The sequence below is a fragment of the Balaenoptera borealis genome (genome assembly GCF_965194805.1).
Source record: "Balaenoptera borealis genome assembly, chromosome: 19".
In the NCBI taxonomy this organism is placed as follows: Eukaryota; Metazoa; Chordata; class Mammalia; order Artiodactyla; family Balaenopteridae; genus Balaenoptera; species Balaenoptera borealis.
Window position 1 is genome coordinate 63,931,544 of NC_138878.1, and position 830,542 is coordinate 64,762,085.

The following is an 830,542-nucleotide window of genomic DNA, read 5'->3' on the forward strand; positions in this document are numbered from 1 at the left end:
CAACTGGCCGTACCCAAGGTATTCCTGCCTAAGGGTTCAAGGGCACCATCAGTTTGCTGGTTTTGCCCAAACTGATGACTAAAATGCATCTCATACCACGTTGGCCTTGGATAGGTGTCGGCCTCTGAAAATTTAATTTAGCTCTATGCCTGTGACCATCTCTTGCAAAGACAGGAAGGCAGTGGGGTGCCCATAAGACATTTCGGTGTCTTCCCACCCAGCAAAGTGATAGCAGCCATTAAAGCTGCTCCCGTCCTAAATGCCAAAACCTCTGTGAGGTCATGGAGCCATGTGATGTCATAGGACCTGTGCACGGCCAGAACTCGGACTTCTGAAGCTAACCCAGAGCCCTCGCCAGACACACTCCTTCCAGGCGCTTGGCTTCCCTAGCAACAGCTACAGAAGCACTGCAGGGAGGACACATCACAATCAGAAGTGGTTTTGGACCGGGTTCAGCCTTTGGCAGCTTCCAGAGGAGTCTTCAGAGGCTCAAGATCTGCTGAGCCTGATTCTGGGTGAGGATCCCCAGTGAGGGGCCTTTGGGGTCGGTGAAGAGGGAATGTGTGTCAATGACTGTGTTTGGGGTCTATTTGGGTTGAGTCACTGAGGAATCTGGGCGTGAGTGATGGAGCCTTAAATTAAGGCTTAATCTGAAGTGTTTAATGATTGAAGGTCCTGTTGGTCAGGGTTTAGGGTCTATATGTTAGGTCTGCAAGACTCGGTAATTGAAAACTGGATGGAAGGTGTGAAACCAATGAGCACTGCTTCTCCCCTAGGTTAGCAATTTAATATCCAGCTCATGATCTGGAGAAGCCTGGAATTGGGGGAGGAGTGTCAATGGGCAAGAGTGTCTGTGGTAAATTTCAGATTGAATTTGAGGTCAGTGTTGTTTAGGGAGTACCGAGTTTGTCTGTGTTTGAGAGCACAGGAGTCGGGAAGTTTTGAGACCCATAGTCCCAGGCTAGTGGGTGTTTAGAGGCTCAACCTTTGGATCCTTCCTCAAGGTTCCTATTAAAAATTTGTCTCCTACATACTCTTCTCATTGTCCCCACAAAAATCAGAATAATGCACTGTGGTCAAGTGGTGTGTATAGGAATAAAGACAGGATATTTATTCATTTTACTGCAAAATTTACTCTTGGATATTTCCTTTCAGATTTCTTTGACACAAGTAAGAACAACCATTTTCCTAAATTCTACTCCCCAATGAGAGCCATTTCAGTGAAAAAAAATTTTTTTCAGACTACTGTTCTAAAACTTGGGATCATCTGTATAAACATACATTCAAGAATCTCCCTATCTTCTAGGCTGTATCTTTTGCATTGTGTCTGGCAAATAATAAAAGTTCACGTTATTTCATCTTATAACCAGTATTTCATCTTTTCAGTTTTTTGAATTTCAGCAAGTCTGATAGTTGGGTACTTGTATCATATAGCTGTTTTAATTTGCATCTCCCTAATAACAAATGATGTAGACCATTTTTTCATATGCTTGTTTGCCATCTGTTATCTTTGATCAAGTGTCTTCAAAGTTTCGACCATTTTTAAAATTGGGGTTTCTTATTGTTGACTTTTTTTAAAATAAATTTATTTATTTATTTTTAATTTATTTTTGGCTGTGTTGGGTCTTCGTTGCTGCGCGCAGGCTTTCTCTAGTTGAAACGAGCAGGGGCTATTCTTCGTTGCGGTGCGTGGGCTTCTCATTGCAGTGGCTTCTCTTGTTGCGGAGCACGGGCTCTAGGCGTGCGGGCTTCAGGAGTTGTGGCACGTGCGCTCAGGAGTTGTGGCTCATGGGCTCTAGAGCACAGGCTCGGTAGTTGTGGCGCATGGACTTAGTTGCTCCGCGGCATGTGGGATCTTCCCGGACCAGGGCTCGAATCCGTGTCCCTGCATTGGCAGGCGGATGCTTAACCGCTGCGCCACCAGGGAAGTCCCTTATTGTTGACTTTTAAGAATTCTTTCTATGTTCTGGGTATCAGTCCTTTACCAGTATAGGACTTATGGGATGAAAGTGTTGAGATTCTTCTGAGAGCCTTTTTTTGTTGTTGCCAATGGACCACTAAGTGTTCCAGCATCATTTGCTGAAAAGTCTATTTTTTTTTTAAATTTATTTTTGGCTGAGTCAGGTCTTAGTTGTGGCACTTGGGCTCTTCATTGTGGGGCACGGGCTTCAGAGCGTGTGGGCTCTGTAGTTTGCAGCACACAGGTACAAGGTATATGAAGGTACCATATGAAGGTATATGTGCACTCTTTGTAGTACTTTGTGACTTTTGTGTAAATCTAATATTTTCTCCAAATAAAAGTTTATTTAGAATAGGTATAATCAGGACTTCCTTGGTGGTCCAGTGGTAAAGAATCCACCTTCCAATGCAGGGGACATGGGTTCAATTCCTGGTAGGGGAAATAAGATCCCACATGCCACGGGGCAACTAAGCCCGCGTGATCTATGTGTTTGTCCTTAGCTATAACCTAAGCCACAACTAGAGAGAGAAAACCCACATGCCACAACTAGAGAGAAGCCTGCGCGCCACAACAAAAGGTCCCGCATGCCTCAACAAAGATCCCACATGGCACAGCTAAGACCTGATGCAGCCCCCCCCAAAAAAAATTAAAGAAAATAAATATTTAAAAAATAAAATAGGTATAATCTATGTCAATTATATCTCAATAAAGCTATAAAAAATAGGTTTGATATAGGGACTTCCCTCGCAGTCCAGTGGTTAAGACTCTGTCCTTCCAATACAGGGGTTTTGGGTTTGCTCCCTGGTCCAGGAACTAGCGCCCCAGCCAATAAATTAAAAAAAAAAAAAAAAAAAAGGTTTGATCTAGTTTCATCACTTAATCTCTTATTATAAACATTTCCATATTATAAAATGTTCTTGTATATATATAATTAATATTACGTGGCTGTAATAATATCACGGGTGTAATAATATGGCTGTAATAGTATCATAGTAGGATGGTAACTGGAGTCACATATAAAAGTTATACATTAAAGTGGGTATACTTGAAAAATGTAACTGATTCAGTTATGTTCAGTTTATATTATGATCCTCTCATTATCCAGATTCTTACATTATCACTCCAAGATTTGTTGTACTGTTTTTCTTGTATGTCCCAGCTATCTCCATTTATTTTTAATCCAGGTAGCTTATAATTTTGCAATTGTAGTTGTTGTGTTTTAAAAAATATTCATACCCTATAAATTTTGTAGTATAGAACAGCAATTCATTTTAACAGCTTTATGGTCATAATTTACATATAACATTTACCAGTAGTAAGGGTATAATACAGTGACATTTAGCAAGTTTATAGAGTTGTGCCATCACCATGATCCAATATTTAGAAATTTTCATAACCCCAAAAAGTAAACTGGGTATAATGAGAATCTACCGTATCGCACAGGGAACTCTACTCAATGCTCTGTGGTGACCTAAATGAGAAGGAAATCCAAAAACCAGGGGATATATGTATACATATAGCTGATTCACCTTGCTGTACAGTGTAAACTAACACAATACTGTAAAGCAACTATACTCCAATAAAAATTAAAATAAGATAAAATAAAATTCTATATAAAAAGAAAAGTAACTGGATAGTTGATTTGTTGAGTTTTGAGAACTCTTTATTCTGAATATAAGTCCTTTTATCACATGTTAAATGTGTCAATATTTTCTCCCAATCTCTGGCTCCACTCATTACTTTTCTTAAAGTTGTGCTTAAAAATACAAAAGTTTTTCATTTTAATTAAGTCCAACTTATTATTTTTTCTTTTATGTCTCAACCTTTATTGTCTTGCTACAGAACTCTTTGGCTAACTTAAACTTAGGTTCGTGGAGATTGTCTCCTAAGTTTCTTACTTTTACCTCTTATATTTAGGTCTGTGATCTATTTCCAGTTAATTTTTGTGTCCGCTTAGAGTTATGGGTCTTAAGTTATTTTTCTGCAAATAGGTATACAATTATCCCAGCCTCTTTTGTTGAGAAGATTTACCCCATGGAAGTATCTTAGTGTCTTGACCAAATAGCTATCGATGTTAACACTTTTGGACTCCCAATTGTGGTTGTGCCTTTTTCATTGGCTCCAGACCTTTACTGGCCTCATTTTTAGTGGCCTTTCCCCGAGGCTCTAATCCCAGTCAAAACTTAGGCTTCATCCCAGCAGCTCTTTTCTTCTGGACCTGATGGCCTGTTCCACACTGTGCCGGTTTCTCGAAATCGTATTCTGTCCTAAAAGCCGCTTCCTGCAAGAAATGTTCCTCCAAAGCTTTCTGGGGATGTCCGATTACTGGATGTATTGCCGTTTCTCTTTCCGGGAATTCGCTCTCTGCTGCTATACCGACAGCGGAACTCTTGGTCCCTTTGGAAACCCGCCCCCCTCCTTTTTTAATACAAGGTGTAAAATAAAGGCCGCGGCAATATTACTTTCCTGCCCAGTCCGTCGAACGCAGTTTAGGTAGCTCCGTATTTGCCTCGCAGACCTCGAGTCTCTGAAAATCTGCTAATTTTCTGAAGAGTCGAAGTGACAGGTAATGAAATAATTTCAGTGGCTTCCCACCTTCCGGACCATCCAGGGCTCCCGGCCCCAAACCCGCCCCTTGGCCTTCTGTACGTCAGGTGTCCCAACATGGCCGCCCCCTGGGGCCGCGGAGAGCTGGGCGCGGACATATTGCCTCTCTGGGAAATACCGGAATCTGCTCCTCCGCCTTTCTTGAAACGCCTCAGACCATCTTCGGCCGCCGTAGGCGGGCGAAAAATCTGGGCGACGGGTCCAGAAGTAGAAGCGGTTCGCGGAAGGTTACGTTTAGACTCTCCTTGTGGGCTGGGAAAAATCGGGTCAGTGTGTGCATTTGTCCCTTGAAGTTTTGTGTGTGTGTGTGTGTGTGTTTTCTCATGAGAGGTGTGTCTATGACAGCGTGACGTGACTCCTACAGGGTGGAAATGGTGTAGTGTGGACTCACGGATTATTTGGAGGGTCTGGTGGGAAACGCCAAAGTGGAGGTATTTGGGAGGAACCAGCAGAGTCTGGCACGTCTCTCTGTGGTTGGGGTGCTTTGGTGGGGAGTCGTTAAAACGGTTAAGAATCTGTAGAGATCAGCGACCGTGTCCTGACTGGCAAGGTATGGGGGTCTTTGCGGATCATTCTGTAAAGGATGCAGGTGGTATTTACGATGGTAACAGCTTCAGGTTTGGGAATTAATGTGGGGCTCAGTGATGTTGAGGCTAAGGTGGACGGTCATCATGTGGGGATGTCTGGTCCAGGTTTCGGATTAATAAAGAAGTGTGTAGTGTCTGTGGTACAAAGAGGCTTGTGAGGGCTGAAGGTTTGGACGCCTGGCTGGTGGTTTCGTTGAGTTTCCAGCCTCCATCGCTGGGAAGGAAGGTGGTGCAGCCCAGGACAGGAGTTCGAAACCTTCTGCTTTTTAGGCTTTTATCTAGGGGGATGAGTAACTGCAGACCGAGGGACTAATCCAGCCACACCCGTCTGTTACGTATCGTCTATGGCTGCTTTCGCAATGCGAAGGCAGAATTGAAACGTTGTGACAGATCTTAACCCTTGAAGTAGAAATGTATAGTATCTATCCCTTTGTAGAAAATGTTTGCCAACGCCTGCACTCACCACTTAATATATAGCAGTGGACACTGTTGCTTTTTTGCCTGACAAACATTCCCTCCTTCTTCTTTGCTAATAGAATCTCTGTTTTCAGTTATCCATCCTTCTGGTAGCGTGACCCATATGCCAGTACTGGTTGGTTTTAGTTAATCCTGGTGGTTTCAGTTCCCGTTGCTAGAGATCAATTAGTATGAAATGAGCTCAGGTATATAGTGCAGTTCCAGCCAGCAGTATATGTGAAAATCTGCTTGGGATTTATTGGGGGGAACGTTTTGTCTTTTCCATAAGTAATTCCTTGCGGCTCTTTTTCCACGTCGATGATGATGTCGTCTGAATATAACCTTAATCTTCTGTCCAGTTTCTACTGTTTATAATTCATTCTTATCTCAATGCATTGTCTCTACTCTCCAGTACAAAGGAAGAAAGTGAATGGGGTGGCAGTGGACGTCTGTGTCCTATTGCCTACCCTAAAATTCACCTGCTAGATGGTCTGGAGTTAACATGTTTCCAGGATGGAAGAATCATAAAATTATGAGTTCGTCCAGGATTTCAAATGTAATGAAATAAAAAAGTTCATTGTATTCTTTCAGGGCAAAAAAAAATGTCTATTTTATCTGTTATGTCCCCTATGAATTCCTTATATTTGCACCAGGTTTCTTTCTATCTCACTACAAATGGATATGTGTTGTTGGTCTTTTTAAAGAACAGGCTTTTCCAAAAAGTTAATTTTATTGAAGTATAATTGATTTACAATGTTGTGGTAATTTCTGCTGTACAGCAAAGTGATTCAGTGATACATATATATACATTCTTTTTCATATTCTTTTCCATTATGGTTTATCACAGGATATTGAATATAGTCCCCTGTGCTATACAGCAGCACCTTGTTGTTTATTCATTCTATGTATAATAGTTTGCATTTACTGATCCCAAACTCCCAATCCATCCCTCTCCTAGTCCCCCTCCTTTAGGGCAACCACAAATCTGTTCTCTGTGTAAAGAACAGGCTTTTTCAACTCTTCCATTTATATATTTTTTAATGCTTATTTATTTTGGTTGCGCTGGGTCTTAGTTGCAGCAGGTGGGCTCCTTAGTTGTGGCTCCTTAGTTGTGGCTCACGGGCTCCTTAGTTGTGGCACGTGGGCTCCTTAGTTGCAGCTCACCAGCTCCTTAGTTGCAGCTCGCTGGCTCCTTAGTTGTGGCATGCAAACTCTTAGTTGCAGCATGCATGTGGGATCTAGTTCCCTGAACAGGGATTGTACCCAGGCCCCCTGCATTGGGAGCACAGAATCTTAACCACTGCGCCACCAGGGAAGTCCTCACTTACTTGTTAATTTAAAAGGTCTACAAGTTAATCAGTATAAAATTAATGGGTATATATAAAACAGTCATTGCCCAGCTTGAGAAACAGAACACTGCCAGCACCCCAGTGGTGTTCTGTGAGCCACTTCCCAATTATATTACATCTTCATACTCAAAGGTAATTACCATCCTGTTTGAGATACCAAGCAGTTTAAGTCTTTTCTTTATAGTTGTATCATATAAAAAATTAATCATTCCTAATCATTATATTTTATTTAGTTGTACCTATTTTTAACTACATGTCAATGTTACTATACAGCTTTTTTTAACTGTCAGTCTCCTTTTACTCGATATTTTAAAGAATTATTCATGCTTTTGCACAGAGGTTTTTTGGGGTTTTTGTTTTGTTTTGTTTTTTGTTTTTGTTTGTTTTTTTTTCCCCCTCTGTAACAAGGGTCAGGCAAACATATTGTATGAATATCTATACAGTAAACATTTTAGGAGTTGCAGGACACAGAAGGTCTCTCACATTGCTTTTTGGTTTTGTTTTACAGTCCTTTGAAAATGTAGAAAGTATTCTTAGCTTGCAAGCTGGGTAAACATTGTTTTTTAATAGCATTCCATAGTTTGAATATATGTCAGTTTTTTCTACTATTAATTAAGCTTGTAATGCTTGCAGTTTGGGTTGTTATGAATAATGTTGCTGCAAAAATTCTTTTACATATCTTCTGGTTCAATGTGTCCTTATTTTATTGGGGGATAGGTATATAACTTAGATGTATACCTCAGAGTGAGATTTCTGTGTCTTAGGATGTGTATAACTTCAGCCTAAATGGATGATGCCAAAATGTTTTCCAAAGTGGCTGTCCAGTTCCTCCAGCGGAATATAATTTGCATTATGTTGTGCTTCATGTTTTTTTTTTGAATGAGAACTCTTTTTTAAAAAAAATATTTATTTACTTATTTGGCTGCTCCGGGTCTTAGTTGCGGCATGTAGGATCTAGTTCCCTGACCAGGGATCGAACCCGGGCCCCCTGCATGGGGAGTGCGGAGTCTTAGCTAGTGGACCACCAGGGAAGTCCCTATGGTGTGCTTCATATATAGCTTGTTTAAAATATCTTTCCATACCCTAATATCATTGAGAGATTCTCCTATATTATCCCCTGAAGTTTTTATTAATTTGCCTCTCCCACTGAAATTGACAGTTCTCCCCCCAAATGATTTTTGTGTATATTGTGAGATGGCGTTCAACATTGTTATCTGAATCCCCCAACCCCCAGCATGAATATCTGATTGTCCCAGCACCATTTTTAAAAAGAGACATCCTTACCCTCTTGTCTGTAATGGTACTTTTGTTTTCAAGTCTCTATATATGCATGAGTCTGTTTATAAGCATTTGATTTTGTTCCATTTGTCTATCATTGTACTAATATTGTACTGTCATAACTAAAGTCACTTTAAGTCCTCATAATTGATAGATGGATATAGTTATCAGCTTAGGATTTTGATTGAGGTTTCATGGGATTTATATATATATTTGGGAAACATGACATCTTTATTTTTATTTTTTATTTTTTAAAAAGTTTTATTGGAGTACAGTTGGCTTACAATGTTGTATTAGTTTCAGGGGTACAACAAAGTGATTCAGTTATACATATACATATATTCATCCTTTTTCAGATTCTTTTCCCATATAGGTTGTCACAGAATACTGAGTTGAGTTCCCTGTGCTCTACAGTAGGTCCTTGTTGGTTATCTATTTTATATATAGTAGTGTGTGTATGTTAATCCCAAGCTCCTAATTTATCCCTCCCCTCTACGTTTCTCCTTTGGTAACCATAAATTTGTTTTCAAAATCTGTGAGTGTGTTTCTGTTTTGTAAATAAGTTCATTTGTATCATTTTTTAAAAATTAGATTCCACATATAATGGTATAATACGGTATTTGTCTTTCTCTGTCTGTCTTACTTCACTTAGTATCATAATCTCTAAGTCCATACATGTTGCTGCAAATGGCATTATTTCCTTCTTTTTCATGGCTTAGTACTATTCCATTGAATCTATGTACCACATCTTTATGCGTGCCTCTATCAATGGACATTTGGGTTGCTTCCATGTCTTGGCTATTGTAAATAGTGCTGCAATGAACATTGGGGTGCGTGTATCTTTTTGTATTATGGTTTTTTCTGGATATATTCCCAGGAGTGGGATTGCTGGGTCACATGGTTGTTCTCTTAAAAAATATAAAAAGAGAACATACTGTTCTCCATAGTGGTTGTACCAATTTACATTCCCACCAACAGTGTATGAGGGTTCCCTTTTCACCACACCCTCTCCAGCTTTTATTGTCTGTAGAATTTCTGATGATGGCCATTCTGACCAGTGTGAGGTGATAACTCATTGTAGTTTTTATTTGCATTTCTCTGATAACTAGTGATGTTGAGCATCTTTTCATGTGCTTTTTGGCCATCTGTATGTCTTCTTTGGAGAAATGTCTATTTAGATCTTCTGCCCTTTTTTTAAAAAATACATTGATTTTTAAAAATTTTTATTTATTTATTTATTTATTTTTGGTCACGTTGGGTCTTTGTTGCTGCTCACGGGCTTTCTCTGGTTGCAGTGAGCAGTGCAGGGGGCAGGGGCTACTCTTTGTTGCGGTGCGCGGGCTTCTCATTGCTGTGGCTTCTCTTCTTGTGGAGTACAGGCTCTAGGTGCGTGGGCTTCAGTAGTTGTGGCACACAGGCTCAGTAGTTGTGGCTCACGGGCTCTAGAGCGCAGGCTCAGTAGTTGTGGCTCACAGGCTCTAGAGCGCAGGCTTAGTAGTTGTGGAGCACGGGCTTAGTTGCTCTGCAACACATGGGATCTTCCCAGACCAGGGATCAAAGCCATGTCCCCTAAACTGGCAGGCGGATTCCTAACCACTGCACCACCAGGGAAGTCCCATTCTGCCCATTTTTTGATTGGGTTGTTTGGGGGGGTTTTTTGACATAGAGCTGCATGAGCTGTTTGTATATTTTGGAGATTAATCCCTTGTTGGTCACTTGGTTTGCAAATATTTTCTCCCATTCTGTGGATTGTCTTTTCTTTTTGTTTATGGTTTCCTTTGCTGTGCAGAAACTTTTAAGTTTTATTAGGTCCCATTCATTTATTTTTGTTTTTATTTTCATTACTCTAGGAGGTGGATCAAAAAAGATATTGCTGCAATTTATGACAGAGTGTGCTGTCTGTATTTTCCTCTAAGAGTTTTATAGTGTCCGGTCTTACATTTAGGTCTTTGATCCATTTTGAGTTCATTTTTGTGTATGGTGTTAGAGAATGTTCTAATTTCATTCTTTTTTTTTAAATTTTTTATTTATTTGTTTATTTATTTATGGCTGTGTTGGGTCTTCATTTCTGTGCGAGGGCTTTCTCTAGTTGCGGCAAGTGGGGGCCACTCTTCATCGTGGTGCGCGGGCCTCTCACTATCGCGGCCTCTCTTGTTGCGGAGCACAGGCTCCAGATGCGCAGGCTCAGTAGTTGTGGCTCATGGGCCTAGTTGCTCCGCGGCATGTGGGATCTTCCCAGACCAGGGCTCGAACCCGTGTCCCCTGCATTGGCAGGCAGATTCTCAACCACTGCGCCACCAGGGAAGCCCTAATTTCATTCTTTTACATGTAGTATCTAGTTTTCCCAGCACCACTTATTGAAAGACTGTCTTTTCTCCATTATACTTGCCTCCTTTGTCATAGATTAATTGACCATAGGTGCGTGGGTTGACATGACGTCTTGAAAATGCTTGGTTTTCTGAATCGTATTCATAGTTCATCTTTCCATTTATTTAAGTCTGTTAAAATTTGTGTCAGTATTCCTACTTACCATATATTTTTTATATTCTTCAAAATGATTTTGTTTATAAATTTTGTTTGTTGGTGACCTATTTGTTCTGTCAGTTAATGGGATAGGCGTGTTAAGTCTTCAACCATTAGTCTGGATTTATTTCTTCTTGGTTTTTTGGGTCCATTTTTGCTGTATATATTTCAAAGCAATATTATTAGATGCATAGAAATTGCAAATTTCTATCATGTGCTGAATTGAACCTCTTACTAGCAAGCATTTCTCTTTCTCTGTAGTAATGTTTAGGCTTTCTGGTCCATTTTGTCTGAGAATACACCAGAGTGTCTGTGGTTACTCTTTCCATGGTTTATCTTTTTCTAACCTTTTATTCTCCAGCTTTCCATATCATTATGTTTCATACATGTCACCTAGAGTAGCATGTTATTGGGTTTTGTGTAACTAACTCGATTCCTTGTTCTGTTTATACTGAATATAATTCTTAGTATGTTTTGTTTTAAAATAGTCATCTAAGTGTACTGTATTTGCCAGACTAGTTCTCTATTCCTTCTTCTCTTTTTTTGCCTTGTTTTGAATGAATTTCTTCTCATTCTGTTTCCCCCTTCCTTTAGGATGGAAATTATGTACTTTGAGACAATTGTTAGTTTTTACCATGACACTAGAAATTACATACAGCATGGAAGCTTTCTTTGTCAAATGTTTACATTGATTAGTACTTTTACACTCTTCTCTGACAGGGGTCTTAAGCATCTCAACTTTATTTACCAGTTTCCAATTTATTTACAATATTGTGTACTTTTAAAAAATGTTATCTTAAACCGCCTAAGGTATTATTGTCATTGCTTAATAAGAGAATGCTTCTGGTTTGCCCAGTACATTGGTTTTCAAACTGAAGTGTGTGTACTCACAGGGTGTATAGAAACGTTTGAGGAGGTTCCTGAGCGCACACGGTTTAAAGGAAAGCAGTGCCCAGCGCCTCTCCTCCCATATGGTCCCTTTTGTATAACTGAGCTGCCTGAGAGTCTCCTGCTCCTGAGGCCTGCTGCTGGGATGGATCTCGTTTCCCTCATCCCCTCTGACAGTCACCCCACTTCAACTTCACAGGATAAAGGAATACCCCCATCACAGTCAGAAGCTTAGGCTTTTTGGCCAGAGGAATAAAGTCTTCTGGGGTAAAAAAGGGACACTCAGCAATGCTGTGGCCATTGGGTTAAGGTGAGCGCCCAGGAGCAGCGTTAGCATCTGGGCCCAGAGGAAATGTACCCTCAGCTTGAATTTTCTCCTCAACCCACAGGTCCTGACTCCCCAGGAGCAAAAGAATCAGTAGAAGGAGGAAGAAGTTACAGGATTTGGTATCAGCATTACTGAGGACATGCTTGATTGAAGACAGAACCGAATTTAGGGCAGATCCAGAAGACACAGCGACAGAGCCTCCTTGTTGCCAGCTGTTTTCAGAAAACAGAAGAAAATGATCCAGGCCCAGGTGACTTCTGGTTTGTTTTATTCTTTCCTTTGTTCCCGAATGGGTTTGTTAGTTGTCTGAGTCATTCTAGCTAATGATTGCATCTAAGGGTGTCTTGGGGACCCTGGGTGTCTTTGTAGCCTGCTTCTGAAGTGAGGGTGATCCTGGGGGTGCCAGAAATTGCAGCCGGTGTCTGAAGCAAGAGCAGTTCTATGGGGACTGTTTTCTATGGAGACAGTTCTATGGGGACTGTTTTCTCAGGCTTTGCAGTATGTCTGACTCTTGATTTCCATGTTCGGATCCGAATTCTTTCTTTTTAATTAATTAATTAATTTATTTATTTTTGGCTGTGTTGGGTCTTCATCGCTGCACGTGGGCTTTCTCTAGTTGCAGTGAACGGGGGCTACTCTTCATTGTGGTGTGCGAGCTTCTCATTGCGGTGGCTTCTCTTGTTGCGGAGCACGGGCTCTAGGCGCACGGGCTTCAGTAGTTGTGGCACGAGGGCTCAGTAGTTGTGGCTCACGAGCTCTAGAGTGCAGGCTCAGTAGTTGTGGCACACGGGCTTAGCTGCTCTGCGGCATGTGGGATCTTCCCGGACCAGGGCTCGAACCTGTGTCGCCTGTATTGACAGGCAGATTCTTAACCACTGCGCCACCAGGGAAGTCCCCAAGTTCGAATTTTTAATCTACCATTTTCTTTTCTTTTCTTTCTTTTTTTTCCCACACCACATGGCTTGCAGATCTTAGTTCCCTGACCAGGGTTGGAACTGGTACCCCCTGCAGCGGAAGTGTGGAGTCCTAACTACTGGACTGCCAGGGAATTCCTGGCAATTTATTTCCTGGCAAAATAAATATATTGCATTTATTTTTGTTCATTACACAACTGACTTAAGAATATATTTAAAGGCTGAAATCATAACAAAGTACACATATCAAAAAATAAGTTTCTTCTTCATACACTTTAAACATGCTTATTAAACATTTAGTTTCTTATAATTCTGGCATCTTGAGTCACTTTCCAGAAGATTCTGATTGACTGGCTGTAAAGACACAGTCATCCCGATTCCACTGGCATATATGTTTGTCCCATATATATACATATACACATATATATATAAACATACATGTATGTATGTATGAATGTGATGTTCTAGGTTAACAAGAAGATTTAACTTCTACATATTATAGAAACGTCTGTGAGGGACTTCACTGGCGGTCCAGTGGTTAAGACTCTGTGCTTCCACTGTAGGGGGCACAGGTTCGATCCCTGGTCGGGGAACTAAGATCCCGCAAGCCACGCGACGTGACCAAAAAAAAAAAAAAAAAAAGAAACAGCTAATGATAAATGGATGGATGACTGACTACACAATTACAGTTAGTTGGATCCTAGTATTTTATTAGGCTTTTGCTTCTTCCATGTGTCTTAAAAACAAACAACCCCCTAGATATACAGATCTAGCCTATAAAGTGGAAATGAGAAGACAAACTTTAACATTTCTTCCATATCATCAAAAAGAGATCAATTCATTAAACACCACTGTTATTACAGGAAACCCTGACATTTGACGATGTGGCCGTGGACTTCACGTGGGAGGAGTGGCAGCTCCTGGCCCCTCCTCAGAAGGACCTGTATCGGGATGTGATGCTGGAGAACTATAGCAACCTTCTGTCTGTGGGTGAGGACGGCTCTCCTGGGTCCCTGAGAGGGTCCCCAGTCAGTGGGGTTTCCTTTCTCAGCTTCTGAAAGCTTTGGATTGTCTGTGATGCTCTTTAGCAGTAGATTCTCAGTCCCGTCTCTGGCCCAAGAGAAGTGGGTATATTCTCCTTTCTCTTGAGAGAAACGCCTTTATTTTGTAGCTGTGTATAATGCTGTGATTTATATTAAGAATATATATATTTGGTCTTCATCCCCAATTCTGGCACAGAGCGCCTAGAATCCATGGAATTTCCTAAGTTATAAGAGGGTAAAGGAGAAATGGGTGTCTTTTGTTATTCATATAAGGGACCCTTGCCACCGCATCTGAGTTTATGTTAATGAGGTGATTTTTGGAAGGCCATTCGATAACCTAAGATTGGGGGCTGGTTGCCGAGCTCACCACCCATGATTTAGAGGGTTGCAACTTTCAGTCCCACCTCCACCCCACCTCTGGGAAGAAGAAAGGGGCTGGAGATTAAATCATAATCACCAAAGCCCGATGATTTTTTTTTTTTTTTGACAATTAGAACATAGTTTAATAAGTCCTTGGGCAGAGGAGTTTGATTCTTCTCTGCATACCTGTATATGCATACTGCAAACAACAATGCTTTAAAAATGATTAACACAATGACCACAGCTTGTACGATTTTAACTCCAATAATGAATAATTTCCATATCTGCTACAACATATAAAGAGTTTCTACTAAACAATCGGTCATTTATAATTAAAAATTAAGGGCTTCCCTGGTGGCGCAGTGGTTGAGAGTCTGCCTGCCAATGCAGGGGACACGGGTTCGAGCCCTGGTCTGGGAAGATCCCACATGCCGCGGAGCACCTGGACCCGTGAGCCACAACTACTGAGCCTGCGCGTCTGGAGCCTGTGCTTCGCAACAAGAGAGGCCGTGATAGTGAGAGGCCCGCGCACCGCGATGAAGAGTGGCCCCCGCTGGCCGCAACTAGAGAAAGCCCTCGCACAGAAACTAAGACCCAACACAGCCATAAATAAATAAATTAATTAATTAATTAATAATAGAGAAGAAATATTTATTTAAAAAAAAAAAAAATTAAGCAGCAGGGCTTTCCTGGTGGCGCAGTGGTTGAGAATCTGCCTGCCAATGCAGGGGACACGGGTTCGAGCCCTGGTCTGGGAAGATCCCACATGCCGCGGAGCGACTGGGCCCGTGAGCCGCAATCACTGAGCCTGCGCGTCTGGAGCCTGTGCTCCGCAACAAGAGAGGCCGCGATAGGGAGAGGCCCGCGCGCGGCGATGAAGAGTGGCCCCCGCTTGCCGCAGCGGGAGAGGGCCCTCGCGCAGAGGCGGAGACCTAACACAGCCAAAAATAAATAAATAAATAAATAAAAATTAAAAAAAAAAAAGAAAGATGTCTCTGCTTAGGCTGACTAAATACACTGAAAGGAAACACAAAATCAATGTTAGCTGAAAATTAAAAAAAAAAAAAAAAATTAAGCAGCAACTGTGAGGGTTTCTTGTCACACCCATTTTCTATGCATTTACCATTTTCCAGCTCTCTCCCCCATTAGGTCAGTGGTTCTCAACTGGGGCCAATTTGGTTCCCAGGGGACATTTGGCAATGTCTGGAAATATTTCAAAGCCTCATGATTTAATCTGTCATGGCTATATAGTGAAGCCTCCATGAAACCCCACAGGGACAGGTTCGGAGAGCTTTCAGATTGGTGGCCTCTTGGCAGTGCCAGGGGAGGGGTGCCCCCAGAGAGAGCATGGAAGCTCTGTGGCCTTTCCCACATGCCTTGTACTGTATTCTCTTCTATCTGGCTGTTCCTGAGTTGTATCCTTTTATTTTTTTATTGATTTATTTTTAATTTTTACATTTTTATTTATTTTTTTATTGGAGTAGAATTGCTTTACAATGTTGTGTTAGTTTCTGCTGTACAATGAAGTGAATCAGCACTATGTATACCTATATGCCCTCCCTCTTGGACCTCCCCCCCCCCTCCCCCGCCACATCTAGGTCATCACAGAGCACCGAGCTGAGCTCCCTGTGTATCTTTTTATAATAAACTGATGACCTAGTAAGTAAACTGTCTTCTTGAGTTCTGTCTGCTGCTCTAGTGAATTAATTGAACCCGAGAAAGGGAGTCATGGGAACCTCTGATCTATTCATGGTTGATCAGAAGCCCAGGAAACAGCCTGAATTTACAGTCGGTGCCAGAAATGCAGGAGCGGAGTTGAAGTCTTATGGGAGTGTACCACTAACCTGTATTATCTGACCCTATCACCAGGTAGATCGTGTCAGAATTGAATTAAATCGGAGGACACCCCGTCAGTGTCAGTTGGTGTCGCAGAATTCCTTGATGTGTGGAATACCCACATATCTGGTGTCAGAAGTGAAGTAGAAGTATTGACAGGAGAGGAGACTCACAGAGGGGTGTATTTTTCCTTCAAAATGTGAAAACTGTATTGTCCTCAGAGGTAGGATTCTGCGGTTTTCACGGACCCCACGCCCCATTCACTGGGTCTAAATCTTGTATCATTTTCCATGAATAGGTTTTCAAGCCAGCAAACCAAATGTACTGTCCAGGTTGGGTCAAGGAGAACCATGGACGATGGAAGATGAAATACACTGTCAAACCCGTTCAGGTGAGTGAGAGACCAGCAAGGCGACTGGCTGTGGAAATCCCGGTGCTGGACCCCTTTTTTTTGTAGGAATTTAGAGAAAAATGTATCCCTTCTTAGGGAAGACTCTATCTTTTCTGGGATTTGTTTCTTCTTTATTTTATTGCCATCTTGATTTTTGTTTGCATAGTTTTCTTTTTCCTAGGATTCTCATATCTTTTTTTTTTTTTTAATAAATTTATTTATTTATTTTTTGGCTGGACTTGATCTTCATTGCTGCATGCAGGGTTTCTCTAGTTGCGGCGAGCGGGGGCTACTCTTCATTGCAGTGCATGGGCTTCTCATTTCAGTGGCTTCTCTTGTTGTGGAGCACGGGCTCTAGGCACGTGGGCTTCAGTAGTTGTGGCATGTGGACTCAGTAGTTGTGGTTCGTGGGCTCTAGAGCACAGGCTCAGTAGTTGTGGCACACGGTCTTAGTTGCTCTGTGGCATGTGGGTCTTCTTGGACCAGGGCTCGAACCCGTGTCCCCTGCATTGGCAGGCGGATTCTTAACCAATGCACCACCAGGGAAGTCCCCAGATTCTCATATCTTTTCCTTCTTCTTCATACACTTCCACCTCCTTTTCTATGAAATTCCACCTTCTAAGGCCTCTCTCCGAAGAGAAAACTTTGAATTCCTCACTGTCTTCTGGTTACTGCACCTTTCTGCCCCACTGGTAATGTTGATTTCCTTCCTCACATCCACCCCATCTTGGATGCCAAGCCCCAAAATAAACTGGTCTTCACTGTGCCTTGTCCCTGCTCTGAGGTTCTCCAAAGGTTTTTTTTTCCATTTTACTCAATGATCTCCTAACCTTCCAAGTTTTCTTCATTCTAACAAGCTAATAAACTCCTTCAGTTCCCTGGAGAAGACTCCCAAATTGATCTCTCCCCAGTGTGCTCCACCACAGACTTGGCTTCTATATAATTTACTCATCTCAATGGCAGCTTTCCTGAGTTTCCAATAACTGCAAGGACCTAGGATCATCTTCCCTACCAGGAAACCCTAGAGGTTTAGATTCTCCCTTGCTCCTGTGCATCCTCCATCCTGGCCATTCAGGCGTTACCTCACATGTTCCCCATCTGCAGAGCTCTCTTCTGTTAAGGGGTCTGCTGTTCATGATGAATTTTTAACTAGAAATGTTATTTTAACATCCTGTGTTCTCAGTTCCAGCCTCAACCCAATCATAACTCTTGCCTACTTTGAATTATTAATTCCTTTGTGTATTTACTGATTTTGAACTTTCTTCTCGTTGATTGTAGACCTTACTGTTGTCTTCATTTCCCTAAAATTTTCATTTTTCTTCCCACTGGATCCTGATGACATTTAGTCTCCACTAACCACATTACCTGGCAGTTAAAATTCTTCTTTCCATTATCTCCATGATATGATATCATCTTGCTCAGAAAGAGATAGATTTCCATCTTCTTTCCTAAATTCTCCCCAATGTGCTCCATACATGTGATTGCTTCTTTGATTCATTCCTCTATTTTTCAAAATCTTTTTTCTTTCTTTTTTTCATTCCTCTGTATTTTCTGATAGCCTAGTTAATGCTGGAAGGTAAGAACAGTGGAAAAAAGTATACAAATGATCACGAGTTTTTAGTCTATGAGAAAGGAGTTAAGGAATTGATAACAATAAACAAATAATATACCTAGGGGGTGAAAAGTGCTGTGATAAAACTTTAGTCAGCATTATGGAAGAGTAGGTGCTGGAGCTCCTCTTTTAGGCAGAGAACACCACTCAGATAAGGTGCCTCTGAGCCAAGAAGTGTGGGAAGTTAGTAGGCTGCCGGGTTAGGAGTTTTCCAAGTAGAGCGGCTAGCAAACTTAAAAGGCCACGCCACGAATGAGTTTAAGAGACATTAAGGAGCCCGTGTGGACAGAGCAGAGTGTGCTTTCAGGAACGTGATGGGAATTAGCCGAAGAGGCAGTAGGAGTGGGGGCGGGCGGGGTGGGGCCGGGGGGGATAAGGTTGGTCATGTACTCAATTTCAAGGAATCGAGATTTTACTCCTAATAAGATGAGAAAACACGAGGAGTTCTTGAGTACTGGAATGACATGAAATAATTTACATTTTTCAAGGAATCCCTTTGGCTTCTGTGTAGAAAGCAGACCATAGTGGGCAGGGGGCAAGCAGGAAAGCCTTGTAGGAGGCTATTGCAAAAAACATGGTGACAGGGAGAATGGTTGGCTGCAGCATGGGTGGAGGGGTGAGTGTTGGTTGGATTCTGGATATGCTGCTTATAGAGGGCAAATGAGAGTTGACATTTAAATAAATATGGGCCGAGCGGAAAAAATGGATGAAGGTTGATGGTAAGGTTTTGGGGTCAAAATTACTTTCGGGGACGTAAAGCAGCATGACTACATCATGAGTGCTTGGACTTGGCCCTGTGCTTCAGGAATAAGAAGTCTTGATTTTTTTTTTTTTAATTGAGTATGGTTGGTTTGTATTAATTTCTTTTTTAAAATTAATTTATTTAATTTTTAAATTTAAATTTTTATTTTTGCCTGTGTTGGGTCTTGGTTGCTGTGCTCGGGCTTTCTCTATTGCGGCGAGCAGGGGCTACTCTTCGTTGCAGTGTGCGGGCTTCTCATTGCAGTGGCTTCTCTTTTTACGGAGCTCGGGCTCTAGGCACGCAGGCTTAAGTAGTTGTGGCTCGCGGGCTCTAGAACGCAGGCTCAGTAGTTGTGGCTCATGGGCTTAGCTGCTCCGCGGCATGTGGGGTCTTTCCGGACCAGGGCTCGAACCCGTGTCCCCTGCATTGGCAGGCGGATTCTTAACCACTGAGCCACCAGGGAAGTCCCTATCACAGGATATTGAATATAGTTCCCTGTGCTATACGGTAGGACCTTGTGGTTCATCCATTCTATATGTAATAGTTTGCATCTGCTAATCCCAGACTCCCAATCCATCCCTCCCTAAAATCTTGTTTGTTAAGGTGAGTTGAGCAGGTCGATGAGGGATGCAAGTAGGTTCCCTGGGTGAGGAGTGTTCCAAAATAAACCTGGAAAGTTCAAAGGCTTGAAGCAAGAGCGTGACTGAAGAACTTTCGGAAGCCTGTTTGGATGGAACATAGAGAGCATGACTGGAGACATAGGGTCAGTGGGGTAGAGGCTGGGGGTTGGGGAGCAGGTCACGTAAGGGCCTTTCAAGGACATATCAAGACCTTGATTTTTTAACAAATTAATTTATTTTTTATTGGAGTATAGTTGATTTACAATGCTGTGTTAGTTTCAGGTGTACAGCAAAGCAATTCAGCTATCTGTCTGTCGATCTATATTCTTTTTCAGATTCTTTTCCTTTATAGGTTATTACAAAATTTTGACTATAGTTCCCTGTGCTGTACAGTAGGTCCTTGTTGTTTACCTATTTTATATGTCGTAGTGTGTATATGTTACTCCCAAATTCCTAATTTATCCCTTCCCCCCACCTTACCCTTTTGGTAACCATGGTTTGTTGTCTATGTCAAGACCTTGATTTTATTCGTAATGAGATGAGAAAAGATTAGGGAGTTTTGAGTAAAGGAGGCTTGATGTGATATAATTGGTGCTGAAAGTTTCCGTTTGGCTAATGTGTAGAACATAGACAGGCACTGGCAGGGGAGGGACAGGAAAACCAGGTAGGAGGCTACTGCTGTGGTGCGAGAGAGAGTGATTGGCTTCGTGAGGGTGGAAGGAGTGGGTGCCGGTCCCATTCTGGGTGTATCTGTAAAGGAGGGCAGGCAGGATTGATCATTGTGCTGGATATTGTGTGTGAGCGAGAGAAACAAATGCTGAGGAGTTTTGTCATGGTGAAGTAGAAGAGTGGAGTTGGCAGTGACTGTGCTGGAGGTGACAGGTGGAGGAGACCTGGCCTGGGAAACCAGTTCTGTTTTGGAGATTGTAAGTTAGATGTGCTTGGAGTTCTGCGCTGTGTCATATTCTTCATTCCCCTCATGCAGACCACAACAATGGATCCATGGGGAGGCCTGTCTCCCTCCAAAATGAGCCCTGGTTTCCTCCACCTCTCTCCCTCTCCATTGCTCCTTCCCGCCAGGTTTTCCAACCTGCAGCTGTTTTCCTTGTGTCTGTCTCTGCCCTGTAAAGTGGTTTTACCCACCTACAGTATAGGCTCCGTGAACACGAGGAGTATGTTTGTGAATCCCCAACACTAGCACCGTTCCTGGTACACAGAGGTGATCAGTAAGGATCTGTGGAATGAATTAGTCCATCCCTCCCCAATTTGGATGAGGTGGCCCTGCAACCTGTGGTCTCCTGCTCACAGGAAATTGCTTGTATTTTACAGTCTCTCCATGTTTTGCAAGGCTAGTATTTAGAAAGTATTCAAATCTATATTTATTCATTTTGAATTATCCAACCCTGTGTTTTACACTAACTACTTTTACCTTTTGGTTGGTTTGTATTGTTTGTTCCAATGTGCAGGGAACATTAAACATGGAATTTTATTTACACTTACATAATAGGAACATCACTAAAAAGACTCCTCACGTCAAGGTATTTTTTTTTAATTAATTAATTTATTTTGGCTGTGTTGGGTCTTCGTTGCTGCACGTGGGCTTTCTCTAGTTGCAGCTAGCGGGGGCTATTCTTCATTGCAGTGTGAGGGCTCCTTATTGCAGTGTCTTCTCTTGCTGCAGAGCATGGGCTATAGGTGCACAGGCTTCAGCATTTGTGGCCCGTGGGCTCAGTAGTTGTGGCTCGCAGGCTCCAGAGCGCAGGCTTGGTAGTTGTGGCACACGGGCTTAGCTGCTCCGCAGCATGTGGGATCTTCCCAGACCAGGAATCGAACCTGTGTCCCCTGCATTGGCAGGAGGATTCTTAACCACTGCGCCACCAGGGAAGCCCCGCATCAAGGTATTTTTAAGAAATTCATTGTTCTTCTCTTTCCTAGAAATCTGGAAAGTTGATGGTCACCTGCTGGAGCACTTACAAAATGAGAGCATGGAGAAGAGACTAGAACAATGGCACGAACAGAACCCACTGGAATATTTTGTTCATCAGAGCAGAACTCATTTTCTGTTCAGGCAAAATCATGGTATGTTTGACTTACATGGAAAAAGTATGAAATCAGATTTAACTTTACTTCCCCAGAGCAGGAGCTATGAAATAAAGAGCCCTGCTGAGTTTACTGGTGATGGGAAGTCCTGTCTCCATGCTGACAGTGAACAATTTCATACTGAAATTAAATTCCCCAAAAGCCAGAAACCCATCAGCTCTAAGTCCCAATTCAACAAGCATCAGAAAACCCCCAAAATAGAGAAGCCTCATGTATGTGGTGAATGTGGGAAAGCTTTCATCAAAAAGTCTTGGCTCACTGATCACCAGATAATTCATACAGGAGAGAAGCCCCATCGATGTAACCTGTGTGGGAAAGCATTCTCTAGAAAGTTCATGCTCACTGAACATCAGAGAACGCATACAGGAGAGAAACCTTATAAATGCACTGAATGTGGCAAAGCCTTCCTCAAGAAATCACGGCTCAATATACATCAGAAAACCCATACCGGAGAGAAACCGTATATATGCAGTGACTGTGGGAAAGGCTTCATCCAGAAGGGAAATCTCATTGTACATCAGCGAATTCACACAGGTGAGAAACCTTACATATGCAATGAATGTGGAAAAGGCTTCATCCAGAAGACTTGCCTCATTGCACATCAGAGATTTCACACAGGAAAGACTCCTTTTGTGTGCAATGAATGTGGAAAATCCTGTTCCCAGAAGTCAGGTCTCATTAAACATCAAAGAATTCACACAGGAGAGAAACCCTTTGAATGCAGTGAATGTGGGAAAGCCTTCACTACAAAGCAAAAGCTCATTGTGCATCAAAGAACTCATACAGGAGAGAGACCCTATATCTGCAATGAGTGTGGGAAAGCTTTTGCCTACATGTCTTGCCTTGTTAAACATAAGAGAATACACACAAGAGAGAAACGTGGAGATTCAGCCAAGGTGGAAAATCATCCCTCAGAGAGTCACAGCTCCTCACAGACTAGTGATGCTATGCAGGAGAAAACCTCTGTAAATTCAGTGACTATGCAGGTGCCTTCAGTGGCTCCTCAGACATCAGTAAACATAAGTGAACTCCTAGCAAATAGGAATGTAGTCATAGTGGGACAACCTGTGGCCAGATGTGCACCCGCAGGAGATAACAGAGGTTTTGCACAGGAGAGAACCTTTATGAATGCATTGAATGTAGTTGTGCCTTCAGTGGTCAATTACATCTTATTTTATGTCACAGAAAATCAGTAGGAAAAAAAACTCAGAGACATACTATGTGAAAAAGATATAAATTATTGAGCAAAAATTTCTAGCTTATGTGGTGGCTGAAAAAGTATATACTGAGAGAAATTGTGTAAATGCTGAGACTGGGAACGCATGGTGTACTCATCCAATTAGATACATGCATTGATACAGAGGCATAATCTGATGTTAACCCAAACACATACACATCAATTGCTCTGTTGTGTCAGTCGAATGAATGAAGGAAGCCTGAGTTCAACTAAGTGGAGAAAATAAGTAGGTGAAGTTTTTAAACATATAATTTGTATGTGGAAGGTTGCTATGAACAAAAAACCACAACAGGGCTAATATTGGATTGGTGAGATACTGGGAGTATATATATCAATTCAGTTTCTGGAAGGCCAAGGTGAAGGATTAATTGAAAACTGGGATGTCTATCTTAAACTCTGAGAAATTTACATTATGCAAATGGACTTAGTTTGAGCCAGTTTGATTGAGTCTCAGATTGAGTCATTTTGTTCATTTACTGAGTATTTGTCAAATACTTCCTTTTTACTGGGTCCTGTTCTAGAAGCTGAGGATACAGTGGTGACCAAACCAGAAAAAGCCCATGGTCTCCTGGAGAGAGATTTGAGGTAACTGGATTATCTTTAAGTGGTACCTTTACACACCAGGTAATCTAGTAAGAGGATGTAAATATGTACACAAGGTGAAACAGACATTTTCTTAGTCCCTTCTGGTTACTATAAGAGAATACCATAGCCTGGGTAGCTTATAAAAACAGAAATTCATTTCTCACAGTTCTGGAAGCTACAAAGTCCCAGATTAAGGTGCCAGCAGATTCGGTATCTAGTGAGGGTTCCTGGTTCATAGAAGACAGTCATCCCACTGTATCCTCACATAGGGGAAAGGGCAAAGGAGTTGTCTGGGATGTCTTTTATAAAGGCACTAATCCAGTCATGAGGGCTCCACCCTCTTGAACCAGTCACCTCTCAAAGGCCCCACTTCTTAATACCATCATATTTTGGTTTTTGTTTTTAATATTATAATTTTATTGGAGTATAGTTGATTTACAATGCTGTGTTAGTTTCAGGTGTACAGCAAAGTGATTCAGTTATACATATACATATATTCATTCTTTTTTAGATTCTTTTCTCCTATAGGTTGTCACAGAATATTGAGTAGAGTTCCCTGGGTTATACAATACGTCCTTGCTGGTTATCTATCTTATTTATAGTAGTGTGTGTATGTTCATCCCAAGCTCCTGATTTATCCCTCCCACCCCCCCACATTTTCCCTTTGAATACCGTCATATTTTGGATTAGGCCTCCAAATATGAATTTTGGGAGGCATAAACATTCAGTCCATAGCAGATATGGAGTATTGGCTCAAGGGGTTATGATAATTTCTTGTTTAAGTTGTATATTATTTTGAGGGACGGCAAGGGCTACTCTTAACGGACTTTAAGCACTTCAGGATACAAGTTATTTTTTTAATGCCCAAGTCTTATCCCCCCAGTAGATTAAAAATTCCTTGATTTTGCTATTTAAATGTTTAAGTTTTAAAAACAGTCTGTTCCTCAGTTGCACTAAACCACATTTCAGATGGTCACAATGTGACTAGTGGGTACCACATTGGACAGCACAGACAATGAGCAAAACTTTGTAGCTGACTATGTAGCTGAAAAGTGTATACTGAGAGAAATCTGTCATCATTTCCATCATCCTAGAAAGTTGTACTGGAGAGCCCTGGTTTACATGATTTTATATTTCCCAGCACAGAAAAATAAAAACCAATTATCCATTGATTTGGAAAGTGAATGAATGAGCTAGTGGACTAATCAGAGTGTTCTGTCATTGAAGGGAATGAGCCATTGGAAGGCAGTCCTAAAGAACACAGCTGTCTTCCCCAAATTGTATTTGATTAGAGACCCAATAACAATATAAACTGGGCAAAGCAAAAACGAAAAAGGATTCTCAGAATACGTAGAATAGAAAGGATAGGAATCTTAGTCTCTAAGAATGGAGGTGAAAATAGGAGATGGGAGGTGACATTCTTAAAGGATGTTGTGGAGAAGAACCTTTGTCCACAGGACTATCACTCTTGAGAGCTGCCACCATTAAAAAAATTCCAGCTGCACTGTTACCTGCTGAATTGAGATGTGTTTTCATTATTCTTTCTCCCTCCTCTGGGAGTGGGGCTCTTGGCCGCTCACTAGCCAAAGTACTTTTCCTTAATTTCCTAACTATCCTGTAGTTATCCTAACTATTCAAGTTATAAATAGTTGGGTCTTGTTAATAGGAAAGGAAATGGAAATTTGCCATGTTGTGGCCGTCTCAGAATTCAATCTGAAATGCTGGGTTATTGGGTAATTCCCTCCTTCAGACGTATTTTAAAGCACCAACACTGTGTGAGACGCTGTATTCCACACTGAAGATACATCAGTGAACAATACAGGCAAGGGAACAGCCTTTATGGACCTTACAATATAGTGAGGGAGAGAGTCAATGGATTATATGTCAGCAAGTGATAAGTCCTATGAAGAAAAATAGAGCCTAGTAATGGTAATTTATAGTAATGTATTGGTAATAATGGGGGAGGCCCTCCCCCCAAGCTTTTCTGGATATAATTTGAGCCAAGACTGAAGTACTGAGGGGAGTCACCCATCATAATATTGGTAACCAGAGAACATTCCAGGACTGTTTCTAATGATTGTATATGACAGGCTTCCTGCCTCAGATTCTCTGAGAAACTTAATGCAAGTTTCCCAGCCAAATCCCCCACCTCCTAAACTAGAACCTCTGGGGCTGGAATCCAGGACTGCATTTTTAACAATGGCCTGATGCACACCTAATTTTGACATTTTTTGCCCTAAATCTTGGATTACTATCCGCATCACCACCCGCAGGTTGTACTTTTCCCAGCGACTCCATACCTTGAATGGCCTCACTGCTAGTGGCCTTTTCCTAAGTCCCCCCCGCCGCCGCCCCCCATCACAACTTAGATTAGCCCCAGCCGCTCTTTTCTCTCGTTACTAGCCGACCCCGTACTGTACCAGCTTCTGGGAATCTTTTTCTGTTCTTAAAAACAGCTTTCTACAAACTATTTTCCGATCAGAAGCTTTCCGTGGCGTCCGTTTACCGGAGGTAACGGTAAATCTTTTCCCTTTCTACGAGTGCGTTCTCCGCTGCCATGCCGACAACTCCTACTTGTCCGTTTGGAAACTTTTTTTTTTTTTTTTTTTAATACAAAGTAGATAATACTCGCCGCGGCCGTATTACTTGTCTGCCTAGCCTGCTGAAAGCAACTTAGCCTGCATCATTTTTGCCTCGCGAAGCTTGAGACTGAAAATTTACCTATTTTCTGCAAGAGTCGAAGTACCAGGAAATTAGATAATTTCAGTGTCTTCTCACCTTCCCCGCCATCCCTGGCTCCTGGTACCCAAACCCGCCCCTTGGCCTTCTGTACGTCAGGTGTCCCAACATGGCCGCCCCCTGGGGCCGCGGAGAGCTGGGCGCGGACATATTGCCTCTCTAGGAAATCCCGGAAATCCGGTCGTCCTCGTTTCCTGAAACACCGCAGATCCACTTCGGCTGCCGTAGACGGAGCCGGACCGGTCTAGACGTCAAAGCAGTTCACAGAAGTACGGCGTTTAGGCTCCTTGTAGGTTGGGGAAATCAGGTTAGTGTGTGTTTTTGTCCCTGGATTTTTTTTTTTTTTTTTTTTTGTCACAGTGGTGGTTTTGTTTCGCCCAAGGGTGACGCGTGGACTTGGTGCAATCTGGACCCATGAGATTTTTGCCGGAGGGCAGAGGGGGAGGGTAGAAGTGCGGAGGTGGATGTATTTAACGCGAAGCAGGAGAGTACCTGCTTTGAGGTATTTGAAGGGAACCGGACGCGGGTTTTGTCTATGGTTTAGGTTGGGGGGTGTCCTGGGAGTCAGTACGATCAGATTCTGTAGAGATCATTGCTCTTCCAGGTGTCAGGGCTTGCGGTTCTGCAGATTGCAGGGCGTACGAGTGGCATTGACGATGATCGCAGTGTCGGGTTCAGGCTGGGGATTTAATTTGGGGCTCAGTGGTGTTGGGGCCTGGCTGGATGGTCATCATATGAGGGTGTCTGGCCCAGGTTTCGGATTAATAAGGAAGTGTTTAGTCAGTGTCTGTGGTACAGAGAGGCTTGTGAGGGCTGAGGCTTTGGACGCCGAAGACCCCTGGCTGTACTTTTTGGGTTGAGGTTCCAACTTCGGCTGCTGGGACGGAAGACGGTACAGCCCAGGGCAGTAGTTCGAAACCATCTGGTTTTCAGCTTTTTTGTGTGTGGGTTTTTTCTTTTTTAATTTATTTTATTGAAGTATAGTTGATTTACAATGTGTTAATTTCTACTGTACAGCAAAGTGATTCAGTTATACATATAGGTACATTCTTTTTCATACTCTTTTCCATTATGGTTTATCACAGGATATTGAACATCCCTGTGCTATACAGTAGGGCCTTGTTGTTTATCCTGGGCTTTTAGCTTTTAATCAAGGAGTTGACTACAGACTGAGGGACTAAACCAGCAATTTCGATCTGTTTTGTATCGTCTCTGCTGCTTTCGCACAGCAAAGGCAGAATATAGTCGTGACAGAGACATTTTGGCCTGCAAATTTGAAAATCTGTGTCTGTTCTCTTTGCAGAACATGTTTGCCAACACCTGCACTCACCTCCTAATATTGATATATTGTACCGGCACCGTTACTTGCTTCCCTGACATACGTGAACACTTTGTTCTTTGCTAACAGAATCTCCATTTTGTTTAATTATCTATCCCTATGGCATGGTGACCTATATCCCAGTTTATTAGTAAGTCCCGGTTGGTCTTAGTCAGTCATGTGGTTCGAGTTCCCATTGGTAGTGATTGAATTAGTACTAAGAAATGAGCTTAGGTATATGGGGCATTTCTAGCCAACTGTGTATGTAAAAATCTGCTTTGGGGTTTCTGGGGGAGCATTTTCTCTTTTAAATAAGTAATGCCTTGAATCTCTTTTTTCATGTTGATAATGATACTGATGAAAATTTTCTGCCCTATTTTCTAATGTTAACTTATTCTTATTTCAATGCATTGGCTCAACTCTGCAATACAAAATTGAAAAGTGGGGTGGTAATGGACATTTTTGTCTTGTTGCTTACTTATAAATTCACTTGCTATATTGTCTGAAGTCAACATGTTTTCAGGAGGGTAAATCTAGGATTTCAAATTTAATGACATGAAGATATTCATAGTATTCTTTCAGACAAAAAAAAAATCTGTATTTTTTTTTTTTTTTTTTTTGGCCATGTGTAGCATGTGGGATCTTAGTTCCCCGACCAGGGATCAAACCCATACCCCTGCAGTGGAAGTGCAGAGTCTTAACCACTGGACCACCAGGGAAGTCCCTCCCATTAATTCCTTCTGTCCTTTATTTGCACTTTCTCTTTTGACTCTAAATATTTATATATTATTGGTCTTTTCAAACAACAGGCTTTTAGTATTTTTGAGCTCTTCCATTTCTTTGTTAAATTAAAAGCTCTACAAGTGAGTCAGTATAAAAGGAATATATACATATAGGGACTTTCCTGGCGGTCCAGTGGTTAAGACTCTGCACTTCTACTGCAGGGAGTGAGGGTTCAATCCCTGGTCATGGAACTAAGATCTCACATGCCACACAGCACGGCCAAAAAAAAAAAAAAGAGGAATATATACATATATACAGACATTACTTACATCGAAAACAGCATTGCCAGCACCCCGGTGGTGTTCTGTGAACCTCTCCCCAATTATATTACATCCTCACACCCGAAGGTGAATACGATCTTGTCTATTAGCAAGCACTTTCAGGCTTTTCTTTATGGTGTTATAACAGAATCATTCCTCATCATTATAGTTTATTTAGTTTTGCATATTTTCAACTGTGTTTCAATGTAATTATACATCATGCATTTTTTAAACCATTTTTAAAAACTGAAGTGTAGTTGATTTACAGTATGTGTTAGCTTCAGGTGTACAGCAAAGTGATTCAGTTATACAGATATATAATCTTTTTCAGATTCTTTTCCATTGTAGGTTATTATAAGACATTGAGTATAATTCCCTGTGCTATGCAGTAGGTCCTTGTTGTTTGTCTACTTTATACACAGTAGTGTGTACATGTTCATCCCAAACTGCCAATTTATCTACCCACCCCCCATCCCCTCTGGTAACCATAAGTTTATTTTCTATGTCTGTGAGTCTATTTCTGTTTTGTAAATAAGTTCATTTATATCAGTTTTTTAGATTCCACATATGAGTGATATCATATGACAGTTGTCTTTTTCTGACTTACTTCACTTAATATGATAATCTCTAAGTCCATCCATGTTGCTACAGATGGCATTATTTCCTTCTTTTTTATGGCTGAGTAATATTCCATTGTATGTATACATACCACATCTTCTTTATCCATTCATCTATTAATGGACACTTGGGTTGCATCCACATCTTGACTATTGTAAATAGTGCTGCTATGAACATTGGGGTGCATGTATCTTTTCAGATTAGAGTTTTCTCCACATCATGCATTTTTTGTGTCAGGCTCAGTATTTGTGAGAATCATTCACATTTTTGCACATAGGTGTACTTTTTTTTTTCCTCTGTAACAAGGGTCAGGCAAATATATTATATAAATATCTACACAGTAAATATTTTAGGATTTCTGAGCCACATTTCTCTCACATGTACTTCTTTATTTTTGTTTTACAGTCCTTTAAAAACAAAAAAGTCATTCTTAGCTTGAAAGCTGTGCAAAGACTGTAGTTTTTCCACAGCATTCCATTGTTTGAATATTTGGTTTTTCCTAGTATTTATTAAACTTGTGTTGTTTGCATTTTGGTTTATTATGAGTAATGGTGCTATGGAAATTCCTGAGCGTGTCCGCTGGTTCAAATATGCTCATATTTTTGGATGGATGTATTTCTTAGATGTATTCTCAGAGTGAAATTGCTTCTGGCTTGGAGAACATGTGGAGATGCAGGGAGAGTGACTCTCCTATAGGGGGCACTCCTTGCCCTTACACACATACCCTGCCCTAGGCATCTCTTCCATCTGGCTGTTCCTGAGTTACATTCTTTTATAATAAGTAAATATAATAACTAAAATGTTTCTCTGAGTTCTGTGAACGGTTCTGGAAAATTTTTGTTTTGTGTTTCATTTTTTTGTTGTTGTTTTTTAGGCCGTGCCGCGCGGCATGTGGGATATTAGTTCCCCGACCAGGGATCAAATCCATGCTCCCTGCAGTGGAAGCATGGAGTCCTAACCACTGGGCCACCAGGGAATTCCCTGCTCTAGCAAATTAATCAACCCAAGGAGGGGGGTCATTGGAACCTGCCATCTGTAGCTGGTTGCTTAGAAGTACACGTGACAACATGGACTTGTGTTTGCACATGAAGTAGGAGGTAGAAGCCAGTCTCATAGGACTGAGCCTTCAACCGGTGGGATATGATATTATCTCCAGGTACATAGCGACAGAATTGAGTTGAACTGTAGGACACCCAGCCGGTGTTGCAGCATTGCTTGGTGGTGTGTTCAAAAAACACACATATTCAAATTGGTGTCAGAATCGTACCTTCTTCTGGATGAGTTTCTTGTTATTACATTTCCCTGTTCTGATAGCACCGCAAATTATGTACTTTAAGAAAATTACTAGTGTTCATTATGACACTAGAGATTACACATCACATGTAATTATTCTTTGTCAAATTCTTACGTTAATTAGTACTTCTGCACTTTCCTCTGACAATACAGTCATCTTAGAGCACCTCAACTTCATTTACCACCTTCTAATTTATGTACTATTATTTTGTATTTTAGTTTTTTATGTATTTAAAATCTCCTAAGATATTACCATTATTGTTTACAAGACAGTGCTTCTGGTTTGCCCAGTACATTGGTCTTCAAACTGAAGTGTGTGTACTCACAGGGTGTATAGAAACGTTTGAGGAGGTTCCTGAGCGCACACGGTTTAAAGGAAAGCAGTGCCCAGCACCTCTCCTCCCATACGGTCCCTTTTGTATAACTGAGCGGCCTGAGATTCTCCTGCTCCTGAGGCCTGCTGCTGGGATGGATCTCGTTTCCCTCATCCCCTCTGACAGTCACCCCACTTCAACTTCACGGGGTAAAGGAATACCCCCACCACAGTCAGAAGCTTAGGCTTTTTGGGCAGAGGAATAAAGTCTTCTGGGGCAGCAGTCTTCTCGGGACACTCAGCAGTGCTGTGGGCATTGGGTTAAGGTGAGTGCCCAGGAGCAGCGTTAGCGTCTGGGCCCAGAGGAAATGTACCCTCAGCTTGAATTTTCTCCTCAACCCACAGGTCCTGACTCTCCAGGAGCAAAAGAATCAGTAGAAGGAGGAAGAAGTTACAGGATTTGATATCAGCATTTCTTGGGACACACTTGATTGAAGACAGAACAGAATTTAGGGCAGATCCAGAAGACACAGCGACAGAACCTCCCTGTTGCCAGCTGTTTTCAGAAAACAGAAGAAAATGATCGAGGCCCAGGTGACTTTTGTTCTGTTTTATTCTTTCCTTTGTTCCCTGATGGATTTGTAGAGGCCTGTAAAAAATCACTTCCATTATTCTGTAAAGTATAAATATGTGTATCTTTTCTCTGTCATTCATATATATATATATATATATATATATATATATATATATATATATATATATATATATATACACACACAAACATATATATATATATGAGAATGTGGTGTCTCTAGCTTAACAAGAAGATTTAACTTCTACACATTATAGAAACTTCTAATTGGATAAATGGATGGGTGGCTGACTACACAATTAGAGAATATTTTATTAGACATTTGCTTCTTCAATGGTTTATTAAAATAAAAACCCTGCTAGATATCTCGATGCAGCCTATAAAGTGGAAATGAGCAGAAAAACTTTAACATTTCTTCCGTATCATCAAAAGGACATCATTTCATTAAACACCACTGTTATTACAGGAAACCCTGACATTTGACGATGTGGCCGTTGACTTCACGTGGGAGGAGTGGCAGTTTCTGGCCCCTCCTCAGAAGGACCTGTACCGGGACGTGATGCTGGAGAACTATAGCAACCTGCTGTCTGTGGGTGAGGATGGCTCCCCTGGGTCCCTTAGAGGGTCCCCAATCAGTGGCCTCTCCTTTCTCAGCTTCTGAAAGCTCTGGAGTGTCTGTGATGCTCTGAAGCAATAGATTCTTAGCCCCTTACCCAGATACGTGGGTATGTTCTCCCTTCTCCTGAGAGAAAAGCCTTTACTTTGTAGGTTGTAACATTGTTTTGTCCTCAAATGTAACACTCTGCTGTCTTCACAGATCCCAAGCCCAATTCAGTGGGTCTAAATCTGTTGTCATTTCCCATGAATAGGTTATAAAGCCAGCAAACCAGACATACTCTCCAAGTTGGATCAAGGAGAACCATGGACGATGGAAGATGAAATCCACTGTGGAACCCATTCAGGTGAGTGAGAGACCAGCAAGGTGACAGGCATGGAAATCACACTGTAGTTGGTCAGAGAAGAGTCACAGCTGAGAGGGGGTTGGACGCTGGGTAAGCAGTGCCTCCGTGCATCTCTCTCCCGATGTCAGACCTCTTTTTCTTTGTAGGAGTTTAGAGAAAAATATATCCTTTCTTAGGGAAGACTCTTGTCTTTTCTGGGATCTGTTTCTTCTTTATTTTACCCCCATCTTGATTTTTGTTTGCATAGTTTTCTTCTCCCTAGGATTCTCATATCTTTTCCTTCTTCTTCATACACTTCCACCTCCTTTTCTATGAAATTCCACCTTCCAAGGCCTCTCTCCAAAGATAAAACTTTGAATTGCTCACTGTCTTCTGGCTACTGCACCTTTCTGCTCCACTGGTAATGTTGATTTCCTTCCTTACATCCACCCCATCTTGGATGCCGTGCCCCAAAGTAGACTGGTCTTCACTGTGCCTTATTCCCGCTCTGAGGTTCTCCAAAGGTTTTGTTTTCCATTTTCTCCAATGATCTCTTAACCTTCAAAGTTTTCTTCATCATAATAAGCTAAGCTCCTTAGGGTCACTGGAGAAGACTCCCAAATTGATCTCTCCCCAGTGTGATCCACCACAGAGTTGGGTTCTATATAACTTATCTCAATGGCAGCTCTCCTGAGTTCCCAGTAACTGCAAGGACCCAGGATCATCTTCCCTCCCAGGAAACCCGAGAGGTTTAGGTTCTACCTTACTCCTGTGCATCCTCCATCCTGGCCATTCAGGCATTACCTCAAATGTCCCCCACCTGCAGAGCTCTTTTCTGTAAAGGGGTCTGCTGTTCATCAAGAATTTTTAACTAGGAAAGTTATTTTAACATCCTACATTCTCAGTTCCAGCCTCAACCAGACCATAACTCTTGCCTACTTCGAATTAATTCCTTTGTGTATTTACTGATTTTGAACTTTCTTCTCGTTCATTGTAGACCTTACCATTGTATTCACTTCCTGAAAGCTTTCATTTCTTTCCCCTCATCTTCTGATAACATTAAGTCCCAGGTAGGGACTTCCCTGGCAGTCCAATGGTTAAGACTCCACGCTTCCAGTGCAGGGCACGTGGGTTCAATCCCTGTTCGGGGAGCTAATATCCCATGTGCCATGTGGCACAGCCAAAAAAAGTTCGTTCCAGGTAACCATGTTACCTGTCACATGACATAAAAATTCTTCTTTTAGTGATCGCCATGACATATCATCTTGTTCACACAGAGATTTCCATCTTCTTTCCTAAACCGCCCAATCTGTTTCATACATGTGATTGCTTCCTTGATTCATTCCTCTATGAATTATTTTTTTGATAGTCTAGTGTAAGCTGGAAGGTAACAGCAGTTGATAAAACAAATAGACCAAGAGCTTTCATTCTAAGAGGACGAGACATCAATTTAATCAAAATTTAAAATAAATAATATGTCTAGGGGGTGAAAAGTGCCGTGATGGAATGAAGTTGCATAATGGATCTCTCTGAGGTGCACATTGTAAGTTAAATGTGCTTGGAGTTCTCTGCTGTGTCATTTTCTTTGTCTTTTTTTTTCCTTTCCTTTTCTTTTTTTTTTTTTTTGTCTTCTAGTTTTTTCTTTTCTTTTTCTGCTGTGTCATATTCTTCATTCCCCTCATGCAGACCACAACAATGGATCCATGCGGAGGCCTGTCTTCCTCCAAAATGAGCCCTGGTTTCCTCCACCTCTCTTCCTCTCCATCATTCCTTCCCGCCAGGTTTCCCAACCTGCAGCTGTTTTCCTGTGTCTATCTCTGCCCTGTAAAGTGGTTTTACCCACCTACAGTATAGGCTCCGTGAACACGAGGAGTATGTTTGTGAATCCCCAACACTAGCACCGTTCCTGGTACACAGAGGTGATCAGTAAGGATCTGTGGAATGAATGAGTCCATCCCTCCCCAATTTGGATGAGGTGGCCCTGCAACCTGTGGTCTCCTGCTCACAGGAAATTGCTCGTATTTTACAGTATTTAGAAAGTAACCAAATCTGTATTTATTCATTATGACTGTTTTTTTCCAATGTATACAGAACATTAAACATGGAGTTTTATTAACATTCATACCATAGGGTCATCACTAAAAAGACACCTCACATCAAAGTATTTTTAAAAATACCTTGGGGCTTCCCTGGTGGCGCAGTGGTTGAGAGTCTGCCTGCCAATGCAGGGGACACGGGTTCGAGCCCTGGTCTGGGAGGATCCTACATGCTGCGGAGCAACTGGGCCCGTGAGCCACAATTGCTGAGCCTGCGCGTCTGGAGCCTGTGCTCCACAGCAAGAGAGGCCGCGATGGTGAGAGGCCCACGCACCACGATGAAGAGTGGCCCCCACTTGCCGCAACTAGAGAAAGCCCTAGCACAGAAACGAGGACCCAACACAGCCATAAAAATAAATAAATAAATAAATAAATTTAAAAAAAAAAAAAAAAGGTTCCATAGGGAAAGCAGTTAACATCATTGGCTGTTAATCAGAGTTGTTCCTTTAAAAACAAACAAACAAACAAAAAAACCTTTATTCCAAATCTGGAATGTGGAGGATTTCATTCTTCTTTTCTTTCCTAGAAGTCTGGAAAGTTGATGATCACCTGCTGGAGCACTTACAAAATGAAAGCATGGAGAAGAGACTAGAACAATGGCACAAACAGAACCCACTGGAATATTCTGTTCATCGGAGGAGAACTCATTTTCTGTTCAGGCAAAATCATGGTATGTTTGACTTACATAGAAAAAGTATGAAATCAAATTTAACTTTACTTTCCAAGAGCAGGAGCTATGAAATAAACAGCCCTGCTGAGTTTACTGGAGAAGTCAGATCCTGTCTCCATGCTGACAATGAACAATTTCATACTGAAATTAAATTCCCCACAAGCCAAAAACTCACCAGCACTAAGTCCCAATTCATCAAGCATCAGAAGACTCAAAAAATAAAGAAATCTCACGTATGTGGTGAATGTGGGAAAGCTTTCATCAAAAAGTCTTGGCTCACTGATCACCAGAATCTTCATACAGGAGAGAAGCCCCATCGATGTAATCTATGTGGGAAAGCCTTCTTCAGAAAGTTCAAGCTCACTGAACATCAGAGAACGCATACAGGAGAGAAACCTTATGAATGCACTGAATGTGGCAAAGCCTTCCTCAAGAAATCAGGGCTCAGTGTCCATCAGAAAACCCATACCGGGGAGAAACCATTTATATGCAGTGAATGCGGAAAGGGCTTCATCCAGAAGGGAAATCTTATGGTGCATCAGCGGATTCACACAGGCGAGAAACCTTATATATGCAATGAATGTGGAAAAGGCTTCAGCCAAAAGACATGCCTCACAGCACACCAGAGATTTCACACAGGAACGACTCCCTTTGTGTGTGGGGAATGTGGAAAAACCCTTTCCCAGAAGACAGGTCTCATTAAACACCAAAGGACTCACACAGGAGAGAAACCCTTTGAATGCAGCGATTGTGGGAAAGGCTTTATCGAGAAGCCGCAGCTCGTTATACATCAGAGAATCCATACAGGGGAGAAACCTTATAGATGTAGTGAATGTGGGAAATCATTCAGAGGGAAGTCAGTCCTCAATAAACATCAGAAAACTCATTCAGTCAAGGTGGAAAATTCTCCCTCAGAGGGTCACAGGTCCTCACAGAGCAGTGTTGTCCTCCAAGAGAAAAACCTAAATACAGTGACAATGCAAGTACCTTCTGTGGTCCCTCAGACATCAGTCAACATCAGTGGGCTCCTAGCAAACAGGAATGTAGTCATAGTGGGACAGCCTGTGGCCAGATGTGCACCCACAGGAGACAGCAGAGGGTTGGCACAGGAGAGAACCCTTATGAATGCAGTGAATGTGGTTGTGCCTTCAGTGGTCAATTATATTTTATTTTATGTCACAGAAAACCAGTAGGGAAAAAAATTAAGACATTCTCTGAGCGAAAATTTCTAGTTCATATGGTGGCTGAAAAGTATACACTGAGAGAAACTATAAATGCTGAGACTGGGAACACATGACCTACTCATCCAATTACGTATATGCCTTGATACTGAGGCATAATCTGATGTTAACCCAAACACATACACATCAATTGCTCTGTTGTGTCAATTAAATAAATGAAGGAAGCCTGAGTTCAACTAAGTGGAGGAAATAAGGAGGTGAATTTTTTAAACATATAATTTGTTTCTGGAAGGTTGCTATGGGGGAAAAATCACAAGAGGTCTAATATTGGATTGGTGGGCTATGGGGCGTGTATATATCAATTCAGTTTCCCTGGGCCAAGGTGAACGATGAATCTGAAACTGGGATGTCTTCCTTAAACTTTCAGAAGTTTATATTATGCAGAGGGACTAATGAAACAACAGCCTTAGGCTGAGTCAGTTTGGTCTTTCACAGAGTATTTGTCAAATTCGTCCTTGGTATATGGTTCTGTTCCAAAAGCTGAGGATACTGTGATCAGAACAGAGAAAGCTCATGGTCCCCTGTAGAGACCATTGAGGTAGTCGGATTATCTTTAAGTGGCATCTCTACACTCAAGCTAATTTAGTGAGAGGATGTAAGTATCCATAATAAGTGAAATGGACCTGGAGTAATTGGCTCAAGGGAATATGACAATTTATTGTTGAAGGAGCATCATTTGGGGGATGGGGGAAGGAGTTAATAATGGTATTTAAGCACCATAGAACACAAATAAGTTTTTTTTAAATTTATTGAAGTATAGTTGATGTACAATGTTAATTTCTGCTGTACAGCAAAGTGACTCAGTTATATGTATGTATATATATTCTTTTTCATATTTTTTCCATTATGGTTTATCACAGAATAATGAGTATAGTCCCCTGTGCTATACAGTAGGACCTCGTTGTTTCAAGTAAGTTATTTTTTACTTTTATTTATGTATTTATTTGGCCACGTCACACGGCTTGTGGGATCTTAGTTCCCTGAACAGGGATTGAACCAGGGCCCTCAGCAATGAAAGTGTGGAGTCCTAACCACTGGATCGCCAGGGAATTCCCCAAATAAGTTATTTTTTTAGATGCCTATTTGTTATCTCCACGAGGAAATTATAAATTCCTTAATTTTAGTGGCTTTCTTTAAATTTTAATGTTTAAAAAAATTGAAAACCAGTAAGATGAAAAATCAGTTCTTCAGCCACATTTCAAGCACTCAACAGTCATGTGACTTGTGGCAATAGAATTGGACAGCACAGACAGCAAAATGGTGAGACAATGGGAAGATGCTCTACCGTCATTTCCATTGTACCAGGAAGTTATATTGGAGAGTGCTGGTTTCTATGATTTTCGGTTTCCCAGCACAGAGGGGGGAAAAAAATTCTTATCATCTCTAGATTTGGAAAGTGAATGAATAAACTAATGGGCTAATCAAAATGTATTCTGTCTGTCACTGAAGGGAAAGACAGTTCTAAAGACCAAAATTGACACCCCAAACTGTTTGAGGTTAGAGAGACTTAACTGATTATAAAGGGACAAAGCAGAAAAGGAAAATGATTCCTAGAATAGAACAAAATGCAAAATGAGAGCCTTAGTCTTTAAGAATGGTGGAGTGTATAGGGAGTGGGGGGAGGTGAGATCTTCTTGGAATGTCTTGGAAATGAATCCTGAGATTTGTCCACAGGCCTAACACCTGTGAAGAGTTGCCATTTAAAGATCCTGGCTCCTCTGTGACCTGCTGAATTGAGACAGGTGTCTTCTATCTCCCTCATTCCTTCCTGCTGTCCTCAAAGTGGGGTCTTTGCTTTCTCCTTTATCCAGAGTTCTTTCCCATGATCCCATGAGGATATAAGATCCCAATTACAAACAGTCCTACTCATAGGAAAAGACATGGAAATTTGCCGTGCTGTGGCCCACTCAGAATTCAATCAAAATCCTGGGTCTGGGTAATTTACTCCTCCAGAAACGTTTTAAAGCGCCATCACTGTGCAAATCACTGTTTTACACAGCGAGAAAACATCAGTGAGCAAAACAGGCAAAGGAACAGCCTTTATGGTGGACCATATAATCTAGTGAAGGAGAGAGATGGTGAGAGAGATTACAAAATGTCAGGAAGTGATAAATCCTATGAGGAGAAATGAAGTCTAATAATAGTAATTTATAGTAATCTGTAGGTAGTAATGAGGGAGATTTCCCCCTCCCCAAGGAAAGGCTTTTCTGGATATAATTTGAGCCAAAACCGAAGTACTGAGGGGAATCACCCTTCAGAATATATGTAACCAGAGAACATTCCAGGACTGTTTGTAATAATTGTCTATGACAAACTTCCTGCCTCAGATTCTCTGAGAAACTTAATGCAATTCCTGAGTCACACCCCACACCTCCTAAACCAGAACCTCTGGGGCTGGAGTCCCGGACTCTGCATTTTTAACAAGGGCCTGATGCACACCTAATTTTGAACATATTTGTCCTAAATCCTGGGCTACGGTCCCCATCACCACCCTCACATTATAATGGGATGGATTCAGGACAGAGAGTCTCCAGCAAAGAATCAGTCACGAGGGCTCCAGCAACCTGACCCTCAGCTCCCCTCCACTTCCTGTCCTGTGACTCTCCACTTCCAGCCAAGGCATGGTCAGGCAGGCTCACTCCTCGAACTGATCCGTTGGGGCCTGGGATGGGTTGGCTGGGCTGCCCTGAGCTCTGAGGGCCACGTGCTGAGCTTACCTTTCAGAACTTGGCATCCCCAGGTAAAGGAGGCCCAGTGCATGCCTAAGCCTGCTTCCACACCCAGGATCCTTACGATTTCAATAAAGATCACCCTTCACCTCAAACAGTGGTTAGGAGTGGGCAATTAAGTCATACTGCCTGATTTGTTTTTAAAAATAAATTTATTTATTTATTTTTGTCTGCATTGGGTCTTTGTTGCTGTGCCCAGGCTTCCTCTAGTTGCAGCGATCGGGGGCTACTCTTCGTTGCGGTGTGCGAGCTTCTCACTGCGGTGGCTTCTCTTGTTGCGGGGCACAGGCTCCAGGCATGTGGGCTTCAGTAGTTGTGGCCCGCGGGCTCAGTAATTGTGGCTCGCAGGCTCTAGAGTGCAGGCTCAGTAGTTGTGGCGCACGGGCTTCATTGCTCTATGGCATGTGGGATCTTCCCTGACCAGGGCTTGAACCTGTGTCCCCTGAATTGGCAGGCGGATTCTTAACCACTGCGCCACCAGGGAAGTCCCATACTGCCTGATTTGAATCCTGCCGTGCCAGCCCTGAGCTGTGTGCCTCTGAGCAAGTTACTCAACTCACCTCAGTTTATCTTTAATATCTGCCTGGGTAGATTTATTGTGAGAAGTAGATGTAGTTAAAATAGTGCCTGCCAAATGCAATTAATAACAGTATTATCATTAGTCCTAGTGAGGGAGGACTTTCCTTTCTTTCCTCCTATCTTCTGGGTCCCTCCTTCATTCTTCATCATCTTCAACAATCACTTCTTCAGTGAAGCTTTCCCTCACTCGGCCAGGTTCCCCAATTTCTGGCCCTCCATAGAACTATGTTCCTCTCCTTATAAGCCCTTTATAGACTTGCAGTTTTATTTTTCCTGGATTTAGATGTGTATTCCCCATCAAGATTGGATTGAAATTGTTTGAATAGGTCACAGAGTCATGTGGTTCAAAACTTAAAACTGTATAAAAAGGTGCATTTATGAGTCTCACTTTTACCCTGTTCTCAGTTTGTTTTCCCTTGACCTTCTGGCTCCCACAGGTAAGTTTTATTCCCTCCAGTGTTTTGTTTTTGTTTTTTTTTGGCAGTACAAGCAAGTAGATACTACTTTTTGTCCCTTTTCAAAAAGCAGCACATATAAACATTCTCTTGCACCTTTGCTGTATTTAATTTTCACTGAGCAGCATAGAACCTTGACGAAGAGAATACTGTATCTTGCAAGCCAAATTCAGTTATTCATTTAATAGTCCGTTATTGAAAACTTCTGTTCAAGTTTTCTGAGCACTGTGGATACAAAAATATTACAGAGTTTCTGTCTGAGGAACTCATAGTACATTTTGGAGGGCCGTCAAATTAGTATATTATGATGGTCTAGAAAGATAAATGATCTTCAGTCATCCCTTGTATAGACATGTTTTCTCTTTTGGATGCCTTTTATACTTCCTATCGTTAGCACCACAATACAGCTACAATTTTATATTTAATAACTGTATTATTGTTTTTGAGACTGACCTGGAAGGTGTCCGAGAATGCTATCTGAAGAAGTGACATCTAAGATGACTCATGAAAGAACAGCCATAGTAACTAATATTCTCTCATTGCTTCCTGTGTGCCAAGGACTTCAATGGAGGGAAAGTATCTGCAAATTCCTGGTAGCATATGAGACCACAGGGCATTGGGAAGTGGAAGGCAGGGAGTAATGGAGGATGATAACGGAGAATCCGTCTGATGTTTGCTTGTATACAGTCTTAAAAGAATTCTCTTGAGATCTTGCTTTAATCTGTAATCAGTATACTAATTCAGAGTTTCATGGAGGGTATGGTAATAAACATGGTGTGGTATGGAAAAAAAGGAGGTGGTTGGAGAGACACCTTCTAAGAAGGGACCAGTGTGGTGGCAAATTCAGTAGTAATTCAGATAAGTAGACTAAAGCAATGAGGGCGAGTACAGGGAGTGATTCAGAAGTTATTTCTGAGACAGCATAACAGGAATTGGTGGCCAGTGTGACAACGACATATAAGTTTTGTTTTGGCTTCGTCCTCTGACCTTTTCACAGCAACCTCCAGTAACCTACAATCCAGGTAACAGGTCTCTATTCTTAATTTATTGTGTAATAGTGACAGCTAGATGAGAAACAGAATAAGGGAGAATTCAGTCTGGAAGGGAGAAGGACTTCCATTTTAGAGTTGTGTAGTTTGAGGAGCTGTGAGACTGGAGCAGGCAGTATGTTTTGATGCTGTGTTAATAAAATCTTTTGGGTTTAGTGGGTACTTAGTGAAGAGTCCATCTCCAAGCCCAAACCCCAAATATAATCAAAATTGTAAGTTTTACTTAATCCATTCAAAAATTTGAAATGCATATGTTTATTAATGTTTGCCATGTGAGGATCACATTATAAATACTGTTCTGGAGGTCAGTATTTCATCCTTTTGAAGTCACTTAAAAAATACTGGTAATTCTATAATTGGCTTTTTAATGGCTATAAACCGTTCTGTTGAAGGAATGTGTTTAATTTACCAAACTATTCACCTGCTGATTGTACATTCAAGTTATTCCTAGTGTTAAAAAATTTTACCAAAATTTCTGTGGTTAATATAAAAAGTTTTTAACAAAGATTCTTAGCATTGAAATTTCTACATCAACGAGAACGAAAAATTTAAATTGTATAGATAATTCTAATAAATTGCCCTCTAGAAAGAATGTATAGATAATATCCTCTACCACCCCTTTGCCTGCATAAAATGATGGCTAATATTTCTTAAGTGTGTTTATTTTATTTGGGAATCATGCCAAACAGTATAACAGCACAGGTCACCATTTAATTACTCTGAAATGCCCTTCGTTTTTTAAGGAAACATTCGCATACATTTGAAGCCTCACCCCTCTCCCTTCCCTACTAAAGGCAGCCACATTCCCAGGCCCCTGTGGGCATCGATGTTCACAGAGCCCCGCTCTCAGCATCGGCCCCGCCCCTTCAACAGGTCTCAGACCAGCCGTACTCATTCCCATCCTCGCTTTACCTCTTTCCAAATTTCACCAGGACTCGAAGTTTCCGTGTTTTGTCCAGGACCTGACCGCCGCCTTCACAACGTGTCTCACCTCCTGCAAACTTCGTTGACCTTCCCAAGTTTCCTCCTAACACTCGCTCCTCGGGTCTCTGCCGAACGGAACTGCACTTCCTGTAAGATGGCCGCCCCCTTGCTGCTCCTCCGTCGTGGCTCACGGGCGCCGCCATCTCTCCCGTTTTGCCCAAAAGACAAAATAGAATCCAGCTCGCGCCGCCACGGCCTTGGATAGGGTCCAGCCTCTAAAAAAATTATTCAGCCTAGTGCTTCTGACCGACAACGAGGAGGGAAAGGGAAGGAGGTGTCCAAAAGCGATTTCAGTTCTTCCCGCTCTGAGCCGTAGCCTCCGTCACGACCGTTTCCTCCCCGATCGCTGAGGTGGGCGTGGCCACCTTACGTCATAGAGCTGGTCGTGCGGCCCGAACTCCAACACGCCGGAAGGCTCGGAGGTCGGGCCGGGCCGGAGGCGTCCCTAGCGACAGCCAGAGAGGGGATTGGGGCGCGACAGCGGGGGAGTGGGAATCGTTTTGGAAGTGAATTCAGTTTTTGGCAGCTGGCGGGAGCCTTGAGAATCTCAGCATCAGGTGGGTCGGGGTCTGCACGTGGGTCTGGAGTGAGGGGCCTGTGAGGCCAGTGAAAGGCCTTCTGGGGGTGTCTTCAGTCACTGGGGAGGCTTGGCTTCAGTAATAGGCCCTTTGGCGGTCAGTGTTATTAAACGTATGAAGAGAGAAACGACCGAGGCTCTGACTGAGGGTTTTTGTCGATGTGGGTGGGTATTTTGAAACCCAGCCCTCCTGAAATTGAGTTCCCCCGCTGACTTTATATTTAACCTCTCTATCCCAAACTTTATTCTTTTTCTTGTCCCACCCTTGTTCCCCTCAGGATTGAGGAGTATCAAAGAAAGGGGGGGATTGGAACTAAGCAGGACCCTGAAGTACCTCTTGGGTACAAGAGCCCCTCTGTGTCACCCCCTTTCTAGTTTGTAGAAAAAGGCTTTGGTCTCTTGGGGTTTCCCTGAGTTCCAAAGATCAGACTAATTAGGGAAGTGAGGGAATGTAGAAACAGGAAAAAGCAGACAAGAAACAATAGTTCATAGAGTCCTAGTTCTTCCTCAAAGGATGTGCATAACGATCTGATGCATAACGATCTGATGCATACCTTTAAGTTGTTCTGCAGAAACTAAGACACCTGCCAGGGTGGAGGGTGGTGACTGCTTGCTGAGCGTACGCATGTAGACCTCAGACTGGTTGGAACCAGAAAGTTGATGATTAAGTTTCCTGAAACACTGTTATCTCACCAACAGCCAATCAGAAGAAAGTCATCCCTCACCTGCGTCCCTCACCACAAATGTTGCCTTTAAAAACCCTTCCCTGAAAGCCATCGGGGAGTTGAGGCTTTCGAGCCTGAGCTGCCAGTTCTCCTTGCTGGGCCCTGTAGTAAACGCTGGACTTTCTTTCACACCAACCCGGTGTCAGTAAATTGGCTTTGCTGCTCAGAGGGTGAGCTGACCCAAGTTTGGTTTGGTAGCAGTTTCTGCTCGTGAAGCTCAGTGATTAAGACCTGGAGTGGTAGGTGTAGATCAGTGAATTCGATGTCTCATGCAGGTCTGCGATTCACTGTGGGGCTCAGACGTGGAGAAACCTGGGATGGGGGGTGGGTGCTAATGAATGGGGGTTTCTGGTTCAGATTTCAGACTTAACTTGGAGTCATTTTTTGTTGTTGTTGTTTTGTGGGGGAGGCTAGTGTATGTGGAGGGGCATGAGGCTGGCGCTTTGGAGACCCAGGGTCCCTGAAGAGTAGGTAGGTTGAGGTTCAGATGGCGATTCCTGGGCACAGACTTGATGATAGATTCATTCAGCTGATCCAGATCCAGTCCGCTCCTTCAAGTCCATACCTTCATCAAGGCACTAATTAAAAACTCTTTTTTCTTGCCACATAAACACTCTTGTCATTGTCTTCCCAACCAAAAAAGTAGTTACATATGATCTAGTGATGTGTTATAAAAGATACGTTTTATTCTTCTTGCCTCCAACTTTACTCCACAGTTTTCTTGGATATTTCCTTTCAGGTTCATGCTACACAAGTGAAAACATCTCTGTTACCCAAAATGCTGACCTCCAGTGCAAACCATTGTGTGTGTTTAATATTTTTTTGTTACCTTTGCATATGGAATGACCTGTATAACAGATATAATTTGGTTTTATCACTTCATTTCTAATTATAAACACTTCCATAGTATAAAACGATGACAGATTTTCTTAATGGCTGCAGTAGTGTCACATCAGGTGGATGAACCAGTGACAAGGTTACTAGAGTCACATTAAATGTATGTATACATTAATTTGGATAGGCTTGACTTATATATCTGTACTTTTCTGCAACATGTTATGATTCTATGCTTATCCACCCACAGGATTTGTTGCCATTTACTACTGAATAATTCAGAGTTTTCATTTATATTGCCTTTTTAGTTTGAAGGTTTTTCATGTGTTTTTTTTCCTGGATATGCAGGGTTTTGTTTCTATTTTGATTAATGTGCTGAATTTCTCATTACTGTTGATTTCTAGTTTTGTTGCATTGTGGTCAAGGAATAAGCCTCTTTGATATTGACTTGTGAAACTTATGAAAATGTCTTTCTATGGCCTACTTTGCTCTGTAAAGCTTTATTTTTTTATATTTGCACATAGGTGTATTTCTGGAAAGGCAGGTGGCCCTTCTAGGGCAACATGGGTGATTCCATAAAGTGAATGGGTGCAATGCCAAGAAATCATCAGCAGGGACATGAGGGCTCATGGACAAGGAGTCATGAAATTTGGATGTGGCCAAGACATTGCATTCATGTTCTCCTCCCCCAAGAAGTTTTATAGCTATAGTTTTATAGTCCTAGATAGTCCTATAAATAGTTTTATACCGTTTCTCTTGTCCAGGTCTCTAGTCCTGGTGCCTAAAGTGATTCTAGGCTGGAGACCGAGGGGCACTGCATGTACTCAGAGGTCAAAGAACAGTTGCAGTAGGGGCAGGGCGGTGTCTGTGGGTTTGGGGATTTAGAAAAGCTACTGGGAAATTATCTTAGAAAAATTTGTGGCCAGAAGGAGTGGAAACAAAAACTCACAGTAATCCCACTGAATCAATGACCTTTTAATGTGAGTCTTTCTGACTCCTTGTCTCTCTGATTTGCTGCTTTGGAGTGAGTATTGGAACTTGCTCCTTTTTCATTTCTCTGTGGAAGAAGGTTGCTGTCTGTGAGTATGCATTGAGTGTTCTAAGAGCTGTTTCAGAAGTCCAGTCTATGCATTGTGGTTATGTGCTACCTTCTGGTGTGATATTAAACTGCCTGAAAAGTAGTAAACTTTTCAGGCAGTTGTACAGAGAACTAAACTTTTGGAGGTTGTCTGGTTAAAAGGTACAATGGTTAAGGTGATGAGCTTTGGAGAGAAAAGGCCTGGGCTTGAATTCTAGCCCTGCCTCTTAGAAAGTATGTGACTCTGGACAAGATACTTTATCTCTAGGTTTTAAGCCTTGACTTCCTTCGTTCTAGTGATTTGATACTTCTAGATTGGTGGTGAGGATTAAATAAGAAAATGCTTAGGATCTGCTTAACACATTACTCTTCATAATGTTTGCTCTGCCTTGAGGTCTAGGTGTTGTGGTTTTTTAAACAAAAGAAAACTCTTAAGTATTGGGATTTGATGCTAGAGGACGCCTATATTAGTTTTTTTTTAGTAAATTTATTTATTTATTTTTGGCTGCGATGGGTCTTTGTTGCTGCGCGAGGGCTTTCTCTAGTTGCGCTGAGTGAGGGATACTTTTCGTTGCGGTGCGTGGGCTTCTCATTGCGGTGGCTTCTCTTGTTGCAGAGCACGGGCTCTAGTCACATGGGCTCAGTAGTTGTAGCTCATGGGCTGTAGAGCACAGGCTCAGTAGTTGTGGCGCATGGGCTTAGTTGCTCCGTGGCATGTGGGATCTTTCTGGACCAGGGCTTGAACCCATGTCCCCTGTGTTGGCAGGCGGATTCTTAACCACTGCACCACCAGGGAAGCCCCCTATATTAGTTTTCTGTTAGTTCTGTGATAAAGTAACATAAATTAGTGGCTTAAACAACACAAGTCTATTATCTTACAGTTCTATAGGTTAGAAGTTCAACATGGATCTTACGGGGCTAAAATCAAGGGCTCAGCAGGAGTGAGTTATTTTCTAGAGGCTCTAGGGGGAGAATCTGTTTGTCTTTTCCAGCTTCTAGAGGCTGCCCACACTCCTTGCCTCCTGTTTCCCTTTCCCCCCATCTCCAAAGCCAACAATGGTGTGTAGAGTTCAAGTCACATCACATCTGTCTCTGGTCTCTTCTGCTTTCTTCCATATATAAGGATCCTTGTGATTACATTGGGCCTACCTGAATAATCCAGGAAATCTATTTTTAGGTCATCTGATTAGCAACTGTAATTTCATTAGCAATCTCAATTCCCCTTTGCCTTGTGATGTAACATATTCACAGCTTCCAGGGATTAGAACGTGGATATCTTTGTGAGGGCCATGATTCCGCCTACTGCAGCACCTTTAACATCACCGACAAGGTGTATGGCTGAGGGGAATGTACAAATTAAAGCGAATTTGCTTTTGAGTCCTTAGAATCAAGTGAAGTAAAGAGAAGGAAGTTCCAGAACCAGGAAAGCGTCACTTCTGGGGATGCCATTAATTTGAGATGTGAGAGCTATGACCAGAATTTGAGTGACAATCTAGCAAAGTAAAAAAAGAAGAACCCCAGTTCCAGTCATTTTCTAAGAACAGAAGAAAATGACCAAGCTTCAGGTGAGTTTTACATATTTATTTATTCCCTCCTTTCTTTTCTGTTGTACTTGTAGAGGCTTATAAAAATTGACTTGATTAATTGGAAAATGACACATTGATAAGAGCCTGAATCTGAAGACAAATAAATATCAACCATAATGTTGATGTCACGGTAAACTAGGAATGGTGGGAATGCAGGTCAGAGATTCTGCTCAGAATTTTGAAGTCAGAATATTAATAAAAAACTGTAAGACCTGAGGAGTTATTTATGTTGAGCTACCAGATTATCTCCAATAACTTTGGCAGCCAGTGCCAGCAAGAGAAACACAAAACATTACATGATTCGTGTTTTTGTACAGAGAAAGTAGATCATTTCCTCAGAAAAGTAAGTATTTCCTGGCACTGAAGTTTTAATAAATTTCTTGATGACTTTTCCTGCAGGGCGCAGTGGCCTCAATGGCAGCCTTCTGGTATATGCAAGAAGAGGTTCCCATTTCTCTGTTTCATGTGTGTGTGTGTGTGTTTACACTTTCTTATGGGGGCATAACATACATATAGTAAAGTGAATTTTTACACAGTTGTACACCTGTGGTTGTTTCTTATAGAGTTCCTTCAATACCCTTCTGGTATTCTGGCTTTTTTCAGATATAAAAATCTAGATTTATCTAGACAAATGGATGGTTTAAGTGGCCTCTCAAGCCATTTTTTGCTGAATTGGATTCCGGGTACAGACCTACCAGCCGAGTTTAAAATCACATTCTCTGCTAAAGACTTGGGATGTAGGGATCCATGATATTGTCTTTGTCACTGCATCCCAGTCTTAGAAATGTAGTATTCTTCCGGAATTATTCATTGTCAGTTTTTACCTACCTCCTTGTATTAGTTTCCTGTGGGTGCCGTAACACATTACCTCAAAGTAGGCGGCTAGAACGACAGAAGTGTATGCCCTCACAGTTCTGGAGCCCAGAAGTCTGAAATCAGGTTGTCAGTGAGGCTGTGCTCCCTCCAGAACTCGAGCAGAAATCTGTCCCTTGCCTCGTCCAGCTTCTGGTGGCTGTCTGCATTCTGTGGCTTGTGGCCTTATCATTCCAATCTCTGTCTCTGTCTTCACGTTACCTCCCCCTCTTCTGTTTGTCTGTCTCCTGTTTGTCTCTTATAAAAACATTTGTCATTGGGTTTATGGCCCACCCGGACTATCTGGGACTATCTTCTCATTTTAAGATCCTTAATTACTATATCTGCAAAGACCCTTTATCCAGACAAGGTAAAATTCACAGGTTCTGGGGATTAGGAAGTGGACATGTCTTTTAGGAGGCCACCATCCAACCTGCTACCTTCCACTTTTATCATCTTTTGTTGTTATTAAATGAGTCATATACAAATCATTTGTTTGTGAAATATACAGAAACAATATGGAAATAAATAGAGCAAAAAAAGAAAGTTGCCCTGTCAAACCCTTCTCTACTCATCACTTAGGAGAGAAATAATTCTGTTTTTATTAACACTTATATGCACGTAGATATACATACATTATGTACACTTATGTGCATATACACACATTTTTTTTAAATTAATTTATTTTTATTTTTGGCTGTGTTGGGTCTTCGTTTCTGTGCGAGGGCTTTCTCTAGTTGCGGCGAGCGGGGGCCACTCTTCATCGCGGTGCGTGGGCCTCTCGCTATCGCGGCCTCTCTTGTTGCGGAGCACAGGCTCCAGACGCGCAGGCTCAGTAGTTGTGGCTCACGGGCCCAGTTGCTCTGTGGCATGTGGGATCTTCCCAGACCAGGGCTCGAACCCGTGTCCCCTGCATTGGCAGGCAGATTCTCAACCACTGCGCCACCAGGGAAGCCCCTACACACATATTTTTTGTGAAAATAGTTTTACATTACTGAGATCATAATAAACACATTACTTGCTTTATTCCTATAGCAACCTGCCCTGGAGAGCGTTCCATTCAAGTATTTATGTATCTATTTCATTGCATTTAGGTTTGCATGATATTTCCTAGCATGTATTTGCCTTAATTTATGTACTCTGTTTATATAAAGGTACTTTTTTTTTTTTGGCCCGCCATGCAGCACGTGGGATATTCGCTCCCTGCAGTGGAAGCATGGAGTCTTAACCACTGGATTGCCAGGGAAGTCCCTAAAAGTACATTTTAGCCATAAAATTTCTTCACAATACGCATTCTGACTATGTGTGAAAATTTTTTTAGGTTAGATTCCTGAAAGGGAAATCTATGAGTCAAATGGTACCTGGACTTAAATTTTTCATGGTTGCTACAAAATTGCCCTTTTTAAAAGTCTTCAGCACTTCCTCTCAGAGTTTATGAAAGTCTCTGTTTTTCCCACATTCTTGCTATTATTTAATATTGTATCAGTTTTTAAATCTTACAAATCTGAAATATAAAAGCTATATCATTTTTTTGAAGGTTGTAGAGCCTAGTGTTTAGTTTTTTTTAATTTATTTTATTTTATTATTTTATTTTATTTATTGTTTCTGGCTGCATTGGGTCTTCATTGCTGCACGTGGGCTTTTCTCTGGTTGCGGCGAGCGGGGGCTACTCTTTGTTGTGGTTCGTGTGCTTTTCATTGTGGTGGCTTCTCTTGTTGCGGAGCACAGGCTCTAGGCGCGCGGGCTTCAGTAGTTGTGCCACGTGGGCTCAGTAGTTGTGACTTGTGGGCTCTAGAGCACAGGCTCAGTAGTTGTGGTGCACGGGCTTAACTGCTCCGTGGCATGTGGGATCTTCCCGGACCAGGGCTCGAACCCGTGTCCCCTACATTGGCAGGTGGATTCTCAATGACTGCGCCACCAGGTGAAGCCCCTAGTGTTTAGTTTAAGAGCACAAATTCTGTGGTCAGATTCACTCATTCATATCTTGCCTTGGTCTATAATTACCTGCTTTATCTTATTCTGGTTATTTAATCTCTCTGCAGTGCTTTCTTCATCTGAAAAATGGGAATTATAATAGAATTTACATGAAAGGATTTTTCTGAAGATTAAATAGGTTAATATATATCAGAGTTTTTCAACCTCAGCACTATTGACTTTTTTGGCCAAACAACAAATTCTTTGTTGAGGGGACACCACAGGATTATAGAATAGCAGTTTCCCTGGTCAGTACCCATTGGATGTCAGTAGCACCCTCCCACCCCCAAGTTATGATAACCTAAAATGTCATATGTCTGCTGTTGTAAAATAATTGTTGGCCGGTTGAGAACCACTGATCTATGTATATATGTATATACATATGTAGGACATATCTTAGAACATTGCCTGTTATTTAATAAGTGCTATCAGAATTAGTTTTACTATTATTTTTACTTGCATTATTATCAGTGACTTTGAACATATTTTACTGTATTTGTTAACTGTTTGTATTCTGTGAATTGCCTAATCAAATCCTTTGTGCTGATTTTGTTTTTTCTGATCTCTAAAAAAAAAAAAATAGGTTTCAGGGATATTAATCTTTATCTGTTTTTTGCAAGACATTTTCTAGTTGGTATTGTTAGTGTGCTAGTTCGTGTGAGTAGTAAACTACTCATTTCTACATATTGATCTATCACAGTCTATCTTCAAGTAATATTATACCACTTCATTCATAGTATAAGAACCTTAAAAGAGTGTGCTTCCATTTCTTCTCTACCAGCCTTTGTGCTATTGTTGGCCTACATTTTACTTCTTTGTATTTTAGAAATCCCACAATACATTATTATCATTGATTTAAACAATCACTTATCTTCTAAAGGTATATAAAAAAATAAGATTTTATATTACTCATAGGTTTTTCATTTCTGCAGCCCTTCATTCATTTGGGTAGATCTAGATTTCTATCTGAAGGACATCCTTTAACATTTTTGCTAGTACATGTATGCCGCTGCTGAATTACTTTAGCTTTTGCATACCTGAAAAAGGTTTCATTTTGCCTTCATTTTTGAAATATATTTTCACTGGGAATTCAAGGTTGACAGTTTTCTTTTTTTGGTACTGTAAAGATGTTTTTCCATTGTCTTCTGACCTGTATTGTTTACAGAAGTCTGTGTTCATCTGCTCTGTTCTTGTGCATGTAGTAAATCTGTTTTCTCTGGCTGTTTTAAAATGTTTCTCTTTAGGTCTTTTTTCTGTTTCATGCTGAATAGTTTCTATTGCTATATCTTCAAGTTCACTAATCTTTTCTTCTGCAGTGTCTAGTCTGCTATTAATCACATCCAATGAGTACATTGTTCATCTCAGACATTTCTAGAGTTGGAATTGGGTCTATTTGATATCTTCCATATGACTCCATATCACGTTCATGCTTTCCTCCACCTTTTTAAACATATGTATGTATAATATGTATTTTACTATCCTTATCTACTAATTTTATTATGTATGTCATTTCTGGTTTTGTTTCTGTTGATGATCTTTTCTCTTTGTATGAGTCATATTTTCTCTCTTTGCATATCTGGTAATTTTGATTGAGTACCAGGCATTATAAATTTTTCATTGTTGAGTGATAGACTTTTATTCCTTTAAATATTTTTCAGTTTTATTCTGGGATACAGTATAATTTACTATACCTATGTTTTTCAATGAGAGGGAGGCTGTGGGTACTATTAACATTTTGAGTTTGACAATTCTTCCTGTGTAGGACTGTCATATGCTTTACAGGATATATAGCACCCTTGGTCCGTGACCATTAAATACAGTAGGGACCTGGTCAGTGTGACAATCTGAAACATCCTCACAAACTTTCATATCCCTCTTTGTTTTTTTTTTAATTAATTAATTTATTTATTTATTTTTGCCTGTGTTGGGTCTTTGTTGCTGTGCGCGGGCTTTCTCTAGTTGCAGCGAGCGGGGATTACTCTTTGTTGTGGTGCACGGGCTTCTCATTGTGGTGGCTTCTCTTGTTGTGGAGCATGGGCTCTAGGCGCACAGGGTTCCCATAAATGTATATAAATTCTGTATCACATTTTCCCTATTTTGTTGTTGTTGTTTTTTTATTTTTGACTGTGTTGGGTCTTCGTTTCTGTGTGAGGACTTTCTCTAGTTGCGGCGAGCGGGGGCCACTCTTCATCGCGATGCGCGGGCCTCTTACTATCACGGCCTCTCTTGTTGCGGAGCACAGTCTCCAGACATGCAGGCTCAGTAGTTGTGGCTCACGGGCCCAGCTGCTCCGCGGCATGTGGGATCCTCCCAGACCAGGGCTCGAACCCGTGTCCCCTGCATTGGCAGGCAGACTCTCAACCACTGCGCCACCAGGGAAGCCCCTTTCCCTATTTTATAAGGAAAGAAAATAGTTTTAATGTGTAAGAGGAAAAAGAGTAAAACATATTACTAAAAGGCAATTTTGCCATCGTCACTGCTCAAGAAGTACCACAGTAACCTTCTAGCAAACAGCTGCTGCCCATGCTCCAAAACATGAGATTAGGTGACTCTAAGTAAGCATGAGGGAAAAAATTACAACATTTTTTGTCCTCATTCATATTGCTCTCCCAGCCCCAGAAATTCAGATTAAATGGATTTTGCAGAGCATTTCTACCTAGTCTAACAACTTAATGTAAACAAAAAGCAACATTCATTTTTAAGTAAAAATCATAACACTGTTTTTGAAACTGAAAATGGGATTCTCATCATATAAGAGAATAAGCTAAACAGCAAATTCTTGTGTAGAGACAATTATTTACCATAATGAATTCAAGTGTAACTTGAAGTTCTCAAATTATTTATTTTCAACTCAAGTAAAGACAGTTAGGCGACTGCAGTCAGTTCCTCGTCTGTGTCCCTTGATTCATCTTTCAGTTCCAGTTCTCCTAAATCTCTGTCTACAGCTGTCACAGTTTTCTTCTTACACTTCTCAGGCACTGCATCATTAGCACAGATTTTTCTCATTTTAATGTTTGGCAGTTTCTTCAGATCAAAATCCCATTCCCTGCATTTAAAATGTCTGGAATCTCAAGGCCGCAGCCCCCGTACTGCTGTCGCTCCCGCTCCGTGGTCTGCTTGATGGCCGCCTCGGGAGCACTGCTGCCTGCCCTGCCCGGCCTTGATGCTGCTGTGGAACTCAGTCTGCTCCAGCTCACTGCTGAACTGACTTAAATACCTTTCAGTTAATTCACAAGCGTCTCTCTTTGAATATTCTACTTTTTGGGGATCAAGATAATTTTGAAACCACTGCAGTTTTTCACCAATAAGGTTGAGACGCAACGCCTTTTCGTTCTTCAGTTTTTCCTTTTTTTCTAGTTTGTGGACCTCTCTCGTAATTTGAGCCGCTTTTCTACTATATGGATGGATGACTTTTTTTTCTTGTCCTACGCTTTTTCCCTTTGGTGCTTTAGGCATGGCGATGTCCTTGTGGCCTGGGACCTCCGGACCTCCGACTCCATGCCGCGGGACCTCAGGGTCTGCGGCGGCAGCAACTCACGAGGCAACTCCCAGTATAACATTCTTGATTGAAAGTTATTTCACTTGGCACTTTGAAAATACTATTTCATTCTTTTTCAGGCTTCCATCACTGCTGTTGAGAACTTAGAGGCAATAAATCATATTTGTTCTTTTGTTAGGTATATGTCGTTTGCCTTTGGATATTTTTGAATTTTCCCTTTGAGTTTTGGTGTTCTGCAGTTTTACCTCCATGTGTCTAGGAGTGGATCTCTTTTTCCTGATCCTGCTTGAAATTGTGGGGTTCTCTCATCCTGAGGTTTTGTGTCTTTTACCAGCTCTAAAATATTCTCTGCCCTTACATCTTTGGTTATTACCTTCCCTCAAATTTTCTGTTCTTCCCTTAGACTCAGAATAGGTGTAAATTCAACATTCTCACTCTATCCTTCATATCTCTCAACCTCACTTTTGTATTTTCCATCACTGTCTTTTGCACTTCAGATCTGTTGTCTAGTTCACCATTCTCTCTATGTCGTATCAAATTGGTAGTCAATCTATAAATTGAAATTCCTAATTTCAATTACTGTATTTCTTATTTTGAGAATTCATCTTTGTTTCTTCAAGTTAGCCCACTCATCTTTAAGACTCTGTTATGCCTTTGCACATATTAAACACTGTTTATATTCAGTGTCTTACAATTACAGCATCATCAGGTTTTTCATGTTTAATTCTAGTGCTTATTGTTTCTGTTTAACTTGTGCACAGTGAAGGCTTCTTGAGAGCGAGAATACGTGTGTTTGTTTTGATATCATCTGCATGTAGCTCAGTGCACGCACATATGCACACAGATGGCAAATCTACCAAGGTTAACAAGAGGTTTTAATGACCACATTTCAGAAAACCTTCTGAATTATTGAGGGGGTGGGTGGCTGAATCACAGCAGCAGGATATCTGTATAAGACTTTCCATTCTTCCACACTATATAACGTAAACCACCCGTATAGATACAGCCTACACAGTAGAAATGATTAGAATAGATTTCTGTACTTCTCTTCCAAACCATCAAATGATCACCCCAGATTAAATAAGAATTTATTACTACAGGAATCATTATTATTTGAAGATGTAGCTGTGGAGTTCACCCGGGAGGAGTGGAGGCTACTAGACCCTGCTCAGAAGGACCTGTACCAGGATGTGATGCTGGAAAACTATAGCAACCTGCTGTCCGTGGGTAAGAACTGCTTCCCTGTGCCACTCAGGGTGCCCAATCAGCAGTCTTTCCTTTCTCAGTTGTGCAGTGATTTGGGGGCAGGTATCTGAAGTGTGAATAATGTAAGAGAGATTGTCAAACTTTTTCTGCAAAGGGCCAGATAGTAAATACTGCAGGCTGTTCAGGCTACCTACTGTCTCTGTAATTATATTCTGGGTTTTTTTAAATAACACTTTTATTTTATTTTATTTGTTTTTTCAGCACACACATAACATATTTTTGTTTATCAATTATATAAGTATTCTGCTAAGTTTATTATATGCACTATAAAATATACTTAAAAATAGAAATGTCAAAAGGATGAAACATCAGTGAGATAAATATTTTTAAATGGTTTTAATTTTTAAAATGTAATGGTACAAAACACTTTTGCTATCATGTTTTAGAAGTTTACCTTCACTTTTCGAATACTCTGTTTTATAAGAGCACTTTATTCTGAATTAATAATGCTTTTAAAATGTAAAAAAATGCCTTAGTTACAGCCACGGACCATAGTTTGCTGACCCCTACATAAGACTTGAATTTTATAAGTGGTAGATTCTCAGTCTCCTCTCGGGCCTCAGATAGAGGGAGTATATTTTCCCTACTCCAAGGGGAAAACTCTTTTCCAAGGTACAGTCACACAATCTATAAAATGTATCATTTAACAATGTTTAGATCTCACGCCCAAAGATATTTTCCTAAATATTCTGTTATTTTTCTTGAATAGGGTATCAAAGTCCCAAACCAATTCAAATCTTCAAGTTGAAGCAAAGAAACAAACCATGGTTAGAAAAGGAAAATATCCGTGGTCAGAACTTTCCAGGTAAGTGAATGAGAAACATCCAGGTAGAAAAGAAGTAAATTCCTAGATTTGTGGAGGCCTCACACCTTTGAAATAGTGTTGAGGTGACTCATCTTCTGGTTTCTAACCTTTTGACAGTATCTAAACAGCCTCTGATTATTACTCTCCTATGTTAATATTCATTGCTTAAGCATTTAGAGGAAAATACTCCTGTGTTCTCACCCCTGGATTTGATACTGATTTATTTCATCTAGGATCTTGATTTGTTTTGCTTAGATATTTTTCTTTCTGAGGATTCTCAAATTTTCGCTTCTTCATTGACTGCCATAGTATCACTGCTTGTTCCTTCCTCTTCCCTTGCTTTGAAAATTCAGTCTTCCACTCCTCTCTGCAAAGAGAGAACTTCAAATTCACTATCATCGTCTTCTGACTACTGAACCTTGGGTAATACTGATTTCCTTCCTAACATTCAGCCCCACCCAGGGTGCTGTGTTCCCATGGTAACCCGGTCTTTTAATGTGCATCTGTCTGTTTCCTTATTCTGGCTGGGCAAATATGAGCTAAAGCAAATGTAGCAAAACGTTAACTATAGAATCAAAGAGGTGGGTATATGGCTGTTCACTGTGTAATTCTTTCAATTTGTTTGTCTGTGAAAATTTTTATAATAAAATGGTAAGGGAAGAGCTATAAGTATTGTAATTTTCAGAGTGAATTATGCCTCCCACATACACTGAAATAAAGGAATTCACTCAAATAAAAAAACAAAAACAGAAAATTCACAATCTTAGACCCCACCTGAAATCAAACCATAAACGTCATGCATTCTTTGCTGATTTCTCTGTATATTTGCTGGATCAGGTATTTATCTTGATTCATCTTAGTTACTCTCAGTTTAATTTCCCGAGTCTAAACAATTCTAGTTATAACCCTACTACCAACATGGGATATTTAAATCCTTCTGTGATCAAGGGACTCCGAGATACAATGTGATGCTTACACAGAATTTTCTTTCCATTCCCTAAATTCAAAGTCAGCTTCATTTAAACCAGTCTCTACAATGCCCGCCACAAGTATGATTGTTTCATTGATTCATTCCCTCAACAAGTATTTTTAATGCCTAATACACGCTGCTATGTAGTGTGCTTTATATTATGTGGCTACAGCAGAGAATAAAAGAGATTAAATTATTACTCTCACAGAACTTGCATTCTAAGTGGGGGAGGTACACAAGAAATATACAAATTTTTCTGGTGGTAATTAGAACCATGGAGAACAATGTAAGGGGTAATGAATGTCAAGCAATAGGAAGGCCTGATGTTTTATACACAAGGGACAGGGAATGCCTCTCTGCTCTGCTAGGGTGGCTGAGTGGAGTGAGGGATGATCCATGGGTAGACCTGGGGAAAGTGTACCAGCAGTGGTGGTCCTGAGGCAGAGGTGTCCCTGGCGTGTTTGAGGACTGTCCAGGAAGCCTGTGTGGGGAGAGCAGAGCGATCAAGAGCGGAAGTGATACTCATGAGGTGCGAAAGGGGCCCACACGATGCCGGGCACTGCAGGCCATTTTAAGGACTTAGGATTTTTTTTTCAGAATGACAGTTACTGAATGGTTTGGGGCAGAAGAGTGACATGATTTGGCTTATGTTTTTGGGGTTTTGTTTGTTTGTTTTGGCCACGCCGCAAAGCTTGCGGGTTCAATCCCCCGACCAGGGATTGAACCCAGCCCTGGCAGTGCAAGTGCCGAGTCCTAACCACTGGACTGCCAGGGAATTCCCTCTCTGGGAATTTCTATACAGGCACAGCTCACTTTATTGTGCTTTGCTTTATTGTACTTTGCAGATTGTGTTTTTTGCAACTGAAGGTTTGTGGGGAATTCCTTGGTGGTCCAGTGGTTAGGACTCTGCACTTCCACCACAGGGGGCACAAGTTCGATCCCTGGTCGGGGAAGTAAGATCCTGCAAGCCTCATGGTGCAGCCAAACAAAACAAAACAAAACAAAACAAATTGAAGGTTTTTGGCAGCCCCGTGTCGAGCAAGTCTATCAGCACCATTTTTCCCAACAGCGTTTGCTCACTTTGTGTCTGCGTCACATTTTGGTAATTCTCTCTATATTTCAAACTCTTTTATTATTATTATATTTGTTATGGTGATTTGTAATCAGTGATCTTGGATGTTACTTCTACGACTTGCTGAAGGCTCAGATGATGGTTAGCATTTTTTAGTGAGAAAGTATTTTTAAATTAAGTGTACACTGTGTACACTATGTACACTGTTTTAGACATAATGCTATTGCACACTTAATAGACTACAGTATTGTGTAAACGTAACTTTTATATGCACTGGGAAACAAAAAAATTCACGTAACTAGCTTTATTGCACTATTTGCTTTATTGTGGTGGTCTGGAACTGAACCTGGAATATCTCCAAGGTATGCCTGTACAGATAATCCCAAATTTGTCCTCTAGCCAAAGTCTTCTCCAAATTCCTCTCTCCAGTTGAGTTCTTCATGTCCGCACCAAGATATCCATCTCAAAATGTTTATGTCAAAATACACACCTGATTTTCCCACATTCAAAACCTGTCTCCCTGATGTTCCTCAACAACTTAGCTGGTACGTCTAGTCATTTAAGCCAAATACCTAGGGAAAAACCCTTCATTCCTCCCTTTTACTTACATTGAATTCAACACTGAATGTTGTTTTTTCCTTCTCCTAGATGTACCTCGAGTTCATCCGCTTCTCCACACATACACTATTGCTGCTCCACACCAAGCCACCATTATCTCTTCCCTGGATTACTCCATTAACTTCCTCTCTCCTACACTCCTTCCTCTCCCATCACTATCCATGTAGCGGTCGGCAACCTCTTGGAAATATAAATCAGAACCCCCCACCTTCTCAAAACTTCCAGTGGCTTGCCACTAGGCTTAGCGTCAAATTCAGATTCTTCCTACCAGATCTACGTGATATGCCTTCTGTCTACCTTTTGAACTTCAACGCTTCCTTCTCCCTATATAGCTGTTCCACTCAGGGCCTACTGACTACCTTTCTATTTCTTGACCTGGCCAAAACCTTTCCTGTCTCAGGGCTCTTGCATTGCTGTTGTACTTGAATGAAAACTTGCAATTCTTTACATGAGGTTGCTTATTCTTTATTCCTGGTTTCTTGGCTCAACTTTTATTTTCTCACAGGTGTTTACCTATTTAAAGCTGACCAACTCCCACTGTTCTTTTTCATATGCTAGGAACCAGTTTTCAGTCTGAAGTTGTCTTATTTCTTTGCTTCCATTTTGTTCTCTTTTGCCTAGTGGGATGCATTTGTATTCAAGTGCTAGGACAGTGAATGATACGTAGACATTCAATAAGCATTGGGGGAATGAATGGCTATATCCTCCATCATGCTAGATCAGATGTCTCTCCAACTTACTTTATCTTATGTTAATGAGACACATTTCTACTTCATCCTCTTTGCCCGTTTTGCAAGGATCTATTTGGAGAGCAGCAAAATCTTTACTAATTGAGAATTGTCTACCATTGATTCTGAATCAGCTGGGTTTTTTTAAGATGTTATGGCTTTATTTCATTGTGTTTCCCCTCATATTCAAGAAGTAAATTTACACTTGATGGTTTCCTTCATATGACAGAATTGTCACAAAGAGCCAGCCCAAACTGTGGCATTTTAGAAGCAGTTTTATTACCTGATTTAGAAGCAGTTTTATTACCATAACCTGATTATGAAAGAATTAATTTTCTTTCTAGAAGTTGGAGAAATTGGTGATCATATGCAGTGGTCTTTGGAAATCCAAAACAAGCGTAAAAATATGGAAAGAGGCCGTGAACACAGTTCATCGGGAAATGTGTTTCATCTGCGCAGAAATCTTGTTACTTTAAGGCAAAGCCATGATAGGTTTGATGTACTGAACTCTAATTTAGATTTAGTTAACCAGAATAAAAGCTGTGTAGTGAAGAATCCTGACAAGTTTAATAAATATGAGAAATCGTTTCTTCGTACTAAGCATGAAAAACGTTACACTGGAGTTAAATGCAATAAATATGGAAACACCATCTTCACCAATTCGAAACTCAGTATACATCAAACTGAAAAACGAAAGAAACATGAGTGTATTGAATGTGGTAAAACCTTCATCAAAAAGTCTCAACTCACTGTACATCAGAGAACTCATACGGGAGAGAAACCATATAAATGCCTTAAATGTGGTAAAGCCTTCTGTAGGAAAGCAGAGCTCAATATACATATGCAAGTGGAAAGAGGAATAAAACCCCATGCATGTAGTGAGTGTGGGAAAACTTTCTCCAGGAAATCTCAGCTCCTTGTACATCAGAAAACTCATACGGGAGAGAAACCCTATACATGCAGTGAATGTGGAAGAGGCTTCATCCAGAAGGGTAATTTTCTTATACATCAGCGAATTCATACTGGAGAGAAGCCCTATGGATGCAAGGAATGTGGTAAAGCCTTCAGTCATAAGCCATGTCTCGTTGCACATCAGGTATTTCACACTGGAAATCCTCCCTATGTGTGCAGTGAATGTGGAAGAGCTTACTTTCAAAAGTCGAGTCTCATTAGACATCAAAGAGGTCATACAGAAGAGAAACGCTATAAATGCAACGTATGTGGGAAAGGCTACTCCACGAAGTCAATACTGAGTAGACATCAGAGAGTTCATACAGGAGAGAAACCCCATGGATGTAGCAATTGTGGGAAAGCCTTCTGCCACAAGTCCTCCCTCACTAAACATAAGAAAACTCATATGAAAGAGAAATGTGTGGATTCAGTCAAGGTGGAAAATGATTTTCTTGGGAATCACAGCTCATTATGTACCACAGAACCCGTACAGGAGAAAAACTCTGTTGAAACAATGACAGTGCAAGGGCCTTCTGTGGCCGTGCAGACATCATTAAATATCAGTGGGTTCCTAGCCCAAGGGAATGTAGTCCTTGTCGGACAGCCTGTTGCCAGATGTGTACCCTCAGGAAATAACAGAGAATTTGTACAGGAGAGAAACCTCATGAATGCAGTAAATGTGGTAGTGCCTTCAGTTACCAATTATGTCTTATTTTATGTCACAGGAAACGTGTAGGGAAGATTTGGTACGTTCAGTGTGGAAAAGCCTTTAGATCAAGGTTTTAGCTTTTTATATAGTTGAAAACTTTCACTGAGAGAATGCTAATGAATGTAGTGATAATGGGAAGATATACCTCATTAAGTATCAGTGGCTCTAAGTAGGTTGAATTGTAACGAGCTTGACTTCAAAATCATCAACAAATTCACATCAGAAAGAAATTTTAGGAAGGCAGTTGTATCAAGTCCCTAAGACCACCCTCACATTTGATTATTCTCTAAAAGCAGTCACTAAACTCATAAAAGCTGCTATACTTACTGTTACAGTTTATGACAGTGAAGAGTTACAAATTAAAATTAGCGAATGTAAAAGGTGCATGAGGCAGACTTTAGGAGAAACCAGGTGCATCCAGTTGTCCTCCCAGTGGAGTTGTATGGACAGTGCTTAATTCTCCAGCAATGACCTGACAACACATATGGCGTATTGCCAACCAGAGAAACTCACCTGAGCCTTAGTGCCGGGGGGTGAGAGGGGCAGTAAGGGGGTTAGTTATGGAGGCATGGAGAAACCACATAACTGACCTTAACTTCTCAAACTCCAGCCTCCTAAGGATCAAACTGATACAGAATGGCCCAGAGCCCCAGGCAAACAAAAGCAGGTGTTCACCAAAAGTCATATTGCTAATGTAAGCTATATGGCATGGCCGAAACCCCAGGTATACAAAGACGCTCTTGGCAGGCAGCATATTCCAAGGGCTTAGAGGTTCCTTCTCAGGTGCCAGTCAAGGGTCATTCCTTTCATTGGAACGTGCAGGGTCTGAACACCCCAAACTTGCCTAGTCAGCCCCTAATTTGCACAGCAGTGAATAGGACAAGGTTTTCAGTAACATGGTTCCTCATCATGTGTCAGAAATAAGGAATGTCTATGGATACACCAAATGTGTTGAACCTTTAGCAGAATGGCAGAGATCTCACAAAGGAGATAAGCTCGTGATTGCAATGGAAATTTGGAAACTTGTTTATGTAAGTCTACCCTCATTTTCCATCAGATTAACACCCTTAATGTGTATTTTGATAGAGAATGTCTTGAACTCTTTCTCATTGCTAGGGAACGACTCCATAACTCATTTGAAGATGGTTTATAGTCCGTGTCACATTGTACCTATTATATCTAAATCTTCTATCATCTTTGCCGTATTCTTTTAGAAGCAAGTTCCTAGGCCAGCCCACACTCAAGGGGAGAGTTGAGAATCTTTGAGGGCCTTCTTAGAGCCAGCCTACCAGAATAATGATTTTCAGGGAAAAAGACATTCTTTGCCGAGAGTTGCCATGGTTTCCTGCTTAAACAGTGCTTGAACAGAAGCTGGTGCTCGCCACCCCACCCCCTCAACCTGGCCATGCAGAGCCAGCCTTCTGCCACCTCCTCACAGCACCCTTGGACCACTCCCAAGGCGAGTGGGAGTGGAGTGACTGCTGTGACTACCATGTCCCCCTCACAGGTGCCCCAGCACCACCACCAGGACTTGGAGGCCACAAATAACTGCTAGATCCACCTGGAGCCTCTGACGTTTACCTGTCCGTGTCTCACTACTTTGATGGCCATGATGTGGCTTTGGAGAACTTTGCCAGTTGTTCTCTTCACCAGTCTCGTGAGGGGAGCGGACATGCTGAGAAGCTGATGAAGATGCAGAACCTACCAGGTGGCCGAATCTTTGGTGTATGCTGAAACCAGAACAGGATGACTCGGAGAGTGGGCTCAAGGCAAGGCATGTGTGTTCCACTCAGAAGAGGGCATGAATCAGTCACTACTGGCACTGCACAAATTGCCTACTGCGAAAAATGACCCCTACTTGTGTGACAACCTGAATGAGCAGGTGAAATACATCAAAGAATTGGGTGACCACATAACCCACTTGTGCGTGATCAGGGCCCCCGAATCTGGCATGGCAGAGTGTCTCTGACAGGCTCACCCTGATGATGAGAGCTAAGCATCAGGCTGGCTTCCCAGTGGCCGTGGGGGTGACTTCCCTGGTTACCATGACAATGCATCCATTTTGGGTTTTCCTTTACCTTTTCTGTAAGTTGTACTAAAGCATCCACTTAAGTTTTTTTCATTTGTACTATTCCTTCAAATTTGGTACCCAGATAAAAAAAAAAAAAAATGACAGACACGTAAACACCCCAGGTTATACTAGGATTCCAGTGCCATTGAGAATCCCCAGTCTCATGGTAAGAGGGCCCTTGGTTGATAAGAAAATCTCACAAATGTCACCCTGTTTTTTACGTAGGAGTGATTTAGCTAGAAGTCACTGCTCCTCGGTCATTCACTTGAAACTTTGTGCTGGCTTGAACAGGACAGATGACTGACTGGTGCAAGGAATTAGGAGCCTGGAGGAAGGACCCCCCCCACCCGGGTCCCCTGCTCCCCCGCTGTGGAACTCTTCCTCCTGTCTCTGAGGAGAGCACATGGCTGGCTGACACTAGAATGCCTGAGGGTGTGGGATGAAGATGATTCTAAGACTGTGGACGAAAACTGAAAACAGCAACCAACTGTTTCCTCTGCAGCAAGAAGAGAAAGCAAACAGAAAAAAGCGAGTCCCATCTCCATTTTCCTTCTGCCTACCCATTCTCTCTAGTGGCCCATGTTGGCAGAACTTAATGTGAAGCTGGCAAAAGAGAATCTGGTTTGCGCTATCACAAAGCAGACAGTGGAAGAGTAGGTTGAGAGGTGAGAGACAATAGCTAAATAATCAGGCGAGCAACCTACTTCAACTGAGATTAGCTGTGGTGCGTGCCCCTGGCCCCTGCAATTTACAAATCTTACAGTCCACTTATAGACAAGTGCGGATTGAAAATATATTTGTGAATAAAATGATACTTATTTAAACAGTCCTTGAATATTTGCTCTGTATAAGACAACCTGTTAGTGAAGTTACTAGTCATTATTTGTGTGTGTGTGTGTGTGTGTGTGTGTGTGAGGGGGGTGGGTTCGTTAGTAACTTTGATGGGATTTATGACCCAAAACACCCGTATGGTTTATGCCCCTAGAATCTATAACCTGTTTTGTATGTTTTGTATGGTTTTTTAATGTTCTTATTTTAGGGACAAATACCCAGTCTGAAATCATGTAAAGTGGGGAAAGGGAAGATCCTTTAAGGTGCTGGAATTACTGATTATTGATATGGAAAAAGATGAAATTAGATCCCTGCCTCACATTATATATCAAGATCCATTCTCAATAGATCAAAGACCTAAATTCGAAGGGTAGTATTTAAAGAACATAATCTGGGGGAGATGGTTGGATTCTGATCATTTCAAAAGCCCTCTTTCCACTGGCTTCCAACCACGACATCCTCACACTCCCAATAATTGACTCTTGGAATTGCGCCCGTCATGGACCACGAGGGCCTTACCATCACTGGCCTCTACAGATTATTCTTGACTGACCCCACCCCACCCCCAAAGGCCTACCAATCCTAGGTGACCAGGAGACCTTCATCTACTGACCTTCCATTTCATCGATTCCTCAAACCTTCCCATCCACTGACCGACAGCCAGCTCCACCAGGTGGTGAATGTAATAGGAATTTCAGTCTTCAGGCCAGCAGCTGGTTTCCTCTTGGTTCCACAGTCTTTTCATTGGAGAGCTGGAGGTGAGTGTGGGTAAAGGACACACTAATTTCAGCAGGTGGGACTGAGGCCGAGTAGTAGTCATGTGACGGTATGGGGGGGAGGGGTCAGCACGAGAGGGCATCTGGCCGGATGTTGAAGAAAGGGTGGGAGCAGTTGGTGAAGGTGCTTCCTCCCCTAGGGCTCCCCTCTGTCATTGGCTGAGGAAATTAAATCAGCTGCTTCATGGGAAACTGCTCACTGGGCAGGAGGCTCCCAGCTGATGAGTCATTTTTATTTTTTTGACTCATTGTGTGATTTATATGGGTCCCTTACCCCTCTGAAGCTTCTTTTCATAAGCCGTGTAAACAAAGGGAGCAGGCTTGTCATAATACAAGGGAGTTACAGGATGGAGCGTAGAAAAAAGTTTATCCCCCAACTTCCACCTCTTTTGGCTTTCTGATGCTGGTATTTCCCAGTCTTGGAGGCAGAAAAGCCCTGCCTCTGCCAGAGGCCCCGCCCATATAGATGAGAAGGCCTGCCCTCAACACGGACCCTCCCACAGTCTCGGGGCGTTCCTCCTACCTCATCTTTCTTGGCCCAGCTCCCTTTGACACTCCTACATAGACCATGCCACCTCTTTTCCCCTGTTCCCCATCCTCTGTACCACTGTAACTGAGCAGGGGCTTCTGTGCTCACGGCACAGAAAGTGGGTGTTTGCAGCAAAGTAATGGTTTAATTGCAGGGTGCCATGCGGGGGAGTGGGAGACAAGTTTTAAAGGAATAAAAAAAAGAGGCTGGGATTAATCGTCGTCTTCTGACATTTCTTAAGCATGGTTTCAGGAGTCAGAATATCTCTGGTTTATGATTTTTCTGGCCAGGTGGTCCATGGCTCGGGGTCTTGAAGTTCATCTTGTCCTGGAGAAACAACCTGAGTTTGTACATTAATGATGATGTCTACAACAGCAATTTTATTACATTAAGGATGTTATTGACAACAATCTGACTCTGGCTGATGAGTGTTCAGCTGGCTCAGGATTGAGGTCAGAGTGGGCAAGAAAGGGAATAAAGTTTTGGACAGAGAGATTAATCATAAACTCACTAAGGGAACTCAGTTTTAGGGGGACTTTGTTTCAATCCTCACTCCTGTTTTAACTTTCTCCAAATCTTTGAGGGAACAGGGCAGTGACTGCTCTGGCTATTTCCTACCTCAATTTGGGGAGTGGAAGTGTTGCATATTGAGTAGGGAACATTCCCAAGTTCCAGGTCTTGGACCCGAATCTTGCATGACTAAAATCTTAGTCCCTTGGTCCATCGTTTTGGTGCAGCAGACCCAATTAGATGTAGGAGATGGAGTGAAACCCAAACTTTAATAAACCTTGGAAAATATATCTTATTCCCTGAGGAATTCAGGAGAATAAGCCTGAAAACCAGTCTGGACCTGGCACTTCTGGTGAGATGTGTAGCCAGGTAGCCAGTTGCCTAATTTTATCGAAGTAGGTTTTAACTTCTGATGCGGTATTAACATATAACAGGAGCTATTGGCCACTACATATAAAATATGATCTAAAGCAACTGTATTGTCTAGTACGATTCTAGCTAAAGAATCTAGTGCTTCACACCTGTCAGAATGGTTATCATGAAAAAGTCTACAAATAACAAATGTTGGAGAGGATGTGGAGAAATGGGAACACTTGTACACTGTTGGTGGGAATGTAAATTGGTGTAGCCATTATGGGAAATAGTATGGAGGTTCCTCAAAATCTGAAAACAGAACTACCATATGATCCTGGGTTTATATCCAGAAAGAAACGAAAACACTAATTCGAAATGATACATGCACCCGAATGTTCATAGCAACACTATTTATAATAGCTAAGACATGGATGCAACCCAAGTGCCATCCACAGACAAATGGATAAAGAAGATGTGGTATATATATACAATGGAATATTACTCAGCCATAAAAAGAATGAAATTCTGCCATTTGCAGCAATGTGGATGGAGCTAGAGAATATTTATGCTCAGTGAATTAAGTCAGAGAAAGACACAATATAATATCACTTATATGTGGAATCTAAAAAATAATACAAATGAATGTACATGCAAAACAGAAACAGACTCACAGATATAGAAAACAAACTAGTGGTTACCAAAGAGGAGAGGGAAGAGGGGAGGGGCAAATTAGGGGTATTAATAGATACAAATTACTATGTATAAAATAGATAAGCTCAAAGGATATATTGTATAGCACAGGGAATTATAGCCATGATTTTGTAATAACTGTGAATGGAGTATAATCTGTAAAAATACTGAGTCATGATGCTGTACACCTGAAACTAATACAATATTGTAAATCAACTATAATTCAATTTAAAAAAATTTTAAGTGAAAAATGGTAGTTTGAGGTTTTAGCTTACATTTCTTTAATTATCAGGGCAAGTTTAAATGTTTTTCTATATATTTGTTTCAACTTACTGCTTTCTGTTTAAAAAAATCATCTTCAATTGAGTTGCCTAACTGCACTGAGACTCAGTTTCTCCATCTGCAAAGTGCAGATAATATATATAGCACACTATTGCTGTGAAATCAAATACAGGCATACCTCATATTATTGTGCTTCACTGTATTGCACTTTGCAGAAATTGCGTTTTTTACACATTGAAGGTTTGTGGCAACACTGTGTTGAGCAAGTCTATTGACACCATTTTTTCAACAGCATTTGCTCATTTTGTGTATCACACTTTAGTAATTCTCACAATATTTCAAACCCTCCATCAGAAAGAGTACAACTTACTGAAAGCTCCGATGATGGTTACATTTTTAAGCAATATTTTTTAATTAAAAAATAAAAATAAAGACATGTGTATACTAATTAACCCAACAAGGTTAAGCTAACTTTAATACCAGATATTAATTTAATATTGACTATTTCCCAGATCACACGAACCTGAAATTCATTTGGGTTAGTTTCTTTTACATTTCTGAGAATTTATATAAGCACTTAACCTCCTTTAAGCCAATTAAATAGAGCTCATTTATAAATTAATTTTGGTAAGGGTAAAGACATATATTTATAATGCACATGTTACATACATACATACATCCAGACAGACAGAGATCTCATAGCTTCATTTTAAAACTTAGTCATGACTCAGGCATTATAATATAAAATTCACTACTTTATAACTAACAGCTGGAATAATTTAAATTTAAAAGGGCTCTTTTCCCTTTTTCCCCCTCAATCTCAAGAATTGGAGATGGTCTAGATAAGATGCAATTTCCTGAGAGCCCTGGGAAAACATTTACATCTCACAGGGAAAGAAAAGCAAGTTCTAGAAGGACTTGTTCCCTTAGGGTCAGAATTCTAAAAAAAAATGTTTTAGACTGGCAAAACCAGTTTTGGATTGTCAAATGAGGCTTGTCATGGGCATTTTTCTTCAGAGTCTAAAGAATGTTACCAAAACAACAAACAAACAAACAAAACTTTGGCTTTAGTCATGGAACCAGAACTAAAGGTGGTCCAATTTTGTAGGATGCATCCTAAAGGGCTATTTTTAGAAACTGAACCCCCCCATATCCGCCAATTAAAATAGTGCCCCTTGTTTAACACAAATATACACTCACATGCACACACAAGACAAAAGACAAATCAATTCCAAAAGATTTAAAGTCAAACCGGTTTCAAAAGGTTTAAAGCCAAATCAATTCCAAAAGCAACCTTAGGCTCTTTCATTAAACCCAATCCCTGCAATATGGGCAATGGGCCTAGGAGAGCACCAATATACAAGGATAAAAATTTTAGGCTGGCGCTATCGTGCGGTTGTTTACGCCTTCCAATCGAGAAACCATTCCTTTATTGCAAGCTTGAAACATTGCCTAGGGCCGCTGATGCGCGGTTGAGAAGGGAATTCCCCAGCCAGATCCCTGGGCCAAAGTGGCTGGGCAGCTGCTAGATCCTCAAAAGGAAAGTCCTGTGCTGGCAGAGGGTCAGCAGACCACAGGCACTAGCCTCAGAGGAACCTTTGGGTTGCCACATTGTAATTGAGCAAGGACTTGTGTGCCTGAGGCGCTGAAAGCCAAACTCTGACAGCAGGTGTTTGTAGCAAAGTAATTTGCAGGGCGCCAAGCAAGGGAGGCGGAGATGAGTCTCAGATCCACTGTATCTTGGTCTTTGTGTCAGGGATGTTGTAAAGGTGAAGAACAAAGAAACTAGGATTAATCATCGTTTTGTAACATTTCTGTGACATTTCTTAATCATGGTTTTGGGAGTCAGAATGTGTTTATGATTCTCTGGCCAGGTGGTCCATGGCCCGAGGGTCTTTGAGCTCATTTTGCCCTGAAGAAACAATCTGAGTTAGTATGTTAATTATGATACCTACAACAGCAATATTTATTTATTTTTTTATTTTTTTATTCTTATTTATGGCTGTGTTGGGTCTTCGTTTCTGTGCGAGGGCTTCCTCTAGTTGTGGCAAGCGGGGGCCACTCTTCATCGCGGTGTGCGGGCCTCTCACTATCGCGGCCTCTCCCGCCTACAACAGCAATTTTATTACATTAAGGATGTTATTGACAACAGCAATCTCAGTCATTTGACTCTGGTGGATTAGTGTTCACTTAGGTCAGGACTGAGGTCAGAGGTGATAAGAAAGGGAATAAAGTTCTGGACAGAGAGATAAATCATAAACTCAGTAGTGATACCAAGCAGGGGTGGGGCTCCTGGGCACAAAAGCCTTTCCGTGTCCCCCACTTTTTCTTTTTTAATTAAAAAAAATTTATTTCTGGCTCTGTTGGGTCTTCGTTGCTGCGCACGAGCTTCTCGTTGCGGTGGCTTCTCTTGTTGCAGAGCACGGGCTTGTGGGCTTCAGTAGTTCTGGCTTGTGGGTTCTAGAGCACAGGTTCAGTAGTTATGGGGCTTAGTTGCTCCGTGGCACGTGGGATCTCCCCGGACCAGGGCTCGAACCCGTGTTCCCTGCACCAGCAGGTGGATTCTTAACCACTGCACCACCAACCGTGTCCCCCACTTCTTGATTACAGAAAATAGGCTTCATTTAGCCTTCAGGACCTTCCCTTAGTTCCAAGGGGCAGGTTTAAACAGATGCTAATTAGGGAAGGGAGGGGATGCAGAGACAAGGGAGGAATAGTCTAGAAACAATAGTGCCGCCTTGGGGCAGAGTCCTGGTTCCCCCTCAAGGTCTACACATAGCAGTGTCTTTGAGCTGTTTTGCAGATACTGAAACCCCCTCCAGGTGGGAGAAGTTAAGGCATGCTACTCACAGGCACAGAGGGCCCCCACCTGTTGAATTCAGGTTGCGGATATTGACTCCCACTTACCTCAGCACCGACCAATCAGAAGAAGGTCCACGAGCTGATCACGCCCTCTCAGAACCATTCCTATAAAACTCCTCACTACCCCCTCCACGGTGGGATGCTCAGTTTTGAGGGTGTTAGCTTGCTCTGGCGCCCTTTGCCTGGCAAAGCAGTAGAGGTATTTTCTATTTCACCAGGAACTCTGTCTCCGAGATTAATTCGGTGCCCGGGTACAGAGGCTGGATTCGGCTTCAGTAGAGGAACTCAGTTTTAGGGGTACCCAGTTTCACCACCTTAGCTCCTCCATAACCCTGTACTTTTCTCTAGAGCTTTCTCCAGCCAAAAACATTCCCACGGTGTGCCCCACGACCAGGCTTCTCTCTGCTAAGGATAAGTCTGTTGGACACGTACACCTTCAAGACGGCCACCACCTCCTGTGACACGAGATTCGGTGGCCACGGCCGTGTGAAGTCCTGGTCCCACATAACTGACGGGGAAGAAGACCAAGCTGCATTGTCAAGAGTCGGCACGTGTGCCACACGTTTGATGGCACTTGGGGAGATGGACGCTCCAGAGCTGAGATCTCCGGTGGAAGAGGCTACTTCTCTGTAGAGCACGACTTGGAGAACGGCTGCTCCCCAGCTGCCGCCACATTGCCCCGAAGAGCCGCCCCACTCCCGCCCACCCCACGTGCAGAATCCAGGTCCCTGGAGGTGCTTCACGTGACCGGCGGCCATTGGCGGCTCACAGGTAGTACTGAGCATGCGCAGCAGAGGCGCTGTGGCGTTGCCGGGCGACCTGCTTTGGAAAGTAGCCTTTGGGAACATGTGGTTGTTGCAGCCACGTCGTGAGAAGACCCGGTAAGAGGAGAGACTTCTGTGGGGTGCAGTGTTGGATCAGTGATTAGGGTCGGTGGGGTCAGTGGCAGGAGTCTGTGAGGGTCAAGGAAGCAGGTGTATTGGGTTGATAGACCGTTTAGTCCATAATCGGACAGTCTGTTGAAATCGGTGATCTGAGCAGTTTTTCATTGGGCGAATCTATGGTTCAGTGACGGAGGGAATGTGGGGTCCGCTAGGGCATGGTGAATCTGTGGGTTCAGCATTCATGGCCTGGGGAATAAGGGATGAAGGTTTGTGAGGTCGCTGATTGGGAAGCCTGTGAGAGCTGGTAACTGGCGCAGCCTGTGTAGTCATTGATTGGATTGTAGGGTTAGCAATGGGGCGTCTTGAAGTCAATTATGGGAGAGTCTGTGGGCATTAATAATGTGGAGGTTTGGGGAATCAAGGATGAGGTATTGGGGGCAGTGATGGAGTCGTTGGGGGACATTAGGAGCTTGGAGGGGTCACTGATGGGTAAAGGAGTCAATGTTTATGACTATTATTGGGGCAGGTCATGGAATGGAGTTGGTGTCTGTGACTGGTGAGCTCATGGAAGTTGTTGATTTGGGAAGCCTGTGGAGTTAGTAATTGGGGAGGGACTCCCTGGAGATCCCTGATTTGAGTTTCCAACCTTTATTTCCAACCTTTATAACCGGAAGGAGTTTCATATTGTGACATTCCCCCCAGTTCCTCAACAGCTTACCAGCTGTTCCCATCAAGCCATTCCTCAAACCCATTCTTCTCTTCACGTCCCTTTTTTTAAAACTAAATTTATTTTATTTTATTTATTTTTGGCTGCTTTGGGTCTTCGTTGCTGCATGTGGGCTTTCTCTAGTTGCAGCGAGCGGGGGCTACTCTTCGTTTCAGTAGCCTTCTGCGTGGCCTTCTCACTGCAGTGGCTTCTCTTGTTGCGGAGCACGGGCTCTAGGCACACAGGCTCAGTAGTCGTGGCTCGCGGGCTCTAGAGCGCAGGCTCAGTAGTTGTGGCGCACGGGCTTAGTTGCTGCACAGCATGTGGGATCTTCCCGGACCAGGGCTCGAACCCGTGTCTCCTGAATTGGCAGGCGGATTCTTAACCACTGCGCCACCAAGGAAGTCCCTCACGTCCTCCTTTGCTTTGACCACATCCCTACAAAAACTTAAAGTGTTTTTAAATGATCAGAGCCTAAGGAAATCTAAACTGATATTTGCTTGTATATTCATAGCATATCACTGTGAGGATTCACAAAATTAGGAACAGAGGAACTGGGTGGTGGAAGGACCTCAGCTGTACCTTGTGAATGTTGAATCATGCGAACTATTACTTGTTTTACAAAATTCTTTTAACTGGTATGCCTAGAGAGTTTGTCTGATGTTACATTAAAACTGTACGTTACTTGCTGAAGATAAGACATATATCAAACATTCAATTATCCTTTTTCAGAACATGTTTTTAGTTCTCATGTAGGCAAGTGATATCTTTGGTATGATCCTTCTCTTGTTTCCACCTGGTAATCATAGAAATAATCACAATTATTCTGATTATATTCATGTTTCTTCACCGTAATTTTTCACATTTAAATATTTATTGTCATTTTACAAATATGCAATAATTGCCAATTCTATTCTTACTTCACATAAGAGACATTTAGGATAACTTTTTTAAAAAAATTAATTAATTTATTTTTGGCTGCGTTGGGTCTTCGTTGCTGCACGTGGGCTTTCTCTAGTTGCGGTGAGCGGGGGCTACTCTTTGTTGCAGTGCCCGGGCTTCTCATCACGGTGGCTTCTCTTGATGTGGAGCATGGGCTCTAGGCGCACGGGCTTCAGTAGTTGTGGCACGTGGGCTCAGTAGTTGTGGCTTGCGGGCTCTAGAGCGCAGGCTCAGTAGTTATGGCACACGGGCTTAGTTGCTCCGTGGCATGTGGGATCTTCCTGGACCAGGGCTCGAACCCGTGTCCCCTGCATTGGCAGGTGGATTCCTAACTACTGCATCACCAGCGAAGTCCTAGGATAATTTTTAATTTTCTGATTTGTTTGGAATTTTTTGGTTGCTATCTATCTTGTTATTCCTAATTCTATTTTGAGGAATTTATCCCGCTTTTCATTGTGGTACCATATGTGGTCTTTTTTTTTTTTAAGGCAAATATGAATAATTGAAAACAATGTATATTTTCAATATGTACATCTTTTATCTACTTTGATATATTGCTGACCTCAATATTAGTGTTAATATTTAGACCATATATATAATATTTTCCTACATTATCTGTCACAAAATTACAGTGGTATTTTAATATCTTCTATCTCAGTGGTGTTTCTGTCAAACATCCTTGTTTGTTTGTTTTTTTTAAACAGCATTTGTTTTATGTGATTTAGTTCCCTACTATTTGCTACATAAAGCAACCACACTATAACTTCTAACTTACGTTATTCTATAAATTTCTACTTTACCCCATTTAATGGCTCTCATCTTAAATTCTTTTACCTGCTACTGTTACTATTACTCCTCCTGATTCCGTTATCTACATTTGCCTGTTCCTGATATACTTTGTTTCTTACATTTTGTCTTCCCTGGCTGGTTTTTGAGCATGTGGGTGTCTCTGAGAACCAGCCAATCACTGGATTTTGTTTTCATTTTATTCATTCCAGTCAGCTTTGTCTTGTCATGGAGAGTGTTTTACTTTTTGCCTTTGCTCCCTCAACCCTGTCCTATGTGTCTCTCACTCTTATTTTACTCTTTTTAAATTCTCTTTGTTTCCTTGTAGTTTAATTTGCTTTATAGTTCCTCTTACATAGATTATGTATTTTTTAGCTTTTATGCCGTGGTTTAGAAGGCACATATTGTTTATATTTATCTACTGGAAGTTCCCTTTAAGTTTTCCATAAATATTGTTGAATTTATGTTATCCTAATTAGCAAAGTGGCTAACAAAGATAATAGGTCTATTGTTTCATATGTGATCTTTCTTTCTATTCTAGCTACCTCAGTTTTAAAATAGGAATAATTGGGGAGGATGAAATAATGTATATTGTTTGTTTAGCTTATTAACTTACACATCATTAGCCTATTACTAGAAATTATTTCTTTTGTGTGTGTGTGTGTGTGTGTGTGTTCCAATAAAGCTTTATTTACAAAAACAGGCAGCAGGCCTACCTCTTTCTCCTTTTCCTCTCCACAGCTGAGGTCCTGCTTGGTATAAAATTCCATTCCTATCATGCCTCTGCCCAGGCTGATAACTTCATTCTCTGTATGGACTAGAGCACCTTCCTACCTGTTAACAGTGTCCCTTTTCTTTCCTGACAACCAATCCTGTCTGGATCCAGGTAACACCACCCTAACTAACCTACATCCTTCTGCGCTGATTCACTTTTTACTTGCCCGGTTTCTGGATCTCCATGCTCCAAGAATCTTCCAGCGTTTCTGTTCTCCACTTTCTGTTCTTGACTTTTATTGTAACTCCTTCAATAATTTGAAAGCTTAAGCTATTGGTTCTATGCTGGTGTTTCCCAAATTGGCAAGTATTCTCACATTTGACTTCTAGCCCTGCATTTGATTGCCTCCAGAATACCTCCTCTGTGATGTTCTTCTTTCAGTATAAATGTCAGAAATGGAAATGGAAATTATCTTCTCTCCCAAATAGCTCCTTTTTTTCTTCCTCTTTTATACTAGCTGCTCCTGTACAATTTATCCTGTAGCCTAGCTATGGTTATTTTTCCTCCCTAAACTTTATTTTTCAGAAGAGTTTTAGACTTACTGAAAAATTGCAAAGCTGGTACAAAGAATCCCACGTATATCCCACAGCCAGTTCCCCTATTACTGACATCTGACATTAGTGCAGTACATTTCTTACCATGAATGAACCAGTATTGATACATTATCTTTAACTAAAGGCCATACTGTAGTTCTTACCTAACGTCCTTTTTCTGTTCTAGGCTTGAAGTAATATTGTAGGCTAATGACTCCCAAATGTTCATTTCCAACCTAGAACTTTGTGCTCATCTCTAGTCTTATTTGAAAGACTGGTCTCTTTACATCTTCACTTGAATGTCTACAGACATCTCAATCTTGATAGGTACAAAGTTAAGCTCTTGATTCCACTGGTCTTCCCCTAGACCTGTTGCTCTCTGAGTATCCCCCAGGTTTGAAACAACACTGCAGTCTGCCTGGGTGCTTAAGCCAAACCCCAATCACTTGTCTTCCCCTCCATTCTTACAAGTATTTTTTCCATTTCTCCACATGCCAAATCCATTCCTGACTCAGGCCCTTTGCATCTGCTGTTCCCTATGCCTGGAGTTTCCTTTCCCCAAGTTTTTACACTGCTGCCCCACCCTCCACCTTTTTATGGGTCTTAGCTCAAATGTTTCACTTTCAGAGGTGATCAGTTTATCTAAAGTTGACTTCCCTCAGCTTCTCTCAATTCCATCTCCTTGTTTCTTCCATAGCATTCATCATCACCTTGGTGGTTTTCTTTTTCTGGACAATTTATTAAAAAAATATTTTAAACTGTAAAACATTGAAGTATAGTTGATTAACAATATTATTTTTGTTTCAGGTGTACAACATTGTGATTCAGTATTTTTACAGGTTATACTCCATTAAAAGTTATTACAAGATAATGGCTATAATACCCTATGCTCTACAATATATCCTTGTTGCTAATTTATTTTATACATAACAGTTTGTATCTCTTAATCCCATATCCCTAATGTGCCCCTCCCCACTCCCCACTGGTAACCACTAGTTTGTTTTCTATATCTGTGAGTCTGTTTCTGTTTTGTTATTATACATTCGTTTGTTTGTATTGTTTTTTAGATTCACATATAAGTGATATCATACAGTATTTGTCTTTCTCTGACTTATTTCACTAAGCATAGTATTCTCTAGGTCCATCCACGTTGCTGCAAATGGCAGAATTTCATTCTTCTTTTATGGCTGACTAATATTCCATTATGTATATAATATATATATATGTAATATGTCTGTTGACAGACACTTGGGTTGCTTCCATATCTTGGCTATTGTAAATAGTGCTGCTGTGAACATTGGGGTCCATGTGTCTTTCTGAATTAGTGTTTTCGTTTTTTTCCGGATATATACCTAGGAGTGGAATTGCTGGATCGTATGGTAGTTCTATTTTTAGTTTTTTGAGAAACTTCATACTGTTTTCCATAGTGGCTGCACCAATTTACATTCCCACCAACAGTGTACAAGTGTTCACTTTTTTCTACACCCTCGCCAACATTTGTTGTTTGTAGGTTTTTTGATGATGGCCATTCTAACAGCTGTGAGGTGATATCTCGTTGTTTTGATTTGCATTTCTTTAATAATTAGTGATGTTGAGCATCTTTTCATGTGCCGGTTAGCCATTTGTTTGTCTTCTTTGGAAAAATGTCTCTTCAGGTCCTCTGCCCACGTTTTGATTAGATTGTTTTTTGATATTGATTTATATGAGCTGTTTATATATTTTGGATATTAACCCCTTGTCAGTGATATCATTTGCAAATATTTTCTCCCATTCTGTAGGTTGTCTTTTGTTTTGTCAAGTTCAGACTCCACAAGACTGTCCTCAGTTCAAATGTGAGTCTCAAGCATTGGGTGCCCAGGCTAACAGCTCTTCTGTCTGACTTTGCTGTTACAACACGGGTTCCTCCACTCACCCCTCCCCCCCACACACTTCAAGTTCAGTAATTTGCTAGAATGCTCACAGACTCCCGAAAACATTTTCCTTAAACCACCAGTTTATTGTAAAGGATACAAAGGAATGACCAGATGAAGGAGTACATTGGGTGCATTCTGGAAGGAGCCCAAGCACAGGAGCTTCTGTCCCCATGGAGTTGGGTAACACCACCCTCCCTGCAGGTGGATGTGTTGCCCAACTCTGAAGCTCTCTGTGCCCCATTGTTCAGAGGTTTTTATGGAGGCTTCATCCTGTGGGCATCATTGATGAAATCATTGGCAGTTGGTGAATGAGCTCAATCTCCAGCCCCTCTTCCCTCTCTGGAGCACAGGGCTAAGCCTGAAAGTTGCAACTCTAGTCTCCTGGTCGGTTCCTCTGGCAACCAGCTCCCACCCTGAAGCTCTCTAGGGGCCCACCAAGAGTCACCTCATTAACAGAACCTCAGAGGTGGTTGAAAGGGGTTTGTTATAAATAACAAAAGAGGCTCCCTTCACCTCTATCACTCAAAACATAACAAGGGTTTTAGCAGCTCTGTGTCAGAAACCAGGGACAAGGACCAAATGTACCACAGCTTCCATGACAGAAGTTTGTTCTTGTATGTTGTATGTTTTGTGTATGTACAGTACCAGCCTTAGACTTCAGCAAGCCGACTTTCCCTGGACCTCAAACTTTTCACTCCTGCTACCCTCTTCTATATCTTGGAGAAGCTTCCTTGAAATCAGCAATGCTGTGGGGAGAGGCTGGTCTGAATGCAGACCAGGTTCTGCATAGGTCTTGGTCACTGGAAACACCAACTTTGAATTATTTAAATGTCCCTTTCTGGGGGTTGAAACAGGCAGGGCCAGCAATTGTGTCTAGGTAATAATGTCCAAGACCCTGTTTCTCCCCTTTGGGGCATTTGATAACTCTTTACTTGCCCATCCTTCTTCATGCATGGGCTCAACCCCATGGTTCAAGGGAGTTCCATCAGGGCCCATAGCAAGGTCTGGTTCTGTTGTTGAACGCAAGTTCATGTGCCCAACACTCAGTGAGGCCAAACAAACTGAAACGTCGGAGTTCAGAGCAGAGAAAGGTTTATTGCAGGGCCATGCAAGGAGACGTGTGGCTCATGCCCCCAAAACCCCCAACTCCTCAAAGTTTCAGCAAAGCCCTTTTAAAGGCAAGGTGAGGGAGGGGCATGGTTAGTTGTTGCAAACTTCTTGGTGTCGGAATCCACGTCAGTTCTTGTAGCTGTCCTCTATCCGCGTAGGTCAGCTCAAGATGTTTCTGAAAGCTCCAGCAAGACAGCTTTTTATCTCTATATGAATGGACCCTTGAAGGTCAGAGTCTTGAGAATAGGCTATCTTGTATATTTCAGGCTTTGTGTAACATTCTTTTACAAAAAGTGCAGAGCCAACATGACTAAGGACAGGCAACAGAGCACAAAGGTTAAAGTGAAAAAAGAACAGATCTAATATGGAGTCAGATTTGATCTTCCCTATTATGGTTCTGGGAGGGTGCTTTATATGTGAGGGGGAATTTTTATGTGTTCAGTGTGTGCATTAATGCCTGTGAGTGTGCAGCTGAAATTACATGAGCACGTGGGTGATTGTGTATTGTGTGTGAGTATGCGTGCAAATGTGTGTGACTGTATTTAGAGTGTGTGAGTATGCATGCATGTGTGTTTGCATCTGTGTGTAAATGAGTTTGTGGGGTGGGATGGGTTGTCCACTGTTATGGCTCTAACAACTGACTTGACACTGGAGAATCACTGCATAGTGAACCTTGATCAAAGAGTTGATTTGTGTGTAGGAAAACCTGAAGAATTAATTTCAACCATAATATATATATATTTTTTCCCTTGACTCATCAGATATACATTTCTTAATTTAAGGGGTAATCATAATTCCTTACTCAAAGTTTTGCACAAAAGCAAGTGTGGAGGACTTTGTTGACCATTTGATGGTCTTGAATTAAGTGAGTAGCATTGACTTATCTGGCAGTAACAGGAATAGTAGACTCTCCCTCTTAAACCATCTGACCCTGGTGCTGTTATTTGCAAGGGTCTCTTTTATTATTATTATTTTTTTCCCCACCCCACCCCACAAGGGTCTCTTTTAGAACCTTCTCTCTTTCTTCTGTGGATATTAGTCTGCTTCTGCTTCCTATCATTAGTGAAGGTCAATGTCAGTAAAATTTATTTTCCTAACAATTTACAGATTCATTGATACTGAGTTGTACAAATGAGTGCAATGATATCTAATATAGACATTGGCATCATGTTCTTGTTATTTGTATCTCTTTTTAGATCCTTCTCAGATACTTGGACAAATTCCATTTCGTTGCTCATACCTTAATTGATAGTCCAGCTCAGTGTATGAAATTAGGAAAGAATTGTCCTGGGTAGAATTTCTCAGTGAAGCAGAACCTGCATGGAGACATGTACTTGAAGCCAGTCCCTTACGTGTCAAACCTAAGTACTTCCTGCTCCCTACACATGAGCCCTGTCTGCCTCCAGGGATCATGGAAAAGTAAGCATCTGTCACAAACACGCCAATAGTCTCTTAAGATATATTAGCTAGAAAGTGATCATTGGTCTTGGTAATTAGCAACTAGGAAAATGTTTTAAAAAATAATCACAGCTCCCAAGCCTGTTCCTGCCGGTGCTGCTACAGGTGAAGTGATAATTGCAGTTCTGAGGGCAGGTGAGGCCACAGGATCACAAACTCATATCTCAGGGTGGAGCTACCCCTCTCGCACGTGTACCGATTGCTTTGACCTTTGCGTTGAGCCCACCATCCAGGCAGCAGGAAGAAGTTGATGGTTTTCTCTGTATTCGTACGAGAAGTAGCATCTATAAAGGAAGGATTTGTATCAGGAATCTGGTAAGTGAACATATTGGACAAAGGGAATGTCCCGTGTATGAACCTGGTCCAGCACCAAAACCATACAGGACGGTGGGATAAATCCTAAGGCATGAACTGAGATAGTCAAGAGAGGATGGGGTCCTAGACCTTCACCAATCCCCGATGGCTCCTAACGTAATGTATGTATTTCTCACTGACAGTGATTGTTGTGGTTTAATGCAAGTGATAATGAAATCTGATTTTCCATGTGTTTAAGGACTGTATTTCCCAATTCAGTCTGCTGTTCAGTCTACTTTACAAAAATTGCAGACATAAATTTCAGGTTTTAGAGGTGAGCCAGTAATACCTCCACACTTGTAACAAACACTGGGATGAATCTACAGGACTCAGCTGATCCTGTGAAGAAACAGTGTGTCCAGCAGCCATTGTTGGAATGTAAATGCTTTCTCTAACGCTGGCTGTATGAATTGCTTAGCAGATTTATTTATTTATTTGTTTAAAAAAATCTTTATTGGAGTATAATTGCTTCACAATACTGTGTTAGTGTCTGTTGTACACCAAAGTGAATCAGCCATATGCGTACATATGACCCCATATCCCCTCCCTCTTGAGCCTCCCTCCCAGAGGATTTAATAATTGTGTCTTTATTGATTATGGAGAGTCTTCTCACTAAAAGTTAGGGAAGTAGCATTTAAGAAAAATAGAACTTTGTAAGTTTCAGATACCATTTTTAGCCTCAAATGTATCCTGTGATATTTCTGCTGCTTTTAAATATTATGATACTGATCCAAAAAAATGTATGGCATTTATACAGTACACAAGTTGCTCACCTTAACATTTGATTTTGCATGTGTCTTGTATTTTCATATCTTTCACAAATCTTGCCTTACTGCTAATACTTTTATTTGACTTGGGTATTAATAAATAGTTATGCATAAGATCTGAAATCAGTAATAATTTGTTTCTACTGTGCACTATTAATCAGGCATCAGTGTTTCCTGTCCCATAGTTCCAGTGACTTATGGCATTGTACTTCTGTCCTGGAATGGAAGTAAATGAGTCTTTTTGTTTCCATCCTAATATTGAGCCATTCTTGCATTTATTAAATCCAAATTGTCATGGGTGGGTACCTGCAGTTTTATACTGCAGTCGGTGCATTTATATATATTTTTTTAAAGATTTTTATTTTATTTATCTATTTTTTGGCTGAGTTGGGTCTTTGTTGCTATGCGCGGGCCTTCTCTAGTTGAGGTGAGCGGGGGCTACTCTTCGTTGCGGTGCGCGGGCTTCTCATTGCGGTGGCTTGTCTTGTTGCGGAGCACGGGCTCTAGGAGTGTGGGCTTCAGTAGTTGTGGCACGCGGGCTCAGTAGTTGTGGCTTGTGGGCTCTAGAGCGCAGGCTCAGTAGTTGTGGCACATGGGCTTAGCTGCTCCGCAGCGTGTGGGATCTTCCCGGACCAGGGCTTGAACCCGTGTCCCCTGCATTGGCAGGCGGATTCTTAACCACTGCACCACCAGGGAAGCCCCCGGTGCATTTACATTTAAGTAAGATTTCTACAGCTTTATTTAAAGTTTGTATTTGGCAATAGAATAAGTCTTAATGACAAGTTTCCACTTATTTATTAACTACATTTTTTAAATAAAATATCAGCAACCTAAATTGAAATGACAAGGTGTAAAAGCAGCACTAAATTTAGATCTGGTTGATTTGAAGAACGCAGGTGACTAGTATTTGAGTATATTCTGGATTAAATGCACTGTCATTGTCACCAGCCCAGTGAGGGTCAAATCCCATATCCACCTGCTCCCAACCAGTGAGTCAATTTAGACCCAACACTTAACCTCTATGTGTCAGTGTTTGCCTCATCTTTATAAGGAAGATAAGTTTCTGCTTTTGGAATTTATGAGGAATAAAGATGTTACCACACGTGTGGCTTTCATAGCAGTGATTCATACATTGTAAGTGTTCTTTAATGGTTATACGTTCAACCCTTGGATGCCTTGACCTGACAGGAAGACTATATTTCAAAGTAAGGCCATTGTTAAGTGCCGAATGTTGGATTTCAGTTGACCTGGTACATGTGGTCCATGCCTCATATTCGCATTCAGGATCTTCTAGCTCAGAAGACAAGCATCAGTCAGTGAGACCTGACAACGTGGCTGCCAGGGATTTGGCAGCAGGATCGATCTTACTATTACCGACAGTATTTGGAATGCTGGGGAATTTCCCTCTCTCTCTCTCTTTTTTTAAACATCTTTATTGGAGTATAATTGCTTTACATTGTTGTGTTAGTTTCTGCTGTATAACAAAGTGAATCAGCTATACGTATACATATATCCCCATATCCCCTCCCTCTTGCATCTCCCTCCCACCTTCCCTATCCCACCCCTCTAGGTGGTCATAATGCACAGCTGCTTCCCACTAGCTATCTGTTTTACATTTGGTAGTGTATATATGTCAGTGCCACTCTCTCACTTCGTCCCAGCTTACCCTTCCCCCTCCCTGTGTCCTCAAGTCCAGTCTCTACATCTACGTCTTTATTCCTGTCCTGCCCCTACGTTCTTCAGAACCTTTTTTTTTTTTTTTTTTAGATTCCATATATATGTGTTAGCATATGGTATTTGTTTTTCTCTTTCTGACTTACTTCACTCTGTATGACAGACTCTAGGTCTGTCCATCTCACTATACAAATAACTCAATTTCGTTTCTTTTTATGGCTAAGTAATATTCCATTGTATATATGTGCCACATCTTCTTTATCCATTCGTCTGTCAGTGGACACTTAGGTTGCTTCCATGTCCTGACTATTGTAAATAGTGCTGCAATGAACATTGTGGTACATGACTCTTTTTGAATTATGGTTTTCTCAGGGTATATGCCCATTAGTGGGATTGCTGGGTCATATGGTAGTTCTGTTTTTAGTTTTTTAAGGAACCTCCATACTGTTCTCCATAGTGGCTGTATCAATTTACATTCCCACCAACAGTGCGAGAGGGTTCCCTTGTCTCCACACCCTCTCCAGCATTTATTGTTTGTAGATTTTTTGATGATGGCCATTCTGACCGGTGTGAAGTGATTCCTCATTGTAGTTTTGATTTGCATTTCTCTAATGATTAGTGATGTTGAGCATCTTTTCATGTGTTTGTTGGCAATCTGTATATCTTCTTTGGAGAGAATTTCTCTCTTTTTTTTACCATTATCTCTTCCTTTATTGCACTGGGTATAGGCTGAGGACCATAGGTTTGATTGTCAAGAACCTGATTGTAGCCAAAATCTCGGTTCTGTTCTCTGATGGATTTCACAATACAGTGAGAAATTATGGGTGGCACCACATGGGCAGTGATTTTTGCCTGCAAAATTTTCCCCTATGTTCGCGGAGTGGGCAGGGGTGTGTCCATTGCCACCACCTGCTTCTTGAGTATCTTCCAGGCCATCACCATCAGTCCCAGGACTTCTAGGTGGGCAGAGCTTAAAGTGAAAGCCCTCAAGTGTGTTATCGCTTCAGTTATCCTGTGCTGGATCATGCACGTGCTGGTAGATATCATTTATCCCCTCTATACGACTGGAATATTGAGCAACCAAAGCACCACAAACAGAAAAAGTTTCATTGTCTTGTCGTTCGCCATGACCAAACTTCTCCTCCACATCCTCCCCTTTGTCCAGAGCCACGAAAACCATCCTTCTCTTGGGTGATCACCTTTGTTAATTTTAACACTCTTTCCTCCATCTGTTATATGATTTTGGGTCTTTTGAACAATCCTAGTTTGTTCATTTTGAACATGTCTGCAATAATCGCTTTGTTTCCCAGCTATCAGCCCCTTTCTCCTCATGAGTCGTGACTCCAGAATATCGAGGCTCTGTTTTGCTGGGAAAAGGAATACAAAATCCCCTGCCTTTATGAGAAAGATGTAAATTGTATGTATTTGCACTATATTCATTTGATAATTCACTCTCTTTTCTCAGAGTCTTAAGTAGAATTGTCAGTGGCTTACCAGAAGATGGTAAACAGGACGTGGTGAACATCTTCTTCAGAGTAAACAATGTTATAATAGTAATTGTAATGAAGTGTTATGTAATTATCATGTAAATACTTCTGTAATGGATGTTTTACTAGTGTTGCAGTGGAGGAATTCAGAATTTATGCAGTAATAAGCACCAGGTCCTCAAGCAATCTGGATGTTATGGAGAAGTATATTAGTGTGTAACTTAAAACTATCACCATAAATTTCCCAGAAATGAAGTAGACATGAAATATTAAGAAAAGGTTCGTGAAAAAAAAAAAAAAAAAAGAAAAGGTTTGTGAAAATGGAACAGCATGTGGCAGGTCATTACTGAAACTGAAGATAATAGTGCTGGAGGGGAAACTCAGTCCTTGAGTAATGCTTTTGGAAGCTGGTCATGAGTTTTGTCCATTATATCCTTAGAATGAAGACAGTCATTGATTTGAAATATGATGTTTTGTGGCGAGATGAGCATGTTTAAATATTTTCAGGTAGAAATGGCCAGATTGAACTAAAGTAGGGCAAAGTAGAGCATACAATTACATTTTACTGTGTTTTTAAACAACATCAGGTGATTGTGACAATTGAAAAAGATGTGAATTGTACCTGACTGGGATCTGTAGAAGGCAGAATTTTCTCTCTTTTGTGAAGATGACTTGGACATATTGGTAAGAAAGAGGTTGACAGGTACCTGCTCATGTCTCCAAAGCCATGAAATTAGTTAACAGTGGAGACTTCCATTAAATTCAGAGCACCGCAGGAAGAGCCATTTGAAAGGGAAAGACATTCTGTGTATGTGGAATTTGTGGCTACTCGATTTTCAAGGAGTAAAGTGGGGTATTGCTTCAGTTTTAGGAGAGATTTTTACATGGTTTTCTCTGTATTGACATTCTGAAGCCAATGAAGGTATTGAGAATTCAACAGTTTGAAAAAGAAAGTAATTATTCTGACCCAATGGATATACAGATTGAACCTTGTACCCCAATGAGAAATCAATATTTTTAGCTCACATGAAACACTTCAATATTTACCGCAAAGTAGATTATGAAACAAGAAGAAAATGCAGACACACACATACCTACTAATGTGTATATATGTCTGCTTGTGACCTGTGTGTATATATACAGACATATAAATATAAAGTCAATCATGTTTGTTATTTATCAATAGCATTGGAAAGTTGTACTTTGAGAAAAATTTAAAATAGCACTAACTACAATAGTGAAAAATCTTAAAGTATACGTTATCTGAAGAGTATATTGCCATGCTAGTTTTTTGTTACAATTCCATAAAATGTATTTTTCATTTTCCTACTTTAATCCTATTATTTGGCCATATCTTTTGAAAAAACATCTAATGACTATAGTTACAAAAGTTTGATTAAGAAATTAGTCTACTTACATTTACTATAATAATTGATATGCTTGTGTATCAGTAGAGTTTATTTTCTTTTTTATGTGTAACTTCTTTTCCATTAATTTTTAAATATAATTCTACCTTATAAGTGATCTTTTCTTTGAAAGCTGTGTACTTAGTATGTGTTAGCTTTTACCTAGAAATTTAGCATACATTTAAAAGCTAATCACAGTGTCATTTTATGTAACATTGTTAGCCCACCTTTACAATATAAGGACATTGAGACAGTAATCTATTCACTGTATCTCTTCTTTTTTTCCAGAAGGCTCCAAAGAGGAATTTATTTACTTGTTTAATTTTTAATTTACTTTTGTTTCAACTTCTAAATTTTTAATTTAATTTAATTTTTAAAAATGAAGTATATTTGTTTTATAGTATGTTTGAGTACAACATAGTGATTCACAATTTTTAAAAGTTATATTCCATTTATAGTTATTATAACATATTGGCTATATTTCCTGTGTTGTACAATATATCCTTGTATCTTATTTATTTACACATAGTGGTTTGCATTTCTCAATCCCTTATTCCTGTATTGTCCCTGCTCCCTTCCCTCTCCCCACTGGTAACCACTAGTTTTTTTCTGTATCTGCGAATCTGTTTCTTCTTTGTTATATTCACTAGTTCGTTCTAGTTTTTAGATTCCACAGAGAAGTGATATCGTATAGTATTTGTTTTTCTGTGTTTGACTTATTTCCCTAAGCATAATAACCTCCATGTCCATCCATGTTGTTGCAGTGGCAAAATTTTATTCTCTTTAATGGCTGAGCAGTATTCCATTGTATTCAATATATATACCACCTCTTCTTTATCCATTCATCTGTTGGTAACTCAGTTTGGATCCATACCTTGGCTATTGTAAAAAATGCTGCTATGAATGTTGGGGGGCATATTACTTTTTGAATTAGTGTTTTTGTTTTGTTTTAGATATATACTCAGGTGTGTCATTGCTGGATCATATGGTAGTGCTATTTTGAGTGTTTTTGAAGATCTTCCATAGTGTTTTCCATAGTGGCTGAACCAATTTATATTGCCACCAACAGTGTACAAGGGTTCCCTTTTCTGTATAAACGGGCCAACATTTCTGTTTGTAAACTTTTTTTTTTATATTTATTTATTTGGTTGCACTGGGTCTTAGTTGCAGCATGCGGGCTCCTTAGTTGGAGCATGCATGTGAGATCTAGTTCCCTCACTTGGGATTGAACCCAGGTCCCCTACATTTGGGAGCACGGAGTCTTATCCACTGCACCACCAGGGAAGTCCCTGTTTGTAAACTTTTTTTTTTTTTTTTTTTTTTTTTTATTATTTTTATTTTTGGCTGTGTTGAGTCTTCGTTTCTGTGTGAGGGCTTTCTCCAGTTGCGGCGAGTGGGGGCCACTCTTCATCGTGGTGCGCAGGCCTCTCACTATCGCGGCCTCTCTTCTTGCGGAGCAGAGGCTCCAGACGCTCAGGCTCAGTAGTTGTGGCTGAGGGGCCTAGTTGCTCCGCGGCATGTGGGATCTTCCCAGACCAGGGCTCGAACCCGTGTCCCCTGCATTGGCAGGCAGATTCTCAACCACTGCGTCACAAGGGAAGCCCCTGTAAACTTTTTAATGATAGCTCTTCTGACAGGTATGAGGTGATATCTCATTGTTTTCATTTGCATTTTTAAAGACTAACGATGTTGAATATCTTTTCACGTGCCTGTTATCCATTTGTATGTCTCCTTTGGAAAAATGTCTATTCCGGTCTTCCTCTCATTTTTTGTTTGGGTTGTTTGTTTTTTGATATTGAGTTCATATCATTTGGATATTAAACCCTTGTCAATCATATCATTTGCAAATATTTTCTCCCATTCTGTAGGTTTTCTTTTCATTTCGTCAGTTGTTTCCTTTCCTGTGCAATAGCTTTTAGGTTTAATTGGGTGTCCTATTTGTTTATATTTGCCTTTATTTCATTTGCCTTAGAAGACAGATTCAAAAAAATATTGCTGAAATCAACTAGATTTCAATAAAGTTAAAAAAAATAGTGCTGCAATTTATGTCACAGAATGTTCTTCCTATGTTGTCTTCTAGGTGGTTTTCTTATAGGTACAGTACTTATTTCCCAGAGTCACATGAAACCGGTGCTGACTAATTTCACATGCAGAATGGTACTGACACACTGATTTTGAATGTCTTACATTGTTTATATTGACAGGAGCCCCATAAAGAAAACATCTCTGTATATCCTAAGTGTGTGTGTGTGTGTGTGTGTGTGTGTGTATTTTTTAACCCCCTAAGATGTAGAATACATTCGCTGTTGGATTTTTTTAGCCTGGGATCCTAGACTTGGTAACAGAGCTTCTTACCACAGGATGACATTGCTGAAGATATTTTATTATTTAACATGTTTGGGTCAGAGGTCTCCAAGGCCCTCCTCAAGCTTGATGATGCATAGAGGACTCCCAATGCACTGTATTACAGTGAAAGGATACAGGCGAGAATCAACAAAGGGAAAAGGTGCACGGGGTGAAGTCCACAAGAAATCAGGTGTAAGTTTCCACATGTCCCCTCCCAGTGGAGTCACAATAAGGTGTGCTTGATTCTGCCTGAGAAATACGTGCCAATACATGGGAAGTGTTGCCAACCAAGGAAGCTCATCTGAGCCTTTGGTGCCGGGTTGTGCTGGGGGGGTCGTTCACATAGCCACGCAGCACTCCTGTGACTGACGTCAGCTACTCATGTTACCGACCAGGGTTCTTGGACTCCTGAATAGAAATAGAGGCCAGACAAGAAATTCTGGCAAGGTTTTATTTGTTTATTTATATTTGTATTTATTTTTACTATTTTGGCAAGGTTTTATTTGGACTTGTGCTGCAGCTTGAGGGGGCCAAAACAAGTAATAGGTTCCCTTGCTTGCTCCCTGAGTGGGGCGAGCTGGTTCCCTATATGGGATGAAGGTAGGGATGGGTCCAGTGCTTGGGCTCGAGGGTAGCTTGGGTGGCCTGCCCACTGCCTTGGTGGTACATTGTGCAGGGCACACAGGCAGGACCCTGCTTTTGCTCCCAACTCCTCAGAAGTGGCAGTTGGCTTTTGCTCTTCTTGTATCTTGTTCATAATTTACCCAACTGCCCATGTACACAGTTATTTTTAGTCCTTTAAAGCTTCTTTGTATTTTGTTGCTGGAGAAGATGTTTGTCCGGGTGCAAGTACTGCAGCAAAGGGTCCCAGGTCCCAGGTTTCAGGTCCCAGCCTGTCTCACTCAGACCCCAGCCCTCCAGAGCAAAAATGGGCCTTCACCATTGTTAGGGTAAACTTACCTGATCTCACTGGTCCAGTATGGCCCAATGCCTCAAGTATAAGAAAAAAGTCTTATCCAGGAGAATATTCCCAGGGCTCAGAGGTTATCTTCCAAGAGTGAGCCAATCCTGAAGACAGCCCTTTGTTTAAAATTTGCAGGTTTTGAGCAACCCAGGTTTGTTGAGTTAACACTTTCCTGCATGGTGATAGTGGATGGTTTTGTTGGTCTTTTTCTAAATGAAGACTGGAAATTTGCTGATAAGGTGAAGTGACACCAAGATAAGCAAGATAACCTGAGCAGTATGGAAAGCTGCCATGAATATGATGATTTGGGAGACATATATTGTCTAAACATAAAGCTTGATTCTTTAAGAGAGAGGTGCCAGAAATTTGACTCACAAGGGATGTTTCTTGAGGGAGGGGTACAGAGGGAATTCGAATTGGGCCAAGGTGAGTAGAACAGGGGAAAATATAGATCAAAGGGGAAGGGGGAGGTAGTGGAAGACAAGGCTGAGGTGCAGGGAATGGTGCAGGTATAGAGTTGACAGAGGGAACTAAATTCAAAGTAGGTGTAGAATGGAGGGTGGGGTATGGAAGTAGAAGGGTCAGGTGACGGTGGGTAGGTGAAAATGTAGATCCCAGGGTTTGAGTGTGATGGGGCAGGTGCTAAGAGATGGATAAAGACCTAAGGAGTCATGGAGTAAAGGTCTCTGGGCCATAGTGCTGGAGAGGGATTCATGATGGAGATAAAGGCTATGGAGTATCAGGGGCAGATTGGAGGTCACTAATTCGTCCCTCATTATTAATACCCTCGGTTACAGTGGAGTCACGAATCACTCGTGGATCGTTTTTTACATTCAGCTCATGAGGTGAGAATCTTGCTCATACAAGATACTCCTACAGAATTTTTAACATACAGTAGGAGCACAGGTCGGGTGTTGAGTGACACCATGCATCTCTCTTTCACCCTTCCAGCGGAATCTCGGGCATGGGGAGTGACTGGGGTGGGTCTGACACTGGTCCTGGGCCCTCAGCGGGAAACCTGACCCCTTCCCAGTACTGTGTCTTCAACAACTTTTTTTTTTTTTTTTAATTCAAACAGAAAGTCACAAAAATTATAATCATCCTCATCAGTTCACTCAGTCCCGTGTAATTAATTTTCTTTTTTCATCTTGATCTTTTGTTAGCACTTTTATGAGTTCATCAGTTTTTCATTAGAGTTCTGAAAATGCTTATTCATTCAGTTCAGCGGTATAGTCAGTTACCAGAAACCTGTACTTGTCAGAGTCTTTTCCATGAATTCCTTGAAGATGAAACCCTTTTATAGGAACATATTTGCAAAAGCATCAGAGTACACCCAGAACTGTCTGTATCTTCAACAACTTTTATGCCCCAAACTGATTTGATGAAATGCCCCTTATTTATTGTAGTATTTCTAAAATGTAATACATGCTTTATATAAGAAATAAAACATAACAAACAATAGAAAAATGTGTAGGTAATGTTTATTTCTTGTGTGAAACTGTCCTGAGAAGTAACCACTGGTAGTAGTTTTATGGATATGATCACAATTAAAAATGCTTTTCATTGAAAAAAAAATCCTAGTGATGTAGGCAGATCTGCATCCCTGGTGTTACCCCTTAGTGGTTTATATTACATTACAGGCAAAAGGGACTTTGCAGATAGATGTACCTAAGGTTACTAGTCAACTGACTTTAATAAAATAGGGAGCTTATACGCATTATCTGGGTAGGCCGTGTGTAGTCACATGACCCTAAAGAAGAGAAAGGCCTGTTAGATGCAACTGAAGAGGAACAGATTGAAAACAGGAGGGGGAGTCAGTGTGCTGACGCTGGCTTTCAAGATAGAGGGAGCCCCATAGAGATTGTGAAAAATTCTGCCAAAGTTGTGAATCAGCCTGGAAGGAATTCTCCCCCAGAGGCTCCCGTTAAGAGCCCAGGAGAGCGGACAACTTGATTTTGGCCTTCTGTCTTACTGACCTGTGAGAAAATGAATGAGTGTTGTTTTGGGCTGCTAATATCATGGGAATTTGTTTCAGCAACAATAGAAATCCACTCCGCATGGCAATACCATAATAAAATAAACAATAAAGTTAAGTAAAATTCCCATTTATTCTCCCACAACTGATGCCATTTTGATCTTCACGTGTAACAGTTTTCTTCAGTTTTATGTTTACTTTTTTTTTTAAATGTAGTTTTAGAGTATACTTAATATTATATCTGAAATGGCATAAAAATGAATTTTTTAAAGCATTCTGTTTTGGTCAGTGTTTACACATATATTGTCACACTGGACTTATATTCCAATTAAATTGCTCTCCTCAATCACTGATCTATGATGAAGATATTTTTAGTCCAGTATAAGTAGATCTACAATATTGTCTGAAACATCACGATTTACTCAATGGAGATTATTTTTCAATTTAATTTTTATTTTTTAATTGAAGTATGGTTGATTTAAAATGTGTTTCAGGTGTACAGCAAAGTGATTCAGTTATGTATATAGGTATATTTTGTCAGATTATTTTTCATTGTCAGTTATTACAAGATATTGAATTTAGTTCCCTGTGCCATACAGTAAATTGTTGTTGCTTATCTATGTTATGTATAATAGTTTGTCTGTTAATCCCATACTCCTAATTTATCCATCTTCCCACTTTCCCCTTTGGTAATCATAAATCTGTTTTCTATGTCTGTGAGTCTTTTTGTTTTATATATAGATTCATTTGTATTATTTTTAGATTCCACATATAAGTGATATCATATAATATTTATCTTTCTCTGTCTGACTTACTTCACTTAGTATGATATTCTGTGAGTCCATCCATGTTGCTGCAAATGGCAATAATTCACTCTTTTTTATGCCTGAGTAATGTTCCATTGTATATATGCCACATCTTCTTTTTTTTTTTAATTTATTTTTGGTTGTGTTGGGTCTTCATTGCTGCACATGGGCTTTCTCTAGCTGAGACAAGTGGGGGCTACTCTTTGTTGCAGTGCACAGGCTTCTCATTGCAGTGGCTTCTCTTGTTGGCAGAGCACGGGCTCTAGGCGTGTGGGCTTCAGTAGTTGTGGCTCGCAGGCTCAGTAGTTGTGGCGCACGGGCTTAGTTGCTCCGCTGCATATGGGATCTTCCTGGACCAGGGCTCGAACCCGTGTCCCCTGCATTGGCAGGCGGATTCTTAACCACTGTGCCACCAAGGAAGCCCACCACATCTTCTTAAGCTGGTCGTCTGTTGATGGAAACTTGGGTTGCTTCCGTGTCTTGGCTGTTGCAAATAGTGCTGCTGTGTACATTGGGGTGCATGTATCCTTTCTAATTAGAGTTTTCTTTTTTTCTGGATATATGCTTATGCTTATGCTTATGAGTGGGATTGCTGGATCATATGGTAGCTCTATTTTTAATTTTTTAAGGCTCATCCATACTGTCTTCCATAGTGGCTGCACCAGTTTACATTCCCACCAACAGTGTTGGAGATTCCTCTTTTCTCAGTGGAGATTATTAATGAGACATCTTTGTCAAAACACTCCCTGTTTATACATTTAAAGAGTTGAATGTCAGCTGTCACATCATGGGATGTGGATAGTTGGCCATGTTGCCTTGTATACACATGGATTATCTCAGTGGTTCTGAGGGATGGGACTGCTTCACCACCATGATTCACAGTCTCACTGTGGGTGCATAATTGCTAAATTGCTCTTGCAACTGGCTGTAAAATGTAATACCCTACCATCTGTGTACCCACATACTCCCACCTTTCTTTTAATTATCACTTTTCATTTTGAAAAATTTAAACATACGGAAATTTAAAAATACAGCAGGAAATACAGATCTACAGAACCTTGAACCTACAGCATACTCTTCATCTAGATTCACCAAACATTACTATTTTTTGCAAACATTACTGTTATCACAAGTTCTTTTCACCTGTTTGTTTTTGCTGTTTCATGTGAGAATAATTTGTAGACATTTTGACAATTTGCCTCTTGATATCTGAATATTTACCTCCTTATTTCGAGGTCATTCTCTTATCTAGCACAATAGAACCATCATACTTAACAAATCAACGCTATTGTGACACCATCATTGAATAGTTAGTCCATAAACAGATTTCCCCCAGTGAGACAATGATGTGTTTTCTGTCTGCTTTCATAAATCTAGGATCCAGTCACGGTACCAGGATTGCATTCCATTGTCTTGATTCTTTAGTTTCTTTAATCTAGAATACTTGCAGCTCTTTTCTTCTTCAGTGATACATTTTTGAAGAATACACGCTCACTGTTGTGCAGAACATCCTTCAGTGTAGATTTCTCTGATCGTGTGCCTCATCTTGAGACTCAGGTTTAACATTTGAGTAGAACTTCTACACCCAGATGACGGCGGAACCTTCTTGTTGCATCACCTTGGAGGCACAGATTAGGGACATTTTCTGTTATTGGTGATGGGTTCGATTATTTGGTTATGACTGCATACTAGGTTTACTTTTTTTAGAGCTGACTTTTCCCTGTGTAAGTGATAATAATCCCTGGAGTGATACCTTGAAGTTGCCTGAACAGCTTAAATACTTTGACCAAATTATTCTAGCATCCACTGTAGATATTTCATCTGAATCAATCATCAGATGATGATTGCAAATCATTTTTTAACATTCTCCTATCTCATATGTGTATTAATTGCCATTGCTCGGTAATGAAGAGGTTTTTCTTTTATCTTTTGATAGTGGATTCAAGGATTCCTTTTCATTTGAAGTGATATAATATTACCGTAATTTTCTTTTTTGGTGCTCACATTTTCCCAGGTTTTTCCACTGGGAGATTCTTCAGCCTGGCTGTATCCTGTCAGGATTTTTTTGTAAAAATTATTATTGAGTTAAAATACACATAGCGTGCAGTTCACCATTCTCAGGGGTACAATTCAGTGACCTAGAGTACATTCACAATATTGTGCAACCATCACCACTGTCTCGTTGCAGAACGTTGTCATAACCTCAAAAGGATATCTAGTTCCCTTGAGCCATGCACTCCCCCGTTTCCTCTGTCACCCTGCCTGTCTGCCAGGCCCACTGTGTTTGATCTGATACACGGTACCCTGAAAGAAAAGAGAAAATACTGTTGAGTGTCGTTCACCCAAAATTTTAGATGCTGTCCTCTCTTGTAGATTCCATTGAAGGGTACGGAGGGGCATTTTACCTGAGCAAGATTTTTGCCCATGAGCTGAAATTAAAAACCATGAGAAACGAAAACAGCTTATTGAAGAGGTATCTGCAATCCCTTGTTTATTACATCATGTTTACAACCTCCAAGATGTGGAAACAACCTAAATGTCTGGCAATGAATGACTGAATATATATTTGTATAATATATACACAGAATGGAATATTATTCAGTCATGACAAAGAAGGAAATCCTACCATTTGAGACAACAAGGATGGATCTTGAGGACATGCTAAGTGAGATTATTCAGACAGAGAAAGACAAACGCTGTGTGATATCATTTATATGTGGAATCTAAAGAAGCCAAGCTCATAAAAACAGAGTAAAATGGTGGTTACCAGGGGTGGGAGGTGGGAGAATAGGAGAGTTGTTGTCTAAGGGTACAAAGTTGAAACTAGTAGGCAACTAGGGCCTGGAGATCCAACACACAGTATAGTGAGAATAGTCCACAATATTGTGTTTTACTCATCCAGTGTAATCATTCTAACGACCTAAAGGAAGTGATCATTATGTGATGTGATACAGGTGCTATCACTCAATGGTGATTAGGTTACAATTTTATAAAGACATGAAATCAACACATTGTACACCTTAACTTTACACAATGTTATATGTCAAATATAGGTGACTAAAAAAAGGAGAGGAACCAGGACTTCCCTGGTGGTGCAGTGGTTAAGAATCCGCCTGCCAATGCAGGGGACACGGGTTCAATCCCTGGTCCAGGAAGATCCCACATGCCGCGGAGCAACTAAGCCCACGCGCCGCAACTACAGAGCCTGTGCCCTAGAGCCCGCGAGCCACAACTACCGAGCCCAAGAGCCACAACTACTGAAGGCCGTGTGCTTAGAACCCATGCTCCACAACAAGAGAAGCCACCGCAATGAGAAGCCTGCGCAACGCAATGAAGAGTAGCCCCCGCTCACCGCAACTAGAGAAAGCCCGCGTGCAGCAATGAAGACCCAACACAGCCAAAAATAAATTTAAAAAAAAAAGGAACCATAGATGACTGCTGTGATTTGATCATAAATGAGGGACTAGATGGAAGGCGTAATCAGAGGCCTCCAGTCTCCCTCTGCCACCTACATCACTCCTGACTCATCCATGCTCTCACCCTACCTGCTACCTATCTTCCCCCTGCTACATCCTTCATCTCCACCCTGCGATGTTTAGGCCTCCACTCAACTTCCTCCTGCTCTCTGACCTCCATCCACCTCCTTTAGGTTTCCGTATTGCCCTCTCTACCTCCATTCTGGGACCTTTTTGATGTCCACCCCTCCATGACCATTATTCTAGGGACCTCAGTCTAACCCTCGGCAGCTGCATCACCCCAGCAAAGTCCATCGTCCATGCCCTCCTTCCTCTTGCTGTTCATCTGCGCCCAGTTCAGAGAACTCATCCCATGCCCTGTGCCTTCTGTGCCCCTGCACTCTCATTTGCCTTGGCCCTCACCTCTCATTAGCACCCCCATGGACCCAGTCCACATGCTGCATCCTTTGTCCTCAGCCCTGTAATCCCTGACCCTTTGTCCTGGACTCCTCGGTTCACTCAGTGCCCACTGTCGTATCCAGGTCTCTCATGTCCTGTGCCCCTTATTTCCCCTGGGCTCCATCCCCTTTCCCACACTCTATCTCACTGGGACTGTTACCTTCTATCAGGACCTGCCTACCCCACCTGAAGTCACCTTCTCCCCACACCGTGTTTTTGAAACCCATCCAACAACTGACCTTTGCTCACTTTTGCCCATTAACTTCTCATCCCCATTGGAACTTTTGTTTCCATGACTCTGCACCCCTTATCCCGCAGGTCCCCATATTCCCAATATCTTAACTTCCTTGCCCACTTTGCCCACTTATATTTTCATCCCTGGCCTTGCACTTTAATATTTAACCAACATTAAAAACTCTCTGCCTTTTTTCTCTCTGCTTTCTCTCTCCCCCTGCACTCTCTATAACCCCCTGCCCGCAGGCTCTCTTCACCACCTCCTTATCCTTATGGCTCCTTTTCCCTGTGGCCTGTTCGTACTCCACTCTATCACATACCCTCACACAGTCACTCCCCCAAAGACTCTATGTTTCCCAGAGTGTGTCTTGACATTAGGTGGCAGTGTTCACTGCACATTTTAGGTGCTGTGCATTATAGTAAATATTGTCCTTGTGATTGTTGCAGGGTTGGAAGAAATGTAAATTGTAGGAAGGCTCCCCCTTTCAGGCATCCAGAAGTTTGGAGATACAACTGTTTTTCTATGTAAGATCGTGTCACTCACACACACACGTGCATGTTGACTGTGCTTTTATGAAAGAGTGTAATTCTGGGTTTCTGTGTATGTGTTTATATTTATGAGTATTTGTACACGTGAGAGGGAATTTTCATGTGTTCAGTGTGTGCATTAATGCTTGTGAATGTGCAGTTGAAATTGTATGAGGACGTGAGTGATTGTGTATGTGCATAAGTATGTGAATGTGTGTGACTATATGTTTGAGTGTGTGAATGACCCTGCGTGTGTGTGTAAATGAATGTGTGTGTGTGTGTGTGCATGTAGGATGGGTTGTTCACCATTATGGCTCTAACAACTGACTTAACAATTGGGAGTGAATGTATAGTGACCCTGGATCAAAGAGTTGACTTGTGTGTAGGTAAAACCTAAAGAATTAAATTCAACTCATAAATATTTTTTCCTTGACCCTTCCAGAATGTATTTCTTTTTTTTTTAAACTTTAAAAAAAAATACATACATTTATTTATTTATTTATTTATTTATTTATTTATTTATTTATTTACGGCTGCGTTGGGTCTTCGTTGCTGCACGCAGGCTTTCTCTACTTGGAGTGAGCGGGGGCTACTGTTCGTTGAGGTGTGAGGGCTTCTCATTGCGGTGGCTTCTCTTGTTGCTGAGCACGGGCTCTAGGCGCACCGTCTTCAGTAGTTGTGGCTTGCAGGCTCTAGAGCGCAGGCTCAGTAGTTGTGGCACACGGGCTTAGTTGCTCCGGGGCATGTGGGATCTTCCCGGACCAGGGATTGACCAGGGATTGAATTCCCTGCATTGGCAGGTGGATTCTTAACCACTGCACCACCAGGGAAGTCTGGGAATGTGTTTCTTAATTAAAAAAGCAATCACAATTCCCTAATGAAAATTTTGCACAGCAGTAAGTGTAGAGGACTGTATTGACCTCTTGATGGTCTTGAATTAAGTGAGTAGCATTGGCTTATCTGACAGTTATGGGAATAGTAGAATCTCCCTGGTAAACCATCTGATGCTGGTGCTTTTATTTGCAAGGGTCTCTTCTGGAACCTTCTCTCTTTCTTCTATGGGTATTATCTACTTCGGCTTCTAAAACTACTGTAGGTCAATATCAGTAAAGTTTATTTTCCTAACAATTTACATATTCACTGATATTGAGTTGTGCAAATAAGTGCAGTGATATCTAATGTAGAGTGTTGGCATCATGTGCTTCTTGTTACTTGCATCTGTTTTGAAAACCTTCTCAGATATTTGGACAAATACCATTTCTTTGCTGGTACGTTAATTGATGGTGCAGCTAGCTCAGTTGTATGAAATTAGGAAAGAACTCTCTTGGGTAGAATTTCTCAGTGAAGCAGAACCTCCACTGAGACACATACTTGCAGCCAGTCTCTTACCTGTCAATCCTAAGTACTTCCTGCTCCCTACATGTGAGCCCTGTCTGCCTCCAGAGATCATGGAAAAGTAAGTGGCTGTCACAGACCCTCCAGTAGCCTCTTCAGACATATCGGCTAGAAACTTATCATTGTCCTTGGTAATTAGCAACTGGGAAACCGTTTTCAAAAATAATCACAGCTCCCAAGCCTGTTCCTGCCGGTGCTGCTTCAGGTGAAGTGATAATTGCAGTTCTGAGGGCAGGTGAGGTCACAGGATCACAAACTCATATCTCAAGGTGGAGCTACCCCTCTTGCACGCGTACCGATTGCTTTGACCTTCGCCTTGAGCCCACCATCCAGGCAGCAGGAAGCAGTTGATGGTTTTCTCTGTATTCGTATGAGAAGTAGCATCTATAAAGGAAGGATTTGTATCAGGAATCTGGTGAGTGAACATATTGGACAAAGGGAATGTCCCGTGTATGAACCTGGTCCAGCACCAAAGCCGTGCAGGAAGGTGGGATAAATCCTGAGGTGTGAACTGAGATAGTAAAGGGAGATGGAGTCCTAGACCTTCACCAACCCCTGATGGCTCCTAATGTAATGTATGCAATCCTCGCTAACTGATTTGTGTGGTTTAATGCAAGTGATAATGACATCTGATTTTTCATGTGCTTAAGGACTGTATTTCCCCAGTCCATCTGCTGTTCAGTCTACTTTTCAGGAATCATAGACATAGTTTTTAGGTTGAGAAGTACGGCCATAGTACTCCAGACTTGTAACAAAGAGTAGGATGAATCTGTAGGAATCATCTGACTGATACTGTGCAAAAACAATGTGTTTAGCAGCCATTGCTGGAATATATTATAAACGTTTTCTCTAACTCCTGCTTTATGAAGTACTGAGTAGATTTAATAATTGTGTCTCTATTAATTATGGAGAGGCTCTTCCCAGATAAAGTTAGGGAAGCAGAATTTAAGAGAAGTAGAACTTTATATGTTTCAGATACCATTTTTAGGCTCTGCAATATCTTGTGATATTTATGCTGCTTTTAAATATTATAATACAGATCAAAAAAATGTATGTCATTTATACAGTACACAAGTGGCTCACCATAACATTCAATTTTGCATGTGTCTTGTAGGTTCATATCTTTCACAAATCTTGCCGTACTGCTAATATTTTTATTTGACTTAGGTATTAATAAATATATATACATATGATCTGAAATTAATAATAATTTTGTTTCTACCATGCACTATTAATCAGGTATCAGTGTTTCCTTTCCCATAGTTCCTGTGACTTGTGCCATTGTACTTTTTTCCAGGAATGAAAGTAAATGAGTCTTTCAGTTTCCATCCTAATATTGAGCCATTCTTGTATTCATTAAATCCACCTTGTCATGGGGGCAGGTACCTGCAGTTTTATACTGCAGTCAGTACATTTACATTTAATTAAATCTCTAAAGCTTTATTCAGAGTTTGTATTTGCATATAGAATAAATCTTTTTCAATATGTGGAAACATGTCACTACCAAAATTTTAAAATAAAATACCACCAACATAAATTGCAATGACAAGGTGCAAAAGCAAAACTAAATTTAGATCTGGCTTATTGGAAGAACACAGGTGACCAGTATTTGAGTGTATTCCGGATTAAATGCACCCCAGCCAGGGTCAAATCTCCACTAACCATCTGCCCCTAACCAGTGAGTGAATTTAGAGGAAACACTTCACCTCTCAGTGCCGAAGTTTGCCTCGTCTGACTCATGAATTTGTGAGGAATAAAGAAGTTAACGCATGTGTGGTTTCATCCTAGTGATTTGTACATTGCATGTGTTCTTTAATGGATATACGTTCAACCCTTGGAAGCATTTACATGACAGGAAAACTTTAGGTATTATTACTTGAAAGTAAGAACTATTGGTAAGTGGAGAATGTTGGATTTCAGTTGTGCTGGTACCTGTGGCCCACGCCTCGTATTTTCATTCAGGATCCTCTAGCTCAGAAGACAACCATCAGTCACTGAGACCTGACAGCATGGCTGCGAGGGATTTGGCAGTAGGAATGACCTTTTTATTACAGACTATATTTGGAATCCTGGGGAATTTCTGTATTCTTTACCATTGTTTCTTGCTTTAGTGCACTGGGTATAGGCTGAGGACCATAGATTTTATTGTCAGGAATCTGATAACAGCCAACATCTTGGTTCTGTTTTCTACTGGATTCCACAGTGAGAAATTTGGGGTGGCACCACACGGACAGTGGTTTTACTTGCCGATTTTTCCCGTATGTTCGTGCGGTGGGCAGGGGAGTGTCCATTGGTACCACCTGCCTCTTGAGTGTCTTCCAGGCCATCAGATCAGTCCCCGGACCTCCAGGTGGGCAAAAGTGAATGCTCTCAAGTGCTTTGTTCCTCCAGTTATCCTGTGCTGGATCCTGAACATGTTGGTAAATGTCATTTATCCTACATAGAATATTGAGAATATTGTAGAATATCGAGAAACGAGAGCATCACAAACAGAAAAAGTTTCAGACACTGTTCTGCTGTTTGTCACGACCAAACCAGAGACACATTAAATGCAGCATTGCTGTCCTTCCCTGATGTCTTATGTTTTGTGCTCATGATCTGGGCCAGTGGCTCCACGGTTTTCATCCTGTACAGGCATAAGCAGAGGGTCCAAAACATTCATAGGATCAGTGTCTCCTCTGTATCCTCCCTTGAGTCCAGAGCCACCAAAACTGTCCTTCTCTTAGCGAGCACCTTTGTCTATTTTAACACCCTTTCCTCCATCTGTTACATTATTTTGGGTCTTTTGAACAATGGTAATTTGTTCATTTCCAACATCTCTGTAATAATCCCTTCATGTTTCCCACCTGTCAGCCCCTTTCTGCTCATGAGTTGTGGCTCCAGAATATCCAGGCTGTGCTTTGCTGGGAAAAGGATACAAATTCCCCTGCCCTTATGAGAAAGATGTAAATAGTATGTATTTTCACTATGGGTCCAAAACATTCATAGGGTCAATGCTCTGTATCCTCCCCTTAGTCCAAAGCCACCAAAACTGTCCTTCTCCTGGTGAGCACCTTATCTATTTCAACACCCTTTCCTTCATCAATGATATTATTTTGTCTTTTCTTTTAACAGTATTGGGTTTTTCTTTTTGAAAACCTCTGCAATAAATAGTTCATGTTTCCCAACTGTCAGCCCCTTTCAGCTCATGAGCTGTGACTCCAGAATGTCCAGGCTCTGCTTTGCTGGGGTAAGGAATAAAAATTCTCCTAATCCTATGAGAAAAATGTAAAATGTATGTATTTGGACTGTATTCATTTGGTAATTCACTCACTTCCCTCAGAGTCCTTAGTGAAATTGTGAGTGGCTTACCAGAGGATGGTAAACAGGACATGGTGAACATCTTCTTCAAAGTAAACAATGTTATAATAGTAATTGTAATTAAATATATAATTATCATGTAAATACTTATGTAATGGAAGTTTTATACTAGTACTTTTATTGGAGGAGTTCAGAATTTATGCAATAATAAACATCAGGTCCTGAAACAATCTGGATATTTTGGAGACGTGTAGGAGTGTATAACTTAAATGTATCATAGTACATTTCTGAAAAATGTAGTAGACATGGCATATTAAGAAAACATCTGTGAAAATGGAAGAGCATGTGGCAGATCATTACTGAAACTGAAGACAGTAGTGCTGGAGGGGAAATTCGGTCCTTGAGTAAAGCTTTTGGGAGCCGGTCATGAGTTTTGTCCATTATGTCCTTAGAGAGATGGCAGTTGTGTATTTGAAATGATATGTTATACAGGGAGGTGAGCATGTTTAAACATTCTCAGGTAGAAATGGCCAGATTGAACTGGAGTCAGCAAAGGAGAGCATAAAATTGCATTTTACCATATTTTGAAGCAATATCAGGTGGTTGTGACAATTAAAAAAGATGTGAATAGCATGGAATTGGGATCTGTAGAAGGCACATTTTTCTCTTCTTTTTTTTTTAAAACTTCAGTGTCACACAAAGGGCTTCTTTTTTTTTTAAAATTAATTAATTAATTATTATTTTTTTTGGCTGTGTTGGGTCTTCGTTTCTGTGCGAGGGCTTTCTCTAGTTGCGGCAAGCTGGGGCCACTCTTCATCGCGGTGCGCAGGCCTCTCACTATCGTGGCCTCTCTTGTTGCAGAGCACGGGCTCCAGATGCGCAGGCTCAGTAGTTGTGGCTCACGGGCCTAGTTGCTCCGCGGCATGTGGGATCTTCCCAGACCAGGGCTCGAACCTGTGTCCCCTGCATTGGCAGGCGGTTTCTTAACCACTGTGCCACCAGGGAAGCCCACATTTTTCTCTTGTGTGAAGATGACTTGGGCAAGTTGTCAAGAAAGAGGTTTGTAGGTATTGCTCATGTCCCTAAAGCAATGAAATTAGTTTCTGCTGGAGACTTCCATTAAATTCAGAGCATTGCAGGAAGAGCCATTTGAAAGGGAAAGACATGGATCCATTTTGTGTATGTGGAGTTTGTAGTTTGGGGCTCCTTGATTATTTTATTCTTGTCCCGCTGCTCAGTTTGTGGGATCTTAGTTTCCCGACCAGGGATCAAACCCAGGTTCCCTGCAGCGGACACGCAGAGTCCTAACCATGGGACTGCCACGGAATTCCCTGGGGCTCCTTGATTTTAAATGAGTAATGTGGATATTGCCTCAAAATTAGGAGAGAGTTTTATATGGTTTTCTCTGTATTGATATTCTGAAGCCAATGACAGTATTGAGAATTCAACAGTTTGAAAAGCAAAAGAGTTATTTTGACCGAATTGATATATAGATTGAACCTTGTATCACAAAGAGAAATCAATATTTTTATTTCACATGAGACACTTAAATATTTACCAGAAACTAGATCACAAAGGAAGAAGAAAAAAATATAGACACATACCTACAAATGTGTATATGTGTCTGTGATCCGTGTGTATATATGTATGTATGTGTGTGTATATATATACACACACATATGTACACATATAAAGTCAGTCATGTTTGTTATCCATCAGTCAGTATATTGGAAAGTTGTACATTAAGAAAAATTTAAAATAGTACTAATTACAATGGCAAATCTCAAAGTGTATGTTATCTGAGGAGTATATTGCCATGCTAGTTGCTTCTTAACACTCCAGGAAATGTTTTTTCATTTTCCTACTTTAATTCTATTATTTGGCCATATCTCAAAAAAAAATTCAAGAATATAATAAAAATTTGTGATTAAAAATTATGTAAATTTAATACAATAATTGATAGTATAATAATAGAGTATTCTTTTAAATTAATTTATCTTAATTTATTTTTGGCTGTGTCGGGTCTCCGTTGCCACACGCAGGATCTTTGTTGCGGTGTGCGGGCTTCTCTCTAGTTGTGGCCTGCGGGTTTTCTCTTCTCTAGTTGTGGCACGCAGGTTCCAGGGCATGTGGGCTCTGTAGTTTGCGGCACACGGGCTCTAGTTGAGGCTCACGAGTTCAGTAGTTGTGGCGCGCGGGCTTAGTTGTCCTGCAGCATGTGGGATCTTAGTTCCCTGACCAGGGATCGAGCCCGCGTCCCCTGCATTGGAAGGCAGATTCTCTACCACTGGACCACCAGGGAAGTCCCCCCTAGGGTATTTTCTTAGTTTATCTATGCTAACTTCTTTTCTATTAATTTTTAAATATAATTCTACATTATAATTCATATCTTTTCTTTGAAAAGTTGTATACTCATTATTTGTTAGCTTTTACCCAGAAATTACAGCATGTATTTAGAAGCTAATCACAGTGCCATTTTTACAATATGAGGACGTTGCAACAATAATCTATTTTCTGTATCTCATCTTTTTTTTTTTCCAGAAGGCTCCAAAGAGGGATTTATTTATTTACTTATTTATTTATTTACTTATTAACTTTTGTTTCCACTTTTTATTTTTTTAATTTAGTTTAGTTTTTTTTAAATTGAGGTATATTCTGTAATATTTACAATATTATATAAGTTTCAGGTCTATAACATAGTGATTCACTGTATTTAAAATTTATACTCCTGTTATTGTTAGTATAAAATATTGGCTGTATTTCCTGTGCTGTACAATATATCCCTGTACCTTATTTATTTTATACATAGTGGTTTGCAACTCTTAATCCCCTACCCTCTGCCCCTTTACCTCTCCCCACCGGTAACCTCTAGTGTGTTTTCTGTATCTTTGAGTCTGTTTCTTTTTTTTTTATTAATCTATTTATTTATTTTATTTTTGGCTGTGTTGGGTCTTTGTTACTGCTCATGGGCTTTCTCTAGTGGTGGTGAGCGGGGGCTACTCTCTGTTATGGTGCATGGGCTTCTCCTTGTGGTGGCTTCTCTTGTTGTGGAGCACGGGCTCTAGGCGCATGGGCTTCAGTAGTTGTGGCACTTGGGCTCAGTAGTTGTGGCTTGCAGGCTCTAGAGCGCAGGCTCAGTAGTTGTGGTGCACGGGCTTAGTTGCTCCATGTCATGTGGGACCTTCCCGGACCAGGGCTCAAACCTGTGTCCCCTGCATTGACAGGTGGATTCTTAACCATTGCGCCACCAGGGAAGTCCCTGTTTCTTTTTTGTTATATTCACTAGTTTGTTCTATTTTTTAGATTCCACGTACAAGTTATATCATGTAGTATTTGTCTTTCTCTGTCTGACATATTTACTAAGCATAATACCCTCCAAGTCCACCCATGTTGTTGCAAATGCAAAATTTCATTATTTTTTACTGCTGAGTAGTATTCTACTGTGTGTGTGTACATATATATCTGTATATATATCACAATATTCTTTATCCATTCATCTGTTGGTAATTCAATTTGCTTCCGTACCTTGGCTATTTAAATAATGCTGCTATGAACATTGAAGTGCGTATATCTTTTTGAATTAGTGTTTTCATTTTCTTCGGATATGTACCCAGGAGTGATTTTTTTTTTAAAATAAATTTTATTTATTTATTTTTGGCTGCATTGGGTCTTCGTTGCTGCCCACAGGCTTTCTCTAGTTACGGCAAGCAGGGGCTACTCTTCGTTGTGGTGTGCAGGCTTCTCACTGTGGTGGCTTCTCTTGTTGTGGAACTCAGGCTCTAGGTGTGTGGGCTTCAGTAGTTGCAGCACATGGGCTCAGTAGTTGTGGCACATGGCTTAGTTGCTCCGCGGCATGTGGAATCTTCCCGGACCAGGACTTGAACCCATGTCTCCTGCATTGGCAGGCGAACTCTTAACCACTGTGCCACCAGGGAAGCCCAGGAGTGATCTTTTTGATGATAGTCATTCTGACAGCGTATCCTATCTTTTTGATTGGCAATATGTATTTTAAAAATGTAAAGACACATGCACAGTTTATACGTGCAGAGCTCAATGAAAATTCAGAGTGAACACATTTTGGCACTCAGTACCTAGATCTGTAAATCGAATATTGTCAGGCTCCCAGAAGCTCTCTGCTCTTCCTTCCTATTCACTATTCCTCAGGGTAACCACTGCTCTGACATCCAACAGTATACATCACTTTAGATTGTTTGACTTTTATGTAAAATAAGTGATGAAGCGTAAACTTTTTTTGTATTTGGCTTTTGTCATTTCTCATGTTGTTTGTGAATTTATTGCTGGGTGTTGTTATTGATCATCCGTTTGCATTGCTGTGTAGGATTCTATCATGTGAATATAAAACAGTTACTTAAATCGTTCCACCGTTAGTTGGCGTGTGGGTTGTTTTCAGTTTGGGACTGTTAGGAATAGTGCTGCTATGTAAATTGAGGACATGTTTTGATGAGGCACGTACTAATTTCTGCTGGCTATGTATGTAATAACAGAATTGTTGGGTGACAGATTTACATCTTTACCTTTTAGAGACAGTGCCAAAGAGGTTTGGAAAATGTTTGGCCCAGTTTCCACACTCACCAGCAGTGTAGGAGAGTCTTGGTTTACCCACATCGTTGTCAACACTTCCAATTTTTAATTTTCATTTTTATTTTGGACTTCTGATTGGTATGTGATGGTATCAAGTAGTGATTTTATTTCCTTCACTGTTATGGAAGTTGAGCATATTTTCACATATTTATTTCTCTTTACTGAGAAACCTCTTTTTGAAATGTATGTTTTAGCTTAGTTTATCCATTTTTTTTCTATTGTGTTGCCTTTTTCTTATTGATTTGTAGTAGTTCTATATATCTGCTGGACATGATGCCGTTCTTGTTTTTTTTTTTTATAAATCACATTAAGATTTTTTTTTAATTTATTTATTTATTTATGGCTGTGTTGGGTCTTCGTTTCTGTGCGAGGGCTTTCTCCAGTTGCGGCAAGTGGGGGCCACTCCTCATCGCGGTGTGCGGGCCTCTCACTATCGCGGCCTCTCTCGCTGCGGAGCACAGGCTCCAGACGCGCAGGCTCAGCAGTTGTGGCTCACGGGCCCAGTTGCTCCGCGGCATGTGGGATCTTCCCAGACCAGGGCTCGAACCCGTGTCCCCTGCATTGGCAGGCAGATTCTCAACCACTGCGCCACCAGGGAAGCCCCATGATGCCGTTCTTGATTTCCTTTATCTCATGTTCTCTCTGTCTTCCTGTGTGCATGTGTGTGTGTGTGTGCCAATGAGGAGAAAGCCTTAATTTTAATGTAACTTAATATTTGCTCCTTTATAATGTTTATTATTCTGTTTAAGAAATATTTCCCGGGGGCTTCCCTGGTGGCGCAGTGGTTGAGAATCTGCCTGCTAATGCAGGGGACGCGGGTTCGAGCCCTGGTCTGGGAAGATCCCACATGCCGCGGAGCAGCTGGGCCCGTGAGCCACAACTACTGAGCCTGCGCGTCTGGAGCCTGTGCTCCGCAACAACAGAGGCCGCGACAGTGAGAGGCCCGCGCACCGCGATGAAGAGTGGCCCCCGCTTGCCGCAACTAGAGAAAGCCCTCACACAGAAATGAAGACCCAACACAGCCAAAAATAAATAATAAATAAAATTTAAAAAAATATATTTCCCCATTCCAAGACTACAGAGATGTTTGCCTTTGTTTTAAAATTTTTATTTAGTTTTAAAATTTAGATCAGCAATCCGTCCAGAATTGTTGTATGTGTGGACAGTGAATCATACATTCTTCTGATAAGCCAGCAAATTTCAGTTCATTCAGAATATGTGACATTATTCTTTCATTTGCTCTCACCTCTCACTGCTCACCCAGGTTAATGTCACCTCGCCCACAAAGTCTCCTGATAAATCTGTCTCTTTCTTACTTGTCCAGTCTTTTAACAATCGCACTGCACCACACAACCAAGGTCAGTCTTGGTATCAGAAATCTTCAATGAATCTTTTTACTCACTTTTTCCCAAAAGTTGAAGGGGAAGGTGCACCTTATTGGGAGACAGTTCTCCATGAGCCTCTCGATTTCTTTTTTTTTTTTCATGTCTTATATCAGCTTCTGTTCTGGACTATTTTGAAAGGGTTTTTGTATAACAGCCTTGGAAGATAGCAGTAGTGTCTGTCTTGGGGGCAAGGGCAGATTCGTTACCTAATAACTAATATAATAAAGAGAATGCCTTCCTCACAGGCAAAGGTTTGCTGGTGTACTTATAATCCACATTAAAAGATGAGGATTTCTTAAGCATAATGTTCTCCATCTGTGACACGAAACCCCACTTTGTGTGTGGCATGCACTGGCCCCCATGGGGGTTGTGGGAGCAGTGGGGACAGGTGTGAACTTGAAGCTCTTGCTGCCTGTTGTGCCACAAATAATAATATCCTGTCTCAGTCCCAGGCGTCTCACGTCTTGTGCCAGCATCTGTGAAACTGGCAAGTAACTTGGTTTGCAAATGGGGTAAAATCTTACACCCTTTACATTTCTTGAAAGTCTTGGCAATGAGGATGGGGTAGTGACTGAGCCATACAACGAACAGCCTTAGTGCATTATCACAATTGCAGACGGAAGGTAAATCGATGAGGTGGTTGGGGGTCTATCTCAGTCTGTTTGGGCTGCTATAAAAAAAAGTCCACAGACTGGGTGGCTCATAAACATCAATTTATATCTCCTAGAGGCTGGAAGTCTGAGATGAAGGTGCCAGCATGGTCAGGTGAGGGCCCTCTTCTGGGTTGCAGACTTCTTGTTGTATCTTCACAAGGCAGAAGGGGGCAAGGCTCTCTCAGGCCTCTTTTGAAAGGTCATTATAATCCCATTCATGAGGGCTCTGCCCTCAATGACCTAATCACCTGGCAAAGGCTTCACCTCCTAATACCATCACCTTGGGGGTTAGGTTTCAATATTTGAATTTTGAGTGCACACAAACAGACCACAGCAGGATCCTTTGGAAAAATTCAACATTCCACATCAGAATATATCAGGAATTGTTGTGTTACATGCTTGTGTTTCCCTATCCCACAAGGGCCAGAGGTGAGTATTCCAGTAAGGGTGAGATGCTGGTAGACAAGTGTTAGTGAGACAAACTACCTTTTTACTTGTCACCAGAGGTAACAGAGGGTGGGTAAGGATTTCAATCAAGTGCCACTAACCTCTGATGTACAAAGTTTTCATTATATAAATGATATCCTCTTTGTTGGCAAGTGAGAGGCCCCAGTCTCCACAGCCCTGTCTAACTTGTCATCACATCTCTGCCAGTTGGGGCAGCTGATATAACCTGGCCAAATTCAAGTCCTGTTTTCCAGCGAAAGTTTAATGGGACTCAGTGGGACTCATTACAATGCTCAATCCTTCCAGCAGTGAAGGAAAAACTGTTGTCTTTGACTCCCCGTTATCCAAAGGAGGCTCAGCCCTTACTAGACTCCTGGGACATGGGAGACAGTGTCCTGATGATTTTGTCAGTTAGAGCCTCTGGCAAAGGGATGCAGCCTCCACCTAAAAGTCCCCATTGCTTTATGAACTCAGGGCCACTCTGACACTACTAACAGGTGCACTGCTTTTAAAAAAGCAGTAATTAGCTTGCTAGTAAATGCGCCTCAAAACTGAAGCCTGATATGTAGAAGCCTTGTGACTCTCTGGCTTGATATTCCAAATCTGGGGATGAATCAACTTGGACTCCACTACCAGCAAGGTAGGAAGGGCCCCTAAAGTCCTGCATCTCATGCAAAGCACTTATTCAAGAATGAACCCAGACTGGCTCCAGCAACATCCTGGCTTTACAGGAATAAGTGGTACCTCTCCCTTTGGGGGAAATTTTAAGCTCTACACTGTACCCAAAGCCACTGGCACTACCAACCCTCAGTCCTCTGAGACTTCCCTAAATGCGTGGTCTGACTATACGGATGGTTTAAGTAAGCTGAAACCTAAAGGTGTCCCCTGGGCCACTGTGGCTGGTTAGTCTTAGTGCCAGCTCTGCAAGAATAGAAAGCAGATGTGATTGTTCTCATCACTGGCCGGAGACCTGGACTGCTGCCACTGTGTCCAAGGGGCACACAGGTGTTTAGTGTGCCACTTGGACATCCCTCTTTTAGGATGTGAACTGTGGAAACAAACAAATTGCAGTGCTGAGAGAATTGTCTGGGTCACTCATTTAGATGCTCACGGTCAGGGCCTGTTCTTTGAAGAGTCTGACCAGAATCAAGCTGCTGACTGCATCTGTCCAATGCAGAGACTATCTCTGCAAGGCACACTTGGGACGTTTTTTTTTTGGTGGTGGGGGGGGGGGGCTTTACTGAGGTATAACTGACAAATAAAATTCTAAGGTATTTAAAGTGCATCTTTAGCTAAGGAACCTGTAGTCTCAGTGGGCTGGCAGGGTTGGGTTGGGGGAAAGATCCTGGGAATGAGGGCAAGGATTGAAATAGGCAACGTCTCCCCCCCCACCCTCCCGCCCCCTTTTATAAGGAGTAGTTTCCTAACTGGAGTGGGTAAGGGGTCTTTGGAAAAGATGCCTGGATCTGTCCTGGAGTCCTAGCTCAGCTGTGCCCTTGAAGTGACACGATAAGGGGGAAGGTGCATCCCAGGCCTCCCCATCCCCCAACCCTGTTAGCGTGGTTCTAAAATTGCGGGTGAGGGGCTGTGTTGAGGCAAGGAACGGAGATTCGTCAGCCCCAACCCTGCTCTCACGCTGTGGACGGTCACGGCCCCAGCCAAGGGATAGGAATTCTGAGAGAGCGAGCGAGATTTGATTATGTGGCTCTGGGGCTTGAGGACCAAGCCTAAAGAGAAGAAGGGAAGGGGAGATATTTACGTAGAGATAGGACAATTTAATAGGAACTGCTCTCCAAATAGAACGTACGGTTTGGGCAAAGACTTGTTGTAATGAAAAAGCATGATGTGCTCAGGTAGCTAATTTTCCAGAACCGCTGAAGAGTAAAAAGGGGAGGTGGGAGACGTGCGTTCGGTAAGCAGATCCACATACCAGCCTGAGCGGCGTGAGTTTTATCCAGAGAGTAAGGCAAGTCGCCACCCTTCTCTGGGCCTCGGCATAATAAGGCAGAAATGAAAGACTCACTCTCTCCTCCTCCCGCACAAAGGCTCTGGGAGTCCGCCCGCCAGCCGGAGGGGCCATTGCCTCCCAAGCCGAAACCTGCAGACTGTTCTGGTTTCCCCCCCCTCCCCCCATGACGTCACGCACTCCTAGCAACGCACTCGCAGAAGCTTTCTCCGGGACTCGGAAAACGGGCTTCGCCACCTCCCAATCCTGCCCCTCATTGGCTAGAAACAACTGCTCGTCTAGGCCGTTGTTAGCGGCGACGTAGGCGGGCACAATCTTTGTCGCTAAGATACTGCGTACTTCCGTTTCCTCTTCCCCCTCTTCTAGGCTCTGGCAAACTTAAGGTCGTCTCTTCGGCCAATGGCAAATAGGTGGTAGGCGGGACTTCATTTGTTCGGACCAAAGAAACGCAGGCTTGGCCCGGTCATTGGGCAATGACTGTGGGGCAGCCCCTGTAAAGTGGCTCGGGCGTCCCCACGCCCTCTTTTCCTCCTCCCAGCCCAGCCTCTGCCTACTGCAGTTTTAGTAAGGCGCTGGCCGCAGTCTGACAGGAACAGGACGGAGCCAAGATGGCGGCGGCCGACGGCGACGATTCGCTCTACCCCATCGCGGTGCTCATAGACGAGCTCCGCAATGAGGATGTTCAGGTCCGGAGGCAACGGGGGACTTGGGGAAGACGGGAAGGGGGACCTGGGAGCACGGGCGTCCCTCGGGGAGAGGGTTCAGTGTTCGCTGAGAGTGGCGGAAGGGGGCGGCGGCCAATCAGCGTTCCGCTCTCATCTTTCTCGGTCCCCGGACTCAATGAGACGCCGCCTAGGATTGGGTGTCGGCCCAGCGGCGGGCGGGAGCGAGGGCGAGCTTGGAGGGTCCCGGGCCTGCCAAGTGCGCGCGGCGGCCCCGGGCCTTGGGGGCCGCGGCCCAGGAGAGGCTCGGACGACTGGGTCGGGGAGAGGCGAGGGGAGGGCTCGGTGATTGGCGGCGGCCCTTGAATGGCCCCTTGGGGATGGGGTGGGCGCGTGACTTGCTCCGAGTTGGGGAGGGGCCGCCTGGTTGATGGGGACCCGGGTAGGTTTTCTCCCTGCTGGGGCTCAGCGCTGTGGGGTAAGCCCTCCAAATGGGGACTGAGATGTGAAAGCTGAATTTCTAATTCCTGCCCTCCCACCCGCCTCCACTTGTGGTGTAGATCCCCGAAGGGGAGAGGGAGGCGAAAAACCCGTTCCCAAAGGGGCAACTAGCTAAATTCAGCAGCAAATTACGAGGTGGAAAGCCGCCCCATTTCTGGGAGCCTCCCATTACCTGGGGGGTGGGCAGTGTACTAAACGGGCTAACATTTCTGGTGAGGGGGAGAGGGGGCTCAGGGCCCTGAGCCCAGCCGGCGAGGGATTGAGAAGAGCTAGGGTTCTAGGGTTTGCCCATCCCAGCCCCGCCTCTCACCCGCCGAGTGACCTTGTGCCGATTTCCTCAAGGATCTGGGCCTCTGTTTTCCGTAGACTGTGGTCTAATAATAGTCCCGGCCTCATTGGGTGGTTCTGAGGGACTGAACGAGTTAATAATACGAGTCACGTAGAATGGCGCCTGGTCTGTTGTAAGGGTCCAATAAGTGCGAGCTGTAATTATGGGGAGTGGTGACTGAAGAGTTCGTATCTGGGCCTCAATTTCCCCGTTTATGAAGTTGAGCGGGTTGCACTGGCCCAGCCTCCGAGGTTCCGGCTCTGTGACTCTAGTTCAGTAGTCAGACAGGCAGAGGGTGTGCTCTTGGCTCTTGCACTTCTTGCTGATTGACATGGGTAAGTTAATCTTTCCAAGCCTCGGTTTCTTCTCTCAGATAGAGGTGATAGTCTGACTCATAGGGCTGTTGTAGGAATTCGTTTGTTCAATAGACACCTGCCACATATCAGCTGTGGTGCTGAGGATGTGATTGATGGTGATGCCAGTTGTTATACAAGAGACAGATGTGAAACGGAACCGAATACATTATTCACACGTATGAGACGTGGTGGGCAGGAAACAGCAGAATGTTGTGATAATGAGTCAGTAAAAATTATTGGGCCTCTGCTCTGTGTTGGGCACTGTTCTAGGCACAGGTGTACAACAGAGAAAAAGTCAGACAAAATCTGGCCTTGTGGAGCTTACCTTGTAGAGAGGGGAGAAAGACAATAAACAAGGGCTTCCCTGGTGGCGCAGTGGTTGAGAATCTGCCTGCCAATGCAGGGCACACGGGTTCGAGCCCTGGTCTGGGAAGATCCCACATGCCGCGGAGCAGCTGGGCCCGTGAGCCACAACTGCTGAGCCTGCGCGTCTGGAGCCTGTGCTCCGCAACAAGAGAGGCCGCGATGGTGAGAGGCCCGCGCACCGCGATGAAGAGTGGCCCCCACTCGCCGCAACTAGAGAAAGCCCTCGCACAGAAACGAAGACCCAACGCAGCTAAAAATAAATAAATAAAGTAGCTATTAATTTAAAAAAAGGCAATAAACAAGACAATACGGAAAATACATATCATGTTAGATGGGGATAAGTACTATGGAAAAAATAAAGGAAGCGGGTGGAGAATGCGGCTTCAGAGGGGTCATGGAAGGCCTTGCTGAGAAGGTGGTGTCTGAGCAAAGATGCGAAGGGGGCAGGGGAAGGGGCCTTGAGGCTCTCTGGGCAGAGTACCCAGCAAGCACAGAGTGGGGTGGGGAGGATTCCTCTTAAGAAGGTCAGTCAGGGAAAAGCCCTGTGAGGATGCAGCGTTTAAGACAAGACCAGAAGAAGGAGTCAGCTCCCAAAAGAAGATGGGGAAGAGCCTTCCCGGAAGAGAGAGGAGACAAATAATGCCACTAGCTCTCAACCCAGGGTGATTTTTGCCCACGAGGGGACATTGGCAACATCTGGAGACATTTTTGCTTGTCACAAGTGGGCAAGTGCTCCTGGCGTCTAGTGGATAGAGGTCAGGGATCTGCTAAACTTACAATGCATAGGACCGCCTCCACAGCAAAGGATCATCCACCCAAAATGTCCATCGTGATGAGATATTGCGAGAAGCTCTCTATGGGAAATCCTGAGGTAAATGTAGTGGTTTAAAAGAACACAAATTTATTATCTTACAGTTCTGGAGGTCAGTAGTCTAACACGGGTCTCACTGGGCTAAAATCACAGTGTTGGCAGGGTTATAGTCCTTTCTGGAGGCTCTAGAGGAGAATCCGTGTCTTTACCATTTTCCAGGTTCTGGAGGCTGCCCGCATTTCTTGGCTTGTGGCCCCTTTGTCCATCTCTAAAGCCAGCAGCGTTGTGTCTCTGTGACCGTTCTACTGTAGTCACATCTCCTTCTGACCAGCTGGGAGAGGGTCTCTGATTTTAAGGATCCATGTGATGAGATTGGGCCCACCTGGGTAATCCAGGATACTGCCCCCATCTCAAGGTCCTTAACCTTGATCACACCTGCCAAGTCCCTGTTGCCATGTAAAGTGACATACAGCTTCTGGGGCTCAGGATATGGACATCTTAGGGAGGCCATTATTCTGCATACCATAGTCGCTGGGTTGGAAGGTCGAGATTGAGAGAGAAAGTGGTAGGAGTTAGAGGACGGTGGTGAAGTGCCTTTTTTTTTTTTTTTTTTTTAACATTTTCAAGCAATTTAATTTTTCTTTTTGTTTATTTGTTACTTTTATTGCATTGAAGTCTGAAGGGGAATTATTTATTCAGGGAACACGTAAGGAGTGCCAGGCGCGTGCTGGTGCCCTGAGATGGGAGCATGCTCAGTGCGTTCAGAGAACACCAAGGCGGCGTGGTAGCTGCAGCTCAGTGACTGGCAGAGCGGTGGCAGGTGAGCACTAATCCAGGGCTAGGTCAGGTGAGGCCCGTGGACCGGCAGGGCGGAGACCCTGCTGAGGCGGGGGAGCGAGTTCAAGGCTTCGCGTAGAGAGACGACACGCTCTGACTTCTGGCCGCCGAGTAGGGGCCGGGCAGGAGCAGACAGACTTAGCAGGATGCCGTTGCAGAGCACCCAGGACCAGCGCTGGCAGGCAGGTAGGGGGAAGTGGTGGGATTGGGGGTATCTTGAAAAGGAGGGTTGTTGTTGAGATTTGCTGATGGATTGGATGCGCCGTGGTGAGTGACGTGGAAGGAGGAGGAGTCAGGGATGACGGAGGTTTGAATCCCATCTCTACCAGTGTGCTCCCTTTGTGCCCCGCACCAGTGCCTTCCCCTTTTTTGGGTCCAGATTCCTCATCTGTAAGGAATAACGATGAGGAAGCAGCATCTACCTGGTTGGGAAGTTGCAGCGGAATTGGCATGTTAAGTGGCTGCCTCAGGGAAGGCGTTCAGTAAGTGATGATCTTGTTCGGTTGTCATGGTAGCTTGTGGTCTTCTACTTGGGAAAGTGAGCTGCAAAGAGATAGCCTCCCCAGCCAGTAAGAGGCCGTGTCTGGATTGCATTATCTCAGGGGTGTTTGGGGCACCATGTTTCTTAAAACGTGGTCCACTGGTTGAGAGGCCAGGTTTCTGTGTTACTAATACTGTCTCTCTGCCTCAGTTTTCTCATCTGTAAAAGGGAATAGGGAATTCCCTGGCGGTCCAGTGGTTGGGACTCGGCACTTTCACTGCCGTGGGCCCGGGGTTCAGTCCCTACTTGGGGAACCAGGATCCCTCAAGCTGCGCAGCTTGGCAAAAAAAAAAAAAAGGAAAGGAAAAAAATGGGAATAATTTTTAATTTAGCAGTTCAGAGGGGTGTTGTGAGGATTAAATAGGTTAGTACGTGGAAAACGCTTAGAACAGTGCTTGATGTATTTTAAGTTTTCATTAAATGTCTGCCGGTGGTGGTGGTGAAATAACGAGGGCCTCAGTTGTCCGAGGTGAGGTGCAGCATTTTAAAAACTATTCTTCTAATGGTTACTCTAGAGCAGCGGTTCTTACCAGGGGACAGATGTCTGGGGATATTTTTGGTGGTCACGACTGGCGGGGGCAGTGCTGCAGGCAGCTAGCGGGGGAGAGACCAGCGATGGTGCCCGATGTCCTGCGCCGCCCGGGCCCCTCCCCGCCGCAGAGGACGGCCCCGCCCCAGAGGGCAGTGGTGCCAGGGTTGAGAAACCCTGCTGTATGCCAGCCTGCTGAAAGACATCTGGGATAGGTGCTACTTTTCTTTCCAGTAAATGTGTTTTGATTGTCAAATTTCAAACAACAGAAAAAATAGTACCAAATCCAGATTCAGCAGTTTTTTAAAAGTTTTACCACATTTTTTCACCGGTTCCTCATCCTTCTCCACCACCCCCCCACCCCGTTTTTTTATTTTTGACTGAATATTTTAAAAATAAATCCCAGGTCCCAGATATTTTCTCCTACGTATTTCATTATGCACCTATAAAACAACAGACATTTAATAACCACAATGCCGTTATCATAGCTAACAAAGCTTTTGTTTTGTTTTTTTATCATAGCTAACAAAGTTTTTACAGTGATTCTTTGGTATCATCTAGTAGTCGGTTCATAATCAGATTTCTCTGATTGTTCCAGAAGTAAGTGTTCTTTTACAGTTAGCTTGTTTAAATCAGATTCTGAATGTGACTATGAATCTTCAGTCTGAAATTCTTCCCATTTTTTTACGTAAGGCTACTCAATCATTGTCACACCACCCAGTAAATACTGAGACTAGGACTTAGCCAAGGGCACTGGGTTTCAGGGCAGCACTCTTCACCACCGAGCTGGGGCCCTGTGGGGACAGCGTGTAGGCCCAGAGGAGACACAGAGGAGACAGTGCCCTGGGTGGACGCAGTCCAGGATTTCAGATCCTGGACTGGCCACTTTACGAGTTACTCAACTCTTCTGGGCCTTGATTTTCTTGTTAAATGAGGAAAAGGGTGGAAGACCCACCTGGCAGGGCTGTTGTGAGGATTAAATGAGATTAACTGTAAAGACAGCAGGTACTCACCACGGTCAAAGACATCGCGGCAGCATATGCCCCTGCGTCCTCATCTTAGAAACATGACAGCACGGCCTCCGACTTCTTTTCAGGGAGTACATGGGGATTTGAAGCAGAACTTAGGAATAAGGCTGCCCTCTGAGAGTTTAAAAAAGAGAAGTTGGTATAGGGTGATGGTGAAGAACATGGGTTCAAGTTCTAGGCTCTACCATGCCTTCACTGGGGGACCTGCATTTTTAAAAACTTGAAAAATATTTATATTTTTGCTTTTTGATGTGCCCAGCCCAGTACTAGGTTCAGGAGTCACCAGTTGCTAATAGTCGTGTCCCTTCCTCATCCCAGAGACAAGTCACCTTCCAAATGGGGGCACAGGCACATCCATAAATAATTATAACACCAGGCAAACTGCTAGGGAAGTATTTGTTTGTGCCGCAGTTTCCAGGGAGGTGGTGAGATTACTTTTTCTGTTTCAATTTACCTTTTTCTTTCCCCTGCTCAAGAAATACAAATACGTGAGAAATAACGATGAGAATAATGGTTAACACTTGGGTGCTTGCTACGTGCCAGGCTCTGTCTCTGTGTCTTCCTTATTTGATTATCCCAGCAATCCTGTGAGGCAGGCATTGTTGTAATAACCATCTTACAGTGAGGAAACTCAAGCTTTGAGGGGCCTGGGATTTATCTGGAGACCCTTAGCTGATTGGTGAAGCCAGAGTACCTGCTCATTCGTTACTTTAAAAAAAAAAAAAAAAAGCTCCAGAAATAGAGATTGTGGTGCCCATTTCACTCTTGGGTGATGCAGAACTTTTCACACCCATCCACCCACACATACCCACACACATTATGTTCATTTAAAAACATTCTTCATGGAATGAGGTGGAAGGCTGTTTAGGACATTTTTTTTTTTTTGGCTCTATTGGGTCTTCATTGCTGCGTGCAGGCTTTCTCTAGTTGCGGCCAGCGGGGGCTACTCTTTGTTGCGGTGCGTGGGCTTCTCATTGCGGTGGCTTCTCGTTGTGGAGCATGGGCTCTAGGCGCGCGGGCTCTAGAGCGCAGGCTCAGTAGTTGTGGCGCATGGGCTTAGTTGCTCCGCGGCATGTGGCATCTTCCCGGACCAGGGATCGAACCCGTGTCCTTTGCATTGGCAGCCGGATTCTTAACCACAGTGCCACCAGGGAAGTCCCGGATGTTTAGGACTTGATAGGAGGTGAAGAGGCACTTGTGTCGCTCACTGAGCATTTCCCCGGGCTGAGGCTCACTGTTAAAGCACCCACGTTGCAGACCCCTCCACACTGCTCATTATCAGTGACCCGCTCTACCAAACAGTAACAGTTTGGAGCATATTCCTCCAGATTCTTTTCGACTCTTACTCTTTGCCAGGCGCTGTCCTGGGATTTTGGGGCACAGAGTGCAGAAGACAGAGTCCCTGCCCTTGTGAAGCCCACTTTCTAGTGGGGAAGAAGAACAGTTGACCCTTGAACAACACGGATTTGAACTGTGCAGGTCCACTTATGCGGATTGTTTTCAGTAGTAAATACTACAGTGCTACATGATTTGCACTTGGTTGAATCCACAGATGTGAAACTTCAGATACGGAGGGACCACTATAAGTTATACTCAGGTTTTCAACTGGTGGGAGGTTTTCAACTGCACCCCTAACCCTCATGTTGTCCAAGGATCAGCTGCATATGTCGGAAGTGATGAGATAAGATGTATAGAGAGTGACGGGGGCGTGCTCGTTTACCCAGGGTAGTCATTGGTGAGGATTAAGCAGGGGCCTGAATGCAGTGAGAGGGGCCCTGGGCTGTCTGGGGGGAAGGATGTCTCAGGCTGAGAAAGCAGCAAGTCAGCAAGCGTGAAGACCTGGGCTGACAGTACGTTTGCATTTTAGTTACTGTCAAGGGAACCACTGTGACAGGAACCCAGGGAGCAAGAGGAGGGGGTGGGGAGTGAGAGTGGATCCGCGCATAGGGACCCCGTCATGTTGGGCCTTGTAGTCCATAGGAGGGCCTTCGGGTTTTACTCAGCTTGTGGAGGGAAGATGTACTACCTGTGGGCTCGTACTGTACGTGGTCATGTCAGGGAAGCTCCATGGATTGAACGTGATGTGGGTTTTAAAAAGTGAGTAGTTTTTCTGTGTGGATGTAGTGGTGGGAAGGGAGATTTTATTTATTATTTATTGTGTCTCGTGTATTAGCCTGAGGGCTCCTGGGGACGCAGGCAGCCCCAGCCCGTGGTGATAAGCGTGGCCATGGGACCATAGATGAGCATTGTGGTAGGTCTTGGTGGGGACACGTGTGGGGACAGTGCACAGTGAACTCTTATGGCTACAACGTGATGAAAGGACAGTAAAGGTTTCTTATTGATTTTAATAGCTGCTCTCTCAGGAACATTCCAGAGAACTCAACCAACAGTCATTTAAATAAGGGTTCACTTTTTCCTCATATAACAAGTTCAGCAGCTCAAGGATATCACAGAATTGGGTCAGAGTGTGCAGTTCTTTTGGTCTGCTTCGTGTGGTCACGAGATTGCTGCATCATCTGCTGTCTTTGCGTCCTCGCGGAAGCACCCTGAAAGCGGGGGCTGGCCGCAACAAGGAGATGGTTCTTGTCCTCCTCCCTTTGGTCAAAGAGGAAAATCTTTCCTGGAAGCTCCTTGGCCAGTTTGTCCTTACGTCTTTGTGTCCAGAACTAGGTCATTGACTGGGTTAGTTGGGATTAAGGTTGGCTGTAAATAATAGGAAAATTCTATAAATATATGAGACTTAAATGAGCTTGAAATTTATTTCTGACTCACAATCAAAAAGTCTGGTGGCAGTCCAAGCTGGTGTGACACTCTAGGTGTTAGGGTCCCAGGCTCTTACACATTGTTTTCTGTTTGGCCTCCATCCTGCCCTCCCCATTCTCAGGTTACCTCAAGGCCCCAAGATGGCTGCTGAAGCCCCAGCCATCATAACCCCATTCTAAACAGGAAGGAAGAATGAAGGATGTGACCCCATCTCCCCATAAGGACACTTCTAGAAGTCACACACACCACTCCCACTTGGATTTCACTGGCCAGACATTAGTCTCATGGTCATATCCAAATGCACAGGTGATTCAGAAATACCTTTACCGGGGGTTCATGTGCACAGATGAAAAACAGAGGTTATGAGCGGCAGTATAGCCCAGTGCAGGAGCTCTTAACCTGGGGCCCATCTGGCATTCAGGGCAGGTCCATGAATTTGGATGAGAAAAATAACATCTTTATTTTCACCAATCTCTAACTCAAATTTAACTTCTCTTCTATTATGAATTACATTTATACATAATAGCACATTATAGCGTATTATAAATAGTGTCAGCAAAACCTATGACTCCGTCCCCGGTGGTAACGATGACTCTTCAGAGCTCATTTCAGCTGTTGCAAATGCTTCTAGTGCCGTTTCTGCTCACCTCTGTTTCAAAGTTGTGGTCATTTAAAAACCTGCTGAGGGGTTCATAGCGCACCCCCCAGCTGAAAGACACCAGAAAACAGAAATACGAATTGATAGTGTTGGCTCAGGGCCAAGTGGCTGGGGTTCCAATCTTGCCACCGGAGAGCTGTGTGAGGTTTTGTTTTCTCTGCCACAAAATGGGTGATCCTGTGGTTACTTCACAGATGTTGTGAGGATCAAATGAGTGAAAACGTTGGCACCTAGAACACTGCCTGGCACCTAGTGAGTACCAAGGAAATGTTTGCAATTATTACTCTGTCCCTGTGAGAGAAGGGAAGAGAGACGTGGGTGGACAGCTAGCCAGCTGCTGCCCGTGTCCTTGAAACCTGAACGAAAATCGGCGTGCTGTCCACCGAGCGAGGTTGCCATGGCTGCCATTACTCTCCTTCCTCTGGTGCCAGGCTGTTCCCAGTATCATGTCACTTTGTACTCACAAAGTACAAAGGATAGGTATTATTACAGTCCCCCATTTCACAGATGAGAAAATTGAGACTCAAAAAGGTACAAAGGGTGGCCCAAGATCCCACAGCTAATGTGAAAAGCAGCTTCGCCTTGAACCCAGATAGTGTATCTAAAGCCCGCCCTGTTGCTGCCTTTCTTAAGTGTTCACGGTGCCATTTATGCTGAAGAAACCAGCAGCTGTTCTTAAAACCAAAACCGGAATCTCCAAAGACGGCAGTGGAAGGAAGGGGGCTCTCCACCATGGCAGAGTTGGCCTGGTTCTCCTGGGCCGGTTCCCTGGGCATCGTTCCTAAATGACAGTGTGATGCTGAGATTAATAAGAGTCAGGGCATCTGGCTTCTGGACACGGCTCTGCACCTTCCACCAAGTGACAGCTTCTCTGCATATCAGCGTGCTCGCCTTTAAAAGGGAGGGTTCTAGTAACACTGCCAGCCTCAGAGCACGGTTCTAAGGAGTGAATGTATTAATTATCCGTGTCAAGCACTTGAATGCTGCCAAGCACATAGTAAGCAATCAGTAAATGCTAGCGGCTGTTGTTACTGTCATTATGATTATCCCCTGCCAGCATCCTGTGCCCTGGCCCACGTGTACTTTTCCCTGTAGCCCAGCTGAGAGAAGAACACAGAGATTCAACTTGGAGGGGACAGAGAAACAGGCAACTAAGTCAATACTTACTCCGATATATTCTTGAGGAAAATTTCAGACATACAGAACATCGAAGGACTAGTACAAGGGCCAAAAAACTACAGCCTGTGGGCCAGATTCGGCCCCGCAGCCTTGCAGGTGTGGTTTTATTGGAATGCAGTCATGCCCACTTGCTTACATATGGTCTGGGTCTTTGGCTGTTTTTGTGCTACAGAGACACAGTTGAGTAGTTGAGATAGAGACCGAGTGGCCTGCAAAGCTGAAAATACTTACTTCCTGGCAATTTACAGAAAGTCTGCCCACCTCTAGACTGGTACAGTGGGCAGCTGTGTGCTTCTCGCTCAGACTCACTGAGGGTTCGTGTTCACCATGTTTAGTCGTTCATCTGTTTCTATAGGTCTGCCTTTACATACATTTAATTTGGGGCTAAAAATAAGATGCAGGCCTGTAGTCCTTAATCTGAAGATCCTTTTACTACCAGGATGGTGAGTGCTTGGACTACCTCAAGCCCAGGTGGTCCAAAAACCCAGTGACGGGGTATGAAAAGTGCGGTGTGTGTGTTTTTCTGAGGTGAGGCCACTGTAGCATTTCTTGAGGTTCTCATCATTGTGATTCCCAAAGAGAGTCTTAACCCCTTAAACCAGAGGGGATGCAGGACGCCAGTCACTTGCAGACCTCTTCGCAGCCGCGTGGGGCCTGGGAAAGAATAGGCTGAGGGAGCCCTTGCTGCTCTCCTTGACCTGGTCCCTCCTTATTCTTTCCTTCCTTCCGGGAGTGGGAGGAGGATTCCCGCTTGGCCTGGCGCGGCTTACTCACCCTTGAGGGCGTCGCCTTCCACTCACACACGAGCTCACTGCGTTCCGGCCGCAGCCCTGGGGGCTTGGCAGGAGCGGCCCTGTGGTCAGGATGGAGACACAGGAAGAGGGGTTTCCCAGTCGCACGGCCGCAGCTGGGCTTGGGTCTCAGCGCGCTCAGTGCTCGCTCAGGCAGGTTTCTGTGCCTCCGTGGTGGGGGAGAGGTGGCGCTACTCACGCTCCCGGGGCCGAGAGGGTCAAACGAGGTCCTAACGCAACAGACTGAGCCTGAGACCCGCTGTGTGTCAGCGGGGTGTGTGAGGTTCCGAGGGTCACCACAGCAAAGCATCACATCTTTGGTGGCTTAAAACAGCCAGAGTGTTCTCTCTCAGTTCCGGAGGCCAGAAGTCTGAGATCAAGGTGTCAGTAGTGTTGGATCCTTCGAGAGGCTGTGAGAAGAACTGTCTGAGCCTCTCCCCAAGCTTCTGGCTGCCGCCATTGTGGCATTGTTTGTTCTGTTATCACTGTTAGCCAGCAGTCCTGGTTACGGCCCCGCTCTACACCGTCTGAGCTGTGTGACCCTTGGAAGGGACTTTCGTTCCCTGAGCCCGTTTCCTCTTCTCTGCGGCAGGGCTTGTAACCCTCTGCTGGTTGTGAGCGTTAAATGAGGCAGTGCAAGTGAGCGCTTGGGCTGGGACTGGGCCCAGAGTAAGCTGGGGACGTGGCTGCCGCTGTTAGCGTCCAAGGCGCAGTGTGTTACTTAGCCTTGCTGAGCGCAGCAGGGGGCAAAAGCAGGGGGAGGGTGGGGACGGTGGGGAGGCGGGCGCGGTGGTCCTCCAAAGTGCCACGAGGGGTGTTGGCTCAGTGAGACCCAACGGATGCTTTTGCTGAGGCTGCCGCTGCCATTGTAATTTAAATGACTCAAGGTCACAGAGTGACTTGGTAGACTTGCCAAGTTAGTACTCAGCACCCCACACATGTTTAGGAGGCTTCCAGGGCCTGACTGGGTCCCGAGGTGTCAGACTCCCTTAAGTCTGGACTTGCTAACATTCTCCCTTCCTTTCCTTGTTCTCTCGTTAGCTTCGCCTCAACAGCATCAAGAAGCTGTCCACCATCGCCTTGGCCCTCGGGGTCGAAAGGACCCGCAGTGAGCTTCTGCCCTTCCTTACAGGTACGGGGGACTCCTGGGGCCCAGGTCGAGTGGGGGCTCCTGGGGGTGGTTCCTGCCAGGTAAGAGAAGCCCCTCTGGATTTAACAAGCTGTTTTTAAGTGCCGTGTGCTGGGTGCTGGGTGCTGGGCCTGGGGCAGGGACTGGTGAAAAGCGCTCTGGAGGCAGATAGAGCCAGCTTTGAATCGAAGCCCCAGTAGTTAGAAGCTGGTGACTTTAGGCGAGTTACCTCACTGTTCCGTAGAGTTCTTATGTGTAAAATGGGCATAGTCGACATGCGATGTAGCATTGATGTGAACATTCAATAATAATAATAACAGCTAACGCTTATTGTATATATACCATGTGCCCAGTGGTGTTCTAAACCCTTTCTTGTGAGGATTGAGTTCGTTCACATAGCGCTGTGCTCAGTAAATGTACACCACCATCGTTGTCCAAGTTAATCTCACAGTAACTCCTTAAGGTAGGTAAGACTGCTGCCCCCATTTTATAGATGAGGAAACCGAGGCGTGGAGAGGTGAGGTAATTTATTTGGTCCTACAGTTAGGAGGTGCCCCAGAGGGGATATTTATCAAGGCACGCTGGCTCCAAACTCGACAGTGTTGGGTAATGACTCAGCACAGACTTGGGCCCCAACTACCTGGGCTCAAATCCTAGCTCTACCACTTTCTAGCTGTGTGACCTTGGGCGAGATATTTCACATCTGCCCGCCTCTGATTCTTCACGTGTGAGAAGGGCATTAACAGTACCACCTAGTATGAAGATGAAATAAGACCCCCTGTGAAGTGCTCAGCATGTGGTAAGCGCTGCTCAGGTGTTAGCGATTAGGCAGTTCCTGCGCTCGCTCTCCTGTCTGTGAAGATGTACTTAAAGCGCTTGACACAGTGTCTGATACAGACTGGATCACCGGTGAATGGTAGATCCTCTGTTCCCATCACTCTTATTATGACTTCGTACTTCATACTAACTAAAATCGCCAGTAAAGGCTCAGAGTTAGCTGTGCTTTGTCCCTAGTGAAACTCTTTCATCTCTGATCCTCTCACTTCGGCCTAGTGATGGTGCTGGTGGGGGGGGGGGAGGCAGGGAGTCTCACCCCCTCATCATTTCACAGTGGGGGAGTTGAGGCTTGAGGGGATGTGCGGGGACTTGCCCACAGTCGCAGCTGATGACTGAGGAGCTCAGGGGTGTCTGCCTCTGGACACCACGTGGGGAGGAGGCATCTGCACACGTGACATTGAGCGGATGACCTCAAACCAGTGGCTTCCACTGGTGAACTGTGGGAGAGACTTGAAGGCTTTAGAACGCTGAGACCCGGATGGCCTCGGGGGCAAGGGGTACAGGGAGTGTGGTACGGCAGTGTAAAGCAGTGGCTGAAAAGTTGTAGAGAAAAGAGTTGGAAGGACCTGGGTGTGAAACCCTGCTGGGCACACGTGGCTAAGCCATCCCACCTCTCCCAGCCCCGGCTCCTTCTCCGCAGAGCGGGATAAAGCAGGCCCTAACTCACAGGGGGGCTGGAGGGTCCGGTGGTCCGCGCAGCACGTGCTTCTGGTAGCTCTTCGGTGGAGGTGGCGGGGAGGCTGCCTGGGGGGAAAGCCGGCAGGAGTGAGTGGCGAACGGAGCCAGGATTGAACGTGGCGCTTTGCCTGATGAGGGCCGCAGGGAGAGACGCAGGGGCAACGTTAGGGTGGAGGTTGGCAGGTCTGGGCCAGAGAGGCCGGGAGGGCAGTTGTGTAGAGGTGGGAAGGGTGGAGATCTGAGGTGCTGGCAGGTCCCGTATATTTGGCTTTCAGGGATGCAGCTTGGCCAAGGGGTCTGGACTGGGGGTTGAGTTGAGTAGGAGTTGAGGGTGTCCTAAGGTCTCCAGGAAAGGAACAGAGCAGGGAGGCGATCTGAGCCGTCCACAGGGGGAGCCGGCGAAACCGAGGCTGGGAGGGAGCCTGAGAGCAGGACACGCCAGAGCCACGCCGCCGGAGTTTACTAAAGCACTAACTCTCGTGCTGGGCCCCACGCTGAGCTCTTCACAGAAAGCAGTTATTTCCCCTCAGTCTCAGAACAACATTGTTGTTGGATTTGGGGGATGAGAAAAGAGTCTCAGGCCGGGTGAATTGCCACACACCCAGCCAACGGTAGAGCAGGATTTGAACCTACCACAGGATGGGCATATGCCTTACGTAAACTCAGGGAGCTGAGATGCCAGCCTAGACGCGAGGGATGCTAGCGTCTTCTGCCATAGTCGTTGCCATCGCCTCAGCGAAGGGAGGGTGGAGCTCGAGAAGGGCCTTTGGATTTAGGTGTTAGGACGGAGCAGTTCTCTCTGCGCACGATCATCCCTTCTTTCAGCAAAGTTGAGCGGATTGAGTGCCCACTGTGTTCATCTCTGGCAGAAGCTGGGGCACAGAGAGGAGCCAGTCCTGGACTCGGGTGATCATAGCTCGTGGTGAGGTCTCTGATAAGGGGGCCTGGTTGGGCAGTGAGCCTAGAGAAGGGACCTGACCTGTCTGGGTGGCATCCTGGAAATCTTCCAGGAAGCAGTAGCTAAGCCAAGTGTCGAAGGACAGAGAAGACTTTCTCAGGCTGAAGAGAGCGAAGTTCCTGGCAGCGAGAACAGTGCTGAGGGTAGAAGCAAAAAGAGCTCCCGTTTACCAGGCTCTGCACTTGTGCACATGGTCTTATTTGCTCCTCACTCTGACCGTCGCTGCGGGCGGAGGTGACTGGCACCATTTTACAGGTGTGGAAACTGGGATGCAGGGAGGTGGTCTCACTCCCCCAGCGTCCCACACCTAGTCACGGGCACTCTGCCACCTGCCCCCAGCCTCTGCCTTCATCTCTGCCCACCCCGCTGGAGGGCGGCTGCCAGTTTGAGGGAGCGGAGTGGAGCCTGCTTGTTCCCAGCTTGGGTTACTGAAGGCTGGGGTCATACGTGGGGTGGAACCGTCACCCCGTCTGTCTCGTCCCGCAGATACCATCTACGATGAGGATGAGGTCCTCCTGGCCCTGGCGGAGCAGCTGGGCACCTTCACCACTCTGGTCGGAGGCCCCGAGTACGTGCACTGCCTGCTGGTGAGTCTGGAAGGTGGGGAAGGCCCCTGCCTGCCCCTGGCAGGGTCAGACCCATGGTCCTGGCAGCCAGGGCGGGGAGGGGAGAGTGCAGGAGAGGCTGGGGTCATCTTCTCGGAACAGCTGGGCCTTGGACATTCACTTTAATCCAGCAAGTCAGCAGTGACATTTAATACATCAGCACGAAAACGCGGGTGTCTTCCTTACCGTTGACTGGGCGTGCCTGACCAGCGCCAGGCCCCCCCTGGCACTCCACGCGTGAGGCTTTCAGTTTGGAGTTAGGCTGGGTTCTTCCACTGATTGCTGTGTGACTTGTAAGTTACTTAACCTCTCTGTGCTGTACTTCCCTTATCTGTAGAGGGAGAGTCATTAAAACTTACCTAGAGAATCGACTCAGGAAGCCCTTAGCACAGCACTTGGCGTGTAGTGAGTGCTCACAGATCTTAGCTCCGTTGTCATGAATGCCATATGTTGTGAGGTCGTGTCCACCCTTTGGGGTAGAGACAGCCGCCTGGAGCAACGAGAGGTTCCGCGTCGAAGGTCGCACGGCTAGCGAGTGGCAGAGCTGGGGTTCCAGGTGTGTCCGGTTGACTCTCCCCCAGGCCCCACCCACTTCCTGCCTGTGTGACCCTGTGCTGGGTGATGGCTGGGGACAGAGATGGTCAGATACTGATAGCAGCTGCTGTTTGGGAGAAGAGAAGGGAGGAAGTGCTCCAGTCCTGTGACCTGGGTTGAAAGAACCTTGGAGGTTGCTCAGTTTTCACTGTTCTTCAGAGCCGTGGAACAGCTCTGCCTCCTTTTTTTTCCTCCCAATAATTCTTTCATGGTTCCTGAAGGCATGTTATCATACTCTGGCATCTGCACTTGATGGTGTTTTACAGTTACTGTCAGCAGGCTTTGTTCCTTTTAGTGGTATGTGAAATAATGTGCTTCTTATTGGGGTCTTGGATTTGAGCAAATATGGTCATTTGTTTTCTTCCAAACACGCATTAAGCATTAACTCTAAGAAACTGTGATAATTATCATTAGAGTCTGGTATCCTGTCTCTCATCTGAGTGCACATGTATAATTTGTATATGTACACACAGAAGATTGTATGTGAATGAGGTCATTTCATACATTTTATACAGAACAGGACTGCTTAACACCAGGAACGTGGTGAGGCCCCTGGACCTACCTGAAAGGGGTCCCTTGAACTCCATGGAACTGTCTGCAGCCCGTGGTGTTTATCAGTCTTTCTGAGGAGAGAATTAATAGCTTTCAGCAGCTTCTCAGAGGACTCAGGAGCAGAGAACACTGTTGAGTACCCCACAGCTTCAACCAGAGCCACAGGCCTGCAGACAAACGGCTGGAACCCGGGGTCCTTCCCCTGCCGAGTCAGGGTCTTCCGCTGATCATTCCCAATGAGGGAAGCCCCTGTCACCCCATGCTTCTGTTTGGGGAGCAGTCCCGTGTGACCTCTGGGACTGGTGTCCATGAGGATCCTCTGGGCCAGGCAACACCGGGAACCCGCAGGCAAGTCAGGTCAGGATAGCTTCAGCTCACTCAGCACCTGCAGCGTGTGTTCTCAGTGCCTCGTGTACAGTAACGCATTGTGTCCTGCAGCGACCCTGTGAGACTCGTGCTGGTGTCCCTTCACAGATGAGGAAACCGAGGCACAAGCTGGGCAGAGGCAGAGCCAGGGTTTGAACCCAGGCCCCCAACTCGTCGCCACTACCACTCTTCTGTACCATCTTCAGAGGGCTCCTGGTTGCCCCACAGGCTGATCCAAGCTGGAAAAAAGGGAAACCAGGGGCCCTTAGAACCCAGAAGAGGCGGCTAATCTGGGTTAGATGGGATGGGGGAGCTGTCGAGGAGGAGCTCCTGGAGGAGGTGGAGTTTGACAAGTTATGGGAAACGGCTCTTTTGCAACCTGTTCATTCCATGAACATGAGCAAGGCCTGTGGGCTCCGGGAACCCAGAGGTGTGTCAGACCCGATCCCGGCCCTTGTTCTCTGCAGTGTGAGTGAGATGGAATTTCACAGAGATCCGTGTAGCTATAGTGTGAGGATTTTTTCTGTATCAGCAGCTCTTAACCCTTTTGGAATCATGGGTCCCTTAGATGAAAACTCCAGGCCCGCTCCTCAAACGAGTGTAGATGATTTTAGGAGGTTCACGCCTTTCCCCCTCCTCGGGTTTGAGAGCCCCACCCTCCATCGCACAGAGGCCTCATGGCAATGGGTCTTCGTTATGCAAAAGCATCATTTGGGGTTTCCTCAATGTGCACCTTCCTGGGCCCTGCCCCCAGAGTCTGATTCTTTAGGTCTGTGCTGGGAGAGGCCTCCTGGGTGATCCTGCTGTGGGTGGTCTGGGAACCACACTGTGAGAACCTCTCCCTGCAGTAACCCACTGGGGCAGAGGCCCTTGGGTGATGTAACTACTGCTTAGCCTTGGTCCCCACCCCAGGCCTCTGTGATCGTGACAGGTTACCATAAGTTCCACTTACAGTCACTTGCTAAGTATTAATCAATTATTAATCAATATTTACTGAGTGACTCTAAGTGGAAGATTGAGTGCCTCCTGTGTGCCAGCCTGGGTAGTGGGAAAAGAAGGAAATAAGAGGAAACCGGTCCCTGCAGGACCCGTGACACCACGTCTGCAGCCACACCTCTGTGAGCCAGCCGTGCGCCCAGAACCCTACGACAGCGTGTCCCTGTGACACAGGCCGCACGCTGAGGATCCCCAGGCAGGCATGGCATCACGGTTTCCTTTTGCATCATTGCCCCCTCCCTCCCTCCCATGGCTGTGTTGGGTCCCCGCCACTGCACGCAGGCCCTCTCCATCTGCGGAGAGCGCGAGCCACTCTGCACCGTGGTGCGCGGGCCTCTCATTGCAGTGGCCTCTCCTATTGCGGAGCACAGGCTCTAGGCGCGCGGGCTTCAATAGTTGTAGCGCGCGGGCTTCAATAGTTGTAGCGCGCGGGCTTCAATAGTTGTAGCGCGCGGGCTTCAATAGTTGTAGCACGTGGGCTCAGTAGTTATGGCTCGCGGGTTCTAGAGCGCAGGCTCAGTAGTTGTGGCACACAGGCTTAGTTGCTCCGCGGCATGTGGGATCTTCCCGGACCAGGGCTCAAACCCGTGTCCCCTGCATTGGCAGGCGGATTCTCAACCACTGCGCCACCAGGGAAGCCCCCATTGCTACCTTTTTAAAATGAGTTTTTAAAAATTCTGTTTTTGATTTTTTTTATCATGGTAAATTATAAATAATATTTACCATTTTTAAGTGTACTTTTCCGTGGTGTTAAGTACATTCACGTTGTGGTGCAGCCATCACTATTCATCTCCAGAACTTTCTCATCTTCCCCAAAGAAACTCTGTACTCATTAACCAGTGACCCCCAAGCCCCTTACCCCAGCCCCCAGCAACCACCATTCCACTTTCTGTCTCTGTGGATCTGACTACAGACATACGTCAGAGATATTGTGGGTTTGGTCCCAGACTACCATAGTAAAGTGAATGCTGCAATAAAACGAGTCACATGAATTGTTTTGTTTCCTAGTACATATAAAAGCTATGGTTACACTTTAGTCTATTAAATGTGCAATAGCGTTCTGTCAAAAAAAGGCACATAGACCTTAGTTAATACTTTCTCGCTAAAGAATACTAACCGTCATCTGAGCCTGCAGCGAGTTGTAGTCTTTTTGCAATAGTAACGTGAAAGGTCACTGACCGCAGGTCACCGTAACAAGTACATTAATAATGAAAAAGTTTGAAATACTGCGAGAATTACCAGAATGTGACACAGACTTGAAGTGAGCAAATGCTGTTGGAAAAATGACGTTGATAGACTTGGTAGACGCCACAGACCTTCAGTTTGTAAAACAATGCAGCATCTGCAAAGTGCAGTAAAGTGAAGCACAATAAAACGAGGTGTAAAAAAAAAAAAAAAAAAAAAAAAAACGAGGTGTGCCTGTGCTCTGGACACCTCACATAAAGGAATCATTCAGTATGGAGTCTTTTGCCACTGGCTAATTTCATTTAGCATAATGTCTTCAAGGTTCATCCATGTTGGCGCATGTGTTAAATGAGGTTTTTTTCACAGATAAGAACCTGCCCCTTTTGGCTGCTTTTGGGAAACCAGATTTGCTTTTACCAGCCATGTTTCCCCGTGGTGACAGCTGACAGAGCTGGAAAGCAGCTGTACTCCCTAGACTGTATGCTCTCCAGTTTGCCCCAGTCTGTGCCTCGGTTGTCCCCACCTGTCACCTTTGCCCATTGCTTCAATTCTGTTCCCTGCATGGGCCCTGGAAGCGTTTCCATTTATCATTTCTTTCTACTTTCTTTACCTGTCAGGGCAGGTTGGACTTCAGACCGCAGACCTCCACATCTTTGTTTGAACAGATTAGGGTAAATTGAGTCTCCCTTCATTAGGTCAGTAATTCCCGAGTTGCTGCCCTGTGCCGAGAGGTCTGCTGGGGTCGGGGGACGTGGTGGTGAGCCAGTCAGATGTCCGTGAAGGAACGGGATCCCTCCAGGCCTCACAGAACAGACCCGCGAGAGTCACGAGCCTCAGAGTTCCCCGTGTCAGAAACCACACCTTTGCTTCTCAGCCCTTTGGAGGTTCTGGAGCCAGCAGCCTGGTTTAGATCCTGGCTTGTGGCCTTTATGCTCGGGCAAGTTTCTTAGCCTGTCTGTGCCTCAGTTTCCTCTTCATAGGACCTGCTTCCTAGGATTCAGTGAGTTAGAACCAGTGCCCACCTAGAGTCGTGGCCCTGCTCAGAACACGTAGTAAATAGATGTTCCAGTCAACATCAGTGACGATTCCTGCACTTTGAGAAGCTGGTGACAGTTGTGGCCCTCCTCAGAAAGGGACGTGTGTAACTTTGAGGTGTGTGGACCCCACCGAAGCGCCTTCAGGGACCTGTGAATGAGGTTCTCCAGGGAAGGCAGGCTGGGTGCAGGCTGGCTTGGGGGTCAGGGAAGGCCTGTTGGAGGCGCTGAGCAGCGTGGATGGGGCGGGGGGAGGGCGCTGGCCGGTGACCTCGTGCTCTGCCCCCCAGCCACCCCTGGAGTCGCTGGCCACGGTGGAGGAGACGGTGGTGCGGGACAAGGCGGTGGAGTCCCTGCGGGCCATCTCGCACGAGCACTCGCCCTCCGACCTGGAGGCCCACTTCGTGCCGCTCGTGAAGCGGCTGGCGGGCGGCGACTGGTTCACCTCCCGCACGTCGGCCTGCGGCCTCTTCTCCGTCTGCTACCCCCGCGTGTCCAGTGCCGTCAAGGCGGAGCTTCGACAGTGAGTCCCCTGGCAAGACCCAGCCTCCTCTGCTTGGTCCCCTTCTCTCAAGCCTCGGCCCCCTCTAGGCCCATCTGGGGCCCAGAGGCCCCTGAGCTCTTCCAGCCCCCACTCCCCTCTGCCCACCCCTCAGAGACGTGGTGTCTGGACACAGCCGGGTGTGAACCCAGGTGCTGCCTCTTGGTCATTGAGGAAGTGGAGATAATGATGGTTCTTCCTCCCACTGGTTAGTGTGAGGATTTAAAAGAATTGCTACATATAAAATGCTTGGAACAGAGTCTGATACACAGAAGCCCTCAACAGTGATGTGTGATGCTATCTTAGGCCTGTTTCCGGTTGGCAGATAGGAGGCCTCCTCCTCCACTACCCTTCTCCCCTTTGGCTTGATACCCCAGGGAATTGCTTGCATGTAAGACTTGGCTTCCAGAAGAATCAGTGAAAATATTTTTAACTGGATTAAAATTTTCCATTAACGTGTGTTTCCCCTCCCTCTGGACTTTTGTCCATCCACCATCTTCGTGAACCATTGAGCAGCAAGCCCAGGCCCTGAGCCATCACTCCTGCCAGAATACTGGTTTACAGCTGCCTGCAGGCACTTAGAGGGCTGCATGTGCCCCCGTGCATCTCTAACTGGAGCAGTCACTGCTGGAAGGGAAAATCTTTGAGTAGCCTCAGCCCAGCACCTTAGCCAAGCAATTTTATGTGGTCATGATAATATAATCAGTACCTACCATTCACTATAGACTTACGTGCAGAAAGGCTGCTGATTGTTTCCTGCACCTTGTCTCATTTAAACCTCACAGCGACCCAGTAGGGTGGGGACTGTTACCAGCTCCATTGTGTAGGGCTGGGAAGATTCAGAGGCCGTCGCTCGCCCAGGGTCACCCAGGCACAGCCAGGAACTGCGTGACTGCAGAGTCCGTGCTCGCCCTCCGTGGTGTTGCCTGTTGCCTTGGCATCCCAGGGGCCCCTCCTCCTGAGCCCCATCCCAACCCCCAGGTACTTCCGGAACCTGTGCTCAGATGACACCCCCATGGTGCGGCGGGCCGCAGCCTCCAAGCTGGGGGAGTTCGCCAAGGTGCTGGAGCTGGACAACGTCAAGAGCGAGATCATCCCCATGTTCTCCAACCTGGCCTCTGACGAGCAGGTGGGGTCTGCGCCGCAGCGCTCTCCTCTGTCTGCCTCCCGTGGACCCTGAGTCTGACAGGGAGCCCCAGGGCTGATGGCGCCTCTGCTGCCCTCCCCTTGTTCCCGTCCTCTCCTCAGGACTCGGTGCGGCTGCTAGCGGTGGAGGCGTGTGTGAACATCGCCCAGCTCCTGCCCCAGGAGGATCTGGAGGCCCTGGTGATGCCCACCCTGCGCCAGGCTGCTGAGGACAAGTCCTGGCGCGTCCGGTACATGGTGGCCGACAAGTTCACAGAGGTACGGGAGGGGGCTGTTGGCAGCGTCTCACAGATGGGGGCACTGAGGCCTCAGGCAAAGCGGAGGGCCCACATACAGGAGCTGGGGTTTAGTGAAGCCCAGGGGAATCGTCGGGTGTTTAAGCAGTAAGGTCTCGGTAATCATCCATTTGGATCTCACTTCACTTGCCAACCCTGATTGAAGGGTTCTGAGGCCAGCTTAAGGTTCTGTGGGAGAGAACCACAGGAGCAGAGAAAGGGTAGCATGTATGTGTTCCTGACCTAATCGAACTTTATCTCCTTTTACAAAAGGGAAGACATAGTCTGTTTGCTGGGGCTGCTGTGGCAGAGTACCACAGGCTGGGTGGTACTTTATTTCCCCACCGGTTCTGGAGGCTAGAAGTCCAAAATCAAAGTGTCAGCAGGGGTGGTTTTTCTGAGACTTCGTTCCTTGGTTGTAGATGGGTGTCTTTAATTGTGTGTCTGTGTTCTCATCTCCTCCTCTTATAAGGACTTTAGTCATTTTGGATTAGGGCTCACCCTAATGACCTTATTTTACCTTATGACCTCTTTAAAGACCCTGTCTTCAAGTACAGTCACATTCTGAGGTTCCAGGGAGGTGTGGGGTGTGTTAGGACTTCAGTGTATGAATTTCAGGGGAGATACAGTCCAGCCCCATAACACAGCCCAGAGGTTAGACTGGTCAGAGTGACACCATCAGGCGGGCAGAACAGGGACAAGATGCCACGTGTCCCAGGACAGTGCTCTTTCCACAGAAGTCTCAGTTTGCTTATCCCACAAACAGGTTTATTGAGCACCAGCTCTTTGCTGGGCATTGGGGGTACGGTGAGTTCAGTACATCCCTGGCCTTCAGGGAACAGACAGCCTGAAGGGGGAGACCAGCTGAGACAGGGGGAAATGTAATGTTAAAGTGTGACAGGTGCGGGCTGGCGGGTGTCCCCCGGCCTGGAAGCACTGAGGCAGGTTCTGGAAGATGAGTGGGTGAGGGCTGGGGTAGGGACAGTGTCTGGCGTGGGCAGCGGACCCTGGGCGGTGAGGGCAAGTACGAGCAAGGACATTTGGGACTGGCTTTGGGGGGAGGGGACCCTGGAGAGATGGGCACCGGGCCCCCGGGGTCCTCACCTCTCCCCTTAGTCAGGAACTGCCCTGTCTCCCCCCAGGCCTCCAGAAGCGGCGCTCCAGCAGGACCCGTGCGCCTCTTGCCTGGTGTCATGAGATGCGGAGGGCCTAGCGTGCCTGCTTCCCGCTTGACCTTTAGTATTTCATCTTAATTACAAAAGTCACACGGGCTCTGGTAGCCGATCTTAGAGCACACAGAAATATTTAAATCAAAAAGTGAGAGCCAACGCGCATCATTAGACTGTTTTTGGATCACGTAACAGAAAGCCCAGCCCTGAACAGCCTGAACAGGAAGGAGATCCGTGGCCATTTCTAATGCAGACAACAATGCTGTGCAGCAGTTCCCTCGTGGTTTGAGGAGACACAGGCTCAGAGACGTACAGGCACTCCCCCAGGGTCACACAGGGGGCAAGTGAGAGCAAGAATTCGAGCCAGGCACTTGGACTCCAGGGCCGTGCTCGGGACCACTGCACTACCCAGCCCAACTCGGCACCATACAAGGAAACCAAGGCTCAGAGAGGCTCCGAGACTTGGCCAAGGTCACCCCCATGGCCCTGGCGTTACATCTCAGTAGTGATTCCAAGGGCTGTTTTTGCCCCATCCCTGGTGCCTTTATCTTTGATTTTGTTCTCATTCACTTAGAATACCTGCCAAGCCCTTTGACCCCCCCCTGACCTTCCCTTTCTGCAGCTCCAGAAAGCAGTGGGGCCTGAGATCACCAAGACGGACCTGGTCCCTGCCTTCCAGAACCTGATGAAAGACTGTGAGGCCGAGGTGAGGGCCGCAGCCTCCCACAAGGTCAAAGGTTGGTGCTGGCGACCAGGACACAGTAAGCGGGTGGGTGTCCGGGAGGCTGAAGGCAGAGCTAGGACATCGGGTCTTACCTCCCGCCACCTCCCTTTCCCTGCCCACAGAATTCTGTGAAAATCTCTCAGCTGACTGTCGGGAGAATGTGATCATGACGCAGATCTTGCCCTGCATCAAGGTAACGGGGAATTTGGTGGGAGGAACAGAGCAGATCTGAGCCTTCCGGAAAGAAGGGATGGAGATTGGGCCTTAGGGGCAGCCAGGTGCAAACCGAGTTCCCCGCCTTCCGGGACCAGGCGGTCTTGGGTTTGGAGCAATTAGGAGCCCTGAGTGCAGGCAAAGTCGGCTGAACGTGGAGGTGGGGAGTGCGTCCCCCTCGAAGCTCAATGGATCTCCTCACCCAGAGAGCTTTGGGATTGGGGTGAAAGCTGCTGGCAACAGGGGTCGTTGAACTCTAGGCAGGCCGGACATGTACGGACCTGCAATTCCCCGTGTACACTAAGCCTGCCCTGGATTGAGATGGCGAGAGCAGGCTGTGTCTCAGGGCTTCTTAGGAGTTGGAGTCTTCTTGGCCACTGACCCTGTGGCTCCCCCATTCCTTCTCCCTCCCAGGAGCTGGTGTCAGACGCCAACCAACACGTCAAGTCGGCCCTGGCCTCAGTCATCATGGGCCTCTCTCCCATCCTGGGCAAAGACAACACCATCGAGCACCTCCTGCCCCTCTTCCTGGCTCAGCTGAAGGATGAGGTACGGGCACCGGGAAGGCTCTGTGCTCTGGCTGTGACAGGTGGGGCAGCTGCTTTCCCGGCTTCGCCAGGATCTCCAGCAAACACCCAGGTTGCCAAGGAGTTGAATGTTTGTGGGCATGATGGACTGCACGTTAGCTTATTTGTTTATTAGGCGTTTGTTTTGCAAATTCTGTACTAGTCCTTTTTTCCTGGGCACTACGGATTCCAAGAAAAAAAAAACAAAAGAACGAGACACTTTTGGTCCTCAAGGACCTTCAGAGACTGGCAGTGGAGAGGGACAGATGGGCAGTCCCGTGATGCCCTGATCATACAGGTGCTGTGATACATTCCTGGTGATCAGAGTTCAGGCTAAGGTGCTGTAATAGAGACGCCAAAATACAGCGGCTTAAATAAGGTGGAGCATTATCTCTCTCACAACAGTCCAGAGGTGGGGTGGACCTACACTGGGGGGTTGGCCCTGCTGACCTGGGCACTCTGGGTCTGAGGTGGCTGAAGGGAGAGGGCACCGACCAGCAGCAGGCCCAGTCCTCTCAAGAGTAAGACCCCAAGGAGGGTACCCGTCCTGTCTGTTCACACCCCGTTGGCCAGAGCCAGTCACGCGACCGACCTCACCTAGCTGTTTATTTGGCTTGGAGCACAGAAGATGAGAGCGAGCACCGGGCGATGGCTGGAGAGGCCGTGGGGTGACAGCCGGGGGAGGAGTGTGGACTTGGCGCTGAGGTGGGGGAGGTGGAGCAGATCTGGGTGTTAGGAAGGAACCCTGAGACTGGTGTCGAGGACGGATGCAAGTGCTGCGGCCCGAAGAGCTGCAAGGAGCCCCGACTGGAGGCTGCTGCTGGAGTCTGGGCGAGGGGCTGCGGCTGCAGGGGTGCGGCTGGTTTCGAGAGGCAGGAGGGGCCGTGCCGGGGCCTGGGGGCTCGCAGGCTCCCCGGTGTTTGCCTTGGTGGTGACTGGGCAGATGGTGATACCACAGGCCGCTGTGGGACCTGTTAGTGTAACTTCTGTGTTCGCAGAGGCCTCACCCTGATGTACATGCACGTGCACACGAGCGTGCGCACACCACACACAGGGCACACGTATGCAGTGCTCTAGGAAGTTGAAGGGGACATTGTAACAGTTCATTTCTTCACATGTGAGTCCCCTGCTGTGCACACCCCTCCCCCAGTTATGACAGTTGAGGCTTTTATAATCATAGGATATAATGTCCTTTTAAGAAAAAATAAGTAAGCTTAAAATTAAATCATTTATGTTATTTATGTAAACAGTGTTTCATGAACATTTGCAGCAGCTGTATCTAGTGGAAGATTCAAACGAATGTAACAGAAAAAGAGTGAAACTAACAAGTTGATGAGCCCTGGGACAGTTCCTTCCCTCTCCCTGTCTCCCTGAGTATCCTTGGCTTTAGGAAGAAACACATTAATCCAGTGAAGGGGAGGGAAGTTGTGTTGGCTCTGAGAGTCTTCTTCAGCTCTTAGACTAGGTAGTAGGAAATTGGCTGTCTTTCATTCCTAAAGGAGACTCTATTATTTTTGAAAAGCGGGACTTACGTGCTTTTCTCAAAGGATTTGTTGGAGAGGCCTTTTGGGAAATCTCACTTTGGAGCCAGCAGCTGAGGCTGTCTTGTCTTTTCAGCGGTTGCCATTACTCTTCTTCATTGCTTGCTGGGTCTTAGTCCCCATGGCCACCCTTAGCTCCAGTGATTTGCCTGAACAACCTTCGGAACTCAGAAAAGCTGTTATGCTCATGGTCACTGTTGATTACAGGGAAAGGATACAGATTAATATCAGCAAAGGAAGAAGGTGCATGAGACCAGGCGCCAGTTTCCAGTTATCTTCTCCCAGTGGAGTTACGCGTAGTGCGTTTAATTCTCCCAGCCCCAGCGTGTGACAGCACGTGAGGAGACTGCCAACTAGGGAAGCCCGCCGAGCCGTGGTTTCCAGGGTTTTTGTTGGGGGTTGGTCACGTAGGCATGGAATGGAGCCGTTCGCATGGCTGACCTTAGGTTACTCTGTCTCCAGCCCCTGTAGAGGTCAAGCTGATGCCACATGGCCCAAGGTCCTCACCATAAATCACATTATTAGCGTACTCTCTCTGGCATGGCCCAAGGCCCCCAGGTAAACAAAGACCCTTTATCAGGTTGGATATTCCAGGTGCTTAGAGATCGTCTCCCAGGGGCTGGTCAAGGGCCAGTCCTTTGGAATGTGCCGAGTTTGAACAGCCTAGACCTGTCCAGTTAAGCCTTTACTGCACACTTGCTTATCTGGTTCACTGGTTCATTTCAGTGCTTGCTTCCTTACCCCACAGCTCCCAGAGGGAGACATAGAAAAAACTAACTGTGGTGTCTGCCATCCAGGAATATATGATGTTGGACAAGGAATTAATTGTGTTTATGTGCCTTTTCTTAAAAGTTGCTTCAAAGGTTTTTAGAAGCAGATGGGGGCACAGATTTCCCTGCTATCCTAAGGTAGAGCGTTCTTATGAAGTCGCTCTTGTAAGTCGAAATGGTGTAGAGCAAAGAAGCAGTTTTTTTCTCTCATAAAAGCAAAAATTCTCTTTGAGTGTCTTTTGGTTAGCAAAAGCAGGCACCAGTGTAGGTCTTTCATAAACTCAAAGTGGTGTAAAGCGAACTTTCGAAAAGTGGGGGATACCTGCATATGTGCACATGTTGTAAGTCAGAGCTCATAATATTGGTAGTCACCTAGTGGTTCAAAAATATTTCTTTATTCCTTCGTTTTTTTCTTTCAGCTGATGTATTGAGCACCTACTATGGTCCAGAAACTCTTCTGGGTACTGGAGACATAAGGATAAATGAGATGTGCTCCTTGCAGAGCTCAAAGACTAGCAGAAAGAGTAAAAGTAACAGAAATGATAAAAGTACTAAACTCCCACGTGCCAGGCCCTTTGTGGATCAGGCCGTTCAGTAGCCTCAACCACCCTTTGGGATTAGATGGCCGTTTCCGTGTCACAGATTGATACCCAGAACCGTTAAGTCCCTTGCCAGAGGGCTCCCAGCTAGCAAACGGCAGAGTTGGGATTATTATCTTGTCTGTTTTTCCCAGGGTACCATGTTTTTGCACTGTGGTTCCTGCAAATTCTTCAGAAGGACTAAACATTTTTTGTGCTGCTATGATGAGATTTGAAAAGCTGTTCCATCCATGTTGCTTGCTTTGTGTGTGCTTTTAATGTGTCCCCAGGGTGGCGAGCTGGGCTTGGGCAGTGGTAGTCTGCCCTGCAGAGATGTTTATTATACGAGGTTGGTGTGGTTGAGCTCTGCTCGCCCTGCCCTGGGCTCTGTGTGCACTGCCTTCTCTGAGAACCCTCCTCTCCTCTCCTCAGTGCCCGGAGGTGCGGCTGAACATCATCTCCAACCTGGACTGCGTGAACGAGGTGATCGGCATCCGGCAGCTGTCCCAGTCCCTGCTTCCCGCCATTGTGGAGCTGGCTGAGGACGCCAAGTGGCGAGTGCGGCTGGCCATCATTGAGTACATGCCTCTGCTGGCTGGACAGCTGGTGAGCGCGGAGGCCTGGTGCCAGGCACGCTGCCCTGGGAGGGGTGGACGGTGGACCCGGGGGCCGTGAGGACTGTCCGGGGAGTCGGAGGAAGGTACACAGGGGAAATAGGGCCTTATAAGATGGATAGAATTAAATGAGAGAGGGGAGAGAAAAAAGCCCCTCAGGTGAAGCTGAGCAGTGTCCCGGCTGCTTGGGGTGGCTGTGGTTTCCCTGCGGTTTGCTGGAAACTACCCAGTCTCCCGTGATCCCGTACTTCCTTGTCTTCTGCAGGGGGTGGAGTTCTTTGATGAGAAACTCAACTCCTTGTGCATGGCCTGGCTTGTCGATCATGGTGAGTACTTCTGGTATCTCTGGGAGGAGACTGGGGCTCCAGGAAGGGTGCAGGGGTGGATTGTCTGGGGCAGGCGGGGGGAGCGGGGGAGGCTAGAGTCACTCTCGCATGCTGTCGGTTGCTCACGTGGACCAGCTCCCTTGCTTTTTGGAGTCCCAGAGAAGTGCAGGGGTAGGAGGCGGACATAACAGGTCACCCAGCGGCTGCCTGCTACAGTCGAGAGTCCTAGGGCCACCAAGCAGACAGCCTGGCTTTCAATCCCACCTCCTGGCTGTCGAAGCTTAAGCAAGTCACTTGCCGTCTTTCAGCCCACGCTCATTCTGTGAAACATGGGACTTCTCATCCCAGTCTTTCAAGGCCGTTGTGAGAACTGCTCATTGTTTTCACTAAGAGTGGCAAAAATAAAAGTTAACATTTTTCTGTAACAGGCAGGCTCCATTCCATGTGCTAAGTACTAAATCATTTGCTTGGGCAAATCCCTTCTCAGAGCCTCAGTCTGCCCGTCTGTATCTCGGAGCTCTTGAGGAGGAGGTACTGCGTGGAAAGAAAACCCTACATTTAGCACACAGCAAGCCCTTTCTTTCTCTTGGAGTTTCTTGGTTCGTACGTGGCCCGGTACCTAGCGCTGCTCGGTAGGCGGTAGTGAGTGTGACTGCGACTCCCCACCCGAGTCAGTCCTTCACCTCTGAATCACCGCCCCCTCCCCTCATCCTTCTGCAGTCTATGCCATCCGCGAGGCGGCCACCAGCAACCTGAAGAAACTGGTGGAGAAGTTTGGGAAGGAGTGGGCCCATGCTACTATCATCCCCAAGGTCTTGGCCATGTCTGGGGACCCCAACTACCTGCACCGCATGACTACGCTCTTCTGCATCAATGTGAGCGCGCCCACCTGCCTCCGGCCTGTCCCTGAGGGATGGCGAGTACCTAGGAGAGGAGGAATGGCAGAGGGTCCTCAGGGGAGAAACCTGGCTTGGGGGTGGGGAAGTGATGGCATCTGGGGTTGCAGGGGTGAGTCCTTGGGGAACTGCAGGCCAGAGGTTGGGGCTCTCCAGTTGGAGTCACAGGGCCTCTGGGGGTGGGGACCTGCGTTGTGGGAGGCCCAGGACTAGGGAGACGTGGCCTCTCGGAACAGTGATGGCCAAACCTTTCTGAGCACCCTCTCCTTCCCCACAAAATGTGTATATATCTATTTATGATACAGTGGTTCAATGTGCAGTTTATAGAATCAGATCTGCTTTTTAATTCTAGCTCTGCCATATATTAGCTATATTTAATCACTTAAATAAACCATACACATAACTAGAAATTAAAGGGTAGGATTTCAAAACTAACATAACTAAGTGTTCTGATAATTTCTTCCCATGCCTCACTTTGGAGACCACTGCACTAAGGAAGGGATCCCAGGGGTCAGGAATCAAGTCCCATCCCAGGAGGATGAAGGGGAGTCTGAGGGTGGGGAGACGGGATGGGACAGTGTGGGCTGGGAGTTTACAGGGCAGGGAGACGGTGGTGTTAGGAGGGTGTTAGGGGAAATGGGAGCTTCCAGAGCATAAACTACCCTCAGCGTGGGCGAATCTGGGCTCAGGGCTCCCCCTGTTGCTCAGCTTCGCCCTCTGGCCTGACGCTCACCAGGGTGGCCTGGTCAGAAAGGGAGAGAGATGGGAGTTAGCCGTGAACTTTGGGTGGTCACCCTCTGCTGCCCACTGACCTCCAGGTGCTGTCCGAGGTCTGTGGGCAGGACATCACCACCAAGCACATGCTGCCCACGGTGCTGCGTATGGCTGGGGACCCCGTCGCCAATGTCCGCTTCAACGTGGCCAAGTCCCTACAGAAGATAGGGCCCATCCTGGACAACAGGTGAGGCCTGGGCCCTCCTTCACACACCAGCAGCGCTGGTTTGGGGCATCTTAATCTTTGACTTTTGAAGGTAGAGCTTAGGGTTTGAGGCCCAGCACTGCTGTTTGCTCGCTCTGTGACCTCGAGGTCTTAGTTTCTTCAAATGTAGAATGAGAATTCACATGACCTGCCTCACATAGTGGGAGGGGGTGAGAAGGTGGCAGTTCTATATAATAGCAACAAATCATTAGAAAATAAAATTAACAAATGTGTGTGTGTGTGTAATTTACAATTGCACCAAAACCATCAAATACCAAGTAATAAATTTAATGAAAGATGTGTAATACCTCTAGTGAAAACTATGAAATGTTGCTTTGAGAAATTAAAGAAGACGTACATAATATTCATGGATGGGATGGTTCCCCAGACTCAAAAGTTTAGTATAATCTCAGTTGATCTCAGCAGGTTCTTTGTTGAAAAATTGACAAGTAGATTCTGGAATTAACGTGAAAATGCAAAGATCTGGAATAAGCAAGGTGATCCTAAAGAATAACAGAGTTGGAAGACTTATCCTACCAGACACCAAGACTTAACTATGATGCCACAGTAATTAAAAAGTGAGGTGTTGGCACAATAATATTCAAATAGCTCAACGGCACAGAATTGAGGGCACAGAAACAGACCCTCGTGTATACCACAGCCGCTGCTACTGCAGTTCAGTGGGGGAAATGGATCGCTATGTCAGAATGGCTAAACTAAAAAAGCTCAGTGGCGCAAGTGTTGGTGAAGAACTCTCTGGTGTTGGTAGACGGCTGGAACTCTCATATCTTGCCGGTGGGGCTGTAAATAATAAATGGGCCTAATCATTGAAAATTGGTGGAGCTGAGTGAAGCTAATGAGACGTACACCCCGTGAGCTGGCGTGGCTTCTCCCGGGTGTGTCCTCTCCCGGGTGTGTCCTCTCCCGGGTGTATCCTCTCCCGGGTGTATATCCAAGAGAAAGGAGTGCTTGCTTCTAACAAAAGAATGTTCATGGTAGCTTTATTCATATTAGCCATGAAGTGGAAACAGTGCAAGTGCCCATCGACAGTATAGTGGATAAGTTGTGGTTTATTCATATGGTAGGAGACTGTATTTAGCAATAAAAAGACTCCTTCCTGCTGTATGCAGCAACCTAGGTGACTCTCAGAGACTCACCTGTGTGAGAAGCCAGGCCCAAGAAAACCTATCCTGGGATTCCATTCATATCAACTTCAAAAATGGAGAAAGGGGCATGTAGGTGATGGAAATGAGAATAGTGGTTATATTGGGGGGGAGGGGGAGCTCTGTGAACTGGAGGGGACATGTGACACCTGCACCTCTGACTTCTGTCTCTGTCCACGACACAGCTTCGTACCTTTAGTTTCTCTCTGAAGTCCACCTTCGTTTCCCCAAACAACTGAGTGTCGGTGCAGATGCATTTCCCTGGGCCCCTTACCTCCCTGGGCTCCTGTAGGGCCAAGTCCCTTCCTTGTGGCACTTGCCTCTCCTGTTACTCATCATCAGTTTGGTCTGTGTCTTCCTCCCAGCCCGAGCTCCACATGGGTGCGAATCAAGAGGGTTGGATTTTCCACTGTTAACACCTATCATGCAGTAGGCCTCAATAAATACGTTAAACGAATGGAAGGCATCCGATTGCCAAGGCTCAGAGACTTGTGGGTTCTGGATTCCACTTTTCCACATTGTCTGACCTCCCTGTACCTGTTCTGGGCCCCAGAGGCCTCTGTCCTGGTTTGTCAGACTTCCAACCTTCAAAGTAATTGTTTCTCTGGCCCCTGAGACTCTTAATTCACTTGTGTGTCTGTCTATGTGCACACCTTGTGCCCCCGGCCCCACCTGGCTGACCCGGTGCCCTCCTCTGCTCCTCCCAGCACACTGCAGAGCGAAGTCAAGCCCATCCTAGAGAAGCTGACCCAGGACCAGGACGTGGACGTCAAGTACTTTGCCCAAGAGGCTCTGACCGGTAAGGCATTGAGAACTCCGGGACCCCAGCGGCAGGGTGGTCTGCAAGGACGGCGCTAGGCCTGGGGGCAGCCGCTCCAGGCGGGGAGACGCAGGAGCAGCTGTGGGCAGAGGGCTGCCTGCTGTTCTGACTGCCAACTGTTGCTGTTCCCCCAGTTCTGTCTCTCGCCTGATGCTGGAAGAGGAGCCAACGCCGGCCTCTGGTGTCCACCCTCCCCCCGCAGTCCCTCCCTCAGGGAGACATCGGGGGGCCTTTGGCTGTCACTCCCTGTGCATGGTCTGACCCCAGGCCCCTCCCCCAGCACGGGTCCTCCCCTCCCCAGCCTGGGAATCCGACTTCTCACCGTCCACCTCCCGAGGGGCTGAGCGGAGCGCAAGGTGGGACAGGGCAGAGACCTTGGGAGGAAGGGGCCACTCCCGCCCACGCTGGGGGAGAGATGTGAGCATCCCAGGTCGCTGGCTCCTGCTGCTGTAATGGGGACCCCCTCCGCCATCTACTTCTCCACCTCCCTTCCTTCCCCTCGGTGGTTTTTTTTGTGTCAACTGTGTCGTTTTTATTCCTTTTTTTCCCCTTTTCACAGAGAAATAAAGGTCTAGAAATAGCTGGTCCTCTGGTCTTAGTCACTAGCATGGAGAAGAGGGCACCACCTCAGCGCCACTGTCTTGCCCTTCTCTCTGGGGAGGACCTGATTACTGGGCTCGCACAGCCCTGTGTCCTGCGAGTGAGGAGGATTCTCTGGGAAGCCGACGGGAGTGCAGCTGGCCCACGGGGTAGAGGGTCCACGAGGTGTCTCTGGCCAGCACGGTGCTGCGGTGCAGTGCAGTCTCACGGACGCTGGCTGAGTATGTGGTGGTAACAGCAGGTGCCCTGGAGCCAGACTGCGTGCATCCGGGTCCCGGTTCCTCCACTTGACGGCCGTGTGGCCTTGAGTAGGTGGCCCAGTCTTTCTGAACTCAGTGGGGGTAACAGCAGAACCAGACTGAGGGGCCGGGTGTGAAGACTCGATGAGTTAATGCACGTAAGGTGCATACTGACTCGGGGTGGGGGCATGAGAGGAGTCGGTCAGGGGGGCTGTAACTTGCTGGAGAAGCCCCTGTGGTGGGGAGGTCTCAGGATAGTCAAGGCTGTGACAGGGAGCGGGCCGGGGGCTGTGGCTGCACAGGGCCAGTTATCCCACAACATCTGTCCGCCTGTTTCTTTGCCAAGATGGACACCCTGATTTTCAGCTGGGCACAGGACTGCCTGGATTCAACGCATTTTCCCAGGGTCTCTTGAAATTTGGTGTGGCCTTGCGACTAAAATCTAGCCAGTGATATGTGAACAAAGTGGTATGTGCAGCTCTTAGGAAGTGTTCCTAAGCGGGGAGGAGATACGCTCCCGCTCCTTTCCTGCTTCCTGTGCTCTGGAATGTGGAACAGATGGCCGGATGGGAGCAGCCATCCCAGGCCAGGAAGTGATCTTAGACGTGTGGGCCCAGCAAGGCAGCAGAACAAGATAGGTGGAGCCTGGGTTCCTGATGCTGTCGAGACCCACACAAGTTACCAGTCGCCTGGGAGAGTTAAACTGTTTAAGTGACTGTTTGGGGTTTCATCGCTTGCAGGTCACCCGAGTTCTAACTGGTGCGGGGGCCAAAGAGCCCCGGAGAGAGGAGCCGCAGACGTAGTGGATGGTGGTGCGCGTAAGGTTTCACAGAGGACGTGATACCCGAGTGAGATCTGGCTCCGCAGGGTGGAGGGGAAGTTGGTGTTGGGTGGCAAGGCGCTTGCACCAGCTCAGTCCTCATGTTACTGAGTCCCTACTGTTTGTTAGACCAAATCGAACCCTGGGGGGTGAGGGTGAAAGGGACTCTGTTCCTCCTGTGATTAGCTCACCTTCATCTCCTAAGGGCAGGGCCTGTGGTTAAACGCAGTCCCCCCACCCCACCCAACGCAAATGTACCTTTCCTGGGGTATAAATATTTGAAGGGCTGAATGAGTGAAGAATTCACGAGGTGGGGAGGCAGGCAGTGTAATAATCACTTGCAGCATGATGTTGAATGTTCAAGCTTAGTCATCAACCTGCCGGTAATGGTTGGAGGAATGTTCAGATGAGTGACTATGGTGTCCCACTTAACATTTTACTGCACGACAACCCAACCCCGCAAACTTAGTGACTTCAAGCAATGAAAGGTGTCATTCCTCATAGTTCTGTGGCCTGGGCTTGGCTCAGTTGGGAGGTTCTTCTGCCCCGTGTGCTGTCTGCTGGGGCTGCAGTGTTCAAGATGACTTCTTCATTGCCAGAACCCCTGGGGTTGCTTCTGCCTTCCAGGGTAAAGCTCCAGTCTTCAGCTTGCTCCAGAATACTCTGTGCCCTGGAGTCAGCCTCATCTCTCTATGCTGTTGATGCGTCCGCACGTCAGCAGCGGAGCTGAGATGTCTCTGGACCACACGTGGTAGGACTGTTACATTGGCAGCCTCCAGTGGACCACACTCCAGGGCTCACATCTTGAGTGGTCCCCTCCCACACTGGCTCTGGGCTTGGCCACGTGACTTGTTTTGGCAAAGGAGTGACAGCCTCAGAATTGAAGTGGGGGAGACTTGAGGCTAAGAGATCCAGGAGGATTCTGGTCTAAGCTGGAGCAGGTGGAGTTGGGGAGGTGGCAGGTGATGAGGGTAACAGGAGGATTCCCAAGGAGACAGTTTGGGACTTGGTGGCACCTGCATTAGGGGAGTAAAGGGAAGGTTGCAGTCTCCTTGGCACCCAGGATTCAGATCTTCCCAGTCTCGCCACCCACCACTCCCCTGGCAAACATTCTTGGCTCCTGCAAACCCACACGTGCTTCAGCATCTCCACCCTTTTGTCTGTAACATGAACCTCTACCTGGAAAGCTTTCCCTCCTCCTCCCTCATCAGGGAAACAAGGAATTCAGTATGGAGAGTGGGGAAGTGAGACGGAGTTACCCAGGGAGCATGGAGGCGTATGTAGGGGCCAGATCCCGAGGAGCCTCTAAATAGGGTGCAGGGCTTGAACTTGGCCCTGAGGGACGGGGCCCAGTAAGACTTGGGGAGATCATTCTGGGGTCAGACAAGGCCAGGAGGCCAGGGAAGAGGCTGGGATGGTGGTCCTGGAGGCTGAGGACCTCATCTGGGCTGTGGGTGGTTGAGGACAGGGGGCAGAGAGATTGAGGAGGTGGACCTGATGCCACTTCTCCTTTTCAAACCCACAAGAAGTTACACAAGGAGCAGCCGGAAGCAGCCGGAAGGAAGGCCCGGTCTCTCTGCTGTCCTTGGCTCTCATCAGAATATCTGAAGTCTCAGCACATACCTGTCATCAGCCCTCCCGTGTGGAGGAAATCCCCGCTCCAGGCACCCCCTTCAGTTCTTCCCTGTCCAGCTGTGTTTCCCAGATGGGGGAACAGACCCAGAGTGCGTTGGGTGTGTGATGTGGGCCCTTACTGACCGACCGACCGACCAGTCCAGAACTCCACAAATCTCCCAGAAGAAAGGAAATGCCTTGATTTCCTCTTGTAGCTTGAGAGCCTCTTCAGCTCAGCAAAGAAGGAAGCTGGCCTGACAAGCTAGACGAGGAGGGACATGGCATGGCTGGCTTAGTAGCGCTACCGGAATACGGGTCCTGATCTCTTAGCCGTGATGCACGTTGTGGAAATCCTTTTTAATGAGTCGGGGCAAAACCTGATCTGACCTGAACTGCTCTAGTGACGAAACCTGACTCAGGCCGTTACGTAGAGTTTTATCCCTTTTCTATGGAATATAAAGCCCAGCAGAAATGCTCTTGTGTTTGGAATATATGGAATATACTGAATTAGTAATCAAAGAAACCATCCACAAAGAGAAGCCCAGACCCAGATGGCTTTACTGAATTCTACCAAAACATTTAAATAATTAATACCAGTTCTTCACAAACTCTTCCAAAAAATAGAAGGGGAGGAAACACTTCCCAGCTTATTTTGAGGCCAGTATTGCCCTGATACCTAAAACCAGACAAAAACACCAAATGAAAGAGATCTACTAGACCATTATCTCTTAAGAACATAGATGCAAAAATGCTCCAAAATACAACCTGAATTCAGCAACACGTTAAAAAAAATTATGCACCATGACCAAATGGAATCTATCCCAAGCATTCAAGGTTTAACATCAGAAAAATCAACGTAATACACCGTTAGTAGAGTAAAACACAAAACCACATAATCATCTCAGTTGCAGAAAAAGCATGTGACAAAATCCAACACCTTTTTGCGATAAAAACACTCAAACTAGGAATAGGGGGGAACCTCCTTAACATGATAAAAGACGTCTCCAAAACCCCACAGCTAACATAATAATTAATGGTGAAAGACTGGGTGCTTTCCACGTAAGATCAGGAACTTAAAGGCACTCTTGTCCCTTCTACTCAACATTGTACTGGAAGTTCTAGCCAGAATATTTAGTCAAGAAAAAGCAAAGGCTTGCAGATTGGAAAGGAAGAAGTAAAACTGTTTGCAGATGACATGATCTTATATATAGGAAATCCTAAGGAGTCCACTAAAAAAAAAAAAAAATGAGCTACTAAACATGTTTAGCAACATGGCAGGATACAAGATCACAAAAATCATTTGTATTATTGCAGACAATAACAAGTGTTTGGTGAGGATGTGGAGATAATTGGAACCCTCATGCACTGCCGGTGAGAATGTAAAATGGTGGACCCACTTTGGAAAACATTACCAAGCAGTTCCACTGCTAGGTATATACCCAAGAGAATTGGAAACATGGCCACATAAGAGCTTGTACACGAATGCTAACAGCATTGTTCACAAGAGCCAAAACGTGGAGCCCACTCAAGTGTCTATCAGCTGATGAATGGACAAATAAAATGGGGTGTATCCATATAATGGATACTACTTATATAAAAATGACAGAAGTACTGACATGTGCTGCAACATGGGTGAACCTGGAAAAAAAACCATTATGCTAAGCGAAAGGAGCCAGACACAAGCGGCCATATATTGTGAGCTTTCATTTACATGAAATGTCCAGATAGGCAGATCTATAGAGACAAAGTAGATAAGTGGCTGAGGTCAAGGGGTCGGGGTAGGGGGTGGTGGGCAATGGAAAGTGTCTCCTTAAAAAAAAAAAAAAGAAAGTGTCTCCTTAATGGGTATCAGGCTTCTTTTGGGGGTGATGGAATGTCCTGGAACTAGTGGAGATGGCTTCACAACTTTGTAAATATACTAAAACTCATGTAATTGTACACTATAAGAGGGTAAATTTGGTGATACATGAATTACATCTCAATGAAGAACAGTCACCACTAAGCCCTATCTGGCTACCCCGGTCTAGGTAAGTCGGTTTGTAAGAATAAAACAGAATTTTCTTCTGTCCTCTCCACAAAGTTATTTATACTCCAGTTGGCCCTCTGCACCCTTGGGTTGAGAATATTTGGGGGGGGAAAAAATTCCAGAAAGTTTCAAACACCAAAACTTGAACTCTCTGCATGCTGGCAATTATTTACATAGCATTTACATTGCATTAAGTATTATAAGTAATTTAGAGATGATTTAAAGTATATAACAGGGTGTGCGTTGGTTATGTGCAATTACTACGGCATTTTATATAAGGGGCTTGCTTGAGCATACGTGGATTTTGGTATCCATGGTGGGTTCTGGGGTTAACCCACATATACCAAGGGATGACTTTTTTTCAGGTGCTGTTTAGGACTTTCCTTATATTTGCTATCGATTTCTATCTTCTTTGCACTATAGTTAGAGAATATGTTTGATATTTTTAAAATCCTTTGATAACAGCTGAGACTGACTTACGGGGCCCGGTATATGGTCAAGTGTTGTAACTCTCTTTGTGTCATTGAGTAGAGTCAGCAGATGTGAGCAACATTCTGCAAGGTCCAAAAGACCAAGTTTATTGTTTGTGGTAGGCAGACCTGCTATTCATTTCTAAATTTAGCTTTTAACAAATTAATACTAAGAAAATTGCTCAACTCCCACTTTAATTGTAGAATTGCCTGCTCTTTCTATTAGTTTTATAAATTTCTGCTTTATGTATTTTGAAGCCATGTTTATAGAGGCATTTTAAAATGAAGACTTTATATTTTAGTGAATTCAGTCTTTTATCATTATGAGATTACTTCTTTACATCGAGCAGGACCTTTTCATGTCAAGTTTTATTTCTCTGATACTAATATAGATCCTTCAGCTTTCTTTTGATTAGTATTTGCACGGTATGCTTTTCCCATCCTTTTGTTTTCAAACTTTCTGCAGCCTTAGGTTTTATATATAGCGATCGTAAATGGCATATTTTTAGAAAATCCAGTCTGACGATCTTTGTTAACTGATATTTAGTTCCAATTATATTTAATGTACTTAACTAATATATTTGTGCCTAAATCTGCCACCTCCCTTTATGCTTTCTATTTCTTCTACTCTTCTGTTTTTCTTTTTCTCATTGCCTCTTTGTGGATTGACTTAGGATTTATTTTACCAATTCATTTCTCCCCTCTTCCTAGTTTGGAATCCACAGATTCTGTTTTTATTCTTTTAGTGGTTCCCCTAGAACAGTGTTCCCCCACCTGAGTACTGTTGATATTTTCAGCCTGATAATTTCTTGTAGGGGCTGTGCTGTAGTAAGTTTATTGGCATCCCCAGCTTCCACTAGCTAGCAGTAACACCTCCCACCTCCTCCATGGCCAGAAATGTCTCCAACATGGCATATATGCACTAGGAGGCAAAATCCCTCCCAGCTGAGACCGCTGCCCTAGAAATTAGCACACGCATAACCAACATGTCAAAGTCTAACAATCAACACCTTTATCCTCCCCGTGTTAATACAAGAACCTTAGAATTTTTTTTTTTAATTGAAGCTAGGTTTTTTTTTTTTAATTATTATTTATTTATTTATTTATTTTTGGCTGTGTTGGGTCTTCATTTCTGTGCGAGGGCTTTCTCCAGTTGCGGCAAGCGGGGGCCACTCTTCATCGCGGTGCGCGGGCCTCTCACCATCGTGGCCTCTCTTGTTGTGGAGCACAGGCTCCAGACGCGCAGGCTCAGCAGTTGTGGCTCACGGGCCCAGTTGCTCCGCGGCATGTGGGATCTTCCCAGACCAGGGCACGAACCCATGTCCCCTGCATTGGCAGGCAGATTCTCAACCACTGCGCCACCAGGGAAGCCCTAGAATCTTTTTTTTAAATAAATTTATTTTTATTTTATTTTTGGCTGCATTGGGTGTTCGTTGCTGCACGTGGGCTTTCTCTAGTTGTGGCAAGTGGGGGCTACTCTGTTGTGGAGCACGGGCTCTAGGCGCGTGGGCTTCAGTAGTTGTGGCACGTGGGCTCAGTAGTTGTGGCTCACAGGCTCTAGAGCGCAGGCTCAGTAGTTGTGGCACACGGGCTTATTTAGTTGCTCTGTGGCATGTGGGATCTTCCCGGACCAGGGCTCAATCCCATGTCCTCTGCATTGGCAGGCAGATTCTTAACCACTGCGCCACCAGGGAAGCCCAGAGCCTGCGGAATGGACCAACAGCCTTGGCGTCCCCTGGGAACTTGTTAGAAATGCAGAATGTCTGATCACAACCCAGATCTGTTTGATTTTATATTTATGGTACTTCTTTTGTCTTTTATGCTGAAAATCTTAGTTTTTAATGACATTGACATAATCATTTGTGTTATTCACATTGCAGGATATGTATATAATTATATAATACTTATAATTACATTTTAGGATATTTGGAAACATTAAATATAATTATATAAAATATATAAGTATCATAAATAGAGTATATGTTATATAATTATACATTCCGTATATCAGGAAGGCACATAAAATATTTGTAATAGTTCCAAAATGACTGACAGATTTACTAATAGTCTACTGAGTATAGCTTAACATTTCTTTATGGCTCTTTTTTTCTTTTTGTTTTTTTTGAAGAAATTTCCCGCTCATTGTGACCTGAGGTCAGTCACATGGCCCTTCTAATCCACCCACTCTCATTTGTTGAGAAGTGCCTCAGCCATGGAATACATGGAAAAGGTCACTGGCCCTGGGGGCCCATCCTCTGAATTCTCCAGTCATATCTTTTCCACCTAGAGGGTGACTTGGTTTTTATGAACTTCAAGGTGGGAGAATCAAATAAAATGATGAATGTGTGATATTAGGTGTATTGTTACGAGCAGCACTCCCATGCCACAGGCTTTGCTTGCTGTGTAAGCTGACCCTTTCTGTAAGAGCTGACATTTGCTGCTCCAAGTCCTTGATCCCGTCAGAGTGAAGAGACCGGGGTGGAGCCAGAATGAGCTACGTGGCCCTGATGTCTCGTCCCCTGCAGGCTTAAATCAGCAGTGGTGCATCACTTGTCTCCAGTGGCCTCTTCCACAACACCATTCATGAGAACCCCCCACCCCAAAGTAACATTGTCTCCCTTTTTGATGACTCCACTTCTTTGGCTGGATTTTTTTTTTTTTTTTTCTTTTAACCACCAGCTTCTCCATTCAGCCCTTCAAATACTTCGACCTAGATGACCTGGAAGTGGATGAGTTTGAGGAGCCATTTGGTACCTTTGGCTGCTTTAACTTCAATAGTCTGAGTAGAGGTCCTAGCAGAGCCCTAGAGTTACTGTGTTCTCATGAGGTCAACCTGTGGTGCATGAAATGCACGTGTTTCCTCGGAGGAGAATTACCATGGCTGCCTAAGCAGATAAGGGCCACAAGGGGGGCGCTTCGTTCCTGATGTGCAAACTGTTCACAAGAAGGACAAGATTCTAAATATTGTCATCAAGTATGGATGGAAGGAAGGCACCGGGTTCATCTTCCCAAATGGGTGATGACAGGCCTGAAAACATCTCTCAGACGTCTTTGTGCTTAAAGACAAGTTTCATGCACATTTCTGCAGGGATGCATCATTGTGGCCTAGAGTTCATCCCTGAGCCACAAGGATATGGGACCTGGATCTGTTTGTGTGTATGGGTGGGTTGTGAAGATGAAGATGATGGGGGTGTTTTCATTCACTCCCACCAGGCTGGCTGTTCTTCTCCCCCTTCATTCATTTCCTACTCATTCTATCTCAGCTGCTTTCTTACTCTCTGCTTCATTTTCACTACGGCAGCATGTGGTTACCTCATGAACACTCCCACCATTACCGGAGGATTTCTTTACACTGCAAGGAAGTCATCAAGACAGACATGTAATCTCCATAGGGAGAGTCTCCTATTTCCCATAGTGCCACTGAGGGCGAGGTGTCAGTGTCAAGTTCATTTTGTTTCCAGACAGAGTAACATCATAAGACAGACCCTGACATGTTTCTAGGCCTTACCTTCTCTTCACAGGATCCATATAAAAAAAAAAAACTCTCCAAATAGATAGCTCCACTCAGTACCCTTCCAGAATTACTTCTGTTGGACACTGATTATATTTTCTAAACTGCAACAACAACAATGCCACTGATTCTAGGAAAATGTTCCTGTCCCTGAATGTCTTTGGAGTGGTGCTGCCTTGTAAAGGGAGGGAATGGGGAGAACTTGCCCAAGTCAGGGGTCAATTTCTGTGTCCCTAGCTTGGAAGCCATTTCCATCCCGTGGCTGGAGAGATACTTGAGTGCTGCTCGAAAATATGAAAAGATTTCTTGCCCAAGCCTGCAAATAGCATGTCTTCTTTCCCTTCCAGTTTTTTAAGGCCTGCCCTCTGCTCCTTCTTCTTCTGGCCAGTGTTCAACAGTAAAATAGCTGGGGCTACTACAGACATACTCATGCGTCATTACCCTTCTCACAGAACTGTGTGCCCAGACTCTAGGTTGAGATATTAAGGGAAGGGCAGTAACCTCTCAACACTCTTCATTTGGGGCAGGGAGCTGAGCAAGGCCCACACCAGGGTTCCTAATAGCTCCCCTGCTTCCCCACACTTGGAGCTGGAAGGTCTATTTTTCCTAATACTCTAGAGTATACACACACAGGGTAGGGGGACAGCAGAATGGGAACCGCTCTTCATTTTCATTAAGGCTAAACTACAGGGTGGGGAGTAGATTCCAGCCCCTCAGCCTCCATTGGGAAAGTAAGGAGCTCTTGGGGGCAGGGGGCAGCTACTCACCGTGAAGAATACCAGGGTCACATGTTTCTCTCCATCCATCTGAAATCAGAGTCTAGCCAACTCAAACTTCTAGTTTCTGATTTTGTGACATGTGGAGCTACTTTTCTTTTACCCTCCTGGAGGCTGAGTGGGGAAAATCCAGCTCTACCAGGCCTGTAACCCCACTCACCCACAGGTATGTGATGTTTAAAACACTGAGGGAGAAGGGCTGCTTGAGCCAGATCCTGGGGTTGGGTCTTTATTAGATTTTCTCATTTGAAGAAGTCCCTGGATTTTTTTTTCCAATTTTTAAAATTGTAGCAAAATACTCATAAAATTTACCATCTTAACCATTAAAAATTGTACAGATCAGTGGTACGAAATACATCCATAATGTTGTGCAGCCATCACCACCATTCAGCTCTGTAACTCATTTCATCTTGTAAAACTGAAACTCTATACCGATTAAACAATAACTCATTTCCCCCTTTCCCTGATCCCTGGAAACCACCACTCATACTTTCTGTCTCCTATGATTTTGACTACTATAAGTATCTCACATAGTGGAATCATACAGTATGTGTCCTTTTGTGACTGGTTTATTTCACTTAGCATAATGCCCTTGTTAACCTAAAACAGCCAGTTGTTTTACCAGCAAAATGGGTTTATGCAGGAGCTGCAAAGAATTACAATTTGGGACATGCACCTGTGAGGAAACACATGTGTGAGTCCAGTAAAGCAAAGAAGAGGAAAATTTTATAGAGGAGAAAGGGCAGTTGGGAGGGGCTGTTATAAACAAAAAATCCATTGGCGGAAACTGGGAGTTCAAAGTACAGTGGTTTTTCATTGAGTTGTGACAGTCTCTCATTGGCTGAACTGTTGCTAGGCAATGAGAAAATCTTGCTTCCTCTTGCTGGTGGTAGTAAAGTAGCGTCACTTCCTGCTGGAGATGCAAGGTAACATCTCTTCCTGCTGGGATCTGTATTGAGATCCAGTGGTACGCGTGTGAGAGCTCCCCCTGCTGGTCTCCCGACACCGTCTTGGTGAGGGTTCCCTTTATTAATGTTCACATCCTCAAGGTTCATGTTGTATTATATCGCAGAATTTCCTTTCTTTTAAGACTGAATAATATTGCATATTATGTATATACCGCACTTGTCTGTTCATCTGTTGACGGACAGTTCGGTTGCTTCCATGTTTTAGCTATCAAATATCTCTTTGAGACCCTGCTTTCAATTCTTTTGTATAGGTACCCAGAAGTGGAATTGCTGCATCATATAGTAATTTTATTTTTAATTTTCTGAGGAGCTGCCATCCTGTTTTCCAGCGGCTGTGCCATCTTACATTCCTACCAACAGTGCACAGGGTTCCAGTTTCTCCACATTCTTGCCATCAAGTGTTGTTTTCTATTATTTTGATAGTAGCCATCCTAATGGCTATAAGGTAGTATTTCATTGTAGTTCTGATTTTTTGATTTGCATTCACCTAATGAATAGTGATGTTGAGCATCTTTTCATTTGCTTATTTTTCATTTGTATATCTTCTATGGAAAAATGTCTATTCACGTCCTTTGCCAATTTTTAAATTGGGTTATTTCTGGGTTTTTTGTTTTTTTTTTTTTGAGTTTTAAGAGTTCTCTCTGTATTTTGGATATTAATCTCTTATCAGGTATATGACTTGCAAATATTTTCTCCTATTCGGTGGATTGTCTTTTTACTCTGATGATTCTGTCTTTTGATGCACAAAAGCTTTTTAAATTCGGTGAAGTTCAGTTTGTGTTACCTGTGCCTTTGGTGTCATAGCCAAAGAAATCATTGCCAAGTCTAATGTCACGAACCTTTTGCCCTTTGTTTTCTTCTAAAAGTTTTATTGTCTTAGGTCTTACATTTAGGTCTTTGATCCATTTTGAGTTAATTTTTGTATGAGGTGTTAAGGGTCCAACCTCCTTCTTTTGCATGTGGATATCCAATTTTCCCAGCATCATTTGTTGAAAAGGACTGTCCTTTTCTCACGTTGCCCAGAACTTGGGTGAGAAAATTTCCACTTGTTCTAGGAAGCATTCTCCTATCCCTTAACTGGGATTCTGAAGGATCTTTGTAATTTTCTCTCTGAGAAAATCTTGTCTCTCTCGGCATCACATCCTCATCATCATGACTGTTAAGGAATGTGAAGAAATGTCTTAGATTTTACCCTACTGGCAAGGTAACAAATTATCCTGTCAACTTCATGGATGCTGTCAGAAGGCATGAGACTCTGGGGTCTGAGAAAGAAGACTTTATTATTCACGACATAGTAAACAGCAGAAGCTTCATGTTTGCCTTTGTTCTTGTCCAACTCAAGTTCCTCAGAGGTGATACAAAGAGGCCCAGGTGGATGCATCACAAGTGAGGATGTTGTCAAGGTTAAGAAATCCAGGGGCTTCCCTGGTGGCGCAGTGGTTGAGAGTCTGCCTGCCAGTGCAGGGGACACGGGTTCGAGCCCTGGTCTGGGAAGATCCCACATGCCGCGGAGCAACTAGGCCCGTGAGCCACAACTACTGAGCCTGCGCGTCTGGAGCCTGTGCTCCGCAACAAGAGAGGCCGCGATAGTGAGAGGCCCGCACACCGTGATGAAGAGTGGCCCCCGCTTGCCGCAACTAGAGAAAGCCCTCGCACAGAAACGAAGACCCAGCACAGCCAAAAATAAATAAATAAATAAATAAAGGAATTCCTTTAAAAAAAAAAATCCAAATATTTCAAAGTTGGTCCTCAAGAAACCTGCCGAAATTTTGCCTCAGAGGAAGGCACTATTTTTTATTATGTTGGTCCAGTAATTAATCTGTCCTTTTCCCTGGAGGAGGTACTGCAGACATTATCTGAAACTGATTGTTATACAAAAAAATCCTTGAAAAGATAATTTAGGACAGAAGCTGATACAAGCTGTGAAAAAACATAAGAGACCAAAAATTGTCTCTCAACATGGTGCAATTTTCCCTTTAAAACATGAGAATAATCAAAGCTCTAAACAAAAATTTCCACTGAAGATTTCTGGTACCAAGACTAACCTTGATTGTGTGGCACACTGGGGTTGTAAAGATTGAAAGAGACAAGAAAAGCCTGAATCACCAGGAGACTTGACAGAAAATCAGCTCCGAGGGTGAGGTGATGTTAAACTGGATGAGGCAATGATAGATGACAGCGAATAAAAAGAAAGGCAAACACAACATTTTCAGAATAAATGGGAATGTGTTAACTTGATGGATAAAAAGACTTAAGTCACTACTAACACATATAACAAATTATTCTGAATAGATTGCTGATGTAAAATTTAAAGGTATAAAATGATTTTTTAGAAGAAAACAAAGAACATTTTTGAGATCTTATAATAGGAAAAGACTTCTTAAACAGAACAAAAATATTGACTATAAAGGAGAACATGACAAATGATGTTGTATTGAAGTTAAGAGCTTCTACTCATCAAAAGACAACAAGATAGAAAAAGCGATAGAGAGAGAGAGCCAAGAAAGACCTCCTATTTAGTGTATATAGAGAACTTCTTAAAATTCAGTAAGAAAAGGACAGAAAACACACAAAAAATGACAAAGCAACAGACTCTTCAAGAAAAAAATACTCAGTCCTCTTGATCAAGATGGAGGAGTAAGAGGACGTGGAGCTCACCTCCCCCACAAACACATCAAAAATACATCTACTTGTTCTCAGTGGAAAGAGAGAGGTCTGTTTGTTAGGCGTCCCATTCCGAGATTTCCCTGAACGTCCCAGGCCTCCCCCACCTCCCCCGCACAGAGATGGAATGGGACACCTGGTCTGTAATACCTAGTCACTAGCTACAGCTATTGTTCCACAATTCTAGACCACATGGAGCTAATCTACCAAAGATCCCGCACACGGGATTTTACCTCCTTGGTTAGATGATTTCTTAGGTATCTTATTGTTTTCAGTTTTTATTGTTTTTAGTGCAGCTTTAGGTGGTATTACTTTCTTTATTTTACTTTTCGATAGTTTATTGCTAATGTAACTCATGAATAATTTTATTGCTTAGCTATTTTATATCCCTGTGCTATAAAGTAAATTCTCACTGGAAAGTAACTGGAAGCTGGGAGAAGGACTCCTGTACAGCCAAGGCTGTAAGAAAGATACACGTGTAATCAGGTAGGAAGGGAAGAAAAGCAATTGGGTCAGGACCTGTGTCCCACAGTGCACTTTAAACACACTGCACTCTTCAACCCCTGTGTACATTTTAACCCTCTACAGTCTCTCTCTTCCTGCACTTTATCCCCCAACCCCCATGCTCCATGAATCACCACAATCTTGTTCTTATATCCCCCTTTCCCTGTGCCCTCTTCCTTCCCACCTCACTTTATCACGCCTATTCTCAGTCATACCCCACTAACTCCAACTTTCTCATCAAACTCTCCCCCACCCTCACCTTTTGTGGCAGTGCTCAAAGACTTTTTTTTTCTAATTTTTTATTATGGTAAATAAAATATAAAATACAATTTTACAATCTTAACTCTTTTTAAGTGTACAGTTTAGTGTTTAAATATATTCATATTTTTGTCCAACCTAATTACCACTATCCATCTCCAGAACTCTTTTCATCTTGCAAAACTGAAACAGTAACTCCCCATCTCTCCTTCTGCAATACCCTACTTTTATTGCTGTGATTTTTATTGCTGTGATTTTTACTTCTATAAATATCTCATAAAAGTGGAATAGTACAGTATTTGTCTTTTTGCATAATGTCCTCAAAGTTCATCCATGTTGTGGCACATGTCTTTATTTCCTCCCCTTTAAGCCTAAGTAATATTCCATTGTAAGGATTTCCCTGGTGGTCCAGTGGTTGAGAATCTGCCTGCCAATGCAGGGGACATGGGTTCGAGCCCTGGTCTGGGAAGATCCCACATGCCACGGAGCAGCTAAGCCCATGTGCCACAACTACTGAGCCCACGTGCCACAACTACTGAAGCCCGTGCGCCTAGAGCCTGTACTCTGCAACAAGAGAAGCCACCGCAATGAGAAGCCCGTGCACCACAGCAAAGAGTGGCCCCTGCTCGCTGCAACTAGAGACAGCCCGCACGCAGCAACGAAGACCCAACGCAGCCAAAAATAAAAAAATATATAATAATTAAAAAATTAATTATTAAATAAATAAATAATATTCCATTGTATGTATATACCAGTTTATTTTTGTATATGGTGTGAGAAATTATTCCAGTTTGATAGATTTGCATGTAGCTGTCCAGTTCCCCAACACCATTTATTTATGGAAGAGGCTGTCTTTGTCCTATTGTATCTGCTTGCCTCCTTTGTCATAGATTAGTTGACCATGTAGGCATGGGTTTATTTCTGTTCTATCTATTCTGTTCCACTGATCTATGTGTCCATTGATCTTGTGCCAGTACCACACTGTTTTGATGCCTGAAGCTTTGTAGTATAGTTTGAAATCAGGGAGCATGACACCTCCAGCTTTGTTCTTCCTTCTCAAGATTATTTTGGCTATTCAGGGTCTTCTGTGTTTCCATACAAACTTTATAATTATTTGCTCTAGTCTGTGAAAAATGCCATTGGTATTTTGACAGGGATTGCATTGAACCTGTACCTTGTCTTGGGGACTATGATCATTTAATAATACTAATGCCTCCAATCCATGAATATGGTATTTCTTTCCATTTATTTGTGTTGTCTTCAATTTGTTTCATCAGGCTTATAGTTTTTAAAGTACAGGTCTTTTACCTCCTTGGTTAGATGATTTCTTAGGTATCTTATTGTTTTTAGTGAAGTTTTAGGTGGTATTACTTTCTTAATTTTACTTTTTGATAGTTTATTGCTAATGTAACTCATGAATAATTTTATTGCTTAACTATTTTATCATTAAAGTTCTTCCTTGGGCTTCCCTGGTGGCGCAGTGGTTGGGAATCCGCCTGCCAATGCAGGGGACACGGGTTCGGGCCCTGGTCTGGGAGGATCCCACATGCCGTGGAGCGGCTAGGCCCGTGAGCCACAACTGCTGAGCCTGCGCGTCTGGAGCCTGTGCTCTGCAACGGGAGAGGCCGCGACAGTGAGAGGCCCGCGCACCGCGATGAAGAGTGGCCCCCGCTCGCCGCAACTGGAGAAGGCCCTTGCAGAGAAGCGAAGACCCAGCACAGCCAAAAATAAATAAATAAAATAAATAAATTAAAAAAAAAAAAAAAAAAAGAGCCAGCCAAAAGTGGGGGTGGGGGAACATACAGGTTAAAGAAAGAGGAAGCAGAAAAGTTCATTTAAAAAAAAAAAAAAAAAAAAGTTCTTCCTATGTTTTTTACTTTTATATTACCACAAACATTTACCAAAAACTTAGGCGTCTTATTTATTTTATTTTTTATTGAAATATAGTTGATTTACAATGTTGTGTTAGTTTCTGGTGTACAGCAAAGTGAGTTAGTTTTATATATATACACACATATATATTCTTTTTCATTATAAGTTATTACAAGATATTGAATATAGTTTCCTGTGCTATATAGTATGACCTTGTTTTTTATCTGTTTTATATATAGTAGTTTGTATCTGATAACCCCAAATTCCTAATTTATTCTTCCCCCCACCTTCACCTTTGGTAACCATAAATTTGTTTTCTATGTCTGAGTCTGTTTCTATTTTGTAAATAAGTTCATTTGTATCATATTTTAGATTCCACATACAAGCGATATCATATGATATTTGTCTTTGTCTGACTTACTTCACTTAGTATGATAACCTCTAGGTCCAACCATGTTGCTGCAAATGGCATTATTTTGTTCTTTTTTATGGCTGAGTAGTATTCCATTGTGTATATATACCACATCTTCTTTATCCATTCATCAGCTGATGGATATTTAGGTTGCTTCCATGTCTTGGCTGTTGTAAATAGTGCTGCTGTAAACACTGGGGTGCATGTATCTTTTCAAATTAGGGTTTTCTCCAGATATATGCCCTGGAGTGGGATTGCTAGATCCTATGGTAACTCTATTTTTAGTTTTTTAAGGAGCCTACATACTGTCTTCCGCAGTGGCTGCACCAATTTACATTCCCACCAACAGTGTAGGAGGGTTCCCTTTTCTCCACACCCTCTCCAGCATTTATTTTTTGTGGATTTTAAAATAATGGCTATTCTATACAGTGTCAGGTGATAGCTCATTGTAGTTTGGATTTGCATGTCTCTGATAATTAGAGATTTTGTGCATCTTTTCATGTGCCTGTTGCCCATCTGTATGTCTTCTTTAGAGGAATGTCTATTTAGGTCTTCTGCCCATTTTTTGATTGGTTTTTTTATATATATATTGAGCTGTATGAGATGTTTATACCTTTTGGAAATTAAGCCCTTGTCAGTCGCATCATTTGCAAATATTTTCACCCAGTCCGTAGATTGTCTTTTCAATTTCTTATGGTTTCCTTTGCTGTGCAAATGCTTATAAGTTTGATTAGGTTCCATTTGTTTATTTTTGCTTCTATTTCTTTTGCCTTGGGAGACTGATCTAAGAAAACATTGCTACAATTTACATCAGAGAATGTTTTGCCTATGTTCTTGTCTAGGAGTTTTATGGTATCCTATCTTATATTTAAGTCTTTAAGCCATTTTGAGTTTATTTTTGTATATGGTGTGAGGGAGTTTTCTAACTTCATTGATTTACATGAGACTAATAAACAGCCTCTTTTGCATGACCTACGGAAGTCACATCCTTTAGGTGGTTTCCCAAATGAAGAGTGAAATGCTATTGTGTTGTTTACCCCAAAATTTAGCTTCCATCCTACATTGTATGTTCTATTTAAGCGGTTTTGGGGGCATTTTATATAAGCAAAATTTTTGCTCCCCTGAGCTGAAATTAGAAACTATCCATGACTGTTGTGATTTGACCATAAATTGGAGAATTAATGTATGGGGAATCAAATAGTGGCCTCCAATCTGCCCATTGCCACTTCCGTCTTTCCCAGTTCCATTCCTCCCCTCTTCTTTCGTGTATTTCCCCTCCCTCAGATACATCTTCTGTGTCTCCACCCTTGTGAGCTTAGCCATGCACCAAACTCCATTCACTCCTCAACTTCACTCAACTTTTTCAGACTCCTATATTGCATCCTCGACCTCCCTCCTGTCACTTTTTGGACATCCATTCCCATGTGATTCTAGTCTGGCCCTCCTCACCTTCCATCCCCCCTGCAAACCACATCATTTGAGCCTTTATTTTCTTACCCTGCATCTACTTCCAAGCCAAATATCTCAGCCCATTCCCCGTGTACTCTACACCCACACCATCAAGGACCCCAGCCCCAACTCTCAGGCATCCTCAACTAATTCATAAACCAAATCCACAACCCACAACCCTCTTATCCCTGACCCTTTCTTCTGGGCTCCTTGGCTCACTCATGCCCAACGTTCTCCCACCTTCCTCATTGTCATGTGACCATTTTTTTTTTCTCTTCTCTTGGTCATTGTCTTCACCAGGCTTCATGTCCTCTTTCAATTCTCTATTTCTGCCTTGGGCCACACTATATTTCCAGCATCTGCCTACCCCACACGTATTCCCCTTCCTCCTCTCACTGTCTTTTTTTTTTTTTTTTTTTGGCTGCGTTGGGTCTTTGTTGCTGCGCTCAGGCTTTCTCTAATTGCAGCGAGCGGGGGCTGCTCTTCGTTGTGGTGCGCGGTCTTCTCATTGCGGTGGCTTCTCTTGTTGCGGAGCACGGGCTCTAGGCGCGTGGCATGCAGCCTCAGTAGCTGTGGCTCGTGGGCTCCGGAGCACCGGCCCAGCAGCTGTGGCATGTGGGCCCAGCTGCTCTGCGGCATGTGGGATCCTGGACCAGGGATCAAACCCGCGTTCCCTGCATCAGCAGACAGACTCTCAACCACTGGGCCACCAGGGAAGCCCTCACTATCATTTTAATCCCTCAAAGACAATAAGTCTATTGGGAGTTTTACCAACCACTGACCTTTAACATTTTTGCCCCCAAACTCCTCATACCCTTATTTCCTTCATTCCCACGGAATCCCGCACCTCTGTTTCCCTAGAACCCGGTGTGCCTCATACCCTTCACTTTGCCGCACACTTTGCCTCATTGTACCCTCAAAACCGGCAATGCACTTTAACCACCCTGGGATTTTTCATACTCCTTTTTCTTTATCCTTCTGCCTTTTCTCTTTCCCTGTACTCTCTCCCACACTCCAGGCTTTCTTCACCGTGGTCTTATTTGTGTACCCCCTTTTCTATGCCCTCTCTCTCACACTGATCTATCACATACCCATTCACTGCCATGCCTCCAAGCACTCTACCTTTCTTACCCTCTGACCCACCTAAGGAGGTAATACGCATAGCAATTTTAAGGCTGCATATAGCAAATATTGTCTGTTGGTTGTTGCAGCATTGAAAGGATTACAAACAATGGAAAGGACCCCTTTTTCCTGCATCCAGAAGTCTGGAGATACACCTATTCTTCTGTATATGAACATGTCGTCCACAGATACACAGGGACTGTGTAAGTTAATTTTATGAAAGTGAATGCTTTCATATGAATGTGTCACGTGTGTTTATGAATATGATGCGAGTTTATATGTGCTGAGCATGTGCATGAACGTTTGTGAGTTTGCACCTGTAGTTGTGTGAGTATGTGACTTATGTATATGTATATGTATGTGAGTATATATGAGTACGTGAGTGTGAATGCACATGTGTGTTTGCTTCTGCCTGTAAGTGTTTAAATGAGTTCGTGTTTGTGTGCAGACATGGTTGACCACCAGTATGGCTCCAACTCCTGACTTGTAAATGGACAATGACTGCATCATGACTGTGCATCAAATGTGGATTTATTTGTAGGGAAAACTGAAAGATTACTTTCAACTCCTAATTTATATTTCTTAGTTATCAAAGCATCAAGTGCTCATTACTGAAAAGTAGCACAATTAATTAATTAATTAATTAATGTAGAGCACTCTGGTAACTATTTGATCCCCTTGAATTAAGTAATTGAGCATTGGTTCATCTGATATTTACAAGAATAGTAAAATCTGTCTGTTGAGCCTTCAGAACTAGGTGCTAATTTGTGAGACACTCTTTTTGAACCTTCTCATTTTTTTCTATGCATATTGTTCTGCGTCTAAGTCTAATCACTAATGGAGGTCAGTAATTGTAAAGTATATTTTCCTACAACATCTCCATATTAATTGGCATTGATTTATGCAAATGAGTCCAATTTATTGGCTTTGATTTGTGCAGACATTTTCTATAATGAGTGATTTATCATATTCTTCCTTTTACTTGTGTCTCTTTGAATATACTTCTCAGGTATTTTGTCTCATTCCATTTCTCTACCAATACTTTAACTGGTGGTTCAGTTCAGTGGTCTGAAGATTAGGAAAGTACTAGTTTTAGGATAGAGAAACACCTCGGGGAAGTGAGGAATCCAGAGGGACACACATACTTTATGCCAGTCCCTTATGTGTGTGATTTCAGCATTTCCTACTCTCCTCCTTGTGAGACCCTGTCTGCCTTCAGGGGTCATGGAAAAGAAAATGCCTCTCAAAAATACTCCAGTTGTCTCCTAAAGGGGCTAACTAGAAACTTGTAAATGATTTTGGTAATTAACAACAGAGAGAAAACTTTTCAGATCCCAAGCCTACACTCCCATTGCTGCTGCAGGTGAAATGATAATTGCAGTTCTGATGGGAGGGGTGGGGAGGACACAGAATCTCAAACCCATATATCAGGCTCTGGCTGTCTCCCTCCCACACAGGTACTGGCTATAAAGACCATCACAGGGAGCCCACTCTCCTGGCAGGAGGAAGGAGTCAGGTAAGGGCGTTCTTTTTCAGTCTGAGCGGCAGAGCCTGTAAGATAACGGCAGATCAAGATTCTGAGTAAGTGATCATATCAGAAAGGCAGTCTTCTGTGCAGTAACCTGATTCAGTGCCAACACCATGCAGGAAGGTGGAAAAATTCTGAGGCATGAACTGAGCTAGTAAAGTAACCCTACACCAACCCCTGCTGGCTCCTCGGGCAATGTAGTTTAATCCTCACTGGCAGTGATTGTTGTGCCTTAGTCCAAGTGATAACAAAACCTGGTTTTTTAAGGCGCTTAAAAATGTAGATGTAAAATCAGTTTGCTCTTCCGTCTACCTTATAGAATCATAATCATAGTCATCCTTCAGGATGACTAGAGGTGCACCAATAATAACTCCAAGTTTGCAGTAAAGAGTATGATGAATGTGCAAAAAATCACGTAATCCTGTGCAGAAAGTGTATTCAAATGGAAATGGCTTGAATGGAAAGGTTTTCTCTAACTCTGGATGTTAATGGAGACAGTAATTGTGTCTTCACTGAAAACATACAGAGTCTATTGATTATGGTCAAGTGTCTTCACTCTTTAAGTTAGGAAATGAACCGTTAAGGAACGTTCACATGATAATCATGAGTTTCAGGCAGCAGTTGTCAGTCATATATCATATTGTTTCTGCCCATTAAAAAAGTATTTTAATATCAATCCAAATATCTAGTATTTTAATTTATAAAGCGCACAAGAATACATGCCTTGCGGGTGCTAATTTGCATATATCTCTGGTATGTTAATATCATTCTCAAATCTTTATTCATTGCAAATTTTCAATTAAGTCTAGCATTAACAAATAGACAAGTGTATCATCTGAAAATAACAATGATTTAGTTTTTCCTTTTACACTATTTCATCATGCATGAATGTTTTATGTCTCAAAGTTTATGGAATTACATGTGATGATTAAACAGTTTCTGTAACATACGCTGTTATACTTGCTTTTCTGACATAAAAGCAAGAGTCTTCCTTTTTCCGTCCTAATATTGAGCCATTCTCATCTTCATGACATTACCTTGTCATGGGGCAGGTTCTGCAATATTCTACTGCCAGCAGGGCATGTACATGTATTAAGATATCTAAAGCTTCATTCATAATACACAGTGCCCTACAGAGTAAAACTTTACAAAAATGGAATCTTATTATAATGAAAGTTATAAAATAGTACCAGTCTAAAATCAAAGAACGAGCTGTGGAAACAAAACTAAATATAGATCTGGATTATTATATGAACACAGCTTTTTGGCAGAGCTGGTGGCTCAATGCACTGTCTTTACCGGTCCAGTGGATTTCAAGTTCTCACTCTGCCCTACACAGGAGATTTTGACAAATCCTTAACCTCTCTATGTGTACACTACCCTCCTCTGTATAGTTAAAGTTCCATAAGTGCCTGCCTCATAGATTTGTGAAGAATGAAGAAGTGATCACATGTAGTGCCTTCAGTGATTAATTTCACATATAAGTGCTCTTTCAATGTCATACAGTCAACCCTTTAAAAGCTGCTAGTAACAGAAAAACATGAAGTAAATGTTTCCAAGTGGGAACAAATGTTAAGTGGAGAATATTGAATTTCAGCTGACGTGATTCATGTAGCCCACACCTGATATTCCCATGCAGGACATTCTAACTCACAAGACAAGTTATCAGTGACTGTGAACTAAGAGGATGGCCAGCAGCAACTTGACAATGGACGTGATCTTCTTAATACAGACTGTGGTTGGAATCCTGGGGAATTTCTCACTTCTTTGCCATTATATCATCCTTTCCTTCACTGGCTACAGGTTAAGGTCCACAGATTTGATTCTTTTTATTTATTTTTTTAAAATTTATTTATTTATTTATTTTTGGCTGCGTTGGGTCTTTGTTGCTGCGCGCGGGCTTTCTCTAGTGGCGGCGAGCGGGGGCTACTCTTCGTTGCGGTGTGCGGGCTTCTCATTGCGGTGGCTTCTCTTGTTGCAGAGCAGGGGCTCTAGGCGTGGGGCTTCAGAAGTTGTGGCTCATGGGCTCTAGAGAGCAGGCTCAGTATTTGTGGCACGCGGGCTCAGTAGTTGTGGCGCACGGGCTTAGTTGCTCCACGGCATGTGGGATCTTCCCGGACCAGGGCTTGAACCCATGTCCCTGCATTGGCAGGTGGATTTTTTATTTTTATTTATTTATGGCTGTGTTGGGTCTTCGTTTCTGTGCGAGGGCTTTCTCTAGTTGCGGCAAGTGGGGGCCACTCTTCATCGTGGTGCGCGGGCCTCTCACTATCGCGGCCTCTCTTGTTGCGGAGCACAAGCTCCAGACGCGCAGGCTCAGTAGTTGTGGCTCACGGGCCCAGTTGCTCCGCGGCATGTGGGATCCTCCCAGACCAGGGCACGAACCCGTGTCCCCTGCATTGGCAGGCAGATCTCAACCACTGCGCCACCAGGGAAGCCTCCTACAGATTTGATTCTTAAGCACCTGATTGTAGCCAACTTCTTGGTCCTCCTCTGTAAAGGGGTCCCCCAGACAATGGCAGTCTTTGGGAGGAAACATTTCCCCAGTGATTTTGGATGCAAACTTCTTTTCTTTCTTCACGGAGTGGGGAGGGAGTGTCCACTGGTAGCATCTGCCTCTTGAGTGTCTTTCAGGCCATCACGATCAGTCCCAGGAACTCCAGGTGGGCAGAGCTTAAAGTAAAAGCTCCCAAGTACATTGTTCCCTCTATTTTCCTGTGTTGGATGCTCCAAATGCTGGTAAATGTTGTTTTTCCTATCGATATAACTGGCAAATAGAGCACAAAAACATCACAAGCAGAAAGGATTTTGGATACTGTTCTGCTGTTCATCATGATGAAACCAGACAGGCAATGTATGGAGCATTGCTATTATTCCCTGATGTTTTCTGTTTGGGGCTCACGCTCTGGGCCAGTGGCTCCGTGGTCTTCATCCTGTACAGGCGTAAGCAGCAGGTCCAACACATTTGTAGGACCAACGCCTCCCCCAGGTCCCCCCCCTTGAGTCCAGAGCTGCCAAAACCATTCTTCTCCTGGTGAGCACTGTTGTCTACTTTTATACCCTTTCCTCCATCTTTCAACTTCTTTTGTCTGTTTTTGATCATCCTAGCTGGTTCCTTGTGGACATGACTGTAATCACTGCTGCGTGCTTCCCAAGTGTCAGCCCCTTTCTGCTCATGAGCTGTGACTCCAGTGTACACAGGCTCTACTTTGCCTGGTTGAGGAATACAAAATCCCCTACTATTATGAGAAATATGTAAATTGTGTGTATTTCCACAGTGCACAGTTGCCAGTTCATTCCTTCCTTCCTTCACCCTCAGTGTCCAAAGGAAAATTTTGAACTGGAGCCTATGGAAGAACTGCTTTCGGGCTGATTCATGTTGTTGGCAGAATATGTTTCCTTTAATGACTCACTTCTGAGTATCTCCATCTAGAAAGCCAGCATTAGCAAATTGAGTCCCCCTCCTGTTTTCAATCTCTTACTTCTTTCAGTCGTAACTATTTGGCATCTGTTCTTTAAAGCTCAGGTGATTATACTCAACCCACCTTCATTAACCAGGAAAATCTATTTTAGTCAGCTAGGGCTGCTGTAGCCAAGAATACCACAGGGGAATGCTCCAAGGTGATGGAGTAGGAAAACCGTGAGCTCTCCTCTTCTCCTGGACACACCAATATTACAATTGTATACAGAGCAAGTATTGATGAGGAAGACCAGAAGCTACCAGAAAAGATCTTCTACAACTAAAGGATCCACAGTGAGACAGGTAGGAGGGTTGGAGTCTCGCTAGAGTCAAGAACCATATCCCTGGGTGCGTGACCTAGAAACAGGAGAATAATACAATTACAAAGATTCTCCCCAAGGGGTGAGCATTCTGAGCCCTACATTGGGCTGGCACACCAGGAAGATAAGCCCCCAGAACATTTAGCTTTGAAAGGCAGCAGGGCTTTCTTTCGGGAGAGCCAGAGGGATGTGGGAAATACTGGGAGGTAGAGACTCCACTCTTGTTTTGTTTTGTTTTGTTTTTGAGGTATGGTTGATCTACAATATTGTGTTTGCTTCAACTATACAGCAGAGTGACTCAGTTTTTTGTTTTTCAGAGTATATGCCACTATAGATTATTACAAGATATTGTATATGCCTGTGCTATAAAGTAAATCCTTGTTACTAATCTGTTTTATGTATAGAAGCTTGTATCTGTTAATTCCATACTCCTGATTTGTCCCTCCCTCACCCCTTTGGTAACCATAAGTTTGTTTTCTATGTCTGCGAGTCTCTTTCTGTTTTGTATTTAGATTCATTTGTATTATTTTTAGATTCCACATGTGATATCATTTGGTATTTGTCTTTCTCTGACTTACTTCACTAAGTATAATATTCTCTCAGTCCCTCCATGTTGCTGCAGATGGCAATATTTCATTCTTTTTAATGGCTGAGTATTATTCCATTGCATATACATACATGTTTTCATGTCTTGGCTATTGTACAAAGTGATGTTATGAACATTGGAGTGCATGTATCTTTTCAAATTAGAGTTTTTGTTTTTCCGGATCTATATACCCAGGAGTCGGATTGCTGGATCATATAGTAGCTCAATGTTTAGTTTTTTAGGGAACATCCATACTGTTTTCCATAGTGGCTGCACCAATTTCCATTCCCACCAACCATATACAGGTGTTCCCTTTTCTCCACACCCTCTCCAGCAATCATTATTTGTGAACTTTGTGATGATAGCCATTCTGACCAGTTTGAGGTGATACCTCATTGTGATTTGATTTTGTTTCTCTTATATTTAGTGATGTTGAGCACCTTTTCATGTGTTTGTTGGCCAGCTGTATGTCTTTTTTGGAGAAATGTCTATTTAGGTCTTGTGCCCATTTTTTGATTGGGTTGCTGTTTTTTGTATAGTGTACTATGACCTGTTTGTATATTTTGGATATTAACCCCTTATTTGTTGTAGGGTTTGCAAATATTTTCTCCCATTCTGTAGGTTGTCTTTCATTTTGTTGATGTTTTCCTTTGCTGTGCAAAAGCTTTGAAGTTTAATTAGGTCCCATTTGTTTATTTTTCCTTTTATTACTTTTGCCTTGGGATACTGATCTAAAAAAAATAATTGCTGTGATTTATGTTTGAGAATGTTTTCCTGTGTTATCTTGTAAAAGTTGACCATGTCATGACATACATAGTTCTTTAAACCATTTTGACTGTACTTGTTTAATATGATGTGAGGGAGTGTTCTAATTTCATTGATTTTTCACATAGCTGTCCAGCTTTCCCAGTACCACTTATTGAAGAGACTATCTTTTCTCCATTGTAATTTCTTGCTCCTTTGTCTTAGATTAATTGGTTGTAGGTGTGTGGATTTATTTCTGGATTCTCTATTCTGTTCCTCTGATCTATATGTCTCTTTGTGCCAATACCACACTGTTTTCATTTCTTTTGCTTTGTAATATTGTCTGAAGTCTGGAAGGTTCATGCCTCCAGCTTTGTTCTTTTTCCTCAGGATTGCTTTGACAATTCAGGGTCTTTTGTGGTTCTATATGAATTTAAGGATTATTTGTTCTAGTTTTGTGAAAAATATCATGGGTATTTTGATAGGGATTGCATTAAATCTGTAGACTGCTTGGGGTAGTATGGCCATTTTAACAAAAGTAATTCTTCCAACCCGTGAGCATGGGATACCATTCCATTTCTTTGAATCATCTTCAATTTTCTTCATCATTGTTTTTTAGTTTTCAGCACATAACATCTTTCACCTCCTTTGATAAGTTTATTCCTAGGTATTTTTTTGATGTGATTTTTTTTTTTGGATGTGATTTTAAATGGAATTTTTAACTTTCTCTTTCTGATATTTCATTGTTAGTGTAAGAAATGCAACAAATTCTGTATATTAATCTTGTATCTTCCACCTTGCTGAATTCATTTATTGGTTCTAATAGTTTTTGTGGGGAGTCTTTAGGGTTTTCTATATAGAGTATCACGTCATCTCCATGTAATGACAGTTTTACCTCTTCCCTTCCAATTTGGATACATTTTCTTTCCTTTTCCTGTCTGATTGCTGTGGCTAGGACTTCCACTACTATGTTGAATAGAAGTGGTGAGAGTGGCCATCCTTGTCTTGTTCTAGATTTTAGCAGGAAGGCTTTCAGCTTTCCACCATTGAGTATTATGTTGGTGATGGTTTTGTCATAAATGGCTTTCATTATGTTGAGATATCTTCCCTGTATACCTGCTTTGGTGAGAGTTTTTATCATGAATGGATGTTGAATTTTGTCAGATGCTTTTGCAGCATCTGTTGAGATGATCACGTGGTTTTTGTCCTTTCTTTTGTTAATCTGGTGTATCACATTGATTGATTTTGCATATGTTGAACCATCCTTGCAACACTGGAATGAATACAACTTGATCACGGTGTGTGATCCGTTTTACATATTGTTAGACCCAGTTTGCTAATATTTTGTTGAGGATTTTTGCATCTATATTCATCAAAGGTATTGACCTATTTATAATTTTCTTTTTTTAATTATTTTTGTCTGGTTTTGGTATCAGGGTGATGGTGGCCTCATAGAATGAATTTGGGAGTGTTCCCTGATCTTCAATATTTTGGGATTGTTGGAGAATAATAAGTTGTTCTTTATATCTTTGGTGGAATTCCCTAAGGAAGCCATTTGATCCTTGACTTTTGTTTTGCAGAGAGGTTTTTTTAAAATTTTAATTGCAAGTTCTACTTCACTTCTAGTGATTGGTCTGTTCAAATTATCTGTTTCTTCTTGACTCAGTTTTCACAGGCTGTATGTTTCTAGAAACTTGTTTATTTTTTCTAGGTTGTCCAATTTGTTGGCATAAAAATGTTCATAATATTCTCTTATGGTTTTTTCTATTTCTGCAGTATTGGCTGTTATTTCTCCTCTTTCATTGCTTCTTTTGTTTTTATGCATCTTCTCTCTTTCTTTCTTGGTGAGCCTGGCTAGAGGTCCATTGAATTTGTTTATATTTTAAAAAACAGCTCTTGGTTTTATTGATCATTTTCTATACTTTTTTTGATCTCTATTTTCTCTCTGGTCTTTATTATTTCCTTTGTTCTGCTGACTTTGGGTTTTGTTTGTTCTTTTTCTAACTCTTTTATGTGCTAGGTTAGGTTGTTTACTTGAGATTCTTCTTGTTTCTTGAAGAAGGCCTGTATTGCTATGAATTTCCCTCTTGCTGCATTCCTTAAATTTTTAAAGGTTATATTTTCGTTTTCATTTGTCTTGAGGTATTTTCTAATTTTATCTTTGATTTAATTGTTCACCTGTTGGTTTTTAGTAACATGTTGTTTAGTTTCCATGCATCCATTCTTGTCCCATTTTTCTTTCTGCAATTGAATCTAGTTTCATACCACTGTGGTCAGAAAAGATGCTTGTAATATTTGCTATTCTCTTAAATTTGTCGAGGCTTGTTTTGTGCCTTTGTATGTGGTTTATCCTAGAGAATGTTCCATGCATGCTTGAAAACAAAATGTGCTTTCTTTTTTTTTTATGTTTTGTCCTGTAGATATCAATTAAATCCACTTGTCTCTTGTGTCCTGTAGGATGTCTGTTGCCTTGTTGATTTTCTGTCTGGATGATCTGTCCATTAATGACAGTTGGGTATTAAAGTCTTCTACTATTATTGTATTATTGTCAATGTCTCCCTTTATGTCTGTTAGTATTTGTTTTATATAATTGGGTACTCATATATTGGGTGCATATATGTTAATGAGTGTAATATCCTTTTCTTGTATTGATCCCTTTATCAATGTATAATGCCCCTCTTTGTCTTTTGGTATAGACTTTGCTTTAAAGTCTACTTTGTCTGATATGAGTATTGATACCTCTGCTTCCTTGTCGTTTTCATTTGCATGAAATATATTTTTCCATCCCCTCATTTTCAGTCTGTGTGTGTCTTTTGCCCTGAAGTGAGTCTCTTGTAGGCAGGATATTGTAGGTTTTTTTAAAAATCCAATCTGCCACTCTATGCCGTTTGATTAGAGCATTTAGTCCACTAACACGTAAAGTAATTATTGATAAGTATGTAATTATTGCCATTTTAATCCTTGTTTTCCAGTTGTTTTTGTAGTTTTTTGTTCATTTCTTCTTTTGTTTTTCCTTGTCTGGTTTGATGATTTTCTTTTGTAGTATGCTTGAGTTCCTTTCTTTTTTGGTTTTTGTGAATCTATTGTATGTTTTTGATTTGTGGTTATCACAGAGTTCAAGTATGTTGACCCATAACTATATCTACTTACTATAAACTGATAGACATACAAGTTTAAACACATTTTGAAAGATCTAGATTTTTCTACTCCCCTCCCCCACTTTCTATGATTTTGATGTCCTATTTTACATCTTCATGCTTATCCTTTAATGTTAATTATAGTTATGATCACTTTGACAAAAATTTTTGGATTGTTTTTTAATCTATGTACTGGTTCAGTAAGTGATCTTCAATCCTTTTATATATTTGCCTTTCCTATTGTGATTTTTCCCTTTCCTGTGGATTCTTGCTTCTTTTCTTTTTAGCAAAGATCCTTCAATATTTTTTTTAGGTTTGGCTTAGTATTGCTGAATTCTATTAGTTTTTGCTTGTTTGAAAAATTATTTAACTCACCTTCTATTCTTTTTTTTTTTTTTTTTTTTTTTTCACCTTCTATTCTTAATGATAATCTTGCTGGGTAAAGAATTCTAGGTTGCAGATTTTTCCCTTTCAGCACTTTGATTATATCATGCCACTCCCTTCTGGCCTGCAAAGTTTTTGCAGAGAAATCAGCTGTATGTAAATTCCATTGTAACTGACTCTTTGTTTTACTCTCCCTGCCTTTAAAATCCTCTCTTTATCTTTAACTTTTACCATTTTAATGATGATATGTCTTGGTGTGGGGCTGTTTGGTTTCATCTTTTTGGGGACCCACTGTGCTTCCTGTACCTGAATATGTGTTTCCTTCTTTAGGTTTGTGACGTTTTCAGTCATGAGTTCTTCAAGTATGTTTTCAATCCCCTTCTTTCTCTATTCCACTCTCGATCTCCTATTATGTGTTGTTTGACATGTTTTATATTATCCCATAGATCTCATATGTTGCTTTCTTTCTTTCTTTTTTTTTTTAATGTTTGTCTGCTATTCTAGTTGGTTGTTTTCCATTATGCTATCTTCCAGGTCACTTATTGCTTCTTCTGTGTCATTTAATCTGGTATTCATTGCTTCTAGATTGGGTTTTTTATCTCAGCAGTTGAATTATCTATTTTTGATTGTTTCATCTTTATAATTTCTAGTTCCTTGTTACATGGATCTGAATTTCTATCAATAATCTTTCTCAATTTTTTTAAGCATGTTTATTAATTCCTTTTTGAACTTAGTGTCTAGTAGTCTGGTGAGCTCTGTTTTATTATTTGTCCTTTCAGAGGATTTCTCTTGGTCTTTTTAATTGGGAGTGATTTTTCTGCCTTTTCATTTTACTTAACTGTTTCTCCTAAATACACAGAGAAAGTTATCTACTGTGGTCTTGAAGGGGTGTTTTTATGTGGGAGCATCCCTGTGTAGACTGTGCGTGTCCGGTATTTTTGGTGTGAGGGCTGGTTTTGGTATTGATGCCAGCCATGTCTTTCTTCAGGGTGTGCTGGCCTTTATCCCCTTGATAGTGAATGTGGTTGGTTTTGGAGTATTTAGATCCTGTGTTGGGTGTGAGGTAGGGCTTCTTCTCTAATCCGTGTCTGTCAGTGTGCTGTGAGGGGTGGGGTCTGCTCCCCAGTTGTTGGAGTAGAAGCCCTCAGGTTCATTCTGGCTCTGTTACCCTTGAGTGGGTGCCCTGACCCAAAGGAGGTGATTGATGAAGCAAGTGAGGCCTGTGTGGTCACAGAGGACCTATGACTACCTGTATAGGGGTCTTTGTTTCTGCTCTGAAGCAGCCTAAGTTTGCAACCCTTTCTCTGTTAACGTTGTCCCAGATCTAGTGCAAGGCTGTCCTGTGGAGTAGGCTGGTACTGGGGGTTGTGGCATTGTGGATGCAAGAATTGAGGTAGCTCTGCTGCAGCCTGGGATCTGGGCTGCCTCTGTGGCAGACTTCCCCCAGGATCTGTCTGCCCCTGATCTAGTGCTAAGCTGTGGCGTGGATTGGGCAGAACTGGGTTGCTCTTGCTGGGAGACGAACTGCTGCATACTCCTGAGTAAGTTGACAGTGGCCATTGATGCCCCACCCAGACCACACCCTGGGCACTCCCAGCTATCTCTGTGTAGCTAAATGAGTCCTATCCCAGGGCCTGAGCACCTGAGATTGAGCGCTTAGTCACTACTTGCTCTTGCGGCACAGCCCCATGTGCACACTGTCCCCCAGAGCTACACCCTTCACCCGTACACACGCTGACAATGGCTTCTGTGGATCCACACAGATCACACCCCAGGCATCCTGGTCTGTCTCTGTGCATCTAGACTGAGTCTCTGCCCAGATCTCATGCCAGGCTGTGGTGTGGAGTGAGCAGGGCCAGGGATTGCACTTCTTCAGATTGGGGAGTGTAGCAAGGTAGCAGCCACCAATGCAAGACTCTCTCTACCCTGACTGTCACCAAGCCAGCACGTGTGTGCTCCTTGCAAGTAGAGTCTAGGCTTCTCCATCGCTTCTAACTGTCTCAGTGGATTTTCCAGTGGGCAAGAGGGCCTGTCTTCTCTACACAGGACCCCAAGACTGGGATGCCCAGATGGTGGTTTGACCCGCTCACTCCCCAGGGCAAGGATCTGCTCGTGCAGACTTTCTTCTCCTTACAGATTCCTCCCCGGTGTGCAGGTCCCAGCTCGATGCCTTTTTTTCCCATCCTACCAGGTTATGTGGAGATCTTTCTTGCAACTTTGGTTTTGTAGGACTTTTTCTGCCAATCTCAAGTTAGTTTTCAGTGAGAATTGCTCCACATGTAAATGTATTTTTGATGTGTTTGTTGAGGAAGGTGAGTTCTATGTCCTCCTACTGCCCCATCTTAATCCTCCCTGAGACTCCACCCTTAAAGGGCACACACAAAATATCACACACTCAGGGACTCAGGAAAGAAGCAGTAATTTGAAAGGAACCTGAGTCAGACTCACCTGCTGATTTTGGAGAATCTGCTGGAGAAGTAGGAGGCAAACGGAACTCACTCTTGGGACATAGATGTGGGCAGCACCCATTTTTGTGAGCTGTTTCTACCACATGGACACTGGTGCTAGCCTGCACCATTTGGAATCCTACCTCTAGCTTATTAGCCTCAGGACCCAGCCCCACCACCACCAACCAGCCTGTTGGCACCAGCATTGAGATGCTTTAGACCAAGCAAGTAGCTGAGCAGGGACACAGCCCCATTCACCAGCAGGCAGGCTTCCTTAAGGCTCCCTGAGCACACAGCTGCCCCTAGACATGGTCTTGTCCACCAGAGGACCCAGGACCAGCCTCACATACCAGTGGGCAGACACTAGACTCAGGCTCTTCAGGACCCTGAAGTCAGAGACCCTGGGACCCATCTCAGACCACTGGTGGGCAGGTACCAGCCCCAGGACCAACCAGGCCCCAGCCCCAGCAACCAGCAGGCAGACATCTGCTCAGAAATACCTTGGACTCCTCAGCCAGCCATACTGGAATCCAACCCCACTCACCAGCAGGCCAGCACCAGCTTTGGCACGCCCTAGAACGCACAGCCAGTAATGTCAGGAACTGGGTCCACCCACCAGCAGGTCAACACCGAATTCAGGAACCCCAGTCCCACAACCACCCACCCCAGAACCTGGCTCTGCCCACCAGTAAGCTTGCACTAGCCCCGGGACACCCCAGGGTTCTGCAGGCAACAGCTTCATAACCCAGCCCTGCCAACCAGTGGCTGTCAGCCTCTCCACAAGGCAGCACTTGGCAACAACAATACTGCGGCCTAGCCACGTCTACAAGATTGCCCACAGTAGTCAGGGTGCTACAACAGAAGGACAAAGGCATCCCCCATAGGGGGCAACCCTAGAGCATATAGCACTAATGACCAGAGGGGAATGTGGTGCTGGGACCCGTAGGACATCTAAAAAAGGCCACGTCTCCAAAGTCAGGAAACATCACCAACCTACTAGATGCACAAATAAAAACAGCAATTTAGGCAAAATGAGGTAACAGAGTAACATGTTCCAATCTAAGGAACAAGATAAAAACCCAGAAGAACTACATGAAGTGGAGATAGGCCATCTACCCAAGAAAGAGTTCAGTGTAATGGTCATAAAAATGATCAAAGAACTCAGGAGAAGAATGGATGGACACAGGGAGAAGTTTTTTTTTTTAAATAAATTTATTTATTCATTTTTGGCTGCATTGGGTCTTCGTTGCTGTACGCGGGCTTTCTCTAGTTGTGGTGAGAGGGGCTACTCTTTGTTGTGGTGCGTGGGCTTCTCATTGCAGTGGCTTCTCTTGTTGTGGAGCACAGGCTCTAGGTGCGCGGGCTTCAGTAGTTGTGACACGTGGGTTCAGTAGTTGTGGCTCACAGGCTCTAGAGCGCAGGCTCAGTAGTTGTGGTGCATGGGCTTAGTTGCTCCGCAGTATGTGGGATCTTCCCGGACCAGGGCTCAAACCCATGTCCCCTGCATTGGCAGCCGGATTCTTAACCACTGCGCCACCAGGAAAGCCCCACAGTGAGAAGTTTAACAAGGATTTAGAAGATATAAAGAAGAACCAAACAGAGATGAAGGATACAATAGCTGAAATGAGAAATACACTAGAAGGAATCAACAGTAGATTAAGTGATACAGAGGAATGAACCTGCGAGCAGGAAGTCAGAGTAGTGAAATCACTGATACCGAACAGGAAAAAGAATAAAAATAAATGAGGACTGTTTAAGAGACTTTTGGGACATGATCAATCATACTAACATTTCCATTATAGGGGTTGCAGAAGGAGAAGAGAGAGAAAGGGGCAGAGAGCATATTGAAGATATAATATCTGAAAACTATGCTAACCTGGGAAAGTAAACAGACATCCTGGTCCAGGAAGCACAGAGTCCCCAACAGGATCAACCTGAAGAGGAATGCACCAAGACACACTGTAATTAAAATGGGAAAAATAAGGGCTTCCCTGGTAGCGCAGTGGTTAAGAATCCGCCTGCCATGCTCACTTCGGCAGCACATATACTAAAATTGGAATGATACAGAGAAGATTAGCATGGCCCCTGCACGAGGATGACACGCAAATTCGTGAAGCGTTCCATATTTTTGCTTGTTTTATGTATTCCAGCTAGCAATACAAAAAATAAATTTTAATAAACTATGGTAAAAAAAAAAAAAAAAGAATCCGTCTGCCAATGCAGGGGACATGGGTTCGAGCCCTGGTTGGGGAAGATCCCACATGCTGCGGAGCAACTAAGCCCATGCACCACAACTACTGAGCCTATGCTCTAGAGCCCGCGAGCCACAACTACTGAAGCCTGCGTGCCTAGAGCCCGTGCTCTGCAACAAGAGAAGCCACAGCAATGAGAAGCCCGCGCACCGCAATGAAGAGTAGCCCCTGCTCGCCGCAACTAGACAAAGCCCGCACACAGACAAAAATAAAAATAAAATAAATAAATAAATAAATGAGGATCAGGGTCAACTAAGGGCTGGTGCCATTGTACTAGGGAAGTCATTCCTTAAAATCCATCTTACTGGTGAGTGGAGTCTAAAACTGGAGGTAGAGCCCCAGTTTTCACAGTTGGCCACTACAGGGTCCTTGCCACAGAAAACTTGGCTTTTAATGTCTCATTGTCCCCTCTGCAGACTGTTTGGTTATGCCAACAGCAGTCCTGAGCAGGTGCCTGTGGGAGGGGCATGTGGCTACGAGCAAAGCACATGGCTTTTAGGACTCAACTTCCAGGTAGCAACCCCCAGGGCTCAGGTCCGGCCACTCACAGGAGTCATGGCCAAAGCCTGTGCCCATATGCCAGAAAGTGCCATCCTGCCCCCCGAAGCATCCCACTCACCTGGTGCATTTCTTAGCCTCTACCAATAATAGAAAATGCTCATAAACTTCGAGGCTGTGCACTAGGAATATCCCATCATCATCTGCATGCAGAAGTTTTACTCAGATGTTGTACCTGACTCTAAGGATGAGGGACACAATCACAGAGGCCTACGCTAAAGGGCATTCTGAAAACAACTGGTATGCCCTCTTCAAAACTGTCAGTATTGGGGACTTCCCTGGCGGTCCAGTGGTTAAGACTCTGTGCTTCCATTGCAGGGGGCGTGGGTTCGACCCCTGGTTGGGGAACTAAGATCCTACATGCCTCGGGGCACGGCTAAAAAAAACATTATAAAAAAAAAAAACCTGTCAGTATCACTGAAGACAAAGGAGTGGCAAACCATCTAGTTTAACTTTTTTAACTTTATTTTATTTTTTAATCTACAGAAGTTATTTTTTTAATTGAAGTATAGTTGATTTACAATGTTGTGTCAATCTCTGCTGTACAGCAAAGTGACTCAGTTATACACATATAGGCATTCTTTTTTATATTCTTTTCCATTGTGGTTGAGGTTAGTAGATGCAAACTATTACATTTAGGATGGATAAACAACAAGGTCCTAGTGTATAGCACAGGGAACTACAGTCAATACCCTGTGATAAACCAGAATGCAAACAATCTAGTTTTTAAAAACTAAAGAGTCAAGACAACTAAATGCAATATTTATACCATGACTGGATCTTAGATTTATAAACACAGAAAAGACATTATTGTATCCCTGGGGGACGGGGGGAATCTGTAAATGGACCGTCTATTAAATGGACTGTCTAGTGTTAATTTTTTGTGTGTGATAGATTTATTGTGTTAGAAAGGAGAATAACCTTGATGTTAGGTGATCCAAGATCAAGTTGCTTACAGATTCTGTGTCTCTGGAGCATCCTCTTACTGGTTTTTGGACAGCCACCTTCGAGCAGTATATTTACATGGCTGGGATTTCAAGGGATGAATTTTTGTGGGGGAAACAACATTCAGTCTAAAACATAGCCCACTGATTAGTAAACTTATTTACATCTTCAAAGACTCTTTTCTCTGTGCTTCCACTGCAAGGGGTGCGGGTTCGATCCCTGGTTGAGGAGCTAAGATCCCACACGCCATACGGCAAGGCCAAAAAATAAAAACAAAGACTCTTTGCCATGTAGTGTAATATAACGAAGGTGTTAACCCCAGGGAGTGGAGATCTGCCTACCTCAATATGAGACCAGTGGATTTCTTGCAATGAAAATTTATTTTTTAAATTGTTACAGTCATGAAACTATTACCAAGGATTACTTCTTGGGATGGTTTCATAGAAAGAAAAAAAAACAGCACTTGCAAATTGATAGTTCTGCTTTGTTATGTTTTATTTCTTATATAAAGTGTGGATTATATATTAGGAATACTACAGCAAGAAAGGGACTTTCTCATCACTGTTGGGTCATCAAAGTTCTTCAAGACATAAGTAGTTGGTAGGGGTCAGGCCTCTTGCCAACACTGAATGCCAGGACCCTGTGGGCACATTTTCTACTTCGAACTCCAAGAGAAGAGAGAAATAGTGGTAGAGTGCTGTTCACTAAAATTCTATCTGTGGTCCTACAGTGTATAAAGTGTAAAGGTTTTCCGGGCATATTTTATATGACTAAGATATTTGCATCATGGGCTCAATGTAGAAACAATCCATGAGAACCTACTCTATAGCACAGGGAACTCTACTCAATACTCTGTAATGGCCTATATGGGAAAAGAATCTAAAAAAGAGTGGATATATGTATACGTATAACTGATTCACTTTGCTGTGCAGCAGAAACTAACACAGCATTGTAAATCAACTCTACTCCAATAAAAATTAATTTAAAAAAAGAAACAATCCATGAGCAAGTTCTAAGTCCAGTTTAGATGAGGGCATTTTTTGTTTGTTTTTTGTTTTTGTTTGTTTTTTGAGTTAAGATTTTTTTAAATTGAAGTGCAGTTGATTTACAATGTTGTGTTAATTGCAGGTGTACAGAGAAGTGATTCAGTTATACATATATATTTTTCTTCTTTTTCAGATTCTTTTCCCTTATAGGTTATTACAAAATATTGAGTATAGTTCCCTGTGATATACAGTAGGACCTTGCTGTTTATGTAGTTTATATATAGTCGTGTGTATATATCAATCCCAACCTCCTTATATATCCCTCCTCCCCGCTTTCCCATTGGCTAACCACTACTATCATTGTAGTAGTGATAGTGATAGTGTTCCCTGAAGTTTTATTTTCTGTGCTCACAATCTGGACCAGTGGCTCCATAACTGCCACCCTGTACAGGCACAAACAACGAGTCCAACACGTTCACAGGAATAATGTGTCTCCCAGATCCTCTGCTGAGTCCAGAGCCACCCAAAGCATTCTTGTTCTTGTGAGCACCTTTGTATCTTTTCACACCCTTTCCTCCGTCTTTCCCATTTCTTACGTTCTTTTTCATAATTCCAGTTGATGGTTCATGAAAACTGCTGCCCTAATTTCTGTGTGTTTTCCAACTGTCAGCCCCTTTCTGCTCATGACCCGTGACTCCACTATACCCACGCTCTGCTTTGTATGGATAACGAATACAAAATCTGCTACTCTTAATCAGAAATATGTACATTGTTAGTTTTGGCACAATAATCAGTTGTCTATTCACTTATCACCTGAGAATGTCGATTCAGAAACTTATGGAGAAATCAAAAGTCTTTCTTCAGTACCTGCTAGTGGGTATTGGGCTTTTCAGTGGGTTGAATGTGGCACCTACATTGCTATAGTATTAAGCAATTAAGGTGAATTAAGCCTCCACCTGATACACAGGATCCTGTAGATAGTAAACTTAATCAAATGTTGCTTGAGGCAAATGAATAGATCTGGTCCTACCTCCTGTCAGAAAAAAAGCATGGTTGACCAACTGGTGTACATATGGGAAAATTTGCCAGTAGTGAATACAGTGAAGAAATGAGTGGTAGATATTGTTGGAAGACAATTAGTTATGGATTTCTCATGTATGTGTCTGTCTTATGGACAGTTGTTGTTTTGGACTGTGTTTTCATGAATGTTTGCATAAGAAAGAGCTTTGGGGAAAAAAGAGACAGTGTCACCCTCTGGGACAGTGGACAGGTTTGTTTGCTGTACAGTTAAATAAGGATGTTTCCCTTTGGGGCAAATGGTAGGTCAGGTTCCCTTTAAAAGATTGGGTTTTTCTACACGGAGTTCCTCAGCTACGATTCAATCCCATTACATGTGCTATATCCACCAGGGCCTCGCCATATCATCCTGATTGGAATTAGGGAGGCGAGTGGAACTGATGAAGTCAGGATGTTCTTGAGACTGCTGTGCCATTAATAATAAAGTCTCTGGGGTTTTTTCTGTTGTTGTTTTTTAATAGACTTTGGTTTTTAGTGCAGACTTAGGTTAAGAGCAAAATTGAGTGGAAGGTACTGAGATTTCCCCTGTAATTCCTGCCCCCACATACACACAGCCTCCACAACTATCCAAATCCCACACCGGAGTGGTGCATTTATTAAAACTGCAGAACCTACACTGACACAAAATTATCACTCAAAGTCCATAGTTTACATTATTGTTCACTCTTAGTGTATATTCTATCAGTTTTGATGTGTAATGACATATACCCATCATTACAGTATAATACAGAGTAGGTTCACTGCCCTAAAAATCCTCTGTGATCCACCTATTCATCCTTCCTTCCCCCTAACTGTTAGCAACCGCTGATCTTTTTACTGTCTCCACAGTGTTGCCTATTCCAGAACGTCATACAGTTGGAATCATACAGTATGTAGCCTTATAGATTGGCTTCTTTCACTTAATAATATACATCTAAGGTTTTTACCTGTGTTTTCTTGGCTTGATAGCTCACTTCTTTTTAGCACTGAATAATATTCCATTGTCTGGATGTACCACAATTTATTTAACCATTCACTTACTGAAGCACATCTTGGATGCTTCCAAGTTTCAGTAACTACACATAAAGCTGCTATAAACATTTGTGTTCAGGTTTTTGCATGGACATAAGTTTTCAGCTCATTTGTGTAAATACCAAGGAATGTGATCATATGATAAGAGTACATTTAATGTTATAAGAAAATGCCAAACTGTCTTCCAAGATGGCTCTATCTACCATTTTGTGTTCCCACAGCAGTAAATGAGAGTATCTGTTGCTCAACATGCTTCCCAGCATTTGATGTTGTCATTGTTCTGGATTCTGGTCATTCCACTGGATGTGTAGTGGTATCTCATTGTTGTTTTGTTTTGCAACTCTCTCATGATACATGATGTTAATCTTATTTTCATATGCTTATGAAAATATCTGTATATCTTTTCTGGTGAAGTTTTTGTTCCTGTCTTTTTCGCATTTTCAAATCAGTTTGTTTGTTTCCTTATTGTTGAGCTTTAACAGTTCTTTGTGTATTTTGAGTAGCAGTCCTTATTAGAATTCTGTTTTACAAGTATTTTCTCCCAGTCTGTGGCTTGTCTTCTTATTCTCTTGATGTGTTTTGGAGAGCAGAAGTTTTTAATTTTAGTGAAGTCTAAATTATTCATTATTAACTGCATGGATTGTGCCTTTGGTGTTATATCTAAAAAGACATTGTGGGGACTTCCCTGGTGGTCCAGTGGGTAAGACTGCATGCTCCCAGTGCAGAGGGCCTGGGTTCGATCCCTGGTCAGGGAACATGATCCCACACGCCACAACTAAAGATTCCGCATGCCGAAAATAAGACCGGTGCAGCCAAATAAATAAATCAAATAAATATTAAAAAAAAAAAAGACATGGTGAAACCAAAGGTCATCTAGACTTTTTCCTATGTTATCGTCTAGGAATTTTATAGTTATGCACTTTACATTTACATCTATAATCCATTCTGTGTTGAATTTTGTGAAAGGAATAAGGTCTATATCTAGATTCTTTTCTTTTTTTGTGGATGTCCAATTGTTACAGCACCATTTGTTGAAAAGACTGCCTTTTCTCTGTCGTATTGCCTTTGCTTCTTTGTCAAGATCAGTTGACTCTATTTGTGTAGGTCCATTCCTGGACTCTCATTATGTTCCTCTGATCTATTTGTCTATACTTTTGCCAATACCACAATTTCTTGATTACTGTATATTTGTAGTAAGCCTTGAAGTTGAGTAGTGTCAGTCTTCTGACTTCGTTCATCTCCTTCAACGTGTTTTTGGCTATTATGGGTCTTCCGACTCTCCAATTAAACTTTAGAATCAGTTTGTTGATATCCACAGAATAATTTGCTGGCATTTTGATTTGGAATGCATTTAATCTATAAGTCAAGTTGGGAGAAGCTGTCACCTTGAAAATACTGAGTCTTTCTCTCCATGAACCTGGAATATCTCTCCATTTATTTAGTTATTTGATTTCCCTTATCAGAGTTATGTAGATTTCCTCATATAGATCTTATACATATCATATTAGGTTTATACCCAGTATGTCTTTTTTTTTAGGTGCTAGTGTAAATGTTATTGAGCTTTCAATTTCAAAGTACTCTTTATTACTGACTTACAGGAAAGCGATTGAGTTTTGTATATTAACTATCTTAGTCAGTTTGGGCTGCCATAACAAAGTACCACAGAAAGGGTGGTTTATAAACAAAAGACATTTCTCATAGTTCTAGAAGCTAAGAAGACCAAGATCAAGGTGCTGCCTGATTTGGTGTCTGGTGGGAGCCCTCTTCCTGGTTGCAGATGGCTGTCTTCTTGTATCCTCATATGGCAAAGAGTAAGAGAGCTCTCTGAAGTTTCTTTTATAAGGGCACTAATCTCATTCATGAGGGCTCCACCCTCACGACCTAATTACCTCCCAAAGGGCCCACCACCACATACCATCACATTGTGGGTTACAATTTCAACATGTGAATGGGGCAGGGGATACAAACATTCAGTCCATTGGATAATATTAACTATGTATCCTTCAATCTTGCTATAATCACTTATTAGTTCCATAAGTTGTTGTTGATTATCTTCAAGTTTCTACATAGATGTCATTTGTGAACCACGACAGTTTTATATCTTCCTTCCCAGCAAACAAAAGTCCAGGACCAGAGAGATTCACAGGGGAACTCTAGCAAACATATAAAGAACAAATGCCTATCTTTCTCAAACTATTCCCAAAACTTGAACAGAAAGGAACACCCTCAAATTCATTATACAAGGTCACCATTACCCTGTCTGATACAAAAACCAAAGAAAGACACTATAAAAAAAGAAAATTAAGGGCCAGTATCTTTGCTGAATATAGCTGCAAAAATCCTCAACAAAATGTTACCAAACTGAATCCAACAATATATACAAACGATCATACACAATGATCAAGCTGGACTTTTCCAGGGACACAAGAACAGTTCAACATTCACAAATCAACCAATGAAATATACCACGTTAACAAAAAGATAATAAAAGTCACATGACAGTCTCAGTAAATGAAGCAAAAGTATTTGACGAAATTCAACATACATTCATGATCAACACATTTGTCAAAGTGGGTATACAGGGAACATACCTTAACATAATAAAGGCCATTTATGACAAACACAGAACCAACATCATACTCAAGATGAAAAGCTGAAAGCCTTCACACTAAATTCAGGAACAAGACAAGGATGCCCACTCTTGCCACCTCTACTTAACATAGTATTGGAAGTCCTAGCCATAGCAATCAGACAAGAAAAACAAAAGCTATCCAAATTATAAGGGAAAAGATAAAACTGGCACTATTTGCAGATGACATGATACTATATGTAGAAAACCCTAAGGTCTCCACCCAAAAACTATTAGAACTGATAAATGAATTCAAAAATGTTGCAAAATACAAGGCTAATATGCAGAAATCTGTTGTATTTTTATACAGTACTAATGAAATATCACAAATATAAAGTTAAAAAAAAATCCCGTTTAAAATCAAATCAAAAAGAATAAAATACCTAGGAAAAAACTTAAGAAGGTGAAAGACCAATACTCTGAAAACTCTAAAATGTTTATGAAGGAAAGTAAAGATGATACGAAGAAAGGGAAAGATATCTCATGTTCTTGAATTGAAAAAAATTAATATTGTTAAAATGCACATACTACCCAAAGCAATCTACAGATGTAATGCAATACCTATCAAAATACCTATGATATTTTTCACATAACTAGAATGAAGACTCCTAAAATTCATATGGAGCCACACAAGACCCCAAATTGCAAAAACAATCTTGAGGAAAAAGAACAAGGCTGGAGGTATCACCCTCCCAGGCTTCAGACTATACTACAAATCTATAGTCATCAAAACAGTATGGTACTGGCACAAAAACAGACACATAGATCGATAGAACAGAATAGAGAGCCCAGAAATACACCCATTCACTTATGGTCACTTAATCTATTACAAAGGAATCAAGAATACATAATGGAGAAAAGATAGTCACTTCAACAAGTGGTGCTGGGAAAACTGGATAGTTACATGGAAAACAATGAGATTAGAACATTCCCTCACACCATATACAAAAATAAACTCAAAATGTATTAAAGACCTAAATGTAAGACCTAAAACCATAATGCAGCCATATGGAAAACAGTATGGAGGCTCTTCAAAAAACTAAAAATAAAGCTATCATGTGATCCAGCAATTCCACTCCTGGGTGTATATCCAAAAGAAAAAAAAAAAAAAACCCCCACTACTTGACAAAATACATGCACCCCAATGTTCATAGCAACACTGTTTACAGTAGCCAAGACATGGATATAACCCAAGTACCCATCAACAGAAGACTGGATTCAGAAGATGTGGAATATATGTAAACAATGGAATATTAGCCATAAAAAAAGAATGAAATTCTGCCATTTGCAGCAACATGGATGGATCTAGAGAATATTATGCTTAGTGAAATAAGTCAGAGAAAGACAAATACTGTATTATCATTATCACTTATATGTGGAATCTAAAAAATAGTATAAATGACTGTATATGCACAACAGAAACAGGCTCACACATATAGAAAACAAACTTGTGATTACTAAAGGGGAGAAGGAAGGGAAGAGGGACAAAATAGGGGCATGGGATTAAGGGATACAAACTACTACATATAAAATAGATAAGTAATGAGGATATACTATATAGCACTGGGAATTATAGCCATTATCTTGTAATAACCTAAAATGGAGTATAATCAACAAAAATACTTATTCACTATGCTGTACACCTGGAACAAATATAATACTGTAAATCAACTATACTTCAATTAAAAAGAATGGACGTCAGAGATGATTATTATGGCAATGATAATAAACGGAAGAATTGGAGATGCTTTTAAGGTAAAATAAATATTGTGTTCCCTAAATCCCAGTACTAGATTTGTGGGGTATCAAAAGGCCTCCTAGTTCCAACTTAATAGATTTCAGTTCACCATTTTGTATTGTCCCACTTCTTTCATTGAACTAAAGATATAAAAGGACTCTCATTCTTCATACCTATAGAGCATTTGCTTTGTACTTCTTATTGTCCTGGGTACATTTTCATGTTTCAAACTCAAAAACAATCTTTAATTCATATATCTTTAAAATTTTTCACTGTAGTTACACAGGGAAATGTAGATTAAATCTATAAAGTGGGTTAAAAGATGTGGAAGAAAAATATAATGGTAAGGAAAATTTTCTAAAAAAAGAAAGTTTACTAGAGTTAGAAAGAATCATATAATGCTATACTCACAAATTGAGATTTTTATAGCCTTTGAAAAACTGCTCTTCTAGTAAAATTATTTAATTATATTTATTGCCTGATGCATTGTCATGAAACTAGTGTAAAAATATCTTAGGCAATTTATCTAAACAGTATTTCAGAAGCACTTTTGACAGTTGTACTGGGTGAAGGGTCCTAGGTGTGCAGCAGGAAAGTGTATGCAGGAAGTTACTAACGTGAGAAAAACTGGTTTTTCCTAACCAAGGAATCAAGATATTTAACAGTAAATATTATGTGCTGTATAAGAGTCTTACTCCAGTTTTTGACATTTGACCATGGACAGCTTTTCTTTTTTTTTTTCTTTTTTTTGACAAAGAGAATTTAAAAATTTTTTTATTGTGACCCTCAGAAAGACATAAATTTTACATTGTGATCCAGAATAACACTTTCATATCTACACATGAGACTAAAATTAGGGTTACATGTAACAGTATTCACCTCTACTACATGCATTCTGGTATTTTCTGTTTTATTATGTTTCATGCCATTCCATCCCATTCTGTTTCTCTTTTTAAAATTATTGATCAAAACACAGTAAACATTGTTGCTTCAATTAATTAATGTTGGTATCCAGAAAACAAACTTGATGACTGTGGTGAAAGGAAGAGTAACTCAGCAATAATCATGCTTCCTCTTACTCTGTCTTCTTAAATTACACACGCTCCAGACAAGTTACTTGCTCTTGCTTATAAGACTGGTTTTATAAGAAAATCTGATGGAATCTGACTTGTCTGTTATACAGTTGTTTATTGTAAATAGAGAAAAAGGTATATGTGTGTATAACCATGTAATTGCAGTAGTTTTTAAAAAGTGCTTAAAGTTTTTGCTATTAATATGTTTGGTAGTTTTTAATGTATGATACAGTTTTAAAAAGTCCATCTTCAAAATCATATTTGTTTTTGTATAAAAAGTATCTTAAATATTTATTCCTTCAAAAACAACAAACAAACAAAAAAACCACACTAAACAAATTAGTCAACGCTCTGATCCTTAGTTTGAAGAATACAGGCTAAAGGAAAATGAACATTCACCTTCCCTGACACACAAATGTGCGTAAGCATCATACATTATTCCCTTGTAATTCATGGAAATAAGGTTTATAAATCATTGTATAAATGCCATATATTTTCAGCTACATTTTAAAGAATACAGTGTATTTGGGAGCATTTCAATTGTAGACTCCAAATAATAATTTAGAATAAATTAAAACTCAGAACCAGTGAAAAATATAAAAGCCACATGATTGCCTCACAGCAACAGCTGTTATAACTTAGGAATGAGTGATTTTCAGACCAACTGGAAGACAAGTAAATTCAACTAACTAGAACTCAGCAATGCTCCCATCATTTGATGATCACATGTAATTATTCATACATGGGACTAAAATTCAGAAACTAAACTTTAGCAGTAACTGAGGTCAACTGAAAAGTTGATTTTTCCTGGCTGTTGTTTAAATATAAGATTTTGCTTATTTTAAAAAAAGGCTATCATAAAAGAGAATATGACACAGAAAAATTAGTCATGTTAGACATAATACTAACATGTGCCTCACTCATGGCTTCCATCTAAGGTCTTGTTACTTCCAGAGCTGCCGCTGCTCACCAAGGCTTCTCTCCCTTCATTGTTAACACATGGGGTTGGCCTAAGTCCTCAGGGTGCCTTCCCACCATGACATTCTCTGTTTCTTGGTGATTCATCCAAACAAAACAAGGACAGCTATCCCACCATGATCCCTACCACCCTCAAGAAAATCTGTCCATTTCTGAAGACAAAAAACAAGAAGTGTTGTTTCTTTCTAAGTATTTAAAAATAAACCTCAAACTTCCCTTGAGCAGGAAGCCTACAAGAATATCCCTCACCTCACACCATCCATTACCGAACCTGGGGGGCTAATTCTAATACTGTTCCAGCAACACCTGGAAACTTAATAGAACTCAACTACAGCTGCCCCCCCAATGGGTTACAGTGGTGTTTGGCAAGTTTACACCAAGTATAACCACCTCTGGTGAAGAAGTCATTTCAGTTTGGGAAAAGTGAGTAATTTGGCCATTTAATTTGCATTGTTCTGGAAGTTGCCAGACTTGTCCTGCCAGGCATTAGTGTCAGAAACTTTCATCTTCCTTGGCTCTGCCTCCTCTCTCTGTGTGCAGAGCAAAACAAAGGGAGGAGGCCCCAAGGCAGTGCCATCCAGGAGCAAAAGCAAGGTCTGGGTTTTGAATGTATGAGGACTTTTGAATTATAAATGCCTTTCCATGGAAGCTTTCAACTCAAGACTTTTACTGACTTTACAAACTGGAATGAATCCAAGCTGGGGAGTACACCACTGGAAGTTCAGTGACAAGAACAGGTCTGCGATTATTCCTCCCATGAAAGATAAGTTCCCTGTGTTTCTTATTCTCTACAAACACACACAGAGGGGACATACACACATATTTTTTCCTATATTCTTACTTTGGAAAATATCACACATGTTGATAAACTTGTTTCTGTCAGTGACTTGGTACCTGATTTTAGCAAACTCCTGCACGTAAGTGAAGTCACTCTGTAACTAGGAGGTGAACTGCTTATTTAAACATTTGCTTTCCCTTATGCTTGGAAGTATATGTGCTGCCGAAGCAAGCACTGGACAGCTTTTCTTAAAGTTTTTTATTGAAGTACAGTTGAGGTACAATATTATATAAGTTACAGGTATACAACCTGGTGATTCACATTTTTTAAAGGTTATACTACATTTATAGTTGTTATAAAATACTGGCTGTATTCCCTATATTGTACAATACGTCCTTGTAGCTTATTTTATACATAGTAGTTTTAAGCTCTTAATCCCCTACCCCAATCTTGCCCCTCCCCCTTCCCTCTCCTCACTGAAACCACTGGTTTGTTTACTATATCTGTGAGTCAGTTTCATTTTTGTTATATTAACTAGCTTATTTTATTTTTTTTACATTCCACATATAAGTGCTACCATATGGTATTTGTCTTTTACTGTCTGACTCATTTCACATAGCATAATATCCTCCAGGTCCATCCATGTTGTCGCAAATGGCAAAATTACATTATTTTTTATGGCTGAGTAGTATTCCATTATATACATATACCATGCCATCTTTATCCATTCATCTGTTGATGGACCGTTAGGTTGCTTCCATATCTTGGCAAATGTAAATAATGCTGTGATGAACATTGGGGTGCACGTATCTCTTTGAATTATTGTTTTTATTTTTCTCAGATATACAGCCAGGATGGAATTGCTGAATCATACGGTAGTTCTACTTTTAGTTTTTTTGAGGAACCCCCATACTGTCTTCCAAAGTGACTGCAGCAATTTACATTTCAACAGCAGTGTATGAGGGTTTCCTTTTTCCACATCCTTGCCAACATTCGTTATTTGTGTTCTTTTTGAAGATAGACATTCTGACAAGAATGAGGTGATATCTCATTGTGGTTTTCATTTGCATTTCTCTTATGAGTAACAATGTTAAGCACCTTTTCACTTGCCTGTTGGCCATCTGTGTGTCCTCTTTAGAAAAATGTCTATGCAGGTGTTCTCCCCATTTTTTAATTGGGTTGTTTGGTTTTTTGAGGTTGAGTTTTATGAGCTGTTTATGTATTTTGGATATTAACCCCTTATTGAACATATCATTTACAAATGGTTTCTCCCATTCAGTAGGTTGTCGTTTCATTTTGTTGGTGGTTTCCTTTGCTGTGAAAAAATTTTAAGTTTTAATTCATTTGTTTATTTTTCTTTTTATTTCCTTTGCTTTAGGAGACAGGTCCAAAAAAAAAATTATTGCTGCAATTTATGTCAAAGTGTTTTCTGCCTACATTATCTTCTAAGAGTTTTATGGTTTCAGATCTTACATTAAGGTCTTTAATCCTTTTTTTTTAAAATTATTTATTTATTTATTTATTTTATTTATTTATGGTTGTGTTGGGTCTTTGTTTCTGTGCGAGGGCTTTCTCTAGTTGCGGCAAGTGGGGGCCACTCTTCATCGCGGTGCGCAGGCCTCTCACTGTCGTGGCCTCTCTTGTTGCGGAGCACAGGCTCCAGACGCACAGGCTCAGTAGTTGTGGCTCACGGGCCCAGTTGCTCCGCGGCATGTGGGATCTTCCCAGACCAGGGCTCGAACCCATGTCCCCTGCATTGGCAGGCAGACTCTAAACCACTGCGCCACCAGGGAAACCCTTTAATCCATTTTGAGTTTATTTTTGTACATCGTGTTAGAAAATGTTCTAATTTTCATTTTTGTTTTTTGTTTTGTTTTGTTTTTTGTTTTTGGCCACACCACATGGCATGTGGGATCTTAGTTCCCTGACCAGGTATCGAACCTGCGCCACCTGCATTGGAAGCACAGGGTCTTAACCACTGGACCACCAGAGAAGTCCTAAATTTTGTTCTTTTACATGTAGCTGTCCAGATTTCCCAGCACCATTTATTGAAGAGACTGTCTTTTCTCCATTATATATTCTTACTTCCTATGTTGTAGATTAACTGACCATAAATGTGTGGGTTTATTCCTGGGCTCTCTATTCTGTTCCATTGATCTTTTTGTCTGTTTTTGTGCCAGTACCACACTGTTGATTACTGTAGCTTTGTACAATAGTCTGAAGTAAGGGAGCGTGATTCCTCCTGAGCTGTTCTTCTTTCTCAAGATTGTCTTGGCTATTTGGGGTCTTTTGTGTTTCCATACAAATTTTTAAATTTGTTCTAGTTCTCTGAAAAATGTCCTTGGTATTTTGATGGGGATTGCATTGAATCTGCAGATTGCATTGAGCAGTATGTTCATTTTAACAATATTAATCCTTCCAATCCATAATCGTGGTATATCTTTCCATCTGTTTGTGTTGTCTTCAAGTTCTTTCATCAGTGACTTATAGTTTTTTTTTTAAAGATATTTTTAAAAATATTTATTTATTTACTCCAGCTGCAGTGGATCTTTTAGTTGCAGCATGTGGGATCTTTTAGTTGTGGCATGCGGGCTCATAGTTGCGGCATGTGGACACTTAGTTGCGCCATGCAAGCTCTTAGTTGCTGCATGCATGCAGGATCTAGCTCCCCAACCAGGGATCAAACCCGGGCCCCCTGCATTGGGAGCGCGGAGTCTAACCCAGTAGACCACCAGGGAAGTCCCAGTGACTTACAGTTTTAAGAGTACTTATAGTTTTAAGAGTACCTGTACTCTTTTATCCCCTTAGGTAGGTTTATTCCTAGATATTTTATTCTTTTAAAAAAAATTTTTTTTATATTGGAGTATAGTTGATTTACAGTGTTGTGTTAGTTTCAGATATACAGCAAAGTGATTCAGTTATACATATACATATAACTATTCCTTTTTCAAATTCTCTTCCTATTTAGGTATTACAGAATATTGAGTAGAGTTCCCTGTGCTATACAGTAGGTCCTTGTTCATTATCTATTTTAAATATAGTAGTATTTTGGGGAATCCCCTGGCAGTCCAGTGGTTAGGACTCCACGCTTTCACTGCCATGGGCCTGGGTTTGCTCTCTGGTCAGGGAACTAAGGTCCCCCAAGCCATGCAGCACAGCCAAAAAAAAAAAAAAAAAATATATATATATATATATATATTTATATTTATATTTATATATGTATAGTAGTATTTATTCTTTTTAATGAGATGGTAAATGGGATTGTTTCCTTAATTTCTGTTTCTGATAGTTCATTGTTAGTGTGTAAAAATGCAACAGATTTCTGTATATTAATTTTGTATCCTGCAACTTTACCAAATTCGCTGATGATCTCTAGTAGTTTTCTGGTGGCATCTTTAGGATTTTCTAAGTATAGTATCATGTCATTTGCAAACAGTGGCAGTTTTATTTCCTCCTTTCTAATTTAGATTCCTTTTCTTTCTCTTCTTCTCTGATTCCTGTGGCTAGGACTTCCAGAACTATGTTGAATAAAAATGGTGAGAGTGGACGTCCTTGTCTTGTTCCTGATCTTAGAGGAAATGCTTTCAGCTTTTCACTGTTGAATATGATGTTAGCTGTGGGTTTGTCATATATGGCCTTTATTATGTTGAGGTTTGTTCCCTCTATGCCCACTTTCTGAAGAGTTTTTATCATAAATGGATGTTGGATCCTGTCAAAATCTTTTTCTGCATCTATTGAGATGATCATATGATTTTTATTCTTCAATCTGTTAATGTGGTGTGTCACACTGATTGGTTTGCAGATGTTAAAAAACCCTTGCATCCGTGGGATAAATCCCACTTGATCAAGGTGTATGGCCCTTTTAATGTATTGTTGGATTCAGTTTGCTAATATTTTATTAAGAATTTTTGCATCTTTGTTCATCAGTGATATTGGCCTCTAATTTTCTTGGGGGTTTTTTTTGTGTGTGTGATATCTTTGTCTGGTTTTGGTATCAGGGTGATGCTGGCCTCTTAGAATGAGTTTGGGAGTGTTCATTTCCTTGCAGTTTTTTGGAATAGTTGAAGGATAGGTGTTAACTCTTCTCTGAATGTTTGATAAAATTCACCATGAAGCCATCTGGTCCTGGACTTCTGTTTATTGGGAGTTTTTAAATTACTGATTCAAGTTCATTACTGGTAATTGGTCTGCTCATATTTTCTATTTCTTCCTGGTTCAATCTTGGGAGATTGTACATTTCTAAGACTTTGTCCATTTCTTCTCAGTTTTCCATTTTATTGGCATACAGTTGTTAGTAGCAGCCTCATGATCTTTTGTATTTCTGTGGTGTTGGTTATTACTTTTCTTTTTTCATTTCTGATATTATTGATTTGGCCCCCTCCCTTATTTTCTTGATGAGTCTGGCTAAAGGTTTATCAATTTTGTTTACCTTTTCAAAGAATCAGCTCTTAGTTTCATTGATCTTTTCTATTGTTTATTTGGTCTCTATTTCATTTATTTCTGCTCTGATCTTTATGATTTCTTTCCTTCTACTAACTTTGGGTTTTGTTTATTCTTCTTTTTCTAGTTCCTTTAGGTGTAAGGTTAGGTTATTTGAAATTTTTATTTCCTGAGGTCAGCTTGTACTGCTATAAACTTCCCTCTTAGAACTGCTTTTGCTGTGTCCCATAGGTTTTGGATCATCATGTTTTTGTTTTCATTTGTCTCCAGGTATTTTTCTGGTTTCCTCTTTGATTGCTTCAATGATCCATTGGTTGTTTAGTAGCATATTGTTTAGCCTCCACGTGTTTGTGTTTTTTGCAGTTTTTTTCTTGTAGTTGATTTCTAGTCTCACAGGGCTGTGGTCAGAAAATATGCTTGATGTGATCTCAATTTTCTTAAATTTACCAAGCCTTGTTTTGTGGCCTAGCATGTGATCTATTCTGGAGAATGTTCCATGTGCACTTGAAAAGAATGTGTATTCTGCTCCTTTTGGATAGAATGTTACGTGTGTGTGTGTGTGTGTGTGTGTGTGTGTGTGTGTGTGTATATATATATATATATATATATATATATATAGAGAGAGAGAGAGAGAGAGAGAGAGAGAGAGAGAGAGAGAGAGAGTCCATCTAGTGTAATGTGTCATTTAAGGCCAGTGTTTCCTTATTGATTTTCTGTCCATTGATCTAATTGGGGTGTTAACGTCCCCTACTGTTATTGTTACTGTCTATTTCTCCCTTTATATCTGTTAGTATTTGCTTTATGTATTTAGGTGCTCCTAAGTTGGGTGCATATATATTTACAATTGGCCTCCTGTTGAGAAGGCTGGGTCCTTAGGTTGCAGGACTATGGTTTTCCTATATCTGGTGTCTGCTCCCTGGTGAATGAGGCTGGTCCGGAGACTACAGCAGACTTCCTAGAGCACAGGGTCAGGGCCCAGAGGATTCTGGTGCTGATGCCTGCCCACTGGTGGGTGGAGCTAGATCCTGGGTCCTCTGGTGGGCAGGGCCATGTCCAGAGGTGGATGTGAGCTCAGGGGGTCTTGAGGCAGCTTATCTGCTGATAGGTGGGGCAGTGTCTCTGCCCAGTTAGTTTCTTGGCTTGAGGTGTTCCAGCACTGGTACCTACAGGCTGTTGCACCAGGGCAGGGCAGGGTCTTGGGGCTAATAAGCTAGAGGGAGGATTCTACAATGGCACTTGCCAGCACCACTGTCCACATAGTAGAAGGAGCTTCCAAGAGTGGCTGCTGCCAGTGTCTGTGTCCACAGGGTGTGCTGCAGTTGCCTCCTGTCTCTCCAGGAGACTCTCCAAGATCAGCATGTAGGTCTGACCCAAGCTCCTGTCAAATTACTGCTTTTGCCCTGGGTCCCGGAGTATGTGATAATTTGTGTGTGCCATTTAAGAGTGAAGTCTCTGTTTCCCCCAGCCTTCTGGGACTCCTGAAAGCCCCACTGGCTTTCTAAGCCAAATGCTCTGAGACTTGACTATATCACGATTCTGCCCCTCCTAGCCATCTTGTTATAGTTCCTTCTTTATGTCTTTAGTGGTCTTTTCTGGCTGGTTCTGGTCTTTTTCATCAATGGTTGTTCTGTAAATAGTTGTGACTTTGGTATGCCCATGAGATGAGGTGAGCTCAAGGTTTTTCTACTCCACCATCTTGACTGATCTCAGTTCTGGAGGCTGAAAGTTCAAGATTATTCTGTCAGCATGGTCTGATTCTGGTGAGCGTCCTCTTCCAGGTTGCAGATTGCCGACTACTTCACAAATCCCTCACGGTGGAATGAGACTGACCATAGACAGCTTTTAAGCCTCAACCCCTCTCCCCATTTTTAGTACAGCTTATTGAGGTACAACTGACATACCAAAAAAAAAAGCACATATTTATTGTGTCCTCCCTATCCTCTACAATGGGGAAGCTTATAAGCCAAGGTGCCCCTTTGTTTGGTGCCCCCAGGAAAATCAGACCTCTTGCAGGACTCATAAACTCTACATAAACCTAAAACAGGTCTCCTCTCCTTGCTCTCTCAAGCCATTTTGTGCCAACTTGGGAAGCCTGCACTGCTGTATCCAAAAAGTCTAATTATGTTTAAAACATTTTCATCCTCATTTGGTGTCTAGCATTACCAGTCTTGACATCTAAACCAGATTTTGGGTTCTAGTTGTTGACCTAAAACAATAAAACAGCCAGTTATTTTACAAGCAAAGTGGGTTTATTCAGAAACAGCAAAGAAGTGCAATTCGGGACATGCAATCTATGGCAGACCACAGGCAAGTCTGGAGAAATAAAGGAGAGAAACTTTTTCATAGAAGAGAAGGGGAACTTGTGAAGGGCTGTCATAAAAAAAAAAAAAAAGTCCATTAAAGGAAACTGGAAGTTCAAAGTATAAAGGCTTCCCATTGGCTGAGTTGTGACAGTTTCTCATTGGCTGGGCTGTTGCTGGGCAAGGATAAATGATTCCTTCCTCCTGCTGGGTAGTAAAGTAGTAAAGTTTCTCCAGGTGGATGGAAGAAACTTCTCTTCCTATTGGCTTTGCAGTTGATGTCAAGTGGGAGGACATGAGAGCTCCCCCTTCTGGCCTCCCGACTCCATTTTACAAGAGATTTCTGTATTAACTTTTGGAGGGTCCATCTTATATCTGTGGGATATCCAAAAGTGCAATTAACTATTTTTGAGGGGGTGGGGTCCATATGTTCAGTTCCTAGTTGGCCTATAAATAAAACAAAATAAACCAACCTTTCCTCCTTAAGTTAGTCTGTTTGTTCTTTTTTAAAAAATTTTATTAATTTTATTTATTTATTTTTGGCTGCGTTGGGTCTTCGTTGCTGCGCGGGGGCTTTCTCTAGTTGCGGCAAGTGGGGGCTACTATTTGTTGCGGTGCACTGGCTTCTCATTGTGGTGGCTTCTCTTTGTTGCGGAGCACAGGCTCAAGGCACGTGGGCTTCAGTAGCTGTGGCTCGTGGGCTCTAGAGTGCAGGCTCAGTAGTTGTGGCACATGGGCTTAGTTGCTCCACTGCACGTGGGATCTTCCCGGACCAGGGCTCGAACCCTTGTCCCCTGCATTGGCAGGTGGATTCTTAACCACTGCACCACCAGGGAAGTCCCAAGTCTGTTCATTCTTAAGGGGAAACTTATGATCAGTGATCTTTTCAAATTACTTCAGTAAGAGCTCCAAGAATAAAATACTGTTCCTATCTTTATTCCTTAAATTTTCTACTTCCTAACACTTCATATGCTTAATATGTTATTTTTTACCTTGTGTACTGATAAATCAAGGCATTGCAAGCCATGGGTCTTATGCAGGCAAAAAACGGGGCACGTTGAAATATAATCGTATGGTGCACATTTACAAATAGTACTTCAAATGTTAAAGAGGGCAGAGTCTAAAGTTGTACTGCTATGGTATTTAAATCATATCCACATAAATACCCAAGGGGCAGAGTGTAGAAAGAATAACTCAAGGATGTTGTGAATATATATTCATAAAATTGTATGTTGTTTGATTCCATCATGCAAACAAATTGTTGCAGGTGCCTTTCAACCTTAACGTCCTAAAGATGTACTGTTAGTATTTGTTACGAAGTACCACAGTGATGTGGCATAGGCTTGATAAGATAGAAAAAAATTCATTTAGAGTTTTAAAATGATTAAATTGTATTAATGAAACATGACAACTCTAACACATTTTGAGTAAAATGGTATCAAAGTGATACAGTGGTTAAACATAAATCTTACACATGTACACTGCATTCTGGGTGTTTTGATTAAGTTCTCCTTTCTGATAATTGTTCTCTTTAGTTACTAAGAATAAGACTATATTTTCTCTCATTTTTAAAAAAATTTTATTTATTTATTTATTTATTTATTTTTGGCTGTGTTGGGTCTTCGTTTCTGTGTGAGGGCTTTCTCCAGTTGCGGCGAGCGGGGGCCACTCCCCATCACGGTGCGCGGGCCTCTCACTGTCACGGCCTCTCCCGTTGTGGAGCACAGGCTCCAAATGCGCAGGCTCAGTAGTTGTGGCTCATGGGCTTAGTTGCTCCGCGGCATGTGGGATCTTCCCAGACCAGGGCTCAAACCCGTGTCCCCTGCATTGGCAGGCAGACTCCCAACCACTGCGCCACCAGGGAAGCCCCTCTCTCATCTTTGACATCAGCTATTTTATTTGAAAAGAGAGGAGGACCATCATTTCTTCTCCATTATTTCTACCACATAAGCAGTCCCTATTAACCTATCATCCTATTCTCATGAAAATCTCAGTCTCTTAATCTTAAGGACTGCTCTGTTTCACCCTCAACGGGCAGAGCACTGGTAATCCAGTGGGTCCTCTGTTGTACCAACAAATCTGTAGAAGAGGATCTGAAATTATTATGATTTACATAATTGTTTTACATATATTTCCCAAGCTCTCACTCAAAATCACAATGTTGTTTGTTAAAATTCAGTGTCCTGTTCCTTCAGAAAACATGAATATGAATGATCCCCACCTAATACAAGTAGACCCTTTTATCTTAATGATCCCTTAGCAGAGCCCATCATGGTAACACATAAAAGCATGTGATGAAGGCATAACATCAATAAATTTTAAACTTCAGGTTGAAAAACATCAATAGTAATACAGCCTTTTCAAGAAACTTCATATAATAAAAGTATTTTTAAAAAGAGGAAATGGTACATTTCCAAAGATCTCCTTGCTCTACCAATACCCATCATTTCATAAATTTGAAATGATTTTGACTTTTAATAACTGTGAAGAACTTAACATGTGAAATTGATTAATCTAGGACTAGAGACTTAGTCTCCCTAGTATAAGTTATCTGATTATAGTCCGTTGTTTAAAATGGTTAAATGATTTACACCATTCATTACATTTCTAAGGGTTTCTCTCCAGTATGAATTCCTTGGTGAATCGTAAGGTCAGACCATTGTCTAAAGGCCTTGCCACATTCAGTACATTTGTATGACTTCTCTCCAGTATGCATTCTCTCATGACCCCAAAGGTGTGAACGTTTGATAAAAGCCTTACCACACATATTACATTTGTGTGGCTTCTCTCCAGGATGTATATTCTGATGTCTGGTGAGGCTTGAGTACTGCTTAAAGGCTTTACCACATTCATTACATTTGTAAGGTTTCTCTCCAGTATGAATTCTCTGATGAATTGTTAGGTTTGAGTTTTGACTGAAGGCCTTGCTACATACATTACATTTATATGGTTTCTCTCCAGTATGGATCCTCTGATGTCGGGTGAGGCGTGAACACCAGTTAAAGGATTTGCCACATTCATTACATTTGTAAGGTTTCTCTCTACCATGAATTCTCTGATGATCCTCCAAGCTTGAGCTCTGAATAAAAGCATTATCAGGTACATTAGACTCATGATTTTTCTTTTTGGTATGTATTTTCTGATGTCTAGTAAGGTGTACGAATTGTGTATAGGCTTTATCACACTCATTACATTTGTAAGGTTTCTCTCCAGTATGATTTCTTTTATGTTTAGTTAGGCTTGAACGCACAGTGAAGGCTTTGCCACATTCATTACATTTATAAGGTTTCTCACCGGTATGGATTCTCTGATGTTCCATAAGACTTGAACTTTGGATGAAAGCCTTACCACATTCATTACATTTGTATGGTTTTTCTCCAGTATGAATTTTCTGATGTTTTACCAGACTTGAAATGTGGATAAAAGCCTTGCCACACACAGTACATTTGTGTGGCTTTTCTCCAGGATGTACATTCTGATGTTTAGTCAGGTGTGAGCACTGCTTAAAAGCTTTGCCACATTCATTACATTTATAAGGTTTCTCACCAGTATGAATTCTTCGGTGAATCCTGAGGGTAGACCACTGCCTAAAAACCTTGCCACATTCAATACATTTGTATGGTTTCTCTCCAGTATGAATTCTCTGATGATCCCAAAGATATGAACGTTTGGTAAAACCCTTACCACATTCGTTACATTTATAAGGTTTCTCTCCAGTATGAATTCTCTCATGACGCCAAAGGTCTGAACATTTGATAAAAGCCTTACCACATTCATTACACTTGTGTGGTTTCTCTCCAGTATGAATTCTCCAATGATTTGTAAGGTGGGAATTCTGATTAAAGACCTTGTCACATATATTACATTTATATGGTTTCTCTCCAGTGTGGATTCTCTGATGTCTTGTGAGGTTTGAGAACTGTTTAAAGGCTTTACTACACTCATTACATTTGTAAGGTCTCTGCTCAGAATGAATTCTCTGATGACTAGTAAGGACTGAATGATGGATAAAAGTCTTTCCACATTCATTACATTTGTATAATTTTTCTCTAATGTTTGTTTTCTGTTGCTGTGTAAGCAATGAAGGATAAATAGGAATGAAGGAAGAAACCTTTCCATATGTGTTACAAATGTTGGTTTTGACACTAGGAGGAAATCTTTGAAGTGATGAAATTGAGGAACAAGTTTTGACAGACTTCTCAACTTGATTACATTCATAAATTTTCTCTTCAGTTTGAAATTTCTGCAATCCAGCCAGATATGACTGAAAGCTTAATCCAGTTCTATTTTCAAAATGTTCTGTATACTTGTTTCCTGCATAAACTATGTTATTTTTAATTTTTAACAAATTCTTTATAAATGACTTCCTATTTTTTAAATATTGACATGCACTTTTTCTTAAAGGAACACTTTGTTTTAAAAGTAAGTTAATCCAGGATTTGCTGTATTGTTTATCTTTTCTACCAGTGTGATTTATGTTATCTGTCATAAGCTCTCCTTTGGAATTTCTTTCTTCACATCCACACTTATTCTCAAATTCATACACAGTTCCCCAGACTTTGCTGAAGTCAAAATCCTCAATACCATGGCTTCCATGTCTTCCCAAGACCACTGGTTGGTATAATTCTCTGTTATTAATGTTTTTCTTCTTTAGTAATTCCTTGGTCATAAAACTAATGGAGATATCTGAAAGATAACCATAGTCTTTATATTAAGTAGAGTTGGAAGATGAATATTACACTAAAAGTAATACTTACATTGAAGAGATGAAAAACTTCTTAACCAAACTCTATAAATCTTTAAGAATAGAAAGTAAATAGAATCCTTTAATAAAATATACATGCATTTTAAATTATTTTAAGTGAAGCCTACTTTCAAACACACTAAAACCAAATCACTCACACTATGTAAATTTACATAATCTATGAAAGTGTATTCTTTGACTACCACACCAAAGAACACACCAATTGGCAGTAGACAAATGGTTGTCTCATATTTGAAGAGAAATAGGTATTATACAAATGCAGATTTACTACATAAATTATTGCATGCAAATAAGTGCTAACGGATAGCACCATATGAAGTAATGATAAATAATCCAAAAAAACATAATGATTAAGATAAATACATGAAAATTACAAATTGAAAAACTAAAAAGGTAATAGCAAAATCAGGAAGAATTTAATAAAATATCATTGGTGTGACAAAATATTCTGAATATCTACTCTAAAACTATCTATATTCAAGCAGAATAGGCATTATACAACATTAACAGTTGGTGAACTGCAGTCATACTCTATGCTAGATACTGAAATCCATAATCTGTAAATGACAAATTAATAAATAAAAAATTTTAATAAACCAAGATAAAACCAACAGGTAAATAGTAAGTAACCACAATTACACAAAATTACAGACTGTGGAAATCTAATGATTTCTCCCTTAAGAACAAGAAAAAGGACTTATATTCAAAGGAACACATAATATGAGAATTGGAAAATGTTGCATAACTCAAAACTCTCCCAGGGCAGAGATGCTATGCAGGGAGCACTTATCAAACATATTTAGGGACTTCCCTGGTGGTCCAGTGGTTAAGACTCTGTGCTCCCAATGCAGGGGGCATGGGTTTGATCCCTGGTTGGACTAAGATCCCACATGCTGCATGGCATGGCCAAATAAAAAGGAAAAAGAAAAAACAACCATATATAAAGGGAAATGTATTAGCTGCTGACACTTGGGGCAAGAGATTAAAGTTGGGGCAAAGAGCAGACACATTGAAAAGCCAGGTTATAGTGGTTAGGATTCGGAGCTTTCACTGCTGTGGCCCCCAGGTTCAATCCCTGGTCAGGGACTGAGATCCCACAGCCGTGCAGCATGGCCAAAAAAACCAAAAAACAAAAAACAAAAAAAAAACAAAATAAACACAGATAAGATACAGAACCACAGATAAGAAGAAATCACATATACAGAAGAATTGCATATACGGAGGACTGACTATAAATTATAAACAGTTTTCAACTGTGTGGAGGGTCAGTACCGCAAACCCCCACATCATCCAAGGGCCAACTGTATAGTAAAGGAAACAGGAAGGAATCAAAATTGTACATTAGGAAATACCTATCTAACACAAAGAAGGCAGTAATGGAAGACTTGAGGAGAAAAGATATAAGACACATGGAAAACAAACAGCTAGTGACAGAGGTCCTCCTTTATCACTAATTACAGTAAATGTAAATGGATTAAACTCCAATTAAAGGGTAGAGGGTTGCAGCAGGAATTAAAAAAATAGGCTCCAACTATACAGGCATACTTCCTTTTATTGCACTTCTCTTTATTGTGCTTCACAGATATTGCATTTTTTACAAATTGAAGGTTTCTGGCAACCCTGTGTTGAGCAAATATGCTGGCACCGTTTTTCCAACAGCATTTGCTCACTTTGTGTCTCTGTGTCACATTTTGGTGATTCTTGCAGTATCTCAGACTTTTTCATTATTATTATATTCATTTTGGTGACCTGTGATCAGTGATCTTTGATGTTATTACTGTAATTGTTTTGAGGTACCACGAACTGCACCCCATATAGACAGCTAACTTAAATCAGTAAACGAGTTGTGCTCTGATTGCTCCACTGACTGGCTATTCCCCCATCTCTCTCTCTCTCTTTCTCTCTCAGCCTCCCTATTCTCTGACACATAGCAATATTGAAATTAGGTCAAGTGTTCAAGTGAAAGGAAAAGTCACACATCTCTAAATTTAAATCAAAAGCTAGAAACAACTAAGTTTAGTGAAGAAGGCATACTGAAAGCTGAAACAGGTCAAAAGCTAAGCCTCTTGCACCAAACAGCCAAGCTGTAAACACAAAGGAAAAGTTCTTGAAGGAAATTAAAAGTGCTACTCCAGTGAACACATGAATGATAAGAAAGCAAAATAGCCATATTGCTGATGTGCCGAAAGTTTTAATGGTCTGGATAGAAGACCAAACCAGCCACAACATTCCCTTAAGCCAAAGTCTAATCCAGGGCAAGTCCCTAACTCTCTTCTAAGAAGGCTGGAAGAAGTGAGGAAGCTGCAGAAGAAAAGTCTGAAGCTAACAGAGGTTGGTTCATGAAGTTTTAGGAAAGAAGCCATCTCCGTAGCATAAAAGTGCAAGGTGAAGCAGCACGTGCTGATGTAGAAGCTGCAGCAAGTTATCGAGAAGATCTAGCTAAGATAATTAACGAAGGTGGCTACACTAAACAAATTTTCAATGTAGATAAAACAACCTTATATTGGAAGAAGATGCCATTTAGCACTTTCATAACTAGAGAGGAGAAGTCAATGCCTAGCTTCAAAGCTTCAAAGGAGAGGCTGACTCTCTTGTTAGGATCTAATACAGCTGGTGATTTTAAGTTGAAGCCAATGCTCACTTACCATTCCCCAAATCCTAGGGCCCTAAAGAATTATGTTAAATCTTCTCTGCCTGTGCTCTATAAATGGACCAACAAAGCCTGGATGACAGCACATCTGTTTACAACATGGTTTACTGAATATTTTAAGCCCAGTACTAAGACCTACTGCTCAGAAAAAAAGATTCTTTTCAAAATATTACTGCTCACAGACAATGCACCTGGTCACCCAAGAGCTCTGATGGAGATGTACAAAATTTATGTTGTTTTCATGACTGCTAACACAACATCCATTTTGCAGCCCATGGATTAAGGAGTAATTTCAACTTTCAAGTCTTATTATTCAGGAAATACATTTTGTGAGGCTATAGCTGCCATAGACAGTGATTCCTCTGATGGAGCTGGGCAAATTAAACTGAAAACCTTCTGGAAAGGAGCCACCATACTAAATGCCATTAAGAACATTCATGATTCATGGGAAGAGGCCAAAATATCAACATTTACAAGAGTTTGGGAGAAGTTGATTCCAACCCTCATGGATGACTTTGAGGGGTTCAAGACTTCAGTGGAAGTAACTACAGATGTGGCGAAAATAGCAAGAGAACCAGAAGTGGAGCCTGAAGATGTGACTGAATTGCTGCAATCTCATGATAAAACTTTAACAGATGAGGAGTTGCTTCTTATGGATGAGCAAAGAAAGTGGTTTCTTGAGATGGAATCTATTCCTGGTGAAGATGCTGTGGAGACCACTGAAATGTTAAATAAAGGATTTAGAATATTACATAAACTTAGTTGATAAAGCAGCCGCAGGGTTTGAGAGGACTGACTCCAATTCTGAAAGAAGTTCGACTGTGGGTAAAATGTTACCAAACAACATTGCTTGCTACATGAAAGGAAGAGTCAGCCGATCAGGCAAACCTCTTAGTTGTCTTATTCTAAGAAACTGCATCAACTATACTCCAATAAAAATGTTTAAAAAAAGAAAAGAAGGGCTTCCTTAGAGATGCAGTGGTTAAGAATCCGCCTGCCAATGCAGGGGACACGGGTTTGAGACCTGGTCCGGGAAGATCCCACATGCCGCGGAGCAGCTAAGCCCGTGCGCCACAACTACTGAGCCTGCGTGCCACAACTACTGAAGCCCGCACGCCTAGAGCCCGTGCTCCGCAACAAGAGAAGCCACTGCAACGAGAAGCCCGCGCACCTCAACGAAGAGTAGCCCCTGCTCGCCGCGACTAGAGAAAGCCCGCATGCAGCAACAAAGACCCAACGCAGACAAAAATAAATAAATAAATAAATAAAATTTTGAAAAAAGAAATTGCTGCAGCCACCCAACCTTTAGCAACTACCACCCTGATCAGTCAACAGCCATCAAACATCCAGGCAAGACCCTCCACCAGCAAAAGGATTATGATTCACTGAAGGCTCAGATGATCATTAGCGTTTTTTAGCAATAAAGTTTTTTTTTTTTTTTTTTTTTGGCCGTGCCACACAGCATGCAGGATCTTAGTCCCGTGAGCAGGAATTGAACCTGTGCCCCCCTGCAGTGGAATCACAGAGTCCTAATCACTGGACCACCAGGGAATTCCCTAAAGTATTTTTTAATTAAGGTATGTACATTTTTTTAGACATATTGCTATTGTACACCTAATAGACTACTGTATAATGCAAATGTAACTTTCATATGCACCAGGAAACAAAAAAATTCGTGGCTCACTTTATTGTGATATTTGTTTTATGGCAGTGGTCTAGAACCAAATCCACAATATCTCCAGGGTATGCCTATATTCTATATGTAGGAGACTCACTTTAGATACAAAGATGCAAATAGGTTAGAAATGAAAGAACAGCAAATGAATCTGTTATGGGGTGAATTGTGTCCCCGCTCAAAATTATGGGGTGAATTGTGTCCCCCCCGCAAAATTGTGGTCCTAACCCCAAATACCTCAAAATATGACTGTACTTGAAGATAGGGCTTTTTTTTTTTTTTTTTTTTTTTTTATTATTTTTATTTTTGGCTGCGTTGGGGCTTCGTTTCTGTGTGAGGGCTTTCTCCAGTTGTGGCGAGTGGGGGCCACTCCTCATCGCGGTGCGCGGGCCTCTCACTATCGCGGCCTCTCTTGTTGCGGAGCAGAGGCTCCAGACGCTCAGGCTCAGTAGTTGTGGCTCACGGGCTCAGCCGCTCCGCGGCATGTGGGATCTTCCCGGACCAGGACTCGAACCTGTGTCCCCTGCATTGGCAGGCAGATTCTCAACCACTGCGCCACCAGGGAAGCCCCGAAGATAGGGCTTTTAAAGGAGTAATTAAGGTTAAATGAGGTCAATGGAGTGGGCTCTAATCCAATGACCGGTGTCCTTATAAGAAGAGGAGATTATGACACAGACACACACAGAGGGAAGACCATATGAAGACACGGGTAGGAAAAGACAGCCAGCCACAAGCTAAAGAGAATAACCTGGGATAACACAACTCTGCTGACAACCTGATCTCAGATTTCTAGCTTCCAAAACCGTGAGAAAATACATTTCTGATGTTTAAGCCACCCAGGCTGTGCTACTTTGTTATGGCAGCCCTAGCAAACTAATACAAATTCCATGCAAATAGTAACCAAAAGAGACCTGGAGTGCTATACTATTATCAGACAAAATAAACTTTAAGTCAAAATTTTTTATGAGACAAAGAAGGACATTATTTATTTAAAAAAAGGATAACAAGGAATTACAACAAATATGAACATATACACACCTAAACAAGAGGGCCCCCAAATATATGAAGCAAACACCGACAGAATTTAAGGAAGAAATAACAGTTCTAGAATAACATTTGGAGACTTCCATTTCCCCCTTTTAATAGAGAGTACAGCCAGGCAGAAGTTCAGTAAGGACACAGAGGATTTGGGCAAGACTATAAACCAACTAGCTCTCACAGACATATATAGAACACTCCACCCAGTAAAAGCAAAATACACATTCTTCTCTAGGTGCACATGGAACATTCTCTAGGATAGACCATATATTAAACCATAAAGCAAGTCTCAATAAGTTGAAAAAGACCGAAATCATACAAAATATTTTCTCCGACCACAGTAGAATGAAAATAGAAATGATTAACTTAAGGGAAACTGGAAAGCTCACAAATATATGGAAATTTTAAAACACTCTTAAAACAACCAACGGGTCAGAGGTGATCTCACAAGGGAAATTAGAAAATACTCTAAGAAAGAAACAAAAGCACAACACACCAGAACTCAAGGTATGGTATGGTACTGCATATACTCCCGCTGAGTAAAAGCAATTTTACTGCTGGATCAAAAGACCCACACCACTTCTGTTACACATACTCCTTGATGTGTGGCAAAAGCAGAACTGAAGAAACGGCTGGAGGTCCTAAAGAGGCAGAGAGGACTTGAGATAGCCCCATGCACTCTCCTGGGGCCCCAGATGGCAATGTTTTCCCATCCCATGAGAAGGTCTCCCAAGTACTGAAATGGGAATGGAACCTGGAGAAGAACTGGGGCCAGGACTGGGGAGGCTTCAGCTCTGATCTGTGTGGACTGAAAACTGGGTATAGAATGAGACCAAAGAAGAAAGAGGACCTCTTACAACCAGCCCTCCCAGTGCCCCACAAAGAGTGTCATAGGTCATGATCAAAATTTTGCCTTGGTCTTTGCATGAGCTGGAGCAACCCTGGAGGCTGGAAGGATGAACTTTTACATGTCTGAAGAAGAAAGCAAATAGTGGAAGGGAAGAAAAATTTCCTTTGACAGCTCACAAGAAATAAACATTTGTTTTCCCATAGAACTTTCCCACTTACAGGGACTTTCCCAAACACTATTAATGGTGCGGCTTCCTCTTTGCCCTTCTGAGCTCTTACCGATGTTCACACCTTTGATACCTTCCCACCCACTTACTTTTTTCACTTCTTTCATTTTGTTCTCCACATTCTGGGGCTTTCTCCCTTGCTCCAAAATTTAAATAATATTCAGGTCAGAAAAAGAGTTTTCTGCTTATAAGAGAGGAACATAATGTGCTGTGGCTTTTCCAGAATACAATCCTAGCCCTTTGTTCTTTTGAGAGGACATTACAGATGTGTCTAAAAACATATTTCACAAATCTGTTCACTCACTGTCTAATTCTGAATGCTTAAGGAGCATCTTTTAAAAAGATAACCTAGTTGTCTTCCAAGAACTACTGAATGAAAACTACAGGGATAAGAGTGGATCCAGAATTGGAAATTTTTTAAAGTTTGCCATAAGATTTTGTTTTTACTCATCTTCTGGAGCCACTACTAATCTGATGTGTGTGACCATCTAAAGAGAGGGGAAGGTTAAACTCCAGATGCTGCATTATCCTGCGTTTCATTTCACAGTCAACACAGCTTCAATCTCAGTCAGGCAAGGCAGGGGTTCTCAAGAGACTCACTAGGGCAGATCCCAACTTCTGGAGGGACGTTATCCTCACCCAGGGAGAGCAGGTTCCTGTAGGTCTCCACCATCACGTCCCTGTACAAGGCCCTCTGAGCAGGGTCCAGGCATTCCCACTCCTCCTGAGAGAATTCTATGGCCACATCCCTGAATGTCAACAGTGCCTGAAATAAAAAACATGTTTCACTAAGAGGCCATGGGGAGAGTTCTTGTCTTCACACAAAATGTGAGTAGGAAAGAGGTGTAAGGATTGATTCAGTTGAAGTGACAGATCATTTTGAGTAATTTATATGTCCCTAATTTTATTATATTTTTCCAGCAGAGGATATCAGATCCACTGAATCACTGTAGATTTCCCATTTTGAGGACAATGGAAAAAATATACAAATGAAATTATTCAACACAGGATTGTTTACGTGGAGGAGATACATATTATGTTCTACACACTAAGTGATATTCAGTATTTGGATGAGCTAGAGTATGAGTGGTATCTTCAAGCATGACAGAGTCCACATACATGCAAAAACATAAATACAGGTCTATCCATTTAACTCAGCTATTCAGCCACCAACAAAAGTCAAGTGGAGTTTATTCCACTAATAAAAAAAAAAGTGATTCAAGATGAGGAAATTTACTAATGTTGTAGGTTAATTTAGCAGATTAAATAGAAAAAATGTTTATCACGGCAGTAGACCTTTGAAGAAATACTGGATGATTAAAATTATGCCGGCTTCCCTGGTGGCGCAGTGGTTAAGAATCTGCCTGCCAATGCAGGGGACATGGGTTCAAGCCCTGGTCCAGGAAGATCCCACATGCCATGGAGCAACTAAGCCCATGTGCCACAACTACTGAGCCCACGTGCCGCAACAAGAGAAGCCACCACAATGAGAAGCCCATGCACCGCATCAAAGAATAGCCCTCACTCACCGCAACTAGAGAAAGCCTGCGTGCCGCAAAGAAGACCCAATGCAGCCAAAAAAATAAACAAATAAATAAAATGATGCCAAGTAGGGATAAGCAACAAGGTCCTACTGTATAGCACAGGGAACTATATTCAATATCCTGTGATAAACCAGAATGGAAAAGAATATATATATATGTATAATTGAGTCACTTTGCTGTGCAGCAGAAATTAACACAACATTGTAAATCAACTATACTTCAATAAATTTTTTTAAAAATGGATATGGTAAACTACCCACCCCCAAAATTATGCCAAATAGGAAATTAAAGGAACTGTTATTAAGCAAAACTATTTCACCAGGCATCACAGTCATTGGAAGCAGTGGAGGCATTTCCACTAAAGGTAAGGCTGAGGCAAGTGGGCCAGCAGGCTCCTGCTATTCCCCACTGCGCAGGACGCCTAAGCCGGGACCAGAAGAGGGAGAAGCAAATTCCCATTAGCGATTTCACTGTGACACCTATTCATAAGACATATGTGAGGAAATTTTAAAAACTTTACTGAAGGATATAACAAAGACGCGATCCAAGACCAGAAAACCTACTTTTCGCTGGAAGATGTGGTGGCGTAAAGACCTCAGGGATTTAGAAATTCAGAGCAATTCAAAGACAAAAGGAATGTGGGATTTCAAATAAAAAGTCTGCATTGTATTTAGGAGAGAGAAAATTTTGAAGAGAAAAACAAAATGGTGGGCCTTGCCAAATTACATGTGAACCTATTGACACGCGTGAATGTGTGTGTGTGTGGGGGGTATGCACAAGTGTGGGTAATATCTGAAACTAGAATGAATGAAATAAAATAGCTGCAAGATATACACAAAAAAGCCAAATTAGAGATTTAGTTAAATCCAAATTAAAGACATAATTATAGGGCTTCCATGGTGGCGCAGTGGTTGAGAGTCTGCCTGCCAATGCAGGGGACACAGGTTCGAGCCCTGGTCTGGGAAGATCCCACATGCCGCGGAGCAACTGGGCCCGTGAGCCACAACTACTGAGCCTGCGCGTCTGGAGTCTGTGCTCCGCAACAAGAGAGGCCGCGATAGTGAGAGGCCCGCGCACCGCGATGAAGAGTGGCCCCCGCTTGCCACAACTAGAGAAAGCCCTCACACAGAAACGAGGACCCAACACAGCCATAAATAAATAAATTAATTTAATTAAAAAAAAAAAAAGAAAGCTTGCCTTCAATTAAAAAAAAAAGACATAATTATAAACAGGGACGATTAGGACTATACAGAACACAGTATTTTAAAATTATGCGAGGTGAGACCTTCTCAAGCAAGATCAGAAAGCAGAGGGCAAGAAGGAAAGATTTATGTTTCACTGCAAAGAAATGCTAAACTAAGAAGGATACCAGGGCATGTGTAAAGAATTAAACTACAAAATATAAAATAGCTTTTAAAAATATATCAAAAGAAAACTGAGCAAAAGTATGAAGATCCATGTTTTATTTCCATAAAAGAATGAACTTGACTCACAAGTAGTTGGAAATGGAAATACAAAGGATTGTCATTTTCCCCCAAATTTTCAAAATACAAAAAGAATACAGTATCAAGTTTTGCTTACATTGAGGAAAATCTCACATGTTGGTGGTGGGGAAGGAACCTTTGCAGCTTTAGGGGGGGACATCTGACAAAATCTATCAAAATATGACATGCCCCATTCTTGACCCAGTAGTCACAGGTTGCCCAGAGAAATCTTCAGACATCTGCAGAGAAGTCAGCCTGCTCCAAGGCAGCCACTGACACGTTCTTTATGTCGGCAAGAAATTGTAAAGGTCCCATGAGTCTTCATTAAGAGAAAGTTCCAGTGAAGATCAAGCTGCATCTGTGTTTAATAATGTGAAAACCACTTCTAGACACATACTGTGTGTGTTTTTAAAATTTGCAGAATGAAATATTACAACAAACATTCAATGAAGAATTTTCCCTAAAATTGCATAATGATGTGAAATGCAATCTTACAAGATCTGAGCTGAGTCTTGCCACAAAACCTGCAACAGTGGTTCCCCACTGAGACATGAGGCATGGAGATAGGGAAGGGGATGCTTTACACCCTAGTACCTAAGCTGCTGCTTTGTTGGAAGTTTGAGCACTATATATATATATATATATAGTGCAGCTTCTTTATCCTGGTTGACAGAGAGCAGACGATGCATCTAGATGGGCCCTAAGCAATCCCTGCCGCCCAATAGCACTGACACCCTGTCTCCAGTCCATGGGTGTGAAGCCCTGCCCAGGACTGCACCCAGAGGAGCCTCTTCACAAGTTCCAGGTCACTGGGTCATGGGGAGACGGGATCTAAGTGGAGATGACAGGCCCTGAGGGAAGGACCCGGGTGACTGTGACTGTACAGGTGTCAGGCAGGATACTTCAGAGTCAGATAAGATTAGTGAGTCCAGAAAAGGGCATTTCAGGAAGGACAGACGAAACAATCAACTGAGAATATGACTTTACCTGAGAAAGAGCCATTCCTGACTTCTGTTCTTTCCTCTTCCTCCTCTTCCAGATTTCTTCCTCAGGCAAAGATCAGTCTTGAGAAGTCAATCCTGAGTGTCAAGAATAGGCTGTTTAATGCTTGGAATCAACACACCCCCTTCCTGAGTCACCACCACACACACAGGGAAGACCTCAGCATGTGGAACAGACAGTCCCCTGCTGCCCACTGTCCCAGGAGGGGCTCAGGACAGTAAACTCCCACACAGAGACCAAGAGGTGAGTTTTCCCACCCTTTCCTTCAGATCTCGCTCCCCTCCTGAAGCCCCCACGTACGCTGTAGCAGGGGGTCTCGGGGATGGATGGACCCTCCCCTTGGTCACAGACCAGCCCTGATCAAACTCCACTCAGAACAGAGCCCCCTCACCTCTCTGGATCATGGGCTGATCTCAGCTTCATACATGGAGGACCCAGAGCCTTGGTGCTCAAAGCTGGATACAGGTCGGAATCACCGGAGGCACTTTAAACATTATGGAGGTTCCATTCCACATGACTCTTTGAAGGGAAATCTCTGGTCAGGAGGCACAAAAGATGTATCTGCAAAATGCCGCAGCAATCTACTGTGACGCCAGAGTTCAGCACCGCTCAGAGGAGGCAAGCCCAGCCCGCCTCCCACCTTGTGGCTCTGCTGTCTCCTGGGGCCTTGCTGTCATGCACATCCAGCCAGGGGAAGGGGACGGGGAAGGGAAGCAGCAGAGAAACATGCAGAGCAGGCGATATGCACCGCAAGTAGGGGTGAGGGCGTGGCTGGAATGTGATTAGGGGGGCGGGGGAGGAGGGAGAAGCCAGAGAAGGTGCCAGTGAGAGGTGATGGCAGAACAAAGACCTGAGGAAAGAAGGGATTTTGCCACCTGCAAGTGAAGGGTCAGAGGCTTCTAGGCAGAGGGACACCATGGGAAGGCCCTGAAGTGGTAGTGTCCTGGTCCCGGAAAGGGCCAGCAGGCCTGTGCGGCTTCAGTAGAGTGAGTGAGGGGGGGACAAGTAGGAGAAAAGATCAGAAGGGTATTAGAGGTACAAATGAACTTATTTGCAAAACAGAAATAGACCCACAGACACAGAAAACAAATTTATGACTACCGAAGGGGAGAGGGGTGAGGGATAAATTAGGAGGTTGGGATTAACATATACACACTACTATGTATCAAACAGATAACCAACAACGACCTACTGTATAGCACAGGAAACTATACTCAATATCCTGTAATAATCTATAAGGGAAAACAATCTGAAAAAGAATATATATAATATGGATATAATATACAACTGAATCACTGTGCTGTACACCTGAAACTAACACAACATTGTAAATCAACTATACTTCAATTATATATATATATATATATATATATATATTTTAAAGGGTATTAAAGGAAGCAGATAAGAAAGGGCTGTGGTCTTCAAACCTTTTTCCCCATACCCCAGGAGATTTTAGAACCATGTATTATTCCCTTATCGATTTTAACTAAACATCTATTTTTAATTTTTTTTTTTGTCATTAGTTAAAACACTAGCGAGTAAAGCAATGTATTTTTTTAAAACATGCTGAGATGCTCACGTAAGCCCCAGGACCTAAGTACAGGGTCGCCCTATACTGAGACGTGGAGGACGGCAAGAGAACATATCTGGGAGGGTTCGGGGGGGTCATTTTTGGACATATTAAGGTGAAGATGCCAGTTGGCTGTCCCAGCAGAGATGCTGAGGTGACAGCTGGATAAGCTGGGTACAGGACTGCGGTTTCAGGGGAGAGGTCTGGGTGGAGACGTGAAAGGAGACATCAGTGTTTAAAGTTATGACATGAGATAGAAACAGTGGGTGCAGACAGAGAAAAGAAATTCAAGGACTAAGGCCAGAGATACTCCCACAGTCAGGGACCAGGGAGGTCGGAGAAAGAGGCACAGGAAACTGAGAAGTGAACATGGAGAAGAAAATTAAAACAGACGGCTGGTAGCTAGCTAAATTTATTTTCTAAAAACAGTGTGATGTGAAAGCCAAGAAAAAAGTGCTTCCAGAAGACGGAGTGCAACAAGTTTTTGAAAGGACAAGATGATGACTGAGAATATACCACTAGATTTAGAAATACGTTTAGATAAGCAAAGTATCAGTGGAACAGTGGGTGTGAAAGCTGGACTGAATGGGTTTCAAATGAGAATTGGAAGCAAGAATTGAAGCAGTGAAATAAACAACTTTTTACTTGTTTATTTTGTTCTGAAATGGAGAGTAAGAAAGGGCACTTACTAGAGTGGGAAACGTAGCTAATTGAAGATTTTTTGTTTTAAGGATGGGCAAATGTAGTAAAGGGCTCTTTTTTGCTGTTTCTTTTTAAGATGGGACAATATCACCATCTGTATATGCTGAACAAAATAACTGCCCAGAGATACAAACTGATGACACAGTGGCAGTGGCCGAAGGATGCCGTCCTGTCCTGACTTACAGGTCCTCCAGGTTTGTGCCCAGAGATCCACCCCTAGCGAGCCCCCCCCCAATGAAAACCCCCATCACCTGACCCCAGTCCCGCCCCACACTCCTACAGGCTCCCAGTGGGCACCCCACAATGTTACAGGACAGAATCCCCTACTGATCTGCACACTCTGCCATGGCATCCCACACCACGTTCCAAACGTCGGTAGCTTTTGTTCTGGCAGGAAGACACCCACCAACCCAGGATCCCATATATTCCTTCTTGGAGACCTTGCCCTAAAGTCAGGCACTGCCATAATGTCATAATGCAAGAGTAATGTCTCCAACGATCCACATATTCCGACGAGACTCCAGTATCTTCCAGTGGAAACCTTCAAAATGTCATCTGTATCCCACAGAACCCACGTGACACCTTCAGTAATGCTTGGTCAGTAATGATGAGATTCCCCCATCCAAAATGGTCTGTGAAAATTTTCCCTTTAACCCCTTATGGGTCGATGAACTTCACACTCCTAAGAGACCCCACAGAAGTTACTATGTAGAGTAAACCTCCTGAATCCACCCCCTCAGGATCCAGACACGAGCTTCCTCACAGCCAGGAGTTTGGCTGCTGATGGCTCACAGCTCAACACCCCGCCTCCCCTTGAAAACTGGGCTCAGCCACAGGGAGCTGCCGCCCCCAAATCACGGCACCTCATTGGACAGCCAGTGTCCAATGTCTGATCAGTGCACGATAGAAAAGCCTATTCCTTCCCTCGAATTGGACCAACTCCGGAGGGTCACCTCACCTCCAGAGCTCCCAGCTATAAAGTCGTACAGTGGAGTCTGGATTTTCGTCCTGAGGGCAATGAGAAGGCATTGAAGGGATTAATGCCAGGGAATTTCCTCCCTGCTCTGTTTCTCCCTCTGCTCTCCCTGTCACCTCTTGCCCCTCTTTCTGTCCCAGCACCACGTGTCTCTGGTGTCCATGGCCTGAACTCTTTGATTCCCTCCCCGCTCTCTCAGTTTGATATACCGGCCCCTTGCTGCTCCCACTTCTACCCCATCAAGTTCCCTCTCGTCCAATTTGCTTCCCTTTGTCTTTCTGGAGGTGCCTTTTTATCTAGGTTTCTTCCTCTGGTTCACTCTTTTGCTCTTACTGTATCTCCACATCCACCTGCCCCATCCTCCATTTCACCCTCTCTTTTTCACTATTACTTTCTCTCTCAGTCTTTCTCATTCTCTCTCTCGGACTCTGCTCCATCCCCTGCCCTGTACATTCACAGGTACGGAAGAGAGAGAAAGATGTCCCTTGCCCACGAAGTGCATTTTCCAGTGGGGCTTCGGGAATGTAAACACACCACGACAAGCGCAGACAGTGGGATGCGTTTTGTCCAGAACAAACACAAAGAGTGTCACCGAACGGGTGCATGTCACCTGTTCCAGTGCGTGGGGCAGAGATCTCCAAGGCGGCGAGTGCAAAGTGGATGACTAGGGAGAGGAGGGGCCGGGCCGACTCCCGAGGTCGCGTAGATGGGGAGGGTGTCAGGAGAGGGGTGATGTCTGTACGACCCCAAGGCCAAGGAGAAGATGTGGCCTCCGGGTCTGCACGACCATCTCTGCCCGGGAAGGGTCGAATGGGAGGACGAGAATCCACCTCCGGAGTGAGGACTAGAAACAGCGCGTCTGAGAGGGAGAGGGGATCCGAGCCTGCGGAAGTCACTGAAGGGTTCTGAGCAGGAAAGCGACGCGGCAAGCGGTGTCTACCTGGACCTAGGGCGGAAAGGCCAGGGCGGAGACCTAGAACGTCTCACGGTGCTGCCGGGACTTACCAGGCGCGGAACGAGCGGATGAAGGGGTTTTAACGTACGTGACAACCCCTGAACCTCGGGTGTGGCGGATCGGGGGCCTGGGGGCGTCCCAAAGACCCGGGTTGAACCAGAAAAGCCGAGGACTGTGCCCCTCTCTCCGCTTCCGGGTTTGCAGGCAACTGCGCGTGCGCGACCGTGCAGCAGGCGGGGCCGAGGAGGGGTGGGGCGTGGTGAGGGGCGGGGCGTGGGCAGTAGCCTGGACTGAGCAGAAAGCCAGGGGCGGGGCCGACGTGGGGCGGGGCCTGGAGGGAGCAGGGTCTGGACCTCCGCCCCGCTCCCAGACCTTTGGAGAAGTGGTTTTCTGCCCAGCATTACCTGAACTTATGCTTTTGAATTCTTTGAATCCGTTTGGTGTCCTGTGGACCCAGCCGCTTCCTCGCTATTTTTTTTTTTAAATCATGGGCATGTATTACTTTTTTTTTTTAAGTAATCTAATATTTTATTTATTTATTTTTGGCTGGGTTGGGTCTTTGTTGCTGCGAGCGGGGGCTACTCTTCATTGCGGTGCGTGGGCTTCTCACTGCGATGGCTTTTCTTGTTGCAGAGCACGGGCTCTAGAGCGTGCGGGCTTCAGTAGTTGTGGCATAGGGGCTCAGTAGTTGTGGCTTGCGGGCTATAGAACGCAGGCTCAGTAGTTGTGGCGCACGGGCTTAGTTGCTCCGCGGCATGTGGGATATTCCCGGAGCAGGGCTCAAACCCACGTCCCCTGCGTTGGCAGGCGGATTCTTAACCACTGCGCCACCAGGGAGGTCCCTTCCTCGCTATTTTAAGTTAATGTTTCAAACAGTTGAAGGTAAAAGATTAGAGTTGTGAGGACGACTTAAATTACAAGCTGAGATGTTTTCCTCTTAAGTTGAAAATGGTTTGAGTCAAAGCTTTTTGCCAGCGGGTGGTGTTGGGTAACATAATTTAAAATGAAGGGCTTCCTTCCTCAGGTTTCCGGAAACTGGAAATTCTGAGTACCAGTTCCGGGTAAGCAGCAGCAGAAGCCACCCTAAATTAAGTTCTCCTCTAAGCAGTTCTGAGAAGGGAGGACCTGAGGATGGGGAGAGGACCAGAGAGGTTCCAGAGGCAAATTCCGTATCTAAGAAGTTATTTTAGAGGGTTTCTGAGGATTCTGTTAGGGCCAGAGACCCCAGCTAGGCAGAGGAGATCGCCTCCTGGGTGCAGCTTCTGCAGGCAGCTGAGCTTTGTGTGCACAACTGTGTTAGGCCAGAAGTGTGAAGTAGAAACCTAGGAAGTTTGTGGGGGGAGCAGCTCTAGCTAGGGCCTGTGGGCGCCTTGTACGCTTATGCAGTGCAGGGTAAATCTGTGTGGCCAGCCCTGGTGCTGTTCCGGAGACACACGGATTGTAGGACGCGCTGGATTCAGGCCCCGAGGGGCTGCCGGCTTTCCTGTGTGTCCATGCCAGAGGGTTTAGGCAGGAAAGAAGAGGCAGAAAGGGTGAGGGTGGGGGACAGGAGATCAAATACAGCGCGGGATGGTGGTAGGACTGGTTTGTGCTACAGATTTACGTCCGGACCGGGCTGAACCCTGCAGCTTCTTCCCGTGGGCTTGGGTCAGATTGCATTCTGGTTGGGTGATCAGAGCCCTGAGTCGATAGAGGGACCAAGTTGTTGCTGCAAGTTTGGATCCTGGGTAAGGGGTACTAAGACAAGACTTCTGAGCAGAGGTATACAATCTGGGCAGAACCTACAGCAGCGCAGGCGCCTTGGGGAATGACTCCAGGGGGCGGAGTCTGGTCCCACGAGGGGCGGGGCTACATAAAGTTCCTGGACGCATGTGCGGGTGTATGTGCCAGATGCCCTTTGGGGGCTTGGTGGCCCAAGGAAGTCCCTTCCTAAGTTCCTTGGAGAAGCTACGGCCCAAAGACCTGTGCCCAGGTGAGATCCTGCCTTCTCCCAGTGACTTTGTTTTTTTTTGGTGTTTTTTTTTAAAGAGTAACTTTTTTTTTTTTTTTAATTTATTTTTGGCTGTGTTGGGTCTTCGTTTCTGTGCGAGGGCTTTCTCTGGTTGTGGCAAAAGGGGGCCACTCTTCATCACGGTGCACGGGCCTCTCACTATCGCGGCCTCTCTTGTTGCGGAGCACAGGCTCCAGTCGCGCAGGCTCAGTAGTTGTGGTTCACGGGCCTAGTTCCTCCGCGGCATGTGGGATCTTCCCAGACCAGGGTTCGAAGCCGTGTCCCCTGCATTGGCAGGCAGATTCTCAACCCCTGCGCCACCAGGGAAGCCCCTGTTTTTTTATATTGCTTGTAATCTAATCGTGACCATAAAGTTCATGATGCTGTCTTCAGATTTTTTTCCCCCATGATCAGCAGAAAAATGACAAAGGGAAAAAATATTTTTCTTATTATAGTTCCTAGGTTTATTTTATTTTATTTTATTGAAGTATAGTTGATTTACAGTGTTGTGTTAATTTCTTCTGTACAGCAAAGTGACTCAGATATATGTGTTGTGTATATATATATATTCTTTTTCATATTCTTTTCCATTATGGTTTATCACAGGACATTGAACATAGTTCCCTGTGCTATACAGTAGGACCTTATTGTTTATCCATCCTATATATAATAGTTTGCATTTGCTAATCCCAAACTCCCGATACTTCCCTCCCCCACCCAGCCCCTAGGTTCTTGTTCAACTTAACAGTCACAGAGACCTCTGACTTTGGTGATTTAGAGCCATGTCTTCCAACAGATAATGATGTCTTTCCTTTCTATTTATTTTATTGAAGTATAGTTGATTTACAATGTTGTGTTATAACAGACAATGATGTCTTACGTGTGATAGTGTGAAATCATAGAAAACACATTTACTGGTCTCTGCCCTTGGTTCCTGGCACAGAGCCCTTGAAACTCTTGAAATTTCCTAAGTGATAAAAGAGTACTAGGAGCATCTTTAGTTCTAATATTTGGTCTTTGATTCCTGCCATAGAGCTCCAAAATCCTTTAGAATTTCCCGGGTGATAGGAATCTCTTTTGTTCTAATGAGACAAATCTTGGTGGGTTCCTAGACGGAAGCTGGTCACCAGAAAGACCAATCTATGATTAGAAGGTGGGAACTTTCCATACCTCCCTCACCTCCTGCCCCCATTCTCCACAGAGAGGAGGGCTGAAAATGGAGTTAATGATCCATCATGCCTATGTGATGAAGCCACCATAAAAATCCCCAAAGTATGGGGTTCTGAGAGCTTCTTGGCTGGTGAACACGTGGAGGTGCTGGGAGGGAGGGACACCCAGAAAGTGTATGGAAGCACCAAGTCCCTTTCCACATACCTTGCTCCATGCATTCTTCCATTTAGCTGTACCCGAGTTATATCCTTTTATAATAAGCCAGCAATCTAGCAAGTAAACTATTTTCCTGAGTTCTGTGAACCACTCTAGCAAATTAATTGAACTAGAGGAGGGGGTCATAGGAGCCTTCGATTTATACCTGGTCAGCCAGAAACACAGATGACAATCTGGACTTGTAATTGGCCTCTGCAGTGGAGGAGGGGCAGTCTTGTAGGACTGAGCCCTTAACCTGTGGGATCCAACGCTATCTCCAGGTAGATAGCGTCAAAATTGAGTTGAATTGTAGGACACCCAGCTGGTGTCAGAGGATTGTTTGGTGGGGAAAACACTATGTTAGAAGTGTCAGGGACTTCCCTGGTGGCGCAGTGGTTAAGAACCTACTTGCCAATGCAGGGGACACGGGTTCGAGCCCTGGTCTGGGAAAATCCCACATGCCGCGGAGCAACTAAGCCCATGCGCCACAACTACTGAGCCTGCGCTCTAGAGCCCGCGAGCCACAACTATTGAAGCCCGCGTGCCTAGAGCTTGTGCTCCGCAACAAGAGAAGCCACCGCAGTGAGAAGCCTGCGCACCAAAACGAAGAGTAGCCCCCCACTTGCCACAACCAGAGAAAGCCCGTGGGCAGCAACGAAGACCCAATGCAGCCAAAAATAAATAAATAAATAATAAATAAATAAATTTCTAAAAAAGTGTCAGAAGTATTGTGTGTGAATAAAAGAGAAACACAGGAATGTGTTTTTCCAATCAGACAGGGACACAACAAGAACACAATGAAGACACAGGACCCTTCGATGCTATTCAAAGGGCATATAGACCAAAGTTCTTGGGCAAATTTGTTATTATTATCATTAGTTTAAAGTTTCTAATGTTCTGTTGTTCAGATATAGCATGTGTACTTATTATTTCTGGAATTTTACTTGGTGTCAGTGTTGAATTTGTTGAATTAATATGTGGTGACACTGTTGAACTTTTCTCCAAGTGTATAATTTTGGAAAATGGCTAAGGTTAAAGAACCACTCACCCCCACCCACCTGTAGGAAACAGCTTACTGCAAAGGACTACCCTTCCCCATTTGACTTCAGTAAGACTCATGAGAGTCCCCTTGTTTACCTAGGAACGAGGCAGATACAGACCCTTCAAATCACCATTCTTTGTCTCATCAGTATTTACTGAATTGTTTGTCCCCACTGATCAATAGGAACTAAAGAAAACCAAACTATGTAAGTCCAAAAAATGCCACTTCAGCATGTCGATTATTTTGAATTAAATGCACTTAAGAACAGCCAGTGAAAGAAAGACATTCTGACCGTCCATTGTCTTCCTGAAAGCAGGATCTCCCATGTAAAATGTGCCCTCCTCGTACCAGGAGGAAGAAAGACATTCTTATCACCAGAGACAGGAAATTTGGGGCCAAGAAATCTGTACAAACAAATCTTGTTAAACGAATCCGTATCTTTCTATTTTCTTCTTTACCGCTTACTGCCCCTAGCCCAAACCCTTTGTTTTGTCAATTCTTCACAAATTGATTGTTTTTTGTCTAAAAGGTATAAAAGCTTCCTGCTGTGGTCACTTCTTTGGGTCTTCACTCTTGTGAAGGATCCCACGTAGAGTGAGAATTTAATAAAACTTTTATGTGTTTCTCCTGTTAATCTGTCTTATAGCAGTTTAATTCTTAGGCCAGAGATCCAAAGATGGTAAAGGAGAATTTTTCCTCCCCTACAGAACAATGCTTGTTAATAGGATTTAGTCAAACTTTACTTAAGATCCTCTCCTCTCCCCAGTGCCCTGAATTTTGGATCACTTTTGAGCACTGTGAACAACCCTTCCATGACAACAGCCCAAGAGTAGGCAACTTCAGGGTAAAACATTCCCAGATCAATTACAGGTAATGCAGCATCCTCATCTATTCTCACCTGTTTTTTTGTTTTGTTTTGTTTTGTTTTGGCCTTACCGCGTGGCTTGTAGATCTTAGTTCCCTGACTAGGGATCGAGCGGGCGCCCCCTGCAGTGGAAGCGTGGAGTCTTAACCACTGGACCGCCAGGTAAGTCCCACTCTCACCTGTTTTTTGTTTTTTTGTTTTTCTAGCCTTGTTTATCCTTCCTTATAAAGAAAAGCTCTTGTCTGTCTGGCTTTTGAGACTTTTGCAGATCATAAGTTTGGAGCATTCTCTCTAGTACATCCTTTCAAACAAAACCTCTCCTTATCTAAGTTCAAATTTGTTTTCTTTTTGGCAGTGGTAACTATTTTAGTTGTTTCATCTGTGCTAGAAAATGTATATTCTCTATTTTTATGTCACAGGGTTTAATATTATAGTCGTATTGAAACCAGGCACCTGAGATTGGGACTTGAACCCACGTGCCAGGACTCGAACCCGGCTAAAACCCACAGTCTTCCAACTGAGATCCCACAGAATTCAGTGAGAAAGAACTCAGTGTGAGACAAAGTGATGGGTAAGAAGTGGATTTATTTAGAGAGAAGCACCTTCCACAGACAGCGTGTGGGCCATCTCAGAAGGCGAGAAAAGGCACCAGGGTACGTATGGGGTTGTCAGTTTTTATAGGGGTGGGTAATTTCATAGGCTAATGAGTGGGAGGAGTATTCCAGCTATTTTGGGAAGAGGCGGGGATTTCCAGCAATTAGGCCACCACCCACTTTCTGATCCTTATGGTGGGGCTTGGAACTGTCATGGCGCCTGTGGGTGTGTCATTTAGCTTGCTGATGTGAATGTATACTGAGGTTCAAGGTCTAGTGGAAGTAGGCTTGTCCACCGTCTTGGACCCATTTGGTTCTAATCAGTTTATGTCATGTCCTCGGGCTGTGTCATTCTTTCAAACGTTGTTCCCTGCCTCCTTCCCTCCTGTTTCAATATAATAATAATATAATAATTAAACAAGGTTTAATATTGTAATCATATAATAATCAACATATAATCATTAGGTCAAAATAGTTCCTTGTGGGAATTCCCTGGTGGTCCAGTGGTTAGGACTCCGTGCTTTCACTGCATGAGTTCGATCCCTGGTCGGGGATCCCACAAGCTGCTCAGCGTGGCCAAAAATAAAAACAAACAAACAACAACAACAAAAACTTAGTTCCTTATGTTTTTCTTTCTTTCTTTCTTTCTTTTTTGGCTGTGCTGTGCAGCTTGCAGGATCTCAGTTCCCCAACCGGGGATTGAACCTGGGCCACTCAGTGAAAGCCTGGAATCCTAACCACTAGGCCACCAGGGAACTCCCTTCATATTTTTTTTAAAATTTATTTTATTTATTTATTTATGGCTTTGTTGGGTCTTCGTTTCTGTGCGAGGGCTTTCTCTAGTTGTGGCAAGCGGGGGCCACTCTTCCTCACGGTGCGTGGGCCTCTCACTATCGCGGCCTCTCTTGTTGTGGAGCACAGGCTCCAGACGCGCAGGCTCAGCAATTGTGGCTCACGGGCCTAGTCACTCCGCGGCATGTGGGATCTTCCCAGACCAGGGCTCGAACCCGTGTCCCCTGCATTGGCAGGCAGACTCTCAACCACTGTGCCACCAGGGAAGCCCCTCCCTTCATATTTTTAAATCTTTAATAATTGGCATCTGTGTTTTGATATGACAAGATGTTGGGGCCCAGGGTGGGCCACCCCAAAATGTGCCTCAATGGTGTATTGATTATTTTGAATTAAAGCTACTTAAGAAACGGCCAATGCAAGGGGGACACTTTGACCCGCCTTTTCTATCTCCTGAAACCAGGAAATAAATCTTTCATGTGAAAGGTTCATTCCATGCATCTGGAGGTAGGACAACCCTTATGGCCAGAGATGGCAAATTCGGGCGAGATGCCTGTATAAACCTTACTACTTCTTTAATTTACTACCCCAAGCTCAAATTCTGTTTAGATTCTTCACTAATTGAGCACCCAAAGCCTAAGTTTCTTTGTCCTGCCAATTCCTCGCAAATCTTTTTTCTTTGTCTAAAAAGTATAAAAGCTGCCTGCTTTGGCCCCTTCTTAGGTCCCTATGAAACCTCCATGTGCTCGAGTTAAAATTTATTTCTTTTTCTCCTGTTGTTACCTAACCAAACTTGGGTCTGCTCACCTGAGCACAGCTGCCAATCTACTGACCAATCTACTGACACCAGGATGTGGTGAAGGAAAATGCGGCATTTATTGTAAAGGCACCAATACAAAGAGGACGGAATTCTCATGCTCAGAATCCTCAAACTCCCTGATGGTTTTGGGGGAGAAGTTTTTATAGGCAGAATTTGGGGTGATGGCTGCAGGGTGTGTGACTTTCTTCTAATTGGTTGGTGGTGAGATAACAGGGTTGGTGCTCTAGGAATCCTGTGCTCAGCCTGAAGTTACCATCCTCCACCTGGGTGGGGGCCTTAGTTCCTGCACAAGAACTCAAAGATATTATTATATATGTTCCTTGAGGAGGAGCCAGGACCCTGCCCCAAGGCTGCACTATTGTTTCTTTTTCTTTTTTTTTTTAAAACAAATTTATTTATTTATTATTTTTGGCTGCGTTGGGTCTGTGTTGCTGCGCGTGGGCTTTCTCTAGTTGCGGCGAGCGGGGGCTACTCTTCGTTGTGGTGCGCCGGCTTTTTGTTGCGGTGGCGTCTCTTGTTGTGGAGCACGGGCTCTAGGCGCGCAGGCTTCAGTAGTTGTGGCTCGTGGGCTCTAGAGCGCAGGCTCAGTAGTTGTGGCACACGGGCTTAGTTGCTCCACGGCCTGTGGGATCTTCCCGGACCAGGGCTTGAACCTGTGTCCCCTGTGTTGGCAGTCGGATTCTTAACCACTGCGCCACCAGGGAAGCCCTGCACTATTGTTTCTTGACTGCTCCTCCCTGTTTCTGCATTCCCTCCCTTCCCTAATTAGCAACTGTTTGAATCTGCCCTTTGGAACTCAGGGAAGGTCAAGGAGGCTGAATGATGACTATTTTCTACAAACAAGAACCAGGGACACAGAAAGGACGTGTACCCAGGAGGGCCCCATAGGGTCCTGCTCCACTTTAACTCCACATCAGTTCCCCAGACCACAGTGTTGCTTCAGCCTCACTAGCAGGACTCCAACATGCTCACAAAAATAGTTTTTGATTTAAGCCGTTTTCAACTGCGAAGAGGAAGACATCTTAGGTTCCAACATATGTGGCCCGCACAACTGTAGCTTTTACCTTAAAACTGTGGGAGATAGTGTTACCAAACTCAAGTTCGTGTGCCCGATGCACAGGGAGGCCAAACTGAAACGTCAGGGTTTGGAGGAGAGAAAGTTTTACCGCAGTGCCAAGCAAGGAGAAAGGGTGGCTAATGTGCAAAAAAAAACAACTCCCCAGTGGTTTTCAGGGAGAAGTTTTTAATAGGCAAAATTTGGAGTGAGGGCTGCAGGGTGTGTGACTTTCTTCTGATTGGTTGGTAGTGAGGTAACAGGGCGGGGTCCAGGAATCTTGCGCTTAGCCTTAAGTTACCATCCTCCACCTGAGTGGGGCCTGAGTTCCTGCAGAACTCAAAAATATTGTTATATATATATTCCTTCAGAAGGAACCAGGATCCTGCTTTAATCTCTGCAGTATTATTTCTTGATTGCTCCTGCTTTGCTTCTGCATTCCCTTACTTCTCTGATTAGCAACTATGTGAATCTGCCTTTTGGTACTGAGGGAAGGTCTAGGAGGCTGAAGCCTATTTACGATAAACAAGAAGGGGGACATAGAGAGGATCTGTATCCGGTAGGGCCCGACAGTGTCCTGCTCTGTTTCAGCAGTAACTTAAAGTAAGCAGGAAGCAACAGGGCTACACAGAAGAAACAGGAAAGCACTTCCAAACCCTGAAAACTCAGAGGCACTGAAAGCGAAACCCTGGCCCCGCCCCTGCTTTGGGCCCGCCCAAGCCCGGCCTCTTTTACGTCTCTACGTTCCCGCCCAGCCCAGGCCCCGCCTCCAAGTTGCCCCGCCTCTTCCCTTGGCGCTCATGCGCAGTTTCCTGCAGACCCCGGAAGCGGTTACCGCGGAGCGAAGGTCGCCCTACGGGATCGTGAGTTTCATCTTTCTTGTTTAAACCTGCGCTTTGCGTTACCCCGTCTTCCATACCTGGGTCTGAGGGTCTATCAGGATCTTAAAATCCTGGCACTCCTCCTCCACCCAAAGTAAATGCAGACGTCGCCAGTGAGAGGGGGGAGGGGGTGGGGGTGGGGAGGTGCCGCTTCTCTTTCTTTTTGAAATGCGCGAGCTGAATCCCTGCCTTGCGCACCCCTCAGACTCGCCCTCTCGGCCCCTGGAGGGCAGCACCAACTGCCCCGCTGCAGAAGAGGCCGCGTCCTCTTTATGGTCCTGGGATTCTGGAGAGTCCGCCCCGGTTCCTAAACACACCCACTTCCCTTCACTTCGCACACTCCTCAGCCGGGTCTTTCCGCTCCCCAGGCCTCCCCTTGTTAGTCACCGCCTCTTCTCACCTTACGTTGGGGGAAGAGGCTAAAAAAGGGCCTGTCTTGAGTCACCCAGAGTTTTTCTGTCCCGAATTCTACCCCACTGGATAATGTGCTCTATTAATGTGGAATTAATAGGCGGGCATCTAATCCCATCTGTTGACTGAAAAAAAAAAAAAAACACCACCTAGAAGGTGAGAATTATGTTTTATTTGGCAGACAGATCTGAGGACTTAAGCCCAGAAGACAGCCTCTCAGATCGCTCTGAGGGACCGCTCCCAAGAGGTAAGGGAGGAGCCAGGGTATATAGGAGTTTTGCAACAAAAACCAGGTAGTGAGAACATCAAAAGATTAGTTAATTTAAGAAAACCAGACATCTCCAGTTAATGAATTTAGTGCTTTTCTGTGTATGGGAAGATGCGAGTCTGGGCTCACTGAAATCATTCCTTTGGTACGCACCTTAGTTATCTAGGGCCGGCATCCTGCTTTTCTCCACCCTGAATCCCCTTAGGGAGTACAGTCGGGGTGGCTGCGGTGGCTCTTGGCTTGATGGCTGCAACGTCCTTTGTTTAATGGTATGGCAGGAGGCATTCTTCATCCACACATCCCATTCCTGGGTGAACGAGGCACAGACCCACTGAGAGAATGAGGAAAATGAGAAAAGAGGAATGAGGGAGAACCATAAATAGATGGCAAAGTGAAGGATAGATGGATGAACTTGCAAAGAGACAGAGTTACTGCCCTAAAAAATAGAACAGCCAATTATTTTATCAGCAGAATGGGTTTATTAAGGAATTGCAATACATGACAGGCAGACGGTAGCAAAACACCATAGGCAAGTCCAACAAGTCAAGGAGAGGAATGTTGCTTTATAGAGAAAAAGGAGGAAGTTGGGAGTGGTTGTTTTGAACAAAAGTCCCTTGGAGGGAAGCGGAGAGTTTGGAGTTCACGAGGCGTTTCCCATTGGCTGGGTTTGTTGCTGGGCGGCTAGGAGAATAATTCTTGTTTGAGATCTGTAATTGATGTCTTCCTGTTGGCGTTTGTAATTGACTTCTAGTGGTAGTGCCTGAGGGCTTTCCCTTAAAGCCTCCAGATTGATGAGGTTTTCCTTATTCTGTTTCACAGAGTGAAAGAACAAGCTGAGAAAGTAGGGGGGGGCGGAGAAAAGAAGATACAGACTATTTAGAGTGTGTGTGGAGGGTCCTCTAGGGAGATGAAGGGGAGCAAAATAGGGAGAGGAGGCCCTTGATCAGCAAGACGAGCGCGGATAATAAAGGGGGACGCGGGGCATTTTACCCAGAGTGGGGAAAAAGGATAAAAGAGTTGGGCAGACAGCAACTTTGAGCTGGTACAGAAAGAAGGGGCAACGGGGGACAAGAGAAGCAGAGCAAGCCGGGGGTGCCAGAGGGTGGGGACGTGTCGGGTGTAACAGGAAAAGAGTGAACATAACAGAGAGCAAAGATGGGGGAAAAGAAAGAGGCAGAAATACATGAAGATTTGAGACTATCCAGGGAGACTGGGTAGAAAGCAACAAGAGGGGAAACAAGTTGCCAAAATGGAGTAGAACAGGTGTGAGAGGAGGAATAAGACAGAGAAGGGGAGAAACGACAGGACAGGGGAGGAGACCAAAATGAGCAGAAACCTAAGAGGGAAACACAGAACAGCCAACAGAAATAATGGGAGAGGGAAACAGGTAGCTGTGAAGAGAAGGAGCCAGATGAGTGGTGAGTTGATTGGATGTGGGTGATGAAGTGGCGAGATATATTTATTTGTGACTTCTAATATAGTGCATTGAAAATGTGGTTAAAATATGCATGAAAATGACATTTGCAAAACTCCTTTCTAAAAGGCTTGTGCATTTTGTAATTATTTGTATCAGAAGATAACTTCCATTTGCAGTTGACGGAGCAGTGATTTGACTCGGTTGTGGGTCACCCTCTTCCCTTTTCCTAGCATGGGGTAGAGGGTCAGGGAGATGAGAAGGAGGGCAAGAAATGACTGTCACTATGTGGTGCCCTTTGTTTATTTGTTTTTGGCTGCACCTCGCAGCTTTCGGGATCTTAGTTCCCCGACCAGGGATCAAACCCATGCCCCCTGCAGTGAAAGCGCAGAGTCCCAACCACTGGACCGCCAGGGAATTCCCTACATGGTGCCTTTTTATTTTATTTTTGTATTTTAAAGCTTTTATTTAATTTTTTTATTTTTGGCCGCACCACACAGCATGTGGGATATTATTTCCCCAACCGAGGATCGAACCCGTGCCCCCAGCATTGGAAGCGTGGAGTCTTAACCACTGGACCACCAGGGAAGTCCCCATGGTGCCTTTTTAAAGGAACATTAAAAGTGCTGTTTTTCATAATGGATTTACTTTTTTCTTACTAATTCCTTTACAGTTAATACATTGCTTTTTTTGAAGCTTGAAAGAAATCTTTGTTTATTCAGTTTACACTTTTCTATAAATAATTTTTAACTTCTGACATAAGCTCTGGCGGCCTTCTATAAGCAGCTCATGGCATTCTTTTCAAAATATGACATACTTTCATTTTTAAAAAATTTGACTACATAATTCATTAGATTTTTTTTTCCTTCAATTTTTACACTATTTCCCTTTTAAATTGTGTCCAGTACAGACTGAGGCCTGCAGGCTCTCTGCTCTTTGTCGGAAACATTCTTTGGACTCTAGTAAATAAGTTTAGCTTCTTCCAATGTATACTTTGGTAAGGGTGTCAATGATCTTTTGTCTTAACAGTCTAAACCTAGTTTAACCTGCTACCGTAAAATTCCATTTTTTAAATTTTTATGTGACCTATTAAAATAGTGAGCTGTGAGCTACCAAGTAGATGTTTCCCTCAAGTCCCGCTTGTCCGCTCTCTGCAAATGTTGAAGGATGGTCTGGATTGACCTGGAACCTTCTTCCAACAGAGCCCAGCAGTTCATGATGGAGAAATTTGCTCAGAGCTTATTTCTGTAGGTGACCCTCTAGCAGTGCTGTCAGCAGCAATTGCTATGTTCAGAATTATGTACTTTATAAATGTTTTACTGTGATCTTTCTGGAAAAGAGGAGTTCATTGCTTGAGATCAATGTGATCAAACCTTGAAATAGAAGTTGCCTTTGCTCAGGCATGTGAAAGATGGTCCTGGAATTTTTTTTTTTAAGATTTTCGGATGTGGACCATTTTTAAAGTCTTTATTGAATTTGTTACAATATTGGTTCTGTTTTATGATTTGGTTTTTTGGCCGCGAAGCATGTGGGATCCCGACTTCCCGACCAGGGATCGAACCTGCACCCCCTGCGTTGGAAGGTGAACTCTTAACCACTGGACCGCCAGGGAAGTCCCAGAATTTTTTTTTTTAATTTAAATTTATTTATTTATTTATTTATGGCTGCGTTGCGTCCTCATTGCTGCGCGCGGGCTTTCTCTAGTTACGTGAGTGGGGGCTACTCTAAGTTGCAGTGCTCTGGCTTTTCATTGCAGTGGCTTCTCTTGTTGTGGAGCACGGGCTCTAGAGCGCAGGCTCAGTAGTTGTGGCTCGCGGGCTCTAGAACACACGCTCAGTAGCTGTGGCACACGGGCTTAGTTGCTCCGTGGCATGTGCGATCCTCCCAGACCAGCGCCTGAACCCGTGTCCGCTGCATTGTCAGGCAGATTCTCAACCACTGCGCCACCAGGGAAGTCCCAGTCCCGGAATTTTTAAGGGAGATTGATAAGGCTAAACTCTGCCCACTGGCCCCTCCAGGCCACCTTCTCACAATTCAGTTCCGTCTGGTTCTGCTTACTCAGCTCAGACCTTCTCAGGGTAACTTGATGAAATGACCCCCTCTCCGGGGCCCCGTGAGCCCACCTCAACGAGGAGATGATGGGCTAAAGCAGCAGCTCTGAATCTGAGTGATACCAACCCCTGAAATGGTTAGTAAGATTCACCGTGTGTCTGCCTGTGGCAGTTCTTGGATGGAGTGCCCAGTCGCCATGAGAATTTTTTTAATGGGTCCTAATCCTCCAAAACGAGGGCGGAGGGGGGAAGGTTGGAAGCAGGGGCACGGGCTCAGACAGCGAGACCATCTGTCGAGGGCTTATCCCTGTCTTAGAGTTATCAGGGGTAAGTCTGTAGGTAAATCATGCCACTACCTGGCATTGAATCCTCCATTAGCTCTCCTCATCATCAGGACAAAATCCCGACTCCTCCCTGTGGCTGCTCAGCCCTGTGTCCTCCTCAGGGCCCCGCCAGGGTCTCCAGCCTCATCCTGGGCGCTGACCCTGTTCTCACGGTTCATTCTGCTGCAGTCACATTTGCCGTTTCTCTGGTCCCAGACACCAAAACCTTTTCTGTCTTAAGTCCCTGCTCTTACCCTGTGTCCCTAAATCGTCCTGGCTCTGGCCCTTTCTCCTCCTTTAGGTCTAGGCTTAGAGATGTGTCGCCACCCCTCCAGGCCATTCATGTGAGGTTCCCTTCACCAGTCAATATCTGTCACGTTAACGCTGGTTTTATTGTCTCCAGATCGGTCACTCATAACAGAAATGCTCTTCTCTGTTGATTATTTTCAGTTGTTCCCGTTTCCCCTGCGTTGGAGGGCCCAGAGTCTATCTTGCTTACAGAACAGCTGCCGCCTCTTACGTTGGGGTTGGGCTTCGACGCTCGGGCTGTGGGTTGGGCTGAGTACTCCTCAGCATAGATCAAGAGGCAGGGATGAGGATGGGTGCCATGTTGCTTCTGGAAATTTCAACACCAGTTAATCTAAACCTCCTGTGCTTCCTTATTTTACTCAAAAAGGAGCAAATCCCTGAGTACCTGGTGCCCTCACCCAGTGTGCTGAGGTGTCCCCACGTTCGGCCTGCTGTGTCATTGTCTTACTTTAACCCCCAGGGCTTCCAGACTGTGCGTGTCACCAGGGACCAGTTACCATCTTGGGCAGGAGCTTTGCCTTCCACCAGCTCACCTTCTCAGAGTCAGGGACGCTAATTTCCCTTCAGCAAAGGTGGGGAGAAGGTCAGGAATCTAAGGGGACATGAAAGAGGCACCCGCTTAAGAGGTAGGGACTCTTGTAAGTTGCTGTGAGTGGGAGAAGACGAGACAATGGTAGCCTCTTCGAAGAGATCTGGGGCTTGTCTCTCTCTCTGTGACGTCCTCAGTGAACTCACTACAGCCAATTTTCAGCTGTGGGTTTTTGGGGGTTTTTTTTGGCCACACCCCTCGGCTTGTGGGATATTAGTTCTCGACCGACCAGGCAGCGAACCTGGACCCTCGGCAGTGAGAGCTCGGAGCCCTAACCACTGGACCACCAGGGAATTCCCTCAACAGTTTTTAAACCGGAATGCGTGTTGTCCCCGGTTGCGGGCAGGTGTTCCCAGCAGGGCTCACTTCTTGGCCTCCATACTGAAGGCCCAGTGTCCTTCTGTTTGCAGTTTGCATGCAGTATTGCACTGTCTGTGTCCAGAGGTCCCTGTGATTTTCAGTCCAGTTTGCTCGTGTGGAGGCGGAGTAGAAAAGGGGGGAAGCGGAGGGGAGTCCGTAGGCCTCTACAGAAGGGCCGTGGAAGCTAGAGTGGGCCTCTCGATAAGCCCAATGAATAGTGTGTGCATCTGTCCGAAGTGTGTTTGCGGGATTAAAGGGGTGTGTGGAAGCGTTGGCAAGGTAGTCTAAGATCTGCGAAGAGCACGTGGAAATGGGTTAATGGGTAGTTACGGGGCCGCGTTTTGGGGTGCCACTGTCTTAGGTCAGGTTCACTGGGACACAGATGCCAAGACTGAGATTTGCATATGTGGGTTTAACGGGGAAACTCATGGGCACGCTTGAGGAATGACGGAAGTGGGATTCGGCCGAGAGAAACGATATCCCGCAACGTTAGAACCAAGGCCTGTGCTGAGCCCACAGGGAGCTGTGGGTGCAGGAGGACGGGTGCCTTGGTCCTGAGGGGCTGGATCTAGCGGGCGCCCCCCAACACCCACTCCACACGGTGACTTCCGTGGGGTTTGCAGGAATCACTGCCCAACCCAGAGGATTTATAGGGAACGTCTCAGAGCATATTTGGGGGGTACCTTTGGTATCTGGGGTTATTTTGAGTCGCAAGGCTAAAAGGTTTCAGACGCATTTTGGAAGACTCACGTGAGAATTCGGAGTGTTTCTGGAAGATGTTGGCGTCTCAGTGGGGCATGTGCATCCTTGTAGACATCTCTTTTTCTTTGGTAGATTTTGGTCGTGCCAGTGTTTGGGGTGGAGTCATTATGAATGAAGACATGATGTCTTGTTTCAGTAGGTCCTTGGGTGTCTCTCTATGTGTTATTCCGTTGTGAGTTCATGAGTTATTGGGGCTTGTGGGATTTCATAGCAGGAGCGGGGTTCATCACGGAGTATCTGGGGAGGCTGTGAGACCCCATGGGAGTTTGTAAGAGCGTCTGATTCCAGAAGGGCAACAGCTCAGCTGGCAGATGGTTTCCATTAGGGAGAACTTACTGGGAGTGGGTAGGCAAAACACGAAAAGAGAGCTTACAAGGGGGCCATGATGCAGGGAAAGATCTGTGAAAAATCAGAGGGCAGCGACACCCCAGCGAAACACCTGCAGCAGAAAGGCTCCTCCTTGGGACTCTTTTTGGTTTTTTTTTTGAACTATAGTTGATTTATAGTTGTGTTAGTTTCAGGTATACAGCATAGTGATTCAGTTTTATACATATATATATAGAATATATGTATAAGAATATATATATATATATATATATATATATATATATACTTTTTCAGATTCTTTTCCCTTATAGGTTACTATAAAATATAGAGTATAGTTCCCTGTACTATATAGTGGGTCCTTATTGGTCACATGTTTTATATGCAGTAGTCAATATTTTAATCCCAAACTCCTAATTTATCCCTCCCCCCTCCTCTCCCCTTCAGTAACCATAAGTTTGTTTTCTGTGTGGGTCTATTTGTTTTGTAAATCAGTTCATTTGTATATTTTTCTTTTTTTTTTAGATTCCACATATAATCGATTTCTTTTTTTTTTTAGATTCCGCATATAACCGATATGATATTTGTCTTTCTCTGTCTGGCTTTACTTCACTTAGTATGAGGATCTCTAGGTCTAGGTCACACTCTCCTTGAAAAGATACAGCCTAGCTTCCTTGCTGCTGGGCCAGTGGGGATTACTCTCTGCTGGTCACACGTACCACCACCCACCCAGCCACGCAGCGTCACCGTGCGCCTGGGGGAGCACAGAGGCCAGATGTTCCAAACTCACTCTGCAACAAGGATATACCTTCAGCGAGGGGGAGCGCGAGGTCCTGGGTAGGCAGCTGGGGAGAGGATGGGGAGTGCTGGCTTTCGGGGGCAACAGCCCTGGTAGTGGCAGGGAGACTCGGGAATTGGACAAGGGGAAGCTCTGTTCATCCTCACGGGGGGACCCTCTCTTCAGCAGTGACTAGTATAGAACAGGGTGAGCCGGTGGGCTCATATTCAGAGAAAGGGTATCTTCTTTCCGACCAACACACTTGCCCTCAGCGCACCCTTCTCCCTCTCCCTTTGCTCTCTTCTCTAGAACAGCGAAGGTGATGCTTCCGCAGGTGAGTGACCTGAGGTTGGAAACATGGTTTGTCTATTTGTGCCTCTCCTGTGTCCCCTCCCTTCAGGCCTTCCGCCTTCCTCTCTAATGTTCTGTTCAGACACACACACTTCCTGCTGTCCAACCGTCAGTTTGCACAATCCCAAGACCCTGGCATTGGGGGCTGTGACCATTTAAGCCAATGTCATAGCAAAGAGAGAATTTACACACCAGGATCCTTCCTCCATTGCGGAGTCTGGGCAGCCAGGGGGCCTCTTCTCTTTCTGCCGAGCAGAGCCTCTTTCTTTGCTAACGTGCATCTCTCCTCTCCTCCTGTGGCAGCCACCTGTGGATCAGCTCACTGCGATCCTGGCGGAACTTGCACTTGCCCTTGCCACCTTTTGAGAGGGAGGAGAGTGATCTGAGTGAAGGACTCTCAACTTGACCGCCCTCCCTCTCTGCTCCTGGTCAGCTCCCCCCTCACTTGTGATGAAGGCTAATCAGGCCCCCAGAATGAAGGCCACGCCAGAGGGCATACAGGTAGCACTTGGTGTGTCTGACCTGGCAGTTGTGCCCCAGTTGCCAGCCCCACTCACAGTCTCCAGACAGTATGGCATCCTTCCTCCACTGCATCTTCAGTTTGCCTATCTCAGCAATTGTTTTGGTCGTTTGTTGTTGTCGTTTTTGTACTGTTTTTTTTGTTTGTGTTTTTTTATTGATGTATAGTTGATTAACAATGTAACAATGTTGTGTTAGTTTCAGGTGTACAGCAAAGTGATTCAGTTATTCATATATATATATATATATATATATATATATATATATTCTCTTTCAGATTCTTTTCTGTTATAGAAAAGAATAACTCTATTCACTATCTTGTACAAGATAGTGAATAGAGTTCCCTGTGCTATACAGTACGTCCTTGTTGGTTATCTATTTTAGACATAGTAGTGTGTATGTGTTAACCCCAGTGTTTTGGTCATTTGTAATGGTGGTATTGTCCATCTTAAACACCCTCCCCAAAGTTTTTATTCACTCCTTTCTTCCGTCTTTAAAACAAGACATTCTCTATTAACTACATTTCCCTCTCTAGTAAGTACCCCTTTTCAGTGCTCCGTTTCAGAGCACAAGGCCCTAAAAACTTGTTTATATTCTTCAGTTCTTCACTTGAACCTCATCCAATTAAGCTTTCGCATCCTCCGTGTCACTGACACTTTCTTCTTCAGAGTCACTGATGACCTCCTCGTTTCTTTTTTTTTTTTAAATTTATTTTATTGAAGTGTAGTTGATTTACAATGTTGTGTTAATTTCTGCTGTAGAGCAAAGTGATTCATTTTTATATATATATATATATATATATATATATATATATATATATACACACATATATATACTTTTTCATGTTCTTTTCTGTTATGGTTTAATACAGGATATTGAATATAGTTCCCCTTGGCAACCACCAGTCTGTTCTCCATGATTCTGTTTCTGTTCTGTAGATAAGTTTGTGTCGTATTTTATTTATTTATTTATTTATTTATAACTTATTTATTTATTTTTGGCTGCATTGGGTCTTTGTTGCTGCGTGCGGGCTTTCTCTGGTTGCAGTGAACGGGGGCCACTCTTCATCGCAGTGCACGGGCTTCTCATTGCGGTGGCTTCTCTTGTTGCGGAGCACGGGCTCTAGGCACACGGGCTCAGTTGTTGTGGCTCGTGAGCTCTAGAGCGCAGGCTCAGTAGTTGTGGTGCACGGACTTATTTGCTCCACGGCATGTGAGATCTTCCCGGACCAGGGCTCGAACCCGTGTCCCCTGCATTGGCAGGCGGATTCTTTTTTTTTTTTTTTTTTAATATAAATTTATTTATTTATTTTTGGCTGTGTTGGGTCTTCGTTGCTGTGCACGGGCTTTCTCTAGTTCTGGTAAGTGGGTGGCTACTCTTCGTTGTGGTGCGCAGGCTTCTCATTGCGGTGGCTTCTCTTGTTGCGGAGCACAGGCCCTGGGCGCACAGGCTCAGTAGTTGTGGCGCACGGGCTTAGCTGCTCCGCTGCATGTGAGATCTTCCCGGACCAGGGCTCGAGCCCATGTCCCCTGCATTGGCAGGTGGATTCTTAACCACTGCGCCACCAGGGAAGCCCCTTGTGTCATATTTTAGATCCCACATATAAGTGATATCATATATTGTCTTTCTCTGACTTACTTCACTCAGCATGACAATCTCTAGGTCCATCCCTGTTACCGCAAATGGCGGTATTTCATTTTTTTTTATGGCTGAGTAGTATTCCATTGTGTGTGTGTGTGTGTGTGTGTGTGTGTGTGTGTACACACCATATCTTCTTTATCCATTCATCTGTCAATGAACACTTAGATTGTTTTCATGTCTTGGTTACTGTGAATAATACTGCTATGAACATAGAGGTGCATGTATCTTTTTTTTTTTTAATATTTTTTAATAATTAATTAATTAATTAATTTATGGCTGTGTTGGGTCTTCATTGCTGTGTGAGGGCTTTCTCTAGTTGCAGCAAGTGGGGGCCACTCTTCATCGTGGTGCGCGGGCCTCTCACTGTCGCGGCCTCTCTTGTTGCGGAGCACAGGCTCCAGACGCGCAGGCTCAGTAGTTGTGGCTCACGGGCCCAGTTGCTCCGCGGCATGTGAGATCTTCCCAGACCAGGGCTCGAACCCGTGTCCCCTGCATTGGCAGGCAGATTCTCAACCACTGCGCCACCAGGGAAGCCCCAGCATGTATCTTTTTGACTTGTAGTTTTGTCTGGATATATGCCCAGAAGTGGGATTGCTGGATCATATGACAACTCTATTTTTTAGTTTTTGAGGAACCTCCGTACTGTTTTCTATAGTAGCTGCACCAGTTTACATTCCCACCAACAGTGTATGACCTCGTTTCTAAATCCAGTATTTAACTTCCTGCGCACTTTGCTTTTCCTGTCAGCAGCAGGTGGCACAGGTCCTCTCTCCCTCTTCCTTGAAACACTTTTTTTCCATGGTTTTGAGGACGTCCCACTAACCTTTATAAGCCTGTCTACCTATTTGTTTTATTTTCTTCTCCCCTCCCTGTTCACTTCTTAGTTCCCTCTGCTGAATTCCTCACCTCCCTGGTCTCTGAATGTGGGTGCATCCCAAGGCTGAGTCCTGGAACCTCTTCTCTGTCTATACCCGCTGCCTTTCCTCATCATCTCGCCATATGGCTTTCAGCACCACCTACGTGTCTTGCAATTTATCCTCTCCATCCAGACTTCTGCCTTAAACTGTCAGTCCTGTGTCCAGCTGTCTCCTCGACATCTCTGCTGGGGACGTCTAACAGGCATCTCCAGCTTAATTTGTTCGAAACTGGTCTTAACATCCCCCAGCCCTGTTCCCCCTGCCGTCCTCCACATCTCAGTTAGGGGCGACCCTGTGAATATCTCGGCATGATCTGAAGTATGTATTACATTCTTTGTAAGTGTTTTAATGTATAAGATAAAAGAAATATTAGATGTTTACTTAAAGTGAGAGGAACAATACATAGTTTCTAAAATTCTTTTGAGAGATGGGAGAAACGTGTTTGGAGACCAAGGCCCTTCCTCATCAGCTTCCCGCCGTGCCTCTCGGACTTCCCTCCCGCCCGCCTCCTCCTCCTCACCCTGCTCCAGCCACCCAGCCCTCTTTCCCTCTCCAGGGATGAAGTCTGTACTCTCAGGGCCCTCACGGGGGTGTCTCTCTGCCTAGAACTATCGGGCTCAGGAGACGCAGGTGGCAAACACGCTTCCTCCCCCAGGCCTTTGGTCTGATGTCAGCGTCTGAGTGGAGCCTTCTCTGACCACCCCCCTCCCATTTAACATGCCAGCCACACCCTCCCCCCCACCTCTGGTCCATGATGCGTGCTTGACGTGTTTTCTTCTGCCCCTTCCCCTTCCACGGCTGGGTCCTGGTGACAGCAGTTCACCACGGGTTGAAAAGAGACAGAAAGAAGGTGGGAGACGGGCTCGGCTTGCCCCCTCTGAGCGGTGCTCAGCCCCGGCTTCACGTTAGATGGATGAGGCATTTTGCACATACGTGTTTTGTACCCTTCCCCCATCAAAGAGTGTCCTCAGATTTAGTTGGGTGGGGCATAGCCCCAGAAGTGTTTTAAAGTGCCCCCAGATGATCCTGGTCTGTGTCCTGCGCTGAGCGCCAGGGCTCTGTATCTTCCATTCCTGAGGCTGAGATTAGCCTCTGGGGGAGGCAAGGGGGCTCTGCTCTGCGTGGGGATGGACCAGGGCTGGTCTGTGACTTGCAGGGGGTCGTCGGGTCCAGCTGAGGTGCCCGCTGCTGCTGTGTACGTGAGGGCCTCACCAGGAGGGGAGCCTGATCTGAAGGAAAGGGTGGGGAAACTCCTGTGTTGGACTCTGTGTGGGAGTTTACTGTCCTGAGCCCCTCCTGGGACAGTGGGCAGCAGGGGACTGTCTGTTCTACATGCTGAGGTCTTCCCTGTGTGTGTGGTGGTGACTCAGGAAGGGGGAGTGTTGATTCCAAGCATTCAACAGCATCTTTTCCACTTTCAAGGTCGACTTCAAAGACTCATATTGCCTGAGGAAGAAGCCCGGAAGACGAGGAAGAGGAAAGAAAGAGGAGTCTGGAATGGCTCTTTCTCAGGTAAAGTCATATTGTCAGTTGATTTCTCTGACCTTCCTGAAATGCCCTTCTTTGGACTCGCCGATCTTGTCTGACTCTGAAGTATCCCGCCTGACACCTGTACCGTCACAGTCACCCGGGTCCTTCCCTCAGGGCCTGTCATCTCCACTTAGATTCTGTCTCATGATGACCCAGTGACGTGGAACTTGAAGAAGCTCCATTGTGGTCATCAAGAGACAACTCTTATTTCAGTAAATTTAAGTGTGTATATGTGTCTGCATGAGTGCTTGGATGCACAAGCCCGTGGTTTTTATAAAATACATACCGTTATTTCTAAATAAGTTAGGTATGGGATTCCCTGGCGGTCCAGTGGTTAAGACTCTGCGCTTCCACTGCGGGGGGCACAGGTTCAGTCCCTGGTCGGGGAACTAAGATCCCACAAGCTGCGTGGCGCAGCCAAAAAAATTAAAAATAAATAAATAAATAAGTAAGTTATATATTATTTAGTTGTTGAAATTATATCTTAAGTATTTTTCATTGTGTTAAATTTTTTCTACACTATGACATTAATGAGTTAAATAGTTATAAAACGAGTAACATGTATGTGCGTGTGTGTGCATGTCTGCATGATGACATTTTATGTAGTTCTAGGTTGTTAGCCTTGAACTTGTTTCAAGTTTCCTCAGGGAACCCTCTGTCAATGTACCTTTGATGCTTTTATATGACTTAAATTCTTTACGTTTAAATGCAGAATCTAAACACCTGGGTTTATATGTTTGTTCTACCATCTTTAGCAGTTTGACCTGAGGCAAATTTCTTAGAATGTCTGTGACACAGCTGTCTCTACCTTAAGATGGATGGGACCAGATCTTTTTTTTTTTTTTTTAATTTAAAAAAATTGTTTTAAATTTTATATTGGAGTATAGTTGATTAACAATGTTGTGTTAGTTTCAAGTGTACAGCAAAGTGATTCAGTTATACATACACAGGTATCTGTTCTTTTTCAAATTCTTTTCCCATTTAGGTGATTACAGAGTATTGGGCAGGGTTGCTTGTGCTATACAGTAGGTTCTTGTTGGTTATCTATTTTATTTTATTTTTAATTTTTTTAAATTTATGTATTTATTTATTTATTTTTGGCTGCGTTGGGTCTTTGTTGCTGTGCATGGGCTTTTCTCTAGTTGCAGCGAGTGCGGACTACTCTTCTTTGTGGTGCGCGGGCTTCTCGTTGCGGAGCACGGGCTCTTAGGCGCACGGGCTCAGTAGTTGTGGCTCACAGGCTTAGTTGTTCCGCGGCATGTGGGATCTTCCCGGACCAGGGCTTGAACCCGTGTCCCCTGCATTGGCAGGTGGATTCTTAACCACTGCACCACCAGGGAAGGCCCTGGTTATCTATTTTAAACATAGCACTGTGTGCATTGTCAATCCCAAACTCCCAATTTATCCCTCCCCCCTCTCCGACCAGATCTTTTTGTTATGTTTTTTTAAATTTTACTTATTTATATATTTTTAAAATAATTTTTATTGGAGTATAGTTGATTTACAATGTTGTGTTAGTTTCAGGTGTGCAGCAAAGTGAATCAGTTATACATATACGTATATCCATTCTTTTTCAGATTCTTTTCCCGTATAGGTTATTACAGACTACTGAGTAAAGTTCCCTGTGCTATACAGTAGGTCCTTGTTGTTTATCTATTTTATATACAGTAGTGTGTGTATGTTAATCCCAAACTGCTAATTTATCCCCACCCCCACCCCACCTTTCCCCTTGGTAACCTTAAGTTTGTTTTCTATGTCTGTGAGTCTGTTTCTGTTTTGTTTATTTATTTATTTTAATATTTTAATTTTATTGGAATATAGTTGATTTACAATGTTGTGTTACTTTCAGGTGTGCAGAAAAGTGAATCAGTTATACATATATCCACTCTTTTTTAGATTCTTTTCAAATCTTTTTTTTTTAAGTTTTTTAAATTAATTTTTATTGAAGTAGAGTTGGTTTACAATGTTGTGTTAGTTTCTACTGTACAGCAAAATGAATCAGCTGTACATATACATATATCCCCTCTTTTTTGGATTTCCTTCCCATTTAGGCCACCACAGTGCATTAAGTAGAGTTTCCTGTGCTATACAGTATGTTCTCATTAGTTATCTATTTTATATGTAGTATCAGTAGTGTATATGTGTTAATCCCAATCTCCCAATTCTTCACACTCTCCCCCTTTTCCCCCTTGGTATCCATACATTTGTTTTCTACATCTGTGTCCCTATTTCTGCTTTGCAAATAAGATCATCTATACCATTTTTCTAGATTCCACATATATACGTTAATATATGATACTTGTTTTTCTCTTTCTGACTTACTTCACGCTGTATGACAGTCTCTAGGTCCATCCATGTCTCTACAAGTGACCCAATTTCGTTCCTTTTTATGGCTGAGTAATATCCCATTGTATATATGTACCACATCTTCTTTATCCATTCCTCTGCCGATGGACATTTAGGTTGCTTCCATGACCTGGCTATTGTAAATAGTGCTGCTGTGAACATTGGGGTGCATGTGTCTTTTTGAATTATGGTTTTCTCAGGGTATATGCCCAGTAGTGGAATCGCTGGGTCAGATATTTTTAAATTTGGTATTATGTTATTATACAAGTTAGTACATGCAGAGTATTTAGAGGAATGCATAGCACATGAGAAGTGTTCAAACACTTTTTGAGATTACTGTTGCTGTCATCACAGTTTCTTTAAAGCTACTGTAGACATTGTCATCTTTGAAGATGTCATTCCTGCTCTTGTTCCTCTAGACATTGAATATTACTTGGTGTGAGGAGCGTATCTCACATTTCTATACAGATCATCCTGTGTTGATTGTGTGTATGTGTTTCTTGTATTGTCCACAAAAATGGGAAATCCACACTGATTTAGAAGCTATCATAACCTCTTATGGAAAAGTATAATAAACCAAAATTAGGGACACATAACTTGCTCAAAAATACCGTAAGTGGATCTGTAACAATACTCACTTCAGTCAAATCGATCCTTTCCCCTCTCTCTCCTCTTCTCATTTTGTGTGAAAATAAGGACTCTCCTCATGGCCTGTTGGTGAAATGTGTTTTCATTTCAGGCACAGTTGACATTCAAGGATGTGGCCATAGAATTCTCTCAGGAGGAGTGGGAATGCCTGGACCCTGGTCAGAGGGCCTTGTACAGGGACGTGATGTTGGAGACCTACAGGAACCTGCTCTCCCTGGGTGAGGATAACTTCCCTCCAGAAGTCGGGACCTGTCCTTGGGTATCTTTGCATTTTCCTTTGTGTGTCTCTTGGGAACCCCTACACTGCCTGCCTGAGATCAAAGCCCTGTTGACTCAGAAATGAAAAGCTTCATAATGTAGCATGAGGACTTTGAACTTGTCCTTTCTTCGTATGATCTTCCCATTTCATGATAAAGGGTGATTCCAGAGCTTAAAAATCCTTAAAATCTTATGGCAAACTTAAAATATCCAGTTCCCTCTTTTCTACCCCTGTGCTTTTGATTCAGTAGTTCTTGGAAGAGAGCTAGATGTCTGCATATTATACTACGCTCTGTGCGTTCAGAAGGAGACAATCAGTGGGTGAATTTTTGAAATTGTTTGTTTAGCTTTATTGAGGTATAGTTGTCAAATAAAATTGTAATATATTTAAAGCGTACAACGCAATGATTTGATATACATATACATTGTGAAAGGATTCCCATCAAGTTAATTAACATACGTTACCTCACATACTTACTTTTTTTTTTTTCTTGGGGAGAACACTTAAGTTCTACTCTCGTAGCACATTTCAGTTTTATAGTATTATCCACTATAGTCATCACGTTTTACATGAAATTTTCAGACCTTATTCATCTTATGACGGAAATTGTGTGCCCTTTTATCAACCTCTCCCCATTTCCATAACCCCCAACCCCAGGCAGCAGTTATTCTACTCTGTGTTTCTAGACCTGGTTTCTTCCCTCATCATTGTACTCCCTCCCATTGATTGACTGATTGATGGCTGCGCCGGGTCTTAGTTGCGGCATGCGGGCTCCTTAGTTGCGGCATGCATGCGGGATCTACTTCCCTGACCAGGGATCGAACCCAGGCCCCCTGCATTGGGAGCGCAGAGTCTTACCCACTGGACCACCAGGGAAGTCCCTGCACTCCCTCCCTTTTAGATCTCTTCCTTTTTGCCCCATGTCCTATAGTTAAGAATGGGACAATATTATGCTACTTGCTAAGTCAGTTTCTCTTTTTTCCTAAGTCAACATTTTAAGTGTCCGAATACATTTATCTTCCCACAGATTGGCAAGTACAAACACTGCCCACATGCCATTACTCCCTAGCCTCTACGCTTTTTAACTTTTTTTTTATTCTCTTTTTTTTTTAATTGAAGTGTACTTGATTTACAATGTTGTGTTCATTTCTGCTGTTCAGCAGAGTGATTCAGTTATACATATATATACATTCTTTTTCACATTGTTTTCCATTATGGTTTACCCCAGGTTATTGAATATAGTTCCCTTGCTTATTTTTCAAAACACATTGTTTGTTTTCTTAGTTTTGAGAGTTCTTTGTATAACCTGGACACAAGTCCATGATGAGATATCTATCATGCAAATATTTTCCCCTAGTCTGTAGCTGGTGTTTTCATTTTCTTAACAGTGTCTTTTTAAAAAAACTTTTTAAAAATTGAAGTATAGTTGGGAATTCCCTGAAGGTCCAGTGGTTAGGACTCTGCACTCTCAATGCTGAGGGCCCAGGTTCAATCCCTGGTCGGGGAACTAAGATCCCGCAAGCCGCTTGGCCAAAAACATTGAAGTATAGTTTATTTACAGTGTTGTGTTAATTTCTGCTGTACAGCAAAGTGATTCAGTTATACATATATATATATCCTTTTTTATATTCTTTTCCATTATGATTTATCACACAATATTGAATATAGTTCCCTGTGCTGTACAGTAGGACTTTGTTGTCTATTCATTCTGTATATAGTAGTTTGCATCTGCTAATCCCAAACTCCCAATCCATATCTCCCCCACTCACCCTCCCTCTTGGCAACCACATGTCTGTTCTCTATGTCTGTGAGTCTGTTTCTGTTTCATTTGTGCCTTTTTTTTTTTTTTTTTTGCCATGTGGCTTGCAGGATCTTAGTTCCCCAACCAGGGATTGAACCCTCACCCTCGGCAGTGAAAGCACAGAGTCCTAACCACTGGACCGCCAGGGAAGTCCCATGCGCCATATTTTATATTCCACATATGAGTGATAGCACATGGTATTTGTCTTTCTCTTTCAAAAAGTCAGTGGTCTTAATGTAAATTTCAGTTCTCGTTTTGTGTTGGTTCTGGAACAGAAGCCCTTGCTTTTTTTTTTCTTCAGAAGGATTTGTTGAGAATTTCACAAACAATAGTTTTGTGTAATGGTGGTTACTTATTATTTATACCCTGATTTTATCATAGGTTACTAGAATGTTTTATTTACTAATTTTCTTTCTTTTTTAATTGAAGTATAGTTGATTTACAATGTTGTGTTAATTACTGCTGTCCAGCAGAGTTATGCCTACACATATATACATTCTTTTCCATCATGTTTTATCACTGTTTGCTAATTTTAATTATGACTTATAGATGATGGCTTTTCAGTGGGTATCATGCAGTATAACTGACTCACATCACTGGTTAGTGTTGCAGAATGGCCATTCTGAGTAAATATAGTTCTACGACTTTTATAACTGGTATTCAGAGAATTACTGTATTTTTATAACATCGTTTTATTAAACTTCATTTCCACTTCTAAATTGCCATTTATTTATATTACTCATTAGTTAAATTTGTTATGGCTTATTTACCATTAGAGTACTGTGCTTTAGCATTTATTGGTGCACAATCGATATGCAGTAGATATGTGTAATATCTTTATCTCTTCAAATCTGAAACCGCCATATGTTTTCTGTGAAGTGGTATGTGCTTTGGGGTCATGGTACAAAAATACCCCTTCTTTCAGGGCTAACATGGGTACACTGTGGGTGTTTCAGCCAGTGATTTTTTAAAGTAGGCTTCCCTAAAATTAATTTGAAATACATGTAATCACCCTTTCTCTCTTTTTTTTTTTTTCCTAATTTATTCATTTTTGGCTGCGTTGGGTCTTCGTTGCTGCACGTGGGCTTTCTCTAGTTGCGGTGAGCGGGGGCTACTCTTCGTTGCGGCGCGCGGGCTTCTCATTGTGGTGGCTTCTCTTGTTGTGGAGCATGGGCTCTAGGCACGCGGGCTTCAGTAGTTGTGGCACATGGGCTCAGTAGTTGTGGCTTGTGGGCTCTAGAATTCGGGCTCAGTAGTTGTGGTGCATGGGCTTAGTTGCTCTGTGGCATGTGGGATCTTCCCGAACCAGGGATCGAACCGTGTCCCCTGCATTGGCAGGCAGCTTCCTAACCACTGCGCCACCAGGGAAGTCCCACCCTTTCTTTATAAAAGAATCTCATTCCCTTTGTGTTCCTAAAAACTGAAGATCATGGTTGCAACATTTCTTAACTGTTCAAAATATGTAGTACTTCTGGTATAATATTATGTTCTTCAATATGAAATATTTCTTTCCAAACTGTAATTAATAGGAGACATACGATTCTTTATGTCTTGTAGATACCTCTCTTAAATGTGTGATCAAGGAATCAGCACCAAAAGAGAACAGTCATACAGGGGAAATGTTGCAAACAGTGTTGTTGGAAAGACACGAAAGCTGTGAGACTGAGGACTATGGCTATAGGGAAATCCAGAGAAATATGCGTGACTTTGAGTACCAGTGGAGAAGTGACAAAAGAAATTACAGAGGAGTGCCTGTCACCCATAAAAAACATCTCACTGGTAGAAGAGATCAACATGGTAGAAGAGATGAAGGAAACAAGCCTATTGAAAACAGGCTCGGACTAAGCTTTCAGTCACATCTGGCTGAACTGCAGCTATTTCCAACTGAAGGGCAATTTTATGAGTATCATCAAGTTGAGAAGTCTAACAACAGTGGTTCCTCATTTTCAATACTTCAGAGAATTCTTCCGAGTGTCCAAACCAACATTTTTAATGAATATGGGAATGATTTCTGGCATTCTTCATTACTCACACAAGACCAGAAAGCATACATTAGGGAAAAACCTTACAAATGTGATGAGTATGACAAAGCAGTTAATCATGACTCACAACTCACTAACCATCAGGTAATCCACACAGGTGTGAAACCTTACAAATGTAATGTATGCGGCAAAGCCTTTAATCAGAGCTCACATCTCACTAGACATCAAAGAATCCACACGAAAGGGAAACATCACAAGTGTGAGGAATGTGGTAAGGGCTTCAGTTACAGTTCACACCTCGTACGTCATCGCAGAATTCATACCGGAGAGAAACCCTACCAGTGTGGCGAGTGTGACAAAGCCTTCAGTGTGTATTCAAGTCTTATTTATCATCAGGTCGTCCATACTAGAGAGAAACCTTACAAATGTAATGAGTGTGGCAAAGTCTTTAGTCAGAGTTCAAGCCTTACTAATCATCGCAGGATTCATACTGGAGAGAAACCGTACAAATGTAATAAATGTGGCAAAGCCTTTAATCAGAGCTCCCACCTCACTCGACATCAGGTCATGCACACTGGAGAGAAACCCTACAAATGTAGTGAGTGTGGGAAAGTCTTCACTCAAAACTCAAGCCTCGTCAGTCATCGGAGAATTCATACTGGGGAGAAGCCGTACAAATGTAACGAGTGCGGCAAAGCATTTGGTGTGTATTCAAGTCTTACTTACCATCAGGTCACCCATACTAGAGAGAAACCTTACAAATGTAACGAGTGTGGCAAGGTCTTCAGTCAGAGTTCAAGCCTTCCTAGTCATCGCCGGATTCATACCGGAGAGAAACCTTACAAATGTAATCAGTGCGGCAAATCCTTTATTCATTGCTCAAACTTCAACAGACATAAGAAAATCCACACTGGAGAGAAACCTTACCAATGCAGTGAGTGTGGCAAGGTCTTCACTCAAAACTCAAGCCTCGTAAGTCATCGGAGAATTCATGCTAGAGAGTAACCTGACCAATGTAACGAGTGTGGCAAAATAATACAAGTTCAAGCATGGATTGACACTAGAGAGTCCACACTAAAGAGAAATTACATCAGGGTAACATATAGGACAGAGGACTTGTACAGACTTCGCAACTGACTAGACATCAGAATATACATCTTTGATGAAGCCACAAGAACATAATGTGTGTATAAAGGCTCTTATCCGTAGATCAAAACTACAGAACATCGCAAGATTCCTACTGGAGAGCAGCCTTACACATGTAATGAATGTGGGAAGGCTTTTTATTAAACGTTCATGGCTTTGATGTCATGAGAGGATTTATACCTGAGAGAAACCAGGGAAATTTACTGAATGTGGAAAGGCCTTTAAGCAAGTGTCCCCTCAGGATTCACCAAAGAATTCATAATGGAAAGAAACCTTACAAACGTAATGAATATTTAAAATTTCTTCAAGACTTTTCACAACAGAATCCACATGAGAGCATTCACATGAGGAATAACTAAGTCTCAAGTTTAGTCTGAAATATTGCATACTGCAGAATAAAATTACAAGTCAAAATATGTTAAAACTTAGGTAGATATATAGATAGATCCTGAGGATGTTATCCTATGGTTTCTTTTCTAAATCTCTTATAGTTTAAAGTAGTATGGTTTTACATTTCACATTTAAAGCTATGACCAACTTTGAGCTAATATTTGTACAGGTGTGAAGTTTTGGTGGAGATTATTTCATTTTTTTTTCCTAGTATGGAAGATCAGTTGATATGGTATAATTTTTTCAGATTCTTGCTTCATTCAGTTTTCTTGGTACCTTTGTCAAAACTCAGTTGGAAGTAATTGTGTGGGGCTGTTTCTGGGTTCTCTGTTTTGTTCCATCATTCTGTATGTCTCACTCCACAAATATCAGTCTTGATTACTTTTTATCTTATTAGAAGTTTTTAATTGAATGAGTGATTCCAACCAATTTATTCTTCTTCAGATATTTTAGCTATTCTAGTTCCTTTGCCTTTCCATATAAGTTTTAGAAAAATCTTGTTTGTGCCTACAAAATATCTTGATAGAAAATGCATTAAGCCTATGAGTTTGCGATCATTTGACATCATTTCTATGTTACGCCTTCCAATAAATGGCTGTAGTATGTCTATTTATTTGTCTGATCTTTGGTTTCTTTCACCAGTATTTTATGGATTTCAGCATCAAAATCTCGTCAACGTTTTGTTTGATTAACACATTTCTACTTTTTCTTTTTTGAATAATCGGACATGTTATTTTTAACTTGTTTCCATGTGTTAATTGCTACTATATAGAAATACAATAGATTTTTGAATGTTGATCTTTTATCCTCAGAACTTACTAGTCTCACTTATTCTAGAGGTTTTCGTAGATTCCTTGGACTTGGACTTGTCTGTATATATCATTTCATTAGTTTCCTAATGCGGCTTGTTGACGAAAATTCAATTATCTATCAAGAAGAAAAAAAAGGGGGAATTTTATTCACGCCAAATTGAGGGCTATAATCCAGGAAGCAGATTCTCAGAAAGCTCTGAGAACTGTTCCAGCTGTTAGCGTTCAAGGTACAGTCATACACATTTTCGAGACAAAGGATCGTGCATCAAAATGACATACTGATATTTTACATAAAGTTCACCAAGGATACGTAGTCCAGGTAAGTACATACAACGCGAGCAGCAAGTCACCATGACCCCCTACAGAGTTGGGAAAGAACGCTATTCTTTTAAGAAGTTAAATTGCTAGTGTCAAAAGAAAGGAAAAAAATTTGACCTTTCCGGTTGGTTGGGCAGGCACTCCCAGTTTGAGGAGTTGTGGTTAATGTGTAATGCAGATGCACGCTGCACATCTGGGAGGGAGGAGGCCCGAACAGAGAATTTTATGTTAATTTTTTTCTTGTCTTGCCTTAAAATATACATTTTATTTCATCAGGCGGTAAGAAATTACCACAAACTAGGTGGATTAAAACAATAAAATTTATTCTCTTTCAGTTCAGGTCAGACGTCTAAAATGGGTATGTTAACAGAACCGTAACCCTGACATTCCAGGGAGGAACTTATTTCCTTGCACTTTGCAAATTCTGCAGACTGCTTATATGCTTTGTCACTTCATCCATCGTCAAAGTCAGCCAGGTACCATCTTAATATCTTTTTATCTCCGTCCTGCTTCCACCACAGTAGCAGCTTCTCTGTGACTAAGTCCAACTGCATCCTTCTTATTCAACCCCTTCTGATTATACCATGTTTATCGGATAATCCAGGATAATCTCTCATCTCAAGATCCTTAACACTTGAAGGTTACAGGGGTGGGGATGTGGCTATCCTTTGGTGGCGGGAGGTGATTATTCAACCCACCACCACAACGATACCTCCTGCTGATGGATACACTAGTATATCCTCTTTCTGATGTTTATCACTTCTATTTCCTTTTATTCCCTTATTTCATTGGCTGTAACTTCTAATTGCATGTTGGCTAACAGTGGTAAGAGCGGACGTCCTTGTCTTATCCCCAGTCTCTGTGGGGGAAGCATTCAGTCTTTCACCATTAAGAATGATGTTTGTTGTAAGGTAAGCTTTCTTAGGTGTTCTTTATTGAGTTGAGGAAATTTCCCTCTATTCCTGTTTCTCTCAAAGCTCAAACTGAGTGTTGAATATTGTCAAATGCTTTTTCTGCATCAATTGATAGGATGCTATGATTTTTCCACTGTAATCTGTTGCTACTGTGATTTATGTTGATTGTTTTTTAAACATTAAAACAGCCTTGCATCCCTCAAGTGAACCCCTTTTGGTCATCGTGTACAGTTCTTTCTGTATATTGTTTGTTTAAAATATTTATTTATTTGGCTGTACCAGGTCTTAGTTGTGGCACACGGGATCTTTAGTTGCAGCATGTGGGATCTAGTGTCCTGACCAGGGATCGAACCTGGGTCCCCTGAATTGGGAGTTTGGAGTCTTAGCCACTGGACCACCAGGGGAGTCCCTCTTTCTATATATTGCTAATTTCTATCACTAATATTTTGTAAGAATTTTTGCATATTTTTTATGTGGGATTTAGTTAGTAGTTACTGCTTTCTTCAAATGTCTTTATTTTTGTTACCATGGTAATAGTAGTCTTAGAAATTGAGTTTAAAATATTCATGGTCTATTTTCTGGAAGAAATTGTATATTTCTTCATGAAATGCTGTTATTCTTCTTCATACATTTGATAGAATTGCCTAGTGTCACCAGTTGAGTCTAGCAATAAGTTTGGGAGGGGCACTTTTTTTGAGGTAAGAACACGTAACATGAGTACTACCATGTACCGTATTGTTAGCTATAAGTAGTATGCCATATCGTAGATCTCCAGAACTTATCTTGTGTAACTGAAACTTTGTACCCTTTGAACACCATCTCCCCATTTCCCTCTCCCGCTAACCCCTGGCAACCAACATGCTACTCTAATTCTATGAGTTTGACTATTTTAGGTTCCACATAAAAGTGAGATCATACAGTATTTTTCTCCATCGGTCTTGTTTCACTTAGCATAGAGTCCTCCAGGGCTATCCATGTTGTTGAACAATAACAGGATTTCCTTCTTTGTTAAGACTGAATAAGATTGCATTGTATGTTTATAAAACATTTTCTTTATCCATTCTTGTGTTGATGCTCATTTAATTTGTTTCTATACATTGATTACTGTGAATAATGCTGCAATGAACATAGGAGTACTGGTACTTCTGTGAGATCCTGATTTTATTTCCTTTGGATATATAACCAGCAGTGGGATTGCTGGGTCATATGGTAGTTCTATTTATAATTTTTGGAGAACCCACCATACTGTTTTCTATAGTGGCTGTACCACTGTTCCCTTTTCTCAAACATCCTTGGCAACATTTGTTATCATTTGTCTCTTTAAGAATTATCCTAGGGACTTCCTGGTGGTGCAGTGGTTAAGAATCCGCCTGCCAATGCAGGGGACATGGGTTTGAGCCCTGGTCTGGGAAGATCCCACGTGCCACAGAGCAACTAAGCCTGTGCACCACAACTACTGAGCCTGCACTCTAGAGCCCGCGAGCCACAACTACTGAGCCCACGTGCCACAACTACTGAAGCCCGTGTGCCTAGAGCCCTCGCTCCACATCAAGAGAAGCTACCGCAATGAGGAGCTCACACACCACAACGAAGAGTAGCCCCCGCTCTCTGCAACTAGAGAAAGCCCGCGTGCAACAACGAAGACCCAATGCAGCCAAAAATAAATAAATAAATATATAAATAAATTTATTTATTTAAAAAAATAAATAATAAGCATTCTAACAAGTATGAAATGATATAGCATGGTGGCTTTGATTTGCTTTTCCCTGATTAGTGATGTTGGGTAACTTTTCATATACCTGCTGACCATTTGTATGTCTTCTTTTGAGAAATGTCTGTTTAGGTCCTTTGCCCATTTTTTAATTGGATTATTTGGGGGGTTTTGCTATTGAGTTGAGTTCCTTACATATTTTGGATATTAACCCCCTATCAAATACATGGTTTGCAAATATTTTCTCCCATTCTGTAGATTGCCTTTTCACTCTTTTTTTATTATTATTTTAAAAAATATTTATTTATTTATTTGGCTGCACCGGGTCTTAGTTGTGGCATGCAGGATCTAGTTCCCTGACCACGTATCGAACCTGGGCCTCCTTTAGGAGCATTAGGAGCGTGGAGTCTTAGCCACTGGACCACCAGGGAAGTCCCTGCCTTTTCACTCTTTTTTTTAAAATAAATTTATTTATTTTATTTATTTGGCTGCGTTGGGTCTTTGTTGCTGCATACAGGCTTTCTCTATCTGTGGTGAGCGGGGGCTACTCTTTGTTGCGCTACGTGGGCTTCTCATTGTGGTGGCTTCTCTTGTTGCAGAGCACAGGCTCTAGGTGTGTGGGCTTCAGTAGTTGTGGCACACAGGCTCAGTAGTTGTGGCACACAGGCTCAGTAGTTGTGGCACACGGGCTCAGTAGTTGTGGCTCGTGGGCTCTAGAGCGCAGGCTCAGTAGTTGTGGTGCATGGGCTTAGTTGCTCTGCAACATGTGGGATCTTCCCAGACCAGGGTTGGAAACCGTGTCTCCTGCATTGGCAGGTGGATTCTTAACCACTGCGCCACTAGGGAAGTCCCTGCCTTTTCACTCTTGATTGATTGTTTTGCTGTGCAGAAACTTTTTAGTTTGATGTGGTCACATTTGTCTAATTAGCTTTGGTGTCAAATTAAAAAAAAAATATTCCACAGGCCGTTGTCAAGAAGCTTTTCCCCTGTTTTCTTCTAGGGGTCTTACAGTTTCAGGTCTGACACTTAAGTATTTAATTCATTTTGATTTGATTTTTTTTTTTTTGCTGTGCCCTGCAGCATTTGGGATCTTAATTCCCTGACCAGGGATTGAACCCGTGCCCCCTGCAATGGAAGTGCAGAGTCTTAACCACTGGCCCTCCAGGGAAGTCCCGTAAGATCTTTTTTGATGATCAGTGATAGGGTGAGCTGTTTCACTTACAGCACTTCTGACAACAAACGTATGGGGGTTTTCCCCACACCAAGCAATTCTCCAGCTCTTCGGACACCAGCTGGGTGTCCTACAATTGAATTTTGATACCAACTACTTGGAGTAAGTACAGACTCCAAAGAATTAAGGACTCAGTTGCACAACCTTTACCCCCACTTCAGATGCCAATCACAGGTCCTAGGCCTCCCATGCTTCTGACCTACTGGCTGTAAATGGCTGCAAATTCTACTATACTCTTGAGTAGAAGTGATATTCAGAGATCAATTCTCGATTTATTCCTGACCTAAACAGAAATGCTTGTTAACATTTTTTTTTTAACATCTTTCTTGGAGTATAATTGCTTTACAATGGTGTGTTAGTTTCTGGTTTATAACAAGTGAATCAGCTATACATATACATATATCCCCATGTCTCCTCCCTCTTGCGTCTCCCTCCCACCCTCCCTATCCCATCCCTCTAGGTGGTCACAAAGCACCCAGCTGATCTCCCTGTGCTATGCGGCTGCTTCCCACTAGCTAGCTACTTCACATTTGGTAGTGTATATAAGTCCATAACACTCTCAACATTTGACCATCAATATAGAGTTCTATATTCATTGTTGATGGATACTATAGATCAGATTAATTTTCCTCCTGATCCTATATGCTGGGTGTATGTTTATTTTATTTCACTTTATTTTAAATTTTATTGAAGTATAGTTGATTTACAATGTTGTGTTGTAGATTTCTATAAATGTAACTGAGTGTTGAAGTGTTTCAAGTGCTTCTCTGAAGCTATTGGCATAATGGAAGTCAGTGTTCTCATGGTTCACACCACAGCAGGCTGTGTAGTACCGCACATATTAAAATATCATGTATTACTAGAATAACATATATCAGTCACATTGTGTATTTTAATGATCCATTTTGCATCAAACTTCAGAAGTCAAACTGCTTTTTTTTTGATGTCTTAACATGAGGGATATAATAGCAGTATTACACATTTTCTTATCTTCTGTATTGAAAAAAGTTTGTAAATGAAGAGAACTGCCAGTACCTTGCAAATGTGGGAAATTTTCCTGTAAAGCAATCAGTCTTGTTGAATATTTCAAAGTTTTGAAGTTATTTATGTTTCTCTCATTTCTAATTCTTCTTAATTCAGTTTTAGTGATCTATATTTGTAGAAATCATTCTTCTCAATTTTCAAATTAATTAATATAAAGTTGTTCTTAGTAATCTCTACAGGTTTTGAAAATCTCTATCAATAGTCATCTACTATGATTAGTATTGTTCAAGTGTGTCTTTGCACATTTTATTTTATTTTATTATTTTTTAAAATAAATTTATTTACTTTTGGCTGCGTTGGGTCTTCATTGCTGCACATGGGCTTTCTCTAGTTGCAGTGAGCAGGGGCTACTCTTCCTTGCGGTGTGCGGGCTTCTCATTGCGGTGGCTTCTCTTGTTGTGGAGCATGGGCTCTAGGTGTGCAGGCTTTGGTAGTTGTGGCACGTGGGCTCAGTAGTTGTGGTGCACAGGCTCAGTAGTTGTGGTACATGGACTTAGTTGCTCCGCGGCATGTGGGATCTTCCCGGACCAGGGTTCGAACCCATGTCCCCTGCATTGGCAGGAGGATTCTTAACCACTGCGCCACCAGGGAAGCCTTTTGCACATTTTAAAGCTAATATTTCAAAAGAACATTTTGTTATATTTAATATAATTTTCATTTTTGCCTTTTGTTGGGTTTACAGTATACCTTTCTTTAAAAATTCTTGAATTGGACCCGTAGGACATGGATTGTCCAGTGAACTTCTAATATGTGAATTTGCAGCTATCTTATTTCCTCTAAATAATTTTTTTCATTAAATAAATATCACAAGGTTGACACAAGAATTTTCTTATCTTTTCATATACATAAATTCTAATTATCTAAACAAATAGTGACTCTTTAAGGTTTTCAATATTTTAAAATTTCTGAATGTACAGTTTTCCAAGTGGTATTATTTGATGATAAAATATTATCTGTCTTATTAAAAATTTTTTTTAGTGTTTGAAACTTTGTGGTCTAACAACTGCTGAAAAATGTTCTTTATATATATATTTTTTGACACAAGTTTGAATATATTGTCCATTTGTTGAAACTCCTTTAAATTTTTTGGATTCTCAAATCTAGCAATCACAAATAAGGGTATATTCTAATCTTTCTGTGTGATTGAGGGATTGTCCATTTCCCCCACTTTTTGATTTTCCTGTTTTGTTCCCTTGGATCTTTTCCTAAGGAAAAATCCACATAAACAAAAAGTTTATTCACCCACACCCTCCTCCTCTGCTATTCTAGAAATGTGAAGATTCCACCATACATATATTTCCTCAGTAGAGGACATGGGAGTCCGAACTGACACCTGTCTTCCCTCAAACTAATTGAGATATCACTTAATGCAAAATATTTCAGCCTCTAAATATCCCAGTACCCAGTTGATAGTTTTACTTGTCGATTTCCCATCTTAAAAACATTCTACAATGAGATACCACCTCACATCCATTAGGATGGCTACTATTATTTAAAAAACAACAGAAAATAACAAATGTTGGCAGGGAGGTAGTGAAACTGTAAACCTTATCCACTGTTGGTTGGATTGTGAAATGGTGCAGCTAATTTGGAAAACACATGGTTCCTCAAAAAGTTAAACCTAGAATTAACATATGATCCAAAAATTCTACTTCTGGGTATATACCCCAAAGAACTAAGAGAAGACTCAAAGAGAAATTTGTACAGGCATGTTCAGAGCAACATTATTTACAATAGCCAAAAGGTGGACGCAACCAAATGTCCACTGACACACAAAGAGAAACATGATGTGGTCAACGATAAAATATTATTCAGCCTTAAAAAGGATAGTCTGACATATGCTACAACATGGATGAACCTTGAGGACATTATGCTAAGTGAAATAAGCCAATTGCAAAAGGACAAATACTGTCTGATTCCACTTATATGAGGTATCTAGACCAGTCAAATTTGTAGAGACAGAAAGTAGAATGGTGGTTGCCTTACCTTCATCATTCAGCTGATTTTTGCCAGAAAATACAGAAAAAACATATGGCAATCTCTCCCCATCCAAAAACAACTCAAATAGCAAGGTCTCCTCTTAGGCTTTGAGGTAAAAACACATGCTGGACCTGCAGTGTTATACAGTGTCTGACACCTTATTCCCTCTTCCAGATCCATCCTAGGTATGTGAATAATCAAAACCAAAGGCTCTTTCTTTCCATAAAGTCTTCTCACATTTCACTGCCTCCTGAATTCTAGGGACATTTTGATTTATTAGATTGAAATATACATACTCAGAGAAACTTTCTATTTTCTCCAAATAATACAGGTCACACTTTTTACAAATTCCTAGACTCAAGTATTATATTGAAACAGCTCATGAAAATGAAATTACATTGCATTTTGCTTAGTAAATAGCTGGTTCAGTGTCTTCCCCAATATATTTTATTTTGGTTTTTTTTTGTGTTAATTAGACCTTTTCATTTTTGCTTTTTTTAAATTTAATTTTTATTTTATATTGGAGTATAGTTGATTTACAATGTTGTGTTAGTTTCAAGTGTACAGCAAAGTGATTCAGTTATACATATATCCATTCTTTTTCAGATTCTTTTCCCATATAGGTTATTACAGAATATTGAGTAGAGTTCCCTGTGCTGTACAGTAGGTCTTTGTTGATTATTTTATGTACAGTAGTGTGTGTATGTTAATCCCAACCTCCTAATTTATCCCCACCCCACCCCACCCACATTTCCCCTTTGGTAACCATAAGTTTGTTTTTGAAGTCTGTGAGTCTGTTTCTGTTTTGTAAATAAGTTCACTTGTATCATTTTTTTTTTTTAGATTCCACATATAGGTGCTATCATATGATATTTGTCTTTCTCTGGCTTACTTCACTTAGTGTGATCATCTCTAGGGCCATCCATGTTGCTGCAAACATCATTATCTCATTCTTTTTTATGCCTGAGTAATATTCCATTGTTTATCTATGTACCACATCTTTATCCATTCCTCTGTCAATGGACATTTAGGTTGTTTCCATGGATATTGTAAATAGTGCTGCAATGAACAGTGGGATGCATGTATCTTTTCAAATGATGGTTTTCTCCAGATATATGCCCAGGAGTGGGATTGCTGGATCATATGGTAGTTCTCTTTTTAGTTTTTTAAGGAACCTCTATATTGTTCTCCATAGTGGTTGTACCAACAAAATTTTTTAAAAAAATAAATTTATTTATTTATTTTTGGCTGCATTGGGTCTTTGTTGCTGCACACGGGCTTTTCTCTAGTTGTGGCGAGCGGGGGCTACTCTTTGTTGCGGTGCGCGGGCTTCTCACTGCGGTGGCTTCTCTTGTTGCGGAGCACGGGCTCTAGGCGTACGGGCTTCAGTAGTTGTGGCTCGTGGGCTCAGTAGTTGTGGCTCGCGGGCTCTAGAGCGCAGGCTCAGTAGTTGTGGCGCACGGGCTTAGTTGCTCCGCGGCATGTGGGATCTTCCCGGACCAGGGCTCGAACCCGTGTCCCCTGCATTGGCAGGCGGATTCTTAACCACCGCGCCACCAGGGAAGCCCCCACCAATGCATTTCGAATTCTGAAGACAGCCTGTTGCTCAGCACTCTCTGTGATGTGACTGGTCATCGTAGTGCTGAACACAGCAAACGCTGAATGAGTAAAGGACTTTATATTGTGAATACAAGTAGAAAATTTAGAGTTTTCTGACCAGATTAGGGACTTGGGTATTCCTTCTGCAGTCGGTAGAGCAGGGCCTGGGTACATCGGTGCCTGGACTCATGAGAAGAAAAGGGGCTGACAGTGGGGAAACGTGAATGCATTAGTGCAGAGATGTTAATCGGCCACCAACTGGGATTATTGAAAATCACCATATAAGTTGCAAAAAATGGGGCAGAGGATGCAGAAAGAAAGAAAGGTGCTCACCAAGGCAAGGATTCTTTGGGAAGCTCTGGTCTCAGGAAAGGATCTGGTTGAATGGTTGGTCCTGTGAATGTGTCAGACTGGCTGGTTGTGTCTGTACAGAATGAAAACCATGTATCCACTGGCCAAGATCATGAGTCCAAAAGACAAAATACTAGGAGGGCTTAAAAAAGCTGCCAGTAGTGTGGATGTTATTTTGTCAAGCATAGTACTAGAGCAGTATCCCAAATCTTTTTGCTTTGTAATGTTCGTGTTGCTCCATTTACCAGACACACGTGAAAACAACTATATTTACAAGCAAGTGCAAAATCCATCACAGGTAAATAAAGAAGCCAGTGTACTTGGGAGACTTTACTTTAAGATTTGTCCATGTGGAGTTTCTGGGGCTGATCGTGATGGCCTGTAAGATACTTAAGAGACAGGTGGTGCTGAAGGACACAGCCGTGGCCACGCTGCGAACATAGGAAACAAGTTTGCATCCGAAGTCACTGAGGAAATGTTTCAACCCAAAGGCTGCCATTGTGTGGGGAAGTCCTTTAGAAAGGAGTACCAAGGTATTGGCAAAAATCAGGTGCCTGAGAATCAAATCTAGGGATTTTAACCTGTATCCCTTGAGGTGAATGATGACATTCTGATAAAGAAAATGGAAATTCCCTAGGATTCCAACTACAAGTCTGTGATAAGGAGATAACCCCTGTTGCCAAATCCCTGGAGGCCTTTGGCCACCTCCCAGATACTGAGATTCATATTCAGAGTAAGATGGCACTGCAGGAATATGTGAGTTTTATGTTACTGGTGACATGGCAATTGAAATTCACTATTCTTCATTCAGAAACACTCCTATTTTCCATTAGCAAGTGGTTGCATAAGTGATATTGTTTTGTATGTAACAACACTGAATCTTCAACTCTGAGATAAGTACTGTTGTTGTCATTTTCCAGACGAGGCGACCCTAAGTACAGATTATAAGAACCATCCCAACTTGCATCCCCCTATGTGGCAGCGTCAGAAACTGCATCTGTGTTTTCTAGCTGCAGACAAGCCTCTTCACCAGGATCCTGCATGAAGAAAGGTAGTCAGTTTTACTCTTCACGTCCTCAACATCTGTATTTTTTTTTTTTTACTGATGTCCTTTGCCATACTTAAGTGGTTTTATCTTCATTAATAATTGTGATGTGGCAATTTTATAATTATGTCTATAAGTTTATTTTATAGACTAGTGTTACCTATGAATAAATCTTTAAAATGCAAATAAGATGATAATGCACCAACTACCATAAAATCCTATAAGAAAGATCATCCCAGACCAAGTGTTGGGTTTATAGGGGCAATAATGGCTTGATGTGATGATGGTAACAGAGATGCATTTGTCCTTATCCCAAGAACAAGCATAAAATGAGAGCAACCACCAGACTCTTTGTACTATAATATGATGGGCTAATCTCTGGGCTTTGAAACACATGAGACAAAACACTGTAAAACAGAGATTAAACTATTATTGATTACATAGGATATAATTGGTTAACAATGAAGGAGGATTAAATGAAACTCTGTGAGGAACAATATAATAATTACTGAAATAGACTCAAATACAAGTATTCCAAATGATATCCAGAAGTCATGGAAACAAGTGCAATGAACAAATTTAAATATTAGATTTGGTGTGAGCCTGGGGTTGACATTAAAATATTTATTCTTAACAGAGAAATATCAGAAGATACATCTGAAGCTGCAAACTGTCAAGTCCCAGATCGTTTGCTCTGAAACCCACAAACATAATGCTAATTGTTTTCTGAAATGGTCATTGCCTAATTTCTTTTTTTGGGGGGGGTGGGGGTGGGAGGGTGTGATCTCTTCTTTTATTGTTTTTCCAAATTCCTGAGCAAAAATTCCCAAGGAAGACAGCTAAAGTGGGTAATGAATATTTGCTGATGCCTTTCACTTGCTCTAAGAGCAAAGGGGGAAAAAAATCCACGCGGGACTGAGTTTATCTTCGTGACCCAGACAAGGCCCTTAGATAGGTCTCCAGAAAACCCAGAGGGGAGAGCTCTGTGGCCGCCTCCTTGAAACCAGGGGAGGAGCCCGAAGGCGGGACGACAGAGGTCTGTGAGTAGTGAACTGAATGAACTAAGACACCAAGGAACTGAACTAGGACTCTCCCTTCCTCTGGAAACCTGACTCTGACAGGTAGCGATCCTTAGCGCTCCTTCCAGGAGTGGGGGGCGGTCGGGCCCGTTAACCAAGCGATAAGGTGCTTTGAAATCCCCTGTGAATTGCTGGCTAGAAAACAAATGGGTCTGCGTAGGAGCAACTAGTCCCTGTTGGGAAAGCACTTTGCAGAATCTCGGCGGGAGAGAGGGGAGGGGAGGGGTAGGGAGAGGAGGAGAGAGCCGGGTAGCCACAGTGAAGGGAGCTTGTGCCCTGGGAGGGGAGGCGAGGGGAGGGGAAAGAGAGAGAGGAGGGACAAGGGGAGGAGAGGAGGGAAGGGGAGGGAGGGGAGAGGGGACAGGAGAGGAGGGATGGAGGAAGGGAGGGAGGGGACAGGAGCGGAGAGGAGGGGAAAGAGGAGGGGGGAGGGCAGGAGCGATGGGGAGGGGGGGTGGGCTTAAAGGCCGGACTCTCTCTTGCGGCCCAGCCTGACCAGGCCAGGGAGGAAGAAAGCAGATAAAAGGCGTGCACCACCCCTGCCAGTGGCTATTGGCTGAAGGGCCCCCTAAGCCCCGCATCCCCCAGGCAGCCCAAGGCTGCCTGCACCTGCCCGGTCTGTGCCTAATTTCAAGAGGGATAATAGTTTCACCATAATCAGAGCACAGGTTTTTTTTGTTTTTTGTTTTGTTTTTGTTTGTTTGTTTTTAAACCCACGTGGAGATAAAATTACAGCATCCATTTTAAACAATATGTCCAGCTTAAGAGGGAAAAGGAAGATATTTATATTGTGGTATCAAAGAAAAATTAATCAGTAGTCAATGTAAGAAAGAAATGGAAAATTTTATACCAGTCAAATTGAGGATTATAACCCAGGAGCCAGTCCCCCAGGGAGCTCTGAAAACTTCTGAGAGTCAGGGCGGAGGCCAGTATATATGTGGATTTGGGGAAGGGGATACATGTAACCAAGCACACATCTTGGTAGAAGGTTTCTGCTGGTCAAAGGGAACAGACATCTTAGTGGTTGTTAATGGTTTCAGTGCTTTTCTAAGTATGGGAAGATGAAAGAATTCAGGTTCTTAAAAAAATTTCTCCTGAAAATATCTAACATTCTGAAGGCTGGTTCTGCCAGTTTTCCCAGAGCAGAGAGTGCCTCATCCTGATCTCTGCCTGGAATTCCTGTCAGGGCGGCTGTAGGTCAGTGACTGCGGTGGCTTATGTCTTGATTCTTGTAGAACTGGATGGTGGGCAATATTCTTTCTTTTTTTAAAAAATTATTTATTTATTTTATTTTTGGCTGCGTTGGGTCTTTGTTGCTGTGTGCAGGCTTTCTCTAGTTGCGGTGAGCGGGGGCTACTCTTCATTGTGGTGCGCGGGCTTCTCATTGCGGTGGCTTCTCTTGTTGCAGAGCACGGGCTCTAGGCGTGTGGGCTTCAGTAGTTGTGGCTCGTAGGCTCAGTAGTTGTGGCTCGAGGGCTCTAGAGTGCAGGCTCAGTTGTGGCGCACAGGCTCAGTACTTGTGGCTCGCAGTCTCTAGAGCACACAATAGTTGTGGTGCTCGGGCTTAGTTGCTCTGCAGCATGTGGGATCTTCCCGGACCAGGGCTCGAACTCGTGTCCCTTGCATTGGCAGGCGGATTCTTAACCACTGCGCCACCAGGGAAGTCCCACATACAGCTTTCTTTCCCAAGTCACGGAAAACAACAGACCTTTTTTCGCATAATTAATCAAGAAAAGGTTATTCTCACCAGCTTACTTCTTCAGCAGGGCTCAGCTGGTGATAGAGGAGATGCCTGGATAATTTAGTTACATAAGTATGACATTTTCATTACTGCTTATATTGTCTAATCATGAACATAAAATCCATGATGCTGTCCGAAGATTTTTTTTTCATGATCACCAGAGAAATGGCAAAATGAAAAATATTTTTCTTAATATAAACTCTGGGTTCTTGTTCAATTTAACAGCAACCGGGACCTCTGACTTGATTTAGAGGAACATCTTTCAACACGTAATGATGTCTCTAGGATGTGACAGGATGAGACACAACACAGCCACAAATGAACATGCAGAGCCCTTCAACGTCGTTCAAAGGCATGTACACTGAGGTTCCTGGGCAAGTTTGTTGTTGTCGCCATAATTATTATTTGTTTAGCTTTTTTTAAAAAATATTTATTTATTTTGGCTGCACCGGGTCTTAGTTGCAGCATGAGGGATCTAGTTCCCCCACCAGGTATCGAACCCCGGGCTCCCTGCATTGGAAGCTCGGAGTCTTAACCACTGGACAGCCAGGAACTCCAGGAAGTCCCTAGTTTAGCATTTCTAATGTTCCATTTTTCAACTATAACATGTGTATTTATCATTTTTGACTTTTGCTTGGTGTTACAGTTTGTGGTGACAAGGTTGAAGCTTCCTTAACCCTGTCCTTGTGGAAAAGAGCAAAGGTTAAAGAATTCTTCCACTTGACATTCCAGGAAACGGCTTACTGCCAAGACCCACCCTTCTGCATATCACTGCATGAAGACTCACCCTCGGCCCCTTGTTTACCTGGGAAAAAGCCAGAGACAGACCCTCCAAATTCCCAACGATTGCTCAATTATTTGGCCCCGCCCGCCGCGCCCGGGGCCCCGCCCGCCGCGACCCGAGGCCCCGCCTCACCCTCCCAGGCAAGGTCCCCACGGAGACCCGTCTTCTCTCCACGACCCGCCCCCTGACCGTCTCGCCCCGCCCAGGCCCCGCCCCCAGACCGCTCCGCCTTTTCGCTCCGCGCGCGCGCAGTTGCACACAGACTCGGAAGCGGAGAGCGTGGAGAGGAAGGCTCGGTGCCAAGCGTGAGTTTCTGTCTTTGTAGTTTAAACTTGCGCCTCGCAGTCTCCTTTCCTCTGTACCCGGGGTCTGAGGGTCGCTACCGACCATAAATAAATCAGACGTCGCTGTGAGAGGCAGAGGGGCGCTTCCCTTTCGGTTTAAACTGTGAAGCCGGTCCCTGCCTTCGGTCCACTTAGACACCGCCTTTCACCCCTCTTTCCTGCTTAAAACCCTTTACTGACCTCACTGACCCCTCTGCCCTTTCCACACCACATAAAATTCTCTTCCGCGAGGTGGATTTATTCGCTCAGCGGCCCCCAAGCTTCGCCCTTTTCGGCCCCTGTGAGCAGCTCCAGGCCAGGCCGCGTCCTCTCCCCGGTCCTGGGGTTCTGGAGAGCCCGCCCCTCTCCTGAGACCCCCTCTCAACCCCTCTCTCCTCAAGTCCTTCTCAGGCCGGTCCTTCTGCTCCGCAGGCCTCCCCTTCGTAGTGACCCTTCCCCTGACCCGTGTTGGGGGAGGTGACCTGGGCCAGCCATGTGACACCCATGGTTCTTCCGTCTCAAATTACATTCCACTGAAAATGTGCTCTTGCTGGTGGGGGACATCTTATTCAGTCGCCATCCCTGCAAATACGTGGGCCAGAGGGATCAGGAGAAGCAGAGACAGAGAGCGACTCAGAGAAATAGAAAATTGAGGAGAAAAGAAGGAGGGAGAACCGATGGCAACGTAGAGGATTGGTAAGGAACTTGCGAAGAGACAGCAGCATTAAGGAGAGTAAGCCTTGAAGGTAGCAGGTGGGTAAAAGAGAGCAGTTTAGAGAAAAGCGAGATCTCCAGGGAGATGAAGGTGAGCAAAATAGGAGAGGGGCCCTCGATCAGAGGTAGCAGCTGGGCAACGATGGTGAAGCACTTCAGATAGTGTAAGCGAGAGGATGAAAGAGTTGGAGCCGTGGTGGTGTTGGGACAGAAAGAGAAGAGGGAAGACCTGGAGAGCAGGGAGGAAATCAGCCCCTGGGGATGCCAGAGAGTGTGGACTAGGGGAATGTAACAGGGGTAGAAGGGAAGGAGAGCAGAGAGGAAGCTAGGATGGGAGAGAAACAGGCAGAAATACATGGAGATTCAGGACAGTCAGGTTGGGAAGAAAGAGCTACAGAGAGGTAATGAGTTGCAGAGTGGGACAGGACACGTGTGAGAGAAGAAACAGGGCAGAAACAGGAGGAGGGTAGAGGGGAACAAAAGGACAGAGAGAGAGGGAGAGAGGGAAAAAAAGAATAGGGAGATAAATAGAATGAGAGGGAAACCCACAGTAGTGACGAAATAGGAGTGACCTGGACCCAGATGAGTTGGTTGGATATGAATTGATTGGATATGAATGATTCAATTGTGATATATTGAATCGTGGCTTTATAGTCTAATAAATTTAAAAGCTGTTTAATTTATATAGATGAGGAGGAGAACTGCAGAATTCCACTCTATAAGGCTTGTGCGTTTTATATTTATTTTTATCAGAAGAAAACTTCCATTTGCAATCCTTCAACCAGGGGCCGGTGACTTGACTCAGTCAGTTGTGGGTCACCCCCTTCCCTTTTCCTGGCGTGGGGTAGGAAGTGTGTGTGTGTGTGTGTGTGTGTGTGTTTGGAGCAAGAAAAAATTGTTACTTCATGGTGCCTATTTAAAGGGACATTAAAATTCCTCCTTTTTCTTTTTTTGTAATGGGGATTTCTTTTTTCATTGTTCTTTTTGTAGCTTGAGCATAACCTTATTCATTCAATGTCTACTTTCCTATAAATAATAACCTCTGAAATTGCTTTGGTGGGCATCCTATAATCAATTCATGTCATTTTCTAAATATATATGCTTAATATTTTTTGACTTTGACCCCAGAATTGTGTAGGTTTTTTTTAAAAAAAATTACTAATTGTTTCCCTTTTAAATTTGTTTCTGGTTTAGAGAAAGCCTGTGTGCTTTCTCCTCTTTATCTTATATATTAGAAATATTCTTTGGTAACTAGTAAAGAATTTTAGACTATTTCAGTGAGTACTGAGTAAAGATGTCAGTGATCTTTTATCTTAATAGTTGAAACCTGACTTAACCTAGTTAGTCTAATATTCATTTTTCTTTGCTTTTATGTGATCTATTAAAATAGCCATGAGCTACTAAGCAGAGATTCCCCTCGAGTCATTCTTGTCCACTCTCTGGAAAAGTTGAAGGATGGGCTGGATTGACTTGGAACCTTTTACCAACAGAGCCTATCTATCTGCGATAAAGAAAAGTGCTCAACAAAACAAAACAGAAAAGCTTCAATAAACATGAAATTAAAAAAAAAAAAATTTGGGCTTCCCTGGTGGCGCAGTGGTTGAGAATCTGCCTGCCAATGCAGGGGACACAGGTTCGAGCCCTGGTCTGGGAAGATCCCACATGCCGCGGAGCAACTGGGCCCGTGAGCCACAATTACTGAGCCTGCACGTCTGGAGCCTGTGCTCCGCAACGAGAGGCCACAATAGTGAGAGGCCCGCGCAGCACGATGAAGCGTGGCCCCCAATCGCCACAACTAGAGAAAGCCCTCGCACAGAGACGAAGACCCAGCACAGCCAAAAATAAAATTAAAAAAAAAAAAAATTTGCTCAGAGCTTCTTTCACAGCTGACCCTTTTTCAGTGTTTTCCTCACCAGTAGCTATGTTTCTGCAATTATGTATTTTTAAACTGTTTTGCTGTGATTTTCTGGAAAAGAAGAATTAAATGCTCAGTATCAGTGTGATCAGACCTTGAAAGAGAAGTTTCCTTTGAAACTTCTTGAAAGAGACATTTCCTTTGCTCAGGCACATGAAAGATGGTCCCGGTGTTTTAAGTGGGAACGTTGTTAAGGACAAACTCTGCCCACTGGCCCTTCAAGCGACCTTTTCAGAATTCAGTTCCACCTGCTTCTGTTCACTCAACTCAGACCTTCTCAGAAGTGTCTCCCGTCTGGGCCTCAGGGAGCCCGCTTGTAACATGGAGATGAGAGACTAGACCGGAAACTCTGAGGCTGCGCAACGCTGACCCCTGAAATGATTGGCCAGATTGGGCGTGTGTCTGTGTGTGGCAGTTCTTCTTGGAGGGAGTGCCCGCTTGTAATTAGAACATTAAGTGGGTCCCAGGCCTCCCAAAATGAAAAACTAAAAGAAAAACAGTAGGATGGAGGCAGGAACATAGGCTCCAAGTCAGAGAGACCATCATCAGGTATCTTCCATGAATAAGGATAAATGGGAAGGGAGGGTTTGTCACTTCTGGCACTCAGACCTCCACTGGCTTCCATACGTCTTCAGGGCAAAATCCCGACTCCTCGCGGTGGCTACACAGCTCTGTGTCGTCCTCAGGGCCCTGCCGTTGTCTCCAGCCTCATCCTTTTCTCGTGGTTCACTCTGCCCCGGTCACATTCAGCTTTTCTCTGTCCCAAACACCAACACCTTTTCTATCTCAGATCTTACTTCCTGCTTCACCCTTTGTCCCTAAATCGTCTCTGCTCTGGCCCTTTCTCCTCCTTCAGGTCTCGGCCAGAGATATCTCCCCATCTTCTCCAGCCAATCATCTCGATTTCCCTTCACCAGTCATTCTCTGTCTCATTACCCAGGTTTTATTGCTTCCACATCAAGCTCCTCTATAAGAAATGCTCTTCTCCCTTGATTATTTTGGGTCTTTTTTCCCTCCATTGGAGGGTGCATTGTCTCCATCTTCTTCCCAGGACACCTGCAGCACTTTACTCTGGGGGTGTTTAGATGCTGGGGACTGGGTTGGGCAGAGTACTCCTCAGGGAAAGCCAAGGGGCTGGGACACATGATGAGGTTAGTTCCCATATTTGTTCTGGAAATTTCAACTGTAACTGAACTAAAGTGTCACTGCTGTGTCACTGCTCCACTATAGCCCCCAGGTCTTCCAAATTCTGCACATCGAGGGGCTAGCTGCCATCTTGGACAGGAGCCTTGCCTTCCAGCAGTTCAGTTGCTCAGCGTCAGGGATACTGATTACACTTTGGTAAGGATGGGGAGAAGCTTAGGAGCCTGTGGGGTGGGCATGAGGGAGGCCCCCCCTTAAAAAGCTAGGGTACCTTGCAGTTTGCTGTGAGTGGGGAGGACAGGAGACAATGAGATCTGGGCCGTCTCTCTGTTTCTCTTTCTCTCTCTCTCTCTCTGTGACTTCCTTATCAAACACAATCCAGCCAATCCTCAAATGTCTTTAAAACTAGATTCCATAATGTCCCCAGTTGCTGGCAAGTTTTCCCAGGAGGGTCAACTTCTTGATCTCCATACTGAACGCCCAGCGTCCTTCCGTTTGCAGCTCTGTCCACGCCAATTGCGACGCCTGTGCTCATAGGTCCCTGTGCCTTTTAGCCCTGTTTGTTCATGCATGTGTGGAGATGTCAAGAAATGGGAAAAAGTGGAGGGAAGCCTTTAAGTGTCTGCAGGAGTGATATGGCAGCAAGTATGGGCCTCTAGATGAACCCAGTGAACGGTGTGTGCACCTGTCCCATGCGTGGTTTTGGGTTCAAGGGGTGTGTGGAACTGTTGAAAAGGGATGTCTCAGTTCTGGCTGGAGCACCTGGAAGTGGATTCATGGGTAGGTGTGGGGCTGCATGGATTGGATTTGGGTGCCATAATGTCTTTTTTCAGGTTCTCTGGGACACAGATGCTGAGATTGAGATTTTCATGCATGGGTTTAATTTGGAAGCTCATGATCACGCCTGAAGAGGAATAAGGAAGTGGAATTAGGAGCAGGAATGTTATCCTGTAGTGATGTTAGAACCCTGGCCTGAGCAGAGCCCACAGGGAGCTCTGGGTGCAGGAGGACGGGTGCCTTGGTCCTGGGGGGGGTGGATCCAGGAGGTGCCCCCCAGCATCCACTCCACACAGTGAGCTTTGTGGGGTCTTTTGGGAGGGCAGAAATCATCGTGCAACCCATAGAGTAGTTACAGGGAACACCTCAGAGATCATTTTTTGTCTTACCTTTGGTATTTTGGGGTATTTGGGGTTGCAACAAAGAAAGTTTCAGATGCATTTTGAAAGATGCAAAAGAGAATTTGGAGTGTTTCCTGGGGAGATGTTGAGGTCTCATTGGGGCATGTGCATCATTGGACAAATCTCTCTCTCTTTTTTAAAATAATTAATTAATTAATTAATTTTTATTTTTTTTTGGCTGCGTTGGGTCTTCGTTGCTGCGTGCAGGCTATCTCTAGTTGCGGCGAATGGGGGCTACTCTTTGTTGTGGTGCGCTGGCTTCTCCTTGCGGTGGCTTCTGTTGTTGCAGAGCACGGGCTCTAGGAGTGCTGGCTTCAGTAGCTGCGGCACGCGGGCTCAGCAGTTGTGGCGCATGGGCTTAGTTGCTCCGCGGCACGTGGGATCTTCCTGGACCAGGGATCAAACCCGCGTCCCCTGCATGGGCAGGCGGATTCCTAACCACTTTGCCACCAGGGAAGTCCCAAATCTCTCTTTTATATACATTAAAAAAAAAATATTCTTCTCCATTATGGTTTGTCATAGGATATTGAGTATAGTTCCCTGTGCTATACAGTAGGACCTTGTTGTTTGTCCATCCTGTATATAAAAGCTTACATCTGCTAACCCCAACCTCCCACTCCATCCCTCGCCCAATCCCCTCCCCCTTGGCAACCGCAAGTCTGTTCTCTGTGTCCATGATTCTGTTTCATAGATAGGTTCATTTGTGTCATATTTTAGATTCCACATGTAAGTGATATCATATGGTATTTGTCTTTCTCTTTCTGACTTATTTAACTTAGTATGATAATCTCTAGTTACATCCATGTTGCTGCAAATGGCATTAGTTCTTTTTTATGGCTGAGTAGTATTCTATAGTGTATATGTACTACATCTTCTTTATCCATTCATCTGTCAATGAACATTTAGGTTGTTTCCATGTCTTGGCTGTTGTTAATAGTGCTGCAATGAACATAGGGGTGCATGTTTTTGTTTTTTTTTTTGAATTAGAATTTTGTCTGGATATATGCCCAGGAGTGGGATTGCTGGATCATATGGTAATTCTATTTTTAGTTTTCTGAGGAACCTCCACACTGTTTTCCACAGTGGCTGCACTGACTTACATTCCCACCAACAGTGTAGGAAGTTTCCCTTTTCTCCACACCGTCTGCAGCATTTGTTATTTGTAGACTTTTTTTTTTTTAATGATATGCCTATTTATAAATTTATTTATTTATTTATTTATTTATGGTTGTGTTGGGTCTTCATTGCAGTCCGCGGGCTTCTCGTTGTGGTGGCTTCTCTTGCTGCAGAGCACGGGCTCTAGGCGTGCGGGCTTCAGTAGTTGTGGTGCTCGGGCTTAGTTGCTCCGCGGCATATGGGATCTTCCCAGACCTGCAGGGCTTGAACCTGCGTCCCCTGCATTGGCAGGCGGATTCTTAACCACTGCGCCACCAGGGAAGCCCTGTAGACTTTTTAATGATGGCTGTTCTGACTGGTGTGAGGTGGTACCTCATTGCAGTTTTGGATAAATCTCTCTTTTATTAGTAGATTTTGGAGGTGACAGTGCTTGGGCTGGGGTCACTGTGAATGAAAATATGGTGTCAAGCCTAGTGGTTTTTGGACGTCTTCATGAGTATCAGTCCATCGTGAATGCCTGAGTCATCGGGGCTTGGAATGTTTTGTGGGATTGCATAGCAGAAGGGGATCGTTACGCAGTCTCTGGGGAGTGTGTCAGACCCCATGGAAGTCTGTCGATTTGAGTCAAGGGGGGAAACAATGGGTCTTAAGACTCATATGGCAGAAAGTTTTCATTAGGGAGGGCTTACCAGGGGTGGATACAACTTGAGAAGGGCTAGAGGTGTCCTTAACTTGTGGAAAGATTGTTCAGACAATCAAGGGTAATCAACAACACAGAGACCTGCAGTACAGTGGCTCATCCTTGGAAAGGTGCAGCTGCTGCTGTCTTCCTGCCAGGCCAGTGGTGGTTAGTCTACTATCTCTCCCTTCCTGTCCCAGAACACACACACACACACACACACACACACACACACACACACACACACACACACTCTCTCTCTCTCTCTCTCTCTCTCTCTCTCTCTCTCTCTCCAGTCAAAAGGAAGCTGGGGAGGGGAGGGGCAAGGTGTTTTAAACTAACTGTGGAACAAGTATATTTCTACAAGGTGGAAGGCCACTACGTTCTGGGAAGGGAATTTGGAGACAGGATGGGGAGCGGTGTTTGGGGATTTAGAGCCCTAGTAACAGCAGGAAAGCTCAGGAAGTAGAAGAAGGAAAAGCTCTGTTCATACTCACCCGGTGACCCAGTGCCCAGCACTTAGCAGAACAGAAGGGGGTGAGCTAGTGGGGCCACGTTTAGAGAAAGGATCTAGTCTTCCTACCCAGCACACACTCACCCTACATACACTCGTCTTCACTGTCTTCTCTAGGATGGCAGTGATGGTGGTTTCCCAAGTAGGAGACTTGAGGAAGAGAAGTGGTTTGTCTGACCCTTGCCTGCGTTTCCTCCCTCAGGTCTTCCAGCCTCCCCTCTGCTGTTCTGTCAGACACCAGCTTCCTGCTCTGCTTCTGCTGTTGCTTTGCACAATCCCAGCCAACCCCATCAAGTCAGGATTTCAGGCTGTGATTTTTTTAAGCTAATGTCATTGCAGAGTGAGAAACCTTAGATTCCAAGAACTCTTCTCCATGTTAGGGTCTAGGCAGCCAAGAGGCTTCTGCTTTTTCTATTGATTTTGTTTTATTTAATTTAATTAATTTATTTATTTATTTGGCCACACTGTGCGGCTTGTGGGATCTTCATTCCCCAACCAGGGATTGAACCCAGGCCCACGGCAGTGAAAGCATTGAGTCCTAACCACTGGACCACCGGAGAATTCCCAATTGTAGCCTTTCTGTTGCCCAGATCGGTCTGGTCGGCCGCAGGCGGCTACCCCTTGGATGAGCTCACTGTGCTTCTAGTTGAACCACGCTTGTCCTTTGCACCTTTTGAGGGCAAGGAGCATTGTCTGCATGGAGGACCCTTGGCTCTCCCCGCCTCTGCTGTTCCTGGTCAGCTCCCTCCTCACTCTTTCCAGGGCAGATGACCCCTGCACCCATCTGTCCCACAAAGTGAAGACTATGGCAGAGCGGGTACTAGTGTAATTTTGTGTCCTTCTTATTCATTTATTCACTACATGTGGAGTGTATACCATATTCCAGGCTTTTTGTCTTGGTCTACACTGGGGATAAAAAATGGTGCACTAATGGAATATACTCTTCTACCTCATGCGGATTGTTATTTTTAATTTTTATTGGGGTATAATTGATTTACAATGTTGTGTTAGTTTCAGGTGTACAGCAAAGTGAATCTGTTATACAAATACATATATCCACTCTTTTTTAGATTCCTTTCCCATATAGGCCATTACAGAGTATTGAGTAGAGTTCCCTGTGCTATACAGTAGGTCCTTATTAGTTATCTATTTTATATATAGTAATGTGTCTGTGTCAATCCCAGTCTTCAAATTTATCCCTCCCCCCGCCTTACCCTCCGGTAACCATAAGTTTATTTTCTACATTTGTAACTCTGTTTTGGTTGTGTAGATAAGTTCATTTGTAGCCTATTTTTGGATTCCACATATAAGTGATATCATATGGTATTTGTCTTTCTCTGTCTGACTTCACTCAGTATGAGAATCTCTAGGTCCATCCATGTTGCTGCAAATGGCATTATTTTATTCTTTTTTATGGCTGAGTAATATTCCGAAGTTCATGCGGGTTATTTTTAAATGATGGAGACAGTGAATTAATTCCCTGGTGGTCCAGTGGTTAAGACTCCGAGCTTCCACTGCTGGGGGCACGGGTTCAGTCCCTCATCGGGGACCTAACATCCCGCATGCCACGTGGTGCAGCCAAACAAACAAACAAAAAAAGATGGAGACAAGCACACCCTGTCACTTCCTCACAGCCGTGCAAGTCAGATGCCGCAAAGCAAAGGACGGGTGCGCACTCATTCTCCTGTGACCCTCCACGTCCTTGCCTTCCCTGGCATCCCCACCACACCCAGCTGTGCCGCCTCTGCTGTCCCCGTGGGGCTCATCACCGCTGGGGAAAAGCGCACCCCCAGACTGACCGGTCTCACTTCAGGTTCCCGGCTCTGCTCCCTCACATTCCCTGTGTCTGCTCCCTACCTTTCCTTTACAGGCCCTCATCAGCCCAGTTCATCCGCTCCCATCTTTCCTCTCAGAGACCCTGCTTCTTCTTCATGGAGCCCCTGGAGCGAAGGGAAGAGACCTCCTCTAACTGGCTGACCCATCTGCCTCAGGGCCTGTGTTCTCTCCTCAGTACCGACTGTGAAGTCTGTCCCTGCTCCTGGCTGCGGCTGACCCTGAAATTGTACCACAGTTCCCAGCCCCACTCTCAGGGTCAGGACGGTGTGGCATCATGTGGGTTTTTTTTTTTTTAATAAATACATAAATAAATAAATAAACAAATAAATTTATTTAGGCTGCATTGGGTCTTTGTTGCTGCACGCGGGCTTCCTCTAGTTGTAGCGAGCGGGGGCTACTCTTCGTTGCGGTGCGTGGGCTTCTCATTGTGGTGGCTTCTCTTGTTGCGGAGCTCGGGCTCTAGGTGCATAGGTTCAGTAGTTGTGGCACGTGGGCTCAGTAGTTGTGGCTCGCGGGCTCTAGAGCGCAGGCTCAGTAGTTGTGGCACACGGGCTTAGTTGCTCCACGGCATGTGGGATCTTCCCGGACCAGGGCTCGAACCCGTGTCCCCTGCATTGGCAGGCGGATTCTTAACCACTGCGCCACCAAGGAAGTCCCGCATGATGTGTTTTTACTTCTTGGAAGTTACTTTGATCAGTATACAAACATGGTGGCATTGTCTATCTTAAACACTTACAAAGATGCACACACACATGCACCCCACAGCTTGTTTTTTTTTTTTTAAGATTTTTTTTTTGATGTGGACCACTTTCAAAGTCATTATTGAATTTGGTACGATATTTGGTTTGGCTTCTGTTTTATGTTTTTTGGCTGCAAAACAGGTGGGATCTTAGCTCCCCAACCAGGGATCAAACCCACATCCCCTGCATTGGAAGGTGAAGTCTTAGCCACTGGACCACCAGGGAAGTCCCTCCCACAACTTTTTATACACTCTGTTCTTTCATCTTTAAAATAAAACGTTCTCGGGCTTCCCTGGTGGTGCAGTGGTTGAGAGTCTGCCTGCCATTGCAGGGGACGCTGGTTCGAGCCCTGGTCTGGGAAGATCCCACATGCCACGGAGCAACTGGGCCCGTGTGCCACAACTACTGAGCCTGCGCGACTGGAGCCTGTGCTCCGCAACAAGAGAGGCCGCGATAGTGAGAAGCCCGCGCACCGCGATGAAGAGTGGCCCCTGCTTGCCGCAACTAGAGAAAGCCCTCGCACAGAAACGAAGACCCAACACAGCCAAAAATAAAAATAAATAAATTAATAAATTTTAAAAAAAGAAAGAAAGAAAAAGAGAGAGATGTACATTCCATAGGCAGGATGTGGTTGTCTCAGAAGGTGAAAGTGGCTCCAGGCTGTGAGGGTGATGAATTTTTATGGGCTGGGGTAATTTCATGCACTAACAAGTGAGAAGATTATTCCAGCTATTTGGGGGAAGAGGCAGAAGTTGATCTGGGTAATTATTTCACAGTATATGCGTGTGTCAGCTATCACATTGTACGTCTTAAATGTACACAATATTTATTTGTCAGTTATACCTCGATAAAGCTGGAAAAGAAGAAGGTGCAAGGTGTGCCAGGCTTGCCCCCTCTGAGGGGTGCTCATCCAGGCCGCACATGACAGCGATGAGGCATTTTGCAAATACCTTTGTTACCTGACCAGAGATTCCGCTTCACAAAGTCTGTGCGGGGCCCAGCCTCAGTGATACTTAAGGTGCCCTGGTGTATCCCTCACTGAGCATCGTGACTCTGAGTCCCCCCGTTCCTGAGGGCTGAGATCTGGGCTGAGGCTGAGGGGCTCTGCTCTGCGTGTGGGTGGATCAGGGCTGGTCTGTGACCTGAAGGGGGTCGTCGGGTCCAGCTGAGGTGCCCGCTGCTGCTGTGTACGTGAGGGCCTCACCAGGAGGGGAACCTGATCTGAAGGAAAGGGTGGGAAACTTCACCTATTGGTCTCTGTGTAGGAGTTTACTGTCCTGAGCCCCTCCTGGGACAGTGGGTGGCAGAGGACTGTCTGTTCCACATGCTGAGGTCTTCCCTGTGTGTGTGGCTGTGACTCAGGAAGGGGGTGTGTTGATTCTGAGCATTAAACAGCATCTTTTCCACTTTAAAGATCGACCTCTAAAGACTCATATTTTCTGAGGAAGAAACTCGGAAGAGGAGGGAGAGGAAAGAAAAGGAGTCAGAAATGGCTCTTTCTCAGGTAAAGTGATGTTCTTGGTTGATTGTTCTGTTTCTTCTTCCTTCTTTGCATTTGCTAATCTCTGAATCTAGAGTAGCCTTAGATTCCATCTGTGACACAGTTTTCTACTCTGTAAAATGGAAACATCTTTTTCTAATGAGCTATTACATTGATAACAAGTTAATTCAGGTAAAGCGTTTAGAGTAACACGTAACGTATAGGAAGTGTTCAGAAACTTGTAGCCATTGCTGTTATCGTCATCACAGTTTTTAGATTCCGACCTTTCTTTAACACTTCTGTATAGACGACCCAGTGTTGAGTTTTTATTTGTGTATTTCATGTATCATACAGAAAAATGAGAAATCCACATTGATTTGGAGGCTATCATAATCTCCTATGGAAAAGCATAAGAAATTAGAGAGGCATAATGTGCCCCAAATACCTTTACGTGCATCTGTCAGAATACATACTTCAACTGAATCGATCCTTACCCCTCTCTCTTCTTCTCATTTTGTATGCAGATAAGAACTCTCCTCATGGCCCCATGGTGAAAATGTGTTTTCATTTCAGGAACGGTTGGCCTTCGAGGATGTGGCCATCGAGTTCTCTCAGGAGGAGTGGGAATGCCTGGACCCTGCTCAGAGGGCCTTGTACAGGGACGTGATGGTGGAGACCTACAGGAACCTGCTCTCCCTGGGTGAGGATAACTTCCCTCTGAAGTTGGGATCCGTCCTTGGGTATCTTTGCATTTTCCCTCATGTGCCTCTTGGGAGCCCCTGCCTTGCTTGACTGAGATCAAAGTCCTGTTGACTCAGACATGAAAAGTGTCATAATGTGGCATGAGGACTTTGAACTTGCCTTTCTTCATGTGATCTGCCCATGTTATGATACATCAAGGGTGGTTCCAGAGCTTAAATAGGCATAAAGCCTTATAGCGAACTTAGAATATCCACTTCCCTCTCTGCTACCCCTGTGTTTTTGATTCAGTAGTCCTTGAAAGAGAGCTGGATGTCTGTATATTACACTGTTCCTTATGCATTCAGGAGGGGGCAAGCAGTGGATGAATTTGTGAAATATTTTCCTAGACCCATCTGTAATGTCCTCACACATTAGCTGAACAAAGAGCTGGGATTCTGGAAATGACACAGCACATGATCTTCCTTTCTTGCAATTAGCAGTAATTACTGTTTCTGATCTGATTATTATTATCTCCATTTTAGTGTAAGGGAAAGAGCGCTGGACTCTGGAGAGTGAAGTGAAAATAGTGAAAAAAAACCAAAGGGGTGGAAAATTATCAAAAATGTGGACACAGGTCAGATCTCAGATGGACAGAGGGGAGGCCACACCATTAACAGTTTTGGGGAAACTCTCCCCAAGTGGGAGAGTTCTATGGGACTACAGAAGTTTTTTTTATTATTTGAGTTCTCAGAGGAAATTTTTCTTCTCCCCAACTTATCACTCTGTCTGTCAACATGTAAAATGTATTCTTTCACCCTCCAGTGGGGCTGCAGCTCCTACAGAGACAAAGGCAAAATTTTTCTCATGATCTACACTCTGCCATCTGGCCCCTGTGAACTCTTTGGTCCCTGACTTTGAGGAGCATGGGACGGGATGTTTTACAGAGGTTTGTCTCCCCTTCTGAACTTGATTTCATTGGTTGCTCAGTTCTTAGCCCATATAGGTAAGAACTGACACCGCTGTAGTGGTAACATGTGGACCTATCCCAGTTCCATCTCCATTTGCTGTACTTGGGAGACCTAATCAGAAGATGAGAAAACACTGGCTGCTCTTTGATTCCGTCTGTCACCCCAGAACCTGCATGGAGCTGTCTCAAGCCCCGTCTGCCTGTTTAGATCCCTCAGACCTTCTTTTTGTTCCTTTTTTGCCACACAGCTTGGGGGTGTGTAGTGGGACGTGCGTTGGATCATCTGTGATTGTTACTTAAGAAAACTGTAAAGACAGTGGGCAGAGTGGTCCTCTTTTTGATCCCAAATCCCACATGGGGTTTATATGTCAGTCTTTCAGGCTCTTAGCTTTGTGTCTGTGGGTAGAACACACAGTCCTATGTCAAGATCCTACAGTATCTGACCCCCATATCTTATATTTTTCTCATTCTTCCACTGCTCTATCTGATCTGGGAATGTAAACTCTTCCCTGATTTCATACTGTGTTAAATTTGCATGATTTTGCCTCTGAAGCTTGCTTTTGAAATACACATTCCTGGGATCTGAGATTTCATCCTCTGTTTTTTTGCTGTGATAATCCACTTTTGGAGGATAGACAGACTCTTGGGACTCTCCTATGGGGTGGGTTTATTTGGTGACAGAAAACTCTTGATGGAGAACACTTTGAGTAGTATGTTGCAATGTTATCCTGCTACATACAGAAGCACCACTTGAAGCCACTCAGTAGAGTGGTCAGCATGTCCCAGGATACTGAGATGGAAGGTACACAAGAGCCTGACTGATAAGTGTTTCCAGTTTTCTGGTCTTTGAGGACTGTCAGTGGAGCATCTCTCGAGGGCACCATGACAGCGTTGATCACATGTACTGGTGATCATGCCATCTGAGCCACACTAAATAATACAGGAATTTCTCCTGGGAACAACATTGTCCAAGTTCATATCCTCGTATTTCTGAGGCTGTTGACTAAACTATCGTCCATACCACATTTTTCGTCCCCTGTAAGTGCCATTGTTCATCCTTCCTCAACACATATTATTTTGAAGCATCTTAATGACTGAGCTTACGAAGCTGGACGATGATACGCCTAGTGTTCTTTGTTTTATATTTGCAGTGTGTGGCAGGGTTGAATTGGGGAATGAACATTCTTTTATATATTTTACACTGTTTCCTTCTTTAGTGATGGTGATACGGCTCATCAGCAGTTTCCCTAAATCCTACCCTTCGTCCAGAATATTTTGAAAAGATAGTCTTTTTAAACAAATTTTACTGAAGTATAGTTGATTTACAAAGTCATGTTAATTTCTGCTGTACAGCAGAGTGATTCAGTTATACATATCTATTCTTTTTTGTTGTTGTTGTGGACCATTTTTAAAGTCTTCATTGAATTTGTTACAATATTGCTTCTGTTTTATGTTTTGGTTTTTTGGCCACGAGGTATGTGGGATCTTAGTTCCCTGACCAGGGATCGAACCCGCACCTCCTGCATTGGAAGGTGAAGTCTTAACCACTGGACCGCCAGGGAAGTTCCTACATATCTATTCTTTTTCATATTCTTTTCCATATAGTTTATTATAAGATACTGAATATAGTTCCCTGTGCTATACAGTAGGATCTTGTTGTTTATCCATCCTATATAAACATAGTAGTTTCCATTTGCTAATCCCAAACTCCCAATTTGTCCCCTCCCACCCACCCACCCACCCTTGGCAACCACAAGTCTGTTCTCTATGTCTGTGAGTCTGTTTCTGTTTCATAGATATGTTCATTTGTGCTGTATTTTAGATTCCACATATAAGTGATATCATATGGTATTTGTCTTTCTCTTTCTGACTTACTTTGCTTAGTATGAGAATCTCTAGGTCCATTCATGTTGCTGCAAATGGCATTATTTCATTCTTTCTTATGGCTTTTTATAGTATTCTATTTGTATATATGTACCACATCTTTATCCATTCATCTGTCGATGGACATTTAGGTTGTTTTCATGTCTTGGCTATTGTAAATAGTGCTACTATTTATAATAGGGGTGCATGTATCTTGAAAAGATAGTCTTTTTAATTTATTTTTTTAAATTTATTTTTATTTTTATTTATTTATTTTGGCCACACCGGGCAGCATGCGGGATCTCAGTTCCCTGACCAGGGATTGAACCTGGGCCACAGCAGTGACAGTGCTGAGTCCTAACCACTAGACCACCAGGGAACTCCACCATCACACTCCTGTTTCTCTTACTTTCTGTGTAAATTGGGGTTATGTACATAAACCCTCTAAGTCTACCTCCCTTATTTGAAAAATAATGGTAGTTTACCTCAGGCTTTTAAAACAAGTAAGTACTGTCAGATGGCTTATAATATTGCACGTTTATGGAAAGACTCATGAGTTACTGTTATTTAATTAGATATATCAACTTTCTCTCATGTTTGTTATGCGATATCCCTTTGCATTATATTTTGTAATTTTTTATTTTGCAACTTGTTCTCAACAATGTTGTCTCTGACCTTAGATCATAGATTTTTAAAGCACACACTTCATATTACATATATTTTGGGGACAATGAACTGGAGAATTAAAGGGCATTGCATAGAGAGGGAATTGCTCTGCTTGGCTGTTATATAACGGCAGTCATGAAATCATGTGACTTCTGACTTCTTTCTTCAGTTCTTATTCTTTATAATGCCATATATTTTCCTGACCTGATATTTTAGGAGTCAGTTATCTCAACATATTTTACAGTTTTCATATTGTGTGTTCTTTCTGGAGTAAAAGTCTTTTCTTTATTCTTAAGGGGGAGTGTTTAGCGTTCCATAGAATATATTCTATAACATGGTTACTTATTACTGCTCGTTTTATCATGGGTTACTAGAATAGTGCATTTATTAATCTTTTTAAAAAATATTTATTTATTTATTTATTTATTTGGCTGCATCGGGTCTTTGTTGCGGCACATGGGATTTTCGTTGCGGTGTTTGTTGTGGCGTGTGGGCTTCTCTCTAGTTGTGGCATGCAGGTTTTTCTCTTCTCTAGCTGTGGAGTGGGCTCCAGAGCACGTGGGTTCTGTAGTTTGCGGCATGTGGGCTCTAGTTGAGGCGCGTGAGCTCAGTAGTTGTGGCACGTGGGCTTAGTTGCCCCGTGGCATGTGAGATCTCAGTTCCCTGACCAGGGATCGAACCTGCATCCCCTGCATTGGAAGGCGATTTCTTTACCACTGGACCACCAGGGAAGTCCCTTTTTATTAATTTTTATTGTGACTTACAATTGATGGTCTTTCAGAATGTATTATGCAATATAATTGACATGTACTTGTTAATGTTATAAAATGCCTATTCTTCATGGGTACTGATACTTTTATAATAGGTATTTAGAAAAATATTTCATTTTTTAAACATTGTTTTATTAAATTCTTTTTCTCAGTGCTGTATTTGTTTTGCAGTTCTAAACTGCCATTTATTTACGTTTTTTGTTGGATAAGCTTGATTTGGATTATTTACCATTACAATATATTGTCTATTTTTTGTCATTTATTTATGTATTGATAGAATAAGTATGTACTGTATGCAGATTAGGTATAATTAGTATGCAGAAAATATGTCTGACATATTTCTCCTCAGTTACAGTCAGTTGGTATGTGCTTTGGGGTTTTGGTCATGGGATTAGCCGTTTTTTGAGAGCTAAACATAAGTTTGCACAATGTGAGTGTTTTTATCATAGATTGCTTGAAATGAGGCTACCCTAAAATTAATTTTAATTACATGTGATCACACTTTCTTTATTAAAGAATCCTGTTTCTTTAATGTTTCTCAAAATGTGAAGATCATGGTTGGGAAGTTTCTTAACTACATTCAGTGTGTTATTTTTGGTATAATGTTATGTTTTCTACATAAAATATTTATTCATGAATCGTAATTAATAAGAAACCTATGGTATTTTGTATCTTGTAGATATCTCTCCCACACATGTTATCAAGAAATTACAACCAAAGGAGAACACTAATTCAAGAGATATATTCCAGACAGTGATTTTGGGAAGACATGAAAGCCATGAAGTCAAAGGTTTTTACTTAAGGGAAATCCGAGAAAATATGCATCACTTTGAGTGTCAGTGGAGAGATGATGAGAGAAATTACAAAGGAATGCCTGTAACCCATAATGAAAACCTCACTGATAGAAAAGATCAACATGGTAGAAGTGATGCAGGAAACAAGCCTATTGAAAATAAGCTTGCATTAAGCTTTCAGGATGAACTGCAGATATTTCACACTGAAAGGAAAATTTATGAATGTAATCAAGTTGAGAAGTTCATCAACAATAGTTCCTCAATTTCAGCTCTCCAAAGAATTACTCCTAGTGTCGGAACCAACACTTCTAATATGTATGGGAATGATTTTATCCATCCTTCAATACTGACACAAGACCATAAAGCACACAGGGAAAAACCTTACAAATGTAATGAGTGTGGCAGAACCTTTAGTATGTGGTCAAGCCTCACGAACCATCAAGTAATCCATACTGGAGAGAAACCTTACCAACGTAATGAATGTGACAAGGCTTTTTTCCATAGTTCTAAACTTGTAAAACATCAAAGAATTCATAGTGGAGAGAAACCACACAAACGTAATGAATGTGGTAAAGCTTTTATCCAAAGTTCAAGCCTGGCTGACCATCAGAAAAGTCATGCTGGAGAGAAACCATACAAGTGTGATGAATGTGGCAAAGCCTTTATTGTGCATTCAAGCCTAATCAACCATCAGGTAGTCCACACTGGAGGGAAACCTTACCCATGTAATGAATGTGGGAAGACTTTCCTCAAACGTTCAAACCTTAGGCTTCATGAGAGAATTCATACTGGAGAGAAGCCATACAGGTGTATTGAATGTGGCAAGGCCTTTAGGCAATGGTCTGACATCAGGATTCACCAAAGAATTCATGCTGGAGAGAAGCCTTTCAAATGTAATGAGTGCGGCAAAGCCTTTACTCAGGGCTCACACCTCACTAGACATCAGGTAATCCATACAGGAGAGAAACCATATAAATGCGATGTATGTGACAAGGTCTTCAGTCAGAATTCACACCTTGCAAGTCATCGGAGAATTCATACTGGGGAAAAACCATACAAATGTAATGAGTGTGGGAAAGCCTTTATTGTTCGTTCAAGCCTAACTTACCATGAGGTAATTCATACTGGAGAGAAATCTTACAAATGTAATGAATGTGGCAAGGCTTTTATCAAGAGTTCACATCTTAGGCATCATGAGAGGATTCATACTGGAGAGAAGCCATACAGGTGTATTGAATGTGGCAAGACTTTTCAGCAATGGTCTGACATCACTACTCACCAAAGAATTCATGCTGGAGAGAAGCCTTTCAAATGTAGTGAGTGCGGCAAAGCTTTTACTCAGGGTTCACACCTCACTACACATCAGATAATCCATACTGGAGAGAAACCATATAAATGCAATGTATGTGGTAAGCTCTTCAGTCAAAATTCACACCTAGCAAGTCATCGGAGAATTCATACTGGAGAGAAACCATACAAATGTAATGAGTGTGGCAAAGTCTTCAGTCAAAATTCACACCTTGTAAATCACCAGAGAATTCATACTGGAGAGAGACCTTACAAATGTAATGAGTGTGGCAAATCCTTTAGTGTGCCTTCAAACCTCAGTAAACACCAGGTGATCCATACTGGAGAGAGACCTTACAAATGTAATGAATGTGGCAAGGCTTTTAGCAGGCGTTCACACCTTAGGCTTCATGAGAAGATTCATACTGGAGAGAAATCATACAAATGTATTGAGTGTGGCAAAGCCTTTAGACAGTGATCCTACCTCAGGATTCACCAAAGAATTCATTCTGGAGAGAAACCTTACAAATGCTGTGATTGTGGCAAAGCTTTTACTCGGGGCTCACACCTCTCCAGTCATCAGAAAATCCATACTGGACAGAACCTTACAGATGTACTGAGTGTTGCAAGGCTTTTAGGTATTGCCTTAAACTCAGGGTTCACCAAATAGTCCATACTTAACAAATGCAATGAATGTGGCAATTTTCAACTTACTGCACACTTTTCACCAAGTAACAGGATCTATATTCTGGAGTGAAACCATACAAGTGTAGTGTGTGTGATAAGGATATTTTATCCAAATATCAAACGTTGGGGAACATATTGGATGGACACCTTTAAAATGCAATAAACATGGCAAAGGCTTTCACTTGAGTTAAGTATTAGGCAACAGCAGAGTCCCAAAGATCAAAACTATGGAGCATCAGAGGATTTATGTTGGAGAGCAACCTTACAAATGTAATGAATGTTGTAAGGCTTCTTCAGATGTGCATGCCTTTGGCATAATGAGAGAATTTATGCAGGACAGAAAATATACAGATATACTTAACATGGAAATACCTTTAAGAAACAGTGTGTCCTTAGGATTCACCAAACAATTCATATTGGGGAGAATCTGTATAAAAGTAGTTGGTAAATTTCTTCACCACTTCTCACAACAGACCGCACTTCAAGGAACCATACTAGGAATACCTAAGTCTTCAGTTTTCTGAGATTAGCCTGAGATAATTGTACAGTGCAGAATAATTAAAAATCAAAATCTGTTAAAACTCAACGACATGATGTTTATCACAGGAGCAAGGACTCATGCGGAAATGGCCCATTCAGTGTATAAAATATTTAAATATTTGAGTTTTCTTGAAAGAGTACATTGCTATTCATGACTTTCAACCTGAAGGTTGAAGTCTGTTCAACTTATGCCTTCATTACAGTCGTTTCATGATGGTCTCTGGGAAGAAATCAATAAGGTGAAGGGGCTGACTTTATTAGGTGTGGTTCATTGACATCCATGTTCCCTGGAAAAATAAGAACAGAAAATTATCAAATTCAGTAGTGTGTGAATTAGCATTAGGGAAGGGCAGAGAATACTGTAAAACTGTGACATGACTCATTGTGCTTATTATGTTCAGGGTGCCCTTCTGTAGATAGGCCAGTGTGGGTTATAGGAAAGAATGTTCTATCAACTGACCATGAACAGAGCAGATTGGACATTAAAGGACTTGGGCTTTTCATGGGAGGAGAGTTACAGGTTATTAGGTACTGATTATGTGGTAGAAATAATGCAGGTGAAATGGTGGTCATTTTCTCCATTGACTGGCAATAGTTGTTGTGCATCAGTGATTAATGAAAAATTAGCCTTATTCTTGGAAATTGAAGAGAGAGCAGTTATCTTGAAAGGAAAATGTAATCAAAAGGACCAGAAAAGTATGTGCATGTGTATGATTCATATTTAGCTGCTGCCATTATATTTTGCTACTGTTTTATTCAGAATGTATCGTAAGTCTCGTGCTTTAATAAAATTTTTATCGTTTTTTTCCATAACTCTGAATGGATCATGTTTCTTCCACCAACACAGTTTTATCCCACTTCGGTACTTCATAACGGAAACGAACAATGCACCATAGGCTCTCAAGGTTGAAAGAATCTGTAACAATTTCTTTCCATGATGGATTCAAAGAACATAGAGTTTGGGGATTATATATTCATAATTTGCATTTGAGTTATTCTCTCCGCACTCTGTCCATAGCAGTGCAATTATAGACTCTGGCCCCCTAAAACCTACCCCCCTGTTCATGAATGTGCGCCATGTAATGTTTCCTGATGTCCTCTTTTGTGCCCAAATAAAGCCCATAGTATGCACCTTGATTTACCTGAAGTGAAAATAGCAATAACAAACATATGAAAAAATTAGGAAATAAAAAACTAAAAAGGTTAAAAGTAATCTCTTTTTGAGCTTGGAGCACTCTAAAATAATTTAGAATGAACACTATGTAATAGGAACTTTTCTTGTTTCATAAACTAGAAATTTCACATATTCACTCCCCAACATTTTTGTTCTTGTTCATTTGCAGTTGCAGTCGTCCACTGGAACAGGATGGAACCACACCCAAAGTTTGGTTTGGATGTTGAGACAGATGAGGCCGTATGCTAAAGTGTTACGAGAATGTTTGTTACCTTCTGAAACTTCTAGGGGGAGCAGAGTAGACTCCCAAGCTGTTTAAAAAATAGCTTGACAAAACGGAATGGTGACTGGCTTGGTCTGTTAAGGTGATTACTGGATGAGGATGAGGGGAGGGTACCTGCTTATGGTGAACTTCCAGTTGGTATCAAAAGAATGAGCCCTTAGCTTTTTTTATCAGCCTGCCCAGATAGGCAGCATAGGAAGAGGTTGTTTTGAAACTCTCAAGGTGTCAGTAGTCAGACATCAAAAAAATGCAGTCAGACTGTTTAACGAAACATTGAATGTTTACTCCTGACACTTCTGATTTCTTGGTTGGGAAAGACCACACTTTAGTTCATGCTATGAATTTATTACACTCCTTTTCCTGCTGTACACATAGGTTCCATTGTGCAATATGGTTGTTGAAGATGCTAGTAAATTACTATTTAGATAAATTGCCTAAGATATTTTTACACTAGCCTAATGAACATTAATGTTTGGAAATATTTATTGGGTAATAAATACTAAATAATTTTAATAGAAGATCAGCTTTCCATAGGATGTTAAAATGTTGATTTCAAATTATAGTATTAAGTAATATGCTGCATGATTCATTGTCAGCTATAGTAAAATTCCTTTTTTTAAAAAAATTTAATTTTGGCTGCGTTGGGTCTTCGTTGCTGCATGTGGGCTTTCTCTAGTTGCGGCAAGCGGGGTCTACTCTTCGTTGCGGTGCGTGGGCTTCTCATTGCAGTGGCTTCTCTTGTTGCGGAGCACGGGCTCTAGGTGCGCGGGCTTCAGTAGTTGTGGCACATGGGCTCAGTAGTTGTGGCTCGCGGGCTCTAGAGCACAGGCTCAGTAGTTGTGGCACACGGGCTTAGTTGCTCCGCAGCATGTGGGATCTTCCCGGACCAGGGCTCGAACCCATGTCCCCTGCATTGGCAGGTGGATTCTTAACCACTGTGCTACCAGGGAAGTCCTCTTTTGTTTTTTTAGTACAATTTTTCCTCAGGATTATTTTTTCCATCCACATTTTGTGACCCAGATTTAATGTTTAATTTACATTTTTTCCCTGTCTTACACCAAGGAATACATAAATCAATGGATTATTTTGAGACTTTTGTAACATGAAAATGCACATAAGACAATGTCAGGTACATAGTAGGTGTACTATGAAGAAAGACTTCCTTTAGGACTTTAGTTCAATCAGTTAATACACATAGAAATATTTAGAAATAATGCAAAATTGATGATAATTTTGGTGAAAGTAAATTCCAGTGTCTTCTCAAGACCTTATATTTTACCGGCTGCTTTGTTATCCACATCTGACACAGCTTTCAGAAATAGAGAACAAAGAAAAGAGAGAAAATATAATTTTTAAATAAAAGTCAACTACCTAATTACCCTCAAATGAACATATAGTAATTTGAAGTTACATTATGTTTAGGAATTATTGACTGAAGTATATTATGATGTAAACAACTTTTTCTCAAAGGTATTTGAAGGTAATTCACCAGTGTGGAACAGAAAAACTGTTTTAAAGAAGAATGCAGGGACTTCCCTGGTGGTCCAGTGGCTAAGACTCGGGGCTTCCAGTGCAGGGGGCGCGGGTTCATCCCTGGTCGGGGAACTGAGATCCCACATGCTGCCTGTGTGCAGCCAAAAAGAAGGCAGTTCTCATTAAAAGGAAATTTTTTCTTTTCTCTTTTTATTGTATCTATATGAGATGATGGAGTTATCATTTCGCAATATATGTAAGTCAGACCATTCTGCTGTACGCCTTAAACTCGATCTATGTCAGTTATATCTCAAAATTGGGGGAGGGAGGTGCTGGTTTTAAAAAGTCAAAACACTTCAGCAAAAAATAAAATGCAATGTATAACAATGTTTTAAAACGTATTGTTGGGATTTCCCTGGTGGTGTAGTGGTTAAGAATCCGCCTGCCAACAGAGGGGACACGGGTTCGATCCGTGGTCGGGGAAGATCCCACATGCCGCGGATCAACTAAGCCTGTGCGCCACAACTACTGAGCCTGCGTGCTGCAACTACTGAAGCCTGTGCGCCTAGAGCCTGTGCTCCGCAACAAGAGAAGCCACCGGAATGAGAAGCCCGCGCACCGCAAAGAAGAGTAGTCCCCTCTCGCTGCAACTAGAGAAAGCCCGTGCACAGCAACGAAGACCCAAAGCTGCCAAAAGTGAATTTATTTTAAAAAAATAATAAAATGTGTTACTCATTTTTTTGCCGCACCGGGCGGCTTGTAGGATCCTAGTTCCCCCACCAGGATCAAACCCCGGCCCTCGGCAGTGAGAAGGTAGAGTCCTAGCCACTGGACTGCCAGGAAATTCCCAAAATGCATTGCTCTTTTTAAAGCAATGGTTAGTGTGCTAAATTATCAAATGCCTTAGTCCTCCAGTCTCAGACCCCAGGTCTTGTCCCTATGAGTCTGCAACTGAGCAGTGCTGAGTTTGGCCTCCTGAGTGAGTGGGGAATAGACAGAAAAACCTGTACTGTACGGTGTCAGTATGAAATGGCCCATTCTACCCAGGGAGAGTTTTGTATTTTACATTCTAGTCTGTAATGCAGAGAGAACTCTACTTCTTGTTTACTTAAACTGCTTAAATTTAATTGCAGGAAATGTTCCTGGATCCAACCACCTTCTCACATCAAACTCCCAAGACCCGAGTTCCCAGACCGCTGAATTGCTTCAGCCTCACTAGCAGGACTTGTAGCCACCCGCTGGCAAAAACAGCTTTTGACTTAAACCGTTTTCAACTTGTCAAGAGGAAAAGATCTCAGTTTCCGACGTAAGTGTTTCACACAACTGTAAGCTTTTGCCTTAAAACCGTTGCAGACAGTAACTTGAAGCAGAGAGGAACTCTGCTGCACAAAGGAACAAAAGACATTTGAGCATTTCTGAACCCGAAAAAGACGTCTTCAGAGCCAGGTGGGTGGCGTGCAGGCCCCGCCCCCTGACCGATCTCTCCGGGTCCCTGCGCAGACTCGGGCTCTCCACGCCCCGCCCCTCACCGCTAGCGCCCCGCCCAGGCCCCCCCCCCATCCTGGAAGCCCCGCCTCTAACCCCGCGGGCGCAGTTTCTTACGGAACCAGAAGCAGGGGGCAGGGAGTGGAGGTCACACGGCAGGGCGTTTCTGTTTTCTAGTGTAAATCTGTGCTGCGCGGCTCCCCCATACTCCATCCTCAGGGTCTCGGTGTCACTACGGATCTTAAATCCCCGCACCTGCGCTTGCGCCACAGTAAACCCAGACGTCGCCGTTACAGGTCGGCTGTGTTTTCCTTTGGGTTTGAAATTGCTCTGAGGCTGGTCCCTGCCTTTAGATTTTCGACCTTCGGTTCCCGTAGACACCGCCTTTAGGGTCGTTTTCCTCCATAAAACCCTTTACTCCCTCCCCCTCCATGTAACGTCCCCTTCCACGAGGTGGATTCGCGCCCCCCAGCCTCGCCCCCTCGGCCCCTGGAGGGCAGCGCCGGCCGCCCCGCTCCCGGACAGGCCGCGTCCTCTCCCCGGTCCTGGGGTTCTGCAGAGCCCGCCCCTCTCCTGAGACCCCCTCCCTCCCTCCCCGCCCCTCTGTCCTCGCGTCTCCTCAGGCCGGTCCTTCGGCTCCCCCGGCCTCCCCTTCCTGGTCAGCCCTTCCACTCACCCCGCATAGGTGACCTGGGCCAGCCGTGTGACACCCAGTGTTCCTCTGTCTCAAATTCCACCGGATGGAAAATGCTCTCTGGCGGTGGGCGGCTATCTTATTCAGTCTCCATCCCTGTAAATACGTGGGCGAGGGGCATCAGGAGAAGCAGAGACGGAAAGCGACTGAGAGAGAAATAGAAAAACTGAGATGAGAAAAGAATGAGGGAGAACCGATGGAAACATAGACAATGGGCCGATGGACTTGGAAACAGCAACTTGAAAGACGGTAACCTGTGAAAGCAGGTGAATAAAACAAGTTTATAGAAGTGGGATCTGCAGGGAGATAGACGAAGGTGAGCAAAATAGGGAGAGGGGCTGTAAATCAGCGGTAGGAGAGAGGGCCCAATGGTGAGGCACTTCACACAGAGAGTGGGCGAAGAGGATAAGAGTTGGAACCTTGGTCTACAGAGCAACCTGGTGTTGGGAGAGAAAGAGGAAAACTACTGATTGAAGGGGCTGAGAAAGAAAGCGAGCAGGAAGGAAGCACAGCCACTTGGGGTGCCAGAGAGTTGGGAGGAAGGGCGTGTAACAGGGACAGAAGGGGTGTAACGGGCCGGGCAGAGAGGGAGCAGAGGTGGGGGAAGAGAGAGGCTGAAATACATGGAGGTTTAGGGCAGTCAGAGAGGTTGGAGAGAAGGAGCATCGAGAGGGGGAACAGGTCACAGAGTGGGGGTGGGACAGGTGTGAGGGAGGAAATGGAGAGGAGGGCAGGAACAGCAGGAGAGCGGAGGGGAAGAGAATGAGAGACAGAGACCGAGATGAACTAGGGAGACAGGTAAACAAGGAAATGGAAACAGAGTAGTGCAGGTAGAGGCGAGAAACTGGGTCCAGATGGGCGGTGAGTTGTTTGCATATGAATGATTATGTTGTGATACGCTGATTTGTAGCTTTAGAATCTAATGAATTTAAAATTTATTTGCTTAAATTAGACAGATGAGGTTGAGAACTGCCAAAACGGAAAGGTTCGAGTATTTTGTAATTACTTGTATGAGAAGATAACTTCCATTTGCAGTTCCTGTTCGGCCAAGGCGCAGTGACTTGACCCAGACAGTTGTAGGTCACCCCCTTCCATTTTCCTGGCATGAGGTAGAGGTGGGTGGGTGAATGGTGGGGAGAGAAGTGGGACAGGAAAGACTGACTCTGTCACTACACAGTGCCTTTTTTTTTATTATTAATTAATTAACTTATTTATGGCTGTGTTGGGTCTTCGTTTCTGCACGAGGGCTTTCTCTAGTTGCGGCAAGTGGGGGCCACTCTTCATCGCGGTGCGCGGGCCTCTCACTATCGCGGCCTCTCTTGTTGCGGAGCACAGGCTCCAGACGCGCAGGCTCAGTAGTTGTGGCTCACGGGCTTAGTTGCTCCATGGCATGTGGCATCTTCCCAGACCAGGGCTCGAACCCGTGTCCCCTGCGTTGGCAGGCAGATTCTCAACCACTGCACCACCAGGGAAGCCCCACAGTGCCTTTTTAAAGGAACATTAAACGTGGGGTGTTTTTGGTAATGCTTTTACTTTTTTCTTTCTCCTTTCTTTACATTTAGTTCTTTTTGTAGTTTGAGATAAAAATTAGTTCATTCAATATCTACTTTCCTGTAAATAATTATTCACTTCTGAAATAAGATTTGGTGGTCTCCTATAATTAATTCACGTCATTCTTTTCTAAATATGCTCTATTCTCAAAATTTTTTTTCACTTTGCCCCAGAATTCTTTACATGAAAAAAATTTTAACAAGCTGATTCTCTTTGCTTGTTTTAATTTATTTGAGGCCTGTTTGCTGTCTCCTCTTTATGTTGTATCTTGGAAATGTATTTTGGTAACTAGTAAGTAATTTTAGACTATTTTGATGACTACTTGGTAAGGATGTCAATGATCTTTTATATTAACAGTCACAACCTAATTTAACCAGATATTTCATTTTCTTCTCTTTTATGTGATCTGGTAAAATAGTGATCTATGAGATGATATGATGAAGTTTCCCTCAGGTCCCTCTTGTCTGTTCTCTGCAAATGATGAAGCATGGGTTGGATTGACTTGGAACCTTCTTCCAACAGAGCCCCTCTATTGATTGATTGATTGCTGCGTGGCTTGTGGGATCTTAGTTCCCTGACCAGGGATCAAACCCGGGCCCACAGCAGTGAGAGTGCAGAGTCCTAAGCACAGGACCACCAGGGAATTCCCACAGCCAATTCCCACAGCCGCTCTATTCATGATGAAGAAGTTTGCTCACAGCTTATTTGTAAGCTGTCCCCTTACAGTGTTTTCCGCGCCAGTAGCTATGTTTTTGCAAAATTATTTTACTGTGATTTTTCTGCAAAGAATTACATGCTTAGTATCGTTGTGATCAGACCTTGAAAGAGAAGTTTCCTTTGCTCAGGAACAAGAAAGATGGTCCTGGTGTTAAATGGGACAGGCGATGAGGACAAACTCTGCCCACTGGGCCATCAGCCTCCCACTTCAGAATTCAAGTACAACCGCTTCTGTTCACTCAACTCAGACCTTCTCAGAAATGTCTCCCGTCTGGGCCTCAGGGAGCCCGCTTGTAACATGGAGATGAGAGACTAGACCGGAAACTCTGAGACTGAGCAACGCTGACCCCTGAAATGATTGGCCAGATTGGGCGTGTGTCTGTGTGTGGCGGTTCTTCATGGAGGGAGTGTCCGCTTGTAATTAGAATATTAAGTGGGTCCCAGGCCTCCCAAAATGAAAAACTAAAAAAAAAAAAACAGTAGGATGGAGGCAGGAACATAGGCTCCAAGTCAGAGAGACCATCATCAGGTGTCTTCCCATGAATAAGGATAAATGGGAAGGGAGGGTTTGTCACTTCTGGCACTCAGACCTCCACTGGCTTCCATACGTCTTCAGGGCAAAATCCCGACTCCTCACGGTGGCTACACAGCTCTGTGTCGTCCTCAGGGCCCTGCTCCAGCCTCATCCTGGGAGCTTAACCTTTTCTCATGGTTCTCTCTGCCCTGGTCACGTTTACTTTTTCTTCATTCACAAACACCAAAACCTTTTCTGTCTTGGCTCTTAGTTCCCGCTCTTACCTTTTGTCATTAAATCACCATGGCTCTTGCCCTTTCTGTTCCTTCAGGTCTAGGCCAGAGATATCTCCCCATCCCCTCCTGACAATCTCTGTTACATTAACCAGGTTTTATTGCCTCTATATTAATCGCCCTCATCAGAAATGCCCTTCTCCATTGATTATTTGGAGTCTTTCCCAGTTTCCCTTCTTTGTAGGGTGCACCATATTCCTTCTCTTCTCAGGATGATGGCCTCATCTCACTGTGGGGATGTGTTTAGATGCTGGGGCTGTGGATTGGGCTGAATAATCCTCAGGGGAGACCAAGGGAAAGGGTGGGTGATGAGGATGTTTCCCTTGTTTGTTCTGGAGATTTCAACTCTCAATTCATCCTTATCCCATTTGGCTACTTAATTGCTCAAAAGCAAAAAGATGTAGGGAGTCCTAAAAAGCCCTATGGAACTGGTGCCCTCATGCAGTGTCTTGAGTTGTCCCCATGTTTAGTCTGTTGTGTCACTCATCTGCTATAGCCCCCAGGTCTTCTAAGCTCTATACATCCAGCGACCAGTTGCCATCTTGGACAGGAGCTTTGCCTTCCAGCAATTAATCTACTCAGAGTGGGGGATCGTGATTTCACTGTGGTAAGAGTGGCCAGGAGATCAGTAACCTAAGGGGGCATGGAGGAGGCCACCCCTTAAGAGTTAGGGTATCTTCCAATTAGATGTGAGTGGGGAGAACAGGAGGCAGTGAGATTGGGCGCTCTCTCTCTTTGGGACTTCTTCACTGAACTCAATCCCACCAAACCTCAAGGGCCTTTAAAGCTCGACTCTGTGATGTCCCCAGTGGCTGGCAGGTTTTCCCAGGAGGGCCATCTTCTTGATCTGCATACTGAATGCCCATTGGCCTTTGGCCGGCAGCTCGTGTGCATTTCTGTTGTGATGCGGTGCCCGGTGGTCCCTGTGCTTTTTAGCCCTGTTGCTCAGTCATGCATGGGGGAGAGGTAGAAAAACGGGGAAAAGTGGAGGGGAGCCCGTAGGGGGCTGCAGGAGGGATATGGCAGCAAGGGTGGGCCTCTAGATGAGCCCAGTGAGTGGTGTGTATGTGTCCCAAGCGTAGTTGTGGGATCACGGGGTGTGTGGATCTGTTGAAAAGGCATGTCTCGGGAATTCCCTGGCTGTCCAGTGGTTGGGACTCCACACTCTCACTGCCGAGGGCCGGGGTTCGATCCCTGGGGTTCAATCCCTGGTCTGGGAACTAAAATCCCACAAGCCATGCGGTGCGGCCAAAAAAGAAAAGGAAAGAGAAGGGATGTCTCAGTCCTGGCTGGAGGACCTGGAAGTGGGGCCATGGCTAATTGTAGGCTGCATGGAATGGTGGGAGGGGCCATAGTGCCTTAGCTCAGTTTCCCTGGGACACAGATACTGTGACTGAGATTTGCATGCGTGGTTTTAATTGGAGAACTCGTGGGCACACCTGAAGAGGAATGAAGGAAGTAGCATTAGGAAAAAGAATGTCATCCTTCAGTGTCCTTAGAACCAAGGCCTGAGCTGAGCCCACAGGGAGCTCTGGGTGCAGGAGGATGAATGCACTGGTCCTGGGGGGGTGGATCCAGAAGGTTCCCCACAACATCCACTCCACAAAGTGAATTTTGTGGGGTTTTTTGGGAGGGCAAGAATCATTATGCAACTCGTGGAATAATTATAGGGAAAACCCCAGAGGTCACTTTGTGGGTTACGTTTGGTATTTTCTGTTATTTTGGATTGCTAGTGAAGAAAGCTTCAGATGCATTTGGAAGGTAAAGAAAAGATAACTTCCAAGTGTTTCCTTGGAAGATGTTGAAGTCTCATTAGGGCACGTGCATCAGCATATGCATCTGTCTTTTATTATTAGATTTTGTAGGTGGCGGTGTCTGGGCTGGCTGGGGTCACTGAATGAAAAGAAGACGTCTTGGGTCTAGTTGGTGCTTGGGTGTCTTCATGTGTATTATTCCATCATGAATGCATGAGTCATTAGGGCTTGGAATCTTTTTTGGGGATTGCAGAGCAGGATGGGTGGATTATTACTGGATGTCTGGGGAGTGTGCTGGACCAGATGAAAGTTTGTAAGTTTCTTTCAGCCTAGAAGGGAAATGGTTGGTCCTAAGCTTTGATGGCAGAAGGACTTCATTAGGGAGGGGCCATAAAATCTTAGGATATAGGGAAAGATTATTCCAAGAATCAGAGGGCCATCAACACCACAGCAACCTGCAGTACAAAGGCTTATTTTGGAGATGATGCAACTGCTGCTTTCTTGCTGCCAATGCAGTGAGGTTACTCTACTGTTCTCTCCATGTCTTTCCAAAACGTGTGTGTGCGTGCACATGCGTGCCCACACACACGCGCGCATACCGATAAAGGGTAACTCGTGAACTGTTTGTGGGAATGTAAGTTGTACAGCTTTATGGAAAACAGTATGGAGGTTCCTCAAAAATTAAAAATAGAACAGGCATACGATCTAGCAATCCCACTTCTTTTTTTTTTTTTAATATTTATTTATTTATTTGGCTGCATCAGGTCTTAGTTGAGGCATGCAGGATCTTTTGTTGTGGCGTCTGGGCTTCTCTCTAGTTGTGGTGCATGGGCTCCAGAGCGCGTGGGCTCTGTAGTTGTGGCGCATGGGCTTAGTTGCCCTGTGGCATGTGGGATCTTAGTTCCTCCACCAGGGATTGAACCTGCGCCCCCTGCATTGGAAGGCAGATTCTTAACCACTGGACCACCAGGGAAGTCCCCAATCCCACTTCTGATGGTGTATACAAAGGAAGCAAAATCAGTATTTTGAAGGAGTTACCTGCACTCTTATGAGCAATACTACATTATTCACAACAGCCAAGATGTGGAAACAACCTAAATGTCTGTTGACAGATGAGTAGGTAATGAAAACATGATATATGTATATATGAGATAGGCTGGGATCTGGAGCCCTTTGCTGCAGTGCTTGCACCTGGATACAAAGAAACTATAAGGGACTAAAAATAACTGCACACATGTGCAGTCTAGGCAATAGTGAACAATAAGATACAAGAAGGCCACAGACCAGCTGCTATTTCTGAGGTGCCGAAGCAAAAGCAGGGTACGGTGCATGATCCCTGCACACAGCACCACCAAGGGGGTGGGCAGGCTACTTAAGCGGACCCGCCGATCTTCTCCTACTCCGCCCCTACCGTCACCCCATTTAAAGGACTGGCTCGGTGCCCATCCCCATGCCCCCCGTCTTGGGGAGCGAGCAAGGGCACCTACTTCTTGTTTTCACTCCCTCTTACTGCAGCATGAGTCCCAGTAAAGCCTTACCTGAATTTCTCCTACGGCCTCCTACCAGTTTCTATTGATTAAAGAGCCCAAGGACCCAGGTTGGTCACATACACACACACACATATATATATGTAATGACATATTATTCAGCCATAAAAACGAAGGAGAGTTTTGCCACTTAGGACAATATGGATGAACGTAGAAAACATTATGCTAAGTGAATTAAGCCAGACAGAGAAAGACAAGTATTGTATGATCTAGCTTATATGTGGAATCTAAAAAAAAGTCAAACCCATAGTACCAGATAGTAGAATGGTGGCTATCTGGGGCTGGGAGGTGTGGAACATGGGGAGATGTTGGTCAAAAGGTACAGACTTTCAGTTGTAAAATGAGGACGTTCTAAGGAGCTGATGTGCAGCATGCTGACTATAATTAGTCATACTGTGTTACTATATACTTGAAATTTGTGAAGAGAGTAAAGCTTTTTTTTCTTTTTTTAAAAAAATAAATTTACTTTATTTTTGGCTGCGTTGGGCCTTCATTGCTTTGTGTGGGCTTTCTCTAGTTGTGGTGAGCAACTACTCTTTGTTGTGGTGCGCGGGCTTCTCATTGCAGTGGCTTCTCTTGTTGTGGAGCACAGGCTCTAGGCACGCGGGCTTCAGTAGTTGTGGCACGCGGGCTCAGTAGTTGTGGCACGCGGGCTCTAGAGTGCAGGCTCAATAGTTGTGGTGCACAGGCTTAGTTGCTCCGCGGCATGTGGGAGCTTCCCGGACCAGGGCTCGAACCTGTGTCCCCTGCATCGGCAGGCAGGTGCTTAACCACTGCGCCACCAGGGAAGCCCTACATTACATCTTGTATGTTGTTATTTTGCACTTTTTCCCAAGAACATTGTCTCTGACTCTAGTTAATAAATTTTCAAAGCATTTTCCTTTACAAATATGTTGGGGCCAATGAACTGGGTAATTTGAGGTTACTGTATAGATAGGGAATTGCTGTATTGAGTGGCTGTTATGTAAGTAGAGAATATTTCATTTATTAATTTTTTTTTGATTTACAGGTGATGGTCTTTCAGTGTATATTATGCAATGTAACTGACATGAACCATTTTTTTTTATATTGGTCTTTAATTTCTATTAAGACAGATATTACGTCTACCTTGTCTATAGTTGTGTTTTTCATGGATTTAATTAATTAATTAATTAATTAATTTATGGCTGTGTTGGGTCTTCGTTTCTGTGCGAGGGCTTTCTCTAGTTGCGGCAAGCGGGGGCCACTCTTCATCGCGGTGCGCGGGCCTCTCACTATCGCGGCCTCTCTTGTTGTGGAGCACAGGCTCCAGAAGCGCAGGCTCAGTAGTTGTGGCTCACGGGCCCAGTTGCTCCGCGGCATGTGGGATCTTCCCAGACCAGGGCTCGAACCCGTGTCCCCTGCATTAGCAGGCAGATTCTCAACCACTGCGCCACCAGGGAAGCCCCGTGAAAGATTTTTTTTAAAAAAATTTATTTATTTTTGGCTGTGTTGGGTGTTCGTTGCTGCATGCGGGCTTTCTCCAGTTGCGGCGCGCAGGCTTCTCATTGCAGTGACTTCTCTTTGTTGTGGAGCACAGGCTCTAGGCGTGCGGGCTTCAGTAGTTGTGGCATGCAGGCTCAATAGTTGCAGCTCGTGGGCTCTAGAGCACAGGCTCAGTAGTTGTGGCTCACGGGCTTAGTTGCTCCACGGAATGTGGGATCCTCCCGGACCAGGGCTCGAACCCGTGTCCCCTGCATTGACAGGAGGATTCTTAGCCACTGAGCCACCAGGGAAGTCCAAACTATTTGTTAATGTCATAAAATGCCTATTCTTCTATCTACTGGTAGATTTATAACAGTTATTTAGAAAAGTATTTTGTTTTTTAAAAAATTGTTTTAGGGAATTCCCTGGCAGTCCAGTGGTTAGGATTCAGCGCTTTCACTGCCATGGGCCCCGGGTTCAGTCCCTAGTCAGGATTGAAAAAAAAAAATTGTTTTAGATGAATTCTTTATTCTCTCAATGATATATTTGTCGTACAATTCTAAACTGCCTTTTTTTTTTTTTACATTAGATAGCTTCTTTTGGATTATTTACCATTACAATATATTGTCTGTTCTTTAGCATTTAATTATGTATAATAAGTATGCCTAAAGTGTGTATAATATAATACTTTTTCTCCTCAATTATGAGACGGCAGTGTGCTTACTGCCAATTAGAATGTGCTTTGGGGTTGTGGTGGGAAAATACCCTTTGTTTGAGAGCTAACATAAGTTTGCACAACATGAATGTTTTTCTCATAGTGCGTTTGAAACTAAGCTACTCTAAAATCAATTTGAATTACATGTGATCACTCTTTCTTTTTTTTTTTTTTATAAATCTTGATTTTTAAAAAATAAATTTATTTATTTATTTATTTATTTTTGGGTGTGTTGGGTGTTCGTTTCTGTGCGAGGGCTTTCTCTAGTTGCGGCAAGCGGGGGCCACTCGTCATCGCGGTGCGCAGGCCTCTCACTATCGCGGCCTCTCTTGTTGCGGAGCACAGGCTCCAGACGCGCAGGCTCAGTAGTTGTGGCTCACGGGCCTAGTCACTCCGCGGCATGTGGGATCTTCACAGACCAGGGCTCGAACCTGTGTCCCCTGCATTGGCAGGCAGACTCTCAACCACTGTGCCACCAGGGAAGCCCCTGATCACTCTTTCTTTATTGAAGAGTTCTATTCTTTTAGCGTTCCTTAAATTTTGAAGATCATCATTGAGAAGATTCATGATTCTCTTCAGGATGGGTATTATTCCTTGTGTAGTATCATGTTTTCAACATGAAACAATTTATTTATGAATTGTAATTAATAGGATACCTATGGTTCTTTATATCTTGTAGATATGTCTCATATACATATAATCAAGAAATTACAACCAAAAGCAAACAGTGATAAAGGAGTATTTCAAACAGTGATGGTGGGAAGCCCTGAAAGCCATGAAATCAAAGGCTTTTACCTCAGGGAAATCCAGGAATATATGCATGATTTTGAGTGTCAGTGGAGAGATAATGAAGGAAATTACAAAGGAATGTCTATAAACCATAACGAAAATCTCACTGTTGGAAGAGATCAACATAGTAGAAGCGATGCAGGAAATAAGCCTATTGAAAATAGGCATGGATCAAGCTTTCAAGATGAACTGCAGATACTTCAAACTGAAGGGAAAATTTTTGAATGTAATCAGGCTGTGAGGACTGTCAACAGTATTGCCTCAGTTTCACCACTTCGAAGAACTCCTAGTGGCTGCACCAGCATTTCTAATATACATGAGAATGATCCTTCGGTACTGACACAAGACCAAGAAGCACACAGGGAAAAACCTTACAAGTGTAATGAGTGTGACGTAACCTTTCTTCAGGGCTCAGACCTCAGTAGACATCAAGGAATCCATACAGGAGGAAAACCATATAAATGTGGTGTGCGTGGCAGGGCCTTCAGTCAGAGGACTCACTCTGCACATCATTGGAGCATTCACACTAGAGCGAAACCTTACACATGTAATGAGTGTGGTAAAGTGTATAGTCTGTTGGACCCTCAGAAAAGTCAAGCTGGAGGAAAGCCACACAAATGTGGGTGTCATGGCAAAGCTTCGGTTCTGTGTTCAGACCTGGTTAACCAACCATCAGGTAATTAATCCCGAATTGGAACCTTACCAGCGTAGTGAATGTCGCAAGCGTTTGGAAAGCGTTTACACCTTACGAAGCGTGAGCGAGCTCATACAGGAGAGAAGCCGTACAAGTGCAATGCGTGTGGCAGATGCGTCAGGGTGCATTCAGGCCTAAAAAGACATCAGGTGATGCATACTCGCGGGAGACCTTACAAATGTAATAAATGTGGTGAGGCTTTTGTCAGGCCTTTACATCTTAGGCTTCATAAGAAAATTCATGCTAGATAGAAGCTGTATAAATGTAATGAGTGTGTCAAGGCTTTTAGACAATTGTCTGAACTCAGGATTCAGTAAAGTGTTCATTCTGGAGAGAATGCTTACAAGTGACATGAGTGTGTAAAACCTTTACTCAGGGCTCACATCTCACCAGTCATCAGATAATCCATACTGGAGAGACCCTTAAAAGTGTACAGAATGTGGCTAGGCTTTTAGGTACTGTCTTAAACTCAGGGTTTACCAAATATACTTACAAATGCTATGAATATGGCAGTTTTAAAAATTATTGCTCACTCTTTAAGTGTAAGAATATATATCCTGGAGACAAACCACACACATATAATGTTTGTGGGAAGGATTTTACCCAAACATCAAAGGTTGGGAAACATAGTGGAGCGATCCCTTACAAATGCAATGGGAGTGGCAAAAGTTTCACCTTGAGTTGAAGTATTAGGCAACAAGAGTCCATATTGAAGAGAAGTCCTGGAAATGTGTGGGCAGGCACTTTCCCCAGGCTTCAGAGTGCACTAGACTTCAGAATATACGTCTTTCAGAGAAACCACACAAGAGTAATGTGCATGCTAAAGCTTTAACCCAGAGATCAGAACTGTGGAACAGGAGAGGATTTATATTGGAGAGCAAGCTTTCAAAGGTAATGAATGTTGCAAAGTTTTTCATCAAATATTCACACCTTGGGTGTAATGAGGTAATTCATGCAGATTCAGAAACTGTACACATGTACTGAATGTGGAAACACCTTTAAGAGAACAGTATGTCCTGAAGATTCACCAAAAAATTCATACTGGGGAGAAATGTAACGAATTTGGTAAATTTTGAGACCAATTCTTACAATAGGCCACACATCAGACAGTTCATATTAGGAATAAATAAGTCTTTAGTTCTCCAATATTAACTTACAATATTATATACTGCAGAATAGTTATATTAAATATGTTGGAACTTATGATGTGTATAACACAGGATCAAGGACGTGTGGAAATGGCCCATTATCTTCAGTGTATCAAGTAATTATTTATTTGAGTTTTCTTGAGAAGGCGACATTACTATTTATGACTTTTCTGCAGAAGTTTGAAATCTTTTTATTGTAAAGCTTTCTTGCAGGCCTTTCATGATGGTCTCTGCAAAGAAATCAGTAAGATGAAGGGGCCGACTTCATTAGGTGTGGTTCCTTCATATCCATCTTTCTTGGGAAAACAGGAACACTGAATTATTACATTCAGTAATAATTGCTGTGAATTAGCATCAGCATAGGGCAGAGAATACTGTAAAACTGTGACATGACTCATCGTGCTTATTACGTTCAGGCTGCCCTTCCGTAGACAGGCCACTGGGGGTTATACCGCAGCGCTCCCCAACCTTTTTGGCACCAAGGACCCGTTTCGTGGAAGACAGTTTTTCCACGGATGGTTCAGGCGGTAATGCGAGCAATGGCGAGGGGCAGATGAAGCTTCGCTCGCCCGCCTACCACTCACCTCCTGCAGTGCGGCCCAGTTCATAACAGGTACCGGTACCAGTCTGCAGCCCAGGGGTTAGGGACCCCTGGGTTATAGGAAACAGTGCTCTACTATCTGACTGTGAAGAGAGAGCAGTTATCTTGAGAGTGGAATTTAATCAATAGAAATCAAACCGTATGTATATGTGTATGATTCACATTTAACTGCTGCCATTGCCATTTGCTACTGTTTTATTCAGAATGAATCACATGTCTCCTGTTTTGATTAATAAAATTTAATCACTTTTGTCATAACCCTGGATGAATCATGTTCCTCCCACCAACACAGTTTTATCCCACGTCAGTACTTTGTACTAGAAGCTAACAGTGCACCATTAGGCTCTTAGGGTTGAAAGAATCTATGACAGTTCCTTTCCGTGGTGGAATCAAAGAACATGCAGTTTGGGGATTACATTCTCCTAATTTGCACTTGAGTTAACTCCTCCACACTCTGCTTTAGAATATTCACCTGGCTGTAATAAAAATACCATAGCAGTGCATTTTCAGACTCTGATATTAAAGTACAAAAATTGGGGAATTCCGTGGCAGTCCAGTGGTTAGGACTCTGCACTTCCACTGCAGGGGGCATGGGTTCGATCCCTGGTCGAGGAGTTAAGATCCTACAAACCACGCGGCACGGTCCCCTCCCCCCTCCAAAAAAAAGCATGAAAATTGAACTAAGTAAATTTAAAGATCTAATTGACTTTATTGAATGATTCATGAATCAGGCAGCATTCCATCTAGTTAATAAAGAGGTGCCCAAAGGAGCTGTACAAAATGGAAGGCTTTTGTAGGCAGAAACTGGATGGCACAAGAAAGTTATTAGCCGAAAGAAAAGAGAAAGAAAGGTTGTCTCAGGTAAGATCCATTTGGAGGTTGGAGGGAGTTCAGCAAGGGTCCTAACCCTGCAGATTACCTCACTAGTGTTGATCTGGAAATTCCAGAGCCATTGGCTCAAGGTCACGTTTCTTAGAGGGCTGAAACTACAATTAAGTGTTGCTTTGCTCTCCTGGGGGCAGTGACTACCTAGAGCCTGTTGTCTCTTTTTATCGCCGCCTAAACCTTGCCGTGCATTGGTGAATGCGCACCGCATGAATACATTTCTTCTCGTCCTTTTTTGTATCCCTTGATTTACAGCTTGATTTACATGAAGAGAAAATAAGAATATAGTAAGCATATGAAAAGTATTAGGAAATAAAAGAAAATTTCACAAATAAGGATAAAAAAAAAATAATACAATCCCTTTTTTGTGCTTGGAGCACTCAGTAAAGTAACTTGAAAAGATCAGTGTTCATGAATTTTCTCTTATTTGATAGATAACCAGAAATTTTTTATATTCACTCCCCAAACTTTTTTGTCGTTGCTAATTTGTACTTCTGGTCATTTACTGGAATAGGATGGAATCCCACCCGAAGTTTGGTTTGGATATTGAGACTGATATTAAACACTGGAGTGTTACCAGAATGTTTGTTAGTTTACATAGTGACGAACAGGGACTGGTGACTGGCTTGGTGTGTTATGGTGGGAACTGTGTGGTTCCGGGGGCAGGGTACCTGCTTATGGTTTGAACTTCCAGCTGGTATCAAAGGAGGGAGAATTCAGGCTTTTTTATCAGCTTGCCCAGATCGGCAAACTAGGGAGAGGTTGATGGTGAGGCTTAAAAGCTGGGAAATTACAGTAAGTCCCCTACATAAGAACCTTCGAGTTGCAGACTTTCAAAGATACGAATGTGCCCCCGTATGCCAGCTGTTGTACTGTACTACTGTACTTTTCAACGTACTGTACTGTAAGATTAAAAATGTTTTCTTTTTGTATTTGTTTTTTATGTATTATTTGTGTGAAAAGTATTATAAACCTATTACAGTACGATATAGCTGATTGTGTTAGTTGGATACCTAGGCTAACTTTGTTGGGCTTACAAACAAATTGGACTTACAAACGCGCTCTTGGAATAGAACTCGTTCGTATGCAGGGGACTTACTGTATTGGGAAAGACCCCACTTTTCTTTTCTTTTTTATACAGCAGGTTCTTATTAGTTATCCATTTTATACACATCAGTGTATACATGTCAATCCCAATCGCCCAATTCATCACACCCCCACCCCCACCCCACCCCCCGCCGCTTTCCCCCCTTGGTGTCCATACATTTGTTCTCTACATCTGTGTCTCAATTTCTGCCCTGAAAACCGGTTCATCTGTACCATTTTTCTAGGTTCCACATATATGCTTTAATATATGATATTTGTTTTTCTCTTTCTGACTTACTTCACTCTGTATGACAGTCTCTAGATCCATCCACGTCTCAACAAATGACCCAATTTCGTTCCTTTTTATGGCTGAGTAATATTCCATTGTATATATGTGCCACATCTTCTTTATCCATTCGTCTGTTGATGGGCATTTAGGTTGCTTCCATGACCTGGCTATTGTAAATAGAGCTGCAATGAACATTGGGGTGCATGTGTCTGTTTGAATTGTGGTTTTCTCTGGGTATATGCCCAGTAGTGGGATTTCTGGATCATATGGTAATTCTATTTTTAGTTTTTTAAGGAACCTCCATACTGTTCTCCATAGCGGCTGTATCAGTTTACATTACCACCAACAGTGCAAGAGGTTTCCCTTTTCTCCACACCCTCTCCAGCATTTGTTGTTTGTAGATTTTCTGATGAAGCCCATTCTAACTGGTGTGAGGTGATACCTCATTGTAGTTTTGATTTGCATTTCTCTAATAATTAGTGATGTTGAGCATCTTTTCATATGCTTCTTGGCCATCTGTATATCTTCTTTGGAGAAATGTCTATTTAGGTCTTCTGCCCATTTTTGGATTGGGTTGTTTGTTTTTTTAATATCGAGCTGCATGAGCTGTTTATATATTTTGGAGATTAATCCTTTGTCCGTTGATTCGTTTGCAAGTATTTTCTCCCATTCTGAGGGCTGTCTTTTCGTCTTGTTTATGGTTTCCTTTGCTGTGCAAAAGCTTTTAAGTTTCATTAGGTCCCATTTGTTTATTTTTGTTCTTGTTTCCATTACTCTAGGAGGTGGATCAAAACAGATCTTGCTGTGATTTATGTCAAAGAGTGTTCTTCCTATGTTTCCCTCTAAGAGTTTTATAGTGTCCGGTCTTACATTGAGGTCTCTAATCCATTTTGAGTTTATTTTTGTGTATGGTGTTAGGGAGTGTTCTAATTTCATTCTTTTACATGTAGCTGTCCAGTTTTCCCAGCACCACTTACTGAAGAGACTGTCTTTTCTCCATTGTATATCCTTGCCTCCTTTGCCATAGATTAGTTGACCATAGGTGCATGGGTTTACCTCTGGGCTTTCTATCTTGTTCCATTGATCTATGTTTCTGTTTTTGTGCCAGTACCATATTGTCTTGCTTACTGTAGCTTTGTAGTATGGTCCGAAGTCAGGGAGTCTGATTCCTCCAGCTCCATTTTTTTCCCTCAAGACTGCTTTGGCTATTCAGGATCTTTTGTGTCTCCATACAAATTTTAAGATTTTTTGGTTCTAGTTCCGTAAAAAATGCCATTGGTAATTTGATAGGGATAGCATTGAATCTGTAGATTGCTTTGGGTAGTGTAGTCATTTTCACAATATTGATTCTTCTAATCCAAGAACATGGTATATCTCTCCATCTGTTGGTATCATCTTTAATTTCTTTCATCAGTGTCTTATAGTTTTGTGCATACAGGTCTTTCGTCTCCCTAGGTAGGTTTATTCCTAGGTATTTTATTATTTTTGTTGCAATGGTAAATGGGAGTGTTTCCTTAATTTCTCTTTCAGATATTTCATCATTAGTGTATAGGAATGCAAGAGATTTCTGTGCATTAATTTTGTATCCTGCAACTTTACCAGATTCATTGATTAGCTCTAGTAGTTTTCTGGTGGCATCTTTAGGATTCTCTATGTATAGTATCATGTCATCTGCAAACAGTGACAGTTTTACTTCTTCTTTTCCAATTTGTATTCCTTTTATTTCTTTTTCTTCTCTGATTGCTGAGGCTAGGACTTCCAAAACTATGTTGAATAATAGCGGTGAGAGTGGACATCCTTGTCTTTTTCCTGATCTTAGAGGAAATGCTTTCAGTTTTTCACCGTTAAGAATGATGTTTGCTGTGGGTTTATCATATATGGCCTTTATTATGTTGAGGTAGGTTCCCTCTATGCCCACTTTCTGGAGAGTTTTTATCATAAATGGGTGTTGAATTTTGTCAAAAGCTTTTCCTGCATCTATTGAGATGATCATATGGTTTTTATTCTTCAGTTTGTTAATATGGTGTATCACATTGATTGATTTACATATATTGAAGAATCCTTGCATCCCTGGGATAAATCCCACTTGATCATGGTGTGTGATCCTTTTAATGTGTTGTTGGATTCTGTGTGGATTCTATTTGGATTCTTTAGGCCAATATTTTATTACATTCCTTTTCCTACTGCACACATAAGTTAGATTGTATTATCTGGTTGTTGAAAATGCTTGTGAAAATACTATTTGGATAAATTGCTAAGATGTTTTTACACTAGTTTAATGAAAATTAATGTTTGGACATGTTTACCAATAATAAACATTACTAAGCAAGTTTACAAAGCAATATCCCAAAGAATGTTAGTGTTGATTTCACATATTGGTATTAAGCAATATGTTACATGGTTCATTTACAACTGTAGTAAAATTTGTTTCTTTTTTTAATATAATTCTTTCTTATAATTATTTTTTTCTTCCACACAATGTGACCCAGATTGTATATTTAATTTACATTTTCCCCCTTTTACACCAAGGGATATATATATCATTGTGTTGTTTTGACACTTTTGAGACATGAAAATGCACATAAGGCAATGACAGGTGCAAAGCAGGTGCTCTGTAAACATGAAGAAAGAGAGTTCCTTTAAGCCTTTAACTGGAGTGGCAAAACGGTGAACTGAATCTTTAATGTGGGACCTGGCTACGGTCAGGTGCTTGAAAATCAAGTGTTAACAATCACACAGTGAAGTAAATGAAAATACAATGATGAATAAGATACGAAGTCTCCAAGATTCCAACTATAGTTTGTGACAAGGAGATAATCTCCATTGGCAAATGCCTCGAGGCTATTCTGCCCTTTCCCAGTGATGTATTCACATTCAGAGCTTGTATTCACATTCAGGTCTTGCAGGGAAAATGAGATTTGTGCTACTTTTACCACGGCAACTGACACCCAATATCCTCCAGTTAGAATTTGTTCCCATTCCAATATAATAAGTATATTTCCTTTAATAAATGATATTAATTTTGATATCTTTTATATCATATTTTAAGAGTCACTGTTATTAACGCTTTACATATGATAACTGCTGGAATCTTCAACTCTCTTATAAGTACTGATGTTATTCTTATTTCACAGATGAAGGAAGTTAGGACAGAGGCAAATTTGAAAGCTCATTTAATCCCATCCCAACAAGTGGCTGAATCTGGATTTGAGTCCATGTTGTCTGGTTGTAAAGACGTCTCTTAACCATGATGCTACACTAACAAGGCAAATTATTTCTATCCTTCAACTATTCAACATCTGTATTTAATTTTGTGAGTATCTCTTGACTTTTTTTTATGGGTTATCTTTATATATAATTATGGTTGTGGGGACTTTCTGTTCTGTCTGTACTTTTATTTCATAGGCCAATATTACCAATGAGTGAATAGTTAAATAAGATGTAAATACACTGATACCCACATAACCCTACAAGGAAGATTATCCAAGATGAAGTTGTATTTATTGAGGCAAGAATGGTTCACTATTAGGATGGATACAGAAGACCCATTTCCCTTGAGTCAGGAACAAGGGTGGAGAGATTCTAACTGTGGAAATAATTGCCCAAGATTGTGGCTAGCTGAGGAGTAGAACAAAACCATGAGGAAGAGATCAAACATTTTAGGACAGAGATTATTATTATTATTATTATTATTATTTAATTTATTTATTTAACTTTTTTTTTTTTATTCTAATTTTTGGCTGCGTTGGGTCTTCATTGCTGCGCACGGACTTTCTCTAGTTGTGGTGAGCAGGGGCTACTCTTCATTGCAGTGTGCAGGCTTCTTATTGAAGTGGCTTCTCTTGTTGCATGGGCTCTAGGCATGCGGGCTTCAGTAGTTGCGGCATGCGGGCTTAGTAGTTGTGGCTCGCGGGCTCTAGAGCGCAGGCTCAGTAGTTGTGGTGCACGGGCTTAGTTGCTCCACGGCATGTGGGATCTTCCTGGACCAGGGCTTGAACCCGTGTCCCCTGCATTGGCAGGCTGATTCTTAACCACTGTGCCACCAGGGAAGTCCCAGAGATTTTTTTTTTTTTAATTTTTCTTGTAATTCTTTTTTTTTTTTTAATTATTATTTATTTATTTATTTATGGCTGTGTTGGGTCTTCATTTATGTGCGAGGGCTTCCTCTAGTTGTGGCAAGTGGGGGCCACTCTTCATCGCGGTGCACGGGCCTCTCACTATCGCGGCCTCTCTTGTTGCGGAGCACAGGCTCCAGACGCGCAGGCTCGGTAATTGTGGCTCACGGGCGCAGTTGCTCCGCGGCATGTGGGATCTTCCCAGACCAGGGCTCGAACCCGTGTCCCCCGCATTGGCAGGCAGATTCTCAACCACTGCGCCACCAGGGAAGCCCCCCAGAGATTATTTTTGATTACAGATCATATAATTATTAGTGGAAGGCTGCTAAGAGAAATTGAATTGGAAATAATGTAATAATTATTGAAATAGACTTAAAAGACATGTAAAATTACACATATTTCTTTTTTTTTTTATTGGAGTCTAGTTGCTTCACAATATTGTGTTAGTTTCTAATGTACAGCAAAGTGAATCAGCTATACGTATACATATTTCCCCTCTTTTTTTGGATTTCCTTCTCATTTAGGTTACCACAGAGCATTGAGTAGAGTTCCCTGTGCTATACAGTAGGTTCTCAATAGCTGTCTGTTCTATACATAGTGTCAATAGTGTATATATGTCAATCTCAATCTCCCAGTTCATCCACCCCCCACACACATATTTCTTCTACTTTTTCTTTTTTGAGCACTCATACATGTTATTGTAGTTTTAATTTCAGTTTCCATGTGTAAATTGCTAGCATGTAGAAGTGCGGTAGATTGTTGTATGTTGTTCTTACGTACTGACACATTGCAAATTTTATTTTTCTAGAGATTTATGTAGATCACCTTGACTTTCTACATATATTATTTCTTTAAGTTTTCCTATTGCTGCTGTAACAAATTACCAAAAATTGAGTGGCTTAAACCAACAACATTTATTCTTTTTACAGTTCTGGAGGCCGGAAGCGTAAGATGGATCCAAAGCCCTGTGCTCCTTCTGGATACTTGAGGTTAGAATTCATTCCCTCGGGGTTCCAGAGGCCACTTAGATCCTTTGCCTCATGGTCCTCTTCTGCCATCTTCAAAGGCAGCAAGGTAGCCTCTTAAAATCTCTTCATCTCTGTCCCTCTGCTTCTGTCACATCACCAGCTTCTACATGAGTCTAATTCCACCGTACCCTGCATATAAGGACCCTTGGGATTATAACACATTTTACCAGATCATCCAGGATAATCTCCCATGTCATGATCTTAAGTAGATCACATTTGCAAACTCCCTTTAGACATTTAAAGTAACACTCAATATGTTATAGCTATGAGGATGTGGATATTTGGGGGGTGCATTATTCAGCCTACCACAGCCATAATGTCTTCTGTAAGTGGGTACACTATTTTAATCTTCTTTTTCTCTCCCTATTACTTTTACTTACTCTTCCCTTATTTCACTGGCTACGCCTTCTAATACAGTGTCAATAGCAGTAGTGAGAGTGGACATCTTTGCCTGGTTCCTAATCTCTGGGGAAAAGCATTCAGTTTTTCACCATTAAGTTTGATGTTTACTGTATGTTTTTCGTAGGTGTTCTTTATTGAGTTGAGGGAAGTTCCCTCTCTTCCTAGTTTTCTGAAGTTTATATAATAATAAATGGGCATTGGATTTTATGAAGTGCTTTTGCTGCATCTATTGATAGAGCCCCTGAATTTTCTTCTTCATCCTGTTAACAGTGTGGATGACATTGGTTGGAAGTTAACAGCCTTCTATCCCTCAGATAAACACCATTTGGTCATGGTGTATAGTTCTTTCTGTGTACTGTTGATTTCTATTGCTAATATTTTGTTAGGAACTTTTACATCTACATGTGCGATTCAGTTGGTAGTTATCTTTCTTCTTCCTTATTTATTTATTTATTTATTTCTAATGTCTGTGTCTAGTTTTAGCATCATGGTAATAACTGGCCTCATAAATTGAGTTGGGAAGTATTCCCTCCACTTCTATTTTCTGAAAGAAATTGTATATAATTGCTATTTATTCTTCTTTATACGTTTGATAGAATTGTCTAGTGTCACTGTTGTGATCTTGTTAATACTTGTTAAGTAGAGCCCCCAAGTGTTGGATGTTGAGCCCCTACTCAACAAAAGACTGCAAGGGAAAACAAAATGCAGACGTTTATTATAGGTCCTGAGGCACACACCTCCTGGGCCACGTGAGGAGGTCCAGGCAGGGAGCAGGGTGCAGTCAAGGAGCACGGGGCAGGACCTAGGGCACATGCCTTTATTAGGCTCCATGGATGGAGTGATTTTGGGTTCTGGGGCTAAGGTCAGATAGGTCAATTCAAACCCAAAAGAACAGGGTTTTGGTAAACTTCAGGGGTGGGGGGGTCTTATCTAAAGGGAAACAAGGGGAAGACCCTGGGTAATCGGGGACAATGCTTATCACAAGGGCAGCTGGGGGAGTCATATCAGGAACTTACATTTACTGTGACCCTTGGGCTGTTATCTAGGACATGCCCTCAAGGGAGGGGCTGGTGTCAGTTCAAGACCCGTGCAGGCCACTTGGCCACAGAAAATAAATGCCAAGGCAGCAGTATTACCAAGTAGTTTAGCTAAACACTCAACAGTCACTGTGCTTGCCGATTTATTTTGGGGGGGAGGGGAGATTTTAAAATTATAAATTCACTTCGTAATTCAAAATATTTATTCAAATGATATGCTTCCCATTGGTGATGTGTGGTAGGTTGTATGTTTAAAAGAATATTTCATCTTAGTTGTCAAGTGTATGTGTGTGGAGCATTTGTAGTAGTCCCTTACTATCCTTTTGATGTCTGTAAATTGTAGTTTGTTTTTTTTTTTATAAATTTATTTATTTATTTATTGGCTGCGTTGGGTCTTCGTTACTGTGAGCGGGCTTTCTCTAGTTGCGGCGAGCGGGGGCTACTCTTTGTTGCGGTGTGCGGGTTTCTCATTATCGTGGCTTCTCTTTGTTGGGGAGCACGGGCTCTTAGGCGCGCGGGCTGCAGTAGTTTTGGCACGTGGGCTCAGGAGTTGTGGCTCGCGTGCTCTAGAGCTCAGGCTCAGTAGTTGTGGCACACGGGCTTAGTTGCTGGACGGCATGTGGGATCTTCCCGGACCAGAGCTCGAACCCGTGTTCCCTGAATTGGCAGGCGGATTCTTAACCACTGCGCCACCAGGGAAGTCCCTGTAGTATTTTTTTTTTAAAGTTGGTTTTTTTTTTGATATGGACCATTTTTAAAAAATTAATTAATTAATTAATGTGGCTGCGTCAGGTCTTAGTTGTGGATCTTTCATTGTGGTGTGCAGGCTCTTCGTTGTGGCGAGCAGGCTTCGCTCTAGTTGTGGAGCACGCTAGAGCGCGTGCGCTCAGTAGTTGCCCCGTGGCATGTGAGATCTTAGTCCCCCCAACCAGGGATCGAACCTGTGTCCCCTGAACTGGGAGACGAAGTCTTAACCACTGGACCACCAGGGAAGCCCCTCTGTAGTGTTAACCAAACATTCAACTGAATAAACTTTAAAGATCTAATTGGCTTCATTGATTGATACATGAATCGGGCAGCGTCCCGTACAGCGAGGTGAGGGGAGCTGTAAAGGGCTACAGAAAAGGAGAGATTTTTTTAAAGGCGAGGCAAGAAGTCATAAACAAAAAAGATAACTTCAGGCTTAGGTCACTCACCTGTGGTGGACAGAAGGGGTCTGTGTGGCAGAGGACCTCATGTTCCTTTGGAGAATGGAGAGGGCCCACGTGACACATGACCTCACTGGTGCAGACCAGAAAATTCCTGACTGACCTGTTAAGACAGCATTTCTGGGGGAGGTTGAAGCTTCAATTAAGTTATCAAGCCCCGGTTTTTGGGTTTTTTTTTGGCCACACCACGTGGCATTCAGGATCTTAGTTCCCCCACCAGGGATCGAACCTGTGCCCCCTGCAGTGGAAGTGCAGAGTCTTAACCACTGGACCGCCAGGGAAGTCCCTCAAGCCCCAGTTTAGTGGTGTGGCCTAGCATGAGTGATTCGATTTTGGCCTGTGGTTTTCTTTTTAACAGTGGTAATGTTCCCTGTTTCATTTGATATTAGTTATTTGTGTTTCTCCTATTTTCCTTCTTTTTTAAAAAAAAAAAATTTTATTTATTTATTTGGCTGCGCCGGGTCTTAGTTGCGGCACACGGGATCTTCCTTGTGGCATGCAGGATTTTTTAGTTGCAGCATGAGGGCTCTTAGTTGCGGCGTGCATGTGGGATCTAGTTCCCTGACCAGGGATCGAACCCGGACCCCCTGCCTTGGGAGTCTGGAGTCTTAACCACCGGACCACCAGGGAAGTCCCTCTCCTATTTTCTTTGGTAGTTTTGATAGTGGGTTTTCAGTTTTATTTTTTTCAATTAACCCGATAATCTTTGGGACTGTAAATATGCATGCGAAGGGAGTAACCGGAGCAAGCAGCTCATTGCGCAAGGAAGGCAACATTTCCAATAGTCTGTTAGATGTAACTAGGTGAAGCCAAGAGCAACGAAATACAAACCACTGGATGTCCATTCTCAGGAGAAGAGCTGGATTCAAGAAAAGGGTCATTTGTCATTCCTGCCCCCACAGAACAGGGCCCCACTGCATCTGCCCAGCAGAACTGCACATTTGCTGTGGACCCGAGACTACTGGGTACCTCTTTTCTTTTCTTCTTCTAAATGAGAGTGTTTATTGAGATTTTATTTCTCTGTTCCACCATAATGTGTTATGAGTGAGGAGAGCTCCACATGGGGCTCTGAATTCAGAGGAATCTCATGAGATTATTATGAAATTCTCATTTGTGATTGAACTCATGTCTAGGTAGAAATGTATTTTCTTTCCTCTGGGACTGGGGTAAATATATTTTGTGTGAACAAAGGACAGACAAATTATTTCTGATAGAAGTGGCACTAACATATATTGTAATATTATTTCCAATCATTTATCACCATCCTGTGAGATCATACATGTCTGCCCTTTGATATCAAACTTGGCCACTTGACTTAGGCAACCAACCCTTCCTTCCCTTTGAGAGGACTGCACTTCCCTGCCCATTTTATGCAAGCTTGGCTTTGTGAGTTCCTGGTGTGAGTAGAATGGTATGTTTCAACTTTAAATGGAAGCTTTCAAAAGCTTTGTTTGCTTTTTTGAACCTTCTCTTTCTGCTGCAAGAATGGTAGATCCCAGATACACTGGAATTTTACCCTGAATCCCAGAACCAAGTTAGAGAAACAAGCAAGAGGTGAATAATGATAGATATCATATGAGCAAGAAATAAATGTTTGTTGTTATAAGCCAGTAAGAATTCAGGGATATTTGTTACCACAGGAAAACTTGTAGAAAGCTGACTGGTACACTTTCAATGACCTTTTTTTTTTCCTTACCCACCTTAACCACCCAAGGTTTAGGTTACAGATGGGAGTTCATTATTCCCAGTAATTGTTCCACCTTTGAAATCTTGATTTCAAAATTCCCTTCCTAAATATTACCCTCATTCCTTCCATCATATATTCACTGTTTGCATTAGAATATCCATTTAATTTTAATTCATCTAGAAATATATTACCTTTCATTGTCTAACTACCCTTAATGGATTGTGTGTTCTCAGTTTTAACATGTTTAACTGGTTTATCATGTCAGATATTTGTAACAACCTCAAGAAACTTGCCCTCTTTCACTGTGATGCCTTCACCTGCCTAAACAAGCCTCAGAACTGGATGAGCTCAGTTAAGACTTAAGTCCCATTACAAGCAGGAAGTTCACACTGAGGGCCAAAAAGCCCAAGCAAACAAAAAAAATGAAAGAGTCTTTAGGCTTTTAGGTGTTTTGTTAAATTGCTATCCCTTCTCCAAGGGTGCTCTTTTTAATTTCTCCAGCTATAGTAGCAAATTATAAATTTGATACATTCTGTTTTCATTTTTATTCAATTCAGAATACATTCTAATTTCCTTTCTAATTTCTTCTCTGTCCCAGGGTTGGTCACAAGTCGGTCATTATATTTCAGGTATTTGATTTTCCAGATATTTTTGTTAATGATTTCTGTTTTAATTCCATTGTGGTCATAGAGATATTTTGTATAGGATTCTTTTAAAGTTTATCCAGACTTGTTTCATGGGCCAGGATGCGGTTTGTCTTGGTAAAGTACTACGTGCACTTTGAAAGACTGCTTAAAATTCTCGTTAGCTGGATTGTTCTTATAAAGGAAAAACTCAGTTTCCTTCCTTCTGTGGAGAGAAAGATCCAGTCCATCCTACTGTGTGTTTCTTTTCTCTGTGTTTCCTTTATGCTCACACTATTACTACCTTCACTCTGAACACATCACTTCTCACACTTTTGGTCACCAAATGTGGAAGTTTTTCCCCACAACAAGCAATTCTCTGCAACACCAACTAGGTGTTTTTCACTTAAACTCAATTCTGACACTATCTACCTGGAGAGAGCATCACACCCCATAGATTAGGGCTCAGCCCACAACACCGCCCCAGCCCCCGCCCGACACACTTCAGACCCCAGTCACAGGTCCAGGTCATCACCTTTGCTTCAGACCAAGTAGCTATAGATGGTGGATTCCAACAAGCCCCTCCTGGGATCAGTTAATTTGCTAGAGCTGCTCACAAAACTCAGGGAAACACATTCACCAGTTTACTAAAGGATATGATAAAGGATACAGTTGAAGAGACACATAGGTTGAGATCTGGGAGGTACCCCAGCGCAGGTGCTTTTGTCTTCATGGCGTTGGGGTGCATCTACCTCCCCATGTGGATGTGTTCGCCAGTCCGCAGCTCTCTGAACCTCCTACTGTCAGGATTTTATGGAGGCTTTCTCGTGTAGGTATAATGAATTTTTAGGGGTAGGGCTGAAAATTCCAAGCTTCCAATCATGGCTTGGTCTTTCTGCTGACCCAGCTCCCCTTGTAGGATGGAGCCACCCAGAGTCACCTCAATAGAACAAAAGATGCTCTTGGTGCTCTTATCGCTTAGAGAATTACAAGGGTTTTAGGAGCTCTGTGCAGGAACCAGGGCCAGAGATCAATATATATATTTTCTATTATCTCACAGTTCTATAAATCTCCATTTCATTGATTAATGGTATTGTTAGAATCTTCCAGGAACTTACCGATTTTCTGTCTGTTCTTCTACTGTTATTGACAGAGGAAGCATGGAAATCGCTGACCATAAGTGTGGGTTTATTTATTTCTCCTTGCAATCTTGTCAGTTTTTTCCGAGGGTTTTGAAGTTCTGCTGCTGGGTGCATAGTTTTTATGATTGTCATGTCATTCTGATGAACTTAATCCCTTTATGATTATGAACTAGATTTCATTATCCCTGGTCTTATTATTTGCTCCTTAATCTACTTTGATCTTGCAATAGCCACTCTATTTTGAATAGTGTTGATATGGTTTATCTTTTTTTCCATGCTTTTATTTTGTGTCCTTTAATTTTCAGAGTGCATTTCTTGTGGGAAACATAATGTCATCTCTCTTTTAAAAATCTAGTTGACAATGTCTGCCTTTCAATTGGGGTCTTTAGGCCATTTGGTTTGAAAGAGATAATTATATAGTTAGATATAAATTATTATGCTATTGGTTTTATATTGTCTGCTTTGTATTTTCCACTATTTCCCCTCTTTTTCCGTCTTCTTTAAAATAACTGAATTTTTTTATGGGTTTGTTTAAACTCCTTTTTCGGTTCCTCACTGTTAGCTGTAACTATATTTAAGTGTTTGCTCTAGGGGTTTTACTAGACAGCTTACCACAGTCTACATTCAAGGACTTTCACACTACTTTCTATAGAGCATCCGACCCTTACACACGTATACTTCCATTTCTCCAGTCCTGCGCTTTGTGTGATCATTATCATAGATTTTACTTTGACATGTACTATAAACCCAAACTAGATGGTTAAGTTTTTTAAACAATTATATTTTAAAGAAACTTAAAAATAAGAAAGGCATGACTTATGTATCTACCCGTGTAGTTTCTGTCTCTGGTGCCCTTCATTCCTTTGTGTAGGTCATGGCTCGGCAACCTACAGAACAGGAGCCAAATACAGCCTACCATCTGTTTTTAAATGCTGTATCAATGTAATTAGAATACACTTATGTTTAGGTGCTATGGATCTAATAAGGGCAGGGTAGAATAGTTGTAACAGAATCAGTACGGCTTACAAAGAATAAAATATTTGCTGCCTGCCCCTTTCCAAAAAAGTTTGCTGACTTCTCATGGAGTGTCACATTTTGATTTCGTATCTCAATTACTATAAAATTTGGGACGTAACGGATACGGAAAAGTCAATCTGGTCCTCAGGTATTAGGCAGTGGTGACACAGGAATTACTCTTTTTTAAAAAAAATTATTTTATTGAAGTATAGTTGATTTATAATGTTAATTTCTGCTGTATGGCAAAGTGATTCAGTTATACATATATATATATATTCTTTTTCATATTCTTTTCCGTTATGGTTTATCACAGGGTATTGAATATAGTTCCCTGTGCTACACAGTAGGACCTTGTTGTTTATCCAACCTATATATAATAGTTTGCATCTACTAACCCTCCGCAACTACAAGTCTGTTCTCTATGTCTGTGAGTCTGTTTCTGTTTTGTAGATAGGTTCATTTGTGTCATATTTTAGATTCCACATATAAGTGATAGCATATGGTATTTGTCTTTCTGACTAACTTAGTATGATGATCGGTAGGTCGATCCATGTTGTTGCGACACAGGATCGCTCTTACTTGGAAAAGTAAAACTGGAAATAATTGGCAGTCAGTAGGTCTTGTACTCGTTCAGGGGAAATACAAGTGATATGAGATTGTGTTGCGATTTGATTCGAACGTACAATGTCTTATTATACGTTAAAATATTTTGATGACATTGACGCTGAAGGTACAACTGAGGCTTAAAAGCGCCCACTCACTTTACTTGTCATGCACTCATAAGTGGAACTAGCAACATACCCCTACATAGCTACAGGGGTCGATACAGGAAAAGTGTGTATATAACTAGTCCTGGGATCAAATCTCTCAGGCAATTTTGACAAATAATATTAACTATCTTTCCATTAATTCATTGTACTGCCCCATCCCCATGTCTTCTCGGCAATACTGAAGATGCTATAAAGATGTCTGTGTGTCCTTCAAACAGGTAATCATGATTTTGGATCCATTACTTATATCTTAAGCTCTATAGGGAATTATATCATTTTTAAAACGAAGACTCAACATGCAGAAGTATACACAGCCTATTTATATAGGGTGGCTTTTTAAGTCCTGAAAAATAAAAAAAAAATTCTAACTACAGGAAGTCCCAAATTTTAAATGTCTCCAATAGAAAATTAATATCACACCTCACCAAGCCACACAATAATTATGGCTATTCCTCAATCATTGTAAATATGTTCCCATCCTGGCAATTTTCTCCTTCTGTTTCCTTCACCGAATTGCCCTTCCCCATTTGTATTTGTATGACACACTCAGGGCCACTGCAGTGACCAATGAGCTTGATCCTTGTAGAACTGGAATGGCAGGGCAACATTTTTGTCCTTACCGGTGTTAGTATGAAATAGCCCATCCTAAGGTTTCTGTGTTTCACATAGTTTGTAATCCCTACACAGACAAATCCAGCTCTTGTTTCCTTAAACTGCTTAAATTAACTCTAATTGCAGGAATGTTCCTGGGTCCAAACATCACCCCACATCAAGCCCCCACCGAGACTTCAGTTCCCAGACCTCTGAATTGCTGCAGCCTCACCAGCAGGACTCGTGTTCAGTTGACTTAAACAGTTTTCAACTTGTTAAGAGGAAAACATCTTAGTTTCCAACATAAGTATCCCACACTACTTTAAGCTTTGACCTTAAAACTGTTACAAACAGTTAAACCAAGGAGGAAGCGATGGTACAACACAAGACCCTCAAGCATTTCTAAACCCAGACAAGATCAAACGGAGGAACGTGCAGCGCCCGCCCCGCCCTCTCACGGTCCAAGCGCTGGCCTGGGCCCCGCGCCCCGCCCCTCGCCGTGGCGTTCTGCCCAGGCCCCGCCCCTCGCCGTGGCGCTCAGCTCAGGCCCCGCCCCTCCCCGTGGCGCTCTGCTCAGGCCCCGCCCCCAGCCGCCTCTGGCGTCCCTACTCCACGGTCGCGTAGTTTGCAGCAGATCCCGAAGCAGAGAACGCGGAGCTGTGGTCGCGGTGGGCAGTGTGAGTTAACCGTTTTTTTCTAGTTAAACCTGCGCCTGGTGGTCCCCTCTCCGTATCCGAGGTCTGGGGTCGCTACGGACCTTAAAATACCCGCTCCCGCTCCTCCACCCCAAGTTAATTCAGTTGTGGCCGTGAGAGGCCTGGGGTCTGATTTCCCTTCGGTGTAAAATCCAGAGGTAATACATATAATGCACGAAATACGTAGTAACTTGTAGAAAAAAGAAGTCATTTTAATACCGACATGGTACTTAATTTTGTAAATGTCCCGTAACAAATGTTCGGGACATAATTTAAGTAGAATTTCAGCTTTGGGTGCTGATAGTGGAGCTTCTTCCTTGAGTCTTAGGTCTATTTTTCTCCTTTTCTGGTTTACAAGACCAGGATAATAAATATACTACAAAGACTCTTCATTTTAGGAGATTATTTTCAATGATGCTAGTTACTGGTATTAGAGCTAGAATTTAAAAGAAACAAAATGGATGCTTGTTGTTCGATAATAACGGGTGCTCTAGGGTTTGTCCTCCAATTCAGGTGTCGATAGGTCTGCTACTAGTACTCAAAATAGGCATTGGCTGAGGGGTTGGAATGTTATGCTTCGTTGTTTCAATGTATGGAGTACTGGGTAAATGCTGGGATTAAGACTGAAAAAATTAGAGCTAGTACTATAAGTTTATTGGGAATTGATCGTAGAATTGCGTACGCGAATAAGAAGTATCATTCTGGCTTGATACGTGGTGGTGTATTAAGGGGATTTGCTGGGATGTAGTTGTCTGGGTCTCCTAGCAGTTCAGATGAGAATAATACTAAGATTAGAATCAGTGATCAGACACCTAGGATGTCTTTGTATAGTAGGGGTGAAATGGGATTTTGTCTATGTCATATGAGATTCTTGTGGGGTTATTAGAGCCCATTTCTGGAAGGAATAATAAGTGAACAATTGCTAGTGCTGCAATGAGGAGGGTAAAATGGAAGGCAAAGAATTGTGTTAGAGTTGCTTTGTCTACTGAAAAACCACCTCAGATTCGTTCCACAAGGCTTGTGCCGATATAGGGAATTGCTGAGAGAAGACTGGTAATAACTGTTGCTCCTCAGAACGCTGTTTGTCCTCAAGGTAAGACATAGCCTATGAATGCTGTGGCTATACCTGTAAATAGTAAAATGATTCCAGTATTTCATGTTTCAGAAAAGGTATAGGATCTGCAGTATAAGCCTCGTCCTCCATGAATGAATTGGCAAATAAAAAACATGGAAGCTCCATTTGCATGTAGATATCAGATGATTCTAGTTTACATCTTGGTAGATGTGTTACTCATGAAAATGCAGTTACTATATCTGATGTATAATGTAATGTATTGCTAGGAATAAGCCTGTCAAGATGTGTAGAACTAAACAAATGCCTAATAGAGAACCAAAGGTCCATCATGATGAGATGTTTGATGCAGCTGGAAGATCAATGACTGCATTGTTGCTAATTTTTATTAGTGGGTGTGATTTTCAGATGTTGGTCATTAGTGTTCTTATAGTTGAAATACAACGATGATTATTCATGTCATTGGCTGTGGTTAGATTCCATGTAAGAATAATGGTAACATACATTGTATTTAAGTACTATTTTTATAATTAGTTTTGTGGGGTTTTCTTCGAAACCTTCACCTATTTGTGGTGGACTTGGGTTGATTGTGGGTGGTGGTGTTGGTTGTGGAATTGTGTTGAATTTTGGTGGTTCGCTTTTGGGTTTAATGGTGTTTTTAATTTCGTTAGGGGGAATGTTAGTAGTATTTGGTTATACAACAGCTGTGGCTACTGAGCAATATCCTGAAATTTGAGTTTCTAATAAAACAGTTTTAGGTATATTTCTTTTGGGATTAATGATAGAATTTACAATAGAAAATTGATAAAGTGATAGAATTTTCTGTGCTTTAAAGGACAAGGAAGTAGAAATTGTATTTGTTCAATGGACTGGGGGACTGAGTAATTTATGATTCAGGTGATTCTGGATTTTTTAGTGAGGAGGCTATAGATATTGCGGCGTTGTATAGTTATGGTAGTTGATTCAAGGTAATTGTTACTGGTTGGTCATTGCTTATAGTTATTATAGAGGTCACTCATGGTAATTAAATGCTATTATGCTTAGGGTAAGGATAATGAGGAATGAAAGGAAGTATAGTTTGATTAGGCCTTTTTGGTCTGATACAAGTGTAGAAAATTTTATTTGAATAAGAGAAGTGGGTTTTGGTAAGATATTTTCTAGTCAAATTAAATCCAGTAGGGAAGGTGCTGATTTTTTGCTTGCTGAAAGTGGTGTGTAATAGTGGGAAAATATCCTAAGAGTTTGGAGATTTTGAAGAAGTTTGAGGGATAATTAAGTTTTAAATTTTATGCAGCAAGGTTGATTTCAGGTGCTAGAATAAAGCCTAGGATGGTTACGGCAAGGGCAGTTGGTTTCAAGTAAGGAGGCACAGTTAATTGTGGGATTGTTGTTGGGGGAATGCTGTTGGAGATAAGAAATCCAGAGAAACTGCTTCTAGCTAATAGATGTGTGATAGAGTTGATTAGGAGTGGGTAGTCTTCATTAATTAAAATTAATTGGACAAGCAAGGTTGTCCTCGGAGTGGGAGGAAAATAGCGAGTGCTATGGACAGCTGTGAGGGATGTGGCGACGGGGGTTATTGAGAGAGCTCAGGTGTTGGTATACAGCGTGTTAGCGGATTCGATAATAAGATCTTTAGGATAGAAACCTGTGAGGAGTGGTATCCTGTTAACGTGAGACTTCCAGTAATGAGGGCTGTTGTGGTGAAAGGCATTGCTTTACATAGGCCTCCTGTTTTTCGAATGTCTTATCTATCATTTAGACTGTGAATAATCGATCCAGAACACATGAACAGTATAACCTTGAAACAGGCGTGTGTGCAAATATGGAGAAATGCTAGATGAGGCTGGTTAATGCCGACTGTTACTATTATAAGGCCTAGTTGACTCGAAGTGGAGAAAGCAACATTTTTTGTAATGTCGTTTTGGGTAAGAGCACATATTGCTGTAAATAATGTGGTGATAGCTCCTAAACATAATGTTATTGTTTGGATAAATGTATTATTTTCTATTAAAGGGTAAAAGCGGGTAAGTAGGAAGATGCCATCTACAGCTATTGTGCTCGAGTGGAGTAGGGCTGAGACGGCACTAGGACCCTCTGTTGCTGAGGGAAGTCGTGGGCGGAGGCCAGTTTGGGCGGGTTTTCCAGTTGCGGCTAATGCAAGTCCTGTCGGGTAGATTTGGGTGATTTAGGTTAAGTGTAAAGATTTGTTGAATAGAGATCATGCTGTTGATACAATGAATCCAGTGTCTCCAGTGCATTGTATAAAATTGTTTGAAGAGCAGCTGTATTTGCATCTGCTCTGTCACGTCGTCACCCAGTAAGTAGAAAAGACAAAATTCTGACTCCTTCCCATCCAGTGAAAAGTTGGAGAAGATTGTTAGTGGGCACACGAATTAGTATTGTGGGAATTCCCTGGCGGTCCAGTGGTTAGGACTCCGTGCTTTCACTGCCGAGGGCCTGGGTTCCATCCCTGGTCGGGGAAAAGAATTAGTATTGTGATAAGAAACAGGAGTAAATATTTTTAAAATTGATTAATATTAGGACCTGAGTGCATGTATCATATTGAAAATTCTATAATAGATCATGTGACAAATTAGTGCTACTAGCACAAACATTGAGAAATAATCTATTGTGAAGCTAAGTGATAATTTTAAGGTTTGGATTGTGATTCAGTGTCAGTTTGAGATAATTATTTCTTGTCCTGTAAGAATAAATGTCATTGTTGGAATCAGGCTGGTGATAAAAGCATACGAGGTAGTGGTTTTCACATGGGATGGATATATATTACTTTTGCAAATGTTGGAGTTTGTTGTTGTAATCGGCATTGTCAGTATGAATAGTGTGACTAGTGTAAAGGAGGTAAGTTATTATTTTTACTTGGAGTTGCACCAGTTTTTTGGTTCCTAAGACCAGTGGATGGATAACTACTGTCCTTTAGAAGCTTGAAAAAGCCATCCTGTTAGGTATGGACGCGTGAATTAGCAGTTCTTGCATACTTTTTTGGTAAATAAGATTTAGTCTTCTGTTACTGGATTCACAATCTAGTGTTTTGTTCTTTTATAAATTTAAACTATACTTACAGTATAAGGTCCTGAAATGATTTGGGGATTTAATGATAGGAGTAAGAGCGGTAACGGGTGGAGAGTTACAATGTGTAAACGATGGCTTAATATTATTGATATGATGCGTGTATCTGCCTCCTTCAGCTTTTCGGTCTCCGGTCCACGTAGACATCGCCTTTAGGGTCGTTTTCCTCCATAAAACCCTTTACGACCTCCCCCGCCCCCCCATGTAATGTCCTCTTCCGCGAGGTGAATGCGCACCTCCAGCCTTGGCCCCTGGACGGCAGGCCGGTGGCCCTGAAGAGGTCTCTCCCCGGTCCTGGGGTTCTGCAGAGCCCGTCCCTCTCCGGAGACCCCCTCCCCCCCTCCCCGCCCCTCTGTCCTCGCCTCCTCCTCAGGCCGGTCCTTCGGCTCCCCCGGCCTCCCCTTCCTGGTCAGCCCTTCCCCTCACCCCGCGAAGGGGGACTTGACCTGGGCCAGGCGTGTGACATCCAGTGTTCTTCCTTCCTAGATTCCACCCGCTGGAAAATGTGTAGTCAGCGGAAAAGTAATCAATAGTCAATCTAAGAAAGAAGTGGAAAATTTATCTTTGCCGACCTGAGGATCATAACCCAGGAGACAGTCCTTAGAGAGCCGCGAGAACTGTGCTGAGAGGGAAGGGGCGAGGCTGGTGGATGGCCGACGTCGGCGAGGGGTACAGGCCGCCAGGCGCACATCTTGGTAGGAGCTCACTGCCGTTCTTGAGGAACACACAGCTTAGTTAATGGTTTTAGTGCTTTGCTAACTACGGTAAGATGTAAGAACCCAGGTTCATAAAAATTTTCCCTGAAAATGCCTGACTGTCTGTGGGCCGGTTCTGCCAGTTTTCCCAGAGCAGGGAGTGCCGCCTCCTGCCCTCTGCCCTGAATTCCTGTCAGGGCGGCTGCAGGTCAGTGACCGCGGTGGCTAATGTCTTGAATCTTGTAGAACTGGATGATGGGCAACATTCTGTATTTTACAGTCCGTTCCCTTTCGGTCTTAATTTCATCCAACATTTGGGAGGCATTTCGTGATCAGTCTGTCCCACGGTGCTAGGAATGCTCATTCCCAGGTCCAGTGAGCAGCCTGGTCTTCTAAGGTTCACCAACCCATTGCTCTCTAGGCGTTTCAGGAGTAGGGTCTTGTTTTTTTTTTTTTTTTTTGGCTGCGTGGCATGTGGGATCTTAGTTCCCCAACCAGGGATCGAACACACGCCCCCTGCATTGGGAGCTCGGAGTCTTAACCACTGGACTGCCAGGGAAGTCCCAGCAATGCTCCTTTTTAAATGGATGATTCATTTTCTCAGTTTTTCCTGTTGATTGTGGTCTCCAGGATGAATGTAGCTTCCAATTAATTTGCAGTGCTTTAGACACTTGGGTTTTGTGCAAGACAAAAGCAGACCTGTTATCACTTTGAAGGGTGTTAGGCAGTCCACATCAGGGGATAATTTCCTTGAGGGCGTTAACCACTTCAGAGGCTTTTTCTCTGTCTGGGTGGGATATACCTCCACCCATCCTGAAAAAGCGTCCACAAACACAAGCAGATACCTGAAATTTCCTGTGGCTCGAGGCATTCTGATGCTGCAGAAATGTGTCTTGGGAGGCTCCCGGGAGCTCTGGTTCTTTACGTCTCAGCACAGAAAGAATTCAGTGAGAGGCAAAGTGATAGATAAGGATGTTGGTGAGGCTTGTGGGCGGGCGAGAGGGTGCCGCCCCGAGAACTTAGCTACAGTTTTATATAATCAAGGGAAAACTCCTGCATATCCAGAGGGGCAGTTTTCTTGTCCCTACGTGGTCAAGCCGGGACTGTCATGGAGCAACGGAAATGAGCGAAAAGGTGGTAACATATACTAAAATACGATAAGTCATCTCAGGTTTCAGCATAATGTCACCTTTTCCTTATATTTTGTTTTTAGTGTGCGCAGAGGAGTGTCCTAGGGGTCATCAGCTTACTGAGCTCACTGGGCAGATGTGGGTCTCGTGCCACCATTGTTTTATTGTTCGGGGGCGTGTCTCAGGCTTCTGTTGCATGGTTTTATTGCTAAGCAAGCCTGCCCTCTTGAGTGATCATTAACTTGCAGGGGTCTCCCATACTTCTTTCTTTTATGATTCCCTAGTGGGATTAACTATTTAATCACCTACTTTGTCCCTCTACTCTGTCCCTATCATTTGTTTACCCTTTTATGCCTAAAATGGAGGTAAGGAGCGAGGTGAGATGGGACCTAGGCCTGCCTGGAAGGAATAAAGCGCCTGGCGGGCTGTCCGCGCTCGTTGGGAGAACGGCAAGTCACTGTCACTCTGGTCAGCACCATCCTTTAGCCCTCTTGGATGTTAAGCGTCAGGGGATGAGTCTACAAAAGACGTAAATAGAGCAGTAAGCATTCGAAGAGTCATCAAAAGCGACTGTAACCGTAAGTTTGAAGATGCAAACCATTTTTCCCAAACAGTTTCCAAATCTGGAAGAAGATCACTTAACGCCTCAATCTGTTTGTTTTTAGCTAGGCCTGGAACCTCAACGTTTTGTACTTCAGGCTCTGTTGAGTCTTTTATCTCAGTTATAGATTTAATCTGTTGTTTTTTGTTAATATCATTTGGTGATAAGGGTGGCTTCCTTGTCCCTCGAGAGACAGGGTGGCCCCTAATTTAGTTAGTAAGTCCCTTGCATTAAAGAGAGAGGACAATCAGGCACAAACGGAAAGCAATGTAGAAATGACCGGCCATTGCTGTTGCACAAAAGGGGTTCTGGGAAAGTGTGCCCCTGTCTCTTTCCCGACACTCCCATTGCGTATTTCTTATGCTTGTTAAGGCTTCTAATCCTTTGGGTTAAGACTGAAAGGGTTGCACCGGCGTCTATGAGAAATTCTATCATGGCCCACCACTTAGTGACCACCCAGGGCTCGACACTAGTGATGTACACGGTATCTGTAGGCAGAGCCACTTTCGGCCTCGAGCCCCCTCAGTGTTCTGATTGTGAGACCACCAGAGGCCCCCATCACTCTCTGGCATCTGGGGCACTCCTTCCTCCAGTGCCCTGGCTGTTTGTAAAGGGCGCGTGCCACAGGCCTTCCTCCAGTGTCCCTTTGGTCCACACAGGGCACACTGGTCCTGTCTGGGTACCCCTGGGCCTTGTGGTCCACCACAGCCAGATTGGCCCGTAAGGCCGGCCTCCCCTTCGGTGGGCTCTGAGTGGACAAAGCCACTACCATCATTTGGGCCTTTTGTATATATTTCTCTGGGTGCATTCAGCCTTTTTGGCCATATCCCTAATATTGAAAACTGAATAAGCCATTTGGAGCAAATCACTCATAGGGGTCTGAGGGCCAGCAGGTGCTTTTTGAATCTTGCGCCTGATGTCTGGGGCAGACTGGGCTATGAAATGTATAGCCAAAAGGGCCTGTGCCTTGGGGAAGGAGGGATCCACAGTTATATACTTTTTTAAATCTTCTATTAACTTTTCTTGAAATACTATCAGATTTCCATTTGACCCCTGTTGGACTTCTTTCACTTTTCCATAATTGACAGGTTTCACTGTAAATTTTTTCATAGCCTCTACTGAACAATCATACGGTCTCATCTGTCCCTATCAGTGGAATTTACCTGATAATGCATCGTGCATCTGCCTCAGGGACAGCGTTGTTCCCCACCCGGTGTACTGCCTGGCCCTCTTGGGCTCTGGCTGCCAATATTAAACACTGTTTTTCCTCTGGGGTGCAGCACGGGATAGTAAAGTCTGCAAATCCCCCCAAGTGAGATCAAAAGATCGCATTAACCGGGTAAACTCCTTCGTGAAAAGTTCAGGGTCCTCAGAAAAACTTGCCAATTTATCTTCTGCCAGACTTAGATCAGACATTGAGCAAGGCACACGGACTTCTATTTTTCCTTGATTTCCATCAGGAACTTTCTCTCTGAGGCAGAACGGTAGGGGCAGTTGGTTGGTAACTTATGCCACTGCGGGTGCTAGTTGGTCCAAGACTGGGCCCCTTGGGGTACAGAGAAGGAGCTCCTGAATATGGTGGGGGCCTCTCTCTCCTCACCCTTGGGTGTACTTTCCCCTGGGATAAGGGCCTCAGCTGCAGCAGGGGCTCCTGCCTGTGAGATGGCCCTTACTGGAGCAGCCACTTCCATGGCTATAGCGCCTTCCACCAGAGCAATAGTTAGCTATCCAGAAGTTTCCTTCCCTTGTCAAAATCCACCGTGCAATTTAATCAAGATTTGTACTTACTACTTTAGATGTATCCCTTCCAAAGTAGTCTCCCAACCTGGTGTTAATGGCCAAGAAACTGTCCCAAAGGAATAGTACAGAAGGTGTCCCCAGTGGTGTTCACAGTGAGTGGGAACTGGTCTGACTGTAAATTGGAAATAAAGGGTCAGCACCTGTAAGGGTCGTAGGGAGGGGAAGACCGACATCAGGGCACTCCTCTGTTGGGCACTTCTAGTAATTGGGGGAAAAGTACCTTAAGTCTTGGAAGTTGATGCCGTTCAGTTTCCTTGTGCATGACCTGCTTAAGAATACCTGTTAAGAGGCCTTTTATCTAGGATGGACACAGTCCTTTAAATGATGCTTTTTCTAGTATGTATAATCTCCTGGTTATAGATTATGGGCATCTAATCTTCATCCAGAGATAGATTACAGTGATCAGCTTCAGAAACAAGCTTAGAATATCTTAACTCAATTAAGCTTTAGAATAATATAGCAACAAAGAGCTATTTGAAAAGTGAGTGTTAAGACAGTAGATACTGACCTCAATTAGCAAAACTAAAATTTAATATGTTGAAACATAATTTTTTCTTTTCTAAATAACCCTCAGTTTTACCAAATATAGCCAAAATAAGATTAATTTGTTTGTAAAATAAGTCTGGTTAATTAATAACATAGGCTTGTATTATAATTTGTCCAGTAAAGTGGTTGCCTTGATCACTAAAATTTACGGAAACTATACCCAAGTGAAAAACACGTTTTTAAAGCATTCTTTTTTCCACTGTGAGGGCATCAGCCTTGTAGCCAAGAAAGGGTTTAAACCATTAAATAAAAAATGGGGGTTTGCCAGGGATCCGGGAAGAGCCAAGTGGCTGTCTTGGATTTCCCATAGCCTAAACCATTAAATAAAAAATGGGGTTTGCCAGGGATCCGGGAAGAGCCAAGTGGCTGTCTTGGATTTCCCATAGCCTAAACCATTAAATAAAAAATGGGGTTTGCCAGGGATCCGGGAAGAGCCAAGTGGCTGTCTTGGATTTCCCATAGCCCTGACTGTTCAATTTGCAGCTATTATTTACCCATTTAATTTCTCTCATTTAGGAGCAGACTATGGCCATGCTACAAGGACATCAGGACGGCAAAAGTCTGACAATGAGGGGTTAATTTTCTTGCTGACAGATTTTACAACAAAAATAGTATGAACTTAGTGACTTTCAGCAAACCCAGGTACAATAAAAATACTGTACTTAATGTTGATGACTAAAGACATGTCTATTAATTAACAAACTTTAATAACAACAAACTTTAATACCAGATATTAATTTAATATTAAATATTTCTCAGGTCATGTGAACCTGAAATCCATTTAGCTTAGTTTCTCTTATATTCAGAAATGTTTAATTTGTAAGCACTTACTTTTTTTTTTTAAGCCAATTAAATTGAGCTCCTTTACAAATTAACCTTAGCAATACTATCTAAACACAAGACCACGTAAGACACACATCTATCCAGACAGACAGAGATCTCATAGGTTCATTTTAAAACTTGTTCATAAGACAGGCATTGCAATACAAAACTTATCAGTTTATAAATAACACTTGGAACAGTTAAGTTTACAGACTTGAGTATAACAGGGACAGACCTAGAATGTACGTGTCCTTCCGGGTCCCTAAACATCCGTAGCATCTCCCTGTGGCCAGCCGTGCTGACTGCCAGCATTCCTCTGGTTCCGTGTCTCTAAACATCCAGAGCATTGTTCCTCTGGTCTGTACCTGCATCTCTCATCGGAGTCCTGAAGCATTCGGGGTTGACCAGCCGCCTAAAAGGGGGCACACACTGGGGGAGTGTCCTCCCCAGTCCTCCTGGCACCCACGGCCCCTCTAGGACCCGACCCCCCTCCTTCTCATCTTACCACTGCCCCTTTGTGGTCGCCAGCCGAAACCACTGAAACGTGTCTTGGGGGGCTCTGAGGAGCTCATTCTTCAGCGAGAGGCAAAGTGATTTATTAGACTAGGACGCCTGTGAGGCTTGCGGGTGGGCGAGAGGGTGCCGCTCCGAGAACTTAGTGGGCTCCTGTTTTATAATCAAAGGAAAAGTGGGGAGGGGGAGAGGACCACCTTCTTCCTCATTCTTGAGTAGACGTCAAGCTTCCATCATCAGCTCCGCCTCCACATCGGGTGGGGGATTTTTCTTGTCCCTGCAGAGTCAAACTGGGACTGTCATGGAGCAACGGAAATGAGGAGAAAAGGTGGTAACGTATATACTAAAATATGATAAACCATCTCAGGTTTCAGCATAATGTCACCTCTTCCTTATATACTTGTTTTTAGTGTGTGCAGAGGAGCGTGTCTAGGAATCATCAACTTACTGAGCTCACTGGGCAGATGTGGGTCTCATGCCACCACTGTTTTATTGTTCGGGGGCGTGTCTCAGGCTTCTGTTGCATGGTTTTGTGGTTAAGCGAACCTGCTTTCTTGAGTGACCGTTAACTTACAGGGGTCTCTCATGCTTTTTTCTTTACTTGCAGTCCCCTAGTGGGATTAACTATTCAATCGCCTACTTTGTCCCTTTACTCTGTCCCTATCAACTTGAGTAAAGTCTATTTGCCAGTCCTTGGTGGCTCGTGGAGTCCTCTGTGTTGGGTCCCCATCTGGGGAGATCTGACAGCAGTATTTGGGTTATTTTTAGCACAAATCATGCAATTTTGAGTGACTCCCTGGATGGCCCTTTGTAGGTTAGGCCCCATTATATATTTCTGAATCCATCGTAAGGTGGCATCTCTCCCGTGGTGGGTACTGTTACTAATGTGCTGCAGCACGGTGTCCACGAGTGCCTCAGAATCAAGTCAGTTCCATGTGCACTACATTCCTAGCCAGGCGAGGTGTGATCAAGAGTGAATCCCCACTCTTCGGCCCTCTCCTTGTCCTTTCCTGAATATTCCGGCTGGTATTTTGACAAGTCAGTCTGCGGGAGAAGTGACCCTATGATGGCTTGGTAATCGCCTGCCTTTGCTACTTTCTTTGCAGCTTGGTCAGCTAACCGGTTGCCTTTTGTTATATGAGTCTCACCCGTCTGGTGGCCTGGGCAGTGCTTTAGGGCCACTTGTGAGGGCTTGTGGACTGCTTCTAACAGTGACAAGATTTCAGAAGCATGTTTTATGTCTTTATTGTTTGAAGTGAGGAGCCCCCCTTTTCTTTCCAGATCGCGCCGTGAGCATGCACCACGGAGAACGCATAGCGAGAGTCTGTGTATATATTTCCTCGCTTGCCTTCAGGGAGTAGTAGGGCTCTTGTCAGAGTAATGATTTCTGCCTTCTGAGCTGAGCTCCCTGGGGGCAGGGCTTTTGCTTCAGCAATCCTTTCAAGGGTTACCACCACATACCCAGCACGTCAACTACCTCGGTCCATGATGCTGCTTCTAACTGTGAACAGTTCCGTACCTGCCTCAGCCAGGAGCTGTCCGTTCCATCTGGTCTGCTAGAGTACGCCAGCTCCACGACGTGCAGGCAGCTGTGCTCTGGGGATTGTGCAGCAGCGGTCGGGAGCAGTGGTGGCTGGCTTTAGGGCTGCTGTGACCGGAAATGTTACACTGGGATTGTCTAAGAGAATGGCCTGGTACTTTCCCATTCTCCCAGAAGGCAGCCAGTAGCCCCCCTTTTTGTTCCAGTAAAGAAAAGGACATGGTGAGAGACACACACAGTGGTGGGTTGCCCAGGGTAAACCGCTCAGCTTCCAGAAGTCTGTGGCAAGGAGTTGCTACAGCTCAAAGGCAAGGTGGCCATCCCTTAACAGTGTGTTCTAGTTGTCTTGAGAATTAGGCAACAGGTCAAAGGATATTCCCCAGAGTTTGAATTAACACCCCAAGATTTGTCTGTCATGGATATATATACTCTGAAAGGTTTCTTTCAGTCTGGTTGTCCCAAAGCCGGAGCTGAGACTAACTTTGTTTTTATTGTTTCGAAGGCTGTTTGGCACTCTTTAGTCCAAGTAAGGGGCTCAAAATCATGGCCCTTTAAAGCCTCATAGAGGGGCTTTACTCTGAGCCTATAGTTCGGGATCCAGATCCGATGGAATCCTGCCATTCCCAGAAACGCCCTCAGTTATCTGCAACTCTTGGGTGTTCCCAAGCCTGCAGTTGTTTTCTATCAGGCAAAAGACCCTGCTGCCCTTGGGAAAGGATAAAACCCAGCTACGCTTACATACTTGAGCCTTTTTCTGGGAGACCTTACATTCACAGTTGGCCAAATTGTTCAGGGTTCTGATGGTATTTTGTAGACACTTATCATTTGTAGGGCTTGCTATGAGCAAATGGTCCACATTTTGGAGGAAGAGTCCTTCATCCAATATTAAGTTTCTAAGGTCCCTAGCCAACATTTCCCCAAACCAGGTAGGGGAATCCTTAAATCCTTGAGGCAGGACCGTCCAACAATACTGTTGGACTACCTGTCTTTCTGGGTCCTGCCATTCTAAAGCAAACAGCTGCTGTGATTCTTCTGCAACAGGAATGCAGAAAAAAAGCATCCTTCAAGTCAAAAACAGAACCAGCTGTTTGCTCCTGGAATAGCTGTGAGCAGGGTGTATGGATTAAGTACCACAGGGTGCAAATCTTGGATTTTTTCATTAATAGCCCTCAAGTCTGGGACAAAGAGATACTCTGTTGAGTTTGGCTGTTTGACTAGGAGGATAGGGATTTTATATGGGGACCTGCAAGGTTTAACCTGATTAAACCAACTTTTTGAGAACTGGCTAAATTCCCTTTGGGCCTCTTGGCTCAGAGGGTATTGTTGTAGATTAGGTGTCCCAGCGCATCCCTTTGTTTTTGCCACGCTGTGCGGCTTGCGGGATCGGGATCTTAGTTCCCTGACCAGAAATCGAACCCGGTCTACCGCAATGAAAGCGCTGAGTCCTAACCAGTGGACCACCAGGAAATTCCCTCCAGAGTCTTTTTTTTTTTTTTAATTAATTAATTTTTGGCTGTGTTGGGTCTTCGTTTCTGTGCGAGGGCTTTCTCTAGTTGTGGCGAGCGGGGGCCACTCTTCATCGCGGTGCGCGGGCCTCTCACCATCGCGGCCTCTCCCATTGCGGAGCACAGGCTCCAGACGCGCAGGCTCAGTAGTTGTGGCTCACAGGCTTAGTTGCTCCGCGGCATGTGGGATCTTCCCAGACCAGGGCTCGAACCCGTGTCTCCTGCACTGGCAGGCGGATTCCTAACCACTGCGCCACCAGGGAAGCCCCCAGAGTCCCTTTTTTTTTTTCTTTTTTTTTTCCTCTTTTTTTTCAGAGTCCCTTTTTGACATGATTTGTATTGGCCATGCATTTTTGGCCTTCCCTGGGGTGCCATCGACCCACACTTCTGCCTTAACCTTTTCACAGACTTGGAGCGGGGGGAATGGGGGTGGAGTGGGTGACAGCTCAGCCTCCTTTTCTGGGGCGTCCGTGAGCGCCATCTTTAGGCTTACAGTGTGCTCCCGTGGGACCCTGATGTCAGGCTGTTCTGGCGAAAAAGTTGTTTGAGTGCTTAATTTACAAAAGAGGGACGGATTGGACATGCCGGCATATATAAGAAACTGTGTTTCAGGGTGAGGTCCCCTAATTAGCATTCTAGAGGTTATAAGAAAGAAGGATTTTGTCCTTCTCCAGAAACGCCTGTGACTGGGATGGATTGAGATGTTTTCTGTGCCACCGTGCTGTTTACCACAGAGTATGTTGCACCCGTATCTATCAGAAAGTCAATCAGCTTGTCCGCCACTGTCAGAGTTCCCCGGGGCTCCTGTGGGGCATCTTCAGAGCGTTGCTCTGTCTCTACCATAGGAGAGGCTCCCGTCTTTCTTTTGTTGTTTTCCTTCTTGTTCCTTAGCCGAGCGCTGTCTTTTTTCCAATGCCCTCCCTCCTTACAGTAAGCACATTGTTCCCTCCCCAACGGGGCTCACCTCTCTCCAGGCTACTCGCCTTCCGGGAATCCAGTGCCGCCACCAGATAAGTGGTGTTAAGTCTTGCAAAGAGCTCCTTTCGTTGTTCCCCGTTGTTGAACACTTTAAAAACAACATCTACCAATGGAGAAGGGTTCATTCCAAATGCACCATCTAACTTTGTAATCTTCTTCTTATATCTGGGGCGCTTTGCCCAATGAAGGTCACATTTACCATTCTCGATTTTGGGGGGCCTCAGGGTCTGCATCAGTGTAGCGCCTATAAGCTTAATAAATTCTTTCTAGAAACTCTGATGGATCCTCATTGGGTTTTTGGTGTATCTCTTGAATTTTGTTTAAGCTCTTTTGCCTAGCTACTCCCTGTCAAAGACCCGCTGGGATACACTTCCTGTAACGCTCTACGTGCGGCGTATCTCCGTTATTAGGTTCCCCGTCAGGCTCAGGAGGAACTGCCAGATTTGCTTCTGGAGTTCCACCTGGGTCCGCTAGATGGCGCTGGTGCACTTCCTCTATAGTCTTGTCAGTGACCATCCTCCTTTCATCCCCAGTAAGCATCATATTCATAAGAGTGTGAATGTCCCCCCAAGAGGGATAGTGAGTGACAAAGATAGACGTGAAAAGTTCAGTCATGTGGAGATATGTAGGTTATGGTTTTTCCAGTTAAATAAATCAAACTGAGAATGGATTGTGCATCCATAGAAACCCAGCTGATTGGCCATCTGCCTTAAGGCCTCCTACGGGGTATCGGTGCAAGGGAAATTGCCTGCTCCAGAAGTGGCGCCCAGTGCAAACTGGATGCTCTGTCGCATCTTAGATGGTGACACCAAACCAGGTCCCTGTGCCCCAGAGGTTAACATAGAAACATCTAATTGGTCCCCATAAGTAGGGGAAACAGGAGGTGGTGAAAGGAATGAATATGTTGGTGGCATGGGGGCAGTCGGAACAACCACTGGTGCAGCCTGCTTGGCCAGTGTTTTGAAATAACGTGTTCTCAGTCTCATTTTCTCCCTCCCCCTCTTGTAGAACAGATTTTCCCCTGGTTTTCCTTTCAGACCACTGTACCATAAGGCGGCAGTTGTCTGACTTCTTTCCCTCATGATGCAATAGCGTAAATGCTTCTACATATGCAATCTCATCATTTTTACCTGCTCTATTCTAATTGCAAGGTTGTATAAGTGAGCCATTCAGGGCCCATTGCTCTCCTGATCCTAACATATACTGGGGCCACACACTATACAATAGAATAGCATCTCTTTTTAGTCATAGGCTCACAGCTATATTTTGCCCATTCATTTAAGATACGCCCCAAAGGGCTTTCCTTAGGGACAGATATATTTATAAGTTCAAGAGCAACAAAACACAAAAGGCACAAACAAATTCCATCGTGAATGAACGCAAAACAAAAGCAAACAAATTGGTTCACAGAGTTCCAATAAAAAATTCCCCTCTCCAACAGGGTACCCCAGTCAAATGCAAAACAAATTGGCTTTTCCCTTACAGGAAAAGCCCAAATTGAGAGGGCAGTTATGTTCCCAGTTGTACACGTCAGACATTCCTACTGTCTGGAGCCCGTTGATTCCATCGGTATGGAGCTACCAGATGTCGATTCCTTGCTCCCACTGCCAAGTGCTGGGGCAGCTGGTGCCGCTTCAGGGGATTTTGAAGGGAAGATCCTCAGGACAAGTGGTCCTGTCAGCTGCTAGGGCCTTACCCGAAAATTCCCCACCGGGGCTGACCACAGGCAGCAAGTCTCCCGGCCGGCTCCGCCAAAATCGATGAGTCCAAGGTCGTTCTGCTCGCTGCATGACAGGCCGGTAACTGAGAGGCGAGTTGCTGGCGCACGGCATAGCGACTTTTCATTCGGAAAAGAACATGGCGGACCAGTGTCTCCACGAGCCGTCTTCCCCCAGTCAGATTTCGGGCTCCTTTTATACAGAGGAGGGGTGCTGCGTGGCTGGTTGTTGCAGACTCGGTGACCGCGCTGGCCAAGGGGGCGAGTGGGCAAACGGGGGCTGGACTGCGGCCCCAGGGCCACTGCCACACTGCGCCGGCAACGCCCCGCACGCGCCCTGCCCCTGATGCAACAGCAGCCAAAGCCTCTCTCTGCATGGTGTGTCTCCCCAGCCTGTTGTGGTCCAGGAAATGGTCCTCTCTTGTTGCTTCTTCCCATATTTAGAGTTATACAATTCAAATCATCGGTCTTATAAGACTGTGTATTTGGTCACTTGTTTCAAGTCGCCTAGTCATCATTTTTACCGGAGGCTCAGTCACACACTTGGCAATGCAAGGAACAATCTTGTAAAATAGGCAGAGCACAAGTAGTATAGTAACATTAATAAGGTCATAAGTAAGTATTTAAAAGAACTTCTATTAGGTGCGACCCAGTATCTCCCCAGGTCTGTTGAACAGTCTGTTCTGCACCAACTGTTATCTTTAAGGGAAATGATATATTGTTGTTGTACATAAAGTTCACTAAGGTATCTAGACATACAGGGTGAGTGCTGCGTCATTACTGATGAAGGAGAAGGAAACAGCATGTCCTAGGACGTGTGTGAGCCCCCGGGGCCGACTGCCAAGTGAGTGTCCTTGGCTTCATGCAGGAAAGATTTCGAGAGCGAGCCATAGTAAAGTGAAAGCAAGTTGATTCAAAGAGATGCACATGCTGTAGGCAGAACACGGGCCTTCTCAGAAATTGAGAGTGGCGCTGGGATGTGGGGTTGGTTAGTTTTTATGGGCTGGGTAATCTCATATACTAATGAGTGAGAGGAATAGTTAACTACTTTAGGGAAGGGGCAGGATTTCTGGGGATTGGGCCACTGCCCACTTTTTGGGCTTTTATGGGCAGCCTGGGAACTGTCATGGCGCCTGTGGGCGCGTCGTTTGGCATATGCTAATGTCACCCTGAGAGGGAAAGGAGGCTCAAGGTCCACTGGAAGTCGAATCTTCTGCCATTTTGGGCCTAGTTGGTTCTAACCAGTTTTTGTCATATCCTGTTTTTCTCAATGCTTTTGTCCCCCTTTTCATTCTTTTAATGGTTGTGCCCCGCCACCTTCCTTCCTGTTTCACTGTGACCCGTTAGAGGATTGAGGATGTTACATGGCTGTGGCCAGAGGGATAAAAATTGATTTTCATGGTTGAGAAGATATTTCTGCCATTGGGGAGGTCTGGTTTACACAATGCACACCAGAGGGGAGGGAGGAGGCCGAAATAGGCAGTGAAAAAAATTTACGTTTAAATTTTTCCTGTCTTGCCTTAAACTGTGAGTTTTTATCTCATCAGTGTTTTCCCAGGAAGCAGGCATCTTACTCCATCCCACATCCTCTGACTGTGGGCAAGGGGACCAGGGGAGACAGAGAGGGACTGAGAGGGGAAAAGAAGAGTGGGCAAGATCAGAGGGCAGTGTAGAGGCTGGGTGAGTGTCTTGCAAAGAGATGGTAAGAATGAAAGAAAAAGCAGTGAAAGTAGCAGATGGGTAAAATAGAGTGTATAGAAAACCGGGATCTCCAGGGAGATGAAGGTGAAGGGATTAAGGCAGAATACGAGAGGAGCCCTTGATCAGTGGTAACAGCATCGTCCACAGTGGTGAGGCATTTCCCATGGAGAGTTGGGGGAGGGGATACAAGAGTTGAACCCATGTCCTACAGAGAAGCTTGATGCTGGGAGGGGAAAAGAAGAGGAGAAACGAGGAGAGCAGAGGAAGAGAGCGAGCAGGAAGGAAGCACAGCCACCAGGGGGCGCCGGAGAGTGGGCAGGGAGAATAACAGAGACGGAAGGGGTGTAACCAGAGGGCAGAGAGGGAGCAGAGATGGGGGAAGAAAGAGGCAGAAATGCATAGAGATGTAGGGTCATCAGAAAGGTCGGGGAGAAAGAGCATCAATAGGGGACACAAGGTGCAGAGTGGGGCGGGACAGGAGTGAGAAAATAGGAGGGGAGAAACAGCAGGAGAGTAGAGGGGAACAGAAAGACAGAGACATAGAAAGCAATAGGGAGACGGATAAACAGAATGAAATGGAAACGCAGAGCAGTGCAGGTGGAGACCTGGAGGTGATCACACTGTAATAGAGCACAGCAGTGGGCAGCCCTTAGCACAGGGCCCTTGGCGCACGCTGTGCCCCCCACCCCCGTTACCAGGCAACGGTTACCAGGAGACCACTGAAGGGATGGTTGGAGTGGCCTCAGAGCTCCCATTCAGCCATTGGTCGGCGCCACCGTGAGCCCCTCCCTCAAGCGACCAACTGTCAATGAGTGACATTTAGTGGACCCATTCAGCCAAATGTCCGCAGAGTGGTGGTGGTCAGGCGGAGAGTGAAGTAAGAGAGGGATCCCGGCCTTCTCCCCTCCGCTTCTCCTTGGGCCGGCAGGGGAGCTGGGAGGCCGAGGGAACAGGCTGGGGGTGTGTCTTGCAGGGCTCCAGAGCCCTCGCCAAGGCCGCCCACTGCCCGGGCCCTGAGGCAGCGGTGACCCTCTCCCCGCCTCTGCGACCTAATGGCAGTGGCAGTCTGCGGGACCTGGCCCCTTGCCGTTGGGCGGCCAGAGGAGCCAGCGGGCCAGTTGGGTCCTGGGTGCCTGGCCCTGAGGGAGCTGCCAACTGAGATCATCATCTTCCGCCAGGCCTGGGCACTGGCGGTAGGCCCCAAACCTGGTTCTGGATGAATGCTCTGGGGCAGGGTAACTGGCCCCCCTGCAGGGACCCCCTTCTCTTAGCCAGGCCTGGACCTCGGAGGGTGAAAGGTGTGCCTTGGCACCTTCCCCTTTCTTGTCAGGACAGAGAGTAACATTTGTTTGGTGGAGGTTTACAGGAACATCTTTACCTGCCCATGACCTGACCTCAGGTACAAAGGATCTGCCACCAAGAAGTCTGCAACAACTAACCACACCCCTCCCTCACTGTTCCTATAAGAGGGCTTTGCTGGAAGTTTTCAGAGAGTTTGGAGTTTTTAAGGCATGAGCCACCCATCTCCTTGCATGGCCCTGCAGCAAACCTTTCTGTTCCAAACCCCAACGTTTTGGTATTGTTCGGCCTCACTGTGCGTCAGGCACAGGGACTTGCATTTTGGTAACAATACCAAGTGGAGTAAATCAGACAGAGATAGACACATATGATATCACTTATATGTGGAATCTAAAAAAATGGTACGGATGAACTTATTGACAAAGCAGAACTAGACTCACAGACATTGAAAACAAACATGGTTCCCAAAGGTGGAAGGAGGGGGAGAGATAAATTAGGAGTTTGGGATTTACAAATACACACTACTACATATAGAATAATTAAACAAGGATCTACTGTATAGCACAGGGAACTATATTCAGTATCTTATAATAACCTATAATGGAAAATAATCTGAAAAAGAAAATATAGGGACTTCCCTGTTGGTGCAGTGGTTAAGAATCTGCCTGCCAATGCAGGGGACACGGGTTCGAGCCCTGGTCCAGAAAGATCCCACATGCTCCGGAGCAGCTAGGCCTGTGCACCACAACTACTGAGCCTGCGCTTTAGAGCCCGTGCTCCGCAACAAGAGAAGCCACTGCAATGAGAAGCCCATGCACTGCAACGAACACCCAATGCAGCCATAAATAAATGAATGAATGAATAAAATATATATTCAATATATATATACTTCAGTTAAAAAAGGGATAAGCTACACTTTGATCTTCAAAGATGTCATGCACTGAACAAAAAAAAAAGTGTAGGAACTTACTTGTTGGTCTCTGTGTGGGAGTTTACTGTCCTGAGCCCCTCCTGGGACAGTGGGCAGCAGGGGACTGTCTGTTCCGCATGCTGAGGTCTTCCCTGTGTGTGTGGTGGTGACTCAGGAAGGGGGAGTGTTGATTCCAAGCATTCAACAGCATCTTTCCAACTTTCAAGATCGACCTCTAAAGACTCTACTGCCTGAGGAAGAAGCCCGGAAGAGGAGGAAGGGAAAAGAAAAGGAGTCAGAAATGGCTCTTTCTCAGGTAAAGTCATATTGTCAGTTGATGTTTCTGTCTGTCCTTCCTGAAATGCCCTTCTTTGGACTCGCTGATCTTGTCTGACTCTGAAGTATCCTGCCTGACACCTGTACCGTCACAGTCACCCGGGTCCTTCCCTCAGGGCCTGTCATCTCCACTTAGATCCCGTCTCCCCATGACCCAGTGACCTGGAACTTGTGAAGAGGCTCCACTGGGCCTAGTCCTGGGCAGGACTTCACACCCATGGACTGGAGACGGGGTGTCAGTGCTGTTGGGCAGCAGGGATTGTTGAGAGGCCCCATCTGGATGCACTGTCTGCTCTCTGTAAACCAGGATAAAGAAGCTGCACATGCAGGTCAGGTATTAATATGCACTTACGCTGGTAAATTGTAGGAAACAAACTAATTACAGCAAATACGTTCTGACTTTTCAGGCTGCATTAGAAGCGAAATAGGTGTGTCACTGATTTAAAAATTGTAATGATTGGGAATGGAATGGAAAGTTCAGAGATACATCAGTGATAGAGGGTGTTTCATTCTATTATTGATTTTAAACTTTGAAATCAACCTAAATCTCTGACACATGGAGATTCTTAACCCATTTTCATCATCTCCAATCCTTGGAGGTTACCTTTTCACTGTGTTGGTTGCCTCCTCTGACACACAGAAGTTTCTCATTCTGATGCAGGTAAGGTTCCAGCTTTATACTTTTGCCGGTAGATACCCAGTTTCCCAGCACCGTTTGTTACTGAGACTGTCCTTTTTCTATTGTGTGGTATTGGCACCTTTGAAAATGCGTTTTACATATATGCAAAATTAATCTGAGCGTTCTGTACTGTTACATTACATATCTGTGTTTATGCCAGTACCACACCATCTTGATTATTTCATGGTATGTTTTGCGCATTGACTTTTGGTATCCTGCAACTTTTCTAGAGGTTTTTTAAATTTTTATTTATTTATTTAATTTTTGGGTGCATTGAGTCTTCGTTGCTGCACGCAGGCTTTCTCTAGTTGCAGCGAGCAGGGGCTACTCTGTTGTGGTGCGCGGGCTTCTCATTGTGGTGGCTTCTCTTGTTGCGGAGCATTGGCACTAGGGCGCGCAGGCTCAGTAATTGTGGCTCATGGGCTTAGTGGCTCCGCGGCATGTGGGATCCTCCCAGACCAGGGCTCGAACCCGTGTCCCCTGCATTGGCAGGTGGATTCTCAACCACTGCGCCACCAGGGAAGCCCTAGAGTTGTTTCTTGATGTAGCAGTTTCCTTGTGGAATCTTTACTGTTTTTACATATGAAAGTTATCATCGGACTTCCCTGGTGGTGTAGTGGTTAAGAATCCGCCTGCCAATGCAGGGGACACGGGTTCGAGCCCTGGTCCGGGAAGATCCCACATGCTGCAGAGCCACTAAGCCCGTGTGCCACAACTACTGAGCCCGCGTGCCACAACTACTGAAGCCCGCGCGCCTAGAGCCCAGGTTCCGCAACAAGAGGAGCCACCACAACGAGAAGCCCGCACACTGCAATGAAGAGCAGCACCCGTTCACCGCAACTAGAGAAAGCCCGTGTGCAGCAACGAGGCCACAATGCAGACATAAATAAATAAATTTATTAAAAAAAAAAAGTTATCATCTATGAAAAAAGATAATTTTACTTTTTTCAATTTGGGTATCTTTCTTTTTCTTGTCTAATTTCTCTGGTGAGGGCTTTCTGTACTTTGCTGGACAGTAGTGCAGAGAGTGTGTATCCTTGCCTTCTTCCTGATCTGAGAAGGAAAGCTTTCTAGTTGAGTGTTTATATCTCTCTTTTTTTCTTTTTGGCCTTGCGTTGGGATATTAGTTCCCTGACCAGCGACTGAACCTGGGCCATGACAGTGAAAGTGCCGAGTCCTAACCACTGGACTGCCAGGGAATTCCCAGAGTTTTTATATCTTGAAACATACTTGAATTTTGTGAAATGCATTTTTCTGCATCAACTGAGATGATCATGTGTTTTCTTCCTTTATTCTGTTAATGTGGTGTATCACATTAATCGATTTTTTTTATAGTAATAAAGTCCACTTGGTCATGATGTAAAATCATTTTCACGTGTTGCTGATTTTGGTTTGGTACTATTTTGTTGAGGATTTTTGCTTCAGTATTCATGAGGGCTATTGGTTTGTAGTTTTCTGTGCTTCGTGTGTCTTTCTCTGGGCTTGGTATAGAGTCACGCAGGCTCCACAGAATGAGTTTGCCAGTGTTCCCTCTGCGGCTCTTCGGAAGCTTTTTATCAGGATTAGAGGTGATTCTGCTGTAAAGGTTTGGTAGAATTAGGCAGTGAAGCGATCTGGTCTTGGCTTTTTCCTTGTTCGAGATTTCTGATTACTGCTTGAACCTCTCTAGTTATAATTCTTTTCATTTTTTTTATTAAAGATAAGAGCTTAGTAGGTTGTATGTTTCATGAATTTACCTGTATCTTCTAGATTATGTAATTTGTAAGCATTATCGTTCACAGGACCCCTTACAGTTTTAAAAAACATTTCTGTGAGAGCAGAAATCTCTCCTCTTTCATGTTTTTAGTTCTCTGAATCTTTTTTTTTCTTACTCTAGCCAAGGTTTTGTAAATTTAATTTTTTCAAAACACTAACTCATAGTTTTTACTTTTATATTGACTTTTATATTCATTATCGTACATTTATCTCTGGTCTAATCTTTATTTACCTCTTTCCTTTCATTAAATTTTAGTTTATTCTTCTCTACTTACTTGAATAGTAAAAAGATTTCTGATTTGACTTCCCTGTTAGTACAGCTTTCACTACATTTTATAAATTTTTGTATGTTTTCATTTTCATCCAGATATTTAAAAAATTCCTTTGTGATTTCTTCTTTGACCCAATGGTTATTTATGAATACGTTGTTTTATTTCCACATTTTGGGGATTTTTCTGTTTTCATTCTGCTGTTTATTTCTAATTTCATTGCTTTGTAGTTTGAGAAAATGCATTATGCTCTCAGTCTTCTTAAAATTAAGATTTCTTTTATGTCCTAACATGCGGTCTCTCATGGAGAATGTTTTGTTCTTGGGAAGTGTGTGTTTTCTCCTGTTGTTGGGTAGAGTGATTTGCACATGTCTGTTAGGTCCAGTCAGTCTATAGTGTTGTTCAAGTCCTCTGTTTCCTTATTGATGTTCTCTTTGGTTCCACCCATCGAAAAAACTGGGATGTTAAAGTCTCATACGATTATTGTGCTGCTATTTCTGTCAATGTTTCCTTCATTTTTGGAGGGAGCTCTAATGTTAGATGTATATCTTCTTGGTGAATTGATCTTTTTAACAGTATATACTGTCCTTCATCTCTTGTATCAGCTTTTGTCTTTATATTGTCTGACATTGTGTAGTCACCCCGGGTCTCTTTAGGATGGAATGTCTTTTTCCACCCTTTCACTCTTGGCCTTTCCATGGCTGTAGATTTGTGATTGTTAATAGTTCCAGCTCTCTGACACACTTGCACACTGTACAGTGGTGAAAGGCAGGAGCCCTGGCCAGCACCCTTCACTGCAACTTCAGAGGGAATGCATCCAGTGTTTTCTTCTGATTATGATGTTTGTTTGGTGAAATGTTCTTGCTTCATAACAATATATTTTTTTCTATATTCCTTTTTGTCATGATTTTTAATTCTCCAGGAAGTTTTTATTATTGTGATAAGTCTTTTTCTTATTAATGTGTAACAGTAATTTAACATATTAACTTCTAATTTTGAGTCAATGTTTTTTGTAAGTGGAATACACAAACTCTGTTTTGCATTTGTTAATACCTAGCTGTTTTAATTTTGGTGGATAAAACTGTATTTATATTTTTGAATATTGGTATTGTACAGAGATAGGAGTGAAAGTTTTATATTTTTCTCTGTATGTTTGTACCATTTTTCTTTTACTAGACCAGTATAAAAATAATGTTGACAAACTAAATTAAGTGCAGGTAATTCTTGTTCAAAAATGCTGAAATAAACGTGGATGAAAATGGTAATGGAAAATGTTATCCAAAAATATGTCACTAGACAACTCCTATCTTTTGTTTTTTCTTTGGCCAAGCCAAGCATCTTGTGGGATCTTAGTTCCCCGACCAGGGATTGAACCTGGGGCCACAACAGTGAAACCACCTCCCTGGGCCCACAAGTTCCTATAAAGCCCCAATGTATAAGGGGACAGTGGCCTTAGGTGGGGAGACCTCATGTAACCCCAGCTTGAAAAAGTGAGTCTGAATCTAGTTCAGATGCTCTAAGTCCTCCAGAAAGAGCAGTTTAATAAAAGGCTTTGGGTTACACTTTCAGAAGATAATATATAGAGAGAGCTGGATATTCCACTTAATCAATAAACATTAGTTAAAAATCAGGAACAACTGAAAACTGTTCAGTGAGATAGACAAAAAACAAAAAGCTTACTTTTTTGGAAGCTTATCATTGTTTTCAGCCTGTCCTCCCAATTTGCTGAGGCCCAAGGCATCTTGAGATGAGTTTTATGTCTCTGACATACCAGCTAGGAGGAAGCAGAGTGGTCGAAATATTGAGAGAAAATCAACATGGCCAAGTTAGATGTTTCTGTAACAGGTGGAGTATCTGCAGAGAGAGTGAAGAAAATTGTAAAGGCGAACTTTCTGACCAGACAACGAACACACAAAAATGCTCGAGGCAGTAAGGCCTGGACGTCTAGGGGAGGTTGAGCGACTCAAGGCAGACGATCGTTGCCCGCCCTGTTCTCTGGGTCGTGTGTGGACCCACAGAGAAAATGGAAGCGTCCTTAGCGTCTGCTCCTGGAGAGCACCCAGCTCATGGGTGTGACAGGAACCACGTGGGATGATGGCGGGGGATGGCCACACAGACAGTGCACACGGAGCCAATTCACTATATTTTGTCTTTGATTATGTCTGGTTCCCTTGACAACACTGACACACCTACTGTCACTCACTCCACAAACATCTCGTTGCAATTTCGTGTTCATTTCCTCAGATACGATGAGGTCTTCTCTGGCCGTGTACAGACCTTCCTCCCGCTCTGCCACGTGAGTACAGAGGGGCTGCCAGGCGCCCAGCTCCTTCATCTGGCTCTGCTCGCTTGACTGCTTGTCTGAGATTTCCCGGAGCTCGGGCACTTCAGCCAGGTCTTCCTCGTGAGAACCATCAGAAGATCCCTAACGGGGGAAAGAATCCTTAAACGGTCTTGTGTGGTGAGGGACAAAATAAAGCACTTCCAGGAAATCGCTAAGATCCAAACTGCCTTCTGCACGCTGCGGGCTCACATGACTGTCACGGCCGCTCAGGTCTAAGCGGTGTGTTGGCCACAGGTTCCCAACAGACCTGCACAGACTGGACAGGTGAGGTGAGAGGGAGACAAGGACTTGCCTTTCCATTCGTGCTCGGCGTGTTTCCTTGCTCGTGGTTTATGTCAAGCACCCCCGTCTGTTAATGTCTTCTTCTGGTTTTTCTGCTCCTTAAGAATCATTAGCTACGGGCCTTTCCTGGTGCTCCAGTGGATAACACTCGGCACTCCCAATGCAGGGGGCCCGGGTTTGATCCCTGGGGACTAGATCCCACATGCTGCGTGCTGCGTGTGGCCAGTCAATCAAGTTAGAGAAATTCCCCCTCAAATGTACCAAAATTACATTAAGTCTCATCATAAATTTCAAGCAAGGTATGAGAACCCTGAACTGGTCAACCCCAGTCCGCTTGGTGGGAAGATGTCGAAATGTGTTTAAAAGCAGGCAGAGCGGATCATCTTTTGAGTTTAAAGACAGTAACCGGAGCCCAATCATGACCAGAAGCAAATGTTAACCCAGTAAGAACCCCACTAACCCTGGTGGTGGTCCTTTCCGCTTTCAGTTCAGTGATTTCTTTTTCTTTTTCAAGGAGCTGCGCTCTGCGTGTGTTTAGTTCTTCAGTTCTTAACTGCTGCAAAATCCTGGAAAACAGTCAAATAAATAGAAATAGAAAAGAGAGTGAGAGACCCTCAAGACTGACTCCGGTCAAGCCTCTCCAGTCTTCACACAAAGGCACCTCCCGCCTTTGTGGGAAGACCCCTCTGACCCTCTAGAGAAAGGGGGTCCACCCAAGACCCCCCGGACCACCATAACTCAGACCAGCCTTCACCCCTCCACCCCTGACCCCGGCATGCACACGGATCGGGGTGAGAAGGGAACGCAACCCCACCTTCTCAAGATCCAGGGAAGTCCCAGATGTTTTCCTGAACGTAATTCCTAACGCTAAAGTGGATAAAGATATATATATATATATATATTTTTTTTTTTTTAATATTTATTTATTTGGCTGCGCCAGGTCTTAGTCGCAGCACGGGGGATCTCCATTGCGGCATGGACATGACCAATGGCGCCCTCTTTGTAAAGGGGCCTTCAGGGACGCTGTGCTAGCGCACCTTCTCTGCCCGAGCAGCCGTTTAAGATGAAGCTGAAGCCTCTTGTTAGATTCTGAAGGAAACTTGTCAGCAATGTCTGATAAGCATTTATTACATTTTCCATTCATTTTTCCTCTCTGCCTTGCCTAAAATAGGAAAAACAAGAACTTCTAAACTTCAGGAACAAGTATGGCCATTATTTAACAGCGCCAAGCAGCGACGACGTTGAACGGCCTGTGCCCTGGCTCCCTAGGCCGTCAGCTGTCAGTGAGCCCGGAAGGGACTCAGCACTCTGAACCACACCCAGCTGCCGGACTCGAAGTGCATCTGAGATGCAGACACGTTCAGTGTACAGATCCAGGGCTGCTGTATACATTACAGCAGTGGGCTGGCGTAGACTTCGGCTAAACGTGTGTAGTAATGATAGTAACTACGAGCCCAGCTCAATTCACCTCTTTACAGATTTCTAAACAATTTAGAGATTTAAGTACCTGATTACGTTGCATTTCTTGTAACTGATTTTTTTGCCTAAAATGGGAAAAACAAAACTCAGACTTCAAGAACAAGTATGGTGTTTTAAAAGCGCCAAGGAGGGGCTTCCCTGGTGGCGCAGTGGTTGAGAGTCCGCCTGCCAATGCAGAGGACACAGGTTCGAGCCCTGGTCTGGGAAGATCCCACATGCCGCGGAGCAACTAGGCCCGTGAGCCACAACTGCTGAGCCTGCGCGTCTGGAGACTGTGCTCCGCAACAAGAGAGGCCGCGATGGTGAGAGGCCCGCGCACCGCGATGAAGAGTGGCCCCCGCTTGCCACAACTAGAGAAAGCCCTCGCGCAGAAACGAAGACCCAACACAGCCAAAATAAATAAATAAACCTTATAAAGAAAAAAAAAAAAACGCCAAGGAGCGACGAAGGGCGTGGCCTGTGGCCTCGCTTGTAGGCTGTCGCCTCCCACTGCCATCTCTAGTGGACTCTGCACCATCACCAGAGCTGACTCACAGGTACAGAGAAGGGCAGGGACATCGTTCGTTAGAAGGTCCCTCCCCACTGCTGTTCAGCAAAGGACCCAGGGGGCCTCAGGAGTGTCACCAGCCATTAACTGTCAGGTGGACTCAGTGAGCAGATTTACATGCAGAAACAAGCGTATTTTAAAGGGCATCAGCTTATATACATACACATTGGTGGAAGAATTTCCCAGTGTGTAAACCGAAGATTGAGTCTGGATTAAGCCGCTTGTGGGCTCTTTGTCGTGGCACGCATGTGGGATCTAGTTCCCTGACCAGGGGTCAAACCCGACCCCAGTGACGTCCCTGGCTCTGCTCTCTTGACTGCTCGTCCAGGATTTCCTGGAGCTCGATCACTTTAGCCAGGTCTTCCTCGTGGCTTAGGGAACAATCGGAAAGAATCCTTAAACAGCCTTGTTTGGTGAGGGACGAAATAAGGCACTTCCGGGAAATCGATAAGGTCAAAACTGCCTTCTGCACGCTGTGGGCTCACACACTCTCATGGCCGCTCAAGAGGGTCAAAGAGGGGTCAGAAATCACTGCCTCAGCCCAGTGAGTCCACCACCCACCACAAGAACGGGACCACCAGAAATCAATTCCCTCCCAAAGTGAGGGCAAAACGGGAAACGGGTAAGGCTGGGAGGCAAAGTGGGAGACGTTAAACCCCTGTGGAATGCAAACTACACGGTACTCATACTTTAAAATGGTTTCTAAGTGGCGTATTGCTCTTAAAAGTTTCTAACCAGTAAAAAATGTAAATCACATTGGAAGTTGTTATGGTGAACATCGTTACGCATAAGTTTCCTCCAGATAAGAACCATTTCCTTAGCAGAGATAAAACGGCTCCTGTCAAAATATGAGCATTTTTGAGGATCTTTATACACAGGGCAGAACTGGTTCTCCAGAAGAGCTAGTTACCGAATTACTTAGCAGTTGCTAGCGCTAAGAGCTAGCCAGCAGAAGACAGGCCAAGAAGAAAGGCCTCCTTCTCTGAGAGAACAGCATATTTACAAAGAAGCTACAGGAAAACAAAACATCCCAGGTGAGGAACCCAGCATGGCTGGGGCAGGACAGAGAGGCCACTGGGGTCAGCCCCTCCTTGAGTCAACCTGATGGAAGAAGAGGGTCCCGATCTCACCAGTGGACCTCAGACTCGGCCTCCAAGACACAGGAAAGGCACCTCCTACAGGGCCTGGAGACTAGGAGGACGAGGCAAAGCTGTCTCCTGGGTTTCTGACCACCTGACTAGGTACAAAACTGTACCAATCTCAGGGGCAGCAATAGATGCGAGGAAAAGACAGTTTGGGCCCATGCTGAATTCAAAAGGCCCGAAGTCCACCCAAATGGAGGTGTGCCAGGCGAGGATGTGTGAGCTCCAGCAGGAGAGCGGGGAGGACAGAGGGTCCTGGAAACGCAAGGAGAGCTGCCACGCCGAGGCCTCGCGTGCACACGCCCGGCATCGGCCGCTGCTTCTGCAGCAGTTCTATCCACGCGCTGAATTTTCTCAAACAACTCACGGAGTCTTTCATTCTGTTTCTCTCTGCACAGAGAGATCGTGGGCCACCTAACCCTTCCTACATAGTGAGTAGACAGTGCCTGACACAGAACAGGCGCTCGGTGAATATCTGAAGATGTTAGGGTATATACGTTATACACGTAAGCAGTATGTACACTTAATTAAAGTATTACATACATTGCTCCGGGCTTCATAAGATGCGTGACGTTGAGGGGGTTAAAATTTTTACCCTAAGAGCTCAACCCACGTACGCCGAGCGACTCCTCCGCCAGTGGTTTCTACCAATCCCTCTTGCCCCGCCCCCACCGTCCTCCACGCAGCGTCCGCACGACCTGCTGCCACGTCCGACCAGGCGTCAATCCTTCCGCACCGAGGCCACAACGCCCTGGGCCCGCAGCCGTACTTACCAGACGAAACAAACCCCGCCGCTTCGCCAGGCCCCGTCTGACGGGCCGCAGCCCCGCCGCCCTCACCTCCCTGCACTCTTCGCTGTGCTCCTGGGGCCGGGGGCGCCCGCCCCGCTTCCGTGACTTGAGCCCAGGCCAAGTTCTTCCTCGCCGTGGCCTTGGCCCTGCGTCGCGGCGCCGGAAAAGCGCCCCCAGGTGGCCCCTTCCACCACCCACCCTCGGGGACGGGTGCAGCGCCTCTGGCTGCCGCTTCACTGCCGGGCACCTCACCACCTCCACTGTCACCGCGACCGCCTCTCGAGAAGAAATGGCGCCATGGCTCCGCCTCCGCCTCCGCCACTGTCTCCCGGGAGCCCGGAACCCGGAACCGACCCGGTCACAAGGGGCTCCATGGAGACGGGAGGGCTCGGCTCAGGCCGCCATCAACCGGACAGAGATGGGGTGCGGGGGGACGACGACTTCCAAGAAGACGGCAGGATGAGTGTGCGGGGAAGAGGGCATCCGCGCCCCGCGCCTCCACCCCCCGCTCAAACACTGCTTGGAAAGGATACTGTTTGAAAGTAGCGCTTGAAGAGGGACTTCCCTGCTGGTCCCGTGGTAAACAATCCGCCCGAGGATGCTGGGGGCGCGGCTTGGATCCCTGGTCCGGGAGCTAAGATCCCACATGCGGTGGGAAAACTAATCCCGCGCGCCACAACTACTGCGCTCGCACGCCACAACTAGAGAAGAGAAAACCCACGTGCGGCAACTAGAGAGAAGCCCGCACACCTCAACGAAAGAGCCCGCATGCCTCAAGATCCCACGTGCCACAACTAAGACCCAACTCAGCCATACAGATAAAACAAGTTAATTTTTTAAAAATTGAACAAAATTTTTAACAATAAATTAACACAAAGCTACTGAAGAGTATTAACTGTTTCAGAAACCAAAAACACTAGAACTAAGAGGGGTTTTGCCACCTCCTCCTCCTAAAAACGCCGCCAGTGAGGCTATTGGAAGGGCACCACCTAAACTCAAAGGCATCCCTAGAATCGACCCTGGGTGAGGAGTCACTGAGCTTATTTTACCTCACTCTGATTCTGAGGTCAGTTCCCCTGACTCAGCTCAGCAAGTGCTGGATCCGGCCTTGTTAAGGGCACTGAAAATGAACCCACAGTGGAGTGCTGGACCCTGCTGTGAACTCAGCCGTACTCGAGACAGGCTGGGGACTCTTCACGCCAGAGCCTCTCGACCTCGGCTGTGCCGTGGGTGCCGCGTAGATGTTCAGGAGCACCCCTGCCCTGAGCTGTGACAGCCACGGCCCCTCAGACCCCGCCAGGTGTCACCCCTTCCTCTGTCCCCACGTCATCCCCCATCCCCCCTCACCTTCCTGGCTGGGCTGCGCTTCCACCCTCCTTGCTCCCTGATCCCCCGGCACAGGCTCCACTGCTCCTGGCTGCACCCAAACCTCTGCTGTGACAACCAACACTCCTGACACAGGCAGACTAAGTTGTGATTTTAGGACCTTAGGGTCCTGAACACCTTAGGGTGTTTGGAGTCCTATATCCACCCATCTCAGGAATTAGCAGACTCTGGGAGAGACAGAGGCACAATTTGGGGTCCCGCCCACAATTCAGCCTGAACACATTCTCTTTTCTCGGCTTTATACACTGGAGTTCTCTGAGATGTCTTTTTCAAATCTCAACTGTTGCTTTCAAAAAGACTAAAATCACTGCACTCAGCTTTAAGAATAAAATCTTCATTTTCACCTTTAAAATGAAACTGGAGGGAAGACTAAAAACAGTCATTTTTTTTTAAGCACTTAAAGAGAAAACCCACATGGGATCAGTTCACAGAATAAAGGTCACATAACCCCTCCCACCTCCTCAGCCACCGCCCGTCATCACAAAGCCCGCCCTGGGCTAGCACAGGGCAAGGGGACGAGGGGAGACCAGTGCGGGCCTGGGACAACGGCACAGCGGCCACGAGAGCAGCCGGAGCACAGGTCCTCTGTCTCTGGGCAGAGTGGGCCGCTCGCTCCATCTTCTTTCCAAGTTCAAGTGGCCAAGCATGGGCAACCTGGGGATTCTGACTAGAAACGGAATAGTGGGGACTGAGCAAGGACCAGTGGTTCTTGCTTTCTCCCATATCAAATAAAGATGATCAGTATATTTATGATGACTATTACGTATTGCTTCAGAGGGAGGGAACACCAGTTTTTCCCCACTTCCAGTTCTATACGTGAGCAGCCTGTAGGTCAGCCCACCAAGAACTAGAAAAGCTAAATATGTTTTTAAAGGATGTCTGAAGGCGTCAAAGAGGTACTGAGGCATCTGCAACCGAAGGGTCCAAGATTCCAAACAAAAGGGAAACCCAGTGAGGGAGCCGGAGACTGAGAGGGCCGCTCCTTCACTCGGGGCATCTGACTCTGGGAAGAAAATGCAGTGAAAAGTCAAGCAGAGAGCACTGGCTAACAGAGCTCTGGACAGTTCCATGGGGCTGGGAAGACAGAAATTCGAGTGCAGGCCTGACAAGTCAGCCAGGACTTCAGGGACCAAGCTCCCCAAGAAAAGGAAGGCATAGAAAATGAGCCCAACACTCTGTAGAAACTGGCTGAGCAGCTGAGTTGCAGTAACCTCATGGTGCTCAGGAGACAAAAACTGGGCTTCAGGACCTGCCAAGAAGGAGGGGCCCTGGGAAGCACCCCAGGCTTCCAGATGGAGACCCTGGAAGGCTCCACCCTGGGGTGGGGGGGGAAGGTGGGTGAAGGCAGCTGAGACTGAGGCTTACAAGGACTCCCAGCCTCCAGTCACTCATTCCCTGAGTAAACTGAGAGCCTGTCCGTACTCTGGGTCTGCGTCAGAGGAAACTCTGAAGGAAGAGAGCATCAGCCAGAACCTCTACGGTTTTTCATATATAATACCAGCACTCAACTAAAATAACAAAAACGATGTCACAACAAATAGGACCAAGAGACAAAAAGAACAGAAATAGAAACAGATGCAGAGGGGATCCATATACTCCAGTTATCAGATGCAAACTTCACTTGTTCAAAAATATATACCAGACATTTATGCATGTGAATACGTGACTTCCATGTGCAGATGCATTTCTCCTGGTTTATGGAGGGTGACAGGGGGCGTTGTTGAAACTTAGGATCTATAGCGTACTCGTGAGAAGCACGGGTGATAACCTCGATTTGTGCCTGCCATCTGAAGTGTGTTGAGAGGGATGTCAGTCCTCTGAGACCTATAGGGCCTCATGCAATCCCAGTGCAGACACTGTCTCAGCTGAGTTGAATTGTGGGATACCCAGCTGGTGTCCCAGGAATTACTTGTGAGAAAAATCCCCACACACTGGTGACCAAAAGTGTCAAAAGCGTTCTACATGAGGGTGTTGTGGTGTGCATTTTTAAGTATGAAGTATTTGGTGATCCCTGAGTTTAAGGCACAACCAAGAAGCTTTGCTAAATTCAGTACACCTGTAATGCTCTGACGGGTGCGGAGTTCCTGATTATTGGTGAGACGTGATCCACGAGGATAGGTTTTTCACATTCATGGCAATTTGTGAGGATTCTTTCCAGAATGAGTTCATCTTCTAAAGGCCTGACTATACTAAATACATTTATCTGGCTTCTACCCAGCATAAATTTTCTCACGAAGCCTAAGCTATCAAGCCATGCTAAAAGCATCGCCAACTTCATTATAGTTTTAAGGGCTCTCACTAGCATGAATCCTCTGATGCTAAGTTAGGCTAGAAGGCACACTGAAGAATCTGCCACACTCATTGCATTTGTACGGTTTCTGTCCGGTATGAACTCCCCGTTGATCGGCAAGGTATGAATTTCGGCTAAAGGCTCTGCCACATACATCACATTTATACAATTTCTTTCCTGTCTGAATTTTCTGATGCCTACTGACGTTTGAGCTGTCATTAAATTTGTAACTTCTCCTTCCAGCATGAATATTCCAAGCTGTGAGTTTTGACCAAAGATTTTACCACATACTTCACATTTATATAATTTGGCTCCTGGGTGGATTATCTGATGTCTTCCAAGACTGGTGCTATCATTAAAGGTTTTGCCACACGTTACATTTGTACCACGACTCTCTGTGAATTTTCTAATGATGTACAAGCTGTGAATTTCGAACAAAGAATTTGTCACATACATCACATTTATATAATTTCTCTCTTGTACGGATTATCTGATGTGCAGTGAGGAGTGAGTCCTTAAGAAAGGTTTTCCTACACTCATTACATTTGTAAGATCTTTCGATGTGGTCTTGTGTCATCACTGAAGGAGGCATGAAATCATTGCCATATGTATTTGAAACGTTGGTTTGGACACTAGGAGGAAATCTTTGAAGTGGAGTAAATGAGGAACTACTGTTGACAGACCTCTCAACTTCATTACATTCAGATATTATCCCATCAGTAAGAAATATCTGCAGTTTATCCAAAATGTTAAATCCAAGCCTATTTCCAATGGGCTTGATTCCTGCATCCCTTCTACCATGTTGATCTCTTCCATCAGTGAGATTTCCATTATGGGTCATAGACATTCCTTTGTAACTTCTTTCATCATCTATCTAATGACAGATAATTTTGTGTATTTTCCTGGATTTCCCCGAGGTGAAAATGATTATAGGAACAGTTCTGTCATTATTACCAGTTTAAAGAGTTGGGAGGAAGATCAACATGAAGATTTTTCTGTCAGTGCCCTTCCGACCTGCAGCTTTATCAAGCTGACCGTTCCATCGCTGACTTGCACCAAGCCGTCTCGGAGTCAACCTAGTTATGGAAACGTGTTCTTCGCAGAATCCCAGTTCTGGTAGTTCAAGCTGGCCCATCACAGATGCCTCTCCATCTCTACAGGCAGAGAGTTAAAAGCAGGAGAACTGGCAGGTTTCCACAGGAGGGAAGTCCATGGAAAAGAGTGAAAATTGGGGAGTGAGGAGAGAAAACCCACGGTGTCCTCCGCAAGGCTGTGGGCAGTGACCCGTGAGCACAGGGAGCCCTCGCTGGTCACCTGTCCTGTCGCCAAGGAAGGCCGCCCTCGTAGGGAGCAGCTATTGGATGCCTGCTGTGTGCCTGGTGCTCTGTTCCCCTGGCAGAACAGCTGAACCCACGGAAGGTGTCCTTAGGGGCAGATGGTGGAGCGGGCACTTGTGTCTGGTGGGGCACTGACCCCGAGGCTGGGTACCCCTCTCCTGAGGATGTGGTGGGCTGAGTGCTGGGAGGGATGCGTCTCCAGGTTCCCGAGCCAGTGACCAGGGGCTTTGGCTGCACACGTCCCCACCAGGTCCCAGGGCCCCGTCAGCGCACAATCACGAGGCCCTCACCTCTGGGGATTCGACCTCTTTTCCACCCTGCTTCATTATCCAGAACACTCGCTATTTGACTGCATGTCTTTTGAATGAATGTGACCTACAGTTGAGAAACACTGTGATGACAGTTTAATCACTGGGAACATGAATTACAAGAATGATATTTACATACCAATTAACACTAAACAGACTGTTGTCTCATAATTGAGAAGAAAAATATATATTATACTATAGGTGTATTCTGAATACTTACTGTAAATAAATAAATGCAAAAGAACAGATGACATAGGATAAAAAAGATGTGGCACATATATACAATGGACTATTACTCAGCCATAAAAAGAAACGAAACTGAGTTATCTGTAGTGAGGTGGACGGACCTAGAGTCTGTCATACAGAGTGAAGTAAGTCAGAAAGAGAAAAACAAATACCATATGCTAACACATATATATGGAATCTAAAAAAAAAAAAAAAAAGGTTCTGATGAACCTAGGGGCAGGACAGGAATAAAGACGCAGACATGGAGAATGGACTTGAGGACACGGGGAGGGGGAAGGGTAAGCTGGGACGAAGTGAGAGTAGCATTGACATATATACACTGCCAAGTGTAAAATAGATAGCTAGTGGGAAGCAGCTGCATAGCACAGGGAAATCAGCTCAGTGCTTTGTGTTCACCTAGAGGGGTGGGATAGGGAGGGTGGGAGGGAGACGCAAGAGGGAGGAGATATGGGGACATATGTATATGTATAGCTGATTCACTTTGTTATACAGCAGAAACTAACACAACACTGTAAAGCAGTTATACTCCAATAAAGATGTTAAAGAAAAAATAAAGAACAGATGACATAAATTGTAATGCTAAATAAGCCAAAACAAGCTTATCCAATCTAACTAATTGGCTGTTTAGAATTGTAAAACAAATATAGAGAAATGAAGAATTTGATAAAACAATTTTTAAGAAAACAATATAGTTTTCTAAGTATCTGCTGTAAAACTACGTACCCATAAAGAAAAGGCATTTTTTTTATAACTTTAACAAGTAGTATGTGTCAGTTGTTTTGCATAAGACACGCTGAAAGACCATCATCTGTAAATTCCACTTATAAATTAATACATAAAATATTAATTTTCTCCAGTTCTCTGACAGCCAGTAAGTAGACCAATCCCTACCTATGCAGTACCCTTAATTATCTAGCTTAATGGTTACCAAAATACATGGAATAAACAGCACATTGTATATTCATTAACTGGGATCAGATACAATGTTGTTGAGAACGAAGTACAAACGAAAAGCAAACAGGATATAATGCAGACAAAGGTGTATCATGAAAACCATGACAGAATACTAACATACCTTTTTCTAAAAAAGTAACTTTTGAGTATTTACTACAAAACATGCAATATTCTAAGCCATCTAACAGCACTAAACTGTTTTAAAAGGCTTGAGGTAAATTAACACGATTTTTCAAATCAGGGTAGGAGATGCACAGGTTTATGTACATTAACCCAACTGACACACAAAGTGGTGCAAGAACCAGGACCTACAGACTGAGAAAACTTCAATGTGACCAGCCATTGGCCAAAACTTATTCTTAAACAGGACAGATTACAAAATAATACAACGGGGCTTCCCTGGTGGCACAGTGGTTGAGAATCTGCCTGCCAATGCAGGGGACACGGGTTCAAGCCCTGGTTTGGGAAGATCCCACATGCCACACAGCAACTTAGGCTCATGAGCCACAGTTACTGAGCCTGCGTGTCTGGAGCCTGTGCTCCGCAACGAGAGGCCGTGATAGCGAGAGGCCTGCGCACCGCGATGAAGAGTGGCCCCCACTTGCTGCAACTAGAGAAAGCCCTCGCACAGAAACGAAGACTCAACGCAACCAAAAATAAAAATAATAATAATAAAAAAACTACAAAATAATACAACGAATACCAGGAGTTTAGACAGAAAACATCAAGGGAGATGCAAGAAGTGAGCTGTGTAACTAAGCTATTCAGCCATCCCTCCTGGAAGTGGTTTCTGAGTCATCACGGCTGCACGACTGTCCAGATAAAGTTGTTCAATGGATAAAGAGGGATCATTTCTATAATGTAACATGGTAGGTGGAGGCATGGGTGAAAAAGTGCTCTGGAGATGGGGGTGATCAACAGAACAAATTAAATATGCAAATAAATGTTTCCATTCACATCGAGGTTCCATTTGAGGAGTGATCAGGAATGAAAAAGGGCATAAGCAGAGCACAGAGTGTATGCATACGTGGGAGCACAGCTTGTGATTGCATATCTGTGTGAAAATAAGTGTACGATGGCAACTAAAATACTAATTTTAAAAGAAAACAAGAATTGGTTTAGGAATTAACATGATACCATCCCATTTTTAATTGTGGAAATTATACTATGGATATGAAACAGAAACGAAAAAGATCTAAAAAGGGAGAGAGTGTGATGTTGTAGGGAGAAAGCAGGATTACACATGTGCTCTATAATGTGTCACACTGATTATACCACAAGTACCACAAGTTCCACTGTCATGTTTATATCCAAGAAAAACATACAGGACTTTGGCACAGTGGTTAAGAATACGCCTGCCAATGCAGAGGGCACGGGTTCCATCGCTGGTCCGGGAAGATCCCACATGCCGCGGAGCCACAACTACTGAGCCCGTGCGCCTAGAGCCCATACTCTGCAACAAGAGAAGCCACCGCAATGAGAAGCCCATGCACTGCAACGAACAGTAACCCCCGTTTGCCGCAACTGGAGAAAGCCCAAGTGCAGCAACAAAGACCCAATGAAGCAAAAAAAAAAAAAAAAAAAAAAAAAAAACAACAAAAAAACATAATATTCCAGGAGATTGTGCAAGAATGTTCTTGGCAGAAACCAGAAGGAAAAAACCAAAAAAGGGCGATCATAGGCGATGGATGAGTTTCTTCTGTACCCAAACAGAGATACAAAAAAATCAAATCAATAGTAAAGAAGAGTAAGAGACCATGATTTTGAAACTGAGTCCCCCCTAAATCTGAGTTCTTCTGTCGAGTTTGAGTAACCTGTCTGTCCAGCATTTTCCCATTCTTATCCAATACCTATTCCCCTCAAGATTGATGAATGTCAAAGAAAAGGCAGGATTGATATCAAAGGGAACCTGGGGGGCCTTCCAGGTTACAAAAACCTTTCTGTGTCCCCTGTTTCCTGTTTATAGAAGAAGCCTTTAGTTTCCTAGACCTTCCCTGAGATCCAAAGAGCAGATTCAAGCAGTTACCAATTAGGGGAAGGAGGGAATGCAGAAACAAAGGAAAAGCAAGCCGAACATGTATCTTTTCCACGATTGGTAGCTTAAACTGATACTTTGATTTATAACCCCCAACTGTGGCTTCAACAAGTTGCCCCAAGAAGCCTTAAAAATTGATGACACCCAGAGGGTCAATTGAGAACTGGAATTCTTAACGCATCACATTTGGCTCTAGGTAAATAATAAAAGTCACAACTATTGCTTTTACTCTCTTCCTGAAAGAAGTTAAAGAATCACAAGACCGTGATTTAGAAACTTGTTTTGCAGGCACGTACAGAATAATCACAAAGGAAGTCACAATGTGGTGCCAAAGAGTCTGCACAGCTGAGATCTTATAGGAAAGCTGGGATCACAGACACTCCCCTCCCCTCCCTCCTTTTGCCTTTAAAATCTTATACACAGGTATAAGAGTATGCTGAAAACTGTCCTTCCACGCAGTCTTTCTTCAGAGCTTTCACCATCCTCAATGGTGAAAGAATGGAAGCTTTTCCTCGAAGATCACGAACAAGACAAGCATACCTGCTATTTCTAAAAACATATAATTGGAAGTCCTACCAAGAACACATAGGCATAAAATGAGATAACAGATATCCCAATAGCAACAGGAAGCAAAATCATCTCTGTACACAGGTAACATGATCTAATAGGTAGAAAACCCTGAAGATTCTGAAATTTAAAAAAAAAAAAAAAACAACCTTCTAGAAATAATGAAAGAGTTCAAAAACCTTACAAGATTTAAAATCATCATGCAAAACTCAATTGGGTTTCTAAAAATTAAAAATGATCAAAACAGAAATTGAGAAAACAATTCCATTTATAAGAGAATCAAAAAATATTTAGACATGACATTATAAAAGAAGGGAAAGATTTGTACACTGCAAACTATAGACTGCTGAAAATTTTACAGAAGACAAAAATAAATGGAAACATACCCCATGTTCATGGATTGAAAGTCAATATTGTCAAGATGTCAGTACTACCCAAAGTGATTAACAGATTCAAAGTATTCATTCCCTAGTGAAATCCCAACAGGGTTTTCCTGAAAAAACAAATCCATTCTGTGATTCCTATGGAATGTCAAAAGACAATGAATAGTAAAAACAAGTTTGAAAAGAACAGTGAGAGGTCTCACATTTCCTTGTTTCAAAACTTATTCCAAACCTACACTAATCGAAACTGTGTGGTACTGTCATAAAGGCAGACAGAGACTTTAGGAAAAAACTCTTCTGTGATAGCAGCCAAGATGGTGAAGTAGAAGGATCCTAAACTCACCCCTTCTCACGAGCACGCCAAAATCACAACTAACTGCAGTATAACCACTGATGAAAGACTGGAACCTACCAGGAAAGCTCTTTAACAAGTAAAGACATAAAGAAGGAACCACAATGAGATGGGTAGGAAGGGCAGACTCACGATATACTCAAACGCCATATCTCCTGGGTGGGTGACCCAAAAACTAGAGAATAATTATATTACAGACGTTCTCACACAGGAGTGAGAGTTGTAAGCCCCACATCAAGCCCCCTAGCCCAGAGGTCCGGCACTGGGATGAGGAGCCCCCAGAACATTTACCTTTGAAGGCCAGTGGGGCTTGATTGCAGGAGCTCAGAGTAATGGGGAAAATAGAGATTTCACTCTTAACAGACACACACAAAATCTCACATACACGGAGATGAAGGGCAAAAGCAATAATCTGATAGAAGCCTGCGCAAGAACTGCCCCTGCCTGCTATCTTGGAGGATCTCCTGGGAAGGTGGGGGGAGGCGTTGGCTCACCCTGGGGACATAGACAATGATGGCAGTAACATCGGGGAGCATTCATCTGCATGACCTCTCCTGGAGGCTGACTTCTTGGCACCAAGACCTCGCCCCACCCAAGAACCTGTAGGTCTGGCGCTGGGGCGCCTCAGGCAAAACAACAAACTGGCAGGGGATACAGCCCCACCAATCAGCCAATGGGCTGCCTAAAGGCTTCCTGAGCCCACTGCCACCTCTCTACATGCCCTTAGACATACCCCGGCCTGCCAAAGGGCCAAGACCCAGGTCCAACCAACAGTGGGCAGGGAGAAGCCTCTAGACCAGCCTCACCCATCAGGGTGCAGACACCAGAAGCAAGAAAACTACAGTCGCACAGCCTGCAAAATGAATCCACAAATACAGGCCAGACACTACCCCGGGACCAGCTGGGCTCTGACCTTGGGTGATGAAAGGGACACATAGGACACCTCCTACAGAGGGCCACTTTTCCAACGTTGAGAAATGTAACTAACCTACCACATACATAAAAATATAAATAGCAATTTAGACAAAATGAGGTACCCGAGGAATATGTTTCAGGTGGAGGAATAAGACAAAACCCCAGAAGAAGAACTAAGTGACGTGGAGATAGGAAATCTGGCTGAAAAAATGTTCAGAGTAATGATCAAAAAGAACTCGGGAGGAGAATGGATGCACAGCCTGAGAAATGAGAAGTACTTAACAAAGACTTTGAAAATATAAACAACAACCAAACAGAACTGGAGAATACAGTAACTGAAATGAAAAATACACTAGAAAGAATAACAGGCCTAATGAGGCAGAAGAATGGATCGGTGAGCTGGAAGACAGAGCAGTGGAAATCACCACTGCTGAAGAGAAAAAATAGAAGAAGGAGGACATCTGAAGAGACTTCTGGGACAACAACAAGTGCACTAATATTTGTATTATACAGGTCCCAGAAGGAGAAGAGAGGAAGGGCCGTAGAAAATATTTGCAGAGATAATAGCTGAAAACCACCCTAACCTGGGAAAGGAAACAGTCACCCAAGTTCAGGAAGTGCCAAGAGTCCCATATGCATATAAAGACTTCATAGAAAGCACAAACCAAAAATCTATCATAGATACAAATTCAAAATGCACATGAAAATATGCTCAACATCATGTGCTTTCCCACTTTTTACAGCTCCTTGGAGCACCTCTGTTTCCTAGGTGGAATGCTGCCCAATGTTATCAATCATTCAATAAAGCCAATTAGATCTTTAAATTTATTTAAATTTGATTCAGTTTTTGCACATTAATGGAAGTCAGTCTGAAATGCACTGCTATGGGATTTGCATTATAGCCATCTGAATATTCTGGAATAGAGTGTAGAGAGTACAAATTATGAGTATGTAACCCCCAAATTGTATGTTTCGTTCCATATTGGAAAGAAATTGTTACAGATTCTTTCAAACCTGAGAGCCTAACGGTGCATTCTTACCTGCTGTTTACAAAGCACCGAGACGAGATAAAACTGTGTTGATGGAATAAACATGATTCATCCAGGGTTATGACAAAAGTGATTATATTTTATTAATTAAAACAGGAGACCCATGATACATTCAGAATGTAATTCTATGAATACAACAGTAGCAAATGATAATAGCAGCAGTTAAATGGGAATCATACACAAACACGTATTATTCTGGTTCTGATTAAATTTGATGCTCAAAATAATTGCTCTCTCTTCAATTTCCAAAAATAAGACTAACTTTTCTTTAATCACACATACAACAGTTACTGCCATCCAACGGAGGAAGTGACCAACTTTTCCTGTGCATCGTTCCTACCACATAATCAGTCCCTAATAACCCGTCACTCTCCTCCCATGAAAAGCCCAGTGCCTTAATGTCTTGCCTGCTCTCGTGCAGGTCAGTTGGTAGAGCATTCTGTCCTGTAACCCACTGTGAACAGAAGGGCGCCCTGAACATAATGAGCATGATGATTCACGTCCTAGTTTTACATTATTCTCTGCCCCTCCCTGACACTAATTCACACACTGTTGAATTTGATAATTCAGGATTCATGTTTTTCCAGGGAACACGGATGTGAATGAACCACACCTAATGAAGTTGGCCCCCTCATCTTACTGATTCCTTCCCAGAGACCATCATGAAAGGCCTGTAATGAATGCATGAAATCAACATATTAACAAGGCCAAGCTCTTAGGGCTCACCACACAACAGGCCAATAAACTGAGAGACTAGTTGTTGGGGCAAGCAATAGTGGCTTTATTCAGAAAGCCAGCAGACCCAGAAGATGGTGGACTACTGTCCCAAAGAATTGTCTTCCCTGAGTTAGAATTCGGGCTTCTTTCATACTAAAAGAGGAGGGAGTAAAGTCCTGGTTCCAATCAGATTCCTGAGGGGATGTTTTAATTTCTTCTTTCTTGAAGCCATTCACAGGGGAGGCTGGACAGAAGGTTTCCCATGATGAGGTAAACAAAGGTATTTTAGTTTAATGCACATTACACGGGAATCAGGTTTCCCAAAGAGAGCCCATTATGTGTAATTTAAGCTTATAGGCAATATCCCTTTAGTGATTCACTTGTAGCAAAAGCAATAGAATACAAATGTTAAAGTAAAAGGAAAAGGTCCAATATAGAGACAGACTTGTTCTTCCCTGTTACTTCAAACTTTAGGTTGAAAAGCATAAATAGTAAGTAGCCTTTTCAAGAAAACTCAAATAATTAAATTTTAATATACTGAAGATAATCGGTTATTTTCACATGGGTCCTTTTTCCTCTCATATACACACCATGTCAGAAGTTTCAACATGTTGTGACTTGTAATGATTCTGCAGTATGTAATATCTCAAGTTAACCTCAGAGAACTAAAGATTTATTTATTCCTAGTATGCATTCTCTGATGCAGGGGACACGGGTTCGATCCCTGGTCAGAGAACTAAGACTCTGATGGTCTGTTGTAAGAATTACATTTGTAAGGACTGTCCCAAATATTAGTTCTTTGGTAAACCCCAAGGATGTACTGTTTCATGAAGTTTCTCCGTGTGTATACTTTGTAACCTGTAAGAATTCTGTCATTACACTAAAGGTGTGGATACTTGATGTAAAAATTTACAACATCCATTACATCGGAAAGCTTGCTCGCCAGCATAAATCCTCTGTATTTCAGTTTTGATCTTCAAGTACAGTCCTCAGGACACGTATTGCTTGTGTGGTTTCTCTCAAAAATGTGTACTCTGAAGCTTAGTGCATTGTAAGGCCTGGAGAAAGCCTCTATTCATACATCTCCATAGCTTCTCTTCAATATGGACTTTCTGCAATTGCCAAGTACTTGAACTCAAGGTAAAGGTTTTGCCTCAACCAGTGTATCTGGGAGGTATGGCGCCAGTATGTTCCTATCTTGTGACTTCTGGGTAAGATCCTTGCCACACACATTACATTTCTGTGGGTTTTACTCAGGATAAATATTCTGATATCTAGTGATGAGTGAGCAATAATTTAACTTTTGACATATTCGTTGCATTTTAAAACGTGGAGTATTTGGTGATCACTGAGTTTAAGGCACAATCTAAAAGCATTCAAAATTTAGTACATTTGTAACGTTCTGAAGAGTGCAGATTACCCGAATGTTGGTGAGATGTGAGCAGTGAGAATAGGTTTTTCACATTCATGGCATTGGTGAGGAATCTTCCTAGATTGAATTCATTTTCTAAAGGCCTGACTATACTAAATACATTTATCTGGCTTCTATCCAGTATGAATTTTCTCGTGAAGCCTAAGATGTGAAGGCCTCCTAAAGCACTGCCACCTTCATTGTATTTTTTTTTTAAGATTTATTTATTATTTATTTATTTATTTTTGGCGTGTCGGGTCTTAGTTGTGGCGCGCGGGATCCTCACTGAGGCATGCAGGATCTTTCACTGTAGTGCGCAGGCTTCTCTCTAGTTGTGGTGTGCGGGTTTTCTCTTCTCTGGTTGTGGCGCACAGGCTCCAGGATGCATGGGCTCTGTAGTTGTGGCACGTGGGTTCCAGAGTGCGTGGGCTCTGTAGTTTGCAGCACGCAGGCTCTAGTTGAGACACGCAAGCTCGGTAGTTGTGGCGCACAGGCTTAGTAGCCCCACGGCACGTGAGATCTTAGTTCTCTGACCAGGGATCGAACCCGTGTCCCCTGCATTGTGAGGCAGATTCTTTACCACTGGACCACCAAGGAAGTCCCCTTCATTATATTTTTAAGTGCTCTAACCAGTATGGATCCTCTGATGGTAAGTTTGGCTTGAAAGCACACTGAAGACTTTGCCACACTCACTACATTTGTAAGGTTTCTCTCTAGTATGAATTCTCTGATGGTAAGTGAGGTTCAATGCAAAAAAGCTTTGCCACACTGATATTTGTATGATTTCTCCATAGTATGAATTCTCTGAACAACGGTTAGGTGTGAATTTTGAAGACCTTCCCACATGTATCACACTTACATAGTTTCTCTCAGGTATGGGTTTTCTGATGTGTAGTGAGGGTTGAGACCTGAGTAAAGGCTTTCCCACACTCAAAACATTTGAAAGGTTTCTCTATATGTACTCTCCGATGACTTGTAAGGTGTGAATTTCGACTGAAGAACTTGCCACACTCATTACATTTGAAAGGTTTCTCTCCAGTATGAATTCTCCAATGAAGTCGAAGATGTGATTTTTGACTAAAGACCTTTCCACACTCATCACATTTGTAAGGTTTCTCACCAGTATGAATTCTCTGATGACTTAAAAGGATTGCCTTCTCACTAAAGGCCTTGCCACACTCATTGCATTTGTAAGGTTTCTCTCCAGTATGAAATCTCTTATGACTTATGAAATGTGAATGCTGACTAAAGAGCTTCCCACACTCATTACATTTATAAGGTTTCTCTCCAGTATGAATCCTCCGATGACCAGCAAGGTGTGCATTTCGGCTAAAGACTTTGCCACACATATCACATTTATATAATTTCTTTCCTGTATGAATTTTCTGATGTCTACTGAGGTTTGAGCTGTCAGTAAAGGTTTTGCCACACTCATTACACTGGTAACTTCTCTTTCCAGCATGAATATTACGATGACGTACAAGGTATGAATTTTGACCAAAGACTTTACCACATACGTCACATTTATGTAAGTTTGCTTCTGGGTGGATTATCTGATGTCTGGCAAGGGTGGAGCCATCATTAAAGGTTTTGCCACACTCATTACATTTGTAACATTTCTCTCCAGGATGAATTTTCCGATGATGTGCAAGCTGTGAACTTCGACCAAAGAATTTGTCACATATGTCACATTTATCTAATTTCTCTCCTGTGTGGATGGTCTGATGTTTAATGAGGTGTGAGCCCTTAAGAAAGGCTTTCCCACACTCATTACATTTGCAAGGTCTTTCCCTGTGTGCTTTAAGGTTTTGTGTCATCACTGAAGGATGCATAAAATCATTCCCATATATATTAGAAACATTGGTTTGGACACTAGGAGAAATTCTTTGAAGTGGTGAAAATAAGAAACTACTGTTGATAGACCTCTCAACTACATCACATTCAGAAATTATCCCATCAGTTTGAAATATCTGCAGTTTATCCTGAAAGTTTAAGCCCAGCCTATTTCCACAGGGCTTGATTCCTGCACCCCTTCTACCATGTCGATCTCTCCCATCAGTGAGATTTTTGTTGCAGATTACAGGCATTCCTTTGTAATTTCTTTCATCATCTCTCCACTGACACTCAAAGTCATACATATTTTCCTGGATTTCCCAGAGGTGAAAATGTTTGATTTTACAGCTTTCAGGTCTTCCCAACATCGGTGTTTGGAATACTTCTCCTTTATCACTGTTCACTTTGGGTTGTAATTGCTTGGTCACATGTATAGGGAAGATATCTACAAGATATAAAGAACCATAGGTATCCCATTCACAATAATTCAACAATATATGTCTCATGTTGAATACATGATATTACACCAAATGTAATACTTATACCAAAGATAGGTATGAAATGCCCCAACCATGACCTTAAATTTTTGGAAACACTAAAGGAATAGAATTATGTACTTAAGAAAGCATGTAACATAAATCCAAATATACTTTAAGGCAGCCTAGTTTTAAACACCATATGACAAAAACACTCACACTGGACAAACTTATGTCGGGTCTCAAAGAAAGAGTATTTGTCTACTATCACCTCTACGAACATACCAACCAACAGTAAACATACTGCTGTCTCATAATTGAGGAGAAAAATATACTATCGATGTATTCTGCATACTTACTGTACATAAATAAACTTTTTTAAGTAGACAATATATTGTACCGGGAAATAATCCAAAACAAAAGTTATCCAATTAATAATATAATTAGCTGTTTAGAACTGTGAAACAAATATAACAGAGAAAATGAAGAGTTTGATAAAACAATTTTTAAGAAACAATGTATTTTTCTAAATCTTTGCTATAGAACTATGTACCCAAAAAGAAAAGGCATTTTACAACATTAACAAGTAGTACCTGTCAGTTGTATTGCATAATACATGCTAAAAGACCATCATCTGTAAATGACATAAATTAAGACATAAAATATTCTCCAGTTATCTAATGGCCAGTAACAGAGCAATCCCTACCTATGCAGTATCCTTAATTATCTGGTTTAATGGTTCCAAAATACTAGAAACAAAAAGTGAGCACTTTGTGTATTTACTGACTAGGGTCAGACACAACGTTGTTGAAAAAAATGCAAATGAAAACCATACAAGATATAATGCAGATAAAGTCATATCATAAAGAACATGAATTTTATTAGCAGAAATCAGAAAGAAAAACCAGGAAAAATCCATCTAAAGACGAATGAATTTCTTCTGTACATACATGCAGATACAAAGAAACTGAATCAACCCACCAGTAGAGTAGGGGACCGTAATTTTCAAAAGTTAAGTTGCCTTAAATCTGAGTTCTCCTGCTAAGTCTGATTAACCTCTCTATCGAAAATTTTATTCTGTTTCTTCTTCCACACATGTTCATCTCAAGATTGAGGAGTACCAAAGAAAAGGGGGGATTGAAACTGAACAGGAATCTGCAGGGCCTTCCTGGTTACAAAAGCCTTTCTGAGTCTCCCATTTCCTGTTTGTTAAAAAAAAAAGGCTTTAGTCTCCTAGACCATTCCTGAGTTCAAAAAGTCAGATTCAAGCAGTTACTAATTAGGGGAATGAGAGAATACAGAAACAAAGGAAAAGCAAGTCCAATCTAATCACTTCCATGATTGGTAGCTTAAATTGGTACCTTGATTTATGACCCCAAACTGGGCTTCAACCAGTTATCCCAAGAGGACTGAAAAACTGATGACACCAGAGGGTCAACTGAGAATTGAAATTCTTAACCAGTCACATTTGGCTCTAAGTAAATAATAAAATGCCTGAACTATTGCTTTTCCTGTCTCCTAGAAGGAAGTTAAGGGATCACAAGACTCTGATTTAGGAACTGTTTTGCAGGAACATACAGAATAATCAGAAAGGAAATCACAACTTGATTCTCAAAAGTCTGCAGCTGACATCTTATGGGAAAGCTGGGATTACAGACACTCCCCTCCCCTCTCTCCCTTATCATTTAAAAATCTTACACCCTGGCCAGCCAGGAAGATGGATTTGAGGCAAGGCCAGGTCTCCCAAGTTTCTGGTTGGCACCTCCTCAACTAATACACATTTCTCTGCTTCTAACTCCAATGAGAAATGGGCATATGAATTTGGATTCGACATCATGTGTGATGTATGTTCTTTATTAGGAAAAGGTAGAAGACTATGCTGGAAAATATCCTGCAATGGAGCAGTTACACAGAGCTATCATCATACTCAATGGTGAACGAATGAAAGCTTTTCCTTTAAGATCAGGAACAAGACAAGGATACCTGCTCTCAATATTTCTAAAAACATATTACTGGAAGTCCCAGGAAGAACACAGAGGCAGAAAATTGGGTAACAGATATCCCAATAGCAAAAGAGAGTGAAATCATCTCTGTATACAACTGACATGATCTAATATGTAGAAAACCGTGAATATTCTGCAGAAAAAACCTGCTAAAATTTTTAGAGCTCTAAAAAATGACAAGATGTAAAATCAACATGCAAAATTCAGTTGGGTTTGTAAACATTAAAAATGAACAACCAAAAAAGAACATGAGAAAAATATTCCAGTTACAAGAGAATCAAAAAAAAAAAAAAAGTTAGATGCAACATTATACAAGAAGGTAAAGATATGTATATTGCAAACTAAAGACTGCTGAAAATTTTAGAAAAGACAAAAATAAATGCAAAGACATCCCAAACTCATGGATTGGAAGTCAATATTGACATGATGTCAATACTACCCAAAGTGATCATTATATTCAAATCATTCCCTAGTGAAATCCCAGTAGTGTTTTCCTGAAGAAACAGATACATCCATCCTGTGATTAATATGGAGTCTCAGGAGAAAACAAATAGCAAAAACGATCCTGAAAAGAACAAACTTGTTGTATCACACTTCTTTATTTCAAAACTTATTCCACAGATACACTAATCAAAACAGTGTGGTACTGGCATATAGACAGAGAGACTGCTGGAACAGAACAGAGACTTCCAAAAAAAACCTCTTGTGGGATAGCGGCTAAGATGGCAGAGAAGAACCCTAAATTCCCCTCCTTTCACAAGCACACCAAAATCACAACTGACTGAAGAGCAACCACTGAACTAGAACCTACCAGGAAAGATCTTTAACAGCTAATGAAAGAACCACAACTAGATAGAAGGAGGGGCAGATTGGCCATATAATCAAATCGCATGCCCCCTGGGTGGGCAGCCCACAAACTGGAGAATAATTATATTACAGATGTTCTCCCACAGGAGTGAGAGTTCTGAGCTCCACGTGAGGCAGCTCAGCCCAGGGGTCCAGCCGCAGGAAGCGGAGTCCTTAGAGCATGTGGCTTAGAAGGCCAGCGGGACTTGACTGCAGCTCCACAGGATTGGGGGAAATGGAGACTTCACTCTTAAAGGGCGCACAAAAGAATCTCACATGCACCGGGACAAAGGGCAAAAGCAGTAATATCATGGGAGCATGGACCAGAGCTACCTGCTGGTCTTAGAGTATCTCCAGGGCTACTTCCCATGCCCCTAGACACCAGAGGGCCCTACCCACCAGAGGCAAAGGCCCAGCACCACCCACCGGTGAGCAGGCACCTGGCCTCCCACAAGGAAGTCTGCACGAGCCTCTAGACCAGCTTCACTCACCAGGGGGCAGACACTAGAAGCAAGAAAACTATAGTCTCTGCAGCCTGTAGACCAAGTCTGCAAACGCAGGCCACATACTACCTGGGGACCAGATAGCCCCTGGTCCATAGGTGACGAGAGGGGAGTGCACTGCCTGAATGCACAGGACGTCTCCTACAGAGGCCACTTCTCCAAGGTTGAGAAATGTAACTAACCTACCACATACATAAAATACAAATGGCAATTTAGACAAAATGAGGCGACAGAGGAGAATATGTTTCAGATAAAGGAACAAAACAGAAACCCAGAAGAAGAACCAAGTGTCGTGGAGACAGGCAAACTACTCAAGAAAGAGTTCAGAGTAATAATCATAAAGACGATCAAAGAATTTGGTAGGAGAAAGGATGCACAATGTGAGAAATGAGAAGGTTTTTTTTTTGTTTTTTTTTTTACTTTTTTTTGGGGGGGGGTTTATTTTATTTATTTATTTATTTATTTATGGCTGTGTTGGGTCTTCGTTTCTGTGCGAGGGCTTTCTCTAGTTGTGGCAAGTGGGGGCCACTCTTCATCGCGGTGCACGGACCTCTCACTATCGCGGCCTCTCTTGTTGCGGAGCACAGGCTCCAGACGCACAGGCTCAGTAACTGTGGCTCACGGGCCCAGTTTCTCCGCGGCATGTGGGATCTTCCCAGACCAGGGCTCGAACCCGTGTCCCCTGCATTGGCAGGCAGATTCTCAACCACTGCGCCACCAGGGAAGCCCCCAGAAGTTTTTAACAAAGACTTAGAAATTATAAATAACAATGAAACAGAATTGAAGAATACAATAACTGAAATGAAAAATATGACAAATTAATAATAGACGAAATGAGGCAGAATAATGGATCAGTGAGCTGGAAAACAGAGTAGGGGAAATCACTGCCACCAAAGGGGAAAAAAGAAAAGAATAAAAAGAAATGAGATCAGTTTAAGAGACCACTGGGACAAGAGCAAGTGTGCTAATATTCGCAATACAGGGTTCCCAGAAGGAGAAGAGAGAAAGGGCTTGAGAAAATATTTGAAGAGATAATAGCTGAAAACTTCTCTAACCTGGGAAGGGAAACACCAAGACACATTCTGATTAAAACAACAAAAACTAAAGATAAAGAGAGAATATTACAAGCAACAAGGGAAAGCAATTAAAAACATACAAGAGAACTCCCATAAGGCTATTACACGATTTTTCATCAGAAACTCTGCAAGCCAGAAGGCAGTGGCGCAATATACTTAAAGTGATGAAAGAGAAAAACCTGCAACCAAGAGTAGTCTACCCAGCAAAGTTCTCCTTCAGATTGATGGAGAAATCAAAAGCTTTATAGACAAGAAAAAGCTGAAAGAATTCAACAACACCAAACCAAATTTACAACAAATGCTAAAGGAACTTCTCCAGTGGGAAAAGACCACAACAAGACTTTCTTGACTACAAACAAGAAAATCACAAAATGGAAAAGCTCACTGGTAAAGGCAAACATACAATAAAGGCAGAAAATCATCCACACACAAAGCTAGCAGGTAGGTTAAAAGACAAAAGTAGTAAAACCATCTGTATCCACAATGAGCAGTTAAGAGATATACAAAACAATGATGTAAAATATAATATCAAAAACAGTAATCATGCGGAGAGGAGAGTACAAATGCAGGGTATCTAAACTGCATTTGAGATTAGCAACTTAAAACAAGCACATAAACATAAGTACTAGTATACAAAAACCTCATGGTAACCGAGAAACAAAAATCTCTAATACATATACATACAAAAAAGAAAAAGAAATCCAACCATAACATTAATGATACTCATCAAACCACAAAAAAAGAGAACAAAAGAAGAAAGGGGGACAAAAAGACCTACAAAAACAAATCCAAAACAATTAATGAAATGGAAATAGAAACATACATATCAATAATTATCTTAAATGTAAATGAACTACATGCTGCAACCAAAAGATACAGACTGGATGAATGGATGCAAACATAGGACCTGTACATATGCTGCCTGCAAGAGACTCACTTCAGATGCAAAGACATATACAGACTGAAAGTGAAGGGGTGGTAAAAGGTATTCCATGCAAATGGAAATAAAAAGGAAGCTTGAGAAGCAACACTTATATCAGACAAAATAGACTTGAAAAAGAAAAAAGACTGTTAAAAGAGACAAAGAAGGCCACAAGAAAATGATCACAGGATCAATCCAAAAAGAAGACATAACAATTCCAAATATGTATCCACCCCAACTAAGGAACACCTCAATATATAAGGCAAATGTTAACAGACATAAAAGGAGAAATGGACAGCAACACAATAATAGTGGGGGACTTTAACACCTACTTATATCAATGGGCAGATCATCCAGACAGAAAATCCATCAGGAAACACAGGCCTTAAATGACACATTAGAGCAGATGGACTTAATTGATATTTATAGAGCATTCCACCTGAAAGCAGCAGAATACACATTCTTTTCAAGTGCACATGGGTCATTCTACAAGACAGACCACATGCTGGGTCACAAAGCAATCCTCGGTAAATGTAAGAAAACTGGAATCGTATCAAGCATCTAGGCTAGCCAATCAACTAAAAAAAAAAAAAAACCCACAAAACCAAAAAACAAAAAAGCTGCAAAAAACACAAAGATGTGGAAGCTAAAGAATATGCTACTACACAACCAGTGGATCACTGAAGAAATCAAAGAGGAAATTAAAAAAAAAAACAAAGCTAGAGACAAATGAAAATGAAAACAGTATGACCCAAAACCTATGGGACACAGTAAAAACAGTTCTAAGAGTGAAGTTTATAGCAAAACAAGCTAAACTTAGGATTCAAGAACAATCTCAAATAAACAACCTAACTTTATGCCTAAAGGAACTAGAAAAAGAACAAAACCCCAAAGAAAGATACAAAGATCAGAGCAGAAATAAATGAAATAGAGACCAAAAACAAAAAAAGAAAAAAGATCTATGAAACTAAAACCTGGTTCTTTGAAAAGATAAAAAACATTGATAGAGAAGTCTCAGAAAACGGCGGAGGAATAAGATGCGGAGATCACCTTCTTCCCCACAGATACATCAAAAACATATCTACATGTGGAACAACTCCTACAGAACACCTACTGAACACTGGCAGAAGACCTCAGACTTCCAAAAAGGCAAGAAAATCTCCATGTAACTGGGTAGGGCAAAAGAAAAAAGGAAAAAAAAAAGAGACAAAGGAATCAGGACAGGACCCACGCCTCTGCGAGGGCACTGTGAAGGAGGAAATGTTTCTGCACACTAGGAAGCCCCCTCACTGGCAGAGACAAGGGGGAGCTTTGGAGCCTCAGAGGAGAGCGCAGCAACAGGGTGCGGAGAGCAAAGCAGAGAGAATCCCGCACAGAGGATCGGTGTCAACCAGCACTCCCCAGCCTGAGACGCTTGCCCGCCTGCCGGGGCGAGTGGGGGCTGGGTGCTGAGGCTCGGGCTTCAGAGGTCAGACCCCAGGGAGAGAGGATTGGGGGTTAGCTGTGAGAAGACAGCCTGAGGGAGTCCGGAAAGAAACCTGGGCCTGCCAGATAGACAAGGGGCCACTGTTGCAGGGTGCACGAGGAGAGGGGCACACCCGCCCTAGCAGCTTCTTTCTCCACGCGCTCACAGACAGCAAGGCACAGCCTACACCAGTTCTAGGGCCGGGCGAGAGCTGTGCCTGCTATCTTGGACACCAGAGGTGGGCGTGACGGCTACTGCTGCCACCGCTGCCACCAAGGGTCCTGTGAGCAAGCTCAGGTCACTGCCCACTCCTTCCCAGGAGCCAGTGCAGCCCGCCACTGCCAACGGTCCAGCGATCTGGGGCCAACTTCCTGGGGAGAGCGAACGGCACACCTCAGGCTGTTGCAAATTCCCACTAGTCCCTGCCGCCAAAGGCACTCCCCGCACATCCCAACTGGGACTGCTGTATCCCTCCCCCTCCCTGGCCTGGGTGAGCAAGTGAGCCCTAATCAGCCACTGCTTTCACTCCCTCTTGCCTGGGTGGGGAAGAGACTCCTGAGGGTGGCCCAAATGCAGAGGCAGAGCCAAAACGAAAGCTGAACTCCTGGGGCAGTGCGACCAAAGAAGAGAAAGGGAAATTTCTCCACGCAGCCACAAGAGCAGCAGATTAAATCCCTTCAATCGGCCTGGTAAACCCTCCATCTGTGCAATATCTGAATAGACAACGAGTGTTCCCACAATTGAGGCTGTGGACTTTGGGGGCAAGTACCCGCAGGAGTTGGGCCAGGTCAGAGTATAAGCTGGCCCCACAGTGCCCACAGCAGGTCCCGACACCTACCAAGAGTTCGATTTCTGCTTTTGATTTGTATTTAGTTTTTTGTTTTGGTAGCTTAGTTTTTAGTGTTTGTTTTCATTTTGGGGTTCGTTTATTTGTTTGGCTGCTCTCTTCTTTTTTGTTATCTCTCTCTCTTGTGTGTGTGTGTGTGTGTGTGTGTGTGTGTGTGTGTGTGTATGTATGATTCTTTGTGTGTTTTTGTTTGGTTTGTTTTTAACATTTGTCTTGGGGTTTTGCTTGTTTGTTTTCTTTTTCGTTTGTTTGTTTTCGTCTGTGTGTGTGTTTCTTTGTGTGTGTCTGTTTTCTTTCTTTCTTTCTTTCTTTTCCTTTTCTTCCACACCGTGCAGCTTGCAGGATCTTGGTGCTCCGGACAGGGGTCGGGCCTGAGCCTCTGAGGTGGGAGAGCCTAGTCCAGGACGCTGGACGACCAGAGAACTCGCGGCCTCAGGGAATATTAATTGGCAAGAGCTCTCCCAGAGGTCTCCATCTCAACACCAAGACCTGGCTCCACCCAACGGCAGGCAGGCTCCCGTGCTGGAGGCCTCGTGCCAAACAACTAGCGAGACAGGAGCACAACCCCACCCATTGGCAGAGAGGCTGCCTAAAGTCGTACTAAGCTCAGAAACACCACGAAAAGAGCCACCGGACGTGGCCCTGCCCATCAGAGGGACAAGATCCAGCTGCACCCACCAGAACGGAGACCAGTCCCCTCCACCAGGAAGCCTACACAAGCCACTGGACCAACCTCACCCACTGCGGGCAGACACCAGAAGTAAGAGGAACTACGACCCTGCAGCCTGCGGATAGGAGGCCCCAAACACAGTAAATTAAACAAAATGAGAAGACAGAGAAATACGCTGCAGATGAAGGAGCAAGGTAAAAACCTACAAGACCAAACAAATGAAGAGGAAATAGGGAGTCTACCTGAAAAAGAATTCAGAGTAATGATAGTAAAGATGATCTAAAATCTCAGCAGGGCTTCCCTGGTGGTGCAGTGGTTGAGAATCTGCCTGCCAATGCAGGGGACACGGGTTCGAGCCCTGGTCTGGGAGGATCCCACATGCCGCGGAGCAACTGGGCCCGCGAGCCACAACTACTGAGCCTGCGCGTTTGGAGCCTGTGCTCCGCAACAAGAGAGGCCGCAATAGTGAGAGGCCCGTGCACCGTGATGAGGAGCGGCCCCCGCTTGCCACAACTAGAGAAAGCCCTCGCACAGAAACGAAGACCCAACACAACCAAAAATAAGTAAATTTATAAAAAAAATAATAATAAAATCTCAGAAATAGAATAAAATACAAGAAATGTTTAACAAGGACATAGAAGAACTAAAGAACAAACCAACAGTGATAAGCAACACAACAATTGAAATTAAAAATACTCTAGAAGGAATCAACAGCAGAATAACTGAGGCAGAAGAACGGATAAGTGATCTGGAAGATACAATGGTGGAAATAACTGCCACAGAGCAGAATAAAGAAAAAAGAATGAAAAGAATTGAGGACAGTCTCAGAAATCTCTGGAACAACATTAAATGCACCAACATTCGAATTATAGGTGTCCCAGAAGAGAAAGAGAAAGGGTCTGAGAAAATATTTGAAGAGATTATAGTCGAAAACTTCGCTAAACATGGGAAAGGAAATAGCCAATCAAGTCCAGGAAGTGCAGAGAGTGCCATACAGGATAAACCAAAGGAGAAACACAGCAAAACACATATTAATCAAACTATCAAAAATTAAAAACAAGGAAAAAATATTTAAAGCAACAAGGGAAAAGCAATAAACAACATACAAGGGAATCCCCATAAGATTATCAGATGATCTTTCAGCAGAAACTGCAGGCCAGAAGGGAGTGGCAGGATATATTTAAAGTGATGAAAGGGAAAGACCTACAACCAAGATTATCCTACCCAGCAAGGATCTCATTCAGATTCAATGGAGAAATCAAAAGCTTTACAGACAAACAAAGGCTAAGAGAATTCAGCATCACCAAACCAGCTCTACAACAAATGCTAAAGGAACTTATCTAAGCAGGAAACACAAAAGAAGAAAAAGACCTACGAAAACAAACCCCCAAAAATTAAGAAAATGGTAATAGGAACATACATATCAATAATTACCCTAAATGTGAATGGGTTAAATGCTCCAACCAAAAGACAGACTGGCTGAATGGATACAAAAACAAGACCCATATATATGCTGCCTACAAGAGACCCACTTCAGACCTAGGGACACATACAGACTGAAAGTGAGGGGATGGAAAAAGATGTTCCATAAAAATGGGAATCAAAAGAAAGCTGGAGTAACAATACTGATATCAGATAAAATAGACTTTAAAATAAAGACTGTTACAAGAGATAAGGAAGGACACTATATAATGATCAAGGGATCAATCCAAGGAAACATAACAATTGTAAATATTTATGCACCCAACATAAGAGCACCTCAATACATAAGGCAAATGCTAACAGCCAAAAAAGGGGAAATTGACAGTAACACAATAGTGGGGGACTTTAACACCCCACTTACACCAAAGGACAGATCATCCAGACAGAAAATAAACAAGGAAACACAAGCTTTAAATGGCACAACAGACCAGATAGATTTAATTGATATTTATAGAACATTCCACCCAAAAGCAGAAGGATACACTTTCTTCTCAAGTGCATATGAAACATTCTCCAGGACACATCACATCTTGGGTAACAAATCAAGCCCTGGTAAATTTAAGAAAACTGAAATCATATCAAGCATCCTTTCCAACCACAACACTATGAGATTAGAAATAAATTACAGGGGAAAAAACTGTAAAAAACATAAAACACATGAAGGCTAAAAATTACACTACTAAATAACCAAGAGATCAGTAAAGAAACCAAAGAGAAAATCAAAAAATACCTAGAGACAAATGACAATGAAAACACATGATGATCCAAAACCTATGGGATGCAGCAAAAGCAGTTCTAAGAGTGAAGTTTACAGCAATACAATTCTACCTGAAGAAACAAGAAAAACCTCAAATAAACAATCTAAACTAACAGCTAAAGGAACTAGAGAAAGATGAACAATAAAACCCCAAAGTTAGTAGAAGGAAATCAATCATAAAGATAAAAGCAGAAATAAATGAAACAGAAACAATAGCAAAGATCAATAAAACTAAAAGCTGGTTCTTGGAGAAGATAAACAAAATTGATAAACCTTTAGCCAAGCTCATCAAGAAAAAGAGGGAGAGGACTCAAATCAATAAAATTAGAAATGAAAAAGGAAAAGTTACAAAGGACACTGCAGAAATACAAAGGATCATAAGGGACTACTATAAGCAACTATATGCCAATAAAGTGGACGACCTGAAAGAAATGGACAAATTCTTAAAAAGGTATAACCTTCCAAGACTGAACCAGGAAGAAAGAGAAAATATGAAGAGACCAATCACAAGTAATGAAATTGATACTGTGATTAAAAATCTTCCAACAAACAAAAGTACAGGATCAGATGGCTTCACAGGTGAGTTCTACCAAACACTTAGAGAAGAGCTAACACCCATCCTCAAATTCTGCCAAAAAACTGAAGAGGAAGGAACTCTTCCAAACTCATTCTGCGAGGCCACCATCACCCTGATACCCAAATCAGACAAAGATATCACGAAAAAAGAAAATTACAGACCAATATTACTGATGAATACAGACACAAAAATCCTCAACAAACTACTAGCAAACAGAATCCAACAACACATTAAAAGATTCATACACCACAATCAAGTGGGATTTACCCCAGGGATGCAAGGATTCTTCAGTGTAAGCAAATCAACCAATGTGATACACCATATCAACAAATTGAATGAAAACCATATGATCATTTGAATAGATGCAGAAAAAGCTTTTAACAAAATTCCACACCGATTTATGATAAAAACTCTCCAGAAAGTGGGCACAGAGGGAACCTACCTCAACATAATAAAGGCCACGTATGACAAACACACAGCTAACATCACTCTCAACGGTGAAAAACTGAAAGCATTTCCTCGAAGATCAGGAACAAGACAAGGAGGTCCACTCTCACAACTACTATTCAACACAGTTTTGGAATTCCTAGCCACAGCAAACGGAAAAGAAAAAGAAACAAAAGGAAAATAAAATTGGAAAAGAAGAAGTAAAATTGTCACTGTTTGCAGATGACATGATACTATAGACAGAGAATCCTAAAGATGCCACCAGAAAACTACTAGAGCTAATCAATGAATTTGGTAAAGTTGCAGGATACAAAATTAATGCACAGAAATCTCTTGCACTCCTATACACGAACAACGAAAGACCAGAAAGAGAAATTAAGGAAACAATACCGTTCACTACTGCAACAAAAAAAAATAAAATACCTAGGAATAAACCTACCTAAGGAGGTAAAAGACCTGTACTCAGAAAACTATAAAACACTGATGAAAGAAATCAAAGACGACACAAACAGTTGGAGAGATTATACCATGTTCTTGGATTCGAAGAATCAATACTGTGAAAATGACTATACTACCCAAAGCAATCTACAGATTCAATGCAATTCTTATCAAATTACCAATGGCATTTTTCACAGAACTAGAACAAAAAATCTTAAAAATCTGTATAGAGACACAAAAGACCCCAAATAGCCAAAGCAATCTTGAGAAAAAAAAAACAGAGCTGGAGGAATCAGGCTCCCTGACTTCAGGCTATACTACAAAGTCACAGGCATCAGAACAGTGTGGTACTGGCCCAAAAGCAGACACATACATCTATGAAACAGAATAGAGAGCCCCAAAATAAACCCATGTACATATGGCCAATTAATCTACAACAGAGGCAAGAATATACAATGGTGACAGTACCTTCAATAAGTGGTGCTGGGAAAACTGGACAGCTACATATAGAAGAATGAAATTAGAAAACTCCCTAACAACATACACAAAAATAAACTCAAAATGGATTAAAGACCTAAATGTAAGACCACACACTATAAAACTCTTAGAGGAAAACATAGAAAGAACACTCTTTGACATAAATCACAGCAAGATCTTTTTTGACCCACCTTCTAGAGTAATGGAAATAAAAACAAAAATAAACAAATGGGACCTACTGAAACTGAAAAGCTTCAGCACAACAAAGGAAACCATAAACAAAAAAGGAAACCATAAATAAGACAAAAAGACAACCCTCAGAATGGGAGAAAATAATTGCAAACGAATTAATGGACAAAAGATTAATCTCCAAAATATACAAACAGTTCATGCAGCTCAATATCAAAAAAACAAACCCAATCAAAATATGGGCAGAAGGACTTCCCTGGTGGCACAGTGGTTGGGAGTCCGCCTGCCAATGCAGGGGACGCGGGTTCTAGCCCTGGCCTGGGAGGATCCCACATGCCGCGAAGCGGCTGGGCCTGTGTGCCACAGCTGCTGAGCCTGCGCTCTAGAGCCCACGAGCCACAACTACTGAAGCCCATGTGCCACAACTGCTGAGGCCCGTGCACCTAGAGCCTGTGCTCCGCAACAAGAGAAGCCACTGCAATTAGAGGCCCGTGCACAGCAATGAAGAGTGGCCCCCGCTCGCTGCAACTAGAGAAAGCCCGTGCGCAGCAACAAAGACCCAACGCAGCCAAAAATAAATAAATAAATAAATAAATTTATTTTAAAAAAAAATATGGGCAGAAGACCTAAACAGACATTTCTCCAAAGAAGACATACAGATGGCCAAGAGGCACATGAACATGCTCAACATCACTAATGATTAGAGAAATGCAAATCAAAACTACAATGAAGCATCACCTCACACAAGTCAGAATGGCCATTATCAAAAAATTTACAAACAATAAATGCTAGAGAGGGTGTGGAGACAAGGGAACCCTCTTTCACTGTTCGTGGGAATGTAAATTGATACAGCCACTATGGAGAACTGTATGGAGGTTCCTTAAAAAACTAAAAATAGAATTACCATAAGACCCAGCAATCCCACTACTGGGCATATACCCAGAGAAAACCATAACTCAAAGACACATTCACCCCAATGTTCATTGCAGCACTATTTAGAATAGCCAGGTCCTGGAAGCAACCTAAATGCCTATTGACAGACCAACAGATAAAGAAGATGTAGTACATATACACAGTGGAATATTACTCAGCCATAAAAGAATGAAATTGGGTCATTTGTAGAGGCGTGGTTGGACCTAGACACTGTCATACAGAGTGAAGTAAGTCAGAGAAAAACAAATACCATATATTAACGCATATAGGTAGAATCTAGAAAAATGGTACAGATCAACCCGTTTGCAAAGCAGAAATAGAGACAAAGACGTAGAGAACGAACGTATGGATACCAAGGGGGAAAGCGGGGTCGGGTAGGATGAATTGGGAGATTGGGATTGTCATATATACACTATTGATACTATGTATAAAATAGATAGCTAATGAGAACGTACTGTATAGCACAGGGAACTCTACTCAGTGCTCTGTGGTGACCTAAATGGGAAGGAAATCTGAAAAAGAGGGGTTATATGTATATGTAGAGTTGATTCACTTTGCTGTACAGTAGAAACTAACACAACATTGTAAAGCAACTATACTCCAACAAAAATTAATTTAAAAAAAACTAATAAGTGAAATGGTAATTACAGGGAAATTTGCTGCTTTAAATGCTTATATTGGGAAAGAAGAAAGTATCTTTTAACATGCTATTTTATACTAATATGTATAAAATAGATAACTAATGAGAACCTAATGTACAGCACAGGGAACTCTACTTCACTTAGCTGTACAGTAGAAACTAACACATTGTAAAACAACTATACCCCAATAAAAAAAAGAAAAGAATATTGAAAAACCTTTAGCCAGAGTCATCAATAAAAAAGGGAGAGGGCGCAAATCAATAAAACCAGAAATCAAAATGGAGAAGTTACAATGGACACCACAGAAATACAAAGAATCAAAAGAGACTACTCCAAGAAACTATACTCCAATAAAATGGACAACCTAGAAGAAATGGGTTAGAAAGGTACAATCTCCTAAAATTGAACCACGAAGAAACAGAAAATATGAACAGACCAATCACAAGTACTGAAATTGAAACTGTGATTAAAAATCTTCCAACAAACAAAAGTCCAGGACCAGATGGCTTCACAGGTGAATTCTCCCATTCTAATATTTAGACAAGAGCTAACACTCATTCTTCTGAAACTATTATAAAAAATAGCTTTGGAGAGGAAGGAACACTTCCAATGAACTCATTCTGTGAGGCCATAATAACCCTGACACCAAAGCCAGAAAAAGATATTCCAAAAAAAGAAAATTACAAGTCAATACCACATATATGCAAAAACCCACGACAAAATACTAGCAAACCAAATCCAACAAAAGAATCATAAACCATGATCAAGTGGGATTTATTCCAAGGATGCAAGATTTTCAATATCTGCAAGTCAATCAGTATGATACACCACATTAACAAACTGAAGACTAAAATCCATATGAACATCTCAATAGTTGCAGAAAAAGCCTCTCACAAAATTCAGCACCCATTTATGATAAAAACCCTTCAGAAAGTCAGCACAGATGGAAACTACCTCAACATAATAAAGACCATATATGACAAACACACAACTAACATCATACTCAACAATGAAAAGCTGAAAGAATTTCCTCTAAGATCAGGAACAAGACAAGGATGTCCACTCTCACCACTTTTATTCAACATACATTTGGAAGCCCTAGCCACTGCAATCAGAAAACAAAAAGAAATAAAAGGAATCCAGATAGGAAAAGAAGTAAAACTATCACTGTATGCAGATGACATGATGCTACACGTAGAAAATCCTAAAGATGCCACCAGATAACTACTAGACCTCATCAATGAACAGGGTAAAGTTGCTGGATAAATATAAAAAATAATAAATATACAAAAATCTGTTGCATTTCTAAATACTAACAACGAAATATCAGAAAGTGAAATTAAGGAAACAATCGCATTTACCATCTCATCACAAAGAAAAACACTCTGAGAAATAAGCCTACCTAAGGAGGCAAAACAACTGTACTTGTAAAACTATATGATGCTGATGAAAGATATCAAAGATGACACAAACAGATGAAAATATATACCATGTTCTTGGATTGGAATAAGCAACACTGTTAAAATGACCATATTACCCAAGGCAATCTACATATTCAATGCAATCCTTATCAAATTAACAATGGCATTTTCACAGAACGAGAACAAAACATTTTTAAAATTTGCATGAAAACACAAAAGACACCAAATATCTAAAACAATCTCGAAAAAGAAGAATGGAGCTGGAGGAATCACACTCCCTGACTTCAGACAATACTACAAACCTACAGTCATCAAAACAGTATGGTACTGGCAAAAACAGAAACACAGATCAATGGAACAGAATAGAAAGCCCAGAAATAAACTCACTCACTTATAGTCAATTATTCTATGACAAAGTAGGAAAGAATATACAATGGAGAAAAGACAGTCTCTTTAGTAAGTGGTGCTAGGATAACTGGGCAGCTACATGGAAAAGAAGGAAATTAGAACATTCTCTAACACCACATACAAAAATAAACTCAAAATGTATTAAACACCTAAATGTAAGACCAGATACTATAAAACTCCTAGAGGAAAACAAAGGCAGAACACTCTTTGATATAAATCACAGCAATATTTTTTTGGATCTGTCTCCTAGAGACACGGAAATAAAAGCAAAAATAAACAAATGGGACCTAATTAAACTTAAAAGCTACTGCAAAGCAAAGGAAACCATAAAAAGAACGAAAATACAACCTATGGACTAGAAGAGTATATTTGCAAATGATGCTACCAAAAAGGGATCTATTTCCAAAATATACAAAATTCATATAGCTTAGTATCAAAAAAACCATACAACCCAATCAAAAAATTAGCAGAAGACCTAAATAGATATTTCTCCAAAGAAGACATAAAGATGGCCAACAGCCACATGAAAAGATGCTCAACGTCACTAATTATTAGATAAATGCAAATCAAAACCACAAAATGGTTATCACCTCACACTGGTCAGAATGACCACCATCAAAAAGTCTACAAATAGGGGACTTCCCTGGTGGTCCAGGGGGTAAGGCTCCACGCTGCCAATGCAGGGGGCCCGGGTTCAATCCCTGGTCGGGGAACTAGATCCCATATGCATGTCGCAACTGAGAGTCAACATGCAGCAACTAAGAAGTCCGCATGCCCCAACTAAATATTCTGCGTGCCACAACTAAGATCCAGCGTGGCCAAAAAAAAAAAAAGTCTACAAACAATAAATGCTTGAGAGGGTGTGGGGAAAAGAGAACCCTCACCACACTGTTGGAAGGAATGTAAATTGGTGTAGCCATTTTGGAGAACAGTATGGAGGTTCCAATCCTGGTCATATATCCGGAAAAGATGAAAACTCTAATTTGAAAAGATATATGCACCCCAATGTTTACAGCAACACTATTTACACTAGCCAGGACATGGAAGCAACCTAAATTTTCACTGACAGATGAAGGGATAAAGAAGATGTGGCACATATATACAGTGGAATATTACTCAGTCATAAAAAACAATGAAATAATGCCTTTTGCAGCAACATGGATGGACCTGTGAAGTCAGACAAAGAAAGACATATATGATATTACTTATATGTGGAACCTAAAAAAGTGATACAAATGAACTTATTTACAAAACAGAAATAGACTCACAGACATAGAAAACAAACTTATGGTTACCAAAGGGGAAAGTGCAGGATGCGGGGGGGGTGGGGGGAAGAGGAGAGAGATAAATTAGGAGTCTGGGATTAACATATACACACTACTATATATAAAAGAGATAAACAACAAGGACCTACTGTATAGCTCAGGGAACTATATTAAATATCTTGTAAATTGCTGTACACCTGAAATTAACACAACATTGTAAATTAACCATACTTTAAAAAAAAAATAAAACCTCTTGTGTAGATGTTTAAACGATGTTTCACAAAGGTGTAAAGACCACTTTATGGGGGAAGGCAGTCTATGGAACAAAAGGTGTTGACAGGACTTCCCTGGTGGCGCAGTGGTTAAGAATCCACCTGCCAATGCAGGGGACACGGGTTCGAGCCCTGGTCCGGGAAGATCCCACATGCCACGGAGCAACTAAGCCCGTGTGCCATAACTACTGGGCCTGCACTCTAGAGCCCATGAGCCACAACTACTAAGCCCATGTGTCACAACTACTGAAGTCCAGGTGCCACAACTACTAAGCACATGTGCTGCAACTACTGAGCCCAGGCGCCTAGAGCTGGTGCTCCGCAACAAGAGAAGCCACCACAATGAAAAGCCTGCGCAACGCAACAGAGTAGACCCCGCTCACCACAACTAGAGAAAGCCCACGTGCAGCAACGAAGACCCAACGCAGCCAAAAAAAATTAATTAATTAAAAATAAATAAATTTTTTTAAAAAGGTGTTGCCAAAACTGGATACCTACTAACAAAAGTATTTACTTGGACCATTATCTTACACTACAAACAAAAATTAACTCAAAATGGTTCAAAGACCTAAACCTAAGTCCCAAGTGTATTAAACTCCTAGAAGTAAACATACAGAAAAAGTTTCTTGACATTGGACCCACAAATGATTTATCAGGTATAACACCAAAAGCACAGGCTACAAAATAAAAACAGATAAATTGAACTATATCAAAAATATAGGGGCTTCCCTGGTGGCGCAGTGGTTGAGAATCTGCCTGCTAATGCAGGGGACACAGGTTCGAGCCCTGGTCTGGGAAGATCCCACATGCCGAGGAGTGACTAAGCCCATGTGCCACAACTACTGAGCCTGCGCTTCTGGAGCCTGTGCTCCGCAACAAGAGAGGCCACGATAGTGAGAGGCCCGCACACCGCGATGAAGAGTGGCCCCTGCTCGCCACAACTAGAGAAAGCCCCCGCACAGAAACGAAGACCCAACACAGCCAAGAAATAAATAAATAAATAATAATTTAAAAAAAAAAAAAAAAAATATATATATATAAACTACGGTGCATTAAAGCTCAGTGAAAAGACAACCAACAATAAAAGAGAAAACATTTCTAAATCACATATCTGATAATAGATGAGTATGAAGAATATATAAAGATTCTAAGAGGGACTGATCACCAAGTCCACCACAGGGACCCTTCCCCAATCAACCATCCCATGCATTGCAAATATAAAACAAAAACCCCAAGAGTAACATAGAAATTTGAACCTAATGATAAAATAAAAAATCCTTTATAATGCATAGAAATGTACAAAATGAAAGTACCAGTGTCTTAAACACATGATCATTCATCACTGAAGGTATCCCTCCACTTCATAAGCTCTCTCATTAAGACGCCTCAAAATTCGCTGTTGAGGTAGAATGAACAATGGCACAGGCGATGAAAAATGTGGCATCAACAACAGTTTAGCCAACAGCCTCACAGATACGAGAATGTGAGCTTTGACAAAGTTGTCCTGGGATAAATTCCTATACCAATTTAAAGAGGCTAAAATGTATGGTCACTGAGACACATGAATAACACGGTCACAGTGCCCTTGAGACAGGCTTTTGTGACAGTGCCCAAAGCCAGAAAAAAACCCGGTCAGACTCTTGTGATACTTTCTATCTCATATCCTAGAACATGCTGACCACTCTACTGAGTAGCTTCAAGTGGTGATTTTGTACAGAGCAAGAAAATACTACAACATATGAGGAATAGTGTCTCGATCAAAATTTTCTGTTACCCAGTAAACACATTGCATAGAGACTCCACAAGAGGTTGTCAGATAAACATAGGTGGATTATCACAGCAAGGAAACCAGGTAAAATTTCAGACCTTCGGAATATACTTCAAAGAAATTTAAGAGGTAAAATCACACAAAGTAAGGAGAAGGTAAAATTAGGAACAGTCGACATTCCCAGACTAGGTAGAGCAGTACAAGAGTAAAAATAATACAACGTGTATGAGTCAGACATTATAGGATCTTGAGATGGGACCATGTACTCAACCCACAGATGCCACGCTAAGAGCCTGAAAGGTTCACATATGCTCCCCTTGTAGGATTTGGGATCAAAAAGAGGATCTCTCCGTCCACTGTCCTTACACTTTTCCTAAGTAACAATCACAGAAGATCCAATCCACCTGCCTGTCCCACACACTCCTAAACAAAAGAAACAGCCCTTCTGAGATACCCATCTTTGTTTACACTTTTGATATACTCCCACACAATGTATTCTTGGCTATTTTTCACATTTCTCCCCACTGCCCAGGGCTCTTTCTCTTGCTCCAATGTGGAGATAATATTCAGATCAGAAGAAGAAATTCTGGGACTTCCCTGGCGGCCCACTGGTTAAGACTCCATGCTTCCAATGCAGAGGGCATGGGTTCAATCCCTACTCGGGGAACTGAGATCCCACAAGCCACAAGGTGTGGCCAAAAATTTTTTAAAAAAAGAAATAGAAATTCTGGTTTATCAGGACAAAGAAATGTGAAGTGCTGTGGTTTTCCTAAAATCCCAGTTCTTTGTTCAGCTGAGGAGTGAGGACATTACAGATGCGTCAGGAAAAATATTTCACAAAATCATCCACCACCTCCCTTCTACACAGGGAACGGTGTAATATGCAGACATCAAGCTCTCTTCCTGCAGAAACTGAGTCAAAAGCCAAAAGGCAGAAAATGGGAAATTGGTATTTTTTAAAGTTTGCCATTGAGCTTTGTACGTAATTAAGCTCTGGGACAACCACTGATGTAACATGAAACAGGCAGAGCATCTGAAGAAAGGGTCAGGTTAAACTCATGATGCCGCATCACGGGTGAGTCAACAGGGCTTTCAAAGATTATCAGGGCCTCCCAAGAGGCACACAAGGGAAAATGCAAATATACGCAAGGGCAGATCCCAACTTCTAGAGGGAAGTTATCCTCACCCAGGGAGAGCAGGTTCCTGCAGGTCTCCACCATCACGTCCCTGTACAAGGCCCTCTGACCAGGGTCCAGGCATTCCCACTCCTCCTCAGTGAACTCGATGGCCACATCCTCAAAGGTCAACCGTTCCTGAAATGAAACCACATTTCACCAATGGGCCATGAAGAGTTCTCATCTTCACACAAATGGAAAAGAGGAGTAAGGGGTAAGGACTGATTCAATTAAAGTATGTGTTCTACCAGATCCATTTAGAGGTATCTGGAAAAATTATGTATCTCTAATCTTAATTTCTTATGCTTTTTCATAAGACCTTATGAGATCCTCCAATTAATATGGATTTTTCATCACTGTCGAAAATCTATGAAACGCCTGTAAGTAAAACTCAACACTGTGTTGTCTATGCAGAAGTGTGAGGTATTACGTTCTACACACTGAGTGAGATTCAGTATATAGATGAGACAACAAAGTTCACAGTGCTTTGAACGAAAGGTCAAAATCTTCAACTATGATGATGGTAACAACGACTAAAAGTGTTTGAACACTTCCCATTGCTCTAAGTTACAGTAATGTTACTCTAAACGTTACTCTAAATAAGTATTTTTACAGGCAAGACCTTGTTATCAACGTAACAGCTCATTAAAGAAAGATCTGTCCTCATCTTACAGAGGACAAAAACTGCCACAGACACTCTGAGAAACTCGACTCAGATCAAGGAGGCAAGAAGTGTTACAACAAGCACTTGAACTCAGAGGGCTGTGCTCAGCAACTGAAGCTTAAGAATCAAACAGTTAAGTAGTACAGAAAGCATTAAAAGTACATTGACAGAGGGTTCCCTGGGAAAACGTGAAAGAAGTCCAAGGTGAATGACATGGAGTGGCATGAAAGGTCATTATAGATGTGGACGCACAAGCACATACACATAAATTGTTAGTAATCTTACTATTACTTAAACCATTAACAGGATTGCATAGAAAAATTCAAGGCAATGGAATATACTGACGACAATTTCAACTGAAAAAAGATATAATATATAGTTTTAAAATCATGATGTCTTTTATCTAAACCAGACTTGCACTATGCACATACATATCTATAAAAAATAACTGAGAGAAAAATCTCTTGACAGAATTTTGGACAATTTTTTATCGTCCTTTTATTCACGTGTATTTCAGCATCTTTCAGACAATGAAAATGTATCCACTGTACTCAATTTAGTTTGTCAACATGATTCTGTAGTAGGCTACTAAAAGAAAAATGGTACGAGCATTTAAAAAAAATAGAATACTTGAACTCAAATCTCAATAAGATAACCATACTCAAAAATATAGGGCTTCCCTGGTGGCACAGTGGTTGAGAATCTGCCTGCCAATGCAGGGGACACGGGTTCGAGCCCTGGTCTGGGAAGATCCCACATGCTGCGGAGCAACTAGGCCCGTGAGCCACAATTACTGAGCCTGTGCGTCTGGAGCCTGTGCTCCACAACAAGGGAGGCCGCGATACTGAGAGGACCGTGCACCGTGATGAAAAGTGGCCCCCACTTGCTGCAACTAGAGAAAGCCCTCGCACAGAAACGAAGACCCAACACAGCCATAAATAAATAAATTAATTAAATAAATATATATATATATATAAATACAATTTTATCCATTTAAATTTACATAGCTAGGCATTAACAAAAGCCAAAGAATTTCTGTGTTTTTGCCACTAATAAAACATTGATTTCAAATTAGAAAATTTATTAGTATTATACATTATTTCCACAGGTTATGGAAAAAAATTATCATAATAGTAAAGTTAAAAACTTCCTGGACAATTAAAAATCATGAAAAAAAGGATATGGAAAAAAATAAATTCTGATTAAGCAAGAACATTTCAAGAAACATCATGAACAGATGGAAACACTCGATGCATTCCCTCTGGAGTTACAGTGGAGTGAAGGGGGCTGGCAAAGGCGCCTGCCGTTCACCACTGTACAGTGTGCCTGAGCAGGGACCAACCACTAAAGGAAGTAACAGGGGGAAAACAGAGGGCAAAAGACACAGTGTGAGAGGCTTGGAACTGCTAGTGTTCACAAATCTAAGGACACGGAAAGGTGAAAAGTGAAAGGATGGAAAAAGATATTCCATCCTAAAGAGAACAGGAGAGAATACATTATATCAGACAAAATAAACTGAAGAAAAACAAGTGACATGAGACAAAAAAACATTATATAATGACAAATGGGTCAATTTACCAAAAAGACGTAGCAAGTAAAACTATATATACATCTAACATTAGATATCTCAGAAAAATGAAGCAAACATTAAAGGAAAGGAAGAGAGAAATAGACAGCAGCACAGGAATAGTATGAGACTTCAATGCCCCAGCTAAACTTACGGATGGAACCAAAAAGAAGATCAATAAGGAAACTATAGACCTTATTGGTTATTAGACATAACAGATCCATGACCCAACAACAGCAGAAAACACATGCGTCTCAAGAACACGTAAAACATTCTCCATGAGAGACCACATGTTAGGCCAAAACACAAATCTTAACAATTTTAAGAGACTGATATAATAAAAGTAAACAACAATGAAATAAACAGAAGAAAATTCCCCCAAATGTGGAAATTAAACAACTCACTCTTAAACCACTAACGGGTCTAAGAAGAAATCACAAGGGAATTTTTAAATGTATGGATGAAAAGGAAAATGCAACCTACCAAAATTTATAACACACAATGAAGGTTGTACTAAAAGGAAATTCTAAACTGCTAAATGCTTACAGTAAAAAAGAGAAAAGATCTCAAATCAGAAATTTATTTTTACACCTCTAGGAAGCAGAAAAACAAAAACAAACTAAACCCAAGTTTAGCAGAAGGAAAGAGGTAAATAAGAAAAACAAAACCAGGGACTTCCCCAGTGGGGCAATGGTTAAGAATTCGCCTGCCAATTCAGGGGACACGGGTTCGAGCCCTTGTCTGGGAAGATCCTACATGCTGCAGAGCAACTAAGCCTGTGCGCCACAACTACTTAGCCTGTGTGCCACAACTACTGAAGCCCACATGCCTAGAGCCCAAGCTCTGCAACAAGAAAAGCCACCACAATGAGAAGCCGGCGCTCCGCAACGAAGACCCAACAACGAAGACCCAATGCAGCCAAAAATAAATAAATTAATATATTTTTTAAAAAAACAGAAAGATTAGACCAGAGATAAATAAAATAGAAAATAGAAAAATATAAAAATGAACAAACCAAGAGTTGGTGTTTTGAAAAAACTGAATGGGAAAACCCGTAGCTAGACTAAGGAAAAAAGAAAAAAAGATTCAAATAATTAAGAACAGATATGAAAAAGAAATGATTGCAAGTGATATCAAAGACAGTTTTTAAAGGAACTACTATGAACAATAATGCCTGCAAATTACAGAATCTAAAAGATACAGGTAAATTCTTAGAAACATACAACCTACTAAACTTGATTAATCATTATGAAATAAAAAATTAGGAGATTGGTTCAAGATGGCAGAGTAGAAGGACGTGCTCTCACTCCCTCTTGCGAGAGCACGGGAATCACAACTAACTGCTGAACAATCATCGACAGGAACACACTGGAACTCACCAAAAAAGATACCCCACATCTAAAGACAAAGGAGAAGCCGCAATGAGACAGTAGGAGGGGCGCAATCACAATAAAATCAAATCCCATAACTGCTGGGTGGGTGACTCACAAACTGGAGAACACTTATACCACAGAAGTCCACCCTCTGGAGTGAAGGTTCTGCGCCCCACATCAGGCTTCCCAACCTGGGGGTCCGGCAACGGGAGGAGGAATTCCTAGAGAATCAGACTTTGAAGCCTAGCGGGATTTGATTGCAGGAGTTTGACAGGACTGGGGAAAACAGAGACTCCACTCTTGGAGGGCACACACAAAGCAGTGTGCACACTGGGACCCAGGGAAAGGAGCAGTGACCCCACAGAGACTGAACCAGACCTACCTGCTAGTGTTGTGGAGGGTCTCCTGCAGAGGCGGGAGGTGGCTGTGTCTCACAGTGAGGACAAGGACACTGGCAGCAGAAGTTCTGGGAAGTACTCCTTGGCATGAGCCCTCCCAGAGTCTGCCATTAGCCCCACCAAAGAGTCCGGGTAGGCTCCAGTGTTGGGTCGCCTCAGGCCAAACAACCAACAGGGAGGGAACCCAGCCCCACCCATCAGCAGACAAACAGATTAAAGTTTTACTGAGCTCTGCCCACCAGAGCAACACCCAGCTCTACCCACCACCAGTCCCTCCCATCAGGAAGCTTGCACAAGCCTCTTAGACAGCCTCATCCACCAGAGGGCAGCCTGCAGAAGCTAGAAGAACTACAATCCTGCAGCCTGTGGAACAAAAGCCACATTCACAGAAAGACAGACAAGATGAAAAGACAGAGGGCAATGTACCAGATGAAAGAACAAGATAAAATCCCAGAAAAACAACTAAATGAAGTGAAGGTAGGCAACCTTCCAGAAAAAGAATTCAGAATAATGATAGTTAAGATGATCCAGGACCTCGGAAAAAGAAAGGAGGCAAAGATCGAGAACATGCAAGAAATGTTTAACAAAGACCTAGAGGAATTAAAGAACAAACAAACAGAAATGAACAATACAATAACTGAAATGAAAAATATATTAGAATGAATCAATAGCAGAATAACTGAGGCAGAAGAACAGAGAAGTGACCTGCAAGACAGAATGGTGAAATTCACTGCTGCAGAACAGAATAAAGCAAAAAGAATGAAAAGCAATGAAGACAGCCTAAGAAACCTCTGGGAAAACATTAAACACAACAACATTCACATTACAGGGGTCCCAGAAGGAGAAGAGAGAGAGAAAGGACCCGAGAAAATATTTGAAGAGATTATAGTCGAAAACTTCCCTAACATGGGAAAGGAAATAGCCACCCAAGTCCAGGAAGCACAGAGAGTCCCATACAGGATAAACCCAAGGAGAAACATGCCAAGACACACAGTAATCAAATTGGCAAAAATTAAAGGCAAAGAAAAATTATTGAAAGCAGCAAGGCCAAAACAACAAATAACATACAAGGGAACTCCCAGAAGGTTAACAGCTGATTTCTCAGCAGAAATTCTACAAGCCAGAAGTCAGAGGCATGACATATTTAAAGTGATGAAAGGGAAGTACCTACAACTAAGATTACTCTACCCGGCAAGGATCTCATTCAGATTCGATGGAGAAATCAAAAGCTTTACAGACAAGCAAAACCTAAGAGAATTCAGCACCACCAAACCAACTCTACAACAAATGCTAAAGGAACTTCTCTAAGTGGGAAACACAAGAGAAGAAAAAGACCTACAAAAACAAACCCAAAACAATTAAGAAAATGGTAACAGGAACATACATATTGATAATTACCTTAAATGTGAATGGATTAAATGCAAAATTAAACCAAAATACACAGGCTCACTGAATAGATACAAAAACAAGACCCACATATATGCTGTCTACAAGAGACCCACTTGAGACCTAGGCACACATACAGACTGAAAGTGAAGGGATGGAAAAAGATATTCCATGCAAATGGAAATCAAAAGAAAGCTGGAGTAGGAATACTCATATCAGACAAAATAGACTTTAAAATAAAGAATGTTACAAGAGACAAGGAAGGACACTACATAATGATCAAGGGATCAATCCAAGAAGATATAACAATTATAACTCTATATGCACCCAACATAGGAGCACCTCAATACATAAGGCAACTGCTAACAGCTATAAAAGAGGAAATCGACAGTAACACAGTAATAGTGGGGGACTTTTAACACCTCACTTACACCAATGGACAGATCATCCAAACAGAAAATTAATAAGGAAACACAAGCTTTAAATGACACAATAGACCAGAGAGATTTAATTGATATTTATAGGACATTCCATCCAAAAACAGCAAATTACACTTTCTTCTCAAGTGTGCACGGAACATTCTCCAGGATAGATCACATCTTGGGTCACAAATCAAGCCTCAATAAATTTAAGAAAACTGAAATCGTATCAAGCATCTTTGCTGACCATAACATTATGAGATTAGAAATCAATTACAGGGAAAAAAACGTAAATAACACAAACACATGGAGGCTAAACAATACATTACTAAATAACCAAGAGATCACTGAAGAAATCAAAGAGGAAATCAAAAAATACCTAGAGACAAATGACAATGAAAACATGACGATCCAAAACCTATGGGATGCAGTAAAAGCAGTTTAAAAGGGAAGTTTACGGCAATACAATCCTACATCAGGAAACAACAAACATCTCAAATAAACAATCTAACTTTACACCTATAGGAACTAGAGAAAGAAGAACAAACAAAACCCAAAGTTACTAGAAGGAAAGAAATCATAAAGATCAGAACAGAAATAAATGAAATAGAAACAAAGAAAACAATAGCAAAGATCAATAAAACTAAAAGCTGGTTCTTTGATAAACAAAATTGAAAACCATTAGCCAGACTCATCAAGAAAAAGAGGGAGAGGACTCAAAATCAATAAAATTAGAAATGAAAAAGGAGAAGTTACAACAAACACCGCAGAAATACAAAGCATCCTAAGAGACTACTACAAGCAACTCTATGCCAATAAAATGGACAACCTGGAAGAAATGGACAAATTCTTAGAAAGGTATAACCTTCCAAGACTGAACCAGGAAGAAATAGAAAATATGAACAGACCAATCACAAGTAATGAAATTGAAACTGTGATTAAAAATATTCCAACAAACAAAAGTCCAGGACCAGATGGCTTCACAGGTGAATTCTATCAATCATTTAGAGAAGAGCTAACACCCATCCTTCTCAAACTCTTCCAAAAATTGCAGAGGAAGGAACACTCCCAAACTCATTCTATGAGGCCACCATCACCCTGATACCAAAACCAAACAAAGATACTACAAAAAAAGAAAATTACAGACCAATATCACTGATGAATATACATGCAAAAATCCTCAACAAAATACTAGCAAACAGAATCCAGCAACACATTAAAAGGATCATACACCACGATCAAGTGGGATTTATCCCAGGGATGCAAGGATTCTTCAATATATGCAAATCAATCAATATGATACACCATATTAACAAATTGAAGAATAAAAACCATATGATCATCTCAATAGATGCAGAAAAAGCTTTTGACAAAATTCAACACCCATTTATGATAAAAACTCTTCAGAAAGTGGGCATAGAGGAACCTACCTCAACATAATAGAGGCCATATACAACAAACCCACAGCAAACATCATTCTCAATGGTGAAAAACTGAAAGCATTTCCTCTAAGATCAGAAAAAAGACAAGGATGTCCACTCTCACCGCTACTATTCAACATAGTTTTGGAACTCCTAGCCTCGGCAATTAGAGAAGAAAAAGAAATAAAAGGAATACAAATTGGAAAAGAAGAAGTAAAACTGTCATTGTTTGCAGATGACATGATACTATACATAGAGAATCCTAAAAGTGCCACCAGGAAACTACTAGAGCTAATCAATGAATTTGGTAAAGTTGCAGGATACAAAATTAGTGCACAGAAATCTCTTGCATTCCTATACACTAATGATGAAAAATCTGAAAGAGAAATTCAGGAAACACTCCCATTTACCACTGCAACAAAAAGAATAAAATACCTAGGAATAAACCTACCTAGGGAGACAAAAGACCTGTATGCACAAAACTATAAGACACTGATGAAAGAAATTAAAGATGATACCAACAGATGGAGAGATATACCATGTTCTTCGATTGGAAGAATCAATATTGTGAAAATGACTATACTACCCAAAGCAACCTACAGATTCAATGCAATCCCTATCAAATTACCAATGGCATTTTTTACAGAACTAGAACCAAAAAATCTTAAAATTTGTATGGAGACACAAAAGACCCCGAATAGCCAAAGCAGTCTTGAGGGAAAAAAATGAAGCTGGAGGAATCAGACTCCCTGACTTCAGGCTATACTACAAAGCTACAGTAATCAAGACAATATGGTACTGGCACAAAAACAGAAACATAGATCAATGGAACAAGATAGAAAGCCCAGAGGTAAACCCACGCACCTATGGTCAACTGATCTATGACAAAGGAGGCAAGGATATACAATGGAGAAAAGACAGTCTCTTCAATAAGTGGTGCTGGGAAAACTGGACAGCTACATATAAAAGAATGAAATTAGAACACTCCCTAACACCATACACAAAAATAAACTCAAAATGGATTCGAGACCTAAATGTAAGACCCGACACTATAAAACTCTTAGAGGAAAACATAGGAAGAACACTCTTTGACATAAATCACAGCAAGATCTTTTTTGATCCACCTCCTAGAGTAATGGAAATAAAAACAAAAATAAACAAATGGGACCTAATGAAACTTAAAAGCTTTTGCACAGCAAAGGAAACCATAAACAAGACAAAAAGACAACCCTCAGAATGGGAGAAAATATTTGCAAACGAATCAATGGACAAAGGATTAATCTCCAAGATATATAAACAGCTCATGTAGCTCAATATTCAAAAAACAAACAATCCAATCCAAAAATGGGCAGAAGACCTAAATAGACATTTCTCCTGAGAAGACATACAGATGGCCACGAAGCACATGAAAAGCTGCTCAACATCACTAATTAGTAGAGAAATGCAAATCAAAACTACAATGAGGTATCACCTCACACCAGTTAGAATGGGCAACATCAGAAAATCTACAAATAACAAATGCTGGAGAGGGTGTGGAGAAAAGGGAACCCTCTTGCACTGTTGGTGGGAATGTAAATTGATACAGCCACTATGGAGAACAGTATGGAGGTTCCTTGAAAAACTAAAAATAGAATTACCATATGACCCAGCAATCCCACTACTGGGCATATACCCAGAGAAAACCACAATTCAAAAAGACACACGCACCACAATGTTCACTGCAGCACTATTTACAATAGCCAGGTAATGGAAGCAACCTAAATGTGCATCGACAGACGAATGGATAAAGAAGATGTGGTATATATATACAATGGAATATTACTCAGCCATAAAAAGGAACGAAATTGGGTCATTGGTTGAGACGTGGATGGATCTAGAGACTGTCATACAGAGTGAAGTAAGTCAGAAAGAGAAAAATATTGTATATTAACGCATATATGTGGAACCTAGAAAAATGGTACAGAAAAATGGTTTGCAGGACAGAAATTGAGACACAGATATAGAGAACAAACGTATGGACACCAAGGGAGGAAAGTGGCGGGGGAGGTGGTGGTGGTGTGATGAAATGGGAGATTGGGATTGACATATATACACTAATATGTATAAAATGGATAACTAATAAGAACCTGCTGTATAAAAAAATAAAATTCAAAAGAAAAAGAAAAAAGAAATAAAAAATTTGAACCGAATTATAACTAGAGAAATTTAAAAAGTAATCAAAAACCTCAAACAAAGAAAAACCCAGGGGGGCTTCCCTGGGGGTGAAGTGGGTAAGAATCCACCTGCCAATGCAGGGGACACGGGTTCGAACCCTGGTCCGGGAAGATCCCACATGCTGTGGAGCAACTAAGCCCATGTGCCACAACTACTGAGCCTGTGATCTAGAGCACGCGAGCCACAGCTACTGAGCCTGCACTCTAGAGCCCGCAAGCCACAACTACTGAGCTCGTGTGCCACAACTACTGAAGCCCGTGGGCCTAGAGCCCATGCTCCACAACGAGAAGCCACCACAATGAGAAGCCCGTGCACCGCAACAAAGAGTAGCCCCCACTCGCCACAACTAGACAAAGCCCACGCCCAGCAATGAAAACCCAACACAGCCAAAAATAAATAAATAAATAATAATTTAAAAGAACAAAAACAAAAAAACCCCAAGAAAAACCCAGGACCAAATTCTATCAAATATTTACAAAATAATTACCACTAATCCTGCTAAAAATGTTACAGAGTTGAAGAGGGAACTCTTGCAAATTCATTCTATGGAGCAGCATGATTCTGATACCAATCCCAGACAAAAACACAACAAGAAAGGAAAACTAGAAACCAATACCCCTGATGAATACTGATGCAAAATCCTTAACAACATACTAGCAAAATAACTTAACACCACATTAAAAAGATCTGACATCTTGACCAAGTGGATTTTATTCATATAAGGCAAAGAGGAGTCAACATACAAAAATCAATTAATGTGGTACACACATTAACAGATTAAAGGAAAAAAACACACAGGACCATCTCAACTGATGCAGAAAAAAGCATTTGACAAAATTCAACAACCTTTCAAGATAAAACACTCAACAAACCAGAAAGAGTAAATTCTCTCAACATAATAAACGCCATTTATGAAAAAAGCACAGCTCACAACATTCTCAATGGGGACAGACTGAAAGCTTGTCCTCTGAGAAAAGGAAAAAGGCAAGTATGCACACTCTCTGCACTACTGCTCAACAAAGTACTGGAACTCCTCGCCAGAGCAATTAGATAAGAAAAAGAAATCTAAGTTATCCAAATTGAAAAAGTAAACTTACCTTCTTTCCTAGATGACAAGGTTTTATATGTAAAAATCATAAAGATTCCACAAGAAACCTGCTATATCAAGAGTCTTAGAAAAGTTGTCGCATACAAACTCCAAATGCAAAAATCAGTTGCATTTCTATACACAATGAACAATGTCAAAAGAAAACTAGAAAACAATCTTATTTACTATAGCATTAGAAAGGGACGACATATTTAGGAATACATTAGCCAACATGGTGAAAGACTTGTACACTGAAAACTACTAACCATTGCTAAAAGAAATACAAAAAGATACAAATAAATAGAAAGACAACCTGTACTCATGGGCTGGAAGACTTAATACTCTTAAAATATCCAAGCTACACAAAGTGTTCTACAGATTCAATGGACCCATTATCAAAATTTCCATAGCAATCTTTGCAGAAATAGAGGAAAAAAAAAAATGCTAAAAGTCATAGGGCAGTTCTAGAAACCACAAATAGCCAAAAGTCTCTTGAACAAGAAGGAAGGTGGAAGCCTCCCTTTTTATTTCAAAACATATTGAGAAGTAATCAAGATGGTGTGGTACCGGTATAAACACAGATACATAAACCAAATGAACAGAACACAATACTCAGAAATAATCCTTTGCATATATGTAAAATGTATTCACAAGGGTGCCAAGATACAGAGAGGGGAAAGGAGAGTATCAATAACAATGGTGCTGAGAAAATAGATACCTACTAGGAAAAGAATGAAGCTGGAATCTTGCCCGTATCAGAAGTAAAAACTTCTGTCTGTCAAAGGATACAATCCACAGAGTGAAAAGACAACCTCTGAGGAATGGAGGTGATGAAAGTAATTTAAAGAATTTCCAACTGCCAGAGATTTAGGTTGATTTTATAGTTTAAATTTGATGATAAACTAAAAAACCCTCTACCACTGATGTCTATTTTTGAACTTTCCATTCTATGACCAATCATTAAGATTTAAGGAGAGTGACTCACATTTTTAGCTTGAATCGCCTTAGAAAAAGTCAGAACAAACTGCCCCAATTGGTCTGATTTTCAGATTTTATCAGGTACTGTGCATATTAATACCTGACCTCCAAGTGCAGCTTCTGTAACCTGGTTGACAGAGAGTGGACAGTGCATCCGGATGGGGCCCCTCAACAATCCCTGCTGCCCAAGAGCACTGACACCACGTCTCCAATCCATGGGTGTGAAATCTAAGTGGAGACGACAGACCCTGAGGGAGGGCCCTGGGTGAGTGTGAATGTACAGGTGTCAGGCAGGATACTTCAGAGAAGATTAGCGAGTCCAAAAAAGGCATTTCAGAAAAAACAGACTGAGAATCAATCAAAAATATGACTTTACCTGAGAAAGAGCCATTTCTGACTCCTTTTCTTTCCTCTCCCTCCTCTTCCGGGCTTCTTCCTCAGACAACATGAGTCTTTAGAGGTTGACCCTGAAAGTTGAAAACAGGCTGTTTAATGCTTAGAATCGACACACCCCCTTCCTGAGTCACCACCACACACACAGGGAAGACCTCAGCATGTGGAACAGACAGTCCCCTGCTGCCCACTGTCCCAGGAGGGGCTCAGGACAGTAAACTCCCACACAGAGACCAACACGGGAGTTTCCCACCCTTTCCTTCAGATCAGGCTCCCCTCCTGGTGAGGCCCTCACGTACACAGCAGCAGTGGGCACCTCAGCTGGACCCGACGACCCCCTTCAGGTCACAGACCAGCCCTGATCCATCCCCACGCAGAGCAGAGCCCCTCAGCCTCAGCCCAGACCTCAGCCCTCAGGAACGGGGGGACCCGGAGTCACGATGCTCAGTGAGGGATCCAGATTGGAATCACCTGGGGCACCTTAAATATGATTGAGGTTGGGCCCTACACTGACTACATGAAGAGGAATCCCTGGTCAGAGGGTACAAAACATGTCTATGCATAAAGTCTCATCGATCTAATGGGAAGCCTGGGTTGAGCAGCGCTCAGAGGAGGCAAGCCCAGCACAGCCCCCACTTTCTTATTCTTTCCCAGCTTTACTGAGGTATAACTGACTAACGAAAATGGTGTAAATGTAAGGTATACAGAGTGATCCTCTGACAGATGTGTATACTGTGAATAATTATCACTATCAAGTAAGTCACACTTCCATCAACTAACAATTACCATTTTGTGTGTGTGTGTTGTGAGGACACTTAATTGTTTCTCTGTGAGCAAATTTCAAGTATACAGAAACAGTACAGGCAGCATGCAGTACACGAGATCCCCAGAACTTATTCATTTTACAACTGAAAATCCGTATGCTTTGACAGACGTCGCCCCATTTTCCCTATCACCCAGCTCCTGGTAACAGCCTTTCTACTCTATGGCTCTATGACTTTGATAATTCTAGTTTCCATGTACAATACCTGTCCTTTGTCAGGCTTATTTCACTTAGCATAATGTTCTCTAGGTTCATTCATTTTGTCATAAATGCAGGATCCTTGATTTTTCATATTTATATACAGTGAATAACATTTCATTATACATATTATATACATACTATACAATATACAGTATATGTTTAGATACCACGATTTTGTTACCCATTCTTTTGTCAACAGACATTTTGGTTGTTTCTGTTCCTTGGCTACTGCAAAAACCGTAATACTCATGAGACTGCAGATGTGTCCCTGAAAGCACTGATTTCCTTTCCTTTGGATACCTGCCAGAAGAGGGTTTGATAGATTGTGTGCCTGTTCTATGTTTAATTTATTAAGGAACCTCCACATTGTTTTCCAGCGTAGCGGTACCATTTACACACCCACCAACAGCACACAAAGGTTCCCTGTTCTCTGTATCGTGCCTGTGTGTGTGCATATTTTGGGAGGGACAGGAGTGGGTAATAGAGTACCCAGCACTGGCCTGGCAGCGAGAAAGTTGCAGCTGCATCTTCCCAAGGATGAGCCCCCAGACTGCAGATCACTGCAGTGTTGCTGCCCTCTGACTCTTGCAATCATCTTTCCCAACAACACGAGACTTTATGACTCTTCTCAAGTTGGGCCCACAGACCCATACCTAGCAGGACCTCCCTACTGAAAACATTCTGCAGTCTTAAGCTTAGTACTCATAACTTCCAGTCTGGACTCAAACAAACTTACAAACTCTCATGGGGTCCAACACAGTGTCCAGAGAGCCCATAATGATCCCCTCATCCTGTTACACAATGACAGGAAACATTTCAAGCCCTAATAACTCATGCATGGGGGATAATACAGAAGAGGACACCCAAGGACCCACTAGACACAAGGCACCGTATTTTCATTTACAGTGACCCAGGCAAAACACTGAAATCTCCAAAAACTACTAAAAAGAGAGATATTTCCAAGGATGCACATGCCCCAGTGAGACCCCAACATCTTCCAAGGCAACACTCCAGATTCTCTTTGCATCTTTCCAAATGCATATGAAACTTTCTTCACTTGCAACACCAAATACTCAAAGATACCAAAGTTAACGCAAAAGATGATCTCTGAGATTTTCCCTATATTACTCTATTGGTGGCACGATGATGCTTGCCCTCCTAAAAGAGCCAACAAAAGTCAGTGTGTGGAGTGGGTGCTGGAGGGCACCCTCTAGATCCAGCCCCTGAAGACCAAGGCACCCATCCTCCTGCACCCAGAGCTCCCTGTGGGCTCTGCTCAGGCCAGGGTTCTAACAGTGGAGGATAACATTTCTCTCAGCCGAATTCCACTTTCTTCACTCCTGCTCACGTACGATCATGAGTTATCACATCAAGCCCATGCAGGCAACGTCAGCCTCAGCACTGATGTCCCAGGGAACCTGAGCTAAGACACTAGGGCACCTCAAACCATTCCATGCAGGTTCTCCAACAAACCCACTTCCAGGTTCTCCAGCCTGAACTGAGACATTCCTTTCCAACAGATCCACACAGCCCTCGATCCCGTAACTACACTTGGGACAGGGGCACACAACATTCACTGGGCTCATCTTGATGCCCCCACTGGCTGCCATATCCCTCCTGCAGCCCCCTACAGGCTCTCCTCTGCCTTCCCCATTTTTCTACCTCTTCTCCATACATGACTGACTAAACGCGAATAAAAGGCACAGGGACTTCTCGGCAAAGGGATCAAAACAGGAATGCACACAAGCTGCCACCCAAAGGAGACTGGGCATTCAGTGTGAAAATCAAGAAGCTGGCCCTCTGGGCTTCCCTGGTGGCGCAGTGGCTGGGAGTCCGCCTGCCAATGCAAGGGACACAGGTTTGAGCCCTGGTCCAGGAAGATCCCACATGCCGTGGAGCAACTGAGCCCATGCGCCACAACTACTGAGCCTGCGCACCACAACTACCAAAGCCCGCATGCCTAGAGCCCGTGGTCCGCAACAGGAGAGGCCACCGCAATGAGAAGCCCGCACACCGCAATGAAGGGTAGCCCCTGCTTGCCGCAATTAGAGAAAGCCCGTGCGCAGCAACAAAGACCCAATACAGCCAAAAATAAATAAATAAAATAAATAAAGTTATTTAAAAAAACAGAAAAAAGAAAAAAAAAAAAAAAGAAACTGGCCCTCCTGGGAAAGTCTGCCACCACCTGGGGACATTATGGAGTCCGGGTACAAAGGCATCTGAGGTCAGGGAGGATGTCTCAAAGAGAGGGTCCCCGGGCCTCAGTTTCCTGTTGTCCCCACTCACACCTACTTGGAAGATGTTCTAGCTCTTTGAGGGCTGCCTCCTTCATGCCCCGTTAGGTTCTCCTTCTGCCCCCCCTTAGCGCAGTGACACCGCTACCGCTGACTCTGAGCAGCTGACCTGCTGGAAGGCAAAGCTCCTGTGCAAGGTGGCGCCTGGCGCCTGGATGGGCACAGCCTGGAACACTGGGGGCTACAGCAGGGCAGTGACACAGCACACTAAACACGGGGACACCTCAGGACACTGCATGAGGACATCCATGGGCTTTTCAGGACTTCCTGTATTTTGGGGCTCTTCTTTTGAGTAATTTAGTAGCCACATGGGGTAAAGATCAATTACAGCTGAAATGCCCAGAATGCAGGAACCATCCTCATCACCTGCCCTGTTCTCTTGGTCTCCCTTGAGGATTATCCAGCCCAACCCACAGTCCTAACATCTAAAGACATCTCCAATATCAGGTACTGCAGCCATCCCGGGAAGAAGAGGAACACTGTGAGCCCTTAAATAAAGGGTAACCAGGAAAGACTCAGAATAATCAATGGAGAAAGGCTTTCAGATGAGAGTGATTGACTTTAAAGGCAATAAAACCTGGTTAAAATGACAGAGATTGTCAAGGCAGGATGGGGAGCCCTCTCTGAGCCTAGACCTGAAGGGGGACAAAGGGCCTGAGCCACGGTGATTTAATAACAAAAGGTAAGAGCGGAAACTAACATCTGAGACAGATGGTGTTTGGAAACAGAGAAAAGGTGAATGTGACCAGAGCAGAGTGAACCATGAGAAAAGCTCCCAGGATGAGGCTGGGGATACCAGCAGGGCCCTGAGGATGACACAGGGCTGAGTAGCCACAGTGAGGAGTCGGGATTTTGTCTTGAGGACAAATGGAAGCCAGTGGAGGTCTGAGTGTCAGAAAGTGACAAAATCTCCCTTGAGATCTATCCTTAGTCATGGAAGACACCTGATGATACTCTTGCTGACTCTGAGCCTAGCTTCCTGCCTCCATCCTACTGTTTTTCTTTTAGTTTTTCATTTTGGGAGGTCTGGGATCCATTTAAAATTCTAATTACCAGTGGGCACTCCCTCCAAACCAGAACTGCCACACACAGACACACGCCCAATCTGGCCAATCATTTCAGGGCTCAGAGTTACCCAGGCTGAGAGTTTCTGGTCTAGTCTCTCACCTCCATGTTACAAGTGGGCTCCCTGAGGCCCAGATGGGAGACATTTATGACAAAGTCTGAGCTGAGTGAACAGAACCGGGTGTGACTGAATTCTGAAAAGGTCACCTGATGGGCAAGTGGGCACAGTTTGTCTTTATCAACTGTCCCATTTAACACCAGGACCATCTTTCATGTGCCTGAACAAAGGAAACTTCTCTTTCAAGGTTCGATCACACTGATACCAAGCAGGTAATTCTTCTTTATCAGAAGATTGCAGTAAAATATTTTAAAAACACAGAATTGCAAATATATATCCACTGGTGCAGAAAACATTGTAAGGGATCAGCTTAGAAATAAGATCTGAGCAATCCTTTTCATCGTGAATAGAGGGACACTGTTGGAAGAAGGTTCCAAGTCAATCCCACCCATCCTTCCTCATTTGCACAGAAGAGCCAAAAGGGACCTGAGGGAAACATCTTCATATCACCTCATAGCTCACTATTTTCACCGATCACAGAAAACAGAAAAAAAGGAACATTAGACTAACTGGTTAAACTAGGTTTTGACTGTTACTGTAAAAGATCATTGACATCTTTGCCAAGTACTCCTCAAAATAGTCTAAAGTTATTTCTACTTACCAAAGAAAATTTCAAATATATTAGACGAAGAGAAGAAAGCACTCAGGCGAGGAATGAATCTGAAACAAATTTTAAAAAGAAATAATGTGTGTATTCGTTTTAATCTAAAATTCTGGAATCAAAGTTTTAAAACAAAAACTGAGGGTATATCACATTTGGAAAAGAATGACATGACTAGAATACTGGAGACTAAAAAAGCTTATTTCAGAAGTTAAAAATGATTTATAGGAAAGAAGAAATTGAATGAACTAAGATTTATTCCAAGCTACAAAAAGAACCATATGTAAAGAAAGAAAAAAGAAAAATGTAAATCCATTAAAAAAAACAATGTTGCCTTAAAAAGCCACCACATAGTGACCGTCAGTCATTTCTTGCCCCACTTCTCCTCTCCCCTGACTTCTACCCCATGTCAGGAAAAGGTATGGGGGTGACAACTGAGTGAATCAAGTCACTACCTGCTGGCTCAGCAGGGTTTGCAAATGGAAGTTATCTTCTGATACAAATAACAACAAAAGGCACAAGCCTTATTGACAGGAGTTTTGCAATTCTCATCCTCACCTGTATAATTTTAAATGTATTAGATTCTAAAGACACGAATCAATATCATCACAACTTAATCATCCACATCCAAACAACTCACCATCCACCTGGATCCAGTTTACCCTCTCTACTTTTACTAGGTGTTTCCATTTCATTCTGTTCACCTGTCTCCCTATTTCATCTTGGTCTCTGTCTCTTCTTATTCCCCTCTGCACTCCTGCTGTTTCTCCCCTTATTTCTTCCCTCACACCTGTCCTGCCCCACTCTGCAACTTATTCCCCTTCGAGATGCTCTTTCTCTCCAACCTTTCTGATCTCGTCAAAAATCTGTAGGTATTTCTGCCTCTTGTTTGCCTCATCTCTGCCCTCCGGGTTACACTCCTTCTCTCCCTGTTACTCTCCCTTCCTCCCCACTCGCTGGCACCCCAGGTGGCTGTTCTTTCTTCCTCTGCTCTTGTCACCCTTTGGCTTCTTTCTCTGCCAGCACCATGACGCACTGAAGTCCATGGTTCCACGTCTTATCCTCTCCACATCTGACCTATCTCACCACCATTCGCCTCCCCCTCCTCCAGGGCAGCTCTCCCTATGTTGTTTTCCAATCCCTGGAGATCTGGCTTTTTCATTTACTTCTCTATTTTATTCACCTGCTACTTTCAAGGCTTAATCTCTTTCATTTTACTACCTCTTTGCAAGTCCCTCAGCCACCCTCTACGTTCCCATCGGTTCTCCCTCATGCTTTTCTCCTTCGCAGTTTTAATCTTTCTCTCTCAGTCGCTCAGTTTCTGCTTCTCCTGATGCCCCCCGCCCATTTACTGGGCTGGAGACTGAATGAGATGCCCGCGAACCGGAAGAGCACATTTTTCAATAGAGCTGAATACGACACGGAACAACACTAGGTGTCACACGTCCGGCCCAGGTCACCTCCCCCAACGCGGGGTGAGGGGAAGGGCTGACCAGGAAGGGGAGGCCAGAGAAGCAGAAGGACCGGCCTGAGGAGGAGGCGAGGACAGAGGGGCTGGGAGGGAGGGAGGGGGTCTCCGGAGAGGGGCGGGCTCTGCAGAACCCCAGGACCGGGGAGAGGACGCGGCCTGTCCGGGAGCGGGACGGCCGGCGCTGCCCTCCAGGGGCCGAGAGGGCGAGGCTGGGGGGCGCGAATCCACCTCGCGGAAGAGGGCTTTACAGGGGGAGGGCGGAGGTAGTAAAGGGTTTTAAACAGGAAAATGTCGCCAAAGACGGTGTCTAAGTGGACCGAAGGCTGAAAAAGCCAAGGGAACGGACCAGCCTCAGAAAAAATTAAAACCCAAACGAAAAGATACCCGACCTGCAACTGCAACGTCTGGATTTACTCTGGGACGGCTGCGGCGGGGGGTGGGGGTGAGGGGGCGCTGCACAAATTTACACTGGAAAGAAACTTACGCTCCGCTCCGCGACCTTGGCTCCGCACTCTCCGCTCTCCGCGTCCCTAGGAAAGAGCTCCGGGCCTCAGAGACAGGGCTTCCGGGGCGGGGCCTGCGCGGAGCGCCAGCGGCGAGGGGCGGGGCGAGGAGAGCGCCCAGGTCTGCGCACTGAGCGCGGGAGGGAGGGGCAGGGAGCAGGGCGGGGTTGGTGCGCCTGTTACCTTGACTGCGTTCCTTTAAGTTACTGGCTGTAACAGTTTTCACGTAAAAGCTTACGGCTGTGTGGGCCAGTTATGTCGGAAGCCAAGATATTTCCTCTTAAGACTAAAAGGGTTTAATAAAAACCTATTTCTCACAGCAGGTTGTTCTGACGTCCTGCTAGTGAGGCTGAAGCAATTTACTGGTCTGGGAACTTGGGTCTCCCGGAGCGGAGAGGGAGGGGTTGACGTGGGCCATTAGTTGGATCCAGGAACACTTCCTAAATTGGAATTAATTTAAGCAGCTTTAAGAAATAAGAACGGGGGGCTTCCCTGGGCTTCCCTGGGCTTCCCTGGTGGCGCAGTGGTTGAGAATCCGCCTGCCAATGCAGGGGACACGGGTTCGAGCCCTGGTCCGGGAAGATCCCACATGCCGCGGAGCAACTAGGCCCGTGAGCCACAACTACTGAGCCTGCGCTCTGCAACAAGAGAGGCCGCGATAGTGAGAGGCCCGCGCACCGCGATGAAGAGTGGCCCCCACTTGCCGCAACTAGAGAAAGCCCTCACACAGAAACGAAGACCCAACACAGCCATAAATAAATAAATATTAAAAAAAAAAACAAAAAAAAACTCCCCCTGGGCAGAAATGGGCTATTTCATACTGACACCCTACAAAACTGCTTTTCTTTTTCTATTGCCCATTCACGCAGAAGGGCAAACTCAACATAGTGCTTGAGTTCCACAAACTCAGGGACAGTACCTGGAGGTCTGAGATGGAAGACTAAGACATTTGATCATTTAGGTCACTAAAAATTGCCTTAAAAACAGCAATACATTTTTTTTAAATTGTTATAAACTGCATTATTCTTTCTTTTATCCAATGTGTTTTAATTATTTGCCTTTCTAAAACCAACTCTAAACAGTGACATATGAGAGTTGTATAAGCAACACTATACAGTGACAAACATCACTGAATAAGTTTAAGCTGTAGAGCATAAGTAACTGACATATACTGTGAAATGATTATCACAATAAGTTTAGTTAGCATCCAGAATTTCATATAGATAACACAAAAAGAGAAAGCAAAATAGAAGGAAAAACTTCTTTTTCTTTTGATAAGAACTGCATTATTGTTTAAAAAACTTACTCTATTCCACACTTGGGAGAATTACTTTTAAGTATCTTTCCCAAAAACTTTTAATGAAATTCTACTTAAATACATAATAACACAATGTAATTTCAAATTGATTATATGTTCATTATGCACATTAGAATTTTTCACTTTTTATTTCCAAATTATAATATATTTTAGTTTTTTATTTTCTATTTCTTAAAGTTTTGTCAAGGGTGGGTAACAAAGCCTGAAAAATAACAGTCTTCAGAAGACACTGGGATTTATTTCCATTTAAAGAATAATTAAGTTGCAATATTTCTAACCGCATTTAGTAGGGAGGTATATTCTCTTTAATTTGAACCCTAAAGAAAGTAAAACTAGATTACCAAATATACAGTAACTTCATTTCGACCCCCAATATTTTTAAGGCAGTATCTGTTAGATAACATCTACTAGAAACTATGCTTTATCACATCCCTATATGTGAAACATTTCAACCAGAGAGACATGGGAATCCATTGAAATAGGATGATGTTTACATAGGGAAATTAGCATACTTAAAGTATTTTCAGGTAAAATGAGCAGACAGTCCTGGTGTATAACGCACAGTAAGTTTAATTATCATGCATCATCTCATATAGATAAAATGGAGAAATCAAAATAGGAGAAAAAACCTTTTCTTTGATGAGAACTGCATTATTCATTTTTTTAAAGGTTTTTTTCTTAATGTGGACCATTTTTAAAGTCTTTATTCAATTTGTTACAATACTGCTTCTGTTTTATGTTTTGGTTTTTTGGCCCCAAGGCATGTGGGATCATAGCTCCCCATCGAATCTGCAAGCCCCTGCACTGGAAGGTGAAGTCTTAACCACTGGGCCGCCAGGGAAGTCCCCGTTATTCTTTAAAATACTTACTCTATGCCACACCTGTGATGAATTACCTTGTGAACATATATGGTGACTAAAAAATTCCTTTAAAAAAAAAAAGCAAAATAAAAAGATCTTAGAAGAACAAAATACGCTTAAGCTAGTAGAAGGTAGGAAAAAGGATTAGAGACAAATGAAATGTAGAATAAAACCAGAGAAAATGACAACAGTGCAACACTGTTATTTGAAAAGGATAACAAAACTGACAAATCCTTATCCAGATTAACAACAAAGGGAAGATTCAAATGACTGAATCAGAAATCAAAGAGGGGACATTATAGCAGATTACAAGTGATTCTTCAGAAATTTTTTTAAAAATTTAGAAGAAAATATTTAGACAATTCTATGCCTAAATATCAGATAACCTAGAAGAAATGGATAAATCCATACAGAACACAACCTACCAAGACAGAATTATAAAGAAATTAAAAATCTGAACAAGACTATAACTTTTAAGGAGATTGAACCAGTATTCAAAAACCATTCAGCAGAGGAAAGCAAGAGAGCTTCACTGCAAAATTCAACCCAACATTTATAAACAATTAAGACCAACCTTCCAAGGACTTCCCTAGTGGTGCAATGGCTAAGAATCTGCCTGCCAATGGAGACATGGTTCGATCCTGGTCCAGGAAGATCCCACATGCCACGGAGCAAGTAAGCCCGTGCACCACAACTACTGAAGCCTGCACACCGCAACTACTGAGCCCACAAGCTCTAGGGCCCATGTGCCACAACTATTGAGCCCACATGCTGCAATGAGAAGCCCACACACCGCAACAAAGAGTAGCCCCCGCTTACCACAACTAGAGGAAGCCCGTGCGCAGCAACGAAGACTCAACGCAGCCAAAAATAAATAAATAAATATTTTTAAAAAATCAACACATTTAAAAAGACTATCATGACTAACGGGAATATATTCTTTTTTTTCTGTATTTTTAAAAAATTTATTTGGTTGAAGTATACTTGATTTACAATGTTCTGTTAATTTCTGTTGTATAGCAAAGTGATTCACTTATACATACAATACATATATTCTTTTCATATTATTTTCCATTATGGTTATTAAGGATATTGAATATCATTCCCTGTGTTATATAATACACCAATGGAACAGAATGCTGCAAAATAATCCTTTCCATCGTGTGAAGTGTTTTGACAAGGGTACCAAGACTACACAAAGAGGAAAGGACAGTCTCACTAACAAATGGTGCTGGGAAACTAGATATCTACCAGCAAAAGAAGGAAGCTGGAACCTTACCTGCATCAAATGCAGAAATTCGGTGTGCCAAATGATACCATCAACAGAGTGAAAAGGCAACCTCTGAGGGATGGAGGTGACGAAAGTCATTTAAAGAACACCCACGTGTCAGAGATTTAGGTTGATTTCATAGGTGAAGACCAATGATGGAATAAAATACCTTCTAGCCCTGAGGTCTCTTTCTGAACTTTCCATTCCACTCCTGACCACTGAGATTTTGAAGTCAGTGACTCACTCATTTAGCTTCAATGCATTATAATAAGCCTGAACATATTTCCTCTAATACGTCTTTTCCAGAATTTACCAGGCATTCTTGCATATGAATACATAACTTCCAAGTGCAGATTCTTTACTTCTGATTTACAGAGGGTGACAGAGGGGGTTGTTGAAACTTATGATCTTACAGCCTATTGGTCAGAAGCACGGGTGATAACGTACATTTGTGCTGCCATCTGAGGTGTGTTGAGAGGGATGGCAGTCCTGTGAGATCTGTAGGATCTCATGCGGTCTCAGTACAGCCAGTGTCAGAACTGAGTTGAATTGTAGGATACACAGTTGGTGTCCCAGGAATTGCTTGTTGTGCAGAAAACTCCTCACACATTGGTGACCAAAAGTGTCAGAAGTGTTCTATGTGAGGGTGTTGTGGTGTGAGACATAGGAGACACAGAGGAAAGAAACACACAGTAGGAAGAAATGGATTTTTCCCTCCACAGGAGGAAGAAAATCAAGTTTTTCCTTTGTAAGAACACCCAACATAAGGAGATAATTTTTCAAGATCTTCCAAGTACTTTATCAAGACAAACCATATTCTTGGCCATCAAACAAGTCTTGATAAATTATAAGAAATCAAGTTATACAAAATATTTCTATGACCACAATGGAAAAAACAGAAATCAATAACCAAAAAATATCTGGAAAAACAAATATATGGAAAATAATGACCTACTAATGAACAAGGCTGGAACAAGGAAGAAATTACAAAGGCAATTAGCATGTATTCTCAACTGAATGAAAATGAAAACAGAACATATGAAATTTACAACTGACCAAGTACTTCAGGAAAAATTAAAAACTTGAAAATGGATAGCAATTTATTAAAACATCTGAAAACCTAAGGGCTCTTTCTTTTTTGTTTGTTTGTTTGCTAGGGTTTTGGTTATTTTGGTTATTAATGTGAACTTCCTGCTTGGCATGGGAGTTAAGTCCATAACTGAGTTCATCCAGTTCTGAGGCTTACATAGGCAGGGGAAGGCAGGACCAGGTAAAAGGGCAAGTCTTGAGGTTATTTACAAACATTTGATTATGATACACCACTTTGAAATGTTATAACTGAGAACACATAGGCCATTGAGGGTAGTTGGACTACAAAAAGTAATATATTTCTAGATAAAATAAAAATGAATGGCTATTCTAATGGGAAGAGAAAACAGAAATTGGAAGGTATGAGGGTAATTATTTAGGAAAAGAATTCTTGACATCAAGATGTCAAAGGTGAAACAATTCCTGGAGATAATACGTTATTACCTGTAACCTTGACTTTGGGAGGTTAAGGTGGGGATGAAAAAACAAAAGGTCATTGAAAGTGTACCAGTCAGCTTTCTAAAAGTTTTGCTGTGGTGACAAATATTCCTGAATTCTCACTGGATTATAACAACAAATATGTATTGCTTCCTCATATGACCTCCATCATTATTCACCTCTTGCTTATTTCTATAATTCAGTTCTGTCATTAAGGGTAAAATTTCAGTGTACCCAAGAACATTCTTGCAGTAGAGAGGAAACGGGGTTATATGGAACAAAGACTTTGAAAGCTTCCATGTAAAGTTGAAACATGCCATTCTTTTTTTTTTTTTTAATATCTTTATTGGAGTAAAATTGCTTTACAATGGTATGTTAGTTTCTGCTGTATAACAAAGTGAATCAGCTATACATATACATATATCCCCATATCCCCTCCCTCTTGCATTTCCCTCCCACCCTGCCTATCCCACCCCTCTAGGTGAACACAAAGCACCTAGCTGATCTCCCTGTGCTTTGTGGCTGCTTCCCACTAGCTATCTATTTTACATTTGGTAGTGTATATATGTCCATGACACTCTCTCACCCTGTCACATCTCACCCCTCCCCCTCCCCATATCATCAAGTCCATTCTCTAGTAGGTCTGTGTCTTTATTCCCATCTTGCCACTAGGTTCTTCATGGCCTTTTCTTTTTCCTTAGATTCCATATATATGTGTTAGCATACTGTATTTGTTTTTCTCTTTCTGACTTACTTCACTCTGTATGACAGACTCTAACTCCATCCACCTCATTACAAATACCTCCATTTCATTTCTTTTTATGGCTGAGTAATATTCCATTCTATATATGTGCCACATTTCTTTATCTATTCATCTGTCGATGGACACTTAGGTTGCTTCCATGTCCTGGCTATTGTAAATAGAACTGCAACGAACATTGTGGTACATGACTCTTTTTGAATTATGGTTTTCTCAGGGTATATGCCCAGTAGTGGGATTGCTGGGTTACATGGTAGTTTTATTTTTAGTTTTTTAAGGAACCTCCATACTGTTCTCCATAGTGGCTGTTATCAATTTACATTCCTACCAACAGTGCAAGCGGGTTCCCTTGTCTCCACACCCTCTCCAGCATTTATTGTTTGTAGATTTTTTGATGATGGCCATTCTGACTGGTGTGAGGTGATACCTCATTGTAGTTTTGATTTGCATTTCTCTAATGATTAGTGATGTTGAGCATCATTTCATGTGTTTGCTGGCAATCTGCATATCTTCTTTGGAGAAATGTCTATTTAGGTCTTCTGCCCATTTTTGGATTGGGTTGTTTGTTTTTTTGATATTGAGCTGCATGAGCTGCTTGTATATTTTGGAGATTAATCCTTTGTCAGTTGTTTGTAAATATTTTCTCCCATTCTGAGGGTTGTCATCTCATCCTGTTTATGGTTTCCTTTGCTGTGCAAAGCTTTTAAGTTTCATTAGGTCCCATTTGTTTATTTTTGTTTTTATTTCCATTTCTCTAGGAGATGGGTCAAAAAGGATATTGCTGTGATTTATGTCACAGAGTGTTCTGCCTATGTTTTCCTCTAAGAGTTTGATAGTGTCTGGCCTTACATTTAGGTCTTTAATCCATTTTGAGTTTATTTTTGTGTATGGTGTTCTAATTTCATTCTTTACATGTAGCTGTCCAGTTTTCCCAGCACCACTTAAAAACATGCCATTCTATTCACACCAAATGGGCCAAGGAACTCAAATGACCAAGCTTGCATAAAATAGGGAGGGAAGAGCAATCCTCTCAAAGGGATGGAAGGTTTGCCTATGTCAACTGGCCAAGCTTGATATCAAAGGGCAGACATGCATGATCTCACAGGAGGGTGATAAATGATTGGAAATAATATTGCAATATGTGATTAGTACAGCTTCATCAGAAAGAAGTCCCTAGCCACAGCAATTGGACAAGAAAAATAAAAGGAATCCAAATAGGGAAGAAGCAATACTGTCACTGTTGGCAGATGACATAATACTATACATAGAAAATCCTAAAGATGCCACCAGAAAAGTACTAGAGCTCACCAATGAACAGGGTAAAGTAGCAGGGTACAAAATTAATATACAGAAATCTGTTGCATTTGAATACAGTAAAACCAAAATATCAGAAAGTGAAATTAAGGAAACAATCCCATTTACCATCGCACTAAAAAGAATAAAATACCTAAGAATAAACCTACCTAAGGAAAAGACCTGTATTCAGAAAATTATAAGATACTGATGAAAGAAATCAAAGATGACACAAACAGATAGAAAGATATACCGAATCCTTCTCCTAGAGTAATGGAAACAGAAGCAAAAATAAACAAATGGGACCTAATGAAACTTAAAAGCTTTTGCAAAGCAAAGGAAACCATAAACAAAATGAAAGAACAACCTACAGAATGGGAGAAAATATTTGCAAATGAGACAACCAACAACGGATTAATTTCCAAAATATACAATTGCTTATATAGCTCAATATCAAAAAACCAAACAACCCAATCAAAAAATGGGCAGAAGACTTGAATAAACATCTCTCCAAAGAAGACATACACATGGCCAAAAGGCACATGAAATGATGCTCAACATCACTAATTATTAGAGAAATGCAAATAAAAACTACAAGGTACCATCTCACCCCGGTCAGAATAGCTATCATTAAAACGTCTACAAATAATAAATGCTGGAGAGGGTGTGGAGAAACAGGAACCCTTGTACACTGTTGGTGGGAATGTAAATTGGTGCAGCCACTTCGAAGAACAGTATTGAGATTCCTTAAAAAACTAAAAATAGAGTTACCATATGATCCAGCAATCCCACTCCTGTGCATATATCTAGAAAAATGAAAACTCTACTTCAAAAAGACATATATATTCCAATGTGCATCACGACACTATTTACAGTAGCCAAGACACAAAAGCAACCTAAATGTCCATCAACAGATGAATGGATAAAGAAGATGTGGTATATACATGTATACAATGTGATATTACTCAGCCATAAAAGACAATGAGAGAATGCCATTTGCAGCAACGTGGATGGACCTAGAGATTATCATACTAAGTGAAGTAAGTCACATGGAGAAAGACAAATATTACATGATACCACTTATATGTGGAGTCTGAAATAATGATACAAGTGAACTTATTTATAAAACGGAAACAGACTTAGAGACAGTAAAAACAAACTTATGGTTACCAAAGGGGAAACGAGGGGAGGGATAAATTAGGAATGTGAGATTAACATATACACACTCTATATATAAAATAGATAATCGACAAGGAACTATTGTGTAGCACAGGGAACAATATTCAATATCTCGTAATAAACTATAACGGGAAAGAATCAGAAAAAAATATACATATAAGTGAATCACTTTGTGGTACACCTGAAACATGGTAAATCAACTATACTTCAATAAAAAAATAAATAAAAGAAAGTTGTCTTTACTTTGTTCACACACAAAATACCTTCACCTTAGTTCCAACTGAAACGAAAACAAAAAAATGTCAATACGAATACAACTTCCATCATCAGTGAGGATCTCATAATGGTCTCATGAGATCCCTCTTGCTTGGAAAACAGCTTGTTCATTCATAATGTCAGGTCTTGATTGTAATATTACATCAAGAGAAGCTGAAAACAAAATGCCAGACTACTATCTTTTCTGTTACTGAAAGGATATCCAGGGGAGATCACACTACTCCCAGAAACATTTGCAAAAATCTGGACACAGCTTTTAGTGTCACAACTGGGGTAGTGCTTCTGGTGTCTAGTGTGTACAGTCCAGTGATGTTGGTAAACATCCTACAATGCACGGAACAGCTTCACACAACAAAGATTTATCTCACTCACAATGTCAACAGAATCAAAAAGTTATCACGTAAACATGAACTGAAAGGAAAGAGGAGTGTCTTCTTAACAGCAGATAAAATAAAGTTCAAAGAAAATAAAATTACCAAGGGTAATAGCAAATGACATAATGAAAAAAGGGCCAATCTACCATGAAGACCACACAATCCTAAGTGTATACGCACAAAAGAACAGCAGCAAAATCTGTGAAGCAACAACTCATAGAACTGAAAGGATCAATACACAAATCCACAATTATACCTTGAGATTTTGATCCATCTCTCTCAGTAACTGATAGAACAAGGACAAAGAAAATCACTTTACATGGATGAACTCCATACCACCATCAAAGCATGGGATAGAATCAAGAATTTTAGGACAACATTAAAAAACAGCAGATTACACATTATTTTCAAAAATATGTCAGGATACATAAATCACAGCAATATCTTTTTGGATGCATCCCCGGTAGCCAACTCCCACATTGAGGTTTGTCTTAGAACAGGCTGGTTGACATGAAATCTCATAGGCATTCTTCCAATTACATCTCAGTCAAAATCCTGAGGATGATTCGTAGCTCTCATCCCTATGACCTGGCACCTGTGATCAGTACCCAATCCATCCCAAAGACTCATCAACTGAGCAACTGAGCTATCATCACGGCTGTAGCTTCATGGTCAGAACTTGAACGTTTTCATAGAAAGGAGTCAATTTCATCCATAAAGATGATGGAAGACTGTGGCTTAATGGCAAGGGAGAAAACAGCAGCAGCTAGTTTCTGAGATTCTCCATACCACTTACTGGTCAGTGTTGAAGGCTGAAGGTTAAGAAAACAACCACCTGCTTTTTTGGCTGTAGCCTTGGTAATCAATGTTCTACCACAGCATGGAGGCGCATAGAGAAAAACACCTTTTGGAGGCTGCAGAAGCTTGGAATTTTCAAACAAATGTTTCTTTTTGATAGGTAAGATGACTGTATCTTTCAGATCCGTAATGACATCATTTAAACCTCCTATATCACTCCAAGTAACATACGTGTTCAGACGGTCTAGTTGATGAGCAGCAATACCCATTTCATATTCTGAAAGCTTCACATTTTTCACTCCAATTGGCTTCATTAATTTTTCTGCCTGTTTCAGAGCTTTTGCTTTCTGATTGGATCAATTGCATCCATCATCCATTCGATTGTAAAGTATGTTATTGCATCAAATATCAACAAACAGAAAATTAAACCAACACCATTCCGACTCAGGGGACGAGAAAAGGCTTCAGCATGTTCCATCTAGATTGTTAACAGTCGCATAAAGAACAGGCAATTGTTAACACCACCATCCTCTGCGAAAGGGTGCCTAAGCTTGAAGAACCACATCCATTTTTGCACCAGGTCGTACCAGTGCCTGTGCAACAATCAGACCTGGCTCATTCTGGCCACCTTCACCTAGGACCGTGGTTCTGAGGTCACCCAGGACAACCCCATGTCCCTGCAGCAAGCTGGCTACCTAAACTTTCCCTGGAAATGGCCTAACTCATAGGGGCAGCACTAACAGAGACCTAAGGGCCTAGGCCAGGTGCACACCAAGGTGAGGACTGGGACGCCCTTGGAGGTTAATCCAATGGATACCAAGGGCTGCGGGAAGCTGGGGGTTGGCACTAAGGTGGGGTGTGAGAGAAAAGGGAGGTAACCTTTCGAGCTTGGCTTCCCAGATCCAATCTGGTCCGCAAAGGACCTCAGCCGGACCCTTCACCCCTCCCACAAAGCCCTGTGGGAACCCGCGACTCACGCCCTCACAGATACCTCACTTTTTAAAAAATTTTTTTATTTATTTATTTTTGGCTGCGTTGGGTTTTCATTGCAGTGCACGGACTTCTCATTGCTGTGGCTTCTCTTGTTGTGGAGCACAGGCTCCAGGTGCGCAGGCTTCAGTAGTTGTGGCGTGCGGGCTCAGTAGTTGTGGCTTGCAGGCTCTAGATCACAGGCTCAGTAGTTGTGGTGCACGGGCTTAGTTGCTCCGCGGCATGTGGGATCATCCCAGACCAGGGCTTGAACCCGTGTCCCTTGCACTGGCAGGTGGATTCTTAACCACTAGGCCACCAGGGAAGCCCAATACCTCACTCTTGAAAGGCCCACATACAGAAACAAAAGGCAAAAACAGTAATAGAATAGAAGCATGGGCCAGACCTACCTGCTGGTCTTACATGGTCTACTAGGGAGGCGTCTGTGGCTCACACTGGGGACATAAACACTGGTGGCAGACATCTCGGGGAGCATTCATCTGCATGAGCTCTCCAGGAGGCTGACATGTCAGCACCAAGACCCAGCACCATCCAACAGCCTGGAGGCTCCAGTGCTGGGACTGCTCAGGCTAAACAAGAAACTGGGTGGGGACACAGCCCCAACCATAGCCGACAGGTTGCCTAAAGGAATCCTGAGCCCACAGCCATCTCTACACATGCATCTACACCTGGCCCTGCCCACCAGAGGGCCAAGACCCAGCTCCACCCACCAGTGGGCAAGCACAAGCCTCGAGACCAGCCTCACCCACCATGGGGCACACACGAGAAGCAAAAAAACTGAAGCCCTGCAGTCTACAGACAGAACCTGCAAACGCAGGCCAGACACAACCCTGGGACCAGCTGGCCCCTGACCCTTGGCTTACAAGAGGGGAGTGCACTGCTGGGACGCAAAGGATGTCGCCTGAAGTGGGCGACACTTTCTCATCTCTCCAAGGATGAGAAGCGCAGCTAACCTACCACATACATAAAAATACAAATAGCAATGTAGACAGAATGAGGCGACAGAGGATTATGGTTCAGACAAAGGAAGAAGATAAAACCCCAGAAGAACTTAGTTACATGAAGATATGCTATCTACCAAAGGAAGAGCTCAGAGTAATGACCATAAAGATGATCAAAGACGTCAGAAGGAGAATAGATGCACAGAGCAAGAAATGAAAAGTTTTTAACAAAGACTTAGAAAGTATAACAACCCAACAGAGCTGAAGAATACAACAACTGAAATGTAAAGAAAAAAACAAAAAACTAGAAGGAATCAACAGTAGACTAAATGAGGCAGAAGAATGGTCAGTGAGCTGGAAGACAGAGTAGTAGAAATCACCACCCCCGAACAGAAAAAAGAAAAAAGAATGAAAAGAAAGGAGGACAGCTTATGAGACCTCTGGGACAACAGCAAGTGTGCCAATATTCACATTATAGGGGATCCAGAAGGAGAAGAGAGAGAGAGGGCCTGAGAAAATACCTGAAGAGACAATAACCGAAAAATTCCCTGACAAGGGAAAAGAAAGAGTCACCTAAGTAGAGGAAGTGCAGAGTCCTATATTCATATAAAAACTTCATAGTAAGCACAAACCAAAAATCTGTCATAGATACACATTCAGAAAGCACCTGAGGGCTTCCCTGGTGGCACAGTGGTTAAGAGTCTGCCTGCCAAGGTATGGGACAGGGGTTCGAGCCCTGGTCCAGGAAGATCCCACATGCCACGGAGCAACGAAGCCCATGTGCCACAACTACTGAAGCTCACGCGCCTAGAGCCCGTGCTCCACAACAAGAGAAGCCACCGCAATGAGAAGACCGCACACCGCAACAAAGAGTAGCCCTCACTCACCACAACTAGAGAAAGCCCGCGTGCAGCAACAAAGACCCAACACAGCCAAAAATAAAATAAACTAAAAAAAAAAAAAAGAAAGCCTGAAAATATGCTCAACATCATGGGCTTTTCCACTTTGTACAGCTCCATGGAGCACCTCTTTATTTACTAGGTGCGATGCTGTCCAATTCATGAAGCATTCAATAAAGCCAATTAGATCTTTCCGTTTCCTTGGTTGAACTGTTGTACACTAATTGAAGTCAAGAGTCTGAAAGGCACTGCTATACGATTTGCATTATAGTCATCTGAATATTCTGCAATAGAGTATGGAGAGAATAACTCAAGTACAAATTACGAGTAATCTCCAACTTGTATGTTGTTTGATCCTATATTGGAAAGATTGTTATAGATGCTTTCACCCCTGAGATACTAACGGTGCATTGCTAGCTTCTGCTATAAAGTACCGAGACGGAATAAAACTGTTGGAAAAAGGAATAACATACATCCAGTGTTGTGACAAAGTTGATTATTTTATTAGTTAAAACAGGAGACTAATGATACATTCTGAATAAAACAGCAGCAAAACGTAATAGCAAGAGTTAAGTGTGAATCACATACATACACACACTATTCTGAATATTTTCATTAAATGTTCCTCTCCAGAATATTTCTCTCTTCAATTTCCAACAATAAGACTAATTTTCCTTTACACATAGATATATAAAACTACTATTGCCACTCAATGGAGAAAGTGACCAAGTTTACCCCTGCATTATTGCTACTGGATAAACAGTCCCCAGTAACCTGTCACTCTCCTCTCAGGTAAAACAAAGCCCAGGGACTTCCCTGGCGATCCAGTGGTTAAGGCGCCTGCTACCAGTGCTTCCACTGGAAGGGGCACAGGTTCCATTCCTGGCTGGGGAACTAAGATCCCCCATGCTGTGTGGCAAGGCCCAAAAATTTAAAAACTAAAAACAAAAACAAATAAAACCCAGTCCCTTGATGTCCTTCCTGCCTTGTTCATGGTCAGTTGGTAAAGCATTCTGCACTATAACACACAGTGGTCTATGTATGAAAGGGCACCCTGAATATAATAATCATGATGAGTCAAGTCACAGTCTTACACTATTCTCTGGCCCTCCCTGACGCTAATTCACACACTATTGAACTTAATAATTCAGGGGACTTGTTTTTCCAGGGAACATGGATGCGAATGAACCACAACTAATGAAGTTGGCCCCTTCATCTTATTGATTCCTTCCCAGAGACTGTCATCAAGGTCTGTAATGAAGGCATAAGATCACCATGTTTCCAATGCGAAGCTCTTACTGCTTGCTGCAGGCCAATACATCAAGAGACTAGTTCTTGGGACAAGGAATGACAACTTTATTCAGAAAACCAGCAGACTGAGAAGACAGTCAACAACTGTCCCAAAGAATCATCTTCCCTGAGTCAGAATTCAGGCTTCTTTGACACTAAAAGGGGAGAGAGTAAAGTCCTGCTTCAGGTCAGACTCCCGTGAAATAAAATTTATACTTTATGGCAAGACAAGAAAAATTTACATAAATTCTTCTCTGCCTTTTGGCTTCCTCTCTGCCCCCACTGTGCATTGTGTATTTGCCTGATACATCAACCAAACCTGACCCATCAGCAGGAATAAATACTCAACCATAAAGACACATTCTCCTAGCATCAACAAGGCAACACCTGGGCTTCCCTGGTGGCGCAGTGGTTGAGAATCTGCCTGCCAATGCAGGGGACGCGGGTTCGAGCCCTGGTCTGGGAAGATCCCACATGCCACGGAGCAACTGGGCCCGTGAGCCACAACTACTGAGCCTGCGCGCCTGGAGCCTGTGCTCTGCAACAAGAGAGGCCGCAATAGTGAGAGGCCCGCGCACCGCGATGAAGAGTGGTCCCCGCTCGCCACAACTAGAGAAAGCCCTCACACAGAAACGAAGACCCAACACAGCCAAATAAATAAATAAATAAATAAATTTATAAAATAAAACAAGTCAACTCCTTAAAAGATAACATTCCTTCTTGACCTTGTAAAGGTTCACATGACCCACCACGATGAGGCTTAGACCTGGATTATGTGAACTGTCAAAAATATGTCATTTGATGTATAGCTGTCTGTCTCACAAAAATTATATAACTGTGCTTTGATTTCTAACAGGCAGAACAGTTCTCAGAGCTTTCTGAGATGCTCTTCCCAGGATACAATCCTCTACTTTGGCTCAAATAAAATTTTCCATTTTTTTCTTAGACGCACGGATTTATTTTTTGGTGACACTCTGGAAGGGGTATGTTAATTTCTTCCTTCCTGAAGCCATTCACAGGTGGGCCTGGTCAGGACGCTTCCTGGGAGCTGAACAAAGGTATTTTACATTAACACTCATTACAAGTGTGGCAGTGTACCCAGAGATGACCCACTATATATAATTCAAGCTTACAGGCAACATCCCTTTAGTGACTGACTTCTACCAAAAGCAATAGAATACAAAGGTTAAAGTAAAAGAAACAAGTCCAATATGGAATCCGATTTCTTCTTCTCTATTACTTCATTCTCTTTTTTTTTTGTTTTTTGCCACACCGTGCAGCATTTGAGATCTTAGTTCCCCGAGCAGGGATCAAACCCACACCTGCTGCATTGGAAGCACGGAGTCTTAACCACTGGCCCGCTAGGGAAGTCCCTGTTCTTCCCTGTTACTTCAAACTTCAGATTGAAAGGCACAAATAGTAATGTATGCTTTTCAAGAAAAATCAAATTGAATATTTTACACACTGAAGACAATGGGCCATTTCCATACATGTCCTTCTTCCTCAAATATACACATCATGTCATAAGTTTTAACAGCTGGTGACTTGTCATGGTTCTGCTGTATGTAATATCTCAAAGCGGTAAAGATTTATTCCTATTATGCATTCTCTAGTGTATGATCTGTTGTAAGAATTGCTCAAAATATTCACCAGATGCCTTATATATTTTTTTTTTTTACAAGGCCTCCCTTTTATTTTTTATTTTTTTATTTTTTAAATTAATTAATTTATTTATTTATTTTTGGCTGTGTTGGGTCTTCGTTTCTGTGCGAGGGCTTTCTCCAGTTGTGGCAAGTGGGGGCCACTCTTCATCGCGGTGCGCGGGCCTCTCACTATCGCGGCCTCTCTTGTTGCAGAGCACAGGCTCCAGGCACGCAGGCTCGGTAATTGTGGCTCACGGGCCCAGCCGCTCCGCGGCATGTGGGATCTTCCCAGACCAGGGCTCGAACCCGTGTCCCCTGCATTGGCAGGCAGACTCTTAACCACTGAGCCACCAGGGAAAACCTGCCTTACATTTTTAAGAATTCTCCCAAATATGTGTTCTTGGGTGAACCATACAGACACACTATTTCAAAGAGCTTCCATGTGTATACATTTTGACCTGTATGAATGTTCTCAACACCAAAGGTGTGCATACTTGATGTAAAAATTTACAACATCCATTACATTTGAAAGTTCGCTCTTCAACATAAATTCTCATTGTTCTACATTTTTGATCTTCAAAAATGAGACTTAGCAAACCATATTGCTTTGTGTGGTTTCTCTCCAGTATGTATTCTGCAATGAACTCAAAGATGTGATTTTCGACTAAAGGCCTTGCCTCATTCATTACATTTGTAAGGTTCCTCTTCAGTATGAACTCTCTGATGACTTAAAAGGTTTCCCTTTACACTGAAGGCCTTGCCACACTCATTACATTTGAAAGGTTTCTCTCCAGTATGAATTCTCTTATGAACTGCAAGGTTTGATTTCCGACTAAACACCTTGTCACATTCATTACATTTGTATGGTTTCTCTCCAGTATGAATTCTCCAATGAGCTCGAAGGTGTGATTTTTGACAAAAGGCCTTGCCACATTCATTACATTTGAAAGGTTTCACTACAATATGTACTGTCTGATGAATTCTAAGGTGTGTATTTTGATGACTTGTAAGGTGTGAATTTCTACTGAAAAGCTTGCCACGCTCATTACATTTGAAAGGTTTCTCTCCAGTATGTATTCTCCAATGAAGTCAAAGATGTGATTTTCGACAAAAGGCCTTTCCACACTCATCACATCTGTAAGGTTTCTCTCCAGTATGAACTCTCTCACGCCTTAAAAGGGCTCCCTTTACACTAAAGGCCTTGCCACACTCATTACATTTGAAAGCTTTCTCTACAATATGTACTCCCTGATGACTTATATGAATTTCGACTAAAGAACTTGCCACATTCATTACATTTGAAAGGTTTCTCTCTAGTATGAATTCTCCAATGAATTCGAAGATGTGACTTTTGTCGAAAGGCCTTACCACATTCATTACATTTGTAAGGTTTTTCTCCACTATGAATTCTCTGATAACTTAAAAGTGTTCCCTTTACACTAAAGGCCTTGCCACACTCATTGCATCTGAAAGCTTTCTCTACGTTATGTACTCTCTGATGACCTGTAAGATGTGAATTTTGATGACTTGTAAGGTGTGATTTTAGACTGAAGAACTTGCCACACTCATTACATTTGAAAGGTTTCTCTCCAGTATGTATTCGCTAATGAACTTGAAGATATGGTTTTTGACTAAAGGCCTTACCACATTCATTACATTCGTAAGGTTTCTCTCCAGTATGAACTCTCTGAAGACTTTCAAGGGTTCCATACTGACTAAAAACCTTGCCACAGTCATTACACTGATACGGTTTCTCTCCAGTATGAACCCTCCGATGAGCAGCAAGGTGTGAGTTTTGGCTAAAGAGTTTGCCACATACATCACATTTATATACACTTTTTCCTGTATGAATGTTCTGATGTCTCCTGAGGTATGAGCTATTAAAGTTTTGCCACACTCATTACATTTGTAAGGCTGCTCCACAGTATGAATTCTCTGATGGGTTGTGAACTTTGAATTATGACTAAAGACTCTGCCACATACCTCACATTTATGTAATTTCTCTCTTGTGTGGATGATCTGATGTCTAATGAGGTGAGATCCCTGAAGAAAGGTTTAGTCACACTCATTACATTTGTAAGGCTGCTCCACAGTATGAAATTCTCTGATGGGTTGCAAGCTTTGCATTATGACTAAAGACTCTGCCACATACCTCACATTTATGTAATTTCTCTCTTGTGTGGATGATCTGATGTCTAATGAGGTGTGATCCCTGAAGAAAGGTTTTGCCACACTCATTACATTTGTGAGGTCTTTCCCTGAGTGCTTTCTGATCTTGTGTCTGTATTGAAAGATGGTGAAAATGAGGAACTACTGTTGCTAGATCTCTCAACTTCATTACATTCATAAAATATCCCATCAGTTTTAAATATCTGCAGTTTCTCTTGAACATTTAATCCAAGCCTATTTCCAATCGGTTTGATTCCGACATCCCTTTTACCATGTCGACACATGATATTCCAGGAGATTGCACAAGAATGTTCTTAGCAAAAATCAGAAGAAAAAAAAACAGGAAAAGGCCATCTAAAGGAGAAGAATGAGTTTCTTCTGTACACACATGTGCAGATACAAAGAAACTAAATAAACAGTCCAGTAGAGTAGGAGGCCATGATTGTAAAAGTGAGTCTCCCTAAATCTGTGTTCCCCTGCTGAGTTTGATTAACCTCTCTATCCAAAATTTTATTCCATTTCTTGTCTTCCCACACCTGTTCCCCTCAAGACTGAGCAGTATCAAAGAAAACGGGGGATTGAAACAAACAGGACCCAGCAGGGCCCTCCTAGATACAAAGGCCTTTCCAAGTGCCGTGATTCCTCTTGGTAGAAAAAGGCTTTGGTCTCCTGGATCTTCCCTGAGTTCCAAAGAGCAGATTCAAGCAGATACTCATTAGGGGAAGGAGGGAATGCAGAAAGAAAGGAAAAGCAAGCCCAACATAATCTTTCCCATGACTGGTAACTTAAACTGATACCTTGATCTATGAGCCCAAACTGTGGCTTCAACCAGCTGCCCCAAGAGGACTGAAAAAATTGATGACAGTCAGAGGGCCAAGTGAGAAGTAAAATTCTTAAGCCATCACATCAGTTCCAAGTAAATAATAAAATGTCACAACTATTGCTTTTGCTTTCTCCCAGAAGGAAGTTAAGGGATCAGAAGACTGTGATTAGGAGTTTGCTTTGCAGGAACCTACAGAATAATCAGGAAGATGGCACAACATGGTGCCCAAAGTCTGCAGCTGAGATCTTACAGGGAAGCTGGGATCACAGACACTCCCCTCCCCTCTCTCCTTTTCTCTCCAAAAATCTTACACCCTGGCCAACCCGCAAGATGCATTTGAGGCAAGCTTAGGTCTACCATCTTCCGGGCTGGCGCCTCTTTGATTAATAAACCTTTCTCTGCTCCAAACTCCAACGTTTCAGTTTGTTTGACCTCACTGAGCACACAAACTTGGGTTCAACCTCATTATGTTTGAATATGTTCTCTGTTCAGAAAAGGTAGAGGACTATGATGAAAGCCATGCTTCAATGGAGTAGCTCCTCAGAGCTCTCATCATACTTAATGGTGAAAGAATGAAAGCTTTTCCTCTAAGATCCGGAACAAGACGAGGATACCTGCTCTCAGTATTTCTAAAAACATAATACCCGAAGTCCTAGAAAGAACACAGACGCAGAAAAAAGAGATAATAGGGATCCCAATAGCGAAAGGAAGCAAAATTATCTCTGACATTATATAACATGTAGAAAACCCTGAAGATTCTGTAAAAAAAAAAAAAAACTGCTAGAAATAATGAAAGACTGCAATAAACTTACAAGACACCAAGTCAACATGCAAAAATCAATTCGGTTTCTAAACCTTAAAAATGTACAATCAAAACAGAAATTGAGAAAACAATGCCATTTACAATAACATCAAATAATAAAATAAAATACTTAGACATAATGTTATACATGACAGGAAAGATTTGTACACTGCCAATTAAAAAGACTGCTGAAGGACTTCCCTGGTGGTCCAGTGGCTAAGGAGCTGCGCTTCCAATGCAGGGGGCCCGGGGTTCATCTCTAGTCAGGGAACTAGACCCCACATGCCGCAACTAAGAGTTCATATGCCGCAGCTAAAGATTCCTGCAACTAAAAGATCCTGCATGCTGCAACTAAAGATCCCTAGTGGTGCAACTAAGACCTGGCGCAGCCGAATAATTAAATAAATATTAAAAAAAAAAAAAAAGACCGCTGCAAAAGCTTATAAAAGACACAAATAAATGCAAAGGTATCTCAAGTCCATAGACTGAAGTCAATACTGTCCAGATGTCAATACTACACAAACTGGTCAACACATCAAATTATCCCCTAGTGAAATCCCAATAGCTTTTTCCCAAAGAAACAGAAAAATCCATCCGATGATTCATATGGAATCTCCAGAGACCCTGAATAACAAAAATAAGCTTGAAAAAAAACAAAATTGAAGGTCTCACACTTACTTCAAAACTTCTTCCAAAGCTAAACTTACCAAAACAATGTGGTACTGGCATCAAGATAGATAGAGGGATCCTTGAAACAGAACAGAGACATCAGAAAAAAAAACTTGTGTATATGCTAAACTGATGTTCCACAGGGTGTCAGGACCATTCAGTGGGAGAAGGGCAGTCTACTGAACAAAAGGTGTTGAGAAAACTGGAAACCCACTAACAAAAGTATTTAGTTGCACCACTATCTTACACGACAGAAAAAAATTAACTCAAGATGGTTCAAAAAGCTAAACCTAACTCTCAAGTGTATGAAACTACTAGAAGTAATCATACAAGGAATGTTTCTTGACATTGGATTCACCAAGGACTTATCAGATAACACCAAAAAACACAGGCCACGAAAGAAAAACAGATAAATTGGACTATATCCAAATTATAAAATACTGTGAATTAAAGCATGCTCTAAGTGAAAAGACTATGGTATAAGAGAAAATATTTGCAAATTATATATTTGATAACAGATTAACATCTAGAATACATAAAGAACTCTAAAAGGGACTGGTCAATTCTACCATGGTGGGAGGGGGCCTTCCCCAATCAACCAACCCACACATTGCAAACATAAAAACAAAAACACGAAGATTAACACAAAATATATGAACTTGATAATAAATAGAAATAAGAATCATGTATAATGCATATGAATATACAAAATGAAAGTACCACTGTCTTAAAGAAAACAAATGGTGCTTCATCACTGAAGGTATCATTCCACTTCATAAGCTCCCTCATTAAGATTCTTCAAAATTAGCTGCTGAGGTAAATGAACAATGGCACACAGGCAATGAAAAATGTGGCATCAACAACAGATTAGTTCATATTTAACATCCTGGGATAAATTTCTACACCATTTACAGAGACTAAAATGTATGATCGCTGGTATATGTGAACAACATTGTCATAGTGCCCTTGAGACAGGCTTTTGTGACAGTCCCCAAAGCCAGAAAAAAACCTGGAAAGACTTATCAGACAGGCTCTCGTGATACTTTCTACCTCGTGTCCCAAAACGTGCTGACCACTCCAATGAGTAGCTTCAAGTGGTGACTATGAACGGAGGAGGAAAATATTACAACATATGAGGGAAAGTGTCTCCATTAAATATTTTCTGGTAACCAGTAAACACACTCCATAGAGAATCCACCACAAGTTCCCTATAACACATGGGTACATTATCAGAGCAAAGAAACCGGATAAAATTTCAGACCTTAGGACTATACTGCAAAGGAATTTAAGAGATAAAATCATACAAACTAAGCAGAATGTAAAATCAGGAAGAGTCAACATTCCAAGACTAAGGAGAGCATTACAGGAGCAAAAAAACTGCAACATGTGTGGGTCAGACACTAAAAGATCTTGAGATGGGACCATGTGCTCAACCCACAGATGCCAAGCTAAGAGCCTGACAGATTCACCACTGGTCTCCTTGTAGCATTTAGGATCAAAAAGAGGATCTCTGCATCTACTGTCCTTACAGTTTTCCTAAGTACAAGCACAAAAGATCCAATCCACCTAGCTGTTCCACACACCCCTGAACAGAAGAAACGGCTGAGGGATCTAAACCAGCAGAGAGGACCTGAGACAGCTAGGGCAGGTGCTGAGGGGCCACGTGGAATACAGAGCAGCCAGTTTTTCCACATCTTCTGATTACTTCTTCCAAGTACAGAAACTCTGATCAAACCAGGATGGGCTCAGGGGTGGGACTCCAGAGGCATCAGCTCTGATCTATGTGGACTAAGAACTGAGCATCCAGGGGAATCAAGACCAGAAGGAGACATGAAGGGGCAAGAGACCCCGATCAAACAGCCCTCATCATCCTCCTCAAAGTCAAGCAAAAACCAGTCCACAAAAGCCTGATGATGAGTGTTGTGGATCAGGATAAAGACCTTGCCTTTGTCTCTGTAGGAGCTGCAGCACCACTGCAGGGTAAAAGAAAACATTTTACAGGATGAAGGACAGGGTGATAACTCCAGGAGATGAAAAATATCCTCTGAGACTTTTTCAATAAATGAACTTCTGTATTCCGAAAAAAAACTCTCCACCGTGAGAAAAGTTTCCCAAACACTATTAATGTTGTGGCTTCCTCTCTGCCCTTATGAGATCCCATCTGCGTTCACACTTTTCACACATTCCCACCCATTTGGATTTTGGGTATTTTCACATCACTCACCACAATCCAGGGCTCTTTCTCTTGCTCCAAAAGGGAGATAATATTCAGATCAAAAACAGAAATTCCTGATTCGGAACAAAAAATGTAAAGTGCTACGGTTTTCCGAAAATCACAGCTCTTTCTTCAACTAAGGAGTGAGGACATTACAGGTGGGTCAGGAAAAATATTACACGAATTCATCCACTGCCTCCTTCTCAATGCATCGGGAACAGTATATAATATGCAGATATTGAGCTCTCTTCCTAGAAACACTAAGTCAAAAGCCAAAAGGTAGAAAATGGGAAATTGGGTATTTGTTTAAAGTTTGCCATTGAGCTTTATACATAATTAAGCTCTGGAACAACTCCTGATGTAACATGAAATGGACAGATCATCCAAAGAAAGGGTCAGTTTAAACGCATGATGGCATTTCATGTCTGAATCCACAGGCTATTCAGATAAAAGGAAACAGGGCCTCCCAAGAGGCACAGAGGGGAAGATGCAAAGGCAAATCCCAGCTGTGGAGGGAAGTTATCCTCACCCAGGGAGAGCAGGTTCCTGTAGGTCTCCACCATCACGTCCCTGTACAAGGCCCTCTGAGCAGGGTCCAAGCATTCCCACTCCTCCTGAGAGAATGTGATGGCCACATCCTCAAAAGTCAACCGTTCCTGAAATGAAAATATATTTTCACCAAGGGGCCATGAGGAGAGTTCATATCTTCATACAAAAGGAAAAGAGGAGTAAGGGGTAAGGACTGACTTGGTTGAAGTATATGTGCTACCAGGTCCATGTAGAAGTATTGGGAGACATTATGTGTCTCTAATTTTAACTTTGTATGCTTTTTCATAAGAGATTATGATATCTTCCAATTACTAAGGGTTTTTCATCTTTGTGGAAAATCCATGAAACACTTATAAATAAAACTCAACAATGGGTTGTCTATCCAGACGCGTTTGATATTATGTTCTACACAGTAACTGAAAGTCAATATCTTGATGAGTTGCAGTCTGAGTGGCGTCTTGAGAGAGACAAAGTCCACAGTGGCTCTAGAGAAAAGTCAAAATCTTCAATTATGATGATGACAACAACAATGATTAAAAGTTTGGGAATACTTCTTTTCTTTTTTAATTAATTTATTTTATTTATTTGCCTGCGTCGGGTCTTAGTTGCGGCAAGTGGGATCTCTGTTGTGGCACGCGGGATCTTTCGTTGCGGTGCGTGGGCTCTTCGTGGCAGCGCACGGGATTCTCTCTAGTTGTGGCGCAGGGGCTCAGCTGTCTTGCGGCATGGGGGATCTTAGTTCCCCAACCTGGGATCGAACCCGCATCCCTTGCATTGGAAGGCGGATTCTTAAGCACTGGACCACCAGGAAAGTCCCTGGAATACTTCTTATTGCTCTAAATTACTGTATATTAATCTAAACATTACTCTATAAAGTGCTTTATGGGTATGAACATATCATCAACGTAATAGCTCATTAGAGAAAGATCTGTTCCCATCTTACAGAAGAAAAAACTGTGTCAGAGACCCTCTGAGAAACTTGACTCAGGTCAAGAAGTTAACAAATGACACAGCAAGCACCTAAACTCAGAGGGTTGGGCTCTGAAACTGAAACTTAAAAATCAAACAGATAAGTAACAGAGAGCATTAAAAGGACATTGACAGAGGGATACCTGAGAAAACTTGAGAAAAGTCCAAGGTGAACGCAGAAAAGCATGAAAGGCCATTATAAATGTGGGCACACACACACACATATATTAAAATTTTTAGTAATCTTACTACAATTTAAACCATTAACATGATAGCATAGAAAAAATTCAAGGCCACTGAATATACTGAAGATATAATTTTGACTACAAAAGATGTAATACATAGTTTTAAAATCATGTTGTTTATCTAAACCAGGGATGCCGTGCACATCGATGAAATTATGCACACACATGTCCACACTAAATTACTGAAATGGTAGTTGTTTCCTGACATATTTTCAATTTTTTAATCACCCTTTTATTCATGGGTATTTCAGCATCTTTCAGACAATGAGAATGTATCAACTGTACTGAATTTAGTTTGTCAACATGATTCCGTAATAGGCTACTAAAAGAAAAATGGTATGATCATGAAAAAAAACCCAATACTTTAACTCCAATCTCAATAAAATAACTATATTCAAAAATATAAATACAACTCCAGCCATTAAAATTTACATACTTGGGCATTAACAACAGGCCAAGAGTTTCCTTCTTTTTTCTAATAATAAAACATTGATTCGGGACTTCCCTGGTGGTGCAATGGTTGAGAGCCTGCCAACAGAGGGGACACAGGTTCGAGCCCTGGTCCGGGAAGATCCCACATGCCGCAAAGGAACTAAGCCCATAAGCCGCAACTATTGAGCCTGCGCTCTAGAGCCCGTGAGCCACAGCTACTGAGCCCGCATGCCACAACTACTGAAGCCCACGCACCTAGAGCCCGTGCTCTGCAACAAGAGAAGCCACTGCAATGAGAAGCCAGTGCACCACAACGAAGAGTAGCCCCTGCTGGCCGTAACTAGAGAAAGCCCACACGCAGCAACAAAGACCCAACACAGCCATAAATTAATTAATTAATTTTTAAAAAATCGATTCAAAATTAGAATAGTAGTATTCTACATTATTTTCACAGATTAAGAAAAAGTTTATCACAACAGTGAAGTTATAAACTTCTTGGAGAATTAAAAATCATGAAAAAAAGAATGTGGAAAAAAATTATTATTAAAAAACACATTTCAAACAAACGTCATGACGAAAAGGAAATACTTGATGCATTCCCTCTGAAGTTACAGTGCAGTGAAGGGGGCTGCCAGGGTTCCTGCCTTTCACCACTGTACAGGTTTCCTGAGCAGGGACCACTACAGGAAGTAACAGGAGGAAAACAGAGAGCGAGAGCCACAGAGAGAGCATATCAGAGAGTTAAAACTGTGAACATTCACACATCTAAAGACACGGAAAAGTGAAAAGTGAAAGGATGGAAAAGATATTCCATCCTAAAGAGAGCAGGGGTGACTCCATAATACCAGAAAAAATAAAAAGACAAAAAACATTATATAATGATAAAACGGTCAATTTATCAAAAAGATAAAACAAAAACAATATACGAATATAACATTAGATGTCCAAGAAAACGGAAGCAAACATTAACAAAATGAAGAGAGAAACAGCACAAGAATAGTATGAGACTTCAATGGCTCATGTTTACTTATGGATGGAACCAAAGAGAATATCAACAAGGCAACAGAGGACTTGAACAACACTGTAGACCAAGTAGACATAACAGACATGTACAGATCACTCCAGCCAACAAGAGCAGCAGAAACATGCTTCTCAAGCACACATGGAACATTCTCCATGACAGACCATGTGTTAGGCCAAAAAGCAAATCTTAATAATGTTAAGAGATTGAGATCATAAAAAGTATGTTCTCTATCATAATAAATTAAAACTAAAAATAAACAGCAGAGGAAAAAAGAAAATTCCCCAAATTTTGGAAATTAAACAACTCATTCTTTTTTTAAGTTGAAATATTTTATTCATTCATTCATTCATTCATTCTTTCCTTTTTGGCTACACCACGCCACTTGTGAGATCTTAGTTCCCCAACCAGGGATCAAACCCAGGCCCTCAGCAGTGAAAGTGTGGAGCACTAACCACTGCATTGCCAGGGAATTCCCTAAACAACTCATTCTTAAAGCACCAATGGGTCAAAGAACAAATCACAAGGGAACTTTTAAATATTGGGCTGAAAATGAAAACACAACATACCAAAATTTTTAACACACAATGAAGGCAGTACTAAAAAGGAAGTCTAAATGCTTAAAATAAGAAAAAGAAAAGATCTCAAACCAGAAATCTATTTTTATACCTCTATGAAGTAGGGGAAAAAAACCAAACTGAACCCATATTTAGCAAAAGGAAAGAGGTAAATCATAAAGATTAGACCAGAGATAAACAAAATACAAAGCAGAAAAATATAAAAGCAAAGTAGCGTGGGCGTTTCGAAAAATTCAATGGAAAAACACTTAGCTGGACTAAGAAAAAAGATTCAAATAACTGAAAACAGATACTAAAGTGGAGAGATTGCAAATAATGTCAAAGAAATTTTTTAAAGGATTATAAAAGAGTACTATGAACAATAATGCCTACAAATTATAGAATGGAGAAGATACAGGTAAATTCTTAGAAACATATAACCTACTAAATCTTAATCTTTAAGAAATAAAAAAAATTTGAACCCAATTACAACTAAAGACATTCAAGCAGTAATCAAAAACTTCAAACAAACAAAAAAAACCCAGGACCCAGTTCTACCAAACATTTACAAAAGAATTACCACTAATCTTGCTAAAAATGTTAGAGTTGAAGAGGGAACACTCACAAACTCAATGTATGGAGCCAGCATGATTCTGATACCAAACCCAGACAAAAACAGAAGAAAGGAAAACTAGAAATCAATATCCCCGGTGACTATTGATACAAAATCTTTAACAAAACACCAGCAAACCAAATTCAACACCACATTAAAAAGATCTGACATCACAATCAAGCGCATTTTATTTATATCACTGTAAGGGGTAAGGAGGACTCAACATACAAAAATCAATTATGTGGTACACCACATTAACAAAATAAAGGAAAAAATGTCACAAAGGATCATCTCAATTACTGCAGAAAAAAGCATTTGACAAAACACAACAAACTTTCAAGATATAAACACTTCTCTGGTGGTCCAAGTCCAGTGGCTACGACTCCACGCTCCCAATACAGGGGGCCTGGGTTCAATCCCTGGTCAGGGAACTAGATCCCCCATGCCACAGTGAAGATGGAAGATCGGGATCCACCACTAAGACCCAGTGCAGCCAAATAAATAAATAAACGTAAATATTAAAAAAAAAAGAGAGAGAGAGACAAACACTCAACAAACTAGAAACAGTAATTATCTCAACATAATAAACACCATTTATGAAAAGAGCACAGCTAAAGTCATACTCAAACATGAAAGACTGAAAGCTTTTCCTCCGAGATCAGGAGGAAGGCAAGGATGCATACTTTCTGCACTACTCTTCAACAAAGTACTGAAACCACTAGCCACAGCAATTAGACAAGAAAAAGAAATCAAAGTAATCCAAATTGAAAAAGAAGTAAAATTATCTTCTTTCCTAGACAAGTTTGATATGAAGAAGCCATAACCTTTGGACAAGAAAACTGCTACATCAAAATACATGTTTTGAAAAATTGCAGGATACAAAATCAACATGCAAAAACTTTCAGTTGCGTTTCTATACACAATGAACAGTATCAAAGGAAAATCAGAAAACAATCTTATTTATTATAGCATTAAAAACAAATGAAATATCAATATTTAGGAATAAATTCGCCAAGAAGGTGAAAAAAGTGTATGCTGAAAACTACTTAACAGTGCTAAAAGGACTTTTAAAAGATACAAATAAATAGAAAGTCATCCCATATTCATGGACTATAAGACTTAATACTCTTAAAGTACCCCAGCTACCCAAAGTGTGCTACAGATTCAATGGAATGATTATCAAAATTCCCATGGCAATTTTTGAAGAAACAGAAAAAATCATGCTAAAAGTCACAGAGAATTTCAAAAAACCACAAATAGCCAAAAGTCTCTTGAATAAGAAGAAAGATGGAGACCTCCCTTTTTTAGATTTCAAAACATATCACAAAGCAATCGAGATTGTGTGGTATTGGTATAAACACAGATACATAAACCAAATGAACACAAGAGAATGCTCAGAAATAATCCTTTGCATATATGTAAAATGTATCCATAAAGGTGCTAAGACTACAAAATGAAAATAAGACAGTCTCAATAACAAATGCTGCTGGGAAACTGGATACCTCCCTGCAAAAGAATGAAGCTGAAACCTTACCTACATCAAAGGTAAAACCTTCTATGTGTCAAAGGACGCAACCAACACAGTGAAAAGACAAAAAACTGAAGAATGGAGGTATTGAAACTGATTCCAAGGACTTCCAAATCTCAACAATTTAGGTTGATTTCATAGTTTAAAATGGATAATGGAATAAAACACCCTCTTATCACTGATGTCTATTTCTGAACTTTCCATTCCATTCCCAATCATGAAGATGTTGAAATCAGTGACACAGTCATTTGGCTGAGAATGTATTATAAAAACTCGGAACAAATTTCTCCTTATTGGTCTCTTGCAGAACGTACCAGGCATTTCTGCATATTAATACCTGCCTTCCACGTGTAGCTTCTTCATTCTATTTTGAAGAGAGAGGACAGTGCATTTAGATGGGGCCCCTCTACAGTCCCTGGTGCCCAACAGCATTGACCCATCCAAGGGTGTGAAGCCCTGCCCAGGACTGCACCCAGTGGAGCCTCTTCACAAGTTCCAGGTCACTGGGTCATGGGGAGATGGGATCTAAGTGGAGATGACAGGCCCTGAGGGAAGGACCCGGGTGACTGTGACGGTACAGGTGTCAGGCAGGATACTTCAGAGTCAGACAAGATTAGTGAGTCCAAAGAATGGCATTTCAAGAAATAAGATGAAATAATCAACTGAGAATATGACTTTACCTGAGAAAGAGCCATTCCAAACTCCAGTTCTTTCCTTGTCCTCCTCTTCCGGGTATACTCCTTAGGCAACATGATTCTTTAGCAGTCAATCTTGAAAGTTGGAAAGATGCTGTTTAATGCTTAGAATCAACACACCCCCTTCCTGAGTCACCACCACACACACAGGGAAGACCTCAGCATGTGGAACAGACAGTCCCCTGCTGCCCACTGTCCCAGGAGGGGCTCAGGACAGTAAACTCCCACACAGAGACCAATAGGTGAAGTTTGCCATGCTTTCCTTCAGATCACGCTTCCCTGGGACTTCCCTGGTGGCCTAGTGGTTAGGATTCTGGGCTCTCACTGCTGTGGCCCAGGTTCAATCCCTGGTCACGGAACTGAGATCCCGAAAACCGTGTGGCAAGGCCAAAACCAAACAAAAATAAAACAAACAAAAAAACAAGTCACTCTCCCCTTCTGGTGAGGCCCTCACGTACACAGCAGCAGCGGCACCTCAGCTGGACCCGACGATCCCCTTCAGGTCACAGACCAGCCCTGATCCATCCCCATGCAGAGCAGAGCCCCCTCAGCTTCAGCCCAGATCTCAGCCCTCAGGAATGGGGGGACTCAGAGTCACTAAGTCACTCAGGCCAGGGATAAATTTGAAACAAATTTTAAAAAGCAATAATTTGTTTATTGTTTTTAATCTAAAAGACTGGTGTCAAAGTTTTGAAAAAAACAAAACTGAGGATATGGTAATTCCCTGATGGTAGGTCCAGTGGTTAGGACTCCACACGATCACTGCCAAGGGCACAGGTTCGATCCCTGGTCAGGGAACTATGATCCGACAAGACCAAAAAAAAAAAAAAAAAAAAAGTATCTTCTCTAACCACAATGAAATAAAACTACAAACAGAAAGCGTAAAGAAAACAGGAAAATCCCCTAAATACGGAAATTACATAGCTCCTTCTTAAAGACACAATGAATGACATGTATAGAATATTGGAGGCCAGCAAAGCTTCTTTCAGAAGTTAAAAATTATTCAGAGGAACAAAGAAATTGAATGAACTAAGATTTATTTCAAGCTACAAAATAATTAAATGTAAAGAAACAAAAAGAAAAGAAGTGGGCTTCCCTGGCGGCGCAGTGGTTGAGAATCTGCCTGCCAATGCAGGGGACACGGGGTCGAGCCCTGGTCTGGGAAGATCCCACATGCCGCGGAGCAACTAAGCCCGTGAGCCACAACTACTGAGCCTGCGCGTCTGGAGCCTGTGCTCCGCAACAAGAGAAGCCGCGATAATGAGAGGCCCGCGCACCGCGATGAAGAGTGGCCCCCGCTTGCCACACCTAGAGAAAGCCCTCGCACAGAACCGAAGACCCAACACAGCCATAAATAAATAAATAAACAAACAAACAAACCCAAAAGTTTAAAAAAAAAGAAAAGAAGTAAATCCATTCCAAAACACACTTTCAATGTTCCTTTAAAAGGCACCATGTAGTGACGGAGTCAGTCTTTTCTTGCCCCACTTCTCTCCCCTGAGCTCTACCCCACACCAGGAAAAGGGAAGGGGGTGACCCACATCTTAGTGAATCAAGTCACTGCCTCTCTGCTCAACAGGGTTTGCCAATGGAAGTTTTCTTCTGATACAAATAATTACAAAATGCACAGGCCTTATAGACAGGAGTTGTGCCATTCTCATCCTCACCTGTATAATTTAAACAAATGTTAAATACATTAGATCCTAAAGACTCAAATCAATCTTATCACAACATAATTATCCACATCCAAACAACTCACCACCCATCTGGATCCACTTTCCCCCTCCACCTGCACTATTAGGTGTTTTCCATTTTATTCTGTTTCTCTGTCTCCCTATTTCATTTCTGCCTTTGTTTCTCTTTTTCTTTTCCTCTACTTTCCCTTTCCTGCCCTCCTCTCCATTTCCTCCCTCACACCTGGCCTGCCCCACTCTGCAACCCGTTCTCCTCAACCCGTATGACTGTCCTAAATCTCTATGTATTTCTTTCTTCCCCCATCGCTGCGGTTACACCATGCCTCCAGTTACACCCCTTCTGTCTCTGTTACTCTCCCTTCCTCCCCACTCTCGGGCGCCCCAAGTGGCTGTGCTTCCTTCCTGCTCTCTCTCTTCCTCTGCTCTTATTGTCACCCTTTGTCCGGTTTTTCTCCCAGCACCGTGATGCTCTGAAGGCCAAGGTTCCAACGCTTTTATCATCTCCCCGTACTCTGTGTGAAGTGACTCTCCACTGTTATCCCTTCTAAGGCTGATCCAGGTCCCCTTCCTTAGGTTGCCCTGCAATCTCTGCAGATCCGGCTTAATTTCTTTCTCCATTATCTTCACCTGCTACTTTCGAGACTTAATCACTTTCATTTTACTATCTCTCTGCACGTCCTCCAGCCACCCTCTATGTTCCCACTGGTTCTCCCTCATTCTTTTCTCCTCAGTTTTTCTACTTCGATCTCAGCCTCTCTGTCTCTGCTTTTCCTGATTCCATTCACTCACGTATAAAATGCCCACCTACCAGAAGGGAATATTTTCTAACGGGGTGGCATTGGGGAAGTAACTACACTGGGTGTTCCCGCGTCTGGCACAGGTCACGTCCCCCTACGCGGGGTGAGGGGAAGGGCTGACTACGAAGGGGAGGCCGGGGGAGCTGAAGGACCCGCCTGAGGAGACGCGAGGACAGAGCGGCGGGGAGGGAGGGAGGGGGTCTCCGAAGAGGGGCGGGCTCTCCAGAACCCCAGGACCGGGGAGAGGACGCGGGCTCTCCGGGAGCGGGGCGGCCGGCGCTGCCCTCCAGGGGCCGAGGGGGCGAAGGGGCGAGGCTGCGGGTCTCGAATACAACTCGGGGAAGAGGAGTTCACAAGGGAGGCCGGGAAAGTAACACGTTATAAGCAGGACAATGTTGCGAAAAGCGGTGTCTACGTGGACCAGAGGCAGAAGAGTCAAGGGCAGGGACCAGCCTCAGCCAGACTTCAAACCCAGGGAAAAAATTACCCGACCCGTAAGGGCGACGTCTGGATTTACTGGGGCGGAGGGCCGGGTGCTGGGACTTAAAGTCCCTAGAAACTCCCACACCCCGAGGACGGGGTAGAGCGGTACCGCGCAGTACGGACTTGGGCTAGAAAAAAGACACTTACGCTCCGCTCCGTGACCTTGGCTCCGCGCTCTCCGCTTCCGGGTCCTTAGGAATGGGCTTCTGGAGTTGGAGGCGGGGCTTCCGGAGTTGGAGGCGGGGCTTCCGGGGCGGGGCCTGGGCGGGGCCCTACCGGTGAGGGGCGGGGCGAACAGAGCACCCAGGTGTGCTCACTGAGCGCCGGAGGGAGGAACTGGGAGCAGAGAGGGGTTGGTGCTTCCAGTACCTTGGCCGGTTTAAGTTACTGTCTGCAAGAGTTTGCAGGTAAAAGGTTACGGCTGTGTGGGCCAATTACGTCCGAAGCCAAGATGTTTCCTCTTAAGACTAAAAGAGTTTAAATAAAAAGCTATTTTTGCCCTCAGGTTGTTCTGACTTCCTGCTAGTGAGGCGGAAGCAATTCAGTGGTCTGGAAACCTGAGTCTCCTGGAGCAGAGGGAGGGTTGACATGGATCATTGGTTGGATCCAGGAACATTTCCTAAATGGGAATTAATTTAAGTAACTTTAAGAAATAAGAATGGGGTGACTTCCCTGGTGGTCCAGGGGTAAAGAATCCGCCTTACAATGCAGGGGACCCAGGTTCGGTCCCTGGTCACGGAACTAAGATCCCACATCCTGTGGGGCAACTAAGCCCACACTCCACAACTACTGAGCTGGCGCGGCTCAACTAGAGCCCAAGAGCCACAAACTACAGAACCCACCCGCCATGGAACCCGCGGGCCACAACCAGAGAGAAGCCTGTGTGTGGCAACGAAGATCCCGTATGCCGCAACTAAGACCCGACACAGCCCAAAATAAATAAATTTTTTAAAAAAGAAATGGGACTAGTCTCTGTATTACAAATACAAAACTCTCTGGGTAGAATGATCTATTTCCTACTGACACCCTATAAATACAGCTTTTCCGTTTCTATTTCCTATTAATGCAGAAGGTCAAATTCAACATACTACTCAGTTTCAGAAACTCAGGGACAGGACCTAGAGTCTGAGCCTGGAGGACTAAGGCATGTGATCATTTAGGTCACTAACCATTGCCTTAAAAACAGCAATACGTATTTTTAAATTGTTATACACTGCATTATTCTTTGTTTTGTCCAACGTGTTTTAATTATTTGCCTTTTTAAAACCAACTATTTACAGAGTAACATGAGTTGTATAAACAACTCTTTATACAATGACATACATCACTCTGTAAGTTTAAGGTGTAGAGCATAATGAACTTACATATACTGTGAAACGATTATGACAGTAAGTTTATTTTATCTATATGAAATTATGGGTGCAAACTAAAGAGAAAGCGAAATAGGGGGGAAAATTCTTTTCTGTTGATGAGAACTGCACTGCTCTTTAAAATACTTATCCTATTCCACACTTGTGATGAATTCCCTTGTGAATTTACATTGTGAATAAAAAATTCCTTTTTTTGAAAAAGAACAAAGTAAAAAGATCTTAGAAGAACAAAATATGCCTAAGCTAGCAGAAGGTAGGAAAAAGGATTAGACAAATGAAAGAAAATAATACTACAGAAAAAGACAACACAACAGTTCTTTGAAAAATAGAACAAAATGGACAAATCCTTATCTAGATTTAAAAAAGAGAGAAGACTCAAATTACCGAATCAGAAATGAAAGAGCGGACATTATAAAAGATTACAACGGACCCTACAAAAAAAATTTTTTTTTAATTTAGAAGAAAATACTTAGACAATTCTATGTCTAAATATTAGCTAACCTAGGGACTTCCCTGGTGGCACAGTGGTTAAGAATCCGCCTGCCAATGCAGGGGACACAGGCTTGATCCTGGTCCCGGAAGATCCCACATGCCAAGGAGTAACTAAGCCCGTGTGCCACAACTACTGAGCCTGCGCTCTAGAGCCCACGAGCCACAACTACTGAGCCCGTGTGCCACAACTACTGAAGCCTGTGCACCTAGAGCCCATGCTCCACAACAAGAGAAGCCACCACAGTGAGAAGCCCGCACACCAAAACGAAGAGGAGTCCCCACTCGCCGCAACTAGAGAAAGCCTGCCCACAGCAACAAAGACCCAATGCAGCCAAAAATAAATAATTTTAAAAAAATATTGGCTAACCTAAAATAAATTCCTAGAGAAACAAAATCTACCAAGATAGAATCATGAAAAAATTTAAAATCCGAACAAATCTACACATTGTAAAGGAGACTGAATCACTATTCAAAAATCATACAACCAAGGGAAGTCGGAGAGCTTCACTGCAGAACACTACCCAACATTTAAAAACAATTAAGACCTCCCTTCCTTAAACTCTTCCCCAATATATTGAAGAAAAGGGAACAGTTTCAAACTCTGAGTCCAGAATTACTCTAATACAAAATCAGGCGGTGACACTACAAGAAAACCACACAGCAAAATCCCTAACAAATAATGACGCAAAAAATCATCAATAAAACAATGGTAAACTCAGGGAATTCCCTGGCCACCCAGTGGGTAGGGCCCTGCGCTTCCACTGCAGGGGACGCGGGTTCCACCCCGGTCATGGAACTAAGATACCGCATTCCTCGTTGCACAGCTAAAAATAAAATAAAAACAAAAACAAAAAAATAGTAAACTAAAATCAAAATCACATTAAAAGTTTACATACCATGACTAAAGGGAATATATTATTGAAATGTAAGGATGATTCCACATATAAAAATCTTCCAATGGAAAATACAAAAAGAGAATGAACCAAAAAAACAAAAACTACCGATCATCTCAGTTGACACAGCCCCACCCATCAGCAGACAGGCTGCCTAAAGGCTTCCTGAGGCAGCCACCTCTCTACATGCCCCTAGACATAAACCTGCCCACCAAAGGGCCAAGATCCAGGTCCAACCAACAGTGGACAGACAGAAGCCTCTAGACCTGCCTCACCAACCAGGGCACAGACACCAGAAGCAAGAAAACTACAGTCATACAACCTGCAGACACAGTCCACAGATACAGTCCGGACACTACCCTGGGACCACCTGCCTTCTGGCCCTTGGTTGACATGAGGGGGAGTACACTGCTGAGATGCACAGGACATCTTCTACCAAGGCCACTTCTCCAAGGTCAAGAAACATAACAAACCTACCACATATGTAAAAATACAAATAGCAAATTAGGCAAAATGAGGCAACAGAGGAATACGTTTCAGACAAAGAAAGAAGACAAAAACCCAGAAGAACTGACGTGGAGATACGCCATCTACCCAAGGAAGAGCTCAGAGTAATGATCGGGAAAATGATCAAACAATTCGGGAGGAGAATGGATGCACCGAGTGAGAAATGAGGTTTTTTAACAAAGATGTAGAAAACATAAGTAACCCCCAAACAGAATAGAAGAAATACTGAAATGAAAAATACAATAGAGGAAATCAGTAATAGGCTAAATGAGGCAGAAGAATGGATCGGTGAGCTGGAAGACAGAGCGTGGAAATCACGCAAGTCCAGGAAGTGCAAAGAGTCCCATATCCATATAAAAACTTCATAGTAACCACAAACCAAATACCTATAATACACATTCAAAAAGAACATGAAAAGATGCTCAACATCATGGGCTTTTCCACTTTGTACAGCTCCTTGGAGCACCTCTTTATTTACTAGGTGGGATGCTGACCAATGCATGAATCATTCAATAAAGCCAATTAGATCTTTAAATTTATTTGATTCAATTTTTGTACATTAATGCAAGTCAGAGAGTATGAAATTCACTGCTATGCTATTTGCACTACAGCCAGCTGAATATTCTGGAACAGAGCGGAGAGAATAACTCAAGTACAATTTATGAGTTTATAACCTCCAACTTGTATGTTATTTGATCCCATATTGGGAAGAAATTGTTATAGATTCTTTCAACACTGAGAACCTAATGGTGCACTCCTAGCTTCTGTTATAAAGTACTGAGGCGGGATAAAACTGTATTGGTAAAAGGAACATAATGCATCCAGGATTTAAAAGATGATTAAATTTTATTACTTAAAACAGGAGACCTATGGTACATTCTCAATAAAACGGTAGCAAAATGTAATGGCAGCAACTAAAACGTGAATCATAAACATACATATACTTCTGGTGCTTCTGATTAAATTTCACTCTGAAGATAACTGCTGTCTTCAATATCCAAAAATTAGACAACTTCTTCCTTGGTCAGAGATGGAGACAACACATACGCTCGTGCAATGGATAAAGTGATTAAGTCTTCTTGTGCATTGTTCCTACCACATAATCAGTCCCTAATAACCTGTCACTCTCCTCCCACGAAAAGCCCAGTCCCTGCATGTCCTTCCTGCTTTGTTCATGGTCAGCTGGTAGAGCATGCTGCACTATAACACACACTGGCTTATCTATGGAAGGGCACCCTGAACATCACCATGATGAGTCAAGTCACAGTTTTACATTATTCTCTGCCTCTCCCTGTTGCTAATCCACATGGTACTGAATTTGATAATTCAGGGTCCTTGTTTTTCCAGGGAACATGGATGTGCATGAACCACACCTAATGAAGTTGGCCCCCTCATGTTACTGATTCTTCCCAGAGACCATCAACAAAGGCCTGTAATGAAGAGATAAGATTATCTTGTCACCGAGGCCAAGCTCTTATGGCTCGCTGCACAACGGGCCAAAAAATAGACTACTTTTGCGGGCAAGGAATAGTGACGTTATTCTGAAATCCAGCAGACCGAGAAAATGGGGGACTAGCAATGCAAAGAATCACATGTCCTGAGATAGAAATCAGGCTCTTTATAGTAAAAGCGGAGGGAGTAAAGTCCTGGTTCAGGTCAGACTCCTGTGAAATAAAATTCAACTATTATGGCAAGACAGGAATATTTAAACATTAATTCCTCTCGGCCCTTTGGCCTCCTCTCTCCTCCCACTGTGAACTGTGTATTTGCATTATGTATCAAGCAAACCTCCCCCATCAGCAGAATACATACTCAACCATAAAGAGCAACTCTCCTAGCATCAACAGGAAAACTTAAAAGATAGCATTCCTTCTTGATCTTGTAAGGGTCACACAACCCACTGCGATGACGCTTAGATCTGGATTATGTAAACTGTCAATATGTCATGTGTTGTACTGCTCTCTGTCTTAGAAAACTTATGTAACTGTGCCTTGATTTCTTTTTTTTAATTTTTTATTTATTTTTGGCTGCACTGGGTCTCCGTTGAGGTGCGCGGGCTTCTCATTGCGGTGGCTTCTCTTGTTGCGGTGCGCGGGCTTCAGTAGTTGTACCATACGAGCTCAGTAGTTGTGGCTCGCAGGCTCAGTAGTTGTGGCGCACGGGCTTAGCTGCTCCGCAGCACGTGGGATCTTCCCGGACCAAGGCTTGAACCCGTGTCCCCTGCACTGGCAGGTGGATTCTTAACCCCTGCGCCACCAGGGAAGCCCTGTGCCTTGATTTCTAATGGGCAGAATAGTTCTGAGCTTTCTCAGACACTCCTCCCAGGTAATCATCCTCAAATTTGGCTTGAATAAAATTTTCCATTTCTTAGATTGACTGATTGAGTTTTTTGTTGACATTCCGGAGGGGTTGTGTTAATTTCTTCCTTCCTGAAGGCATTCACAGGAGGGCCTTGTCAGGATGTTTCCTGGGAGCTAAAAAATGTATTTTACTTTAATGCTCATTACAAGGAAGTCAGGGTTCCCAGAGATGGCCCATGATGTATAATTTAAGCTTACAGGCAACATCCCTTTACTGATTCACTTCTAACGAAAGCAACAGAATACAAAGGTTAAAGTAAAAGAAAACAGGTCCGATACGGACTCAGATTTCTTCTTCCGTGTTACTTCAAACTTCAGGTTGAAAGGCGTAAATATGAATGTAGCCTCTTCACGAAAACCCTAATAACTGACTATTTATACACTGAAGACAATGGGCCATTTCAACACATGCCCTTCTCCCTCTCACATACACATCAACTTTTAACACACTGTGACTTGTAATGATTCTGCAGTATATAATATCTCAGGTTAACCTCAGACAACTAAAGACTTGTTTATTCCAAGTATGCATTCTCTGATGTGTGGTCTGTTGAAAAAACTGCTGAAAAAACTCAACAAATTCATTACATTTGTAAGAATTCCCCCAAACGTGAGTTTTTTTGTTAAACGCTGAGAATGCACTGATTTATGAAGAGTTTTCCACGTATACACTTTATAACCTGTATGAATTCTCTCATTACACCAAACTTACTGGATGTATCCATATTTACAACATTCATAACATTTGAAATCTTGTTCTCCAACATAAATCCTGTGTTCCACAGTTTTGTTCTTCAGTTACAAGCCTTAGCACGCATATTGCTTTCTGTGGTTTCTCTTAAAGATGTGTATTCTAAAGTTCAGTGCATGGGAGGCCTGGATAAAGCCTCGATTCACATTTCCATGGCTTCTCTTCAATATGGACTCTCTGCTGCTCCCTAATACTTGAACTCAACGTAAAGGTTTTGCACACCCATTGCATTTGGGAGTTATCGCTCCAGTATGCTGGGTAAAACATACTGTGATGTTTGGGTAAAATCCTTGCCACACACGTTACATTTGTGCAGTTTCTCTCCAAGATAAATATTCTGGTATTTAAGTACGAGTAAGCAATATATTAAATTTTGACATATTCATTGCATTTTAAAGAATGAAGTATTTGATGATCCCCGAGTTTAAGGCACAACCTAAAAGCTTTGCAAAATTCAGTACATTTGTAACATTCTGTCCAGTGCAGACTACCTGATTATTGGTGTGATGTGAGCCATGAGAACAGATTTCTCACATTCATGGCACTGGTGAGGATTCTTTCCAGAATGCATTATCAACGGCCTGACCACATTAAATACATGTATCTGGGCTCTATCCAATATGAATATTCTCAGGAAGCCTAAGATGTGAACAGCTGCTAAAAGCATTACAACCTTCATTATATTTTTAAGGGCTCTCACCAGTATACGTCAGCTGATGGCAAGTTAGGCCTGAAAGCACACTTAAGAACTTACCACACTCATTACATTTCTCACCGTTCCTTCCAATATGAATTCTGTCATGGATCATAAGGTAAGCATTTTGACTAAACACTTTGAGACACTCATTGCATTTGTAATATAACACTCCAGTATGAATTATCTGATCCTGAGGCTTACACACATAAAAGCTTTGCCACACTCGTGATATTTGTAGAGTTTCTTTTCTACTTTGAGATTTAAAGACCTTCCCACATATATCACACTTACACAATTTCTCTCAGGTATGGATTTTCTGATGTTTAGTGAGGGTTGAGACCTCAGTAAAGGCTCTTCCACACTCAAAACATTTGAAAGGTCTCTCTACGATATGTACTCTCTGATGACTTGTAAGGTGTGAATTTCGACTGAAGACCTTGCCACACTCATCACATCTGAAAGGTTTCTCTCCGGTATGAACTCTCCAATGAAGTTGAAGATGTGCTTTTTGACTAAAGGCCTTTCTACACTCATTACATGTGTAAGGTTTCTCTCCAGTATGAATTCTCTGATGCTTTGCAAGAGTTGCCTTTTCACTGAAGACCTTGCCGCACTCATTACATTTGTAAGGTTTCTCTCCGGTGTGAATCCTCTGATGAGTTGAGAGGTGTGAACTGTAACTGAACAGCTTGCCGCACTCGTTACATCTGTAAGGTTTCTCTCCAGTATGAACTCTCCGATGATCTGCAAGGTTTGATTTTCGACTAAAGACACTGCCACATACATCACATTTATATAATTTCTTTCCTGTATGAATTATCTTATGCCTACTGAGGTTTGAGTAGCGATTAAAGGTTTTGCCACACTCGTTACATTTGAAAGGTTTCTCCCCAGTATGAATTCTCTGATGATTTGCAAGGGCTGTTTTTTGACTGAAGACCTTGCCGCACTCACTACACTTGTAAGATTTCTTTCCCGTATGAATGCTCTCATGAACTGCAAGGTGTGAATTTGTACTAAAGCCCTTGACACATACATCACATTTATGTAATATCTCTTCTGAATAGATTATCTGATGCTTCCTGACAATTGAGCCATGACTAAAGGTTTTCCCACACTCAGTACATTTAAAATCTCTTTCCCTGTGTGTTTTCTGATCTTGTGTCAGTACTAAAGGATGCATAAAATCATTCCCATATACATTAGAAATGTTAGTTTGGACACTAGGAGGAATTCTTTGAAGTGGTGAAAATGAGAAACTATTGTTGATGGACCTCTCAACTTCATTACATTCAGAAATTAACCTGTCAGTTTGAAATACCTGCAGTTGACCCTGAAAGTTTAATCCAAGCCTATTTCTAATGGGCTTGATTCCTGCATCCCTTCTACCATGTGGATCTATCCTATCAGTGAGATTTCCATTATGGGTTATAGGCATTCCTTTGTAATTTCTTTCATCATCTCTCCAATGACACTCAAAGTCATACATATTTTCCTGGATTTCCGTGAGGTAAAAATGTTTGATTTCACGACTTTTAGATCTTCCCAAGATCACTCTTTGAAATACTTCTCCTGGATCACTGTTCCCTTTGGGTTGTAATTGCTTGACCACATGTATTGGACAGATATCTACAAGACATAAAGAGCCATAGGGATAAATTCAAAATTAACTGTTTCATGTTGAATATATGATATTACACCAAAAGTAATACTTATACCAAACACAGTTGTAAAACTTCCCAACTATGCATTTTTTAAATTTTTTTTCATTTTTTAAAAATTTTGAAATTTCCCAACTATGATCTTAAAATTATTAGAAACACTAAAGCAAGAGAATTGTTTACTAAAAAAAGAGTTATAAAATATAATTCAAATTGATTTTAGAGGAGACTACTTGCAAACCCTCTATGACAAAAACACTCATACAGGAAAAACTGATGTCAGTTCTCAAAAGAACGCAATTTTTCCACCATGACTCCAAAGCACGTACCAATTAACAGTAAACATACTGCTGTCTCTAACTGAGAAAAATACATTATACTATAGATATATTCTGCATACCTGGTGTACATAAATAAACGTTAACGAACACACAATATACTGTAATGCTAAAAAATCCAAAACAAGCTTATCTAATAATATGTCGCTGTTTAGAATTATAAAACATATATACCATAGAGAAAAAGAATTCAATAGAACAGATTTTATGAAAACAAAACATTTTTCTAAATATCTTCTACAAAATGACATACCCACAACAGGCATTCTGCAACATTAATAAGTAAAAAAAACTTATAGAAATAATGAAAGATTTCAAAAAAATTACTAGATACAACATCAACATGCAAAAACCAACTGGGTTTCTAAACATTAAAAATGAACAATCATAAAGCAGAAGCTAACACACCATTGTAAGGCAATTATACTTCAATAAAGATGTTTAAAAATAAAAAAAAAATAAAAAAAAAATGAACAATCAAAGCAATTCAATTTACAATAGAATCAAAAAAAAAGAATACTTAAACGTAACGTTATACAAGAAGGGAAGGATTTATAACTACTGCAAAATAAAGACTTCTGAAACATATTAGAGAAGACACAAATAAATGCAAAGATACCCCAAGTTCATGGATTTGAAGTTGATATTGTCAAGATGTCAAAATAGCCAAAGTTATCAGGATATTCAAAATAATCCCTAGTGTAATCCCAAATCCCAATACCGCTTTGCTGAAGAAACAGATGAATCAATCCTACAATTCCTGTGGAATTTCAGGAGACAATGAATAGCAAAAACAAGCTTGAAAACAAAGTCAGACAATTCACATTTCTTTATTTCAAAACTTTTTCCAAAGCTACACTAATCAAAGCAGTATGGTACTGGCATAAAAACAGAGGGACCTGTGGAACACAAGAGATGCAGAAAAAAACTTTCGTGTATAAGGTCAAATGATGTTCCGCAAGGTTGTCAAGACCACATAATGGGGGAAGGGCAGTCTATGGAACAAAAAGGGTTGAGAAAACTGGATATCCACATGCAGAAGAATTTAGTTGGACCATTATTGTATTAACTCAAAATGCTTCAAAGATCTAAACCTAAGTCCCTAGTGAATAAAACTCCTACAAGTAAATTTACAAAAAAAGATTCTTAACATTGGATTCACCAATGATTTATCAGATATAACAGCAAAAGCTCAGGCCAACAAACTAAAAACAGATGAATTGGACTACATCATAACTATTAACTACTGTGCACTAAACCATACTCAGCAGAGTGAAAAAACAATGTATGGTATAATACAAAATATTTGTAAATCATATATTCAATAATAGTTTAACATCAAGAATATTTATTTAATAAATAAATTTGTTTTTTTAAAAAAAAAAAGAAAGACCCCAAGATTCCAACTATAGTTTGTGACAAGGAGAGACTCTCCATTGCCAAATGCCTGGAAGCTATCCTGCCATTTTCCAGTGATGTAGTGACATTCAGAGCCAAAGTATCTTGCAGAGAAAATAAGATTTGTGCTACTTCCAACTTGACAACTGACACCCTATATTCTCCAGTTAGAATTTGTTCTCAACCAAAAATAATATATTTTTCTTTGGTAAGTGATCTTGGGACTTCCCTTGTGGCACAGTGGTTAAGAATCCGCCTGCCAATATAGGGGACACCAGTTTGAGCCCTGGTCCAGGAACTAAGATCCCACATGCCACGGAGCAACTAAGCCCATGCGCCACAACAACTGAAGCCCGCATGCCTAGAGCCCGTGCTCTGCAACAAGAGAAGCCACTGCAATGAGAAGCCTGCGCACCGCAATGAAGAGTAGCCCCCTCTCACCGCAACTAGAGAAAGCCCATGCACAGCAACAAAGACCCAATGCAGCCAAAATTAACTAAATTAAAAAAAAAAAAAAAAAAGACTACATAAAGAATTCTAAAACGAACTGATCACCAATTCCACCATGGGGTGGGGGACTTTCTCAACCAACCATCCCACATATTGCAAATAAAAAACAAAAACGAAGAGGAACAAAAAACAGAAACCTAATGATAAAAATAAAAGACAGTCATTTATAATGCATAAAAATATACAAAATGAAAGTTGCAGTGCCTTGAACAAATGATGGGTTATCACTGAAGGTACCACTCTACTTCATAAGGTCTCTCATTAAGTTGCTTCAAAATTATGTGTGAAGGCAGAAAGAACAATGGCACACAGGTGATGGCACACGTGGCATGGCATGAACAACAGTTCAGTCAACAGCCTCACAAACATGAGGATGTGAACTTGGACAATACTGCTGTTCGGAGAAGCTGCTATACCACTTACTGAGGCTCAAAGGGGATGGACATTGGTACATGTGAACAACACTGTCACAGTGCCCTTCACACAGGCTTTTGTGACACTGGTCAAAGCCAGAAAAAGAAACTGGAAAGACTTATAGGTCAAGGTCTTCAGACACTTTCTGTCTTGTATGTCAGAACATGCTGACCACTCTACTAAGTAGCTTCAAGTGGTGATTCTGTATGTAACGGGAAAATATTACAGCATATGAGGGAAAGTATTCTCCTTCAAAAATTTTCTGTTACCCAGTAAACCCACTCTACAGAGAATCCACTAGAAGCTGCCCATTAAACATAGGTGGATTACCACAGCAAAGAAACTGGATACAATTTCAGACTCTAGGACTACATACTTCAAAATCAAGTTTAAGAGGAAAACTTATACAAACTAGGGAGAAAGTAAAGTCAGGAAGAGTCTACATTCCCAGACTAACAGAGCAGTACAGGAGCAAAAAAAATACAATATATGGGAGTAAGATATTATAAGATCTTGAGATGGGACCATTTGCTCGACCCAGGGATGCCAAGCTAAGAGCCTGAAAGATTCATGTATGTTCCCCTTGCTGGATTTAGGATCAAAAAGAGGATCTCTCTGTCCACTGTCCTTACAGTTTTCCTAAATAAAAATCACAGAAGATCCAATGCACCTGGCTATTCCACACACCCCTGAAATGTGTGGCAAAAGCAGAACAGAAGAAATGGCTGACAGATCTAAACAGGAAGACAGGGGCTGAGACAGCTCCATACACGTTCTGAGGTGCCAGATAAAATCAAATAGCAGGGACTTCCCTGGTGGCACAGTGGTTAATAATCCGCCTGCCAATGCAGGGGACACGTGTTCGAGCCCTGGGCCAGGAAGATCCCACATGCCACAGAGCAACAAAGCCCGTGTGCCGCAACTACTGAGCCCACGTGCCACAGCTACTGAAGCCCATGCACCCAGAGCCCGTGCTCCATAACAAAAGAAGCCACCACAATGAGAAGCCCACGCACCACAACAGAGTAGCCCCTGCTTGCCGCAACTAGAGAAAGCCCACGCACAGCGACGAAGACCCAATGCAGCCAAAAAAATAATAATAATTAAATAGCAGCCGGTATTTTCCATCTTCTGATTATATCTTCCAAATACAACAGACATGAAACCAGGATAGGGTCAGGGGTTAGACACTAGAAGCATCAGCTTTGATCTATATGGACTAAGAACTGAGCATCCAATAGAATCAAGTCCGTAAAGAGAGAAGAGGGGACAAGACAACCCAGTAACACAGCCCGCATTATGCTCCTCAAAGTCAAGCGACAACCAGTTCACAGCAGTCAGATGCGGCGTGTTGTGGACCTTGATGAAGGCCTTGCCTTTGTCTCTATAGAAGCTGCAGCACCACTGGAGGGTGAAAGAATACATTTTACATTTGGAAGGATAGAGTGGTAACTCGGGTAGAAGAAAAGTCTCCTCTGAGAGTTTAATAAAGAAACTTTGGTTTTCCCAAAGAACTCTCCACCATGAGAAGAGTTTCCCAAGCACTATTAATGTTGTGGCTTCCTCTCTGCCCTGAGATCCCACCTGTGTTCACACTTTTGATACATTCCCACCCATTTGTTTTTTTTTTTGCTGTTTTCGCACCACTCACCAGAGCCCTGGGCTCTTCCTCCAAAAATGGAGATAATGTTCAGATCAGAAAAAGAAATTTCTGCTTATCAGAACAAAGAAATGTAAATTGGTGTGGCTTTTCCAAAATCACAGGTCTTTGTTCAGCTGAGGAATGAGGACATTACAGGTGGGTCAGGAAAAATATTTCACAAATTCATCCACCTCCTCCTTCTAAATGCATCGGGAACAGTGTAATACATGTATCTTAACACTCTTCCAAGAAATAGTCAGTCAAAGCCACAGGGCAGAAGACAAGAAATTGGATATCTTTTAAAAGTTTGCCATTGAGCTTTATACATAATTAAGCTCTTGAACAACCCCTAATGTAACATGAAACGGGCAGATCATCTGAAGAAAGGGTCAGTTTAAACTCGTGATGCCACATCATGTCTGTGTCAACAGGGCTTTCAGATCACATAACGAAAACAGGGCCTCCCAAGAAGCACACAGGGAAAAATGCAAAACACGCAAGGGGAGATCCCAACTTCTAGAGGGAAGTTATCCTCACCCAGGGAGACCAGGTTCCTGCAGGTCTCCACCATCACGTCCCTGTACAAGGCCCTCTGACCAGGGTCCAGGCATTCCCACTCCTCCTGAGAGAACTCAATGACCACATCCTTGAAGGTCAACCATTCCTGAAATGAAAATACATTTCAACAACGGGTCACGAGAAGAGTTATCTTCATACAAAATGGAAAGATGAGAGAGGGGTAAGGATCGATTTGGTTCAAGTATATGTTCTGAAAGATCTGTGTTAAGGTATTTGAAGCAAATACTGTGACCCTTATTTTAAATTCTTATGCTTTTTCATAAGAGATTATCATATCATCCAATAAATATGGATTTGTCATCTTTGTGGAGAATCCATAAAACATATATAAATAATACTAAACAACAGGTTGTCTATGCAGAAGTGTCAGATACTACGTTCTAAACATTGAGTGATATTCAATATTTAAATAAGTTACACTATGAGTGGTGGCTTCAGAGATGACAAAGTCCACAATGGCTTTAAAGAAAACTCAAAATCTTCAATTATGATAATGACAGAAACAGCAATGACTAAAAGTGTCTGAATACTTCCTATAGACAAAACATTACTCAAAATAAGTACTTTACAAGCACGAACTTCTTATCGATATAACAGCTCATTCGAGAAAGATATGTTCCCATCTTACATAGCAGAAAACTGTGTCAGAGACACCAAGAGAAACTCGAACCAAGTCAAGAAGCTAAGCAATGACACAGCAAGCACCTGAACTCAGGTGGTTGAGCCCTGGAATTGAAGCCTAAAAATCAGTTAAGTAAAGGAGAGCATTAAAAGTACACTGACACTTTGTTATAAAGCAGAAGCTAACACACCACTGTAAAGCAATTATACTCCAATAAAGATGTTTAAAAAAAAAAAAAAGAAAAGTACATTGACAGATCCCTGAGTAAAGCTTGAAAGACATCCAAGGTGAATGACATGGAATAGCATGAAAGGTCATTATAGATGTGGGCACACAAGCACATACACATAAAATGTTAGCAATCTTACTACTATTTAAACCATTAACATGATGGTGTAGAAAAAATTCAAGGCCACGGAATATATATATATATACATACACATATATATTTTTTTATTCCTTGGTTAGGGCATTTATTACTTTTACTTTGGATTGCAGACACTTGCTTATGTATATGTACCTTAAATCATTAAAACAAGGATTCAAATCTGTTTCATCTCTTCATGTCTTCTATTACTTAAATACGTCTTTTTTTTTTTATTAGTTATCCATTTTATACATATTAATGTATATATATCAATCCCAATCACCCAATTCATCCCACCACCAAGGCCACGGAATATACTGAAGATATAATTTCAACTGCAAAAAGATATATGCTTTTGAAATCATGTCTTCTATCTAAATGAATGGCTTGCACATCCATGGCGCCCATCACACACGTCAACACTAAATCAACTGGAATGAGAAGACTTATCTCTTTACATATTTCAGGACAATTTTTTTTATCATCGGTTTTTTTGTTTTCCACTAATAAAACACTGACACAAAATTAGAGAAGTTTAGTGTTATACACTATTTTCACAGATTAAGAAAATTATCACAGTGGTAAAGTTAAAAACTTCTTGGAGAATTAAAAATCATGACAAAAAAAGCGTATGGAAAAAATATATTGTTATTAAGCAAGAACATTTCACCAAATGTCATGAAAAGTAAACACTTGATACGTATCCTCTGTAATTACAGTGAAATGAAGGGGGCTGGCCAGGGTACCAGCCTTTCACCACTGCTCAGTGTGCCTGAGCGGGGACCACTGGAGGAAGTAACAGGAGGAAAAACAAAGACCAGGTGTAAGAGACACAGAGAGAGTGTGTCAGACAGTTGGAAATGTGAACATTCACACATCAGATGAGACGGAAAAGCTAAAGGTGAAAGAAAGGAAAAAGATATTCCATGCCAAAGAGAGCAGGGGTGAGTATATTATATCACACAAAGCAAAGGCAAAAACTGACAGAAGGCACAAAGGATATTATACAATCTTAAACGAGTCAATTCACCAAGAAGATGTAACAGTTATAAATATATGTATACATTAGAGCTTCCCCCCAAATGAAGCAAACGTTAACAGAAATCAAGAGGAAAACAGGGACTTCCCTGCTGGCGCAGTGGTTAAGAATCCGCCTGCCAATGCAGGGGACACGGGTTTGATCCCTGGTCCGAGAAGATCCCACATGCCGTGGAGCAACTAAGCCCGTGGGCCACAACTACCGAGCCTGTGCTCTAGAGCCTGCAAGCCACAACTACTGAGCCCGTGTGCCACAACTGAAGCCCGCACGCCTAGAGCCCATGCTCCGCAACAAGAGAAGCCACCACAGTGAGAAGCCCACACACCGCAACGAAGAGTAGCCCCTGCTTGCCGCAACTAGAGAAAGCCCACGCGCAGCAACGAAGACCCAACACAGCCAAAAATAAATTAATTAAAAAAAAAAAAAGACGGAAACAGCAGCACAGTAACAATATGACACTTCAACACCCCCATTTTACTTGAAGGCTATAATAAAAGAGAAATCTACACGGCTAAACCGTTACAACAAAAAGGGAAAAGATCTCCACTCAAGAATTTTTTACATCTCAATGAAGCAGAAAGAGAACAAACTGAATCCAACTTTGGCAGAACAAAAGAGTTAAATAAGAAAGATTCAGATCCTGCAAACCCACTCCTGGGCATATATCTGGAGAAAACCATAATTCGAAAAGATACATGCACCCCAATGTTCACTGCAGCACTATTTACAATACCCAAGACATGTAAGCAACCTAAATGTCCATCAACAGATGAATGGATAAAGAAGATGTGGTATATATGTGTGTGTGTGTGTGTGTGTGTGTGTGTGTGTGTGTGTGTATATATGTATATATATATATATATATATATATACACATATACACACACACACACACACACACACATATATACATATATATACACACACACAATGGAATATTACTCAGCCATAAAAACAAATGAAATAATGCCATTTGCAGCAAAATGGATGGACCTAGAGATTATCATACTAAGTGAAGTAAGCCAGACAGAGAAAGACAAATATATCACTTATATGTGAAACTGAAGGAAAGAAGACACAATTAAACTTATATATGAAACAGAAATAGACCCACAGACATAGTAAAGAAAGTTAGGGGTGACCAAAGCAGAAGGGAGGGGCATAAATTAGGATTTGGTATTAACACATACACACTATTTTGTATAAAATAGATAGCCAACAAGGACCTACTATATAGCACACGGAACCATACTCAGTATTTTGTAATAACCTATAAGGGGAAAGGATCTGAAAAAGAATATATATAAAATTGAGTCATTTTGTTGTACACCCAAAACTAACCAAACACTGTAAATCAACAATACTTCATATAGGGATATATGTATAGCTGATTCACTTTGTTATAAAGCAGAAACTAACACACCATTGTAAAGCAATTATACTCCAATAAAGATGTTAAAAAAAAGAATACTTCAGTAAAAAATTGCTAAGTTGTTCAACATCACTAATTATTAAAGAAATGCAAATCAAAACTACAATGAGCTATCACCTCACACCAGTCAAAATGGCTACCATCAAAAAACCCACAAACAATAAATGCTGGAGAGGGTGTGGAGAGAAGGGGACCCTCCTGCACTGCTGGTGGGAATGTAAAGTGGTAGAGCCATTGTGGAGAAGACTATGGAGGTCCCTTAAAAAAAAACAAAAATAGAGCTATCATATGACACTGCATTCCCACTCCTGGGTATACATCCAGAGAAAAACATGGTCCAAAGGGATACATGCACCCCAGGGTTCACTGCAGCACTGTTCACAAGAGCCAAGGCATGGAAGCAACCTAAATATCCATCAACAGAATAATGGATAAAGAAGATGTGGTACGGGGCTTCCCTGGTGGCGCAACGGTTAAGAATCCGCCTGCCAATGCAGGGGACACGGGTTCGAGCCCTGGTCCGGGAAGATCCCACATGCCACAGGGCAACTAAGCCCATGCGCCACAACTACTGAGGCTGCGCTCTAGAGCCCGCGAGCCACAACTACTGAGCTCACGTGCCACAACTACTGAAGCCTGTGCGCCTAAAGCCTGTGCTCTGCAACAAGAGAAGCCACCGCAATGAGAAGCCCGCGCACTGCAATGAAGAGTAGTCCCCACTCACCGCACCTAGAGAAAGCCCACGTGCAGCAACAAAGACCCAAGGCAGCCAAAAATAAATAATAAAACAAAATTAAAATAAAGAAAATGTGGTACATATATACAATGGAATATTACTCAGCCATTAAAAAGAATGAATTAATGCCATTTGCAGCAACATGGATAGACCTAGAGATTGTCATACTAACTGAAGTAAGTCAGACGGAGGAAGAAATATCGTATGATATCACTTATATGCGGAATCTAAAAAGAAATGATACGGAGCTCTGGTACCCTGAGTCAGAATAGCTCCACAAGTGATGGAGAGCGATCTGTTTCCAGCCAAAGCAGCAGCAGCATTCCCTCTCTGGTAACAACGGTAGGGTCTGGAAAAATTTCTGAACCAGAAGCTCCAGATAAACATGATTCAGCATCCTTTGTTTCTTCGTTGTTGAAATCCAGTGTGAACAGTCACGTGACCCAATCCACTGATTCCAGAGGACGAAGTGGATCACCGAAAAAGAGGGCTTTGGAAGGCTCTTCAGTCTCCGACTCTCAAAGCATCTCAGAGATTGAGGTGCCCTTGTTGGGCTCCTCAGGAAGCTCAGAAGTAGAGTTGCCACTGTTGTATTCTAAACCTTAGAACCTATTCTAAACCTAGAGACAGCTTCAAGCGGTTAACTTCCAAAACTAGTTCAGAGGCAAGTGTTTCGTCATCCGTTTCTAAAAAACAGTTCCTCATCAGGCACATCTTTACTAACCCCCAAGAGCACCACCTCAGCAAACACGATGCTGACTTCCAAAAGCACTTCGCATGCAGCTGCATCAGTGTTAGCTTCCAAGAACAGCTCCCAGACCAGCGGCTCTCTGGTTTCCAAAAGCACTTCCATAGCAAGTGTGTCCCAGCTGGCTTCTAAGAGTCGTTCTCAGACCAGCACGTCACAGCTGAGTTCTAAAAGTACTTTGCAATCGAGCGAGAGTTCTGGCAGATTCTCTTGTTGCAAGTTAACCAATGAAGATGTGAAACAGAAGCAGCCTTCTGTCAATAGACTGTACAAAATGGTGGCATGGAAGCTGGTGGCCGTTGGTGACTTCAGTCCCAGCATGAATCATGGCTCTGAAACGCAGCTATCAAGGCTCTGAAAGCAACACTGGATGTGTCTCTTGTCCCGCTAATAGAACTGGCAGATCTGCCTCAAAATAAGAGCTCTCAAGAAAGTATTATTTGTGAATTGAGATGTAAGCCTGTGTATTTGGGCACTGGCTGTGGAAAAAGCAAAGAAAACACAAAAGCAGTTGCATCAAGAGAAGCCTGGAAGTTATTTCTCAAGAAAAAGATGGTGGTAAAAATATGTAAAAGGAAATACAGAGGCAGTGAAATCGAAGACTTAGTACTCCTCGATGAAGAGTCAAGGCCTGTAAACTTACCTCCAGCATTAAAACATCCTCAAGAATTACTGTAATATGTCCAAAACATCACTGTGTACAATATCTGGTATTTGAAGAGAAAAACTTGCTTACTTCTGTATAATATGAAACACAGGCTTTCACAAATTTTGTATTGCTTTTTTCCAGTTTTGCAGAAGATTTACATTCTAGTTCTCTTCACACAGTGGAAGTTGTAAATAATTTGTGAATGACAGTATACATTAAAAGGTTTATGCATTAACAGCATACCAGTATGCTGTTTTATTTGCTGAAGAAAATACTGTCTTCTATTTTCAATGACACATTAGGTACGATGTGTACTTCTGTAGTCTTAATTTCTGTACTACTTTGAATGTGGTGAAAATGTATTGTCTACCATGCTTTTATTTTTCTAGCTGAATAATCCTTCATGTCAAAGAAAAGGAGACCATAGTATTTGAATGTCTGAAAGTCTGTGAAGCTTAAGGTTTTAAGAATGTTGCCCATAATGTTGAACATGTCTGTTGAAGAATAAAAGAGAAAATAGTTGCCTCAGTTGCCTCAAAAAAAAAAAGAAATCCAAAGATACAAATAAATCTATACTCATAGACTGGAAGCCTCAAAACTCTTGAAATGTCCAAACAAAACGACCCAAACTGTTCTACATATTTAATGCAACCATTATCAAAATTACAATGGCAATTCTTGCAGAAATAGAAAAAACACAGGCCAGACATCATAGAAACTCAAGGGACCGCAAATTGCCAAAACACTCTTGAATAAGAAGAAGGATGGAGGCCACCCTTTAATTTTCAAAACATATTAAAGTAATCAAGATGGTGTGGTACTGGCATAAACACAGATATATAAACCAATGGAACAGAAGAGAATGCTCAGAAATGATCCTTTGTATATATTTAAAATCTACTGATACTAAGGATGCTAAGACTAGACAGTGGAAAAAAGACAGCTGCCATTAACAAATGGTGCTGGGAGGGCTTCCCTGGTGGCGCAGTGGTTAAGAACCTGCCTGCCAATGCAGGGGACATGGGTTTGAGCCCTGGTCCAGGAAGATCCCACATGCTGCAGAGCAACTAAGCCCATGTGCCACAACTACTGAGCCTGTGCTCTAGAGCCCACGAGCCACAACTACTGAGCTGGCATGCCACATGCCTAGAGCCCATGCTCCACAACAACAGAAGCCTGTGCACCGCAACAAAGAGTAGCCCCCGCTCGCCACAACTAGGGAGACGCCTGCGTGCAGCAATGAAGACCCAACGCAACCAAAACTAAATAAATAAATAAATAAAATTTATAGCAAAACAAAACAAATGGTGCTGGGAAACTGGATACCTATGTGATAAACAATGAAGAGGAAACCTTACCTTCATCAAACGTAAAAATTTCTCTGTGCCAAAGAACAAAACCAGCACAGTGAAAATACAAAATCTGAAGAATGAAGGTGATGAAAGTGATTTAAGGAATTTCCACCTCTCAGACATTTAGACTGATTTCATAGTTTGAAATAGATGATGGAATAAAACACCCTCTATCACTGATGTCCGGTTCTGAATTTTTCATTCCATTCCCCATCATTAAGATTCTGAAGTCAGTGACTCACTCATTTAACTTCAATTGCCTTAGAAAAAGTCAGAACAAATTTCCCCTTGTTGGTCTACTCCCAGATTTTACCAGGTATTGTGCACCTAATAACTGACTTTCATGTGCAGTTTCTTTATCCTGGTTTACAGAGAGTAGACAATCCATCCAGATGGGGCCCAAAACAATCCCTCCCACCCAGTAGCACTGACACTCTGCCTGAACCTGTGCATGTGAAGCCCTGCCCAGGACTGCACCCAGTGGAGCCTCTTCACAAGTTCCAGGTCACTGGGTCATGGGGAGATGGGATCTAAGTGGAGATGACAGGCCCTGAGGGAAGGACCCGGGTGAGTGTGAATGTACAGGTGTCAGGCAGGATACTTCAGAGTCAGAGGTTAGCGAGTCCAAAGAAGGGCATTTCAGGAAAGACAGACAGAAGAAACAACTGAGAATATGACTTTACCTGAGAAAGAGCCATTCCTGACTCCTTTTCTTTCCTCTCCCTCCTCTTCCGGGCTTCTTCCTCAGGCAACATGAGTCTTTAGAGGTCGATCTTGAAAGTTGAAAACAGGCTGTTTAATGCTTAGAATCGACACAGCCCCTTCCTGAGTCACAGCCACACACACAGGGAAGACCTCAGCATGTGGAACAGACAGTCCCCTGCTGCCCACTGTCCCAGGAGGGGCTCAGGACAGTAAACTCCCACACAGAGACCAACACGGGAGTTTCCCCACCCTTTCCTTCAGATCAGGCTCCCCTCCTGGTGAGGCCCTCACGTACACAGCAGCAGTGGGCACCTCAGCTGGACCCGACGACCCCCTGCAGGTCACAGACCAGCCCTGATCCACCCCCACGCAGAGCAGAGCCCCTCAGCCTCAGCCCAGATCTCAGCCCTCAGGAACGGGGGGACCCAGAGTCACGATGCTCAGTGAGGGATCCAGATTAGAATTAATTGGGGCACTTTAAATATTATTGAGCTTTGGCCTCACACCGACAATCTAATGAAGAATCCCTCGTTAGAGGGTACAAAACATGTATATGTAAAATGCCTCATCGATCTAATATGAAGCCTGGGTTGAGCACCACTCAGCAGTGGCAAGGCCAGGACAGCCCTCACTTTCTTTTTCTTTCCCAGCTTAACTGAGGTAGAATTGATGAGAAACAACCGTGTACATGTAAGGCATACAATGTGATTATTTGAAAGATGTATATTCACCGTGTAATAATTATCACAATAAAGTAGTTTACATTTCCATCAACTTACAATTACCATTTTATTTCTGTGCAGTGAGAACACTTGAGCGTTACGCTCAGAGCAAACTCCAAGTATATAGAAACGCAGTGTGATTAACTATAGTCTGCATGCTGTACATTAGATATACATGTGGTACTTTTTCATTTTACAACTGAACGTTTGTAACCTCTGATCAACATCTCCCCATTTACCCCACCATCCAACCCCCTCCTAATACCCTTTATACTCTATGGCCCTATGAGTAAGACATTTTTACTTTCCACATATACTATCTGTCTTTTTCTGTCATAATAATGTCATAATTTATGGCTGAAATAAATTTTCTATATCCATTCATTTGTCAGACATTTTAGTTCTTTCTACATCTTGGCTGTTGTGAATAATACAGTAATGTTCATTGCAGTGCAAATATTTCCCTCGCTATAATGATTTCATTTCCCTTGGATATCTAGCCAGAGGTGGAAAACTTAAGCAAATAAACTTTAAATGTTTTACATTCTAAAGCAACAAATTAAAATGTCACAACTTAATCATCCATATCCAAAGAACTCACCCCCCATCTGTATCCAGTTTCCCCCTCTACCTGACTACTACGTGTTTCTATTTCATTCTTTATCTATCTCCCTATTTCTCTTTGTTCCCCTCTACTCTCCTGCTGTTTCTGCCCTCCTATTTATTTCATCACACCTGTCCTGCCCCACTACTCTGCAACTCGTTCCCCCTCTTGTTGCGCTTTGCGCCCAACTTTTCCGATTGTCCTAAATATCCATGTATTTCTGCCTCTTTCTTCCTCCATCTCTGCTCCCTCTCTGCCCTCCAGATTACACTCCTTCTATTCCTGTTACACCCCCACTCTACGGCACCCCAGACGGCTATGCTTCCTTCCTGCTCTGTCTTCCTCTGCTCTTCTAATCAACACCTGTCCTCTCTGTTTCTCTCCCAGGACCACGATGCTCCGAAGGCCTTACTTCTCTTTTATCCCCTACCCCCCCCCCTCCGTGAAGTGCTCTCACCGCTGCTGTCCCTCCTGCTACACCTGACGCAGGGCCCCTGTCCCCACGTTGCTCTCCAATCCCAGGAGATCACACTCCTTTATTCACTTCTCTATTTTATCCACCCGCTACTTTAAGAGCTAAATCTGTTTCACTTTACTATCCCTTTGAGAACAATTTCCAGAGAGATGAACTTGTGACGGAAGAACACTGGGTGTCACAAGGCTGGCCCAGGTCACTCCCCGCCCCCCACGCCGGGTGAGGGGAAGGGCTGACTACGAAGGGGAGGCCGGGGGAGCCGAAGGACCGGCCTGAGGAGGAGGCGAAGACAGAGGCGCTGGGAGGGAGGGAGGGGGTCTCCGGAGAGGGGCGGGCTCTGCAGAACCCCAGGACCGGGGAGAGGACGCGGCCCCTCCGGGAGCGGGGCGGCCGGCGCTGCCCTCTGGGGGGCGGGGAGAGAGAGCGAAGCTGGGGGGCGCGCGAATCCACCTCGCAGAAGGCGACTTCACAAGGCGCAGGCGGAAGTAATAAAGGATTGTAAGCAGGAAAATGTCGCGAAAGGCGGTGTCTCAGTGGACCGAAGGCCGAAAAGCAAAGGGCAAGGACCAACCTCACAGCAGTTTCAAACCCAAAAGAAATTAATACTCGACCTGTAAGGGCGACTTCTGGATTTACCTGGGGCGGACGGCGGGCGCTGGGCTGTCACGCCCGCAGAACCTCGGAGACCCTAAAGATGGAGTAAGGGGGTCCGCGCAGCACAGACTGAACACTAGAAAGGAAAAACTTAAGCTCAGCTGCGCGACCTTCACTCTCAGGTCTCCGCTTCCGCTTCCGTAAGAAACTGCGCACGAGGGACGTACTTAAGAGGCGAGGCTTCTAGGCGGGACTTGGGCGGAGCGCTGAAGGTGAGGGGCGGGGCGAGGAGAGTCCAGGTCTGAGCCCGAGAGCCCGACAGGCGGGACAGGGGGTGGGACAGGGGGTAGGGGGCAGTCAGGGAATGGTGCTTCCCAGTACTTTGAAACCCCTTAAGTTACTGGCTGTTACAGTTTTCAGGTAAAAGCTTATAGCTTTGGGGACCAGTTATGTTGGAAACTACGATGTTTCCTCCTAACAAGCAGAAAATGATTTTAATAAAAAATTGTTTTTGCCAGCATGTTGCTCACAAATCCTGCTGCTGAGGCTCAAGCAATTCAGTGGTTGGGAACTTGGGTCTCCAAGTGGTAGCTGTGGGGCAGTCATTGGATGTGGAACATTTCCTGCAATTAGTATTAATTTAAGCAGTTTAAAAAAACAAGAGCTTGACTTGTCTCTGTATTACAAACTAGAATAAAAAATACAAAACTCTGGGACTTCCCTGCTGGCGCAGTGGTTAAGAATCCGACTGCCAATGCAGGGGACACGGGTTCGAGCCCTGGTCCAGGAAGATCCCACATGCCGCAGAGCAACTAAGCCCGTGCGCTACAACTACTGAGCCTGCACTCTAGAGCCCACGGGCCGCGACTACTGAAGCCCACATGCCACAACTACTGAAGCCCGTGCTCCTAGAGCCTGTGCTCTGCAGCAAGAGAAGCCACCACAACGAGAAGCCCACGCACCACAATAAAGAGTAGCTCCCACTCGCTGCAACTAGAGAAAGCCTGCGCACAGCAAGAAGACCCAACGCAGCCAAAAATAAATAATAAGTAAACAAATAAATAATAAGTAAATAAATAAATACAAAACTCTCCCTGGGGAGAATGGGCCATTTCATACTGACACCCTGCAGAACAACTTGTCCTTTCTGTTCCTTATTCAGCCAGGAGGCCAACTCAACACTGCTCAGTTCCAGAGACTCAGGGACAAAACCCAGGGTCTGAGACTGGAGGACTAAGGTATGTGATAACTTCTGTCAGTAATGATTACTTTACTTTTTAAAAAATTTTTCTTTTTTATTTTATTTTATTTTTTTTCCTCTGGAGCATCAAGTTTATTAACTAGAATTGGAAGAACCGAGGAGTTCTTGGAACAAGAACTATCCCCCTCCCCCACCAACACGGAAGACAGAAGAGTGGGGGAGGGGAGACGTGCCCCAGGAATGACAGTCCAGTCTCTCAAGTTTCACCCAGGTGGGGGTTGAGGGGCAGACCTGCAGCCACGGTGGCCTCGCTTTCGGTCGCCCGGGCTGCTCCGGACCATCCTCTGAGCTGGCCAGGGTCTTGGATACGATGCTTCTGAAGGCCGTGCAGAGAACACACTCCTCTTCCCCTGCACCGGGCCCCAGGGAGCGCGGCGGCCTGACCTTCCTGCCTCGGTCATCCATGGGGTTCACATGGGCTCACTTTATTATGACGCCTCATGCTGGGCAGCTTGCAACAAAGATGTTTCAAAATAAAGGTCCAGATTCTCCCAGCCACCCCTTGCTTTTTCTGGCTCTGGCCAGAGAGAGTGGATGAGGACACACTCTCAGGCTGCCCAGCGTGGGAGGACCCTCCAGTGTTGGACACACCCAGGGGGCAGCTGCTTCCCTCTGGGGCTCCAATCCTGCTGCTGCTGCTGGAGGTGGATGTCCCAGTGCCACACTGGGGGGCTGGGCTGGGGGTGGCAGTCCTCGACTCCAGGCTGGGTGGGGGACAGGCAGACTCACCGGTCTTCTGCCCTGCCTGCTGGTCTTCCTGCAGCGGCACAGTTTTTCTGTGGTAGAGCCACCTGGTTTGCAGGGAGGACACCACAGGGCTTGGAGGAGGCTCAAGTTCACTGCCACAGAGGTCCCCGCAAGAGAAGGGCTTCAGAGTTATGATGGAGACCTCCACCTTGGGTTTCTTGGAGCTCACACTGCCTGTCCCAGTGTCCTGGATCTGGTCGCAAGTCAAGCCCGGAGTCCTCACCATTGTCACCTCCAGGTCCTCTTCACAGGGTGGCTGGAGTGGCTCCTTCTGGCCCATGTTGACCCATGGATGCCTCATGAGGTCACGTAAGGTGCCTCTGTCACTGGGGTTGAGGGCAATCATTTTTTGTAACAGATCCCTTATCTTCACAGACAGATAAGGTGGGATGGGATATTGCCCTTGTAGGATTTGCTTCCGCAGCTCCTGGAAGTCTTTTCCCACAAAGGGCTGGGACCCAGTTACCATGGTGTAGAGCACTACTCCCAAGCTCCACACGTCCACCGCAGGGCCGCTGGAGCTCTGCCCCAGGAGGAGTTCCGGGGCAGCATAAGGGTGTGTGCCGCAGATCGTGTCCAGTTGGACAGTGTCATCACACTTGTTGCTGAGGCCAAAGTCTGTAAGTTTGATATTCATGTTGGAATCAAAGAGGAGGCTCAGTGGCTTCAGGTCCCGGTGCACGATGCCCCTCCGGTGGCAGTGCTGCAGGGCGGAGACCAGCTGCTGGAACGGGCCTCGGGCCTGCGCCTCTGTCATACGGCCATGGGTCTTCAAATAGCGGTACATGTCCCCCCCACTGAGGTACTCCATCACCACGAAAAATGTCTCCTCTGTGTCAATCACCCCCAGCAGTTTTACAATATTGGGGTGATTCAGAGCCTTCAGACTGCACACTTCCCAGAAAAGTGCCTGGACACTTGAGAAGCTCTGACGCCTTTTCTTTATGACCTTCACAGCCACCTGTGTCCCGGTCAGAATGTGCCGGGCCAACTTCACTTTACCGAAGGTGCCTTCACCAATGGTGTGGAGGATCTCGAAGTCATCAATATGAGCCGCCTTGCCAGCAGATTTGGCTGTGAGGCCCTGCATCCTGGTGATCTGCTAACTACACTGACTGACAGCACTACCTAGCAACGCTAACTACGCTAACTAACAATGCTAACTGTACTAACAGGGCTAAGTATGCTGTCTCTACTACGCTAACTACGCTAACTGTACCAACAGCGCTAACTAGTACTAACTACACTAACTATGCTAATCAAGTATTAACTATACCAACAATACTCACTATGCTAACTGTAGAAAGAACAATGACACAAATAAAAAAGAGTAGAGAAAAGAGAAACGAAAATCAACAAAATGGCAGAAACAAGGAAAACACAAGCTAACTGTAGGTCCAAGGCCGTCAGGTCACCAAAAGCAGCTTCCTGGGCTCTAAGGACCAAAAACCTGGGCCCACCTTTCTCTTTCATAGGGCTTTGTGAAGTACATCACAATGGTGCACTCTGAGGTCAGAGCAAGAAATGGACCCATCACCGCTGGGGATACACCACAGTGGTTTTCTCACTTTTTGAGTTCAAGGCCCCTTTACACTTAGGAAAAAGGATCCCAAAGAAATTTTTCTTTACGTGTGTTATTAGATATTGGTATTCACTTTGTTATAAATAAAAATCTGCAGGATACTTCAGTGGCCTTTTTATTTCTAGTTTGAAAATGTGTAATAATTTTAGAGACCTCATAATGTCTACACTTGAAATGTTCAATTCCTTTTCCTTAAATTCTGGTCTCAAAATAACGTTACAACTTAACTGACTTCACGATACTATACAAAATGTTCTGTTGCATAAGACATGATATGGTACATTATGAAAGTCTATGAAGCTGAGAGAAGGTTTGCCAGGAAGGTCATTGAGCAGATTTCTCATCAGGAGCCTCGGAGGCCAGATGGCATGACTCAATGTACTTGAAGTGTTGAAGGAAAGAAACCGTCAACCAAGAATCCTATATCTAGCAAAACTTTCCTTCGAAAATGAGGGAGAAATCAAGACATTCCCAGTTAATCAAGAGTTGAGAGAGTTCTTAACCACCAGACCCGCCTGCCACAGGGAGTTCTTCAGGTTGGAGTCAAGGACCCTGGACAGTAGCTCAAAGCCTTATGAAGAAATAAAGACCTCTGGTAAAAGTAGACAGACGGGCGACGAGAAAAGCTAGTACTGTTGTAACTTTGGTTTGTAGCTCCACTTTTTGTCTTCTATTTGATTTAAGAGACTAATATATAATAAAACACACACATAAAAATCAAAAAAAAAAAAAAAAGATCACCTCTTCACCTAGAAAAGTTACTTCACCCCCACTTTAGCCTAACTTTGGGAATTCCCATCAACAACATTCTTCTTTCCACTGAAGGAAGCAACGCTGCCAGAAGCTATGGCAAGCAGAGCCTCTTCTAAAATGCCTCTGATGACTGCAGCAACATGGATGCAACTAGAGATTATTAAGTGAAGTAAGTCAGAAAGAGAAAGACAAATACCATGTGATACCACTTACATGTGGAATCTAAACTATGGCACAAATGAACCTATCTATGAAACAGCAACAGACTCACAGACATAGAGAACAGACTTGTGGTTGCCAAGGAGGAGGGGGGTGGGAGAGGGAAGGGCTGGGAGTGTGGCATTAGCAGATGTAAACTATTATATATAGGAGGGATAAACAACAAGGTCCTACTCTACAGCACAGGGAACTAGAGTCAATATCCTGTGATAAACCAGAATGGAAAAGAATATAAAAAAAGAATGTCTATATGTGTATAACTGAGTCACTTTGCCATACAGCAGATTGGCACAAGATTGTAAATCAACTATACGTCAATAAAAACAATAAAATAAAATAAAAAATGCCTCTGATGACGTACACAGCCCCTGCTCCTGCTGACTACCTCTCTGCAGCACCCAACACTGTGAAACCCCGCCCCCACCTGAGGTCACTCCAGTCCTCTGTCTCCTTCCTTTGTCCTCTGTCTCCTCTTTTTTAATTTTTAAATTAAAAACATTTTTACTAACCACTGCTTTAAAAAGAGCAATACATTTTCAAAAACTGATATAAATTACACTGTTCTTTTGTTACTGAGTCTAAGCTCCTACTGCTTGCCACATGACAGGCCAATGATCAAAAGACGAGTTGTTGGGACAAGGAGTAGCGACTTTATTCAGAAAGCCAGCAAACCAAGAAGATGGTGGGCTCATGCCCCCCAGAGGACCATCTTGCCTGAGTTAGAATTCAGGCTCCTTTTATACTAAAAGGGGAGGCAGTAAAGTCAAACACTTCCTGGTTCCCATCAGCCTCCAGAGCGGGAACGTGTCAATTTCTTCCTCCCTGCCGTCTTTCACAGGTGGGTCTGGTCAGGAGGCTTCCTTTGAGCTAAACAAAGGTATTTTAGCTTAACGCTCATGACCTGGGAGGCAGGGTTCCCAGAGATGGGCCATTATGTATAATTTAAGCTTCTAGGCAACATGCTTTCAGGGATGAACTTGTCATGGAATACAAAGTGTTCTTCCCTATTACAATTCCCCACTATCAATTTCCATCCCACAATCGTGTGGGAAAAGGAATGAAGACCCTTCTGCTGAACGGAGGTGAGGAATATTCCTTAGAATCTTTAGTTAGTCCTTTTTATCTACAACTATTTAAACCTGATGAAACCTCTTAGCAGTTTCTTGTCTAATTCGTAACTGAACTTGGGGTTTTGGTTCCAGTTTAATACATATACTAAATTCTGGTGCTATTTCTTTGGACACAATTAAACAAATTGGTTGCCCCTTCTCCAATGGGCAATGGCGATGGAATTCCCGTCTACTTCGGTTGGATGGGCAGACCTGTTGGAGGTAAACTCATGAATAAATAGCGCCCACAGTTTTAATGTGATTGGCCACCACTAGGTCTTTAGCATTTATAGATTCTCCTGCCTGGGCACACACCTGCAATGGCCTGCCATACAATATTCTAAAGGGGCTTAATTTAAGCCTGCTTCTGGGAGCCACTGATCCATAGCAGGGCAGCTGGCAAGGCCTTATCCCAAGTTCAATGTCTCTTAACATGTTTTAGCGACGTTCCTTTTTAATGTATGATTCATTTTCTTGGTTTTTCCTGTTGATTATGGTCTCCAGGATGAATGTAGTTTTAATGCCTTCTTCCAAATCAGGGGATAATATCCCTTAGAAGGGCTTTAACCACTTCAGAGATTTTCTGTCCGTGGGATATGCTTCCACCCATCCTGAAAAAGTGTCCACACAAACACTAGCAGGTTATCTGAAATTTCTTGCAGCTCAAGGCATTTGAGGAAAGTCTGTTTTTCAGTCCTGGGTGGGGCAGTTTCCTGTGTTGAGTCCCCATCTGTGGAGGTCTGACAGCAGTCTTTGGGTTATTTTTAAGACCCTGCGGGAAAGAGCTCTGTCTCCTTTCCAGGGATTTTCATGAGCCCCATCTGTAGGCTTAAAGCGTGTTCTGGTGGGACTCTGATGTCAAGCTATTCTGGTGGAAAAACTTCAGGGTGAGGTCTATCAGAAAGTTAATCAGCTCATTCCCCACTGTCAACTTCACCCCCGACTTCTGTGGGGAATTAGGTGCCTCAAGGCCAAGGGAGCCCCTGGGCCTCTTCATTCAGTGTTCCTCTCTTTCTACCATATGAGAGGTTCTTGTCTTTTATTGTTCTTCTGTTTTAGCCGAGGGCAATCTTCTCCAGTGTTCCGCCTCCCTCCAGTAAGCACATTGTTCATTCCCCAGTGGGCGCTCACCTCTCTTCAGGTTACTCACCTTCCAGGAATCCAATGCCACTGCGAAAAGAGTGGCATGTCGTTTTGCATCTTCATTTTTCTGTTGTTGTTCCCTGTTGAACACTTTAAAAGCAACATCTACCAATTGAGGAGGGTTCATTCCAAATGTACCATCTAATTGTTGCAACTTTCTCCTGATATCGGAGGCACTTTGCCCCAAAAGCTCAAATGTACCATTCTAATATTTTCAGTGGCCTCAGGATCTGCATTAGTATGACGTCTGTAGGCCTGGTAAATCCTTTCCAAAATTTCAGAGGGGTCTTCATTTGTTTTGCTGAATGTCTTGAATGTTGCTCAAACGCTTTTGCTTTGGTTTCCCTTTGCAAGGCCCTGCCAAGGTGCACTAATGAGTAGTGCTCTAATAAGGGTCTTCTTCCCTCACTGGGGTCCCGCTTCAGGTGTAGGAGATCCTCCCTATAAGGAGGGCTGCGATCTTATGAGGACTGCAATCTTTCCAATTAAACAAGTCTGAGAAACCCAGCCAGCTATTCATTTGCATTTAGGCCCCCTGTGAGATAACAGCGTAAGGGAAACTGCCCATCCCGGATATGGCTCCTGGCCCAAATTGGGTGCCCTGTTGGGTCTTAGATGGCAATACCAGACCAAGTCCCTGTACCCCTGAAACTAACACAGGATTTTCTAACTGATCCCTATAAGGAGGGGAAGTCCTGGGCCTCAGTGTAAGGAATAGGGGCTGGATGGGAACGGAAAGTGGTGGAAGGGGTGGCATAATTGCCAGAGCAGCTGGGACACCTGGCTCCGCCAGAGGAGTTAAGGTTTGGAGCAACACAGCCTCGCTCTCATTCCCTGCCTTTTCGTACCTTCCCTGATAATAGTACCAATCCTTGCGCATAAAGGATGTCATCATTCTTCCCTGCTTTTTCACAAAATAGCTATAGAGTCATTCAACAGCCACTGTAAAACTATAGATAACAATTGATCATATAACCATTAAAAGGGTGAATTTCTTTTTAAGAGGGTATTAAATCATTTATTGATTACACATGATAATGGATGATACACAAGCTTCATTCCCATCTATAACTTTACCTGGTATCATAATTCAATTTAGATATATTGCACAGGATGTGCCAACAATCATATTTTTTTTTTTGAATTTCTTAAAAAAAAAAAAATTGTATGATATCTAACAACGGGGCCAGGTTACCAATGGTTGTCACCCCTGTGGGGAATCCATAACAAAGTGCCTTGGAAAGTTCCATGTTAATTTGGATGGGGAGGCCGCGGTGGGGCTGGAAGGGAAAAGAAGTTTCAGGGTGCTGGGAATAATTTGAGTAGGGTGAATCATTTACTCACCGGGCTCTGATTTAGGTGTGAAGGACATTGTCTGGCTGGGTCCTAAGTGGAGGATAAAGCTGGCTTAGGGGGCAGAACATGGCATTTGAAAATGATGGGGGTGAACGTTTTTATTGGAATCCTCAGTGCAAGAGAGAAGAGGCAGAAATGATCACATCATTTCTAAGGTGCTTCCTTGGTTGCCATCTCTCAAGGCCGTGTATCATCTGGCCCTGCCCTCTGTTCAGGGTAATCTCTTTTTTTTAATTTATTTATTTATTTATTTTTCACACACACACACACACACACACACACACACACACACTGTATTTTATTTTTACAAGAGATAAATAGACTGACACCAAGCATTGTACATGGGTGACCACAACAAAAGCAACAATGATTGCAATTACCAAACATGAAACACACTCATACTATGTCATAATATTGACATTCAGTCCAGTAATCCTCCACTGTAACAGCTCCTTTACTTTGCAGTGAAAATTGATTTGTATATTCTTTGCCTCTGAGTCCTTGTGGGATTTTTTTTTTTTAATTGAAACAGAAAGTCACAAAAATTATACTCATCCTCATCAGTTCACTCAGTCCCATGTAATTAATTTTCTTTTTTCATCTTGATCTTTTGTTAGCACTTTTATGAGTTCATCAGTTTTTCATTAGAGTTCTGAAAATGCTTATTCATTCAGTTCAGCAGTACAGTCAGTTACCAGAAACCTGTACTTGTCAGAGTCTTTTCCATGAATTTCTTGAAGATGAAACCCTTTTATAGGAACATATTTGCAAAAGCATCAGAGTACACCCAGAACTGTCTGTAAATGACAAAAGACTTAAAAATGACCACGGTTAAAGATTTGATGAAAGTTCATAATAACTAAATTTCCTTGTCAATTGCATTATTTCTGAGATATACATTTTAAAGTAATAACTAGGATTATGACTTATAACATTATACCAGAACATATAAGATTTTTAGAAATTTCATGTAATGTCTGAAACATTTATATTAACATATTTCCATACAAATAACCCAATGAAAGTTTAGTATTAGTTGTTTTGTTTTTTTATACTGCAGGTTCTTATTAGTCATCAATTTTATACACATCAGTGTATACATGTCAATCTCAATCGCCCAATTAACAATCATATTAATATCCAAAAAACTCCATGACTTTGCTTGGGTGACTCTTTTAACGATGAACTCTAGGTCACAACACAGTAACTGTCTGTTCAACTACACCAAGGTTTCTGAAGACAATAGCTTCTCCACCAAACCAGGTTGTAAATAAATTTTGAATGGAACCTGGCATCACCCTGAAGGAATTCTAAGTTCATACTGTTGGGGTAGTTTACCAAAATGGCTTCAGAGTAGACTAACTTTACACAGCACATTTTAAAAAAAAAAAACACAGGTATTCAGCGTCATGATCAGATTATATTACATTTAGCCATCAACAGCATGGGTGCAAAAAAAAAAAAATCTACATTAAAACCCTTTGTTGGAATGCTTTACACTTTCCACAGAACAGAAACTAAAATAACTTGTTATACAATTAGTCACAAATACAGTCTTCGAGTTTTTTTTCCCTACACACATGCGTATTGTCTAAAACATGTCTTCTTTGTAGCAGCTAGGCCCTGCCACCACTGTGCTTGGCTGAGTTCACAAATCTGTTGTAACCTGGAGCTACCCTGTCACTTCTCTGGCTCTCCTCTCCTGCTAAGCTTTGTTTCCTGGCAGTAGTTAAAACCTTGTGCCCCTGCCATAGCTCCTGCTGCTGCTGGAACCACCACAGCCACCTTGGTTTTGTGGTTTGGCAAAGTATTGGTCTCCACCACCACAGGGGCCAGCACTTCTGCCTCCAAAGTTTCCTCCTTTCATGGGTCCAAAATTTGAAGATTGGTTGTTGTAATTGCCAGAATCATTGTAGCTTCCACCGCCTCCAAAATTGCTTCCATCGTTACCGAATCCATTATAGCCATCCCCACTGCCACCATATCCACCGCCACCACGGCTGCCACCAAAGCCACCTCGGCCACTGAAGTCTCCTCCATGACCAAAGCTGTCATTCCCACCAAAACCACCTCCGTGACCACCGCCAAAGTTTCCAGAACCACTTTGACCTCTTTGGCTGGATGAGGCACTAGCCATCTCTTGCTTAGATAGGGCTTTCCTTACTTCCAGTTGTGGCCATTCACCGTGTGGTATTTCTGACCAACAGTCTTGTCTACAGAGTCATGGTCATCAAAGGTTATGAAAGCAAAGCCTCTCTTTTTGCCACTACCTTGCTCAGTCATGATTTCAGTCACTTCAGTTTTCCCATACTGTTCAAAATAATATCTTAGGTGATGTTCTTCAGCATCTTCTTTAATGCCACCAACAAAACTCTTTTTCACAGTGAAGCGGGCACCAGGTCTTTGAGAATCTTCTCTTGAGACGGCCCTCTTTGGTTCCACAACTCTCCCATCCACCTTGTGTGGCCTTGCATTCATGGCCTCCTCCACCTCCTCCACGGTGGCATATGTGACAAACCCAAAGCCCCTGGAGCGCTTGGTGTTTGGATCCCTCATTACCGCACAATCTGTGAGCGTTCCCCATGCTCAGAATGGCTCCTCAGACTCTCATCGGTTATTTCAAAGCTCAAACCTCCGATAAAGAGCTTCCGCAGCTGTTCGGGCTCTTTGGGAGACTCTGACTTAGTACACGATGGGGGTGGAGGGGGGGGAGAGTCAACGATGCTGACTCGGAGGCATCCAAGGGCAGAAAGGTCTCAAAGGGTGCCTTTTTTTTTTTTTTTTTACATTAATTAATTATTTATTTATTTATGGCTATGTTGGGTCTTCGTTTCTGTGCGAGGGCTTTCTCTAGTTGTGGCAAGCGGGGGCCGCTCTTCATCGCGGTGCGCGGGCCTCTCACTATCGCGGCCTCTCTTGTTGCGGAGCACAGGCTCCAGACGCGCAGGCTCAGTAGTTGTGGCTCACGGGCCCAGCTGCTCCGCGGCATGTGGGATCTTCCCAGACCAGGGCTCGAACCCGTGTCCCCTGCATTGGCAGGCGGACTCTCAACCACTGCGCCACCAGGGAAGCCCCAAAGGGTGCCTTTTTGATTTGGGATCAAACAACTGGGATTACGATGCAATTGAACAGAAACTTAATTACTGCTGTGACAAACCACTTAATATAATTACTAAAATTATGACTGACATCATTTACCAGGATATACCAGGATTTTAGGAGTTCCATATAATTTCTAAAATATGTATATTGATAATGTTTACCCATATGATAACAATCTAAGAAGTTTATCACTCATTTGACAATGTCTTCCATGCTTTCGACACACCAAATAAGCCCAATTAGTTTAATATTCCTCTCTCTGAGATGGAGAGAAAACAAATAATTTGAGGTGTTCCAGGGACCCTCCAGAAAACCCCCAAGTTAGCCAGAGGTCAAATGAACCCCATTTAGAACTTGATCTTTGGGAAGTTTGTCAAAAATATCAAAAAGTTTTAACCAGTGGAAGAGATCTCAATGGTAAATACAGATCACTTAAAGAAACTCATAATCTATTACCAAAAGCAGTTCAATATTTGAAGAAAAAATTTGTCCTCTTAGAGAATGAAATTGAGGTTTTGTACCACTTTAAGATTTATTTCTTAATTAAGTTCAATCTTAGAACTTAGTTTCAATTTATGAAAATCTGGAGAGACTATCCTATATAGACATTCTCAAAACATTATTCCCATATAGTATACCCCAGAACTCTCTACTTCATTTGCCTCTATTTTATTTACTTAAAAGCTTTGTCTCATTATTATTTTTCTTGCTGACAAACTTTGTAACAGGAATAATGTATTTGACTTCTAGTAAACCCAGGTACAATGAAAGTATTATACTTAATGTTGATGACTCTAAACTGTATCAAACCAACGAGCTTAAGCTGACTTTTTAACACCAGATATTAATTCAATATTGAGTATTTCCTACATCATGTGAACCTGAAACTCATTCTGGCCAGTTTCTTTATGTTTGAGTAGTTATATAAGCACTTAATTTCCTTTAAGCCAATTAAATAGAGCTCTTTTAAAATTAATTTTGGCAATGCCATACTTCTATAACACATGTACAAACACACAAACACAGGGACCTCATAGTTCCCATTCCAAAATTTTAGCCATGAATCAGGTACAACCACGTAAAACCCATCAGTTACAAAGAGGCTGGATTCAAATTGGGCTTCTGGCAGATGGGACAAATCAAGGTCACCTGTCTACATAGCTAAACCCTTTTAATAGTATTTATGGTGGAAAAGACACTTCTATTTGTAGCCTTTGGTGATTTTAGGAACCAAGTGGAAGCTTTCTCTTCTTCATCAGAATGTCCCACTCTTGGACAAGAACAGACAGGTTTTTTCCTGTTCTTTTCCTCCGTTTGATATCAGTGAAAGTTTTAAGTACCACAAACTGATTTGGCTGTAAATGGAGAAACAGTACCACACAAAATGAAATAAAAAGCCCAAAGAACAGACAGAAAATCCTAAATAAACCTCCAAGTTTGGTCTTGGGGTTTTACATATATCAACAACACAGGAGACCACAAACGACGTAATTAACACAGCAAGAGTAGCAGTACATGGTGCACAGGGTCCCAAGATAACCTTTTCTACACCCCCAGTGGAGATCCTAACAGGTACTGTGGCCACACATTGTTACAACAAGATAACATCTTCCTCTTACCCATGGGCTCATAGCTATAATCAGATCCGTTATCCAAAATGTGCCTCAGAGGACTTTATTTAGGGATAGCTGAAACATCCCCCCCTTTTCAAGACAAACAAAACACAAACAAATGCTAGCATCCAGAGAAACCAATGAACCCATTCACAAATTGGGTAGAAGTCCAACAACTCTTTCCTCTCTCCAGCAGGGTACCCCGCTCAAATACAAAACAAATTGGCTTATTCCAGAGAAAAAGCCCCAAACGGAGAGAAAATAATGTTCCTGGCTGTACACACAGGAGCGACTTACCCTACCATATGGAGCCTGTCGGCTCTCAAATGTCGATTCCTTGCTCCAACTGCCAGCAGGGAATTTTGGAGGGCAGATCCTCAGGGCAAGTGGTCCTGGAAGCTGTAGGGGCTTACCCGAAAATCCCCCAGCCGGGGCCAGCTGGCCACGAGCAGCAAGGCTCCTGGCTGGCTTCACCAAAATTTGTCACCGAGTCTAACGTAGCTCGTACTGCTTGCAACATGACAGGCCAATGATCGAAAGACGAGTTGTTGGGACAAGGAGTAGCGACTTTATTCAGAAAGCCAGCAAACCAAGAAGATGGTGGGCTCATGCCCCCCAGAGGACCATCTTGCCTGAGTTAGAATTCAGGCTCCTTTTATACTAAAAGGGGAGGCAGTAAAGTCAAACACTTCCTGGTTCCCATCAGCCTCCAGAGCGGGAACGTGTCAATTTCTTCCTCCCTGCCGTCTTTCACAGGTGGGTCTGGTCAGGAGGCTTCCTTTGAGCTAAACAAAGGTATTTTAGCTTAACGCTCATGACCTGGGAGGCAGGGTTCCCAGAGATGGGCCATTATGTATAATTTAAGCTTCTAGGCAACATGCCTTCAGGGATGAACTTGTCATGGAATACAAAGTGTTCTTCCCTATTACAGTTCCTGCTTGTTGCTAAAGTGTTTTATTTGCCTTTTAAAACCACATTTTCCCCCCTGCTTTATTGAGCCATACTTGGCATACATCACTGTATGAGTTTAAGGTATACAGCATAATGTTCTGATTTACATATATTGAAATAACTACCACAATAAGAATAACTGCATTATTCTTTAAAATACTTCCTCTATCCCACACTTAATTACCTTTAAGTATCTTTCACAAAAACTTGTTTATGAAAAATACTTAAATATATAATAACTACACAATGTAATTTCAAATTGACTATACGTCCATTATACAGGTAATTAGAAAGTTTCACATCTTATTTTTAAATTGTAATATATTTTAGCTCTTTATTTTCTACTTCTAAAAGTTCTGTCAAATGTGGATAACAAAGTCTGTAAAACATATAGTCTTCAGAAGACACTGGGATTTATTTCCATGTAAAGAATAATTAAGTTGCAATGTTTCTAAGGATATTTAGTAAGGAGATACACTCTCTTTAATATGAACCCTAAAAAAGTAAAACTAGATTGTCAAATATGCAATAACTTCATTTCAGCCCTCAATATTTTTAAGGCACTATCTGTTAGATAACATTTACTACTATGTGTGTTTTATCACATCTGTGCATGTGAAACATTTCATCCATACAGACATGGGAATAAATTGAAATATGATGATGTTTAGATACGGAACTTAGTGTATTTAAAATATTTTCAGGTAAGATGAGCAGAATGTCCTGGTATAGCACACATATGAATACAAGAAGATATATCACTTTTTTTTTTTTTTTGCCACCCTGTGTGGCTTGTAGGATCTTAGTTCCCTGACCATGGATTGAACTCAGGCCCATGGCAGTGAAAGCAAGGAGTCCCAACCACTGGACCGCCAGGGAAGTCCTTCACATTTTTAAAAGATGCAGTGACTCAAATAAATTTTGTGAACTTTATTAGGTAGATTACTCTGTATTATACAGTATTGCTCACTAGCGATGTTGGCAAAAAAGACATTTCAGCATGGACTTCCATGATTCCACACAAGGAAATGAGTTGGCGGTGGAACTTTTCATTAAACACAGAACAGGAGAGGAGAAGCCAATTATAGGGGAAAGTCATGAATCATTTTTTTGAATGGGGAGTTTTATTGCTTATATAATTAACAAGGCATCAAACTGAACAAATTCACAAGAAAAAAGGAAATTTCCTAAATCACAGGAAGATTTTGATGTCACCCTGTATATCATAATGTAACAAATGCAAATTATGAACGATTCAAGAATGTAAAAAGAAAGATATAGTTTGAAATATATATATGCAGGCTTTCAAACCGTGTCCTAGAAAATTTTTAAACATATATATTTTTGAGTCTAGATTGAATGACTGAAATTTTTACCACTGTCAAACTTAGGTAAGGATAGATTTTATTCCAAAGAGTTATTACAATGTAGGGAACTTGCCAACCATAAAAGTCTGTAAAGCCTCAAAAATCAGACCAATGAACAGCTTTTCTTTTACACCGAGAGGTCAACAAGGTAGGAAAGCCCCCATATGGAAGAGTGGATGATTAGGTGGCCTGAGGCTACATTCTCAGGGGATGTTTTACACTAAAGTCTCTTACTTGGAGGAGATGTTCAGGCAGTGCTATTGTTCTGAATTACAATGCTCAAAAGCGGTCAGAAATAGTGACCTTGGGAGAGGAGAAAAGCATACTAAATTTTGATTAAATCATGGTAACGGTCATTGTACCCAGTGATCACTGAGGACAACTGAGGATGACACTGAGGCTGGGAATCTGGAGTATTCCTATCTGGCTGGTTCCTAAGGAAACAAGGGAGCTATCATGAGTCATTGAAATTGACAGGGAGGTGTAGTTCTTAGCTAAGTAAGCTGTTTCCTTTAGCACAAAAGAAGAAAAGGAGCTCTTTAACCTTTGCTATTTTCAAGTTACAGAGTTTAAGTAAAGTCTAACATTTTCACTCCATAATATGACATCAAGTGAAATTCAAAAAATAATAAATACACGTGTTATATTTGAATAAAGGAATATTAGAAAATTTAAACTAATACTGGTAATAACAAACTTGCCCAGGAACCTTAGCGTTTATGACTTTGAATGGTATTGAAGGACCCGTCATACTCGTCGTGCCTGTGTTGTGACTCTCCCTGTCACATACAAGAGAAATCATTAAGTGCTGAAATATGTTGCTCTAAATCACCAAGTCAGAAGTCTATGAACCATAAACTGAACAAAATCCTAGAGGATATTTTCAGACCAAAATTTAGTCTTAACTGAGCTCATCCAGTTCCGAGGCTTCCTCACTCAAATGAAGGCAGCACCATGAAATATGGCAATTTCAGTGAGATTATTTACAAATATTTGATCATGATAAACCAGTTGGAAGTTTTATAACTGAAAACACAAAGTCCTTTAAGGGTAGTTAGACAATGAATGTAATATATTTGTAATTGAATTAAAAACAAATGAATATACTATACAAATGAACTTATTTACAAAACAGAAATAAACTCAAAAACATAGAAAACAAACTTATTACCAAAGGGGAAAGTGGGGGAGGAATAAATTAGAGTTTGGGATTAACAGATATACAGCACTGTATATCAAGTAGACAAAAAACAAATACCACTCCCTGACACCATGCACAAAAATAAACTCAAAATGGATTAAAGACCTAAGTGTAAGGCCAGACACTATCAAACTCTTAGAGGAAAACATAGGCAGAACACTCTATGACATACATCACAGCAAGATTCTTTTTGACCCAGCTCCCAGAGAAATGGAAATAAGAACACAAATAAACAAATGGGACCTAATGAAACTTAAAAGTTTTTGCACAGCAAAGGAAACCATAAACAAGACCAAAAGACAACCCTCAGAATGGGAGAAAATATTTGCAAATGAAGCAACTGACAAAGGATTAATCTCCAAGATTTACAAGCAGTTCATGCAGCTCAATAACAAAAAAACGAACAACCCAATCCAAAAATGGGCAGAAGACCTAAATAGACATTTCTCCAAAGAAGATATACAGATTGCCAACAGACACATGAAAGAATGCTCAACATCATTAATCATTAGAGAAATGCAAATCAAAACTACAATGAGATATCATCTCACACCGGTCAGAATGGCCATCATCAAAAAATCTAGAAACAATAAATGCTGGAGAGGGTGTGGAGGAAAGGGAACACTCTTGCACTGTTGGTGGGAATGTAAATTGATACAGCCACTATGGAGAACAGTATGGAGGTTCCTTAAAAAACTACAAATAGAACTACCATACGACCCAGCAATCCCACTACTGGGCATATACCCTGAGAAAACCATAGGTCAAAAAGTGTCATGTACCACAATGTTCATTGCAGCTCTATTTACAATAGCCAGGACCTGGAAGCAACCTAAATGTCCATCGACAGATGAATGGATAAAGAAGATGTGGCACATATATACAATGGAATATTACTCAGCCATAAAAAGAAATGAAATGGAGGTATTTGTAATGAGGTGGATGGAGTTAGAGTCTGTCATACAGAGTGAAGTAAGTCAGAAAGAGAAAAACAAATACAGTATGCTAACACATATATACGGAATCTAAGGAAAAAAAAAAAAAGGCCATGAAGAACCTAGTGGCAAGATGGGAATAAAGACACAGACCTACTAGAGAATGGACTTGAGGATATGGGGAGGGGGTGGGGTGAGATGAGACAGGGTAAGAGAGTGTCATGGACATATATACACTACCAAATGTAAAATAGATAGCTAGTGGGAAGCAGCCGCATAGCACAGGGAGATCAGCTCGGTGCTTTGTGACCACCTAGAGGGGTGGGATGGGGAGGGTGGGAGGGAGGGAGATGCAAGAGGGAAGAGAAATGGGAACATATTGTATATGTATAACTGATTCACTTTGTTATAAAGCAGAAGCTAACACACTATTGTAAGGCAATTATACCTCAATAAAGATGTTTAAAAAAAAAAAAAAAAAAAAAAAACTACAAATAGAACTACCATACGACCCAGCAATCCCACTACTGGGCATATACCCTGAGAAAACCATAGTTCAAAAAGAGTCATGTACCAAAATGTTCATTGCAGCTCTATTTACAATAGCCAGGACATGGAAGCAACCTAAATGTCCATCGACAGATGAATGGATAAAGAAGATGTGGCACATATATACAATGGAATATTACTCAGCCATAAAAAGAAATGAAATTGAGTTATTTGTAGTGAGGTGGATGGACCTAGAGTCTGTCATACAGAGTGAAGTAAGTCAGAAAGAGAAAAACAAATACCATATGCTAACACGTATATATGGAATCTAAAAAAAAAAAAAAGGTTCTGAAGAACGTAGGGGCAGGACAGGAATAAAGACACAGACGTAGAGAATGGACTTGAGGACACAGGGAGGGGGAAGGGTAAGCTGGGACAAAGTGAGAGAGTGTCATGGACATATACACACTACCAAATGTAAAATAGATAGCTAGTGCAAAGCAGCCACATAGCACAGGGAGATCAGCTCGGTGCTTTGTGACCACCTAGAGGGGTGGGATAGGGAGGGAGGGAGATGCAAGAGGGAGGAGATATGGGGATATATGTATACATATAGCTGATTCACTTTGTTATACAGTAGAAACTAACACACCATTGTAAAGCAATTATACTCCAATAAAGATGTTAAAAATAAATAAATAATAATAAATGCGGGACTTCCCTGGTGGTCCAGTGGGTAAGACTCTGAGCTCCCAATGCAGGGGGCCCAGGTTCCATCCCTGGTTGGGGAACTAGATCCCGCATGCATGCCACAACTAAGCAGTCCGCATGCTGCAACTAAAAGATCCCGCATGCCACAACGAAGATCCTGCGTGCCACAACTAAGATATGGTGCAGCCTAAATAAATAAATAAATATTTTTTTAAAAAGAATAAATGCATATTCTAATGGCAAGAGGCAAGATATGAGAAGGAATAAGGGTAATAATTTAGGAAGTGAATCCAAGGGTTAAAGGTGGAGTAATTACTGGAGATAATGAGTTCTCACCTATAACCTTGACGTTGGGAGGTTAAGATGGGTATGCAAAAAGAAAAGGTCATTGAAAGTGTACCAGTTAACTGTCTACAAGTTTTGCTATGGTAACAAATATTCCTGAATTCTCAATGGCTTACAACAAGAAACACTGATTGCTTCCTCATATTATATCAATCATTATTCATCTCTTGCTTCTTTCAATAATTTGATTCTGTCATTCTGGGTAAAATTTCAGTCTATCCAAGGCCATTCTTGCAGTAGAGAGAAGACAGGGTTATATGAAGCAAGTAAAAGCTTTGAAAGCTTTGATTTCATGTTGAAACATGCCATTCTACTCACACCAAATTGGCCAAGGAACTCAAAAGGCATAAATGGGCAAGGAAGTACCAATCCTCTCAAAGGAAAGTAAGGGTTGCCTAAGTCAAGCAGCCAATCTTGATATCAAAGGGCAGACATGTATAATCTCACAGGGTGATAATTAATTGGAAATTATTACAATATATGATACTGCAGCTTCCGTCACAAATAATTTGTCCCTCCTCTGTTCACAATAAATAAATAAAACTACTAATTTCAAATGACATAAGGAATATTACTACAGAACATGAATACATCAAAATGATATAAAGAAGCTATGAAAAAACTCTACACATTATACCTAACAACTCAATAGCACGTTAAAACGATTATATACCATGGCTAATGGGAATGTATTTTTAAAATATAAGGATGGTTCAACATACGGAAATCGTTCAATGTAAAACAGCATGTTAACAGAATGAAAGAAAAAGACAACATGATCATCTCTACTGATGCAGAAAAAGCAGTTGACAAATGTCAACAGTCTTTTATGATAAAAACACTCAATAAACTAGACAAAAATTCCTCAACATTAAGGACGTATAGTAACAGCCCATGGCTAACATCATACTCAACAGATTTTCATCTAAGATCAGGAACAAGACAAGGATATCTGCTCTCACTGTTTCTAAAAATGAATTACTAGAAAGTCTAGCAGGAACACATAGGCAGAAAAAAATAAGTAAATAAAAGGTATCCAAATAGAAAAAGGAAGCAAAATTATCTCTGTTGACAAACAACATGTTCTAGTATGTAGAAAACCCTGAAAGTTCTGCAAAATAAACCTGCTAGAAATAATGAAGGAACTCAGAAAAATTACGAGATAAAATCAACAAATAAAAATCAATTGTGTTTCTATAAATTAAAAATGAACAATCAAGAAGGAAATTCAGAGGGAGTTCCCTGGTTCCCTGGTGGTCGAGTAGTTAGGATTTGGCGCTTTCACTGCTGTGGTCCGGGTTCAATCCCTGATTGGGAAACTGAGATCCCTCAAGCAGTGCTGTGTGGCACAAAAAGCAAAAAACAACAACAACAACAAAAAACTCCTTAAAAAAAAAACAAGGAAATTCACAAACAACTCTATTTACCATAACATCAAAGAAATAAGTAAAATACTTGGAATAAGCTGACATTTAAAGGGAAAGATTTGTATACTGTAAACTAAAAACACAGTTGAAAAATATTAGAAAGGACACAATGCAAAGATATCCCAAGTTCATTAATTGGTAGTCAATATTTTCTAGATGTAAATACTACTCAAAGCAATCAACGGAGTCAACCCAATCCCTAGTAAATACCAATAGTGTCTCTTGAAGGAATAGATAAACACATCCTAAGACTCACTGCCCTTGAGAAATGGTTCGTGATATTCCTCAAAATCAGAAAAAACCCTTTGGAAAGACTTATCAGCCAGGCTCTGTTGATACTTTCTGTCTCATATCCTAGAACATGCTGACCACTCCACTACATAGCTTGAAAAGGTGATTTTGTATGCTGCAGGAAAATATTACAACATATGAGGGAAACTGTTCTCCATCAGAAATTTCTGTTACCCAGCAAACCCACACAATGGAGAGTCCACCTGAATTGTGCATTAACTAAGGGTTGATTATCACAGCAGAGAAACTGGATAAAATTTCAGACCCTAGGACTAGCTATTTCAAAAACAAGTTTCAGAAGCAAAATCATGCAAACTTAGGAGAATATGAAATCAAGAAGAGTATACATTCCCCAACTTGATAGAGCAGTACAAGAGCAAAACAAAATACAAGATTTGTAGGTCAGATATTATAAGATGAAACCATGTGATCTACCCACAGAAGACAAACTAAAAGGCTGAAAGATGCATATTCATCCTTTGAGGAACTGCGGACTAGAAATAGGGTCTCTCTGGGACTTACACGCTAACAATCTTTATACTCTATGGCTCTATGAGTTTGACATTTCTAGTTTCCATATATAATACCTTTCTTTTTTGTCACAATGTCATCATTTATGGCTGACATAAATTTTCTATATCCATTCATTTGCCAACAGGCATTTTAGTTCTTTCTACATCTTGGCTGTTTTGAACAATGCAATAATATTCATTGGAGTACAAATTATTAACCTCACTATAATGATTTGATTTCATCTGGATATCTAGCCAGACGTGGGTGTCATAGACTGCGTGCCTGTTCTGTGTCTATTTTATTAAGGAAACGCCATACTGTCTTCAGTAAAAGCCCTACCACTTACATCCCCACCAACAAAGCACAAGGGTTCCCTGTTCTGTGTATTGTGCGTGTGTGTGTGTGTGTGTGTGTGCGTGTGTATTTTCACACAGGTAGGGAGAGGACAGTAGAGGAACCAGCACTGGCCTGGCAGCCAGAAAGTAGCAGCTACAGCTTCCCAAGGATGAACCTCTGGACTGCAGATCACTGTGGTGCTACTTGCCCTCTGATTCTTGGAAAAATCTTTCACTACATCAGAGAACTTAATGGCCCATCTCAAGTTGTGTCCACAGACACATACCTAGCAGAATATCCCTAACGAAAACCTTTTGCCATTCAAAGCTTAGTACTCATAATTTTCCTTCTGGACTCAAATGAACTTACAAACTCTCATGGTGTCCAACACAATCTCCATACAATCTGTATTAACTCATCCTACTATAAAATACGAGAAAATATTCTACTTCTAATAAATCACGCCTGAGGGAAAACTACATATATTTTCCTTCACCATGACCACAGACCAAACACTGTCATCTCCAAAAAACTACATATAAAAGAAAGATGTTTCCAATGGTGCACATGCCCCAGTGATGCCCCCAAATCTCCCACGTAAACACTCCAAATTCTCTTTTGTACCTTTCACAGTGCACCTAAAACTTTCTTCATTTGGGACCTACTAAATGGTACTAAAAAGTACCAAAGATAACTCACAACATGATCACTGAAATTTGCCCTGTATTACTCTAACAATTGCACAATGATTCTAGACCATCCAAAAGACCCAGGAGAAGTCACCTGTGGAGTGGAGGCTGTAGGGCACCCTCTAGATGAATAGCCTGAGGACAAGGCACCCATCCTCCTGCACCCAAAGATCCCCGTGGGCTCAGCTCAGGCCATACTTCTCACAACACTGGAGAAAAATGTTTTTCTCTGCCTAAATCCACTGCCTTCATTCGTCCTCAGGTATAACCATGAAATACCCAAATAAACCAATGCATGGAAACCTCAGTGTCAGCAGCTAGGTCCCAGGGAACCTGAGCTAAGACACTATGGCACCTCAAACCATGCAATGCACCCACAACTACCTATAAACCCAATACCAGGTGCTCCAGCCAGAACTGACACATCCCTTGCCACAGACCCCTTGAGACCAAAGGGACAGCTGAACACACCATTCATGGGCTCATCTTGATGCCCGCCCTTGCTGCCATATCCAGCCTATAGAACCCTACAGGGCCCCCTTCAATTTCCCCATTTTTCTACCTCTCCTCATGCAAACACGGGCAAAGAGGGCTAAAAGGCACAAGTATCTGTCTGCAGAGGCATCGCAACAGGAATATTCACAAGAAACCATCCAAAGGACACTGGGTGTTCAGTATGAAGGTCAAGAACTTATCCCTCCTGGGAAAATATACCAGCAACTGGGGACGTTATGGACTTCAGTTACAAAGGCATTTGAATTCAGTGAGGAAGTCTCAAAGAGAGAGGGTCCCCAGGTCTCTTGTCTCCTGTTCTCCCAATTCACAGGTAATTAAAAGATTAATTAACCCTAGCTCTTTGACAGGGACTTCCTTCATTCCCCTTAGGTTCTGGATTTATGCCCCCCCTTAGCACAGTGAAATCAGTATCCCTGACTCTGAGCAGATGAAATGCTTGAAGGCAAAGCTCCTGTGCCAGGCGGCAACTGATCCTCGGATGTGCAGAGACCGGAACACCTGGGGGCTACAGGGGAGCAGTGACACAGGAGACTAAACACGGGGACACCTCAGGACACTGCATGAGGACATCAGATTTGTAGGGCTTTGTACAGCTCCCTACATCTTTTTGCTTTTGAGTAATTAAGTAGCCACATGGGGTAAGGATCAATTAAAGTCGAAATGTCCAGAACAAATATGGGAACCATCCTCATCACCTACCCTGTTCACCTGGTCTCTCCTGAGGGGAGACTACTGAGCCCATCCCACAGTCCCAGCTTCTAAACACATCCCCAGAGTGAGATGCTGCAGCCATCCTCAGGAGAAGAGGAAAACTGTGTGCTCTTCAGTGAAGTGAAAATGGGAGAGACTCCAAATAATCAATGGAGAAGGGCATTTCTCATGAGGGTGATTGATGTAGGGACAATAAAACCATTAGAGTGACAAGAGATTGTCAGGAGCGGGTGGGGAGGCCTCTCTGAGCCTACACCTGAAGGAGTACAAAGGGCCTAACCCATGGTGACTTAAAGGGAGAAGGTAAGAACAGGAACTAAGAGCTGAGACAGAAAAGGTTTTGGTGCTTGGGAACAGAGAAAAGGTGAATGTGACTGGGGCAGAGTGAACCACGAGAAAAGGTTAAGCTCCCAGGATGAGGCTGGAGACCCCGGCAGGGCCCTGAGGATGACACAGGGCTGTGTAGCCACAATGAGGAGTCAGGATTTTGTCCACAGGACAAACGGTAGCCAGTGGAGGTCTGAGTGTAAGAGTTGAAAATTAAAATTAGGGGCTTCCCTGGTGGTGCAGTGGTTAAGAATCCGCCTGACAAGGCAGGGGACACGGGTTCGAGCCCTGGTCTGGGAAGATCCCACATGCTGCGGAGCAACTAAGCCCGTGTGCCACAACTACTGAGCCTGCATGCGACAACTACTGAAGCCCGTGCGCCTAGAGCCCATGCTCCACAACAAGAGAAGCCACTGCAGTGAGAAGCCTGCGCACTGCAACTAAGAGTAGCCCCTGCTCACTGCAACTAGAGAAAGCCCACGCACAGCAATGAAGACCCAATGCAGCCAAAAATAAATAAATAAAATAAAATAAAACTCTAAATTCAACTGGGTACTGCCACACACAATCATTTCAAGGGTCTGTGTTGCTCAAATGAAGAATTTCTGGTGGAGTCGCTCACCTCCATGTTACGAGTGGGCTCTCTGAGGCAGTTATGAGAAAGTCTGAGTTGAGTGAACAGAATCAGGCATAACTGAATTCTGAAAAGGTCACCCGAAGGGTTAAGCGGGCAGAGTTTGTCCTTATTGCTCATCCTATTTAAAACACCGTCTATCATGAGTCTGAGCAATGTAAACTTCTCTTTCAAGGTCAGATCACATTGGTACCAAACATTTAATTCTTCTTTTCCAGAAAAATCACATTAAAATAACTTAAAAATACAAGGAGTTTCCAGTTGGCCTAGTGGTTAGGATTCTGGGCTTTCACTGCCCTGGCTCGGGTTCAATCCCTGGTCAAGGAACGGAGATCCTGAAAGCCGTGTGGCATGGCCACTGCAAAAGCATACCTGTTGGTGCAGAAAACATTATAAGGGGTCAGCTTAGAAATAAGCTCTCAGCAAACTTCTTCATCATGAATAGAGAGGCTCTGTTGGAAGCTTCCAAGTCAATCTTGTCCATCCTTCATCATCTGTACAGAACAGTTAAGAGGGACCTGAGGGAAAAATCTTCCTATCATCTCACAGCTCACTATTTTAACATATCACAGAAAAAGGAAGGAAACAAAATATAAGGCTAACTGGCTAAACTTGATTTTGAATGTTAATATAAAACATCATTGACATCTTTGCCAAGTACACATCAAAATAGACAATTATTTACTATTTACCAAAGAACTTTTCCAAGAGATAAGATAAAGAGGAAGAAACACACAGATACCGAATAAACCTCAAAAAAAATTTAAAGGGAAATAACTTGTGAATTATTTTTAATCTAAAAATTCTTGTGTCAAAGTTTTAAATACTTGAGAATATAACATATTTAGAAAAGAATAACATGAGTAGATTATAGAAGGCACCAGAGCTTATTTCAGAAGTTAATAATTATTTATAGAAAAGTAGATATTGAATATACTGACTTATTTCAAGCTCTAAATAATTAAATATAAACAAATGAGATCAAAAAAGTAAAGCCTGTACAAAAAAACAACACTTTTAATATTCACTTAAAGAGGCACCAGGTGGTGACAGTCATTTCTTGCCCAATTTCTCCTCTACTCCATGCCAGGAAAAGGGAAGGGGGTGATCCACAAATGTCTGAGTGAAGTCACTCCTCCCTGGATGAACAGCTATTACAAAACGATATTATCTTCTTCTTTTTTTTTTAATTTAATGTTTACCTTATATTGGAGTATAGTTGATTTACCATGTTGTGTTACTTTCAGGTGTACACCAAAGTGATTCAGTTATATATATACATATATCCATTCTACTTCAGATTCTTTTCCCATATAGGTTATTACAGAATACTGAGTAGAAGCTTCCTGTGCTATACAGTAGGTCCTTGTTGATTATTTTGTGTATATATATATATATATATATATATTTTTTTTTTTTTTTTTTTTTTTTTTTTTTTTCGCTTTGTTGGGTCTTCGTTGCTGTGCGCGGGCTTTCTCTAGCTGCCGCGAGCGGGGGCTACTCTTCGTTGTGGTGCGCGGGCTTCTCATTGCGGTGGCTTCTCTTGTCGCGGAGCACGGGCTCTAGGCCTGCGGGCTTCAGTAGTTGTGGCTCGTGGGCTCTAGAGCGCAGCTCAGTAGTTGTAGCACACGGGCTTAGTTGCTCCGTGGCATGTGGGATCTTCCCAGACCAGGGCTCGAACCCACGTCCCCTGCATTGGCAGGTGGATTCTTAAGCACTGCACCACCAGGGAAGTCCCCAATTATTTTATATATATCAGTGTATATATGTTAATCCCAAACTCCTAATATATCCCTCCACACCCGACCTTTTCCCTTTGGTAACCACAAATTTGTTTTCTAAGTCTGTGAGTTTGTTTCTGTCTTGTAAATAAGTTCATTTGTATCATTTTTTTAGATTCCACATAAAAGTGATATATTTGCCATATGATACGACGAATGATAAGTCAAATGATGTATGTCTTTCTCTGACTTACTTCACTTAGTATGATAATCTCTAAAAATACAGAGATTATCAGAAATAATCTCAGAAATACAAAGGATCATAAGAGACTACTACAAGCAACTATATGCCAATGGACAAATTCCTAGAAAGGTACAATCTTCCCAGTCTGAACCAGGAAGAAATCGTAAATATGAAGACACCAATCACAAGTACTGAAATTGAAACTGTGATTTAAAAACTTCCGACAAACAAAAGTCCAGGACCCGATGGCTTCACAGGCAAATTCTATCAAACACTTAGAGAAGAGTTAACACCTAACCTTCTGAAACTATTCCAAAAAATTGCAGAGGAAGGAACACTCTCAAACTCATTCTATGAAGCCACCATCACCCTGATACCAAAACCAGACAAAGATGCCACCAAAAAACAGAAAATTACAAGCCAATATCACTGATGAACATAGACACAAAAATCCTCCACAGAATACTAGCAAACCGAATCCAACAATACATTAAAAGGATCATACACCATGATCAAGTGGGATTTAACCCAGGGATGCAAGGATTTTTCAATATCTGCACATCAATCAGTGTGATACACCACATTAAAATGAAATTAGGGACTTCCTTGGTGGTGCAGTGGTTAAGAACCCGCCTGCCAATGCAGGGGACACGGGTTCCAGCCCTGGTCCAGGAAGATCCCACATGCCGCGGAACAACTAAGCCCGTTCGCCACAACTACTGAGCCTGTGCTCTAGAGCCCGGAGCCACAACTACTGAGTCTGCGTGCCACAACTACTGAAGCCCGCGTGTCTAGAACCCGTGCTCCGCAACAAGAGAAGCCACCGCAATGAGAAGCCCACTCACCGCAAGTAGAGAAAGCCCGCGAGCATCAACAAAGACCCAACGCAGCCAAAAATAAATAAATAATGAAGTTATCTTCTGATACAAATAATTACTAAATGCACAAATCTTATAAACAGTTTTGCAATTGTCATCTTCATCTGTAAACCTAAGCAAACAAATTTTATATTTACTATATTCTAAAGCCACAAATCAGCATATCACAACTTAATCATCCATATCAACACAATTCACCATCCATCTGGATCCAGTTTCCCCAACACTACCTGCACTACTGTGCGTTTCCATTTCATTCTCTTTATCTTTCTCCCTTTTTCTACTTTGTCTCTGTTTTTCTTCCCCTCTACTCTGCTGGTGTTCCTGTTACGGATCAGGATTTTTGGGCTCTTTTATCAATAGAAATTGCTAAGAGTCCAGACAAGAAATTCAGGCAAGGCTTTATTGGGACTCATGCAGCAACAAGTAACAGGATCCCTTGCTCGCTCCCAGGGTGGGGGGGGGGGCAAGTTTGTCCCTTATATGGAGTGAGGGTAGGGGTGGGTCCAGGGGTCAGGCTGGAGGGGTGTGCAAGGTGCATGCACAGTATCCTGTTTTTGCACCCAACACCTCAGAAGTGGCAATTGGGTTTTTAGTTTCTTTGTATATTGTTTATAATTTCCCCCAACTGCTCATGCACGCAATTATTTTTAGTTCCTTCTAGTTTCTTTGTATTCTGTTGCTCCAAGAGATGTTTGTCCAGGTGTAAGCACTGCAGCAAAGGTTGCCAGGTCCCAGATCCCAAACTGTCTCATTCCTGCCCTCCTATATCGACCCTCACATGTGTCCAGTCCACTCTGCAACTTGTTTCCCCTCTTACGGCTCTTTCCCAAAACCTTTCTGATTACCCTAAATCTCTAGATATTCGTGCCTCTTTCTTCCCCCATCTCTGCTCCCTCTCTGCCCTTGGGTTACACGCCTTCTATCCCTGTGATGCTCCCTTGGTCCCCACTCTCTAGCACCGCCAGGTGGCTATGCTTCTTTCCTGCTCGTTTTCTTCCTCTGCTCCTGAAATCTGTTTCTTCTATCTCTCCAGGCACCATGTTGCTCTGAAGGCCAAGGTTCCAACTCTTTTGTCTCCCGCCGCCACGCTATGTGTTGCCTCTCCACTGTTACCCCCCTCCTGCCAATGATCCCAGGCCCCTCCCACTATGTTGCTCTCCAATCCCGCAGATCCTATTTTAATTACTTCTATATTTTATCACAGTGCAAGACTTTCAAGGCTAAATTTATTTTATGTTACTATTCCTCTGCAAGATCCTCAGCCATCGTTCACGTTCCCTTCGATTCGCCCTCATTCTTTTCTCCTCAGTTTTTCTCCTTCTCTCTCAGTCACTCTGTCTCTGCTTCTCCTCATCCCCCTGCCCCACATATTTAGTGGGATGGAGAATAAACAAGATGCCCAGCTACTGGAAGAGACCATTTGGAATTTGGAACGGAAGAACAGTGGGTGTCACACGTCCGGCCCAGGTCACCTCCCCCTATGCGGGGTGAGGGGAAGGGCTGACTACGAAGCGGAGGCCGGGGGAGCTGAAGGACTGGCCTGAGGAGACGCGAGGACAGAGGGGCGGGGAGGGAGGGGGGGGTCTCCGGAGAGGGGCGGGCTCTGCAGAACCCCAGGACCGGGGAGAGGACGCGGCCTGTCCGGGAGCGGGGCGGCCGGCGCTGCCCTCCAGGGGCCGAGGGGGCGAGGATGGGGGAGGGGGGCGCGAATCCACCTCTCGTAAGAGGACTTTACATGGCGCTATCAGAGACGGTAAAGGGTTCTAAACAGGAAAATGTCGCTAAAGTCGGTGTCTACATGGACCGAAGGCAGAAAAGCCAAGGGCAGGGACCAGCCTCAGAGCGATTTCAAACCTAAATGAAAAGATTCGCGACCTGTAACTGCGACGTCTGGATTTACTCGGGTGCGACGGCCCGGTGCTATAGTCTCACCCAAATCCCTAAGGGCAGACTAAGGGGGACCGCGCGGCATAGCCTTACACTACAAACAACAAACTTACAATTTAAAGTGAGACGTTCACTGCGACTCTGGTTCAATAGTGAACTGCGTGCGAAGGGATGAGGCGGGACTTCCGGGGGCGGAACTGGGCGGGGCGTTAGTGGCGTGGGGCGGGGCGAGGAGGGAGTCCCGGTCCGTGCAAGGAACCCGGGAGGGAGGGTTGGTGGTGAAGGTGCTTCACCTTATCTTGACCTACTTACTTTAAGTGACCATCTGTAACAGTTTTAAGGTAAAAGCTTAAAATTCTGTAGGCCTGTTACTTCAGAGGCTAAGATGTTCCCTCTTAAGATGAAAACGATTTCAATAAAAAGCTGTTTTTGCCAGCAGGTTGCTTACATGCCCTCCTTGTGAGATGGAAGCAATTCAGTGGCCTGGAAACTTGGGTCTCCAAGTTGTTGATGTGGGGCTGTGGTTGGATCCAGGAACATTTCCTTGTTAAGGATTCATTTAAGCAGTTTAAGGAAATAAGAACTGGACGTGACTCTTACGAACTTGGACGACAGTTAGAAAACTCTCCCTGAGTAGTAGGAGCTATTTCATACTCACACCCTAAAGAATAGCTTTTCCGTTTCTATTCCTCATTCAAGCAGGAGGCCAAATTCAACACTCTGCTCTGGTCCACAGACTCACGGACAACACCTGGGGTCTGAGACTCGAGGACTAAGGCATGTGAAGCTTATCACATCATCAAAGAAATAAGCTGATGAGAAGTAAGCTGCTCTTTATTGAAGTGATGAAGGGTCTTGCATTTTCTGTGACCTGGGAAAGAGAACTGCGTGTGTTCTCTTCACATGCGCATGTAGACAGAACACACATGAGGATGAACTGGGTATTACATTAAAACGCTTCCAATGCAGACCTACCTGCTGGAATGTCCTCAGGTAATGTCACGTGAGGACCCGTTGAGAATGTAGTGAATCTAAATTGGCAAACAATAATCGAGCTCAATTATCCAAGAAATAATCCAAAAAACAATCTTTTTTCCACATCAACAGTGTTGGGGAAATAGAATTACAAACAAAACCGGAATCTCCTGACCCAGAAATTTCCTCCACGTAGGCAGAATGGAAAGAAAACAGCTTTATTATTGAATACTCTATAACCAACCAGCGTATGATGGGGATCACAGACGTCACTAACGGACTGCAAAGACACAAAGAAATCCCACCCTTTTATGTGAACTACCACCTACATGATTCCGATAAACAAGAACTAGTACGCAAGTTAAAGGATTTGACAGCACCATTTGGTGACACCTAGTTCATCTTTTTTTTTTTTTAATAAATTTATTTATCTTTGGCTGCGTTGGGTCTTCTTGCTGCCTGCAGGCTTTCTCTAGTTGCACCGAGCAGGGGCTATTCTTCTTTGGGGTGCGGGGTGTCTCATTGCGGTGGCCCCTCCCATCGCGGGGCACAGGCTTGGGGCACTTGGGCTTCAGTAGCTGTGGCTCATGGGCTCTACAGCGCAGGCTCAGTAGTTGGGGCACATGGGCTTAGTTGCTCCACGGCATGTGGGATCTTCCCGGACCAGGGCTCGAACCCGTGTCCCCTGCATTGGCAGGCGGATTCTTAACCACTGTGCCACCAGGGAAGCCCCCAACTGATTTTTGACTAAGGTAACAAGGCAATTCAATGAAGGGAGGATTTTCAAAAACTAGTGCTCATCAAGAAAATAATCCTGGGACTTCCCTGGTGGCGCAGTGGTTAAGAATCCGCCTGCTAATACAGGGAACACGGGTTCGAGCCCTGGTCCAGGAAGATCCCACATGCCGTGGAGCAACTAAGCCCATGCACCCCAACTATTGAGCCTGCGCTCTAGAGCCCACGAGCCACAGCTACTGAAGCCCATGCGCCTAGAGCCTGTGCTCTGAAACAAGAGAAAGCCCGTGCACAACAATGAAGACCCAATGCAGATAAAAATAAATAAATAAATTTATTAAAAAAAAAAAAAAAAAGAATCCTAGCAGGGGAAAAAAACCTCCATTTAAACTTTATACCTATCCAAATATTAGATCGAAGTTAAACTAATGTAAAATTATAAAACTGTTATAAGAGATTTAGGAAAAACACTGCAGAATAAAATCTTCAGTATCTCAACCTTGGGTAGGGTTCCTAGACATCACAAAAGAGCATGACCCATTTTTTAAAAATGGATTTACTGGACTACAACTAAATTTAAAAAGGTTTGATCCATGAAAAACCATGTTAAGAGGACAAAAAGAAAAACTATAAAATAGTGTGGAATATTTTGCATACCACATATCTGCCAAGGGGAATATATGTACAATATACAAGGAATTCTAAATCCATAACATTAAAAAAAAAAAATCTAATTAGAAAACAGGCAAAAAGAGGGGCGTTCCCTGGTGGCCTAGTGGTTAGGATTCAGGCTTTCACTGCCATAGCCCAGGTTCAGCCCTCGTAGGCGAACTGAGATCCTGTAAGTCACGCAGTACAGCACAATCCTAAAAAAAAAAAAGCAAATGGGCAAAAAGAACAAAGGACAGTTCCCTGAAGCAGATTTACAGAGAAAAAGTAGGAAAAGGAAAATATTTTCAACATCGGCATCCAGCAATTGTGACACCTCCGCATTTTCTGATTCCTCCACGTCTGCCATCAGAGGTCATGGTAAAAGACCTACTACACTCTGGTGATGTTCATTAGGAACCTGTAATTATCAGTGGGAACTAGCAACTGGGAACAAGGTTTTTCAGAAACATTCTAAGCTCACCAAGTCTGCACTATCATTGTACAGTAGTGGAATTGATGTTGCAGTACTAGAAGAGGGAATTTCAGAATCACAAACGTATCTCAGGGACCGGTTGGATCTCTCACTCACCAACATTCTACACCACACGGAGCCTACAGTCCGGCAGCAGGAAGGAATCAGTTGAGCATTTTGCTGTTTCAGACTAAGAGGCAGTCTGTATGGGGAAAAGGAGTAACGCTCACATCTCAAACAGGGATTTCTCTAGGTTAATAACTTTTCCAGGGGCACAGACACAAACTTACAAGTAATAATTCCTGAGAAAGGAGCTGAGTTTTGGAGATAATCTTCAGGTCCTAAAAGCCAATCTAGTCCCTGACTGCTACTCACATAACTTAACGTAATGCTCACTGACGGTGGTTGTTGATGTTTTATCTATGCAGCATTTAATCTGATATTAAATATACATATGGGGGCTTCCCTGGTGGCGCAGTGGTTGAGAATCTGCCTGCCAATGCAGGGGACACGGGTTCGAGCCCTGGTCTGGGAAGATCCCACATGCCGCGGAGCAACTGGGCCCGTGAGCCACAACTACTGAGCCTGCGCGTCTGGAGCCCGTGCTCCGCAACAAGAGAGGCCACGATAGTGAGAGGCCCGCGCACCGCGATGAAGAGTGGCCCCCGCTTGCCACAGCTAGAGGAAGCCCTCGCACAGAAAGGAAGACCCAACATAGCAATCAATCAATCAATCAATCAATCAATCTTTAAAAGAAAATAGGCTTATGGTATTTAAAATATTGTCTCAGTGGAAGAAACAGGATTCATCCAGTGTTATGACAAAATCGATTAAATTTTATTACTTCTAACAGGAGACTTATGGTACATTTGGAATAAAACAGTAGCAAAATGTAATGGCAGGTGTTCAATGTGAATAATACACTCACACACGCTATTCTGATTAAATGTTCCTCTAAGAATACTGCTGTCTCCATTTTCCAAGAATAAGACTAATTTTCCTTGAAACATAGATCTATACAATTGCTATTGCCATCCAATGGAGAAAGGGACCATCTTTTCCTCCACATCACATCTACCTGATAATCAGTCCCTGTTAACCTGTCACTCTCCTGCCATGAAAAGCCCAGTCCCTTAATGTCCTGCCTGCTCTGTTCAAGGTCAGTTGGCAGAGCATTCCGTCCTATAACCCACTGTGGCCAATCTATGGAAGGGCACCCTGAACGTAATGAGTATGATGAGTCATGTCCTAGTTTTACATTATTCTCTGCCGCTCCCTGACGCTAATTCACACACTATTCAATTTGATAATTCAGGGTCCTTGTTTTTCCAGGCAACATGGAAGTGAAGGAACCACACCGAATGAAGTCGGCCCCTTCATCTTATTGACTCCTTTCCAGAAATGATTGTGAAAGGCCTAGAGTGAAGGCATAAGATCAACAGATTTCAAACTTCAGGTTGAAAGGCATTAGAAGTAATGTACCCTTATCAAGAAAACTCAAATAACTGACTATTCATACAATGAAGATAACCGTATGAACATATCTCCTTCAACCTCTCATATAGACATCATGTCATAAGTTTTTAACGTGTTGTGACTTGTAATGATTCTGCAGTATTTACTATCTCAGAGAACTAAAGACGTATTTATTCCTAGTATGCATTCCCTGATGTGTGGTCTCTTGTAAGTATTGCTCACAAAATTCACCAAATTCATTACATTTGTAAGGATTCTCCCAAATATGAGTTCTTTGGTGACCCCTGAGGACGCAATGTTTCTTAACAGTGTTTACATGGACAGTATACATGTATGAATTCTCTCATTACACCAAAGGTGTAGATACTTGATGAAAAAATTTACAGCATTCATTACATCTGACAGCTTGTTCTCCAACATGAATCCTCTATGTTCCACATTTTTCATCTTCAGGTACAAGCCTTACCACATATATTGCTTGGTGTGGATTCCCTCCAAATTTTATATTCTGAAGTCTAGTGCACTGTGAGGCCTGGATAATGTTTCAGCCGTGGTATGGATTCCAACTAAAAACTTTGAGACATTCATTACATTTCTACGATTTCTGTCCAGTATGGATAATCTGGTAAGTGAGGCTTTACCACACTCATAACTGTGCATGTTTTCTCCCACTATAAATCTCCCATGAATTTAAAGTGTTAATTGTGAATGAACACCTTCCCACACATATCACATTAATATGGTTTCCCTTCTGTATTTATTACCTCACGTATAGTAATCGTCCAGATGTGAGTAAGGTCTTTTCAGTTTTTAACACTCATAAGGTCTCTCTCCAATATGAATTTTCTGATGACTTGCAATGATTGCATTTTGACTAAAGACCTTGCCACACTCATTACATTTGTAGGCTGTCTTTCAAGAATGAATTCTCTGATGATGACTTGTAAGGTGTGCTTTTTCACAAAAGAACCACACTCATTACATTGGTAAGGTTTCTCTCCAGTAAGAATTCTCCGATGTCTTACCAGATTTGAATTCTGACGGATCGCATTGCCACATACATCACATTTATATAGACTGTCTCCTGTATGGATTATCACATGACCCCTGAGATATGAGTGCCAAAGAAAGGTTTTCCCACACTCATTACATTTGTAAGGTTTCTCTCCAGTATGAATTCTCTTATGAACTACAAGTTGTTAACTTGTACTGAAGACCTTGATACATACGTCCCATTTATGTAATGTCTCTTTTGTATGGACTATCTGATGAATCCTGAGAAGTGAGCTTTGACTAAAGGTTTTTCCACACTCATTACATTTGTAAGCTTTCTCTGCTGTATGAATTCTCTGATGACATGAAAGGTGTGAACTTCAATGAAAGCATTTCCCACATACATCACATTGATATAGTTTTGCACCTGTATGGATTCTCTGATGTTCTGTGCAGTGAGAGACACAAGAAAAGGTTTTCCAACACTCATTATATCTGTATGGTTTCTCTCCAGTATGGATTCTCTGATGAGTTGTAAGGTATGATTTTTGAATAAAGACTTTTCCATAAACATCACATTTATGTGATTTCTCTGCTGTATGGATGGTCTGATGTCTATTTAGGTATGATATCTGAAGAAAGGTTTTCCCGCACTTATTACATTTGAAAGGTCTTTCCCTGTGTGCTTTCTGGCCTTGTGTCATTATTGAAGCGTGCTTAAAATCACTCCGATATATATTAGAAATGCTGGTTTGGACACTAGAAGAAACTCCTTGAAGTGGTGAAAATGAGGAACTACAGTTAATATTCTTGTCAGCTTGATTAAATTCATCAATTTTCTCTTCACTTTAAAAATATGCAGTTTGGGACTTCCCTGGTGGCACAGTGGTTAAGAATCTGCCTGCCAATGCAGGGCACACGGGTTCGAGCCCTGGTCCAGGAAGATCCCACATGCCGCAGAGCAACTAAGCTCATGTGCCACAACTATTGAGCCTGCGCTCTAGAGCCCACGAGCCACAACTACTGAAGCCCGGATGCCACAACTACCGAAGCCCGCGTGCCTAGAGCCCGTGCTCCGCAACAAGAGAAGCCACTGCAATGGGAAGCCCGTGCACCGCAACAAAGAGTAGTCCCCGCTCACTGCAACTAGAGAAAGCCCGCATGCAGCAACAAAGACCCAACTCAGCAAAATAATTAATTAATTAATTAATTTAAAAAATACAATCACAGAAGATCCAATCAGGCTGACGTAGCACTGAAGTACGTGACAAAAGCAGAACAGAAGAAATGTCTGAGGGATCTACATAACCAGAGAGGGCTTGAAACAGCTCCATGCAGGTTCGGAGGTGCCAGATGGAATCAAAGAGCAGCTAGTGTTTTCCCATCTTCTCTTTGGGTTTTCTAAGAGTATCAAATGGGGATAGAAATGGGAAAGGTCCAGGGATTAGAGTCTTGAGGCATCAGCTCTTCTCTATATGGACGGAAAACAGAGCACCCGATGGAATCATGCCCTGAAGGACAGATGAAGGGGAAAGAGACCCTGATAAAATAGCCCACCTCATGCTCCTCAAAGTCAGGCACCAAGGAGTTCACAGGAGCCGGAGGGCAGTGTTACAGACCATGATTAAGACTTTGCCTTTCTCTCTGTAGGAGGTGCACTACCAATGGAGGATGAAAGAATACATTTTACATGTTGAAGGACAGAGTGATAAATTACAAAGAAGAAAAATTTACACTCAGCAGTCACAACAGTAAGTAAATTTCTGTATCTCCATAGATCAATCCAATGAGGCGAGTTTCACAAACACTATAACTACCCAGGCTTCCCCTCTGCGCTTCTTAGCTATGACTTGTGTTCACATTTTGATACATCCCCAAGCACATTCACATCACTCTCCACAACACAGCACTCTTTCTCTTGCTACAAAATGGGTAAAACATTCAGATGAGAACTAGAAATTCCTCCATATAGGAAGGAAACATAATTTGCTGTGACTTTTCTAGAAGCCTAGTTCTTTGTTAAGCTAAGGATTGAGGACATTACTGATGGGTCTAGAAAAATAATTCCAAAATTCACCCACTGCTTGCCTCCTTCTGAATACACAGGAACAGTATAATATGCACAAATGAAGCTCACTACCTAGAACTCCTAAATCGGAAGCGCATGGGTAGAAAACAGGAAACTGAGTACATTAAGAGTTTGCCATTGGGAATTATAAATACATTAAGTTCTGGAACAACCCTTCATGGATCACAAAGTGGGCAGATCATCAAAGGAAAAGGTAATTTTAAACCTCTGATGCCACAAGCTGGAGCTTTTCATGTCCAAGTCAACAGGGATTTCAGATCAGTCAAGCAAAACAGGGGCTCCCAAGAGGCACACAGAAAAAATGCAAAGATATCCAAGAGCAGATCCCAGCTTCTAGAGGGAAGTTATCCTCACCCAGGGAGACCAGGTTCCTGTAGGTCTCCAACATCACGTCACTGTACAAGGCCCACTGAGCAGGGTCCAGGCATTCCCACTTCTCCTGAGAGAATTCTATGGCCACATCCTTGAACATCAACTGTTCCTGAAAGGAAAACACATTTCACAAAGGGGCCATGAGGAGAGTTTTATTTTCACAAAAAAATGAGAAGAGGAGAGAGATGACAAAGTCCACAGTGGATTTTTTAAAAAATGAAAATATTAAATGACAATGAATAAGAATAGCAATGACTTAAGGTATGGGAATATTTCCTATATAGTAAGCATTACTCTAAATGCTTCATTGGTAACAACTTTTTGTAAACATCATAGCTCATTAGAAAGATCTGTTCCCATCTTTCAGAGGAGAACACTGTCAGAGACACTCTGAGAAACTCAACTTAGGTCAAGAAGCTAAGAAGCGACACAGCAAAGCACTTGAACTAACGTGTCTGAGCTGTGGAGTGAAAGCTAAAAAAGCAGAAAGTTAAGTAACAGACCATTGAAGGTACACTGACAGAGGGTTCCCTGAGAAAACTTGAATGAAGTTCAAGGTGAATAAGATGGAAGAACATAAACGGTCATTATACATGTGGGCACACAAACACATGCACATAAAATGTTAGGAATCTTACTACTATTTAAACCATTAAAAGAATACTGTAGAGAAAACTCAAGGCCAGGCCATATATTTATGATATACTTTCAACTGCAAAAAGATATAAAACATAGTTATGAAATTGTGATGTCTGTTATCAAAGCCACAGACTTGAACATCTATGAACTCTACAACACACATGTAAACACACAATTTACTGAAATACAGGAATTGTCTCAAGAAATGTTTTTACATGATTTTTTTCATTTTTATTCATGTAAATAAGCATTCTGTGGACAATTAAAAAGTATCAACAGTACTAAATGGTACTGACATGATAAAAATACTTTTACTCCAATCTTAATAACTGTATTCAAAAATATAAATACAATTTAATAGATTTCAGTGTACACAGATATGCAGTAACAAAAGCCATAGTTTCTTTGTTTTTCCCACTAATGAAATATTGATTCAAAATAACAAAAGGTATTAGTATTATACATTATTTTCATTTATTAAGAAAAGAATTATCACACTAATAAAATTTAAAACTTCTTATAGAATTAAAAATCGTGAGAAAACACAATATGGAAAAAAATATATGGTAATTAAGGAAGAACATTTCACCAAACATCATGATCAGAAGGAAACACTCAATGCATTCCCCTGAAATTACAACAGTGGAGTAAAGAGAGCTGCCCAGGGCTCCTGCCTTGTAGCACTGCACAGTGTGCCTTAGCGGGGAGCAGTAGAGAAAGTAACAGAGGAAAAAGAGAGGGCAACAGCAGGAGACAAAGAAAGAGCATGTCAGAGAATCGGAACTTCTAATGTTCGCAAATCTAAGGACACGGAAAGGAGACAAGTCAAAGTATGGAAAAGATATTCCATCTTAAAGAGAGCAAGGGAGGCTACATTACATCAGACAAAATAAACCAAAAACAAAAACATTATGTAATGATAAAAGGGTAAATTGCCAAGAAAATATAACAATTAAAAAACGTGTACTTCTAACATCTGAACTCCCCCCAAAATGAGGCAAATCATACCAGAAATACAGAAATAAATAACATCACAATACTAGTATGAGACTTCAGTACCCTAGGTTTACCCTAGCATGCAAACAAAAAGATGAATAAGGAAACAGAGGACTTGAACAACACTGTATAACAATTGTACCTAATAGACATGTGCAGAACACTCAACCCAACAATAACAGAAAACAATTCCTTCTCAAGCACATGTGAAACATTCTCTATGACAGACCACATCTTAGGCCACAAAACAAATCTTTTTTTTTAAAATTAATTTATTTATTTTTGGCTGCATTGGGTCTTCGTTGCTATGCGCGGGCTTTCTCTAGTTGCGGTGAGCGGGGGCTACTCTTCATTGTGGTGTGCAGGCTTCTCATTGTGGTGCCTTCTCTTGTTGCGGAACACGGGTTCTAGGCGCATGGGCTTCAGTAGTTGCAGCATGCGGGCTCAGTAGTTCTAGCTTGCAGGCTCTAGAGCGCAAGCTCAGTAGTTGTGGCGCACGGGCTTAGTTGCTCCGCAGCATGTGGGATCTTCCCAGACCAGGGCTTGAACCCATGTCCCCTGCATTGGCAGGCAGATTCTCAACCACTGTGCCATCAGGGAAGCCCCACAAAACAAATCTTAACAATTTAAGATTAAGATCATGAAAAGTGTCTTGTCTAACCACAATGAAATGAAAGTAGAAATAAAAAGCAGAAGAGGCATTAGACAGGAAAAAAAAAAGTTCTCCAAATCAAAAAATAAAATAAAATTATCTTTTTTGTAGGTGACAAGGTTTTCTATATGTACAAAGCAAAACAATTCCACAAGTAAACTACTACTTCAAAAAACAACTTTAGAAAAGTTGTAGCAGAAAAAAATCAGCACGCAAAAATCGGTTGCATTTCTATACACAATGAACAACGTCAACAGAAAATTAGAGAACAATACTATTTACTATACCATCAAAAGGGATAGGCTATTTAGGAAATACTAGTGAAGAAGGTGAAAGACTTGTACTCTGAACACTACTAAACGTTGCTAGAAGAAGTCCATGCAGACACAAATAAATTAAAAGACACCCTGTACTCATGGATTGAAAGACTTAGGATTCTTAAAATGACCATATTACCGAATATGTTCTATAGATGCAATGGAATCCCTATTAAAATTTCAGTGGCAATTTTTGCAGTAATAGAAAAAAATCTTGTGAAAATTTCTATAGAATCTCAAGGGACCCCAAATAGCCAAAATAGTCTTCAAACAGGAATTGGAGGCTGACATTTTTAGATTTCAAAATGTATCACAAAGTAATCAAGATGATGTGGTACTGGCATAAACACACATACATAAGCCAATAGATCAGATTAGAAATCAGATTCCAAATAATCCTTGGAATATATGGAAAACGTAATGATAAGGGTTGCCAAAACTATACAAAGAGGAAAGGATAGTCTCAATAACAAATGTTGCTGAGAAACTAGATACCTTACTAGCAAAGGAATGAAGCTGGAACCTTTCGTGCATCAAAGGTAAAAACCTCTGTGTGTCAAAGGATAAAACCAACAAAATGAAAAGACAGCCTCTGAGGAATGGAGGTGATGAAAGTGATTTAAAGAATTTCCAACTGCCAGAGATTTAGGTTGACTTCAAACTTTAAATTTGATGACTGAATAAAACACCCTTGGGACTTCCCTGGCAGTCCAGTGGTTAAGACTCTGCGCTTCCACTGCAGGGGGCACGGGTTCCATCCCTGGTTGGAGACTAAGGTCCCAGAAGCCATGCAGTGTGGCCAAAAAAAAAAAAAGGTCAGAACAAATTGCCCTGACTTCCAGATTTTACTCAGGTATTGTGCATATTAATACTTGACTTTCATTAATACCTGTCAAGCAGGATACTGCAGAGTCAGAGAAGATTAGGGAGTCCAAAGAAGGGCATTATAGGAAGGAGAGACAGAGAAATCAACTGAGAATATGACTTTACCTGAGAAAGAGCCATTGCAGACTCCAGTTCTTTCCTCTTCCTCCTCTTCCAGGCTTCTTCCTCAGACAACATGAGTCTTTAGAGGTCTATCCTGAAAGTTGGAAAGATGCTGTTTAATGCTTAGAATCAACACACCCCCTTCCTGAGTCACCACCACACACACAGGGAAGACCTCAGCATGTGGAACAGACAGTCCCCTGCTGCCCACTGTCCCAGGAGGGGCTCAGGCCAGTAAACTCCCACACAGAGACCAACACGTGCATTTTCCCACACTTTCCTTCAGATCAGGCTCCCCTCCTGGTGAGGCCCTCACATACACAGCTGCAGCGGGCACCTCAGCTGGACCCGACGACCCCCTTCAGGTCACAGACCAGCCCTGGTCCATCCCCACGCAGAGCAGAGCCCCTCAGCCTCAGCCCAGATCTCCGCCCTCAGGAACGGGGGCACCCAGAGTCCTGATGCTCAGTGATGGATCCAGATTGGAATCACCTGGGGCATGTTAAAATACTATTGAGGCTGGATTCCACACTGACATTATGAAAAGGAATCTGTGGTCAGAGGGTACAAAACACGTATATGCAGAATGCCTCACTGATCTAATGTGAAGCCTGGGTTGAGCACCACTCAGAGGTGGGAAGCTCCGCACACCCACTTTCTTCTTCTCTGCCAGCTTTACAGAGCTCTAACTGATGAATAACAATGGTGAACATATGAGGCATACAATGCGATTATTTGACGGATGTGTAATCATTATCAAAATAAAGGAATTTACATGTCTATCAACTCACAGTTACCATTTTATTTCTGTGTGTTTAGAACACTTAAGTGAGGGAACTCCCTGGCGTTCCAGCAGTTAAGACTCAGCGCTTTCACTGCTGTGGGCCTGGGTTCGATCCCTGGTTGGGGAACTAAGATCCCACACACAGCCAAAATAAATGAATAAATAAATGCATAAATAAAAGAACACTTAAGGGATGCTCTCTCAGCACATTCCAAGTATAGAAACACACTATAATTAACGATAGTCAGCACAACAGACATTAGGCGTACGTGTTGTACTTATTCATTTTACAACTGAACATTCGTAACCTTTGACCAACACCTCCCCATTTACCCCACCACCCAACCTTTCCTAGCAACCTCTATACTCTATGGTTCTATGAGTTTGACATTTTTACTTTCCATATAAAATGTCTGTCTTTTTCCATCATAATAATGTCATCATTTATGGCTGACGTGAATTTTCTACATCCATTCACTTGTCAACAAACATTTTGGTTCTGTCTACATCTTGGCTGCTGTGAATAATGCACTAATGCTCACTGGAGGGCGTATACTTCCCTCGGTATAATGATTTCATTTCCTTTGCATATCTAGCCAGAGGTGGGTTTCACAGATTGTGCGCCTGTCCTATGTTTAATTTATTGAGGAACCTCCACATTATCTTCAATGAGAGCTACATTATTTTAAATCCCACCAACAAAGCACAAGAGTTCTGTGTTCTCTGTATTGTGCGTGTGTGTGTGTATCTGTGTGTTTGAGACAGGTAGGGAGAGGACAGTAGCAGAACGAACTGGCCTGGCAGCAAGCAAGTGGCAGCTACAGCTTGCCAAGGATGAATGAGCGTCTGGACTGCAGATCACTGTGGTGCTGCTGGGCCTCTGATTCGTGGAACAATCTTTCCCTACATCAAAGAACTTAGTGGCCCCTCTCAAGTTCTGTTCATAGAAACACACCTAGCAGAATCTCCCTCATAAAAATCATCTGCCATTTGAAGCTTAGTACTCATAATCTCCCTTCTGAAAACTCTCATAGGGTCCAATACAGTCTCGAAAAAAATCCATAATGATCCACTAATGCTGCTATAAAATATCAGAAAACATTCCAACCCAAATAAATCATGCCTGAGGGACAACTACATACGAAGACACCCAAGGGACCACTAGAAGCAAAATGCCATACTTTCATTCACCATGGTGAACACAGACCAAACACTGTCATCTCCGAAAACTACGTATAAAAGATGTTTCCAATGATGAACATGCCCCAGGGGGACCCCAACATCTCCCAAGGAAACACCAAATTCTCTTTTTTAACTATCATAGTACATCTAAAACTTTCTCCATTTGCAAGCCAAAATGCTAAAAAAAAAAATACCAAAGGTAGCCCACAAAATGATCTCTGAAATTTTCCCTGTATTACTCTAAAATCTGCACAATGACTCCTGACCTTCCAAAAGACCAACGCAAGTCACTTGTGGAGCAGATGCCGTGGGGCACCCTGTAGCTCCGTCCTCTGAGGACCAGTCACCCATCCTACTGCACCCAAAGACCACTGTGGGCTTAGTTAACCCAACACTTCTCACATTGGAGGAAAATGCTTTTCTCTGCCTAAATCCACTGCCTTCATTCCTCCTCACATATAATCAAGAAATACCCAATTAAACCAATACATGGAAACCTCAGTCTCAGCAGCTAGGTCCCAGGGAACCTGAGCTAAGACACCCTGGCACCTCAAACCATAATGCACCCCACAACTACCAATTCCAGGTGCTCCAGCCAGAACTGAGACATAACCTGCAGCAGTTCCTCACACCGCTTGAGCCCACAAGAGACAGGTGCGCACACCATTCATGGGGCTCATCTTGAAGCCCACACTGGCTGCCATGTCCCTGCTGCAGACCCCTACAGGCTCCCCTCCAATTTCCCCATTTCGCTCTCTCTCCTCCATGCGAACATGAGACAATGGGGAAAAAGCAGAAAGCCTTCTCTTTTTGCTTCCTCTACTCGTCTTGTCACCGTTTGTCCTCCGTTTCTCTCCCAGCACCACGATGCTCTGAAGGCCATTGTTCACCTTTCATCCTATCCCGGACTCTCCGTGTGAAGGCCCTCACCGCTGTTACCCGCCCCCTACCGCTGATCTAGAGCCCCTCTCTCTCTATGTTGCTCTCCAATCCCTGGAGATCCGGCCTTTTTAATTACTTCTCTATTTTGTGCACCAGCTCCTTTCGAGGCATAATCGCTTTCATTTTACTCTCTCTTTACAACTCCCTCAGCCATCCTCTACGTTCCCATCGGTTCGCACACATCCTTTCCTCTCTTTCTCGCAGTCGCTCTGTCTCAGCTTCCCCTGATTCCCCTTCCCGCACATATTCAGAAAGATGGCGACCGAATAAGATGCCCGCCAACTTTCCAATGGAGGTGAATTTGATACCGAAGACCACTGGGTGCCACAAGGCTGGCCCAGGTCACCTCCCCCAACGCGGGGTGAGGGGAAGGGCTGACCAGGAAGGGGAGGCCAGGGGAGCAAAAGGACCGGCCTGAGGAGGAGGCGAGGACAGAGGGGCTGGGAGGGAGGGAGGGGGGTCTCAGGAGAGGGGCGGGCTCTGCAGAATCCCAGGACCGGAGAGAGGACGCGGCCTCTCCGGGAGCGGGGCGGCCGGCGCTGCCCTCCAGGGGCCGAGGGGGCGAGGCTGCGGGGCGCGAATACATCTCGGGGAAGAGGATTTTAAATGGGAAGGCGTAGGTAGTAAAGGGTTTTAAGCAGAAAAATGTCGCGAATGGAGGTGTCTACCTGGACCGAAGGTAGAAAAGCCAAGGGCACCGGGACCGGCCTCAGCGATTTCAAACCCAAAGGAAACCATACCTACCTGTAACGGCGACGTCTGGATTTACGCGGGGCGGAGGGCCGGCTGCTGGGATTTAAGGTTCGTAGTGACGCCCACACCGGAAGGTGGAGAAAGGTGGACCGCGCAGCACTAACTTAGAAAGGAGAAATTTAACGCTTTCAAGGGACATGGGCTCCGAGCTCCACGCTTCCGTTTCCATAAAAAAATGCGCAAGCGCAGTTTAGAGGCGGAGTTTATGGGGCGGGGCCTGGGCGGAGCGCTACTGGCGAGGGGCGGGGCGAGGAGAGCCCAGATTTTCGCCTGGAACGCCGGCAGGCGGGGCTTAGGTTGGTGCTTTACAGTACCATGAATTTTTCTCATTTTAAGTTCCTGTCTGAAACAGTTTAAGGTAAACGCTTGCAATTGTGTGGACTACTTCTGTCTGAAAGTAAGATGTTTCCTCCTAACAAGTTGAAAACGGTTTCAATAAAAAGCTTATATTTGCCAGCTGGTTTCTCGCATGTCCCGCTCCGGCAGCTCAAGCCAAGTCAGTGGTTGGGAACTTGGGTCTCCAAGTGGTAGCTGTGGGGCGCTAGTTGGATCCGGGAACATTTTTGCAATTAGAATTAATTTAAGAGGTTTAAGCAAACAAGACCTGGACTTGCCACTGTATTACAAACTAGAATAAGAAATACAAAACTCTCCCCACGCAGGCTGGCCCATTTCACCCTGACACCCTACAAAAGAGTTTTCCTTTCTGTTTCTCATTCAGCCAGGCCAGCTCAACACGCTGTCAGTTCCAGAGACTTGGGGACAAAACCTGCGGTTTGAGGCTGAAGGGCTAAGCCGTTTGATAATTTCCCTCACCATTGCTTTATAAAGAGCAATACATTGTTTTTAATTCCTATAAACTGCATTGTTCATTCTTTCATTTTGCCTGTTTTGCCTTTTCCCCCTCAGTTTTATTGAGATGTACTCGACATACATCACGTTATGAGCTTAAGGTGTACAGCATAACGTTCTGACTTATATATTGAAATAGTGCAATAAATTTAGTAAGGATCCATCATCTCATATAGATACCATAAAAAGAGAAGTCAAAAATTTTTTTTCTTTTTATGAGAGTATTGACTGAAAAAAAATGCACAACACGAGAGGTGCTTTGAGGACACTGAAGGTTAAGTGGTCAAGGGGGAAGAAGGGGCAGCGGATCCATCACACCCACCACTGCACCTTCCGGACTTCATGTTAGGTGAGAATGATAAACCTTCTACTTTCCTCAGTCAGTGTTTTCCAGGCAGCCTATCACTCAGAAATAAAAACTGTCCTACCCGAGAAATAGGATTATTATCTTTCATGAGTGTAGAATGGAGTATTTCCGATCGAATCTTGAATTTTAAATGTTGTGGCTTGAAAAAAAGTCACAAAGACATCCCTTCACGGATGAGTTAGATCTGTTCAGCATATGTTGTCGAAAATTCAGTGTGTGAACAAATTATACTGTGAGAATTTATAACAAATATTCAGAACATTAGGCTGTAAAGTATGGTAACAAGGAAATTGGGGCCACAAATATAATTACACGTTTACTTGAAAATTTGACCTACTGATCCATTAAATCATGCATTACAGCAACCTCCTTCGCACTGATAAAGTGCATTCACACATCTATCATTCGGAAATGATTCCAATCACTGAATAGCTAGCAGGAAACGAAATCAATATCCTGCCTTCAAGTAGCTTATATTCTAAAAGGGAAAGTCAGTAAAAATTAAATAAGATTATGATGGTGTTAAGTACAGTGAACTTTCATACGTACAATGATAGAGTAACAGGTCGTTCTAATTTAAACAGTGTGTTCAGGAAATGCCCATATAAGGGATATTTGCATAATATCATTAATTAATTGAAAGAGTTTGTCATGAAAATACAAACCGGGAAGGGCAATTTGGTGGAAAAAAGTAGGAGGAGAAAATTTCCAAAATTGGAACATATTTACAAGATTAAGGACTAGCCACAACTGGTGTGTGGCTTGGTGAAGTGTGATATTAAATTTCTATTGGAGACAATTAGAATTGTGAACTATTAATTAGAATTTTTTGTTGTTGAGGATTTAAAATGCAAACTTAAAGGATCTGTGTATCTTTTGCATGTTGATTCTTCTTTTTAAAAACAATAGTTTACCTAGAGGCCTTACAGTATAAGTAATAAGATTCCAAACCATGAAGACCTGTTTGGAGAATGCACAGACGTGTTTCGTCATGGCATCCTCACTACTACCAAGGGGACGTGAAGGTGAGGTGGGATAATGAAGTAGTGGAAAGACAGCACTCACAACCTGAAGGTCAAGAAAGCAATGTTGAAAGGTGTCCAGAGCCACCAAAAAAAAAAAAGTAGAAGATCCAGATGTCACCCACCTTCCAACTGCCTGAAACACTGCAGCTCAGGAGACAGCTCAAATATCCTCAGAAGAGCGCCCTGGGAGAAACAACTTGAACACTATGCCATCATCAAGATCCCCCTCACCACCAAGTCAGCCATGAAAAAAGCAGAAGACAAAAACACACCGGTGTTCATTGTGGATATCACCACCAAGCACCAGATTAAACAGGCTGTGAAGAAGCTCTATGACACTGACGTGTCTAAGGTAAACACTGTGATCAGGCCTGATGGAGAGAAGAAGGCCTATGTTTGACTGCCTCCTGACTATGATGCTTTGGATGTTGCCAACAAAACTGGGATCATCTAAACTGAGTCCAGCTGGACAGTTACACATATAAAAGTTTTCACTATAAAAAAAATCATAAATAATTATTCTAAAGAACAGGGGAAAAATAGGAAAACAGTAGAAAAAACAAAGGAGACAATATAAAACCAAAAGCAAGATAAGAATTTAAAATACCTAAACAATAACCTCTTTAAAACAAAGTGACCTGGGCTTCCCTGGTGGCGCAGTGGTTGGGAGTCCGCCTGCCAATGCAGGGGACACGGGTTCGAGCCCTGGTCTGGGAGGATCCCACATGCCGCGGAGCAGCTGGGCCCGTGAGCCGCAACTACTGAGCCTGCGCGTCTGGAGCCTGTGCTCTGCAACAAGAGAGGCCGCGATAGTGAGAGGCCCGTGCACCGCGATGAAGAGTGGCCCCCGCTTGCCGCAACTCGAGAAAGCCCTCGCACAGAAACGAAGACCCAACACAGCCAAAAATAAATAAATAAATAAAATATTTAAAAAAAACAAAGTGACCTAAAGACTCCAAATGAAAAGCAAATATTTTCAGCTGGACTCTTTTGAACACAGACAACAATATGTCTCCCACAAGAAATGCACTCCAAAAATTAAAATACACAAAGTAAGAAAGCATGAAAAAATACACCATTTCAACACCATTCAAAATAGAGTGGCTAACATAATACAAAGTAAATTAAAGAGTAAGTAATGTGTCAAGAATAAGGAAATCTATTTTATAATCATAAAGACAGAAATTCATCAGAATGACATGACAATCAGAAACTGTATCATAGAACTGCATTTCATTATAGCTACAAAAATATTCTGGAGAAAAGTTTGGAGACAACAACACAAGGATAAATAATCTACTTGTAAGTTTTCTGAACCCATCATGGAAAGAAATTGTTAAGATTCTTTAAAGCCTGAGAACCTACGGGTGCACTGTTACCTTCTGGTATAAAGTACCTAGGTGGAAGAAAACTGTGGTGGTGAAAGGAACATGATTCATTAGGATGATGAAAAATAATTAAATTTTATTAATTAAAACAAGAGACCTATGATACATTCTGAATAAAACAGTAGCAAAAGGCAACGACGGCAGTTAAATGTCAAACATACATATACACATTGAATTCTGGGGCTTTATTTTTTTTATACATTTATTTATTTATTTATCTTTGGCTGTGTCGGGTCTTCATTGCTGCACGCGGGCTTTCTCTAGTTGCAGTGAGCGGGGGCCACTCCTTGTTGCGGTGCACAGGCTTCTCATTGCGGTGGCTTCTCTTGTTGCAGAGCACGGGCTCTAGGCATGCGGGCTTCAGTAGTTGTGGCACGTGGCCTCAGTAGTTGTGGCTCCCGGGCTCTAGAGCGCAGGCTCAGCAGTTGTGGTGCATGGGCTGCAGGTGCTCCGCGGCATGTGGGATCTTCCCAGACCAGGGCTCGAACCCGTGTCCCCTGCATTGGCAGGCAGATTCTTAACCACTGTGCCACCAGGGAAGCCCTAGAATTCTGGGACTTTTGATTAAATTTTCCTCTTGTGATAACTGCTCTCCCTTTAGTTTCGAAGAATAAGACTAGTTTCTCATTAATCATAGATCTATACAACAGCTATTCCCATGCAACGGAGGAAGTGACCAAATTTTCCCATGTATTCTGCCTACCACATAATCAGTCCCTGTTAACCTGTCACTCTCCTCCCATGAAAAGCCCAGTCCCTTAATGTCCTGCCTGACCTATTCATGGTCAGTTAGTAAAGCATTCTGTCCTATAACCCACTATGACCTATCTACAAAAGGACACATGAATTAACATGATAAATCATGTCACAGTTTTATTTTTTGTCCCCCCTTGTTGATAATTCAAACAATATTGAAATTGATAATTCAAGGTCCTTGTTTTCTCAGGAAACATGGATGTGACTGACCCACACCTAATCAAATTGGACCCCTCATTTTATAGATTCCTTCCCAGAGACTATCAAGGAAGACCTGTAATGCAGGCATAAGATCAAGACTTCAGGGGCTTCCCTGGTGGTGCAGTGGTTGAGAATCTGCCTGCCAATGCAGGGGACACGGGTTACAGCCCTGGTCTGGGAGGATCCCACATGCCGCGGAGCAACTGTGCCCGTGAGCCACAACTACTGAGCCTGCACGTCTGGAGCCTGTGCTCCGCAACAAGAGAAGCCGCAATAGTGAGAGGCCTGTGCACCGTGATGAAGAGTGGCCCGCGCTTGCCACTAGAGAAAACCCTCGCACAGAAGCGAAGACCCAACACAGCCAAAAATAAATAAATAAATAAATAAATTTATTTAAAAAAAAAAAGACTTCAAACTTCAGGTTGAAAGGTATAAATATAATGTAGCCTTTTCAAAAGAACTCCAATAATTACGTATTTATACAGAGAAGATACTGGCATACTTCTACATATGTCCTTCTTCTGGTACTATAAACATCATGTCAAACGTTTTAACGTATTGTCACTTGCAATGATTCTGCAGCATATAGTATCTCACATTAACCTTGGACAGATAAGACATTTACTCCTAGTATGGATTCTCTGATATGTCATCTGTTTTAAGAATTGGCCAAAAACTTTACCTAATTCCAAAAATTTACCTAACGTAAGGGAATCCTTACATTTGTAAGGATTCCCTCCCAATATGAGTTATTTGGTGAACCCTGAGGATGCACTGTTGTGTCAATTTCTTTCCATGTTCAGCAAATATCTATAGTTTCTGACCTGTATGAATGCTCTCATTACAACAAAGGTGTGGATAGCTGATGAAAATTTTTACAACATTCATGACATTTGAAATGTTGCTCTTCAAAATACATTCTCTATGTTTCAGAGCATTGATCTTCAGGTACAAGCCTTAGCACACATACTGCTTTGTGTGGTTTCTCTCAAAGATATATATTGAGAAATCTAGTGCATTGTGAGGCCTGGATAAAGCCTCTGCTCATACATTTGAAGGGTTTCTTTTCAATGGACTGTCTGCTGTTAACTAATACTTGAAGTCAAGAAAAGGTTTTGTCACACTCATTTCATTTATAAGGTATCACTCCAGTATGTCCCACCTTGTGATCTTTGGGTAAAAGCCTTGCCACACACATTACATTTGGGTCTTAACTACTGGATCGCCAGGGATGTCCCTAAAGTGTCAATTTTGAAAGAAGACCTTTCCACATATATCACATTAATATGATTTCCCCTCTGTATTTATTACCTGATTTGTAGTACGGGTTGAGATCTCACGAAAGGCTTTCCAACACTCATTACCTTTTAAAGATTTTTCTGCATTATGAATTCTCTGATGAATTGCAAGGTCTCAATTTCAACTATAGACTTTGTCAAATTCATCACATTTATATTGAGTTGGCCAGAAAGTGCCTTCTGCTTTTAAGAAAAAATAAAAGACACATTTTTTTCATTTTCACCAAGAACTTTATTGAACGACATATTCACCCTTTTGTTCCACTACCTTCTGCCATTTTTCAGGAAACTTCATGATTCCATCTTCCCAAAACTTTTCATCTTTTTGAGCTAAGAACTGTGCCAGGTGCCTTTTACAGTTTTCCAGGGAATTGAAATTTTTTCCATTAAGAGAATTTTGTAAAGACTGAAATAAACAAATCCACAGGTGCAATGTCTGGTGAATATGGCGGATGAATTAAAACTTCCCAGCCAAGCTGTAACAGTTTTTGCCTGGTCATCAAAGAAACATGTGGTCTTGCGTTATCCTGATGGAAGATTATGCGTTTTCTGTTGACTAATTCTGGATGCTTTTCATCAAGTGCTGCTTTCAGTTGGTATAACTGGGAGCAGTACTTGTTGGAATTAATCGTTTGGTTTTCTGGAAGGAGCTCATGATAGAGGACTTCCAGTCCCACTCTAGACACAACATCACCTTTGGATGAAGACTAGCCTTCCGTGTGGTTGGTGGTGGTTCACTTTGCTTGCCACATGATCTCTTCCATTCCACATTATTGTACAGTATCCACTTTTCATCACCCATCACAATTTGTTTTAAAAACAGAACTTTTTATTATGTTTAAGTAGAGAATCGCATGCAGATATACGGTCAAGAAGGGTTTTTTTTTTTTGCTTAACTTATGTGGAACCCAAGCATCAAAGCAATTCACATAACCAAGCTAGTGCAAATGATTTTCAATGCTTGATTTGGATATTTTGAGTATATCGGCTATCTCCCACGTGGTATAGCGTTGATTGTTCTCAATTAATGTCTTAATTTGATCGCTATCAACTTCAAATGGTCTACCTGACCGTGGAGCATCACCCACTGAGAAATCTCCAGCACGAAATTTCACAAACTACTTTTGACACGTTCGATCAGTCACAGCACCTTCTCCATACACTGCACAAATCTTTTTTTGCGTTTCGGTTGCATTTTTACCTTTCTTGAAATAATGAAGCGTAATATGCTAAAAATGTTGCTTTTTTCCTTCCATCTTCAATATTAAAATGGCTACATAAAAATTCACCAATTTTGATGTCTTTTTTTAAAATGCACGCTGATATCGCAGCTGTCACATAAAATTTAACAAAATTGTTTGAATGAAGTTAAAGACAACTAAGTGCTCCTAGAGCCATCTTACAGAAAAAACTGAACCTTCTGGGCAACCCAATATAATTTCTGTCCTGTATGGATTCTCAGGTGTTGAGTGAGGGCTGAGATGTGATAAAAGGTTTTGCCAAACTCATTACATTTGTATCAGTTCTCTCCGGTATGAATTTTTTGATGACTTACAAGGTGTGATTTTTCACTAAAGACCTTGGCACACTGATTACATTTGTAAGGATTCTCTCCAGTATGAATTGTCTGGTGTCTTATAAGGTGTGCTTTTCGACTAAAGAACTTACCACACCCAATACACTTGTAAGGTTTCTCTCCCGTATGAATTCTCTGATGTCTTGTTAGGTTACTTTTTCGACTAAAGAGCTTGCCACACTTAATACATTTGTAAGGCTTCTCTCCAGTATGAGTTCCCTTATGACTTTTAAGGTGTGCTTTTCGACTAAAAAACTTACCACACTCAATACATTTATAAGGTTTCTCCCCAGTATGACTTCTCTGATATCTTGCAAGTAATGAATTTTGAGGAAAGACATTTTCACACACATCACATTTATGTAATTTCTCTTCTGTATGGAGAAACTGATGTCTGCCAGGTTTTGAGTTGTAATGAAAGATTTTCCCACACTCGTTACATTTGTAAGGTTTCTCTCCAGTATGAACTCTCTGATGCTTTCCAAGGTTTGGCTTTTGAGAAAAGAACCTGCCACAGTCATTACATTTGTAAGGTTTCTCTCCAGTATGAATTCTCTGATGACTTTCAAGATTTGAATTTCGATTGAAGACCCTGCTACACACATTACATTTGTAAGACTTCTCTTCATTATGAACTCTCTGATGCTTTGTAAGGTATGCTTTTTGATTAAAGAATTTGCCACACTCATTACATTTATAAGGTTTCTCCCCATTATGATTTCTCTGATATCTTGCAAGGAATGAATTTTGAATAAAGACATCTTCACATACATCAAATTTATGTAATTTCTCTTCTGTATGGAGAAACTGATGTCTTCCAAGTTCTGAGCTGTAATGAAAGATTTTCCCACACTCATTACATTTGTAAGGTTCCTCTCCAGTATGAGTTCTCTGATGACTTGCAAGGTATGAATTGTGAGTAAAGACTTTTTCACATACATCACATTTATGTACTTTCCCTCCTGTATGGAAGATCTGATGTCTTTTGAGGTATGATCCCTGAAGGAAGGTTTTGCCACACAGATTACATTTGTAAGATCTTTCCCTGTGTGCTTCTTGTTCTTGTGTCACTACTGAAGGATGCACAAAACCACTCGCATATGTATTAGAAATGTTGTTTTGCACACTAGAAGAAGTTCCTTCAAGTGGTGAAAATGAGGCACTGCTCCTGATATCCTTGTCCACTTGAATAAATTCATCAATCTTCTCTTCACTTTTAAATATATGCAGTTCAACCCAAAAGCTTAATGCCAGCCTGTTTTCAGTAGGCTTGATTCCTGCAACACTTCTAACATGATGATCTCCCTTCTCAGTGAGATTTTCGTTATGTGTTATAGGTATTCGTTTGTAATTACTTTCCTCATCTCTCTTCTGAGACACTAAGTCATATATATTTTCTTGAACATCGCTGAGGTAAAAATGTTTCATTTCATTCCTTTCATGTCTTTCTGACATCACTGTTTGGAATACTTCTCCTCTATCAGTATTTGCTTTCAGTTGTAATATCTTGATCACATGCATATAAGAGATATCTACAAGATATAAAGAACGGTAAGTATCCCATTCATTACAATTCATGAATAAATGTTTCAGGTTAAATAAACCACGCTAAACCAAATAATACTTCTACCAAGCAAAGTTATGAACCTCACCAACCATGATATTACAATTTGTAGAAACACAATAGGAATGATTCTTCACTAAAGCTAAAGTCATCAGAGGTAATTCCAGTAATTTTATGGCACAGTTTTAAACAACCTATGACAAAAATACTCATATTGGAAAAACTGCTGTTAGCTATCAAAGTGTAGTTTTCACCCATGATGCCAAAGCACATACCAATTATCAGTAAACATACTGGTAATCTTTACTCGAGGAGAAAAGGATATTAAGCTATGTGTGTGTGTGTGTGTGTGTGTGTGTGTATGTATATATTTTTTCAGAATACTTATTATACATGAATAAATGCTAAAGAACCAAAACTATATTGTAACAATAAATAAACCAAAACTAGCTTATCTAATGAATAATCTAAATGACTGCCACTTTAGAACTGGGAAACAAATATAACACAGAGAAAATGAAGAATTTTATTAAAAAAATTTTTTTTTTGACCAGGCCCATGTGGCATACGGGATCATAGTTCCCCAACCAGGGATCAAACCAGTGCCCCCCGAATTGGGAACAAGATGTCTTAACTGCTGGACAACCAGAGAATTACCAATAAAACATTTTTTTAAAACAACTAAATATTTCTAAAAACCTCCTATAAAACTATGTACCCATGAAGAAGCATAAAACATCTGTAAGATCACCATCTGGAAATCAAAATTAAATAAACTAATTATCAATAAATGAAACATTCTCCAGTTATATGAGCAGCCAATAAATGAGCAACTCCCTACATATGCAGGGACCTTAAACATCCAGTTCATTGGCTCTGGCATACATGTAATGAAGAATGAGCAACTTGTAAATTTATTTAATTACAGTCAGATACAATATTGTCGGGAACAAATTGCAAAAAATAAGGTATACAAGATATAATGCAGACAAAAAGATAGTATAGTAAAAATAACAGAATAATAATATATCTTTTCAGCCAAAGTAACTTGAGTTTTTACTATAAAAAATACACTATTCAAAGCCATCTAACAGTACTTATTCCTTTGAAAAGGCTTGAGGAAAATTATCAAGATTTTTCAAGGAAAGGAAGTAGACTCAGAGGATTATGTACATGACCTCAATAGACAAAGAAACCAGTGAGAGAACCAGGATGTGCATATGGACTTAAGTGTGAGAAAACATATTCTTAAGATGACCCTCAACCCAAGCAGCCCACCAGACTAAAGCACCAAAACAATTTAATGAAAGAATAACTGAAAAACTGGTGCTAGTCAAAAGAATATTTATAGTTGGGGGGGGAAAAGGATCTCCATCTGAACTCTACAGGTGTACAGAAATTAGCTCAAAGTTAAAAGTTCTGGCTGTTAGGAAAAATGCTTCTATTGACAATTTTTTACAGCATGTTAATGTGGATAAATGTTTACGTACACCCTGGGTATATCTGTAAAATCAGAATTCTTAAGTGTGATATTGTGACTTATTAAAAATACGGACTTAGTGATTCAGATGAGAAATTCATTACTTCCACTCACAACTTATTTGCCAAAACTGGACCCTTGGCTTGCCTTGATGGAATGGGGCTGCAAGATTAGATAATGGGCAAAAAGAGTAAGAGACGTTTCACTAAAATCAATATACAGAATAAAAGTAGGAAAAAGAAAATATATTTAACATCACTAACCAGTGTAAGACCTTTGAGTTTTCTGTTTCCTCCATGTGAACCCCCAACTGCCTTCAGGGGTCATAAAAAAGGGAAAGTCTCTACTACACTCTAGTGATGTTCATTAGGAACTTGTAATTGTCTGTGGGAATTGGTAAATGGGAACAAAGTTTTTCAGAAACATTCTCAACTCACCAACTGTGCACTGTCATTGAAACACAGCTGAATTGATGTTGTGGTTCTAGGAGATGGTATGTCAGAATAAAAAACACATCTTAGAGACTGGCTGTGTCCCTCCCACCCAACACTCTTACACTACACTAAGCCCACAGTTCTAGCAGCAGGAAGGCATCAGCAAAGTAATTTGCTGAGGCAAAAGAGTATGCAAGGGGAAAAGCAGTAAATGTTCACATCTCAAACATGCAATGCTCTAGGGTAGAAACTAATCCAGTGGCAAAGACACAGAGAAAGGAAGAATAATTCTGAAAAATGAACGGAGTTTGTGGAGAAAAATTACAGTTCCTGAGGACCACAACAATCCCTGACTGCTACTACTATAATTTAACGTAATGCTCACTGATGGTGGTTGTGGATGGTGGTTATCTATGAAGCATGTAATATGATATTAAATTTATCTATAACTTTAAATCTAATTTGCCTGACATAAAAGAGCCCTGACACTATTTTCGTGGTAATAGAGTAATTGCTATAAAATGTCCATGATATAACGAAAATATTTTTCTAAATAACTCCTATAAAACTATGTGCCCATGAAGAAGCAGAAAATATTCTGAAATGTTATATCATCTGTAAATAAAAATTAAATATTAATAAATGAAATATTCTCTAGTTATATTAACAGCCAAAGTCTGAGCATTTTAAGGATATGATTACATTAGTTAAGAATGTGAACACAAAAAAGAATGCTACTAAAATATTAACTATAAATATACTTTAAACAAAGAAATGTATTGGCTTTAGAATATCAAAAGTTCATGCTAACGCTGCATGTGATCAAACATTAAAATTAGCCTACCTCTCAAATTACTAAAAATCATATCATTATATTTCTTAACATTAGCTTTGCAAGGAAAAAAATGAAACCAATGAGGAGTAATATCAGCAGGATAGCAGAAAAGTAAAAAAAAGGCACTCATTAACACATGAGGAACCCAAGTTTAAAACAATATATAAACATACAAGCCTTTGGGAAAACTCTACAAACGAGTTAAGAAGCCATACCACCCAAGCAATTGCCTATCCCGAAAACACTAAACCAAAAAGTGTAGGAAAGTTCATGACAATTTGCTGGCCTTTGACTCCCCAGTTCTTTCTTAAATTGCATTGAGATTGAACTGGAGGAAGCCTCCCAATTTTCAGAGGTGCCCTCAGGAGGAATGATAATAAAAACCACAATGAGATATTACATCATGCCTGTGAGAATAGCTCTCATTAAAAAGACCAAAGGTGACAATTGTTATTGAGAATGGGGATAAAATGGAATTCTAGTAACTGTGAGACATGGGTTTGTGGCATTCCTCAAAATCAGAAAAAAAACCTGGAAAGACTTATCAGTCAGGCTCTGTTGATACTTTCTCACATCCATGATGACCACTCCACTACATAGCCTGAAGTGATTTGTACGTAGCAGAAAAATATTACAGGGCTTCCCTGGTGGCGCAGTGGTTAAGAATCCGCCTGCCAAGGCAGTGGACACGGGTTCGAGCCCTGGCCTGGGAAGATTCTTCATGCCATGGAGCAAATAAGCCCGTGTGTCACAACTACTGAGGCTGCACTCTAGAGCCCGTGAGCCACAACTACCGAGCCCACATGCCACAACTACTGAAGCCTGCGCACCACAACTACTGAAGCCTGCGCACCTAGAGCCTGTGCTCCGCAACAAGAGAAGCCACCACAACGAGAAGCCCGCACGCCACAACAAAGAGTAGCCCCTGCTTGCCGCAACTAGAGAAAAGCCCGTGCGTAGCAATGAAGATCCAACACGGCCAAAAACAAATTTAAAAATTTTTTAAAAACAGAAATGGCTCAGGGATCTAAACAAGAAGACAGGGATTGAGACAGATTAATGCAGGTTCTGAGGTGCCAGATGGAATCAAAGAGCAGCCAGTGTTTTCCCATCTTCTGATGAGGCTTCCTAAAAATATCAAATGGGGACGGAAGCAGGAAATGTTCAGGGACTGGCGACTGGACTGACAACTGAGCATCCAGTGGAATCATGCCCTGAAGGAGAGATGAGGGTAAGGGACCTCCATAAAACAGCCTGCCTCATGCTCCTCAAAGACAAGCAACAGCAAGTTCGCAGGAGCCAGATGGCGAGTGTCGTAGATCATGATAAAAATTGTGCTTCTGTGTCTGTTTGAGCGGCAGACCCACTGGAGGGTGAAAGAATACATTTTACGTGTTGAAGGACAGAGCCCTATAACTGTCTGACTAGGGCAGAATTCCCAAATACCATTAATAATGAGGCTTCCCTTCTGCCCTTCTGAGATCTGACCTGTGTTCACACTTTGATACATCCCCAAGCTGCACTCATGTCACTCTCCACAGCCCAGCACTCTGCCTCATGCTACAATATGGGTAAAATATTCAGATGATAAACAGAAATTCCTACACCTGAGAAAAAAGAAACATGGTTTGCTGTGGCTTTTCCAGAATCATGGTTCGTTATTCAGCTAAGGATTGAGGACACTACTGAGGGATCTAGAAAAATATTTCAGAAACTTACCCACTGCTTGCCTCCTTTTGCATACACAGGGAACAGTTAAAATGCAGAAATCCACTCCCTCTTGCGAGAACACTGGAATCACAACTAACTGCTGAACAATCATCGATCGGAAGACACTGGAACTCACCAAAAAAGATACCCCACATCCAAAGACAAAGGAGAAGCCACAATGAGACAGTAGGAGGGGCACAATCACAATAAAATCAAATCCCATAACTGCTGGGTGGGTGACCCACAAACTGGAGAACACTTATACTACAGAAGTCCACCCACTGGAGTGAAGGTTCTGAGCCCCACATCAGGCTTCCGAACCTGGGGGTCTGGCAACGGGAGGAAGAATTCCTAGAGAATCAGACTTTGAAGGCTAGCGGGATTGGATTGCAGGACTTTGACAGGACTGGGGGAAACAGAGACTCCACTCTTGGAGGGCACACACAAAGTAGTGTGCACATCAGGACCCAGGGGATGGAGCACTGACCCCATAGAGACTGAACCAGACGTACCTGCTAGTGTTGGGGGGTCTCCTGCAGAGGCAGGGGGTGGCTGTGTCTCACCGTGAGGACAAGGACACTGGCAGCAGAAGTTCTGGGAAGTAGTCCTTGGCATGAGCCCTCCCAGAGTCCGCCATTAGTGCCACCAAAGAGCCTGGGTAGGCTCCAGTGTTGGGTCACCTCAGGCCAAACAACCAACAGGGAGGGGACCCAGCCCCACCCATCAGCAGACAAGTGGATTAAAGTTTTACTGAGCTCTGCCCACCAGAGCAAGAGCCAGCTCTATCCACCACCAGTCCCTCCCATCAGGAAACCTGCACAAGCCTCTTAGATAGCCTCATCCACCACAGGGCAGATAGCAGAAGCTAGAAGAACTACAATCCTGCAGCCTGTGGAACAAAAACCACATTCACAGAAAAACAGACAAGATGAAAAGGCAGAGGGCTATGTACCAGATGAAGAAACAAGATAAAACCCTAGAAAAACAACTAAATGAAGTAGAAATAGGCAACCTTCCAGAAAAAGAATTCAGAATAATGATAGTGAACATGATCCAGGACCTCGGAAAAAGAATGGAAGCAAAGATCGAGAAGATGCAAGAAATGTTTAACAAAGACCTAGAAGAATTAAAGAACAAACAAACAGATGAACAATACAATAATTGAAATGAAAAATACACTAGAAGGAATCAATAGCAGAATAACTGAGGCAGAAGAATGGATAAGTGACCTGGAAGACAGAATGGTGGAATTCACTGCTGCACAACAGAATAAAGAAAAAAGAATAAAAAGAAATGAAGACAGCCTAAGAGACCTCTGTGACAACATTAAACGCAACAACATTCACATTATAGGGGTCCCAGAAGGAGAAGAGAGAGCGAAAGGACCTGAGAAAATATTTGAAGAGATTATAATCGAAAACTTCCCTAACATGGGAAAGGAAATAGCCACCCAAGTCCAGGAAGCACAGAGAGTCCCATACAGGATAAACCCAAGGAGAAACACGCCGAGACACATAGCAATCAAATTGGCAAAAGTTAAAGACAAAGAAAAATTATTGAAAGCAGCAAGGGAAAAACGACAAATAACATACAAGGGAACTCCCATAAGGTTAACAGCTGATTTCTCAGCAGAAACTCTACAAGCCAGAAGGGAGTGGCATGATATACTTAACGTAATGAAAGGGAAAAACCTACAACCAAGATTACTCTACCCGGCAAGGATCTCATTCAGATTCGATGGAGAAATCAAAAGCTTTACACACAAGCAAAAGCTAAGAGAATTCAGCACCACCAAACCAGCTCTACAACAAATGCTAAAGGAACTTCTCTAAGTGGGAAACACAAGAGAAGAAAAAGACCTACAAAAACAAACCCAAAACTATTAAGAAAATGGGCACAGGAACATACATATCAATAATTACCTTAAACGTGAATGGATTAAATGCTCCAACCAAAAGACACAGGCTTGCTGAATGGATACAAAAACAAGACACATATATATGCTGTCTACAAGAGACCCACTTCAGACCTAGGGACACACACAGACTGAAAGTTGAGGGGATGGAAAAATATTCCATGCAAATGGAAATCAAAAGAAAGCTGGAGTAGCAATACTCATGTCAGATAAAATAGACTTTAAAATAAAGAATGTTACAAGAGACAAGGAAGGACACTACATAATGATCAAGGGATCAATCCAAGAAGAAGATATAACAATTATAAATATATACGCACCCAACATAGGAGCACCTCAATACATAAGGCAACTGCTACCAGCTATAAAAGAGGAAATCAACAGTGACACAATAATAGTGGGGGACTTTAACACCTCATTTACACCAATGGACAGATCATCCAAACAGAAAATAAAGAAGGAAACACAAGCTTTAAATGACACAATAGACCAGAGAGATTTGATATTCATAGGACATTCCATCCAAAAACAGCAGATTACACTTTCTTCTCAAGTTCGCATGGAACATTCTCCAGGAGAGATCACATCTTGGGACACAAATCAAGCCTCAGTAAATTTAAGAAAATTGAAATCGTATCAAGCATCTTTTCTGACCACAACGCTATGAAATTAGAAATCAATTACAGGGAAATAAACGTAAAAAACACAAACACATAGAGGCTAAACAATACGTTACTAAATGACCAAGTGATCACTGAAGAAGTCAAAGAGGAAATCAAAAAAATACCTAGAGACAAATGACAATGAAAACACGACGACCCAAAACCTATGGGATGCAGCAAAAGCAGTTCCAAGAGGGAAGTTTATAGCTATTCAAGCCTACCTCAAGAAACAAGAAAAATCTCAAATAAACAATCTAACCTTACACCTAAAAGAACTAGAGAAAGAAGAACAAACAAAACCCAAAGTGAGCAGAAGGAAAGAAATCATAAAGATCAGAGCAGAAATAAATGAAATAGAAACAAAGTAAACAATAGCAAAAATCAATAAAACTAAAAGCTGGTTCTTTGAGAAGATAAACAAAATTGATAAACCATTAGCCAGTCTCATCAAGAAAAAGAGGGAGAGGACTCAAATCGATAAAATTAGAAATGAAAAAGGAGAAGTTACAACAGGCACCACAGAAATACAAAGCATCCTAAGAGACTACTACAAGCAAGTCTATGCCAATAAAATGGACAACCTGGAAGAAATGGACAAATTCTTAGAAAGGTATAACCTTCCAAGACTGAACCAGGAAGAAATAGAAAATATGAACAGACCAATCACAAGTAATGAAATTGAAACTGTGATTAAAAATATTCCAACAAACGAAAGTCCAGGACCAGATGGCTTCACAGGTGAATTCTAACAAACATTTAGAGAAGAGCTAACACCCATCCTTCTCAAACTCTTCCAAAAAATTGCAGAGGAAGGAACACTCCCAAATTCATTCTATCAAGCCACCATCATCCTGATACCCAAACCAGACAAAGATACTACAAAAAAAGAAAATTACAGACCAATATCACTGATGAATATAGATGCAAAAATTCTCAACAAAATACTAGCAAACAGAATCCAGCAACACATTAAAAGGATCATACACCACGATCAAGTGGGATTTATCCCAGGGATGCAAGGATTCTTCAATATACGCAAATCAATCAATGTGATACACCATATTAACAAACTGAAGAATAAAAACCATATGACCAGGCTTCCCTGGTGGTGCAGTGGTTAAGAATCTGCCTGCCAATGCAGGGGACACGGGTTCGAGCCCTGGTCTGGGAAGATCCCACATGCCGCGGAGCAACTAAGCCCATGTGCCACAACTACTGAGCCTGTGCTCTAGAGCCTGTGAGCCACAACTACTGAGCCCACGTGCCACAACTACTGAAGCCCGCATGCCTAGAGCCCGTGCTCCACAACAAAAGAAGCCACCACAATGAAGCCTGTGCACCACAATCAAGAGTAGCCCCCGCTCGCCGCAACTAGAGAAAGCCCGCGCACAGCAATGAAGACCCAATACAGCCAAAAATAAATACAAATAAAATAAATTTAAAAACAAAACAAACAACATGGTCATCTCAATAGATGCAGGAAAAGCTTTTGACAAAATTCAACACCGATTTATGATAAAAACTCTCCAGAAAGTGGGCATAGAGAGAACCTACCTCAACATAATAAAGGCCATATATGACAAACCCACAGCAAACATCATTCTCAATGGTGAAAAACTGAAAGCATTTCCTCTAAGATCAGGAACAAGACAAGGATGTCTACTTTCACCACTATTATTCAACATAGTTTTGGAAGTCCTAGCCATGGCAATCAGAGAAGAAAAAAAAATAAAAGGAATACAAATTGGAAAAGAAGAAGTAAAACTGTCACTGTTTGCAGATGACATGATACCATACATAGAGAATCCTAAAGATGCCACCAGAAAACTACTAGAGCTAATCAATGAATCTGGTAAAGCTGCAGGATACAAAATTAATGCACAGAAATTTCTTGCATTCCTATACACTAATGATGAAAAATCTGAAAGAGAAATTAAGGAAACACTCCCATTTACCATTGCAACAAAAAGAATAAAATACCTAGGAATAAACCTACCTAGGGAGACAAAAGACCTGTATGCACAAAACTATAAGACAGTGATAAAAGAAATTGAAGATGATAGCAACAGATGGAGAGATATACCATGTTCTTGGACTGGAAAACTCAATATTGTGAAAATGACTATACTACCCAAAGCAATCTACAGATTCAATGCAATCCCTATCAAATTACCAATGGCATTTTTTACGGAACTAGAACAAAAAATCTTAAAATTTGTATGGAGACACAAAAGACCCCGAACAGCCAAAGCAGTCTTGAGGGAAAAAAACGGAGCTGGAGGAATCAGACTCCCTGACTTCAGACCATACTACAAAGCTACAGTAATCAAGACAATATGGTACTGGCACAAAAACAGAAACATAGATCAACGGAACAAGATAGAAAGCCCAGAGGTAAACCCACGCACCTATGGTCAACTAATCTATGACAAAGGAGACAAGGATATACAATGGAGAAAAGACAGTCTCTTCAATAGGTGGTGCTGGGAAAACTGGACAGCTACATGTAAAAGAATGAAATTAGAACACTCCTAACACCATACACAAAAATAAACTCAAAATGGATTAGAGACCTAAATGTAAGACCGGACACTATAAAACTCTTAGAGGAAAACATAGGAAAAACACTCTTTGACATAAATCACAGCAAGGTCTTTTTTGATCCACCTCCTACAGTAATGTAAATAAAAACAAAAATAAACAAATGGGACCTAATGAAACAAGCTTTTGCACAGCAAAGGAAACTATAAACAAGACGAAAAGACAACCCTCAAAATGGGAGAAAATATTTGCAAACGAATCAACGGACAAAGGATTAATCTCCAAAATATATAAACAGCTCATGCAGCTCAATATTAAAGAAACAAACAACCCAATCCAAAAATGGGCAGAAGACCTAAATAGACATTTCTCCAAAGACATACAGATGGCCAAGAAGCACATGAAAAGCTGCTCAACGTCACTAATTATTAGAGAAATGCAAATCAAAACTACAATGAGGTATCACCTCACACCAGTTAGAATGGGTATCATCAGAAAATCTACAAGCAACAAATGCTGGAGAGGGTGTGGAGAAAAGGGAACCCTCCTACACTGTTGGTGGGAATGTAAATTGATACAGCCACTATGGAGAACAGTATGGAGGTTCCTTAAAAAACTAAAAGTAGAATTACCATATGATCCAGCAATCCCACTACTGGGCATATACCCAGAGAAAACCATAATTCAAAAAGACACATGCACCCCAATGTTCATTGCAGCACTATTTACAATTGCCAGGTCATGGAAGCAACCTAAATGCCCATCGACAGACGAATGGATAAAGAAGATGTGGTATACATATACAATGGAATATTACTCAGGCATAAAAAGGAACGAAATTGGGTCATTTGTATAGAGTCGTGGATGGATCTAGAGACTGTCATACAGAGTGAAGTAAGTCAGAAAGAGAAGAACAAATATCGTATATTAACGCATATATGTGGAACCTAGAAAAATGGTACAGATGAACCGGTTTGCAGGACAGAGATTGAGACACAGATGTAGAGAACAAACGTACGGACACCAAGCGGGGAAAGTGGCGGGGGGTGGGGGTGGTGATGTGATGAATTGGGAGATTGGGATTGACATGTATACACTGATGTGTATAAAATGGATGACTAATAAGAACCTGCTGTATAAAAAAATAAATTAAATTAAATTCAAAAAAAGACACGAAAAAGCAGAAATGCAGCTCACTTCCTACAACTCCTAACTCAAAAGCACATGGGTAGAAAACAGGAAAGTGGGTATGCCCAAAACTTCCAATGAACTTTGTAAATATGTAAGCTCTAAAACATCTCCTGATGTATCATGAAGTGGACAGATCATCTGAGGAAAGTTAGGTTTAAACTGATGCCGGGACTTCCCTGGTGGTCTAGTGGTTAAGACACCATGCTTCCAATGCAGGGTTGCAGGGGAGACAGGTTTGAGGCCTGGTCGGGGAACTAAGATCGCACACGCCGTGCTGTGCAGTGAGGCCATAAAGTAAATAGCTAAATAAAAATTTAAACTCCTGATGCTGCATCCTGAAGGTTTTCATATCTCGGTCAGCAGGCATTTTAGATCAGTCAAGAAAAACAGGAGCTCCCAAGAGGCACAGAAGGGAAAATGCAAAGATACCCAAGGGCAGATGGCAATATCTAGAGGGAAGTTATCCTCACCCACGGAGATCAGGTTCCTGTAGTTCTCCAACATCACGTCCCTGTATAAGGCCCTCTGGGCAGGGTCCAGGCATTCCCACTCCTCCTCAGTGAATTCTATGGCCACATCCTTGAATGTTAACAGTCCCTGAAATGAAAACACATTTCACCAAGGGGCCCTGAGGAGAGTTCTCATTTTCACACCAAATGACAAGAGAAGGGTATGGATCAATTCAGTTGAAGTATGTATTCTGACAGATCTATGTAAAGGGATTCAGAGCAAATTGTACGTCTCTAAGTTTTATTTCTTATGCTTTTTCATAAAATCATGATTTTTCATATTTGTGGACAATACATGAAATATAATACATACAAATAAAATTCAATAATTTGTTGTCTATGCAGAAGTATTACACATTATGTTTTAAACACTAAGTGATATTCAATATCTAGATGAGTTACGGGTATGAGTTGTGAGTTCAGAAATGACAAAAGCCACAGTGGCTTTAAACAAAAGTCACAATGAGGGGTGTTGTCTCAGGACATATTTTTGCTTTTTCATACTCATTTTTATTCATTTGAATATCAGAAGTTTTGGCGAGATGAAAAAGTATCAACTCTACTAAGTGGTACTAACATGAAAAAAACAGAATACTTTAAGGGCAATCTCAATAAAATAATTATATTCAAAAATATACATACCATTTTTCTCCATTTAAACATACATAAGCAGGCATTAACAAAAGCCATAAAAAGTTTGTTTTTCCTACTAATAAAACATTGATGCAACATTATAAATTTTATTAGTATTATGCATAATTTCCACAGATTAAGAAACAAATTATCACAAAAATAAAGTTAACAATTCCTGGAGAATTAAAAGTCATGACAAATAAGAATATGGAAATAATATATTGTAATTAAGCAAGAACACTTCACCAAATGATACGATAAGAAGGAAATAAGAAGGAAACACTCAGGACTTCCCTGGTGGTCCAGTGGTTAAGACTCCATGCTTCCACAGCACGGGGCATGGGTTGGATCCGTGGTCAGGGAACTAAGATCCCACATGCCACGAGGTGCGGCCAAAAAATTTTTTTTTAATTAAAAAACAAAAGAAGAAGAAGGAAACACTCAGTGCATTCTCTCTGAAGTTACAGTGGAGTGAAGGGGGCTGGCCAGGGCTCCTGCCTTTCATCACTATACAGAGTGCTTGAGCAGGGACCACTAGAGGAAGTAACAGGAGGAAAACAGAGAACAAGAACAAGAAACACAGAGAGAGTGTGTCAGAGTTGGAACTGTTAACATTCACAAATATAAGGACATGGAAAGGCGAAAAGTGAAAGGAAAAAAAAAAATTCCATCCTAATGACAGCAGGGGTGACTACATTATATCAGACAAAATAAAATAAGTACACAAACACAAGACAAAATACATTATGTAACAGTAAAAGGGTAAAATTACCAAAAGCTAGAACAATTATAAATATGTATACATCTAACATCATTGCTCACCCTAAAATGAAGCAAATCTTAACAGAAATAAAGAGAGAAATAGATAGCACAATATTAGTAGCAGATTTCAATATCCTGGGTTTACCTACACATGGAAACAAAAAGAAGATCAATAAGGAAACAGAGGACTTGAAAAACACTACAGTACAAGTGTACCTAACAGACATGTACAGAACACTCCACCCAACTACAGCAGCAGAAAACACATCCTTCTCCAACATGCGTAAAACATTCTCCAGGACAGACCACATCTCCCACAAAACAAATCCGAACAAATTAGAGAAGACTGAGATCATAAACAGTATCTTCTCTAAACACAAGCAAATAAAATTACAAATAGAAAGCGGAAGCAAAACAGGAAAATCTGCCAAACGTGGAAATTACACAGCTCATTCTTAAAGAAGCAATCACCAAAGAAGAAATCACAAGGAAAATGTAAGAATACTTGAATGGAAACAAAAAGACTACATATGAAAATTTCTAACAGACAGTGAAAGCTGTACTAAAAGGGAAGTCCACACTGCTAAATGATTACAACAAAAAGGAGAAAGATGCACACTCCACCCTACTGTTCAAGAAACTACTGAACATCCCAGACAGAGCCATTGGACACCAAGAAAAAATTCAAAGTTATCCAAACTGAAAAAGAAGTAAAATTATCTTATTTTTAGGCGACAAGTTTTATATGTAGAAATCAAAAAGATTCCAAGAGAAAACTACTACTCCAAAGAGCAACGTTAGAAAAGTTGCAGCATAAAAACTGAGCACGCAAAAATCAGTTGCATTTCTTTTATTTTTTTTTTTAAACAGTAGTTCTGGGTTGTTTTTGGTTTTTTTTTTTAATATTTGTTGATTTATTTATTTGGCTGCTCCGGGTCTTAGTTAAAGCATGCGAGCTCTTAGTTGCAGCATGCGAACTCTTCATTGTGGCACGCATGTGGGATCTAGTTCCCTGACCAGGGTTCAAACCCGGGCCCCCTGCAATAGGAGCACTTAACCACTGGACCACTAGGAAAGTCCCCAGTTGCATTTCTATACACAATGAACAATGTCAACAGAAAATTAGAGAACGATACTATTTTCTAAAGCATCAATGGGATACAATACAGAGGAAAAAAATGAACCAAGTAGGTGAAAGGCGTGTACACTGAAAACCACTAAAAGTTCTAAGAGAAATCCATGGAGATACAAATTAAAAAAAAAAAAAAAAAAAAAAAGACACTTTGCACTCATGGATTGGAAAAGTTAATAGTCTAAAAATCACTATATTACCAAGAGAGTTCTATAGATTCAGTGGAATCCAAATCAAAATTTCAATGGCAATTTTTGGAGTAACAGAAAATATAATGCTAAAATTCACAGGCAATCACAAGGGACCCAAAATAGCCAAAATACTCTTGAAAAAGAAGGTAGAGGCCATCACTTTTAGATTTCAAAACATATTACAAAGTAATCAAGATGATGTGGTACTGGCATAAACACAGATACATAAACCAGTGGAGCAGATTAGAAAACTAAGAAATAATCCTTGGTAAATACAAAAAATGTACTGGCAAGGATGCCAAAACTACACAAAGAGGAAAGGACAGTCTCAGTAAGAAATGGTACTGAGAAAATAGATATCTACTAGCAAAAGAATGAACCTGGTGGGGGTGGACTTCCCTCGTGGTCCAGTGGTTAAGAATCAGTCTTGCAATGCAGGGGACGCCAGTTCGATCCCGATCAGAGAACTAAGATCCCACATGCCGCAGGGCAACTAAGCCCGAGTGCCACAACTACAGAGCCCACACTCCACAACTAGAGAGAAGCCAGTGCTACAATTAGAGAGAAGCATGTGCACCGCAATGAAGAGGCCGCTTGGTGCAACTAAGACCCGACACAGCCAAAAATATAAATAAGTAAATAAATAAACATTTAAAAAAATAACTAAAAAAAAAAAGGCACTTCCCCAGTGGCACAGTGGTTAAAAACCTGCCTGCCAATGCAGGGGACGTGGGTTCCAGCCCTGGTCCAGGAAGATCCTACATGCTGCAGAGCCCATGCACCACAACTACTGAGCCTGCACTCTAGAGCCCACGAGCCACAACTACGGAGCATGGGTGCCACAACTACTGAAGCTGGTGTGCCTACAGACGTGCTCCACAACAAGAGAAGCCACCACAATGTGACACCCACACACCGCAATGAAGAGTAGCCCCCACTCGCCAAAACTAGAGAAAGCCTGCGCACAGCAACAAAGACCCAAGGCAGCCAAAAATAAATAAATAAATTTATATTAAAAAACAAAGAATGAAGTTGGGGACTTCCCTGGTGGTCCAGTGGTTAAGACTCTGTGCTCCCAATGCAGGGGGCCAGGTTTGATCCCTGGGCAGAGAACTAGATCCCACATGCATACCACAACTAAGAGTCTGCCTGCCGCAACTAAAAGATCCCGCACGCAGCAACGAAGATCCTGTATGCCGCAATAAAGATACCACACATGCCACAACTAAGACCCAGCACTACCAAATAAATGAATAAACAAATAAATATTTTAAAAAATATTTTAAAAAATAAATTAATTAAAAAAGAGTGAAGCTGGAAACATACCTGCATCAAAGATAAAAACTTCTGTGTGTAAAAGGATATAATCCACAGAGTAAAAAGACAACTTCTGAGGAATGGAGGTGATGAAAGTGACTTAAAGAACTTCCAACTGTCAGAAATTTAGGTTGATTTCACAGTTTAAATTCAATGAAGCAATAAAACACCCATCATCACTTAAGTCTGCTTCTGAATTCCCATTCCATTTCATTCTCAATCATTAGGATTAGAACAAAGTGACTCAGTCATTTAGCTTCAATCGCCTTGGAAAAAGTCAGAAAGAATTTCCGCTTACTGGTCTATTTTCCAGATTTTACCCCACTATTGTGCATATTAATACCTGACTTCCATGTGCAGCTTCTTTATCCTGGTTTACAGAGAGCAGACAGTGCATCCTGATGGGGCCCTAAGCAATCCCTGCTGCCCAGTAGCACTGACACCACGTCTGAATCTGTGGGTGTGAAGCCCTGCCCAGGACTACACCCAGCGGAGCCTCTTCACAAGTTCCAGGTCACTGGGTCATGGGGAGACGGGATCTAAGTGGAGATGACAGGCCCTGAGGGAAGGACCTGGGTGGGTGTGAATGTACAGGTGTCAGGCAGGATACTTCAGAGTCAGACAAATTTACCGAGTCCAAATAAGAGCATTTCAGGAAGGACAGACAGAAAAATCAACTGAGAATATGACATTACCTGAGAAAGAGCCATTTCTGACTCCTTTTCTTTCCTCTCCCTCCTCTTCTGGGCTTCTTCCTCAGACAACGTGAGTCTTTAGAGGTCGATCTTCAAAGCTGGAAACAGGCTGTTTAATGCTTAGAATTGACACAGCCCCTTCCTGAGTCACCACCACACACACAGGGAAGACCTCAGCATGTGGAACAGACAGTCCCCTGCTGCCCACTGTCCCAGGAGGGGCTCAGGACAGTAAACTCCCACACAGAGACCAACACGTGCATTTTCCCACACCTTCTTCAGATCTCCTGGTGAGGCCCTCACGTACACAGCAGCAGCGGGCACCTCAGTTGGACCCAACGACCCCTGCAGGTCACAGACCAGCCCTGATCCATCCCCACGCAGAGCAGAGCCCCCTCAGCCTCAGCCCGGATCTCAGCCCTCAGGAACGGGGGGGGGACTCAGAGTCCTGATGTTCAGTGACGGATCCAGACTGCAATCACTTCGGGCACGTTAACTACTACTGAGGCTGCACACCACACTGACGATATGAGGGGACATCTCTAGTCGGGGGTAGAAAACACGCGTACGCAAAATGCCTCATCCATCTCATGTGAAGGCTGGATTGCGCACCACTCACAGGAAGCAAGCGCAGCACACCTCCCACTTTCTTCTTCTTTTCCAGATGTATAGATATATAACCGATGCATAAAAATTCTGTACATATGAGGAATACACTGTGACTGCATCCAGTTTCCCCCCTTCCGTCTGCACTACTATGTGCTTCCATTTCCTTCTGTTTGGGTCTCCCTATTTCCTTCTCTTTCTCTTCCCCTCTACTCTCCTGATATTTCTGCCCTCCTCTCTGTTTCTTTTCTCACACCTGTCCTGCCCCACTCTGCAACTTGCTCCCCCTCTTGATGTTGTCTCTCTCCACCCTTCCTGATTGTCCTACATCTCTAGGTATTTCTGCCTCTTCCTTCCCTTATCTGTGCTCCCTCTCTGCCCTCCAGGTTACACCCCTTCTGTCCCTGTTACTCTCCCTTCCTCCCCACTCTCTGGCACGGCAAGTGGCTGTGCTTCCTTCCTGCTCTCCCTGTCATCCCTTGTCCTCATACTCTCCCAGCACCACAATGCTATGAAGGCCATGGTTCCGCATTTTATCCTCTCTCCGACTCTCTGTGTGAAGGGCCTCACCACTGTTCGCCGCCCGCTACCGGTGATCCAGAGCCCCCCTCTCTATGCTGCTCTATGTCAAACTCTGGAGATCCAGCTTTTTATATACTTCTCTATTTCATTCACTTTCTCCTTTCAAGGCATAATCTCTTTCCTTTTACAGTCTATTTACAAGTCGCTCAGCCATCCTCTATGTTCCTATCGATGCTCCCTCATTCTTTTGCCTCAGTTGTTCTATTTCTCTCTCAGCCTCTCTCTGTCTCTGCTTCTCCTGATCACCTCGCCAACGTATTTACAGGGATGGAGACTGAGTAAGATGCCCGCCAACCGCAAGAGACCATTTTCCATCGGGTGGAATTTGGGATGGAAGAACCATAGGTGTCATGCGGCTGGCACAGGTCACCTCCCCCAACGCCGGGTGAGGGGAAGGGCTGACTACGAAAGGGAGGCTGGGGGAGCAGGACAGGCCCGAGGAGACGCGAGGACAGAGGGGCTGGGAGGGAGGGAGGGGGTCTCCGGATAGGGGCGGGCTCTGCAGAATCCCAGGACCGGGGAGAGACCTCTGCGGGGCGACCTGCCTGCCCTCCAGGGGCCGAGAGGGCGAGGCTGGCGGGGCGGGGGGCGCGGCGCGCATCCACTTCGCGGAAGAGGACGTTACATGGAGCGGCGAGGGGGAGGGCGGAGGTACTAAAGGGTTTTAAACAGGAAAATATCGCGAATGGAGGTGTCTACCTGGACCGAAGGCGGAAAAGCCAAGAGAACCGACCAGCCTCAGAGCGAATTCAAACCCAAAGAAAAACATACCCGACCTGTATCGGCGACGTTTGGATTTACTTCGGACGGAGGGCCGGGTGATGGGATTTTAGGTCCGAAGTGACTCCGAGACCCTGAGGATGGAGTAAGGGGGGACCGCGTAGCACAGATTTACACTAGAATAGAGAAATTTACGCTCCGCAGGGCGATCGTCGTTCCGAGAGCTAAACTTCCGGTTCCGTAAGAAATTGCGCACGCGCAGGTTTAGAGGCGGAACTTCCGGGAGCGCGGCCCGGGCGGAGCGCTACGGGTTAGAGGGGGCGGGAGGAGGGCCCTAACCCGCTCAGTCGGCGTCCGGAGGCCGGGCCGGTAACGGTACTTTCATGTACCATGAAAACGCTCATCTTGAGTTCTTATCTGGAACAGGTTTAAGATAAAAGCTTTCAGTTGTGTCTGAAACTAAGATGTTTCCTCCTGACAAGTTGAAAACGGTTTCAGTGAAAAGCGTGAGAGCAGGTTTCTCTCACGTCCCGCTCCTGCGGCTCAAGCAATTCAGTGGTTGGGAACGTGGGTCTCCAAGCGGTAGCTGTGGGGCGCTAGTTGCATCCCAGAACGTTTCCTGCAATTAGAATTAATTTAGGCAGTTCGAGGAAAGAAGAGCTGGACTTGGCTCTATATTACAAACTAGAATGGAAGATACAAAACTTTCCCCGTGTAGAATGGCCCATTCATGCTGACACCCTACCGAACAGTTTTTCCTTTCTGTTTCTCATTCAGCCAGGTGGCCGAATGAGGCTGAATGACAACACGTGTCAGTTCCAGAGGCTCAGGGACAAATCCCGGAGTCTTGAGACTGGAGGACTAAGCCGTGTGATCATTTCCGTCACTAACCATTGCTTTAAAAAGAGCAATACACTGTAAAAAATTGTTGTAAATTGCATTGTTCATTTTTTTTCCCCAAAGTGTTTTATTTGCCTCTTAAAACTTTTCCCCCCAGTTTTATTGAGACGTACTTGACATACATCACTGTATGAATTCAAGGTGTGCAGCATAATGTTCTGACTTTCATATGTTGAAATAGTTATCAATAAGTTTAGTAAGCATCCATCATCCCATATAGGTACCATAAAAACAGAAAGCAAAAAAAAAAAAAAAAACGGAAAAAATATTTTTCTTTTTATGAGAATGTCGACTGGAAAAAATGCACAACGCGAGAGGTGCGTTGTTTTATTTGGGGCAAAATGAGGACTATACCCCAGGAGACAGTCTCAGATAGCTCTGAAGAACTGGTCTGAAGAGGTAGGGTGGAAAAGTCACTATAACTGTTATTTTGGTGAAGGGGGACAAATGCAATCAAGCACGCATTTTTGCAGAATGTTGTTACCATTCCTGTGGAGGTTACTGCTAGTCATGAGGAACAGATATCTTCATTAATGATTTAGTGCTTATCTAGATACGAGGAGATTCAAGAATTTGGGCTCATAAAATCTTCTCCTGAAAATATCTAAACATCCCAAGGCCTGTTCTGACCGTTTTTACAGCGCACAGAGTGCGTCATTCCTGATCTCCACCCTAAAATACTTTTACGGTGTCTTGAAGGTCACCCACTGCACCAGCTATTGATTTAAGCCTTGTAGAGTCAGACGGCAAGTTCCAAGTTTAGTTTGCAGCGCCCCCTCATGGCCATAAGTTCAAACCTGTTCGGGAGGCATTTCATGACCATTTCTTAGCATGGTGCTAGGAATGCTCGTTCCTAGGTCGGGGAAGGATTTTATTGATAGGCCACTCACTGCGCTATTACTGGACTAGGCCTTATTAACAGTAGCAAAACGTCTCTGGACCACCTGTTTTACTATTCTGTTATGGTACACGGGGAAAAAAAAAATCCCTCTTGTTGCTTCTTCCCCATAACTAGTGTTACACCGTTACAGTCATTGATCTCATAAAAACTATGTAGCTGGTCAAGTCCTTCAGGTCACCTACTCATCATTATTTTTATCAGAGGCTCAGTCACACATTTGGTAATACGAGAAACAATCGCCTTCTGAAACAGGCAAAATAGAAGTAATATAGCAAGTAGCATTGATAGAATTATAAGTAAATATTTAAGCCAAGAGCCTCCTACGCCAAACCAGATTTTGAAGAAGTCAAGACTAGGGAATGGGTCACTTTAAGGCTGAGATCTGACTTTTCATATGGTTCATTAAATGTGTTATATCAGAGGATTCATCAGGTATGAAAACACAGCATGCAGTTTGAATTATGGCACAGGTGCTCCCCTGAGATGCCCTAAGGATGTCAAGGGCCATGCAGTTTTGTAGCACAGCTTTACTCATCATAGAGACCTCAGAATTCAGTAGGCTACTAGCCTGATTAATATCATTTAAAGCCTATTGAGTGAATTTTGTTAAGCCTCCAGTGTGGGCAATTACACTCTCCAATCCTATTGAATGTGCAAAAGTCGCTGGTAAATGATCATAACAGTGGAATGCAGATTTCTTGACCCACCAGGATCATACCTATGGTAAACTGGTATGGCCATCTCCAAACTGGTATGTACATGACCTTGAGTCCAAGGGACTTTACAATACTATATTAGTTGGAATACTTATATTAGTTGCAGGCATACAGCATAGTGACACAGTATTTTAATATGTTATACTTCCTTAGAAGTTCTATCAAAATAATGGCTATGAATCCCTGTGCTACACAATATGTTACTTAAGATATTGCTTATCTATTTTATTTATTTTATTTATTTATCTTTGGCTGCGTTGGGTCTTCATTGCTGCGCGCGTGCTTTCTCTAGTTGCGGCAAGCGGGGGCTACTCTTTGTTGTGGTGCACAGGCTTCTTATTACAGTGGCTTCTCTTGTTGCGGAGCGCGGGCTTCAGTAGTTGCAGTACGCGGGCTCAGTAGTTGTGGCTCGCGGGCTCAGTAGTTGTGGCTCGCGGGCTCTAGAGCGCAGGCTCAGTAGTTTTGGCGCACAGGCTTAGTTGCTCCGCGGCATGTGGGATCTTCCCGGACCAGGGCTTGATCCCGTGTCCCCTGCATTGGCAGGCAGATTCTTAACCACTGCGCCACCAGGGAAGTCCCTGCTTATCTATTTTATACCTAGTAGTTTGGATCTCTTAATATCATGTTGCTATCTTGCACCTCCTCCCTTCCTTCTCCCCACTGATATCCTACATTTTTTTTTAATCTGTGAGTCTATTTCTCGGTTGCTATATATACTTCTTGGATTTATTTTCTAGATTCCACACACAAGTGATAGCATATAGTATTTGTCTTTGTCTGACATATGTCACTAAGCATATTGCATGGAATATTATACTCTCAGGATAAACAACAAAGACAGCTGACAAGTCTGTTTCTAACATCTTTTCCCTTTACCTTTCTCTGTTTTTGAGGTGGAAATATGAAATTCAAAAATTCTCATTTCTTATTAAAATTAGCTAATATTCGGAAAAACGTGAAATTATTGTTTTCATGAAAATGGGACAAAATCTAAAAATTAACAGGGTTTTGCCTCTCAATCTTCACCCTTCTTAGTCATAAGAAGCCATGTTGCTATAAGGAAAGTGAAGAGGGAATTTTCTGGTGGTCCAGCAGTTAGGACTCAGAGCTTTCACTGCAAGGGCCTGGGTTTGATCCCTGCTGGGGGAACTAAGATCACGGAAGCCACGCAGCATGGCCAGAAAAAAAGTGAAGAATAAGTGGTCATGGAGGTAGAAGGAGCAGAGGACCCATCACATCCCACATGGCACCCTCTGGACTTCCTGTTACATGAGAATAATAAACTTCCTACTTCTTTCAGTTACTAATTTCCAGGTGGTTTGTCACTCACAAGTAAAAACTATCCTACCTGACAAATAGGATTTTTACTTTGTGACGGGTATAGAATGGAGCCTTTCAGAAAGAATCTTGAATTTAAAATTCTGTGGCTTAAAAAAAACTTCATGGGGACTTCCCTGGTGGTCCAGTGGCTAAGACTCCGTGCTCCCAATGCAGGGGACCTGGGTTCAATCCCTGGTCAGGGAACTAGATCCCACGTGCTGCAACTAAGAGTTTGCATGCGGCAGCTAAAGATGCCGCCTGCTGCAACAAAGAACCAGAACCTCTCATTTGTAATACTGGCCTATGAAATAAAACCGCAGGCATACTTTAGAGATATTGTGTGTTCAGTTCCAGACCAGTGCAATGAAGTGGTTACTGTAATAAAGTGGGTCACAGTACATATTGAAGTTATATTTACACTATACTGTAGACTATAACGGGAACTCTGCTCAATACTCTGTAATAACCTAAATGGGAAAATAATTTGAAAAAGAATAGATACATGTATATGTATAATGGAATCACTCTGCTGTACACCTGAACTAACACATGTTAATCAACTATACTCCAATATAAAAGAAAAATTAAAAAAAAAATACTTCAGGGCTTCCCTGGTGGTCCAGTGGTTAAGGCTCTGTGCTCCCAATGCAGGGGGCCAGGTTTGATCCCTGGGCAGAGAACTAGATCCCACATGCATGCTGCAACTAAGGACCCTGACTGCCGCAACTAAGACCCGGTGCAACCAAATAAATAAATTTAATTAATTAATTTAAAAAACTTTCTTGCTGCTCTTGTCAAGGGGGTGGTTGAGTGGCTGCAGAGACACAGGTCTTTGTGAGGACCCTGACTGCATCTTAGCTGACTAGCAGCATCTGATTCTTATGGGCAAAGAGCTGGCGGATGGTCGTACTGTCTCAGACCAAAATATCCAGAGTCCACCCTGCACTTGGTGCTTTGCCTGAAGGATGGCTTCATGGAGCCTTCCCTCAGCAGCTCGCCCAGAAATACAACTGGGACAAGAGGACCTGCCCCACGTGTTATTCTTTCCTGCACCCCTGCCCTGTCATTGCCACATGAAGAACTGTGGTCACACCAACAACCTGGGCCCCAAGAAAAACGTCAAATAAGGCCCATTCGCGGTCTACTATTTGCGAGCAGGACGGCCTCCTGTCAAGCAGAAATCTCCCTTTTGGTGACTGAAGCAGCAAACAAACAAAACAACTTACTGCTACAAAATGCTGACAGTCGTCGGAGCATCCAGTGAGTCACAGCAGTAACATCAAAATCACTGATGAACGATCACCGTAACAAATAGAATAATGTTAAAAGTTCGAAATATCGTGAAAATCATCAAAACTTGACACAGAGACACCGAGTGACCAAATGCTCTTGGAAAAAGAGCACAAAGATTGGTTCAGGCACGGTTGCTACAAGCCTTCAGTTTCCAAAATGCAGCATCTGTGAAGCCAATGAAGTAAAGTGCAATAAAAAGAGGTATGCTTGGGACTTCCCTGGCGGTCCAGTGTTAAGACTCTGAGCTTCCACTGCAGGGTGTGAGGGTTCGATCCCTGGTTGGGGAACTAAGATCCTACATGCCACACAGCACAACCAAAAAAAAAAACAAGAAAGAAAGAAAGAAAAAAAAAAGAGGTATGCTTGTATAAAAATAACAGTTACCATAACAACAATTACATATGATGATAACCCATTTAAAAATGGCAAGAGATACTCATAAAATTAACTATGGATACTGAGTAGTTAAAGAATCGAAAACAATTTGCCTTAAGAGATTATTTTTGCAGTCAGACAACATGGCTTCACATCCTGACCCAGGCACTTGCTGAGGTGGAGTTGAATGAGTCTTTAAACCAGTATTTGTCCTATGTTCCTTCATTTCTGAAATGAGAATAAACATCAGTGTCTTTTTCAGCGATGAAAATTCAATGAGTTATTATGCTTAAAGCATTAATAACAATGATTCTTACTCGAAGTCTGGTAAGAAAGATAATAGAGATTGAAATTAAGGGAATTCCCTGGAGGTCCAGTAGTTAGGAGACCGTGCTTTCACTGCTATGAGGTTGGACCCCTGGTCCTGGAACTAAGATCCCACAAGCCACGTGGCGGAGCCAAAAAAAGAAAAAAAAAGCGAAATTAAGATCACTTTTTAAAAATAAATTTATATTAATTTATTTATCGATTTATTTATTTTTGGCTGCGTTCGGTCTTCGTTGCTGCACACGGGTTTTCTCTAGCTGCGGAGAGCGGGTGCTACTCTTCGTTGCGGTGCGCGGGCTTCTCATTGTGGTGGCTTCTCTTGTTGCAGAGCACGGGCTCTAGGCACGCGGGCTTCAGTAGTTGTGGTGCATGGGCTTAGTTGCTCCGCGGCATGTGGGATCTTAGTTCCTGGACCGGGGCTCAAACCGGTGTCCCCTGCATTGGCAGGCGGATTCTTAACCACTGTGCCACAAGGGAAGTCCCAAGATCACTTATCAAAGAAAAATATATTATTTTTGGTTGAGAACAAATTCTAACTGGAGAATATAGGGTGTCAGTTGTCAAGTTGGAAGTAGCACAAATCTTATTTTCTCTGCAAGATACTTTGGCTCTGAATGTCACTACATCACTGGAAAATGGCAGGATAGCTTCCAGGCATTTGGCAATGGAGAGTCTCTCCTTGTCACAAACTATAGTTGGAATCTTGGGGTCTTTATTTCTTTTTTAAATAAATAAACTTATTTATTTATTTTTGGCTGTGGTGGGTTTTCGTTGCTGTGCGCGGGCTTTCTCTAGTTGCAGCGAGCGGGGGCTACTCTTCGTTGTGGTGCGCAGGCTTCAGTAGTTGTGGCTTGTGGACTCCAGAGCGCAGGCTCAGTAGTTGCGGCACACGGGCTCAGTAGTTGTGGCACACGGGCTTGGTTGCTCCATGGCACATGGGATCTTCCCGGACCAGGGCTCCAACCCGTGTCCCCTGCATTGGCAGGCGGATTCTTTTTTTTTTTTTAATTTTATTTATTTATTTATTTATTTATTTATTTATGGCTGGGTTGGTCTTCGTTTCTGTGCGAGGGCTTTCTCTAGTTGCGGCAAGTGGGGGTCACTCTTCATCGCGGTGCGCGGGCCTCTCACTATCGCGGCCTCTCTCGTTGCGGAGCACAGGCTCCAGACACACAGGCTCAGCAATTGTGGCTCACGGGCGTAGTCGCTCCGTGGCATGTGGCATCTTCCCAGACCAGGGCTCGAACCCATGTCCCCTGCATTGGCAGGCAGATTTTCAACCACTGCGCCACCAGGGAAGCCCCTGGCAGGCGGATTCTTAACCACTGTGCCACCAGGGAAGTCCTTGGGGTCTTTCTATCTCATTCATTCTTAAAATATCATTCAGTTCATTGCATGCTGGTTCAACTCCACACACTTGATTTTGAAGCACTTGACCACAGCCAACTCCCAAATTAAAAGACTTCAGTTCACCATTTGCCATTCCAGTACTTTCACTGAAGTGAACCCCTAAAGGAACACTCTTTCATCATGTTTATACTGCACCTAACTTTATACATGTGGATTGTCACGTCACAAAATTCCCCAAACAACCCACTGATTTACCTCTTGTTGTAAAATGAGAAAGTGTGAAATGTAAAGTGTGGGAAAAAAATAATGCTAAGGAAAAATTGTATTAAAATATTTTATTATAGTAGAAAATCAACCATGTAACTTATAGCTTAATACCATACTTGGAAATCGAAATTTTAATACTCTTGGGACTTCCCTGGTCCAGGAAAATCCCACATGCCGTGGAGCAACTAAGCCCCTGAGCCACAACTACTGAGCCCGTGTGCCGCAACTACTGAAGCCCATGCGCCTAGAGCCTGTGTTCCACAATGAGAGAAGCCACCACAATGAGAAGTCCACGCACCGCAACAAAGAGTAGCCCCTGCTTGCCGCAACTAGAGAAAGCCCATGCACAGCAACAAAGACCCAACACAGCCAAAAATAAATAAATTTAAAAAAAAAGAAAAAGCCCAAGGGCTTCCTCCTTCAATACCAGTTGGGAATTCAAAGCATAAATAGGTATCCACCTATAAGCACCACTCGGGAATCACCTTAAGGCACCAAGCCAGTCAGCATTAGCTGTTTCCTCAAATCATTTTTTGAACACCTTGGAATTCTCCCATCTCCCTGGAAAGCTGACAAACATTCTCCTAACATTTCGATGTTAAAATCAGTCTCAATGGCCAAACCAATCTTTGGGTGAAGTTCCATCCTGATCCAGTGAATGACCATAACTGCAATTTAGCAACAACAAAAAAAAGTGCTCTGGAGGTGAATATATGAAATTTCTACTTTATCTATCAAACAGAATCTTCCTATCGCATACTGTTCATTTTTAAAAGTCTTGAATATAGATATTTTCAAATTATTGCACTGAGTGCTTCAAGGACAAAACTGAAATTGCATGATTTTGAAATTTTCTAATATTTTTCGTATGCTTACTATATTCCTATTTTCCCTTCATGGAAATCAGGGTGCATGCTGTGACATTTACTTAGGAACAAAAAAGGACATTAAGAAATACGTTCATATACTGCATATTCAGGAATGGGGAGCAGGTTGTAGGGAGTGCCAAAAAAAAAAATTCCAAAGGTGGAGTCACTTGCCCCTGAGAGGACAAACCCAGACTTAATTGCAGCTTCATCCCTCCCAGAAAAGTGACCTTAAACCAATCACTCTAGAATTTCCTAAACAACACTAGTGAGGTAATAGACAGGAAAAGATTTTGCCCTCCTTTCCCCCAAAAAGGTAACCTTGCCTGACACTATCTTTTAAATTATTGTTTATTTATTTGGCTGCCCCTGGTCTTAGTTGCGGCACATGGAACCTTTGTTGTGGCATGTGGGATCTTTCAGTTGCGGCACACGGGATCCAGTTCCCTGACCAGGGATCGAACCAGGGCCCCCTGCATTGGGAGCTCAGAGTCTTAACAACTGGACCACCAGGGAAGTCCAGAAACTATCTTTTCTTTAACTAATAACTTTCTTATCCTGCCCAGTATCTGCCTATTAAAGCTTTCCATTTTGTACAGCTCCATGGAGCACCTCTTTTTTTACGAGGTGGAATGCTGCCCAATTCATGAATCATTCAATAACACCAATTTGATTTTTAAATTTGCTCTGTCCAATTTTTGCACAATAATAGAAGTCAGAGTCTGAAATACACTGCTATGATATTTTCATTATACCATCTGAATATTCTGGAACAGAGAGTGGAGAGGAATTACTCAAGTACAAATTATGAGAATTTAATCCCCAAATTGTATGTTGTTTGATTCCATATTGGAAAGAAATTATTGCAGATTCTTTCAATCTTGAGAGTCTAATGGTGCACTGTTAGCTTCTCTTGTAAAGTACTGAGATGGGGAATAACTGTGTTGGTGGAAGCAACAGGATTCATCCAGGGTTGACAAAAGTGATTAAATTTATTAATTAAAACAGGAGACCTACAATACATTCTAAATAAAACACTAGCAAAATGTAATTGCAGCAGTTAAATGCGAATCATACACATACACATAATATTCTGGTTCTTTTGAATAAATTTCCCTCTCAAGATAACTGCTCTCTGTTCAACTTCCAAAAATAAGACTAATTTCTCATTAAACATAGATATATACAACGGTTATGGCCATCCAATGGAGAAAGAGACCAAGGTTTCCCCTGCATTATTTCCACCAATCAGTCCCTAGCAACCTGTCACTTTCCTCCCATGAAAAGCCCAGTCCATTAATGTCCTTCCTGCCCTGTTCAAGGTCAAGTTGGTAGACGATTCTGTCCCATAACACACTGTGGGGTATCTACGGAAGGGCTCCCCAAACATAAGCATGATGGGTCATGTCCTAGTTTTACATTATTTTCTGCCCCTCCCTAACGATGATTTACACAATGTTCAATTTAATAACTCAGGGTCCTTATTTTTCCAGGCAACATGGAGGTGAAGGAACCACACCTAATGAAGTTGGCCCTTTCATCTTATTGACTCCTTCCCAGAGACCATCATCAAAGGCCTACACTGAAGGCATAAGATCAACAGATTTCAAACTTCACGTTGAAAGGCATAAATTGTAACGAAGCCTTTTCAAGAAAGTTGAATATTTATACACTGGAGATAATGGGCCATTTCCACATATATCCTTCTTACCCTCATATATGCATCATGTCATAAGTTTTAACACACTGTGACTTGTAATGATTCTTCAGTATGTAATATCTCAGATTAATCTGGAGAACTACAGGCTTATTTAATCCTAGTATGCATTCTTTTTTTTTTTTTTTTTTTTTTTTTTAATTTATGGCTGTGTTGGGTCTTCGTTTCTGTGCGAGGGCTTTCTCTAGTTGTGGCAAGTGGGGGTCACTCTTCATCGCGGTGCGCGGGCCTCTCACTGTCGTGGCCTCTCTTGTTGCGGAGCACAGGCTCCAGATGCGCAGGCTCAGTAGTTGTGGCTCACGGGCCTAGTTGCTCCGTGGCATGTGGGATCTTCCCAGACCAGGGCTCGAACCCGTGTCCCCTGCATTGGCAGGCAGATTCTCAGCCACTGCACCACCAGGGAAGCCCCTAGTATGCATTCTTTGATGTGTGGTCTATTCTAAGAATTGCTCAAAAAGTTCCCCAAATTTATTACATTTGTAAGGGCTCTCCCAAATATGACTTTCATGATGCTCCCTGAGGATGCACTGTTTCTTAAAAGTGTTTCTATGTTCAGAATATCTGTATATTTTCTGACGTGTATAAATTATTTCATCACCCCAAAGGTGTGATTACTTGATGAAAACCTTTACGCATTCATTACATTGGAAAGCTTCTATGTTCCACAGTCTGGATCATCACTTACGAGCATTAGTAAACATATTCTTTTGTGTGGTTTCTCTCAAAGATAAGTCTTCTGAAGTCTAGTGCACTGTGAGGCCTGGATAAAGCTTCTGCCCTACATTTCCATGGCTTCTCTTCAATATAGACTCTCTGTTGTTGCTTAATACTTGAACTCAAGGTGAATGTTTTGCCACACCCATTGCATTTGGGAGCTAACACTTCAGTATGTTCCCCGACTTGTGATCTTTGGGTAAAATCCTTGCCACACACAGTACATTTGTGTTGTTTCTCTCCAGGATAAAGATTCTGATATCTAGTGACGAAGGACCAATAATTTGAAACTTTGCCATATTCATTGCATTTTTAAGCATGAGGTATCTGGTGACCCTGAGCTTAAGGCACAACCTAAAAGCTCTGAAAATTCATTACTTTCGTAATGTTTTGTCCAGTGCTTATTACCAAACTACTGGTGAGATGGGAGCCATGAGTATAGGTTTTGCACATTCATGGAATTTGTGAGGTTTCTTTCTAGAATGAATTCATTTTCTAAAGGTCTGACTACACTAAATATATTTACCTGGCTTCTAGCCAGTAAGAATTTTCTCATGAACATTAAAATGTGAACCTATGCTAAAAGCATTGCCACATCGATTATATTTTCAAGGTCTTTCACCAGTATGGACCATCTGTTAAGTTAGGCTTGAAAGCACACTCAAGGATTTGCCACACTCATTACATTTAAAAGGTTTCTCTCCTGTATGAATAATTTGGTAGGTCATAAGGTATAAATTTTGACTAAACACATTGAGACAGTCATTACATTTGTAAGGTTTCTTTCCATTATGAATTATCTGATGGCAAGTGAGGCTGAACGCACAAAAGCTTTGCCAGACTCATACTTGTACGGTTCCTCTCCACTATGAATTCTCCAAAGAACTTGTAAGGTGTGAATTTTGAAGTTTGAATTTTGAAGACCTTCCAAACATATATCATATTTATATGGTTTCTCTCATGTATGGATTTTCTGATGTGTAGTGAGGGTTGAGACCTGAGTAAAGGTTTTTGCACACGCAATACACTTGAACGGTTTCTTTACAAAATGTACTATCCAATGACTTGTAAGGTGTGAATTTTGACTGAAGGCTTTGCCACAATCACTACATTTGAAAGGATTCTCTCCAGTATGAACCCTCCGATGAATTCGAAGATGTGGTTTTAGACGAAAGACCTTGCCACACTCATTACATTTATAAGGTTTCTCTCCAGTATGAACCCTCCAATGAATTGCAAGGTTTGAATTACGACTGAAGACTTTGCTACACATATCACATTTATATAATTTCTTTCCTGTATGAATTTTCTGATGTCTAATGAGGTTTGAGCAGTGATTAAAGGTTTTTCCACACTCATTTATATACGGTTTCTCTTCGGTGTGAATTCGCTGAAGATTTGCAAGGACTGAATTTCGACTGAAGACTTTGCCACATACATCACATTTATATGGTTTCTCTCCTGAATGGATTATTTGATGTTGAGTGAGCTATAGGCCAGGACTAAAGGTTTTGCCACACTCATTACATTTGTAACATTTTTCTACAACATGACTTTCCTGATGACCCACAAGGTGTGAATTTCGACCAAAGATTTTACCACATATATCACATTTAGATAATTTCGCTCCTGTGTGGATTCTCTGATATCTAGTGAGGTTTGAGCTGTTAAGGAAGGTTTCGTTACACTCGTTACATTTGTAAGGTCTTTTGCTGTGCGCTTTCTGGTCTTCTGGCAGTGTTGGAGGAATGCATAAAATCATTCTCATTTGTATTAGAAATACTGGTTTGAACAGTAAGAGGAATTACGTGAAGTGGTGAAACTGAGGCACTACTGTTGATTTTCTTGTCAGCTAAATTTAAATTTAAATTTATAAGTTTTCCCTTCACTTCTCATTATATGGAGTTCATCCTGAAAGCATAATCCAAGCCTATTTCCAATGGGCTTGATTCCTGCATCCCGTCTACAATGGCAATGTCTTCCATCAGAGAGATTTTTGTTATGGGTTATAGGCATTACTTTATAATTTCTTTCATCATCTCTCTGCTGAAACTCAAAGTCATACATATTTTCCTGGATTTCCCTGAGGTAAAAATGTTTGATTTCATGACTTTCAGATCTTCCCAACATCACTGTTTGGAATACTTCTCCTGTATCACTGTTCGTTTTTGGTTGTAACTGCTGGATCACACGTATGAGAGAGATATCTGTAAGATATAAAGAACCATGGTTATCCTATTCATTACAACCTATAAATAAATGTTTCATATTGAATATATATTACACCAAAAGTAATACTTATACCAAACAGAGTTATGAAACTACCCAACAATGATCCTAAAATTTTTAGCAACACTAAAGGAATAGAATTCTTTACTAAAGAAAGAGTAATAACATATAATTCAAGTTCATTTTCAGGTAGGCTTGTTTCACAAATCCTATGTTAAAAACACACAGATTGGACATCAGCTATCAAAGAGAGGGTATTTTTCCACCATGACCCCAAAGCACATACCAATTAACATTAAACATACTGCTGTCTCATAACTGAGAAAAAAATATTATATTAGAGATATATTCTGCATACTTACTATACATACATAAATGCTAAAAAAAGATGTAATGCTAAATAATCCAAACAAGCTAATAAATAATCTAATTAATTGGCTGTTTAGAATTGAAAAATTAATACATAATAGAGAAAATGAAGAATTTGATACAACTTTTTAAATTTTATTTATTTATTTATGGCTGTGTTGGGTCTTCGTTTCTGTGCAAGGGCTTTCTCCAGTTGCGGCAAGCGGGGGCCACTCTTCATCGCGGTGTGCGGGCCTCTCACTATCGCGGCCTCTCTTGTTGCAGAGCACAGGCTCCAGACGTGCAGGCTCAGTAATTGTGGCTCACGGGCCTAGTTGCTCCGCGGCATGTGGGATCTTCCCAGACCAGGGCTCGAACCCGTGTCCCCTGCATTGGCAGGCGGATTCTCAACCACTGCGCCATCAGGGAAGCCCCGATACAACTTTTAAGAAAACAAAATATTTTCCTAAATATCTGCTTTAAAACTATGTACCGGGCTTCCCTGGTGGCGCAGTGGTTAAGAATCCACCTGCCAATGCAGGGGACACGAGTTCGAGCCCTGGTCCGGGAAGATCCCACATGCCGTGAAGCAACTAAGCCCGTGCGCCACAACTACTGAGCCTGCGCTCTAGAGCCTGCAAGCCACAACTACTGAGCCCATGCGCTAGAGCCCGTGCTCCACAAGAGAAGCCAGTGCAATGAGAAGCCCGCGCACTGCAATGAAAGAGTAGCCGCCGCTTGCCGCACCTAGAGGAAGCCTGTGCACAGCAACAAAGACCCAATGCAGCCAAAAATAAATAAATAAATTTAAAAAGAAAAAAAAAAGTGATTGTAGGGAGAAGGTAGGATTGCATCTATTACTCTATTTCCTATGTAATGTGTCCAACTGTATATTACATAAGTTCCATTGTCATGCTTATATTCGAGAAACACATACATAATATTCTAGGACATTGTGCAAGAATTTTGCGAGCAGAAACCAGAAGGAAAAACCAGGAAAAGGCGACTCAAAAGGAGATGGATGCATTTCTTCTGTACACACACATGCAGAGACAAAGAAATCGAATCAACAGTACAGTCGAGTAGGAAGGAGATCATGATTTTGAAACCGAGTCCCCCTACATTTCATTTCCCCTGCCGAGTTTGATTAACCTCTTTATAGAATATTTTATTCCCTTTCTTGTTCCACACCTGCTCCCCTTAAGACTGAGGGTATCAAAAAGGGTGGGGGGGATTGAGACTGAGGAAGACCCTGTGGGACCCTGCCAGCCTTTCTGTGTCCCCGTTTCTTGTTCATAGAAAAAGGCTTAGTCTCCTAGACTTTACCAGAGATCCAAAGAGCAGATTCAAGCCGTTACTATTAGGAGAGTGAGGGAACGCAGAAACAAAGGAAAAGCAAGTCCAGCACAATCTTTAAGGTAGCTTAAACCGATACCTTGCTTTATGACCCCTAACTGTGGCTTCAACCAGTTGTGAACAACATTGTCACGGGGCCCTGGAGACAGGCTTTTGTGACAGTCCTCAAAACCAGAACAAAAACCTGGAAAGACATATAGGTGAGGCACTCGTGATACTTTCTGTCTTGTATCCTACAGCCTGCTGACCACCCTACTGAGTAGGTTCAAGTGGTGACTCTGAATGCAGTAGGATGATATTGCAACACATGAGGGAAAGTGTTCTCTATCAGTAATTTTCTGTTACCCAGTAAACCCATTCCACAGAGAGTCCACCAAAAGTTGTCCATAAACTACAGGTGGATTATCACAGCAAAGAAACTGGAAAAATCTTCAGTCCTTAGGACTACGTAATTCAAAAGCACATTTAAGAGGCAAACCGTACTAAGGAAAATAAGAAATCAGGAAGAGTACACATTCCCAGACTAGGCAGAGCAGTACAAGAGCCAAAAAATTACAAGATACAGGAGTCAGATGCTCGAGGACCTTGAGATGAAACCATGGGCTCGACCCACAGATGCCAAGCTAAGACCTGAAAGATTCATATATGCTCCCCATGTAGGACTGGGGATCAAAAAGAGGATCTCTTGGGACTTCCCTGGTGGTACAGTGGTTAAGAATCCGCCTGCCAATGCAGGGGACACGGGTTCGAGCCCTGGTCTGTGAAGATCCCACATGCCATGGAGCAACTAAGCCCGTGTGCCACAACTACTGAGTCCGCGTGCCGCAACTACTGAAGCCCACGCGCCTAGAGCCCATGTTCCTCAACAAAGACAAGCCACCTCAATGAGAAGCCCGTGCACTGCAACGAAGAGTAGCCCTCGGTCACTGTAACTAGAGGAAGCCCACGCGCAGCAACAAAGACCCAATGTAGCCAAAAATAAATAAGTAAATTTAAAAAGAAAAAAAAGAGAGAGGATCTCTCTGTCCACTGACCTTAGTTTTCCTAACTAACAATACAGAAGAACCACTCCATCTCCCTGTTACACACAACCCTGAAGGGCATGGCAAAAGCAGAACACAAGAAATGGCTGAGGGATCTAAACAAGCAGACAGGGCTTGAGACAGCTCCATGCAGGTTCTGACGTGCCAGATGAGTCAAAGAGCAGCCGGTGTTTTCTCATCTTCTGATTACGTCTTCCAAGTACAGCAACTCTGATCAAACTCAGAGGCTCAGGGGTGGGACTCCAGAGGCATCAGCTCTGATCTACAGGGACTAAGAACTGAGCATCCAGTGGAATCAAGACCAGAAGGAGAGATGAAGGGGCAAGAGACCCTGAAAAAACAGCCCACCTCATGCTCCTCAAAGTCAGGCAACAACCAGTGCACAGGAGCCAGATGGTGAGTGTTGTGGATCCTGATAAAGGCCTTGCCTCTGTCTCTGTAGGAGCTGCAGCCCCACTGGAGTGGGAAAGAACACATTTCACATGCGGAAGGACAAGAGGGATAAATTACAGAGAAGAAAAATTTCCTCTGAGATTTTTCAATAAATCAACTTCAGTTTTCCCAAAGAACTCTCTACCCTGAGAAGAGGTTCCCAAACACTACTAGATGTCGTGGCTTCCTATCTGCCGTGAGATCCCATCTCTGTTCACACTTTTGATACATTCCCACCCATTTGGTTTTTTGCTATTTTCACACCACTCACCAGAGTCCTGGGCTACTTCTCTTGCTCTAAAATGGAAATAGGGCTTCCCTGGTGGCACAGTGGTTGAGAGTCTGCCTGCCAATGCAGGGGACACGGGTTCAAGCCCTGGTCTGGGAAGATCCCACATGCCACAGTGCAACTAGGCCCATGAGCCACAATTACTGAGCCTGCACGTCTGGAGCCTGTGCTCCGCAACAAGAGAGGCCGCGATAATGAGAGGCCCGCACACCGCGATGAAGAGTGGCCCCCACTTGCCGCAACTAGAGAAAGCCCTTGCACAGAAACGAAGACCCAACACAGCCATAAATAAATAAATAAATAAATAAATAAATAAATAAATAAACCCAAATTTAAAAAAAAAAGAACCTTTAAAAAAATAAAAAATAAAAAAAAATAAAATGGAGATAATGTTCAGATCAGAAATAGAAATTCCTGCTTATCAGAACAAAGAAATGTATAGTGGGACTTCCCTGGTGGTCCAGTGGTAAAGAATCTGCCTTCCAATGCAGGGGATGTGGGTTCGATCCCCGGTCAAAGAACTAAGATCCCACAGGCCATGGGGCAACTAAGCCCACACACCACAACTACTGAGCAAGTGCGTCTCAGCTAGAGCCTGCGTGCTGCAAACTACAGAGCCCACGCGCTCTGGAAACCGTGCACCACAACCAGAGAGAAGCGTGCTTGCCGCAATGAAGAGCCTGCACTCCGCGATGAAAGATCCCACGTGCAGCAAATGAGACCCCAAGCAGCCAAAAGTAAAACATTAATTACTTAATTAGAAAAATAAATAAAAAGAAATGTAAAGTGCTGTGTTTTTTCCAAAATCACAGTGCTTTGTTCAGCTGAGTAGTGAAGAAAAGACAGGTGTTTCTGGAAAAATATTTCAAAAATTCACCCACTGCTTGCCTTCTTCTAAATGCATAGGGAACAGTGTAATACATATATCTAACACTCTTCCAAGAAATACTGAGTCAAAAGCAAAGGGTACAAAACAGGAAATCAGACATTTTTTAAAAGTCTGCCATTGTGAAATAGAGATACAGATGTAGAGAATAAACGTATGGACACCAAGTGGGGAAAGCAGCAGTGTGGTAGGGGTGGTGGTGTGATGAATTGGGCAATTGGGATTGACATGTACGCACTGATGTGTATAAAATTGATGCCTAATATAAGAACCTGCTGTATAAAAAAATAAATAAAATTAAATTAAAAAATTTAAAAAAAAAAGAAATACAACATGGCAGAGATGTCAAAGATAAAATGGGCCTTGAGCAAGTTTAAGAGATGTATTTGTTAATGTCTCCTAAGAAGGGCCTAAAGTCAGTGCTTAATAATTCTAGTTTATGTCTTTTAATGTGATTTAAAAAAAAAAAAAGTCTGCCATTGAGCGCTTTTTTTTTCCAATTTATTTTATTTATTTATTATTTTTTGGCTGTGTTGGGTCTTTGTTGTTGCGCACGGGCTTCCTCTAGTTATGGTGAGCGGAGGCTACTCTTCGTTGCAGTGCACAGGCTTCTCATTGCGGTGGCTTCTCTTGTTGCGGAGCACAGGCTCTGCAGCATGTGGGCTTCAGTAGATGCAGCGCGTGGGCTCAGGAGTTGTGGCTCATGGGCTCTAAGGCGCAGGCTCAGTAGTTGTGGTGCACAGGATTAGCTGCTCTGTGGCATGTGGGATCTGCCCGGACCAAGACTTGAACCCGTGTCCCCTGCATTGGCAGGCGGATTCTTAACCACTGCACTACGAGGGAAGCCCTGCCATTGAACTTTATATATAATTAAGCTCTAGAACAACCTCTGATGTAACACGAAAGGCACAGATCATCTGAAGAAAGGGTCAGTTTAAACTCATGATGTTGCATGATGTCTGAGTCTCCAAGGGGCCCCCCAAGAGGCACATAGGGGAAAATGCATAACACAAAAGGGCAGATCCCAACATCTAGAGAGAAGTTATCCTCACCCACGGAGATCGGGTTCCTTTACGTCTCCAACATCACGTCCCTGTACAAGGCCCTCTGAGCAGGGTCCAGGCATTCCCACCCCTCCTGAGAGAAATCGATGGCCACATCTTCGAAAGTCAGCTGTTCCTGAAAGAAAAACATTTCTGGGGTGGGGGTGATGTTGGATAAATTAGGAGTTTGGGATTAACATATACACACTACTATAAATAAAACAGATAAACAGGAAGGATCTACTGAATCGCACAGGGAGCTATACTCAATATCTTGAAATAACCTATAATGGAAAAGAATCTGAAAAAAGAATATATATATAGCTGAATCACTCTGCTGTACACTTGAAACTAAGACAACATTGTAAATTAATTATACCTCAATTTAAAAAAAAATTTTAACCAAGTGGCCATGAGGATAGTTTTTATCTTTATAAAAAATGAAATGAGGAGAAAGGTGTAAGGACTGATTCTGTCTGTTGACGTATATATTCTGAAAGATACACGTTATGGTATTTGGACCAAATTATGTATCTTTAATTTTAATTTCTTATGCTTTTTCATAACAGACTATGATATCCTCCAATTAATACAGATTTTTCATCTTTGTGGACAATTATAAAACACACAGAAACATAACTCAAGAACGGGTTGTCTGTGCAGAAGTGCTAGATATTATGTTCTAAACACTGACTGATATTCAATAGCCAGATGAGCTCCAGTATGAGTGCTGTCTTCAGACATGACGAAGTCCACCGTGGCTTTAGAGAAAGGTCAAAATCCTCAGTTATGATAATGATAACAACAGCAATGACTAAAAGTGTTTGAACACTTCCAATATGTAAACATTACTCTAAATAAGTACTTTACAGGTATGAATTGTTATCAACATAACAGGTCATTAGGAAAAGACCTGTTCCCATCTTACAGAGGAGAAAACTGTGTCAGAGACACTCTGAGGTCTCGGGTCAAGAAGCTAAGAAATGATACTGCAAGCATCTCAACTCAGAGGGTTGGGCTTTGGAACGCAAGTTAAAAAATAGAAGAGTTTAGTAATAGAGCATTAAAAGTACATTGACATGGGCTTCCCTGGTGGCGCAGTGGTTGAGAATCTGCCTGCCAATGCAGGGGACACGGGTTCAAGCCCTGGTCTGGGAGGATCCCACATGCCACGGAGCAACTAGGCCCGTGAGCCACAACTACTGAGCCTGCGTGTCTGGAGCCTGTTCTCCGCAACAACAGAGGCCGCGATAGTGAGAGTCCCGTGCACCGCGATGAAGAGTGGCCCCCGCTCGCCGCAACTAGAGAAAGCCCTCGCACAGAAACACAGAAACGAAAGACCCAACACAGCAAAAATAAATAAATAAATAAATTAATAAAAAAAAAAAAAAAGTACATTGACAGGGACTTCCCTGGTGGTCCAGTGGCTAAGACTCGGCACTCCCAATGAAGAAGGCCCAGGTTCCATCTCTGGTCAGGGAACTAGATCCCACATGCCGTAACTAAAAGTTCGCATGCCACAACTAAAGATCCCACACGCTACAACGAAGATATGAAGATCGAAGATCCTGTGTGCGGCAACTAAGACCTGGCACAACTAAATAAATAAATAAATAATTTAAAAGTTGTTAAAAACAAAAAAGTACGTTGACAGAGGGTTCCCTGAGAAAACTTAAATAAGTTCAAGGGACTTCCCTGGTGGCACAGTGGTTAAGAATCCGCCTGCTGATGCAGGTGGTGTGGGTTCGATCCATGGTCCAGGAAGATCCCACATGCCGTGGAGCAACTAAGCCCGTGCGCCAGAACTACTGAGCCTGTGCTCTAGAGCCTGCGTGCCACAACTACCGAGCCCGCGAGCCACAACTACTGAAGCCCGGGCGCCTAGAGCCCATGCTGTGCAACAAGAGAAGCCACCGCAATGAGAAGCCCATGCACTGCAACGAAGAGTAGCCCCCACTCGCCGCAACTAGAGGAAGCCCACACAGAGCAACGAAGACACAACACAACCAAAAATAAAGTAATTTAAAAAAAAATAAAGAAGTTCAAGGTGAACAACATGGAACAGCATGAAAGGTCATTATATATGTGGGCCCACACAAACACACACACATACACAGAAAACGTTAGTGATCTTCCTACTATTTAAACCATTAACATGATAGTGCAGGAAAAATTCAAGGCCAGGGAATATACTGAAGATATAATTTCAGCTACAAAAGATACATACTTTTGAAATCATAAGAAGTGATTGCAACTGATGTCAAAAAAATGTTTTTAAAGGATTAAAAGGGAGTGCTATGAACAATAATACCTACACATTACATAATCTATAAGATACAGGTAATTTTGTAGAAACATAAACCTACTAAGTTGGAAACATTAAGAAATAAAAAATCTGAACAGAATTATAACTAGAGAGATTCAAGTAGTAATCAGAAACCTCAAAGAAAAACTCAGGAAGAGATGTCTTTAACTGCATAATTCTACCAAACATTTACAGCAGAATTACCACTAATCCTGCTAAAAATCTTACAAAGAGTTGAAGAGAAAACACTGCCAAACTCATTCTATGTGGCCAGCATGACTGTGATACCAAACCCAGAGCATCACATAAGAAGAAAGGAAAACTAGGGCTTCCCTGGTGGCCCAGTGGTTAAGAATCCGCCTGCCAATGCAGGGGATACGGGTTCAGCCCTGGTCCGGGAAGATCCCACATGCCGTGTAGCGACTAAACCAGTGCGCCACAATTACTGAGCCTGTGCTCTAGAGCCCGCGAGCCACAACTACTGAGCCCTTGTGCTACAACTAATGAAACCCACGCACCTAGAGCCCGTGCTCTGCAACAAGAGAAGCCACCGCAATGAGAAGCCCACGCACCACAATGAAGAGCAGACGCCGCTCGCTGCAACTAGAGAAAGCCCGCGCACAGCAACGAAGACCCAATGCAGCCAAAAATAAATAAATAAAATTAAAGAAATTTATGTAAAAAAAAATAAAGACAACGGGACACTCTCTCCAAAAAGAACTGCCACACACAGACACACACCCAATTTGACCGATCACTTCATGGGTCACTGTTGCTCACGCTCAGAATTTCTGGTCTATTCTCTCATCTCCATTTTACCAGTGGGCTCCCCGAGGGCCAGAGGGGAGATATTTCTGAGAAGGTCTGAATTCAGTGAAGAGAACCATGTGGAACTGAATTCTGAAAAGCTTCCTGAAGGACCAGTGGGCAAAGTTTGCCCTTACCGTCCATCCCACTTAAAACACAGGGACGGGGCTTCCCTGGTGGCGCAGTGGTTGAGAATCTGCCTGCTAATGCAGGGGACACGGGTTCGAGCCCTGGTCTGGGAAGATCCCACATGCCGTGGAGCGGCTGGGCCCGTGAGCCACGGCTACTGAGCCTGCGCGTCTGGAGCCTGTGCCCCGCAACGGGAGGGGCCGCGATAGTGAAAGGCCCGCGCATCGCGATGAAGAGCGGTCCCCGCACCGCGATGAAGAGTGGCCCCCACTTGCCGCAACTGGAGAAGGCCCTCGCACGAACCGAAGACCCAGCACAGCCAAAAATAAATAAATAAATTTAAAAAATTAAAAAAAAAAAAAAAAAAAAAAAAAAAAAAAAAAAACACAGGGACGGGGACTTCCCTGGTGGTCCAGTGGTTGAGAGTCTACCTTCCAATGCAGGGGACGTGTGGGTTTGATCCCTCGTCCGGGAAACTAGGATCCCACATGCCGCGGGGCAACTAAGCCTGTGCGCCTCAACTACTGAGCCTGCACGTTCTGGAGCCCGTGCTCCACAACGAACGGCCCTGCGTGCCGCAACTAAGACCCAACGCAGCCAAATAAGTAAATAAATAAATAAATATTTTAAAAAATAAAAAACACAGGGACGATCTTGCATATTGCTGAGCAAAGGAAACTTCTCTTGCAAGGTCTGATCACACTGACACCAAGCAATTAATTCTTCTTTCTCAGAAAATCAAAGAAAAATATTTAAAAAACACAGAATTGCAAAACCATTGCTGCTGGTGGGGAAAACACTGAAAGGGGTCAGCTTAGAAATAAGCTGTGAGCAAACTTCTTCATCATAAATAGAGGGGCTCCGTTGGAAGGTTTCACATCATTCCAGCCCATCCTTCCTCACTTGCACAGAACAGTCAAGAGGGCCCTGAGGGAAACATCTTTATAACACCTCACAGCTCACAATTTTAATAGATCACACAAAAAGGAAGAAAACGGAATATGAGACTAACTGGTTAAACTAGGTTTCGGCTGTTAATATAAACCGTCATTGATATCTTTACCAGGTACTCATCAAAATAGCCTAAAATTATTTATTAGTTACCAAGGAACTTTTCCCATATAGAAGATAAGGAGGAGAAAGCAGGCAGGACTCAAAGGAACCTGAAACATACTTTTTTTTTTTTAACACATTTTTAAAAGAAATGATTTGTGAATATTTTTCATGTAAAAATTCTGCTGTTAAAGCTTTTAAAAATTGAGACTATAAGGTTAGAAAAGAATGATATGAGTTGATTATAGAAGACCAAACATTATTCCAGAAAGAAATACTTATTTATAGGAAAGGAGAAATTGAATGAACTAAGATTTATTACAACTTACAAAAAAAATTATACAGAATAAAGAAAAACTAAATGCATTACACACAAAAAATACTTTAAATAAATGTTCCTCTAACAAGGCACCATGTAGTGACAGAGTCAGTCATTTCTTGCCCCAGGTGTCCTCTCCCCTGACCCCTAATCCACGCCAGGAAAAGGGAAGGGGGTGACCCACAACTAAGGGAATCAAGTCACTGCCCCCTGGCTGAATAGGGATTGCAAACGGAAGTTATCTTCTCATATAAAGAATTACAAAATGCATAAGCCTGTAGACAGCAGTTTTGCAATTCTCATCCTCATTTGTATAATTTGAACAAATTTTAAATGTACTATATTCTAAAGCCACAAATCATATATCACGACATCATCCATATCCAAACAACTCACCGTCCATCTGCGTCCAGCTCCCACCACCCACCTGCACTACTACGTGTTACCATTTCATTCCGTTTATCTGCCTCCCTATTTCTTTCTCTGCCTACGTCTTTTTGCTCCCCTCCGCTCTCCTGCCGTTCCTGCCCTCGTCTCTATTTCCTCCCTTACACCTGCCCTGCCCCACTCTGCACCATGTTCCCTCTTGTTCCTCTTTCTCGCCCGCCTCCGCTCCCTCTCTACCCTCTGGGTTACACCTCTTCTAGTGCCCTTAACTTCCGCTCCTCCCCACTCCCCGGCACTGCAGTTGGCGACGCTTCCTTCCTGCTGTCTTCCTCTGCTCTTCGTGTCCCCCTCTGTCCTCTTTCTCTCCCAGCGCCTGGTGCTCTGAAAGCCTCGGTTCCACCTTTTCTCCTCTCCCGGACTCACCGTGCGAAGTGCCTCACCACTGCTGCCCTCCCTCCTCCCGCTGATCCAGGGCTCTCGCCGTGCTGCTCACCCGGAGATCCGCCTTTCTTTATTTACTTCTCTATTTTATTCGCCCGCTACTTTCAAGGCTAAATCTGTTTCATTTCACTTTCTCTTTGCAAGTCCCTCAGCCGCCGTCTAAGTTCCCATTGGTTCTCCCTCATTCTTTTCTCCCTCTCAGTTTTTCTATCCCTCTCTCGGTCGCTCTGTCTCTGCTTCTCCTGATCCCCCTTCGCCCCCATATTTAGAAAGATGGGGAGTGAATAAGATGCCCGCCTACCGCAAGAGACCATTTTCCACCTGAGTTGAACTTGGGACGGAAGAACCATGGGCGTCCACAAGGCTGGCCCAGGTCACGTCCCCCTACGCGGGGTGAGGGGAAGGGCTGACCAGGAAGGGGAGGCCAGAGAAGCAGAAGGACCGGCCTGAGGAGGAGGCGAGGACAGAGGGGCTGGGAGGGAGGGAGGGGGTCTCAGGAGAGGGGCGGGCTCTGCAGACCCCCAGGACCGGGGAGAGGACGCGGCCTCGCCGGGAGCGGGGCGGCCGGCGCTGCCCTCCAGGGGCCGAGAGGGCGAGGCTGGGGGTGGGGCGGAGGGCGAATCCACCCCGCGGTCAAGGACTTTACAAGGGGAGGCCGAGACAGTTAACAGGTTTTAAGCAGCGAAGTGTTGCGAAAGGCGGTGTCTACCTGGACGGAAGGTATTAAAAACCAAGGGCAAGGACCATCCTCAGAGAAATCTATAACCCGAAGAGAAAAGATCCCCGAAAAGATTCAGACCGGCTAGATCTGAATTTACCTGGAGTAAATTCAGGGGCGGGTGTGGGGATTTTAGGTCCGTAGTCACTCACAAGACCCTGAGGAGGGAGTAAGAGAGGCCCCGCCACGCGGATTTGCCCTAGAAAGGAGAAACTCACCCTGTGTCTTATGACCCTGTCTCCGCCGTATCCGCTTCCAGGTCCTCTGGAAATTGCGCCCGCGATTAGAAGCAGGGCCTCCGGGGGGCGTGGCCGGGGCGGAGCGCTTCCAACGAGGAGCGGGAGGAGGAGGGAGCCCAGGTCTGAGAAGGGGGAGCAAGACGTCCGGGCAGGGGGCGGGCACCGAAGGTGCTTCCCAGTAATTTCACGTGCTTAGTTTAAGTGACTGTAACAGTTTTAAGATAAAAAGCTTACAGTTGGGAACTTCCCTGGTGGCGCAGTGGTTAAGAATCCACCTGCCAATGCAGGGGACATGGGTTCAAGCCCTGGTCCGGGAAGATCCCACGTGCCGCAGAGCAACTAAGCCCATGGGCCACAACTACTGAGCCTGTGCTCTAGAGCCCGCGAGCCACAACTACTGAGCCCACGTGCCACAACCACTGAAACCCGCGCACCTAGAGCCCGTGCTCCGCAACGAGAAGCCACCGCAATGAGAAGCCTGCGCACCGCAACAAAGAGTAGCCCCCCCACTCAGCATAACTAGAGAAACCTCATGCACAGCAACGAAGACCCAACACAGCCAAAAATAAATAAATAAATTTATTTTTTAAAAAAGAAATCATTGTGGAATAAATCCTCATTAAAATAAAAAAAAGCTTACAGTTGTGTGGGCCAGTTATGTCAGAAACTAAGATGTTTCCTCTTAAGATGAAAATGGTGTAAGTAAGGGAATATCCTGTTGGGCCAGTGGTTAGGATCTTGGTTAGGGAACTAAGATCCTGCAAGCTGCACAGCTGAACCAAAAACAAAAAACAAAACAAAAACAACAGGAAAACACCACACACACACACAAAACAAAAACCCGTCAATGTCTTTTTGGCAAGAGTTTGCTTTCAAGTCCTGCTAGTGAGACTGAAGCAAGTTGTGGCATGTGAACTCTTAGTTGCAGCATGCACGTGGGATCCAGTTCCCTGATCAGAGATTGAACCCGGGCCCCCTGCATTGGGAGCGCGGAGTTTTATTCACTGCGCCACCAGGGAAGCCCCCTGTATATTGTTTATTCTTAAAAGGAAACTGAAGAACACTGACCTTTTCAAACTATTTCACTAAGCATTCCAAGCACAAAAATGACTGTTCTACTTTTAATGATTTCTGAAAATCTTTTATATTTTTGGTTTACTTCCTATATTCCTATTTTCATGATCATGTAAATCAAGGTTTATGCCATGGTTTTTACTCTAGCACACAAACAAAAAAAACCCACATAAAATATATTCATATAGTGCATATTTGTGAAAGTATGTCAGGTTTTAGGTGGTGTGAAAAAGGAATAACAAGGCCAAGGCAGAGTCCCTTCACCCCAGGACAGCAAACCAAGTCTTAATTGTAGTTTCATCCCTCCCTAGAACATGGCCTGAAACCAGTAACTCTGCAATTTCCAGATCAACACTAGTGAGGTTATCTACAGAATAAGACCTCAGCTGCACGACTACCCAAAATAGGAGACCTAGCCTGAAACAATCCTTTTTAATTTTTTTTGTGCCAGTACGTTTCTTGTCTAACCCACTTTCTCCCTACAAAAGCATTCATAATTGTACAGCTCCTTGAGCACCACCCTATTTACTAGGTGGCATGCTGCCCTATTCATGAATCATTCAACAAAGCCAATTAGATGTTTTTTTAAATTAATTAGTCTGTGTGGAGTCTTAGTTGCAACACGCATGATCTTCGCTGTGGCACGTGGGATCCTTCATTGCGGCGCATGGGCTCTACAGCCTGGGGGCTCAGTAGTTGTGGCACCTGGGCTCTCTAGCTGTGGCGCACGGGCTTAGTTGCCCTGTGGCATCTGGGATCTTGGTTCCCCGACCAGGGATTGAACCCACGTCCTCTGCATTGGAAGGCAGATTCTTAACCACTGGACCAGTAGGGAAGTCCTAGCCAATTAGATCTTTAAATTTACTCAGTTCCATTTTTGCACATTAATGGAAGTCAGCCTCTAAAATGCACTGCTATGGTATTTTCACTATAGCCATCCGAATATTCTGGAATAGAGTGTGGAGAGAATAACTAAAGTACAAATTATGAGTATGTAATCTCCCCAAGTATGCTGCTTGATTCCTTCATGGAAAGAAATTGTTACAGATACTTTCAGCCCTGAGAGCCTAATAGTGCATTCTTAGTTTCTGTAATATATTACTGAGGTGGGATAAAACTGTGTTGGTAGAAGGAACATGATTAATCCGTGGTTAAGAAAAAAGTGATTTATTAAATAAGAGACCTATCACACATTCTGAATAAAACAGCAGCAGCAATTAAATGTGAATCATATAACTACAAATACTATTTGGTTTGTTCTGATTAAATTCCACTCTTGGTTAACTGCTTTCTATTCAATTTCCAAGAATAAGACTAATTTTTCAGACTTCCCTGGTGGTGCAGTGGTTAAGAATCCACCTGCCAATGCAGGGGACAGGGGTTCGAGCCCTGGTCCTGGAATATCCCACATGCTGCAGAGCAACTAAGCCCGTGCACCACAACTACTGAGCCTGTGCTCCAGAGCCCATGCTCTGCAACAAGAGAAGCCACCGCAATGAGAAGCCTGCACACCACAACAAAAAGTAGCCCCCGCTTGCCACAACTAGAGAAAGCCCACGTGCAGCAACGAAGACCCAATGCAGCCAAAAATAAATTTATTGAAAAAAAAGACTAATTTTTCATTAACCATTGCCATTCAATGGAGAATGTAACCACCACTTCCAGTGCGTTATTTCTAACAAATGAGTCCTAGTAACCTGTCACTCTCCTCCCATGAAAAGTCCAGTCCTTAATGCTTGATCTGTTCATGGTCAGTTGGTAGAACATTCTGTACTATAACCCCCTGTAGCCTATCTATGGATGGGTTCCTTGAACATAAGCATGATAACTGATATCATAGTTTTACATTATTCTCTGCCCTTCCCTGATTCTAATTCATTCAACATTGAGTTACGTAACTCTGTATATTTTTTTTTTGGCCAGGTGGGGTCTTAGTTGTGGCACGTGGGATCTTCATTGAGGCATGCAGGATCTTTTGTTACAGCAGACTGGGTCTTTGTTGTGGCAGGTGGGCTTCTCTCTAGTTGTGGCATGAGGGTTTTCTCTTCTCTAGTTGTGGCATGCAGGCTCCAGGGCACATGGGATCTGTAGTTTGTGGCACGCAGGCTCTCTAGTTAAGAAGCACAAGCTCAGTAGTTGCAGCGCGTGGGCTAGTTTCCCCACAGCATGTGGGATCTTAGTTCCCTGACCAGGGATTAACCCACGTCCCCTGCACTGGAAGGTGGATTCTTTACCACTGGACCACCAGGGAAGTCCTTTGGTATTGTTTTTCCAGGAAAGGTGGATATGAATGAACCACACCTAGTGAATTTGGCCCCTTTGTCTTGACTCCATCCCAGAGACCATCAGGAAATTCCTGTAATAAAGGTATAAAATCAAAAGACTTCAAACCTTAGCTTGAAATTCATAAAGTAGCAATGCAGCCTTTTCAAGAACACTCAAATGAAATACTCTATATTTTATTAGAACAGAATGGGCCACTTCCACATGTCCTTGCTGCAGTGATACACACAACATGTCATAAGTTTTAATATTTTGTGACTTGTAATTATTCTGTAGTATGTAACATCTCAGGTTAATCTCAGAGAAGTAAAGACAGTTATTCCTAGTATGGATTATTGGATGTATGGTGTGTTGCAAGAATTGGCCAAAAAATCTACACATTCATTACATTTGTAAGGATTCTCCCCAACATGAATTCTTTGGTGAATCTTAAGAACACACTGTTTCTTAAAGGTATTTCCACGTTTAGTATATCTGTATAGTTTCTGTCCTGCATGAATTCACTCATTACACCCAAGATGTGAATACTTGATTAAAAAAACTTTACAACATTCATTACATTTGCAAGGTTGCTCTTCAATGTAACTTTTTTTTTTTTTTTTTTTTTTTGGCTGCTTTGGGTCTTCGTTGCTGCACACGGGCTTTCCCTAGTTGCGGCAAGCAGGGGTTAGCTACCCTTCGTTGCGGTGTGCAGGCTTCTCATTGCAGTGGCTTCTCTTGTTGCAGAGCATGTCCTCTAGGCACACGGGCTTCAGTAGTTGTGGCTCGCAGGCTCTGGAGCACAGGCTCAGTAGTCGTGGCACACAGGCTTAGTTGCTCTGCGGCATGTGGGATCTTCCTGGACCAGGGCTCGAACATTGGCAGGCAGATCCTTTATTTTTTTAATAAAGGTTTATTTATTTGGCTGCATTGGGTCTTCATCACTGCATGCGGGCTTTCTCTAGTTGTGGCGAGCGGGGTTCACCCTTGGTTGCAGTGTGCAGGCTTCTCATTGCAGTGGCTTCTCTTATTGCGGAGCATGGGCTCTAGGCACGTGGCCTTCAGTAGTTGTGGCACACGGACTCAGTAGTTGTGACTCCCGGGCTCTAGAGCACAGGCTGAGTAGTTGTGGCACACAGGCTTAGTTGCTCCGCGGCATGTGGGATCTTCCCAGACCAGGGCTTGAACCCGTGTCACCTGTATTGGCAGACGGATTCTTAACCACTGCACCACCAAAGAAGCCCTATAACTCCTCTTATGTTCCACAGTTTTGATCTTTGGGTAAAGCCTTAGCCTGCACATTACTTTTGTGTGGTTTTTCTGAAAGATGTATATTTTGAAGTCTAGTGCAGTGTGAGGCCTGGATAAACCTCTGTCCATACATTCATACAGCTTCTCCTCAATATGGACTCTCAGTTGTTGTATAGTACTTGAACTCAAGGTAAAACTGTTACCACTCCCATTGCATTTGTAAACTATTGCTCCAGTATGTTCCCCCTTTTATGTCTGGGTAAAATCCTTGCTATGCACATTAGATTTGTGTGGTTTGTCTCCAAGACATACATTCTTATGTATCCTGAAAGTAAGCAATAATTCAAAACTTTGCCACATTCCTTGCATTTGTAAGTACAAAGTATTTGGTGAACCCCGAGTTTAGGCAATACCTAAAAAGCCTTGCCACATTCAGTAAATGTGTAAGGTTTTGTCCAGTACGGATTACCTGATGATTGGCGAGATGTGACCCGAGTAAAGGTTTTACACACTCATATCATTTGTAAGGTTTCTCTCCAGAATGAATTCTTTATCGAATACTAAGGTCAAACCATTCTCTAAAAGCCTTGACACACGCGATACATTTATACAGCTTCTATTGAGTATGAATTTTCTCATGAAGCCTAAGGAGTGAACACCTTCTAAAAGCCATGCAACACTGATTACATTTGTAATGTCTCTCACCAGTGTGGATTACCTCATGGTAAGATAGGCTTGAACGCAAAATAAAGACTTTGCCACAATCAAGTCATTTGTAAGTTTTCTCTCCAGTATGAATTCTCCGATGATACACAAGGTGAGACCTATAACTGAAGAATTTTGCACATACTTCACATTTAAATGGTTTCTCTCCTGTATGGATTACCTGATGGGAAGTTAAGGTTGATCGCATACTAAATGCTTTGTTACACTCATTACATTTGTAAGGTTTCTCTCCAGTATGAATTCTACGGTGAGTCACAAGTTGTGAACTTTGTCTGAAGCCCTTGCCACACACATCGCATTTATGTGGTTTCTCTCCCGTATGGATTACCTGATGGGAAGTTAAGGTTGACTGCACGCTAAATGTTTTGCCACATTCATTACATTTGAAAGGCTTTTCTCCTGTATGAATTCTCTGATGATTCACTAGGTGATAAGTCTGTCTGAAGCCCTTGCCACATACATTACATTTATGTGGTTTCTCTCCTGTATGGATTACCTGATGGGAAGTTAAGCCTGATCGCACACTAAATGCTTTGCTGCACACATTACATTTGTAAGGTTTCTCTCCAGTGTGAACTCTACGGTGAGTCACGAGGTGTGAATTTTGACTGAAGCCCTTGCCACAAATGTCACATTTATGTGCTGTCTCTCCTGTATGGATTACCTGATGGGAAGTGAGGCTCGAACGCACAATAAAGGCTTTGTCACACTCATGACACTTGTATGGCTTCTCCCCAGAATGAATTCTCTGGTGGATTTTAAAGTGTGATTTTTGACTAAAGACCTTTCCACATACATCACATTTATATGGTTTCTCTCTTTTATGGATTATCTGATGTGTAGTGAGAGTTGAACGCTGAGTAAAGGCTTTCCCACATTCATTACACTTGAAAGGGTTCTCTGCATCATGAATTCTTTGGTGAATCCTGATTTCAGACTGTTGCCTAAATGCCTTCCCACATTCATTACATTGGTAAGGTCTCTCTCCAGTATGGATTACCTGATGATTAGTTAGGCTTGAAAGAGCAATAAAGGCCTTGCCACACACATCACATTTGTATGGTTTCTCTCCAGTGTGAATTCTTCGGTGAATCTTGATGTAATACCATTGCTTAAAGGCCTTGCCACATTCAAAACACTTATATGGTTTCTCTCCAGAATGACTTTTCCGATGGTCAACCAGGCTTGAACTTTGGCTAAAAGCTTTACCACACTCATTACACGTGTAAGGTTTCTCTCCACTATGAATTCTCTGATGTCTTGTAAGATGTGAATTTTGACTAAAGACCTTGCCACACTCATTGCATTTGTAAGGTTTCTCTCCAGTATGAAGTGTCTGATGACTTGCAAAGTGTGAATTTCTAATAAAGACTTTGCCACATACATCACATTTATATAATTTCTTTCCTATATGAATTTTCTGATGTTTAATGAGGTTTGAGCGAAAATTAAAGGTTTTGCCACACTCATTACATTTGTAAGGTTTCTCTCCACTATGAATTCTCTGATGTCTTGTAAGATGTGACTTTTGACTAAAGACCTTGCCACACTCACTGCATTTGTAAGGTTTCTCTCCAGTATGAAGTCTCTGATGACTTGCAAAGTGTGAATTTCGACTAAAGACTTTGCCACATATATCACATCTATATAATTTCTTTCCTGTATGAATTTTCTGATGTCTGATGAGATTTGAGCGAAGGGTAAAGGCTCTGCCACACTCATTACATTTGTAAGGTTTCTCTCCACTATGAATTCGCTGATGATTTCCAAGGTGTGCTTTTTGACTAAAGAGCTTGCCACACTCATTACATTTGTAAGGCTTCTCTCCAGTATGAATTTTCCGATGACTTGCAAGGTGTGAACTTCGACTAAAGACTTTGCCACATATATCACATTTGTATGATTTCTCTCCTGTGTGGATTATCTGATGTCTAGTGAGGTATGAGCCCTGACGAAACATTTTGCCAAACTGACCACATTTGTAAGGTTTTCCCTTGTATGCTTTCTGTTCCTGTGTCAGTACTGAAAGATGGATAAGATCATTCCCATATATATTAGAAATGTTGGCCTGGACACTAGGAGGAATTCTTTCAAGTATTGAAAATGAGCCTCTACTGTTGGTAGACTTCACAGCTTGATTACATTCATAAATTTTCCCTTCAGCTTGATATATCAGCAGTTTATCTCGAAAGCTTGATCCAAGCCTATTTTCAACAGGCTTGTTTCCTGCATCCCTTTTCCAAGGTTGATTTCTTTTATAAGTGAGATTTTCTTTACAGGTTATAGGCATTCCTTTGCTATTTCTTTCATCATCTCTCCACTGATACTCAAAGTCATGCATATTTTCCTGGATTTCCTTGAAGTAAAAATCTCTTATTTCACGGCTTTCACATGTTTCCAACATCACTGTTTGGAATACTTCTCCTCCATCACTGTTCACTTTAGGTTGTAATTTCTTCATCACATGTATATGACAGATATCTACAAGATATAAAGAACCATAGGAATCCTATTAATTATAGGTCAGAACAAAGTCATTTCTTGTTGATAACATGATATTAAACCAAAAATAATACTTATCCTGAACAGAGTAATGAAACTTCCCAAACAAAATGTTCAAAATTTAAGGAACAGTAAAGAAATATGATCCCTTACGAAAGAAAGTGATCACATGTAATTCAAAGTAATCTTAGGTGGAGTATAACCTTTAAAAATTGTGAATCACTATGTTGTACACTCGAAACTTATATAATACTGTAAATCAACTATACGTTAGTAACAAAATAAGGATATATAACTGAGAAAAATAAAAAAATAATAATTTTAGGGCAGCCTAGTTCCAAACACCCTATGACAAAAACCCTAACGCTGTACAAACTTGTATTAGCTCTCAAAAAATGGGCATTTTCCCACCATGACCCCAAAGCACAGTAATTGGCAGTAAGCATAATGCTGTCTTTTTTTTTTTTTTTGGCCATGCCGAGTGGCTTGTAGGATCTTAGTTCCCCAACGAGGGGTCAAACCTAGGCCCATGGCAGTGAAAGCGCTGAGTCCTAACCACTGGACTGCCAGGGAATCCCACTGCTGTCTTGTAACTGAGGAGAAAAAAGTATTATATTGTACAAAATTTCTGCATATTTGTACGTAAGTAAATGCTAAAGAACCGACAGTGTATTATAATGGTAAATAATCCAAAACAAGCTTACCTGATGAATAATGTAAACAAATGGCAGTTTAGTATCGAAAAACAGATAGCATTGAGCTATGGCCTATCTAGGCAGTTACCTTAAATTATTGGCCCCAAAGTGTATGTAATACAGTGTGCATTGAAAATTTATTTATTTATTATTTTTAAAATTTATTTATTTTATTTATTTATTTTTAGCTGAGTTGGGTCTTTGTTGATGCACACGGGCTTTCTCTAGTTGTGGCGAGCGGGGGCTACTCTTTGTTGTGGTGCATGCACGGGCTTCTCATTGCAATGGCTTCTCTTGTTGCAGAGCATGGGCTCTAGGTGCACAGGCTTCAGTAGTTGGGCTCATGGGCTCTAAAGCACAGGCTCAGTAGTTGTGGTACATGGGCTTAGTTGCTCCAGGGCATGTGGGATCTTCCCAGATCAGGGCTCAAACCCGTGTCCCCTGCATTGGCAGGTGGATTCTTAACCACTGAGCCACCAGGGAAGCCCTGAAAATGTATTAACTAGGGTCAGAGACAATGTTGTTGGGATCAATTACAAATAAAAACAACCAAGTTATAATGTAGACAAACGGATAGCTCACAATAAACATGAAAGTTAATATTTTTTAAAAGTAACCTTCAAATCTTTACTGTGAAACATGAAATATTCTAAGCCCAATTTTTCAAATAAGGGCATCAGACTCACAGGGTTCATGTACATGAAACCAATTTACACAGAAAGTAAGTGAGAGAAACAGGATATTAATACCAAGAGTTCAGAAAGAAAATTTCAAGGGTGACACAAGAACTGAGCTGTATATAGCATTATTCAGCCATCCTTCCTGGAAATGGTTTCGGAGGCACCACCTCTGCACATATAAATTAAGGTCCTGCCTAGTGAAATTAATTCACTGTAGGAATACACATGATTTTTTACAATGTGAACAGTGTGGGAAGACAGTGGGATGGGTGAAAAAGGGCTCTGGAAATTAGGGAGTTCAGAAGAAAAAACTGAATATGCTAGCAAATAACAGTGTATTCCATCCACATCAAGGAACCATGTGAGGAAAGGTCAGAACTGGGAAGGCCAAGAATGGAGGACAAGGAGTAATGGACGTGTGGGAACACAGCTTGTGCTTTCTAAACTGTGGGAATGTAACTGTACCAGGGCAATGAGAATACTGAATGGGGAAGAAAAGAAGAACTGGTTTAGCAAGTAGCACTGTACCATCTCATTCTCAACCATGGGACTTATACCATGGGCATGCAACAAAAACAAAAGAAATTTTAAAAGGGAGAGAGTATGACATTGTAAAGAGAAAGCAGGTTTTCATCTCTAGCAATATTTGTTATGAAATGTACCAATTTTAATATCCACGAGTTCCATTGCCAGGAATATATATTCAAGAGAAAAACACGGGTTTCTCTGCTGGCGCAGTGGTTAAGAATCCGCCTGCCAATGCAGGGGACACGGGTTCAGCCCTGGTCTGGGAAGATCCCACATGCCATGGAGCAACTAAGCCTGTGCGCCACAACTACAGAGCCTGCACTCTAGAGCCCACGAACTGCAACTACTGAGCCCACGTGCCACAATTACTGAAGCCCACGTGCCTAGAGCTTGTGCTTTGCAACAAGAGAAGCCACTGCAATGAGAAGCCTGTGCACTGCAACGAAGAGTAGCCCCGATCACCGCAACTAGAGAAAGCCCGTGCTTAGCAACGAAGACCCCCCCAAAAAAAAAACAGAGAGTGAGAAAAATACACAGACATTCCCAGAGATACATCCAAGAATGTAAGAAGCAGGATCTGGAAGGAAAACATAGGAAATGGCCATAAAGAGGAGATAGATGAGTTTATTCTGCACATTTTCTTGCAGATACAATGAAACCTTACAGTATAGCAAAGCAGGGAGACAAGCGTTCACAATGATAATCTCCTAGCTGGGTGGGCAGAGAGTTCGTTTCAGGAAACAAAGATAAGAGGAGGTGTTTCCCAAGGCATGAGCATTTTAAGATGTGATCATATTAGTTAAAAAAAGAAAAAAGAGGGCTTCCCTGGTGGCACAGTGGTTAAGAATCCGCCTGCCAATGCAGGGGACGTGGGTTTGAGCCCTGGTCCGGGCAGATCCCACATACCGTGGAGTAACTAAGCCTGTGTGCCCCAACTACTGAGCCTGTGCTCTAGAGCCCGCGAGCCACAACTACTGAAGCCCGCATGCCACAACTACTGAAGCCTGTGTGCCACAACTACTGAAGCCTGTGCGCCTAGAGCCCGTGCTCCGCAACAAGAGAAGCCACTGCAATGAGAAGCCCGTGCACCGCAACGAAGAGTAGCCCCTGCTCACCACAACTAGAGAAAGCCCGCTCCCAGCAACAAAGACCCAACTCAGCCAAAAATAAATAAATAAATAAATTTAAAAAGAAAAAGAATCTTATTAACTCAATTATTAATTACCTAACATTGTAAAAATTTTAACAATTTGTCATATCAACTTTTTAGACTAAGACTCCTTATTCGGTGTTAAAAACAATAGTGTCCGTTTTGCTGCCCTGCTCTAATTACTGGAAATCATAGCACTGGATCTCTTAACACAATCTCTGCCATAAAAAAGACATGAAAAACAATGTTGGCAAGATAGCAGACCAGTAAACTCCAGGCACTCAGCCCATGGAGACACTGAATTAACAACAATATACAACAAGAACAAAACCCTTTGTGGGTTTTGTTTTGTTTTGTTTTTCTTTTTTTTGGCCACACCACATGGCTGGCGGGATCTTAGTTCCCCGACCAGGGACTGAACCCTTGCCCTCGGCAGTGAAAGCACAGAGTCCTAAAGATTGGACCGCCAGGGAATTCCCAACAAAATCCTTTGGAATAACTCTAAGAACCAGGTGAGAAGCTGAAGCACCCAAAAAAATGCCTACACTGAAAACACAGAACCATAAAGTGTAATCATAATGATTTTTGACTCAATCCCTCCCAGGCACAATAAGGTGAGAATAAACAGGAGAAAGTTCCCCAGTTCCCAGCTCCTCCTTTAGGAGAAAATGCAAATCAAACCCTCAAGGAGATATCACTTCACACCTTTAGAATGGCTATTATCAAAAAGACAAGAGAGGGGGAATTCCCTGGTGGTCCAGCAGCACAGCCAAAAGAAAACAAAAACAAAAAAACCAAGAGGTATGAGTGTTAGTAAAGTTGTGGATTAAAGAGAACCCTACCGTACTATCAGAAGATTATAATTAGTTTTAGCCACTGGAAAAAACTAATTACAGTCAAAGTATTTTTTTTAAAAGTACCACATAATGTAGTTATTCCACATGTGGGTATATACTGAAAAGAAATGAAGTCATCACTATCACAAAGAGATATCTGCATTCCTATGTTCATTAGAGCAGTATAAGCAATAGCCAAGATATGGAAACTACCTAAGTGTCCAACTAATGAATGGATAAAAAAAAATCTCATTTCTATACAAAGTGAGATATTATTCAGCCATAAGAAAGAATGAAATCCTGCTATCTGTACCAACATGGAAAGCATTTGAAGTATGCTAAGTAAAATAAGTCGAGAAAAAAACAAACATAGAATAATCTCACTTATATGTGGGGGGAAAAAAAGCCAAATACAAACAGAAAGTAAAATAGTGATTACCAAAGGCTGGGGCATAGCAGAAATGGGGAGATGTTAGTCAAGATGAATTAGTTCTGGGGATCTAACATACAGCATGCTGACTATGATTTATCAATACTGTATTATATACTTGAAAGTTGTTAAGACAGTAACCTTCTAATGTTCTCAACACACAAACAAAATTGTAATTATGTGAGTTAATGGATGTTTTAACAAACATACCTGGTAATCTTTTCAAAATATACACATGTATCAAATCATCACACTTACCTTACACAATATTATATGTTGATTATATCTTAAAGCTTGAAAAAACAAAATACAAAGGAATGCACATAAAAGATACTAGTTTATCATGTGAATAAAAATAATTTTAAAAATGAAAATAGAAAAAAAGACCGTAGGAAACAGAGTCAGAGCTAGAAAGAAAAAAATTAAATTAAGAGATATACAAAAAGAATAAAAAACTACAGAAAATCACAAAATTAAAAGTTGGTTCTTTAATCAGATAGACATAATAAACCTTTAAGTAGATTAACTAACCAAAAAGAGAGAAGGCCCAATAACTAAAATAAAAGATGAAAGTGGGGGCATTACAATTGATTCCACAGAAATAAAGAAAAATTAGAAGAGAATACCAAGAACAATTCTATGCCTAAATATTGCAAAATCTAAATGAATTCCCCGAGACACACACCTATCAATAGAGTCATGAAGAAATAAAAAATCTGAACAGACCCATTCCTTGTAAGGAGACTGAGTCACTAATCAAAAATCACTGATCAAAATCAAAGGAGGACTTCTCTGGTGCTCCAGTGGTTAAGACTCCGTGCTTCCACTGCAGGGCAAGATTTGATCCCTGATTAGGGAATTAAGATTCCACACGCCACGTGGTGCAGCCAGGAAAAAAAAAAAAAAAGAAAGAAAGAAAATCCAAAGGAAAGCTAGATAGCGTCTCTACTGAATTCTACCCAACATCTTAAAAGCATTAAGATCAAGTTTCTTCAAACTCTTCCCCAAAATTTGAACAGGAAACACTTCAAAACTCATTATGAGACTAGAATTACTCTACAATCAAAGTCAGACAAAGACTCTACAAAAAAACCCAAAAACCAGACTTCCCTGGTGGCGCAGTGTTTAAGAATCCTCCTGTCAATGCAGGGGACACAGTTTCGAGCCCTGGTCCGGAAAGATCTCACATGCCGCAGAGCAACTAAGCCCGTGCGCCACAACTACTGAGCCTGCACTCTAGAGACTGCGAGCCACAACTACTGAGCCCGCGTGCCACAACCGTTGAAGCCCGTGCACCTAGAGCCCATGCTCTGCAACAAGAGAAGCCAATGCAATGAGAAGCCTGTGCACCACATCGAAGAGCAGCCCCCATCGCCACAACTAGAGAAAACCTGCACGCAGCAACGAAGACCCAACGCAGCCAAAAATAAAATATAAAATAAATAAATCTTAAAAAAAAAAACCCACCATCTCTGATGATTATTGATGCAAAACTCATCAATCAAACAAGAGTAAATAAAATTTAACAGTACTACAAAAGGATTATACAGTACAACCAAAGAGGATATATTCTTGGAATGCAAGGATGCTCCAACAAATGAAATCTTTCAATGTAAAACTGCACATTAAATATAAGAAAATACACTACATGATTATCTCAACTGATGCAGAAGAGCATTTGACTAGTTAACAGCCTTTCATAATAAAAACACTCAATACAGGGGCTTCCTTGGTGGTGCAGTGGTTGAGAATCTGCCTGCCGATGCAGGGGACACGGGTTCGAGTCCTGGTCTGGGAAGATCCCACATGCCGCGGAGCAACTAGGCCCGTGAGCCACAACTACTGAGCCTGCGCGTCTGGAGCCTGTGCTCCGCAACAAGAGAGGCGGCAACAGTGAGAGGCCCGCGCACCGCGATGAAGAGTGGCCCCCACTTGCCGCAACTGGAGAAAGCCCTCACACAGAAACGAAGACCCAACACAGCCAAAAATAAATAAATAAATAAAAATTAAAAAAAAAAAAACACTCAATACAGTAGGAATAGAAATAAATACAGTAACACAATAAAAGACTAATATAAAAAGCCCACAGCTAGCATCATACACAATGGGGAAAGACTGAAAGCTTTTACTCTCAGATCAGGAACAAGACAAGATACCTACTCTCACTATTTCTATTAAACACATAGCTGGAGTCCCAGCCAGACAAATGGGCAAGAAAACAAAATAAAAGGTATCCAATTAGAGAAAGGAGAAGAAAATTATGTCTGTTTAGAGAGGACATAATCTAATATGTAGAAAAAACATGAGATTCCACAAAAGAACCCTGATATAAGTAACTAATGAATTCAGAAAAATTGGAAGATATAAAGTCAACATGTAAAAATTGTATTTCTATATGTTAATGATGAACAATTAGAAAGAAAATTGAGAAAACATTTCCATTTCAAATAGCGTCAAAAAGAATAAAATACTTAGGCAAAACATTAGCCACATAAAAAAGACTTGTACACTGTAACTAAAATCGTTGCTGAAAATTATTAGAAAATACACACGTAAATGCAGATATCCCCAGTTCATGGACTGAAAGACAACACTGTCATTACATCAATACCAACAAAATGATCAAGAGATTCAAAGCAATACCTAGCAAAACCACAATATCAATTTTGGAAAAAATAAACACTTACATCCTAGGACACACACTGAATCTCAAGAGACCCTGAATAGGAAAAACAACCTTGAAAAGAACAAAGTTGAAGGTCTCATACTTCCTTATTTCAAAACTTATTAAAAAGCAAAACTGGGCTTCCCTGGTGGCGCAGTGGTTGAGAGTCTGCCTGCCAATGCAGGGGACACGGGTTCGAGTCCTGCTCTGGGAAGATCCCACATGCCGCGGAGCAACTAGGCCCGTGAGCCACAATTACTGAGCCTGCGCGTCTGGAGCCTGTGCTCCGCAACAAGAGAGGCCGCGATAGTGAGAGGCCCGCGCACCGCGATGAAGAGTGGTCCCCCACTTGCCGCAACTAGAGAAAACCCTCGCACAGAAATGAAGACCCAGCACAGCCATAAATAAATAAATAAAATAAAATAAAAAATTTAAAAAAAAAAAAGCAAAACTAATAGTAAGAGTGTGGTACCACTATAAAGACAGACAGAAACACCAGTGGAAAAGACGTCAGAAATAAACTCTTGCATATACAGTCAAATGATGTGCCACAAGGGTGTCAAGATTCCTTAATGAGGGAAATGCAGCCTCTTGAAAAAAAGATGTTGAGAAAATCAGATACCCACATGTAAAAGAATGTAGTTGGACTGCTGCATGAACCCATATAAAAAATTAACTCAAAATAGAACAAAGATCTAGGGACTTCCCTGGTGGTCCAGTGGTTAAGAATTCACCTTCCAAAGCAGGGGATGCGGGTTCGATCCCTGGTCAGGGAACTAAGATCCCATATGTCGTGGGGCAACTAACCCCATGCGCTGCAACTACTGAGCCCGCATGCCACAACTAGAGAGAAGCCTGTGCGCCACAACAAAAGATCCCACATGACACAACGAAGATACCACATGCTGCAACTAAGACCCAACACAGCCAAATAAATAAATTAATTAATTAAAAAAACAGAACAAAGATCTAAACATACAACCTAAAAGCATAAAACTCCTAGAAGAAAACATAGGGAAAAATCTTAATGGCATTGGATACAGCAATGATTGAGAACATATGACTGCAAAAGCACAGCAAACGGAAGTAAAAACAGATAAATTGGACTACGTCAAAATTACAAACTATTGTGCGTCAAATCACACTCAGTAGAATGAAAAGACAATCTGCAGAAGGGGGAGAAAATATTTGCAAATCACGTATGTGATAATGGGTTAATACTGAAAATATATGAAGAACTGTAAAAGAGTCTGGTCACTTCACAATGAAGGGACATTCCCCAATTCAACCACCCACACATTACAAAAAAAAACAAGAAAACTAAGAATATCATAAAAATATGAACCTGATAACTAAATAAATAAAAGTCAAGTTCATTTATAATGCTTAGAGGTACTCCCCTGGTGGCACAGTGGTTAAGAATCTGCTTGCCAATGCAGGGGACACGGGTTTGATCCCTGGTCCGGGAAGATCCCACATGCCGCAGAGCAACTAAGCCCACAAGCCACAACTACTGAGCCCACGTGCCACAACTACTGAAGCCCGTGCTCCACAATGAGAAGCCCATGCACCGCAACAAAAGTAGCCCCCCTCGCCGCAACTAGAGAAAGCCCGCAAGCAGCAACGAAGACCAAACGCGGACAAAAATAAATAAATAAGTAAAAATGTACTTAAAAAAAAGAAAAAACAGTACTTCATTGAAGGTATCATTCAACTTCATAAGCTCTCTCATTAAGATGCTTCAGGGGGCTTCCCTGGTGGCGCAGTGGTTAAGAATCCGCCTGCCAAGGCAGGGGACACGGGTTCGAGGCCTGCTCCGGGAAGATTCCACATGCCGCGGAGCCCGTGAGCCACAACAACTGAGCCTGCGCTCTAGAGCCCGCGAGCCACAACTGCTGAGCCCATGTGCCACAACTACTGAAGCCTGCGTGCCTAGAGCCCATGTTCCATAACAAGAGAAGCCACCGCAATGAGAAGCCCGCACACCGCAACAAAGAGTAGCCCCCGCTCGCTGCAACTAGAGAAAGCCCGCGAGCAGCAATGAAGACCCAACCCAGCCAAAAATAAAATAAAATAAATAAATTTTTAAAAAAAATTAAAAACCACAAAAAAAAACGGTGCTTCAAAATAGTATTTGTTGAAGTCGGATAAACAATGACACATACAGGGTATGAAAACTGTGGAATGAACAGTTTAGTCAACAGCCCCAGAGATATGAGGATGTGAACTTGGACAATGTTGACCCAAGGAGAAATTCCTATACCATTTATTGAGGCTCCGAGGGGATGATGATTAGTATATGTGAAAAACATTGTCACAGTTGCTCTTGAGACACGCTTTTGTGATACGCCTCAAAACCAGAAAAAAAAACTGGAAACACTTATCAGTCAAGTGTGTCTTTGTGTTTTTTCTTTTTCTGGGCATGCAGCATGTGGGATCTTAGTTCCCTGACCGGGGATTGAACCTGCGCCCCCTGCATTGGAAGCACGAGGTCTTAACCACTGGACCACCAGGGAAGTCCCCCCTCAAGCTCCTGTGATGCTTTCTATTTCAGTATCCTGGGACATGCTGACCACTCTAGTGAATAGCTTCAAGTGGTGTTTCTGTATGTAACAGAATAATATTGTGACGAATTAGTAAAAATATCTCCATCAAGAATGCTATGTTTCCAGACTTCCTTGATGGGCAGTGGTTAAGAATCCACCTGCCAAAGCAGGGGACACAGGTTCGAGCCCTGGTCCAGGAAGATCCCACATGCCACAGAGCAACTAAGCCCATGCGCCACAACTACTGAGCCTGCGCTCTAGAGCCCGCGAGCCACAACTACTGAGCCCACGTGCCACCACTACTGAAGCCTGCGCGCCTAGAGCACGTGCTCCGCAACAAGAAAAGCCACCGCAATCATAAGTCCGTGTACCACAACGAAGAGTAGCCCCCGCTCGCTGCAACTAGAGAAAGCCCACGCGCAGCAACAAAGACCCAACACAGCCAAAAATAAATAAATAAATAAATTAATTAATTAATTATTAAAAAAAGAATGCTATGTTTCCAAGTAAACCCACTCCACAGGAGAGTGGAGAGAAGTTATTCATCACCTAAAGATGGCTTACCACAGCAACAAACAAACAAACAAAGGATGAAATTTCAAATACCTAAGAATGAGTATTTTAAAAGCAATTTCAGAGGCAAAATCATGCAAACTAAAGAAAATATGACATCAAGAAGAGTCTACATTCCCAGACTAAGTAGAGAGGTAAAAGAACAAGAAAAATACAATATATTGGGGTCAGATATTATAGAACTTTAACACGGGACCATGGGCTCTACCCACAGTCGCCAAGCTCAGAGATTCATACATGCTCCCCATGTGGAATTGGGGATCAAAGAGAATCTCTTCGTCCATACTGTTTATAGTTTTCCTAAGTAACAATTACAGAAGATCCAACCCATTTCCCCACTACACACCCCCCAAAAGTATGTGGCAAAAGCAGAACAGAAGAAATGGCTGAGGGGGAATTCCCTGGCACATTCACTGGTTAGGATTCCAGGTTTTCACTGCCACGGGCCCAAGTTCAATCCTTGACTGGGGAACTAGGATCCTGCAAGCTGCACGGCACAGCCAAAAAAAAAAAAGGAAAAAACAAAAACAAAAATCAAAGAAATGGCTGAGGGATCTGAATGGCAGACATGGCCTGAAACACATCCATGCAGGTTCCAAGGTGCCAGATGGGATCTAATAGCAGCCACTGTTTTCCCATCATTTAATTAGTTCTTCCAGGTACACCAAACTGAGACAGGTCCAGGGGTTTGGACTACGGAGGCCTCAGCTCTTAATGGAAAATCCCATGCAATCAAGTACAGAAGAAGAGACCAAGGGGGAAACAGATGCCTTTGAAACAACTCACCACGTGCTCCTCAAATCAAGCAACAAGTTCACAAGACCCAGACGGCAGAGCGTAGATCATGATAAAGACCTTGCCTTTGATTCTATTGGAGCTGCAGCACCACAGGGAGGTGAAAGGATGAATTTTACACATTGAAGGAGAGTGTGCTATGCTGGGGAGAAGAAAGATTTCCCCTGAGAAAAGTTCGTAAGTAATAAGCTTCGAATTTCCTAAAGAGCTCTTCCCACGAAGGGAGAGATTTCCAAACACCATTAATGGTGTGGCTTCCTCTCTGCCCATCTGAGATCTGACCTGTGTTCATACTTTTGATACATCCCCACCCACTGGTTTTTTGCTATTTTCATGTCACTCTTCACAGTCAAGGGGTCTTCCTCTTGCTCCAAAATGCAAATAATATTCAGGTCAGGAACAGAAATAACTGCCCAAAAGAGAAAATAAATAATATGTTGTGGGTTTCCCAGAATCCCAGCTCTTTGATCAGCACAGGAGTGAGCACACAACAAATGGGTCTCAAAAAATATTTCACAGATTCATTCATTCACTGCTTGCCTCCTTCTGAATGCAGACAGAATAGTATCATGTGCAGATAACTGGCTTTCTTCCAAGAAGTAGTGACTCAGGGCTTCCCTGGTGGTGCAGTGGTTAAGAATCTGTCTGCCAATGCAGGGGACACGGGTTCGAGCCCTGGTCCGGGAAGATCCCACATGCCGTGGAGCAACTAAGCCCGTGCGCCACAACTACAGAGCCTGCGCTCTAGAGCCCGCGAACCACAACTACTGAACCCGTGAGCCACAACTACTGAAGCCTGCGCGCCTAGAGCCTGTGCTCCACAACAAGAGAAGCCGCCACAATGAGAAGCCTGCACACTGCAATGAAGAGTAGCCCCCGCTCACCACAACTGGAGAAGGCCCACGTGCAGCAATGAAGACCCAACACAGCCAAAAAGAAAAATTAAAATAAATAAATAAATTTATTTTTTAAAAAATAGTGACTCAAAAGCACAGCAGTATGAGATAGGGAATCAGATATTTTAAGTTTCCAATTGGGCTTTATCAATACTTAAGCTCTGGAACAACTCCTGGTGTATCATGAAGTGGGCAGATCACCAGAAGAAAGGACAACGTTAAACTCCTGACACTACACCATGAAGCTTTTCATGTCTGAGTCAACACGGCTTTGAGCTCAGTGAAGCAATGCAGGGGCTCCCAAAATGCACAGAAGGGAAAATGCAAAGATACATAAGGGCAGATCCCAATTTCTGGAGGGAAGTTATCCTCACCCAGGGAGAGCAGGTTCCTATAGGTCTCCACCATCACGTCTCTGTACAAGGCCCTCTGACCAGGGTCCAGGCATTCCCACTCTTCCTGAGAGAATTCTATGGCCACATCCTTGAAGGTCAACTGTTCCTGAAATGAAAACACATTTCAACAAGGGGCCATGAGGAGAGTCCTTATTTTCACACAAAATGAGAAGAGGAGAGAGGGGTAAGGATCAATTCAGTTGAAGTATGTATTCTGACAGATCCATGTTAATGTTTTTAGAGCAAATTATGGGTCTCAAATTTTAATTTCTTATGCTTTTTCATAGAGATTATAATATCTTCCATTGAATATGGATTTTTCATTTTTTTGGACAATACATGAAATGCATACAAATAAAATTCAACAACAGGATGTCCAGGCAGAAGTGTTATATATTATGTTTCACGCACTGAGTGATATTCAATATTTAGATGAGCTACAGTATGACTGGTGTCTTCAGAGATGACAAAGTCCACAGTGGCTTTAAAGAAAAGTCAAAATCTTAAATTATGATGATACCAAGAGCAATGACTAGAGCTGTCTGAATGCTTCCTATATGCAAAGCATTATTCTAAATGTTTTACATGTATGAACTTGTTATCAACATAATAGCTCATTAGAGAAAGTCCCATTTTTATTTTTCAGAGGAGTAAACTGTGTCCAAGACACTCTAAGAACCTTGCCTCAGAACAAACAGCTAGGAAATGGCACAGCAAGCACGAAAACTCAGGTAGTCAGACTTTAGAATGGAACATAAAATATCAAAGTTAAGTGACGGATAGAGGATAAATGTACACTGACAGAGGGTTCCCTGGGAAAACTTGAGACAATTTCAAGGTTAACCTATAGAACTGCATAAAAGGTCACTACACACACACACACACACACACACACACACACACACACACAGAAGATATTAATAACCTTCCTACTATAAAACATTAACGTGACAGTGTAGGAAAAATTTAAAGCCATGGAATACACTCAAGATATAATTTCAGGGACTTCCCTGGTGGTACAGTGGTAAAGAATCTGCCTTACAATGCAGGGGATGCAGGTTTGATCCCTGCTCAGGGAAATAAGATCCCACATGCCGCAGGGCAATTAAGCCCGCATGCCACAACTACTGAGTGCTCCCGCGCCTAAAATAGAGCCCGCGTGCCACAAACTACAGAGCCCACGTGCTCTGGAAACCCCACGCCACAACTACAGAGCCCACGCACCCTGGAGACTGCGTACCAGAACTAGAGAAGAGAAAACCCACACGCCACAACCAGAGAGAAGACCATGCACCACAATGAAGAGCCCACATGCCACAACTAAGACCCAACGCCAAAAATAAATAAAATAAACAAATAATAAATAAATCTTTAAAAAAAAAGATATAATTTCAACTGCTAAAAAATATAAAACTTACTAATTAAATGATGTCTTTTATAAAAGCCATGGACTTACACATTCATGCACTCAGGCACTGATGTGTAAACACATAATTAACTGAAATGAGAGGAGATGTGTCAGTCCACGCGCTCTGGAGCCCTTGCGCCACAACTACAGAGCCCACGTGCTCTGGAGCCCGCGTGCCACAACGTGAGAGAAGCCTGCGTGCCACAAGAAAGATCCCACAAGCCACAACTAAGACCCGACGCAGCCAAAAATTTAAAAAAAAAAAAAAAAGGTACAAACATGAAAAAATACATAGAATACTGTAGCTCCCATCTCTTATTAGTGTTACACAGAAATGTAACTGATGAAGATAAAAAAATTTATCACAGTATTAGATACTTCCAAAAATCATTGCATAATTAAAAACCATGACAAAAATGAAATTGGGGGAAAACCTTATTAAGCAAAAGTATTTCATCAAACGTCATGATCAGAAGAAAACACTGGATGCATTTCCTCTGAAATTACCGTGGAGAAAAGTGGGCTGGCCAGGGCTCCTGCCGTTCACCACTGTACAGTATGTCTGAGCAAGCAGAAGATGTAAAAGGGAGGAAAAAACAGAGAGTGAGAGGGAGAAACAGAGAGAGAGAGTCAAAGAGCTAGAACTGTTAAAAATCACAAATCTAAGGGCATGGATAGGATTAAAGTGACATGAGGGAAAAAGATATTCCATGATAAAGAGAAAGCTGGGGTAACTACATAACATCAGACAAAATAAAGACAAAAAATGTCACAAGAGACAAAAAACATTATATAATGATAAAAGGGTTAATTCACCAAGAAGATATAACAATTATAAATATTTATATATCTAACATTAGAGCTCCCAAATATATGAAGTAAACATTGACAGAAATGAAGCAAGAAATAGACAGCAGCATAGTAATAGTATAAGACGTCAATGCCCCAGTTGTACTTATGGATGGAACCAAACAGAAGATCAGTAAGGAAACAGAGGACTTGAACAACACTATAAACCAATGGGAACAAATGGATATATAGAGATCACTCCATCCAATAACAGCAGAAAACGTCCTTCTCAAGCACACATGAAACATTCTCCATGACAATTTGTTAGGCCACAAACCAAACCTTAACAAGTTTAAGAAGATTGAAATAATAAAAAATATCTCCTCTACCTCACGGAAATGAAAACAGAAACAGATAACAGAAGAAAAACAAATATCCATAAAATCTGGAAATTAATCATCTCCTTCTTAAACAACCAACAGGATAAAGAAGGAATGACAAGGGAATTTTAAAAATATCTGGACGAAAATGAAGTATAAAATATAATGTACTGGGACTTCCCTGGTGGCGCAGTGGTTAAGAATCTGCCTGCCAATGCAGGGGTTACGGGTTTGAGCCCTGGTCCAGGAAGATCCCACATGCCGCGGAGCAACTAAGCCCGTGCATCACAACTATCAGGCCTGTGTTCTAGAACCCGCGAGCCACAACTACTGAGCCCACGAGCCATAACTACTGAAGCCTGTGCGCTCTAGGGCCAGTGCTCCGCAACAAGAGAAGCCACCACAATGAGAAGCCCACGCACCGCAACGAAGAGTAGCCCCTGCTCGCTGCATCTAGAGAAAGCCCGTACATAGCAATGAAGACCCAACAAAGCCAAAAATAAATAAATTAATTAATTTTTTAAAAAAAGGAGAAAAGATCTCAAATCAGAACAAAAGAGATAAATAATAAAGACCAGAGATAAATGAAATATAAAATAGGAAAACTACATAAAAATCAAAAAAGCAAAAGTTGGTTTTTTGAAAGGATGAACAAATTGACACTCAGCTAGGCTAAAAAAAAAAAGAAAATATTGAATTAAATAAAATCACAGATGAAAGAGGAAAAACTGTAACTGAATCACAGAAAATTTTAATCACTATTAAAAGAGAGTACTATGAACAGTTTTATGCCAAAAAATTACATAACCTAAAAGATATGGGTAAATTCCTAGAAAAACACCCTACAGAGATCTAATCACGAAGAAATAAAAAATGTGAACAAAGTCATACCTAGAGAGATTGATGCAGTAATCAAAAACCTGCAAGGCGAGGATGATTCAACACAAAAAAAAATCAATCAATACACCACATTAATAGAATGAATGAAAAATAACACATGATCATCTCAATTGATGCCGAAAAAGCATTTGACAAAATTCAAGGACATTTAAAGATAAAAACACTCAGTAAATTACCTCAGTATAATAACAGCTAATATTAAAAGCACATAGCTAAGGCGCCTCTCCCCGCCCCGTTCTTGGTGCGCCGCGGCCGTGGAGCCCAGCGGAGCCACACGCACCGCGTCGCCGATTTAAGCGCAGTGCAGGGCCGCGGCCGGGGGCGGCGGTAGTGAGACCAGCGCTGCGCCCCAGCCCCCCTTTCCCTCCATGTTTTCTCTCCGCTCCCGTGAGTAACTTGGCTCCGGGGGCTCCGCTCGCCTGCCCGCACACCGCCCACCGCCCGGGACCGCGCCGCCGGGCCCTGCGGCTAGCAGACCCCTTCTGACCGTCCTCGCTGCGCAGGCTGGGACGCCTCTCCCCCCTACGCCCCCGCCGCGGAAAGTTAAGTTTGAAGAGGGGGGAAGAGAGAAACATGGACATGAAGAGGAGGATCCACCTGGAGCTGAGGAACCAGACCCCGGCAGCTGTTCGAGAACTTGTCCTGGACAATTGCAAATCAAATGATGGGAAAATTGAGGGCCTAATGGCTGAATTTGTGAACTTAGAGTTCTTCAGTTTAATAAATGTAGCTTTGGGCTTCCCTGGTGGCACAGTGGTTAAGAATCCGCCTGCCAATGCAGGGGACACGGGTTCGAGCCCTGGTCCAGGAAGATCCCACATGCCACGGGGCAACTAAGCCCGTGCGCCACAACTACTGAGCCTGTGCTCTAGAGCCTGCAAGCCACAACTACTGAGCCCACGTGCCACAACTACTGAAGCCCACATGCCTAGAGCCCCTCCTCCGCAACAAGAGAAGCCACCAGAATGAGAAGCCCATGCACTGCAATGAAGAGTAGCCTCCCACTCACCACGACAAGAGAAAGCCCACGCGCAGCAACAAAGACCCAACGTAGCCAAAAATAAATAAATAAATAAATTTATTTATTTAAAAAAAATAAATGTAGGCTTGATTTCAGTTTCAAATCTCCCCAAACTACCTAAATTGAAAGAGCTTGAGCCCAGTGACAACAGAATCTTTGGAGGTCTGGATATGTTAGCAGAAAAACTTCCAAATCTTACACATCTAAACTTAAGTGGAAATAAACTAAAAGATATCAGCACCCTGGAACCTTCGAAAAAGTTGGAATGTCCGAAGAGCCTGGATCTGTTTAACTGTGAGGTTACTAACCTGAATGACTACCAAGAGAGTGTCTTCAAGCTCCTGCCCCAGCTGACCTACCTGGATGGCTATGACCGAGAGGACAGTGAAACCCCTGACTCAGATGCCGAGGTGGATGGTGTGGATGCAGAAGAGGACGACGAAGAGGAGAAGATGAGGACCAGGAGGAGGAGGAGGAGGAGGAAGAAGAGTGTGATGATGAAGAATATGAAGATGAAGATGTAGAAGGGGAGGATGAAGATGAAGTCAGTGGGGAGGAAGAATGTGGACATGATGGAGAAGCTGATGAAGATGAAGATAATGAGGATGAAGAAGAGGACGATGAAGGAGAAGATGAGGACCAGGAGGAGGAGGAGGATGGTGAGGAAGAAGAGTGTGATGATGAAGAAGATGAAGATGAAGATGTAGAAGGGGAGGATGAAGATGAAGTCAGTGGGGAGGAAGAAGAATGTGGACATGATGGAGAAGCTGATGAAGATGAAGATGAAGATGAGGATGAGGAGGAAGAAAGCGGGAAAGGTGAGAAGAGGAAGAGAGAAACAGATGATGAAGGAGAAGATGATTAAGACCCCAAATAACCTGCAAAAAGAGAACTGTTCAGTACTGGTTGGACGGCTCACATGGATTTGGTAGCTGTTTAAAAAAACAAAAAAAAGGTAGCTGTGATACAAACCACAGGGCACCCACCCACCCACCCAAAGAGCCAAAGAATAGTTCCTGTGACAGTCCGCCTTCCTCCATTTAGTCCCTCTTGGAAATCCACCACCAAGCTTGGGGACTTCATCCCAACAGAATTGTAAGCGTTGTTAGGTTTTCATGTAAGACTCTTGCTGTAGCATGGATAGCTGTGATTGGTGAGTCAACCGTCCGTGGCTGCCAGTTACATTGAGATTGTAACAGCATCTTTCTTGCTGTACAACAAAGAAGCTTTGTAAATAAAATCTTAACATTTTGGGTTTGTTAAAAAAAAAAAAAAAAAGCACATAGCTAACATCAAAATCAATGGTAAAAGATGAAAGCTTTTCCTCTAAGGTCAGAAAGAAGGCAAAGATGTACACTCTCTACACTACTATTCAGCAACGTACTGCAATACCCAGCCAGAGCAATTAGGCAAGAAAAATACAGAAGTAAAATTATCTTTTTTTTGCAGGTGAGTAGATCTTATATGTACAAAACCATAAAGATACCACAAGGAAAATGTTATAAATAAAAAACAATATTAGAAAAGTTGCAAGATACAAAATCAACACAAAAAAAATCACTGCTTTTCTATACACTCAAAATGAATAATCTGAAACAGACAATCATTTTTACTATAGAATCAACAAAAAAAAACACTTAGTAGTAAATTTAGCCAAAGAGGTGAAAGACTTGTACACTGAAAACTACTAAACTCTGCTAAAAAATAAACAGAAACACATCCCCTACTCATGAACTGGAAGACTTAATGTTAGAATTCATATGGAATTTTAAGGGATTCCAAGTAGACAAAACACTCTTGAAAAAGAAGAAAGATGGATACCATGCTGTTTCAGATTTCAAAACATATTAAAAAGCAAAGTAGCATGGCATTGGCATAACAGATATTTAAACAAATAAACCAGGGATTTCTCTGGTGGTCCAGCAGGTAAGACTCCGTGCTCCCAATGCAGGGTTTGATCCCTGGTCCAGGAACTAGATCCCACATGCACGCCACACTAAGAGTTCGCATGCCACAACAAAGAAGTCTGCATGCCGCAACTAAGAAGTACACATGCCGCAACTAAGAAGTATGCATTCCGCAACTAAAAATCCCGCATGCCACAACTAAACATGTCGCAATGAAGATCCCGCGTGCCACAACGAAGACCCCGCGTGCCACAACGAAGACCCGGCGCAGCCCCCAAATAAATACATAAATTTAAAAAAAAAAAGAACAAATAAAACAGAATAGAACATTCAAAAATAAACCCCTGCACGTATGCCAACTAATTTTTGACAAGGATGCTAAGACTACACAATGGGGAAAGGACAGTCTCTTCAACAAATGCTGCTGGGAAACTGAGTATCTACCAGCAAAAGAATGAAGCTGAAACATTACCTGCATCAAACTTAAAAAACCTTCTGTGTGTCAAAGGACACAATGAGTAGTGTGAAAAGACAACCTCCAAGGAATGAAAGTGATGAAGATGATTTAAAGAATCTCTAGGTGTCAGAGACTTAGGTTGATTTCATAGTTTAAAATCAGTGATGGAATAAAACACCATCTATCACTGATGTCTCTGAACTTTCCATTCCATTCCCAATGATTAAGATCTTGAATGAAGTACCCTCATTTAGCTTCAAGTGTACTAAGACAGAACTGATTTCCCCTTATTGGTCTATGTTCTAGATTTTACCAGGTATTTGTACATATTAATATGTGGCTTCCACGTGCAGCTTCTTTATCAGGGTTTACAGAGAGCGGACGCTGCATCCAGACGGGGCCCCTAAGCGATCCCTGCTGCCCAACAGCACTGACACGGTGTCTCCAGCTCATGGGTGTGAAGCCCTGCCCAGCACTAAGCCTAGTGGAGCCTCTCAGTGGAGGCGACAGGCCCTGAGGGACGCCCCCGGGTGGGTGCGACGGTACAGGTGCCAGGCTCAGAGTCAGAGATCTGCGAGTCCAAAGAAGGGCATTTCAGGAGGGACAGACAGAAGAAACAACTGAGAATACGACTTTACCTGAGAAAGAGCCATTCCTGCCTCCTGTTCTTTCCTCTCCCTCCTCTTCCGGGCTTCCTCCTCAGACAACGTTGAGTCTTTAGAGGTTGACCTTGAAAGTGGAAAACAGGCTGTTGAATGCTTGGAATCGACGCACCCCCTTCCTGAGTCACCGCCACGCACACAGGGAAGACCTCAGCATGTGGAACAGACAGTCCCCTGCTGCCCACTGTCCCAGGAGGGGCTCAGGACAGTAAACTCCCACACAGAGACCAACAAGGGAGCTTCCCCACCCTTTCCTTCAGATCAGGCTCCCCTCCTGGTGAGGCCCCCACGTACACAGCAGCAGCGGGCACCTCAGCTGGACCCGACGACCCCCTGCAGGTCACAGACCAGCCCTGATCCACCCCCACGCAGAGCAGAGTCCCCTCAGCCTCAGCCCAGATCTCAGCCCTCAGGAACGGGAGGACCTGGAGCCATGATGCTCAAATGGATACAAATTAGAATCACCCGGCGAATTTTCAATATTACTGAGGCTGGGCCAAACCTCAACTATTTGAAGGCGAATATCTGGTCACGGGACACAAAACATATGTGTAAAATGCCTCAGCAATCTAATGTGAAGTCTGGGTTAAGCACCACTCAGAGGAGTCAAGCCCAGCACACCTCTCACTTTCTTTGTCTTTTCCAGCTTTACTGAGGTATAACTGACTAATGAAAATGGTATATATTCTATATGTATTCTATATCTATATATATACATATACATATATATATATATATATATATATATATATATATATGGTGTACAATGTGATCATTTGACAGGCATATGCAGTGTGAAATATTTACCACAATCAAGGAATTAACACATCTATCAACTCACAATTACCATTTTTCATGTCTGTGCGGTGAGAACACTTAAGATTTACTCTCGGGACTTCCCTGGTGGCGTGGTGGTTAAGAATCTGCCTGCCAGTGCAGGGGACACGGGTTCGAGCCCTGGTCCGGGAAGATCCCACATGCCACAGGGCAACTAAGCCCATGTGCCACAACTACTGAGCCTGTGCTCTAGAGCCCGCGAGCCACAACTACTGAAGCCCACGAGACTAGAGCCTGTGCTCCACAACAAGAGAATCCACCACAATGAGAAGCCCGTGTACCGCATCGAAGAGTAGCCCCCACTCGCCACAACTAGAGAAAAGCCCACGTGCAGCAATGAAGACCCAATGCAGCCAAAAATTTTTAAAAATTAAAAAAAAAAAGATTTACTGTCTCCAAAAATTTCAAGTATTTAGTAGCACAGTATGATTAACTATAGTGACCACACTATACCTCACTCCAGAATTTACTCATGTAACAACTGGAAGTTTGTACCTGTTGACCAACATCTCCCAATTTTCCCCACCCCCATCCCCTGGTAACCACCATTCTACTGTTACTATGAATTTGACTTTTGTAGAATCCACATATAAGGGAGACCATACAATATCTGTCTCTCTCTGTCTGGCTTACTTCACTTAGCATAATGTTCTCTACACTGATCCAAGTTGTCATAAATGGCAAATCTCCTTAATTTTTATGGCTAAATAATATTTCACAATGTTTTCATTACCCACTCATCTATCAGCAGACATTTAGGTTGTTTCTGTACCTTGGCTGTTGTGAAATATACACATATGCAGTAACGCTCATGTGAGTTTGGGTATGTTCTTCAATATACTGCTTTCATTTCCTGTTTTTGTTTTCTTTTGTTTTTGTTTTTTTAGATATACTATCAGAAGTGGGGTTGCTAGATCCTGTGCCTGTTCTATTTTCAGTTTTTTAGGAAATTCCTTACTGTTTTCCACAAAGCTGTACCATTTACATTGCCACCAACAGTGCACAAGGGTTCCCCATTCTCGGTATTTTGTGTTCACATGCGTGTGTGTGCGTGCCCTCTTCATCATGAATGGATGGGTTTTGTTGGAAGAAGGTTTCAGGTCATTTGCAGAGAACGGTCAAAAGGGACCTGAAGGAAACATCTTGTCACCTCATAGCTCACTCTTTTACCAGATCACACAAAAAGGAAGAAAACAGACTATTAGACTAACTGGTTAAACTAGGTTTTGACGGTTAATATAAAAGATCATTGACATATTTACCAAGTACTCATCAAAATAATCTAAGATAAAGAGGAAGAAGCACACAGATATCGAATAAACCTCAAAAAAATTTTAAAGTGAAATAATTTGTGAATTTTTTTAATCTAATAATTCTGGTGTCAAAGATAAAAAAAATTGAGAATACATCATAATTAGAAAAAAATGACGTGACTTGATTATAGAAGACCAGCAAAGGTTATTTCAGAAGTTAATAATTATTTATAGGAAAGTAGAAATTGAATACACTAAGATTTATTCCAAGCTACAAAAAGAATTAAATGTAAAGAAAACAGCAAGAAAAAAGTAAATCCAGTACAAAAAAAGAAACACCCACATTTAATGTTCCTTTAAAAAGGCACCATGTAGTGACAGAGTCAGTCATTTCTCGCTGCACGACTCCTGTCCATAGTCCTCTACCCCGTGTTAGGAAAAGGGAAGGGGGTGACCCACAACGGAGTGACGTCACTGCCCGCTGGCTGAACAGGGCTTGCAAACGGAAGTTATCTTCTGTTACAAATAATTACAAAATGCACAAGCCCTGTGCACAGGAGTTCTGCACTTCTCATCCTTATCTGTATAATTTAAACAAACAAGTTTTATTTGTATTAGATTCCAAAGCCGCAAATCAATATATTACACCTTAATCATCCATATCCAAACAACTCACCACCCATCTGGATCCAGTTTCCCCCCTCTACCTGCACTGCTATGTGTTTCCGTGTCATTCCGTTTATATATCTCTGTATTTCTTTCTCTGTCTCTTTTTATGCCCCTCTGCTCTACTACCCTTTCTCCCCGCCTGTTTCTTCCCTCACTCCCGTCCTGCCGCACTCCGCAACTTGTTCCTCCTCTCGTTCTTTCTCCTCAACCTTTCTGATTGCCCGAAACCTCCATATATTTCTTCCTCTTTCTTCCTCCATCGCTGCTCCCTCTCTGTCCTCGGCTTACACCCCTTCTGTCCCAGTCACCTTCCCTTTGACTTCCACTCTCTGGCAGCCCACACGGCTACGCCTCCTTCCTGCTCTCTCTTCGTTTACTCTCGCCTCCAGTTGTCCTCTTCCTCTCCCAGCACCAAGTTGCTCTGTTGGCCATTCTCCAAACAAGTTGAACTGGGGACCGAAGAACACTGGGCGTTCACGCAGAAAGACCGGCCTGAGGAGACGCGAGGACAGAGGGGGCGGGGAGGGAGGGGGTCTCAGGAGAGGGGCGGGCTCTGCAGAATCCCAGGACCGGGGAGAGGACGCGGCCTCTCCGGGAGCGGGGCGGCCGGCGCTGCCCTCCAGAGGGCGAGGCTGGGGGGACGCGCATCCACCTCGCGGAAGAGGGCTTTACAGGCCGAAGGCGGAGACAGTAAAAGGTTTCAAACAGCAAAACGGCGCGAAAGGCGGTGTCTACGTGGACCGAAGGCCGAAAACCCAAGGACCGGGACGGGCCTCAGAGCGATTTCAACCCCAAAGGGAAACGACCCCCCACTGTGAATTTCTTTAGGATGTAAGGGCGGGGGCGAGTATTTAAAATTCCGCAGTAAGTCCCACACTCTGAGGATGTATGGGGGGGAACCCCGAAGCGCAGATACAGTAGAAAGAAGAAACTCACGCACCGAAAAGTGACTTCAGCTCTCCGTGGTGACCCAGGGTGGTCTCTCCGCTTCCGTGTCCGTAGAACACTGCACAGGCGCAGAAGGAGCAGCCTGGGGGCGGGGACTGCGAAAGGTCCTTACGCGACGAGGCGGGGCGACGAGAGCGCCCAGGCCTGCGGGGGGGGGGGGGGGCAGAGGGCGGGGGCAGGAGGCGGGGCCTCTGCATCCCCTCCCCCACCCCCAGCCTTGCCTGTAAAGCGTCTCTTTAGGGATTTAGAAACGTGTGTCTTTTGAACTCTGTGTAGCCGCTTTGCCTCCTGCTTATTTTGATTTACTGTTGAAACCAAAGGTAGTCACCAGTTAGATCTATTTAACTTGCTAAATAAATAATAAACTGTAACCTGCTTTTGAGGATCAAGTCCACTTTAATTATTTTTAGGAAAGCTTGCACATCCTGCAAGTGTCATTTAGCTAAAGATGTTTGTCCAAGTCGTTTTTTAGAAACTTGGAGTCAGCTGTGTCCAGTTTGATGCCGAGCTGGTTACGACTAGTTAGAACCACTGACCCTCCACCTGCGCATCTGTGAGTGTCTGCTCTGTGACATTTTGACATCAGAGGGCCAAAAACTCCACCTTCTGAACATGCTAAGAGCCATTTTCTGAACATGAGTTCCCTGAAGAAGCCTTTAACTTAGTTGTGCTGGTGCAGAACAAGGATTACCTCATGTTTTTCTTATCTCCAATCACTTTTCCTATGTCCCAGGTCTTGCCATGAGGGAGGTGGGTTTGATATTTGTTCTCCCATCACTTAGCTTGGCTGCCTCATGAATAAAACTTTCTCTGCTGCTGTGGTGGCCCCCAAGCTGTAAGCTTATTCAGCTTTCTGCTTTCCGGAGAACTGCTTGTCTCTTTCTTGGTATGCACTCCTGACGCTGCGGTATCGAGCGTAAAAAAGGAAAATGGCTTGCGGCCAGTTTCGTTCCAGGTGCCTGCTCTGCATCTAAGAGCCCCTGGTTGTTCCCCAGAAGAAGGACGTGCTGCCCTAAGGGGGAAGTCTGTATCTCCAGAGAATGGCCCATAGAGCATGCTGACGCATAGGCAGTGGCAACAGAATTATGTGGAAAACAAGGTTTACTGATTTATTGCTGACGCATAGGCAGTGGCGACAGAATTATGTGGAAAACAAGGTTTACTGATTTATTGTCTGCTATTCGTTCCGTACTAAACCTATATATACATTCATGCTCTTTGAATAAACTTGCCTTGCAACCATCAGTTGTCTTGGCCCTTCTGATCCCATACTGGTGCTTTTCAGTTCCTTACCCCTCACCGCCAGGAACTTCTAGCTTTCTGCAGCCGGTCTGCGGCAAGTGGCGCCCGCACAGGGACCTGAGTGCGTGAGGCATTTCGGAAGATTTCAGGTAAGTAGAACTCTCGAGTGAGATAGTGTGGCCACAAGAAATAATTTCGTTTTTAGGACGGTAACTCGAGAAAGAGTCAGAAGTAAAATGATATGGGACAAAAGGGCTCTAAGGAGCGTGATTTATTTGCTCAGGTTTTGCTTTCAATGTTAAAAGCCCGTGGAATTAAGGTAACTACCTCACAACTTCTGGAATTTTTGCAATTAGTATATGATGCTTGTCCTTGGTTCCCTGAAGGAGGATCAGTGGACTTAGCAATTTGGACTCGTGTAGGAGATGAGTTACCTAAATATCATGAAGCACATGGACCATCTTCTGTTTCAGTTTCCACTTTTAGCTTGTGGAATTTAATAAGAGATTGTTTTAATCCAATTTATGATTCAGTTCCAAAATTAACAGCTAAATCTGTAGAACATATTGCTGTAGTAGCTACTGCTCCTCCGTTGCCACCGAGGATAAAGAGTGTTAATTCACTTGATGATGATGACTTTTCTTTTGATCTAGTGGATGAAGAAGCCAAATATGAGGCTGAAAAATATCCTGATGAAAATATTCTTCCACGGTTACAGCAATTACATGTCTCTGTCCCTACCCCTCCTAAGCTTAGTCCTTTACAACAAGCAGTACGGGGAGCTCTTAATAGAGGGGAGGATCCTTTATTCTGCTGCCCGGTGGTGGAACGACCCAATCCTCAAAATCCACAACAAAATATTCGGGAATATCAGCCTCTCTCCTTTAAGGTTTTGAAAGATTTAAAAGCAGCCTGTGCACAATATGGGCCTATAGCCCCTTTCACTATTACTATGTTGGATACTATTGCAACAGAAGCATTGCCTCCAGCAGACTGGAAATCTATTGCTCGTGCTTGTCTCACTGGTGGCGACTATTTACTTTGGAAATCAGAATATTATGAAAAGGCTGCTGAACAAGCTGAAAGAAATACTGCACATAATGTGCTAGTAAATTATGAGATGTTGATTGGGGAAGGACAACATCAGTTTTTACAGGATCAATTAGCTTTCCCTTTTGTGGCTTATGCTCAGATCAATCATATAGCTCTATATTCATGGAAACATTTACCTGCCTCCACTAGGACTGAAGACCTTGCTAAAATAAGGCAAGGGGCAGATGAACCGTATGCTGATTTTGTGGATAGATTATTACAGGCTGTTAATAGAATTATTTCTGATGGTCCTTCTGGAGCAATTATCGTCAAACAATTGGCTTTCGAAAATGCTAATGATATTTGTCAAGCAGCTATACGTCCATGGAAAAAGAAAGGAAATTTAGAGGATTATATTCGAGTTTGTTCTGATATTGGATCATCTTACTTACAGGGAGCAGCTATAGCTGCAGCCCTAACTAAGGCAGGATTTGGGCCAAATGCTAAAAGTAAAAACTATTTTAAATGTGGGAACCAAATCATTTTGCAAAAAATTGTACTGTTGATACTCCTAATATGCCTATCGTAAATTCTGTGCCTCAAGGTAAATCTCCTCCTCCCACAATTTGTCCCCGATGCCAAAGAGGACGGCATTGGGCTAAAGAATGTCGATCAGTGACTCATAAAGATGGAACTCCCTTGTCGGGAAACTTCCGGAGGGGCCTGCTCCGGCCCCATCAAACAATTGGAGCAATATCAATAATCCCCCCACAACCTGCTCCACCGCCTCCAGCTCAGACCTTTGTTCCTCAGGGAATGGAATCTCCTCCCTTCAAAGGGCCACGCCAAATAGTGCAGGACTGGATCTCTGTGCCTCCACCCAATTCTTATTAACCTCGGATATGGGACCCCAAGCCCTTCCTACAGGAACTTTTGGGCCTTTACCCCAGGGAACGGTTGGTATAATCCTTGGAAGAAGTAGTATGTCTATGAAAGGCTTAACTATTATTCCTGGGGTGATTGATGCTGATTATGAAGGGGAATTAAAGGTTATGGTTCAAACATCAAAAGGATCTTTTCTTATCACGCCCGGTATGCGAATAGCTCAGCTTCTATTAATTCCATACATACCAGAAGGAAAAATTTTACAACATAACAAAAGAGGAACTGGGGCTTTCGGTTCCTCTGATGCAGTTTATTGGATTCAACAAATTGGTAGGGAAAGACCACAATTGGTATTAAAAATAAATGGAAGGCCTTTTTCTGGGTTATTAGATACTGGTGCTGATGTTTCTGTTATTTCATTTATACATTGGCCAAAAAATTGGCCCATGCACCAAACCATTACACAGTTGCAAGGTATTGGCCAATCTAATTCTCCACAACAAAGTTCGCAATACCTACATTGGCAGGATGCTGAAGGTAATCAAGGAATATTCAAACCCTACGTATTGCCCGGATTGCCAGTTAACCTTTGGGGAAGAGATATATTACAACAAATGGGAATCCTATTGCTTAGTCCCAACCCTACTGTAACTAATATGTTGTTAAATCAAGGGTATGATCCTAGGAATGGTTTGGGAAAAAATCAACAGGGAAATAAATTACCCTTACAGATTGATAATAAACGGGATAAAACAGGCTTGGGTTTTTTCTAGGGGCCTTGGATTCTCCTCCACCACATGCTGACCCTATAACTTGGATTTCTGATAATCCTGTCTGGGTGGACCAATGGCCCCTTTCTAAGGAGAAATTAATGGCGGCCCATAATATAATTAATGAACAGCTTGCTTTGGGCAGACTAGAAAAGTCTAATAGCCCTTGGAATACTCCTATATTTGTTATAAAGAAAAAATCGGGAAAATATCGTTTATTGCAAGATTTACGTGCTGTTAATCAAACTATGGTAATTATGGGAGCTCTGCAACCAGGTTTGCCTTCTCCTGCAGCCATACCTAAAAATTATATGATTATTATTATTGATCTTAAGGATTGCTTTTTTACTATTCCTCTATTTCCGGCTGATAAGTTGCGATTTGCTTTTAGCTTACCGTCTTTAAATTTTATAGAACCTATGCAACGTTATCAATGGAAAATGCTGCCTCAGGGTATGGCTGATAGTCTTACTTTATGTCAACAGTTTGTAGCTCAAGTTATTGCCCCTGTTCGTAAACAGTTCCCTCAGATATATTTTATTCATTATATGGATGACTTATTACTTGCTTATTCTGATAAACATATTTTACTTAAGGCTTATAATTCCCTTCAAAGTCATTTGTCACGATCAGGACTAGTCATTGCTGCTGACAAAGTACAGATGAACCCACCCTTCTCATATCTTGGTAAGTATATCACAAATTATAACATTACACCTCAGAAGATAGAGATAAGGACTGATGTTCTTAAAACTTTAAATGATTTTCAAAAGTTATTAGGAGATATTAATTGGCTGCGACCTTCTTTAAAATTAACTACGGGTCAGTTACAGCCTCTTTTTAATATCCTAAAGGGAAGTCCTGATCCTTCTTCCCCTCGTATTTTAACTTCTGAAGCTCAACAAGCACTCAAGCTTGTAAACAAAGCAATACAATCTGCTCAGCTAACTAGAATTGAGCCTTCTTTACCTATACTATTAATAATCTGTGCTACGTCACATACCCCTACCGCCTTATTATGGCAAGAAACAGGAATTCTTGAATGGATTCATATGAAAAATACGCCTAATAAAGTCATTACACCTTATTATGAGTTAATAGCAACCCTTGTTCAATTGGGTCGTAGAAGAAATATTCAGTTGGTAGGATATGAACCAAATTCTATTATTATACCTTATACTACTTATCAATATTCTTGGCTATTATTTGTCTCTGATTTTTGGGCTCTTGCTTTTGCTGGATATTCAGGAATTATTGATAATCATTATCCTTCTAATAAACTCCTTCATTTTGCTACTCAACATCTATTTATGTTTCCTAAAACTATCTGTTCAACTCCTATTCTCAATGCCCCAAATGTTTTTACTGATGGTTCTGCCAATGGCATCGCTGTGGTTATTTCTGATGACTTACTTCATAAAGAACAAACAGATCATACCTCTGCCCAACGAGTTGAATTACATGCGATTTCCTTGGCTTTTCAAATCTTTTCACATTGTTCTTTTAATCTCTATACGGATAGCCATTATTTGGTTACTATTTTGCGTAACATAGAAACCGCTATAATTGGCAATACTGTTGATTCTCAGTTGTTTCAGACTTTCTTTCAACTACAAAAGATTATTCGTCAGCATGACTTTCCTGTAGCCATATTACATATTCGAGCCCATTCAGGTCTCCCTGGCCCATTGTCTTTGGGAAATCAATCGGCTGACGAAAATACAAAGATTATAGCCTTAAGTTTATCTCAACCTCAGGATCTTGCTACACAATCACATAATTTACATCATCAATCTGCTGCTATGCTTCAAAAACAATTCTCTATTTCTAGAGAAACAGCCCGATACATTGTTAAGTCCTGCTCTAAATGTTTACCCCACCTTCCTGTTCCACAATTTGGAGTCAATCCTCGGGGTTTACTCCCTCATCATCTTTGGCAAATGGATGTTACTCATATTCCCTCTTTTGGTAAATTACAATTTGTTCATGTAACTGTTGATACTTACTCTAATTTTATATGTGCTACGCCTTTGGCTGGGGAATCTACTAAATATGTATTTACTCATTTATTTCATTGTTTTGCATCTATGGGAATTCCTAAAGCTTTCAAAACAGATAATGCTCCAGGATATACGAGTAAAGCTTTTGCCAATTTTTGTGCAACTTTCCATATTTCACATAAAACAGGCATTCCCTACAATCCTCAGGGTCAAGGTATTGTAGAACGTGCCAACCAACAATTAAAAATTACATTACAAAAAATAAAAAAGGGGGAATATGATAGATCTCCTCAGATTATGCTTAATCATGCTTTATTTATTTTAAATTTTTTAACTTTAGATGCATTTAGTCACACGCCTTATGAACGATTGTTTACAGGTCTTTCTGGAACCCCTCCTGAAAAAGCGCTTGTTAAATGGAAAGATCCCATGACTAACCTTTGGCATGGACCAGACCCTGTTTTAGTATGGGGCAGAGGCCATGTTTGTTTTCCCTAGGGAGGCAGACTCTTGGTGGCTCCCGGAGCGCTTGGTTCGACATTATCATGCCATCACCAATAAACACCCTGACTCGAAGAATGCGTCGCCTGAGGCTCTCGCAATCGACCACAGCACACCCCAACCGGTTCCCCCGGCGGACGAGAAGAATGCGGCGACGGAGTAGGAGACAACTTGTCAGGGAGGCGAGGGGAGATCGAAATCAAATTACTTGGTATCAATTGCAATGTTTAGTATTTCAAGCACGAAGGATTATGGAGGAGAGTGCTCATCCTCGCTCTCCTCTTACCTTTTTTTTAGCCATGATAGCTGTATTGGCAGCCCCACCTATGGAGGCTAAATCTTATTGGGCTTATGTACCCGATCCTCCTTTATTACAACCTGTTACATGGTCTGAAGCTGACCTTCCAATTTTCTATAATGATTCTACTTTTGGAAGAGTGCTAGGAAATTTGCCTATTACTAAAACTTCTGTTAATTACTCTAAGTGGTTTAATACTCCCCCTGTTTGTTAAGTCCTATGAGTACCAATTCGGGTTGTGTTAAGGCTGTTGCTTTAGAACATGCTATTTCTTACTAAACCACTGTAAATTCTCAATTTTTTACTCATTTACGTAAAAATTATAAAGCTGCGGGATCTAATATTTGTCTTCCTTGCAAACAGACTGTTTCTAGACGAGGAGATTTATCCACCTTTGTATTTTGGTATAAGGATAACGTTCCCATTCACATGAATGCTAGAGTAACTAAGCTTGCTTCTAATACTTCGTTGGATCATTCTCTATGCATATATCGCTTGAGGATTGAAGATACTGGACATTATTTGTGTACTGAAACTACCATAGGTAATCAAGGGACGTTATTAGCTGGACATCAAATTACAGTCGTAAAGACTGTCACAGGACTACAATTTCCTGCTTTTATGGCTTCTGAATTCCCGCAGTTTGATTTTCCTGTTTGTAATGATACATGGACTAAAGCCTCTATCTGGTGTACTTTAGATTATGATAATGGCACCATACTAGTTTCTTCTGTCCCCGTTAATAATAGCAGCCTTGTTTTTTACAAGCAATGGGAATTCTGGAAACTTACCTTATCCTTTTCTTATAGACCAGTGATTACTTGCGTCGCTCCTCCTTATGCTTTATTGATTGGAGATTTAATTGTAGAAAACACTATGAATCCTATAGGTTATAACAGTACTTGTGTTAATTTTATCTTTAGTAGTTGTGTTTTGCCCGTTAAAGGATCTGCATCTGTTATGATTATGAAGCAACCTTCTTATATAATGTTACCTGTTAATTTGTCTGAACCATGGTATCATAACACTGGCATGCAAGCCTGGCTGGAATTGACTGAAGCATTAAAACGACCAAAGAGATTTATAGGTGTTCTAATATGTGCAATCCTAGCCTTAGCAGCTTTAACTGCTACTGCGGCCACTGCTGGGATTGCTCTTTCACAAACTATTCACCAGGCTCATTATGTTAATCAGTTGTCTAAAAATACTAGTGTAGCATTAGCCCTACAAAGTCATATTGATACCCAACTAAAAACGGAAGTAGATGAATTTAAAAATGTTCTAATAGGAATAGGGGATCAAGTTATGGCTTTAAAATTAAAAATGCGTTTGATTTGTCATGCCAAATATACCTGGATTTGTGTAACTCAACATTTATATAATGATTCACAATGGGATTGGGAAAAAGTTAAAATGCATATATTAAGTGTATGGACTGATGGACACATTAGCCTTGATATTCAAAAGTTAAATGCCGAAATACAAGCTATTCAAGAGGCCCACCTGGACGAAGATGGACCCCAGAATTTGATTCAAGGATTATTAGATCAACTACAAGGGCTAAATCCGATACAATGGATTCATGGAGGGCTCTCGGGCCCGGTATCAATTGGTGTACTACTTTTATTGGTGATCGGTTTATTACCTTGTGTTGTCAGATTTGTAATGGGGCGCCTCGCTGTCTTGCGTCAGGATGTTCATGGCTTAAAACTACATTATCAAGCTTTAAAAAATAATAAAAAAGGGGGAAATGTGGTGGCCCCCAAGCTGTAAGCTTATTCAGCTTTCTGCTTTCCGGAGAACTGCTTGTCTCTTTCTTGGTATGCACTTCTGACGCTGCGATATTGAGCGTAAAAAAGGAAAATGGCTTGCGGCCAGTTTCGTTCCAGGTGCCTGCTCTGCATCTAAGAGCCCCTGGTTGTTCCCCAGAAGAAGGACGTGCTGCCCTAAGGGGGAAGTCTGTATCTCCAGAGAATGGCCCATAGAGCATGCTGACACATAGGCAGTGGCAACAGAATTATGTGGAAAACAAGGTTTACTGATTTATTGCTGACGCATAGGCAGTGGCGACAGAATTATGTGGAAAACAAGGTTTACTGATTTATTGTCTGCTATTCGTTCCGTACTAAACCTATATATACATTCATGCTCTTTGAATAAACTTGCCTTGCAATCATCAGTTGTCTTGGCCCTTCTGATCCCATACTGGTGCTTTTCAGTTCCTTACCCCTCACCGCCAGGAACTTCTAGCTTTCTGCAGCCGGTCTGCGGCATGCTGCAAACCTTCATGTCTTGCTGAACATTGGGTCAAGAAACCTGGTTCGGTAAGGTAACAAGATAGGTTAGAGGATCCCCAGAAAAAGAGAACCAGGAATGGCTTTCTTGACATATGAGAAACCATTTTTGCCTTAGCCATTTCGTGATCTAAGCCTGGCCACAATGCTTGCCCTTGAACAGGTCTCAGGAATTAAAGATCTTAAGGGAATAAAGGAAGGCAGAAACATAGCCTGCTATCAGGCAAGAGAACTAACAATAGCAAAGACAATACATCAGTTGTAATGACTCCCAGTTCTGTTTCAGTAGTAAAGATTAGCCTGAAGCACTCAACCACCAGGTCAACTGGAACCTAACTGGATGTTGATGATGACCTTTCTGACCCTCCTTACTTCAATCATCTAAAGCTTGGACTCCATTGACAGCCCAAGCCCCTTCATGAATAGGCATGTACTTTTAGCTTAAAACATCCCCTTGGACTTCCCTGGCAGTCCAGTAGTTAAGACTCTGTGCTTCCACTGCAGGGAGCACGGGTTCGATCCCTTGTCAGGCGAAATAAGATCCCGCATGCCTCGAGGCACAACCCCCAACAAAAAACTTTGCCAATTTTGCTGTTGGTGAGACACAGCATTGGGAAAGATCCCCAGTGTTCTCCTTAACTTGCTGCAGGTAATAAGTCCTTCCTGGGAATTTCCTGGTGGTCCAGTGGTTACAATTCCAGGCTTTCACTGCTGGAGGCCCAGAGTTGGATGCCTGGTCAGGGAACTAAGATCCTGCAAGCCACGTGGCAGGGCCAAAAATAAATAAATAAACAAACCCTTCTGTCTTTCCTGCTTTGCATCTGTTGGCTCCACACCCACTGGAGGAGAGTAACACTGTCTCTAACAGTTTTGTTTGCAGCCTTCTCATTGTGGTGGCTTCTCTTGTTGCAGAGCACAGGCTCTAGGCACGCAGGCTTCAGTAGTTGTGGTACATGGGCTCAGTAGTTGTGGCTCATGGGCTCTAGAGCACAGGCTCAGTAGTTGTGGCAAACGGGCTTAGTTGCTCCATGGCATGTGGGATCTTCCCGGACCAGGGCTCGAACCCGTGTCCCCTGCATTGGCAGGTGGATTCTTAACCACCGCGCCACCAGGGAAGTCCCTCTAGCAGTTTTAAGGTAAAAGGTTACATCGTGTGGGACACTTCTGTCAAAAATTATTTTTTTTGTTTTGTTTTTGCCTTGCCGCATGGCTTGTGGGCTCTTAGTTCCCCAACCAGTGATCAAACCCCAACCATTGGCAGTGAAAGCATGGAGTCTTAACCACTAGACCACCAGGGCAGTCCTAGAAACAGATGTTTTCTTCAGGACAAGTTGAACATGGTTTAAGTTAAAATCTATTTTTGCTAGCTGGTTGCAGGCAAGTCCTGCTAGTGAGGCTGAAGCAATTAGCTGGTCTGGAAACTGGGATCTTGGTGAGAGCCTGATTGTGGCCGTGATTGGACCCAGGAACATTTCCCGCAATTAGAATTAGTATAAAATAGATAACCAACAAGGACCTACTGTATAGCATGGGGAACTATACTCAATATTTTGTAATAAACTATAAGGGAAAAGAATCTCAAAAAATATATATATGTATTCATTTTGAATATATATTATATATAACTGCATATATACATATAACTGAATCATTGTGTTGTATACCTGAAACTAACATAACATTGTAAATCAACTATACTTTAATTTTTTAAAAAAGAAAATTAATTTAGGTGGTTTAACGGATCAAAAATTGCAGTTGTTTGTGTAGGGATTACAAACAAGAATGTGAAATGCAAAACTCTCCTGAGTACAATGGACAGTTTCATACCGACATGCATTTCTGTTTCTATTCAGAAATAGTAACAGCATTTCTGTTTCTATTCCCCATTCACCCAGGAGGCCTGTTGGGCTGCACCCCGAAGGCCTGCAAACCTTGTAAATTCGCAGCCTCAAGACCTAAGAAAGAGCCCGGAGACAGTCACAGACACATCAGTGATTCTATTGGATAGGGGATCTTACATGTCAGAAGCAAGGTCCTGAAATGACACCCCACCATGTATAGCAGAAAGCAGGCAGGCAGAACAGGGCAGCAGTCTTCACTATTGGAGGGGAAGAGGTAGGTTACCAGTTGGTGGGGGAATTGACCTGAGCTTGGTTCATGGGTTACCAAGGAAACTATCATAGTGGAGCTGTTCTGACCTAAAGAGTAAAACAATCACTAGCTGGGGCAGAGGGGTAAGCCTGTAGGCAGTTACTGCTTAGGCTCTGTGATTAAAAAATATAAATAGATCGTTTTCGGGTCTGCAGAAACCTGGGAGTGTTTCTGACCCTGAAGCAACACACAGTGAGGAGGGAGGACAGGACAGTGGCAGGGGAGCAGGGAACAAGTAGGGGTGAATTCAGGGCTGATATGGAGGTTTGGTCAGGAAAAAGGAAGGTTCTGGGGGCAGCACCGGGCTTCCCTCTGCTCTGCACCTGGGGGCTTCCTTCTGCCTAACTGAACTGGATCATTGCCTTCTGGACCTCTTGGAGTCTCTGTGGTGTCCTGAGGAGTACGGCTCCTTCCTGCTTATTTCAAAGTAATGTTTGACACAATCAAGGAAAATGCTTAGAGCTGTCATTTTCGGCCACTTATATTGAACACGGTTTTGTTTTGTTTTGTTGGGTTTTTTTCCTTCTTAAATTGAAAAAAGAACTATTTAAATGAAAAATTAGGGGGACTTCCCTGGCGGTCTAAGACTCCAGGCTTCCACTGCATGGGGCACGGGTTCCAAAAAAAGAAAGAAAGAAAGAAGGAAAGAAAGAAAGAAAGAAAGAAAGAAAGAAAGAAAGAAAGAAAGAAAGAAAAGGAAGGAAGGAAGGAAGGAAGGGAGGAAGGGAGGAAGAAAGAAAGAAAGAGAGAACAGAGGACAAGAAGGAAAGATTTATGTTTCACTGCAAAGACATGATAAACTAAGGAAGACAGCCGGGCATGAGTGGGTGGAGACAGGTACACTGGAGGTGAGATGACTGCAACTGAGCCATGGGATGTAGGGTGGGTTATCACCCAGAACAGGCTCATTTAGTTAAGCAAGAGATAACAGAGTTATCTTTGTAGGGAACGAAATTGAAAGGTGAAATGCAAAACTCTGCTCGTGCTGACTGAGCATTTTCATACTAAAGGTATAAGAACATCATTTCCATTTCTTTTCCCCTAAAACCCGGGAGGCAGAGACCAACTCTGGTCCGAGGAGTGTAGGTCAAGGGGAATCTGACAGTTTAAGTCAAAAGCATTGCTTTATAACATCAATGTAAAAACAATTTTTTTAAACACATATTAAGTCTTTGGTTCTTTATATTTAATTTGTTGATCTGTTACAATCAGGAGGTAAATTGTTAATTCATAAATATGATTGAAATTAAGCCGAATGGCATCTACTTTTTTCAATCAATTGAAATTGTCTTTTGGCCAACTTTAAGGTCATACTTGCTGTCTTTTCTATGTGTGTGTTGTAAGGACAAATATGAATTTAATCTAAGAGACTTAATTCCTCTTGTATGTGACAGGAATAGACACAACGCAGGCAAAGGAGCATGGAGGGTCCTTCAATGCCATTCAAAGGCATAAACGCTGAGGTTCTTGGGCATGTTTGTTATTATCATTATTAGTTTAAATTTTCTAATATTCCATTATCCAAATGTAACATGGGTATTTGTTATTTTTTGCATTTTGCTTGATGTCACATTATGTAGTGACAATGTTAGACTTTACTCCAATCCTGGAACTCTGGAAAATAGCAAAAGTAAATGAACTCCTTTTCTTCTTTTCTGCAGATGGTAACAGCTTACTTACTAAGAACTATGCTTCCTCTTTAATTTCAGTAAGACTTAGGATAGCCCCCTTGTTTACTTTGGAAACAGCAAGAAAGGAATCCTCAAAATTCCCATCCATTGCTTTATCAACGGTTACTGATTTGTTGGTCCTTATATCAGTGGACACAATGCCAGTTAACATGATTTAATCAAAATTAAGTTTTTCTCCTCTCCCAAATGCCTTAATTTTTGGACCACTTTTGAGCTTTGTAATTCAGAGCAACCTTCCTGCCAGAATATCTGCACCCAAGAGTAAGTGACTTCAGCATAAAACATCATGTGAGAAACTGAGGCTCCTGCCATGTACTCATCCACTCCTCCATATGGGAGTTTTCCTACCTTGTTTACCCCTGGGTATAAAAGAAAAGCTCTTTTTTTGTCTGACTTTTGAGGCTTTACAAATTTTGTGGCAGGGCAGCTTGCTAGATCTTAGTTCCCCGACCAGGGATTGAGCCGTCCCCCGGCAGTGCAAACACAGAGTCCTAACCACTGGACCACCAGGGAATTCCTGGTAATAATCCTTTATAATAAAATCTATCCTAATCTAAGTTTGAGAGTGGTAAGTATTTCAGTCCTTCCACCTGGACTCAAAAATGTATATTCTTTAATTTTTAAGGTCACGTCATACTATATCGTTCTGTTTTTCACATTTTTGAATTGTTAATAATTTGTATCAGGTTCATAATGATATCACGGGAAGACCTGTGTCAAAATCTTCCTGTGATTTAGGAAGTTCCTTTTTTTTCTTGTGAATATGTTAATTTGGCTGCCTTGATAATTATGTAAGGAATGAAATTCCCCATTAAAAAAATGGATTCATGACTTTGCCTTATAATCAGCTTCTCCTCTACTGGTCTGTGTTTAATGTAAAGGTTCCACCATTGAGTCATTTCCTTGCTTGGAAACATGCAAGTCCACACTGAAACGTCTTTTTTTGCCAACACGGCTAGTTTCTTTTTTTTTTTTTTAAGCAAGAGACAGGAGACTTCTATATAAAAAAATGTGTTGCTTGCAAGACACATGCAGGGTCTTCCCTGGTGGTCCAGTGGTTGAGAATCCGTCTTCCAACGCAGGGAACGCGGGTTGGAAACCCTGGTCGGGGAAGTAAGATCCCACGTGCCACGGGGCAACTAAGCCGGCTTGCGGCTACTACAGAGCCCACAATCTGGAGGCAGCGCGCCACAACTAGAGAGAAACGACCCCAACCACCCAGCCACCCACCGCCAAGGAAAGATCCCCGGTGCTGCAACTAAGACACAACGCAGCTAAAAATAAATAAATATTTTAAAAAATACATTAAAAAAATATGCAAAAAAAAAGCTAAAAAAAAAAAAGGAGAACAAAGGCACCATTCTTAATAATTTTCTTCCACATTATTAAAAAAAAAAAAAAAAAACCTCACAACTACGGTTCCTTTTATTTTCCTTAAAAAAAAAAAACCTATCAGGCTTAGGCACAAGTTGCCGGCGCCTGCCAACCAAGCTGGGTCCCCACAGCAGCTCCCTCCCACGAACGGTATGTTTGACTCTTCACGTTTTACACTCAAGGCATCTTTTTCTCTTGTCTGACAAAGTGTATATATTTCCTGCTTGCTTTCTTTACAGTTTTGTTACCGAAAACAAACAAACAAACAAAAAAGGCTCCTTTCGGCCCAGGCCTGGCCAGCAAGGGCTGAGCCGCAGTTTCAGGTGGAGTGGCCGCCTCCCACCAGGCTGGCGTGCCGCCGGCCTAGCGGCTTGACTTGGCCAGCAAAGCCCGAGGCCAGCGCCCAGTGACCCGGCAACAGCCCGGGCACGTCCCCCGCTCTGCCCACGGCGAGGCCGCAGAGGACACGGATGGCCTCGTCCCGGTGGTTCTCCATCTCGCTCTGCGCGCCGTGGAGACCCCGATCGTAGCTGGGCGATAAGGCACCGGGGGGCTCCTGCTCGAGGCCACTGTGACTGACGTCCCTGCCGGGCCGTGTGGGGAGCCAGGGGTGGGGGTGGGTGGGGCGCTGGATGAGAAGTTATTGCTTGAGAGATCGAGACCAGTGTCTTCCCAGGGGCGTCCCCGGTGCTGCCAACACGGCTAGTTTCAAACGTTGCATAATAATCTATCTAACGCACATCCCAGAATTTATTCCAGTCACTGCATCTTTTAAAAATGTGGTGTTGGGGACTTCCCTGGTGGTCCAGTGGCTAAGACTCCGCACTCCCAATGCAGGGGGCCTGGGTTGGATACCTGGTCAGGGAAATGGATCCCACATGCTGCAACGAAGAGCCTGAGTGCTGCAGCTAAGACCCGGCGCAGCCAAAAATAAAGAAAATAAAAAGGTGATGTTGTTTGCATGTTGTGTTACACCAGGACCTTCTGCTCATTTTGTCTGAAAATATTTTAAATACGCTAATAGCCCTATGTAAACATCATGTTACAATTGATTGCTATTTCTCTTTGGATGAAATCTTCCACCTGCCAGGGATGTGGGAAAACGTACTGCAATAAATGTTTAATGACAGATATTGCCACAGAAATATTGAGGGCAGAAATGAAGTTACTGCATAGTCGATAATCTAGATTTACTTTCTTTAGGGTTCATATTAAAGAGAATATACCTCCCCAGTAAATGCCCTTAGAAATATGGCAAAGTTAACTATTCCTTAGATGAGAATAAATCCCAATGTCTTCTGAATACTATATATTTTGCAGGCTCTATTATCCACACCTGACAGAACTTTCAGCAATAGAACACAAACAGCTAAAATACATTACAGTTTAAGAATAAAAGGTACATTTCTACTTATTCTCATAATGAACATATTGTGAATTTGAAATTGCATTATATTTAATTATTGTTGACTTAAGTATATTATGATGTAAACAAGTTTTTCTCAAAGATATTTTAAGGTAATTCAGCACAAGCATGGAATACGATAAGTATTTTACAAAATAAGGCAATTCTTATGGCTCAAAGCCAAAGACAATAACAAAGGAGAAATATATGATTATATGTGTAGAAGAATCCAAAAAAAAAAAGGCAATTCTCATCAAAAGAAAAAATTTTTTTCTTTTATTTCCCTTTCTCTTTTTATTTTATCTATGTGAAATGATGGATGCTAATTAAACATATTGTGGTAATCATTTCACAATATAGGGAAGTCAGACTATTGCTGTACACCTTAAACTTATATACTGATGTATGTAATTGTATAAAGAGTTGTTTATACAATTCTTATATGTCGCTGTGTAAACAGTTGGTTTCAAAACGGCAAATAGGGGACTTCCCTGGTGGTCCAGTAGTTAACACTGAGCAATCCCAATGCAGGGGACCCGGGTTCTATCACTGGTCAGGGATCTAGATCCCGCATGCCTCAACGAAGACCCCGCGCAGCCAAATAAAAAATAAATATTAAAACACACAGAGACAAACACACACAAAAAAACGGGAAATGGGACTTCCCTGGCAGTCCAGTGGTTAAGACCCTGCACTCCCACTGTAGGTGGTGTGGAGCTAAGATCCCACATGCCCCGTGCTGCAGCCCAAAAATAAATAAATAAAAATACTTAGGCTAAAACGGCAAATAATTAAAACCCGTTAGCAAAAAGAAAGAACAATACAATTTATAACAATTTTTAAATTTATTTATTTTTTTCTTCAGGCCGCGCTGTGAGGCATGCGGAATCTTAGTTACCCGACCAGGGATGGAACCCGTGCCCCCTGCAGTGGGAGTACAGAGTCTTAACCGCTGGACCACCAGGGAAGTCCCAATTTACAACAATTTTTGAAAACGTTTTGCTCTTTTTAAAGCAACTGACCTAAATTATCACTTGCCTTAGTCCTCCAGTCTCAGACCCTACTACTTGTCCCTGAGTCTCTGGAACTAAGTAGATTGTTGAATTTGGCCTCTGGAGTGAAAGGGGAGTAGAAACGGAGAAGCTGTTCTGCAGGGTGTCAGTATGAAATAGCCCATTCAATCCAGGGAGAGTTTTGTGTTTCTCATTCTAGTGTGTAATACAGAGACAAGTTCAGTTCTTAAATTAATTCTAATTGCACAAAATCTTCCTGGATCCAACCACTGACTCATGTCAACTACTCTGGAAGACCCACATTTCCAGAAATATGAATACCTTTGGGCTCATTAGCAGGACACGAGAGCAACCTGCTGGGAAAAATAGCTTTTATTTAAACCACTTTCTACTTGTTTAGAGGAAACATCTTCGTTTCCGACATAACTGGCCCCCACAAATGTAAGCTTTAGCTTAAAACTGTTACAGACTGCAACTTAAGCCAGTCAAGTACAACAAGCACCTTCCAAGCACCTTCCGGGCCCGCCCCCTCCCCGCCCTCCCTTGGTCCCTGCTTGCACCTGGGTTCCCCTCACCTCCCCCCAACCCGGTCCTTAGCGCTCCACCCAGACCCCGCCCAGCCTCTTCACTACGCGCATGCGCACTTCTCTGCGGACCCGGAAACGGAATGCTTGCAACGAAGGTCACACTGCAGACCGTAAGTTTCTGTTTTCTAGTTTAAATCTGTGCTTCGCGGTCCCTTTACTCCATCCTCGGGGTGCTGGAGTCACTGCGGTGTTTAAATTCCCACTCCCGCCCCCTCCTCCCCATGTAAATCACTGTTACACATCGCGGACCGTTTCCCTTTGGGTTTTAAATTTCTCTGAAGCCAGTACCGAAGCCCTTGCCTTTTCTGTCTTCGGTCCACGTAGACACCGCCTTTCGCTACATTTGCCTGCTTAAAACCCTTTAGTACCTCCGCCCTGCTTGTAAAGTCCTCTTCCGTGAGGTGGATTCGCGCCCCCCCAGCCTCGCCCTCCGCCTCCGTAGGGCAGCTCCGGCCGCCGTGCTGCCGGAGAGGCCGCGTCCTCTCCCGGTCCTGGGATTCTGGAGAACCCACCCCTCTCCCTCCCAGCCCCTCTGTCCTCGCGTCTTAGACCGGTCTTTCTGCTCCGCAGGCCTCCCCTTCCTGGTCAGCCCTTCCTCAGACCCCGTGTAGCGGGAGGTGACCTGGGCCAGCCTTGTGACACACAGTGTTCTTCGGTCCCGAGTTCCAAACGGTCTCTTCCAGTATGCGGGCGTCTTATTCAGTCGCCATCCTCGTAAATATAGGGGCGAAGGGCATCAGGAGAAGCAGACACAGAGAGCGACTGAGAGAAACAGAAAAATTGAGGGGGATAAAGAATGAGGGAGAACCAATGGGAACATAGAGGGACTTCTAAGTAGACAGTAAAGTGAAAGTGATTAAGCCTGGAAGGTAGCAGGTGAATAAAATAAAGAAGTAAATAAAAAAGCCGGATCTCCAGGGACTGGAGAGCAACAAAGGGTGAGGGACTCTGGATCAGTGGTGGGAGGGTGGTGACAATGGTGAGGCGTTTCACACAAAGGGTCCGGGAGAGGATAAAAGGTGGAACCATGGCCTTCAGAGCATCATGGTGCTGGGAGAGAAGGAGAGGAAAAATATTGACTACTAGAGCAGAGAGAGCAGGAAGGAAGCATAGCCACCTGGGGTGCCAGAGAGTGGGTAGGAAGGGAGAGTAACAGGGAGAGAAGGAGTGTAAACAGAGGGCAGAGAGGGAACAGAAATGGGGGGAAGAAAGGCAGAAATACATAAAAGTGTAGGTCATCCGAAAGGTTAGGGAGAAAGATCGTCAATAGGGGGAACAAGGTGCAGAGTGGGGCGGGACAGGAGTGAGAAAATAGAGAGGAGGGCAGAAACAGCAGGAGAGTAGAGGGGAACAAAGAGGCAGAGACATAGAAAGAAATAGGGAGACAGATAAACAGAATGAAATGGAAACACATAGTAGTGCAGGAAGAGACCTAGAGGTTATCATACTAAGTGAATTAAATCAGACAAATAGACACGTATGATATCACTTATATGGGGAAAGCTAAGAAAATGGTACAAATGAACTTATTTACAGAGCAGAACTAGACTCAACAGACATTGAAAACAAACTTAGGTTCCCAAAGGTGGAAGGAGGGGGAGGGATAAATTACGAGTTTGGGATGAACTGATACACACTACTATATACAGAATAATTAAACTACAGTGACCTACTGTATAGCACAGGGAACTATATTCAGTATCTTATAATAACCTATAATGGAGAATAATCTGAAAATATATATATATTCAATAAAAAAAGGATAACTAAAAAAAAAAAAAAAAAAAAAAGGATAACTTACACTATTTGATCTTCAAAGATCTATCATGCACTGAAAAAAAATAAGTGTAGGAACTTACTTGTTGTTCTCTGTGTGAGAGTTTACTGTCCTGAGCCCCTCCTGGGACAGTGGGCAGCAGGGGACTGTCTGTTCCACATGCTGAGGTCTTCCCTGTGTGTGTGATGGTGACTCAGGAAGGGGGTGTGTCGATTCCAAGCATTGAACAGCATGTTTTCCACTTTCAGGATCGACCTCTAAAGACTCCTATTGCCTGAGGAAGAAGCCCGGAAGAGGAGGGAAGAGGAAAGAAAAAGGAGTCAGAAATGGCTCTTTCTCAGGTAAAGTCATATTGTCAGTTGATGTTTCTGTCTGTCCTTCCCGAAATGCCCTTCTTTGGACTCGCTGATCTTGTCTGACTCTGAAGTATCCTGCCTGACACCTGTACATTCACACTCACCCGGGTCCTTCCCTCAGGGCCTGTCATCTCCACTTAGATCCCGTCTCCCCATGACCCAGTGACCTGGAACTTGTGAAGAGGCTCCACTGGGCCTAGTCCTGGGCAGGACTTCACACCCATGGACTGGAGACGGGGTGTCAGTGCTGTTGGGCAGCAGGGATTGTTGAGAGACCCCATCTGGATGCACTGTCTGCTCTCTGTAAACCAGGATAAAGAAGCTGCACATGCAAGTCAGGTAATAATATGCACTTACGCCTGGTAAATTGTAGGAAACAGACTAATTACAGCAAATACCTTCTGACTCTTCATGCTGCATTAGAAGCGAAATGGGTGTGTCACTGATTTAAAAATCGTAATGATTGGGAATGGAATGGAAAGTTCAGAGATACATCGGTGATAGAGGGTGTTTCATTCTATTATTGATATTAAACTTTGAAATCAACCTAAATCTCTGACACATGGAGATTCTTAACCCATTTTCATCATCTCCAGTCCTTGGAGGTTACCTTTTCACTGTGTTGGTTGCCTCCTCTGACACACAGAAGTTTCTCATTCTGATGCAGGTAAGGTTCCAGCTTTATACTTTTGCTGGTAGATACCCGGTTTCCCAGCACCGTTTGTTACTGAGACTGTCCTTTTTCTATTGGATGGTCTTGGCACCCTTGAAAATGCGTTTTACATATATGCAAAATTAATTTTGAGTGTTCTATTCTGTTGCATTACTTTACGTATCTGTGTTTATGCCAGTACCACACCATCTTGATTATTTCGTGATATGTTTTGAAATCTATAAAGGGTGCCCTCTATTTTTCTTCTTTGTCAAGAGTATTTTGGCGATTTGGGATCCCTGGAGATTCCCTATGAATTTTAGCATAGTTAGTTCTATTTCTGCAAAAATTGCCATGGGACTTTTCATAGGGATTACATTGAATCTACACAACACTTTGGGTAATAGGGTCATTTTAAGAATATTTAGTCCTTCAATCCATGGGTATAGGGTGTCTATTTATTTGTATCTCCTTGTGTGTCTTTAAGCAACATTTAATAGTTTTCAGTGTACAAGTCTTTTGCCTCCTTGATGAATTTATTACTAAGTATTCTACCCCTTTGATGCTATAGAAATACGATTGTTTTCTAATTTTCTATTGACATTGTTCACTGTGTATAGAAATGCACATGATTTTTGGGCATTAACTTTTGGTATCCTGCAACTTTTCTAGAGTTGTTTTTTGATGTAGCAGTTTCCTTGTGGAATCTTTACTGCTTTTACATATAAAAGTTGTCATCTACGAAGAAAGATAATTTTCCTTTTTTCAATTTGGATAACTTTGATTTCTTTTTCTTGTCTAATTTCTCTGGTGAGGGCTTTCTGTACTTTGCTGGACAGTAGTGCAGAGAGTGTGTATGCTTGCCTTCTTCCTGATCTGAGAAGGAAAGCTTTCTAGTTGAGTGTTTATATCTCTCTTTTTTCTTTTTGGCCTTGCGTTGCGATCTTAGTTCCCTGACCAGCGACTGAACCTGGGCCATGGCAGTGAAAGTGCCGAGTCCTAACCACTGGACTGCCAGAGAATTCCAAGAGTTTTTATATCTTGAAACGTAGTTGAGTTTTGTGAAATGCATTTTTCTGCATCAGTTGAGACGATCATGTGTTTTCTTCCTTTATCCTGTTAATGTGGTGTATCACATTAATCGATTTTTTTATAGTAATAAAGTCCACTTGGTCATGATGTAAAATCATTTTCATGTGTTGTTGATTTTGGTTTGGTACTATCTTGTTGAGGATTTTTGCTTCAGTATTCATGGGGGATATTGGTTTGTAGTTTTCTGTGCTTCGTGTGTCTTTCTCTGGGCTTGGTATAGAGTCACGCAGGCTCCACAGAATGAGTTTGCCAGTGTTCCCTCTGCAGCTCTTCGGAAGCTTTTTATCAGGATTAGAGGTGATTCTGCTGTAAAGGTTTGGTAGAATTATGCAGTGAAGCGATCTGGTCTTGGCTTTTTCCTTGTTCGAGATTTCTGATTACTGCTTGAACCTCTCTAGTTATAATTCATTTCAACTTTCTTTTTTTTTTTTTTTTTTTTAATTTATTTTTTTGGCTGCGTTGGGTCTTTGTTGCTGTGCGCAGGCTTTCTCTAGTTTCCGTGAGCGGGGGCTACTCTTCATTGTGGTGCACGGGCTTCTCATTGCAGTGGCTTCTCTTGTTGTGGAGCATGGGCTCTAGGCACATGGGCTTCAGTAGTTGTGGCACGTGAGCTCAATAATTGTGCCTCGTGGGCTCTAGAGCGCAGGCTCAGTAGTTGTGCACATGGGCTTATGTTGCTCCGTGGCATGTGGGATCTTCCCGGACCAGAGCTCGAACCCATGTTCCCTGCATTGGCAGGCAGATTCTTAACCACAGTGCCACCAGGGAAGTCTCAACTTTTTTAAGCATTTTTTTTTTTTTTAAGAGTATTAGTCATTTTTTATTTTTATTTATTTATTTATTTATTTATTTATTTATGGCTGTGTTGGGTCTTCTTTTCTGTGCGAGGGCTTTCTCTAGTTGCGGCAAGCGGGGGCCACTCTTCATCGCGTTGCGTAGGCCTCTCACTATCGCGGCCTCTCTTGCTGTGGAGCACAGGCTCCAGACGCGCAGGCTCAGTAATTGTGGCTCATGGGCCCAGTTGCTCCGCGGCATGTGGGATCTTCCCAGACCAGGGCTCGAACCCGTGTCCCCTGCATTGGCAGGCAGATTCTCAACCACTGCACCACCTAAGAAGCCCCCCAACTTTTTTTTTTTTTTTTTTTTTTAATTTTTATTTATTTATTTTTGGCTGTGTTGGGTCTTCGTTTCTGTGCAAGGGCTTTCTCCAGTTGCGGCGAGCGGGGGCCACTCTTCATCGCAGTGCGTGGGCCTCCCACTGTAGCGGCCTCTCCCGTTGCGGAGCACAGGCTCCAGACGCACAGGCTCAGTAGTTGTGGCTCACGGGCCCAGTTGCTCTGCAGCATGTGGGATCCTCCCAGACCAGGGCGCAAACCCGTGTCCCCTGCATTGGCAGGCGGATTCTCAACCACTGCGCCACCAGGGAAGCCCCCCCCAACTTTTTTATTACTTAAAGATTAGAGCTTAATAGGTTGTATGTTTCAATGAATTTACCTGTATCTTCTAGATTATGTAATTTGTAAGCATTATTGTTCATAGAACCCCTTATAGTTTGTTTTTTTAAATTTATTTTATATATTTACTTTTGGCTGCATTGGGTCTTCATTGCTGCTTGTGAGCTTTCTGTAGTTGCGGCGAGCTGGGGCTACTCTTCATTGCGGTGCGCGGACTTCTCACTGAGGTGAGAAGCTTCTCTTGTTACGGAGCACGGGCTCTAGGCGCGTGGGCTTCAGTAGTTGTGGCACGTGGGCTCAGAAGTTGTGGCTCGCAGGCTCTAGAGCGCAGGCTCAGTAGTTGTGGCACACGGGCTTAGTTGCTCTGAGGCATGTGGGATCTTCCCGGACCAGGGCTCGAACCCGTGTCCCCTGCATTGGCAGGTGGATTCGTAACTACTGCGCCACCAGGGAAGCTCCTCCTTTTGCTAAATTTGATTTTAGTTTATTCTTCTTCTCTACTTCCTTGAGTAGTAAAAGTAGATTTCTGATTTGACTTCCCTGTTAGTATGCCTTTCACTACATTTTATAAATTTTTGTGTGGTTTCATTTTCATCCAGATATTTTAAAAATTCCTTTGTGATTTCTTCTTTGACCCATTGGTTATTTATGAATACGTTGTTTTACTTCCACATTTTGGGGATTTTTCTGTTTTCATTCTGCTGTTTATTTCTAATTTCATTGCTTTGTAGTTTGAGAAAATGCATTATGCGCTCAGTCTTCTTAAAATTGTTAAGATTTCTTTTATGTCCTAACATGTGGTCTCTCATGGAGAATGTTTTGTTTGTTCTTGAGAAGTGTGTGTTTTCTGCTGTTGTTGGGTAGAGTGATTTGTACATGTCTGTTAGGTCCAGTCGGTCTGTAGTGTTGTTCAAGGCCTCTGTTTCCTTATTGATGTTCTCTTTGGTTGCACCCATCGAAAAAACTGGGGTGTTAAAGTCTCATACGATTATTGTGCTGCTATTTCTGTCTTTGTTTCTGTTAATGTTTCCTTCATTTTTGGAGGGAGCTCTAATGTTAAATATATAAGTATTTATAATTATTATATCTTCTTGGGGAATTGATTCTTTTAATAGTATATATTGTCCTTTGTCTCTTGTATCAGATTTTGTCTTTAGTTTATTTTGTCTGACGTTATGTAGTCGCCCCTGCTCTCATTAGGATGGAATATTTTTTTCCATCCTTTCACTTTTCGCCTTCCCATGTCCTTATATTTGTGAATGTTAACAGTCTCGGCTCTAATACACTCTCTCTGTGTCTCTCGCTCTTGTTCCCTGTTTTCCTCCTGTTACTTCCTCTGGTGGTCGCTGCGCAGGCACACTGTACAGTGGTGAAAGGCAGGAGCCCTGGCCAGCCCCCTTCCCTCTAGTGTAATTTCAGAGGGAAAGCATTGAGGGTTTCCTTCTTTTTTTTTTGGCCGCACTGCGCGGCGAGGGTTTCCTTCTGATTATGATGTTTGGTGCGATGTTCTTGCTTCATAACAATGCATTTTTTTCTATATTCCTTTTTGTCATGATTTTTAATTCTCCAGGAAGTTTTTAACTTTATTATTGTGGTAAGTCTTTTTCTTAATATGTTAAATTAATGTATAACCGTAATAACTTCTCATTTTGAGTCAGTGTTTTATAAGTGGAATACACAAACTCTGTTCTGCATTTGTTAATACCTACCTATTTTAATTTTAGTGGATAAAACTGTACTTATATTCTTCAATTTAGGTGTTGTAGAGAGACAGGAGTTAAAAGTTTTGTATTTTTCTCTTTATGTTTGTACCATTCTTCTTTTACTAGACTCCTATAGAATAATGTTGACGAAGTAAATTAAGTGCAGGTAATACTTTCTTGTTGTTCGAAAATGCTGAAATAAATGTGGATGAAAATGATAAAAGAAAATGTTATCCAAAAACAGGTCAATAGACAACTCCTATCTTTTTTTTTTTTTGGCCAAGCCAAGCAGCTTGAGGGATCTTAGTTCCCCAGCTAGGGATTGAACCCAGGGCCACAGCAGTGACATTGCTGAGACCTAACCACTGGACCGCCAGGGAACTCCTGCCTTTTCAATGAATTGTGTGTTTACATGTGTGTGCATGAGTGCATGAAAGTGCAAGTCCATGGTTTTTATAACGACATCATTATTTCAAACCTATCTTTTTGCATTTGAAATTATATCTTTTTTTTTTTTTTTTATTAAGTAGAGCATTTTTTTTTTTTTTTTAATGCTATTCTTGTCTGCTTACATTCTTTTTATTTATGTATGTATGTATGGCTGTGTTGGGTCCTCGCTTCTGCGCGAGGGCTCTCTCCAGCTGCGGCAAGCGGGGGCCCCTCCTCACCGCGGCGCGCGGGCCTCTCACCATCGCGGCCCCCCGTTGCCGAGCACAGGCTCCAGACGCGCAGGCCCAGCAACCGTGGCTCACGGGCCGAGTCGCTCCGCGGCACGCGGGATCCTCCCAGACCAGGGCCCGAACCCGCGTCCCCTGCCCTGGCAGGCAGACTCCCAACCACTGCGCCACCAGGGAAGCCCTGAAATTATATCTTAAATGTATTCCTTGGCCTCGAATTTTTTCCACAGTATTGTGTTAACGGTTTAAACAGCAATAAGATTACTAACATTTTATGTGTATCTGTGTGCGAGCCCACATATATGATGACCTTTTATGCCCTTCCACGTTGCTCACCTTGAACTTCTTTCAAAATTTATCAGGGAACCCTCTGTCAGTGTGTTTTTAATGCCCTTTCTGTTACTCAACTGTTTCATTCCTTAGCTTCAATTCCAGACACCAGCCCTCTGAGTTCTGATACTTCCTGTGTCATTTTTAGTTTTATGACCTGAGTCAAGTGTCTCCAAGTGTGTCTGACACAATACTATCCTCTGTAAGATTGGAACAGGTCGTCTCTAATGAGCTATTATGTTTATAACAATTTCATACATGTAAAGAATTTATTTAGAATGATATTTAGCATATAGGAATTGTTCCAACACTTCAAGTCATTGCTCTTGTTATCATTATCATAATTGCAGATTTTGACCTTTCTGTAAAGCCACTGTGGGCTTTGTCATCTCTGAAGGCACCACTGATACTGTAGCTCATTTAGATTTTGAATATCACGCAGTGTGTAAAACATAATATGTAACACTTCTGCATAGACAGCCTGTTATTGAATTTTATTTCTAAGTTTTTCGTGTGTTGTCCAGAAAAATCAAAAATGTACATTGATTGGAGGATATTGTAATTGCTATGAAAAGGCATAAGAAATTAAAATTAGAGACCCATAATTTCCCTAAATACCTTTACATGGATCTGTCAGACTACATACTTCCACTGAATTGATCCTTACCACTTTCTCCTCTTCTCATTTTGTGTGATAATAAGAACTCTCTTCATGGCCCCTTGATGAGATATGTTTTCATTTCAGGCACCGTTGACATTCAGGGATGTGGCCATAGAATTCTCTCGGGAGGAGTGGGAATGCCTGGACCCTACTCAGAAGGCCTTTTATGTGGATGTGATGTTGGAGACCTACAGGAACCTGCTCTCCCTGGGTGAGGATAACTTCCCTTCAGAAGTTGGAATCTGCCTTTGGGTATCTTTGCATTTTCCCTCTGTGCCCCTTGGGAGCCCTTGTTTTGCTTGACTGATCTGAAATCCCTGTTGACTCAGATATGAAAAGCTTCATGATGTGATATCGTGAGTTTAAGCTTCACTTTTCTGCAAATGATCTATCCATTTCATGATACGTCAGGCGTTGTTCCAGAGCTTAAGTATTTATAAAGCTCAGGGCAGGGCTTCCCTGGTGGCGCAGTGGTTGAGAATCTGCCTGCCGATGCAGGGGACACGGGTTCGAGCCCTGGTCCGGGAAGATCCCACGTGCCGCGGAGCAACTAGGCCCGTGAGCCACAGCTACTGAGCCTGCGCGTCTGGAGCCTGTGCTCCGCAACAAGAGAGGCCGCGATAGTGAGAGGCCCGCGCACCGCGATGAAGAGTGGCCCCCACTGGCCGCAACTGGAGAAAAGCCCTCGCACAGAAAAACGAAGAGCCAACACAGCCAAAAATAAATTAAAAAAAAAAAAAAAAAAAAAGCTCAGAGCAAACTTTTCAAATAACAAATTCTCTTTTTTTTCCCCTGTGCTTTTGATTCACTACTTCTTGGAAGAGAGCTAATTATCTGCATTATTACACTGTTCCCTCTGCATTCAGAAGGAGGCAAGTGGTGGAGCAATCGGTGAAATATTTTTCCAGACCCACCCGTCATGTCCTCACTCCTTAGCTGAACAAAGAGCTGGGATTCTGGAAGAGCCACAGATCTTATTTATTTCTTTTGAGAAGCAGAAATTTCTATTTCTGGTCTGAATATTATTTGCATTTTGGAACAAGAGGAAGAGCCCTAGCCTCTGAAGAGTGATGTGAAAATAGCAAAAAACCAAGGGGGTGGGAATTTATCAAAAGTGTGAACACAGGTTAGGTCTCAGGGCAGAGAAGAAGCGGCAGCATTAGTAGTCTTCGGGTAACTCTACCCAAGTGGGAGAGTTCTTTCCGAAAATAGAAGTTTATTTATTTATTGTGAACTCTGAGAGGACATTTTTCTTATTCCTGGGTTATCATTCTGTCATTCAACATGTAAAATGTATTCTTTCACCCTCTGGTGGGGCTGCAGCCCCATCAGAGACAAAGGCAAAGTCTTTTTTTTTTTTTTTTAATTTATTTATTTTTATTGATTTATTTTTGGCTGCGTTGGGTCTTCGTTGCTGCGCACGGGCTTTCTCCAGTTGCGGTGAGCAAGGGCTACTCTTCGTTGCGGTGCATGGACTTCTCATTGCGGTGGCTTCTCTTGTTGCGGAGCACGGGCTCTAGGCTCGCAGGCTTCAGTAGTTGTGGCACACAGGCTTCAGTAGTTGTGGCTCGCAGGCCCTAGAGCGCAGGCTCAGTAGTTGTGGTGCACAGGCTTAGTTGCTCCGCGGCATGTGGGATCTTCCCGGACCAGGGCTCGAACCCGTGTCCCCTGCATTGGCAGGCAGATTCTTATCCACTGCGCCACCAGGGAGGGAAGCCCAAAGGGCAAAGTCTTTATCATGATCTATACTCTGCCATCTGGCCCCTGTGAACTAGTTTTTACTTGACTTTGAGGAGCATGAAGAGGGTTGTTTTAAAGGGGTCTTTTGACCCCTTCATTTCTCTTTCTGTACTTGATTTCATTGGATGCTCAGTTCTCAGTCCGTATAATAAGAGTTGATGCTTCCAGACTCCAGTCCCTGGGCCTTTCTCAGTTTTATCCCTATTTGTGATCTTATATGACCTGATCAGAAGATGGGAAAACACTGGATGCTCTTTCATTCCATCCAGCACCTCAGAACCAGCATGGAGCTGTCTCAAACCCTGTCTGCTTGTTTAGATTTCACAGCCATTTCTTCTGTTCTGACTTTGCCGCACACTTCAGGGATGTGTGAAACAGAGAGGTAGATTGGATCTTGTGTAATTTTTACAGGGCAAAGCTATAAAGACAGTGGACAGAGAGATCCTCTTTTTATCTCCCAGTCCCTGATATGGGGAATATGTGAATCTTTCAGGCTGTCAGTTTGGCATCTTGGATAGAACGCATGGTTTCCTCTCAAGGGCTGTAATATCTGACCCCCATACCTTGTATTTTTTTCGCTCTTGTACTGCTCTACCAAGTCAGTAATGTAGACTCTCCTGATTTCATATTCTTCTAAGTTTGCGTGATTTTGCCTTTTGAAACTTGCTTTTGAAATACATATTCCTAGAGTCTGAAATTTTATCCAGTTTCTTTGCTGTGATAATCCACCTGTAGCAGACAGCTACGGATGGACTCTCTGTAGAGTGGGTTTACTGGGTAACAGGAAATTTTTGTTGGAGAATGCTTTTCCTCTTATGCTGTAATATTTTCCTGCTCCACAGTAGGTCGCCACTTGAAGCTACTCAGTAGAGTGGTCTGCATGTGGTAGGACACGAGATAGAAAGTATCATGAGAGCCTGACTGAGAAGTCTTTCCCGTTTTTTTTTCTGGCTTGGAGGACTGTCACAAAAGCCTCTCTTAAGGGCACAGTGACAATCTTGTTTCCATATACTAATGACCATCCCCTATGAGCCTCAGGAAATGATGTAGGAATTTATCCCAGGAAAACTTTGTCCAAGTTCTCCTCTTCCTGATGCCAGACCCCAGGGCTGGAGGGTCTAACGTGGGGCTCAGAACTCTCACTCCTGTGGGAAGACCTCGATAATGTAATTATTCTCCAGTTTGTCCATCACCCACACAAAGTACGGGATTTGGTGGTCTCATGGGTCCGCCCCCTCCTACGTATCTCGTTGTGGTTTTTCCTTTATGTCTTTAGTTGTGGAGTATATCTTCTGGTAGGTTTCAGTCTTTTTCAGCGATGGTTGTTCTGCAGGTTGTTATTTGGGTGTGCTCCTGAGACGAGGTGAGCTTAGGGTCCTTCCACTCAGCTATCTTGGCCGCTCTCCTCTTGTACAGTTATATTCACACAGCTAGACAATCACAAGCTGTGCTCCCAATACGCATATACCCTGTGCTCCACTCGTGCCCTTTCTCAGACCTGACCTTTCCTGACATGGTACTTTGATGTAGGTGGAACCACTGTTATTTGCTCACGTATTTCTGTTGTTCCCCTGATTGTCTCAATTTCCGCAGCACTCCTTCACCCATCCCTCCACCTTCCACATCACTCAGACTATAAAAATGATCCCTCTTTTTCTGTCGAGTAACTTTGTCATGACACGACCGAAATCACTGTGTGTAGCTGTGATGATTCAGAAATCATTTTCAGGAGTGGTGGCTGAATCACATTATCAGTTACACGGCTCACTTCTTTTGCATCTCTCTTGGAGTTTTCTTTTTAAACTCCTGGTATTTGTTTTAATATTTTGTAATCTGTACTGCCTGGGTGGGCAGTCATGCTTTAGAATATGTTGTCTTAGTTTGGAAGTTCAGGTTCAAATCCTGTTTCTCTCAGTACCTTCTATATCAATTGCAGTCATGTACATTAATGTGTGAGTCTACTTCCCTGATTTGAAAAATTGTGTTGATTTCCCTCAAGCCTTTTAAACAAATTAGTGCCATTAGATGGCTTAGAATCTTGTATGTTTTATAGTAAAGACTGAAAAGTTACTTTTTATAAATAGTTATATTAATATTCTGTCATGTTTATTGTCATATTACTTTGTATCATATCTTGTATGCTTTTCATCTCCAATTTGTTCTAAACAACGTTGTGTCTGACCCTAGTTAATAAATATACAGATTGCTCACTCTTTATTACATATATTTTAGAGGCAATGAACTGGAGAATTTAAGCACTCTGTGAAGGTAGGGAATTGCTCTGTTTATTGGCTGTTAGGTTAGGTAACTCTAGAATAGTTCATTTATTAATTTTTTTTGGTGTGTTTTTAAATTTATTTATTTTATTTTTGGCTGCACTGGGTCTTTGTTGCTGTGAGCGGGCTTTTCTATAGTTGAGGCGAGCGGGGGCTACTCTTCGTTGTGGTGTGCAGGCTTCTCATTGCAGTGGCTTCTCTTGTTGCAGAGCATGGGCTCTAGGCACACGGGTTCAGTAGTTGTGGTGCACGGGCTTAGTTGCTCTGCAGCATGTGGGATCTTCCTGGACCAGGGCTCGAACCTGTGTCCCCTGCATTGGCAGGTGGATTCTTAACCACTGCACCATGAGGGAAGCCCCATTTATTAATTTTTAATTGTAATTTATATATGATGGTTTTTCAGCATTTATTATAGAATACAACTGACATGTACCACTTGTTAATGTAGTAAAATATGTATTCTTTATGGGTACATAGTTTTATAGCAGATACTTAGAAAAATATTTTTTGAAAAATTGTGTTATCAAATTCTTCATTTTCTATATGCTGTATTTTGTAATTCTATACTGCTAGTTATTCAAATTATTCATTAGATAAGTCTGTTTTGGATTATGTACCATTACAGTACCTTGTGTGTTCTTTAGCATTTATTTATGAACCATAGTGTGCAGAATATATGTATAGTATAATATTTTTTGTGTCCTCATTTATGAGACCGCAGTATGTTTATTGTTAATTGGTATATGCCTTGGTGGAAAAATACTGTTTCTTCAAGAGCTAACATAAGTTTGTCTAGTGTGAATGTTTTTGTTATAGGGTGTTAGAACTAGGCTACCCTAGTATTAATTTGAATTACATGTAATCACTCTTTCTTTAGTAAAGAGTCCTATTATTTTAGTGTTCCTAACATTTTTAAGGTCATGATTGGGAAGTTTAATAACCTTTTTGGGCATAAGTATTACTTTGTGTTTATTTTACTTTATTTTGGCCATGCTGTGTGGCTTGTGGCATCTTAGTTCCCAGACTAGGGATTGAACCCGTGCCCCCTGCAGTGGGAGTGCAGAGCCCTAACCACTGGACCACCGGGGAATTACCTACTTTTGGTTTAATATCATACATTCAACATTAAACGTTTACTCATGAATTGTAATGAATAATACACCTTATGGTTCTTTGTATCTTGTAGATATCTCTCATATACATGTGATCAGGAAATTACAACCAAGAGCAAACAGTGATAGAGGAGAAGTATTCCAAACAGTGATGTTGGAAAGACAAGAAAGCCATGAAATGAAACATTTTTACTTCACGGAAATCCAGGAAGATGACTTTGGGTGTCAGTGGAAGGATGATGAAAGAAATTACAAAGGAATGTCTGTAGCCTGTAAGGAAAATGTAACTCACAGAAGAGATCGACATGGTAGGTGGAATTCAGGAAAGAAGCCCATTGAAAATAGGCTTACATTAAGCTTTCAGGATGAACTGCGTGTATTTAAGAACGATATTTACAAATGTAATGAGTGTGGCAAAGCCTTTAATCATGGCTCATCCCTCCGCAGACACCAGATAATCCATACGGGAGAGAAGTTATATAAATGTGGGGTATGTGGCAATGTTTTTCGTCTAAAGTCACACCTTATAAGTCATTGGACAACTCATACTCGTGAGAAAACTTACAAATGTAATGACTGTGGCAAAAGCTTTAATCATGGCTCATCCCTCCGTAGACATCAGATAAGCCATACCGGAGAGAAACTGTATAAATGTGATGTATGTAGCAAAGTGTGTAGTCAGAATTCCTCCCTTAAACGTCATCAGAGGATTCATACCGGAGAGAGACCTTACCAATGTAATGAGTGTGGCAAAACCTTTAATCGTGGCTCTCACCTCTCCACACATGAGGTAATCCATACAGGAGTGAAATTATGTAAATGTGACGTGTGTGGCAAAGTCTTTAGTCAAAATTCATGCCTTAGAATCCATCGGAGAATTCATAACGGAGAGAAACCTTACAAATGTAATGAGTGTGGTAAGGTCTTTCGTCAAAATTCACATCTTGGAAGACATCAGAGAATTCATACCGGGGAAAAACCTTACAAATGTAAAGAGTGTGGCAAGGTCTTTAATCAATATTCACATCTTGCAAATCATCAGAGAATTCATACTGGAGAGAAACCTTACAACTGTAATGTGTGTGGCAAGGTCTTCAGTCAAAATTCAAATCTTGTAAGTCATCAGAGAATTCATACGGGAGAGAAACCCTATAAATGTAAAGAGTGTGGCAAATTCTTTAATCAAAAGGCATACCTTACAAAGCATCAGAGAGTTCATAATGAAGAGAAGTCTTACAAATGTAATGTGTGTGACAAGGTCTTCAATCGAAATTCAAATCTTGAAAGTCATCAGAGAATTCATACTGGAGAGAAACCTTACAAATGTAATGAGTGTGGCAGGTTCTTTTCTCAAAAGCCAAACCTTGGAAAGCATCAGAGAGTTCATACTGGAGAGAAGCCTTACAAATGTAATGAGTGTGGGAAGGTCTTCAGTCGAAATTCACTTTTTGCAATTCATCAGAGAATACATAATGTAGAGAAACCTTTCAACTTTAATGAAGTTGAAATGCCTTTACTCAGATCTCAACCCTCACTAAATATCCGATAATTTATACGTGGGAGAAACCATGTAAATGTGACATATGTGGGAAGGTCTTCATTCAAAATTTACACCTTACAATTCATTGGAGAATTCATAGTGGGGAGAAGCTGAGCAAACGTCATGAATATAGCAAAGATTTTGTGCCTGCAAGCCTCACTTTCTATCAGATAATCCATAGTGGAGAGAAACCTTACAAATGTAATGAGTATCTCAACGTCTTCAGTCCAAATTCATACCTTAAGATCTGCCAAATACTTTATACTGGAGAAAATCTTTTCAAATATAATGAGTGTGGCAAATCCTTCAGTGTTCTGTCAAGCCTAACTTAACCATCAGGTAATCCATACTGGTGAGAGACTTTAATAATATAGTGATATGACAAGGCTTCTATCAGGCATCCACATCTTAGGCTTCATTAGAAAATTCATTCTGAATAGCAACCAGATAAATGCATTTATTGTGGCCAGGCCTTAAGAGGAGGAATTATTAAAGAACTCATTCTGGAGATTACCTCACAAATGCCACGAATGTGAAATAATAATCTTATTTCTCAGGTAAGACGGTTTATATTTGTGAGTGACAGACCACCTGGAGAACAGTGACCGAAAAGAAGTGGGCGCGTCATCCTTCTCACCTAACAGGAAGTCCAGAGGGTGTAGTGTGGGGTGTGATGGGTCCTCTGCTTCTTCATCCATGAGCACTTGGTCCTCACCTTCCTATAGTAACGTGACTGCTGTATGATTGAGAAGGGTGAAGGTGGAGGGCAAAAACCCTTTTCATTTTAAGATTCTGTCTTGTTTTCATGGAAACATTCATCCCAGATATATTCTCTTTGGGTCATGCTCTTGTGACATGTCTGAGAACTCTGCATCAAGTTCTGGATTCTGAAGATTTTATTCTATACCGTTTTTCCTAAATCTCTTACAGAATAAAGTTTTAAACTTTGTTTTAAAGCTTTGATTTACTTTGAGCTAATATTTGTACAAATGTAAAGTTTAAATGGAGATCTCTTTTTTTCTTCTTCTTCTTTGAATATTTCATTGATTAGCACCAGTGTTGGAAAGTCGTTCCTTCATTGAATTGCCTGAGTACCTTTGTCAAAAAGTGGTTGGAAGTACACTTAACCCTTGAACAAGGCATGGAGTTAGGGTTTTAGACTCATGAGCAGTTGTAAATTCACATATAACTTAATGTTGTCCCTCTCTATCCATGGTTCCGCATCTTCAGATTCAACCGGCCACAGATCCTGTAGTACTGTAGTAGTATTTATTGGAAAAAATGCCCATATAATTGAATCCACACAGCTCACACCTGTGCTGTTCAAGGGTTAACGGCACTGATGTAGGACTCTTTCTGGTTTCCACATTCTGTTCCATTAGTCTATGTGTCCGTCACTGCACAAATCCCACACAGTCTTGATAATTGTCACTATATTAGAAATCTTGAGGTCATGTGGAGTGATTCCAACCACTTCAGTATTTTTCAGGTATTTTAGCTCTTCTAGTCCTTTTGCCTTTCCCTATTATTTTTAGAAAAATCTTGTTTGAATCTACAGAAATCTTGATTGAAAACACATTAAACCTGTATGTCAATTAGGGGCATTTTAATATCATTTCTATGTTGTGTCTTCCAGTCAATTAATCTGGTATATTTTGTTAACAATTCAATGAATATGGTATGTTTCGCTCAGATGACCTAAATAGAAGGTCATCTTTGTTTCGTTACGGTTGTAGGTTTCAGCATAAAAGTCCTTACTTTGTTAGATTTACACATTTTCCTTCTACTTTTACTTTCTTGAGCATTCAAACATTGTATTATATATTTAATTTCAATTTCCATTTGTAAATTGCATGTGTATAAAATTACAGTGGATTTTTGCACCTTGTACCCTGACACCTTGCAAATTATACTTTTTCTAGAAATTTGTATAGATTGTTTTGATTCTCTACATACATTAATTTATTAAATTTTCTGTTTCTACTGTAACAAATTACCACAAACTGAGGGCCTTGAAGGAACACAAAATTATTCTCTTATGGTTCTGGAGGCGAGACGTGTAAAATGATCCAAAGCACTGTGCTCCTTCTGGATATTCCAGGGCAGAATTTGTTTTCTTGCCTTTCTTGGATGCCAGAAGCCACTTACCTTCTTTGTCTCATGGTCGCCATGTGTATTCGCATGACACTCTTTCAGTTAATTCGTGATTGTATTCAGATATCTTCTTATCATGTGGGCATTTCCTGAACACGTTGTTTACATTAGGACACCCTGTCACTCTCTCATTGTATGTGTACACCTTCATCATACTTAACACCATCATATCTGATCTAATTACTGCTGACTTTCCCTTGTAGAATATATATGCTCCTTGAAGGCAGGGTATTGATTTTGTTTCCTGCTAGATATCCAGTGACTGGAAGCATTCCCAACTGACAGGTGAGTGAATGCGTTTATCAGTGCAAAGAAGGTTTGTGTAATGCATCGGCTCATAGGTCAGTAAGTCAGATGGTCAAATAAACATGTAATTATATTGCATTTGTGGCCTCACATTCTTTACTCCATTAACATTACACCTGAACGTTCTGAACATTTGTCATAAATTCTCACAGTATGATTTATTCACACATTGTGAAATTTTCTCCCACATGGGCTCAACAGATCTAACTCATCAGTGAAGAGATGTCTTCATGAAGTATTTTTCATCCACAACATTTTAAGTTTAGGATTCTTTCATTCGTGCTCCATTCCACACCCGTGACAAAGTAATAATTCTGTTTCTCAGGTAGTAACTGAAAGAAGTTTATCATTCTCACCAAACAGGAAGTCCAGAGGGTGCCGTGGGCGGTGTGATAGGTCCTCTGCCCCTTCTACCACCATGAGCACTTAAGTCTTCAGTGCCCTCATAGCAACCTGGCTGCGGGATGACGAAGAAGGCTGAGAGGCAAAACCCTCTTCAATTTTAGGTTTTGTCTCATTTTCATGGAAGATTATTAGCCAGTTGCATTAAATGGCCACCGTAATTTTAATAATAATATGAAATTTCAAATTTCATATTTCCCTCAAATAGAGAAAAAAAGTAAAGGGAAAAGGTGTCAGGGACAGATTATATCAAAAGACTTTCTTCTTGGAAACAGGAGTGGCCTTCCGAGAGGTGGTAATGCTTGTCCCTTGATCTAGGGGCTGGTTGCAGGGGTGTGTTTCATTTGTGCAAAATTGATAGAACTGTGCACTTTTGATGTGTTCCCTTTTTGTATGTACTTTATACTATAATAAAAGTTTCATAATTTAAAAACAAAAAAAAAAGTAGAGTGGAATATGCCCGGATAAACCCACAAAAAAAAAAAAAAGACTTTCTTCTTTATCGTGATAGGGTAATATTCCATGTAACACTGGGCTACTCTGTCTGATGTTCAAAATGTCAAGGAAAAGTTTTTAGAGCCCTTGTGTTTTCTAACTCACAGATTTATTTCCTTTCTGCTGTGTCTGATTCTAAACACACTTAAATCATTCTCCAATTTTTTTTTTTTTTTTTTTTTTTGGCTGTGCCCCGCAGCTTGCGGATCTTAGTTCCCTGACCAGGGATTGAACCGGTGCCCTCACAGTGAAAGTGCCAAGTCCTAACCTCTGGACTGCCAGAGAATTCCCTCTCCAATTGTGATGTAGTTATTCTGATTCCAGTATCAGGGTAAGAAGTAAAGGAATCCATTTTGAGATGTTTTTTATCCATGCCATCTTACCTGAATGTGAGAAATATACAAAAGGCTTGTAGTTGGGAAATATTCTAATATCACCTCCAAATATATTTTAATATTAGACTCTATATAGTAATATAACTGCTATATCATAACTGAGATGTTAAATATTGGGGAAGGAACATTAAATATTTTCCGTGAACTACTAGAGGCTCAAATAGGATTTACTTGCTACTATATATAAAATAGATAAGCAACAAGGATTTACCGTATAGCATATGAAATTACATTCACTATCTTGGAATAACCTACAATGGAGATTAATCTGAAAAAAATTTATATAACTGAAGCACTTTGTGGCACACCTGAAACTCATACAATATTGTGAATCATTTATCCTTCGATCAAAAAAAGAAGTGGAACTTCCCTGGTGGTCCAGTGGGTAAGACTCTGCGCTCCCAATGGAGGGGCCTGGGTTCGGTCCCTGGTCAGGGAAGTAGATCCCACACGCATGCCTCAACTAAGAGTTCTCATGCCGCAACTAAGAAGCCCCCATGCCGCAACTAAAGATCCTGCTTGTTGCAACTAAGATCTGGCGCAGCCAAAATAAATAAATAAATGTTTTTAAATAAGTAAATAAAAAAGAAGTATTTCCTTGAAAATACAGAATATATTCAATTGAGGGTAAGCCCTGAAAATGTTACCTTAAAGTTACGCTGTTCTGGAAGACAGGAAATAATTCTTTTTTGTTGTTGTTGTTACCATACTGTTTATTGAAAAATCGGAGTTTAGTGACTTCAAAATGTTAGTTTAGCCGCAAATGATTATTTCCTGGGTGATTCATTCTCCTTTTAAAATAATCATTATCCAATGTAGATCTGATTTTACTAGTTAGAAGCTAAATATGATATACATATGTGTGCTACATTTCATCTTAATAATTAAAGTAATTTATAGATGAGCACAGGCGGACTGGGAACATATTTGGTGATTAGTTTTGTGGCAACCTTTTGTACAGATTGTTACTTTCGGAAAGTTGTAGGTCCTAATATACATTATTTCTTAAATTACCATTTTCCTTTTTATTTGTAGTTTGCAATAAAATATTATTGATCCTTAAAATTCAAATCAGCCAGTTTTGCCAAATAAGATGATAGTGGAAATAATGCACTACTCGTCTGAATGACCAAATCCACATTTCTTAAAAATCACAATAACCCACCAAGCAATCCACATTTACATATCTACCCAAGGGATTTGTAAACATTCTCCACGTTAACACCTTGTAAAAGATTGTTGATAGAAGCGTTATTTATTTTTATTATTTATTTATTTAAATTTATTTATTTATTTTTGGCTGCGTTGGGTCTTCGTTGCGGTGCGCGGGCTTCTCATTGTGGTGGCTTCTCTTGTTGCGGAGCACGGGCTCTAGGCCTGCGGGCTTCAGTAGTTGTGGCTCGTGGGCTCTAGAGCGCAGGCTCAGTAGTTGTGGCACACGGGCTTAGTTGCTCCGCGGCATGTGGGCTCTTCCCAGACCAGGGCTCGAACCCGTGTCCCCTGCATTGGCAGGCAGATTCTTAACCACTGCGCCACCAGGGAAGCCTGAAGCATTTTTTAAATAATAGCCAAAATGTGGAAAGAACCCAAAGCTCCATTAAATGATGAATGTTTAAACAAACTGGAATGTTTCTCATCAGAAATAAAAGTTACGAAGCACTGATAAAAGTTAATCATGGATAACCCTTGAAAGCATTATGCCAAGTACAAGAAGGGAGATGACCATATATTGTGACTTAATTTATATAGAATGCCCAGAATAGTCATATCTGTAGAGATGGAAAGTAGCTAAATGTTTGCTTGTGGCTCAGGGTAGAGTGCTGAATAACTATTAATGCGTACAGGTTTTTTTTAAAAGGTGATGACGAATGATGAAAACGTTGTTGTACAGCATTGCAAACATACTAAATCCCACTGTATGGTGAACGTGAAAACTGTATATTTTATTGTATGCAAATTATACAATAAAAGAAACAAGCTAATATCTCCATGTTGAATTCAGAAAATTGTTCCGATTTACTAACCATGGCCTACAAGGTGTTGGAGAGAGGAGTTCCAGTTTCCATTGTACCAGTGGAAGGAAGACATGATGATAGGAACAATGGCAAGAAGGGGAGGAACTGGAGAGATACATTTTTTTTAAATTGAAGTATAGTTGATTTACAAAGTTGTGTCAATCTCTGCTGTACAGCAAAGTGACTCAGTTATACACATATAGACCGTCTTTTTTTAAATATTCTTTCCCATTATGGTTTCTCACAGGATATTGAATATAGTTCCCTGGGCTATACAGTAGGACCTTGTTGTTTATCCATTCTATATATATTAGTTTGCATCTGCTAACCCCAAACTCCCAGTCCATCCCTCTCCCTCCCGACCCCCCCTTGGCAACCACAAGTCTATTTTCTCTCTCTATGAGTCTGTTTCTGTGAGAGAGACATTTTTAAGGTAAAATTAACAGACCGTGTTTCCAAAATGCCAGTGATAGGGACTTCCCTGGCAGTCCAGTGGTTAAGACTCCATGCTTCCAATGCAAGGGACGTGGGTTCAATTCCTGGTTTGGGAACTAAGATCCTACATACCATACAGCCTGGCCAAAAATAATCATAATCATAATCATAAAAATAAAATAAAACAAAATCCCAGTGTTGCACCTGCACATTAGCAATAAGTCTCTTGCTATGCCACTGTGAGACTAGTTCATTATCTGGTACTATTCCAGTTCTCTCAATAAACTTGAAATGTGAGGAGATTCTGCCTTCATGGTTATAGAATTCACACATTGCATCTGTCATTTCTCTGTGTACATGCCACACAAATCTTAAAACAACCCCTTGATTTATGCATCCTCCAGGCATTTCAGTGAAGTAAAACGGAAGAAATGCAAATGAAATAGATAAATTGGGCAAACTGTGTTTTTAAAAATAATAATGAAATATATGACTCACAAAATGAGCTTCCTCAGGAAACTAAAAATAGAACTACCATTTGAGCCAGGAATTCCACTCCTCGGTATATATCTGGAAATGATGGAAGCACTATTTTGAAAAGATACATGCATCCCGATGTTCATAGCAGCATTATTTACAGTAGCCAGTATATGGGAGCAACCCAAGTGTCCATCAAGAAAAAGATGGATAAGGGCTTCCCTGGTGGTGCAGTGGTTAAGAATCCGCTTGCCAATGCAGGGGACACGGGTTTGATCCCTGGTCTGGGAAGAGCCCACATGCCGTGGAGCAACTAAGCCCGTGCGCCACAACTACGGAGCCTGCACTCTAGAGATCCCGAGCCACAACTACTGAGCCCATGTGCCACAACTACTGAAGCCCGCGCACCTAGGGCCTGTGCTCCACAGCAAGAGAAGCCTCTGCAATGAGAAGCCCGCGCACCGCAACGAAGAGTAGGCCCCAGTCGCGGCAACTAGAGAAAGCCCGTGCGCAGCAATGAAGACCCAACGCAGCCAAAAATAAATAAATTTCTTTTTTTAAAAAGCCATAAAAAAAGGAAAAAGATGCATTAAAGAAGTGGTATACATATCTACAATGAAATACTACTCAGCCACAAAGAAGAATGAAATTCTGCCATTTGCAGCACCGTAGGTGGACCTAGAGCATTATGCTAAGTGAAATATGTCCGACAGAGAAAGACAAATACTACTTGATATCACTTACATGGGGAATCTAGAAAAGAAATGAATGTATATAGTGAAACAGGACACACTCACAGAGAAAACAAACTAGGTTACCTGTGAAGAGAGGGAGGAGGGGAAGGGCAAGATAAGAGTATGGGATTGAGAGAGCCAAGCTATCAATACTTTGTATAAAATAGATAAGCAATATCTTAAAAAATATATTGCACAGCACAGGGAATCATAGCGATTATTTTGTAATAAGTTTTATAATCTATGAAAATTCTGAATCACTATGCTGTGCACGTGCAGTGAATGTCATACTGTAAATCAACCATAGTTCAATAAATAAATATATATCATGCATATGTATCATATAGGATTCACAAAATGGAATTTTATAACAGTTGAGATATAATGCTTATTACTATAACTTAAAATTTTTAACAGCCTTTCAAAAAGCCTCTTTTGAAAACTTATGATTCATATTTATAATCCGATAAATACCTGCACACATTAATTTTCATGAAACAAGTGGAAAATATCCTAGGCAATTCATCTGAACAGTATTTCACAAGTATTTCTAACAGTCATATTGCACCATGAGATCTGTGTACATCAGGAAGCGGAATGTAGCAAGTGTGTTTTTTTTTTATTTAATTAATTAATTAATTTATGGCTGCGTTGGGTCTTTGTTACTGCTCAAGGGCTTTCTCTAGTTGCGGGGAGCGGGGGTTACTCTTCATTGCGGTGCGTGGCTTCTCGTTGCGGTGGCTTCTCTTGTGGAGCACGGGCTCTAGGCACGTGGGCTTCAGTAGGCACATGGGCTCAGTAGTGGTGGCTCGCGGGCTCTAGAGCATAGGCTCAGCAGCTGTGACACATAGACTTAGTTGCTCTGCGGCCTGTGGGATCTACCCAGACCAGGGCTTGAACCCAAGTCCCCTGCATTGTAAGGCGGATTCTTCACCACCGAGCAACCAGGGAAGCCCTACGTGGAACCTTTTATCTCATATACATTTTCAATTCACTTAGACACGCCAGCAAACTGCTGGCAAAAACATCTTTTTATTGAAACCATTCTCGACTCGTTAGGAGGAAACATCTTAGTTTCCGATATAACTGGCCCAAGCAACGGTAAGCTTTTGCCTTAAAACTGTAGCAAACAGTAAATTAAAACAAGCAGTTTCAAGCTGCAGGGACCAACCTACCCCTCGCCGCCTCCTGCCCCGCCTGCCGGCGCTCCCTGGACTGACAGGGGCTCCCTCCTCGCCCCGCCCCTCGCCGCTAGCGCTCCGCCCAAGCCCCGCCCCCAGAAGCCCTGCTTCTAACTCCGAGCGCGCGCCGTTAATAACGGAAGCGGAAGCGGACAGCGCGGAGAGAAGGTCACCCTGCTGAGAGTAAGTTTTCTTTTCTAGTGTGAATCTGTGCCGCGCGGCCCCCCTTTCTCCATCCTCAGAGTGTGGGGGTCACCAAGGACCGTAAACCCCAGCACCCGGCCCTACGCTCCCAGTAAATCCAGACGTCGCCGTTACAGGTCGGGCATGTTTTCCTTTGGGTTTGAATTCGCTCTGAGGCGGGTCCCGGTGCCCTTGGCTTTTCTGCCTTCGGTCCAGATAGACACCTCCATTCGCGACATTTTCCTGCTTAAAATCCATTACTGCCTCCGCCCCTTCCCGCCCCCTGTAACGTCCCCTTCCGCGAGGTGGATTCGCGCCCCCCAGCCTCGCCCTCTCGGCCCCTGGAGGGCAGCGCCGGCCGCCCCGCTCCCGGACAGGCCGCGTCCTCTCCCCGGTCCTGGGGTTCTGCAGAGCCCGCCCCTCTCCTGAGACCCCCTCCCTCCCTCCCAGCCCGTCTGTCCTCGCGTCTTCTCAGGCCGGTCCTTCGGCTCCCCCGGCCTCCCCTTCGTAGTCAGCCCTTCCCCTCGCCCGGCGTAGGGGGCGGGGAGTGACCTGGACCAGGCGTGTGACACCCAGTGTTGTTCTGTCTGAAATTCCACCCCGCTGGAGAATGGTCTCTTCCGGTACGCGGCATGTTATTCCGTCTCCGTGTCTGTAAATATGTGGGCGAGGGGGACCAGGAGAAGCAGAGACAGAGCGACTGAGAGAGAAATAGGAAAGCTGACAGGGTGGAAAGAATGAGGGAGAACGGATGGAGACGCAGAGGATGGCTGAGGAGCTTACAAAGAGACAGTGAAATGAAAGCGACTAAGTAAGCCTTGAAAATAGCAGGTGAATAAAATCGAGAAGTAAATGAAAAAGCCGGATCTCCAGGGATTGGAGAGCAACATAGGGACAGCTGCCCTGGATCAGTGGTAGTAGGGAGAGCGGCAGTGGTGAGGCACTGCACAGAAAGTCTGGGACACGATAAAAGGTGGAACCGTGGCCTTCAGAGCGTCCTGGTCCTGGGAGAGAAACAGAGGACAACTTGTGGCTAGCAGAGCAGAGAAAGAGAAAGAGCAGGAAGCAAGCACAGCCACCTGGGGTGCCCGAGAGTGGGGAGGAAGGGAGAGTAACAGGGACAGAAGGGGTGTAACGGGCCGGGCAGAGAGGGAGTAGAGTTGGGGGAAGAAAGAGGCAGAAATGTATGGATAGGCCAGCAGGAGCACCAGGAGAGTAGATAAGATCAAAAAGAAGGAGACAGAAACAGGGAAAGAAATAGACAGGGGCTTCCCTGGTGGCGCAGTGGTTGAGAATCTGCCTGCCAATGCAGGGGACGCGGGTTCGAGCCCTGGTCTGGGAAGATCCCACATGCCGCGGAGCAAGTAGGCCCGTGAGCCACAACTACTGAGCCTGCGCGTCTGCAGCCTGTGCTCCGCAACAAGAGAGGCCGCGATAGTGAGAGGCCCGCGCACCTCAATGAAGAGTGGCCCCCGCTTGCCGCAACTAGAGAAAGCCCTCGTACAGAAACGAAGACCCAACACAGCCAAAAATAAAAATAAATAAATAAATAAAAATTTTTTAAAAAGAAATAGACAATAAAATGGAAACACATAGTAGTGCAGGTAGGGGGCAAACTGGGTCCAGGTTGGGGGTCAGTTGACTGGATTTGGACGATTAAGTTATGGTATACTGATTTCTGGCTTTAGACGCTAATACATTGAAATTTTGCTTGCTTAAATTATACAGGTGAGGATTTGTATTGCAAAACTGTAAGGTTTGTGCATTTTGTAATTGTTTGTATGACAAGAAAACTTCCCTTTGCAATCCCTCTTCAGCCAAGGGGCAGTGAGTTGACTCAGACAGTTGTGGGTCACCCTCTTCCATTTCCTGGCGTGGGGTAGAGGACAGGGGAGAGACGAGTGGGGCAGGAAACGACTGACTCTCACTACATGGTGCTTCTTTAAAGAAATATTAAAAATTTTGTTTAATGGACTTACTTTTTTCTCTCTGGTTTCTTTACATTTATGTCTCTTTTTTTAACTTTGCATATATCTTAGTGCATTAGATATCTAATTTCCTGCAAATAATTATTAACTTGTGAAATAAGTTTGGTGGCCTTATGTATTCTACTCATGTGATTCTTTTCTAAATATGATAAATCCTCAATTTTTTAAAAACATTGACAGCAGGATCTTTAGATTTAAAAAATTCACAAATTATTTCTTTTTATTGATTCAGATATAATTGACACCTGAGTTCTTCCCCTGCTTTATCTTTATATACTGGTAAAGTTCTTTGGTAACTAGTAAATAATTTTAGACTTTTGATGAGTACTTGGTAGATATGTCAGTGATCTTTTATATTAACAGTCAAAACCTAGTTTAACCAGTTAGTCTAATATTTTTTTCCCCTTTTATTCCTCTATTCATGATGAAGAAGTTTGCTCAGATCTTGTTTCAAAGCTGCACGCTTGCAATATTTTATGCACCAGCAACTATGCTTTTTCAATTTTTATTTTTAAATGATTTTACTGTGATTTTTCTGGAAAAGAAGAATTACCTGTTTGGTGTCAGTGTGATCAGACCTTGAAAGAGAAGTTTCCTTTGATCAGGCACCTGAAAGATGGTGTTTTAAATGGGACAGGCGATAAGGACAGACTCTGCCCACCGACCCCACAGGATCTCATTTCAGAATTCAGTTACCCCTGATTCTGTTCACTCAACCAGGACTTTCTCAGAAAAGTCTCCCTTCTGGGCCTCAGGGCGCCCACTTGTAACATGGAGATGAGAGACTAGACCAGAAACTCTCAGTCAGAGTAACACTGACCCTGAAGTGATTGGTCAAATTGGGTGTGTGTCTGTGTGTGTCTTCTTTTTGGAGAGAGTGTCTAGTTTTATTTAGAATTGTATATGGGTCCCTGTCTTCCCACAGGGTCGGAGTAGAAGTGACCGTAGTCAGAAATATTTCTCTGCATTAAATAAATCTGAGGAGAGTTTATGCCAGTTCTGGCACTCAGACCTGCGCTGGCTCTTATTTGCCCTCAGGACAAATCCCAGCTCCTCACTGTGGCTCCTCAACCCTGTGTCCTCCTCAGGGCCCTGCCGGTGTCTCCAGCCTCATCCTGGGAGCTGACCCTTTCTCATGGTTCACTCTGCCCTGGGCACATTCACCTTTTGTCTGTTTCCCAAACACCAAAACGATTTCTGTCTGACATCATAGTTCCTGTTCTTACCTTTTGCCTTGAAGTCACCGTGGCTCAGGCCCTTTGTCTCCCTTCAGCTCTAGGCTCAGAGAGGGCTCCCCACCTCCTCCTGACTATCTGTGTCACATTTTTATTGCCTCTGCGTCAATCACCTTCAACAGAAATGGCCCTCCCCGTTGATTATTTGCAGTCTTCCTCCTTTTGCGTTCATTGAAGGAGGCACAGTGTTCCTCTTCTTCCCTGGATGGCGGCAGCACTCCCTCTGGGGGTGTGTTTAGTGGCTGGGGCTGTGGGTTGGGCTGAATAGTCCTCAGGGGAGACCAGGGGAACAGGGTAGGTGATGAGGATGGTTCCTACGTTTGTTCTGGACATTTCAACTCTGATTATTACCCCATGTGGCTGCTTAATTACTCAATAAGAGCAGAAAGACGCAGGGAGCGCTAACAAAGCCCTACAGAACTGACGTCCTCATGTAGCGTGCTGAGGTGTCCCCATGTTCAGTGTGCCGTGTCACTGCTCTGCTGTAGCCCCCAGGTGTTCCAGGCTGTGCCCATACAGGGGCCAGTTGCCTCCTTGGTCAGGTGCCTTGACTCCCAGCAGTTCAACTGCTCAGAGTCAGGGATAGTGATTTCACTGTGGTAACTGGGGGCCAAGGTCCAGAACCTAAGGGGGAATGAAGGAGACTTCCCTCAAAGAGTTAGGGTATCCTTTAATTACCTGTGAGCTGGGAGAACAGGAGAGAAGAAACTTGGGGACCATCTGTCTTGGAGACAAGAAATCTGGGGACCGCCTGTCTTTGAGTCTCCCTCAGTGAATTCAAATGTCCTTTGTAACTGGACTCCGTAACATTCTTACTTTCTCGTAAGTTTTCCCAGGAGGGCCAACTTTGTTGACCTGCATATTGAATGCCCAGTGTCCTTTCAGTGGCAGCTTGTGTGTATTCCTGTTGCGATGGCTTTCCTGAGAGGTACTGTTGTCCTTTAGCCCTGTTTGCCCATGAGTGCAAGGAGGAGAGGCAGAACAGTGGGAAAATTGGAGGACAGCCTGCAGGAGGGATATGGCAGCAAGTGTGGGCTTCAAGATGAGCCCAGTGAATGGTGTATGCATTTGTCCCTTTTGGGCTCAAGGGGTGTGTGGAGCTCCTGGCAAGTAATGTCTCAGTTCTGGCTGGAGCACCTGGAATTGGGTTTATGGGTAGTTGTGGGTGCATTGCATGGTTTGAGGTGCCACAGTGTCTTAGCTCAGGTTCCCTGGGACCTAGCTGCTGAGACTGAGGTTTCCATGCATTGTTTTAATCTGGTATTTCATGGCCATACGTGAGGAGGAATGAAGGCAGTGGTTTTAGGCACAGAAAATCATTTTCCTCCGATGTTAGAAGTATGGCCTGAGCTGAGCCCACAGGGATTCTTGGGTGCAGGAGGGGGGTGCCTTGTCCTCAGGCGATGGAGCTAGAGGGTGCCCTACAGCGTCCACTCCGCAAGTGACTTGTGTTGGGTATTCTGGGAGGTAAGAATCATTGTGCAGGGACACTGCTTTGGGAAAGATCTCTGGCGTTCTCCTTACTTGCTGCAAGTAATAAATCCTTCCTGCTCCAGAAAAAAAAAAAGAGAGGGAGAAAGAGAGAAATCATTGTGCAGTTTTTAGACTAATATGGAGGTCATTTTGTTGTTTACCTTTGCTACTTTTTAGTATTTTGTGTCGCAGATAAAGAAATTTTCAGTTGCACTGTGAAACGTACAAAAGGGGAATTGGAGTGTTGCCTTGGGGGATGTTTGGGTCTCACTGGGGGATGTGCATAGTTGGAAACATCTTTCTTTTATATGTAGTTTTTGAAGATGACAATGTTTGGGCTGTGGTTACTGTGAATGAAAATATGGTATTTTACATCTACCGGTTCCTTGGGTGTCTTATATGTATTTTTCCCTCTGGCATGATTTATTAGAGTTTGGCATGTTTTCTGGTATTTTCTAGCACGATGAGTTGATCATTATGGGTTTTATCGAGACTGTGTTGGACCCCATGAAAGTTTGTAAGTTCATTTGAGTCCAGAAGGGAAATTATGAGTAGTAAGCTTCAAATGGCGGAAGGTTTTCATTAGGGAGATTTTGCTAGGTATGTTTCTGTGGACAGAACCTGAGAGGGGCCATTAAGTTCTTTAATGTAGGGAGAGATTGTTCCAAGAATCAGAGGCCCAGCAGCACCACAGTGATCAGTAGTACAGAGGCACATTCTTGGGAAGGTGTAGCCGTTACTTTCTTGCTGCCAGGCCAGTGCTGGTTCCTCTACGGTCCTCTCCCTACCTGTCTCAAAGCACACACACACACACACACACACACACACACACACACACACACACACACACACACACACACACACACAGAATAGGGAACGCTTGTGCTTCATTGGTAGGAATGTAAATGGTATGGCTATTACGGAAAACAATTTAGAGATTCCTCTGTCTAGATATCCAAAGGAAATGAAATCATTATATTTAGGTAAATATTTGCAACATGTTCATCTAATGTTCATCGTGCTGACTATCGTTAATCATACTGTGTTTCTCTATACCTGGTATTTGCTGAGAGAATAACACTTGACTGTTCTTAGCACACAGAAATAAAATGGTCGTTGTGAGTTGATGGACATGTAAAGCACTCTATTGTGAATATTACACAGTGTATACATCTGTCTAATAATCACACTGGACGCCTCATATGTACACCATTGTTATACATCTGTTATGCCTCAGTAAACCTGGAAAATGAAAGGCAAGTGGGAGGGTGTGCTGGGCTTGCCTCCTCTTAGTGCCGCTCAACTCAGGCCTTTCCTCAGATCGATGAAGAATTTTGTATATACATGTTTTGTACCCTCTGACCAGGGATTCTTCTTCATACTGTCAGTGTGGGGGTCCAACCTTAACAATAGTTAAGGTTCCCGAGAATATTCCAATCTGGATCCCTCACTGAGCATCGTGACTCTGGGTCCCCCCATTCCTGAGGGCTGAGGTCTGGGCTGAGGCTGAGGGGCTCTGCTCTGCGTGGGGGTGGATCAGGGCTGGTCTGTGACCTGCAGGGGGTCGTCGGGTCCAGCTGAGGTGCCCGCTGCTGCTGTGTACGTGAGGGCCTCACCAGGAGGGGAGCCTGATCTGAAGGAAAGGGTGGGGAAACTCACTGGTTGGTCTCTGTGTGGGAGTTTACTGTCCTGAGCCCCTCCTGGGACAGTGGGCAGCAGGGGACTGTCTGTTCCACATGCTGAGGGCTTCCCTGTGTGTGTGGCTGTGACTCAGGAAGGGGGTGTGTTGATTCTAAGCATTAAACAGCCTGTTTTCAACTCTCAGGATAGACCTCTAAAGACTCTTGTCTGAGAAAGAAGCCCGGAAGAGGAGGGAGAGGAAAGAACAGGAGTCAGAAATGGCTCTTTCTCAGGTAAAGTCATATTCTCAGTTGTTTCTTCTGTCTGTCCTTCCTGAAATGCACTTCTTTGGACTCGCTGATCTTGTCTGACTCTGAAGTATCCTGCCTGACACCTGTACCGTCACAGTCACCCGGGTCCTTGCCTCAGGGCCTGTCATCTCCACTTAGATCCCATCTCCCCATGACCCAGTGACCTGGAACTTGTGAAGAGGCTCCGCTGGGTGTAGTCCTGGGCTGGGCTTCACACCCATGGACTGGAGACGTGGTGTCAGTGCTACTGGGCAGCAGGGATTGCTTAGGGCCCCATCAGGATGCACTGTCTGCTGTCTGTCAAGCAGGATAAAGAAGCTGGACATTAATGTGCACAGTATCTGGTAAAATCTGGAAAACAGACCAATAAGAGGTAATTTGTTCTGTCTTTTTAACTTTTTTTTTTGTTTTTTTGCCGCGCCCCACAAAGGCTTGTGGGAAGTTGGTTCCCCGACCAGGGATTGAACCCCGGCCCACTGCAGTGAACGCGCCAAGCGCTAACCATTGGATCACCAGGGAATGTTTTATTCCATTCTTGAGTTTGAACTATGAAATCAACCTAAATCTCTGACAGTGGGAAATTCTTTAAATCACTTTCATCACCTGCATTCCTCAGAGGTTGTCTTTTCACTCTGTGGCTTGTATCCTGTGATACAGAAGTTTTTACCTTTGATGCAAGTAAGGTTCCATCTTCAGTCTTTTGCTGGTATGTATATAGTTGCTCAGCATCATTTGTTATTGAGACTGTCCTTTCTCCTTTGTGTAGTCTTTGCACCCTTGTCTGTACATTTTGTATATATTCACTGGATTATTTCTGGTATTCTAATCTCTTCCACTGGGTTATGTATCTGTGCTTATACCAGTACCACATCATCTTGATTACTTTGTAGTATGTTTTGAAATCTGAAAATGATGTCCATCTTCTTTTTCAAGAGTATTTTGGCTGTTTGGGGTCCCTTGAGATTCCCTATGAATTTTAGTATGATTTTTTTTTCTTTTAACTGCAAAAATTGCCTTTGAAATTTTGACAGGGATTCCATTGAATCTGTAGAACACTTTCAGTAATAAAGTCATTTTAAGAATATTAATTCTTCCAATTCGTGAATACAGGGTGTCTTTTTATTTATTTGTATATCCTTGGATTTCTTTTAGCAACATTTAGCAGTTTTCAGTGTGCAAGTCTTTCACCTCCTTGGGTAATTTTTTCCTAGTCTGTCTCTTGATGCTATAGTAAATAGTATTGTTTTCTAACTTTCTTTTGAATTTCTTCATTGTGTATAGAAAGGCAACTGAGTTTTGTGTGCTGATTTTTTTTTTCCTTTCTCTTTTTTTGGCCATGCCTTGCGGTTTGTGGGATCTTAGTTCCCCCACCAGGTTTTGAACGCAGGGCCATGGCAGTGAAAGTACAGAGTCTTAACCACTGGACTGCTGCGGAATTCCCTGCTGCAATTTTTCCAAAGTTGTTTTTTCTTTGTTTTGTTTTGTTTTGTTTTTTTGGCTGTGTCAGGTGTTGTGGCACTTGGGATCTTCATTGAGGCGTGCGGCATCTTTCGTTGTGGCGTGCAGGGTCTTTCGTTGAGGCACATGCTCTTCGTTGTGGTGCATGGGCTTCTCTCTCTAGTTGTGGCGTGCAGGGTTTTTTTTTTCTCTCTCTCTAGTTGTGGCACACGGGTTCCAGAGTGCGTGGGCTCTGTATTTTGCGGCACACGGGCTCTTTTGTTGAGGCGCGCAGGCTTAGTTGCCCTGTGGCATATGGGATCTTAGTTCCCTGACCAGGGATTGAACCCAAGTCCCCTGCCTTGGAAGGTGGATTCTTTACCACTGGACCAACCAGGAAGTCCTTGAAGTTGTTTTTTGAAGTGGTAGTTTTCTCATGGAGCCTTTTTGGTTTGCACATGTAAAACCTTGTCACCTAGAGAAAAAGGTAATTTTACTTCTTTTTCAATTTGTATAACTTTGATTTCTTTTTCTTGTCTAATGGCTCTGGCTAGGACTCTCAGTACATTCTTGAACAGCAGTACAGGGTTTGCATCTTTCCCCTTTTTTGTTGTAAGCATTTAGCATTGCAGACTTCCCTTTTACTATGGTTTTGACTGCCTGTTATAAATTTTGGTATATTGTGTTTTTATTTTCTTTCAGATATTTTTACAATTTCCTTGTGATTTCTTCTTTGACCCATTGCTTCTTTTTTTAAAAAATAAATTTATTTATTTTACTTTTGGCTGTGTTGGGTCTTCATTGCTGCATGTGGGCTTTCTCTAGTTGTGGTGAGCAGGGGCTACTCTTTGTTGTGGTGCGCGGGCTTCTCATTGCGGTGACTTCTCTTGTTGTGGAGCACGGGCTCTAGGCACGTGGGCTTCAGTAGTTGTGGCGCTGGGGCTCTGTAGTTGTGGTGCATGGGCTTAGTTGCTCCGTGGCATGTGGGATCTTCCCGGACCAGGGCTCGAACCTGTGTCCCCTGTATTGGCAGGCGGATTCTTAACCACCGAGCCACCAGGGAAGCCCGGGCCATCGCTTCTTTAAGAATCAGCTGTTTAATTTGTACATTTTGGGGGTTTTCCTGTTTTCCCTCTGTTCATTATTTCAAGTTTCATTTCATTGTGGTTAGAGAAGATACTTTTTAGATCTCAGTCTCCTTAAATGTGTTAAGATTTGTTTTGTGGCCTAAGATGTTTTGTGGTCTGTCATGGAGAATGTTTCATGTTTGCTTGAGAAGGATGTTTTTTGGTGTTGGGTGGAGTGTTCTGTACATGTCTTTTAGGTACAATTGTTATTTAGTGTAGTTCAAGTTCTCTTTCCTTATAAGTTGTTTCCATGTGTAGATAAAACTAGAGTATTGAAGTCTCATACTGACATTTTGCTGTTGTCTATCTCTGTTGTTTGCTTCATATTTGGTCAAGCTCTAATGTTAGATGTATATATATTTATAATTGTTATATCTTCCTGGTGAATTGACTGTTTTATTATATAATATCCTTTGTCTCTTGTGTCAGTTTTTGTCTTTATTTTTTCTGATGTAATATAGTCACCCCTGCTGTCTTTAGGTTGGACTGTCTTTTCACATCCTTTCTCTGTTCTTAGATTTCTGTGTCCTTAGATTTGTGAATGTTTGCAGTTCCAGCTCTCTGACACACTCTCTGTGTGTCTCTTGCCCTCTGTTTTCCTCCTGTTACTTCCTCTAGTGGTCCCTGCTCAGGCACCCTGTGCAGTGGTGAAAGGCAGGCGCCCTGGCCAGCCCCCTTCACTCCACTGTAACTCCAGAGGGAATGCGTCAAGTTTCCTTCTAATCATGACGTTTGGTGAAATATTCTTCCTTAATTACAATATGCTTTTTTCCATATTCTTTTTAGTCATGGTATTTAATCCTCCAAGTAGTTTTTAACTTCACTATTGTGATAATTTTTTTCTTAATCTCTTAAATTAGTGTATAATGGTAATAACTTTTCTAATTTTGAGTCAGTGTTTTATGTGTGGAATACAGAAATAAACTCTGCTTTGCATTTGTTAATACCTACCTATGTCAATTTTGTGGTTTAAATTGTATTTATGTATGGGTATTCAACAGACATTGCAGTTAAAGGATCCTATTTTTTTCATGTTAGTACCATTTAGTACAGTTGATACTTTTTCATTGTTCCAAAGTTGCTGAAATTCACATAAATAAAAATGATGATGAAAAAAATCATGCAATAATATATCCAGAGACAACTTCTCTCGTTTCAGTTATTTGTGCATTTACATGTGTGTCCATGAGATCATGGATGTGCAAGTCCATGGTTTTGATAAAAGACATCATAATTTTATAACTATGTACTGCATTGCAGTTGAAATTACATCAAAAATATATTACATGGCCTTGAATTTTTCCTACACTATCCTGTTAATGGTTCAAATACTAGTAAGATTACTAACATGGGGCTTCCCTGGTGGCGCAGTGGTTGAGAATCTGCCTGCTAATGCAGGGGACACGGGTTCGAGCCCTGGTCTGGGAAGATCCCACATGCCGCAGAGCAACTAGGCCCGTGAGCCACAACTACTGAGCCTGTGCGTCTGGAGCCTGTGCTCTGCAACAAGACAGGCCGCGATAGTGAGTGGCCCGTGCACCGCAATGAAGAGTGGCCCCCGCTTGCCACAACTAGAGAAAGCCCTCGCACAGAAACGAAGACCCAACACAGCCAAAAATAAATTAATTAATTAAAGAAAAAAAAGATTATTAACATGTTGTATGTGTGTGTGCGCGCGCGCGCATGCGCCTACATCTATAATGACCTTTTACTGCCTTTCATGTTGTTCAACTTCTTTCAAGTTTTCTGGGAGAATTCTCTGGCAATGTGCTTCCAATGCTCTTCTGTTACTTCAGTTTTTGCTTCTTTATCTTCAGTTCAAGACCGCATCCACCTTAATTCAGCTGCTTGCTGTATCATTTCTTAGCTTGAACTAAGTTGAGTTTCTCCAAATGTCTCTGACAGTTTTCTCCTCTGTAGGATGGGAACAGATCTTTCTCTACTGAGCTACAATGTTGACTAAAAAGTTCATATCTGTAAAGCATTTAGAGTAATGCTTAGCATTTAGAGTAATGCTTAGCATCTGTGAAGTATTCAAACACCTTTAGTCATTGCTGTTATTATCGTCATTGTAATTTAAGATTTTGATTTTTTTTTTAAAGCACTGTGGACTTTGTCATCTCTAAAGCCACCACTCATAGTGTAGTTCATCTAGATTTTGAACAGCACTCGGTGTGTAAGACATAATCTAACACTTCTGGATAGAGAACTCACTGTTGAATTTTATTTATATGTATTTCATGTATTGTCCAGAAAAATGAAAAATACACATTGATTACAGGTTATCATAATCTCTATGAAAAAGCATAAGAAATTAAAATTAGAGACCCATAATTTCCCCAGATATCTTTATATGGATCTGTCAGAATACATACTTCAACTTGATCTTTTCACCTCTTCTCATTTTGTGTGAAAATAAGAATTCTCCTCATGGCCCCTTGGTGAAATGTGTTTTCATTTCAGGCACAGTTGACCTTCAAGGATGTGGCCATCACATTCTCTCAGGAGGAGTGGGAATGCCTGGACCCTGGTCAGAGGGCCTTGTACAGGGACGTGATGCTGGAGACCTGCAGGAACCTGGTCTCCCTGGGTGAGGATAACGTCCCTCCAGAAATTGGGATCTGCTCTTAAGTATCTTTGCATTTTCCATTGTGTGCCTCCTGGGAGCCCCTGTTTTGCTTGACTGATCTGAAATCCTTGTTGATTCAGAAATGGAAAGCTTCAGGATGCAGCATCAGGAGTTTAAATCTACCTTTTCCTGTGATGACCTGCCCACTTCATGATACATCAGGAGTTGTTCCAGAGCTTACATATATATAAAGCTCAATGGGGAACTTTTAATATACCCATTTTCCTGTTTCCTACCCCTGTGCATTTGATTTAGAAGTTTTAGGAAAAGAGCTACGTTTCTGCACATTATACTGTTCCCTGTGTATTCAGGAGGTAAGGAGCAGGTCAGTTTTTCGAAATATTTTTCTGTTTCCATCTGTAGTCACCTCAATTCTCAGCTGAGCAAGAGACCAGGATTCTGGAAAAGCCACAGCAAATCATGTTTCCTTCCTCTTATGTGGAGGAATTTCTGTTTCTTATCTGAATATTTTACCCACTTTGTAACAAGAGAGAGAGCCCTGGGCTGTGAAGAGTGATCTGAATACCTCTGGGGATGTATCAAAGTGTGAACACAGGTCAGATCTCAGAAGGGCTGAGGGGAAGCCTCGTTATTAATAGTGTTTGGAGACCTTCCCCTCATCAGAGAGTTCTGTGGGAATACAAAAATTTACTTGTTATTTGAACTCTCAGAGGAAATTTTTCTTCTCCGTAACTTTTCCCTCTTTCCTTCCGCATGTGAAATGTGTTCTTTCACCCTCCAGTGGTGCTGCAGCTCCTACAGAGACAGAGGCAAGGTCTTTATCACGATCTATAACACTCTGCCATCTGGCTTCTGTGAGCTCCTGTTGCTTGACTTAGCAGAGCATGAGGTGGACTTTTTCAAAGGGGCCTCTTGCCCCCTCATCTCTCCTTCTCGCCTTCATTCCATTGGATGCTCAGTTCTCAGTCCACATAGGTAAGAGCTGATGCCTTCAGGCTCCAATCCCGGAACTTTCCCGGTTCCATCCCCATTGGATGTTTTTAGGAGACCTCATCAGAAGATGGGAGACACTGGCTGCTCTTTGATTCCATGTGGCACCTCATAACCTGCATGGAGCTGTCTCAAGCCCCGTCTGCCTGTTTAGATCCCTCCTGCATTTCTTCTGTTCTGCTTTGGCCACATTCTTCAGGCTTGTGTGTAACAGGGAGGTGCATTCTATCTTCTGTAATTATTACTTAGGAAAACTAAGGACAGTGGACAGAGAGATCACCTCTTTGATCCCCAGTCTTACTGAGGAGCATATATGTGTCTTTCAGGCTCTTAGTTTGGCATCTGTGGCTAGAGCACATGGTTCCATCTGAAGGTTCTATGATGTCTGATGCACATATCTCATATTTTTTTCACTCCTGTACTGCTCTACCTAGTCTGGGAATGTATTCTCTTCCTGATTTCATACTCTCCTAAGTTTGTGTGATTTTGCCTCTGAAACTTGTTTATGAAATACATAGAACTAGACTCTGAAATTTTATCCAGAATCTTTGGTGTGATAATCCACCCTTCGTTAATCAACAACTTCTGGTGGACTTTCTATAGAGTGGGTTTACTGGGTGACAGATAATTTTGAATGAGAATAGTATCCCTCATATATTGTAATATTTTCCTGCTATATAGAAAATCACCACTTAAAGCTATAGTGAAGTGGTCTGCATATTCTATGATATGAAATAGAAAGTATCACCAGAGCCTGGCTGATAAATCTTTCCAGGTTTTTTTCTGGTTTTGAGCAATGTCACAAAAGCCTGTCTCAAGGGCACTGTGATAGTGGTGTTCACATGTACTATGACCATCCCCTTTCACCCTCAGTAAATGGTGAAGAGGAATTTCTCCTCAGTATAACATTGCCCAAGTTCACATCCTCCTATTTGTGAGGCTGTTGTGTAAACTGTTGTTGACACCATTTTGGGGTCACCTGTGTGCTATTGTTCTTTCTACATCAACAGCTAATTTTGAAACATCTAAATCAGAGAACTTATGAAGTGGAGTGATACCTTCAATCTGAACCATAATTCGTTTTGTTTTGTTTAATGGACTGCCCTTCCCCCATTGAGTGGTCCTGATATTCCTGTGGAACATCATTTGACCACATACATAAGAGTTTATTTCTCATGTCTCTGTTGTATGCCACTGGTCTCTCTCTGTCTTTATGCTGGTACCATACTGCTTTGGTTAGTTTAGGTTTCTAAGAATTTTGAAATAATTGTGAAACCTCCAACTTCATTCCTTTCAACCTTGGTTTTGCTATTGAGTGTCTTTTGAGATTGCATTTGAATCTTAGGATGGATTTATCTGTTTCTTCGCGACACACTATTGGGATTTTATTAGGGATTGCATTGAATCTGTTGATCACTTAGGGTAGTATTTACATACTGACAATATTTACTTCTAATCCATGAACTGGGGATATCTTTGCATTAATTTGTGTCTTTTCAAATATTTTTCAGCTGTGTTTTTAGTTTATAGTGCATATATCTTTCCCTTCTGTAAAGTTTTGCCAAGTACTTTATTTTTTTGATGGTGTTGTAAATGGAATTGTTTTCTGAATTTCCTTCTTGATTTTTTTATTGTCAGTGTATAGAAACAGTATTGATTTTTGTTTGTCAATTTTATATATTGTCATCTTTCTGAGTTCATTATTTCTATCAATTTTTTTTTTAAGAATCTTCACAGATTTTTATTTATTTATTTTTATTTTTTATTTTTTTGCCGCGTTGCACGGCTTGTGGGATCTTAGTTCCCATACCAGGGATCGAACCCAGGCCCCCAGCAGAGGAAGCATGGAGTCCTAACCACTGGACCACCAGGGAATTCCCCAGGGTTTTCTACTTATTAGATCATTTCATTTGTCAAAAGAGATAGTTTTGCTTCTTTTTGCTATTGGAATTGTTGTTTTTATGTCTTTTTCTGCTACCTGCGTGTACTTGCTAGGAATTCCAGTAATTTTTTTTTAGAAATACTGAGTGCAAGTGTCCTTGTCTTTTTCTTGATCTTAGAGGAAAAGCTTTAAGTCATTCCCCATTGAGTATGATGTTAGCTGTGGGCTTTTAATACATGTCCTTTACTATGTTGAGGTCATCTTTTCCTATTTCTAGTTTACTGAGTGTTTTTGTCATGTTTTTAGCGTTTCCCCGTGAGGACACCTCTGGTAATTGGGAGGCTCCTTCCAGCTCAATCTCAATGCAACGTAAGAAGGAGGTGGGGAGTCGCAGGCCAGGAAATTGTCATGAACTTTCCTGCATTTTTCGGTTTAGTGTTTTCAGGATAGGCAATTGCCTGGGTGCTGCCACTTTTTTTACTGGTTTGTAGAGTTTTCCCAAATTCTTTTTTGTTTATTGGTTTTAACTTGGCTTCCTCATGGCTCTAATGAGTGCCTGTGGTTTACTGTTCTGCTGACATCACTCCTCACGGTTTTGTTTTTCTTTGCAGAGTTTGTGTTAAGAAATTTAATGATACGATTTTCAGTATTTAGAGAGGCCAGCTAAAAGAACACTGTCATGTTTAATAACAAGGAGTGTTAACATAAACATTTTATATACCAAATTATGTTATGTAATCGATATTTTAGTTAGTAACATTTGTTTCTTTCTTTGCTTACTTAACTATTGTGATCCTATCCTGAAATTGCTCAGGCTTTCTCAAACACTTCCTGCTATCTTTGTTTCCCCATACAAACCCTGCTCACCCAGCCAGGAGATCTTCATTCTGAAATCATGATCTCCCTACTTTACAGTAGTGTTGATCTGATTACTTTGTTCTGCATGTGTGTGTACAGAATAGACTGATCCGTCTCCTTCTGGTGGTCTTCTCCTGGTTTTTCCTTCTGCTTTCTGCTAAGAACATTATTGCACCATCTCCTTGAATATTATACATGTTTTTATTGAATATGTGCATGGAAATACAGCTATTGGAATTTGATACCTTGCATAGCAAATAGTGTAATAGATTTAAAGTTAATTTCTTTCTACAGTGCTTAAATCTCTTTCAGTTCTTCCCATACTCATAGTATAATTCCCATGGTTAAAAAACTCTGTGCTCCACTCAGGCCCTTTCTCAGTCCTGACCTTTCCTCACATGGTACCTTGATGTGGATGGAAAGATTGTTATTTCCTAGCACATTTAAGTTATTCTCCTGAACTTCCCAATTTCTACAGCACTCCTTCACCCATCCCTCCACCTTCCACATCACTCACACTGTAAAAATAATGCCTCTTTATATATTGAACAACTGTCTCATGACACAACCTAAATCATTTTGTGTGTAGCTGTGATGGCTCAGAAACCTTTTCCAGGAGGGGTGGCTGAATAACCTTAGCAGTTATCCAGCTCACTTCCTGCATCTCCCTTGAAGTTTTCTTTCTCAACTCCTGACATTTGTTGTAGTATTTTGTAATCTATACTGCTTGGGTGGGCGGTCATGTTTAAGGATATGTTGTCTCAGTCTATTGGTCAAGGTTCACATCATGGTTCTCACTACTTTCTGCGTCAGTTGGGGTCATGTACATAAACCTGTGATTCCACTTTCCTTACTTAAAAAATTCTGATAATTTTCCTCAAGCCTTTCAAAAGAAACTAGTAATGTTAGACGGCTTGAAATAGTGGGGGGATTTGGGGGGGGGGGTTTGTTTGTTTGTTTTTTTGGCCACACCACGCTGCTTGCGGGATCTTACTTTCTCAACCAGGAGTGGAACCTGGGCCCGTGGCAGTGAAAGTGCTGAATTCTAACCACTGGACTGCCAGGGAATTCCCAGAAATAGTGCATTTTTTATATTAATGAATCAAAAGTGGCTTTTGTATAAAAAAGATATATTAATATACTGGCATGTTTATTATGATGTCCCTTTTTTTGCCTTATATATTGTATGCCTTTCTTTTGCAATTTGTTGCATGAACCTAGTTAAATAAATTCACAAATTGCTCTCTCTTCATTACATATATTTTGGAGCCAATGAACTGGATATTTTAGGGCACTGAACAGGTAGGGAGTTGTTCTATTTAATGGCTGTTAATATAACTGGAGAATATTTCATTTATTGATATTTAATTGTCATATACAGAAGGTGGTCTTTCAGAATGTTTTATGCTTCTTCCTGGGTACATAGCTTTACAACACATTTTTAGAAGAACATTTTGTTTTTTAAAATACTGTTTTATCATATTCACCATTTTCTCTAAGCTATATTTGTTTCCCAATTGGAAACCGCCACTCCTTGAGATTATTCATTGAATAAGTTAGTTTTGGATTATTTACTGTTACAGTTATTTACTGTCTGTTTTTTTACCATTCATTTCTATTTAACAAGTATGCACAATATATGTATAGTATAATATTCTTTTCTCCTGTTACGAGGCACCAGTATGTTTACTGCTAATTGGTATGTGCTTTGGTGTCATGGTTGAAAAATACACTTTCTTTGATAGCTAACAGAAGTTTTTCCAATGTGAGTGTTTTTATCATAGGTTGTTTGAAAATTGGGTGCCCTAAATTTAAGTGGAATTACCTCGGATCACTTTATCTTTAGTAAAGAATCATTCCTTTTGTGTTTGTAAACGTTTTAATATCATGGTTGGGAATTTTCATAACTCTGTTTTGTGTAAGTACTAATTTTGGTGTAATATGTATTTAACATGAACTATTTACTTATGAATTGGGATGAATAGGATACTTATGGTTCTTTTTGTCTTGTAGATATCTCTCACGTACATGTGATCAAGAAATTACAACTAAATGCAAACACTGATAGAGCAGAAGTATTCCAAACACTGATATTGGGAAGACATGAAAGGAATAAAATCAAGCATTTTTACCTCAGGGAAATCCAGGAAAATATACATGACTTTGAGTCTCAGCCAAGAGATGAGGAAAGAAATTATAAAGGAATGCCTATAAAACGTAACAAAAAGCTGACTGATAAGAGAGATCGGCATGGTAGAAGCACTGCAGGAATCAAGCCTATGGAAAACAGGCTGGCATTAAGCTTTCAGGATGAACTGCATATTTTCAAAAGTGAAGAGAAAATTGATGAATTTAATCAAGCTGACAAGAGTATCAGCATTAGTGCCTCATTTTCACCACTTCAAGGAACTTCTACTGTCCAAACCACCATTTCTAATTCATATGAGAATGATTTTATGCATCCTTCAATACGGACACAAGACCAGAGTGCATGCATGGAAAGCCCTTACAAATGTAATCAGTGTGGCAAAACCTTTCATCGGGGCTTAAATCTCACTCAGCATCAGTTGATCCATACAAAAGAGAAAATATTTAATTGTGATGTATGTTGCAAAGGCTTTAGTCGAAATTCAGACCTTGCAATTCATCGAACAATTCATACTGAAGAGAAATCTTACAAATATAACGAGTGTGGCAAAACCCTTAATCATGGCTTGCACCTCACTGGACATCAGATAGTCCATACAAAAGAGAACTTATATAAATGTGATGTATGTGAAAAAGTGTTTAGTCAAAGTTCATACCTTGCAGTTCATCAGAGAATTCATACTGGAGAGAAACCATACAAATGTAATGAATGTGGCAAGGTCTTTAGTCAGAATTCATACCTTGCAAAACATCGCAGAATTCATACTGGAGAGAAACCTTACAAATGTAATGAGTGCGGCAAGGCTTTTAGTCAAAAAGGAAACCTTGCAAGTCATCAGAGAATTCATACTGGAGAGAAACCTTACAAATGTAATGAGTGTGGTAAGGTATTTAGTATTAGATCAACCCTTGTCAGTCATCAGATAATTCATACTGGAGAGAAACACTACAAATGTAATGAGTGTGGCAAAACCTTTTATTTTGGCTCACACCTCATACAACATCAAATCATCCATTCAGGAGATAAGCCATATAAATGTGATGTATGTGGCAAAGTCTTCGGTCAAAATTCATACCTTGCAGTTCATCGGAGAATTCATACTGGGGAGAAACCTTACCAATGTAAAGACTGTGGCAAAATCTTTAATCACAGCTCAAACCTCAGGAGACATCAGATAATCCATACAGGACAGAAATTATGTAAATGTGATATATGTGGCAGAGTCTTTAGTTATAATTCATACCTTGCAATTCACCGGAGAGTTCATACTGGAGAGAAACCTTACAAATGTAGTGAGTGTGGCAAGGTCTTCAATCGGAATTCAAATCTCGTAATTCATCAGAGAATTCATACTGGAGAGAAACCTTACAAGTGTAATGAGTGTGGCAGCTGCTTTAGTCGAAAAGCATACCTTGCAAAGCATCAGAGTGTTCATACAAAAGCGAAACCTTACAAAAGTAAAGACTGTTGAAAAACCTTTACTTAGATCTCAACTCTCACTACATATCAGGTAATAAATACAAAGGGGGAATCATAGTAACGTGATATATGTGGGAAGGTCTTCACTCAAAATTGACACTTTGGGCTTCCCTGGTGGCACAGTGGTTGAGAATCCGCCTGCCAATGCAGGAGACACGGGTTCGATCCCTGGTCTGGGAAGATCCCACATGCTGCGGAGCAACTAAGCCCGTGCGCCACGACTACTGAGCCTGTGCTCTAGAGCCCGCGAGCCACACCTACTGAGCCCGCATGCCACAACTACTGAAGTCTGTGCGCCTAGAGCCCATGCTCTGCAACAAGAGAAGCCACCGCAATGAGAAGCCTGCGCACCACAACGAAGAGTAGCCCCCTCAATGAAGACCCAATGCAGCCTTAAATAAATAAATAAATAAATAAATAAATAAAATTTTGAAAAATCCTTAAAAAAAAAACAAAACAAAATTGACACTTTAAATTCATGGGAGATTCATAGTGGAGAGAAACTATGCACATGTCATGAGTGTGGCAAAGCCTCACCATCACATAATCTATACTGGACAGAAACTCTAGAAATGTATTGAATTTCTCAAAGTCTTCAGTCAAAATTCATACCTTAAGGTGCACTGAAGTTTCATATTGGAAAGCTGCCTGACAAATATGATGAGTGTGAAAAATCCGTCAGTGTACTTAGAAGCTTATCTTACTGTCAGGTAATCCACATTGATGACGAACTTCAAGCAAGGGTTTTAGCAGCTGTCCACGTCTTAGGCTTCACTGAAAATATCATTCTGGAGAGAAACCGGGTAGGTGTGTTTAGTATGACCAGTCCTTAGACAAGGAAGTCATTCACCAAAGAATTCATTCTGGAGATTACCTCACAAATGCTATGAATGGGCAAAACCTTTACTCAGGGCTCACATCCCGCCAATCATCAGATAATCCATACTGGGGAGAACATTACAGATGTACCAAATGTGGCAAAGTTTCAAGTTAGTGTTCACTTGTCACTAGATATTGGAATATTTATCCTGGAGAGAAACCACTCAAATATTATGTGTGTGGTAAGGATTTTACACAAAGATCACAAGATGGGAAGGTACTGGAACTATCCCTTACTAATGCAACTAGTGTGGCAAAATCTTTACCTTGAGTTCAAATATTAGGCAACAGTGGAGAGTCCACTGAAGAGAAACACTACAAATGTATGAGCAGAGGCTTTATCCTGGCTGCACAATTCACCAGACTTCTCAATATATATCTTTGAGAGGAACCACACGAAGTAATATGTGTGCTAAGGCCTGTACCTAAAGATGAAATTTCTGAAACATAGAGGATTTAGTTTGGAGAGCAACGTTTCAAATGTAATGAATGTTGTAAAAGTTTTCATCAGGTATCTACACCTTTAGTGTAATGATAAAATTCATACAGGTCGGAAACTATATTTACTGAACGTGGAAAGAATTTGATGAAACGATGCATCCTGAGGTTTCACCACAGAACTCATATGAGGGATAATCCTTACAAATGTAATGAATTAGGTAAATTTTTTGTGCCATTCTTAAATCAGCCTACATATCAGAGAATCTATACTAGGCATAAGTACTTCTCCAGGATTAATGTGAGATTGTTATGTACCTTAGAATCATTACAAGTCACAGTATGTTAAAAATTATGAAATGGTATGTATATGACAGGAAGAATAACGTGTAAATGGCCAATTATCTTCACTGTAAATATTCTGTTAATTGAATTTTATTGAAAAAGCCACATTACTATTTATGCCTTTCAACCTGAAGTTTGAAGTCTGTTGATCTTATGCCTTCATTACAGGCCTTTGATGATTGTCTCTGGGAAGGAATCAGTAACATAAGGGGGCCAACTTCGTTAGGTGTGGTTCATTCACATCCATGTTCCCTGGAAAAACAAGGCCCCTGAATTACCAAATTCCATAGTTGTGAATCAGCAATAGGGAGGAGCAGAGAATAACATAAAACTGCCTTGACTCATCATGCTTGTTATGTTCAGGGTGCATGGATAGGTCACTGTGGTTACAGGACAGAATGCTCTACCAGCTGACCATCAGCAGAGCAGTAGGGACCTAAAGGGACTGGACTTGCCATGAGAGGAGAGTGACAGGTTGCTAGGGACTGATTATGTGGTAGGAACGATGTGTCGGAAAAGTTGGTCACCTCTTCCACTGCATGTGAATAGGTGGTGTTTGCATCTATGTTTAATGAGAAATTAGACTCATTCTTGGGAATTGAAGGGAGAGCAGTAAACGTTAGAGGAAATTTTAATTACTGGGTGAGGCTTGGTGGAGGATAAGCTTACGGTTTGAATGTCCAGTTTCTCTCAAAGGAAGGAGCCCTTAGGCTTTTTTATCAGTCTGTCCAGATAGGCTGAATAAGAAGAGGTTTTCCTGAGGATTAAGAGGTGTCAATAGTCAAACATCAAAAAATGGAGTCAGGGGAATTCCCTGGCAGTCCGGTGGTTAGAACTCCGAGCTCTCACTGCCGTGGGCCTGGGTTCAATCCCTGGTCGGAGAACTAAGATCCCACAAGCCGCATGGTGCAGCCAAAAAAAAAAAGAAAAAAAGAAAAGAAAAGAAAAAATGGAGTCAGACTCTTTAATAAAACACTGAGGCAGAGCCCCCTCGCCTACCCACTTGTATCCCTCACAAGTGTCCTATATTAATAAGTCTACTTCTTGCCTGTCACTTTACCTCTCGCTGAATTCCTTCTGCGCTGAGACACAAAAGAACCTGAGGCTCAGGAAGTCCGGAGACCAGATACTGAAACCCCCACCAGGTGGGAGAAATGAACCGTGTGCTACCCACAAGCATGTACACCCCAGACTGGTGGGAAGGAGAAGGTTGAGGATGTTGACTCCCGCTTACCTCCCCACCAACCAATCAAAAGAATGTCCACGAGCTGATCACGCCCTCTCTGAACCATTACTATAAAACTCACTACCCCCTCCAGGTTGGGACACACAGTTTTGAGGGCATTAGCCTGCTGTGGCCCCTTTGCCTGGCAGAGCAATAAAGCTGTTCTTCTCTACTTCACCCAAAAAGAAAAGAAAACAAAACAAACACTGAATGCTTACTCTTGAAATTCCTGAGTTCTTGACTTGGCAAACCACACTTTTCTTCATGCTAATACTTTCTTACATTTCTTTTCCTGCAGCACACATACATTCCATTGTTCAATATGGTTCTTGAAAATGCTTGTAAAATACTATTTGGATAACTTGTCAGAGATATTTTTACCTTAGTTTAATAAAATTAATGTTTGGAAATGTTTATTAGATAATGTAACTAAGCAATTTACTCAAAGAGCAATTTTCTAAATGCTATTAAAATTTGAGTTTCAAATTAGGCTAGTACACAATGTGTTACATTGTTTTCTACTGTAATAAAAAATGTTTTGAATTGTTTCCTTAGCGATAATTTTTTCTGTCACATATATTTCTCCTGTTTTATAGCATGGGATATGTAAATTAGTGGGTTGTTTTGGGACTTCTGTGACATGATAATGCCCATAAGGCAATGACAGGTACAAAGTAGGTGCATTATAAATATGAAGAAAAACTGGTACTTTAGGGCTTTAGTTCAGTGAAAAAACTGGAGTGGCAAAATGGTGACATGAAATCTCTCTTGTGGGAGTTGGCTATGGTCAGGTGCTTGAAAATCAAGTGTGTGGAGTTGAACAAACATGCAGTGAAGTGAAAGAAATTACAAGGATGAATGAGATAGACTGCAGAATTCCAATTATAGTTTGTGACAAGGAGAGAATCTCCATTCCCAAGTGTCTGGAAGCTGTGCCGCCCTTTCCTATTGATATGTTCACATTCAGAACCAGAAGATCTTGCAGAGAAAATAACATTTGTGCTACTTTTGGTATGTCAACTGACACCCAGTATCCTCCACATAGAATTTGTTCCCAACCAAGAATAATGTATTTTTCTCTGATAAGTGATCTTGATTATTATTATTATTTATTTATTTATTTATTTATTTAGGCTGTACCATGTGGCTTGCAGGATATTAGTTCCCCAACCAGGGATTGAACCTGGGCCCCGGCAGCAAAAGTGACGAGTCCTAACCACTGGACCACCAAGGAATTCCCTGACTTATATTATCTTTAATATGAATTCTTTCTATGATTCATTTCTGTTTGTAATATTTTATGATGAATTTTGCAATCTTCATGTGGGATTGAATTGGTCATTTTGTTTACTTTCTCTTTTTTTTCTATTAACTTTGTCTAGTTTTTTATCCTAGTAATACTGGCCTTATAAATTGAGTTGACAAGTACTCCCTCCTTTTCTTGTCTTAAAAAGAAATTTTATAGCCTGCTGTATAGCACAGGGAACTCTACTCTATACTCTGATGGCCTATATGGGAAAAGACTCTGAAAAAACAAAAAAAAGAGTGGATATATGTATAACTGATTCACTTTGCTGTACACCTGAAACAACATTGTAAATCAACTATACTCCAATAAAAGTTTAAAAATTAAAAAAGAAATCGTATGGAATTACTGGTAGTTCTTTATAAATTTGATAGAATTGTTGAATGCCATCGTTGTGACTTTGTTAAATTACCTTTTGTAAAGTTGAGCCCCTGAGTGTTGAAAGTTAGGCAACAACTCCACGAAAGACTGCAAGAGAAAGTGAAATGGAGACGTTTATTACTCACAGATTCTGGAGGAGCTACAAGGTATAGCTGGAGGGAACATGTAAGAAGTCCAGGTAGGGTCTAGACAGAGAGCATGGGGCCAGACCTGGGGCGTAAACCTTCTTTAGGGTCCATGGATAGGCTGTTTAAATGGAATTGGTGAATTCAAACCAGAAAGAATAGGAATTACTAAGCTTCAGTGGGGGAAGGGGAGCCAGATTTAAAGAAGAACCAGGGGAAGGCCGTGGGTGATGGGGAAGTGTGGTTGTCACGAGGGCAGTCCAAGGAGTCATATCCCTGTGACTCTGGGCTGTTAACCTAGGATGTGCTGTCAAAGGAAAGGCTGGTGTCAGTTCACGGCCCCAGCAGGCCACTAGACTACACCAAATAGATACTGAAACAGCCATATTATGGAGTAGTTTATCTAGGATCTCACAGTCACCATCTCAGCTTGCAGATTTCTTTCTTGGCTAGTGGGGATTTTGAAATTTAAAATTTACTTTGTAATTCAAGGTAGTTATTCAAATAATCTGTTTCACATTGGTGATTTGTTTTAGGTTACTCGTTTCATGGAATCAGTCCATTTCATCTTAGTTTTTAAGTATTATTTTGTAGAGTTTTGTAATAGTTCATTTCTATCCTTTTCTTGTCTGCCTGTTCTGTAGTGATATTCCCTATTTTATCTAATAATCAGTAGTTTTATTTAGTGTGAACAAAGGAGGGAAAAATCATTTCTGAGAAAAGCTGCAGTTATCATATATACTAATATTATTTACAATCATTTATCACCCTTCTGTGAGATCATACATGTCTGCCCTTTGATATCAGTCTTGGCCACTTGACTTAGGCAACCCTTCCTTTCACTTGAGAAGATTGCACTTCCTTGCCCATTTTATGCAAGCTTGGCTTTTTGAGTTCCTGGGCCAATTTGGTGTGAGTAGAAAGGCACGTTTCAAGTTTAAATGGAAGCTTTCAAATCTTTTGTTTGTTTCGTATAACCCTGTCTTCTCTACTGCAAGAAGGGTCTTGGATAGACTGAAATTTTATGCTGAATGACAGAATCAAATTATACAAACAAGCAAGAGGTGAATAATGATACATACGAGGAAGAAATAAATGTTTGTTGTTGTAAGACATTGAAAATTCAGGAATACTTGTTACATAGCAAAACGTGTAAAAACGTGACTGGTTCATTTTCAATGACCTTTTCTTTTTTCATGCCCACCTTAACCTCCCAAAGTCAAGGTTATAGGTGAGAACTCATTGTCTCTCATTCCTTCTCTCATATATTGCCTCCTTCCTTTAGAATGTCCATTTAATTTTGATTCAACTACAAATATATTACCTTCTTTGTCTAACTACACTGGGTTGACTACAGGTTTTCAGTTTTAACACTTCCAACTGGTTTATCATTGAATATTTGTAAAATAACCTTACTAAAATTGCCCAGTTACATGGTGCTGCCTTCACCTGAGGAAGGAAGCCTCAGAACTACATGAACTCAGTTAATACTTCAGTCCCACCACAAACAGGAAGTTCACACTGAGGGCTAGAAAGCCAAGCAAAGAAATGAAACGAGCCCTTAGACTTTTAGTGTATTGGTAAATTGCTGTTCCTTTTCGATGAGCGCTCTTATTAACTCCACATTTAATTTAATATTAAACTATGTGATATTAACATACCTGTTATATCTGAGGGATGATCAGAATTGGAGAAGCTACCTTAAGTATTTCCTATAGAGGAATAGAGAAATAAGATTTCCTTGAAACTACAGAATATATTCAATTGAGGGTAGGCACTTAAAATGCTACTTTAATTTTTATTTTATTATTTATTTGTTTAATCATTCATTTAAAAACAATTCTATTGGCCCCACTGCACAGCTTGTGGGATCCCAGTTCCCTGACCAGGGATCAAACCCGTTCCCCCTTCAGTGGAAACGCAGAGTCCCAACCACTGAACCGCCAGGGAACTCCCCCTTAAAATGTTATTTTAAAGTTATGTTTCTTTTTTTGGCCCGGTAGCAGGGCTTGCAGGATCTTAGTTCCCCGACCAGGAGTTGAACCTGGGCCCTCGGCAGTGAAGGCTTGGAATCCTAACCATTGGACTGCCAAGGAATTCCAGAAAGCTATATGTTTCTGGACATGAAATGATTCTTATATTATCATTTTTAATTTTCTTTTTTCATTGTCCACATACAAAATATTGACTCCCAAACAGGAAAATTACATTAAATATATGTACTACAAGTATCCACATTACAATCCATTCTCAAGCATCATTTTTTTTTTTTTTTTTTGGACCGCACCGTGCAGCTTGCAGAATCATATTTCCCCAACCAGGGATTGAACCCTGGCCCTCCGCAGTGAAACCTCAGGGCCCGCCAGGGAATTCCCAAGCATATATATATATTTTTTTGACCGAGCCACACTGCATTTAGGATCTTAGTTCGCCGACCAGGGATCCAACCCGCTGCCCTGCAGTGGAAGCGCAGAGTCTTAACCACTGGACCGCCAGGGAAGTCCCATATTTCCTTTTTTTAATAAGATACCTGGGACTTCCTTCTTCCTTGGTGGCTCAGTGGTTAAGAATCTGCCTGCCAATGCAGGTGACACGGGTTGGAGCCCTGGCCTGGGAAGATCCCACATGCCACGGAGCAGCTAAGCCCGTGTGCCACAGCTACTGAGCCTGCGCTCTAGAGCCCGCAAGCCACAACTACTGAGCCCATGCACCACAACTACTGAGCCTGCCCTGTGCTCTAGAGCCACGAGCCACAACTACTGAGCCCATGTGCCACAACTGAAGCCCGCACACCTAGAGCCGGTGCTCCGCAACAAGAGAAGCCACCGCAATGAGAAGCCCACGCACCGCAACTAAGAGTAGCCCCTGCTTGCAGCAACTAGAGAAAGCCTGGGCGCAGCAACAAAGACTCAGTGCAGCCAAAAATAAATTTATTTAAAAAAAAATAAAGATACCTGGGACCTCCCTAATGGTCCAGTGGCTAAGACTCCACGCTCCCACTGCAGTGGGTCCGGGTTGCATCCTTGGTCAGGGAACTAGATCCCATGTGCATGCCGCAACTAAAGATCCAGAACCAACGCAGCCAAATAAATATCTTTTTTTAAAGATACCTTGGACTTCCCAGGTGGTCCAGTGGTTAAGAATTCGCCTGCCAATGCAGGGGACACGGGTTCGAGCCCTGGTCTGGGAAGATCCCACATGCTGCGGAGCAACTAAGCCCATGCACCACAACTGCTGAGCCTGCGCTCTAGAGCCCGCGAGCCACAACTACTGAGCCCGCGTGCCTAGAGCCCATGCTCCACAAGAGAAGCCACTGCAATCAGAAGCCCGCGCACCGCAGGGAAGAGTAGCCCCCGCTCACCGCAACTAGAGAAAGCCCACGAGCAGCAACGAAGACCCAATGCAGCCAAAAATAAATAAGATACCTTAGGCGTATTTTTTACAACAGAAAGTGCTATATAGATATCATATTTATACTTTGCTCGTTATGTATGATGGAGACCATTCCAGTCTACTGACCTTCCTCACTATACTAGCTTCTCACGCATAGCCATGTATTCCCCTAGTTTCTCACTCCCCTCACATAAAGGCAAGGCCATAGAACCAGTTTTGCCAAATGCGGAGGTACTAAAGGGTTTCAAGCAGGAAAATGTCCCGAAAGGCGGTTTCTACGTGGACCGAAGGCAGAAAAGGCAAGGGCTTCGGTACTGGCCTCGGAGAAATTTGAAACCCAAAGGGAAAAGGTCCGCGATCTGTAACAATGACGTCTGGATTTACGTGGGGAGGAGGGGCGGGAGTGGGAATTAAAAGACCGCAGTGATTCCAAAACCCTGAGGATGGAGTAAAAGGACCGTGAAGCACTGATTTCAACTAGCAAAGACAAACGCTCTGCATTGCTACTTCGTTCCAAGAATTCCATTTCCGGGGCCGTAGAGAAACGCGCACGTGCCTGGTGAAGAGGCCGACCGGCCGGGGCGGGGCCTGGACGGAGAGCTACGGCCGGGTTTGGGGGGCGGTGAGGGGAACCCGGTCCGGGAAGGGAACGCGGGAGGGCGGGGAAGGGGGCGGGCCCGGAAGGTGCTTCCCTGTATTTGACGGGCTTGTTTCAAGTTGCAGCCTGTAAAAATTGTAAGTTAAAGCTTACCATTGGGGCCTTCCCTGGTGGCGCAGTGGTTGAGAGTCTGCCTGCCAATGCAGGGGACACGGGTTCGAGCCCTGGTCTGGGAAGATCCCACATGCCGCGGAGCAACTGGGCCCGTGAGCCACAATTACTGAGCCTGCGCGTCTGGAGCCTGTGCTCCGCAACAAAAGAGGCCGCGATGGTGAGAGGCCCGCGCACCGCGATGAAGAGTGGTCCCCGCTTGCCACAACTAGAGAAAGCCCTCGCACAGAAACGAAGACCCAACACAGCCATAAATAAATAAAAATAAATAAATTAAAAAAAAAAAAAAAAAGCTTACGATTGTGGGGGCCAGTTATGTCGGAAACTAAGATGTTTCCTATAAAGAAGTTGAACACGGTTTAAATAAAAGCTGTTTCTAACAGCAGGTTGCTCTCATGTCCTGCAAGGCCAAAGTTATTCAGGTTTCTGGAAATGTGGGTCTCCTAGACTGGTGGGCATGGGGCAGTGGTTGGCTCCAGGAACATTTTGTGCAATTAGAATTAATTTTAGCAGTTTAAGGAAATAAGAACTGAACTTGTCTCTGTATTACACACTAGAATGAGAAATACAAAACTCTCCCTGGGTCGAATGGGCTATTTCATACTGACACCCTGCAGAATAGCTTCTCCGTTTCTATTCCCCTTTCACTCCAAAGGCCAAATTCAACAATCTGCTCAGTTCCAGATACTCAGGGACCAGACGTAGGGTCTGAGACTGGAGGACTAAGGCAAGTGATAATTTAGGTCAGTAACCGTTGCTTCAAAAAGAGCAAAACGTTTCCAAAATTGTTATAAATTGTATTGTTCTTTCTTTTTGCTAACGTGTTTTAAATATTTGCCGTTTTAAAACCAAGTCTTTACACAGTGAGTTGTATAAACAACTCTTTATACAATTACATACATCACTATATGTTTAAGGTGTAAAGCAAAATAGTCTGACTTCCCTATATTGTGAAATGATTACCACAATATGTTTAATTAGCATCCATCATTTCATATAGATAAAATAAAAGGAGGAAGGGCAATAAGAGAAAAAATCGTTTTCTTTTGATGAGAACTGCCTTATTTTGTAAAATGCTTATCCTATTCCACACTTGTGCTGAATTACCTTCAAATAGCTTTGAGAAAAACTTGTTTACATCATAATATACTTAAGTCAACAATAACTAAATATAATGCAATTTCAAATTCACTATATTCATTATGAGAGTAATTAGAAATTTACCTTTGATTTTTAAACTGTAATGTATTTTAGCTGTTTGTGTTCTATTGCTGAAAGTTCTCTTATGAGCCTGTAAAATATATAGTATTCAGAAGACACTGGGATTTATTTTCATCTAAGGAATGAAAGGAACTTTGCCATATTTCTAAGGGCATTTAGTGGGGAGGTCCATGTTCTCTTTAATATGAACCCTAAAGAAAGTAAAACTAGATTATCAACTATGCAATAACTTCATTTCTACCTCAATATTTTTATGGCAATATCTGTCATTAAACATTTACTACAAAGTATGTTTTTCTACATTCCTACCGGTGGAATATTTCATCCATAGAGAAATGGCAATCAATTGAAACATGCTGTTTACATAGGGATATTAGCATATTTAAAATATTTTCAGTCAAAATGAGTAGAATGTCCTGGTGTAGCATACATATGAAAACATAACATTTTTAAAAGTTTCAGTGACTGGAATAAATTTTGGGATGTTTATTAGAAAGATAACTCTGTATTATGGAAAATTTCAAACTAGCCATGTTGGCAAAAAAGACGTTTCAGTGTGGACTTCCATGATTCCAAGCAGGGAAATGAGTCAGTGGTGGAACATTTCATTAAACACAGAACAATAGAGGAGAATCTGATTATAAGGCTAAGTCACGAATCCAATTTTTAATGGGGAGTTTGTTGCTTATATAATTATCAAGGCAGCCAAAATGAACATATTCACAAGAAAAAAAGGAAATTTCCTAAGTCACAGGAAGATTTTGACATAGGTCTCCCTGTGATATCATTATGAAACAGATACAAACTAATAACGATTAAAAAATATGAAAATCACAAGGATATAGTATGAGGTGTCCTTAAACATTGAAGAATATATATTTTGTGGGACTTCCCTGGCGGTCCAGTGGTCAAGACTCCAAGCTCCCAATGCAGGGGGCCCGGGTTCGATCCCTGGTTGGGGAACTAGATCCTGCACGCGTGCCACAACTAAGATCCCGCATGCCACAACTAAGATCCCGCGTGCCGCAACCAAGTCCCGGTGCAGCCAAAATAAATAAATAAATAATTTTTTAAATTAAAAAAATAATAAAGTGATTAGGATAGTGAACACAGCTAGCACTGTGTCCTTGTATTCTCCAGGTATCAAGGCAATGAATTGCCCAGGCATAGAAGTCATTCATGAAACTTACACCCATGAAGGTGTAACCTCTAAGTCCCCCACATAAGTGATAGTATCTATGGATTCATTCAATTGTATAGAGGCATTAGCGCTACTGAACCAAGGCTCAGATATTGTGTTCTTATTACACACAGAGGTTACCTAGATATATAGATACCTCGTTAAGTTTTTAGATGACCTGACTTGCACTGGCAGTTCGACAAAACTTTTCATGAAAATATTCAAAAGGTCTTGTTTTCCTGTCCCAGGGCTGTATCAAATTGAAGCAAGGAAGAGTTCAGATAGGCTGAGCACCCTAGCTCCATAAAATGGGCCAGTGGAACACTTTGGGCAGAAAACAGCATCTGGAACCCCAGTGACATATAGGGTGAACCAAAGGGTCGTTCCTCCTTGGATGGACTGAGATTTCTGATGGCAAATCTAGCAATCAGACAGGCTTCCCATTTTACAAGTGATTGGGGAATATGGACGAAGGCATTGTCCTTCTCTGGAAGGGAAGGAGAAAACAAGCTAAGAGATTGTATTGAAAGGAAGTTATACAAGCCTGGTCTTGATAGCTTGGGAAAGCCATCAGCCTCAGACATCATCTGCTTCTGATTTTCGTGAGCTTTATCTTCAGGTTGTCAGATGGTGTGGAGGTCCAGCTGGGGTTGAGTGCCTTCTTTTTTTTTTTTTTTTTTTTTTTTTTTTTGAGTGCCTTCTTTAGGTGCACCATGTGGATCCAGAAGTGTACTCCCTGGAGTTTGGCATTACAAAGTTTAGTCAACAGTACCAGATAGAGTCCCTTCCAGTGAGCCTGCAGAGAGTACATCTGGAAGTGTCTTTTCCAGTACACATCTTAGGGCTGTAGAGTGTGATATTTGTTTTCATCTCCTGGGAATGTATTAAGAAAACAGTGCTCTACAGAGCATTATTATTTTTAGGTCTTTAAAATACTGATTTAAGTTTTACTTTATCAGTCCTGGATCAAATGAAATAGGAGGTAGTTGCACCAGGTATCATGTTACAAAGAAAACAGACTCCTAATGAACCCACTTCATTGTTATGATCTTAAAGTTACAAGAACTGTATTTCCGAGTGCCCGTCAGAATCATTTCATTGAATTTCTCTGAAGAGGAAACACATTTGCAAAAGCATCAGGGTAAAGCAACAGCTGTCTATAAATTATAAAAAGTCTTGAAAATGTTTATTATTTTTAATTTTTATTGGAGTATACTTAATTTACAAAATGGGCTCATTTCAGGTGTACAGAAAAGTGAATCAGTTACACATATACATATATTCACCTTATTTTTTTTTTTTTAGATTCTTTTCCCATATAGGCCATTACAGAGTATTGAGTAGAGTTCCCTGTTCTATACAGCAGGTTCTTATTAGTTATCTATTTTGTGTATAGGAATGTGTATACGTGAATCCCAATCTCCCAATTTGTCCCTCCCTCCTGAAAATGTTTATTATTAAAGACCTAATGAGAGATCATTATAATGGGATTAACAAACAGATCTGCTTATTTCTGTGACATAAATTGTTAAATTAGGACTGATAATATTATATCAGGGCATCTTAGAATTTCAGGAATTTCATACAATTTTAGAACACTTCTGTTAATATATTCCTATATAAATATAAGGTTAAAAGATTTAGTTTTTCTTTTTTTATGACAAAGCTCCCCTGAAATTTAACATATTAAAAGCCTTATTCGTTTGACATTTTACCAGGTAAAGAACAAATCCTTCAAGATATTTCAGGGGACCTCTAAAAGAGCCCCGAGTTTTTTCAATGTCAAAAGTCTTCATTCAGATCCTGATTTTTGGGAATTTTGTCAAAAATATCAAAAGGTTTTGGACATTTGATCCAAGAGGACCACATGACATTAGAAAATGTTGCAAGACTTCCCTGGTGGCGCAGTGGTTAAGAATCCGCCTGCCAGTGCAGGGGACACGGGTTCGAGCCCTGGTCTGGGAAGATCCCACATGCCTGGGAGCAAAAAAGCCCCCCAATAGGCCTGTTCGGTGGAATCCATCTTGGCTGACAGATGCACATGCGCACATGGGAGGATGCTGAGATACACCAAATACGACACAGAACGAGCCAAATCAAAATGATTGGCCAAAGGAAACCCGGTACAACTTCCCCATGTAAGTGACTTAAACTACCACGAGGGCGCGACTCTCTCTCTTGAGTCTGCCCGTGTCTATCCACACATACTGTGCTCTTTTCCTCCTAATAAACACTTTACCGGTTTCACTACTTTCCGTCTTTCTGGGAATTCTTTTCTGCAAAGCTGAAGGGCCAGGGCCTTGTCACTGACAACTGGTCTAGTGGCTAGGATTCGGTTCTCTTACTGCTGCGACCCGACCTCAATCTCTGGCCGGGAACCGAAACCTGGCTTCAAGCCGCTGCAGGCCAAGGTCACCCAACATCAATTCTACGCAGGGAGAATTTTATTGGTTATTTTCGTTTGTAAAACAGAGACAAGCCCAGTTCTTGTTTCTCGTAGTTGCTTAAATTAATTCTTGCAACCAATGCTCCCGGATGTAACCAATGTCCCATTTCAACCCCTCTCAGAGACTAAACTTCCCAAAACCCTGAATTGCTTCAGTCTCACTAGCAGGACATTGACAACAACCTGTTGGGAAAAAAAATCACTGAATGCTTTTTTTAGTTGTTGTTGTTTATTTTTTTTGGGGGGGGGGCACTCCGCATAGCTTGCAGGATCTTAGTTCCCAGACTAGGGATTGACCCCGGGCGCTCGGCAGTGAGATTCCCGAGTCCTAACCACTGGACCGTCAGGGAATTCCCTTACTTAAACCATTTTCATCTTAAGAGGAAACATCTTAGTTTCCAAGGTAACTGGCCCACACAACTGTAAGTTTTCCTTAAAACTGTTAGACTGTTGTATGTTCATATGTATGTATATGTGTGTTGTAGGTGCATGGTATTGCCAAAAATCAATTCGTAAAAGAGCTCTACTTAATTGGCTTTTAAAAAAATTAAGCGCTTGTATAAATACTCAGAAATAAAAAATAATCTGGCCAGAATGAATTTCAGGTGCATGTCATCTGGAAAATATTCAGTACTAAACTGATTTCTGGTATTGAAGGTGGCTTAAGCTTGTTGGTTTGATTAATATAGACATGTCTTTAAAGTCATCAATGTTAAGTATAATACTTCTGTAGTACCTAGGTTTACTAGAGGTCAAATAAGACCTTATTCTTCTGTTATAAATTTGTCAACCAAAAAAGTAACTCGATGTGAAAAAAAAAAAACTTTTAAGGAAAGTAACATGTATGTTTTCAGTAAAAGAAGGTGGGAGGAATGAGAAAAAAAAATACTGAAAAAAGAGTTGTGCATGATAAGGATTTTCTAAGACTGGACTAAATTTAGTTGGGTAAATGGATTTTGTTGGGAGTGGGCTGGGAGAAGACTGGATTTGGTTTCTCCCTCCAAAGTTTTCTTGAAATGCTGCTTTTAATATCAGATAGTATGAGTTTCTTTGCCTTTAAGTGATCTGTATTTTCTTTTGAGCTCTTTTGTAACGTTGGTTAAGAAATAAGTATTGTCTCACAGTGACCTATGATCTTCCTTGACCAAGTGTTTGAAAACTTTTTGACAAACTTCCCCAATATCAAATTTTAATTAAATTTCTTTTGGTTTCCGGCTAACTCAGGGGCCCCTGAGGTAACTGAAAGAGAAATATTTAACTAGGATTATTTGGTACGTTATTGTAACCAAGTTTCTTTATCGATTACACTGTAATCAGATATTTTACCATGCCTTTAAGTCTTTTGTCATTTATAGATATTTTTGTACTCTGATGCTGTTACAAAAAGTGCTTCAACAACATGGAAGTTGTAGTAACAGTCACACCAAGATGATGGCTATGCAAGGATTCCTGCCCATGCTGACTTAAAACAAGGAGCTGTCCTGCTCCCTGGGGCGCCTAGATCAGACATCCAGAGATTTTTACTCCCTGACTGTCAGGGTCGACGCCCCTACTCGGCCTTGAAGTAGTTACAGAAGACTGACCATCTGCCCTCTTCTTCCCATAAGAATATGGGAGTAGAACCCCTGAGGGGGAATGAAACAGGAGGGAAGGGGGCAGGGCACAAACTTTAAAAGAATGACATAGCCCAAGGACACAACGTAAAATGATTAGAACCAAATAGGTCCAAGATGGCAGCGAGTCGACTTCCACTAGACCTTGAGCCTCGGTATATGCTCATTGTAACAGAACAGCAAGCTAAGTGACAGTTCTGAGGCAAATCATCCAAGATCAAAAAGTGGGCGGTGGCCCAATTCCTGCAAATCCCCGCCCCTTCTGGAAAGAGTTGGAATAATCCTCCCACGCATTAGCCTATGTAATTACCCAGCCCATAAAAACTAACCACGCCATGTTTCCAGGCTGCTCTCACCTGCTGAGAGGGCCCACCTTCTGTCTGTGGAGTATGTTTCTCTCTAAATAAATCCACTTCTTACCTATCAAAGCAAAATAAAACAAAAAAAAACTGTTACAGACAGTAACTTAAAGGAAGCCCATGAGCTTACCGGTAAGCACCTTCCAGTGCCCGCCCCCTGCCCCTCCTCCCTCTGCCCCTCCTTCCTCTGCCTGGGGCCGACCTGGGCACTCTCCTCGCCCCGCCCCTCGCCGGAAGTGCTCTGCCCAGGCCCCGCCCCCCGGAAGCCCTGCTTCTAATCCGGCGGTAGTAGTTTCCATAGGACCTGGAAGTGGAGAGTAGGGCGTGAAGGTCTTACGACAAACAGTGAGTTTTTTCCTTTCTGCTGAAAAGTTGCGCTGCGGGCCTCTCTTATTCCATCCTCAGGGTCTTGTGAGTGACTACGGACCTAAAATCCCCACACCCGCCCCTGAATTTACTCCAGGTAAATTCAGATCTAGCCGGTCTGAATCTTTTCGGGGATCTTTTCTCTTCGGGTTATAGATTTCTCTGAGGATGGTCCTTGCCCTTGGTTTTTAATACCTTCCGTCCAGGTAGACACCACCTTTCGGAACACTTCGCTGCTTAAAACCTGTTAACTGTCTCGGCCTCCCCTTGTAAAGTCCTTGACCGCGGGGTGGATTCGCCCTCCGCCCCACCCCCAGCCTCGCCCTCTCGGCCCCTGGAGGGCAGCGCCGGCCGCCCCGCTCCCGGCGAGGCCGCGTCCTCTCCCCGGTCCTGGGGGTCTGCAGAGCCCGCCCCTCTCCTGAGACCCCCTCCCTCCCTCCCAGCCCCTCTGTCCTCGCCTCCTCCTCAGACCGGTCCTTCTGCTTCTCTGGCCTCCCCTTCCTGGTCAGCCCTTCCCCTCACCCCGCGTAGGGGGACGTGACCTGGGCCAGCCTTGTGGACGCCCATGGTTCTTCCGTCCCAAGTTCAACTCAGGTGGAAAATGGTCTCTTGCGGTAGGCGGGCATCTTATTCACTCCCCATCTTTCTAAATATGGGGGCGAAGGGGAATCAGGTGAAGCAGAGACAGAGCGACCGAGAGAGGGATAGAAAAACTAAGAAGGAGAAAAGAATGAGGGAGAACCAATGGGAACTTAGATGGCGGCTGAGGGACTTGCAAAGAGAAAGTGAAATGAAACAGATTTAGCCTTGAAAGTAGCGGGCGAATAAAATAGAGAAGTAAATAAAGAAAGGCGGATCTCCGGGTGAGCAGCACGGCGAGAGCCCTGGATCAGCGGGAGGAGGGAGGGCAGCAGTGGTGAGGCACTTCGCACGGTGAGTCCGGGAGAGGAGAAAAGGTGGAACCGAGGCTTTCAGAGCACCAGGCGCTGGGAGAGAAAGAGGACAGAGGGGGACACGAAGAGCAGAGGAAGACAGCAGGAAGGAAGCGTCGCCAACTGCAGTGCCGGGGAGCGGGGAGGAGCGGAAGTTAAGGGCACTAGAAGAGGTGTAACCCAGAGGGTAGAGAGGGAGCGGAGGCGGGCGAGAAAGAGGAACAAGAGGGAACATGGTGCAGAGTGGGGCAGGGCAGGTGTGAGGGAGGAAATAGAGACGAGGGCAGGAACGGCAGGAGAGCAGAGGGGAGCAAAAAGACGTAGGCAGAGAAAGAAATAGGGAGGCAGATAAACGGAATGAAATGGTAACACGTAGTAGTGCAGGTGGGTGGTGGGAGCTGGACGCAGATGGACGGTGAGTTGTTTGGATATGGATGATGTCGTGATATATGATTTGTGGCTTTAGAATATAGTACATTTAAAATTTGTTTAAGTTACACAAATGAGGATGAGAATTGCAAAACTGCTGTCTACAGGCTTATGCATTTTGTAATTCTTTATATGAGAAGATAACTTCCGTTTGCAATCCCTATTCAGCCAGGGGGCACTGACTTGATTCCCTTAGTTGTGGGTCACCCCCTTCCCTTTTCCTGGAGTGGATTAGGTGTCAGGGGAGAGGACACCTGGGGCAAGAAATGACTGACTCTGTCACTACATGGTGCCTTTTTAGAGGAACATTTATTTAAAGTATTTTTGTGTGTGTAATGCATTTAGTTTTTCTTTCTCTATTCTGTATAAGTTTTTTTGGAAGTTGGAATAAATCTTAGTTCATTCAATTTCTCCTTTCCTATAAATAAGTATTTCTTTCTGGAATAATTTTTGGTCTTCTATAATCAACTCATATCATTCTTTTCTAACATTATAGTCTCAATTTTTAAAAACTTTAGCACCAGCATTTTTATTTTTATTTTATTATTTTTTAGATTATTTTATTTATTGTTTTTGTCTGTATTGGGTCTTCGTTGCTGTGCGCGGGCTTTTCTCTGGTTGCAGCGAGCGGGGGCTACTCTTCGCTGCGGTGCGCGGGCTTCTCATCGTGGTGGCTTCTCTTGTTGCGGAGCACCGGCTCTAGGCGCGTGGGCTTCAGTAGTTGTGGCTCGTGGGCTCTAGAGCACAGGCTCAGTAGTTGTGGTGCACGGGCTTAGTTGTGCCGCCGCATGTGGGATCTTTCTGGACCAGGAATTGAACCCGTGTCCCCTGCATTGGGAGGCAGATTCCCAACCACTGCGCCACCAGGGAAGCCCGACACCAGCTTTTTAAATGAAAAAAAATTTACAAATTATTTCTTTTAAAAATGTGTTTCAGGTTCCTTTGAGGCCTGCCTGCTTTCTCCTCTTTATCTTCTATATGGGAAAAGTTCCTTGGTAACTAATAAATAATTTTAGGCTATTTTGATGAGTACTTGGTAAAGATATCAATGACTGTGTATATTAACAGCCAAAGCCTAATTTAACCAGTTAGTCTCATATTCCGTTTTCTTCCTTTTTGTGTGATCTATTAAAATTGTGAGCTGTGAGGTGACATAAAGATGTTTCCCTTGGGACTTCCCTGGTGGTGCGATGGTTAAGAATCTACCTGCCAATGCAGGGGTCACGGATTCGAGCCCTGGTCTGGGAAGATCCCACATGCCGTGGAGCAACTAAGTCCATGCGCCACAACTACTGAGCCTGCGCTCTAGAGCCACAACTACTGAGCCCGTGTGCCACAACTACTGAAGCCTGCGTGCCTAGAGCCCGTGCTCTGCAACAAGAAGCCACTGCAGCGAGAAGCGCTCTCACCGCAATGAAGAGTAGCCCCCGCTTGCTGCAACTAGAGAAAGCCTGCGGGCAGCAACGAAGGCCAAACACAGCCAAAAATAAAATTAATTAATTAATTATTTTTAAAAAAGATGTTTCTCTCAGGGCCCTGTTGACTGTTCTCTGCAAGTGAGGAAGGATGGGCTGGATTGATGTGAAACCTTCCAACAGAGCCCCTCTATTCATGATGAAGAAGTTTGCTCACAGCTGATTTCTTTCTTTTTTTATTTAATAATTTTTTTTAAACATTCTTTTTAAAAAAAATTTTTTCATTTTATTTATTTATTTTTGGCTGCATTGGGTCTTCATTGCTGTGCACGGGCTTTCTCTAGTTGCAGTGAGCGAGGGCTACTCTTTGCTGCAGTGGGCGGGCTTCTCATTGCGGTGGCTTCTCTTGTTGTGTGTGGAGCACGGGCTCTAGGTGTGCAGGCTTCAGTAGTTGTGGCACACGGGCTTCAGTAGTTGTGGCTTGCGGGCTCTAGAGTGCAGGCTCAGTAGTTGTGGCGCATGGGCTTAGTTGCTCCGCGGCATGTGGGATCTTCCCGGACCAGGGCTCGAACCCGTGTCCCCTGCATTGGCAGGTGGATTCTCAACCACTGTGCCACCAGGGAGGCCCCCTCACAGCTTATTTCTAAGCTAACCCCCTTCAGACTTCTTCCCCACCAGCAGCTATGGTTTTGCAATTCTGTGTTTTTAAAATATTTTTCTTTGATTTTCTGAAAAAGAAGAATTAAATGCTTGATATCAGTGTGAGCAGACCTTGAAAGAAAAGTTTCCTCTGCTCAGGAACATGAAAGACCTTCCCTGGGTCTTTGTTTTTTGTTTTTTTAAAAAATATTTATTTACTTATGTGGCTGTGTTAGGTCTTAGTTGAGGGATGCAGGCTCTTCCTTGCGGCACGCTGGCTCTAGTGTGCACAGGCTCAGTAGTTGTGGCGCGCACAGGCTTCGTTGCTCCATGGCATGTGGGATCCTAATTCCCTGACTAGGGGTCGAACCCACGTCCCCTGCATTGGAAGGCGGACTCTCGACCACTGGACCACCAGGGATGTCCCTGTCCCTATGTTTTAAGCGGGATGGATGGTAAGGACAGACTGCCCACTGGCCCTTCAGGGAGCTTTTCAGAATTCAATTCCACATGGTTCTCTTCACTGAATTTAGACCTTCTCAGAACTATCTCCCCTCTGGCCCTCGGGGAACCCTATTGTAATGTGGAGGTGAGAGAATAGACCAGAAATTCTGAGCGTGAGTAACACTGACCCGTGAAGTGATTGGTCAGATTGGGTGTGTGTCTGTGTGTGGCAGTTCTTCTTGGAGAGTGTCCTGTTGTCTTTAGAATTTTAAATGTGTCCCTGTGTTCCCAGAATGAAAATCAAAAACCAAAACGCTTGAATGGAGACAAGAATATAGGCTCAGAGTAAAAGTGACCATAGTCAGATGTATTTCTCTGCATTAAGTGTAATTTAAGGAGAGTTTATATGGGTCCTGGTACTCATACCTCCACTGGCTCTTATTTGCCCTCAGGACAAAATCCTGACTCCTCACTGTGGCTACTCAGCCCCGTGTCATCCTCAGGGCCCTGCCGGTGTCTCCAGCCTCATCCTGGGCGCTGACCCTTTCTCATGGTTCACTCTGCCCCGGTCACATTCACCTTTTCTCTCTTCCCCAAAACCAACACGTTTTCTGTTTCACATCTTAGTTCCTGTTCTTACCTTTTGTCTTTAAGTCACCATGGCTCAGGCCCTCTGTCCTTCTTCAGGTCTAGGCTCAGGGAGGTCTCCCCAGCCCCTCCCAACAATCTCTGTCACATTCACAAGGTTTTATTGCCTCCATATCCATCACTGTCAAAAGAAATGCCCTTCTCCATTGATTATTTAGAGTCTTTCCCGTTTTCCCTTCATTGAAGGGTTTACAGTATTCATCTTCTTCCCAGGATGCCTGCAGAATCTCACTCTGAGGATGTGTTTAGAAGCTAAGACTGTGGGTTTGTTTGAACAATCCTCAGGGGAGACCAAGGGAACTGAGTAGGTGATGCGGATGGTCCCCATATTTGCTCTGGACATTTGAGGTCTAATTGATGCTTACCTCATGTGGCTTCTTAATTACAAAAATAAAAGCAAAAAAGATACAGGGAAGCCTAAAAAGCCTTCCAGATCTGGTGTCCTCATGCAGCGTCCTGAGGTGTCCCCATGGTCAGTGTGCCGTGTCACTGGTCCGCTGTAGCCCCCAGTGTTCCAGGCTGGGCACGTCCAGTGACCAGGCACCATCTCGGACAGGAGCTTTGCCTTCCGGCAGGTCATCTGCACAGAGTCAGCGGTAGTGATTTCACTGTGCTAAGGGTGCGCAGAAATCCAGAACCTAAGGGGGCATAAAGGAGGCCCCCCACCCAAAGGGCTAAAATGTCTTCCAAGTAGTTGTGAGTGGGAAGAACAGGAGACAGTGAGAGCTGGGGACCCTCTCCCTTTGAGTCTTCCCCACTGAACTCAAATGCCTTTGTAACTGGACTCCAGAATGTCCCCAGCTGCGGGCAAACTTTGATGGGGGGGGCGCTTTTGTGATCTGCATACGGAATACTCCGTGTCCTTTGGGTGGCAGCTCGTGTGCATTCCTGTTGCCATGCTTGTGCCAGGAGACCCTTGTGCCTTTTAGCCCCATTTGCTCAGTCATCATGGCAGGGAGATAGAAAAATGGGGAAAGCGGAGGGGAGCCTGTAGGGGGCCGCGGGAGCCATATGGCAGCCAGTGTGGGCATCAAGATGAGCCCAGTGAATGGTGTATGCACCTGTCCCAAGTGTAGTTACGGGATCGAGGGCTGTGTGACGCTGTTGGACAGGAATGTCTAAGTTCGGGCTGGAGAACCTAGAAGTGGGTTTTTTGGTAGTTGCAGGTTTCGTGGAATGGTGTGGGGTACCATAGCGTCTTGGCTCAGGTTCCCTGGGACATAGATGCTGAGACTGAGGTTTACGTGCATGGGTTTAATTGGGAAACTCACCTCACACCTGAGAAAGAATGATGGAAATGGAATTAGGCCGAGAGAAACAGTTTCCCGCAATGGTAGTAGAACCAAGGTCTGAGCTGAGCCCACAGGGAGCTGTGGGTGCACGATGATGGGTGCCCTGGTCCTGAGGGGCTGGATCTAGAGTATGCCCCACAGATGCATTCCACTGTCTGACTTTCGTTGACTCTTTTGGTAGGGCAAGCATCGTTGTGCACCCCATGGAGTAACATAGGGAAAACCCCAGAGATCATTTTGTGGCTTACCTTTGGTACCTTTGAGTGTGTCGGGTTGCAAGTGAGGAAAGTTTCAGATGCACTTTGAAAGATACAAAAGAGAATCTGTAGTGTTTCCTCGGAAGATGTTGGGGTCCCACTGGGACATGTACATCCTTGGAGACATTTCTCTTTTATTAGTCATTTCTGGAGATGACAGTGTTTGGTTTGGGTCACGGGAAATGAAAGTAGTGTGACTTGGTTCTGGTGGGCCCTTGGGTATCTTCACATGTATTTTTCCCTCAGGTATCAGTTATTAGAGCTTGGAATGTTTTCTGCTATTGTATAACAGGATGAGGGGATCATTATGGGCTCTCTGGAGACCGTGTTGTACCCCATGAGAGTTTGTAAGTTTGTTTGAGTCCAGAAAGGGAAATTATGAGTACTAAGCTTAAGATTGCAGAATGTTTTCAGTAGGGAGTATGTCCTGCTAGATATGGGTCTGTGGGCTGAGGCTGAGGGGCTCTGCTCTGCATGGGGATGGATCAGGGCTGGTCTGTGACCTGAAGGGGGTCATCGGGTCCAGCTGAGGTGCCCGCTGCTGCTGTGTACGTGAGGGCCTCACCAGGAGGGGAGCCTGATCTGAAGGAAAGGGTGGGAAAACTCACCTGTTAGACTCTGTGTAGGAGTTTACTGTCCTGAGCCCCTCCTGGGACAGTGGGCAGCAGGGGACTGTCTGTTCCACATGCTGAGGTCTTCCCTGTGTGTGTGGCTGTGACTCAGGAAGGGGGTGTGTTGATTCTAAGCATTAAACAGTCTGTTTTCCACTTTCAAGATAGACCCCTAAAGACTCATGTCTGAGGAAGAAGCCCGGAAGAGGAGGGAGAGGAAAGAACAGGAGTCAGAAATGGCTCTTTCTCAGGTAAAGTCATATTCTCAGTTGTTTCTTCTGTCTGTCCTTCCTGAAATGCCCTTCTTTGGACTCGCAGATCTTGTCTGACTCTGAAGTATCCTGCCTGACACCTGTACCGTCACAGTCACCCGGTTCCTTCCCTCAGGGCCTGTCATCTCCACTTAGATCCCGTCTCCCCATGACCCAGTGACCTGGAACTTGTGAAGAGGCTCCACTCGGTGTAGTCCTGGGCAGGGCTTCACACCCACAGATTCAGACATGGTGTCAGTGCTGTTGGGCATCAGGGATTACTTAGGGGCCCCTATCTGGATGCTTTGTCAGCTCTCTACAAACCAGGATGAAAGAAGCTACACGTGGAGGTCAGGTATTAATATGCACAAATGCCTGCTAAATTCTGGAAGAGACAAGTGAAGAGAAATTTACTCTGACTTTTTATAATATATTTGAAGCTAAATGAGTGAGGCACTGGCTTCAAAATGTTTTTTTGTTTTTTAAATTTATTTATTTTTGGCTGCGTTGGGTCTTCGTTGCTGCGTGCGGGCTTTCTCTAGTTGTGTCGACGGGCTTCTCATTGCGGTGGCTTCTCTTGCTGCGGAGCACGGGCTCCAGGCGCGCAGGCTTCAGTAGTTGTGACGCATGGGCTCAGTAGTTGTTCACAGGCTCTAGAGTGCAGGCTCGGTAGTTGTGGTGCACGGGCTTAGTTGCTCTGCGGCATGTGGGATCTTCCCAGACCAGGGCTGGAACCCGTGTCCTCTGCACTGGCAGGTGGATTCTTAACCACTGCACCACCAGGGAAGCCATGGCTTCAAAATCTTAATGATTGGGAATGGAATGGATAGTTGAGAAACAGACATGAGTGATACAGGTTGTTTTATTCCATCATCGATTTTAAACTGTGAAATCAACCTAAATCTATGACAGTTGGAAATTCTTTATGTCACTTTCATTCCCTCCGTTTAGAGGTTTTCTTTTCACTCTGTTGATTGTGTCCTTTGACACACAGCAGTTTCTCTGATTCAGGTAAGGTTCCAGCTTTATTGTGTTGCTGGTAGATACTCAGTTTCCCAGCACCATTTTTTATTGATACTGTCCTTTTTCCATTGTGTAGTCTTAGCACCCTCCTCAGTACATCTTACATATATGCAAAGGATTATTTCTGAACATTCTGTTTTGTTCCATTGGTTCATACATCTATGTTTATATATGTACCACACCATCTGGATTACTTTGTAATATGTTTTGAAATCTAGAAAAGGGAGGCCTCCATCTTCTTTTCTCAAGAGTTTTTTCACAATTTGCAGTCCTTGAGATTCCCTATGACTTTTAGCTTTTTTTTTTCTATTTCTGCAGAAATTGCCATTGGAAATTTGATAGGGATTCCATTGAGTCTGTAGAACACTTTGGGTAGTTCAGACCTTTTAAGAGTTTTAAGTCTTCCAATCCGTGAGTACTGGAAGTCTTTCTATTTATATGTATCTTTCTGGGTTTCTTTTAGCAATTGTTTAATAGTTTTCAGTATTTAAGTCTTTCACCTCCTTGCATAATTTATTCCTGAGTATTTAATTCTTTTTTTTAAAGTTTTATTTATTTATTTATTTAGCTGCACTGGGTCTTAGTTGCAACACATGGGATCCTTTAGTTGCAGCATGTGGGATGTTTAGTTGCAGCCTGCGAACTCTTAGTTGTGGCATGTGAGACTAGTTCCCTCACCAGGGATCGAGCCCCGGGCCCTGTACAGTGGGAGCGTGGAGTCTTAGCCACTGGACCACCAGGGAAGTCCATCATTCTTTTTTAATGCTATAGCAAATAAGATTGTTTTCTAATTTTCTTTTGACATTCTTCTTTGTATATAGAGATGCAACTGATTTTTGCATGTTGATTTTGTATCATGGAATTTTATAAAATTATTTTTGGATGTAGTAGCTTCCTTCTTTAATACTTATGGTTTGTACGTTTAAAACCTTGTTGTCGGGTCTTCCCTGGTGGCACAGTTAAAATCCGCCTGGCAATGCAGGGACACGGGTTCCAGCCCTGGTCCAGGAAAATCCCACGTGCCGTGGAGCAACTAAGCCCATGCACCACAACTACTGAGCCTGCGCTCTGTAGCCCTCGAGCCACAATTACTGAGCCCGTGTGCCACAATTACTGAAGCCTGCACGCCTAGAGCCCATGCTCTGCAACAAGAGAAGCCACCACAATAAGAAGCCCGAGCACCACAAAGAAGAGTAGCCCCCGCTCGCTGCAACTAGAGAAAGCCCATGCACAGCAATGAAGACCCAATGCAGCCATAAATAAATAAGGAAGTAAGTAAGTAAGTACAAACTTATTGTCTAGGAAAGAAGATAATTTTACTTCTTCTTCTATTTGGATAACTTCGATTTCTTTTTCTTGTCTAATTGCTCTGGCGAGGAGTTTCAACACTTTGTCGAACAGTTGTGTAGAGTGTGTGCATCCTTGCCCTCTCCTTGATCTGAGAGGAAAAACTTTGTCTTTCACCTTTGAGTATGATGTTAAGGGTATTCCTTTCATGTATAGGATTTATTATGCTGAGATAGTTTACTGTTCCTAGTTTGTTGAGTGTTTATATCTTGAAAGATTATTGAATTTTGTCAAATGCTTTTTTTGTATCCACTGAGATGATGATGTGTTTTTTTTTCCGTTTATTCTGATAAGTTGGTGAATCACATTAATTGATTTTTATTTTAATAAATTTATTTATTTATTTATTTATTTATTTTTGGCTGTGTTGGGTCTTCGTTTCTGTGCGAGGGCTTTCTCTAGTTGCGGCGAGCGGGGGGCCACTCTTCATCGCGGTGCACAGGCCTCTCACTGTCGTGGCCTCTCCCGTTGCGGAGCACAGGCTCCAGACGTGCAGGCTCAGTAGTTGTGGCTCACGGGCTTAGTTGCTTCGCAGCATGTGGGATCTTCCCAGACCAGGGCTCGACCCGTGTCCCCTGCATTGGCAGGCAGATTCTCAACAACTGCGCCACCAGGGAAGCCCCATTAATTGATTTTTGTATCTTGAGTCATCCTTGCCTTATAGGAATAAAATCCACTTGTTCATGATGTCAAATCTTTTTAATGTGCTATTGAATTTGCTAGTATTTTGTTAAGGATTTTGTATTGGGGTATCGGTTTCTAGTTTTCCTTTCTTCTTATGTGATGCTCTGGTTTGGTATCACAGTCATGCTGGCTGCATAGAATGAATTTGGCAGTGTTTTCAACTCTTTGTAAGATTTTTAGCAGCATTAGTGGTAATTCTTTTGTAAATGTTTGGTAGAATTATGCAGTAAAGACATCTCTTCCTGAGTTTTTCTTTGAGGTTTCTGATTACTACTTGAATCTCTCTAGTGATAATTCTCTTCAAATTTTTTATTTTTTAATGTTTCCAACTTGGTAGGTTTATGTTTCTATGAAATTATCTGTATCTTATTTATTGATTATGTAAGGTGTGGGCATTATTGTTCATAGTACTCCCTTTTAATCCTTAAAAAAATTTTTTTTGATATCAGTTGCAATCAGTCGTCATGATTTCAGAAGTATATATCTTTTGTAGTTGAAATTATATCTTCAGTATATATTTGAGTTTTTCCTACACTATCATGTTAATGGTTTAGATAGTAGGAAGATTACTAACATTTTCTGTGTATGTGTGTGTGTTTGTGTGGGCCTACGTATATAATGACCTTTTATGCCATTCCATGTTGTTTACCTTGAACTTCTTTTAAGTTTTCTCAGGGAACCCTCTGTCAGTGCACTTTTTTTTAAACAATTAAAAAAATATTTATTTATTTATTTAGCTGCACCGGGTCTTGGTTGCAGCATGCGGGATCTCCAATCTTCGTATCTCTGTTGTGGCTTGTGGGATCTTTAGTTGCGGCATGCAGGATCGTTTTTAGTTGTGGCATGCAGGATCTTTAGTGGCAGCATGCAAACTCTTAGTTGCAGCATGTGGGATCTAGTTCCCTGACCAGAGATGGAACCTGGGCCTTCTTCATTGGGAGCGTGGAGTCTTAGCCACTGGACCACCAGGGAAGTCCCTGTCAATGTACTTTTAATGCTCTATTACTAAACTCTTCTATTTTTTAGCTTCAGTTCCAAAGCCGAACCCTCTGGGTGGAGGTGCTTGCTGTGTCATTTCTTAGCTTCTTGACCCGAGACCTCAGAGTGTCTCTGACACAGTTTTCTCCTCTGTAAGATGGGAACAGGTCTTTTCCTAATGACCTGTTATGTTGATAACAATTCATACCTGTAAAGTACTTATTTAGAGTAATGTTTACATATTGGAAGTGTTCAAACACTTTTAGTCATTGCTGTTGTTATCATTATCATAACTGAGGATTTTGACCTTTCTCTAAAGCCACGGTGGACTTCGTCATGTCTGAAGACAGCACTCATACTGGAGCTCATCTGGCTATTGAATATCAGTCAGTGTTTAGAACATAATATCTAACACTTCTGCATAGACAACCCGTTCTTGAATTTTGTTTCTGTGTGTTTTATAATTGTCCACAAAGATGAAAAATCTGTATTAATTGGAGGATATCATAATCTGTTATGGAAAAGCATAAGAAATTAAAATTAGAAACACATAATTTGCTCCAAATACCTTAACATGGATCTTTCAGAATATATACATCAACAGAATCAGTCCTTACACCTTCCTCATTTCATTTTTATAAAGGTAAGAAGTATCCTCATGGCCACTTGGTTAAAAAAATTTTTTTTTAGTTGAAGTATAATTAATTTACGATGTTGTCTTAGTTTCAAGTGTACAGCAAAGTGATTCAGCTATATATATATTCTTTTTCAGATTCGTTTCCATTATAGGTTATTTCAAGATATTGAGTATAGTTCCTGTGCGATTCAGTAGGTCCTTTTTGTTTATCTGCTTTATATATAGTAGTGTGTATATGTTAATCCCAAACTCCTCATTTATCAAATCTCCCCCACCCCCCACCCCGTGAAATGTTTTCATTTCAGGAACAGTTGACTTTCGAGGATGTGGTCATCGATTTCTCTCAGGAGGAGTGGGAATGCGTGGACCCTGGTCAGAGGGCCTTGTACAGAGACGTGATGTTGGAGACCTACAGGAACCTGCTCTCCCTGGGTGAGGATAACTTCCCTCTAGACATTGGGATCTGCCCTGTCGTGTTATGCATTTTTCCCTGTGTGCCTCTTGGGAGGCCCCTTGGACTCAGACATGATGCAACACCATGAGTTTAAACTGACCCTTTCTTCAGATGATCTGTCCATTTCATGAAACATCAGAGGTTGTTCCAGAGCTTAATTATGTATAAAGCTCAATGGCAAACTTTTAAAAAATATCTGAGTTCCTGTTTTCTGCCCCTTGCTTTTGACTCACTACTTCTTGGAAGAGTGTTAGATATATGTATTACACTGTTCCCAATGCATTTAGAAGGAGGCAAGCAGTGGATGAATTTGTGAAATATTTTTCTAGACCCACCCATCATGTCCTCACTCCTCAGCTGAACAAAGAGCTGTGATTTTGGAAAAACCACAGCACTTCACATTTCTTTGTTCTGATAAGCAGGAATTTCTATTTCTGATCTGAACATTATCTCCATTTTAGAGCAAGAGAAAGAGCCCAGGGCTCCGGTGAGTGGTGTGAAAATAGCAAAAAACCAAATGGGTGGGAATGTATCAAAAGTGTGAACAGAGATGGGATCTCAGGGCAGAGAGGAAGCCACGACATCTAGTAGTGTTTGGGAACCTCTTCTCAGGGTAGAGAGTTCTTTGGGAAAACTGAAGTTGATTTATTGAAAAATCTCAGAGGAAATTTTTCTTCTCTGTAATTTATCCCTCTTGTCCTTCCGCATGTGAAATGTGTTCTTTCCCACTCCAGTGGGGCTGCAGCTCCTACAGAGACAGAGGCAAGGCCTTTATCAGGATCCACAACACTCACCATCTGGCTCCTGTGCACTGGTTGTTGCCTGACTTTGAGGAGCATGAGGTGGGCTGTTTTTTCAGGGTCTCTTGCCCCTTCATCTCTCCTTCTGGTCTTGATTCCACTGGATGCTCAATTAGTCCCTGTAGATCAGAGCTGATGCCTCTGGAGTCCCACCCCTGAGCCTCTGAGTTTGATCAGAGTTGCTGTACTTGGAAGACGTAATCAGAAGATGGGAAAACACTGGCTGCTCTTTGACTCATCTGGCACCTCAGAACCTGCATGGAGCTGTCTCAAGCCCTGTCTGCTTGTTTAGATCCCTCAGCCATTTCTTGTGTTCTGCTTTTGCCATGCCCTTCAGGGTTGTGTGTAACGGGGAGATGGAGTGGTTCTTCTGTATTGTTAGTTAGGAAAACTAACGTCAGTGGACAGAGGGATCCTCTTTTTTTAAAATAATTAATTAATTAATTAATTAATTAATTTCTAATTTTTTATTTTTGGCTGCGTTGGGTCTTCGTTGCTGCACACAGGCTTTCTCTAGTTGCAGTGAGTGGGGGCTACTCTTCATTGCGTTGCGCGGGCTTCTCATTGCAGTGGCTTCTCTTGTTGCAGAGCATGGGCTCTAGGCGCGCAGGCTTCAGTAGTTGTGGCACGTGGGTCAGTAGTTGTGGCTTGCGGGCTGTAGAGCACAGGCTCTGTAGTTGTGGCTCACGGGCTTAGTTGCTCTGCGGCATGTGGGATCTTCCTGGACCAGGGCTCAAACCCGTGTCCCCTGCATTGGCAGGCGGATTCTTAACCACTGCACCACCAGGGAAGTCCCGAGAGATCCTCTTTTTGATCCCCAGTCCTACATGGGGAGCATATATGAGTCTTTCAGGCTCTTAGGTTGGCATTTGTGGGTTGAGGACGTGGTTCCATCTCAAGGTCCTCGAGCATCTGACTCCTGTATCTTGTAATTTTTTGGCTCTTGTACTGCTCTGCCTAGTCTGGGAATGTGTACTCTTCCTGATTTCTTATTTTCCTAAGTTTGTACGATTTTGCCCCTTAAATGTGCTTTTGAATTACATAGTCCTAAGGACTGAAGATTTTTCCAATTTCTTTGCTGTGATAATCCACCTGTAGTTTGTGGACAACTTTTGGTGGACTCTCTGGGGAATGGGTTTACTGGGTAACAGAAAATTACTGATGGAGAACACTTTCCCTCGTGTGTTGCAATATCATCTTACTGCATTCAGAGTCACCACTTGAACCTACTCAGTAGGGTGGTCAGCAGGTTGTAGGATACAAGATAGAAAGTATCACGAGTGCCTGACCTATAAGTCTTTACAGTTTTTTTTTCTGGTTTTGAGGACTGTCACAAAAGCCTGTCTCCAGGGCCCCGTGACAATGTTGTTCACATATACTAATGACCATCCCCTTTGAGCCTGAATAAATGGCACCTTAATTTCTTCTATGAATAACATTGTCCACGTTCACATCCTGATATCTGTGAGGCTGTTGACTAAACTGTTGTTGATGCCACATCTTTTGTCGCTTGTGTGCCACTGTTCACTTTATCTGCACGCCTACTTTTGAAGCATCTTAATGAGAGAGCTTATGAAGTTGAGTGAGACCTTCAATGATGAACCATAATTTGTTTTGTTTAATACACTGGTACTTTCATTTTGTACTTTTCTGTGAGTTATAAATGATCTTGATTTTTATGTATTTTGTCATTACTTTCATACTTTTTATGTTAGCCTTAGTGTTTTTCTTATTTGCAATGTATGGGATGGTTGATTGAGGAAGGCCCCCCCGCCCCCGGCCCCGTGGTGGAATTGGTGATCAGTCCCTTTTAGAATTCTTTCTATATTCCAGACAATCTATTATCAGATATCTGATTTGCAAATATTTTCTCTTATACCCTAGATTGTGTTTTCACTCTACTGAGTGTGCTTTAATGAATAATAGTTTACGATTTTTTAAAAAATTTATTTTATTTATTTATTTTTGGCTGCATTGGGTGTTCGTTGCTGCATGTGGGATTTCTCTAGTTGTGGTGAGCAGGGGCTACTCTTCATTGCGATGCATGGGCTTCTCACTGTGGTGGTTTCTCTTGTGGAGCATGGCCTTTTGGTGCACGGGCTTCAGTAATTGTGGCATGTAGGCTGTAGAGTGCAGACTCAGTAGTTGTGGCGCACGGGCTTAGTTGCTCTGTGGCATGTGGGATCTTCCTGGACCAGGGCTCGAACCTGTGTCCCCTGCATTGGCAGGCGGATTCTTCACCACTGTGCCATCTGGGAAGCCCCATAGTTAACAATTTTGATGTAGTTCAGTTTATCTGTTTTTACTTTGTGGCCTCTGCTTTTGGTGTTATATCTGACAAATCATTGGTGGATCCAGTGTCAAGAGACTTTCCTGTATGTTTATGTCTAGGAGTTTTATGCATTTGGGTCTTAGGATTAGGTCTTTCATCCATTTTGAGTTAATTTTGTATGTAGTGTAAGATAATGGTCCAACTAAATTCTTTTGTATGTGAATATTCAGTTTTCTCAACACCTTTTGTGGAAAACACTGCCGTTCCCCTATATAGTGATCTTGAGGCCATTGTGGAACATCATTAGACTATATATACAAGAGATTTTCTCTGTCGGCTCTGTTGTGTTCCACTGGTCTCTGGAAACTTTGGAATAAGTTTTGAAATGAAGTGTGAGACCGCCGATTTTGTTCTTTTCAAGCTTGTTGTCGCTATTGTCTCTTGAGATTCCGTATGAATAGTAGCATGGATTTATCTATTTCTTCAAAAACGCTATTGGGATTTCACTAAGGATTGTTTTGAATCTGTTGATCACTTTGGATAGTATTGGCATCTTGACAGTATTGACTTCCAATTCATGAACTTGGGACATCTTTGCATTTATTATGTCTTTTCTAATATTTTTCAGCAGTCTTTTTAGTTTATAATGTATAAATCTTTCCCTTCCTATATAACTTTATGCCTAAGTACTGTATTTTTTTGATTCTCTTCTAAATGGAGTGGTTTTCTGAGCTTCTTTTTTGATTGTTCATTGTCAGTATTTAGAAACTCAATTAATTTTTAAACTTTTTTTTCATTTTTAAAAATCAATTAATTAATTAATTAATTAATTTTTGGCTGCGTTGGGTCTTTGTTGCTGCACCCAGGCTTTCTCTAGTTGCTGGGAGTGGGAGAACTCTTCCTTGCGGTGCTCGGGCTTCTCATTGCGGTGGCTTCTCTTGTTGTAGAGCATGAGCTCTAGGCATGCGGGCTTCAGTAGTTGTGGTGCACGGGCTTAGTAGTTGTGGCTCATGGGCTCTAGAGCACAGACTCAGTAGTTGTGACACACGGGCTTAGTTGCTGTACAGCAGGTGGGATCTTCCCAGACCAGGGCTTGAACCTGTGTCCCCTGCATTGGCAGGCAGATTCTCAACCACTGCATCACCAGGGAAGTCCCGAAACTCAGTTGACTTTTGCACGTTGATTTTTTTACTTTTTTTTCTGGCAGCACAGCTAGGCATGTGGGATCTTAGTTCCCAGACCTGGGATGGAACCCTTGCCCTGTGCAGTGGAAGTGCGGAGTCTTAACCACTGCACCGCCAGGGAAGTCCCTGCAGGTTGATTTTATATCTTGTAATTTTGGGGGAATTCTTTCATTTTTTCTAGCAGGGTTTTCATTTTGCAGAATCTTCAGAGTTTTCTACATAATTAGATCATGTCAGTTGTCAACAGATAATTTTGCTTCCTTTTGCTGTTGGGATACCTATTGTCTCTTTTCATGCCTATGTGTTCTTGCTAGAACTTCCAGGTATATGGAAATATCGAGAGCCTGTATCCTTGTCTTGTTCGTGATCGTAGAGGAAAAGCTTTCATTCTTTCACCATTGCGTCTGATGAGAGCTCTGAGGAACTGCTCCGCTGAAGCATGGTTTTCAGCATAGTTTTGTACCTTTTCCTGGCAAAGAACATGCATAAGACATCATGATATTGAATCCAAGTTCATGTGCCTGTTGTTCAGTGAAGGCAAACAAACAGAAACGTTGGAGTTTGGAGCAATGAAAGGCTTATTATCCGAGGTGGCACCAACCAGGAAGATAGGAGACCCAGGCTTGACTCAAATCCATCTTGATGGCTGGCCAGGGTGTAAGATTTTTAAAGGCAAAAGGAAGGAGGGGAGTGCCTGTGATCCCAGGTTTCCTGTAAGATCTCAGCTGTAGACTTTTGGGCACCACATTGTGACTTCCTTTGTGATTATTCTGTACGTGCCTGCAAAACAAGCTCTTAAATCACCATCTTGGGATTCCTTAACTTCTTTCTAGGAGAGAGCAAAGGCATTAGTTGAGATATTTTACTATTTACTTAGAGCCAATGTTAACAGGTTAAGAATTTCATTTCTCAATTCACCCTACAGGTGTCATCAATTTTTAAATCTTTTTGGGGCCAGCTGGATGAAGCTGCAGTTAGGGGTCGTAAATCAAGGTATCGGTTTAAGCTACCCATCATGGGAAAGATTATGCCGGACTTGCTTTTCCTTTGCTTCTGCGTTCCCTCACTCTTCTAATAGTAACGGCTTGAATCTGCTCTTTCGGTCTCTGGTAAAGTCTAGGAGACTAAGCCTTTTTCCATGAACAAGAAACGGGGACACGGAAAGGCTGGCAGGGCCCCACAGGGTCTTCCTCAGTCTCAATCCCCCCCACCCTTTTTGATACCCTCAGTCTTAAGGGGAGCAGGTGTGGGACAAGAAAGGGAATAAAATATTCTATAAAGAGGTTAATCAAACTCGGCAGGGGAACTGAAATGTAGGGGGACTCGGTTTCAAAATCATGATCTGGGGCTTCCCTGGTGGCGCAGTGGTTGAGAATCTGCCTGCTAATGCAGGGGACACGGGTTCGAGCCCTGGTCTGGGAAGATCCCACATGCCGCGGAGCAACTAGGCCCGTGAGCCACAACTACTGAGCCTGCGCGTCTGGAGCCTGTGCTCCGCAACAAGAGAGGCCGCTATAGTGAGAGGCCCGTGCACCGCGATGAAGAGTGGCCCCCGCTTGCCACAACTAGAGAAAGCCTTCGCACAGAAACGAAGACCCAACACAGCCAAAAATAAATAAATTAATTCATCAATTAAAAAAAAAAAAAATCATGATCTCCTTTCTACTCGACTGTACTGTTGATTCGATTTCTTTGTATCTGCATGTGTGTGTACAGAAGAAATGCATCCATCTCCTTTTGAGTCGCCTTTTCCTGATTTTTTCTTCTGGTTTCTGCTAACAAAATTCTTGCACAGTCTCCTGGAATATTATGTATGTATTTCTCCAAAATAAGCATGACCGTGGAACTTATGGAGTATACAGTTGGATACATTACATAGCAAATAGTGTAATAGATGTAATCCTACTTTCTCCCTACAATCTCTTTTTAAATCTCTTTTTAAATCTCTTTTGTTTCTGTCCCATACCCATAGTATAATTTCTATAGTTAAAAATCGGACAGTATTATGAAAATTGCTGAACCAGTTATTATTACTATTATTTTATTCATTTATTTATTTTTTTGGCTGTGCCGTGCAGCACGCAAGATCTTAGTTCCTCGACCAGGGATCAAACCAATGCCCCCTGCATTGGGAGTGCAGAGTCTTACCCACTGCACCTCCCGGGAAGTCCCTCTTTTCTTTTAAGGTCACTATTTTAGTTCCCCTCGTACAGTTATATTCACACAGATGTGCAGTCACCAGCTGTGCTCCCACATATGCATATATCCTGCATGCCACTCAGACCCTTTTTGTCCTGACCTTTCCTCACACGTACCTTGACGTAGATGGGAGGCACTGTTTGTTTTTTAAATCTACTATCTTATTATTTTCATTCTATTTCTCCTACCTTTTCTATGGTCTGTTTTTTTCTTTGATTTGTTTATTTATTTCTGGCTGCATCGGGTCGTAGTTGCAGCCTGCGGGCTCTTTGTTGTGGTGCACAGGCTTCTCTGTAGTGGTGGCACGTGGGCTCCAGAGCGCACGAGCTAAGTAAGTAGTTGGGGTGCACAGGCTTAGTTGCCCTGTGGCATGTGGGATCTTAGTTCTCTGACCGGGGATTGAACCCGCATCCCCTGCATTAGGAGGCGGATTCTTAACCACTGGACCACCAGGGAAGTCCCCGAAAACAATGTTATTTCCTAGCATATTTAACTTGTTTTCCTGATAGCCCCAATTTCCACAGCGCTTTTTCACTCATCCCTCCACGTTCCACATCACTCATACTGTAAAATGACCCCTCTTCATCCATTGAACAACTATCCCAGTACACGACCTAAACCACTATGTGCAGCCTTGACTCAGAAAGTTTCCAGGAGAGATGGCTGAATAACGTTATTGGTTACATGGCTCACTTCTTTTGCATCTCCCTTGAGGTTTTCTTATTAAACTCCTGATTTTGTTGCAGTATTTTATATTCTGTACTGCCTGGGTGGGCGGTCATTCTTTTTTTATATATGTATAAATTTATTTATTTATTTATTTTTGGCTGCATTGGGTCTTCGTTGCTGTGCACGGGCTTTCTCTAGTTGTGGCGAGCGGGGGCTACTCTTCGTTGCAGTGTGTGGGCTTCTCATTGCAGTGGCTTCTCTTGTGGTGGAGCACGGGCTCTAGGCGTGTGGGCTTCAGTAGTTGTGGCACGTGGGCTCAGTAGTTGTGGCTCACGGGCTCTAGAGCACAGGCTCAGTAGTTGTGGCGCATGGGCTTAGTTGCTCCGCGGCATGTGGTATCTTCCTGGACCAGGGATTGAAGCCCTGTCCCCTGCATTGGCAGGTGGATTCTTAACCACTTTGCCACCAGGGAAGCCCCAGGGCGGTCATTCTTAAGAGTATGTTGTCTCAGTCTGCAGGTCCAGGTTCACATTTTGATTCTGTGTCCGTCGGGGTCACGTACATAGAGCTATGCGTCTACTGCTCTGATTTGAAAAATCATGTTAATTTACCTCCAGCCATTTGAAACAAATTAGTGCTGTTAGATGGCTTAGAATATTGCATGGTGTATAGTAAAGACTTAAAAGTTACTTTTGTATAAAAAGATAGTATTAACATTGTTGCAGGGTTTTTTTCCTTTTGTTTTTTAGTATTTTATTTATTTATTTATTTATTTGGTTGCACCAGGTCTTAGTTGCAGCAGGCGTGTTCCTTAGCTGCAGCTCGCTGGCTCCTTAGTTGTGGCTTATGAACTCTTAGTTGTGGCATGCAAGTGCAATCTAGTTCCCTGACCAGGGATTGAACCCAGGTCCCCTGCATTGGGAGCACAAAGTCTTAACCACTGTGCTACCAGGGAAGTCCCGTCACAGGTTTTTAATTTCCCTTTATTATATTTTGTATGCTTTTCTTTTGCAATTTTTCTGAACATTTTGTCTGACCATGGTTTAAAAATTTACAAAGTGCTCACTCTTCATTACGTATATTTGGAGCCAATAACTTAGATAATTTAAGGGTACTGCACATGTAGGGATTGCTCTAAATATTGCCTGTTTGATACCTGGAGAATCTTTTATGTATTCATTCTTTTGTTTTTTTAAAATTAATACTTTTACTTTTTTTTTTTTAAGTATTTATTTATTTATTTATGGCTGTGTTGGGTCTTCGTTTCTGTGCAAAGGCTTTCTCTAGTTGTGGTAAGCAGGGGCCACTCTTCATCGCGGTGCGCGGGCCTTTCACTATCGCGGCCTCTCTTGTTGCAGAGCACAGGCTCCAGATGCGCAGGCACAGTAATTGTGGCTCACGGGCCCAGCTGATCCGCGGCACGTGGGATCTTCCCAGACCAGGGCTCGAACCCGTGTCCCCTGCATTGGCAGGCAGACTCCCAACCACTGCACCACCAGGGAAGCCCCTGTATTCATTCTTAATTGTGATTTCCAGATGATGGTTGTTTGGTGTGTATTCTGCAATACAACTGACCTGCACTACTTGTTAATGTTGTAAAATGCCTTTTATTTATGGGTACATAGTTTTATAGCATCTATTTAGAAAAATATTTTGTTTTCTTAAAAATTGTTTTATCAAATCTTTATTTTCTCTATCATATATTAATTTTTCAATCCTAAACAGCCAATTAATTAGATTATTTATTAGGTAAGCTTGTTTGGATTATTTAGTATTACAGTATATTGTCTGTTTTTTAGCATTTATGTATGTACAGTAAGTATGCAGAATTTATGATATTATATTTTTTCCTCTCAATTATGAGACAGTGGTATGTTTAATGTTAATTGGTATGTGCTTTGGGTTCGTGGTGGAAAAATACCCTTTCTTCGATAGCTGATGTCCAGTGTGAGTGTTTTTGACGTAGGGTTTGTGAAACAAGGCTACCTTAAAATTAGATTGAATTTTATGTTATTACTCTTTCTTTAGTAGAGAATTCTATTCCTTCAGTGTTTCTAAAAATTTTAAGATCATTGTTGGGAAGTTACATAACTCTGTTTGGTGTATTACTTTTGGTGTAATATATATTCAACATGAAGCATTTATTTATGGACTAATGAATAGGATAACCATGGTTCTTTATATCTTGTAGATCTCTCTCCTATACATGTGATCAAGCAGTTACAACCAAAAATGAGCAGCCATATAGGAGAAGTATTCCAAACAGTGCTGCTGGGAAGGCCTGAAAGTCATGAAATCAAACATTTTTACCTCAGGGAAATGCATGAAAATATTTATGACTTTGAGTCTCAGCAGAGAGGTGATGAAAGAAATTATAAAGAAATGCCTATAACTCATAACAAAAATCTCACTGATGGAAGACATTGCCATTGTAGACGGGATGCACGAATCAAGCCCATTGGAAACAGGCTTGGATTAAACTTTCAGGATGAACTCCATCTAATGAGAAGTGAAGGGGAAATTTATGAATTTAATCAAGCTGACAAGAAAATCAACAGTAGTGCCTCATTTTCACCACTTCACATAATTCCTCCTAGTGTTCAAACCAGTATTTCTAATACAAATGAGAATGATTTTATGCATCCCTCAGTACTGACACAAGACAAGAAAGCCCACAGCAAAAGATGTTACAAGTGTAATGAGTGTAACGAAACCTTCCTTAACAGCTCAAACCTCACTAGACATCAGGGAATCCACACAGGAGCAAAAGTGTATAAACGTGATATATGTGGTAAAATCTTCGGTCAAAATTCACACCTTGTGGGTCATGGGGAAAGTCATGCTGTAGAGAAATGTTACAAGTGTAATGAGTGTGGCAAAATCTTTAGTCGTGGCTTATACCTCACTCAACATCAAATAATCCACACAGGAGAGAAACCATATAAATGTGACGTATGTGGCAAAGTCTTCAGTCGAAATTCAGTCCTTGCAAATCATCAGAGAATTCATACTGAAGAGAAACCGTACAGATGTAATGAATGTGGAAAAACCTTTAATCACCGTTCAAACCTCATTAGACATCAGAAAATTCATACAGGAAAGAAGTTATATGAATGTGATACATGTAGCAAAGTCTTCAGTCAAAATTCAAACCTTGCAGTTCATCGGAGGGTTCATACTGGGGAGAAACCTTATAAATGTAATGCGTGTGGCAAGGTTTTTAGTCTATATGCAACCCTTGCAAGCCATCAGAGAGTTCATACTGGAGAGAAACCTTACAGATGTAATGAGTGTGGAAAAACCTTTAATTACCGCTCAAACCTCATTAGACATCAGAAAATTCATACAGGAAAGAAGTTATACTGACTTTCTCCCTCTACCTCTTCAGAACAATTCCTCAGAGCTATCTGAGACACTGTCTCCTAGATTATAGCCCTCATTTTGCCCCAAATAAAATAACTCACAACTCTTGGATTGTGCATTTTTTTCAGTCGACAGTCTCATAAAAAGAAAATTATATTTTCTGTTTTTATTTTTTTTTTGCTTTCTCTTTTAGTGATATCTATATGATGATGGATGCTTACTAAACTTATTGATAACTATTTCAATATATGAAAGTCAGCACATTATGCTGTACACCTTTAACTCATACAGTGATGTATATCAAATACATCTCAGTAAAACTGGGGGAAAACGTTTTAAGAGGCAAATAAAACACTTTGGGGAAAAGAAGAAACAATGAACAATGCAATTTAGAACAATTTTTCAGAGTGTATTTCTCTTTTTAAAGCAATGGTTAGCGACGGAAATTATCACATGGCTCAGTCTTCTAGTCTCAAGGCTCTGGGATTTGTCTCTGAGTCTCTGGAACCGACACGTGTTGTCATTCAGCCTGGCTGAATGAGGAACAGAAAGGAAAAACTGTTTTGTAGGGTGTCAGCATGAATACCCCAATCTACCCAGGGAGCATTTCATACTTCTCATTCTAGTTTGTAATATAGAGGCAAGTTCAGCTCTTCTTTCCTTGAACTGCCTAAATTGATTCTTTTTTTAAAGAACCAATTTTATTTATTTATTTTTGGTTGTGTTGGGTCTTCGTTGCTGCGCACCGGCTTTCTCTAGTTGCGTCGAGTGGGAGGTACTCTAAATTGCGGCGCACAGGCCTCTCATCACGACGGCTTCTCTTGTGGAGTGTGGGCTCTAGGTGCATAGGTTCAGTAGTTGTGGCATGTGGGCTCAGTAGTTGTGGCTCGTGGGCTGTAGAGCGCAGGCTCAGTAGTTGTGGTGCACAGGCTTAGTTGCTCCGCGGCATGTGGGATCTTCCCAGACCAGGGATCAAACCCGTGTCCCCTGCATTGGCAGGTGGATTCTTAACCACTGCGCCACCAGGGAAGTCCCCTAAATTGATTCTAATTGCAGGAAATGTTCCCAGATGGAACTAGCCCCTCACAACAACCACTTGGGTAGAAGGGGTGTAATCTGGAGGGCAGAGAGGGAGCAGAGATGGGGGAAGAAAGAGGCAGAAATACTTAGAGATGTAGGGCAATCAAGAAGGCTGGAGAGAAAGAGGAACAAGGGGGAACAGGTTGCAGAGTGGGGCAGGCCAGGTGTGAGGGAAGAAATGGAGAGGAGGGCAGGAATGGCAAGAGAGCAGAGGGGAAGAGAATGAGAGACAAAAAGAGTTAAAATAGGGAGAAAGATAAACGGAATGAAGTGGAAACACAGAAGTACAGGTAGAGGGGAGAAACTAGATCCAGATGGGTAGTGAGTTCTTTGGATGTGGATGATTAATTTGGGATGTATGTTTTGGGGCTAGAATATAGTATATTTAAAATTTGCTCAAATTATACAGATGAGGAGAATTGCAAAACTCCTGTCTACAAGGCTTTTGCATTTTGTAAATATTTGTATATTTAATGTGCCTGAGGTGATTCCAGTCCGGATGCATCACTGAGCATCATGACTCTGGGTCCCCCCGTTCCTGAGGGCTGAGATCTGGGCTGAGGCTGAGGGGCTCTGCTCTGCGTGGGGATGGATCAGGGCTGGTCTGTGACTTGAAGGGGATTGCTGGGTACAGCTGAATAAATAAATTTATAAATATAAATTTATATAAATAAATATTTATATAAATAAAATTATTTTTAAATAATGAGTTAATTTCCACAATTTGGGAATTTTCTGTTTTCCTTCTGCTGTTTTAGTTTTATTTCACTGTGATTGGAGAACATACTTTTTATGATCTCAATCTCTTAACATTGTTAAGATCTGTTTTTTGGCCTAACATGTGGTCTGTCATGGAGAATGTTCCATGTGTGTTTCAGGAGCATGTTTTTGCTGCTCTTGGGTGGAGTGATCTGTATGTGTCTGTTATGTCTACTTGGTCTATAGTGTTGTTTAAGTCCTCTGTTTCCTTATTGATCTTCTCTTTGGTTCCATCCATGAGTAAACCTGGGCCATTGAAGTCTCCCATGCTGTTTCTGTCTTCATTGCTGTTAACGTTTGCTTCCTTTTTCTTGGAGATCTAATGTTATATGTGTATATATTTTTTCTTCTATCTTTTTGTTAAATTGACCCTTTTATCATTATATAACGTTCCTTGTGTTCATTTTTTTCTGATATTATGTAGTCACCACTGCTCTCTTTTTAGGATGGACTGTCTTTTCCATCCTTTTGCTTTTCGCCTTTCCATGTCCTTCGATTTGTGAATGTTCAGCTTTTAACTCTCTCACAGGCTGTTTCTGTGTCTCTCGCTCTCTGTTTTCCTCCTGTTACTTTCTTTAGTGGTCCCTGCTCAGGCACCCTGTACAATGGTGAAAGGCAGGAGCCTTGGCCAGCCCCCTTCCTTCCACTGTAACTTCAGAGGGAATTCATCGAGGGTTTCCTTCTCGTCATGATGTTTGGTTAAAATGTATTTTTTTTAATAACAATATGTCTTTCCAATATACTTTTTTCATGATTTTTAATTCTCCATGTTCATAACTTTATTATTGTGGTAATATTTTTCATAATCTGTGAAAATAGTGTATAATACTATTAACTTTTCTCATTGTGAATCTATGTTTTATTATTAGAAAAAACAGAGAAACGCTTTGGCTGTTTTTAATGCCTGTGTATGTAAATTTTAATGGATAAAATTGTATTTATATTTTTGAATATAGTTATTGAGATTGGAGTGAAAATATTTTGTTTTTTTCATGATTGTACCATTTTTCTTTTTTTAGGCTATTATAGAATCATGTTGACAAACTAAATTCAGTACAGTTGATACATTTTCATTGTCTGAAAGATGCTGAAATACGTGTGAATAAAACGATGGTTAATAAAATTGAAAATCTGTCAAGAAACAATTCCTCTCATTTCAGTCTTTTAGTGTGGACATGTGTGTGCATAAGTTCATGGATGTGCAAGTCAACCATGTAATATATCTTTTTTTAAAATTAATTTATGGCTGTGTTGGGTCTTCATTGCTGTGCACGGGCTTTCTCTAGTTGCGGCGAGCAGGGGCTACTCTTCATTGCAGTGCATGGGCTTCTCATTGCGGTGGCTTCTCTTGTTGCGGAGCACGGGGTCTAGGCGCATGGGCTTCAGTAGTTGTGGCTTGTGGGCTGTAGAGCACAGGCTCAGTAGTTGTGGCACAGGGGCTTAGCTGCTCCGTGGCATGTGGGATCTTCCCGGACCAGGATTCGAACCTGTGTCCCCTGCATTGGCTGGCGGATTCTTAAGCTCTGCACTACCTGGGAAGACCCTAAACCATGTTATATACCTTTCATAGTCTAATTTATATCTTTGAATTTATATCTTCGAATTTATATCTTTATTTAAATCCTCTGTGTCTCCCAGAGTCTGCTAATACCTGAGATGGGTGGATATAGGACTCAACACCCTAAGGTGTTTAGGACCCTAAGGTCCTAAAATCACAACTTAGTCTGCCTGTGTCAGGAGTGTTGGTTGTCACAGCAGAGGTTTGGGTGGAGCCAGGAGCAGTGTAGCCTGTGCCGGGGGATCAGGGAGCAAGGAGGGTGGAAGCGCAGCCCAGCCAGGAAGGTATGGGGGGATGGGGGATGACGTGGGGACAGAGGAAGGGGTGACACCTGGCGGGGTCTGAGGGGCCGTGGCTGTCACAGCTCAGGGCAGGGTTGCTCCTGAACATCTACGCGGCACCCACGGCACAGCCGAGGTCGAGAGGCTGTGGTGTGAAGAGTCCCCAGCCTGTCTCGAGTACCGCTGAGTTCACAGCAGGGTCCAGCACTCCACTGTGGGTTCATTTTCAGTGCCCTTAACAAGGTTGGATCCAGCACTTCCTGAGCTTGAGTGAGTCAATTAGGCAGAATTGACCTTGGAATCAGAGTGAGGTAAAATTAGCCTAGTGACTCCTCACCAGGGTAGATTCTAGGGATGCCCTTGAGTTTAGGTGGTGCCCTTCCAATAGCCTCACTGGCGGCATTTTTAGTAGGAGGAGGTGGCAAAATCCCTCTTAGAAGACCATGCTTATTTCTGGTGGTTTTGTTTTCTGAAACAATACTCTTCAGTGCCACTTTGAAACAGCATCCTTTCAAAGTAGTGTTGGGGGGGGCATGCCCTCTTCGGCACACACTCAGCCTGCTGTCTTTGGAATCACCCCCTCTTCCCGCCCGCCAGCTTCCTGTCTCTGCACTGTTGATGACGGTCAGCCTGAGCCGAGCCCTCCCGTCTCCATGGAGCCCCTTGTGACTGGGTCAGTTCCGGGTTCCGGGCTCCCGGGAGACAGTGGCGGAGGCGGAGCTATTGCGCCATTTCTTCTCGAGACAGCGGTGATGGTGGTGGTGTGATAGTGGGACAGTGGTGATAGTGGTCATGTTACCAAAACGCAAGTCCCTGTGCCTGACGCACAGTGAGGCCGAACAATATCAAAACGCTGGGGTTTGGAACAGAGAAAGGTTTGGTGCAGGGCCATGCAAGGAGATGGGTGGCTCATGCCTTAAAAACCCCAAACTCCCTGAAAGCTTCCAGCAAAGCCCTCTTATAGGAACAGTGAGGGAGGGGTGTGGTTAGTTGTTGCAGACTTCTTGGTGGCAGATCCTTTGTACCTGAGGTCAGGTCATGGGCAGGTAAAGATGTTCCTGTAAACCTCCACCAAACAAATGTTACTCTCTGTCCTGACAAGAAAGGGGAAGGTGCCAAGGCACAACTTTCACCCTCCGAGGTCCAGGCCTGGCTAAGAGAAGGGGGTCCCTGCAGGGGGGCCAGTTACCCTGCCCCAGAGCATTCATCCAGAACCAGGTTTGGGGCCTACCGCCAGTGCCCAGGCCTGGCGGAAGATGATGATCTCAGTTGGCAGCTCCCTCAGGGCCAGGCACCCAGGACCCAACTGGCCCGCTGGCTCCTCTGGCCGCCCAACGGCAAGGGGCCAGGTCCCGCAGACTGCCACTGCCATTAGGTCGCAGAGGCGGGGAGAGGGTCACCGCTGCCTCAGGGCCCGGGCAGTGGGCGGCCTTGGCGAGGGCTCTGGAGCCCTGCAAGACACACCCCCAGCCTGTTCCCTCGGCCTCCCAGCTCCCCTGCCGGCCCAAGGAGAAGCGGAGGGGAGAAGGCCGGGATCCCTCTCTTACTTCACTCTCCGCCTGACCACCACCACTCTGCGGACATTTGGCTGAATGGGTCCACTAAATGTCACTCATTGACAGTTGGTCGCTTGAGGGAGGGGCTCACGGTGGCGCCGACCAATGGCTGAATGGGAGCTCTGAGGCCACTCCAACCATCCCTTCAGTGGTCTCCTGGTAACCGTTGCCTGGTAACGGGGGTGGGGGGCACAGCGTGCGCCAAGGGCCCTGTGCTAAGGGCTGCCCACTGCTGTGCTCTATTACAGTGTGATCACCTCCAGGTCTCCACCTGCACTGCTCTGCGTTTCCATTTCATTCTGTTTATCCGTCTCCCTATTGCTTTCTATGTCTCTGTCTTTCTGTTCCCCTCTACTCTCCTGCTGTTTCTCCCCTCCTATTTTCTCACTCCTGTCCCGCCCCACTCTGCACCTTGTGTCCCCTATTGATGCTCTTTCTCCCCGACCTTTCTGATGACCTACATCTCTATGCATTTCTGCCTCTTTCTTCCCCCATCTCTGCTCCCTCTCTGCCCTCTGGTTACACCCCTTCTGTCCCTGTTATTCTCCCTGCCCACTCTCCAGCGCCCCCTGGTGGCTGTGCTTCCTTCCTGCTCTCTCTCTCTGCTCTAGTAGTCAATATTTTTCCTCTCCTTCTCTCCCAGCACCATGATGCTCTGAAGGCCATGGTTCCACCTTTTATCCTCTCCCGGACTCTCTGTGTGAAATGCCTCACCATTGTTACCACTCTCCTACCACTGATCCAGAGCCCCTCTGCCTTTGTTGCTCTCCAATCCCTGGAGATCCGGCTTTTTAATTTACCTCTCTATTTTATTCACCTGCTACCTTCCAGGCTTAATCACTTTCACTTTACTATTTACAAGTCCCTCTATGTTCCCATTGGTTCTCCCTCATTCTTTATCCTCCTTAGTTTTTCTATTTCTTTCAGTCGCTCTCTGTGTCTGCTTCTCCTGATCCCCCTCGTCCCTGTATTTACGAGGATGGCGACTGAATAAGACGCCCGCATACTGGAAGAGACCGTTTGGAACTCAGAACCGAAGAACACTGTGTGTCACAAGGCTGGCCCAGGTCACCTCCCCCTACACGGGGTCAGAGGAAGGGCTGACCAGGAAGGGGAGGCCTGCGGAGCAGAAAGACCGGTCTAAGATGCGAGGACAGAGGGGCTGGGAGGGAGAGGGGTGGGTTCTCCAGAATCCCAGGACCGGGGAGAGGACGCCGCCTCCCCTGGAGCGGGGGACCGGCGCTGCCCTCCAGGGGCCTAGGGGGCGAGGCTGGGGGGCGCGCATCCACCTCGCGGAAGAGGACGTTACGTGGGGGCGGGCGGAGGTAGTAAAGGGTTTCAAGAAGGAAAATGTAGCGAAAGGCGGTTTGTATGTGTACCGGAAGCGGAAAAGGCAAGGGCTTCGGTACTGGCCTCAGAGAAATTTAAAACCCAAAGGGAAACGGTCCGCGATCCGTAATACTGACGTCTGGATTTACATGAGGAGGAGGAGCGGGAGTGCGAATTAAAAGACCACAGTGACTTCAGAACCCTGAGGATGGAGTAAACGGACCGCGAAGCACAGATTTAAACTAGAAAAGAGAAACTTACACTCTGCAGTGTGACCTTCGTTGCATTTCATTTCCGGGACCGTAGAGAAGTGCGCATGCGCTTGGTGAAGAGACGGGGCGGCCGGGGCGGGGCCTGGGCGGAGAGCTAGCGACGAGGTTGAGGGGCGGAGAGGGGAACCCGGGTTTGGGAAGGGAACGCGGGGGGTGGGGCGGGGACGGGGAAGGGGGCGGGCCCGGAAGGTGCTTCTCCGTGCTTGACGGGTTTATCTTAAGTTGCAGTCTGTAACAGTTTTAAGGTAAAGCTTACGTTTGTGGGGGCCAGTTATGTCGGAGACCAAGATGTATTCTCTAAACAAGTTGAAAACGGCTTAAATAGAATCTATTTTTGCCAACAGGTTGCTCTCATGTCCTGTTAATGAGGCCAAAGATATTAAGGTTTCTGGAAATGCAGGCCTCCCAGAGTGGTTGACATGCGGCAGTGGTTGGCTCCAGGAAGATTTTGTGAAATTAGAATTAATTTAAGCAGTTTAAGGAAACAAGAACTGAACTTGTCTCTGTATTACACACTAGAAGGAGAAATACAGAACTCTCCCTGGGTTGAATGGTCTATTTCATACTGACACCCTGCAGAATACCTTCTCCGTTTCTAGTCCCCTTTCACACCAGAGGCCAAATTCAACAATCTGCTCAGTTCCAGAGACTCAGGGACAACACCTGGGGTCTGAGACTGTCGGACTAAAGCAAGTGATAATTTAGGTCACTAACCATTGGCTTAAAAAGAGCAAAACGTTTTTAAAAATTGTTATGTATTGACACTTTCCTGGTGGTTCAGTGGTTGAGACTTTGCACTCCCAATTCTAGGGGCCATGGGTTCGATCCCTCGTCAGGGAACTAAGATCCCCACATGCCGCAAAGTGTGGCCTAAAGAAAGAAAGAAATAATTGTTATAAATTGTATTGCCCTTTCTTTTTGCTAACGTGTTTTAATTATTTGCCGTTTTAGCCTAAATTTTTTTTTTTTTTTTGGCCGCACCAGGCCAAAAAAAAAGTTTAATTTTTTTAAATTAGCATCCATCGTTTCATATAGATAAAGTAAAAGGAGGAAGGGCAATAAGAGAAAACATTTTTTTTCTTTTGGTGAGAACTGCCTTATTTCATAAAATGCTTATCCAGTCCCACACTTGTGCTGAATTACCTTCAAATATCTTTGAGAAAAACTTGTTTACATCGTAATATATTTAAGTCAATAACTAAATATAATGCAATTTCAAATTCCCTTTATGTTCATTATGAGAGTAATTAGAAATTTACCTTTGATTTTTAAACTGTAATGTATATTAGCTCTTTATGTTCTATTGCTGAAAGTTCTGTCAAGGGTGGATAACAGAGCCTGTAAAATATATAGTATTCAGAAGACATTGGTATTTATTTTCATCTAAGGAATAATTAACTTTGCCATATTTCTAAGAGCATTGAGTGGGGAGGTCCATATTCTCTTTAATATGAACCCTAAAGAAAGTAAAACTAGATTATCAACTATGCAATAACTTCATTTCTGCCCTCAATATTTCTATGGCAATATGTGTCATTAAACATTTACTACAGGGGCTTCCCTGGTGGCGCAGTGGTTAAGAATCCGCCTGCCAATGCAGCGGACATGGGTTCGAGCGCTGATCCGCAAGGATCCCACACGCCACAGAGCAACTAAGCTCCTGCGCCACAACTACTGAGCCCACGCACCTAGAGCCCGGTGCTCCACAAGAGAAGCCGCACCGCGACCAAGAGTAGCCCCCGCTCTCCGCAACTAGAGAAATGTCCACGCACAGCAATGAAGACCCAACGCAGCCAAAAATTAAAAAATAAATAATAAAAACGTTTACTAGAAATTATGTTTTCCTACATCCCTCAGGTGGAAGATTTTGTCCATAGAGAAATGGCAATCAATTGTTTACAATTGATGTTTACATAGGGCTATTAGCATATTTAAAATGTTTTCAGACAAAATGAGCAGAATGTCCTGGTGTAACACAACATGCAAACAACATCACATTTTTTAAAGATGCAGTGACTGGAATAAATTTTAGGATGTCTATTGGATAGATAATTCTGTATTATGCAACATTTGAAATTAGCCGTGTTGGCAAAAAAGACGTTTCAGTGTGGACTTCCATGATTCTGGTCAAGGATGAGTCAATGGTGGAACATTTCATTAAACACAGAACAATAGAGAAGCTGATTATCAGGCAAAGTAATGGATCCATTTTTTTAATGAGGAATTCTATTGCTTACATAATTATCAAGGCAGCCAAATTAGCATATTTACAAGAAAAAAAGGAAATTTCCTAAATCACAGGAAGATTTTGACACAGTTCTCCCTGTTTTATCGTTATGAAACTGATACAAATTATTAAGGATTCAAAAATGTGAAAAACACAAGGATATAGTATGACGTGTCCTTAAAAATTAAAGAATATACATTTCTGAGTCCGGGTGGAAGGACCGAAATATTTACCACTCTCAAACTTAGTTAAGGATAAATTTTACCAGAAGGGATTATTACCAGGAATTCCCTGGCCTTCCTGTTGTTAGGACTACACGCTTCCACTGCAGGAAGCACGGTTTGATCTTTAGTGCAGGAACTAAGATCCCACAAGGTGCGCTGCACGGCCAAAAAAAAAAAAAAAAGATTCTTACCATACAGAGAATGTTGCAACCACAAAATTTGTAAAGCCTCAAAAGTCAGACAAAAAAAGAGCTTTTCTTTTATACCCAGGGGTAAACAAGGTAGGAAAACTCCCATATGGAGGAGTGGATGAGTACATGGCAGGAGCCTCAGTTTCTCAGATGATATTTTATGCTGAAGTCACTTACTCTTGGGTGCAGATATTCTGGCAGCAAGGTTGCTCTGAATTACAAAGCTCAAAAGTGGTCCAAAAATTAAGGCATTTGGGAGAGGAGAAAAGCTTAAAAATTTTTTGATTAAATCATCTTAACAAGCATTGTGTCCACTTATCTAAGGACCAACAAATCAGTAATCGTAGATAAGGCAATGGATGGGAATTTGGAGGATTCCTTTCTTGCTGTTTCCAGAGTAAACAAGGGGGCTATCATACATCTTACTGAAATTAAGGAGGAAGTGTAGTTCTTAGCTCATAAGCTGTTACTGTCCGCAGAAAAGGAGTTCTTTTACCTTTGCTATTTTCCAGAGTTCCAGGATTGAAGTAAAGTCTAACATTGTCACCACATAATGTGACATCAAGCAAAATTCAAAAAATACCCATGTTACATTTGGATAATGGAATATTAGAAAATTTAAACTAATAATGATAATAACAAACATACCCAAGAACCTCAGCGTTTATACCTTTGAATGGCATTGAAGGACCCTGCATGCTCCTTGTGCCTGTGTTGTGTCTATTCCTGTCACATGCAAGAGGAATTAGGTCTCTTAGTTTTAATTTGTATTTGTCCTTACAACACACACATAGAAAATGCAGCAAGTGTGACCTTAAAGTTGGCCAAAAGACAATTTCAGTTGATTGAAAAAAGTAGATGCCCCTAGGCTTAATTTCATTCATATTTATGAAATAGCAAGTCACCTCCTGATTGTAACAGATCAACAAATTAAATATAAAGAACCAAAGACTTAATATGTGTTTAAAAAAAATTTTTTTTACACTGATGTTATAAAGCAATGCTTTTGACTTAAACTGTCAGATTCCCCTTGACCTACACTCCCTGGACCAGAGTTGGTCTCTGCCTCCTGGGTTTTAGGGGAATAGAAATGGAAATGATGTTCTTACACCTTTAGTATGAAGACTGCTCAGTCAGCACGAGCAGAGTTTTTGCATTTCACCTTTCAATTTCCATTCCCTACAAAGACAACTTAACTGAATGAGCCTGTTCTGGGTGTAGTCAGCACCCACACTGACCCTCCACCTAGAACCCTAGACACCCTGCATCCCACGGCTGAGCTGCAGTCATCTGACTCCCAGTGTACCTGTCTCCACCCACTCATGCCCCGGTGTCTTTCTTAGTCTATCATGTCTTTGCAGTGAATCATAAATCTTTACTTCTTGCCCTCTGCTTTCTTTTTTTTTTTGGAACCCGGGCCGCAGTGGAAGCCTGGAGTCTTAACCACTGGACCACCAGGGAAGTCCCCCAAATTTTTCATTTGAACAGTTCTTGTTTCAAGCTAAGAAGGAAAACAAACAAACAAAACAAAACAAAACCGTGTTCAATATGTGGCCGAAAATGACAGCTCTAAGCATTTTCCTTGATTGTTTCAAACATTACTTTGAAATAAGCAGGAAGGAGCCGTACTCCTCAGGACACCACAGAGACTCCAAGAGGTCCAGAAGGCAATGATCCAGTTCAGTTAGGCAGAAGGAAGCCCCCAGGTGCAGAGCAGAGGGAAGCCCGGTGCTGCCCCCAGAACCTTCCTTTTTCCTGACCAAACCTCCATATCAGCCCTGAATTCACCCCTACTCGTTCCCTGCTCCCCTGCCATGGTCCTGTCCTCCCTCCTCACTGTATGTTGCTTCAGGGTCAGAAACACTCCCAGGTTTCTGCAGACCCGAAAACGATCTATTTATATTTTTTAATCACAGAGCCTAATCAGTAACTGCCTACAGGCTTACCCCTCTGCCCCAGCTAGTGATTGTTTTACTCTTTAGATCGGAACAGCTCCACTATGATAGTTTCCTTGGTAACCCATGAACCAAGCTCAGGTCAATTCCCCCACCAACTGGTAACCTACCTCTTCCCCTCCAATAGTGAAGACTGCTGCCCTGTTCTGCCTGCCTGCTTTCTGCTATACATGGTGGGGTGTCATTTCAGGACCTTGCTTCTGACATGTAAGTTCCCCTGTCCAACAAACCACTGATGTGTCTGTGACTGTCTCCGGGCTCTTTCTTAGGTCTTGAGGTTGTGCAATTACAAGGCTTGCAGGCCTTCGGGATGCAGCCCAACAGGCCTCCTGGGTGAATGGGGAATAGAAACTGAAATGCTGTTACTGTTTCTGAATAGAAACAGAAATGCATGTCAGTATGAAACTGTCCATTCTACTCAGGGAGAGTTTTGCATTTCACATTCTCATTTGTAATCCCTATACAAACAACTCTGTTTTTTGTTTTCTTAAACCAACTAAACTAATTCTCTTTTTTAAAAATTGAAAGTATATTTGATTTACAATGTTACATTAGTTTCAGGTATATAGCACAATGATTCAGTTATCTATATATATATTCTTTTTGAGATTCTTTTCCCTTATAGTTTATTACAAAATACTGAGAATAGTTCACCATGCTATACGGTGGGTGCTTGTTGGTTTTCTATTTTATAATAATTGTAATTGCAGGAAATGTTCCTGGGTCCAATCTCTGCCACGTCAGGCTCTCACCAAGATCCCAGTTTCTAGATCACTTAATTGCTTCAGCCTCACCAGCAGGACTTGCCTGTAACCTGCTGGCAATAATAGGTTTTGACATAAACCATGTTCAACTTGTCCTGAATGAAACATCTCAGTTTCTGGGAATTCCCTGGCGGTTCAGTGGTTAATACTCCATGCTTTCATTGCTGAGGTCCTGGGTTCGCTCCTGGTTTGATCCCTGGTTGGGGAACTAAGATCCCGGAAGCCACGTGTGCAGCAGAAAAAACAAAAAACATCTCAGTTTCTGACAGAAGTGTCCTACATGATGTAAGCTTTTACCTTAAAACTATTAGAGACAGTGTTAATGTTACAGGGAAAATCTTGGCGGATGTGTAGACAACAGACACAACCAAGCCAAAGCAAGCAAGAAGGAATGATTTGGTTTTTTATTTTTTTGGCCACGCCGCATGGTTTGCAGGAGCTTAGTTCCCTGAGTGGGGATCCATCCTGGGCCCCCACCAGTGAAAGCCTGGAATCCCAACCACTGGACCACCATGGAATTCACAGGAAGGACTTATTACTTACAGCAAGCAAGGAGAACACTGGGGATCTTTTCCAAAGCAGTGTCTCCCCAACACCGAAAGTGGGAAACCTTTTTTTGGGTAGGGGGCTGTGCCGCGCAGCATATGGGATTTTTTAAAAAATTTATTTAATTTATTTACTTATTTTTGGCTGCATTGGGTCTTCACTGCTGCACGTGGGCTTTCTCTAGTTGCAGTGAGCAGGGGCTACTCTTCGTTGTGGTACACGGTCTTCTCACTGCTGTGCCTTCTCTTGGCTCTAGGTGCGCGGGCTTCAGTAGTTGTGGCTCGCAGGCTCTAGAGCACAGGCTCAGTAGTTGTGGCACACGGGCTTAGTTGCTCCGCGGCATGTGGGATCTTCCCGGACCAGGGCTCGAACCCGTGTCCCCTACATTGGCAGGCAGATTCTTAACCACTGCGCCACCAGGTAAGCCCCATACGGGATCTTTGTTCCCCAGCCAGGGATCAAATCCTTGACCCCGCAGTGTAAGCGTGTTGTCTCAACCAACTGACCACCAGAGAGGTTAAAGGGGAAGTTTTAAGCTAAGGGTACATGCATATCCATGAAGGGGCTTGGGCTTTGAACAGCGTCCAAGCTTTAGCTGATTGGTCAAGAGGGTCAGAAAAGGTCAACATCAACATCCCTTAGGTTCCAGTTGACCTGGTGGTTGAGTGCTTCAGGCTAATCTTTACTACTGAAACAGAACTGGGAGTCTTTACAACTGATATGTTATCTTTGCTATTGTTACTTCTCTTGCCTGATAGCGGACTACTTTTCTGCGTTCCTTTATTCCCTTAAAGATCTTTAATTCCTCAGACCTGTTCAAGGGCAAGCATCGTGGCCAGGCTTAGATCACGAAATGGCTAAGGCAAAAATGGTTTCTTATATATCAAGAAATCCATGCCTGGTTCTCTTTCTACTGGGACCCCCTACCCTGTCTGGTTACATTACCAGACCAGGTTCCTTTGTCCAATACTCAGCAAGATGTGAAGGTTTGCAGCAGAGAAAGCTTTATTCATGAGGCAGCCAAGCTACGTGATGGGAGAAGAAACATCAAATCTGCCTCCCTGACTGCAAGACCCTCTGGTATTTAAGGATAAAGAAAGAAGGTGGCCTGGGACACGGGAAAAGTGGTTGGAGATAAGAAAAATGTGAGGTAATCCTTGTTCTGCACCAGCTCAGCTTAGCTACAGGTTTCTGCATGGAACTCATGTTCAGAAAATGGCTCTTAGCTTGTTCAGAAGGTGGAGTTTTTGGCCCTCTGATGTCAAAATGTCACAGAGCAGACACTCGCAGATGCGCAGGTGGAGGGTCAGTGGTTCTAACTAGTTGTAACCAGCTCGGCATGAAACTGGACACAGCTGATTCCAAGTTTCTAAAAAACAACTTGGACAAACATCTTTAGCTAAATGACACTTGCAGGATGTGCAAGCTTTCCTACAAATAACTGAAGTGGGCTTGATCCTCAAAAGCAGGTTACAGTTTTATTATTTAGCAAGTTAAATAGATCTAACTGGTGACTACCTTTGGTTTCAACAGTAAATCAAAATAAGCAGGAGACAAAGCGGCTACACAGAGTTCAAAAGACACATGTTTCTAAATCCCTAAGAGTAGCTTTACAGGTAAGGCTGGGGTGGGGGAGGGGATGCAGAGGCCCCGCCTCCTGCCCCGCCCACTAGGGGGGGTCTCCTGCTGGCCTCGGCGCTCTCCTCGCCCCGCCTCCTCGCGTAAGCGCCTTTCGCAGTCCCCGCCCTCAGGCGGCTCCTTCTAAGCATTCTGCGCCTGCGCAGTGGTCTACGAACCGGAAAGCGGCGGGCTGAGCCGGGGTTACCACGGAGAGCTGAAGTCACTCTTTGGTGCGTGATTTCTTTTTTCTAGTGTACCGGCGCTTCGGGGTTCCCCCATACATCCTCACAGTGTGGGACTCACTACGGAATTTAAAATATTCGCTCCCGCCCTTCCATCCTAAGTAAATTCAAGGTGGGGGTCGTTAGTTGAAATCCCTGAGGCCGCTCCGTGCCCTTGGGTTTTACCTCCACGCGGACGCCGCCTTTCGCGCCGTTTTCCTGCTTGAAACCTTTTACTACCTCCGTCCTTGCCATGTAAAGTCCTCATCCACGGGGTGGATTCCCTCCACCCTAGCCTCGCCCTCTCGGCCCCTGGAGGGCAGCGCCGGCCGCCCCGCTCCCGGACAGGCCGCGTCCTCTCCCCGGTCCTGGGGTTCTGCAGAGCCCGCCCCTCTCCGGAGACCCCCTCCCTCCCTCCCAGCGCCTCTGTCCTCGCGTCTCCTCAGGCCGGTCCTTCTGCTTCTCTGGTCTCCCCTTCGTAGTCAGCCTTTCCCCTCACCCGGCGTCGATTGCGGGGGGGCGGGGTAACCTGTGCCAGAGGTGTGACACCCAGTGTTGTCGTTCCCCAATTTCACGCCGTTGGAAAATATGCACTTCCGTAGGGGGGCATCTCATTCAGTCGCCAGCCCAGTAAATACGTGGACGAGGGGATTAGGAGAAGCAGAGACAGAGAAGGACTGAGAAAGCGAAAATCTGAGGAGAAAGGAATAAGGGAGAACCGATGAGAACGTAGACGACGGCTGAGCATCTTGCAAAAAGACAGTAAAAATAAATTTAGCCCTGAAAGTCCTAGTTTTTTTAATATAAATTTATTTATTTTATTTATTTATTTTTGGCTGCATTGGGTCTTTGTTGCTGCACGCGGGCTTTCTCTAGTTGCAGCGAGCAGGGGCTACTTTTTTTTTTTTTTTTTTTCTTTTTCTGAACGAACTTTTTTTTTTTTTTTTTAATTTATTTTTGGTTGTGTTGGGTTTTCGTTTCTGTACGAGGGCTTTCTCTAGTTGCGGCAAGCGGGGGCCACTCTTCATCGCGGTGCGCGGGCCTCTCCCTGCCGCGGCCTCTCCCGTTGCGGAGCACAGGCTCCAGACGCGCAGGCTCAGTAGTTGTGGCTCATGGGCTTAGTTGCTCCGCGGCATGTGGGATCTTCCCAGACCAGGGTTCGAACCCGTGTCCCCTGCATGGGCAGGCGGTTTCTTAACCACTGCGCCACCAGGGAAGCCCATGAAAGTCGTTGTTTTATAAAACAAAGAAGTAATTGAAAGAAGATCCGCAGGGATTGGAGAGCAACGTTGGGACGGGGGCGTGGCTCAGCTGTGGGAGGGAGGGTAACAATGGTGGGGCGCTTCACACAGAAAGTGGGGGCGGGGGGATAAAATGTTTGGAACCTTGGCCTTCAGAGCAACATGGTGCTGGGAGAGAAAGAGGAAAACTAGTGATTGGAGGAGCAGAGGAAGAGAAAGAGCCGGAAGGAAGCACAGCCGACTGCGGGTGCCTGAGTGGGGACAAAGGGAGCACGACAAGGACAGAAGAGGTGTATCCCAGAAGTCAGATCTGGAGCCGAGATGGGGGAAGAAAGGGGCAGCAATAAATAGAGATTCAGGTTAATCAGGAAGGTTGAGGGGAAAAACCCATCAGAGGGGAAACAAGTTGCAGAGTGGTCACGAAATGGGTGAGTTTTGCAATACGAGGGCGGGAACAGCAGTAGAGTAGAGGGGTACAAAATAGAGAAAGAAATAGGGAGGTAAGTGAATGGAATGGAATGGAAACACACTAGTTAGGTAGTGGGGGAAACTGGGTCCAGATGGATGGTGAGTTTAAAACAAATTTAAATGAAGATTGCAAAACTGTCTATAAGGTTTGGGCATTTAGTAATTTATATCAGAAGATAAAATCTTTTTGCAATTCCTGTTTAGCCTGGGGGCAGTGACTTGAATCAGATAGTTCCCTTTTCCTGGCATCTGGTAGAGGTTGGAGGGAGACGAGAAGTAGAGCAAGAAAGGCGTGAGTGTCGCCACCTGGGGCCTCTTTAAAAGAACATTAAAAGTGTTTTTTTTCTGTGTGTGTGTGTGTGTGCTGGATTTACTTTTTCTTTCCTGTTTGTCTTCATTGAATTATTTAGGGCTTGAAATAAGTCTTATATTCAATTTCTACTTTCTTATAAATAATTATTAACTTCTGAAATAAGCTGTGGTGGCCTTCTATAATTAACTCATGTCATTGTTTTCTAAATATGATATATTGTCAATTATTTAAAGCGTCGAGGCCAGAATTTTTATTTTTTTAATCTATTTTTTACATTTATTTATTTATTTATTTTTATTTTTGGCTGCCTCCGGTCTTAGTTGCGGCACGCAGGCTCTTGGTTTTGGCGCGTGGGCTTCTCTCTAGTTCTGGCGCGAGGGCTCCAGAGCACGTTGGCTTAGTTGCCCCGCGGTATGTGGGATCTTAGTTCCCCAACTAGGGATCGAACCCGAGTCCCCTGCATTAGCAGTCTGACTCTCAACCACTGGACCACCAGGGAAGTCCCAAGGCCAGAATTTTTAGATTAAAAATAATTCACAGGGAGTTCCCTGGTGGTCCAATGATTAGGACTCAGTGCTTTCACTGCCGTGGCCTGGGTTCAATACCTGGTCGGGGAACTAAGATCCTGCAAGCTGTGGCCAAAAAATAAAAAAAATAAATAAATAAAAAGTAATTCACAAATTAATTCCCGTTAAAATTTTTTTGAGCTTTATTCGATATGTGTGAGCTTCCATCTGGTAAAAGTTCTTTGGTAACTAGTAAATAATTTTAGACTATATTGAGGAGTACTTGGCAAAGATGTCAATGATCTTTTATATTAACATTCAAATCCTAGTTTTAGCCTTATATTCTGTTTTCTTCCTTTTTCTTTGAACTGTTAAAATTGTGAGCTGTAAACGATATGAAGATGTTTCCCTCAGGTCTCTCTTGACTGTTCTTTTCAAGTGATGAAGGATGGGCTGTATTGACTTGGAATCTTCTTCCAACAGAAGAAGTTTGCACAGAGCTTATTTCTAGGCTGACCCCTTCATGTTTTCTGCTCCAGCAGCTATGCTTTTGCAATTCTGTATTTTAAAAATTATTTTATGTTTTATTATTTATTCATTTATTTATTGGCCGTGCCTCGTGGCACGCGGGATCATAGTTCCCCAACCAGGGATCGAACCCGTGCCCCCTGCACTGGGAGCGTGGAGTCTTAACCACTGGACTGCCAGGGAAGTTCCTTAAAATTTTTATTTTTTAAAAATTTTATTGATGTACAGTTCATTTACAAAGTTGTAATTTCTGCTGTACAGCAAAGTGATTCAGTTATACATATATATATATTCTTTTTCATATTCTTTTCCATTATGGTTTACCACAGGATATTGAATATAGCTCCTTGTGCTATACAGTAGGACCTTGTTGTTTATCCATCCGATACATAATAGTTTGCCTCTGCTAGTCCGAAACTCCCAATCCATCCCTCCCTCTACTCCTCCTCCCCCTTGGCAACCTCGAGTCTCTTCTCTATGTCGGTGAGTCTGTTTTCATTTTGTAGATATGTTGATGCGTTTCTGTATGTTGAGATTATTTTACTGTGATTTTTCTGGAAAGGAATAATTAGCTGCTTGGTGTCAGTGTGATCAGACCTTGAAAGAAGTTTCCTTTGCTCAGGAACATGAATGATGGTCCTGGTGTTTTAAATGCAGCGGGCAATAAAGACCAGCTCTGCCCACTGACCCTTCAGGATCCCATTTCAGAAGTTAGATACACCTGATCTGTTCACTCAACTCAGACCTTCTCAGAAATCTCTCTCCTCTGGGCCTTACGGAGCCCACTTGTAACATGGGGATGACAGACTAGACCAGAAACTCTCAGTCCGAGCAACACTGACCCCGAATTGATTGGCCAAATTGGGTGTGTGTCTGTGTGTGGCTGTTCTTTTTGGAGAGAGTGTTGAGTTTTGTTTAGAATTGTATATGGGTTCCTGTCTTCCCAGAATGAAAAACAAAAACACTAGAATGGAGACAAGAAAGTAGACTCAGAGTAGAAGTGACTTAGAACTATTTCTCTACATAACATGTATTTTTAAAAATTAATTTATTTATTTTTGGCCGCGTTGGGTCTTCGTTGCTGTGCGCGGGCTTTCTCTAGTTGTGGCGAGCGGGGGCTACTCTTCGTTTCAGTGCGCGGGCTTCTCATGGCGGTGGCTTCTCTTGTTGCGGAGCATGGGCTCTAGGTGCACGGGCTTCAGTAGTTGTGGCTTGCGGGCTCTAGAGCGCAGCTCAGTAGTTGTGGCGCATGGGCTTATTTGCTCCGCGGCACGTGGGATCTTCCCGGACCAGGGCTCGCACCCGTGTACCCTGCATTGGCAGGCGGATTGTTAACCACTGCACCACCAGGGAAGTCCCTACATTACATGTATGTTTGAAGAGAGTTTATGTCAGTCCTGGCACTCAGACCTTCACTGGCTCTTATTTGTCTTTAGGACAAAATCGAATCTCCTCACTGTGGCTACTCAGCCCTGTGTCATCCTCAGGGCCCTGCCAGTGTCTCCAGCCTCATCCTGGGAGCTGACCCTTTTTTCATGGTTCACTCTGCCCCGGGCACATTCACCTTTTCTCGCTTCCCCAAAAGCAACACCTTTTCTGTGTCAGATCTCAGTTCCTGTTCTTACCTTTGGCCTTTAAGTCACCGTGGCTCAGGCCCCTTGTCCTCCTTCAGGTCTAGGCTCAGAGAGGTCCCCCCATCCCTTCCTGACAATCTCTGTCATTTTCACCGGGTTTTATTGTCCCTTCCCCAATCATCCTCTTTAGAAATGCCCTTCTCCATTGGTTATTTGGAGTCTTTCCCATTTTTCCTTCATTCAGGGGCTCACAGTGTTCCTCTTGCTTCCAGGCTGATGGCAGCATCTCACTGTGGGGATGTGTTTAGACGCTAGGACTGTGGGTTGGGCTGAGTAATCCCCAGTGGAGACCAAGGGAACCTGGTAGGTGATGAGGATGGTGCTCATATTTATTCTGGACTTTTCAACTGTAATTGGTCCTTTCCCATGTGGCTACCTAATTACTCAAAATAAGTCAGAAAGATGTAGGGAGTCCTAAAGAAGCCTTACAGAATTGGCGTCCTCATGCAGTGTCCTGAGGTGTCCTCACGTTTAGTGTGCTGTGTCACGGCTCCACTATGGCCCCCAGTGTTCCAGGCTGTGGACCTCCAGGGACCAGTCGCCACCTTGGACGGGAGCTTTGCCTTCCAGCAGGTCATCTGCTCAGAATCAGGGATAGTGATTTCACTGTGCTAAGGGTGGGCAGAAGTCAACCCTAATGGGGCATAAAGGAGAACCCCCTCAAGGAGCTAGGGTATCTGGTATTTTTTAATTACCTGTGCATGGGGGGAACAGGAGACAAGAAATTTGGGGACCGCCTGTCTTTGCGTCTCCCTCGCTGAATTCAAATGTCCTTTGAAACTAGACTCCATAATGTGCCCGGTTTCTGGTCAGTTCTCCCAGGAGGGCCGACTTCTTGACCTCCATACTGAACGGCCAGTGTCCTTTCGGTGACAGCTTATGTTTATTCCTGTTGCGATGCCTTTGCTGAGAGGTCTTTTTGCTTTTCCCCCCGTTTCCTTGTGTTCACGTAGAAGAAGGATAGAGAATGAGGAAATTGGAGGGGCGCCTGCTGGGGACTGTAGGAGGGACCTGGCAGCCAGTGGGGGCATCAGTACGAGCCCAATGAATGGTGTGTGCACCTGTACCTTGTGAGCTCAAGGGATGTGTTGAATTGTTGGTGGAGGGTGTCTCAGTTCTGGCTGGAGCACCTGGAAGTGGGTTTATGGGTAGTTGTGGGTGCCTTGCATGCTTTGAGGTGGCCTAGTGCCTCATGTCAGGTTCCCTGGGACCTAGCTGCTGAGACTGAGGTTCTGTGCATTGTTTTATTCGGGTATTTCATGGTCATACGTGAGGAGGAGTGAATTTAGGCTGAGAGAAACATTTTCCTCCAATGTGGTTAGAAGTGTGGACTGAGCTGAGCCCCGCAGGAGGATGGGTGCAGGAGGATGGGTGCCTTGTCCTCAGGAGATGGAGCTGGAGCGTGCCCTACCGCATCCACTCCACAGGTGTCTTGTGTTGGTTCTTTTGGAAGGCCAAGAGTTAGTGTGCAATTTTTAGAGTAATACAGGGGAAATTTCCGGGATCATTTTGTGGGTTACTTTTGGTATTTTTTTAGTACTTTGGATTGCAAATGAAGAAAGTTTTAGATGCACTATGAATGATACAAAAGAGCATTTTGAGCGTTTCCTTGGGAGGAGATGTTGGGTTCTTACTGCAGCATGTGCATCATTGGAAACATCTTTCTTATATGTACTTTTGGAGATGACAGTGTTTGGTATGTGGTCACTGTGAATAAAAATATGGTGTTTTGCATCTAGTGATTCCTTGTGTGTCTTCATGTATATTTTTCCCTCAGGCATGGTTTATTAGAGTTTGGAATGTTTTCTGATATTTTATAGCAGGATTAGTGGATCATTATGCGTTTTATGGAGACTGTTTTGGACCCCATGAGAGTTTGTAAGTTCATTTGTGTGCAGAAGGGAAATTATGAGTACTGAGCTTCAAATGGCAGGTTGTTTTCTTTCTTTTTTTTTTTAAAGTTCTACTGTTTTTTTTTTAATAACTATTTATTTATTTTTGGCTGCTTTGGGTCTTCGTTGCTGCACACGGGCTTTCTCTAGTTGCGGCGAGCTGGGGCTACTGTTCGTCGCGGTGCGCGGGCTTCTCATTGCAGTGGCTTCTCTTGTTGCGGAGCATGGGCTCTAGGTGCACGGGCTTCAGTAGTTGTGGCATGAGGGCTCAGTATTTGTGGCTCATGGGCTCTAGAGCGCAGGCTCGGTAGTTGTGGCGCACGGGCCTAGTTGCTCAGTGGCATGTGGGGTCTTCCCGGACCAGGTCTCCAACCCATGTCCCCTGCATTGGCAGGCGGATTCTTAACCATTGCGCCACCAGGGAAGCCCGGCAGATGGTTTTCATTAGGGATATTCTGCTGGGTATTTGTCTGTGGACGGAACCTGAGAAGGGCCGTTAAGTTCGTTGATGTAGGGAAAGATTTTTCTGAGAATTTTTCCAAGAGGGCCAGGAATACCGCAATGATCTGCAGTCCATAGGATCATCCTTGGGAAGGTGCCGTTGCTACTTTCTTGCTGCCAGACCAGTGCTGCTGCTTGTATTGTCTTCTCCCTACCTGTCTCAAACACACACACACACACACACACACACACACACAGAGTACAGAGAATAGGGAACCCCTGTGCTTTGTTGGTGGGAATATAAATGCTATGGTCTTATGGAAAACAATGTGGAGGTTCCTAAGTAAATTAAACATAGAACAGGCAGACAGTGTATGACACCTTCCTCTGGCTAGTTATCCAGAGGAAACAAAATCATTCTAGTGAGGGAACTATTTGCCCTCCAGTGAGCATTAGTGCATTATTCACAGCAGCCAAGATGTAGACAGAACCAAATGTTTGTTGACAAGTGAATGGATGTAGAAAATTCACGTCAGCCATAAATGATGACATTATTATGACAGAAAAAGACAGACATTTTTTGAGGAAAGTAGAAATATCAGACTTATAGAGCCGTAGAGTATAAAGGTTCTTACAAGGGTTTGGGTGGTGTGGTAACTGGGGAGATGTTGGTCAAAGGATACAACACTCAGTTGTAAATGTGTACAACATACACATCTCATGTACAGCATGCTGACTATAGTGAATCCACTGTGTTATTATATACTTGGAATTTCCAGAGAGTAATACTTAAGTGTTCTCAGCACACAGATACAGAGATTACTGTGAGTGGGTGGAATTGAAAGTTACTTTATTGTGATTATTATTGCACAGTGCTTACATCTGTAAAATAACCACATTCGATGACTCATATGTACACCATTCTTAGTTATCAATTATACCTCAATAAAGCTAGAAAAATAAAGAAAGTGGGAGGTGTGCTGGACTGGGCCACGGTGGGTGGTGCTCAACACAGGCTTCCGTTAGATCATTGAGGCATTTTTCATATACATGTTTGGTACCCTTTGACCAGAGATTTCACTTAATATTGTCGGTGTGGGGTCCAACCTCAATAATATTTGAGGTGCCCCAGGTGATTCCAATCCGGATCCCTCACTGAGCATCGTGACTCTGGGTCCCCCCGTTCCTGAGGGCTGAGATCTGGGCTGAGGCTGAGGGGCTCTGCTCTGCGTGGGGATGGATCAGGGCTGGTCTGTGACCTGCAGGGGGTCGTCGGGTCCAGCTGAGGTGCCCACTGCTGCTGTGTACGTGAGGGCCTCACCAGGAGGGGAGCCTGATCTGAAGGAAAGGGTGGGAAACTCCCTTGTTGGTCTCTGTGTAGGAGTTTACTGTCCTGAGCCCCTCCTGGGACAGTGGGCAGCAGGGGACTGTCTGTTCCACATGCTGAGGTCTTCCCTGTGTGTGTGGTGGTGACTCAGGAAGGGGGTGTGTTGATTCCAAGCATTAAACAGCCTGTTTTCAACTCTCAGGATAGACCTCTAAAGAGTATTGCTGCCTGGGTAGGAAGCCCGGAAGAGGAGGAAGAGGAAAGAAAAGGAGCCTGGAATGACTCTTTTTCAGGTAAAGACTTTTTCTCAGTTGATTGTTTTGTCTGTCCTTCCTGAAATGCCCTTCTTTGGACTCACTAATCTCTGACTCTGAAGTATCCCAGCCTGACACCTGTACATTCACTGTCACCCGGTTCCTTCCCTCAGGGCCTGTCATCTCCACTTAGATCCCGTCTCCCCATGACCCAGTGACCTGGAACTTGTGAAGAGGCTCCACTGGGTGCAGTCCTGGGCAGGGCTTCACACCCATGGATTAGAGATGTGGTGTCAGTGCTATTGGGCAGCAGGGATTGTTTAGGGCCCCATCTGGATGCAGCGTCCGCTCTCTGTAAACCAGGATAAAGAAGCTGCACATGGAGGTCAGATACTAATATGCACAATACCTGGTAAAATCTGGAAATCATACCAATTATGGGCAATTTGTTCAGACTTTTTTAAGGCAATTAAGCTAAACGAGTGAATCACTGACTTCAAATTTTAATGATTGGGAATGGAATGGAAAGTTCAGAAACAGACATCAGTGATAGAGGGTGTTTTAGTCCATCAGCAAATTTAGTCTTGAAATCAACCTAAATCTCTGACAGTTGGAAATTCTTCATATCATTTTCATTACCTCCATTCCTCAGAGATTGTCTTTTTTTTTTTTAAATAAATTTATGCATTTATTTATTTATTTTTGGCTGCATTGGGTCTTTGTTGCTGCATGTGGGCTTTTCTCTAGTTGCGGTGAGTGGGGGCTACTCTTCATTGCGGTGCGTGGGCTTCTCATGGCGGTGGCTTCTCTTGTTGCAGAGCATGGGCTCTCGGTGTACGGGCTTCAGTAGTTGCGGCTTGCAGGGTCTAAAGCGCAGGCTGAGTAGTTGTGGCGCACGGGCTTAGTTGCTCTGCAGCATGTGGGATCTTCCCGGACCAGCGCTTCAACCCGTGTCCCCTGCATTGGCAGGCGGATTCTTAACCACTGCGCCACCAGGGAAGTCCCTCAGAGGTTGTCTTTTTACTCTGGGTTGTATTCTATGACACAGGAGTTTTTACCTTTGCTGTAGGTAGGTTTCCAGCTTCATCTTTTTGCTAATAGATCTAGTTTCTCTGCACCATTTGTTATTGAGCCTGCAGTTTCCCCTTTGTAATCTTGGCATCCTTGTCTATACATTTTATATATTTTCAAAGGCTTGTTTTTGATATTCTCATCTGTTCCATTAGTTTATGTGTCTGTGTTTCTGTCAGTACAACATCATCTTGATTACTTTGTAATATATTTTGAAATCCAAATATGATGGCCTCCATCTTCTTTTTCAAGAGTATTTTGGCTCCTTGGAATCCCTTGAGATTTCATATGAATTTTAGTATGATTTTTTCTATTACTGCAAACATTGCCATTGAAATTTTGATAGGGAGTCCATTGCATCTATAGAGCACTTTGGGTAATATGGTCATTTTAAGACTATTATGTCTACCAATCCACGAGTACAGGGTTTGTTTCTATTTATTTGTATCTCCTTGGACTTCTTTTTGCAGCATTTAGTAGTTTTCAGTGTACAAGTCTTGCACCTCCTTGGCTAATTTTTTCCTAAATATTCTATTCCTTTTGATGCTATAGTAAATTGAATTGTTTTCTAATTTTCTTTGACATTGTTCATTGTATACAGAAATGCAACTGATTTTTGCGTGCTGATGTTTTATGCTCCAGCTTTTGTAAAGTTGTTTTTTGAAATAGTTGTTTTACTGTGGAACCTTTTTAGTTTGTACATACATAACCTTGTCACCTAAAAGAAAAGATAATTTTACTTCTTTTTCGATTTGAGTAGCTTAGAATTCTCTTTCTTGTCTAATGGCTCTCGCTAGGAAGTTTATTACTTTCTTGAACAGTAGTGCAGAGTGTGTATCTTTCCCCTTTTTTGTTGTAAGCATTTATCAGCATAGACTTCCGTTTTAGTGCCGCTTTGGTTACCTGTGATAAATTTGGTATGCTGTGTTTTTAATTTTTATTCAGATATTTTTCCCGTTTCCTTATAATTTCCTCTTTGACCCACTGCTTCTCTAAGAATGAGGTGCTTAATTTCCACATTTGGGGGATTTTCCTGTTTTCCATCTGCTCTTTATTTCTAGTATCATTTCATTGTGCTTATTTATTTGGCCGCTTCGGCTGGCAGGCTCTTAGTTCTCTGACCAGGGATTGAACCTGGGCCCTTGGCGGTGAAAGCACGGAGCCCTAACCACTGGACCGACAGGGAATTCGCAATTTCAATGTGTTTGGAGAAGATATTTTTTTATCATCTCAATCATCTTAAATTTGTTAAGATTTGTTTTGTTGTATAAGGTGTGTTCCGTCTTGGAGAATGCTTCCGAAGGATGTGTTTTCTGCTGTTGTTGGGTGGAGCGTTCTGTACATGTCTGTTAGGTACAGTTGTTCTATGGTGTTGTCCAAGTCCTCTGTTTCTTTATTGACCTTCTTTTTGTTCTCATGCATATGTAAAACTAGAGTATTGAAGTCTCTTACTCACATTTTGCTCTAGTCTATTTCTTTCTCTGTTTCTGTTAATGTTTGCTCCATTTCGCGGGGAGGTCTAATGTTAGATGTATATATATATATATATATATATATATATATATATATATATATATATATATATATATATATTTATAATTGTTATATCTTCTTGGTGATTTGTATCTTTTATTATTATATAATACCCTTTGTGTCTTGTGTCAGTTTTTCTCTTTAATTAAATTTGTCTGACATAATATTGTCACCTCTGCCCTTTTTAGCATGGAATATCTTTTTTTTAAAAGTTATTTATTGGGCTTCCCTGGTGGCGCAGTGGTTAAGAATCCACCTGCTAATGCAGGGGACACGGGTTCGAGCCCTGGTCTGGGAAGATCCCACATAAAAAAATAAATAAATAAGTTATTTATTTATTTATGTATTTATTTATTTTGGCTGCATTGGGTCTTCGTTGCTGCGCACGGGCTTTCTCTAGTTGCGGCAAGCGGGGGCTACTCTTCGTTGCGGTGTGCAGGCTTCTCATTGCAGTGGCTTCTCTTGTTGTGGAGCATGGGCTCTAGGTGCGTGGGCTTCAGTAGTTGCGGCATACGGGCTCAGTAGTTGTGGCACGCAGGCTCTAGAGTGCAGGCTCAGTACTTGCGGCTCAGGGGCTTAGTTGATCTGAGGCATGTGGGATCTTCCCAGACCAGGGCTCGAACCCATGTCCCCTGCATTGGTAGGCGGATTCTTAACCACTGCGCCACCAGGGAAGTCCCCCAATTGTATCTTAAATATATTCTTTGGCCTTGTATTTTTTTACACTATCATGTTAATGGTTCAAATAGTAGTAAGATTACTAACATTTTATGTGCATTTGTGTGCGTGTCCACATCTATAATGACGTTTTATGCCCTTCCGTGGTGTTCACCTTGAGGTTAAGTTTTCTCAGGTGACTCTCTATCAGTGTACTTTTAATTCTCTTTCTGTTACTTAAGTTTTTCTTCTTGATGTTCAGATCAAGAGCCGAACTTCCTTAGTTTATGTGTTTGTGTGTTGTTTCTTCGTTTCTTGACCTGAATTGAGTTTCTCAGTGTGTTTCTGACAGTTTTCTCCTCTGTAACTTGGGAACAGACCTTTCTCTAATGAGCTCTGATGATGATTAAAAGCTTACACCTGTAAAGCATTTGCAGTAATGCTTAGTATATGTTAAATATGCAAACACCTTTAATCATTGCTGTTGCTACCCTTATCATAATTTAAGATTTTGACTTTTCTTTAAAGCAACTGTTGGGGACTACCCTGGTGGTCCAGTGGTTAAGAATGGGCCTTCCAGGCTTCCCTGGTGGCGCAGTGATGGAGAATCCACCTGCCAATGCAAGAGACATGGGTTTGAGCCCTGGTCCAGGAGGGTCCCACATGCTGCAGAGCAACTAGGCCCGTGTGCCACAACTACTGAGCCCACATGCCACAACTACTGAAGCCCGTGCTCCTAGAGCCCGTGCTCCACAACAAGAGAAGCCACCGCAGTGAGAAGCCCGCACACTGCAACGAAGAGTAGCCCCTGCTCGCCACAACTAGAGAAAGCCTGCGTGCAGCAACGAAGACCCAACGCAGCCAAAAATTAAATAAATAAATAAATAAATACATAAATACGTAAATAAATTTATGAAAAGAAAAAGAATGCGCCTTTCAATGCAGGGCACTCAGGTTCGATCCCTGGTTGGGGAACTGAGGTCCCACGTGCCGCAGGGTAGCTAAGGCCATGCGCCACAACTACTGAGCCCGTGAGCCGCAACTACTGAAATCCAAGCGCTCTGGAGCCTGTGCACCACAGCAGATTGCCCGCACGCCGCAACAAAAGATCCTGGACACCGCAACGAAAGTTCCCGCATGCTGCAATGAAGATCCCGAGTGATGCAACTAAGACCCCATGCAGCCAAAAAAAAAAAAGCCACTGCTGACTCTGTCATCCTTGAGGATACCACTCATAGTGTAGCTTATCTAGATATTAAATATCAGTCAGTGTGTAAAATATAATATGTAACACTTCTCCATAGACAATCCATTGTTGAATTTTATTTGTATGTATTTTATGTATTGACTACAAGAGGAAAAAAATCCATTGATAGATGGGGGATATCATAATGTTAAGAAAAAGCCTAAGAAATTAAATTAGAGAATGACAGTTTCCTTCAAATAGCTTTACATGGATCTGTCAGAATATTTACTTCAACTGAATTGATCCTTACTCCTTTGTCCTCTTCTCATTTTGTGTGAAAATAAGAATCTCCTCAGGGCTCTTTGGTGAAATGTGTTTTCATTTCAGGAACGGTTGGCCTTCGAGGATGTGGCCATCGAGTTCTCTCAGGAGGAGTGGGAATGCCTGGACCCTGGTCAGAGGGCCTTGTACAGGGACGTGATGGTGGAGACCTACAGGAACCTGCTCTCCCTGGGTGAGGATAACTTCCCTCTAGAAGTTGGGCTCTGCCCTTGGGTATCTTTCCATTTTCTCTTGTGGGCCTCTTGGGAGGCCCTGTTTGCTTGACTGATCCGAAATCCCTGTTATCTCAGACATTGAAAAGCTTCATGATGTGGCATCAGGAGTTTAATCCTACCTTTCCTTAGATGATCTCCCCACTTCATGATTTATCAGGGGTTGTTTCAGAGCTTATGTATTCGTAAAGCTCAATGGCAAACTTTTAATATACCCACGTTCCTATTTTTCTACTCCTGTGTTTTTTGAGTTAGGAGTTCTAGGAAGTGAGCTACATTTGTGCATTTTATACTGTTCCGTGTGTATTCAGAAGGAGGGGAAAAGTGGATGAATTTTTGAAATATTTTTCTAGATTCATTTGTAATCTTCAGTTGAACAAAGAATTAGAGTTCTGGAAAAGTCACAGGAAATCACGTTTCTTTCTTCTTATGTGGAGGGATTTCTGTTTCTCAGCTGAATATTTTACTCACTTTGTAGCAAGAGAAAGAGTGCTGGGCTGTTGAGAGTGATGTGAATGCCTCTGAGCATGTATCAAAGTGTGAACCTAGGTGAGATCTCAGAAAGGCCGTGAGGAAACCTCATTATTAATAGTGTTTGGTTAACTCTCCCCTCATCGGAGAGTTCTGTGGGAATACAGAAGATAATTTATTATTGTGAACCCTCAGAGGAAATTTTTCTTCTCCCCAACTTATCACGTTGTCCTTCAACATGTAAAATGTGTTCTTTTACCCTCCAGTGGTACTGCAGCTGTACCAGAGACAAAGGCAAAGTCTTTATCGTGATGTACCACACTCTGCCATCTTGTTCCCTGTGAACTAGTTGTTGCTTGACTTTGAGGAGCATGAGGTGGGATTTTTTAAAGGGGTCTCCTGCCCCCTCATCTCCCCTTCAGGGCATGATTCCACTGGATGCTTAGTTCTCAGTCCACATGGTGAAGAGCTGATGCCTCCAGACTAATCCCTGAACCTTTCTTGGTTCCATCCCCATTGGATGTTTTTAGAAGACCCAGACAGAAGATGGGAAAACACTGGCTGCTCTTTGATTCCCTCTGGCACCTCACAACCTGCATGGAGCTGTCTCAAGTCCTGTCTACTTTCTTTTGTTCTCCTCTTGCCATTTCTTCTGTTCTCCTCTTGCCGCACAGTTCAGGGATGTGTGTACTAACCCTGTTGGTTGGATCTTCTGTTATTGTTACTTAGGAAAACTGTAAGGACAGTGTACAGAGAGATCCTCTTTTAATTTTTTTATTTTATTTTATTTTTTATATTTTATTATTATTATTATTTTATATTTATTATTATTACTCATTATATTTTTATATTTTATTTTATTTTTTATATTTTATTTATTAAAACCTTGTGCCAGGTCTTAGTTGCGTCAGGAGGGCTCCTTAGTTGTGGCATGCAAATTTTTAGTTGTGGCATGCATGTGGGATCTAGTTCCCTGCATTGGGAACGCAGAGTCTTAACCACTGCGCCACCAGGGAAGTCCCGAGATCCTCTTTTTAATCCCCAGTCCCTCATGGGGGGAATATGTGCATCTTTCAGGCTTTTTGTTTGGCATCTGTGGGTAGAGTGCATGGTTCTATCTGAAGGTCCTATAATATCTGACAAACATATCTTGTACTTTTTTCACTTGTGTACTGCTCTACCTAGTCGGCGAATGCGTAATCTTCCTGATTTTGTATTCTCCTAAGTTTGCATGATTTTGCCTCTGAAACTTGCTTTTGAAATACATAGTCCTGGACTTCCCTGGTGACACAAAAATAAATAAATAAATAAATAAATAAATAAATAAATAAATAAATAAATAAATAAATTCATTTAAAAAAAAGAAATACATAGTCCTAGGTTCTGAAATTTTATCTAGTTTCTTTGCTTTGGTAATTCACCCATAGTTCATGAACAGATTCTTTGTTTTTTGGCTGTGTTGGGTCTTCGTTGCTGCACGTGGGCTGTCCCTAGTTGCGTCGAGTGGGGGCTGCTCTTTGGTCCAGTGTGCGGGCTTCTCACTGCAGTGGCTTCTCTTGTTGCGGAGCATGGGCTCTAGGCGTGCGGGCTTCAGTAGTTGTGGCACGTGGGCTCAGTAGTTGTGGCTTGGGGGCTCTAGAGTGCAGGCTCAGTAGTTGTGGCGCACGGGCTTAGCTGCTCCGCAGCATGTGGGATCTTCCCGGACCAGGGCTTGAACTTGTGTCCCCTGCATTGGCAGGCGGATTCTTAACCACTGCGCCACCAGGGAAGCCCCAATGAACAGATTCTGATGGACTTTCTATGGAGTCATTTTACTGGGTAGCAGAAAATTTTTCATGGAGAATAGTTTCCCTCATATTTCTGGCTTCATATAAAATCACCACTTGAAGCTACTTAGTAGAATGGTTAGCATGTTCTAGGATACATTATACAAAGTATCATGAGAACCTGACTGCTTAAGTCTTTCCAGTTTTTGTTTTTGTGAGGAATGTCACAAACAAATGTCTACAGGGTACTGTGACAGTGTTTTCCCATATACTAATGACCATCCACTTTTAGCCTCAGTAGATGATATAAGCATTTCTTCTAGGGATAACGTTATCCAAGTTCACATCTTCCTATCTGTTAGGCTGTGGAGTAAACTGCTGTGGATGCCATTTTTTTTTTGTCACTTGTGTGTGCCATTCTTCATTCTCCCTAATTTTAAAGCATGTTAAAAGCGTAGACAGCCCTTCCCCCTTTGAGTAGTCCTGACACCCTTGTGGAACATTATGTGACCATATACACAAGAGTTTATTTCTCATGTCTCTGTTTTACACCACTGGTCTCTGTCTGTCTTTACGCTAGTACCACAGCAGTTTGGTTTATTTAGGTTTCTAAGAATTTTGAAATAATTGTGAAACCTCCAACTTTGTAGTTTTTCTGAGTTCCTTCTACTAAGTTATTGCTACTAAGTTCTTTTGCAGAACCTACAGGGTTTTCTACATATTAGATCATGTCGTTTGTCAATAGAGGTGATTTTGCTTCCTTTTTCTGTTTAGATAACTTTTATCTCTTCTTCTGCCTACGTGTTCTTTTTTTGAAAAAAAGTTTTTAAAAAATTTTATTTATTTATTTATTATTATTTTTTTGGCTGTGTTGGGTCTTCATTGCTGCACGTGGGCTTTCTCTAATGTTGGAGAGCAGAGTCTACTCTTCGTTGTGGTGTGCGGGCTTCTTGTTGCAGAGCATGGGCTCTAGGCATGCGGGCTTCAGTAGTTGTGGCTCACGGGTTCTAGAGCGCAGGCTCAGTAGTTGTGGCTCATGGGCTTAGTTGCTCCGCGGCATGTGGGATCCTCCCAGACCAGGGCTTGAACCCGTGCCCCCTGCATTGGCAGGTGGATTCTTAACCACTGCGCCACCAGGGAAGCCCTGCCATGTGTTCTTGCTAGGACTTCTGGTAATATGTTTTTAAAAATAGTGAGAGCAGGTATTTTCTTATTCGTGATCTTAGAGGAAATGCTTTAAGTCATTCACTATTGAGAATGATGGTAGCTGTGGGCTGTTAATATATGTCCTTTATTAGATTCAGGAAATATTTTAAATTTCTAGTTTATTGAGTGTTTTTGTCATGAAAGGCTGTTGAGTTTTGTTAGATGCTTTTTCTGCATCATTAGGATCTAAACCAGAGGCTAAAGGATCTTCCTGGACCAGGGCTCAAACCCGTGTCCCCTGCATTGGCAGGAGGATTCTTAACCACTGCGCCACCAGGGAAGTCCGGCATGTGGGATCTTTAGTTGCACCATGCAAACTCTTAGTTGCGGCTTGTGGGATCTAATTCTCTGACCAGGGATCGAACTTGGGCCCCCTGCATTGGGAACATGGAGTCTTAGCCACTGGACTGCCAGGGAAGTCCCTTTCCCTGCAATTTTGACTTTTAATTAACATATAACACGGTGTAACTTTAAAGTGTACAGTGTGATTATTTGGTGTACGTTTATATTGGAAAATGTTTAACTCAATAGGTTTCTGAACACTTTCATCCACTCGCTTAAGTGCAGTATTTTTTGTGTGGTGAGAACATTTAAGCTGTACTATCTTAACAGCTTTTAATTATATACTACATTTTTTTTTGGATAAATTTATTTATTTTATTATTTTATTTTATTTATTTATTGTTTCTGGCTGCGTTGGGTGTTTGTTGCTGCTTCATTGCTTTTCTCTAGTTGCAGCGAGCAGGGGCTACTCTTTGTTGCAGTGTACAGGCTTCTCGTTGTGGTGGCTTCCCTTGTTGCGGAGCATGGGCTCTAGGCGCGCAGGCTTCAGTAGTTGTGGCATGTGGGCTCAGTAGTTGTGGCTCTCAGGCTCTAGGGTGCAGGCTCAGTAGTTGTGGCGCACGGGCTCAGTTGCTCCGTGGCATGTGGGATCTTCCTGGACCAGGGCTCGAACCTGTGTCCCCTGCATTGGCAGGCGGATTCTTAACCACTGTGCCACCAGGGAAGCCCCAAGAATCCTGTTTTTTTTGTGTTGCTACAGTTTTTAAGATCATGGTAGGTAGTTTCATAACTCTCTTTGAAATAAGTACTATTTTTAGTGTAGTATCATGTATGTAACTTGAAATATTTATTTATGAATTACAATGTGTAGGATACATATGATTGTTTGTATCTTCTAGATATTTCTCATATCCATGTGATCAAGAAATTACACCTAAAAGCAAACACTGATAGAGAAGAAGTATTCCAAACCTTAATGCTGCGAAGACATGAAAGGAATGAAATCAAACATTTTTACCTCAAGGTTGTCCAGGAAAATATTTATGACCTTGTGTCTCAGCGGAGAGCTGAGGTAAGAAATTACAAAGGCATGACTATAACCCATAACCAAAATCTCACTGGTAAGAGAGATGGACATGGTAGAAGTACTGCAGGAGTTGAGCTTATTGAAAACAGCCTTGCCTTAAGCTTTCGGGATGACCTGCATATTTTTAAAAGTGAAGAGAAAATTGATGAGTTTAATCAAGCTGACAAGACTATTAGCAGTAATGCCTCATGTTCACCACTTCAAGGAATTTCTTCAGGGGTCCAAACCAACATTTCTAATATACATGGGAGTGATTTTATGCATCCATCATTACTGACAAAATACCAGAAAGCACCCAGGGAAAGACCTTACAAATGTAATCTGTGTGGCAAAACCTTTCTTCAGGGATCACGCCTCAGTAGACATCAGATTGTCCACACCAGAGAGAAATTACATAAATGTGATATTTGTGAAAAAGTCTTCAGTCGAAATTCAAACCTTATGGTTCATCAGAGAATTCATACTGGAGAGAAACCTTACAAATGTAATGAATGTGTAAAGGTGTTTAGTCGGAAATCAAACCTTGCAGTTCATGAGAGAATTCACACTGGAGAGAAACCTTACAAATGTAGTGAGTGTGGCAAGGTCTTTAATCAAAAACAAATCCTTGCAAGTCATCAGAGAATTCATACTGGGGAGAAACCTTACAAATGTAATGAGTGTGGGAAAACGTTTAGTCAGGGCTCAAAACTCAGGCGTCATCAGATAATCCATACAGCAGAGAAATTACATAAATGTCATATATGTTGCAAGGCCTTTAGTAGAAATTCAGACCTTGCAGTTCATCAGAGAATTCATTCTGGAGAGGAACCTCACACATGTAATGAGTGTGGCAAGCTCTTTAGTCGGAAATCAAACCTTGCAGTTCATAAGAGAATTCATACTGGAGAGAAACCTTACAACTGTAATGAGTGCGGCAAGGTCTTTCGTCAAAAAGCCACCCTTGCAAAGCATCAGAGAATTCATAATGGAGAGAAACCTTTCAAAAATAATGAGTGTTGAAAAGACCTTACTCACATCTGAACCTTCACTACACATCAGATAATAAATACAGAGGGGAAACCATATTAATGTGATATATATGGGAAGGTCCTCATTCAAAACTGACAGTTTAAATTCATGGGAGATTCATAGTGGGAGGAAACATGCACATTCATGACTGTGGCAAAACCTCGCTTACCATCACATAAGCCATACTGGACAGTAATCGTAGAAATGTCATAAATGTTTCATAGTTTTTAGTCAAAATTTGTACCTTAAGGTGCACAAAAAAATTCATACTGGAGAGAAACCTTACAAATATAATGAGTATGGCAAATCCTTTATTGTACTTTGAAGTCTAACTTACTATCAGGTAATCCATATTGGTGAGGGACTTTAAACCACGGTTTTAGCAAGTGTCCACATCTTAGCTTCATTGGAAAAGTCATACTGGACAGATATCAGGTAAATGTATTTACTTTGACCAGGCCTTTAGGCAACAACTTCATTCACCAAATAATTCATTCTGGAAATTATTACCTCACAAATGCAGTGAATGGGAAAAACCTTTACTTGGGGCTCACATTTCATCAATCATCAGATAATCTATACGTGACAGGACATTACAGATGTACTGAATATGGCAAAGCTTTTTGGTTGTGTCTTAAACTGAGGGTTCACCAAATACTTAATACTTTAAAATGCAATAGGGACTTCCCTGGTAGGGCAGTGGTTAAGAATACACCTGCCAATGCAGGGGACACAGGTTCGAGCCCTGGTCCGGGAAGATCGCACATGCCATGGAGCAACTAAGCCCGTGCGCCACAACTACTGAGCCTGCACTCTAGAGCCTGCGAGTGACAACTGCTGAGCCTGTGAGCCACAACTACTGAAGCCCGCGTGCCTAGAACCCCATGCTCTGCAACAAGAGAAGTCACCACAGTGAGAAGCCCGCGCACCGCAGCGAAGAATAGCCCCCGCTCGCCGCAGCTAGAGCAGCTAGAGAAAGCCCGCACACAGCAATGAAGACCCGATGCAGCCAAAAAAAAAAAGTAAATAAAATAAAATGCAATAAATATGGCAGTGTTTCAAATTATTACTTACTTGTCCCTAGATATCAGAATATTTATCCTGGAGAGAAACCACACAGATGTAATAAAATTTAATCACTTTCCTCATCACCCTGGTGGAATCCTGTTTCTTTTACCAACACAGTTCTATCCTGTCTTGGTGCTTTACAACAAACGCTAAGAATGCACCATTAGGCTGTCAGGATGGAAAGACTCTATAGCAATTTCTTTCAAATATGGAATCAAACAACATATAATTTTGGGATTATATACTCATAATTTGTACTTGAGTTATTCCCTCCACACTCTATTCCAGAATATTCAGATGGCTATAATGCAAGTAGCATAGCAGTTTATTTCAGACTCTGAATTTTACTGACGTGCAAAAATTGAACAGGGTAAATTTAAAGATCTGATTGGTTGTGTTGAATGATTCATGAATTGGGCAGTATCCCACCTAGAAATTAAAGAGGTCCTAAACGGTGCTGTACAAATTGGGAAGCTTTTATGGGCAGTAACTTGGTGGGATAAGAATGTTACTAGTAAAAGAAAAGGCTCTTCCAGGCAAGGTTACCTTTTTTGGGGGAAAGTAGTGCCAAAGTCTTAGTCTTATCCTGCAGATTACCTCACTAGTGTTCAGGAAGTACCAGAGTGATTGGTTTAAGGTGACATTCCTGCAAGGGGTGAAACTGCAATTACTTCTTGGTTTTCTGTCTTGGGGGCAAGTGACTCTACCTTGTGAATGTGTGTGTAACCTCATCCCTATTCATGAATATGTGGTGTATGAATGTATTTCTTCATGATCTTTTTTGTGCCCAGTAAATCTAACATCGTGCACCTTGATTTACATGAAGGAAAAATAGGAATATAGAAGCACATAAAAAATATTAGAAAAATTTAAAATCATCCAGTTTTACTTTTGTCCTTGAACCATTCAGTACAGTAATTTGAAAATAACAGTGTTCCTGAGTATTCTCTTAACACTAAACAATATACAATGGGAAGATTTTTGCTTGATAGATAAACTAGAAATTTCACATATCACCACCAAAACAGTTTTTGTTGTTGCTAGTTTGCACTTGTGGCTATTCACTGGAATAGGGTGGAACTCCACGCAAAGGCTAGTTTGGTCATTTAGATTGATATTAACGTTGAAGTGTTATGAGAATGTTTATTATGTAATTCTGCTTTCTAGGGGGACAGGGAAGAATACCAAGGTGTTCAAAAAATGGTTTGACATAACAGGGAATGATGAATGGCTTGATGTATTAAGGTGATTACTGGATTGGGCTTAGGGAAGGATAACCACTTATGGTTTGAACTTCCACTTGGTATCAAAGAAGGAAGCCCTCAGACTTGATCTTCTTCACCACATAGGCCAAATAAGAAGAGGTTATGGTGAATCTTAATATATAGTTGTAAGTAGTCAAACATCAAAAAATGATGTGAGACTCTTTAATAAAACACTGGATGTTTACTCTTGAAAATCCTGTTTTCTTGGTTAGGAAAGACCACACTTTTCTTCATGCTACTAATTTATTCCATTTCTTTTCCTGCACCACATGTACATTCCATTGTTCAAGTTGGATTATTTTATTTTATTTTTTGGCCGGCTGCTAAAAAATGGATGTGGACAGATGAATGGATATATGTGGTACACGTATAGAATGGAATACTACTCAGCCATAAAAGAATGAAATAATGCCATTTTCGGGAACATGGGCGGAACTAGACATTATCATACTGAGTGAAGTAAGTCAGAAAGAGAAAGGTACATACCATATGATATCACTTATCTATGGAATCTGAAATATGACACAGGGAATTCCCCCTCAGTCCATTGGTTAGGACTTGGCGCTTTCACTGCGGCGGCCTAGGTTTGATCCCTGGTCCGGGAACTAAGATCCCGCAAGCCAAACAGCACAGCAAAAAATATAAAAAATAAAAAAATAAAATGCGACCGAAACAAACCTATCTATGAAGCAGAAACAGACTTACAGGCATAGAGAATAGACTTGTGGCTGCCAAGGGGGAGGAGAGGTAGGGGAGGGATGGACCGGGAGTTTGGGGTTAGTAGATGCAAACTACTATATATAGAATGGATGGACAACATGGTCCTACTGTAGATCACAGGGAATTATGTTCAGTGTCCTGGGTTAAACTGTAATGGAAAAGAATATAAAGAATGTAGGGAGTTCCCTGGTGATCTAGTGGTTAGGATTCAGGGCTTTTACTACTGTGGCCCAGGTTCAATCCCTGGTCAGGGAATTGAGATTCAACAAGCTAAGCAGCACCACCAAAAAATAAAAATCAATTTGGTTTTTGGAAATGCTGTAAAGATTTTATTTAGATAAGTTGTCTAAGATATCTTTATACTAGTTTACTAAAAATTAATGTCTGGAAATGCTTAGTTGGTGATATAACTAAACAATTTACTAGAGAATCAATTATCCAAAGACTATTAAAATTTGTATTTCAAATTACAGTATTAAGCAGTATGTTCCATCGTTAATTTTCTAGTATAGTAAAATGGTTTTTATACACTTTTTGTTTTTGCATTATTATTTCCTCCCTTGCATATTTCCCTTGTTTTGCAGCAAGGGGTATATAAATCAGTGGGTTGTTTTGGGACTTTTGTGATGTGATAATGCATATAAGCAATGACACAAAGTAGGTGTACTGTAAACATGATGAAAGAGTTATTTGGGGGCTTTAGTTCAATGAAAGAACTGAAATGGCAAAATGGTGCCCTGAAATCTTTTTTTCTGGGAGTTGGCTATGGTCAGGTGCTTGAAAAGCAAGTGTGTGGAGGTAAAGAAGCATGCAGTGAAGAGAATGAAAATATCATGATACATAAGAAAGAAAGATCGCAAGAATCCAAGTATAGTCTGTGACAACGAGATAATCCCCATTGCCAAATTCCTGGAAGTCATTCTGTCCTTTCCCAGTGATGTATTCACATTCATTGCCAGAGGAGCTTACAGAGAAAAGATTTGTTCTGTTTAGCATGACAACTGACACCCGATATCCTCCACTTAAGAGTTTCTTCCCATCTTCAAATGATATATTTTTCTTTGATAAGTGTTCTTGATTTTGATTAGTAACAGTCACTGTTATTAATGCTTTATGCATAATAAGATATTGGATTTTCATCTCTGAAGAAAAGTACTGTTGTTTATTATTTCATGAATGAAGCAGCTTGGCACAATGACAGGTTTAAAGACTTATTTAGTCCCATCCCAGCAAGTGGGTAAATCAGAAATTGAATCCATGTTGACTGGCTTCAAAGAGAGGTATCTTAACCATTTTGCTACTCTAATAAGCCAAGTTATTTAAATCCTTCAACCACACAACATCTATCGTTAATTTTACGAGTATAACTTGCCATTTTTAAATCGACTATCGTCGTATATAATTGTGGTTATGGTAACTTCCTATTATGTCAATCCAGTTATATACCTCTTTTATTGCAATTTGCTTTATTGTGCTTCAAGATACTGCATTTTTTACAAATTTCAGTTTTCTGGCAACTTTGCATGGAGGAAGTCTTTGCTCCATTTTTCCGACAGCCACTTTGTGTCTGTGTGTCACATTTTGGCAATTCTCCCAAAGTTTCAAATGTTTTCAATATTATTAAATTTGTTGTGGCATCTGTGTAAAAAAGTAAATCTGCACAACTCACACCCATGTTGTTAAAGGTTACTTGTAGCTGTGTGGGGTTCTCTTTTCCTCATTCTGTTCCTTTGGTCTGTGTGTCTGTCCCTCAACAAATCCCACACAATCTTGATTACTGTTACTATATTTGAAATCTTGAGATCATGTGGAATGATTCCAGCCACTTCAGTATTTTTGTGATACTGTAGCTCTTCTCGTTCTTTTGCCTTTCCATATTAATTTTAGAATAATATTGGTTGTTCTATAAACATCTAGGTTGGAAATGCGTTATACCTGTATGACAATTTGGGGTAATTTAACATCATTTCTATGTTGTTTTCCAGTCAGTGAATATGCTATGTCATATTCAATATGGTATGTCATAAGTAAATGTAAGTAAAAGTTCATCATTGATTTCTTTCATTACTGTTTCATGAAAGTCAATGTTTTGTTAGATTTACTCATTTTTCTTCTACTTTTTCTTTTTTGAACATTCAAACATATACTTTTAATTTCAGTTTCCATTTTTAAATTGCTAGTATATACAATTATAATAGATTTTTGGGTGTTCTTATATCATGATACCTTGCAAATTGCAGTTTTTCTCTAAGATTCTGTAGACTCCTTTGACTTTCTACACACATCATTCCATTAAATTTCATGTATTATTGAATTATTTAATTTCTTTAATTATTTTTGACCGTCCCTTATAGAACAGAAGCTGTCTGAAAGCAGGGTATTGATTTTATCTCCTGCTGGATCGTCAGTGAGGGAATCATTCACGGCTGACACGATGAGTGAATCCACGTTGCCAGTGTAAACAAGGGTGCTGGAATGCACAGGCTCACTGACCAGTAGCTTTAATGGTCATGGAAGTATTTGTGGCACTGGATTCCTTACTCCTGTGACATTACAACCTAACATTCTGAACATTTGACATACGTTCTCATGCTATATTTTGTTAACACGGTGTGAATTCTAGGCAACATGTGCTCAACAGCTGTTAACTCATCACATAAGTGATGTTTACATAAGTCTTTTTAAGCCACAAAATGTTTTTTTAAAAAAATTTATTTATTTTTTATTTTTGGCTGCGTTGGGTCTTCGTTGCTGCGCATGGACTTTCTCTAGTTGCAGTGAGCATGGGCTGCTCTTCGTTGTGGTGGCTTCTCTTGTTGCAGAGCACGGACTCTAGGTGCATGGGCTCAGTAGTTGCAGCACGTGGGCTTAGTAGATGCGGCTCGCAGGCTCTAGAGCCCAGGCTCAGTAGTTGTGGCGCACGGGCTTGGTTGCTCCACGGCATGTGGGATCTTCCTGGACTCGAACCCGTGTCCCCTGCATTGGCAGGCGGATTCTTAACCACTGCGACACCAGAGAAGTCCTAAGCCACAAAATTTTGAATTCAAGATTCTTTCTGAAAGGCTTCATTCTATACCCATCAGAAAATAATAATCCTATTTATCAGGAACACCTGATACTCATCAGGAATACCTGGAGAACGGTGACTGAAAGAAGTTGGAGGTTTATCATCATCACATAAGAGGAAGTCCAGAGGGCGAAGTTTGTGATGTGATGAGTCCTTTGCCCCTTCTATCTCCATGAGCACTTAGTCTTTACTTTGCTTGTAGCAACATGGCTGCTGGATGACTAAGAAGGGTGACGACTGAGCAAAACCCTTTTCATTTTTAGATTTTGTCTCGTTTTCAGCGAAACGTTAGTCTCACATGTTTTTCTAAATAGTACCTACTTTTTAAGTGGCCATCATAGTTTTAATAAGAAATGTGAATTTTTGAATTTCATATTTCCACCTAAAGAACAGAGAAAAGTAAAGGGAAAAGATGTTAGGGACAGAGTATGTGAATGGAGTTTGTTCTTTATCCTGAGACTATGAGATGATAGATGCTTACTAAACTTATTTCGGTAATTAGTTCAGTCTATGTAAGTCAGAACATCATGCTGTACAACTTAAACTCACACAGTGATGAAGTCAAATACGTATCAAAACTGGGGGAGGGGGGAGCGGAATGTGATTTTAAATAAAGGCAAAACACTAGCAAAAAGAACAAGGCAATTTATAACAATTTAAAAAAATGTATTGCATTTTTAAAAGCAATGATTAGTGACAGAAATTATCATATGCCTTAGTCCTCCATCCTCAGATGCTAGGTTTTCTCTCTGAGTGTCTGGAACCAAGAGAGTGTTGAGTTTGTAGTCCTGGCTGAACGAGGAATAGAAAGGAAAATCTTATTCTGTAAAGTGTCACTGTGAAATGGCCCATTCTACACTGGGAGTGTTTTTTCATTTCTCATTCTAGTGTGTAATACAGAGGCAAGTCCAGCTCTTGTTTCCTTGAACTGCTTAAATTAGTTCTAATTGCAGGAACTGTTCCGGGATCCAACCACTGCCCCACAGCAACCCATTGGAGACCCACGTTTCCAACCACTGAATTGCTTGAGCCTCACGACCACGACATGCGAGCAACCTGCTGGCAAAAACAGGTTTTTATTGAAACCGTTTTCAGCTTGTTAGGAGGAAACATATTAGCTTCCCACCTAAGTAGCCCACACAACTGTAAGCTTTTACTCCAAGTTACGGAGAAGCACCAACTCCTCTCCGACCCCCGGTGCTCCGTTCGCAGAACTGGCTCCCTCCTCGCCCCGCCCCTCGCCGCTAGCGCCCCGCCCCTCGCCGCTAGCGCTCCGCCCAGGCCCCGCCCCCGGAAGCCCTGCCTCTAACTCCGCTCAGTTTCTTACGGAACCGGAAGTGGGGAGCTCGGAGCGAAGGTCGAGCCGCCGGTGGTGTCTCCTTTGAAGTGTAAATTTGTGCTGCCCGGCCCCCTTTACTCAAACCTCAGGGTGTCGGGAGTGACTGTGGAACTAAAATCCCAGCATCCGGCCCTCCTATCCCTGTAAATCCAGACGTCGCCGTTACGGGTCGGGTATCTTTTCATTTGGGTTTGAATTCGCTCCGCGGCTGGTCCCTGCCCTTGGCTTTTCTGCCTTCGGTCCACGTAGACACTGCCTTTCACTACATTCTCCTGCTTAAAACGCTTTAGTAGCTCCGCCCCCCCCCCCATGTAACGTCCCCTTCCGCGAGGTGCACTCGCGCCCCCCAGCCTCACCCTCTCGGCCCCTGGAGGGCAGCGCCGGCCGCCCCGCTCCCGGACAGGCCGCGTCCTCTCCCCGGTCCTGGGGTTCTGCAGAGCCCGACCCTCTCCGGAACCCCCTCCCTCCCTCCCAGCCCGTCTGTCCTCGCGTCTCCTCAGGCCGGTCCTTCTCCTCCGGCCTCCCCTTCCTGGTCAGCCCTTCCCCTCACCCGGCGTGGGGGGCGGGGAGTGACCTGGGCAGGCGTGTGACACCCAGTGTTCTTCCGTCCCAAGTCCATCTCGCTGGAAAATTTGCTCTTTCTATACGCGGGCATCTTATTCAGTCACCATCTCTGTAAATACGTGGGCGGGGGATCAGGAGAAGCAGAGACAGAGACGGACAGAAATGAAAAACAGAGAACGAGAAAAGAATGAGGGAGAATCGATGGGAATACAGGAGGTGGCTGAGGACTTGTAAAAAGACAGGGAAATGAAAGCGATTAAGCACTGAAATAGGTGAATAAAATAAAGAAGTACATTTTTAAAAAGTCGGATCTCCAGGGATGGGAGAGCAACCTAGAGGGGCCCTGGATCAGCGGCGGGACGCGGGTAACAAAGGAGAGGCACTTCACACAGAGTGGGCGAGAGGATGAAAGTGTTGGAACCTTGGGCTACAGAGCAACGTGGTGCTGGGAGAGAAAGAGGACAAAGTGTGCCTAGAAGAGAAGAGGAAGAGAGAGAGAGAGAGAGAGAGAGCAGGAAGGAAGCGCAGCCATCTGAGGTGCCAGATAGGGAGGAGGAAGGGAGTGTAACAGGGACAGAAGGGGTGTAACCCGAAGGGCAGAGAGGGAGCAGGTGGGGGAAGAAAGAGGCAAAAATACATAGAGATTTAGGGCAATCAGAAGGGTTGGGGAGAAAGAGGATCGAGGGGGAACAGGCTGCAGAGTGGGGCAGGACAGGTGTGAGGGAGGAAATAGGAGGGCAGGGACAGCAGGAGAGCAGAGGGGAGCAAGAAGAGAGACAGAGACAAATAAAAAAATAGGGAGACATAAACCTCATGAAGTGGAAACACATTGTAGTGCAAGGAGGTGGTGGGAGCTGGCTGCAGATGGATGGTGAATTGTTTGCATATGGATGATTAAGTTGTGATCCATGATTTGTTATTTTAAAATGTAATAAATTTAATTTTTCTTTAATTTTACAGATGAGGATGAGAATTGCAGAACTCCTGTCTTGTGCATTTTGTAATTATTTGTTATCAGAAGATAACTTCCATTTGCAAACCCTGTTTAGCCAGGGGGCAGTGATTTGCTTCACGAAGTTGTGAGTTACCCCCTTCCCTTTTCCTGACATGGCGCAGAGGAGTAGGGAGAGGACATGTGGGGCAAGAAATGATTGAATCTGTCACTACATGGTACCTTTTATTTTATTTTATTTTTTGTATATTTTTAAAACATTTTTTATTTCTTTAATGTTATATCTAATTTATTTATTTTTGGCTGCATTGGGTCTTCGTTGCTGCGCGCGGGCTTTCTCTAGTTGCAGGGAACGGGGGCTACTTCTTTTCCAGTTTGGATAACTTCAATGTTTTTTTCGTTTTCCAATAACCCTAGCTAACTTGTTCAATAGTTTCTTGAGCAGTAGTGCAGAGAGTGCATCTTTCTCCTTTGTTGTTGTAAGGATTTAGCAGTGTGGACTTCCCGTTTAGTACGTCTTTGACTACCTGTTATAGATTTGGGCATGTTGTTTTTATTTTCATTCAGATATTTAAAAAATTTCCTTGTAATTTCTTCTTTGACCCATTGCTTCTTTAAGAATGAACTGTTTAATTTCCACTTTTGGAGCATTTTCCTGTTTTCATTCTGATCTTTATTTCTGGTATCATTTCACTGTGGTTCAAGAAGATGCTTTTTATGATCTGAATCTTCATAAACTTGTTAAGATTTGTTTTATTGTCTAGCATGTGGTCTGTCATGGAGAATGTTTCACATGTGCTTGTGAAGGATGTGTTTTCTGCTGATGTTGGGTGGAGTGTTCTGTACATGTTTGTTAGGTACAATTGTTCTGCAGTGTTGTTCAGGTGCTCTGTTTCCTTATTGATCTTTTGGTTTCCATGCCTTGGTAAAACTCAGGTATTGAAATCTGATACTAATATTTTGCTGTTATCTATTTCCCTTTTTATTTCTGTTAAGAGCTTCTTCATTTTGGGGGGAGCTCTGATGTTAGGTGTATACATACTTGTAATTGTTATAGCTTCTTGGTAAATTTACCCTTTTCTCATTTCATAATGTATTTTGTCTCTTGTGTTAGTTTTTTTCCTTTGTTTATTTTGTCTGATATTGTGCAGTCACCCCTGCTCCCTAGGATTGAATATCTTTTTCCATCCTTTCACTTTTCACCTTTCCACGTCCTTAGATTTGTGAATGTTCACAGTTCCAGCTCTGACACACTCTCTGTGTGTCTCTTGCTCTTTGTTTTCCCCCTGTTACTTCCTCTAGTGGTCCCTGCTCAGGCACCCTGTACAGTGGTGAACGGCAGGAGCCCTGGCCAGCCCCCTTCACTCCACTGTAACTTCAGTGGGAATTAATCAGGTGTTTCCTTCTGATCATGATGTTTGGTGGAATATTCTTGCTTAATAACAATATATTTTTTTCCATGTTTTTTTGTCATGATTTTTAATTGTCCAATAAGTTTTTAATTTTACTATCATGATAATTTTATTATTAATCTGTGCAAATAATGTATAATAGTAATAACTTTTCCAATTTTGAGTCAAAGTTTTATTAGTGGAAAAAAAGAAACTCTTTTGCCTTTGTTAATACCTATCTAAGGCTAAATGGACAAAATCATATTTTTTAATATAGTTATTATATTGAGGTTGGAATTAAAGTATCCTGCTATTGTTTCATGTCTCTACTGTTATTTTTTAGTAGCCCATCATGGAATTATGTGGACAAATGCAGTTGAGTGTGATCGATACATTTTCATTGTCTGGAAGATCCTGAAATGCACATGAATAAAAATGATGATGAAAAAATTGTCTGAAAATTTGTCCGGAGAATATTCCTTTCATTTCACTTGATATAGTGTTGACATGCGTGTGCATACATTCATGGATGTACAATTCCATTCTTTAGATAAAAGTCGTCATGATTTTGAAACTATATGTATTTTACCTTTTTGCAGTAGAAATTATATTTTTAATATATTCCATGGCCTTGAATTTTTTTTATACTATTATGTTAATGGTTTAAATAGTAATACAATTACTAACATTTTGTGTGCATATGTGCGTGCACACATGTGTAATGGCCTTTTAGGCCGTTCCATGTTGTTCACCTTGAACTTCGTTCACGTTTTCTCAGGGAACCGTCTGGCAATGTACTTTTTTTTTTTTTTTTTTTTAAGCTTCCAAGAGCATTTTGTTTATTTAACCTCCTCCTCCCAGTAGCACTTAGTATGAACACAGCATTGTTCTGAGGGCTTTAAGAATATTAACGTGTTTAATTCCCACCCATGAAGTGGATCCTAGTGTTACCCTCATTTTACAGTGGAGGCGCCTGAGGTTCAGAGAGGTTAAGAGACTTGCCCAGGGCCACACAGCTGGGATGTGGTGAGGCTGAGACTTGAACCCAGGCAGCCTAGCCCAGCGTCTTGAACACACCACCCTGAGCTCTGCCCACAGACAGATTCATGCTGATGTGAGCGCTGGGCAGCAGTGGGCCCTGGTGCTCGGTGTGGAGTCGTCCTCACTGCCCCTCACGCAGCCTGGTGGGGCTGGCACTGCCTCTCCCAGCATGCCCCTGCCTCACTGACGGGGGCCCCAAGCCCCTTTGGTCCAACATAGGCCCCTCCAGACCGTTGGCCACCAGCAGCTCCACCAGGGGACGCTGTGGTCCCATGTGAGCCACTGTGTGTTTCTTAGGCAGCTCCTGTCTGCCCGCCCGTTTCTCCCTCCCTTTGCCAGACAGACTGGCATTTTCCATCCCATCCACGCACCCTGGGTGCTCACCCCTTCCGTGGAAGGGCAGTGACCTGTGGGAAGCTACAGTCAGATGAGCAGGCTTAGGGCAAGCCTCCCTCCAGGAAAACGGGCTCTCCTTCCACCTCCTCTTTTTCCTTTTCCTTCTAAAGGATCCCAAGGGCGGAGGAGGGTGGGGTGGAACTTGAGGGGTGTTGAGAAAGCCCTGAGATTCTGGCAATGTACTTTTAATGCTATATGTGTTACTTAACTCTTTGATTTTAAACTTCATTTCCAAAGTCCAACCTTCCGAGTTCAGCTGCTTGCTGTGGGATTCCTTAGATTCTTGACCTGAGTCGAGTTTCTCAGTGTCTGACACAGTTTTCTCCTCTGCAGAATCGGAACAGGTCTTTTCTCTAATGAGGTGTGTTGTTGATAACAAGTTAACACAAGTAAAACATTTAGAGTAATGCATAGCATATAGCAAGTGTTCAAACAGTGTTCGTCTTTGCTGCTGTTATCATTCATGATAGGAGATCTTGAGCTTTCCTTAAACCCACTGTGGACTTTGTCGTCTCTGAAGACACCACTCATGCTCCTCCACCTCCAGGTTTAATTATCCCTCAGTGTGTAGAACATAATATCTAACACTTCCATATGGACAACCCGGCATTGAATTTTTATTTGTATCTATTTCATGTATTTCCTACAAAAATGATAAATCTATATCCATTTGAAGGATATCGTAATCTCTATGACAAAGCATAAGACATTAAAATTAGACACACAAGTAGCTCCAAATACCTTTACATGACTCTGTCAGAATACATACTTTTGCATAGCACAGGGAGATGAGCTTGGTGCTTTGTGACCACCTAGAGGGGTGGGATAGGGAGGGTGGGAGGGAGACGCAAGAGGGAGGAGACATGGGGATATATGTATATGTATAACTGGTTCACTGTTATACAGCAGAAACTAACACAACATTGTAAAGCAGTTATGCTCCAATAAAGATGTTTAAAAAAAAAGAATACATACTTCAACCTAATTGATCTTTTAACCTCTACTCATTTTGTATGCAAGTAAGAACTCTGCTCATGGCCCCTTGGCAAAATGTTTCTTTTATTTAAGGCACGGTTGACCTTCAAGGATGTGGTCATCGAATTCTCTCCAGAAGAGTGGGAATGCCTGGACCCTACTCAGAGGGCCTTGTACAGGGACGTGATGTTGGAGACCTACAGGAACCTGCTCTCCCTGGGTGAGAATAACTTCACTCCAAAAGTTGGGAGGGTGTCTTTGCATTTACCATTGTTTGCCTTTTGGGATCACCTGCCTTCCTTAACTGAACTCAAAGCCATGTTGACTGGGCAAGAAAAGTTTTGTGATGTAGCATCAGGAGTTTTTGGGGTTTTGTTTTTCAATTTTATTTATTTATTTATTTATTTTTGGTTTCGTTGGGTCTTGGTTGCTGTGTGTGGGCTTTCTCTAGTTGCAGCGAGCAGGGGCTACTCTTGGTTGCGGTGCGCGGGCTTCTCGTTGTGGTGGCTTCCCTTGTTGCAGAGCACGGGCTCTAGAGCACAGGCTCAGTAATTGTGGCGCATGGGCTTAGTTGCTCCGTGGCATGTGGGATCTTCCCAGACCAGGGCTTGAACCCGTGTCCTCTGCATTGGCAGATTCTTAACCACTGCGCCACCAGGGAAGTCCCCTTGTTTTATTTTTTGATGTTATTGTAAATGGAATTGTTTTCTCAATTTCTTTCTTGATTTTTCATTGTTAATATATAGAAACACAATTGATATTTGTGTGTTGATTTACTATCCTGTAATTTTTCTGAGTTCATTCATTATTTCTAGCAGATTTTTAGCAGGATCTTCATGGTTTTCTACATATTACATCATGTTGCTTTTAAACACATGATTTTGTTTCCTTTTTCTATTTGGATACTTCTATGTCTTTTTATGCCTATTTGTTCCTGCTAGGATTTCCCGGAATAAGCTTTTAGAAATAGAGCAGGTATCCTTTTCCAGTTTCTGATTTAGAAAGAACGCTTTCAGTCTTTGAGCAGTGAGCCTGATGTTAGCTGTCAGCAGTTAATATATGTCCTTCGGTGCGTTGCGGTAGCTTTTTAAATTCCTTGTTTATTGAGTGTTTTTATCATGAAAGCCTGTTGACTTGTGTCATATGGTTTTTACTGCATCAGTTGAGATTGTCATTTTATTTTTTGTTTCATTCTGTTAATGTACTGTTTTACACCAAAAGTTTGCATATCTTGAACCACCTTACATTTCAAGAATATATCACCTTATGTTATTGTATATAATCCTTTTAGTGTGGTGTTAGTTTTAGTTTACTTTTTTTTTTAAATTAATTAATTAATTAATTAATTGATTTATGACTCTGTTGGGTCTTCATTGTTGCACGTGGGCTTTCTCTAGTTGTGGTGAACAGGGGCTACTCTTTGTTGTGGTGTGTGGGCTTCTCATTGCACTGGCTTCCCTTCTTGTGGAGCCCAGGCTCTAGGTGAGCAGGCTTCAGTAGTTGTAGCACGTGGGCTCAGTAGTTGTGGCTTACGGGCTCTAGAGCACAGGCTCAGTAGTTGTGGCACACGGGCTTAGTTGCTCTGCGACATGTGGGATCTTCCCAGACCAGGGATTGAACCTGTGTCCTCTGCATTGGCAGGTGGATTCTTAACCACTGCCTTAGCCGAGAAGTCCCCCATTTCCTTCTGATGGCCTTATTCTAGTTTTTCCTTCAGGTTTCAGCTAAAAACAGTCTTGCACATCTCGTGGAATATTATATCTGTTCTTTGTGAAAATACGCATGGAAATGGGAATATTGAATTTGATACCCTACATAGCAAATAGTGTAATAGATGTACAACTGCTTTATATCTAAAATATTCTATTCGCTCTCTTTTTAAATCTCTTTCATTTTGGCCGCATACCCATAGGATAATTTCCACAGTTAAAAATTGAACAGTATTGTGTTACTTGCTAAGCCAATTTTTCTTTTCTTTTAACATCCTTATTTTCAGTTGCCTCGTACAGTTTTATTCACACATATATGCAGTCACAAGGAGTGACATGCCATGTTTATTATTCCCTGTGCTTCACTGAGGCCCTTATCAGTCCTGGTCTTTCTTTACATGGTCCCTTGATGCTGACAGAAACACTGTCCTTTGCTCACATATTTAAGTTGTTCTCTTGATCTCCCCAGTTTCCACAGCATTTCTTCACCCGTCACTCCACCTTTCTCATTACTCACACTGTAAAAATGTTCCCCTTTCATCCATTGAACAACTTTCTCAGGATATGACTTAAATTAATATATGCAACCGTGATGACTCAGAAACCATTTGAAGGAGGGATTGCTGAATAACAGTATTAGTTACACAGCTCACTTCTTTTTTTTTTTTTCCTCCCCCTCCCGCCACAATTCCGCGAGGTGGGAGGGAAGGAATGCGGGCAGCCCCAGCGGCCAAAAAAAAAGCCACCTCCCCCCCACCCCGCAAAAAAAGCCAAAAAAAGACTTTTACTTCCGTGAAAAGAGTTAGAGTTCCTGCCGCGGGAAGAAACTCAGGAGCTCGAATTCCTGACAAAAGCAGAACGCGGGGCCCTGGGACAGGATGGAGTAACAAGGACAAAATCTATCAGGCTATGCCAGTCCCTGGGGGATATTTGTACTTTAGGGGCCTCCGTAGCTGTGTGTAGTGGTCGCAAGGGGAGTAGGGAGTAAAGCCCACCGCTCACTTCCTGTTGCATCTCCTTTGACTTTTCCTTTCTAAACTACTGGTGTTTGTATGTCGAGTCTTAATTTGTATATGCTTTGTGGTTATGGTGGAAAACCTTTTTTTTGAGAGCTAATACAAGTTTTTCCAATTGAATGTTTTGTCACAGTGTGTTTGCAGGTAGGCTGCCCTAAACTTAAGTTGAATTACGTGTAATCACTGTTTCTTTAGTAAAGAATCCTATTCTTTAGTGTTCCTAAAAATCTTTAACATCATGGTTGAGAAGTTTCATAACTGTGTTTGGTACAAGTATTACTTTTGGTGTAACATCATATATTCACCATGAAATATTTATTCATGCAGTGTAATGAATAGTATACCTATAGGTCCTTTTTATCATGTAGATCTCTCTCATATACACATGATCAAGAAATTACAACTAAAATCAAACACTGATATAGGAGAAATATTCCAAACAGTGATGTTGGGAAGCCATGGAAGCTGTGAAATCAAGCATTTTTACCTACGGGAAATACAGGAGAATATGCATGACCTTGGGTGTCAGTGGAGAGATGATGAAAGAAATTACAAAAATATCCCTACATCCCCTAACGAAGATGTCACTTATAGAAGAGTTCGACATGGTGGAAGGGATTCAGGACAGAAGCCGATTGCAAATAGGCTGGCATTAAGCTTTTCAGATGAACTGCATATGTTTAAAAGTAAACAGAAAATTTATGAATTTCATCAAGCTGATAAGAGCATCAGCAATAGTACCTCATTTTCACCATCTCAAGAAATTTCTCCTACTAGCCAATCCGAAATTTCTAATATACATAGGAGTGATTTTATGCATCTTTCAATACTGGCAGAAGACCAGAAAGCACACAGGGAAAGTCCTTACAAATGTAATGAGTATGACAAAACCTCTCCTAAGGGCTCAAACCTCAGTAGATATCAGAGAATCCACACAGGAGAGAAATTGCTGTGTGGATGTGATGTGTGTGGCAAGGTCTTTCGTCGAAATTCAGACCTTGTAAGTCATAAGAGGGTTCATACTGGAGAGAAACCTTATAAATGTAATGAGTGTAGCAAGAGGTTTAGTCAAAATTCACATCTTACGAGTCATCAGAGAATTCATACTGGAGAGATGCCTTATAAATGTAATTTGTGTGGGAGGACCATTTATTCTGCCTCAGGCCTCAGGAGGCATATGATAATCCATAGAGAAGCTAAACAATATCAATGTGATGTATGTGGCAAAGTCTTTCATCAAAATGCAGTCCTTGTAGTTCATCAGAGAATTCATACTGGAGAGAAACCTTACAAATGTGGTGAATGTGGCAATGTCTTTAGTCAAAAAACACACCTTACAAGTCATCTGGTAACTCATACTGGAGAGAAACCTCACAAATGTAATGAGTGTGGCAAGTTTTTTCGGGATAAGAGAACCTTTACAAGGCATCAACAAATTCATACTGCAGTGAAACCTTACAGATGTAATGAGTGTGGGAAGTTCTTTCGTGAGAAGCCAACCCTTAGAAGGCATCAGCAAGTTCACACTGGAGAAAAACCTTCCAAATGTAATGAGTGTGGCAGAGTCTTTAGTCAAAATTCAAACCTTGCACGTCATCAGAGAATTCATAATGGTGAGAAACCTTACAAATGTAATCAGTGTGGCAAGCTCTTTAATCGAAAAGGAAACCTTGCAGTTCATCAGAGAATTCATACTGGGGAGAAACCTTACAAATGTGGTGAGTGTGGCAAAGTTTTTAGTAAAAATTCAAACCTTGTGTGTCATGAGAGAATTCATACTGGGGAGAAACCTTACAAATGTAACGAGTGTGGCAAAGTCTTTCGTTACAAACAGCGTCTTCAAATTCATCACAGACTACATAATGGATAGAAACCTTGCAAACGTATTGAGTGTGGAAAAGCCTTTACTCAGGTCTCAACCCTTGCTACACATCAGAAAATCCATACTTAAGAAAACCCATATAAATGTGTTGTATGTGGAAAGGTCTTCAAAATTCAAACTTGAAAAATTCAAATTTGAAAACTCACACCTTACAATTCTTTGGAGAAATCACAGTGGGGAGAAACTGTACAAGTATCATGAGTGTTGTAGTTTTTGTGTGTGCCGCCTCTCTTACCACCAGATAATCTATAATGGAAAGAAACCTTGCAAGTATAATGACTGTCTGCATGTGTTTAGTCAAAATTCATACCTTATAATCTGCCCAAGAATTCATACTGGAGAGAAACCTTGCAAATGTAATGAGTGTGGCAGATTCTTCAGTGTGCTTTTAAGCCTAACTGGACATGAGGTAATCCATGATCTTGAGAGAGTTTAACAGTGTAGTGAAGTGTTTACACTGTGAAGCATTTAGTAGGTGTCCACATTTTCGGCTTTATTAGAATACTTATTCTGGAAATAAACCGATAAATGTAATTATTGTGGCCAGGTCTTTAGAAAAGGAATTTATTCACCAAGTAATTCATTCTGGAGATTACCTCACAGATGTTATGAATGGGGAAACCTTTCCTTGGGGCTAACATCTCACTAAGCATCAGATAATCTGTGCTGGATTATTATGAAATTATTCCTCCTATATTTGCATCTTTGCCACTTTACTATTGTCTGTCCTAGAGAAATCCCTGTTTGAGGTGGGAGCACTTCCCCCACTTCTCATAGAGACTCTACCTCTTAGTCTCAAACAGCAAAATACTCTTCTGATTGCTTCCTGGTGCCAGGACTACCCGCTTAGCATTTTGTAACAGTGTTTGGGGGAGAAGGTGACAGCCAGTCTCTGTGATGTGTTTGTGATTCTGACGTACCATTTTCTAGAACTGCAACATAACTTCAGCGGAAGTGCAAGGATAGCGCACACTTGGTGTGGTGAGAATGTTTCTGCAAAACTTTGTTTCCAGTTGCCAATTCCCTCAAACAACTACAAGTTGCTAATGAACATCACTACAGTGTAGCAGAGACTCTTCCTTTTCCTTGACCCCTTATTTTCTTAGTTTACACATTTTTCTTTTACTTTCTTGAGCGTTCACCAATATGATATTACATTTTAAATTTCAATTTCATTTGTAAGTTTCTGGTATATGGAATTGTGATCGATTTTTGCATGTTCTACTTGTGTCCTGACACCTTGTAAATTCTTCTTTTTCCAGAAATGTTTGTAGGTTCTTTTGTTTTTCTACATACACCATGTAATTAAATTTCCTACTTATGCTGTATGAAATTACCACAGAGTGCCTTAAATAAACAAATTTATTCTCTGCTTTTTCCGTCCAGAGTTGTAAATGGACCCAAAGCACTGGGCTCTTTTGGGTACTCCAGGTCACAATTCGTTTTCTTTCCTTTCCTGAATTCCAAATATCACTTTCATCCTTATCCTCATGGTCTTCATGTGGGTTTGCATGACACAGTCTTAATTAATCAATGCTTTTGTTTAGTTATCTTCTTTTCATTTGGGCATTTCCTGAACACATTGTTTAAATTAGGACACCATCTCACTCTATCATTGTATTAATATATATACCTCTTCATCGTACCTAACACAGTCATATTTAATAATTGCTGACATTCCCTTATACAGTATAAGCTCCTGAAGGCAGGTTATTGTATTTCTTCCTACATATTCAGTGATTGGACTCATTCCCCATTGACAGAATGAGTGAATGTACTTTATGAGTGCAAAGACAGTTAGTGTGATGGATAGGATCATAGATCAGTAGGTCAGATGGTCAAATAAACGTGATTATATTTGTGGACCAAAATTTAATTGTCCTGTACTTTACAGCCTAATGTTCTGAATATTTGTCATAAATTCCCACATCATAATTTGTTCACACATGAATTTTCCACAACACATGCTGAACAGTTCTAGCTCATGAGTGAAGGGATGTCTTCATGAAGTTTTCTTAAACCACAACATTTTAAATTCAAGATTCTTTCTCAAATGCTCCATTCTGTCCCCATCACTAAATAACAATCCTATTTCTCAGGTCGGACAGTTTCTATTTGTGATAGATTGCCTGGAAAACAGTAACTGAAAGAAATAGGTTTATCATTCTCACCTAACAGGAAGTCCAGAGGGTGCTATGTTGGTTGTGATGGGTCCTCTCCCTTCTTCCTCCATGACCACTTAGTCTTCAGTGTTTTTCTAGCAACCTGGCTGCTGGATGACTAAGGAGATTGATCATTGTGACGTAAAATCCTTTTCAATTTTAGATTTTGTCTCCTTTTCATAGAAATATTAATTCGAGACATCTTTTCCCAATATATTAGCAATTTGTGTTCAATATCCACCATGATTTTAATATGAAATGTGAATTTTCAAGTTTCATATTTCTATCTCAAGAACAGAGATAGGTAAAGGGAAAAGGTGTTAGGGCCAGATTGTATCTATGGACTTTGTGCATTTTCCTGATAGTGTAATATTCCATGTAACACCTGGCCAGTCTGCCCAGTTTTCCAAATGTTGGGCAAAAATTATTAGGCCCGTAGTGTTTTCTAACCCACAGATTTATTTCCTTGCTGCTCTGATTCTAAACACAGTGAAATAATCCTTCAGTTTTAATATAATTCTGATTCTGGTATCATGATAAGAAATAAAAGAATCCTTTATTTTTTCTGGCCATGCTGCATGGCTTGTGGGATTTTAGTTCCCAGACCAGGGATCGAACCCTGGGCCCATGGCAGTGAAAGCACCGAGGCTTAACCACTAGAGCAACAGGGTATTCCCGCAGAAGAAACCATTTTGAGATGTTTTCAGTTCATGCCATCCTACCTGAAAGTGAGAGATATACCAAAGGCTTGTAGTTCAGAAATATTCTTTTTTTTTTTTTTTGGCTGCGTTGGGTCTTTGTTGCTGCGTGCGGGCTATCTCTAGTTGCGGCGACTGGGGGCTACTCTTCATTGCGGTGCACGGCTTCTTGTGGCTTCTCGTTGCAGAGCACGGGCTCTGGGTGCACAGGCTTCAGTAGTTGTGGCATGCTGGCCCAATAGTTGTGGCTTGCAGACTCAATAGTTGTGGCTCATGGGCTCTAGAGCGCAGGCTCAGTAGTTGTGGCGCACGGGCTTAGTTGCTCCACGGCATGTGGGATCTTCCTGGACCAGGGCTCGAACCCATGTCCCCTGCATTGGCAGGCGGATTTTTAACCACTGTGCCATCAGGGAAGCCCCATATTTCTTATAAATCACAATATCAGACCCAGAGATGCCGCTTTTAGAAAGGCACCCAAGATGTTTGAAACCATGTATCCACATAAGCATCTTATCCAAGACTCAACGTGCAGTAGACTTCAGAATATACATCTTTGTGAGAATCCACACAGAGCAATATGTGTGCTAATGCTTGAACATGAAGATCAAAACTGTGGAACAGAGCTTCCCTGGTGGTGCAGTGGTTAAGAATCCGCCTGCCAATGCAGGAGGTATGGGTTCGAGCCCTGGTCCGGGAAGATCCCACATGCTGTGGAGCAACTAAGCCCATGCGCCACAACTACTGAGCCTGTGCTCTAGAGCCCACGTGCCACAACTACTGAAGCCTGCGCACCTAGAGCCCCGTGCTCCACAACAAGGGAAGCCACTGCAATGAGAAGCCCGCGCACTGCAACAAAGAGTAGCCCCTGCTCGCCGCAACTAGAGAAGCCCACGCACAGCAACGAAAACCCAACACAGCCAAAAATAAATAAATAAATTTATTAAAACAAAAAAAAAACTGGAACGTAGAGTTAACGTTGGAGAAGAAGCATCAAGTGTAATGAATATTGTAAAGTGTTTCATCAGACATCCACATGTTTGGTATAATAAGAGAATTCTTACAGGTCAGAAAGTATACAGGTATACTAAATATGAAAACCCTTTTAAGAAACAGTCCATCCTCAGGGGTCACCAAAGAACTTATATTTGTGAGAATCCTCACAAATATAATGAATTTGGTGAATATTTTGAGACATTCTTCAATAGACCACACCTCAGAGAATGCATACGAGGACTAAATAATCCTTTAGTTGTCTGAGATTAACCTGAGATGTGACATACTTCAGAATAATTACAAATCACAGCATGTTAAAACTTATGATGTGTGTATGAGAAGAGGAAGGAGATACGTGGAAATGGCCCATTATCTTCAGTCTATGAATAATTATTTGAGTTTTCTTGAAAAGGCTTAATTACTATATATGCCTTTCAATCTGAAGGTTAAAGTCTGTTGATCTTACGCCTTCATTACAGGTCTTCGATGATTGTCTCTGGGAAGAATCAGTAACATAAAGGGGCCAACTTCATTAGGCATGGTTCCTTCACATCCATGTTCCCTGGAAAAACAAAGACCCTGAATGATCAAATTCAATAGTATGTGAATTAGTGGCAGGGAGGGGCAGGGAATAATGTAAAATTATGACATGACTCATCGTGCTTATTATGTTCAGGGAGCCCTTCTGTGGATAGGCCAGTGTGGGTTATAGGACAGAATCCTCTACCAATTGACCGTGAGTGAAGCAGGCAGGACATGAAGGGACTGGGCTTTTCATGGCAGGAGAGTGACAGGTTACTAGGGACTGATTATCAGGTAGATAGAATGTACAGGAAAAGTTGGTCACTTTCTCCATTGGATGGTGACAGCAGTTGTGTACATCTATGTTTAAAGGAAAATTAGTTTTATTCTTTGAAAAGAGAACAGTTATGTTGAGAGGAAATTTAATCAAAATAGAATAGTATGTGTGTGTATGTGATTCGCCATTTAACTGCTGCCATTACATTTTGCTATTTTATTCTAAATGTATCATAGGTCTCCTGTTTTAATTCATAAAATCACATGAATATACATATTACAAATATATACACTGCAAGTATACCCATTACAATCTTCATTCTGAAGTATATTCAGTAAGATAACTTTCATTTGATTTTCAGGTGTATTTTTTTTTTTACAACAAAATATCAATAGATGCTATATATAAGATTTTACACTTTGTTTTTTATGTATAATAGAGATCGTTTCAGTATAATGACTTTCTGCACTCTTTTAATACCTTTTTACACATAGCCATGTGTTCCCCTAATTTCTCAGCCCTCTTGCATCAAGGCCAGGTCTTGAGACCAATTTTGCCCAGTTGTTTGTGCATGGAAGTTGTACGTTTCTCATTTGAATGAGGAAATCATTATTTCTTAAACATCAGGATATCACACCCAGCAATTCTACTTTTGCAAATATACCCAAGAGATTTGAAAAGATTTTTTTCATGAAAACATCTTGTATAGCGTTGATGATGTGTGGAATCTAAAATACGACACAAATGAACATACCTAAAAAACAGAGTCACAGGTATAGAAAACAGACTTGTGGTTTGCCCAGGTGGAGGGGGGCAGGTAGCGGAGGGTTGGATTAGGAGTTTGGGATTAGCAGACACAAAGTAATATATAAAATGGATAAACAACAAGGTCCTACTATATAGCACAGAAAACTGTATTCAATATCCCATAATAATCCATAATGGAAAAGAATGTGAAAAAGAATATGTATATGTGTAATTGCATGTGTCATTCCTCTTTGTACATTTTAATGTGACGCAAATCTGAAAACAACCCCTTGATTTATGCAACCTCCAAGGATTTCACTGACGTAAAGGGAGAAATACAAATTAAATATATAAATTGGACAAAACAGTATCTTTGAAAAATATAATATATATGATTGACAAGATAAGATTCCTCAAAACCTGAAAGTCGAACTACCATATGATTCAGCCACTCCACTCCTGGGTACATTACCAGGAAAAAAGAAAACGCTAATTTGAAAAGATACAGGCACCTGAACGTTCATAGTATCACTATTTACAGTAGCCAAGATATGGATGTAACCTAAATGTCCATCAACAGATGAATGGATATGGGGGAGTTCCCTGTTGGCCTAGTGGTTAGGATTCCAACAAACATACTGTGCAATGAGATCTCTGTGCATCAGGAAGAGGAATATTGTATGTATATTATTAGCAGGTGGAAAATTGTGGTCTTTCCTAAGCAAGACATCAGGAGTTTACTCTTGAATAGACATTCGGTTTTGTATGAAAGAGTCTTGATTCCATATTTGAGGTCTGACTGTAGACACCTTTAAGTCTCACTACAAACTGTTCCTCTTCTGCTCATGTGGGCAGGGCAGGCTGATAATAAAGCTGAGAGCCCCTTCCCTTGGCAGTAGTTGTAGGTTCACACAACGAGCAAGTACCATCACCTCATCCCGGTCCTGTATCCAGAGTAACACAAGCCCATCAGCGTTCTCTGCTCTCTCTAGCCATTTTTAAAAACTTGGGAAGTCTACCCTGCTCTCCCCAGAAAGCCTCATCATGTAACAAACATTTTCCTAACACATTATTTATTTATTTATTTTTGCCATGCCACGCGGCCTTCAGGATCTTAGTTCCTCAACAAGGGATCGAACCCAGGCCCCCTGCAGTTGAAGCTGAGCTCGGAGTCCTAACCGCTGGACCATCAGGGAATTCACTCCTAACACTTTAATGTATGGAGTCATCAATCCTGCCATCGAATCTAAACTTTGAGTGGGGATCCATCATTTTCCAATGGAGAAAGCCTAAGTGCAAACTAACAGAAATGTGTTGGGAGAGTTAATAGGTGAAATTTCTAGTTTTATCTATCAAAAACTCCCATTGTGTATGTTCATTCTTAGAGAAAAGTCACGAACATTGATCTTTTCTAATTCTCTCAGCCCCCTACCCCTTTCTGGAAATCACATGTTAGTTCTATGAGTCTCCTTTCACCGTATTTTGCGTTCTTTGTGTTTTACTTTTTTAGATTACATATCTAAGTGAAACCATGTGGTATTTGCCTTTGAGTTTTTTTCTCTTAGCATAGTACCTTCTTCATCCATCCATGTGGTTGCAAGTGGCAAGATTTATTTTCTGGCTGAGTAATGTTCCATTCTCTATATATACACCACATTTTCACTATTCATTCGTCCTTCTATGGTGCTCAACCCAGTCTTCACATTAGATGGATGAGGAATCTGGACCCATCACTGAGCATCGTGACTCTGAGTCCCCCCCGTTCCTGAGGGCTGAGATCTGGGCTGAGGGTGAGGGGCTCTGCTCTGCACGGGGATCCATCAGGGCCTGGTCTGTGACTCAAAGAGGATTGTTGGGTCCAGCTGAGGTTCCCTCTGCTTTTTTTCTTTTTAAACTTTGGGTTTATTTATTTATTTATGGCTGTGTTGGGTCTTCGTTTCTGTGCGAGGGCTTTCTCTAGTTGCGGCAAGCGGGGGCCACTCTTCATCGCGGTGCGCGGGCCTCTCACTATCGCGGCCTCTCCTGTTGCGGAGCCCGGGCTCCAGACGCGCAGGCTCAGTAATTGTGGCTCACGGGCCCAGTTGCTCCGTGGCATGTGGGATCTTCCCAGACCAGGGCTCGAACCCATGTCCCCTGCATTGGCAGGCAGATTCTCAGCCACTGCGCCACCAGGGAAGCCCTCCCTCTGCTTTTGTGTACATGATGCCTCACCAGGAGGGGAGCGAGATCTGAAGGAAAGGGTGGGAAAACTCACCTGTCCGTCTCTGTGTGGGAGTTCACTATCCTGCATCCCTCCTGGGACAGTGGGCAGCAGGGGACTGTCTCTTCCACATGGTGAGGTCTTCCCTGTGTGTGTGATTATGGCACAGGCGGGGGTATGTTGATCCTACGCATTAAACAGCATCTTTTCAACTTTCAAGATCGACCTCTAAAGACTCACGTTTCCTGAGAAAGAAGCCCGGAAGAGGAGGGAGAGGAAAGAAAGGAATCAGGAATGGCTCTTTCTCAGGTAAAGTTGTATTCTCAGCTGATTCTTCTGTCTGTCCTTCCTGAGATGCCCTTCTTTGGACTCACTGATCTTGTCTGACTGTGAAGTATCCTGCCTGATGCCTGTACAGTCACCATCACCTGGAGCCTACCCTCAGTCCCAGTCATCTCCAGCGTTTACCTTCGTACAAGTGTAAGGTTTCAGAGTTGATTTTGGAAAGAGATTTAAAGGTCTACCGCGAACCTTTTATTTCATACACTTCCAGTCAATTCGGTTGTTTTCAACATTCCTGTTTAGATTACTAATAAAAAAATTATTATACAGAGTTATTTATCTCGCCGCCAATTTGGTTACAGATAGAACATAAACTTATGTGGCCACAAAGCCCAGGTTGAATGAAAATTATATGCCTGTATTATTTTTAGTTTTGATAACTCTAAAGATATGTCCCTTTTAATTGTATCAAAATCCTTAAGCTAGGTCCCATTTACTGAACTTTAATCACACATTGCATGAACTTGAAAAGCATTTTGGATAGGTTTCTGTTATATTTCTTTAATTCATGTAACTGCTGGTTTGTTTTTAAGCCTATTAAATAGAGTTCTTTTACAAATTAATTTTAGCAGCAACAACCTGAGTGAGAAAAGAAAAAAAAAAATACCACACATTTACAAGACATATATACACGTGTATAGAGATACACATGAAAATACAGACAGATAGAAACTAAAAATATATATTTTCCTTTAACTTTTAGCCAGGTCTCAGATATGAACTTAAAAAAATAGTTAGATCCTGTTTGTGGTTCCGTGGTGTATGAATTCTTTTAAAGCCTTTATGAAGTCACCTCATCTTTTGGAAGCTTGTGTGTACCAGTCAACGAATGCATTACATTTTCTACAGAGAGAATTGGAATCCTGTCTCATATGGGGTGCTCCTTAAGGTGGGATAATTTAAAACAATGGCTCTCCCTTTTCAACTGGATGGGTGACTTACCAAAAGACCTTAACAAACAGAGCATAACAAAAAGCAAGGTTTCTCCTGGGAGTTTTGAAGTATAATGGCCTATTATCAAAAATGTATAGCAATTGCTAAGTTATTTTGGAAACATTATTTTGGGGATTAGTATTTCGATCCTCAGAAGCTCTCAGTTTAAAGGGGCAGTTTTTGCAGAGGCAGAGAAAGAAAGATGGCATCAGGGCAGGGCCTGGGCACTAGACTGTTGCCTGGGTGGAGTCTGAAACAAAAGGTTCTGAGAAGACACACAAACTTTCAGTATAGGGGAGGAAAACACTAGGAACACAAGGCTTCAGAAGTTACTTTGTTCATTTCTAGTTTTTTGGTTTTGGTCAGTGCAGAAAACTATATCACAAGTAGGCAATTTTAGAATTTTGTGCACGTTTGGAAGCTTCTAGGTACCAATGAAAATAAATATTCCATTCATTTTGTTTAATTTTAGAACTGCAGTCCTCAAATTTAATCTTAAGGAAAACGAGTTCGGAGAGATGGAACATTACCCATAATGGCCACCGTAATCCTGGATTACTTTTAGTTTGTTCAATGCACTTAGTAAAATTGTGCATGTGGACTTTTCATAGTTTTGAAACGTAAAACAGGCTGGACTCCCTGAAAGAAAGCTGCCCTCAAAACATTTAGATGGGGCTTCCCTGGTGGCTCAGTGGTTGAGAATCTGCCTGCCAATGCAGGAGACACGGGTTCGAGCCCTGGTCTGGGAAGATCCCACATGCCGCGGAGCGGCTGGGCCCGTGAGCCACAATTACTGAGCCTGCGCGTCTGGAGCCTGTGCTCCGCAACAAGAAAGCGTGCGATAGTGAGAGGCCCGCGCACCGCGATGAAAAGTGGCCCCCACTTGCCACAACTAGAGAAAGCCCTCGCACAGAAACGAAGACCCAACACAGCCATAAATAAATAAATAAATAAAAATTAAAAAAAAGAAAAGAGTTCTCATCACAAAGGAAAAAACTTTAAAAAAAAAAAAACAAAAGACATTTAGATGAACAGGATCCCATTTCCTCAAGTTATCCTGGAATCGCAAGAAAAGTGCCACAGTTATAGCCCAGATTAAAAAAAAATTGAAAAAAAATTGTATCCCAGTGAGCTCAATCTCCAAAAGAAAACATTGGGCTTCCCTGGTGGCGCAGTGGTTGAGAATTGGCCTGCCAATGCAGGGGACGCGGGTTCGAGCCCTGGTCTGGGAAGATCCCACATGCCGTGGAGCAACTAGGCCCGTGAGCCACAACTACTGAGCCTGCGCGTTTGGAGCCTGTGCTCCGCAACAAGAGAGGCCACGACAGTGAGAGGCCCGCGCACTGCGATGAAGAGTGGCCCCCGCTCGCCGCAACTAGAGGAAGCCCTCGCACAGAAACGAAGACCCAACACAGCCAAAAATAAATAAATAAATAAATAAATTAAAAAAAAATCCTTAAAATCCTCTTAGTCCATGTCACCCAACCTGATTTAAAGAAGAAAAAAGAAAACATTGCTCCTGGGTGCTTCAGAAAACAAATGAGTGCTCACCAAGGATGAAGCCTTGATACAGAAAGAACAAAACCTGAAACTGAGTCCCTTTAAAACTAATTTCCCCTGCTGAATTTGTGATTAGCCTCTCTATCCAAAACTTTATTCCCTTTCTTGTCCCTCCCCTGTTCTCCTGATTGAGGAGTATCAAAGTAAATGGGAAATTAAAACCAAGGAGGACACTGCGAGACTTTTCTGAGTACAAAATCACCTCGGTGTCCCCTGTTCCTTTTTTGTAGGAAAAAGGTTTTGGTCTTCTATACCTTCCCTGAATTCCAAAGAGCAATCTCAACCAGTTAATGATTAGAAGAATAAAGTCAAAGGACTCCTAGTTCCTCCTGAAGTGATATAAAAGAGAATCTGAAGCATATCTTTGAGTTGTTCTGCAGAAAATAAGAACTTCCCACCAAGTGAGGATGGGGATGTTGACAGAAAAAAACAAGTACAATGTGGGAGCTTTGAGTTCAGTTTTATTAGGGGCTTACTGAGGACTATAGCCCGGAAGACAGCCTCTCAGATTGCTCTGAGGAACTGCTGTGAAGAGTTAGGGTGAGAGGTCAGTATTGTACATGTTTTTGGTAAAGGGGGGATACGTGCAATGAAGCACACATTTTGGCAGAAGTTTGCTGCTATTCACTAGAAGGTTGCTGGTAGTGACCATGAGCATATGTCTCCTAGAGTGATTTTTTTTTAATTAATTAATTTTTTTTGGCTGCATTGGGTCTCCATTGCTGCACGTGGGCTTTCTCTAGTTGTGGCAAGTGGAGGCTACTCTTCATTGCGGTGCACGGGCTTCTCATTGCGGTGGCTTCTCTTGTTGTGGAGCATGGGCTCTAGGCGCGCAGGCTTCAGTAGTTGTGGCACGCGGGCTCAGTAGTTGTGGCTCACGGCCTCTAGAGCACAGGCTCAGTAGTTGTGGTGCACGGGCTTAGTTGCTCCATGGCATGTGGGATCTTCCCTGACCAGGGCTCGAACCTGTGTCCCCTGCATTTGCAGGTGGATTCTTGACCACTGTGCCACCAGGGAAGCCCCTGAAGACTATATATTTTACAGGCTCTGTTATCCACACTTCACAGAACTTTCAGAAATAGGAAACAAAGAGCTAAAATATATTACAATTTGAAAATAAAAAGTGAAAATTTATGATTACCCTCATAACGAACTTATAGTAATTTTTAGATTACATGTTTCATTATTACATACTTAAGTATATTCATAAAGAAGTTTTTCTGAAAGAAAGTTCAAGGTAATTCTCACAAGTGTGGAATAGCCTGTTTTAAAGAATAACGCAGTTCTCATAAAGAGAAAAATATTTTTTCTGTTTTTTTGCTGTCTCATTTTATGGTGTCTATATGAGATGATGGATGCTTACTAAACCTATTGTGGTAATTATTTCAATATATGTAAGTCAGAATATTATGCCCTACACCTTAAACTTATACAGTGGTTATGTCAGTACAAGTTGGAGGTGGGGGAAGGTGGTTTTAAAAGTAAAATAAAACACTTAAGAAAAAAAAGCAAGAACAATGCAATTTATAACAATTTAAAAAAACACACTGGGGCTTCCCTCGTGGTGCAGTGGTTGAGAATCTGCCTGCCAATGCAGGGGACACGGATTCGAGCCCTGGTCTGGGAAGATCCCACATGCCGCGGAGCAACTGGGCCCGTGAGCCACAACTACTGAGCCTGCGCGTCTGGAGCCTGTGCTCCGCAACAAGAGAGGCCGCGATAGTGAGAGGCCCGCGCACCGCGATGAAGAGTGGCCCCCGCTTGCCGCAACTAGAGAAAGCCCTCGCACAGAAACGAAGACCCAACACAGACAAATAAATAAATAAGTGAAATTCTTTTAAAAAATACACTGCATTTTTTACAGTGATGGTTAGTGACAGCAATTATCACATGCTTTAGTCCTCCAGTCTCAGACCCCAGGTTTTGTCCCCGAGTCTCTGGAACCGAGAGAGAGCGTTGAGTTTGGCCTCTTGGCTGAATGAGTAATAGAAAAGTTGTTCTGTACGGTGTCAGTATGAAATGGCCCATTCTACCTAGGGAGAGTTTTGTATTTCTCATGCTAGTGTGTAATACAGAGGCAAGTCCAGCTCTTGTTTCCTTAAGCTACATAAATTCTAACTGCAGGAGATTTTACGGGATCCAACCACTGTCCCACAGCTACCACTTGCAGACCGTTTCCAACCACTGAATTGCTGTAGCATCACGAGCGGGACAATGCGAGCAACCTGGTGGCAAAAACAGCTTTTTATTGAAACCATTCTCAACTTGTTAAGAGGAAACGTCTTAGCTTCCGACGTAAGTATCACACACAACTGTTAAGCTTTTACACAAAACGGCTCAAGACAGTAAGTTAAAAAGATTACTTCCAAGACACGGAGAAGCACCGCCTCCTCCCGGCCTTCTGCCCCGCCCTCCGTGGGTCTGTGCACAAAACTGGCTCCGTCGTCGCCCCTCCCCTCGCCCGTAGCGCCCCGCCCAGGCTCCGCCCCCGGAAGCCCGGCTTCTATCTCCACGCTGGGGTTTTTTTTACCGAACCGGAAGTGGGGAGCGCGGAGAGAAGGTCGCGCAGAAGCCGGTAAGTTCCTCTTTCCTAGTGTAAGTCTGTGCCGCGTGGCCCACCCCCTCCCCCCGTTACTCCGTCCTCAGGGTCTCTGAGTCACTACGGACCTAAAATCCCAGCACCCGGCCCTCCGCCCCCAGTACATCCAGACGTCGCCGTTACGGGTCGGGTATCTTTTCATTTGGGTTTAAATTTGCTCCGAGGCTGGTCGCTGACCTTGGCTTTTCTGCCTTCGGTCCACGTAGACACCGCCTTTCGCTACATTTTCCTGCTTAAAACCCATTACTGGGGGGTGGGGGGCGAACCCATGGAGGCGGAACCACTGTAGTCACAATTCGCATTCAGATATACGATCTGTCAATGCTAGAGCCAAAGGGAGGCAGAAAAGACCAAGTATGCCACAAAGGCGAACCTGCTTCCTGCTCCTCTGCCTGCCTTTGGCTCTTAGGCCAAGTCTCCAACCACTGAGATGTTGCGGTGCCCCCTCCCTTATGTAGCTCAAATAAAAGCAGTAATAAACCACAACACACACACACACACACCCATCCATTACCACCTCCGCTCGCCCCTCCACCCCGCATGTAAAGCCCTCTTCGTTGAGGTGGATTCGTGCCCCCCAGCCTCGCCCTCTCGGCCCCTGGAGGGCAGCGCCGGCCGCCCCTTTCTCGGAGAGGCCGCGTCCTCTCTCCGGTCCTGGGGTTCTGCAGAGCCCGCCCCTCTCCTGAGACCCCCTCCCTCCCTCCCCGCCCCCTCTGTCCTCGCGTCTCCTCAGGCCGGTCCTTCGGCTTCTCTGGCCTCCCCTTCCTGGTCAGCCCTTCCCCTCACCCCGCGTAGGGGGAGGTGACCTGGGCCAGACGTGTGACACCCAGTGTTCTTCTGTCCCAAATTCCACCTGATGGAAAATGGTCTTTTCCTGTAGGGGAAGTAGCAAGTGAATAAAAATAGAGAAGTAAATAAAAAAGCCGGATCTCCAGGGATTGGAGAGCAACATAGAGAGAGGCCCTGGATCAGCTATGGACGAGAGGTAACAGCGGTGAGGCAATTCACAGAGAGAGTTGGGAGAGAGGATAGAAGAGTTTGAACCATGGCCTTCAAAGCAGCTTGGTGCTGGGAGACAAAGAGTACAACTAGTGATCAGAAGATCAGGGGAACAGAGAGAGCAGGAAGGAGGCCCAGCCTCCTGGGGCGCCGGAGAGTGGGAAGGAAGGGAGTGTAACAGGGACGGAAGGGGTGTAACTGGAGGGCAGAGAGGGAGCAGAGGTGGTGGGAAATAAGAGGCAGTAATACTTAGAGATTGTCGACTGAAAAAAAATGCACAACGCGAGAGTTGTGAGTTAAGTTCTGTTTCTGCAAAATGAGGACTATAGCCCAGGAGACCGCGTTTCACAAAGCTCCGAGAAGCTGATTTTAGTGACAGAAGCATACATGCAGAAAAGCACCTCTTTTCCTGCAGAAGGTTGTTGCTAGTCTCATGAAGGTTACTGCTAGTCACGCAGAGCAGACGTCACCATGAAGGATTTTAGTGTTTTCCTAGATACGAGGAGATGCAATAATTGGGCTCATAAAATTTTCTAAAAATATCTTAACTATCTGAAGACCTATTCTGCCAGTTTTTCCCAGAGCACAGAGTGCCTCTTTCCTGATGCCCACCCTGAACTCCTTTCATGGGGTGGTGAAGGTCAGCAGCTGCAGCAGGTCATGATTTCATCCTTATAGAGGTAGATGTCAAATGCCAGTTTGTAGTTGGGAAGATTTTGGGCAATCCGAAAGGTTGGGGAGAAACAGCTTCAAGAGGGAGAACAAGTTGCAGAGTCGGGGTGGGACAGGTGTGAGGGAAGAAATAGAGAGGAGGGCAGAAACAGCAGGAGAGCAGAGGGGAACAAAAGGAGAGGCAGAAGCATGGAAAGAAATAGGGTGGCAGATAAACGGAATGAAATGGAAACACAGTAGTGCAGGTAGGTGGTGGGAGCTGGATGCAGACGGATGGTGAGTTGTTTGGATGTGGATGATTAAGTCGTGATATATGATTTGTGGCTTTAGAATATAGTGAATTTAAACTCTGTTTAAATTATACATATGAGGATGAGAATTGCAAAGCTGTTGTCTACAAGACTTGTGCATTTTGTAATTACTTGTAATTACAAAGAGAAGGTTCCTTTGCTCTGGCACATGAAAAATGGTCCTGGTTTTTTAAGTTGGAGGGATGATAAGGACGAACTCTGCCCACTGACCCTTCAGGCAACCTTTTCAGAATTCACTTCCACCTGGTTCTCCTCACTACATTCAGATCTTCTCAGAAAGGTCTCCTCTCTGGGCCTCACGGACCCCACTTACACCATGGAGACGTGAAACTAGACTAGAAACTCTGGAGTGTGAGTGGTCCCGACCCACAGAATGACTGGCCAGGTTAGGTGTGTGTCTGTGTGTGGCAGTTCTTCTTGGAGAGAGTGTCCGTTTGTATTTAGAACCTGAATTTGGTCCCAGTCCTCCCAGAATGAAAAAGAAAAACACAGATTCTAGAACCGAAACAAGAACATATGCTCAGAGTAAAAGTTACCATAAGTCAGACATATATATTTCTCTGCGTTCAGTGTAATTTGAAGAGAGTTTAGAGTTTATGTCCGTTCTGGCACTCAGACCTCCACTGGCTCTTATTTGCCCTCAGGACAAATCCCAACTCCTCACTGTGGCTACTCAGCCCTGTATCATCAGGGCCCTGCCGGTGTCTCCAGCCTCCTCCTGGGAGCTGACCCTTTTCTCATGGTTCACTCTGCCCTGGGCACTTTCACCTTTTCTCTGTTCCCCCCAATTTTTCTGTCTCAGATCTTAGTTCCTGCTCTTACCTTCTCCCTTTAAGTCACCATAGCACAGGCCCTTTGTCCCCCTTCAGGTCTAGACTCAGATGCCCTCCCATCCCCTCCTGACAGTCTCTTTCACGGTACCCAGGTTTTATTGCCTCTGTATCAATCACCCTTACCAGAAATGCCCGTCTCCATTGATTATTTGAAGTCTTTGCCGTTTTCCTTTCATTTAAAGGCTCACAGTGTTCCTCTTCTTTCCAGGATGGCTGCAGTATCTCACTGTGGGGATGTCTTTAGGTGCTGGGACTGTGGGTTGGGCTGAATAATCCTCAGGGAAAACCACGGGCACAGGGTAGCCCCTGCTACAGCCCCCTGGTGTTCCAGGCTGTGCACATCCGTGACCAGTTGCCACCTTGGACAGAAGCTTTGCCTTCCAGCAGGTCATCTGCTCAGAGTCAGGGTTAGTGATTTCACGGTGTAAGTGTGAAACACAAGGCTGGAAGCTAAGGGGGCATGCGGTGGCCCCCCTCAAAGAGCTAGGGTATCTTTTAATTACCGATGAGTGGGGAGACAGGAGACAAGAAGCTTGGGACCATCTGTCTTTGAGACTTCCTTACTGAATTCAAATGCCTTTGTAACTGCACTCTATAATGTCCCCAGTTGCTGGCAAGGTTTCCCAGGAGGGCCAACGTCTTGACCTTCATATTGAATGCCCAGTGTCCTTTGGGTGGCATCTTGTGAATATTCCTGTTGGAATGTGTTTTCTTTTTTTTATATACATTTATTTATTTAATTTATTTATTAATAAATAAATGGCTGCATTGGGTCTTCGTTGCTGCACATGAGCTTTCTCTAGTTGTGGCGAGCGGGGGCTACTCTTCGTTTCGGTGCACGGGCTTCTCATTGTGGTGGTTTCTCCTCTTGTGGAGCATGGGCTCCAGGCACGTGGTCTTTGGTAGTTGTGGCACACGGGCTCAGTAGTTGTGGCTCACAGGCTTAGTTGCTCCGCAGTGTGTGGGATCTTCCCGGACCAGGGCTCGAACCTGTGCTTTCCCTTGCATTGGCAGGCGGATTCTTGACTACTGCGCCACCGGGGAAGTCCTGGAATGTGTTTCTGAGAGGTCTTCGTGCCTTTTAGCCCTGTTTGCCTTTTAGCCCTGTCTGCCCATGAGTGCATGGGGGAGAGGCAGAACAATTGCGAAGTTGGAAGGGAGGCTGTAAGGGTCTGCTGGAGGGGTTGGGCAGCAAGTGGGGGCTTCAGAGTTCTCCCCATGAATTGTTTGTGCACCTGTCCCTTGTGGACTCAAGGGGTGTGTGGAACTGTTGGCAAGTGAAGTCTTCTTTCTGGATGGAGCACCTGGAATTGCGTTTATGGGTAGCTGTGGGGTGCATTGTGTGGTCTATGAAACCCACCTGCGGCTAGATATCAAAGGGAACATAATTGTTACAGCGAGGGAAGTATACGCCCTCCAGTGACCATTACTGCATTATTCACAGCAGCCAAGATGTAGACAGAACCAAATGTTCTCTGATAAATGAATGGGTGTAGAAAATTTATGTCTGCCATAAATTATGACAGAAAAAGACACATATTTAACGTGGAAACTAAAAATGTGAAACTCATAGAGCCATAGAGTATAAAGGTTGTTAGGAGTTGGATGGTGGGGTTAATGGGGAGATGTTGCTCAAAGGTTACAAAGGTCCAGTTGCGAAATTAGTAAGTTCAACATGTTCGTCTAATGCCCAGCATGCTGACGGTAGTTAATCACACTGTGTTTCTATATACTTGGAATTTGCTGGGAGAGTAACACTTAAGTGGTCTCACTACACGGAAACAAAATGGTAATTGTGAGTTGACGGAAGTGTAAATAACTTTTTTGTGATAATTATTACAGAGTGTCTACATCTGTCAAATCATTGTATGCTTCATTCATGTACCGTTGTTACTCATCAGTTATACCTCAGTTAAGCTGGGAAAGAATAAGAAAGTGGGGGCTGTGCTGGGCTTGCCTCCTCTGAGCACTGCTCAACCCAGGCTTCCCATTAGATCGATGTGATATTTTTCATATACATGTTTTATACTTTACTCTGACCAGAGATTCCCCTTCAGATAGTCCAACCTCAACAATATTTGAGGTGCCCCAGGTGATTCCAATCTGGATCCCTCACTGAGCATCGTGACTCTGGGTCCCCCCGTTCCTGAGGGCCGAGATCTGGGCTGAGGCTGAGGGGCTCTGCTCTGCGTGGGGATGGATCAGGGCTGGTCTGTGACCTGCAGGGGGTCGTCGGGTCCAGCTGAGGTGCCCGCTGCTGCTGTGTACGTGGGGGCCTCACCAGGAGGGGAGCCTGATCTGAAGGAAAGGGTGGGAAAACTCCCTTGTTGGTCTCTGTGTGGGAGTTTACTGTCCTGAGCCCCTCCTGGGACAGTGGGCAGCAGGGGACTGTCTGTTCCACATGCTGAGGTCTTCCCTGTGTGTGTGTGGTGGTGACTCAGGAAGGGGCTGTGTTGATTCTGAGCATTAAACAGCATCTTTTCCACTTTCAGGATCGACCTCTAAACATTCATGTTGTCTAAGGAAGAAGCCCTTAAGAGGCAAAAGAGGAAAGAACTGGAGTCTGCAATGGCTCTTTCTCAGGTAAAGTCATATTCTGATTGGATTCTCAGTCAGTCCTTCCTGAAATGCCCTTCTTTGGACTCGCTAACCTCTGACTCTGAAGTATCCTGCCTGACACCTGTACAGTCACAGTCACCCGGGTCCTTCCCTCAGGGCCTGTCATCTCCACTTAGATCCCGTCTCCCCATGACCCAGTGACCTGGAACTTGTGAAGAGGCTCCTCTGGGTGTAGTCCTGGGCTGGGCTTCACCCCCATGGATTTAGTCGGGGTGTCAATGCTATTGGGCAGCAGCAGTTGCTTAGGGGCCCCATCTGGATGCACTGTCTACTCTCTGTAAACCAGGATCTAGATGGTGCACCTGAAAGTCGGGTATTAATGTGCACAATACCTGGTAAAATCTGGAAATCAGGCCAACTAAGGGTAATTTGTTCTGACTTATTCGAAGGCAATTGAAGCTAAGTGAGCAAGTCACTGACTAAATCTTAACGACTGGGAATGGAATGGGAAGGTCAGAACTAGACATCAGTGATAGAGGGTGTTTTATTCCATCCTGGAATTTAAACTATGAAATCAACCTAAACCTCTGACCGTTGGAAAGTCTTTTTTTTTTTTTTTAATTAATTAATTAATTAATTAATTAATTTATGGTTGTGTTGTGTCTTCGTTTCTGTGCGAGGGCTTTCTCTAGTTGTGGCAAGCGGGGGCCACTCTTCATCGCGGTGCGCAGGCCTCTCACCATCGCGGCCTCTCTTGTTGCGGAGCACAGGCTCCAGACGCGCAGGCTCAGTAATTGTGGCTCACGGGCCTAGTTGCTCCGCGGCGTGTGGGATCCTCCCAGATCAGGGCTCGAACCCGTGTCCCCTGCATTGGCAGGCGGATTCCCAACCACTGCGCCACCAGGGAAGCCCTGGAAATTCTTTATATCACTTTCATCACCTCCATTCCTGAGAGGTTGTCTTTTTACTCTGTGGATTGTATCTTTTGACACACAGTATTTACCTTTGATGCAGGTTAGGGACCAGCTGTACTTTTTTGCTTGTAGATATCTAGTTTCTCAGCACCGTTTGTTATTGAGACTGTCCTTTCCCATTTGCTTAGTCTTGGCACCCTTTTCTATACATTTTCCATATATTCCAGGGATTGTTTGAGTTTTCTCATCTGTTCCATTGGCTTATGTATCTGCGTTTATGCCAGTACCACATCATCTTGATTACTTTGTAATCTGTTTTGAAATCTAAAACTGATGGGCTTGGTCCATGGCCATGATCTTCAGGTCCAAGTGCTTCCAGCCCTGGCCCCCTGCAGACAAGGGTGGCTACTCGCTGGATCACTTTGGTGAATGTAAAAGCTTTAAAGAGAATTTCGTGAAGTGTCTCCAGGGCAATAGTTTTAACAATACTTTGCAGAAATGAAACAAAACAATATATTTAGAATGTAGGATGGAGAGGCAACTGATGTTACAAGAACCCCTGGAAAAACTGGAATTTGGAGATTTGCTTGTTTGTTTTTGTTTTCTCTTCTTTTTGGCCATGCAACGTGGCATGCGGGATCTTTGTTCCCTGACTAGGCAATGAACCTTCGTCCCCTGCAGTGGAAGCACTGAGTCTTAACCACTGGACCACCAGGAGGTCCTGGGGTTTGGAGATTTGCTAGATGGAAAATCAGAGAGAAAAACTGAACCTTGATGGGAAGAAGACTGCAGGACAGTGTGGGAACATCTGGATGACGTCGCCGCCCTGATGACCTTGCCACTCCAAGGGTGTGCTTGTACGTACTGTGACTCAGGAAGGGGCTTTGCGGATGCCCGAGAGATGCCGCTGAAATCAAGACAGACACCCCGCCCTGGTAATGGCTCGTCTTCTAAGAATCCCCAAAGGATTTTGGAAAACCATTGTCCCTTTTAGATTCCCATTTTCCCCCAGGTGTGTTAGGTTTTCTCATTAAGTCCTAGTGGGTGACAGGGCTCCCAGGGAGGTAAGGTGCCAGGTGACATCTGCGTAGTGAGTGGAACTTTGGGCTCCCGTGTGGTGCTGGATTCACATCACAGGCTCTGTGTCTTTTCAGCGCTCATGTGCTAAATGTTCACGATTAGCGGTCTGTTACGTAGACAGAGATTGTCAGGGAAACTTTTCGTAGCAGATGGTTTCCTCTTCGTACTCATAAATACATACGCCCTTTATTTCTTTCTGGGGGAGCAGATGGTGCACTGCACAGCATGTGGAATCTTAGTTCCTCGACCGGGGCTCGAACCCGTGCCCCCTGCGGTGGAAGCATGGAGTCCTAACCACTGGACCGCCAGGGGAGTCCCTGACCTTTATTTCTTTTTTTCTTTTCTTTTCTTTTTTCTTTCTTTTTTTTTTTTTTTTAACAAAAATAGAGGACACGTTCAGAAGTGGGAAATGGTCTGGCTTTTGAGATACCTGACTTCTTGCTTTTTTTCTGGTGATGCCCGAGCACCAGGTATCTTTCTAACCAAGTGTCATTTTCTGATTTGTATCACGCTATGTTTGTAAAACTGGGTGTTTAATTTCAAGAACTCATTTGTTGTCACTGAGAAAAAAAAATGAAAATAAAAATGACTGACTCTATCTTCTTTTTCAAGAGTATTTTGGATATTTGGGGTCCCTTGAGATTCCCTGTTAATTTTATTTTATTTTTGTAATTTTAAAATGTTTTAATAAATTTATTTATTTTATTTATTTACTTTTGGCTGCATTGGGTCTTCGTTGCTGCACGCGGGCTTTCTCTAGTTGCGGTGAGTGGGGGCTACTCTTCATTGCGGTGCGCCCCCTGTTAATTATAGCATGATTTTTTCTATTCCTACAAAAATTGCCCTTGAAATTTTGATAGGGATTCCATTGAATCTGTAGGACACTTTGGGTGATTTGGTCATTTTAAGAATATTAAAATTGGACTTCCCTGGTGGCGCAGTGGTTAAGAATCTGCCTCCCAATGCAGGGGACACAGGTTCGAGCCCTGGTCTGGGAAGATCCCACATGCCGCGGAGCAACTAAGTCCGTGCGCCACAACTACAGAGCCTGTGCTCTAGAGCCCACGTGCTGCAACTACTGAGCCTGCGCTCTAGAGCCCACGTGCTGCAACTACTGAAGCCCGCACGCCTAGAGCCTGTGCTCCGCAAGGAGAGAAGCCACCACAATGAGAAGCCCGCACACCACAACGAAGAGGAGCCCCCGCTCGCCGCAACCAGAGAAAGCCCGTGCACAGCAACAAAGACCCAACACAGCCAAAAATAAATAAATAAATAAATAAAATTAATAAAAAAAAATATTAAAATTGGAATATTCCAATCCACGAGTACAGGGTGTGTTTCTATTTATTTGTATCTCCATGAACTTCTTTTAGAACGTTTAGTAGTTTTCAGTGTACAAGTCTTTCAACTCCTTGGCTCATTTTTCCCTAAGTGTTCTATAGGACTATTCTCTAATTTTCTGTTGACATTGTACATTGTGTATAGAAGTGCAACTGATTTTTGCGTGCTGATTCTTTATGCTGCAAGTTTTCTAAAGTTGTTTTTTGAAGAAATAGTTTTCTCGTGAGATCTTTTTGGTTTGTGCCTACAAAACCTTGTCACCTACAGAATAAGAAAATGGTACTTTTTCCACGTGGATAACTTTGAGTTTTTGTTTTTTGTCTTACTGTTCTAGATAGGGCGTTTAGTATTTTCTTGAACAGTAGTGCAGAGCGTGCATCTTCCTGTTTTGTTGTTGTAAAGATTTAGTAGCGCAGACTTCCCCTGTAGTACAGCTTACACTGCCTGTTGTAAATTTTGATATGGTTTTTTTTGTGTGTTTGGTTTTTTGTTTTTTGTTTTTAATTGATTGATTGATTGATAGATAGCTGTGCTGGGTCTTCGTTGCTGTGCCCGGGCTCTCTCCGGTTGCGGCAAGTGGGGGCTACTCCTCGTTGCCGTGCGTGGGCCTCTCACTGTGGTGGCTTCTCTTTGTTGTGGAGCATGGGCTCTAGGCATGTGGGCTCAGTAGTTGTGGCACGTGGGCTCAGTTGCTCCGCGGCATGTGGGATCTTCCTGGACCAGGGCTTGAACCTGTGTCCCCTGCATTGGCAGGCAGATTCCCAACCACTGCACCACCAGGGAAGTCCTGGCATGGTTTTTGTTTTGTTTTGTTTTTTGGCCCTGCTGCGAGGCATGTGGGATCTTAGTTCCTCAACTAGAGATGGAACCCGTGACGCCTGCAGTGGAAGCACAGAGTCTTAACCACTGGACCACTGGGGAAGTCCCTGGTATGTTGAATTTTTTTAAAAAATTAATTAATTTATTTTTGGCTGCATTGGGTCTTTGTTGCTGCCTGCGGGCTTTCTCTAGTTGCAGTGCGTGGGGGCTACTCTTCGTTGCGGTGCGCGGGCTTCTCATTGCAGTGGCTTCTCCTTGCAGAGCACGGGCTCTAGCCGTGTGGGCTTCAGTAGTTGTGGCTCACGGGCTCTAGAGTGCAGGCTCAGTAGTTGTGGCGCACAGGCTTAGTTGCTCTGCAGCATGTGGGATCTTCCCGGACCAGGGCTCGAACCTGTGCCCCCTGCATTGGCAGGCGGATTCTTAACCACTGTGCCACCGGGGAAGCTCTCTTGTAGTGTCTTTGACTGGCATTGGTAGTAGAGTAATTCTGGCCTCATAGAGTTTGAAACTTCCTTTTTCTTCATTTTTTGAGGGAATAGTTTAAGTAAATTTGTTCTTAATGGTTTTGAAATGTTGTCTTGAATTCTGAAGTGAATATATATGGCTTTCCTTTGTTGAATTGTTTTTGATTAGTGATTCCATCTCCTTTCCAGTTACTTGTTTGTACAGGTTTCAATTTCTTCATGGTTCTGTCTTGGTAGTTAATGTTTCTCTAGGAATTTATTCATTTCTTCTAGTTTATCCAATACTTAGGGATAGATTTGTCATAGTATCTTCTTCTAATTTTCTTGATTTCTGTTGAATCAGTTGAGATTATTTGTAATGTCCGCTCTTTCATTTCTGATTTCAGTAATTTGAGTCTTCGCTCTTTTGTTAGTTATTCTAGATATGGGTTTGTCAGTTTTGTTATTCTCTTCAAATAACCAACTTGTGGTGTTGTGATTTTATGTAGTTTTTTTTCCCCTATTTTATTGATCTCTAATCTAATTCTTTTTTCTACCTTCTGCTAGCTTATGCATATTTTGTACTTGTAAGATCTTTTATTTTGTTTTGGGTTTTTTTTTTTGAAATTGGTTTTCATACACTTGATAAACCACACCTTTTCTGTGTACTTTTAACATTTTCTCTTTCCCTTACTTATTGAAATTTAATTAATATATATCATTGTATAAATTTAAGGTTATAGTGTGAACTTTTCTTGCAAAATAAGTACCTCAGTGGGGTCTGTACTACATTCACCTGTGACGTAATTACAATTTTTTTATGTGTCTTGGGAACATGTAAGGTCTACTATCTTACTGACTTTCAAGCATATAGTATAGTGTTGATAACTGTAAGTACCACGGTGTACATTAAATTTCTAGAACTTTCAACTCACAGCAGGAAATGTATTCCTTTGACTAATATCTCCCCATTCTACCAAGTCCCAGGATTTGACAACCACTATTTTTGTCTATGTTGCTCTTTGGTTCTTTTTTTTTTTTTTTCTTTTTTTTCTTTTTACACATGAGTTACAACATTCAGTACTATCTATTCATTCTCTGTAAATTATTTTACGGAGCATATAACCTCATTGTCCCTCTGTGTTGTTAAAAATAGCAGGATTTTTTTCTTCTTCCTGGGTAAATGATACTACATTCCGTGTATCTGCTAGATATTTTTCATTTGATATCTTCCCAATAGTGTAATTTCTGCACTATATAATAACTTTGTTCTTTTTAAAATCGTTTGAAGAAGTTTTTTGTTTTTTTTTTTGAAGAAGTTTTATCCTATTTGATTTTTTTTTTTTAATTATTTATTTATTTATTTTTATTTTTGGCTGTGTTGGGTCTTCGTTTCTGTGCGAGGGCTTTCTCCAGTTGCGGCAAGCGGGGGCCACTCTTCATCGCGGTGCACGGGCCTCTCACTATCGCGGCCTCTCTTGTTGCGGAGCACAGGCTCCAGACGCGCAGGCTCAGTAGTTGTGGCTCACGGGGCTAGTTGCTCCGCGGCACGTGGGATCTTCCCAGACCAGGGCTTGAACCCGTGTCCCCTGCACTGGGGGGCAGATTCTCAACCACTGCACCACCAGGGAAGCCCTTGATTTTTTGTATCTGTATGTTTGTGTATGGGATAAATTAATCCATCTCCATTCGATGGCCTCTTCCAACTTACCTTCAGGTTTCAGGTAACAACATCTTACACATCTCCCGGAATATTATGTGTGTTCTTTGTGAATATATGCATGGAAATGGGACTTATGGAGTATTCAGTATGATACCTTACACAGCAAATAATGTAATAAGTGTAAACCTGCTTTGTCTGTACAACATCCTATTCTTTCCCCTTTAAAATCTCTTTCATTTCTGTCCCATATCAATAGTATAATTCTCACAGTTAAAAAATGGAACAGTATAATGTTACTTGCTAAGCCAGTTCTTCTTTTCTTTTAAGAAAAAAGTTCATTCACTCATATATGAAATGAAAAGCAGTGATACCCCATGTTTATTATTCCCTGTGTCCAGTCAGTCCCTTTATCAGTCCTGGTCTTTCTTTATATGGTCCCTTGATGCAGATAGAAACGCTGTCCTTTTTAGTGTTTCTCAAAAAGCTTACGTCATGGTTGTGAAGTTTCATAACTCTGTTTGATAAAAGTCTTAATTTTGGTGTAATACCGTATATTCAACATGAAACATTTACTCATGCATTGTAATGAACAGTATGTCTATGGTCCTTTTTAATTTGTAGATATCTGTCAAATACATGTGATAAAGAAATTACAAGTAAAATCAAACACAGATATAGGAGAAGTATTCCAAACAGTGGTGTTGGGAAGACCTGGAAGCTGTGAAATCAAACATTTTTACCTGCAGGAGAATATGTATGATTTTGGGTGTCAGTGGAGAGATGATGAAAGAAATTACAAAAATATCCCTGCATCCCATAACAAAGATGTCACTAATGAAAGAAGTCGATATGTTGAAAGGGATGCAGGAAAGAAGCCTATTGGAAATAGGCTTGCGTTAAGCTTTCATGATGAACTGCATATTTTTAAAAGTGAACAGAAAATTGATGAGTTTAATCAAACTGATAAGAGTATCAACAGTAGTGCCTCATTTTCACCATGTCAAGAAATTTCTCCTCCTGTCCCAACCACAATTTGTGATATATATGGGGGTGATTTTATGCATCCTTTAATATTGACACAAGACAGAAAGCCCAGAGGGAAAGACCTTACAAATGTAATGAGTTTGGGACAGCTTTTCATCTCAGGTCATACCTCAATAGACATCACATAACTCATAGAGAAGAGAAATTACATGAATGTGATTTATGTGGGAAGGACTTTAGTCGAAATTCAGGCCTCGTCATTCATCAAAGAATTCATACTAGAGAGAAACCTTACAGATGTAATGAGTGTGGGAAAACCTTTCATCGCAGCTCACACCTCAGGAGACATCAGTTAGCTCATACAGGAGAGAAAGTACATGAATGTGATTTATGTGGGAAGGTCTGTAGTGGAAATTCAGGCCTTGTAATTCATCAAAGAATTCATGCTGTAGAGAAACCTTACAAATGTAACGAGTGTGGCAAGGTCTTTAATCAGAAGGGAAAGCTTGCAGTTCATCATTCATACTGGAGAGAAGCCTTAGAAATGTAATGCGTGTTGCAAAGTCTTTAGACATAAACAACACCTACGGATTCATCAGAGAACACGAAATGGATAGAAACCTTTCAAATACTGTTAGTGTGGCAAGGTCTTCAGTCACAATTCACACCTTACAAGTCACTGGAGAATACATTTTGTAAAGAAGGCCTTCCTATGGGGTGTGGCGAAGCCTTTACTCAGGTGTCGACCCCCACTGAATGCTTTTTGCATTCAGCCTCAATTACTGTGAGATATTTTATAATTAAAAGAAACCTTCCAAGTATAATGACTCTCTAAATGTGTCTCAACTCTAACTCTAACCTTATGACCCACCAGGGTATTCATACTGGAGAGAAAGTAATGTTACGAATTGGACAAACCTTTATTCGGAGCTCACATCTCACCAGTCAATCTTCAGGCACGCCGTAATGAGCATAACATTACAGAGGTTCTCCCATCTTCAAACTTTTTTTTTTAAACACTCCTTAAAACGTGCTCCCCGTTCTGGAATATGCAGTATATGACTATTTCTTCATGTCCTTTTTTATTTTTTATTTTTTATTTATTTATTCATTTATTTATGGCTGTGTTAGGTCTTTGTTGCTGTGCATGGGCTTCTCATTGTGGTGGCTTCTCTTGTTGCGGAGCACGGGCTCTAGGCGCACGGGTTTCAGTAGTTGTGGCACGAGGGCTCAGTAGTTGTGGCTCGCGGGCTCTAGAGCACAGGCTCAGTAGTTGTGGCGCACGGGCCTAGTTGCTCCGCGTCATGTGGGATCTTCCCAGACCAGGGCTCGAACCCGTGTCCCCTGCATTGGCAGGCGGATTCTCAACCACTGTGCCACCAGGGAAGTCCCCTTCATGTCCTTTTTTGTGTCTAAATAAATGTCATGACATGCATCTTGATTTACATGATGGTAAAATAGGGGTATAGTAAGCATATACAAAATATTAACAAAATTTTAAAATCATACAGTGTCTCTTTTGTCCTTTCTGTGCTCAGTGCAGTAATTTTAAAGGATCAATATTCATGAGTTTTCTCTTTAAAATGAACACTATACAATGGGAACATTTTTGCTTGATAGATAAACTGGAAATTTCATATATTCCCTTTTAAAACATTTTTTTTTTAAGTTTTTGCTAGTTTGTACTTGTGACCATTCAGTGGAGTAGGATGGAACCCCACCCGGAGTTTGGTTTGGTTAGTGAGACTGATACTAACATGTCTTGGATAATTAGCTCAGTTATTGTTTACTAATTTAGATTCACTACATCCTGAATAGGTCCTCACTGTAGGATTACATGAAGACCTACCATCAGGTTGGTCTGCATAAGAAGAGTTTTAACATAATACCCAGCTCATCCATGTATGTGGATTGTCTATATGCCCAATGCAATTGACAATTCAGGTGTAGTTCTCTTTCCCAGGTCACAGAAAACAGAAGACCCTTCAGAATCACTTCAATAAAGAGTAGCTTCTGACTTACCAGCTTATTTCTGTGATAGGGGGATGAATTTTACATGCCTGAGTCCTCCAGTCTCAGACCCCAGGTCTTGTCCCTGATTCTCTGGAGCTGAGTTTGGCCTCCTGCTTGAATGTGAATAGAAACAGAAAAGGTGATCTGTAGGATGAGAGTATGATGTGAAATAGCCCTTACTACTCTGGATAAGTTTTGTATTTGTCGTGCTAGTTTCTAATACAGAGACAAGAACAGCTATTATTTCTTTAAACTGCATAAATTGATTCAAATTGTAGAAAATGTTTCTGGATCTAACCGCTGCCCCACTGCAAACACTTGGAGACCCAAGTTTCCAGGCCTGTGAATTGTTTGAGCCTCATGATCCGGACATGCGAGCAACCGGCTATAAAAACGGCTTTTTATTGAAACCATTTTCATCTTAATCGGAAACATCTTAGTTTTCGAAGTGCTGGAATAACTGGCCCACACAATGTTAAGCTTTCACTTTAAAGCTGTTACAGATAGTCACTTAAAGTAAGCAGGTCAAGGTACAGGGAAGCAGCTTCACCAGCCGCCCTCCCTGGCTCTTTGCTCCCACCTGGGCTCCTTCCTCACCCCGCCCCTCAACAGTAGCACGGTCCAGGTACAGCCCGTCAAGCCCTGCCTGTTCCCTTCAGGCACACTTCCCTCCAGAAGCAGAAACAATACACGGCGAGGTCACTCTGCAGAGTATATGTTTCTCTTTACTGGTGGGACCCTGTGCTGTGCTGTCCCCCTTATTCAGTCCTCAGGGTGTTGGGAGTGACTGTAGACCTGATATGCCAGCACCCGGCCCTCTGCCTGCCAAATCCTCAGATCCCCATTACAAGTCCTGTATCTTTTTATTTGGGTTTGAAATCGCGCTGAGGCTGCTCTCTTCCCTTTGCTTCTCTGCCTTTGGTCCACGGAGAGCCTTTTGTGACATTTTCCATCGTAAAACCCTTTACTACCAGTAATTGTGAATGGAACAATTAATCAAAAGAATCAAAATAGTATTTATATGTGTATGATTCACATTTAACTGCTGCCATTACATTTTGCTGTAGTTTAATTCTGAATAATTAAAATGAGTATCCTGTTTTAATTAATGAAATTCAGTCCGTTTTCATAACCCTGGGTGAATCATGTTTCTTCGGCCAGCACAGTTTTGTTCCACCTCAGTGCTTTATAACAGAAGCACCATTAGGCTCTTAGGGTTGAAAGAATCTGTAACAATTTCTTTCCGTGGTGGAATCAAACAACATACAGTTTACGAATTATATATTCATAATTTGTACCCAACTTATTCTCTGTAAACTCTGCTCCAGAATATGCGGGTATAATGAAAATACCATAGGAGTGCATTTAAGGCTCTGCCTTCTATTAAAGTACAAAAATTGAACCAAGTAAATTGGGTTTCTTGAGTGCTTCACGAATTGGGGTGCATCCCATTTGAAACCGAGCAGGACCCGGAGGGCCTCCTGGACATGGAAGCCTTTCCGTGTCTCCTGTTTCCTGTTTGTAGGGAATAGGCTTCGGCCTCCATGATCTTCCCTGAGTTTCAAAGGGCAGGTGGAAACAGTTGCTAATCAGGATACAGAGACAAAAGAAGGGCCGTCAAATAATAGTGCATCCTTGGCATAGGATCCTGCTTCTGCCTCAAGGGATACACATAACAATATCTTAGAGCTTTTCTGCAGAACAAAATTTGATGAAGCATTCTTCATTCCAGAAACGTCAGGAGATCACCTGAGGCCAGATTAAAGGAAGCAGGCCCTGCACACACCCTGATACTTATCAACAACCCTGCCCTTGAACCAGTGCTATAAAACTCCTCACCATATCCCCCTCCCCCGCCTCGGGTTGGGACACACAGTTTTGAAGGGCATGAGCCTGCTGTGTCCCCCTTTGGTTGGCAAAGCAATAAAGCTGTTTTTTTCTACTTCACTCAAAGCTCTGTCTCTGAGATTTGATTTGGGACCGTTGCGCAGAGGCTGAGTTTTCGGCATCACATCTAGATGATAAAGTGGTGGTCAAAGCTGTACAAGCTGGAAAGCTTCTATAGATAGAAGCTAGGCAGCATAAGAATTTTATTGCGAAGACCCAACAATCCCACTACTGGGCATATACCCAGAGAAAACCATAATTCAACAAGACACATGCACCCCAATGTTCATTGCAGCACCATTTACAATAGCCAGGTCATGGAAGCAACCTAAATGCCCATCAACAGACGAATGGATAAAGAAGATGTGCTACATATATACAATGGAGTATTAGCCATAAAAAGGAACGAAATTGGGTTATTTGTAGAGACGTGGATGGACCTAGAGACTGTCATAGAGAGTGAAGTAAGTCAGAAAGAGAAAAATATCGTATATTAATGCATATATGTGGAATCTAGAAAAGGTACAGATGAACCGGTTTGCAAGAAAGAAATAGAGACACAGATGCAGAGAACAAACATATGGACACCAAGGGGGGAAGGGGGGGTGGTGGTGGGATGAACTGGGAGATTGGGATTGACATATATATACTAGTATGTATAAAATGGGTAACTAATAAGAACTTGCTGTATAAAAAATAAAATGAAGTTCAAAAAAATAGATGCAAATGACAGCATACTATGCACACTGTTTTATACTTAAATTTTTCATTAGTATATATCTTGGAGATAATTCCAGGACATATAATTAAAAAAATATTTTTATTGCGAAGAGAAGAAAAATTTTTTCGTCGAGATTACATTTTTCTGGGGGAGGTATGGTAAAGGTCTTATCCTGTTGTTTACCTCAGTGGTATCATTCATGAAATTCCAGAGTGGTTGGTTTAAGGTCACATTCCTGGGAGGGGTGTAACTGCAATAAAGTCTTGTTTTGCTGTCTTTGGGGCAAATGACCACTTCGGGACTGTTTTATTTTTTTCAACACTCCCTAAAACCTGTTCCCCATTCATGAATATGCAGTACATGGCATGCACCTTGATTTACATTATGGGAAAATAGGAATATGTAAGCACATGCGAAATATTAGAAAATTTTAAAATCATACGATCTCTTATGCTTGAATCGCTCAGGGAACTAATTCGAAAATATAGATGTTCATGAGTTTTAAAAGCGAACAATATACAAGAGGAACTTTTTCCTTCGAGAGATAAAGTAGAAATTTCATACATTCACTACCCAAACATTCTTTATTTTTGGTAATGTGCACTTGTAACCATTCACTGGAATAGGGTGGAACCCCATCCAAAGTGTTGTTTCGTCATTGAGGCTGGTGCTAACATTAAAGTGTTATGCGAATATTTGTTACATACTTCAGCTGTCTAGGGGGACAGGGGAGGCTACCAAGGTGTTTGAAAATGGTTTGAGAGAACAGGGAATGGTGACTGGCTTGGTGTGTTAATGTGATTACCAGGTGAGGCTTGATGGAGGATACACTTACGGTTTGAACTTTCAGTTTGTATCACAGGACGGAGCCATCAGGCTTCTTTATCAGCTTGCCCACATAGGCTGGATAGGAAGAGGTTGTGACTTATTCGGTGTCAGTAGTGAAACATCAAAAACTGGAGTCAGATTGTTTAACTAAATGCAATAGTTACTCTTGAACCTCCTGATTTCTTGGTTAGGACACACCATGTGCTTCTTCATGCTAATAATTTTATTACATTTTTTTTTTGCTCCTGCAGCAGACATATTGTTCAATTGGGTTGTTGAAAATGCTTGTAAAATACTATTTTAAAAAATTGGCTAAATACGTTTACCCTGTTTAATAAAAATTAATGTGTGGAACTGTTTATTGGATAGTATAACTAGGCAATTTAGTAGAAGAGCAATTATCCAAGGGCTATTAAAATTTTAATTTAAAATAACATTACTAAGCAATATGTTACATGGTTTATTTTCTACTGTAATACATTTGTTTTTTTATTTTTTTATTTTTCTAAAAATATTTATTTATTTGGTGTGCTGAGTGTTAGCTGAGGCATGGAGGATCTTCGTTGCAGCATGTGGGATCTTTTAGCTGTGGTACGCGGGTTCTTAGTTGCAGCATGTGGACTCTTAGTTGCAGCCTGCATGCGGGATCTAGTTCCCTGACCAGGGATCGAACCCGGGCCCCCTGCATTGGGAGTGCAGAGTCTTAACCACTGGACCACCAGCGAAGTCCCTGTTTTTTTTTTTTTAACATCTTTATTGGAGTATAATTGCTTTACAATGGTCTGTTAGTTTCTGCTTTATAACAAAGTGAATCAGCTATACATATACATATATCCCCATATCTCTTCCCTCTTGCGTCTCCCTCCCACTCTCCCTATCCCACCCCTCTAGGTGGTCACAAAGCACCGAGTTGATCTCCCTGTGCTATGCGGCTGCTTCCCACTAGCTATCTATTTTACGTTTGGTAGTGTATATATGTCCAGGCCACTCTCACTTTGTCCCAGCTTGCCCTTCCCCCGCCCCGTGCCCTCAAGTCCATTCCCTAGTAGGTCTGCGTCTTTATTCCTGTCCTGCCCTTAGGTTCTTCAGAACCATTTTTTTTTTTTTTTTTTAGGTTCCATATATATGTGTTAGCATACGGTATTTGTTTTTCTCTTTCTGACTGACTTCACTCTGTATGACAGACTCTAGGTCCATCCACCCCACTACAAATAACTCAATTTCGTTTCTTTTTATGCCTGAGTAACTGTTGTTTTTTTGTAAATACACTTTTTCCTTAGCATTATTTTTTCCTTCCAGACATATTCCATTTTTTAAAAATGTATTGCTTTTTTGAAAAATAAATTTATTTTATTTATTTATTTATTTTTGGCTGCGTTGGGTCTTTGTTGCTGCCTGCGGGCTTTCTCTAGTTGTGGTGAGCAGGGCTACTCTTCGTTGCGGTGCGCGGGCTTCTCACTGCGGTGGCTTCTCTTGTTGCGGAGCACCGGCTCTAGGCTCACGGGCTCAGTAGTTGTGGCTCGTGCGCTCTAGAGCGCAGGCTCAGTAGTTGTGGCACCTGGGCTTTGTTGCTCCGCTACATGTGGCATCTTCCCGGAGCAGGGATCAAACCCGTGTCCCCTGCATCGGCAGGCGGGTTCTTAACCACTGTGCCACCAGTTAGTCCACATCTTCCATTTTTACGTCAAGGGATGTATAAATCAGTGAGTTGTTTTCCGATTCTTGTGACATGAATACGTACATAACTCAGTGAGTTATATAAAGTAGGTGCACTATAAACATGATAGAAGAGCATTCCTCTAGGCGATCAATTTAATGAAAGAACTGGAATGGGGAGATGGTGAGATGACATGTTTTAATTTGGGAATTGGTATGGTAAAGTGCTTGAAAATCAAGATGGTGGGAATGAACAAGGATGCAGGGAACTGAATGAGATTATAAGGATGAATAAGGTAGAAAAGACCCCACGATTCCAAGTATAGTTTGTGACAGTGAGACAGCCTCCATTGCCAAAATGCCTGGAAGCCATTCTGCCACTTCTCAGTGGATGGTACTCACATTCAGGGCCAGTGCATTTTGCAGAGAAAATAAGACTTGTGCTACGTATATATAGCATGACAACTGACACCCAATATCCTCCACTTAGAACTTGATCCTGAGCAAAAAGAAAATATTTTCTTTGGAAAAGTGATCTTCAGTCTGATTTATATTATATTTCGTCATTATCCCACTTCAGGGAAGAGTTATTGTTATTAAGGGTTTATGCCTAATAACTTACTAAATTTTCATCTCTCAGAAAAGCACTGATATTTATTCTCATTTCACAAATGAAGGATTTTAGGACAGACACAGATTTAGACCCATTCATTTGCATCCCAGCAAGTGGCAGAATCGGGAATTGAATCCAGGTTGTCTGGTTTCAGTGACAAATTGCTTAATTATGTTGCTACACTAACAAGACTAATTATTTCTATCCTTCCACAACTCAACATCTGTACTTAATTTGTTAGTATCTGTTGACTCTTTTAAATGACTTAACTGCAAATATAATTGTGGTTATGATAATGTTCTATAACATCTATACAGGCATACCTCATTTTAGTGCCCTTTATTTTATTTTTTAAATTATTTTTTTATTTTTGGCTGCGTTGGGTCTTCTTTGCTGTGTGTGGGCTTTCTCTAGTTGTGGCGAGCGTGGGCTACTCTTTGTTGCGGTGTACCAGCTTCTCATTGCGGTGGCTTCTCTTGTGGAGCATGGGCTCTAGGTGTGCAGGCTTCAGTAGTTGCAGCACGCGGGCTCAGTAGTTGCATCACGCGGGCTCTAGAGCCCATGGGCTTCCTTAGCTGTAGCTCATGGGGTCTAGAGCCCAGGCTCAGTAGTCGTGGCACATGAGCTTAGTTGTTCTCCAGCATGTGGAATCTTCCCGGACCAGGGATCAAACCGGTGTCTGCTGCGTTGGTAGGTGGATTCTTAAGCACTGCGCCACCAGGGAAGTCCCTGCCCTTTATTTTATTGTGCTGCAGAGATACTGTGTTTTTTTTTACAAATTGAAGGTTTGTGGCCACGGTGGGTGGAGAAAGTCTTTGGCACCATTTTTCCAACAACATTTGGTCACTTTGTGTCTCTGTGTCACATTTTGGTTATTCTCACAATATTTCAAACTTTTCCTTTGTTAATAAATCTTATGTTGTGTCTGACCAGTGATCTTTTTTTTTAATACTTATTTATTTCTTTATTTGGCTGGGCTGGGTCTTAGTTGCTGCACCCGGGATCTTTTTAGTTGCGGCCTCCACCTCTTTGCCCACAGAAATTAAATGCTGCTGGTCAGGTAAGATGCCCCCAGGGCTTTCACGAAGGTCTGCATCTCTACGTCTACTAGACCAACTCCTTGAAGAGAAAGCAGAAATGATGTTTATTTTAGTTAATGTATTTAAACTTGTTTTAGACATAATCCTATTGCACACTTTATAGTCTACAGAATAACTTTTATATGCACTGTGAATATAAAAAATTGGAGTGACCCACTTTATTGTTAAGTTTGATTTATTGAGGTGCTCTGGAACCGAATTTGCAATATCTCCAAACTATGTGTGTAGATTTATTTCATAGGCAAATATTACCAAAGAATGAGTATTTAAATAAGATGCAGGTACACTGATTATCACATAATTCTACAAGAAAAAGTATCCAAGATGAAGTTGTATTTATTGAGGAAAAATGGCTCACAATTATGATGGATAGAAAAGACACATTTTCGGGCTTCCCTGGTGGCGCAGTGGTTGAGAATTTGCCTGCTAATGCAGGGGACACGGGTTCGAGCCCTGGTCTGGGAAGATCCCACATGCCGCGGAGCAACTAGGCCCGTGAGCCACAACTACTGAGCCTGCGCGTCTGGAGCCTGTGCTCCGCAACAAGAGAGGCCGCGACAGTGAGAGGCCCGCGCACCCGATGAAGAGTGGCCCCGCTTGCCGCAACTAGAGAAAGCCCTTGCACAGAAACGAAGACCCAACGCAGCCAAAAATAAATAAATAAATAAAATATTTAAAAGACACAGATAACAAAACTAATGGCAGCTAAAGCAATATTTAGAGGAAAACTTACAGCTATAATATAAAAAAAAAAAAAGAAAAAAAAAAGGACACATTTTCCCTTTAGGCAGACACAAGTGTAAAACGATACCAGCTTCTGAAATTATTGCACAATATTGTGGCTAGCTAAGGTGACTTAGTCCTCCAGTCTCAGACCCCAGGTCTGATCCCTGAGTCTCTGGAACCGAGCAGATTGTTGAGTCAATCAGGAACAGAAACAGAATATCCGTTTTTGGTTTTGGTTCCTATGTTTTATTCTAGAACTCATACAGACTATTCCAGGTAATTGAGGTTTTTAAAAAAATAATTTTTATTTTATTTATTTGCCTGTGCTGTGTCTTGGTTGCGGTATGCGGGATCTTTTAGCTGCAGCATGTGGGATCTAGTTCCCTGACCAGAAATTGAACCCGGGCCCCCTGTATTGGGAGTGGAGAGTCTTAACTACTGGACCACCAGGGAAGTTCCCAGATAATTGCCTTTTAATCCTCATCTTCCTCCTCTTATTCATCTTGATTAATCTGGAAGTAATGCAATTTGTAACTTTCTTTGGTGATAGCACCTACCTAACCTACGTAACCAATCTCGGAGATTAGTCTTCTTCAGATATTTTTTGGCGAGATATTTCAAATACCTTTTGGAAAAAGACACCTCAGAAGTTGCAGTAATCTTGCTTTTGCTTCTTTTGATTGTTACAACGTCTCCACTAAGATTCCCAGCTTTTCCGTTCAGTTTGATTCTCTCCTGAAGAACCTGCTCAAAATTGTCAGCATCCGTGATTGCATCTTGTACAGCATGGGTACAGTCAAGAGTAAACTTCAGGACCTGCTTCTTTTGGTTTTCTAATTGCCCCCCACAAGCTTTTTCAGGGGCTCCAAGGCTGCCGCGGAGGCTGAAAGGTCAGAATATCCGTTCTTTAGGGTTTCAGTATGAAATAGACCATTCTACATAGCTAGAGTTTCTTTTTAATGCACATTCTCGTTTGCAATGCAAAGAAAAATCCAGTTTTTATTTCCTTTAAGTGCTTATATTAAGTGTAACTGCAGCAAATGTTCCAGGCTCCAATCACCGCCCCACAGCTACCACTTGGAGACCCAAGGTTCCAGAGCTCTGAATTGCTTCAGCCTCACGAGCGGGACGTGCCAGAAATCTGCTGGCAAAAAAAAGCTTTTTATTTAATCTGTTTTTAACTTAAGAGGAATCTTCTTAGTTTTTGCAAAACCGGCCCATACAATTGTACGCTTTTACCTTAAAAGTATTATGGACAGTTAACTAAGCAGGTCAAGGTAGGGGAACCTCGGCCCCTGCGCCGCACTCCCGCGCTCTCTCCGCAGACCCGCCCCGCCCCTCGCACGTAGCGCTCCGCCCAGGCCCCGCCCCGGAAGCCCCGCCTCTTCTCTCTGCGTGTCCGCGGTTTCCTACGGAAGTAGAAGCGGTGAGCGCGAGGTGAACGTCGTGCGGCTGACCGTAAGTTTTTTCTTCGTAGTGTATCTGTGCCGCGCGGTCCCCCTTACTCCATCCTCGGGGTCTCGGAGTCACTATGGACGTAAAATCACAGCAGCCGGCCCTCCACCCCAAGTAAATCCAGACGTCGCCGTCACAGGACGGGTGTCTTTTCCTTTGGGTTTGAATTCGCTCTGAGGCTGGTCCCTGACCTTGGCTTTTTTACCTTGTCCACGCAGACACCGCCTTTCGCAACATTTCCCTGCTTCAAACCTGTTAATGTCTCGCCCTCGCCGTGTAAAGTCTTCTTCCGCGAGGTGGATTCGCGCCCCCATCCTGGCCTTCTCGGCCCCTGGAGGGCAGCGCCGGCCGCCCCGCTCCCGGACAGGCCGCGTCCTCTCCCCGGTCCTGGGGTTCTGCAGAGCCCGCCCCTCTCCGGAGACCCCCTCCCTCCCTCCCAGCCCCTCTGTCCTCGCCTGCTTCTCAGGCCGGTGCTTTGCTCCGCAGGCCTCCCCTTCCTAGTCAGCCCTTCCCCTCACCCCGCATAGGGGGAGGTGACCTGGGCCAGCCGTGTGACACCCAGTGTATGTCTGTCCCCAGTTTCCACCCCGCTGGAAAATAGTCTCTTCCGGTAGGGCGGCATCTTATTCAGTCACCATCCCTGTAAATTCGTGGGCGAGGGGGATCAGGAGAAGCAGAGACAGAGCGACTGGGAGAGAAGCAGAAAAACTGAGAAGGAGGAAGGAATGAGAGAGAACCGATGGGATAGTAACATAGGGAGAGGGGCCTTGTATCACCGGCAGGAGGGAGGCACTTCACACAGGGAGTGGGCGGAGAGCATAAGAGTTGCAACCATGCCCTTCAGAGGACCGTGGTGCTGGGAGAGAAAGAGGAAAACTAGTGACTAGAAGAGCACAAGAGAGAAAGCAGGAAGGAGGCATAGCCACCTGGGGTGCCAGAGAGTGCAGACTAAGGCATTGTAGCAGTTACAGAAGGAATGTAACCTGGAGATCGGAGAGGGAGCTGAGTTTGGGAATAAAGATGGAGAAACACATGGATATTTAGGACAATCATACAGGTTGGGGAGAAAGCAGCAAGAAGGGGAAGAAGTCGCAGGGTGGGGCAGGACAAGGGTGAGGGAGAAGTAGGAGGGGAGAAACAGCAGGAGAGTAGAGGGGAACAAAAAGACAGGGATGAAATAGGAGACAGATAAGCAGAATGAAATGGAAACACATAGTAGTGCAGGTAGAGGTGAGAAACTGGGTCCAGATGGGCGGTGAGTTGTTTGGATACAGATGATTATGTTGTGATATGTTGATTTGTAGCTTTAGAATCTAATGAATTAAAATTTATTTGCTTAAATTAGACAGATGAGGATGGGAAGTGCAAAAAGTGAAAGGTTTGTGTATTTTGTAAGTATTTGTAAGAGAAGATAACTTCCATTTGCAGTTCCTGTTCGGCCAAGGCGCAGTGACTTGACCCAGACAGTTGTGGGTCACCCCCTTCCATTTTCCTGGCGTGAGGTAGAGGAGAGGCGAGAGACTAGTGGCACAAGAAATGACTAGCTTTGTCACCACGTGGTGCCTCTTTAAAGGAACATTAAAAGTTTTGGGTTTTGTAATGAATTTTCTTCTTTCTTTCTGGTTTCTTTACGTTTAATTCTTTGTGTAGCTTGGAATAAATCTTAGTCCATTCAATTTCTACTTTCCTGTAGGTAATTATTAACTTCTGGAATAAGTTTGGTTCCCTTAGGTAGTCTACTCATGTCATTCTTTTCTAAATAAGGTAAATCCTCAATTTTTGAAAAACTTCGACACCAGCATTTTTAGATTAAAAATAATTCACAGATTATTTCTTTTTATTGATTCAGGTTTATACGAGGCCTGAGTGCTTTTCCTCTTCATCTTATATATTGGAAAACTTCTTTGATAACTAGTAAATAATTTTAGACTATTTTGATTAGTATTTGGTAAAGAGGTCATCGGTCTTTTACATTAACAGTCAAAACCTAATTTAACCAGTTAGTCTAATATTTGTTTTTTTCCTCTTTTATTTGGTCTGTTAAAATAGCTGTGAGATGACAGGAAGATGTTTTGCTCAGGTCCCTCTTTAGTGTTCTTTGCAAATGATGAAGGATGCGTTGGATTGGCTTGGAACCTTCCTCCAACAGAGCCATCTATTCATGATGAAGAAGTTTGCTCACAGTTTATTTTTCAGCTGACCCCTTACAATGTTTTCTTCACCAGTGGCTATATTTTTGCAAATCTGCATGTTTAAATATTTTACTGAGATCTTCTGGAAAGAAGAATTGAATACTCAGTATTATATCTGTGTGATCAGACCTTGAAAGAGAAATTTCCTTTGGTCAGGAACATGAAGGTTGGTTCTGGTGTTTTAAATTCGACAGGCGATGAGGACAAAGTCTGCCCACTGGCCCTTCAGGATCCCATTTCAGACTTTAGTTCCACCTGATTCTCTGGATTCAACCTGGGCTTTCTCAGACATGTCTCCCCTCTGGGCCTCCTCAGGGAGCCCACTTGTAATATGGAGATGAGAGTCTAGACTCAGAAACTGTGAGTCTGAGGAATATTGACTCCTGAAGTGATTGGCCAAATTGTGTGTTTGTCTGTGTGTGGGAATTCTTTCTAGTGAGAGTGTCCTGTGTTATTTAGAATTTTTCACGGTTCCCAGTCACCCTAGAATGAAAAGCAAAAATGCTAGGATTGAGAATGGAACATAGCCTCATAGTTTGAGAAACCATAGTCAGACATATTTCTCTGCATTAAATGTAAATCTGAAAGTAGTTTATGTCAACCCCTGGGCTTCAGACCTCCACTGGGTTTTTTTTGTCCTTGGGACAAAATCCAGTTTCCTTCCTGTAGCTACACAGACCTGTGTCATCCTCAGGGCCCTGCCGGTGTCTCCAGCCTCATCCTGGGAGCTGACCCTGTTCTCTTGGTTCGCTCTGTCCTGGTCACATTCATCTTTTCTCTGTTCCCAAACACCAACACCTTTCATGTTTCAGATCTTAGTTGCTCCTCTTACCTTTTTCTTTTGAATCAGCATGATCCTGGCCGTACACCCTCCTTCAAGTCTTAGTTCAGAGATGGCTCGCCATCCACCCCCCGACAATCTCCGTGACGTTAACCAGATTTTATTGCCTCAGTATCAGTCACCCTCAATAGAAACGCACTTCTCCATTGATTATTTTGAGTCTCTTGTCTTTAACGTCCACCGAAGGACACGGTGTTCGTCTTTTTCCCAGGGTCACTGCAACGCCTCACTCGTGGGATGTTTTCAGATGCTAGGAATTTCCATTGGGCTGAGTACTCCTCAGGGAATACGAAGGTAACAGGGTAGGTGATGAGGATGGTTCCCATATTTGTTCTGGATATTTCAGCGCTTATGGTCTTTACCTTGTGTGCCTCCTTAATTACTCCAGAGCAAAAAGCTGTAGGGAGGCCTAAGGAGCCCTGTACAGCTGGTTTCCTCTTGCAGTGTTGTCAGGTGTCCTCATGTTTATTCTGCTGCGTTACTGCTCTGCTGTAGCTACAGGTGTTCCAGGCTCTGCACATCTGGGGACCAGCTGCCACCTTGACAAGTGCTTTGCCTTCCAGCAGTTCATCCGCTCAGAGTCAGGGGTAGTGATTTTACGATGCTAAGGGTGGGCAGAAGTCCAGAACCTAAGGGGATGTGAAGGAGAGCGCCCTAAATAGGGAATGTATTTTCCAATTAGATGTGAGTGGGGAGAACAGGAGACAAGAAACTTAAGGACGCTCTCCCTTTGTAACTGTCTCACTGAACTCACATGCCTGTGTAACTGCACTCAATAGCGTCCCCAGTTGCTGGCAAGTATCCTCCAGGGGGCCAGCTGTTTGCTCTTCATACTGAACGCCCAGTGTCCTTTGGGTGGGAGCGTCTGCGTTCTGGTTGCAAGATCTTTGCTGAGAGGTCTTTGTGCCATTTATCACGTTTCCTCGTGTTCGCATGGAGGAGCGATAGAGAAGTCGGGAAAGGGAAGCAGAGCCTGTATGGGTCTGCACGAGGGATATGGCCGCAGGTGTGGGCATCAAGTTGAGCCCAGTGAATGTGTGCACCTGTGCCTTGTGGGATCAAGGGATGTGGGGAGGTATTGGCAAGGGATGTCTTAATTCTGTCTGGAGCATCATGACATGGGTTTATGGGTGGTTGTGGGTTTGAGGCGCCATAGGCTCCTAGCTCAGCTTCCCTGTAGCATAGATGCTGAGACTGAGGCTTGCATGTATTGGTTACATTGGGTCACACCTTCATTCCTGAGGAGGAATGAAGACAGTGGATTTAGAAAGAGAGAACCATTTTCCCCCAGTATTGTTAGAGCTGTGGCCTGAGATACACCCATAGGGAGCTCTGGGTAGAGGAGGACCGCTGCCAAGGTACCGCAGGAATGGATCTAGAGGGCGCCCTATGGAATCCACTCTAAGCCGTGACGTGTGTTGGCTTTTTTGGGAGGGTAAGAAGCATCGTGTAAACCTCCAAGTAATACAGGGAAAGTCTCAGAGATCATTTTTCGCATTACCTTTGCTATTTTTGAGCATTTTGGGTTGTGAGTGAAGAATAGTTCAGATGCGCTATGAAAGATACAAAAGAGAGCACTTCATTGGAGATGTTGGGGTCTCACTGAGGCATGTGTATCATTGGAGACATCTTTTTAATTGGTAGGTTTTGGAGACGACAGTGTTTGTGCTGGAATCATTGTAAATGAAAATATGGGCTTTGGGGTCTGCTGATCCTTGGGTGTCTCCATATGTGTTTTTTCCTGATGCATGAGTTATGAAGAGCTTGGTTTGTTATTTGGTATTTTCTATGAGGATCATTAAGAGAGTGTCTGGAGACTGTGTTGGACCCCATAAGAGTTTGTTAGTTTATTTGTGTCCGTACGGGAAATTATGAGTTCTATGTCAGATGGCAGAATGTTTTGAGCAGGGAGCTTTTGCTAGGTATGTGTCTAGCACGGGTCATAAAGTCCTGTCATGTTTGGAAAGATTGTTTCAAGAATCAAAGGGCCCCAACACCACAGTGATCTAAAGTCTAGAGGCTCATCCTTGGGAAGAAATAGCTGTTAACTTTCTTGCTGCCAGGCTTATACTTGTTTCTGCACTATCCTGTCTTTATCTGTCTCAACACACAGACACAGACACAGACACACACACACACACACACACACACAGGCCCAATACAGAGAACAAAGCACACTTAATGCCCTGTTGGTGGGAATGTAAATGATACGGCTATTATGGAAAACAATATGGTGGTTTCTCAGTAAATTTAATGTAGAACAGACACAATCTGTCAAACCCACCTCTGGCTTGATATCCAAAGGAAATGAAATCAGTATATTGAGCGCAATATCTGCCTTCCAATGAGCATTAATGCATTATTCACAACAGCCAAGTTGTAGAAAGAACCATAATGTTGATGAATGAAAAATGAAGAGATTTTATATATAAATATATAAATATATATATATATATATATATATATATAGGTATGTATATATATATACACACACACACAAAATTCAGCCATAAAAATGAAGGAGCCTATCATTTGTGACAGAATGAACGAACCTAGAATGAATATGCTCAGTGAAATAAGCCTGACAGAAAAAGATAAATTCTGTGTGGAAACTAGAAATGTAAAACTCATAGAGCTGTAGAGTAGAAAGGTTGTTACCAGGGGCTGGGTGGTGGAGAAAATGGGGCGATGTTGCCCAAGGGTTAGAAACTTTCATTTGTAAAATGAGTAAGTTCTGGGGATCTCTGTGTACTATGCTGACTACGGTTGATCATAGTGTGTTACTATATACTGGAGAATTGTTGAGGGAGTAAAATTTTAGTGTTCTCACTACACAGACACAAAATGGTAACTGTGAGTTAGTGGAAGTGTAAATTACTTGATGCTGATAATTATTGTACATTGTGTACATCTGCCAAATAATCACGTTGTACAGCTTATATCTACGCCATTTTTATTCATCAATTATACCTCAGTAGTGCTTGAAAAGAAAAAGAAAGCGTGAGGTGTGTTGGGCTCACCTCCTCTAGATGGTGCTCAACCCAGGCTTCACGTTGATTTGAGTAAGGCATCTTTATATGTTTTATACCCCCTGACCAGAGGTGCCTTTTAAAGTAGCTGGGTTGGGGCCCAACATGAATAATACTTAAGGTTCCCCAGGATGTTCCAATCTGGATCCCTCACTGAGCATCGTGACTCTGGGTCCCCCCATTCCTGAGGGCTGGGATCTGGGCTGAGGCTGAGGGGCTCTGCTCTGCGTGGGGATGGATCAGGGCTGGTCTGTGACCTGAAGGGGGTCGTCGGGTCCAGCTGAGGTGCCCACTGCTGCTGTGTACGTGAGGGCCTCACCAGGAGGGGAGCCTGATCTGAAGGAAAGTGTGGGGAAACTCACTGGTTGGTCTCTGTGTGGGAGTTTACTGTCCTGAGGCCCTCCTGGGACAGTGGGCAGCAGGGGACTGTCTGTTCCACATGCTGAGGTCTTCCCTGTGTGTGTGGTGGTGACTCAGGAAGGGGGTGTGTTGATTCTAAGCATTAAACAGCTTGTTTTCAACTTTGAAGATCGACCTCTAAAGGCTCACATGGTCTGAGGAAGAAGCCCATAAGAAGAGGAGGAAGAGGAAAGAGAAGGAGTAAGAAATGGCTCTTTCTCAGGTGAAGTCATGTTCTCAGTTGATTCTTCAGTGTATCTGTCCTGAAATTCCCTTCTTTGGACACGCTGATCCTCTCTGACTCTGAGGTGTTGTTCCTGACACCTGTGCATTCGTCCTTACCTAGTGCCGTCCCTCAGTACGTGTTTATAATTGTTATATCTTCTTGGAGAATTGACCCTTTTATGATTACGTAATGTCCTTTGTCTCTTATGTCAGATTTTCTGTTTACTTTGTCCGATATTGTGCAGTCACTCTTGCTGTCTGTGGGGTGGGATGTCTTTTTCCTTCCTTTTGCTGTTTGCCTTTCCTGTCCTTAGATGTGTCTTTCGCTCTAGCTCTCTGTTTTCCCCCTGTTACTTCCTCTAGTGGTCCCTGCTCAGGCACCCTGTACCGTGGTGAACGGCAGGAGCCCTGGCCAGCCCCCTTCACGCCACTGTAACTCCAGCGGGAATGCATCGACCCTTTCCTTCTGATCATGACATTGGTGAAACGTTCTTTCTTAATAACAATATATTTTTTCCATATTCCTTTTTGTTATGTTTTATAATTCTCCCAGAAACTTTTTACTTTACCATTGTGAGAATTTTATTCTTAATCTGTTAAAATAACGTATAATAGTAATAACTTTTCTAATTTTTAAAAAAAATTTTTCTAATTTTGAATCAATGTTTTATTAGTGGAAAAACAAAGAAACCCTTTTTGGCCTTTGTTAATGCCTATCTGTATAAATTCAAATGGACAGATTTATATTTATATTTTTGAATATAGTTATTGAAATTGGAGTTAAAGTATTCTCATTTTTTTTTTAATGTCTGTACTATTTTCTTTTTTAGCAGACTACTATAGAATCATGTTGAGAAGCTCAGTTTAGTACAGTTTGTACATTTTCATTTCTGTAAGAAATATCCTGAAATACACGTGAATAGATATGATAATGAAAAAATAGTCTGAAAATCTGTCAGGAGACCACTCTCGTTCCAGTTAATTTATCACTGACGTGTGTATACGTGCATGGATGTGCAAGTCCATGGTTTAGATAAAAGACATCATGATTTTAAATCTATAGATATCTTTTTGCAGTTCATATTATATCTTTAATATATTCCCTGGCCTTGAACTTTTTCTACAGTATCATGTTCATGGTTTAAATCGTAATAAGATTACTAACGTTTTGTGTGTATGTGTGCGTGTACATGTATATAATGAACTTTTAGGCTGTTCCATGTTGTTTACCTTGAACTTCTTTAAAGTTTTCTCAGGTAATCATCTGTCAGTGAAGTTTTAATGCTCTATGTGTTACTTAACTCTGTGATTTTTAAGCTTCAGTTCCAGAGCCCAACCATGGTATAGCCCAACCAAGTTCATGTGCTTACTGTATGATTCCTTAGATTCCTGAACTCAGTCGAGTTTTTCAGAGTGTCTCTGACACAGTTTTCTCCTCTGTAAATTGGGAAAAGATCTTTCTTTAATGAGCTTTGATGTTGCTAACAAGTTAATACATGTAAAACATTTAGAGTAATGCATAGTATGTAGGAAGTGTTCATATAATGTTCCTCTTTGCTGCTGTTATCGTCATCATAATTGGAGGTTTTGAGCTTTCTTTATAAAGCCACTGTGGACTCTGTCATCTCTGAAGACACCACTCATGCTCCTCCACATCCAGGAGGAGGATTATCCCCCAGTGTATAGAACATAATATCTAACACTTCCACATGCACAGCCCGGTGTTGAATTTTTATTTGTTTGTATTTCATGTATTGCCCACAAAAATGAGAAGGGTAAATCTATTTGAAGGATATTGTAATCTCTATGACAAAGCATAAGAAGTTAAAATTAGACACCCAATTAGCTTCAAATACCTTTCCATGGATCTGTCAGAATACATACTTCAATCTAATTGATCTTTTACCTCTACTCATTTTGTATGGAAATAAGAACTCTCCTCATGTCCTCTTGGTGAAATGTTTTTTTATTTAAGGGACAGTTGACATTGAATGATGTGGTCATCGAATTCTCTCCAGAAGAGTGGGAATGCCTGGACCCTGCTCAGAGGGCCTTGTACAGGGACGTGATGTTGGAGACCTGCAGGAACCTGCTCTCTGTGGGTGAGGATAACTTCCCTCCAAAGGTCGGGAGGGTATCTTTGCATTTTCCCCTGTTTCCCTTTTGGAATCCCCTGCCTTGGTTAACTGAGCTCAAAGCCATGTTGACTGAGGCATGAAAAGCTTCTTGATTTAGCATCAGGAGTTTAAACATGCCCTTTCTTCAGATGATCTGGCCACTTCGCAGTACACCAGGAGTTTTTTAAGTGATTAAGTGTGTCTAATGCCCAAGCAGAAACTTTTAAAATATTTCATTCCCTGTGCTCTACCTCTGTGCTTTTGATTCAGTACCTATTGGAAGAGAGTTAGACGTCTGCATATTTCATTGTTCCCTCTGCATTGAGAAGGAGGCACGCGGTGGATGAGTTTCTGAAATATGTTTCCAGACCCACTGCAGCATTAGTAGTGTTTGGGAAACTCTACCAAATGGGAGAGTTGTTTGCGAAAACAGAAATCTATTCGTTGTCAAGTCTGAGAGGAAATTTTTCTTCTCCCTTAGTTATCACTCGGTCCCTCAACATGTAAAATGTATTCTTTCCCCCTCCAGTGGTGTGGGAGCTCCACCAAAGACAAAGGCAAAGTCTTTATCATGATATACAGCACTCGGCTATCTGGCCCCTGTGAACTTGTTGCTGCTTGATTTTGAGGAGCGTAAACAGGGTTGTTTTAAAGGGGTCTGTTGCTCCCTCAGCTCTCCTTTTGGACTTGATTCCCTTGGATGCTCCGTTCTCAGTCCATATAGATCAGAGCTGATGCCTCCAGACTCCAGCCCCTGAGCCTTTCTGGGTTCCACCCCCATCTTGTGTTCTTTGAAGACCTAATCAGGAGATGGGAAAACACTGGCTGCTCTTTCATTCCATCTGGCACCTCAGAACCTGCAAGGAGCTGTCTCAAGCCCTGTCTGCTTGTTTTGCTACCTCAGCCATTTACTCCTTTGACTAATATCTCCCCATTCTGCTACCAGAGTTTGGTAACAGCTGTTCTACTCTAAGTTGCTCTTAGTATGCCCCTTTTTTAAATTTTACTTTATTTATGTGTTTATTTTTTTGTTGGCTGCACTGGGTCTTCATTGTGGCGCGCAGGCTTCTCTAGTTGTGGCGGGCAGGCTCCAGAGCTCGCGGGCGCAGTTGAGGCAGCGCTTGGGCTTATTTGCCTCTTGGCATGTGGGATCTTAGTTCCCCAGCCAGGGAGCGGACCCGCGTCCCTTGCAATGGAAGGCGAATTCTTAACCACTGGACCACCAGGGAAGTCCCAACATGCCTCTTTTTAAAAAAATATATTTTGCACATAAATGGGATCATTCAGTATTATTTTTTCTCTGAATAATTTTACTGAGTATATACCCTCATTGTCCATCTGTGCTGTTAAAAATAGCTGGATTTTTTTCTTCTTTATGTGTAAATGAAATTGCATTCTGTGTATCTCCCAGATTTGTTCCCCATCCATCTGTTGGACAGTTAGGTTGTTTCAATGCCTGGGCCATTGTGATTACTGCTGTTATGCACGTGGGAGTGCAGGTATCTTTTTTTTTTTTTAATAAATTTATTTACTTTATTTATTTTTGGCTGCGTTGGGTCTTTGTTGCTGCGCGTGGGCTTTCCCTAGTTGCGGCGAGCAGGGGCTACTCTTCCTTGTGGTGCGCGGGCTTCTCATTGCGGTGGCTTCTCTTGTTGCAGAGCACGGGCTCTAGGCGCGTGGGCTTCAGTAGTTGTGGCTCGCGGGCTGTAGAGCGCAGGCTTGGTAGTTCCGGCGCACGGGCCTAGTTGCTCTGCGGCATGTGGGATCTTCCTGGACCAGGGCTCGAACCCATGTCCCCTCCATTGGCAGGTGGATTCTTAACCACTGCACCACCAGGGAAGTCCTCTTCTTTTCTTTTAACCTCATTATTTTTAGTTGCCTCGTACAGTTTTATTCACACATATATGCAATCACAAGCTATGATACCCCATGTTTATTATTCCCTCTCCTCCACTCAGTCCTGGTATCAGTCCTGGTCTTTCTTTACATGGTCTCTCTCTCTCTCTCTCTCTCTCTCTCTCTTTTTGTATTATTTATTTATTTATTTTTGGCCACACCCCGTAGCATGTGGGATCTTAGTTCCCTGACCTGAGATGGAACCCGCACCCCCTGCTTTGGAAGCGCAGAGTCTTAACCACTGGACCGCCAGGGAAGTCCGTTTACATTGTCTCTTGATGTGGTTAGAATCACTGTCGTTTGGTCACGTATTTAAGTTGTTCTCCTGATCTCCCCAGTTTCCACAGCACTTCATCATCCATCCCTCCACCTTCCTCATTACTCACACTGTAAAAATGATTCCCTTTCATCCATTGAAAAACTTTTTCAGTAGATGACCTAAATCAAAATGTGCAGCTGTGATGACTCAGAAACCATTTCCAGCAGGGATGCTTGAATAGCAGTATTAGTTACACAGCTCACTTCTTCTTGCATCTCCCTTAAGATTTCCTTTTTAAACTTCTGGTCTTGGTATATTTACTGTTAGTTGGTATGTGCTTTGTGGTCACAGTGGAAAATACCCGTTTTTGAGAGCTAATGTAAGTTTTTCCATTTGAATGTTTTTGTCACGGTGTTTGAAACGATGCTACGCTGAACTTAATTTGAATTACGTGTAATCACTCTTTCTGTAGTGAAGAATCCTATTCTTTACTGTTCTTCAAAAATTTAACATCATGGTTGAAAAGTTTCATAACTCTGATAAAAGTGTTACTTTTGTTTAATATCATATATTCAACATGAAACATTTATTCATGCAGTGTAATGAATAGGAAATGTATGGTTCTTTATATCTTGTAGATATTTCTCATATACACGTGATAAGGAAATTACAACTAAAATCAAACATTGATAGAGGAGGAGTATTCCAAACAGTGATTTTGAGAAGACATGAAATCCAGGAAATCAAGCCTTTTTACCTCTCGGAAATACAGGAGAATATCTTTGACTTTGGATTTCAGTGGAGACATGATGAAAGAAATTACAGAAATATCCCTACATCCCATAACCAAAATGTCACTGATAGAAGAAGTCAACATGGTGGAAGGGATGCGGGAAACAACCATATTGGAAATAGACTTGTGTTAAGCCTTCAGGATGAACTGCATATGTTTAAAAGTAAACAGAAAATTGATGATTTTAATAAAGCTAATAAGAGTATCAACAGTACTTCCTCATTTTCACCAGTTGAAGGAATTTCTCCTCCTGTCCAAACCAACATTTCTAATATATATTTTATGCATCCTTCAATACTGACACAAGACCAGAGCCCACACAGGGAAATACCTTGCAAATGTAATGAGTATGGCAAAACGTTTCATCAGGGCTCAAATCTCAGGAGTCATCAGAGAATCCATATAGGAGAGAAATTACATAAATGTGATGTATGTGACAAGGTCTTTAGCCGAAATTCAGATCTTGTAATTCATCAAAGAATTCATACTGGAGAGAAACCTTACAAATGTAATGAGTGTGGCAAGGTCTTTAGTACAAAAGGAAAGCTTTCAGTTCATCAGAGAATTCATACTGGAGAGAAACCTTACAAATGTAATGAGTGTGGTAAAACCTTTAATCAGAGATCAATCCTCACTCGACATTGGATAATCCATACAGGAGAGAAATTACATAAATGTGATGTATGTGACAAGGTCTTTAGTCAAAATTCAGACCTTGTAATTCATCAAAGAGTTCATACTGGAGAGAAACCTTACGAATGTAATGAGTGTGGCAAGGTCTTTAGTCAGAAAAGAAAGCTTTCAGTTCATCAGAGAATTCATACTGGAGAGAAACCTTACAAATGTAATGACTGTGGTAAAACCTTTAATCAGAGCTCAACCCTCAGTCGACATCGGATAATCCATACAGGAGAGAAATTACATAAATGTGATGTGTGTGCCAAGGTCTTTAGTCAAAATCCAGACCTTGTAACTCATCAGAGAATTCATACTGTGGAGAACCCTTAAAAATGTAGTGTCTGTGGGAAAACCTTTCTTTCTTCCTCTGGCGTCAGTAGGCATGACGTAATCCATAGAGTAGCAAAACCATATAAATATGATGTATGTGACAGAGTCAGTCATCAAAATGCAGTCCTTGGACTTCATCAGGAAATTCATACTAGAGAGAAACCTTAGACATGTAATGAGTGTGTCACAGTCTTTAGTCAGAACACAAACCTTGCGAGTCATCCAACAATTCATAATAGTGAGTAATCTTACAAATGTAATGAGTGTGGCTAAAACTGCTCCTCAGGGCTCATACCTCAGTAGGCATCAGATAACCCATACAGGAGAGAAATTACACAATTGTGATGTATGTGGCAAGGTCTTTGTTTAAAATTCATACCTTGCAATTCATCGGAGAATTCATACTGAAGAGAAACCTTACAAACGTAATGTGTGTGGCAAAACTTTTCATCATGGCTCAACTCTCTGGCATCATCAAATAATCCATACAGGATCCAAACCATATAAATGTGACATGTGTGGCAGAGTCTTTAATCGAAATTCAGTCCTTGCATTCTTCTTCAGAGAATTCTTACTGGAGAGAAACCTTACAAATGTCATGAGTGTGGCAAAGTCTTTTGTGAGAAGACAACCCTTACAAGGCATCAAGAAATTCATATTGCAGAGAAACCTTACAAATGTAATGCGTGTGCCAAGGTCTTTAGTCAAAACCTCCAACTTCGAATTCATTGGAAAATACATAATGGAGCAAATTACAAGAGTAATAAATAAAAAAAAAAGAGTAATGATTGTGGCAAAGTGTTTAGTCAAAATGCAAACCTTGTACGTCATCAGAGAATTCATAATGGTGAGAAGGCTTACAAATGCAATGAGCGTGGCAAGGTCTTTCGTCAGAGTTCAACCCTTTCAAGTCTTCGGAGAATTCATAATGGTGAGCAGTCTTAGACATGTAATGAGCATGTCAAATTCTTCAGTGTGCTTTCAAGCCTGACTTAATGCCATCAGGCAATCCATATAGGTGAGAGACTTTAATAATGTAGTGATGTGACAAGGCTTTTAGCAGGTGTCCCCATCTTATGCTTTATTAGAAATTTCATTCCTGATTGAAACCAGTAATTGTAATTATTGTGGCCTGGCCTTTTGACAAGGAATGTATTCACCAAAGAATTCATTCTGGAGATTACCTCATGAATGTATGAATGTGAAAAACCTTCACTCGGGGCTCACATCCTACTTATCATCAGACAGTCCATACTGAACAGAACATTACAGCATTACTCTACCTTGGGAATGCTATTTTTTTAAACACTCCTTAATACCTGCTCCCCATTCTTGAGTATGCAGTATATGAATGTATTTTTTCTTGTTCTTTTATGTGTCTAAATAAACGTCATGGTATGCACCTTGATTTAGATGAAGAGAAAGTAGGAAAATAGTAATCATATGCAAAATAGAAAAATTTAAAAATCAGTATCATATTTGTCCTTTATTGTGCTCAGTGAAATAATTTTTGGGCTCTATGTTCATGAGTCTTCTCTTCAAAATGAACCACATACAATGGGGACATTTTTGTTTGGTGGATAAACTAGAAATTTCATGTATTCACCCTTAAGACATATTTTTGTTGTTGCTGGTTTGCACTTGTGACCATTCACTGGAATAGGGTGGAACCCCACACAGAATTTGGTTTGATTATTGAGACTGATATTTATATTGAAGTGTTATGAGAATGTTTGTTATATAATTCAGCTTTCTATGGGAAGGGTGGAGACTTCCAAGGTGTTCAAAAAATGGTTTAAGAGAACAGGGAATGGTCAATGGCTTCTTGTGTTAAGGAGATCACTTGATGAGATTTGAATTTTCAGTTTGTATCAAAGGAGGGAGTCCTCAGGTTTTTTGTTGTTGTTGTTGTTTTTAAATTAGTTTGCCCACATAGGTAGAATAGGAAGAGGTTGTCCTGCTGCCTAAAGCTGTCAGTAGTCAAACGTCATAAAATGGATTCAGACTGTTGAACAAAACAGCGAATGTTTACTCTTGAAACTCCTGATTTCTTGATTAGGAAACAATACAGTTTTCTTCATGCTAATAATTTATTACATTTCTTTACCTGTGGCACACGTATGTTCCATTGTGCAATATGGTTTTTGAAAATGCTTGTAAAACACTTTAAATAAATTGCCCAAGGTGTTTTTACCCTAGGCTAATAAAAATTAATGTTTGGACAAGGAATTATATCCAGTCTCCTGGCATAAACCATAATGGAAAAGAATATAAAAAAGAGTGTAGGCTTCCCTGGTGGCGCAGTGGTTGAGAATCTGCCTGCCAATGCAGGGTACATGGGTTCGAGCCCTGGTCTGGGAAGATCCCACATGCCGCGGAGCAACTAGGCCCGTGAGCCACAACTACTGAGCCTGCGCGTCTGGAGCCTGTGCTCCGCAACAGGAGAGGCCGCGACAGTGAGAGGCCCGCGCACCGCAATGAAGAGTGGCCCCCGCTCACTGCAACTAGAGAAAGCCCTTGCACAGAAACGAAGACCCAACACAGCCATAAATAAATAAATAAATTTAAGAAATTCTCCCCTCAATAAAAACAAACAAACAAAAAAAACCAAAAAAAAAAAACCCACAATCAAAATGTGAAGATTTTAAACAGAAATAGAATGTTTGTCTATACTCATTAAAAAAAAAAAAAAAGAGTGTATATATGTGTATAATTGAGTCACTTTGCTGTACAGCAGAAACTAACAGAACGTTGTAAATCAACTATACTTCAGTAAAAAAATTAATGTTTGGAAATGTTTACCAGATAATATATGTAAGCAGTTTTTTAGAAGAGCAGTTATCCATAGGGTATCAAAATTTTATTCTGCAGTGTTTTTACTAAATGTCTTGTTGTTTTATAATTTTACCTTTAAACCAGTGATTACCTTTGAGCTAATATTTGTACAGGTGTGAAGTTTAAATGGAGTTTTCTCCCCCATTGTGAACATGTTATTGATTACTACCAGTTTTTGAAAATCCTTCATTCATTGAATTGCCTTGGTACCTTAGTCAAAAATCTGTTGGAAGTACAGTGGCCCTTGAACAGTGCAGTGAGTTAGAGGTGTTGAGTCCCGAGTAGTCAAAAATCCATGTATAACTTAATATTGGCTGTCCATATCCGTGGTTCTGCATCCTTGGATTCAACTGAGTTGTGACCTTGTAGTACTGTGATAGTGTGTTTTGGGAAACATGCATGTATAAGTGAATCCACACAGCTTAAACCCGTGTTGTTCAAGGGTACACTGTACTCCTGTGGGGCTGTTTCTGGTTTCCTCATTCTGTTCTGTTGGTCTATGTGTCTGTCACTCGAGAAATCCCACACAGTCTTGATTACTGTCACTGTATTATAAATCTTATCGTGTGGAGTGATTCCAACCACTTCAGTATTTTTCAGATATATCAGCTCTTCTATTTCTTTTGCCTTTCCATATTTATTTTAGAAAAATCTTGTTTGTATCTTCAAAAATTTTGTTTGGAAATGCGTTAAACCTGTATGTCAGTTTGAGGTGATTTGTCATCATTTCTACGTTGTGTCTTACCTTCAATGAATATGGTATGTTTCTCTAGCAATTCATTGACTGTGGTATGTTTCTCTAAAATGACCTAAATGAAATGTCATCTTTGATTTCTTTCAGACTACTGTAGTTTTCCATATAAAAGTCCATGTTTTGTTAGATTTACACATTTTTCTTCTAGTTTTACTTTTCTGAGCATTTAAAGAAGATATTACATTTTTTATTTCAGTATTCATTTGTAAATTGCTACTGTATAAAATTTCAATAAATTTTTGAGTGGGGTACTTGTATCCTGACACCTTGCATTGTATACTTTTTCTAGAAATTTCTGTAGATTCTTTTGATTTTCCATATACATCATTTCTTTAAAATTTCTATTTCTGCTGTAACAACTTACCACAAACTAAATGCCTTAAATCAACATAGATTTATGCTCTTGTTTTTCTGGAGGGCAGAGGTACAAAATGAATCCAAAACATTGTGAGTCTGACTCCATTTTTGAGGTCTGACTACAGACACCTTTAAGACTCGGTACAAGCTCTTCCTCTTCTGTGCATGTTATCAGGGCAGGCTGATAATAAAGCCTGAGCGCTCCATCCCTTGGCAGGACTTGTAGGTTCACACCACAAGCAAATACCATCACCACAGCCCAGTCTTGTATCCACCGTAACGCAAGAACATCACCATTCTCTGCTTTCTCTAGCCATTTTGGGAACAACTTGGTCCACCCTGGTCTCCCCAGAAAGCCCTCCAAACTAAACTTTGTGTGGGGTTCCATCTTTTTCCAGCAGAAAAAGCAAAAGTACAGGGACTTCCCTGGTGGCGCAGTGGTTAGGAATCTGCCTGCCAATGCAGGGGACACGGGTTCGAGCCCTGGTCCAGGAAGATCCCACATGCCGCAGAGCAACTGGGCCCGTGAGCCACAGCCACTGAGCCTGCGCTCTAGAGCCCACAAGCCTCAACTACTGAAGCCTGCGTGCCTAGAGCCGGAGCTCTGCAACAAGAGAAGCAACCGCAGTGAGAAGCCTGCGCACCGCAACGAAGAGTAGCCCCCACTCAGCAACTAGAGAAAGCCACACAGCAGTGAAGACCCATCGCAGCCAAAAATAAATAAATAAATTCATTAATAAAAAAAAAAAAGCAAAAGTACAAATTAACAACAAATAGGGCTTCCCTGGTGGCTCAGTGGTTAAGAATCCGCCTGCCAGTGTAGGGGACATGGGTTCGAGCCCTGGTCTGGGAAGATCCCACATTCCGCAGAACAACTAATCCCGTGCACCTGAACTACTGAGCCTGTGCTCTAAAGCCTGCGAGCCACAACTACTAAGCCTGTGCACCACAACTACTGAAGCCCGCGTGCCTAGAGCCAATGCTCCACAACAAGAGAAGCCACCACAATGAGAAGCCCGTGCGCAGCAAGGAAGACCCAACACAGTCAAAAATAAATAAATAAATGTATTTTTTTTTAAAACCTAAAAAAAAACCCAACAAATATTTTGGAGAGTGCATACGTGAAATTTCTAGTTTATAAATCCCATTGTGTTTGTTCATTCTTAGAGGAAACTCATGAACCTTGATCTTTTCCAGTTATTTCTCTGAGCACTGCAAGCACAAATGATAGATTGTGTCCTTTTAATCCTTATTTATGAAATGTTCTTTTATTTCCTCATAGTTTTTATATGCTTACTATATTTCTGTTTTCATTTCATGTAGATATGCAAACCATGGGTCTAACTTCAGCACTAAAAAAAACGTGTAGAAATATAATCTTGTGTATATTCAGGTAAGGAGAGGCAGTTTGTAGGGAGCTTGAATCTGAAGTTCCAGTGACTTGATATTTTCATAGTAGCCCCAGAAATAATCAGGGGTACACTTTGGAGTTCATAAGTCAAATGCAGATTATGAACATATATTTCCAAAGTTGAACGTCGTTTTGTATATAACGTGGAAAGAAATTGTTTAGATGCCCCTCAACCTAGAGAGCCTAACGATGTATTATGTATTATGAAGTGCCCCAAAGAGGTGGGATACACTGGGGTCAATAGAAAGCTTATGACTCATTCAGGATTGTAAAGGAAAGATTACATTACATTACATTAATTTTTGAATCCCTTACAAGCATGCTTTACTCTAGTTCCTTTCATTAAACTTCTGTAACACTGTGTCTTCAGTGTTTAGAAATAATACTAATTTTCATTAATAAATGATATACAACAGCTATTCCTTTTTAAGAGGACAGAAGAACATTGTTCCCCTCCATTTTTTCTACCATCATGATACTCATGAAAACTTCATTCTCTCAGTGTCCAGTTGTACTGTGTTTCACGATCATCTGGTAGAGTAACTCTTTCCTATAATCATCAGCAATAGCCCTCAGTCATAGCAAATCTAGAGAAGGGGCAATGACCACAAAAACCACTATATTTTAGATAATAGTTTTATATCTATACTCTGCCCCTCCCCATGCTGTCAAGTTTATTTATAACATTGCACCTTAAAATGAGTGTCCTAGTTTTTCACAGTAAGCTGGATATGAATAAATCCCACCTAATGAAGTAGGTCCTTTCATCTTACCCATCCCTTCCCTAAGACCATCATGGTGATAAAAGAATAGCAAGTAACGAAAGAATAACAGCAGATTTCAAACTTCAGGTTATAGGTCGTTAATAAGAATACACCGTTTTCAAGAAACTTCAAATAATTGAATAAAAACATTTAATAATATGCAGATAATTAGGTTTTTCCACAGGTATCCTTGCTTCATTGATAGATACCATCTCATGAGTTGTTTTTTTTTTATACAGCAGGTTCTTATTAGTCGTCCATTTTATACATATTAGTGTATACATGTCAATCCCAATCTCCCAATTCATCACACCACCAACCCCACCCCACCACCACTTTCCCCCCTTGGTGTCCATACATTTGTTTTCTACATCTCTGTCTCTATCTCTGCCCTGCAAATGGGTTCATCTGTACCATTTTTCTAGGTTCCACATATATGCGTTAATATACGGTATTTGTTTTTCTCTTTTTGACTGACTTCACTCTGTATGACAGTCTCTAGTTTTTGTTTTTTTTTTTAAGTAGCCTTTCTTTTTTTTCTTCCTGTTGTTCCATGCTGCTTGCAGGATCTTAGTTCCCTGACCAGGGATTGAACCCAGGCAATGGCAGTGAAATGCCGAGTCCTATCTGATCTTGGTTGATCTTCATAAGTAATGAACCTAGTTCCCCTGAGTGTAAATTTTCTTATCGTTAAGTCCATTGAGAGCGTTGTTTGAACATTTATCTCCATTACATTTGTCATTTCTGTCTAGTATGAATTCTTCGTGGTGTGTGCTGAGGTAATTGCTGAAAGACCTTGACTCACTTGTACTGTTTCCATATTATATGAATACTTTCATGACCACAAAACTGTGTATTGTTTACAAAGTTGATCACACTCATTACATTTGTCAAATTTCTGGAAAGAATTCTGTTATGTTCCAGAAGGCTTAAAATTTGGATCAGCTTTGCCATATATTTGTGTGTTTTTTCTCAAAAATGTATATTCTGATACCAAGTGAGGTATGAGCCCTGGTTCCTGGCTTTGCCACATACATTAGTTTTATATGGTATCTCTCCACAATGGAGTTTGTTTTTATTTTAAAAAAAATTTTTTTGTTTTTTTGGCCATACTGCATGGTCTGTGGGATCTTAGTTCCCCAACCGGGTATTGAACCTGGGCCCTCAGCAGTGAAAGCCCGAGTCCTAATCACTGGACTGCCAGGGAATTCCCTCTTTTTATTTTTAATTGGAATGTAAGTGATGTACAATATAATGTTTCAGGTGCACTATACACTTTTTAAAAAAATTTTATTTATTTATTTATTTTTTGCTGTGTTGGGTCTTCGTTTCTGTGCGAGGGCTTTCTCTGGTTGTGGCAAGCGGGGGCCACTCTTCATCACGGTGCGCGGGCCTCTCACTATCACGGCCTCTGTTGTTGCGGAGCACACACTCCAGAAGCGCAGGCTCAGTAGTTGTGGCTCACGGGCCTGGTTGCTCCGCGGCATGTGGGATCTTCCCAGACCACGGCTTGAACCCGTGTCCCCTGCATTGGCAGGCAGATTCTCAACCACTGCGCCACCAGGGAAGCCCTACACTTTTAATATTTGTATACATTATGAAATGATCACCACAATGAGTCTAGTAGCCTTCTTGTCCCCAAACAAATTATGATGTTATTGACCATATTCTTTATGCTGTATATTACATCACTGTGACCTATCTATTGTGCAGTTTTAAATGTGACCCTCTTAACTTTTTTTTCTTTTGGCCGTACCGCCTGGCATGTGGGATCTTAGTTCCCTGACCAGAGATCTAAACCGAACCCCCTGCAGTGGAAGCGCGGAGTCTTAGCCGCTGGACCACCAGGGAAGTCCCTGAAATAATGCCCCTCTTATCTCACCCCTTTACCCCTTTCTCGAAATCATATGTTTGTTTTACCAGTCTCTCTTCACTGTATTTCACTTTTTTTAAAAAAATGCCATATATAAGTGAAACCATGTGGTATTTGTTTTTGTCTGACTTTTTTCACTTAGCATAGTACGTTCTAGAGCCATCTATGTTGTTGCAAATGGCAACATTTCTGAGCAATATTGCATTCTATATATATACACACCACATTTTCATGATCAGTTTGTCCATCAGTGGTGCTCAGTGCAGTCTTCACATTAGATGGATGAGGCATTTTGTAAATACATGTGTGCCGCCTGACCAGAGATCCTCTTTCATGCTATCAGGGTGGGGCCCAACTTTAATGAATAATATTTAAGGATCTCCAGTATGTTCTAATCTGTGTGTACCATTGAGCATCATGACTGAGTCCCCCCATTCCTGAGGGCTGAGATCTGGGCTGAGGCTGAGGGGCTCTGCTCTGCGTGGGGAGGGATCAGGGCTGGTCTGTGACCTGCAGGGGATCGTCGGGTCCAGCTGAGGGTCTCACCAGAGAGCACAGTGACTTGCAGGAAAGTGTGGGAAAACTACCTTGCTGGTCTCTGTGTAAGAGTTTACTGTGTTCAATCCTTCCTGCCCTGCTAAGGTTCCCACCGTTGTATGGTGGAGTCTGAAACAAAGGGTTGTGAGAAAACACACAGGTTGTCAAGTTGGGGGAGGAAAACATTAGTAGCATAAGGCTTCAGAAGCTATTTTGTTCATTTCTGGCTTTTTGGTTGGTTTGGTCAGTTCAGAAAGTGTTTCACAAAGAGGCAATTTTAGAATTTTGTTCCTGTTTGGAAGCTTCCAGGTACCCGTGAAAATAAATATACTGTTCGTCTTGTTTAATTTTAGAACTGCAGTCTTCAAATTTAGTCTAAAGGAAAACGAGTCTGGGGAGATGGAATGATACTCATAATGGCCACTGTAATTCTGGATTAATTTTAGTTTGTTCAGCCCACTTGGTAAAAATGTGCATGTGTAGCGTTCATCCTTTTGATGCAGGAAGGAAGACCCCTTCCAGGACCCAAGAGTGGGCCCTTGTCTAACACTCAGAAATGAATTGTCCTTGGAGACACACGTACTGACAAAGCAGAAGACTTTATTGGGAAGGGGCGCCTGGGTGAAGAGCAGCAGGGTAAGGGAACCCAGGAGAACGGCTCTGTCACGTGGCTCGCAGTCTCAGGTTGATGGTCATGGGGTTAGTTTCCGGGTTGTCTCTTGCCAGTCATCTTGTTTGGTCCATTTTTGGTCTGACTCAGGGTCCTTCCTGGGGTGCCTTTTCTGTGTCAGATCTTAGTTCCTGTTTTAACCTTTTGCCTTTAAGTCACCATGGCTCAGGCCTTTGTCCTCCTTCAGTTCTAGGCTCTGAGAGGGCCCCACCATCCCCTCCAGCCAGTCTCTGTCACATTCACCAGGGTTTATTGCCTCCGTATCAACCCCCCTCATCAGAAATGCCTTTCTCCATTGATCATTTGGAGTCTTTCCCCTTTTCCGTTCGTTGAAGGGCGCAGCGTGTTTCTCTTCCTCCCAGGATGGGAGGAAAAGATGTAGGAAGTCCTAAAAAGCCCTACAGAACTGGTGTCCTCGTGCAGTGTCCTGAGCTGTCCCCATGGTTAGTGTGCCGTGTCACTGCCCCGCTGTAGCCCCCAGGTGTTCCAGGCTGTGCCCATCCAGGGGCCAGGCACCACCTTGGACAAGAGCCTTGATTTAACAGTAGCTCATCTGCTCAGAGTCAGGGATAGTGATTTCACTGTTCTGAGGGTGCAGATGTTGGGAACCTAAGGGGGCATGTAGGAGGCCCCCCCCCCCCAATGAGCTAGGGTATCTTTTAATTACCTGTGAGTGGGGAGAACAGGAGATAAAAACCCTGGGAACCATCTGTCTTGGAGATTTCCTCACTATACTCAAATGCCCTTGTAACTGGACTTCATAACAACCCCAGTTGCTGGTCAGTTCTCCCAGGAGGGCCAACTTCTTAACCTTCATACTGAATGGCCAGGGTCCTTTAGGTGGCAGCTTGTGTGTATTCCTGTTGTGATGGCTTCACTGAGAGGTCCTTGTGTCTTTCAGCCTTGTTTGCCCATGAGTGGTTGGGAACAGGTAGAAAATTGGGGAAATCGGAGGGAAACCTGTAGGGCTCTGCAGCAGAGACATGGCCGCAAGTCGGGGCATCAAGATGTGTGCACCTGTCCCTTGTGGGCTCAAAGGGTGTGTGGAGCTGTTGGCGAAGGGTGTCTCACTTCTGGCTGGAGCACCTGGAATTAGGTTTATGGATAGATGTGGAGTGCGTTGCATGGTTTGAGGTGCCATAGTGTCTTAGCTCAGGTTCCCTGGGACCTAGCTGCTGACACTGAGGTTTCCATTGCATTTGTTTATTCGGATAGTTCATGGTCATATCTTGGGAAAAAAGAAGGCAGTGGATTTAGGCAGAGAAAAACATTTTTTCTCCAATGTCAGATGTGTTCCCTGAGCTGAGCCTGCAGGAATCCTTCAGTGCAGGAGGATGGGTGCCTTGTCCTCAGGCAATGGAGCTAGAGGGTGCCCTACCGCATCCACTCCACAAGTGACTTGTGTCAGTCTTTTGGGAGATCAAGGATCATTGTGCAAGGACACTGCTTTGGGAAAGAACTCTGGTCTTCTTATTAATTGCTGCAAGTAATAAATCCTTCCTTGTCCAGGGGGGGCCTGGGGAGGGAATCACTGTGCTATTTTTAGAGTAATACAGGGAAAAGTTCAGAGATCATTTTGTGGGTTACCTTTTGTATTTTTTAGTATTTTGTGTTGCAAATAAAGTTTCAGATGCACAGATACAAAAGATAAGAAAGAGAGAATTTGGAGTGTTTCCTTGGGAAACGGTGGGGTCTCTCTGTGGCATGTGCATCACTAGGTACATCTCTTTTATGTAGTTTTTGGAGATGACAGTGTTTGGTCTGTGGTCACTATGAATGAAAATATGGTGTTTTGCATGCAGTGTTTCCTTGGGTGTCTTCATACGTATTTTTCCCTCAGGCATGATTTATTAGAGTTTGGGATGTTTTCTGGTATTTTATAGCAGGATGAGCGGATCATTACGGGTTGCATGGAGGCTGTGTTGGACCCCATGAGAGTTTGTAAGTTCATTTGAATCCTGAGCGGAAATTATGAGTATAAACTTCAAATGGCAGAATGTTTTCATTAGAGAGGCCAGTAACTTCGTGGATGTAGGGAAATTTATTCCAAAAATCCGAGGGCCAGCAACAGTACAGTGACCTGCAGCCCAGAGGCTCATCTTTGGGAAGCTGTAGTTGCTACTTTCTTACTGCCAGGTCAGTGCTGGTTCTCCTACTGTCCTCTCCCTCCCTGTGTCAAACCTCCGAGTGTACACACACACACACACACACACACACACAGAGAACAAGGAACAATATAATTGTATAGAATTACTGTTAATTATTCTTCATACATTTGATACAATTGTCTAATATCACTCTTGTGACTTTTTAAATTTAGCATTTGTTAACTAGAGCCTCTTGATACCGATTGTTGAGCCGCAACTCAGTAAAAGACTGCAAGGGAACGTGAAGTGGAGGTGTTTATTACTCACAGGTTCTGGAGGAGGTACAGGATACAGCTGGAGGGAACACGTCAGAATTCAAGGTGGGGTGCAGGCAGAGAGCATGGGGCATGCCCTGAGGCATGTGCCTTCATTAGGGTCCATGGATGAAATGTTTTGGCTTCTTGGGTTCAGGCTGCATTTGTCAGTGCAAACCAAAAAAAACAGGAATGGGTAGGCTTCCTTGTTGGAAGCATGTCTCATCCAAAGAAGAACCAGGCGAAAGCCTTGGGTGACAGGGGAAAGTGGTTATCACAAGGGCAGTTGGGGGAGTCAGTCATAACAGGAACTTAAACTTGCTGTGACTCTGTGGGCTGTTCCATAGGACGTGTTGTCAGGGGAAAGGCTCGAGTCAGATCAAGATCCCTGTTGGCCAGTTGCCTACACCAAATAAATGCTGAGATCACCACATTATGGAGTACTTCACCTAGCCTCTCATGGCCACCATCTGTGATTTTAGATTTGTTTTCTGGGTGGTGGCGATTTTCAAATTAAAAATGTAGTCTGTAATTCAAAGTATTTACTCAAATGATCTGTTTCACAAGGGTGAATTGTGGCAGGTTATTCGTTTACCTGAAAATATTGTAATTAGGTTATTTCCCTATGTAAATATCATCATGTAGGCATATGATAAAACATACATTGTAGGTGTTATCGAACAGATATTTCCATAAATATATTGAGGGTTGAAATGAAGTTTTTGCATAGCTGATAACCTAGTTTTAATTTCTTTAGGGTTTGTATTAAAGAGAATATATCTCCCTATAAAATACCCTTAAAACATTGTAAAAATGATTATTCTTTAGATGAAACTAATCTTAATTTCCTCTGAAGCCTGTATACTTTACAGGCTTTCTCATCCACACATCACAGAACTTTCAGAAGTAGAAACAAAGACCTAGGGACTTCCTTGGTGGCGGAGTGGTTAATACTCTGTGCTTCCAATGCAGGCGGCCGGGTTCGATCCCTGCTCAGGGAACTAGATCCCACATGCATGCTGCAACTAAGGAGCCTGCAAGCCGCAATTAAGGAGTTGCTGCAACTAAAGACCTTGCACAACCAAATCAATCAATCAATCAATCAGTCAATATTAGGGCTTCCCTGGTGGCGCAGTGGTTAAGAATCCGCCCGCCGGTGGGTTCCCGCACGTCCGCCCGGCTCCCCCCCTGACGTCAGCCTCGCGGTTCTATTTAAGGCCCCTCCTGCTCCCCACTCGGAGTACCCGAGCAGCTACCGCCAATTCCGGGTCCAGCGCCACTTGCCTGCCCGCCTGCCCAATGTGCACTCCCGATTCCTTTCGGTTCTAAGTCCAATATGGCAACTCTCAAGGATCAGCTGATTCGGAATCTTCTTAAGGAAGAACATGTCCCCCAGAATAAGATTACAGTGGTTGGTGTTGGTGCTGTTGGCATGGCCTGTGCCATCAGTATCTTTTTTTTTTTTTTTAATTTCAGATTTTTTTTTTAAATTTATTTATTTATTTTTGGCTGTGTTGGGTCTTCGTTTCTGTGCGAGGGCTTTCTCCAATTGCGGCAAGCGGGGGCCACTCTTCATCGCGGTGCGCGGGCCTCTCACTATCGCGGCCTCTGTTGTTGCGGAACACAGGCTCCAGACGCGCAGGCTCAGTAGTTGTGGCTCATGGGCCTAGTTGCTCCGCGGCATGTGGGATCTTCCCAGACCAGGGCTCGAACCCGTGTCCCTTGCATTGGCAGGCAGATTCTCAACCACTGCGCCACCAGGGAAGCCCTGCTATCAGTATCTTAATGAAGGACTTGGTAGAAGAGAAACTGAAGGGAGAGATGATGGATCTCCAACATGGCAGCCTTTTCCTTAGAACACCAGAAATCGTCTCTGGCAAAGACTATAATGTGACAGCAAACTCCAGGCTGAAGAGGGAGAAAGCTGTCTTAATTTGGTCCAGTGTAATGTGAACATCTTTAAATTCATCATTCCTAATACTGTAAAATACAGCCCAAACTGCAAGTTGCTTGTTGTTTCCAATCCAGTGGCTATCTTGACCCGTGTGGCTTGGAAGATAAGCAGTTTTCCCAAAAACCATGTTATTGGAAGCGGTTGCAATTTGGATTCAGCGCGGTTCCGTTACCTCATGGGGGAAAGGCTGGGAGTTCACCCATTAAGCTGTCATGGGTGGATCCTTGGGGAGCATGGAGACTCTAGTGTGCCTGTATGGAGTGGAGTGAATGTTGCTGGTGTCTCGCTGAAGAATCTGCACCCCGAATTAGGCACTGATGCAGGTAAGGAGCAGTGGAAGGCAGTTCACAAACAGGTGGTTGACAGTGCTTTTGAGGTGATCAGACTGAAAGGCTACATACACATCCTGGGCCATTGGACTATCTGTGGCAGATTTGGCAGAAAGTATAATGAAGAACCTTAGGCGGGTGCATCCGATTTCCACCATGATTAAGGCTTTCTGTGGAATGAAAGAGGATGTCTTCCTTAGTGTTCCTTGCATCTTGGGACAGAATGGAATCTCAGATGTTGTGAAAGTGACTCTGACTCCTGAGGAACAGGCCTGTTTGAAGAAGAGTGCAGATACACTTTGGGGGATCCAGAAAGAGCTGCAGTTTTAAAGTCTAATATCATACCACTTCACTGTCTAGGCTACAACAGGATTTTAGCTGGAGGTTGTTGCATACTGTCCTTTATATCTGATCTGTGACTAAAGCAGTAATGTTAAGACAGCCTCTGAAAAACATCAGTTTCCTAACATTAGCAATAGGAATGGTTCATAAAACCCTGCAGCTGTATCCTGCTGCTGCATGGCACTTATCTTGTGTGGTCCTAAATTGGTTCGTGTAAAATAGTTCTACTTCCTCAAGAGGTACCACTGACAATGTTGCAGATGCTGCAGTTGCCCTTCAAACCAGATGTGTATTTAACTCTGTGTTATATAACTTCCGGTTCCTTTAGCCAAGATGCCTAGTCCAACTTTTTTTCCTCCAATTAATCACATTCTGGGATTGATTATAAATCCAGTATTGTATGTCTTGTGCATAACTGTTCTAAAGAATCTTATTTTATGTACTATATGTATCAGAATAGTATACATTGCCATGTAATGTAAAAAAGAAAAATCGACAAATAATTCAGCCAACTCTCTTAAGTGTTATACCAACGAAAACAATAAATAAACCTTGAACAGTGGGAAAAAAAAAAAAAAGAATCTGCCTGCCAATGCAGGAGACACAGGTTTGATCCCTGGTCTGGGAAGATCCCACATGCCACGGAGCAGCTAAGCCCATGTGCCACAACTACTGAGCCTGTGCTCTAGAGCCTGCGAGACACAGCTACTGAGCCCGCATGCCACATCTACTGAGCCTGGGTTCTAGAGCCCGTGAGCCACAACTACTGAGCCTGTGCGCCTAGAGCCCATGCTCCGCAACAAGAGAAGCCACTGCAGTGAGAAGCCTGCACATCGCAACGAAGAGTAGACCCCGCTTGCATCAGCTAGAGAAAGCCCGCGTGCAGCCATGAAGATGCAATGCAGCCAAAAATAAAAAAATAAAGTAAGGTTTAAAAAATAAATATTAAAAAAAAAGAAACAGAGCTAAAATATGTTACAATTTCAAAATAAAAAACTTTCTAATTACAATTACATTATTTTTAGTTATGTTTGACTTAAGTGTACTATGATATAAAGAAGTTTTTCTCGAAGATATTTGAAGGCAATTATTAAGTGTAGAATAGGAGAAGTATTTTAAAGAATAATGCCTTCTCATCAAAGGAATACAACGTTTCTCTTTTTTCTTTCTCTTTTTATTGTATCTATATGAAATGCTGGAGGCTAACTAAACTTACTGCCCTAATCATTTCACAAGATACGTTCAGTCAGAGAATTCTGTGGTACACCTTTACTGAATAGTGATGTATCTCAAGTATTTCTCTATCATACTCCGGGGGAAAGCAGGTTTTAAAAGGCAAAAAGAAGCAAAACAATCAAAAAATAATTTACCTAAAAAAGAATACTACAATTTATTGCTTTTTTTTTTAATATATTTTTCTTAACCTTATTTATTTATTTATGGCTGTGTTGGGTCTTCGTTTCTGTGCGAGGGCTTTCTCCAGTTGCGGCAAGTGGGGGCCACTCTTCATCGCGGTGCGCGGGGCTTCTCACTATCGCGGCCTCTCTTGTTGCAGAGCACAGGCTCCAGACGCGCAGGCTCAGTAGTTGTGGCTCACGGGCCTAGTTGCTCCGCGGCATGTGGGATCTTCCCAGACCAGGGCTCGAACCCATGTACCCTGCATTGGCAGGCAGATTCTCAACCACTGCGCCACCAGGGAAGCCCCTATTGCTCTTTTTATAGCAACGGTTAGTGCCCTGAATTATCACATGCCTTAGTTCACCAGGCTCAGACCTCAGGTCTAGTCCCTGATTGTCTGGAAATGAGCAGAGCGTTGAGTTTGGCCTCCTGAGCGAGCAGGGAATAGAAACAGAATGTCTGTTCTGTAGAGTTTTCAGTGTGAAAAAGCCCATCCTACCCAGAGTTTTGTAATTCTGTCATTCTAGTTTGTAATAGAAAGACAAGTCCAGCTCTTGTTTCCTGAATTGCTTTTATTAGTTCTAACTGCAGGAAATGTTCCAGGCTCCAATCACCGCCCCACAGCTACCACTCGGAGACCCAAGTTTCCAGAGCTCTGAATTGCTTCAGCCTCACTAACGGGACTTTAGAGCAACCTGTTGTGAGGCGGGGAGGGGCGGGGCGGAGCTTTTTATTTAAACCGTTTTTAAGTTAAGAGGAAACGTCTTAGTTCTTGAGGAAAGTGACTGCCCGCCCTCCGGCCATCCGAGCGTCTGGGCTCCCTCCTCGCCCCGCCCCTCGCACACAGCGCTCTGCCCAGGCCCCGCCCCGGAAGCCCCGCCTCTCCCCCGAATTAGTAGTTACCTGCGGAACCGGAAACAGGGGCCATGTTTCGAAGGTCACGGTACGAGGTAAGATGCAGAGGTGAGCTGCGCTTCGCTAGTGAAGATCTGTGCTTCGCTGCTCCTCGTACTGAAACCTACTGGCTTCGGAGTTACGATGAACCGTAAATCCCAGCATCCGGCCTCCTACCTAATAGATCCAGACGTCGCCGTTAGAGGTCGGGTATGTTTTCCTTTGGGTTTGAAATCGCTTTGAGGTCCCTGCCCTTCGCTTTACGGCCTTCAGTCCACGTGGACACGGTCTTTAGCGCCGTTTTCCTGCTTCAAACCTTCAGTGGCCCACCGCGTAGCGTCCTCTTCCTTGAGGTGGATTCGCGCCCCCAGTCTCGCCCCCTCGGCCCCTGGAGGGCAGCGCCGGCCGTCCCGCTCCCGGAGAGGCCGCCTCCTCTCCCCGGTCCTGGGGTTCTGGAGAGCCCGCCCCTCTCCTGAGACCCCCTCCCTCCCTCCCAGCCCCTCTGTCCTCGCGTCTCCAGGCCGGTCCTTCAGCTCCCCCGGCCTCCCCTTCGTAGTCAGCCCTTTTCCTCACCCCGCGTAGGGGGAGGTGACCTGGGCCAGACGTGTGACACCCAGTGTTGTTTCTTCCCGAATTCCACCCGCTGGAAAATATCTGTTTTCCGGTAGGCGGGTATGTTACTCAGCCGCCATTTCTGGAGACACGTGGGCGATGGGAAGTAGGAGGAGTAGAGACGGAGCGACTGACAGAGAAGTAGGAATAACTGAGATGTTGAAGGAATAGGGGAGAACCCATGGCATAGCAGCGTGGGAAGAGGGGCCCTGGATCACCAGTAGAATGGAGGACAATACAGTGGCGAGGCGCTTCACGCAGAGAGTGGCCGGAGAGAATGGAGTTTGAACCTTGGCCTTCAGAGCCACGTGGCTCTGGGAGAGCAAGAGAGGAACAACTAGGAACTAGAAGAGCAGAGGAAGAGCGAGCCGATGGGAAGTACAGCCACCTGGTGGTGCCACAGAGTGGGGCGGAAGGGACTGTGGCCGGGATGGAAACGCCGTAACCAGGGGATGAGAGAGGGGGCCGAGATCGGGAAGAAAGATGCAGAAAGATACGGATATTCAGGACAGTCAGAAAGGTTGGGCGGAGAGAGCAACAAGAGGGGAAGCAGGTCGCAGAGTGGGGCAGCACAGGCGTGAGGAAGGAAACAGAGAGGAGGGCAGGAACAGCAGCAGAGCAGAAGGGAAGAAAAAGATGGACACAGAGAAAGAAATAGGGAGACAGATAAACCTAATGAAATGTAAAGATGTAGTAGTGCAGGTACAAGGGAGAAACGGGGTCCAGATGTGTGGTGAGTTCTTTGGATGTGGACAATTAAGTCGTGATATATTGATTTCTGGCTTTAAAATCTAATGAATGTAAATTTTGTTTGTTTGACTTACATAGACAAGGATCAGAATTGAAAAACTGGCTGTAAGGTTTGTGCATTTTGTAATTATTTGAATCATAAGATGACTTCCATATCCAGTTCCTGTTCAGCCATGGGGCAGTGACTTGACTCAGACAGTTGTCCTTCACCCTCTTACATTTCTTGTCAGGGGGTAGAGGACTGGGTAAGAAATAACTGTCAGCACATGGTACCTCTTGAAAGGAAGAGGCCCTTCGGGTGACCTTTTCGGAATTCATTTCCACCTGATTCTGTTCAGTCAATTCAGACCTTCTCCGAAACGTGCCCCCTCTGGGCCTCAGGGAGCCCACTTGTAACATAGAGATGAGAGACTAGACCAGAAATTCTCAGTCTGAGCAACACTTCACCCCTGAATTCATTGGCGAAATTGGGTGTGTGTCTGTGTGTGGCAGTTCTTTTTTTTTTGAGTATATATTTATTGCAAAGGTAATATCAAGCCCATGTGAAAATACAGACAAAAAGAAGAAAATGGAAATCATTTCTGATCCCACTCAAAAAAGATGGTATTAATCTTTTAGTATATATGATTATAGTTTTATTTTATGGATAAAGTTTTAATAAAAAGTATAAGTAGCACTTTTTATTTGGAGTATAGTTTCTTTACACTGCTGTACTGTCATATTCTGATGTACAGCAAAGTGAATCAGCCATATGTATACATATCCCCTCTTTTTTGGATTTCCTTCCCATTTGGGTCACCACAGAGTATTGAGAACATACTGTATAGCCTTCCCGGTGCTATACAGTATGTTCTCATTAGTTATCTATTTTATACATTGTAGTGTGTATATGGCAATCTGAATCTCCCATCATCCCTCCCCACCTCCCACCCCCACCCACCGTGTGTGGCAATTATTTTTGAAGAGAGTGTCTAGTTGTATTTAGAAATTTAAATGGGTCACAGTCATCCCAGAATGTAAAAGTAAAACAAACCCTAGAAGGGAGACAAGAACATAGGCTCAGAGTTAAAGTGACCATAGTGAGATGTATTTCTCTGCAGAAAGTTTAAATTGGAAGAGAGTTTATGTCAGTCCTGGCACTCATATCTCCACGGGCTGTTATTTGTCTTTACGACAAAGTCCAGTCTCCTCACTGTGTCTACACAGCCCTGTATCATGCTCAGGGCCCTGCCAGTGTCTCCAGCCTCATCTTGGGAAGTGACCGTTTCCTCATGGTTCACTCTGCCCCGGACACATTCACCTTTTTCTGTTCCCAAACCCCAACACGTTTTCTGTCTCAGATCTTAGTTCCTGTTCTTACCGTTGGCCTTTAAGTCACCATGGCTCAGGCCCCTTGTCCTCCACATCTTACTTCAGAGATGTGTCCCCTTCCCCTTCCTCCGATAATCTCTGTGAAATTACCCAGGTTTTATTGCCTCTGTATCAGTCACCCTCAACAGAAATGTACTTGTGTATTGATTATTTTTAGTCTTTCCTGCTTAACCTCCATCGAAGGACACGGTGTTCCTCATCTTCCCAGGGTCACTGCAACACCTCACTCTGGGGATGTTTTCAAGGCTAGGATTGTTGATTGGGCTGAGTACTCCTCAGGAAATACCAAGGTGCCAGGGCAGGTAATGAGGATGGTTCTCACACTTGTTTTGGACATTTCCACTCTAATCGATCCTTACCTTATGTGTCTGTTTAATTACTCAAGAGCAAAAAGATGTAGGGAGGCCTAAGCAGTCCTATACAGCTGGTGTCCTCAAGCAGTGGGTGACGTGTCCCCACGTTTAGTCTGCTGTGTCAGTGCTCTGCTGTAGCCCCCAGGTGTTCCAGGCTGTGCGCGTCAGGTGACCAGCTGCCCCCTTGGACAGGAGCTTTGCCTTCCGGCAGGTCATCTGCACAGAGTCAGGGTTAGTGATTTCACTCTGCTAAGGGTGAGCAGAAGTCCAGAACCCAGTGGGGCATGAAGGAGGCCTCCCTCAAAGAGCTAGGGTATCCTTTAATTACCTGTGAGTGGGTAGAACAGGAGTCAAGAAACTCGGGGACTGTCTGCTTTGAGTCTCCGTAAATGAACTCACATGCCTTTGTAACTGGACTTCATGACGTTCCCAATTGTTGGTCAGTTTTCCCAGGATGGCCGACTTCTTGACCTTCATACTGAATGGCCAGTGTCCTTTGGGTGGCAGCTTGTGTGTATTCCTGTTGCGATGGCTTTGCTGAGAGGTCCTTGTGCCTTTTAGCCCTGTCTGCCCATGAGTGCGTGGAGGAGAGGCAGAACAGTTGGGAAGTTGGAGGGGAGCCTGTAGGGGTCTTCAGGAGGGATGTGGCAGCCAGTGTGGGCTTCAGGGTGAGCCAGGTGAATGGTGTGGGCACCTGTCCCTTGTGGGGTCAAGGCATCTGGAGACCTATTTGAAAGGGATGTCTTAATTGTGGTCGGAGCACCTGGAGGTGGTATGTGTACTTGTGGGCTGCGTTACACGAACTGAATTGCCATAAAGTCCTAGCTCAGGTTCCCCGGGACATAGATGCTGAGACTGAGGGTTGCATGCATTGGTTACATTGAATAACTCATGGTCACACCTGAGTACGAATGAAGACAATGAAGGATTTAGAAAGACAAACGTTTTCCTCCTGTGCTCTTAGAGATATGACCTGAGCTGTGCGAACAGCACGCTCTGGGTACAGGTGGATGGGCGCCATGGTCCTGAGGGACTGGATCTACAGGGTGCCCCACAGAATCCACTCTGTACATTGACTCATGTTGGGTCTTTTGAGAGTGGAAGAATCATCATGCAACCCTTAAAGTGATATACAGAAAATTTTAGAGATATTTTGTGGGTTACCTTCGGTATTTTTGAGCATTTTATTGTGTAAGTGAAGACCATTTCAGATGCACTTTGAAAGATACAGTGGAGAATTTGGGCCATTTCATTGGGAGAGGTTGTGGTCTGACTGTGGCACGTGCATTATTGCATATGTCTCTTTTTTAATTAGTAGGTTTTGGAGATGACAGCGTTGGGGCTGGAATCATTGTAAATGAAAGTATGGTATCTTAGGTTTAGTGGGTCCTTGGGTGTCTTCACATGTAATTTTTGTGATAATTATTACACAGTGTATATACCTGCCAAATAATCACATTGTGTATCTTATATGTACACCATGTTTATTCATCAGTTATACGTTAATAGAGCTTGGGAAAAAAAGAACGTGGGAGGTGTGCTGGGCTCCACCCAGACTTCACATGGATTTGAGTAAGGCATCGTCATACATCCCCTTCATATAACAAGAGGTTTGCTTTCCAGTAGTATGGATGGCGCCCAACATCAGTAATCCTTAAGGTGCCCCAGGTGATTCCAATCTGGATCCATCACTGAGCATCGTGACTCTGGGTCCCCCCGTTCCTGAGGGCTGAGATCTGGGCTGAGGCTGAGGGGCTCTGCTCTGCGTGGGGATGGATCAGGGCTGGTCTGTGACCTGCAGGGGGTCGTCGGGTCCAGCTGAGGTGCCCGCTGCTGCTGTGTACGTGAGGGCCTCACCAGGAGGGGAGCCTGATCTGAAGGAAAGGGTGGGAAACTCCTGGGTTGGTCTCTGTGTGGGAGTTTACTGTCCTGAGCCCCTCCTGGGACAGTGGGCAACAGGGGACTGTCTGTTCCACATGCTGAGGTCTTCCCTGTGTGTGTGGTGGTGACTCGGGAAGGGGGTGTGTTGATTCTAAGCATTAAACAGCATCTTTCCAACTCTCAGGATAGACCTCTAAAGAGTCCTGTTGTCTTAACAAAGAAGCCCTTAAGAGAGGGAAAAGAAAAGGAGTCAGGAATGGCTCTTTCTGAGGTAAAGTCATATTCTCAGCTGATTCTTCAGTCTTTCCTCTCTGAAGTGCCCTCAGTTGGACTTGCTAATCTTGTCTCACTCTGAGGTATCCTTCCTGACACCTGTACATTCACCTTTATCTAGTGCCTTCCCTCAGTCCCTGTCCTGTCCACTTAGATTTCTTCTCCCCTGAGGTTCCAGTGGACATTGTCTTAGGCAGGGCTTCACACCTATGGATGGATGGGGTCTCAGTGCTGTTGGGCAGCAGGTATTGTTAAAGGGCTTCGTCTGAATGCACTGTCCACTCTCTGTAAATTCTGTGACCTATCCTGTTCGTGGAAGTCATCTGAATATGCACAATACTTGGTAAATTCTGGAAAACTGAACAATAACAAGAAATTTGTTCTGATTTTTTTTTATAATACACTAGAAGCTAAATGAGTGAGTCACTGAGTTCAAAATCTGAATGATTGGAAAATGGAATGGAAAGTTCAGAAAGAGACATCAGTGATAGAGGGTGTTTTATTCCATCATCGATTTTAAACTATGAAATCAACAAAATTCTCTGGATTCTTCAAGTCATTTTCTTCCCCTCCATTTCTCAGGAGTTGTCTTTACACTCTGTTGATTGCCTTTTTCATGACAGAGAAGTTTTTCTGTTTTATGCAAGTAAGGTCCCTACTTTATTCTTTTGCTGGTAGATATCCAGTTTCCCAGCAGCATCTGTTACTGAGACTGTCCTTTTTCCGTTGTGTAGTATTACCACCCTTGTGAGTACATTTTACATACATGCCAAGGATTATTTGTGAGCATTCTGTCCTGTTCCTTTGCTTTATGTGTCTGTGTTCATGCCAGTGCCACACCGTCTTGATTAATTTGTATGTAATATGTTTTGATATTCAAAAAGGGCCTTCTCCATCTCCCTCCTGTTTCAAGAGTATTTGGGCCATTTTTGTTACTTTGAGATTCTCTTAGCATGTTTTTTTACCATGTTTTTTTGTATTACTGCAAAGCATGTTTTTTTTACCATGTTTTCTTCTGTCACTGCAAATATTGCCATTGGAATTTTGACAGGGATTCTGTTGTATCTATAGAACACTTTGGGACTGTGGTCATTTTAAGAATATTAAGTCTTCCAGTGCATGCGTACAGGATATCTTTCTATTTGTGTGTATCTCCTTGGATTACTTGTAACAAGTTTTGTAGTTTTCAGTGTACAAGTGTTTCACCTCCTTGGCTAATTTATTCCTAAGTATTCTGTACTTTTTAATGCTGTAGTTAATGGGATTGTTTTCTTAATTTTTTTTGACATTTTTTCATTCCATATAGAAATTTGACTGATTTTTGCATGTTAATTTTTTTATCCAACTTTTCTAAAAAAAATTTTTGACATAGTTGGGTTTTCTTTTTCTTTTTAAAAATTTTATTTATTTATTTATTTATTTATTTTGGGCTGTGTTGGGTCTTTGTTGCTGTGCATGGGCTTTCTCTAGTTGCAGCGAGTGGGGGCTACCCTTCCTTGAGGTGCTTGGGCTTCTCACTGCGATGGCTTCTCTTGTTGTGGAGCACGGGCTCTAGAGCGCGCAGGCTTCAGTAGTTGTGGCACACGGGCTCAGTAGTTGTGGCTCGCAGGGTCTAGAGCACAGGCTTGGTAGTTGTGGCGCATGGGCTTAGTATCTTTCCGGACCAGGGCTCGAACCCGTCTCCCCTGCATTGGCAGGCGGATTCTTAACCACTGCGCCATCAGGGAAGTCCCGACATAGTTGTTTTCTTGTAGTGTCTTTGTGGTTTGTCCGTATAAAACTTGTCACCCACAAAAAAAGATAATTCTTTTTTAGTTTGAGTATCTTTGATTTCTTTTTCCATTTAATGGCTTTGGTAGAATTTTCAGTACTTTGTTGAATAGTAGTAAGTGTGCATAGCAGAGAGTGTGCACGCTTGCCTTCCTCCTGATGTGAGAGGAAAACCTTTTAGTCTTTGACTGTAGAGTATAATGTTAGCTGTGTTCTTTTCATATTTGGTGTTTATTATGTCGAGATAGTTTACTGTTTCTGGTTTGTTGAGGGTTTATATCTTGAAAGGTTGCTGCATTTTGTTAAGTGGGTTACTTCTGCATCAATTGAGATGATCATATGTGTTTTTTTCCTTTATTCTGTCAACGTGTTATATCACATTAATTGACTTTTCTATGTTAAGTCAGCCTTGCATTATAGGAATAAAATGTACTTGGTGTTGATTTGAATACATTTTCACGTGCTGTTGAATCTGATTTTGTAGTATTTTGTTAAGGATTTTGCATCAGTATGTGTGGGGGATATTGGATTTGTAGTTTTCTTTTCTTGCATCTTTTTCTGGCTTTGGTATCAGAGTTAAGCAGGCTCCGTAGAAGGAATTTGCTAGTGTTCCCTCTGAGACTATTCAAGAAGATTTTAGCAGGATTAGAGGTAATTCTTCTGCACATGTTTGGTACAATTCAGTAGGGAGGCTATCTTGTCCTGGGTTTTTCCTTGTTTGAGATTTTTGATTACTGCTTGAATCTCCCAGTTATAATTCTATTCAAATTTTTTATTTTGTAATGATTAGGCCTGGTTAGGTTTGACGTTTGTAAGAACTTACCTGTATCTTCTAGATTATGTAATTTGTAGGCATTACTGTTCATAGTTCTCCCTTATCTTCCTTTAAAAAACATCTCTGTGACATCAGTTGCAATCTGTTTCCTGCCTAGTGTAAAAACACCAACTCTTGGTTGTTTGATTTTTATTTTGTTTTCCTACATTCTGTTTCATTTATCTCTCATCTAACCTTTCTTCTCTGTTTCTTTCTAGTAACTTTTTGTTTAGTTTTTTCTTTTTCTCCTTCCTTGTAGTGAATATATTCCTGATTTGTGTTCTCTTCTCTTTTTTGTTGTAGATGTTGAGCAGTGTAGACTTTCCTTTTTGTACTGCTTGACGGTATAATTTTTAGTATGTTGTGTTGTTACTTTCATTTAGATATTTTAAAAGTTTCCTTGTCTTCTTTCAAGTATTGGTTTAAAAATGAATTGTTTCATTTCTACATTTTTGAAATTTTTCTGTTTTCCTTCTGCTGGCTTTTTGAAGTTTGGTTTCATTATGTTTGGAGAAATACATTTTATGATCTGAGTCTTCTTGAATTTGCTAAGATTTGCTTTGTGGCCTAACATGTAGTCTGTGACGGAGAATGTTTCATGTGTGCTTGAGAAGCATGTGTTTTCTGCTTTTGTTTGATGGGGTGATCTCTGTGGTCTTGTGAGTCTATAGTGTTGTTCAGGTGCTCTGTTTCCTTTTGGTCTTTGCTTCCACTGGTACTTAACACTGGGGTATTGAGGGGAACTCTGTTAGGTGTTTAAATATTTATAATTGTTATATCTTTGAGAGTTACCTTTTTTTATGATAATATAATGTCCTTTCTGTCTTATGTCAATTTTTCTCTTTAATTCATTTTGTCTGATATTATGCAGTCATCCCTGCTATCTTTGGGACGTAATATCTTTTTCCATCCTTTCACTTTTAGCTTTTCTGTGTCCTTAGATTTGTGAATGTTAACAGTTTTAACTCTCTGACATGCTGTCTCTGTGTCTTGCTCTTGTTCTCTGTTTTCCTCCTGTTACTTCCTCTAGTGGTCCCTGCGCAGGCACCCTGTACAGTGGTGAAAGGCAGGAGCCCTGGCCAGCCCCCTTCCCTCCACTGTAATGTCAGTGGGAATGCACTGAGTATTTCCTTCTGTTTTTTTTTCTTAAATTTTATTGAAGTATAGTTGATTTACAATGTTGTGTTAATTTCTGCTGTGCAGCAAAGTGACTCAATTATACATATATATATATTCTTTTCCATTCTGGTTTATCACAGGATATTGAATATAGTTCCCTGTCCTCTACGGTAGGACCTTGTAGTTTCTCCATCCTGTATATACTAGTTTGCATCTGCTGATCCCAAACTTGAAATCCTCCCCCCACCACAATCCTGCAACTACAAGTCTGTTCTTTGTGAGTATTTCTGTTTCGTAAATATGTTCATTTGTGTCGTATTTTAGATTCCACATATAAGTGATAACATGGTATTTGTCTTTTTACTTACTTCACTTAGTATGATAATCTCTAAGTCCATCCATGTGGCTGCAAATGACATTCTTTCATTCTTTTTTATGGCTGAGTAATATTCCATTGTATATATACACCACATTTTCTTTATCCACTCATTTGTCAGTGGACATTTAGGTTGTTTCCATGTCTTGAATTTTGTAAATGATGATCATGTGAACATAGGGGATCGTGTATCTTTTTGAATTATAGTTTTGTCTGGATATATGCCCAGGAGTGGAATTGCTGGAACATATGGCAACTCCATTTTTAATTTATTGAGGAACATCCACACTGGTTTCCATAATGGCTGCATCAATTTATATTCCCATCAACAGTGTAAGAGCGTTAACTTCTCTCCGAGTGTTTCCTTCTGATCATCATGTTTGGTGAAGTGTTCTTGCTTAATTGCAATATTTTTTTCCTTTTTTTTTTTAATGGTTTTTAATTTTCCAGTAAGTTTTAAACTTTATTATTGTGATAATTTTTTTCTTAATCTGTTAATATATAATAGTAATAACTTTTCTAATTTTAAATCAGTATTTTTTTATATATATAAATTTATTTATTTATTTTTGGCTACACTGGGTCTTCGTTGCTGCACACGGGCTTTCACTAGTCGCAGTGAGCGAGGACTACTCTTCGTTGCTGTGTGTGAGCTTCTCATTGCGGTGGCTTCTCTGTTGTGGAACACGGGCTCTAGGCGTGTGGGCTTCAGTAGTTGTGGCATGCGGGCTCAGTAGTTGTGGCTCGTGGGCTCTAGAGCACAGGCTCAGTAGTTGTGGTGCACTGGCTTAGTTGCTCCACGGCCTGTGGGATCTTCCCGGACCAGGGCGCAAACCCGTGTCCCTTGCATTGACAGGCGGATTCTTAACCACTGCACCACCAGGGAAACCCCTGAATCAGTGTTTTATTAGTGGAATACACAAATAAACTCTTTCACACTTGGTGAAATGTGTTTTTTCTTTCAGGGTCAGTTGACATTGAATGATGTGGTCATCACATTCTCTCAGGAGGAGTGGAAATGCCTGGACCCTGCTCAGAGGGCCTTGTACAGGGACGTGATGTTGGAGACCTACAGGAACCTGATCTTTGTGGGTGAGGATAACTTCCTTCCAAATGTTGGGAGGGTATCTTTGCATTTACCCTTATTTGCCTTTTGGAATCCCATGCCTCGCTTAACTGAACTCAATGCCTTGATGTCTCAGGTCTCAGGAGTTTAAATGTGCCATTTCTTTAGATGGTCTGCCCACTTCATGATACACCAGGAGTTTTTTCCGGTGCTTAAGTATTTAAAACACCCAACTGGAAACTTTTAAAATAAAGGGGTCTCTTGCTCTCTCATCTCTCCTTTTGGGCTTGATTCTCTTGAATGCTCAGTTTTCAGTCCATATAGATCAGAGCTGATGCCTCCAGACTCCAGTCCCTGGGCCTTTCTGGATTACACCCCCATCTGATGTTTCTTAGAAGATCTAATTATAAGATGGGAAAACACTGCTTGCTGTTTCATTCCATCTGGCACCTCAGAACCTGCATGGAGCTTTCTCAAGCCCTGTCTGCTTGTTTAGATCCGTCGGCCATTTCTTCTGTTCTGACTTTGCCACACCCATCAGGGATGTGTGTAATAGGGAGGTGCATTAGATCTTCTGTTATTGTAACTTAGGAAAACTCTAAAGACGGTGGACAGAGAGATCCTCGTTTTAATCCCCAGTCCTACATGGGGAGAACATATGAATCTTTCTGGCTCTATCTTGGAATCTATGGGTTGAGCTCATGATTCCGTGTCAAGGACCCATAATATCTGAACCCCATATCTTATATTTTTTTCCTTTCTTACTGCTGTACTTAGGAAATATATATTCTTTCTGATTTAATATTCTCCTAAGTTTGCATGATTTTGCCTTTGAAAGTTGCTTTTGAAAGACATGCTGCTAGGGACTGAAATTTTATCTCGTTTCTTTCCTTGATAATGTACCTGTAGTTAATGGACAACTTCTGGTGGATACTGTGGAATGAGTTTGCTGTGTAACAGAAAATTTTTGATGGAGAATACTTTCCCTCCTATGTTGTAAGATCCTGATAAGTCTTTGCAGTTCTTTTTCTGGTTTTGAGGAATATCACCGAAACATGTCTCAAAGGCACTGTGACAATGTTGCTCACATGTAATAATTACCATCGTTTGAGCCTCAAGAAATGGTATAGGAATTTCTCCTAGGGATAACATTGTCCAAGTTCACATTCTCGTGTTAGGCTATTGACTCAACTGTCATGCCATATTTTTTGTTGCCTGTGCATGACATTGTTCATTATACCGTCACAGCTAATTTTGAAGCGTCTTAATGAGACAGTTTGTGGAGTGATACTTTATCAATGGTGAGCTATCATTTTTTTGTTTACAGCACTGCTGCTTTCATTTTGTACATTTCTATGGGTAACAAGTGGTCTTGATTTTATTAATTTTATCATCAGGTCTATGTATTTGATGTTACTATTAGTGTTTTTGTTTTCTATTTTCCATGTGAGTGTTTGATTGGGGAAGAGCCCCCTCATGGTGGAATTTTTGTTGTATAGAAATACATTGATTTTTGCATGTTGATTAAATGTCTGGTAATTTAGTATTTCTAGCAGGGTTTTTTGTTTTTTTTCCAGAATCTTCAGGGTTTCTACAAATTAGATCATATTGGTTTTAAACAGATAATTTTGTTTCCTTTTTATATTTGGATACCTTTTATCTCTTTTTTTTGCTTACTTGTTCTTGTTCCTACTAGGATTTCCAGGAATAAGTTTTTAGAAGTAAGAGCAAGTATCCTTGTCCTGTTTCTGATCTTAGAGGGAATGCTTTCAGTCTTTCACCATTGCGCATAATGTTAGCTGTGTGCTGTCAATACGTGTCCTTTATTGTGTTGAGGTAGCTTTTTAAAACTTTTTTGGTTTATTGAGTATCTTTATCATGAAAGGCTGTTGACTTTTTTCAAATGCTTTGCCAGCATCGATTGAGACCATCATGTAGGTTTTTTTTTTAATATATTCTCTTTTTTGTATACATTTATTTATTTTATTTCTTTATTTTTGGCTGTGTGGTCTTCATTGGTGTGTGCGGGCTTTCTCTAGTTGCGGCGAGCAGGGGCTACTTTTCATTGTGGTGCGTGGGCTTCTCATTGCGGTGGCTTCTCTTGTTGCGGATCACGGGCTCTAGGCGTGTGGGCTTCAGTAGTTGTGGCTCGCAAGCTCTAGAGCGCAGGCTCTGTAGTTGTGGTGCACAGGCTTAGTTGCTCCATGGCACGTGGGATCTTCCTGGACCAGGGATCAAACCTGTGTCCCCTGCATTGGCAGGCGGAGTCTTTAACCACTCTGCCACCAGAGAAGTCCTTTTTTCATTCTCTTTTTTTTTTTTTTTTTTTTCAGATTTAATTGATATTTATAGGACATTCCATCCAAAAACAGCAGATTACACTTTCTTCTCAAGTGCACACGGAACATTCTCCAGGATAGATCACACTTTGGGTCACTAATCAAGCCTCAGTAAATTTAAGAAAATTGAAATCATATCAAGCATCTTTTCTGACCACAGCACTATGAGATTAGAAATCAATTACAGGGGAATGCGCCACGCAAGCAGTGGCCACGGACGCGCGGTGGCGTGGTGCACAGGCGCCCCGGCCTGCAGGCATCTCCAGCAGGCACCTCCAGTACACACAGAAGAGTCCTTGGACTTTGAGGAGGAGGCCACGGCAAGCAGAGGCTGTGGGAACCCGGAACGATTCTGCCTTCATACTTGGCATTGACTCAGAATTCCTTGAGTCCTGGTCAAACACTGTGAGCTGATTACTGCCCCTAGCATTAGGTCAGTCCATAGGTAGTGGGAGCAATGGCTGTGCATCTGTTGGAGGATTGGTGCAAGGGGCTGGACCTGGACCCCAGGAAGGCCGTGCTGATCGTGGGCATCCCTGTGGACTGTAGTGAAGAGGAAATGACAGAGACCCTGAAGGCGGGCTTACAGCCCCTGTGTGCCTACAGCGCACTGGGCAGAATGTTCAGAAGGGAAGACAACTCTAAGGCAGTTTTCATCGAATTGGCTGACGAGGTCAATTATGCTACGATGCCCAATCAGATCCCAGGAAGGGGAGGTACCTGGGAAGTGGTGGTGAAGCCCCGTAGCCCAGATGATGAATTTATCAACAGACTGAACTACTTCCTGAAAGATGAGGGCCGGAGAATGGTAGATGTGGTCAATACCCTGGAGCATAGCACTTACCCTGAGGAGGTAGAGCCAAAAGGCTTGGCTCAAGTCGAGCCACCAGTCCCGCAGCCTCTGAAAGAAAGCATGTGGTACCCAAAACTGAAGGTGTTTTCGGGAAGCACGTTCCCAGACTCAGGCGAAGAGAACTTCGAAGCCTGGCTAGAGCAGGTGACTGAGATGATGCAGATGTGGCAGGTGCCTGAGGTAGAGAAGCAGCGGCGTTTCCTGGAAAGCTTAGAGGGCCCCGCGCTGTCCCTCATACAGGTGCTGCGGGCCAACAATGACTCCATGACTGTGGAGCAGTGCCTGGACACCCTGAAGCAGATCTTCGGGAGTAAAGAGGACTATAGAACCTCACATTTAAACTTCCTCCAGACATGCCAGAAGTCCGGAGAGAAAGTCTCTGATTTTTTGCTACGGTTAGAGCCCCTGCTGCAGAACGCCCTGCAGCACAGCCCCTGGTCAGTGAGAAGCGCAGACATGATTCGCCTGAAACACGTCCTGGCTCAGGCCTCCATGAGCACCGCCCTCCAGGGCAAGCTCAAGCTCCTGGAGCAGCGAGGGCGTGCGCCCACTTTCCTGGAGTTACTGAAGCTCATTCGAGACGAGGAGGAGTGGGAGGCCACCATGGCAGTGGCCAGGGAGAAGCAGAGGCAAGTGGGAAGGGGCTGCAGGGCCTCTGGCCCCCAGGTACTCGCAGAAACCAGTGTGCCAGCCCGTCCGGTCATGGTGCAGGCACGGCTGTTTCGTGGGAGCAGCACTGAGACCGTCCAGACAGGGGCTACCCTGTCACTGAAGCGCAGGCAGGTGCCGTGCCTCTGCGGGACTGGGGAGGAAGGCCACAGCCAGGCAGCGTGTCCTAGGGCCGAGAACCAGCCCCCAGCAAAGCAGAAGCCTCAGCTTGCAGCAGAGGAGTTGGGAAACGAGATGGGGGCTGGGGCCATGAGCCACCCCAAGCCCGAGGAAGCACAGGCTCAGGATATCCAGGCACCCCCTCCCCTAGCAGGCAACCCAGATACTTTAACGAGGGGAAGGGGCCGTCCGCAGGGACAGTGGGGGCCTTGACTGGGGCAGAGGGGCAGGGCAGCCAGGCCCAGGCCCAGCCCCCTCGGCATCCACCAGCTGGAAGGGACTCCACCAACCAAGCCAACGTCAGCTCAGGGAGGCACCGGTGACACAAGCGGGGAGCCGCCATACCCAGCAAGAGGGGTCCCCGAGCCTCAGACAGAGACCCCAACACAGCAGAGGCTGAGAAAGGTATAGTCGGGGGCTCTGGCATCAGCCCTGTCTTCCGGCCACCCTCAGACGCCCACCCTGTGGGCTCTGAGCTAATGATGCTGATGGGCCCCCAGGCCACGCGGGGCCTAGAGGCGCCTCCCCCGGGGCCGCCCCTACCGGAAGGAGCCAGCGCTAGCGCTGGTGCTGGCCAGGAAGAGCTGTGGGGCAGAGAGGAGGTGCTCCGGAGGGGACACCGTAGGGTCCAGCCCGTCTTCAGGATCATCTACACCGCTCGAGGGGAGCCCCGCCCCAGGAAGGCAGCCCCCTGGAGCCTCTGCGCAAGTGAGGGCCGGGGGCAGTCTCTTCCCCCTGCAGCCTGCAAGGGCAATAGGGACAAGGACAGCAAACGCTGTGAGACGATCCCAGGCGAGAGCGTCGGCTCAGCTTGGCAGGCAGGGCGCTGAGTACCTGGTGACCCAGTTACCCCACAACTGGCTTTGGTGTGAGTGGGGGGTGCAGGGAAGCGTTTGTTCCAAAGGAGGAGACGGAGGAGGGAGACATGGAGAAGAGGACGAGGGGCAGGAGGAGGAGGGGGGTCCGGGCAGGGTCCAAGAGAATTTGTTGGCGGGAGGAAGGAGTGTTTTGTTCTACCTAGGTTTGTGCATGGCCACTGGAGACCTGGGACTGGCCTGGAGAACCACAACTCACCAGCTGCCAATGCCAAGGCCAGCCCCAAAGCCTGCCACCTGGGAGCAGCCCTGAGTGGCCAACCCCGGCCTAGGTGAGGGGCACCTGCAGATGGCTGCCACCCACACTGGCCTGGGAGACGTTAGGGGCCACTCAAGGTGCCAGGGCCTCCCTCCCGAGAGGGGACCCCTATTCAGTGTCCCCCCTCTGGGGCAGGCTGCTTCCTGTGCTGGCAAGCCCAAATGTGTCCCTGTAGGCCCCAGAGGGACCCAGATGTCAAGGAGCCCCCCAGCCCCCGCTCCCCTCCCCCCAACACTCACACCCTAGCCATCGTCCCCCTGCGGAGCCCTGTGGTGCGCCACGTGCCAGCCAAGGCTCTGGTCTCTGTGGGCCAGTGTCGTGAGCTCAACGTGTGCTTTCTGGGCGTAGATTCAGGCCCAGCGCTGCTTCTTGTTGTGGAAATGTGCGTGTGCTCTCCTCTGAGCAGTTCCCCCCACCCCGGCCCGGTGCGGAGACCCCGAGCCCAGTCCCAGGAGCTGGCGGGGAGGACGGGATGGACGAGGTCACAGCCAGCGCCCACCCCAGGACCTGGGAGCCCACCTGGGACCTTGGGAAGGAAGACCTGGACCGGGGCTGCAGGAGGTCTGCGGGAGGACCCCGGGGCCTGTGCTCTGCTGGGCCACCCCGTTGTTCCTCGGGACTCCACGTCCTCGGCTCGGTGGCGCGTGCCCTGCTGTGGGACCTTCCTGTGCCCGCCATAGGGCAGGGCCAGGCCCCGGGCATGTGGGCCAGAGGGGGAGGGGCTGCCCCGGGGGGAGCGGGCATTGCCGGCGCCCATCGTCCTGGCGAAGAGGCCACCCGTGGGGCCCTGAGGAAGGGAGACTTGGGGGATGGAGGGCCGCCCGGTGGGGTGCAGCAGAGGCACCTTGTTGGGGACCCTGGGATGGGGGGCCGGGACCTGTTGGATCCGGTGGCCATTAGAAGTTCCTCTGTGTGTTGTTATGCCCTGTGTTCAATGGTTTCAGTCAATGTTTCTCTTTAATAAATTTCCCTCAGCGAGAACCTTAGAAAGGACACCACAATGATGAGCACTAGGCCGACAAGGAACGCGATACTCACGGGAAGGTTACTGTCAACTGGCTTCTCATTAACGACCAGGTCACACGCAATTCCATTGACTCCATCATGGGTGTGCTTTACCAAGAGAGAATAGTTTCCAAATTCTCCAGATTTGTATTCCAGCCTACAAACTTGCTTCTCCTCCGCGGTGTCATTAAGCTGCAGGATGGATCCGTGCTGGGTGCTCACAGCCACGGCCTCAATGCTGGGCTCCCCGGGTTTCCTCCTCTGGGAGACGTCGACCAGGACCTGGAGCAGGCAATGATAACAGCGATCGAAATTCCAGTAGACGGTCAAGTTTGTCCCAGGCAGTTCATTATGGATGAGCAGCAAAGCCTGGTCCATCTTCAGCTCTAAGTGCCTTTTTTTTTCCTAAGTCTGGCGTCGGGGAGCCGCCAGGGGCCAGCAGTGCGGCGCTCAACACGGACGCAGCCAGCAGCAGCGTGGCCAGTGCCCAGCCCGCGCCCCCTGCCCCGCTCATGCCACCCGCCGCGCTCCCGGGACCCGCGTTGCTCCTTTTCATTCTCAATGCATTGTTTTACACTGAATGTTTTCATATGTTGAAGCATCCTGACATTTCAAGAACGTATTCTCTTTTTTTATCGTTTATAATCCTTTTAATTTGGTGTTAAGTTTAGCTTACTATTGTTGTATTGATGCTTTTTGCATCATTATTCATTATAGAGATTTTAGTCTGTTTTTTTTTAAATGTCTGGCGCTATTAGAGTAATTCTAGTGTCATAGAGTTTGCAACTGTTCCTTTCTCTGTGTTTCTTTGGGGGCAGAGTTTAAGGAAGATTATTCTTAATTGTTTGGAAATGTTGTCTAGAATTCTGCAGTGAATGTATCTGGCCTTGTTGAATGGTTTTTGATTAGTGATTCCATCTTTTTTCTGTTACTAGTTCATACAGATTTTAATTTCTTCTTTGGTTTGCGTTGATAGGTTGTTTTTCTAAGAATTTATTCACTTCTAGTTTATCCAATACTTAGGAATAGAATTGTCTTAATATTTTGTTCTAATTTTCTTGATTGTTGTCGAATCAGTTGTAATGTCCTCTCTTTCATTTCTGATTTCAGTAATTTGAGTCTTTACTCCTTTTGGTAGTTATTCTAGATGTAGGTAAGAACCAAGTTGTGAGCTTGTGATTTTATGTAGTTTTTATTCTCTATTTCATTGATTTGTAATCTAATGCTTTTTACATCTGCTAGTTTTGGCATATTTTCTACTTCTAAATCATTTATTTTTTAAGTTTCTTGAAATTTATTTACTTGGTAAACCACGACCTTTTTTGTCTACTTATTTGTATTTTCTCTTTCTCAATTTATTAAAATTTAATTAATATATATCATTTTATCAGTTTAAGGTGTACAGGGTAATGATTTGATCCAGTTATATTGCAAAATGATTACCTTAGTAGGTCACTTAATACATTCATCTGTGACATAATTACAGTTTTTTATGTGTGGTGAGAACATTTAAGGTCTACCATCTTATCAACTTTCAGGCATATAGTATATTATTGATAATTATAATTACCATACTGTACATTAAATATGTAGAAATCTTTCAACTTAAAATGGTAAATTTACTCCTTTGACGAATATCTTCCCATTCTACTAACCCCTAACCTTTGGTAATCACTATGCTACTCTATGTGGCTCTTAGTTTGGCCTTTTTTTTTTTTTTTTTTTGATATGTTTTACACATAAGTGAGATTATTGAGTATTATTCTTTGTGGATTATTTTACTGAGTCTATACCCTTGTTGTCCATCTGTATTGTTAAGAATAGTAGGAAGTTTTTCTTCTGTATGGGTAAATGATATTACATTCTGTATATCTCACAGGGTTTTCCCCCATTCATCTGTTGGACACTTAGGTTGTTTTGATGCTTGGGCTATTGTGATTACTGCTCTGATGAATGTGGGAGTGCAGGTATCTTCTAAGACAGTGATTTCATTTTTTTCGATATATTGCCAACACTGTAATTGCTGCATTATATGATAGTTTTGTTCTTTTTAAAATATGTTGAGGAGCTTTTAATAGTTTTCGATTTCTTTATATCTGTATGTTTGTGTATAGCATAAACTCATTCATCTGTTTTTGATGGCCTTCTTCTGGCTTCTCCTTCAAGTTTCAACTAAGAACTTTCTTGTACATCTTACGGAATATTATGTGTGCTCTTTGTGAATATATGCATGGAAATGGGACTTATGGAATATTCAATTTATGCCTTACATAGGCAACAATGTGGTAGATGTAACCCTGCTTTGTTTCTGTAATGCTTCATTTTCTCCCTTTTTAAATGTCTTCGGTTTCTGTTCCATACCTATACTATTAATTCCCACTGTTAAAAATGGAGCAGTATTATGTTACTTGCTAGGCCAGTTCTTTTCTTTTAACTTCAGTATTTTCAGTTGCCTCATTACTCACACTGTAAAAATGATCCCCATTCATCCATTGAACAACTTTCTCAGGACACAACCTAAATCATTATGTGCAGTTATGATGACTCAGAAACCATTTCAAGTAGGGATGAGTGAATAATGTTTTTAGTTCCATGGGTCACTTCTTCTTGCATCTCCCCAAAAGTTTTTTCTCTAAACTCCTGGTATTTGTGTGTTTAATGTTAATTGCTATGTTCTTTGTGGTCATGGTGGAAAAACACTTTTTTTGAGAGCTCATATAAGTTTTTCCAATTTGAATGTTTTGTCATAGTGTGTTTCAAATAAGGCTACCCTAAACTTTTTTTTTTTCTTCTATACATCAGGTTCTTATTACTTATCTGTTTTACATGTATTAGTGTATATATGTCAGTCCCAATCCCCTAGGCTACCCTAAACTTAATTTGAATTACGTGTTATCACTTTCTTTAGTAAGTAATCCTATTTAGTGTTTCTAAAAATTTGAACATCATGGTTGCACAGTTTCGTAACTGACTGTTTATAAGTATTACTTTTGGTATAATATGTATTTAACATGAAACATTTACTCATGCATTGTAATGAGTAGGTCATGTATGTTTCTTTATGTCTTGTAGCTATTTCTCATATACATGTGATCAAGAAATTACAACTGAAGTCAAACACCGATAGAGGTGGAGTATTCCAAACATTGATGTTGGGAAGACATGAAAACCAGAGAATCAAACATTTTTACCTCCTGGAAATTCAGGAAAATATGTATGACCATGGTTTTCAGTGGAGAGATGATGGAAGAAGTTACAAAAATATCCCTATATCCTGTCACCAAGATGTCACTGATAGAAGTCCACATGGTGGAAGGGATGCAAAAAACAAGCCTATTGGAAATAGACTTGTGTTAAGCCTTCAGGATGAACTGCATATGTTTAAAAATAAACAGAAAATTGATGAATTTAATAAAGCTGTTAAGAGTATCAGCAGTAGTTCCTCATTTTCACCACTTCAAGGAATTTCTCCTCCTGTCCAAAACAACATTTCTAATAGATATGGGAGTGATTTTATGCATCCTTCAATACTGACACAAGACCAGAGCCCACACAGGGAAGTACCTTACAAGTGTAATGAGTGTGACAAAACCTTTCATCAGGTCTCAAATCTCAGGAGTCATCAGAGAATCCATATAGGAAAGAAATTGCATAAATGTGATGTATGTGACAAGGTCTTTTGCCGAAATTCATACCTTGTAATTCATCGAAGAGTTCATACTGGAGAGAAACCTTACAAGTGTAATGAGTGTGGAAAGGTCTTTGATAAGAAAGAAAGTCTTGCAGTTCACCAGAGAATTCATACTGGAGAGAAGCCTTACAAATGCAATGAGTGTGGCAGAACCTTTCCTATCGGCTCATACCTCAAAAGACATCAGATAACACACATTCAAGAGAAATTATATAAATGTGATACATGTGGCAAAGCCTATCGTCAGAATCTATCCCTTCAACGTCATCAGGGAATTCATACTGGAGAGAAAACTTACAAATGTAGTTTTTGTGGGAAAACCTTTCATTGTGGCACAGACCTCAGGAAACATGAGATAATCCATCCAGGAGCAAAAGCATATAAATGTGATGTATGTGACCAAGTCTATGGTCAAAATTCATACCTTAAATATCACCAGAGAATTCATACTGGAGAGAAACCTTACAAATGTAATTTGTGTGGGAAAACCTTTTTTTTTAAAACAGGCCTCAGGAAACATGAGATAATCCATACAGGAGCAAAACCATATAAATGTGATGTATGTGGCAAAGTCTTCAATCAAAAATCAGTCCTTGTGCATCATCAGAGAATTCATACTGGAGAGAAACCTCACAAATGTAATGAGTGTGGCAAGTTCTTTCGTGAGAAGCAAACCCTTAGAAGGCATCAACAAGTTCATACTGGAGAAAAACCTTACAAATGTAATGAGTGTGGCAAGGCTTTTAGTATGAAAGGAAACCTTGCAGCTCATCAGAGAATTCATACTGAAGAAAAACCTTACAAATGTAACAGCTGTGGCAAAGTCTTTCGTGAGAAGCCAGCTCTTAGAAGGCATCAACGAATTCATACTGGAGAGAAACCTTACAAATGTAATGAGTGTGGCAGAGCCTTTCGTGAGAAGCAAGCCCTTAGAAGGCATCAACGAATTCATACTGGAGAGAAACCTTACAAATGTAATGAGTGTGGCAGAGCCTTTCATGAGAAGCCAGCCCTTAGAAGGCATCAACGAATTCATACTGGAGAGAAACCTTACAAATGTAATGAGTGTGGCAAAGCCTTTAGTCAAAGTTCAACCCTATCAAGTCATTGGAGATTACATACTAGGGAGCAGTCTTACAGATATAATGAGCATGGCAAATTCTTCAGTGTGCTTTCAAGCCTAAGTTAATACCATCAGGTAATCCATATTGGTGAGAGACTTTAATAATGTTTTGATGTGACAAGGCTTTTAGCAGGTGTCCCCACCTTAGGCTTTATTAGAAAATTCATTATGGTTAAGAACCAGATAAATGTAATTATTGTGTCCTGTCCTTTAAACAAGGAATTTATTCACCGAAGAATTCATTCTAGAGATTATTTCACAAATGTTATGAATGGGAGAGAAAACTTTACTCGGGGCTCACATCTCACTAATCATAAGACAGTCCATACTGAACAGAACATTACAGCTGTTCTCCACCTTGGGACTGTTTTATTATTTTTTTAACACTCCTTAATACCTGCTCCCCATTCTTGAATATGCAGTATATGAATATATTTTCTTGTTCTTTCATGTGTCTAAATAAATGTCATGGTATGCACCTTGATTTAATTTTATTTATTTATTTGTTTGTTGGCTCTGTTGGGTCTTCGTTGCTGCGCACGGGCTTTCTCTAGTTGCGGCGAGCGGGGGCTACTCTTCATTGCCATGCGCAGGCTTCTCATTGCGGTGGCTTCTCTTGTTGCAGAGCACAGGCTCTAGGCACTTGGGCTTCAGTAGTTGTGGTACTCAGGCTCAGTAGTTGTGGCTCGAGGCCTCTAGAACACAGGCTCAGTAGTTGTGATGCTCGGGCTTAGTTGCTCTGCGGCATGTGGACCAGGGCTCGAACCCCTGTCCCCTGCATTGGCAGGCAGATTCTTAACCACTGCGCCACCAGGGAAGCCCCCTGCACCTTGATTTAGATGAAGAGAAAATAGGAATGTAGTAAGTGTATGCAAAATACTAAAAATCATGCAATTTCACATTTGTCCTTTACATAAATGTCATGACATGCACCTTGATTTACATGATGGGAAAATAGCAATATAGTAAATACATGCAAAATATTAGAAAATTTAAAAATCATACAATGTTTTTGTCCTTTTTGAGCTCAGTGCTTTTTTTTTTTTTTGCCTGCATGCAGTCTACATTGCTGACTGTGGGCTTTTCCTTGTGGTGAGCAGGGGCTACTCTTTGCTGTGATGCATGGGCTTCTCATTGCGGTGGCTTCTCTTGTTGTAGAGCACAAACTCTAGGCGTGTGGGCTTCAGTAGTTGCGGTCTGCAGGCTCTAGAGCACAGGCTTAGTAGTTGTGGCGCATGGGCTTAGTTGCTCCGTGGCATGTGGGATCTTCCCAGACCTGGGATCAAACCCCTGTCCCCTGCATTGGCAGGCGGATTCTTAACTACTGTGCCACCAGGGAAGTCCATCAGTGTATTAATTTTAAAGGATCAGTGTTCATGGATTTTCTTGTAAAAATGAGTATTACACAATGGGAACGTTTTTGTTTGAGAAACGAGAAATTTCATATATTCACCTTTAAAACATTTTTTTGTTTTTGCTAGTTTGCACTTGTGGTCATTTACTGGAGTATAGTGGAACCCCACCCAAAGTTTGGTTTGGTTATTGAGGGTGATATTGACATTGAAGTGTTAGGAGAATGTTACATAATTCAGCTTTCTAGGCACATGTTGGAGACTTCCAAGGTGTTCAAAAAATGGTTTGAGAGGACAGGGAATGGTGATTGGCTTGATGTGTTAAGGAAATTACTTGATGAGGCTTGACGTTTGAACTTCCAGGTTGAATCAAAGAAGGGGACCCTTCAGGCTTTTTTTATCAGCTTGCTCAGGCTGAATGGGAAGATGTCCCGAAGATTAAAAGGTGTCAGTAGTCAAACACTGAAAAATGGAGTCTGACTGTTTGACAAAACAGTGAATATTTGCTCTTAAAACTCCTGATTTCTTGATAAGGAACACCACACTTTTCTTTATGATAATAATTTATTACATTTTTTTGTTTGCAGCACACATTCATCTCATTGTGCAATGTGGTTGTTGAAAATGCTTATAAAATATTAAATAAATTGCCTAAGGTATTTTTATCCTAGATTAATAAAAATGGGTGTTTGGAAGTGTTTATCAGATAATATAACTAAGCAATTTACTAGAAGAGCAATTATCGATAACGTCTTAAAATCTCAATTTCAAATTGTGGTATTAAGCAATGTGATGTACATGGTTAATTTTCTACTGTAATATATACATATATATATTTTTGGCTGCACCATGCAGCTTAGGGGATCTTGGTTCCTTATTCAGGTATCGAACCCCGTCCCTGCATTGAAAGAGCAGAGTCCTAACCTCTGGACTGCCAGGGAATTCAAGAAAAAAAGTTTTTTTTGAATACAGTTTTTTCTTAACATTACTTTTTTCTTTCCCCACATATTTCCTTTGTTTTAAACCAAAGGATCTCTAAATCAGTGGGTTGTTTTAGGATTCCTGTGAAATGAAAATGAACATAACTCAATGAGAGGTAGAAAGTAGAGGCACTGTAAATATGAAGGGAGTTCCTTTAGGACTTTAATTCCATGGAGGCCTTTAGGACTTTAGTTCATTTTGGAATGTCATGAGGGTAAACTGAAATCTTTTAATGTGGGAGTTGGCTGTGGTCAGGTGTTTCAAAATCCAGTATGTGGAGTTTAGGAAGCACACAGTGAAACCAAAAGGATTAATGAGATAGACCCCAAGAGTCCAACTATAGTTTGTAACAAGGAGACAATCTCCATTGCCAAATGCCTGGAAGCCGTTCTGCCATTTCCCAGTGATGTATTGACATTCAAAGGCAGAGCTCCTTGCAGAGAAAATAAGATTTGTGCTATTTTTAGCATGACAACTGATACCCATTATGCTCCACTTAGACTTTGTTACTAAACAAAATAATACAGATTCTTTGATAAGTGATCTTTAAAAAAAATTTTTTTTTAAATTTATTTGGTTTGCTGGGTCTTATTTGCGGCAGGAGGGCTCCTTAGTTGTGGCATGTGAACCCTTAGTTGCGGCACGCATGTGGGATCTAGTTACCTGACCAGGGATCCAACCTGGGCCCCCTGCATTGGGAGCATGGATTCTTAACCACTGCACCACCAGGGAAGTCCCCTTTAATAAGTGATCTTAATTTTTATTTATATTGTCTTTCATATTACACTTGAAATACAAGTCACTGTTATTAATGCGTTATGCATAGTAACTTACTGAATTTTCATCTCTGAAAAAAGTACTTATTCTCGTTTCAGAAATGAAGGAATTTAGGACAAAGACAGGTTTAAAGACTCATTCAGTTCCATCCCAGCAAGTGGCTGAATCAGGATATGAAGCGGGTTGTGTGTTGTAATCATGAGTAATGATTATTCAATAGTAAAGCTGTTTCCTTTCCATATTAACCTACGTGGAGGAAATTTATTGGTCTTACATTTTGGTTTTGTTCGTAATTGTATTTCCCCACAGTGTTGATGTGAAAGAAAGATTTATTGGATAATTCAGGTCAGTTATTGTATACTCATTTAGATTTGATACATCCTCAATTGGTCCTCTGCAGGATTACATGAAGACTTACCAGCAGGTATGTCTGCATTGGAAAAGATTTAACATAATATCCAGTTCATCCACATGTGTGTACTGTCTCCATGCCCAATGCAAATGACAAGTCACATGTGGTTCTCTTTCCCAAGTAACAGAAAACAGAAGACCCTTCATCACGTCAATAAAGAGTAGCTTAGGGACTTCCCTGCTGGTCCAGTGTTTAAGACTTCGCCTTCCAATGCAGGGGGTGTGGGTTTGATCCCTGGTTGGAGAGCTAAGATCCCACATGCCTCGCGGCGAAAAAATCAAAACATAAAACAGAAGCGATATTGTAACAAACTCAGTGAAGACTTAAAAATGGTTCACATCAAAAAAAAGTCTTAAAAAAGAGTAGCTCATGTCTCACCAGCTTTTTTTTTTTTTTTTAAGTTGAGCCTTTATTTACTTATTTATAGGCTGCGTTGCATCTTCGTTGATGCACGCAGGCTTTCTCTAGTTGCGGCGAGCAGGGGCTACTCTTCGTTGCGGTGAGCAGGCTTCTCATTGCTGTGGCTTCTCGTTGCAGAGCATGGGCTCTAGGCGCACAGGCTTCAGTATTTGCGGCACGTGGGCTCAGTAGTTGTGGCTCGTGGGCTCTAGAGCGCAGGCTCAGTATTTGTGGCGCACGGCCTTAGTTGCTCCATGGAGTGTGGGATCTTCCCGGACCAGGGCTTGAACCCATGTTCCCTGCATTGGCAGGTGGATTCTTAACCACTGTGCCACCAGGGAAGTCCTCACCAGCTTACTTCTGTGATAAGGAGATAAACTTCGCATGACTTAGTCCTCCAGTCTCAGATGCTAGGTCTTGTCCCTGAGTCTCTGGAGCTGAGCAGAGTGTTGAGTTTGGCCTCCTGCTTGAATGTGAAGAGAAAATGGAAAAGCTGTTCTTCAGGGTGTGAGTAAGAAGTAGCACTTACTACTTAGGGAGAGTTTTGTATTTGTTGTTCTAGTTTGTAACGCCCAGTGCAGGAAATATTTCTGAATCCACCGCCCCACAGCAACCACTTGGAGACCCAAGTTTCCAGGCCTCTGAATTGCTTTCTCCTCGCTAGCAGGATATGGGCGCAACCTGCTGGCAAAACAGCTTTTTTGAAACCGTTTTCATCTCGCGGAAACAGCTTCCAGCGTAAGTGGCCCACAAAATTTTAAGCTTTTACCTTAAAACTGTCACAGAGGACTTTCCTGGTGACACAGTGGTTAAGAATCTGCCTGCCAATGCAGGGGACACTGGTTCGAGCCCTGGTCTGGGAAGATCCCACATGCCATTGAGCAACTAAGCCCATGAGCCACAACTACTAAGCCTGTGCTCTAGAGCCCGCGAGCCACAACTACTGAGCCTGCCTGCTGCAACTAATGAAGCCTGTGCGCCTAGAGCCCATGCTCTGCAACAAGAGAAGCCACCGCAACAAGAAGCCTGTGCACCGCAAGGAAGAGTAGCCCCCGCTCCCCGCAACTAGAGAAAGCCCTCGCACAGCAACGAAGACCCAACGCAGCCAAAAATAAATTAAAAAAAAAAAACACCAAAAACTGTCACTAACTTAAAATAAGCAGGTCAAGGTCCAGGGAAGCACCTCCTTCCCCGGGTTAGCCCTACAGTCCTCCTTGCGCTGACCTGATCTCCCTACTCGCCCCACCCCCACCCCCGCCCAGCCCTGCTTCTCTCTGCCCACACTTTCCTCTGGAACCGGAATTGGAGTACACGGGGTGAAGTTCACACTTCACAGTCTCCTTTTCTGTAAGTCTGTGCTGCGTGGTCCCCCTTATTCTGTCTTCAGGGTCTTGGGAAAGGCTCGACCTTGTATCCCAGCATCCGGGATACAAGTAAATCCAGATATCACCTACAGGTCCGTTCCAGGTCGTGTATGTTTTCCTTCGGGTTTAAATTCACCCTGAAGCTGGTCCCTGCCCTTCGCTTTTCTGCCATTCGTCCACGTGGGAGCTGCCTTTCGACATTCTCTTGCTTGAAACCCTTTACCAGGACTTCCCTGGTGATCCAGTGGCTAAGGCTCCGTGCTCCCAATGCAGGGGCCCTGGGTTCCATCCCTGGTCAGGGAACTTGATCCCACATGCGGCCACTGAGAGTTCGCATGCCACAACTAAAGTTCCCTGCGTTCCGCAACTAAAGGTCTTGCATGCTGCAACGAAGATCTCGCAGGCAGCAGGGAAGATCCCACACGTGGTAACAGAGATACCGTGTGCTGCATAAATAAGTAAATACCCTTTACTACATCTACCCCCACCAGCCTCGACCTCTCCGCCCCTGGAGGGCAGTGCTGGCTTCCCCGCTCCTGGAGAGGCCGCGTCCTCTCCCTGGTCCTGGGATTCTGGAGAGCTCGCCACGCCCCCTCCACCCTTCCAGACCCTTGCGTCTTCCTGTGGCTGGTCCTCCTCTGCAGACCTCCCCTTTGTAGTCGGTCCTTCCCCTTATCCCGTTGTGGAGGTGACCTGGGTCAGCCATGTGACAGCCATTGTTTTTCTGTCTTCAGCGCAATTGGAAAATGTTTTCTTCCGGTAGGCAGGCATCTTTTTCAGTCGCATCCTTGCAAATAGGTAGGCGAGGGGGATCAGGAGAAGCAGAGACAGAGAAGGACTGAGAAAGACAGAAAAAGTGAGGAGAGAAGAGTGTGGGAAAACCGATGAGAATATAGATGACGGCTGAGGATCCTGCAAAGAGACAGTAACATAAAAGAAATTTAGCCTTGAAAGTCACAGTTCTCTAAAATAAAAAAAGTAATTGAAACAGGATCTGAAGGGGTAGGAGAGTAACACGGGGAGAGGAGTCCTGAGTCAGTGATAGGAGGGGGAACAACAGCGGTGAAGCGCTTCACGCAGAGCGTCGGGGGCAAGGATAAAGGAGTTGGAAACTTGGCATTCAGGGCATGGTGATGCTGGGAGAGAAGCAGGAAAACTATTGATTGGAGGAGCAGAGGAAGAGAGCAAGCTGGAAGGAAGCATAGCCACCTGGGGTGCCCGAGAATGGGGTGGAAGTGAGCCTAACAGGGATAGAAGGGGTGTACCCCCAAAGGCACAGAGGGAGCAGAGATGGGAAAGAAAGGCAGAAAGACAGAGAGATTTAAGGCAGTCAGAGACGGAGGGAGAGGGTCTTCCCTGGTGGCGCAGTGGTTGGGAGTCCGCCTACCATTGCAGGGGACACAGGTTCGAGCCCTGGTCCGGGAAGATCCCACATGCCGCGGAGCAACTAGGCCCGTGAGCCACAACTACTGAGCCTGTGCGTCTGGAGCCTGTGCTCCGCAACGGGAGAGGCCGCGGTGGTGAGAGGCCCGCGCACCGCGATGAAGAGTGGCCCCCGCTCTCCGCAACTGGAGAAAGCCCTCGCGCAGAAACGAAGACCCAACACAGCCGAAAATAAATAAATAAATAAATTAATTAATTTTTTAAAAATCTTAAAAAAAAAAAAGATTGAGGGGAAAGAGAAATAAGAGGGGAAACAAGTTGGAGAGCAGGCATGACACGTGTGAGAGTCGAAATAGGAGGGCAGGAACACCAGTAGAGCAGAGGGGAACAAAAAGAAAGAGAGAAATAGGGAGATAGATAAACAGAACGAAATGGAAATACATAGTAGTGTATTTAGAGGGGGGGAAACTGGATTCAGGTGAGCGGTGCCTTTGGATATGGATGATTAATTTGTGATAAATTGATTTGTGGCTTCAGAATATAATAAATTTCAAATTTGTTGCCTCAGGTTAGTTATACAGATGAGGATGACAATTGCAAAACTGTCTATGAGGTTTGTGCATTTAGTAATCATTTGTTTCAGAAGATAATACCCTTTTGTAATTCCTCTTCAGCCCGGGGGGCAGTGACTTGACTCAGACAGTTGTCCGTCACCCCCTTCCCTTTTCCTGACATGGGGTAGAGGAGAAGTGGGGAAAGAAACGCCTATCACCACAAGGTGCCTCTTTAAAGAAATGTTAAAACTCTTGGGGGTTTTTTTTTGGACTGGATTTACTTTTTTTTTTTTCTTTCTTACAGTTAATTATTTGGAGTTTGAAATAAATCTTAATATGTCCAATTTCTACCTTTCTATAAATAATTACTGACTTCTGAACTTAGCTTTGGTGGCCTTCTATAATTAACTCATGTCGTTCTTTTCTACATATAATAGAGTCTCAATTATTTAAATCTTTGACACCAGCATTTTAACTTTTTATTTTTATGTTTTTTTTTTTTGACCATGCCGCATGGCTTCTGGGATCTTTGTTCCCCAACCAGGGATTGAACCCGCTCCCTCGGCAGTGAAAGCGCAGAGTCCTAACCACTGGACCGCCAGGGAATTCCTGACACCAGAAATTTTAGATTTAATGTAATTCACAAATTATTTCCCATTAAATATTTTTGACATTTGTTTGATGTTTGTGTGCTTCCTCCTCTTTATCTGAGATCTTGGAAAAGTACTTCAGTAAGTAATAAATAATTTTAGTCTATTTTGATGAGTACTTGGCAAAGATGTCAAATATCTTTTATATTAACATTCAAAATCTAGTTTAACCAGTTCCCTTCTATTCCATCTTCCTCCTTTTTCTGTGATCTGTTGAAATGGCGAGATGTGAGATGATGTTTCCATCAGGTCCCTCTTAACTGTCCTCTGCAAATGAAGGAAGGACTGGATTGACTTGGTCCCTTCTTCCATCAGAGCCCCTGTGTTCATGATGAAGAAGTTTGCTCATAGTTTATTTCTGAGCCGACCCCTAAAAAGGTTTTCAGCTATGTTTTGCTATTCTGTATTTTTAAATAATGTTACTGTGATTTTTCTGGAGAAGAATTACCAGAATTCTTCCTATCATCACTGCACCCATGTTCTCCAGGCCTTCGTCTTCTCTCGGCAGGACAGCCCATCACAATCTCCTTGTCTTGGATCTGTCCACCCTCCCATTTGTTCCCTGTAAGAGCCCTTCCCTCCTCCCCATACAAACCTCCCCTTCTCCCTGTAGCCCTCAATCTGAAGCCTAAGCTCCTGGAATGCCATTCAAGCTTGGTAATCAGTGTGATCAGTTCTTGAACGAGAAGTTTCCATTGCTGAAGCGCATGAAAGATGGTGTTTTAAGTGAGAGGGGAAATAAGGACAAACTCTGTCCACTGGCCCCTCAGGTGGCCTTTTCAGAATTCCATTACACATGGTTCTATTCACTCATTGTAGACCTCTTCAGAAATGTCTCCCGTCTGGGCCTCAGGGAGCCCACTTGTAACATGGAGATGAGAGACTAGACCAGAAACTCTCAGTTTGAGCAACACTGACGCCTGAAATGATTGGCCAGATTGGCTGTGTTTCTGTGTGTGGCAGTTCTTTTTGGAGAGAGTATCTAACTGTACTTAATATTTAAAATGGGACTCAGTCCTCAAAAATGAAAAAGAAAAACAAAAATGCTAGGATGGAGGCAGGAATGGGGGGGTCAGAGTAAGAGAGACAATAGTCAGATGGCTTCTGCAAATGAACACATTTTATTTATAAAGCTCAATGGCAAACTTTTAACATACCCACTTTCCTGTTTTCTACCCATGTGCTTTCGATTTAGGAGTTCTAGGAAAAGAGCTTCATTTCTGCATATTATACTGTTCGCTGTGTATTCAGAAGGAGGCAAGCAGTGGGTGAATTTTTGAAATATTTTTCTAGACCCATCGGTCATGTCCTCAATCCTCAGGTGAACAAAGAACTAGTTTTCAGGAAAAGCCACAGCAGATCATGTTTCTTTTTTCCTATGTGGAGGAATTTCTGCTTCTCATTTGAATATTTTACCCACTTTGTAGCAAGAGAAAGAGCCCTAAGCTGTGGATAGTGAAGTGAATGCCTTTGGGGATGTACTGAAGTGTGAACACAGGTCAAATCTCAGAAGGGCTGAGGGGAAGCCTCCTTATTAATAGTGTTTGAGAAACTCACCCCTCTTTGGTGAGTTCTATGGGAATACAGAAGTTTATTTATTATTTGAACTCTCATAGGAATTCTTTTTTTAAAAAATTTATTTTATTTATTTATTTTTGGCTACGTTGGGTCTTTGTTGCTGTGCTCGGGCTTTCTCTAGTTGCGGCGAGCAGGGGCTACTCTTCATGGCGGTGCGCGGGCTTCTCATTGCGGTGGCTTCTCTTGTTGTGGAGCACGGGCTCTAGGCACGCAGGCTTCAGTAGTTGTGGCATGTGGGCTCAGTACTTGTGGCTTGCGGGCTCTAGAGTGCAGGCTCAGTAGTTGTGGCACACGGGCTTAGTTGCTCTGCGGCATGTGGGATCTTCCCAGACCAGGGCTCGAACTCTTGTCCCCTGCATTGACAGGCGGATTCTTAACCACTGCGCCACCAGGGAAGCCCTCATAGGAATTCTTGTCCATAACTTATCACTTTCTCCATCCATATGTAAAATAAATGTGTTCTTTCACCCTCCATTGGTGCTGCAGCTCCACCAGAGACAAGGGAAAGTCTTGGTCATGAGCTGCTATACTTGCCATCTGGGTCCTGTGAACTCATTGTTGCTTGACTTGGAGGAGGTTGAGGCGGGCTGCTTTTTGTTTTTTTTTTCCTTCATACATTATCGCAGTTTTATTAGTTTCATTTACTGATGTCTCTTTGTTGTGGTGACAGCCGGGGTCGGGGGAGGTACTCAACTTTCTCATGTGCAAAGGGTGTGATATTGACTGAAGATGATGGTGAAAATTCTTCAATGTGCTCCGGCGGGCTTAGGCAGCATGTGGTGAAATTTTGAAGCCAGTTCCCGTGCCTAGAACCGGCCCAGCACGGACCAGGAGGTGCTCTATGGAGGGAGGAAAGCATCCCCTCCCTGGCAGTGGTACCTTGCCCAGGGACTTATAGAAAAAAAAGTTGAAACATCATAATTCGAAAAGACACATGCACCCCAGTGTTCATTGCAGCACTATTTACAACAGGCAGGACATGGAAGCAACCTAAGTGTCCATCAACAGAGGAATGGATAAGGCAGATGTGGTACTTATATACAATGGAATATTACTCAGCCATAAAAAGAATGAAATAATGCTATTTGCAGCAACATGGATGGACCTAGAGATTATACTGAGTGAAGTCAGACAGAGAAAGACAAATATCATATGATATCGCTTATATGTGGAATCTAAAAAGAAGTGTACAAATGAACTTACCTACAAAACAGAAATAGAGTTATAACAATTTTGGTCTTAAAGTAACCTCTAGGGTTTTATTCAGTTTATATAGTTCACAGACCTCTGACTTGATGATTTAGAGCAACATCTTTCAACAATTAATGATTTCTCTTGCACGTGACAGGGACAGACACAACAGAGGCACAATGAACATACAGGGTCCTTCAGTGCCATCGAAACTCAAATGCTGAGGTTCCTGGGCAAGTTTTTTATTATCATTATTGGTTTAAATTTCTAATATTCCATTTTTCAAATATAACGTGTATTTATTATTTTTTGAATTTTGCTTGATATCATATTATGTAGAGACAATGTTAGACTTTACTCCAAGTCTGTAACTCTGGAAAATATTGAAGGTTAAAGACCTCCCTTTCTTCTTTTGCGTGGAAGGAAACCGTTTATTTGCTAAGAAGTACACTTCCCCGTTAATTTCAGTAAGACTCGTGATAGCCTCCTTGTTTACTTAGAAACCAGCCAGATGAGAATCCTCCAAATTCCCATCCATTGCCTTATTGTTTGTCTTCAGTTATCTCTGGGTATAATGGCAGTTACCGTGATTTAATCAAAATTTACTTATGCTTTTCTCCTCTCCCAAGGTGCCTATGTTTTGAACCCCTTTTAAGCATTGTAATTCAGAACAACAGCGCTGCAGGAACTTAACCAAGCAGAGGTGACTTTAGTGTAAAACATCCCCCGAGTATGTAAGCTCATGCCACCTGGTCAGCCACTCGACCGTATGGGAGTTTTCCCACTTGTTGACCTCTTGGTGTAAAAAAAAAAGTTCTTTTCTGGTCTGAATTTTAAGGCTTTACAGATTTTACGGCTGGAGCATTCTCTATATTGTAATAATCACTTGGAATAAAACCTGTCCCTACCTAAGTTTGACAGTGGTAAATATTTCAGTCATTCCATCTGAACTCAAAAATGTATATTTTTTAATTTTCTAGGACAGGGTTTGTGTGTGTGTGTGTGTCTCAAACTATATCCTTGTGTTTTTTACATTTTTGAATTGTTTGCATCTGTTTCATAATGAAATACAGGGAGACATATCAAAATCTTCCTGTGATTTAGGAAATTTAGTGGTTTTTTTTTTCCCTTGTGAATATATTTATTTTCCTGCAACAAAACTCTCCATTCAAAAAATGACTTCCCCTATAACTGGCTTCTCCGGTATTCTTCTGTGTTTAATGAAAAGTTCCACTATCGACTCATTTCTTTGCTTGGAATCATGGAAGTCCATGCTGAAATGGCTTTTTTGCCAACATGGCTAGTTAGAAATATTGTATAATACAGAGTAATCTACCTAATAGAGTTCACAAAATTTGAGTCACTGCAACTTTTAAAATGTGACATATTTTCTTGTATTTATATATGTGCTACACCAGGACATTCTCCTTACTAAAAACCCTTAGAAATATTGCAACTTAATTATTGTTTAGATGGAAATAAATCCCAATGTCTTCTAAAGGCTGTATATTTTATAGGCTCTTTTATCCACACTTGACAGAACTTTTCGAAATAAAAAACCAAAGAGCTAAACGATATTACAATTTGAACATAGAAAGTGAAACTTTCTAATTACCCTCATAATGAACATATAGTCAGTTTGAAATTACATTGTTTAGTTATTATATACTTAACTATAATTTCATAAACAAGTTTTTCTGAAAGATATTTAAAGGTAACTCTCAAAAGTGTGGAATAGGATTTCTCTGGCGGTCCAGTGGTTAAGACTCCACACTTCCAGTGCAGGGGGCTTGGGTTTGATCCCTTGTCAGGGAACTAAGATCCCACATCCCCTTGGGAGTGGCCAAAAATTAAAACAACAACAACAACAAAAAAAAAACAAGGGTGGAATAGAGCAGGTATTTTAATGAATAATGCAGTTTTTAAAAAAAGATTTATTTATTATTTATTTTTGGCTGCGTCTGGTCTTAGTTGCGGCACTCGGGATCTTCGTTGAGGCTTGCAGGATCTTTCATTGCGGCGCGCGGGCTCTTCAGTGCAGCGCGCAGGCATCTCTCTAGTTGTGGCATGTGGGTTGTTTTCTCTAGTTGTGGTGTGAAGGCTCCAGGGCGTGTGGCCTCTGTAGTTTGCGACACCCAGGCTCTCTAGTTGAAGTGCACCAGCTCAGTAGTTGTGGCGCGTGAGCTTAGTTGCCCCGCGGCAAGTGGGATCTTAGATCCCTGACCAGGGATCGAACCGGTGTCCCCTGCCTTGTAAGGCGGATTCTTTACAACTGGACCACCAGGGAAGTACCAATAATGCAGTTCTAATAAAAAGAAATATATATATATATATTTTGTCTTTTTATTGCATGTATTTGAGATGATGGGATACTCACTAGCCTTACTTTGGTAATTATTTCAATATATGTAAGAATATTATGCTGTACAACTTAAACTTATACAGTGATGTATGTCAAGTACATCTCAATAAAACTGGGCGGGGGGGAGGTGGTTTTAAAAGGCAAATAAAACACTTTAGCCAAAAGAAAGAACAATGCAATTTATAACAATTTTAAAAAATGTATTACTTTTTCAAAACAATTGTTAGTGAGGAACATTATTACATGCCTTACTTCTCCAGTCTCAGACCCCAGGTTTTGTCCCTGAGTCTCTGGACCTGAGCAGAGTGTTGA

At 42.6% G+C, this 830,542-nt stretch overlaps 10 protein-coding genes, 5 long non-coding RNA genes and 9 pseudogenes across 90 annotated transcripts; 15 read left to right on the forward strand and 9 right to left on the reverse strand.

Annotated features, from left to right (window-relative positions):
• The first annotated feature begins 4,721 nt into the window (after positions 1-4,721).
• On the forward strand, positions 4,722-22,811 carry LOC309616864 (zinc finger protein 350-like). 3 transcript variants are annotated; one of them, XM_082368148.1, is made up of 5 exons: positions 4,722-4,833; positions 12,038-12,226; positions 13,754-13,880; positions 16,428-16,520; positions 21,430-22,811. In XM_082368148.1, the coding sequence occupies exons 2-5, from the start codon at positions 12,212-12,214 to the stop codon at positions 22,788-22,790; spliced, it is 1,596 nt and encodes a 531-aa protein (XP_082224274.1). In that variant the 5' UTR covers positions 4,722-4,833; positions 12,038-12,211; the 3' UTR covers positions 22,791-22,811. The 3 variants fall into 3 exon arrangements, with proteins under 3 accessions (XP_082224274.1, XP_082224276.1, XP_082224275.1); XM_082368150.1 differs by lacking the exon at positions 4,722-4,833 and adding an exon at positions 4,871-4,998; XM_082368149.1 differs by lacking the exon at positions 4,722-4,833 and adding an exon at positions 4,981-5,117.
• Positions 22,812-26,356: 3,545 nt separating this feature from the next.
• On the forward strand, positions 26,357-40,077 carry LOC309616867 (zinc finger protein 350-like). Of its 4 annotated transcripts, none has more exons than XM_082368156.1 (5): positions 26,357-26,462; positions 31,146-31,334; positions 31,799-31,925; positions 32,202-32,294; positions 34,896-40,077. In XM_082368156.1, the coding sequence occupies exons 2-5, from the start codon at positions 31,320-31,322 to the stop codon at positions 36,230-36,232; spliced, it is 1,572 nt and encodes a 523-aa protein (XP_082224282.1). In that variant the 5' UTR covers positions 26,357-26,462; positions 31,146-31,319; the 3' UTR covers positions 36,233-40,077. The 4 variants fall into 4 exon arrangements, with proteins under 4 accessions (XP_082224282.1, XP_082224285.1, XP_082224284.1 ...); XM_082368159.1 differs by lacking the exon at positions 26,357-26,462 and adding an exon at positions 26,484-26,657; XM_082368158.1 differs by lacking the exon at positions 26,357-26,462 and adding an exon at positions 26,689-30,290.
• Positions 39,143-42,118, reverse strand: LOC309616967. The gene is made up of 2 exons (XR_014237687.1): positions 42,005-42,118; positions 39,143-40,268 (listed from the first exon to the last, which is right to left on the reverse strand). It is a non-coding gene; the product is annotated as an uncharacterized lncRNA (long non-coding RNA).
• A 349-nt stretch (positions 42,119-42,467) lies between these two features.
• LOC309616865 (zinc finger protein 350-like) lies at positions 42,468-93,885 on the forward strand. 8 transcript variants are annotated; one of them, XR_014237634.1, is made up of 6 exons: positions 42,495-42,633; positions 46,676-46,855; positions 47,276-47,343; positions 54,302-54,428; positions 55,177-55,272; positions 59,005-63,219. XR_014237634.1 is itself a non-coding variant. In XM_082368153.1 (5 exons), exons 2-5 carry the CDS (start codon positions 46,841-46,843, stop codon positions 62,832-62,834), a joined length of 390 nt encoding a protein of 129 aa, XP_082224279.1. In that variant the 5' UTR covers positions 42,468-42,633; positions 46,676-46,840; the 3' UTR covers positions 62,835-63,219. The 8 variants fall into 8 exon arrangements, 4 of the variants coding, with proteins under 4 accessions (XP_082224279.1, XP_082224280.1, XP_082224277.1 ...); XR_014237635.1 differs by lacking the exon at positions 47,276-47,343 and having other exon boundaries at positions 59,005-62,202; positions 62,683-63,219; XM_082368153.1 differs by lacking the exon at positions 47,276-47,343 and having other exon boundaries at positions 42,468-42,633; positions 62,683-63,219.
• LOC309616929 (translation machinery-associated protein 16 pseudogene) lies at positions 52,521-54,295 on the reverse strand (annotated as a pseudogene). Its single transcript has one exon. The product of its transcript is annotated as a translation machinery-associated protein 16 pseudogene (transcript).
• Positions 80,977-83,183, forward strand: LOC309616952 (vomeronasal type-1 receptor 4-like; annotated as a pseudogene). Its single transcript, XR_014249831.1, has 2 exons — positions 80,977-82,893; positions 82,925-83,183. The product of XR_014249831.1 is annotated as a vomeronasal type-1 receptor 4-like (transcript).
• A 4,306-nt stretch (positions 93,886-98,191) lies between the features above and the next one.
• On the forward strand, positions 98,192-102,039 carry LOC309617682 (vomeronasal type-1 receptor 4-like; annotated as a pseudogene). Its single transcript has 2 exons — positions 98,192-98,212; positions 98,349-102,039. The product of its transcript is annotated as a vomeronasal type-1 receptor 4-like (transcript).
• A 6,977-nt stretch (positions 102,040-109,016) lies between these two features.
• Positions 109,017-141,720, forward strand: PPP2R1A (protein phosphatase 2 scaffold subunit Aalpha). The gene is made up of 15 exons (XM_082368081.1): positions 109,017-109,221; positions 120,927-121,017; positions 123,974-124,074; positions 129,110-129,342; positions 130,342-130,489; positions 130,609-130,764; positions 132,573-132,687; positions 132,797-132,867; positions 133,302-133,436; positions 136,775-136,948; positions 137,222-137,282; positions 138,003-138,157; positions 138,997-139,139; positions 141,028-141,119; positions 141,275-141,720. The coding sequence occupies exons 1-15, from the start codon at positions 109,144-109,146 to the stop codon at positions 141,289-141,291; spliced, it is 1,770 nt and encodes a 589-aa protein (XP_082224207.1). The 5' UTR covers positions 109,017-109,143; the 3' UTR covers positions 141,292-141,720.
• Positions 141,721-164,488: 22,768 nt separating this feature from the next.
• Positions 164,489-167,765, forward strand: LOC309616551 (vomeronasal type-1 receptor 4-like; annotated as a pseudogene). Its single transcript has one exon. The product of its transcript is annotated as a vomeronasal type-1 receptor 4-like (transcript).
• A 28,138-nt stretch (positions 167,766-195,903) lies between these two features.
• LOC309617004 (uncharacterized protein) lies at positions 195,904-219,877 on the reverse strand. 7 transcript variants are annotated; one of them, XM_082368507.1, is made up of 6 exons: positions 213,304-219,877; positions 209,926-210,026; positions 209,442-209,611; positions 209,036-209,127; positions 205,621-205,786; positions 195,904-198,502 (listed from the first exon to the last, which is right to left on the reverse strand). In XM_082368507.1, exons 4-6 carry the CDS (start codon positions 209,048-209,050, stop codon positions 196,416-196,418), a joined length of 2,268 nt encoding a protein of 755 aa, XP_082224633.1. In that variant the 5' UTR covers positions 209,051-209,127; positions 209,442-209,611; positions 209,926-210,026; positions 213,304-219,877; the 3' UTR covers positions 195,904-196,415. The 7 variants fall into 7 exon arrangements, with proteins under 7 accessions (XP_082224633.1, XP_082224634.1, XP_082224636.1 ...); XM_082368508.1 differs by lacking the exon at positions 209,926-210,026 and having other exon boundaries at positions 213,342-219,877; XM_082368510.1 differs by lacking the exon at positions 209,926-210,026 and having other exon boundaries at positions 209,442-209,631; positions 213,342-219,877.
• Positions 219,878-221,165: 1,288 nt separating this feature from the next.
• On the forward strand, positions 221,166-279,086 carry LOC309616826 (zinc finger protein 480-like). 15 transcript variants are annotated; one of them, XM_082367966.1, is made up of 6 exons: positions 238,287-238,452; positions 254,652-254,782; positions 257,822-257,948; positions 269,953-270,042; positions 270,543-270,718; positions 275,645-279,086. In XM_082367966.1, exons 5-6 carry the CDS (start codon positions 270,685-270,687, stop codon positions 277,522-277,524), a joined length of 1,914 nt encoding a protein of 637 aa, XP_082224092.1. In that variant the 5' UTR covers positions 238,287-238,452; positions 254,652-254,782; positions 257,822-257,948; positions 269,953-270,042; positions 270,543-270,684; the 3' UTR covers positions 277,525-279,086. The 15 variants fall into 15 exon arrangements, 14 of the variants coding, with proteins under 14 accessions (XP_082224082.1, XP_082224079.1, XP_082224083.1 ...); XM_082367959.1 differs by having other exon boundaries at positions 270,592-270,718; XM_082367962.1 differs by having other exon boundaries at positions 238,302-238,411; positions 270,592-270,718.
• A 42,259-nt stretch (positions 279,087-321,345) lies between these two features.
• Positions 321,346-452,567, reverse strand: LOC309616863 (uncharacterized protein). Of its 11 annotated transcripts, XM_082368139.1 has the most exons (9): positions 452,437-452,567; positions 450,003-450,092; positions 419,709-419,835; positions 389,991-390,081; positions 337,768-337,873; positions 336,885-337,106; positions 336,362-336,455; positions 331,703-331,893; positions 321,346-328,295 (listed from the first exon to the last, which is right to left on the reverse strand). In XM_082368139.1, exons 2-8 carry the CDS (start codon positions 450,072-450,074, stop codon positions 331,865-331,867), a joined length of 741 nt encoding a protein of 246 aa, XP_082224265.1. In that variant the 5' UTR covers positions 450,075-450,092; positions 452,437-452,567; the 3' UTR covers positions 321,346-328,295; positions 331,703-331,864. The 11 variants fall into 11 exon arrangements, with proteins under 11 accessions (XP_082224265.1, XP_082224266.1, XP_082224267.1 ...); XM_082368140.1 differs by lacking the exons at positions 321,346-328,295; positions 331,703-331,893; positions 336,362-336,455; ... (3 more) ...; positions 450,003-450,092; positions 452,437-452,567 and adding exons at positions 356,029-357,494; positions 378,119-378,245; positions 395,110-395,168; ... (1 more) ...; positions 427,330-427,455; positions 428,910-428,966; XM_082368141.1 differs by lacking the exons at positions 321,346-328,295; positions 331,703-331,893; positions 336,362-336,455; ... (3 more) ...; positions 450,003-450,092; positions 452,437-452,567 and adding exons at positions 356,029-357,494; positions 378,119-378,245; positions 395,110-395,168; positions 397,065-397,079; positions 428,925-428,948.
• LOC309616851 (zinc finger protein 836-like) lies at positions 331,876-808,700 on the forward strand (the record flags this gene model as incomplete). Of its 20 annotated transcripts, XM_082368089.1 has the most annotated exons (8): positions 655,940-655,996; positions 662,849-662,935; positions 725,428-725,554; positions 748,282-748,372; positions 773,183-773,275; positions 773,641-780,281; positions 806,154-806,280; positions 808,588-808,700. In XM_082368089.1, exons 2-6 carry the CDS (start codon positions 662,867-662,869, stop codon positions 773,711-773,713), a joined length of 453 nt encoding a protein of 150 aa, XP_082224215.1. In that variant the 5' UTR covers positions 655,940-655,996; positions 662,849-662,866. The 20 variants fall into 20 exon arrangements, 13 of the variants coding, with proteins under 13 accessions (XP_082224216.1, XP_082224212.1, XP_082224220.1 ...); XR_014237626.1 differs by lacking the exons at positions 655,940-655,996; positions 662,849-662,935; positions 773,183-773,275; ... (1 more) ...; positions 806,154-806,280; positions 808,588-808,700 and adding exons at positions 719,931-720,048; positions 721,540-721,749; positions 737,761-737,849; positions 742,500-742,670; positions 759,338-763,835; XR_014237628.1 differs by lacking the exons at positions 655,940-655,996; positions 662,849-662,935; positions 773,183-773,275; ... (1 more) ...; positions 806,154-806,280; positions 808,588-808,700 and adding exons at positions 719,931-720,048; positions 721,540-721,658; positions 737,761-737,849; positions 742,500-742,670; positions 759,338-763,835.
• LOC309616970 lies at positions 348,501-536,910 on the forward strand. The gene is made up of 2 exons (XR_014237689.1): positions 348,501-356,035; positions 535,077-536,910. It is a non-coding gene; the product is annotated as an uncharacterized lncRNA (long non-coding RNA).
• LOC309616886 (CDKN2A-interacting protein pseudogene) lies at positions 370,894-449,996 on the forward strand (annotated as a pseudogene). The gene is made up of 2 exons (XR_014249832.1): positions 370,894-375,338; positions 444,645-449,996. The product of XR_014249832.1 is annotated as a CDKN2A-interacting protein pseudogene (transcript).
• On the reverse strand, positions 432,852-523,624 carry LOC309616854 (uncharacterized protein). Of its 3 annotated transcripts, XM_082368103.1 has the most exons (4): positions 523,489-523,624; positions 521,530-521,627; positions 516,761-516,887; positions 502,591-505,490 (listed from the first exon to the last, which is right to left on the reverse strand). In XM_082368103.1, the coding sequence occupies exons 2-4, from the start codon at positions 521,542-521,544 to the stop codon at positions 503,902-503,904; spliced, it is 1,731 nt and encodes a 576-aa protein (XP_082224229.1). In that variant the 5' UTR covers positions 521,545-521,627; positions 523,489-523,624; the 3' UTR covers positions 502,591-503,901. The 3 variants fall into 3 exon arrangements, with proteins under 3 accessions (XP_082224230.1, XP_082224229.1, XP_082224228.1); XM_082368104.1 differs by lacking the exons at positions 502,591-505,490; positions 523,489-523,624 and adding an exon at positions 432,852-437,461 and having other exon boundaries at positions 521,530-521,886; XM_082368102.1 differs by lacking the exon at positions 523,489-523,624 and having other exon boundaries at positions 521,530-521,886.
• Positions 460,387-463,293, reverse strand: LOC309616914 (heterogeneous nuclear ribonucleoprotein A1 pseudogene; annotated as a pseudogene). The gene has a single exon. The product of its transcript is annotated as a heterogeneous nuclear ribonucleoprotein A1 pseudogene (transcript).
• LOC309616959 lies at positions 488,534-502,447 on the reverse strand. Its single transcript, XR_014237668.1, has 4 exons — positions 499,686-502,447; positions 496,487-499,377; positions 492,838-492,928; positions 488,534-489,352 (listed from the first exon to the last, which is right to left on the reverse strand). It is a non-coding gene; the product is annotated as an uncharacterized lncRNA (long non-coding RNA).
• On the reverse strand, positions 533,580-553,557 carry LOC309616946 (zinc finger protein 57 homolog pseudogene; annotated as a pseudogene). Of its 4 annotated transcripts, none has more exons than XR_014249833.1 (3): positions 548,187-553,557; positions 541,819-541,962; positions 533,580-536,390 (listed from the first exon to the last, which is right to left on the reverse strand). The product of XR_014249833.1 is annotated as a zinc finger protein 57 homolog pseudogene (transcript). The 4 variants fall into 4 exon arrangements; XR_014249834.1 differs by lacking the exon at positions 533,580-536,390 and adding an exon at positions 541,316-541,567; XR_014249835.1 differs by lacking the exons at positions 533,580-536,390; positions 548,187-553,557 and adding an exon at positions 548,069-548,166 and having other exon boundaries at positions 541,316-541,962.
• LOC309616965 lies at positions 568,302-579,521 on the reverse strand. The gene is made up of 4 exons (XR_014237685.1): positions 579,435-579,521; positions 578,169-578,943; positions 575,712-575,802; positions 568,302-568,317 (listed from the first exon to the last, which is right to left on the reverse strand). It is a non-coding gene; the product is annotated as an uncharacterized lncRNA (long non-coding RNA).
• On the forward strand, positions 568,325-573,702 carry LOC309616950 (acidic leucine-rich nuclear phosphoprotein 32 family member B-like; annotated as a pseudogene). Its single transcript has 2 exons — positions 568,325-572,433; positions 572,794-573,702. The product of its transcript is annotated as an acidic leucine-rich nuclear phosphoprotein 32 family member B-like (transcript).
• Positions 580,447-580,711, forward strand: LOC309616977. Its single transcript, XR_014237697.1, has 2 exons — positions 580,447-580,541; positions 580,600-580,711. It is a non-coding gene; the product is annotated as an uncharacterized lncRNA (long non-coding RNA).
• Positions 792,453-794,537, forward strand: LOC309616933 (L-lactate dehydrogenase A chain pseudogene; annotated as a pseudogene). Its single transcript has one exon. The product of its transcript is annotated as an L-lactate dehydrogenase A chain pseudogene (transcript).
• A 350-nt stretch (positions 808,701-809,050) lies between the features above and the next one.
• Positions 809,051-810,487, forward strand: PNMA5 (PNMA family member 5; the record flags this gene model as incomplete). The annotated part of the gene is made up of 1 exon (XM_082367205.1): positions 809,051-810,487. One exon carries the CDS (start codon positions 809,051-809,053, stop codon positions 810,485-810,487), a length of 1,437 nt encoding a protein of 478 aa, XP_082223331.1.
• Positions 810,488-830,542: the final 20,055 nt, after the last annotated feature.

Coding starts and splice junctions, on each gene's coding strand:
- PPP2R1A (XM_082368081.1), top strand. CDS start 109,144: ATGGCGGCGGCCGACGGCGACGATTCGCTCTACCCCATCGCGGTGCTC. Junction 130,765..132,572: donor TGGCCGACAAGTTCACAGAG/GTACGGGAGGGG, acceptor CCCTTTCTGCAG/CTCCAGAAAGCAGTGGGGCC. Junction 138,158..138,996: donor CTACGCTCTTCTGCATCAAT/GTGAGCGCGCCC, acceptor ACTGACCTCCAG/GTGCTGTCCGAGGTCTGTGG.
- LOC309616863 (XM_082368140.1), bottom strand. CDS start 390,062: ATGTTGTCTGAGGAAGAAGCCCGGAAGAGGAGGGAGAGGAAAGAAAAG. Junction 378,246..389,990: donor CAGAAATGGCTCTTTCTCAG/GTAAAGTCATAT, acceptor GTTTCATTTCAG/GAACGGTTGACCTTTGAGGA. Junction 357,495..378,118: donor CAGGAACCTGCTCTCCCTGG/GTGAGGATAACT, acceptor TATATCTTGTAG/ATATCTTCCCTATACATGTG.
- LOC309616826 (XM_082367953.1), top strand. CDS start 222,572: ATGCGCAGTTTCCTGCAGACCCCGGAAGCGGTTACCGCGGAGCGAAGG. Junction 222,635..235,091: donor GAAGGTCGCCCTACGGGATC/GTGAGTTTCATC, acceptor TCCACTTTCAAG/GTCGACTTCAAAGACTCATA. Junction 238,412..275,644: donor CAGGAACCTGCTCTCCCTGG/GTGAGGATAACT, acceptor TGTATCTTGTAG/ATATCTCTCCCACACATGTT.
- LOC309617004 (XM_082368508.1), bottom strand. Junction 198,503..205,620: donor AGAAGTTGGGATCTGCCCTA/GTGAGTCTCTTG, acceptor GTTATCTTTCAG/ATATCTCCATTAGTTTTATG.
- LOC309616864 (XM_082368148.1), top strand. Junction 13,881..16,427: donor TAGCAACCTTCTGTCTGTGG/GTGAGGACGGCT, acceptor TTCCATGAATAG/GTTTTCAAGCCAGCAAACCA. Junction 16,521..21,429: donor ACACTGTCAAACCCGTTCAG/GTGAGTGAGAGA, acceptor TCTCTTTCCTAG/AAATCTGGAAAGTTGATGGT.
- LOC309616854 (XM_082368103.1), bottom strand. Junction 505,491..516,760: donor CAGGAACCTGATCTCCGTGG/GTGAGGATAACT, acceptor TATATCTTGTAG/ATATCTCTTATATGCATGTG.
- LOC309616867 (XM_082368156.1), top strand. Junction 31,926..32,201: donor TAGCAACCTGCTGTCTGTGG/GTGAGGATGGCT, acceptor TCCCATGAATAG/GTTATAAAGCCAGCAAACCA. Junction 32,295..34,895: donor CCACTGTGGAACCCATTCAG/GTGAGTGAGAGA, acceptor TTTCTTTCCTAG/AAGTCTGGAAAGTTGATGAT.
- LOC309616865 (XM_082368151.1), top strand. Junction 54,429..55,176: donor TAGCAACCTGCTGTCCGTGG/GTAAGAACTGCT, acceptor TTTCTTGAATAG/GGTATCAAAGTCCCAAACCA. Junction 55,273..59,004: donor CCGTGGTCAGAACTTTCCAG/GTAAGTGAATGA, acceptor TTTTCTTTCTAG/AAGTTGGAGAAATTGGTGAT.